This window comes from Heterobasidion irregulare, assembly GCF_000320585.1.
Source record: "Heterobasidion irregulare TC 32-1 unplaced genomic scaffold scaffold_08, whole genome shotgun sequence".
NCBI lineage: Eukaryota > Fungi > Basidiomycota > Agaricomycetes > Russulales > Bondarzewiaceae > Heterobasidion > Heterobasidion irregulare.
The window spans coordinates 1-1,025,928 of NW_009258204.1; the positions used below are offsets into that span (position 1 = coordinate 1).

General features: G+C 52.5%; 414 protein-coding genes across 414 annotated transcripts; 183 read left to right on the forward strand and 231 right to left on the reverse strand.

The window, feature by feature from the left end:
- Positions 1 to 679: 679 nt before the first annotated feature.
- Positions 680 to 3,022, forward strand: HETIRDRAFT_428443 (uncharacterized protein; the record flags this gene model as incomplete). Its single annotated transcript, XM_009550532.1, has 6 exons — positions 680 to 730; positions 871 to 1,525; positions 1,862 to 2,123; positions 2,418 to 2,616; positions 2,692 to 2,713; positions 2,739 to 3,022. 6 exons carry the CDS (start codon positions 680 to 682, stop codon positions 3,020 to 3,022), a joined length of 1,473 nt encoding a protein of 490 aa, XP_009548827.1.
- A 749-nt stretch (positions 3,023 to 3,771) lies between these two features.
- On the reverse strand, positions 3,772 to 4,316 carry HETIRDRAFT_419773 (uncharacterized protein; the record flags this gene model as incomplete). Its single annotated transcript, XM_009550533.1, has 2 exons — positions 3,772 to 4,021; positions 4,117 to 4,316. 2 exons carry the CDS (start codon positions 4,314 to 4,316, stop codon positions 3,772 to 3,774), a joined length of 450 nt encoding a protein of 149 aa, XP_009548828.1.
- Positions 4,317 to 6,333: 2,017 nt separating this feature from the next.
- On the reverse strand, positions 6,334 to 7,797 carry HETIRDRAFT_435280 (uncharacterized protein; the record flags this gene model as incomplete). The annotated part of the gene is made up of 4 exons (XM_009550534.1): positions 7,723 to 7,797; positions 7,194 to 7,660; positions 6,736 to 7,148; positions 6,334 to 6,431 (listed from the first exon to the last, which is right to left on the reverse strand). The coding sequence occupies exons 2-4, from the start codon at positions 7,268 to 7,270 to the stop codon at positions 6,334 to 6,336; spliced, it is 588 nt and encodes a 195-aa protein (XP_009548829.1). The 5' UTR covers positions 7,271 to 7,660; positions 7,723 to 7,797.
- On the reverse strand, positions 7,770 to 8,374 carry HETIRDRAFT_324732 (uncharacterized protein; the record flags this gene model as incomplete). Its single annotated transcript, XM_009550535.1, has 3 exons — positions 7,770 to 7,937; positions 8,043 to 8,291; positions 8,354 to 8,374. 3 exons carry the CDS (start codon positions 8,372 to 8,374, stop codon positions 7,770 to 7,772), a joined length of 438 nt encoding a protein of 145 aa, XP_009548830.1.
- Positions 8,375 to 8,384: 10 nt separating this feature from the next.
- On the reverse strand, positions 8,385 to 8,794 carry HETIRDRAFT_221966 (uncharacterized protein; the record flags this gene model as incomplete). Its single annotated transcript, XM_009550536.1, has 2 exons — positions 8,385 to 8,573; positions 8,627 to 8,794. Coding segments are annotated over 2 exons (357 nt in total), but the record flags the coding sequence as incomplete, so codon positions are not given.
- A 1,539-nt stretch (positions 8,795 to 10,333) lies between these two features.
- Positions 10,334 to 10,561, reverse strand: HETIRDRAFT_223969 (uncharacterized protein; the record flags this gene model as incomplete). Its single annotated transcript, XM_009550537.1, has 1 exon — positions 10,334 to 10,561. A coding segment is annotated over one exon (228 nt), but the record flags the coding sequence as incomplete, so codon positions are not given.
- A 772-nt stretch (positions 10,562 to 11,333) lies between these two features.
- HETIRDRAFT_410606 (glycoside hydrolase family 31 protein) lies at positions 11,334 to 15,291 on the forward strand (the record flags this gene model as incomplete). The annotated part of the gene is made up of 19 exons (XM_009550538.1): positions 11,334 to 11,446; positions 11,522 to 11,831; positions 11,893 to 11,970; positions 12,034 to 12,038; positions 12,100 to 12,183; positions 12,246 to 12,517; positions 12,572 to 12,672; positions 12,757 to 12,775; positions 12,852 to 12,904; positions 12,970 to 12,998; positions 13,058 to 13,121; positions 13,207 to 13,343; positions 13,451 to 13,537; positions 13,601 to 13,785; positions 13,834 to 14,072; positions 14,113 to 14,221; positions 14,297 to 14,415; positions 14,541 to 14,706; positions 14,765 to 15,291. Coding segments are annotated over 19 exons (2,697 nt in total), but the record flags the coding sequence as incomplete, so codon positions are not given.
- A 439-nt stretch (positions 15,292 to 15,730) lies between these two features.
- Positions 15,731 to 16,313, reverse strand: HETIRDRAFT_386668 (uncharacterized protein; the record flags this gene model as incomplete). Its single annotated transcript, XM_009550539.1, has 2 exons — positions 15,731 to 16,015; positions 16,140 to 16,313. 2 exons carry the CDS (start codon positions 16,311 to 16,313, stop codon positions 15,863 to 15,865), a joined length of 327 nt encoding a protein of 108 aa, XP_009548834.1. The 3' UTR covers positions 15,731 to 15,862.
- A 2,216-nt stretch (positions 16,314 to 18,529) lies between these two features.
- HETIRDRAFT_103912 (uncharacterized protein) lies at positions 18,530 to 18,881 on the forward strand (the record flags this gene model as incomplete). The annotated part of the gene is made up of 2 exons (XM_009550540.1): positions 18,530 to 18,576; positions 18,626 to 18,881. The coding sequence occupies 2 exons, from the start codon at positions 18,530 to 18,532 to the stop codon at positions 18,879 to 18,881; spliced, it is 303 nt and encodes a 100-aa protein (XP_009548835.1).
- Positions 18,882 to 18,997: 116 nt separating this feature from the next.
- HETIRDRAFT_103913 (uncharacterized protein) lies at positions 18,998 to 19,462 on the reverse strand (the record flags this gene model as incomplete). The annotated part of the gene is made up of 3 exons (XM_009550541.1): positions 18,998 to 19,128; positions 19,212 to 19,361; positions 19,417 to 19,462. 3 exons carry the CDS (start codon positions 19,460 to 19,462, stop codon positions 18,998 to 19,000), a joined length of 327 nt encoding a protein of 108 aa, XP_009548836.1.
- A 229-nt stretch (positions 19,463 to 19,691) lies between these two features.
- HETIRDRAFT_18796 (uncharacterized protein) lies at positions 19,692 to 19,883 on the reverse strand (the record flags this gene model as incomplete). Its single annotated transcript, XM_009550431.1, has 1 exon — positions 19,692 to 19,883. A coding segment is annotated over one exon (192 nt), but the record flags the coding sequence as incomplete, so codon positions are not given.
- Positions 19,884 to 22,215: 2,332 nt separating this feature from the next.
- On the reverse strand, positions 22,216 to 22,497 carry HETIRDRAFT_324441 (uncharacterized protein; the record flags this gene model as incomplete). The annotated part of the gene is made up of 2 exons (XM_009550542.1): positions 22,216 to 22,335; positions 22,444 to 22,497. The coding sequence occupies 2 exons, from the start codon at positions 22,495 to 22,497 to the stop codon at positions 22,216 to 22,218; spliced, it is 174 nt and encodes a 57-aa protein (XP_009548837.1).
- Position 22,498: 1 nt separating this feature from the next.
- Positions 22,499 to 22,669, reverse strand: HETIRDRAFT_323194 (uncharacterized protein; the record flags this gene model as incomplete). The annotated part of the gene is made up of 1 exon (XM_009550543.1): positions 22,499 to 22,669. A coding segment is annotated over one exon (171 nt), but the record flags the coding sequence as incomplete, so codon positions are not given.
- A 962-nt stretch (positions 22,670 to 23,631) lies between these two features.
- On the reverse strand, positions 23,632 to 24,605 carry HETIRDRAFT_172076 (P-type ATPase; the record flags this gene model as incomplete). Its single annotated transcript, XM_009550544.1, has 3 exons — positions 23,632 to 23,892; positions 23,950 to 24,168; positions 24,222 to 24,605. 3 exons carry the CDS (start codon positions 24,603 to 24,605, stop codon positions 23,632 to 23,634), a joined length of 864 nt encoding a protein of 287 aa, XP_009548839.1.
- Positions 24,606 to 25,443: 838 nt separating this feature from the next.
- On the reverse strand, positions 25,444 to 25,845 carry HETIRDRAFT_172077 (uncharacterized protein; the record flags this gene model as incomplete). Its single annotated transcript, XM_009550545.1, has 2 exons — positions 25,444 to 25,763; positions 25,815 to 25,845. 2 exons carry the CDS (start codon positions 25,843 to 25,845, stop codon positions 25,444 to 25,446), a joined length of 351 nt encoding a protein of 116 aa, XP_009548840.1.
- A 139-nt stretch (positions 25,846 to 25,984) lies between these two features.
- On the reverse strand, positions 25,985 to 28,878 carry HETIRDRAFT_103916 (uncharacterized protein; the record flags this gene model as incomplete). Its single annotated transcript, XM_009550546.1, has 5 exons — positions 25,985 to 26,119; positions 26,172 to 26,576; positions 26,659 to 26,876; positions 28,041 to 28,408; positions 28,757 to 28,878. The coding sequence occupies 5 exons, from the start codon at positions 28,876 to 28,878 to the stop codon at positions 25,985 to 25,987; spliced, it is 1,248 nt and encodes a 415-aa protein (XP_009548841.1).
- A 4,837-nt stretch (positions 28,879 to 33,715) lies between these two features.
- Positions 33,716 to 34,207, reverse strand: HETIRDRAFT_419784 (uncharacterized protein; the record flags this gene model as incomplete). The annotated part of the gene is made up of 1 exon (XM_009550547.1): positions 33,716 to 34,207. The coding sequence occupies one exon, from the start codon at positions 34,205 to 34,207 to the stop codon at positions 33,716 to 33,718; it is 492 nt and encodes a 163-aa protein (XP_009548842.1).
- Positions 34,208 to 34,991: 784 nt separating this feature from the next.
- HETIRDRAFT_453169 (uncharacterized protein) lies at positions 34,992 to 35,699 on the forward strand (the record flags this gene model as incomplete). Its single annotated transcript, XM_009550548.1, has 2 exons — positions 34,992 to 35,016; positions 35,113 to 35,699. 2 exons carry the CDS (start codon positions 34,992 to 34,994, stop codon positions 35,697 to 35,699), a joined length of 612 nt encoding a protein of 203 aa, XP_009548843.1.
- A 1,207-nt stretch (positions 35,700 to 36,906) lies between these two features.
- Positions 36,907 to 37,641, reverse strand: HETIRDRAFT_440939 (uncharacterized protein). The gene has a single exon (XM_009550549.1). It carries the CDS (start codon positions 37,589 to 37,591, stop codon positions 37,178 to 37,180), a length of 414 nt encoding a protein of 137 aa, XP_009548844.1. The 5' UTR covers positions 37,592 to 37,641; the 3' UTR covers positions 36,907 to 37,177.
- A 107-nt stretch (positions 37,642 to 37,748) lies between these two features.
- On the reverse strand, positions 37,749 to 38,622 carry HETIRDRAFT_477763 (uncharacterized protein). Its single transcript, XM_009550550.1, has 2 exons — positions 38,309 to 38,622; positions 37,749 to 38,252 (listed from the first exon to the last, which is right to left on the reverse strand). The coding sequence occupies exon 2, from the start codon at positions 38,214 to 38,216 to the stop codon at positions 37,770 to 37,772; it is 447 nt and encodes a 148-aa protein (XP_009548845.1). The 5' UTR covers positions 38,217 to 38,252; positions 38,309 to 38,622; the 3' UTR covers positions 37,749 to 37,769.
- On the reverse strand, positions 38,358 to 40,414 carry HETIRDRAFT_103921 (uncharacterized protein; the record flags this gene model as incomplete). The annotated part of the gene is made up of 6 exons (XM_009550551.1): positions 38,358 to 38,500; positions 38,712 to 38,785; positions 40,065 to 40,133; positions 40,189 to 40,242; positions 40,296 to 40,346; positions 40,398 to 40,414. The coding sequence occupies 6 exons, from the start codon at positions 40,412 to 40,414 to the stop codon at positions 38,358 to 38,360; spliced, it is 408 nt and encodes a 135-aa protein (XP_009548846.1).
- Positions 40,415 to 44,373: 3,959 nt separating this feature from the next.
- On the reverse strand, positions 44,374 to 44,592 carry HETIRDRAFT_324743 (uncharacterized protein; the record flags this gene model as incomplete). Its single annotated transcript, XM_009550552.1, has 1 exon — positions 44,374 to 44,592. The coding sequence occupies one exon, from the start codon at positions 44,590 to 44,592 to the stop codon at positions 44,374 to 44,376; it is 219 nt and encodes a 72-aa protein (XP_009548847.1).
- Positions 44,593 to 44,778: 186 nt separating this feature from the next.
- Positions 44,779 to 49,747, reverse strand: HETIRDRAFT_386679 (uncharacterized protein). The gene is made up of 19 exons (XM_009550553.1): positions 49,676 to 49,747; positions 49,586 to 49,610; positions 49,420 to 49,473; positions 48,992 to 49,316; positions 48,791 to 48,932; positions 48,621 to 48,725; positions 48,470 to 48,551; positions 48,304 to 48,391; positions 48,115 to 48,216; positions 48,037 to 48,055; positions 47,933 to 47,981; positions 47,758 to 47,870; positions 47,600 to 47,684; positions 47,396 to 47,543; positions 46,995 to 47,289; positions 46,065 to 46,929; positions 45,401 to 46,004; positions 45,111 to 45,325; positions 44,779 to 45,046 (listed from the first exon to the last, which is right to left on the reverse strand). The coding sequence occupies exons 1-16, from the start codon at positions 49,725 to 49,727 to the stop codon at positions 46,910 to 46,912; spliced, it is 1,704 nt and encodes a 567-aa protein (XP_009548848.1). The 5' UTR covers positions 49,728 to 49,747; the 3' UTR covers positions 44,779 to 45,046; positions 45,111 to 45,325; positions 45,401 to 46,004; positions 46,065 to 46,909.
- Positions 44,816 to 46,502, forward strand: HETIRDRAFT_323009 (squalene synthetase; the record flags this gene model as incomplete). The annotated part of the gene is made up of 4 exons (XM_009550554.1): positions 44,816 to 45,046; positions 45,111 to 45,325; positions 45,401 to 46,004; positions 46,065 to 46,502. The coding sequence occupies 4 exons, from the start codon at positions 44,816 to 44,818 to the stop codon at positions 46,500 to 46,502; spliced, it is 1,488 nt and encodes a 495-aa protein (XP_009548849.1).
- A 24-nt stretch (positions 49,748 to 49,771) lies between the features above and the next one.
- Positions 49,772 to 51,930, reverse strand: HETIRDRAFT_459844 (uncharacterized protein). The gene is made up of 7 exons (XM_009550555.1): positions 51,599 to 51,930; positions 51,524 to 51,538; positions 51,153 to 51,454; positions 50,491 to 51,096; positions 50,389 to 50,427; positions 50,222 to 50,325; positions 49,772 to 50,147 (listed from the first exon to the last, which is right to left on the reverse strand). The coding sequence occupies exons 1-7, from the start codon at positions 51,906 to 51,908 to the stop codon at positions 50,045 to 50,047; spliced, it is 1,479 nt and encodes a 492-aa protein (XP_009548850.1). The 5' UTR covers positions 51,909 to 51,930; the 3' UTR covers positions 49,772 to 50,044.
- Positions 51,931 to 52,374: 444 nt separating this feature from the next.
- On the forward strand, positions 52,375 to 55,710 carry HETIRDRAFT_124497 (uncharacterized protein; the record flags this gene model as incomplete). The annotated part of the gene is made up of 21 exons (XM_009550556.1): positions 52,375 to 52,413; positions 52,468 to 52,531; positions 52,581 to 52,601; positions 52,657 to 52,688; positions 52,740 to 52,820; positions 52,876 to 52,992; positions 53,053 to 53,086; positions 53,145 to 53,246; positions 53,302 to 53,472; positions 53,526 to 53,801; positions 53,861 to 54,162; positions 54,224 to 54,373; positions 54,422 to 54,477; positions 54,531 to 54,552; positions 54,618 to 54,687; positions 54,740 to 54,775; positions 54,829 to 54,924; positions 54,986 to 55,005; positions 55,061 to 55,091; positions 55,143 to 55,509; positions 55,566 to 55,710. 21 exons carry the CDS (start codon positions 52,375 to 52,377, stop codon positions 55,708 to 55,710), a joined length of 2,232 nt encoding a protein of 743 aa, XP_009548851.1.
- A 173-nt stretch (positions 55,711 to 55,883) lies between these two features.
- On the reverse strand, positions 55,884 to 60,876 carry HETIRDRAFT_324419 (uncharacterized protein; the record flags this gene model as incomplete). The annotated part of the gene is made up of 14 exons (XM_009550557.1): positions 55,884 to 56,310; positions 56,377 to 56,859; positions 56,910 to 56,940; positions 56,986 to 57,511; positions 57,567 to 57,625; positions 57,679 to 58,951; positions 59,009 to 59,246; positions 59,307 to 59,389; positions 59,444 to 59,529; positions 59,587 to 59,927; positions 59,978 to 60,038; positions 60,089 to 60,249; positions 60,304 to 60,471; positions 60,524 to 60,876. The coding sequence occupies 14 exons, from the start codon at positions 60,874 to 60,876 to the stop codon at positions 55,884 to 55,886; spliced, it is 4,290 nt and encodes a 1,429-aa protein (XP_009548852.1).
- Positions 60,877 to 61,672: 796 nt separating this feature from the next.
- On the reverse strand, positions 61,673 to 62,575 carry HETIRDRAFT_324282 (uncharacterized protein; the record flags this gene model as incomplete). The annotated part of the gene is made up of 1 exon (XM_009550558.1): positions 61,673 to 62,575. The coding sequence occupies one exon, from the start codon at positions 62,573 to 62,575 to the stop codon at positions 61,673 to 61,675; it is 903 nt and encodes a 300-aa protein (XP_009548853.1).
- A 574-nt stretch (positions 62,576 to 63,149) lies between these two features.
- HETIRDRAFT_435293 (uncharacterized protein) lies at positions 63,150 to 64,218 on the reverse strand. The gene is made up of 4 exons (XM_009550559.1): positions 63,967 to 64,218; positions 63,721 to 63,902; positions 63,450 to 63,645; positions 63,150 to 63,307 (listed from the first exon to the last, which is right to left on the reverse strand). The coding sequence occupies exons 1-4, from the start codon at positions 64,181 to 64,183 to the stop codon at positions 63,249 to 63,251; spliced, it is 654 nt and encodes a 217-aa protein (XP_009548854.1). The 5' UTR covers positions 64,184 to 64,218; the 3' UTR covers positions 63,150 to 63,248.
- Positions 64,219 to 64,377: 159 nt separating this feature from the next.
- On the forward strand, positions 64,378 to 65,298 carry HETIRDRAFT_459847 (uncharacterized protein; the record flags this gene model as incomplete). Its single annotated transcript, XM_009550560.1, has 3 exons — positions 64,378 to 64,628; positions 64,682 to 64,873; positions 64,932 to 65,298. Coding segments are annotated over exons 1-3 (780 nt in total), but the record flags the coding sequence as incomplete, so codon positions are not given.
- A 570-nt stretch (positions 65,299 to 65,868) lies between these two features.
- On the forward strand, positions 65,869 to 66,882 carry HETIRDRAFT_142758 (uncharacterized protein). The gene is made up of 5 exons (XM_009550561.1): positions 65,869 to 66,191; positions 66,287 to 66,386; positions 66,435 to 66,640; positions 66,691 to 66,759; positions 66,810 to 66,882. Exons 2-3 carry the CDS (start codon positions 66,358 to 66,360, stop codon positions 66,565 to 66,567), a joined length of 162 nt encoding a protein of 53 aa, XP_009548856.1. The 5' UTR covers positions 65,869 to 66,191; positions 66,287 to 66,357; the 3' UTR covers positions 66,568 to 66,640; positions 66,691 to 66,759; positions 66,810 to 66,882.
- HETIRDRAFT_419798 (uncharacterized protein) lies at positions 65,990 to 66,169 on the forward strand (the record flags this gene model as incomplete). Its single annotated transcript, XM_009550562.1, has 1 exon — positions 65,990 to 66,169. The coding sequence occupies one exon, from the start codon at positions 65,990 to 65,992 to the stop codon at positions 66,167 to 66,169; it is 180 nt and encodes a 59-aa protein (XP_009548857.1).
- Positions 66,883 to 66,966: 84 nt separating the features above from the next.
- On the forward strand, positions 66,967 to 69,411 carry HETIRDRAFT_50705 (uncharacterized protein; the record flags this gene model as incomplete). The annotated part of the gene is made up of 6 exons (XM_009550493.1): positions 66,967 to 67,122; positions 68,348 to 68,450; positions 68,731 to 68,909; positions 68,976 to 69,071; positions 69,129 to 69,179; positions 69,229 to 69,411. Coding segments are annotated over 6 exons (768 nt in total), but the record flags the coding sequence as incomplete, so codon positions are not given.
- A 1,708-nt stretch (positions 69,412 to 71,119) lies between these two features.
- On the forward strand, positions 71,120 to 72,897 carry HETIRDRAFT_103929 (uncharacterized protein; the record flags this gene model as incomplete). Its single annotated transcript, XM_009550563.1, has 4 exons — positions 71,120 to 71,197; positions 71,456 to 71,522; positions 71,904 to 72,457; positions 72,697 to 72,897. The coding sequence occupies 4 exons, from the start codon at positions 71,120 to 71,122 to the stop codon at positions 72,895 to 72,897; spliced, it is 900 nt and encodes a 299-aa protein (XP_009548858.1).
- Positions 72,898 to 73,643: 746 nt separating this feature from the next.
- On the reverse strand, positions 73,644 to 75,153 carry HETIRDRAFT_453178 (uncharacterized protein; the record flags this gene model as incomplete). The annotated part of the gene is made up of 4 exons (XM_009550564.1): positions 73,644 to 74,326; positions 74,368 to 74,496; positions 74,564 to 74,764; positions 74,823 to 75,153. The coding sequence occupies 4 exons, from the start codon at positions 75,151 to 75,153 to the stop codon at positions 73,644 to 73,646; spliced, it is 1,344 nt and encodes a 447-aa protein (XP_009548859.1).
- A 74-nt stretch (positions 75,154 to 75,227) lies between these two features.
- Positions 75,228 to 77,796, forward strand: HETIRDRAFT_459848 (uncharacterized protein). Its single transcript, XM_009550565.1, has 7 exons — positions 75,228 to 75,345; positions 75,482 to 75,514; positions 75,623 to 75,698; positions 75,757 to 75,836; positions 75,913 to 76,146; positions 76,214 to 76,996; positions 77,051 to 77,796. The coding sequence occupies exons 1-7, from the start codon at positions 75,310 to 75,312 to the stop codon at positions 77,375 to 77,377; spliced, it is 1,569 nt and encodes a 522-aa protein (XP_009548860.1). The 5' UTR covers positions 75,228 to 75,309; the 3' UTR covers positions 77,378 to 77,796.
- HETIRDRAFT_453180 (uncharacterized protein) lies at positions 77,780 to 78,322 on the forward strand (the record flags this gene model as incomplete). Its single annotated transcript, XM_009550566.1, has 1 exon — positions 77,780 to 78,322. The coding sequence occupies one exon, from the start codon at positions 77,780 to 77,782 to the stop codon at positions 78,320 to 78,322; it is 543 nt and encodes a 180-aa protein (XP_009548861.1).
- Positions 78,323 to 78,510: 188 nt separating this feature from the next.
- Positions 78,511 to 81,018, reverse strand: HETIRDRAFT_445645 (uncharacterized protein; the record flags this gene model as incomplete). Its single annotated transcript, XM_009550567.1, has 9 exons — positions 80,784 to 81,018; positions 80,641 to 80,723; positions 80,205 to 80,589; positions 80,111 to 80,150; positions 79,491 to 80,001; positions 79,291 to 79,349; positions 78,937 to 79,100; positions 78,803 to 78,871; positions 78,511 to 78,730 (listed from the first exon to the last, which is right to left on the reverse strand). The coding sequence occupies exons 6-9, from the start codon at positions 79,333 to 79,335 to the stop codon at positions 78,511 to 78,513; spliced, it is 498 nt and encodes a 165-aa protein (XP_009548862.1). The 5' UTR covers positions 79,336 to 79,349; positions 79,491 to 80,001; positions 80,111 to 80,150; positions 80,205 to 80,589; positions 80,641 to 80,723; positions 80,784 to 81,018.
- Positions 79,749 to 81,018, reverse strand: HETIRDRAFT_477783 (uncharacterized protein). The gene is made up of 5 exons (XM_009550569.1): positions 80,784 to 81,018; positions 80,641 to 80,723; positions 80,205 to 80,589; positions 80,111 to 80,150; positions 79,749 to 80,001 (listed from the first exon to the last, which is right to left on the reverse strand). Exons 1-3 carry the CDS (start codon positions 80,784 to 80,786, stop codon positions 80,439 to 80,441), a joined length of 237 nt encoding a protein of 78 aa, XP_009548864.1. The 5' UTR covers positions 80,787 to 81,018; the 3' UTR covers positions 79,749 to 80,001; positions 80,111 to 80,150; positions 80,205 to 80,438.
- HETIRDRAFT_386694 (uncharacterized protein) lies at positions 79,749 to 81,126 on the reverse strand. Its single transcript, XM_009550568.1, has 5 exons — positions 80,784 to 81,126; positions 80,641 to 80,723; positions 80,205 to 80,589; positions 80,111 to 80,150; positions 79,749 to 80,001 (listed from the first exon to the last, which is right to left on the reverse strand). Exon 1 carries the CDS (start codon positions 81,058 to 81,060, stop codon positions 80,809 to 80,811), a length of 252 nt encoding a protein of 83 aa, XP_009548863.1. The 5' UTR covers positions 81,061 to 81,126; the 3' UTR covers positions 79,749 to 80,001; positions 80,111 to 80,150; positions 80,205 to 80,589; positions 80,641 to 80,723; positions 80,784 to 80,808.
- Positions 81,127 to 82,938: 1,812 nt separating this feature from the next.
- On the reverse strand, positions 82,939 to 84,064 carry HETIRDRAFT_117392 (uncharacterized protein; the record flags this gene model as incomplete). The annotated part of the gene is made up of 5 exons (XM_009550570.1): positions 82,939 to 83,166; positions 83,507 to 83,585; positions 83,639 to 83,656; positions 83,747 to 84,013; positions 84,048 to 84,064. 5 exons carry the CDS (start codon positions 84,062 to 84,064, stop codon positions 82,939 to 82,941), a joined length of 609 nt encoding a protein of 202 aa, XP_009548865.1.
- Positions 84,065 to 84,443: 379 nt separating this feature from the next.
- HETIRDRAFT_453182 (uncharacterized protein) lies at positions 84,444 to 86,239 on the forward strand (the record flags this gene model as incomplete). The annotated part of the gene is made up of 8 exons (XM_009550571.1): positions 84,444 to 84,481; positions 84,529 to 84,734; positions 84,795 to 84,863; positions 84,926 to 85,368; positions 85,444 to 85,617; positions 85,675 to 85,770; positions 85,828 to 85,878; positions 85,937 to 86,239. The coding sequence occupies 8 exons, from the start codon at positions 84,444 to 84,446 to the stop codon at positions 86,237 to 86,239; spliced, it is 1,380 nt and encodes a 459-aa protein (XP_009548866.1).
- Positions 86,240 to 87,487: 1,248 nt separating this feature from the next.
- Positions 87,488 to 88,287, forward strand: HETIRDRAFT_477786 (uncharacterized protein). The gene has a single exon (XM_009550572.1). It carries the CDS (start codon positions 87,638 to 87,640, stop codon positions 87,935 to 87,937), a length of 300 nt encoding a protein of 99 aa, XP_009548867.1. The 5' UTR covers positions 87,488 to 87,637; the 3' UTR covers positions 87,938 to 88,287.
- A 653-nt stretch (positions 88,288 to 88,940) lies between these two features.
- Positions 88,941 to 92,803, forward strand: HETIRDRAFT_459850 (uncharacterized protein). Its single transcript, XM_009550573.1, has 13 exons — positions 88,941 to 89,112; positions 89,189 to 89,234; positions 89,293 to 89,323; positions 89,388 to 89,415; positions 89,475 to 89,772; positions 89,831 to 90,442; positions 90,501 to 90,510; positions 90,562 to 90,653; positions 90,707 to 90,815; positions 90,874 to 91,110; positions 91,169 to 91,374; positions 91,433 to 91,564; positions 91,628 to 92,803. The coding sequence occupies exons 1-13, from the start codon at positions 88,967 to 88,969 to the stop codon at positions 92,546 to 92,548; spliced, it is 2,868 nt and encodes a 955-aa protein (XP_009548868.1). The 5' UTR covers positions 88,941 to 88,966; the 3' UTR covers positions 92,549 to 92,803.
- A 775-nt stretch (positions 92,804 to 93,578) lies between these two features.
- Positions 93,579 to 95,560, reverse strand: HETIRDRAFT_453185 (uncharacterized protein; the record flags this gene model as incomplete). The annotated part of the gene is made up of 7 exons (XM_009550574.1): positions 93,579 to 93,798; positions 93,850 to 94,095; positions 94,172 to 94,528; positions 94,600 to 94,809; positions 94,871 to 95,164; positions 95,227 to 95,436; positions 95,490 to 95,560. 7 exons carry the CDS (start codon positions 95,558 to 95,560, stop codon positions 93,579 to 93,581), a joined length of 1,608 nt encoding a protein of 535 aa, XP_009548869.1.
- A 218-nt stretch (positions 95,561 to 95,778) lies between these two features.
- HETIRDRAFT_323721 (uncharacterized protein) lies at positions 95,779 to 96,733 on the forward strand (the record flags this gene model as incomplete). Its single annotated transcript, XM_009550575.1, has 6 exons — positions 95,779 to 95,805; positions 95,862 to 95,946; positions 96,033 to 96,091; positions 96,169 to 96,287; positions 96,345 to 96,480; positions 96,566 to 96,733. The coding sequence occupies 6 exons, from the start codon at positions 95,779 to 95,781 to the stop codon at positions 96,731 to 96,733; spliced, it is 594 nt and encodes a 197-aa protein (XP_009548870.1).
- A 1,202-nt stretch (positions 96,734 to 97,935) lies between these two features.
- On the reverse strand, positions 97,936 to 98,403 carry HETIRDRAFT_453187 (uncharacterized protein; the record flags this gene model as incomplete). Its single annotated transcript, XM_009550576.1, has 1 exon — positions 97,936 to 98,403. The coding sequence occupies one exon, from the start codon at positions 98,401 to 98,403 to the stop codon at positions 97,936 to 97,938; it is 468 nt and encodes a 155-aa protein (XP_009548871.1).
- A 1,079-nt stretch (positions 98,404 to 99,482) lies between these two features.
- On the forward strand, positions 99,483 to 100,352 carry HETIRDRAFT_323335 (uncharacterized protein; the record flags this gene model as incomplete). Its single annotated transcript, XM_009550577.1, has 1 exon — positions 99,483 to 100,352. The coding sequence occupies one exon, from the start codon at positions 99,483 to 99,485 to the stop codon at positions 100,350 to 100,352; it is 870 nt and encodes a 289-aa protein (XP_009548872.1).
- Positions 100,353 to 100,822: 470 nt separating this feature from the next.
- HETIRDRAFT_386703 (uncharacterized protein) lies at positions 100,823 to 104,043 on the reverse strand. The gene is made up of 7 exons (XM_009550578.1): positions 103,921 to 104,043; positions 103,693 to 103,865; positions 102,561 to 103,467; positions 101,373 to 102,500; positions 101,043 to 101,321; positions 100,957 to 100,987; positions 100,823 to 100,900 (listed from the first exon to the last, which is right to left on the reverse strand). The coding sequence occupies exons 3-7, from the start codon at positions 103,431 to 103,433 to the stop codon at positions 100,842 to 100,844; spliced, it is 2,370 nt and encodes a 789-aa protein (XP_009548873.1). The 5' UTR covers positions 103,434 to 103,467; positions 103,693 to 103,865; positions 103,921 to 104,043; the 3' UTR covers positions 100,823 to 100,841.
- A 1,205-nt stretch (positions 104,044 to 105,248) lies between these two features.
- On the reverse strand, positions 105,249 to 107,137 carry HETIRDRAFT_323868 (uncharacterized protein; the record flags this gene model as incomplete). The annotated part of the gene is made up of 4 exons (XM_009550579.1): positions 105,249 to 105,637; positions 105,703 to 106,682; positions 106,738 to 106,816; positions 106,942 to 107,137. The coding sequence occupies 4 exons, from the start codon at positions 107,135 to 107,137 to the stop codon at positions 105,249 to 105,251; spliced, it is 1,644 nt and encodes a 547-aa protein (XP_009548874.1).
- A 305-nt stretch (positions 107,138 to 107,442) lies between these two features.
- On the forward strand, positions 107,443 to 108,606 carry HETIRDRAFT_419810 (uncharacterized protein; the record flags this gene model as incomplete). The annotated part of the gene is made up of 4 exons (XM_009550580.1): positions 107,443 to 107,452; positions 107,987 to 108,204; positions 108,270 to 108,362; positions 108,457 to 108,606. 4 exons carry the CDS (start codon positions 107,443 to 107,445, stop codon positions 108,604 to 108,606), a joined length of 471 nt encoding a protein of 156 aa, XP_009548875.1.
- A 784-nt stretch (positions 108,607 to 109,390) lies between these two features.
- HETIRDRAFT_386706 (uncharacterized protein) lies at positions 109,391 to 111,084 on the reverse strand. Its single transcript, XM_009550581.1, has 3 exons — positions 110,819 to 111,084; positions 109,989 to 110,764; positions 109,391 to 109,928 (listed from the first exon to the last, which is right to left on the reverse strand). The coding sequence occupies exons 1-3, from the start codon at positions 111,036 to 111,038 to the stop codon at positions 109,911 to 109,913; spliced, it is 1,014 nt and encodes a 337-aa protein (XP_009548876.1). The 5' UTR covers positions 111,039 to 111,084; the 3' UTR covers positions 109,391 to 109,910.
- Positions 111,085 to 114,320: 3,236 nt separating this feature from the next.
- HETIRDRAFT_50489 (uncharacterized protein) lies at positions 114,321 to 114,827 on the forward strand (the record flags this gene model as incomplete). The annotated part of the gene is made up of 1 exon (XM_009550489.1): positions 114,321 to 114,827. One exon carries the CDS (start codon positions 114,321 to 114,323, stop codon positions 114,825 to 114,827), a length of 507 nt encoding a protein of 168 aa, XP_009548784.1.
- A 1,279-nt stretch (positions 114,828 to 116,106) lies between these two features.
- On the forward strand, positions 116,107 to 117,027 carry HETIRDRAFT_419812 (uncharacterized protein; the record flags this gene model as incomplete). Its single annotated transcript, XM_009550582.1, is given in 3 exon segments — positions 116,107 to 116,229; positions 116,249 to 116,856; positions 116,973 to 117,027. The coding sequence occupies 3 exon segments, from the start codon at positions 116,107 to 116,109 to the stop codon at positions 117,025 to 117,027; spliced, it is 786 nt and encodes a 261-aa protein (XP_009548877.1).
- Positions 117,028 to 121,261: 4,234 nt separating this feature from the next.
- HETIRDRAFT_419813 (uncharacterized protein) lies at positions 121,262 to 121,476 on the reverse strand (the record flags this gene model as incomplete). Its single annotated transcript, XM_009550583.1, has 2 exons — positions 121,262 to 121,344; positions 121,395 to 121,476. 2 exons carry the CDS (start codon positions 121,474 to 121,476, stop codon positions 121,262 to 121,264), a joined length of 165 nt encoding a protein of 54 aa, XP_009548878.1.
- A 3,624-nt stretch (positions 121,477 to 125,100) lies between these two features.
- HETIRDRAFT_172107 (uncharacterized protein) lies at positions 125,101 to 125,348 on the forward strand (the record flags this gene model as incomplete). Its single annotated transcript, XM_009550584.1, has 2 exons — positions 125,101 to 125,120; positions 125,177 to 125,348. The coding sequence occupies 2 exons, from the start codon at positions 125,101 to 125,103 to the stop codon at positions 125,346 to 125,348; spliced, it is 192 nt and encodes a 63-aa protein (XP_009548879.1).
- A 420-nt stretch (positions 125,349 to 125,768) lies between these two features.
- HETIRDRAFT_323786 (uncharacterized protein) lies at positions 125,769 to 125,948 on the forward strand (the record flags this gene model as incomplete). Its single annotated transcript, XM_009550585.1, has 1 exon — positions 125,769 to 125,948. A coding segment is annotated over one exon (180 nt), but the record flags the coding sequence as incomplete, so codon positions are not given.
- Positions 125,949 to 125,958: 10 nt separating this feature from the next.
- Positions 125,959 to 126,179, reverse strand: HETIRDRAFT_323048 (uncharacterized protein; the record flags this gene model as incomplete). Its single annotated transcript, XM_009550586.1, has 2 exons — positions 125,959 to 126,049; positions 126,106 to 126,179. Coding segments are annotated over 2 exons (165 nt in total), but the record flags the coding sequence as incomplete, so codon positions are not given.
- Positions 126,180 to 128,214: 2,035 nt separating this feature from the next.
- HETIRDRAFT_324808 (uncharacterized protein) lies at positions 128,215 to 128,490 on the forward strand (the record flags this gene model as incomplete). Its single annotated transcript, XM_009550587.1, has 1 exon — positions 128,215 to 128,490. The coding sequence occupies one exon, from the start codon at positions 128,215 to 128,217 to the stop codon at positions 128,488 to 128,490; it is 276 nt and encodes a 91-aa protein (XP_009548882.1).
- Positions 128,491 to 134,737: 6,247 nt separating this feature from the next.
- HETIRDRAFT_323557 (uncharacterized protein) lies at positions 134,738 to 135,100 on the forward strand (the record flags this gene model as incomplete). Its single annotated transcript, XM_009550588.1, has 1 exon — positions 134,738 to 135,100. A coding segment is annotated over one exon (363 nt), but the record flags the coding sequence as incomplete, so codon positions are not given.
- A 2,151-nt stretch (positions 135,101 to 137,251) lies between these two features.
- Positions 137,252 to 138,966, reverse strand: HETIRDRAFT_386709 (uncharacterized protein). The gene is made up of 3 exons (XM_009550589.1): positions 138,701 to 138,966; positions 137,850 to 138,646; positions 137,252 to 137,789 (listed from the first exon to the last, which is right to left on the reverse strand). Exons 1-3 carry the CDS (start codon positions 138,918 to 138,920, stop codon positions 137,772 to 137,774), a joined length of 1,035 nt encoding a protein of 344 aa, XP_009548884.1. The 5' UTR covers positions 138,921 to 138,966; the 3' UTR covers positions 137,252 to 137,771.
- Positions 138,967 to 140,283: 1,317 nt separating this feature from the next.
- HETIRDRAFT_435303 (uncharacterized protein) lies at positions 140,284 to 141,807 on the reverse strand (the record flags this gene model as incomplete). The annotated part of the gene is made up of 1 exon (XM_009550590.1): positions 140,284 to 141,807. The coding sequence occupies exon 1, from the start codon at positions 141,742 to 141,744 to the stop codon at positions 140,284 to 140,286; it is 1,461 nt and encodes a 486-aa protein (XP_009548885.1). The 5' UTR covers positions 141,745 to 141,807.
- A 1,422-nt stretch (positions 141,808 to 143,229) lies between these two features.
- On the reverse strand, positions 143,230 to 146,609 carry HETIRDRAFT_428469 (uncharacterized protein; the record flags this gene model as incomplete). The annotated part of the gene is made up of 4 exons (XM_009550591.1): positions 143,230 to 144,652; positions 144,714 to 146,275; positions 146,347 to 146,533; positions 146,584 to 146,609. 4 exons carry the CDS (start codon positions 146,607 to 146,609, stop codon positions 143,230 to 143,232), a joined length of 3,198 nt encoding a protein of 1,065 aa, XP_009548886.1.
- Positions 146,610 to 151,217: 4,608 nt separating this feature from the next.
- On the reverse strand, positions 151,218 to 151,845 carry HETIRDRAFT_324521 (uncharacterized protein; the record flags this gene model as incomplete). Its single annotated transcript, XM_009550592.1, has 3 exons — positions 151,218 to 151,357; positions 151,428 to 151,536; positions 151,591 to 151,845. The coding sequence occupies 3 exons, from the start codon at positions 151,843 to 151,845 to the stop codon at positions 151,218 to 151,220; spliced, it is 504 nt and encodes a 167-aa protein (XP_009548887.1).
- Positions 151,846 to 152,678: 833 nt separating this feature from the next.
- HETIRDRAFT_103954 (uncharacterized protein) lies at positions 152,679 to 154,366 on the reverse strand (the record flags this gene model as incomplete). The annotated part of the gene is made up of 9 exons (XM_009550593.1): positions 152,679 to 152,854; positions 152,912 to 152,953; positions 153,013 to 153,129; positions 153,187 to 153,364; positions 153,422 to 153,564; positions 153,620 to 153,921; positions 153,977 to 154,043; positions 154,079 to 154,205; positions 154,259 to 154,366. 9 exons carry the CDS (start codon positions 154,364 to 154,366, stop codon positions 152,679 to 152,681), a joined length of 1,260 nt encoding a protein of 419 aa, XP_009548888.1.
- A 195-nt stretch (positions 154,367 to 154,561) lies between these two features.
- HETIRDRAFT_459856 (uncharacterized protein) lies at positions 154,562 to 156,584 on the forward strand. Its single transcript, XM_009550594.1, has 7 exons — positions 154,562 to 154,623; positions 154,678 to 154,774; positions 154,824 to 155,586; positions 155,639 to 155,648; positions 155,702 to 155,897; positions 155,952 to 156,293; positions 156,358 to 156,584. The coding sequence occupies exons 1-7, from the start codon at positions 154,592 to 154,594 to the stop codon at positions 156,499 to 156,501; spliced, it is 1,584 nt and encodes a 527-aa protein (XP_009548889.1). The 5' UTR covers positions 154,562 to 154,591; the 3' UTR covers positions 156,502 to 156,584.
- Positions 156,585 to 156,933: 349 nt separating this feature from the next.
- Positions 156,934 to 158,614, forward strand: HETIRDRAFT_323724 (uncharacterized protein; the record flags this gene model as incomplete). Its single annotated transcript, XM_009550595.1, has 5 exons — positions 156,934 to 157,665; positions 157,728 to 158,106; positions 158,170 to 158,260; positions 158,325 to 158,499; positions 158,555 to 158,614. 5 exons carry the CDS (start codon positions 156,934 to 156,936, stop codon positions 158,612 to 158,614), a joined length of 1,437 nt encoding a protein of 478 aa, XP_009548890.1.
- A 440-nt stretch (positions 158,615 to 159,054) lies between these two features.
- Positions 159,055 to 160,190, forward strand: HETIRDRAFT_477809 (uncharacterized protein; the record flags this gene model as incomplete). The annotated part of the gene is made up of 7 exons (XM_009550596.1): positions 159,055 to 159,073; positions 159,139 to 159,367; positions 159,441 to 159,500; positions 159,555 to 159,621; positions 159,678 to 159,841; positions 159,927 to 159,975; positions 160,035 to 160,190. Exons 1-7 carry the CDS (start codon positions 159,067 to 159,069, stop codon positions 160,188 to 160,190), a joined length of 732 nt encoding a protein of 243 aa, XP_009548891.1. The 5' UTR covers positions 159,055 to 159,066.
- Positions 160,191 to 160,702: 512 nt separating this feature from the next.
- nde1 (nucleoside-diphosphate-sugar epimerase 1) lies at positions 160,703 to 162,003 on the reverse strand (the record flags this gene model as incomplete). Its single annotated transcript, XM_009550597.1, has 5 exons — positions 160,703 to 161,121; positions 161,190 to 161,376; positions 161,446 to 161,565; positions 161,643 to 161,879; positions 161,938 to 162,003. 5 exons carry the CDS (start codon positions 162,001 to 162,003, stop codon positions 160,703 to 160,705), a joined length of 1,029 nt encoding a protein of 342 aa, XP_009548892.1.
- Positions 162,004 to 163,490: 1,487 nt separating this feature from the next.
- HETIRDRAFT_453203 (uncharacterized protein) lies at positions 163,491 to 164,754 on the reverse strand (the record flags this gene model as incomplete). The annotated part of the gene is made up of 7 exons (XM_009550598.1): positions 163,491 to 163,649; positions 163,711 to 163,822; positions 163,898 to 163,978; positions 164,054 to 164,223; positions 164,288 to 164,423; positions 164,482 to 164,610; positions 164,669 to 164,754. The coding sequence occupies 7 exons, from the start codon at positions 164,752 to 164,754 to the stop codon at positions 163,491 to 163,493; spliced, it is 873 nt and encodes a 290-aa protein (XP_009548893.1).
- Positions 164,755 to 165,035: 281 nt separating this feature from the next.
- HETIRDRAFT_147230 (major facilitator superfamily) lies at positions 165,036 to 167,398 on the forward strand. The gene is made up of 13 exons (XM_009550599.1): positions 165,036 to 165,245; positions 165,310 to 165,364; positions 165,425 to 165,504; positions 165,553 to 165,617; positions 165,675 to 165,882; positions 165,947 to 166,129; positions 166,190 to 166,252; positions 166,308 to 166,366; positions 166,419 to 166,521; positions 166,573 to 166,788; positions 166,856 to 167,007; positions 167,061 to 167,227; positions 167,296 to 167,398. The coding sequence occupies exons 1-12, from the start codon at positions 165,126 to 165,128 to the stop codon at positions 167,197 to 167,199; spliced, it is 1,443 nt and encodes a 480-aa protein (XP_009548894.1). The 5' UTR covers positions 165,036 to 165,125; the 3' UTR covers positions 167,200 to 167,227; positions 167,296 to 167,398.
- Positions 167,399 to 167,909: 511 nt separating this feature from the next.
- HETIRDRAFT_323554 (uncharacterized protein) lies at positions 167,910 to 171,261 on the forward strand (the record flags this gene model as incomplete). Its single annotated transcript, XM_009550600.1, has 15 exons — positions 167,910 to 168,155; positions 168,253 to 168,525; positions 168,586 to 168,614; positions 168,669 to 168,960; positions 169,056 to 169,097; positions 169,159 to 169,272; positions 169,326 to 169,346; positions 169,449 to 169,505; positions 169,555 to 169,626; positions 169,745 to 170,110; positions 170,176 to 170,387; positions 170,558 to 170,766; positions 170,863 to 170,946; positions 171,004 to 171,093; positions 171,164 to 171,261. Coding segments are annotated over 15 exons (2,205 nt in total), but the record flags the coding sequence as incomplete, so codon positions are not given.
- A 451-nt stretch (positions 171,262 to 171,712) lies between these two features.
- HETIRDRAFT_435311 (uncharacterized protein) lies at positions 171,713 to 172,837 on the reverse strand (the record flags this gene model as incomplete). The annotated part of the gene is made up of 2 exons (XM_009550601.1): positions 171,713 to 172,317; positions 172,378 to 172,837. The coding sequence occupies 2 exons, from the start codon at positions 172,835 to 172,837 to the stop codon at positions 171,812 to 171,814; spliced, it is 966 nt and encodes a 321-aa protein (XP_009548896.1). The 3' UTR covers positions 171,713 to 171,811.
- Positions 172,838 to 173,507: 670 nt separating this feature from the next.
- Positions 173,508 to 174,723, forward strand: HETIRDRAFT_410632 (uncharacterized protein). The gene is made up of 6 exons (XM_009550602.1): positions 173,508 to 173,777; positions 173,845 to 173,952; positions 174,015 to 174,058; positions 174,110 to 174,150; positions 174,272 to 174,507; positions 174,564 to 174,723. Exons 1-5 carry the CDS (start codon positions 173,714 to 173,716, stop codon positions 174,471 to 174,473), a joined length of 459 nt encoding a protein of 152 aa, XP_009548897.1. The 5' UTR covers positions 173,508 to 173,713; the 3' UTR covers positions 174,474 to 174,507; positions 174,564 to 174,723.
- Positions 174,724 to 175,036: 313 nt separating this feature from the next.
- HETIRDRAFT_63958 (uncharacterized protein) lies at positions 175,037 to 176,078 on the forward strand (the record flags this gene model as incomplete). The annotated part of the gene is made up of 3 exons (XM_009550502.1): positions 175,037 to 175,244; positions 175,300 to 175,619; positions 175,721 to 176,078. The coding sequence occupies 3 exons, from the start codon at positions 175,037 to 175,039 to the stop codon at positions 175,988 to 175,990; spliced, it is 798 nt and encodes a 265-aa protein (XP_009548797.1). The 3' UTR covers positions 175,991 to 176,078.
- A 65-nt stretch (positions 176,079 to 176,143) lies between these two features.
- On the reverse strand, positions 176,144 to 176,786 carry HETIRDRAFT_50292 (uncharacterized protein; the record flags this gene model as incomplete). Its single annotated transcript, XM_009550479.1, has 4 exons — positions 176,144 to 176,360; positions 176,417 to 176,457; positions 176,529 to 176,572; positions 176,657 to 176,786. Coding segments are annotated over 4 exons (432 nt in total), but the record flags the coding sequence as incomplete, so codon positions are not given.
- Positions 176,787 to 177,169: 383 nt separating this feature from the next.
- HETIRDRAFT_324231 (uncharacterized protein) lies at positions 177,170 to 177,550 on the forward strand (the record flags this gene model as incomplete). Its single annotated transcript, XM_009550603.1, has 2 exons — positions 177,170 to 177,376; positions 177,437 to 177,550. The coding sequence occupies 2 exons, from the start codon at positions 177,170 to 177,172 to the stop codon at positions 177,548 to 177,550; spliced, it is 321 nt and encodes a 106-aa protein (XP_009548898.1).
- A 515-nt stretch (positions 177,551 to 178,065) lies between these two features.
- cpm103 (cytochrome P450 monooxygenase 103) lies at positions 178,066 to 180,400 on the reverse strand (the record flags this gene model as incomplete). Its single annotated transcript, XM_009550499.1, has 12 exons — positions 178,066 to 178,186; positions 178,295 to 178,567; positions 178,628 to 178,709; positions 178,793 to 178,982; positions 179,037 to 179,050; positions 179,108 to 179,228; positions 179,299 to 179,414; positions 179,484 to 179,632; positions 179,703 to 179,891; positions 179,953 to 179,979; positions 180,046 to 180,154; positions 180,211 to 180,400. The coding sequence occupies 12 exons, from the start codon at positions 180,398 to 180,400 to the stop codon at positions 178,066 to 178,068; spliced, it is 1,581 nt and encodes a 526-aa protein (XP_009548794.1).
- Positions 180,401 to 181,901: 1,501 nt separating this feature from the next.
- On the forward strand, positions 181,902 to 182,574 carry HETIRDRAFT_103967 (uncharacterized protein; the record flags this gene model as incomplete). Its single annotated transcript, XM_009550604.1, has 2 exons — positions 181,902 to 182,250; positions 182,318 to 182,574. The coding sequence occupies 2 exons, from the start codon at positions 181,902 to 181,904 to the stop codon at positions 182,572 to 182,574; spliced, it is 606 nt and encodes a 201-aa protein (XP_009548899.1).
- Positions 182,575 to 182,892: 318 nt separating this feature from the next.
- On the reverse strand, positions 182,893 to 185,697 carry HETIRDRAFT_151419 (uncharacterized protein; the record flags this gene model as incomplete). The annotated part of the gene is made up of 10 exons (XM_009550605.1): positions 182,893 to 183,057; positions 183,128 to 183,252; positions 183,356 to 183,533; positions 183,602 to 183,722; positions 183,785 to 183,919; positions 184,195 to 184,581; positions 184,650 to 185,144; positions 185,209 to 185,349; positions 185,420 to 185,456; positions 185,519 to 185,697. The coding sequence occupies 10 exons, from the start codon at positions 185,695 to 185,697 to the stop codon at positions 183,032 to 183,034; spliced, it is 1,824 nt and encodes a 607-aa protein (XP_009548900.1). The 3' UTR covers positions 182,893 to 183,031.
- Positions 185,698 to 186,083: 386 nt separating this feature from the next.
- Positions 186,084 to 186,721, forward strand: HETIRDRAFT_243347 (uncharacterized protein; the record flags this gene model as incomplete). The annotated part of the gene is made up of 2 exons (XM_009550606.1): positions 186,084 to 186,202; positions 186,340 to 186,721. Coding segments are annotated over 2 exons (501 nt in total), but the record flags the coding sequence as incomplete, so codon positions are not given.
- A 616-nt stretch (positions 186,722 to 187,337) lies between these two features.
- HETIRDRAFT_172132 (uncharacterized protein) lies at positions 187,338 to 187,972 on the forward strand (the record flags this gene model as incomplete). Its single annotated transcript, XM_009550607.1, has 3 exons — positions 187,338 to 187,456; positions 187,512 to 187,523; positions 187,582 to 187,972. The coding sequence occupies 3 exons, from the start codon at positions 187,338 to 187,340 to the stop codon at positions 187,970 to 187,972; spliced, it is 522 nt and encodes a 173-aa protein (XP_009548902.1).
- A 1,297-nt stretch (positions 187,973 to 189,269) lies between these two features.
- On the reverse strand, positions 189,270 to 189,982 carry HETIRDRAFT_323024 (uncharacterized protein; the record flags this gene model as incomplete). The annotated part of the gene is given in 4 exon segments (XM_009550608.1): positions 189,270 to 189,550; positions 189,608 to 189,778; positions 189,798 to 189,822; positions 189,875 to 189,982. Coding segments are annotated over 4 exon segments (585 nt in total), but the record flags the coding sequence as incomplete, so codon positions are not given.
- Positions 189,983 to 190,402: 420 nt separating this feature from the next.
- HETIRDRAFT_103972 (uncharacterized protein) lies at positions 190,403 to 191,039 on the forward strand (the record flags this gene model as incomplete). The annotated part of the gene is made up of 2 exons (XM_009550609.1): positions 190,403 to 190,864; positions 190,962 to 191,039. 2 exons carry the CDS (start codon positions 190,403 to 190,405, stop codon positions 191,037 to 191,039), a joined length of 540 nt encoding a protein of 179 aa, XP_009548904.1.
- A 176-nt stretch (positions 191,040 to 191,215) lies between these two features.
- On the reverse strand, positions 191,216 to 192,620 carry HETIRDRAFT_103973 (uncharacterized protein; the record flags this gene model as incomplete). The annotated part of the gene is made up of 3 exons (XM_009550610.1): positions 191,216 to 191,519; positions 191,587 to 192,115; positions 192,179 to 192,620. The coding sequence occupies 3 exons, from the start codon at positions 192,618 to 192,620 to the stop codon at positions 191,216 to 191,218; spliced, it is 1,275 nt and encodes a 424-aa protein (XP_009548905.1).
- Positions 192,621 to 193,982: 1,362 nt separating this feature from the next.
- On the reverse strand, positions 193,983 to 194,700 carry HETIRDRAFT_323249 (uncharacterized protein; the record flags this gene model as incomplete). The annotated part of the gene is made up of 2 exons (XM_009550611.1): positions 193,983 to 194,335; positions 194,397 to 194,700. The coding sequence occupies 2 exons, from the start codon at positions 194,698 to 194,700 to the stop codon at positions 193,983 to 193,985; spliced, it is 657 nt and encodes a 218-aa protein (XP_009548906.1).
- Positions 194,701 to 195,364: 664 nt separating this feature from the next.
- On the forward strand, positions 195,365 to 195,634 carry HETIRDRAFT_419839 (uncharacterized protein; the record flags this gene model as incomplete). The annotated part of the gene is made up of 2 exons (XM_009550612.1): positions 195,365 to 195,508; positions 195,536 to 195,634. 2 exons carry the CDS (start codon positions 195,365 to 195,367, stop codon positions 195,632 to 195,634), a joined length of 243 nt encoding a protein of 80 aa, XP_009548907.1.
- Positions 195,635 to 196,442: 808 nt separating this feature from the next.
- On the forward strand, positions 196,443 to 197,666 carry HETIRDRAFT_324766 (uncharacterized protein; the record flags this gene model as incomplete). Its single annotated transcript, XM_009550613.1, has 1 exon — positions 196,443 to 197,666. The coding sequence occupies one exon, from the start codon at positions 196,443 to 196,445 to the stop codon at positions 197,664 to 197,666; it is 1,224 nt and encodes a 407-aa protein (XP_009548908.1).
- Positions 197,667 to 197,743: 77 nt separating this feature from the next.
- Positions 197,744 to 198,793, forward strand: HETIRDRAFT_220120 (uncharacterized protein; the record flags this gene model as incomplete). Its single annotated transcript, XM_009550614.1, has 1 exon — positions 197,744 to 198,793. A coding segment is annotated over one exon (1,050 nt), but the record flags the coding sequence as incomplete, so codon positions are not given.
- Positions 198,794 to 199,075: 282 nt separating this feature from the next.
- On the reverse strand, positions 199,076 to 199,303 carry HETIRDRAFT_323407 (uncharacterized protein; the record flags this gene model as incomplete). Its single annotated transcript, XM_009550615.1, has 1 exon — positions 199,076 to 199,303. A coding segment is annotated over one exon (228 nt), but the record flags the coding sequence as incomplete, so codon positions are not given.
- Positions 199,304 to 201,658: 2,355 nt separating this feature from the next.
- Positions 201,659 to 202,993, forward strand: HETIRDRAFT_419840 (uncharacterized protein; the record flags this gene model as incomplete). Its single annotated transcript, XM_009550616.1, has 3 exons — positions 201,659 to 202,376; positions 202,410 to 202,817; positions 202,866 to 202,993. The coding sequence occupies 3 exons, from the start codon at positions 201,659 to 201,661 to the stop codon at positions 202,991 to 202,993; spliced, it is 1,254 nt and encodes a 417-aa protein (XP_009548911.1).
- A 1,339-nt stretch (positions 202,994 to 204,332) lies between these two features.
- On the reverse strand, positions 204,333 to 205,535 carry HETIRDRAFT_248084 (uncharacterized protein; the record flags this gene model as incomplete). Its single annotated transcript, XM_009550617.2, has 2 exons — positions 204,333 to 204,407; positions 205,383 to 205,535. Coding segments are annotated over 2 exons (228 nt in total), but the record flags the coding sequence as incomplete, so codon positions are not given.
- Positions 205,536 to 206,809: 1,274 nt separating this feature from the next.
- On the reverse strand, positions 206,810 to 208,249 carry HETIRDRAFT_323680 (uncharacterized protein; the record flags this gene model as incomplete). Its single annotated transcript, XM_009550618.1, has 1 exon — positions 206,810 to 208,249. One exon carries the CDS (start codon positions 208,247 to 208,249, stop codon positions 206,810 to 206,812), a length of 1,440 nt encoding a protein of 479 aa, XP_009548913.1.
- A 3,525-nt stretch (positions 208,250 to 211,774) lies between these two features.
- HETIRDRAFT_50280 (uncharacterized protein) lies at positions 211,775 to 212,152 on the reverse strand (the record flags this gene model as incomplete). The annotated part of the gene is made up of 1 exon (XM_009550477.1): positions 211,775 to 212,152. A coding segment is annotated over one exon (378 nt), but the record flags the coding sequence as incomplete, so codon positions are not given.
- Positions 212,153 to 212,229: 77 nt separating this feature from the next.
- HETIRDRAFT_324811 (uncharacterized protein) lies at positions 212,230 to 213,453 on the reverse strand (the record flags this gene model as incomplete). Its single annotated transcript, XM_009550619.1, has 1 exon — positions 212,230 to 213,453. The coding sequence occupies one exon, from the start codon at positions 213,451 to 213,453 to the stop codon at positions 212,230 to 212,232; it is 1,224 nt and encodes a 407-aa protein (XP_009548914.1).
- A 7,978-nt stretch (positions 213,454 to 221,431) lies between these two features.
- Positions 221,432 to 222,655, forward strand: HETIRDRAFT_324479 (uncharacterized protein; the record flags this gene model as incomplete). Its single annotated transcript, XM_009550620.1, has 1 exon — positions 221,432 to 222,655. The coding sequence occupies one exon, from the start codon at positions 221,432 to 221,434 to the stop codon at positions 222,653 to 222,655; it is 1,224 nt and encodes a 407-aa protein (XP_009548915.1).
- Positions 222,656 to 222,732: 77 nt separating this feature from the next.
- Positions 222,733 to 223,110, forward strand: HETIRDRAFT_50745 (uncharacterized protein; the record flags this gene model as incomplete). The annotated part of the gene is made up of 1 exon (XM_009550494.1): positions 222,733 to 223,110. A coding segment is annotated over one exon (378 nt), but the record flags the coding sequence as incomplete, so codon positions are not given.
- Positions 223,111 to 226,638: 3,528 nt separating this feature from the next.
- HETIRDRAFT_323584 (uncharacterized protein) lies at positions 226,639 to 228,078 on the forward strand (the record flags this gene model as incomplete). Its single annotated transcript, XM_009550621.1, has 1 exon — positions 226,639 to 228,078. The coding sequence occupies one exon, from the start codon at positions 226,639 to 226,641 to the stop codon at positions 228,076 to 228,078; it is 1,440 nt and encodes a 479-aa protein (XP_009548916.1).
- Positions 228,079 to 241,996: 13,918 nt separating this feature from the next.
- Positions 241,997 to 243,492, forward strand: HETIRDRAFT_323612 (uncharacterized protein; the record flags this gene model as incomplete). Its single annotated transcript, XM_009550622.1, has 2 exons — positions 241,997 to 242,077; positions 243,328 to 243,492. The coding sequence occupies 2 exons, from the start codon at positions 241,997 to 241,999 to the stop codon at positions 243,490 to 243,492; spliced, it is 246 nt and encodes an 81-aa protein (XP_009548917.1).
- A 386-nt stretch (positions 243,493 to 243,878) lies between these two features.
- HETIRDRAFT_386743 (uncharacterized protein) lies at positions 243,879 to 245,502 on the reverse strand. Its single transcript, XM_009550623.1, has 3 exons — positions 244,819 to 245,502; positions 244,390 to 244,747; positions 243,879 to 244,327 (listed from the first exon to the last, which is right to left on the reverse strand). The coding sequence occupies exons 1-2, from the start codon at positions 245,316 to 245,318 to the stop codon at positions 244,459 to 244,461; spliced, it is 789 nt and encodes a 262-aa protein (XP_009548918.1). The 5' UTR covers positions 245,319 to 245,502; the 3' UTR covers positions 243,879 to 244,327; positions 244,390 to 244,458.
- A 1,555-nt stretch (positions 245,503 to 247,057) lies between these two features.
- Positions 247,058 to 247,489, forward strand: HETIRDRAFT_323930 (uncharacterized protein; the record flags this gene model as incomplete). The annotated part of the gene is made up of 2 exons (XM_009550624.1): positions 247,058 to 247,147; positions 247,316 to 247,489. Coding segments are annotated over 2 exons (264 nt in total), but the record flags the coding sequence as incomplete, so codon positions are not given.
- A 40-nt stretch (positions 247,490 to 247,529) lies between these two features.
- On the reverse strand, positions 247,530 to 249,234 carry HETIRDRAFT_35715 (Lipase, class 3). The gene is made up of 7 exons (XM_009550436.1): positions 248,854 to 249,234; positions 248,762 to 248,791; positions 248,622 to 248,691; positions 248,480 to 248,550; positions 248,162 to 248,421; positions 247,880 to 248,099; positions 247,530 to 247,827 (listed from the first exon to the last, which is right to left on the reverse strand). The coding sequence occupies exons 1-7, from the start codon at positions 249,107 to 249,109 to the stop codon at positions 247,778 to 247,780; spliced, it is 957 nt and encodes a 318-aa protein (XP_009548731.1). The 5' UTR covers positions 249,110 to 249,234; the 3' UTR covers positions 247,530 to 247,777.
- Positions 249,235 to 249,909: 675 nt separating this feature from the next.
- HETIRDRAFT_477837 (uncharacterized protein) lies at positions 249,910 to 252,556 on the reverse strand. Its single transcript, XM_009550625.1, has 6 exons — positions 252,474 to 252,556; positions 251,644 to 252,405; positions 250,956 to 251,592; positions 250,671 to 250,896; positions 250,470 to 250,609; positions 249,910 to 250,413 (listed from the first exon to the last, which is right to left on the reverse strand). The coding sequence occupies exons 2-6, from the start codon at positions 252,302 to 252,304 to the stop codon at positions 250,008 to 250,010; spliced, it is 2,070 nt and encodes a 689-aa protein (XP_009548920.1). The 5' UTR covers positions 252,305 to 252,405; positions 252,474 to 252,556; the 3' UTR covers positions 249,910 to 250,007.
- A 117-nt stretch (positions 252,557 to 252,673) lies between these two features.
- Positions 252,674 to 254,202, forward strand: HETIRDRAFT_445661 (uncharacterized protein; the record flags this gene model as incomplete). Its single annotated transcript, XM_009550626.1, has 3 exons — positions 252,674 to 252,982; positions 253,078 to 253,137; positions 253,197 to 254,202. 3 exons carry the CDS (start codon positions 252,674 to 252,676, stop codon positions 254,061 to 254,063), a joined length of 1,236 nt encoding a protein of 411 aa, XP_009548921.1. The 3' UTR covers positions 254,064 to 254,202.
- A 204-nt stretch (positions 254,203 to 254,406) lies between these two features.
- Positions 254,407 to 256,207, reverse strand: HETIRDRAFT_419847 (uncharacterized protein; the record flags this gene model as incomplete). Its single annotated transcript, XM_009550627.1, has 8 exons — positions 254,407 to 254,567; positions 254,628 to 254,985; positions 255,046 to 255,101; positions 255,163 to 255,241; positions 255,296 to 255,574; positions 255,631 to 255,716; positions 255,757 to 255,760; positions 255,821 to 256,207. The coding sequence occupies 8 exons, from the start codon at positions 256,205 to 256,207 to the stop codon at positions 254,407 to 254,409; spliced, it is 1,410 nt and encodes a 469-aa protein (XP_009548922.1).
- Positions 256,208 to 257,321: 1,114 nt separating this feature from the next.
- On the reverse strand, positions 257,322 to 260,074 carry HETIRDRAFT_435322 (uncharacterized protein; the record flags this gene model as incomplete). The annotated part of the gene is made up of 9 exons (XM_009550628.1): positions 259,820 to 260,074; positions 259,171 to 259,741; positions 258,642 to 259,110; positions 258,578 to 258,581; positions 258,452 to 258,537; positions 258,117 to 258,395; positions 257,984 to 258,062; positions 257,451 to 257,841; positions 257,322 to 257,394 (listed from the first exon to the last, which is right to left on the reverse strand). The coding sequence occupies exons 2-9, from the start codon at positions 259,308 to 259,310 to the stop codon at positions 257,322 to 257,324; spliced, it is 1,521 nt and encodes a 506-aa protein (XP_009548923.1). The 5' UTR covers positions 259,311 to 259,741; positions 259,820 to 260,074.
- On the reverse strand, positions 259,213 to 260,074 carry HETIRDRAFT_410638 (uncharacterized protein). The gene is made up of 2 exons (XM_009550629.1): positions 259,820 to 260,074; positions 259,213 to 259,741 (listed from the first exon to the last, which is right to left on the reverse strand). Exon 2 carries the CDS (start codon positions 259,721 to 259,723, stop codon positions 259,544 to 259,546), a length of 180 nt encoding a protein of 59 aa, XP_009548924.1. The 5' UTR covers positions 259,724 to 259,741; positions 259,820 to 260,074; the 3' UTR covers positions 259,213 to 259,543.
- Positions 260,075 to 261,648: 1,574 nt separating this feature from the next.
- HETIRDRAFT_410639 (uncharacterized protein) lies at positions 261,649 to 262,575 on the forward strand. The gene has a single exon (XM_009550630.1). It carries the CDS (start codon positions 261,657 to 261,659, stop codon positions 262,449 to 262,451), a length of 795 nt encoding a protein of 264 aa, XP_009548925.1. The 5' UTR covers positions 261,649 to 261,656; the 3' UTR covers positions 262,452 to 262,575.
- A 175-nt stretch (positions 262,576 to 262,750) lies between these two features.
- HETIRDRAFT_477847 (uncharacterized protein) lies at positions 262,751 to 263,630 on the forward strand (the record flags this gene model as incomplete). Its single annotated transcript, XM_009550631.1, has 6 exons — positions 262,751 to 262,840; positions 262,896 to 263,165; positions 263,217 to 263,267; positions 263,341 to 263,406; positions 263,465 to 263,530; positions 263,583 to 263,630. Exons 1-6 carry the CDS (start codon positions 262,829 to 262,831, stop codon positions 263,628 to 263,630), a joined length of 513 nt encoding a protein of 170 aa, XP_009548926.1. The 5' UTR covers positions 262,751 to 262,828.
- Positions 263,631 to 263,700: 70 nt separating this feature from the next.
- Positions 263,701 to 269,283, reverse strand: HETIRDRAFT_477850 (uncharacterized protein; the record flags this gene model as incomplete). Its single annotated transcript, XM_009550632.1, has 17 exons — positions 263,701 to 264,161; positions 264,215 to 264,514; positions 264,574 to 264,683; positions 264,741 to 264,832; positions 264,886 to 265,333; positions 265,389 to 265,459; positions 265,511 to 265,790; positions 265,847 to 265,945; positions 266,014 to 266,604; positions 266,657 to 266,742; positions 266,799 to 266,989; positions 267,055 to 267,164; positions 267,240 to 267,480; positions 267,548 to 268,602; positions 268,665 to 268,865; positions 268,961 to 269,095; positions 269,158 to 269,283. The coding sequence occupies 17 exons, from the start codon at positions 269,281 to 269,283 to the stop codon at positions 263,933 to 263,935; spliced, it is 4,365 nt and encodes a 1,454-aa protein (XP_009548927.1). The 3' UTR covers positions 263,701 to 263,932.
- Positions 269,284 to 269,588: 305 nt separating this feature from the next.
- Positions 269,589 to 270,542, reverse strand: HETIRDRAFT_410641 (uncharacterized protein). Its single transcript, XM_009550633.1, has 3 exons — positions 270,123 to 270,542; positions 270,045 to 270,072; positions 269,589 to 269,957 (listed from the first exon to the last, which is right to left on the reverse strand). Exon 3 carries the CDS (start codon positions 269,909 to 269,911, stop codon positions 269,654 to 269,656), a length of 258 nt encoding a protein of 85 aa, XP_009548928.1. The 5' UTR covers positions 269,912 to 269,957; positions 270,045 to 270,072; positions 270,123 to 270,542; the 3' UTR covers positions 269,589 to 269,653.
- Positions 269,901 to 270,370, forward strand: HETIRDRAFT_435327 (uncharacterized protein; the record flags this gene model as incomplete). Its single annotated transcript, XM_009550634.1, has 3 exons — positions 269,901 to 269,994; positions 270,045 to 270,072; positions 270,175 to 270,370. The coding sequence occupies 3 exons, from the start codon at positions 269,901 to 269,903 to the stop codon at positions 270,368 to 270,370; spliced, it is 318 nt and encodes a 105-aa protein (XP_009548929.1).
- Positions 270,543 to 270,676: 134 nt separating the features above from the next.
- HETIRDRAFT_386765 (uncharacterized protein) lies at positions 270,677 to 271,916 on the forward strand (the record flags this gene model as incomplete). The annotated part of the gene is made up of 1 exon (XM_009550635.1): positions 270,677 to 271,916. The coding sequence occupies one exon, from the start codon at positions 270,677 to 270,679 to the stop codon at positions 271,652 to 271,654; it is 978 nt and encodes a 325-aa protein (XP_009548930.1). The 3' UTR covers positions 271,655 to 271,916.
- Positions 271,917 to 272,008: 92 nt separating this feature from the next.
- Positions 272,009 to 275,269, reverse strand: chd4 (choline dehydrogenase 4). Its single transcript, XM_009550636.1, has 8 exons — positions 274,868 to 275,269; positions 274,435 to 274,810; positions 273,832 to 274,366; positions 273,472 to 273,770; positions 273,323 to 273,402; positions 273,032 to 273,268; positions 272,912 to 272,964; positions 272,009 to 272,856 (listed from the first exon to the last, which is right to left on the reverse strand). The coding sequence occupies exons 1-8, from the start codon at positions 275,130 to 275,132 to the stop codon at positions 272,623 to 272,625; spliced, it is 2,079 nt and encodes a 692-aa protein (XP_009548931.1). The 5' UTR covers positions 275,133 to 275,269; the 3' UTR covers positions 272,009 to 272,622.
- Positions 275,270 to 276,412: 1,143 nt separating this feature from the next.
- On the forward strand, positions 276,413 to 278,335 carry HETIRDRAFT_124534 (serine protease; the record flags this gene model as incomplete). The annotated part of the gene is made up of 8 exons (XM_009550637.1): positions 276,413 to 276,506; positions 276,570 to 276,622; positions 276,678 to 276,785; positions 276,838 to 277,341; positions 277,406 to 277,631; positions 277,694 to 277,885; positions 277,955 to 278,033; positions 278,098 to 278,335. The coding sequence occupies 8 exons, from the start codon at positions 276,413 to 276,415 to the stop codon at positions 278,333 to 278,335; spliced, it is 1,494 nt and encodes a 497-aa protein (XP_009548932.1).
- Positions 278,336 to 279,048: 713 nt separating this feature from the next.
- HETIRDRAFT_453239 (uncharacterized protein) lies at positions 279,049 to 280,594 on the forward strand (the record flags this gene model as incomplete). Its single annotated transcript, XM_009550638.1, has 9 exons — positions 279,049 to 279,103; positions 279,184 to 279,422; positions 279,491 to 279,595; positions 279,653 to 279,793; positions 279,856 to 279,925; positions 279,988 to 280,254; positions 280,321 to 280,405; positions 280,464 to 280,527; positions 280,577 to 280,594. The coding sequence occupies 9 exons, from the start codon at positions 279,049 to 279,051 to the stop codon at positions 280,592 to 280,594; spliced, it is 1,044 nt and encodes a 347-aa protein (XP_009548933.1).
- A 377-nt stretch (positions 280,595 to 280,971) lies between these two features.
- On the reverse strand, positions 280,972 to 283,118 carry HETIRDRAFT_435331 (uncharacterized protein). The gene is made up of 4 exons (XM_009550639.1): positions 282,965 to 283,118; positions 282,372 to 282,874; positions 282,019 to 282,256; positions 280,972 to 281,953 (listed from the first exon to the last, which is right to left on the reverse strand). The coding sequence occupies exons 1-4, from the start codon at positions 283,088 to 283,090 to the stop codon at positions 281,084 to 281,086; spliced, it is 1,737 nt and encodes a 578-aa protein (XP_009548934.1). The 5' UTR covers positions 283,091 to 283,118; the 3' UTR covers positions 280,972 to 281,083.
- A 236-nt stretch (positions 283,119 to 283,354) lies between these two features.
- HETIRDRAFT_324361 (uncharacterized protein) lies at positions 283,355 to 283,578 on the forward strand (the record flags this gene model as incomplete). Its single annotated transcript, XM_009550640.1, has 2 exons — positions 283,355 to 283,485; positions 283,533 to 283,578. 2 exons carry the CDS (start codon positions 283,355 to 283,357, stop codon positions 283,576 to 283,578), a joined length of 177 nt encoding a protein of 58 aa, XP_009548935.1.
- A 427-nt stretch (positions 283,579 to 284,005) lies between these two features.
- HETIRDRAFT_419862 (uncharacterized protein) lies at positions 284,006 to 284,489 on the forward strand (the record flags this gene model as incomplete). Its single annotated transcript, XM_009550641.1, has 2 exons — positions 284,006 to 284,278; positions 284,340 to 284,489. The coding sequence occupies 2 exons, from the start codon at positions 284,006 to 284,008 to the stop codon at positions 284,487 to 284,489; spliced, it is 423 nt and encodes a 140-aa protein (XP_009548936.1).
- Positions 284,490 to 285,506: 1,017 nt separating this feature from the next.
- Positions 285,507 to 286,899, forward strand: HETIRDRAFT_324082 (uncharacterized protein; the record flags this gene model as incomplete). The annotated part of the gene is made up of 8 exons (XM_009550642.1): positions 285,507 to 285,600; positions 285,658 to 285,700; positions 285,753 to 285,978; positions 286,031 to 286,130; positions 286,183 to 286,340; positions 286,399 to 286,503; positions 286,552 to 286,632; positions 286,684 to 286,899. 8 exons carry the CDS (start codon positions 285,507 to 285,509, stop codon positions 286,897 to 286,899), a joined length of 1,023 nt encoding a protein of 340 aa, XP_009548937.1.
- Positions 286,900 to 287,249: 350 nt separating this feature from the next.
- On the reverse strand, positions 287,250 to 290,527 carry HETIRDRAFT_151432 (uncharacterized protein; the record flags this gene model as incomplete). The annotated part of the gene is made up of 2 exons (XM_009550643.1): positions 287,250 to 288,721; positions 288,952 to 290,527. The coding sequence occupies 2 exons, from the start codon at positions 290,525 to 290,527 to the stop codon at positions 287,799 to 287,801; spliced, it is 2,499 nt and encodes an 832-aa protein (XP_009548938.1). The 3' UTR covers positions 287,250 to 287,798.
- Positions 290,528 to 291,230: 703 nt separating this feature from the next.
- Positions 291,231 to 292,289, reverse strand: HETIRDRAFT_410649 (uncharacterized protein; the record flags this gene model as incomplete). The annotated part of the gene is made up of 2 exons (XM_009550644.1): positions 291,839 to 292,289; positions 291,231 to 291,766 (listed from the first exon to the last, which is right to left on the reverse strand). A coding segment is annotated over exon 2 (536 nt), but the record flags the coding sequence as incomplete, so codon positions are not given.
- On the reverse strand, positions 291,971 to 292,375 carry HETIRDRAFT_419865 (uncharacterized protein; the record flags this gene model as incomplete). The annotated part of the gene is made up of 2 exons (XM_009550645.1): positions 291,971 to 292,268; positions 292,320 to 292,375. 2 exons carry the CDS (start codon positions 292,373 to 292,375, stop codon positions 291,971 to 291,973), a joined length of 354 nt encoding a protein of 117 aa, XP_009548940.1.
- Positions 292,376 to 292,589: 214 nt separating this feature from the next.
- HETIRDRAFT_453242 (uncharacterized protein) lies at positions 292,590 to 292,963 on the reverse strand (the record flags this gene model as incomplete). The annotated part of the gene is made up of 4 exons (XM_009550646.1): positions 292,590 to 292,629; positions 292,686 to 292,725; positions 292,783 to 292,894; positions 292,937 to 292,963. The coding sequence occupies 4 exons, from the start codon at positions 292,961 to 292,963 to the stop codon at positions 292,590 to 292,592; spliced, it is 219 nt and encodes a 72-aa protein (XP_009548941.1).
- A 588-nt stretch (positions 292,964 to 293,551) lies between these two features.
- Positions 293,552 to 297,283, reverse strand: HETIRDRAFT_428501 (uncharacterized protein; the record flags this gene model as incomplete). Its single annotated transcript, XM_009550647.1, has 7 exons — positions 293,552 to 293,619; positions 293,654 to 293,697; positions 293,822 to 293,881; positions 293,920 to 294,010; positions 294,630 to 296,376; positions 296,454 to 296,566; positions 296,602 to 297,283. The coding sequence occupies 7 exons, from the start codon at positions 297,281 to 297,283 to the stop codon at positions 293,552 to 293,554; spliced, it is 2,805 nt and encodes a 934-aa protein (XP_009548942.1).
- Positions 297,284 to 301,734: 4,451 nt separating this feature from the next.
- HETIRDRAFT_323693 (uncharacterized protein) lies at positions 301,735 to 302,610 on the reverse strand (the record flags this gene model as incomplete). The annotated part of the gene is made up of 1 exon (XM_009550648.1): positions 301,735 to 302,610. The coding sequence occupies one exon, from the start codon at positions 302,608 to 302,610 to the stop codon at positions 301,735 to 301,737; it is 876 nt and encodes a 291-aa protein (XP_009548943.1).
- A 1,471-nt stretch (positions 302,611 to 304,081) lies between these two features.
- Positions 304,082 to 304,894, forward strand: HETIRDRAFT_419867 (uncharacterized protein; the record flags this gene model as incomplete). The annotated part of the gene is made up of 3 exons (XM_009550649.1): positions 304,082 to 304,096; positions 304,463 to 304,552; positions 304,721 to 304,894. 3 exons carry the CDS (start codon positions 304,082 to 304,084, stop codon positions 304,892 to 304,894), a joined length of 279 nt encoding a protein of 92 aa, XP_009548944.1.
- Positions 304,895 to 305,280: 386 nt separating this feature from the next.
- On the reverse strand, positions 305,281 to 307,896 carry cyp3 (cytochrome P450 monooxygenase 3). Its single transcript, XM_009550503.1, has 11 exons — positions 307,709 to 307,896; positions 307,527 to 307,635; positions 307,443 to 307,469; positions 307,197 to 307,385; positions 306,964 to 307,112; positions 306,657 to 306,907; positions 306,282 to 306,486; positions 306,127 to 306,208; positions 305,802 to 306,071; positions 305,632 to 305,690; positions 305,281 to 305,571 (listed from the first exon to the last, which is right to left on the reverse strand). Coding segments are annotated over exons 1-11 (1,521 nt in total). The 5' UTR covers positions 307,887 to 307,896; the 3' UTR covers positions 305,281 to 305,569.
- Positions 307,897 to 308,346: 450 nt separating this feature from the next.
- Positions 308,347 to 310,712, reverse strand: cyp48 (cytochrome P450 monooxygenase 48; the record flags this gene model as incomplete). The annotated part of the gene is made up of 9 exons (XM_009550497.1): positions 308,347 to 308,425; positions 308,483 to 308,743; positions 308,797 to 308,878; positions 309,104 to 309,371; positions 309,597 to 309,712; positions 309,784 to 309,932; positions 309,996 to 310,199; positions 310,321 to 310,447; positions 310,523 to 310,712. 9 exons carry the CDS (start codon positions 310,710 to 310,712, stop codon positions 308,347 to 308,349), a joined length of 1,476 nt encoding a protein of 491 aa, XP_009548792.1.
- A 299-nt stretch (positions 310,713 to 311,011) lies between these two features.
- On the reverse strand, positions 311,012 to 313,528 carry cyp49 (cytochrome P450 monooxygenase 49). Its single transcript, XM_009550437.1, has 12 exons — positions 313,311 to 313,528; positions 313,144 to 313,252; positions 313,058 to 313,084; positions 312,810 to 312,998; positions 312,600 to 312,748; positions 312,431 to 312,546; positions 312,246 to 312,366; positions 312,154 to 312,167; positions 311,914 to 312,097; positions 311,766 to 311,847; positions 311,439 to 311,705; positions 311,012 to 311,343 (listed from the first exon to the last, which is right to left on the reverse strand). Exons 1-12 carry the CDS (start codon positions 313,489 to 313,491, stop codon positions 311,262 to 311,264), a joined length of 1,521 nt encoding a protein of 506 aa, XP_009548732.1. The 5' UTR covers positions 313,492 to 313,528; the 3' UTR covers positions 311,012 to 311,261.
- A 717-nt stretch (positions 313,529 to 314,245) lies between these two features.
- On the reverse strand, positions 314,246 to 315,961 carry cpm85 (cytochrome P450 monooxygenase 85; the record flags this gene model as incomplete). The annotated part of the gene is made up of 9 exons (XM_009550650.1): positions 314,246 to 314,280; positions 314,341 to 314,609; positions 314,662 to 314,765; positions 314,826 to 314,922; positions 314,999 to 315,031; positions 315,091 to 315,117; positions 315,252 to 315,544; positions 315,597 to 315,709; positions 315,772 to 315,961. The coding sequence occupies 9 exons, from the start codon at positions 315,959 to 315,961 to the stop codon at positions 314,246 to 314,248; spliced, it is 1,161 nt and encodes a 386-aa protein (XP_009548945.1).
- Positions 315,962 to 316,813: 852 nt separating this feature from the next.
- Positions 316,814 to 319,460, forward strand: HETIRDRAFT_386793 (uncharacterized protein). The gene is made up of 7 exons (XM_009550651.1): positions 316,814 to 316,991; positions 317,305 to 317,982; positions 318,037 to 318,289; positions 318,353 to 318,436; positions 318,496 to 318,757; positions 318,814 to 318,890; positions 318,951 to 319,460. The coding sequence occupies exons 1-7, from the start codon at positions 316,921 to 316,923 to the stop codon at positions 319,215 to 319,217; spliced, it is 1,692 nt and encodes a 563-aa protein (XP_009548946.1). The 5' UTR covers positions 316,814 to 316,920; the 3' UTR covers positions 319,218 to 319,460.
- Positions 319,461 to 319,934: 474 nt separating this feature from the next.
- HETIRDRAFT_323196 (uncharacterized protein) lies at positions 319,935 to 320,913 on the reverse strand (the record flags this gene model as incomplete). Its single annotated transcript, XM_009550652.1, has 3 exons — positions 319,935 to 320,501; positions 320,562 to 320,617; positions 320,706 to 320,913. The coding sequence occupies 3 exons, from the start codon at positions 320,911 to 320,913 to the stop codon at positions 319,935 to 319,937; spliced, it is 831 nt and encodes a 276-aa protein (XP_009548947.1).
- A 1,427-nt stretch (positions 320,914 to 322,340) lies between these two features.
- Positions 322,341 to 323,944, reverse strand: HETIRDRAFT_419875 (uncharacterized protein; the record flags this gene model as incomplete). Its single annotated transcript, XM_009550653.1, has 8 exons — positions 322,341 to 322,383; positions 322,434 to 322,705; positions 322,763 to 323,080; positions 323,141 to 323,179; positions 323,244 to 323,490; positions 323,551 to 323,579; positions 323,632 to 323,865; positions 323,918 to 323,944. 8 exons carry the CDS (start codon positions 323,942 to 323,944, stop codon positions 322,341 to 322,343), a joined length of 1,209 nt encoding a protein of 402 aa, XP_009548948.1.
- A 575-nt stretch (positions 323,945 to 324,519) lies between these two features.
- Positions 324,520 to 324,926, forward strand: HETIRDRAFT_419876 (uncharacterized protein; the record flags this gene model as incomplete). The annotated part of the gene is made up of 2 exons (XM_009550654.1): positions 324,520 to 324,690; positions 324,750 to 324,926. The coding sequence occupies 2 exons, from the start codon at positions 324,520 to 324,522 to the stop codon at positions 324,924 to 324,926; spliced, it is 348 nt and encodes a 115-aa protein (XP_009548949.1).
- A 355-nt stretch (positions 324,927 to 325,281) lies between these two features.
- HETIRDRAFT_419877 (uncharacterized protein) lies at positions 325,282 to 326,888 on the reverse strand (the record flags this gene model as incomplete). Its single annotated transcript, XM_009550655.1, has 8 exons — positions 325,282 to 325,324; positions 325,376 to 325,647; positions 325,706 to 326,023; positions 326,084 to 326,122; positions 326,189 to 326,435; positions 326,497 to 326,525; positions 326,578 to 326,811; positions 326,868 to 326,888. 8 exons carry the CDS (start codon positions 326,886 to 326,888, stop codon positions 325,282 to 325,284), a joined length of 1,203 nt encoding a protein of 400 aa, XP_009548950.1.
- A 119-nt stretch (positions 326,889 to 327,007) lies between these two features.
- On the reverse strand, positions 327,008 to 327,778 carry HETIRDRAFT_104008 (uncharacterized protein; the record flags this gene model as incomplete). The annotated part of the gene is made up of 4 exons (XM_009550656.1): positions 327,008 to 327,199; positions 327,253 to 327,435; positions 327,493 to 327,553; positions 327,621 to 327,778. The coding sequence occupies 4 exons, from the start codon at positions 327,776 to 327,778 to the stop codon at positions 327,008 to 327,010; spliced, it is 594 nt and encodes a 197-aa protein (XP_009548951.1).
- Positions 327,779 to 327,950: 172 nt separating this feature from the next.
- HETIRDRAFT_324250 (uncharacterized protein) lies at positions 327,951 to 328,274 on the forward strand (the record flags this gene model as incomplete). Its single annotated transcript, XM_009550657.1, has 2 exons — positions 327,951 to 328,175; positions 328,239 to 328,274. The coding sequence occupies 2 exons, from the start codon at positions 327,951 to 327,953 to the stop codon at positions 328,272 to 328,274; spliced, it is 261 nt and encodes an 86-aa protein (XP_009548952.1).
- Positions 328,275 to 328,701: 427 nt separating this feature from the next.
- Positions 328,702 to 329,573, forward strand: HETIRDRAFT_419879 (uncharacterized protein; the record flags this gene model as incomplete). Its single annotated transcript, XM_009550658.1, has 2 exons — positions 328,702 to 328,980; positions 329,052 to 329,573. 2 exons carry the CDS (start codon positions 328,702 to 328,704, stop codon positions 329,571 to 329,573), a joined length of 801 nt encoding a protein of 266 aa, XP_009548953.1.
- Positions 329,574 to 330,236: 663 nt separating this feature from the next.
- On the reverse strand, positions 330,237 to 331,001 carry HETIRDRAFT_104010 (uncharacterized protein; the record flags this gene model as incomplete). The annotated part of the gene is made up of 2 exons (XM_009550659.1): positions 330,237 to 330,257; positions 330,315 to 331,001. The coding sequence occupies 2 exons, from the start codon at positions 330,999 to 331,001 to the stop codon at positions 330,237 to 330,239; spliced, it is 708 nt and encodes a 235-aa protein (XP_009548954.1).
- A 288-nt stretch (positions 331,002 to 331,289) lies between these two features.
- On the forward strand, positions 331,290 to 336,004 carry HETIRDRAFT_50351 (uncharacterized protein; the record flags this gene model as incomplete). The annotated part of the gene is made up of 19 exons (XM_009550482.1): positions 331,290 to 331,410; positions 331,462 to 331,512; positions 331,573 to 331,626; positions 331,686 to 331,801; positions 331,860 to 331,992; positions 332,055 to 332,131; positions 332,181 to 332,348; positions 332,402 to 332,575; positions 332,637 to 332,987; positions 333,049 to 333,218; positions 333,268 to 333,412; positions 333,466 to 334,059; positions 334,183 to 334,414; positions 334,709 to 334,902; positions 335,080 to 335,425; positions 335,491 to 335,505; positions 335,562 to 335,700; positions 335,757 to 335,803; positions 335,865 to 336,004. The coding sequence occupies 19 exons, from the start codon at positions 331,290 to 331,292 to the stop codon at positions 336,002 to 336,004; spliced, it is 3,267 nt and encodes a 1,088-aa protein (XP_009548777.1).
- A 908-nt stretch (positions 336,005 to 336,912) lies between these two features.
- HETIRDRAFT_453253 (uncharacterized protein) lies at positions 336,913 to 337,809 on the reverse strand (the record flags this gene model as incomplete). The annotated part of the gene is made up of 3 exons (XM_009550660.1): positions 336,913 to 336,960; positions 337,029 to 337,122; positions 337,736 to 337,809. The coding sequence occupies 3 exons, from the start codon at positions 337,807 to 337,809 to the stop codon at positions 336,913 to 336,915; spliced, it is 216 nt and encodes a 71-aa protein (XP_009548955.1).
- A 450-nt stretch (positions 337,810 to 338,259) lies between these two features.
- On the forward strand, positions 338,260 to 340,228 carry TRX7_PDI (thioredoxin protein disulfide isomerase; the record flags this gene model as incomplete). The annotated part of the gene is made up of 7 exons (XM_009550504.1): positions 338,260 to 338,643; positions 338,696 to 338,734; positions 338,794 to 338,910; positions 339,044 to 339,070; positions 339,118 to 339,267; positions 339,333 to 339,552; positions 339,624 to 340,228. The coding sequence occupies exons 1-7, from the start codon at positions 338,515 to 338,517 to the stop codon at positions 340,226 to 340,228; spliced, it is 1,287 nt and encodes a 428-aa protein (XP_009548799.1). The 5' UTR covers positions 338,260 to 338,514.
- A 754-nt stretch (positions 340,229 to 340,982) lies between these two features.
- Positions 340,983 to 342,397, reverse strand: HETIRDRAFT_237934 (uncharacterized protein; the record flags this gene model as incomplete). Its single annotated transcript, XM_009550661.1, has 2 exons — positions 340,983 to 342,098; positions 342,173 to 342,397. Coding segments are annotated over 2 exons (1,341 nt in total), but the record flags the coding sequence as incomplete, so codon positions are not given.
- Positions 342,398 to 342,760: 363 nt separating this feature from the next.
- On the reverse strand, positions 342,761 to 344,647 carry HETIRDRAFT_477892 (uncharacterized protein). Its single transcript, XM_009550662.1, has 6 exons — positions 343,821 to 344,647; positions 343,597 to 343,752; positions 343,509 to 343,542; positions 343,424 to 343,455; positions 343,266 to 343,365; positions 342,761 to 343,214 (listed from the first exon to the last, which is right to left on the reverse strand). The coding sequence occupies exons 1-6, from the start codon at positions 344,618 to 344,620 to the stop codon at positions 342,951 to 342,953; spliced, it is 1,386 nt and encodes a 461-aa protein (XP_009548957.1). The 5' UTR covers positions 344,621 to 344,647; the 3' UTR covers positions 342,761 to 342,950.
- A 265-nt stretch (positions 344,648 to 344,912) lies between these two features.
- HETIRDRAFT_64010 (molecular chaperone, DnaJ superfamily) lies at positions 344,913 to 346,708 on the forward strand (the record flags this gene model as incomplete). Its single annotated transcript, XM_009550505.1, has 7 exons — positions 344,913 to 345,091; positions 345,140 to 345,392; positions 345,464 to 345,524; positions 345,580 to 345,609; positions 345,661 to 345,870; positions 345,945 to 346,578; positions 346,641 to 346,708. 6 exons carry the CDS (start codon positions 344,913 to 344,915, stop codon positions 346,544 to 346,546), a joined length of 1,335 nt encoding a protein of 444 aa, XP_009548800.1. The 3' UTR covers positions 346,547 to 346,578; positions 346,641 to 346,708.
- Positions 346,709 to 347,431: 723 nt separating this feature from the next.
- HETIRDRAFT_428514 (uncharacterized protein) lies at positions 347,432 to 348,603 on the reverse strand (the record flags this gene model as incomplete). Its single annotated transcript, XM_009550663.1, has 7 exons — positions 347,432 to 347,499; positions 347,585 to 347,662; positions 347,724 to 347,825; positions 347,847 to 347,925; positions 348,005 to 348,451; positions 348,474 to 348,482; positions 348,532 to 348,603. 7 exons carry the CDS (start codon positions 348,601 to 348,603, stop codon positions 347,432 to 347,434), a joined length of 855 nt encoding a protein of 284 aa, XP_009548958.1.
- Positions 348,604 to 349,123: 520 nt separating this feature from the next.
- On the forward strand, positions 349,124 to 352,546 carry HETIRDRAFT_104017 (glycoside hydrolase family 29 protein; the record flags this gene model as incomplete). Its single annotated transcript, XM_009550664.1, has 18 exons — positions 349,124 to 349,327; positions 349,381 to 349,610; positions 349,672 to 349,727; positions 349,775 to 349,830; positions 349,983 to 350,038; positions 350,088 to 350,491; positions 350,550 to 350,776; positions 350,835 to 350,920; positions 350,974 to 351,037; positions 351,107 to 351,133; positions 351,187 to 351,264; positions 351,317 to 351,366; positions 351,424 to 351,590; positions 351,651 to 351,736; positions 351,792 to 351,822; positions 351,889 to 352,117; positions 352,179 to 352,242; positions 352,307 to 352,546. The coding sequence occupies 18 exons, from the start codon at positions 349,124 to 349,126 to the stop codon at positions 352,544 to 352,546; spliced, it is 2,355 nt and encodes a 784-aa protein (XP_009548959.1).
- Positions 352,547 to 352,856: 310 nt separating this feature from the next.
- Positions 352,857 to 353,756, reverse strand: HETIRDRAFT_419888 (uncharacterized protein; the record flags this gene model as incomplete). Its single annotated transcript, XM_009550665.1, has 1 exon — positions 352,857 to 353,756. One exon carries the CDS (start codon positions 353,754 to 353,756, stop codon positions 352,857 to 352,859), a length of 900 nt encoding a protein of 299 aa, XP_009548960.1.
- Positions 353,757 to 353,942: 186 nt separating this feature from the next.
- HETIRDRAFT_155876 (uncharacterized protein) lies at positions 353,943 to 354,462 on the forward strand (the record flags this gene model as incomplete). Its single annotated transcript, XM_009550666.1, has 4 exons — positions 353,943 to 353,966; positions 354,016 to 354,156; positions 354,206 to 354,272; positions 354,328 to 354,462. The coding sequence occupies 4 exons, from the start codon at positions 353,943 to 353,945 to the stop codon at positions 354,408 to 354,410; spliced, it is 315 nt and encodes a 104-aa protein (XP_009548961.1). The 3' UTR covers positions 354,411 to 354,462.
- Positions 354,463 to 354,850: 388 nt separating this feature from the next.
- Positions 354,851 to 361,976, reverse strand: HETIRDRAFT_124547 (uncharacterized protein; the record flags this gene model as incomplete). The annotated part of the gene is made up of 11 exons (XM_009550667.1): positions 354,851 to 355,265; positions 355,326 to 356,141; positions 356,202 to 356,389; positions 356,447 to 356,547; positions 356,596 to 357,030; positions 357,634 to 358,948; positions 359,005 to 360,505; positions 360,564 to 360,693; positions 360,748 to 361,343; positions 361,396 to 361,753; positions 361,784 to 361,976. The coding sequence occupies 11 exons, from the start codon at positions 361,974 to 361,976 to the stop codon at positions 354,851 to 354,853; spliced, it is 6,048 nt and encodes a 2,015-aa protein (XP_009548962.1).
- A 491-nt stretch (positions 361,977 to 362,467) lies between these two features.
- HETIRDRAFT_124548 (lipid phosphate phosphatase) lies at positions 362,468 to 363,371 on the forward strand (the record flags this gene model as incomplete). The annotated part of the gene is made up of 5 exons (XM_009550668.1): positions 362,468 to 362,571; positions 362,645 to 362,688; positions 362,751 to 362,814; positions 362,868 to 363,102; positions 363,153 to 363,371. 5 exons carry the CDS (start codon positions 362,468 to 362,470, stop codon positions 363,369 to 363,371), a joined length of 666 nt encoding a protein of 221 aa, XP_009548963.1.
- A 604-nt stretch (positions 363,372 to 363,975) lies between these two features.
- On the reverse strand, positions 363,976 to 365,444 carry HETIRDRAFT_477904 (uncharacterized protein; the record flags this gene model as incomplete). The annotated part of the gene is made up of 7 exons (XM_009550669.1): positions 363,976 to 364,358; positions 364,416 to 364,615; positions 364,669 to 364,794; positions 364,849 to 364,927; positions 364,990 to 365,148; positions 365,206 to 365,327; positions 365,384 to 365,444. 7 exons carry the CDS (start codon positions 365,442 to 365,444, stop codon positions 364,083 to 364,085), a joined length of 1,023 nt encoding a protein of 340 aa, XP_009548964.1. The 3' UTR covers positions 363,976 to 364,082.
- Positions 365,445 to 366,054: 610 nt separating this feature from the next.
- Positions 366,055 to 367,984, reverse strand: HETIRDRAFT_237944 (uncharacterized protein; the record flags this gene model as incomplete). The annotated part of the gene is made up of 6 exons (XM_009550670.2): positions 366,055 to 366,132; positions 366,197 to 366,821; positions 366,888 to 367,122; positions 367,417 to 367,523; positions 367,726 to 367,795; positions 367,855 to 367,984. Coding segments are annotated over 6 exons (1,245 nt in total), but the record flags the coding sequence as incomplete, so codon positions are not given.
- Positions 367,985 to 372,562: 4,578 nt separating this feature from the next.
- Positions 372,563 to 373,981, reverse strand: HETIRDRAFT_453261 (uncharacterized protein; the record flags this gene model as incomplete). The annotated part of the gene is made up of 3 exons (XM_009550671.1): positions 372,563 to 373,336; positions 373,392 to 373,409; positions 373,463 to 373,981. 3 exons carry the CDS (start codon positions 373,979 to 373,981, stop codon positions 372,563 to 372,565), a joined length of 1,311 nt encoding a protein of 436 aa, XP_009548966.1.
- Positions 373,982 to 374,189: 208 nt separating this feature from the next.
- HETIRDRAFT_247626 (uncharacterized protein) lies at positions 374,190 to 374,519 on the reverse strand (the record flags this gene model as incomplete). Its single annotated transcript, XM_009550672.1, has 1 exon — positions 374,190 to 374,519. A coding segment is annotated over one exon (330 nt), but the record flags the coding sequence as incomplete, so codon positions are not given.
- Positions 374,520 to 377,531: 3,012 nt separating this feature from the next.
- HETIRDRAFT_50772 (uncharacterized protein) lies at positions 377,532 to 377,909 on the reverse strand (the record flags this gene model as incomplete). Its single annotated transcript, XM_009550495.1, has 1 exon — positions 377,532 to 377,909. A coding segment is annotated over one exon (378 nt), but the record flags the coding sequence as incomplete, so codon positions are not given.
- A 77-nt stretch (positions 377,910 to 377,986) lies between these two features.
- On the reverse strand, positions 377,987 to 379,210 carry HETIRDRAFT_324771 (uncharacterized protein; the record flags this gene model as incomplete). Its single annotated transcript, XM_009550673.1, has 1 exon — positions 377,987 to 379,210. One exon carries the CDS (start codon positions 379,208 to 379,210, stop codon positions 377,987 to 377,989), a length of 1,224 nt encoding a protein of 407 aa, XP_009548968.1.
- Positions 379,211 to 383,940: 4,730 nt separating this feature from the next.
- On the reverse strand, positions 383,941 to 384,427 carry HETIRDRAFT_147254 (uncharacterized protein). The gene has a single exon (XM_009550674.1). It carries the CDS (start codon positions 384,416 to 384,418, stop codon positions 384,029 to 384,031), a length of 390 nt encoding a protein of 129 aa, XP_009548969.1. The 5' UTR covers positions 384,419 to 384,427; the 3' UTR covers positions 383,941 to 384,028.
- A 996-nt stretch (positions 384,428 to 385,423) lies between these two features.
- On the reverse strand, positions 385,424 to 386,641 carry HETIRDRAFT_49938 (uncharacterized protein; the record flags this gene model as incomplete). Its single annotated transcript, XM_009550466.1, has 4 exons — positions 385,424 to 385,587; positions 385,704 to 385,821; positions 386,243 to 386,488; positions 386,549 to 386,641. Coding segments are annotated over 4 exons (621 nt in total), but the record flags the coding sequence as incomplete, so codon positions are not given.
- A 471-nt stretch (positions 386,642 to 387,112) lies between these two features.
- On the reverse strand, positions 387,113 to 390,472 carry HETIRDRAFT_50042 (uncharacterized protein; the record flags this gene model as incomplete). Its single annotated transcript, XM_009550470.1, has 9 exons — positions 387,113 to 387,274; positions 387,337 to 387,399; positions 387,453 to 387,635; positions 387,694 to 387,837; positions 387,914 to 389,604; positions 389,654 to 389,762; positions 389,818 to 390,069; positions 390,118 to 390,255; positions 390,311 to 390,472. The coding sequence occupies 9 exons, from the start codon at positions 390,470 to 390,472 to the stop codon at positions 387,113 to 387,115; spliced, it is 2,904 nt and encodes a 967-aa protein (XP_009548765.1).
- A 192-nt stretch (positions 390,473 to 390,664) lies between these two features.
- Positions 390,665 to 391,940, reverse strand: HETIRDRAFT_50226 (uncharacterized protein; the record flags this gene model as incomplete). Its single annotated transcript, XM_009550474.1, has 5 exons — positions 390,665 to 390,818; positions 390,874 to 391,334; positions 391,394 to 391,507; positions 391,568 to 391,679; positions 391,747 to 391,940. 5 exons carry the CDS (start codon positions 391,938 to 391,940, stop codon positions 390,665 to 390,667), a joined length of 1,035 nt encoding a protein of 344 aa, XP_009548769.1.
- Positions 391,941 to 392,141: 201 nt separating this feature from the next.
- On the forward strand, positions 392,142 to 393,672 carry HETIRDRAFT_323334 (uncharacterized protein; the record flags this gene model as incomplete). The annotated part of the gene is made up of 9 exons (XM_009550675.1): positions 392,142 to 392,357; positions 392,475 to 392,518; positions 392,580 to 392,591; positions 392,656 to 392,860; positions 392,934 to 393,074; positions 393,139 to 393,222; positions 393,279 to 393,337; positions 393,393 to 393,464; positions 393,528 to 393,672. The coding sequence occupies 9 exons, from the start codon at positions 392,142 to 392,144 to the stop codon at positions 393,670 to 393,672; spliced, it is 978 nt and encodes a 325-aa protein (XP_009548970.1).
- Positions 393,673 to 394,470: 798 nt separating this feature from the next.
- HETIRDRAFT_453266 (uncharacterized protein) lies at positions 394,471 to 395,522 on the reverse strand (the record flags this gene model as incomplete). Its single annotated transcript, XM_009550676.1, has 2 exons — positions 394,471 to 395,163; positions 395,253 to 395,522. 2 exons carry the CDS (start codon positions 395,520 to 395,522, stop codon positions 394,471 to 394,473), a joined length of 963 nt encoding a protein of 320 aa, XP_009548971.1.
- Positions 395,523 to 395,570: 48 nt separating this feature from the next.
- On the reverse strand, positions 395,571 to 396,041 carry HETIRDRAFT_453267 (uncharacterized protein; the record flags this gene model as incomplete). The annotated part of the gene is made up of 5 exons (XM_009550677.1): positions 395,571 to 395,624; positions 395,694 to 395,725; positions 395,789 to 395,822; positions 395,881 to 395,969; positions 396,023 to 396,041. The coding sequence occupies 5 exons, from the start codon at positions 396,039 to 396,041 to the stop codon at positions 395,571 to 395,573; spliced, it is 228 nt and encodes a 75-aa protein (XP_009548972.1).
- Positions 396,042 to 396,687: 646 nt separating this feature from the next.
- HETIRDRAFT_247380 (uncharacterized protein) lies at positions 396,688 to 397,083 on the reverse strand (the record flags this gene model as incomplete). Its single annotated transcript, XM_009550678.1, has 2 exons — positions 396,688 to 396,856; positions 396,959 to 397,083. Coding segments are annotated over 2 exons (294 nt in total), but the record flags the coding sequence as incomplete, so codon positions are not given.
- Positions 397,084 to 397,739: 656 nt separating this feature from the next.
- Positions 397,740 to 398,201, reverse strand: HETIRDRAFT_224201 (uncharacterized protein; the record flags this gene model as incomplete). Its single annotated transcript, XM_009550679.2, has 4 exons — positions 397,740 to 397,772; positions 397,862 to 398,016; positions 398,076 to 398,116; positions 398,173 to 398,201. 4 exons carry the CDS (start codon positions 398,199 to 398,201, stop codon positions 397,740 to 397,742), a joined length of 258 nt encoding a protein of 85 aa, XP_009548974.1.
- Positions 398,202 to 399,047: 846 nt separating this feature from the next.
- Positions 399,048 to 400,528, forward strand: HETIRDRAFT_64019 (glycoside hydrolase family 16 protein; the record flags this gene model as incomplete). Its single annotated transcript, XM_009550506.1, has 4 exons — positions 399,048 to 399,214; positions 399,272 to 399,436; positions 399,497 to 400,140; positions 400,197 to 400,528. The coding sequence occupies 4 exons, from the start codon at positions 399,048 to 399,050 to the stop codon at positions 400,238 to 400,240; spliced, it is 1,020 nt and encodes a 339-aa protein (XP_009548801.1). The 3' UTR covers positions 400,241 to 400,528.
- A 1,190-nt stretch (positions 400,529 to 401,718) lies between these two features.
- Positions 401,719 to 403,007, forward strand: HETIRDRAFT_172210 (uncharacterized protein; the record flags this gene model as incomplete). Its single annotated transcript, XM_009550680.1, has 7 exons — positions 401,719 to 401,760; positions 401,812 to 401,828; positions 401,885 to 401,914; positions 401,989 to 402,232; positions 402,290 to 402,508; positions 402,587 to 402,892; positions 402,945 to 403,007. 7 exons carry the CDS (start codon positions 401,719 to 401,721, stop codon positions 403,005 to 403,007), a joined length of 921 nt encoding a protein of 306 aa, XP_009548975.1.
- A 350-nt stretch (positions 403,008 to 403,357) lies between these two features.
- On the reverse strand, positions 403,358 to 405,565 carry HETIRDRAFT_386831 (uncharacterized protein). The gene is made up of 6 exons (XM_009550681.1): positions 405,449 to 405,565; positions 405,378 to 405,399; positions 404,384 to 405,329; positions 404,213 to 404,329; positions 403,639 to 404,162; positions 403,358 to 403,583 (listed from the first exon to the last, which is right to left on the reverse strand). Exons 1-6 carry the CDS (start codon positions 405,523 to 405,525, stop codon positions 403,581 to 403,583), a joined length of 1,689 nt encoding a protein of 562 aa, XP_009548976.1. The 5' UTR covers positions 405,526 to 405,565; the 3' UTR covers positions 403,358 to 403,580.
- Positions 405,566 to 405,695: 130 nt separating this feature from the next.
- Positions 405,696 to 407,065, reverse strand: HETIRDRAFT_477924 (uncharacterized protein; the record flags this gene model as incomplete). The annotated part of the gene is made up of 6 exons (XM_009550682.1): positions 405,696 to 406,251; positions 406,313 to 406,577; positions 406,638 to 406,738; positions 406,799 to 406,844; positions 406,893 to 406,923; positions 406,984 to 407,065. The coding sequence occupies 6 exons, from the start codon at positions 407,063 to 407,065 to the stop codon at positions 405,763 to 405,765; spliced, it is 1,014 nt and encodes a 337-aa protein (XP_009548977.1). The 3' UTR covers positions 405,696 to 405,762.
- Positions 407,066 to 409,196: 2,131 nt separating this feature from the next.
- Positions 409,197 to 413,590, forward strand: HETIRDRAFT_155885 (major facilitator superfamily; the record flags this gene model as incomplete). Its single annotated transcript, XM_009550683.1, has 14 exons — positions 409,197 to 409,421; positions 409,491 to 409,580; positions 409,647 to 409,727; positions 409,780 to 409,825; positions 409,895 to 409,961; positions 410,044 to 410,131; positions 410,235 to 410,502; positions 410,622 to 410,692; positions 410,877 to 410,986; positions 411,094 to 411,186; positions 411,247 to 411,270; positions 411,418 to 411,486; positions 411,553 to 411,586; positions 411,651 to 413,590. 14 exons carry the CDS (start codon positions 409,197 to 409,199, stop codon positions 411,936 to 411,938), a joined length of 1,554 nt encoding a protein of 517 aa, XP_009548978.1. The 3' UTR covers positions 411,939 to 413,590.
- Positions 411,860 to 413,590, reverse strand: HETIRDRAFT_440995 (uncharacterized protein). The gene has a single exon (XM_009550684.1). The coding sequence runs from the start codon at positions 413,496 to 413,498 to the stop codon at positions 412,725 to 412,727; it is 774 nt and encodes a 257-aa protein (XP_009548979.1). The 5' UTR covers positions 413,499 to 413,590; the 3' UTR covers positions 411,860 to 412,724.
- HETIRDRAFT_324057 (uncharacterized protein) lies at positions 412,098 to 412,511 on the reverse strand (the record flags this gene model as incomplete). The annotated part of the gene is made up of 1 exon (XM_009550685.1): positions 412,098 to 412,511. One exon carries the CDS (start codon positions 412,509 to 412,511, stop codon positions 412,098 to 412,100), a length of 414 nt encoding a protein of 137 aa, XP_009548980.1.
- A 242-nt stretch (positions 413,591 to 413,832) lies between the features above and the next one.
- Positions 413,833 to 416,194, reverse strand: HETIRDRAFT_459892 (uncharacterized protein). Its single transcript, XM_009550686.1, has 8 exons — positions 415,725 to 416,194; positions 415,456 to 415,668; positions 415,200 to 415,393; positions 414,992 to 415,120; positions 414,609 to 414,909; positions 414,410 to 414,550; positions 414,058 to 414,315; positions 413,833 to 413,988 (listed from the first exon to the last, which is right to left on the reverse strand). The coding sequence occupies exons 1-7, from the start codon at positions 415,850 to 415,852 to the stop codon at positions 414,066 to 414,068; spliced, it is 1,356 nt and encodes a 451-aa protein (XP_009548981.1). The 5' UTR covers positions 415,853 to 416,194; the 3' UTR covers positions 413,833 to 413,988; positions 414,058 to 414,065.
- A 475-nt stretch (positions 416,195 to 416,669) lies between these two features.
- cyp30 (cytochrome P450 monooxygenase 30 like-protein) lies at positions 416,670 to 419,498 on the forward strand (the record flags this gene model as incomplete). The annotated part of the gene is made up of 13 exons (XM_009550687.1): positions 416,670 to 416,862; positions 417,198 to 417,335; positions 417,479 to 417,763; positions 417,846 to 417,961; positions 418,039 to 418,134; positions 418,186 to 418,372; positions 418,437 to 418,501; positions 418,566 to 418,582; positions 418,638 to 418,793; positions 418,871 to 419,014; positions 419,080 to 419,166; positions 419,296 to 419,316; positions 419,408 to 419,498. The coding sequence occupies 13 exons, from the start codon at positions 416,670 to 416,672 to the stop codon at positions 419,496 to 419,498; spliced, it is 1,596 nt and encodes a 531-aa protein (XP_009548982.1).
- Positions 419,499 to 421,573: 2,075 nt separating this feature from the next.
- On the forward strand, positions 421,574 to 423,642 carry HETIRDRAFT_419909 (uncharacterized protein; the record flags this gene model as incomplete). The annotated part of the gene is made up of 9 exons (XM_009550688.1): positions 421,574 to 421,766; positions 421,890 to 422,022; positions 422,075 to 422,093; positions 422,143 to 422,470; positions 422,527 to 422,771; positions 422,823 to 423,018; positions 423,079 to 423,143; positions 423,198 to 423,493; positions 423,552 to 423,642. 9 exons carry the CDS (start codon positions 421,574 to 421,576, stop codon positions 423,640 to 423,642), a joined length of 1,566 nt encoding a protein of 521 aa, XP_009548983.1.
- A 315-nt stretch (positions 423,643 to 423,957) lies between these two features.
- On the reverse strand, positions 423,958 to 425,099 carry HETIRDRAFT_240083 (uncharacterized protein; the record flags this gene model as incomplete). The annotated part of the gene is made up of 3 exons (XM_009550689.1): positions 423,958 to 424,467; positions 424,530 to 424,885; positions 424,949 to 425,099. Coding segments are annotated over 3 exons (1,017 nt in total), but the record flags the coding sequence as incomplete, so codon positions are not given.
- Positions 425,100 to 425,741: 642 nt separating this feature from the next.
- Positions 425,742 to 427,025, forward strand: HETIRDRAFT_453278 (uncharacterized protein; the record flags this gene model as incomplete). The annotated part of the gene is made up of 4 exons (XM_009550690.1): positions 425,742 to 426,008; positions 426,065 to 426,503; positions 426,563 to 426,837; positions 426,891 to 427,025. The coding sequence occupies 4 exons, from the start codon at positions 425,742 to 425,744 to the stop codon at positions 427,023 to 427,025; spliced, it is 1,116 nt and encodes a 371-aa protein (XP_009548985.1).
- A 562-nt stretch (positions 427,026 to 427,587) lies between these two features.
- On the reverse strand, positions 427,588 to 428,405 carry HETIRDRAFT_440999 (uncharacterized protein). Its single transcript, XM_009550691.1, has one exon. The coding sequence runs from the start codon at positions 428,110 to 428,112 to the stop codon at positions 427,684 to 427,686; it is 429 nt and encodes a 142-aa protein (XP_009548986.1). The 5' UTR covers positions 428,113 to 428,405; the 3' UTR covers positions 427,588 to 427,683.
- A 3,770-nt stretch (positions 428,406 to 432,175) lies between these two features.
- Positions 432,176 to 434,059, reverse strand: HETIRDRAFT_324337 (uncharacterized protein; the record flags this gene model as incomplete). The annotated part of the gene is made up of 1 exon (XM_009550692.1): positions 432,176 to 434,059. The coding sequence occupies one exon, from the start codon at positions 434,057 to 434,059 to the stop codon at positions 432,176 to 432,178; it is 1,884 nt and encodes a 627-aa protein (XP_009548987.1).
- Positions 434,060 to 437,424: 3,365 nt separating this feature from the next.
- HETIRDRAFT_219397 (uncharacterized protein) lies at positions 437,425 to 438,633 on the reverse strand (the record flags this gene model as incomplete). Its single annotated transcript, XM_009550693.1, has 1 exon — positions 437,425 to 438,633. A coding segment is annotated over one exon (1,209 nt), but the record flags the coding sequence as incomplete, so codon positions are not given.
- A 122-nt stretch (positions 438,634 to 438,755) lies between these two features.
- On the reverse strand, positions 438,756 to 439,793 carry HETIRDRAFT_324289 (uncharacterized protein; the record flags this gene model as incomplete). The annotated part of the gene is made up of 1 exon (XM_009550694.1): positions 438,756 to 439,793. One exon carries the CDS (start codon positions 439,791 to 439,793, stop codon positions 438,756 to 438,758), a length of 1,038 nt encoding a protein of 345 aa, XP_009548989.1.
- A 3,844-nt stretch (positions 439,794 to 443,637) lies between these two features.
- On the forward strand, positions 443,638 to 444,466 carry HETIRDRAFT_246860 (uncharacterized protein; the record flags this gene model as incomplete). The annotated part of the gene is made up of 4 exons (XM_009550695.1): positions 443,638 to 443,899; positions 443,957 to 443,995; positions 444,061 to 444,304; positions 444,373 to 444,466. Coding segments are annotated over 4 exons (639 nt in total), but the record flags the coding sequence as incomplete, so codon positions are not given.
- Positions 444,467 to 444,643: 177 nt separating this feature from the next.
- On the forward strand, positions 444,644 to 445,741 carry HETIRDRAFT_172230 (AAA+-type ATPase; the record flags this gene model as incomplete). The annotated part of the gene is made up of 3 exons (XM_009550696.1): positions 444,644 to 444,674; positions 444,731 to 444,759; positions 444,815 to 445,741. 3 exons carry the CDS (start codon positions 444,644 to 444,646, stop codon positions 445,739 to 445,741), a joined length of 987 nt encoding a protein of 328 aa, XP_009548991.1.
- Positions 445,742 to 446,720: 979 nt separating this feature from the next.
- On the reverse strand, positions 446,721 to 447,293 carry HETIRDRAFT_240713 (uncharacterized protein; the record flags this gene model as incomplete). Its single annotated transcript, XM_009550697.1, has 2 exons — positions 446,721 to 446,964; positions 447,064 to 447,293. Coding segments are annotated over 2 exons (474 nt in total), but the record flags the coding sequence as incomplete, so codon positions are not given.
- A 740-nt stretch (positions 447,294 to 448,033) lies between these two features.
- HETIRDRAFT_477946 (uncharacterized protein) lies at positions 448,034 to 448,795 on the reverse strand (the record flags this gene model as incomplete). The annotated part of the gene is made up of 3 exons (XM_009550698.1): positions 448,034 to 448,323; positions 448,414 to 448,533; positions 448,619 to 448,795. The coding sequence occupies 3 exons, from the start codon at positions 448,793 to 448,795 to the stop codon at positions 448,156 to 448,158; spliced, it is 465 nt and encodes a 154-aa protein (XP_009548993.1). The 3' UTR covers positions 448,034 to 448,155.
- Positions 448,796 to 450,944: 2,149 nt separating this feature from the next.
- HETIRDRAFT_35794 (uncharacterized protein) lies at positions 450,945 to 453,842 on the forward strand. Its single transcript, XM_009550438.1, has 10 exons — positions 450,945 to 451,036; positions 451,197 to 451,269; positions 451,453 to 451,565; positions 451,763 to 451,895; positions 451,965 to 452,016; positions 452,091 to 452,168; positions 452,372 to 452,477; positions 452,554 to 452,620; positions 452,686 to 452,759; positions 452,811 to 453,842. Exons 1-10 carry the CDS (start codon positions 450,993 to 450,995, stop codon positions 453,736 to 453,738), a joined length of 1,668 nt encoding a protein of 555 aa, XP_009548733.1. The 5' UTR covers positions 450,945 to 450,992; the 3' UTR covers positions 453,739 to 453,842.
- Positions 453,843 to 454,506: 664 nt separating this feature from the next.
- HETIRDRAFT_324730 (uncharacterized protein) lies at positions 454,507 to 455,445 on the reverse strand (the record flags this gene model as incomplete). The annotated part of the gene is made up of 7 exons (XM_009550699.1): positions 454,507 to 454,640; positions 454,705 to 454,804; positions 454,869 to 454,973; positions 455,035 to 455,112; positions 455,170 to 455,183; positions 455,241 to 455,298; positions 455,356 to 455,445. 7 exons carry the CDS (start codon positions 455,443 to 455,445, stop codon positions 454,507 to 454,509), a joined length of 579 nt encoding a protein of 192 aa, XP_009548994.1.
- A 4,030-nt stretch (positions 455,446 to 459,475) lies between these two features.
- HETIRDRAFT_324812 (uncharacterized protein) lies at positions 459,476 to 460,839 on the forward strand (the record flags this gene model as incomplete). The annotated part of the gene is made up of 6 exons (XM_009550700.1): positions 459,476 to 459,536; positions 459,598 to 459,719; positions 459,774 to 459,935; positions 460,003 to 460,081; positions 460,173 to 460,513; positions 460,582 to 460,839. 6 exons carry the CDS (start codon positions 459,476 to 459,478, stop codon positions 460,837 to 460,839), a joined length of 1,023 nt encoding a protein of 340 aa, XP_009548995.1.
- Positions 460,840 to 461,543: 704 nt separating this feature from the next.
- Positions 461,544 to 462,697, reverse strand: HETIRDRAFT_419920 (uncharacterized protein; the record flags this gene model as incomplete). Its single annotated transcript, XM_009550701.1, has 3 exons — positions 461,544 to 461,561; positions 461,628 to 461,825; positions 461,885 to 462,697. The coding sequence occupies 3 exons, from the start codon at positions 462,695 to 462,697 to the stop codon at positions 461,544 to 461,546; spliced, it is 1,029 nt and encodes a 342-aa protein (XP_009548996.1).
- An 836-nt stretch (positions 462,698 to 463,533) lies between these two features.
- HETIRDRAFT_477949 (uncharacterized protein) lies at positions 463,534 to 465,057 on the forward strand. Its single transcript, XM_009550702.1, has 7 exons — positions 463,534 to 463,620; positions 463,684 to 463,805; positions 463,892 to 464,059; positions 464,126 to 464,204; positions 464,258 to 464,383; positions 464,439 to 464,638; positions 464,696 to 465,057. The coding sequence occupies exons 1-7, from the start codon at positions 463,560 to 463,562 to the stop codon at positions 464,981 to 464,983; spliced, it is 1,044 nt and encodes a 347-aa protein (XP_009548997.1). The 5' UTR covers positions 463,534 to 463,559; the 3' UTR covers positions 464,984 to 465,057.
- Positions 465,058 to 465,708: 651 nt separating this feature from the next.
- On the reverse strand, positions 465,709 to 465,891 carry HETIRDRAFT_224279 (uncharacterized protein; the record flags this gene model as incomplete). Its single annotated transcript, XM_009550703.1, has 1 exon — positions 465,709 to 465,891. A coding segment is annotated over one exon (183 nt), but the record flags the coding sequence as incomplete, so codon positions are not given.
- A 1,266-nt stretch (positions 465,892 to 467,157) lies between these two features.
- HETIRDRAFT_323205 (uncharacterized protein) lies at positions 467,158 to 468,144 on the reverse strand (the record flags this gene model as incomplete). The annotated part of the gene is made up of 1 exon (XM_009550704.1): positions 467,158 to 468,144. One exon carries the CDS (start codon positions 468,142 to 468,144, stop codon positions 467,158 to 467,160), a length of 987 nt encoding a protein of 328 aa, XP_009548999.1.
- Positions 468,145 to 468,532: 388 nt separating this feature from the next.
- On the forward strand, positions 468,533 to 469,356 carry HETIRDRAFT_419923 (uncharacterized protein; the record flags this gene model as incomplete). The annotated part of the gene is made up of 5 exons (XM_009550705.1): positions 468,533 to 468,563; positions 468,617 to 468,659; positions 468,725 to 468,885; positions 468,950 to 469,095; positions 469,159 to 469,356. The coding sequence occupies 5 exons, from the start codon at positions 468,533 to 468,535 to the stop codon at positions 469,354 to 469,356; spliced, it is 579 nt and encodes a 192-aa protein (XP_009549000.1).
- A 2,291-nt stretch (positions 469,357 to 471,647) lies between these two features.
- On the forward strand, positions 471,648 to 472,875 carry HETIRDRAFT_324323 (uncharacterized protein; the record flags this gene model as incomplete). Its single annotated transcript, XM_009550706.1, has 6 exons — positions 471,648 to 472,025; positions 472,090 to 472,216; positions 472,300 to 472,385; positions 472,455 to 472,523; positions 472,599 to 472,690; positions 472,767 to 472,875. The coding sequence occupies 6 exons, from the start codon at positions 471,648 to 471,650 to the stop codon at positions 472,873 to 472,875; spliced, it is 861 nt and encodes a 286-aa protein (XP_009549001.1).
- Positions 472,876 to 472,916: 41 nt separating this feature from the next.
- On the reverse strand, positions 472,917 to 478,867 carry HETIRDRAFT_477957 (uncharacterized protein; the record flags this gene model as incomplete). Its single annotated transcript, XM_009550707.1, has 12 exons — positions 472,917 to 473,252; positions 473,316 to 473,438; positions 473,496 to 473,666; positions 473,723 to 473,823; positions 473,872 to 474,213; positions 474,273 to 474,418; positions 474,472 to 474,544; positions 474,609 to 474,755; positions 474,806 to 475,076; positions 475,112 to 475,449; positions 475,502 to 478,189; positions 478,241 to 478,867. The coding sequence occupies 12 exons, from the start codon at positions 478,865 to 478,867 to the stop codon at positions 473,135 to 473,137; spliced, it is 5,145 nt and encodes a 1,714-aa protein (XP_009549002.1). The 3' UTR covers positions 472,917 to 473,134.
- Positions 478,868 to 479,626: 759 nt separating this feature from the next.
- HETIRDRAFT_104058 (Lipase, class 3) lies at positions 479,627 to 481,041 on the forward strand (the record flags this gene model as incomplete). The annotated part of the gene is made up of 10 exons (XM_009550708.1): positions 479,627 to 479,720; positions 479,785 to 479,882; positions 479,932 to 480,014; positions 480,079 to 480,155; positions 480,209 to 480,242; positions 480,300 to 480,449; positions 480,549 to 480,643; positions 480,721 to 480,727; positions 480,784 to 480,827; positions 480,881 to 481,041. The coding sequence occupies 10 exons, from the start codon at positions 479,627 to 479,629 to the stop codon at positions 481,039 to 481,041; spliced, it is 843 nt and encodes a 280-aa protein (XP_009549003.1).
- A 1,828-nt stretch (positions 481,042 to 482,869) lies between these two features.
- On the forward strand, positions 482,870 to 484,047 carry HETIRDRAFT_50287 (Lipase, class 3; the record flags this gene model as incomplete). The annotated part of the gene is made up of 9 exons (XM_009550478.1): positions 482,870 to 482,952; positions 483,012 to 483,088; positions 483,150 to 483,183; positions 483,252 to 483,401; positions 483,510 to 483,604; positions 483,658 to 483,676; positions 483,731 to 483,774; positions 483,833 to 483,960; positions 484,009 to 484,047. Coding segments are annotated over 9 exons (669 nt in total), but the record flags the coding sequence as incomplete, so codon positions are not given.
- Positions 484,048 to 484,881: 834 nt separating this feature from the next.
- Positions 484,882 to 485,373, reverse strand: HETIRDRAFT_410683 (uncharacterized protein; the record flags this gene model as incomplete). Its single annotated transcript, XM_009550709.1, has 1 exon — positions 484,882 to 485,373. A coding segment is annotated over exon 1 (430 nt), but the record flags the coding sequence as incomplete, so codon positions are not given.
- Positions 485,374 to 486,382: 1,009 nt separating this feature from the next.
- Positions 486,383 to 487,429, reverse strand: HETIRDRAFT_477964 (uncharacterized protein; the record flags this gene model as incomplete). The annotated part of the gene is made up of 3 exons (XM_009550710.1): positions 486,383 to 486,718; positions 486,774 to 487,311; positions 487,372 to 487,429. The coding sequence occupies 3 exons, from the start codon at positions 487,427 to 487,429 to the stop codon at positions 486,430 to 486,432; spliced, it is 885 nt and encodes a 294-aa protein (XP_009549005.1). The 3' UTR covers positions 486,383 to 486,429.
- Positions 487,430 to 488,001: 572 nt separating this feature from the next.
- HETIRDRAFT_477965 (uncharacterized protein) lies at positions 488,002 to 488,364 on the forward strand. The gene has a single exon (XM_009550711.1). The coding sequence runs from the start codon at positions 488,066 to 488,068 to the stop codon at positions 488,231 to 488,233; it is 168 nt and encodes a 55-aa protein (XP_009549006.1). The 5' UTR covers positions 488,002 to 488,065; the 3' UTR covers positions 488,234 to 488,364.
- Positions 488,365 to 488,664: 300 nt separating this feature from the next.
- HETIRDRAFT_324079 (uncharacterized protein) lies at positions 488,665 to 488,985 on the reverse strand (the record flags this gene model as incomplete). Its single annotated transcript, XM_009550712.1, has 1 exon — positions 488,665 to 488,985. One exon carries the CDS (start codon positions 488,983 to 488,985, stop codon positions 488,665 to 488,667), a length of 321 nt encoding a protein of 106 aa, XP_009549007.1.
- An 852-nt stretch (positions 488,986 to 489,837) lies between these two features.
- Positions 489,838 to 491,592, forward strand: HETIRDRAFT_323643 (uncharacterized protein; the record flags this gene model as incomplete). The annotated part of the gene is made up of 5 exons (XM_009550713.1): positions 489,838 to 489,967; positions 490,024 to 490,410; positions 490,543 to 490,925; positions 490,980 to 491,443; positions 491,511 to 491,592. 5 exons carry the CDS (start codon positions 489,838 to 489,840, stop codon positions 491,590 to 491,592), a joined length of 1,446 nt encoding a protein of 481 aa, XP_009549008.1.
- Positions 491,593 to 492,400: 808 nt separating this feature from the next.
- Positions 492,401 to 494,020, forward strand: HETIRDRAFT_386881 (uncharacterized protein; the record flags this gene model as incomplete). Its single annotated transcript, XM_009550714.1, has 6 exons — positions 492,401 to 492,464; positions 492,541 to 492,647; positions 492,715 to 492,810; positions 492,871 to 493,011; positions 493,069 to 493,472; positions 493,544 to 494,020. The coding sequence occupies 6 exons, from the start codon at positions 492,401 to 492,403 to the stop codon at positions 493,782 to 493,784; spliced, it is 1,053 nt and encodes a 350-aa protein (XP_009549009.1). The 3' UTR covers positions 493,785 to 494,020.
- A 653-nt stretch (positions 494,021 to 494,673) lies between these two features.
- On the reverse strand, positions 494,674 to 495,615 carry HETIRDRAFT_324478 (uncharacterized protein; the record flags this gene model as incomplete). Its single annotated transcript, XM_009550715.1, has 1 exon — positions 494,674 to 495,615. One exon carries the CDS (start codon positions 495,613 to 495,615, stop codon positions 494,674 to 494,676), a length of 942 nt encoding a protein of 313 aa, XP_009549010.1.
- A 742-nt stretch (positions 495,616 to 496,357) lies between these two features.
- On the forward strand, positions 496,358 to 498,100 carry HETIRDRAFT_124577 (Metallo peptidase M28; the record flags this gene model as incomplete). The annotated part of the gene is made up of 7 exons (XM_009550716.1): positions 496,358 to 496,405; positions 496,496 to 496,645; positions 496,705 to 496,787; positions 496,843 to 496,962; positions 497,020 to 497,474; positions 497,528 to 497,617; positions 497,685 to 498,100. The coding sequence occupies 7 exons, from the start codon at positions 496,358 to 496,360 to the stop codon at positions 498,098 to 498,100; spliced, it is 1,362 nt and encodes a 453-aa protein (XP_009549011.1).
- Positions 498,101 to 498,547: 447 nt separating this feature from the next.
- cyc1 (putative terpene cyclase) lies at positions 498,548 to 499,767 on the reverse strand (the record flags this gene model as incomplete). The annotated part of the gene is made up of 6 exons (XM_009550717.1): positions 498,548 to 498,599; positions 498,657 to 498,851; positions 498,917 to 499,318; positions 499,373 to 499,428; positions 499,480 to 499,643; positions 499,695 to 499,767. 6 exons carry the CDS (start codon positions 499,765 to 499,767, stop codon positions 498,548 to 498,550), a joined length of 942 nt encoding a protein of 313 aa, XP_009549012.1.
- A 2,619-nt stretch (positions 499,768 to 502,386) lies between these two features.
- HETIRDRAFT_172256 (uncharacterized protein) lies at positions 502,387 to 503,762 on the reverse strand (the record flags this gene model as incomplete). The annotated part of the gene is made up of 7 exons (XM_009550718.1): positions 502,387 to 502,438; positions 502,496 to 502,690; positions 502,748 to 503,149; positions 503,204 to 503,259; positions 503,322 to 503,485; positions 503,541 to 503,640; positions 503,715 to 503,762. 7 exons carry the CDS (start codon positions 503,760 to 503,762, stop codon positions 502,387 to 502,389), a joined length of 1,017 nt encoding a protein of 338 aa, XP_009549013.1.
- A 410-nt stretch (positions 503,763 to 504,172) lies between these two features.
- HETIRDRAFT_453301 (uncharacterized protein) lies at positions 504,173 to 505,635 on the forward strand (the record flags this gene model as incomplete). Its single annotated transcript, XM_009550719.1, has 3 exons — positions 504,173 to 504,262; positions 504,320 to 504,415; positions 505,357 to 505,635. The coding sequence occupies 3 exons, from the start codon at positions 504,173 to 504,175 to the stop codon at positions 505,633 to 505,635; spliced, it is 465 nt and encodes a 154-aa protein (XP_009549014.1).
- Positions 505,636 to 505,855: 220 nt separating this feature from the next.
- HETIRDRAFT_453302 (uncharacterized protein) lies at positions 505,856 to 507,155 on the reverse strand (the record flags this gene model as incomplete). Its single annotated transcript, XM_009550720.1, has 4 exons — positions 505,856 to 505,907; positions 505,966 to 506,312; positions 506,756 to 506,960; positions 507,028 to 507,155. The coding sequence occupies 4 exons, from the start codon at positions 507,153 to 507,155 to the stop codon at positions 505,856 to 505,858; spliced, it is 732 nt and encodes a 243-aa protein (XP_009549015.1).
- A 47-nt stretch (positions 507,156 to 507,202) lies between these two features.
- On the reverse strand, positions 507,203 to 507,562 carry HETIRDRAFT_453303 (uncharacterized protein; the record flags this gene model as incomplete). Its single annotated transcript, XM_009550721.1, has 2 exons — positions 507,203 to 507,325; positions 507,395 to 507,562. 2 exons carry the CDS (start codon positions 507,560 to 507,562, stop codon positions 507,203 to 507,205), a joined length of 291 nt encoding a protein of 96 aa, XP_009549016.1.
- Positions 507,563 to 508,445: 883 nt separating this feature from the next.
- On the forward strand, positions 508,446 to 511,823 carry HETIRDRAFT_324683 (uncharacterized protein; the record flags this gene model as incomplete). Its single annotated transcript, XM_009550722.1, has 1 exon — positions 508,446 to 511,823. The coding sequence occupies one exon, from the start codon at positions 508,446 to 508,448 to the stop codon at positions 511,821 to 511,823; it is 3,378 nt and encodes a 1,125-aa protein (XP_009549017.1).
- A 311-nt stretch (positions 511,824 to 512,134) lies between these two features.
- On the reverse strand, positions 512,135 to 512,842 carry HETIRDRAFT_386884 (uncharacterized protein; the record flags this gene model as incomplete). The annotated part of the gene is made up of 2 exons (XM_009550723.1): positions 512,135 to 512,639; positions 512,734 to 512,842. 2 exons carry the CDS (start codon positions 512,840 to 512,842, stop codon positions 512,173 to 512,175), a joined length of 576 nt encoding a protein of 191 aa, XP_009549018.1. The 3' UTR covers positions 512,135 to 512,172.
- Positions 512,843 to 513,747: 905 nt separating this feature from the next.
- HETIRDRAFT_217867 (uncharacterized protein) lies at positions 513,748 to 515,480 on the reverse strand (the record flags this gene model as incomplete). The annotated part of the gene is made up of 4 exons (XM_009550724.1): positions 513,748 to 514,584; positions 514,653 to 514,887; positions 514,959 to 515,344; positions 515,403 to 515,480. Coding segments are annotated over 4 exons (1,536 nt in total), but the record flags the coding sequence as incomplete, so codon positions are not given.
- A 741-nt stretch (positions 515,481 to 516,221) lies between these two features.
- Positions 516,222 to 522,278, forward strand: HETIRDRAFT_104072 (glycoside hydrolase family 35 protein; the record flags this gene model as incomplete). The annotated part of the gene is made up of 33 exons (XM_009550725.1): positions 516,222 to 516,628; positions 516,691 to 516,707; positions 516,764 to 516,850; positions 516,911 to 516,979; positions 517,044 to 517,145; positions 517,200 to 517,284; positions 517,342 to 517,447; positions 517,507 to 517,573; positions 517,629 to 517,655; positions 517,708 to 517,732; positions 517,784 to 517,806; positions 517,863 to 517,871; positions 517,928 to 517,999; positions 518,049 to 518,102; positions 518,164 to 518,314; positions 518,369 to 518,533; positions 518,584 to 518,601; positions 518,650 to 518,955; positions 519,007 to 519,070; positions 519,125 to 519,306; positions 519,356 to 519,422; positions 519,470 to 519,525; positions 519,580 to 519,812; positions 519,868 to 519,877; positions 519,935 to 519,951; positions 520,001 to 520,092; positions 520,147 to 520,329; positions 520,386 to 520,510; positions 520,566 to 520,595; positions 520,653 to 520,844; positions 521,192 to 521,489; positions 521,555 to 521,914; positions 521,979 to 522,278. 33 exons carry the CDS (start codon positions 516,222 to 516,224, stop codon positions 522,276 to 522,278), a joined length of 3,999 nt encoding a protein of 1,332 aa, XP_009549020.1.
- Positions 522,279 to 522,842: 564 nt separating this feature from the next.
- On the forward strand, positions 522,843 to 523,706 carry HETIRDRAFT_477978 (uncharacterized protein). Its single transcript, XM_009550726.1, has 4 exons — positions 522,843 to 522,893; positions 522,948 to 523,011; positions 523,077 to 523,534; positions 523,600 to 523,706. Exons 1-4 carry the CDS (start codon positions 522,891 to 522,893, stop codon positions 523,603 to 523,605), a joined length of 531 nt encoding a protein of 176 aa, XP_009549021.1. The 5' UTR covers positions 522,843 to 522,890; the 3' UTR covers positions 523,606 to 523,706.
- Positions 523,707 to 523,736: 30 nt separating this feature from the next.
- On the reverse strand, positions 523,737 to 524,782 carry HETIRDRAFT_386891 (uncharacterized protein; the record flags this gene model as incomplete). Its single annotated transcript, XM_009550727.1, has 1 exon — positions 523,737 to 524,782. The coding sequence occupies one exon, from the start codon at positions 524,780 to 524,782 to the stop codon at positions 523,877 to 523,879; it is 906 nt and encodes a 301-aa protein (XP_009549022.1). The 3' UTR covers positions 523,737 to 523,876.
- A 6,681-nt stretch (positions 524,783 to 531,463) lies between these two features.
- Positions 531,464 to 531,956, reverse strand: HETIRDRAFT_172267 (uncharacterized protein; the record flags this gene model as incomplete). Its single annotated transcript, XM_009550728.1, has 2 exons — positions 531,464 to 531,477; positions 531,536 to 531,956. The coding sequence occupies 2 exons, from the start codon at positions 531,954 to 531,956 to the stop codon at positions 531,464 to 531,466; spliced, it is 435 nt and encodes a 144-aa protein (XP_009549023.1).
- Positions 531,957 to 532,251: 295 nt separating this feature from the next.
- On the reverse strand, positions 532,252 to 533,238 carry HETIRDRAFT_220464 (uncharacterized protein; the record flags this gene model as incomplete). The annotated part of the gene is made up of 1 exon (XM_009550729.1): positions 532,252 to 533,238. A coding segment is annotated over one exon (987 nt), but the record flags the coding sequence as incomplete, so codon positions are not given.
- A 1,066-nt stretch (positions 533,239 to 534,304) lies between these two features.
- Positions 534,305 to 535,027, reverse strand: HETIRDRAFT_323473 (uncharacterized protein; the record flags this gene model as incomplete). Its single annotated transcript, XM_009550730.1, has 2 exons — positions 534,305 to 534,719; positions 534,786 to 535,027. The coding sequence occupies 2 exons, from the start codon at positions 535,025 to 535,027 to the stop codon at positions 534,305 to 534,307; spliced, it is 657 nt and encodes a 218-aa protein (XP_009549025.1).
- Positions 535,028 to 535,286: 259 nt separating this feature from the next.
- On the reverse strand, positions 535,287 to 540,927 carry HETIRDRAFT_35814 (sensor histidine kinase-like protein). The gene is made up of 21 exons (XM_009550439.1): positions 540,769 to 540,927; positions 540,376 to 540,708; positions 540,192 to 540,296; positions 539,974 to 540,080; positions 539,867 to 539,890; positions 539,691 to 539,765; positions 539,517 to 539,606; positions 539,394 to 539,437; positions 539,204 to 539,265; positions 538,920 to 539,032; positions 538,785 to 538,802; positions 538,435 to 538,553; positions 538,274 to 538,335; positions 538,063 to 538,170; positions 537,495 to 537,942; positions 537,296 to 537,448; positions 537,003 to 537,208; positions 536,329 to 536,840; positions 536,171 to 536,280; positions 536,064 to 536,115; positions 535,287 to 535,974 (listed from the first exon to the last, which is right to left on the reverse strand). Exons 2-21 carry the CDS (start codon positions 540,382 to 540,384, stop codon positions 535,869 to 535,871), a joined length of 2,523 nt encoding a protein of 840 aa, XP_009548734.1. The 5' UTR covers positions 540,385 to 540,708; positions 540,769 to 540,927; the 3' UTR covers positions 535,287 to 535,868.
- Positions 540,928 to 542,626: 1,699 nt separating this feature from the next.
- On the forward strand, positions 542,627 to 548,235 carry HETIRDRAFT_435378 (uncharacterized protein; the record flags this gene model as incomplete). Its single annotated transcript, XM_009550731.1, has 19 exons — positions 542,627 to 542,675; positions 543,028 to 543,630; positions 543,754 to 543,877; positions 544,012 to 544,308; positions 544,381 to 544,409; positions 544,485 to 544,577; positions 544,689 to 544,760; positions 544,951 to 545,126; positions 545,214 to 545,380; positions 545,436 to 545,814; positions 545,899 to 546,028; positions 546,101 to 546,186; positions 546,256 to 546,459; positions 546,546 to 546,665; positions 546,735 to 546,881; positions 546,967 to 547,533; positions 547,594 to 547,676; positions 547,733 to 548,046; positions 548,105 to 548,235. 16 exons carry the CDS (start codon positions 542,627 to 542,629, stop codon positions 547,294 to 547,296), a joined length of 3,006 nt encoding a protein of 1,001 aa, XP_009549026.1. The 3' UTR covers positions 547,297 to 547,533; positions 547,594 to 547,676; positions 547,733 to 548,046; positions 548,105 to 548,235.
- HETIRDRAFT_459909 (uncharacterized protein) lies at positions 547,156 to 551,718 on the reverse strand. Its single transcript, XM_009550732.1, has 13 exons — positions 551,569 to 551,718; positions 551,202 to 551,506; positions 551,073 to 551,149; positions 550,134 to 551,021; positions 549,587 to 550,084; positions 549,406 to 549,535; positions 548,823 to 549,348; positions 548,632 to 548,765; positions 548,295 to 548,579; positions 548,105 to 548,235; positions 547,733 to 548,046; positions 547,594 to 547,676; positions 547,156 to 547,533 (listed from the first exon to the last, which is right to left on the reverse strand). Exons 1-13 carry the CDS (start codon positions 551,630 to 551,632, stop codon positions 547,489 to 547,491), a joined length of 3,480 nt encoding a protein of 1,159 aa, XP_009549027.1. The 5' UTR covers positions 551,633 to 551,718; the 3' UTR covers positions 547,156 to 547,488.
- Positions 551,719 to 552,106: 388 nt separating this feature from the next.
- Positions 552,107 to 554,983, forward strand: HETIRDRAFT_445705 (uncharacterized protein; the record flags this gene model as incomplete). The annotated part of the gene is made up of 6 exons (XM_009550733.1): positions 552,107 to 552,349; positions 552,401 to 552,546; positions 552,597 to 553,026; positions 553,081 to 553,288; positions 553,341 to 553,504; positions 553,557 to 554,983. 6 exons carry the CDS (start codon positions 552,107 to 552,109, stop codon positions 554,871 to 554,873), a joined length of 2,508 nt encoding a protein of 835 aa, XP_009549028.1. The 3' UTR covers positions 554,874 to 554,983.
- Positions 554,984 to 555,061: 78 nt separating this feature from the next.
- HETIRDRAFT_459911 (uncharacterized protein) lies at positions 555,062 to 557,766 on the reverse strand (the record flags this gene model as incomplete). Its single annotated transcript, XM_009550734.1, has 16 exons — positions 557,616 to 557,766; positions 557,497 to 557,560; positions 557,388 to 557,441; positions 557,300 to 557,335; positions 557,185 to 557,238; positions 556,977 to 557,126; positions 556,844 to 556,925; positions 556,738 to 556,794; positions 556,459 to 556,679; positions 556,312 to 556,387; positions 556,161 to 556,247; positions 556,061 to 556,102; positions 555,950 to 556,005; positions 555,772 to 555,899; positions 555,316 to 555,711; positions 555,062 to 555,245 (listed from the first exon to the last, which is right to left on the reverse strand). The coding sequence occupies exons 1-16, from the start codon at positions 557,732 to 557,734 to the stop codon at positions 555,062 to 555,064; spliced, it is 1,806 nt and encodes a 601-aa protein (XP_009549029.1). The 5' UTR covers positions 557,735 to 557,766.
- Positions 557,767 to 558,476: 710 nt separating this feature from the next.
- Positions 558,477 to 560,975, reverse strand: HETIRDRAFT_477994 (uncharacterized protein; the record flags this gene model as incomplete). The annotated part of the gene is made up of 8 exons (XM_009550735.1): positions 560,636 to 560,975; positions 560,211 to 560,570; positions 559,864 to 560,146; positions 559,163 to 559,340; positions 558,891 to 559,012; positions 558,770 to 558,821; positions 558,625 to 558,712; positions 558,477 to 558,557 (listed from the first exon to the last, which is right to left on the reverse strand). Exons 1-8 carry the CDS (start codon positions 560,969 to 560,971, stop codon positions 558,477 to 558,479), a joined length of 1,500 nt encoding a protein of 499 aa, XP_009549030.1. The 5' UTR covers positions 560,972 to 560,975.
- A 374-nt stretch (positions 560,976 to 561,349) lies between these two features.
- HETIRDRAFT_459913 (uncharacterized protein) lies at positions 561,350 to 562,886 on the forward strand (the record flags this gene model as incomplete). Its single annotated transcript, XM_009550736.1, has 6 exons — positions 561,350 to 561,473; positions 561,533 to 561,726; positions 561,783 to 562,271; positions 562,333 to 562,390; positions 562,446 to 562,490; positions 562,560 to 562,886. Exons 3-6 carry the CDS (start codon positions 562,186 to 562,188, stop codon positions 562,884 to 562,886), a joined length of 516 nt encoding a protein of 171 aa, XP_009549031.1. The 5' UTR covers positions 561,350 to 561,473; positions 561,533 to 561,726; positions 561,783 to 562,185.
- A 650-nt stretch (positions 562,887 to 563,536) lies between these two features.
- On the forward strand, positions 563,537 to 564,963 carry HETIRDRAFT_410699 (glycosyltransferase family 2 protein). The gene is made up of 3 exons (XM_009550737.1): positions 563,537 to 563,668; positions 563,901 to 564,434; positions 564,500 to 564,963. The coding sequence occupies exons 1-3, from the start codon at positions 563,615 to 563,617 to the stop codon at positions 564,851 to 564,853; spliced, it is 942 nt and encodes a 313-aa protein (XP_009549032.1). The 5' UTR covers positions 563,537 to 563,614; the 3' UTR covers positions 564,854 to 564,963.
- Positions 564,964 to 566,249: 1,286 nt separating this feature from the next.
- On the reverse strand, positions 566,250 to 568,732 carry HETIRDRAFT_104090 (uncharacterized protein; the record flags this gene model as incomplete). Its single annotated transcript, XM_009550738.1, has 11 exons — positions 566,250 to 566,291; positions 566,360 to 566,552; positions 566,608 to 566,746; positions 566,811 to 567,177; positions 567,232 to 567,407; positions 567,470 to 567,654; positions 567,707 to 567,725; positions 567,794 to 567,837; positions 567,892 to 568,000; positions 568,059 to 568,535; positions 568,588 to 568,732. The coding sequence occupies 11 exons, from the start codon at positions 568,730 to 568,732 to the stop codon at positions 566,250 to 566,252; spliced, it is 1,896 nt and encodes a 631-aa protein (XP_009549033.1).
- A 1,157-nt stretch (positions 568,733 to 569,889) lies between these two features.
- Positions 569,890 to 573,161, forward strand: HETIRDRAFT_64075 (glycosyltransferase family 66 protein). Its single transcript, XM_009550507.1, has 13 exons — positions 569,890 to 570,095; positions 570,159 to 570,176; positions 570,230 to 570,266; positions 570,322 to 570,521; positions 570,744 to 570,973; positions 571,030 to 571,215; positions 571,271 to 571,478; positions 571,526 to 571,811; positions 571,878 to 572,298; positions 572,362 to 572,647; positions 572,709 to 572,797; positions 572,854 to 572,882; positions 572,941 to 573,161. Exons 1-13 carry the CDS (start codon positions 569,938 to 569,940, stop codon positions 573,064 to 573,066), a joined length of 2,274 nt encoding a protein of 757 aa, XP_009548802.1. The 5' UTR covers positions 569,890 to 569,937; the 3' UTR covers positions 573,067 to 573,161.
- A 451-nt stretch (positions 573,162 to 573,612) lies between these two features.
- On the reverse strand, positions 573,613 to 575,037 carry HETIRDRAFT_323190 (uncharacterized protein; the record flags this gene model as incomplete). The annotated part of the gene is made up of 1 exon (XM_009550739.1): positions 573,613 to 575,037. The coding sequence occupies one exon, from the start codon at positions 575,035 to 575,037 to the stop codon at positions 573,613 to 573,615; it is 1,425 nt and encodes a 474-aa protein (XP_009549034.1).
- Positions 575,038 to 576,146: 1,109 nt separating this feature from the next.
- Positions 576,147 to 578,913, forward strand: HETIRDRAFT_324562 (uncharacterized protein; the record flags this gene model as incomplete). Its single annotated transcript, XM_009550740.1, has 16 exons — positions 576,147 to 576,477; positions 576,576 to 576,864; positions 576,921 to 576,934; positions 576,993 to 577,131; positions 577,181 to 577,293; positions 577,342 to 577,469; positions 577,519 to 577,708; positions 577,766 to 577,795; positions 577,853 to 577,964; positions 578,015 to 578,062; positions 578,123 to 578,189; positions 578,251 to 578,352; positions 578,401 to 578,468; positions 578,519 to 578,598; positions 578,654 to 578,760; positions 578,818 to 578,913. The coding sequence occupies 16 exons, from the start codon at positions 576,147 to 576,149 to the stop codon at positions 578,911 to 578,913; spliced, it is 1,914 nt and encodes a 637-aa protein (XP_009549035.1).
- A 316-nt stretch (positions 578,914 to 579,229) lies between these two features.
- On the reverse strand, positions 579,230 to 580,206 carry HETIRDRAFT_441019 (uncharacterized protein). Its single transcript, XM_009550741.1, has 6 exons — positions 580,103 to 580,206; positions 580,023 to 580,045; positions 579,885 to 579,968; positions 579,670 to 579,823; positions 579,467 to 579,601; positions 579,230 to 579,413 (listed from the first exon to the last, which is right to left on the reverse strand). Exons 2-6 carry the CDS (start codon positions 580,040 to 580,042, stop codon positions 579,327 to 579,329), a joined length of 480 nt encoding a protein of 159 aa, XP_009549036.1. The 5' UTR covers positions 580,043 to 580,045; positions 580,103 to 580,206; the 3' UTR covers positions 579,230 to 579,326.
- A 214-nt stretch (positions 580,207 to 580,420) lies between these two features.
- On the forward strand, positions 580,421 to 581,824 carry HETIRDRAFT_428575 (uncharacterized protein; the record flags this gene model as incomplete). Its single annotated transcript, XM_009550742.1, has 7 exons — positions 580,421 to 580,524; positions 580,581 to 580,645; positions 580,704 to 580,837; positions 580,896 to 581,209; positions 581,269 to 581,480; positions 581,538 to 581,670; positions 581,728 to 581,824. 7 exons carry the CDS (start codon positions 580,421 to 580,423, stop codon positions 581,822 to 581,824), a joined length of 1,059 nt encoding a protein of 352 aa, XP_009549037.1.
- An 847-nt stretch (positions 581,825 to 582,671) lies between these two features.
- Positions 582,672 to 583,874, reverse strand: GH61F (glycoside hydrolase family 61 protein; the record flags this gene model as incomplete). The annotated part of the gene is made up of 9 exons (XM_009550743.1): positions 582,672 to 582,687; positions 582,740 to 582,773; positions 582,826 to 582,972; positions 583,029 to 583,045; positions 583,107 to 583,253; positions 583,310 to 583,374; positions 583,424 to 583,547; positions 583,606 to 583,633; positions 583,694 to 583,874. The coding sequence occupies 9 exons, from the start codon at positions 583,872 to 583,874 to the stop codon at positions 582,672 to 582,674; spliced, it is 759 nt and encodes a 252-aa protein (XP_009549038.1).
- Positions 583,875 to 587,083: 3,209 nt separating this feature from the next.
- Positions 587,084 to 587,535, forward strand: HETIRDRAFT_324677 (uncharacterized protein; the record flags this gene model as incomplete). Its single annotated transcript, XM_009550744.1, has 3 exons — positions 587,084 to 587,138; positions 587,189 to 587,286; positions 587,407 to 587,535. 3 exons carry the CDS (start codon positions 587,084 to 587,086, stop codon positions 587,533 to 587,535), a joined length of 282 nt encoding a protein of 93 aa, XP_009549039.1.
- A 3,439-nt stretch (positions 587,536 to 590,974) lies between these two features.
- HETIRDRAFT_324013 (uncharacterized protein) lies at positions 590,975 to 592,076 on the forward strand (the record flags this gene model as incomplete). Its single annotated transcript, XM_009550745.1, has 3 exons — positions 590,975 to 591,338; positions 591,390 to 591,736; positions 591,795 to 592,076. The coding sequence occupies 3 exons, from the start codon at positions 590,975 to 590,977 to the stop codon at positions 592,074 to 592,076; spliced, it is 993 nt and encodes a 330-aa protein (XP_009549040.1).
- Positions 592,077 to 592,980: 904 nt separating this feature from the next.
- On the forward strand, positions 592,981 to 593,560 carry HETIRDRAFT_453324 (uncharacterized protein; the record flags this gene model as incomplete). The annotated part of the gene is made up of 2 exons (XM_009550746.1): positions 592,981 to 593,453; positions 593,497 to 593,560. The coding sequence occupies 2 exons, from the start codon at positions 592,981 to 592,983 to the stop codon at positions 593,558 to 593,560; spliced, it is 537 nt and encodes a 178-aa protein (XP_009549041.1).
- An 885-nt stretch (positions 593,561 to 594,445) lies between these two features.
- Positions 594,446 to 595,327, forward strand: HETIRDRAFT_324454 (uncharacterized protein; the record flags this gene model as incomplete). The annotated part of the gene is made up of 1 exon (XM_009550747.1): positions 594,446 to 595,327. One exon carries the CDS (start codon positions 594,446 to 594,448, stop codon positions 595,325 to 595,327), a length of 882 nt encoding a protein of 293 aa, XP_009549042.1.
- Positions 595,328 to 595,498: 171 nt separating this feature from the next.
- On the forward strand, positions 595,499 to 597,286 carry HETIRDRAFT_453326 (uncharacterized protein; the record flags this gene model as incomplete). The annotated part of the gene is made up of 2 exons (XM_009550748.1): positions 595,499 to 596,102; positions 597,042 to 597,286. The coding sequence occupies 2 exons, from the start codon at positions 595,499 to 595,501 to the stop codon at positions 597,284 to 597,286; spliced, it is 849 nt and encodes a 282-aa protein (XP_009549043.1).
- Positions 597,287 to 598,106: 820 nt separating this feature from the next.
- HETIRDRAFT_428578 (uncharacterized protein) lies at positions 598,107 to 599,075 on the forward strand (the record flags this gene model as incomplete). Its single annotated transcript, XM_009550749.1, has 2 exons — positions 598,107 to 598,580; positions 598,650 to 599,075. The coding sequence occupies 2 exons, from the start codon at positions 598,107 to 598,109 to the stop codon at positions 599,073 to 599,075; spliced, it is 900 nt and encodes a 299-aa protein (XP_009549044.1).
- A 2,047-nt stretch (positions 599,076 to 601,122) lies between these two features.
- HETIRDRAFT_49626 (uncharacterized protein) lies at positions 601,123 to 604,196 on the forward strand (the record flags this gene model as incomplete). Its single annotated transcript, XM_009550457.1, has 9 exons — positions 601,123 to 601,170; positions 601,226 to 601,316; positions 601,365 to 601,573; positions 601,651 to 601,972; positions 602,039 to 602,211; positions 602,255 to 602,343; positions 602,397 to 602,499; positions 602,556 to 603,602; positions 603,768 to 604,196. Coding segments are annotated over 9 exons (2,511 nt in total), but the record flags the coding sequence as incomplete, so codon positions are not given.
- Positions 604,197 to 604,432: 236 nt separating this feature from the next.
- On the reverse strand, positions 604,433 to 606,002 carry HETIRDRAFT_238047 (uncharacterized protein; the record flags this gene model as incomplete). Its single annotated transcript, XM_009550750.1, has 5 exons — positions 604,433 to 604,838; positions 604,895 to 605,085; positions 605,143 to 605,222; positions 605,283 to 605,531; positions 605,588 to 606,002. Coding segments are annotated over 5 exons (1,341 nt in total), but the record flags the coding sequence as incomplete, so codon positions are not given.
- Positions 606,003 to 606,252: 250 nt separating this feature from the next.
- Positions 606,253 to 608,268, forward strand: HETIRDRAFT_323637 (uncharacterized protein; the record flags this gene model as incomplete). Its single annotated transcript, XM_009550751.1, has 9 exons — positions 606,253 to 606,508; positions 606,566 to 606,662; positions 606,719 to 606,871; positions 606,927 to 607,019; positions 607,073 to 607,155; positions 607,214 to 607,356; positions 607,410 to 607,602; positions 607,676 to 607,808; positions 607,869 to 608,268. The coding sequence occupies 9 exons, from the start codon at positions 606,253 to 606,255 to the stop codon at positions 608,266 to 608,268; spliced, it is 1,551 nt and encodes a 516-aa protein (XP_009549046.1).
- A 578-nt stretch (positions 608,269 to 608,846) lies between these two features.
- On the reverse strand, positions 608,847 to 610,060 carry HETIRDRAFT_50784 (mitochondrial carrier protein; the record flags this gene model as incomplete). Its single annotated transcript, XM_009550496.1, has 4 exons — positions 608,847 to 609,050; positions 609,110 to 609,650; positions 609,716 to 609,898; positions 609,975 to 610,060. The coding sequence occupies 4 exons, from the start codon at positions 610,058 to 610,060 to the stop codon at positions 608,847 to 608,849; spliced, it is 1,014 nt and encodes a 337-aa protein (XP_009548791.1).
- Positions 610,061 to 610,272: 212 nt separating this feature from the next.
- HETIRDRAFT_324290 (uncharacterized protein) lies at positions 610,273 to 611,203 on the forward strand (the record flags this gene model as incomplete). The annotated part of the gene is made up of 6 exons (XM_009550752.1): positions 610,273 to 610,296; positions 610,355 to 610,538; positions 610,594 to 610,680; positions 610,730 to 610,793; positions 610,852 to 611,077; positions 611,126 to 611,203. The coding sequence occupies 6 exons, from the start codon at positions 610,273 to 610,275 to the stop codon at positions 611,201 to 611,203; spliced, it is 663 nt and encodes a 220-aa protein (XP_009549047.1).
- A 301-nt stretch (positions 611,204 to 611,504) lies between these two features.
- Positions 611,505 to 613,585, reverse strand: HETIRDRAFT_445713 (uncharacterized protein). Its single transcript, XM_009550753.1, has 7 exons — positions 613,109 to 613,585; positions 612,835 to 613,050; positions 612,585 to 612,779; positions 612,324 to 612,518; positions 612,057 to 612,257; positions 611,843 to 612,004; positions 611,505 to 611,788 (listed from the first exon to the last, which is right to left on the reverse strand). The coding sequence occupies exons 1-7, from the start codon at positions 613,198 to 613,200 to the stop codon at positions 611,665 to 611,667; spliced, it is 1,185 nt and encodes a 394-aa protein (XP_009549048.1). The 5' UTR covers positions 613,201 to 613,585; the 3' UTR covers positions 611,505 to 611,664.
- On the reverse strand, positions 613,387 to 613,587 carry HETIRDRAFT_419973 (uncharacterized protein; the record flags this gene model as incomplete). Its single annotated transcript, XM_009550754.1, has 1 exon — positions 613,387 to 613,587. One exon carries the CDS (start codon positions 613,585 to 613,587, stop codon positions 613,387 to 613,389), a length of 201 nt encoding a protein of 66 aa, XP_009549049.1.
- Positions 613,588 to 614,481: 894 nt separating this feature from the next.
- On the reverse strand, positions 614,482 to 614,806 carry HETIRDRAFT_323601 (uncharacterized protein; the record flags this gene model as incomplete). Its single annotated transcript, XM_009550755.1, has 2 exons — positions 614,482 to 614,643; positions 614,711 to 614,806. 2 exons carry the CDS (start codon positions 614,804 to 614,806, stop codon positions 614,482 to 614,484), a joined length of 258 nt encoding a protein of 85 aa, XP_009549050.1.
- A 381-nt stretch (positions 614,807 to 615,187) lies between these two features.
- On the forward strand, positions 615,188 to 617,265 carry HETIRDRAFT_445714 (uncharacterized protein). The gene is made up of 11 exons (XM_009550756.1): positions 615,188 to 615,330; positions 615,389 to 615,557; positions 615,608 to 616,105; positions 616,157 to 616,203; positions 616,254 to 616,304; positions 616,355 to 616,400; positions 616,458 to 616,567; positions 616,617 to 616,748; positions 616,806 to 616,851; positions 616,902 to 617,032; positions 617,084 to 617,265. Exons 1-11 carry the CDS (start codon positions 615,203 to 615,205, stop codon positions 617,160 to 617,162), a joined length of 1,437 nt encoding a protein of 478 aa, XP_009549051.1. The 5' UTR covers positions 615,188 to 615,202; the 3' UTR covers positions 617,163 to 617,265.
- Positions 617,266 to 617,911: 646 nt separating this feature from the next.
- HETIRDRAFT_50485 (uncharacterized protein) lies at positions 617,912 to 620,539 on the reverse strand (the record flags this gene model as incomplete). The annotated part of the gene is made up of 12 exons (XM_009550487.1): positions 617,912 to 618,071; positions 618,125 to 618,363; positions 618,419 to 618,457; positions 618,509 to 618,971; positions 619,040 to 619,210; positions 619,270 to 619,302; positions 619,351 to 619,378; positions 619,435 to 619,546; positions 619,603 to 619,970; positions 620,024 to 620,114; positions 620,174 to 620,319; positions 620,362 to 620,539. 12 exons carry the CDS (start codon positions 620,537 to 620,539, stop codon positions 617,912 to 617,914), a joined length of 2,028 nt encoding a protein of 675 aa, XP_009548782.1.
- Positions 620,540 to 620,762: 223 nt separating this feature from the next.
- On the reverse strand, positions 620,763 to 623,790 carry HETIRDRAFT_155914 (glycosyltransferase family 39 protein; the record flags this gene model as incomplete). Its single annotated transcript, XM_009550757.1, has 10 exons — positions 620,763 to 620,996; positions 621,056 to 621,386; positions 621,444 to 621,776; positions 621,835 to 622,290; positions 622,340 to 622,453; positions 622,507 to 622,853; positions 622,955 to 623,063; positions 623,112 to 623,416; positions 623,470 to 623,588; positions 623,656 to 623,790. The coding sequence occupies 10 exons, from the start codon at positions 623,788 to 623,790 to the stop codon at positions 620,912 to 620,914; spliced, it is 2,334 nt and encodes a 777-aa protein (XP_009549052.1). The 3' UTR covers positions 620,763 to 620,911.
- Positions 623,791 to 623,954: 164 nt separating this feature from the next.
- Positions 623,955 to 625,996, forward strand: HETIRDRAFT_155915 (uncharacterized protein; the record flags this gene model as incomplete). The annotated part of the gene is made up of 9 exons (XM_009550758.1): positions 623,955 to 624,155; positions 624,211 to 624,321; positions 624,380 to 624,456; positions 624,545 to 624,638; positions 624,684 to 624,837; positions 624,894 to 625,017; positions 625,068 to 625,280; positions 625,338 to 625,445; positions 625,504 to 625,996. The coding sequence occupies 9 exons, from the start codon at positions 623,955 to 623,957 to the stop codon at positions 625,994 to 625,996; spliced, it is 1,575 nt and encodes a 524-aa protein (XP_009549053.1).
- On the reverse strand, positions 625,944 to 629,105 carry HETIRDRAFT_478021 (uncharacterized protein; the record flags this gene model as incomplete). Its single annotated transcript, XM_009550759.1, has 9 exons — positions 625,944 to 626,201; positions 626,264 to 626,344; positions 626,405 to 626,958; positions 627,021 to 627,111; positions 627,171 to 627,783; positions 628,009 to 628,139; positions 628,344 to 628,719; positions 628,774 to 628,961; positions 629,037 to 629,105. The coding sequence occupies 9 exons, from the start codon at positions 629,103 to 629,105 to the stop codon at positions 626,181 to 626,183; spliced, it is 2,124 nt and encodes a 707-aa protein (XP_009549054.1). The 3' UTR covers positions 625,944 to 626,180.
- Positions 629,106 to 629,304: 199 nt separating this feature from the next.
- Positions 629,305 to 633,288, forward strand: HETIRDRAFT_386933 (uncharacterized protein; the record flags this gene model as incomplete). The annotated part of the gene is made up of 20 exons (XM_009550760.1): positions 629,305 to 629,422; positions 629,592 to 629,614; positions 629,662 to 630,080; positions 630,131 to 630,179; positions 630,235 to 630,299; positions 630,358 to 630,399; positions 630,454 to 630,599; positions 630,659 to 630,678; positions 630,730 to 630,751; positions 630,808 to 630,861; positions 630,917 to 630,980; positions 631,039 to 631,227; positions 631,346 to 631,437; positions 631,494 to 631,568; positions 631,626 to 631,636; positions 631,688 to 631,735; positions 631,833 to 632,026; positions 632,140 to 632,273; positions 632,329 to 632,372; positions 632,422 to 633,288. The coding sequence occupies 20 exons, from the start codon at positions 629,305 to 629,307 to the stop codon at positions 633,151 to 633,153; spliced, it is 2,541 nt and encodes an 846-aa protein (XP_009549055.1). The 3' UTR covers positions 633,154 to 633,288.
- A 280-nt stretch (positions 633,289 to 633,568) lies between these two features.
- Positions 633,569 to 636,295, reverse strand: HETIRDRAFT_235764 (uncharacterized protein; the record flags this gene model as incomplete). The annotated part of the gene is made up of 5 exons (XM_009550761.1): positions 633,569 to 634,082; positions 634,137 to 634,487; positions 634,546 to 634,826; positions 634,894 to 635,941; positions 636,015 to 636,295. Coding segments are annotated over 5 exons (2,475 nt in total), but the record flags the coding sequence as incomplete, so codon positions are not given.
- A 3,029-nt stretch (positions 636,296 to 639,324) lies between these two features.
- HETIRDRAFT_117521 (uncharacterized protein) lies at positions 639,325 to 640,501 on the forward strand (the record flags this gene model as incomplete). The annotated part of the gene is made up of 5 exons (XM_009550762.1): positions 639,325 to 639,439; positions 639,628 to 639,669; positions 639,697 to 639,732; positions 640,222 to 640,332; positions 640,422 to 640,501. 5 exons carry the CDS (start codon positions 639,325 to 639,327, stop codon positions 640,499 to 640,501), a joined length of 384 nt encoding a protein of 127 aa, XP_009549057.1.
- A 2,960-nt stretch (positions 640,502 to 643,461) lies between these two features.
- Positions 643,462 to 645,662, reverse strand: HETIRDRAFT_453340 (uncharacterized protein; the record flags this gene model as incomplete). The annotated part of the gene is made up of 5 exons (XM_009550763.1): positions 643,462 to 643,970; positions 644,045 to 644,756; positions 644,822 to 645,426; positions 645,488 to 645,546; positions 645,628 to 645,662. The coding sequence occupies 5 exons, from the start codon at positions 645,660 to 645,662 to the stop codon at positions 643,462 to 643,464; spliced, it is 1,920 nt and encodes a 639-aa protein (XP_009549058.1).
- Positions 645,663 to 646,377: 715 nt separating this feature from the next.
- HETIRDRAFT_386942 (uncharacterized protein) lies at positions 646,378 to 647,943 on the forward strand (the record flags this gene model as incomplete). Its single annotated transcript, XM_009550764.1, has 2 exons — positions 646,378 to 646,825; positions 646,915 to 647,943. The coding sequence occupies 2 exons, from the start codon at positions 646,378 to 646,380 to the stop codon at positions 647,856 to 647,858; spliced, it is 1,392 nt and encodes a 463-aa protein (XP_009549059.1). The 3' UTR covers positions 647,859 to 647,943.
- A 94-nt stretch (positions 647,944 to 648,037) lies between these two features.
- On the reverse strand, positions 648,038 to 649,201 carry HETIRDRAFT_410717 (uncharacterized protein). Its single transcript, XM_009550765.1, has 4 exons — positions 648,800 to 649,201; positions 648,727 to 648,743; positions 648,506 to 648,668; positions 648,038 to 648,456 (listed from the first exon to the last, which is right to left on the reverse strand). The coding sequence occupies exons 1-4, from the start codon at positions 649,166 to 649,168 to the stop codon at positions 648,118 to 648,120; spliced, it is 888 nt and encodes a 295-aa protein (XP_009549060.1). The 5' UTR covers positions 649,169 to 649,201; the 3' UTR covers positions 648,038 to 648,117.
- Positions 649,202 to 650,134: 933 nt separating this feature from the next.
- On the reverse strand, positions 650,135 to 655,027 carry HETIRDRAFT_155921 (uncharacterized protein; the record flags this gene model as incomplete). The annotated part of the gene is made up of 28 exons (XM_009550766.1): positions 650,135 to 650,280; positions 650,350 to 650,440; positions 650,506 to 650,585; positions 650,642 to 650,669; positions 650,739 to 650,821; positions 650,882 to 650,970; positions 651,025 to 651,054; positions 651,102 to 651,215; positions 651,271 to 651,445; positions 651,502 to 651,708; positions 651,768 to 651,983; positions 652,056 to 652,474; positions 652,537 to 652,686; positions 652,743 to 652,758; positions 652,816 to 652,939; positions 652,992 to 653,054; positions 653,113 to 653,192; positions 653,250 to 653,351; positions 653,406 to 653,468; positions 653,525 to 653,758; positions 653,811 to 654,027; positions 654,085 to 654,149; positions 654,209 to 654,420; positions 654,479 to 654,560; positions 654,621 to 654,677; positions 654,737 to 654,778; positions 654,844 to 654,936; positions 654,998 to 655,027. The coding sequence occupies 28 exons, from the start codon at positions 655,025 to 655,027 to the stop codon at positions 650,239 to 650,241; spliced, it is 3,204 nt and encodes a 1,067-aa protein (XP_009549061.1). The 3' UTR covers positions 650,135 to 650,238.
- A 1,763-nt stretch (positions 655,028 to 656,790) lies between these two features.
- Positions 656,791 to 657,454, reverse strand: HETIRDRAFT_386946 (uncharacterized protein; the record flags this gene model as incomplete). Its single annotated transcript, XM_009550767.1, has 1 exon — positions 656,791 to 657,454. A coding segment is annotated over one exon (510 nt), but the record flags the coding sequence as incomplete, so codon positions are not given.
- Positions 657,455 to 658,513: 1,059 nt separating this feature from the next.
- On the reverse strand, positions 658,514 to 659,451 carry HETIRDRAFT_239605 (uncharacterized protein; the record flags this gene model as incomplete). The annotated part of the gene is made up of 3 exons (XM_009550768.1): positions 658,514 to 658,683; positions 658,742 to 659,127; positions 659,228 to 659,451. Coding segments are annotated over 3 exons (780 nt in total), but the record flags the coding sequence as incomplete, so codon positions are not given.
- Positions 659,452 to 663,794: 4,343 nt separating this feature from the next.
- On the forward strand, positions 663,795 to 664,619 carry HETIRDRAFT_453344 (uncharacterized protein; the record flags this gene model as incomplete). Its single annotated transcript, XM_009550769.1, has 2 exons — positions 663,795 to 664,079; positions 664,191 to 664,619. The coding sequence occupies 2 exons, from the start codon at positions 663,795 to 663,797 to the stop codon at positions 664,617 to 664,619; spliced, it is 714 nt and encodes a 237-aa protein (XP_009549064.1).
- Positions 664,620 to 665,976: 1,357 nt separating this feature from the next.
- Positions 665,977 to 667,632, forward strand: HETIRDRAFT_441033 (uncharacterized protein). The gene has a single exon (XM_009550770.1). It carries the CDS (start codon positions 667,086 to 667,088, stop codon positions 667,488 to 667,490), a length of 405 nt encoding a protein of 134 aa, XP_009549065.1. The 5' UTR covers positions 665,977 to 667,085; the 3' UTR covers positions 667,491 to 667,632.
- HETIRDRAFT_147294 (uncharacterized protein) lies at positions 666,414 to 667,062 on the reverse strand. Its single transcript, XM_009550771.1, has one exon. It carries the CDS (start codon positions 666,864 to 666,866, stop codon positions 666,636 to 666,638), a length of 231 nt encoding a protein of 76 aa, XP_009549066.1. The 5' UTR covers positions 666,867 to 667,062; the 3' UTR covers positions 666,414 to 666,635.
- Positions 666,634 to 667,093, forward strand: HETIRDRAFT_410721 (uncharacterized protein). The gene has a single exon (XM_009550772.1). The coding sequence runs from the start codon at positions 666,865 to 666,867 to the stop codon at positions 667,030 to 667,032; it is 168 nt and encodes a 55-aa protein (XP_009549067.1). The 5' UTR covers positions 666,634 to 666,864; the 3' UTR covers positions 667,033 to 667,093.
- Positions 667,633 to 668,572: 940 nt separating the features above from the next.
- HETIRDRAFT_104119 (uncharacterized protein) lies at positions 668,573 to 668,905 on the reverse strand (the record flags this gene model as incomplete). Its single annotated transcript, XM_009550773.1, has 1 exon — positions 668,573 to 668,905. One exon carries the CDS (start codon positions 668,903 to 668,905, stop codon positions 668,573 to 668,575), a length of 333 nt encoding a protein of 110 aa, XP_009549068.1.
- Positions 668,906 to 670,995: 2,090 nt separating this feature from the next.
- HETIRDRAFT_323666 (uncharacterized protein) lies at positions 670,996 to 671,154 on the forward strand (the record flags this gene model as incomplete). Its single annotated transcript, XM_009550774.1, has 1 exon — positions 670,996 to 671,154. A coding segment is annotated over one exon (159 nt), but the record flags the coding sequence as incomplete, so codon positions are not given.
- A 1,997-nt stretch (positions 671,155 to 673,151) lies between these two features.
- HETIRDRAFT_428593 (uncharacterized protein) lies at positions 673,152 to 674,231 on the forward strand (the record flags this gene model as incomplete). The annotated part of the gene is made up of 1 exon (XM_009550775.1): positions 673,152 to 674,231. One exon carries the CDS (start codon positions 673,152 to 673,154, stop codon positions 674,229 to 674,231), a length of 1,080 nt encoding a protein of 359 aa, XP_009549070.1.
- Positions 674,232 to 674,394: 163 nt separating this feature from the next.
- On the forward strand, positions 674,395 to 675,105 carry HETIRDRAFT_221736 (uncharacterized protein; the record flags this gene model as incomplete). The annotated part of the gene is made up of 1 exon (XM_009550776.1): positions 674,395 to 675,105. A coding segment is annotated over one exon (711 nt), but the record flags the coding sequence as incomplete, so codon positions are not given.
- Positions 675,106 to 677,349: 2,244 nt separating this feature from the next.
- On the reverse strand, positions 677,350 to 677,742 carry HETIRDRAFT_323090 (uncharacterized protein; the record flags this gene model as incomplete). The annotated part of the gene is made up of 1 exon (XM_009550777.1): positions 677,350 to 677,742. A coding segment is annotated over one exon (393 nt), but the record flags the coding sequence as incomplete, so codon positions are not given.
- Positions 677,743 to 678,056: 314 nt separating this feature from the next.
- Positions 678,057 to 678,275, reverse strand: HETIRDRAFT_324774 (uncharacterized protein; the record flags this gene model as incomplete). Its single annotated transcript, XM_009550778.1, has 1 exon — positions 678,057 to 678,275. A coding segment is annotated over one exon (219 nt), but the record flags the coding sequence as incomplete, so codon positions are not given.
- A 905-nt stretch (positions 678,276 to 679,180) lies between these two features.
- HETIRDRAFT_104122 (uncharacterized protein) lies at positions 679,181 to 680,080 on the forward strand (the record flags this gene model as incomplete). Its single annotated transcript, XM_009550779.1, has 2 exons — positions 679,181 to 679,666; positions 679,754 to 680,080. The coding sequence occupies 2 exons, from the start codon at positions 679,181 to 679,183 to the stop codon at positions 680,078 to 680,080; spliced, it is 813 nt and encodes a 270-aa protein (XP_009549074.1).
- Positions 680,081 to 684,140: 4,060 nt separating this feature from the next.
- HETIRDRAFT_435405 (uncharacterized protein) lies at positions 684,141 to 688,456 on the forward strand (the record flags this gene model as incomplete). Its single annotated transcript, XM_009550780.1, has 20 exons — positions 684,141 to 684,166; positions 684,274 to 684,304; positions 684,358 to 684,443; positions 684,503 to 684,534; positions 684,590 to 684,674; positions 684,728 to 684,923; positions 684,976 to 685,064; positions 685,121 to 685,238; positions 685,293 to 685,630; positions 685,686 to 685,837; positions 685,892 to 686,069; positions 686,124 to 686,366; positions 686,420 to 686,457; positions 686,517 to 686,610; positions 686,664 to 686,730; positions 686,795 to 686,923; positions 686,983 to 687,066; positions 687,121 to 687,145; positions 687,195 to 687,584; positions 687,643 to 688,456. The coding sequence occupies 19 exons, from the start codon at positions 684,141 to 684,143 to the stop codon at positions 687,314 to 687,316; spliced, it is 2,133 nt and encodes a 710-aa protein (XP_009549075.1). The 3' UTR covers positions 687,317 to 687,584; positions 687,643 to 688,456.
- Positions 687,511 to 689,924, reverse strand: HETIRDRAFT_453350 (uncharacterized protein; the record flags this gene model as incomplete). Its single annotated transcript, XM_009550781.1, has 4 exons — positions 687,511 to 687,584; positions 687,643 to 689,137; positions 689,188 to 689,580; positions 689,634 to 689,924. The coding sequence occupies 4 exons, from the start codon at positions 689,922 to 689,924 to the stop codon at positions 687,511 to 687,513; spliced, it is 2,253 nt and encodes a 750-aa protein (XP_009549076.1).
- Positions 689,925 to 690,107: 183 nt separating this feature from the next.
- HETIRDRAFT_478045 (uncharacterized protein) lies at positions 690,108 to 692,300 on the forward strand (the record flags this gene model as incomplete). The annotated part of the gene is made up of 6 exons (XM_009550782.1): positions 690,108 to 690,279; positions 690,338 to 690,484; positions 690,508 to 690,596; positions 690,653 to 690,916; positions 691,045 to 691,768; positions 691,826 to 692,300. The coding sequence occupies 6 exons, from the start codon at positions 690,108 to 690,110 to the stop codon at positions 692,212 to 692,214; spliced, it is 1,785 nt and encodes a 594-aa protein (XP_009549077.1). The 3' UTR covers positions 692,215 to 692,300.
- Positions 692,301 to 692,592: 292 nt separating this feature from the next.
- Positions 692,593 to 694,902, reverse strand: HETIRDRAFT_478048 (uncharacterized protein). The gene is made up of 10 exons (XM_009550783.1): positions 694,849 to 694,902; positions 694,670 to 694,789; positions 694,446 to 694,604; positions 694,170 to 694,371; positions 694,019 to 694,119; positions 693,928 to 693,962; positions 693,687 to 693,866; positions 693,559 to 693,614; positions 693,430 to 693,491; positions 692,593 to 693,372 (listed from the first exon to the last, which is right to left on the reverse strand). The coding sequence occupies exons 1-10, from the start codon at positions 694,870 to 694,872 to the stop codon at positions 692,668 to 692,670; spliced, it is 1,644 nt and encodes a 547-aa protein (XP_009549078.1). The 5' UTR covers positions 694,873 to 694,902; the 3' UTR covers positions 692,593 to 692,667.
- Positions 694,903 to 695,427: 525 nt separating this feature from the next.
- On the reverse strand, positions 695,428 to 698,692 carry HETIRDRAFT_155925 (P-type ATPase). The gene is made up of 4 exons (XM_009550784.1): positions 698,542 to 698,692; positions 698,368 to 698,487; positions 696,150 to 698,309; positions 695,428 to 696,077 (listed from the first exon to the last, which is right to left on the reverse strand). The coding sequence occupies exons 1-4, from the start codon at positions 698,665 to 698,667 to the stop codon at positions 695,565 to 695,567; spliced, it is 2,919 nt and encodes a 972-aa protein (XP_009549079.1). The 5' UTR covers positions 698,668 to 698,692; the 3' UTR covers positions 695,428 to 695,564.
- A 1,275-nt stretch (positions 698,693 to 699,967) lies between these two features.
- Positions 699,968 to 702,048, reverse strand: cyp44 (cytochrome P450 monooxygenase 44; the record flags this gene model as incomplete). The annotated part of the gene is made up of 10 exons (XM_009550785.1): positions 699,968 to 700,052; positions 700,123 to 700,263; positions 700,333 to 700,458; positions 700,520 to 700,601; positions 700,664 to 700,853; positions 700,915 to 701,037; positions 701,094 to 701,209; positions 701,268 to 701,416; positions 701,470 to 701,794; positions 701,853 to 702,048. The coding sequence occupies 10 exons, from the start codon at positions 702,046 to 702,048 to the stop codon at positions 699,968 to 699,970; spliced, it is 1,533 nt and encodes a 510-aa protein (XP_009549080.1).
- Positions 702,049 to 704,323: 2,275 nt separating this feature from the next.
- HETIRDRAFT_50880 (uncharacterized protein) lies at positions 704,324 to 705,064 on the forward strand (the record flags this gene model as incomplete). The annotated part of the gene is made up of 4 exons (XM_009550501.1): positions 704,324 to 704,386; positions 704,443 to 704,633; positions 704,688 to 704,737; positions 704,787 to 705,064. 4 exons carry the CDS (start codon positions 704,324 to 704,326, stop codon positions 705,062 to 705,064), a joined length of 582 nt encoding a protein of 193 aa, XP_009548796.1.
- Positions 705,065 to 705,618: 554 nt separating this feature from the next.
- On the forward strand, positions 705,619 to 706,277 carry HETIRDRAFT_441041 (uncharacterized protein). The gene has a single exon (XM_009550786.1). It carries the CDS (start codon positions 705,653 to 705,655, stop codon positions 705,935 to 705,937), a length of 285 nt encoding a protein of 94 aa, XP_009549081.1. The 5' UTR covers positions 705,619 to 705,652; the 3' UTR covers positions 705,938 to 706,277.
- A 7-nt stretch (positions 706,278 to 706,284) lies between these two features.
- Positions 706,285 to 709,096, reverse strand: HETIRDRAFT_428600 (uncharacterized protein; the record flags this gene model as incomplete). The annotated part of the gene is made up of 2 exons (XM_009550787.1): positions 706,285 to 708,377; positions 708,460 to 709,096. The coding sequence occupies 2 exons, from the start codon at positions 709,094 to 709,096 to the stop codon at positions 706,285 to 706,287; spliced, it is 2,730 nt and encodes a 909-aa protein (XP_009549082.1).
- A 497-nt stretch (positions 709,097 to 709,593) lies between these two features.
- HETIRDRAFT_478054 (uncharacterized protein) lies at positions 709,594 to 710,396 on the forward strand (the record flags this gene model as incomplete). Its single annotated transcript, XM_009550788.1, has 1 exon — positions 709,594 to 710,396. One exon carries the CDS (start codon positions 709,594 to 709,596, stop codon positions 709,963 to 709,965), a length of 372 nt encoding a protein of 123 aa, XP_009549083.1. The 3' UTR covers positions 709,966 to 710,396.
- On the forward strand, positions 709,594 to 710,745 carry HETIRDRAFT_435411 (uncharacterized protein; the record flags this gene model as incomplete). Its single annotated transcript, XM_009550789.1, has 1 exon — positions 709,594 to 710,745. The coding sequence occupies exon 1, from the start codon at positions 710,248 to 710,250 to the stop codon at positions 710,743 to 710,745; it is 498 nt and encodes a 165-aa protein (XP_009549084.1). The 5' UTR covers positions 709,594 to 710,247.
- A 454-nt stretch (positions 710,746 to 711,199) lies between these two features.
- On the forward strand, positions 711,200 to 712,041 carry HETIRDRAFT_478056 (uncharacterized protein; the record flags this gene model as incomplete). The annotated part of the gene is made up of 1 exon (XM_009550790.1): positions 711,200 to 712,041. The coding sequence occupies exon 1, from the start codon at positions 711,271 to 711,273 to the stop codon at positions 712,039 to 712,041; it is 771 nt and encodes a 256-aa protein (XP_009549085.1). The 5' UTR covers positions 711,200 to 711,270.
- Positions 712,042 to 712,736: 695 nt separating this feature from the next.
- Positions 712,737 to 713,223, forward strand: HETIRDRAFT_410730 (uncharacterized protein). The gene has a single exon (XM_009550791.1). It carries the CDS (start codon positions 712,900 to 712,902, stop codon positions 713,128 to 713,130), a length of 231 nt encoding a protein of 76 aa, XP_009549086.1. The 5' UTR covers positions 712,737 to 712,899; the 3' UTR covers positions 713,131 to 713,223.
- A 1,165-nt stretch (positions 713,224 to 714,388) lies between these two features.
- On the forward strand, positions 714,389 to 718,376 carry HETIRDRAFT_428601 (uncharacterized protein; the record flags this gene model as incomplete). The annotated part of the gene is made up of 5 exons (XM_009550792.1): positions 714,389 to 714,541; positions 714,757 to 714,898; positions 714,982 to 716,967; positions 717,034 to 718,187; positions 718,254 to 718,376. The coding sequence occupies 5 exons, from the start codon at positions 714,389 to 714,391 to the stop codon at positions 718,374 to 718,376; spliced, it is 3,558 nt and encodes a 1,185-aa protein (XP_009549087.1).
- A 1,278-nt stretch (positions 718,377 to 719,654) lies between these two features.
- HETIRDRAFT_104134 (uncharacterized protein) lies at positions 719,655 to 720,073 on the reverse strand (the record flags this gene model as incomplete). Its single annotated transcript, XM_009550793.1, has 2 exons — positions 719,655 to 719,906; positions 719,969 to 720,073. The coding sequence occupies 2 exons, from the start codon at positions 720,071 to 720,073 to the stop codon at positions 719,655 to 719,657; spliced, it is 357 nt and encodes a 118-aa protein (XP_009549088.1).
- A 241-nt stretch (positions 720,074 to 720,314) lies between these two features.
- On the reverse strand, positions 720,315 to 721,445 carry HETIRDRAFT_324375 (uncharacterized protein; the record flags this gene model as incomplete). Its single annotated transcript, XM_009550794.1, has 4 exons — positions 720,315 to 720,431; positions 720,543 to 720,661; positions 720,744 to 720,950; positions 721,028 to 721,445. 4 exons carry the CDS (start codon positions 721,443 to 721,445, stop codon positions 720,315 to 720,317), a joined length of 861 nt encoding a protein of 286 aa, XP_009549089.1.
- Positions 721,446 to 721,782: 337 nt separating this feature from the next.
- On the forward strand, positions 721,783 to 722,786 carry HETIRDRAFT_386970 (uncharacterized protein; the record flags this gene model as incomplete). The annotated part of the gene is made up of 5 exons (XM_009550796.1): positions 721,783 to 721,878; positions 721,929 to 722,108; positions 722,167 to 722,253; positions 722,303 to 722,548; positions 722,608 to 722,786. Coding segments are annotated over 5 exons (787 nt in total), but the record flags the coding sequence as incomplete, so codon positions are not given.
- On the forward strand, positions 721,783 to 723,151 carry HETIRDRAFT_478059 (uncharacterized protein; the record flags this gene model as incomplete). The annotated part of the gene is made up of 5 exons (XM_009550795.1): positions 721,783 to 721,878; positions 721,929 to 722,108; positions 722,167 to 722,253; positions 722,303 to 722,548; positions 722,608 to 723,151. The coding sequence occupies exon 5, from the start codon at positions 722,903 to 722,905 to the stop codon at positions 723,149 to 723,151; it is 249 nt and encodes an 82-aa protein (XP_009549090.1). The 5' UTR covers positions 721,783 to 721,878; positions 721,929 to 722,108; positions 722,167 to 722,253; positions 722,303 to 722,548; positions 722,608 to 722,902.
- Positions 723,152 to 724,042: 891 nt separating this feature from the next.
- HETIRDRAFT_386971 (uncharacterized protein) lies at positions 724,043 to 726,892 on the forward strand (the record flags this gene model as incomplete). The annotated part of the gene is made up of 9 exons (XM_009550797.1): positions 724,043 to 724,396; positions 724,521 to 724,690; positions 724,752 to 724,824; positions 724,875 to 725,066; positions 725,119 to 725,180; positions 725,239 to 725,415; positions 725,474 to 725,613; positions 725,673 to 726,223; positions 726,285 to 726,892. The coding sequence occupies 9 exons, from the start codon at positions 724,043 to 724,045 to the stop codon at positions 726,588 to 726,590; spliced, it is 2,025 nt and encodes a 674-aa protein (XP_009549092.1). The 3' UTR covers positions 726,591 to 726,892.
- HETIRDRAFT_459941 (uncharacterized protein) lies at positions 726,621 to 729,110 on the reverse strand. The gene is made up of 9 exons (XM_009550798.1): positions 728,962 to 729,110; positions 728,798 to 728,884; positions 728,570 to 728,682; positions 728,312 to 728,510; positions 728,117 to 728,249; positions 727,708 to 728,064; positions 727,598 to 727,652; positions 727,151 to 727,544; positions 726,621 to 727,088 (listed from the first exon to the last, which is right to left on the reverse strand). The coding sequence occupies exons 1-9, from the start codon at positions 729,012 to 729,014 to the stop codon at positions 726,869 to 726,871; spliced, it is 1,611 nt and encodes a 536-aa protein (XP_009549093.1). The 5' UTR covers positions 729,015 to 729,110; the 3' UTR covers positions 726,621 to 726,868.
- A 263-nt stretch (positions 729,111 to 729,373) lies between these two features.
- Positions 729,374 to 730,044, forward strand: HETIRDRAFT_441042 (uncharacterized protein). The gene has a single exon (XM_009550799.1). The coding sequence runs from the start codon at positions 729,380 to 729,382 to the stop codon at positions 729,662 to 729,664; it is 285 nt and encodes a 94-aa protein (XP_009549094.1). The 5' UTR covers positions 729,374 to 729,379; the 3' UTR covers positions 729,665 to 730,044.
- A 716-nt stretch (positions 730,045 to 730,760) lies between these two features.
- On the forward strand, positions 730,761 to 733,057 carry cyp27 (cytochrome P450 monooxygenase 27; the record flags this gene model as incomplete). The annotated part of the gene is made up of 11 exons (XM_009550508.1): positions 730,761 to 730,971; positions 731,034 to 731,166; positions 731,223 to 731,241; positions 731,293 to 731,620; positions 731,679 to 731,794; positions 731,849 to 731,974; positions 732,060 to 732,249; positions 732,308 to 732,372; positions 732,433 to 732,584; positions 732,641 to 732,784; positions 732,840 to 733,057. 11 exons carry the CDS (start codon positions 730,761 to 730,763, stop codon positions 732,934 to 732,936), a joined length of 1,581 nt encoding a protein of 526 aa, XP_009548803.1. The 3' UTR covers positions 732,937 to 733,057.
- Positions 733,058 to 733,175: 118 nt separating this feature from the next.
- Positions 733,176 to 735,776, reverse strand: HETIRDRAFT_64121 (glycoside hydrolase family 47 protein; the record flags this gene model as incomplete). The annotated part of the gene is made up of 11 exons (XM_009550509.1): positions 733,176 to 733,492; positions 733,548 to 733,565; positions 733,633 to 733,802; positions 733,859 to 734,166; positions 734,215 to 734,412; positions 734,467 to 734,565; positions 734,627 to 734,726; positions 734,800 to 734,908; positions 734,962 to 735,131; positions 735,255 to 735,375; positions 735,451 to 735,776. The coding sequence occupies 11 exons, from the start codon at positions 735,774 to 735,776 to the stop codon at positions 733,357 to 733,359; spliced, it is 1,755 nt and encodes a 584-aa protein (XP_009548804.1). The 3' UTR covers positions 733,176 to 733,356.
- A 338-nt stretch (positions 735,777 to 736,114) lies between these two features.
- HETIRDRAFT_50332 (uncharacterized protein) lies at positions 736,115 to 739,509 on the forward strand (the record flags this gene model as incomplete). Its single annotated transcript, XM_009550481.1, has 10 exons — positions 736,115 to 736,207; positions 736,236 to 736,334; positions 736,402 to 736,528; positions 736,606 to 736,910; positions 736,971 to 737,082; positions 737,143 to 737,294; positions 737,350 to 737,494; positions 737,545 to 737,692; positions 737,748 to 739,011; positions 739,042 to 739,509. 10 exons carry the CDS (start codon positions 736,115 to 736,117, stop codon positions 739,507 to 739,509), a joined length of 2,913 nt encoding a protein of 970 aa, XP_009548776.1.
- A 1,090-nt stretch (positions 739,510 to 740,599) lies between these two features.
- Positions 740,600 to 742,368, forward strand: HETIRDRAFT_410739 (uncharacterized protein). The gene is made up of 6 exons (XM_009550800.1): positions 740,600 to 740,662; positions 740,723 to 740,860; positions 740,919 to 741,058; positions 741,131 to 741,430; positions 741,498 to 741,895; positions 741,966 to 742,368. The coding sequence occupies exons 1-6, from the start codon at positions 740,655 to 740,657 to the stop codon at positions 742,239 to 742,241; spliced, it is 1,260 nt and encodes a 419-aa protein (XP_009549095.1). The 5' UTR covers positions 740,600 to 740,654; the 3' UTR covers positions 742,242 to 742,368.
- HETIRDRAFT_64127 (uncharacterized protein) lies at positions 742,334 to 743,979 on the reverse strand (the record flags this gene model as incomplete). The annotated part of the gene is made up of 4 exons (XM_009550510.1): positions 742,334 to 743,022; positions 743,088 to 743,410; positions 743,479 to 743,749; positions 743,809 to 743,979. 4 exons carry the CDS (start codon positions 743,977 to 743,979, stop codon positions 742,408 to 742,410), a joined length of 1,380 nt encoding a protein of 459 aa, XP_009548805.1. The 3' UTR covers positions 742,334 to 742,407.
- A 794-nt stretch (positions 743,980 to 744,773) lies between these two features.
- On the forward strand, positions 744,774 to 746,600 carry HETIRDRAFT_147306 (uncharacterized protein). The gene is made up of 2 exons (XM_009550801.1): positions 744,774 to 744,939; positions 744,999 to 746,600. The coding sequence occupies exons 1-2, from the start codon at positions 744,787 to 744,789 to the stop codon at positions 746,166 to 746,168; spliced, it is 1,323 nt and encodes a 440-aa protein (XP_009549096.1). The 5' UTR covers positions 744,774 to 744,786; the 3' UTR covers positions 746,169 to 746,600.
- HETIRDRAFT_324463 (uncharacterized protein) lies at positions 746,378 to 746,599 on the reverse strand (the record flags this gene model as incomplete). The annotated part of the gene is made up of 1 exon (XM_009550802.1): positions 746,378 to 746,599. The coding sequence occupies one exon, from the start codon at positions 746,597 to 746,599 to the stop codon at positions 746,378 to 746,380; it is 222 nt and encodes a 73-aa protein (XP_009549097.1).
- A 268-nt stretch (positions 746,601 to 746,868) lies between the features above and the next one.
- On the reverse strand, positions 746,869 to 747,698 carry HETIRDRAFT_453369 (uncharacterized protein; the record flags this gene model as incomplete). The annotated part of the gene is made up of 2 exons (XM_009550803.1): positions 746,869 to 747,512; positions 747,563 to 747,698. The coding sequence occupies 2 exons, from the start codon at positions 747,696 to 747,698 to the stop codon at positions 746,869 to 746,871; spliced, it is 780 nt and encodes a 259-aa protein (XP_009549098.1).
- A 74-nt stretch (positions 747,699 to 747,772) lies between these two features.
- HETIRDRAFT_64133 (ZIP-like iron-zinc transporter) lies at positions 747,773 to 749,789 on the forward strand (the record flags this gene model as incomplete). The annotated part of the gene is made up of 7 exons (XM_009550511.1): positions 747,773 to 747,963; positions 748,040 to 748,070; positions 748,132 to 748,215; positions 748,326 to 748,434; positions 748,579 to 748,813; positions 748,885 to 748,955; positions 749,014 to 749,789. 7 exons carry the CDS (start codon positions 747,773 to 747,775, stop codon positions 749,373 to 749,375), a joined length of 1,083 nt encoding a protein of 360 aa, XP_009548806.1. The 3' UTR covers positions 749,376 to 749,789.
- Positions 748,643 to 749,789, forward strand: HETIRDRAFT_478085 (uncharacterized protein). The gene is made up of 3 exons (XM_009550804.1): positions 748,643 to 748,813; positions 748,885 to 748,955; positions 749,014 to 749,789. Exon 3 carries the CDS (start codon positions 749,420 to 749,422, stop codon positions 749,732 to 749,734), a length of 315 nt encoding a protein of 104 aa, XP_009549099.1. The 5' UTR covers positions 748,643 to 748,813; positions 748,885 to 748,955; positions 749,014 to 749,419; the 3' UTR covers positions 749,735 to 749,789.
- A 708-nt stretch (positions 749,790 to 750,497) lies between these two features.
- HETIRDRAFT_445736 (uncharacterized protein) lies at positions 750,498 to 752,034 on the reverse strand (the record flags this gene model as incomplete). Its single annotated transcript, XM_009550805.1, has 1 exon — positions 750,498 to 752,034. The coding sequence occupies one exon, from the start codon at positions 752,032 to 752,034 to the stop codon at positions 750,895 to 750,897; it is 1,140 nt and encodes a 379-aa protein (XP_009549100.1). The 3' UTR covers positions 750,498 to 750,894.
- Positions 752,035 to 752,955: 921 nt separating this feature from the next.
- Positions 752,956 to 753,483, forward strand: HETIRDRAFT_323692 (uncharacterized protein; the record flags this gene model as incomplete). The annotated part of the gene is made up of 1 exon (XM_009550806.1): positions 752,956 to 753,483. One exon carries the CDS (start codon positions 752,956 to 752,958, stop codon positions 753,481 to 753,483), a length of 528 nt encoding a protein of 175 aa, XP_009549101.1.
- A 558-nt stretch (positions 753,484 to 754,041) lies between these two features.
- On the forward strand, positions 754,042 to 756,628 carry HETIRDRAFT_445737 (glycoside hydrolase family 47 protein; the record flags this gene model as incomplete). Its single annotated transcript, XM_009550807.1, has 9 exons — positions 754,042 to 754,445; positions 754,510 to 754,630; positions 754,724 to 754,899; positions 755,136 to 755,248; positions 755,304 to 755,402; positions 755,454 to 755,652; positions 755,679 to 756,113; positions 756,187 to 756,204; positions 756,265 to 756,628. 9 exons carry the CDS (start codon positions 754,042 to 754,044, stop codon positions 756,401 to 756,403), a joined length of 1,704 nt encoding a protein of 567 aa, XP_009549102.1. The 3' UTR covers positions 756,404 to 756,628.
- HETIRDRAFT_478089 (uncharacterized protein) lies at positions 756,628 to 757,886 on the reverse strand. Its single transcript, XM_009550808.1, has 3 exons — positions 757,732 to 757,886; positions 757,303 to 757,679; positions 756,628 to 757,237 (listed from the first exon to the last, which is right to left on the reverse strand). Exons 2-3 carry the CDS (start codon positions 757,654 to 757,656, stop codon positions 757,040 to 757,042), a joined length of 552 nt encoding a protein of 183 aa, XP_009549103.1. The 5' UTR covers positions 757,657 to 757,679; positions 757,732 to 757,886; the 3' UTR covers positions 756,628 to 757,039.
- Positions 757,887 to 758,507: 621 nt separating this feature from the next.
- HETIRDRAFT_459951 (uncharacterized protein) lies at positions 758,508 to 760,188 on the forward strand (the record flags this gene model as incomplete). The annotated part of the gene is made up of 6 exons (XM_009550809.1): positions 758,508 to 758,680; positions 758,743 to 758,815; positions 758,927 to 759,001; positions 759,110 to 759,277; positions 759,444 to 759,667; positions 760,110 to 760,188. The coding sequence occupies exons 1-6, from the start codon at positions 758,598 to 758,600 to the stop codon at positions 760,186 to 760,188; spliced, it is 702 nt and encodes a 233-aa protein (XP_009549104.1). The 5' UTR covers positions 758,508 to 758,597.
- Positions 760,189 to 760,270: 82 nt separating this feature from the next.
- HETIRDRAFT_246380 (uncharacterized protein) lies at positions 760,271 to 761,351 on the reverse strand (the record flags this gene model as incomplete). The annotated part of the gene is made up of 3 exons (XM_009550810.1): positions 760,271 to 760,648; positions 760,724 to 760,990; positions 761,097 to 761,351. Coding segments are annotated over 3 exons (900 nt in total), but the record flags the coding sequence as incomplete, so codon positions are not given.
- Positions 761,352 to 762,110: 759 nt separating this feature from the next.
- On the forward strand, positions 762,111 to 763,496 carry HETIRDRAFT_410744 (uncharacterized protein). The gene is made up of 5 exons (XM_009550811.1): positions 762,111 to 762,380; positions 762,445 to 762,472; positions 762,531 to 762,681; positions 762,741 to 763,166; positions 763,251 to 763,496. Exons 1-5 carry the CDS (start codon positions 762,177 to 762,179, stop codon positions 763,390 to 763,392), a joined length of 951 nt encoding a protein of 316 aa, XP_009549106.1. The 5' UTR covers positions 762,111 to 762,176; the 3' UTR covers positions 763,393 to 763,496.
- Positions 763,497 to 769,229: 5,733 nt separating this feature from the next.
- On the forward strand, positions 769,230 to 771,760 carry cel1 (Esterase/lipase/thioesterase; the record flags this gene model as incomplete). Its single annotated transcript, XM_009550512.1, has 15 exons — positions 769,230 to 769,457; positions 769,521 to 769,711; positions 769,764 to 769,828; positions 769,888 to 769,900; positions 769,954 to 769,981; positions 770,030 to 770,104; positions 770,170 to 770,177; positions 770,238 to 770,303; positions 770,366 to 770,435; positions 770,499 to 770,766; positions 770,816 to 770,921; positions 770,979 to 771,030; positions 771,097 to 771,347; positions 771,419 to 771,456; positions 771,518 to 771,760. The coding sequence occupies exons 1-15, from the start codon at positions 769,282 to 769,284 to the stop codon at positions 771,758 to 771,760; spliced, it is 1,650 nt and encodes a 549-aa protein (XP_009548807.1). The 5' UTR covers positions 769,230 to 769,281.
- Positions 771,761 to 771,953: 193 nt separating this feature from the next.
- Positions 771,954 to 773,734, reverse strand: HETIRDRAFT_410747 (uncharacterized protein). The gene is made up of 8 exons (XM_009550812.1): positions 773,512 to 773,734; positions 773,408 to 773,441; positions 773,266 to 773,334; positions 773,105 to 773,177; positions 772,911 to 772,969; positions 772,710 to 772,789; positions 772,487 to 772,617; positions 771,954 to 772,408 (listed from the first exon to the last, which is right to left on the reverse strand). Exons 1-8 carry the CDS (start codon positions 773,663 to 773,665, stop codon positions 772,388 to 772,390), a joined length of 621 nt encoding a protein of 206 aa, XP_009549107.1. The 5' UTR covers positions 773,666 to 773,734; the 3' UTR covers positions 771,954 to 772,387.
- Positions 773,735 to 773,887: 153 nt separating this feature from the next.
- HETIRDRAFT_324355 (uncharacterized protein) lies at positions 773,888 to 774,103 on the reverse strand (the record flags this gene model as incomplete). The annotated part of the gene is made up of 1 exon (XM_009550813.1): positions 773,888 to 774,103. One exon carries the CDS (start codon positions 774,101 to 774,103, stop codon positions 773,888 to 773,890), a length of 216 nt encoding a protein of 71 aa, XP_009549108.1.
- A 1,121-nt stretch (positions 774,104 to 775,224) lies between these two features.
- Positions 775,225 to 780,486, reverse strand: HETIRDRAFT_50012 (GDP/GTP exchange-like protein; the record flags this gene model as incomplete). Its single annotated transcript, XM_009550468.1, has 19 exons — positions 775,225 to 775,718; positions 775,784 to 775,911; positions 775,977 to 776,203; positions 776,293 to 776,454; positions 776,525 to 776,610; positions 776,668 to 776,745; positions 776,808 to 777,246; positions 777,314 to 777,372; positions 777,438 to 777,561; positions 777,625 to 777,894; positions 777,966 to 778,271; positions 778,346 to 778,409; positions 778,486 to 778,790; positions 778,880 to 779,185; positions 779,271 to 779,334; positions 779,424 to 779,494; positions 779,621 to 779,795; positions 779,901 to 780,100; positions 780,169 to 780,486. The coding sequence occupies 19 exons, from the start codon at positions 780,484 to 780,486 to the stop codon at positions 775,225 to 775,227; spliced, it is 3,876 nt and encodes a 1,291-aa protein (XP_009548763.1).
- Positions 780,487 to 782,136: 1,650 nt separating this feature from the next.
- HETIRDRAFT_478113 (uncharacterized protein) lies at positions 782,137 to 784,276 on the forward strand (the record flags this gene model as incomplete). Its single annotated transcript, XM_009550814.1, has 8 exons — positions 782,137 to 782,429; positions 782,483 to 782,533; positions 782,595 to 782,640; positions 782,705 to 782,738; positions 782,814 to 782,914; positions 782,995 to 783,231; positions 783,323 to 783,464; positions 783,605 to 784,276. 8 exons carry the CDS (start codon positions 782,137 to 782,139, stop codon positions 784,036 to 784,038), a joined length of 1,338 nt encoding a protein of 445 aa, XP_009549109.1. The 3' UTR covers positions 784,039 to 784,276.
- HETIRDRAFT_147314 (amino acid transporter) lies at positions 784,008 to 787,746 on the reverse strand (the record flags this gene model as incomplete). The annotated part of the gene is made up of 22 exons (XM_009550815.1): positions 787,513 to 787,746; positions 787,448 to 787,454; positions 787,279 to 787,391; positions 787,153 to 787,217; positions 787,051 to 787,085; positions 786,980 to 786,988; positions 786,898 to 786,909; positions 786,806 to 786,813; positions 786,678 to 786,738; positions 786,547 to 786,617; positions 786,470 to 786,483; positions 786,376 to 786,402; positions 786,235 to 786,317; positions 786,037 to 786,167; positions 785,891 to 785,972; positions 785,775 to 785,835; positions 785,653 to 785,712; positions 785,416 to 785,588; positions 785,299 to 785,357; positions 785,229 to 785,235; positions 785,094 to 785,160; positions 784,008 to 785,018 (listed from the first exon to the last, which is right to left on the reverse strand). Exons 1-22 carry the CDS (start codon positions 787,686 to 787,688, stop codon positions 784,675 to 784,677), a joined length of 1,665 nt encoding a protein of 554 aa, XP_009549110.1. The 5' UTR covers positions 787,689 to 787,746.
- A 98-nt stretch (positions 787,747 to 787,844) lies between these two features.
- Positions 787,845 to 788,721, forward strand: HETIRDRAFT_453383 (uncharacterized protein; the record flags this gene model as incomplete). The annotated part of the gene is made up of 2 exons (XM_009550816.1): positions 787,845 to 788,215; positions 788,523 to 788,721. The coding sequence occupies 2 exons, from the start codon at positions 787,845 to 787,847 to the stop codon at positions 788,719 to 788,721; spliced, it is 570 nt and encodes a 189-aa protein (XP_009549111.1).
- A 1,858-nt stretch (positions 788,722 to 790,579) lies between these two features.
- Positions 790,580 to 791,579, forward strand: HETIRDRAFT_453384 (uncharacterized protein; the record flags this gene model as incomplete). Its single annotated transcript, XM_009550817.1, has 4 exons — positions 790,580 to 790,832; positions 790,909 to 791,104; positions 791,160 to 791,329; positions 791,395 to 791,579. The coding sequence occupies 4 exons, from the start codon at positions 790,580 to 790,582 to the stop codon at positions 791,577 to 791,579; spliced, it is 804 nt and encodes a 267-aa protein (XP_009549112.1).
- A 425-nt stretch (positions 791,580 to 792,004) lies between these two features.
- HETIRDRAFT_410753 (uncharacterized protein) lies at positions 792,005 to 792,611 on the reverse strand. Its single transcript, XM_009550818.1, has one exon. It carries the CDS (start codon positions 792,593 to 792,595, stop codon positions 792,110 to 792,112), a length of 486 nt encoding a protein of 161 aa, XP_009549113.1. The 5' UTR covers positions 792,596 to 792,611; the 3' UTR covers positions 792,005 to 792,109.
- Positions 792,612 to 795,574: 2,963 nt separating this feature from the next.
- Positions 795,575 to 796,509, reverse strand: HETIRDRAFT_172372 (uncharacterized protein; the record flags this gene model as incomplete). Its single annotated transcript, XM_009550819.1, has 5 exons — positions 795,575 to 795,811; positions 795,878 to 796,038; positions 796,095 to 796,117; positions 796,168 to 796,367; positions 796,426 to 796,509. 5 exons carry the CDS (start codon positions 796,507 to 796,509, stop codon positions 795,575 to 795,577), a joined length of 705 nt encoding a protein of 234 aa, XP_009549114.1.
- Positions 796,510 to 796,635: 126 nt separating this feature from the next.
- On the forward strand, positions 796,636 to 798,416 carry dhod1 (Dihydroorotate dehydrogenase 1; the record flags this gene model as incomplete). The annotated part of the gene is made up of 6 exons (XM_009550513.1): positions 796,636 to 796,941; positions 796,995 to 797,067; positions 797,119 to 797,177; positions 797,238 to 797,551; positions 797,609 to 797,838; positions 797,919 to 798,416. The coding sequence occupies 6 exons, from the start codon at positions 796,636 to 796,638 to the stop codon at positions 798,383 to 798,385; spliced, it is 1,449 nt and encodes a 482-aa protein (XP_009548808.1). The 3' UTR covers positions 798,386 to 798,416.
- A 121-nt stretch (positions 798,417 to 798,537) lies between these two features.
- On the reverse strand, positions 798,538 to 800,199 carry HETIRDRAFT_459962 (uncharacterized protein). The gene is made up of 9 exons (XM_009550820.1): positions 799,813 to 800,199; positions 799,475 to 799,748; positions 799,411 to 799,416; positions 799,346 to 799,352; positions 799,219 to 799,291; positions 799,037 to 799,160; positions 798,882 to 798,962; positions 798,685 to 798,817; positions 798,538 to 798,629 (listed from the first exon to the last, which is right to left on the reverse strand). The coding sequence occupies exons 1-9, from the start codon at positions 799,991 to 799,993 to the stop codon at positions 798,561 to 798,563; spliced, it is 948 nt and encodes a 315-aa protein (XP_009549115.1). The 5' UTR covers positions 799,994 to 800,199; the 3' UTR covers positions 798,538 to 798,560.
- A 538-nt stretch (positions 800,200 to 800,737) lies between these two features.
- On the forward strand, positions 800,738 to 802,977 carry HETIRDRAFT_35909 (glutamate decarboxylase/sphingosine phosphate lyase). The gene is made up of 9 exons (XM_009550440.1): positions 800,738 to 801,061; positions 801,142 to 801,331; positions 801,393 to 801,801; positions 801,915 to 802,084; positions 802,137 to 802,307; positions 802,366 to 802,413; positions 802,464 to 802,570; positions 802,634 to 802,731; positions 802,791 to 802,977. The coding sequence occupies exons 1-9, from the start codon at positions 800,789 to 800,791 to the stop codon at positions 802,852 to 802,854; spliced, it is 1,530 nt and encodes a 509-aa protein (XP_009548735.1). The 5' UTR covers positions 800,738 to 800,788; the 3' UTR covers positions 802,855 to 802,977.
- On the reverse strand, positions 802,965 to 803,712 carry HETIRDRAFT_441067 (uncharacterized protein). The gene has a single exon (XM_009550821.1). The coding sequence runs from the start codon at positions 803,518 to 803,520 to the stop codon at positions 803,005 to 803,007; it is 516 nt and encodes a 171-aa protein (XP_009549116.1). The 5' UTR covers positions 803,521 to 803,712; the 3' UTR covers positions 802,965 to 803,004.
- Positions 803,713 to 804,007: 295 nt separating this feature from the next.
- Positions 804,008 to 804,921, reverse strand: HETIRDRAFT_147320 (uncharacterized protein; the record flags this gene model as incomplete). The annotated part of the gene is made up of 3 exons (XM_009550822.1): positions 804,785 to 804,921; positions 804,675 to 804,731; positions 804,008 to 804,599 (listed from the first exon to the last, which is right to left on the reverse strand). Coding segments are annotated over exons 2-3 (624 nt in total), but the record flags the coding sequence as incomplete, so codon positions are not given.
- Positions 804,922 to 805,036: 115 nt separating this feature from the next.
- On the reverse strand, positions 805,037 to 807,299 carry HETIRDRAFT_155947 (uncharacterized protein; the record flags this gene model as incomplete). The annotated part of the gene is made up of 10 exons (XM_009550823.1): positions 805,037 to 805,382; positions 805,430 to 805,520; positions 805,577 to 805,621; positions 805,689 to 805,803; positions 805,861 to 805,900; positions 805,954 to 805,986; positions 806,042 to 806,311; positions 806,653 to 806,799; positions 806,884 to 806,988; positions 807,175 to 807,299. The coding sequence occupies 10 exons, from the start codon at positions 807,297 to 807,299 to the stop codon at positions 805,316 to 805,318; spliced, it is 1,038 nt and encodes a 345-aa protein (XP_009549118.1). The 3' UTR covers positions 805,037 to 805,315.
- A 378-nt stretch (positions 807,300 to 807,677) lies between these two features.
- Positions 807,678 to 808,618, forward strand: HETIRDRAFT_324089 (uncharacterized protein; the record flags this gene model as incomplete). The annotated part of the gene is made up of 5 exons (XM_009550824.1): positions 807,678 to 807,767; positions 807,839 to 807,988; positions 808,039 to 808,141; positions 808,189 to 808,438; positions 808,498 to 808,618. 5 exons carry the CDS (start codon positions 807,678 to 807,680, stop codon positions 808,616 to 808,618), a joined length of 714 nt encoding a protein of 237 aa, XP_009549119.1.
- A 188-nt stretch (positions 808,619 to 808,806) lies between these two features.
- On the forward strand, positions 808,807 to 812,127 carry HETIRDRAFT_155948 (AAA ATPase, CDC48). Its single transcript, XM_009550825.1, has 11 exons — positions 808,807 to 808,934; positions 808,989 to 809,035; positions 809,088 to 809,154; positions 809,218 to 809,462; positions 809,516 to 809,644; positions 809,694 to 810,085; positions 810,139 to 810,387; positions 810,442 to 810,876; positions 810,927 to 811,519; positions 811,573 to 811,654; positions 811,715 to 812,127. Exons 1-11 carry the CDS (start codon positions 808,864 to 808,866, stop codon positions 811,856 to 811,858), a joined length of 2,454 nt encoding a protein of 817 aa, XP_009549120.1. The 5' UTR covers positions 808,807 to 808,863; the 3' UTR covers positions 811,859 to 812,127.
- Positions 812,118 to 813,332, reverse strand: HETIRDRAFT_50643 (Lipase, class 3; the record flags this gene model as incomplete). The annotated part of the gene is made up of 6 exons (XM_009550492.1): positions 812,118 to 812,227; positions 812,284 to 812,541; positions 812,609 to 812,694; positions 812,754 to 812,867; positions 812,940 to 813,078; positions 813,137 to 813,332. The coding sequence occupies 6 exons, from the start codon at positions 813,330 to 813,332 to the stop codon at positions 812,118 to 812,120; spliced, it is 903 nt and encodes a 300-aa protein (XP_009548787.1).
- A 577-nt stretch (positions 813,333 to 813,909) lies between these two features.
- Positions 813,910 to 815,273, reverse strand: HETIRDRAFT_172384 (Lipase, class 3; the record flags this gene model as incomplete). The annotated part of the gene is made up of 9 exons (XM_009550826.1): positions 813,910 to 814,019; positions 814,088 to 814,253; positions 814,306 to 814,397; positions 814,466 to 814,551; positions 814,609 to 814,673; positions 814,729 to 814,777; positions 814,832 to 814,901; positions 814,957 to 815,025; positions 815,075 to 815,273. 9 exons carry the CDS (start codon positions 815,271 to 815,273, stop codon positions 813,910 to 813,912), a joined length of 906 nt encoding a protein of 301 aa, XP_009549121.1.
- Positions 815,274 to 817,116: 1,843 nt separating this feature from the next.
- HETIRDRAFT_104169 (Lipase, class 3) lies at positions 817,117 to 818,477 on the reverse strand (the record flags this gene model as incomplete). Its single annotated transcript, XM_009550827.1, has 9 exons — positions 817,117 to 817,229; positions 817,291 to 817,456; positions 817,516 to 817,607; positions 817,660 to 817,745; positions 817,802 to 817,866; positions 817,925 to 817,973; positions 818,041 to 818,110; positions 818,161 to 818,229; positions 818,285 to 818,477. The coding sequence occupies 9 exons, from the start codon at positions 818,475 to 818,477 to the stop codon at positions 817,117 to 817,119; spliced, it is 903 nt and encodes a 300-aa protein (XP_009549122.1).
- A 793-nt stretch (positions 818,478 to 819,270) lies between these two features.
- HETIRDRAFT_441073 (uncharacterized protein) lies at positions 819,271 to 821,721 on the forward strand. The gene is made up of 11 exons (XM_009550828.1): positions 819,271 to 819,554; positions 819,612 to 819,926; positions 819,991 to 820,117; positions 820,232 to 820,289; positions 820,348 to 820,364; positions 820,425 to 820,471; positions 820,531 to 820,553; positions 820,628 to 820,907; positions 820,967 to 820,983; positions 821,046 to 821,135; positions 821,208 to 821,721. Exons 1-11 carry the CDS (start codon positions 819,348 to 819,350, stop codon positions 821,446 to 821,448), a joined length of 1,422 nt encoding a protein of 473 aa, XP_009549123.1. The 5' UTR covers positions 819,271 to 819,347; the 3' UTR covers positions 821,449 to 821,721.
- A 1,164-nt stretch (positions 821,722 to 822,885) lies between these two features.
- On the reverse strand, positions 822,886 to 823,326 carry HETIRDRAFT_453396 (uncharacterized protein; the record flags this gene model as incomplete). The annotated part of the gene is made up of 1 exon (XM_009550829.1): positions 822,886 to 823,326. The coding sequence occupies one exon, from the start codon at positions 823,324 to 823,326 to the stop codon at positions 822,886 to 822,888; it is 441 nt and encodes a 146-aa protein (XP_009549124.1).
- An 83-nt stretch (positions 823,327 to 823,409) lies between these two features.
- On the reverse strand, positions 823,410 to 825,184 carry HETIRDRAFT_104172 (uncharacterized protein; the record flags this gene model as incomplete). Its single annotated transcript, XM_009550830.1, has 2 exons — positions 823,410 to 824,184; positions 825,042 to 825,184. 2 exons carry the CDS (start codon positions 825,182 to 825,184, stop codon positions 823,410 to 823,412), a joined length of 918 nt encoding a protein of 305 aa, XP_009549125.1.
- Positions 825,185 to 825,569: 385 nt separating this feature from the next.
- Positions 825,570 to 827,365, reverse strand: HETIRDRAFT_453398 (uncharacterized protein; the record flags this gene model as incomplete). Its single annotated transcript, XM_009550831.1, has 5 exons — positions 825,570 to 826,200; positions 826,252 to 826,423; positions 826,473 to 826,504; positions 826,574 to 827,233; positions 827,292 to 827,365. 5 exons carry the CDS (start codon positions 827,363 to 827,365, stop codon positions 825,570 to 825,572), a joined length of 1,569 nt encoding a protein of 522 aa, XP_009549126.1.
- A 985-nt stretch (positions 827,366 to 828,350) lies between these two features.
- On the forward strand, positions 828,351 to 829,069 carry HETIRDRAFT_244333 (uncharacterized protein; the record flags this gene model as incomplete). Its single annotated transcript, XM_009550832.1, has 4 exons — positions 828,351 to 828,409; positions 828,574 to 828,640; positions 828,728 to 828,781; positions 828,965 to 829,069. Coding segments are annotated over 4 exons (285 nt in total), but the record flags the coding sequence as incomplete, so codon positions are not given.
- Positions 829,070 to 832,197: 3,128 nt separating this feature from the next.
- HETIRDRAFT_453400 (uncharacterized protein) lies at positions 832,198 to 833,191 on the reverse strand (the record flags this gene model as incomplete). The annotated part of the gene is made up of 3 exons (XM_009550833.1): positions 832,198 to 832,490; positions 832,562 to 832,798; positions 832,861 to 833,191. 3 exons carry the CDS (start codon positions 833,189 to 833,191, stop codon positions 832,198 to 832,200), a joined length of 861 nt encoding a protein of 286 aa, XP_009549128.1.
- A 487-nt stretch (positions 833,192 to 833,678) lies between these two features.
- Positions 833,679 to 834,620, reverse strand: HETIRDRAFT_453401 (uncharacterized protein; the record flags this gene model as incomplete). Its single annotated transcript, XM_009550834.1, has 6 exons — positions 833,679 to 833,738; positions 833,819 to 834,110; positions 834,195 to 834,265; positions 834,327 to 834,366; positions 834,427 to 834,479; positions 834,540 to 834,620. 6 exons carry the CDS (start codon positions 834,618 to 834,620, stop codon positions 833,679 to 833,681), a joined length of 597 nt encoding a protein of 198 aa, XP_009549129.1.
- Positions 834,621 to 834,857: 237 nt separating this feature from the next.
- Positions 834,858 to 838,156, forward strand: HETIRDRAFT_428632 (uncharacterized protein; the record flags this gene model as incomplete). The annotated part of the gene is made up of 13 exons (XM_009550835.1): positions 834,858 to 834,901; positions 834,949 to 835,065; positions 835,114 to 835,147; positions 835,195 to 835,332; positions 835,400 to 835,791; positions 835,875 to 835,929; positions 836,008 to 836,194; positions 836,450 to 837,139; positions 837,172 to 837,351; positions 837,415 to 837,702; positions 837,772 to 837,918; positions 837,966 to 838,001; positions 838,032 to 838,156. 13 exons carry the CDS (start codon positions 834,858 to 834,860, stop codon positions 838,154 to 838,156), a joined length of 2,433 nt encoding a protein of 810 aa, XP_009549130.1.
- Positions 838,157 to 838,410: 254 nt separating this feature from the next.
- On the forward strand, positions 838,411 to 839,715 carry HETIRDRAFT_147326 (mitochondrial F1F0-ATP synthase, subunit B/ATP4; the record flags this gene model as incomplete). The annotated part of the gene is made up of 6 exons (XM_009550836.1): positions 838,411 to 838,450; positions 838,518 to 838,566; positions 838,637 to 838,847; positions 838,959 to 839,129; positions 839,185 to 839,407; positions 839,470 to 839,715. 6 exons carry the CDS (start codon positions 838,411 to 838,413, stop codon positions 839,493 to 839,495), a joined length of 720 nt encoding a protein of 239 aa, XP_009549131.1. The 3' UTR covers positions 839,496 to 839,715.
- A 3,502-nt stretch (positions 839,716 to 843,217) lies between these two features.
- On the reverse strand, positions 843,218 to 846,325 carry HETIRDRAFT_155952 (AAA ATPase; the record flags this gene model as incomplete). Its single annotated transcript, XM_009550837.1, has 19 exons — positions 846,251 to 846,325; positions 846,110 to 846,185; positions 846,008 to 846,056; positions 845,937 to 845,958; positions 845,707 to 845,881; positions 845,614 to 845,654; positions 845,507 to 845,562; positions 845,352 to 845,456; positions 845,166 to 845,291; positions 845,098 to 845,111; positions 845,003 to 845,048; positions 844,875 to 844,952; positions 844,781 to 844,828; positions 844,548 to 844,727; positions 844,180 to 844,492; positions 844,052 to 844,125; positions 843,946 to 843,997; positions 843,869 to 843,892; positions 843,218 to 843,562 (listed from the first exon to the last, which is right to left on the reverse strand). The coding sequence occupies exons 1-19, from the start codon at positions 846,314 to 846,316 to the stop codon at positions 843,218 to 843,220; spliced, it is 1,890 nt and encodes a 629-aa protein (XP_009549132.1). The 5' UTR covers positions 846,317 to 846,325.
- Positions 846,326 to 848,820: 2,495 nt separating this feature from the next.
- Positions 848,821 to 849,627, reverse strand: HETIRDRAFT_323913 (uncharacterized protein; the record flags this gene model as incomplete). Its single annotated transcript, XM_009550838.1, has 4 exons — positions 848,821 to 849,094; positions 849,146 to 849,350; positions 849,410 to 849,524; positions 849,553 to 849,627. The coding sequence occupies 4 exons, from the start codon at positions 849,625 to 849,627 to the stop codon at positions 848,821 to 848,823; spliced, it is 669 nt and encodes a 222-aa protein (XP_009549133.1).
- Positions 849,628 to 849,841: 214 nt separating this feature from the next.
- On the forward strand, positions 849,842 to 853,590 carry HETIRDRAFT_35924 (dipeptidyl aminopeptidase). The gene is made up of 15 exons (XM_009550441.1): positions 849,842 to 850,162; positions 850,219 to 850,414; positions 850,476 to 850,579; positions 850,641 to 850,724; positions 850,785 to 850,960; positions 851,030 to 851,815; positions 851,869 to 852,098; positions 852,176 to 852,277; positions 852,349 to 852,424; positions 852,491 to 852,685; positions 852,753 to 852,807; positions 852,865 to 852,939; positions 852,997 to 853,021; positions 853,071 to 853,290; positions 853,349 to 853,590. The coding sequence occupies exons 1-15, from the start codon at positions 849,896 to 849,898 to the stop codon at positions 853,449 to 853,451; spliced, it is 2,694 nt and encodes an 897-aa protein (XP_009548736.1). The 5' UTR covers positions 849,842 to 849,895; the 3' UTR covers positions 853,452 to 853,590.
- A 116-nt stretch (positions 853,591 to 853,706) lies between these two features.
- Positions 853,707 to 854,604, reverse strand: HETIRDRAFT_142872 (uncharacterized protein). Its single transcript, XM_009550839.1, has 2 exons — positions 854,031 to 854,604; positions 853,707 to 853,966 (listed from the first exon to the last, which is right to left on the reverse strand). Exon 2 carries the CDS (start codon positions 853,905 to 853,907, stop codon positions 853,731 to 853,733), a length of 177 nt encoding a protein of 58 aa, XP_009549134.1. The 5' UTR covers positions 853,908 to 853,966; positions 854,031 to 854,604; the 3' UTR covers positions 853,707 to 853,730.
- On the forward strand, positions 853,707 to 854,609 carry HETIRDRAFT_435456 (uncharacterized protein). Its single transcript, XM_009550840.1, has 2 exons — positions 853,707 to 853,966; positions 854,031 to 854,609. Exon 2 carries the CDS (start codon positions 854,359 to 854,361, stop codon positions 854,581 to 854,583), a length of 225 nt encoding a protein of 74 aa, XP_009549135.1. The 5' UTR covers positions 853,707 to 853,966; positions 854,031 to 854,358; the 3' UTR covers positions 854,584 to 854,609.
- Positions 854,610 to 855,524: 915 nt separating this feature from the next.
- On the reverse strand, positions 855,525 to 857,141 carry HETIRDRAFT_104182 (mitochondrial carrier protein; the record flags this gene model as incomplete). Its single annotated transcript, XM_009550841.1, has 7 exons — positions 855,525 to 856,016; positions 856,091 to 856,322; positions 856,435 to 856,571; positions 856,664 to 856,788; positions 856,872 to 856,910; positions 857,001 to 857,048; positions 857,117 to 857,141. 7 exons carry the CDS (start codon positions 857,139 to 857,141, stop codon positions 855,525 to 855,527), a joined length of 1,098 nt encoding a protein of 365 aa, XP_009549136.1.
- A 449-nt stretch (positions 857,142 to 857,590) lies between these two features.
- On the forward strand, positions 857,591 to 859,387 carry HETIRDRAFT_324103 (glycoside hydrolase family 76 protein; the record flags this gene model as incomplete). The annotated part of the gene is made up of 12 exons (XM_009550842.1): positions 857,591 to 857,713; positions 857,766 to 857,846; positions 857,901 to 858,050; positions 858,109 to 858,180; positions 858,254 to 858,322; positions 858,419 to 858,490; positions 858,553 to 858,565; positions 858,624 to 858,703; positions 858,754 to 858,774; positions 858,836 to 858,986; positions 859,042 to 859,082; positions 859,142 to 859,387. The coding sequence occupies 12 exons, from the start codon at positions 857,591 to 857,593 to the stop codon at positions 859,385 to 859,387; spliced, it is 1,119 nt and encodes a 372-aa protein (XP_009549137.1).
- Positions 859,388 to 860,441: 1,054 nt separating this feature from the next.
- On the forward strand, positions 860,442 to 861,167 carry HETIRDRAFT_387068 (uncharacterized protein). Its single transcript, XM_009550843.1, has 6 exons — positions 860,442 to 860,466; positions 860,533 to 860,577; positions 860,664 to 860,699; positions 860,761 to 860,808; positions 860,866 to 860,975; positions 861,030 to 861,167. The coding sequence occupies exons 1-6, from the start codon at positions 860,464 to 860,466 to the stop codon at positions 861,064 to 861,066; spliced, it is 279 nt and encodes a 92-aa protein (XP_009549138.1). The 5' UTR covers positions 860,442 to 860,463; the 3' UTR covers positions 861,067 to 861,167.
- A 394-nt stretch (positions 861,168 to 861,561) lies between these two features.
- Positions 861,562 to 862,221, forward strand: HETIRDRAFT_147333 (uncharacterized protein). Its single transcript, XM_009550844.1, has 3 exons — positions 861,562 to 861,716; positions 861,777 to 861,815; positions 861,936 to 862,221. Exon 3 carries the CDS (start codon positions 861,964 to 861,966, stop codon positions 862,156 to 862,158), a length of 195 nt encoding a protein of 64 aa, XP_009549139.1. The 5' UTR covers positions 861,562 to 861,716; positions 861,777 to 861,815; positions 861,936 to 861,963; the 3' UTR covers positions 862,159 to 862,221.
- A 1,052-nt stretch (positions 862,222 to 863,273) lies between these two features.
- Positions 863,274 to 864,746, forward strand: HETIRDRAFT_104184 (glycoside hydrolase family 18 protein; the record flags this gene model as incomplete). The annotated part of the gene is made up of 10 exons (XM_009550845.1): positions 863,274 to 863,471; positions 863,525 to 863,538; positions 863,601 to 863,844; positions 863,897 to 864,008; positions 864,061 to 864,073; positions 864,124 to 864,196; positions 864,253 to 864,264; positions 864,328 to 864,337; positions 864,401 to 864,613; positions 864,664 to 864,746. 10 exons carry the CDS (start codon positions 863,274 to 863,276, stop codon positions 864,744 to 864,746), a joined length of 972 nt encoding a protein of 323 aa, XP_009549140.1.
- An 877-nt stretch (positions 864,747 to 865,623) lies between these two features.
- On the forward strand, positions 865,624 to 866,662 carry HETIRDRAFT_324769 (uncharacterized protein; the record flags this gene model as incomplete). The annotated part of the gene is made up of 3 exons (XM_009550846.1): positions 865,624 to 865,710; positions 865,764 to 865,957; positions 866,020 to 866,662. 3 exons carry the CDS (start codon positions 865,624 to 865,626, stop codon positions 866,660 to 866,662), a joined length of 924 nt encoding a protein of 307 aa, XP_009549141.1.
- Positions 866,663 to 867,305: 643 nt separating this feature from the next.
- HETIRDRAFT_324012 (uncharacterized protein) lies at positions 867,306 to 868,342 on the forward strand (the record flags this gene model as incomplete). Its single annotated transcript, XM_009550847.1, has 3 exons — positions 867,306 to 867,392; positions 867,446 to 867,639; positions 867,700 to 868,342. 3 exons carry the CDS (start codon positions 867,306 to 867,308, stop codon positions 868,340 to 868,342), a joined length of 924 nt encoding a protein of 307 aa, XP_009549142.1.
- A 202-nt stretch (positions 868,343 to 868,544) lies between these two features.
- HETIRDRAFT_420070 (uncharacterized protein) lies at positions 868,545 to 870,027 on the reverse strand (the record flags this gene model as incomplete). Its single annotated transcript, XM_009550848.1, has 5 exons — positions 868,545 to 869,191; positions 869,277 to 869,338; positions 869,392 to 869,578; positions 869,658 to 869,924; positions 869,976 to 870,027. The coding sequence occupies 5 exons, from the start codon at positions 870,025 to 870,027 to the stop codon at positions 868,545 to 868,547; spliced, it is 1,215 nt and encodes a 404-aa protein (XP_009549143.1).
- A 498-nt stretch (positions 870,028 to 870,525) lies between these two features.
- Positions 870,526 to 872,946, reverse strand: HETIRDRAFT_104188 (uncharacterized protein; the record flags this gene model as incomplete). The annotated part of the gene is made up of 7 exons (XM_009550849.1): positions 870,526 to 870,706; positions 870,770 to 870,916; positions 870,953 to 872,084; positions 872,138 to 872,273; positions 872,339 to 872,527; positions 872,585 to 872,678; positions 872,747 to 872,946. 7 exons carry the CDS (start codon positions 872,944 to 872,946, stop codon positions 870,526 to 870,528), a joined length of 2,079 nt encoding a protein of 692 aa, XP_009549144.1.
- A 134-nt stretch (positions 872,947 to 873,080) lies between these two features.
- HETIRDRAFT_35930 (uncharacterized protein) lies at positions 873,081 to 877,493 on the reverse strand. The gene is made up of 8 exons (XM_009550442.1): positions 877,066 to 877,493; positions 876,352 to 877,006; positions 876,284 to 876,309; positions 876,161 to 876,234; positions 875,683 to 876,101; positions 875,428 to 875,625; positions 874,025 to 875,368; positions 873,081 to 873,963 (listed from the first exon to the last, which is right to left on the reverse strand). Exons 1-8 carry the CDS (start codon positions 877,440 to 877,442, stop codon positions 873,223 to 873,225), a joined length of 3,834 nt encoding a protein of 1,277 aa, XP_009548737.1. The 5' UTR covers positions 877,443 to 877,493; the 3' UTR covers positions 873,081 to 873,222.
- Positions 877,494 to 878,116: 623 nt separating this feature from the next.
- On the forward strand, positions 878,117 to 878,474 carry HETIRDRAFT_324192 (uncharacterized protein; the record flags this gene model as incomplete). Its single annotated transcript, XM_009550850.1, has 2 exons — positions 878,117 to 878,261; positions 878,317 to 878,474. 2 exons carry the CDS (start codon positions 878,117 to 878,119, stop codon positions 878,472 to 878,474), a joined length of 303 nt encoding a protein of 100 aa, XP_009549145.1.
- Positions 878,346 to 886,182, forward strand: HETIRDRAFT_64180 (uncharacterized protein). Its single transcript, XM_009550514.1, has 13 exons — positions 878,346 to 878,415; positions 878,475 to 878,564; positions 883,532 to 883,549; positions 883,613 to 883,694; positions 883,765 to 883,782; positions 883,835 to 883,981; positions 884,092 to 884,233; positions 884,361 to 884,690; positions 884,756 to 885,122; positions 885,208 to 885,337; positions 885,399 to 885,598; positions 885,782 to 886,063; positions 886,119 to 886,182. The coding sequence occupies exons 3-12, from the start codon at positions 883,540 to 883,542 to the stop codon at positions 885,955 to 885,957; spliced, it is 1,602 nt and encodes a 533-aa protein (XP_009548809.1). The 5' UTR covers positions 878,346 to 878,415; positions 878,475 to 878,564; positions 883,532 to 883,539; the 3' UTR covers positions 885,958 to 886,063; positions 886,119 to 886,182.
- HETIRDRAFT_222124 (uncharacterized protein) lies at positions 879,286 to 879,936 on the reverse strand (the record flags this gene model as incomplete). The annotated part of the gene is made up of 1 exon (XM_009550851.1): positions 879,286 to 879,936. A coding segment is annotated over one exon (651 nt), but the record flags the coding sequence as incomplete, so codon positions are not given.
- Positions 886,183 to 886,974: 792 nt separating the features above from the next.
- Positions 886,975 to 889,314, reverse strand: HETIRDRAFT_35934 (MFS sugar transporter). Its single transcript, XM_009550443.1, has 7 exons — positions 889,191 to 889,314; positions 888,936 to 889,131; positions 888,491 to 888,876; positions 888,211 to 888,437; positions 887,728 to 888,155; positions 887,552 to 887,667; positions 886,975 to 887,492 (listed from the first exon to the last, which is right to left on the reverse strand). Exons 1-7 carry the CDS (start codon positions 889,266 to 889,268, stop codon positions 887,316 to 887,318), a joined length of 1,608 nt encoding a protein of 535 aa, XP_009548738.1. The 5' UTR covers positions 889,269 to 889,314; the 3' UTR covers positions 886,975 to 887,315.
- A 139-nt stretch (positions 889,315 to 889,453) lies between these two features.
- Positions 889,454 to 890,921, forward strand: HETIRDRAFT_104193 (uncharacterized protein; the record flags this gene model as incomplete). The annotated part of the gene is made up of 3 exons (XM_009550852.1): positions 889,454 to 889,765; positions 889,820 to 890,166; positions 890,468 to 890,921. The coding sequence occupies 3 exons, from the start codon at positions 889,454 to 889,456 to the stop codon at positions 890,919 to 890,921; spliced, it is 1,113 nt and encodes a 370-aa protein (XP_009549147.1).
- Positions 890,922 to 891,474: 553 nt separating this feature from the next.
- HETIRDRAFT_453418 (uncharacterized protein) lies at positions 891,475 to 892,333 on the reverse strand (the record flags this gene model as incomplete). Its single annotated transcript, XM_009550853.1, has 2 exons — positions 891,475 to 892,087; positions 892,137 to 892,333. 2 exons carry the CDS (start codon positions 892,331 to 892,333, stop codon positions 891,475 to 891,477), a joined length of 810 nt encoding a protein of 269 aa, XP_009549148.1.
- Positions 892,334 to 894,936: 2,603 nt separating this feature from the next.
- HETIRDRAFT_420076 (uncharacterized protein) lies at positions 894,937 to 895,618 on the forward strand (the record flags this gene model as incomplete). The annotated part of the gene is made up of 3 exons (XM_009550854.1): positions 894,937 to 895,148; positions 895,233 to 895,337; positions 895,390 to 895,618. 3 exons carry the CDS (start codon positions 894,937 to 894,939, stop codon positions 895,616 to 895,618), a joined length of 546 nt encoding a protein of 181 aa, XP_009549149.1.
- Positions 895,619 to 896,290: 672 nt separating this feature from the next.
- On the reverse strand, positions 896,291 to 897,149 carry HETIRDRAFT_410788 (uncharacterized protein). Its single transcript, XM_009550855.1, has 4 exons — positions 896,950 to 897,149; positions 896,733 to 896,892; positions 896,536 to 896,661; positions 896,291 to 896,474 (listed from the first exon to the last, which is right to left on the reverse strand). Exons 1-4 carry the CDS (start codon positions 897,010 to 897,012, stop codon positions 896,407 to 896,409), a joined length of 417 nt encoding a protein of 138 aa, XP_009549150.1. The 5' UTR covers positions 897,013 to 897,149; the 3' UTR covers positions 896,291 to 896,406.
- Positions 897,150 to 897,322: 173 nt separating this feature from the next.
- Positions 897,323 to 899,105, forward strand: HETIRDRAFT_35941 (mitochondrial import inner membrane translocase). Its single transcript, XM_009550444.1, has 6 exons — positions 897,323 to 897,668; positions 897,733 to 897,864; positions 897,919 to 898,154; positions 898,229 to 898,571; positions 898,638 to 898,937; positions 898,999 to 899,105. The coding sequence occupies exons 1-6, from the start codon at positions 897,330 to 897,332 to the stop codon at positions 899,029 to 899,031; spliced, it is 1,383 nt and encodes a 460-aa protein (XP_009548739.1). The 5' UTR covers positions 897,323 to 897,329; the 3' UTR covers positions 899,032 to 899,105.
- Positions 899,106 to 899,280: 175 nt separating this feature from the next.
- On the reverse strand, positions 899,281 to 900,284 carry HETIRDRAFT_478173 (uncharacterized protein). The gene is made up of 4 exons (XM_009550856.1): positions 900,202 to 900,284; positions 899,845 to 900,149; positions 899,691 to 899,781; positions 899,281 to 899,587 (listed from the first exon to the last, which is right to left on the reverse strand). Exons 1-4 carry the CDS (start codon positions 900,217 to 900,219, stop codon positions 899,516 to 899,518), a joined length of 486 nt encoding a protein of 161 aa, XP_009549151.1. The 5' UTR covers positions 900,220 to 900,284; the 3' UTR covers positions 899,281 to 899,515.
- Positions 900,285 to 900,446: 162 nt separating this feature from the next.
- On the forward strand, positions 900,447 to 903,200 carry HETIRDRAFT_445760 (uncharacterized protein). The gene is made up of 11 exons (XM_009550857.1): positions 900,447 to 900,486; positions 900,540 to 900,567; positions 900,630 to 900,724; positions 900,803 to 900,960; positions 901,157 to 901,322; positions 901,424 to 901,595; positions 901,750 to 902,077; positions 902,125 to 902,214; positions 902,269 to 902,352; positions 902,503 to 902,634; positions 902,713 to 903,200. The coding sequence occupies exons 1-11, from the start codon at positions 900,462 to 900,464 to the stop codon at positions 902,818 to 902,820; spliced, it is 1,386 nt and encodes a 461-aa protein (XP_009549152.1). The 5' UTR covers positions 900,447 to 900,461; the 3' UTR covers positions 902,821 to 903,200.
- On the reverse strand, positions 902,725 to 903,200 carry HETIRDRAFT_410793 (uncharacterized protein). The gene has a single exon (XM_009550858.1). The coding sequence runs from the start codon at positions 903,190 to 903,192 to the stop codon at positions 903,013 to 903,015; it is 180 nt and encodes a 59-aa protein (XP_009549153.1). The 5' UTR covers positions 903,193 to 903,200; the 3' UTR covers positions 902,725 to 903,012.
- A 279-nt stretch (positions 903,201 to 903,479) lies between these two features.
- Positions 903,480 to 905,815, reverse strand: HETIRDRAFT_35948 (alpha subunit of putative F0F1-type ATP synthase; the record flags this gene model as incomplete). Its single annotated transcript, XM_009550445.1, has 10 exons — positions 903,480 to 903,757; positions 903,817 to 903,887; positions 903,949 to 904,094; positions 904,156 to 904,271; positions 904,326 to 904,558; positions 904,614 to 905,258; positions 905,326 to 905,373; positions 905,428 to 905,514; positions 905,637 to 905,691; positions 905,754 to 905,815. Coding segments are annotated over 10 exons (1,634 nt in total), but the record flags the coding sequence as incomplete, so codon positions are not given.
- Positions 905,816 to 905,942: 127 nt separating this feature from the next.
- On the forward strand, positions 905,943 to 906,524 carry HETIRDRAFT_420084 (uncharacterized protein; the record flags this gene model as incomplete). The annotated part of the gene is made up of 2 exons (XM_009550859.1): positions 905,943 to 905,980; positions 906,104 to 906,524. 2 exons carry the CDS (start codon positions 905,943 to 905,945, stop codon positions 906,522 to 906,524), a joined length of 459 nt encoding a protein of 152 aa, XP_009549154.1.
- Positions 906,523 to 910,491, reverse strand: HETIRDRAFT_435469 (uncharacterized protein; the record flags this gene model as incomplete). Its single annotated transcript, XM_009550860.1, has 13 exons — positions 906,523 to 906,727; positions 906,787 to 907,206; positions 907,273 to 907,365; positions 907,423 to 907,560; positions 907,627 to 908,067; positions 908,140 to 908,421; positions 908,520 to 908,753; positions 908,814 to 909,125; positions 909,228 to 909,335; positions 909,387 to 909,449; positions 909,509 to 909,528; positions 909,581 to 909,659; positions 910,309 to 910,491. The coding sequence occupies 13 exons, from the start codon at positions 910,489 to 910,491 to the stop codon at positions 906,614 to 906,616; spliced, it is 2,487 nt and encodes an 828-aa protein (XP_009549155.1). The 3' UTR covers positions 906,523 to 906,613.
- A 24-nt stretch (positions 910,492 to 910,515) lies between these two features.
- On the reverse strand, positions 910,516 to 911,604 carry HETIRDRAFT_14859 (uncharacterized protein; the record flags this gene model as incomplete). Its single annotated transcript, XM_009550429.1, has 5 exons — positions 910,516 to 910,603; positions 910,660 to 910,838; positions 910,902 to 910,984; positions 911,038 to 911,431; positions 911,482 to 911,604. Coding segments are annotated over 5 exons (867 nt in total), but the record flags the coding sequence as incomplete, so codon positions are not given.
- Positions 911,605 to 911,771: 167 nt separating this feature from the next.
- On the forward strand, positions 911,772 to 912,817 carry HETIRDRAFT_324650 (uncharacterized protein; the record flags this gene model as incomplete). Its single annotated transcript, XM_009550861.1, has 3 exons — positions 911,772 to 912,262; positions 912,313 to 912,643; positions 912,695 to 912,817. 3 exons carry the CDS (start codon positions 911,772 to 911,774, stop codon positions 912,815 to 912,817), a joined length of 945 nt encoding a protein of 314 aa, XP_009549156.1.
- Positions 912,818 to 912,959: 142 nt separating this feature from the next.
- Positions 912,960 to 914,324, reverse strand: HETIRDRAFT_323088 (uncharacterized protein; the record flags this gene model as incomplete). Its single annotated transcript, XM_009550862.1, has 6 exons — positions 912,960 to 913,292; positions 913,363 to 913,726; positions 913,777 to 913,889; positions 913,941 to 914,044; positions 914,098 to 914,207; positions 914,263 to 914,324. 6 exons carry the CDS (start codon positions 914,322 to 914,324, stop codon positions 912,960 to 912,962), a joined length of 1,086 nt encoding a protein of 361 aa, XP_009549157.1.
- A 94-nt stretch (positions 914,325 to 914,418) lies between these two features.
- On the forward strand, positions 914,419 to 915,358 carry HETIRDRAFT_478189 (uncharacterized protein). The gene is made up of 4 exons (XM_009550863.1): positions 914,419 to 914,607; positions 914,663 to 914,745; positions 914,812 to 915,216; positions 915,274 to 915,358. The coding sequence occupies exons 1-4, from the start codon at positions 914,460 to 914,462 to the stop codon at positions 915,301 to 915,303; spliced, it is 666 nt and encodes a 221-aa protein (XP_009549158.1). The 5' UTR covers positions 914,419 to 914,459; the 3' UTR covers positions 915,304 to 915,358.
- A 237-nt stretch (positions 915,359 to 915,595) lies between these two features.
- On the reverse strand, positions 915,596 to 916,863 carry HETIRDRAFT_323520 (uncharacterized protein; the record flags this gene model as incomplete). Its single annotated transcript, XM_009550864.1, has 5 exons — positions 915,596 to 915,865; positions 915,922 to 916,042; positions 916,102 to 916,169; positions 916,229 to 916,318; positions 916,372 to 916,863. The coding sequence occupies 5 exons, from the start codon at positions 916,861 to 916,863 to the stop codon at positions 915,596 to 915,598; spliced, it is 1,041 nt and encodes a 346-aa protein (XP_009549159.1).
- Positions 916,864 to 917,000: 137 nt separating this feature from the next.
- On the reverse strand, positions 917,001 to 919,816 carry HETIRDRAFT_155967 (Mechanosensitive ion channel; the record flags this gene model as incomplete). Its single annotated transcript, XM_009550865.1, has 11 exons — positions 917,001 to 917,398; positions 917,465 to 917,640; positions 917,688 to 917,818; positions 917,870 to 917,932; positions 917,988 to 918,173; positions 918,227 to 918,343; positions 918,400 to 918,434; positions 918,491 to 919,049; positions 919,103 to 919,234; positions 919,316 to 919,719; positions 919,762 to 919,816. The coding sequence occupies 11 exons, from the start codon at positions 919,814 to 919,816 to the stop codon at positions 917,112 to 917,114; spliced, it is 2,145 nt and encodes a 714-aa protein (XP_009549160.1). The 3' UTR covers positions 917,001 to 917,111.
- A 963-nt stretch (positions 919,817 to 920,779) lies between these two features.
- Positions 920,780 to 921,877, reverse strand: HETIRDRAFT_172437 (cysteine peptidase C12, ubiquitin carboxyl-terminal hydrolase 1; the record flags this gene model as incomplete). Its single annotated transcript, XM_009550866.1, has 8 exons — positions 920,780 to 920,866; positions 920,928 to 921,184; positions 921,238 to 921,295; positions 921,343 to 921,390; positions 921,446 to 921,598; positions 921,649 to 921,714; positions 921,770 to 921,801; positions 921,850 to 921,877. The coding sequence occupies 8 exons, from the start codon at positions 921,875 to 921,877 to the stop codon at positions 920,780 to 920,782; spliced, it is 729 nt and encodes a 242-aa protein (XP_009549161.1).
- Positions 921,878 to 922,137: 260 nt separating this feature from the next.
- On the reverse strand, positions 922,138 to 923,906 carry HETIRDRAFT_478195 (uncharacterized protein; the record flags this gene model as incomplete). The annotated part of the gene is made up of 6 exons (XM_009550867.1): positions 922,138 to 922,341; positions 922,409 to 922,603; positions 922,654 to 922,797; positions 922,851 to 923,512; positions 923,565 to 923,685; positions 923,754 to 923,906. The coding sequence occupies 6 exons, from the start codon at positions 923,904 to 923,906 to the stop codon at positions 922,138 to 922,140; spliced, it is 1,479 nt and encodes a 492-aa protein (XP_009549162.1).
- Positions 923,907 to 924,398: 492 nt separating this feature from the next.
- On the forward strand, positions 924,399 to 925,682 carry HETIRDRAFT_246205 (uncharacterized protein; the record flags this gene model as incomplete). The annotated part of the gene is made up of 6 exons (XM_009550868.2): positions 924,399 to 924,524; positions 924,576 to 924,596; positions 924,657 to 924,781; positions 924,836 to 924,935; positions 925,002 to 925,280; positions 925,338 to 925,682. Coding segments are annotated over 6 exons (996 nt in total), but the record flags the coding sequence as incomplete, so codon positions are not given.
- Positions 925,683 to 926,167: 485 nt separating this feature from the next.
- HETIRDRAFT_124682 (UDP-galactose transporter) lies at positions 926,168 to 927,451 on the forward strand (the record flags this gene model as incomplete). Its single annotated transcript, XM_009550869.1, has 7 exons — positions 926,168 to 926,199; positions 926,252 to 926,298; positions 926,362 to 926,589; positions 926,642 to 926,706; positions 926,765 to 926,974; positions 927,038 to 927,205; positions 927,260 to 927,451. The coding sequence occupies 7 exons, from the start codon at positions 926,168 to 926,170 to the stop codon at positions 927,449 to 927,451; spliced, it is 942 nt and encodes a 313-aa protein (XP_009549164.1).
- A 66-nt stretch (positions 927,452 to 927,517) lies between these two features.
- On the reverse strand, positions 927,518 to 929,744 carry HETIRDRAFT_35964 (camp-dependent kinase-like protein). Its single transcript, XM_009550446.1, has 9 exons — positions 929,659 to 929,744; positions 929,522 to 929,599; positions 929,330 to 929,452; positions 929,177 to 929,273; positions 929,018 to 929,123; positions 928,625 to 928,961; positions 928,406 to 928,549; positions 928,218 to 928,354; positions 927,518 to 928,159 (listed from the first exon to the last, which is right to left on the reverse strand). The coding sequence occupies exons 1-9, from the start codon at positions 929,683 to 929,685 to the stop codon at positions 927,904 to 927,906; spliced, it is 1,305 nt and encodes a 434-aa protein (XP_009548741.1). The 5' UTR covers positions 929,686 to 929,744; the 3' UTR covers positions 927,518 to 927,903.
- Positions 929,745 to 929,965: 221 nt separating this feature from the next.
- Positions 929,966 to 930,707, forward strand: HETIRDRAFT_64215 (uncharacterized protein; the record flags this gene model as incomplete). Its single annotated transcript, XM_009550515.1, has 3 exons — positions 929,966 to 930,089; positions 930,139 to 930,341; positions 930,395 to 930,707. 3 exons carry the CDS (start codon positions 929,966 to 929,968, stop codon positions 930,680 to 930,682), a joined length of 615 nt encoding a protein of 204 aa, XP_009548810.1. The 3' UTR covers positions 930,683 to 930,707.
- Positions 930,673 to 931,583, reverse strand: HETIRDRAFT_441102 (uncharacterized protein). Its single transcript, XM_009550870.1, has 4 exons — positions 931,306 to 931,583; positions 930,954 to 931,253; positions 930,869 to 930,899; positions 930,673 to 930,816 (listed from the first exon to the last, which is right to left on the reverse strand). Exons 1-4 carry the CDS (start codon positions 931,567 to 931,569, stop codon positions 930,767 to 930,769), a joined length of 645 nt encoding a protein of 214 aa, XP_009549165.1. The 5' UTR covers positions 931,570 to 931,583; the 3' UTR covers positions 930,673 to 930,766.
- A 2,242-nt stretch (positions 931,584 to 933,825) lies between these two features.
- On the reverse strand, positions 933,826 to 934,689 carry HETIRDRAFT_420100 (uncharacterized protein; the record flags this gene model as incomplete). Its single annotated transcript, XM_009550871.1, has 4 exons — positions 933,826 to 934,011; positions 934,080 to 934,407; positions 934,527 to 934,548; positions 934,596 to 934,689. The coding sequence occupies 4 exons, from the start codon at positions 934,687 to 934,689 to the stop codon at positions 933,826 to 933,828; spliced, it is 630 nt and encodes a 209-aa protein (XP_009549166.1).
- A 2,076-nt stretch (positions 934,690 to 936,765) lies between these two features.
- Positions 936,766 to 937,824, forward strand: HETIRDRAFT_428657 (uncharacterized protein; the record flags this gene model as incomplete). The annotated part of the gene is made up of 3 exons (XM_009550872.1): positions 936,766 to 936,849; positions 936,972 to 937,301; positions 937,351 to 937,824. The coding sequence occupies 3 exons, from the start codon at positions 936,766 to 936,768 to the stop codon at positions 937,822 to 937,824; spliced, it is 888 nt and encodes a 295-aa protein (XP_009549167.1).
- A 1,721-nt stretch (positions 937,825 to 939,545) lies between these two features.
- Positions 939,546 to 941,627, reverse strand: HETIRDRAFT_428658 (uncharacterized protein; the record flags this gene model as incomplete). The annotated part of the gene is made up of 6 exons (XM_009550873.1): positions 939,546 to 939,577; positions 939,624 to 939,742; positions 939,902 to 940,107; positions 940,282 to 940,602; positions 941,173 to 941,268; positions 941,322 to 941,627. The coding sequence occupies 6 exons, from the start codon at positions 941,625 to 941,627 to the stop codon at positions 939,546 to 939,548; spliced, it is 1,080 nt and encodes a 359-aa protein (XP_009549168.1).
- Positions 941,628 to 942,453: 826 nt separating this feature from the next.
- HETIRDRAFT_172447 (uncharacterized protein) lies at positions 942,454 to 942,739 on the forward strand (the record flags this gene model as incomplete). The annotated part of the gene is made up of 2 exons (XM_009550874.1): positions 942,454 to 942,535; positions 942,588 to 942,739. 2 exons carry the CDS (start codon positions 942,454 to 942,456, stop codon positions 942,737 to 942,739), a joined length of 234 nt encoding a protein of 77 aa, XP_009549169.1.
- Positions 942,740 to 949,516: 6,777 nt separating this feature from the next.
- On the reverse strand, positions 949,517 to 950,857 carry HETIRDRAFT_117592 (uncharacterized protein; the record flags this gene model as incomplete). The annotated part of the gene is made up of 6 exons (XM_009550875.1): positions 949,517 to 949,561; positions 949,841 to 949,930; positions 950,326 to 950,342; positions 950,388 to 950,560; positions 950,740 to 950,792; positions 950,846 to 950,857. The coding sequence occupies 6 exons, from the start codon at positions 950,855 to 950,857 to the stop codon at positions 949,517 to 949,519; spliced, it is 390 nt and encodes a 129-aa protein (XP_009549170.1).
- Positions 950,858 to 953,288: 2,431 nt separating this feature from the next.
- Positions 953,289 to 953,681, reverse strand: HETIRDRAFT_324788 (uncharacterized protein; the record flags this gene model as incomplete). Its single annotated transcript, XM_009550876.1, has 1 exon — positions 953,289 to 953,681. A coding segment is annotated over one exon (393 nt), but the record flags the coding sequence as incomplete, so codon positions are not given.
- Positions 953,682 to 954,713: 1,032 nt separating this feature from the next.
- On the forward strand, positions 954,714 to 956,438 carry HETIRDRAFT_420104 (uncharacterized protein; the record flags this gene model as incomplete). The annotated part of the gene is made up of 5 exons (XM_009550877.1): positions 954,714 to 954,833; positions 954,884 to 954,916; positions 954,938 to 955,672; positions 955,727 to 956,024; positions 956,086 to 956,438. The coding sequence occupies 5 exons, from the start codon at positions 954,714 to 954,716 to the stop codon at positions 956,436 to 956,438; spliced, it is 1,539 nt and encodes a 512-aa protein (XP_009549172.1).
- A 485-nt stretch (positions 956,439 to 956,923) lies between these two features.
- Positions 956,924 to 957,427, reverse strand: HETIRDRAFT_172452 (uncharacterized protein; the record flags this gene model as incomplete). Its single annotated transcript, XM_009550878.1, has 1 exon — positions 956,924 to 957,427. The coding sequence occupies one exon, from the start codon at positions 957,425 to 957,427 to the stop codon at positions 956,924 to 956,926; it is 504 nt and encodes a 167-aa protein (XP_009549173.1).
- Positions 957,428 to 960,067: 2,640 nt separating this feature from the next.
- Positions 960,068 to 960,364, reverse strand: HETIRDRAFT_50022 (uncharacterized protein; the record flags this gene model as incomplete). The annotated part of the gene is made up of 1 exon (XM_009550469.1): positions 960,068 to 960,364. A coding segment is annotated over one exon (297 nt), but the record flags the coding sequence as incomplete, so codon positions are not given.
- Positions 960,365 to 960,630: 266 nt separating this feature from the next.
- Positions 960,631 to 961,437, reverse strand: HETIRDRAFT_453439 (uncharacterized protein; the record flags this gene model as incomplete). The annotated part of the gene is made up of 1 exon (XM_009550879.1): positions 960,631 to 961,437. One exon carries the CDS (start codon positions 961,435 to 961,437, stop codon positions 960,631 to 960,633), a length of 807 nt encoding a protein of 268 aa, XP_009549174.1.
- Positions 961,438 to 961,626: 189 nt separating this feature from the next.
- HETIRDRAFT_104220 (uncharacterized protein) lies at positions 961,627 to 962,544 on the reverse strand (the record flags this gene model as incomplete). The annotated part of the gene is made up of 3 exons (XM_009550880.1): positions 961,627 to 962,065; positions 962,123 to 962,256; positions 962,407 to 962,544. 3 exons carry the CDS (start codon positions 962,542 to 962,544, stop codon positions 961,627 to 961,629), a joined length of 711 nt encoding a protein of 236 aa, XP_009549175.1.
- Positions 962,545 to 962,548: 4 nt separating this feature from the next.
- Positions 962,549 to 962,719, reverse strand: HETIRDRAFT_224550 (uncharacterized protein; the record flags this gene model as incomplete). The annotated part of the gene is made up of 1 exon (XM_009550881.1): positions 962,549 to 962,719. A coding segment is annotated over one exon (171 nt), but the record flags the coding sequence as incomplete, so codon positions are not given.
- Positions 962,720 to 970,475: 7,756 nt separating this feature from the next.
- Positions 970,476 to 971,761, reverse strand: HETIRDRAFT_323965 (uncharacterized protein; the record flags this gene model as incomplete). Its single annotated transcript, XM_009550882.1, has 3 exons — positions 970,476 to 970,819; positions 970,871 to 971,162; positions 971,219 to 971,761. 3 exons carry the CDS (start codon positions 971,759 to 971,761, stop codon positions 970,476 to 970,478), a joined length of 1,179 nt encoding a protein of 392 aa, XP_009549177.1.
- A 110-nt stretch (positions 971,762 to 971,871) lies between these two features.
- HETIRDRAFT_224622 (uncharacterized protein) lies at positions 971,872 to 972,089 on the reverse strand (the record flags this gene model as incomplete). Its single annotated transcript, XM_009550883.1, has 2 exons — positions 971,872 to 972,007; positions 972,058 to 972,089. Coding segments are annotated over 2 exons (168 nt in total), but the record flags the coding sequence as incomplete, so codon positions are not given.
- A 449-nt stretch (positions 972,090 to 972,538) lies between these two features.
- HETIRDRAFT_323699 (uncharacterized protein) lies at positions 972,539 to 972,913 on the reverse strand (the record flags this gene model as incomplete). Its single annotated transcript, XM_009550884.1, has 1 exon — positions 972,539 to 972,913. A coding segment is annotated over one exon (375 nt), but the record flags the coding sequence as incomplete, so codon positions are not given.
- An 812-nt stretch (positions 972,914 to 973,725) lies between these two features.
- Positions 973,726 to 974,778, reverse strand: HETIRDRAFT_428664 (uncharacterized protein; the record flags this gene model as incomplete). The annotated part of the gene is made up of 2 exons (XM_009550885.1): positions 973,726 to 974,597; positions 974,706 to 974,778. 2 exons carry the CDS (start codon positions 974,776 to 974,778, stop codon positions 973,726 to 973,728), a joined length of 945 nt encoding a protein of 314 aa, XP_009549180.1.
- Positions 974,779 to 981,062: 6,284 nt separating this feature from the next.
- HETIRDRAFT_104227 (uncharacterized protein) lies at positions 981,063 to 981,608 on the forward strand (the record flags this gene model as incomplete). The annotated part of the gene is made up of 2 exons (XM_009550886.1): positions 981,063 to 981,405; positions 981,481 to 981,608. 2 exons carry the CDS (start codon positions 981,063 to 981,065, stop codon positions 981,606 to 981,608), a joined length of 471 nt encoding a protein of 156 aa, XP_009549181.1.
- Positions 981,609 to 982,580: 972 nt separating this feature from the next.
- On the reverse strand, positions 982,581 to 983,747 carry HETIRDRAFT_428665 (uncharacterized protein; the record flags this gene model as incomplete). The annotated part of the gene is made up of 4 exons (XM_009550887.1): positions 982,581 to 982,685; positions 982,727 to 982,909; positions 982,989 to 983,237; positions 983,331 to 983,747. The coding sequence occupies 4 exons, from the start codon at positions 983,745 to 983,747 to the stop codon at positions 982,581 to 982,583; spliced, it is 954 nt and encodes a 317-aa protein (XP_009549182.1).
- Positions 983,748 to 984,643: 896 nt separating this feature from the next.
- On the forward strand, positions 984,644 to 985,050 carry HETIRDRAFT_324669 (uncharacterized protein; the record flags this gene model as incomplete). Its single annotated transcript, XM_009550888.1, has 2 exons — positions 984,644 to 984,745; positions 984,793 to 985,050. Coding segments are annotated over 2 exons (360 nt in total), but the record flags the coding sequence as incomplete, so codon positions are not given.
- Positions 985,051 to 985,057: 7 nt separating this feature from the next.
- HETIRDRAFT_428666 (uncharacterized protein) lies at positions 985,058 to 985,778 on the reverse strand (the record flags this gene model as incomplete). The annotated part of the gene is made up of 3 exons (XM_009550889.1): positions 985,058 to 985,414; positions 985,442 to 985,546; positions 985,596 to 985,778. 3 exons carry the CDS (start codon positions 985,776 to 985,778, stop codon positions 985,058 to 985,060), a joined length of 645 nt encoding a protein of 214 aa, XP_009549184.1.
- A 635-nt stretch (positions 985,779 to 986,413) lies between these two features.
- On the forward strand, positions 986,414 to 986,640 carry HETIRDRAFT_420111 (uncharacterized protein; the record flags this gene model as incomplete). Its single annotated transcript, XM_009550890.1, has 2 exons — positions 986,414 to 986,449; positions 986,500 to 986,640. 2 exons carry the CDS (start codon positions 986,414 to 986,416, stop codon positions 986,638 to 986,640), a joined length of 177 nt encoding a protein of 58 aa, XP_009549185.1.
- Positions 986,641 to 987,449: 809 nt separating this feature from the next.
- HETIRDRAFT_420112 (uncharacterized protein) lies at positions 987,450 to 987,782 on the reverse strand (the record flags this gene model as incomplete). The annotated part of the gene is made up of 1 exon (XM_009550891.1): positions 987,450 to 987,782. One exon carries the CDS (start codon positions 987,780 to 987,782, stop codon positions 987,450 to 987,452), a length of 333 nt encoding a protein of 110 aa, XP_009549186.1.
- A 578-nt stretch (positions 987,783 to 988,360) lies between these two features.
- HETIRDRAFT_428667 (uncharacterized protein) lies at positions 988,361 to 990,452 on the forward strand (the record flags this gene model as incomplete). Its single annotated transcript, XM_009550892.1, has 5 exons — positions 988,361 to 988,547; positions 988,592 to 989,296; positions 989,375 to 989,728; positions 989,825 to 989,991; positions 990,024 to 990,452. The coding sequence occupies 5 exons, from the start codon at positions 988,361 to 988,363 to the stop codon at positions 990,450 to 990,452; spliced, it is 1,842 nt and encodes a 613-aa protein (XP_009549187.1).
- Positions 990,453 to 993,143: 2,691 nt separating this feature from the next.
- Positions 993,144 to 993,605, forward strand: HETIRDRAFT_172466 (uncharacterized protein; the record flags this gene model as incomplete). Its single annotated transcript, XM_009550893.1, has 1 exon — positions 993,144 to 993,605. The coding sequence occupies one exon, from the start codon at positions 993,144 to 993,146 to the stop codon at positions 993,603 to 993,605; it is 462 nt and encodes a 153-aa protein (XP_009549188.1).
- Positions 993,606 to 994,129: 524 nt separating this feature from the next.
- On the reverse strand, positions 994,130 to 996,769 carry HETIRDRAFT_117601 (uncharacterized protein; the record flags this gene model as incomplete). Its single annotated transcript, XM_009550894.1, has 10 exons — positions 994,130 to 994,203; positions 994,258 to 994,487; positions 994,605 to 994,831; positions 994,883 to 995,509; positions 995,537 to 995,610; positions 995,709 to 995,879; positions 996,164 to 996,284; positions 996,332 to 996,386; positions 996,510 to 996,661; positions 996,731 to 996,769. The coding sequence occupies 10 exons, from the start codon at positions 996,767 to 996,769 to the stop codon at positions 994,130 to 994,132; spliced, it is 1,770 nt and encodes a 589-aa protein (XP_009549189.1).
- Positions 996,770 to 997,183: 414 nt separating this feature from the next.
- HETIRDRAFT_428669 (uncharacterized protein) lies at positions 997,184 to 997,712 on the forward strand (the record flags this gene model as incomplete). The annotated part of the gene is made up of 2 exons (XM_009550895.1): positions 997,184 to 997,202; positions 997,318 to 997,712. 2 exons carry the CDS (start codon positions 997,184 to 997,186, stop codon positions 997,710 to 997,712), a joined length of 414 nt encoding a protein of 137 aa, XP_009549190.1.
- Positions 997,713 to 1,006,931: 9,219 nt separating this feature from the next.
- On the reverse strand, positions 1,006,932 to 1,007,853 carry HETIRDRAFT_117602 (uncharacterized protein; the record flags this gene model as incomplete). The annotated part of the gene is made up of 5 exons (XM_009550896.1): positions 1,006,932 to 1,007,112; positions 1,007,212 to 1,007,271; positions 1,007,420 to 1,007,431; positions 1,007,722 to 1,007,781; positions 1,007,837 to 1,007,853. The coding sequence occupies 5 exons, from the start codon at positions 1,007,851 to 1,007,853 to the stop codon at positions 1,006,932 to 1,006,934; spliced, it is 330 nt and encodes a 109-aa protein (XP_009549191.1).
- Positions 1,007,854 to 1,017,274: 9,421 nt separating this feature from the next.
- Positions 1,017,275 to 1,019,798, reverse strand: HETIRDRAFT_323844 (uncharacterized protein; the record flags this gene model as incomplete). Its single annotated transcript, XM_009550897.1, has 5 exons — positions 1,017,275 to 1,018,537; positions 1,018,593 to 1,019,369; positions 1,019,425 to 1,019,484; positions 1,019,556 to 1,019,627; positions 1,019,712 to 1,019,798. The coding sequence occupies 5 exons, from the start codon at positions 1,019,796 to 1,019,798 to the stop codon at positions 1,017,275 to 1,017,277; spliced, it is 2,259 nt and encodes a 752-aa protein (XP_009549192.1).
- Between the last annotated feature and the right edge of the window lie 6,130 nt (positions 1,019,799 to 1,025,928).

A 1,025,928-nucleotide genomic window follows, 5' to 3' on the forward strand; every position in this document is an offset into this window, starting at 1 on the left:
CTAACCTAACCTAACCTAACCTAACCTAACCTAACCTAACCTAACCTAACCTAACCTAACCTAACCTAACCTAACCTAACCTAACCTAACCTAACCTAACCTAACCTAACCTAACCTAACCTAACCTAACCTAACCTTCTTAGCCCTGCCATACCCCTGTCCTACCCTGAACCTTCTAGCTTTTCAGGTTAGAATGGCCTCTTTAGCCCTGCCATACCCCTGTCCTACCCTGAACCTTCTAGCTTTTCAGGTTAGAATTGGCAACACAGTAGTTTCGGATATCGGTGGACTCAAAAGTGTCGGTAATACTACTAGGAGGAAGGACGGTACCCGCGCCGCCAAATAAGGTAGTAAATACAGAGGCGATATACCCTTCTGCTTTCGGCTTTCTAGTCGTCGCAACAACTGCCATTCCGCGGAGGGATGCATGCGAAGAACGCGACGTCAGAGAGAAGAGGGCATAGGATACACGGGTGTTTTTGAAGAGTATAGCTAGACGTTCGAAGATCGTGAGGAATGAAAGAGGTGAAGGAGGTCCGCCAGTCTGCTGCAGCTTTTATACCGGCCTGCTAACAACCGCCGCCGACACATCTTATCAATTTTATATACAAAAGATGTTGCATGCCGCTTGGATGCATAAACGGGCAGGGCCTTCGGCCTTCGGTACGTCTTCACAGATATGGCCCTGCGGCGAACTGTCGAAGTTGAACTCGGGAACAGGCGTCCTTCAGTGAGTAATCACGACTCTCCGAGGCTTCTCCTATTCACCTCACGCTACCTCACGCCGTGCTCAATACTGCTGAACAGTCGAATGCATGTCAATAGCTATGGAACTAAGCGTGAGACACGAGATATATCATCCAAATAGAGATCTCACCGAAAGGAAAGCCCAAGTTACCAATTTGTGTTCGACCCAGGATACATGGAAGCCAACCACCTCCATTTGGTCATACAGGACGAGGGGATGCGCGTACATGTGATAGCGGTATGAACCTCCCGCCACCATCGCCGCCACCGCCCGTGTTCGGCTGCTCGTCACCGCCGCCACTGCCGGCATCGTCGGCGTTGGGCGTGCGCCCACGATCAGTCGATGAGAGAGGCGCAGCGTCGGAGGCGCGTAGGGGTCAGCATGGGCGCGACGGTGTGCGCGGCGTCCGCCCCCGCCTCCGTGTCGCCGCCGTGAGGGCCGAGAGGCACGAGGCGGCGGTCGAGGTTGAGGCTGAGGTCGAGCGCAAGCTCGCGCGAGGAGGAGTCGTGGTGGTCGATGAGGCTGCCGCTGAGCGGCGCGTGTGGGAGGTGGATGCTTGGCATGCGGAGCGGGGGCATCGGTACGCCGGGCACGCGCTGGCGCTTACGGTTCTGGTCCGTGGACTAGTGACGCGTGAGCAGCGGCGTGCTAGGGAGCGGCAGCGAGCCGTCATCGTCGTCGTCGTCGTCATCCATGTTGAAGTACGACTCCTCCTCGGCCCCCTGGCGGCGGAGCTCGAGCGGCTGGCTGAGGCTGTGCACACGTCCGTGCGTCAGTGTGAGCATGAGCATGAACTGAAGAGCGCAAGAGAACTTTTTGTGGTGGGGGCGGCTGAACCTCTTTTGGGGGCTCGGGCGCAGTGTTCATCTCCCAGCGCAGGATGACCTGCTCGAAGCACCTCTTTGTGAACCTGAACTGGGAAATCTCCTGCCTGGTCATGATGTCGTCGATTGCGAGAGATGACAACGTACCGACTTGCTCAACAAGTTTGCGTTGTAGATGTCCTCGTTGCCCCTAACCCGCCCTCTTCCCAGCTTGTCTCTCTGCTGCAGCCGTTCCTCGTTCTCGAGGGAGATCCGTGGGCAGTTGATAGTTGAGGTTTGAGGGTAAAAGACCGAGGAGATGAAGTGGATGAGTGGATGGGCGTGTCGAGGAGACGAGTGTGGGTGGATATGAGTCGCAGGCAAAAGCGGGCATGTGGACCTAAGGGGACGAGGGCGGATGCGGGATCGACAGTCGAGCGGGCCGAGCACTTGCGCTCGCGAGTGCCCATGGCGTCGAGCAAGGGGTCCGGGCGTTTCAATCGGGAGTCCGGGCAATGCAGACAATGTGCAGAGGAGGCATGGACGATGCGAGCAAGTGGGCGTGGTGTCGAGTAGGTCGAGAGCAGGAGTGGATGAGAGGGATACGATGGGTGGGCGTGGCGTCGGGCTGGGGTTTTCAAGGAGCCGGGCAGCCAGGTCGGATACAATATGTACTCGTTCGGGTGTGCGGAGAAGACTGGAGTGAGAGACGACGTACCTACATCTCTCGTGGATGGCCTCATCGTCCGTGCTCACTCTCTTCTCAGCTCGTCTCTCCGCCGCACACATTCCTTGTCCTCCGCCGCCAGCTGGGTCTCATCCGCCTCCTCGACACTCGACCGGTTGCGATGCTTTGGGCGTCGTAGGGCAGCGTGGGCGCGGGGTCGTTGTCGGAGCAGGGCGCCGCCGCCACAGAGACTGTGGATGGCGCCGAGCAAAGAGATGGCAGTGAGCGTGGGTGTGGGCATGCCGTTTGCGCGGCAGCCCGCCACATCACACTACATCATTCAGGCGACCCTCGCGTGCAGAGGGCGTGAAGGCGACCTCCTCAAGGCCTGCTTCCGGGTGCGCGCGAGTGCCGAGGGGTGGACGGGCGTTAATATTGTCCCAAAGTTGGAAGCGCTCGCTGTCGAGCGCTAGAACAGCGCACTGATTAGAACTCGTGAGTCTGCCTCGCATATACGAAGCAACCCGTCGGCGACTGGCCGCGCGACGTGCATGCTCTCCCCCCACAGAAGGCGCCGAGACCAAGGTGGCTAAGCTCCGGTCCTCTAACATATCCACCTCGACGCGTCGGACCCTCAACTTCATCCGCGTCGTCAATGACTCGGCCGTCGAGGTCCTCGCAAACGACGCCACCGCGCTCACGGCGCGTGCACTCATGGCTCGCATCTTCCATCAGGGCAGGCTTCCTCATACCGCGCTCCAGCGTCAATGCGCTACGAGCGCATCGAGGTATAGGAGGGCCTGATTGATGAGTGGCCAAGGCGCCCGGAGGACATAAGCGTGCCGCTTCTGTGATGCCGCTGCTTGGGGGAATATAGACAAAAAAAATGAGCTGAATGATCTGAACGAAAAAGGGATTTGAATCGACTCACCAAGGCATTTACCACAACAATGTAATCAGCTCGCTGTCGTGACCGTCGGGCTGAAGACCATCATCCCCAGAATGAGGCTGCAGGGTCAGGACAACGTGCGTCACTCATGTAAACTAATACATATCGAACAAGCGACGGCAACGGCGAGTCGGTGGAGGAGGGGTCGTGCGAGGGCGAGGAGCCGCTCTCCTGCATGGACGCCGAGTCGGGGCGCAGGGGTAGGATGAACTTGCTGAGCGCGGGCGCAAAGGCAGGGGATATCGCCGCTCAAGAACGGGCTCAGGACGCGGATCCTGGGCCCGTACACGTCGGTGGCGGAGTCGGGCAGGCAAGGCTGTCCTTGATGCGCTCCGTGAGGGAGATGCGAACGCGGAAGGCCTCGGCGACGCGGGAGAGGAGTGCAGGGTAGACGATAGGGGTGCGTCAGATGCCGCGTCTCCTCCTCGCCGATCTTCTGCGTCGCCCGCCGCGCGAGGAGCTTCTCCGTCCTTTACCGTTCATACAGCAGCCAGGGGTGGAGGGGGGCGTGACACCGGGAGAAGAGAAGGCCGGCCAGTGCGCGAGGATGCGGATGCGGCAGCGGCGACCTGGTCGAGGAGGGCAGCGTGTATGTGAGCGGTGCTCACCGCGGACATGGACTTGGAGCGGTCCTGCGGGGTGCGGTTGCGGTCACGGCGGTTGGCGCTGGGCATGGTGCGCAAGGACTCGGAGGAGCGGCGTGAGGAGGAGGAGGAGGAGGAGGTGGTGGTGGTGGTGGTGGTGGTGGTGATGTGGGTGGTGATGGTGGTGACGGCGGACGAGGCGTCGGAGGCAGAAGCGTTGACGAAGGTGGAGGAGGTGGAGGATATGCTAGAATGGTGGGTGGTGTCGAGCTGTAGCAAGCAGGCGAGCGCGACGTCGAGTGGGAGATGCGGGTGAGTCGAGCGTGGGTCCGGGCAACGCATGCGATGCGCGAGGCGATGTGGACGATGCAGGCGAGCCGGCCGGTGGGCCAGTGGGCATGAGATCGTGCGAGGAGAGCGGGGAGGGCAGTACAGCGAGCGATGGGGTCGAGAGGGCCGGACGAGAGAGCAGGTCGGACGGGAGAGCGGGTCGGACGTGGAAGAGGTTGAGCGGACGAGAGGAGGGGGCGGGTAAAGTCGAGGGGTAGATCGTTGAAGGCGACATGGAGAGTTAGGTAGAAGGCGGGAGGTGTACGTGTACGGGGGAGGAACTGGAGCTAGTGACGACGTACCTTTGCAGATCTCCTCGTCGACCGTTTCCTTGCCTCTTCTGTGCTCCTCCTTGTGCTCCTCTTCGTTGTCGTGGTTGTCCGCGTCGTCGAGCCGCGCGAGTACGCAGGCGCTGGTGGAGCGGGACGCCATCGCCATGGAAACCGTGCAGCACGCCAAACGAGACAGTGATAGGCGTAGGCGTGGGGTCGAAGGGGCGCGTGTGCAAGGGGCTGAGGGAAGGAGTGAGGAGTTGGTGCGGACCGTCGAGGGATCGAGGGAGCGTGCGTGCGTGCATGCCGTTGAGGACGTTGAAGGAGGTCGAATCTTGGAGCTAGGTAGCGGGCATGTGTGGCACGAGGGAAGGAAGGTCGAGTGTTGAAGGGGTTGTGTGTATGGTCGTCGCCGCTTTACTAGTGGGCACTGGTGGAACCGTACTATATGGACTGCTCATGGTTAATGATGGAAGAGGCGAAATGAGATTCGTCAAGGAGAACGAGGGTGTGGTGTCGGAGCGCATCGAGCAGGCTGGCAGGTGTGGTGGAGAACAGGTGAGTGGGTGTGGCAGATAGACAAGATGAGTGTGGGGGATACGGATGTCCGGGAGAGGGAGAAACTGGCGCGAGAGATGGCGACGTACTGGCCTGCTCAACGAGTTTGCATCCATCGTGGATGTCCTCGTTATCCGTTTCAACCCTCTTCCCAGCGCGTCTCTCCGCTGCAGCCGTTCCTTATCCTCGACGTAGGGTCTGGGTGCGATCTGCGGGCAGTCGATAGTTGGTAATTTGAGGGAGTGAAGGTCGAGGGTTTTGAGAGGACGAGTAGGAGGGCAGGAGTGGTGTCGAGGAGACAAGCGTCGCCCCTGCAACACTCGCAAACCGCCCGTTACGGCGTGCGTGCACCTCCACCCCCCCAGCCCCTCCTTCTCTACTCCCACCACGCCTTCCTTCCCGTCCACGCCGCCGACGACCTCTAACTGCTCACCGTGGTCCCGCCGCGCGTTCTCGCACCACAGAAAGGTATAGTACGTAATCGAGGTGATGACACCGAGCTCGATGTACATCAGAACAAGCCCGTGCCCGAAAGTGTACCAGGGCTGGTCGCGCGTGCGGTACGAATTGGCTGGGCGGGGTAGGAGGATATTAGTCGCAGGCAAAAGCGGGCGCTTGAACCTGAGGGGACGAGGGCAGATGTGGGATCGACAGTCAAGCTGGGCTAGCACTCGAGCACACGAGTGCCCATGGCGTCAAGCAGGAAGTCCGGGTGTGTCGAGTAGGAGTCTGGACAATGCAGACGATGTGCGGAGGGGACATGGACGACACAAGCAAGTGGGCATGATGTCGAGCGGGTCAAGCACGAGAGCAAGCGAGCAAGCAAGCGGGCTGAGAGGGTCAGGCAAGCGGGTCGAGAGGGTTGGGCGAGCAGGTCGAGAGCAGGACTGAATGAGAGGAAGAGTGGGCGTGATGCCGTGCGGGGGCGGGCAGATAAGTCGAACACAAGAGGTACGTGTGCGGGAGAAGAACGGGAGTAAGAGACGACGACATACCTACATCCCTTGTGGATAGCCTCGTCATCCGTGCCCACTCTTCTCAGCTCGTCTCTCCGACGCACTCGTTCCTCGTCCTCCGTTGCCAGCTGGGTCTCATCCTCCTCGTCGACACTAGAATAGTCGCGATGCTTTGCGTGTAGTACGCGCGCGGAGGTGTCGACGGAGCAGCTTCGCAATTCAGCCCTCAGTGATTGAAGATGTCGAGGGCGCTGTATCGCGGGGGTGTCGGGGGTGTGGGGATGAATGCGTACAGGATCGATGAGACGAGCAGGAGGGCGCCGGGTGGAGGCTGTGTGAGTATCTAAGGGAACGAATGTGCGTGGTTGTGCGTGACAGGACGCAGGCGAGAACGAACACATGGGATCGAGGAGATGGGCGACATTTGATGGGATCGGGGCCCCTGGGGGCTCTGGGTGGTGAGCGTTTACGATGTCGAGAGTGGGGACGTCGACAGCAGAGGAGATGAGCACGAGGGTTCTGGGCGCAAGCGTGCGAGGGTGCTGGGTGGCAGGGTGGCGCGGGCTGAGCGGACGACAGGGCGCGGGGTCAAGGGCAGGAATGTCGCCATCGAAAGGGTCGAGGGGACGCAGGTCGAATGAGGGGATTGAGGTCGTGATAGAAGAGCGGGATGAGCAGGTGAGTGGCGTCGAGTGATAGATGCGGGCGTGTCGAGCGGGGGTCTGGGCAACGCAGACGATGCGCGAGGGGGCGTGGACGATGCGCGCGAGCAGGCCAGTGGGCCAGTGGGCATGGGACCAGCGGGGGGACAGCTGGAAGAGCAGGAGGGAGAGCAGGAGAGGAGGAATTGGGACGACTGACGATGTACCTATGTAGATGGCCTCGTCGTCCATTACCTCCCATCTCCACGTGGCCGATCCTCTTCCTCGTCCTCCGCTCCGTTGTCGTGATTGTCCGCGTCGTGGAGCAGCATGGGTGCGTGGACCTTGGTGGAGCGGAACGCTGCCGCCATAGAGACCGTGGAACACGTTGAGGAAGGGCAGAGCTAAGTGCATGGGTGTGGGGTTCCGGAACTCGTCCAGCCCCTCGACGGCCTCGTACGACTGCAAACGCACATGCCTGGCATGCTGACGGGCCTCGAGCTTCTTCCGGTGCTTGTTGTCGAGCGAGAGATAGCAGGCGCGCGCGTGGACCAGGTGCTGTGAAGCCTCTTCGAGGGTCATGACTGCGTCATCCACATCATGATTGAGCTCGTCTAGCAGCTGCCCGTGAGCGACCAACCTATCTAGGTCCGTCAATTAGTCCAAGTAAACATTGTTCGACGACCCCTCCATCAGCAAGCGCTGGCATTCTTTCAGGTGCACGTCCCACTCTTCCTTGGTTGGGCTCGCCGCCAGCAGCATGCGCGCCCACTCTTTCGTCTCTCCGACCTTAGCCGCACGGTCCTTGAGCACACCGATCTCCTTATAGCTCGTCCAAGCCCCTGTCTGGCCTCTCGCCGGGGTCGTCGAGGCCCTAGGGTGATGACACCGAGCCCTCCCCGCGCACCATCCGCAGCTGCGCGCGATTCGACCACTTCCGGCTCTGCTTGCGCACGGTGAAACCGTTTGCGGCGTCGAGCCACTCAAGGTCGTGAGCTTGGAGTCCAGCGCCCGAGCGCGTTTCCCTTGAGATTCGGCATCCGCACGCAGCGTCGCGTTGTTCTCCCGGAAGATAGTCAGTTGAATAATTTTTTCCACAAGTTCTCCATGCTGTGTATCGGTGGCGACCGTTGCAACGGCACATTCACGTGCCTGAACAGGACAAGATCAGATTATCAGACGATGTGAATTCGATGGCATAAAAAAGTGCACACCTCGGAAAGCGTGGCCCTAGGTGGCCCTGGTGTATTTGAGGTTTTGGCTAAAGCGGATTGCCTGAAGCTTCAAGCGAGTGTCCTCTTGCTTGCTCATCGCAAGCTGCATGTCGATGAAATTCTTCTACCTCCACAAGTACGAGATCACCTGGCGCAAACATCTCGTCCACGTCGCCAGCGGGCTCGGTCTCTGCAGGCGGTGCAGAGCCTGCATCCTAACCTTGCCGGATGCAGCCTGCGAACTGATCGAGTCCGAGTGTTGATGGAGCACCTTGTTCTGCTCCACCAACTTCTCTAACCTAGAATCAGAAGTTTAGAACCCTATCGCGCGCGGGACCAACAGGAATGACTTGCCTAGCAGTCAAATTAGCGATCTCCTTGTCGAGGGCCTCCCTCTGCTGACCCCAGCTAGACTCAGACGACGCCAACTTGGCTTGGGTAGTCTCCGCAGCGGTCAGGTGTGTCCTCGCCTCGATCTGAAGCTTCGACAACTGCAGCTTTAAGCCTTTGAGGTCCCGAAGCGACTCGCCGTGAGCGATGACTTTGGTCTTGTACTTGGCCTTCGCAGACTTTGAACCGGCATCCAGAATATGAGTGCCAGAAGATGAGAACTAGAATGTCCTGTACGTACCTCGGCACACTCCTCTCGCATTGTGCGATGTCCTGTCTTCCGCGATATGCTTCTCCGACATGGTCAGCTCGATGAGGGTATCCTCAAGTGTCCGCTTATCATTCGCCCACGACTCCCACTCCTTGTCAAACGTGCGCTTCGTCTCCGCCATCACCTCCCGAGACGCCGTCAGCTCCTGCTGGACGACGTGCAAGTTCTCTGACAGAGCGTTATAATCGGACTGCAACCCAAGTCAGCCATCGACGCAAATGTCCAGCATCCAACGAAACGTACCTCGTGCTTCACAAGCTGCGACTCCGTGGATGACTTGTAGTCATCGTAGGTCGCATTAAAGCCTGCTAGCACCACTTCATTCGCCTGGCTGATCTCTTGGAACTGCTGCACATGGCCTTGTGCATGCGCCAGGTCGAGTTCGGCAACCTTCAGCGCAGTGCTGCGTTCATGAGTCAGTTAGCACCATAAGCCTCGCATTGGATATTAAAGGGTTAGGTAAGTGGAATAACTAGACTAGTTTTATATAACAAGGAAGAAGAGCGGGGGTAGATGAGAGGATAAGTATAGTGGGGTGCCGCCGGCAAAGCCGGCGGCGGCGCGCTGTGTGGGGCAGGCTTTCGCACCTCACTTCCAAAATGTGCCTCGCGGCACATTTTGGCAGTGAGGTGCGAAAGCCTGCCCCACACAGCGCGCCGTCATTTTTACACTCTGCGCACTCAGTCTGCTGGAAAGTGGTCAACCGTGGGCATCCCTGACGTGCCACGCGGCGTGAAAGTGCCACGGAGGGCTGGCGGAAGGGTCGTCGTCGGAGACAGTACGAAGGTGAGGGGGGTGGTAGTGGCTGGTGTCCCCAGTGAAGCCAGCAGCGGCGTGCTGTGTAAGGCAGCGTGTCGCGCGGCACATTTGGGGTGTGATGCGCGACACGGTGCCCTACACAGCGCGCCGCTATTTTTCAAGCCAGGGGATTCATGTCGCTTAACGGGGGGATTCTCTGACACATAATTGGGCCACGCACCCTACGCAACTCATCCGCTGAGGAGCGCTCAACATCGAGCAGCACTTTCACGCTGCGTGGCGCGACTGGTTGCCCTGGACAGCGCGCCGCCGATTCTCGTCCTGGTTAGCCCTGCAACGAGGTGTCGACATCGAGGTGCTCCAGCATTGTTTCAAGCAAGGTGTGGGGTGGATGGAGAAGTGCGACGGTCCACGAGGTTTGGTGTGCTGGAGGACCGGGCAGGCGAAGGGTGTGAGCGCGGAGGTGTGGGAGCGCGCGAGAGGCGAATTTGGGCCTCTTGTCGTGGTGCAACAGGTGGCGGTCGAGCGGGCATCGAGGGCGGGAGTGCGAACAGTCGAGGGTACGCAAGTCGAGGGAGGGGCGGGCGGATGGGAGGAGTAGTCGGTCCACACATGCGAGGAGGAGCCAGGGGGCTGAGAAGACGAATGCGTGGGGGTTCGAGGCGTGGATGTCGAGGGAGGGGCAGGCGGAAAGGACGATAACAGGAGGTACGTACCGTCGTACCGCTCTGCCTGCTCGATGAGCGTGTGTCCGTCACCATCGTCCCGTCGCTCCACCCTCGTCTCTCGACAGCCGCTGTCCCTCCTCTGCCTCTATCACCATCTGCTCCTTGTTCTTCTCTTCAACGTGCTCAACCTCGCGTGATAAGATAGTCGGTTTGCTCCATGCGCCGTGAGACAGGATGGGCGCAGAGCAGTCGTTTAAAGAGAATGGCGCTGACACGGATGTCGTGGATGTTGATGAGAAAAGAGAAAGCCGTGGAGATGGAAGAGGGTGTGGAGAGAGCGTGGAGTGGGTGCCCGGAGTATTGCAGCTGCAAACTGTAAGAAAAAATACTATCAGCAGTGCGCACTTTCTCTGAGCATCTGTTGTCTGCTGGCGTCGTCGAGAGCATGCAGAGGAAGGGTTCAGAAGAAGAAAAAGCTCACTAATGAAGTCTAAAATGTCCTGAAAGAGCAAGGAGACCTCGGCTGAGGAAGCATGTTGCGCTCGATGTTCAAAGGTGCGGGGAGGGTCGACGCGACGCGACGCGACGTGGCGGTGTGCTTGATCACGAGACGTTGGAGGGCACTGTGTGCCGACACAGTCGGAGGGAAAACTCCGACTGTGTCCGACACAGTCGGACTGTGTGCCGACACAGTCGGAGGGAAAACTCGGACTGTCTCCGACACAGTCGGACTGTGTGGCGCGACAATCATCGGACTGTGTGCGGCACGGCCGGACTGTGTGGCGCAGATTCACCGCCAAATCTCGGACTGTCACCGAGAATCCGGACTGTGTGGCGCTGAACTAGCGCCAAAATCCGGACTGTGTGCGGTCTCGGCCGGACTGTGTGGCGCAACAGAGAGACTGTGCGTGGGGTGACAACAGTGTGACGACTGTGCGCCCGCAATCTCCCGACTGTGTGCCGCCCTTTCCCGATGCTGACTAAACTGTGTCTCCGGGTTGCAGAATACCCTCAACATCACAAACAATTACATATCTCTGGATCCCCTCATCCAAATAATAAAATTAGGGTATAATCTAAAAGGTAGTGTATGTAGGAGCATTTTGTTAGTTTTGCAATGGAAATCCAAGGACAATTGTGGACTGGAGACTCGGTTTTTTGAGGTTTTCCCTCAATTCTGTATTTTGTCTGTAACATCTTCAGTACTCCATGTCTACTAATGAAAATATTAGGGTACCATGACAAATCCCTTTCAAGCCTATTGAATCAGACAGAATTGTGTGCAACTTCGGATTTGGCTCCCAAAACCCAGACTGTGCTTCACACAGTCTGCTTTTAGGGGGTAGACTGTTTAAATCCATATCTATTGAACCCCTGATTCAATCTCACTGCTTCTAGGCCTCAAAGTTGAAGCAGGGTATGAAGATTACAGAAAGGATTTTTTCATATTTACATTTACATTTAATTGGCAACACAGTAGTTTCGGATATCGGTGGACTCAAAAGTGTCAGTAATACTACTAGGACACTCCGTATGGCCTTACCGCTGCCCTTGCCCTCGCTGGTCCCGCTTGCAATGCCTTCAGCGATGATTTCCCCCTACTCACCCTTGAAGTCTCCTATGAGTCGCAGTCTAGGTCCGTGCCTCCCTTCTGTTAATTCTTCACTACTATCATTCGTCACATATTCATGCTCTATGTCTTTGAGGACAGGCTCCGTGTCCATATTTTCGACGCCGACAATCTGCAGTTCACGCCTCCACGCGAATATTTTCCGCCTCGTACTCCGTCTGCCCCCGGTCCAGCCTCAATTCTCAACTCCTCAGACCTTGTATTCAACTACGAACAAGTCCCCTTCGCGTTCTGGATCTCGCGCCGCCAGGATCCAGGCGCGCCCCCGCTCTTTGATACCCGCCTCGTCTCACTCCCCACCTCGTCGCGCTCCAACGCAACAGTGGGTCCCTTGCACATTCCTGTGGCGCTCGACGCGTTCCCGCTCGTGTTCGAGAAGCAGTATATACAGGTACGTGAGTGTTCCCCTTCCTCCATCACGCTGCTAATGGTGCGATGCGCCTCGGGTGAAGCTCACTTCGGCGCTCCCGCGTGATGCGAATGTTTACGGCCTCGGCGAGGTTGTTGCGAGCGCGGGCTTCAGGCGCGACGTCGCGCAGAACGGCACGCTGCAGACGCTATGAGCGCGCGATGCCGCGGACCCGCTCGACGAGAACATGTGCGTGCACACACGATTCCTCTCTTCTTCTGGCGGCGTCCTGATGACCGCGTGGGTGTAGATACGGCTCACACGCATTCTACCTCGAACATCGCTTCAACACGTCTACCAACTCTTCCCAGTCGCATGGCGTCTTTCTGTCCAAGTATGTCCCTGCTGCCTCTGCCTAGCTATCGTCTTCACCGTGCCCCCAACCACCCGCCTTAGTACTGCCGGTGCCGATATCATCCTCTCCACCCCTTCCTCCTCTAACGCATCCCTCATTCAATACCGCCTTCTCGGTGGCACCCTCGACCTCTCCTTCTTCTCTGGCCCGGACCCGAATGCCGTTATTGCACAGTACGCGGGCGCGGTTGGTGCGCCCGCGTGGCAGCCGATGTGGGCATTTGGGTTCCACCTGTGTCGGTGGGGCTACTCGAACTTGTCAGAAGTGCGAGAGCAGGTAAGCGCGATGCGCGGGGCGGGGGTGCCTCTCAAAGGTGCGTCTGCGGTGTCTTGTGCTCGTGATAGGTCGGTTTATTGGGGGCGCACAGTTATGTGGAACGATATAGATCTCTACCGTTCGCTGCGCGATTTCACATCTGACCCTATAAGCTATCCCCCGGAGGAGATGCGTGCGTTCACGCGCGAGTTGGTACGTCCTGCAGCTTGACCTTGTTCTGGTACTTATCAACGGACTTGTGTGCACGTTTGCTTGTCTGTCCTCGACCACCCATAGGCTGCGAACGGACAGCACTGTGCGTACAATGCCTCTGTCCTTGTCTCTTTTCCATCATGCACCGTGCACTCATGATGCCAATGCCGACCCTGCAGATATCCCGATCGTAGACGCTGCTATCGGACACGTCACGAATGCCACTGATGTCGTGCGTTTTCCCCTTTGCACTTCTCTTATCACTGATACCAACGTGCCGCCCGCATGTTCGTGCAGTACGACCCGTACACACGAGGAGTTGAGCAGTGCGTGTCGTTCTGTCGTATGTATGTGTGTGTGCGGGGCTGATGCGAGGTGTGCTTAGGGACGTGTTCATTAAGAACCCAGACGGGTCAATATACATCGGACAAGTCTGGCCGGGGTACACTGTGCGTGATCCTTAAGGCCCCCGCCCTCACTGCATACTGACCATCAGGGCTGCTTGCTTCATCTGACCCCTCTTCGCATGCGTAGGTCTTCCCGGACTGGCTCGCGAACGGCACAGAGGCGTGGTGGGCCGATGCGCGGCGTAATTGGAGCGCGGCGGGCGTCGAGTACTCCGGTATATGGCTCGACATGAACGAGGCGAGCTCGTTTTGCGACGGGTCCTGGTCCGTCCTTTTTTTCAAATATTCTTTTACCCGCACTTGTGAACTTCACTGTATCGGGATGCATCGCCGTCTGCTCATGTTCACGCTTTGTTTGTTTGTCGATGCAGCGGAACGGGCGCGGACTTGTCGAATACGTCCGTCCCCGTGTCGTTACCCGGCGATCCTGACGACCTTGTCATAGACTACCCCGAAGGGCAAGTTCATCACCCTGCCATGGTCTCTTCGTTCCTCGCCTGACGCGTCTCCGTGTGCGGCAGATACGACTCTACTGTGTCGGGGTTGAGCGGGAACATCACTGTGAACGGCACACTCACATTCAGCGCTGGAGATGCCGGCACGATGTCGGCAGCTTCGAGGCAATATACCCTTGTCAAGCGCGGTTTGGGCGCTGCGAACGAGTCGAATGTGGACCTGAGCGCACCGCCCTACGCCATTCACAACGGTATACCTGCCGCCTGCTCATCTTAGGCTCTCGGCTAACGCATTACAGGGTTCGGCGCGCTGCTAACGCACACGCTCGCACCAAATGCAACGCACGCGGGTGGGTACGTCGAGCTCGATACACATAACATATTTGGGTATATGGAGGGCCGCGCGACGAACCTCGCACTGCGCGCGGTGCACCCCGGCGAGCGACCTTTCATCATTGCGCGCTCGACATTCCCGGGTTCGGGGCACTGGACAGGACACTGGATATGTCGTCGTCGTCCTTCCTTCCGCCGTACCAGCGTTTCGCCAAGCGGTACTGATTTGCGGATGTACCTATCAGCTTGGGGATAACTACAGCAAGTGGGCGTACATGGCGCACAGCATCGCAGGCGTGCTCCAGTTCCAGCTGTTCCAAATCCCGATGGTCGGCGCCGACACGTGCGGCTTCTGTGCGTAGTCCTTGCCGTCGATCCACCTGCTTGCTTGAGCCTAACCGTGGGTTATATTGTGCATACGCGGAGCAGTCGGCAACACGGACGAGGAGTTGTGCAATCGCTGGATGCAGCTATCCGCGTTCACGCCGTTCTATAGAAATCACAACCAGCGCGACGCGCTGTCCCAGGAGCCTTACAGATGGGATAGTGTCGCCAACGCGAGCAATACCGCGATCTCAATACGCTACGCGCTCCTGCCGTACTAGGTGAGCCTCTTCGTATGCTAGAGATCCAAATCCGCGATTCATCGTTGACCGCGGACGGGATCGGGCAGTACACACTGTTTGCCAACGCCTCGACGAACGGCACACTTCCTGTGCGCGCGCTCTTTTTTGAGTTCCCCGACGAGCCGGAGCTGTTTGCGGTGGACCGCCAGTTCATGGTCGGGAGCGACATTCTCGTCACGCCTGTGCTCGAGCCCAATGTGTCTACTGTCGACGGTAGGTCGACATGGAATTCATACCCGTTCGATTGCTCATCCCCATTGTGTCATGTCAGGCATCTTCCTTGGCCGCGGGCAGATAACCTGGCGCGACTGGTACACCCACACTGCAGTAAACGCGACCATGGGCGCGCCGACCACACTTTCCGCGCCCCTCGGGCACATCAATGTGCACATCCGTGCGGGCGCCGCACTCCTCACACACGCGCAGCCGGCGTACACGACACGCGAGACGCGAGCGGGGCCGTACGCGTTGCTCGTTGCACTCGGTGCCGACGGCGCAGCATACGGCACGGCGTATCTCGACGACGGGACCTCGCTCCCGCTACCGGACTCCCCAATCGCGAACCGGACGGTGCGGTTCATCGTGCACGCGGGCGCGCTCACGATTGAGAGCACAGGTACGTTCCGCGTGGAACAGCCGCTTGCGCGTGTCACGGTGCTCGGAGTGCCGAGCGCGCCTGGGAGCGTGTTCGTCGGCGGGCAGGAGGCGGCGCGGGGCGGATGGACGTACAACGCAGACGTGGAGCAACTCGTGTTGGTAGTCGACTTGAAAAACGGGACGCATCTGTCTTGGTTGTGACGCATTGCACGTTTTGGTTTTCTCGGGGCCGGCGATGCAGCTTTGCATGGTCGCGTTCTTGAACTCGTAGTCGCGGTTCATCTTCTCGTATTCCTCGCCCGCACCAATACTTATGCGGCCATCCTTCAGCGAGCGATTGGACACGACGAACACACTCCAATGACATCTTGTTGGAATAGTTGTCGCCGCCGCGGCGCGCGCCCGCGTTCTCGTCGATGCTGTCGAGGCGGCAGGTGAAAGTGCCGAGGCCACCCTCCATCTCGTCCGGGTCGGGCTCCTCGCCTGCGGTGCTGCTGCTCTCGCGGGTGTCATAACCGTAAGGGATCTCGGTGTCCTGCTTTGCGATGGTGCTCTTATTGGGGATCATCATCTAGCTCTTGGCAGTCGTGCTCCAAGCGTTGGTCGTGCTAGTTGAGTTGCTCGCGCTAGCGGTGCTCGGGTGGTAGCCGACAGAGTCCTGGCGAAGGTCCTCGGAGGGCCGTCGACGCGATGACAGGGAGAAGGGCACGTTGTTGCCGACACCGCCATAGGCGTCTTCGCTGCGGCGTCCAGATGAGCGAAATTGTCTTTGCTAGGATTTGCGGCGAATGCCGGTGCTGCCGGAGCAATCGCAGTTGCCAGAAGTGCGGGTGAGGCGGCGGTTAGGGGGCGGAGTGGGGCGCCTTGAGCGGGGGGACACGGCAAAGTCGGGAGATGGGAAGTCGTCGTAGGTGGATCCGGGCGTCTAGTTGGGTGAATCTGCTGCCTGACGATGGAGTAAGCGCGGGAGGCAGGGATGGGACGTGAAAAGAGGTGGAACACAACCTGTCCTTTAACTCTGGGTATCACTGCGCAAGCTTGTAGCAGACGTCGCTGGAGAGATCTTTGAAGTGAGAGGTGCGTAGAGTGGCGAGCTTTGGGCGCGCTTGGTTGCGCTTGGATTTAAAGTCGTCGCGGACGGGAAGAAAGGGAACTGTGAGAGGGCGTGAGACGGATCGTGGGAGAATGGAAAGAGATAAACTTAATTTCATTGGTGTCCGCATTGTTCTTGCGGCGGACGAGCTGGTCGTTAGGTTAGGCGGAAAGCTCCTGGAACTGTTGGCGAGTGATGTGAGTGAGCTTCTGACGAGCAGTCGAGCGAGAGTTTACGGGCTCTGAGTCAATATTCTAGCGCGCACGTCGAGAGCGATGAGGAGAGCAGACAGAGAGATAGGCGCAATAAAAACAAACCTAGGTCTGCGAAGACAGACCCCCACGCGCGCGCGTGCACCTTGAGCTCCTCCCGGAGGCCCGTGACCACGCGTCATGATTGTCAGTGTGGTCCTCATTGTCGTCGTCTTTGACGCTCAGATGGTCACGATGCTTGGAGCATGATCAGGCAGCGTGGGCGTGGGGGCGTTGGTAGAGCAGAACGCCTCCGCGGCCGACATCGTGGTGGCGCAGGGGAAAGAGACGGCGGTGAGCGGGGGCGTAGGCGTGGACGAGGACAGAGACGGGGTCGGGAAGGGAAAGGTTAGTCCCTCGAGGATCTGTAGATAGTAGAAGTAGAGGAAAAGAGAAGGAAACATCAGTACACGTCCTCAACGATGCTAGCTTTATCAGGGCCTCGGCGGAGGCCCATCGTCCGCTTGCATCATTGAGAGCGCAAAGGAAAGAGAGCGCAAAGGAAGCGGGTGTCGAGAAGTCGAGAAGTAAAAGGAACAAAAGATAACTCACAACGAAAGGTTTAAAGTGCTCATTTCGCTCATCTGGACCAGTGTCTGCGCTGGTTTCTCAACCGATCGTCCTGTAGAAGAAGAGGATGTGGCCGATGGCCTGTCGAGAAGTCTCTGGCTTGCAGGCTAGCAGAGGATGTCGACATTGGCACGGACAGGGCATGGACGAGGGATCGCGGAGAAGGAAGAGGTACTGAGAGACGAGCGAAGAGTTGGATTGAGAGCTGTTCATTACGATCGAGGTAGAGTGGTCCTCCTTCCACTTCGGGCGAAAAATTTCGCCCACAAATCGTGTGGGTGAACGGGCCTGAGTTCAAAATATAGATATAGATACAACAAGAAAAATAATACAGGCTGTAGCTACAGAGGAGCACCTAAGAAAGTAGCTTCGAGGGAGGTGTATATGCACGCAAAGTACATAGAACGAGTCGCGCGGACTACATGCATATGGTATTAGCCGACAAATAGAAGATGCAAGGGGAGAATGAGGCTGCGAGGCTGGGCATGTCGCACGACCGTACTCTCGAGACTGCTGGAACAGTGATAGCGCGTGTTCTGCTGCTATCGTACACTCGTCTGAAGCTCGCTTGAGGCCCTCTAGTGTCCTGTGTCCGACAACGTTCTGCCGAGAAGGCTGTTCATGATGTCAAATGTCAGCATCAGGAGCATGAGAGAGGAGGAGAGGGAGAGGAGGAAGGAAGGAAATGAGGCCGACGAAGTCGGCGGCCGCGTGCTGTCTGCGGCAGCCAGGCTCCCAAATTCACCTTCGGCGAATTTGGGCTGTGGGGAGCCTGGCTGCCGCAGACAGCACGCGGCCGTTTCTGCAACATGACTTGTCCACCGGCACTTTTATGCCGCGTGGAGCGACTGGACGCCCTGGACAGCCCGCCGCCGTTTCATGTCCTAAGTCCTGCAATAGATGGCCTAACCTAACCTTCGTACGCGCGAGCTGTGTGCGTCGCTTACTCTCGCAGATACGAGGCTCTCGTCCATGTTGACAGTGGCGAAGACGTAACGTTCCTGCAAAACACTGGTCAGAGGCAGAATGACAGACGGAACGAGGGTTGTCAAGGAAAGGGAATGAGAGTGGCCTTAGTGGGAGAAGGGGTCGTCGACGCACGTAGAATGCAGCGGCGGCGGCAGCGCGCAGACAGCGCGCCATTGTTTCACATCTTGCGAACTTCACCGTTGCAGAACTTTCAACATCAGGCTTCTCCAATACTAGCGCTTGCCGTGCGTCCTGTGCGACTCATCTGCTGTGGAGTGCCGGGAGTTGGGTGTCTTCAACGCGCAAGCGAGGATGGCGGGAGGTTGATGGACATGGGGAGGGATCCGTGAGGAGGGATTGAAGGGACAAGCTTGCGTGGGGTTGAGGAGACGAGCGAGAGAGCAAATGGTGAGCAGGAATACACTCGAGGGGACAAGTATATGTGGGGTCTGGGCGGTGACGCAAGAAGGGAACGGATGTCAGGGCACTCGGTAGCGGCGGTGCGTGGCGTCGCGGAGACGGGTGCGCGTGCGTGAGGTCGAGCGGATGCCCGCAGATGTCGGTCACAGGCGAGGGCACATGCATGAGCTTGAAGGGACAATCGTGCGCACGTGGGCTTGAGGGCGCGATTGACGGTCAATGTGATTCATAGCATTGAAGGCGTGCATGATGTTGAGGGTGGGGGCGTGAACGGTCGACAGGGAGATGGGACGCAGGCTGAAGGAGGGGCCGGCGGAAAGGATGAGAACAAGACACGCACGCGGGGACGGACAGGCACGAGAGACAACGTACCTGCATCCATCGTGGATGTCCTCATCGTCTATGCCCATTCTCCGCCGCTGCCATTGCTTGTCCTCGTCCTTATCCTCTGCCGCCAGCTAGACCTCGTCGTCCTTGTTGACGTTTGAACGGCCGCAATGCTTCACATGTTGTGGGGCAGCGCGAGCGCGGAGGCATTGAGAGAGCGTGATACTGGTGCTGCAGAAATAGTGGAGGGCACTGGTTGACGGGAGCCTTGAGCGGATTAAGGGGAGGCAAGTGTGGGCCTGGGTAGTGGGTGCCACAGATGGGTATAGGCACAGTTGGGTAGGCGAGGGGGATCAAGGTTCGAAGAGTTTGAGGGAACAAACAGGCGAGCATGCACAGCGTCGAGGGCTGAAGCGTCAATGATTGAATGCATCAAGGAAACTTGGTTCGAAGGAGGGGCTGGGGGGAAGGAAAGAACCAGCGGTACGTACCTTCGACCTTCCCTGGCGATGTTCTGTACACGGGCGCGGAGTGTATGTGCGGCAGGAGCGAGGGTGTGTGGAGAAGCAGCAAAAGTGCAGAGAGCGGAGGGTGGATGTCGACGGTGAAAATGGAGTCCTCAGTCGATGCGGGGTCAGCAGCTAACAATAGGAAGAGTTAGTATAGTAACACGCTCTCAGCGATGTGTGCTTTCACAAGGCCTCGGCGATGGCCCATCGTCCGCTTGCATCGTCGAGAGCATGCAGAGTGAGCAGTTGAGATCAAGAAAAATCTTACCAATTTCCTTGATATTCCCTGAGAGAGTGGTGTTAATATATCGAGGGGATGTCAATTGAGGGCGCTTGATGTTCAAAGGTGCGGGGAGGGTCGACGCGACGCGACGTAGCAGTGTGCTTGATCACGAGACGTTGGAGGGCACTGTGTGCCGACAAAGTCAGAGGGAAAACTCCGACTGTGTCCGACACAGTCGGACTGTGTTCCGACACAGTCGGACTGTGTTCCGACACAGTCGGACTGTGTTCCGACACAGTCGGACTGTGTTCCGACACAGTCGGACTGTGTTCCGACACAGTCGGACTGTGTTCCGACACAGTCGGACTGTGTTCCGACACAGTCGGACTGTGTTCCGACACAGTCGGACTGTGTTCCGACACAGTCGGACTGTGTGGCGCGACAATCAACGGACTGTGTGCGGCACGGCCGGACTGTGTGGCGCAGATTCACCGCCAAATCTCGGACTGTCACCGAGAATCCGGACTGTGTGGCGCTGAACCAGCGCCAAAATCCGGACTGTGTGCGGTCTCGGCCGGACTGTGTGGCGCAACAGAGAGACTGTGCACAGTGTGACAACAGTGTGACAACAGTGTGACAGCTGTGCGCCCGCAATCTCCCGACTGTGTGCCGCCCTTTCCCGATGCTGACTAAACTGTGTCTCCCGGTTGCAGAATACCCTCAACATCACAAACAATTACATATCTCTGGATCCTCTCATCCAAATGATAAAATTAGGGCATAATTTGAAAGGTAGTGTATGTAGGAGCATTTTATTAGTTTTGCAATGGAAATCCAAGGACAATTGTGGACTGGAGACTCGGTTTTTTGAGGTTTTCCCTCAATTCTGTATTTCGCCTGTAACATCTTCAGTACTCCATGTCTACTAATGAAAATATTAGGGTACCATGACAAATCCCTTTCAAGCCTACTGAATCAGACAGAATTGTGTGCAACCTCAGATTTGGTTCCCAAAACCCAGACTGTGCTTCAAACAGTCTGGTTTTAGGGGGTAGACTGTTTAAATCCATATCTATTGAACCCCTGATTCAATCTCACTGCTTCTGGGCCTCAAAGTTGAAGCAGGGTATGAAGATTACAGAAAATATTTTTTTGTATTTATATTTGCATTTAATTGGCAACACAGTAGTTTCGGATATCGGTGGACTCAAAAGTGTCGGTAATACTACTAGTACGCGCGGGACATCGCAACGAGGCGCGCGCCGCGCGTCGCTTGGAGGCCCAGCGACCTGATCGCGTCGACAACCTCGGTGACGTCAGCTGCTGCCCGAATGCGCGTGAGCAATCAACCGTCCCCAAAGGCATCCGTTTCGTTTCATTTCGAGCGTGTATGATTGGGGTGGGGAGGGGAGCAAAAAGAGACACAGACCTCGAGCGAGTGCGGAGGGGGAGGGCCATTTGTCCACGAGGTGCCAGAAGATGGGCAGCGCGTGCGTGCCCGCGGTCTTGTTCAGCAGCGTGACAGCGACAAGCATGCGCCACACGTCGGACGCGAGGTGCTCTTTCTCGCGCGCGTGCGCGTGCAAGTGGGAGAGCGAGTGTATGCATGTGCGCGCCGTCAACTTGTGCGCTGGAGAATCGAACACGCGCGCGGTGCGCTCACCTTGGATCAGCACGGGCTTCGCGTCGAGCAACCGCCGTCGCCGATCGATCCACTCCACAAAGAATGCGCAGTACCCCGGCTACTCGTCCATAATCCGCTCGTGCGCGACACGCAGTGTGGCATGCTCCTCTTCAGACGTCATACTATACAGCTCGGCGTGCGCGGCGTCTTCGAGCGGCGCTGCGGGCCCATGCGTGCAGCATCCCGCGGAAGTCGCGGGCTCGCGGGCTGCTGGAGACGCGGAGGGCGTCGGGGGCGCGACAAAGCGCGACTCAAGGAGCGCTGCGTCGACAATGGGGTTCGGCTGGGTGATGCGTGCGAGGGTCGCATGTTGAAATTCAAGCTGTTGCTCCATCAAGAATGGTCGATATATGACGGTGGCTCATTGACGGGAAAGTAGTCTGGGATGGTGACAGATTACGGTCAGAAAGGGGGGAAAGGGAGGCATAGTGGGGAGGGGCAGCGCCGCCGATTCTCGTCCTGCTTTGTTCTGCAACCAAGCGTCGACATTGAGCTGATCCGGCATTGTTTCAATCGAGTTGTGGGTGGATGGAGAAGTGGGATGGTCCACAGGGCTAAGCGTGGTGGAGGACTGGGAAGGCGAAGAGCATCAGCGCGGAGGTGTTGGAGCGTGCGAGAGGCGAATTTGGGCCTCTTGTCGTGGTGCGACAGGTGGCGGTCGAGCGCACTGGGTGGCGGGTGTGCGTGGCATCGAGGGTGGGAGTGCGAACAGTCGAGGGTACACAAGTCGAGGGAGGGGCGGGCAGATGGGAGGAGTAGTCAGTCCACACATGTGAGGAGGAGCCAGGGGGCTGAGAAGACGAATGCGTGGGGGTTCGAGGTGTGGATGTCGAGGGAGGGGCAGGCGGAAAGGACGATGACAGAAGGTATGTACCGTCGTACCGTTCTGCCTGCTCGATGAGCGTGTGTCCGTCACCATCGTCCCGTCGCTCCACCCTCGTCTCTCGACAGCCGCTGTCTCTCCTCTGCCTCTATCACCATCTGCTCCTTGTTCTTCTCTTCAACGTGCTCAACCTCGCGTGATAAGATAGTCACTTTGCTCCATGCGCCGTGAGACAGAATGGGCGCAGAGCAGTTGTTTAAAGAGAATGGCGCTGACACGGATGTCGTGGATGTTGATGAGAAAAGAGAAAGCCGTGGAGATGGAAGAGGGTGTGGAAAGAGCGTGGAGTGGGTGCCCGGAGTATTGCAGCTGCAAACTGTAAGAAAAAATGCTATCAGCAGTGCGCACTTTCTCTGAGCATCTGTTGTCTGCTGGCGTCGTCGAGAGCATGCAGAGGAAGGGTTCAGAAGAAGAAAAAGCTCACTAATGAAATCCAAAATGCCCTGAGAGAGCAAAGAGACCTTGGCTGAGGAAGCATGTTATGCTCGATGTTCAAATGTGTGGGGAGGGTCGACGCGACGCGACGTGGCGGCGTGCTTGATCACGAGACGTTGGAGGGCACTATGTGCCGACACAGTCGGAGGGAAAACTCCGACTGTGTCCGACACAGTCGGACTGTGTTCCGACACAGTCGGACTGTGTGCCGACACAGTCGGACTGTGTGGCGCGACAATCAACGGACTGTGTGCGGCACGGCCGGACTGTGTGGCGCAGATTCACCGCCAAATCTCGGACTGTCACCGAGAATCCGGACTGTGTGGCGCTGAACCAGCGCCAAAATCCGGACTGTGTGCGGTCTCGGCCGGACTGTGTGGCGCAACAGAGAGACTGTGCGTGGTGTGACAACAGTGTGACGACTGTGGGTCCGCAATCTCCCGACTGTGTGCCGCCCTTTCCCGATGCTGACTAAACTGTGTCTCCGGGTTGCAGAATACCCTCAACATCACAAACAATTACATATCTCTCGATCCCCTTATCCAAATGATAAAATTAGGCGATGATTTGAAAGGTAGTGTATGTAGGAGCATTTTATTAGTTTTGCAATGGAAATCCAAGGACAATTGTGGACTGGAGACTCGGTTTTTTGAGGTTTTCCCTCAATTCTGTATTTTGCCTGTAACATCTTCAGTGCTCCATGTCTACTAATGAAAATATTAGGGTACCATGACAAATACATTTTAAGCCTATTGAATCAGACAGAATTGTGTGCAACTTCAGATTTGGTTCCCAAAACCCAGACTGTGCTTCACACAGTCTGGTTTTAGGGGGTAGACTGTTTAAATCTATATCTATTGAACCCCTGATTCAATCTCACTGCTTCTGGGCCTCAAAGTTGAAGCAGGGTATGAAGATTTTAGAAAATATTTTTTTGTATTTATAAATGCATTTAATTGGCAACACAGTAGTTTCGGATATCGATGGACTCAAAAGTGTCGGTAATACTACTAGGCCCCGGGCAGGGCAGAGCTGTGCTGCGCCGACGGCAGCGACGGGTGCGGATGGTACAGTGGCGGGGCCGGGTGCGCGGTGGATGGGTGCACGCTTCCACGCCTACGCAGGCTGGGGGACGGGTAGTCGGGGGAGGGTGTCCGGTAGAAGGGTGCGTAGCCGCCTAGTGCGCCGGCGAAGGCCGAGGGCGCGAGGGGGCGTTGATGAGCGAGCCGGCACGAGAGCGGTCGTTGATGGCTACCCGGAGGAGTATCTCGTCGAGCGAGAGCAAAGAGGAGCGCGAGCACGAGCGGTGGCTGTTTGTGTGCAAGGGCGTGCGAGAGCGAGGGCGGCCGTGGCCATGGGCGGACCACTGCTTGTACTTGGACTCTGGGATGTCGCGGTAGGCGATGCAGAGCGTACGCAGGCCCTCGGTCGCGTAGTCCTGGGGAGGGCGCGTCAGCATCAGCAGTCGGTCGTCGAGGTATGGCGGGGCTCTCACTTCGAGGTGCACGAGGGTGTTTTTGCTGTATGGTTGGATCTTGCTGAGGCGCTCAAAGATGACGGCGTCGGCGCCCTTGCAGAGCTTGATGCGGCCGTCGGGGGCGCGGACGACGGTGGACATGCGCTTGCGGGTCGAGTTGAACTCGCACACGTTGAGGATCTGGTACTCTTGGGACGCTCCAAGGACATCGACAAAGACGGACTTGGGCTTGCGGGTCTGGGAGCGGGGAGGAGGTCAGACGGGACGCAGGAAGGGACGGGGGCACGCACGCGAAACTGGAGGCCGAGGAGCTCCGCGCCGGCGACGAGGGCGGCCTTGTCGGGGCTGCTGGCCTGATACTGCGTCTTGCCGTCCTTAAGCTCGGGGATGACGGTGTGGCAGACGGCGAGGAGGGTCAGAAACTCGACGAGAACGTCGCGCTCCCTGGCGGAAGCGGGGGCGGTGGTGTTGAGGAAGTGGTTGGTGCCGACACTGATGAAGATGGCGACCTCAACAGTGGGAACATCGACAGCGGAGAGCACGAGGATTCTGGGCGCGAGCGTGCATAGGGGTGAGCGTGCGCAGGGTTTTGGCGGCGACGCAGCACGAGGAAGGGGTGGGGATGTAAACCGCCGAGGGGATGAGCGCGAGGGCACTGGGTGGCAGGGTTGCATGGGCTGAACGGACAACCCGGCGCGGCGTCAAGGGCGGAACGTCGCCGTCGAGGAAATTGAGGGGGCGCAGGTCGAAGGAGGGGCGGGCAGAAAGTTGAGACCGGGATACACGCGTGTGCGGAGAGGAACTGGCGTAAGGAGGGACGACGACGCACCTTCATGACGTCTGTCCTGCTCAGCAAAGGGGCATCCATCACGACATTCTCGTCGTCAATGCTCATATGAGCTCCCGCTCCCCCTCCTCCTCCACCGCCGCCCTTCCTCAACTTCCTCAGCCACGAGCGCGGGACGGCCGAGGAATGGGGGATCGAGCGTGCACGGGGTCGAACGGTCGCATCGTCCACAGGACGAGGTGAGGTGAGGGTGTGGGGATGCGGGGTCAGGTGCGCGTGCAGTGTCGGCGATGATACAGGATGAAGAGTGGATGGAGGGGTTGACGAGAAGTCGGACGTACGTGCGTGAGCTGGAGGAGTCGCGCGTAAGCGAATGTGGGTCGCAGGCAAGGGCGAGTGCGTGAGCTCAAGGATTCCAGTGAGTCGAGGGCACTCGGCGGCGGGCAAGGGGCAGTAGGAAAAGATGAGCTCCGCGTCGCCGCCGTGAGGGCCGAGAGGCGCGAGGCAGCGGTCGAGGTCGAGGCTGAGGTCGAGCGCAAGCTTGCGCTCGTCGTCGTCGTCGTGGTAGTCGATGAGGCTGCCGATGAGCGGCATGCGTGGGAGGTGGATGCTTGACATGCAGAGCGGGGAGGATCGGCACGCTGGGCACGCGCTGGCGCTTGCACTTCTGGTCTGCAAACTGGTGGCGCATGAGCAGCGGCGCGCTGGGGAGCGGCACCGAGCCCTCATCGTCGTCGGCATCCGTGTCGACGTATGACTTCTCCTCGGCCTCCTGGCGGCGGGGCTCGAACGGCTGGCTGAGGCTGCGCGCGCGTTTGTGCGTCTGTGTGAGTGTGAGCGTGGACGGGAGAGCACGAGAAGAATTGCTGGGGTGCGGGCGGCTTTTCCTCTTTTCGGGGCTCGAGCGCGGTGTTCATCCCCCAGCGCAGGATGAAGTGCTCGAAGCACCTCTTCGCGAACCTGGGCTGGGCAACCTGCCGCACGAGCGCTTCCTGCGGGTCATGATGTCGTCGATCGCCTCCTTCGTGTTCTCCTGCGCGCCGTCCTGGCTCAGCGTTAGGAGTCATCATGTACAAACAAGCAGAAGGGCACCGACCTTGCGCATGTGGTCGAAGAACTCCTAACATGACGAGTTGATGGGCGTGTGCCAGTCCAATCCTTGCAGCGCGAGTTCGAGGATCGCCCTGAACACGTCCTGCTTAAGGAAGTGTACCAGGATGTTCTTGTTGTTCCAACGGAGGTGTAATCGGAAGTAGCGCAACGCAGCTACAGCAGTACGCGCTCTGGCATGCCGTTCACGTTGTGGTCCAGCAGCGTTGTGAGCACCTCCCCGCCAACCGCGATCATCCGCCGCCCCTCCGGCTCGCCCATCGCATGCACGACGCCGCGGTCAACGAGCAGCTTCAAGAGCGCCATACGCTTTGGCAGCTGCACGTTCTTGCCCATGCCGCACAGCTGCCGCTGCTACAGGGACACCGCGCGCCGGGGCGGGAGGCAGCCCGGGCGACGGCGTGCGCGCGTCGACGTTCATCGAGCCCTTCTCCTTGACGACCGACAGAGTCCCCAGCCGATTGTTGTGATCATCCGCACGCGTGCTCCCGTCCGCGTTGACAAAGAGGTCGATGATCTCGCCGGGGAAGCGCACGTCGTTTCGTAAGTGGTTGATGATGTCGATCTGGTTGAGGATGATGCACGAGTTGAGCATGTTGGACGTTGGGTTGTCGAGGATGCGCGCGAGGACAACGTCCTTGAGGAACTGCACCCGGTACGAGTGGTACACTTTCTGCGCGCTCGCGTTGTGCAGCGCGATCAGCTGGTGGGAGCTGGCGGACGTGCGAAGAAGTCGCGGTAGTTCGCCCTGTGCGTCAGGAACTCAGGGTCATCTGTCGCGAGATGTCAGAAATCTTCGAGGATGATGGGATTGGATGGTGGGGACACACCGATAAATTACTCGTTGTCTGGCATGTGACGGCGAGCGGGGAGAGCGGGAGAACGGGAGAACGAGCAAACCGGTCAAGCGGGTTGAGCAGGAGAACAGACGAGCGGGTCGAGAGGGACGCCGGCGGGCACGCTTGGTCATGGTGGTGACGAGCACGCGGGTGTTGATGCGGCGGACGGTAGCGTTGTACCGTACGTGGAAGGCGAAGAGGATGTGTGCCTAAGCGGACGGGAGGCAGGAGGCAGGGGCAGGTGAGGGAGGATGCGGCATTGATCCTGGCTGAGGTTTGGGCGAGGTGGAGCAGGTGGACAAGGGCGCATCAATGCTTCTGGTGATAATGGATGAGGCCGGTCGTCTGCACGCGATTGCATACACCCATGCACCCAAGGATGCACGCATCAGATGAATTGATGGCTCAGATGATGCTCTGAGTGATAGTCTTGTGTACTAGAGCGCGATGAACGAGCCGAGCTTCGCGAGCGTCAGCAGCAGGAAGAAGAGGATGTTTGAGTAAAGCATACACCGTATGCGACTCGTCTGCAGAGGAATGCTGACAAGACAGGCACTGTGAAAAGAAAGCATCAGAACCGAGAGAGCTGTCAATCGACGCTTGGCGCTGATGACACTTTCGGACTCGGACTCGATATCAGCAATATGGAAAGGGAGTACTTACCTTCTCTCTATCTCTCACTAGCTTCTCGGCATCCTCTTTGCCATTGACAAGCGGTGTGCGTCAAGCCCCTGCAGTAAATGCGGTTCAACCTCGTCAGCTGAAGTCCCTAGCGATATGGGTCACATCCGCAGTCCGGGCGTCCTGCCAGGAGGGCCGTTAGTGGTGCTGACGGACAGTGTCACGAACAAGGGGAGAAAAGTAGACAAAGCTAGGGGAGTAGTTGCCGCAGACAGCACGCGGCCGTTTCTGCACCTCGACTTGTCCACCGTGAAGCTCTCACATCAAGGTCCTCAACCGCGTGCGCGAGCCGTGTATCCAGCGCGACTTGTCTGCTGTGGAATACTTGATGTGAATCATCTCCAATGTGTGCAGGCGAGGATGTCGGGAGGTATAGGGACGTGGGGAGAGACTGAAGGGACGAGTGCATGTGGGGTTGCAGAGCCGATCTTGCGGGACCACGCGAATGTCGACAGTCGAAAAGGTCGAGACCACGGAGGAGACAAATGAGAAGGCAGGGAGTGGCAGGCGGGCATGCACTCAAGGGGAAGAGCATATGTGGGGTCTGGGGAGGGAATGGATGTCAGGGCACTCGGTAGCGGCCGTGCGTGGCGTTGTGGACATGGCTGCGAGTGCATGGGGTCGAGCGGATGACCGCAGATGTTGGACACAGGCGAGGATGCATGCATGGACTTGAGGGGACGATCGCGCACGCGTGGGCTCAAGGGCAGGATTGATGGTCGAGGTGGTTCGGAGCATTGGAGGCGTGTGTGATGTTAAGGGCGGGAGCGTGAATGGCCGAGGGGGAGAGGGAACGCAAGTTGAGGGAGGGGCGGGCGAAAAGATGAGAATGAGAGAGGAGTGCAGGGATGGACTGACACGAGATACGACGTACCTGCTTCTGTTGTGGATGTCCTTGTCGTCTATGCCCATTCTTTGTCGCTGCCATTGCTTGTGCTCGTCATCGTCCTCCGCCGCTGGCTGGACTCCCTCGTCCTTGTTGACGTTCGAACGGCCGCAATGCGTCACATATCGTGGGGCAGCGCGAGCATGTAGGTGTTGAGAGAGCGGGATGCTGACGCTACAGAAATAGTGGAGGGCACTCAGGCAACCAGGAGCACATGTGTGGGGAGGCGCTGGCGCGAGGAAGACATAATGACTCACCGTTCTATTGCTCAACCTGCTCAGCGAGCTTGCGTCCGTCGTGGATGTCTCTCATCATTCCCTCTTCCTCCGCAAGGCCCTAGAGAGAAAGAAAGTTGTCAGTTAAGACAAAGCCAGCAGCTAAAGATAGACAAAGAGAAAGAACAGTTAGCATCACAACATGCTGTCAGCGATGTGTGCTTTCTCGAGGCCTCGGCGGAGGCCATCGTCCGCTGGCATTGTTGGGAGCGTGCGGAGTGAGAGATCGAGAAAAAAAGAAACTTACCATTTTTCCTTGAGATTCTCTGAGGAAACATCGATTGAGGACTCTTGATGGTCAGAGGTGCCAAATGCTGGACGCGACGTGACGCGGGCGACTCGTGAACGGCGTGCTTGATCACGAGACATTGGAGGGCACTGTGTGCCGACACAGTCGGAGGGAAAACTCCGACTGTGTCCGACACAGTCGGACTGTGTGCCGACACAGTCGGACTGTGTGGCGCGACAATCATCGGACTGTGTGCGGCACGGCCGGACTGTGTGGCGCAGATTCACCGCCAAATCTCGGACTGTCACCGAGAATCCGGACTGTGTGGCGCTGAACCAGCGCCAAAATCCGGACTGTGTGCGGTCTCGGCCGGACTGTGTGGCGCAGCAGAGAGACTGTGCGTGGAGTGACAACAGTGTGACAACTGTGCGCCCGCAATCTCCCGACTGTGTGCCGCCCTTTCCCGATGCTGACTAAACTGTGTCTCCGGGTTGCAAAATACCCTCAACATCACAAACAATTACATATCTCTGGATCCCCTCATCCAAATAATACAATTAGGGTATAATCTGAAAGGTAGTGTATGTAGGAGCATTTTATTAGTTTTGCAATGGAAATCAAAGGACAATTGTGGACTGGAGACTCGGTTTTTTGAGGTTTTCCCTCAATTCTGTATTCTGCCTATAACATCTTCAGTACTCCATGTCTACTAATGAAAACCTTAGGGTACCATGACAACTACATTTTAAGCCTATTGAATCAAACAGAATTGTGTGCAACCTCGGATTTGGTTCCCAAAACCCAGACTGTGCTTCACACAGTCTGGTTTTAGGGGGTAGACTGTTTAAATCCATATCTATTGAACCCCTGATTCAATCTCACTGCTTCTGGGTCTCAAAGTTGAAGCAGGGTATGAAGATCACAGAAAATATTTTTTTGTATTTATAGTTTCATTTAATTGGCAACACAGTAGTTTCGGATATCGGTGGACTCAAAAGTGTCGGTAATACTACTAGAGAGACTGTGCGTGGAGTGACAACAGTGTGACAACTGTGCGCCCGCAATCTCCCGACTGTGTGCCGCCCTTTCCCGATGCTGACTAAACTGTGTCTCCGGGTTGCAAAATACCCTCAACATCACAAACAATTACATATCTCTGGATCCCCTCATCCAAATAATAAAATTAGGGTATAATCTGAAAGGTAGTGTATGTAGGAGCATTTTATTAGTTTTGCAAATGGAAATAAAAGGACAATTGTGGACTGGAGACTCGGTTTTTTGAGGTTTTCCCTCAATTCTGTATTCTGCCTATAACATCTTCAGTACTCCATGTCTACTAATGAAAATATTAGGGTACCATGACAAATACATTTTAAGCCTATTGAATCAAACAGAATTGTGTGCAACCTCCGATTTGGTTCCCAAAACCCAGACTGTGCTTCACACAGTCTGCTTTTAGGGGGTAGACTGTTTAAATCCATATCTATTGAACCCCTGATTCAATCTCACTGCTTCTGGGCCTCAAAGTTGAAGCAGGGTATGAAGATTACAGAAGGGATTTTTTCATATTTATATTTGCATTTAATTGGCAACACAGTAGTTTCGGATATCGGTGGACTCAAAAGTGTCGGTAATACTACTAGGGTATGAAGATTACAGAAAGGATTTTTTCAAATTTATATTTACATTTAATTGGCAACACAGTAGTTTCGGATATCGGTGGACTCAAAAGTGTCGGTAATACTACTAGTTGTCATCTATATCCCCGCTTCGGCCCTTCTGCTCCATGACACTAGTCTAGCTTCAATGTACTCCAAGAGTGTTCTGTTTTCTACGTAAACCCTTTCCTTGATAGACATACAGAAATGACAGTATATTAGTATGTTTATGCACTCGAATCGAGAGCCCTGAGATGTGCGACAGGCGTCACCGTGTGATCTCTGCCGCTCTGCGTCTCTACATCAACTCTACACGCGCCGCTCGACCACAACAAATCTTCCTCCTACCACTGCAACTAATCGCTTCGCAGACGACGAAGGACCCAGCACGAAGAGCGCACCTTAAGCACCGACTGTCTCTTTGTACACAATCACAATTCATCCCTGCCGCGACACCGAGCCAAGACATTATCGAGGCACGACGATGTTCAATTGACGCTATGCCGACTGCGACACACTGCGGCCTTGTGCATCTGAAAGCCATCGGACGAAAATTTACCATATTTTAGATTACTTAGATACAGTTTTCTCACTTGGTGAGCCTCTTAGCTCATTTGCTCGCGTTAGCGCTAATTTGCGCTGTCCTAACCACTCTTACCAAATGGCTAACGCGGAAGGGTTTTCCTGATGTAGCAGCCGAGCAGACCCGGTGCAGAACCAGGAGAATGCGAGAGCAGGCAAGCGACATGACGCCGACCGGAGACCAGGAAGACCCTCCTCCAGCTGGCCGACCCAACCATCCAGGCCATCCAGGCGCTACGCCTCACTATTGATGAGGTACGACCACACCTAGCATCACACCGAGGTAGCCACGCCCCCCGCCCCCACCGTGCCGCTCTTCTTCATTTTCCGCGCCTGCGCAACCGACGTCGACTCAATCGCGCCGAATGTATTGGGCTCTCACCCACACTGCCCCTCAATCCCGCTGGTCTTGGCCTCTGCAGTGCGTTCGGACACCACGTCCGCAGGGCTGCTCGCGGCCAAGTGCGAGATGGCGAATAACCGGCCGTAACCGAAAGTGGGCGTGAGGGAAAGCGGCTGAACGGGCGTGCTCTCGACCGAGGTGGGCAGGTGAGCGAGGAGACCGCGCGAGAGGAGAAGCGGATGGGCGGACATCGCGTCAAAGGCTGGGATCTCAAGGGAGGGACTGAAACACATGACGACGTCCGACGTCCGCGTGCGCGGGAGAGGGACTGGTGCAAGACGGAGAGGGATGGCGCGAGAGACGACGTACCTGAAACCTGCTCATCCGTCCCCACCCAAGTCTCTCTGCCGCCTCCATTCATTGTCCTCATCCAGCCCCTTTCTCTCCCGCCATCTCAATCTCGCCCTCTTCGTCGACCTTCAAACCGCCGCAATCCTTGCGCATCCTAGGCTAGCGCCCGCCCAGAGGCATTGATGAAGCGACCTTAGCGTTTAACTAGAGACATTTGACCTTCTTGACAGCACTGTGTTGCAGGAATGTCGAGAGCCTGGGGATGAGCGCCCGTGGAATCGCAGAGACCGGCTGTCGAGGCGTTAAGAGGACGAGCTTCAGGGACGGCGAGCGTGAGTGGGGTCAATAAGAAAGTGGGAGGGCGCTGGGTGGAGGCTGTGTGCGTGTCCGAGGGATCCAGTCCGCGCGGACGTGGGTCGCAGGCGAGGACGAACGCATGGGTTCGAAGGTGAGTGGGCTCCAGGGGGCGACATTCGATGCGATCGATGCGATCGGCGGCCCTGGGTGGCGAGCGTGTGCGACGTCGAGAGTGGTAACATCGACAGCGGAGGGGAAGACTACGAGGGTAAGCGTGCATGGGCTGAGCCTCCGCGGGGTCTTGGCAGCGACGCAGCACGAGGAAAGGATGGAATCGTGAATCGTCGAGGGGATGAGCGCGAAGGCGCTGGGTGGCGGGGTTGCGTGGTCTGAGCGGACAGCCGGGTGCGGCGTCGAGGGCGGCAAGGTCACCGTCGGGGGGTCGAGGGGAAGCAGGTTGAAGGAGGGGCTCGGATGAGCAAAGCGGAGCGAGCCGGTAACAGGCCGCGGCGTCGAGTGGGGGATCCGGGCGTGTCGAGCGGGGATCCGTGCAACGCAGACGACGCGCAAGGGGACGTGGACGATGTGGGCAAGTGGCCGTGGTGTCGGGCGGGTCGAGCACAAGAGTGAGCGTGCGAGTGAGCTAGTGAGCATGCGAGTGAGCTAGCGAGCGAGTCGAGAGCAAAAGCGGATCAGAGGGGGGGCGGACGAGTGAGTTTAGCGTCGGGCTAGGGTGTTCAGGGAGGCGGGCAGGCAGGTCGAATACAAGAGGTACGGGTGCGAGGGAAGGACTTCAGTGAGAGACGATGACGTACCTTCATCCCTCATGGATAGCCTCGTCATCCATGCCCATTCCCTTCCAGCCCGTCTCTCCGCCGCACTCGTTCCTCGTCTTCTGCCGCCAGCTGGGTCTCATCCTCCTCGTCCACACTCGAACCGCCATGATCCTTTGTGCGTCGTCAGGCAGCGTGCGCTCCGGGGGTGCAGACGGCAGTGAACGTGGGCGTAGGTGTGGACGAGGACAGGGGTCGCCGTCAGTGGAGGGGCAGTGCGTGGCGGCCGTGCGTGAGGTCGAAGGAGGGGACGTCGGCCTTGAGACAGTGAAGCAGGGTGGTCCAAGGGCGTATAGGGTTCAAGGCCGTTGAGAGGAGAGAGGACGCATGTGCATGAGTTCGAGGCGATGCGTGCGTGCGGCGGAAATGTTAAGGGAGGGGCAAGAAGAAAGACGAGAGGAGGGACGTACCCTCGTAACGATCAGCCCTCCCTTTACCGTCTTGTCTCTCTGCCGCCAGCTTGCCCTTGCCCTCCTTGTTGACACGTTCGAGCGCATGCAGCGCATCTGAACAGAGCACAGGGTGCATGCTGAGTCGTCGCGCTCGGGGTCACCTAGCGACGGCAACGGCGAGTCAGTGGAGGAGGGGTCGTGCGAGGGCGAGGAGCCGCTCTCCTGCATGGACGCCGAGTCGGGGCGCGGGGGCAAGATGAACTTGCTGAGCGCGGCCGCAAAGGCAGGGGATATCGCAGCTCAAGAACGGGTTCAGGACGCATGTCCTGGGCCCGTACACGTCGGCGGCGGAGTCGGGCAGGCAAGGCCATCCTGGATGCGCTCTGCGAGGGAGATGCGCACGCGGAAGCCCTCGGCGACGCGGGAGAGGAGTGCAGGGTAGACGATGGGGGTGCGTCAGCCGCCGCATCTCCTCCTCGCCGATCTTCTGCGTCGCGCGGAGTTTCTCCGTCCTGTACCGCTCATACAGCAGCCAAGGGTGGAGGGGGGCATGACACCGGGGGAAGGGAAGGCCGGCCAGTGCGTGAGGATGCGGATACGGATGCGGCAGCGGCGGCCTGGTCGAGGAGGGCAGCGCGTATGTGAGCGGTGCTCGCCGCGGACATGGACTTGGAGTGGTCCTGCGGAGTGCGGTCGCGGTCGCAGCGGTTGGCGCTGGGCCTGGTGCGCAAGGACTCGGTGGAGCGGCGTGAGGAGGTGGAGGAGGCGGAGGCGGAGGCGGTGGTGGTGGTGACGGCGGACGAGGCGTCGGAGGCAGAGGTGTTGACGAAGGTGGAGGAGGCGGAGGACGTGCCGGGATGGTGGGTGGTGTCAAGCTGTAGCGAGTAGGCGAGCGCGACGTCGAGTGGAAGATGCGGGTGAGACGAGCGGGGGTCCGGGCAACGCATGCGATGCGCGAGGCGATGTGGGCGATGCGGGCGAGCCGGCCGGTGGGCCAGTGGGCATGAGATCATGCGAGGAGAGCGGGGAGGGCAGTACAGCGAGCGATGGGGTCGAGAGGGCCGGACGGGAGAGCGGGTCGGACGGGAGAGCGGGTCGGACGGGAGAGCGGGTCGGATGTGGGAGAGGTTGAGCGGACGAGATGAGGGGGCGGGTAGAGTCGAGGGATAGGCCGTTGAGGGCGACGTGGAGAGGAGGTCGAGGGCGAGAGGTGTGCGTGTACGGGGGAGGAACTGGGGCGAGTGACGGCGTACCTATTGTTATGTCCTCGTCGTCCGTTTCCTACCTCTTCTGTGCTTCTTCTCGTCCTCCTCCTCGTTGTCGTGGGTTTCCGCGTCGTCGAGCAGCGTTGGTTCGTGGGTGTTGGTGCAGCGGGACGCCGCTGCCGTGGAGACCGTCAATCGTGTCGAATGAGACAGCGGTGGGAGCAGGCAACTGGTCGAAGGGATGCGTGTGCACGACGCCGAGGGAACAAGTGAGGGGTTGAGGCGGACGAGCGGGAGCTGGAGAGTCACGAAGTTAATTAAGTGGTCGCGTGCGCTCGACGCGAAGTTAAGTCCGTCTCTAACTCAAGTCTGTCCGCGCGCAAACCTCAACCTTCGTCCCCTCGCCCTCGCCTCGACACCATGCACACCCACCACCCACTTCCTTCGCCTTCGTCCTCTCATCCTCTCGGCCCCATGCACACGCGTCCACTCGGCCACAACAACCCCTTCGACTGCTCCCTCACGCGCCCCTGCCGCCGCCGCATCCGTGCTTTGCCCTTGCGCACAGCGTGTCGCAATCGTCACGCTACCCATGCTTCAGCGCGTCGACGGCGAGGGTGAGGAGCGTTGTTAATGTGAAGAGGAGGTGCGAAGAGGAATGCCATGAAAAAGGTCCGTATCACTTACTTTCGCTCGCCCTCCCCCGGCCCTAGTCCTGCCCCTCCCTGCCCGGCCCTGCCTGTCCCGTGCACCTGCGCACACCCGGAAGCGGCTCCTCGCGCCGCGTCTCTTCCCCTGCTCTTTCCTAGGAGGCGAGGGAACGACCACGCTCCCCGGTACCCTACCGCCCGACGCCTTGTTCTCCAAATACGCTCACTCGATGCTGCGCACCGCCGCGCACGCATCGCACGAGCGCACCCTGTCCTCCGCCTCCGGCTACGCGCACCACCATATGGCCGGCACTGCCAAGAGCACCACCTCGCCCACGAAGCAGCGCTACGTTGCGGACGCGCACGGCCTCGAGATCGCCAAGAAGATCCGGCAGGGCGAGGTCGAGCTGCGCGATCGCACCATCGTCCTGTGCGACATCAAAGCCAACGTCCGTCCAGCTCGCTTTGCGAAGCTGAGGGCCATCACGGACGCGAAAAAGCCAGGCAAAGCCCCCACCGCGATCCCCGCTGTCTCAGGTTTAAAACGCCTCCGCGGCCGACATCGTGGCGGCGCAGGGGAAAGAGGCGGCGGTGAGCGGGGGCGTAGGCGTGGACGAGGACAGAGACGGGGTCGGGAAGGGAAAGGTTAGTCCCTCGAGGATCTGTAGATAGTAGAAGTAGAGGAAAAGAGAAGGAAACATCATGTATCAGTACATGCCCTCGGCGGTGCGGAGGCCCATCGTCCGTTTGCAAAGCCGAGTGCGAGAAATAAAAGGTACAATAAGATATAATAAGAACATACTCACAGCGCGGGTATCTGTAAGGTTAATGCTCGTAGGCTGTCTCATTCATATAGAGTCGAGTTTGTGCAGGTTTTGCGCTTGTTGGCATAGCGGAATCCTGATACGCGCCTGACATGACGAGCCTCTCCAGCCGCAGTGAGGCTCGTCATGTCAGGCATGTATCGGGACTCAGCCCTGTCAATACGCAGCTGACATGACGAGCCTCTCCAGCTGCAGCGAGGCTCGTCATGTCAGCCGTGTATCAAGACTCAGCCAAGCTGATACGCGCCTGACATGACGAGCCTCTCCAGCCGCGGACAGGCTCGTCATGTCAGCCGTGTATTGGCATGGGTGGCTTCTTCACCTCTTAATGGCCTCTTTAGCCCTGCCATACCCCTGTCCTACCCTGAACCTTTTAGCTTTTTAGGTTAGAATTTGTGTGCTGCTGCAGCGGGTTACGAGCAGAGGACGGCGACGAGCGTGTCGTTCATGGCTATAACGTTGAGGGAGGGGCGAAGATGAAGGCGGGAGGTGTGCGCGTACAGGGGAGGAACTGAGGTGAGTAACGACATACCTCTCGTTGATGTCGACCGTTCCCAACCGTGGGTGTCAGCATGAGCGAGGGATAGCCATAGACAAGGACAAGAAGGTGGAGGTGGAAAGAAGATGAGTGGCCGCGGCTGATACGCGGCTGACATGACGAGCCTCTCCAGCTGCAGCGAGGCTCGTCATGTCAGGCGCGTATCGGGACTCAGCCCTGCCAATACGCGGCTGACATGACGAGCCTCTCCAGCTGCAGCAAGGCTCGTCATGTCAGGCGCGTATCGGGACTCATCCCTGCCAATACGCGGCTGACATGACGAGCCTCTCCAGCCGCGGACAGGCTCGTCATGTCAGCCGTGTATTGGCATGGGTGGCTTCTTCACCTCTTAATGGCCTCTTTAGCCCTGCCATACCCCTGTCCTACCCTGAACCTTCTAGCTTTTCAGGTTAGAATTGGCACAGATCGGCGCGGATTGACGCTCTCTCCGAAAATTTCGCCCACGCGTCGTGTGGGTGAATAGGGCCTTGGTGTAAAAACATAATCTCTTCTCCAATGGGAGAGGAAGAGACAATTTGCAAGACCGCGATCTATGCATAAAAAAAGAATCTAACTACAGATAGGGGAGGTACATCAAAAGTAGCGACAAGCGGTAGCGCGCATATAGTATACATGCAATGGATGAGGCGGTTGGGAAGTGTCGTCGTATCTCTGTCATACTCGGACTCGGCATCGACGTAATGGGAAGGGAGTGCTCACTTTGCAAATAAGAATAATCCTTCACTACTAGCCCCATGGCTTCAACTCAGGTCAGCCTAGCCGCTCTCACTTGACGGGGGCAGGGAATCGTCGGCGAAGCCAGCACACGCCCGTTTCTACACCTTGACTTGTCAACCGCGGAGATCTCGTATTGAGGTTCTCGACTGCGCGCGCGAGCCATGCATCCTGTAGAACTCGCCCGCTGTGGGGTGCTTGATGCCAAGCATCTCTGATGCGTGCAGGCGAGGACGGCGGGCGGTATAGGGACGTGGGGAGAGGCTGAAGGGACGAGCACAGGAGGCGGCGCGGCAGCGCGTTGCGCATGCGTGCGCGCAGCCGGATAGGGGCTTGAGGCAGAGAAGGTGCAGGTTGGGATGGGGTCGGTGCAGGCTGTGTGGGGGAAACGGGCTGCAGGGAGGGAGGGGGGGAAAAAGGGTGTGGAGGAGGGTATTTGCCGCATGGGCAATGGGTTGTGAGGGCCGGGGAGAGTGGGCAGGGTGGAGGGATGCTGGAGGGCGGTTGGCAGGGCTGGGTGCACCGATGAACGGTGCAGGCGAAGGGTCTAAGAAACACAGTTTTGTCAGTCAAAATCCGGCACAGATGGAGGAAGAACGTACCGATCGTACGAATTCCCACAATCAAACGGCCCGACCCACTGCTCCTCCTCCTCCCCGCTGTCTCCGCGTACTACAGCGCACGCCTCCTTCTTTCCCTCCCCGCATGCAAGCCTCTTCTCCACTTTCCCGCACCAGCACCGCGCCGCCTCGGTCACCGCGCACGGCGGACACGTGCCGGGATGGCATGGCTCCGCACAGATGTGGTTCCCGCATGCGAGCCGCTTTTCGCAAGCGCGGCCGCAGGAGAGGTCCACGCGCGCGGTGTCGGCGGTCGAGGACAGGTGCACAGGGGAGGGAGATGTGCGGGAGCACCGCAGGGAGACCGTCTACTTGCCGCAGTGGCATGGGCACTGCGTCGTCGCCTGGCAGGGCGGGCATGGGCCTGGGTGGCACGCAAGCACGTAGGGATGCCCGCACATGTGCGAGCGCGAGCAGGGGCTCGTGCATGAGTGGGGCGTCGAGAGGCATGGGGGCTTCGGGTCCTGGGTGGAGCCACAGAAGCACCTGCCGGGTGCGGGTCAGGGCTATGGGAGCAGGCTCAGAGAAGGAACGGGGCGTACCAGTAGCAATGCGGGATGGACTCGCGCTTGAACCAGCTCCCAGGCAGCGCTAGTCGTCCTTCCTGCCGCTCTCGCTACGTCTGCACCAGGCTTCCTTGATGTCCTTGACACTCTTCGCGGCCCACAAGCGAACACACTTGAGGTGGAAGGTCGTCCAGCAGTACTTCACGCGCTCCTGCTCGTGCTCGTGGCCTGCAGGGGGCGCAGTGTCGGGGTCATGCAGGACGAAGGTGGGGGAGCAGGACCAGGTCGGCTGGGCAGGGACGATCGCGTTGAAGCAGATGGGGCAGTCGGGGTAGGGAGGGGTGCAGGGATGGTTGGGGGGTGGCAGGTCGAGGGGTCAGAAAGCGGAGAGGTTGAGAACGAGGTATTTGTATACTTAGAGAGACTGGAAATGACGCACCTAATATCAAGGGGATGAGAGCAGGATTGATGTCAATATCGAGGTCAAGGGGTACTGGGAACCGGGAGTCAACACTACAACACGCTGTCAGCAATGTGTGGACGCGACACGACGTTGTAGTGTGCTTGATCACGAGACGTTGGAGGGCACTGTGTGCCGACACAGTCGGAGGGAAAACTCGGACTGTGTCCGACACAGTCGGACTGTGTTCCGACACAGTCGGACTGTGTTCCGACACAGTCGGACTGTGTGCCGACACAGTCGGACTGTGTGCCGACACAGTCGGACTGTGTGGCGCGACAATCAACGGACTGTGTGCGGCACGGCCGGACTGTGTGGCGCTGATTCACCGCCAAATCTCGGACTGTCACCGAGAATCCGGACTGTGTGGCGCTAAACTAGCGCCAAAATCCGGACTGTGTGCGGTCTCGGCCGGACTGTGTGGCGCAACAGAGAGACTGTGCGTGGTGTGACAACAGTGTGACAACAGTGCGCCCGCAATCTCCCGACTGTGTGCCGCCCTTTCCCGATGCTGACTAAACTGTGTCTCCGGGTTGCAGAATACCCTCAACATCACAAACAATTACATATCTCTGGATCCCCCCATCCAAATAATAAAATTAGGTTATAATTTGAAAGGTAGTGTATGTGTGGGCATTTTATTAGTTCTGCAATAGAAATAAAAGGATAATTGTGGACTGGAGACTCGATTTTTTGAGCTTTTCCCTCAATTCTGTATTTTGCCAGTAACATCTTCAGTACTCCATGTCTACTGATGAAAATCTCAGGAGATCATGAAAAATACATTTTAAGCCTATTGAATCAGACAGAACTGTGTGAAACTTCGGATTTGGCTCCCAAAACCCAGACTGTGCTTCACACAGTCTGGTTTTAGGGGGTAGACTGTTTAAATCCATATCTATTGAACCCCTGATTCAATCTCACTGCTTCTGGGCCTTAAAGTTGAAGCAGGGTATGAAGATTACAGAAAATATTTTTTTGTATTTATAGTTGCATTTAATTGGCAACACAGTAGTTTCGGATATCGGTGGACTCAAAAGTGTCGGTAATACTACTAGAACGCTCGCGCCGAAGAGTAGGAGAAGTCATCTGAAGCCTTTCAGCACGCTCTTGCTCCCGCACAGTCTGGCGTTCATGCTCAGGAGTCCTAGGAGGAGTTCTTATAAACCCTAAAATTAATAAACAAATTTTGTGTGGTTTAACAAAAACTGCATACCTTGTCATAGTCACATCCACATGGGCAGCCTCTTCAACAGCCTCTTGGTTTTCAACATGTCTATAGTTTCTTTTTTTTAGCCAATGACCATAAAAAGATTAAATAAAACCACATACCCATTGAGATTCTCAGGTGGAGGAGTCATATACAGATCATCCTCATCTTCACTATTATTGGCATTCTCGCTATAGCAAATATGAGTACACACAACCAATAATAAGCAAAAAGTAAAACACATACTTATGTACAGTCTCAGGTGGAGGTGTCATATAGAGATCATCCTCATCATCATCTCTAAAGAGAATTTTAGCACTGAAACAGTATCCAAGCAAGCCAAAGATACTCACAAAGGTGCCAATGCAGGCATCCAGACTTCCACCACACCCTCGTTAGGAGGCCTACAAAAAGAGTTGAGCACAATAGACATGATGCAAGCAATATAGACTTACAAAGGTGGAACACTCATTGTGAAAAGCTAAATAAAAAAAACACCTGCAAACAAAACCAAGAGCCAAGAGTGGTTGCCAAGCTAAGCACTCGCTGAATGCCCCCTCACAGTTCACCTGAAGAAATTGCCGCAAGACAGTGCCAGGGGAAGAGGATTCCCAATGCTCTTTGACAACTCGATGTCACTCGTTGTCTGCAAAGCAGGTCGTTGTGACTGTGAGATTGTGGTAAAAGGTACCTGAGCAACTGAAACACCGCAGGATGAGAGAGGTCCAGGCAGCTATGAAAAGACTGCTTTTGGCTACAGCAAACTAAGGCCGTGCTAGTAGACTTCACACCCTGTAGGCTCTTTCTAAGCAGAATCCGTGCTCAGAGACACCCAGTAGAGCAGAGTAGAGTTTGAGAGAAAAGCCAGTGAGGAATAAAGCAGAGGAGAGCACAGATGAGGGTCCAGGACAGAGATGATGGTGGTTGGCGGCAGAGATCCAATGTCGCAAGCCTCGCGCGGAAGCGCTGACTCATCGAATTTCAAACTCCGACACGCTCCGTTTCGCGTCCCGAAGCCTATGGGACAGTGGTCTCGCGTGGTTTCTTACGTGGCCCACGCGAGCATAAGCGAGGAGCACGCGAGCATAGCCGTCGCTTAAGCGCCACAATTTTGCAGTGTCGCCCTCTATTTACTAGCTTCTCACCCGTCGCGTTGCGACGGCGCAACCATGCTTAATCTGAGTTTTTGTTACAGTGCTTGGTCTTATGTGCCTGTAAAGTCTAGTCTCTGTAAAGTCCAGTGCTCGTAAAGTCCAGTGCCTGTAAAGCCCAGTGCTTGTAAATTTTAGTGCCTATAAAGTCCAGTGCCCATAAATTATTTTGCCCTAATATAGCTCTCTGATCATATTCTATAAGGTCCTGCCCATAATATTCTCTATATAAGACTCTCTTGTCAAGTATTATTTAGTTCCTCTATAAGGTCATACCTATAAGGCTTTTCCATAAAGTGCTGGGATACTATTTCAAGCTCCAACAGCTGCCAATATATGGCCCATATAAGGTTCTCCTATATAGCTTCCTTCATTATATTCCCCTGTTAGGTTTCTCCATTATGCTTACCTATTATGTTCCTCTGTCAGGTTCCTCTATAAGATCTTGCCAGTGAGACTCTCTTGTGAAGCTCCTCTATAAGGTGCTAGAATATCACTTTTAGTGCCCATAAAGTCTAGTTCCCATGATACTCTATAATGTCCTGCCTATAAGATTCCCCTATAAGGCCTCTCTATGAGATTTTGCAAGATGACATTCAAAAGATTCCTCCCCTATAAGGTTCCTCTGCCAGATCCTGCCTATATGGCTTTCCTATTAGGCTCCCTTTTCATATTCCATGAAAGGTTCTGCCCATAAGGCTCCCCTATGAGATTCTGCCCTATGAGGCTCCCCCGTGAGGTTCCCTATGGGGTGCCAGAATGCCATTTTGAGCCCCGATGGCTGCCGAGGCACGGCCTGCTCCAGTTGTTGGCATTGCCGGGCAGACCGGGATGCTGTGTGAAACCCCGACAGCTGCCGAGACACGGCCCGCTCCAGTTGCCGAGGTTGCCGGGCGGCTGAAGAGACAGCTCGCTCCGCTCGCCAAATTTGTCATGGCGCTCGCTTCGCTCGCGTGGTTTCTTACGTGGCCCACGCGAGCATAAGCGACAACACGCGACATTAGCCGGCGGAGTTTTGCCACAATTCTTCACTGTCGCCCTCTATATAGGGACTAGCTTCTCACCCGTCGCGTTGCGACGGTGCAACCATGCTTAATCTGAGTTTTTGTTACAGTGCTTGGTCTGATGTGTCTGTAAAGTCTAGTGTTCACAAAGTCTAGTGCCTATAAAGTCTAGTGCCTGTAAAGTCCAGTGCTCATGCTTAATCTGAGTTTTTGTTATAGTGCTTGGTCTTATGTGCCTATAGAGTGCACTGACTATAAAGTCTAGTGCCCATAAAGTCTAGTGCCCATAAAGTCTAGTGCCTGTAAAGTCCAGTGCCCGTAAAGTCCAGTGCGCATAAAGTCTTGTGCCCCAATATCCCTATATGGCTCTTTTATGATATCCTATAAGGTCCTTCCTATAAGCTTCCCATATAAAGCTCCCTATAAGGTCCCATCCATTAGATTCCCCTATGAGATTCTGCCCTATGAGGCTCCCCCGTGAGGTTCTCTGTGAGGTGCTAGGATGCCATTTCAAGCTCTAATGGCTGCAGAGGCATAGCCCATTCCAGTTGCTAGGGTTGCTAGGAGCACCCAAGATATGGCTCACTCTGCTTACTAAAATTTCTGTGCCCCAATATCCCTATATAGCCCTTCTGTGACATCCCATAAGGTCCTTCCTATAAGATTCCCATATAAAGCTCCCTATAAGGTCCCATCTATTAGATTCCCCTATGATATTCTGCCCTATGAGGCTCCCCCGTGAGGTTCTCTGTGAGGTGCTAGGATGCCATTTCAAGCTCTAATGGCTGTAGAGGCATAGCCCACTCTAGTTGCTAAGGTTGCTAGGAGCACCAAGACATGGCTCACTCTGCTCACCCAATTTGTCATGGATGCTTGCTTTGCTCACATGGTTTCTTATGTGGCCTACATAAGTGTGAGCAAGGACATATGACTTGAGCTATTAGCCCAGTGCCACCATTTCTTATTGTCCCCTTTTATTTATTATTAATTTACATAAAGAAAATACCTGCAAACAAAACCAAGAGCCAAGAGTGGCTGCCAAGCTAAGCATTTGCTGAATGCCCCCTTACCTGAAGAAATCACTGCAAGACAGTGCCAGGGGAAGAGAATTGCCTACACTGTGTGTACCGCAGGGGTTTTCCCAGGATAAACCGTGGATAAAACCCTAGATATGAATAAAGTTTTTGTTTGGATTTATCCACGGAAACTACTGAAACACAAACTCAAGGTTTGTTCAATATTTTATTGTGAGACGTGAATAAATATCAGATAAACCTTAAGTTCTTGTTTTAGTGAATAAACCGGAACAAAAACTTTATCTATATCCATTGTTTTATCCACGGTTTATCCCGGGAAAACCCCTGCGGTGCACGCAGTGCTATGCTTAGGTTAGCCCTGGGCACGCGCGCGCTGACCAACTCCGTTTCAATCTCCGACACGCTCCGTTTCGCGTCCCAAAGCCTATGGGACAGTGGTCTCGCGTGGTTTCTTACGTGGCCCACGCGAGCATAAGCGAAGACACGCGACCTGAGCCGCCGGCCCAGCGCCACAATTTTCCAGTGTCGCCCTCTATTTATGGATGGATGGATGGATGGATGGATGGATATGGATATATAGAGATGGATGGATGGATGGATGGTCTAGGTGTGTATTTCTTAGTCCAAAGAGTGATCGAAACCTGAATGCATGGGCCAATGTAGGAAAATGGATGTCATGACGAGTGGCATTTCAGTCGGAAAGATATTTTGGCAACGAAGGACTGGGAATCCAGAAGTCACGCAAGGTCCTTGTTGCGTGAATGTAGGCGCGTGAACGTAGGTAGATACAACTCATGATATCTAGACTCCCAATACTTCGTAGAGAACCCCCCGGTCAGTGATCTGAAAGTGAAACTCGGGAGTGTACATACATGTTCAGTTTCAAACGTGACGCTCAGCACAAACGGAAATTCATTTGATCTGCCCGGTCCTATTTACCGAATTCCCTCCGAATACTGGAAAGGCATGGGCGCGTGCGTGAAATTTGATCTCTGACAACATACTGCAACTCCGTAAGTGCCCACGCTATATCGCTTCACTCAGCACAGCTCGGATAGGTCATCGAAGTTGTGCAGACTCAATGCGGTCATTCTGTTCTGTGTGGTCTGAACACCATGACCCCAAACGCCCTACTTCTTCGAGCGCATCGCGGCAACCTATCAGCACGCAAGTACGTGACATCTGGAGCCAAAAATGAATGAGAGCAGTCTCACCATCGTACACCATGAATCGGCAATGCTAAAGGGCTCCACGTCTCGCGTGCCGCTGCTCTGCGAGGGCCAGTGTGAGCTTTTGCAGTTGGACGGTGGCGGTGTGGTCACCGCCATTGAGTGGGGAGCTACGCTGTTCAAAATCTGCGAGGAAGGACTCGAGGCGAGCGTTTGCAGCCCTTGCGGACAGTTTTTTTATTGCAGTGGGGAGGATGCGGGCAGGCGGTGAGGATGCGCTAGAGTCCATTTTATGATGTCGTCGTCGTCGCCGTCGGTAATTTTGAGAATATGAGGGAAGAAAAGGGTCGGATAAGGAAATCAGACGATGGGATGAAAAGAAAGGCGAGTGGTACGACAGACCTCTTACTTGGGCCAATCCTGTTCCTTCCCCACAACCCTCCCTTTTGCTCCTCCTCCTTCTCCACCACCACCACCACCTCGTCCTCGTCCTCGTCCTCGCCTTCGCCATCATGACCGCCCTGTCCATGCTTACCCTCGCCCTCACACACCCGGGCGAGTTCCGCACGCTATGCCAATACTGGCTCTATCACGAATCTAAACGCGACATCACGGCCACGCGCGAGCACCCTACCTCAGGCTGGGACCGCGCAACAATGCGGCGCTGCTGGGACCTACTCGACCTCACAAGTCGCAGCTTCTCCGCTGTCATCAAGGAACTCGACGGGGACCTCGCGCGCACGGTTAGTCTAGCCATATAACACATGCACGAACATGCTGTTGACGGGTTGCGATGCTCTTGGTCAGATATGTTTATTCTACGTCGTATTGCGCGGGCTCGACACCATTGAGGACGACATGACCATTCCAGACGACATCAAACAACCCATTCTCCGCTCCTTCCATGAAAAAACAGTCACTCCCGGCTGGAAATTCAACGGTAGCGGACCCGCCGAAAAAGACCGCATTGTTCTTCAAGAGTACGACACGGTCGTCGAAGAGGTTAACCTGCTCGACCCAGGGTACGTCTCTGTTTATAGTCATTTCCCAGCAACCTGCGTCTTGACGCCTCCTTTTTCCTGTCTCTCAATCCGTAGATACCGCGCCGTCATCGTCGACATCTGCCATAAAATGGAAATCGGCATGGCCGACTATGCCCACCGTGCCGCCACCACTGGCTCCATTTACCTCTCCACCGTCGCCGACTACGACCTCTACTGCCATTACGTTGCCGGCCTCGTCGGCGAGGGCCTCTCCCGTATCTGGGGCGCCTCGGGAAAAGAGGCCCCCTGGCTCGCGTCTCAGCTAGGTCTCTCTAACTCGATGGGCCTCCTCCTCCAGAAGACGAACATCATTCGTGACTTCCGCGAGGACGCGGACGAACGTCGGTTCTTTTGGCCAAGAGAGATATGGGGCAGGAAGGAGTACGCCACGCGTGCGAGCGGGCCGTGTGAGGATGTGACGGAGCTGTTGAGGGTGGGGAATGAGGAGCAAGCCCAGTGGGTGCAGAGTGGGATGGTGCTTGACGCGCTGAGGCACGCGACGGACTCGCTGGATTATCTGAGGTTGTTGCGGAACCAGACAGTGTTCAACTTTTGCGCGATTCCAGCGGCGATGGCGATGGCCACTCTCAATTTGTGCTTCATGAACCCTGAGATGTTCCAGAGGCACATCAAAATCCGTAAGGCCGAAGCCGCCAAAGTAAGCCTCCACACTTTCTCTCCTACCCCTTCTCTCACTTTCTGATACTTTGATGCCCAGCTCATCATGGCATCCACCAATCCGCGCGATGTCGCATATCTCTTCCGCGATTATGTTCGCCAGATTCATGCCAAGGCCTCGCCCGCGGATCCCAACTTCACCCGGCTCTCCGTTGCCTGTGCCAAGATTGAGCAGTGGGCTGAGCACCACTTTCCTTCATTTGTCCACATCGGTACACCCTCCGAGAGCGCACTCGACACGAGCGATGCACGCGCACGTATTGTGGCACTCAGCGCCGCATGGGATGACGAGAAGAAGCGCGAGCGGGATGCGCTGGCAACAACTGCGGGACAGGGACAGGGACAAGGGCAGACTCAACAGCAGCAGCAGCAGCAAGGCCCGCCATGGGATTTGATGGCGTTCTTTGCGGGCGCGATGCTCCTCATCATGGGGCTCAGCGTTGGCATTGTCCTGGCCGTACTCAAAATCTGGGGCTGATAGGCCCCCACATGTCTGAGCTTGAGATGCTTGGGGTTCGGTGCACATACACACTAGGTGGGGACATGGCGCGGTGTAATCTACTATTATTGCTACTTACATGACTCCTTTATCTCACGTTCTCATTATCGTCTTCACTGCCACGGGATGTTGGCGCCAGGTGGTTAGCCGGACGTCATGCCATCGAGCTGTCGCGCGAACGTCGATCATACCAGCATTCAGCATACGTATATATACATTAGGTGACCAGAGTAATTATCGACGGGATCCTCGTCCGGGTATCCTTTGGCGGACAGAATGTACGTGTGTGTGTGTGCGACAGGAGAAACAAGCGTGAGCATTCGCAAGGACCGATGAGTGGGGGTGTGCATATATGGGAACTGAATGGAAGCGAAAGGTCTGTGCAACTACTTCTTGCGCTTCGAGACTATCCAAGGGTGTAACGTCAGAACCCATCCATGAAGCATTGGCTAATAGACGACGAGTTCTTACCAGTTGCTTTCTTGAAGGGCGCCTTGCGCTTCCTGCCCGACTTCGGTGCGTCATTTTCATCGTCGTCGTCTTCTCCGTCCGCGTCATCATCCTCGTCGCTGTCCACATCCGACGGTGAACGTGCCTTCTTCGCGCGCACCCCCGCCACCGCGGTAGATCGTGGCAGAGGAGGCGGCGGAGGCGCGTCGCCAATCGGCCCGCCCGGATGCTGTGTACAATCGGGGCAGAACCACTCCCCGTCGGGGACCGCAGCAAGGGGAGGGTCAAGGCAGCCAGGGTGGTACGGTGCATCGCACTACTTCCATAATAAGTACGATCATAAGCGGTGCGGAGAAGATGTAGCGTTGAGCACTCAGAAAGAAGTGCAGAGAATGGAGGCAGAGACAGGATGGAAAGCGCACCTTGTCGCACGCGAGCGGATCGCCGCTGTCTTTGTGGCATACGAGGCAGACCTCGGGCGCTTCCAGATCAGCAGGGTGCCGGGGCAGGTCGGAGAGCTTGTCGCTCGGCGTCGCGAGGAAGTACGTCGTATTTTGCCCCGCGGCGATGCTAGGTAAGTGCATCAGCTGCGGTTATAAACGGTCAAGATGGCTGCAGATATGCACTCAAAAACGTCAATGCCGATCAGAGGCTGGTTTCTCCCAGGCTTTGTGGCGCTCTTGGGCTCGTTCGGGCCCATGCCGAGCTCGCCTACAAGGAAGGGCAGTCAGCAGTCAGCGTTTGTCTTCGATGAAGCTGCGAAGGAACGAAAGCTAAATCGCACCATTCGCGGCATTTTGGCCCCACGCGATCGTCATGATGCCGCCTTCGTCCTCATCAGGCGCAAGCGCGAAGTGAGTGACGCCGCCGCACGCAGTATGCTTGATTTTACAAGCCCTGAATATCGAGCGAAGGCAATCAGCGCTACGAAACAAGTGGGATAACAAGAAGGTGCCAACATGATGTCTTGCATGAAGCGGAACTGGGAGTATGGCTGGCCCCCAGAACCTATTTAGCCGAAATGGTGAACGCGTTACACAGAGCAAACCTGGCAATGACGTACCGTCACCAGTGTTTTTCCACTGAAGACAGCAGGAAGTCCTTAGCAACGACACGCAAGATTAAGAACTAAGTCACTCACTTTACCCGCCATCCAGTACATACCCTGCCTATCGACGACGACAGAGTTCGAAGGGCCCGCAACCACCTGCGCGCCCATGAGTTGCTTTTGTGGCCCAGCAAACTACGCGACACCGAGTGGTAATACGACACCGCGTCAGAAAATCGGTGTTTACATCCTTGATCGAAAGAGGCAATTGTGCGTATGTACCTGAGGGACGACCTTGGGCGTCAAGACGTCTTGCTGATTTCCTAGGCCTAGGCGACAGTACCCGTTATACCCCCATACGTACACCACGCTATGCAGACCGATGCGCGATTAGTCTCTCGAGCTAGAAACCACACCATTCAGAATAGTGATCACAGTTATTCCTTACCCATCTTCGTCGAGCGCGATGCTGTGATTGTGGCCACAGGCAATCTGCGTGATCTTCTTGTCTTGCAGACCCTTAACCAGGACTTTGCAAAGCAAGCATCATGAGATTGGATCTTCTCCGTTTCCGTCAAGAAAGGTGATGAGAAACTCACTGGGTTCGGTCTCAATGTCGTATGCCGATTTGTTGCCGGTGACGATATGTTCACCGGTCCTGCCGTTCCCTAGCTGCCCCTTTTCTCCACTCCCAACAGAATATACTTGTTAAGATTCAGACAAACATTAACCAACGAGCCCTCGCGGCTGTAAGATGTAGGGTACGCACGCCGCCCACTCTTGGTCAAGAACAAGGAAAAAGTGATGCCCGCGGCTGCTTTAACGACGTGCTCCTGCTCCTTTGTTGCAATATGATATGGGCCATCCATGAGCCTGAACGAAGAAACTTCAGGGCACGTAGAATGCCCACACTAGAAGAACACCGTGCCTGAGTATGCCTGCAGAACGACACTCAAACGAACCCGCTCACCTGGCCCAGATTATTGGCGCCAGCAGTCCACACTCGACCGTCACTGCCTACGAGGATAGAGTGGTTTTTTCCCAATGCGGCGAATACGAACCTCGTCCCGGCTGCAGCGCCGAGATCGACGGGCCTGATTCTCAGCGGGGCGTTTTCCGATACAAAATCGACGCCAGACACGCCGAGTGCGGAAAGCTGGTTCCGTCCAAAAAGCCATGCAGCGCCATGGACGTCGAGTGCGATGCAATGGCTTGCTACGCAAGAGGTGTGTATCGATACGATTTTGACGTTGTTCAGGGAGCGCAGGATGTGCGGCTCGAGGAGATCTGGGTGGCTGTGTGCGTGCAGACCAAGGATGAGATGTAATGAAGGCGAGGATGGGGACCGCCCCAGTCAGGACTCGAAAAGTGGGCGTGGCAACGTGCATGAGTACTGACTCTGGGATCGCTCCCTCCACCTTGCCTCCCTTATCCTTGCGACCGAGCTTTGGCCTGTTGAGATAATGCGCGTCAGGCTATCGGCATCTCAGCGAACCACTCGACACGCAGTGGGGTCGCGTGTCGATGAGGGCCGACAACATGTGTCAAGTAGAACGTCACGCACCAATCTGTGCCCCCAGCAATCAGGACTTCGGACAAGGCAATCGAGGTTAGCAAACAACCACGTCACAGCACGTTGCACGAACAAAAATACCTCTTCCCCATCGCTGCTCATGTGCTGTTGCAGACGATTGTGTTTCAGACATGATGTGAAAGGTGAGAAGGCTGACTGAATCAAGCGCCCAAACGTAACTACGCCAGGCGCCTTCGGGAAGCCCCTCAAAGACGACCAGCAACATCGATAAAACAGAGAGCAACGGCGAAAGCATCGCCAATGACGGGTATCAAAAACATTTCCACATCGTCAAGTCTACTAGACCGCTCGCGGTATACTAATAAGTCGTAAGCCAGAAATTCGATGATCGAAACTTCCTCCCGGATATGGGGCTCCGGCAACCCCGCATAGATCAGGGATCTCTCCGCAACGTTCAATTCTCCCCAGATTCTCCCGCACCCCGCACCCTCATCTCCTATTCGTGGTGAGATAGTGTTTGGGGAGCCAATCGGGAACCTCCCACTGGGAATGGGAGAGCTCAGCGGTGATCATCCCTGCCACCGCTTCAGCGCTGAAGTAGCCATGAGTATGGATCTCAGGAACCGAAATACGAAAAACGCGCAGCCCAAGCAGTAACATACGTACCATGCAAAGGTGCGCGGCATGCCATGCCCTGAGAACCCAGCAGAGATAAACTGGCCCTGATAGGCAGACGTATTGAGACTGTCAGAGTCGATCAATGGGCCGACCTATTGTCCAGATGCAATTCAATCGAAAGGTCCATCAATCCAGTAGACGGGGACGCGACTTACAAATGGGTCGTGCGTTTTGGTGTATCCCATGATGCCTGTCTGAAGTCAAGGGCATTCGCCGTAAGTACATATAACACTGATGTCCAAAGTGGCGCGAGGTACCCATTCCATTTCGGGCTCTCTTCCTTCCGCAAATTTACCAGGAAAGACGCCGGGAAGGAAGCCCCTCAGAGCTTTCCCGACGTCCTCGTTCACAACTGAGTCATCTGTCTCATCGATCTCGAATCTGTCTTTCGAGTTCTCTCTCCCGCCACCGAGGATCACCAAAGGGTGTCGGTCTTTATCTTCAGCCTTGAGAGGACGCGGGAACCAGTACTCGAAGCCTTCGTTCCCTGTCCAACCAGAGGTGGTCAGCTCCGCGGCCGTAGCGTTCGCCCTGATAGCGATGATTTGACCACGGGTGGGAACGATGCCGTGTGGACCGGTAAGATGAGGCAGGAGATGCGAAGCGTACGCGTTCGTGGCATGGATCACGTACGAGCATGAGACAAAGCCGCGAGGGGTCTGGAGGATCCAACGGCGAGAAGGCATGCCGCTGTCCGAGGTAAACGCGTTCGGCAATATGGAAGTGACGGGGGTACGCGTGTGTAGTCGTAGGTCGAATGAAGGCGTAGCGCGTTTCGCGAGATAGAACAGATGAGTGACGAGCTTCGATGGCCAGAGGTTATGACCCGGTAGCTTATATCCGGGGTAGGAGGTGCCGTATCTCTATTCGAGCAAAACCATCACGGAAAATCAGATGGAAAAATGAACACAAAACCAACCTCCTTGACAACTTCCTGGCTCAACCACTCGGAGGTAGATACATCCACGCCAGCACCTTTGGCAGCAATGTAGTCGGCGCGAGCTTCCTCGATTTCCTTCTGAGTGACGAGCAGGTGGATACGTCCGCCTGTGACGAGGTCCACCGCATCAGTCAGATTCTGAGTCTTCACCAATGTGGTGATCTGGGACACTGTATAGTCCTCAAGCGCGACGGCTCTGATAGCATCTTCGACGCCCCATACAGCTTTGTTGGCTCCGAATTCGAGGAAAGCGTTTGAGACCAGATGGCCGCCGTTTCTTCCTATATATAATTACACGATCAATGATCGCGATTCTACCTCCAACCTCGTCTCGAGTGCTGGGCACGCACCGGTCGCCCCTGAGCCTGCATTCGAGACATGTGAGACAAAAGAACTGAAAGATAATTTGAGTATGCAGAGCTAACAAAAATCGCGCGCCTCCAATATCACGGCCTTCAACGGACCAAGTTTTGGGTCGGCCTCAGTAGCTTTGGACAGGTGATAAGCAGCGGAGACGCCAGATATGCCGGATCCGATGATGCAGACGTCGGCATCGGAAGTGAGGGGAACGTCACTCCCCTCCCTTCCCAGAGGATTGGCATCTGGAGATGAATCAAGCCAGAACGATTGTGTCGGATTGGGAACGGGCAAGGATGCAGGGCCGTGGTCTGTAGGGCTTTCGAATGTGATCTGGTGCTCTGACAGTTGGTTGAGATTAACAGAGAGTACAGGCATAGTTGAGAGGATCGTTATAGCCAAGAATATGTAGGAGATAGTAGACATCATACCACTCCCTGCTCGAGTCCCGAGTCATCTTGTTATCTAGCAGCTTGCCAGAGCTTGGCCGACAATTGTCGAGGGTTCCGGCATATTCCGACATAGGTGTGATCGACGGGTCACACGTGCCGGCTGCCATGAGTGACGCGCCGACTCGTGCACAATCCCCTGTTAATCCCCTCCCGCTTTCGCCCTCGTTCCTCTCAGTGTTCGCGCCCTCTCTCATATGTTACGCGGAGCTTCTTGTCGATCACTTCTCAAAATATCCATCACAAGGGCACCTCTAGGCCGAGCATCCTCAGCAAATGTATCTCGAGGCGTTCTCGCGACGTCTTTCGCCCATAAGAACGTCATATGTGCTAGGCGATACTCTCAGAACCCCCCAGGGGGGCAGGGTAACTCTGGAGGGTTTCCAGGATTCACCATGCAGCAGCATCAGAAAGGCGACGCTCTGAAAGAATACGTAAGTCAGTGCAATTCCCGATAGTTTGTTGAGTCACTCGTCATCGTTACTCAGAGTGTCGATCTCACGGAGTTGGCGCAAAATGGGAAGCTTGATCCCACTATTGGGAGAGATGAAGGTGAGCTCACCTGCTCTGTTTAAAAGCTGGTGGCTCATTATTTCCCCAGAAATACGTCGAACAATTCAGAGTGCGTCGACATATATGACGAACTCTTTTCTAGTCTTGATTTGTATCAAGTATAGTCTTATCAAGAAGAACGAAATCCAATCCTGTTGTCAGTGCGCTGTTCATCTTTGTGACTTCAAATCTCAGCTGCTTGCTATAGCTCATCGGACCTCCTGGCGTAGGCAAGACTGCTATCCTGGAAGGACTTGCCAGCCGAATCGTCGCAAAAGAAGTTCCTGAGGTTTTTTTATCTGGCAGATATCATATCGTCGACTGTCACTCAATGGATTATCCAGTCTTTACACAACAAACGTGTTCTCTCCATCGACTTATCCGCTATAATGGCGGGCTCCGGCATTCGTGGCCAATTCGAAGAAAAATTTAAATCCCTGATTCGCGATATCGAGGACGAGGTTTGGGTACTCGATTTCGATTTAAGGGCACTGCGGTTGACATCATTCGCCGTTTCCTAGGCTCGAAACGTGATCTGCTTTATTGACGAAGTCCGTACGTATACCAAAAAAGATGGATTCATTAGATTATATGCGTTTGAGCTCTTTTTCAGACACGCTTTTCAATTTGGGTAAAGCTGAGGGGAGTATCGATGCTGGCCAAATGATCAAACCCGCACTGGCCAGGGGATTACAGCTTGTCGGTGCTACCACGCGTGAGTCTCGGACCATCATTCATTGGCACACTTGACTCCAGCCTTTTCGGGCTAGCTGATGAATATAGAAAGACTATCGGAAAGGATGCCGCCCTCGAGCGTCGGTTTCAGCCTGTCACAATCGACGAGCCTACAGTAGAGTCAACCATCTCCATTCTCCGCGGCTTGAAGGCACGATACGAGGTTCATCACGGTGTCGAAATATCTGATGGTGCTCTTGTCACCGGTGCGCGCGCTCATTTATTCTCATTAACCTAGACTAAGTAACACTGTGTTTAGCCGCCGTGTATGGAGCCCGGTACATTTCAGACCGCTTCCTACCAGACAAGGCAATCGATTTGGTCGACGAGGCGGCATCGGCTCTGCGACTCGCGCAAGAATCCAAACCCGACGAGCTCGAACAACTCGATCGCGCGATGATGACGATACAGATAGAACTCGAGAGCTTGAAGAACGAGATGGACGTGTTCAGCCAGGAACGGAAAGCAAAACTCGAGAGGGATCTTACTAGAAAAAGAGAGGAAGCGGAGGCGCTCACGGCCGTCTGGCAAGCAGGTGTGTCGGAAAGCACTGGCCGCTAGTTCCTCTACTTATATCGACACCATTGTTTTCAGAACGCGACCGGCTGAATCATATTAAGGACATAAAAACGCGCCTCGAAGAGGCAAAGCACGAGCTCGAGGTCGCGCAGCGCCAGGGCCAATATGAGCACGCCTCGCGTCTGCGGTTTTCGACGATCCCGGATCTGGAGCGTCAGCTGCCCGCAGAAGGCGAACGTGCAGACGAGAACGCGGATGCTCCTCTGGCGATGCTGCACGACCGAGTGACCTCGAACGACATTGCCCGCGTCGTGGCTAAGGCAACGGGCATCCCCGTGCAGAACTTGCTGAAGGGCGAGAGGGACAAGCTGGTACACGTACGTAGCGGTGATTATCTTTCACGCAACCACAGATACTCACTCCGGTGTGTTGGACCAGATGGAAGACGTGCTGAAACAGCGTGTCGTTGGTCAAGATCATGTCGTCACCGCAATCAGCGATGCAGTCCGTATTTCTCGTGCCGGCCTGCAAGCCCCTACTCGGCCCGTCGCGTCGTTCTTGTTTCTAGGCCCGACAGGGGTTGGAAAGGTAATCGATCCCTTTTATGTGTACAATTGTCCTGAGGCATCATTGCAGACTGAACTCTGCAAAGCTCTTGCTGGATTTTTGTTCGACGACGAACGGAGAGGATTGTGAGCATAAACGTCATCTGTTACATCTGATCGCTCATGAATCTTCAATTTAGAATCAATATCAACATGTCAGAAGTCCGCCCCATTTCTGTTCTGGTTTCTCCCACTCTCTTGACCATTAAATCCTTCTGCTTCTGCAGTATCACGACCGGCATACTATGTCTCGTCTGATCGGTGCAGCTCCAGGATACGTCGGTTTCGAGGAGGGCGGTACGTATCATACATTCTACGAGTTTGTCCTTATCTCAAATAAGTGCCTCAGGTCAATTGACTGAGGCTGTTCGACGAAGGCCCTACGGTATGTTCATCTCCACGAATATAATCTGAACGATGCTGAATCTGATCGTATAGCCGTAATTTTACTTGATGAGCTTGAAAAGGCACACAAAGATGTGGCTATGATTCTGCTCCAAATTCTTGACGAAGGAAGCATCACCGATAGCCAAGGTGCGTAGTAATGTACAATGCCAAACGCTAAGGATTAGTTTGATGATCGATTCAACGCTAGGCAGGAAGGTAGATTTCAAGGTGCATCAGTTTTTCTTGTCACTTCCTTCGCCTCTCATAATATCTACCCTTTCAGAACACCATAATTTGCCTTACCAGTAACCTCGGTTTGTGATTTAGGTGCTTAACTATGAGAGTAGGCTGACAATGCACCACAGGCAGTGACATCCTCGCGCATTCGACCGCCTGCGATAGCAACGGGGTAGTCACTCAAGGAGCCAAGGACGAGGTACTCGAGCGCACAGCAGGCTATTTCCCTCCTGAACTGTTGAATCGTCTGGACTCGATGTTGATTTTCAATAAGTTGACGAGGGACTCTATCCTTCAGGTCGTCTCACTCCGTCTGAAGGACGTAGCGGAACGACTGGAGCCACGGCGCATCACGATGGATGTAGATAATACTGCCCAGGAGTGGTTAGCGCAGCAAGGCTACTCTGACGTGTATGGTGCGCGAGCGATCGCTCGTGTGGTGCGCACCAATGTTCTCTTTCCCTTGGCGCAAAAGCTGTTGCAAGGTACAATTCGGTGGGTCCTTAGCCAGCGAATGTTCTTGGAAAATGCATGCTTATCGGGAATCCCAGCGATGGTGACCTTGTAAAAATTCGAGTTCGCGACGATGGGAAAGTGCTCGAAATTCAGGACAATCATCCGCCTGACGCGTCTGCTCACTCTCCCGCTCCTGCACCACCCACATCTTCATCACATCGTGACCCCATTGACGCTTAGATGAACACTTTATCGTTTGCTCGCCTGTCGTACACTCACTCCCCACTCGCATCGTTCACATTCATAATTATATCTATACAATTATTCCTATTCATGCAAGCATAGTCAAAGCGCGTACATGAACCAGTGAAACTACTGTAAAATTGAAGTGATCAACAACATTACCAAATAGTTCATGCATTCTTAGTGTTCTTATTGCTCGTAGACGCCTTGCGATCTGATTGCTCAGACTGTTTTTGACCTCCCCGCTTGCCAGGTTTATCCGTTTCTCTATCCACGCTCTTGCTCGTCTTTGACTTCGCCTCTGACTTAGATTTCTTCGAGGGACCCTTCGGTGACCGGGCAATTGTCGAAGCCGATGTTACCTCCGACTCCATTCGCACACGCTCTTCTTCAGCCGTCCACCACTTCAAAAACTCCTCCTCGGCTCGACGTGCTTGTTCCTCCTCTTGGATCTCCTTCAGAGAACGCTTATCTTTCACAGGGGTGGCGCCTTGCTCGTGTTGTAGCTGTTGTATAGCCGCGAAAGACATGACAGAACCGGCGATTGAAGGCCGGACAACAGGCTGGACCGGAGGAAGGGTCCATGCGCTTCCGCCACTCCTACAATATGAGCGATGTATTGATGAATTATCAGGAACTAATGCTGAGCGGTCAAAAACGCACGAGATATGGCGTGAGATTGCAGGGCTCTTGTTTGGGATGCTTTGTCTGGACGGTGTGAAGACAGGTCCAAGGCCGAATTCTGGGAGCGCCGAACGTAGATTAGAGGGAAGTTGTGCTGGGCCACCTTGTGGTACAGTCCGAGAATTATTTGGTGGGGTCGCTCCTTTGATACTCGGGGGCGTATGTACCGGTGTGTCCAAAGGCGGGTGATGGGCGTTTAGTGCTGTGACAAGGCTAGGGGTCGAAGTAGGAACTGTGACGCGCCAGGATGAATTGGCGCGCTCAGTCACAGAGATACCAGTCCCAGGTGGAGTTGGAATAGACGACTTGAGATTGTCCTTCGAGGATGTCTTGATAACCCATGGCTGAGGAGTAGAGGGTCCGTCCGAGGCCGGTGGATTAGTGTAACGTAGGTTCCTTGATCCTCTGCCTTCAGCAAGCTTAGTCCCTTGGGCTTCTGCCAAGATGGCCTTCATGTCGACTCTAAATAATGCCTTTGAGATGATGATAGACATGATGAAAAGAAGACCTACTTAGGGCCTGCGCTTTTGGACTTCCAGGGGCCTTGCTTCAAAGTATCGGACGAACGAAGAGCGATTCCAGCCGCACTGCCGGCATTTAAGTTAAGAGTAGGAACCACATCAGCATCGTCCATCTGGAACATGTCGTCCCCAGAAATAGGCTGGGCGGACGAGGCATGAGCTCGAATAGACGGGCTTCCGAATTGATCGACAAACGAGCGACGCGACCGTTTCGGTGATAGACGAGGCGAATCCTTGATTTGTGCAGAACAGACGATGGGCCGTGGGATATCCTGAAGGGCTAACCACTGTGTGTTCTTATTCATCGCTTCGCTGAGAAGACGGCCTGAGCGCGAGACGGGTGATTTACTGATCTGTTGGTCGCATATTGACATAGATAAGGCCCTGATTAGACGGGGATCGAGGTCATCCAACATTCGGCTCTCGAGGAGAGCTTCCATGTTGACGGCCATGTACTGGTGTAGACATTTGACCAATGGTGCGCATTGCAGGTAAGCGGCATCGACTAAAATGTTACAGACATTATTCACGTTGACGTATTGCAAGAGGACCGATGAGCAGACAAGAAGTAACCGATCGAGAAGCAACTCGTTCTGGCGGAATCGAAAGTCAATGACGGATAGATAACCAAGAATCGGGGCTCCTTACTGCTGCGGACATGACGTCGAAAATTAGATCCAAGAAACTGTCCACGGATTTAACCGGTTCTGCGAGATATTGTTAAACAACCTTTGCTGATGGAGGAAAGAATATGGTGTACCAAGCTTCTCAAACATTTCTCGCTCCTCTCCACCATAGACAAAACGCAAGACATAGTCCATCGCCCGCCAGCTGAGATGACGCAGGTTGATGTTAACAACACCTTGCTCAGACCAACGTCGAGAAGTCCAATCTTCGTCGTCGAAAAGGCATTCAAAGAACAAAGTGCGTGCGCGCAACACAGCGGAATGACAAAATACTTGGCGATCGGCTAGCTCAAGGACGATATCGCCTGCCAGCGGGCTTCGCACTGCGTCCACGACTCTTATTTGAGCCATGCTTTGACTGTCTAGAAAGAGCCTGTTCAGATGACGAGACATCGTAGGCTCTGGACTGCGCTTGGAGGCTGCTCGTGCGGCTTCAGTGACAAGGTTTAATCCCAATGCTCGTGATAGGCCCTGCAATTCGCGAGTGAGCTGTGCGGACTGTAGTCCAGAAGCAACAAGTGATGCCCCCATCGCATGAGAAACACGATTATCCCAGATGGCGAGGAGCTCATCAGTGTAGAAGTAGTGCAAAAGGATAAGAACAGAGAGCGCATGACAGCCTGAGATTGTAAGGCGTGGGAGATTGGAGGCGAGGGCAAAGGGAGCCGAGGGGGCCGTGGCGGACGTTGCCGTGATGGATATTCCTGATTCCTTGTCGTGGAGACTCCCTTTTCTCGACAGCAAATCCGACAGAGGAAGGCAGCGAGCAGAGAGAACTAGGCGATGGGCAGGAAGCTGGATTCCTCTGCGGGCACAAATGATGATATCTGCGCCCAGAGCAAGAGGAGCGACATCGAAGAGGCCACGACCATCATGTTTCTGTCGGCACAGCTTGTCCTGTGAGATCACATCCCAAAGGCGACGAAGTTCGGCGATGTCGCTAGAAATTGCCCAGTCCTCTGGGTCATCGTTGTGATCGACTAAATGCACTGCTAGCGTCTCGGTATCAACAGTTGTACTTGGCTGAGTTCCAGGAGCAGGTAGGGCATTTTCATTATGTTCTGTCACCGGACTATATTTCAGATATGGACGAATCTTGGCGAGATCTTGCGGCAAGGTATTGCCAGAAATGGATACTGAATCAGGGCGAAATTCGTGGCGCAGCGCATTCATAGCGCCTGTGTCGTTTGCACCAACAGCGACGACCCGCTGAATATAGTTGACGCGCTGGAACTTGAACGTCTTCGCTGCAGATCCTTGTCCACTTTTCAGATTTCTGGAGCGAACGAAGACGTGGCCGGATTCGGTGCACACGATGATAGATCCATCTGATCCGAGAGCGACATCCTGAACAGATCATTGCGTTCGGCGAATATCACGTAGATGAAATTTCTGAATACTGACCCGAACTGCACTCCACTGCTTTCTTAGAGCCCACACACGTTGAGGCCTGACTAGCAATTTTTCCTTTGACGCACCGTTTTCCTGTTCCGTAGGCACTGTGAAGGTAAATACCTCTCCATTCGACGAAACGGCCGCAAACATCGTGTCGTTGCATACTATTTTCGCTATATCGGCGGTGTTCCTGGCCTGAGGGGGATAGTACGTCGTGATCTCGGATGGAAACGTTTGTGACGGGAAACTGCGAAAATCCCTGATGCGTCAATGTCTCGTATCGGTCAGCCGAGATGAAAATACAGACTTGATCCTTGTATAACCATCATTGAACAGAAGTACGACTTCTTGTGACTTTTGAGACTTGAGCAGACAGGCCATAGCAGAGTCCTGCTCCGGCATGAGACGATGCAATCCAAACAGCTAAAGTAGGTTAGGACCGACCGTCATGACGATTGATATCACTGGCTTGGTGACCCTTGTGACGAGGCGCGGCTGGACCTGGACAGGCTGAGAAGATTTATCATAACCTGAGAAAAATATTGAAAGCTGAATTGAACCCGTGGCGTTGTTTGCGACAAACGTACCTAATTGGCCATTGTTCTTTCCCCAAGTGTAAACGGATTTGTCCGTCCAACATGCGGACGCCGTTTTACAGGCTGCAATACCTATGACATTTTCGTGTTTCAAAGGTCCAGATATAATCCTCGGAGTTGCCTGTACAGGATCATCCAAACGAGAATTGCCATTCGTTTCGATCACGTAACCTAGCTGGGAGAAGCGATTGAGGCCCCAACTGAACACTGCCCCAGTATCTATAAGAGCCAACGTGTGGTCTTGGCCCAAGGCAACCGATACAACGGTGTAAGGAAACTGAGGCATAGGGGAAAGGGAATAGATTGAATGTTGCCCGCCGCCAGGACCAAGTCTAGTCACCCAATTAATCAATGAGGGACAGTTTCACGATCTTCTGCTCACCGGCCAGTACTCGCAAAGCCGCAGAGGCGGATATTGGCCCTCGGTTCGTTCGTCACGACAACTGCACTCGATTTGTAAAGACATGGATATAAGCTCAAGAGGATTTCGTACCTGTGTGAAGTCTAGACATTTCTACTTGCCTTACCGAGGGTGGGTCGAGCGCGAATGATACAGAGTCCTTATCATAATGATCCCCTTCATGGTGACGTCTCAGTGAGACGTGCTCTGGATTATGTCTATCTCCGCTGTCGCCATGCCCTAAAGCAGCATTTCTGTCATCTCATTAGTGCCTTGGGGGTCATATTGATGTTGTACTGAGCATTTACCTGTTTGCCCCCCATGTAAACAATTGGACAGTTGACGAGTTCCCGTCTGAGCCGGAATGAATCACGGGCTTTGTCGCTTCGACAGTCGTATTATACAAATCAAATGCACGGTACCCTTCCAGATCAGTAAGCGCCGTGTCAATGTCGGCCCTCTGTAAAAGTAGGATTCTAACAACCGACGGGTGAGTTTATTAGAGAGCTTAAATATATGTACACTCACGCAGCAGATATGTTACCATGATACAATGCTCTGTGCAACGCCGTCCACTGACTCTCTGTGTCCTGAACATTGACATTGATAGCTGGGTGTGCAAGCAGGAGACGGACGTATTCAACGGACGCTGGGTCGGAGGCGGAGCACGCAAGGTGAAGGGTGGTACGACCTAGCCAGTCACGAGCATTGACGTCAAGAGACATAGCCATGCTCAGAGCACTGGGGCGAGTCCATGAGCGCCCACCGCTGCCGCTGATACCTGCGGCTGTGGGAGGCTGACCACGAGCGCTGCCGCCCTCGAGCAGACGCTGGAAAGCATGTTGATTCCTGAGGGCGAAATGGATGTGGAGCAATGTCATGCAATGATGTGAGCAACGGTACGACCCGGAAGGAGACCTGCGACTCCTCTGGATCGGACGGTCGCCGCGAGATCGCCTGCAAAGAGCGAAGACGACAGAAAGCGAAAGGCGCTGACAAAATTGAGAGAGGCGATTGTATGAAAGAGAATGAGGGCACTCCGACAGCAAAAGAGAAACAAAGCAAGTTAGAGGTATAAGTTAGAGGAAGTCGAGGGAGTCGAGAGTCATCCGCTCAGATTCGCAGGCGAGGGGCAGGGCAATGACACGTGCGTATCTTATCTCTGCAGCTGACTCAGCACGTTAAACTGAATCTTTCAGGCATGAATGCATGAACGTGCATTGAACGCGCTCGGTCCTGACCACAACATACACCAATATCTGCTATTAGGAACAGGGGCTTGAGACAGAAGGAAACATTCTTCCAGATTGTCTTCGTTTTGAGCGATGTCAGTATCGAAGGCCCGGCTTTCTACTGCATGTAGCTGCGTACGTGGGTGTATCCCCGGCGCTGGTTGGAAGATGAAGCAAACGTTGGTTGCCCAACATTTTGCGCATTAGATGAAGATTGTACAAGGGCAATCTGAGTCCACAAAAGACTATCTGCTCTCCGAGGGAAACCCAGTTCAAGACGTCCTTGATGGCAACGACTTGTTCCCACGTTGTTCAACCCAATAGAGCCGTCGGGGGACACCGTTCACTGAAATTAAATGAGATGTCCATTCGCGGGGCAAGTGTGTTCCCCACTTTGCTACACTCAGGACTGAAGAGCAATCGTCGTGCCTACGAAAGGGGATGATCAGTATCGCGCACGAAATATGATTATCTGGTAGTCAACATAAATTATATTGGATGATGTCCAACAATTGATCCAATCCGTCAATGTCCTTGGCGCGACGCTTTCTAGGGAATATGGCCTGGAGTATATGCGCCCAGCCTGGGTCAGGAAGTTGCGATCATGCATGCGGCAATACTCCCAGAACTCAGGATATAACCCGCCCTCCGCCCAGTCTATTAACGCAGTGACTGTCGAGCCCTGGACCATGATGTTCTTGGGAAGCAGGTCTCCATGTGTGAAGTACATGGGACAATCACGCGGGAATGGACTAAGCAGAGTATCTACGTACGCGTGGCCAACGGAATCCATGTTTCCGCCAGCGATGAAAGTGAATAGGGAGCGATAATGATCAATGAATTCTTCAACATTCGTGAAGGAGCGTTCCGGGGAGATGTTTAGGGGAAAGAATGTGTTTCGATAAGGACCTCCGCTGATGAACCCAAGGGTCTTCGATTGAACGGTGTGCATGCGCAGCAAGAGAAGCTTCAGCTGCGCCGCCACATGGTCAAGTTCCTCCACCGTCATCGTATCAATGACTTTGTCGAGAGAAACGCCTGGGACTTGCTCCATGAAGAAATACCAAACACTGATAACCAAAGGTTGCTCAGCGATAAGATCTTGGACAGTGACCACGTAATGAGGGTCGCTAGGATAGTAAAGGATGCGTGGCACTGGAAGGGCAGCCTCATCCAGAGCGAACTGTGCGCATATAGCCTCTTCTGCAAGGTCGCGTGCATACTTGATTAGGACACCGGGTCCAGTTTTAACGACAGCTCTGAGGCCTATTGTCTGTCGCGATATGACATCTGAGGCTGGTAACGCTTCCAAGTCTTCGAATGACTTCGGCAGCCATAGATCAGACATAGGTGTGCTCACGACTGATAAGCTAGCGATTCAGTGTTTGAATTCGATTAATAATATTATAGTTGATCTGACCTTGATGCTATGTATATTACCCTCTGAAACGAGCGATGGATTAGATACCGTTGCTACAAAGACCAAGCTACTCGAATTTCAGCATTTCATACAATATACGATTCACATATGACTTACTAGTGTGAGCAACGAAGGGTACAGATGACAAGGGATCCAAGACGGGGACTGATTCATGAACGTGTTGAGCGTGTTCCAACGGAACCTGAATGAACGTGACTGTTAGAACTCGACCCATTAGCTCGGCCGACCCGGCCCGGACATACCTCACTTCTCTATTGAGAAAACATCGAACAAAATTGACTCAAAACGGTGCTAACGAAAAGACCCGAAACACAGCAGGTTTGGATCGGTAATATCCAGGTACATAGGTTCTCCAGACTCTATTAGGAGAAAGCCAAAACTTGCAGGTTTTTGCTCCGCCATTGACAAGTTCCCCAGTTCGATGACACGCTAACGAACTACAGTCATATGCTTGTGCGGACGGAAAGACCGTAAGTTGTGTTATGCATGGAGCCTATCTGGGCATACGCCAATCACCGCGCACATATACCTGAATCGTATCCATTAATAAGTGTGCATATGTAGTATCTGGGTGGTGTGATCATTCATCATCCGAATCCATCTGCGATAGACGGGCGAGGAGAGACGCATCGAGTGGTCCTGGAAACATCGATGTCCAGTCAGACGAGTTCGGAATGAAGGCACAATGAATTGCCAATATAAATGGGAAAATTGAACGCGTTGAAACTCAAGAATAGGAAAACCGGGACGAAAAGGATTCATACAACGAGGATAAACTCACGTCCAATAGCACCACCCTGTCGTCCACGATATGCCGCCAGTGGTGATGGAGAAGGTGGTAGCGACACGGAAGAAGCAAATGATGCATCAGAGGATGGACCGAAAAACGATAGAGTGTACGACCGCGCGAGGTTCAATGGATCCGACGGGGTATATGATGCCGAAGGTGCGAAGGCCTTCTGGCGTTGAGGCGTTGTCTGCGAAGACCGCGAATCAAAGTCAATTTTGGGTACAACATGGATACTAATTGCGGAGTAAAAGCAGACGCGCACGTTGGGAGAGAGTCCGTGACTTTTAGATCGCCAGGCTGGTGCTGAAGGAGTGGCGCGTGGTGACTGAAGTATGGAAAGAGGTTTTGCAGGAGTGGGTGGAGGTGCATGCGGTTTTCGCGGGGAGTAGATGGCGTAAGATGCTTGGAGGATATTGAACGCCAGAATGGAAAATGCCCAGAATTCTGCACAGAGAAGCACAGTTGAATGATATGGGGTCAGTCCACTGCAGACAAGGACTTGGCTCACCCGAGAGTGATATCACTTTATGAGGGAATGATCGATAGGAACCCCGGTACACTCTCCAGAGAGCAGAGTAAAGAGGAGGTACTGGGAGTAGATGAGTGAGTACGACGAGCGCAAAGAGCGCCATGAGAGAGTTTTTCAGACGCGCGACTGCCTCTGAATATCGGGGTTTAAGCACGTCAAGGGAGAAAGAAAGCATCCCAAGTGCTCCCGACGACATTCTTTGATACGATGTGGATGATGAGACGAGGCTCGAAGGCCGCAACGATGAACGAGGTTCGTTTGTCCTGCGTGCCACCACGGTCCACGGTTGTTTCCGACTCTCTCAGTCACCGTGACTGTCTCCGCCACTTGATCTCTACCGCATGCCGGGGCAGAGTGGCTCCTCGGAATTGTCATCCTCTGTTCAACATCATCTCCCTTCACTCAAGTGAATAACTTCATGGGGAAAAAACATAACAATCTTTCTGGCCTGTCTCGCTTCGTTAGCCAGGCCTTTGAGCAGACCCCATTGCCGGATAGTCCCTCAACCCCACAAACACAACCTCAACCCACAAAGAAGAGAAAAACGGGCTTGCTCGGTCCTGAAAATGAGTCATATGATGCAACGGACGTGGTCCCTTTCTTCACTGAAGCATCGCAAGTTCCAGAGCACTTGCAAAAATGTATGTTGCATCCCGCCTCTGGCTTTTTGTTTCCTCATACCACTTTGGGATAGATTTCTCTCAACGAAAACGCTTTTTCTCGTTGTATGATGAAGGCTGTTTATTAGACGAAGAGGGCTGGTTTAGCGTGACCCCTGAAGCTATTGCTAGCCAAATTGCCGAGCGCTGTCGTTGTAACACAATTTTGGATGCATTTTGCGGCGTGGGTGGAAATGCAATCGCCTTTGCCCGTACTTGCGAGCGAGGTGCGCCTTCAAACTTCTCACGTCTATGATTTCTTGCGGCCTCACACGACCGCGTCAGTGATCGCACTTGACACATCCCCCACTCGTCTTGCACTTGCACGTCACAATGCTGCCATCTACGGCGTTGTAGATCGCATCGAATTCGTTCTTGCCGACTATCTCTCTTTTGCACGCTCTCAATCATCAAATTCATCCTCAACGCGCAAGATCGACGTCGTATTTCTCAGTCCGCCATGGGGTGGCCCTTCATATCTGTCCAATCCCGACCTTCCAGAAGATCAGAGCGTCGATGACGTGCACCCTTCTTATAGTCTCTCGAGTGTCCAGCCAGTGCACGGAAAGGAATTGTTCAATATATCCCGACAAATCACGCCGAATGTCGCGTTCTACTTACCGCGCAATACGGTGTTAGATGATATCGCGGCGTTAGTGAATATCGAGGACACAAGAAATGAGAGCAATGATATAGCGAGAGCATCAGAAAAAGGGCAAGAGAACGTCGAGGTGGAGGAAGAGTGGATGGGGAACAAACTGAAAGCACTGACGTGCTACTTTGGGGGACTTGTGGAAGGTCAAGAGCGTCTTTTCGAATAAACCTATGCTGTACGTTTTTCCTCCCTCCTAATAGAATTGATGATGAACCAGCGAACCCGTGATTAGTATCTGGCTACGACGGGCCTTGATGCCGATGCCGTCATCGAAGATCAACCTTACGAACCTCCTACATTCTTGCCCCCTACGCCCGCAGTAACTCTTGCGATTTATTTCCGATCCTGCCGGCAATGGAGTGACAAGTTCCTTTTTTGACATTTGGCATTTTCGACATAGAGCATCCGTCAGAGTCTGCGATCAAAATGTATTGCTTACGCTCATGCACCTTCACGCACTCAGGTATGCTTTAAACTGCTGATGATCTAGGTGTGCAACCCTCTATATTCAGGCGGCTATCAAGGCCCTTGCAACTCAGGCAAGAAATCTGCTGCTGAACGATGCGTCCGTTACTTTTTGTATATGACAACAATTAACATCGAGATGTCGCTAGGCGCGCTTCATTTTTCCGCTTGTTTCGCGCTTTTGCGACCGGCATCTTTCTCGCCAGGTGCTGCCTGACCTTCCATGAGGGCATCGAGTCCAGGCCCATTCATGGCGACGTGTTCGCGGAGGAACCGCATACGACTCCGCTCGAATCAGACAATCAAACAGCGAAAAAATCGGTCTCATAAATTGATTTGGCCCTGCCTGGCTCTCAAGCTTGACGCTGTGCCAAGGTGCTCGCCGGTACTTTGTCGCGATTAATGATTCTTTTGCCTAGACAAATGTGGGATTTATCTGTCCACTCTTTCCATCTTCCACGCACTCCTTGTTTGTTGCGGCTTGTGATGTCACCACCTCCAACACTCATAAGCGATGCAGATGCACTCTGATATACCATCCATCGCCACTTTGTACCTTCTTCTTAACGTCACATCTACCCCAACTGATACATGCCCAGCAAGTTTCGAGTCGCGATATGGCGAGTTCTTAGAGGATCCTATGTGTCCAGTCTCTGACTCTATCTCAGCGGTGGAGGTGTGGGGGGACTCACTCTCGCCTCCGCGCTGTCGAAGTGCTCTGAGATCGATATTGATGTGTATGAAGCTGCGCCTCAGTTCTCGGAGGCGGGAGCTGACATCGGTGTGTGGAGGCGACCCTAGCAGATACTAGAATCATTAAGCTTGGAAGAAGGCTTGGGACAGTTAATTGATGTCAAGCCGACAGATGAGATGGGTGAGGACTATATTCAGTTCACCCCGTCAACGACTGAAGCCGCATCAAAGTGCCAGCCCTTCATTACCGTAGAGCTGATCAACCGGAGGGTCTGGGCTTTTTTAATCTTATCAGTCGAGGTTGGTCTCTTTGTGACCATGTACACGTTTACTTACTTTCCCTCGTGCAGGCAGTCTTCTCACGTTTCACCGTGCTGAGTTTCACGATGTTCTAATTCATCATATGTCGTCATGATGCAACATACATCTTTCCAAGCGCTTGCGCTACTGTATGCGGCCTCCCCACTTGATGGATCCCATCCAGCTCATTTTTGAGGACAAATTTCTGCAACTTGTGATATCCTCATCGGTGCTGACAGCATTAAATCTATGGTGCGGATGTTCATGCTTCAGGAGCAGGCTGGACGTGCAGAACAACATGGTGAGCTTGCGGAAGCGGCGGACCTGCGCAATCCCGTACAGCCACGGTGGAGCGGCGTCATCGTTTACAGGGCCCTCATATCCGCCTAGGAACTACGTCACCTTTCTCCTGGATCCCGCCTACTCACGGTCCCTACCCAGGTATTTCTTGTGTACATTGGCATATTCCCCGAATTCTGCCTCTTCACGTAGTATATAGGGAAGGAGAGCCGAACAAAGATGCAGCCATTGAAGACGAGCAAAAGAACAAGGACAGCATCCAGGTCTACTCGGACGGGTCATTAAAAGACGACGGAGTCGGGGCGGCAGCAGTGCTGTATAAAAACGGGTGTGAAAATGCGGTGATGCACAAACACCTCGGAAAAGCGAATCGATATACTGTTTACGAAGCAGAGCTCACTGGCATTCATTTAGCACTTCAGCTTATCCAGAACGAACCCCTATCCCAATCCGCATCAATTGCGCTTGACAATGTTGCTGCAATTAGAGCCACAAAGCTTACAGGAAGCACGCCTGGATCGTATCTAGTCGACGCGATACACGAGACGATCGAGAAGGACTTCAAGCAAAGAGGCCGTAAAGTACCCACCCTGCGATGGGTGCCGGGCCACGTAGACGTCAAGGGGAACGAGAGGAGCGACGGAGAGGCCAAGGCGGCAGCGCGGGGAAAGTCGAGCGAAGAGGGAACCCTACCACAGGCAATGAAGGGACAGCTCCCCATCAGCAAATCCGCGGCTAAGCAAAAGTTCAACGAAAACCTGGAGAAGCGCTGGAAGAAAAGTCTCGCCGAATCAAAGAGATGACCGAAACTCCACAAAGTTGACACCACGGCACCATCGATCCAGTTCCGAAAGATCACTGCACACCTCCCACGACGACATGTCGCCATCCTCACAGAGCTACGCACAGGACACGCACCACTGCAATGTCACCTCCATCACATACGTCCAGACGAGTTTGAAAACCCGATCTGTTCCGCGTGTGGGCAGCGCGAAGAGACGGTCGCACATTTTCTCCTCCAGTGCCAAAGCTACGCAGACAGTCGCCACCGCCTTGAGCAAGCGGCAGGCAGAACATGCAGGGATCTTTCGGCGCTCTTATCCAACAAACAGTTATTCGGCCACCTTTTCACCTATATCAACGAGACACAGCGCTTCCAAAGGACATTCGGGGACTTGAACCTGCCGCGGACGAGCGAGAAAGGACTGGATGATCCGGGGAATGACGGGCGGCGGCAGACGAGAACAAATACCATAAACTTCGAGCACAACACGTCAAGGGTCGTGAGACAAACAAGACGACCGGCGAATGTCACCGCAGAAACACGACAGATGGCAGAGACCATGAGACGGTGACTCAATACGGCACATTAGTAGACGAACACGAGCTGAGTACCTTACTTTACTATACTTCCCTCCCTAATCCTCGCCACGTGACCAAACCTCTATGAGGCCCACACGTTCCCCACAAGGGACAATGCAGCGCACAGCACCATAGGTACACAAACCAACCCCACGCGATACGTAGATACATGTCGGTCCTCGTCTAGATATATGGTACGCCGTAATTAGACGTTAATTACGAATTAAAATAAACAAACAAATAAAATATAGGGAAGGATAGAGTGAGAGAGCAGCATATATCAACTAACTCAATGTTTTTGACTCACAGGATTCCTGCAGCATATTGTGGCATACCCAATATCTCACAGGAAATTCATTAATTTCGCTGCCTTTGATACGGATCATACCAAGGAGGATTCATTCTACGGCGAATCGTGGATACGAGTGAGTAATTCTCGTGAAATCGTCGACCTATTTCGCGACTGGGAACCCGAAGTCAAGCAACTCGTTAGCGTGCGCTTTTTTGACACGTGTCTTCGATAATTCTTTCTGCTGACTGTGCATGACATGTAGTGCATCCGATCTAGGAAGGTGAACCGATGGACTATGAATGTCGTTAGGACGCTCCCGTCGTACGCTTCAGGTCGTGTTGCTATCTTGGGAGATGCCGTGAGTAAACCGAGTGAGAGACTTGGACCGCCTACATAAGGAAGACGTCGTACACAGGCTCGTGCGATGACGTCTATTCAAGCAGCTGGAGTCGGTCAAGCTATTGAGGTTTGCTCAAGCTCGCCTGATCTCTTTATTTGAATCACCGTCAGTCCAGGATGCTTGGATCCGATCAGCGCTTCTCTCACACCCGTTGACCACGCTGAACAGCGTGGTACAAGTACTCCAAATTTATTCTCGTATCCGCCTCCCGCTCGCATCACAAGTCGCCGAGGGCTCCCGCCGCAACAGCATGTATTTTTGCACTGAAGGAGTCAGGAGGCGATATCTCCGCGGCTAGATTGCTCGAGTTGGAGGAGAGGATTCGCCAGATGACGGAGTGGAACTGGACCACTGACCCTCGCGTGGATATGCGGCGAGCAACGGAAACTTTGGAATCAGAGATTGGCAGCTCGCAGCCATAGCGAATAAGCGCAAGGAAGGATTTTGGCTCAGTTCATGACCTATACACGTACGACGCTTGCATCAATGTAGGTTATGGATATCATCTAGATATCGCATAGTAGCTAGAAGCTTCAAATGCTCGCGACATAGACAGTCACGATCTTCGAATTAGATGCTAAAGAACCCGCAGATGCAACAGAGCACATAGCGACGACGGTCTCGTAAGCCAAAGGGAAGGAAGGTAATCGGCTGTGCGATGAGGGCCATAACAACAATTGTCGCAAGATATGTGGCGTCCATGAGGGATGCCTCTCGTCTGCTATTCCGGATCTGGAATGTAACACAAGCAAACAAAGTGCCATGGAGCAACAACGGAGGAGTGTCGAATTCACGAGACAAACTCACCGCACTTATCTGAGAGTCAACGATGCGCGAGACGGTCGGCGATACCGCGGACGGTTCTGAGGCGCGCCTGTTACGGTTGTGAGGAATGCATGAGCTGCCACGAACCGCACAGTGCCGAACGAGTCGGTCTCCCATCCGACCCCTGTCTCTTTGCCTCGCGGATTCGGTCCCGTGAAAAATGCCCAATCACACCAACTGAAGCACCTGCTTCTTCGAAGAAAAAGACGCTCGTTGGAATGGTGTGTATCAGCTTGCGTCTTCGCCGTACCCGAGTAAGATCTCACAAGGGTCCGAGCTCATTGCCATAAGTGCCAATCAAGAATCGAGTTGCGCGCGCCGACGATACTGAACAATATACGTCATTGGTGGGGACATAGCGTGCAAGCAGGTTTGCTACGCACAGGTTGAGAGACTGTAGACGCAAATGCGTACCCCATTCAACGCGGTCCGACCTAGATGGCGGTCGTCAGAACTATACTGTACAAGAGAATTGAGTCTATCCCATGCTCGAGCAGCCACGCTCCTTCCATCTAGTCAGCCCGATCGTCACGACTTTGTGTAGTCACCGACGACGCGCATCGCCCGTGCTCGTCCGGCCTCTTAAAATGGATGCCTCGGGAGACACCGGTAGCTGTCACGACGCCGTCGGCCCTATGATCGCAGTGTGCTCTGTCGACACCTTGCTTGTTCCTCGGAGGGACGTAGCGGCGCAGCACTTCAAGCCATCAGGGGCGCAAAGCTATGGGGGCAGACGCACGATCTCGCCGGGACGTCTGCAGCGAACATCAACCCAAGAAGGCAAGCGGGCGCATCCGTCTTCATCGCGGATGGTGGCTCGATGATAAGCTGGATATCCGCGCGAGCCGGCCACGGACATCAACGTCGCGTCATCGGCGTTTCACCCAACAGCCGCGCACGTATATCCCGCGGTCTGGGCGAGGGAAGAAAAAGTGAAATCTGATCGTACAGTGGACACTTGCCAAGGCAACCGTGTAACATCCCTGTCGAATGTGGGATGGGGCGCAAGGGTCTTGCCAGTCGACGTATCGCTCCTGGGAGTAGGTGATATATAACTGTCAAATCCGGTATGCATGATGACAAGGACACCAGACGACAAGGGACAGGGTCTCAAGGAAGAAAACCAAATGTCACAAAAAATGCAACGGAGCGAACGTGAGTCGAAGCGAAGGGTACGGGAAATGAAACGACATCGTGGGCGTCTGTCGTCCAAGCTCGCCGCGACATGGAAGCCAGAAGACATGGCGCAGAATGCGGAAGTGAGTCGGATCGCAGCCTGGACCTTTCCTGCCAGTCGTGCGCTCAGAAGAGTGGAGGGAAGGAAGAAAGAACGCAACAGAAGGGTTCGCTGCGCCCACGGTGTCGATCGAAGGGGCCAGAACGCCACCACGAGTTCTCGCCGATGAAAAATGACGCTTGAACAGGGTCTGACAGGGGGCAGAGATTGCAGGGAACCAGGCTTTCGCCTGGGCTGCTGGAAATTTCGTCGCCCGTGCTGAAAATCATGCGGGCAACAGCACGAGAGCCAGACGGACCACGTCAAACTTCAGACCGATGGAACCACCGATCAAGACAAGATGCATGGTAAGCGAGAGTGAACCGCCAGGGTAGAGGACAGCAGGAGGGGAGAGTCAGGGAAGACAACGCAGCGTGCGACCGTTGGCTCTCACCCCTGCCCCACATCCTAGGACAGCGCGTGATCTTCATTTACAGCATCAATATCTGCAGCCGGCGTTCCATGAACGAACAAACCTTATGTCGTTCAACTCGCACCCCGAGCACCAAGGGGAGATACCTAAACGCCCCCGGCAAGGTCCAAGCCCAACAGCGAGCGCCAGCCATCTGCGCTGGCCAGTGTCATCGTGGACTCGGCCGACAGAAGCGAGTCCCTCGATGCGCCAAACAGCACGACACAGGCCCAAACACGTTGAGTCGCCGGACAATCGACACACACGGACGACGCAGCTCCCACACACGCACCGCTATCACCCAATCCTCGTGTCCCCCTAGTCCACCGCCTGCTCGCCCACTCGTCCGGCACGGTCACAAGCGACGAATCACACGTGTCCACCCATCACCCGCTGCAGGAATGCGAGAATGCGCCGCGGGCAGAGGCACAGCAGGCGGTCTCTCCGCTGCCACCGCCGAGCGCCAGGCCACAGCAGACACTCCATGGACTGAACGGCTGCCGCCCACCCGTCGCGTCCTCGTCGCACTCTACTTACCCGCCCACTCGTCCAGCGACGAATCGCGACAGTCCGCCTAGATCACCTGCCCACTGGCTTGGTCCGTCACCAACACGCCCGCATCAGCGACAGGAGGAAGATGCCGCCGCGCAGCCTGGGCGCCGAGCGGCCACGAGCCATCCGCAGACAGAGTACGCCGCCTCGCGCGCCGCATCCGCGCATGGCGCCCCAGCGCCCGCGTCCCGCTCCCTGCTGGGTGTTCCACGCGCACAACGCCAAGCCCGCGCTGACACAGCATTCACAGCAGCGCGCAGCAGCGTGCGAGGGGCGTGCGTGAGTGCGATGCGATGCGATGCGATGCAATGCGATACGTGCGATGCATGCGAGGGGCGAAAAGGGTGGACGTGCGTGCGCCGGGCCACGGGCGCGCGCGATCCTGCAGAGTCAGATGAGTAACTGACCAGCCTGCGCGCGTCCGGCCCAGGCCCGTATGCGCTAACACAGAGGGTAGAAGCATAGCCTGGGAGAGCGCGAGGGCGATGCCCATCGTGGCCACGATCGCGGAGCACTAGGCGGACGCGGAAGCGAGCCCCGCGTGGCGCTCGCTATCTGGCGAGCGAGCGGTACGCGCTCTGCCTCTCTGCGCTGGGCATCGCCGGACCGTCTGCGACGCGAACGACGCGCACCGCGTCACGCGTGGACAAGACCGCGAGGAGCAGGTTTCCTCGTCGGATTACCGCATCTCAGACGTCCGCGCAGCCTTTAGCTTTTGACAAGCAAACGGTACGCACTCTCTATGCCAAAAGTCACAGAAGAGGGGGGCGGAACAGCATGCGCGATGCGGCCACGAAAAAGCGTTCCATGATGGCGGATGAACGCTGAAATTAATTAAATCAAAATACACCTAGATCAATTCAGCGAGAAGTCGGTTACCGTTTCACAGACGTCCGCGCGGCGCTCGGTGTGCAGTGTGCGGTAAACGGACGGTACGCGGCGGGAGGGTTGGTCGAGCACAGGGCGTTCCACGACGACATAAAATGAAACAAAATAAAATAAAATACTTTGAGATGGTACTTGAGACTTGGGCGAGAAGCGTGGGGCGCATGTAGAGACGAAGTCACCGAGCCGCAGACAGCGACGGGTCGATGCATCAGCGAATTGTAGACGGAACGCCGACACGCCCGACTCGAGGCATCAGCTCCCCACAGAAGCTGACGCTCGACGGCGACGAACGACGGCAGAAAACCAGACTCACAAAATCACAAAACTCACGAATCAAAGAAATCAAAGCGAAAAGAAGGGAAGGCCAGAGAAAGCCAGAGAAAGCCAGAAAGAAAAACGAAACGCGATCGAAGCGGCCGCGAGAAGCCGCGCCCGATCTGTTCCGCCGCGCTGCGAGGCGCTCCTCGCGGCCAGGCGGATCCAGGCTAGCACGCGCGCCGCGGAGGGGGTCGCGTGCTGGGGACGACGGGATCTGATCTGCGTATGATACGCAACGTCGCCCGTGAAACTTCAGGGGCTACCCCGCCCTGTTGTGCTCTGTGCGTGTCCTGTGCATGTGCGTAGGTGGCGCGGGACCCGCCGTGTGGCCACGGAGAAGAAAGATGGGGGAAGGGTCTGATCTGATCCGTGCTGAGGCGAGGTGATCTGATCTGGGCGCGCTGGTGGTTGGCGCCGCGGGATAGCACCCGCTGGGCGCTAGGCTAGACGCGGGCTGAGTGCTGTTCGCGCGCGCAGGAGCCCGAGGGAAGGCGTTTGATGCCAAGGACGGGCGGGGACAGAAGAAGGAGGTGACGGAGGTGGTGGCCACGGAGCGTGTGTGCTGAGAGGGGAGGATGAGGGCAGAGGGCAGAGGGCGGGCTCTCAGAAGCGTGGGGCGCGGAAATGAGTGGAGGTAGGCGCGCAGGGTGGGTTGTGATTGGACGGGGGGGTGCGGGGTGGAGCGGGGACAGAAGGCGGGGGACGGGAGAGGGACGGAGAGCGAGCGTGCGTGCGTGCGTGCGTGAAGAACAGGCGCATAAAGGGATCTGGAGGGACGGCGAGGGTCTCGGGACGGGGGCAGTAGCAAGTGGGATGGACTGTGCTGGGTCGCGGTCCGCGGAAGGAGACCGGGAGCCCCAGGAGGAAGGGACGATCGCGTGACGGGGAGGGCTCGGGTTCCGAGAAGGCGCTGGATGGGGGTGGGTACGTACGGCGGGGCGCCTGGTTAGGGCATATGGAATCAGAAGGGCAGGGTGTGCCACGGATAAGGGCGTGGCAGCTATCAGGGTTGGCGGTGTTCAGGAGGGGGAGGGGCAGGCGGGATTCGAGGCGTCGTCGAGGGAGCGTGGCTGATGGGGGGTGGGGGGTGGCTGGGAAGGCTCTGCGGGGGGCTGGAACGCAGGCGCGGTGAGAAGGAATGCGCGCACGAGATTGGGTCGGACGGGCGCGGAGATCAACTGGGCTGGCTGCCGTGGGTCTGCATTCGGCACAGGCACGGGACGGTGAACCGGACTGGCGACGGTCTGGCGGTCTGGCGGTCTGGGTGCGAGGGGCTGTGAGGGGGCGCGGTGGGAGCGACTGGCCAAGGTGGGGGCGGGAACGGGCGTGAGGCGGAGACCCAGTCCCAGGTCAGAGTAGGGGAGCGATGGCCTGCGGGCGCTGACCGTCGTCCGGTGGCGGTTCGATCAGGCGTAGGACCCAGCTTCGGTCTGATCACTTGCCGTCTGCGTGAAGAAGTCCTGCGATTCCGAGTCTCCCAGTTCCAGAACAGAACAGCGTCCCTCCTTCGGGAACACGCACGCGCCTACCTCCGCCACCCACCGAAATGCACTCGCGCCCCGCGCAAAAAATACAGCCGCGGCCGCGGCGGCGGCGGCGCGGCGGGCTGCACCACACAGCCAGCGGCGAGGGCGGCAGAGGCAGGCGAGGGGGGCTGGAGGGTCGAGGACGGAGAAACGGGAGCAGAACGGAGAGGACGAGTGGGGATGTTTGATGAGCAGCGCGTTCGCAGCGTCAGATGCCGTCCCGGCCACGCCCACACACAACATCTCTTCTCCCACTCCTCCCTCAAAGCCGTCCGCCACCTCCCCTCTCTCCCTCCTCCCCCTCCCTCTCCCTCGACTGCTCCTCGACCCCCTCCTCCCCTCCAGCCATCGACACGTCCTCCACCACCGCCACCGCCGCCACCGCCACCACCCCCAGCCATGGGCCGTCGGAAGATCGAGATTCTCCCGATCCAGGTCTGTCTTCCCTCCCCCGTCGCCTCTGTCCTCCCCACCCCCCCGCCGCACCCCCGTCCCACCCAGTCCGCGCTGCTCACCGCCTGCCCTTCTCTCTGCTGCTGTGCTCCCGGATCGACCGACGCGACGCGAATAGAACGAGCGCAACCGCTCCGTCACCTTCTTAAAGGCAAGTCCAAGCGCCAAGCCTTTCTCGCCTCGCGCTCCAGCTGCAAAAATAGTTTCTTACTTCCTCTTGACTTATCGCTCTCGCTCCGACCGACCTCCCCCACAACAGCGCAAGACAGGCCTCTTCAAAAAAGCATACGAGCTTGGCGTCCTCTGCTCCGTCGACGTCGCCGTCATCATCTTCGGTCCGTCGCCATTCGCCCTCTACGTGTGCTAAAAATAACTCCCCTCCTCTCTCCCCAGAGCGCCGCCACGGCCACCCCGACAAGCTCTACCAGTACTGTTCCACAGATATTGGCTCCATCGTCCAGCGCCACATCCGCGTACGTGTCCGCTCTCCCTCTCTCTTTCGTCTTCCTTCCGCCCGTTCGCACCCCTAACTCCTCGCCTCCGCTCCAGTTCGATGGCGAGCGCGATACACGCACGCCCCACGACTTTAGCGGCGGCACCGATGCCTCCCGCGTTGACGATGTCGGCGACGACGACGACGACGCAGACGCAGACGACCCCGCCCCGCCCCAGCGCAAGCGCCAGGACAGCAGCAGCGCCGCCGCCGGCGGTCCCTCCGCCAAGGGCAAGAAGGCCGACGGCGGCAAGATGGTGCCCATCAAGCCAGAGAGCATGACCATCGACGTGCGTCCCCCCGCCCGCCCTCGCGCCTGGCGCCTCGCTGACCCCGCCCGCCGCGTTGTTGTTGCAGGTCGACTACCGCCCGCCCCCCTCCCACCTCTCCATGCCGCCCTCCGCCTCGCCCACGCTCCCCATCTCCTCCGACCGCCACACCTCCGCCACGCACAGCCCCACCCGCGCGCACCCCAGCTCCAGCTCCAGCTCCAGCGTAGGCGCGGGCGCCTACTCCCTCTCGTCGAACAAGCGCGCGCGGCTCGCCCCCGCGTCCGAGCTCGACCGCCACCCCTCGCTGCACGCATCCTCTCCCGGCGGCGCGCACACGCCCTTCCCGTACCGCCTCGACCTCGACGCCGCGTCCGCTCACCCGTCCCTCCACGCGCACACGCTCCCGCTCCCGCCGCACGTGCACACCGCGCCCCCGCACAGCAACCCGTACGCCTCCTTCTTCCCGCCGTCCACGCACACCGCGCACGGTGCGCCGTTCCTCAACCCCTCCGCGTCCTTCGCGCGCGCGAGCCTCTCCGCGCCGTACTCGCACCCCCCGCCGCAGTCCCTCTCCCACTCCCAGCAGCAGCAGCAGCAGCAGCTCGGCATGTACGGTGCAGGCAGCATGCTCCGTGCGCCGCAGCAGCAGCCCCTCCCGCGCATCTCGCAGCCCCCGACCCCTCACCAGCACCAGCACCATCAGCATCAGCATCAGCACCAGCAGCAAAGCCCCGACGACCTCTTCGCCGGCGTCTTTGGCCCGCCCTCGTCCAGCAGCGGCTCCGGCTCCACGGGCGGCAGCAGCAGCACCGTCGGCAGCGGCGGGATGTTCGGCGGCGGGGGAGGGGGGATGATGATGGGCGGAGGGGTAGGTGGTGTGGAGACGTTTTTCGGCATACCGCTGACATTCGACTGGCCGCAGCTGTCGCAGCCGCCCCCGCATCGCCAGAGTACCGACTCCGGGACCTCGGGGGATGATGGTGGTGGTGGAAGCGGGGGCGGGGGCGGGGGGCAGACGTGGTTGGATTTTTTGTCGGGCACGGCGCCGGCGCCGCCGGGGGAGGGGCTGCTCGGGTCCGTCGGGGCTGAGTCGGGCGGCGGCGGCGGGGCGAGAGGGGGTAAGCGCGGAAGGGGAGATGGGGAGGGTAAGGGCGAGGACGAGGGCAGGAGGGGCGGCGATGGCGACGTGAGCCTTGAGGACATCGTTGGGGGCGGCGGGGGCGGCGACGGCGTGGACCGGGGAGCCTAGCGCGGGGCGGCGGATCGGGAGAAACAAAGCCGACGGGGGAGGAAAGGACTCCGCACGCGCGCGCGCGCTCATGCCCCGCGTGCATGTGCCGTGTGCTCCCTGCGTTTCCTTCTTGTTCTGCTGTCCCGTGTTTCGCTTGACATATACACACGCATGCGCGCGCGCACACGCACACGCACTGCTAGTTGCTCGCTGCTCGCTGCTCACCGCTTACCCGCCTGCCTGCCTGCCTGCCTGCCTGTCTGCTTGCTTTGCTTTACTTGCCTTGCTTCGGTCGCGGACTCGGGTTTTCGACACCTGTACATACATACACCCATTTCTCTCTCTCTTTCTCTCTCTATCTTCCTCTCTCTCTCTATCCTCCTCTCTTCCTCTCTCTTCCTCTTCAGTACCTACATCTACATGCGTTATCGTGCTCCAGGCCTCGCCCCCGCCCCGCGTGCTGCTGCAGCAATCTACATCTACTCCCCACCACCCTCAGATCTAGATGCGCCACGAAGCCCCCGCGACGCGCTCTCTCTCTACCTTCCTTCCTTCCTCGCCCGCGCCAGAGTCCGTGGTTACACAGCACGCACGCACGCGCGGACCGGATCTGGCGCGCACGATCTCGGGTTGGATTGGCGGTCCATCAGCAGCGGTCGGTCAGCTGCAGCTGCAGCGCGATCGTGCACTGCCGCCGCGAATCGGGCCCGCCGCGCGCATGCATATAGATGCATATCTATATCTATATCTATATCTAAGCGAGATCCCCCGCTGCTTCTCTGCACCGCTGCATCAGCAGAGATCAGCAGCTGCCCTTCTCCAGCCCCTTCCTGCCCCTTCTCGCTGCCTTCTCTCTGCACGCCCGCCCAATTTGCAATTCCTCGTGTGCCCGCGAGACGCGCGCGGGCGCGGGTGCGGGCTGGCCCTGATCTATTCCTGCCGGGCGGAGGACGCAATTATTAGCACGGTGCGGTGCCGTGCGGTACGTGTGGTGCAGGGCGAGTCAAGTTATGGTCGGCTATGCGCTATTATTGGGATGGGGTGGGGTGGGGATGCATATTTATAGACTGGCTGGCTATAAATAAGACGGTATGAGTACGAGGCGAGTGGTGCACGACCGTCGCGCAGCGTCGGGCGCTGCTAATTAAATGCTAATTATAAGTGCGTGCGTGCGCTGCCAACGGTCGTCCTTCGCCGGCGAGGGAAGCGGACGGCTGGCGTGCCCAGATATGTGCTAGTGCTGGTATGTGCGTCGTGCGAATGGGGATCGTCCGCGAAACGAGAGTGTCGACGAGCACGGGCTCGGGGTCGTAGCGGGCAGCCGCCTTCTGCGGTGGGCTGTGCATAGGCACGGTGTTCGTGGCGAGGAGCCTGTGTCCAGGTCTGGCGGCGCGACTCAAGACGCGGACGGCCAGGCATCGATGCATGTGTCGAGCGACGCACTTCTTGAGCACGCACATCGCCTGCTTGGGCCTTGCTTGTGGCAGCCCCTCCTGCCATCCGCGTGCGAGTCTGAGCACGACACGGACTTCGAAGCGTCGTGGCCGGCGCGGAGAACAAGCACCGAGGGTACGGACGCTGGAACACCCGCTGCGCTCGACTTTGATGTGCGTGGGTGGACGAGGTGGAGAAGGCGTGGATGCTCCGGAGTATCGAGCAGCTCGCCTAGGTGCGCACGGCGCGGGTCAGGGTGTCTCGCCGATGTGCGTGCGCCGGCCCCTCCTGCCATCCGTGCGGGACACTGCCCAACGGCGCGTGTCCGTCGGAGCTCGGGAAAGAGTTCTAATAGTCGGAGTCGGCGCAGGGAAAACCGGGGACACATAGGATGGACCACGCCTTGCGCTCGGCTGCGAAGTAAGTGGATGGAGAGACAGGGGAGTAGGCGTCGAGGCGTCGAGGCGTCGAGGCGCCGAACGTATCTGGCAACTCACCTTGGTGCGCATCGCCGATTTGCGTGCACCGGTCCCTCCTGCCATCCGTGCGTGCAGTGCTAGATAACTATGCGTGCACTTGTGACGGATGGCGAAGAGTCATGTCCTCAGAACACACTTGCTCGCTTCCGGATGTCCTGTGCTCGATCTCAACGATCGGCGTTGAACGTTGACCCTCGAGATGCATTCGAGTGACTCACTTCCGCTGCAGTGGACGTTCGCGCGAATCGAGCGAGCACGCTCGATCAACCCGACACTGCACAGGTGGATCTGCGTCCTTACAGGCAAGCGTCGGAGGTTCTGACAGGACCCGAACAGAATCCGCCACCGAGCAGCACTCAAGGATGCACTCGTCCTCAAGTCAGCGCCACGAGCACTGTACGACGAATCAGGGTGATCTTCACACCCTAAGCAGCCGTTTTCTGGAAGGCAGCCCACATTCGGCGCCGGTGGAGCATCAAAGGTTGTCGAAATTTCATTCACCGCACGCCCGCCACGGGTGCCCTTTAGACGCGATAGGAGGATGGAGGAGATCACGTTTAATGAAAACGGACCCCCCGCTGTCCGCTCGACGTGTGTATCTACATCATGCGACGCGCGTGATCTATGGGAGAAAACAGCCTGGAGCGTAGATGCGCTGTCGACAAGAGGCCCCGGTGCCTGAGAAGACCCAACGGCGGTGAAACCGGAGCACCGAGCGAGCGATGATCGCTGAACAAACACCAAGAAGAAAACAGGGAAACACAGAGGACGACGTCAGATGCACCGACAATGCCAGATAAAGGCGTGGGATTATTGGCATTAATTGCGCTTAACGTACTATACGGATGGCTACAGGTACTCTTGGGTGTTCTTCGCGTCTACGTATCTCCGTGAGCCTCTTCGTTCGCACGGACGCGGTCTGTCAAACACACCTTCCTCCTGGTTCGTTTCGCCACTAGAACCTGCTCTCCAAAGCGTTCTCCCACCGCAGTCTCCGCCTCGATAAGTCTTCATGCGAGGTCAAGGTGCCTGCCGTCGATGTTGATCTCACGCCCAGATAACCCGACGGAAGGCCGCGCACCCCTTCCACGGTGCGCATGACGGTTCGAGGGCGTAGACCGCTGTGGAAGGGAGGGGCCACCAGGGAGGGTTGCAGAGAATTAAATTCATGATTGCTGTCGGTCGAAATGAACGCCCTCGGAGGGTGACAAAGAGGTTCGTAAGAAGTTGGGGTGGATGAGCGTTATTCGATCGAGTTCATATCTACCACGAAAGGTGTGGGAGCGCAATGTCGTGGCATGGCATGTGACTGGTGTGCTGCATAAGCCAAGTCAGTTCTATGAAGGAGCATGATCACGCTGGACGCACCCAGTGGAATTAAAGGTGGGTACAATAGATCTAGCATAGAAAGGAAGAAACATTATGGTGATTAAGCCGACATCGAGTCGTATCTATTCCACAGGGGTTCAACAGTGCGTCGGATGTGAACAGTAGAATGATAGTATACTCACCATTCGTTAATTCGCCGTCGTGACATTACGCATCCTCCCAGATGCCTTCCCACTCGAAATACTCTCGTGCAGACAATCCTTCCTCAGAAGATATAGCTTTCACAAGACCCTCTGGTGAACGATGCCACCAAGATTTGTTCCAGCTTCGCTTCCCCGTCTCCACCTCGAGATACGCAAGTGAACGAAATCGGGAAAAGCATTCCTCGACAAAGGTGACTGCGGCACTGATCGAGTCGACTTTGTGGACTCCTGGCACTGAGGGCGCGGACGACGACATTGTCACCGCCAGGTATTCGAGTCTGGGTAGCAGCACTGAATCGCAAGGTACAGAGAACAACGCCAACTGGGTGGAAGGGTGCTGTTCAGATCACAGGTGACGATGGACTGAAGAGCACGACTCACTGGCAGTACGAAAGAACAGTCTGTGATTTGAGCTGCTAAATCGATATCAAGCGCAAGAAATCTCAGACTGCTGAGGGACTGCGAGATTCTGAGAATGAATGTGCTTGCTTCTAAGCCATCAATCCGTGGAGGCTCAGCCAGATCCTGGGAGGGAGGTTGGAATTTAACCGGAAAACTGAGTGAAGAGAGAGCAGAATTTCTCCCGAGCACATCCAGGAACTGGTCAAATGGTTGATCGAGTTTAAACATATGGCGCGGTATACGGATCCTGCGCGGGAAATGTAATCTCGAAAGGAGATCAAGAAGGGGAAGCGAGTCCGTCTCTGCCGATTTCAGGCACGGCCACAAAGGTAGATGAATTGAATCTAACGATGGCAACACACTAAAGCGCGAAACGGATACTGATATTGCTCGTAAATTTGGAAAGAGGATGGCTAGATTCTCCAAGGACGTTGGTACGGAGTCGAGGTGGAGTGAACGAAGGCAAGAGAATACTCGCGTCCCTGATTGATAAACAGAGGGAGATGCTGCGATGGAGGAGAGGAAGGTGGGATATGCATGGGATAGGAACAGATGCTCCAAAGAGCGCATCCGGGATAGGAGTCCGTCGAGCATAAGTGACAGCCTCCGAGAATCTCTTGGTGATTGCGTGTATGTGACGCCCACGGCCAACGTGCGAACTTGGCAAAGTCCCTTGGCTGAATGCATACGCTCTATGCAGTGTCCAGTGATCGGCCAGAGCGTGAGTACTCGCAAAGACTCCAAGTTAACGATGCTTGTCACTAGTCGTGGTTCGCAAAGGACAAGCTCCGAGAAGCGAGAAGATATTTCGAGCTCATCGAGCGCGACAGCGGATGCGAGCACGTCTGCCAATGAGCTCGCGATTGGGTCCGGTATTCGCTTATCGATCAACAGTTTGTGGGATAACCCTCGCATTAGTTTGAGAGTCCTTATGTGGGGGCCTAAACGGTATGTGAGGACCAACTGGCAGAATGCAAGGATTTGTTGGGAGTCTCGATTAAGGACGACATCCTTGACCAGAAACGGGAGTGCAAGAATCCGGGAAGTGCGTGACGTGCGTGTCAAAGAGCAGAGGGAAGGCGAGTCGCAGAAAGATAGGATGCAGTTCGCGGCGTCGTAGTTGATGGACGGAGTGAACGACATGACTATAACATAGCTCAATCAGAGGCGGATCTTTCCTGCGGAAGAGGCTAGCTTACCGTCGACTGCAAGAAACTGCAGGACGAGATTCGTTGATGAGCAGATAGCAGACTTTGTCGAAGGAAGCGGCTCTGGCTAAATCAACACAAATGCGGACATCGCCGGACGTCAAACTGCCGCCGGTAAGCGCTGGTCCATTGATTACCTTTTGGTCAACGAATATACGAACGCTGCATGTTGAGCAATGCTCTTGATGCTGCTTGTCCTCTCAAATCGTTCGCGAAGCAGAGCAGCAGCAGCAAACCAGATTTTCAGTAGGATTTATTTCATGGTTCCGATTGGTGGGCTTGTAGATTATTCCCACGACCCAACAGTCCTCGATATTTGGTATAGAAATCTGCGCCTATAACGGGCCAGTTTCAATCAGTTTCGGACGAATTCCACTCAATGTGATCGAACACCTCAGGATCTCCCGCGCCGAAAATTTAGTGCCGTTCTTCCTCAGCACTCTCCGTTGCCACTGTCATATGCTAGCTTATTCGATGGCTAGCAACTCATTTCTTCATGTCATAACAGACCCTAAGTTGTTCGTTCAGAAAGCCGCCGACTCGTAATGTGCCAGCACTACCACCGTAGTGCTGGTCGACAAGAGTACATAATCTTCCAGAGATATTTTTATTTTCTCTAAGGTACGTATGACTCGATGATCTTTGAAGGTGCTCCAAGTGTTCAGGACCTCGTGCTTGCACCGTGCATTACGGGCCGAGTGTGGATATGTACGCTTCCTATCCCAAAGTGCGTACTCGCTCTCAGGGATATACTGATATCGATAGGATAGAAGTCTGTCATCGCAGATTCGGTGTCTCTTGTGACTTCCAGGGAAGGACAGAAAGTGTTCGCAGGGAAGCCTCGCCTTACCTTGCGGCTGGAAGGCCGAAATTCGCGCATTGAAGCACAGCTCTTACGTTGCAGGGATCCTATTCATTTAGCTGGATTACAGAGGTGCGTCTTTTCTAGGTATTCAGACGCCCACAGTGTGAAACACATGGTCTTTGTGATTAAGCAGAAGATGGCGCCCGCACACTTGTTAGGCGTGGTTTTGAACATAACCCACTACATGACCTCTCTTGAGAGGTTGCGTTTGCATCCGGCAGACGTACAAGCGCGACAGTCATTGCCCAATCATTCTCAATGACGTGCATACGTCGCGCGCCTTTCTGCATGACTTGCAGTAACCACCTGTCAGTTCTGAAAAGCAGCATCGCAGAAGCGAGTGATCTATGCCAGCTCACCCGCCTTGATTATGACAGCTAGAGACTAGTCATTCAATACCAATCAATTATGGTCCCGAAATACGCGGTATTTAATCCAATCCGTCTATGAGCCTGAGACGTACACACCGTATCATTCGCGCGGTAGGATCTTCATAGAGAGATGACCCGCACGTGCGGCGCTCAACTTTTGGGCTTGTACAACCTGCAAGCAGAGGGGAGAGCATAAATTCCCTTGCACGAGGTGTATCAGTCAGATAGCCGTCTGACGTGTGTTCTACCGGAGGGGTTCGGTAACGGGATTGCCCCTCGACCTTGTCTGGCTCTGCCATCCAGCCAGCTTCTTGTCCGTTCGTTTCGCGTGTTATTTTCCCTCGGAGATATTTCTGCCGAGCGCTGCCCCGAGAGCAGTCAACAGAAAAACACGCACCTACACAGATAGATCATTTTTCAGGTCGACAGTCTAGGTATGGCTTTGGCGCTGTGTTCGCTGAGGCGGCGCCCCCGACTCCGCTCGAAATCAGGAATCAAAGAGCGAAAACATCGGCCTCGTGAGCCGGGTTTTCTCCATCTCGTCATCATGTTTTCGTGCCACATGTTGGTTCTTCAATGAAAGTGCGATTTCATCGTCCTTCTCGCCAGGTCCTGTTTACTCACCCTGCCAGGTTGTGATGTTTTTGCTCGCTCTGGCCCACACAAGCTCGTGATGCTTGTCTGCGGCTCGTCTATTTAAGGGGAGGGTGTAGATCAGACATCAACACATTTCCCGACAATTCCCACTGGATCCTATCTCGCTCACGACACAGTGGTGAACTTTTCGCCTTCCATGCAGTCCAAATCTCCTAAATTCCGCGTCGCCATATGGTAAGCTCTATTCACGACACAATTATCAACGCTAACCCTGCTTCAAGTGGTGGTGGTGTTGGTGGCCTCATTCTCGCATGCGCCTTGTCCAAGTGCCCAGATATTCAAATCGATGTATACGAGGCTGCCTCTCGGTTCTCAGAAATAGGCGTCGGCATTGGCATATGGTGGCGGCCATGGCAAATCTTGAGATCTCTGGGTTTGGAGGACGACTTGTGCCAGCTTCTCGATTCCAAACCGACAGACAGCATCAGTAAATCTTTTCCCCTCCACAAGCCACTGTTAGATCTCGCTGACTTGTTCTGGATCGCAGAGCCGACTCTCCATTACCGGAAGGCTGATCAGCCCGAGGGTCTAGGTTTCTTCAACATGATGTGTCGAGGTCCGTGCCCCTCATGAAGCCTGTAACACTTCCACACATCGCCATTCTGACGCATCTATCAGGAGGGCTCCTCACCTTCCATCGAGCGCAGTTTCACAATGTTCTACTGAAGCGCCTGTCGCCTCGGTGTCGGACATATCTTTCCAAACGCCTGCACTACTATACGCAGCCTCTGCGCTCGGACGATCCTGTGCACCTCGTCTTCCAAGATGGATCCACTGCCACGTGCGACATCCTCATCGGCGCAGATGGCCTCAAGTCTGCAGTGAGGGCATCTATGCTTCACGAACAGGCAAGGGTTGCCGAGTATCGTGGTCAACATGCGCAGGCGGCGGACCTCCGCACCCGGATCGAGCCACGTTGGAGTGGAGTGCTGGTGTATAGGATGCTCGTATCCGCCGAGAAACTCCGCCGCCTGTCGCCTCATCATCGCGTGCTCACAGTGCCTACCATGGTATCTATCATCGCTTTCGCTTTTCGTCGTGAATCTCAACTTTTCTCTGCAGTATGTTGGAAAAGATAGGGTATGAAAGCATCAGCTTTTGATGTCCGCCATCGTTGACTCATGATCGGCGCACAGCACATCATGGCGTACCCTATATCTCACGGCCAATTTATAAATATCGCCGCCTTCGATGCCGACTACGATCAGGAAGGTTCGATCTTCACCGACCCGTGGATTCAAGAAAGAGATTCCGGGGAAGTCACAAACTCATACAATGACTGGGAGCCTGAGGTGAAACAACTCGTCGGCGTATGCTTTTCCGTCCCTCTGCTCGTCTCCGATATTGGCTGACGCCTGAGCGCTCAGTGCATCGATAAGGGCAAGGTCAATCGGTGGGTTGTGAACGTCGTCAAACCGTTACCGACGTTTGCTTTCGCCCGCGTCGCACTCCTCGGAGACGCAGTGAGTGATCATGGTCGTGTTATATGCGGGATCATTTGACGAGGGGTTGCTATCTAGGCTCATGCTATGACACCTTTCACAGGGGCTGGTGCCGGCCAAGCCATCGAGGTAACCCTTTCCCCGTCCGAGTTCATTCGCGGTCCATTCACGAATTTCTGACACACAGGATGCCTGGATCCTCTCGGCTCTGCTCTCCCACCCCCGCACCACGCTCCGGAACGTCGCGCAAGTGCTGCAGATCTACTCTCGCGTGCGCCTCCCGCTCGCGTCCCAAGTCGCCGAGCGTTCCCGGCGCAACGGCACGCACTTCTCGCTGTACGAGCCAGGGAACGAGATTACCACGGCCGGGCTGCCTGAGCTCGGTCAACGGATATACCAGAACTTCGAGTGGGCGTGGAATACGGACCCCGGCGTGGACATGCGGCGGGCGATGGAGATGCTCGAGGCGGAAGTCGGCGGAAAGCTGTGACGACAGGCGACTCCATCATCTTCTCTGTGCCTTTCTGGCGTGCGGATCACTGTAAGTGTAGTTGAACTGTATCCGATACCCCGAGACCATGTAAATTAGGATCACACCCTATGTGTATTCTCTTCGAATGGACGTCCCCGCGCGCTCCCATCGTATCACGCACAAAAACGTTTAAACAAGACGAACGTCTCCACCCGCTCCCACCGTATGCACAAGGACATTCAATTGAGACGCCTAGTTTGTCAAATTGCGACGTGAGTCGGGAGAACGGTACGAAGGAACAGGAAAGGCTCGAGGCTTCCCTGTCTAGCGACAAATTGGAGGATCAACCGGGGACCGGTGACGCGTTGGCGCTGAACAGCGCCGAACGCTTGATTTGCACATTCAACATCATAGGATCACTGGCGCTGACAGCCCTCATGCGTATACACAATCAATACGGGGCTTCATTCAATGATACGATCAAGGAGCGAAAAACAACGTTATGCCTACAAATCAAAAGGCTTGGCACAGCAACTGCGGTGAATGGTAGCCCATTTGTCCCTCCGCAGAAAAATTCGAAGCACAGATGACGCGACGCAGCCCATTGAAAAGATGAGATCAATTTGCGCATACATTTAACGACTCGATCGATCGATCGGTTGTATACGCCTGGCGGGGATACACACTCGGAATAACACGTCAAAGGGACACACACGTTGATCTTACTCCCCGGCCAGTGAATAAGCTTGAAACGCGAAGATCCGGGTACGACCCCCGGTAACGAGCGGAGGCATGAGATATCCCGAGGGAGGACGAGAAGCGTGAGCGAGAACGTGTAACACGTATTACATTGAACAAACAAAACCTTGTTCGTGCGGCCGACGATCACATCTCGGAAAGACCTGGAACCAATGGCATCGAGGAGACGGTGTCTTTCGATGCCAGGAGAACACGTCATGCAAGAGGATGCTGCTTAGGAGACACTTGCCCTAGCATGGGGCTCCGGGTCAAAACGCTGGAGCGAGGACGGAAGACGTAAAACTTCTGATCACAAAGCGGAGCAGGCGCGGGGATGGCGCATTGAACCAATGTATTGCAGTCGTTTGCATGTCAGCTTGCACTCGATGCGGGCGAGAAATTGTTTGTTATAGCCAAACAGCGTGATATCCTTGGTCACTCTACACAGCCACCGGCGCGCGACAACTTCAACGACCGCCATGTCGTGCAAACTGCTCCTTGAATGAACGGAGTTGAATCAGAGCCTTTGTGCTGCCAGTAGACAATGAGTTCCCTCAACTCGACGGAGAGCTGAGGTGCCATGGAGCAACCGCCGACTTTACGAAGGAACCGTAGGTAACAGTGTGACCCATGTGACTATCTGGCTACAACAAGCAGTTTTTCGCCCGCATCAAGTGCATGCAAACGACTGTAGGCACGATAACACACCAGCACAAGTCCCGGCCTGCCGACGCTGCCGCAAACGATACGCGGTGCCTAGGAATATCAACTAGTGTCAGAGGGGGGCGCCCAAACCCGCAGATGACAGAGGCGAATGTAAGAAATAACACCATCAGCCCTCCGAAGAGGCCGCCGTTGCGCCGCCGGACTGGCACGGGCGTGGATACTGGGCTTGTCCCGAGCGGAAAGGACGGATACCTCTGGACCCGGCTAGGAGTCGACGAGTGTACGATGACGCGAAAGAGGTACCGCCGATAAAGGGCAGCGCGCCTACGTCATATACAACAGAGGCTCTGCATTGAAGACGCGAAGACACGGATTCCGCGTATGTCCAGCAAAATCAAGTGACCGCCACGAGATGGGCAGCGTCTGGGCGCGAAGTGCGCTCAGCTCCAAATAGTCGTGTTCTCTGCGCACAAATAGCACCGAGGAATACAATCGAGAGTCGAGGTTTCACTGTGGGTTCGAGGCCCGGTGCGCCGGTGTGTGAACCGCTCGGAATCCCGTATGATTCGAATCTCAGAGTGGGCACTCACGATAACGGGGGTTGTTCGACGCTGTGCGAGCCGCAGCGCGAAGCCAGGCTGTGTCAAGCCGTAAGCTCGAAGCTAGCCTCCGCAGGCAAGGGTGTGCGAGATCGTCGTTGGAGCGACCTAGGAAAGGAAGACGGGCCGTCCGGATGAAGAACAAGGCTTTGGACGGAAGCAGGGGGAGAGGGTCTGCGCTCGCCTGGCAAACGCCGGGGATCACGGGACGGACGTGCTTCGGGTTCCAAGTGAGCGATGGGCACTTGCTGTATAGCACTCGCTCGATGCTGCAACAACGGTTGATCCGGATTCACAGTGCATAGAGCTGTCCAACTGCGCCCTGTGCCAACGGAAGCGCCCTGGCACGACAGAGGTTATCACAGAGTCGGGAGTCGGATAAGCAACAGGCGATCTAGCCAGACATGAGTGGCGTTGAATGGGTCGAGAGCGGGACGAGGAATTGATACAGAGGCCGCTAATGGACCTGACGTACTGACGTCGCAGTGAGCTGACGGCGGCTAAGCGATGCGGAGTCAACGACGAAAGAGTGGGCGTCTGTGGGCACGTCAAAGGACATGCGGGGATAGGGAAGGATGGGGACGGTGACGGGAGAGGAGGAGAGAGAGGCCGGTGTCGCTGTCGGGAGCGATGGCCTGTTTTGTCAGCTTTATTCCCATGGCGCTGGAATTATAATCGACCAGAAGGAACGGGACGATGCTCGAAATTCCAACCACTCCTCTCTTCCCGACGCCCACCAACAATGCCTGCGGACGTCTTCAAATCAGCCCAGGACCGCCGCAGGGTCCCTCGCCGCGATGCCGACGCCCCGAGAGGCGACGGAAACTACGCCCGCGAAATAGAGATGAAGAGAAACAGAGGCGAGATATCTTGCGCCGAGTGTCGGAGGTGCGATCATCGGCTCTCCCTCCACTCGCTCCCTCGCTCACTCTCCTCCCCCTCCTCCTCCTCGTCTCGTCCACAGACTCAAGATTAAATGCGACAAGCGCATCCCCTGCCAGTCCTGCCAGGTACGCTTCCGTTCCTTCGCGCACGGCCCCCTTTCTCACAACACGCCCCGCGCTCCAGCGAAGAGGCTGCGCCGCCCTCTGTCCAAATGGTTCGGTATATTCTCGCTTCATCCTCTCGTCACTCGCCCTGCTCACGGCCACCCCCTTTGATAGGCAGCCTCGCGACCGGGCAAGGCACTCGGTACGTCTTCTCGTCACACTCTCGCCGTTCTTTCACTACATTGTTCCCAATTTCGGCAGCTTCGTCATCGCCGCCACAGAACATCTTCACCGACGCATCGCCCGCATGGGCGATCGCATTCGCCAGCTCGAAGACGCCCTCTCCGTACTGCAGTCCACAAATTCCTCCGAGCAGCATCCCCTCCTCCATGACAGCCTCCTCGTCCTCGACCAAGACCGCCCCGAAGATCATGTTGTCGATCCAGAGAGCACAGAATTTCCGGCCGAAGTCGTCAACGCGTTTGGCACCATGTCCATCTCCGAGCACGGTGTCGCGCGCTTCTTCGGCCCGACAGGGGGTTCAGAGGGATTGCTGCTGGTGCGTGTCCCGCCTCGTGTTTTCTCGCCCAAGCCGACGTTGGCTTGTATCTCATCAGGTCGACCAAGACGATGCCGCAAATTCTCCCGGCAGTAGCAATCATACCGACTCTACAGGCCGTGGCTCCAAGAGCCCGTCTCTCTCCACCAGCATCACCCGCTTCTCCAACGCCTTCCCTTTTACTCCCGTCGGTCCAACCGACGAGGTCCTCGGCTTGATCCGCCAGAACCTGCCCACATGGGAGATGGCCACCGCAATCGCGGAGACCTTCCTTGAGAACGCAGCGTGGCTGTTCCGCAGTGTCTCGAGGGCCCAACTTATGGAAGAGATGCTGCCCGCCATATACAGCAAACACCCGGCGTACTCAACCGACGAGTATGGTGGCCCGCACGGCCTCGCCCTCCTCTTGTTCATCTTCGCCGTCGGGCGCATCGTCGACATCGGTCTTTCCCCCGAAGTCGCAGAGTCTGAGGCCGAGCACTGGAACCAGCTCGGCAAGGCGGCCCTGTGCCTCAAGCCTGTCCTCGAGAAACCGTCCTTGATCACGATACAGACGCTTCACCTCGGAAGCATATACAATGCTATGAGCGGCAGCGAAGCTAGTAACAGCGAGTCGTCCATGGAGACGACGTGGTCTATGATTGGCTTGGCCGCGCATCTCTCGCACAGCGTGAGTCCCTTATTCACTCTCGTTTGGTGACCAAGTTCTCAGCAAACGTGTTTCACAGATGGGTCTACGTAAGTTCTCCCGCCACCGTTCGTCTCACAGATGGATAACCATGTAGATAGACCGGGACAGTGCACGATGGGAACGCTCCCCCCAGGTCGTCCAAAGGCGACGCATGTTGTTCTGGGATTTGTTTGTCGCCGACGCCTGGCATGTGTGTAGTCATGTCGTCCTTGGCTGTTTCCTTCTTTCTCACGCGCAGGTCAGACTTTATCCACCGGCCGGCCACCCGCCTTTTCCCGCGAATATATCGACTGCGCGTTTCCCCAAGACGACGAGATGACGCTGGACAATAACGGGAGGACAGAGCCGGGATGTGCGTGCACGTTTCACTTTCTGCCCGTCTGCTAGTCGCTGACGTCACGCGGCCTCAGTCGGCTCCTGGGGCTTCCGCTTTGCTCTAGAATGCGTGGCGGACGTCGCGGCGCGGACGCTGACCGCGACACCGCCTCGCTACTCGGAAATTCTCGACCTCGACCGAAAGGTCCGCGACTTTGCGATCCCCGAAGAGGCGCTCGCGAAGCTGCGCGGCGAGCCAGGGACCGATCCGCGCAGCGTCCCGCTCTCCGCCTCGATGACGTCCTTCGTGCTCTCCCACACGCGGGAAGTCAGTGAGTGGCGTCCATCCTGCTCCGCGCGCCGTCCGACCTGACCCGGCGGACGCCGCAGTCCTGCTGTTCATCCACCGCAGCTTCTTCGCGCAGGCGCTCATCGAGGACCCTGTGAACCCCATCCGGAGCCCGTACGCACCGTCCTTCCTGTCCACCGTGCGGGCGGCGTCGACCATCCTGCGCTCCGTCCGGGAGCAGTTTGCAATCCACCCGGCCATATGCTCGCGCTTCTGGAGCACCTGGACGTATGCCTTTTCCGCCGCGGTACGTCTCAGCCGCCCCCGGGTCTTTCGTCTCCTCGAGGATGCTGATGCGTGTGCAGATCGTGTTCGGCGTCATCGTCACTCGTGGGCCCCTCTCGCACTTGGCTGACGCGGCGATGTCCGAGCTCGACAAGGCGTGCGACCTGTTCTCCATGGCCGCCAAGCTGAACCGGCGCGCTGCGAAAGCGCACGTGAGTCCCCACCCTCCTACCTACCCGAGCTCCCCCGCGCTGACACGCGCACGCGCTCGGCAGACCATCCTGTGCCGCCTCCAAGACAAGGCGCACCGCGCGCTCGACACCGCGCGGAGCGCCCAACCGCGCGCACCCGAGGCCGACGGCGCATCGTGGGACATCAAGCAGGAAGAGCTCGACGACGAGCTCTCCATCTTCGCCGGGCGCGCGAAGATCCTGCGCGCGGGGCCTCCCGCGGCCCACCCCTACGCGTACGCGGTGCCCTCGCCCGAGGACCCCCGCCTCGCGCCCGGCGCGGCGCTGCTCGTGCCGCGCGCGCACCACGAAGCCGCCGCCGGGCAGCACGGCGGCTTCGCGGACGCGGCGCCGTACCGCGCGCCCGCGAACGTGTCGATGATGCGCGAGTGGCTCGCGCAGTCCGCGGAGGGCTACCACGAGCAGGAGTACTACCAGCCGCCGCCGCCGCAGCAGCAGCAGCAGCACCAGCAACAGATGCTACCGCCGCAGGCGATGCATGCGCATGCGCAGTACGCGCGGCAGGTTGACGATGCGGGCGCCATGGACCCGCTCTCTCACCGCGCCGCCGAGTACGGGCTCCCGCACGGCGCGCCCTCGTCCTACCCGCCCTCGTCCGCCGCGTCCGCGTCCGCGTCCTCGTCGTACGCGCCGCCCCTGACGCCCACCGGCGTCTCGCACCCGCACCCGCACCAACACCCACACCCACACCAGCAACAGCACGCGCACCCGCACGCGCAGATCCAGCCGCCGTACGCGTACCCCATGTCGCAGGACGGCCGCCTGCACGCCTACAGCAACGGGCACGGCGGCGTTGGCGGCGTCGGCGGCTTCGGGCACTCGCCGCAGCCGCTGCCGCTGCCCGAGCTCGCGGACCTCGGGCTGCAGGGCACGAGCTCGCCGATGCGCGACAACTGGTCGTATTTCGTGCAGCGCTCTGGCATCCTCGACGGGCGCAACGCCTAGGCGCGCCGCCTGCCGCGGCCCCGTCTCTCCCTTTCTCTCCTCCTCTGCGGCTCTGCGTCTCCCTGCGTGTCTCCGTCTGTGTGTCTCTATCCGTGTCTTATAATGTGTAGCGTGTACCCTTGGCTCTTTCTTTCTCTTACGTCCCCGGACCGCCTCGTCTGTTCGTTCCGTTCGTTCTGTTTAATATACAGCGGCGGCTCTCTGGCCCTGCCTGCCTGCCTACCTACCTGCCCGGTAACCTGCTGCTCCGTTCTTTCGAGCGTAATCCTATCACCGTCGCATCGCGCTCGCTCACTCGCTCGTTCGGCGAGGCGAGGCCCTAGACGACGACGATGGTGCGGCGCGGCGCCGCGCCGCGCATGCACGCACGCTCATGCTCACGCTCACGCTCACGCAAAAGCTCGACGCCCGACAAGCACGGTGCAATAACGTGAGGAATAAAAAAAAAAAAAAACCCCCCCGGCGGCCCAACATACCGTACTCGTAAGACGCAAGGTGACGGAAACGGGGCAACGGAAGGGGGGTAACGGAAAGGGGCGGCGACGGTGGGCTAGCAGCGACGATCAAACGACGAGAATCAGCACGAGCGGCACGTAATGGTAGTAACCGGTAACCAGCGAGCGTCCAAAGCAATGCGAAAAGTGAGAGCCAGCAGCGTCCGTGGCGCCGCGTCGCGCGCGGCGCGAGACGTCTAGGGTCGTCTCGCGCGGGCGCTCGGTGCGGCGCGGTCCATAGCATAGATAGGTATATACAGAGTCCGGAGGGCGACGACAAGAAATAAGCGACAAGCGACGGGCGAGAGAGAAAAGAAGAGACGGGGGAGGAAGGAGCGTCGGTAACGGGGGGCGCGGCAGGGCAGGGCAGGGCAAGGTGGGTGTAAGCTATTGAGCGAATAGAACGAAGGTTCGAGTACGGTACGGACAGGCGCGGGCGCAAGAAAGACACAACGAATGGGCGAATCGACGAACGAATGAGTGAGCGAGTGAGTGAGTGAGCGAGTGAGTGAGCGAGTGAGTGGGGCCGACGGCGGCTACGGCGCGGGGCGGAGGACGTCGCCCGCGAGCGCGACGGCGCCGGCGGCGTGGAGGGCGAGGGCGGCGCGCGAGACCTCGGCGGTGTCAAAGTCCTCGTGCTTGTCGGGCGGCATCGCGGCGTTGAGGTACGAGACGAGCGCGGCGAGCGTGAGCTCGTCCGAGCGCTCGTACGTCGTCGCGAAGAGGTGGCGCAGCGAGCGCGCGACGAAGCGGACGCTGTGCGCGGATGAGTGTGGGGACAGACGCGCCGGCGAACACGCGACGTACCGTCCGCTGGGCGAATCCAGATCCGCAAGCGACAGCGCACCGCCACCGCCCGCGTCACCGCCCGCGCCACCGCCCGCGTCTTCGAGGCTAGCCCCGGCGCCGTCCTCCGATGCAGAGTCGTCCGCGTCTGGCTCCGAGTCGGGCGAGCCGCCGCTGTTGCCGCTGCCGCCCCCGCTGCCGTCGGGGACGGCGGTGGCGGTGACGGAGGGGGGCATGCCGTCGGCCGCGTCGGCGGCCTTGCGCTGGCTGCGCGTGGGGCGGGGCGGGGGGTGTGAGCATGCGTCAGCGCGCGTACTCGGCACTCGGGAGCGCGGGGACGTACTGCCTGAGGAGACACTTTGCGCGGTGCTGGTGCCAGGGGTACGCGCAGAAGCTGCTGTCCTGGCGGAGCTGGACCCACTTGCGGCAGAGGGCGCAGAAGACGCGGGCGGGCTCGACGGCGGCGAGGAGCGGGTCGGCGCGGAGCTGGGCGGCGCGCTGGGCGGCGTTGCGGCGGCGGGACTCGTGGGACGGGGCGGGCGGGGAGGGCGTGTGCGTGTGCGTGTGCGTGTGCGCGTGCGCGGCGGGGGAGGTGGTGGTGGTGGTGGCGGTGGCGGCGGCGGCGGCGGCGGGGGGCGGGGGGCGGACGAGGGCGGGCATGGAGGCGAGGGCGAGCTGGTGCGAGGACGGCGGGGGCACGCTTGATCGTGGGCGGGGCGGGGTGAGCGTGCAAGCGAAACGCGGAAGGAGGAGAGAGTGGACGGGACGCACCTGGGAGGCGCAGAGGCGCGGGGCGCGGGGCCGGCGGACTGCTGGCACGCGGCGCGGTGGGCGGACCAGGACTGGAGGGAGCGGTCGTCGGAGCCGACGGAGACCCATTTGTTGCAGAGGCGGCAGTGGACGCGCTCCTGGTCGAACTTCTTTACGTCGGGGTCTGCGAGGAGGGCGGCGTTGCGGTCGTCGCCGGCGGCGGACTTTGTCCTAGGGCCGGGCTTGGGCTGAGCGCACGCAGGCACGGACGCAGGCACGGACGGACACGCACCCTTTCTTTGCGAGGCAGCTCTTGCGGTGTGCGTCCCAGGGGATGGAGCAGTAGGTGGAGTTGGGGCGGAGGCGGATCCACTTGTCGCAGGAGGCGCAGAGGACGCGGTAGGGCTCGAACTGGGCGACGTACGGGTCTGAGCGGAGGTAGTCGATGCGCTCCTCCTCTGAGCGCTTGGCGCGGCGGCGCTTGCTGGGCTGGGGTAGGTCGGCGGGGGCGTCGGGGGCGGTGGTGGACGTCGTCGGGGGCGGTGCGGGGTCGGTGGCGGTGGTGGCGGCGGCGGCGGCGGCGGCGCTGGGGACGACTGCGGGTGAGAGGGCGGGAGGCAGAGGCAGAGGCGGGGGAGGGACGTCTACCATTGTGCCCTGTGAGCGTCCCAGTGCTTGGTGGTGAAGGCGGCGGACTCGTCTCTGAAGAGGACGGACTGGCCGCAGGACTCGCAGATCACGCGCCCCGAGTCGAACAGGTCCGCGGACGACGGCGTGGCAGGCGCGGCGGGGTCGTCGGCGTCGTCGGCGTCGGTGTCGGCCTTGCGCTTCTGGGGGACGCTGCGTGGGGGAGGGGGGCTGTCAGAGGGGCGGGGGCAGACGGCTGGGAGAGGAGGCGGGACGGGGCGTACAGCTGGGCGTCGGGGACGGGCACGGGCGCGTCGGCGGGGGCACAGGGCGCGGGGACTGGCTTGGGGGCCATGCTGGGCTGGGCTGGGCTGGGCTGGGATGGAATGGTTTGAGTGCGGGCAGAGAGCAGGAAGCGGTTGCAACTCCGATCATCTGTGGTATCCGGCCACAGCACCTTCCATTCCCCCAACCTTCCATCACAACCCGCGACACACAGCGAACGCTCGCTGGCCCCGGCGATCAGATTAGATCCCGCCGACGCATCGCCACCCGCCTCGCTCGTCGCTCCCCATGCCGCCCGTCTTCGAGACAGTCAAAGTACGCCATCAGCACACGCCCGCCCACCCCATCTGATCGTCCCACCCCCGAATCAGTCCTTCGCTGATGTCCCCGTGCACGCCGATGGCGTCGACACCCTCGCCTTTTTGGAAGCCGCGGATGGCCTCGTCGACATCTTCGGTCAATCATCAGCTCCCATCCCGTCACCCGTCGCGATCCGCTGATCCTCCATCCTCCCCCGCCCCTCCGCGCCCCGCCCGACCCAGATCTCCTCGGCAGCGGCGTCTTCGCCTTTGTCCAGACAGACCTCAGGAACAACATCGCCGTGCGTGCCCCCCCAGCATCACACCCCGCTCCTCCTCCCGCGCTCACGTAGCCCGTCGCCCCGTCGCCCCGTCGCAGGGCGTCAGGACCCGCCACGCGTCCCGCCCCGCAGACGCCCACACCCTCGAGGCCCTCGTCGCCGCAGAGGCCAGCGACCGCGACCGCACCGCCACCGCCTCCCTCGTCCGCCTCACCCGGTGACTCTCTCGCCGCCGTCCCCGCACACCGCCAACACTAACGCTACCGCCACGCAGCGGCCTCGCCTTCACCTGCCACGCGCTCCAGAACGCGCAGGCAGACCCCGCAGCAGAGCTCCACACGTGCTTCCGCCGCGCATACGACCTCGTCCTCCGCCACCACCACACCTTCCTCGTCCGCTCCGTCGTCGCCGTGCGTCCCCGCCCCGCCCCGCCCCTCCCGCGCGCTCTTCCCCCACTGACCCTCGCCGCGCCACCGCCGCCGCCCCGCCGCACAGATCGCCATCCGCGCCGTCCCCCGCAGACCCGACTTCTACGCGCGCATCGCCCAGGGCGCGGACCCCGCCGCCCTCGCGCGCGCCATGGACCCCTGGCTCGCCGCCCTCGCCGCCCTCGTCGCACGCATCGCCGCGTTTCTGCGCGCGGGCGGGCACGGGGAGGTGTGAGCCCCCGGGGGCGTCCTCGGGTGGGCGATACCCGGCGGGGGCGGGGTGCTCGTAGGGCGGGGGCGGGGTGCTCGTAGGGCGGTGCTCGTAGGGCGCTGGGAATAAACGACGCCGACGGCGTGCGCAGGCGCAAAACGTGCACCGGCGTCGCGGTGCGCGATCGCGCCGCTCGGTGCCCATCGATCGCCTCCGTTTCGTGCTCGACGCGCGCCGTGGACCATGGGCCCCCGTCCCCCGTATTAGAACGTCTGAACGTATCGCGTCCTGCGGCGTTCGACGGATGTCACATGTCCTATACAATCTGGTTTCAAATCTCACGCGGTGCCCTCGGCAGACACGCGCGTGCTTGAAAGCTTCGGCGCGCGGTTCGCGTGTCGGAGGTGTGTGTGCGTTCGGCGATGGTCTGTGTAGGTTCCGTGTGGGGTTCTCAGATTGCGCTTCGAACTCTGCGGCTGGTGGTAATCGTGGGGACTCTGCACGTACAATCTCCCTGCTTGATTTGACCGTGCCCTCGCATCTGCAGGGTCTGGACGAGAAGCACGTTGGGGATGAGCCTTTCAAGTGTTTATGCATCGACTTTCTTGGTCCGTAGGGTTCGACGCAGTGTGTGCCCAACGTTCAAAGGACGAAAAACGGGGTCGGTCCTCGCCTCGCATCACCCCTTGAGCAAGAGAAGTCCCTGCAGGTCAAAATCTCGATCGTGCAGTTCTCTCACACGACCCGAGGCATGCAATATTGGCGACAGACATTCTATAAGGAGTGCTCGAGGGCGTTTGGTGATCGAGCGCACGAGAATTTGATGTGGACAACTTCTCATTTATAACGTGGAAAGTCACAGACACAGCCTTCAGATGCGGGAGAGAAGAGCGATATGCGCAGGGAGAGCTGATGGTCTTTTGCTTGCCAAATTCCATTTTCCGCAATGGAATTTCTTGCGGCTTGATTGACGTTCTTTATCGGTGACATATATCTCAGAAGGAAATCAATCGCACACAAACGCGCGACATATGTAGTTTGAAAGCAATCATATTCTCAGGAGACCACTCGTACATCTGATCTACCGTTCCACAAAAAGGGCCCACTCTTATCCTGCAACTGCAATTCGGGTGAAATCAGCATACACAATCTGGACGGCGAGTGTTACCAGTTAGCGACAGTATACAGTATCGTTAGGGAGGGAAAAAAACATGTCAGAGATACATTCAAGCTCGGCGATGGATGAGCGGGACGACCGCCTCAATCTGGCGGAATGTAGATTCCGCCAAGTATCCGTGTGCTATCATCGCCTGGAGCAGATCCCTCGTCCAAACTTGGCATCCGTTGATGTACGAGGCTGGGTCGTATGGCACCGCCTTGGCCAGCTCAAGGATTGCGTCTCGTTGAGCACGAGTGAAAGTGCCCAGTGAGATATAGGTATTGAGAGGACGGGTGGCTGGATTCCGAAGCTTCGCGACGGGGGATGTGTCGTAGAAATAACGGCTTGGAATGCCCGTGAGCTGCATGACTTGATGAACCAGCGTGCCACCCCGGTCGTTGTCCCATATGAGGAGAACGTGCCGGCTGCCGAGGACAGCCGCGGGTTCCAAGCCAGGGGTCTCAAAGTAGATCGGTTTTGAAGCATTGTTATCCGGGAAGGCTGGATAGTAATTGAGATCGCTCCAGTGGGACATGGTCTGAAGCAAGTCTATGAGCAATGCCTTCGAGCGAAGTCACAGGACGCCACACACTTACTAGATAGTGGAGATGGTGGAAATATATGGGAACTGGGCATCTACTCCCACTGGCCTTTATAACATGCGAACGATGAGCGCTTGAATACCGACCTTCTATCTGACCTTCATCGTTGACATGAGTTGGATCTTATCCCGGGGTCCATATGATACAAGCGAGCGGCTCGACGAAGTATAGCACTACGCGCAGCGCTTGGTAATTTCCTGTAAAACGTTACGTAGCAACTATAAGAAAGAGTCAAAGACTTTTAAACGAGCATACGTTTCTCAGATGATTGCAACAAAATGATGGCCTTGGCACGAATATGCTTATCCTTTTCACAGGATCTCTATGATGGAAAACCCCACACTCTGTGCATAGCGGAGGGCTCCGGTGTACGGCTGGCAAGAAGACTAGTTTGTGGTCTTTCCTTGGCCTTCATATTGTACCGTCTGTATCCACACTGTGAGGACAAAATCAAAGTATATTTAACCACTGCTGCCAGTGATACATACCAGGATACGTCATTGAACAAGGCGTTTGACAGCGGCAGACTTTCTCTCCAAGGAATTTCGGTCAATTACTTCTCCGTATCCGTCCACATAAGGGTGTTCCAGCCCATCATGTCCGCGCCGAAGTTCAGATATTCCCCAGATATGTGTCTAATCTGTCAGGATATCGGAGAGGTTCCTGTCTAGCGTCATTTCCGTCGGTAAAAGGATTGATGCTCGAGCGCTCAAGAATAGTACACAGGGGTCCTGTATTAGGAGAAGGAGGTCGAGCGCCTTACCACAGAACGATTATCTTCTGTTGAACGACGGGACTGGTCGGCTGCGTACGTGCCGTATCTGACTTTGAATATTTACAGCCACAGCGCTGCAACTTCATTCTCCTTCTATCTCCCAAACGTGCAGCTTCAAGCCCTGAATTTTCATCTCACTCGCACTGGTACGTATCATCTGGATTGCGATGAGAGATGCCGAATTCTGAGGAGCAGCCGTCGCTTTTGTAGTAACAAAAGCCAACCACGAGTACACCCATGCCTGAGCTATGGTTGCCGAAGTCATTCGAAGACTTGGAAGCATTACCAGCCTCAGACGTCATATCTCGACAGACACTAGGTCTCAGAGCCGTCGTCAAAACTGGACCCAATGTCCTAATCAAGTATGCACGCGACCTTGCAGAGGAGGTTATATGCGCACAGTTCGCTCTCAACGAGGCTGCCCTTCCCGTGCCACGCATCCTTCACTATCCTGGCGACCCTCATTACGTGGTTACTGTCCAAGATCTTATCGCCGAACAACCTTTAGTTGACAGTGTTTGGTATATCTGTATGGAGCAAGTCCCGGGTGTTTCTCTCGACAAAGTCATTGATACGATGACGGTGGAGGAACTTGACCATGTGGCGGCGCAGCTGAAGCTTCTCTTGCTGCGCATGCACACCGTTCAATCGAAGACCCTTGGGTTCATCAGCGGAGGTCCTTATCGAAACACATTTTTTCCACCAAACGTCTCCCCGGAACGCTCATTCACGAGCGTTGAAGAATTCATTGATCATTATCGCTCCCTATTCACTTTCATCGCTGGCGGAAACATGGATTCCGTTGGCCACGCGTACGTAGATACTCTGCTTAGTCCATTCCCGCGTGATTGTCCCATGTACTTCACACATGGAGACCTGCTTCCCAAGAACATCATGGTCCAGGGCTCGACAGTCACTGCGTTGATAGACTGGGCGGAGGGCGGGTTCTATCCTGAGTTCTGGGAGTATTGCCGCATGCATGATCGCAACTTCCTGACTCCAGGCTGGGCACATATACTTCAAGCCATATTCCCTGGAGAGCGCCGTACGAAGGAGATTGACGGATTAGATCAATTGTTGGACGTTATTTACTATAATCTGGGTTGAAATACGTAGGATCGTGTGTCATACTGCTCTTCCCCCTGCATAGTCCTGATAATTTCCGTCCAGCTCCATTCCAACATGAGGCTGGTTTGTCCGAACGAGTTCCCCCGTGAGCGAAACAATCACAGGTGTCCTGTGATAATTTAGATTTCCGTCGAGTGGTAGCATTCGAATGACTAGAACTCGTCAGACATCCACATTCTTTGATAGCAGCGAGATCGAGGGGTATCGAGAAACCTATCTGCGGATCTCAACACTCGGGTTTTCTCCTCGATCGTAGAATAAACGCATCTATGAACGTCGCTTCTTTGTGTCTTGAGCACCTGTTGTGTCTCAAGCACCTGTTCCTGATAGCAAGGGCCACGAGATAATTAAAAGTTTTGCCAAAGAAACTTTTCATCGTGATGAGGTATCCGTAGCCTAAACTATACAGTGCTCGTACACCAAAGATATACTTTGCAAAGAACCAGTCATGCAAGCCTTCTTGGGTAGCTATACCCTTGCAGGTAATGAAATGAACCGCGATCCTGGTACGTAACTACTGATGGCCACTAGGGGAGCTAGAGGTTAGCTGATAGAGACAGCAACGCGACTGGGGAAGGCGTACATATGCACATTCCTGTACGAGCCATGAAATACTGCTTGTGAAAAAAATAAGAGACGTCCAACTTTTCGACTAACAAAGTCGCTCGCCTCGAAATCACCGCCACTCAGGACCATCATGTCTCCGTGTAGCAGTGTTATACGCAAAACCGCAGGACTTTTCGCTTTTTTCTTCGTGCCAAAGTCTTGTGTGTCGCTTGTCGCATCATGGTTCCGGAGGTTCACTGATGGAGCCTTCGCTGGAACCTTGGTTGGCACCGCAGATGTGCCCTTTGAATTGTGATCCGAATATGTAAAGGTGAACGCCACATCGGCACCTAAACAAAGGACAGCTAGGGATTTCTCCTTGGCACGGAAGACGTCGCGCGCCTGCGCTAGATATGTATTCAGAACGAACGCTGTCAGAGGTAAATTTGTCACCTTTCCTTCGCCGACCCACGACAGAATTTCGATAGCCGGCATCTTGATCGCCTTCTCTTCTCCATACGTACTTACTAAATACTCCATAAATTCCTGTAATTTAGTTATACTCTTCGACACCACTGTCCCACCCTCTCCTTCGATGATCGCAGAAGAATCAAACCGCTTTGTGAAGACTGTCTCTCCATAACGGCGTTCCAACTGAATGTCCCGTTGAAGCCGACCGAAAAGCTCAGTGGGCTCCGATTGCAGCCTGGGTAGGTTGCCCGTGAAAATATGTCGTACAAGATGCTTGTCAGAATGTAGCACCTGTTCACTCGTCACCGGAGCTAGATTCGAGACAGGGGTTACTGGAATAGGAGGTGTAGGCGGAACCTGACCATCAAGAGACATATGCTGTGACAAGGACGACAAGCTGGGAAGGCCATACCAAAAAACACGCATGCCATCTCCCCAATCTTGTCGCAGTAGTGAAACGGCAGGTTCGAGGCACATGTTATCGGGAAATAGGCAAACATACGTCAACCGGGGATTGCGCACAGCCATGACGTCCATCATCCATCCTTGCCCGTCGTCCCTGATTTCTTTAACCCCGCTTTCTAAACTGTCACCACCGACTGATTGATCCATTGTCGCACGAGATCGCAAGACAGAGCAATGCGCACTCTCGCATGCACGATGGCGTAGGAAGCGTTGGACATTCACGCGTCCGCAGTTGTGACAGAAATATCCGGAAGGGAAAGCGTCATTTGCCGAGGAGGAGGCAGAGAACGAGGCTAGTAGAGGAAGCGGGATGAGTGAATGAGCGATTGGCGCATCGAAAGGCTGCCGAGGCGAAGAATGATCAAGGGCTGTAGGATTGATAAGATCGGAGTCTTGCTCGGTCGCGACTGTGTTCTGTGTCAATGGGGCGTCGGTCGCCATCGGTGAATATAAAGCCGTCTCTGATGGAGAGCTTGTGCACTCCCACCAAGGACGCTGTATGGTCTTCTGCCACTCTTTGGAGTCTTGCGCCTCGCTCTTCAATGATTCTTCGCCACCACAGATCCACTCAAGCTCGAAACGCCAAAGCACGCGGAGGGTCGTCGTCGAAGTAGCCCGTAATGAGGGTGCGTACAGTTTATCTTCCTACATGGATGGTCTGGAGTCAAAAGGCCATAGTATCGAAGCGAAATGCGTCATCATCACCTTCATTCTAACAACTGCAAACAGACCCGCCCATACATATCCAACTTCGTCAGGAAGTATCCATGGCATGAGAGGTGCATCGCGAGAAATAATCATAGACACAGGTCGGCCTGTTTCATGAGCATGAAGCAGGGCCTGAATGTCAGCTGGAGGGGAGGGAATCGATTCTACAGGGAAAGAAGTAGTCAAAGTTGCATTATGCAGCTGCGAGGTGGCGGAGGCGGGAAGGGGCATAGTGAGTGGCGCAGAAGATGAGATACCCGACTGCGATGGAACAGATGGTGGTATAACATCAGCACCAGTCGATTGCGGACTAGCATTGATATGGGCTCCTGAATTTTCCACCGAGTTTGCCATCTCGTTGTCATCAATATTGGAATGTATGGAATTCCGATCGCTATCGCGACCATCTTGAGGATCATCTTTGCGCGCCGAATAGATGCTCATCTCGATGTCTTGATCCGCTACCGGGTAGGAGAGGGAAGTTGGTGCAACGAAGCCATTGCAGTCCGGACAATCTGGATCAAAGCTCACGCGTGTGCAATTGCACGGGCTGTATGTTTGTGGACGAAGCGACACGTCTTCATAGTCTGGACCAGGAGTAGATGCTGCTCCTACGACAAGATTGACTTGAGGATCTGAAGATACTCGTCCAAGTTGATCGACGTCTTGGGAAACTTTGAGGTCGCAAGACGGAGGATGGGAAGCTTCGCTAGCCACATTCCCAGAAACAGGCTTGCGAGATATGATATGTGCGCCCTCAGCGTTGAGTGATGCCGAAGACGATGGAATCAGCGGCAAGTCTATGGACGACCCGGCCCCTGATGGACAGGGATGCGCAGCATCTAGATCATTGGAGATGAGGCCAGACATGCCGAGCGTCGGAGGGACTGAGATATCTCTAGCTCTGTTGATAGAGAATGTGAGCGTTGGAGAGTCAATCAAGGCAACAGCGAGCAAGACAGAATACAGCAGATTGTTACAGGTCTTCATGGTCGATCGATCTGAGACATCTCAAGGTAGCGGTAGTGAAAATGCGAATAGGGTCAAATGACAAGAAATATTGTATCATCTCAAGGACCGGAAGATTTGACAAGATAAAGAACGCGAGCGAGTACAGAGATGTGCTCACATAGAAAAAGTTATTTTGCGTCCTTCCCATGTATCACCCTCCCATGCGCCAAGTTCTGGAACCTTGTCGCGATTACTTTTGAAAATCAGGATAGGTGTATCATACCCCTCACTGACTATTCCGTCAGTTGATTTCTCCAGAGCTGGAATCGCGACCGATAGTTCACGATAAGTCTGAAATATGAAAAGGTGAGAACAAGCAAGAAAAAGGAGAAGCGAGGGAACTGACCCCGGTCCATATGCGGGGTCTACCGTTAGGGAGGGAGCGTAGTGGGGCAGATATGATAGGTGTAGGCTTCGCGGTGCGCCAAGTGAAATTCGGTTTCGAGTGCGACTTGACCCGTTCATTTGCTGGCAGCAACGTCAATGGGAAAATTTGGGATGTTGGATGAGGATGGAGTGACTACGAACCCACTGTCGATGCCATATGTGGAGGTTGCTCGAGGATTGAGCCTGTTTCCCGTGGTTTCTTTGACTTCTTTTGATTCTGTAAGGCGACTTTGGAAGATGAGAGAAGCCTAGCAGTGTTTTTCTTTGAGTCTCCTTTTGAAGATTTCGATTTGGCTTTTTTCTCAACAGGAGCCCTTCTGTCTGGTTTCAACACAGCCTGCGTGGTTTCTATTCGACTTTCCTTGGTCAATGTCGTATGAGAGCGCGTAAAGGGTCGTTCTGTTTCATTATCTGAGAGTACCTCGCTACTGAGTGCGTCAGTTTTTGCCTGCTTTTGTCGCGGATTGATCTTCATATCAGATGGCTCAGCTTCGTCAGCCGCGAGCCTTTTTCTCTTCACGCCGCTGTCATTTTTGTCTGCATTTTTCTTGATTCTGCTCATACACAAAGCGTCAACTGGCACGAAAATGATTCCCCCGAGTAAATTCTCACTTGTATAGCGGAAGATCTGTCCATTGTGAGTTCTGACGCGCACATTTCAAGCCGTTTCTAGCACAAAGACTGCAGGTAGGATAACCTCGGTCACAAAATTTGCGTCCTTTTCGACAATGGTGGCACGGAGGATGAGTGACAAGCCGGGGATCTGAATTCTCCGAGGTAAGAACATAGATTGCTTCGAGGTGCACCCGACGGTCGTAGGCGTCCGGGAGGTCATCAGAGGTAGCTTTACGAACAGTACCCCATGCGAGAGCAGTCGGAGGAATTCCAGGTGGCGGCGAGGCAGAGGATGGAGCAGGAAAGGTGTCTGGTGAGTTTTGTGACTCTGGGTTCATGGATGCTCCGCCGAAAGGTGTGGGTGTGGAGGGATGTAGAGATTTCGACAGGGTGCTAGGTGCAAGGATGTAAACCAATGGAAATCAGATCGAAGTGGCAAATCTGTGACTAATGATATGGTTCGATGGCGTAGTTGGTTATCGCATCTGTCTAACACACAGAAGGTCCTCAGTTCGAGCCTGGGTCGAATCATTATCTTTTTTGAGTAGACACTCTTTTTTTCAATACTTCACATCACATGTAGAAACTTCTATAATTCATATGCAGGTCATCGCATCAAACGAGGAAATTCGATGAGCGCAAGGACTACATATATTAAATGACGATGCACATCTAGCCCGCTTCGCCAGCAGCAGTATCTTCTCCACCTCTTCTCCGTCGACTCTTCACTGCCTCCCGGTACCGTCGCTTCCACTCTCGTGTAAGCTCTCCTCTCTCAGTCTCCCATTTCGAGCGAATCTGTTCGTCAGTGTCTGTCCGATGGAAGGCAAAGCGCGTCCGCCACGCCCCGAGGGGCGCTGCGCGCCGTGGGAAGAATAGAGGCCGGGCAGGATCGAGCAGCGATGCAGGACTGGATGAAGCATTCTGCGATGGGGAAGGAAGTATGGGAGCAGAAGGTAAGATGGCGGAGATGAGAGGAATAACACCGCCGGATAGTTCCAAGTCAAGGTCGTTATCGAGATCGAGATCAAGGTCGAGATGATTCAGGAGAGAGAAGCTAGCTGAAGAAAGTGAAGATCAGACGTTGATGTACAGAACAGAGGAGGTATAGATAGATCAAGCTTACCCTCCTCTTCTCTCGGAGCGAATAAATCCTTCAACTTTTTCACCTGAGTCCCGGATTTCGTAGGCTGATCAGTAGATTCAATTTGGTCTGCAGACATAGGTGCAGTATCGAGAGGCTCATTCGTCTCGCCGTCCGCTTCCTCGGGGTCGTCAGACCCTGTTTCTGCATTTTGCAATTCCTGTACAAGCTCTGCGACGTCGACGTCGGAACCGACACTCTCGGCGCCGCCCCAGTCTGCACTGTCGGGGTCTGGATCGCCGAACATGGATCGCAGTAAGTCGAGAGCTTTTTCAGCCTCTTCCGCGAGGCCGGTTGACTCTGCAGATATGATTGGGGCGGCTGCTACTACCACAGGTGCCGTCGGAAGTGGCAGCGCCGTGCGCGCGACGGGGAGCGAAGTTGCATTGAGCGGGGGAATTGCTATATGGTGAGCTTCGGGAATTGCTGGATCGTCCTCGATCATTCCCTCCCTCCCCTCATCGCCACTGCTCTCCTCCGCTGAGCTACCCATCGTAGAGCTATCCTCGTCTCCGTTGTCCACCGTCTCCTTTCCAACATCCGTCCGTGATGTATCTCCTAGAGCTGCACCCCCACCCTCCAAAAAGACCCCGACGATATGCTGACTCCCCCACTGAAGCGGATCAATCGTCCGCCTTCTCGCTCTCGCCGGCGGTTCCCGTTTTCTCTTTTTAGTAGGCTTCTCCTCTTTTCCTTTCACCACTTCCTTCTCCTTCTGACCCTTGATCTTCCTCTTTTCCGCGCTCTTCGAAAGGTCGATGGGTGGGTCGAGCGGGTGCATGGGACGCATGCGGACAGGGCGCACGAGGCGGCCAAGCGCGGTGACGCGCCATTGAGGGCGAAGGTGGACATTTTCTGGAGTGACGAGGGACATGTCGGCTGAGTGGGTGCCTTGCACACCGCGCGCGAGGCGGATACGTTTTCGCGGAGGAGGGTCGGTGGGTGTGTTCTCAAGGACGATGCTGCTCGTGTAGTTGATCAGAGATTGTTAAATGCCATATAAAAAACGGGACGCACCGCTCCCGAAAGTCAGGTTTAGCTTCGCCAACGCGCAGTTTGGCACCCTTCCAGGTCGACCCACTGAGCACGTTCATGCCTACAATCGGAGATGCAGGAATGGGGGGCAAGACGACAATGGAGCAGAGAGTGCGCAAAATGGAAACAGAATTAAATACAGAAGACCGAGTTAGGTAGCATAAGACTGAGAGAACAATCGCGCACATTTTGCAAGCTTGCCCTTGGTCGTGGCGAGGGTCGCATACGCAAACTTTCGCGGTTGACCGAGTGCATCAAGCACACCGAGGCCATCGAGTGCTATGACGGATCCGAAGGATTCCAGACGGCGCGAGAGGTCGTCTTGAGTTATTGCAGGAGTTAGGCCAGAGATGAGGATGCGTTTTGTGAGTGGTTCATCCATGAGCGCAGGAGGACAAAAGTCAAGTGCGCTCTCGGCTGTCCCCGAAGACTCAGGTCTCCGGCCGTGCTTTCGTTCAGCTTCTGTACCTGATCCCGAAACGACAAAGCGACCCAACAGGACAAAAACGCGACTCGAACGCGACTCGGGGCGTAGTCCCTTTACTAGCTAGTATTGACTCAAGGACAACTTGCACAGGATATGTTTCTCCCATCATGGGCCCTCAAATTCTAACCTTGCTGAGGCAGTGTCTATACTGATCGAGTCGTCATCCACTTCTAAGATTGATATCAACATCCTGTTCTGCAATGACTCTCCGTTCAGGAACGTCTCTGATATACATCAGCCACTGTGCAAAACTCAACGGACACATAGGGACATGCCCATGAATTGTGACCTTCTGCAACATACTTGTCGCCCTATCAGTTCCTATCCACATGTTCTTTGATTTCGAGAAATCATTGATGATAACCCTGAGAATTGTTGCACAGTGACAGAAATAGCTAGCAGCTGAGTATGAGGAGAAACATTTGAACCAGTGGAGTTCATCTTTGATTCTAAGAGAGCTCAGTGTTTTTTCTATTTCCTCTGCGGTGTATTTCCGCGGTTTTTGGAACGTCGATTGATCATCCAACATTGTGTAACTTTCCCACCATGTGTCCCATCAAGGGTTCACTTGTGCGCCTTCTCGACAAGCCTGTTCGAGTATCGCTACACGCACCAAGAGTGGCTTAGAAATACTATCCGCGTGGATTTTAAGTTGATTGACTTTGCGAGGTCAGTTCGAGCTCATCCCCTCGCACCCACCCCAGTACCAGCACCAGCATCAGCACCATAAAATCGTGGCTGCAGCTCCTCCCCCTCCGCCTCCCGGTCTCAATTACATCGCTGTGATATCGCCGGTACTGCGTAGCGTACTCCTTGGTCGCTCTTTTTTAGTTCTTCTGCCGCTGGTGTATGGGCTCCTATTTTTCTCCACTCCCAAGACGCGTCGCCAGCCCGTGTTTGTCCTCAATGTTTTCAATATTTGCTTGGCGGTCGCGGTCGGAATTACGCTTGACTATCGCGGTGTATGTTCAACATTCATAAACCGATTCTTCGCATTGACCCTTTCGCGTGTTTTTTGGAACAACAGGTCCGGCTTACCCTGGACCCTTTGTCAAACTTCGGATACCCGTTCGATCTGTCGATTAGTATCCTGGGCATTATCCAATCACTGCTCATCAATGTGATCCTTCTAATCTGACTCGTCTCTGTCTACCCACGCATCCGGATTGGCACGCGGCGCTTCGTTGCTAATTGCGCCCCCAGTTATGCTCAAGGTCGGCCGGGCAATTAACCTTATTTTGCTGAGCAAGACGCTCGTTGCGTTGGGCTCCGGCCCGAATGCAGGAGCCATCATCCTGCAAAAGTGGGCTCACGCTCCGTATACCAAGCTCGAGTGGTTCCGACAGCTTATCGACGTGAGGTGAGCACAGTGTGAGGCATGACTCTAGACGTACAACGGAGTAAGTGATCACTAAACATTTTCTTTTTTTGATGCATGGACTTATGCGTCGCTGCTGTTCCTCCACTAATTATGGCTGCACGGGAAGGACCGCGGGCAATTCGACAGTGACGGAGGTAATTGAAAAGGCCAGTCTATCCTCCTTGCGCCACCTAACTCATACTAATTCTCTAAAACGATCAGTATCCTTCGACTACCGCCTCAAAAGTTCTCTTCTACATTGCTACAACTAACTTCGTCGTCCCCATCCTTTTCTTCTTTCATAGAGATCGTCACTCTCTATAGAGAATCAGATCAGGATGTAACGAGTGACATCGTGCTGGTCAATACTAACATTTCCGTTGTCTTCGCCAGTATATGGGCCGGCTCGTGGGCACGCAGTGAAGAGATTGTGGATAGCCTACCGCTCCACGACCATGCTCTCCACGGTACCGCCACACACAATGACGAGAAATTGCTCGATGTACTTTGCTGTGCAATCCTCCGCCGCGCGGCCAACTACCGACACTGGCAGCACGGCCGACCTCGGCTCAACGTGCGGCGCACCGAGCGATGTCAGCGTGTCAATTTGTATTGGTGTGGAGAAGGCGAGAGGAAATCAGCGAGTTGCGCTGAACTTCTCCAGCCTTCAGCTGGACTGACTGTCCGTTCCTCACTGCCAGTGGTGGACATCATGTCCTCAGCAGCCGGAATCATTCCCCGTTCTTCAGACTCGCCTACTTTCTGAACTCCCACGTTTGCTTCAAGATGGATGCATTCACCTCTTCTATTCCCTCTGCGGTTGTGCACTGTTCTTTATCGATGTGCGTGTCTACACAACGGACGTTTTCTATGACGTCTGGTTTCCCTATGATTTGAGGTGAAGAATACGAGGTAACTATCAACTTCGTACCCTCTCTGCTATGACCATTGTCCGTACTTGCAAACTCAGTCATATACGCGCGCCAGTAGAATATCAATGTTTACGGTGTCGTAGACTATCAAAGCAACTATGACATTTAACGAACGCGAAAGTCGTGTCTGGTGAGACTGCATCCGCATCCTCAAGGCAAACGACCCGGAGCATGGCAGTCGAGGGGAAGGAAATAGATTAATGAAAGCATGCGAAAGGAACTGCAGAAGGACCACATTTGAGAACATCATTATACAGATGGCGATTGGCCATTACCAGCTACCGTAGGCACGATGGAAACGGCACAGGGTAGGGTATTCGGAACAGAGGAAAGGGAATGAGTGTATGAGAATCCGCGTTACTTTCAGCGTTCAATATCAGCCTGACTTGTTAGACTTCATGACATACTCTGGTCAGCTCGTAGGACAAAGCGATGAGCGGGAAGGTGGACGTACAAAAGTCTTCCTGAAAAGTTTAGCCACATCTCGGAACCCCTTCTTCACTTCTGGCCGACGGTCGGCCTCGAGGGGACGGAAGGTCTCACGTCCTTCGCGCGCTCCGAGGGCCTCGCGCACGTCGGGCTCTGATTGTGTCCGAAGGCGAAGGACATTAGGGAGAGACAAGAGCACGTTTTCCTCGGAGAGGCGATAAGACGGGGCGGTTTGGGAGAATGGGACAGGGAGAGTGGAGGGGCCAGCTCGACTGGGTGGTGAAGGCGGGGTACTCGCACGGAATTGCGGCTCCGTGCTAGACACCGATGAAGTGGGAGTGTGGGTGACGACGACCTCTGGAAGAGCAACAGCGCTCCCAGTAGCCTGTAATGCCGGGAGGTCCTCCAAAATATCTACGTCAGCACGAGAAGCCAAAAGCTTGAGGATACGACTATGGCTGTCCAAAGATTCCTGCTGCCTCTTCATCATCTCTTCCTGCCTCTCCATCATCGTGTGAAGCGAATGTATCAAAGCCTCATGCTTGTCACCTTGCTTCTTCAAGCCTTCTACCGAGGTTTGAAGACTCTCGACTGTCGTCTTGACGGTGGAGAGGTCTTTACTATGTTGTACCAAAGTCCCGTTGACCTCAGCAAACCTGACGGCCATATCCGTTTTGACTGCCTGGAGCTCCCGAGCTGAATTGGTTTGGAGCGTCGAGATGTCCAATCTAAGCTGGTCAACCACACGTCTATCATGCTGAACATCATTTTCGCCTTCTACATAGCCAAATGTGTTCGTCGCTAAGCGGTGTAGATGAGCGAGCGCCTGGACATGCACGTGGCTGATAGACTTACACGCGCGATGGTCGTCGATATTGGGAGTTTGAGCCCCATGAGAGCTGGTGCGGACAAGACTGGCCATGTTGACTGCTTTTGAGAGGAGAATGTCGTCGACTGGCGCAGGAGAGAACGGGGTAAAGGAGGTGAGAGTGATGGAGACGTGAGTCGAGGGAGAGATCCGCATGCGGTATGCTGGGATTTTTAAAGGAGCGGAGTGCGTATTGTCTCTTTCCATATCGGACGTATCGATGAGGGGATGGCAAAATGCTGGCGGCGAGGAGCTGGTCAGTGGTCGAGGACGAACACGTTGCAGCAAGAAGTTGTGCCAGGCTGTAGCCGAGGACATGAGGCCAAGTCCATTTCATTCTCCGCGAGCCTTGCCGGCGTCTGTAAAATGCTTCCGGCTACTGATTTCTCTCAGGCTCGTCGCACTCAGTGTCGTTTGGTACACAGACAAAAGGCGAGTCGAGCATCACAATGCCTTTTTTGTCGAAGCACCGGCGCTAGTGGATAGCAGGCCCCCCGAAGCTCCCATGAAGGTTTCCCCAAAAATTAGCATATTTGAGGGCTGATTTTGGTTAAATCCTTCCCTGAATTTAGCATATTTCTAGGTCAAAATCACACCATGTTTCCCAGTAGTTAGCATTTTGAGGGCAGTTTGGGTCTGGTTAGGGGAACATTGGGATTTCTATGGTATTTACTGATTTGAAAATTTTGGTCAACTTGTCATAGAATATTCAAGAATCCCTTTTGTCTCTAATTCCTACACTTCTTTGGACATCTACATCATGGAAGCTCTTGACTTCTCTTCTCTGAGCCCAGATCAGCATGTGTGACAAATCTGAAACATACAAATCATTTTCCAAGACCTAAGCAAAGGCTTTGTGAATACTTTATAACCTTGGACCCAATGCACTACAGGGTCTTGCATAATTTTCTGGAGTGTTGTGCCAGAAAAAAAACAGGTTCCTAAGTGCTTTGCTCCTGATATGGGAGAAAAGCACTAGACCTCCCTATGTAACCTACCTAGTGATTATGCTCCACTGCTATCTTTAAGATTTGATTGTTTGTAATCTCCATCTAAGCAAACATCCTAGAGATGGTAAGGGAGGGATAGGTAGAGCTATGGTAAGATGAAGTACTACAAAGAGGTAAGCACACAATATACTAGGAGCATTAGCCCTAGCAAAACTAAGGGTGTGATAGGGCTTGTTACAAACTGCTTGTTCGGTAACCCCAAGAGTAGGAGGTTCTTCCCTAGGTCACTCGTAGAGGAAGGGTGGAACGATGGTCACAACTGTACGTGTAGCACAGGAGCTAGAGGTGTATTGCAATGTCTTGTATTTGAGGATACAAGGGGCAGTGGTGAGTACTGTAGGAAAACAGTACTGGACAAAGGCTGCAGTAGGAAGACTGCAGAGAACAAAAGAAGTATGTCACAAATGGCTGTTCGAGACAAGGAGACCCTAAGCCACAAATAATACAAGAGGATTTGAGAGGGCGATAAGAACTGATCAGACTAGTGTCTTGGAATCTGTCACAAACAGCTGTTCGAGACAAGGAGATCCTAGGCCACAGACAATACCAAAGAGTTTAGGAGGAATCGAGGGACTGATCAGACTAATGCCTTGGAATCAGAGGAGACTGTGTGAACAGCAGTCCTTAGATTGGACAGAAGTGGATAGCCTAAGGCTTCCACACTGCGCCGTAGTATCTATAAATATATACAAGCGAGAGCACAAACCAAGTATCAGTGGAGCAGGAATGCGAGGTAGAGTCAGGAGAAAGGTCCTATGTGTCCTTATCAAGATGGTGGGAAAAGTAGGTAGGCATAAGCAAGACATTTCGTAACATTACCCCCCCCTCTAGGCCATCAGTGCCAGAGATGGTAAGTAAGAGTCCAGGAAAAACATAAGCAATGCGTATAGTTTGGATCATAGAGCGCATGGGAAAATAATACTTTAGGGCACAAATTCTCGCTGCCCACTGTCAAGTCATGACACGATAGCCCTTGAGTATGGACATGTTAGGACCGCGTCCTAACACGTGCTCAGCACGTGATTCATTGGCATCTCTTCTTGACTCATTCACAAGCTTCGGCTTGAACGCTTTCGACTCGGACTCAGACTGTTTATCATTAACATGCTTACGCATGAACGCTTTCGTCTCGGTTCCGGATTGATCATCATTCACATGCTAACGCATGAACGCTTACGATACTATGATTCCCCTTCTGATGTCGATCGTGATCGGCTTCGCTTCTATTGTGCTTACTGATTAGATCACGATCGGTTCCTTACTTCTGATTGATGCGGACAGACATTTGATTTACTTACTATACATGGCTACATTCGCGAGCCGCGGAGTACGAACGATGACTGCGGCTTACTGATGTCGATCGTTGATAGTACTTAGTGTTTCGAAGCACGGACCATATGTCCGTCCCGCCCTAAATAGTCCTGTACTATATATAGGGGAGCTGAGCTTCTCAGAAGCCTCAGCTCGTTCACTTTGTATACATCTTGATCTCAGCACTGCGCCCGGCGTCTGGCTGCCTTCCCAGCTCACGCTTCGCGATCTCTGTCAGATCTAAAGAACCATACGAAGTCTGACGAAGCAAGAGATTCGTCTCGTTGCTCTCGTCACCCTCTACTGCCTCTAACCCGTCAAGGACTCAGTAAGTCTTGAGTCGACTGTGGAACTGATAAGCTTCAGCCCAGGGAACCCCTCTCAGTGCATCACGTGCACGCAACTAAGCCTAGCCGGCTTAACACTTGAACGAGCTCTCTCTTCCCTGCCCTGGAGAAACCGCAACAACATCTTAGCCATCAGGAATAACCAAGCACCCACGGAGGAACGTATAGGTTAACAGAAACCAGCACCGACATCAGATACTCGGCAGTCAGACGAGTATACGCAGGAGTAGCCTCATCGCGGCTACAACGAATCCAAGATTGATCCAACCGTACCGAAAGGATACCCACCCCCGTACCACAATAACCCGATCTACGTCTTCGGCCATCTACCCGAGGACGTCGACCCAGACACCGTCTATTGTGACGAAGAGAACCGACACTTCTACATCGGAGGAATCCTCACCGGATTCTACACAGGAGTTGGAAAAGAAGAATTCTACAAGAGACCCTTCTTCGAGAAGGAAATCCACGCCGCACCCGAACTACAGACCACTAAGCTCGCAGTCGTCGCAGACGAGCTCAGAAGAATCAAGCCTAAATCACCGACACATCGACATCGTACTTCACCGAGACACCACCCTTACAATCTACCCAGAGAAACAGCCAGTGGAAGTCGACTCTCTCGAAGAAACACGCCCACTACATCCCCGACACAAGAAACCTCTCCCCAGACGAGCTTTCGAACTCTTTCACCAGACGAAAGCATCCAAGAAGAGCATACCCAAGAACCAGCAACAGGTGGAGAGCCTCCCAACGATCCCCAACCCCCGTCCAGCGAAATATCGACAAACCCCAGAGATTCTGAGTCCAAAGGACCGGCTATGGCCAAACCCACTCCCTTCGATGGAAACCGAAAACGAACGGAGCAGTTCCTCCACGAAATTGACCTGATGATCCTCGCCAGGAAACACGACTTCCCGGACGAGTTTACAAAGATCGCGTACGCCTTGTCCTACATGAAAGGAGGATCAGCAGGGATATGGGCGAGGAACTTCACCAAGGCCAGGAACACAAACAACGATTGGAACCACTACACGTGGAAATCCGCTACCGACATGACCTCAGTCCGTCAAAAGATTTCGACGGACTTCGAGGAATTCGACAAGACAGCAGATGCCAGAGACAAGCTGGCTAGGATCAACCAAGGAAAGGAGTCCTTTAACACGTACCTCCAATTGTTCGAGCAAATCGCCGAACTAGCAGGAGTTGATCTTGAGACCAAGAAGACGCACTTCCTACGGGGCCTCAAATGGGAGTTGGCCCGAGGGATTTATCAAGACCCAGCAGCACAGACGACATGGGACGAACTAGTAGCCAAGGCCAAATGACACGAGACAATGCGCATAGAAGAAATGCGAGCACGAGACCTTCGGCAGGGGAAGTACCAAGTTTTCACCCCGACCAACTACTATTCGAACTTCGCCCCGACCCCACGTCACGAAAGGGAATCCCAATACGCCCCTATGGACGTAGACGCAGCCGAATTGGAGGTCGACGCCATCCGCTTCAAGAAGCTCACGCCGGAAGAAAGGAACCGGCTTTACAGAGAAGGAAAGTGCTTCTATTGCAAGAGGACCGGGCACATGGCGCGCGAATGCCCCTCCCGACCCAGAAGAAGATTCCCTCCCCCTTCCCGGGGAAGATTCATCCCACGGCCCCGCACTACGAGGGCCTTGGAAGTGGAAGACAAGGAGCCTGAAGAATATCGAGCGGAAGAAGACAAACCAGGAGGAAACAACGACACAAGGATGGGACATCACCCAGACAAAATCGCCAAAGCACACGCTTACGGCGAATCAAAGGATTTTTAAAGTCTCTTCCACCGGCAGCGGGTGTGAAGAGTAGGATTCTTGCAGGGAATCGGTATGCTCCCCTGGCCAGTAACAATGCTGACCAAGAGCATGGACATCCAGACACACTATATCTCTCCGAAATGAAAACTCGTGGTGCACCATCACTTCGGATCGAGACGGAACTCATAGGCAAGAATCGAAAGGCTGCTACACAGGCTCTAGTCGACAGCGGAGCAACAGGCATATTCATGCATCCCAACTTTGTGGAAAAGCATGGAATCAGGACGAAGAGGACTCCCCATCCCATCCCAGTCAATACGGTCCAAAACACGGAATTCAAAGGAGGACCGATCACGAGGTTCGCAGAACTCAAACTACGAGTTCTAGGTGAACAAGGAGGAGCGCACATCGAGTCGGCAAAATTCTACATCGCCGAAATTGGAAAAGAGGACGTCATTCTAGGAACCGACTGGTTATTGGAACACAACCCAGAGGTCGACTGGCACGCGTATGGACTACACTTCACCAGGTGCCCACCGACATGCGACATCATAGGAGGACCAGTCAAGGCAAAACGGGCCTTTAGGAAACCAGGACGTCAAGAACCAGGAGTACGGCGCATGGTGACAGTACCGCGAGAGCGCGACTACTCAATCCCATTGCAGAAGCCAGGAAAAGGACAGCTAGGTCGGAAAGTGGGAAACACTACAGTACCACATCCGCGGATAATGCCTAAAATCCGGGGGTCGCAACCCAAAGGCACGAACAGGGAGTACTCGCTCAGGACCCAAGCCAGAAATTACACGGCACCGACATGGGCAGAAGAGGAGCCCCAGGAAGGTGGTGGACCGCTATCGGCTCTACCTTCCACGGACCTAGACGAAGATGGAGTATACCTCGTCAGGTATCTGGAGATAGGGCAACTAGAAGCCCTGGAGTTATACAACGACCGCGAGGAAGGATACGACATCCATCGCGTGGAAACCTCCGTCGCCAATACACCGGCACGCAAGGCGGAGCCTGCCAAGGCAGCGATAGGCAAGCAAACGAAGCACACCAATTCACAGAAATTGGCAGAAGAGGCCTCGAAAGGAAAACCCGAATTATCCTTCGAGGAAATCGTACCCAAAGTATACTGGAGTTATAGGAAGGTTTTCGAAGGCCGAAAACCTGGGAAACTACCTCCCAAACGACCATGGGACCACAAGATCGAACTCAAGGACGACATGGAACACTCGCTCAGGCCGAAACTTTACAGCCTCAGTCCCATGGAGCAAGAGGAACTCAAGAAATTCATCGACGAAAGTCTCAAGAAGGGATTCATCAGGGAATCCAAGTCGCACATGGCATCACCGTTCTTCTTTATCAAGAAGAAAAATGGAAAGCTACGGCCGGTAATGGACTACCGGAAGCTTAACGAAATAACGATCAAGAACAAGTACCCTCTCCCGATCATTCAAGAGTTATTGGACCTCTTAACGGAGGCGGAGTACTTCTCGCTGGTGGACATCGACACCGGGTACAACAACATCCTCATCGACGAAAAGGATGTCCACAAGGCAGCGTTCGTAACGAATCTAGGAATGTACGAACCTCTGGTCATGTACTTTGGCCTCACCAACTCGCCGGCGACGTTCCAAACTATGATGAACTCGCTTTTCAAGGACCTCATCTATGCAGGACGAGTGGCCATCTACATGGACGACATCTTGGTGTTCTCAAAGACTATGGATGAACACATCAAGACGATGAAACAGGTTTTACAGATATTGCAGGATAACAACTTGTACCTGCAACCCTCGAAATGTCATTTTCACAAAACGAAAATTGACTATCTCGGGTACGTCATCTCTCATGGACATCTGGAAATGGACCCAATCAAGGTGGCCGGTATCATGGACTGGCCCACACCGACCAAAGTCAAGGAGGTCCAATCGTTTTTGGGATTCTGCAACTTCTATCGCAGATTCATCAAGGATTACTCAAAAATAGCTAGGCCGCTATTCGAGTTGACACAGAAGGAGCGCAGTTGGGACTGGACAACAGCATGCGAGGAGGCATTCCAAGCACTCAAGAAGATATTCATCTCGTCTCCAGTACTCGTCATGCCGGAAACCAGGAACCCCTTCCGCATCGAATGCGATGCATCCGATTTCGCTACCGGAGCAGTGTTATCCCAAGTCGCCCCAGATGGGAAATGGCACCCGTGCGCATACATTTCCAAGTCGCTCTCACCCACCGAACGCAACTATCCGATCTACAACAAAGAGTTGCTAGCGGTCGTTCGAGCTTTCGAAGCTTGGCGACATTACTTGGAGGGCGCCGAGACCCCGGTAGACGTCTGGACGGACCACAAGAACCTCGAATGGTTCCGATCAAGTCAAAAGTTGAACCGTCGGCAAGCACGATGGTCACTATTCCTCTCGCGTTTCGATTACAAGTTAACGCACAAGGCGGGGACGACCAATAAATCCGACGGTCTGTCACGGCGTCCAGACCATAAAGAGGGGGTGGAATTTGACAATTCAGGCGAAACGCTCTTGGAACCCAAGCTTTTCGATCAAACACCGGAAAAGAGCCGAAGACCTTTCGCAGACGTCAACGCAATCACCACAGAGGACGGACTGGACCCCCACAAGATATGGCACATCAGAGCCACAGGACAAGGAGGCGTCACAATCATTGACGAAGACCTCAAGAATCGAATCATAGCAGCAAACCAGAAGGACAAGTGGCTACTCGAAACCTTAGCCAAGATCCAGGAGCTAGGCCCAAGAAGCATGAAGAAAGGCCTACAGGAATGGAACGAAGAAGACGGACTCGTCCTACACAGAGGAAAAATCTACATTCCTCAGGACGAACAACTACGCAGAGACATCATCAAGTTGAACCACGATAATCTAGCCACAGGACACCCAGGACAAAGAGGAACACTAGCAGCAGTAGGGCAAGAATTCACCTGGCCCGGAATATCGAACACGATCCACCAATACGTGGAAGGATGTGCAACCTGCCAATCTACCAAGAACGACACGCATCCGACGATGGTTCCTCTTCAGCCAACGGAGATTCCAGACCGACCGTTTGGAACGATCACCATGGATTTCATCACGGACCTTCCCCAGTCAAACGGATTCGACTCACTTCATGTGGTAACAGACAGATTCACGAAGACGGCCGTCATCACACCATGTCTAAAGAACATCGACTCAGACGGGACGGCCCAACTATTATTGGAGCACACGTGGAGAAGATACGGACTACCCGACAAGATCATATCGGATAGAGGAACACAATTCGCATCGAAAGTGGCACAAGCACTACTCAAGGAACTAGGGATTAAATCGGCGCTCAGCACAGCATATCACCCACAAACTGATGGCGCCACGGAAAGGATGAACCAAGAACTGGAGCAATATCTTAGGGCATTTTGCAACTCGTCACAGGACGACTGGGCCGACCTCATTCCCTACGCGGAATACGCCCACAACGTACACCAGCACTCAGCCACGAAGAAGTCACCATTCGAACTTCTACACGGATACCAACCAAGGGCGTATCCGGCGATTATAGGAAACGCGAATGTCCCCACCGCCGACGCGCGACTCGAAGCTCTGCAACGTGTTAGGAAGGAAGCACAAGCCAGCCTCGAAATTGCAGCCGAAGCCATGAGGATACAGCACGACCGTTTTGGAACGGAGTTACCGCCTTTCAAGAAAGGAGACCAAGTATGGTTAGATGGGAAGAACATCCACACAGACCACCCATCGGAGAAACTAAGACCCAAACGATTTGGGCCTTTCGAGATTATCAACACCATCGGCACAGTCAATTTCAAGCTGAAGCTGCCGAACAGCTGGCAGCGCATTCACGACGTCTTCCATGCTAGTCGACTTACGCCCTACAAGGAGAACACGACATATGGACCCAACTACCCCAAACCGGCACCAGACCTAATAGCGGGGCAAGAAGAATTCGAAGTCGAGAAGGTCGTCGGAGCTCGACGCTTCGGAAGATGGAAGACCCTCCAGTACCTGATCAAATGGAAGGGCTATCCGGAATCGGATAACTCTTGGGAATCAGCGGATAACGTCACCAATGCCAAGGAAGCCGTCGCGGAGTTCTACAAACGACACCCTTCCGCGCCCAAAGGAAGGGAAGCATCGATCCGAGTATTGACGGCCGACCTGGAAGACAATCGAGAAGCCGAGGAAGATCAGGTCAGGAAACAACTCGAGAAAAGTCCTGACGGAAGGAGGCTGCTCGCCACAGGAAAGGACGTGCGCCAAATTCTACAAGATCGAGAAGACCAAAAAGAAGAAGCTCGAATCACGATAGGATTATTAAACTCTTCATCAGGGAGAAGATTTCTGGAAGAAGGATACAGCATCCGACAATTCCAGCAAGAAGCACGAGCGCTAAATCGACAGTTCAAGGACGACGAGTACAAACTCGAAGGTCGACGTATCGGACAAACATACCTCGACAAGGGAACCACTCTAGCCAAGCTCAAAGAAAACGCAACCGCCCAGCTAAAGGACGTAATCGATGCCCGCAATAGGAGGAGAGTCCAAGGCCTCCCAATCCCGGAGACGCTCTATTCGGCAAAGTTCAAGACAGTGGGAATTCTGGAGATAGCGGCAGAAAACGACAAGAAGGATGCCAAGCTCAAAGAAGAACTCCGAAAAAATCCCATCTGGAAGAAGCTTCTAGCTACCGGAGCAACGGTTCCCCAGATCAAGAAACTACTCGAAGCACGGATGGCGCAGTTCAAGAAGCCATCAGCACTTCCGAAATCAAGAAGGACGGAATCGAAGATCGACGATCAAGAAACACGATCACAGAAGCCCAGATTAGACTCGTCTCGATCAAGAACACAGCACAAACGATCGGACAGCCCTAATTGGCGAGTACGAGCCTACCAAGAACTACAAAAGCAGACGAGTCGTGGTTTAGCCTGGACAGGTAAACGACTATGAACCCCTTGAACCCCACTCTAGCAGAAGTCGCCGTTTACACCGCCGTCGCGACCGCCACTTTTCTCGCTATCTCTCTCGCTGCTTTTCTCGTTGGAGCCATCTGCCAGGGCTCTTGTCTCATCGCCAGTGATCTCGTATAAAAGCGAGATCATCATCGACAAAAAACCATCCCCCAGCTACATGTCCTTGACCATCCGCAAGTTCCACTTCCTCGAATCTCCCCGCTACATCATGGCGGACTTTCGTCACGCAACCTACCCCCGCGATCGTTCACACTCCCAGTCACCCCCTTTCCTGCTACGTCCTGTCTCAGCCGTCTCCGACGACTCCGATAACTCTGACGACTCACTCGCCTCCGTCAATCACATCGACGGCATCAACGTAGACGACCCACACTTCGAAGTCGGCGTCGCCAAACTTCCTAGTCGTCTCGAGGATCCCCACATGCCTAACGCTGGGCAAATATTTGCTCAGTTCAACACCACTCCTCGCGTCATCATCTCCGTCTACCCTTCCCCCATCTATGACTTGACTCACTACTTGAACCCTAATCTCGTCGGTGCACTCTATCACATCACTTTCACTGACGACGAAGCTCCGATCATGCTGGACCAATCTGGGTTGGACGATCCTGCAAACTTCTTCTTCTATTTGCAGCAGATTGTGATGACGCGAGCGTATCAGGTGCACCAGGGACCACTGAGCCGACATCAGATGACTCTTCTCTCGAATCTCACCCTCACCAGCTACCGGAACAAAGGACTTTTTAACCTCCCAGCCCTTCGCAGTGACATGATCAGCTACCGCCCCACTGGATACACCTCCCTTGCAATGAACCTCCTACTCCGACATTCCCCCGCCGAATGGCTCGACACTCTGGCACGAATTCCCTACCGACGGAACACCATACGTTGGTTCCGCATTACGGGATTGGGAAGAGAACGGCTGGTCATCGAAGAATACATGCCGAGAGGAACGTTGCCAGAACGACTATTCCCCATCAATAGTCGAGGGGAACAACACGTCGCCGCGTACTGGTCCGAAGGGTCTAACCCGGCGGACAACGAAAGACCCTGGTACATGGCAAGGTCAGACGTTACGGTCGAGGATGGGAGTCACTTACCCTGACCCGAGGAGCTTCTCTGCAAGTCAAACACGCCGGGACCTTCAGGAAATGCGACCCACTCTCCTGTCACACCCCTCATCCTCTCTCTTCCCAAAATTCAAGAGTCGCCGTTGACGACGAGTATTCTCCATGCATCATCACCCCCTCATGGCCTGCAGCTGGACCGCCCGATCTCCTTTCGACACGCGATATCGGCCGAAAGAACCACGGTCGGTACGAATCTGGAAGAAGACGATCCCATGCTCCCGGCGAGCCCCCCTCACGACTCCGACCGACTCATCCGGAATCGCGAGGCTCGTCGACCACTTCCGACGCCGCCCGCAGCACCCCTTGATGCATCCTCATCCACGACCCTTGTCGGAGAAGGTCTCGCCCCTGCTGAACCTGTCGACACGTCCTCCTCTCAACCTGGGACGGTTCCAGTCGCATCGGAAGATTGGTACGAGGGAGCTCGTGCATCGGCAAGTGTCGGGCCTGCAACTCCCGCTTTCACCCCCTCGCCTCTTGGATCACCTACGGCGCCAGAAGAACGTTATTGTTGGGAATGCGGACGTCAGGGACACTTCCTCGCAGCCTGCCCAATCACACGGATTCGGATGCGGACGGACGTCACCGCGCGTCAATTTCTGCGCGATTACGACGCACATCGCGGAGCCACCAATCGACTTCGTCTGCAAATGGACAAAGTGGCTGAGGAGTACGGCTATCATAAACAGGCTTTGGAACACATGATCACCACGTCCATGTGGACCGGATACCCTGTTCGCTCCATCCCCACTTACGACGTCGACCACCCGCGCGAACCGCCGCCAGTAGTCGGTGCACACTCCAAACGCCGAAGACTTGTGTAAAAAGGGGGGTAGTGTTAGGACCGCGTCCTAACACGTGCTCAGCACGTGATTCATTGGCATCTCTTCTTGACTCATTCACAAGCTTCGGCTTGAACGCTTTCGACTCGGACTCAGACTGTTTATCATTAACATGCTTACGCATGAACGCTTTCGTCTCGGTTCCGGATTGATCATCATTCACATGCTAACGCATGAACGCTTACGATACTATGATTCCCCTTCTGATGTCGATCGTGATCGGCTTCGCTTCTATTGTGCTTACTGATTAGATCACGATCGGTTCCTTACTTCTGATTGATGCGGACAGACATTTGATTTACTTACTATACATGGCTACATTCGCGAGCCGCGGAGTACGAACGATGACTGCGGCTTACTGATGTCGATCGTTGATAGTACTTAGTGTTTCGAAGCACGGACCATATGTCCGTCCCGCCCTAAATAGTCCTGTACTATATATAGGGGAGCTGAGCTTCTCAGAAGCCTCAGCTCGTTCACTTTGTATACATCTTGATCTCAGCACTGCGCCTGGCGTCTGGCTGCCTTCCCAGCTCACGCTTCGCGATCTCTGTCAGATCTAAAGAACCATACGAAGTCTGACGAAGCAAGAGATTCGTCTCGTTGCTCTCGTCACCCTCTACTGCCTCTAACCCGTCAAGGACTCAGTAAGTCTTGAGTCGACTGTGGAACTGATAAGCTTCAGCCCAGGGAACCCCTCTCAGTGCATCACGTGCACGCAACTAAGCCTAGCCGGCTTAACAGGACATCATGATACACCACCTTTCTAAAACCATGTGGGGACTACGTTCTAGAGCCGAGTCCCTTGTCTCATTGTGGCAGTGGTTGCTGGCCCAACAGAGTTAAACTGTCGTTTGCCCCGGCAGTTTTATGTCATACTGGACAATGTTTCTGCACAATTTCAGAGAGTGTGACGGTGGTTGACAAGAGGGAGTGTGTTGGTGATGAGCATGGGTATGCTCTAGGCACCAATACCCCACTTTTCGCAGCTTTTCAGTATTCTTTGACCGTTTGGCACACTTAGGACCGACCGATCCCAATCCGTTCGGCGATCTCAGCCATTTGTCAGGTGCCGACTTTCCATTTAGACCTCCGCACAGTCGTTCGGAGCTGTTCACAGTCAGCCTATCCATCTATCATCACTCTCAGCAGTAGGGGCTCTCCACAGACTGTCGTGGCTGATCGCAGATCGGTTCGGTACACTTCACATAGTCGGCACATTTGGTCGGCTTTGGTGTCCCGAATCGGAGGCGGCCAAACACTTTGTTGACTCAGAACGGATCTGTCTTTCTATTTCTTATCGTCCTTATGCCTTCTGTTGACCTATCCTTTGTTATCTTCAGAGCTCCCAAGTTTCTAAATGGTTTACCCATGTGGCATGTGGTTCTTATCTCCAGGTCCATGTGGACTCACCTTGGCAATCTCTTCGCTTATTTAGACTTTAGAGTTATTGCTTCTTATCTTATAGTGTTCGCAACATCACTCCCTTATCTTCTTTACCTTTAATTACTCTTGGCATGCATTTCCGATTGCTCTATGCCTCTGCCAATCTCCTTATCTTGTACCTGTTCGGACTTACTATAAAAGGGCACCTATGGCCTTGCAATACATCAGCTTTGGCTCCCCCTTTGTTCCGATTCCATTTGTGTGCTTGTGTCTATGAGACTTTGAGCCATTGCCTTCCGATCCTTGTTAGCATTTTGCCCTTTTGTTTGTGTTGTTGCGTTTGATTACAGCCCTCCGTCAGAGCCCTCGTCGTCTTGCTCTCTCCCTCTCATCTAGTTTGTCATCCTCTGCCAGTGTCCAGTGTGGCCTTGCACCCATTCCCTTCCCTTTGCGTCCCGATCAAATCCCGATCAAACATCGACCGACCAACTGACCGACCAACCGGCCAACCGACCAACCGACCAACCGACCTACCAACTTACCGACCGACTGACCGACCAACCGACCAACCGACCAACCTACCAACTTACCGACCAACCAACCAACCAACCAACCAACCAACCGACCTACCAACTTACCAACCGACCGACCTACCGACCGACCGACTGACCGACTGAATATTTTGATTTTGGAGTTGTTTGTTTACTACACTCCGAACACTTTTAGTACGCTCCCTTGTTGGTTGTTGCACAGCTTATAGTTCCTTGCACACTAGAACCAGCTCCTGCCTACCTGCGCTTGTAGGGGTGTTTCTTGGGTGTGTTTCGCACTCAGAGGCATTACTAGCGTATCATTGGAGTCGCTAGAGTTGTATTCAATGAGAGGAGGTTGGGTGCGAGAGGTCGGGTGGTGAAGTCCGAAAGTTAGGGGCATGGCCTGAAAACAAGGAGAAGGACGTGTGAATCTATAGACTCCTCAATTGGGGCCTGTGGGATAAGTCCCTGGCATCAGGCGAAACAGACCTCCATTTGAAGCCAAAGACGAGGCACAAGATACCACAGCCATAGATGGCATGTAGTACTCATTAGCAGGAGTGGGGTCATTGGCGGGGTGAAACGTGTCATGAAGAGGCCTGGCGTGGTCAAGTCTGATAAGTCATCTCTCACCTGCATTGATGCGGGCGATGAGAGTCCCTTCTTGTATCTGTAAAGCCCTTTGTGCACGCTGTATGAAAGCCCTTTCTTCCTATAAGATTTCTAGTCCTCTTTGTATGTCCGGTCGCATAGACGCTGATACAAACTCCATGCTTGGCGAACCCTCAATGAGCCCTATGAGATATGCAATGGGGGCGGTCAGGTATGACTCTCTGTTGGGAAAGATGATCCCATTGTTCTCTTCTCAAATCAGAGACAGTGGGGAAGGGGAGTGAGAAGGTGAGGGTATGGGTGATGTTCTGTCAAAGTCCTCTGTAAGTCGTCTAATCATTTCTTCTCTTCTCTGGTCACTCTCATCCAGCCTTTCGAGGTACGCGTCGAATCCTTCGTCTGCTTCTCGTGCTGCCTGCTCTTCGTCAGAATCCCATGGTATGGATCGTTCTTCCATTACAGATGACTCGGAGATCAAAGGGGGAGATGGTGGGCAAGAAAGAAGGGTTGTTGTGTCTATTTCTTGGAGAAGGAGGGGGTTAAGAGTGTAGCAGCCGCTTCTTCTACCGCATTGGCGTCGACTCAGGCTTGATACCTTTTAGCGATCTCTTCCTGCTTGTCTGCTAGCTCTCTCATACTCATCATGGGTCGGTTGATGCTAAATCTTGACCATATGTATGCTTCCACAGTGGTGAGAGATGACTCAGAGGAAGGGGAATCCTGCGTAGATCGATCGACGAGTGTGTTTTCAGAAGAGAGGTAGAGGGATTCGTTGGAGGACATGTTTCTTGAGGGGGAGTTTGTTGTAAAATGGGAAGAATGATTGAAGTGATGGTAGGATAACGAGCATTGAGTTTGAGCTTTTATGCACCTTGGGTTTTATTTGTTCAGTGTTTGTGAGGGCTGCTCATAGTGGCAAGTCGTGGTGTCATCTGTCATACGCTTCCAAAAGTTCTTTGGCATTCCCTAGGTTTGCCCTCATGATCCATTTGTTTGTGGAGTCCGGGTACCCTTTCCAGCATATTAGGTACTGGTATCCACATCCTCGTTTCCTTTTGTCAAGAATCTCCTCAACTTCGTACTCTTCCTGTCCTTCTATTAGGTTAGGCGGTGGTTGTGCGAAGTTGGGACCGTGGGAAGCCATTTCTTGATAAGGTGTAATTAATGAGGCATGGAACACGGTGATATGCTAGAAGTAGCTCTAAGTGCCGAGCACAACACTAAAACAACCTCTAATGCAGGGGTGCTGGAGCTAGTATCTGATACACAAGGAATTGTAAGTGATGACTTTAGAAATTAAAGGCATACTGAGAAGCAATCGGGGAGTGTGAGATTATAGCGCCTGAATGGTTTCGGGACTGCGCCAAACACCAACTGAATATTTGGTTGGTCGTGTCGGCGATGCGGTCAGTAACAAGAAGGTAGTGTCGCGACTGACAACTACGTGCTTCAAGAGCCACACGGGACTCTGACAATATATGAGGGAGGACAGGGGTATGAGCAAAGAGACAAGTACAAACGTGAATGAAGCCAAACGACGAGGATGACAAGTTTTCGGAAGTTGACGAAGACAATTTCAATGGTTGAGACGAGTGCAACTGAGCTCTGAACTATGGGGTGTGAAAGCTGGTTTATTCCAGAGTTGTATGTAGGGTTTTTATAATAAACAGAGCCCCTAAGTAAAATATTAAACAAGAAAATGAGAGTAAATGTCGAATGAGCGCTAAGCCTTAGCGATCAGAGAAGATAAGAAGGTAGGTGAGATGTCCATATGGGTTCTGAAGGTGACAAGGTAAAAGTTAATCAGCGATGGTGGAATCCCGAACGTTCGGGATCTGTTGCCCGAGCATAGGTCAATGGAACAGGCATTGGCGAACCAATAAAAATAAAGAAGAGGTATCATACAACCAGGGTGGCCAAGTAATGGTGCAAGATTGCGTTGATACACTAGTGATGCCTCTGAGTGCGAAACACACCCAAGAAACACCCCTACAAGCGCAGGTAGGCAGGAGCTAGTTCTAGTGTGCAAGGAGCTATAAGCTGTGCAACAACCAACAAGGGAGCGTACTAAAAGTGTTCGGAGTGTAGTGAACAAACAACTCCAAAATCGAAGTATTCAGTCGGTCAGTCAGTCGGTAGGTCGGTCAATCAGTCGGTCAGTCGGTAGGTCGGTCGGTAGGTCAGTAAGTCGGTAGGTCGGTAAGTCGGTCGGTCGGTCGGTCGGTCGGTAGGTCGGTCGGTCGGTCGGTAGGTTGGTCGGTCGGTCGGTAGGTCGGTCGGTCGGTAGGTCGGTCGGTCGGTCGGTCAGTCGGTAGGTCGGTCGGTCGGTCGGTCGATGTTTGATCGGGATTTGATCGGGATGCAAAGGGAAGGGAATGGGTGCAAGGCCACACTGGACCCTGGCAGAGGATGACAAACTAGATGAGAGGGAGAGAGCAAGACGACGAGGGCTCTGGCGGAGGGCTGTGATCGAACGCAACAACACAAACAACAGGGCAAAATGCAAACAAGGATTGGAAGGCAATGGCTCAAAGTCTCATGGACACAAGCGCACAAATGGAATCGGAACAAGGGGGGAGCCAAAGCTGATGTATTGCAAAGCCATAGGTGCCCTTTTATAGTAAGTCCGAACAGGTACAAGATAAGGAGATCGGCAGAGGCATAGAGCAATCGGAAATGCGTGCCAAGAGTGATCAAAGGTAAAGAAGATAAGGGAGTGATGTTGCAAACACTATAAGATAAGAAGCAATAACTCTAAAGTCTAAATAAGTGGAGAGATTGCCAAGGTGAGTCCACATGGACCTGGAGATAAGAACCACATGCCACATGGGTAAACCATTTAGAAACTTGGGAGCTCTGAAGATAACAAAGGATAGGTCAACAGAAGGCATAAGGACGATAAGAGATAGAAAGACAGATCCGTTCTGAGTCAACAAAGTGTTCGGCCGCCTCCGATTCGGGACACCAAAGCCGACCGAATGTGCCGACCATGTGAAGTGTACCGAACCGATCGGCGATCGGCCGCGACAGTCTGTGGGGAGCCCCTACTGCTGAGAGTGATGATAGATGGATAGGATGACTGTGAACAGCTCCGAACGACTGTGCGGAGGTCTAAATGCAAAGTCGGCACCTGAAAAATGGCTGAGATCGCCGAACGGATCGGGATCGGTCGGTCCTAAGTATGCCGAACGGTCAAAGAATACTGAAAAGCTGCGAAAAGTGGGGTATTGGTGCCTAGAGCATACCCATGCTCATCAGCGTTTTGACCGACCATGTGGGAGTTGGGAAGATAAGTGATAAGGACCAACCAACTCATGGAGGACATCAGCCAATACGGAATACTGGCTCCAATCTCGTAAACACCTATTGTAACACTCCTGTGTAGTCATGGTAAGTACATGAAGTGTGGGCGAACTCATGAAGTGTGGGCGAACTGACCCAAGTGCTGCTGAATGTCCTTTGGTGGCTTGTTGTTGGTCGGGCAAGAACCGACCATGTTCGGTAAAAGTCGGCATCTTCGGTACTTGTCGAGTGCTGTTCAGTATCTCCCCAAAGCTTCCCGAATACCTCCCTCAGACCCTAGCGTGGGTGCATGCTCATCAACGGGGTGTATTTTCCATGTTGGCGGAAGTTTTAGTTTGTACGTCACTGGTCCTAGTCTGTTTTCTATTTCAAATGGTCCATGTAGTTTAGGGGCTAGCTTATCTTTTGGGTGAGTAGTACTTATATTTTTTTCCCGATAGCCAGACCTTCTGTCCTACTTCTAGTTTGACTTCATTTTCAGCTATTTTCCTCTTCATTGATTCTGCCGCAACCCCTAGGCTGGCCTTCGCTTTTTTTGTAATTGCTCTAACCTTTCCAGCCTTCGTTCCACGCCGGGGATGTTGGATCTTGGTGTGATCTGGGGTACAAAGGTCGGATTGTAGCCATACATGAGTTTGAACGGCAACTGGAGTGTGGCTGAGTGTTCCCTAACGTTGTATGTGAATTCTGCATACAGCAGTAGCTCAGGCCAATTTGTTTGTTCATAATTGCAGAATGCTCACAAGTATTGTTCTAATTCTTGGTTTACTCTCTCTGTTTCTCCGTCTGTTTCTGGGTGATATGTGGTTGACAGAGCTGTTGTTACTCCCAGTTTTCTCTATAATTCCTTTGTGAACCTAGCGGCAAATTGTGGACCTTTGTCAGAGACGATTTTCCTTGGAAGTCTGTATCGCTTCCAGATGTTTTTTATGTAGAGGTCGGTGGTTCCTTCGGTGTCTATGGTCTTGTCGCATGGGGTGTAGACGATGCCTTTGGTATTTCTGTCTACTGTTACATGGATGGCATTATATGATCCAAATTGGGGAAGATCTGTAATGAAGTCCATTGTGACTGTTTGCCAGGGTCCTTCTGGTATTTCATTTGGAATCAGCAGAGTACATGTGGGGTGTGTAATATTTTTGGTATTCTGGCATGTTGTGCATCCCGTTACGTATTCTTTTATGAATGTGGACATTCCTGGCCACCAGAAGTTGTCTGATATCAGGACATAGGTCTTCTATTGTCCTGGGTGTCTGGTTGTGGGCAAGTTGTGGTACATTTTTGTGATTCTTCTTTTGAGTTTGTCATCAGGTAGGATGTATATTCTTCCCTTGTGCCAGATGAGGTCATCTTCGTAATTCCATTCTTGTAGTCCTTTCGAGAGTGCTCTGGGTCCTAATGCTTTGATAAGCCCCATTGCTTCTGTTACTTCTTTGTCTTTAGCTGTGACTTATTTTAACTTTTGTCTCAGCTGTTTGTCGAGCATTTCAACTGTACCTCGTCCTGTTGCACTTTTGATGAACATTTGGGGTTGTAGCAACACTTGGTCTTTGTTATCTGATTTTACCCCCTCTTTTAGGTCTGGACGCCTGGACAGAGCATCGGGCCGATGGGTGATACTGGGTTTGTGTACAAGTGTGAAATCAAAGTAGGATAGAAAAAGTGACCAGTGTGCCTGCCGACGAGAGAGAGTTCTGACAGTGGAGAAGTACAGAAGATTCTTGTAGTCGGACCATATTTCAAATGGGTGTCTTGCACCTTCCAAGTACACATGCTAGTGGTCGAGGGCATGTATGACGGCAAGTAGTTCATTGTCAAAGATGTTGTAATTGCGCTCTGCCGCATTGAAAGACTTAGATAGGTAAGCGACAAGGTGCCATCCATCGTTGGGGTTTTTTTGTGATAAGATAGCTCTGGAGGCGAAATCAGATGCATCAGTTTTGAATCAGAAGGGGCGGTTGCCATTGGGATAGATTAGGACGGGGGTTGAGGTAAAGCAGTTTTTTAAGTTTTTGAAGGCCGTGTTTTGCTCGTCAGTCCATATGAATGGTACGTCCTTCTCTATTAGGTCATTGAGAGGTTGGGCCATTGTAGTGAAGTCTTCGATGAACCTTCTGTAGAAGTTTCCAAAGCCAAGGAATGACTGTACTTCCTTCAGGTTCTTCAGCGTTGGCCAGGCGGCGATCCCTTCTACCTTGACTGGGTCCATGGATATGTTATCTGCGGAGATGATGAACCCAAGGTATTCAACTGTGTCCGTTTCAAAGGTACACTTGGAAGGTTTCAGGAATAGGTCATTGTCTAGAAATATTTGCATGACTTGAGTTGTCACTTGCCGATGTTCTTCTATGGTCTTTGTGAATACCAAGATGTCATCCATATAAACTGTAAGGACTTGCGCAACAATTAGGTTGTGAAAGATTATGTTCATCATGGTTTGGAATGTGGCGGGTGAGTTGCAAAGACCAAAGAACATGACAAGGCATTCAAACAGGCCAAACTTGGTCATGAGGGCCATCTTCCATTCATTTCCTTCTGCTATATGGATGTTGTTATACCCTTATTTGATGTCGAATTTGGAGAAGATTCTTGCTTTCAATTTTGCAATGGTTCTTATTACATCATCAATCAGAGGTAGTGGGTATTTGTTCTTTATCATCCACTCGTTCAGTTTCCAGTAATCTTGAGCATCTGGAAAAACACCCCTTTGTATTAAGCTCTAATTAGTTCTATTTATGCATAATTAAGAATGATTAGGATTAGACATTTTTAGCTTACCTCCCCTCTAAACCTGTTCTAATTAGACATAATTTTCCTAAATTAGGAATTATTAGGATTAATTATAACTTGAAATTTCGGAAAAATCATAATAAATCAAGCATCATAGTTCTCATAGCCTTCTTATAGAGTCATGTCTATTAAAGCACTAGTTAAATACCTAAACACAGAATATACCTTATAACAAACTTGCCTTCTGCCAGAGTTGAACCAACAACCTCATGTATGCAAGCACCCGGGACGGATGCTCTAAGCCACTAAGCCACAAGGTCTAAGATATAAACTTGGTAATCTAAATAAGTAGACATAATATAGGCAACCTGAACATCTCTGATTTTATTTAACATTTATCTTTCCTCTATTTTATAAATAAATAGGTCAATAAATACCTAGAAAGTCAGGTCTTTCAGGATTTAGTTTAAACACCAGCTAAGAAGATATTAAACCAATGGAAAATCAATAATACACTTTATATAGGATAAAAATAAATTATGGCACTTATACAATTTGGACTGAGAATGTGTAAAACTATGATTGAGTGTAATATTCAATGGGACTCTACTAGTATAGACAATGCTACCTGAATTTGCAAATTTGATCAAAAACATGATTATAAATAATCAAGATCCAATAAGAGAGAGAGGTTTTCCAAATAGCTACTAGTAAGGTAGAGGGTGGGGACAAGAGTATATATATGGTATGCCTATATATAAATAAGCACAAGATTGTTGGAGGTGATCTTAATATGCTTAATGCATATATTTCCTATATGGCAGGCAAATATATCATTCTGGCACCACATACCAATATGACTGTCTTTTCCACAGCCTAATAGCTAGAGGAAAACACCAAGTTTGAGCATCTTCTGTATAACAAGGCAATAAACAATATAAATAGTGCTAAAAATTGTAATATCAATAGTAATGATGATTGTGTGCTGCACAAGACAGTATTAACCACTATACTGATAGACAAGGTCTACAAGGCTGCATATAGCATATCCCTAAGTCCAACCCACATGTTGTGTCTTATAATGACCAGTAGCAGGCATTGGCTGACAATGACAACTGTAATGATCTTGTGTGCAAGGACAAGGTACCTAGGTCTTCATAGCCTCTTGTGGCAGCTGCCAAGCTGCCAACAAAGTGGCTGGGGGCATCAATGCATATTTCTCTCTTTCTATATCCCTTATAAAAGCAGCTGGAAAGTCAGCAAAAGAGCTACAAGATAATGGTATAGGCATATATGAAGGAGAGTAATATGCTGAAATAGTATAGAATGTGCCACATCTTTACCTTCTCACTGATAGAGCAGTAGTACTTACTATTTCCTACTAATAATCAAAGACTTCTTAGTATAGAATTAGTGCTAATATCATGAAATCAGAAATCAATCCAATGCTCACAATGTGTTGCTCCCAATTAGGAAATTAGACACTTTTAGATACTATTAACACTTTTAGATACTTTTAGACACTATTAGATATAATCCGGAGCTAATACAAGGGGGTGTTTTTCCAGATGTTTTAGTATAGGGATCATTGTCAATGTCATTCTTGACAAGAATGATACTGACAACGTCCGGAATGATGGTAAACTACCTTCATCCTTGGAAGAAAAAGCCTATCGTGACTCGAGGGACATAGTCAGACAATAGCCTCTGCCTATGGCACGGCGTTAAACTGCAAGTTTGCCTACCTCACGGTATTAAACTGAGTGGTCTCACAAATTGAGACATTACAAGTTATCCAGTTTGATATAGTATAAACTGTTCCTATCATGCCTCAGTGGAATCTGCGGGATAAAGTCTGGTCTAGAGCCCTATGCACATAACCGATGGATGTTCCGGCGTACAGAAACATCTTTCCCTACAGATATTCTATGTTGATGATGAAGCAGGTCCACAATGACCTAGAAAGTAAACTACTAGGAGGTGCAGAGCGCCTTAATATCGTCCACAATGACAATAAACTACAGACCATCCGGCAAGACGTTTAAACTACCATCGTGGATATATCTCGCAACCCAACAAATATATCAGCTGTGGTCTTGAGATCTATTCGTGCATGTGAATGGGCCAATTTGGAAAAGGAGTCAGACTCCTCCTTGCTCCTCACGGCGCCCTTCTAGTCTAATTCTCTTCACATCCTTGCCTCGAACCCAACACTACATGTGATATTCCCCACCATAGGCCCACGTTTATGACAAACAAACTCTGGATGCCATAAACTGCCTCACCGGAGATGAGTCCACCGTATGGGGACAATACTGCTTGGGATTTGGCTAGCAACCTCACCGGAGATGAGCTTACCATATGGGAGCGATACTACTTGGGACGACGATAGAGTAGCCTGGAGAAGTAGGCCTAAGCCTTCATAAAGCGATCAACCTACTTGTCTGTGGGCATGCTTCATCATCAAGAGAAACTAACAAGTCATGAGGATAGACGACTATCCTGGAAACACTGAGGTTTGGCCCTTGGAGAAGAAAGAAAAAGAACCTGATGACACAAACTAGAACCCACATGCTAGAGTTTCTATTCATTCACACACCACTCGCATTCATGCGCCTTTCTTGATACTGTTCCAGAGGAGGCTGGAGTAAAACCATGAAGAGGTTTACCCGCGGCAAAATAAACCTTATGGGTGAAGGAAGAACATCCTAGTGGCCCAGGGAGTGGTACCCCTACGTTATGGCCGAGAAACAAATAGCTCAACGGAGATGGAAAACTCCTAGAGAATCAAATGACGTAAGTCAGTCTTCCTCCCAGAAAACGGAGTCATGTCCCAGAAGTCGCATCTGGAGACCCATTGTTGGATCAAGAAAGCAAATTGTATATGGAGTGGCAATAAAGCACAAGACACTGTCCTACTAGGCAAATAGGACGTAGAAAGGGGGTATTGTTATGATCACGTTCTGTCGGGCCTTAACGGCAGTCTATTCCGACATGATCATCACAAATATCAAGTGGCCTCACGAGTTGAAGCGTACAACAAGGTACAGATAATAACCTTGGTCATCCACTCCCAACAGATCACCTTATCGTTGGTCGAGTATCACAAGCCATATTGCATGCGGGCATAGAATGCTGCCTTACAAACTACTCACACCCCGGGCATAAAGCTCCTAGTCTTTCCTGGCTGGAAAGAGACAAACGGAGAAGCACAAGAGTCGTTATTGAGAGAGACAACTTAGAGAATACCTACAGATACATATATGGTATTCTCACGCCCTATTTCCTAAAGTAGTATAAAAGGCCCATAGAGTAGGCTGAGGATCTTCAGTCTATTCTCTTTGTTCACTGTGGTCTTCCTACCACAGTACCTCATTCTAGTACTGTCTTCCTACAGTACTCTTTATTGCTACATCACAATACATCTCTGGCTCCTGTGCTATACGTACAGTCGAGACCATCGTTCCACCCTCTCTCTCTACGAGTGACCTAGGGAAGAACCTCCTACTCTTGGGGTTACCGAATGAGCAGTTTGTAACACCTCCAACCCTCTAAGTTCCACCATACCCTTAGGATAGTAGAGTAAGTGCCTAACAACAGAAGGTTGTTATTAATATTAGCCCAGCATATCAACAAACCCTATCTCCTGAAACCTATCCAAAGATTTCTCTATGACTAGATCTATCTGGATGCAGAGCTACAATTACATGAAAATTCCCTTATAGCCTGCCCTAATTTCAATAGCTGCATCACTATCTTTAATTCTGCAGTTGCATGCTTTTATGCTCCAAGTAATCTCTGCAGCATTAGCAATATATACCAAGAGCAAATCTAGTCAAACCCAAGCTAGTACAGGCAGTATATATGGTGCAGCACTGTCTCTATCAAAATAGATGCCAACTTACTAGGTATGCAAGGCATGGCCATTGGTATAGTGTATTTGTTATTTCCCTTTATTTTCCAAGATGTTTTTTATCCTTGTGCACTTATACAATGGTTTGTACCTATTTATAACAGACTTGACAAAATGACTGGAATATGGGTTGTCTGTCCTAAGTTTGATGCTAACAGTGCCAAGAGCATGGCTATGATCTATTCCAACTGCGTCACATGTAGAGCTTTGCTTATAGGTCCATTTGGAGAGGGCTTTTTGTCTAAGAACTTTTACTTCTTGGATTCTATTGACACTTCACAGGCTTTTTATGCATCTGGAAAATCACTCCCTTGTATTAGCTCTGGATTATATCTAATAGTGTCTCAAAGTATCTAAAAGTGTTAATAGCATCTAAAAGTGTCCAATTTTCTAATTGAAAGCAATACATTATAAGCATTGGATTGGATTTCCAAATTGGGATCCATCTTTTTCTGTAGCGAAAAAGATAGTTTCTAATTTCATGATATTAGCACTAATTCCATACTAAAAAGTCTTTAATTAGCAGCAGAAAATAGTAAGTACTACTGCTCTATTAGCAAGAAGATGCAGATATGGCATATTCTATGCTGCTTCAGCACAATTACTCTCCTTTACATATGCCTGCACCATCATCTTGTAGCTCTTTTGCTAACTTTCCAGCTGCCTTTACAAGGGACATTGGAAAAAGAGAAATATGCATTAATGCCCCCAGCCACTTTGTTAGCAGCTTAGCAGCTGCCACAAGAGGCTATGAAGACCTTGGTACCTTGGCCTTGCATATAAGATTATCAAAGTTATCATTGTTAGCTAATGCCTGCTACTAGTCAATATAGAACACAACATGTGGGTTGGGCTTAGGGATTTGCTACATGCAGCCTTGCAGACCTTGTCTATTGGTACAGTGGTCAATACTGTCTCATGTAGCACACAATTATTATTGCCATTAATATTACAATTTTTAGCACCATCTATATTATTCATTGCCTTGTCATATAGAAGATGCTCAAACTTGGTGTTCTCCTCTAGCTATTGGGCTGTGAAAAAGACAGTCATATTGGTATATAGTGCCAAAATGATATATTTGCTTACTATATAGGAAATATATGTACCAAGCATATCAAGATTATTTCCAACAATCTTGTGCTTAATTATACATAGGCATGCCATACATATACCCTTGTCCTTACTCTTTATCTTACTGGTGACTATTTGGAAAACCCCTCTCTCTTATTGGATCTTAATTATTAATAATAATTAATGATACTAATTTGAGCTAATTATAGCTAATTATTCATAATTATGTTTTTGATCAAATTTTGCAAATTAAGTAGCATTGTCTATACTAATAGAGTCCTATTGAATATTACACTCAATCATAGTTTTATATATTCTAAATCCAAATTGTGTAAGTGCCACTATTTGTTTTTTATCCTATATAAAGTGTATTAGTTATTTTCTATTAGTTGATTATCTTCTTAGCCGGCATTTAAAATAAATCCTAAAAGGCCTAACTTTTTGGGTATTTATTGACTTATTTATTTATAAGACAGAGAGAAGATAAATGTTAAATAAAGTTTGAGATGTTGAGATTGCCTATATTATGCTTACTTCTTTAGATTACCAAGTTAGTATATTAGACCTTATAGCTTAGTGGCTTAGAGCATCCGTCCCGGGTGCTTGCATACATGAGGTTGTTGGTTCAACTCTGGCAGAAGGCAAGTTTGTTATAAGGTATATTCTGTGTTTAGGTATTTAACTAGTGCTTTAATAGACATGACTCTATAAGAAGGCTATGAGAACTATGATGCTTGATTTATTATGATTTTTCCGAAATTTCAAGTTATAATCAATCCTAATAATTCCTAATTTAGGAAAATTATGTCTAATTAGAACAGGTTTAGGAGGGGGTAAGCAATTAATCTCTAATCCTAATCATTCTTAATTATGCATAAATAGAACTAATTAGAGTATAATACAAAAGAGTGATTTCCCAGATGCATGTTAATAAATATGCTGACCATTATACTAATGAATTTATATAATATATCGCATTCTGAGTGTAGCTTATAGAATACGATAATTAATTACCTAAATGGCGACAAGCTTCTGGATGGCTGGAGGTCTGGATGTGTCTGGACGACTGGGTTCCAGCGTATCAGCGCCTCTGGAGCGCAAGACTCGTGTGAATTTACCGATGCCACAACGACGAGAAATTGCTCGATGCACTTTGCTGTGCAATCCTCCGCCGCGCGGCCAACTACCGACACTGGCAGCACGGCCGACCTCGGCTCAACGTGCGGTGCACCGAGCGATGTCAGCGTACCAATTTGTATTGGTGTGGAGAAGACGAGAGGAAATCAGCGAGTTGCACTGAACTTCTCCAGCCTTCAGCTGGACTGACTGTCCGTTCCTCACTGCCAGTGGTGGACATCATGTCCTCAGCAGCCGGAATCATTCCCTGTTCTTCAGACTTGCCTACTTTCTGAACTCCCACGTTTGCTTCAAGATGGATGCATTCACCTCTTCTATTCCCTCTACGGTTGTGCACTGTTCTTTATCGATGTGCGTGTCTACACAACGGACGTTTTGTATGACATCTGGTTTCCCTATGATTTGAGGTGAAGAATACGAGGTAACTATCAACTTCGTACCCTCTCTGCTATGACCATTGTCCGTACTTGCAAACTCAGTCATATACGCGCGCCAGTAGAATATCAATGTTTACGGTGTCGTAGACTATCAAAGCAACTATGACATCTAACGAACGCGAAAGTCGTGTCTGGTGAGACTGCATCCGCATCCTCAAGGCAAGCGACCCGGAGCATGGCAGTCGAGGGGAAGGAAATAGATTAATGAAAGCATGCGAAAGGAACTGCAGAAGGACCACATTTGAGAACATCATTATACAGATGGCGATTGGCCATTACCAGCTACCGTAGGCACGATGGAAACGGCACAGGGTAGGGTATTCGGAACAGAGGAAAGGGAATGAGTGTATGAGAATCCGCGTTACTTTCAGCGTTCAATATCAGCCTGACTTGTTAGACTTCATGACATACTCTGGTCAGCTCGTAGGACAAAGCGATGAGCGGGAAGGTGGACGTACAAAAGTCTTCCTGAAAAGTTTAGCCACATCTCGGAACCCCTTCTTCACTTCTGGCCGACGGTCGGCCTCGAGGGGACGGAAGGTCTCACGTCCTTCGCGCGCTCCGAGGGCCTCGCGCACGTCGGGCTCTGATTGTGTCCGAAGGCGAAGGACATTAGGGAGAGACAAGAGCACGTTTTCCTCGGAGAGGCGATAAGACGGGGCGGTTTGGGAGAATGGGACAGGGAGAGTGGAGGGGCCAGCTCGACTGGGTGGTGAAGGCGGGGTACTCGCACGGAATTGCGGCTCCGTGCTAGACACCGATGAAGTGGGAGTGTGGGTGACGACGACCTCTGGAAGAGCAACAGCGCTCCCAGTAGCCTGTAATGCCGGGAGGTCCTCCAAAATATCTACGTCAGCACGAGAAGCCAAAAGCTTGAGGATACGACTATGGCTGTCCAAAGATTCCTGCTGCCTCTTCATCATCTCTTCCTGCCTCTCCATCATCGTGTGAAGCGAATGTATCAAAGCCTCATGCTTGTCACCTTGCTTCTTCAAGCCTTCTACCGAAGTTTGAAGACTCTCGACTGAAGTTTGAAGACTCTCGACTGTCGTCTTGACGGTGGAGAGGTCTTTACTATGTTGTACCAAAGTCCCGTTGACCTCAGCAAACCTGACGGTCATATCCGTTTTGACTGCCTGGAGCTCCCGAGCTGAATTGGTTTGGAGCGTCGAGATGTCCAATCTAAGCTGGTCAACCACACGTCTATCACGCTGAGCATCATTTTCGCCTTCTACATAGCCAAATGTGTTCGTCGCTAAGCGGTGTAGATGAGCGAGCGCCTGGACATGCACGTGGCTGATAGACTTACACGCGCGATGGTCGTCGATATTGGGAGTTTGAGCCCCATGAGAGCTGGTGCGGGCAAGACTGGCCATGTTGACTGCTTTTGAGAGGAGAATGTCGTCGACCGGCGCAGGAGAGAACGGGGTAAAGGAGGTGAGAGTGATGGAGACGTGAGTCGAGGGAGAGATCCGCATCCGGTATGCTGGGATTTTTGAAGGAGCGGAGTGCGTATTGTCTCTTTCCATATCGGACGTATCGATGAGGGGATGGCAAAATGCTGGCGGCGAGGAGCTGGTCAGTGGTCGAGGACGAACACGTTGCAGCAAGAAGTTGTGCCAGGCTGTAGCCGAGGACATGAGGCCAAGTCCATTTCATTCTCCGCGAGCCTTGCCGGCGTCTGTAAAATGCTTCCGGCTACTGATTTCTCTCAGGCTCGTCGCACTCAGTGTCGTTTGGTACACAGACAAAAGGCGAGTCGAGCATCACAATGCCTTTTTTGTCGAAGCACTGGCGCTGGCGGATAGCCTTATTGCTTCTGGCGCACAGTTGCGCTCATTATCTGAGCTCCAACACGACCCGCTGAAAATACCTCTGACTCGCAGCGATCCTCAGGCCTCACGCGTTCACGACGGACGCCGTCTCGTACACAACAAGACACAGACCCATCGATTTGGAAAATCAGCTACTTCCGTGACGGGTGAGTGGGAGATTCCAGTGAGGTTCCGCTGGGTTCCATCTCATCTCTTCCATGCCTCACTGCCTGATTGTGTTCTCTTGTGTTCTGTGTGATGACATGCGATGCCAGCGCTATGTTGCGGATGGCAATCTTGATCACCTGGATCGCTCGCTAGTAATTCACACACTCCAGTCTCTAGCACAGACCAGAAGATAGCTTCGCGTGATGCTAATCTCGAAAGCGCTGACCGGTCTCCGGACGTGCGCAGTGCTTCTGGTTGCTCCTCGAGGCAGTCGTATCACCAGCGATAATGATGTCGATGTCGAGACCGTCACCAATTGAGTCACGTATGTTCCAAGGACTCGCGCACGGCCGGTAATAGACTCCTTTTCAGGCATGCGAAAATGCGTAGGTAAATCTCTCGGAAGGGCGGCTCCTCGGCTCCTGATTGTCGATAAAGAGCCTTCTCGCGCGGGCGTCTCCCTGGCTCTTGAATGTCGATAGGGCAATCGAAAGGAAACAAGATACGATCATCTCTCACGTCGCCCAGGCCTGCAGGTCGATGATCGAAGGAACTCAGTGATCAGGTTCTCAAACATACCAGGTGACCTTTACTTCGAAATCGTCCGCGCTCTCGGCCCATAGGTGCACACCTTTCTAGAACGCGAGTAGTTGTAGATGGGGAAACAATCCTTTATCCAAGAATTTTCCATCTTGCGACACTATAGAATAGTGTTAATACCTCGTTTAGCGTGGATGACTGACATAACGTTAGCATAGACGGGGTCAATTGATTTTCAGTCTCAACATCCGCTCTGGGTCCAACGATCACTACAGTAGAGACAAATGGCAGAGAAAATTCGTACAACACACAGGTCCATCGACCATCCTACATCATCAAACAAGTCACACTAATACATGTCCTGAGATCGTCACCTGAACGTCCTCCCGACACCATTACACAGATCGCATCGCTCCTCGAACAAGAGAAAAGTAACTGCGCCGCGCCCGCTGCATTTCCAACAAAGCTGGCCACCCAATCGAGGGTCCCCGGGGCGCATCACTACCGCACCAGGAGGAGGAATGGATCCCCACCCAACGAGCTGCGTTCGCGGCGGAGGAGAGTACACATGAGGCGGTGGAGGGTGCGGAGACGACGAGGGCATATGCTGGGGTGGAGGCGGATGCGGGGGCGGAGAGTGCATGGGAGCGGTGGGAGGCGGCTGAGACGCGATGCGCCGGTGATAATCGGCGTGGTGCGACGAGGATGCGGCGGAGAACTGCGGCGGCCTGAACACGGGCAAGGGCCGCTGGTACGTCTGCCGCTTGTTCGAGGACGCGGAGGTGGAGGCGGAGATGGGGTCCCAGGGCATGTAGACGAGCGCGCCGGTGAAAGGCTTGGCATGCTTTTCCCAGCACTTGCGGCACGGGTGCGAGGGATCGAAGTTCTTGTACCCTGTATTCTTGCCTACGAGACACAAAGATGCGTGCGTAAGAAAAGCGCCCTCGATCGAACGGGCAGTTTCGCTCGTTTTTGCTTCGCCAGCGAAAGCGAAATAGATATCAAGGGGGGACTGCTCACATTTCGTGCATTCATGGCCCGCAGGGTACACGAGCACCTGCCCCTTATTGAGCAGCGGATGCCCAGGCACTGGCGTTTGCGTCGGCCGCCCGTCATTCTCCATAGTAGTCGGCCGTCTTCCAGGCGGGTTCCCAGGCGGAGGCGCATAGCGAGGACCACTGGCGCTCGCCTCATTCGTCGACGTGCTCTCTGCGTCGGCCACGGGCGCCTCGGCGCCCGCAGCGTAGAAGTCACGGGCAAAGTCGGAGAGCGGCGTGGTCGGCGAGGCAGGCGCGGCGGAAGCGTGCACGTCGGAGCCGGAGCGCCTGCGAGAGAGAGTGGGCGGCGCGAGGGTGGCGGGGGTTCCTGTCGAGTTGCGCGAGAGCGGGTGCATTGGTGGAGGAGCCCATTGAGAGTGGGACTGGGGATGGGGATGTGGCGGATTTGGGTTCGGCGTGCCGGTGAAGTATGGTTGTTGCTGAGGAGGAGGAAGTGAAGGGGCTTGTTGGAAGGGCCTGCGAGGTCCAATGTCGACCGTGGTTTCGCCGACGTTTATGTCGGGTGCTGGAGTGTATGCCGGAGGGGCTTCTTCGCTAATGGATGTGGAGGGTGCAGGGAGATCAGTGTCTAGTTGTCCGAGTTGAGAAGTAGATGAGTTCTGGGAGGTTGTAGGCGGTGGCCGGCCTGCTGGAGGAGGATAGTAGGTGTCTGAGCGTTGCGGGGTGACATGTGGTATGTGCGAGGATGTGAGGGCTTGGATCGAGGATGTCGCAGATGCTCCTGTGGGCTGAGGGGTGACGGTAGGCGTCCGGAATGGATTGCGCGAGGACATTGGGATTGTCTAGGAGCAGACGAGGAGGTAGATGGTGGTCGAGAGTGGGGAGCGATAGCCTACTACATGGACCGTCGGCGTGCGCAGCGACCCAGGAATAGCATTGCTGAGAACAGCCCGCCTTGCTCCCGCCATGCCCGAACCCTAACCTTGCACGCATCGTCACTGCATCGACAAAACATCCGCGATAAATGTTGCATGACTGAGCTGCACACATCCTGTCCTCAACCTCAACCTCATCGAGCGCATGCCTTTGGTCCTCAAATCCTATCCATACCCAGTTCGCAAAGCACGCCAATCCAACAGCTGCACTAACGTCCCCCTTCAGGTAAGGCTTTCGCATATATAGCGCTAATTTGGCCGCTGTCCGCAGAGGCATCACCACAGAGACCTCCCTGCGTAAATCAACGCACGCTTTCGCTCCGAAGGTTCCGCAGTTATGTGGATCTGGTCGGTTCGACTAGTCAATCATCGCGCACACGCTTAAGCGCTCCGCGCGCTCTACATCGATGCACAGCTGATCCTATGCCCCCTAGACAGATGCGACAATAGCGACACCATACCGCACTGTTCTCCCTATCTCTCCTGTGGCGTTACGAGTGACGGCTGACACTAGTTTCCCGAAGACAGCAACGTTGACGATTCTTCTTCAACCTCCGACGTGGTCTCCGGATATCCGTATCTGACTGCTGACACTGGTATCAAGGTGATACAGGTGTTATTCATGATAAGAGGCAATGTGTCGTTTGGCCGAGGAGAAATAATATGGCCGCGAAAGGCATCGAAAATGAAAAGAATGTCTGCACAAACCCTGGATACCATCGCCATCCCTGATTACTCGAAGTAGAACTGCGTGGCAAGCGTGCGCCCAGCGACAAATGATTCCACCCGTTTCCGGGAACAAGCATAGAACTTTGCATCAAAAATCTGCATGGATAGTGAGTTGCCTATGCAAAATTTGGATGTCTTCGTCGAAAAAAATATTCTGGCTTTTGGGATGCGATGCTGTCTCCTCAGAAACTTTTCTGCTGATCTAGCACATGATATTTCAGACGGACGTCAAGTGAGTGAAGAGCTATGTATACATGCCTGTGTTGCAAGCGACGCTGGTTTTTTGGTCGCTGTCAAGAGCACTGGCAACAATATCGCTTGTAGCTTTTCCATGCTGAACGAGGCAACTTGAAGCGCGACATGGCATTTCAAACTGGCAGCGTTCATCGCAAAAAAAAAGTGATTCAATAGAGCAAGAGACAAGTGACAAGGAAGAACTGGCAAAACGGCTCCTGGAGTGAGGACCCTAGATGATTGTCTGTTCCTACCTTGCTTGCTCTGTTCAAAACGTCGTCCTCATATCTCCTATTCTAATACCGCTTGGCAGCACGAACTATGAATCGATATAGGACAAAAGGAAAGAGAGAGAAATGATTCATATGGGTTATTTGGGACATTTCTTCGGCGCCGTCTATATGCCTAGGGCTCACGGCCTCACAAATTGCCTGAATTCGTCGCATCCCCATCCGCTCCATCATGTTGTTGTAGCTTCTCTAAAAGTGGACCGAACAGACCAACGGCATCCTGATCTATGAAGTGGAGTGCCATCGCGTCACGGGTCGCGACAATATCTTCGTGCAGCGAAGCCGTCGCGCGATGCGGATGAGATGAGATGATCTCGAGTGTATACTGGACCATCGGCGAGATGAATATGTCTGTGGGATCATAAACACCTTGAGCTCTCCATGCCTCGAGGACGAACGTCCATGTCAATTCTTCGTCAACATTGAGCGGGCTGATCGATCTCTGACGGAGGCCGGCCATGGAAGGGCTGACAATGATATATATCAAGCGAGACCACAGATCTCCCTTGTACGATCCGAGATGGTTTGAGCCTTCGTATAACTCGGGATATAATGGGATAGTGTCGTGTCCATCTCCTGCATAGAGCGTGCATAGCTTTTTTGCGATGTTAATGCACCTCTTGATGTGTCCGTAGCTATTGATGGCTTCGTGCCATTGATCGGCCTGCGCAAGAGAGCAGATGATATCTAGATATCGTATGTCTCGGTCATAGTCAAGGGAATCATCTAGGATATGTAAATCAGGCATGTCTGTCGCATGCTTCGTAGTCGCAGAAAGGAAGAGAGAGGCACAGAAATTTTGACAGAAGTGTTTAGCTTGAAGGATGTCCGTCCATGGTAACGGGTCTCTCAACCAGGGGCGCAGCCGGTGGGCCAGCTTTAGGGCAGAGTGACACACGCGTGAAGCAGGGTGCTGCATGCCCCAAGAGATGACATCGAAAAGCCGGGCCCTGAAATCGGTAGCCGGGTGTGTGTTAAGGTCTAGGATATCGTATAGAATCAGGAGACCATCTGCAATTGCGAGAGCGTTGCTGGACCGAGTGTGTCGAGAAATAGTCACGATATCAAGTACCTTCTCAGATAAACGATGGCTTTCCAGTGAAGATGGATCTAAAACTCCCCGCGTGTGCGAGTTAGTGCCGCGCGAAATCGGGTGGTCATTATGTTCTGCTGGTCGTCCATATGGCCCCTGTTCCATGTACCACTGGTATCGCGACTTGATACTGGCAGGACATGCCATTAATACTTTGAGTCGCAGAGCAGATGCGGAATACTCGAAACCTGAAGCTTGAAAGTTGAGTTTTTTAAATAAGTGGGCTTGCCTACGTTCATCTGACCTGATGTTCGAAGGAATCCTCAGGAAACGGATGCTGTGGATGACATAGTGAAAATGGGGATTCTCAACCAGAAGCTGCATTAGGGGATCCAGTAATTTCAATGCATATGATTCTCTTTCGGCATCCGGCGAGTTTTGTCTGGAACTGGACGGCGCAATAGGCATGACTGTAACCAGTTGGTCAAAGACAGATAATAGGATCATTCCAACTTCATGACTATAAGAACAAAAAACCTGATGAACAAGCCGAATACCTCATAGTCATGGAGAAAACTCACTCGTTAGTCGAATGTATGAGAGGGGCTTCATGTATTGACTGACCCATGAGAAGTCCCGCTGCTAAGAGGCAGTTCGCTAAGATTTGCTTCGGTAGATATTCGCGAGGTAACAATGTCAAGATCACGTTCACTGCTGCATCCTTCGGTTTCATGGCCTCGCGGAGCTGTGGGTTGCTGAGACAATGGATCAGGGCATGGGAGAACCAGTGGAGGAGGCCATCCGAAACTTGAGATACGTCCGACAACGCCCATCCATTGTGTGTATCGGCTAGTGGATCATTAGATTCCAGCCACGAATAAAACGTGCGCTTTAGAATGTCACAGATGAACTTGAGATCCGCATCTGGTGGTTGGAAGTTCTCGAGTAGCTGTCGAAAATCATTTGAAGTGTGGTCTCCAGGATGGAACAATCTTTGATATCCACGCCCATCAACTGGGTCATTGAATGGCCAACGATTGTCGTCAGTGGGAGTAAAGGGTCTTGCAAAATAGAGGTGAAGCAAGGCCTTCCCAGAAATAAGAGCTCTCTCTTCGGCTGCGGCGACCAACTGGATTCTTCCATGCTGACTTTGGTCGAAGCAATCGGCGAAGGTGTCGAGTATCTGCACTAGAGCGGCTAAGACATTGATCTCGACAGGCCACTGTTCGATTTCTGGGACCATATGAGCCGCAGCGGTGATGATGCCCAAATCTGTGGATGCCTCTAAAGTCCATGCAACCGCTATAGCATCTAAGGATTGGCCCATCCAGGGTGCAAGCCCCCCTGTTTTACGCAAGAAGATGAACTGAACGATGCGGGTGCTGTATTCTGTGATGGAGATTGTGAGCCTGGACAACGTCTGCAGCGTATATACTATGATGTGACGAATTGACAAGGCAATGATGAGGATGCCTCTCGTCAATGCGAGCCGATATAGTCTTGTCGAATGATAGAAAGCGACGTCCTGTCTTGCATACCGTGCAGATCGATCTATGACACCGAAAATCAAACGAAGGAATTTCGAGGTAGGAGTTTGGAATGGACAGTCGGGGTACGCCAAGGAAGATAAAACAATAAAGACATAGAACATGATTCCGAAAGACGTTGCGACAATGAGGATGATAGAAACGGTATGTTGGAGACTCCATATGAATGCCGAAAGACCAATACCGAAGAGCATGAGCGACATCTGCAGCAGTATCGGCAACGATTCCATCACCGTATCGAAGTGCCACGCCTCAAAAGCGATTGTCTTCCGTTGTCTGGACCTACCGCGAGCGTCAATAGACCCAGTCCTTCGAATACCCGCGTAATCGCTAAGCCATTGTTTCCCAAGCATTGCACCTAGAGCAGCAAGGAGGCTCGCCATGAGACTCGCATATAGCAGGCTTTGAACCCAAACGACTGTGGAATCGGGACCATTCCACACTGGCAAATCTGTGCTCTGAGTGGTAAATGCGCTGTTGTTCAATGTATGGACCAAAATCATCAGCAGGGCTTGAGTCTCATCGTTGGGATCTGGGCTGAGATCGGATTGCATGCCAGAGATGAAGGCTGTGCTGACCGCGGAGAAGAGGCCTGACTATTGAACCATCGAGAAAATCATACAGTTCATCATAGTTCAGTCACAGTCAGAAAAAAGCAGTCGCTCACAAAGATAAGGACGATATCGAGATCACCGTTTCGTTTTCTAAGGAATTCGTCGTCATACTCCTTGGCTTCATTTTTGTAACTTGTCCAAAATCGAGTATGGACATGGGTTTCGTCACGATATTCCATCGTCGGCTTCTCTAATGCGTGCAGAATCTGTTGAAGGAGCTGTTCGGTCGTAGCGCTGGACCTAGCATCACACAATGAGTAGAAGAATTTCTCCATAATCACAGAACTCACCGACTTGATCCCTCACTTTGTGCCATCGGATAGGACAAACAATGTAGACACAGTGACCACTCAGCGGAGGGTGTAGAGAAAGAAGTGAGATAGATGCCCCGAGATCACACAAATAAAGATCAGTGCGCATGGTAACATCACGACGGCGTCTGGTCCCGGAAATCGTGTTCCGAAACCGCCACCCTTAAGCTCCCAGCTGCCAACTATCGCAGCCACAAAGCAACTCCAAGGGGAAAGAAGCTGTCAGATGAGAGCGAGTGTCGATTTGTCCTAGTATGAGAGTGGTTGTCGATTTATCTCTGTGTGGAAGAAAGAACAACGCCGAAACGCATCTCAGCCATATTCGTTCAAAAATGATGGCGCTCATTCGAAGGGGCGTAATGAGCGCCTCGATATGGAGACAATTGAGTTCGTTACGTCTGTTAGGAGATCGAATATGCGTCATCATCCTTCGATATCATTGAAAACTAATTTCGTGATGCAGGTGCGGCATAGCCTTGCCATGAGACGCGCTTTGAATTTGAGCTTCTGCGGACCTTCTGCATATAAAAGACTCTTTCTTCAACTCTTTCGCACGACAGCGCACACGTTGACCCTGCTATACGGCTTTCTAAGTATAAATGCTTTCAGCAATAAGAATGAACACAACTGACGGTCTATGACGCATTTTACCACATACCGTGAAATATTTTGAGTTGCATTCTCTTCTTAGACGGATTGCCATTGCCGAGAGGTATAGTGGTGGTAGTGAATATGGAGGGAAGCAAGCGCGGGGTCATGCGTTATCTTCATCATCACAAGCCTCACCTCGCCATAGTGTCACTAACACGGGGATGGGCAGAGAAGATCCTCTGAGGATATAGGCGCACGTAGCTAACCTTACTCTTAGTCTGTTTAGGCTCAAGACTCAAAAGCTTCAGACTTGTGAACAGACGTCTGGTAGGCAGACATAACGTGTCGGCAAATGTCTGACAAGTCCGGTTCAAGAGCAGAATTTGGCCTGATGCAAATTCATGTCTAGAGCAAAGTAAATTTAGAATAGTTGAGAATGACAATGAAGGGCGAACCGCAAGTCATGATTGCGGGGGCGAGACCTGCTGCACGGTGCCGCCTACATGCGGCATTTGTATGGGCAAGTAATGATGAACATGTCACTGAGGAGTGCATTGAAAACACCGGCCTTTGACGAGCCTATGTTTCCCTTGATGAACAAAGCAAGGATGCAAAAAGACACGCACGGCGTTCCCTGTAAGCCCCAGCAACCTCGATCGCATTATCCTTCCCCCGATGGCATGTTTATTGCCACACAATGTTCTCCATTGCATCCTCCGACGACATCTCATTATTACACATGATATTCCATGAGGGCACTCGACGTGGCCGAATGGATCCACTAATTACTTGGCTTGTATCACAAAGAGCAAGTTGTGTGACAAAACATTACTCGAGTAGAGAGGTTGACATCAAAGCTCGTCGAGGTCGACAAAAGTAGATAAGCGAGTAGGCCGAAGTCTATAGAGTTGATATGATGTCTTATTTGTGCTCGATAGACAATATCTGGATGTCAGGGGCTAGATATATCCGGATGCAGCAGAGACAAAGACTTGGATGATGAGAGATGTGCTGAAGCACAGAGTAGAGCTCCTGTGAAATTCTCCTAGCGATAGGACTAGCTCAGAACAGGCCTCGCTCTCTTCGGCAACGCCCGGACTCAGATCTTAAGATCGCAGATACACGACCGCTTCACAGTACAAACTTTGATGAAACAGAGCAGTCGCTAGGTGCTAGGTGTGAACAAAATTGTTCAAGGTAGTGAGTAGATAAGCCCTTGCGCATACAGCCCTAATCATCATTGTAGAGTGAAGTGTGATGGAGCCTCTGAGTTGTCCTCTTTAGGCCCACCTACTATATGTCTGTCCGGCACAATCTCAACCCCATCCCAAATTACCTTCACCTTCCCATATAATCGATTGAGTGACATTGAAACACGATTGCACCCTCTGAAGTCCACACATTACGATGGTATGTTTACTGCTTCACGCATCTCCAGTAGCAATCCGAGTACATGCGATCGGTATATCTCAGAATCCTCGATCGGTCGGCTTGTAATGCCGAGTGTTTTTAGAAAAGGAAGAGGTATTTTCCTGAGAAAAGCACGTTCTCGCCGGCTGGTGGTGACAAGGCGACAAGTAGGTTGATCACGACATTACATTCGTGCCACACGAAAGTTTCCACAGATCTGAAAGCACTGAGACATTGTGACCATTCCGAGCATCCATGAGTTCGAAAAAAGGTGTGATAACGGAGGTGTTTGGACAGCTGCCAGCAAAAGTTGAGAGGCGAAAGCGTATCTGTAGCTCAGTCATAGGAAAGGTAGGCAGGAAAATCCTGAGGATCGATAGGGAAAGGAAGTGGATTGGGTGGAAATTCGGTATTCCCACGAGATTCTTTCCAAGCGTAGCACGGCAAGGTTTTTCTCCCCGGAATGCGAGACGGACTATCTAGAATGAAGCTCGAAATAAGGTACACGACTCCGTTGAATCGGTGTACAGTCCCCTTTAGAGCATTTATGACGCCATCAAGACCTTTGGAATCGATTGGGACAAGTCGAGGAATGTTGACGTGGAGACACACTAGTGAGGGCAAACGCAGGTTGTCAAATAGTGTGTCCATACAGAGGGTACCGTGATCGCGAGAACTTGCGAGGAGGACCTGAAGATGTGGCAAAGTCAAGGGCTCTATGCCGACATCTGATTGCGGAGTGTCTCCTATCTCTTGTATGTCTGCCGTCCGTAGTTCTGGAGTCCTTCGCAGCAGGTGACATATTGTGACAGGTGTCGTCCTGCCTGTGAGGACGAGGTGATCTAACGAGGGCAATGCATCGCCCGTGTCTTCGATTCGAGATCCGTTTCCCAGAATGAGCTGATGGTTTCGAACAGCATCGCAGGCAAGAGTGCGTGATTACCAGAGGGGTACCTGTGACCTCCGATCCACAACTGCTCTAGTGAAGGAATATGACCGATCAAGCATCCTAAAAGATTCTCGACAGGCGAAGTGCTGCCGATGATCTCCAATGACCGGATGCGCTGCCAGATGGATATGATCAGGTCCTGTCGGTTGTCACGGTCGCGCAATTCTACAATGATGTGCATAGGCCGATGACTTTCCCTGTCAATAAAGAGTGGAACCAGCCCCTTTGCCAAGTTCTTCGAGATACGAGTCCATAATTAGGAATAGCGAAGCGCAACTTGACGCCACCGGTGGCAAACATAGGCGAGCCGCATCCATAACAGGCAGCGACTGAGTGTCAAAGTGGGTGTGCCAAAGGGGTCCAGGGATCGAGGCATAGGGTAAAAATCTTTTCCGAGACCTCGTTTGGGAGTTGAGCGATATGAAGCAGCGCATTGCCTCGAAGCGCGGCAACGATAGTTCCGTTTTCCTCCCCCGTAGTAATCGTTTGTGAGGGGTGAACTACATCAGGCAGTTCGTACAAATGGGTCCGAGCAACGGGTGTTATCCACCATCTGATCATCTACGTCGTCCATCATGCAGACGCCGCTAATCGCACACACACTGCACGAAGATCATCAACGCGTTGATGTCAATCTGATCCGATCAGAAAAATAACGAATTCACCTCGGATTATGGACACCTTTGAAGAATAGGACACAACGCCCCTCATGGAAACTGGAGACATCACCTACATCTTCACCCAATCAGCCCAACAATCTAAGAGCCTCAGTCCTGCGGGTAGGCGTCCCGCGCAATCCCAGCTGACCTCTACTATGTGACTATGTAGGCGATAGGGTTGATCGAGTTCTAAAAAATTGCGTTAAACGTCTTCCAATCAGGGACGGGACAATGTATCAGTAGTATTTGCGCCCACTGTTGACGTCGAAGCTTGAAATTTTATGAGCATAGTCACCGCAATTGTGCTGAGTAATGCGTCCCACCCATAACGAACTACTAAGTTCAGAATCATCGGAATAAGCTAAGAACGGCTGTAAACACTGAGCATCAAGGTCTGTACCTCCTCTAGGAACAGATGTGGAGATGGCTTGAGAGATATCATCGAGAAGAACTCAAAGATCATCTGCAATGCTTCGTTCAACAGTCGATCGATGATCGGCAGCACGTTGCGGCGCCATCTTAATCAAGCAAAGCGGCACCTATCCAATTTCTGCATCGCATTCGATTATGCCGGCATCGCTGGTTGATAGGATGAGAAGATGCCGAAGACGAGGGTCTAAGACTTGTTAACTATGATAGCACAAGACAGATTCTGTAGCTTACAATTCGACCTTCAACACAGCCAAGGGCTCCAAGCGACCTCGGATAGTTAATTACAGCAGCTCACAAAACCCTTGTGCTTCAAACCAAGTCGACGTCATCCTGAGCGCCTATTGTAAGCGCCAGTGTACACCGAATGACAAAGTCCTTGCTATTTTGTTTGTTGACTCCTCGGGCCAGGCGAATCAGTTTCTTCGAGTTGATCAGAGGAAAATAATGATCATACATTGTCCCGTATCCTACATGTAACCGGCCAAGCACGTTTCTCTGCTATCGTAACGTCCTTTCCACCTTCCGAAAATGTATCCAAGATATCTTCGAGTCTATGAACGTAAACTTTGGATTTATGCCTTTGTTTCATCCTCTTTGATAGGTGCATTGGGGATAGGATGCAAATGAAGAGGCGCAGCCTTGTCGATTGACGTCTGGTACAGGTATGTAATGCGTCGGCGGTCGCCTTGCTCGTCGGGCTCAACGGCAGGGTCTTGTTCAACGCTAATGATGATAGCAATACACAGTCAATATGCATGGTATCCATGCAAAAGACAGCGAACCGACGAACCGGCCATTGAAAGTAACGTAGTTGAGCTGCTGCATGGGTGCTGCACGCACGCGGAATCTGAGCGAACGTGTAACAACAAAAAACCCACTGACGAGGCCAGCCTTGTTAAGATCTGTCAGCAAAACAGGGAGAGAGTGATGAGAGGAACTGTTTACCTCCTTCCCCGTCAGCCCTTCCCCCTCCTTGGGAACCTCAATCGAATTCTCCCATTTCACGTCCACGCGTTGAGCGCCCCTCCACCGCTGCGCAATCTCTTCCCTCGCGTCCTCCCTTGTCATCTTCTTTTCATTGTTATACATCTCTACATTCGGCGAAAAGAACGCGTCAATCGCAGCGTTAAAGGCATCTTCGGATGCAGCTGCGTAGATTACTTGGAAGTGGGACTGCGTCCACTCTGTTAGAGTGCTCATCGTGGAAGCAGCAGTAGACATGACACGAGCGCAGAAGTGTTCTGCAGCGAAGTTGATGGACGGTATATGATGCAAGCGCGAAAGGATGAGAGAGCGTTGGCACAGCCTGAGGGTCATTCGGAGCGAGGACGCGAAGGCTATGCGAGTCTTATAATGGACTGTTGGCACGGGTGGAAGACTACGTCATTGATGTCGCGACTGCGGCCAGATTGGACGAGGCTAGAATATATGTGTAGAGTAAGCCCTCTCCTCGTTGAGATCGTCAGCGGTGACAACGTCCGCGGCGATTGGGGACACTCGCCATGCAGTGAGGGTACTGCTGAGAGTCGGACAGAGTCAGACGGACGGGCAGGGACGGGCCGGGCACGTAGCCAATCGGCAACGATTGAACTCAGCGAAAACCAATTCTGCAGAAGTCCCTAAAAGTCCGCCAACTATTATTCAACTTTATCGTCGCTAGTCAGGAGCCTCATATAGAGTTGTTTTAATGAAAAGCGCGGCAGCCTTGTCCAAGAATGTTGCTAGAGGCGTATCGACTTTTGATTGTTGCTGCAACACTTATCGCTCACTATGCTCGAACGAATTATACTCCAACCAACGACGCTATGCTGGGATCGTGTACGGACGTTCAAAGCTCGATTGCATGCTATTCGGTGAACAATGGACGCCATATGTGCGGTTTGTTTTGAAAGTACCTTTGTATAGAAGCACAACACACAATCAATTAGAGTGTGACTTCTGTCGCGGAATCGATGAGTACTCGACCCAATTTCTAGGGATGTTCGGAAGACATACCTTCGTTAAAGTGGCGTAATCGTAAGCCTCACGATCAATCATCCCCTCCAGTACTGCGGCTTAACGAATGGCATCGGAGTCAACACGCCCGCGCGTGGCTTGCCTCTGACCTCAACGAGCACGTCCGTGCCCTTTTTGTGCCAACCAGACTGAACGTACCCCATGGCGATGTTTTTACCCAGAGTGGGTGAAGGGATACCGGACGTCACTTGCCCTGTATAAGTAAGTATTAACGAGCGAATCGGGTGGAAGCTCGTTGGGGAAGAGTTACCGATGACTTCTGTGCTCGACGGCGCAATGATTTTAGCACCCTCTGGTCAATATCCCGGTGGTTTAGCGGTTGTGTCGAACAGAGCGAGAAGAGAGGCTTACGACGGGCGGGTGCTCCTTCAACTATCAATCCGACGCGGCGTCTCGGAGGGCCGTCCTTCAAGTGTTTGAGCACACTCTCCGCGCCAATGAAGTCGGCAGCTTCTCTTCGATCTTTGCCTACCCCGTACACGGATAAACCAAGTGAACAGGTTCGGAAATTGAGCAAGGACATACCTATGACCCACGTCAAACCAGCTTCTACAGGTGTAGTATCTTCGTCGAGATCCTGCCCGTACAAGCACATGCCTGCTTCAAGACGCAAGCTGTCCCGCGCGCCCAGGCCAGTGAGCTGCACTGGCTCCTTAGAAAGTAGTTGTGCGACCTCGACTGTCTGCGATGGAGGAATAGAAATCTAGATCCTCGAAAAGATCAGCAAGAGGACTAGTATTAATGAAGCCTCAAGACAAACCTCAAACCCGTCCTCGCCAGTGTAGCCCCCACGAGCAACATGAAGGTTAAAGCCTTCGATGGGCACAAAGGCAGATTTGCCAAATGTGAGGCCTTGGAGATCAAAGGCAGTGAGGCCCTGCAAGTAGTTGGCTGCTTGAGGCCCTGTATCGACCTAGTGAGCGAGCACTTCAAAAGACTCATAAAAACAGAACCATACCTTGCAGGGCAAGCAAGCCCCATCCTTCCAGTACTTCGTGCTCGACCTTGCCGCCTGCGGACTTCGGGCTCGAGTTCCACTCTTCCAGCTTCTCTTTAAACCAGGCAAGGTCTCTGTCGCGGCGGCCTGCGTTGGTGACCACGTAGAACGCGTCTTCGGCATGTTTGGTGATGATAGTGTCATCGATGATGCCGCCGCGCTCATTTAGGAGGACGGAGAGCGTGGAGGAGTAGGGCACGAGTGAGCGCAGGGAAGAGGGGGTGAGCCACTCCAAGAACGCCGTCGTTGTCGCGCCTCGGAAACTTAGACACTGTAAGCGGCGAGTATTGAAGCGCAGGAGGCTCAGAAGTCACTGACTTGCTCTGGACCATGTGTCCCACGTCGAAGAGGCCCGCGTTGGTGCGGACATGGTTGTGACTCGCAACTGATAGCAACTTTGAGCTTTCAAAAACTGCAGACACGCGCGTGGAGCGTTGTGCTTGCCTTGACCAATGGATCCGTACGCGAGGGGCATGGAATAGCCGGCGAAGGGCACCATCTTGGCGCCGTTGTCGACATGAAAGTCGTAAAGGCCCGTTTTCTTCAGCTATAGCTTTGAATCAGAAAATCTCTCCGCGAAGCCGATGTTTTGATACGAACCTCTCCAGAAGCTGTAGCGAACCTACGAGCCTTGCACACATACATCCTAGGGTGCAAGGATGTGATGACATCGCTTCGGATAGAAGGGAGGCAGCGGAGAAGCGACATGTTGCCTGTACGTGTCTGGAGAACTGCTGGCTGCGTGAGTGATAGCACGTCGGAAGATAGGCAGACCCGCGGAAGGGCGACGGAGAGGAGCCATGACAAGCCACGGCTGGGTTTACGTGAATTGACTGTATGGCGGTGTCCAGGGTCCCGACACTTATCGACATCTGCCGCTCAGCTGCTCTCCTCAACAACTGTCTACCATCTTCACTAGGGACTTCTTGACTTATGTCTCGTTTCGTGAGGGCTTCCAAGTACCGGTGAGCACTGCCATATTTGCTGTCAAAATAAATACTATGTCTGACACGCCGTAGCCATGTCTTCGGACAACCAGCCAAGAAGGAACACGGCCTGGACAACATCAAAGTGTCTAACAGTGCTTGGGACACCAATCTCATCGCGGCCTCGGGCGTAAGCACAATGATTACAATCGAGGAGTCTAACTGATCTTTGCTCTCAGAAATATATCAGTGTCAATTGGAATGCCTCCGGAGGTGGTGCTTTCGCCATCTTACCTGCCCCTTCCCCATTCAATGCCACGAGCAACATCCCTTTCAAAGTCCCCGACATTATCCCCCTAGCGCGCAGCCATACCGCCGCCGTTCTCGACACCGACTGGTCGCCTCACAACGACGAAACTGTTGCCTCTGCCGGTGAGGATGGAAAGGTGATGATCTGGAAGGTGGAGCCGCAGGCGTTCGAGGACTGGGGCGCCGATGGCTGGGAACCACGCGATTTCGACCCCGTCCTGCGCATCGACGCGTCCCCGCGCAAGGTTGGCCAGGTGCTCTGGCACCCGACCGCCCAACACGTGCTCGCCAGCGCCTCTGGCGATCACATCGTCAAGCTATGGGATCTCGGGTCGCCCGAGTCACCGAGATCATCGCTGACGGGCCATGGGGACGCAATACAGAGTCTCGCGTTCAACCCGACCGGACAGTTGCTCGTTACTACGTGCAGAGACCGGAAGCTGCGCTTGTTCGATCCGCGCACGGGTGGCGACGCGGTTAGGACGGTGGATGGGCACGGCGGTATCAAGGGCGCGCGCGTCACTTGGATGGGAGACAGAGATCGGATTGCGACCACAGGCTTCAGCAGGATGAGCGACCGACAGGTCGGGATCTGGGAGACGGGTGGATTGGGCAATCTCAAGACGATCACGCTTGATCAGTCTGCGGGCGTGGTGATGCCATTCTGGAGCGACAACAACATCCTCTTCCTCGGTGCGTGTCTCGTCCTCTCTCCTTGACGTTCGAATCTTATCGTGCGTTTCAGCTGGCAAGGGGTGCGTTTTGACAAAGATCTTTCATTTATTAATCGTCTGACTCACATCTACAGCGACGGGAATATTCGCTATTTCGAGTATGAGAATGACAACTTATACGCGTTGGCCGAGCACAAATCCAGCGATCCCCAGCGCGGGATGTGCTTCCTCCCACGTCTCTCCTTGAACACCTCCGAGTGCGAGATTGCCCGCGCGTACAAAATCACGGCTTCAGGGATTGAGCCCATCGCCTTCATTGTCCCGCGGAAAGTGAGCCACCACCCACCGTGACTCTGACAATATTATTAACTGTGATGTTCACAGGCCGACTCTTTCCAATCAGACATCTTCCCGCCAGCCCCGTCCGCAAACCCCGCGCTCACGGCGGGCGAGTTCTTCTCCGGCAAGACCGCCTCGCTGAAGTATGTCAGCCTCGAGGACGGCGCAGCCGCAGCCGCGCCCTCACCCCAGATCGCGCCTTCGTCTCCTGCAGTGGCGACCCCAACAAAAACATACTCTACGCCCCAGCCCCAGCCCGAACCGGCACCTGCGCCGGCTCGCAAGTCGCCCGAACCTGTGCGCGTGCCCACGCCCGAACCTACCACCCCCGCCATTACATCTCCCGCCCCCTCCAAGACCCCACCGCGCTCGCAATCCACACATGACGTGCGTCCACGCGTCAGCTCTACGCTTTGATACGGCTTGTTCACCTTTTTCATTCTATCTCTAGGACTCGAGCGCCGTGCGAGAGGAGAACAGCCGGCTGAACGCCGAGCTGCGCGAGGCGCGCTCGCAGATCCGGAACTTGGAGCTGCAGGTGGAGAGCATGAAGGCGAACGCGCGCAAGGCGGCGGAGGCGTTGATGAATCATTAAACGAGGTGTCGAAAGCATGGACTTTACGAAGTGTTGTTTTAGTGTTGCAGACTGCTTTATACCAGCGATCTAGGTTGTGAATTATGAGCCCTGCGGGCCGTGAGATGTGGCACGAAGCCCTGTCACTTGGACAATTTCACTCTCAGATGTTTCTTGAAGGTGCGGGGGGAGATGACATATTATCTAGAATGAGAACGGTCCATAGAGGCAAGAGACAGAAGCGTGTTCCTAGCTGAGAATGTCCACCGGAGTGAAACGAAAATACGCCGAGTCGTTCGACTGTGGCTGAAGAAATGGGACCACAACAAATTCACGAGCCTCGACTTGCTCGAGGCCGTTCTCCTCCTCCCAACAGGCCTAGCACTCCCTCTCTCCCCTCATAAACCGCCCCCCACCACCGCGAACACCATGTCCCAGCAAACCGACTCTCAAATGTGGTCCACGAACTACGACGTCGTCATCGTCGGCGCTGGCGTCGCCGGCTCTGCGCTAGCACACGCGCTCAGCACCTCTGCATCGTCCTCGACCCGCAAGCCCCTCCACATCGCGCTGCTCGAGCGCTCGCTCTCCGAGCCGAACCGCATCGTCGGCGAGCTGCTCCAGCCAGGCGGTGTCATGGCCTTGCGCGCGCTCGGCATGGAGGACTGTCTGGACGGCATTGACGCGGTCCCTGTGCATGGCTACTGCGTGGCGAAGGATGGTGCAGCGGTCCACATCCCCTATCCCGACACGTACGAGGGGCGCAGCTTTCACCACGGCAAATTCATCATGAAGCTGCGTGAGAAGGCGCTCAACGCGCCCGGTGTGGACGTCGTCGAGGCGATCGCGTCCGAGCTCATCGAGTGTCCGTTCACGGGCAGGGTTCTGGGGATCAAAGCGACGCGGAAAGGTCAGGAGGAGAAAGAGACGTTCTTTGCAGACCTCGTGGTCATTGCAGACGGGTGCTTTTCGAACTTCCGCTCGACGGTTCTAGGGGAGGGCACCGTAGCGGCGACGAAGAGCTATTTTGTCGGTTTGGTGTTGGAGGACGCGACCCTCCCGATTCCGAAGCATGGGACGGTTGCTCTTGTGAAGGGACACGGGCCTGTGCTGCTATACCAGATAGGAACGCATGATACCCGGTTGTTGGTAGACGTCAAGACGCCCTTCCCCTCAGATCTCAAAGTAAGCTCCCATTTTCATCTTTCTAAACTGAAGGCTCAATTGTACCCAAAACTTCCTCACAGAAATACATCCTCGACGAGATCGTCCCGCAGCTCCCCGCGTCTCTCCACCTGCCCATTCAAACCGCGCTCGAGACCGAACGACTTCGTCGCATGCCAAATTCCTTCCTCCCCTCAGCCGAGCAGGGCGGGCGCCGAACAAAGGAGGGTGCGATCCTTCTCGGGGACTCATGGAACATGCGGCACCCGCTCACGGGCGGCGGCATGACCGTCGCATTCAACGACGTCGTGCTGCTATCGCGCCTGCTCCTGGACATCCCTGACCTCGCGGACTGGGACGTCGTCTCGCGCGCGCTGCACAAGTGGCACTGGGCACGCAAGCCGCTCTCGTCGACGGTCAACATCCTCAGCGTCGCATTGTACGACCTGTTCGGTGCTGACGGTGCGTCCCGTTCTCGTTGTCCGACGCGCGCTTTAAGTTGCTGACCTGTGCTCTGTTGTTCAGATGAATACCTATCGGTGCTCCGGACGGGTTGCTTCAAATACTTCGAGCTCGGCGGGGAGTGCATTCATGGCCCTGTAACGCTGCTTTCTGGGTTCGTCTCAAGTAATCGTTCTGTTACCGGGCGCTCACGCAAATTGTTTTTATGGCGATGACAGCATTGCGCAGGACCCGGTGTTGCTATTCAGACACTTCTTCAGTGTCGCATTATATTCTATCTGGGTGATGTTCACACACCCTCGTCCCATAACATCTCCGGGTTCAGAGAAGCCCATAATGGCCACTCCCGGACTCGATGAATATCCTGTGCTTGTCGTCAAGGCGTTCTTCGTGGTTAGTAGTGCGCTTTCTTCTCTGTAGCCTTTCGCTGACTCTTCCTCTTCTTCAGCTCTGGACGGCGTGCGTGGTATTTAGTCCATTGTTGTGGACCGAGTTGCGGTGGTGGTAGTGCTCATCGAGGCTGATATACTTAGACCAGTTGGGGCTCTTTAGACCTATTGCGTGTTGCTTACTTAGCTGCTATAATGTACGGATCTCTGTTTCCGTGATAATCACCACTGCTCGCTATACAAGGATACCAGAGGCTATCAGTCCTTTGAGTTTGAAGGCGTCGTTAATGCAATATCCCAAGAACATCTGAATCCCGCTTTGGAGATAAGGTGCAAAACATTGGCAGACCAATGGATTTGGATATTTTGAGCAGTTTCTCGGAATGGGACAGAATCCGCTATTTATAAGGATATGACGCATTCTTCGGCTCGGGTGCCGCCGTATGACGACGCATTGCGGCCATCTCACTCAGGCTCGGTTGCAAGTGTCCTTTTAAACGACGTCCACTTACACTGACTGTTGTACAACATCCCATTCCTACCCATTTTCATTCAGCAACATATCTCAGACATGTCAGGTGAGCAGCCTTCGCCTCGACTTGGGATCCTTTGTTTATGACATCACTGGACATGACTACCTCAGGACACTCTGCCTTGCTCATCGGCGCAACTGGCGCGACTGGAAAGCACCTCCTGCGCGAGCTGCTCACCTCGTCGTACTTCACGCGTGTAGCCGAGGCTGGAAGGCGCGTGACGCCCAAGGAGCAGCTCCCGAGTGGGACGGAGGCGAAGCTACAGCAGATCGTGGTCGACTTTGAGAAGATCGGCGAGGCGGGGCTGAAGGATGGCAAGTGGGACGTTGTATTCATTACGTGCGTGTTCCTGTTCGGTTTGTTGAGCATGGCCTTCTATCCAGGGTCGTACTCAAGCCCCTCATTTTTGCAGGTTGGGTACAACCGCCAAAGCTGCTGGCTCCAAGGCTGCCTTTGAGACGATTGATAGAGAGTGAGTCATTATTTCCTAGTATTATCCTGTCTTAGATTCTGAAAGTTCTGCTAGGTACGTTGTCAATGCCGCCAAAGCGGCGCGCGTGGAGGATGCGGACCAGCGCCTCATATACGTCTCTGTATGTTCGTTTCGTCCTATCGAAGATTCTCAGAATTGACTTCGCCCTTCATGCAGTCGAACTCCGCAAACCCGAAATCCCTCGCGACCTATGTGCGGAGCAAAGGTCTGACCGAACAGGCGCTCGCGGAGATCGGCTACTCCGATACTATCGTCTACCGCCCAGGCTTCTTGAAAGGCGCCGAACGTCCCGACTTCCGATTCCTTGAGAGTGTATTCTCGTCAGTGCTTCCCTTAGATACTTTCCCATGCGATATTCTAGGCCTGCGACTGATCAGTGGTTCCCCTTTTTTTTGTCGCATCAAGGCCTGTCTCATCACTATTATCATATGTTTCGGACAATATCGAGATCGACGTGCGTCCTCTGCCGTTCTACCTCTAATTTATGTCTGCTCACTCGTTGGGCGCAATCAGGTCTCCGTCCTCGCAAAAAGCATACGCATCAGCGGGCAGCTCGGTTCCGCAAATCTGCCAGCTGCCGCAGCGGCAACCCAACAGTCTTGGGGAGGCAAGCCGTTCACCACTATCGGCAACAAGGGCTCTCTATATTTGGCCAAGGAGAACGTATGATGTGTTTTCCCCACTTATGTCTCGAGTGTATGTCTTTTCCAGTGCATAATATGTTTACGCGTTCTGCATTATTGCCGTTGACTATTAGGAGAGAGAAGACGGTGCGTGGGATCCAGACTGTATGTGAGTCTCAACACAGAGTGCTATCTCCGCAGACAATCCTACTTTCGTTAGATCAAGGCATAGTACATAAGATGCCAATTTTCAAATTCTGCAGGTGGGTTCTCATGTTCATGTACGTAGGATGTCATCTGCCAATCAGATATAGATGGCCAGGAGCTGCTCGGAGGTGGTGTGACCTATGACGAATGCGCTGTGAATGGCTTCCATGCAAGAACTCCTCGGGAACGAACCTGAGCGTCTTCACAGGATTAGTATTATGAGTAAGTGGACCTGTAGAGCGAGCTATTACTATTCGGTTGCTTGCATTTGATTGATTTCCACAAGTAGTATCGTACACCGTCATTTATTCACACAGCGCCACAGAATCTGACAAACGGATCACCGTCTCCCTATGCACGTCCGGCCTCTACATTCTCCTTGAAACTGCGCACGATCGGCTCCATTCCACCCTCGTCCACAAAAAACCCGAGGGACAATGCATACGTATTGTCGAACTTTGCGGGCCAGGAAGACACGATACGGCGGTTCACGGGGTCGTCCTTGAACATGACACGCGCAACCGCGTCTGGACCGGCGACGGCGCGTAAGGCATCGAGCTCCTCACGCACGGTCGCGGTGAAGCCCGGGAGACAAATAACGCGTGTGTGCGGGCGCAGATCGGCGGTCGGGACGTGTCTCGCCCGCACGAGATTTCGGATCGTCGTCGGGGGACTCGCAACCCAGGCCGCGAGCTCGAGTGCAGAGGACTCGAGCGCGTTGCCGATAGGGCATATGGACTGGAGACCCTTGAGCGGCTCGCGGATGATACCTATCGTGCAGGTGAGCGTGGTCTGGACCCAGGCAAGCTGGGGGCGAGAGCCTAGAGGGGAGACCCACCTGAGAGGAAGGCCGAAGTGGCGTTGGAGGGCACTCCGGGGCGCACGACGATCGTTGGCAGTCTCAGAATACGCCCGTCGACGAAACCGCGGCGAGAATACTCGTTGATAAGGAGCTCTGACATCAACTTACCCGCCCCATACGCACCCTCGGGCGTCGCGATCGTATCAGGGGTAATAACATCCGGCTGGGTAAATCCGGCAGGCCGTGACGTCAGGGTATCTGGTTCCAGTGCACATCGGACAAGAGGGCTCACCAGTTGCCCGCCGTAGACCGCCAGAGAGGAGCAGAAGATGAATTTAATAGGTCCGTTGGCGAGAGAGGTGCCTCTATGCCGTGCAGCGTCGAGGAGCGAGCGGACGGAGTCGACGTTTACCTATGCGCGGCGTGCAACGGTTTGTCACTGGAGGTATCCCAAAGAGGGGGGAGGGGCGTGCGAAGCACTGACGCTACCTTGAGGCCGAGGTCAAAGTTGTCTTCCGATCCGCGAGACATGATGCCGTGCATGGCGTAGACGACGTCAGGGATACCGTATGTGGTCTCGAAGAGGCTCTCGACGTTGGATGCAATTGTTAGGTCTGTCCTCAGGGTGATGACGTGCGCGCCCGCAGGGGCCTTCGGCTCGACGATGTCAGCGAGGATGAGGTGCACATCAGGCGAATCAGGGTCAACGACGAGGGCTTCTGCGAGCTGGACAGCGATGAATAATATAATCGGTAAAAGACCAGGGTGTGGAGAAGGGACATACGAGGCCTCCGAGCCAGCCTGCAGCTCCTGTGATGAGGACAACGGATTTGGTGGGCACGGCAGACATGCTGGTATGGCAGGGAAGTTGCAACTGCAAGCGTTTTTAAACGAGAGGGTGTGTAACAAACCGTCCACTCAGTCCATTATCAAGTTATAAAGGTTCCGCACGGGATGCTCAGCCTTCTCAGCGGACACTCATCCGCGCCCTCCCGCGCCTCCACTCCACAGAGCCCGGCGCCGCGGCTCCGACCGGATGTGACCGCAGGATCTATCCGGGCCCGGATGTATGTGTGCTGCTTGGGGCCGCACACGCAAGCCCCTCGTATTGTTCCGAACATCCTGAAGCAACACCTTCACTTCCCAAGGGCAAAACTTTCTTGGACAGAGACGACTTCGACGCGGTCCGAGAGCTGTTTCCGCTAGGATGGAGCAAGGATTGGACTCGGTCTACCTCTCGCTCTTCCGGCGCAACTAGGTGCGTAAGCTGTTCTTCAAGCCCTTGAAGATACCGCAGCTGTCGCACAAAATATTTTTGCGGACAGAGCATGTCTTCTGGGTCTGCCGGCCTTGGGGACTAACGTACACAAATGGATCCCCGATGCTCACCATCTCCCCCCAACCACCAGAGTTTGCCGTCTTTGCTCGTTAGCGCAAAGCCCAGATGATGAGATACGGGACATATCCATGGCTAGATATCGCGAGTCGCCGGGATAAGATCAGGCGCGTTTTTTAAAATCCTTTTACTCCACGTTGGCTTGTCAGAAAGATCACCGGAGTCGTGCTTCGGTGACTTCTCCTTGGGTTTTTGCGTAACATGACGGGCGCAGTAGCCATTCGTTGCCAGTACAAACAAAGATCCGAGCCTCGAGTTGTGCAAAGAAGGGTCTCTCAGGGGCTTACCCGCATCCGCGCGGCCGGTGCGACAAATGAAAGCAACGACAAGCCTTGACAAGCAGACTTCGGCAGTATATTTCGTCCAGATCTGAAACAGGAACCCGCACGTCTCGACGAGCGGCTGAGTCGACCGCCGGCGACTGTAACGGAGTGTGGAAGAATGAGCAAACGATGGTGGCGGCTAGACTCCAGTCTTGGGAGAAGACCCTTTGAGTACGTTAGGAACGTCAATTCTCGCTGTATTCGATTATGTATTGTGTCGTTCACCTCTTGATCGCAGTATCTCAGCGACTCTGCTGAACGCCATCAACAACTCCATGACCCTTGGTTCATATAAAGTTTCGGGAGTTTCGGGTACGGACACTACAAAGTATTTGTTTGAATGGGATCTTGCCGAAGCTACAACTAGGCAGGACAGCTCTAAAACGGCAGTTAAAAACTCCTGACTACAAGACTAGCGCTTTACGAGTTTCTCCTTTGGTCTTGTGCGCTTGATGGAAACAGATTGGTTTGATCTAAAGTGCATGCCGATGTACTAGGCAGTTGCACAGTCAAAAATGAAAACTTGTTCGACATATGTGCTGCAAGTGAGTCTTTTCACGGTGATGTATCGAAGCAAAGATCGATGCTGCGTTTTACAGAGACTGGATACGGACACACTCATGCCTTGCCTTTCGATCCGAACAACTCGATGAAGCGATCACACACCCTTGCGAATACCTCAGTCGCTTCTTCCACTGCATCTGGAAAGGGCTTCGTCTGCAGCGCGACGCTCAGAGCCGTGGCGTAGGGATCTCGAGCCCAACTGTTCACGTTGATCTGCAGGATAAAGAAATTGGCAACAAGCCTACGCATTGGTATAACGGTGGAAAGACCCTACCTTGCTTATGCCATTTCGGATGCACTCCTTGAAGAGGTCGTCTGAGAGACCGTCCGTGCCGTGGAGACAAAGAGGAATGCCACCCTCGAATCGCGCACTCAGGTCTTTGAGGCTGAAACACGAGGCGAAATATCGAAGTCCTGCGTGTGAGGAAATTGCCGAATATGATCGGTAACGGAGGGCTCACATGTCTTGACGGAAATTTGGAGGACTCAGATACGACCCATGGAGGTTGCCGATGCTTGGGCTGAGAATCAAGGCACCCGTTCTGTGCAAGGTGAGGCAGCGCGTACCGTGTTCAACAGTTGAGGAGAGGATGCCAAAACAGGACAAGGCGACCTACTCTTTCATGAAGGTTTCGGCCTTGTCCGGGTTTGTGAGCTTCGCGTCTGAGATAGCGCGCAAGCCTGCTTCGCCCCCCTCGAGGCGGCCAAGCTCTACCTCGACGAGAACACCACATCGGGCTGCGCGCTCGACGTGCGGGAGAGCAAGGGCTATGTTCTCTTCGTCTGTCTACCAGATGATATATTCGATATCAGGCATGTCATGATGAAGGGTAGTGTGAACGGCAACTCACATCGGCATGGCTAGCATCTACCATGATGCTGTCGAAGGCGATTCCTTGCTCTGCAAGGCTTAGTGCGAGTTCGATGTGTTCCGGGTCAGTGGCATGGTCAAGATGGACAGCGATCGGCACGGACGCCTGATGAGCGCTATGGGCGTTAGGTATCGTTAATCGTCTCATGACACTTCCAGACATGAACGACTCACGCATTCAGGCAAAATTGAAGGAACGGACCCTTCCCGTAAGCAAGGGTCACAGGGAAGAGTTGGAGGATCGCAGGGCTACGATTTCGCTCGGCCGCACGAACAAGAGCGATCACTGAATTTGCGTCGTAGCTGAAAGGCAACAAGACGTCATTCGTAAATAATGCCGGCACTGATGTAATGTACGTACCATGTTTGTGCAAGGACTCCATATCCTTCGTGCTCGGCTTTGGTCAAAATGTCGTAAGTCAGGTTGCCCTGAAGAGTATTAGACATGATATTGAGTGGATGGTGGGGATGTTGATACAGAAATCGGATTGGTGATCATTCGAGACGATGCTATCATAACCGACTTACATAGGAGACAAAGTCACAGAAGGCTGGGAACTGGACTGTTCCACTACTGTTCCGGAGTCATGGGAACGCAAATTTGGCGGGAGGCAGCTTCAGGAACCACTGCACGTGCAGGTGTTGACGTAATACAGACCGACAGCACGGCTTCCTTCGTACGTACTCCGACTCATCATCCCCGTATGCACTGGTTGTAAACCCCTACAACGGGCTTCCCGAAAATTCTCGCGCCTGACTGATGACTTGACTTCCAACTTGATTCCCTTCCCAGCCTTGGCCTCTTTACTGAGTCGACCATGCATCAAATCGTGGGACAGGATGGGCGATGGTCCAAGCAGTTCCATAACCCTCTGACGGTCTATGAACCAGGTTCCGCCGCGGAGAAGAAACTCGTCCGGAAGATAGACATGCACATCGTACGTCTTGCATTACCTCCAACCCTCTCGATCGTTAACCTCAAGCGTCATCCTTTTTATTCAGGTTCCAGCCATATGGATCCTGTACACGCTTTCCTATCTCGACAGAGCAAACATTGGTGAGGTGTGCTGCCGGGCAAGCGACTCAACTCGCTCTTAGACGTATCTTTGATTCATAGGAAATGCAAGATCTGGGGGTATGGAGAGAGACCTGCATCTATCATCTAATCAATACAGTGTGATACTGTTGGTATTCTTTGTGAGTGCGGTGTATTCTACGCGTGCGAGCCTCACTCATTCGTTGAAGGTCTCTTATGTGGTGTTTGAGGTTCCATTCAACATGATTCTCACCCGAGTTCGACCATCTCCGTTGTGAGAATCTCTTGATTGCCATGGTGTCCAAACTGCCACTAAACACGTGTGCCGCAGCCTCTCCGGTACTTGCGTTATATGGGGTGCGGTTGCAGCGTCCATGGCTGCCGTCAATACCTGGCATCAAATGGCTGGTGTGAGATTTATGCTTGGAGTTATCGAAGCAGGATTCGCTCCTGGAGTCGCCTTCTATCTCTCATCTTGGTACAAGCGCCATGAATTGGCGAAGCGCTATGCCATCTACTATACCGCCACTGCTATCTCGGTCAGCAACTATCATGCCACAATGCCCGGTGTTCAATAGTTCCTGACAATCTATTTTGATGCAGGGTGCCTTCTCCGGTCTCCTTGCAGGTGTCATCACGGAACACCTCAGCTTCGCACGTGGCTTAGAGGGCTGGAGATGGTTGCTACTGATTGAGGGCGTTTCATCTTCTTTTGTAGGCCTCTTTGCTTGGATTTTTCTCCCTGATTGGCCATCTACCACCTCGTGGCTGACCCCAGAGGAACGAGTACGTGGTCACAATGTCCAATTAATCATCGAATTGACTAGTAATTCTCCTTGAGCACAGTTCATTGCTATTCAGCGTCTCGCTTATGACGGCATTGGCGGTACACAAGATGCGACTATTCAAGTTAGTGAGATGCCGCTCTGCTTTTCAGAGATCAACCCGCTAATAGAGTGCTCAGCAACCCTCTCACAGCCAGGCAGCGAAAATGGTTCTTTCCGATTGGCGCACATGGGTGCTGTGAGTCTTATGTTCAGTGCTCATATATTCTAAGGCTCAAGTCATCTTCAAGTGTCGTTATGTATATGCTAGCGACTGGCTCACAAACCATCCAATACTTTATCCCGACTCTCGTCGGGCAGCTTGGCTACACTGGTTACAAGCTGCAATTTATGGTTCGTCACAGATTTACGTCTTATTTGTTGTCTTAAAATGGTGTCCTCTAGACCATTCCGATCTATATGGTGGCTTTGGTTAGTATCATCGGGTTCTGTTTCATATCAGACTGGAGGCAGGAGCGCGCCAACTACATCACTATAGCATCGCTCACAGCCGGAATTTCCTTCATCGTCATCGTCGCCGCAGAGAACCATGAAGTCAAATATGCCTTTCTCTGCTTTGCTGTCGGAGGGGTCTACGCCGCGTGTCCGCTTACGCTCCTGGTGAGTCATATACACTTGCATATTGCGCGCCTCTTCCATTCGATATTTGTCTGATCAACCTATCCAGTGGGTCTCGGGCCTGATTGCGCACCCGGCGGAGAAGAGAGCTATCGCAATCGCACTGGTCAACTGTCTCGGAAACAGTGCTTCCATCTATGGGTCTTTCTTGTGGCCCTCGGCCACGGGTCCCCGCTACGTACAAGGCTTCGCCACAACTTGGTGAGCATTGACACCCTCGAATGCACTCACGCGTGGTTCTGAAAACCCATCAGCGCATTCGTTCTCTTGCTCGCTATCCTGGCTCAAGTGAACAGGTATCTCAATATCAAGTATCCGCCGGATGAGCTAGAACGCAGGGCCGACCTAGACGCTTCTTCGACCCAGAAGGACGCCAGTGAAGAAGAAGTCTGATGGTACCCACACCTCCCCACGCACTGCGGTTGGTATTCCATCTTTGATGATCTCATACAGATTCTCATCTCTTTACAACTGCCGTAAAATGATCAGTTGATCATTTGTTATTCCCATCCATGCTGTCGATATGTTTTACCTGGTGTTTTGTCGCTGTCTGTACATCTAGTACCAGTGTCCACCGTCTGCAGTGACACCCTAACCCTGAGTCGTGGGTCTGTACCAGACCCAGGGTTCCCACGTAAGAAAATCTGTGGGAAGTATTGTTGGCTAATTGAAACAAAATCTGATGAGATCTCGATCATTTGCTCCGAGCTCATTATCCCTCTTAAGTCGAGTTTAGCCTGAATATTCCGATTCGCCGTGGACACGGGACCGATAACTTATTATGTTACTCATCGTGACAAACTATACTCAAATGTGACGGCCTCCCCACCAGCCCCCGTCTCAAACAAACCGTCGCCACGCTTGAAAGCACCCTTACAAACACCCACCAGTGACTCCAAAGAGCAACATACAAATGAGTTCTCACTCGCCATCTGATTTTAAGATCAGCCATCGTTCGTCCGTGACGGAGAGTTCCCCTTCTGGCAACGAATTTAGTAGCGTTGAACGCTCAGAACACACCAACGAGAAGCGTGTACCCCTTGGTCAGTCTGTGATCATCTATCACAAATAAAAAAAATACTAATTGATAGACACTTTTATCTGTAGCTTGTCATCGGTGTCGAGCCAAGCGAGGTCGCTGCACCGGCGAGAAACCTGTCTGTGGGGCATGCGCGAAGGCCGAGGCTGAGTGTACATGGCCAGACGGAAGAAGAAGAAAAAGGACGAGACGAGAGATGGAGGAGGAAGAGAAGATTGAGAAGGATAGACAGATTGTGCTGCACGGGCACAATGCCCGTCAGCGTGTGCTCATTCCATCTGAGCCAAGTACGTCGTCTGCAGTCCCCTGGGTGAGTCGTTGTGGGGCCTCAGCTTTATGTGGGCTTTGTGATTATGCATATTGATCACCGTGTGTGTGTCGTGTTTTCTTACAAATCACTATCACAGAACATGTCACCTCCTTCCAGGACTCCGCAATGGGATTCACACAATACGCGAGATCCTCCAACAAGCTGGGTGCAGGATGAATCGTCTACAAGCCCGGATTTTCACACTCGACCCACAGTACAATATCCTGGAGAGCACACCATATCTAACGCAACTACTTACTCTTCGAGCAACGAGCCAATAAATCTAGCTCATGTTTATAATCACTCTCACAACCCGACTGACGGTGATTCTACCTCCACCAAAGACTTAGAATTATATTACTACCGATTTGTGCGTATTCTCCGTTTTAGTTTCGATTCGTTCGTCTGATCATTCTGTTTACCACGGTAGTCTGGTCAACCGGGTTCCACAGCGATACAGTACGTACTCCATCTTTGAGATGGATGTCGCTCGTCCGTGACTTTCCCTCACAGCCCTGGTATCAATCGCATCTCCCTCCGACTACAGTCTCGTGGCAATGCAATGCGATCACGAGCTGCAGCGCCCATACCTAGTGGGCAAGCCGTAGTACACGTTCCGTCTCGTCCAGAAAATATGTTCGACGAACAAGGACTGCCACTTCCCTATATTCATTTACCACTGCTAGACACATTTTTTCGCTCGATCAGCCGCCATTTTCCAAGTGTCAGTCGAAAGCGCATGGAAGAGCGTTTGGAGACCGGGACAATGTCCGCTTTCTTATTGAATTGTACGGACTTCATATGTGTGCAGACCCCGCGACTGATATCACTTCACAGGTATTTGTGCCATTGGCGCTCGGTGAGTAGGGGTTATCCTCCTCCACGAAAGGTTCATGACAGATTTTCAGATTTCACGATCCGGGCAAAGAAGACCCTGTAAAAGTGCAGTAGTTGGATTGAGCTTTGTACAAGGTTCCTCCGCTTATCTCTCGTGTCATCGCAGGCTTGTGCGCCGTTCATCACGAAGGCTCAAGAGTTGATCGTACCATTGTTACATATCCCGACGACAGACGTTGTAACGGGTTTGCTACTCCTCGCATGGTCGAATTATGGGCAGGTGAGCTTCGTCTTTACTGTGTGATCCTTCCTTCCCTAACAGATTTGCATCAGAATTCCGAGAGTGGACTATGGGTATGTCGGATCCGTTTCACAATCGGTAACCGAACATTGCTTACTTAGACCCTCATCCAGCAATACTCAGGGTAGGTCTGTTATTGTCTTGTTGTATTGAAGGCTCATGTATTGCTCAGAATGGCCATTCGTATGGCCATGGATCTCGGTCTTCATGAGGTATGGGGTGTCAAATAGCTCTTGGAGTACTCAAATGACATGAGCCGAGGTTTCGGAAATATATGAATCATCGGCCCATCTAGTGCGAACACGATTGTTGTTCTGGTCCCTCTTCATGTACGTGGCACTTCCAAACATGTGTAGATCGACTGACTCAAGAGATTATGTGTCCATCACCTAGAACGGCATGTGTTTCAACTCTTTTGGTGTTGATTATAAGCTCATTTTCGACTGTATAGGATCGAATTCTATCTTTTAATACCGGTAGACCACCTTCCATTCCAGAAGATATAATCGAGATCCCATTGCCATCAGACCCCGATTTCTTTCCTGAGCCAGCGCGGACAAATGACCCCGCTGCTTCCGATGAACCTGTAGAACCAGTGCCATTTCATTACACGGTGCGCTTGATGGTGCTTTGCGGCCGCATAGCGACCGTCTTGAACGGCTCCCGAGGGCGACTTCGCACTCTAGGTGGTGGAGCAGAGAATCCAGACGCCCTCAGCGCGTTACAGTTGCAGCTCGTGCAATTCTATGCGACTCTTCCTGAGTCGTTGAGATGGTCTGTGGACACGTTCAAGCATCAAGAGGCAAGGGGTCATGGGGTTTGTGTCCTTCTCCCTCTTGTTTGCCACAGTCTTGTCCACAAATTGACGGAACGTTCATCAAGGGCACATTCATTATGCTGCATACCTGGGCGAATGCCGTGATGGCTCTTACTTATCATCCAGAATTAACGTCAAGCCACTCAGGAGTAGAGACGCCACTCACACAGAACATTGATAGATCTATCAGACTCTCTCTTTCCTGCTCGCGTGCCGTTAGCGAATGCATGATTTATGCTGACCTTTTCCAAACAACTTCATATGTATGCTCTTCGCCGTGTTCTCGGGTATATCTGACAGCTCTGATATGGCTTGTGACAGCTGGCAACCCCAGGATGCGTGCAACCTATTTTTATCGCAAGGCAAGTGAACACATGGATACGCCTTTACAATTTTTTTTTACAATAGATTTGCGGCGATACGGTACTTATTCCATTGATCACATAGCCTAGCTTTCATTTACGACATGAAAACGAGCCTTTTGAACCGACCAACAGCGACTACGAGCACAGCTGAAACAACACCATCAGCAGAGTTGATATTGAAGTCGCAGGCTCAAGAGAGTCTGAAAGCACTCATCAAAGCGCTGCAATGCATGGATCATTACTGGGCTGGAATAAACTACGTCTGTACCATTCTGGAACAACGTGCATCAGGTAGGCATCTTCGGTGTCACGACCTTTCATATCTTCCTTTCTATATCATTGTCGGGTGGGTTTACTAAACCGTTATCCCCTGTCAAATAGGATTAGGGCTCGCGCCGATCGATGCCTCGTCTAGAGCCCAGCGGACGTTCATTGCATTGCCAGACCAGGGTCTCTTGCATCGATTCACAAGTAAGGGAATATATTCTTTTTCTTTTCACGTACGGGAGTTGAGTTAGGCTTGTGTAGGTCCTAATCTCCCCCATGACACCTCACCGCCCACGGAAACTTCATTGAGCGCATCAATGGCGCGCGAGGCGCTTGAACAGAGCAAACAAAGTGAGCACTCCCCTTCTCATCTCTACGTATAATTATCTCATCGTTGATCATCGTGCTTGATTGGGTACAGGTTACTCAGTCGACGATCTCTTGTCAACATACACCATCGAAGAGATCTACGTCCAGCCCGCGGCACTGTTCGATCTCGAGCAGCTCATCACACTTTGATTTGCCACCCACCATCTCCCATCTGTCTCATTTACTGTCATCTGAAGTATATACCACACGGCATTTTGCCATAGTCGTTGCTTTCCGTCTCGTTTTCTCAAGCTGTTGCTTGTTCGCTTTCGCCGGTCGCTCTTCGTACTAGCTACAAATTTGTATACAATGTTCTACTGACTATATACATATACCTTACTTCGGGTGTAGGGGTAACATGTTTTGATGATACGTGACGCCAAAGAGCAGCGGGTTCGAGGACATAGGTCAGTCAACGAGTTGGGGTCGGTAAGCACTGTTCCGCGTCTTGACTAACATGTATGCAGCGTTGGTCTAGGCGGAATTTGCAAGCCCGTCCAAGACCTGCTGATGTATCAATTAGCCGAACCTGGGCATCGGTCGTAGGTTTTTGTGAGATGCGGGATGCGAGACCGATTTTCTGTTTGCTTAGCCCTTAGATGAGAGCAGTGGGCTAGACATGAATTGAACAAGAACGACATGGCTTTCAGTAGAAGCTCAAGATGTACCGATACAAATACAAAACCGGTCAATCAGGATATCAGGCTGTCTTAGACTTTCCGACCTCCGTGGACGCCGGGAAGTCGATCGAGCCTTCAAAACACCCACCAATGCGCCAAGGCGTATACTGCGGGAATCCAACCCCATCGCCAACAACTGTCTTCCTTCCACTCTGCGGCTCTCCGAGTGCACCGGCGATGTAAGCGGGCTTCGCCCACCCCTTATACACCGGTACCGTCTGCAGCCATCCATTGTCCCTCCCACCTTCCCCGCCGTCTGTGCCAATCGCCGCGGCGGCGAGCGGCGAATCCTTGGGGTACAAACCGGGGAGAATCGGGGGTTGCACCAGGCGCGTGGCAGAGTTGAAAATGGAAAGGGAGGTGTTGACGGGGATGGACGGCAGTCGAGAATCGGTGACGACCGCGCTGAAGAAGGGGGTCTCGGAGGAGAGGGGGCCTGGAATGTCAGAAGGGTGGTATATCTTGACAGTCGACGTGTGGGGTCCGGTTTCGGTCCACTCAAATCGCGCGCGATGCTTGGGGATATCTGGACACGCATGCTCCACGTCAGTTGGGATCATCACTAAAGACTAGAAGGAGGACGCACTCCAGTTACGACGGCCGTTCCACACACTCTTGTCAGTGCTCACGTAGATGTTCGTGATCCTTGGAGTGATCTCGCCCGTATTTGGGTCCTTGAACGTCCCAAGGAGAATGATTTCGTCGTAAGGCCCCGCAGGTGAGGCACTGTAGCGCACAAGCACGATCTTTGAGAGTCCGCCCTGATATTGCGGCTTGCCATCGATCAGGGCAAGTGCAGAGGGGTGGATATGTTCAAGAGGCAGGTATGCACCCAACGGGAGACCCTGGAGAACTTCGGGAGAGGCGTTGAGACCGGTGACGCTAGTGGGTGGCTGGGTGGTGTTGGCGGAGACGGCGCCGGTGACAAAGAGGTACAGCTTGGCGGTCAGCGTCCATGGAGGTGGAGCGAGAGGCACGTCTGGAGGTGGTTCTGAGCCTGGGATGGAAGGGGACGGTGCAGACGGGGTGAAGGTCTTCAACGGCATCGTTGTGACTCAGTATAGTCAATACCTATTTCCTGGGAGAAAGGGTGTAACCTATATATATATATATTCGGTGCAGGGAACTTGCCTCAGCTGCCGCCTTACATAGTACCATCTTATGAAGAACGACGAAACGCCGATCCACAGCTCATGTGAATCTGCTGGAAGCTTGCATACTGTATGTATACATACTCGTAAGCCAAAATCGTCCCGAGAACGACTCGATCTGCCCATGGCTGTAGAGAGAATCAGGGGCTCAAAATGTGTGGGAAAAGGCCTTCAAGTTTCAAGCTTCAGGTCCTTAAACCATCTTCGACCTCGCAACCTTCGTAGACTCTGGAAAGTTGATCGTTCCCTCAAAATACCCACCAATGCGCCAAGGCGTATACTGCGGGAATCCAACCCCATCGCCAACAACCGTCTTCCCTCCACTCTGCGGCTCTCCGAGTGCACCGGCGATGTAAGCGGGCTTCGCCCACCCCTTATACACCGGTACCGTCTGCAGCCATCCATTGTCCCTCCCACCTTCCCCTCCGTCTGTGCCGATCGCCGCGGCGGCGAGCGGCGAATCCTTGGGGTACAAACCGGGGAGAATCGGGGGTTGCACCAGGCGCGTGGCAGAATTGAAAATGGAAAGGGAGGTGTTGACGGGGATGGACGGCAGTCGAGAATCGGTGGAGATGGTATAGTATGGTATTGGACGAGATCCGATTCTCTCTAGTCGACGAAGGTAACCTCTGAGGAAATACCGTGGTAGCCAGCGAGGGTCGGCGACCGCCAGCTAACCAACACGGAGTTATCTTATCAAGCCTGTTCCATCTTATCTTATCTGGCACAAGTTCCCTTTCAACTTCCATCATGTCGTCTCAACCATCCATCATGTCGTCTCAACCATCCATTTCAACCGCAGACCGAGAGCGTCTTATCCAGGCTGCGATTGATGGTGAGAATATCTCTCAGTAACTCCCCATAGATTTACCGTCTATCGATCAGCTGAACTGCATCAATAGCGAAAAAGGGTTCATACAGCCCTTACTCCAAATTTCGCGTGGGCGCAGCATTACTCACATCCGATGGACAGATTGTATCTGGTGCGAACATAGAAAATGCCTCGTATGGTGCGTTCCACATATAATATCCACTCGCATTTGATCTTGAACGAGTCGTGTGCGATGGATAGGCGGGACGATCTGTGCGGAACGCACCGCACTTGTCAAGGCTGTTGTAAATACCACATCTCTATAGTGTCCACGATCTGTCTCTGATGCTGCGAAGAGCGATGGATCGCGATCCTTCGTCGCACTCGCTGTGAATACGTGCGTCTCGTGTTATTACTTGTTCCAACAGTCTAATATTCACAGTATCTTTTGATTTCCCCCTTCCATTCTGATTTTGCCACATTTTGATCTATGTGTTTTCCCTCCCGCTCGCGTGCAGCGATGTCGCTGAGGCTCTCTCGCCTTGCGGTATCTGTCGCCAGGTCATCCGCGAGTTTTGCGCGCTCGCGATGCCCGTGCTACTTGTCCCTGCTGGATATACCTCTGCAGTCAAGGAAGATGGCATAAAAGAGACAACGGTTGGAGGCCTCTTGCCGGATAGCTTTGGACCTGAACATCTGGAGCTACCGAGGACGGGGTAGAGGGAATACAGGACTGAGGAACGTTCAGGGAGAGGTACCACCATCCTTATTGCAAAGTCATGTGGAATCTCATGCTTTCCTCCTTTACAGCGAAGATGTAGGAGACATATGCATACCCGTAAAATGGAGGACAAGCCGGTTCATGAATCTATATCTGTCTCTTTGACTCATATCGCTTGACCTGGGATTTAGATCTGATAAGTAGAAGGAGTAAGAGCAACAATGGCAAATTTTAGGTCTTGCTACGCTTTGTGGGGCTTCTGGGTATTGATTGCAACCTCCATGCCTCATCGAAGAATAAAACTCATGATATCGCCTTGCATCGACTGCATCTCAAAAACAGATGCTTCCCATGATGCCAACACACACTGCACAGCGTTCGCTCCTTTGGCATGATTTTTGCATGATCTGATTGAGGAAGGAAATTGAATGCAAAGGCTATCGAAAGAGGAAGACTTGTCTGCCGGGGTGGCGGTGCCTGGCTGCGATGACCTAACAATTCTATCCTGATTGTCCCGCGTCCGACACCGTGTACGATCGCCCAAACCTCCTGAAGTTCTCAGATGCACTACGCGTCCAGCACACGCCTCTCTCTCCTCCCATTTCATTTACAGCTTCTCGTGCACGCCCGCCTTGCCTCCACCACTGCATCCACATCCGACGCAGGTCCCTCGTCCACCTCCTATCCTTTCCCCGCACATCCGAACCCCACCCCACACCAGATCTTCCACCTACCGCACAGCGCATCGCAGCAGGAAGTCAAGGCGCGGTGTAAGCAACCCCCCACTTCCGCCGTCCCTCGCTCTATAACTGACACCACGGACAGACTACGACCTCGTGCGCGCACACCACCCTGATGCCCCTGCCTGCCGTGCACTACCCCCCGAACTACGCCACGCCCGATTCCAGGCCATCTCCTCTGCGTACGATGCACTCCGCGGGCGTACGCGCGTGCAGGGTCGCGCGTCGCGGTACGACGACGGGTTCTACGCGGAGGAGCTTGAGAGGCGGAGGAGGCAGCATCGACGGCGCGCAGAGTACTGGAGTCGATACGATCGCCCAGGCGGTGCGGGCGCACAGGTACATATAGACACACATGCTAGCGAGGGGTGGAAGGATCAGGTAATCGTCATCGTGGGGCTTGCGGTAAGAACTGTCCCTCCTGCCCTCTACACACATTTGTCGCTTCATACCAGCCGCATATCATTATCTCACGCTTCCCCACACGACCCCCGCATCTACTTCAGGCTCTCATCGTGGGCCTTGCTCCGGCCTTCTTCAAGATCTCTGCCGCAGATGCACGGCACGTCACTGCAGCGCAGAATCTCGCGCAGGCGCGACGCGACGCGCGCGAGTTCGGCCAAGAACGCCGAAATCAAATTCACAGGCGCGTCGAAGAGCTGAAGAGCTCGCGTCCCGAGACAGTGGGCGAACAAGACGATTCTAATGGCGATACAGGCGAGGCTGAGGCTGAGGAAGTAGACGCTGCACCTTTTGTCGGGCGTGCTAGACGGTGAGGGCCGAGTCGTCAGCCTTCGAAGACCAGTAGATCTTGTTTGTATTTCTTTTTATTTCATCTTGAGCAATGTCCGTGAATTTGACATCACAATCGCTGTGAAAATCCACCAGTACTTGCACGACATCAATATTGGTTTCTGGCGCGGATGTTACTATTTTCTTAGCGGCTCCAGAAGTCCCAACTCGTGACTATCTGGTAACAGCTCTCCTACCGTCGTCTCTCTTACTTTGCTGTGCCATTCCGATGCATCGTCGGGCGGGCGCTGTGGATAGTCTCCGGGGACGAGCAGCACGAGCATGGTAGGCGTGCAGAACTCGCGGATAAACTGGCGACAGATCCCGCAGGGTGAGATGGGCTGGATGACGTCACTAAGGCGTCGAGATTAGGTCATCAAGAGCGCCTAAGACTCGGCGAGCAATCGCACCTGGTCACTGCGAGCGCGACGAACGAGCGCATCCCCTCGCTCTGCGCGGTGCAGAGGTCATATCAGGTTATTTCAGGACTTTTTTTGGTTCGCAAAGGCGAGGGAGGCTTACGACCGCCTTTACGAGCGCGGTGCGCTCGGCGCATATCGTCCCGCCTGCAGGTGCCGATTGGCAGATTTCCGCAGTGCGGAGTAAATGAGATCAAGAATCTGAAGACATCGAGCTCTCGAACCACGTACAGTACGAAGCATCCTCAATGTTCGCCCCCGTCACGACGCGCCCGTCGGGCGTGAGCAGTGCAGCGCCCACTCGAAACTTGGAGTACGGATTGTACACGCGCGCTTTAGCTGCTCGGGCCCGTTCAATCAGGAAATCAGTAAATGTGTAACGGTGCGGCCACACGCATTCAGTTATAGGTGTGTAAGGCTATCAATGAAGAGAGAAGAGTGGTGTGATCTAGCTTACCTGAGATGGCGGCTTGGATGATCAGCTCGCGATCGGTGGGAGGGATGGGCGAGGAGGTAGTTTGTTGGTGGATCATGAGTAACGATAGAGGGTCTGAAGGCCTGAAGCGGGAGGGGGGAGGGGGGGGTTGGGTTCAGGTCTAACATAGTGAAGCTTCTAGAAGACTCTAATTAAGTCGAACCCTGAGGACTCTACAGGCTGTATTCTTATTTCCGGCCATAGATACTGCAAGGCTGTTTCACCATGTGTACGTTCCCAAACCATCTTTGTTCTGTCCTGTGAAACTCATGGACAATAGCGATACTTGCTTAGCCTTTTTCCAACCTTATGAGGCCAGAGAGTATCCTATCGGATACTATTCTTTCTCAGGCCTCCCTCCTGCATGGACGACGCCAAATATTGACAGCGGAAACGGTAACATTGCTATTGATATACCAATAATACAACCGCAGGTCACATTGCCAACACGATGGGACGCAGTTCTTATTCGGACTGTACGTCATTCATATCATATATTATATTTCAGTGACCTCCAAGCTATGTATCAGATCTAGGTTGAGCGTGTATATAGTCTATGTACAGCTATTGTTCTTGTTGTAATGTCAGGCCGGGACCCAATACCATCTCAAGACTCCAAAGACAGACAACATTCGATCAGCGCAAACTAGGACTTCACATATGAATGGTATGCATCTATTATAACGCACATGACGTGTTTTTGATGACACATGTTTGGTTTTCGGCTTTCGTTTGCTCTTGCTATGGTCCAGTGCTGAACTACGGCTCTTTCCCGTACTCCGCTCACGACCACTTGCAGACGTGTTATCCAATGTGCTCGTTTAGCCTTCCACTACGAAGAACAACTCCGCCCCCGTGTTCATACTTGACTGCGACACATCCGTCTGCAATGAGTAAAATGATCACCTTGAATGTAACATACACAGAACTGCTCGTATAAAGTTATCGGGTAACATACATTTGGCAACTGAAGGCTAACCAAGACACCGGAGCGAAGCGAAGGTGGGTCTTATGGGAAAAATACGAAACCGCAAGATCCAAGATTCACCACTGACTTTCACTTCGGACACTGCGAGCGCACGGATGCTATGACGAGGCTGGAACATGGCTGGAGTAAACACTCATGTACACGGACACAAGAAACAGTTCAGTGCATACAGTTTCATCATAAACGGGGATGAGCGAGTCCTTCGCTTAGTTTTCTATCATGCATTGCCGATTCACGAATCAAGCCCTCCATCGTGCGCGACCGCGGCCGAATCCTGCAACCGAATGGGACAGGATATCTGAAGATCACAAGTCCACGATGAGCTGTGATGAATGGTCGAGAAGACATGACGGCGAAGAAAGAAAGAAGACAAATCTGAGATGTCTTGTCAAATCCGAGCACTCACGAGATGATTCCGGACGTGAACTCGTCCTTCGGCTCGATCTCTTCTCCTTCATCATCTACCGCTTTTGTGATTTCAAAGGAGGCGAGAATCGAGACCATCGCAATCCATACTGCATCACGCGCCATGTATCGTCCTGGGCAGATGCGTCGGCCATATCCAAAAGCAGCGTCGGGGAAGGGAATTTTAGTAGAGTCATCACCAGAAGTGGGAAGAAAGCGCTCGGGCTTGAAGACGTCCGGCTCTGGAAAAGTAGCTTCATCGTGCAGTATGGCCCTATGATATACAGACGTTTTTGGGGCATGCACCGAGGAGACAGGAACTCTGAAAATTTACCAGGTATTACCGATGACCACTGAGCCTGCGGGAATATAGTACCCTTCATATATATCATCGGTAATAACTCGATGTTGAATTGCTGATTAGATAGAAAATCAGCAGCTCCCATCTATTGTGACGGAGTGACGACAGTGAATTTCATCGAGGCCTATCGTGACTCACCTAGAGGTGAGACAGGTCTCCACCTAAACACTTCCTTTATCAGAGCGCTAACGTACGGTAGCGTGTTCACATCGGAAAAGCTGGGGAGGCGGTTGGTGCCAATAACATTGTCAATCTCTGCTTGTGCCTTCTTCTGCGCTTTGGGATGGAGAATCATGGCAAAGAAGAATATTTGGAGGGCTGCGACGGTCTTTTCAAGAATTATGCGAGGTAATCGTATAGGTGAGCACTGAAATAGGCGTACCGTGTCCGCCCCGGCTGTCAATGAAGAATTAATGAGAATAAGAAGAGGAGACGTGAGCCATGTAAATTCACCAAAGTACATGGTCCCGGATGTTTTTTTAATGATATCCTCGCTCAGGTATGAAGGGCCTGCACCAGCCCGGAGTCGCTGAATCATACTTGCTGTGACAGATGGCTCTGCTGTCCCATTGACCTGCCGGATCACAACAATCACTCAATAATTTACGCTGAAGCTATCCAGCCTATCATGAATTGGATCATACCGTCGCTTCCTTTGCAATGTGATAAGGACCCTCAATCATTCGTGGTGCAGCTCCATCCCAGCGCTGTGCTTCTTTCTTAAACGAGTTGCCAGGAAACCACGCAGGCAAGAGCGCGACTAATTGGACAAACCTGTCAGTCGAAAACAGGATTGTCAGAACTACGTAGATGAGGTTGAAGAACGTACGCATCGGAAATGTGTCAACCAATCCGGCCCTACCCGTACTCCCAAAAGCCACAGCTTTCAGCACGTCTTCCGCAGCGTCAACGTAAGGATCATCCTTCTGCTGCACATCAATGCCATATGCTATCTTGATGATTGTCTGGCCTGCCATGCTACAATGGATTGAAAGGGCAATCAGATGGCTAAAGTCATGCATGCATAATCAAATTTGCTGATACATACAACCGTATGTGCTCCAAAAATTCGCTCGGCGTGTCAAGAAGCCGTCGTAGTAATTCGTGAGTCGCTTTCACCTCGATAGGACGGTACTGCTGTGAGGCGGTGGGGTGAAAGTAGCGATGGAATTCTCGGCGCATGTTCCGCCACCGGGTACCATAGCGTGAGAAGCCTATGGCCCAGTCAATTTTTAGGCTACCGTAGCAAATCATTCAGCAACTGAGTCATGAGCGATCATGAAACTTGAGATAGTTACATCACATTGAGCGCCACTAACAACGGCCTGCCGATTGAAATCAAGTTGAGATGCCAGTTCATAGCCCAGGCCAACATCGAGTCGACTTCTTACCGATCAGAATAGAGCGATGATCGTCTATCGAACAACTCGTCCGTCGCTTTGGCAGAATTCAGAATGATCAAGTGTGTTCCGAGCACGTTCATATGGATGACATCAGAATCTAGATATTCAGTGCGACTATCAGCGACATCTCGCTCGTGATACGGTCGAACTTACCGAACTCTTTTCCCCACTTTTCGTACGTGACCCACTCGCGGCTCTTAGGTATATCAAGCAGATTACCGATCACAGGAAGACCTATCGGTCCCGGAGGAAGAGAACATGTAGTCTTTTGTTTTCGCCGTACATGCAGAATAATTGCAATCAGGAAGCCGAAGAGAGTCGTGACTAGACTCAAAGAAGGCATCAGCATCGTCTGTGTTTACTGGAGAGAAGTCGAAACGATTGGGATGCCAATTGTGTACAGGGAGGGGCAGCGGTGTGTTTATATAGATCCCAATGGAACACCGTCTTCTAGGCCTCATGAGTAAGTGGAGAACCAAGCAATTCTCACGAGAAGCATTCAAGGACGAATGGAGAGTGTATCGACCTGCACATGACAGCTTTTGGGGTGTAGACCTAATTGTGTTGTCGATCTCCGAAGGTTTGCTTGATTTGAAAGCGGCTGGGACGCAAAGGGAATTTGGTGAACGTATTGAGATGGTCGTATAGATTTAAGAAGGAAACAGCTCATTGTTGGTCATCCGCTACCGTAACAGTCACGGGAGGCGCTGCACACTCGGGCGCAGACAGTTTCAAAGTGATTCGCACGAGAGAAAAATAACTTGCAATCGGAAGATACCTTCTGTTAGCCCGACGAGGGCCGACCGTTGGTTCAGGTTATAACAAGCCCTGCATTCAGGCTCCGATATATAGTGACGCCATTAAAACCCCGACATCCGTTTTGTGATCACAAGTGAACCAGGCGGGCCACCGCCACTCCTTCCAGGACTCTTTTCAACATGCCATGCAGCATCGCAATGAGAATCCAATATCATCCAGGCCCAAAATGGCTCAGTGCAATGTCCTTCAATGAACTGGACATCAGAATTAAATGCATAGCTACTCTTCGGAAGGACCTTAGTACACTCGGCATGGGGCACCTGCAGCCAAAATCACAAAATGTGGTCCAGTCCAAGATGCCGGGGGCATTGGAGGTGTTCTGGCATGCATCAAATGAGACAGTCTGTAATTCTTGTTCGCTCTGTACCTATATCACTTGGCGGAAGCTGAATGTCCTCGCATATTCTAGCACCAAGGAAAAGTCAAAAATCAGTTCGACTGTGTAAACGTACATCAAATCGATAGTTGTTCAATGTACGTATCTTCGTACAACAGCTGAATATCTACATGCGGGACGTACTGATCATGAGTCAACTTAGCTCGTTCCTGCAGTTGTGCGTATTATCTGTTCCCACCCCTGGCATCCTGCGGTTGAAAGTCGTTCTATGGCTCATAGATACTATCTTCCATTGGACCAAACTACACAAATACCTCCCACAGCGCAGGCTGTACAGATCAAATCCTCCAATCAGGATATGGCTCAGGTGGCATCTGTGTATCCAGTCAGTGCTGTCGACACTGCCAATATATCCCAGCGACCCGTTCTCTCTCTCAGAGAAAGAGTCGGGATTGCTGTTCCTTTTGAAAAACGGGGTAATCTTTCTGCAAGTACTTCTGCCCTCCCTCCTGCACCCCGAAGTATTACTTTTGCCACCACATCCTCTCATGCGCGACAATCTGATGCCTCAGGTTGGTTCAAGCCGTATAACACTCATATCTCGTTGAACTCCATTTTCTCGGCAGATATTTCATCGTCAATCTCAAGTACCACTCGCCAAGAACCATCGTTTCGCAATAATGATATCATGCTAGCAAACCTTCGGGAGGAGCTAGAGGCTCTCAAACAAGCGCTCACCAAAGAGAGAGCTCTACGTGAAACCGTATCACAAAATCTCTCAGAAACATCACAAGCTCTGAAAGATAAATCGCGGGCTCTCGAAGATATGTCCGAGAGGTGCACGAGGGCGGAGGAGCGAGAGAGGCTGCTGGTGATAGAGTTGAACAGACAACAAGACCAGATGGCCAAGCTCGAGATTTCTCAGGCCACCCAAACAGATGTGCACTCGAGAGAGATCGAGATGCTGAAGGAGACGCAAAAGACGGTCCTGAACCGACTGAACGGCATCGGGCCGCATGCCTCCCAAGATATCTTCGGTGCGCTGGCGTTGACTGTTTCTTTTCTTTTCTTCACCCTGACGAATGTGCGTTCAATCGTGATTAGTGGCTCTTGATTCTGTCGAGTATCAAATCGCAGATAGTGCTACGAAGCTCCATGCTACTGAGGCTGTGCTGAACAACGAGGCTGACGACAGGCATTTAGCCGAGCAACAGCTGAAGCAAGAGCAGAGACGACATGCAAGGATAATCAGGGACATTGAGAAAGAGATGAAAGATCCATTCGTTGTTCCTGCGTTGCTGTCGGCGTTCGTGAACCTGTCAGATTTGACAGAGAGGGCGATCCAATCAGGAATTCGGTAAAGTGAGTGTAGTTATTTTTTCAGCAGATATTGAGTGGATATCACCTGCCCATTCGTTTCATTGTTGTCCTCTCCAAGTACAACTTTGAGGGATAGACGCATGGTCCATATCTTGCAATTCGGGAAGATCATGTACTGATAGCTTGCAATGTGGAATGTATGATATTGAGGAAAGCGCAAGCGGCCATCGTGACTCAGAACTATCGATTGCATTTGGACGACAGTTGAAGCGAGCCAGAGTGATATCGCTTTCAAGGCAGCGGTTTGCGATTGAGTGCAACCTCTCCTTGATTTCATTTTCGTTTCATCTTTACAGAATGGGACTGACACGATATATTCTTGAAAAAAATTCCTGCGGCCGGTCACATAGTTTCCATTCTGCAATTGCCGACAATATTTCAGTTCCATGTAATACTTTCCAATCCATCCAGTCCGATTTTCACATAACTTTCCAACGTTTACTCCTGGACTTCCACATAGTTAGCTGTCACGAAAAGCAAAAAAAAAAGGTCAGATAACATATCGGGAAGATGATGAAGATCTATCGCACGCACCGGGGAACAAACCAACATTCCCTTGCGCGTCCTGGCCCTGCCACCAATCATCCGACGCAGCCTCGATCTGCACAATCCGGTCACCCGTACGCAGCGTGAGCTCGTTCGTCTCGTCCGCGTCGTAACTAAGTGTTTCAAGAGCATAGGCAAAGGAGACATCGACACAGACAACGATGATCAGACATCGGGTCTATGGAGCAATGCGAAACCAAGGGATATTAGACGTACTCGTATAATGCGATTGCAATGACACCTTCGTCTACAGCTGGTTCCGGTTCTGGTTCGGGAACCGCTGCTGGAGCCGGAGGGGCAGGGGGTGGTGGAGGTGGAGGTGGCGGAGGTGGCGGAGCCTCTGCTTCGGGTTCCAGCTCCGGTTCTGCCTGTTCCACTAGCTCGACATAGTTGGCTAGACAACCACATGGACGAACCCCATCAGCCCAACATCAATGGAGAGAGATAGCACAAAGAGCGCACCAGGGAACAGTCCAGATTTAGAACCGCCTGCGCCGACACCAGACCACCACGCTTCGTCAACCTGCTCGATCTGCTCAATCAATTCGCCTTCAATGAGCGGTAGTTCATTATCCTCCTCGGCCTGCGCAGTGAGCCCTATCAACAGACTGTATGATTGCGGATCTACAAATATGCGCGACTAACCTCATATGAATACAGGACGACTGCTGTTAGGCCTTGACCTCCGCCGGCATAAGGTGCGACTGGTTCTGGTTCTGATTCTGGTTCTGGTTCTGGTTCTGATTCTGGTTCTGGTTCTTGCACGCTCAAGTGCGCCATCTAAAAATGGGAGAAGTGTTGAGGGAGAATTCAAGATGTCGGATATCGTTGATCAAGTATCATACCTGTGCGACCGGGGGCGGAGGCGGCGGGGGAGGAGGAGGTGGGGGAGGAGGTGGGGCACCCTCTTCCTCTTCTTCAACCTCTGGCTCATATTCAGGCTCGGGCATACGTGAAGGGGGGGGCGGTGGGGGCGGGGGCGGGGGCGGGGGCGGGGGAGGAGGCTAGAATCCAATGTTATCAGCGTACCAAAGTTCGGACGACAGACTACGCACAGCTGTCTCCTCTTCCTCTGGCTCCTCTGGTTCATCGTCGAGAATTTGACTGGCCACTGCTGCGCCGACAGCAACACCTCCGACAGCAGCGGTGACATTGCCCCACCTGCCAGGTGCAGGTGCAGGAGGAGGCGGGACGGCAGCAGCCGTAGAACGGTTGTAAACTGACGCTGGAGGGGCCGAGAATGCCGCTGAGCGACTGCGCTCCTCTTCCTCCTCTGCACGTTTCTTTGCGAGAGCCTGACGCTCGCTCCAAGTGAGTTTCTTTTCACCAGTCGCAACGAGCGCACGCGATGGAGGCTGCTGTTGCTGCGTCTGCTCCATTGCGGCAAATGGATTCCTTAATTTCTTGGGTGCAGGGAGGGACACAGGGGTGTACGCTGTACCCTGTTGACCTCAATCTCAGCAAGCGTACTCGGTGAAGATATCTATAAGATGAATAAACATAGACGTACGACAGGTCCAATACGATCTTCTTCGGTGGGTTTGGCGGGTGCAGGAGCGGCCGCCGGTGGAGGCAGAGTAGCGCGTACCACTGGCGAAGGCTGCGCCTGTGGTCTTGCAGCCGTGATGACAGGCGGTCTCGCAGCAGCCGGCAACGGTGGGGGCGGCGCGGCAGAGGTGGGTTCGTCATCCCAAGCCCCCGCTGGCGCACGCGCAACGCCTCCTGCAGTGAAAGGCTTGGATGAAGCTGCTGCAGCTGGCGTAGGTCTCGGTGCGCTTGCAATCACAGGTTTCGGCGCAGGTGCAGACGCGGGCGATGGCACGTTTGCGGGTTTCGGCGCTGCATCGCGCCGCATGGCTGCAATGTCTACTTTGCCGATGGGAGAATAGCTAGACCCGACGGGTGCGATTGGTTCAAACTTGCGCGGCTGTTCTTTCTGGAAGGAGTATTTCGCGCCGGATGCGGATTCGACACGAGACATGATGAGCTTTGGAGTGACGTCGGACTGAGCACCACAAACACAGGTCAGGCCAGGTGAAGGGAAGAAATTGATGATCGAGGCAGCGTACTTCATTTCGAGCGTTGATCACGACGTGCGTGCCACGGAGAAAGCGGGCGACGGCAGGGGAGTGGGTGTGGAAAAGACCCTTCTTGGCCTCGGGTACACCATCACCGCACCAGTTGATCTGCACAAATTTCGGCAATTGGCTCTGCATTCCCGGGGTCAGCGCCGTTGTAAAGAGGCGATATACATTGGGTCTGGTGTTATTCGCTACTCACGTTCGGGTCTGTCACTCGGGTGAAAGCATACTGGATTCTATTGGTGGCATCAACGTCAACGTCAAAGGTGATTCGCTATTGATGTTCTTGAAAACTTACCTTCCGTCAGAGAATTCCTCTTCCAGTTCCTCCAGCCCTCCATCTCCGGTTGCCTGCACCTTGAGGTCATTCGAGCCCCTGTCATAGGTCAAGATGACCCAGTCGATCCCGTTGGAGCTGAGTACATCTTGGTACGCTTTATTTATGTCTGGACTGGCTAGATTAACTTGTAAAGACATTACGTCCCGACTCTGAACGTTATAGAGGTGGATGTGGAAGTACTTGTACGCTGGGAAGCCGTGGCGCAGGGCTAGGGTTGGGATACTTGATGACGTAAAACAGCACCCGTAATGGTATCTCGCAGTAGTTCACAGTATGTCATGGGTGATTATCTTCTTCCGTCATTCCTTCCGTTGCACCATGGGAGGAGCGCTAGCTACCAAATGTCGCAGCAACATTCTCCGTAGCATATGTAGCCTGACTGCAACCGAGATTCAGGACAACTTCAATTCATCACCTGACCGAACCTAGGCTGCACTTCCAAATTCTTGAATCCTCACATCGCCGCTTGTTCACACTTGCCCCAACCTTCATCCAGCAAGTGCGCTTTGATATGCCTGGGTCGTCTAGTCTTCCACCATTGGTTTCTGGGGGTGTCTTCTCTGTCTCGAGCTCTATCTTGATCGAAGCTTCGAGGGAGAGAGTCTGGGGTGTCCTATTGGACTTTTCATCCTACGGCCAATGGTATGTGGCTCCCTCCGCTTTCCCACATTTGTTTCTGGAACTTCCTTATGTCCTCAGGAACTCATTTGTGTAAGCATGTCGATCATGCGAATCCAAGCTCGCTGCTCAAAGTCCTCAATCTACCTGACATTATGCAGGCGCGAACAGACAGTGGTCGACGCGACATCAAAGAATCCGTTGTCCGACCAGATTCCTCAAGAAGGACAACGACTTCTCATGAAGGTTCATATTCCACCTACAATGGATGACTCCAAGTCCTTCCAAACCACCGAAGAGATTATCACGCATGTCGACAACGCCAATTTTCGCATCGCGTGGAAGTACGCGACACTTCCGGAGTGGCTACTCCGCGCGGAACGTTGGCAAACACTTAGCGAGGTCTCTCCTGGCAGGACAAAGTACGAGACGCAAGAAGTCTTTGGGGGGATATTGGCGTATGTAATAAAGATATTCTTGAGGAATGGATTGGAAGAAGCGTTTGACGCCATGGCAGCAACGCTGAAGAGCAGATCTGAGGAGCAGTGAGTGGGCGTAACGGTCTGATCCAGACTTTCCAATCAAGTATCCCGGTGAGCTTCTTATCGAATGGGTCTGTGCCTGTGACTTTCCTAAGCTGAAGGTTTGACAGCTTGATAAATGCTTTCCGTCATTTTACATCCGCATAGCCTGGAGTTACTGTCCTGTGATCAGATCTTTTAATTCATGATCTTCGCTCAGCCGACATCGGGTCCACTTCTTCAATTTGCCCCCTTAACTTTTGAAGCTTGACATGATCAAAGTTTATCGCATAGCACTGTCTTTCGCTCAGTATGTATCGGATCCGAAACAGCATACCGCATGTCTAGAGGACTAAATTGTTTGTTTGTCGAAGTACGAGAGGAAAAGTTCCGGAGAAATTCAACGATGATGCAACCCTCCACAAGCATTTTCAGGCTCTGTACGTAACTGTCTCCCTCTCATCTGCTGTCAAGCCTCGTGCAATGGAGCAAGCTTCTGACCCTTGTGCTCCCAGCCCATTGAGTTCGTTTAACACAACATACCGCGGGACGCCGAGGTCATTCTTCCTAAACACATATAAGCGGTCAATTTGTCAAGCTGCTCTGAGCCGTCTCGCGTCCACGCTTTCCTGCATAACATGTCTAGCCTTTCTGCCGCGACTGGCATGATGTTCAGTGTGACTTCTTCGTCGCTGATCAACTCTACAGCCTCAAACATTTGGAGTATTCTTGTGGATTTCCCGGCTTATCATGAATGGTAACCACATTTTCTGCTATTCTATTTTGCGCTCACTTAACTGGTATGCACACAGGAACCCATTTGTGTACGCAGTCTAAGATGTCCGATAGAATCCAGTTTTGAACTATATTCACACCAAATAGGCGCAGCCAGACTGTCGTTGACTCTCTCCATCGACCCCTCTCAGACCAGGCACCACATGTGGGCTCGCTCCTCTTTCTCAAAGTGCACATTCCTCCCTCCTTCGACGACAATGAATTGTATCAGACCTCCGACGAGCTCGTCACTATCTTGAACAGTGACAATTACACCGCCGCATGGAGATACAATACTCTGCCTGAGGCACTATTGAGCGCAGAGCGGGTGCAGACACTGACCGAAGCCGATGGGCTGGTGAAATACGAGGCGTCTGAGACGTTCGGTGGGGCATTGGCGTCTACGCTTGAAGCGACTATGAAGGATGGACTCCAGGAATCGTTCGATGCACAGGCAGAGGCATTAAAGAATAGGGCGGAATCTATGGGCGCTAAATAAGCAATGGATTTGTTGTTAGGTGTGAGTGATTGTAGAAGTCGAAAATGATTAACGTTACTCAACAGTTTCTATATCATCTGAACTACGTGGTCGCAGATCCCATGGGATATTGACCCTGCTCTACGCAGAAATTGAGTTGAATCACCAGCATCCCATGACGATGGAAGGGTGAGTTACTTTGGAACTATGATCAAAACCCACGACCGTCAAGCAATGTATGCAATGTCTGAACCCAGGGAGAGATTATCGCAGGGCCGCATACGTGGCACATTGCTAAAGGCGGTGCACAAGCGGTGTTCAAGTCCTTTCGTGCAAGTCCAAAGTTGAAGAAGACGCGTTAAAAGCTGCCTCGCGAATAAGCGCCCATCAAACCCTCAGGCGAATTGTCGAAGCTCGCTGTCCGTCGTAACATCGAAATAGAAGGCGTTCGCTATTGCTTGTGCTTGATTGAACTTCTCATAGCTTGAAAGCGCGCGCACCAAAAATGACTGCCTCGACCAGAACATCTTTGGAAATTTAGGGTTCCGAAGCCTTCCCACGCTCCTTAGCAGCTTCTCCCATTCATGAGTTGGCATTCTCGAATCTGAACCAAGCTCGAATCGAATTTGATCTTCTCTGGTGAGTCTTTCTAGTGTCTTTCCTCAAGATGATGGACGATGCCAAGTACTGGGGTCGGTTCTGACTCAATATCTTCTGTAAACAGTAGAAGCATCTACCAGAACTTGATTGACACAGCATATAGCTAGATCGGGCTCGTCACGAATGTTGACATTCTAGCAGCACACGTGGGATTCTAGGTTGATTTTCTTGTAGACGACCCCACATCGCATGAACCAAATTGTTGGTGGCCAGTTTTGGTGAATCTGCTCCGATCCAAGTGTTCGAGATGGTATGGAGTGTCCCCACCATTCTGCCTGAAACTGCTGGGTTGAATGTGTCGACACGCATTCTGTATTTCTGAGATATTCTTCTCTGACTGCTTCGCTCACCGTATACTGAGGTTGACAGTATGAAGGGTATTCAAAAACTGTCAGGTGTCATAGCACTGTGCTCAATCAACCTGAGCTTTAAGGTGGACACTGCATTGTTCTTGTTCCATGATTATGCTACTGAGTTTTGAGCAGTCAAGACTGCACGATCTCATTTGCACAATGACTGAGCCGCAAGACCACGACACCACACGATCTTATTGATTGAAAATATTCCATTGACATCTACGCCGCTACATTAAACACGCCCCAAGGTGTTCATACACAATAGTTGCGTAGAACCCAATCCACCTGATTGCTCTGGAACGTCATTTTGACACAGGAACTATGATCAAGAACTCATGCCCTTCGAGTAATTCTTCCAAAGACCAATTCGACCGCGCAACGTACGTCTCCAAAATATCCAACGGCTCGACGTGGCTGACGTAGAAATTTGTGAAGGCAGAGGAAACCACTGCGGGGTCGTGCGCATCGCCGAACACGGTGCCTCGTAGCTCGGCGGTCTTGATATAGCCAACTGTAGAGGATGCGAGGACGCGCGATGCGTTCGCGCCTATGAACGCGAGATCGATCTCGTTCATTCGGAGGCCTAAACGACAAGTCGAAAATCACGTCGGAGGCGATGCGGGGACACACCGGTACATACGTGCGATCTTGGCCAATGCGTTACAGGCGGCGGGATGCGAGGAAGCCAAGCCGAATACCGTGACGCGCTGAAACAGCGTGTGGAATGTAAGCGTCTGCAGGAGCGAGGTTGCGATGTAATGTCTGCAGTGCTGGCTATTGACGACAAGCTGCGTGATCCATCCAGCGACGCCTGATCGAACCCAGATAACGTGCAGACCATCGTGATCGAGTCTTCTCCGCATAAAGCCAAGCAGTGCGCACCGCCCTCAAAATCTTAAGTGGTTACAAATACATGCCCAATCAGCGTATCGTTCAGATGGCATGTCACCAGAACAGTTCGCTCAGCGGCACCAAAACATTGAGCTTTGAGCTTCTGCGCGTTTATTCTAACACGGGTATCTGCAGAAAGGGAGTCGAGTTCAACGGCCGAGTTCAGTTCACAGCTGAGAAATTAGCAAACGCTCACTTGGCTTCAAGCCAGGTGCCATCTGACTCACAGCTTCTCCCTATATGCCATAGTTCGCACTGAAGAGTTTCACACACTCAGATAGTTGGAGGTCAGAAAGCTCACTTCCCAGCTTCGCCGAGTACAGAATTTTGGCGGAAGACGCTTGAGCAGGCCCCGGGAAGCTCTACCAGATGTTTCCCCGGAAGTTAATCTTTTTTTGGACTAAAAAGTGCTATAATCTTCTCCAATTTTAATATATTTGAGGGCAAAAATCGCAGAAACTGCCCGATTCTTATCGGTTTTTAATCTTTTTGAGGCCCTTTCAGCGGCTTCCAGCCCCGCGGAGAATGAAATGGACTTGGCCTCATGTCCTCGGCTACAGCCTGGCACAACTTCTTGCTGCAACGTGTTTGTCCTCGACCACTGACCAGCTCCTCGCTGCCAGCTTTTTGCCATTCCCTCATCGATACGTCCGATATGGATCCAGAGGTCATCGTCACCCACACTCCCACTTCATCTGTGTCTAGCACGGAGCCGCAATTCCGTGCGAGTACCCCGCCTTCACCACCCAGTCGAGCTGGCTCCTCCACTCTCCCTGTCCCATTCTCCCAAACCGACCCGTATTATCGCCTTTACAAGGCAGACTTGCTCTTGTATCGTCCTAAGGTCGTTCGCCTTCGGGCACAATCAGAGCCCGACGTGCGCGAGGCCCTCGAAGCGCGCGAAGCGCATGAAGTACGTGAGACCTTCCGTCTCCTGGAGGCCGACCATCGGCCAGAAGTGAAGAAGGTGCTCCGAGATGTGGTCAGACTTCTCGGGAAGGTTTTTGTACGTCCACCTTCCCGCTCATCGCTTTGTCCTACGAGCTGACCAGAGTATGTCATGAAGTCTAAGAAGTCAGGCTGATATTGAACCGCTGGACTAGCAGCGAAATGCGATGGTGGATGATTTTTTGGCGTGTCTGGCGCGCTGGCGCTACAGGCTGTGTGCGTGCTACCCTTAACCCTAAGCTCTCCTCCTCTCGGATCCCTTCGTCCTGTGGCTTCGCCTTCCTCCTCTGCCTGCTTCCCCTTCTGCGCTCTCTTATGTCCCCCCTACGCGCTCTCTCTCTCTCCTTGGTATTGAGTTTTACTACTCCATGTGCCCCCCTGCCCTCAAATGCGACGTCCTCGTTGTCCGCTAATGAATGATGCGTCCTGAGCGTAGTGCGCGCCCGGCGCGAGGACGTGACTCGTCCTCCTTGTCCTCTGTTTCGGCGTCGTCTTTGAGGTCAGAGGTGTTCGAGCCCTCCGATTTGTCTTCGTTTGCGGGGTCCTCAGATGGTGAGTCCTCTAGCAAGGGGTGTTCTGTTTGTTCGCTGGGAAAGATGGGGCCGTCGGTGCCGTCTTCTTTGGGGTGGCCTTCTTTGTCTTGTAGCAGGGTTGCTTGTTCTTGTGCGAGCTTTGTGCCGCTGCGGGGCACGAATTTCTTGAGTCGGCGAGAGCTGTATTTGCCGGGTAGAAGGGTGTCGCTGAGGTCTTCGAGGATGTAGGAGTTGACGATGTGGCTACGGATGCGCCGGGGGGGTGACCATCTGGGAAGCAGCTTGCTTGCTGTAGAATAAGGTGAAATCAAGTGCATTTCTGTAGACTTGGACAAGGTCGAAGCGTGCAAAGATGACTTCAGCTGGTGCGGCGCTGACGACGCGTCTGTTAAACGCTGCCTTTCGTTTGTGCGCGTGGTCCACTGTGAATGCATAGCCGTTGAGGCGCTGTTGTTCCGTGTAGGCGAGTTGGCGTTCCACCTCGGCTATGGAAGGTGGTGCCTCTGCGGTGTTCGGGGACGCTTTTGGTGTGTTGATGACCAGGCCTAGCGCGAGTTCATTGGGGGAGTGGTGTAGTGCGGGAAGGATGCAGTTGTTGAGCCACTCGATGACCTGGTCGAAGTATTTCGGCCAGTTTTTTGGTATGTCCTCGGGTTTGACGTCGGTACACTCATCTTCGCCAAGTTCTGGGCTGCATAGGCGTTTGAGGCGGCCTAGGAGGATCTTGTTTGTTCCTTCGACGAGGCCGTTCACCCACGCAGAGTATGCCGCTATGACTTCATCATGGATGTCTCATTCTTTGCAGAATGAGGCTACCTCAGCGTTTTTGAAGTGGGAACCGCCGTCGGTCATGAATGTGTTGGGTTTTGTCCAGCTGGTTGTGATGGTGGTGAGTCCTGATATTGTGGTTTTTGCGGTACTGTGCGTCTTGTATTTGAATCCCCAGATGCATTGGAAATAGGTGTCGAGGTATAGGCCAACAGTGTGGAAGCCATTTGTGCCTTTTGGTAGGGAGAGGTAGTCTGCTACGAGTAGTTCGAAGGGGCGACAGCGAGTGATAGGCTCTAGGATGGAGTAAAGGTGCATACCCCTGAAGTTTTTGCATGGGGCACAGTTGGCAAGTGCGGTTACAATTGACTGGTCAAGCTGTGGGCTGCAAATTGTGTCAAGCAGTTGTAGTTTGATGTGGTTGCGGCCGAAGTGCAGCTGGCCATGCACTGCGGCCGCACAGTCCACTAGGCCCCCCAAAGCTCCTATGAAGGTTTCCCCGAAAATTAGCATATTTGAGGGCTGATTTTGGTTAAATCCTTCCCTGAATTCAGCATATTTCTGGGTCAAAATCACACCATGTTTCCCGGTAGTTAGCATTTTTGAGGGCAGTTAGGGGAACATTGGGATTTCTACAGCATTTACTAATTTGAAAATTTTGGTCAACTTGTCATAGAATATTCAAGAATCCCTTTTGTCTCTAATCCTATACTTCTTTGTACATCTATATAATAGAAGCTCTCAACTTCTCTCCTCTAAGCCCAGATCAGCATGTGTGACAAATCCAAAATATACAAATCATTTCCCAAGACCCAAGCAAAGGCTTTACAAATACTTTGTAACCTTGGACCCAATGTATTACAGGGTCTTGCATAATTTTCTGGAGTGTTGTGCCAGAAAAAAACCAGGTTCCTAAGTGCTTTACTCCTAATATAGGAGAAAAGTGCTAGACCTCCTTATGTGACCTACCTTGTGATCATGCTCTACTACTGTTTTCAAGATTTGATTGTTTGTGATCTATATCTGAGTGAAAGTCCTGGAGATGGTAGGAGAGGGATAGGTAGAGCCATGGTAAGATAAAGTACTACAAAGAGATGAGCACACAATGTACTAGAAGTGTTAGCCCCAGCAGGCCTAAGAATGTGACAGTGCTTTGCTAATCATCCCAGCCTATAGTGTCCAGTTAGGCAGGTATTGGTTTAGGAACCTGGTTTTTTTCTGGCACAACACTCCAGAAAATTATGCAAGACCCTATAGTTGGATAGCAGCAAGATTTAATATGTTTAACACTAATAGCAGGGTCAAGATAGAGAGCTCTTACTTATCCAAAGGTAAAGAAGGCTCTTCTGACCATGCCAACACCTATGGTTCCTAGTGGTCAGATTCCAGAGCCTTAGAATGTGCCTTATGTATCTCATATACTCATTCTTTGTTGTTTGTGAGAAGAAATCAGTGCCGCAGGGTAGTTTACACTGTCTCAAAATAGCCGTGACAAACGTGACAAAACGTGACAACCCTTCCCGGTTTTAGCATGCTTCACAGGCAAAAATGTTAGCATTTTTCTGACCTGTTTAGGGGCATTTTGATGGGGAAACCTTTATAGGAGCTTCGGGGGGCCTGGTCCACTGCTTCGGAGTGGGAGATGCACTCAATGTGTGGTCGTGCTTGGGGGGAGTGTCCGTTCCCTATGCGCCATAGCTTCCTATCTTCAATCATGTATCCAATTGCGCGGTGGCATGCTTGCTTCCTTATTTTGGAATTCAGCATCGTATATGTGGCTTGGGCCATCTGCGGGGTCGCCAATCCCTGGCCAGTGTCAGACCTTCCTGATTTCATAGGCTAGGACACTGTCGCGCCATCTGGCATGATATATGTTCAGGTTGTCATTAAGAAGAAGTCTTGCAGTGCTTGGCAGTCAGTCTCGATCTCGATGAGTGAGCCCCAGATGGTGTCTGAGAACTTATCGAGGCTGAACTTGAGAGCTGTGAACTTAGAGAGGAATGGTTTGTAACGTTCTTCGGCACAGGATGTGCATTTGGATGCGAAGGCAATAGGGTGCCACCGTGTTACCTTCTTTCCATTGGGAAGGGCTGTTTTGTGGTATTGCAACAAGATTACAGCAAACTCATGTTTGGATCCATCAGTTGTGATGATGAAGGCACAGCCGTCACAGATGGGGGATCGGAGTACTGGTGCGGAGGTTAGGGCAGCTTTGATCTTGATAAATGCTTTTTAATGTTTGGTTGTCCATTGGCCCTCGAGGGAGTGCTCTCTAGTGTGCAAATTTACCTTTTCCTATTGGTATTGAGGCATTCCGGATTAGATCTGTGAGGGGCCGTGCGATGTGGCCATAATCTGCACATACAAAGCGGTAGTAGTTCCCTAGGTAAATGAAGCCTGATAGACCTTTTAGTGTGGTTGGGGTTGCCCAATTAATGATTGCAGAGATTTTTGAGGGGTCTGTACCAACACTGTTGGGGCCAACTATTTCACTTGCAAATTTCACTTCTGTCATGAAAAACTCTATCTTTGCAGCTGATAAGGATAGACTGGTGTCTTGGATGCATTGGAGGAGTGTATGAAGGTTGATCATTGTTGTTACAAACTGCTCGTTCGGTAACCCCAAGAGTAGGAGGTTCTTCCCCAGGTTGCTCGCGGAGGAAGGGTGGAACAATGGTCTCGATTGTACGTGTAGCACAAGAGCCAAAGATATATTGTAATGTCTTGTATCTGAGGATACGAGGGGCAGTGGTGAGTACTGTAGGAGGACAGTACTAGAACAAGGGTGCAGTAGGAAGACTGCACAGAACAAAGGAGAATGTCATGTGTAGCTGTTCAAGACGAGGAGATCCTAGGCCACAAATAATACAAGAAGATTTGAGAGGATGATTGGGACTGATCAGACTAGTGTCTTAGAACCAGAGAAGACTGTGTGAACAGCAGTTCTTAGATTGGACAGAAGTGGATAGCCTAAGGCTTCCGCACTGCGCCGCAGTATCTATAAATATGTACAGGCAAAAGCACGGACCAAGTATCAGTGGAGCAGGAACACGGGGTAGAGTTGGGAGAAAGGTCCTATGTGTCCTTGTCAAGATGGTGGGAAAAGTAGGTAGGCATAAGCAAGACATTTCGTAATAGAGAATAGACTGGAAATCCACCAGCCTACTCTATGGGCCTTATATACTACTTTAGGAAAAATCGGGTGTGAGAATACCAAATATGTATCTGTGGGTATTCTCTAAGTTGTCTCTCTTGTTATGATCACGTTCTGTCGGGCCTTAAGGGCGGTCTATTCCGACACGATCATCACAAATATCAAGCGGCCTCACAAGGTGAGGCGTACAAACAAGGTACAGATAGTAACCTTGGTCATCCACTCCCAACGGATCACCTTATCGTTGGTCGAGTATCACGGGCCTATTGCGTAGCGGGCATGGAACGCCGCCTTACAAACTACTCACACATCGGGCATTGAGCTCCTAGTCTTTCCTGGCCGGAAGGAGACTAACGGAGAAACACAAGAGTAGTCGTTATTGAGAGAGAACGACTTAGAGTATACCTACGGATACATATATGGTATTCTCACGCCCTACTTCCTAAAGTAGTATAAAAGGCCCATAGAGTAGGCTGAGGTTCTTCAGTCTATTCTCTTCGTTCGTTGTGGTCTTCCTACCACAGCACCCTCATCCACTGTAGCCTTCCTACTACAGTCTTCATTGCTATATCGCAATACACTTCTGGCTCCTGTGCTACACGTACAGTTGAGACCACCGTTCCACACATCCTCCACGAGTGACCTAGGGAAGAACCTCCTACTCTTGGGGTTACCGACGAGCAGTCGTAACACTAGAATAGACTCTTCTGCCCCTACCTTGCTCGCACTAGCTTGCTGCCATACTCTCTCTCTCATAACCTTCCTTGGTGGGGATAATAGACCCCCATTAAGAAAGCGTTGCTGCACACACTCTGGAGCAAGACCTAGGCCAGGAATATCCACCCGGCACTAGACGTATCAATAACCAACTCCGTCACAACAATCGCCCTATCCGGCGCGAAGGGGACTTCTGGGTCTACGAAGACAACAACAGATACGCCCCCCCAAATTACGATAACTGCTCATACCAAAACGGGCGTTATTACTTCACCCTTGAAGACGGAACAGAAGAAGAGGATATTTGGAACGAAACAGAAGCTCAGTGGGAACTAGCCCCACAATACAGGGAACCGGAGCCGGTAATCCCCGAAGACTTGGAGCAAGAGGAAACGACCTCGGAATCAGACTCCGACTCACCAGACCAAACACCGATCAACACCCGAAACGAACTGCTCGCCAACATGTCGGGACAAGCTTCGACTTCTACAGAACCCCCTTCCGCGACAGTACAACCCGGAAGAGGAAAAGTCAAGCTCCCAGACAACTATACAGGCAACCGCATTGAATCCCAGAAATTCATGCTCCAATGCCTCCTTCTTTTCGCAGCAGAATCCGATCGGTACAAGACCGATCAAGACAAGATATCCTTGGTACTCTCATGCATGAGATATGGCACGGCAGGAGCTTGGGCCGAGAACTTCCTCCTCAAATCAGTAGGAGCGGACCCTCCCACTGATCTAGGAACCTGGAGGGACTTTTTAACAAAGTTCAAACTCCAATTTAGGGAGACGGGCAAGACAGACAAAGCGCGAAGCGCACTCATGGCCTTCTCCCAAGGACGAATGACGGTTGATGAATACTCCAACCAATTCATTCTCATCGCCGCCGATGCCAACATCTCCGACAAGGAACAAGTCCCTTACTTCCAACGAGGGTTAGACCCGCGTGTCATGGACAAAATATATGACAAAGAAGTACAGCCAAAGGACAACATCCAGGATTGGATAAACACAGCCTGCGAAATAGACGGACGACTCAGAGCTAGGTCCGCTCAAAAAGCCATCCTCGCCAACTCCACCTCCTTCCGCAGCGACTATCTAAACCGTTTCCACTCCCAACCCGCTATCCGCTATAACTCCACAAACGCCCCTCGAAAGATGAATAATCAGGTGGTTGATATGGACATCGACGCTACCAGGAAGCGTAACGCCCAAAGTCAAAAGAGAAAATTTGACGGCAAGCGAACCACCTCTTGTTCAAACTGTGGAAAGATAGGACACTCTGGCGCTAACTGCTGGTCGGCCCGCAGAGGCGTTCCACCAGTTCGAGGAAACTCGAAAAGACGCTTGGGTACGACAGGGAGAGGAAACCGCGTGGTTGATCTTGAAGGAGAAGACGACGCACCCGCTATGGGAAACCAAGCGGGAATATATCAAGGAATGGAGACAGAGGATGTTCATCGCAACAACCAGCGGGTACCACAACCTGGTCCTTCGATGGAATGTCCTCACTCTGCCCCATCCGGACGACCCCAAACGAACCATGGGCAACGCGTTATGTTACCTAACGGACGACGGGGAGACAGAAGCGTCAGTCATTCTGCTCGAATCGGAGCAGTGCTCGGAGAACTAGGGGAAGATGAAGCAAGAGAAGTGATCTTGGGACACGCGGAGCGTTTTTCCTGACCTCTCCCTCACCAGCGAAGGAGAGAGGTCAAGAACGACCCGAGTTTGATGCCCGCACTTGTATTCGTATCGGAGCAATGAACGACCGTATCATCACTCCCATACGCCTGAACGTGAAAGTATCAAACAGGAGTCAATACGCTGGAGCAAAGGCAACCATCGACTCGGCATGCGAAGGGGTTATAGTAAATGAAACTTGGGTCAGGAGACATCGCTTCCCCACCTACACACTCAACAACCCCATTCGCGTCCGGAATGTCGATGACACCATTAATAAAGCAGGTCTCATCCGATCAGCCTTGGATGTGAACCTCACCATTCAGGACATCAGGGGACGAACGCATACTGAGCGCGTCCAGATGTTTATCTCCAATCTAGGGAAAGACGACCTTATCCTAGGAACAGATTGGTTGAAATACCACGATCCCTCCATCGAGTGGAGGCAACGTGAAGTGCACTTTGATCGGTGCCCCCAAAAATGCCAGCAACCATATGGGTTCACTAGGGCAAGGGAAGAACCGCAAAACAATAGGCGGTTATCAGACGTGGAACCACGGCACAAACCACGTATTAACGAGCGCGAAAAACAGCGCCTAGAGCACCTCCGAAGACTATCGGAAGATGTAGGACTCCGCGATCATAGCGGAACGTTTGGCGTCCAACTACGAGCATACCTCAAAAGGAAATGGCTTCTACAGGACATAAGGAAATATGCAGAAGAGAAACGAAAGGCTCAAGCCAAACCATCTCTTTCACCAAACGGGGGAGAACCTGACCTCCCACATAAAAACTCAGGAAAACAGGCCACAGAAGAACCAGTTATTCGGAAACTGGCTCCCGAACCGTCAGGATTTGCCAGCTTCGACCAGGACTTGGAGGACGAAATCGTCGTCACCAATCTAAAGGAAAGAGTCCCCAAGGCGCACCACGAATTTTTGGACATTTTTAGCGAACGAAAGTCGCAACGACTCCCAGAGCACACTTACTGGGACCACGCCATAGACCTGAAACCGACTTTCAAACCTCAAGTACCAAAAATCTATGCCTTGAGCCCAGAGAAACATGATGAACTAGGGAAATTCATCAAGGAACACCTCACTCGGGGGACCATCTGTCGATCCACCTCACAAACGGCAGCCCCATTTTTCTTTATAGGAAAGAAAGATGGAAAACTGCGCCCGGTACAGGACTATCGCCATTTGAACTCGTACACCATCCCAAATGTGTGCCCCCTTCCACTAATCCAAGAACTATTGGACGTGATCAAAGGGGCCACCATTTTCAGCAAATTGGATGTACGGTGGGGATACAACAATATACGAATCAAGAAGGGCGACGAGTGGAAGGCAGCTTTCATCACTCCGCTGGGCTCCTACGAACCCACGGTGATGTTCTTCGGCCTTACCAACTCACCAGCCACCTTCCAAGCCATGATGAACATGATCTTCAGAGAACTCATCACGGCCCGGAAAATAACCGTATATATGGACGACATCCTCATCTTTTCCAAAAACATGGTGGAACACATCCAGGTCCTGAACCAAGTTTTCCAGATCTTGCGCGACAACGACCTCTATTTGAAACCAGAAAAGTGCGAGTTTTATAAAGAAAAACTCCAGTATCTGGGGTACACAATCTCAAAAGACCATGTCGCAATGGAAGACTCAAAGGTGGACGCCATACAAGATTGGCCAGTCCCACGCACCGTCCGAGACATTCGCTCCTTTTGAGGTCTAGGAAACTTCTACAGGCGTTTCATCGATAAGTTCTCCCTTATCGCACGACCTCTGCACGACCTCACCAAAAAGGACGCAAAATGGAACTGGACTTCGAAGTGCCAGGAAGCTTTCGAACGATTAAAAAGGGCATTTATCAGTAAACCCGTTCTAAATTACCCGGACCCCATGCATCCATATCGACTAGTAACGGATGCCTCACTAATCGCTTACGGAGCTACCCTCCTGCAAGAAGGAAAAGACGGCGACTGGCACCCAGTCGCATTCCTTTCCGGGTCATTTTCACCAGCAGAACGGAATTACGACGTCCACGATCGCAAACTCCTGGCCATCATAAAAGCGTTGGAACACTGGAATCACTACCTCGAAGGTGCACGACACCCATTCGAGATCTGGACAGATCACAAGAACCTGGAACACTTCCAAACGGCGCGAGATCTCTCACGACGACACGCCCGTTGGAGCCTTTATTTGAGCAGATTCGACTTCACGCTCAGCTATAAAGCGGGATCAACAAATCATTCCGATGCTCTGTCCAGGCGTCCAGATCTAAGTGAGGGGGTGGAATCTGACAACAAAGCTCAAATTTTGCTCCCGGCCAACCTTTTTAACAAATCCGACGACACGCTGGTAGAACCGTCCCCGACACGACATATCAAGTCCACAGAAATTGCATCCTCGGACCTCATCTCCCTCATCCGACACTCAAAATCGGAATATGATGCCCTGACAAGGGTAGCCCTCGCCAAACTTTTGCGAGTAGGGCCACAAGGAATGAGAGGATTACTGGGACACTGGACACACGAAGACGGAATCACCAGACGAAACGGCCACATATGCGTCCCAAAAGACGATGCCATACGAAGACTTATTGTCAAAACGCATCACGACGCACCCGCGGTAGGACACCCGGGGAGAACAAAAACGTTGGAAATGGTACAACGACACTATTGGTGGCAAAACATGACAAAGTTCATCCATGAATACGTGGACGGATGCGCGGTATGCCAATCAACCAAGAATCTGACACACAAGACGCACCCTCCTATCCACCCTTTGGAAACCACCAACGTCCCCTGGCGCTTCATCTTGACAGATTTCGTCACGGACCTACCCGAAAGCAAGGGTTTCGACTCAATCAACGTGGTAGTAGACCAAGGTCTGTCCAAAGGCATAGTCATCACCCCATGCAAGAAAACGATTACGGCAGAAGAAACAACCGTGCTTTTCCAGAACAACGTTTTCAGTCGACATGGGTTGCCGACCAAAATAGTATCCGATCGCGGCCCTCAATTTGCGGCCAAGTTCACCCGAGAACTCTGGAAACGGCTAGGAATCACCGCCGCTCTCAGCACGGCTTATCATCCCCAGACGGACGGAGAAACAGAACGAGTAAACCAGGAGATTGAACAGTTCCTGAGAACGTTCTGCAACTACCACCAAGATAACTGGGTAGACCTTTTGCCGTTTGCCGAATTCTCGCACAACACGCGGAAACATTCAGCCACCGGAAAATCTCCTTTCGAAGTGCTATACGGGTTCAATCCCCCTTATTCAGCCGACACTGCGCTGGAGACAAAGGTACCCGCGGTAGCTGAATGCATTAAAGTGATCACAGAAGTCCAGGAAGAAGCCGCAGCCAGCCTACAAATAGCCAGCAATTACGCCAAGGACCGGGATCTCCACAGGAAACTCCCTCAATGGAAAGAAGGAGACCAAGTATGGCTAGAAGGAACCCATATCCGGACAACCCATCCAAAGTTCAAGCTCGCTCCTAGGAGGTATGGCCCCTTTAAAATATTGGCAAAAATAGGAACCCTGGCATACAAACTTCAAATCCCCCAACAATGGAGAATCCACCCGGTGTTCCACGCCGCAATGCTAACCAAGTATAGGGAAACCGGGGCACACGGAGAAAACTTCGCCAGACCATTGCCGGAGGTATTAAACGATGAAGAACATTACGAAGTAGAAATGATCGTGGACTCAAAGAAACAAGGACGAGGAACCAAATATTTGGTCAAATGGATGGGATATCCCGAGGCGGACAACACCTGGGAACCCTACACTCTCCTAAAAGGGACAGCGGAAGAAGCTATGAAGGAGTTTCATGACCAATACCCTGATAAACCTTGTCCGGGAGCACCCTGAAAAGCGGAAAGAAAAGTCTATAAAAGAGCGTCCAAAGAGCTCTAAGCAGACCATCCTCCCACATCTTCTCCCACTTTTCTCTCAAACTCCCTCTCCTTCACTCAAATGCTCCTTCACGAAGACCACGATGCTTCATCACCATCCAGAAACTCCTCCCCCGATGTCGTCCTTATGGTGTCCAATCCAGACATCGGACGAGTGGATAGAGGAACCAGTCCTCACCCAAGCAATGCTGGACGAATTGATAGAGGAACCAGCCCTCACCGTCCGGAACCCGCCGTTGTCACCCTCGCTCCACACCTCAATAACTTCTCCGATGACGACGCCGAGGACTACGCCAAGTTCAAAGAAAGAGAAAGAACTCGCCGACCGTCACCCCAGGGGGCCCCACGAAATGCATCACAGAATGAAAACCCTGATGACAGAAACCTACCAGGCTCTGACGAAGTACCAGTGGGAGTTCCACCTCTTGCTACAATCACGGCGAGCGTTGGAGCTGCAGGTCCCTCGGGACTACGAGCAAGAACAGCAGCTCAACTCCCAAGCCATGGAGAAACTGAACCGATACCAGTTATACAGGGAGCTACACCTCCGCCAGTACCAACTAGTGGACAGGTTCCCTGCTCCATGGGAAGAACTACCTTTGGTACAGATCCTCACTCTGGAGAACTGGAGCGACACGCAGACGCGCTCCTCCAGCGAAGCACTATCTCCGCGGTAATACAAATGGCCACAGCCATGGCCCTACAACGACTCGCTAACTTCGCTGCAGGGCAACCCGGGAATGAGCATAGCGACATACCTCGACGACTGGCTAGTGCCAGTCTCCAGATCAGAGGACTCGCCCTCTAAACAGACCCTGACACCGCCTCTTGGTACGAACATAACGACGGACGACCACGAGCTCTCCTCATCCATCCCGACGAATTCTCCCAGTATGTCAACAGAGAGCTCCTTCCAGCTCTCCTCTTCACCGGAGAACTGGGCGCCGTCCAACCAAGTAGGACCGACCCTTTCCGCGTCGTCGTCTGGAATGTACCACGTCCCGGAGAACGTCCCACGGCTGTACCAAATCCAAGAAGGACTCCGCACACGGTCGTGGAACGCCCTTCACCAAGGCCACGGGAAAGTCGTACAACACATAGCCATCCCACGACGCCCTCCTCTCACCGGGTACGAAATTTTCCCTTATCCCATGGGGGTACCGACAAGGAGGAACCACCCGTCTATCGAAGAAATGAGGGAAGAAGGAGTCGAAGAACCTGTTACGACTGCTCGTCGGTAACCCCAAGAGTAGGAGGTTCTTCCCTAGGTCACTCGTGGAGGATGGGTGGAACGGTGGTCTCGACTGTACGTGTAGCACAGGAGCCAGAAGTGTATTGCGATATAGCAATGAAGACTGTAGTGAGAAGACTACAGTGGATGAGGGTGCTGTGGTAGGAAGACCACAACGAACGAAGAGAATAGACTGAAGAACCTCAGCCTACTCTATGGGCCTTTTATACTACTTTAGGAAGTAGGGCGTGAGAATACCATATATGTATCCGTAGGTATACTCTAAGTCGTCTCTCTCAATAACGACTACTCTTGTGTTTCCCCGTTAGTCTCCTTCCGGCCAGGAACGACTAGGAGCTCAATGCCCGATGTGTGAGTAGTTTGTAAGGCGGCGTTCCATGCCCGCTACACAATAGGCCCGTGATACTCGACCAACGATAAGATGATCCGTTGGGAGTGGATGACCAAGGTTACTATCTGTACCTTGTTTGTACGCCTCACCTTGTGAGGCCGCTTGATATTTGTGATGATCGTGTCGGTATAGACCGCCGTTAAGGCCCGACAGAACGTGATCATAACAATACCCCCTTTCTACGTCCTATTCGCCTGGTAGGACAGCGCTTTGCGCTTCATCGCCACTCCATATACGATTTGCTTTCTTGATCCAAAAATTGGTCGCCGGATGCGTCTTCCGGGACATGACTTCGTTTTCTGGGAGGAAGACCGACTTACGTCGTTTGATCCTCTAGGAGTTTTCCATCTCCGTTGAGCTGTTTGTTTATTGAGTCGTGAGGGTACCACACCTCCGCTCTGTGGGATGTTCTTCCTTCATCCCTCGGTTGTTGTGATCTTTCCTGGGTTCTCAAGCCAGGATGTCAGTCCGGTCGACACCGGACAGGTGTCAAGAAAGGCGTATGAATGCGAGTGGTGTATGGATGTGTAGAAACTCTAGCGTGTGGGTTCCGATTCGTGTCATCAGGTTCTTCTTCTTCCTTCTCCGAGGGCCAAACCTCAGTGTTTCCAGGATAGTCGTCTATCCTCATGATTTTGTTGTTTCCTCAATGGCGACCGGCGGCGTCCACGGACAAGTAGGTTGATCGCTTTACAAAGGCTTAGGCCTACTTCTCCAGACTACCTTGTACCATGCCTAAGCATGAGTCGAACGGCCAAGCAGTATTGCTCCCATACGGTGAGCTCATCTCCGGTGAGGGCGCCCAATCAAAATCCCAAGCAGTATTGTCCCCATACGGTGGACTCATCTCCGGTGAGGCAGTTTACGGCGTCCAGAGTTTGTTTTTCACAAACGTGGGCCTATGGTGGGGAATACCACGTGTAGTGTTGGGTTTGAGGCAAGGATGTGAAGAGAATTAGACTTGACGGGTGCCGTGAGGAGTAAGGAGGAGTCTGACTCCTTCTCCGAATCGGCCCGTTCACTTGCACGAATGGACATTAAGACCACAGCTGATATATTGGTCGGGTCGCGAGATATATCCACGATAGCAGTTTAAACGTCTTGCCGGACGTTCCGTAGTTTATCGTCGTTGCGGACGATTCGTAGTTTAACATCTTTGCGGACGTCCTTCATCATCAACATGGAATATCTGTGGGAAAAAGATGTTTCTGCACGCCGGAATTTCCATCGGTTGTGTGCATAGGGCCCTAGACCAGACTTGATCCCGCAGGTTTCCACTGAGGCATGATGGGAACGGTTTATGCTATATCAAACCGGATAACTTATACGTCTCAATATTAGGAGACCGCTCAGTTTAACGCCGTGAGGTAGGCGACTTGCAGTTTAACGCCGTGCTTTAGGCGAGCTATCGTCTGACTATGTCCCTCGAGTCACGATAGGCTTTTTCCTCCGAGGATGAGGGTAGTTTAATGTCATTTCGGACATTATCAGCGTCGTTCTCGTCAAGGACGACGTTGATGATGATCCCTATACTGAAAAGGGGCGAGTAGTTTAACGTCATCTCGGATGGTTGATGACCACGGTCTTGGTCAACAACCACAACTCCTATTCGGTAAGGAGCACGTAGTTTAATGTCATCCCGGACCGATTGACAGCATGGCGGTCAATCCACAACTCCTATGCGGTAAGGAGCAAATAGTTTTCCGTCATTGCGGACGCATTGGTGTCCAGGGGATTGGACATCAATGACAACCCCTAAGTCCAGGGGCACTAGTTTAACGTCGTCGCGGACGTGCGGTATCTTGTCAAGATCGCCACGCACAATCCCTATACTTGAAGGGATAAGTAGTTTAGCGTCGTTTCGGACGCGTGGGGATAACCTTGATTTCCACCACGCACAATCCCTGTGCTTAAAGGGACAAGTAGTTTAAAGTCATTCCGGACTAGGAGGCATCCCAATATTGAGACACATCCTACGATCCCTAGAACGGAGGGACAGTAGTTTTACATCGTTTCGGATGCCCGTAGTTTACCGTCGTTGCGGACGTCGATGCCATTGGCCTCGAACAATCCCTATGTGGAAAGGGACAATAGTTTAGCGTCATCGCGGACATTGTTTCGCCACAAATATTGTGGAAAAACAATGCTTAGTTTAACGTCATCCCGGACGCTTCGTAGTTTATCGTCGTTGCGGACGATGCTTAGTTTAACGTCATCCCGGACGCTTCGTAGTTTATCGTCGTTGCGGACAATGCTTAGTTTAACGTCATCCCGGACGCTTCGTAGTTTATCGTCGTTGCGGACGAGTGTGGCGGAATAGACTTTGGATGAGTGGCCCGCTCTTGTCGTTCTTCCGCTATGTGGGCCAGACGAGAGTCGCATGATCTAGTCCCTTCCTACTAGATCTTTGACTTGAGGCACGTGTCCTAGTTGCCTCCTGACTAGGTCTTGGAGCGGAATTTCTTGTACTTCGACTCCGAGACTAGACTGAGCGCACCATGAAGAAAAGCTTGTTCTTCCATGTCCCCAGACCCCTCGCTTGGATTTGAACCAAGACGACCCGATATTCTTTTACCGAAAAGCGAGTGAATATCGGAAGCGCTTCGACCTCTTATAGGCAGGGTTCTGCGACGCGGTAGTTCTCCCAAAATCCGCGCTTCACCAGAATACAACCACGCTCCTTGGGTCAATGGTAGTTTTACGTCGTTTCGGACGAGGATAGTTTTCCGTCGTTTCGGACGAAGACTAGTTTAACATCATTGCGGACCCTAGTAGTTTATAGTCATTGCGGACCAAGCCTTTGGTAGTTTTACATCGTTCCGGATATAATTTGTGGCCTCGCATCATTATAGGAAGACTTGTGAAGTAGAGGCGGCCCGCTCTCTACATCATCTCATGCGCCAGCTGTAGGATCCCCTAATGCGGAAACGATCCTGTAAAACGGGAGATCCAAAGTGGGACGTCCCAAAACACCAGTCAGACCTTGACTGTGAGGGTTCACTTAACGAGTTGTGCATCATAATTTCTTGACTCGGACTTGCAACCGGTTATGTATGGGCACTTCGCTGTACCAAGGCGAAGAGCCGGCTTGTCGACACCTACGAGTAGAGATATGTCATGTAGAGGGTTCCCTAATGCGGAAAAAACCCTGTAAAACTGAGGATCCAAATGGGACGCTCGATGCATCTGTCAGATTAACTCCTTGACAGCGAGGATGTGAAAGGTTCCGCCGTAGGCTGTACGTGGAATTATGCCCGCTGTTGTCCTTGATTCGTACCATCATTTGAACCTAGGACTAAAAATGGTCAGGTACTTCCCCTGCCTTCTTATCTTTTCACAGTTTTAAGACATGCAGGTCCGATAGTTTAGACGTCATTCCGGACGTGGGGTAGTTTAACGTCTCTTTCGGACGAGGTCGTACAGTTTAACGTCTTGAGGGACGATCCTAGTTTTACGTCGTTGCGGACGATCGATAGTTTAAGGTCATTTCGGACCCTACTTCGTCAGGGGAAGGAGTTCCTCCACTTCCTTACCCCCTTTCTTCTCCTTGTGCCCTGTTATTAGTCCCTTTAATAATCGAAGGGTCCTTGATAATCTCCGCCCCCTTCGTCCGGTCGATAGTAGGGGTCCGCCTCGTCGTAATTTCCTGGATCGTCTAGAGCATCCCATGCATCGAGTTCGGATCTAGTCCACGAGCTATTTCTTCGAGCCTCCGAATCAACGCGGCGAGTTCTGCGGCTACTTCGGTTATCCTCTCTTTCGTTCGTACGAAATCGAGCACTAGGAGGAGGCGATCTAGGCCGGTGTCGAACACTCCGGCCAGCAGTCGTTCCGCGTCCGAGGGTTGCCTGGCTTCCCCGACTCCGTCTTCCTTCATTTCTTCGATAGACGGGCGGTTCCTCCTCGTCGGTATTTCCTTGGGATAGGGGAAAACCTCGTATCCGGTGAGAGGGGGGAGTCGCGGTATGGCTATGCGCTGTAGAAACCTCTCGTTGTCTCGGTGGAGGGTGCTCCACGACCGTACGCGGGACCCTCCTTGGATTTGGTACAAGCGTGGGATGTTCTCCGGGACGTGGTACGTTCCAAGTGACCACTCGGAAAGGGTCGGTTCTGCTTGGTTGGACGTTCCCCAGTTCTCCTCCGAAGAGGAGAGCTGGAAGGAGCTCTCGGTTGACGTATTGGGAGAACTTGTCAGGGTGGATGAGGAGGGCTCGGGGTCGCCCGTCATTGTGGGCGTACCAGGAGGCTGTGTCCGGGTCGGTTTGGAGGGCGAGCGTTCTGATCTGAAGACTGGCACTAGCCAATCGTCGAGGTACGTCGCTATGTTCATTCCCGGGTTGTCCTGCCGAGAAGTTAGCGAGTCTTTGGAGGGCCATGGCTGTGGCCATTTGTATTACCGCGGAGATGGTGTTCCGCTGGAGGAGCGCGTCCGCGTGTCGCTCCAGTTCTCCGGCGTGAGGATCTGTACAAGGGGTAGGTCCTCCCATGGAGCTGGGAATCGGTTCACTAGTTGGTACTGGCGGAGGTGCAGTTTCTGATAGAACTGGTATTGATTCAGCTTCTCCATGGCTTGGGAGTTGAGCTGCCGTTCTTGCTCGAAATCCCGAGGGACCTGCAACTCCACTATTTGGCGCGCCTTCACTAAGAGGTGGAACTCCCACTGGTAATTGGCCAGGGCTCGACTGGTTTCGGTCATCAGAGTTTTCATGCCGTGGTGCATCTCGTGAGGCCCTCTCCGGTGAGGGTCTTCGGGTTCTTTCCCTTTCCTTGAACTTGGCATAGTCTTCGGCGTCGTCGTCGGAGAAGTTGTTGAGATGAGGGGTGAGGAGGACGCCGGTAGATCCTGGTTGTTGAGGACTTGTTCCTCTATCAACTCGTCCAGCATCTGGTCGGTGAGGACTTGTTCCTCTTTCCACTCGTTCGACATCTGGATTGGCGACCATAAGGACGACATCGGGGGAGGAGTTTCTGGATGGAGACGAAGCATTGTGGTCGTCGTGGAGGAGCATTCGAATGGGGGATGTGTTTGAGAGGGGAAGAAGGTGAGAAGATGTTCTTGTTGGAGTCCTCTTGTCGCTCCTTTTATAACCTTGTCTTTCCCTTCAGGCTGTTCCCGGACGAGGCTTGTCAGGGTATTGGTCGTGGAAATCCTTCATGGCTTCTTCCGCTGTTCCCTTTAAGAGAGCGTAGGGCTCCCAGGTGTTGTCTGCTTCGGGATATCCCATCCATTTGACCAAGTATTTGGTTCCCCGTCCTTGCCGTTTTGAATCCACGATCATTTCTACTTCGTAATATTCTTCATCGTTCAATACCTCCGGTATTGGTCGCGCGAAGTTTTCTCCGTGGGCTTCGGTTTCTCTATATTTAGTGAGCACGGCGGCGTGGAACACCGGGTGGATTTTCCACTGCGGAGGAATTTGGAGCTTGTACGCCAGGGTCCCTACTTTTCCCAGTATCTTGAAAGGGCCATATCGCCTAGGGGCGAGCTTGAACTTAGGATGGGTTGTCCGAATATGGGTTCCTTCTAACCATACTTGGTCCCCTTCCTCCCATCGGGGAAGTTTCTTGTGAAGATCCCGGTCTTTGGCGTAATTGCTGGCTATTTGTAAGCTAGCAGCGGCTTCTTCCTGAACTTCTGTGATCGTCTTAATGCGTTCAGCTACCGCAGGTACCTTTGTCTCCAGAGCCGTGTCAGCTGAATAGGGGGGATTGAAACCGTATAGCACTTCGAAAGGAGATTTCCCGGTGGCCGAGTGTTTCCGTGTGTTATGTGAGAATTCGGCGAACGGCAAAAGGTCTACCCAATTGTCCTGATGGTAGTTGCAGAACGTTCTCAGGAATTGCTCGATCTCCTGGTTTACCCGTTCCGTCTCTCCATCTGTTTGGGGATGATACGCCGTGCTGAGAGCGGCGGTGATTCCTAGCCGTTTCCAGAGTTCTCGGGTGAATTTGGCCGCAAATTGAGGGCCCCGATCGGACACTATTTTGGTCGGCAGTCCATGTCGATTGAAAACGTTATTTTGGAAAAGCACGGTTGTTTCTTCTGCCGTGATCGTTTTCTTGCATGGGGTGATGACTATGCCTTTTGACAGACCTTGATCCACTACCATGTTAATTGAGTCGAAACCTTTGCTTTCGGGTAGGTCCGTGACGAAATCTGTCGAGATGAATCGCCAAGGAACGTTGGTGGTTTCCAGAGGGTGGATAGGTGGGTGTGTCTTGTGTGTCAAGTTCTTCGTAGACTGGCATATGGCACATCCATCCACATATTCGTGGACGAATTTAGTCATGTTTTGCCACCAGTAGTGTCGTTGCACCATTTCCAATGTTTTTGCTCTGCCCGGGTGTCCTACCGCGGGTGCGTCATGATGTGTTTTGACGATGAGTCTTCGGATGACGTCGTCTTTGGGGACGCATATGTGGCCGTTGCGTCTGGTGATTCCGTCTTCATATGTCCAATGTCCCAATAATCCTCTCATCCCTTGTGGTCCTACTCGTAAGAGCCTTGCGAGGGCTACCCTCGTTAGGGCATCATGTTCCGATTTCGAGTGTCGGATGAGGGAAATGAGGTTTGAGGAGGCGATTTCCGTGGACTTTATATGCCGTGTCGGGGATGGTTCTACTAATGTTTCGTCGGATTTGTTGAAAAGCTTGGCCGGGAGTAAAATTTGAGATTTGTTGTCAGATTCTACCCCCTCACTTAGATCTGGACGCCTGGACAGAGCATCGGAGTGATTTGTTGATCCTGCTTTATAGCTGAGTGTAAAGTCGAATCTGCTCAAATAAAGGCTCCAACGGGCGTGTCGTCGTGATAGGTCTCGCGCCGTTTGGAAATGTTCCAGGTTTTTATAATCTGTCCAAATCTCGAAGGGGTGTCGCGCGCCTTCGAGGTAGTGATTCCAGTGTTCCAATGCTTTTATTATAGCCAAGAGTTCCCGGTCGTGAACATCGTAATTTCGCTCTGCTGGTGAAAATGATCCAGAGAGGAAAGCGACTGGGTGCCAGTCGCCATCTTTTCCTTCTTGTAGAAGGGTAGCTCCATAGGCGATTAGTGATGCGTCCGTTACTAATCGATATGGGTGCATGGGGTCTGGATAGTTCAAGACGGGTTTACTGATAAAAGCTTTCTTTAACCGTTCGAAAGCTTCTTGGCATTTTGCAGTCCAGTTCCATTTCTCGTCCTTTTTGGTAAGGTCATGTAGGGGGCGTGCGATGAGTGAGAACTTGTCAATAAAGCGCCTGTAAAAATTCCCTAGGCCCAGGAAGGAGCGAATGTCGCGGACTGTGCGTGGAATTGGCCAATCTTTTATCGCGTCCACCTTTGAGTCCTCCATGGCGACATGGTCTTTTGAAATTGTATATCCCAGATATTGGAGTTTTTCCTTGTAAAACTCACATTTTTCGGGTTTTAAATATAGATCGTTGTCGCGTAGGATTTGGAAAACCTGGTTTAGGATTTTGACATGTTCCGCCATGGTTTTGGAGAAGACGAGGATGTCGTCCATATATACGGTTATCTTCCGGGCTGTGATGAGCTCCCTGAAGATCATGTTCATCATAGCTTGGAAGGTGGCTGGTGAGTTGGTTAGGCCGAAAAATATCACCGTAGGTTCGTAAGAACCTAACGGAGTGATGAAGCTCGCCTTCCACTCATCTCCCTCCTTGATGCGTATATTGTTGTATCCCCATCGCACATCCAATTTGCTAAAAATGACGGCCCCTTTTATCACGTCCAGTAGTTCTTGGATTAGTGGAAGGGGGCACACATTCGGGATGGTGTGCGAATTCAAGTGGCGATAGTCCTGTACCAGGCGTAGTTTTCCATCTTTTTTTCCTATGAAGAAAAATGGGGCTGCTGTTTGCGAGGTGGATCGACGGATAGTTCCTCTTTCCAGATGTTCCTTGATGAATTTTCCCAATTCGTCGTGTTTTTCTGGGCTCAGGGCGTAGATTTTGGGCACTTGAGGTTTGAAGGTTGGTTTTAAGTCAATGGCATGATCCCAGTAAGTGTGTTCTGGGAGGCGCTGCGACTTTCGTTCGCTAAAGATGTCCAAAAATTCGTGATGCGCCTTGGGAACTCTTTCCTTTAGATTGGTGACGATAATTTCGTCTTCCAGGTCTTGGTCGAAGCTGGCAAATCCTGACGGTTCGGGGGCCAGTTTCCGAATAACTGGGTCCCGGGTGGCCTGTTTTCCTGAGGGTTTGTCTGGGAGATCAGGTTCTCCCTCGTTTGGTGAAAGAGATGGCTTGTCTTGAGCCTTTCGTTTCTCTTCTGCGTATTTCCTTATGTCCTTTAGGAGCCATTTCCTTTTGAGGTATGCTCGTAGTCGGACACCAAACGTTCCGCTATGGTCGCGGAGTCCTACATCTTCCGATAGTCTTCGGAGATGTTCTAGGCGCTGTTTTTCGCGCTCATTGATGCGTGGTTTGTGCCGTGGCTCCACGTTTGATAACCGCCTGCTGTATGGCGGTTCTTCCCTTGCCCTGGTGAACCCATATGGTTGCTGGCATTTCTGGGGGCACCGATCAAAGTGCACTTCACGTCGCCTCCATTCGATGGAGGGATCGTGGTATTTCAACCAATCTGTTCCCAGGATAAGGTCGTCCTTCCCTAGATTGGAGATAAACATCTGGACGCGCTCAGTATGCGTTCGTCCACTGATGTCCCGAATGGTGAGGTTCACATCCAAGGCGGATCGGATGAGACCCGCTTTGTTAATGGTGTCATCGACGTTCCGGACGCGAATGGGGTTATTGAGTGTATAGGTGGGGAAACGATGTTTCTTGACCCAAGTTTCGTTTACTATAACCCCTTCGCAGGCCGAGTCGATGGTTGCTTTTGCTCCAGCGTATTGACTCCTGTTTGATACTTTCACGTTCAGGCGTATGGGGGTGATGATACGGTCGTTCATTGCTCCGATACGAATACAAGTGCGGGCATCAAACTCGGGTCGTCCTTGACCTCTCTCCTTCGCTGGTGAGGGAGAGGTCAGGAAAAACGCTCCGCGTGTCCCAAGATTACTTCTCTGGCTTCATCTTCTCCTAATTCTCCGAGCACTGCTCCGATTCGAGCAGAATGACTGACGCCTCCGTCTCCCCGTCGTCCGTTAGGTAGCATAGTGCGCTGCCCATGGTTCGTCTGGGGTCGTCCGGATGGGGTAGAGTGAGGACGTTCCATCGAAGGACCAGGTTGTGGTACCCGCTGGTTGTTGCGATGAACATCCTCTGTCTCCATTCCTCGATATATTCCCGCTTGGTTTCCCATAGCGGGTGCGTTGTCTTCTCCCTCCAGATCAACCGCGCGGTTTCTTCTCCCTGTTGTACCCATGCGTCTTTTCGAGTTTCCTCGAATCGGTTGAACGCCTCTGCGTAATGATGGGCAGTCAGCATTCCAGTGTCCTGTTTTCTTGCAATGGTAACAGGCGCCAGGAGGCTTGCCGTCATATTTCCGCTTTTGGCTACGGGCATTGCGCTTGCGTGTTGCGTCAATGTCCATGTCAACAACTTGGTTGTTCATTCTGCGAGGGGCGTTTGTGGAATTGTAGCGGGGAGAGATTTGGTTATGAAAACGATTCAGATAATCGCTTCGAAAGGAGGTGGAGTTGGCGAGGATGGCTTTTTGAGCTGTTCTGGCTCGAAGTCGTCCATCTATTTCGCAGGCTGTATTGATCCAGTCCTGAATCGTATCCTTTGGCTGAACTTCCTTGTCGTATATTTTGTCCATGACGCGCGGGTCTAGCCCGCGTTGGAAGTAAGGGACTTGCTCTTTATCGGAGATGTCGGCATCGGCGGCGATGAGAATGAATTGGTTGGAGTATTCATCAACCGTCATTCGTCCTTGGGAGAAGGCCATAAGTGCGCTTCGCGCCTTGTCGGTCTTGCCCGTCTCCCTGAACTGTAATTTGAACTTGGCTAAAAAGTCCTTCCAGGTGCCTAGATCGGTAGGTGGATCTGCTCCTACTGATTTGAGGAGGAAGTTCTCCGCCCAAGCTCCCGCCGTGCCGTATCTCATGCATGAGAGCACAAGGGATATTTTGTCTTGATCGGTCTTGTACCGATCGGATTCTGCTGCGAAAAGAAGGAGGCATTGGAGCATGAATTTCTGGGATTCAATGCGGTCGCCTGTGTAATTGTCTGGGAGTTTGACTTTTCCTCTTCCGGGTTGTACTGTCGCGGAAGGGGTGTTTGTAGAAGTCAAAGCTTGTCCCGACATTTCGGCGAGTGGTTCGTTTCGGGTGTTGATCGGTGTTTGGTTTGGTGAGTCGGAGTCTGACTCCGAGGTTGTTTCCTCTTGCTCCGAGTCTTCGGGGATTACCGGCGCCGGTTCCCTGTATTGTGGGGCTAGTTCCCACTGAGCTTCTGTTTCGTTCCAAATATCCTCTTCTTCTGTTCCGTCTTCAAGAGTGAAGTAATAACGCCCGTTTCGGTATGAGCAGTTATCGTAATTCGGAGGGGCAGTTCTGTTATTGTCTTCGTAGACCCAGAAGTCCCCTTCGCGCCGGATAGGGCGATTGTTGTGACGGAGTTGGTTATTGATACGTCTAGTGCCGGGTGGATATTCCTGGCCTAGGTCTTGCTCCAGAGTGTGTGCAGTAACGCTTTCTCAATGGGGGTCTATATCCCCACTGAGCAAGGTTATGAGAGAGAGTGTGGCAGCAAGCTAGTGCGAGCAAGGTAGGGGCAGAAGAGTCTATTCTAGTGTTACGACTGCTCGTCGGTAACCCCAAGAGTAGGAGGTTCTTCCCTAGGTCACTCGTGGAGGATGGGTGGAACGGTGGTCTCAACTGTACGTGTAGCACAGGAGCCAGAAGTGTATTGCGATATAGCAATGAAGACTGTAGTGAGAAGACTACAGTGGATGAGGGTGCTGTGGTAGGAAGACCACAACGAACGAAGAGAATAGACTGAAGAACCTCAGCCTACTCTATGGGCCTTTTATACTACTTTAGGAAGTAGGGCGTGAGAATACCATATATGTATCCGTAGGTATACTCTAAGTCGTCTCTCTCAATAACGACTACTCTTGTGTTTCCCCGTTAGTCTCCTTCCGGCCAGGAACGACTAGGAGCTCAATGCCCGATGTGTGAGTAGTTTGTAAGGCGGCGTTCCATGCCCGCTACACAATAGGCCCGTGATACTCGACCAACGATAAGATGATCCGTTGGGAGTGGATGACCAAGGTTACTATCTGTACCTTGTTTGTACGCCTCACCTAGTGAGGCCGCTTGATATTTGTGATGATCGTGTCGGTATAGACCGCCGTTAAGGCCCGACAGAACGTGATCATAACAGAACCCAGGCAACCCTCCGCCGCGGAACAACTACTGGCGGGAGTGTTCGACACCGGCCTGGAACGCCTCCTCCTAGTGCTCGACTTCGTACAGACGAGGGACAGAATAACCGAAGTAGCCGCAGAACTCGCCGCGCTGATTCGGAGGCTAGAAGAAATCGCTCTTGGACTCGATCCGAGCTCGATGCATGGGACGCTTTAGACGACCCTGGAAACTACGACGACGCCGATCCGTATTATCGACCTGATGAAGGGGGCGATGGGTATCAAGGACCCTATGACTACTAGAGAAGGGCAGTCGCGGAGCGAGAAAGGGGGTAAGGAAGTTGAGGAACTCCTACCCCTACTAGGGTCCGAAATGACCTTAAACTATCGATCGTCCGCAACGACGTAAAACTAGGATCGTCCCTCAAGACGTTAAACTGTACGACCTCGTCCGAAAGAGACGTTAAACTACCCCACGTCCGGAATGACGTCTAAACTATCGGACCTGCATGTCTTAAAACTGTGAAAAGATAAGAAGGCAGGGGAAGTACCTGACCATTTTAGTCCTAGGTTCAAATGATGGTACGAATCAAGGACAACAGCGGGCATAATTCCACGTACGACCTACGGCGGAACCTTTCACATCCTCGCTGTCAAGGAGTTAATCTGACAGATGCATCGAGCGTCCCATTTGGATCCTCAGTTTTACAGGGTTTTTTCTGCATTAGGGAACCCTCTACATGACATATACTCTACTCGTAGGTGTCGACAAGCCGGCTCTTCGCCTTGGTACAGGCGAAGCGCCCATACATAACCGGTTGCAAGTCCGAGCCAAGAAATTATGATGCACAACTCGTTAAGTGAACCCTCACAGTCAAGGTCTGACTGGTGTTTTGGGACGTCCCACTTTGGATCTCCCGTTTTACAGGATCGTTTCCGCATTAGGGGATCCTACAGCTGGCGCATGAGATGATGTAGAGAGCGGGCCGCCTCTACTTCACAAGTCTTCCAAATTGATGCGAGGCCATAAAATACATCCGGAACGATGTAAAACTACCAAAGGCTTGGTCCGCAATGACTATAAACTACTAGGGTCCGCAATGACGTTAAACTAGTCTTCGTCCGAAACGACGGAAAACTATCCTCGTCCGAAACGACGGAAAACTATCCTCGTCCAAAACGACAGAAAACTATCCATCATCCGAGAATGACATAAAACTACCATTGACCCAAGGAGCGTGGTTGCATTCTGGTGAAGCGCGGATTTTCGGGAGGATCCGCGTCGCAGAACCCTGCCTATAAGAGGTCGAAGCGCTTCCGATATTCACTCGCTTTTCGGTAAAAGAATATCGGGTCGTCTTGGTTCAAATCCAAGCGAGGGGTCTGGGGACATGGAAGAGCAAGCATCTCTTCATGGAGCGCTCAGTCTAGTCCTGGAGTCGAAGTACAAGAAATTCCGCTCCAAGACCTAGTCAGGAGGCAACTAGGACACGTGCCTTGAGTCGAAGATCTAGTAGGAAGGGACTAGATCACGCGACTCTCGTCTGGCCCGCATAGCGGAAGAACGGCAAGAGGGGGCCACTCACAAGTCTATTCCGCCACATGTCGTCCGCAACGACGATAAACTACGGAGCGTCCGGGATGACGTTAAACTAAGCATTGTTTTTCCACAATATTTGTGGCGAAACAATGTCCGCGATGACGCTAAACTATTGTCCCTTTCCACATAGGGATTGTTCGAGGCCAATGGCATCGACGTCCGCAACGACGGTAAACTACGGGCATCCGAAACGATGTAAAACTACTGTCCCTTCGTTCTAGGGATCGTAGGATGTGTCTCAATATTGGGATGCCTCCTAGTCCGGAATGACTTTAAACTACTTGTCCCTTTAAGCATAGGGATTGTGCGTGGTGGAAATCAAGGTTATCCCCACGCGTCCGAAACGACGCTAAACTACTTGTCCCTTCAAGTATAGGGATTGTGCGTGGCGATCTTGACAAGATACCGCGTGTCCGCAACGACGTTAAACTAGTGCCCCTGGACTTAGGGGTTGTCATTGATGTCCAATCCCCTGGACACCAATGCGTCCGCAATGACGGAAAACTATTTGCTCCTTACCGCATAGGAGTTGTGGATTGACCGCCATGCTGTCAATCGGTCCGCGATGACATTAAACTACGTGCTCCTTACCGAATAGGAGTTGTGGTTGTTGACCAAGACCGTGGTCACCAACCGTCCGAGATGACGTTAAACTACTCGTCCCTTTTCAGTATAGGGATCATCATCAACGTCGTCCTTGACGAGAACGACGATGATAATGTCCGAAATGACATTAAACTACCCTCATCCTCGGAGGAAAAGCCTATCGTGACTCGAGGGACATAGTCAGACGATAGCTCGCCTAAAGCACGGCGTTAAACTGCAAAAGTCGCTTATCGCACGGCATTAAACTGCGAGGATGCCTACCTCACGGCATTAAACTGAGCGGTCTCCTAATATTGAGACGTATAAGTTATCCGGTTTGATATAGCATAAACCGTTCCCATCATGCCTCAGTGGAAATCTGCGGGATAAAGTCTGGTCTAGGGCCCTATGCACACAACCGATGGAAATTCCGGCGTGCAGAAACATCTTTTTCCCACAGATATTCCATGTTGATGATGAAGAAGGTCCGCAAATGACCTAGAAGTAAACTACAAGGCAGCGCAGGGCGCCTTAATAACATCCGAAACGATGTAAAACTACTGTCGTCCGCAACGACGATAAACTACGGAACGTCCGGCAAGACGTTTAAACTGCTAGTCGTGGATATATCTCGCGACCCGACCAATATATCAGCTGTGGTCTTAATGTCCATTCGTGCAAGCGAACGGGCCGATCCGGAGAAGGAGTCAGACTCCTCCTTGCTCCTCACGGCACCCTTCAAGTCTAATTCTCTTCACATCCTTGCCTCAAACCCAATACGCATAGTGAATCAAACAAACTCTGGACGTCGAACTAACTCACCGGAGATGAGCCCACCTTATGGGGGCAATACTGCTTGGGATTTATGGCTGCAACCTCACCGGAGATGAGCTCACCGTATGGGAGCGATACTGCTTGGGATGTTAAGATGGTAGTCTGGGGAAGTAGGCCTAAGCCTTTGTAAAGCGATCAACCTACTTGCCCGTGGACGCCATCCTCTGAACGCCAAGAGGAACAACAAAAATCACGAGGATAACGACTATCCTGGAAACACTGAGGTTTGGCCCTCGGAGAAGGAAGAAGAAGAACCTGATGACACGAATCGGAACCCACATGCTAGAGTTTCTATTCATCCACACACCACTCGCATTCATACGCCTTTCTTGATGCTGTTCCAGAGGAGGCTGGAAGTAAGACCGCGATGGAATTGCCGCGGCAAAATCAATCCTTACGGGTGAAGGAAGAACATCCTAGTGGCCCAGGGCTTGGATACCCCTGCGTTATGGCCGAGAAACAAACAGCTCAACGGAGATGGAAAACTCCTAGAGGATCAAATGACGTAAGTCGGTCTTCCTCCCAGAAAACAAAGTCATGTCCCGGAAGTCGTATCCGGAGACCGTTTTTGGATCAAGAAAGCAAATCATATATGGAGTGGCGATGAAGCGCAAAGCATTGTCCTACCAGGTGAATAGGACGTAGAAAGGGGGTATTGTTATGATCACGTTCTGTCGGGCCTTAAGGGCGGTCTATTCCGACACGATCATCACAAATATCAAGCGGCCTCACAAGGTGAGGCGTACAAACAAGGTACAGATAGTAACCTTGGTCATCCACTCCCAACGGATCACCTTATCGTTGGTCGAGTATCACGGGCCTATTGCGTAGCGGGCATGGAACGCCGCCTTACAAACTACTCACACATCGGGCATTGAGCTCCTAGTCTTTCCTGGCCGGAAAGAGACTAACGGAGAAACACAAGAGTAGTCGTTATTGAGAGAGAACGACTTAGAGTATACCTACGGATACATATATGGTATTCTCACGCCCTACTTCCTAAAGTAGTATAAAAGGCCCATAGAGTAGGCTGAGGTTCTTCAGTCTATTCTCTTCGTTCGTTGTGGTCTTCCTACCACAGCACCCTCATCCACTGTAGCCTTCCTACTACAGTCTTCATTGCTATATCGCAATACACTTCTGGCTCCTGTGCTACACGTACAGTTGAGACCACCGTTCCACACATCCTCCACGAGTGACATAGGGAAGAACCTCCTACTCTTGGGGTTACCGACGAGCAGTCGTAACATCTCTTAGGATGACCACTCTTGTGCTTCTCCGATCGTCTCCTTCTAGCTAGAAAAGACTAGGAGCTCCATGCTCTGCATGTAAGTAGTTTGTAAGGCAGGAAGGAATGCCTGCTGCAATAAAGGCTTGTGATACTTGACCAACAATGGGTGATCCGTTGGGAAAGGATGACCAGGGTTATTACCTGTACCTTGATGTATGCCTCAACCTATGAGGCCGCCTAGTATTTGTGATGATCGTATCGGAATAGACCGCCGTTAAGGCCCGATAGTTGTGATCATAATAATTGTGTCATCAAACTTGTTGCCTGGGATGCTACCATCATCAACAAACAGCTGGCAGAGTGTTCCTACAAGGTTGCCAAGGGCAGCGGCGGTCATGCTCATGAAGTGGGATGATGCACCAGTAAGGCCGCATAGCATGTGGAGGTATTTGTAGTATCCTTATCCTGCTATATAGAAGCAGATGTATGGCTGATCCTCTTCGGCTATGGGACAAGCATAAAATCCAGATGCAAAGTCAAAAATGGTGACCCACCAATATCCTACAAGTGCCTGCTGCTTTGCATAGGTGTTGCCCTGTGGCATCGGGGGAACACTTGTGAGGTTATTTAGTGCCTTGAAACTTTGGCAAATTCATTATTTGGTCTGCTTGGTAGATGGGTCTGGTTATGCCATTTGTTTTTTATAAGGTGGGAGGTCATATTTGGTAGGAAATCCATGGGCCAGGCATTCATCATTGACTCTGTGCATGAGTTCCTCAGTCGACAGGCCCTTGGTGGTGTGTGCTTTCTGTGTCAGAACAGTGTTGCCACAGAATTTGACATCTTCTGGGGAAATGGAATGACTCCAAAGTCTAAATAAGTGGAGAGATTGCCAAGGTGAGTCCACATGGACCTGGAGATAAGAACCACATGCCACATGGGTAAACCATTTGGAAACTTGGGAGCTCTGAGGATAACAAAGGATAGGTCAACAGAAGTCATAAGGACAATAAGAAATAGAATGACAGATCCATTCCGAGTCAACAAAGTGTTCAGCTGCCTCCGATTCGGGACACCGAAGCCGACCAAATATGCCAAGCATGTGAAGTGTACTAACATCTGGAAAACCACTCCCTTGTATTAGCTCTGGATTATATCTAATAGTGTCTAAAAGTATCTAAAAGTGTTCAATTTCCTAATTGGGAGCAACACATTGTGAGTATTAGATTGGTTTCTAATTTCATGATATTAGCACTAATTCTATATTAAAAAGTCTTTAATTATCAGTAAGAAATAGTAAGTACTACTGCTCTATCAGTAAGAAGGTAAAGATGTGGCACATTAGATACTGTTTCAGCACATTACTCTCTTTTATATATGCCTATACCATTATCTTGTAGCTCTTTTGCTGACTTTTGAGCTGCCTTTAAAAGGGACATAGAAAGAGAAAAATGTGCATTGATGCCCTCAGCTGCTTTTTTGGCAGCTTGGCAGCTGCCACAAGAGACCATGAAGACCTTGGTATTGTTATGATCACGTTCTGTCGGGCCTTAACGGCGGTCTATACCGACACGATCATCACAAATATCACGCGGCCTCACAGGCTGAGGCGTACACCAAGGTACAGATATTAACCTTGGTCATCCACTCCCAACGGATCACCTTATCGTTGGTCGAGTATCACGGGCCTATTGTATTAGCGGGCATGGAACGCCGCCTTATAAATTACTCACACGCAGGGCATGAACCTCCTAGTCTCTCCTGGCCGGAAGGAGACCAACGGAGAAGCACAAGAGTAGTCGTTATTGAGAGAGACGACTTAGAGAATACCTACAGATACATATTCGGTATTCTCACGCCCTACTTCCCAAAGTAGTATAAAAGGCCCATAGAATAGGCTGAGGATCTTCAGTCTATTCTCTTCGTTCGCTGTAGTCTTCCTACTACAGCCCTTCGTTCACTGTGGTCTTCCTACCACAGTACTTCGTTCTCCTGTATCTTCACATACAGGAATCTTCGTTCAGTACTGTCTTCCTACAGTACTCCTTCATTGCTACATCGCAATACACTTCTGGCTCCTGTGCTACACGTACAGTCGAGACCACCGCTCCACACATCCTCCACGAGTGACCTAGGGAAGAACCTCCTACTCTTGGGGTTACCGACGAGCAGTCGTAACACTAGAATAGACTCTTCTGCCCCTACCTTGCTCGCACTAGCTTGCTGCCACACTCTCTCTCATAACCTTGCTCAGTGGGGATATAGACCCCCATTGAGAAAGTGTTACTGCACACACTCTGGAGCAAGACCTAGGCCAGGAATACCCACCCGGCACTAGACGTATCAATAACCAACTCCGTCACAACAATCGCCCTATCCGGCGCGAAGGGGACTTCTGGGTCTACGAAGACAATAACGGAACTGCCCCTCCGAATTACGATAACTGCTCATACCGAAACGGGCGTTATTACTTCACCCTTGAAGACGGAACAGAAGAAGAGGATATTTGGAACGAAACAGAAGCTCAGTGGGAACTAGCCCCACAATACAGGGAACCGGCGCCGGTAATCCCCGAAGACTCGGAGCAAGAGGAAACAACCTCGGAATCAGACTCCGACTCACCAGACCAAACACCGATCAACACCCGAAACGAACCACTCGCCGAAATGTCGGGACAAGCTTCGACTTCTACAAACACCCCTTCCGCGACAGTACAACCCGGAAGAGGAAAAGTCAAACTCCCAGACAATTACACAGGCGACCGCATTGAATCCCAGAAATTCATGCTCCAATGCCTCCTTCTCTTCGCAGCAGAATCCGATCGGTACAAGACCGATCAAGACAAAATATCCCTTGTGCTCTCATGCATGAGATACGGCACGGCGGGAGCTTGGGCGGAGAACTTCCTCCTCAAATCAGTAGGAGCGGATCCACCTACCGATCTAGGCACCTGGAAGGACTTTTTAGCCAAGTTCAAATTACAGTTCAGGGAGACGGGCAAGACCGATAAGGCGCGAAGCGCACTCATGGCCTTCTCCCAAGGACGAATGACGGTTGATGAATACTCCAACCAATTCATTCTCATCGCCGCCGATGCCGACATCTCCGATAAAGAGCAAGTCCCTTACTTCCAACGCGGGTTAGACCCGCGCGTCATGGACAAAATATACGACAAGGAAGTTCAGCCAAAGGATACGATTCAGGACTGGATCAATACAGCCTGCGAAATAGATGGACGACTTCGAGCCAGAACAGCTCAAAAAGCCATCCTCGCCAACTCCACCTCCTTTCGAAGCGATTATCTGAATCGTTTTCATAACCAAATCTCTCCCCGCTACAATTCCACAAACGCCCCTCGCAGAATGAACAACCAGGTGGTTGACATGGACATTGACGCTACCAGAAAGCGTAACGCCGAAAGTCAAAAGAGAAAATTTGACGGCAAGCGAACCACCTCCTGTTCCAACTGCGGAAAACCAGGGCACTCTAGCGCTAACTGTTGGTCACCACGCAGAGGCGTTCGCCCAGTTCGAGGAAACTCGAAAAGACGCCTGGGTACGACAGGGAGAGGAAACCGCGCGGTTGATTTGGAGGGAGAAGACGACGCACCCGCTATGGGAAACCAAGCGGGAATATATCGAGGAATGGAGACAGAGGATGTCCCTCGCAACGACCAGCGGGTACCACAACCTGGTCCTTCGATGGAACGTCCTCACTCTACCTCATCCGGACGACCCCAAACGAACCATGGGCAACGCGCTGTGTTACCTAACGGACGACGGGGAGACGGAAGCGTCAGTCATTCTGCTCGAATCGGAGCAGTACTCGGAGAACTAGGGGAAGATGAAGCAAGAGAAGTGATCCTGGGACACGCGGAGCGTTTTTCCTGACCTCTCCCTCACCAGCGAAGGAGAGAGGTCAAGGACGACCCGAGTTTGATGCCCGCACTTGTATTCGTATCGGAGCAATGAACGACCGTATCATCACCCCCATACGCCTGAACGTGAAAGTATCAAACAGGAGTCAAAACGCTGGAGCAAAGGCAACCATCGACTCGGCCTGCGAAGGGGTTATAGTAAACGAAACTTGGGTCAAGAAACATCGTTTCCCCACCTATACACTCAACAACCCCATTCGCGTCCGGAACGTCGACGACACCATTAACAAAGCAGGTCTCATCCGATCCGCCTTGGATGTGAACCTCACCATTCGGGACATCAGTGGACGAACGCATACCAAGCGCGTCCAGATGTTTATCTCCAATCTAGGGAAAGACGACCTTATCCTGGGAACAGATTGGTTGAAATACCACGATCCCTCCATCGAATGGAGGCGACGTGAAGTGCACTTTGATCGGTGCCCCCAGAAATGCCAGCAACCATATGGGTTCACTAGGGCAAGGGAAGAACCGCCATACAGCAGGCAGTTATCAGACGTGGAGCCACGGCACAAACCACGCATCAATGAGCGCGAAAAACAGCGCCTCGAACATCTCCGAAGACTATCGGAAGATGTAGGACTCCGCGATCACAGCGGAACGTTTGGCGTCCGACTACGAGCATACCTCAAAAGGAAATGGCTCCTAAAGGACATAAGGAAATACGCAGAAGAGAAACGAAAGGCTCAAGACAAGCCATCTCTTTCACCAAACGAGGGAGAACCTGATCTCCCAGACAAACCCTCAGGAAAACAGGCCACCCGGGACCCAGTTATTCGGAAACTGGCCCCCGAACCGTCAGGATTTGCCAGTTTCGACCAAGACCTGGAAGACGAAATTATCGTCACCAATCTAAAGGAAAGAGTTCCCAAGGCGCATCACGAATTTTTGGACATCTTTAGCGAACGAAAGTCGCAGCGACTCCCAGAACACACTTACTGGGACCATGCCATCGACTTGAAACCAACCTTCAAACCTCAAGTGCCCAAAATCTACGCCCTGAGCCCAGAGAAACATGACGAATTAGGAAAATTCATCAAGGAACATCTAGAGAGAGGAACCATCCGTCGATCCACCTCGCAAACAGCAGCCCCATTTTTCTTTATAGGAAAAAAGGATGGAAAACTACGCCCGGTACAGGACTATCGCCACTTAAATTCGCACACCATCCCGAATGTGTGCCCCCTTCCACTAATCCAGGAACTACTGGATGTGATAAAAGGGGCCATCATTTTTAGCAAATTGGACGTGCGATGGGGATACAACAATATACGCATCAAAGAAGGAGATGAGTGGAAGGCGAGCTTCATCACTCCGTTAGGTTCTTACGAACCCACGGTGATGTTTTTCGGCCTGACCAACTCACCAGCCACCTTCCAAGCTATGATGAACATGATCTTCAGAGAGCTCATCACAGCCCGGAAGATAACCGTATATATGGACGACATCCTCGTCTTCTCCAAAACCATGGCAGAACACGTCAAAATCCTAAACCAGGTTTTCCAAATCCTACGCGACAACGATCTATATTTGAAACCCGAAAAATGCGAGTTTTACAAGGAAAAGCTCCAATACCTGGGATATACAATTTCAAAAGACCATGTCGCCATGGAGGACTCAAAGGTGGACGCAATAAAAGATTGGCCAATCCCACGTACAGTCCGCGACATTCGCTCCTTCCTGGGTCTAGGGAATTTTTACAGGCGCTTTATTGACAAGTTCTCACTCATCGCGCGCCCCCTACATGACCTCACCAAAAAGGACGAGAAATGGAACTGGACTACAAAATGCCAAGAAGCTTTCGAACGATTAAAGAAAGCTTTTATCAGTAAACCCGTCTTGAACTATCCAGATCCCATGCACCCATATCGACTAGTAACGGACGCATCACTAATCGCCTATGGAGCTACCCTTCTACAAGAAGGAAAAGATGGTGACTGGCACCCAGTCGCTTTCCTCTCTGGATCGTTTTCACCAGCAGAGCGGAATTACGACGTTCACGACCGGGAACTCTTGGCTATAATCAAAGCGTTGGAACATTGGAATCATTACCTCGAAGGCGCACGACACCCCTTCGAGATTTGGACAGATCATAAAAACCTGGAACACTTCCAAACGGCGCGAGACCTATCACGACGACACGCCCGTTGGAGCCTTTATTTGAGCAGATTCGACTTTACACTCAGCTATAAAGCAGGATCGACAAATCACTCTGATGCTCTGTCCAGGCGTCCAGATCTAAGTGAGGGGGTAGAATCTGACAACAAATCTCAAATTTTACTCCCGGCCAAGCTTTTCAACAAATCCGACGAAACATTGGTAGAACCGTCCCCGACACGGCATATAAAATCCACGGAAATTGCCTCTTCAAACCTCATCTCCCTCATCCGACACTCGAAATCGGAACATGACGCCTTAACAAGAGTAGCTCTTGCAAAACTCTTACGAGTAGGACCACAAGGGATGAGAGGATTATTGGGACATTGGACATATGAGGACGGAATCACCAGACGCAACGGCCACATATGCGTCCCCAAAGATGACGTCATCCGGAGACTCATCGTCAAAACACATCATGATGCACCCGCGGTAGGACACCCGGGTAGAGCAAAAACATTGGAAATGGTGCAACGACACTACTGGTGGCAAAACATGACAAAATTCGTCCATGAATACGTGGATGGATGCGCCATATGCCAATCTACGAAGAATTTGACACACAGGACACACCCACCTATCCACCCTCTGGAAACCACCAACGTTCCCTGGCGATTCATCTCGACGGATTTCGTCACGGACCTACCCGAAAGCAAAGGTTTCGACTCAATTAATGTGGTAGTGGATCAAGGTCTGTCAAAAGGCATAGTCATCACCCCATGCAAGAAAACGATCACGGCAGAAGAAACAACCGTGCTTTTCCAAAATAACGTTTTCAATCGACATGGACTGCCGACCAAAATAGTGTCCGATCGGGGCCCTCAATTCGCGGCCAAATTCACCCGAGAACTCTGGAAACGGCTAGGAATCACCGCCGCTCTCAGCACGGCGTATCATCCCCAAACAGATGGAGAAACGGAACGGGTAAACCAGGAGATCGAACAATTCCTGAGAACGTTCTGCAACTACCATCAAGACAATTGGGTAGACCTTCTACCGTTCGCCGAATTCTCACATAACACACGGAAGCACTCGACCACCGGAAAATCCCCTTTCGAAGTGCTATACGGTTTCAATCCTCCCTATTCAGCTGACACGGCACTAGAGACAAAGGTACCTGCGGTAGCTGAACGCATTAAGACAATCATAGAAGTTCAGGAAGAAGCCGCGGCTAGCTTACAAATAGCCAGCAACTACGCCAAAGACCGGGATCTTCACAGGAAACTTCCCCAGTGGAAAGAAGGAGACCAAGTATGGCTAGAAGGAACCCACATTCGGACAACCCATCCTAAGTTCAAACTCGCCCCTAGGCGATATGGCCCTTTCAAGATACTGGGAAAAGTGGGAACCCTGGCGTACAAACTCCAAATTCCTCCGCAGTGGAAGATTCACCCGGTATTCCACGCCGCAGTGCTCACTAAATATAGAGAAACCGAAGCCCACGGAGAAAACTTCGCGCGACCAATACCGGAAGTATTGAACGATGAAGAGCATTATGAAGTGGAAATGATCGTGGATTCAAAACGGCAAGGACGGGGAACCAAATACTTGGTCAAATGGATGGGATATCCCGAATCAGACAACACCTGGGAGCCCTACACTCTCCTAAAGGGAACGGCGGAAGAAGCCATGAAAGACTTCCATGACCAATACCCTGACAAACCTCGTCCGGGAACAGCCTGAGAGGAGAGACGAAAGATTATAAAAGGAGCGACAAGAGGACTCCAACAAGAACATCTTCTCACCTTCTTTCCCTCTCAAACACTTTCCCCCATTCGAATGCTCCTCCACGACGACCACGATGCTTCGTCTCCATCCAGAAACTCCTCCCCCGATGTCGTCCTTATGGTCGCCAATCCAGATGTCGAACGAGTGGAAAGAGGAACAAGTCCTCACCGACCAGATGTTGGACGAATTGATAGAGGAACAAGTCCTCAACAACCAGGATCTACCGGGGTCCTCCTCACCCCTCATACCAACAACTTCTCCGACGACGACGCCGAAGACTATGCCAAGTTCAAGGAAAGGGAAAGAACCCGAAGACCCTCACCGGAGAGGGCCTCACGAGGTGCACCACGGCATGAAAGTTCTGATGACCGAAACCAGTCGAGCCTTGGCCCATTACCAGTGGGAGTTCCACCTCCTAGTGAAGGCACGCGTCCTAGTGGAGTTGCAGGTCCCTCGGGATTTCGAGCAAGAACGACAGCTCAACTCCCAGGCCATGGAGAAGCTGAACCAATACCAGTTCTATCAGAAACTGCACCTCCGCCAGTACCAACTAGTGGACCGATTCCCAGCTCCATGGGAGGACCTACCCCTCGTACAGATCCTCACGCCGGAGAACTGGAGCGACACGCGGACGCGCTCCTCCAGCGGAACACCATCTCCGCGGTAATACAAATGGCCACAGCCATGGCCCTCCAAAGACTCGCTAACTTCTCGGCAGGACAACCCGGGAATGAACATAGCGACGTACCTCGACGACTGGCTAGTGCCAGTCTCCAGATCAGGACGCTTGCCCTCCAAACCGACCCGGACACAGCCTCCTGGTACGCCCATAATGACGGGCGACCCCGAGCCCTCCTCATCCACCCTGACGAGTTCTCCCAATATGTCAACCGAGAGCTCCTTCCAGCTCTCCTCTTCGGAGGAGAACTGGGAAACGTCCAACCAAGCAGAACCGACCCTTTCCGAGTTGTCACTTGGAACGTACCACGTCCCGGAGAACATCCCACGCCTGTATCAAATCCAAGAAGGGTTCCGCGTACGATCGTGGAGCGCCCTCCACCGAGACAACGAGAGGTTCCTACAGCGCATAGCCATACCGCGACTCCCCCCTCTCACCGGATACGAGGTTTTCCCTTATCCCAAGGAAATACCGACGAGGAGGAACCGCCCGTCTATCGAAGAAATGAGGGAAGGCGGAGTCGGGGAAACCAGGCAACCCTCGGACGCGGAACAACTGCTGGCCGGAGTATTCGACACCGGCCTGGATCGCCTCCTCCTAGTGCTCGATTTCGTACGAACGAAAGAGAGGATAACCGAAGTAGCCGCAGAACTCGCCGCGCTGATTCGGAGGCTCGAAGAAATAGCTCTTGGACTAGATCCGAGCTCGATGCATGGGATGCTCTAGACGATCCAGGAAATTACGACGACGCTGACCCCTACTACCGACCTGACGAAGGGGGCGGGGATTATCAAGGACCCTTCGATTATTAAACGGACTAATAACAGGGCATAGGAAGAAGAAAGGGGGTAAGGAAGTTGAGGAACTCCTTTCCCCTGACACAAATTGCATCCGAAACGATGTAAAACTACCATCGTCCGCAACGACGTAAAACTAGGATCGTCCCGCAAGACGTTAAACTGTACGACCTCGTCCGAAAGAGACGTTAAACTACCGCGCGTCCGGAATGACGTCTAAACTATCGGACCTGCATGTCTGAAAACTGTGAAAAGATAAGAAGGCAGGGGAAGTACCTGACCATTTTAGTCCTAGGTTCAAATGATGGTACGAATCAAGGACAACAGCGGGCATAATTCCACGTACGACCTACGGCGGAACCTTTCACATCCTCGCTGTCAAGGAGTTAATCTGACAGATGCATCGAGCGTCCCATTTGGATCCTCAGTTTTACAGGGTTTTTTCCGCATTAGGGAACCCTCTACATGACATATACTCTACTCGTAGGTGTCGACAAGCAGGCCCTTCGCCTTGGTACAGCGAAGTGCCCATACATAACCGGTTGCAAGTCCGAGTCAAGAAATTATGATGCATAACTCGTATCGTGAACCCTCACAGTCAAGGTCTGACTGGTGTTTTGGGACGTCCCACTTTGGATCTCCCGTTTTACAGGATCGTTTCCGCATTAGGGGATCCTACAGCTGGCGCATGAGATGATGTAGAGAGCGGGCCGCCTCTACCTCACAAGTCTTCCTAATGATGCGAGGCCACAAATTACATCCGGAACGATGTAAAACTACCAAAGGCTTGGTCCGCAATGACTATAAACTACTTGGGTCCGCAATGACGTTAAACTAGTCTTCGTCCGAAATGACGGAAAACTACCCATCGTCCGAGACGACGTTAAACTACCATTGACCAAAGGAGCGTGGTTGCATTCTGGCGAAGCGCGGAAGGACTCGCGTCACAGAACCCTGCCTATATAAAGGTCGAAGCGCTTCCGATATTCACTCGCTTTTTGGTAAAAGAATATCGGGTCGTCTTGGTTCAAATCCAAGCAAGGGGTCTGGGGACATGGAAGAGCAAGCATCTCTTCATGGAGCGCTCAGTCTAGTCTCGGAGTCGAAGTACAAGAAATTCCGCTCCAAGACCTAGTCAGGAGGCAACTAGGACACGTGCCTCGAGTCAAAGATCTAGTGGGAAGGGACTAGATCACGCGACTCTCGTCTGGCCCACATAGCGGAAGAACGACAAAGAGCGGGCCACTCATCCAAAGTCTATTCCGCCACAATCGTCCGCGACGACGTAAAACTAGGTCTCGTCCGCGACGACGTAAAACTAGGTCTCGTCCGCAACGACGATAAACTACGATGCGTCCGGGATGACGTTAAACTAAGCATTGTTTTTCCACAATATTTGTGGCGAAACAACGTCCGCGATGACGCTAAACTATTGTCCCTTTCCACATAGGGATTGTTCGAGGCCAATGGTATCTCGACGTCCGCAACGACGGAAAACTACGGGCATCCGAAATGATGTAAAACTACTGTCCCTTCGTTCTAGGGATTGTGCGTGGCGATCTTGACAAGATACCGCGCGTCCGCAACGACGTTAAACTAGTGCCCCTGAACCTGGGGGTTGTCATTGACGTCCAATCCCCTGGACACCAATGCGTCCGCAATGACGTTAAACTACTTGCTCCCGATCGCATGGGAGTTGTGATTCATCACTCTGGTGCTGAATCGTCCGCAATGACACAAAACTATTTGCTCCTTACCGTATAGGAGTTGTGGATTGACCGCCATGGTGTCAATCGGTCCGCAATGACATTAAACTACGTGCTCCTTACCGAATAGGAGTTGTGGTTGTTGACCAAGACCGTGGTCACCAACCGTCCGAGATGACGTTAAACTATTCGTCCCTTCTAGTACAGGGATCATCATCAACGTCGTCCTTGACGAGAACGACGCTGATAATGTCCGAAATGACATTAAACTACCCTCATCCTCGGAGGAAAAGCCTATCGTGACTCGAGGGACATAGTCAGACGATAGTCCGCCTATCGCACGGCGTTAAACTGCGAGGATGCCTATCGCACGGCATTAAACTGCGAGGATGCCTACCTCACGGCACTAAACTGAGCGGTCTCATAACATTGAGGCGTTACAAGTTATCCGGTTTGATATAGTATAAACCGTCCATCATGCCTCAGTGGAATCTGGAGCGGGTAAAGTCTGGTCTATGGCCCTATGCACACAACCGATGGAAATTCCGGCGTGCAGAAACATCTTTCCCCACAGGTATTCCATGTTGATGATGAAGGACGTCCGCAAAGACGTTAAACTACGGATCGTCCGAAATGACGATAAACTACGGACCGTCCCGCATGACGTTTTAAACTGCCAGTCGTGGATATATCTCGCAACCCGAAAAATATATCAGCTGTGGTCCTAATGTCCATTCGTGCAAGCGAACGGGCCGATCTGGAGAAGGAGTCAGACTCCTCCTTGCTCCTCACGGCACCCTTCAAGTCTAAATTCTCTTCACATCCTTGCCTCAAACCCAATACGCATAGTGAATCAAACAAACTCTGGACGTCGAACTAACTCACCGGAGATGAGCCCACCGTATGGGGGCGATACTGCTTGGGATTTATGGCTGCAACCTCACCGGAGATGAGCTCACCGTATGGGAGCGATACTGCTTGGGACGTTAAGATGGTAGTCTGGGGAAGTAGGCCTAAGCCTTTGTAAAGCGATCAACCTACTTGCCCGTGGACGCCATCCTCTGAACGCCAAGAGGAACAACATTTATCACGAGGATAACGACTATCCTGGAAACACTGAGGTTTGGCCCTCGGAGAAGGAAGAAGAAGAACCTGATGACACGAAATGGAACCCACATGCTAGAGTTTCTATTCATCCACACACCACTCGCATTGATACGCCTTTCTTGATGCTGTTCCAGAGGAGGCTGGAAGTAAGACCGCGATGGAATTGCCGCGGCAAAATCAATCCTTACGGGTGAAGGAAGAACATCCTAGTGGCCCAGGGCTTGGATACCCCTGCGTTATGGCCGAGAAACAAACAGCTCAACGGAGATGGAAAACTCCTAGAGGATCAAACGACGTAAGTCGGTCTTCCTCCCAGAAAACGAAGTCATGTCTCGGAAGTCGCATCCGAAGACCATCGTTGGATCAAGAAAGCAAATCGTATATGGAGTGGCGATGACACGCACGGCGTGGTCCTACCAGGCGAATAGGACGTAGAAAGGGGGTATTGTTATGATCACGTTCTGTCGGGCCTTAACGGCGGTCTATACCGACACGATCATCACAAATATCACGCGGCCTCACAGGCTGAGGCGTACACCAAGGTACAGATATTAACCTTGGTCATCCACTCCCAACGGATCACCTTATCGTTGGTCGAGTATCACGGGCCTATTGTATTAGCGGGCATGGAACGCCGCCTTATAAATTACTCACACGCAGGGCATGAACCTCCTAGTCTCTCCTGGCCGGAAGGAGACCAACGGAGAAGCACAAGAGTAGTCGTTATTGAGAGAGACGACTTAGAGAATACCTACAGATACATATTCGGTATTCTCACGCCCTACTTCCCAAAGTAGTATAAAAGGCCCATAGAATAGGCTGAGGATCTTCAGTCTATTCTCTTCGTTCGCTGTAGTCTTCCTACTACAGCCCTTCGTTCACTGTGGTCTTCCTACCACAGTACTTCGTTCTCCTGTATCTTCACATACAGGAATCTTCGTTCAGTACTGTCTTCCTACAGTACTCCTTCATTGCTACATCGCAATACACTTCTGGCTCCTGTGCTACACGTACAGTCGAGACCACCGCTCCACACATCCTCCACGAGTGACCTAGGGAAGAACCTCCTACTCTTGGGGTTACCGACGAGCAGTCGTAACAGGTATCTTAGCCTTGCACACAAGATTATTAAAGTTGTTATTATTAGCCAATGCCTGCTACTGGTCATTATAGGACACAACATGTGGGTTGGACTTAGGAATATGCTATATGCAGCCTTGTAGACCTTGTCTATTAGTACAGTGGTTAATACTATCTTGTGCAGCACACAATCATCATTACTATTGATATTACAATTTTTAGCACTATTTATATTGTTTATTGCCTTGTTATACAGAAGATGCTCAAACTTGGTGTTTTCCTCTAGCTATGAGGCTGTGGAAAAGACAGTCATATTGGTATGTGGTGCCAGAATGATATATTTGCCTGCCATATAGGAAATATATGCATTAAGCATATTAAGATCATCTCTAACAATCTTGTGCTTATTTATATATAGGCATGCCATACATATACTCTTGTCCCTACCCTCTACCTCACTAGTGGCTATTTGGAAAACCCCTTTCTCTTATTGGATCTTGATTATTTATAATCATGTTTTTAATCAAATTTGCAAATTCAGGTAGCATTGTCTATACTAGTAGAGTCCTATTAAATATTACACTCAATCATAATTTTACACACTCTCAGTTCAAATTGTGTAAGTGCCATAATTTGTTTTTATCCTATATAAAGTGTATTATTGATTTTCCATTGGTTTATTATCTTCTTAGCTGGTGTTTACAATAAATCCTGAAAGACCTGACTTTTTAGGTATTTATTGACCTATTTATTTATAAGATAGAGAAAAGATAAATGTTGAATAAAATCAGAGATGTTGAGGTTGCCTATATTATGTCTACTTATTTTGATTACCAAGTTTATATCTTAGACCTTGTGGCTTAGTGGCTAGAGCATTTGTCCCAGGTGCTTGCATACATGAGGTTGTTGGTTCAACTCTGGCAGAAGGCAAGTTTGTGATAAGGTATATTCTGTGTTTAGGTATTTAACTAGTGCTTTAATAGACATGACTCTATAAGAAGGCTATGAGAACTATGATGCTTGATTTATTATGATTTTTCCGAAATTTTAAGTTATAATTAATCCTAATAATTCCTAACTTAGGAAAATTATGTCTAATTAGAACAGGTTTAGAGGGGAGGTAAGCTAAAAATGTCTAATCCTAATTGTTCTTAATTATGCATAAATGGAACTAATTAGAGCTTAATACAATGGGGTGGTTTTCCAGATGAAACTGATTGGCAATCGGCCGTGACAGTCTGTGGAGGGCCCTTACTGCTGAGCGTGATAATAGATGGATAAAACAACTGTGAATAGCTCCAAACAACTGTGCAGAGGTCTAAATGCATAGTTGGCACCTGACAAATGGCTGAGATTGCTGAACGGATTGGGATTGGTTGGTCCTAAGTATGTTGAGCGGTCAAAGAATACTGAAAAGCTGTAAAAAGTGGGGTATTGGTGCCTAGAGAACACCCATGCTCATCACCAGGACAGATGCTCTAAGCCACTAAGCCACAAGGTCTAATATATAAACTTGGTAATCAAAATAAGTAGACATAATATAGGCAACCTCAACATCTCTGATTTTATTCAACATTTATCTTTCCTCTCTCTTATAAATAAATAGATCAATAAATAACTAAAAAGTCAGGTCTTTCAGGATTTAGTTTAAACACTAGCTAAGAAAATAATAAACTAATGGAAAATCAATAATACACTTTATATAGGATAAAAACAAATTGTGGCACTTACACAATTTGGATTTAGAATGTGTAAAACTATGATTGAGTATAATATTCAATGGGACTCTACTAGTATAGACAATGCTACCTTAATTTTCAAATTTAATCAAAAACATGATTATGAATAATTGGCCATAATTAGCTCAAATTAGTATCATCAATGATTATCAATAATTCAGATCCAATAAAAGAGAGGGGTTTTTCAAATGGCCACTAGTGAGGTGGAAGGTAGGGACAAGGGTATATATATGGCATGCCTATGTATAAATAAGCACAGGATTGTTAGGGATGATCTTAATATGCTTGGTGCATATATTTCCTACATGACAAGCAAATATATTATTCTGGCATCACATACCAATATGACTGTCTTTTCCATAGCCCAATAGCTAGAAAAAACATCAAGTTTGAGCATCTTCTGTATAACAAGACAATGGACAGTGTGGATGGCACTGAGAATTGTAATGTCAATAGTGGTGATGATTATGTGCTGCACAAAACAGTATTGACCACTGTACTAATAGACAAGGTCTGCAAGACTGCATGTAGCACATCCCTAAGCCCAACCTGCATGTTGTGTCCTGTAATGACCAGTAGCAGGCATCAGCTAACAGTAACAACTTCAATGATCTTGTATGCAAGGCCAAGGTACCGAGGTCTTTATGGTCTCTTATGGCAGCTGCTAAGCTGCCAACAAAGCGGCTAGGGCATCAATGCATATTTCTTTCTTTCTGTATCCCTTGTAAAGGCAGCTAGAAAGTCAGCAAAAGAGCTACAAGATGATGGTGCAGGCATATATGAAGGAGAGTAATATGCTGAAACAGTATAGAATGTGCCACATCTTTACCTTTGCACTGATAGAGCAGTAGTACTTACTATTTCCTACTGCTAATTAAAGACTTCTTGGTATGGAATTAATGCTAATATTATAAAATTAGAAACCAATCCAGTGCTCACAATGTGCTGCTCCCAATTAGGAAATTAGACACTTTTAGATACTATTAACACTTTTGGATACTTTTAGACACTATTAGATATAATCTGGAGCTAATACAAGGAGGTGTTTTTCCAGATGATTGCATGCATTTATTGGGTTGTATAGGTCCTGTGATCCATTTCCCCTCCACCTTTCTAGAGTTTACCTTGTCTTACAGCTATACCTCTCCACTAAATATTGCCAAGTAAAGTTGTGAGGGAGAATGTGGCAGCAAGCTAGAGTTTGAGCAAGGTAGGGGTAGAGGAGTCTATTCTAGTGTTATGAACTGCTTGTTCAATAATCCCAAGAGTAGGAGGTTCTTCCTTAGATCGCTTAAGGAGGAAGAGTGGAGTGATGGTCTTGACTGTATATGTAGCACAGGAGCCAATGTTATTACAGAGTAGTAAGTAGGGTGCTTGCAAGTGTAAGGTTATGGCAGTATGAAGACCACAGTAAAGCAAAGGTAGTACTGTTGGGGGACAGTACTGAATGAAGACTGCAGTATGTAGTAGAATGAAGAAAATAGACCAAAGATCCTTAGCCTATTCTATGGGCCTTTTTACTACTTTGGGAAGGGCATGAGAATCCCATATATGTATACCATAGGTATTCTCTAAGTTGTTACTCTCCAAGAACAACTACTCTTGTTATCTACATTTGCCACCTTCCAATAAGGCAGCCAAGGAGTTCTATGCCCATAAGTATATATTTAGACCACCATTGGCCACCCATGCAATTGTCCTATAATACTCAACCAATGACAGATGCATCTACTAAGAGTGGATGACCAAGGATAACCCTTGTACCTTTGTGTACACCTCATGATGTGAGGCCACCTGATAGTTGTGATAATCATATCGGTTAGACAGCTATAAAGGCCCAATAAGTTGTGATCATAACAATGGCCAAAACTCAAGCCTATCCTGGAGACACACACTGAGAAGATCATGGCCCTTCAAGTGCATAGGCTAACAGAAGCAGAAGTAGTAAAAAAGATGGAGACAGAAGGAATAGAAAAATGGGGGTATATTCGCTAGGTAGATCGGGCCCTAGTCCTTGCAAATGCAGTAGTCAACATGGATGGCATGCTGATTGAAAGAGTCTAGAAGGACCTACCCTCCAGCATAGCCACCTTTATTACCAGAATCTATACCACATAGGCTGCCTTCACCAATGCCATATGGCAAATCTGCACCAACAATCTACTATGTGCACAAGCAAACAATGCTCATCTGATTGCTATGGAACAGGAACTGCAACACCCCACTCTCTCTTGCCAGAATGTACCAATGGCCACCCTCTAACAGATAATGGAATGCATGTCCATCACCCCTCACAACCTTCTGCTGCAAATGTTTCCCTATCCCCTGAACCAAGGCACTCCCTCCCAGCCCATCCATACCAAAGCACAAGCCTCCTTCCTCCCAAATCGCAGCTGCAACACACTTCCAATGCTGAACTCTTAGCAACTGCATGTCACAACCAAATCCCACTATACCCCAACACCCCCTAGGGTCTAGCATCATACCAGCAGCAAGTTGCTGCCTGGCACTTAGCCAACCTGGATAGCAAGGCTAATAAAAACCACCCATACCCTCTCACCCCAGGCACCACACCAATTACCTTTGGTGAATGCTGGAGATGTGAAATAACAAAACCATGTTATCAGGGCAATGAATGCTCAGGGTGTGCCATTCCCAAAAATGAACACAGATAGCACATGATTGCATCTACAATCAGCTAACTGCCCCTGCTAATGGCTATATGGTATATATACATCCTACCCCACAAGTACTATAATCCCTATGAACAGCTCTATGGTGGTGCAGGATGGCAAGAGACAATGGATGAGTTTGGAAATGGGAATAGGCTATCAGTATAGGAGAAGCTTGCACAGCCTGCACTATATTCCCACATCTGGAAAACCACCCCCTTGTATTAGCTCCAGATTATATCTAATAGTGTCTAAAATTATCCAAAAGTGTCAATAGCTTCTAAAAATGTCTAATTTCCTAATTGGGAGCAACATATTATGAGCATTAGATTGTTTTCTAATTTTATAATATTAGCATTAATTCCATACCAAGAAGTCTTTAATTAGCAGTAGGAAATAGTAAGTACTACTGCTCTATCAGTGCAAAGGTAAAGATGTGGCACATTCTATACTGTTTCAGCATATTACTCTCCTTCATATATGCCTGCACCATCATCTTGTAGCTCTTTTGCTGACTTTCTAGCTGCCTTTACAAGGGATACAGAAAGAAAGAAATATGCATTGATGCCCTAGCCGCTTTGTTGGCAGCTTAGCAGCTGCCATAAGAGACCATAAAGACCTCGGTACCTTGGCCTTGCATACAAGATCATTGAAGTTGTTACTGTTAGCTGATGCCTGCTACTGGTCATTACAGGACACAACATGCAGGTTGGGCTTAGGGATGTGCTACATGCAGTCTTGCAGACCTTGTCTATTAGTACAGTGGTCAATACTGTTTTGTGCAGCACATAATCATCACCACTATTGACATTACAATTCTCAGTGCCATCCACACTGTCCATTGTCTTGTTATACAGAAGATGCTCAAACTTGATGTTTTTTCTAGCTATTGGGCTATGGAAAAGACAGTCATATTGGTATGTGATGCCAGAATAATATATTTGCTTGTCATGTAGGAAATATATGCACCAAGCATATTAAGATCATCCCTAACAATCCTGTGCTTATTTATACATAGGCATGCCATATATATACCCTTGTCCCTACCTTCCACCTCACTAGTGGCCATTTGAAAAACCCCTCTCTTTTATTGGATCTGAATTATTGATAATCATTGATGATACTAATTTGAGCTAATTATGGCCAATTATTCATAATCATGTTTTTGATTAAATTTGAAAATTAAGGTAGCATTGTCTATACTAGTAGAGTCCCATTGAATATTATACTCAATCATAGTTTTACACATTCTAAATCCAAATTGTGTAAGTGCCACAATTTGTTTTTATCCTATATAAAGTGTATTATTGATTTTCCATTAGTTTATTATTTTCTTAGCTAGTGTTTAAACTAAATCCTGAAAGACCTGACTTTTTAGTTATTTATTGATCTATTTATTTATAAGAGAGAGGAAAGATAAATGTTGAATAAAATCAGAGATGTTGAGGTTGCCTATATTATGTCTACTTATTTTGATTACCAAGTTTATATATTAGACCTTGTGGCTTAGTGGCTTAGAGCATTTGTCCTGGGTGCTTGCATACATGAAGTTGTTGGTTCAACTCTGGCATAAGGCAAGTTTGTTATAAGGTATATTCTGTATTTAGGTATTTAACTAGTACTCTAATAGACATGACTCTATAAGAAGGCTATGAGAACTGTGATGCTTGATTTATTATGATTTCTCTGAAATTTCAAGTTATAATCAATCCTAATAATTCCTAATTTAGAAAAATTATGTCTAATTAGAACAGGTTTAGGGGGGGGTAAGCTAAAAATGTCTAATCCTAATCATTCTTAATTATGCATAAATAGAAATAATTAGAGCTTAATACAAGGGAGTGGTTTCCCAGATGATAAAGCTCACTGCAATACTGTGCTATGGAGCTGCTCATGGTGTGGTCTATGCAGTTAATGCTTGTAAGGCATATAGTGAGAGCTTGGCAAGGTCTCTGTAGGTACAGCAGGCTTGAGGTTATCATGTGATATATGTGGAGATGAGCAAAAAATGCAAGGTAATGACTATGAGACGTGAGAAAAGACTGTGTTAGCCTGATACCATAATGCTAAGGTTGTAGTGGGCATCAGAGAGAATTGCTCTAGGCTGCAGGACCACCCAGTGGTATCTGGGGTACTCTCTGAGGCCAGCATGCTAGTGCTCGTAGAACTGCAAAAATAGGGTCTTAGCACTTAAAGAGGTGGTGCACTTTTCAATGGATTCCCTGCATGCCGCAAAAACTATTTCCAATCAGCCCTAGCATTATATGCACATAGTGAGCATAAGCATTGGGTACCTTGCCAACACCTCTCTGGTCGAGCTATACTAGGTGGGCTTTGCCAGATTATAGCAGAGCAATGTACAGGACATAAACAAGCAAGACAATAGGGCTGCTTGTCATTTTTTCCATCACCAAGCCCTCTTTGCAATAACCAAATCAGAAGAGAGGATCCAGTCAAAGTTATACTTTTTTGAGCCTTTACATGGGTGTTTTGTCTACTTGTTTGTATTTGGTATATTCTGAATTTTGTTGCTTGGATCATGCTTTGCCAAACTAATGGGCAAACAATACATAGGTGAATTGTCTGATGCTTGGCTCAATTGGTGGCTAGATATTTGGTCTCAACTTCTTGCTACCTTTTGAGCCTGCTTCTTCTTCCATATCTGGCATTCCTATATTATCAACATGTCCTGAAAGTATCTCGATCTATACTTTCCAGCACAATTGTTCATCTCCCCCCTGACCTTCAATATTCTGAATCATCTCTGTAACATGCTTATCACGTTAACTTTGGCATATGCTTGACACTATCCAAATGTCCTGTTTTGTCCATGGCTCCACAGCATAGAATTTGTGAAACACTTTTTTGGCCTTGCAAGAATGATTCTTCCTAACCTCACATTCACACAGCTCTTATATTTTGTCAAGCATATGATGCTTCAGCAACAAATTTTACTCTCTAGTGCTTTCTAATAGAAGAGGGAGTGCAATGCACATGCTGGCTACATTTTTAACTTTGATAAATCCCTTCTCACTTCACTAGAGCTCTTAAAGGCCTGTGTCAGACTGATAAGTGCAAATATCAGCAATATTGCAGAGCTTAGATATACAGAAGCTGTTAAGCTCATCAAGAATATTCTTCACCTGTCAATCCCTTCCCTACCTTTCCAGCTGTCTCTGCTAGGCAATCCTACAAAATAGAGCATGGTGAGTAGATCTCTAAGCACAGACAAAGAGGTTGGTGCATCAGACTCTGACATCAATATTGGAAAAAGGACAGAGAATGAATTTGAAGTAGAAAATACTGTAAATACATTAGAGGAAGAACCATCTGATCTGGCTACAAATGTTACAGCAGCATTATTTAATGCTGCTTGCAATTTGGCACTGTCAGATGCTCAGGATGAACAGGTGCTAGAGTCCAAAGCAGCACTATTTCAGGCAAAACTCATGCCAATCAAACTTCCTCTATTGCCATCAATCACTGTCATCCTTTAAGAGTGCCTTGCGAGCACTTTTGTGCATGATGGGAAACTATCATTGGCATGTATTCTTGCTACCCAAAAATCACACCAGGCCTCAACAGGGGTGCACTTTCAATGAACAACCCTTTTAGACCCTAAGTTTGCTAAGGCAGTTAGTACTATGGTTCAGCCCATGATCAAGGCTACCAGGAATGAACCCAAAGTAATGTCTGTTCGAGAGGCATCACACCATGTCTATATAGTGCAGAATATTGATCCAGAATTGCGCAAGCCAAAGACAAACTGAGAATTAAATTGGCAAAACACATTAAGACATGTCATGCTAATCTTGTTCATAAGTAGGTTAATGATCATTTGCACCAAAGTTCTTGTACTAGCTTCTATGCATCTTGAGATCTTATCCCTAACTATATGGAGAAGAATGTCAATGCTGTGCATAATTTTTGCAAAGGCTATTTTGTGATCATGCGGAATGTTACCAAGGATGGTGGCTAGTTCTATATTGGCAAAGTCCTCAACATCTACAAGAAAGGTGCAAGCAAACAACACAATTTAATTGATGTTGCCACTTCAATAGTAGTGCTTTTATATCTATCATTATGTATATTTTTGCCTGTAATCCTGATCAGTATGTCTTTTCCATGGTTCATAATAATTGTTAATTTCTTCTATCTTAGTCTCAAGGTCACTTCAGCAATGATGAGTCTAGCTCTAAGGATGAGGATGAGGATGAGGATAGGAATGAGGACAAGGATGAGATGATTCTGGCATTTTTGTGCAGGGATCCTAAGATCAAGCTGCATACACACTCTAAGGCAAGCCATTTTCTATATAACCTTGGCTCAAAATCTTTAACAGAAGATTGTCAGGATTTTGTATGATTGACATTGATTGCAGCTTCTTGCTGGAAGGCACTTACAAGGCCCAAGGTAAAAGTAGCTCTCAAAGTAGCTTAGTCTTTGGAGGCAGTTAGTAAAGGTACCAAGACTTGACTTTTTTTCTTGCATGTAATATACATCAATGATTCTCATATATTGAAACTGCCCACAGAGGCCTGCAACAAGGAAGAAATAAGCAAAAATAAGGTCTAGACATCAAGCATGACAAATTGTGACAAATTGTGATATATGTGATCATCCTTATCAGTTTTAATATTTTTCTAGAGCAATTTTGATAAAAAGTTAATAATTTTTAGGCCTGATTTAGGGGGTTTTGATAGGGAAACATTTGGTGGAGCTTTCCAGGGCCTGCTTGAGCAATGTTGGTGAGAGGATCTATAAGGGAGATGGTGTGTCCACAAGACACTTAGAAATACAGAAGAAGTTCTATATTATGGTCTACTTAGTGTATGACTCTGACATTCTGTAAAAGGTTTACAGGGTTTTGCATAATTTTCGGGAGTGTTGTGCCAGAAAAAAACCAAGTTTCCAAGCACTTTGCTCCTGATATGGGAGAAAAGTGCCAGGCCCCCCTATGTGACCCATCTGGTGATCACACTCCACCACTGTCTTTGAGATTTGATTGTTTGTGATCTCTACCTAAGCAAAAGTCCTAGAGATGGTAGAAGAGGAATAGGCAGTGCCATGGTAAGATGAAGTACTACAAAGAAGCAAGCACACAATGTACTAAGAGCGGTAGCTCCAGTAGGCCAGAGGGTGTGACAGGGCTTTGTTGATCATCCTGACCTGCAATGCCCAGGTACAGGTATTGGCTCAGGAACCCAGTTTTTTACTGGCACAATACTCTAGAAAATTATGCAAAACCCTATAGAGAATCAGTCTTTCATAGATCAATATACAGCTGTGGACAAGCAAAGTTGACAAATTTTGACACTTGTTTCTAGGGCTTCCCAGCTACACCAGAATTGATAGCAATGCTTGAGTAGATGTTGTGGAAATATTTTGAGTAAAATCCTATGAGCCATTAGTCTAGAAAAAGTAATTTTTTGACCTAGAAACCTCCAAAAATTGGCTGACCTCATGAAAAAGGTCTATAAATCACATAAGATACACCAATCAACTCTTTTCAATGAGTTCCATTTGAATCCATCAAAAATTTGCTGAAAATATCTATATTTTATCGCCAAAAAATTGTCAAGGTGATGTGTATATAGGCCAAAGTGCTCGCTTCTCTTAAACCAGGCTGATGTCAAGAATCAAGTCTCCCTTCTTGAACAGGAGATTACCACTCACAGTCACATCTGTATATTTCTCCCAAAATTCCATTGTGAGCTCAACTTGATTGAGATGATGAATAAACTGCTTATTTTTCCATTTTCAATTTTATTTCTTTCTGTTTATTGATTCCCTTTTTTGGCAGTGCTGGGAGGACCCCCGACAATCCCGCCAGAGGTATGTTTGGTGAAAAGGGGTAAACTACCGGACTTTTTTTGGGGCCTGCGGCCCTCTTTGACTACCGGGAATTAATCAGACCTTGAGTACAGGCCCTCCCGCTACCGGGAATATGATCAGACCTCCAAAAATCGGAAAAAAATCATGAGAAATCAAAAAAAAAATCGCGTGATAACACGATACATGTTAGGAATGCGGCAAACCTATCACGAAGTGCGTATAGTAGAGAACTAGTCCATATCTTGTGCATATTCCACCACTTTAGGCAACCGGCCCTTAATCTCTTTGATGGTGCTCTCGATGCTCTCCCTCTTTCCCTTCAATGCTTTGTAGTACTCGTAGTCTTGTAGTGAAATAGCTATATTTTGGCCCAGCGGTGAGGGATTTGCCAGGAGAGCGGCAAGATACGAGCTTGGTTTAATGAGCTTGAAAGTCGATACTTTGAGGCCTGTGGCGTGACGCATGGTTGATGAGAATTGACGTGCCGCAAAAGGCTTGAACAGCTGTGCAGCTATATAGGACACGGCCGAGATGTTCGAGAAATCAGTCACCCAGCTGTGGGAACTGTTCTTACCAGTCGATTTTGCGTAGATAGAGAGCACCGTTAACCAACACGTGAGTAAACAGATTGCAAGGAGGTTCAGAAGATAATAGACCTACCCTGAGCAAGCCAGATCTCTCGATTGTGGAAGACAAACCCGAAGGATGCCCCGGCACTAAGCTCAACATCATTACCTTGTTCCAAGGTATGACTTGCTTGCACAAGTGGAAGTGCCGGTGTGATATTGGCGTTCTCTACGAAAGACGGCAGTTTATGCTTACGACAAATCGTCCTCCTTTGCATCTGCATCTGCGAGAAGTTAGCACACCTCACAACCTTGGCTAAAATCACAGTAAATATGGAATATATATTTTTTTTGAACCAGATTCTGACTACCGGAACCGTATCATACCTTACTGAAATGGGCAAAACTACCGGGAAATAGCATAGACCTATGGTCCCAAAATGGGCCTCTACACTACCGGAAATTTTCAGAGCTGCGGCGCTACGCGCCGCACCACTACCGTGGGAAAAACATACCTCTGGCGGGATTGTCGGGGGTCCTGTGCTGGGGTTCTGCTAAGTACAGGTATTATGAGGTCTATAAGGAGAGGTTTGATGATGCAAAGAAGCATGCACTCAAATGCCTCGACAATTGTCTTGTCGAGGTCATTTGTCACTTCTTCAATTGCTCATGGCATTTTATAGATGCATATTGCAGAGGATTGACTAGGAAGGTGGTGGAATAAGCTATTCGCAAGCAAAAAAGTCATCACACTGTTTCTCAAAGTACAATGATGAGCATCGAGGCATTCTCAACTAGTTTACTTCACATGGTGTCACATGTATCTTTTTTGGGGCATCTAGCACCCGTAAAAATCCACCAAAAAATTGGCGGGTCCCAATTTCTCGAGTGAAAATCCCGAAAAGGGCGTTTTTAGATGTCTTTTGACTTCCTGAGTCTGAATCTGCAGTCAAATTTCGTAAATTTTGGGCGCGTCAGCCGCTACAATTGTTTTTCTTTTTTGTCGACTTTGCTTGTCCGCGACTGCAAGTCCACGACTCGATGACTAGACCAGTCGCGGCCAGTCACGGGACGATGACGTCTGTACGAGTAAATAGGCTATCGTCGCATCACTGAAAAGGGAATATATTACTGTGAACGAGGTCAACAAAGGACTGTATATATCTCTGCGGCTACAAGTCTAGCTCGAGTAAGCTATTAAAACCGACAAGCATGTGGCAGTGGGAGTAAGAATAAGGAGAGGTATCAGGTACCGTTAGCAAGAGTCAGATGAACGACGCGATTAGGGGAGAGGACGAGCCGAGCGCCTACTCTAGACGTTACAGTAAGGTATGTAAGACGAGCAGGTGAGGAGGAAGACGTGCGAGGTCCAAGCAGATATACTTTATTGTACGATGGGGGAATAAATGAGACAACATAAAGCGAAAAAATTGCGAGGACGTGAGCAAGAAATCTGGGGTCGAAGTCCGTAGGAGCCAGATTGACCCTCATGAATTAGAGCGTGAAGCATAAGCGTCGCGGGCGATCTTGATAGATAAGTAAAAACAGAGAAAAAACGTCTACGGACGAACACCATATCAACACTCTGTTCAAATTCAAGTACAATGAGATGAGAGCCCACCAGTCGATTTATACGCGGCACTACCAGTAGCGCGTGCGCCAAGATGTAGCCTCAGCCACCTCCATTCTCCTAATTCTCCTTGACGCTTGCATTAACCCAGAACCCGCCATCAACAGGACTGGTCCCGGCACTCCCCGGTGGTGTTTTCATGGCCACGATCAACTTGTTCGCAAAATCCGAAGTCAGGTAAGCGCCGAAATGTTGACAGTTATTGTCCGCGGTATGGCTGCGATGCAGAGGACGGCGGAAGGATTGGTCAGTCGGAGGGGCAGAAGCCGGAACAAACAAGGGCATGGGCGGAGGTGGCAGTGGCATAGACGGGGGCGCAGCAGCAGGTTTGCGAATCGCGCGACGAGATCTGCGTATCCAGAGTGACTGATGAGCGTGGGCGGAAGGAGGCGCGAAACAAGAATGATGCAGGGCACGTACCGCAGCGCGTCTCCAACACTGCCACTTCTCATCCGCCCGTTGAGGGATGCGGACATAGGCTGTGGCATGTTGTCGACGTCGACGCTCAAACTCCCACTGCGGGAGCGCGAGCCACCGGTGGGGCTCATGAGCACCGTGCGTTGGAGCGCGTTACCAGCGCTCCGCAGAGGCGACTTGATGTTCCCCATGACGCTCGTGCCGACCGTGAGGCTGCTTCTGCGTCTCCTCAGCCTAGGGGGTGGGGCCGTGAACGAAGACACACTGGCCGTACTTGAGGCTCGCGAACGCGAATGTTCAGATTCCATTTCGGTGATGTATGAAGGGGTCGGGCTTGGTGGATATTCCGAGATATGAGACTTCAGACCTGTTGGAGTCGACTCGAGGTCCTCCGCCATGGGTGACGACCCGGAATCGGTGTGACGATGAGGTCGGGGGGTAGCGAGGAGCCCTGAAGCGAAGATGGATGAGTAGCCACTCGGTGCGTGAGCTGTGGTTGCCATCGCGGATGTCGAGCCGTTGCAGAAAAGCTGAAAGAGGTTCTGAGAATTATAAACCGGCCACGGCGGAGGGGTGGTGTCTTGGAAAGAGGTTGAACTGAGTGGACTGGTTGAACTTGACCGAATGAGGAATGGAAGGGCGACAATAAAGGCAATAGGCGAAGCGCCTGTGTTGTAATACAGGAAAGAAAGGAAAACAAGCGCTGAGTTGCAAGCGTGGAGAAAGACAATTTATCGCAACGAGGCTCGCGGTTGGAGGAGTTTGAACCTCTCGACACGCCATAATTTACGTAACAAATTATCCGCCCTTCGTCTTCCTTCGTTCTTCCAACGTCGCGTGAACGCGCAGCATGTCCGCAACAGTCCATATCAGCTCTTCCCCGCCACGTCGAAGTGCCTGACACTGTCTAGAAAGCCACGACGCTGCCAGAATCTTATGTTCTTTAGCGCCAGAAGTACGACTCTAACGAGAACAAGGGCATGCATCCCATGTGGACGACCATGGGAAACAACACCTGATGCGATCACCGTGAAAGTAGGGAGCGGGCAGGGAAGTGCATGTTTTGTTATATAGCACTTACGCGTGCTCATAGATTCACCGATATCGAAATAATCGACGGAAAAACGAGCTTTTGAATGGCTTCGATTTTTTAATGCGACTACTGGTGGATTCTGCTTGCGGCAATGCCGAGAGGCACCAGGGCCAGCGATATTTGATGTACAGTGCCGGACAAGCAAAGTCGACAATTTTAGTCGACTAATTTTCCCACCCTCCAGAACCACCGGAATTGATGCGCATTCAGTAGACGAGCATTTTGAGCTCCTTACGAGCAAAATCCCATGAGCCAATCTCACATAAATTACATTTTATTGATTTTGATCCTCAAAAAATTGGCCAACCCCCAAATTAAATGGTAGGGCCTCAAAAATAGTGTCAATCGACTCCATTTTTTAATCTGAGTTCAATGGTAGTCTTAAATAGTCCCGAAAAAATATTACTAAGGCTGTAACGGCGGTGCATTTCCGAACCACGACACACCAAGCTCCCAACTTATGCAGCATTCAAAGCGTCCTCGAGGGCGCCCTCCGAAAAAGAAACATGCATCAAATATTCAGCATCTTTGCAAAAAATCAATCCACACGAGAAACTCACCTGAATTTGAGTCAGACACTGAAGAAGACATGGAGGATATTGATCTTGATAATCCATAAGACAGAGACTAGCTCTCATCTATGAAAAACCTGGTGAGTTCTCAAAAAATTACATTATAATCAATACTGGATAGACCATGAATAGCAGGTCCACATAAATCACAACTCACATGGTCCTATTATCAACAATAAGTCAGTGCATATGCAGCAATACCTGGAGTGGAAGTGAGTGTGAGAGGGCCAGACAAAATTCAATAGTTATTTTTTGGTAAGCAAGATGACAACCAAGAATGGCAAGGCAAAGGGATTGCAGCAGACTCTTACAGAATGTAGCTTTGATGTCTACACAATAAAGGCCAAGTATTCTCCAATTTGTCCTTTTAAGAGTGACACTTGCTATATAGCCTGACTCCTGACCAGGCAGGATGATTTTTTTTTCAAGAATTCCTTCTTGAGCAGAAATCAGAAGCTTGAGGTCACATCTGCATCTTTCTTCTGAAGTTCCATTGTGAGCTTAATCCTATTGAGATGGTCAGTTTCTTCAGTCTTTTCTTTTATGGCATGTTCATATTATTCAGTACTGGGGCTAGTACAAGCATTCGTACTGTAAAATTTACAAAGTCAAATTTGAGGATGCAAAGAAAGTGACACAGCAATGCCTCAATAAGTGTCCTGTCAAGGTGATTCACCAATTTTTTTAATCAATCATGGTGGTTTATGGATGCATATCATAAGGGGCTTATAGGGAAAGTGGCAGAGTGGGCTGTATGCAAACGGAAGTCACATAGAAGGGTTGGGCAGTGCACAATGATGTCTGTTGATGCAATGCTGACCTGAGATTGACTCAGATTGACTCTGATGCCATTTTAGGCCTAATTACATTTTGTTTTTTTCGCTCAAAAAATTGGCCACCCCCATTTTACCGTGGGAACTTCCATAAAGGGCATTTTTTGACTCCTTTTGCTTCCCTGAGTCCGAATCTGAACTCAGTTTGTCCCAAAAAATTCCGCCTGGGGAGTTAGCAAAATTGTCGACTTTGCTTGTCCGGCACTGTAGGTGCTTGAATGAAAACATAGATATTTCCAATATGTAGATCGGGTGCCCTATAAATAGTGTCCCTTCGCCCTCCCCACAAAAAAATCAAGTACTCAAGTACTCAGTACTCAATGGTCAACACTGTCTACTGGGTAGCCATTCATTCGAGTTCGTTCCAGGAAACGTAAGCCATACCACTCAATGGACAGCTGCAAAAATGTAATCGACTGCAAGCCTATGCAAGTCTTCAAATTCTGCAATGCTGCAAGTAAGAATCACAAGGGGCAGTTGCTACCGCTCATTGACACATTTGCGAAGTAAGGGCCTACGCGTTAAAAGATGAGTGTGTGTTGATATCATGTTATCAGAGAGCGCACCGATGTGGTCAGAAATGCTGGTGCTCAGCAGCGAGTTCCCGTCGATGCAGTTCTCGTTCTCCTGCCCTGGGCATGCAACAGTGACGCTTGCCTCTCCCGTCTTGTCATCCGTCTCCTTGATATGCACCTCACCGGCCGAGTGTTGGTATCCGATGAAGCGTGGAGGGACAAGAGGGACTGGATCGTCCTTGTGCGTGATGAATGTGAAGTTTCCTCCGAGCTGAGTGTATCGGACACAGCTCAGAAGCGATGACGCAAAAAGGTAGATGCAATGCATCGTACCTCAGAATCGACGAGGTCGGCCCAAGCTTGGTTGCCACCGCGAGGAAGTCCAAACACGACGGTGCTAATTTCGACAGAAGGGCCCAGATTTTGGCGTAGCATCACAGCATCCATCGTGGCGATAGCGGCACCCAGGCTATGCCCAGTGACAGCTATTTTGGACGCATTGTTCTTCGCAAGACCGGCCTTGACAGTGGCCAAGACCGTGTCGGCAGTGCGTCCGTGAGCTTTAGAAAACCCATCATGAACCTGTACATCATCTGCATCGAGAAATGGGAGGTATCAGATCAAAATCCTGACGTGAGGTCGGATACGAACCACCGGCTTTAGGGAAGAGGGTTTGGTTGATGTCGGTCTTGAGGAACTGCGCATCGTTGATAATGGACAATCTGGTTTAGGCAAACAGTATTATATGATTAGATATATACGATAAGCCTATTGAAGCGAGTAAAACGCGTACACATTTGAAGCATCAGTCCCTTGATGAGCAACGACGATGCTGGATGTCTTGGAATCGTAGGAGACGAAAACTACGGTTCAAAACGTGTCAGCATAGCACTTGTCAGTCAGTCCCGATAAGTACTGCTGTGCAACACTTACATCGCGGCGTTGCACCCCCATCTGTACGGCCTATCAAAACGGGTCAGTACAACTCCCACAATCGCGTCTTCATCAGATCAATTTGAACGTACCACCGCCGACCACAAGCGGCGTGACACCGTTCATGCCCAGCGCCTGACACGGCGCGCCGCAGTCCCACTTCTCCACGGCCTCGCTCGAGCAGTACGCAATGCGCGCGAATTGCGCAGGGCGCACAAACGCGCTCGAGATTGTGCTGGCCGAGACGGTCTGTGTTGACAGCGAATTTGACGAGCGATCCTGCAGTGGAGCTGCACGCACGAGGATGGGGAGCGCGAGAAGCGCAAAGGTGGACGGGAGAGAGAACATTGCTGATTTGATCAGGATGGTCGGACGGCAGGATCTCGGAAGGTCTAGATATCACGACGATGCAGGTGGAACTGGACTCGGAACAATGAAAACGAATGAACAGAGTAGGACCGGCCTACGCGGTGAAGAAAAAGAGTGAAGGGAACCGAGGAGGGTGAGAGGAGTGGATTTGAGTGTCCTTTTTATACTCCCTTAGCCTCGATTAGCCCTACGTACCCGAGATGAATCGATACCAGGTACCGAGTCCCGACGGCTCGTGGCGCGTGGCGCATGGCAGTTCATATACTTCATCACGTTTTGTCATTTCGATCGGGTAGCAACAGAACCGTCGTGAAGGGCTGATGTAGGAGGATGTAGGAGGATGTAGGCAGTCTCATCTCAGGACCGCTCACCTTCACGCGTTCGGGGTTCGGGAGTGGCTCGGGAAGGTACTCGCCTGATTTGGAGTCATCCCACGAAAGTCATTGTATCCGTCTACTGTCCGACTGATTCAGGTGAATATGGTACACAGATCATGTCGGTCGAGCGTATTGATGGAGGTAGAAAATGATCAGCTGAGCGATATCACCGAATCATGGTAGATCATACTGTGCTCACAGACATGCCTTGACATCAAATGAAGATACGCTCAGAGATTGATCTCAGCATGAACGTACGTTATATGGATCCTCTGACTTCTACCAGAAGATATCAGAGTCGCTGGCCCCCGTAGAAGTCTTCTTTGATGAAACGAGGAGACATAGTTTGAAGAAGATCTAAGCTATATATCATCCATGGTGATCGTGGCATGCTCTTGGACTACATGTGATAACGAAAGACCAGTTTGAATATTTGATACAATCTGCTAGTATGTGTTCGCTCAGTAAGTTATGAGAATATGGTACCTAGAAATCCCAAGTCAGGGCAGCAAATACGACGCTGCCTCTTCCTTCTCCTTCGACTTGAAGCTCCATATTTCCACCACTGTCTTCCCTGCCCTCTTGCACATGATCGCACACACTTCTCTGCGATACACGACCTTCCACACGCTCTCACTCTGCTCCGTCATCTCCCGGACATAATCGCCGCTCTCGAGTTCATACAGTCGCACGCGCCCGTCGTTTCCGCCCGTGACAAGGAACTCGCCGTCGAACTGCAACGCAGTGACCGACGAGTCATGGGCAAGAATCCTGTGCAAAACCGTGTACGTGCGAAGATCGAAGGTGATCACCCGCCCGTCTGCACCGCCCGTCGCCAACAGCGTCAGTGAGATCTGCAGTTGGCAGACAAGCGCGGTGTGACCCTGGAGGAGGGCAAGGCAATGTCTACGACGTAGCCATTGAGACTCACGATCAAGCGGTTGTACATAGTAATAACGTACCCTGTATGTGAATCCCAAACTCGCACGGTGGTGTCCAGCCCTCCAGAGGCGACGCGTTCGCCGTCAAATGCCACCGAATAGATCTGATGGATGTGTCCTCGAAGAACGTGCAGGCAAACCCCCGTATCAATATCCCACACCTGATGGCCCGATTAGGAACTGCATCAGCAGCAAACAGGCATAGATGCTCTGAATACACACCCTGCACGTGCAGTCGTAGCTCCCGCTCACAGCCCTATTCCCGCACACGTCTAATGCCCGTACGCTAGATGTATGTCCCTCTAAAACCCGCAGCATTCTCCCCCGTCGCACATCCCAAACGCGCAACGACATGTCGCGCGAGCCAGATACTGCGATGGGTCGATTGTGCAGCACTCGCAGGCATCGCACTGTTGATGTATGACCGTGCAGCACGTATATACATTGCCTAGATAAAATGAGCACTCGGGCGCAATCCGAGCAACGAGATGAAGAGAAAGGGATTACCCTGATTTAATATCCCATACCCTGAGTACTTTGTCGCATCCGCCACTTACAACCAATGCATTTGGCTGTCCCCATCCTTCCGACGCACCACATACATCACTTTGTTTGGCATGCGGATGCTGATTGTGCCGATCATCCTCAGGATAACGTAAAGGCTGATCTAATCCCAGAGCAGCACGCATCGTCCCAAGCAAAATATTGTCAGTGTCCATGCTGTGCGGATCCGTTGTGCTTGTCCTGGCCGAGCTCTGGTTCTGATTCAACGATCTATCCAAGGCCTCTTTTAAGGGAATAACCATCTGTAATTCCTTATCAGTATCGCCTCGAGCACTGCGACGAGTCGCTTTCCGGATTCTCTCTTTGTCGGCTGCATCTTCGCAAATGTTGTCTGAGTCTGGCCCTACCCATGTGCCCCCACAGCTGACGAGGTTGACCGCCCATACACCCAGCTCGTGTCCGATGAGGGTACGTACTAGGACACCCGTATGGGCTGAGAAGACATGAATCCGGTGATTTGCGAGACCTGCTACGAGCCAGTCTTTATCTAGTGCGACTGAGGTGACCACGCCGGAGTCAGGGGTAAGAGAAGGGACTCGGTGTGTGCGCAGGCAATGTCCACCCCGCCGCCAATTCGTGACTGAAGATCATTCGACAAGCGAAGGCAAAAAGGACAGAATACGGAACGCACCGGTTGTGTAGGCGTTCCTAAAGAAAACACGATAGGAAGGCTTGAGGTGCACTGAGAGTGTAAGTGGTATATGGGTGGGATTCAAAGGCAACCGGGGCAATTGATTGGGATCGAGGACTCCCTGTTTTGTGTCGGGGGATTGGGGGAGGCGAATCATATACCCTTTGGAGACGTCATGAATAATCCGTTCCGCAGGATGATAATCATACACGTCCGCCTTCATTGACTCATCTCGGTTCGCCTCGCGGTTGAAACCATACACGTCGCACAGTCGTCTCCATAGGGACTCGTCGGCCGCAAGCTGAGCCCAAGATCGACTCACTTGAGCTACGCGAGCGAGGGTTTGTGGCTCCTCTACAAAAGACAGAATGTAGAGAGCGAGCTCCGTAGGTAGCTCGAAGAGGAAGTCGCGCTTTAGGAGGGGGGCAATGATGGTTGAGACAAAGAGGAGTTCGGAAGGGGTACATTGCGCTAGAATAGCGGCAAGGAATCGCCGCCGCACAGACGGGATGAGAGACTTGAGACGGGTCACTTCGTTGCGTAGATCATTGGGGAGCCCGTTGTGATTTGAGCCGAGGATGATGTCGGATGGGCGTGGGGAAGATGCGGGAGTAGGTGGAGGGATGATTGGTATGTAGATCGTCGAAGATTCTGGGGACATTGCGATTTCTGGGTGGTGAATCGTGTGAATCGTCAAAGAGCAGGCTCATGCTCGAGTCCGTCCGTTCCTCGTCAGATACCTCACGGGGCAATACAAGCTATCTGTCGCATGGAGGCAAGGCATTATTTGGTTGGGTGGTATTCAATCAGATTATGCAGCTATGGCCAACCTGTTCTCGAGAAAAAGATTGAGGCGTAGAGTCTTTGAGATGTCTGATTCCGATACTGGCAGAAAGCGTTGGGCTAAGATCTTGACGAGCCGAGGACAAACCCAGGAAGATGGAAAGCGGTGGGGATACTGCCACAAGAAACCCCATTCCAGGGTTAGGTCTAGGGCCGGATGAGTCATACACCGCACGTTCTCCTCACTATGGCTTCTGCGCAGACTTGCTTAGCACAACTACCTCCTCCCATGACGAACAAACGTCCCCTCACCCCTCCCTCTTCCTCTTCTTCACTTGATACCCCTACCCCGAAAGCTGCTCGAACATCGCTCCCTCCAACGAAGAACCCACCACTCTTTTGTACTCTACCACCAACGTGCCACCCGCCATCCAACCGCCCAACACCTCTGAAGGACGCCAAGGAGCTAGAGGCACATTATGCAAAGTATCACGCCCATGTATGCGAGGTATTTGGGTGCATGTCTGTATTTCCGGATGCTAGGACGCTAGACCTGGTAAGAGACGCAGCGCGTGCAACTTACTTTTCGAGCACACCGTCTCCTTAATCCAATGATCAGGAATGCTGACACCTCTCTCATAATTGAAATAGCATTTCACCGAATGTCACGATTCACTTGCAGCAGTGCGCAAAGAGCGGGGCGAGAAAATAGTGGGTGCCTCCACTGTTCATGCAGCTGCACTAGAATTTTACTTCCCTTCATTCACCAGTTCGCATGCTTCCAAATTACCTGCGCGCGAAAATTCTCGACCCCCAAAACACGGCGTCTGCATTTAATTCAAGCGCATGGATACCCCAAACAATACTTTTTTGCGATCACGAATAAAGGCGTAGGTGGCCTCTTGAAACGCTGGGGCGAGGGTGCGAGCTTAGTGAGAGGAGACTGGAATGCTAGAGAAGGAAATAAGAGTGGCGATGCGGACAGCGATGACAGCATTGAAGATGAAGATGACGAAGATGAGGGCGACGAGATGGCGCAGGACAAGTTGACAGAGAACGGTCTCGCGGGCTCGCTGGGATCGGTGTCAAGATCAGGGAAGGTTCAAAAGGATGAGAAAACTTTAGCAAGCAGCTCCATCGCGAATGGCTCGGTGCGCGGCAATGAGAAAGGAAAGGAGAAAATACAGGGAAACGCAATGGATGCGGATCTAGATGGCCTGGAGGGCTCGATGAGCTCTCTTTCCCTCGTCCCATCATCTATCCGTTTTGGGCGCGGCGGCAAGAGTGCGGTGCTGGGGAGAGGTCGCGGGCGGGGTGCACCCGCCGCAGGATCTCGGAGGAATATCATAGAGGAGTCGAATCATGGCGCCGATGCCAATGGCGAAACGCGTTCAGACGAAACCCAGACGGAAGAGAAACAAAGCTCTCAGCAGACGGAACCTCCGAGGGACCCAAAGTCTAATGAGCAGCGTCCTCCACGTGGAAAGGGAGGTCGTGGAGGGGCACCGCGGAGTGCAAGGCGTGGCGGTTTCGGACACCCTTCGCCAAGAGGCGGGTGGATGGGTGCAAGGGCCTTCATGGCCCCTGGCTACGGAAGAGGTAGAGGAGCTGGTCGAGGCAGAGGAGCCGGCGATTAAAGCGAAGCATATGGCTTGCCAGCATTTATTATCAGTGCAGGTCGTTCGCGATTCATTAACGAGGAGAATGGGCGTAAAGGATTTGTTCCGACGACGGGAGGATCTGTATTGGCGATGCGAATATATAGCAGCATCTGAGAAGCACGATGTGCCTTGGAAGGTATGCTCCTGTAGACTAGATCAAGAATCTGTACGTGTTTTTCGGTGTGGGTTGTATGCTTGTCGACTTTCTTGGGATGTGTAGCTGTAGTTATGGTATTTTGTTCGGGCATCGCGAGCGAGCAATGAATATCTGATTGTTGGTATTACATCTACCTGATCCCTTCCATCCCTCGCCCCTACCTTAGGAGGCATTGGGCTTAATTCCGTACCAACGCGAGAAAATTCCTTCGGGGTCGTACTGGTTTTTAATCTTCTGGAGCCGCGGATAATTCTCCCCAAACAGAGCCTCGGCTCTGGACGTCGGAGCAACGTCCTTAGAAACAGGAACGATCTCTTCACTGACTGTAAACCCACACACCGAGCTCAAACTCCTGTGATAAAAACGGCAGGGAAAACACGTACTGTAGTTTCCGTAGCCCGTGTTCTCCGCAGGTGGAACTTTATTCTCCGCGCTGAGCGCCAGATTCGTCAGTTCTGTAGCGGCCAGCCTGACGTCCGCGAGCTTGTCCGAGCCGTCATTGTCCCATCTAACGAGTACCATCGTGCTGAGGCGCGGCCGCCTGACGTACGCGGTCGCCTCTGTGGGGACAGAGAGCACTTTATTGACCGGAAAGAACTCGTAGATGAATATCACGCGCAGCTTGTGCTTTTCTGTGAGCGTGTCAAGGTGCGAGAGGATGTCCTCTGCGACATCAGGTTGTGGACCGCTCACAAAGACGGACTTCATGTAGTAGTTGCTTCCAGGGGCTACACCGTCATTCTGTTCAAGTTGTGAAATGCGTGAGGCACTTGCCGACAAAGCAGATTGTGTTCCTCTCACCTGTAGGGTGTTTAGCTCTTCATAAGGGATTTCTTTGCACAGGTCAACCACAGGACCTGATCGCGGGCGGTGAACACCTGTTTGAAGGATTAAACATTTTACTTGTTCAGTGCTCACCCAGATCGAATAATTGCTTGAAGTGAGCACGACCTTCCTCCTCTGACCCATTCCAAAACAACACGAGAACGATGCATGGCTATCGAGCAGGTTGTATCAGAGCCAGTAGGAATACGCATAACAGAGTGTTTACCTTCCCATCAGGGCCCTTCGTCAGAGCCTGCAATATCGTTTCCTTCTCATCTGGACCCTTCTCCCACCACTCGGCCAGAATCTCATTCATTTTGGCAAGCACGGTGGGAGGGAAGATTGATAGGCCGGCGAAGACGCGTCGGCGCTGGGGGTGGAGCTGGAGCACGAACTCCGTAGCGACACCGAAGTTGGAACCCCCGCCACGGATAGCCCAATACAGGTCAGGGTTTTCAGTCGCATTAGCTGTAAGGGCGGACCCATCCGCAATCACAACGGTCGCCTAGAAAATACCTTATGAAACGAAGGAGAGACTCCCGAGAGACAGGAAAAACAAACCTGGACAAGGTTATCGATGACCAATCCGTGCTGGCCGGTAAGATAGCCGTAGCCACCTCCAAGAAGAAGACTAATGCGACAAAGGGCTTCAGGGTCCATGCCCGAGGCACTTAGTCATGGACTCACCCGCCTACTCCAGTCTGTCTCCTTCATAGTGAGAAGTGAAAAGGCGAGAGATAGAAGAACTCACATGGTCGACAGTCCCAGCGACGGATGCCAGTCCATGAGCAATCGCGGCCTTGTCAACAGTGCCCCAGACAGCACCTCCGCCAACATATGCGAGCTGCTTGTCTGGGTCGACCCTCACGCTGGCCAGGTAGCGCGATAGATCGACGACGAGTCCTCCTTCGATGGAAGACGCACCTGATGGGCTATGACCGCCCCCACGAATAGCGAGGGGCAGGTTGTTCTCTTTCGCGTACTGCAAAGCATCGTGGACGTCGTCATTGTCCTTCACAAAGGCAACAACCTTGGCATGGCGCTCGGCGTTAACTGCCCACCGAGCGATGGCTTTGGCATAATCAGGATGCTCTGGGGTGATCCAGTCGCCTTTGAATGTAGCTGGAGGCGATGCCATCGGTTGTATGAGTGCAAGTGGAGATGATGGTGAGATGACAAGATGAAGAGAAGATGTCGGACTTTGCTCCTATAAACGCCTGTGAACTGATGGCGAGGTTTGTCGATATTCAAGTGCTTAGGGGAAGATGGTGACGTCATCCGCCTTGGCTGTCTTTGCCAGATTTGAACGTTTGAACGACGACCGACAGTTTTTTCGTCGAGAAGTCGAGAAAATGTCAACAAATGTCTTGATATCGTCGATTGAAGGGACATTGCCTTCAAGAGGATATCGTGCAATGGTATGCATACGAGGAACCGCATCGCACTCACTACGCCGCACCGTTTCCGCATAGCCCTGTCAGAACTCAACTGAGCGTGGTCACTTGCCGAAGATAAATTGCTGAACCAGAGAAAACTGGAGATGTACTTTGAACATGCAGATCCAACGTTGAATGACAGGCATATGATCAGGAAATTACGCACCTATATACATACCCAGTAACAAGCTCTCTTGTCGTGCCGTTCAGATAAAGAAACGCACAGTGTACAGGTATCAGTATCTCGGCCGAGGCGCACGAGCGACTGCTGTTGCTAGACTGGATCCGCTTTACGTCTCGAGGAAATGGAAGGAATTTTGGGCTAAGTTCCAATCATGAGATACATTTCACAAGATGTCGCTGTCAGGGAAGTGGTGGAAGAAAGGATCACGAAGTCCAGCCCACTGTCGTCTCATAGTTTGTTGTACCGAAGCACCAGTGGATCCTGGGGTGCCTCTGTTGAGAATTCAGAGCCAGGAATGAAAGAAAGCCTAATACGAGTCGGAAAGGCAGTCCTCCTCCGATGGACCTCTGTCACTCCCATATTATACAATTTTGGAAGTTTGTTGATAAATTACAAGTGATCGTAAAATCCAAACCTTTGTGAATGGACAGGCCTTCTCACGACAGAGAGCAATACAGAAGTTGGAATTTTGAGTCGGAAATCGACTGGACAAAACGGGAGTTACATGGGCTGCATCCCTTCATTCTTATCAATCGCCTCTACCCTAGACACCATCGGGCTTGATTCCGAACCAGCGCGAGAAAATCCCTTCGGGATCGTACTGTTTCTTGATTTTCTGAAGCGGCGGATAATTATCTGCAAACAGAGCCTCGGCTCTGGACGTCGGAGCAAAATCCTTGGAGACAGGGACGACCACTTTGCTGACTGTAAACCCACACACCGAGCTCAAACTCCTGCGATAAAAACGGCGGGGAAAACACGCACGATAGTTCCCGTAGCCCGTGTTCTCCACAGGTGGAATCATGTGCTCCGCACTGAGCGCTAAGTTCAACAGTTCCGTTGCGGCCAGCCTGACGTCCGCGAGCTTGTCCAAGCCGTCATTGTCCCAGCTGACGAATACCATCGTGGCGAGGCGCGGTCTCCTGACGTACGCGGTCGCCTCTGTGGGCACGGAGAGCGCTTTTTTGATCGGGAAGAACTCGTAGATGAACATCATGCGCAGCTTGTTCTTTTCTGTGAGCGTGTCAAGGTGCGAGAGGATGTCCTCTGCGACATCAGGTTGTGGACCGCTCACAAAGGCATACTTCATGTAGTAGTTGCTCCGGGGGGCTACGTAATCGTTCTGTTTGAGCATGTGGATTGCGTTAGGCACTGAACGGCGGAGTAGATTGTGAGCGGCTCATGAAGGGAATTCATTTCTTCGTACGGAACTTCCTTGCATAGGTCAATCACAGAACCTGATTGCGGGCGGTGAATGTCTAGTTTCGAAAAATAATGAACTTGAGTCGCTCACCCAGATCAAACAATTGCTCGAAGCGAGCACGGCCTTCCTCCTCTGACCCATTCCAAAACAACACGAGAACGATGCATGGCTATCGAGCAGGTTGTATCAGAGCCAGTAGGAATACGCATAACAGAGTGTTTACCTTCCCATCAGGGCCCTTCGTCAGAGCCTGCAATATCGTTTCCTTCCCGCCCGGACCCTTCTCCCACCACTCGGCCAGAATCTCATTCATTTTGGCAAGCACGGTGGGAGGGAAGATTGATAGGCCGGCGAAGACGCGTCGGCGCTGGGGGTGGAGCTGGAGCACGAACTCCGTAGCGACACCGAAGTTGGAACCCCCGCCACGGATAGCCCAATACAGGTCAGGGTTTTCAGTCGCATTAGCTGTAAGGGCGGACCCATCCGCAATCACAACGGTCGCCTAAACAATACTTTATGAAACGAAGGAGAGACTCCCGAGAGACAGGAAAAACAAACCTGGACAAGGTTATCGATGACCAATCCGTGCTGGCCGGTAAGATAGCCGTAGCCACCTCCAAGAAGAAGACTAATGCGACAAAGGGCTTCAGGGTCCACGCTCAAGGCACTTAGTCATGGGCTCACCCGCCTACTCCAGTCTGCCTCCTTTATAGTGAGAAGAGAGGGGACGAGAAATAGAAGAGCTTACATGGTCGACAGTCCCAGCGACGGATGCCAGTCCATGAGCAATCGCGGCCTTGTCAACACCTCCACCGACATATGCGAGCTGCTTGTCTGGATCGACCCTCACGCCGGCCAGGTAGCGCGATAGATCGATGACGAGTCCTCCTTCGATGGAAGACGCACCTGATGGGCTGTGCCCGCCCCCACGAATAGCGAGGGGCAGGTTGTTCTCTTTCGCGTACTGCAAAGCATCGTGGACGTCGTCGTTGTCCTTCACAAAGGCAACAACCTTGGCACGGCGCTCGGCGTTAACTGCCCACCGAGCGATGGCTTTGGCATAATCAGGATGCTCTGGGGTGATCCAGTCGCCTTTGAATGTAGCTGGAGGTGAAGACATCGTTTGTATGAGTGCGAGGGCAAATGATGCTGGAACGAAGAGAAGAAAGGTTCGAGCTTTGCTTTGAAGCCTCTGAGTTTGCCCCTTCTGATAACGCCTGTGAACGGATGGCAAGGATTGTCGAATTTTCAGTCGGGATGTCACCTAAGGCACTGACTCGATGACGCTGCCTGTATCATCACCACCGTCTTGCTCTGTTGATATTTCAATCAAAGGGTGGGGTTGGTCGATATTCGAGTCCGGATGCGCGTGACACGCTGAGAAGATGATGGTGATGTTTATGAACATGGCGAACATGATGAGAACCTATCTCCCGCATGCTCATTATCTTCCCCTGTTAATATTTGTGTTGGGATGTTGCCTGAGGCGCTTCTAAGGGAGATATGGCGGCATAGTCCACCGAGATCAAGGCTCTGATGGTTGCTTGTGAAAAGTGAGACGACCTAGGTAGATTCAAACGATGACTAACAGCCTTCTGAATGCCTGCGCTTGTATTGAACAGATGGTCTGTTCGAAGAGAGACCCACCGGCTAATGGCGACAAAGGAAGGCCATAGCGTTGATTGAAGAGAATATTGAAGGCACCATCGTTCTACGTTGGCATCCAACGGTCCGCATCGCACCGTGTCGTCCAGATGAGAGCTGTGCGGAACCTATGAGAACTACCGAATAAACTTCGACAGTGCATATCCGCTCCTCGACGACAATCATATGATCAGCTGTACGCACCTACATAGCAAAAAATTACAAGGGCGCCGTATGTGTGTTCATCGTGATGTTTCGATGGAATGGGATGAATAAACGCACAATGGACTAATGTCAACATCTGAGCCATGATGCTGATGGTGCAAGATCGTATCCTGCCGAGGAAAACCAGAAGAAGGCAGAGGATCTGAGCGCTAAGTATTCCGATGATGAACGAAATGTCGCCGTCAAAGATGCTGTGAAACAAGACAATGCAAAGGATCCAGCCTGCTGACTTCCATCAATGAGATGATACAGTCAATTTTAGCACCGAAGCACAGGTAGATCCTTGTAAATCTGCAACTCCCCACTTTGTTGGGGATTCGATGACATGGATGAAGGCAAACAACAACTCAGAAAGGCAGTCCTTGTACTCCAGTGAGGACCTCTAGCACTCCGCCACAGGTGTTTGTAACGCTTTGCCCCGCACAGGGCCACAATCGTATCGATCTGTGGCAGTTCTGTGACAAGTCAGCAAATTTGTACGGTCCGGTGTAATGGTCAATAAGAATAGAAATGAAAGAGTAGCCTCAGCAACGCGGGGACAATGAAGGAGTGATCCGGGTCTTGGTCGTGTGGGTGCTAGTGTACGCTATTATTCTTCTGGCGCCGGGGTTTAATAGGACGCTATTGTCCCTCGTTTCCTCCGTGGGCTCTCCTCCTCCTTTTGTCCGTCAAAGTATACTTAACCCCTCTCCTCCTTCTGCTGCGTCCCTCAGCCTGCTAGCTAGTCTTGCATCGCATCTTTTCACTCATCTCTATACGACCCCTTTCTCGCTCATCAATACCCGTCTGGCTCATCGATACTGTATCCATAAACTACGATTCTTTCACGTTTTCTGATTTCTTGCTTTTGGGTTTCATCCGCTTGTATCCTGGTTCCTCTTGTAGCAAACACTAACGACAAATCTTAGAAATCATTGTGAGTGTCCTCGTGCAGCGCACCAAGTCCACGACTAACCTTTTCTTTCCTCATAGAGCATTTCTATATACGATCTTAAACGCTGTCTAAAAGCCCAACATATCAATGTCCATTCAAGCTGTCACTGCGTCCCAGTTCGAATCTACCCCCAAGCTGGCATACGAATTTCTTTCCTGCCCTCCTCCTCAGAAGAAACGCCCTACCCAACCTCTTCCCCCGTGTCCCACAACGCCCACCTCCCCTGTTGTCCGCCGTCGTTCCCATACGACCTCGGCTATCGCAGCGTGGGTCGCTCACGTCCAGCCAGGATCCCCCGCTCCCGCGAGTCCTCCTTGTTCGGCTAGCCCTTCGTGCTTGGGGCGCCGCCCTTCGCTGTACAATCTGTCCCGCAGAAGCTCCCTCACGCGTTCCCGCCGTCCATCCGTGACTTCTGTCCGCGTCCCGTCAGCCTCCTTCTTAGCACTCGATACCCCGCACTGCTCGGTCACGCCTTCCTTCAAGGACTATCAGCCCGATCTGCTCTCCCTCGGATATACATACGCTTTCGTTCCCCTCCCCACTCCTGCTATGGCCTCCGAGCACCTCGATTCTCATACGCAGGCACAGAAGAAGCTGCCCGGGCGACTCATCATCCCCACGTTTCCCATCTCGCCTGTGAAGACATCGCCGAAGAAGGGTACCCTCCGCCGCCTGCGCGCGCTGTCCGTCCTCAAACCCCGCACTCGCATGCGCTCCAAGTCCCTAAGCTCACCCACCTCACCCGCGCGCAGCCCCTCAGGCAAAAAGGTCAAGGCGAAGGGCAAGGCCGGCCCCGCCCGCCGGCGCTCCAGGTCATCCGCGAGCACGACGGCCCTTGCCATCGCGCGCCGCAAGAAGGCGAAGTACGCGTTCGAGTACCTCGCCGCGCCGCTGCAGAACGAGATCGCGCTGATGCAGTTTGCCGACGGCGGGAACGTGGAGGAGAACATCCGCCGCGTGATGGAGCGCGAGGCGCGCAGGGCAGCTAAGAATGGCCGAACCGGTGCCGAGCCCGCGGTCGCCGACGTCCACCGTGATGGCCGGGGCGGCGTGTGGTGGGACGAGCATGAGGAGTGGGAGTACGCACACCTCCTGGGCGGCGAGACTTCGTTTGATGTGGCCGCCGAAGACGAACATGCGTGGGTTGATTTCGATACGGCTGCGAACGTCACCTCGACAAACACTGTGGTAGAGTCGGAGGAACGCCGTGGGAGCGTGTCGTCGCAGGACTCTGACCTTGACCCGCGTTACGCGCTCCCGGCTCCAGGCGTAGAGAGCAGCACGGACGACCTCGTGGCCTTCGGCAGCGCCCTCACGCCTGTCGCGAGCTGCACCCCTGGCCTCTCCGTCCTGTCCATCCCCGCGCGCTCGAGGCGCACGGCCCCCCACCTGCGCAAAGCCGCCTTCATCCGCGATGCCTACGCGTTTGTCCCTCCAATGTCGCCGCGCTCGCCTGTCACCCCCGCGCGCGCTGTGCTCAAGGGCAAGGCTCGCCGCCGCCCCGCACCGCTCACGCTCCTTCCGCCTGCTCCCCAGACGAAATGCCCTACCAACTCACCAGCCGAGCAACCGAGCGCACCTTTCTTCTCAGACTCATTCGCGCCTGCGCCTGCTCCTGCGGTGTCAAAGCTTGCTGTTGTGGCAGAAGTTGCCAGGACCGGGAGGGGCATCAATAAAAAAACCTCTCGCCTGAATCTCGCAGTAGGTGGAGGCGTGAAGGGATTTTTCAAGGCGATGACCGGGCGGAAGGAGTGAATGATTGTCTTTTCGAGATGGCTTTAGATTGTCTAGTTACATTACTTATATTCGCAGAATGCTCGTGCCTGATGTAATAATGATGTTACGACTTGCTATTGACAGGAACATCAATCTCGTTATCTACAGGTACACACCGCAAGTAAGGAATAGTAGAACTAAGAAGTAAGTATGCGCAACAACGTCGAGAATTGCGGCCAGGCGTCTGCAAATTGATGTAGTAGATTCCACATTTGGGTTGGAAATGGCACGTGCCGCAATACGCTCTCAGTCATTCCTGCGACCGCCGACGACCCTCCAGCCTCATACAACCGCCAATTGCATTTCATCGCAGGCCTCTTAGTGCTCTGTTGGCGTGTATTAAGCCACACGCGGACATGTTCTTCATCGTAAATACCCACTCTTTCGCGCAAACATAGACACCGACCCCGTTTCTCTCTTCAGAAGGAACTAACGCACACCATCCTCCTCCACCCATCCTACTTCGGCCCTCGCATGATCCAGTTCCTCGAATCCAAGCTATACGCTGATGTCGAAGGAACATGTTCCGGTCAATTTGGATATGTCATCGCCGTCGTGTCCATCCTCGAGTATGGCAAGGGCGTGGTCCTCAGCGGAAGTGGCCAAGCAGAGTTTATCACGCGGTACCGAGCGATCGTGTTCAAGCCGTTCAAGGGAGAGGTCGTGGACGGTGTCGTGAACAATGTGAACAAGGTGAGTGGCCGTATAATGTTGGTCGAGCTGAATCCGGACGAACTAGTGTAGATGGGCTTCTTCGCAGACGTGGGCCCCCTGACGGTCTTCGTCTCGCACCAAGTAAGCACTCAGATATATCTTCTTTGACTGCCCGACAAAGGCAGGCCTGATGCACACCTTTTGCTTCTGCAAGCTCATCCACCCTGACATAAAGTTCGACCCCAACTCAAATCCCCCATCGTTCGCCTCCGATGAACAGGTACCCTTTCTCTCCCATTGACCGTTTCTTCGACTACCATTTCCCTTGTCCATGACAGATCATCGAGAAAAATACAAAAGTCCGCCTAAAAATTGTAGGCACCCGTGTTGACGCGACGGAAATCGTACGTATCCTCCCTCTTGACGTGACCGTGACAGTGTTCAAGTTCTTTGCAGTTCGCAATCGGGACAATAAAAGAGGACCATCTGGGAGTCATCGAGTGATATGTTGTTTTCTGTTACCTTTACCCGTCGTATATGTTACTACTTGTTCTATTACTTTGTCACTTCGTCGCAATTAGCATGCTTGTCCTGGAAGGACCTCAAATATAATACGTGAGTAAAGATGTCAAACACTCTTCACTAGAGAAAACATCATCTCATATGTACAAGCTCAGCGGACATGCAATAGATATTACGACCGTCCCGTGATCCTCATAAGTGAATGCGGACAATACAATTGAAACAACGGACAATTCAACAGAGACAGACACGTCTACAATACCAAAACAGCTGCCAACCCATGCTCATTCTTCGTCCTCGAAGCGGAGGATCTGCGCGTCCCCATCGACAGGAACGGTCCTGTAACCTCTTCGCGAACGGAAGTTTAGGACGAACGACCCGACCGTCGACGACACCGCCTCCCATGCCACACCGGCGACCCCGATGACAAACCAAGGGATGGACGCCAAGGTGTCCAGCGTGCTTGAATCTGTCCGGAAGGATGGTCTTGTATCTCCAGGCAGACGGATCATTCTAGGGAACTCGTTAGCACACGACATAACCTCACGAAAACATGTGTCACATACCCTCTGGCCATGCCGCTCTTGCGGTAATACCAGTAACCCACTAGCGAAGTGAAGGCAAAAGGTAGGACGAGCACGAATAACCAGAAGAACGGCCCGTGCGCGCGAATGCCCGGACACAGATGGGCCTTCCCGAGATGCGGCGTGATCCCATCCTCACAAGAAGAGTAAGGAATCTTGCGGTACGCTGTGCGTTCGTACCAATAGTCTGCCCCGTTCCGACAAGAGTCGTCGTCGGCAAGTGGACTTTCGCCCTCCGACAACACGCACTTGCCATCGGCATTGCGAACATGATTGAATTCACTGGCATCGTCAAAGTGAGAAATGACTTCATGAGATCAATGAATGACAAAAAAACGAACCATTCGAAATCGGACTGGGTGCATGCGCAGTTTTTGACAATCTTGATTGCAGCCTTTTCTTGGCCGCCGACTACACAATTTTTCTCGCGAACGCGACGATGGTACAGAGTCTGAAAGGGGGGTGATCACTGAGGTTATGCAACACCCTTCAAATTCAAGCACCATACCTGTCGACCAAATAGACAAAGCTCGGCTCGTTCCTCGCTGGGACTCCAGAGCTCGAAATCATCATGGCCAGGGTTTTGTGTATCGAGAACACCTGGATTCACATTGCATGAGCATCAAGCAACACTCACACCGCTCCCAACTCACATCGCGTATGGGTTAAAGCAGAGAAATCAAGGTGGACGGCGATCGAACTCGGCGACCTTGGGTAATTGCCCAGGAGGAGGAACCGGCGGCTGGTGTCTGACGGCACCGTGACGATCGAGCGCACACGCATCTTTTCGTTGTCAAACTTGTACTCGCGCCACGTTATTCCTTCGTCGGTGCTGAACAACACGTGGTCCGTTGGTTCCTCGTCGTTCGCCATGACCAAGATGGAGCCAGAGTCACCAAACTCCCAAAGGTGAGCGTCCTTGTGGACCTCTTCCCATGTGAAGCCTGCATCCCGACTAAGGAAGGTATCGCTCTCTTTATAGGGCGCCAACTTTTCGCCCACGTTCCCGACGGCCATCATTAGACCGACCACGGATGGGCTGCTGTATGTCGCTCTTGGGTCAAATCGCTCCGTATATCCGTGTACATGAAGTGCACAGCTCTGCAGACTCTTCGATCAATCGGCTGCACGGGAGCACCATCAAGGGAAGACCTACCGCAGTGCTGCACTCATACCTCCGACCCATGGAATCAACTTTTGGAGGGATGAGAGGTTTCCAAGTGCCACCTGCACATAATATGAGGACGAATGCGCCCACGTATCGTCGGTCTTACTCACCATCATTGTGTGTGATGCGAGTCTGCAACTGTTTCGAGCGCGTCACCGACGCCTCAGCCGGATTCGACACGACATTAATGATGGCAATTCCATCTAACCCGATCATCTTTTCAAAGTCAACATACCCTCGGTCGTCGCGATTCACGTTCTCGATCGACAGCCCGAAATAGGTCCCATTGGAGTTGGACTTGAGAATGTTACCCCAATACGGGCTCGGAGGCTCTGACATTGTCAAGTGGAGGAATACCGAGTCGGTACTGGACTCCAGAATGGTGTAGGCCTGCGTGCAGTGTTAGCGGTTCAGCTCCAAGGCGAGTGATAGATCTTCAGACTCACATGCTGTTCAGGACGCATATTGTTCGGGAACTGGCCGGTAGCAAAAGTCCTCCCATCCAATGATACCTGGAGATCCAGCGATCTGCGTTCAGGAAGATACTTCGCACAGGGTCAGCCTTCATTTTGGTGCCCTAAGAAAACAGACAATACAAGAAAATCACACGCACCTCCGCTACGACCAGGTACTCCGAGAACTTCGCGAACCCAACAACATTATCGAACAGCTTCGTCTTTTTCTGGAAGAAGTCCGTTCCGCCCACAAGCTCAAGTGGGTTCGTCACCTGGAAGAAGCGTTGCGATCCCTTCTTGTCGCGGTACGACTCGCATATGATTTGCGAGGGGTCGACGAGCAGCTCTGAGTCGCGGGCCCATGCGCAGTTGCGCACATAGCTCTCGATTGGGTACCACTTACGCCCGTTGTCACGCGAGTAGGCCGCCTCCACGTGACAGCTCTCCGCGAACGCGTGACAATCGCGGTTGCCCGTCCAGATCAGGTAGTCCGACTTCTGTGGGTGGAAGTGCAGCACTTGCAGCCCGAACGAGTTCGGCGGAGTTGGTGCCGTAAGCGTGTTCCACGTGCGCCCGTTGTCGGTCGTATAGTAGAACGTGTTGCCCTCCGTGATCAGGTAGGCGCGGTCCTTGGTGAAGGTGTGGTGGTAGAAGGCGAGGAACTTTTCTTTCGGGTTGATTTGATTCCAGGTATAGCCCTCGTTGCTGGATTGCCAGATGGAGTTGTCGGACAGGCGTACAAGGATAGTCTACAATTGACTTGAGCGAACTTTCTCCACTCAAGGTCTCAGGCAGACGCACCGTGGAATCCTGGAAATATGCCTGTTGCACAACCTGCGCCGGGAACGTAAAAGTCTGATGAATAACCTCTCCTTCCGCAGGTTGCGCTATTGAGGCAATCTTTCAGCAGACACCCGGTAGATGACCTTGATTCACGGCCTACCTTGCGAACATTTCTTCTCAATGGGTTCATCTTTCTTCAGGCCCCTCTCCCGATCACAAGTGTTTCCAGGAATACGGCGGTACCCGGACGATCCTTTATACATCTGGTTCTGGTCCATACAGACTCCGGCTGGGATAGGTTCCGGGCCAACTGGGATGCACTTGCCATCCTGACGGACAAAATTGTAGTCGCTGCGGGCAGAAAGAGAAACACCCGTCAAGATGTGATCGTGACGAATGATGTAAAAATTGCATACCACTCGAAATCGTCATCGTCACAGGGGCAGTTATCTTCATGCTCGACAGGGTCCTCAAATTTATTCCCGACATAGCAATTCGCGTCAGGCTTTCGGCGCTTATACCATTGCTATCCAAAACAAGCAAACCAGATATCAGCTCCTGATATGATCAAAGACATGTGGCCTCGTCACGATAGACACACCTTGTGGCCCATCAGGCATTCCTTGCCCTTAGCAGTGCGAGCGTACCATTTCTCGAAGTCGCTCTCCTGACACTGCTGCGAGCGCACGGGCGCAAAGTCGAGGAAGACGGTGACAAACCGACCACGGTCTGTCGCCTCCTGTCGTCCGAGTTGGCCGATCATGAGGAATTTCTGTGACGTTGAGTCTTGGACAGTGGACAGCGCGCGTGCGCGCATCTTGATGCCAATATTGAGCGCATTCCTGTATGGAGACAAAATGATTTCACGAATCAGGATAAATTACCTGATGACAACGAAGATAGACGCACCAGGTTTTGCCGAGGTCCGTCGAGTACCGCACCGTATCTGTCGAGTCTTCGTCGTTGACGACGACCATAATACTGCCCTGGTCACCAAACTCGTATTTGTGCGCATCCATGCGCACCATCTTCCAGCTCAAACCGGCGTCGGTGCTCAAGAACGTGTCGCACTCCTCGTACGGCTTGAGATACGCGCCAATGGAGCCGACGCCCATCACGAATCCAGGCGCAGGCGACGAGAACACCCGCCCAAAGTTGTGCGGGAGCGTGACCGAGTGTAGGTGCAGCGCGCACTCGTCCGTATCGGCGGGATTGCACCCGATGCGATGGTTCTCCGAATCCACGCTCGGCGCTCGCACGGGCTGCCACGAACTCCCATCATCGAACGTGATGACCGTGCGGAGCTGCTTCTGCGCGCCGCGGCCCTCGACGTCCTGCGCATTCGCAACGACGTTAGCAAGGCCGACTCCGTCGACGCCGTACAGGTTCTCGTAGTCGACGAAGCCCATCTCGTTTCGGTTCGTGTCCTTCAAGCTCTCGACGAAGAAAGTCCCGTTCGAATTGCTCACGAACAGCGTGCCTACCGCGCCCTGGTCCTGGAGCATGACGTCCACCGCGAGCGAATGCGTCGTCGACTCGACGATTGTGTACGCGTTCTCGCGCAGGCGCGCGCTTGACGCGTGTGGGAACCGCGCCTTGGCCCACGTCCGGGCGTCTACCGAGACATATAAGAGCATCTCGCCTCCCGCAGACGACAGGTCCTTCAGCGCTACCACGGCAAACTTAGACACGATCGCGAGCGCGAGCACGCCCCGCGCGTTCTTGCCGATACCGAGGTCCTCGACGGTATTCACGGACTGGAAAAAGTCTGTACTAGAGAAGAGTTGGCTGGACGATAGCGAGTGATGACCAGACATGGAGGACGCGTCAAATCCGACGCAGTAAATGAGGTCCGGGTGTGCGTCATGCCTGAAGTCTTTACTGCTGTGTGCGAATTGGCAACGAGACGTCTGCGAGAGTAGCAGCTTGGGTTCGTCGCTGAAAGCCTCTTTTGTGTAATACGTCTACGAGGTGTGAGAGCTAAGGCTCGGAGAGATGCGACCGCGGGCGCGTACGACAGACTCACCTCATCATGACACATTGATCCCCATCCTGAACCCTTGCACTGCACACCCTGATAAAGGATGTAACCATATTTGCTTTGGTCGGAGTGGAACGAGAGGGGTCTTGGAACGAAGGCGGGAGGCAGGGGCATAGTGAATGAATGCCATGTTTTACCGCGGTCTTCCGTCCGATAATGCTCGTTCTTCTTCGTGAGGACGAATGCCTAGACACAATTATCAGCGTCAAGGTCCTGGTTGCCTGACATCACAGTACGCCGAACACATGCACAGCTATCCCAAACGGAAACATGGGACTCACCATTCGATTGTTAAACGGGTGCTCGATAAACATAGCTGCAGCTCCTTCGGGGATATCGGAAGCCCTCTCCCAAGATTTCCCCTCGTTATTGGATATATACAGGTTGCCCTCAATAACATCGTGGTACGCGACAACCTAGTGTACGAACAAAAAATCAATGTGGGATGGGAGAAACGTGGCGGGGTGGGGACACGCACGGTTGCGTCATCGAAGGAGTAGAGTTTCGCAGGGAGGTTGTGGAAGTAGTTGATCGAAACCTCTGGCTCTGCAGCGCGCACGACGAGCGATGGCAGCAGCAGACAGAGCAGCCAGGTCAAGAGCATTCTCGCTCCGAGGCCAGAGGCCATGGTGATAGACTGATACGGCAGCCTCTTCGGATGTATATTTAGAGCAGACCGCCGCAGCCGTGTGAAGATTCAAGGTGCCTACAGGCGAGTGTTTTACGAGTCCAGTAGAAATTATAAGAGCGTTGCGTGTACGAATTTCTGGATCCACAAGAAGTTGGGGAGAAGGGAACAGAGATGAATGTTGGGCGACGTGGTGGCGGGAGCAGGGCCCTGAGCGCTAAATATGGATATGATGGAAGGCTGCGGCCGAGGCAGCGGCTGCGCATTCTTCTCTACGCTCCCGAACAGTCTCTTTATCTTCCAACTCTGTCCTGCGATCGTTCGACGCTCACGTTCACGCCGTAACTCAGAGAGATCGTTTCCTACAATTCGACTTCGCTTCGACAATAACATCGTCCATCATATGTGCAGCGCTCGCGAAGTTGAATCTTGACCATAGTACGTGGCGCGCCCACAGTCCGACATCCGTTGACATCAATGGAGGGCATGTCAGCCAACGATACAAAACACGGACCAGGCTGCCGACCGTGGCATCACTCCTAGAGCTTCCCTTCTCTATCGTCCGTCTTCGTTTCAATCCGCGTACTGAGCCGATGAAAATCATTGTACAACTCCACGCTACTCTCACTGTGAGCTCTCTGATTCCGTGGGTACGTAGATACTCTATTGCTACAATCGAATGTTTCTGTAGGTTGGACTGATCGCCGCGTGTAATCCATGAACATTGTTATCTTTAGTTTGTAACGTCCAGAGAACTCCCGAACGGTGAGTCGGTCAATTTCGTATATATGATATAGTCACAGAGCAGCGGCAAGGTCAGGATTCTAACACTGAATATCCTTGGCCCATGTGAGGAGAATTCGACAGTCTCATGAACTGTGCCTCTGGCGCATTGGCCTCTACTGAGTCACTGGCACTCACGAATTGGAGACTGTCTTGGGGCCTTGAAACCCTTAAGGAGCACTCCCTGATCTTCCCTGATGTCCTAGAAGAGTGTTTCAAACAACGATCAGATCAGTGTTCAGTTTTGAAAGAACAATGTAGACCCATAGTACGCTGTTGAAGGGTTCAATCATGAGCGCGGCGGGCCTGGGGTGCTGGGCGTCTATCTGCGCCACTTTATACGTAATGGAGGTCAGGCCTCTGTCAAGACCTGTCGGGAAAATTGGCTGCCAGTTGTCGTTGTCCGCCTTGTGACTTTTCGAATCCGTCGAAAGGTACTGAAGTAGATCGAATCCTTGTTGCCGTCATGCATACCGGGCTGCTGAGTGCTTTACTAGGGCTCCCCTCTCGTCTTCTCCAGGTCTCCTTACAGAAATTATCGTCCATCTCCTCACAGATCGAGCAGCTCCCAATTTTCGTTCCAAATATGTTCAAGAGGTCATCCATTACAGGCATTTCCCTTGATGCCTCAGGCCTCGTGGCGCTGGCAGACCTCTCGACTATCGCACAAAGAACGGCCCTCACGGGTACTGCTTCGTTTCTTGACATTCTCATCCTCGCGCCAGGGATCCATCGTCACCAGGCTGCATCAGAGGTCAATGGCAGAGAGCTTCCAATAACAGGTGCAATGACTACTGGATATGTGTTTCGCATTGAGAACCAGGCAACTGTCAGTTATCTTCAGAAAATAGGACGCCCCGGGCGCCTCGTGAACGTGCTCGTCAAGGAGCGGGCCACGAGACCCTTTGGCGTGCAGTGGTTCAAGGTCAAATTCTTAACAGGCGGTGCTGCTGCATCCGTATTGTACCACTTGATTGTGGTCTTGACCGTCATCACTATGACGCTCCTTTTAGTGATCCGCGATTGGTGGGCCGTAAGCGTATTGCTCATGCTAATGTTTGCGCGCATCATCAACGTAGTGGTGATCAAGCAGCGGATCGTGATGGGATGGAAAGGGGCGGCAGAGGTGGGAGTACAAGGCGATCTATTGGTGCTACTCAGCCAAGATCGATGGGTGCGAATGCTGGGACTGGTGGATGATTTGAAAGCAGTAACTTCTGGGCAGTGGCTCCGCGACGAAACGACGATCGAAGGATTTGCCACAAGTTTTGCGACGCTGCTGGTCTATGTCTCCGCAGCGCTTGCAAGTAACGCATCTACCATCGGTAGCTTCTTCATCGTTTGCTTGATGCTCGTATCTGTGGCTTTATTGGGGCTATGTAACTCCCTCACAGATTGTCTGCAGATGTTCGGTCGCATTGTGACTACTACAGGAGAGTCGAAGAGATATGAGCGGAGGCTGGATATGGCGAAGGAGCTGGTAGAGTCCTCTCAGCGTGATGACTGGGCCATCGGCCTAGGGCTTATTCTACCGGGAGATCGGGCAAAGAAAGTTTCCGTCTAGGTTGATGGGTCTTCATAAGCATCTCTTTACTCACAGTGTTTCGCTCTGATTTACACGGTTTGCGTATGGGTCTTTCAAGCCTGCGCTGCCGTAGATACGCTCTTCTGTATCGTTTACTGTCAATCGCTGTTCGTCTGCTGCTCTACGAATGTACTATCAATATGTCTATTTTCGCCATACTGACACGGACGATGGGACCCGATCTCTGCATCTGTACTTCCAGATGACTCAAATATATCCATTGCCCTTTCAGTGGCCCAAACCTCGTTGCCGCAACTTTTCCCTGTCCTTGAAATTTGGCATCCTGCTTGTCCCGATGGTGCACTCACGTCTGCCCTCGTTGGAGGCGGTAATAGAAAAAACTCGAAGCAGCACAATCCTGCAAGACAATGCCAGACCAAACGTCGGGAGCAATCGCCCTCAAGTGAGCATCGAAAATTGAATGATCAGGTTGTCCTACAATACACGACATTACAGCAAAATATATCTACGCCACAAGAAAAGAAAAGTACTGCACGCGTCCAGCGTAGCAAACTCGACCTCCAGGATACGAAGCATGAAAATGCGGCGAGACATGGGAGGAAGGGGGTTGCAGGGGAGGAGTGTGGGGTATGTAGACCAAAAACTATAGAGCAAGGTATAATACGGGTAAAAGTCTGGGCGTGTTCGTGTTTCGTGAAGTCCGATGTGTAGAAATGTCTTATGCATCTGAGGATGGAATGTAGATGGGATGGAATGGGAGCGCGGCTGACAACAAGCAATGTCCTGGTGATCGATTATGAGGGCGAGAGAGGAGCAGGCGAGTGATCGCATATACAGTGGTTAGCAATGCGATGACAACGACAACGAGCAGAGGAGGTAAGTCCGAGGTGAGATAGGCAGGCGAGCTGCTGAGCGGTAGACGTGTAGTAATAGCAAGCAGGGAAGACACAAAAGAGCGAAATGAGAAAAGAGTGTGGGGGAGACGTCTACAACAGCAGCAGCAAGGTCAACAGTACAACGAATACAGAGCTGAGGGACTCAGCGCCAACGGCGCGGACCTGGGAATGCGCGCCGGACGTAGTCTGTTGGGTCTTGACGGAATTGGAGGAAGATGGGGCGGATGAGGAGGATGTTGGAGATGCGGAGGGAGGCGCGGCATTGTAGAACGACCGAATTATGTCTGAAGCTTGCTCGGCGAGGCCATATACAGGTGCTTGGAGCTGCACACGGTCGTCAGGTTCTAGGAACAATGATCATGAAAACAGATTCACATACATGAGCGGCGAACTGGATAGGGAATACGGACGCGTCGACGACACGGACATTCGCTGTCACACACACAAACGCCGATTAGCTCCACCTTTCAACCGATTATGAACGCGTAGAAAGACTCACCGAGACCATATACGCGCAGATCGGTGTCAACGACACCGCCTTGACTGAGCGGAAGCATCGCGCACGAGCACGAAGGGTGGAACTCGGTTCCGACGTTGTTGGCGAGCCACTTGTCCCAATCGTCGTCAGTGCTGACGCTCGACCCGGGTGTCACCTCGCCCGTAAGCGACTGGTTCAGTGGTGCAGTCTGCGCGACGGAGCGCGCGAACTTGAGACCCTCACGGAGCAGGGTGATGTCTGCACAACTATCAGTTCGTTTCCGGGAATGAGTGAGGTCCGAAATAGGCTCACCAGCCGAATGCGTGAGATAGCGCGGGTCGATGACTGGTGTGTCGAAGGGATCCGAGGAGTTGATGTATAGGTACCCTTGACTGATATCGCAAATGAATGAATCAACGCATGAGGCCCCTGCAAATGCAAGAATTAAAAACGTCACATACCTGAACGGACGCTGCAAGGCAGCCTGGACGGCTACGGTCGACGTCGTCAGACTGAGCAGGATCTCGACGTGCCCGAGCGGGCTCATGAGCAGATCGCGCGCGCTGACGTTGTAGATCGCCTTGTACCCCTCGATGACGGTGCTGTCTGTGCTCGGAACGAGCGAGGATGCCGAGGACTCGAACGCGTTCACGATGTCGTTCTGGAAAGACGATGCAGAGTTGCCAAGGAGAGATGTGATGTTAACGTAGGCGGTGGCCGAGTTGATGAATGACAGGAATGCCGACGAGCCACCGGCGACCTGCAATGCATTAGATCCGTGAATACACCACGTTCTTGCACTTCGCGCAGAACACACTCACCGAGGCAAAATTGTTCGAGCTGTGCATCGCACCTGCAGTCTGCTCCGTAGTGCCGAACACCAACTGCGTGCTCAAATGATCCTGGAGATGCTGCCCAACACCTGGCAGAGCCGACTTGACGGCCACACCGGCGGTGTTCAACACGTCCTGCGGCCCGACACCGCTATGCATCAAAATAGCTGGGCTGCCGATAGAACCGCCCGCCAACAAGACCTCCTTGCGGACATTAACCGTCTGCCGCGCGGCCGTCCGGCTCGCGGCATATTCGACCTGACTGGCGGTCAGGTTGTTGGATGCGGAGCTGTTACTGAAGATCATGCGAGTAACAAAGGCATTGGGAAGAATCTGGAGGTTCGAGCGCGGGGGAAGGGGGTCGATGTACGCGGAACGGGAGTACGAGCGCGTAAAATTTACAGGGTTGATCGTTGAGGTTGCGATGAACGCGCCCCAGCCCTGCCCTCCGTAGGCATCTGGACTCTCGGGGACGCCGAGCGCTCCGAGGGTAGGGATCCAGTCTCCAACCAGAGGGTCGAGGCTACACGTGAAAGCGGACAAGCATTTACTCAGCACTGAGGCGTCAATGGACCATCGGAGGGCGCTCACTAGCCAGGGTATGACACATGCAGCGGTCCATTGGACCCGCGGCTGGAAGCGGCGTATTCGATGTTCCCTTCCTTCGCGATATCCGAAGCCGGCGCGCCGAACGTCTCGCTCTTCTTCATCGCAGCGAGCAAGGCGTTCCAGCCCCACTTGCTACTCGCGTTGCTGTCGATGGACGAGACCATCCCAGCCCATGCGTCCACCTCCACCTGCGAAGGCCGAACGCTGTACATGCCGTTAATCGCAGATGAGCCACCGAGGACTTTGCCGCGAGGCCAGGTAAGAACGCGGTTGCCAGCCTGCGGCTGCGCAACGGTGGGGTATGACCAGTCGTACTGAGAGCCTAGAATAGACTGGTAATATGCGTTTCCGGGGATGTCTGTAAGGAGTTCACCGAATTAAATACAAGACGCTGGGGCAAAGGAGGGGGACGCACTGATGGAAGACGCTGCAGCGTCGCCAGAATCTCCCGCTTCGAGGACCAAGACGGTAGTATTGCTGTCCTCAGACAGGCGAGATGCCAGGACGAGACCAGCGGTTCCACCGCCTGCGATTACGAAGTCGTAAGTGCTTTGAATTTGGTCCTGAGAGGCGATGTTCCGAGCACGGAAGAGGTGGTGGGCGTGAAGGTCGTCATGAGGAAGACAGGAAGCGGACAGAACGAGTGACAGAGTCAGTAACAAACGTGCTGGCGGGGTCATCGTGAGGAGAATAGGGAAGGGCGTCGTGCCAAGGGGAGGGCAGAGAGAGGATGAACCGCGAAGCGGAACTTATGTAGGTGCAAGAAGCTGTCACGGCAATCGTGTCAGATCAGCACAGAAAACTTAGGACAGTTGAGACTATTACCTGGAGGAATGCTCGTGGAGTAATTGTGTTGCGTTGTCTAGTGGGCGTGGGGCTGGTTATATATCACCAACACTAGCAACGACTCGACGTTCTCGACCGAACAACTGCAAATTGAGCCGTTCTTTGGAGAGCCAGAGCGATTGCATATGGAGCAGCTGGAAGAGGCTGGCCAACAGAGGGCATCCTAGACCGCGCCGGGAAAGGCGGGCGCTACTGCATCTACTCATTTTCCGGGACGTCGAGTGCTTCATTCCCCAGCGGCTGTGCACCTCGTGTCAACAATGTCGGTCAATATCGTGTAGAGAGCGCGCTGGATGTCATACAGCCGTCTTCAGGCGTCTGCCTTGCAAGGCCATGGGGCTAAAGCTGGCTAAAGTCGCCTCTTTTCTGCCCTGCAGGTTGTTCCTCGGTGGAACGGATGGCGAGGTGTCGGCGCAGACTGCTTTGGACCCGAGTCTGCCCGACGTAGTATACGGGCCCTGCCGAATATTCACGAGCTTGGCGTCCGATGTTAAAGGGATCAAGCTGTCAAGGCAGTCAAGGCACAACAATGGGCTTACGCCTGGCCTCCACCTGCGGTGACATGCATGCCCCTCACATCTCTCGCAGAGAGTAAACTCAACATTGAGAGTGTGGCACAAGCCTGCTGCATAACATCTCGCGGGCCGGGCCACGACGTCATTCATGTCCATTTGCTTGCAACGGACAGCGACTTCGCCATGCTACTTATATGTTGCCAGTGCCGTGGGTGTCAACGACCCTTTCCAGGCGCTGTTGTACACAGTCAACTATCTGCTCCTGTATGGTCATCTGTCCCGGTGACCAGTATTATCTTGTATGGCCCACAACTTATCAGAAGCAAGAGACAGCTGATTTGGACAGCTCATAAGCTGTATCGAGAGGAGACATGAGTGCCTTGCCATGTCTTTTATGCTGCCGTTCATCGTCGCCTATGCGTTCGCCTCCGCAACTTTATGGACAACGACCAGTTGCTTCGCGTTTCGACCACCTCCATTGCACATCCGAGAAGTGCTACCTCAACCTCGAGTGAGGGAGGTGTTAGACAATGCGGCCTTTATTTTTGAAGTATGCATCTTTAGCCTTGAATTGACCCCATGGTCTCACCGCTGCTCAGATGCCAGTGGATCACTTCGGAGATACCAGTGGCATTTTCGGCAACCGCTACTGGGTTAACGATACTTACTACAATGCGGGAGGCCCAGTGTTTCGTTCGTCTTGATCTCATTTCCGTTACTTGAGCTGTCTCACCAATCTATGTCAATTGATGGAAGTTTTCGACTCGGGCGAGCAGAATGCTGAACCACTGTTGCCCTACTATCTTCAGGTGAGTCATTCAGCCAGCGAGGATAACTGGTCGAAAGCGAGGCTCGCGCTTCAAGGAATATCATGGCTTGTCAGCTGTTATGCGCCTTGCGAAGCGCTACAAAGGACTGGCCATTCTCTGGGAACATCGCTTTTATGGAGAATCTCTTCCCTTTCCTGTCAACGTATGTGATTTACCTTTACCTTTTCCTACCTGTGAGTGCCCACCGCATTCAGGAAAATACCACCGCAGAGCAATGGCGGTTCCTTACCACGGACCAAGCCCTCGAAGACGTCGTCTACTTCGCCAACGCCTTCATCCACAACGCACGCACGTTCCACCCCTCCTCGACGCCTTGGGTCTGGGTCGGCGGCTCGTATCCTGGTGTGCGTGGTGCACTCTTGCGCCAGCGCAACCCAGAAACCATCTTCGCCGCATGGGCGAGCTCCGCACCCGTGCACGCCCAAGTCGACATGGCGAGCTACTACGCCGCCGCCGAGCGCAGCCTCACGCGCAACTGTTCCGCAGACTGGGTCGCGGTAACGCGTCACGTTGACGGCGTCCTGCGCTCTGGGAACGCGAGCGCCGCAATAGAAGTCAAGTTCGCGCTACTTAAGGCGTTGTTGAGCGGCCCAGGGGGCAACACGACGGGTGCACAGAATTTGACGAAGAGCCAGGCCGCTGCGACCAGTGACGTCAACGCAGCATCGATACTGATGGAGGCGCTGAATTTCTATCAGGTCTGCCCGAATACAGTTTGGCTGATTGATTTGGAGCTGATGTACATTGTATGCGCTGGCGCAGTACTATGGTTTTGAGGCTTCCGTACTTCCATTTTGCAATATTGTTGAAACGCGAAATTTCTCCTCGGATCCCGTGGAGGCAGGGCTGGCGGCGACACTCGGTGTGGACGCTGCGTTCAAGGCTTTTCTCACAGGCATCGCAGAGATTGACTACGATTCCATTCCGGGGGTCCCTGACGATCCTGTTACCGACCGGTCATGGATGTGGCAGTACTGCTCCGAATACGGTCGGTGTTTCTGTACACGTCTATGCTTGTTAACCGTTGATATTTGTCTTCTTTGAAACCAGGATTTTACCAGCGCGGCGATCCCACTAACTCCCTTTCCATTGAGACATCTTTCCTTTCGTTAGAGCTCTTTCAAGCAGAATGCAACTCGACGTTCCCGGAAGGGCTTCCGTCGTCACCTGCGGTCGAGCATGTCAACAAGTATGGCGGGTGGGATATGCGTCCATCGAATGTCCTGTTCACAAATGGCGAATGTGCGTATCCAACATCTTACGAATGTTGATATAATCTAAGATATCTCATTGCTGCGGGATCTTCGCTAGTCGACCCGTGGCGCACCATGGGTCTTGCCTCGATTGAGGCCAACTCGCCCCACCGCACTCCAACAGCCTCGGTCCCGCGGTGAGCAACCACTTTCCTCCCTTCGTCGAGCGGTACGTCCCATGTCATCTACTTCCACCGTAAGGTGCAACGAGCCTGCGCCGGGCGAATCTTTCTTCGGGATAACGTACGCAGGCATGGTGCATGCGAGCGACATGCGTGTGCTGCTGGTTCCCGATGCGAACCACACAGACTTTAGGACGGTCGGGTTTTACAGTCCCGTGTCGCAGGAGCCGTTTTATACAGGCCTGGCGTTGTTTCAGTTGGCGCTGGACGAATGGCTGCCATACTTCAATCAGGCTGAGGCACAGAATGCAGAGTAGGCACAAACGCGACTGCGGGAATGGTTTTGTCATTGTTTTTATACAAAAGGTCACCTGAACATTTTCCTGACGGCCAAGGCACATGGTAGGACCTAAGCCGATGCTCATTTGATGGCCTTGCTTTTTGTTGAGCCTGTCCCGCTAAAACCAGATTTCGTGACAGCCTTACTACCGAAGTACTGACAGTCGACCTCTCTGAGAAGTGCGAAGATCTCACAGTGAGCCCGTAATTAGGACGAATCGTAGGCTCGAGCACTCACCAGCACCTTCTACGCCTCTGACTTTCTGAGAGCAAGCAACGACATGAGTCGTATTTATCAAACACAGCAATCTCGGGCAATTGACAGATATTGTCGTTTTGAGTCAACAAATGCCGGCAAATGTTGCCAGAATTTTGGTTCAGAGAACCGTTGACAATTGTTAGAAATCCATATATTAGAGAGAGTTTACAGCAATTGCTGTCAATTGACAACTTGGAGGATAGCAGATCCCAACAATTCCCAACAATTGCCGACAATTGCCGATAATTCTCAACATTTGTCAGCAATTTTCGGCTATAGCCTGCAATCGGGTCATATTATGGGAATTATCTAGAATTATTCATCGTACGCGAATCGTTGAACGTTCAGACTTGCCCTATCCCTTGTAGAGTCGCATCTCGCAAGCAACATCCTCTTAGATAGTCAGCTTTGGGGCTTACAGGTTCCTCTAGAATGTCAGACAAGGATGTCCTCATCTCCATGGGTTTCGAGGCTGCCAGGGTAGATTGTACGCGTCATCCACATGCTACTTCTCCGCGATCGCGCAGTGTTTACTTGAACATGAGTTAATATTCTTCGCAACAATAGGGGCCCTCAGGGCGACGAGCAACCGTGGACTTCAACCAGCGATGGACTTCATTCTCGAGCACAATGACGATCCGATTCCCGAACCCGGCGCCGCACCACCCGCAGGCAGTGGATCTACGGGTGCGAGCGAGCCGATGGACGAAGACGAAGACGAGGACACAGCTGCTATACGTGCAGCGTATGGAAAGGTCAGCGCCAATGTCGCTAGTAGCCCCGACGTAGGAGATGGGGAAGCAAAGGTACGGGGTTGTATGACTTATACGGACAGACGCGAGCACTAATCTGTTTGTTTGATGAATGCACACAGAGTATCAAATGCGCCGTATGTTCCAAGGTATTCAAAAACACAGCATTAGCAAATTTCCACGCAGAGAAGAGTGGCCATGATCAGTTCGAAGAATCGACAGAAGAGGTAGAGTATCTCCCCTTACTCTATTTGCCTCTGATTTTGGCTGATCGAGTCGTTCAGATCAAACCGCTGACAGAGGAGGAGAAAAAGCAGAAGTTGGACGAGCTACGCAAGAAGATGGCCGAGAAGCGTGCCAAGAAAGCAGTCCAGGAAGCTAAGGAGGCGCAGGCGAACGAGACAATCCGTCGTAAATCCGGAAAGGTAAGTAGAGCATTCCCTACAATGTCGCTCGATCCGTTGAAGTATATCTATAATACGCGTAGGATATGGGACAGATTAAGGAGGATATGCAAGCAAAGCAGATCGCCAAAGAAGCGGAAGAGAAGCGGCTTGGTATGTGAACTGACCAACAGTACATCGCCTTGCTAATGCATTGTGATATCGTATTTCTACAGAAAAAGTAGCTGACGCCAAAGCGCGCGCAGCCGTCAAGGCGCAGATAGAACAGGACAAGCGTGAGCGGGCGCGGCGAGCCGCAGAGGAGAAAGCGCGCAGGGAGGGGCGTGCTGTCGATGCGGCCCCCACCACCGCCCCCACTGCATCTGTTTCTGCATCAACCGCTGGAAGTTCAGTCGCCGGAAGGGACTTCAAAGACACTCGGCTACAGATCCGAATGGCCAGCGGCGGCACGCCATATACCACGACACTACCTAGTGATGCCAGTTCGTGTTTTTGTAACTTGATATTCGAACCGTGAAGGCGAGAAGTTGATATTTTGATATTGATAGCTCTCCGAGAGGTCGCGGAATATCTGGCTGGACAGACCCTAGCGGTGGACGTCGAGACGGTCAACTTTGCGCAGCATTTTCCAAGGTACGTCGGTACAAGCTTCTCTTGAATCTTGAATGTCTCACAACGTGGCATCCTGTAGGAAACAATTCTCGCATGCTGATTTCTCCAGAACGTTGCGGGAGCTTGGTCTCACGCCTTCCGCTGTGTGTACTAAGAATACTGTTCATCATGAGCATGACTGACATCTCGTAGGTTCTCATCGCGTCGTAGCGGTTCTTTGTATCATACGCAAGCATAAGGTGGAAGATGTATGTACGCTGTCATGGACCTGTCTTGTTGTAACAATTGTTGAAGGTCGCGGAGTGAGGCAATCTGCATCTTCTGTGCCAACTTAACGCTCTTGTAGTCGGTAGGTATTAACACAAATTCTCGCTATCTTCACTCCATGCTTTGTACTCCGGTGGCTTGGTAGATCATTGTCAGATCGCGCTCTGAGTGGTATAAACTTTCAACGAAATTCTTTTGAGAAATTCATATGGCCTCGGAGGGGAGCTCGGGGTGGTTGAGTGATTGAGGCGTGACATCTAAACGTGTTCACGATGATTCTTCACGACATACCTGCAGAGCTTGTTTTCAGGGACAGTTATGATGCAAATAGATAATACAATTGCGCAATAGAGAAGAGAGCTAGATGGATGTCCGCGCTTGGTGGTATTAGTGAAGAGTCCTGAGAGGGAGCCGCGTCAGTGCTGGCCACAATCATTCATCAGGCATATAGTCCCAGACACTGATACTCCCATCCTTCCACGCAATCGCGATCCTTCCCGTTTCTTCGTCCATCGCAATCAGATTCGCTCCTGGTCTAGGCAGCTCGCCAAACACCATGGTTGTCTCCACTTGCGGGACGCCAGATCCGTTCGCGTTAGCCTGCCTGCGATCATCTCCTCTGTAGAGCATCGTGCCGGCCACGCGCTGCCACTCTTCACGCCCGATGGCAACAGGCCCCGTATCGAGATCAGACAGAGAATCCGTGAAGAGCGCGGTGCCGTACGGGCCTACGGCCGTATCGACCACGGCGAAGAGCTCGATCGGCGAATGCGTGTACCGTAGAATCACGGGCGGAAATACATATGATACGCTCTCGGTCGAAGTGGTCGTGGTTCCCGGATGCAGATGCGGGTGTTCGTGTGCGAGGTCCAGGCTCGGGATCGGGGGCGGCTCTATCAGGGCGAGGTTGGGGCTTTGGGTATGCGCGGCGGACGAAGGGGCGAGGACGAAGTGGTAGAGCATGTTGATCGGCCAGGGATACCACGATCCGAAGCGAATGAAGATGTTGATAGGCGGATAGTGGCCTTTGTCGGAAAAGGCGGAAGAGGGCGCATAAGCATGTATCTGTGGATATGCTCTGATGCTGTCGATTCGCCAGCGCCAGCGATGTTCGACAGCAGGGAGGACAATAGTATTGGTCGAGGAAGATGAATGGCCAGTCATCATGGCGTCCGGATGGGGCACGACAGGCGAGGACGGCGGACTGCCGAGCGGTGTTGGTAGATTGAAGAGTTTGATAGTTGAAGGGCCAATCGTGACGACAGTATCGCGCAGGAGTACAACACAGACTGTTTCATTCATCTATTTCGATGGGCTTAAGGGTAGTCAACTCATCGAATGACAAAAGACACTTGTGGTGAACTCACATGAGGAGCATGGGGATCGCGCAACTCATAGAGCATCTTACCAGTCATCGTGTCATGCAACCACACATTACCCTCTTGATCACCAACTGCCAGAATGTCACCGCTCAAGAGCATAGGGATGCCCTTTGTCGGGTACTCAGCCAAAGTCACAAAGTCCGCGATATGGTGTATGTGCGTGCTATTGGTGTGCTCCGACGCACGGGGAGCGAGCCCAAGAATATACGTCATCATTACATCTCTACAAGCGTGAAAACTCAGCGTACGATCCTCTCAATGTCACGCTCGATAGATACAGTCCTCATGAACAATCTGCGAAGGAGGAAAGCCAAGGAGGAAAAATAGAGGACACGCACCGTTCAGCTGATGCGGCGGCTAGCATCACCGGGCCCTCGCGCACCTCGTTGACTGCGAAATAAACCGGATGTGTGAAACTGCGCGATGCCACTGTCACTGGCGCCGCGGCTAGAGCACCAGGTGTACCGACATCGATGCACTGCAGTAAGTGCTTTGGGCCCGTCCAGGAGGCAAGAGTCGAGATCGGGCCACCCACGGTGAATAAGAAGACTGAATAGCGGCTGCCGCGGCCTGGAACGAGGGACAGGCCCGCGGGCGTGCAGTGTGCGAGGACAGGCGGTTGCGCGATGTCGCGGGTGCGTCTCGGGCGCGCGGATGTCCAGTTGCGGCGCAGGAGAAACGCGCGTCGGACGAGAGACTTCAGCTCTGCATCGGAGAGAGAGGAGAGGGCGCGCAAGGGTGGGAGAGGGGGGATCGGGATGTGCGATGCGATCAGATATGCGTGTAGGACCGTGTGCCAGACCGCACGAGAGTTTGTGAGGAAGGCGAGGGCCTTAGAGCACTAGCGATACACACAATAACGGTGAGCAGATCGCTTAGGAGAGTGAAGTTTACAGGCAGACATCGGCACAGATGGTTTCTAACTGCACACCTGGTTTAAGGAGAGGATGTCTTTGGGTTCCAGATCACGAACGATGAGCAGAAGAATGTCGAGCGGGAAGATAAACTTCGTGGCATGGCCTGGAAGAGACTCATCTGAATTCATAAATGATGACATTGTCGCCACAGATGTATTGGAAGTCGGCGGGGAAAACGCAAGGTGTCGCAGTGAATGAATGAGACGGGCCTGGCGTGAGAATCCCTGCAATGCATCCCTCTTTTCTCGTCAGGCAAGTCAAGTTTCAAGCTCACACGACAAACCTGCGATGCGTCCCTCTAGATCTTGCGGCGGACGTCTCAGCGGAGGAGGTGCGAGCATACAGATATTCGAACAATTCTATCCTTTGGGACGCCCCATCCTGACTTCATTCACCACGCTCCAATGTCCCTGAGCCACATGTCCAACGTGGGTGTGCGTATAGACATTGCTTTGGGACAATACGAAGTAGAGGGAGGAGGAAAATCAAGCCTCATACAGGTTGAGATAACACTATTTACTGCCACCTGGACACTGTACGTGACATTCTCCTTGCCACTTTCTCATTTGCTTCAATACACAGGTATGTGTATATCCTCTTTCATCCCTCGAAAACCACAGTATTGTAACGACCCTTACACTTCCTCCAAAAATCATTCCCCAGATCTCTCGTCGCCCCTTGCTTCTCTAGAGACAGCACTAGAGTATCAGTTCGTACCCTGTATCCGTTCAGAAGACAGCGTCGTGCGGAATTCAAGAACTCAGGGCTGCGGGGTTCTTGTGAGCTTGATCAGGAGGTTATGAGTATCGCACGCGCATTGCTGACGCGGATGTAAACTAACCTCACACCTCACATCCATTATAGTATCTGAGCACCGTGCGACGTTCACGTCTTGTCATACATCTATCGACAACTTTGCGTCAGAGGCAGGCTCTTTGCTCCGACGGCGCATACGCCTGAGGGAAGAGTGTTCTCCACCTCAATTGAGTTCCGCGTGTTATCATGCTAGGATTGTAGCTAGCGCTGTCTCGACGAAAACTGGCGTACAGGTTCAAATGATCGTAGTAGAGCGAGCTCGTTCACGTCCCGGCATTCCGGAAGCTCTCCACGCGCGACAAGCGCAAGCTTGCGACCGTCTCACACGCATACATCTCGATTCACAGAGAGAGAATGTGATGCGCATGTACACCGCTTGCTACGTGCGGCGAGCTCGCCAAGCCCGATTACTCTCTCTTTGTTCATCCAACGTTGTGCTCAATGATATCTGTATGAGTGCTCATCTTTGCGACACTTGGCTGTTGAGGTCTTTCCGCGGCTGCTCGAACATGGTGAGTTCCGGTATGTCACTGAGGCAGATTCTAATCTGATATTACTCCCTGAGCACTGCAGCTTCCTATCCACATCAGGCTACCATCGGATGTCGTGGACAACGCAGTGCCCTCCACTCCTCATCCCATGCTTCCAGCCAACTCTCGCCGCCCTCTCTATATGCCCGCATCATTGCCGTTGATGCTGGCCTCTGAAATCGTGGCTCCTTAGGAAAGCTGATACACCTTTCGAGCACGTCCTATCCATTCCTCCAATGTGCGCTCCATGATTTAAGGCGTCACGACTCTGTCATTTCGCATACTATTCTTTGTGGATACGCATGACTCTTCTCTTGGGCAGAAATGAGGCGGTATCATGCCGCGATTGAACCCTGACGCGAAGTTAAAATTGTCAGCTTCTCATCAGTTGGATGTGGACGGGAAAATTACATCCGATGCGCAATGGATCATGTCTCTATTTTTGAAAGACAGAGGTACACTTTCAGTTCACAACGAGCCTAGGAGCGAGGTGGGAAGTAAGACGATGCGAGACGCGTCGACGGTACGCCTCACCTCGCGAAATCTATTTACGAGGCGTCGTCGCCGATCTGTCTCGTCGTGCAGTCCGTTCGAGTCCGAATGTGGATTGATGTGTAAAGGCAGGGGCTCGGTAGTATGTAGTGTTCCAAAGGTGAACACCCAGAGCATGCTGCACAACAATGAGGTGAGGTTGCAGCTGGTTGCAGTGCCCCAGTCTCGAAAGCCTGGACATAAAAACGCGCCTTCGTTCACTCCGTGATGCTAAATATCTCAGTTGCATTGCATTCTTTTGCTCAACTCCCGAGCTGCGAGAGTAATCTATGATTATATCGAGCTGCCGGCTCTGCAGAGCCATTAATGCCTCACATGCCCTGTTCGGGCTTAACAACATGGCTATTGGATCTACTTGTTGCCTTTGATGTTGAATTGGGTATTCATGGAACAGCTGTGGGATAATTGGATCAGGAGGTTTCTTCTGATGCATGAGTGTGTGTAATTTCTGGTACCTATGCAACTGATCAAGCTACAAGCTTCAAGCCTCAATACTATGATAAATCTATGGATCACGCTAGATCTTTCTATGATCAATATCTTTTTTGTTCAGTCCATTGGTGATATATAAAGTATCGTAATGCATGGTCTAGAGTACTTTATACCCCTTCATTCACATCCACAATCTCAGCATCTGCCTTTACAAGTGGTCCATATCATGAATGTGTCTGAGAGTCCCAAAATTGTTCAGCACGCTGGTACTGTCCTTTTAGGAAATATTTTGGAGCTAGTCATCATATCCTTCTTCTCTGGTTTGTTATCATTGTCTTCATCTTAGTAGGAGACTCATCTAAAACTCCAACATCTAGGAATTTATACAATCCTAATGCTTTGTTTGATATACCTTTTCTAGTAAGTGTTTTTTTATTTTTTTAAAATCTTGGAACTTTCTCAAGTTATATAGCCAAGGAAAAGTTATATCTAGGGCCAAGTCTTATATGTTTGCTATTACTTTGCTGACATTTTTCACAATAGCAATCATATGTTTATATGATATAATTGATGTCATTCAAACTATCCCAAATCTGCTTATTTTAGCAGAGAACCAGACATTAGAAAACAAGTTTTCCAAGATTAATCAAGACATTAAAATTTATAATACTATAAACTTGAGTTTGCAAATAGTCAATGTTTGTTGTTATTTATACTCTAATATATAAAGGAGACTAAGACTAGTTTTAGGCCCTATTAGGAAATACTGTTATTGTATGGAGGGCTCAAACATTATGGGCAAACCATTATATTATGGTCTTGCTGAAAGGTATATTAATAGTGACCATAAGTTAGTTTTTATCTAACTTTGATTTTTATGTACAATACTAATATGTCTTTAGTTGCTTCAATTTCAAATTGTGTGCTCAACTCTATTGGATCAATAGCTATATTTGACTTGTTGGATTATTATTCATTGTATCTTCAAATGATACAATGGGGACTAGAAATAATAATGAATTCAGTAGTCACAATCTTAATAGCATACAAGGCATGGTCTGTATTTTTTTGAAGGCAAAAGCTTACTAGCATAACTAATGTTCACTATTTGAAGGGAGTATCGACAATCTGTCAAGACTTACCTAGCAAAAAACAAAAAGACTCAGATTGAAAACATTCTTGCTTTGCTTGTTGAATCTGGCATCTTGTACTGTGCTTTATGGGTATAAAGATTATAGTTGTCTTTTTACTAAGCTAACTTATTCAAACAGATTGCTCTTATAATTTCAGAATTTACATCTATTAATGGCTTAGAAATTGATATATTTTCTAGCATTAGCATGGTTTTTACTGTGGGTGATTTTTTTAAATTTTTTATTGACATCTCTGAGAAATTTATTTAGGGAATATATCCAACATTGATTATGATTGTGGTTAGTTTAAATAGCACAGTTGAGGAGATGTCAGGAATTTCAATTTCAACAATCCATACCTCTATTCAGCAGGAGCTAGAGAATACTAATATTCCAGCAGAAGCAGAAGTTTTTCATTTACAAACTTTTTATGAGCATAATATTGTACCTAATGCAGAAATTATTGAAGAAACTCAGCAAGACTAGACTGGGTGAGTAATCTTCTAATAGTTTCAAATTATAGCATTGCTCATTCAATGCCTCCAGATGTTATTTTTATAGCACTTGATAAATATTAATTCTGTGGAATTCTTATCTTGACTACATAGGCTTCTTTCTTGATTTTGATAAATATTTATGGAATAGAAGAAAAAACCTGTATGATTGAAAGAATGCCATGTGGATTGGTGAAAGACTGCAAGATTCAACATTGGACTTAGTCCTATCAGCAACACCAAGAACATTTCTTTCCAAAGATGCAAACAAATTCAAACAAACCTGAGACTATGTTCTTGAAATCAACTGCATAGTGCAGCAGTGCCAGCATTGCACAACATGAAGCACAAATTAGATATGAGATTGAAGAGGTGAAGACACATAATGAGTGATGATTAGCTCGCAAAATATCCGAGAAATAGCATAGCAAATTCAGAAAAGGGAAAAGGGAGTGTGAGTACAAATAAGACAGTGATGATCGTGTCAAGCAGGGTTCACCGCACGGCGGTGTGTACAGTAGACGTTAGTAGTGGCGGATTTCTGAGATTAAAAAGAACATAGACCGAAAATCGGCTACAAGGTCACATGCCAGAGATGACATAGGCAGGACTAGGATGCAAGAGGGCCGGAGAGATAGATACGTGAGGGACAAGGAAGTGTATCTGTTAAGTGTATCTGTTATAGGTAGGTAGAGCGCCGAGAGCGGCGCGAGGCGAGACATGCAAGAGCGGAATACAATGACAGAGCAACCAACGAGACCCAGACCGTCCGCGAACAAGCGCAGAGACAGACAGAAAAATACAAAGATCAAACGCGCGAGCAACAAACCACCAATATAACGCCCCAGAAAGTAGCTTCACACCCAATGTTCCATGGGTCGGAATAGAGACTCACTCCTCCTCACCGTCCCCTTCGCTCAACACATCGCCGTCCCTCTCCGCAAACCGCATAGGCACCGACCGCCGGCGTCCCCGCCCAAGACGGATACTGAGCAGCTCGGACATGCTCCGCTTCAACGCCGTCGCCTTGCCGCCGCTCCGACCCACACTGCCTCCAAGCCCCGCGCTCGATCCCGGCCTCGCATCCTGTCCCGTGTTCGCCTCAGAATCAACCACGCTGGAGCCCGCCCCCGCGCGTGCGCGTGTTGAAAGTGGCGAGAACGCCGACACGGGCGTAGATGATGCCGAGGACGTCGAACTTGCAAACTCGAGCGACTTGCCGCGCCTGCCCCAGCTCCCACCGATGCTCAGCCCAATGCCGTGCCCATGTGCGTGCGCGCTCCCCGTGCCGTGCGAATGCCCACTCGCGCTCGCGCTCAGACTGGGGCTCATGCTCCCGCTCCCCCTGAGCTCCCCGAACTCCAGCGCACTCGCGCTCCGGCTCGCGTCGCCACTCACGCGCCCACCCCCGCTCCGGCTGTGCGCCTCGCTCAAGGTCCAGGGCCCTGGCGGCGTCTGCAGCGGGACGAACGAGTCCGAGCCCGCCTTTCCCTTTCCCTTCCGTAGCGCTTGTGCCTGCGCGCGCGCAGACGCGAGAGGGGACGCGAGGCTGTGGAGCGCAGGCGTCGAGAAGGAAAGCGCGAAGGCGGGAGTAGAGCGCGGAGAGCGCGGACGAGAGTAGGTCGATGTCGCTGGTGGGGACGGACGTTGGCGTGAGGTAGAAGAGGTGGCGGGAGCAGAATTGGGAGTATAGGAGGCGAGGAGGCGGGGAGAGGTCGGTGAGGTCGGGCGTGGGCGAGCGTTAGGGATGGAGGCGGGGGTATATGCGAAGCTGGCCGAGTATGGATGGACCTTCTCGAATGAAGGGCGCGAGGCTGTGTGCAGATCGAGTTAGCATAGGCAAGAATAAAGTTACAAAAGCGAAGAATCAGAGTGAAGATTCCCCAGTCAGCCGTCGAGATCTAATCAGATCGAAAAGGACGATGGCGAGGGGCAGATTGAAATTGCGATCGACGCCGACAGCGCGGAACAAGGCTGGCGACTCGACCGCAACGTCATGGCAATCCCATGTATCGGCGACGGTCGAGAAATCCAAGACACGCACCTCGATCCGACCTCGTTTCAGCCTCGACATTTGTTTCCCGAGGAGCTCCACGCCCCGACTCCCGTTTCTGCGTTCGCTCTCGCCCCTGTTCCGCCTCCTGCTCTTCTCCGCTCTCCTGCCTCTCCATCTCCAAAAACGACATCGTCCCATCATCCTCGTCCTCCTCTGCGTCCGCCCCCCGCCGCGCCTGCGACACCGCCAGATCCATCCCCGCAACCGCCAAACTCCGCCGCTGCACGCCCGCCCCCCTAGTGCTCGTGCCCGCCCCTATCATCACAGGCAACGGCGGCACCGATACCCGCCCGCTCCGATTCGGCGACGCACTGCGCCCGCGACTCCGACTGCGACCCCGGATCGCACGCACGCTCGTCTTCGAGTTCGCGGCGACGGTTGCGACGGAGCCCGAGGTGGTTGCCGTGCCCGCGGTCATGGCTGAGCTCGTCGTGGACGAGGACGGCAGGCGCAGGCTCGCCTTGGACGCGCGCATGCTGCGTTTCCGCGCGGCGCTCACGCGGCTCACCTGGCTCGCGGTCGAGCGTCGCTGCGCCGCTCGAGCGATGCGCTCCTGCGCTACCTCGTCCCTGTCCTCGTCGCGGTTGGGCCCGACCATGGTGAGTCGTGCCTTGGAGACGACGGCGGTGCCGGTGACGCCGATCACTTCGACGTTGCGAATGCTCGTCATGTCCGAGATGACTGTGCTTGCGCCGTCGATCGTGGTCGTCTCCTCCCAGTTGTCGTCCTCATTGTCGTTTTCGTCCTCGTTCTTGTCCTCGTCCTCGTCTTCGTCTGCGCCTCCACGGTCTCCACGCGTGATCGAGTCGGTATAGGAAGTGGCGGTTGGGGTAGCGATGGGATCTGCAACCGAGTCCGAGAGGGCACACGGCGCCTCATCGGCGCCGACATTGTCGAGTGAGGGAATGGTCGACACTGTGGGTGCGTTCTCTTCTTCGTGGTCTTCCTCTTTTTGGTTTTGGGCGTTCCTAGCGATTTCGGCCGAGTTCACATCGCCCGCATTGTGTCCACACTCCTCTACACCCACCTGTACTTCCACATCCACCATCATTCTCTCCCCTTCTCTTCTCATCTCCTCTTTCTCCTCGCCCGAATCAGACTCCACATCGGGCTCGACTTGCACCCCCACCTCCACCCGCTCCCTCGTCTCCGCCTCCGCCTCCGCCTTCTCCTTCGCCTCCCTATCTACAGCCTTCGCCACGTCCTCCGCAACCCGCCACGCCTCCTCCACCTCCGCCTCCAGCTGCTCCACCCGCGCCCGCACGCCCGCCAGCTCACGCCCGCGCCGCTCATAGCTCCCGTTCAGCTTCCGCAGCGCAACCGCGAGCGCACTCGCGCGGTGCGCGTCCCGCAGGTGCACGAGCTGCGCCGAGCGCGCGCCCGCGTGGATCAGCGCCTCGGTCTGCACGTCCAGCGCCGTCGCCGCCTGCGCGAGCTGCACCGCGAGCGCCTGCAGCGCGCTCGAGCCCGCGTCCCCGCCGCCGTTCACGCTCATCGTGCTCCCGTTTCCGACGGTCGCGCCCGCCTGCGCCTGCGCGACCGCGTTCAGCGACTGCAGCAGCATGCGCCGGCGGCCCGCCTCGAAGCGCCACCGCGCCTGCGCGCCCGCACGCTCGCCGTTCGCGCGCTCGAGGTCCTGCTCGAGCGCGCCGCCGGGCGCGACGACGGCGGGCTGGAGCAGGCGGATGGCGTGCTCGCGCGCGGAGTCGCGGATGGCGGCGGAGACGAGCGACTGGAGCTCGGTAGAGGAGAAGGTCCACTGGGCGGCGGAGAAGGGGAGCGGGCGGTAGGTGGGCGAGGGGAGCGAGGGCGGGGCGAAGGTCATGGGGTGGGAGGGGGGGAGGAGGGTCTGTTTGGGGACCGGGATCGGGGCGGGGGGCGTGCTGGTGTCGGTGCGTGTGGAGGCGAGGGTGGGCATCATGAAGGAGGGGGCGAGGTTGGAGGAGGTGGAGGGAGAAGGAGGGTTGCGGAGGATGGGAGAAGGCGCGAGGGGCGTTATCGACGAGGCCATGGTGGATGTCGATAAGGATGTTTGGGTGCGCGTGAGTGGCGGTGTAGATGGCGGTTTATTCGTGATCCAGGATGGCGAGTGGGGAAGCGAGAGCGAGCTGTGCGTCGGGTCTGCCGGCGACCTCTGAAACTGAGGTGAATGAGAAGTGGACGCAGTGGACGTGGATGTGGACGTGAATGACGTGGATGCGGTGGATGTGGAAATGCGTGGGGATGCGTGGGGTCTGATCGGCGTCGATGTGGAGAGGCGTGAGGGGTCGGACGTCGTAGGAGGTGAAGGCGGTGGGTCCTGAGCAGACGAGGGCAGCGGGGACGAGGACCGGGCCGATCCCGTGGGGTGATCGGCGCCAGCACTGGCGCGCGATGCGTACGGAGGTAAAAACTCGTGCGTCGACGATCCGATGCGCAGCGATCGGTGCGGGGACGCAGAGCGAGAGCGCACGTACTCATTTTCGGCTTCGAGCGCGAACGAGGGCGAGCTCGACTGGAAATGGGACTGGGACTGTGTGTGCGACGAGGGCCCGTGCACGTATGTCTTTGACTGTGTGTGCGTGAGGCCGATGGTATACGAGTCGTCTTTCGGGAACGCTTTGCGGGCGCGCGGGCCGGCGGGGAGGCGGGGGCGATCGCGCGCGCGCTGGGCGGGGGAGGAGGAAGAGGATGGGACTGGGGATGGGCTCAGGATTGGCGCGGAAGTGGGTATGGAGGGTGGGGGCGTCGAGGGCGCTGCGAGCGCAGGTGTGGAGGAGGACAATGATGATGACGACAACGACGACGATATCGGGTCATCCATTGCGGCCTATTTTTGGGTGAGTGCCAGCAAGGGGTGAACGAGGACTACGGGGAGAGCGAGAGAGAGGCTGACCAGTGATGGCCCCCGTCGAGTCTCGAAGTCAATGTGCGGTCGAGCGAGGGTTGCGGAGTTGCTTGTGAGATGGGCGGAGGAATGGGAGGTATGCTACTATCTTTGTGGACCGCGAAGGCGATGGTGGGAGTGTCAGACGGTGATAGCGGGCAGGTGCTTTGCTGCACACAGAGCCAGAGGGACACGGTCGATGCGTGCGCGCCTGCGTTCGCTCGTCCGAGGGCTCGAATGGAGCACTGTTTGAGCGGCGACTGGTGCGTTGGTCCGTATTCTGCGTTTGGGCGTGTATTTGCCTCGACTGGCTCTGCAGGATGGGAGTGCGGCTGGGTATGGAATCCGGGTGCGGTGATAGCTAGTGGCTATGATCCTGATCCTGATTAAGTGGAGGATGTCGTCGTCCAGATGAAGATGGGTTGGCCACGAGGGCTCGCTGAATGATGGCGTTCAGAATGTACGGCGGGGTGGAGATGAATGTATCGGCTGCTCGTCGAGCGTGATGGCGAGCTCGGCCAGCGCTGATGCTATCACGTAATTCATTTTCCCTTCCCTCTTCCTCCGTCCACTGCGTCTTCTCTCTTCCATTCCATACACCCGCTCACACCCTCGTATCTTGTGACCTACCACAGTGCGCACGCTGACGCTGACGCGTCTCCCTCGAGCACGCAGCGAACCCCCTCCGCCGTTGGCCCTCTTTCTTTACACCAGCTATCAGAAAGCACAGATATCGAAAGCATGCTAGGAACGCGCGACGTCAAAAATCACCGTGCCCGGTGACGCCCACAAAGGCGTCTCTAGAGATCAAGGCACGCATATGCGCCCAGCGCTCGTGACGCACATGAACACGTACGCATGTCCTACTTCTTGACTGCCATACTCGCGCATTCCTACTGCCGTTCCCGTCGCACGATGGTCGATCCAAGCTCGACTGGATCACACGCACTCACACCTGCGCGCGCGACGCATCGAAACATCTGCGACTGCCGAGCTGCTCCACCGATGCCCCGCGTTTGTGTTGACGAGGTAGATAGGGAGAGCTTCTCCAGCCAATGACTGAGTCTGCTATTCTGGATCAGGCATCGAGGTCTCGAGGCAACGCACAGGGCTTCGCACGGCGTAAGGGTACATCGTTCGCGTTTCATATCGATACGGTGGGAATCACGCCTCTTCGAAACGTCGTGAAACGATCGTTCGACGTCAGACATCTCTGACTGGCAGCCTGCGATCGAACAGAGGCGACGATAATTTCCATGAATAACCCCTACATCTTCTCGGCAGTCTCAGCAGGCTCGCGATATCCTCCATTCATCATTCTTCATGCTATAATTGCCACATCGGGCCGGCCTTGGCGTTTCTCGGCCTACAATCTGGCAATGGGAATATTCTACAGTGCCGGACAAGCAAAGTCAACAATTTTAGTTAACTAATTTTCCCACCCTCCGGAACCACCGGAATTGATGCGCATTCAGTAAATGAGCATTTTGAGCTCCTTACAAGCAAAATCCCATGAGCCAATCTCACGTAAATTACATTTTATTGATTTTGACCCTTAAAAAATTGGCCAACCCCCAAATTAAATGGTAGGGCCTCAGAAATAGCATCAATGAACTCCATTTTTCTATCTGAGTTCAATGGTAGTCTTAAATAGTCCCAAAAAAAATTACCAAGGCTGTAATGGTGGTGCATTTCCAAACCATGACATACTGGGCTACCAAATTATGTAGCATTCAAAGCATCCCCAAGGGCATCCTCCAAGAAAGAAACATGCATTAAAAATTCAGCATCTTCACAAAAAATCAATCCACTCAAGAAACTCACCTGAATTTGAGTCAGACACTGAAAAAGACATGGAGGATATTGATCTTGATAATCCATAAGACAGAGACTAGCTCTCATCTATGAAAAACCTGGTGAGTTCTTAAAAAATTACATTATAATCAATACTGGATAGACCATGAATAGCAGGTCCACATAAATCACACTCACATTGTTAAGCCGGCTAGGCTTAGTCGCGTGCACGTGATGCACTGAGGAGGGTTCCCTGGGCTGAAGCTTATCAGTTCCACGATTGACTCAAGACTTACTGAGTCCTTGACAAGGTGATGGGCAGTAGAGGACGACGAGAGCGTTGAGACGAATCTCTTGCTTCGTCAGACTTCGTATGGTTCTTTAGATCTGACAGAAATCGCGAAGCGTGAGCTGGGAAGGCAGCCAGACGCCGGGCGCAGTGCTGAGATCAAGATGTATACAAAGTGAACGAGCTGAGGCTTCTGAGAAGCTCAGCTCCCCTATATATAGTACAGGACTATTTAGGGCGGGACGGACATATGGTCCGCGCTTCGAAACACTAAGTACTATCAACGATCGACATCAGTAAGCCGCAGTCATCGTTCGTACTCCGCGGCTCGCGAATGTAGCCATGTATAGTAAGTAAATCAAATGTCTGTCCGCATCAATCAGAAGTAAGGAACCGATCGTGATCCAATCAGTAAGCACAATAGAAGAGGGACCGATCACGATCGACGTCAGTCATCAGAACAAAAGGGGAAAGCATAGTAGGTAAGCGTTCATGCATCAGCATGTGAATGATGATCAATCCGAAGCCAAGACGAAAGCGTTCATGCATAAGCATGTAAATGATAACAGTTCGAGTCCGAGTCGAAAGCGTTCAAGCCGAAGCTTGTGAATGAGTCGAGAAGAAATGCCAGTGAAATCACGTGCTGAGCACGTGTTAGGACGCGGTCCTAACACTACCCCCCCTTTTACACAAGTCTTCGGTGTTTGGAATGCGCACCGATTGTAGGCGGCGGTTCGCGCGGGTGGTCGACGTCGTAAGTGGGGATGGAGCGAACAGGGTATCCTGTCCACATGGATGTGGTGATCATGTGTTCCAGGGCCTGCTTGTGGTAACCGTACTCCTCTGCCACTTTGTCCATTTGCAGACGAAGTCGATTAACGGCTCCGCGATGCGCGTCGTAATCGCGCATAAAGTGACGCGCGGTGACGTCCGTCCGCATCCGAATGCGTGTGATCGAGCAGTCTGCGAGGAAGTGTCCTTGCCGTCCGCATTCCCAACAGTAACGGGCTTCTGGTGCCGGAGGTGACCCAAGAGGAGAGGGAGTGAAAGCGGGAGTTGCGGGCCAGACACTTGCCGATGCACTAGCTCCTTCGTGCCAACTTTCCGATGCGACTGGAATCGTCCCAGGGTGAGAGGAGGACGTGTCGACCGGTTCAACAGGGGCGAGACTTTCTCCGACAAGGGTCGCGGATGAGGATGCATCAGGGGGTGCCGAGGGCAGCGTCGGAAGTGGTCGACGAGCCTCGCGATTCCGGTCGGTTCTATCGGAGTCGTGAGGAGGACTCGCGGGGAGCATGGGATCGTCTTCTTCCAGTCTTGCAACCACCGTGGTTCTTTCGGCCGAGACCGCATGTCGAAAAGATGTCGTGTTGTCCGACCGGGGGGACCGAATTGGCGATGCGGGTGTGTAGGGGAGATTCGTCGTCAGTGATGACTCTTGGGTTTCAGGAAGGGAGAGGATGAGGGGTGTGACAGGAAGGCGTCCAACGTCTTCGGAGGGCCTCGCAGTGTTTGACTCGCAGAGGAGTTCCTCGGGTCTAGGTAGATGATACCCATCCTCGACCGTGACGTCCGATCTTGCCATGTACCAGGGTCTTTCATTGTCTGCTGGATTAGATCCTTCAGACCAGTACGCGGCGACGTGTTGCTCTCCTCGACTATTTGTGGGAAATAGTCGTTCTGGTAGTGTTCCTCCCGGCATGTATTCTTCGATGACTAGGCACTCTCTTCCGAATCCCGTAATGCGGAACCAACGTATGGTGTTTCGTCGGAAAGGAATTCGTGCCAGAGTGTCGAGCCATTCGGCTGGGGAATGTCGGAGGAGAAGATTCATTGCGAGGGACGTATATCCGGTAGGACGGTAGCTGATCATGTCGCTGCGAAGGGCTGGGAGGTTAAATAGCCCTTTGTTCCTATAACTGGTGAGGGCGAGATTCGAGAGAAGAGTCATCTGGTGTCGGCTCAGCGGTCCTTGATGCACCTGATATGCTCGTGTCATCACAATCTGCTGCAAATAGAAGAAGAAGTTTGCAGGATCGTCCAACCCAGATTGGTCCAGCATGATTGGAGCCTCGTCGTCGGTGAAGGTGATGTGATAAAGCGCACCGACGAGATTCGGGTTCAAGTAATGAGTCAAGTCGTAGATGGGGGAAGGGTAAACGGGGATGAGGACTCGGGGGGTGGTGTTGAACTGAGCAAATATTTGCCCAGCATTAGGTGTGTGGGGATCCTCGAGACGACTAGGGAGACGGGCGACGCCGATTTCGAAGTGCGGGTCGTCCACTGTGACGCCGTCAATGTGGTTGACGGAAGCGAGGGAGTCGGAAGAGTCGTCAGAGTCACTGGAGGCGGCTGAAACAGGGCGTAGGAGGAAGGGAGGTGACTGAGAGTGTGAACGATCGCGGGGGTAGGTTGCGTGGTGGAAATCCGCCATGATGTAGCGAGGGGATTCGAGGAAGTGGAACTTGCGGATGGTCAAGGACATGTAACTTGGGGAAACGGGATGACGGTTTTTTGTCGACGATGATCTCGTTTTTATACGAGGTCACTGGCGATGAGACAGGAGCCCTGGCAGATGGCTCCAACGAGAAAAGCAGCGAGAGAGATAGCGAGAAAGGTGGCGGTCGCGACGGCGGTGTAAACGGCGACTTCTGCTAAAGTGGGGTTCAAGGGGTTCATAGTCGTTTACCTGTCCAGGCTAAACCACGACTCGTCTGCTTTTGTAGTTCTTGGTAGGCTCGTACTCGCCAATTAGGGCTGTCCGATCGTTTATGCTGTGCCGTTGATCGAGGCGAGTCTAATCTGGGCTTCTGTGATCGTGTTCCTTGATCGTCGATCTTTGATCCTGTCCTTCTTGATGTCGAAGTTGCTGATGGCTTCTTGAACTGCGCCATCCGTGCTTCGAGTAGTTTCTTGATCTGGGGAACCGTCGCTCCGGTATCTAAAAGCTTCTTCCAGATGGGATTTTTTCGGAGTTCTTCTTTGAGCTTGGCGTCCTTCTTGTCGTGTTCTGCCGCTATTTCCAGAATCCCCAATGTCTTGAACTTTGCCGAGTAAAGCGTCTCTGGGATTTGGAGGCCTTGGACTCTTCTCCTGTTGCCGGCATCTTTTACGTCCTTTAGCTGGGCGGTTGCGTTTTCTTTGAGCTTGGCTGGGGTGGTCCCCTTGTCGAGGTATGTTTGCCCGATACGTCGACCTTCGAGTTTGTACTCGTCGTCCTTGAACTGTCGATTCAGCGTTCGTGCTTTTTGCTGAATCTGTCGGATGGTGTATCCTTCGTCTAGAAGCCTTCTTCCTGGCAGGTCCAACAGCGCCTTCGTGATTCGATCTTCTTCTTGTTGGTCTTCTCGATCTTGTAGGATTTGGCGCATGTCCTTTCCTGTGGCAAGGAGCCTCCTTCCATCAGGACTTTTCTCGAGTTGTTTCCTAACCTGCTCTTCCTCGGCTTCTCGATTGTCTTCCAGGTCGGCCGTCAATACTCGGATGGATGCTTCCCTTCCTTTAGGTGCGGACGGGTGTCGTTTATAGAACTCCGCGACGGCTTCCTTGGCATTGGTGACGTTATCCGCTGATTCCCAAGAGTTATCCGATTCCGGATAGCCCTTCCATTTGATCAGGTACTGGAGGATCTTCCATCTTCCGAAGCGTCGGGCTCCGACGATCTTTTCGACTTCGAATTCTTCTTGCCCCGCTATTAGGTCTGGTGCCGGTTTGGGGTAGTTGGGTCCATGTGTTGCGTTCTCCTTGTAGGGCGTGAGTCGACTAGCATGGAAGACGTCGTGAATGCGCTGCCAGCTGTTCGGCAGCTTCAGCTTGAAATTGACTGTGCCGATAGTGTCGATAATCTCGAACGGCCCAAATCGTTTGGGTCTTAGTTTCTCCGATGGGTGGTCTGTGTGGATGTTCTTCCCATCTAACCATACTTGGTCTCCTTTCTTGAAAGGCGGTAACTCCGTTCCAAAACGGTCGTGCTGTATCCTCATGGCTTCGGCTGCGATTTCGAGGCTGGCTTGTGCTTCCTTCCTAGCACGTTGCAGAGCTTCGAGTCGCGCGTCGGCGGTGGGGACATTCGTGTTTCCTATAATTGCCGGATACGCCCTCGGTTGTATCCGTGTAGAAGTTCGAATGGTGACTTCTTCGTGGCTGAGTGCTGGTGTACGTTGTGGGCATATTCCGCGTAGGGAATGAGGTCGGCCCAGTCGTCCTGTGACGAGTTGCAAAATGCCCTAAGATATTGCCTGTGACGAGTTGCAAAATGCCCTAAGATATTGCTCCAGTTCTTGGTTCATCCGTTCCGTGGCTCCATCGGTTTGTGGGTGATATGCTGTACTGAGCGCCGATTTAACCCCTAGTTCCTTGAGTAGTGCTTGTGCCACTTTCGACGCGAATTGGGGTCCTCTATCCGATATGATCTTGTCGGGTAGTCCATATCTTCTCCACGTGTGCTCCAATAATAGTTGGGCCGTCCGGTCTGAGTCAATGTTCTTTAGACATGGTGTGATGACGGCCGTCTTCGTGAATCTGTCTGTTACCACGTGGAGTGAGTCGAATCCATTTGACTGGGGAAGGTCCGTGATGAAATCCATGGTAATCGTTCCAAACGGTCGGTCTGGAATTTCCGTTGGCTGGAGAGGAACCATCGTCGGATGCGTGTCGTTCTTGGTAGATTGGCAGGTTGCGCATCCTTCCACATATTGGTGGATTGTGTTCGATATTCTGGGCCAGGTGAATTCTTGCCCCACTGCTGCTAGTGTTCCTCTTTGTCCTGGATGTCCTGCGGCTAGATTATCGTGGTTCAACTTGATGATGTCTCTGCGTAGTTGTTCGTCCTGAGGAACATAGATTTTTCCTCTGTGTAGGACGAGTCCGTCTTCTTCGTTCCATTCCTGTAGGCCTTTCTTCATGCTTCTTGGGCCTAGCTCCTGGATCTTGGCTAAGGTTTCGAGTAGCCACTTGTCCTTCTGGTTTGCTGTTATGATTCGATTCTTGAGGTCTTCGTCAAAAATTGTGACACCTCCTCGTCCTGTGGCTCTGATGTGCCATATCTCGTGGGGGTCCAGTTCGTCCTCCGTGGTGATTGCGTTGACGTTTGCGAAAGGTCTTCGGCTCTTTTCCGGTGTTTGATCGAAAAGTTTGGGTTCCAAGAGCGTTTCGCCTGAATTGTCAAATTCCACCCCCTCTTTATGGTCTGGACGCCGTGACAGACCGTCGGATTTATTGGTCGTCCCCGCCTTGTGCGTTAACTTGTAGTCGAAACGCGAGAGGAATAACGACCAGCGTGCTTGCCGACGGTTTAACTTTTGGCTTGAGCGGAACCATTCGAGGTTCTTGTGATCCGTCCAGACGTCTACTGGGGTCTCGGCGCCCTCCAAGTAATGTCGCCAAGCTTCGAAAGCTCGAACGACCGCTAGCAACTCTTTGTCGTAGATCGGGTAGTTGCGTTCGGTGGGTGAGAGCGACTTGGAAATGTATGCGCACGGGTGCCATTTCCCATCTGGGGCGACTTGGGATAATACTGCTCCGGTAGCGAAGTCGGATGCATCGCATTCGATGCGGAAGGGGTTCCTGGTTTCCGGCATGACGAGTACTGGAGACGAGATGAATATCTTCTTGAGTGCTTGGAATGCCTCCTCGCATGCCGTCGTCCAGTCCCAACTGCGCTCCTTCTGTGTCAACTCGAATAGCGGCCTAGCTATTTTCGAGTAATCCTTGATGAATCTGCGATAGAAGTTGCAGAATCCCAGAAACGATTGGACCTCCTTGACTTTGGTCGGTGTGGGCCAGTCCATGATGCCGGCCACCTTGATTGGGTCCATTTCCAGATGTCCATGAGAGATGACGTACCCGAGATAGTCAATTTTCGTTTTGTGAAAATGACATTTCGAGGGCTGCAGGTACAAGTCGTTATCCTGCAATATCTGTAAAACCTGTTTCATCGTCTTGATGTGTTCATCCATAGTCTTTGAGAACACCAAGATGTCGTCCATGTAGATGGCCACTCGTCCTGCATAGATGAGGTCCTTGAAAAGCGAGTTCATCATGGTTTGGAACGTCGCCGGCGAGTTGGTGAGGCCAAAGTACATAACCAGAGGTTCGTACATCCCTAGATTCGTTACGAACGCTGCCTTGTGGACATCCTTTTCGTCGATGAGGATGTTGTTGTATCCAGTGTCGATGTCCACCAGCGAGAAGTATTCCGCCTCTGTCAAGAGATCCAGTAGCTCTTGAATGATCGGGAGAGGATACTTGTTCTTGATCGTTATTTCGTTAAGCTTCCGGTAGTCCATTACCGGCCGTAGCTTTCCATTTTTCTTCTTGATAAAGAAGAACGGTGATGCCATGTGCGACTTGGATTCCCTGATGAATCCCTTCTTGAGACTTTCGTCGATGAATTTCTTGAGTTCTTCTTGCTCCATGGGACTGAGGCTATAAAGTTTCGGCCTGAGCGAGTGTTCCATGTCGTCCTTGAGTTCGATCTTGTGATCCCATGGTCGTTTGGGAGGTAATTTCCCGGGTTTTCGTCCTTTGAAAACCTTCCTATAACTCCAATATTCCTTGGGTACGATTTCCTCGAAGGATAATTCGGGTTTTCCTTTCGAGGCCTCTTCTGCCAATTTTTGTGAATTGGTGTGCTTCGTTTGCTTGCCTATTGCTGCCTTGGCAGTCTCCGCCTTGCGTGCCGGTGTATTGGCGACGGAGGTTTCCACGCGATGGATGTCGTATCCTTCCTCGTGGTCGTTGTATAACTCCAGGGCTTCTAGTTGCCCTGTCTCCAGATACCTGACGAGGTATACTCCATCTTCGTCTAGATCCGTGGAAGGTAGAGCCGATAGCGGTCCACCACCTTCCTGGGGCTCCTCTTCTGCCCATGTCGGTGCCGTGTAATTTCTGGCTTGGGGCCTGAGCGAGTACTCCCTGTTCGTGCCTTTGGGTTGCGACCCCCGGATTTTAGGCATTATCCGCGGATGTGGTACTGTAGTGTTTCCCACTTTCCGACCTAGCTGTCCTTTTCCTGGCTTCTGCAATGGGATTGAGTAGTCGCGCTTTCGCGGTACTGTCACCATGCGCCGTACTCCTGGTTCTTGACGTCCTGGTTTCCTGAAGGCCCTTTTTGCCTTGACTGGTCCTCCTATAATGTCGCATGTCGGTGGGCACCTGGTGAAGTGTAGTCCATACGCGTGCCAGTCGACCTCTGGGTTGTGTTCCAGTAACCAGTCGGTTCCTAAAATGACGTCCTCTTTTCCAATTTCGGCAATATAGAATCTTGCCGACTCGATGTGGGCTCCCCCTTGTTCGCCTAGGACTCGTAGTTTGAGTTCTGCGAACCTCGTGATCGGTCCTCCTTTGAATTCCGTGTTTTGGACTGTGTTGACTGGAATGGGGTGGGGAGTCCTCTGCGTCCTGATTCCATGCTTTTCCACAAAGTTGGGATGCATGAATATGCCTGTTGCTCCGCTGTCGACCAGAGCCTGTGTAGCAGCCTTTCGATTCTTGCCTATGAGTTCCGTCTCGATCCGAAGTGATGGTGCACCACGAGTTTTCATTTCGGAGAGATATAATGTGTCTGGATGTCCCTGCTCTTGGTCAGCATTGTCACTGGCCAGAGGAGCGTACCGATTTCCTGCAAGAATCCTTCTCTTCACACCCGCTGCCGGTGGAAGAGACTTTAAAAATCCTTTGATTCGCCGTGAGCGTGTGCTTCGGCGATTTCGTCTGGGTGATGTCCCGTTATCATGTCGCCGTTTACTCCTGGTTTGTCTTCTTCCGCTCGGTATTCTTCAGGCTCTTCGTCTTCTAATTCCAAGGCCCTCATAGTGCGAGGTCATGGAATGAATCTTCCCCGGGCAGGGGGAGGGAATCTTCTTCTGGGTCGGGAGGGGCATTCGCGTGCCATGTGCCCGGTCCTTTTGCAATAGAAGCACTTTCCTTCTTTGTAGAGCCGGTTCCTTTCCTCCGGCGTAAGTCTCTTGAAACGAATGACGTCGACCTCCAATTCGGCTGCGTCTACGTCCATAGGGGCGTATTGGGGCTCCCTTTCGTGACGTGGGGTCGGGGCGAAGTTCGAATAGTAGTTGGTTGGGGTGAAAACTTGGTACTTCCCCTGCCTAAGGTCTCGTGCGCGCATTTCTTCTATGCGCATCGTCTCGTGTCGTTTGGCCTTGGCTACTAGTTCGTCCCATGTCTTCTGTGCAGCTGGGTCTTGATAAATTCCTCGGGCCAACTCCCATTTGAGGCCCCGTAGGAAGTGCGTCTTCTTGGTCTCGAGATCAACCCCTGCTAGTTCGGCGATTTGCTCGAACAACTGGAGGTACGTGTTAAAGGACTCCTTTCCTTGGTTGATCCTGGCCAGCTTGTCTCTGGCATCTGCTGTCTTGTCGAATTCCTCGAAGTCCGTCGAGATCTTTTGGCGGACTGAGGTCATGTCGGTCGTGGGTTTCCACGTGTAGTGGTCCCAATCGTCGTTCGTGTTCCTGGCCTTGGTGAAGTTCCTCGCCCATATCCCTGCTGATCCTCCTTTCATGTAGGACAAGGCGTACGCGATCTTTGTAAACTCGTCCGGGAAGTCGTGTTTCCTGGCGAGGATCATCAGGTCGATTTCGTGGAGGAACTGCTCCGTTCGTTTTCGGTTTCCATCGAAGGGAGTGGGTTTGGCCATAGCCGGTCCTTTGGACTCAGAATCTCTGGGATTCGTCGACATTTCGTTGGACGGGGGTTGGGGATCGTCGGAAGGCTCTCCACCTATATCTGGTTCTTGAGTAGGCTCTTCTTGGGTGCTTTCGTCCAGTGAAAGAGTTCGAAAGCTCGTCTGGGAAGGGGTCTCTTGTGTCGGGGATGTGGTAGGTGTGTTTCTTTGAGAGCGTCGACTTCCACTGGCTGTTTCTCTGGGTAGATTGTAAGGGTGGTGCCTCGGTGAGGTACGATGTCGTTGTGGCGGTGATTTAGGCTTGATTCTTCTGAGCTCGTCTGCGACGATTGCGAGCTTAGTGGTCTGTAGTTCGGGTGCGGCGTGGATTTCCTTCTCGAAGAAGGGTTTCTTGTAGAATTCTTCTTTCCCGACTCCTGTGTAGAATCCGGTGAGGATTCCTCCGATGTAGAAGTGTCGGTTCTCTTCGTCACAATAGACGGTGTCTGGATCGACGTCCTCGGGTAGGTGTTCGAAGACGTAGATCGGGTTATTGTGGTACGGGCGTGGGTATCCTTTCGGTACGATTGGATCAATCTTGGATTTGTTGTAGCCGATGCGAGGCTACTCCTGTGTATACTTGTCCTAACGCTGAGTATATGATGGGGGTGCTGGGTTGATCCCGTTGGCTAAGATGCTACTGTGGTTTTTCCAGGGCAGGGAAGAGTGAGCTCGTTCAAGTGTTAAGCCGGCTAGGCTTAGTCGCGTGCACGTGATGCACTGAGGAGGGTTCCCTGGGCTGAAGCTTATCAGTTCCACGATTGACTCAAGACTTACTGAGTCCTTGACAAGGTGATGGGCAGTAGAGGACGACGAGAGCGTTGAGACGAATCTCTTGCTTCGTCAGACTTCGTATGGTTCTTTAGATCTGACAGAGATCGCGAAGCGTGAGCTGGGAAGGCAGCCAGACGCCGGGCGCAGTGCTGAGATCAAGATGTATACAAAGTGAACGAGCTGAGGCTTCTGAGAAGCTCAGCTCCCCTATATATAGTACAGGACTATTTAGGGCGGGACGGACATATGGTCCGCGCTTCGAAACACTAAGTACTATCAACGATCGACATCAGTAAGCCGCAGTCATCGTTCGTACTCCGCGGCTCGCGAATGTAGCCATGTATAGTAAGTAAATCAAATGTCTGTCCGCATCAATCAGAAGTAAGGAACCGATCGTGATCCAATCAGTAAGCACAATAGAAGAGGGACCGATCACGATCGACGTCAGTCATCAGAACAAAAGGGGAAAGCATAGTAGGTAAGCGTTCATGCATCAGCATGTGAATGATGATCAATCCGAAGCCAAGACAAAAGCGTTCATGCATAAGCATGTAAATGATAACAGTTCGAGTCCGAGTCGAAAGCATTCAAGCCGAAGCTTGTGAATGAGTCGAGAAGAAATGCCAGTGAAATCACGTGCTGAGCACGTGTTAGGACGCGGTCCTAACACACATGGTCCTAACATCAACAATAAGTCAGTGCATATGCAGCAATGCCTGGAGTGGAAGTGAGTGTGAGAGGGCCAGACAAAGTTCAATGGTTATTTTTTAGTAAGCAAGATGACAACCAAGAATGGCAAGGCAAAGGGATTGCAGCAGACTCTTACAGAATGTAGCTTTGATGTCTACACAATAAAGGCCAAGTATTCTCCAATTTGTCCTTTTAAGAGTGACACTTGCTATATAGCCTGACTCCTGACCAGGCAGGATGATTTTTTTTTTCAAGAATCCCTTCTTGAGCAGAAATCAAAAGCTTGAGGTCACATCTGCATCTTTCTTCTGAAGTTCCATTGTGAGCTTAATCCTATTGAGATGGTCAGTTTCTTCAGTCTTTTCTTTTATGGCATGTTCATATTATTCAGTACTAAGGCTAGTACAAGCATTCGTACTGTAAAATTTACAAAGTCAAATTTGAGGATGCAAAGAAAGTGGCACAGCAATGCCTCAATAAGTGTCCTGTCAACGTGATTCACCAATTTTTTTAATCAATCATGGTGGTTTATGGATGCATATCATAAGGGGCTTATAGGGAAAGTGGCAGAGTGGGCTGTATGCAAACAGAAGTCACATAGAAGGGTTGGGCAGTGCACAATGATGTCTGTTGATGCAATGCTGACCTGAGATTGACTCAGATTGACTCTGATGCCATTTTAGGCCTAATTACATTTTGTTTTTTTCGCTCAAAAAATTGGCCACCCCCATTTTACCGTGGGAAATTCCATAAAGGGCATTTTTTGACTCCTTTTGCTTCCCTGAGTCCGAATCTGAACTCAGTTTGTCCCAAAAAATTCCGCCTGGGGAGTTAGCAAAATTGTCGACTTTGCTTGTCCGGCACTGTACTGCGTTCCAAGACTGGTTCGCGCCAGTTCGCGCCGCAACTGCACACGTCCAATAGCCTATCGCTGGCATCTCTGGCCCCGAGCCTACCGCGGGTTTCGGCGCAACCATTGCTCCCGAGACGCGTACTGTCTCTTGCCCGTCGACGCCTGTCGACGCTTGCTCGCTCGTGCGTTTTTTGCAGCCATCGATCAGGAGAAACGGTTGATGTGAGATCGATTACCCCGGTGCCTACGCGTACCCTGGTTTGCCCTCACTTCCTGTGCCCCCTTCGTGCAACAGGCTGCAGGCGAATGTAGAAACCTACGCTCGCGGACTCTCGCACCTTACATTTTTACAGCACAACGTCGGCCTTCGCGGTTTTAGATGCACATATTAAATCTGCACTGCCAACAGGGCAAGTACATTTACCGACGACGCAGGAATGCGAAATAATTATAGCCGTCGTTCTTTATCCCATCGCGCTCAATTTTGCCCTACTCGTTTCTGAGCTTCATTCCTGTCTCTGACGCCGAGGCATAGCACTTCCACCTCAGGCCTCTACTGTTTATTCTCTGATACACGTATGCTGGGCGCTTTATTCAGAACGGAGCGAAGGGGGAAAAGGTGCGTTGTCCTGCAAGAAGGCATCTTATAATTCGAGTTTCTGAAGATCCCTGAATCAGGATGGTCGATCGCGCTGAGAGTGCAAGAAGAGTGCACCCACACAAAGTTGGCCGATGAGCATGACGAAGCTGGATCCGGCACTGGAACGGTAGCGGATGCCTGCACAGATGAACGATGAGTTGGCCTCCATAGTATAAGGATAAACGATCCAGAAGAAGCCCGCGATCCGCCGGCAGTGGCAATCGCCTAGTTCAGTAAACAAGTACTCACGAGATGAACCCCGACGCATACTTGTCCGTAGTTTCGACCTCGTTCCCGTCCTCATCGAGCGCTTTCGAGATGTTGAACCTCGCGAGGACCGACACGACCGCGATCCATACCGCCTCGCGCGCCATGTACCGCCCGGGGCAAATACGTCTGCCGAAGCCAAATACGGCGTCGGGGAAGGGCGCGCCGTTCGGTTTCGAGTCGGCGGTGAGGAAGCGCTCGGGCTTGAAGCGGCCAGGCTCGGGGAAGACGGTCTCGTCGTGCAGGATTGCCCTGGAACAATTTGTGAAGACACGCACCGCGAGTAAAGACAGGGCGCAAGACGCACCAGCTGTTGCCGATGACGACGGAACCTGCAGGGATGAAGTACCCGTCATACACATCATCGCACACCACTCGATGCGGGATAGCTAACGCAGCCAGCAGTAATACCATTCCTCAAATTAGCGGCCGTCGAGATTCGTTGACAGATAGAATTCGCACCGAGAGGCACGGCAGGATGCCATCGGAAGACCTCCTTGACCAATGCACCGATATACGGAAGCGCTGCCTCGTCCGTAAAATCTGGGAGGCGGTCGGTTCCTACGACGCGATCGATTTCTGCTTGGGCTTGCTTTTGTACCTCAGGGTAGAGGACCATGGCGAGGAAGAAGGTTTCGATGGACGAAGCGGTCTGTACGAGACAACACTAATCAATTCATAGTCTCGAAAAGACCATACAGACGTACGCACCGTGTGCGCGCCAGCTTCCAACATGTTTCACGTAGAGTTCAGAAGAACGATCGTTTACAGGAGATCGACTCACCCAAATACATCGTGCCTGTCGTAGACTTTATGATGTCCTCATCGACATACGACTCTGCCCCCGCCGTGCGTTGTTGCTGGATCATACGTGACGCGATAGATGGGATTCCCGTCCCATTCATCTATAGGATTCGAAGATACCAATGTGCCCGAGGAGTATATATTCCTATAAGGCGAATCTTGACTCACGGTCGCGCCCTTCGCAGCCCGGAATGGGATCTCTAAACCTCTCGGCGCAGACATCGCACAGTCTTCCGCCTCTTTCCGAAATGAGGAACCGGGGATCCACGTAGGGAGCTTTGCCACTGTCCACGCCGTCAGCGATGTGATAGCTATGGAGGGCCGGAATGCTAGAACACACAAAAGGGGAAGGTATCGAATATGCCCGCCCCCGGGGTGCACCCCAAAGTCATTGCTTTCAGGGATTCCTCCGCAGAGCCAATATACGGGTCGTTCTTTGGCTGTACGTCGATTCCGTATGCGACCTCGAATATTGTCTGCCCTGTCATACTAATAGTGCACGGCAGGAACAGAACGGAAGACGAAGATAGGTAGGTGAATAAACATTCACCCGTATGGGGAACTCTCACGTACTGCCTTATGTGCGTCATGAAATCCTTCGGGGCCTCCAAAAGTCGTTGCAGCAGCTGGCGCGTTGCTTTGAGTTGAATAGAGCGGAACTCCAGCGTGGCCGCAGGGTGTAGATACCGGTGGGATTCTCGGCGCATATTCCGCCACCGTTGTCCATACCGCGAGAAAGCCATCGTCCAGTCGAAGTTGAGACTGGATTTCACAGTTAGTGATGCAGAAAGCGACAAAGCGCGGCTCCTAGATACGCACAGAACATTCAAAGCCACAAGGGGTGGCCTATCGCGTGGACAGTAGCTGAGATCTGAGGACGCCATTGGGGATTTACGGACATACCTGTCGGAATACAGCGACGACCGTCTTTCAAACAGCTCTTTAGCGGCTTTTTCCGAGTTCAAGATGATTATATGTGTCCCGAGTACCTCCGCATGCACGATGTCGGATCCTGTGTAAATCATCAGGATATCGCAATCAATGTATGTGGGTCGGGCCTTCTGGTAGTACGGGAAACCACCAACCAAGTTCTTTCACCCATTTCTCGTACGCGATCCACTCGTGACTTTTCGGCATGTCCAATGCATTTCCTATGACAGGATAGCCTTTTGGCCCAGGGGGAAGAGGATACAGTGATTTCTTTCTGCGGGCGTAGAAAGTGCCGACCAAGCACAGGACGAGAATCGCGACGATATCCAACATATGTGCGTCGTTGATCTCTGGAGATCAAAGGAGCAGAGACATCCTTAGACTTGCTTAAATCATGATCGGCGTATGCACACATGAGCATGAGTCACTTGCTGAAATCTTTTGTTCTCGACAGTTGAGAACAACTGAGTCCGTACATTATAGTCATCTGGTCAAAACCCCTCTAACTCAGACAGGATAAGATTAACGAACACCCACTGGCAACAATAAGGGATGCTAAACATAGACAAGGACTCCACGTACCTGTATTTAGACTGTATCTAGATTCGGACTGTACCTGCATATCAATTGTTCACTGACACACGTAGAACCGAATGAAACACGTATCACTGCTCTATTGCAGATCATGTTGGCCCTGGTCTGACTGATGCTCTCCAGTTTAAGATTGTTCCATAACAGCTGTACATCGGTTGCACTACGGGACGATTTCCGACGCTGCCTGGGCTGGTCTTCCCTACATCTCTGACCCTCGTATCAGTTGCTCTGAGGCCATTGACCTCGGTCGGATTGCGCACTTGAATGGAACCGGATACCTAGAACAATAAGCAGGCCATGAGCGTGTTAGCTGCGGATGAATGCCAGAGACGCACGAGATGAATCCCGGTGTATACTCGTCGGTAGGCTCGATTTCGTTCCCTTCTTCATCGCGTGCCTTCGAGATGTTAAATGTCGCAAGGATTGACGCAATGGCTATCCATAGAGCGTCGCGCGCCATGTATCGCGCGGGGCAGATTCGTCTGCCGAATCCGAATGCGGCGTCAGGGAAAAGAGTGTGCTTAGGGTTGGCGAGGAAGCGTTCAGGCTTGAAGGGGTCAGGGTCGGGAAAGACGTTTTCGTCGTGTAGCATCGCCCTAAGATATATGTTGTAAAGTGCGAGAAAGTCAGACGAACTGAGGGTACGTACCAGGTGTTGCCTATGACAATCGACCCAGCGGGGATGAAGTACCCTTCATAAACATCGTCGCAGACGACCCGGTGAGGAATCGCTATATGTGCATATTAGCAACAATTAACATAAGGCATCTTGTCCTCGACTCCTGTATGTCTGTATTTAGCCCCGAGTTTCTCCCGGACAAGATAGAAAATCTGGGCCATAAGTGAACCCCTTAAGAGCTGCGTCTTCGGAAAGGGTGCTGACACTGGCCCACCACTGGCATTACGCCGTGCGGATCACATCTTTTCAGAGATATCGAGATTCAGGAAATACGAACCGAGAGGGGCCACTGGTCGCCATCGCAATACCTCTTTCATCAGTGCAGTCACGTACGGTAGCTCACTTTCGTCCGTGAAATCCGGTAAGCGGTGTGTCCCGACGACGTTATCAAGCTCAGCTTGGGCTTTTCTCTGCGCTTCCGGATATAGGACCATGGCTAGAATGAAGGTCTCGATTGCCGATACAGTCTTCAAAAAACCAGTTATTTTATAGTTAGTAAATGAAAGAGAAGAAAAAAGAAGAGGAGCGTACTGTGTCTGCGCCAGCTTTCAATGGGTTGGGAAGTAGTGAGAGAGGTTGCGTATATGTGAGAACAATGAATGCTCACCCAGATACATTGTCCCTGCTGTATGCTTGATGAGGTCTTCGTCTGCAAAGGACTGTATCATCTGTGACATTACCGATGAATCTACAATCCCATTTGCCTGCAAATAGACCAAATGAAGCCTCCTTTATCGATCATTCTCATGCGATAGAGATTTTCAGCTTACAGCAGCATCCTTCATGGAACGGTACGGCTTCTCGATTCCGTGCGAGACAGAGATCGCCCACTTGTCTGCCTCTCGGCGGAATGAGTTACCAGGGACCCACGCAGGGAGCTTTGCCACTGTTTTCAGGTTCAACCGTCTATTGAGCGATAGGAAAACGAGAACAAAGATGGGATGTGCAAAGACGTACACATGGGAAAGGTATCGAACATGCCCGCTCGTGTAGTGCTTCCAAATGCGAAAGCTTTGAGCGCCTCTTCTGCGGCCTCAATATATGGGTCATTCTTTGGCTGCACGTCGATTCCGTACGCGATCTTAATAATCGTCTGCCCTGCCATGCTGGACATCGCATTCCACATAAGGTCATACCACGACTCGTGGTCCATGTGAAGAACTGCGTACTGTCGTATATGTGACATGAAATCGTTTGGTGTTTTCAGAAGCCGGTACAGTAGTTCCAATGTCGCATGGGACTCGATTGTATGATATTGGCACGCAGCGGTGGGGTGAAAATAGCGGTGGAATTCTCGACGCAAATTTCTCCATTGTGGACCATATCCGGAGCTTGCCAATGACCAGGCAAAGTTGAGACTAGATTTCATTGAACTTAAGAATAGATAAGAGTGTAAGGGGATGTGAGGCAACGGTACGTACAGAGCATTAAGAGCTATCAGTGGCGGCCTATCATATGCAGGTTGATTAGATTCTCAGCGTTTGATGTGATGACTGTTGGTCACTAGTATACCTATCAGAGTAGAGTGACGACCTTCTTTCTAATAGCTCCCTCGCCGCTTTCGCAGAGTTCAGGATTATCAGATGTGTCCCAAGAGCTTCCGCATGGATGATATCAGAGCCTAGATCAATCATTCAAGATATGGTCAGTGTCGCCAATCTCCTCGCGGGAGTTGGAGCATATTGAAGGCACTAACGAAATTCTTTCCCCCACGTCTCGTATGTGATCCACTCGTGACTTTTAGGTATGTCCATAACATTACCCAAGACAGGTAGGCCTTTTGGCCCAGGAGGGAGAATACACGCAGATTTCTTCCTCCATGTATAGAGTATCCTTGCTACAAATAACACTAGAACTGTAACGAGATTGAGGGCATGTGAATGCATGTTAGTGGATGAAGTGGATTGCCTCGTGGGAGTGCGATTGAGGATGTTTTCACAATCTGCTTCCAACGACAAAAAATTCAAGGTCCGATGATCCTGGTAAATGCCCGGTGAAACTGTTTGACATGTGTGCCGCGCCCATACAGGAACATAAATCCCAGTAAAGGATGTAGTGATGTCATAGCAGGTTAGAAGTACCAAATAATGGTGCTGTAACTCAGTTGTAACTCCACATGCGCCGTGCGTCGCTTCTCGCGAGAATAGGTTAAGGTCTACATTCGCAGTCGCTTCGACCGAAAATTATGAACAACGGCCAAGTGTTCTCAGATGATTGTGTGCCTATGCGCCCTGCTCTAATTAGCGCACAACGACACTAAAGTGAACAATTGGCCATGCTAGATAAGAACTGTACCTGTACCAGTCTCTTCCGACCCATTGAGAGATTATCAAAGCTGATCAATTGCAGTCATTTACTTCCCGCGGAGCAACGAGGAACATGCACAACGGGCGTTGCATTAGAACGCTGTGTGCCCTTTTATCAATCTACCTGAATTAGATTATGTTTCCCCCTTGCACTAGCCGCTCCGCAGCACTCGACCGCGGTTGAATCCTACATTCGAAGGCGACAGGAAATCTATACAAAAAATGTCAGTCCATCACATGCCCTACTCAGTGAGGAAGACAAAAGAAAGTGGATGGTCATGGCAACCCCTAAGCATGCGTACTCACGAGACGACGCCGGAAGTATACTCATCCAACGGCTCAACCTCATTGCCCTTCTCGTCGAGCGCTTTACGAATTTCGACAGTCGCAAGAATAGAGGCAATTGTGATCCAAACTGCATCGCGTGCCAGGTATCGTCCAGGACAAATCCGTCGGCCAAAACCAAAGGCAGCGTCAGGAAATGACTTGTTCCCATTGATAGCGGCACCGAGGAAGCGCCGAGGGTTGAACAGGTCTGGGTCGGGATACGTTGTCTCGTCATGGAGAATCGCCCTGAAAGACAGGAGTCTATGATACATCCACAGGCAGGATGAATGAGAACATGAGACACACCAAGTGTTTCCCATCACGATAGAATCTTTTGGAATCAAGTACCTGGCGTAGACATCGTCACAGACGACTCGGTGAGGAATAGCTAATCCATGTCAAGCCGAAGACTGTAAGTACACCGCCATATTGAGACGCATAGAGGAATGCTCACCGAGAGGTGCCACTGGGCGCCACCGAAGAACCTCTTTCATGAGCGCGGTCACGTATGGTAGCTCATCTGTGAAATCAGGGAGGCGATCGGTCCCGATAACACTGTCAATTTCGGCTTGAGCCGTTTTCTGAGCTTCAGGATAGAGAAGCATAGCTAGGAAGAATGTTGCAATGGTGGATGCGATCTGTCAAGAGGAGTAAGTTGAGATATGCACGGATTCGTGGAAACGAATGTGCATACTGTGTCTGCACCAGCTTCAACGTTAAATAACCATGATTAACGTCGAACATTGTTTAGATGCATGGAAAGACAGAAGGGGTAGGTGCTCTTACCCAAATACATCGATCCTGAGATGTGCATAATGACGTTCTCATCCAAATGAGATGTCATTTCGCCAAGGTGCTGCTGCTGTATCATCTGTTCTACAATGGACGGATTAGCTGTCCCACTTTTCTGCAAGCGTGGAAGGGAAACGGAAATCAGAACGTGAAAACCGCAAAACCAATTCAATAATCACAATAGCTTCTTTGACGGCATAATATGGCTTTTCAATCCCCCGTAGTGCGGACATTGACAAAGTTTCTGCTTTTCTCCGGAATGAGTTACCAGGTATCCATGCTGGGATTCTTAGTACTGTTCACTGATGATCAATGATTCATCAAGAGCAAGAGAGGAGAGAAAGGTACAGATGGGAAAAGCATCGAACAACCCAGCGCGAGCAGTGGTCCCAAATGCCATAGCTTCCAGCGCCTCTTCCGCGGAATCAATGTATGGATCATCCTGGGATTTCACGTCGATTCCATATGCGATCTTGATGATTGTCTGCGCGGCCATACTATGTTGCCCGTCCTTCTCAGGACATCGCAATGCACGTAGATGAGCACAAGGATACATACTGTTTTATGTGGTTCATAAAATCATTTGGCCTGTCCAACAAACGGCGTAAGAGCCCAAGCGTTGCGTTGGATTCGATGGAGCGGTATTGTAGCGCCGCCGCAGGGTGAAAAAAGCGGTGAAACTCCCGGCGCATGGTGCGCCATCGTGTCCCGTACCGTGAGAATCCCAAGGCCCAACGAAAGTTGAGACTGGATAGTTGTAGGTGTAGAAATCAGCCATGGTCGAAATTACATCAGCAAATACGCACAGGACATCCAGGACCACCATTGTTGGCCTGTATTTCGAGTTTGAGTTTGAGTTTGAGAAGAACCAGCTGTGCTTCATCGTATTCACCTGTCGGAATACAGAGACGAGCGTCTTTCAAATAGCTCCTTCACTGCTTTTGCAGAATTCAGGATGATCAAGTGCGTCCCTAACGCTTCCGCGTGAATGACATCCGACTCTACGCCAAACACAAGTTTTACAACCAGGGTGCCATATCTGCGAAGCAAAATCCATACTCAGCTCTTTGCCCCATTTCTCATATGTGAGCCACTCGTGGCTTTTCGGAATGTCCAGTGCATTCCCTAAGATGGGAAGACCCTTCGGCCCAGGAGGGAGAGGATATGCAGGCTTTTTTCTTCGTAGAAGAACGCCGGCGACACACAACGCTGCGATGATATCAAAAATAAGTGGCCACATGATTAGGATGTTGGTGGTAGGGAGCAGAGTAGCAAGTACACTCGCACATGATATACCCAAGGCCAAGCGGCTCAAGATACTCTCAAGATCCAGGACGGTCGGATCATATCAGAAGTACACGAAGAAGATTGAATGTTGCGGACCGGCATTTACAGCATGTGACAACATCGCACAAGGCGATGCCAAAACCGAGCCGCATATCTGTCATACTTTGACACAGTTGCGGCCTATGCGAAATGATCGTCAACTTGTTCTGTCTAGTTTCGAAAGAACCCTGAACAGCCTCTCGAAGGCGGGTCAGAGGCGCCAGGTGGCGGTGCTACAACTCCACATGAACCGTGCGTTGCTTCTCGTGAAGCCCCCATATTTGAGTGAACCTTTTTCGTAGTCGCTTTGTCCAAAACTGGTGCAAGGCCAAGTGTTGTCAGATGATCGTAGGCCTATGCGCCGCGCTTGAATCAGCACATAACGACCTTAAAATAAACCACTGGCGTGTGAACGAGGACATTGCGGGATAAGAACTGTACCTGTACTAGTATTTTTCGACCGATTAAGGGATTGTCAAATAAACGATCAATCGCAGCCGCATATTTCCCCCAGCACACCGAGAAACATGCACAACGGACGTTGCATCATAATGCTGTCTTGCCCATACAAACCTGCCTGAATTAATTTCTATTTAGCCGACCCTTGTGCCAGCCGCACCGCAGCACTCGACCGCGGGTGAATCCTACATTTGAAGGCGACAGGAAACCTACATATCACATATCAGTCTATCACATACGATACCTAGTAGGGAAGGCAAAAGAAAGTGGATCATTAAAGCAACTCGTAAGCATGCGTACTCACGAGACGACCCCAGAAGCACAGTCATCCAACGGTTCAACCTCATTGCCCTTTTCGTCGAGCGCCTTACGAATCTCGAATGTCGCAAGGATAAAGGCAATCGTGATCCATACCGCATCGCGTGCCATGTATCGATGTATCGCCCAGGATAAATCCGTCGTCCGAAGCCGAATGCGGCATCAGGGAAGGAGGGGGTGCTAGCGGCATTAAGGAAGCGCTGAGGGCTGAAGAGGTCTGGTTCGGGATACGTTGTCTCGTTGTGAAGAATCGCCCTGCAAGATACGATACATACACAGGCAGGATGGATGAGAACATAAGACGCACCAAGTGTTTCCAATGACGATATAATCCTTGGGGATCGAGTATCCGTCGTAGACATCATCACAGACGACTCGGCGAGGAATTGCTAAGCCATGGCAACCCAAAGACTGTCAGTACACTATCATATCGAGACGCACGGAGCGCAAGGAAAACACACCGAGACGCACGGCTGGGCGCCATCGAAGGACCTTTTTCATGAGTGCGGTCACGTATGGCAGCACAGCCTCATCTGTGAAATCAGGGAGGCGATCGGTCCTGACAACACTATCAAGCTCGGCTTGATCTCATTTCTGAGCTTCAGAATTGAGCACCATAGTAGGAAGAATGTTGTGCACCGTACCGTGAGAATCCCAATACCCAACAGAAGTTGAGACTATATGGTTTCAAGTATGAAAATCAGCAAAGATCGAGTTTGAATCAGTGGATACGCACAGGACATCAAGGACCACCATTGTTAACCTGTAGTTTGAGTTAGAGATCAAAAGAATTCAACTCTACTTCAACATACTTGCCTGTTAGAAACAAGTATGATGTTGTAGTGTACGATGCAAGTCAGGCCGCTGTTGCATATTGAGTAAAGCCGCATCACGTACTGTTGTATATGTGAGGAAAATTTCGTCGGCGTGTCCATCAGCCGGCGCAATAATCCATGTGCTGCGTCAAGTTCGATGGGATGGTACTGTCGCGCAGCCGTAAGGTGGAAGTAGCGATGAAACTCCCTACGCATGTTACGCCATCGTGGACCGTACCGCAAAAATGCCAACGTCCAGTCGAAGTGAAGGCTAAAATATTGAATATCTAGTGAGTGACATCCTGCGACATGAAATGATGTTAAAGTTTTGGGCTCAGCATTACACACAGAATGTTGAGAGCTATCAAGCGTGGTCTGTCGAGCGAAATCTAAGAGATGTTGACCATGTCGTCAGAGATGTACGAACGTGCCTGTCGGAATATAGAGACGACCGTCGTTCGAATAACTCCTTCGCCACCTTTGCAGAATTCAGGACGATCAGATGCGTACCAAAAGCCTCCACATGGATGATATCAGAGCCTGTATTGATAATCAATTTTGTGAGATCGCTATGTTCGCTCGCGATATGACGGAAGACGAACCGAACTCTTTGCCCCATTTCTCATACGTAATCCACTCGCGGTTTTTTGGAATGTCTAATACGTTACCTATGATAGGCAGGCCCTTTGGCCCAGGGGACAGAGGACATGTAGCCTTCTTCCTCCGAGCATAGAGAATGCCACTGAAACACAGCAGGAGAACCGGGACGAGATCCAACAAGAAAATCCACATATGTTGAGAGACCGTCGTTGAGTTCGCGGAAGGGCAGAACAGTCAAAACCACCTCACGACTTGTTCGTTTATATGGCGAAAGCCGCAACATGGGGAGGTTACTGTGAATACGTGAGTGTTCCCATAGGAAGGTCAGTATGGGATAAGTAGGATCGCACGACGACAATAGATATGAGTCCTCTTGAAGATCATTGGTAGGATGGTCTCTTCGTCAAGAAGAATAGTTAGATGTAATCGACGCCATTGAGATGCTAGAATAGACAGCGATGGCAGCGCATCTTATATATTGCTTGCTCGGCCAAGCGCAGATACAGGGTAAGGCCTAAAGTTACGAGTTACTATGCAACTATTCGAAGCTTCTGACATCTATCAGTTGTCAGTTTGGGCTAGATAGCATATGTTGATGGAAGGCATACCATGATTTCATCGAATGGCAATGGTCTTGTTCCCGCGGCGAGATGAGAGAAAACAGACCGAAATGGAACAAGTCGCTCAAAGGCCCGGCGCTTGTCGGCATAGGACGACCCACCTCAAAGTGTTTTGGCTTCTAACGTGGGTCGATCTTCTCAATCTCAGTGCCGTCTCCGGGCATTGATCTGTACCGAAGGCTTGCGGATCCCCCGGTGAAGCGTTCGATCCTGTTGGATACGTGGTTAGTCTCCGTGGCTGACCTTACACAGAAGACGGTCATTCGGTGTAAAGTACATAGCGTTGGCTGACATCGCCTCACGAGAAAGAGGTGAGATTACAAAGAAATCCAGGAAGACAGGGAGAAAAACAAAGGTTGGTTGAAAACCTGAAACCTAGCATCAGGTTAAGGCTTCGGATTCCCACGCTTATCCTCCTCCTCCGCGTACCACCGTCCTTGGCCTGTCTTTCAGCCATAATTCTCCACTCCCTCTCTGTTCCCCTGCTGTCTACTTTCGTTTGAACTCACTATCTCTGTCACCACATCTAAAATGACGAAAAAAAATCAGCAGAAGAAAGAGCAGGAGGCGGCCATGCCTGCCGAGACGAACGGCAACGACGAGTGAGTGTTTACTTGTCCTGACCACGTTCCTAGCCTTCTTTTATCGTGGCAAGCCGGATGCTGCGTTCCGTATGTCGTAAGAGCTATTGCCGACCAGGCGAACAGGCGAGTCTGTACGGCGAGGCAGAGGATACAAATCCTAGACGCGTATGCCTGACAGTGCCAAGTTGTCTGCTCCTTCATACCTCGATCAGAGGCGTTGGCCATGGACAGGACTTGCACGATACACGGCTGGCCATCTCAAGCTGACTATTTTGTCCCTTCTGTCCGGCACAATTCAACAATCTGCCGTCACTAACTCAAATCCTGTCAGACATCCCATAGACGTCGACCCTGAATCTTCGCCGCCATTCTCTCCGATCGATGAAGTCCTTCCAACACCCTCCTCGAGCTCCAGTACAGTCAAGACTCCAGAGCCCGAACCCGAACCCAAAATGGACCCCGTCGCCGAAGGTGAGAAGCTGAAGGAGCAGGGTAACACCGCCTTCAAAGCGAAGAACTACAGCCAAGCCGTGGACCTCTACACTAAAGCGATCGCATTCCGCCCCGCCGAGCCCGCCTATCTTACCAACCGCGCCGCGGCGCACATGGCGCTCAAAAGGTTCCGGCCGGCGCTCGCGGACTGTCAACAAGCAGCAAATCTACAGGCCGCCGCGCCCTCTGTGAAGACGCTCATCCGCCTCGCGCGATGTCAGCTTGCGGTCGGCTCACCGATCCCAGCCTTGTCAACCCTGAGGGTGGCACTTGAGGCTGAGCCAGGGAATACTGCTGCGATCCAGCTGCAGGAAAAAGTGCTTGAGCTGGAGGCCCATCTGCGGAATTTTGAGGGTGCAAAGGCGCGGAAGGAGTGGGGAATGGCTCGGCTTGCGTTAGATCAGTGCATGAAAGGTATTGAGGGTCAAGGCGGTGACATCCCAACGGAGTGGAGGCAATGGCGAGTTCAGCTCGAGCTTGTGCGGGGAAATTGGGACGCTGCGAATACCGCTGCAAAGTGAGTATCGGTTACCATGTTATGAGATGACTAGTGCTGATTGGAGGACTTCAGCGACGCGTTGCGCTTGCAGCCTAATTCTTCAGACGTACTTACGCTCCGAGGGTTAGTGTTATTCTTCTGTGGTAAAATTCCACAGGCGCTCCAGCATGCAGCCTCGGCATTACGATTCGATCCTGGACACGAAGCTGCACAGCGATTGCGGAGACGAGTTAAAGATGTTGAGCGGCTCAAGGAAGAGGGAAATCAGGCTTTTAAGTCTGGCAGGTTGGCTGTCGCACTTAACAAGTATACCGAGGCATTAGAGGTGTAGTCGTCATCATCCTAGTTCGAGGGCGCAGCGCACTTACTGTGTGTATGTGTTTAATAGCGAATTGGCGAGAATGAAGAGGAGGGCAAGGGCGGCCAGATCCGTGCAACGCTTCTATCCAATCGGGCGACGACGTTCGTAAAGGTATAGTGCCTCCAATCTCTTTCTTCTTGCATTATTTGTCTTACACTCTTCTCAATCAGCTCTCAAAATACGACGAAGCGCTGACAGACACAGAAGCGTCTCTAACCCTGCAACCATCCGCGTTTAAGGCTCTGCGAACGCGCGCCCGGATCAATATGCACCTGGAGAAGTACGACAACGCAGTCGCGGACTTCAACACCTCGATTGAGCAGGCCGAGTTCGAGGGCGCGAACGGGGATGTACGGACCCTGCGCAGTGAGCTGAAGAAGGCGGAGATCGCGCTGAAACGGAGTAAGACGAAAGATTACTACAAGATCCTCGGTCAGAAATTCTCTTTTCGGCGCGGCATGTCAGTTGCTCATGATCTTGCTTTATAGGTCTCGCCAGGGACTGCAATGAGATCGACATCAAGAAAGCTTATCGCCGAGAATCACTGATACATCATCCTGACAAGGTACATACTGTTCGCTCATACTAACCAACATCGCTGATCGTCAATCTATTTTGATTCTAGGGTGGTGACGAAGAGAAATTCAAGCTTGTTGTCGAAGCGCACGCCGTTCTCTCGGATCCGCAACGACGCGAGCGTTACGATCTCGGCGAGGACGAGGACGGGTCAATGGGCTCAGGTGGGCCGGGCGGTATGAACTCCGCTGACCTGGCGAACATCTTCGCGCAGTTCGGAGGGCCCGGCGGCGGCGGCGGCGGTGGATTCCCATTCGGACACAGTCATGGAGGTGGAGGCGGGTATGGCGGCAGGGGCTTCCCGCCTGGATTCTGATTTTGTCCGTGGTTGGCAAGTGTATACTGATGAACATGTAGTGTCCGTTATCTGTATGCCTTTGAGTTGCAGTCGTCTCCGATTGACCTCGCAGTGCTTCCCTTATACATCTGTAATGAATGTCACACATAGATTACTGTTCGTCAAATTCTGGAGTTGCAATACGCTGTGGGCTGTCGAGCTGGGGTGCTTGAGGGTCGCATCAGTGCTAGCAACTACATGAATGGAAAATAATTGCCATGTAATTTATCGGAGGAAAAAATATATACAAATGCGGTGTGAGCTACAAGAGTTCAAAACGACCTTATGAGAGTTTTCTAGCCGGAGGCAATCGATCATGGTCCAAGAAAACCATACGTATGATTATTCAGTTTTCTGCAGGCAGTACGAGACCCGCGCACTATCTACTATCAGTACCAAGAGCACCAACCCGACAAATTCGATAGATCCATAACACCAAAGATACTGCAGGAAAAAATGATTATATAAATAAAGGGAGGACGTTTAGACGGTGCGATGCGATGAGGGGAGTATGCTGCTGCTGCTGCTGAGGGAGGCGCGACATAACAATGCTCGAGGTCAGAGGGTGGAGTTACAGTATGCGACGGCAACAACATCGTGCGCGGGGCGGGTCATAACGCTGGAGGAAGTAGTGAAGACGTGCATTTGAGTCGAATATGTCCATGCGGGGGTGCGGTCAGTGGACAGATGGGTTATTTAAAAGAAGGTGAAAGTGCCAGCGACCGCGGCGAGCGCGACCGTGACCTGACCAGCGCGCGAGGCGAACGCGTGGACCGAGAGCGCAGCGCCTGTCTGCGTCGACGCTGATCCGGGGGTGCCGCTCGCGGACGCAGCGCTCGAGGTAGCGGAGGACGACGCCTTTGTGGAGCTGGCCGCAGCCTTGGAGGTGACGAGGCCCGAGGACGTGGCAGCGGCGGAGGACGCGGGCGCAGTGGTGGCGGCGACGGAGGACGCCGCAGCGGATGTGGCGGCGGCAGAGGACGCCGCAGATACAGCGACAGAGCTAGCAGCGCCGGAAGCGCTGCCAGACGCTGCGGCGGAGCTGGAACTTCCAAGGTAGGAGGGCGCGGCGACTGCGGTGCTGGGGTCTGTGAGGGCGCCGATACCCCAGCCAATTTTTTGGCCGTCAGGCTGGGTAGTGTTCGGAGCAGCGACGGTGCCGCCTGAGGCATCGGCGATGGTGAAGCGCGTAGTCCAGTATCTCGTGCTGGGGGAACCGGCATACGTGAATTGGTAGAAGTAGATGGGGGCATTGATGGTCACCTGCGATGATAGCGCGCATCAGAGGGAGCTTCAGTGAAAATTAAGAATTGCGGGACGTACGTCAGGGCAAGGGTAGTCGTAAGTGGTAGCCGTTGTTCCGTCAAGAGTGGCCACAGCTGGGAAAATGAATTTCAGTCAGAAAATACGGTAATTGAGCAGAATAGCCTGTGTAAAGCAATGGGCATAGACGAGCAGCGAACTCACTGGTCAAGTGAACCATGTTCCAGTTGTCGCCCGTCATCAGCTCAATGGCCATCGACTTCCAAGCACCCGTTGTATCGGCGCCCCACGCAATGTGACAAGTCGCGCCTTCATTGAAGACTGCGCCAGGACCGGGCTCCTGAGGGTCGGGGTCCGCAGATACCAGAGTCACCAAGGATAGAAGAGCAGGCAACACGAAGCGAGAAAACATGGTTATGGCTAAAGTTGGTCGCTATACGTGAGCGCGTGGGTCTGCGGAGAAGGTAAGCGGACGCGAATGAAGATATTGCAAGATCTACTCGCAAGGAGAATATCCAGAAGTCTCGAGGGTCTGTAATGAGGGACTGTGGTATTTAAAAGATTGAAGAAAAGAGCGACGACGAGGCTGTGGATGGCAGGAGACTCGCAGACGACGACCGTTGGCCATCGTTGAAATATGTTCCTCGGTTAGCGCACGAGACCCCAGAACAAGGCACGACACCCCTATGGATAATCCCAAATTAGGCAACCGTAGAGTTCGCTTAAGCGCTCACTGCGCTCTCCGGCACCGCTCAAGGCCCCGGCGGGAACGTCCAGCTCGTCGTGCAACGTCGAGGCTGCCAGCGCTCTTTCATCGACATGCAGGCATTCTTGCTCCACCTTGGGCACCCTCAGCTCACGGTATTTCCTTGCAGTGTCCTGGGGGATCTGTTTTCTGGCCTCCGGTCATAGTACGCCGGTCACCCAGCTAATCCAGTTTGATGATGGCCTTTCATGTCTTCGAACAGCGCCGAAGTCCAAATACGCCCTTGCATAAGTCCATTTTTATCTTTGGAGTCAATGCTGCAGCCTCTTGCAGCCTGCCTTGATCTTGCAGATCATCTTGATGGATGAGTTTCAGAGGCATCCATCAATGTTGTCTAAATGTGTGGGTTGGAAAGTCGAAATTTGACGATTTGAATAACAGCAGGACACCTTGGAAACAACAGCTTCGACACTAACGTTGCGCGCTGATCATGAGCCATTTCCTCTGAATGGCGGTCATAACAGCTGACTCGCTGCTGATATTTATAGAGCGCACGTCCTTTGACGCCTACCCCTTTCAATTATCTGAAGCCTGACGTGTACATGTGGCAGATGCTCAACAAGGATCTTCATTGGCGAACAAAATCATCGCAAGTTGACGGGGTGGGAAGGTGGGTGGTTTGACTCGTATGGTCACCCACGGTCGTTCTGTGTTGATATAGCAGCGCACATGCGGGAAGTCTCCTCTGGTATATGTGTATGGGCGCTTCCATTTCACATATGCATTAGAAGAACAATCTGCATCCATCTGCATCGCGACACCACTGATTATTCGACAGCCCTCCGGGCATATTCTATACGACTCAAGTGCCATCGTGTAGAAAAGCTAGCAAGGGAATATGCCCTCCAAAGATGGGCAGAAGGCGTTACCTGTAACGCTAGGTACTAGAAAATGTTATACGAAAGACGATGAGATGAGATAGCAAAGAGTGGAGAGACAGCATCTAGACCAAAAGCAACGGATAATAGGGTATCATGAAGGCTGAACTGAGCGGAAACGGAGCCGCCTAACAATTGACAAAATAAAGAACAGGACACCTGATACATTGAAGAATATAAGAACGAGGGAGCTTGCTATAACTGAACGGCAGGTTTCAGTCCAAATGTCTTGGTGACCCTGTTCCAAATTTGTGAGCGAGACTATCATTGTCAGCACAGTTTGCGCACCACATCTTGAGACTGATCCATGTAAACCGGTACGCGATAGTCCACTGCCTGGTTTCTATAAGGTCACGTAACATCACAATGAAACTTCTTGGAACGAGACTATAATCGATGAGCTCAAGTTCATGGACTTCAAGCAATTTCTCGCCTGGAATGGTGGAACGCAGAGCACGGAATCGTTCTAATGCCATCTTGGCGGTTGGTCGCCGAGAAGGGTTCTGAGATGTCATATCTCGCAATAGAATCAAGAGGCTGGGTGTCTCATCTGCAGCATCCTATGACTCAAATTACTTCAGATCACTGTGACAGATCCTGATAGAAAAGCGACAGACCTTAAGCCATCCATAAAGCGTGCGTGCTGTCGCATAGACATCTGCGGCAAATGGATTGTAGTTGGTGGCTCTTCTCATCTCAGGAGCCCGGTGCTCCCTTCCTTGAGGAAAAGGTTCTGCGAGACATTTGTCAAGACTCGCGTCTTTTGCAAAATACTGAGAATATCCGAAGTCGATGAAAAAGTATCGCGCAGGAAATGTTGATCGCCACTCAGGAGGAGGCCATATTTTATAGATCGGCTCAGACGGCGTAGTCCAAATCTCAGTCTGTGGCACCGTCCCGTGATGATTAATGAGAATATTGTCGCATGAGATATCCTAGGAAGTATCAGTCGGAATGAGATATCGGTGCGATGTCCAATGCGCGGCGAAACTTGCCAGGTGTGCTATGCGATTTTCGTGCAAAAATGCGAGACCCTATTTTTGAATAATTGAGCCAACAGTTTGTGAGCATGAAGGGGCCACTGAGTGATCCACTTACTGCCAGGACCTGATCTGCGAAATCAAAGCCCTCCGACACATTCAGAAAAGGCAGTTCATCGCATTGATCGCATAGTGGCATGACAACGAAGTGCCAGTCATGAAATTCGAGGAATTCTAATACTCTCACTGTCGCATTCGCAGGATCTGAGCGCAGAGGTTCCGAATTGAGTAGCTGGAGAATTTCCAGCTCTCGTCGCCCTTCGTCGCCCTTCGATACTACCTTGATGACGACATCTCGGTTCTCCCTATACGAAATGACGTGTTCAATATCTTTCAAGCCGATCAGGCAAAACGCATGACACTACCTATCCCGAGCAGCGACAACTTGCGATAGCTACGAGTGCTGTCAACAGTTCCACTCCTTTCGTTCAGTCTGAGCTACTCACGGGAAAAAAAGTGGGTTTCAACTCGCTTCGATCTCCGTATAATCCAAACGAATCAAGAGCAGGGTATGGTGGCAAAGACTCGTCAGGATAAGTCATGCTATTGCGACCGCGCGAACGAAATCGTTGATAGCCCGCTGCATTGAAAAAACTACTCAGTGCCTCCCATGGCTGCTGCCACTGAGGTTCGTTCGTTGGACAGATATCTCTCCATGCCCGCAGTGAGACGGGAAGGCTCTACGTAAACTAAGATAAGTAACATATGTCCGGGCAATATAGAAACGCTCACTGTCTCCTCATCAAGAAGCATAACCATTAAAATATCCAAGGCATAGAAAATGTGCAGATGCTGTGAGAGTGGCCTTGAGGTGTAGCGAGCGTGTCAGATTTCGTCTTCAGGTCTATACGAAGACGAAGAGATGAACAACAGGGCCACGAGAAAGTTGATCTCGATATACAAATGGCGTCACATGCACCAAAGCTTTGCCGACGATGTAACAACTCAATTTCGGGTATTGATCCCATGTTGAATATTTCGGAGGATCAGGCTGGTTGAGAGGCTGTGGAGATCGACTCAGCGCAAAGAGAGCCGAGCATATGCAAACAAGAGTTCAATTGCCCGTAAAGTGGGCGCCAAGCTAGGGTTACAATGGGTTACGCTGTTACAGCAGCCTATGGAGGACATTGGGCGTGTTCCGCGGTGTACGCGTTGGGTCGGCAGCAGTCATGGTCCTCATACGCTCGACCTTCTGGAGACCTTTTGGCCCCGTCGACGCGTAAGATGCTTTGAAGACGGCCGGTCCGCAGCCTTGGTTTAGTTTGACAGCAATCTTGGCTTATAAGGAGGACGCATCAGTGTGGGGTCATACTGTAGCCTCACCCCTGTCAATAATGTCTCTCCCGACGGACACAAGCGTTACCATCGTAGGAGCTGGGCCAAGTGGCATGGCTTGTGCTTTATCGCTCACTCAGCAGGGTGTCTCTGACATCACCATCGTGGATGCCGTGCAGCAAGCAGAACAAAGCTCGCGTGCTTTGGTGATCCATGCCGCTACGTTGGAGGTAAGCTCGTCACGCATTGTGCCATGTGCTCTTCGGCCCATTGACCTCTGGATACACAGGCTCTCGATTTCATTTCCGTCGCAGACGCAATCATCGATCTCAGTATCAAGGTCTCCGAGACGCACGTCTTCGACAGGAAGTCGCTGATGGTGACTATCGACTTCGATACGCTGCGGCCGTACACGCGGTACCCCTTTAGCCTATCGTACCGCAGCATATCACCGAGCGGATACTAGGCGAGAAATTGAGCGCGATAGACGTTTGCATACACAAACTTGTTCAGGCAAAGACCGATCAGAGGTCTTTTCAAACCCCTCTAATATTCCATAGCCAGCCAGATATAATGTATGTGCAACTCAAGTACATCGTTTAGAAAAGACTGTGGGCAAGATAAGGCGACATATGGGACGTCAGGTCTTGGAAGAGTGAGATGGTTGAAATGAGATGTTTAAGAATCGACCGGGGCAGTATGCATCGAGAGCAACTGATAATAGGGTATCATGAAGGCTGTAGCGAGTGCGAGCGGAGCTGCCTAATCATCTGTATAATAAGACACCCAGCGCATTGAAGGACACTTCTCAAGGGAGCAGGTTACAATTGAACGGCAGGCTTCACTCTGAGTGTCTTAGTGATCCTAATCGACATTTGTGAGCGGGAGACCCAAATGACAGTACATTGTACGCACCACATCTTGAAACTGATCCATGTAAACCGGTACGCGTTAGTCCACTGCCTGGTTTCTATGAGGTCACGAAACATCACAATGAAACTTCTTGGAACGAGACTATAATTGATGAGTTCAAGTTCGTGGACTTCAAGCAATTTCTCGTCTGGAATGGTGGAACGCAGAGCACGGAATCGTTCTAATGCCATCTTGGCGGTTGGTCGCCGAGAAGGGTTCTGAGATGTCATATCTCGCAATAGAATCAAGAGGCTGGGTGTCTCATCTGCAGCATCCTACGAGTCAAATTACTTCAGATCACTATGACAAATCCTGATAAGAAACATGATAGACCTTGAGCCATCCATAAAGCGTGCGTGCTGTCGCATAGACATCTGCGGCAAATGGATTGTAGTTGGTGGCTCTTCTCATCTCAGGAGCCCGGTGCTTTCTTCCCTGAGGAAAAGGCTCTGCGCGACATTTGTCAAGACTCATGTCTTTTTCAAAATACTGAGAATATCCGAAGTCCATGAAAAGGTATCGCGCAGGAAATGTTGATCGCCACTCAGGAGGAGGCCATATTTTATAGATCGGCTCAGACGGCGTAGTCCAAGTTTTAGTCTGTGGCACCGTCCCGTGATGATTAATGAGAATATTGTCGCATGAGATATCCTAGGAAGTATCAGTCGGAATGAGATATCGGTGCGATGTCCAATGCGCGGCGAAACTTGCCAGGTGTGCTATGCGATTTTCGTGTAGAAATGTGAGACCCTATGTTGAATAATCGACCCAACAGTTTGTAAGCATGGAGAAGGGGCCACTGAATGATCCACTTACTGCTAGGATCTGATCTGCGAAATCAAAGCCTTCCGACACATTCAAAAAAGGCAGTTCGTCGCATTGATCGCAGAATGGCATGACAACGAAGTGCCAGTCATGAAATTCGAGGAACTCCAATACGGGCACTGTCGCATTCGCAGGATCTGAGCGCAAAGGTTCCGAATTGAGTAGCTGGAGAATTTCCAGCTCTCGTCGCCCTTCGTCGCCCTTCGATACTACCTTGATGACGACATCTCGGTTCTCCCTATACGAGATAACATGTTTCAATATCTTTCAAACAAAGCAGGCAAGATGCATGAGACTACCTATCCCGAGCAGCGACAACTTGCGAGAACTACAAGTGCTGTCAATAGTTCCACTCCTTTCCTTCTGTCTGAGCTACTCACGGGGAAAAACCTGCTTTTCAATTCGCTTCGATCTCCGTATAATCCAAACGAATCAAGAGCAGGGTATGGTGGCAAAGACTCGTCAGGGTAAGTCATGCTATGGGAGCTGTGCGCACGAAATCGTTGATAGCCTGCTGCAACGAAGAAACTACTTAGTGCCTCCCATGGCTGCTGCCACCGAGGTTCATCTATTGGAGTGATGTCTCTCCATGCTCGCAGTGAGGCGGGAAGGCTCTACGTGAACCAAGATGAAGATCATATATATTCGGATATTGTTCAGCCACGCTCACTGTTCGCTCATCAAGAAGCATAGCCCTGAAGTCTTGAGAAAGTATAAGTATAAAGAGAGTTGCTGTTGAGTCTAGCAAATGGGAGGATGCCCGGGAACAGCAGTTCGTTTCAGAACAGAGTTGTGTAAGTAATTTGTAATCTATCTCGCGACTGTCTGCCGTTGGGGAGAGTTGGGGGCTGGAAGTGCGGGACCGGGCACGCTCGGGGTTCGAAATTTTCGGCCTCGCGGGGTGTCGGTCCACTCAGGCGTCTCCCTCGTCGTCGACGCCTCGCGCGTCGCGGCGGGCCAATCGTCCCTTATTTTCTTCAGGAATACTCTCACAGGCTCTACCTACCCCTATGCAAGATCGCAGCGCCGCCCGTACAATCAGGCCTCCCGTGCACGCTCTCCGGCCGCCCCGTCCCCAGGCCCTCCCGCGAGTAGCCCGAGTCTCGCTCCGGCGACGTACGTGCCCCCGCTGACCTCATCGCATACGGGGCCGGGCTCAGCCTCACTTCTCTCTCTTTCTTCCACTTGCGTGATGGAGCGACAACGTCCATACTTCCGGTGACAGCAGCGATGACAAGCTAGGGTTTCCGACAGGGCACTGCAGCCCGTGCAGATGGTGAGTGTCGTTCCAGGACAGAGGCCTCGTAGGTGCCGTGAAAGACGGGAGACGGGACAGCGGCTATAGTCGGCTGCTGTCTGGACGAGGGAAGCTCAATGCGAGACTCAGCAGGATTCAACGCGCTTAATGATGAGGGAAACTCACATTAGAGGAGTATAATATAAGAGCTCCTCGTATTGAGGGTGTTCACCCGAACCGCTCGCACCAGATTGGCCCTGCATGGTCTGAGCCGCAAGGGCGATAACTCTAGACGGCGACGATGGTACCACAAGGAAGACAGTGACAAAGACAACGCCGACCATGCCCCGATGATCACGATGATCACGGTGGTGACAGCGGTGACACAGGTGACAGCGACGACAACAACGGCTCGACGACAACGACAACGGCTCGATGGCGCCGGCGCCGGCTCAATGACGACGACAGCGGCGTTGCGACGAAGACGGGTGGGCATCCACCTCATTGCCCGAACCCATGCCTGATGTTCCGCAGCGTCTGTCCTCAACGGAGGAGCTGCACACTTCGATTCCATGTCGGTCATTCCTAGAGAGGGGACTGATTTGCCGTGCCCTCATGTACTCGTACTGTACATCCATGTACTTATTGTACTTGCTGGTTCGAAATCTCATTGTCGAGCACTTAGGTGAACTCAACACCGTCGAGATAGTCAATGCTATTGAATTGGACTTGCCATCGACTGTAAGTCAGTGTCTCAAGTTCTCAAAGCTATTACTGATGTAAATTGAAGCTCAATCCACACAGCATCACGGCATGCGCCAAAATCTCTCAATTGTTTGATGAACGGCCATGTAACAGCTCAATTTCAGTCATATACACAAGCGCGGCACACTATGTACCAAACTGTATCATACACTTGATGTCGACAGCCGTTCAATCTGAATGTATGCCGGGTACCCCGACATGGATATTCCGTGCCTATGAACGACAAGAGACCTTTACTTTCTTCACGTCTTGGTTCTCTGAGTTGATCGCATTTCCCGGCCCCATACATCGGTAGGTGTACCATCGTCTAAGACGAGGCTGTAGAGTATGTCGCCACGAACAGTTTCCTAAAGACAAGACATTAAGCATCGAGCTCCTAGCAGCGGTCAATCGCCATACATTCTGCCATGTGCGTACCGACCATTGACCTCCTGATGCACAGGCTCTCGATTCCATCTCCGTCGCAGACGCAATCATCGATCTCAGTATCAAGGCCTCCGGGATGCATGTCTTCGATAGGAAGCCGCGACTGGCGACTATCAACTTCGATGCGCTGCGGCCGTACACGCGGTATCCCTTCAGCCTCATCATACCGCAGTATGTCACTGAGCGAATACTAGGCAAGAAATTGAACGCGATGGGCGTCCACATACACCGCCCGTGCAAGGTCGCCGGCATGCGAGGGGACGACCAGGGCCGGCGCACGATCGATGTCTCATTCGAAGGAGGCAAAGTCGTGCTCGCCAAGTACGTCGTCGGCGCAGATGGCTCACATTCCCCAGTAAGCTGCGGCCCACAGAGGCTGTCTTGACTTCTCTCACTTACTTGCGAGCTAATTGTGCATTCATTAAGGTCCGCCAAATTGCAGGTATCGGCTTTGTTGATCCCGATGGCCAATCTGTCGCTGGAGACGAGATCAACGTATTCTCACAGATGATCCTCGCAGATGTTGCGTTCTCCTCGCGGCCGAGGCTCCCAGACGAGGGCTCCTCGTTTGGCGTCCTTAATTCGGGTAGTTTCTTCCCGATTGCTCCGCTACCCGCGTCTGCGGGCAGTACTCTCGAAGTTCCCCTGCATCGCATAGTGTGCGGGGTGCCTGCCGCCTCAGGTCTACCGCCGTCGAAGCCGCAGACGCCTTACGTACAGGACCTCGTCGACAGATACGGCCATATTTCGCTGTCGTCCGGTCCTACAGTCAACGAGAACCCAGTGAAAACCGCGGAGATAATCTGGTCGTCTCGGTTCCGCATTCACTCTGCTGTCGCTGACCGCTTCTTCACACGTTTTGGTGGCAACAACGCACAAGGGGGCGGCGTCGTATGTCTTGTCGGTGACGCGGCGCATATCCACCCACCTGCAGAGGACAAGGCATGAACCTGGGGCTTCGCGATGCAGTCACCCTAGGGTCTGCTATCGCTGCACACATGAAGGACACTTCGCCCAACGCAGACGCGATTCTCGAATCGTATGCGACGCTCGGGCGCGATCGCGCGTTGACGGTCATCGGTATGGTCAAAGGAATAGTGGGTAGGGTGGGGTGGATCACGACGGCGAAAGGTCTGTTGTTAGCATGGATGCTGATGGGCAAGTCGGCGTAGGTGAGGAGAAGGACCGCATGGAACTTGAGCGGTCTGGGTATGTCATGATGCGCAGGTGACTGATTAACAGGTACTTACTGAGATCTCAGGTATGATCTAGTTTGAGAGGACACATGTGAAGGAGAATCGATGTTTGGCGGAAGAGAATTCCAAGTGAGAAAAGGTTGAAGCAACGCAACTTCGCAGCGCCTAGAGGGCAAAATGACTCAACAAGACTCAACGGGCAGAATGTTGAATGCAGCAACATGGTTCGGACACTCGCAATGGTCACCTTCGAAACATGCTGGTATGCTCGTGCGCTGCGGATGGTTCATTGCTACGGTGTCTGATCATGTCTGCTTGAGTTATGTCTGCTTGGTATCATGAATGAGAATCAACGAAGTCATAAATAACAATGCACAAGAAAGAACTTATGAGAGAAACTGCACACAAACTAGGTTTAGTCTTCAATCTTATGGATCTGGAAATTGGGGTACCCATCAACACAACAATAGACTGGAGTCCGAATCAATCATACCTCAGCAGCCAAGCCTATCCATTCGTTCAGGGATCTCAAATACTCGTCCTTGCCCTCGTCGACTGGTATATCAGGATGCCACAAGACAAATGAGTCGAATTTTGCTGTGGGTCTAAGCACTCGGATCGCATCTTCGTCTCCGTCAACGGTACCCTCTGCTTCTCCGTGCAATTCCTCTGCATTATCATCAACCTCCTGTGCAGCTTTTGCAGTCTTCTGCTTTCCGCTCGTCCGCCCTCTGCCATTCCATTTCTCCTTCGTTTTCGTCCTCTGAGTTGTGCCAAACTTTGACGAGTCGCCGCGCAGAACGATGCCAGTGTATCCCTGCGGTAGGTCGACGGTGAGCCCTTGCATCGCGCGCCCTCGAAATGCCGAAGTAAATCGCTTTGCAGCCGACTGTGACGGACCAGGAATCGGCTGACCATCATCCGGAAGCTCATTAGCCTGATTCAATGGAGTGGTATCAATTTCCATAAAGTTTGGGTCTGTTGTTTCATTCTCGTCATGAGGATTAGACTGGGCGGAGGGGATGTTCGGAGGTAGTGGGAGAGACACGGTTGTTGGTTTAACGCGGAAATACGTGGAGACAGGGGCGGGGCCGGAGTGAGAGATTTTAAACGGCATCAAATGAGGAGAGCAAAGCGGTAGAGATCGCTTTGCAGAGGCAATTTCGATTGTCGATGCCATCTTGGTCGTTGTCGAGAACGATATCGGGCGCGTTCGGTTGACAGACTGTGACATGTACCGTTACATGACGCGACGCGTTGGGTCACACCTCCTCTCCTCCCACCATTGTCTGACTCAGCACGTCGCAATTCCTGACAATTCTGGCCGACTCTCGTTGGAAGTTTACCTTGATTGTCAGAATATTTTGTACACACAAAGATAATCCTACGCTTGTCTTGAGCTGCCCGGTATCATCTTGTTCTGAATACATCATCAAGGCGTGCCCCGCTGAGGGTGATTCAAATTCAAATGGCGCGAGGCGCACACTCTCCCGCACCCACACTACCGAGGGTCTCCTTCGTCAAAGTCGAGGATGACTTCTCGAAGAAAGCTGCAGGCGTTCATGACCAACAGCAGAGGTCGTATGGGTGTAGGTTTTGTCATTGCTTTCATGCTGACGATGACTTATCGACTTTCATAGACAACGACTTCGCCGAGTTCCAGCGTCCAGATGCATATATTCACTACATAGGTGTGTTCCCTAGAGCCTCTACAGCTACCAAATTTGCCATCTTAGACTTCTTGCATGCAGAACCTTTGGAGGTCGAGCTGGCTAAACAGGTGGAGTACGATATGGACGAGCAAGGTACCGCACTGGTCTCATATACCTTCACCACCTATGACACCACTCAATGCTCTCTTCAGACCAGGATTGGCTGGACAACTTGAACACAGAGCGTAGAGCGGCCGGTTTGGATCGCATCTCATACGAAACCTTCGAGATTGTCATGGATCGATTGGAAAAGGAGTGGTTCCATCTGGTGAGTCGCCGCATTCGTAAGCTGCTGTAAATCCCAGAGAGGATTAAGTTTATCACAGACAAAGGACATACCGAAGCCAGACATGGTCATGCCGTCCGAAGATTCTACGTGCGCTATTTGTGATGACTCGGAAGGAGAGAACACGAACGCCATCGTCTTTTGCGACGGATGCAATCTAGCAGTGCACCAAGGTGAGCTGCTTTATGTTTCAATGAGGTCTTGGGCAACCGTAACGAGCGAGTCGATTATGGAGATTGCTATGGAGTGCCATACATACCAGAAGGACAATGGTTGTGCCGTAAATGCACGGTCTCCCCGGAGAATCCCGTAGTAAGTATCTCAGTTCAGCATTCTGAAGTCAAGGCTTCACAGTTTGTAGAATTGTGAATTATGCCCAAACGAAGGCGGCGCCTTCAAGCAAACTGCTCATGGGGACTGGGTTCACCTGCTCTGTGCAATATGGGTACCGGAGACCAGGGTGGCGAATGATGTTTTCATGGAACCTATCACGGGCATGGAAAGGATCTCCAAGCAGCGATGGAAATTGGTACGAGAATACGTACTGACTCCCATATCTGCGATAACTAATTGTCGCTGTAGAAATGCCAGGTATGCGATATCCGGCAGGGCGCCTGCATCCAATGCAGCAAGACGTCGTGTTTTCTCGCCTTTCATGCGACATGCGCTCGGAAAGAGAAGTTGCTCATGCCCATGAAGGCGACATCTGGCTCTGAACCACCAACACTGCAGTGTTTCTGCGAGAAACATTTGCCCGTACGCCAATCCACCGACGCTTCTTATGCGGTATATACATTCTAACCTTCACGATGGCTAGAGAGAGCAAGCCGAAGCTCGTGCTGCAGCCCTCGCCGCTGAAGAGGAAGACGCCACGACAGAACATCCTTCCAGTCCAAAGTCATCAAAGACAGCACGCGCGTATGCTAAGACATACAAGCTCGGCCCCCCTCTTGTACCCGCCATCATAGTCAGCCAGATCCTCCAATACATCCATAAGATCATTGTCCGCAAGAAGCCTGAGTTTGTGGAGATGGTAGCGCGATATTGGAGTCTAAAGCGCGAGGCGCGGAGAGGCGCACCACTTCTAAAGCGGTTGCACCTGGAGCCCTGGACGGTATCGGCAGCGATCAGAAATCAGACTGATGATGAGAAGACGAAGAAACTTGAGGTGCGTATTACTTTATGTATCATATATGTGTTCAACAACATGCTTTGTTCTTCTCGTGCAGCATATGAGGCGCCTCAGACAGGATCTCGAGCAAGTTCGGATGCTAGCCGAACTCTGCCGCAAACGTGAGAGCAGAAAACTCACCCAGGCAGAGATTGTGAGAGACTTGCTGTCGAGAGCCTTGCTCCCTCATGAGCCGAGCTTGCGCGAGGCATTCCGTCAGATTACACAGTATGTCTCCATCTACATGACAAGGATCATTATTTTAAATCGACATCAGGAACGATCGGTATGACTTTTTCAAAAATCCTGTCTCCCGAACGGACGTCCCAGATTACTTCGACATCGTCAAGCGTCCTATGAATTGGGCCGCCATCGAGGCCAAGCTAGGTCGCCACGAGTATTGGGACCTGCAGATATTCAAGGTACATCTAGACTTGTTTTCGATTTGTGAAGCTCTTAAACATATCATTTCTAGGACGATGTCCTTCTAGTCCTTGATAACGCTATGCTGTACAACAAACCGGGAACGCCATACTTCAAAGCTGCCCAAAGAATCAAGGCAGTATCTGAACCCATCTTAGCCAGCCTCAACACTTTAGTGCCGCCTCGCCCGCAGCTTAACGCTGATAGTAGTGTGGTTCCAGCTGCTGAACATATAGACGGCGAATCTCTAGTGGACAAGATGGATGAGGCTTCGCAGCACCGTCATATTCCTATAGGTGACCTTGAGCCCCCGTACCCCGTTCTTGATTTCTTCGTTTCGGACGAGATCAAGAAGGAAAGCGAATTCATTATCAACGAAGCACCGATAGTTTCTATCTTGAAATACGAATTTGGAGAGCTCAAGCCGCCACCACCGCCACCAACACCGAAGCCCAAACGTGATCGCAAGGCAGACAGAGAGAAGAAACGCTTGGAACGCGAAGCGCAGAGACTCGATGCCGCGCCCGGCTTCCGAGCCTTGCGGACCAGACGTGGAACCGCCGCTGTCGCGGCATTCGAGGCAGAAGCTAACGAGTTGCAGGGGGACACATCTACCTCCGCCGCCCCTTCCGCGATCCCAATTCCTGTACCTGTGGAAGGGCAGCTTCCGGAACAGCAGCCCCAAGAACAGCAGTCCCAAGAGCAGCAACCTCAAGAGCAGCAGCCTCAAGAACAACAGCCTCAAGGACAGCAGCCTCCAGAACAGCAGCCCCAAGACCTCGCGCCACCCACACACCCCGCTGCAGTAAAGAAGGGCAAGAAACGCGGCGCACCAGTCCTGTTGGGGCACGCAGAACCGCCGATGGTGAAAGAGGTCGACCCTCAGGCATCGTTCAAGATGTTCGACCAGGGCTGGATCTTGCCTCCGGATCAGAAACGAGGCGGTCGTTCGGGAGTGGAGAGGGGCCCCGTCCCACCGCCGAAGAAAAAGCTCAAGACGGGTGCGGTTTCAGGTGCGTGAATCCAGGTCACCGCCCGCGTATGTGCACCACTCAACTTAATAATGGTTTTAGGAATGAAAATTCGGTTGCCCGCCATGTCTCCCATGACGGAGCGAGCTCCTTCGACGAGACCCACAGAAGATTTGAATACGAGTATGAGCGTCAACACCGAAGCTATTTCAGTTGCAGAGACGTCTACGTCTATAGCTGTCCCTCCTAATGACGTGCTGGAACTTCCTATGCTCATCGACGATGTTCCCACCACGATTGAAAAATCTGAGGCGGTGGAGGTAGGCCCGCTTTCCGTGGAGGCCATTGTGGAGACCGCGGTGGAGACCGTGGCCACGATTGATGTGCCAGAACCTCCCGTTGATCCTGCCCTGCCCAAGGCACCTGCTGAGATGACCTCGATTGCGACTTTGCCGGCTCTTACACCAGCACCGTCAAGAGGGAATTTTCCTCCTGCGAATGACCACACAGGAGGAGATGTACCTTCAAAGCCAGCTCTGGATATCAATTCAGCCCCTACGATCTTGCCAGTGGAGTCTGTCCCGGACGAGACTGTCAACATTCCTTCGGTCCCTGCAGACGTTCCAGCACCAACCATAGATGTCCCACAGGTCGTAAGATCCTACACGCTCGAGCCGAACGAGAAATTTGCGCAGGATGTCGACGGCACGATCATCATTGAAGAACTTGATACTCCACAGACCCGGAAGGCCAAGTATCTGCGACGCCGAGCACGTCTAAATGCCGAGCCGGCCCCGGACGCGCCAAACGCCACAGAGCCTACGACAAGGCAACCTATCGCAGGTCCTTCTAAGCTACCTGCCGCCATTGAAGAGTCGGAGCTCAGCTCGCTGAGTGACTCCGACGACGAAGCTGTCATGCCAAAAAAGACAAGAAAAAAGAAGAGGTCCAGGAGTTCGATCTCCATTCGTGCAAAGAAGCCACTGCCCAACTTACCGGGGAAACTGGAAGACGGAAGGATCCTCGAAGCTGGCACACTTGGTACGTCTGCTATCTCGCATTCTTGCACACAATACGATGGTGCTGATATACTTGGCATCATTTAGTATGGGCGCAAGCTCGTAAGCTCTTCAGACTAAATAGAAGTTATCTAGCTCACGCAAACGCTATTTTCTAGCCACATACCCTTGGTGGGCGGCTGTTGTATTCGAAGCTGACGACCCCGAAGTACCCCCCTTAGTGCTGGAATCGAAGAAATTGCCTGCAGCCAGGAGAGCCACACACCTCGTGCGCTTTTACGACAATGGCAAATCATGGTTCGTCAATTTTGCCACCCTTACTCGCTCGGTCTCTATCACGCCTTTTATTCTAGGCAATGGTTACCTACGGACAAACTCAGATTACTGGGCGAAGATAAAGGTAACCATTATCACGAATCATCGTCGTCAAAACTGAATAAACTTGATGCTTGTGTCGGCAGCGTTGGATCAAATGCTTCTGGTTCATCAAACTTTCAAGAGTACCAAATCAGAGATGGATTGCCACGCATCATACAGGCGAGTGATCGTCTTGATGATCTCTATCCCATCCGAAACTAAGTGCCCGATAGCGAAGCGCTGAGGGAGATGGAGACTGAGATGGACGACGGAGAAAAACACGACAGTGATAGCGCACGCCATGAATCACCGTGAATGGACCAGCGTAGTTAATATGGCGTATCACATATGCTACTGTAATAATTTACTACATAACATGGGGATCATATAAGACGGACATCTGTTAAAATGCAGTCGTCGTTCGCACCGTCTACAGTCTCGCTAGTGTAGCTGGTTTTTCTTCCTCTACTGTGATAGATTGACCCACATTTCCCATATGTTCGTATCTTTGGCACCGTTAGAGGGAACAAAGGGATTAGATGCCACCGCTGTCCGATCTGCCATCCTTTCAGTTGCAACAGATGCGACTCGAGGAGGCTGTCTCGACAGCATGGAATACAATGCATAATGTGCTTCATTCTGAGTAACTCAAGAATCATACTTTAGAATCTCAGAGCTGATTTCATAGCATGAATGATGAGTTGGGATTCCACCCCCCGAAACCAAAATTAGTTGAAAATTATGGCCCTCAAGGGCCATGAACAAGAGGAATCCGGGCTACAGCTAGTGCGACGAGCGATGACGACGTATGCATACGATCGTACGTGCGGGACTATGTAGCCTAAAGTTATACAACATGGCACCAACATATGCCTCTTCTCATTAGCAAAACAATACACACCACCCATGAAGGCCACATCCCACATCTGTTACCAACCCTCCCTGCCGAGTGACTCTCCATCTTCGCCCGCCTGTGAGGCTATGGTCCGAAGCGCGCACGACGCGACCCCGCGGCGAGGGCGGTCATGTATTCGGGCAATAGCCCAAGGGCGACGAGGTACTGGATATTGTATAGGGCTGACCTCAGGGGCAGGAGGCGGCGCGGGCAAGGAGCAGCGCACGACGGCCTGGTACCGTCGATTGCAGCGGAGTCTACGGAGGGTGCCGCGGAGAGATCTTGTCTACTCCCATGGCAGCGACCTGTAGGAAAGGAAGGCAAGGGCATGGTGAGGGTGGCTCAGGGTTGCGATAGTAGAGAGAGCACTCACCCTGAGGGTACGGCGGCGGAACATAGTGCCGTCCTTGTCCTGCGTGGAGTCGATGTCATCCTCGATGGCCGGGGCCACCTTCTTGGGGAACAGGCTGCAGAGGTAATCACAGGCTGTGTAGTCTGACAAGTGATCTTCCCTGTTGCAGTGGATAGAGTGTCAAGAGCTTGCCGTGTGGCAGCCTGCGGAAACAACGGTGAGATTGGGCCACTACGCCACAGATAACAGGCACTCACTCTTGATCGCTGGTAGTTTGACAGGTGATTTTCTCGTTGCGGTCGAAGATAAGTCAAGGGCTTGTCGCCGTCCGACTGTTGCATGTTGTAAAGAGTCGCTGAGAAGTGGAGATGGTGGGAGGAGAAAAGGCGAGTGAGGAAAATAGCAGCCAACCGGGCTCGTATTTATAGGACGCCAGTGTGCGTTTGTTGTGGTCCCAGATAACGCGCAAAGAAAAAAAAGCTCCCGAACAACCACGGCTCACCTGGGTTTCTGATTTATCTTGCATGGTCAAGGATTGCGGGTGAGGTAAAAGATTAATCATTCGCCACCCTTGGCAGCCCTTTACACGCACCCAAGAAGCTCCTGTTTGCCATGTTGGCAAAGGCAACAAACGGGATTCTGAGGCGAAGAAGGTCAGATCTCTCAGCTCAAAGGCGATCAAATCCATTTATCTCGGCTACGAGAGTACCCTTGTTCTCTTTACGAACGTGCTAAAGGACGGGCGATAGAGCTCACGCTGATTATGTCCAGCCCGCCGCGATTGGTGCTTGCCAGGACCCATACTTGATCAATTTGAAAGGGCAAACGCGCCCTCCCCTTCAGCTTGATCTTTTGGAAGGCTGAGCCGTATCGATCGATGACGATCAGGAAGAAATGCTACTGTTGGTAGATCTCAGAGGGCTCATTGAAATCCAGGGACCTGCAAGTATAAACGGCATTTTCACAGACTCGTATTGATGCCTAAGGGATTCTGCGTTAGCATCGCGAACACGAAGGTGAACGCTTGAACAGCGGCGATCTTCAGTCATTGCGGTGAGACCCCACGGGGAAACGGATAAAACTATGCACGTTTGGACACGTTTTCTCAGGCAAGTTTGGACGCAGCTCTTCGGGCTATGATCGGGGATGCCCTTTCGAGGACAAATATCCCCTCAGTTTAGGTACCAAATGAGACACGCCGGGGTCCTGCAGACACGCACGTCTGCTTGAGCAGTCGGGCACGGCTGCTCCCAGTTGCTCACACACAGACAGCCTGTATCGTAGCCGGCACTCGAATTCTCACGAAATTCCATTGCGAGAGGTTCCGGGCTGAGCAAGCCAACACGGCGCGCTGGTAAGAACGCGGCCATTCCCATCTGCCTCTCGCAGAATCTGCCACGTCAGTGCGAAACCGAGTTGATCACAAACCTATAAGATCCAGTCTCCCACCCGCCTGCCTGCTTCATAAGTATTCTCTGAGCCTCTCTCCTCCTCGACGCCGGTCATCATGCTGCCTCAACTATTGGCCTTGACCCTAGCGATCGCGCCTGCGGCCGTGTCCGCTGGTCTGTTCCCGTCGAATTCGCTCGTGAAGCACTTGGACGCGAAGGGTTTCAGGCAAGCCCTCAAGGAGAACGTGCGTACCGGAACCCACTCGTTCCCGCCCTCGTTCACTGATGTCCCTCCAGCGGACGAGTGTGATAGCCTTCGTGGCGCCATGGTGTGGAGTGCGTACCAGCATATTTCTCGATCGTTGTGCAGCCCGTAATCGAACTTCCGATTCCAGCATTGTCAGCGGATGGCGCCAGAGCTCAGCAAGGCTGCGCTGGGCCTGTACCCACTAATACCCACATATGCCGTCGACTGCGATGACGCGAAGAACCGACAAGTGTGTGCAGAACAGGTAAGGGGCCTCTCAACATACATGGGCGGCATACACCCGGCATCGCACTCGAGAGAGCTTGGTATCTTAGAGACACGTCGCCTGACACTCTGAAGCCTTGCATTTAAAAGGATTTCTGACTAATTATCCTTAGGGCGTGAAAGGCTTTCCCACCGTCAAGGTGAGCGATTTTGTTCCGTCCTGGCGTATTGTTTTAACGTCACACAGCTCTTCCCGCGGGGTAAAGACGTCAAGCCCATCACATTTGAAGGCGGTGAGCGTACGGCGAGCGCATTTTACTACTGGGCAACGAGACGCGTCCCAAACAAGAACAAGAAGTTATACCACCTCGAAGACATCGAGCCCTGGGTGACAAAAGCACGTTCGATACTCCTAATTTGTATCATACAGACCCCGAAACTGACGTGCGCGCGTGAAACCAGAACATTGAGAAGAACCGCGTGCTGTTGCTGAACAAGGGCAAGACGGTGCCGCTGCTGTGGCAGGTCCTCGGGAACAAGTACAAGGACCAGCTCGAGTTCGGCAGCCACCGCGATCGCAAGGGCAAGACCGGCAAGGCGCTCGGCGTCGGGATGGGCGGGAAGAAGGAGTCGCGGGTGCTCGTGTACCCCGCCGGCTCTACATCGCCCGTCGTCTTCGAAGGTGCGCCCGCAGCCCCCCACGTCCGACACGCGTTCGCACGGCCTCACGTACCGTCATCGCCGCCTCCGTAGGTATTTTGAAACACGACTCGCTCTCCAAGTTCTTCGACTCCGTCATCGACGGCTCCGCGGACCTGAAGGTCGTGAACGCGCAGGCGAAGGACGAGGAGTTCGCGCTTACGGAGGAAGAGCTCGAGATTGAGCGGCAGCAGGAGGCGCAGCGCATCGCGCTCGCTCACGGCGGGTTCACGGAGATGATCGACTTCGAGGAGGCGGTGAAGAAGTACGGCGCGGACTTCCACGACGCGCACGGGTACGGCGGGATGATGGGCGAGATGCCGAAGAAGAAGGATGCCGCCGCGGCCGCGGAGGAGGGCACCGCGAAGCAGAGGAAAGAGGAGGACCCGATCCACAAGATCTTGAAACACCAGCAGGAGAAGGAGAAGGAGAAGGAGCGCGCGCAGCGGGAGACGACGCCGAAGACGGGCGACGGCGGGCAGATCGTGTTCCAGGCGAAGACCGAGACCGGCCACCGACCGACCAGCACGGCGCAGAAGCCCAAGGCTACCGAATCGGCCGGCGACGTCCCGTCGGAATCTGCCGAGACGCCTGCGCCTCCCGCCGAATCGACCTCAGCGTCGAACGAGGAGGCGGGCCATGTCAAGGACGAGCTCTAGACATTTTCTCTTGCTGGTCTTTTTTGTCTGTAGGTATTTCTGTATAATGGATGCGCGATTGGCACTGGGCAGACGACGTGCTATTTAAGTACGTTTACGATGGAATATCCAAAGTAGCGAGCTCTAAGCAAATTAGACTTCGAACTAGGGTATCTGCAAGATGCTGTGGAAAAAATCTACGTGAGAATCTAGGTCTAGATCTAGGTGTCTAAAGCTCTGCAGGGGTTGTGAAAATATTAAGAATTAGACACTACCCATCGAGGGAGCGATTCGAATAAATAGCGAGAGTGACCGGTGTGTAGGGCGGTCCAAAGCGAGGATGTGGGCGAGAGTATGAGTAAAGCAAGCGAGAAAAACAATGCAAAAGATCTAACGTCAGCATATGCAGTGTCGGGATTAGAGATTAAAACAACAGCAAGAAAGAGAGATGAGAGACAAGAGGGGTCGGCGATTAGGGTAATTGGGTGCACACGTGTGCGCCTGCACGCTGCAGGTCAAAGTAGCTCTGGAGGACGTCCTTCCACTCCTCGTCATCGCCCGCGCCCGAGTCGAACTCGAGGGTCTTGAGCTCGGGGAACGCGAGATAGATGCACTTCGCGAGGCTCTCAGGGTCGACGGGCTTGCCCGCGTCGCCTTCGCCTTCGTGTTCAGTCGACGGCACCGGCTGGCGTGCACACCCGATCGTGAGCACCTCGAGCGCTGCCTGCACGTGGACGGCCTGCGGCGGGTGCGCGGCGCGCGGGAGCGTGCAGACGTCCATCGGGAGCGCGAGCTCGCGCAGGCGGGGGCAATGCGTGGCGAAGGCGGCGAGGCTCGCGGCGGTCGCGCGCGGTTGGAGGGAAAAGTACGCGGGCGCGTCGAATGCGTCGACGGGGTGTGTCCAGAGGCCGAGCGACGCGATCGCAGGGAACCAGCGCGCGAGGGCGGCGAGGTCGGCGTCGCTGAGGTCGGCGGGGACGGAGGGGTCGATGCTGAAGTGCTCGAGGCGCGCGAGGCGCGCGAGCGGGCGGAGGGTGTCGAGGGTGAAATGCAGCTTCGGGGGGAAGGCGTGGTCGGGGACTTCGCAGAAGCTGGAGAGGGACTCGATGGAGAGGGAAGTGAGGGTCGCGTGCGTTTTGGAGGCGAGGAGGGTGAAGGCGGGGATCCAGTCGTCGACCGGGCGCGGTTTGAAGTCGGATTCGAGGTGCAGGGTGTGTAGAATGTTGGAGGTGGAGAGGTGGCCGAACAGAACCTCGACGATGGATGGGGCGGAGCGGACGCGAAACACTTGAAGAGAGGGAAAGATCTGTGCGGCGGAAGAGGAGCAAGGGTGTAGTGCTTCGGCGAGTGCACCCGCATCCATGCCGTCTAACTGAATACGTAAATCCTCGAGGTACGGAAAAGATGCGATAGCAGAGAGCGCGCGCGGCGTCAGGTCGCCGCCGACGCACAGCGACAGCGTGCGCAGGCCGGCCATAGTCGCGACCGTCTCCGCCATGCGCTCACAGATGCGGCCGCGGAGGCGCAGGTGCTGGAGTCCCGTTGCGACGCGCGCAACTTCATCGAGGTAGGCGCAGAGCGCCTCGCCGGGGTGCGTGACCGCGTCACCCGCCTTGGGGCTTATGAAGCTGATGTCGATGGAGACGTCGCGGAGGCGCCCAGAAAGGTAGAGCGTCGGCGGAATGTGCCGCCGCGCGGCATCTCTGAGAATGAGGCGAACGGAGGTGAGGGCGGGGAGGAGGGTGTGCTCCGAGTGGTGCGCCCTGAGGAGGGTGAGAACAGCAGGGGAGAGCTTGGTGAATGTACGGGAGTGATGCGCAACTGTGCGAACGCGGGACGCGTAGGAGAAGAACTTGGCGAGGGATTCGGGGGATATGTCACCATCAAAGGACTGTGCCGCATGTCAAACGGGTGCCAAGATGAAGACAGAAAGATAGCGAGAGAAGAAAGAGAACGTGGACTCACGGTGGTATTTTCTTTGAGTACGGCGCCGGGTATTAGGGAAAACAAGGGATCCGTCGAGTGCTGGAAGCGCCACAGGAAATCGAGCGCAGGGTCTCTCCACGCCTGGCACACGCGCGCGAGGCTAGCGAATGTGTAGCGAATGGGCTGGCGGTCGACGTCAACGTCGCCATCTATGTGTTCGAACACACCTCTAAGTATTTCATCTATGAGCAGAACGCGGTGCATCGATCAACGAAAGCTGGTGCAGTGGGTGGACGAGCAAGAGCTGTATGGAGATCTAAAATGGGAGGAAAAGAGAAGAAAAATACACCGAGAAAAACCGCGATGATAACGAAAGCGCAAGGAAAAAAGAGAGGAGAGGTGTTGTCGAGAGAGTCGCCTTGGCTGGTTGCGGTATCGAGGGAGGGAGAGCGGGAGGAGGAGACAGTCGTCGTGACCCTTCCGGTCAAATGCCGTAATCCCCAAATTTTGTGCGTTCTGCGCTCTCATTGGCTCCCGATAGCTTACTCCGCGCCACATCCCTGCCGGCGGATGTGATTTTCGCAAATTCAAGAGGCACAACGTCATGAAACAGCGCAGAGAACTCGCAGAGATAGAAAGCAACCATCAGATCTCAGATGGAGACCTGTTATTGCATATTCTTCCAAGTGCATAAACAACTGCAGCATGAAAAACTTAGTCTCCGTGGCTGACCTTACACAGAAGACAGTCGTTCTGTGTATAAGCGGAAACCCAAGACATCCCCGCGCACGCCGAACAACCGACACCACTACCTCAGCTACTCCACCACCGCGGCGGCGTACGACCTGACCTTGGAGAACCAGAACGGTCGCTCGTTCTTCAAAGCCAGCGGCGACGCCTCCCCCTCCACGTCGACCGAGTCGTATCCAATGAACTCGAGCTTGTTCCACCGCCCGAGTGGCCGCGAGCGCAGGGCGAGCGTCATCTGGAACGAGTAACGCGCGCTCGCGTTTGCGGGGTCGTACAGGTTCGTGATGAACACCGTCGTCCCTCGGAGCGTCCACGTGCCGATGTAGAAGCCCTGAAATTGTGTTGAGTGCTTTCAGAATGTAAAAGGGAAGAGGGTAAATACCTTCATTCGAAGACCGGGCCTGAAGATAGGGATGATCTGTTGTGGCTCAAACTCCTCGTTGGCGAGAAGTGATATCACTTGACCGTTTGAGAAAAATCGACTAACAAAGCAAGGTCCATGTGAGCCAACATCAGAACATAAAGGAATATCGCACGCACAGATAACGATGGTATGTGATTAGATGGCTCATCTGCGTATTTGTGTAAGGACCAACAAAAAGCGCGCGAACCAAATGGTACGTACATTAACCCAGGCGTTCTCGCTCACGCCCTGTCGACTGTAAATTCCAATCAGCTCAATATTTGAGAGTCAAAGCACGGCGCGGGCGTACATGTAATGGCATACTGCAATGTAGACCCCATCCAACCGGACTCGGGGCCGTTCTATGAATACACGTCTATAATCGGCATCGAAGGCGTCTACGATCGCGTCCAAATCCTCGTCATCCGCTATCTGTGGCGGCTTGTACGTCGTCTCCACGAAGCGCCTGAGCATCGAACATCGACGTCAGATCAGCCTATACGTCAGTAGAATGGCGCAATGAGGCTGCCGCACCTCCAAAACGACGGCTCGAGGGTCAGCACGCGGGCCTTGCGGCAAGTGGACCCGAAGCGCTCGAGGGCGGACGTGTTGAGAAAGCCAAGGATGTGGATAAGGACCTCGTCAGGCAGAGAGTTGAGCGGTGTGCTCTCTGTTTCGTCTTCCGGCTCGAACAACAAGACACTCGGAAAGTCCTTCACCATCTTCGCCAGGAGCCCCGTCACATGAGCCTCATGGTGTGCATGGTGCACATGCGCGGATGGGAGATCCAAGCCTTTCATACTCTGGGTGACCCGCTCAACCGCAGAGTCAGCTGAGCTCGTCTTCCGATGCCCAGGAGGCCGCTCGCCTGCAGCAGTGGCGGCGGCGAGAGATTGCTGCTCGGCTTTATGATATGCCTTGTCGACGTCCGAATCCATGCGAAAAGCGATGCGGTAGAGGCGGAGGGCTTCGTCAAGCTGGCTGGCCTGCTCGCATCGCACCGCCTGTCGATAGACGTTGATAGCGTTGTTTCGCGCACGAATGGAGACATTGGACACGAAGGCGGTAGGAGCAGGGGTCGTGGTAGACAGTCTGGCGACACCAAAAACGTTGAAGGGTCTCTCAGGGACAACGTTTGACAGAGGCGGAGGAGCATCGGTGGGTGGTGGGGGCGCGATGATCGACGTGGAGGCCGGGCTCGACGTGGAAGGCGGCACAGGAGCAGGAGCAGGAGCAGGAGCAGGCTGTTTCTTCTGCCTGACCTCCGATTTCCACTGCTCACGGAAGCGAGTTAACTCTTCCGATTCATCTGTTATCGTGCTCTCGTGAGACATAAAGAAAGAAGAGAACGAGAACTAGGCAAGCAAACGAACGGACAAGTGTGCAGCAGCGACTCGATGACTCATTACAGAAGCAGTGTAGTGGACTACGTCACACCCTTCACTCGCGTTGTAGTCGCATCACAAACCGACTAGGCCCCGTTCGTAGCCGCACTACAATCCCTTGCAAATCGCCCAATCAGCTGACTCTCCTCTTTCGCACCACGTCAGTCGTCGTTGGCGACGACAGTCCCGGCCTTCCACCTCGCCCACGACCAGCGCCGCAGCTCTCGGAACGCGAACCACGATGGAGAGCAACAAGGAGGAAGCCCTGCGCTGCCTCGCCATCTCGCAGAAGCACCGCGCAGCCGGCAACTTGCCCTCAGCGCGCAGGTTCGCACAGAAGTCAATCGCCCTGTTCTCGACGCCCGAGGCGGTCAAGCTGTTGGCGGTCTTGGACTCCGAGAGCGACCCTTCATCGGCGTCGTCTTCGGCATCGTCATCCGGCTCATCCTCGGGCACTGGGCCATCGAGCTCGACATCGTTCACTTCAGGCGCAGAGACGCATCCTTCGGCTTCAGGAACGAAGCACCGGCACACCGCGTCGACTGCGCGCTCGACTAGTTCGACAACAACGAATGGGAGCGCGAGCGAGAAGAGAGAATATACGGCGGAGAATGTGGCGGTGGTGAAGAGAGTAAGAGGATGCAAAGTCACGGAGTATTATGAGATTTTGGCTGTGAAGAGAGATTGCGAGGAGGCAGAGGTCAAGAAGGCTTATCGGAAGGTGCGTTTTCGACTTCGCGCTTCAAACTACATTATGCTACATCATGCGATACTGGTCAAACCGTCGTGCAGCTCGCCTTGGCCTTGCATCCAGACAAGAATGGGGCACCGGGGGCTGATGAGGCCTTCAAAAGTACGTCGCGTTTTACACCGATTTTGTTCATGAGATTCACGGTCTTTGCGTGAAGTGGTGTCCAAGGCGTTCCAGGTGCTTTCTGGTGAGCGAGATTGTGAACGCATACAGTTGATGGATCCTGACCTTTCAACAGACCCTCAAAAACGCGCTGCTTATGATCGACATGGGTCTGATCCCGAGTCGAGATTTGGTGGCATGTCTTCCTCGGGGCCGTCACCAGGATTCGCAACAAGTCCATTCGGCGGAGGCGGTGGTTTCGAGAGCGAACTGAGTCCTGAAGATTTGTTCAATATGTTCTTCGGGGGTGGAGGCATGGGAGGCGGTGGGTTTGGTGGTGGCCCAGGTACGTCTTTCGAAAAGAAGCCTCTCATGTCTACATGTCAAGTCCTTAGCTTCTTTTCTGACCCCGTTCTTCAGTCTTCTCAGCGACGTTCGGACCAGGCGGCTTCCGCACAACGCGCGTGCACACCGGCCACCCACGGCAGCGCCAACAGCAGCAACAAGCCCAGCCGACGGGCCCGCGCTCCATCTTCGTCCAACTCCTTCCCCTTATCCTCCTCTTCGCCTTCTCCTTCTTAACCGCTCTCCCCAACCTCTTCACCACGCCCCCAACACCCGACCCGCGCTTCTCTTTCTCGCCCTCCTCCCGGTTCAACCATGAGCGGCACACGGGCGGTCTCGGCGTCGCCTATCACGTCAACTCCGCCGAGTTCGCAGGGCACCCCATCGCAGCTGAGATCGCGCGGGCGGCCGTATCCTCGGGGGCTGCTGGGTCGACGGGGTCGGGGGTCACGGAGAAGCAGTCGCACAAGCTGTGGGAGTTCGAGAACAAGGTGGATCGGGCGTACACACAAGAAATGTACGCGCTGTGCCAGCACGGGATGGACGCGCGGCAGCGCCGGCGGGACGCGGCGGTCGGGTTCTTCGGGATCGGTGCGGACTGGGACAAGGTGCGGCAGATCGATGCGGAGAAGGTGGAGAGCTGCGAGGTGCTGAAGGGGATGGGTTTATTGAAGTAACGCGTCGCTCGGCACTTAGAGTATTCACGCGCGTGCGTGTGCTTTCTTTTCGTGGATTTTTTTGTCTGATCGGTTTTCTGTGTGTCGCCGCTAGACGCATCGCGTTTCTGCGTGTGCTTATAGGATATGTACATTTCGTGCAAGAATATTCTTGGACTGGCCCTGCAAGCTTGCGTTTGCTGTGTGCCTGAGGGGCTTCTGCAGACGCTACACATCCTAATTTATGATGAGTACTACCTATCTATTATGCGTGTGCAGTTTGATCGCTTCCACGACATCCTTCACTCAGGCTGTCACTGGATTTGGCATATGCAGCATCCGAATGCCGAAAGGGTCCATCGTTTGAGGCTGTGTTGCTCGGCTACACGATCGCCCAAACAAGATCAATAGCAAAGAGCTGACATCTGATGCGTTTGAGAATAATCTATGTTTGCAGCTGACCAGAGAACGCATTCGGGGGGGCCAAGCTGCGAGCGTTATGGATCGTGGCATTTCCCTCTCCCGTGCTCGTGACTTCTGCTCGAGAATGTTGAACAATCAATCAGGTGTACGAGCCAGCACCTGCCAGTCCATGGACCTGGCGCATCGCATTTGCATCAATGTAACATGGCTACACGCGAGCCCGGATATAATGCATCTCAGCTATCATCAGAACACATTCCGCGTCGTTGCAAGTCGTTGCTACACGTAGCACTCAGACGTCTTTGAGTTTCCGGACAGAGATACTCTCCGTTTTAGACGCCATCATGCATCATCTCCGGATCAAATCCCATCATCCCTACTCTAACTTGGCTGATGGTCCAATGGTCCACTCCTCACTTTGACATCAAGGCGAATTTTATGTTTTGATGCGATGCAGCGTTTCGTCTCTTAAGAATGAGCGTCTCACTGCGTTTCATCATCTTGAACTTGATAGGCGACACCAACTAGCGCGCTTAATTTTGCCGACCGGGCTTGTAGGGTGGTATGTACAGACGCAACATATAAATATCGGGGCGAACGAGATGAAGAATCCTCAGCTAGCCTGGTCTTGCTCACCTTCGTTCTTTTGCAGGTACTGGTTGCCTAGAGTCTTTTTATCACGAGCCGTAATTCCTCTCAGACGAATCTTTTGATCTATTCAACCAACGTCCCTTACACTTCTCACTTCACTCAGCTCTCTATTCATCATGCGTACCTCCACCGTTATTGCTCTTGCTCTTGCAGGTGTTGCTGCTCCGGTTCTCGCAGCTCCCATGTTCTTGGAGAGCAGGTCCATCTCGTGAGCCTAAGCATGTTTCTGTACGGGAAATCAACTCACTAGTGCTTCTAGAGATGATCTCTCGCTGCTGTCTTCCTTGGAGGACCCTGATGATGTCCGGTCGCTCTTCACCAACCACCTTATCGCCACTGGGTAAGTCAGATCATGAACTCTCGTCTCCCGGTCTAACTTCCCGCACTATGAAGCCCTCTGCCCACGCGGGAAATCCAATCTTCTTCGCCTGGCAAGGTGGCTAGAAAATTTGGCTCAACAAAGGGGAGGAAGGGGCCGGGTTCTGCCCCGAAGAGACCGTCGTCCCCGAGCACCAAAGGATCCGGCTCTTCGCCGACGAAAGGATCTGGCACGCCCTCCCCGAGGCCGACAACGACAAATAACGACCCGCCCACATCGTCACCGGATAACGGGTCTACACTGAACAAGATAATCGAGACCGCCTTGCCGTTCCTCAACCTCCCTCCCTTCTTGCCGAATCCTGTCACCACAGAGCCGATCACCACAGAGCCGGTCACCACAGAGCCGATCACCAGCACTGACCCGGCTGTCAGCGATGACACTACCGTCGACGATGGGAATAGCACCGTCACCGACACTGGCTCCAATTCGACGGACACCGCTTCGTCGTGAGTGCATTCTAGCATCCACACCTAAATGCATTAATATGCTTACCTTCGTGATCTACAGGGAATTGGAGCGTCGAGGACACTTCAAACGCCAACTTACGCACGAGGTGAAGAGGGAGCTCACGCGCATGCTTATGGAACGCGCTTTCGCAGACCTTGATTGAGCGGCGGTGCATGACTGTGATATACGATAATTCGCCTCTAACACATACGTAGCTCCTGATACTACATTCTTTTCCACTGCTAAGTTCGTTGGCCACTGTCAGAGAGATGCCTTCGTTATCTTATCGTATCTTATCTCGAGCAGATAGGCGCCGATCTCATCGCGACGACGTCAGGAATGGGCGGCTGTCTTTGACTCTTCAACCAACACCGCTATAATATCTGAATGCTGCATATAAGCTTGAGAAATTTTGGTTGAATGTCTGCACACAGTAACGTTGATCGACTCGGAGGCGCATATATGCTACGTCAAGCCAACTATTTCATTTCTTCATGGGTTCAGACGATTCCGAAGCAGCACGGACCGTGTGTTCCCGTACGCGTTCACCACTATGATCCCATGATAAGCTGACCCATAATTTCTATTATCTAGGAGCTGTATCTAATAGATGCGCTCCATGGAGGATTCCTGGCGAAGGCGCTCTACTTGCCTTTTGATTTTGACAGACTACGACAGTCCACAGCTCTAGACAGATGAATCTTCTCATTCTCTGTGGATTTTCCCTCCTGAAACTCGTTTGTGCATCCATTCTTCTTCAGACTCCGGTGGACCTAGGGCCGTTCTACAATAATAAGGCAGCCGCACGAGACGGATACCAGGCTAACTTTGATGGTGCGCACGGGTCATACCCTGCTGAGTACCTGCCCGCAGGAACATTGATTGATCAGAATATTCAAGTCAGTGGATTTATTCGCATCTAGCATTGATTCTCTCACATGATAGGTCGTAGTATACGCTGCCAGATTTCATGAACCCGGACGAGATTGTTTACGACAATATCAATTGCACAGGGCAAACGATCCCCTTGCCCAGAGGCAAGTATCATTCTTTCAACTTCCTAGGTGCAACAGATGGTTCCGCTACCTTGAATGGAGAATTTTTCGCGATTTACAATGATCACACAATCGAGCCGCTTGGGTTCGTTATCGCTCCATGGTGGCTTGTGAACCCTTCTGATGGGTACGCTGCACGAGAGCTTCCCTGGTGACCTTCGCAACCACTGACTCTTAAGACTCTCCAGTCCTGTAGTTGCACCATTTTTGAATGAACTGTACAACGGGACAATGCGCCGCAATTGTAAGTAGACGCGTGTCTCCGTGACGTGAGTAGCTCACCTTGATCAGATAACACCACCCGCATGTTCACGTTCGAGCATCATCTGGACAACTCGAAGGACCTTGTGAGACTGATTATGCCAAAGCAAGCTCTTCTTATGCCTCAATGATTGCACGGCTACTGAAACAAACACTGTCTAGCGAGACCGGTGTTTCTGAGACTACAGGAGTGATCAGCATTCATGTGTTTGCGATGACTCTTCTCTCCAATGGTCAGTCACCAATCGAAGCTCCCCCCGAACTCGATGTTCAGAATGTTCGAAGTACTACGAAGTGAGCCGTCCCCGTCAATTGAATGACTACTCAATTGGAGCTCGTATAGATTTCGAATAATCGGTGATGCCAAAGTTCAACTGATAGAAATCAAGCTCAATAATCTTGCCCCATCCAATTCTGGCTTTTCAACCTGGATCACCACAAATCATACTGTTGCTCTTGTCTCAGACGGCCTGAACACGGTCCTTCCCGGATTTTTCAGACGTCTTCGCGGAGGAGATCAAATCCGGATCATCGTGGGAGTCCAAAATGCCGAGGGCGTTGATGATGGCACAACTATTCATGCAGAAGTGCTGATTCGCGATGAGGAAGGAAGGACTGTTTCAAGATCACATGGATGGAAGGTGACAGCCGGCATCCCGCCTTTTGTTACTGGAGATACCTCGTTGAAGACTCATGAATCTCCTGAGTGGTTTGATGGTGCGAAGTTTGGGTTGTTCGTTCACTGGGGTACGTGTGTCGTGTTTTCAAAGATATTTCTTATTGAAAAACCCGACATGTGATACAGGTATCTATTCCGTACCCGCATGGACGATCTCCGGGACCCAATATGCTGAGTGGTATTGGTACTGGCAACACAATCCAGCCAACGCATCTTCTGCCGTCTGGACATACCACAAAGAGGTATATGGAGAACAGTTTCTCTATGACATGTTCTTCGACAACTTTACCGCATCGGCGTTCAACGCGACAGAGTTCGTGCAATTCGTAGCGGACATTGGTGCCAGGTATTATGTGCGCTTCACACCCTCCTTCGCCGTCGATTGATACTAGCTCTGACTCAAATCTGCAGGTGCTGACGACGAAACATCACGATGGATTCGCACTGTTCGACAGCGGAAACTCGAGCCACAGAAACTCGTTGAACTACGGTCCAAAGTAAGTTGATATAACTTTCCTTGTCAAATGCATCGGTTGATCGATCTCAATAGGCGTGATTTAGTTAAGGAAATTGTGACAGCAGCGAAAGCGACTCAACCCCAGATAAAAAATGGGGTACGAGGGTCTATGCTATTCTTACCGCGCGAATTTACGTCCGACCCTGCCATCTGTTTTCCATCGTAGTTGTATTTTTCTCTCCCGGAGTGGTTCGTGAGTGCTCTGTATTGTCTGGTGTGATTTCTATTCCGTCTAATCTTCTTCAGAATCCCGCATTTGCGAAATATGGACATGCAGATACAGGGGATGACCTGTATCATCGTCGGTCGCAAGACCCTTCTAATGTATGTAATGATATTCACAATGCCTACTTACTTTTGACCATTTCACATGTAGCCTGGCTATAACATACTCCAACGAACTGGATGGGCGGGCGGTTTAGCTCAGTGCGCCATCCTTTTAGTGTTCACATTCCTTGTCTGACGGCTGCGATCCGGTTTCAGCAACGCCTATAATTGGTCAGCGCCACTGGAGAATTACACAGGCTACATTCCCGTCGATGACTTTTTGCAAGACATTATGAAGCCGCAGATGGAGACGTTGATGTATGACTATGACATGGATATCATGTGGTGCGACGTTGGCGGTCCATCCGTGTACCCAGATATCGGTACGTTTATATCTTCCATTCGGCCTTGAGAATAATATCTATATGCTCATGAATATGCAGCTTACCAGTGGTATAACTATGCGGCGGCGCAAGGCAGGCAAGTACTCGCGAATGCGCGGTGTGGAGCTAACTACTCTGACTTCGATGTGCGTTTCCACCCTTTTATTCTAAGACTGCCGTTGTTCATGTTCAAAATCTCAGAACCCAGAATATTCGAAAACGACTCACCTGAGTGCGTATTCAACGACGTAGTTGTTGATATTCGCCATACACCCGTCTGATGGGCGATGTTTCCCAGAGCTGCGTAAGTGGGAGTCGAGCGAAGGCTCAGATCCATACTCGTACGGCTTCAACAGAAACACGACATGGGACCACTATCGCAACGCGACTTACATCGTGCGATCGCTCGTCGACATCGTGTCAAAGAACGGAAATTATTTGATTGATATCGGACCAATGGCGGATGGCACGATTGTCCAGCCTAGTCGAGAGAGCTTACTGGCCGTTGGAGCCTGGTTATCATTCTCGTGCGTTCACAACATCATAAACCTTTAGCGAAAATCGATGTCTCTAGGCCTTGTGTTGCAGCGGGGATGTCATTTACGACAGCCAGTTTTGGTACGTGACTGCAGAGGAGAACGACTTGCGCTTCGTGAGTAGTCTTCCTTTTCCACCCATGAATGGTCGATTTCACTGTCGAGTGTCTGCACTATCAGATGACGAAACCTGATGCTTTTTACATCGTTACCCTTTCTTACCCTTCGGACGGTGTGATCACTTCAATTTCACCGCTGCCGATTATATCGGGGGATGTTGTCGTGGTCTTGGGACCTGATGGAGACAGCAAACCGCTGGAATGGAAGTGGACACAAGAAAGGACTTTCAAGTTATGGTTCGACCTGGCTTTGTTAGATGGCGTCGAACATGCTTGGGCTTTCAAAGTGATCTACACCTAAAGAGTGGCTGCCAATCAAACTGTGCCTTTTGCTTGCATCGTCAAAATCAGAGACACTTTAATTCTGCCAAGACCACAGGCAAAATAGACGAAGTGCAATGCTTTTGCAACTGACCTGACTTTCCTATTGGTATCCACAGGGACGGGGTCATTGGAGTGCAGTCACAAGGCTGAGAAATTGCTGGTTGTGCTGGTAAGTCTACAGATCAAGTGTCTCAATAGAAACAACGGGTCAGATGCGTACCGTGAGCCGTTTAGTATTCCTGGCAATTCGGAGTGGTTACACCTGCAATTGCGAACTCTTCCCTAAGCTAGGTATGACCATTCCACTTCAGGATGATCCAGACAACCCATCGCCTCCTCTCTCTTTCATCTTCTCCCTCAGCTCTTTCAACCTGCCATACCCTCCTCCCATCACCCTTCACCTCTCTTTCGACAGCTTCTTGAATCTGAAATCCCGCGTTTTCCGCCGAGTTCAGGAAAGTCTGAATTGTGTATCTCCCCGTATGTAATCCCGCGACGAGATGGACCCGCGCGTGTTCAGTGCGTGATAATGTACGGCTGAGGGTGTCGATGAGGAGATGATGCACCTCGGAATTCCACAGTGTGTCCGCGGCTACTATGACATCAAATCCAAAGGCGGGCAGTGAATCCTCACCCACGGCAAGCTGGCTGTCATGCTTTGGAGCCAGTAGAGCAGGATCAGAGCCCCATGCAAATGGGACAGCGCGACATCGATCGGCGACATGATTTCGCTTCACGTTATCCTCCAAGGTGCGGATAAGTTCGGCATCAGGATAGTCGCTGGACGTGACTTCGACATGAGCATATGATTTAGATATTAGTATGCTAGGGAGACCAGCACCAGCGCCGAGCTCCAGCACTCGGATTGGTCGTGTTGATGTCGATGAAGGATCGTGCCGGTCAAGATGCAAATCCTCGAGATGATCTGCGATATAGAGGGATGCGACCCAGATAGTGGACGCATGGAGAGACCAGTTTTCTGCTCGAGTATCTGGGGTCAAAAGTGAGATCGTGAGTGGTGCGTGAGCCGCTTCTGGTGGCAAATCCAGCGACGCCGGGCGGATGTGAGTGAACAGCGATCCCGCAGATGAGTGCATCACCGGTGCAAAATCGTAAAGAGTTTCGAGAGATGTATACATAATGTCTTCTGGGGATGTTTCAACATTATCGGTGAGGGAAAATGACATTATGATGAGGTTGAGACTCTGAGAGGATTGGATCCTGATTCTATATGGGTGGTGCCTGAGGTGGTTGTTTGGATCTAAGGCTGCTGCCAAATAATTGCGATAAGATAAGATGTCATCATGACTCAGCGCGAACACTTCAGCCACTCGAAATCGTGGGGCAACGTTCCTTTCGACACTTACGCCAGCATGGTTTGCAAGAAATGCGAAAAAGTGTGTAGCCGCCGCCATTATACCCCACAGCTCTCTAACAGCTCCTTAGAAATTATCTAAGGTAGCGGCACCGGACCCATTCACGTCTACCTCGTCCAGCATCAAAGACGGCTCACGGAAGGTCGGAGAGAATAAGCTCATTGGTCGTCCTGGGCCCTCAAAAGCAGGGGGATCCAAGTCTAGATTTCAGGTTTGTCTATTGCACACTAACTATGGTACTATCTCTGACTTCGATCCAGCCGTACGGGGGGAAGTGTAAAGACTGCAAGCAAACAGTCACGCAGAATCGTGCCAAGTATTGCCATGGTGCGAGGCTCTCTTTCTTGGAGAAAGATGTCATATTTGACTTGATGTTACTCAGGCTGCGCATTTAAGAAGGGACTGTGCTCGATATGCGGCAAGCAGATATTGGACACTACGGGTTATGCGATGCAGAACAAATGAACCTCTGCCTCGATTATGATGGAATCACGGACGCTCGGTGTACGACGGTGCTGTATTCTATATCTATTATGTACTATGCCTTGATTACCACGTTCATTAATCCTAGTTGACGGCGCTGCTGTTTTGCAGTGCCACCGATCCTTGGATTCTGACTTGGTTGTCGCATACATTCTCCCCATCTCCGAATGAGGTGGCGACTAAACGGATTGATAATCTAGAATGAATTATTGAAGGAAAAGGTCGCGCGCATACTGAAATTACGTCTCGGATGGCTGACGGTTACGAAGAGAAAACAAATGATATAACGATAGCAATGCAATACATGCACGACACTACTATGCAAGACAGGATATGGGTGGAAATGCGATGCTCGAAAGTAAGATGGAACAAGAAATCAAAATAGACATCGACGAAATATAACGCACAAGGAAAATCCATGATTACACTTTCTGTCCAGTTCTCTGCTCGAAAATCTCCACGTCGATGGTATCCATGGTCAAGAATCTCCATATATGTACGTGCTTCAACTGGCCGTACCTCCTCAGCCTCCCTATCGCCTGCGTCTCACATGCATCATAGATCTCCTGGGACGTCGCCAGTAGCGGTGAGAGGAAAATGGCATGGTTCGCGCACGTCAGATTCGCGCCGGAGGCGCTTTCGTCCATGACATTAAGCAGCAGGACGCGCTCGCCCTTTGCCTGCTGGAACTTCTCTAGCGCCTTCGATTTGGCCGATGCAGAGCCCTTGATCTCGAGGAAGTCGATGTCGTTGGCCTTGAGCGCCTCCGCGACTTTCTTCATTAGGTCGGGAAACTGGACAAAGAGAAGTACGCGCTCCTTAGCGGGCACTCGTTTTCTGTCGAGCAAGTGAATGTCAGTATTGCGATTTCGCTGCATGGCAGAACAGGAAACGTACTTGATCAGGTTTATGATCTTCTCAAGCTTCAGACCGAAGTGCTTGCCCTTCCCGTCCCGCTCCTCGTCATCAACACCAAGGGTATCACCCTTGACGACGTTGAGCATCCTCGCCAAGGCCTTACACTCGCCCGTGTCGCTAGAGACGCACTTCTCCTCGGCAGCACACCCCCTGACGCATGCCACACAGCCAGCATGACCACAAGACGACAGGATGGCGATGTCGTCAACGGGCACCTCCTTGCGTCCGCACGAGGGGCAAGACACGACAGGCGGGACCTCGCGCTGTTTCTGCAAATCACGCACAGCGGTGAAGTAGCGCAGCGACCGCACGCGCCCGACAAGCTCCTTGTTCAACCGGCGCAGGACGTGCGTGTGCTCGCGGAGTCCCCACATCATATCTGAGATCTTCTTGGGGATTCCCTCCTCCTTGCCCTTCGGCTTTCCCTTCATCTCGCTTATCCTGGTGGCCCTATTTTGGTTTATGGGCGGCTTGATGCCGACTTTGAGCATCAATTCCTTGAGCATCGCCGTTGCGTCGCCGTCGCCAGTGCCCTCGGTGAAGTTGACGCGGACGAACTCCCGGAAGAGCGTCTCCTCACTGGTGATGGTGATGCCGGCTTTTGCGAGGTCGCTCTCGATCTTTTTCTCCATTTTTAGCGCCTCACTGAGTTCTGACTGGAACTCTGTCTTGCAATCCTTAAGCTGCTTCTCGCGCTCCTGGACGATGACCGAGCAGGCTTTCATGGCATTCTCCTTGTCGGAGGTTTCGAGTTCGAAGTGCGAACACCGCTTGAGGAGTGCTTCCTCCGCAGTTCTTATAGATGAGCAGTCAGAGATTGTCCTCAAGGTCATCAAAAAGCCGTACAAGACTCACTTGCTGTCACCCAGAGACTGGGCAAGTCGCTTTTCACGATCACTCTCGGTTTTTTTGCTGCGCTTGATGGTCATATCGAGAGCACGAAGGTGGTGTTCGAGCTCGAGGTAGATTGCACGCTCTGCTGCTGGAAGATTGATCTTCTCGATTTTCTCTTCCCAAGGAATTTCGTCGATCTCAGCGACATTCTATGAGGGCATGTCATGTCAGGGTTTGAAGCATTGTGATGAATAAATTTGACTTGCCTGGCGAACGAAGCGATCCAGGAATGCTTGACCAACCTCATGGCGATGAGCATGCCAGTCCAAGCTGTGCGTCTCCCGGAAAGAGTGGAACTTCTCCGCAGCTGGAAAGAGGTTAACGAACGCATCAAAAATAAAGCAGTGCGACATACCTGTTTGCTCCCGACGTCGTTTCTTGATCTGCGCCGATTGGCCTTCGCCATCGTCGTCAACACCTAGATGTACGTCCAAGAATGCTGCAATGGTCTTCACTGCACCGAAGTCATGGATTGGAGGAGTACCGGAGAGGACCCAGCTGCGATCTGCAGTCACTTTGGTGATGAGAGTATGGATAATGCCTTCGAGGTAGGTATACTCGTCAACAACTTTGCGCGCGAAGTGAAACATCTCCAGCGGTGGAGCTTGCATCTCCGACCAATTTCTTTTTGCGGAACCGCGCAACTTCCAAGGGTCCTTGACTTCGCGCAGGGGTTTCGGCTTTTTCTCCTTTTTCTCCTTTGCGTTGTCCTCTCGTTTGCGCTTTTTTGATGTGCTGGCTGATGTGGCAGAAGACACGCCTCCTTCATCCTCGTCAACGTCCATACCCTCTGAGTCAGACTCCTTGGCCTTGGCTTTCTCCTTCATCTTAGGTTTGGCCTTCGATTTGGACTTGGCTTTGGGCGCATCTGAATCCTCTTCGGAAACCTCATCCTCGAGATCCTGACTTTCGACTTCATCGTCGTCGTCGTCGTCAGACGGTACAAAGGCCTCGGGAGATACAGACCGGGCCGATTTGTACTTGGTGAGCTTGTTCTTTTTCTTTGGGGGCTCGTCGTCATCGTCGTCGTCGAACGCGTCGTCGTATCTGACTTTGGTGGCTGCAACTCGACGTTTACGAGGAGCCTCTGACTCTTCGTCAGACGATGCCTCATCAGCCGTCGTCTCAGGCGTTTTCAATTGTAGACTGGCGAGGCTGGGGACTTCGACGTGACTGAATTTCATAGACGGCGTATGTTTGCTGCTGACAGGCACGCCAGATTGTTTGGAACCATGAGCGACATCTGCCTTGCTCATGCCGTTCGCTTTAGGCTCCTTGACAGCAATGGGTTGCACACCCCGAATGCGCTTTGAGGGACGCATAGCTGCTTCAGTTTCTTTGTCTGACACTGAACGTTAATCCTGAGTTATTCGCATGCTGGTGGTCTACGCACCTCTTTTACGCGCTGCATGAATCTCGGCCATCACATCCAGCGAACCTTCTGTTCTAAGCCTGTCCACTTGGTCGCGAAGACATCCAAGGGATTCGTCTAGCCGTGTGTTGAAGTATCTGCCGTCATTCTTGGGAAGAGAGCCTCCCGCTGCAAAGGCTTCTAGATTATCTAAGTAGTTGATGCCTTTGAATAGACTTGACGCAACGATGACGATGTCTGCCTCTTGAACGTCTTCGATCTTGAGCGAATTGAGATGACCCACGTTCTGGAGAAGAACGACTTTGAAGGTGTTATTGCCAACAAATTTTTGGACCTCGTTCGCCCATTGCTTCGTCAAATGCCCGGGCACAACTACAAGCGTCGCAGAAACTCGAATCTTGCCAGGCATGTCTCCTGCAGCGTTCGCGTTGGCAACTTCCTTTTTGACGGCCTTCCTGGTGGAGTCGATGAGACCGAGGGTGATTGCGGTCTTTCCGTACCCAACTTCATCTGCAAGGACACCACCACGGACACGCACAGGCTGTTGCGCACGGCCTTCAGCTCGCCAACCGAGAGGTTCAAGAATCGCTTCCGAGATCTCCTCCTCCATAAAGACAGGTGCGTCCGTAGCCTCCTGACGAATCATCCAATCGAGAGAGCGGAGTTGTTCGGGACGAAGGCGGGTGACGAAGCGAGGAGGCTGTGAGTGCTCGGGGTCGCGACGGTTAGAAGAGAGCTTGAATTTGGGGAGGATCAGCTTGACCAGAGGTTTGAAGTCGGTGTCCAAGCGCCATGTGACAGTACGCTCGGTTTTGGTGCCGTGATGAGGAAGGCGCGACAGGGCACGATGGATAAGAGATGCAAAATTGACACCAATGCGCACATGTGCCACTTCATCGTCGTCAAGTTTGAGTTGCGTAACGAATGGTGCCGGACGACCCTTTAATCGACGTTCGTACTTGCCGGCCTCGATGCTGTCTTCAATAGCAACAACGCCCTTGCCCTGTTTGATCCAACGAAGCGATGGAGCAGGTGGGGCGCATCGGTCACAGTTCGCATGACCTTCATGAAGCGATACAGCCTGCCAGGAGTTAAAGATACCGTCGATGGTTTTGATCCGCTCGACCAACCAAGACATAGATCGGAAGGTAGCACGCTCGTGAATGTGCTCAATTTCCTTCCAGGCTCCACGAGGCCACTCAATCCCTGCCTGTGATTGGAGGGGAACTCGGGCGACAAGCAAAGCATTTGCGGTTAGGCAAGAGTTTTCCTCCAGCGAGATATTGAACTCTTCCTGAGGAACCGCATAGCGAGCATCTTGACCAAGTGCTGACGGCTATAAAACATTGACTTGTCAATATGAGAAGTTAACGAAGAAAGAGTAAGGTGCACCTTCAGCTGGACGCCGACAGCAGCAGCATACTTCTGCGGGATGGAGCATTGAACTAGCTTGTCGCTCACACTTGATTGTCTCCACCCAGAGTCAAGACGCGCAACAACTGGACGAGCTTCGCCGTATTCGTATCGGCGGATACTACTCGCAAAGACGAACCCATCATCAGCTGGGTTGCCGCACCGTGAGGGATCTATCAGCATGAAGAGAGGGGGCTGCGAGGCGTCCTCATCGGAGACATTCCTCTTGTGCAGCGCGCTGTTGGCCGTTCCGCATTGATCCAGGAGAGTATATAGACCTGTAATATCACGATCGAAGTGGGAGACATCATCTTGGGCGACGGTAACCTGCAGCTGCGAGTACACGGTACTGTCCTTGTATTGTTCAAGTTGGAGGCCCAACTTCGCTTGCCAAGAAGACACCAAATCACCGACACCCTTGATCATGATGTCCACCTTCGTCGTGTGCGGCAACGCAAATTCCCATTGGCCTTTGAGCAACGCGTCCTTGCAAACAAGACGAGCGGCAGGCAACAGGAGGATCTTCCGAATCTCGGCATTTGCAGGCTCGCTCGACTCCGGTTTGGCGAAGAAATACCATTCAGGACGCCCTGAGTGGAGATATAGCTCAAGGCGAGCTTTATCCGATTCATAAGTGGCCGACCAAATTTCCTGACGCTTTGTTTCGACGAAACGCAATTCAAGTTGAGCGGCCTCCGAGACGGCGGAGCGCCAAGCAGACCACCGTTTCGAAGGTATTGACACCCCAGCGTGCTCTTTGAGAGAGTCTAGGAGCTCTGCAGTAGCGTTGGAGAAAATAACACACATCGGAAGGAAGGATTTAAATGACCGGTTGAAAATGGAGGGAGCAACTCTCGGTTCCGCTGTCACGTCGATTGCCTCGTAATTGTGTTCAGGCCGGCCTCCGCACTTGGCGCAGGACGTCCATCCGCAATCCTTGCACCGATTTAGCTGTCGCTCGGTGATATCCTTTCGCCCTTCGCATTCGCACAGACGTACGCTGCGCATAGAATCCGCTATGATCAGAGGAAGCGCCTGATCAACCGTCGTCGAGAGGTCTAAAGGCTGCTCGGACAGCTGATCTTCGCCAGTGATATGATCGCCGACCGCTGGAGCATCGACATCCATGACACCTGAGTCTTCCTCCATCTCCTCGATTATGCTAGTCCCCTCGTATGTGGTCTTCGCGTCACCTTCTTTGAGAAGCTTGTGGCCGAGGATCAAGGCTGCAAGAATTGCAGTACCAACGACAGTGGTGGACATGGCATTGCCGGCCAAGTCTGCGAGTTGATCTTCCGTCTCGCGCGTGAGCAAGAGCTCGTCGATAGGAAGACCTTGCATGTGCAACGCCTCAAGTCCAACCATGGGACCCCCTCGGTTGGTGATGTAGGGAATCATGGAGGGCGTCAGACAAGGCGAAATTCCGACTTTCCCAGAGCCAGTTGACCGATCCACATTTTGAGAGAGGTTCCAAACCTGACTGTGTATCGAGAGAGAAATTGAGAATCTGCATCGATATCGTCGAGGAATATACCCACGTTTTGAAAGCAGGGTCAATATCAACAATCGCAGAGCGGAGGAGAGATATGTCCATCAAATCCCACACACGCTCGACTTGACCTTGAACCCAATCTGCCCAACCGAAATCCAGCATCTTACAGGAACCGCCTAAAGACGTGTTCAACATTGCATAATATCTCATGACATCTGAGACGTGCTAACCTTCGTCCCAGTTTGTCAATGGACGTTTGGTTCCGAGTTTCTCGTCGAGCCGAGCACGTTGATGTCGGGATTCACATCGCGTCCAGTCAGTCCGACCGGTCTTCCTATCGACAGCATTGTAACTCTCCTGGACAAGCTTCTCTCTCGACTGGAAGATGCGAGGGTCGTCCGCGGGCAAGAGCCAACCATCTAACGACGACGATGCCTCCCGCCGAAGTTGAATCATCTTCTTCACCCAATTCTCCGCAATGTTCGACTTCTTCGTGTTAACAGCCATCATATATCCTCGCGTTCGGGTATGAGGGATGTAATAGTACTTGGTGTCCAAGAACATAGACTCGGCACTATATCCAACCTTGCGGAACTCGCCTTTGACCCCGTCCCAGGGAGCAGAGCACACATTCTCCAAAATGACGATGGGAGGCTGGTGTTTCTTGACCCAGTTTAACATCCCGAAAAATGTCCGCCCTGATTCTCCACCTCCATCCAAACCTTTCTTCTGGTTATTCAATTGCGAGTAATCGACACAAGAGGTGCCGGCGATGAGTATATCGACATTTCCAGGTACAAGGGCCTCAGATCCGTATGCAGTATATCTGCAGAACATATTTGAACACGATATATTGGAATAGAAAACAATTTGCGTACGCGTATTCGTCACCGAGCTCACAAACGTCGCGGAAGAGGAGAGGCGGCTGGAAGTTTCGTTCGATGTACGCTTGTTTGAATGGTACAATCTCGCAGGAAAAAACATGCTCGATCTCCAAGTCGATGCCGTGTTGGGCCTGGATAGCTCGCCTGATCAAGCCAAGAGCGAGGAGAGGTGACTCAGTGCCAGAGCACATAGTCGCTATGCGCAGCTTGCGGCCCTGGATGCGTCGTGCGACGTCCACGATCTCGGGCATACGACGTACGATATCGGCAAAGATAGCTGGAATGTCAGAGATGGGGGCCAGGTTGGATTCGTCGGGCGGTGTGTAGTCGTTTCTCCTCCTCTTGCCCTTGTCTTTAGGAGTCTCCTCATCGACTTCCATACCATCTTCCAAGCCATTTTCGTTGTCATCTACCACTGCATCGCCATCGACAGGCTCCTCGGATGCCTCACTGTCATCATGGTCGGAGGAAGGCCCCGGCTTAGGCTCGGGCTTAGATTCGGATTTGCCACCACCGAAAAAAGCGGTGATTGGCTGTTGTCTTGATGGGCCAGCAGATTTATTTCCTACGGCCATGGCACAAGCCAAGTGGGTGGAGTGGGTTGATGGTAGTGGTTCAACAGAAGAATATATGTCTCGCGTCTTTGTGAGCAAGCGTGACCGAACGCGTCGAGTCACAGCGGTAACACCGCGTCCATTTTTCCCACACTCGCCGATCATCCCTCTCACGACACAATGGCGATGGCAAGGTTGTCCGCCAAAATGAGAGACATCTTCGGGGATGACACATTCTATTGGGCAGATAGATCTTACGCTGTTGACTGGTGGGAGTTTATTTGCTAGAAAAGACAAGGGCTAAAGTCGTAGCACAGGGCAATAGCGACTGGAGGGCTGCTGCTGTCCGCATACATTTCAAAGCTCCCAGTCTTTAAGCGCGAGTTCTCGCTCGAGGACCCATTGATTGGAAACCCCCATACTAATCAGCAGTGAGGGTACCATCCAATTTTGCCGCGTTACTTCGACGCCCAAACTCTACATCTGACAGGATTTCTGGCACAACCAATGGCATGATCGCACTGGCTATTCCCTTCGGAATAGTTGGAGCGTTTGGCGGATTCAGAGGATCTCTCCGAGAAATCCACCATGGCCTCCTCGCAGCTTATTCTGGCAGGTATATATATATGACATTTGCCTTCCAGGATGCTCATTTCATTTACGGTTTGGTTTGTTGGTTTACTTTGAAGAGCCCTGTCGGATCTAATCACGGAATCTCTGAAGAATCGAGTCGGTAAAACAAGTTTGATAGGCTCGCAATGCTGCTATTATTTTATCACGTTTGTGTCACCCCAGGTCGCCTGCGCCCAGACTTTTTGGCTCGCTGCAAGTGGGACGCCGCCACGCGGGCGTGTACAGGGTGTGTGCCGTTTTCCCATCCGGTTTGAATTGTTCATCCAAATCACCACACAGAAAGCTAGGGGACATTATCGATGGGAGACGATCTTTTCCATCTGGTCATTCATCAACCGCCTTTGTAGGAATGACGTTTCTATCGTTATTCTTGGCTGGAAAAACAGCTGCTTGGTGTTTCCACGCACCTGCTCCTCCGAGATCTTTTCTCGGCAGCCGACTGCTGCGCTTTGTACTGTCCCTCCTCCCAATGGCCTTTGCAAGCTGGGTGGCCGTATCCCGAGTAGAAGACTACGTACGTTTCTACCTTTGCTCAATGCGCGAAATTCGCTCATCATCCCGCAGCGGCATCACAAAGAAGATGTAATAGTCGGAAGCATCATTGGCATCGTATCAGCCAGTGTATGCTACCTCATCTTCTGGCCAAATCCGTTCTCGATTGACAGCTTTAGTATCGAGAGTGCTGGTCGCCCCAGGGCAGTATACCGAGAGCATGATTTTGGAAGATCAAGGAACACAGGATACGAGCTCACCGATATGGACCATGATATAGAACCCGTGTAACAACAAAGACATAATGGCGCTTGGTTCATATAGATTCACACATTCACAGAAGTCATCAAAGTATGCAAGTACACTCAAGGTGAGTTCAATATAATTGAATTCCGACCAGACGAAACCGTGATCCGTCAGCGCAAGAAGCACCAATCCACTTGGAGCTGAATGACCACGACGTACAGCCCTCAACCGACTCAATCCACCCGTCTTGTGGCTTCCGTTACGGTATCATGACACCCGGACATGAACCCTCGTATCCTTCGCTCACACCCAATGTGGTGCTGGTGAGTCCGAATATCAAGTGCTTTGTTTCAAATGGTCGCCACGACATCGAGAAGGCTGTGGTGGGACCAAATGTGCAGGCCGCTAGAGCAGAATCGGTCATCTATTGTGAATCTGATTCAGGGCTGTCCAGGCGACGCTGTTATGATCCGAGGGAATTGAGTTAGAAAATGTGTGAGCGCGTGTGCGTGCGTATGATGAAGCAGTGGGTGACACGTGCAGTGATCATCAGGTGCTGACGCTGAAGAGCTGAATATAGGCGGGCTTCTGCATTGTGAAGGTCCTCTTATTCAATTGAGTATCCGGTACAAGCACCGCTCATGACTTTGCACCTCTAAACGATTTTCCGTTTTGTATTGAAGTCTATCAAAGTGATATCACAGGCGCGAATGCATTGTCCCGACTGGCGTCCTCAGGCATAAGACTCATAACCTGTTACACAATTCCACCCTCAACTTCTACCCTATCATTCTTCAATGTCGTCTCCGAACCCTCATCAGTGCTGTCTGTATGCGTCATGTTTTCGACAGATATTACACTCGGTATTGAGTTAATGGCCAAATGCCCCACATGTCGGCTTTGCGGGGGTGCACTTGAGCGACTTTCCCAGCGAATCGAACTGCGACACGACGGAGTTGTGACTTCTGATGGGCCCGAAAACAGGTTCGTCTGAAACCGCACTTGCAAAATAATGAGGCAGAATACAATTCCCTGCATCAAGATCGTTGAGCGTCTCAAGCCGATGTGCCTGAACTACTGAACACATACCCCAAGAGGGCTCAGAATATCCATGGCCGGGTACTGACCGTTCGAATAGGTGAGAAACGCACAAAGAAAAGCGATGGCGCCGGAAGTTATGAGCGCGCCGCTTTCGATGAACACGAACATGACTGGGAAGAGACTGCTCATGTTCATGCCAATACTCGACCGGAGTCGACCTGTAGAGTAGATGCGCCATGATATCATGGCTGAAAAGAGATGAATATACCTTCAATATAAGCAACAATGCGGAAGGACATACTGGTACAATAGACGTTGATTGCTATGGTCACAGAGAACCACACTATGGTATTGGGATGCGAGGTCGCGAAGACGGTATCGCCCGGTGCAGAATGTCTGAATAAGTACATAGTCATTATTCCAGCGACTGCATCATATACTGTTAGACGATGTGAACCTCACGAATGAACGGACGCTTTACCGAAGGCGGGAAATAAAAATAGAATCGGGGGAATGATCACTCTGAATCGTTTCCCGTATATGACATAGCAGCGCCATATCTGGTTAATTTTTGTGAGATCGATGCAGGAGACGAAGATAGAGGAAGAGAAAGCATGCGTACAATTATGCTATCATTGAGCAATGTCTGAGCCCAATATAACACTGTCTTGGCTATGATTGTTGGACTAGACAGGTTACCGAAGTAGCTGCTAGCCCCACCGTCCATGGTTCCCTGCATCACGAATGCATCGATAGCTCTAACAAAGTCGATGACGAGGTGCTAGACACGAGGTTGAGTCCTGTGGACAGCTTGACTGCATATAATAGAAGCATTTACCGCAGTTGCAAAAACGAGCATCATCAAAGCCACTGGGAGGAGCAAACGCCCGACAGAGGGTTTTTCTTTGCGCTTCCAGAATACGGTGAAGATTGTGATCCAGCACAATGCGAAAAAGATACCTGGAATATTCTGTATATGACGACGGCGCTATCCCACGGAAAAACGGATGGCGCACCGTACGCGAAAGTTTCTAAGAAGAGAGCCAGGAATTCAGCCTTGTCCAAGGGTATCCCCATAGAATTGTTAACTTAGACAGCTTGTTTGTGAAGAGAATAGTGAGGACGACAGGGAGAGCCACCGGAGGATCAACAGAGATGAGCAAACCATTTAAAGGGCAATAGAGGTGGATGCTTGACACTCTAGTGAAAATCCGCCCTCCGCCGGTTTCGCAAAGCGATCCATTATACGACACCATGTCTTCTAAAACAAGGAATTGATAGCCTGCATTTTGATACAGCTTTGTGAAAGTTTCTCAGTGTGAGAACTGCAGCGGCGGCGATGATAGTGCGGTGCACCCTCTACGAGATGATGATCAAACCGAGTGAAACAGAAATGGAACTGATGGTCACTGGTCAGCAACTTACAGTACCGCACCGCAAGCTTTTAACGATGCCGGCAACACCCGAAAAGGTCTCATTAAGTGTATATCAACAACCTGACGGCTTAATTCTCGGCCATTCATCGATGACCACAGCTGCAAGAAATATATGGATACCCTGGGCTGGTCCATTCGTGTATACAGAGGCTCGCGTGCGCTCGCAACTAAATAAAGGCTGTCGCTATAATTTTGACAAGAGTTATATCGTCCGCCACCCACGGGCCATCGTCCTGCATCTGCATGCCCCATCACCAGAACCGCATGGTCTCCGGCTCAAGACCCTGTGCCAGGCGCAGTATGTTCACGTTTGACGTCAAACTCGAGAACTAGAACAAAAAAACCGCGTCATATCAACGAGAGCGCATGCTACTTGACAGCAGCTGCACTCACCCCATTCCCAATGAACACGTCTGCCCGCTGCGCAATCATCATATCAATCGCCTGAGCCACATACTTCTGTTCCCAACTTAAGCGCAGATCGCGGCTCGTCTGCACGCTCTTCCACTCCCTCAGCTCGCCCAGCTTCTCCTTCAGCTCTGCTAGCCACTCGACCTTCCCGTTCGTGAGCACGTACACCCGATCCAGGTTCCGCCCAGCAGGTGTCTTGAGCACCTCTCTGACGCGCCCGACAATCTGTTCGATCCGCGGGAAGCACCGCGCCGCGTAGACTGCGTAATTCTCCGGCGTATTCCAACCCGCGCCACCGCCCGCCGGCGGCTCGAAGCGGTCCGGCAACGACGGAATCTCGTTGAAGCCGGTATAGCGCGACGTCCAATTTGCGAGGTTGATGCAGTGATCGACGAAGTCACCCCGCCGGACGTGTAGCGCGAGGAGGCCAGGGAGCGGCATGCGCTGGCGCCGCGCGCCTTCTCCAGGTACGATTGCAGGATGGATGAGCGCGCGGTTGGTTTCGACAGCAGAAGTGATGAGCGGGGACCACGCGAACTGGGTCAGGATGGGCGACTTGGAGAACGAGGGCCAGATATCAAGCAGCCGTTTTGAATCGCCAAAGAGCCTGGACGCGTGTCATTTTGCGTCAGGGGCGGATGCAGACAGAGGGATGACGAATCAGGTTACTGACCAGAAGTCAAAGATTTGCTGCGTCTTGGCCTCGATCTCAACACACCTATTATCTATCTGGTTCAATTTGTCCACCCAAGCCTGAACAAGCGTCGCGGCGGACGCGTCTGGAATTTGCCCGTTGACTTCGGAAGGATTGATGACAGTCTTGGTCTCGCAAACGTTGTGAAAAAATGCGGGGACCACTGCTGGTGGGACAGGGGCAGGAGGTGCAAAAGGTGCACCCGCCATAGGTCCTGCAGATGTGTACGCGAAGGTGAGCAAAGCCGAGCGCGGTAACAAGTAAAGCCAGTTCAGATAGTACATTCCCCATTAGTATGCGCATCGCTGATGATGAATCGAAGCGACGCTTGATGCTCACCCCAATCTCCATCTGCATATGTATCCATTACATAGAGACAGCGAATAGATATCTATCTTGTCCAAGCTCACGCAGATGTACTAGACAGAAATAGATACGGACGACACATAGACATTTGGTAGCACAGAAATAGTGACAAAAATAGATAGCGAAAGTAAAGATAACTCACCAGAAAGCAACGCAGTAAGTGGGATACGGGAAGGAATGAGATTGCCATTGTAGCTTGAGAAATCCGCTGGATCATCGGCGTTCCACGTGTAGTTGTCGAAGACGTGTCTATGGGGAAGGTGGAGGAATTAGTACATGACATTACCATATATGGGTTGGATTTCAAAAGCATGAACAAGAAATAAACGGCTGAATAGTCTGTAGGAAGACAAACAGAATTGGAAGTAGAGCACCATAGAGACTTGTCCAAGGACATCCGGCAAAGTGATAAAGAGGGCAAACGATGAGACGGATATGACATATGACGCACATCCTTCGTGTCAAATATGCGAGATGAGCGTTCAACATGGCTTCCTGCATGGCATTGCCCCACCCAATGGCTGTCCACACGAATGAGGACGAGTCGGAAAAAAGCAGAATGCAACAGGGATATACGCACCTACGACGTGATTGGCGATCCACAAGTACCGACCTTCCCTCCCTTGCGGATAACTCAACGTGATCTCGTGCTGCGGCATTGCTTTCTCCTTTTCGTACCATTCATAATAGGTCGGTGGGTTGCTCGGCTGACCAGATAGCGGTGGTGGTGGAAGCCATTCGGGTTCGGGGGCATCCTCCGTCCTGGATGAACGCAAGAAGAACAGGAATAGGAGGGCGACAACGGCGAAGATGGCAAGGCAGCGTCGAGGGTGGCGGCGGAAGCGGCTAGAGGAGGGATAAGGAACGTTGTTCGACGGCAGCCATAGTGTATTAGGAGGCGAGTTGAGCATGAGAGGTGGAGGTGTTGGGGAGGAGCAGTGGGAGAGTCGGCGCACTGCTCGAGATTCCGCTCCACACTCGGTCCTAGCGCATGGCTCCTGCTCCGACGCTGTGCCCGCAGCGCTCCCTTCTGCAGCCGCCTTCAGAAAACCCTTGCTGATGCCGCACAAAACGTAGGGACGCCGAAGCTCAGGCCTGCAAGGTGTGTGTAACGCTGCGGTGAAGCAGTCGGATATTCACGCGGCCAACGAGCCCGACGCAACTCCACACGTCGGTCCGCAATTTCCACAAATAAATTGACAATGACACTAAGGTCAGCCCTCTGGTTCCTCTTACTTACACCTCTGTCATGAGTGGGGGAAATTCTGAGTACCCAAAACCATGTCCTAATCACCAAAAACACGTAGTCTGGAACGAGGTTGGTTCTCGAGTTCGATCGTACGGTGCCGGCCTTCTTTTATCAGTGACCTCTATTTCTCGAGTAATATGTTCATTTATTGTTGAACCCCTACACATTATGTATTATTTCTAACGGCATCTCGAGCAGTGCTCGCGCACATATGGTTGGTTTCCAGCTAATGCTGACAATATCAGTGCTATATCAGTGGATTACCAGCCTACAAGCTGCGGCTATCCCTTCTTTCTCCCAATGGTTTCCATATCAGGTTCGACATTATATGTTCAAGGCTCACATACATTTCCAGATATCACTCCTACCAGATTATGGCTGCTTCTTGTTCACATGGTATACACCATCAATCTCAGGTGTCCTTGAAGGTCCTTGATCACATAATGTGCATGCTGTTACGACTGCTCGTCGGTAACCCCAAGAGTAGGAGGTTCTTCCCTAGGTCACTCGTGGAGGATGTGTGGAACGGTGGTCTCGACTGTACGTGTAGCACAGGAGCCAGAAGTGTATTGCGATGTAGCAATGAAGGAGTACTGTAGGAAGACAGTACTGAACGAAGATTCCTGTATGTGAAGATACAGGAGAACGAAGTACTGTGGTAGGAAGACCACAGTGAACGAAGAGAATAGACTGAAGATCCTCAGCCTATTCTATGGGCCTTTTATACTACTTTGGGAAGTAGGGCGTGAGAATACCGAATATGTATCTGTAGGTATTCTCTAAGTCGTCTCTCTCAATAACGACTACTCTTGTGCTTCTCCGTCTGTCTCCTTCCGGCCAGGAAAGACTAGGAGGTTCATGCCCTGCGTGTGAGTAATTTATAAGGCGGCGTTCCATGCCCGCTAATACAATAGGCCCGTGATACTCGACCAACGATAAGGTGATCCGTTGGGAGTGGATGACCAAGGTTAATATCTGTACCTTGGTGTACGCCTCACCGTGTGAGGCCGCTTGATATTTGTGATGATCGTGTCGGTATAGACCGCCGTTAAGGCCCGACAGAAACGTGATCATAACAATACCCCCTTTCTACGTCCTATTCGCCTGGTAGGACAGCGCTTTGCGCTTCATCGCCACTCCGCGAGTGGTGTGTGGATGAATAGAAACTCTAGCATGTGGGTTCCGATTCGTGTCATCAGGTTCTTCTTCTTCCTTCTCCGAGGGCCAAACCTCAGTGTTTCCAGGATAGTCGTCTATCCTCATGATTTGTTGTTCCTCTTGACGACAGTGGATGGCGCCCATGGACAAGTAGGTTGATCGCTTTACGAAGGCTTAGGCCTACTTCTCCAGGCTACCAGTCATGACGCCCCAAGCAGTATCGCTCCCATACGGTGAGCTCATCTCCGGTGAGGTTGCAGCCAAATCCCAAGCAGTATTGTCCCCATACGGTGGACTCATCTCCGGTGAGGCAGTTTACGGCGTCCAGAGTTTGTTTTTCACAAACGTGGGCCTATGGTGGGGAATACCACGTGTAGTATTGGGTTCGAGGCAAGGATGTGAAGAGAATTAGACTTGAAGGGTGCAGCGAGGGATAAGGAGGAGTCTGACTCCTTTCCCAAGTCTGTCCGTTCGCTTGCACGAGTAGACATCAAGACCACAGCTGATATATTAGTCGGGGTGCGAGATATATCCACGACTGGCAGTTTAAACGTCATGCGGGACGGTCCGTAGTTTATCGTCGTTTCGGACGATCCGTAGTTTAACGTCTTTGCGGACGTCCTTCATCATCAACATGGAATATCTGTGGGGAAAGATGTTTCTGCACGCCGGACCATTCATCGGTTATGTGCATAGGGCCATAGACCAGACTTTACCCGCTCCAGATTCCACTGAGGCATGATGGACGGTTTATACTATATCAAACCGGATAACTTGTAACGCCTCAATGTTATGAGACCGCTCAGTTTAGTGCCGTGAGGTAGGCATCCTCGCAGTTTAATGCCGTGCGATAGGCATCCTCGCAGTTTAACGCCGTGCGATAGGCGGACTATCGTCTGACTATGTCCCTCGAGTCACGATAGGCTTTTCCTCCGAGGATGAGGGTAGTTTAATGTCATTTCGGACATTATCAGCGTCGTTCTCGTCAAGGACGACGTTGATGATGATCCCTGTACTAGAAGGGACGAATAGTTTAACGTCATCTCGGACGGTTGGTGACCACGGTCTTGGTCAACAACCACAACTCCTATTCGGTAAGGAGCACGTAGTTTAATGTCATTGCGGACCGATTGACACCATGGCGGTCAATCCACAACTCCTATACGGTAAGGAGCAAATAGTTTTGTGTCATTGCGGACGATTCAGCACCAGAGTGATGAATCACAACTCCCATGCGATCGGGAGCAAGTAGTTTAACGTCATTGCGGACGCATTGGTGTCCAGGGGATTGGACGTCAATGACAACCCCCAGGTTCAGGGGCACTAGTTTAACGTCGTTGCGGACGCGCGGTATCTTGTCAAGATCGCCACGCACAATCCCTAGAACGAAGGGACAGTAGTTTTACATCATTTCGGATGCCCGTAGTTTTCCGTCGTTGCGGACGTCGAGATACCATTGGCCTCGAACAATCCCTATGTGGAAAGGGACAATAGTTTAGCGTCATCGCGGACGTTGTTTCGCCACAAATATTGTGGAAAAACAATGCTTAGTTTAACGTCATCCCGGACGCATCGTAGTTTATCGTCATTGCGGACGAGACCTAGTTTTACGTCGTCGCGGACGATTGTGGCGGAATAGACTTTGGATGAGTGGCCCGCTCTTTGTCGTTCTTCCGCTATGTGGGCCAGACGAGAGTCGCGTGATCTAGTCCCTTCCCACTAGATCTTTGACTCGAGGCACGTGTCCTAGTTGCCTCCTGACTAGGTCTTGGAGCGGAATTTCTTGTACTTCGACTCCGAGACTAGACTGAGCGCTTCATGAAGAGATGCTTGCTCTTCCATGTCCCCAGACCCCTCGCTTGGATTTGAACCAAGACGACCCGATATTCTTTTACCAAAAAGCGAGTGAATATCGGAAGCGCTTCGACCTTTATATAGGCAGGGTTCTGTGACGCGAGTCCTTCCGCGCTTCGCCAGAATGCAACCACGCTCCTTTGGTCAATGGTAGTTTAACGTCGTCTCGGACGATGGGTAGTTTTCCGTCATTTCGGACGAAGACTAGTTTAACGTCATTGCGGACCCAAGTAGTTTATAGTCATTGCGGACCAAGCCTTTGGTAGTTTTACATCGTTCCGGATGTAATTTGTGGCCTCGCATCATTAGGAAGACTTGTGAGGTAGAGGCGGCCCGCTCTCTACATCATCTCATGCGCCAGCTGTAGGATCCCCTAATGCGGAAACGATCCTGTAAAACGGGAGATCCAAAGTGGGACGTCCCAAAACACCAGTCAGACCTTGACTGTGAGGGTTCACGATACGAGTTATGCATCATAATTTCTTGACTCGGACTTGCAACCGGTTATGTATGGGCACTTCGCTGTACCAAGGCGAAGGGCCTGCTTGTCGACACCTACGAGTAGAGTATATGTCATGTAGAGGGTTCCCTAATGCGGAAAAAACCCTGTAAAACTGAGGATCCAAATGGGACGCTCGATGCATCTGTCAGATTAACTCCTTGACAGCGAGGATGTGAAAGGTTCCGCCGTAGGCTGTACGTGGAATTATGCCCGCTGTTGTCCTTGATTCGTACCATCATTTGAACCTAGGACTAAAATGGTCAGGTACTTCCCCTGCCTTCTTATCTTTTCACAGTTTTAAGACATGCAGGTCCGATAGTTTAGACGTCATTCCGGACGCGGGGTAGTTTAACGTCTGTTTCGGACGAGGTCGTACAGTTTAACGTCTTGAGGGACGATCCTAGTTTTACGTCGTTGCGGACGATTGTAGTTTTACATCGTTTCGGATGTAATTTGTGTCAGGGGAAAGGAGTTCCTCAACTTCCTTACCCCCTTTCTTCTTCCTATGCCCTGTTATTAGTCCGTTTAATAATCGAAGGGTCCTTGATAATCCCCGCCCCCTTCGTCAGGTCGGTAGTAGGGGTCAGCGTCGTCGTAATTTCCTGGATCGTCTAGAGCATCCCATGCATCGAGCTCGGATCTAGTCCAAGAGCTATTTCTTCGAGCCTCCGAATCAGCGCGGCGAGTTCTGCGGCTACTTCGGTTATCCTCTCTTTCGTTCGTACGAAATCGAGCACTAGGAGGAGGCGATCCAGGCCGGTGTCGAATACTCCGGCCAGCAGTTGTTCCGCGTCCGAGGGTTGCCTGGTTTCCCCCGACTCCGCCTTCCCTCATTTCTTCGATAGACGGGCGGTTCCTCCTCGTCGGTATTTCCTTGGGATAAGGGAAAACCTCGTATCCGGTGAGAGGGGGGAGTCGCGGTATGGCTATGCGCTGTAGGAACCTCTCGTTGTCTCGGTGGAGGGCGCTCCACGATCGTACGCGGAACCCTTCTTGGATTTGATACAGGCGTGGGATGTTCTCCGGGACGTGGTACGTTCCAAGTGACAACTCGGAAAGGGTCGGTTCTGCTTGGTTGGACGTTTCCCAGTTCTCCTCCGAAGAGGAGAGCTGGAAGGAGCTCTCGGTTGACATATTGGGAGAACTCGTCAGGGTGGATGAGGAGGGCTCGGGGTCGCCCGTCATTATGGGCGTACCAGGAGGCTGTGTCCGGGTCGGTTTGGAGGGCAAGCGTCCTGATCTGGAGACTGGCACTAGCCAGTCGTCGAGGTACGTCGCTATGTTCATTCCCGGGTTGTCCTGCCGAGAAGTTAGCGAGTCTTTGGAGGGCCATGGCTGTGGCCATTTGTATTACCGCGGAGATGGTGTTCCGCTGGAGGAGCGCGTCCGCGTGTCGCTCCAGTTCTCCGGCGTGAGGATCTGTACGAGGGGTAGGTCCTCCCATGGAGCTGGGAATCGGTCCACTAGTTGGTACTGGCGGAGGTGCAGTTTCTGATAGAACTGGTATTGGTTCAGCTTCTCCATGGCCTGGGAGTTGAGCTGTCGTTCTTGCTCGAAATCCCGAGGGACCTGCAACTCCACTAGGACGCGTGCCTTCACTAGGAGGTGGAACTCCCACTGGTAATGGGCCAAGGCTCGACTGGTTTCGGTCATCAGAACTTTCATGCCGTGGTGCACCTCGTGAGGCCCTCTCCGGTGAGGGTCTTCGGGTTCTTTCCCTTTCCTTGAACTTGGCATAGTCTTCGGCGTCGTCGTCGGGGAAGTTGTTGGTATGAGGGGTGAGGAGGACCCCGGTAGATCCTGGTTGTTGAGGACTTGTTCCTCTATCAATTCGTCCAACATCTGGTCGGTGAGGACTTGTTCCTCTTTCCACTCGTTCGACATCTGGATTGGCGACCATAAGGACGACATCGGGGGAGGAGTTTCTGGATGGAGACGAAGCATCGTGGTCGTCGTGGAGGAGCATTCGAATGGGGGAAAGTGTTTGAGAGGGAAGGAAGGTGAGAAGATGTTCTTGTTGGAGTCCTCTTGTCGCTCCTTTTATAATCTTTCGTCTCTCCTCTCAGGCTGTTCCCGGACGAGGTTTGTCAGGGTATTGGTCATGGAAGTCTTTCATGGCTTCTTCCGCCGTTCCCTTTAGGAGAGTGTAGGGCTCCCAGGTGTTGTCTGATTCGGGATATCCCATCCATTTGACCAAGTATTTGGTTCCCCGTCCTTGCCGTTTTGAATCCATGATCATTTCTACTTCATAATGCTCTTCATCGTTCAATACTTCCGGTATTGGTCGCGCGAAGTTTTCTCCGTGGGCTTCGGTTTCTCTATATTTAGTGAGCACTGCGGCGTGGAATACCGGGTGAATCTTCCACTGCGGAGGAATTTGGAGTTTGTACGCCAGGGTTCCCACTTTTCCCAGTATCTTGAAAGGGCCATATCGCCTAGGGGCGAGTTTGAACTTAGGATGGGTTGTCCGAATGTGGGTTCCTTCTAGCCATACTTGGTCTCCTTCTTTCCACTGGGGAAGTTTCCTGTGAAGATCCCGGTCTTTGGCGTAGTTGCTGGCTATTTGTAAGCTAGCCGCGGCTTCTTCCTGAACTTCTATGATTGTCTTAATGCGTTCAGCTACCGCAGGTACCTTTGTCTCTAGTGCCGTGTCAGCTGAATAGGGAGGATTGAAACCGTATAGCACTTCGAAAGGGGATTTTCCGGTGGTCGAGTGCTTCCGTGTGTTATGTGAGAATTCGGCGAACGGTAGAAGGTCTACCCAATTGTCTTGATGGTAGTTGCAGAACGTTCTCAGGAATTGTTCGATCTCCTGGTTTACCCGTTCCGTTTCTCCATCTGTTTGGGGATGATACGCCGTGCTGAGAGCGGCGGTGATTCCTAGCCGTTTCCAGAGTTCTCGGGTGAATTTGGCCGCGAATTGAGGGCCCCGATCGGACACTATTTTGGTCGGCAGTCCATGTCGATTGAAAACGTTATTTTGGAAAAGCACGGTTGTTTCTTCTGCCGTGATCGTTTTCTTGCATGGGGTGATGACTATGCCTTTTGACAGACCTTGATCCACTACCACATTAATTGAGTCGAAACCTTTGCTTTCGGGTAGGTCCGTGACGAAATCCGTCGAGATGAATCGCCAGGGAACGTTGGTGGTTTCCAGAGGGTGGATAGGTGGGTGTGTCCTGTGTGTCAAATTCTTCGTAGATTGGCATATGGCGCATCCATCCACGTATTCATGGACGAATTTTGTCATGTTTTGCCACCAGTAGTGTCGTTGCACCATTTCCAATGTTTTTGCTCTACCCGGGTGTCCTACCGCGGGTGCATCATGATGTGTTTTGACGATGAGTCTCCGGATGACGTCATCTTTGGGGACGCATATGTGGCCGTTGCGTCTGGTGATTCCGTCCTCATATGTCCAATGTCCCAATAATCCTCTCATCCCTTGTGGTCCTACTCGTAAGAGTTTTGCAAGAGCTACTCTTGTTAAGGCGTCATGTTCCGATTTCGAGTGTCGGATGAGGGAGATGAGGTTTGAAGAGGCAATTTCCGTGGATTTTATATGCCGTGTCGGGGACGGTTCTACCAATGTTTCGTCGGATTTGTTGAAAAGCTTGGCCGGGAGTAAAATTTGAGATTTGTTGTCAGATTCTACCCCCTCACTTAGATCTGGACGCCTGGACAGAGCATCAGAGTGATTTGTCGATCCTGCTTTATAGCTGAGTGTAAAGTCGAATCTGCTCAAATAAAGGCTCCAACGGGCGTGTCGTCGTGATAGGTCTCGCGCCGTTTGGAAGTGTTCCAGGTTTTTATGATCTGTCCAAATCTCGAAGGGGTGTCGTGCGCCTTCGAGGTAATGATTCCAATGTTCCAACGCTTTGATTATAGCCAAGAGTTCCCGGTCGTGAACGTCGTAATTCCGCTCTGCTGGTGAAAACGATCCAGAGAGGAAAGCGACTGGGTGCCAGTCACCATCTTTTCCTTCTTGTAGAAGGGTAGCTCCATAGGCGATTAGTGATGCGTCCGTTACTAGTCGATATGGGTGCATGGGATCTGGATAGTTCAAGACGGGTTTACTGATAAAAGCTTTCTTTAATCGTTCGAAAGCTTCTTGGCATTTTGTAGTCCAGTTCCATTTCTCGTCCTTTTTGGTGAGGTCATGTAGGGGGCGCGCGATGAGTGAGAACTTGTCAATAAAGCGCCTGTAAAAATTCCCTAGACCCAGGAAGGAGCGAATGTCGCGGACTGTACGTGGGATTGGCCAATCTTTTATTGCGTCCACCTTTGAGTCCTCCATGGCGACATGGTCTTTTGAAATTGTATATCCCAGGTATTGGAGCTTTTCCTTGTAAAACTCGTATTTTTCGGGTTTCAAATATAGATCGTTGTCGCGTAGGATTTGGAAAACCTGGTTTAGGATTTTGACGTGTTCTGCCATGGTTTTGGAGAAGACGAGGATGTCGTCCATATATACGGTTATCTTCCGGGCTGTGATGAGCTCTCTGAAGATCATGTTCATCATAGCTTGGAAGGTGGCTGGTGAGTTGGTCAGGCCGAAAAACATCACCGTGGGTTCGTAAGAACCTAACGGAGTGATGAAGCTCGCCTTCCACACATCTCCTTCTTTGATGCGTATATTGTTGTATCCCCATCGCACGTCCAATTTGCTAAAAATGATGGCCCCTTTTATCACATCCAGTAGTTCCTGGATTAGTGGAAGGGGGCACACATTCGGGATGGTGTGCGAATTTAAGTGGCGATAGTCCTGTACCGGGCGTAGTTTTCCATCCTTTTTTCCTATAAAGAAAAATGGGGCTGCTGTTTGCGAGGTGGATCGACGGATGGTTCCTCTCTCTAGATGTTCCTTGATGAATTTTCCTAATTCGTCATGTTTCTCTGGGCTCAGGGCGTAGATTTTGGGCACTTGAGGTTTGAAGGTTGGTTTCAAGTCGATGGCATGGTCCCAGTAAGTGTGTTCTGGGAGTCGCTGCGACTTTCGTTCGCTAAAGATGTCCAAAAATTCGTGATGCGCCTTGGGAACTCTTTCCTTTAGATTGGTGACGATAATTTCGTCTTCCAGGTCTTGGTCGAAACTGGCAAATCCTGACGGTTCGGGGGCCAGTTTCCGAATAACTGGGTCCCGGGTGGCCTGTTTTCCTGAGGGTTTGTCTGGGAGATCAGGTTCTCCCTCGTTTGGTGAAAGAGATGGCTTGTCTTGAGCCTTTCGTTTCTCTTCTGCGTATTTCCTTATGTCCTTTAGGAGCCATTTCCTTTTGAGGTATGCTCGTAGTCGGACGCCAAACGTTCCGCTGTGATCGCGGAGTCCTACATCTTCCGATAGTCTTCGGAGATGTTCGAGGCGCTGTTTTTCGCGCTCATTGATGCGTGGTTTGTGCCGTGGCTCCACGTCTGATAACTGCCTGCTGTATGGCGGTTCTTCCCTTGCCCTAGTGAACCCATATGGTTGCTGGCATTTCTGGGGGCACCGATCAAAGTGCACTTCACGTCGCCTCCATTCGATGGAGGGATCGTGGTATTTCAACCAATCTGTTCCCAGGATAAGGTCGTCTTTCCCTAGATTGGAGATAAACATCTGGACGCGCTCGGTATGCGTTCGTCCACTGATGTCCCGAATGGTGAGGTTCACATCCAAGGCGGATCGGATGAGACCTGCTTTGTTAATGGTGTCGTCGACGTTCCGGACGCGAATGGGGTTGTTGAGTGTATAGGTGGGGAAACGATGTTTCTTGACCCAAGTTTCGTTTACTATAACCCCTTCGCAGGCCGAGTCGATGGTTGCCTTTGCTCCAGCGTTTTGACTCCTGTTTGATACTTTCACGTTCAGGCGTATGGGGGTGATGATACGGTCGTTCATTGCTCCGATACGAATACAAGTGCGGGCATCAAACTCGGGTCGTCCTTGACCTCTCTCCTTCGCTGGTGAGGGAGAGGTCAGGAAAAACGCTCCGCGTGTCCCAGGATCACTTCTCTTGCTTCATCTTCCCCTAGTTCTCCGAGTACTGCTCCGATTCGAGCAGAATGACTGACGCTTCCGTCTCCCCGTCGTCCGTTAGGTAACACAGCGCGTTGCCCATGGTTCGTTTGGGGTCGTCCGGATGAGGTAGAGTGAGGACGTTCCATCGAAGGACCAGGTTGTGGTACCCGCTGGTCGTTGCGAGGGACATCCTCTGTCTCCATTCCTCGATATATTCCCGCTTGGTTTCCCATAGCGGGTGCGTCGTCTTCTCCCTCCAAATCAACCGCGCGGTTTCCTCTCCCTGTCGTACCCAGGCGTCTTTTCGAGTTTCCTCGAACTGGGCGAACGCCTCTGCGTGGTGACCAACAGTTAGCGCTAGAGTGCCCTGGTTTTCCGCAGTTGGAACAGGAGGTGGTTCGCTTGCCGTCAAATTTTCTCTTTTGACTTTCGGCGTTACGCTTTCTGGTAGCGTCAATGTCCATGTCAACCACCTGGTTGTTCATTCTGCGAGGGGCGTTTGTGGAATTGTAGCGGGGAGAGATTTGGTTATGAAAACGATTCAGATAATCGCTTCGAAAGGAGGTGGAGTTGGCGAGGATGGCTTTTTGAGCTGTTCTGGCTCGAAGTCGTCCATCTATTTCGCAGGCTGTATTGATCCAGTCCTGAATCGTATCCTTTGGCTGAACTTCCTTGTCGTATATTTTGTCCATGACGCGCGGGTCTAACCCGCGTTGGAAGTAAGGGACTTGCTCTTTATCGGAGATGTCGGCATCGGCGGCGATGAGAATGAATTGGTTGGAGTATTCATCAACCGTCATTCGTCCTTGGGAGAAGGCCATGAGTGCGCTTCGCGCCTTATCGGTCTTGCCCGTCTCCCTGAACTGTAATTTGAACTTGGCTAAAAAGTCCTTCCAGGTGCCTAGATCGGTAGGTGGATCCGCTCCTACTGATTTGAGGAGGAAGTTCTCCGCCCAAGCTCCCGCCGTGCCGTATCTCATGCATGAGAGCACAAGGGATATTTTGTCTTGATCGGTCTTGTACCGATCGGATTCTGCTGCGAAGAGAAGGAGGCATTGGAGCATGAATTTCTGGGATTCAATGCGGTCGCCTGTGTAATTGTCTGGGAGTTTGACTTTTCCTCTTCCGGGTTGTACTGTCGCGGAAGGGGTGTTTGTAGAAGTCGAAGCTTGTCCCGACATTTCGGCGAGTGGTTCGTTTCGGGTGTTGATCGGTGTTTGGTCTGGTGAGTCGGAGTCTGATTCCGAGGTTGTTTCCTCTTGCTCCGAGTCTTCGGGGATTACCGGCGCCGGTTCCCTGTATTGTGGGGCTAGTTCCCACTGAGCTTCTGTTTCGTTCCAAATATCCTCTTCTTCTGTTCCGTCTTCAAGGGTGAAGTAATAACGCCCGTTTCGGTATGAGCAGTTATCGTAATTCGGAGGGGCAGTTCCGTTATTGTCTTCGTAGACCCAGAAGTCCCCTTCGCGCCGGATAGGGCGATTGTTGTGACGGAGTTGGTTATTGATACGTCTAGTGCCGGGTGGGTATTCCTGGCCTAGGTCTTGCTCCAGAGTGTGTGCAGTAACACTTTCTCAATGGGGGTCTATATCCCCACTGAGCAAGGTTATGAGAGAGAGTGTGGCAGCAAGCTAGTGCGAGCAAGGTAGGGGCAGAAGAGTCTATTCTAGTGTTACGACTGCTCGTCGGTAACCCCAAGAGTAGGAGGTTCTTCCCTAGGTCACTCGTGGAGGATGTGTGGAACGGTGGTCTCGACTGTACGTGTAGCACAGGAGCCAGAAGTGTATTGCGATGTAGCAATGAAGGAGTACTGTAGGAAGACAGTACTGAACGAAGATTCCTGTATGTGAAGATACAGGAGAACGAAGTACTGTGGTAGGAAGACCACAGTGAACGAAGAGAATAGACTGAAGATCCTCAGCCTATTCTATGGGCCTTTTATACTACTTTGGGAAGTAGGGCGTGAGAATACCGAATATGTATCTGTAGGTATTCTCTAAGTCGTCTCTCTCAATAACGACTACTCTTGTGCTTCTCCGTCTGTCTCCTTCCGGCCAGGAAAGACTAGGAGGTTCATGCCCTGCGTGTGAGTAATTTATAAGGCGGCGTTCCATGCCCGCTAATACAATAGGCCCGTGATACTCGACCAACGATAAGGTGATCCGTTGGGAGTGGATGACCAAGGTTAATATCTGTACCTTGGTGTACGCCTCACCGTGTGAGGCCGCTTGATATTTGTGATGATCGTGTCGGTATAGACCGCCGTTAAGGCCCGACAGAAACGTGATCATAACACATGCCCAGTGCATCTGGGAAATCACTCTCTTGTACTATGCTCTAATTAGTTCTATTTATGCATAAACAAGAATGATTAGGATTAGAGACTATTAGCTTATCCCCTCTAAACCTATTCTGATTAGACATAATTTTCCTAAATTAGGAATTATTAGGATTGATTATAACTTGAAATTTTGGAAAAAATAGTAATAAATCAAGCATCATAGTTCTTACAAACTTCTTATAGAGTCATGTTTATTAGAGCACTATTTGAATAGCTGAACACAGAATATACCTTACAACAAACTTGCCTTTTGCCACAGTTAAACCAACAACCTTATATATATAAGCATCTAGAATGAAGGGCCATCTGGAAACCCTCTCATATTAGATCCAAATTATACCTAATTATTGATAATGTTTATCTAGGGTAATTAGAATATATTGTGAATGATTATCCATAATTATCTTTATAATCAAATCTGTAATAAACACTATGTTGATTATAATTCTAGAGTTTACTCAAAATCTATAACTCAAGTATAATACTACAGACTCTAAATCCAAGCTTTATAAGTGACAGAATATATTTTTACCCTACATAGAGTTTTTTATTTTTATTTAGTATATCATATTTTTATTTGGTAAATAAATTGAGATTATAAAAGCCCTAATTTTTCAAATATTTATTAATCAAAAATAAATCAAAAGTGAGTAAGTAATAAGATAAGAAATACTGAGATTGCCTAAATTATGGCAATATATTTGAATTACCAATATATTAGTTTAGACCTTATAGCTAAGTGGCTTAGAGCATCTGTTTAAAGTGTATGTGGTCATAAGATTATAGGTTTAACTTTGGCCAAGAGCAAGTTTTTCATAAGATAAGACTTTAGCTTTAGATATTCAAGTAGTAACCTCTATAAATATCTCTAGGTTACAGATTATAGTAATAGCAAGAAATAATAACATTATAATAGATTCTATTTTTCCAAAAATCTATCCAGCTAATTAGCTTTAATTAGCTATAATTAGCTCTAAAATAAAGGGAGGGTAAGCAAAAGATTGCTAATGCTATTTTAGTAAAATTTCATAGAATTATCAATAATTAGAGCTTAATACAAAAGAGGCATTTCCTAGATATAATGCTCTAAGCCACTAAGCTACAAGGTCTAATATATTAAACTGGTAATCTAAATAAGTAAACATAATATAGGCAATTTCAATATCTCTGATTTTATTCAACATTTATTTTTTCTCTATCTTATAAATAAATAGGTCAATAAATACCCAAAAAGTCAGGCCCTTTATGATTTAGTTTAAATACCAGCTAAGAAGATAATAAACCAATGGAAAATCAACAATATACTTTATTTAGGGTAAAAACAAATTATGGCACTTACATAATTTGGATATAGGATATATAAAACTATAATTGAGTATAATATTTAATGGAATTCTACTAGTATAGACAATGCTACCTTAATTTGCAAATTTGATCAAAAACATAATTATAAATAATTAGCCATAATTAGCACAAATTAGTATCATTAACAATTATCAATAATCAAGATCCAATAAGAGAGAGGGGTTTTCCAAGTGGCTACTAGTGAGGTGAAGGGTAGGGACAAGAGTATATATATGGCATACCTATATATAAATAAGCACAAGATTGTTGGAGATAATCTTAATATGCTTGGTACATATATTTTCTACATGGCAGGTAAATATATCATTCTGGCACTATATACTAATATAACTGTCTTTTCCACAGCCTAATAGCTAAAGGAAAACACTAAGTTTGAGCATTTTCTATATGACAAGGCAATAAACAATGTGGATAGTGCTAAAAATTATAATATCAATAGCAATAATGATTATGTGCTGCACAAGACAGTATTGACTATTATACTAATAGACAAGGTTTATGAGGCTACACATAGCATATTTCTAAGCCTAATCTGCATATTATATCCTATATTAACCAGTAGCAGGCATCAGCTAACAATAACAATTTTAATAATCTTGTTTGCAAGGCCAAGGTACTGAGGTCTTCATAGCCTCTTGTGGCAGCTGCCAAGCTGCCAACAAAGTGGCTGGGGGCATCAATGCATATTCCTCTCTTTTTATGTCCCTTGTAAAGGCAGCTAGAAAGCCAGCAAAAGAGCTATAAGATAACAACACAGGCACACATAAAAGAAAGCAATATGCTGAAACAGCACAGAACGTGCCACACCCCCACCTTTTCACTAACAGAGCAGTAGCACTTACTATTTCCTGCTACTAATTAAAGACTTCTTGGTATGGAATTAGTGCTAATATCATGAAATTAGAAACTATCCTCACAGCTACAAAAAGAGGTGGTTCCCAATTTGGAAATCCAATGCTCATAGTGTATTGCTCCCAATTAGGAAATTAGACGCTTTTAGATGCTATTAATGCTTTTAGATACTTTTAGACACTATTAGATATAATCTAGAGCTAATACAAGGGGGTGGTTTCCTAAATATGTACCACTTGTGTCTCAACTTCTGTATATGACATTCATCCATCATAACTCAAACAGGGACTAGGCAATGTCCAAAGGGCCATGTATGATAGAGGGTCTGCAACTCTGACATTCACTAATGTGGTGAATGATTTATTCTATAAAAGAATAGGCAATCTCTGAATAAGCCCAAGGGTGAGGCAGATATAAAATCACTTACCTAGTATACACTGTCACTCTTATAAAATACCCTATGTGCATGAAACATATGGCTATATGCACCAGCCACACTATGTCATGAGTCTCGACGAAGTTGTGTCCAGTGATGTCGGTTGGGTCGAGGAAGGATTCATGGTACCCCAACCGGGTCATAACGGGTTTCATTCCCGGCTTATCCCGTCTATAAATCAATCCCATCATAGACTCATCATCTTCATGTTCGTTTCGTCGAATCATCGATGGAACATTGATACCATCCTCAAGATCTTCCAGATGTATCTAGGTGTAGAATGCGATAGCTACATTGTACCTAGCCAGTTTTATTCCCTTGTTTGTGATTGGTATAACTGTGCTGTCAATGTTCAGATTTGTCTCCAATTTTTGCGACTCATTCGGACCCAGTGTATAGCTGTATATAGTCATAGTGCCATGAGTTCATCTCGACCGTATAGTATCACAAGGTATCACTCGATGGCAGAATTCTTTAGGCCGCATTGACGAGCACCGTCGTAAAACAAAAGGCTGGACTTCACCGCCTTACGTTGTAAGTCCCCCCAGTGGCCGTTGACAAGGTGAATCCCTAGTTCTCCTGCGGCCATATGGTTCTCGTCATCTTTCAGTGAGATTTTCTTCGTTTTCGTTATCATCTATAATAAACCATGATGCTCGAGTCGAGGACCCCAAAGATGTGCCTCATAGCCAAGACTTCACGTCGTGAGTATCGATGGTCTATTTAGAACTGCTTTACTCACTGTATGCCAACAGCTACTGGACAAGTGCTAGTCGTCGGTCCTGTGCTTTGGTTTCACAACTGAGACTTACCGGCTGGTGTCAATACTAAGTTGACACTTCTACTGCCGCTGAGAAATTGAAGGCACACAAGGAAAACTGTTTTGATGTGGACGTATAGTGTCGAATGGATCGACAATAGAGGTATGTCAAAGCCGATATTGACTATGCATTAATCTGTGCGAGAAAATGGCGTACTGCACTGGTGTACAGCCCTACCGCGTCACCATCACGAGCCTCCACCTGCTCGTACAAACATCCATCTGTCTCCCACTCGCTGCATACGACCTGCTGGAACTCCTCCAATCCCTGTTTCCGTATCGCTCTCCGGGAGCGGCACTGGATCAGTATCGCCCCCGAGAACGATAGCGTCTGAAGCCTGTTCGTTCATTTGGTAGCCCCACTGTCCCTGTTCTTCTCGGCCACTGCCGTACATGTAGCCACCGCGTCCACCTCGAGGAAAGTGGCCTCCGCCTCTTGTCCCTTGCCAATTTCCGTTTTGAGACGTCGGACCAGCTGCCCATCCCTGATTACCCTCCTGGTATCCGTTTTGAGGCTGAACAGGCATGGGTGATTGGCCAGCCATGCCGCCCGCGGTCAATGACATGACAAGTGTCATGAGTTCTTCCTGGGAGGGCGGATACCCATGGGTGACTTGCCACCTCTGCCCCAGGATCTCCCACGATGTCGGCGCCGTAGGATCAAAAGACGAGATATCGAATGTGTCTAGCCCAATGCCGTGTTCGCTGCTGTGGTCGTTAGTCTTCGGGGACATGACGGTAGATGTCGTAGTGATTGGTCGTCGGAGTTCTGAGGAATGGTTGCTAGCGAGCGGCGCCGACGAATCTGACAACACAGCTGAAAGCGGTGATCGACTGTATCTGTCGTTGGAACTGATCGATGTACCATCTTCAGGCACTCTGACATCTCGTCCGAACTCGTCTTTTCTTGAATTCGAAGACCCTGCGGCAACCTGCTCCTGTTCCCTAGCCGCCATGGAAGTCATAGGCAGTCTTGGTGGAGGGCTGTAAGGCTTTACATCTCTCCTCTCTCCGTATCTACCACGTGGTGGACTTCTAGATCGACTCCGCCGACGATACGAAGGACCTCGATCTTCGTCCGTGTTTTCATGCCCTCCATGGTCGTCCCATCGACCTTTTCCCCGGCCTCGAGAGGCTCCCCTAAACACGTCCCGATAGCCATTGGGACGGCCGCCACGGTTTCTACCGTGCTCAAGCTCATCGCGTCTACCATATCTAGACTGGCCTGAACGGTAATGATCATCTCGATATGGTAACGAGTTCTGCTGTGAGTTTTCGGGAACCTTGACAGCGGATGATACTGCAGGCGAAAATGAAGGTACTACTGCCGAGGAAGATGGTGCAGATGGCACAGGAGGTCCTGCGGCAGCAAGTTTCGCCGTTTGTGTTAGCCGCTGCAATAGCTGCAGCTGATTAGCGGTCAGCTGCGGGGTCGAAGTTGGCACCGTCGGTGCATGAATCGTGGAAGGCACCAATGAACTTGTATTTGCTGTTGTTTGGCTGCGATATCCTTCATGAGCATCCTGACCAAATGCGATGGAGAGCGGACAAAGCGCGCACCCATTTGGCTGACTATTGATAGCATTCGCGGCTTGAGTCAGGAGAGCGAGCAGCGATGACTGTATTGATGGATCGACGGTCGGTGGCGTTGATGGTGTATTGATGGGAGGGAAAGCCGGCCCAGTCACTGGCAGCGTCGAAGCTGCCGGAGAACTGGAAGACATTGTAGGGTTTTCGCTGGCGGACACTGACGTAGAAATAAACCAGACGTTATTTCAGTTGCTGGTCTCAGTTTTCCATAAAATGTAGAAACGAAAGGGCGACTGCGATTGCGCAAGGAGGAGGTACTTAGCGAACGTATACTGCTATTATGATAAGCACCTTTATTAGCATCCTTCAATACATCCGTTAGTCTGGTTAATACTGTCGGTGAGAACGTATTCGATTTGGCCCAGATATCAACGATCTTCTGCGATTTTTCCTAGAATCCGCAACCCAAAGGCGAAAAACGTGTTTGTCAGGGATCTTCATGCGCGAACTTGGCTGCAAAAGAAGGAAAAACCGTATCGATGCAATCATGTGACTGAACGCGCTGGTGGTGCGAAAGCGCGCGCTTCGCTAGCATCTGATCTTGGCGCGATGTAATCACCATCCATTAGCGCAGCGAGAACATACGGTGTGCTACAAAGTGGCAATATGCTTTGGCATGTCTCGAGGAATCCCAGGTGGGAATCACGTCATGGTCAACAAAGGACCGTGAAACTAGGTAAAGGGAAGCACAAAGCCTGGGGGGAACATCGTCTTGTTCCCTCTGCAGGTGACATCAACAAAGTTACATGAGCACTAACATGGCGCGGTGCTAGTGGACGAACTACGATGTCAGTACCAGATTCGTCACTAACCTTTCCTTCGGAGCCTGCGGATGATATCATATCATAAAACACGCCCTCGAGGACGGCTTCGAGCTTGGAAAGAAATGTAGCACAGTCGCCATGTCCAGAACGGGCATCGCCAGTGAGTCCTTGCTTGTTTGCTCGATGCCGAGCAGCACGAGCGAGGGCATCCACAGCATATAGACTAGATACTTTGCAAGACGCTGGCAGCGCCTTGTGCGTACGGTATAGGAGGGAGACCAGCTGTGTATCATTCTGATATGGAGAAAGGATGTCGTCAATGTGCCGATCACAGGTTTAATGACAGACACCCACTTCCATACATCCAAGGGCGACCTCCGTGAGCTTCTTTATTTTGGACTCAGACACCCTCCTGCCCTTGACAGTGTCTTTCAACACGGACTCGAAAACCTGCGGAAATCATAGTTTGTAAAGCAGTGAAAACAAGGCACCTGACTTTATCCTTACCTCTAGTGATGCCATTGACTGTTATGATCACCTGTAAAACGCTCTCCACCGCACGTAAGTAATGAGATCAAATTCTTTGTTCAGAGGGAGTCGTCGGAAGTCGTTGGAGGTCGGAGAGCAGTGTGAAAGGCTTGTTTGTTTGTGTTTAGGTGGAGTCATTGCCGTTTTCAGTGTACGTGTGGCGCGCTGCAGACCTCAGCAGACTTTCCGAATGAGATGGAAGTAGCAGACAATGTTGGGTGGGCCAAACCTCATAGAACGCAGAGGTGATTCAAATGCAAATTATCGAACCAGGGCCGTAATCATGACGGTCACAGAATATTGAATGATCAACCCGATGTCGTGTGGGAGGCCGAATCGGCCACTGTATGTAAGTAAGGATAGTAAACATGAGGACTACTAGCTATCAGATTATCGCGCTTGCAGATGTCCTCCCATAAGCTTGTTGACGAGACTGGTGCGTTGTGGCATGTCTGCAAAGAGAGCCCTGACAAGCTTCACTAACTCCTGCATCTCGAAGTCGACGAGCGCGCCCTCGTCGAATAGATAGCTAACATCTGCTAGAGATGCCTCCTGGAAATCGTGTGGGGGTCAGATGGCAAGGCCAACAGAGAGAAGAATCCCGATTCACGAACCAAGATCTCCGAAAGGTACGAGAACTTGAGCCACGAGGGAACATATGCGACGACGAGTGATGGCTGCACAACGTCTCAGTTATTCATATCGGTTTCTTCCAAAAACAGAATCTGACCTGGTCCGGATCTTCCATGAAGATGCCTTCGATAGCATTCATTATCCGACAAAGTTCGCTCAGGCGATGAGATTCCACCTCCGTGATATCTGGCAAAGCCAAGATATCGTCGAGGATAGTCACCAGAGCTGCCTCCACGAGAGCGCCTGCCGCTGCGTAGTATTTGCTTTTCCGCATCACTCCCTTTGTCATCGTGCATGAGCAAGAAGGTCATTGTGATATTGCTTCTGAGTAAACCTACCTTCCACTGTTTCGCGACCCTTCGGATTTGGCTCAGCGCACTTGTAACTGCGGTTTCGCACTCATCAAACCGGTCTTGATCACCTGTTTCCACGAAACCTTCAGCCTCCCCTAGGGTCTCCAGCACCGCGAGCTTCTGACGTTCCTACATGTTGAACCGCGCCCATCCACCCAACCGATCAAATCGGTGTCTCGACACACAGAGATCAAGAATAACTCACAAGAGAATCCTCAAACCAGCTCGTCCCTAAGACCTCTAGCCGCTCCCCAGCCTCGATCAACTTGCTTTTCACGTCCTCCTCCTTCTCTCCGAGCGCCAGTCGCGCCGCGCACTCGCTCAGATACGCACAATCATTCGAGAACACGACGGCTCGATCCACCGAATCCGCCAGCGCCCGTGCAAATCGCACAGGGTACAGCGCGCGGAATAGATCGAACACGGCGGGCGCGGTCTGCAAGAGCACTGTCCCGCGCTGTCGCGTGTGCTGATGCTGGTGCTCCACGAAGCCGGCGAATATCACAGGCGCCGCGGCGATAAACTGCGCGCCCTCGTACAAGACGGCCTCGACCGCACCCGCGACGTCCCGCGCGCGCGCAGACACGGCGTACGTCTCTTTTACTTGTACCACTTTTGGCTTATTATTCACCGGCACGGTGATCCTCGGCGGCCGACTCAATTCGGACTTCCTGGTGATAATTGGTGTTGGCGGTGGAGGGGCGACGGCGGGAGCGGATTCGATGCTGGTCTGCGGGGTATGTTTTGGTTTGCCCTTGTTCGCGAGCTTTTCGAGACGCGTCGCGCGTTTGGGCGCGGTCTCTGACCTCGTGATTAAGGCGAGGGGCAGTCGGTCGGGCGCGGCGGCTGAGTCGACGTCAGCCCATGGGTCGTCCCAGGCGGAGCTGGTGTCCGTTTCGGGAGAGGTAGAAGCTCCGCTGCCCTCGTCATTGACAGGTTCGTCGCCTTCATTCCAGCCCCAGGCATCTGCCGGATCCTCTTCTTGTGAGGCCTCAGGTTCAGGAGCAGGAGGAAGAGAGGGCTGAGGGACTGGCTCTGGCTCTGGCTCTGGCTCTGGCTCTGGCTCTGGCTCTGGCTCTGCGGGCTCGTCGTCGAAGCCCCACCCATCCGGGTCCTCCGTTGGCTCTTCAAAGCCCCATCCGTCTTCCTCTCGTGCCGTGATAGCCTCCTCATTTGAGCTGCCTATCGCAACTTGCTCTTCTTCGAATCCCCACGCGCTTTCCTGTTCTTCTAGCTGTTCAGGCGCCACCTCTGGAACGGCGTTGGACATTTCTTCGAGTATCACCTCCACATGGATCCTTCTGCCCTCATCGTCCTTGATGATAACCTCTCTCGCCTGTTCCAGCATCTCGGCTCTTCTCTTGCGTTCGTAGTGTGTCGCGATGCCGTCCGCCCATGCCTGGACCTCCCGGTCGCGAGTATCCTGCCCGAGCATGTCAATCACATACTTGCCCTCCAAGTCCACCGCCTGTTGTACGAGATCGACGAACGCAGGAAGCGCGTTGAGCGATGAGGGAAGCAGCGGAATGAGAAAGTGTTGCAACAACGCCGTCGTGAGCGGCTTGCATAGAGACTGTTTAAAAGATGCGGCCTGAGTGGGTGGAAGTGCTGGAAAAAGCTCGTGCTGCAGAAAGCCGAAGACGGAGGCTAAGTTCTTCAGGCGCTGAGATCGATCCTCCGTGTTGGACGGCGAAGGATACAAGGTGAGCGTGTGCTCGGGCGTGCCCGTAGCGTCCTTGCCTGTTGTGAGCGATACTGAGGCAGGCTGAGAAACGACGAATCGGAGGTAATGTGTCGTGAGATCGCGTCGAAGGGTCGCTAGGTGACTCGCGAGCGATGCAGGAGCAAGGGACGACATAATGGATGACAAGGTGAGCGTAGCGGAGGATTGGCGGACTTGGTTGCGCATGAGCGCCATTTTGATTATCACGGGCGATACACTCACCTTGGATTGTGGGCCGTACGATGATCGTGTGGGCAGAAACTACGATGCCTCGGTTGTACGCGTCACTGAGCTGTTCCTCGACGCGGTCCTTCACTGCTCTGAATTGTCGCTGTTTCATCGTTGAAGCAAATGCGTCGCGTGAAAGTGCGAAGCAGCTGACTTACCTTCATGTCCACCATAGCCTCTGACTGAGCCAGGGCTACCGGCGCCCCGCTCAACACCCTGTCCAAGCCCTCCAAAGACTGTACGGCTTCAGGAAGCCGTCCGTCATTGACCAAGCCATTAAGCGCATCGAATTCTGTGCGACATCGCAAAAGATGGCTCAGAGATTCGTGCAGCACCTCCGCGTCCAGTGTTTGCTGCGCAAGCTTCGCGTGGGCGGACAGGGCACTGACCAGTGTGGGTATGAGACCTGACTTGACCAGACTTCAGTCATGTTCTACCAGGATCACGGATTCAAGTACCTCAGGATGCGACACCGCGTCCGTGAGCGTGTCCACGTTGTCTGTGAGCGTCTGCAGGCGATGCTGCACAGACTTGGAGGTGGAAAGCAGGTGGTGGAACGCGGGCAAGTCTGCGTTCAGCCGCTCATGAATCCTGCTCTGCGGCATCAAGTCTGAGTGAGGCACAAAAATAGACAAGATGTTCGCTCGCCACCTTTGTTTGGAGAATCGCCTCGTCGAGCTCTGCTATCCATGACGTAGCGAGGTCCGCGGTCAGGGTTTTCGTCGTGGCTGACGAGATCTTGGCCAATATTTGAGTTGAGATGTCTTGCGGAACACCACGACGTGGGAGATGGGAGGGGATGGGAAACGCCATGTCGAAACCTGCGCGACGTCGCGTCCTTTGGACGGTTGTGCAAACCCGTGCAGTGGTCGGCGTAGACACGCACGGGAGGGTGATGCGCGACAGGACCCCGGACTCTCTGCACTCTATTATTTCCTTGCCTTGGGTCTCGTAGAAATTATCTGACAGTAACACGAGGAGAAATTCGAGGATCAAAGTACACGTCTACAAACGGAATACATTCAGTCTGCAGTCCCAACTACAACTCGCCAAGAGGCCCTCGTCGTACAACGACCACGCACACCCAACAACAAACTCAGTATGTGGGTCATGAATGTGCATCAGATGCGTTCGACCCGCTGGCGGAGCCGTGGTCCATCTGTGTAACAGAAAAAAATCAACATCAAGCAAAGGGCAAGAAGAGTGCAACTTACATTCGGCACGTCATATCGTACCCGGCACTTGCAATGATATCCGGTCTGTGAGGACTCCACTGCACCTTCCGCACGGCATATTCGTGTCCCATCAATTGGGCCTCACATACCCCTCCTACAGCGCCTCCGCCTTCGACTGGGGGAACCATCCGACAGTCCCACACCCTGACGGTCTTGTCGACCCCGCCGCTCGCGAGCACCATTTCCCTGTACTTATTCCAATCAAGCGCGAGCACTTCTGTGCCAGACGCAGGCACTGTGATCGCCGCTGTTGCGAGAGGTGCAGTGAAACTGTTGGCAGCGGGAGAGAAGGACGGCTGGCGCAGGTCAAAGACTTTGACGGTTCCGTCTGTAGAGCATGTTGAGAGGAGGTTCGGGTTGTGCGGGGAGAAGAGCGCTTGGTACACGCAGCTGTGGTGCGCTTGGAGGGTCGTGAGCGATCGCGGCCGCTCTGGTGTCCACTAGTTTCAATGTCATCTGAGCCTACAAACGATGATGGGCACGACTTTGTGGTACGCACGAGCTTGACCGTCCCGTCCCAAGAACACGAGATGAATTGGTCTTTCTGTATGTTGGACCAATCGACGCAGAAGACCTCGCGTGTATGCTCCTGCCACGCCCGTATCGGGAGATCCTAGATACCCTCCACCCGCCTCTCAATCTCTGCGACATCCAGAAGAACAACCAAACTTACATTTAGCATGATATCCCATAGCTTGATCGACCCGTCTCCAGAACCAGTAACAAGCTGATTCTCGTGCACTTCGGACCAGGCGACGTCATATATCCCGTCCTGGGTCTCGTAGCTACACCCAATGTGGTGACAATGAATAAATATTTGGGGGGCTGGAAGCGCGAAAGAGGGGGGCGCACAATTTATCGAGGACGACCGAAGAGAGGGGTCCTGGACCCAGGATGACTGAAGCAAGGTGTAGGCGTCCGTTCCCGACAAGACCATAGTTGGCCGATGATGCGACTGCGATACGATTTGTGTGGAACGGAGACCAAGCGAGATTGTAGTGGGCAAAGCCCGGGGTATGCAGGACACCAGGAGGACGTGAGTTCATGTTCTACCCACGCTTGGTGCCTCTAGTAGGCCAATGCAAGCTCGATGGCAGATATGAGAGTCAGGATCCAAGAGGTGGGCCTATTCGAGTGCGTTGAAAGTGAATTCCACAGACAAACTCGCGATTTGGTGGTCGAGGTCGTGGGCGTCAGAAGGCAGACCCGCGTATTGAAAGGCGCGTCTGCTCTGGGGCGGTAATCACATGCGAGTCTCAGTTCCCACCATCCCACTCTCCGTCCTCTCCTCCTCCCCACCGCCGCGCCTCCCACCAGCGGAGGCCATCGGTCGCATCGCAGACTTCCTTGGACGCGGGAACGTCGCTGTTCTGACCGGGGCAGGTGTGAGCGTGGATTCTGGCGTCAAGGCTTATAGGGGGAAGGATGGACGGTACATGAACCCAAATTACAAGTGCGTGATCGTCCCCGTCCTCCGAAGCACTTCCAAGCTCAGTCTATGCACACGGTCATAGGCCAATATTTGTAGGCATTTTATCAGAGCCCCTTTCAGCCGTTCTAGCACTAAGTTTGTCGTGTAGTATCACCAACTTGTAGAAGATGGCCCCAAAGGCCATGCTTTCCGGTAAGCACCTAAGATCATACCATCTCCCGTTAGATGAATACGAACCTCGTCACCGTCGCAGCCAGCGCTACTGGTAAGCCTGCTCACCACTCCTCACCTGGCAGTGCAAGCGCAGATTCCTAAGCCGGCTTCGTCAGGCTTCGGTCATACATCGGCTATCCAGCCGTCCGCACCACGCTCCCCAACCCGACCCATTTCGCGCTCGCAGCGCTCCAGCATACTTCTGTCGTCACGAACCTCATCACGCAGAACGTCGACGGGCTGCACCACAAGGCGATTCGACATCTATGGGACGACGCTCAATTGAAGGCGGGGATTTTGGAGCTTCATGGGACATTGCACGTATGCCTGCGTCCCCTCTGCTGGTTCGAACGCCCTGAACGCGTGCTGAGGCTCATCCTTCATGCATACTTAGAAGGTTCATTGTAACCACGGGCACGGAATGGACCGCGACGCGTTCCAAGATTTGCTTTCTGCTGCTAATCCCCAGTGGGCAGAGTACATGGACGATCTGGAGAAGAAAGGGCAGAAGCCAACGACGAACCCCGACGGAGACGTACGTGAAAATACTTTGCTGTCTCACAAAATTATGAATATTCCGCACGGACAAACTGATACAGGTGGCGCTGGAAGGCGTGGCCTACGACGAATACGTCGTTCCAGACTGCCCAAGCTGTCTGGACGAGGGACGATTGAACGACACTGTGCGGTCATTTTCTTCTTACAGAAAATAACGTCGTCATGAGTTTGCGCAATCCAGTTGAAGCCCGACGTGATATTCTTCGGGGAGTCTATTAGTAAAGAAGTTAAGGATCGCAGGTACGCCCTATCTCTCGCTCGCACCGGTCCTCCCATCTTATCCTGCCGCGTGCAGCTATAACATTATAGAAGAATGTGACCGCGTCTTCATCATGGGCACCACCCTCGCCACCTATTCCGCGTTCAGGTGTGTCCTGTTCCCGCGTGTTCGATTCCGCAATCGCTTACAGTCACCCCGCGGACCGCACAGGCTCCTCAAGCACGCCCTCGAACTGCAAAAACCCGTCCTCTTCGTGAACGTCGGCCCCACTCGCGCCGACGGCCTCCCGGGCGTCGAGAAGCTGGACGTACCGAGCGGACTCGTCATGCGCGATGTCGTCAAGGCCGTTGTGTGAGCCGCCCTTCTGTTGACCGCGCCCCTCGTGTTCTATAATTTCTGACGCTGCGTCGTTTTTCGATTGATGGTGTGGTGCAGAGGTACGCGCGCGATGTACGATCCAGTGATCAAGGACCTGCTTCTCAGCGGCGTCGTTAATCCCCCGCCAGACGGGTATGGTGATGACGAGGTCCCCCCTGGCCCCGTCCCTTCTCTCAAAGCCTTGTAGACTACTTTTGCCATAGATGAACTCTCCACGGTCGTGCTATCTCTCGCGGTGAGTTGTGTGACGAACGTCAAACACGTCTTTGTCATAGCAGAACATCATCAAGTAGCATGCATTTTATTCGCCCCCGAAATATACCGCAATGCTCCGCGGGACTTCAACGAAATAGAAAGGAGACAACAACAACTACTGATATACGTGCGCGTCGATATATATACAGCCCACAGATGCAACGGAGAGTTCGAGTGTACAGGGATGATGAGTGACGTGTTAAATGATGCAAGAGCGATGAAATAAATCTGGGCTGAGTGCAACAGACAGATACTGTAGGATGGAGGAATTATATCCGGCTAAGATAGAGGTGTATGCAAGTGTACGAAGAACTAGAACTAGAGAAGAGGGATGACGGTGCCTCGAAAAAGCGAGCAGAACAATTCCATAGCAAAACAGCAGCGCAGGACAGCAGATAGAGGGATGGGTGAGGAGGACTGGGGTCGATGCGAGGTGGGGATGAATGAAGAGCTCTTGTGAGAGCCTGGTGTCCTGGGGGAAAAGAAACATGAAAAATACTACAAAAAATCGGGGCGGTGTCTATGCGGCTGCAGGTGGAGCAGCGGCGGGGGATACTGTAGCCTTCTGCGCTGCAGATGGAGTGTCATTGCCTTCGTCGACGTCGCCCATCATGGCAGAGAGACTGTCATGGTCGGAAGAATCAGATGATGACGCGTCTAAACCCGCATCTGGCTCTTCATCAGGCGTTGCGTCGGTCGTCGGCCCACCGTCTACATCCATCGCGTCGTCGACTTCTTCTTCTTCTTGGCCTTCTCCCAGCATTGTTTTTTGGTCTTCAAGATTAGAAGAAGAGGATGGGTACTCCCTTGTGACCCATACCGCTGGTTTCAGCTGGGTCCAGTTCCAGGTTTGCCAGCTTCGGACACTACAGTCGTCGGTCTCCAGAGGGTCGATGGGGAGGGGGGAAGTGCGGACGGGACGGCGACGCGAACGATGGAGATACTCGTCGAAAGCAAGGAGCTCCGAGGCACGGAAGCAGGCGAGGGACGAGATGAAGGATTTCTGGGCTCGAATTTTCTGTGGGGGTGGGGGTGGAGTGGGCGGGAGATCAGATGCCTCGGCTCTAGGCTCTGGCGTTTCCTCTTTGATTTCCCTCTTCGGTAGCGAGGGAGAATGTGAGGTCAATGACGCCGTGTCTGGCGTTAGAGGGGGGGTGGCAGAGTCGAGGGCACGCGGTTGCGACGCGGGGGGTGATGACGAGAGGGAGGAAAGCTATCCGACACGGAAAACAGAAGGGTGGAGGTGACGCATAGCGTTAGAAAGTCCCCCGCTTTTTGGCATCGGGGATAGGCAAGGCATACCTGCTCCTCTGCATCCTGCCTCATCGCCTCGACGATCTTGAGCGGCTTCTTCAAACACCTCTCACGGTGCCTTGCCCAGTGGAAGGGATCGTACGTGCTCTTCGGGGAAAGCTTGATTTTGCTGCCACACCGCCTACATTCCACCCACAGTGGACTTAATAGTGTCACGAGCGGATCGTCCTTCAATTTTTGTGCCCGCTTCTTCTCCGCCGCGGTCAATGGGCGCGTCAACGCGCCTTCCACAGTGCTGGGGGTGATACTGAAGAGCATGGAGTCACGGTCAGAAGGGCAGGTGGCACGCGGAGAAAAAGAAGCGAATCATGCCTTGAGATGTCGGAGAGGGGGGGAGGGGGCGTCGAGGTTCCCCCCGAGCTGAAACGCGCACCACACGCGGTCAGCCGTACTGCCGTGAAACGCGCGCCGGAAAGCGTGTTGACGTACCTCGAGCTTGCCCCCTGCGTGGCTTGTGCATTCTACAGTGCCAAAAACGTGAATTATAATTCTTGAGCCCATGGTCCGAGTGAAGAGCGACGCACCGAGGGGAGTGACTTCCGCGAGCGGGCAAGTGTCCTGTGCAGAGCGACATGAGAACGGGGCATCAGAAAGACACGGCTGGGAAATTACTGACCGCAGAGAGGACCGGGTGGCCTGTTGAGCGGGTTTCGAGCGTCTTGTCGGAGGCATGAGGTGAGGGGGGAGGAGGAAGAGTAAGGGCCACTGAAGGCGCGGATTATTGGACACTTTAACGGAAAGGGAGATGCATTCGGCACTTGCCGCGCCCGCATCCATACACAAAGCAAGGGAATAAAGCAATAACGTATTATTCCACGCACAGAAGTATAAGCTACATACACAAGGCATCCAGAGACAGTGTAGACATCATCAAAGTGGGGCGGTCGGCGTCCGTAGGAACAAGAAGGACAGTCTGGGGATTCGCAGTAGGGGGCGCACGTCATGTAAGGAAAGTATGCAAGCAGACATATAGATAGAAATTTTTCTCGTGTCTTGTTCGTGAATTTACGTGTCTTTGGAAGAGGTCGAGGGGGCAGGAGGGGGAGAAGAGCTCAATCCCGCTTTGAACCCACTGACGAAGCTCTTGAAAGGAAGGAGCAGCCAGTCCACTGCACGGTACGATTCGGTACGCGCCCGCGTACGAGGGCGCTCTTCCCCTTCCTCTTCCTCGTCGTCCCGAGCGCGCTTCTGGGCGGAGCGCGACGCTCCAAGTGTCTCAGGCGAAACTGCAGTTTCTGTCGATGCCACAGACGGAGGCGGGAGAGTGTCTGTCTTCGCAGAGGAATGTGGGCTGCCGTCGACGATTGCAGTAGAGCCCGCGACCGGCGGCAGAGGAGTTGCGATAATATCAGAGGGGGCGCTTGGAAGAGGATCTGTCTCGTTAGGTCCATACAGGGAGTTAGGCACGAGGTAATCACCTCTGGCAAGTTAACTTGTGTTCTTCCCATTTTGTCAGATCGTAGTCCTCCCCCTCCAATTCAATGACCGAACCGCACTCCCCACACTCCACACTCTTCTTGGAAAAGCTCTTTGCGACGGGGTCATTAACGAGCCTCAATTTGCGTTCTGCTATTGTTACACGGCTGCTCGGGCTGCGCATCCGAGGTCCCTATAAGTTGATGGCCGGGACCCAGACAAAAAAGACGCACAGTGACCCAGAGCACCTCTGCTGGTGCGTGTTCCAGTTCCCCAACGCAAAGCGGATCTTCGAGCCGAGCTTGACCCACGTCTTACAGTTTTTGCACAAGACCTCGTAGGGTCTTACCTCTTCAGCGCGCGGGTCGTTCTCGAAATAAGCCTGCCTCTCCGCCTCGCTCTTTCTAGTGACCTTGTCAGAGCTCGAACGGACAACAGACGGAGACCCTTCGCCCTCACTCCCCTCTCCCTGTGTTCGTTCTTCGGCGTGCTTGTTCTCATCCGTGACATTCTGCCTGTTGACGAAATAAGACGAACATCGACCTGTGAGAGGGGGAGCACGCGTACGGCTTGGGTGCTTGTTTCGCCTTTTTCCTACATTCTTTGCGATGCAACAACCAAGGCCGCATGGCGTATGTCTGCCTGGCATTGAGTGCCACCCATTCATTGCAGCCCGTGCAAAATGCACGATGTGGCTCGACTTCGCGGCACTCGGGCTGATCTTTGAAAAACTGCTCGCGCTCCTCCTCACTCCTTCGGACAGTTCTGGAAGACTCGGCGATGGAGATATCGTCTCGCCCATCAGGGGACTGTCCGCGATGAGAGAGCGGCGATTTGTCCATGATGGAGGGGGCTTTCATTTGTGGAGTCGAGGGTTTGGGTTCTGCCGTGGGTACGACGGAGGAGCGCCTGCTCGTGGGTTTACTGCTAGGTTTCTTAGCTGGTGTTTTCGCCAGCTTTGCGTCGCGAGAGCTGTCAGAATTGGTGGCAGGGACCCGGACGTGAGGATGGTGCGTAAGGTCAATTGTCCACAAGCGACAGAGTCAAAGAGCCTCGGGCTTACGAATTTGCGTTAACTTTGGTGGACGTGGTCTATGCGGTGGTCGAAGCGCGAATAGGAATGCAGATGACACGCGAACTAACGTCACTGGCTTGGATCAAAGCCCGAATATAAGACTGACCTCTTTCTGTGGACTCGGTGGCGGAGGCATTGCGGCAGCATCCTCATCCTCATTCGCATTTGTATCCGACTCGCTTTCCCTAGCTGCCGATAAGCCCCTGAGCTCTCTACTGTGGATAAAACTCACTCTGTAGGCTTGGAGGACTCTCTCCTTTTCTGATTTGTACACTGAGGTTAGCCTCATATGAACACGGGTCGCAACGCTGTTTCATTACTCGCCTTGGCTCTGCCTGAATAGGTTTTCCTGGCTTTACTTCTGGGTAACCTCCCTCAATCAATCGTTGGCACTATCGGAAAGCGGTGACAACATACCTCCCTCCTGAGGAGTGGGTATCGTCCATGTTATGTCCAGCGACTGTACAATAGCTAAAAATGCGATCACTTAGGTATGCGATGTTATGGTGACAGAATAAAACGCGCTGCTATGTGGTAGGCTTATCAGACACACGTGCATTTGGCTTAGTCAGCGGTCATTGTGCTCGGATTTGGTGCTTATAATCGGGCCAGCAGAGGCTAGCAGCAGCCAGGGATGCACGTTGCGGTCTACCAAGACCTTCGCAAGTACGTCTGTTTGCTCGTGCCAGGTGATAGACCTTTTCATTTCCAGTGGGAGAGACGAGAAGGAATAGGTGGATTAGTTTGAGACATCCCAATCCGGTTGACAGCGACGGCGCCTGAGACCAATTGTGATCTCAACAAATGCACAATAGCTTGCTCATTTACGGCCACCTTGCTTCCGCCACAAAATGTTCTCAACCTTGTTCTGTTCATTTTCTTGTGTGTGCTTTGACGACAACAATGGGCTGAAGAGCTGGCTATTAATCGATTGATGTTCTACTTGTGCTCGCAAAGCCGCGCATCGTAACCATCAGGGCTGAGATCTACTTGGCCGAGAGGATTGCAGACTCTGGTTGTGGTGGTGTCGGCACGGAGGACAATCAACCCGCAGAAATGGTTGCTGCGGCACAGAGAAGGCTGGCACTAGGCTGGTGGCATCGGCCTTGTTGTCCGTGCGGAGCACGCGTGTAAGTTTTTCCCCTGGTGGCTCGAATCATATTTATCTCCCACATTGTTCTCTCCTCCTACCACCACCCTCCCTCACCTCGTCCTGTCTTTCATATACCGCTCTTTCCTGTGGTCGTTCTAGTAGATTTCCAAACACTTTGCATCCTTAGCAGCACTTCACCATGGTCGCCCTCACCACCCTACTCCTCGCGTCCCTCCCCCTCGCGACCCTCGCTAACAGCTCCCCATGGGCTGCCCATCGCAAAAGACAACACCACGTCGGCCGCGTGCAAACCCGTGCCACCAAGTATACCCTCCAGGAGAAGTATCAAGGCCAGAGCTTCTTTGAGTGAGTGCTCAGTCTAAATCCCCAGAACGATCAATGAACGAACGTCGTTACCTCCAGCAACTTCAATTTCTTCACCGGTTCCGACCCCACTCACGGCAACGTCAACTACCTGTCGCACGCGGATGCAACCAACGCAGGCTTAGCTTACACTCAGAGCGACAACACAACCGTAGTGACCGTTGACAACTACAGCAAGCTTTCCTCTGGGGCCAATCGTAACTCGTACGCGTCCTATGTGACTCCACTGGCGGCTCATGCGACTGATTGTAATGTATGAAATAGGGTCCGCATCAGCTCCAAGAAGACGTTCAGCAACGGTCTGTTCATCGCCGACTTCTACGCGATGCCACACGGCTGTGGCGTCTGGCCCGCGTGGTGGTCTTCCGCTGATCCTTGGCCGACTGCCGGCGAGATCGACGTGATTGAGGGTGTCAACAACCAAAATTTCAACCAATACACGCTCCACACCAATGACGGCTGCACCCTCGACAAGAACCCCCCCACTTCCAGCAGCAAAGTCGCTGCCTTCACTGCCAACGTGCTCGGTACGCAGTGCGCCAGTGGCGATGGGAGTAACGCCGGCTGTGCGTTCTCCGACACGCGTAACACGTCCTTTGGCCAGGGCTTCAACGACGTCGCTGGCGGCATCTTCGCGCACGAGTGGACCAACTCGAGTATCAAAATGTGGCACTTCCAGCGTGATGAAATTCCGGCCGACATCACCTCCGGCAACCCTGATCCCTCCACCTGGCCCACTCCCGCTGCGTTCTGGTCCTCGTCAACCTGCGATATCTCCTCTCATTTCTACAACCACGTCCTGACCCTTGACATCACGCTTTGCGGTGACTGGGCTGCGGGTGCTTACGCCTCTTCCGGATGCCCCGGGACCTGCGCAGATGCCGTGGCTGATCCCACGAACTTCAAATGTAAGCTTTCATGTTACAGCCTTGCGCTAATAGAGCTCTAAGACATATTTTCCCAGTTGCTCAATGGAAGGTCAACTACATCGCCGTCTATCAACAATAGAGCACCGTCTCTTTGACTCTGCCTCGATCGATACCCATAACTTATGGAGACAGCATCACGGGACGGCCCAACTAAATGCATACTTATTGAGACCTAGTAGGCCTTGGTTTGAAAACGTTTGGGGCTCAGAATTCATGTTTAATGCTGCTGAGCACCTATTCTCTCTCTAATTCAGGGCTGTGCCCATGACGACTTACAAGCAGTTCCGTTTTGCGTAGGTGGAGGATGTTGTATTTATGCGTTGCGAGACCCAATTATCGATTTCAAACATGTGGCCGCATGGCCAGTGAATTCAGGAGTTTCGGATGCTCATGCTCAAGCGCTCAAGTTGCGTACTTATGTGCCTGTGCATGAGCAACAGGCTCGCTACACCCTATCAGCATTGATGTTCCTTTCCATCTTTCGTGTTCCGTGTGTTCCAAATTTAGGGTCGCGGCCACAACCTCAGGCTTCAGGCCTCAAACAACCCAAGCTTCAGACCCCATTTCGAACTTCATGCTTCCTCAACGTCATAGAGAGTCCAGGACTGCATCCTGGCGCTGTGTAGCGACGAAGGATGTGAGGTGAACACATGTGCGGTCTTGTTCAAATGTCCAAAATGGATTTCACTTCTGCTGCGGAATTGATACTGTTCAGGGTTGTGGTTTTCCTCTGTATATGCGAACCGGGTTTTTTGAAAGCGACAACCCTGCTTCATGTCTATTCAGTAGCATCACTACCGATGCGGGGAAACCCAGGTGTGCAGCCGTATTCTCCGACGGGATCGTATCCTGACGTTAACACAGAGTGTATAGAGTTAAGAGCCTCAGGCAGTGACGATCTGTTCGAACACGCAAAAAGACCACCGTTCCCTGTTCCCGACCTGTTCTGTGCGGGAGCAAAATTTCACGATAGCAAGGCATCTTCCGGATGTTCTGGCGGAATAACGCCGAGCTCGCCTTGTGTGAACGCGTATACTTGTTCACGACATTTCCATTGCGGCCATCACTCAGTTTCGCCGAAATTTCTGATCGTGACAACGGCATACTGACGCTCCTAGAGCGGCCTAGACGACCAAATCCTCAACAGGCCTCTCCGTTCGAGGATGTGTCTGCCTCGAAAATGGCGCAGAAGCAACCCTGTGGATGAGATCTGGCACCCTCAGAAGAATAGATCCCGCGTCGACGGCCCGCTTTGCTGCATGAGACTCGCGCTTGGCGTACCAGATCTGTTCGGAGACGAGTAGGTATTCGGAACATTTGCGGACGGGGGTGCGGACGGGGGTGCGTACGATACTGAATATGGTCGAATGGTCGAACTCTTATGTGAAAGTGGTTGATAACCGTTGGGCGCATAATTGCCACCATGTGGAACTCATGGGTTATATAGACGAGAGTGTCATGCCGCGGGTCTTTTCCTTCGTGCTTTGAACTCGAAGGCTTTGAGTCTCCCACTCGCGTTTCTCACCTTGATCAATCGCACCCATACACTACTGAGCGATGTTACCTGCACCTCTATGGTTGCCCAGGCGCGCTACCAAAGTAAGTTGTTATAAATTTCACTTCCTCTTTCAAACCTCACACTTGTTGCAGGCATGTACAAGCTGTCGGTGAGCTTTTGCTTTTCAATCATGATAATGGCCTTCTACTAACTCGTCGCCGCAAGCCATGATAAAATACGGTGCGACGACTTGAGGTAAGTCGCGCGCTCCATCGATCCGACGACGAGAATCTCTACATCACTTATCTTATGGGTGCTTATGGATGCAGACCATGCAGTGGATGCCGAAAGAAGGGCTTCGTCGAAGCGCAGTGCATCGACGGCTGTGAGCAGTGCCGACGCTCTCGGACACTCTGCCAGGGTGGCCTGCCTTGTGCTAGATGCAATAAACTGCGCCTTGATTGCTCCGACGATCCGAAGTTGGGCTTGACTATGATGGCTGAGCCTGCTGCTAAGGCGCCGTGCGACCGTGCGAAGACGGCATGCCTGGCCTGTCGACGAGACAACAAAAAGGTGAGTTTCGCAGTGTCAACAGCCAAATGGACGATATACTGACCTATGAGCCGGCAGTGTGAAGATCAGCGGCCTTGCGCACGGTGTGTTGCAAGAAGCGAACCATGCGTCCATGTCAGCCGTGGACCGAAAATGGTGAAAGTGCGATGTCAGTCTTGCAGGGAGATTAACAAGCGATGTGAGGATGCCCGGCCGTGTCATTTTTGTTCTGACACGGGGAAAGAGTGCTTCGACTTGCCTCGAAAGGGCAAGGGCCATGGAACCAGAGTCAAAGCGGTATGCGTCCATGAGATTACTGCATTTCTCAATGGATTTATTGCTTATGGATCTAGGCATGCACTAATTGCAGGTCAGATTTCAGCTGATTTTTGCTGGTATGTGGGTGATGTAGCCGACCGTTCTGACATGCTTGTGATAGGAGGGACAAGGTCAGATGCGACGGAGACCGGTACGCCAACCCAATGCGGTTCGGCAATAGCAACACTGATATCTAGTGCCGTAATACAAGGCCGTGTCTGTCCTGCTATCGCAAGGACTTCGTTTGTCGTGATCGATTCTTGGAATCGAAGGAGAATCAATCGGGCTCAGACTGGGGTCCGAACCGCCCCGCCGATTCAGATGTTCACAGACACACGCTATCTGATATTCTTTGCCCGGAGGGTTCGTCTTCTAGTCTGAAAGCTCCTGACGTATTACTTACAGCGCTTTTCAGACGACGGCAACAAGGAGGCACAGTCTGCTAGTACAACCCACACCCCTACATCATCGCCCGTGATATATCATCCTCTGCCTGTTCCGGTCCACAAGACGTACACTCACCTTCCGCCGATAGAGCCTTCTCCGCATTTTCACGCTTCCACTGCTAGCAGAGCAACATACGAGTCCTCGTTCTCTAGCACAGACAGAGATGGAAGAAATGCGGCTGATTCCAGACACAGGTTGGCAAGTTTGCGGATGCGTCAAGCAGGGTTCGAGTTGCCTTGAATTCGTTCATGATAATTGGGGTTTCACTATTCTTCCAACTTCATGGTGTTTCTAATTGGACGTTGTGTCACATACGTGATCAGCCTCGTTGCAAGAACGTAGTGTATTGTTTGGCGGACAGAAGAGCGGTCATATGAGCTTCATTTTCCCTCCACAAGTGAGGCAGACCAAGACTGGTAGTCTTGTTTGGGATTGATCGAGTTCCTACAGGCAAAACCGGAATTCATTCCTTCATATCCTATAATGAGTTTTTGTACATTGACATTGTCCGCATCTTCCCTTCGTTCGTTCCTTCTTTTTATCCCTTCTTTCCATCCGTGAACATTGTGAACAGCTGATCATGAGACGTGTCTAGAGATGTGTTTTACTATAGGAAGCAACGATCAGAAATTCACCTTGCCTTGACTGGATACACAACTCACCGTAATAACCGTGGGCTTCTCTCTGCCCAAGAACTGCTTGAGGTTGCTGATCTCCAGTGCAACATCGATCAAGGACTGCAGGCCTTCTGCAGTGTCTCGTGCGAGCTCCTTCTCCCCAGCTTCCGCCGCGACGTAACGCTCCACGTACATCCGGACCGTCGCACCCTGGCTTCCGGTGCCGCTCAGCCGCCAGACGACACGGCTGCCATCAGAGAACGTGACGACCTGTCCTTGGTTCTTGCTGACGCTCTTATCGATCGGGTCCGTGTAGTTGAAGTTGTACGCAGACGCAACAGTGAAGGTGGCCTTCGCCGCAGTGTAGGTCTTGCCGGAGAAAGACGAGGACCCGATCAGCTCGTTGATGTGGTCGACGAGTTTTTGCGCGCCATCCGAAGGAACTTCCTCATAGTCGTACCGCGAGAAGAACGAGCGGCCGTACTTCGCATAGTGCGCGTTGAGAATCTCGCGTATACCGATGAGCTTGGAAGACGTCTTGTTGGCAGCGGCGATGATATTGAGCCACGCTGCAGGAAGACATCAGAATAAATTCTAAAGCCGATGTCTGCAACCGTACCGATAACTGCCCAGATTCCGTCTTTCTCCCGAATATGATCGGATCCCGTACCGAAGGACTCTTCGCCACAGATCGACAAGCGGCCAGCGTCCATGAGGTTTCCGAAGAACTTCCAGCCTGCATGTAACTCATCAAACGTCATTGGCACCAGCGATATCGCAAGGGACTCACCAGTTGGCACCTCAAAGTACTCGAAACCCTTCTTCTTGGCGACCAAGTCGATGGCAGCGCTCGTGGGCATGCTCCTCGCAAGGCCCTTGACACCGGTCTTCTTGAAATATGGGATGCTATCCGCCCAATCCGCGATGATCGCAACCGAGTCCGAAGGGGTCACAAACGCACCCTTGCCGTAGATCATGTTGCGGTCGCCATCACCATCGCTAGCAGCACCGAACGCGATGTTTTCTTTCTCCACAACCTCAACGAGGGAGTGCGCATACGTGAGGTTGGGGTCGGGGTGTCCTCCGCCGAAATCGGGGGAAGGCACGCAATTCTGGATCGAGGACGTAGGGAGTCCAAGCGTCTCGACGAGAATACCACGGGCATAAGGGCCGGTGACGCCGTGCAAGCCGTCAAAGAGGACACGGAAGTCAGATTTATGCTCCGATAAGAAGGACTTGATGAGAGGGAAGTCGAAGATAGACTGGAGGAGCTCGACGTAGTCGGAGACTGAGTCAATAATGGATACCTTGAGAGGACCATACGTGGAGTCTCCGAGCTTGCTGAGGTCGATCGGGGGGAGCTCGATGACCTTGTACGACTTGATCGTCTTCGTCTTCTCAAATATTTTCTCTGTGACATTCTCCGGAGCTGGGCCGCCGTTCTCGACGTTGTACTTGATACCGAAGTCGGCGTTCGGGCCTCCGGGATTATGCGAGGCCGTCAGCAGGATACCGCCGTTGGCCTTGTACTTGCGGATGACGTTCGATGCAGCCGGCGTTGACAGGATACCATCCTTTCCAATGATCAGCTTTGATACGCCGTTGGCCGACGCGATCCGAAGGATCGTTTGGACCGTTTCTGGAGAGTAATAACGGCCATCACCACCGACAACCAGAGTGGCTCCCTTGAGAGAGATAGCGTCGAAGATAGCCTGAACGAAGTTCTCTGTGTAGTGCTGCAAGTATATCAGCACACGTCCACACTATGTCCACGATAGGTATACCTCCTGCTGGAAGACCTTGACCCTGCATTTCCATTAAATCGCGATCTACGACGATCGTCGGCGCTACTTACCTCTTCCTGAGCCCCGAAGTGCCGGGCTTCTGACCATCAAATGGCTTGGTTGGGATCTCTTTCACCTGATCGGACATGATGAGACGTGTCGTAAAGTGAGGGGAATGGAACAAATCGTGGAGGACAAGCAGGAACGAGGGCACAGGTCGGCTACAGACTTTATAGCGGCCACACGTGATCGAGATCTACATGGCTTCCTATCTTGGAAGTACCGAGAGGGTATTTACGGCATGACGAACGTGCAATTAAACATCCAAACAATTCACACATTTCGTAGCCGAACACCGCATTCGTACAAGACCATCTCAAAGATCTTACAGCTTTCCGCCATACTGATCTGAGCCAAAGATTTCTGAAAAAGCGCCTCCAATCTCCTTCAACATATCTTGTGTCACGACGCCCCTTCCTTCTTTCTCAAACGCTCGCCTTGATGCCGCCCTCGTCACCATGCTTGCACCCGTCGCTGCTAGGATGGGTATTCTTGATGCTGGCAGGTTTTTATCTCCGAACGCGCCGTCCTCGTAGCACTTGCCCCACGCAAGCATTGCACCGACCGATCCGCTCAGAATGTCCCCTTGTCCTCCACAGCGTTTCAGACCGCCGGGAGTATCCACTACAATGATCTCTTGTTGCTCTGGGTCATTCTCGGGCACTTTGGAGAGTGCGTGTGCCTCGCGAGAAGTGGCCCCTTCCGTGTTTGTGGCTATGATATCTTCAGCACCTTTCTGGAGAATCGCTATACCACCCAGAGCGCGAGACACGCTGGACGCGCGGTCTTCAGGTTTTGTTTTTGGGTCGATACCCTGCACGTTGACGTTCAGTGATGTAAAATATTTTTCACTCAGAAGAGATAGAAAACATTACTGCCTGTTCACTCAACCTCTTGAACTCGACGACGTTGGGCGTGAGCACCGCCCGCCGATATCCCTTGATGATGTTCACTTCCTGACCGACCATCCACAATCCATCTGCATCGACGACGACGAACATGCCTTGTTCCTTAGCGACATCGAGAGCCATGCGCGCGAAGGCCTGCATGTAGGGCTCCCGCCCGAGGCCGGGCCCGATGATGAGCACATGCAGGCGAGCTAGCAGGGATGACATCTCAGGTCGAAGAGAGGCTGCTGATCTTGAAAGTCAATCCGGATGGTCAGATCAACAAGAACGTGAGCGTTCCAAAGCTGCTTACACGTCTTCTCGTAGGATAGGATGCACGATCAAGTCCGGCGAGTACGACTTGATGGCGCCAGCAGCCGTCGGGGAGCAAATGACATGCGAAAGGTCGACGCCCTGATCCCAGGTCGTGCGTCGTCAGATCGCGTTCTTAGTATGGGAAGCAGACAGACGGACCACTCGCAGGGCGGAGATTGCTGCGAAGAACGGTGCACCTGTATAACTTCACGTACTATGTTAGAAGATCCCCTGATAGCTTTATGCCACACACTCCAAAGCTCCTCCGAGAACACCAACACGTCCTGCACGCGCAGGAGTAAGTCGTTGCAAGTGGTCCAGAAACACCGTTTCGCCTCACGAACCTGACTGGCCCTTATGCAGCGTCCCGTTTAAAGGCGGGATAAGGTGCCGCAGCTGATACATTATTGTATTTGGAACAGGCATGTCGGATATCGGATACTCGTGAATTCGCAGGTGTGAGTTGTAGTCGAACAATGCTGAAAGTCGCCGAGCATCCTGATCAATTGGATATCAATGACGTCACCTACACCGGCTTCGGCCGGATCGACATCCTCAGAATTTGCACGAAATGTCGGAAGAATAGACATCATTCGCTGCCGAATCGACCCAAAGATTCCATGCAGTATTTTCCTAAATCTATACGCGAGTACATAGGAAAACAAAGATCATCATCCGAGGAGAACCAGCACACAATATGACCAAAGAAATGCCTCCGCGGTCCGTATATGTTCAAAAAGAGCCTCTTCACCAGAGCGTTCCATAGTGCACCATCCGCACGCTCGATCGGTGATGGGGCACACAAAGCTTCCTTCTAGTTCTGAATTCTAGCAAGTGCTTATGGAACAGATCATGACGCAGGCATGTGCGCCTTACTAGAAGACGGGTAACGATATGGGGATCCCTTGTACCATGGGGGTTCTATCCAAAGGAACCGTAGCAGCAACATCCACACAAGGGGTGCTACAGCGCTAACCGTCGTGATCACAATAGCGACCGTGAAGGTCTGCGTAGCCCAGCCGAAAACGACCAGCGCGAGTGCAATGGCAAGCAGCGCGATATACATGCAGACCGCACCAAATGCGAAGCCGAGCCGCATCAAAAGATCGGTATGTAGGATGTCCTCCTTTGTTTGGCGCAGCCGGTGCGACTTGAAGACGTGGAAGATGCCGCTTGCGATGAGCGTGGAGAAGATCGAGAGAACGAGAGAAATGAAGAGGAGAGAGTTGACGAGGTTGGAGAGGTGCACTTGTCGCACGCTCTTGGCTGGACTGATCATGTAGGTATTTTGGACCAGGCTGAGAAGGTTGGCGATGAGAGATGCAACGAAGACGGACTGAGGAATCGTCAGCTCGCGACGGGCGCCTTTTCAAGCAGAGACGACGGGCATACCACAACAACCACGCCCGATGATGAGCGCGCATCAGCACCAGGTCCAGACTTCGCCAATTCCTTTATTTCATCCGTCTCCACCTTTCGCTGTACTTTTGAGGTCTCTACCATCATTTTTATCCCAGCTTCGATTTGCTTCACACTGCTAGCAACATCTGACATATATCTTTGAAAATTCGCACCACTGTCTGGAGTGGTGAAGCCTGTCAACAAAGCTTTCAGCACGGTGAAAGCAAGCAACGCACCACCCTCATTGTATTCTTGTATCAGGCCTTGCATCGAGCTGAAGTCGCCTTTCTCCATCGTCGTACAGGGAGAAAGATATGGACGAAGTCGAGGCCGCTCAGCTGATTCATGCAAACGGTGGTTCGAATGCATATGGAAACTGCGAGGCCAAGACCATAACTCCACGCTCGAAAAACGAGACATGGGTCAGGATTCCTTGCATCACATCGATAAGAGAGATAGCAGCAAGCTTCCGAGATGTAGACGATGGCGAGTACTGCTGGTGTGTGCAAGCATGAAGTCTCGAGGATGCACAGAATATCGACGGGATATTTTGAGCTATATGGGGTCCTACCAGGGTGGTCACATGTGCTTTGGGGTATCCGGGCTCCGGCAGCCTGCCTGCTGCACCAGGCTTGACTCTCTGAATCATCTACATATCCCGTCGCCGACTTGGAAGGCTGTAGGTTGGGCTACTTGCAAAAGAGAAAAAAAAAACACTCCTTTTGTCAATACTCTCGATCTCTTCCTGGCTTATTTTCCTGAATCCATACTATCCATAAGCAGCTCTCAGACGTCTCGTAATTCTGGCGCTTCTGTCATGCTCAAGTGACACGGCAGGTCCCTAGGTCCCTGGAAGAGCGGTTTGTCCGCCTCGCAAAATATCTCGCTTGTGCAGAACAATCAGGATCACGAGGCTTCCTGGGGAAGCGTTCAGTACGCGCTCCACACGTGAACGCGGGGACCCCCGCAAAGTTGATGGCTGTGGGAAGCATCCACCCCGGGGACGTGTGCAGTGTAATCTTAGCCCAATGGCGTCGAACAGATGCCCCCTTCGGCAGATCGCATCCGACGCCTGAATCTAAACAGGGTCTCAAATAAAAGGACAGATTCGTACCGTGTTGGCAGTTGGCCCTAGCTCTCTGTTAGCGCTACCACCATGTCTCAACGCGACTCGCCTCGATCCTCGACAAACCTCGCTGAAGAAAAGGTCCGTGCGGACGTGCAGGAGACGGCGGAGTCGCCGCTGTACAATGCCCATATCGACGTTTCTGGCATTGATGAACGCAAGTTGATGCGCAAGATCGACTTGCGCCTCATCCCATGGCTGTCGCTGCTCTACTTGTTGAGTTTCCTTGACCGCACGAGCATCGGAAACGCAAAGGTACGTGATCGTTGCTTCTTCTCAGGCCTTTCGCTCCACGCGTCGAGTGTTGACGTCGATGCTCGATAGTTGTATGGATTGGAGAAGGACCTCCACATAACGGACAAGCAGTACCTGATCAGCCTCACGATTTTCTTCTTTCCCTACTCCGTGTTCGAGGTATGAACCACGTCAGGCTTCATCTGGCTAGATATAACACAAGTCGGTCACTCTCCCACTGCTCAGGTACCCTCCAACGTCTTCCTGAAGCGTCTGCGGCCCTCGATATGGCTCTCTGCACTCATGTTACTTTGGGGAATCATGATGGTGCGCCGAATGCGCCCGATGTTTGGACGCGTTCCCCGCTGTTGACACTCAGGAACAGACCGTGCAAGGGCTGGTCCACAACTACGGGGGGCTACTCGGTGCGTCTCCTTCCGCCGGGAGCACTTCAGGATCCACCATCTCACTTATCCTCTGGATTGCTCCAACAGGCATGCGATGGATGCTCGGCACGATGGAGGCCGGGCTCTTCCCGGGAGTGAACTATTATCTCTCATGGTACTGTCCACGCTCGCCGTTTCTCGACCCGTGTCAGCCCTCCCATTCGCTCACATGCCCGATATGGAAAAACGCGCTGCAGTTGGTACAAACGCTCGGAGTTTGGTATCAGGGCCGCCATCTTCTTCAGTGCGGCATCCGTCTCGGGTGCATTCGGCGGTCTGCTCGCGGTGCGCGTCTCTTCCCGCCTCTCCTCTCCTTTCCGCGTCCTCGCGCCCACGGCTCGCGCGCCCAACCAGAAAATATACTCACACGGGCTGCTCCGCTCCGCAGGCTGCCATCTCGAACATGGGCGGGATCGGAGGCAAGCCCGCGTGGGCGTGGATCTTCATCCTCGAGGGGCTCGCGACCGTCCTCGCGGGCGCGCTCTCCTTCTTCATCATCCAGGACTTCCCGGACACGGCGCGCTTCCTGTCGGACGCGGAGCGCACCGTCGTCGTGCGGCGCCTGCAGCAGGACGACCAGTTCTCCGCGGGCGGCGAAGAGCTCAAGTGGAAGTACATCTGGAAGAGCATATTTGACTGGAAGACGTGGGTCGGGAGTGAGTACTTCATAATCCATGCCTTGACGTTTGCTTTGCATGCGTGAGAAAGGGATCGAGCGCACTTCCGATACGCCCGTTGGTGTCCTGTCCTGACCATTTGTCTGTCCTGTGATTAGTGATCGTCTACACCGGAAGTGACATGCCCCTCTATGCCTTCTCGCTGTTCCTCCCCAGCATCATCAACCAGGTCCGTCCCGTCTCCCGTCTCCCATCTCCCACCTCTCAGAGCCTCCTCACACCATCCACCCATCTCCACCTCTAATCTAATAATGACGCCCGTTCTCCCATCGCCCCTCCCAGCTCGGTATGTCCTTGTTTTCCCATGCCCTGCCGTCCGCGCGTTATTGATCTTACGGCGTGCAGGCTTCAAGGCGACGCCTGCGAACCTCCTCACGGTCCCCGTGTACGTCTTTGCGTGTCTCATCACATGCCTGGTCGGGTACGTCGCAGACCGGCGCGGGCAGCGCGGCCTGATCAACATGTGAGCACCACCCGTGGCGGCGGCGTCGTTCGCGCCGCCACCGCCACCATTGTCGTTGTTGTCGTCGGTGTTAGTTCGCTGACGCGGCTTTTGGATCTGGATGATAGCGGGCTGCTCTGCCTCGGCGGGGCCGGGTACATTATCCTGATCGCATCGCGCAACGCCGCGCTGTCGTACGTCGCTGTGTACCTCGCGACATGGTACGTCCCGCCCTCGCCCCGCCCTCGTGTCTCCCGCCCGCCACTGACTCTCCCGAATAGTGGAATATACCCTCTCATCCGTACGTACGCGCGCTCATTCCATCGACGATGTCGGATTTTGACAGGCGGTCGCTTTGTCGCCTCACGCAGCAAACACAATGTACGCAGAATTTCCCAAAGCCTGCGGTGCGGCGCGGCGCTGACGACGCCTGTGTTTGTTTGTTTTTCCAGCGCGTGGGTATCGAATAACGTCGAGGGCTCGTATAAACGCAGCGTCTCCCTCGCGATGGTCATAAGCTTGTGAGCCTCCCCCCATCTCCTGCGCGCTAGCCGACTGACCGACCGACCCCGCGCGCCAACGCACAGCGGCAACATCAACGGCGCCGTCAGCTCAAACGTCGTACGTGCCTCCTTTCCCTTCTCACCCCACCCCACCTCACGCCGCCCACCCCCACCGGCCGCAGTACCGCGCGCGCGACCAGCCCTGGTACACCCTCGGCCACGGGCTCGTCCTGATGTACATCGGGCTCGGCGTCATCGCCTCCATCACGTACTACACCTTCCTGCGGCGCGAGAACGCGCGGCGGGACCGCGGCGAGCGGGACGAGGTCATCGACGGCGTGGACGGAGAGGAGAAGGAAGGTGTAGAAGAGCGCGAGGAGCGCGCGCGCCGGAATGGGCGGTTCGCGAGCGTTGCGGAGGCGAAGCGGGAGAAGGGGGACGAGTGGAGCGGGTACAGGTATACGCTGTGATTGTGAGCCCGGTGAGAGCGCGAGAGGGGGGGGGCGGGTCTGGTCTTTGGAGGATTGTTCCTGCGTGTATGATAGCGAGGTGTACTGTATCTCCCAAACGATGGCAATTTGACGACAGTGACTGCCTCCATCCACCTGACCCGTTTCAGAGACGACGTTTCAGAGACGACGAGACGCGCATGATCGCATAATTGTATAGATGACGCTATAATGGCACAGGAGAGCTAGAGCAGGCACACAAAGCCAAACCAAGGCAGGGAGGATAAGCACGAAGCACGACGCACGCCCGGGAGACGAAAGAGGAAACCGTACACGCCGGAAAGGTCGAATAGAGTATATACAGACAGAGAGAGACGCGGAACGGGACGAACGAGCGGAGCGAGGCAGAAGCGGGGGCAGAAGCGAGAGAGGGAAGCAGAGTAGCAGAGTAGCAGAATATACAAGGGGTCGCGCAGGGACGGGAGGGGACGGACGAAGTGTAAAATTACAACGTGTGTTTTTGGCGCTGGAGCAACAACACGACACAAGGTCGTCTGACGGTCGAAGTAGACAAGAGAAGAGAAGAAAAAACATTAGATGACCGGGGCCGCCAGGACCAAGGCGCTAACGCCCGTCGACGGGGACAAGCATGACGGACAGCCAGCCTTCCACGCCAACACACGAACCGCCTTCCACCCGCGATATCTCCCCACCCGCCCCTCAGGCCCCGACTCGAGCCCCCGCCCCGCCGGCTATACCATGCGATCTACTTTTCCCCCGCCTCTGGGCACAGCGTGTGGCATGGAATCAAAACACCGGCCACCTAGGCCCCCTGGCGGCGGGAATATGCGCGCGCGCGGGCTCGCCCGGCTGACGTGGCAGCGCGCCGGCGGCGGGGAACGGCCACAGAAAGTAAGCGGCGCCCGTGCCCGTGCCCGTGCCCGTGCTGGCGGCGGCGGGGTCCGCGCTCTGCTCGCGCGGCGGCGGCGGGTGTGCGCGCGCGACGGAGGACGGGAGCGGGATGGGTGTGATGTCGGAGGTGTGCACGCGCGCGCGCTGCGTGGGCGAGGCGGGGGCGCTGCTGCCCGCGCTGCTGGTAGTAGTGCTGGTGGTAGACGCGGCGGCGGCGGGGCTGAAGTACTCGGCAGCGGTGACAGGGGGGTGGTCAGGGTCGAGGGGGCCGCTGGGCGGGAGGACGGCAGAGGCGCGAATGACAAGCTCGTTTAGGCGGAGGACGCGCTCGCTCGGGGAGAGCATGCGGGTGCGGCGGCCCCAGCCGCCCGGGAGGTCGTCCGTGTCGAGCTCGTGCTCGTGCTGCGAGTCCGCGTCTGCTTCGGGGTCGCGGTCGCGGTCGGCGGCGGAGACGTTGATGGCGTCCTCGGGGCCGAGGAAGGCCTCGTAGACGGCGCCCTCGAAGAACTCGTCCGAGTCCGGGTCGAACGCGCCGTACGTCCATTTTTCGTAGTGCGTGTGCGCGCCTGCGCCTGCGCCTGCGTGCTCGTGCTCGTGCTCGTACTCGTGGTCGGGGGCGACGACGACGACGGGGGCGCGGGCGTGGGAAGAGAAGAGAGGGCGGCCCATTGTGCGCTTTTTTGAGTGATTATTTTTGCGGGAAGGAAGGAACGGAGGAGGGTTGGAGGGAGGGGAGTGGGAGGGTGTGTGGGGTATCTGGGTATTGGGAGAGTATGTACTTTGTCGGGGTCGTCGTCCGCCAGCGCGCTCTCAAAAAAGACGCGCCTCCCCACTCGATCACGTAAGCGCTTCCGCTCAAGCTCCGCACCCGTTGCTGTACTGTACTGCTTTTCATAGCCATGTTTTGCACACAAACATGTGCCGTGCCCTACAGCTGGTCATTCGCGAGAGCACTCGGGGCTACAACTACTGTAATCCAGCCAGATATCATCCCACACACGATATCAGCACGCCGCATGGATCCTAGTAGAGGTCATTCGTGACTCGTGGCCATGTTTGGATTTGCACCGTGGGGCCGACGGGCAGTCGCGTTTGATATCTGTGTGCAACCGACCGACCAAAGGTGCACGCTCAAACGGAACCACCAGTCAACGACAGCCTGTCAACGGCATCAGCGACGGCGTCCAGCCCGTCTTCAAACGTCGCATACGAGGCACCACCCACCCACCACGACTCTCAGCCAAACCTCCGAGCGTTCCACTGGCCCACGCTCTCGACCATCGCCCACCTCCCCTTCGTCCGCGCCCGCGCTTCGTCCTCCTCGCCCCCATCCACCGCCACCACCTCCGAGTCATCGGGCACCAGCACGATCGTGCACGTATCCTCGCCCTCTTCGCGCGGCACCAGCATCGGCGGCGCGTACGGCGTCCTGTGCGCCGTGAACGCGATGAACGGCCCCGTAAGGCCCGGCTTGTCCAACGCGTTCCTAAAAAAATTAAATTAAATTAAAAAAATAAACAAGTTCGCGTCATGTTTAGAATGGCCAGCGAAGGAGGTGGGTGGGAGGGAAGGAGACGCACACTGCGCAGTCGAGGATGGACTGGACGAAATCAGGGTTCAAAAGACCGCGCCACTGGAAATGCACGACGTCGCCGACCGTGGACGGCTCTGGCGGGTCGTACACTGCCACATACGGGTCCGCGCGATCGTTTACTCGTAGCCTCAATGCGCGCGTCAGCATTACACCGACGGTCCCGACGATGGTGAAGTCAGCCTGACCGTTGTGCGCCGAGCGCAGCCATGCCGACCCACTCGAACAGCGCGCCCATGTCGTCGAACCACGCCTCCGCGTCCGCGTCCGCATCCGCATCGTCGCTGTCGCGCGTTTGCGCGTCAGTTGCGGTTGCGGTTGCAGCGGCGCCGCTCGCGAGCTTGCGCTTCTTGGCGGCCTTCCCGCGTTCCCTCCCGCGCAGCGCGGCCAACCGCGGCGCAGGGACGCGTACGTCCGCAAACGTGCGGACTGTGGGCCTGACGTGGTGCCGCGCAGGCGTCTGCGGCGACAAGATCGCGGCGGCTTTATCTTCGAGGGGGGGCGGGGGCGGATGTCAGTGAGGCGTGCGGGAGGACTTGGGGTGCGTGCGTGCGTGGACGGACGGACGGACCGGGATCTTCGGTGTAGTACGAGAACTCCCATTCGCCCTGTCCTGTTGCGTGGCGCGTTTGGTCCCACCTGTCCAGCGCCGCGCGCATCACGGAGGCGCCCCCTTTCCGGCAGAGGTTGACGGTCTCTTCTACAGCCCATCGCGGACGTGTTGCCGTTCAGCACGCACAGACAAAAACGAAAGACGAAAGACGAGACGAGGGACGCACGATACTGCTCCTCGCAGCCGCGGAACGCCTCGCGCACGCGCTTGCCCCGGATCCCGGCCTCCTCGAACGTGGCCTTGCCAGCGCTCAGGTTCAGCGTTAGGGACGTGTCGCGCACGAGGTCCCACGCGTCGGGGAGGTGCCTGGGCGTGCTCAGCGCGTGAAGAAACGGCGAGGGCGAGGGCGGGGGCGGGGGTCTACCGTGCGCTCGTTAACACCGTCCTCGTCGCCTGCAAGACCGAGCTTGACGGGCACGTACGACGCGGATGACTCTTTTCGTTTCCCGAGCGAGGTGTGCCCCGCAGCCTGGTCCCGGTTCTCGGCATCTTTTTGGGGAGGAATCACCACACCGGGCTCTTGCGCCGAGTCGAACAGCGCGACGAGCCCGGTGCGCGCGGTATAATACACCGTCTCGAGCTGGCGGAACGCGTCCTCGATCTCAGGCGCCGCGGGCATCACCACATCGACCTTTCTTCGTATTACCAGAGCAGCAGCAGGAGAAAAGGCGAGGTTTCAGACGGTGTGAACGAGGAGGTGGAGGGGCGCGGACGTGCCTGGTGGACGAAGGGGCTGGAGAGGCTGAAGGATTCGATTTGGTTGGAGCGGACGTGGCCGGTGGAGATGAGGGTGCGGCGGGGCTCGAGGTGGGGAGCCATGGGCGATGGTACGAGGACCTGGATGATGTGGGAGGGGTCGTTTGCTTGAGTAGAGATGCGCGAGCGTGCGGGACGGGGCGTGGCGTTTGCTGCATGACACGCCTACACGTGATATGGCATGGCTGTCACAGCACCTCTGACCGTCTCAAGGACGGCCACTGTCTCGCTCTATGAGTCTATCTCGCCGTTCGAGCTTGCCTCAGAATTTGTGATTCATCGAACGCTTTCGTTCCATCCGGGCATCGGCCTGCATCGGCGTAGGATCATTCATCTCTTGTCCTCTCTCGTGATTTTTATCATCTTCTGGCTTGTTCAATCGTGATGCCGAATTCCTGACCTTCGAGCTTCACGCCTTCTCTGAGCCGGACGGTACATTACACTGCACAGATCGCAGCTCATGGTGACAGCATCGCTGAGACCGATTCAGCGTCGGCAATCCTCTTTGGAACCAATGCTCATGCCAAGCCGAGAGCCGGACGCTAGCTTCTTGCCATCAACCGCACGCGCTCACAATTCCCAGCGCACACAGGTGCCCATCTTTACGAAGAGAAGGCGCGCTTCCGGCTGGGACAACGCTATCGATCCCCGGCTCACCGCACGCCGCATCACGCACTCGCGAGGCGGAGAGTGGCGCTTCCAGATCCTCTCTTGCCATATGCGTGCACCCAGCTGACCCATTCATCATTGCACGTCTATTTTCTCTCTCTGAACCACTCTCGATGACGAACCGAGAAGCCTGCGGCTTAGGCGACGCGCGCAGATATAAGTATATCGAGCCCCAAGGCCCCCTGCGCCCGAGCCCCTTCCTCTGCCCACGATGTCTGAGGTGCTGTCCTGCGGCTCGTTGGCCGTCGCGTCTACGTTTCTCGGTCTCGTGTGGTATCGCAAATGGCGGGCGCGGCTCGCGCCTCTGCCTCCGGGCCCAGAACCATGGCCGTATGTGGGCAACATCCAGGACTTGCGGCCAGAGCAGCTCTGGCTCACTGCCAGTGAATGGGCGCGTAAATACGGTGCGTGTTCATCTTACGTCGACGTGGGCTGTCATCGTCGACTCGCGCCCTACCATACTTCGGTTCGCGGTGATCTCCGTGTTCTGATTCCAGTAAGACCATGTCGCGAATGGATTCTTGGCCAAGAGGGATGACGTGACGCGTCGCGGTTATGGTGGCCAGCGTATGACAGGCGTCGAGCGCCACCGTTCAATCACCTCTTGATGCGCGCACGGTCATCCTACTTACGCGCTCTGCATTCTCCGGGATCACGATACCGTCGGTGGTGCATCATCGTGTTCTCCTCCAATGGGGGCTCGTGTGCTGAGTATGTGTGGCTGACCGGGCTGTCTCAGGATGTGTCGCGTACGTACACGTCTTCGGGCAGGGCGTCGTGTGCCTCAACACCGCCGAGGCCATCGACGACTTCATCGACACATGTGCGGCGAACCGGTCATGCATATCGACTTCAGAACCGTCCATGTCTCCAATATGTATGTTCAATTCTTGTCGCTTCATCTGTTCTCAATGCGAACGTTCAACTGGGATCCCACCATCATGGTACTTTATAAGCATCCTCAGTCGAGACTCACCCGAGCTCACCGCAGCCTTCTTTCGCGACAGCCGGTCTCCACAGGTTCTTATTGGCGGCAGCCTCCAGCGCTTCACAGTGCAGACAGGCTGACCGAAGCGCACGACGAGCTTTTATTGGAGTCCGGCGCAATCGATCTGGTAGCGCGCATACGTGATAGCCCAGATCAGTGCTTCAGTCACATTCGGCGGTATGCCGCCAAAGTCACATTGCGCGCGGCGGGAGGAGTGGAAAGTTCTGAGGGCGGTGGAGAACTAGCGAGCCACGCCGAGGAGACGACGATCTCGCCTCTGGACAAGATGAGGACTGGTGGGGGCATGTGGGACATCGGTATGCTTCTGTTTAAATCGACGGCGTTGCGCCTGTCGCTCATGATAGCGTGACGGGACGTCCACGCTCCACGGACATGAAGCAAGACACCTACCGGCACGGCTTCTGAGCGACGACTTCCAGCGCAAGGCCGTGATCTGGCGCGACACCGTCAACGAGCTCCGCAGGCGTTCTAGCGAGGCTGTCAAGGCGAAAATCGTACGGTCCTGATCCAGTCGCCATCTCCCGATCTACAGCACTGTACTAAGAGCGCTCTCTCGCTTGTTATTGTCTAGACGTCGAATGCGAGCGCTTCTGGTTCCGCGGTGCGTTCTGATGCTCGACGGGATGGCGCGGGGGAGCCGGGGATTCTTGCTGCTAACGTGGATCTCGTGAGTCGGTTACGTCGCACGTTGACCGCTTGACGCCTGAACATCGATCAGATGACGGCAGTGATATCGCACTTCGCCCTCGCGATGCTGTTCTACCCAGACGTCATGCGCAAAGCGCAGCTGGAACTCGACCGCGTATTGCAAGGCCGTCCGCCGCGTATAAACGACAAGCCCCGTCTGCCATACACCACCGCCATATTCAAAGAGTCGCTGAGGTGGGGCTGCCCCGTGCCGCTCGGTACGTGACCGAAAAGACCGGAATGGCACGTCGATAGTCGCTTCAATTTGTGTGCGTATCGTAGGTCTTTTGCATGTCCCGACGGAGGAACTCGAGTACAGGTGCGCGCGTATCCCTCGGGGATCGATCGTGAGTCGCTCGCCGGTCTTGTTGTCAGTCTTTCACCCACCGAGACCTGTGCGCGTAAACACAGGTTGCCGCGAATATATGGTACGTCGTTGTCAACGCCGTCGAGACATGTTGGTTTCATTATGAGGATTGGCAGGAACGTCATGCGCGACGAGGCTGTCTACCCCCGCCCATATCAGTTCGACCCTGAGCGATTTCTCGTAAGCGCCGCAGACGGGCCCTCCGCCGCGAACGGGCCCTCCGCCGCGAGCGAGCCCGACCCACGACCCTACACCTTCGGCTTCGAGCGGAGGTGCGCATGAATTCAAGAATCAGGCTGGGTTCGCCGGCGTTGCGCTTCTGCGTTGAACAATCCTTTGCGCTTGACAGAGGGCGTACGGCGGATCTCGGCGAGTCTGCCTGCTGGCTCGTGATCGCGACGATCCTCTCCGCGTTTGACATCGTCAAGGCCCTCGACCCTATCACCCGACATCCCATCGACCCGTCGATCGAGTTCGAGAATTTCGTCTATAGGTGCGTTAGCGATGCGTCTCGGCTCTCGAGGAGCTCTACGACGACGGATCTGAACTCTTTCCCAGGATCCCGCGGGAGTTCCCAGTCGATATCAGCCCGCGCTTGGCGGCCGGAATTCCGACGGTCCAGCTCGCAGTCGGGCAGGACGCGATGTAAGTTGCGACGATTCATGTTGCTTCGAGTCTCTTGAGTGTATTTTTCAGTGTTGTACTATGTAATTGTTGTATGTATACTACCCGACGCGATTGTTACGACGCTCACGATGTATCCTGGTGCGCCAGCACGGAGGGAGCTCTACCGAGGTGCGTCGTAATCCCTATCACAAACCGCATCCAACTGGGAAGTCATGGAGAGCTTGAAACTTGAAACTTGAAGAGCCACCATCAGTTTCAGGGTTCTCGAGGGCGGAAGATTGCGTAGAGCTTTCAGAACGACAAAGAGGGTCGAAAACTGGCTGATCCAGGAGTCGCTGGTGATGGTATAGTAGAGCCTGTAGCTATTCTTGTCTTACGTTAGGAAAAAGATTCTGATAGGACGCGTCTTAATGATTAGTTCGGTGATTCGACATGACGGCGGCAAACATAAACGGCTCGTAACTTACGACACGCATTCTAGCGTCAGGTCTTGCTTTATCATTGCATGGCCGCCAGAACGTCTGAGGAGAAGGGTGGGATGATGCCGGCGAGGCTGCCGAACGACTTGGCTCACTCAGCCGTCCTGTTTTTTGGAGTGACGCTGGGAAGATGAGTGAAGACCACTTAGTAGTAGTGTCGTACTAGTGGCGCATCAGCATCGAGGCGGATGTTGTATTAGACGTGCTCTGGTTATGAGTAATCACTTTCCAAAAGCAATACAACCCAACCTATCGTGATCTTTGCTATCAGCACCGGATCAGATCGCTCAAACATAGTGGAAACTCGCCGAAAGCACCGTCGTTGACTGCGATCTACAAGTAGGTCCTCAAAGGCTTCATTGTGGAGAACGTTAGCATATGGATCGGGGAGAGATCAGTGCGGCGGTTCCGGAGTGTTCGGGTTTGCGATCTTGTGAACGCGCTGTACTAAGCATCCAGGGGTATAGATTGCGAGGAGCGAGTGCACACCCACACATGACTACAGAGTACGGTATATTATGCATTCAATTCGAATTTCAGAGTAACAAAGACGCGTACACGTTTCGTTCAACATCTCCAAAAGGGCACCGCATATGGTTACGCCCACCAACCAGGTACGAAGGAAATGAATGTCATAGATCTAGAAAAACACGGCGCAGATAAGTTGTGGCACCGTCAACATCGCAGTAGGGTCAAATCAAAGACGTACAATATTCATCTTTTTCGTGTCTAGCCTTACTCGCTTCTCGACATTCTGATTGACGGCTAGGCGGCGGTGTATGGTTGTGTGGCGTCAAGGCCGAGGCTGCCCGTGAGGCTGTTCATGATATCCAACTTACCGGACTGGCGCCAGCGACGAGATCTGTATGAGCGCCATCGCCAGGAAAGGATAGCTTTGACCATGAATGTACCATCGGTGAATGAAATAAGCGCTGTCTCCTTGAGCTTCGAGTGTACGACGCACCTAGGCATCACTTCCCAGACAACCAGTGGGCCTTGCCCGGTATGCATGTCTTCCTAGGAGCCCCGAGACGGTATTTGGAGGACTAGGCTGAGGGTTTTCGTATCTTTTCGCTCGCCTTGTCATGAGCGCCGGAAGACTTGTGGTTGAAAGAGGCGATGGGACATCTTTACTCGATTCGGCTCCGAACCATAGACTTTCTTCCTAATTTCCCCATTGTGATGCCAAGGACAAAATGGTCCGCCCCCACTACTGCTTATAGGAGTCCAGGTCCAAAACAAGGGTTTGGCGCATCCGTCAAATGTGTTGATGACACTGGACAGCATTTTTTCTCAATCGCTCGAGTAAAAAATCAAGTACGAAACTCAAAGTGAACTATCAGTTGCTGTATTGTTCTCTGGGAGCTCGGGGCAGCCTGAGTACATCATGACAAGATGCACCCCATAGGTCCACTTGAGGTAATCGCGTTGATCAGCATAGATTCGTGGCGCCAGCGAGAGGCGCTCGTTGCTCTCTCAACCAGATCCGGCCAGTTACAATTATCTCTTACTTCCTTCACCAACGGAATTGCATCAGAAGCCCTCAAGGAAGGTCAGAAGAACTCGATTCTCCCTTCCTCGCGTTCTCAAAGCCTCTCCAGCCGTGTCAGCGACGGCTGCCTGTCTTCACTCTCGACAAAGTCTACTTGCCAGTCTCTGCAAGTGCTCACTTGAAGACTTTTAGAGCTCACTTTGTTCTCATATCGAGGAAGACACGCGTTCTGATATTACTACAGGCCCGTAATCAACGGCCTACTATCGTCTCCCCGGGACGGACGGTCTCATCATATCTTTGATGCAGTTATGCAATAATATTCTCTTCACCTGCTATCCCAGCCGTGATGTGGTCATCTCCCGATGGCTTTAAATCTTTATAACTTGCCCTTCCACCTCTCCCACGTCTTTCCCTCACACCTCCCCCTCCCTCCTACGGCCATACACTAACCATGCCGTCCGACGCTGCTGTTATTGGTGGACTCGCCGCGGCCGCCGTTGTTTCTTCTCTCTTGATCCGATGGCGCAATGCGCGGAAGTTCCCCGTCCCACCTGGTCCCAAGCCATATCCTTTCATCGGCAACGTCACCGATTTGGATCCTCGGGAGCTATGGGTTACCTCTGCCAAATGGGCGAAGCAATATGGTACGTGCACATGTCGGTCTCAGAAGGGGGCATTGCATGGGATCACCTCGCATGATCGAGATGCATTGCGGGATCAAATCCCATTCATTTATACGGGCGTGCTAACGCCGATCCGTTATTTAGGTGATATTGTGTACACCCACGTTTTTGGCAAGGGCATCATCTTCCTCAATTCAATCGATGTGGTCGATGACTTGATGGACAAGCGCGCGGCGCTTTACTCCGATAAGCCGCGCTTGATCATGGTGAACGATCTGTGCGTACATTTTGGTTTCTCGTTCATGAATGTATTCTGATGTCCTCGGCAGTGTCGGTGCTGGCAATATGGTGATTCGAATCGTATCATCTTTACTTTTTGAAACTGACAGCGCTTCAGGTTGTCTTCACCAACTATGGAGATCGTGCTCGGCGGCAGCGTCGGCTCATGTCCCACACCTTGAGCGCTCATCACGTCCCCCGGCAACACGAGGCCATTGAGCTTGAGGCGCGCGACATGATCGGGCGTTTCCTGGAGGGCGGTGACACGTTTGCACACCTCCGGAGATACGCTGTTGGTGTCATCCTCCGTGTCGTCTATGGAATTGAGATGAAGGACGGGGACGGCAGCTTGAGGTTCCTCCAGGTTGAGGAAGAGACAGCTGAACTGCTTTCCAATGAGATTATGTCCGGCGGTGGTGTTTGGGCCGTTGACATGATGCCATGGCGTATGTCTTTTCTCGTTCGCTCATCGCAGTGCACATGTCTGAAGTGGATTTTATAGTCCGTCACCTTCCGTCCTGGCTTCCTGGCATTGGCTTCAAGCGCAAGGCTGCTGAGTGGAAAAAGGTCTTTGACGAACTCCGTGAGGGCCCTTGGGAGACTCTGAAGGACAACATGGCCGCTGGAAAGGCTCACCCGTCGTTCTGCTCCGAACTCCTGACACAGGTCGGCAAGACTGTTTCTGAGCAAGACCAGACGGATATCAAGGACACCGCTAACTCTATGTACAGCGCTAGCATGGACACTGTACGTTGTGCCCTCTTGGGGTCAGGGATTGAGTGACTGACAGCACTCTAGACTCTCACCATCATGTCGCACTTCCTGCTCGCTATGATGCACTATCCTGAGGTCCTCAAAAAGGCGCATGCTGAACTTGACAGTGTGCTCGGGCCTGGGCCTGGTCGCATGCCGACGTTGGCGGACAAGCCTAAACTTCCTTATATTACTGCCATCTTCGAAGAGATTCTTCGTTGGTCAGTGCCTGTGCCTCTTGGTGCGGTATTTTCGTGTGAATGGAGTGATGGATTAAACCCTAATAACATTGAATTTGTAGCTCTTCCCCACTCATTGCTTGACGACGATGAGTACAAGGGCATGCATCTCCCTAAGGGCTCCATTGTAAGGGCTGCTGTTTGGTGTCATTTGGTGCAGACGACTGATATACTTTCGTAGATTTTCCCTAACATCTGGAACATTGTCCGTGACGAGAGGCTGTACCCCGATGCCCACACATTCGATCCCGAGCGGTTCATTGAGAAGGGTGACGGCACGTACAGCACGAAGCAGCGTGATCCACGCCAGTTCGTCTTCGGTTTCGGTCGCAGACGCTGCCCCGGCTCGCATCTCGGTGAAGCCTCAGTCTGGTTCCTGATTGCTTCCATGCTCGCTACACTCGACATCAAGAAGCCCGTAGACGAGAAGGGCAACGTTATCGAGCCCCATGTCGAGTTCGACAACTCAATCTTCCGGTACGTTGTGGCTTTGTCTTCGCGCGTTGTGCATGAATACTGACGGGTTGACGTATAGCACGCCCACCGAGTTCAAGGTTTCTGTCACGCCTCGTCCACAGGCTAAGGCTGCTTTCAAGAACTTTGCGCCTGTCAAGCTCGCTGCTTGAAGTACTGCTTGTTCTTGGGTCTCATTTGTCGGGCGTCATGTTTTGTATAGTTCATCTCCTATTTACTTCATAGTCTGTATTCGTTCGTTACTGCGATAGAGATAGATATCGTGCGAGCAATGTATTAGTGGCAGCTCGTTCCACGTTCAGATCGCTTGTTCGGAGCAAGAAGTGTCATGATCATGTTGTGCACCATGAAAAGAAGGATGTCAATCTGTCGACTGCACAAATTTTCTATGTTGGGATACTCAAATCGAGATGATCTTGAATGACTGCGCCTTCAAAAAAGGTTTATTCCATTAGCACCCCGCGCGTGTCTCCCAAGATGAGATTGTCGATCAGCCGCGTACGACCGATCCAGACTGCGCCGCTCAAGATGACTGGACTCCTCCCCCTTTTAGTCTGGGATTCGTCCTCGGGCAGGACTGAAAACGAAGAAGGGTCATTGAATTCTATGTAATCCACCTTCATAGTCACCTTTTCTTTCGTCGCCCGAGCGTTTCCCTGCTTGTCTCCAGGCAGCAATGAGCCTGCACGAGAAAAGACCTCGATCGCGCGCTGCACGCAATCGGCTTTAGATTCGCCGGCACCCCACGCGCGGGCCCCAGCTTGTAGGGCAGCGTAGAGCGCTGGTGCCTTCTCTCGCTCCGCGGGCGTCAGATAGGCGTTTCGGGAGGAGAGCGCCAGACCTGTCGTGGGATCCCGCGCGGTCGGAACAATGTGAAGGCGGCTCGGGGACGGATATGACATGTGCAGGTCCGTCACGAGGCGGCGGAGAAGCAAGGCCTGCTGAATGTCTTTTTGGCCGAAGTACGCGTTCGTCGGCTACGGGCAAGAGCATTCGCATCCATGCGCGACTAAAGTGTGGGAGAACTGAGTGGGCGGACCTGTATAATGTTGAACAGCTTCGCGACCACCGTCGCTACACCTCTAAAGAACGTGGGCCTGCTCTGACCCTCCATCTGCTCGCCATATCCTTTTACCTCGACGAACGTCCCGGTCTGATTTTCGACGTCTTGGCTGATGCCAGATGGATACATCTCTGGGACCGACGGCACAAACACTGCAGATGGGGCGCGAGGTCGGGATGAATTGGGTACCGGATGAGACAGCGCAGACAATAGCTTGAGGTCGTGCGGAAGTGTGCGAGGATATGTCGCGAGGTCCTCATGTGGTGCGAACTGTGCAGGGTTCACAAATATCGAAAGAACTGTCAGATCATTTTCGGCAAGTGAGCGCTTCACTGGTCGGGATCCCGGAAAACTATGAGCAGATGATCACGCAGCCCACGGCTTTTGTGGCTCACCGAGGGACAAGTGCCCGTCGTGCAATGCTCCCATGGTGGGGATAAAACCAACACTTTTCTTCTCATCGAAAGCCTTCTGCCTCCATTCTCTGTATTCCCGAACCGTGGCAAAGATTGGGATGGCCGATGCGTCAACGGCTGCACTCGTCGCTGTGGACATCATTCTAGGCCATATATTAGAGGGGCGAAGTTGAGGAACAAGAAAAGATCGTAGTAGATATTGAGCCATCCACGGGATGAGCGCAAGAGAAACGAAGTATCGTACGAGACGGCGGGTGAATGTGCTAGGATGACATGGCAGATGATGGTGCAAAACCAAAAACATTAATCACAGGCATGGTACACCTAACCCTGGAATAAGGTCCTCATCCGGCATAATATTTCTGTTGTAGTCACGGCTGTCTTCGTTTTTGTCGTGGACTGCCATAGTCTCCCGTGGTCCGCTCTTTGAATAGAGTGAATATAGTACGGCCCTTCGGGCACCACCTGGTTTTGGTTGGCAGGTCATGTCCAGAATGTTCATGTACTCAAAAGTTATTCCGACCCGTGGGGTGTGGAAAGACCTTACAAACACAGTAAGGTACTTGTTGATAAGTCTACTCTTCTTTCTTCTGGATTTTTTCTCCAGCTTACAACCCAGATGGTATAGTCATTGTTTACTCATCCGGCATCGTCGCCATCTAAGCCTATTACTCATGAGCTCAGAAATCGCTGTCCATGAACGCGCTATCCAGGATGATTTATGCAGTCTATTCACACTTCGTATCGCTATCATCTTCCACGCCCCGCACCCATGTCTACCCCTTCACCTAAGCTCTTCCAGCCTTTGACTTTCGGAAATGTCAATCTGCAACACCGTGTTGTCATGGCCCCATTGACTCGTTTTCGTGCAAACGCGGAGCACGTCCACACCAATATAGCTGTCGAATATTATGCGCAGCGCGCGAGCGTACCGGGCACGCTGATTATCGCCGAAGCAACCTTTATCGCACCTCAGGCTGGAGGTTACTCCAACGTTCCCGGCATCTGGTCCGACGAGCAGATCGCAGCCTGGAAAAAGGTATGTTTTTGCGTCGAATCTTATGCGCTACGACTCATTATCCATTGATCAATCAGGTGACGGATGCAGTGCACGCCAAAGGGTCCTTTATATACATACAGCTATGGGCCCTTGGGCGCGCTGCATATCCTGCTCAGCTTGCGAGCGAGGACCCTTCTTTCCCATATGTCTCAGCGGGAAATATCCGTTTGGAAGGTCGTGATGCCACGCCGCGCGCGTTGACTGTGGAGGAAATTAAGCAATATGTCCAACTGTTCGCGACCGCCGCTTCAAACGCGGTGCATAAAGCAGGATTTGACGGGGTAGAGATTCACAATGGAAGCGGGTACCTACCCGATCAGTTTCTGCAAGATGTGTCCAACAACCGTACGGACGAATACGGTGGCTCCATCGAGAACCGCGCTAGATTTGGGTTGGAGGTCATTGACGCTATCACGAAAGCCGTTGGCGAGAAGATAGTTGGTACTCGGCTCAGCCCATGGGGGGCATACCAAGGTGAGTTGTTTCTGATGAATTCTAGAATGCACCTTCGTGCTCACTGTGACCTGATTTAGGTATGGGAATGAAAGATCCCATTCCCACTTTCTCGCATTACATCACGGCCATTCGTGATCGTCACCCCGACTTCGGCTATATACACCTGGTAGAGCCTCGCGTAGATGGTGGGTCGGATATTGAAGTCCCGCAAGGCCAGACAAACGAAGTCTTCCGAAAACTTTGGGGATCTAGAGCATATCTCAGCGCTGGTGGGTATACGAGAGAGGACGCTTTCAAAGTGGCGGAAGCGCAGGACGCACTCATCGCCTTTGGACGGTATTTCATTTCGAACGTGGGTCACAATCGCCATCGTATATGCATACTGGCTAATCATGATTCGGACAGCCTGACCTTGTGACGAGGCTGAAGGAAGACATCCCTTTCACAAAGTACGATCGCAATAACTTTTATACCCCCGCAACACCCGTTGGTTACACTGATTATCCTTGTCATAATGAGATGGAAGCTGCTACTCTGTAGTGCCATGAATGGGTAGTCTGTTTGCTTCGCTTTCTACTGCGTATGTGTCAGATGTAATTGGGATCAATCTTCAATGGATACCATCGCTTTGACTGCGCCCTATACCCATGCCTTAAGAATCGTCCTTTCAAGAGGTTCAAGATCTAAATTTCACAACCACTTATGGCCCGGGATCGCAGCTGTAGGTGTTTTTGGTAGCCAACAAATAAACACTCACGGTCCGCTCTTTGAATAGAGTAGATACATATTGTTCAAGGTAAAGGAAGGTACGACAATATAGACACCCACCTTGAGCGCTCCCGGCCTCTATGACAGTCTTTTCTTCCGAATGAGCCCGGCTTGACCGTACCGTTTTTCCCATTCCCGATCCCATGCCTGCCATTGCTCCTCGATCCCACTATCTAACCAGACTGCCCACCCGTCCTTCAGTCGTATCCATTTCGACACGGGATTCCTTAAGATAAAATCTCGACCTTGTCCGAGTACAGAGTCTGGATTTCGAGCGGGAATGTACTCCGTCACAAGATACCAAAAAGCGGCGAAGACTACGCCAATCGTTGCACCCCACAGAACCTGATGATGAGAGTGATACGCCAAATGCAGCCTGGAAGTCGGATGGCACCGTCAACGAAGATCACGGCGGAGAATTGTGAGATGCTCACCTAGAGTATGCTACGACGACAGCCCAACCAATCAATGCAAAGTGGACCACAGCCTGCCATAGGACGTCAACAGCCCAAAAGCCGGTCGAGACAAATTTGTGTCGACAATGCAGGTGCAGGACAAGAAATGTGGCAAAAAATGCCATATATTGGCTATGCGATGAAGGAAAGCCGTAGCCATTGCCCACACTATCTGCAAATCGTGACATGGCTATGTCAACACGACTTTTGAGACTAGCTACACAAACCGCACCTATAGGCCGTTCTTGCTTCACCAAACGCTTGACAACCCAGTTCAGAAATTCACAAAGAAGCTGACCAGCCCACATGTTGATGATCGTGACTTCCCGCGTATAGACGGCCAGAACGGCATAACTAGCCTTATCCGAGTTGATGCTGGTCAGACGAGCGTTGATCCATGGCATCGAACGGGAAGCGACTGACCATCAAGAGGATGGGTGATAATGTTATGAGGGCGAGTGCGAGCGAAACGTGCGAGGATGCATCATCTGAAAACGTTCGGTAGTCAGTAGACACGACTGGAGGGAAAGGAGGCTCACAGAGAACGTGGGTCAAGTCTAGCGATGCTTTCTGGTCTGCCATCGTCTGGCGAGAGAGCCACACCAAACCAGGGTCAAGTAATATTGACACAGTGACTCCAGATTCCGCGAATGATGTCGGTACTGGGAGTCAGACTGTCAAGCGTCCAGGGTCGGTGTCACAGCCAGGAGTAAACAGAAGTGTCTCGACTCAAAAAAAGGCTAAGTATATGTGTTGAAAGACGCGAGGCTGTGATTGAGCACGAGGTCGTATCAGGCTATACTCGACTGAGCGCGGTGTACGAGGGTGCACGTGACGACGACTCAGATTAAGTAGCACACAATAAACGAGCCTTTTCAAACGACTAGCCGACGTGTGGCTGCGACTTGTACTCTCTTGTACGATTCTTTCATGAATGGCTCATCTTCAACTAATTGGAAACAAAATGGCAGGCTATGTCGATATGACATTTGATCCACATATTTGCAGCTTATGATAGTCTCACTATTTTGTGAGAGTTGATGGAAATGATGCCTTTGTCCTTGACAGCATTTGAATTCTGGAAATTTTGCTGACTCCAAGTGGCAAGCCGAGTGTGTGGGTCACGATGATATGGATGATGAAACAATGTCAATGGGCATTCTGATGTGAATTACAATTATCCTGGAAGTGACAAACCAACAGGTCTAGTCTGCTAGCAGTGCCAGAAGTGAAAGCAGTATAACAGGACATTTTGAAAGGCACTTTCCTCCACCTTCCCCCTTGCATCTTTTAGACTGCCTATGGCATCTGTCCTGCAATTTATGACACTTCTACAGCCTTTACTGTCTATACTCACTAATAGAATCCTTATTCAGACTAATGACATATGTTTTGATGATATGATTGGACCCTGCCTTTTTAAATAACCATTGATCTCTCATACTCTCATCTACTCCATTTCTACACTTCAAGACTGGTTGAAGCTTCTTTTTGGTGCTGCACTTGAGGTATGTTGATGTGTGTTTGTCTCCTACTCTAGCTGGATTGATTCATTTTTTATCACTGCTAAATTTGAGAGTGACAATATTGTATATAGTAAGTGATGTGCTTTAATCTATAATGTCTTTGAGCTGACCTATGAGTTTCAATCAGAATAGATAATGTTTTGGCTGGCTTCACTTCTGGAATGGTGTAAGTAGTTCATTCTATCTTATATCTCAAATTTGTCATATATTCACACTGTAATTTGCTAGGTCAAGTTCAAAAATTTGTGGTCAGCACCATGGATCTTAATATTGTTAACAATAGCACAGCTATTGATGAAAAAAATAAGTCCGACAGAGTCAGCGCCTAGGAGAAGTGGCTACTATTTGTAATAACAAACTGATACAGTGTACTAGATTCTGTGCTTACAAGGCCAGGGTGGATGGATCTCTACATAGAGTTTATGTTGGCTAGCTGGTACTAGGTGAAGGAGATGTTCAAGAGGCTTTATGTTCCTAAGAATGACAAAGAGGGCAAGGATATAGACAATGTGGACAAGAAGGGCAGTAATTTAGGGTATAGCTCATCTTTTAAAAAGGAAGACTTTACCAGTGGCCTTATAGACCTCTTTGTGGACTTGTCTTTGTCAACTCTAGCTGCTCCAACCACTGTTGTTCCACCAAACTATATTGGTCTGGTGCACTGCACGTGGGCACCAATTTTCTTAAAGAGACAGATTAAATGGCTCATAATGCAGTTTGTGGACATGCTGCCAGACTGGGAGTTCTCTATGGTTAGCCTGCAGGGATATCTGATAAGCTACAAAATCTGACCCATAGGGGCTGTTGATGATATTGCTCAGTAGGTTAAGAGAAAGACTTAAGAGGGGAAGTCAAGGTAAAGACTGAAATATAGCAAGTTGAGGAGGGAAAGTTGGAGAACTAGTGTGACATAAGTTTTAATACTTCAAAATCACTCTTGTAATTGATACTATGCTAAGGTGTTCTGTTTGCTTATATCAATAAATAATCTATTCTTGGCAGCTTGCTTTTGATCTAGAGTGATGTCCACAAACATCTTAATATGCTTTTTTTCCCTAATGACAATCGATTTAACAGAATCATATATAGTGCCATTCAGAAGTGCTTTTCTTGGATAGAAACACACTGACTGGATGCATTCTGATATAGTCATGAACTTGTGTGGGTACATGACTTCTTCATTGTCACAAACTTCTTGCAGACCATAAAATCCTATGCATGACTTACATACATGCCATACTGATTGACAGCCCACTAGCAGTGCAGAGGATGTCCTGAGGACTACAGATGATAAAGTAAGTGCTTGCTTGGGCCCAAATAGACTGAGATATTCTTTAGACTTGTATTCACTGCTATTGGGAATTATGTGAAAAGTTTGTGGAATGATTTTCTGTAATAAGGATGGTGAGCTATGGTTGATGGTTAGACCTGATAATATGCTCACTCTAGATAATTCTAATCAAAGATCTTTGCCAAAAACATCATCATCTCTGTCAATTTCTTTTTGCTTCATTTCTAGCACTGCCTAACTCTTCTTTTTGCACAGGTTGAGCAATAGATCCTAGATCATTTGTTGAAGCTTGATCACACTTGCCTTGAGAAGAGTATAACAGCTTTGACACAAACCCTTAGAGAATCCCTCACAGAAAGTGCAAAAGATGCCTTCCTCATTACAATGGACATATTAAGCTTCAACATTAAAAGTGGAAATGATAGGGTCTATGGTGCAGGCTCTCTTCCAATATTACCATTGCTATGATTTGTAGGAGCAGGAAATATGCATAGCTAGAGTGATCTTTCTAATAATATTCCTGCAAAAGTCAAGTATAATGGAAAGCACCTGGGAAGAAAGTGTGATGACAATACCAGAATCTGATTGAAAGCCCTCCAAGAGTGTCTATGTGCTCAATAGGGAGTAACAATAGTATTTTCCTAGAAGAATAATGGGAATGTGACATTCTGTGGCTATGTTAAGTACAAGAATACCATTGAAGTTGGGGATAAGAACTCAATCATTGTCAGACTTTACAAAATCAGCATACATGAACAAGAATATTGCCTTGAGTTTGTCGACCATCTCTTTTTAAGACCATGGGCTATAAATTTTATTGCCATCTATAAGTATCAAGTGTTAGGCCGTTAGGCTTATCATGTGCACTTAATGCACTAAGTCGGGTTCCCTAAGCTAAAACCAAGATTGACTGCCCAACGAATGAAGACAATGGCTTGTCTGCGTGCGTGATCCAAGAAGTCTTGGTTACTATTGACCTTTTCTTCGAACAAGTGGAGAAGATGATTGTTTATGATCGACCAATGTTCTTCAGGAACGAACAAGTCTTCTCCGATAGAGCAGATCACTTCGGGTGGATCCCAGCGAATGACTCGATAAGCGGCGAGTCCTTGATAAGCGATAGAGACGGGAGAATGATAAGGGCTTTGAGACGAATCCAGTGCTTCGTCAGACTAGGTATGATTCAATTGATCTGACAGAGTTCGTGATGCGTGGGCTTGGAAGGAGCCAGACGCTGGGCGCAGTGCAGAGATCAAGATTGTATACGAAGTGAACGAGCTGAGGCTTCTGAGAAGCTCAGCTCGGCTATTTATACGTACAGGCTATTTAGGGCAAGCCGGACATATGGTCCATGCTTCTAAACACTAAGTACGATCAACGATCGGTGTATGTAATCTGCAGCTCTGTGCTTTTATCCAAGTATAGTAACAATGACGATTGTCTGTCCGCATCAATAAGCAATTCAGGAACACAGTTAGGTGACATCATAACGGGCATACGTAAACGTTCAAGCCGAAGCTTGTGAATGAGTCAGTAAGGTAAGCGTTCATGCATTGGCATGTATATGTAATCAGTCTTTGTCACCCGAGGATGCCAATGAGTCACGTGCTGAGCACGTGTTAGGACGCAGTCCTAACACTACCCCCTTTTTTACACAAGTCTTCGGCGTTTATGGCGTGGACCGGTTGTTGGCGGTGGCTCGTGCAGGTTGTTGATATCGTAGGTGGGGATGGAGCGATTGGGGTAACCAGTCCAGAGGGTCGTGTCGATTATGCGTTCCCAGGCCTGTTTGTGATAACCGTATTCCTCAGCCACTTTATCCATCTGCAATCTAAGACGATTAGTGGCTCCGCGATGCGCGTCATAATCGTGTAGAAATTGATGCGCTGTGACGTCCGTCCGCATCCGAATGCGTGTGATCGAACAGGCTGCGAGGAGATGTCCGCTACGTCCGCATTCCCAACAATAGCGTACCTCTGGTGAAGCAGGAGGCGCGGGAGGAGAAGGGGTGAAAGCGGGGGTTGCGGGCCAGACGCGTTCTGATGCACGTGCTCCTTCGCGCCAGTCTTCCGACGCGACTGGAACCGTCGCAGGTTGAGAGGAGGACGCGTCGACAGGCTCAGTAGGGGCGGGGCCTTCCTCGACGAGGGTCGTGGATGAGGGTGTAGCAGGGGGTGCTGGGGGCGGCATCGGAAGTGGTCGACGAGCCTCGCGATCCCGGACGGTTTGTTCGGGGTCGTAAGGGGGACTAGCGGGGAGCATGGGATTGTCTTCGTCCAGGTTAGGGATAGGGGCAAGCTGGTTTCCCGGGAAGGGGTCGGTGTGAGCATGTGGGAGTGTGGCCATTGCCCGTTCTTCAACTGCCGTGGTCCTTTCGGCCGAGACCACATGTTGAAAAGGCACCGGGATGTCAAGCTGGAGAGGGGGAAGGGGCGGCGAAGGTGCGAGGAGGGGAATTGGTGCTAGGGGTGACTCTCTGAGCACAGGGAGGGAGAGGATGAGGGATTTGACGGGGGGACGTGCAATATTTCCGGAGGTTCCCGGAGCATCAATGATCCTCTGTGACTCGTAAAGAAGCTCCTCAGGTCGGAGCAAGTGATACCCATCCTCTGCCATGACGTCCGATCTTGCCATGTACCAGGGCCTCACGTTGTCTGATGGGTTAGACCCTTCGGACCAGTACGCGGCGACGTGCTGCTCCCCTCGACTATTTGTGGGAAAGAGGCGTTCCGGCAGCGTTCCTCCCGGCATGTATTCTTCAATGACCAGCCGTTCTCTTCCAAACCCTGTAATGCGGAACCAACGGATGGTATTCCGTCGGAAAGGAATTCGTGCAAGAGTGTCGACCCATTCGGTTGGGGAGTGGCGGAGGAGGAGACTCATGGCGAGGGAGCTATACCCGGTAGGACGGTAGCTGATCATGTCACTGCGGAGTGATGGGAGATTAATGAGTCCCTTGTTCCTATAGTTGGTGATGGCGAGGTTTGAGAGAAGGGTCATCTGATGTCGGTCCAGCGGTCCCTGGTGTACCTGATACGCTCGCGTCATCACAATCTGCTGTAAATAGAAAAAGAAGTTTGTGGGATCGTCCAGCCCGGATTGTTCCAGCATGATCGGGTCCTCGTCATCGGTGAAGGTGATGTGATAGAGTGCGCCGACAAGGTTGGGGTTCAAGTAGTGGGTCAAGTTATAGATGGGGGAAGGGTAGACGGGAATGAGAATGCGGGGAATGGTATTAAACAGAGCAAATATTTGCCCAGCACTGGGCGTGTGGGGGTTCATGATGCGACTAGGGAGACCGGGGACGCCGATTTCGAGGTGTGGGTCGTCTACAGTGATGCCGTCAATGTGGTTGACGGAGGCAAGGGAGTCGTAAGAGTCGTTAGAGTCATCGGTGGCGGTTGAGACAGGACGGAGGATGAAGGGAGGGGAAGTGGAACGGGAACGATCATGGGGAGAGGTCGTGTGGTGGAAGTCAGCCATGATGTAGCGAGGGGATTCGAGGAAGTGGAATTTGCGGACGATCAAGGACATGTAGCTGGGGAGCTGGAGGAAAGTTTTTTGTCGACGGTGGTCTCGTATTTATACGAGGTCACTGGCGATGAGACAAGAGCCTTGGCAAATGGCTCCAATGAGAAAGACAGCAAGAGAGATGGCTAGAAAGGTGGCGGTTGCGACGGAGGTGTAAATGGCTACTTCTGCTAGAGTGGGGTTCAGGGGGGTCATAGCCGCTTGCCTGGCCATGCCAAACCGCGGTTCATCTGCTTTTGTAGCTCTTGGTAGACTTGTACTCGCCAATTAGAGCTGTCCGATCGTTTGTGCTGCGGCATAGATCGAGACGAGCCTAAACTGGGCTTCTTCGATTGTGTTCCTTGATCGTCGATCGTTGATTTTGTCCTCCTTGACTGCGGAGGTACTGATCGCTTCTTTAACTGTGTCATCCGTTTGTCGATTGCTTTCATGATCTGGGGAATTTCCAATTGTGTAGATAGAAGTCTTCTTCCGATTGGATGCTTCTGAAGCTTCTTTTTGATCTGGTTTTCTTCGGCAATTCTGTTGTATTCCAGCTCGATCGTTAAGGCTAAGATCGAGGCTTCCATTCCTCTGACTGCGGAGGGGTGTCTGTGATAAAACTCCGTGATGGCTTCCTTGGCATTTGTAACATTTGCTGCCGCTTCCCATGAGTTGTCCGATTCGGGATAGCCTTTCCATTTGATTAGATACTGCAAGGTCTTCCATCGTCCAAAGCGTCGAGCTCCGACAATGGCTTCGACTTCGAATTCTTCTTGTCCTTCGATCAGGTCTGGGGCCGGTTTAGGATAGTTTGGGCCATAGACCTCATTCTCTTTGTAGGGTGTAAGCCGACTAGCATGGAAAACGTCGTGAATGCGTTTCCAGCTGTTGGGCAGTTTCAGCTTGAAATTGATAGTTCCGATTGTGTCGATAATTTCAAATGGTCCGAATCGTTTAGGTCGCAGTTTCTCCGAGGGGTGATTGGTATGGATATTCTTTCCATCTAACCAAACTCGGTCTCCTTTCTTGAAAGGCGGTAGTTTCATTCCGAAACGGTCGTGTTGTATCCTCATGGCTTCGGCTGCAATTTCGAGGCTGGCTTGCGCTTCCTTCCTAGTGCGTTGCAGAGCTTCGAGGCGTGCGTCGGCGGTGGGGACATTCGTGTTGCCTATGATAGCTGGATATGCTCTGGGTTGATATCCGTGTAATAGTTCGAATGGGGATTTCTTTGTGGCTGAATGTTGGTGTGCGTTGTGGGCGTATTCTGCATAGGGAATTAATGCTGCCCAATCGTCTTGTGATGAGCTGCAAAAGGCTCTAAGATATTGTTCCAGTTCTTGATTCATTCGTTCGGTGGCACCGTCTGTTTGTGGGTGATAAGCCGTGCTTAATGCTGATTGGATTCCGAGTTCTTTGAGTAGCGCTTGCGCTACTTTTGATGCGAATTGGGTTCCTCTGTCTGATATGATTTTATCGGGTAGTCCGTATCGTCTCCAGGTATTTTCCAGTAGGATTTGCGCCGTCCCGTCTGAGTCGATGGTTTTCAGACACAGTGTGATTATTGCCGTTTTAGTAAATCTGTCGGTTACTACGTGGAGTGAATCGAATCCTTTTGATTTCGGGAGATCGGTGATAAAATCCATGGTGATTGTTCCAAATGGTCTATCCGGAATCTCCGTTGGTTGAAGTGGTACTATGGTAGGGTGCGTGTCGTTTTTTGTAGATTGACAAATTGCGCATCCTTCCACGTATTGATGAACGGTGTTTGAGATTCCGGGCCATGTGAATTCTTGTCCTACGGCCGCTAGTGTTCCTCTCTGTCCTGGATGTCCTGCCGCTAGATTGTTGTGATTTATCTTGATGATATCTCTGCATAGTTGTTCATTTTGGGGGACATAGATTTTTCCTCTGTGTAGGACGAGTCCTTCTTCGTTGTTCCATTCTTGTAGTCCTTTCTTCATGCTGCGAGGGCTTAGTGTTTTGACTTTGGTTAATGTTTCTAATAACCATTCGTCTTTCTTGTTTGCTTCAATGATTCGATTTTTTAGGTCTTCGTCGATTATTGTGACGCCTCCTCGTCCGGTTGCTCTAATGTGGAATATCTGATGGGGGTCTAGTGATTTTTCTGTGCTAATTGCGTTGACTTCCGCGAAAGGTTTCCTAATCTTTTCTTGTTTTTTATTGAAAAGTTCGGGTTCCAAGAGTGTTTCGCCTGAATTGTCAAATTCCACCCCCTCTTTATGGTCTGGACGCCGTGACAGACCGTCGGATTTATTGGTGACTCCTGCTTTGTGCATTAATTTGTAGTCGAAACGCGAGAGGAAGAGTGACCATCGTGCTTGCCGACGGTTTAACTTTTGGCTTGAGCGAAACCATTCCAGATTCTTGTGGTCTGTCCAGACGTCGACTGGGGTTTCGGCGCCTTCTAAATAGTGTCGCCAAGCTTCGAAAGCTCGAACGACCGCTAGCAACTCTTTATCATAGATAGGATAGTTGCGTTCTGTTGGTGAGAGTGATTTGGAAATGTAGGCACAAGGGTGCCATTTTCCATCGGGGGCGATCTGTGATAATACTGCTCCAGTAGCGAAGTCGGATGCGTCGCATTCGATGCGGAAGGGATTCTTGGTTTCTGGCATAACAAGTACCGGGGAGGATATAAAGGTTTTCTTTAGTATTTGGAATGCGTTTTTGCATGCTGGCGTCCAATCCCAGTTGTGATCTTTCTGTGTTAATTCGAATAGTGGTTTGGCTATTTTCGAGTAATCTTTGATAAACCTGCGATAGAAGTTGCAGAATCCTAAAAATGATTGTACTTCTTTGACTCTGGTTGGTGTCGGCCAGTCCGTGATGCCAGCTACTTTGATTGGGTCCATTGCAAGGTGTCCGTGAGATATGACGTATCCGAGATAGTCGATTTTCTTTTTGTGGAAATGGCATTTTGACGGTTGCAGGTACAAATCATTGTCCTTTAGGATTTGTAAAACTTGTCTCATTGTTTTGATATGTTCGTCCATGGTTTTGGAGAATACCAGTATGTCGTCCATGTAAATTGCCACTTTTCCTGCGTAAATGAGGTTTTTGAAAAGCGAGTTCATCATAGTTTGGAATGTTGCTGGCGAGTTGGTGAGTCCGAAGTACATTACCAGTGGTTCGTACATTCCTAGGTTTGTGATGAATGCTGCTTTGTGGACGTCCTTTTCGTCCATGCATACGTTGTTATATCCTGTGTCGATATCCACAAGTGAGAAGTATACGGCTTCTGTTAATAAGTCCAATAGTTCTTGAATAATTGGTAGTGGATATTTGTTCTTGATAGTCATTTCATTGAGTTTCCGATAATCCATTACTGGTCGTAATTTCCCGTTCTTCTTTTTAATAAAAAAGAACGGCGATGCTATGTGTGATTTGGATTCCCGGATAAATCCTTTCTTCAGGTTTTCGTCAATGAATTTCTTGAGTTCTGTTTGTTCCATTGGGCTAAGACTGTATAATTTAGGTCTGAGCGAGTGTTCCATTCCATCCTTGAGTTCAATTTTGTGATCCCAAGGGCGTTTAGGCGGTAGTTTCCCTGGTTTTCGTCCTTCGAAAACTTTTCTATAATCCCAATATTCTTTGGGAACTATTTCTTCAAAGGATAATTCGGGTTTCCCTTTTGAAGCCTCTTCCGCTAGTTTCTGTGAATTTGTGTGTTTGGTTTGTTTTCCAATAGGTTCTTTCCTGGGTACCGGTGTGTTGGTTACGAGGGTTTCTGTAGTTTCGATTCGGTGGATGTCAATGTTTTCTTTGCCGTCATTGTATAGTTCGAGTGCCTCTAGTTGTCTAGTGTTGAGGCATCTGACGAGATAAACTCCGTCTTCCTCTAAATCTGTGGAGGGAAGTGCCGATAGTCGAACACCGTCCTCTGGAGTATCCTCTTCAGCCCATGTGGGTGCCGCATAATGTTTGGCTCGGGCTCTGAGATATTCCGGATTTCGTCCTTCAGGTTGCGAACCTCGGATGTTAGGTTTTATCCGCGGATGTGGTACTGTAGCATTTCCCACTTTCCGGCCTGGCTGTGCTTGTCCTGGTTTTTGCAATGTTATTGAATAGTCATTTTTTCTTGGTACTGTTTCTATACGTTGTATTTCTGGGTTTTGACGTCCTGGTTTTCTTGTAGCCCTTTTTGCTTTAATGGGTCCTCCTTTGATTTGACAGGAGGGTGGGCATCTAGTAAAATGTAGACCATAGGCATGCCAGTCGACCTCTGGGTTGTGTTCTAACAACCAGCCGGTTCCCAGGATGACATCTTCTTTTCCGATTTCGGCTATATAGAATTTTGCCGATTCGGTGTGTGTTCCCCCCTGTTCGCCTAGAACTTGTAGTTTTAGTTCTGTGAATTTTGTGATTGGTCCTCCTTTAAATTCTGTATTTTGGACCGTGTTGACTGGGATTGGGGCTGGGGTTTTCCGGGTTTTTATTCTATGCGTTTCCACGAATCTGGGGTGCATGAATATTCCTGTTGCTCCGCTATCTACGAGAGCTTGAGTGGCAGCTTTTCGATTCTTGCCTATTAATATTGTCTCGATTCGGAGTGATGGTGCACTATGTGATTTCATTTCCGAGAGATACAATATATCTGGATGTCCATGCTCTTGGTCAATGTCTTCATTGGCCAGCGGAGCGTATCGATTTCCTGCAAGAATCCTACTCTTCACATCCGCTGCCGATGGAAGAGTCTTTAAAAATTCTTCGATTCGCTAAAGGCACGAACTTCTTCAATTTCGTCCATGCTGAGGCCCATCATCATTTGTTGAATGTGGGCGACCCTCTGCTTTCCTTCTTCTTGATCTTCTTCGTCACCTCCTTCTTCTTCTTCCATGGCGCGCATCATGCGGCGCTTTGGTTGGAATCTTCCTCGGGAAGGGGGTGGGAATCTTTGTTTGGGCCGAGAGGGACACCCGCGCGCCATATGTCCGGGCTTCTTACAATAGAAGCACTTGCCTTCTTTGGCGAGTCGGCTTCTTTCCTCGGGTGTGAGCTTCTTGAAGCGAGTGCAGATGGCATCAGCCTCCATTTCTGCTGCATCTACGTCCATTGGGACATATTGCGATTCCCTTTCTTGGCGAGGAGGTGCGATGTTGGAGTAATAATTGCTTGGGGTAAAGACTTGGTATTTTCCTTGCCTGAGGTCGCGCGCGCGCATTTCTTCTATACGCATTGTTTCATGTCTTTTAGCTTTTGCTACTAGTTCTTCCCATGTATCTTGTTTGGCAGGATCTTGGTAGATTCCTCGAGCCAGTTCCCATTTTAGGCCGCGTAGGAAATGTGTTTTCTTGGTTTCTAGGTCGACCCCAGACAATTCTGCGATTTGTTCAAAAAGTTGGAGGTATGCGTTAAAGGATTCTTTTCCTTGATTTATTCTAGCCAGTTTGTCTCTGGCGTCTGATGTCTTGTTAAATTCCTCAAAATCTGTAGAGATTTTCTTGCGGACTGAGGTTTTTTCTGGGGTTTCCTTCCATGTATATAGAGCCCAGTCATCTGCTTCGTTTCTGGATTTTGTGAAATTTCTAGACCATATACCGGCGGATCCTCCTTTCATGTAGGACAGGGCATAGGCGATTTTAGCAAATTCGTCGGGAAAATCATATTTCCTGGCGAGGATCATTAAGTCGATTTCGTGGAGGAATTGCTCGGTTCGTTTCCTATTTCTGTCGAAAGGGGTTGGTTTGGCCATGGCTGGTCCCTTGGACTCAGGATTTCTAGGATTTGTCGACATTTCACTGGTCGGGGGCTCCGGATCGTTAGGAGGCTCTCTACTTGGATTCGGTTCTTCTTTAGGATAGGTCGCGAAGGGGATTTCGAACGGTGAAGGGGTTCTGACGGGTTCCGGTGCAGCGGTTTCTTGTACCGGAGATTGGACGGGGGTGTTTCTTTGAGATGTTCGACTTCCACTGGCTGTTTCTCTGGGTAGGTTATATATGTGCGGCCTTGGTGTGTTACGATTCCGATTTGTCGGTGATTTAGGCTTGATGAGTCGGAGTGCTCTGACTGTTTCGGCGAGTTTAACTGTTGGTAACTCGGGTGCGGCGTGGATTTCCTTTCCTTGAAACGGTCTTGCGTAATATTCCTCTTTTCCGTTCTGGGTATAGAATCCCCAGAGGATTCCATTGTGGTAGAAGTGTCTGTTTTCCTGGTCGCAATAAACGTTGTCCGGGTCGACGTCTTCGGGTAAATGTTCGAAGATGTAGATAGGATCGTTGTGGTACGGGGGCGGGTATCCTTTTGGAAGTGATGGCTCAATGATTTATTCTTCGAAGTGGAAGGGAACTTCGAGTCTTCTTCCGGCCCTAAGTCCTTCTTGGAGAGTAGGTTCTCTTCTGATGATTTCGTTGATCCCGATATTGATTTGGTCAATAAGCGTGAGGATCTCGTTGATGGTTTGTCCGCTGATGAAACTTCTGAAATAATAAGTTTTGAGGGCGAGCTCTCCTCTTCTGATAATTGATATGGTTCCGGTGATTTCCGTTTGATGGGGTGAGTATCCAGTATTGTCCAGCGTGTCTTAATTCTGGGTGGTGTAGGTCCAAAAGATGATAATTGCGTATTGATTCCTTTGTTCACTTTTCTCGATAAGTTCTCTTCTAATTCCTTCGGAATCCACGCCTCTGGTGATATGCCTACGGAGATCAGTGATGTGTGCTGCTGGGAAATTACTGGGTCTGCCGTCGTCCACATCAATGGTGCTTCTTGTGTGGAGAAGGTTAAGTCCTGGGTTTCCAATGGAGGAGACGGGAGTCTTTGGATCGTTAATGAAGCAAAGCCCGGGAAAAGGGAATCCGAGTCCGTTGACGAGGTTGAAGAAGTAATCGTGGTATTGTTGTAGCCTAAATATGGCTACTCCTGCGTATGCATTTCCCGTTACTGAATATCTGGAGGTTGTAAGAGTACCCGTGGGAATTTCTTGGCTGATGACCGGGGTGGTGGCCTCGGGTCTGAGTATGTCTGTGTTTATTGCTTGACTGATTTGAGTGGCTCTGCGGCTTCTTTCTTCTAGTATTCGTCGAGCGATTTCGGCAAGAGATTGGATGTTTTGTCGTTCCAGGGTGTGATAGGGTAGGGAATAAAGAGCTCGTTCAAGTGTTAGGCCGTTAGGCTTATCACGTGCACTTAATGCACTAAGTCGGGTTCCCTAAGCTAAAACCAAGATTGACTGCCCAACGAATGAAGACAATGGCTTGTCTGCGTGCGTGATCCAAGAAGTCTTGGTTACTATTGACCTTTTCTTCGAACAAGTGGAGAAGATGATTGTTTATGATCGACCAATGTTCTTCAGGAACGAACAAGTCTTCTCCGATAGAGCAGATCACTTCGGGTGGATCCCAGCGAATGACTCGATAAGCGGCGAGTCCTTGATAAGCGATAGAGACGGGAGAATGATAAGGGCTTTGAGACGAATCCAGTGCTTCGTCAGACTAGGTATGATTCAATTGATCTGACAGAGTTCGTGATGCGTGGGCTTGGAAGGAGCCAGACGCTGGGCGCAGTGCAGAGATCAAGATTGTATACGAAGTGAACGAGCTGAGGCTTCTGAGAAGCTCAGCTCGGCTATTTATACGTACAGGCTATTTAGGGCAAGCCGGACATATGGTCCATGCTTCTAAACACTAAGTACGATCAACGATCGGTGTATGTAATCTGCAGCTCTGTGCTTTTATCCAAGTATAGTAACAATGACGATTGTCTGTCCGCATCAATAAGCAATTCAGGAACACAGTTAGGTGACATCATAACGGGCATACGTAAACGTTCAAGCCGAAGCTTGTGAATGAGTCAGTAAGGTAAGCGTTCATGCATTGGCATGTATATGTAATCAGTCTTTGTCACCCGAGGATGCCAATGAGTCACGTGCTGAGCACGTGTTAGGACGCAGTCCTAACATCAAGAGGGAGGACTTTTTCTGGGTCATCACAAAAGCTAGGACAGCCATAGCTGATATGAAGATGTCAGGGAGGGCCTTGAAAGATAATCATGAATAACTCACTTCCAATCATGCAATGCCTTCAAAAAAAATGAAAAGTACCACCTGCAGAGTCGGAGAGATGGACAACAGCATATCTGTTGAAGATCTCATTCACTGAGGGACTACTGACACAAAACATGTCTTGAAAGACCTCCTAAGATGACAGGATTCCCTTGTATACACAGAATCCAATAGACTCACACACAAGGATGATGTTTCCATCCTCAAACCATACTTCCTCACTTGTTGGAAAGCTAGAGTTCAGGGCACTATTAGGAGCATCCTCCCACAGTTGTTTATGCAGTCAGTTCGAGCCATTTTCAAGGGATAACATATCTTGTGACTATTTCGTTCTGGACTGAAAAAATGGCGATATTATCAGTATAGAGCAGAAATGAGATGAGATGGTATGATAGCCTTCGCCAACGGCCACTGCACCCTCCCGTTCGGTGTAGAGATGTCTTCAGTCTAATCGACCCTCTGCCGCCATTCAGAGTGCTGGTTAGTCAGCAACTCTCACGGGCGCAACGACCTGCACGACCGCATTGCAAGCTTGCGGTGAGCATTTGCGAAAGGAGTCATGACTCCTGAATCATTTTCTGACTGTAGATCAGCCACCCCACAGCAATACAGTGCACATGCCCCCACAGCATCTGAGAGCGCCCTCTATGGTGGAGGCGGGCTTTTGACGAATGCGAACATCGGAGACTAGTCTAGACACTGCTTTGTTCGCGACGCCACGGTGTTACATTTATTACGCAGGCCTCATGGGCTGCTACACGCAAAGCAGAGGCACAATCGGCAGAGAGCCTCAAGCCAGACTGTCGCGCACATGGTATATCCATCGCAATAAGCTGGATGCACAGGCAGAAGCTGCAGAGGCGGCTCAACTCATAAAAGGCTGTCGAAAGATGAATATGAGGCTGTGATTGAGCGCGGGGTCGTGTCAGATAGTCCTGACTCGTGTATATATCAATAAGCGTGGTGCGGGAAAGGCTGGGAAAGGGATGCTACTTGTTGGATTCGAGTGCGCGCGGCGGTACTACGCGACCGTAACACGCTCTGTTAATGGCTTGAATCGACCATTACATAATAGATAGACTGACTCCGACAACCTGTCAACTTTGACTCACGTACTACTACAGCTCCGTATACCATGCAGTCCTAAATGACTTATCTTCTGGCGGACCAGAAACAGGGGTGGGTTCTGTCGATTCGATTTACGATACTCATAGGTACAGATCTGCATATTCTGTACGAGTCGACGGAAATGATACCTTTAACCTTGATGGCGTCTGGAAATTCTGCAGGCGGCAGCGAGGCAGCACTGCCTCGCGGCATATTAGGTGCGTGAGTCACGATACTGTCCTGCATTCAGCCAATTTATTCATCGAATCAGAATGGCGTTGTGATCGGTGGAGCAGAGTTCATGGGCGCTCGGAACCGAATTCCAATCCTTGCCTATGCAAAAAACATTGGCGAAGGCAATATAAGAGGACATTTTTGAGGGGCGCTCTTCTGTATCTTCCCTGTCACGTCTCGCAGACCGCCCATGGCGTCTGTCTTGCAATTCACGACACTTCTCCAGCCTTTACTGTCTGCGCTCACAAACGGAAGCCTCGTTCAGACCAATGCCACTTCTTTCAACGACACGAGTGCACCTATTCCTTTTCAGATCCCCACGGATCTCTCGTCGCTGTTGACGTTCATCTACTCCCTTTCCGCGCTTCGAGATTGGTTGAAGCTTCTTCTTTTTGGTGCTGCGCTTGAGGCGTGTCGACGCGTTTATCTCTCCTCCTACTCCAGCTTTATTGACTCGTTTTTCATCACTGCTCATTTCGAGAGCGACGATGTTGTATTCGGTGAGCGTCTCTTCTGCAGTGTTGATGTCTCCGAGCTAACCTATGAGCTTTCATTAGATTGGATGATGTTTTGGCTGTCTTCACTTCCGGAGTGGCGTGAGTAGTTCCCCACTCTATGTCTCAAAGCCGCCATGTACTGACATGAACCTACCATTCGTCAGGTAAAGTCCGTGAATTTGTGGTCAGCACCACACACCTCGGCCAAGATGACAACAGCACGGCTATCCTCGAAGACGATGAGTCCGACGATGGTTCACCATCCATTCGCAAGACACGGAACATCCAGTGCCTACCCTCCTATGCAGCCACATATACGATTTGGTACAAGCGTCGTTGGATGCGCATTACGCGGCAGAAGGAGGAGAGTCGATGGTCATATGGCGAGAAATCGACGCTGCAAATTACGTGAGTGGCATTACGATCATGCCCTCATTTTCTTTGGTGTGTTCTGAACTGCAGATTGAAATCTTCAGGCTTTTTACCCGTAATCGTGCTGTCCTCGACGGCCTGATCCTCGAGGCAAAGAAAGCTTACATGTCTGCACGAGAGGATAAGATCGACATATTCGTGAATCAAGGGTGAGCCCGCTTTCACTGGCATATGGTGCCTCATTTTCTGACATTCAGACGCGATAGATTTTCGGGTGACTGGCGGCATATCGCTTCCCGGCCAAAGCGACCTCTCACTTCCATCATCCTCGATGCGGGTGTCAAGGAACTGATCTTGAACGACGCAAGGGACTTCATGAGAAGCAAGAAGTGGTATGCTGACCGAGGTGAATACCCTGTTCTCCGATTCAATTATCAATGTTCTCACATGCACAATCTCCAGGCATTCCCTTCCGTCGCGGCTATCTTTTGGTGAGACCACCCTTTGTCTACAAAATCGCATAGCATCTAATCACAGGCTTTTCAGTATGGAGCTCCTGGTTCGGGAAAAACATCCATCATTCACAGTCTCGCTGGTGAACTGGGCCTCGACATCTATGTCATCTCCCTCTCCACAGCAGGCTTGGACGACACTGGCCTCAACAGCCTTATCTCTGCGCTCCCTGAGCAGTGTATAGCACTCATGGAAGACATCGATGCTGCATTCACTCATGGCTTGACGCGCGAGACTGTCGGTACGGAGCTCGAAGACCCCCGCGACGCCGAGAAACGCAAGGAGCGCCTCGATGATCCCGACGGCTCCGGTGGCAAGGACGCGCAGCGCGACCGGAAACAGGGAGCGGACTCGACGCGGATCACTCTTTCTGGGCTTTTGAATGCTCTTGACGGAGTCAGCGCCCAGGAAGGACGGTTGCTATTTGCGACGACGAACCGGTACAGCGCATTGGACCCTGCGCTTACAAGGCCAGGGCGGATGGATCTCCACGTGGAGTTTATGTTGGCTAGCCGGTACCAGGCTAAGGAGATGTTCAAGAGATTCTATGTTCCCGAGGACGAGAAAGAGGGCGAGGATGCGGACGATGTGGACGAGAAGGGCAGCGATTCAGGGTACAGCTCATCTTCCAAAAAGGAAGACTCTACCGGAGGTCCTGACCTCATAGACCTCTCTGTGGACTTGTCTTCGTCGACTCCGGCTGCTCCAGCCGCCGCTGTTCCACCGAACTATACTGGTCTGATGCACTCCACGCGGGCGCCGACGCTTTCGAAGAGACAGATCGAACGGCTCGCAACGCAGTTTGCGGACACGCTGCCGGACCGGGAGTTCTCCATGGCCAGCCTGCAGGGATATCTGATGAGCTACAAAATCCGGCCCGTGCAGGCTGTCGATGATGTCGCACGGTGGGTTGAGAGGAAGACTCAAGAAAGAGGGTCCAAGGTGAAGCCCGAGACATAACAGTCTGAGGAGGACAGGTCGAAACTGGCGAGAAACGAGTCTCGATACTTTCAAAAATACCCTGTAATTGATACCACGCTCCCCTGTTCTGTTCACTTGTAGCGATAGATAATCCATTTGTTGCGGCTTCTTCTTGGTCTTACCAACCTCCTTGTGCGTTTCTTTTCATCCTGACTTACGGCGTGTCATTGGTGTGTAGACCACACAGCTCCTCGCTGAGCTCAGTTGTGCTTTTGGATATGATGTCGTCATAAACATATGTGTGTTTGTGAGTTCTCGCACACCATGACTCTGTGCATGCGATACAGATTGACAGCCCCGCTAGCGGTGCAGAAAATATCCAGGAGACAGCAAATGCTAAACTAGATCCTACTTGCTCAGGACCGAATGGGACCGAGAAGCTCTTCAGACCGAGTCGTTGTCACTGCTAGCGTGATAAATGTGAAATCTTCGTGGTATGAGGCAAGAATCGGGAGTTATAGTCTATGGTCGAAGCTGTTCATATGCTCACCTTTTAATGGGAGATCTCCTCCAGGATAGCATCCTCATCTCTGTCGATTTGTTCTTGCTTCTCTCCAAGTGCCGCCCAGCTCTCCTCTTCGCACAACTTGGGCAATAGATTCCAGATCGCATTTTGAAGCTCGGCCTCACTTGATTTGAGCAAAAGGAAACATGTAAAACACAAGGTATCAGAGTATCTCATGGAGATTGAATGGGATGGAAAGATGCCGTCGTCACTTCAATTGAGATAACTGGCTTCGACATCCAAAGCAGCAATGACAGGGTCCATGGTGCGCGCATTCATCGTACATCGCCAGCGCCTTGATTTCCAGGAGCGGGAGATGTCCATAGCTCGCACTATCTCTGCGAGGACCTTCCCGCGGAAGGCTAGCGCAATGGACAACGCCCAGGGAGAAAATTTGACGACGACGCCAGACTCCAGCCGGAATTCTTCCAGAACTGTCTGCGTGCTCAACAGTGAACAATAATAGCATGCCGCTGGAAGAATGATTGGAATTCCACATTCCGTGGCTAGGTTGAGTGCAAGAACGCCATTGAAGTCGGGGATCATGCTTCGTCCTCCACTGGATTTTTTGAAAGAAGCGAGCGTAGAGGGTAAAATTTCCTTGAGCTCGTCAACCATAGCTCTCCGAAGGCTATAAACTAGATATTTTGTCGCCATCCGCAAAATTCCGGCTATGGTGCTAAGGGGGAAGTGATAGCTTGGATGTTACGTTTATGGATGCTACAACGTCCATAGCTGAAGTAGAGCTGCTAGGTCAAGAATTGAAGTTATTTAGGACTAAGTACCAATAACTCACCTCCAATCGTATAATGTCTTCAAAAAATGAAGGGCATCACCTGCGGAATCGGAGAGATGGACAAGCGCACATCCGTCAAAGGAGTCGTCTGCAGAGGGGCTGCCAACGGAAAGCATATCCCAGAAGACCTCAGAGTGAGATGACAAGATTCCCTTGTATACACGGAATCCGATGGACTCGCACACGAGGATAATGTTGCCATCCTCAAACCATATGTCTTGGCTTGCCGTAAAATTGGAAGAAGGCAGGACATTATCGGGAGCATCCTCCCGCTGTTGTTTAAGTGGCCGGTTCGAGACGTCTTCAACGGATGACATAGATTGTGATTGCTATGGTCAATCAAAGACACGGCACTATTATCGGTGTTGAACGAAACGAGGATCTGCAATAGTCTCTGTCGATGAGGTCGGTGGAAATCGGTGGTCAACGGTGTTCTCCTCAGAGTCTCACTCAACGCTGTCTTCAACGGCGTACTAGTCGAGCCTAGTCGGCCGGCCATTGCCGCTGATTCAAGTGATGTTTAGTCAGCCTCAGCCCTTGCAAAAGGTCGGGTGGCGGCTGGTGGCAGACGCGACTGCCGACATACACAGAACGACTGTCTTCTGTGCAAAGGTCAGCCACGGAGACTACATTCAATGAACCTATACATGCATCATGACTGCCTAGGCTCCGTGGCGAATCTTACATAGAAGACAGTTGCTCTAGACATTGCTCACGACCTTCTGGGGGTCAAGGCAACTCATGCAACACTCGCTCACATGTTTTGTCAGTGTTCACGCAAGGACCCTTGAATTATTCTTTCTGCCGTTGAAAATCATCGGCCGCGATGTTCTAACGACGCGTCGATGGTTCGAGCGCATACGATCTTCACGTTCGCCGCGCGCCGCCTGGGCTGCATCTTCGCGTTCATGGCGCTCGTGCTTGACGCGAATCACCCACGCAGCTTCACGCTTCACACACGGGCGAAACGAAAAGGGGACAGACAGCGTTCTTTCTTTCCAAATGAAGTGCAAGCGACAAGCCGATCCATCCCAACAGCCGACCCTGAAACCCTGCAACCTCCAACACGCGAAGCGCGTACTCGCCCCGCGCTCACGAATGCGAGATGGTGATCTTGGTGTTGCCGCCCGTGCTCCCGCCGGCGGCGGTGACGGTGCCGGGGCTGACGCCGCACGCGGCGACGAGCGCCTTGAACGCCTGCTCGAAGCGGCCCTTGGAGATGTCGATCGCGGTGCCGCCGTCGACGGCGTCGACCTTGACCTGCGCGCGATGCGTGAGTCCCGTTTCCGCGTGGCGAAATCACGTGCGGGAGGGACGGGGGAGGGGGAGGGAAAAGGGAGGGGGACGTACGGAGCAGGTGCCGCTGGTGCCGGTCGTGGTCGTGCCCGCGACGCGCAGGAACTGGATCTTGCCCGCGATGCCGGTGCCGGTGGAGAGCAGCGCGACATTACAGTCGTGCGAGTTGAGTTTCTGTGATCACCGCGCGCGCACGACGGTGAGTCTCATGTTCCACTGCGACAAAAAAAGACAGAAAAGACAGGAACGGCACACGCACCACGCTCGGGTCCGTGCACTGGGGCTGCACGGTCAGGTCGGCGCGCTCGACGAGCTCGCGGCGGACGCGCACGAGGTGCGTGTGCTCGTTGCGGACCTCGCGAGCGGAGGCGCCGTTGATGGCGAGGAGGGCCGCGAGGAGGGCCCAGAAGGACAGGAGCGCGATGCGGGATTGCATATTCGGGACGTAAAGGGCGGAAGGTGCGTGAACGCTGGCTACGACGAGTCGAGTGGCTGGAAAGACGAAAAGAACGATGTGGGCCGGCCCGGTCAACGGGGGAAACTGGGAGCGAAGGAAAAGAGGGAAGGGAAAGGAGGGAGGAGGAAGGTTAGACGAGAGGTTGGATTTTTATGGAGTTGGGTGGTGTTGCTAGGACGACGTGCGAGGCTTGGCTTGTGCCAGGGAGGCTCAGGAACTTGCTTCGGGTGATGCAGAAACCGCGTGTCGCACAGAGGGCCGAGGCACGGACTGGCACAGATCGCTCGTGTCTTCGGTGCCTCGCCTTGCCTCGCGCAGAAGAAACCGCTTCATCTCGCATCGTTTGTCGGATATGAGTACCAGAAGGGGTATTCCTCGTTGAGGACGAGAGTTCATGTTTGTCAAGAGCGTCATTTACACGAGAACGGAGATTTCACAGCGGGAGAGGCAGGAACCCGATAACCTTACATACGGACTTGCGACCATCCGGCCATCAGTCGCGTTGCTTAGAGCCCGAAACCAACTCGATCAACGTCAACGTTCAACGCTTATTTCGCTGGCGCTGTAACAGTGTTGTGGCCTGTGTTGACGTGCATCCGGTCATCAAGACAGATCGAAGGTGAGTTATTTTGCATTTTCGACGAAAGACGTTTCGAGCTGTCTGTCGCAGCGCGCTCGAGACCATGTGGTGCATGCAATGATGACCAGAGTTAGAGACTTTGGAGGACAGGACTCACCGACAACCTACGGGGCGCAAGAGAGCAGAGGGATGCAAGACGTCCGGGAGACGGAAGAGCAGAACAGAGAAACCTGAAGGGGTTCAGGCGAAAGCAGGAATCGCCAAGAAAGAGAGTTGTGGACCATGGGTGCGGAGCAGCCCGTATAGGATGATCAGAGGGGGAAAAGCATCGCCAGGACTTGAGGAGAGGCTTGCGAGGTGGGAACACTCATAGTCATGGTGGGTGCCTTCCAGCAGAGCCGCGCAACTCGAGCAATATAGCACTGAGCTGCGTGCCCTCAGAGAGCCTCAGCTGTCCTCAGGATGAGTGTGCGTGGCCATAAGCAACGCGGACCGGAGTCTTCCAAAGGCAGCAATCCGGGATGACAAAGCCGCCGCTCCTTCCATATCGAGCGTGACCTCGCCCCCTCGCCGGCCATCGCCCCCATCGCGGCCATCGTCCTCGACAGCGTCCTCCTCACCATGTCCAGCCCACCCACCACCGTCCTCTCCGCCCTCTCCCTCTCCCCCACCGCGTCCTCCAATGACCTGCCATACGCATACGCCTCGGCAGCGCCCTCGCCCAATCCATGGCAGGACGAACCCCAACTCGCGCCTGACGTCCACACCGACACCGACACCACCTCTGCGCCGACGCGGACACTCGCATCCGCGGCTATATCGTCGCAACACGATCACGCCTCTGCATACGATGGCCCGGCAACAGGCCTGCTTATCGACATCGACGCTCCCCCAGACTCGACGTCAGGACTTGGCCTAGACTTTGGGTCAAAACCACTCGTTGGCCTCGCAGCGGATCCAGACATCGACATCGGGGCGCTGGATCCCGCGCAAGTGTCTGCTCGCGAGGCGTGGGAGGCGTCTGAGGGGCACCCGCCTGCGCCCCCGCCGAAATCCCCGCCCCCACAGCTAGTACCCGCCCCCGCACCCGCCCCCTCCTCTTCGTCCTCCTTCCCCTCTGGCTTCGCAGCCTTCGCGCGCTCCTTCGCGCTCCCCTCGCTCGGCACCTCTTCCACCAGCCCGCCCTCTCCCGCCGCCGGACGAAACTCCACCACAGGCCCCATCGCGACCGCGCCCACAAAGCGGGCACACAAGCCGCGCCCGCGCTCGCTCGACACCGCGTCGCTCGTCGCAACCCCCGTGCGCGCGTCCTTCGCGGCCACGCAGGGCTTGCCCACGGGCACGGCGAGCCCGGGCGCGCAGTTTATGGGTCGCGCGGGGGGTGCGGCGGCGCGGGAGGAGGAGGACGAGGAGGACGAGCGGGTGGTGCAGGCGCGGGGCTCGCCGAAGCGGCAGTCGGTGGACTCGGCGTTTGGGCCTGGCGGGGAGCGGAGGGAGCGCATGAAGGAGAAGGAGCGGGAGCGGGAGCGGGATCGCGAAAAGGAGAGGGAGGACGAAAAGGAGCCGCCGTTCGATTTTCAGCAATTTTTGGACCAGATGAAGAGTAAAGGCGCGGAGCCCGTCGCCAGGTACTTGCGCTCGTATGTCGCCGTTTATTTCTCTGTTTATTTGTGTGTGACATTCTTCACTCCTATCGCGTGTCGTGATTTTATCTTTGTTTGCCCCTTCTCGTCCGTGCGCCCTGTCTGCCTCCGTGCTCACGCGTGTATGCGCATATAATGCACGCTTGTGCTCTCCTAGGTTCCTGAGCAATTTCACGAAGCGCACGTTCGCGGTGGCCGATCAGGTCAAGCTCATCAATGACTTCCTCAACGTGCGTCCTCTCTCCCTCATTCCCGTTCTTGTCTCGTCTCGGCAACGACCACATACATCCACCTAACATCTCTTCCCCCGCTGATCCGCGCGTCACCGCATCGTTGTTATGCGATATACGATCCCGCCCGCTTGACATGACCTCGATCGTTTCGTATTGCCCCGGTCGACCCCGCGCGCGCAGTTCATCTCGCATAAGATGCGCGAGTCCGACGTCTGGCGACACGTCTCGGACGCCGCGTTCGACAATGCGATGGAGGGCATGGAGAAGCTCGTCATGAACAGGCTGTATGACTAGTACGTCTCTTTCCCTCTCCAGATCTCGCAGCTTCTCTCTCCTTCCATCGCGTACATCTCCCCACACCAATTCCATCGTTCGTAAGAAAATACCCTAATACGAAAATATATCGATACCGCAAACCGTTTCCCGCCCTTCCTTTCTTTTTTTGTCCCGTCTAATAAACCCAGTTAAACAAGCATCCCGTCTTCTGTAGCACGTTCACCCCGCAGGTCGCGCGCGCGTCGCCCCCACGGCCCGTCACGACCGACGACCTCGAGCGCGACCGCGTGCTCGCCCAGCGCATCGCGCTCTTCGGGTGGCTCGCGCCGCGGCACCTCGACGTGCCCGTCGCGGACGATAGCGATGCCGACGTGGATCGCGAAGTCGCCGTCGAGGGCGAGAAGGCAACGCTGAAGCCGAAGCCGGTGGGCGACGGGAGCAAGGGGTTCTTGATGTTCGCGCAGCAGGGTGCGTGCGCCGCGCTCCCTCCTTACTGGGGCCTTCCGCCGTACTGACGCGGTTCTCGTGGGCTGTCGGTGTAGAGCTCGTGAAGATTAACCATTATAAGGCGCCGCGCGACAAGTTGATATGCATCCTCAATTGCTGCAAGGTCATCTTCGGTCCGCCCTGTTCACCGTTTTCCGTTTTATTGCCTTTTTTTTTGTTTTCGGGATTATCTAGTTTATTGCATCATATTCCATATCGGCATCTCTAGCATCATAGTTCGCTTTTTACTTTTGCTTCCCTTCGTTGGGGCTTTCTTCTTCTTCTTCGCTTACTGTGTGTGTGCGTAAGGCTGACGGACCGCATCGACCGTGTACAGGTTTGATCCGCCACCTCAATAAGGACGAGAGCGCAGATTCGTTCATCCCGATATTGATCTTCGTCGTGCTCAAGGCGAACCCGGAACACCTCCTGTCGAACGTCGAGTGCGTTGGTTTCTGTTCACGTTTTGAAATGCCGCTTTGTATGTGGAAGCAACGGCCGATATTGTTTTGCTTGTAGGTTCATCAACCGGTTTAGGAATCCGGAGAAGCTGCAGAGCGAGGCGGGGTATTATTTGTCGAGTCTGGTGCGTCATTGATCTTGTGTCGAGCGAGCGGATATATGTACGGTTTGAGCTCACTGACTGCACAGATGGGCGCGGTGTCGTTCATAGAGACAATGGATCACACGTCGTTGTCGAATATAACACAGGAGGAGTTTGAGAAGTGAGTGCTGGCACTACCATGCATACAACAACCGCCTCACTCTTCACTTAGGAACGTCGAATCCGCCATCCTAACCCTCCCCGCTTCCCGCGCGCACTCTCCCCGTCTCCCGAGCACCTCTACCTCTTCCTCCTCGTCCACAACCTCCCTCATCCCGCCACAACACCCACCGCAACCGCAACCGATCCCCGTCCCCCCGCCTGCACCGCTATCCCTTCCGACGCGCGGCACCTCGCCCGCGCCGTCGTCCCACGTAGGCGACGAGCCCGCGACGCCGCTCGCCCTCCCCGCGCTCGCGCTCGGCGTCGGCGACGACGCGCGCCGCCTCTTGCAGCGCACGGGCGACACGCTCTCGCGCCCGCTCACGGCCATCGGACGCATCTTCGCGGAGGCGCTCGACGGCGCCGAGGAGCGCCTCGTGAACGCGAGCGGGAGCCGCAGCGGGAGTGGGAGCGCCAGCGCTCCGCAGACGCCGATGCATGCGGCCGGCCAGGCGCAGGCGCAGCTGCAGCAACAACAGCAACAACAGCAACAGCTGAAGACGCCGTACAAACCCCGCGTGCGCCGCGTACCGTCGCAGGGGTCTGCGCGCTCGTCCTTCAGCTCACCTGGTGGCGGCCCCGACGACACGCCCTCGCGCGCGCCGCCCGGCGGAGGAGCAAGCGGAGGCACGGGCGCACTCGCTCCGTGGCCCCGGTTCCCCGGATTTCCGGGGTCCGGCGGCCCGCCCTCTGGCACGGCGTCGGGGATGGCGTCGCCGCTCGGGCCGGCGTCGCGCGCGGCGACACCGAGCGGGAGCCTCGACATTGCGGGGATGCAGGCGGAGATCGACCGCGCGCATGCGCGGGCGGGGAGCGCGGCGCGGGGGACGCTGAGGCAGATCTTTCCGGAGGTGGACGGCGAGGTGGTCGAGTGGGTGTTGGAGGCGAACGGGGGCGATTTGGGGAGGAGCATCGAGGCGCTTTTGGAGATGAGTTAGTTGAGGGGTGAGGGGGTTGAGGCGCTGAGGGCTGGGCCTGGACGGGTGTGTTCGGTTTGTCCTGGAGCCCGCGTGTTGTCTCGTGGAATGATAGTTTATTGCGCGATGCGACTGCGATGCGATGGAATGCGGGACGGTGCTTGGCGTGTGGCGTTCATGGGCTCGAGTGATCCCGCGAAGCAAAGCGAGCAGAGTTTGCAATCAGGTACGGACGGCTGGAGATGGGAGCTGGATATCTCCGAGAGCGCGACGGTGTGAAGAGATCCTCACGCGCGACTCGCACACGCTCGCATCGGTGCGACGGCGTCTGTGGAGTGCGTGGATCTGCACCAAAGTCAATAGATATCGAGAGCCTTGATAGGCCTATCTTCTCGTATCGTTTCGTTGCGGCGAATGGTCGAAAGGACTATTTAGCACCAGTCCCGGTCGGGTGTAATCAACGTATCCTATGAGGGCAGCTCTGTCTCTGACTCAGTTTCTCTGTGGGAGCGATCGGGAGTCCGAGGATGTAGAGCTTGTGAGCTACGTGCGACGCACATGGGCTTTTTAGAGAACATGGGCTCGCTCGTGCACGCGCAATGGTTAGTGTTGGTACACCCACAGTTGGTGGCATGAGAACATTCAACTGGGACAAGGAAAAACGGTTGATTCCTACTTGTTCAGATCAGCTAGTCTCCCACAGCTATCGAGACGGACATAAGCACTACATAATTGCACATCCTGCCATCCACTTTCACGCATAGAGTTCGAATATTATCTCCGGGCCGCTCACTCCGTTGTGAAGTCGACGCAACTTTCATACGTTTGCCCGTTGCTGTCCGCATACCACCACCACTGTATCGCGCAGGCTCCCGCCGTCGTGCATTCGTCGCCGAGGTCGGGTATGGTGACGTTGAAGTTCGCTATCGCGCCGCCCAAAGGCTCTCAGTTTCAGAAAGTGATGGAGATGGATGGCAGCGAGCTCACTTTCGTTAGTTGGCCATTTTGATGGCCCGAGACTGCTATTTGCGTATACAGGCCACAGGTACAGGGGTTTTCCAATTGTTGTTTGAGAGCTGAGGTTGACCTGCCGAGGCCAAAGAAAAACACGATAAGTCATCTTTCATGATGTGGAGAGAGAGCGCACGTACCACAGATACATTCGCATGGCCTGTATGATGGGCAGCTAGGTCCACCTGCATATTGACGACCTGTCCCGCAGTATAAACGCGCGTGTTTGCTGCGTTATCTTCATACTGCGGATGATACGATCAGAAGCCGTTTTTATACTGGAATATCTGGAAAGAGAGTGCCAACTTGATAGCCCTTGCAGAAAAACAGATGACAGGCTTCAGCGTTATACGTGTCGTCGATCTTCTTGGCCGCATTCTCGATCTGAGGTTGACGTGCCTATGTCAGTACGCACACGATTTAGTGTTCTGGGTGCCCTACCGGACCATATTTGTCTGTAAGAGAGCTTTGTGAGTATCATAATTCTTCCAGTGTCGTGAAAAAAGACGGACCGGAAGCAAGAGCTGAATATACAGCAGTACCGCAAGCGCTTTTCGCCGCGCTCCCAATCTGATAGCCCCTCTTAGGTTACTGGACAATTTTTCAGAAACAAGGAGAAACACTTACCTTACGAGGACTGGGAGAGGTGACGACACCGTGCGCTAGAGCCTGACCGATAAAGCCAGCAAGAATTATAGATTTAACAAAAAAGTCCATATCGACGAGCAAGTTGTGGGGGCTGTCGACAGCTGTCAAACGAGTTTCATACCTACTAGATGCGTATTAATATGAAAGACGAAGAATCCATACCATGGATGCGACGAGCACCTCTGAGCGGACTACGTGATACATACCTAAGCGAAGAGAGGAAGCGGGCAATTTTCACGGTAAAGACACCATTGGAACAGCTTGGCGAGGCATCCGAAGCATACCACAAACAAATGACAGTATAATAAGGCCAATAAATCAGCGAGGACAGTCCGAGTTTCCGAGATTGAACCCGTCCCCGTCGTGAGGGAGCCATGACCAGAGAGATTTTGCACTCAACACTTCCTCAATAGAGCCAGGCAGCTGGGATGTTGTACGTCTCGAGATATTCTGAGTGAGTCTCCATGTAGGCCGTTCTTGGTTCACCGTTCTGATGTTCAACATTCAACATTGGTGAAATCTAGTCAGCAATGTGATTTGAAACTCGGATGATCCTCACGTGTGCGTGTGCTCGAATCAAGTCTCAAGACACCCTCGTCTCTCCCGAGCTTCTTCGAACAATGACCAGCCATCGAAAGACTCAGCGCTCGCGTATAGCATCCTATACTGTTCAGGCTATTCGAGAGCAATCACACGAAGTTTGACTCACTTGATAGCCACGGTCGGGCACCTGCTTAGAAACTCGAAACCTGCAGTGAGTCCATCAAAGTCTATCCGCAACTTTTCTACCTCTGTACACTGGATCCTGCAGTATTGACATCGTCCACTTGTAGTCTGACTTATGTAATACTATACTTTCTTCACCGTTATCGCCGGTCTCACTTGAACATTCTATGACCAAACCTGAGGATGACCTGTCCACTGGCATGGCGCAGGACATGGCGACACCGAGTGGGAGCCTCAACATTGCGGGGATGCAGACGAAGATCGACCGCGCGCACGGTCGAGTGGGTGTTGGAGGCAAACGAGGGCGATTTGGGGAGGAACATAGAGGCGCTTTTAGAGAAGGGCTGAAGGGTTTATGAGCGTTGGTTTGCTTTGATGAGGAGCCATCTCAGCCTCGTGGAATGCCGCCTCATGGGGTCGCATTCACACGTGCACATCACGCTGAACAATTTCTTTATGTATGAGCCAGGGATCTTGTTGCCCGGGATCCAGGTCAGAGACTCCATGGCCTCCACCACACGGGTGCGGCACTGCTTGTGGTACTGCAGCAGGCAGACGAATTTCGCCGCAGATGACGGACAAATTGGGTACAATCTGCCCGCTTGGTTTCTTCAGCATTTCCATCGCCGCCGCACCGGCGACCTCCACCAAATTGCGGCGCCATGCAAAAATGTATACGTCCACAGGCTCATGCACGACGAGCGCCTCCAGTGCGGCTTTTACTGCGCCCTTGAAACTCTTAATACTGTATTTGTCGAGTATGTTGGCTAAGGCGCGGATATCAGCGGTCATGGTGAGGGGTGGCATATCGCCGGGGTATATTGCACGGAGCAAAAGGTTGAGTGTGTGGTGATCGTCATCAAAGAGCACGACGGGCAGCCCGTAAGCACCCTCGCCATCAAAGGGTGCCACACAACGGGGATTGCCTGTCAGCACACCCGGCTGCTGGGTGGCTAATATGTCTTTGAAGTCGGGGATTGCAATTAGCAAGAGGGCGCTGTGGACCCGGGAATCCACAGTATCGGACGACCGAAGGATGATGTCACCATCGATGAAATCAATTGGTGGTACTACGACGCGAGTGGATGAGGAGTCTGACGAGGATTCAGACATGAGCTTGATGATGGTGGTCGTGCGCAGTGTGAGCTGCATACCAGAAATGGATAGTTGTTGTTCAAGATGAGCAGCAAGCCACGAGGTCTATTGATATTGATGAAAATGTGTATAAGCAAAATAGACGCCGCAAAATGAGGAATTCCGTGGCCCGCAACAGAAACAATCATAATGAAATTGTAACAGTGGCTCTAGTAAACGCCATCCATGTCTGAATGTCTGTAAATAACTATAAAGCAGATGAATATGACAAAATGAATACATTCACCATGTCAAGATACCAAAAGCATGATAGCTTAATGTCATTTCTCAATATCAATGTGGTGGCTGTGATCCCACGCTTGATTCCAAGTACAAAATTACGTGTCACAGAGGAGATGATCAATAGAGAGAGATAGATTAAAGGCACTGGACAAGATGGACGCAGAAGAAATATAAGATTATGGGGGGGTTGCGCATCCCCGGGTGTGCATCTGCTGCCGATTTTGAGCGAGGCCATCAAGAGTGTATATCCGATATGTCCGGCAATTCCAGGCTTCCTTAGTGACAGGTTCAAAGCCAAAAACCCCGACTGTGCCATGTGCAAGGTATTCACGGCAGGCAGGAACGCATGGGGTATCGAAGCTCGAGGCTCAAAATCCTATTGGCCTCGGAAAGCTTCTATCCCTAATAATCAGGGGGTTAGAAGAGTGAAGTTCACCTCGAGCAGTGGGAAGTCTGATGTGCTTTTACCTTGAAAAAGGCTATGTTCAGGAGTCAGATACAATTGGCTACCTTGGCACTTCCTGCTGTTAAAATTGCATGCGTCAGAGAGCCTGTGTGGCCACCCTTTTGACTTTGAAGAATCTTTGTATTTGGATGGAGGGAACGGAGAACGAGAGGCCGACCCAAAATGTCGAAATGCTCAGGGCTGCACGATTGTGGCAACGTCGCGGACTTTTCGGCACAGGGGCCCGATGCAAACTTCCGCTTCACACTTCGGGGCCTTGCAGGCCCGATGCTGCCCGACATTGCCTGATCAACTTGCCCTCGTTGCCTCTCCTTGCCTGCGGCATCATCCATCTCCTTTGGGCCACACATTGCCATTGTCGATCTACAAATCCTGATATTGATCAGCCTTTGGATTTCAATTCACCATGGGCTTCTGCAATAGCCGAGCTGTCCGAACATCGATGCTCGTTGCAACTTGCCGTCGCAGGTCGTCCGCTCACAACTTCAGGTTTATGGCCGTTTGTCCTGCTACATATTCGGAGCTTCAGTGAAGATCGAAGGCCGGTGCACGGAGAAAGGGAGAGAGAACTTTGTTTCCATCATGATCTGGACTCTAGTGACACTTAAACACGGAGCTGCTGTATCCTGGCACCGGCGGAGACGGTCCAGCCTCACAACGTCGCCGCACGTCGGGTCCACTGCGGCGCGGGGAAACCAACTCGGGCGGTGGCATCTGATGTTCCAGTGATGAGGAGCTTAAGACTCCGTATCGTGCTGTTTGTGCGTCTCGTTTGATCACCTTTGTTACACATGCCATTGGAATCAGCCTCACCCGACGTATACTTTTGACCAGAAGCAGGCCAGTTTGATATCATTTTAGCACGTGTCCCTCCAATCCTTGCGAGTATATCTCTAGTGCGATCATCCAGGATCATCCCAGATTTCATCTGAGCATCTTAAGCGCGCGATTTGACTACGATTTGACAGAAACCGACAAACAAGTACAAGTCAATGAAATCCGGAGTCACGGAATATCCTTAAGTGCTTCCATTGCAACATCAGATACGCTGTGATCTCAGGCTTAGGGTTTCTTTGGCATGTTAGAGCAAAGACACAGTTGAAAAGCTAAGTCTTACAATCAGTAGTTTCGCATTTCCGGTGGAGTCGAGTGAAGTTTCGTACCAGCTATATGTACGTGATGATGTCGTCACAGCTCCCCACGATGCTAACAGCGCTGTTCCAGCAGAAATCTTCACATGGCCGTGCATATTCTATACTGAAACAGGTCACGGATCCGAAGGCCAGGGTGGCTTCTCTTGGATGGGTCAGTTGAACCTTGATCTGAGGGCTCCATGAGAAACTCTGAGACACTTCGCATTTTGTCATGGCATTAACGCGGCGACCGGGTCACAGGCACCATGTGTACCTCTCTGTAGCCGTTCAGAACCTTTCTCTTAAAAGCACTATTCTGATCGTTGATGCGTGTGCGCCCTCTGATCAGTTGTTCCCCACGCTCCACCGTAAGTGTTCCGGACGCTGGTAAGTGACCATGGGCATTCCCCTCATCAACGCGGAGCTGCTCGCTCTGTTTCTTGAAACATTTGCATATGGTGAGCTCTTTTGCCACGTTTTTATCTTTAGTTCACTGAGAAACATGATACTCCTTGTCAGCTATCTTTGTCCTGCTTGACTGCGTCACGATTCCGATCCTTATTTGGCGTCGCGCGGAGGTCGCACGAACAAGTAGGATACTACTTCCTGTTGCAGTGTTGATGTTGCTCATCGCGACGGCGGTAAATGGCAATACCCTATTTTACATCTGGTTCTGACATGCAAATCATGTGTAGCACATTGTCATCGACTTCTATAGAGCATACGTCGCCTTCACCACGGGGCGGTTACAGCCTGGGGACACTTCGACCACCTTTTACGAGAATCTGGCAGACCCTCTCTTTATCACCAAGAGTGCCCTGTACTGGTTGCAGACAACGCTCGGAGACAGCGTCATTGTGAGTCGCCTCTAATACCATTAATATATTGTCGACAGCTCCTCACGTTTGGCATTTGACAATTAAGATCTGGCGTTGTTTCATCGTCTTCGCGAAGCGTTGGTTGGTCGTGGTATTTCCAGTGCTCCTCATGGTTCCCGCCCTTGGTATGTAAGGGGATCTTGACAGTTTAAAGACCCTCGCATGTCCTGACAGCCTTGATTCAGTTGCTCTGGTCATCATCCTCCGGACATGGAGCACTTCCATCCCTGGAACCCCCATATTTTTCACCGCTACACAGTGGATCACAGCTTATTTCGTCATCACAATGTGCATTAACATCTACTGCACAGGCGCGCTTTTCGTCCCTTTCAACGACAATATCTTCGACTGATATGCATGATCTCACAGGTCTGATTGCCTGGAGGATTTACAACACTGGAAGATTTCGGCCAAGCGCTGGCAATATGATGCCGATTATTGTCGTGCTCATCGAAAGCGGGGCTCTCTACACGTCCAGTGTCATAGCAATGCTCTGTAGCTACCTCTCGGGCTCGAATGGACAGTACCCGGCCTTAGATTTGATCACACCCCTCGTAGTGAGTTTTCGCAGCCCCGCCATCTCGCTGTATCCTTATTCGCTTCCTAACCCCGCGCTGCTGCGCAGGGTATCGTGTTCTGCCTCATCATCCTGCAAATTCGGTACCACTTCAACATGCCGTCCTCGGCCTCGGCGTCATCCAATTATCGTTCAGGCTCGAATCGTACCGAATGGGGGCAACATGGCGACTCTGGAGCACCTATATACCCACTCAACCCGATTGCCATTGAGATCACAACACATAGGGAGCAAGCTGGATCTAGTATGGTCATCCCGCAGTCGTCAACGAAAAAAGACATCGAGGCGCGGTCTGATTCGATATAAGTTGTATCATACCTATGGACTTTTCTTGGGATGTAACGACTAGTGATATATGCGAAGGGTATATATAACGTGCCATGGAGACTCCAGTTTGGTTTCTGAGGATCCAGGCCCCAGGGGTATGATGACGGTATTGTCGACATCAGTGCCCCGTAGAGTTCAATCACCGCAACACCAATGACCGATGGATCTCTCACTTGACTTTTGCATGATTGGCCAGTCAAATTTTAGTCACAAAACTGGGTTTTCGTCAAAATATAATCAAGTTTGACTAGGACGTGACGGTAGCACGAAGATCACACGAATTCCATTTTTACTGAGCGTGCCAGCTGATCGTGATGCGTGGGCAGCGATAGTACGAGAATGAAACATCTGATATTCGTACAATTCCATGTCATACGAGACATCTTTAGCGTACAGGATTCCGAGGTTAAAACTTAAGGTGTCTTGAACTGAGAGATGGTAGAGAGATGGTAGCTGGTTTGTAATGTTTAGCGGACAACTGAACGCCAAGGCTGAGGAAACGCACTGGAAGCAGCCTCAATATCGTTGATAGTACATACACAAAGATGTGAAATTTTCTAGGGAGACAGTCTGTGTACTTGATCAATGGGGTGGCAGGTGGGCGACAGATGGATCAGTAGCGCTCACCGAACGATGACAGAAAGATATCCAAAAATAGAGATGCCCGAAACGAAACGTTGAGATCAAAAAGGCAAAGGGACCTACAGAAACGCAAAAGGAGATCAGACGTGGGAAAGTTTTAGTACGGGTGAGGTTGGATAATGCACCTGTTCAATGGCTGATCGAATTTTGTCGGCAAGCAGCTGGCTGAACTTGTGCATCTGCAAGTCAACCGCAGTCCTTTCGCAATGCATGCATTCCTCAGCCATTTTTATGAACGGTGTGAGCATCCGGTCCTCAAGGACTGTCTCCCAATGAGGACGATCTCTCAAACCCCTTTCGCAACGCCGCAAGTAACCCGTGACCTATACATGTGGAACGGTTAGAAATTTTCGAGGCCCAGATTCTGCATGCCGACACCAACCCAATCGGTCACTTTGTACATGGAGATGGTGGGCGCTGGCCCGTTGGGGGAGCCGCGCTTCCTACCGTATCTGCTAATAGCCCACTTTTCGCCGCGGGAGCAGGTGCATCCGGGCGGAGGCGACGATCCATCTTCGACAGCGCTAGGTATAGAACGGCCATCCATCCAAAGCAGAGATTGAACAACTGCAGCAGCACGTTCGCTGCACTGTTGATGATACAGCAGCAGCCTGCGGTATTTTGCAGCAGATATGTACGATAGGTCTTCATCGCTGGGGTAAGGGCCGGAATAAAGTATAGGGTCCCGCAGTGTCAGCTTAGCCGCGGCGTTCGCGACCTTTGGAAGGTCATAGCGACAAGCGATGACGCAGATCGTCTGAGGCTCTCTTTCGATGCCTCCCATGAGAATGTTCTCTATCGTTTCCGGGAAACCGTCGACAAGATATTTGTCCAGTGCTCGTAACACCGCTCGAATGTCGACTATCGAAGTAATCTTCGGGCTGTCCACGGGGTAAAACAGCCTGAACATCATATCCAAAACGCTACTGTTTTCAGACAGGTGCACGACAAGACGGCCGTCTTTGTAGTCGTCTTCGGGGTGCTGGCTGCTTGAGTACATAGGGGGAGGCAGCGCGAACATATCTCTAAAGGTTCGAGATGCCTTGGCTAGAATGACCTTGTGCACATGGAATTCCACGTTATCAGAGGAACGGATGGTGAGATCAGCGTCCACGTCGTTGAAAGGGGAGCCTGCTGGATGAAAGAGGGTCGGGGAGTCGGGCTGATCGTCGTACCCAGATGATGAAGTCGTCATGATGTGCCTGTGGTCCTCTTAGTGAGCGAACAAGCTGCATCTTGGCAAAGGGCCCTACCTGCACCGTATAAAATCACCCTAGTACACTGCAAGGTATACAGTACGTATATGAGCAAGGAGCATGGGCATGGGGCTGCTGACGCCATGGGCGTCAAAGCAACCGTACAACTTGAGTGCGCATTACCTGCCAGGGTGGAATACTGATCTTTGGGCCAGTGAAATGAGATCGCTTGAAGTAAATAGATAGCAATAGTACGTTTTGCTGACTGACCTTGTCTCATAGGAGAATTTCAATCTTGGAGAGAGCAATAGGTTTTAAAAGGCTCACCGGACAGACTGGGTACCACTAATGCCGAGCATTCCTCAAGAACAATTTGTCAGCTCGGCTTATTGTTAAGTAGCCGTCGTCAGCCATCCAATATCAGTCCAATATCCAACTCTTCCTCCCTCCCATGCATGCTACGAGATGCTACGGGTACAATGAGTATCGGACTCCCCTCATATGTTTGATTTATCCTGGCAATCGACCATCTATTTCAATGCATCAGCCCGTTCTGATGTCGCTCGATGGTCTTCCTAAGCGCTTGATGCGTCGAGTTCGCTCGCGAATGCACCGGACCTTTGACGCTGATGCCTATCAAGGAAAACCGCATCCGCCTTCCCATTTGAACTCTTCTCTCCGTAAGAACTGCCGTGAATAGCACGGAGCCCATTGGCACCTTTGCGGAGCTTCGCTGGACCCAAGTATTCACCTCGTGGCCGTCTCTTAAAGCCTTGCCTGTCTTCTGATCGTCTTGATGCCCTTCCCTTGGTCTGCTCACTGCCCTTGACACTCTGTCTGTCTGTGCATTACCTGTGCGAGATGAACATTCCGCTTGACAAAGCTGAGTTCTTGGCCCTCTTCTTGGAGACTTTCGCGTATGGTACGATAGATTTTATGACAACGACCTTCTCGTGGGTGTTTCACACTCAGTTGACTCGGCTAGGTGTTTTCTTTGCGCTGTGCTGGATCACTGTGCACATTCTATTTTGGAACCGCAAAGATGGCATCCGCACAGGGGGCTTCCTGCTTTACGTCGCGTTATTCATGCTCGTGTTGGCCACGGCAGTATGTGAACAGTCTTGTCATCCCCTACTTTGCGCAGCCAGGCTGACTGACGGTCTTTCCATGTGGGTGCTGATTAACATGAATAGCACCTTATCATCGACTTTGTCAGAGCTATCAATGCGTTCTTGCTTCTCAACCCCGGAGGCGATAGCAGCGCCAGCGCTGACAGCTACTACGGCAATCTCGGTGATCCCCTTTTCATAGCCAAAACCGTCCTGTATTGGAGCCAGACATTGTGTGGCGATAGTGTCATAGTACGTGCATTCTATCCCCTTGAGCTATAGATTTTCAAGGTTGGTCTGTTTCCTATATTCTCCCAGATCTGGCGTTGCTATATGGTCTACGGAAGACAATTTCTGATGATCGTGCCTCCGATTCTCTTTATGTTTCCAGCATTCGGTAAGCTACATGCTCGACTTCCTCTCTACTGACCTAACATTCCGAATCCTCAGCCGCTGGTGTGATCATTATCAACGACTGGGTACACACCGCGCCTGGCACGCCCATTTTTGTGACGGAAACCCACTGGATTACGACGTTCTTCGTCGTGACTATGACCATCAACATATATTGCACGGGTGCGCGCCTTTTTTCCTCATACGTTCACATCCACAGATGTTGAATATGTGGCAGCGATGATCTCATGGCGCATTTACTCAACCGGTCGATTTAGATCAGGCATGGGCTTGCATATGGGTAGCCTTTTCCCAGTCATGATCGTAATCATTGAAAGCGGAGCACTCTATACCTCTGGAATCATCGCTTTTCTCTGTACATATCTCGCCGGCTCGAACGGCCAATATCCTGCCTTGGACCTCATCACTCCCCTCGTGGTACGTACTTGGTACGGACTTGAATGAGGTGTTCGAGGCGCTGACTTGAAACAACAGGGCATCGTTTTCTGTCTCATCATTCTGCAAGTGCGCTTCAACTCCAGCAGCTTCTCGTCTTCGAGTAGCATACCCACAGGATCAGCTAGCCGTCCAATCGCATGGGGTCGCCGCGGGGGCCGTTCAGCCGCATCCGGACTGACCACAACCGAGAATGGACCTTCTGAATATCCCTTAGGACCAATATCCATCGATATTACGACGCATACGGAGGACCACTCGTCTTTCAATGAGATGAAGGCTGAAAGTAAGAGTAAGGCGGCGCAAACTGAGAACAATATTGTATGAATTTTCGCAGGCTATAATGATCATCTTGATAGCCATTGTAGGTGAAATTGTGCACAAGGCATATTCATGGATCGTATCGTAGCGGCACTCTGGTGCCAGTCCCCGACTCGATCAGAGTGGAAAATCAAATGTATTGCTCGTACGTATATATGAGTACATATTGCACCATGGTGTTTTCAATAGAGAGATGAACTTTTGTACTACTACAAAAAGACTGCATAGGAATAAGCTCATGCAGTGTCGACCACGTCGTCCTGCACATCATCGCACACAACCTACTCTACGGCTTGTTGCCCTCCCACTACCCCTCCTTCGACAGGTAGTCCTCGGTGGTGTTCAGCACCTTCGGCAACGGTGGAGGGCTGCCTTGCGGCGTGGTCTGTGCTCTTGATGTGCCCGGCACGTCGTTGGGCTGCTTGCCATGCGCAGTGTGGAAGGATGGAAAGGAGGTAAAGAGGCTGTGGGGCGGGGCATGTGCAGGGTGCCGCCACTCGCAGGGTACCAGCTAGTACCGGCGAGTGTACTCCGGCAGACGTATGTACAGCCCGTGGTCGAGCGGGACGAGCTGCGGTCTGTTCGGATGCGCGAGCGGCAGGTGTGCGCGGACCAGTACGTTGCCCGGATGCGGGTCGCAGCTGCTGCTGGGAGTGGGGTTGTGGGGCGCATTTACTGTCTAAACTGATAGTCAGCAGCCTCGTGCGACGACAATGAAAGGAGAACAAGGAGGGATAGCTGCCGAGCGCCATGGGGTCACGGTCAAACGCACCCCACCTACGGCCACGCGGGGCCCTAAGCGTGCATGCGTTGAGGATGAGGAGCTCAATGAAGGCGTCATTGATAGAGATCTGCACGAGGCTGCGAAAGACGGCGCACTTGTGCTTGGCGCGGGCACTGTAGATGCACTGCAGCAACCGCAGGTGCAGGTGCTGCAGAATCCGTGGAGGGGCCTCTGTCAGAGTCAGCAAGATTCACACCTGTAGGCTGGTCGGTCGATGTTGGAGGGGGAGATGATCCTTCACTCGATGGCAATTCATTTCGCCCATGGATGGGAGTGCTGAACGCTTAACACCTGTGGCAGGCCGACAATGTTGGCCTTCATGTCTGATAGTGCGTTTGCGAGAGGAAGCATCTGCAGCGGCTGCAGCGTGGGGAGCAGTTGCTAGAAGATGGGCGGGGCGGGTGTGAGCGCCGCAAGCGCCAGGTGGCGCACGTCCGCGGCCATCTCCGCCCAGATGTGTTGCGCCTGCGCCGCAGCCATCCCCGCCCAGCTTCATGTTGAGGAAGCACTCGTGACTCAAATTACGTGCTCGACGGTGCACGAGAATGAATACACCTCGTCAGAGGATCTCCTCCAATTGATATTTCTCCTCCAATTGACATGTCTCGATGAAATACTTACAGCTAGATTCATAACAATAGGCCCAAGCTTCAGGAAAATGTACTTAGTCGGAGCATCAAATTTGAGACCCATACAGCATACGACTGGGGAGAAGGGAGCGGACAACATGCTGCCTCTGAACGAGGCCCTTTCCCTTCAAGCGTGGATCCCGAATCCATTCTCAATTTCTCCTACCAAGAATTCCGGTCCACTGACACCATATTTTACGCTCTAGCTATACCTTAATTCACTGCCAATTTCTATCCGCACTAGCCAGTCCGAAAATAAAACTACAGATGTAACTTATCACAAAATTGTGTAATCAGTAACACTACACGCTCGAAACACCGGAGCTTCGCTCCGATGTGTCTTGTGTAGACTCAGAATCTCATCATGGGTGCCTTTCGTCTCGGTCATAACGCTGCCCAACATTTCACAAATATCCTAGAAAAGTCAAGTCGCGAGTTCGTTTCGATACTGATCTGCTCGTAAGTCCTCTCGCTTTATGGTATCGTTCGAGCTGAATCAATCACGAATGTTTTTGAGAAGATCGATGGAGGAAGCATAGTACGAAACCCAATCAAACAAAAGGGTCTCCACTTCTCAAGTCGTCAGGGTTCCTGATGGATATTGAAATGTACGATCAGACGGAGTGGAGTATATACATACTGTGAGAAGGACAGAGTCCGGGAATCAGCAGACAACCCAAACTTAGCTCACAGCATAGACGGGTCAGGCTAAATATGATGTGTAAATTTTTAAAACGGCGTTTCTAGATCAACCTAGATTGCATTGTTCAGTCCAGTTCACGTTGAGCCTCGAAGCGGAAACTCACCATTGAAATCACTCGATCTATTTCCTGGGCGAAACGACGAGTGAAGTGCTCCATAGAAGCGCTTGCCTCTGGTTTGCAGGCGGTGCACTCGGCCGCGTCCATCAAGGAGGGTGAGATGAGCTCGAGACTAGTGACAGTCGATGCGCAGGGTCGTGTTTTCAAGGCAACTTGAGCTCTTCCCATGTATTCCCACCACCAAATGCGAGACATGATGACGACGTTGTTTGCCATAGTGTCAGACTGTCCGCCGCACTCGCAAATCGTTGACAGACAGCATGGAAGGTCTTCAGCGGTGATCCACGTTTTGTCGGATACTAACTGCTGCACAGACGCGATACACGCGCGCTGGTACTGTAGCAGTTTCTGGACAGCCATTCCCGAGATACTTAAGAACTCTACTATATCCGGGCCTGGGAGAAACGGCTGGCGTAGTGTGTGTTTCGCCGCTGCGACCGTCACGTCCTTCATCTCGTAGGCCCATGCGATGGCAAAGACGCGCTCAGGCTGCTCTTGAGCAAATTGCATAAGTCTGGATATAAGCGCGCTCCGGACGTTTTCTAGTTGATATTTGTGCGCTATCCGAAGAATCTTCTTCATGTCTTCAAAATCATCTAACGGGGGATCGGGTAACGGATAGCAGAAGTGCAGCATCAGGTTAAGCGACCGCTCGTCGTCATCCACAAGAACGACCAGAAGGCCCTGTTTCACTTCGTCCCTGCCGGCCCCGAGCCCCGAGTGGCTTCCTGGTGGTGGTAGAGTGAACATGTCTTTGAATATGGGAGATGCGATGGAGAGTATCAACTTGTGGACGTTGAAATCCACCTTGTCATTGGACCGGAGTATGATATCTGCACTGGCGTCATCAAAGGGAGGGCCAAAATCTTCAAATTCTGGGTCTACCGCGGTCGAGGTGTAAGAAGTGTGTCGAGAAAAGTCGAGAAGCGACATCGCATAGAACTGTGGATTTCAGCACGAGTGAGAATTCTGACAGCAAACACGACGATGAAGGGCCTGACAATTATTGAAATTACCTAGGCCTCTTCATTCAGGACGATCAGGAGATTCTCTAATGGGCCAACTGAGGCCTAGCAGTCAAATTAAATAGTGCAGTGGCTGTCGTTCGGTGCGCTGTGTGCTGCTTGATTATTTTCAATGAGATAGAGACGCAGTGGTGCTGTCGTGGTTGGGAATGTGGATGCGCGCTTGTTCGGCGTTCGGGGAAGTCGGCCAAGCCTCAATTTGCGCTGACGACAGAGATTTGGCGCTAAAATCGACCAAATAGAGGCCATGATGGAATCTTGGATCTAAGATTGCGACGACACACGGTCCCCGAGATATGTCATTTTCAACGTACACAACGCCTAGCGGTGAGTTTATGGTTTTGTACGAGTTGATATATGCCCACAAACGAGCCTGACAGGGTTTCTCCTACCATCCATCCATTCTGCGCCCCCGTTCTTCACGTCAGTACCTCGATTCTCAAGCGCTTAAACAGACGTTGAGATCTTGCCTCGTATCTGGCTCTTAGACAGCAACTGAACGAGTCTACGCAAGCTATTCTTACGGAGCAATGGATACGCCTTATACTAGCATATGCACGGCATCGGCGGTTGTTCGTGCTGAGGATTGAAGATGCAGAAACGAGAGGAGGGGATTGGGACGAAGTGTTCCGAAACGACAGGATTAACAGTGCGTCCTCTCTGAACCTCATGAGCTTCACTATAGATATCCGTAACATTGAAATCCACGGTAGGGAGACTTCTTCCATCACACTTGGATTTCATCATGTCGTCCATGGTCAGCAAGGATCTGGCCTCTTCCGACCCTCCGAAGCAGAGTCGCTCTGTTATTTTACATTGGAGATTACCAGAAGAATGGGCCGATGTACTTCATGAATGGGTGAGTCGTATCCTCTTGTCTGTGCCTTTTTCTATCTCACCACATCACTCCGCAACATCACAGGCAACAAGCACGGGCCAGCTCAATACCATCATGACGTTTTACGAAATAACAGAACCACCGATAGAGTCGCCCCTCTCCGGAATCCCCATACCTCTTCTGCGAAAAGCAATTGCGATGTTATCGAAGACTGGAAGAGCGCAGATCATCTCTATCGCTGATGGAGAGGGCGTGCGGTTCTTCTCGGGTAGTGGAAAGTGACATCAGTTGTTGTATCAATCTCACTCATCGTGTACCCACTTAGATGTAACAGAACTTTCACAGCAAGAGGTAGCCAATATAATATTTCTCGTCTTGTTGCCTCTGCAGTCCAGATCTTATCTTATCGCTTTGGCACATCTTATCAATGTTTGTAAGCCAGAGAGAACGCGTCTGTGGCTGAGGCCTGAGAGTGCCTGAGGCTTACCGCGTTTCTTTCCCTCCCTCCATGAGGCTTGCATGGTCACCATCAAACTTTTAATCGTCTCTCAAAGTCAATCACCATGGTCTGCTTAACTATACATTGCAATGTTTGCTTCAGGGATTGTTCCCTTCACAAAGTCCGTTCCCTGCGATGCGGTGTGTACCGCCATGAGTTTCGGAGTCGATGCAATTGAACCGGTTTGAACTACTAGGCCATACATACTGCAATCCATGCATCATGCTTTTATCGAGCAACGCCAGGAAGGATCGCAAGGAACTGCTTTGTCCAGAATGCCGCTCGCCTTTCGCCGAGCAGGATCTTCGACGTGTTTTCTTGACGCCGGGTGGATTCGATGGAGAGTCCAGCAGTCAGGCCGTCGCTGAATCTTCAGAACATAATCAACGCCTGGTTCAGCATGCCCAGCATGTTTCTGATGCTCTCTTTAAACTGGACGTTCATGCGAACCCGGCCAAGGTGCAGGAAGTTCAGCGCGATATCCAGGTCGTAGCAGAGGCGATAAGCGCAGAGCCAGTAGTTGGAGGGGCAGCGGTGAGCCATATCAAGTGACCTATCTTGGTGTTCCTGAAATGCGTTTCAGAGTATAATTTGGAACGAACTACAAGCTTTCAAGCAACGTCTCGTCCCGTTGTTCCACCAGGTGGCAGAGCAGGCGGCTCAGCTCCGAGCTCTTCGTGAAGAAGCAGATAGGAAAGCAAGAGATAACGAGAAGCTGTTGAAGGAGGCGCTTCGAGCGGTGGAGCGGGCCAACAAGCATGCTGCAGAGCGCGAGCGCGGGCAACTGGAGCGAGAGGCCCTGATCATCAAGCTGAAGGCCGAGAATGCTGAGCTGCGCGTAGCACGCGAAGAAGTCCAATCTGAGTACGATAGGATTGAAGGCGACAACCGTCGATACAAGGGCATGCTTGAGGAGCACAAGAAGGCGGTGAGTGTCTGGGCACTCTGTCAGCTTGGCACCAAGACTGATTCCTCGCCTTGTGTCATGCAGGAGAATCGAACCAAAGCCGACCTTCATAGTTTGAAGCAGAAGACGAAGCAACAAGCTTCCGAGATCGAGCGTCTCAAGAGGAGCGCGCCCCAGAACGAGGATGAGACGCTCGTTGTTCTTGCCCCAGGCTCAGACGAGTTCCCTGGCCCATATCTTGTTGATCTGCAAGACCAAGGTGGCGGGCTGTCGCAAAGGAAACGTCGGAAGGTGAAAGACTGTCCTAAAATACACCAAGCAGCACGACTACTCATTCGCTGTTAGCTTGAGAAGCCCTTCTTCACCTCAGATAACGAGCTCTCGTCAACCGAACACACTCTCCCTGCGTGCTCCTCCCCGCCACAATCGCCAACCCTTTTCGCAGGCTTTCTCCCACCCCCATCGCATCGTGCGGCTCGTGCGGTCAAGAAGTCGCGGCACTCAAAACAAGCACTGTCAAAATCAAGACCTAATCCAAGCATGGAAGAGCCTCCACTTGCACGCCCTCGGTTTGGCTCAGATTGGGTGCTGCCAAAACCTGACGGGACCGATAAGCGCAAGATGGTTCGTTCAGATTCCAGGAAGTTGCCGTTCCCTGTGGATGTGAATGGAAAGGCGAAGGGTACATTGCAATTAGGCTCGCGGAAAAAGATGTCGAAATAGGTTGCTACCAGGAGTGAAGATCAGGTTGATTCAGATATGCTGTTAATATACCAACACTTCAACTTAAAGCTTAAAGTCAAGGAGCGCGGACGACAATGTTCAGAGCGGATGGATTCCAAACAAAAAAAAAAAAGTCTAAAATCAAATATGCATGCATTAAGAGGGAATTGAACCCCCGGCGGGTCGATGGCAACGACCCAGGTTACCACTACCCCATTAATGCTTGTGATAAATTAACTTCTCAAATGCTGATGATGATCCTATTTACCAGAATTCTTGCACTGCTCACAGTAATTGATCTTGTTAGTTAACAAGCACAATAGAGTATTCTTAATGTGTAGCCAAAAACAAATCAAACATCATTGTGCGGGGAGTATGGTGATGCACGGGGCGTACGGTAAGATTTGGACTCCGAGGAGCCCGAGTTGGCCTTGATCTCAGCAAATGCGATTCTCCTTCATACAACGATGCTCGTCCTCATCCATCTTCCGCCCTTCTTTCTCTTCGTTCAGACAAGGCTTCTCTCCAAGTACACGTCTTGGTTTGATCGGTGCTCGACGGATTTCTCCTGATAACTGCTCTCAACGCCGACATCAGCATGTATACCGCCGACAATACTCGTCTCAGGCCCCAACACCGACACCACCACCAGCGAGCACAGATCCGGAGAGAAAGCCCACCTTGCGTGAAAACATCTATACGCTCCCAAATTTCTTGACATTGTCGCGCATCGCTGCCTGCCCCATCCTGGGCTGGTCTATCCTCGCCGACGACTTCGTGCTCGCGACAGGTCTGCTTGCTTATGCAGGCATAACCGACTTGGTGCGCCGCGTTATTCCTTCTTTACAGTTGATCGAGCTGAAGCCTGAAATTGAAACGCGTGCAGGTGGATGGCTTTCTTGCTCGACGATATAATATGCAGTCCGTCCTTGGGACTATCCTCGACCCTGCCGCTGACAAGACCCTCATGACGACTCTCGCAGTCACCCTGACCATGAAGGGCCTACTACCACGTACGTGGTTGGATCTCTCGGGAGCTGAAATTGGTTCAAATAGTTGTTTTACCGTTTCATCTCATATTTCTTACGACACGCAGTGCCGCTTACCGTCATCATACTGGGACGCGACGTTCTCTTGAGTCTATCTGCATTCTACATCCGCTACACGTCTCTCCCGACTCCTGTGCGCCTTATCATATTTTCATCCGAATCAAACACCTAACTCTTTATGACATCAACCAATCTCGTCCAGAAAACATTTCAGAGATATTGGGACTTCTCCATCCCTTCTGCTGAAGTTCGCCCAACAACCATTAGCAAGGTAAATATAACTTTCGGATTGTCTTGCTTATTCTTGTACACGATGCCTACTGATGTGCGCCTTCTATCTATACAGGTGAATACTGCTCTCCAGCTATTCCTCATGGGAACTACGACCATAAGCCCCATTCTCCCATTCGATATCGGGCTTTTCTCCCAAGGATTACAGTGCGTGACATCCCTTTTGATTTGTGTACCTAGTCTCGTTGACACAGACCACTTATGTCTATCGATGACGGGACAGATGGACAGTTGCAACGACGACCATCTGGAGTGGTCTATCCTACGTGTTTTCGAAGAACGCTGTTCGTGTCATCTCTGTTAGTCGCAAACCCAAGACCCCATCTTCATAAGTCATACTTCTGTGTTGTTCCACTACTTCCTGGCACGAGTACGTCGCACTGGATCCTATACAATACACCCATATCGACACAATAAATGACATGCATAATCAACACACGGCAGGATAGTCAACACGCATTACACGAAGACCCCACTCCACAACAAGAAGGTGCGATAATCGTAGGTATGGAACGCTCTAGAATACGTCATACAAGTACTGTACAGCAAAAGGAAAAGAGAAGCCGAGAGATCCGAAAAAATCAAAAGAAACTATGAAGTCCGCTGTCTGCTTGGACCAGGTTGTACGCGCCGTCGCCTTACATCCTCCAGCGCCGCTCGCAACAAGGGTTTCGACGCGCGTTCTTCCCGCCACTTATCGCTGGATCGTCTGTTCATTCAATGTCAGCTATGGGGGATCTTTCATTCGAAGCGATGGAATGGATTAACGTACCCAACGCGGGCTAAGAATATCAGACTCATCGCAATAGCTTTCAATGGTCGTCTCCTCGGCTTTGGAACGGAATCGACGACAGGGAATCCAATTTGCGCGATCGCCGCGAGAACTTTCCGGTCGCTGGAAATACAGTCAACTCCCATGTTACGAGATAGAAGAAATGGGGGTGTGGCTCACCCGCGCTCGTGCCGGGTCAGTAGTACCAGCAGATACTTCTTCTGTTCGCTCAAGCCCACACGCAGCACGTTCTCCCGTGTCCACTTGGCCTTGAGGTAACGGATCTGGAGCATCAGGCCTCTAGCCTCTTCCTTGTGTTGTGCGCGAAGCGCGCCGACAGCTGAAGCGTCCCTAGGTTCATAAGAAAAATGAGACTCTTTTCTCCATCTCACAAAAGAAACACTTACGTGGCACAGACGTGCTTCGCCCAATTGTTCAGCTCGTCTTCAAGTGCCTCGGTCCGTTCACGAAGGACCCTGACTTCGGCCGTCGCCTGCTTCCTGGCCCTCTCGACATTCTGTACCTCTCGCTTCGTATGCTCAAGCTCTCTCTTCACCTCGCCTGCCTTCGCCTTCTCCGCCTTCCTTTCCTCCTCTCTCTTCTCCCTCTGGGCCCGCAAGTCCTTCCCGAGGGCTTCTGCAGAGCGACGCACACGGGCAAGGTCCGCCTCCAGAGCAGCGATCTCCCTTTCCCTCTCTCTGTACTCCTGGTCTTTATCTTTGGAAGAAACGCGGCGGGCATCAGACTTCGCCGCCTCAGAGGCCTTGAGCGCATCTGTGCGTTCTGCCAATTGCTGCTTCAAGTCCTCAATCTCGAGCAGATGCAGATCGAGCGCGTGTCGGCGGTTCTCATGCGAATTTTGCGAGGCAGCATGCTCGTCTCGGAGCTTCTTCATCCGCTGGATCGAGTTTATAAAATTAGTGACAATGCTCGATCTTGTTGCTACGAATGACGTACCTCGGACACCTCGGTGAAGCGGCGTTGAAGCGACTTGTGATCAGCGGCCAAAAGGGTGCGCTCTTGTCGCAGTTGTTCAATGGTCTCCATGTTCTCCGCCGCTTTGGCTTCGAGCAAGCGTGCCTTTTGATCGGCGATTGCGTTGACTGGAAGTCAACCTCATCAGCAGACCATTTGCACAAATGTGCAGCGACCTTACCTCGCAGCTCAGCCTCGAGTTCATGATTGTTTTTCTTGACACGCTGCAGTTGCTGCTTGATGTCCTCCATATCCTATGTTGAGTTGCGATCAGATGCAGAACGAACATGACGAGTTTGGTACGAGTAGTATACTCACAGACTCCGCCCGCCGCAGTTGCAGAAGGACGTCAGACTTTTCTCGGTCGACCTGTCGCTGTTCAGTGCTCAACGATCTCAAACGTGTACGCTCGCTTTTCAAGGCCTCCTCGAGGTCTGAGATTACGTGGTTTGCCTGATCCAACTCCTGTCGACTTCTTCAGCACACGCCTATGTAGAGCTGAATGGATCACATACTCCTTGTATTCCAGCCTTCGCCTTCTCTCCGGCGCGCTCTTTGGCGGCAATGCGATCCTTTGCATCCTGAACCTGGAGGTTCAGTCGGTGAGTAGCATCTTGGAGAGCGGCCTTATCACCAAGAAGCTGTCGCTTCTCGTCTTCCCACTGTCTTTTCATGGTCTTCAATCGCTGATTCACAGTCTGTAGCTCGGCGCGAAGGGTCTCAGATGTCTTCGAGGTAGAAGCGGGATGTTCAGACATTAAACCCAGTGAAGAGAAGTCTATAGAACTAGTATCCACGTCAGCTCATTTCTTGTGTGAAACGAAAGAACATGCCTCTCATCGCCTTCAGCAGCTCTGTTCAGGCTGCGCAAGTCGACCTTGCTACGACATTTTGGGCATCGAGCTTTTTCTAGTCGGTGAACTCGGCGTTCTTCCCGCCTTACCAGACGTGCGACATCTTCCTCCAATGTGGAGTTCCGGGCTCTTTCGTCCTCGAGCTGCTGTGTCAGTTCCACAACACCGAAGCCAGCGTCCCAGAGTCGATCGAGTTTTTCGTCAATGTCTTCGTTGGCGCGATCGAGCTCTTTCTGTAGGTGTGCGATTCCCGTGGCGTAGGCGGTGGCGGACGGCTCTCCCATGCTAGGATGCAGCCATGACATCTATCGAATGGGTTTTAATGATAACTCCTGAGAATGTCGAAAGCGAACTTACATCCTTCAGAGGTCCACCGGGAGTCTTGGGGGTCTTCATCGTCATATTGAGCAGTTGACGATGGAAGGGCGACATTGCACTGCTGTTGGCACCCTTGCTTGGAGTACTCATACTGATCATAGCACTCTTCATGTTTTTGATCCGTTCCAGCAACTCGCCCTTTTCCTTCTCGAGCATCTCAATCCGACTTTCCCTGGATTTCTCAATCGCTCTGCGAGCGGGCGACTGTGATAGCTGGGCATTGAGGCGGCCGATCTCTCTGTGGGCATTGTCGAGTTCATTTTCGAGGGCTTCAACTTGACCCATCGCCTCTTCCACTGCTGCATCCTGGTTCATAGAAGGGTCTATGCGTGAACGCGTATGGTCGCGTTCACGCTCGCGGTCGAGGGTTGCGATCTTGTTGCGTAGCTCTGCTATAGTTCCTTCATCGGCTTGTATTTTTGTTTCTGCTGCCTCTAGTGCCTCCTCTAACTGCCGGGCGAGCTCAGCGTTGCGATCAGCTTCCTCTTCCAATCGACCCATCTCCTCATTCATTTGGTTCTCCGACACCATAGCATCCTTGAGCTGGTCGTGAGCTGAGGCCAATTCGTCCTTGAGGGCCCGAGCATTCTCGCTTGCAGTAGCGACGTCACTCTCCAAGCCAGCGATGTAGGTTTGGGCATGGTTTAACTTGTCCTGCGTCTTGTGAAGGGCTGTTGCCTTATCGGCGAGCTGGCGTTCGGTATCTGCAAGAGTGACTTCTTTCTCGTCAAGCTCCTCCTTGAGTTTCTGGATGCGGACACGATCCTCTTTAGCGGTTTGTTCGAGGGCGGCTGCCCGATCGCCCGAACGAGTAGTCTCCGTCTCAAGACGCTCAATCTGAGCCTGAGCCTCTCTCAATTCAGCCATCACCTTCCCCAGTCTCTCGTTCGCCTCTCTGAGCTCTCCACTGAAGCCAGCCTCGTGTTCCAGCATCCTTTCAGCCTTCCCAGCCCTTTGCTCTGAGAATTGCCGTTCGGCTTCGGAGTCCTCCAACGCCCTCTGCAGCTCCTTTATTTTTGTCTCGCGCGCCTCGACGCCGTTGGCTCTCTCCACCGCCGCTTCCAACTTGGCCTCGAGATCTCCCACAATTTGTGTCACACCGCGCTCCACCTCGTCCATCCTCCTCTTCCACTGCTCCTTATCCTTTGTGCGCTCGGCCTGCTGCTCCTCAAGCTGTTGCAAAGCCTCCTCCCTCTCTTGCATGCAGATATCAAATTGCTCCCTCAATCCTTCCAGCTCCTCCTCCATTGCAACTTTCTCCTCCATCCACCCTTCCCCACCAACATCTTCTGCCACATGGCCTAGCGTGGTCCCGATATCGCTGACGCGTCTGATGCCACTGACCCTTCTACCCTCACCCCTTCTCGTCTCCCCTTTGAGACTATCTATTTCCCCCAACAGCATCGCGATTTCCTCCTTCAGCGCGATGTTCGTCGTTGTCATATTCTCGTTTTCTTCCTGGAGCCTCCTGTTCAATCCATGCAAGTACGTATTGAGCTTGTTTGCATTGAACCTCCCGACACCGTGTCCGCCTGCACCAAGGCCCATCAGAGGGTCGAACGAGGCATTGGCGCGTGGGTGGCCGTTCAAGTCGTGCGAGGACGCTGTCGAAATGAAGGAGGCGCGTTCCGTCATGACATCGTAAGGCGACTGTGAACCTGCATCTGAGTGTGCGATGTCTTCAGATTCGGACGACACAGTCCAGCCGTGTGCTAGAGGATGCGACAGCCTTCCCCCATGCGCTCGTGGGCGAGGGAGCGGTGTAATGCCCGCGAATGCAGCTTGTAGGCGCCCTGCCGGTGCGGGGATCGTGCTGGCGCTTTCGTCCGCTTCGTTAATCACGCTCACTGATGCGGGCGTCTGCAAGAGGGCCGAGGCGGGGGTGTCAGCGATCTGATGTGTGTATGGGGTCGGGTGAGCCAGGCGGGGACGCGCCGTGGAATTGATTACGTCCATCAGGAAAGATCGACGCCGGGCAAATGGGGTTGTCGGGTCATCATCCTCGGCTACCTGTGCGTTCAGGACAGCGGGGGTAGACGGGACACCGAAATGGGAATTTGGTGCGGGAGATACAGCCAAGAAACGGGCTCGTGGGCGTGGCTGAAAGGCGGGCGTGGGCGTGAAAGCGATCGAGGGTGCCGGAGAAGATTGGGCAGTGGAGAAGACTGGGGGAGATCTGCCGGAGATATTGGACGGCGCCAATGAGAGTGCGGGCGAAGAAATATGGGACCTAGGTGTCGGAGCCGCTCCGGAGGAAAACGTCGGCTCACGCTCATCTGAGTCGGTCTGATTGTGGCTTTCCGGGAGTTCGTCGACGGTATGACTGATCTCAAGCAGGCTTACGTCCAGTTCGTCATCTACTTCTTGAGGGCCACTATCTCCAGAGGGGTAAGAGATATTCTCTTGACTCTGCTGGGAAGCATTCCTTGAAGGGGGCAGCGATACCCCTGCTGGAGATGCGTTGTTGGATTGTGGTAAGGGAATGTTCAAGGCGGTGACGGGCGAAGCTGCTTGCGAACGAGATGCAGCAAACGAGCGGCTGCTATGTGGTGTAGAGTTTGACGCCGAGGACTCAGGAGAGGACGTTGTTCGCGTGAGAGACGGCGTGCGCATGCGTGGTACAGGCCTACGAAAGGAGACGTTACGCATTTTGTTGAAAGGAGATGCCTGGGGGACGTTCAAGCCGTATTCAAATGACACTCAAGAGACTGCGCGCACCTTCGGCTCGGACTTGAGACTGACAGAATATTCGTGCTTCTGTGTGTGTTCTGCCTCTGACTCATTGGGCGGAAAGGGTGAGCTCGTTCGACTAACAGAACGAAGGGCATCTGCCAACGATAAGCCATCGTCGTCATCTTGAGCGCCGTGATCTATCCGTACGATGTTTCCGCGGTGTCCTTCCATGCTGCCGAGCTCCATATCCGAGTCCTCAAAATCGGAACCCACCTCTGGATCAACTTGGGGTAAGGATGGGATCATACTGATATCGTCAAAGCTCTCCAGCTGATCCTGAGATCTACCAGAGCGTCTCATCGAATTTGCCACTGAGATGTGGGCACTGTTGGAGGACATGGAGCGGCCGCCACGGCTGGCGATCGACTGTGCGAATCGAGCGGTGCTGGATACGCTTGGTGGTGCGCGAGCAGTATTCGAGGAGGATGCCGTCGGTGTCGAGTGATATGGTGCAGAAATATCAGGGTCAGAGTCCTGGTCGGATGAGTGAGACAGGGAGGGGTCGATCCCGGAGTCCTCAAAAGCGGGGAGCGAGGGAAGAGAGGGCATGTCGTGACCTTCCGTGGCTTCGATGCGGCGCCATATTCGAGACGGCGTTTCTAGCATTGCCATTCTGCAGGACCTAGAAACTTGTGAGAAAGTATAACTAATGCAATGTATGGGTATAGAGCTGTAACACACCGCTTGTTGGATGACAGGCGGAAGCAACTCTAAATCCTGCCTTGTTCTGAGAAGATATGTATGCAGATACGAGAGTACTCACTCAAGAGGTCTTATTCGAGGTGTCTGAGTATTCCAAGGAATAGCAAAGCAGAGATGGTAAGTTGCTAGCGATGGTCAAGACGCGATTCCAACACGTAAGTTCACGTGACCGCGTTGAGTCGACTACGGCAAAAGCCATCCGTCTTTTCACCGGGACTTCCCGGGTCCTCCCCAACCCTGTCCCTGCTGCCTCTTGCTGCTGTTTGCTAGTACGAATGATATGCTACTCTCCGGCTTCTTCTCCGTGTTCCAGACCTGCACATCGATATTTGGAGTCGCTGAACTCATATAGAAATAAATCGTAAAGACAGGGAGCCACTGCGTGCATTTCGGCAATCGGTCTGATTCTTAAGTTGTTCTCTCCTCGACTGGTGAGTCTTTCCGGGGTTTCCTACCTCAAGACCTGGCAGAAGTGCGTCATTTTTTATGTAGTAGAGGACGATCGGTATCTTCGATCGCATCCGTTCATGGCTGTCGCGGTCTTCTTTGAACCAGCGGTTCAAATCGAAATTACTGGCAGTCATTGGCAACTATGCCTTCCAGCCTATTCCAAGGAACTTGACCAGGTACTGTATCTTCCTTGTGTTGTCAAAGTCAGGTTGCCCAAACATGCGCGGTCTCCTCTCAATCATCTCCGTCGTGACTGTCTTGATCAACCACGTCGGGGTTCATGCACTCCCTACAAGGCAAGGAATTCCCCAAGGTGTGCGCAGTGTCATGATATCTCTGTGCATTCATACCGAAGCCTTGGATCGTCGCTGTGACAGAACTGTTCGATGACCTTACTTACTACTTCAAGTACGCATCCTCGGCGTACAGTAGCGACTCGTGTGATAGGCCAAACCATAACACCATGGTCGCACAAGTAGATTTTTCTAATATAATATTCAGACGCATACTAAAGCGATCATCAGTTCAACGACTTTATTACCGACACTCAGGGTTTTGTTGCTCGCGATGACACGCGCAAAGAAATTGTGGTCGCTCTGAGAGGCAGGTGTGTATACGATGTCTTGTCGTTCACCAATTGCTTTCCACTGACCAGCGATATGGCGTGTTAGCACATCTCCAACGGACTTCGTGGTTGATGCTAGCCTAACGCTCGAGATGTTTCAAGTCCCTGGTACTTTCCCTCCGAGTTCGTCTCTCATATTGTCTCAACATCACTCGTGACTGACAGTGTCTTCATAGTTGGCACCACCGTTCACTCTGGTTTTCAGAACGCGTACGTCTTCGATTGAGTTCTTCCAGACAGATTGAACATTAAATTTTGGATTTGAAGATGGAACTCTGTCGCGTCCCAGGTCATCTCTTCTGTCCGGTCGCAACTCGTTTCTCACCCTGGATACACAATCGTCACTTCTGGGCACTCCCTCGGCGCAGCGTTATCGTCTCTCGCAGGTATAACACTACAGCAGAACTTCCCATTTTCGTACGTCTTACCTCCGAATTATACATCCACTCTTCTTCTCCTTCGTGCACGTGGACGAGACCTTCGACCCACAAGTACTGATCGAGTATTCTTCGGCAGGCCTATTCGAATGTACACGTATGGCCAACCGCGCACGGGGAATGATAAATACGCATCATGGGTCAACGATAAATTTGGCCACAACGGATACCGAGGTCAGTTCTTACCCTTGCCATTCTCGAACTTCTGAGCTGAGCCTGCATACGATCGATGGGAAAAGTTGTCCATACAGATGATGGGTACGTGCAGTCGAACATAAATATCTCAGAAAGAAGCTGGACAAATCGAATCACAGAATCCCGAACGTGGTTCCGACAGTTCTTGGGTACCGTCATCATGGTAGCTCAAATCCCCTACCAATTGATCGTTATTATTGATGAAATACAATCTAGGCATGGAGTACTGGATGAAGTCGGATCCGCCATCACCATCGACCGTGCTAGTATGCGCCGCGGACGGTGAAGATCCAACGTGCTCAGCGACGGTATTGAGCCAGGGCATCAACGCGGCGCACGTTTCGGTGAACACTCAGCAAAATTATTCATCGTCATAGGCTAACGAGCTTCCAGTATTTCGGCATTCACAGGTCCATTGCATTTTGCTCCTAATGTGGTCCTGAATCGAGCCCTCCGACACTCTCAGTACAGTCGTTGGACTGCTTGACTATATTGTACTACAGCGCTTTTTAGTTTATACTACATTGTTGAAACGAACCTATCGTTCCGTTCATCGCTGAGATGTGTAACGCCTACGGAAGATTGGGGTTCATGCGTGGTGCGTGTGAAAGGTACACCCTGATCGACATGTACATACGGACGGCGGGGACAGCCATGTCTGTAATACCGATACCCCACCAGCCCCACCCGTCGTGTGGGAGCGTGTGGGAGGACCTGGGAGGACCCCCGTCTATCCAGCCAAATGTATGATTTTCCCATGGTAGTGCGGGCGCGCGGCGCCCGAGCTCTGATGATTTCCGGTAGTTTGAGGGTCTGATTTTTGTCCGGGGACTGATTTTTTTCCCGGTAGTTTTGACCCTTTTTAGGGGGTATAATCTGTTCCTGGTAGTCATGATTGGGTCCCCACAAGTAAAAGTACTATATGGTATCAATCTATCTGCTTTAGGCGAAAGTCAGCAATTCAATCACCATTAAAGGACCTTGACAACGGGCTCGTTACCATAGCATGCTGTGCAGCACCTCACTATACTCGATCTTGCTAGCTTCATTCACAGCCTCGCATGTTCTCAACTTTTTTGTGCATTCACACAAGATAAATTTAGGATTGATGTTTTCATGGGCTCGGTTACTGTTGGTGGGACACTGCAATTTTTTGCGAATTTTTGCGAATTTTTCTCGAATTTTTAGATGTATGATCTCATTTCCGGTAGGCAGATGCTATGATCGGAGGGTTTGATATAGTCACGGTAGTGGGAGCGCGCCTGCCTCAGGCCCAAAAATTTCACGGTAGTGGAGCGGTTTTGCGTATCATACATTTGACTGGATAGACGGGGGTCCCTGCTGCTCGTGTGGGGAGCTTCGCGACTTCCCCATGATCTGAACAGATTTGTCATAATTTACCTTTTTTTTTCTTACCCCTGATCTAGCTTGATTGCAAATTCTCGACGATCTCGTATGATTGGTGCTAGAGGTATTAACCAATGGAGTTCAAACTGTGTCCTCGGTAGGTCGGCTGATGCTCACGAGAAGGTCGACTTGTAATATCACTGACTCTGTGATTCTTTCAGCAGGAGTTGTCTCCAATGGGTGGTCATGCTTGGCCTGCCATCACTCCGAGTCGCGCCGACGCAGAATTCCGAGGGACAGTATCGACAGGAACGTCTAATTTGGTCAAAATGGCAATTTTCTTCATTAATACTAGTTAACACTCGCCGTTCACGGGACGTGCAACCCATATGGTTTCCATTGCTAGCTGATGCGGAAGATCTCTTTTGCGAAGGTCATGGGAGCTCATGAATTCCGCAGGCATCCCCTCGCTGTCAGTAGTGGTCCTTTATAAAAACTTCACATGTTCCTCACAGTCGACACTTGTTCACCCCTGTTCAACACCCACTCTCGTGAAACCGTCAAGACATGCGTGGTCTACTCTCAACCGTCTTTATCGCATTGGTAGGGGGATTCACGCCTATCCACGCGAACCCTACGAAACGAGGGGTCGCTGTAGGTATGTACTAAGTGACCTTATATGTTTCTACGCAGAGCTGAGCATCGTATGATAGACGTGTTTGATGACCTCAAATTTTACTTCAAATACGCGTCCTCGGCCTACGACATCGTGTGTCCCAGCCCAAACGGCAACGTTCTCGTCGATACCGTATGTACTTCCAGAATGGAACGTTCAATAGCGCTGAATCAGTTTTGTAGTTCACGAATGTCCTCACTGATACCCAAGGTTTCATTGCTCGCGATGATACGCGCAAGGAGATAGTCGTTGCCTTGCGAGGCAGGTCAGTCGGTCCCTCGCTGATCGGTGCAGTCTAATTCTAATATCATCCCATGGAAACAGCTCGTCGGTGACGGATTTCGTGACTGATGCTCAGATCCTGCTTGAGAATTTCCAGTCTAACGGCACTTCTCCTCCTGGTTCGTCCTTCGTACTCCGCCTCGTCATTGACTGTCACTACTTTAACACGTCGATGTACAGCTGGTACAACCGCTCATTCCGGGTTTCTCAACGCGTATGCCCTCTCTCGACCTTGATCTGACCGCTGACTACTAAACTTCTGTTCTACTTATTCGTCTACAGCTGGAACTCCGTCGCTTCGAAGGTTGTCTCCGTCGTCCGATCCCAGCTTGCTTCTCATCCTGGATACACAATTGTGACGTCCGGGCATTCACTTGGGGGATCACTGTCCTCTCTCGCAGGCATCACACTACAACAGAACTTCCCCTCTTCGTGCGTGTTATTTCCGAACTTCTACACAGTTCCTTTCTATTTATACGTCAACCACTGCGGTTATGATCCTGACCTTGAGAAGGGTGCTAATTGAGTATATTTGGCTAGACCCATTCGGACGTATACGTATGGCCAACCGCGTACAGGCAACGACAAGTATGCGTTTTGGGTGAATGATATATTTGGCGCAAATGCCTTCAGAGGTGTGTCCCGCATTTTCCATTTCAAACTAGAGCTGACATGGCGACGGGCAAAGTCGTTCATACAACTGACGGGTAAGCACATACGAAAGTCCCATTCTAAAGACGCTAAACAAAATAAAACATCAGGGTGCCAACTATGATCCCGACCGTACTCGGGTACCGTCACCACGGTAAGGCTATATGCGCTCTGTTTTGTGGTTCCTTCATTTCTGACTGCATTCATTTTAGGCGTCGAGTATTGGCTGACACAGGACCCTGCATCAGCCACGATCACTAAACAATGTGCCGCAGATGGCGAAGATCCAACATGCTCTGCATCAGTACCCAGCCAAGGCATCGATGTTGCTCACACTCTGGTCAGACCTTGCCTACCTCTCTGCATCCTCGTGCTGACGACCCCCCAGTATTTCGATATTCTCGCATTGACGCCGTTTTGCTCTTGAATAATATGAACCTCTATCGCATTTATCTGCGCGGTTGAGACCTTACTTAGCTGCTTAATTGTAGGACGTGGCTATATATCATGGAAGAAGCGAGCACAGGGAAGCGTTTGATTGCTGAGATACGTTTCCAGTCAAGTCTAGACATCTACAGTCTGGATCCCGTCTGAATCGCTAATCTCAGATCTCAGATGAGATGAGCATCTAGATATGCTTGTGTTTTCAATCATTCGGGCGTGAATGTTGATCTTCTTACATTGTATCGTGCAAATTTGTAGAACACCGGTCGGAAATATATCCTTGTATGGTGCTCATGGAATCTGTAATAGTACATTCCATTGTTGACAATTGTGGTTGATGAAGATACCTCGATGTGTTCTAGCTAAAACAATCGCAAGCGCTAGACGTCGACAGAGTTATACACAAGCATGCGACAAGGGGGAGAGAGACCTAGTATGATATCGTGTGTATGCATGAGACCCCTAGCGAGGGTGGTTCGTCGGCAAAGGTCCAATGTCCTTCAACTTAGAAAGGCGTCGTCAACTCAACCTGTTGATGAATACGAAGAATTCAGTACCTGATCAATATATCCAGCATTCGAAGAGATCGTGTACGCACCGCATCGATCTCGTCCTCAATTAGTTGATCAAGTCGAAACAAGAACTGTTCAACGCCAGCCATACTAAGACTACGGTCCACCAAGCACATCTTACACGAAGCGGCCTCCAACGATGAGGTCAGGGTGGCAATATTCCACACGCTCGAAGGCCAAGGCTGACTTCTCAATGTAGCTGCCACTCGTTCCAGGAAGTCTTTGACCCATGTTTGGATCTCAATTCGGCTCCCTGTTCCGTAGACGAGAATACTCGTGGCGCTCATGCAGCAAGGTTGAATGGCAGGGGGAGGTGGTTGTTCCCAGAGCTTCCATGAACGAATGGCGGAGCTGGCCACCTCTCCACATCGGGCGCGATAATCTACGAGTCGATGATAGGCCATGCCTTCCAGCTCGTCGAAATCATCCACGTATGTAGGGCTATTGACGCTGCGTAATGTCTCCTTCGCTGCAGCCAGGACGACACCCCGCAATTGATATCTCCATCCGAGGGCATACAGTGTCTCCGGTGGATCGAATGTCCTCACATTAGAGATTGTGCGCTCCCGCACAGCTGATTCGATCTGGGCGATCTGAAACTTCTGTCCAACCTTCAAAGCTTGTTTGATCGCCCCGATAGATGTTAGCGGGGGATCGGGAATCGGATAACAAAATCGCAGCATCGTGTCGAGCGATTGCTGTCCCTCACTCATCTGAACGATCGGTGCCCCTGTCAGTGGTGTGTCCATGCCCTGCGGTAATGAGAACATATCGCGGAAGACAGGGGAAGCTTTGGATAGGAAGAGTCTGTGAACGTGAAAATCGACATTGTCGGAGGAGCGAAGAATGATATCGGAGTCTTCGTCGGCAAATGGTGGCCCATAGTCTACGATATTCTCCGTAGTACCGGGCTGAGGCGTCGTACTTGTACTCCGGGACTGGACAGCGGTATTGGGTGAAGCGGCTCCGTCGGCGACAATGAGAGCTGGGACGTCGATCGTGACATCTAGTTCCGATATCATATCCTGAGAGATGAATGATAGGCTATCAGTGAACAACAGAACAAAAGCGCATGCTGCAACAGGCTGCAACTTACAGCACTGGGTGCACGGCAGGCAAAGTAGCGGTTCTTGAGATCGAGAGATAGAGCTTATCGGACAAAGCCGAGGCATTTGCACCGAATTCGACGCTAGACGCCCAAGCAATTCAAGTGGAGACGACTCACTACCGTGCCCGCCGTGTGTCATGCCATTATAGGCTCTGGTCCCTTCTTGCTATGGCCAGGGCATCAGAGCGGACAGGACCAGTGCCTATGCACTCATTGTTTACCTCCAATCACAAGTCGAATTCTACTTGGCTGTCAATGACATCAAATGCTCCCGTTTGATGAAACACTGCGATGAAGACGGCAATGTGGACATGTCTCTGATTAAGAGCGGAAGAGATGCGTATTATGCTCGAGAAAACTCGGGACATGGTTGAGTGAAAAGAAAAGGTTAAGGGCCGCTCAGTGTTCAAGCTCCGCAACCGTAGCGGCATTCATTCTGATGCACGGAGCCCGTCGCCTATAAGCGAAAAGCTCCCTCTGAGCTATATGGCGATACTCACGAATCGAGGTATGCAACAAGTTAATGAGGGGCTTCAGAAGCAGATTGTTGAAAAATGAACTGGACGAGTAGTGGATTATAGAAACAGCGGTGCCCAAATACAAACCGAACGAGGTATACAAGAGTTTGCAGATGATGAGACAAAGAAAAATATAATGTTAAGCAAAGCGATAGGTATACGTATGCTCAGTGAGCAGGTACTGCAGCAATATAGATGCCTGGACGGTGACATGATTGTGCGACCATGGCTTCGTCCTCCTGATTATCCACTCGACGCTTCTTCGAACGGTGACGGTCTGCGTCTAGACTTGTTCCTGCCGCCTCAACGGCGTGGACACTAGATGATGTCGCCATTGAGGACTCAACTGTCGGGGTCATCGACTGTGTCGATGGTGGAGGGACGGTTATTGGCGAGCTACTCGCATTGGTAGAGCTCTCGTGCGCAAACTCGTCCTCGTCCTCGTCGTCACTGAATCTGTAAAGTGAGTATGGACATTGTGAAGTTGAAGACGAAGAAAAAGTGCACGCACCCATTGTCGTTGTCGTTGGCATCGTACTTCCTCTTCAGAGACTCACACCTCCGGGCCAGCTCATCCCTCTGCACATGCATCATCCGCGCATAATCCCTCGCAAGCCGCGCAAACGTCGCGAGGCCAATGTGTACCGCAGCATGTGCATCCGCACGCCGGCGCCAAGCAGCACAGCTCGTACGCAACACCGCGTTTTCGGCCCGAAGACGGTCTCGCTCGGTTTCGAGCTGTTCTCGTGTCTCTTGCCACTTTGCCGGTCCTGAGCCAGGGTTAGGGCACGGCAAGTCCGGAGTCGAGTCCAGGTAGAGTTTGCGGAAAGGGGGTAATAGATAGGGGTGGAGATAGGGTGGGACGAAATGGGGGTCAATGGCGACTGTCGTCCGGGATGGTGTGTGAGGTAGGGTTGGCGATGGGAGGGACAGGAGAGAAGTACCTATTGGAAATAGACGGCGGCACATTGGACAGCTACGTTGATGCATGGAGGTCGCTGGTGCATGCTGAACGATCTTGGTGATACATTCTTGGCAGTACACATGACCTGAAGTCACCGGCGGCTTGTCAGCTCAATCATTAAAGATGATGTTCAACCAGAGCTTACCGCACGGAAGGGCGACTGGAGACTTCAGGGTCTCCAAACAGATGGTACAAGTTGGCATCGAGGATAAGGTGATACGTGCAGCAACAAAGGTGGGGATGCGGATTTATGCTTCACTAGACACTTGCTCGGAGGAAAGGTCAATGGGGCTCTTCGACACCGTTACCCACTTTTATAATCCCAGTTCTGTAGATCCGCGGTGCTAGGCTGCACTGGCTGAGAAACAGGGAAAGATCCCTTCTTGTTTCAACACGGTCGAGTTACACGCGGCCCCCAGTCCCGATCGTACACCAGGTCGAGCCCTACAGCTGTCTGCCGGCATCCGGCGAGCAGCCCGGAAGAGCGACGAAGGGCAAGGGGAGAAAGGGAACGGCTGGCCGACCAAAGGCTCGTCCAGCCGATGGAATCGCGGCCCTAAGCTTGGGCCTCGAGACTCACGATCTGGAAAGAGGATGCTTGCATGTTCCGCCGCCGTCCGCGATCATCCACCGAAAATGCCCGCGCGTCAGACTATAGGCACGTGATCGGCTCGATAGACGGCGTGACTAGAGCACAAGCTACAGGACAGGACAACGCAAGGTTTTCTCCGGAGATTTCGCTCCCTAGTCGTGTCTATACACCGACATCATCACGCACTCCGAAATGAGGGTCGTTATCGCCGTCGGTACTGACAGCACAAAATCACATACATAAAACGATGGTGTTACCTTCCGGAGGCAAGATGGATACAAATAATGCCAGATATACGTACGCATCAGCCTCTTGTATTAGCAGTCACACTCCTTCAAATCTCGTCCACAGCTTTCAAACATGGATCGTCCCTTGTCTCCGGCAGCCTCGACACTGTTTGACGGGGGCGCAGTGATCAACCTCTGAGCCGTGCAGGGAGGGGGCGATACATCCTATTTGCTGAGAATGGGACTCCGTCGCGGAACACGATCACATCGTCCTCGTCATCCTCGTCAGACTCGACGACGTCATCGACGTCTCTGCCTGCACGAAACAGCGGCACCCTCTGTCGACCAGCGTCGTCGCGCATACAGGGACTCATGCGCGACTGGGGCGGGGACTCTAATGTTGGAACCCGAATTATACGGGGTCGCTTCGGGATACGAAGCATCGGACGATTGTTGACGTATTCTATACGGTCAGCATTTGAAGAGACTTGAGGCCATTCGGAAGCATTGGCGCTCGTATTGGCAGAGGACGTGTCGAGCGCGGCTTGGCTGCTGTTGCGCTTGACTGCGGGGTGGGAAGGGCTAGGTTTCCTATACAGTTACCGACATCATCACCCAATCAGCAATACAGGGGCGAAAGAACATGGGGATAAAAGACAGACTGGTTCTTGATATCCTGGTACTTCGCCTTGATAACCTCGTACTTTTTACGCATGTCATGAGCTTCCTTCTGCGCAGTCTGCGCCTCGAGCCGCGCGGCCTTTTCACCCTCCGCATGTTTGGCTGCCTTTGCTATAGTTGACTCGCACTTATCGATCAACATGTTCTTGTCCCGTCTCAGAGACTCTATGCGTGCTTCGAGCTGCGCCACCTGGTTTTGAAGGTCTTCGGTCTCTGAGGGTTCAAGATAAACGCGGCGAACGGATGGGCTAATGAACATGTGGTATTTCTTCGGAACTAAGTTGAGGTCGGGTGTAACTAGAGATGTGAATCAGAAGGAAGGCGTGAGCAATGGCATCATGCCACTGAATAGAGCTGAGCTTACCGATCGGAAATGAAGTGCGACAAGTCGGGCAAAGAGCCTGTATAGAGTCTGGAGAGGATCGTACATGCGCCTTCAGGCAGGCATCACAGTGCAAATGACCTAAAAATGTCCGATACAAGCTGTATCAGTCCCAGGCAAGAGGGCTTCAGGACTGATGTGTCATCCAAATTGCTCACCGCACGGCGTTGCTACAGGGTTCTTGAGGTCGTCCAGACATATGGAGCACGGAACCATGGCGTCAAGTTGTACTTGACCCACGGACGGGCAGGTGGTGGTCGCGTTGAGAGCAGCTGCGATAATGATGTGTGCAATAAGACAGCAAACACAAGCGCGGTGCCACGGACTATGGGATTGACGCGTGACCGCGTTGGTCCCTGGACTAGCGCCACTTGCGCGTAGAGCTTGGGGTTTTCCAAAGAAATCCAGTGGAGATTCCTAGAGATAGACAAAGATGCTGCCAAATGTCACCATATTGTAAAGATACATGCGGAAATGTTAGTTTCTGGAGACAAGTCAACCTTTTTGAGTGGAATTTCACGGGATTCTGCAGAAAATCTCAGGCGTGCGCGCACACGTGATGGGAAAGCGAGCCAGATGCACGTTTCACGGTTCTGGCAAGGCCGCTAAACTGCACAGCTGTCCAGTTGAACGGCCGTCGTCGCTCCCTTCTCTGTTCTTTTCTGCTTTTCCCTCAACAAAAACTGCTCAAGACAGTGAAGGGAACTTACAGCGCAACTCTCTCGTTTTATGTCTTCGGTGTCGCTGGCAGCATCGCCCTTCTCTCCTAGTCGCTCAATTCCTCGGCCTTCCTCGGTCAATTCTGTACGCTCAGCGCGAGCGAACAGCCCTGCTCTGTCTATATCGCCTGATGATCCCAGTACGATTTCTCTGCGTGTGCTTACATATGCTGTCTTGATTCATTTGGGATCATAGTTGCTATAAGGAATCATATGTCCACACTGAAACATACTATAAGACACCAGCAAGCACAGTTAACCCATCTGGAAACCCTCCTTCAGCGAGCGCCACGGCTTCCGACTACTTCATCCATGTATTCGCCACCACCTTCTCCTGTAGAATCCTTGTCATCGCAGACATACACCCCAAATACTCCCACCAGCGCCAAGATGAAGCGGCGATCAAGCCATGACATCTTGCAGAGTCTCGCCGGACCAGATTCCAATATACCATTGCCCCGACGCGAGTCTGTCACATCTTCTTCTTTCAGCGACGGTATTCGTGAGGGCATACCCATGACCTTTGGCACCGGTCGATCGACTCCATCGTACAAGCGGACTCCGAGTCCGACGCGAACACTCAGTCGTGCGTCCCACAACATCCTTTGCTTTCTCTGCGAACTCTGAACGTTGAGCCGAAGGCATACCTGTTTCCGCTGTGGGTAAGTTGATTCTTCGCGCGCTTCTTTTTGGGTTTGAGTCTCAATATTATTAGTATCGTCTGACGGTGCACCCGCAGGAAATGCACGAGCGCTAGCAGATGAGGGCCTTGCGCCCTCTCGTCTCCCCCAGCTCGCTTCAATTGACCTGACAGCGTCGACTTCATCGACAATCAGCCTTCAGCCGCCTTCTCCCGGCAGAACTCGCGTGACACTGACACCGGGTGGGACATCAAAAGTACTCGCAGAGTTGCAGACGGTGGCTACCTCTACAAAAGCCGCACATGAGAACACGAAGGCCCAGTTGAGATTATCACAGCGGACCGTTTCACAGTTGACGAGACAAACAGAGGATCTGAAAGAGGTCCGAGAGCGCTTGCGGCTGGAAAATGAGGGGTTGAACAACGTCGTTGCGAGGAAGGAGCGGTTACTGCAGGAGGTGCGTTCTTGTCGACTCTGAACACGACTTATGGCACTGATGTACAGGGCTTAGGTTTTGGAACGGGCGCGCAAGGCGGAGGCCGAAGCCACAGCTTTGAAATCTCAGTTCAAGACGGAATCTGTGACGACGAAGAAGTCTCTGCGGGAGATGGAAACGGCATTAGCGGAGTCAACAGCGCTTTCATCGAAGAGCGAACGCGAGTATATCACGCTTCGGGATAGTCTGCGGGACATGAAGGCGAGCTGGCGGGCCGACATGGATACCCTGAGGGAGGAAATGCGGAAACGTGAAGAGCGATGGCGGAAGGATGAGGAGGAGCTAGGAACGAAGTATAGACGGCTATTAGAGGAGGTCCAAGAGCAAAGGCAAAGTCGAGAGACTATCAAGGACCTGAAGGAGAGGAGCGAAAAGATTCACGCGGAGGTTGAGGAGGGTTTCCGTGAGGAGATTGCGAATTTGAGAGCAGAGATTGAAACTTCATCTAGGGCACATGAGAAAGCTGCAAAGACCGCTGAGTGCGTTTATTTTCTCGCTCGCTTTTTCCGTCTGAGTCCTAACGCCAAATTCCGTTCTCTTTCTCAGACATCTATCGGGTGAACTAACCCGACTGCGTAGATTGATGCAGTCTGTGGGCCGTCCCCTTACTCCCGATGCACCTCCATAACCTCCATCAACGCTTCCACAATGACTGACCTTGGTTAATTTCCCTCCTACTGATTTTGGCTGAACAGCCCTACCCTATACGTCCTCTATCTGACACAGCATATCTTGGCTTTGCACGGACTGTGATTATCCACTCGCTTTCAGTCGATCTGCCACATTTTCATCATGTATCATCTAGCACATATTCTTGCATGTTGGCTGACCCACCATTCGCTAGCGTTCTTTTCTCATATTTCAGTCGCTTTGAGCACATTAGCTTACTCTACCGCTATCTAGAACATCGAGGATGTTTGACACTATTGGGTCAACGTTGGAATCGGACGGCACCCGGTACTTAAAGTCATATGGGTACTGTCGAATTGTCGAAGACCCCTTCTCTTCTTTCGAGGCATGGAGACTATCCAGTGTTGTGTAATCGTCTGGTTTCGCCGATTCTTTTAAACCTGGATCGCATGTGTAGATATAACACAGAACAATCCTCTGTATTGGTCAGCAACGGAGGCTATCATCTTCCGGCCTTGACTTGAGAGTGCCTTAGTCCTTGGCAAGTCAGCAATAAAATTCGGCGCTCACTGCCAAAGTGTCTGAGCGTCAACCGGCACCGGAACTGCCAGAAATCTCCTGTGAGCGACTATTACAGGCAGGTGAGGCGGAATGCAAATGAGGAAATCATATGTTTCGGTCACGCGCGCATACGGGGGACGACGCGACCGAATGCCGGCGGACTGAGAGTTATAAGAGGATTCACCTCTCTCCTGTACCATATCCCACCGTACCCTATCTCCAAGTTTTCCCTTGATCTGCACACCATGTCTGTAATTTCGACTCCTATTACACAGCTCTTCGGGATCAAGCACCCCATTCTTCTTGCTGGTGAGTTCCGGAATGCAGCGCTGAGGCCCAAAAACGGCACTGATGCAGGCCCGGAACGGCGCGTCGTTGTCCATAGGTATGAATGTTGCTGCTGGTCCTGAACTGGCGGCCGCAGTCACCAATGCTGGCGGCTTGGGGGTCATTGGAGGGCACGGGTACACGCCGAAAGTGCTTCGGCAGCAGGTGTGTTGCGAACCATTGCCGTTGGAAATCCATGAACTTGTTCACGAACTCGGCGCCGCATTTTTAGATTCAAGCCATTAAAAAGGATTTGAAGGATAAAAATGCTCCATTTGGCGTCGACTTGCTCATCCCCCAAGTCGGAGGAAATGCGCGCAAGACCAACGTGCGTATATCTCTTTATAGTAAGTATAGAGACATACTTAAGCTCATGTGTGATCGCCAGTACGATTATAACAAGGGCAATCTGTCTACGCTGGTTGACATCATCATCGAGGAGAAAGCCAAGTTGTTTGTCTGTGCTGTCGGCGTCCCTCCCAAGGAGGAAGTTCAAAAGCTACACAAGGCCGGCATCCTTGTTATGAACGTAAGCTTTCCTCTTGTTTCACCTAGTGTCGTGGATTGGATCAATAATGGATGTCAGATGGTCGGCCATCCGAAACACGTTGTCAAAGCGCTTGCCGCTGGGTGCGACCTGATTTGCGCCCAGGCTGGTGAGGGTGGCGGCCATACCGGTGACATTGCCGCATCTATCCTGATCCCCGCGTGCGTTGACGCAGTCAAGGGCCACAAGTCCCCTTTGACTGGTCAGCCCGTCTACGTCATCGGCGCTGGTGCTGTGTATGACGGTCGTGGACTTGCGGCGAACCTGATGTGGGGTGCCCAAGGCGTCTGGGTCGGCACGCGATTCGTCGCGTCTGTGGAGGCGGGAGCATCGCCTGCTCACAAAAAGGCAGTGCTGAGCGCGGGACACGGCGACGTGTTGAGGACTATCATCTACACCGGCCGGCCGCTGCGAGTACGGCGCACGCCCTATGTGGAGGACTGGTGTGTATTCGGCTTCCGCAGCTCTATCTTTCTGTCCTTGATGCGTTACTGACTGGGCCTTTGTATATCAGGGAGACGAACAGGCAGGCTGAGATCAAAGAGTTGACGTCGAAGGGTATCATCCCGAACGAGCTCGAGATGGAGAAGCACCCCGAAAAGTCTCTACAGGCCATTTCTTTCCTCATGGGCAACGTTGCTTCCCTCATTCATGACGTCCTTCCCGCGCAAGAGATTGTAAACAACATGGTTAATGTTGCAGCAGAGCAAATATCCCGCGGGGCTTCTTCGATCACAGTCAAAGCGAAGCTATGATCGATCGTTCACTGGGTATACTCTCGCGTGTGGGACAAATTGGACGCATATGTTATGATTTTTTTGTTGACCTATTATAACTTGTATAGTACTTGCAGGGCTCATGCATACTTCTTCCGGATCCCAAGTCGACGCGTTTTGGCGTGTCTTCTGCCCTCAGTTCAGTGAATTTCCGCTAGGGGGTTTGGTCGGACATTTCGTCTCTACTTCAATATGAACGCGTTGCAGAAAAAAAATGGATCCGGTCTCATTGGGGCCATGCGAACAAAGTATCTCAGAAAGCGGCACTAGTCTACACCTCGCTTCATCGCAACTTGTACTGCAACACAACGCATGCACACGCAAGCCATAGAAGGTGAGTAGACAATCGATGCCTTCCCCACCTCTATTCTTGAACCCCTGAGCAGCCCTGAGCCCGTGCCATCGCCAGTTCTCCAATAGACACCGCAGACTCAAAATGTCGATATCGAAGATCCTGTCTACCACGGTGATGCCAAAATAGTCATTCGCATCTCTGATGGCATCGATTTACACCTCCGCAGAATAATTGACCATTCCTTGCAAGGCCTCACTCGTTTTCAGGGACATACTCGTCTGTCCGCAAACTGACAGGGTCAAACATGCGCGCATCCTTCATGCCTAGCTGGGACCATTCGAACGCCTCCACTTTCTGGTTCATATCCAATCACCACTCTAGTTATGGTTTTGTCTATGTTATAAGATTTGATGAGCAAAGTAAAGGTGACCCACTTTTGATTTTACCGCCCTGTTTACTGCAATGGAAACCTAGGACCTTTCCCAAGGTAGTGCTAATCTAACCTGTTCGTTAAGTTGTGAGGTCAGGATATCCGTTGTAGTATTTCTACTATCAGCGTTTATGAAGAGACAATCAACTGACCTGGGCTATCTGAAGGTCTACTTGTTTCGCAAAGTGGTTGCTGAATGATATCATCGCCTCTGCAGCCAGCTGGCAACATACGCCGCATGGTCCCGCCTTCTCGATAGATGGATACAAGATCCTCAACGCAGTAACAGTTGTGGAGGCAGGTGTTTTTGTCAACCCCTCTCGTGCTCGCTCCATGTAGCTGGTCCACCACTCTCGCGCCAGCCAGTCCTCCCCGTTGGCAACACGAACAGTTTTTTTGTCGCATCTGCAATTTTCGGTATTGGCTTTTGCCCAATTCCAAATCTCGTCGCTCCTGCGCTCGATCCATGAGAATTCGGTGGCCAGACTGCTCGCTTTATCCGCACACTTGCGATGATACTGCCAAAGGCAATACAAGGCACGGCCATCCACCTCCTGCATTTCCGTGCTCAGATCTTCCAAGCTCATCGGTCTGTTAAGGCATTGGAGAGCTGCGATGCGTGCTTCCTCTTCTAGGTGGTGCTTACAAGCGATGCCATAAGCTGTAGCAGGGTAGGCCGCCAAGGCTGGAGACCGAGCGAAAAATTGGCTGCTTGCTTGGTATGCACGATCCATATCATACTTCTTGGCTGCAGCTGCCAGAAGTAGGACTTCGGGAATCGTGAATACAGGGTACTCCTCCAACGGGTAGCACAGCTTCAGAAGACTGGCAAGTGTACTTTTGTCTTCGGATACGGGTATGACATGGAGCGCTTGTTCTATAGATGTAGCTGTAGATGCGGTATCGCTCTTGGGCTGTGGGATGGAGAACATGTCTCGAAAGAATGGAGATGCCTTCGATAGGATGACTTTGTACACATGGAATCGAAACCCGTCAGATGAGCGTAGGATGATATCGGCATCTGCGTCGTCGAACGGTGGCCCGAAGTCGGAATCATCAGCAGCAGGAGTAAGGAGGGAAGTCATTTCCGAGCCCATGAGGGGAGAAGGGACGACGAACGATTCGAAGGACCTCCCCCGGTGAAGCTGCGGCTCGCGCCGGCAAAGGCCGGGCAAGGCCGGGCACCCTGCGGATTCTTTTTCTTCCACACTTTCGTACGTTTTTAGAGCGTCCACCGTCCACGCCGTGCGGCACAGCTACAGCTCCTATTCTTATGGAACCGAGTGTGGTATGCGAGGAATCAAACGTACCACAGTCGTACCACACGACTGCCTCGCCATCATGCTTGCACCGATGGAGCAATACTGGCACCGCGGATTCAATGATAGCACCCGTGTCTAGCAGCTAAGATCAACGCGGCTTGATGTTTGGAACGCTCGGTACAGCGACTTATTTGTGGACGTCTGCATTCGTTAGCTGGCTGAGCATGGTACTCCACCATTGTCTGTGGACTGCTTGTTGCTCATCCGTCGGATGCCCTTTGGCCTCCTGACATGGATCTACTGATCAATGTAACTTATAACTTTCGCCATATCGCCGCTTACACAGAGATCCTCCATGTGCTTCAGCCGCTTCGATTTGGGTGCCTTTGTCGGCTTGCGGCATTGCGAGCTCTGCCGTCAAAAACGGAATGCCATTCTCTAGGCTTGCTGGACGCGTGATTGAAAGGATATAAGGTGGCGACGTCTTTAAAGATCTAACACGAGACTCAATCGTCTAGACCTTATCGTCGCCGTTGCCGTCGTCTTTGGGTGAACTGATCACAAGATGCGCGACAAGATACTTCGCTATCTATACCTTGCGTCCTCTGTTCTGGTATTTGGTCTAGCGCATCCCAATGACTCTCCGCTCTCAACCCTCTCAAGTACTCTTTGGAGACGCGAAGACCAATGCTCACTTGCACAGAACTGGCCTCGGGGGCCTGGAAATCTCTTGGAATCGCAGCCGCCAGGCGACGAGCTCAAGGCAATGTTAGATCAGGTCGATCCGAGGCGCGTTCAAACCATAATTGAGAAACTCGTGTCCTTCGGCACAAGACATACGGCATCCAGTCAAGTGCGTTGTGTCCTTTTTGATGTGATCAGGTCTGACTGAGTGAGTTTTATGATGCACAGACCGATCCAAACACAGGCATCGGAGCTGCGAGGGACTGGATCGCCGGACAGATGAGAGAGTTTGCGAGTGGCAGCGCTGGGAGGTTCGCTATGCCCGACATTCGTCTATATAGATTTTAGTGCTAACATCTCTCTCAGAATGACAGTTTCGGTCCCATCATACATCCAAGCACCGGTGTCTGGCGAGTTTATAAGTAGCGTCAATATTAGCAACATTGTGGCCAGACTCGAAGGAACCACAGACCCGAACCGTGTCTAGTGCATACTTCACTCTATACTGCATAAATAGTCCCCCTGATCCTGCATTCTCGACAGCGTTGTCTCTGGACACTACGACTCGCGTAACACCAATATACTTGACTCAACTGGTGATGCACCAGGTGCCGACGACGACGCGAGTGGTGTCGCAGTGTCTATGGAACTCGCCCGTATCATGGCCACGCATGAAACAGCAGCTACGATTCTCTTCGTTGCTGTAGCTGGAGAAGAACAAGGTCTCTATGGCTCAACATTCCTCGCCCAGTCTCTGCGCAGCGCGGGCGCCGATGTGCAAGCAGCGTTTACGAATGATATCGTGGGGAGCTCGACCGCGGACGACGGCTCTAAGGACCCTTTCAGCATCCGGCTGTTTGCACAGGGTATTCCGTCGAACGAAACTGCAGCACAGGTGCAGGCAAGAGCGACAATTGGGGGTGAGAACGATTCGCCAGCGAGACAGATTGGAAGGTTTGTGTCAGAGGTGGCGAGTAATAGTGCAACAAATATGACTGGTGAGTCTCATAGATGCGCACCTTGTTTCTGCTCACATCTCATGGGATGATAGTCCGTGTGATTTATCGTCTTGATAGGTATCTCAGAGGTGGAGACCACAAGCCATTCCTTGCATTGGGCTACCCAGGAGCCCGTTTCACAGGCAAGTTTTCATCGTTTAGTGTTGTTTACGAGAATCCATTTTTTTCTGACCCCAAAATCTTCTGAAGAACCACATGAAAATTTCGCGCACCAGCATCAAAATGTACGAGTCGAAGACGGCGTGCAATTCGGAGACCTAATCGAATTCTGCGACTTCGACTTCATCGCACGCGTTGCGCGTGTCAACCTGGCGACGATGTTCTCGCTTGCGTCTGCGCCGGGCACGCCCAAGAATGTCACTGTCGACAACTCGGTGCTGACAAACAACTCGACGCTGCGGTGGGCGCTTGGGGAGGATTCGGGACTCGCGGGATACGAGATTTTGTGGCGGGCGACAGACGAGCCTTTTTGGACGCATGTCATCGCGGTTGGGCTTGTTAGCAGCGCCACAGTTGAGCTGTCGAAGGACAACGCGATTTTTGGAGTGAGGGCGGTAGGGCAGAACGGATTCAGGAGCCCTGCAACGTTCCCATTTCCTGGATAACTGTCATAGGATCGGAGCGCTGGTGTAAGTTACGAGCGATATTGATGTTGAATATTAACAGAAATTGCCAGCACTCCTTTACCACTCGTGCTGAAAACCATATCTGTCATAGTGAAGCAAGACAAGGCCGGCAGCAAGGCCGGCAGAATTCTCGAGCATCTATTCTACACTACTGCAAGTCACCTCGCACGATCGTGAACTCCACAACAGCTCTTCAGTAACCTCATCAATTCAAAATATGTGATTACAATAGTCCAGAGTCCAGACATGTGACTAGAAAGGCGACACATGAAATCCGCCAGAGAGCCTAGGAGCGCGATCCGAATTCTTATTGAATTGTTGTCAAGCCTAAATCATACTCTGCTAGGTGCAGTAGCCACAGATACGAGTACATTCACTAAGCGCCCACCTAAAGCCTGCCAATAAATATATCAGAGTCGGTCTGATTTACAAGTTCAATTCCTTCAGCCGGTACCGATCCTGAGTCATATGCCAGAAGCTATGAGTGCAATGTTATGAGATGATAGGTTATCATAGTGATGGAATGAACACCCACATGAGCCTTTGTTCAAAGGATTTCCAAGCTTGAAGAGCCGCAGAGGAGGTTGCCAAAGTCGCACGAATAGTCTCTTGCGCAATGATCAACTCATCTTTGATCTCAGCAAGCACTTGCATGTGGTCCTTTTTCTCGACCGCTGCACGCAGATGGACGTAGGTCGCTGTCTCTCCGCCAAGCTCCTCTTTGTAAAACCTGAATTGACGCATATAGTTCAATCAGCAACATATACCTTAGGTGAAAAAGAAAGTGAGACAAACGATAAAAGATCATTCGACAAATTGATCCAGATTATCATGTCTGGTACCGCCTCGATGTACTCCACAATGCTAACACCAAGTCTCTTCGGAAAGATCATGTGTGCATAACCTTCACCGATCCCACAGAGCTCGCGTAGATACAAAGGAAAACGATCCGCCTTGCGAATCAAGGGCAGATGTTTGGTCTGCGGTTCGAGGGCGGTGCCGGTGATGAACTCCAAGGCCGATGAATATATAAAGTCGGCAGTGAACGGCTCATATAAATCGTAAAAGCGAGCGAAGACAGCGGGAAGGGCGTCGAGCACCGGGTCTAATTGAGGTTGATGACGGAGAAGCCGTCCCTTGAAGGCAATAAGAGGTGCTGCATTGATAGGCGCTAGTTCGTCGACGTATAATAGATACCTGCAGATGTGTTAGCAAGCTCGTTCAATCCGCGTTCTGATCAGGGCTGCTTACCAATGGTATAGCGCGATGGCCGTTTTTTCTTCGAAGTTGTAGTGTGGAAAAACGCACTGTAGGTGCTCAAGGTCACATTTGGAAAATGGGGATAGATGAGTGCTTACTTCGACATAATTAATAGCCAGATGTGCAAGCCTCTCAAGCTCTACACAACGCGTACCACGTGCATCCATTTCGGCCTGCATCACGACTTTCAGTTGTTCATTGGTGCTCGGCGCTGCTGGAGGGGTGTAGGTCATGTCGGTCAAGAAGCTTCTGAAAACGGGGGCTAGTGTACCACTGTAAGGTTGATGCCAGGACTCCAGATAATTTAACGTACCAAGGCGGGAAGATAAATCACCCGCAGAGACACTTGGCACGTTGTGGGCGTCGAAAGGCTCAGTCACTGCCATAGTCGCGACCTTATGTGGAGGTGAGGTAGGTACAAAATAGAGAGGTCTCAAGAGTGGATGCTGAGGGTGGCCCGAGGTTTGAAGTCCAGCAACGGGCGGTCTTAAGTAGAAAGACGAAAGAAGACTCTTGAATCTCCTTGCGTGTTAGGCTAACGACGGGTGCATTCTGGCAAGGGTGAGTGACGTACACATTATCCCCCTTGAGCTACCATATGAGAACCTTATCTCAATACCGGCGAGAGCTTGCGCCATTTCATGGCGAACGCCACATAATCTCTTCGTACCGCATGTGGCGAGTGCTTGCGAGGATGAATTCTATCATATAAGAATCAGTAACACGACAGTATTTCAAGCGATATGGTACTGGTCTCACATTGGATGTATTGTCTCGCCGAGAGGTCAATATCGAAGGTGGAGAAGCCTTGACGCTGGGACGGTCAAGATGTTGTGTAATCAGCATACCAGATTGAACGTAAAATACGACACTTTTCAGGAGAGATGCCTGATGGAACTAAAACAACAGCTAGTGCCTTTCCGAAAGACAACATGCAAGCATCACGACCCTAGAAAGGAGGCGTTGATTAGCGCGAGCCTCATGTAGCTCCGATGAGACTGTGGGTCAATTAGAATTGATCAGCTGAGCTGAATAGTTAGGATCAATGAGGCCGAAAAGGTGTAGCATCAAGGTACTTCAATCACAATCTTGCAGTCGAGACACGAAATGCGCTGAGATGCTCATCGACCCCTGTGGATATCTGGCGCTCCGCTACATTCCGGACTTCGGTCCTTCCGCAGACGAAAGACTTGATTTGCCGGTGCGGTCCGCAGTGCCTGGAAGCGAAAGGTACCCGAGGATGTCTGTCGAATAACAATATGGGTTTAACGTGAATTCATTTCCAAATTTTCGTGAATATTACCAGCATAGGCATCGGAGGCATCAGCAGAGGCCGACTGCAAGCCTTCAGGCAGTCAATTTGTGAATACCAGCACTCAAAAGTGTAACCAGATACGCCGGCGAGCACTGGTACAGGCTTAGCGCGAGCGCAGTGCGAGCGCTCGGCGTTGGGGGGACGGAAGATGGCTCAGAAACGAGATTACGCGAGGCAGAAAATGCATACACAGGACCTGTACACAAGGCCCGGATCACGCACATGATAAAGAGAGGCAAACCGACACAGGAAAAGAAACAGAGCCACTGGGCGTCTCTCGAGCGAGGATCAGCAAGTGAAAGGCCTACCATACGCACGATGCGACGATAGCGAAGTCAGATTGATATGACTCTCCCGGCAGCAGTGCGGTAGAGCGGAAGCGCAATCCCAAGGCCGAAAGCCTGACAGTGCCAGTGAAGGCTTTCGAGTGGCAGCGAATAATAGTAAGGGCGAAGAGGCGCAGTGAAGCGCTCGCCTGTAAGTGAGCATGCGCATATCACCGAGAGCTACTGTCAAACGGCAACCTAAGAATCGGAAGGTTATGAGACCTGACGTCAGGATTATTCTTGCGGTTGAACCCTGGAGCGGCGCATTCATCATGCATGATAAATTGTCGTATCCAGGAAAGCTGTGGACTATAGTTCATAATCCACAAGCGCCCGGTTGAGACAGTTGACTACTATACTGTTCTCATTGTGATTGTGTACATGACACTGCAGACATGCATAACTTAGTGAAGGAACAATGGGCTGGAGACATCTAAAAAAAGCTACTCAATGTATGCTTTGAGATTCGATAGCCTTGTAAAATGGACTGTCGGAGACTGTTATACCCCGTAATTGTGATCTCATATCTCGAGCTTTGACAGACTTCCAATTGCTCTCATTACATTAGATAGGATATCGATCCGAAGAATGATACGGACAGACCTGTATTAAATGGCGCGCAGGGGCACGCCAAGTCTAGAGTCCAGAGCGTTGTCGTCGACAGAAGATGGTATCTCATGCATTCAAACCGCCAAGACCATGACGTGTGGGTTGCGAGCAGCGCCGACTGCAAGCTCAGAGGAACGCATGTGCTGCTGGGACTCGCCGAAGCCAAATAAGCGCGCAACAACGAACAAAGGGGCGATGATAGATACAAAATCCAGCCAAAGAAGCCTTCTTCCATGAAGAGTGTCCGCCGCATGGTGTCGGGATCGCCCGCGCACGTCGCAAAGTGAGTTTGAGAACAGAGAGTGCATCTAGGTCGGAGTTTTTCGAAACATACTGGAGTAATCACTCCCTCTCCCTTTCTTTGCTTTCTGCACGAGTAGTCGCTGAACCATCTCTTCTATCACAAAAAGCGGTCGGTTAGAACAAATTCGATAGCGCACTGTAGCAGGAGCCTGTGCGTCCAGATGTGTAGTTTCCACCAGCGTTCGGAAACCGCCGCGCAGATCCTGAGGACCACGCGGATTTAAACACCGCCACTACATGTTCTCACGGGTTTCGAATCAACCATAAAGAGCCCAGGCCCAGCCCGACTCTTTAAAACGCCCGAGGGACAGCAACAAAATACAGGCATAGGGTCTTTCATATTCTCCACGATTCCCTCTATGTTCCACCATCTATTATCATTCGTATCTGTAGTTTTTCAGCTCAGCATCAAGGGTAAGTGGTAAACTGATCTCCGACTTTGACTCCCTCAGCTACAAGTCCAAGTCTCGCAGCTTGTAGCGGTCCTGAGACAGATGCCAGAAACTGTGTGAAGGAGGCGGTCAATCGCGACAGCGCAATGGCGAATAAGGACAGGCTCACATGTAGCCTTGCTCAAAGGATTTCCAGGTACGAAGAGCCGCAGGGCAGGCGACCAGCGTCGCATGGATGATCTCTTGCGATGAAAGCAGCTCATCTTTCACCTCCGCGAGCACTTGGATCGCGTCTTTGTTCTCAACCAATGCTCGCAGACAGACATAGGTGGCAGTCTCTCCGGCGAGCTCTTCTTTGTAGAACCTAGACGGCCTTCACAATCAGCGACCCGAATCTTCGGCGCGAAAGTGAGCTACGGACGACAGAAGATCATTCGACACGTTCAGCCAGCGGCACATTTCTGGTATGACCTTGATGTATTCCAGGACGTTGATACCGAGCCGCATGGGGAAGACGAGGTGGGAAAATCCTTCTGCTATGCCCGTGAGCTCACGCAGGTACCACGGAAACTGCTTCGCGGTGCGGTCGAGGGTCAACGCTTTGATCTGTGGTTCGAAGGCGGTGCCCGTGAGAAACTCTAGCGAGGATGAGAGAATGAGGTTTGCGCAATGCGGCTGGAAGATGTCGTAGAGCTGAATGAAGACGTCACTGAGGGCGTCGAGGACCGGATCCAGTTGGGGTTGCCGGCGGAGAAACCGCTCTTGGAAAGCAAGAAGCGGCTCCGCGTCAGTGGACACTAGTCCGTCAAGGTATACCATATACCTGCAGAACATATGCTTCAAGGCACTACGCTCGATCCAAAAATTGACTACTTACCAATGGTACAATGCGACGATCTTTTTCTCTTTGAAATCGTAGTATGGATAGGACAACTGTGAGCGCAAGCACGATTCAGTCAACTTCTGTGAAAGCACAGTCCACAGGATGCACCGACCTCCACAAAATCGGCGCTAGCGCGTAACAGCCGTTCTAGCTGCGAAGAAGCGATGTCTCGTGCTTCCATTTCGGCGTGCATAGCGGCTACCAACTGCTCATTGGTGCCGGTTGCAGTCGGAGGCTCGTACGCCGTGCCGGCCAAGAAAGATTTGAGAATAGGTGCTAGCAGACCGTCAGTAAAAGAAACATGATAAATCCTGTTTTTGTCTCGACATACCAAGGTTCACAGATAGGGATTCAGCAGAGGCACAAGGTACGAGCGCATTCGAGGAAAGAGATTCCGGTGGTACAGTCATAGTCGTCCTTAAACGTTCGATCTGAGGAGACAAGGAGAGAGAAAGTCGAGACGACAAGGAGGTGTCAAAACTGATTCGAAGTAGAACCAACGAACCACCTTATAAACGAAAGGCCCATAGCCGCCATGTTTCACCCAGACCATTCAAGCTGGACGGGTCTGCTTGCATATAGCCACCAGTGGTACTAACACAGTATAATTAGGTCCCATCATGAAACGAAACGCACACCTTACAACTCCACTCGGTGTACGACCTTCCTTTCGCACCCTATCAACAACGGAATAGACGATGTCTGACAATTCGTTCACCATCAAAGAGTTTCCGGTGCCATGTATTCTTGCTGTCGCTGAGAGCGTGTGCACATGGCCGCCTCGTACCGAGAACGCCGAGGTCCTGCTATATAACCGCAAAATAGTGCATCTTAGTAGAGATGAGCTTCAGGAATTGGCACTAACATAAGAAATCAGCGCAGATCCATCACTGCCTTGTGTACATGACCTGACCTTGGCAAGCGGTTGGAATCTTGAATCTGGCCTACCTCGCGCGAAGCTGTATGGCAAAGTCGCATCCCGAGCCAACCCACTTCGACGATGCGCTCGTCGACTTGCCGACCATCGAAATGCAGCAGACGGGGGCGGCTTTGGTAAGCGCAGAGGACGAAGGGGCGCCTGGTTGCAAGCACGCATGCATATCTCAACAGGAACCGCCGTCAGACGTCAACTCACGAGTCGGAAAAATTGTGGAATCTGACGTCGATGTCCCTGTCCCGCTTGAATACTGGCAGCGCACCGAATACGTACGTTCGACCGTCGGATTCAGGAAAGTTGCGAGCTGCGGTTCGCATTTCACATGCGCACCCGTTTGGGACATCCGTGTACACTTGCAGACATGGGAAACTCAGCCCAGAACATTCGGGTTGAATTTTGTTTTTTGGAAAACGCTACTCAATGTATGCCCCGAGATTCGATAGCCTTGTATAATGGGTTCTCGGATGCTACACGCCGCGATCGTGATCCCTCCCCGTGCTTCGAAAGGCTGCAGATCGCTCTCATCAAAATAGATAGGATGCCGGTCCGAGGAACGATGGGGACAGATATGCACAGAACGCAAGGGAGGCGCCGAGTCTAGACTCTAGAGCGTCGTCGACAAAAGATGGTCGTTCCTAATGGACTCAAGCTCGTACTGGGCTTCGTTCAACGGCAGTACGCGCATGGCCCAGACGGGTCGGCATGGCTCTTATACACTGATCTTTGTTTAGCCAGGAACGAGGGACTGCGCCAATTTGTGAGATCTACAGGTACAAGCGAATGAGAAGTACACAGCTGGGACGACCCGTTGAGGCGCAGGGATCATGACGCGTGAGCTGCGGCCGATCGGACGAATGCGTGAGCTGCTGCTGAATCTGGATGAGCGCGCGACGACGAACGAGGGGGCGACGATAGGTACAGCACGCAGTCCCAGAAGCCTTCTTCAACGGAGAATGCCTGCCCCATGATATCGGGATGGCCCGCACGCGTCGCACAAGAGGTTCTGGGACCAGAGGGGGCACCTACGTCGAGGTGTCGGGGGCCAGATATCAGTACGCCGTGAGAAGCGCACGCCGTTCCTGTGTCGGGCTCCGGCGGGCTGCACGTTCTTGGTTTCGTGAGGAGACACGGTGTAGTGAACAGCAGTGCCTGTCACGTCTTCCCAGCAAACCGAGGACGAATGCCCTGTTGGCGCTGCGGATCCACAAAGACTGCAGCGAAGCACTCGTCTGCACACATGACCGGCACATGCGCGCTCTCGGTCCGAGGAACAGAAGATGGGCGAACGGCTAGCAGACCCTCAACCCGACGCGACACGATTGGTGGTTACGCAGCGAGGACGACTGCCCTTGTGTGGGCGTTGAGGCCGCAGCGAGGCGCCGACAGGAACACATGGCTGGCGAACGCGCCCGCCCAGTCTGGCAAGCGCAGAACGCGCGCACGGCCGGCAGGCTTCCCTCGGTCCAACGACGCGATGCGGCGCGATTGATATTAAGTGGCAGGGTCCCCGTCGAGAAGCCCGAGAAGGCGCTGTCTCGTTGGAATGCGATCCCGAGGGAAAATCCACGAAGCACGGCAGGGCGCGTGGGCGGGCACGGCGAGGGGATGCGGGCCAGGTCAGGTCAGCTGCTGGTCACGGGCCACCGAGGGCGCGACGAGTGCGAAGAAGTGAAGCGAGCTTCGAAGGACTGTCTGAGTCCGGGCTCGAGTTAGAAGCCGAAGCCGAAGCCGAAGTCGACGAGTGCCTTCGGTGCTGGTCTGCTGTGGGTTTCGATCGAGACCGACCAAGTAAGTATCTGTAAGTATCTTCTGGGCAGACTCGGCAGCGAGACTAGGTTTCGACGGCCGCGGCGTGGCACAAAGCTCGTCGCCCAAATGAAAGCCTGGCTCGCCCTCGTGCGATAATTGCGGGGCATGACTTGCCGCTTCTGGCCAGCGAAGGCGCGAGCGGACGAACGGAGGTCGCGGGGTCGCTGCGGCAGCGGGCGGGAAGTGCGGAGCTTGTTGCCTGGATGCTGGCTTGCGTTCGCGGTTGCAGAGCGTGGCTTGCCAGCCGTAGCTTGAGCGACTGACGGGCAGCAGCGGACAGCGGACAAACCAAGATCGAAGGGTCGCGGCGGCGGAGGGCGAAAACGGGGACCCCTGGTGGATCACCAGTTCTCCTTCCTAATCGAATCGAGGCAAAATTCTGCCCTTATTTGGAAACTGGCTCAGATCCATTGCACCGTCAGACTCTCGCGCCTCGTCGTGCTCACCATACTCGGCCTCGGAAGCCTCCGCCGTATCCCTTGGAAATTTTCTGCCGCCTCTTGACCGGTACAATTCAAGAACAAATTTCAACATTTAGCATTCGAATGATGAATGATGTGCAGATTATACAAGGCCGAGCACCCGCGTCAACTGCGCGCGAGCCAGCCTCCATATGCGGTTGAACTGTGCCTAACTAGTGGGGAGGCGACCCACCAGGGGTACTGCATCTGACTCACAGGTGGGTTCATGATATGAGTATCGCGGTGTCTTCGGACGCGTGGACTGACAGGTGCTTGCATGGGGGTGCATCACGTGATGCGGGGTTGGGGCTGGTTGGAGATGACTCCTCGGAAGCCGACCTGCGTCTCGATGCGGGGTAGCCGAGCGCCTGCGGGCGTAGAGTGGGCGAGAATAGAATGCCGGATCGAGGGTCGCAAGTGGGTCGCAGAGGGTCGCAGTCCTGTGGCGCAGCTCATGAAAGGGGAGCGGTTCCCATAATCGCAGGCCGCCGAAGCTTTAAGCTCGAAACGCGCGCTGAAATGTACGACAGACCGCAGTGTGTGACTGTGGGCACTTGTCAGGCGTGAGTCAGTTTGTATTGGTGGCGCCGGCGAGGGCGGGAACGAAGCACTGGCAGTCGTTGGCAAATAAGTAAGTCGAGTGCTTGCAGAATTGGAAGGCTTGGAGGTGGAGGCTTCGCGCGCGGCTGGGCGCGGACGCGTGCCGCGATAGGCTCGGATCGTCCCGTCGTCCCGCCATCATGGATCAAGGTATCAAGGGACCATCTGCGTCTGCATCTGCCTGCATCAGGCATTAGCATCGGGGATGCCGTTCGGCGCGCGGCCCAACGTTGGCGCGTGTTCCGAGGCGTCGAGATCCGGCGCCGTCGTCGTTGGCTGCGAGCGTGAACACGAAACAGTGTCCGCGAGCTGAGGTGCATGCGCATTTCATTGATATATGATATACGATCAATTGGGGATTGGTCTATTGCTCGGCACGGCCTCGCTGGCAGGGCCTGCCGATGGGAGATGGATGTCGTCACCGGGGTCTCGAGACGGTCTGTGGATTGGCAACACGCGAGACGCGAGGCGGAGCCGGCCATATGATTGCTGTGCCAGCGAACGCAGGCCGAGCTGGGCCTGGAGAGAAGCGAGGAGAAGCGCCATGTGTGCGTCGACGGCGGACGGGCCCACGGCGCTGGGGTGCGCAGGTGCGCGCGAAACGCCATGGCAGCGTGATAAGTCGAGCGTGATGCCGTGCGCCACTCGGCGCGTCGCGAGCAGCTGTGCGACTCGGGCATGGGTGGATACACAGAGGCTAGCGGCGAGTCACGCGGGCTGCGTGCACGGTGCGGTGATTGCACAGCGGCCGGAGGTGTGCGACGGCGTTGGGGCGAGTCGAATGATATTGGTGATGCGGGGGAATCACGGGCGTGGAGTGCGGGGTAAGCGTCAAGTGATGCACGGACGGCCACGTCTGCGCTGCAGGCTGAAACAGGACGCGCCGAGCGCAGGGCCCCCGCCCGCAGAAAATGGGCGGGAAGCGGCCGAAAACAGCATCGAAAATGACGAAAAGGGGCCCGAAAAAGAGAAGAAAAGAAAAAAAAAGGGCGGGCCGGGAGTGTTCCGAGAAGACCCGAGCTCCTTCCGAATGCGACGGTCACGGTCCGTCGGCGGTCGCCCTGAACACTGGCCACCACCTCTCCTCTCTCTCTCCACAACATCCTCCTCGTTCCCCTCCACCGTCGTCGCCGTCGCACACGTCGTCGACAGCCCTCGCCCCCCGGTGCACACTCCCCCTCTCGGCCCGCAGCGATCACACCCCTCGCCCACCGCCGGTTTTTTCCACGATAGACCGCGATTGTCTGTTTTTAGCCTCCCGGGCTTTATCCTGCAGCCCACCCCAGTTTGCTCGCTTTCTTCCTTCCCCGAAGTTCTTGTCTAGACTGCGGTCGACAGCGTCATCGCCGTCTATCCTCTCCATCCCTTTTCTCAGTCCCATCCCAATTTCTCCGTCCGAGTCGCCCAGCGCGTCTCGCACACATCCCTTATGGCCAACTACCTCCCCCTCCTCCTCGTCTCCGTCACAACCAACGCAATACCCGACGACACCTCCGTATCCACCCAGCCTCGCGGCCAGGTCGACTACCTCTCCCATGAATGGCGCGAAGAGGACGTGTGGCGTTCCTGGCGCAACATGACTCGCCAGAAAAACGAAATCGCAAACGGCGCCCGCCTCGAAAACGCAAGTTGGCGCACCTGGTGGAAGCAGAGAAATAAGCTCAAGACGATAAGTCCGGAGACTTTGAACTGGTGCGCTTTTTCTCCCTCCGCCTCGCCTCCGTCCCCTTTTATCCTCTCCCTGGCCACCGTTATCGTCGCCTCGAGGGGCACACGTCCTCCATTTATCGCCCATGTCCGGGGCGTTGTGCTCACGCCGCTCTTCCCATGCAGGCTCAAAGACTCGGACGTCACCTGGCTCTATGGGCCTCTCCATACCGCCCTCGACTGGTCGCCCCCGCCCAAACCCAAACCAGACCCGACGACCGTCGATAAGGAGAAGACGGTGCAAGACCGCCTCGGTCTCAGCACAGACTCGCAGGGATACAATATCCCGGGCAAGAAGCCCATCCTCAAGCACCGCAGTATCAGCGACCTCCTCACCAGTGCCCTCCCCAACCTCAATCAAACAGACGATGCCTCTGACGATCTCGGCACTATTGACGAGGACGACGAGGAAGACGAGGCTGAGCTCATCCGTCCTCACCTGATGCACACCAAGAGCGACACCAACATCTCTCGCTACCGCAACAACCCCTTCCGCAAGGACTCTCCGCCGCGCATAATCGCTCCTGTTCTCACCAGCCCCTACGAAGACATCGGTGCGTATCCGGCTGTCCTCTCACCGCCCGTCATGGGCGAGCGCTCCGGCTCGAGTGATTCGGCGCGGGACACGACCGGCGGAAGCTCTCAGGACTTGAACGAGAAGGGCCCCGGGGGCAAGAAGAAGCACATCAGTTTCAACACCTTTGTCGAACAGTGCATCGCCATCGACTCCCCACAGAACGGGAAAGCAAACGGCCGGCGGAAGCCTGCGACCCCGCGCATGTACGACGACGGTTCCGATGACGGGTCAGTCTCTTTTTTCGTGGCTGCCTTCCGTCCCCGCGTCGTTTACGGTCTGCACGCTGATGATGACAAACTCCTGGATACCCCGGCGTATCGTAGATACGACCCGGATTCCGAAGTCGGCTCGTACGACGACGGACTCGACGAACCTTCGCTCTTCTCTGAGGGCCACGCCGGCTCGGACACGGAAGACGATGATGAAGACGATGACGATGACATCCTCGAGATGCGCACCGCATCCTCGCGCTCCCGATCATCATCCTCTTCGCGCTCGCCCGGCCTCTACGCGCACGCGCACTCGCAGCGCCTGCGGCCCAACGCCCGCCCGATGCTCGTCCGCGCCAACTCGTCGGACAAGGAGCACATGACCATCGCGCCCATAGCGCCGACGATGCTCAAGACGACCGGCGTCGGCAACCACGCGGGGCTCCCGCACGGCACGCACGCCACCGCACACGTCAACCTCGTGTACGTGCCCTCGCTTGGTGGCAGCTACGGAGCCTCGCGCCGGTCTAGCTCGAGCGCCGGCGTCGGAGTCGGTATCGGCCTGGGCGTCGGTCTGGGCGCGGCAGCTGTAGCCGGCAGCGCAGAGGACGTGTACAGACACCGCGAGGCGCGGTTCAGCGTCGGCGCGGGCAGTGGCTCGCGCTCCGGCTCGCATTCGCATTCGGGTTCCGGCTCGCGATCGCCGTCGGACTGCGCGTCGCCTGTGCCCGCGGCGGAGGCGCTGCCGCCGCCTATACCATATGCGCGATCGCCTGCCGCTGCGGCGGCGGTCCTGGATGAAGTTGAGCAGGATGCGCAGCAAGAAGAGACGTTTGATTATTTTGGAGGGGCAGGGATGGAGAAGGAGGTGAGGATAGACTCTGAGTTCGGCGCGGGCCTCGTGCGGTACGCGCAGGGCGGCGCGGAGAGCGTGCAGAGCGGGCGGAGTAGCGGGTTCGCAGAGGGCCATGCGCCGGAGGTGGTCGTCAACGATGAGGACGGGCCGAGCGAGGAGTTTAGGGAGCGTGAGCGGTCGAGGAGCCGGAGCAGGAGCCGATCGAGCTCGAGGTCACATAGTCGGTCCAAGTCGCGGACGCCGTCGCCCGCGGAGGTGACGCGCATCGTCGACACGCCGTCATCGTCATATCCGGTCGCCACGTCCACGTCCACGTCGACTGTTTTGTCTGCGTCCCCGTCGATATCCACTTCCGCCCCGCCCTCATCCTCCGTCCCTGTCCCACGATCAAGCTCATCGTCCCACCTTTTCACCGACACTGTCCTGCTCTCCCCGCCCGAACACGCGCCTCACCGTGGGCGCAGCGCCGCGTCGCGCAGTAGTGGAGGCGGCGAGGGCGTCCGAGGGCGCTCGGCGACGCGGAGTGCGTCGTCGTTCTCTGATCGCGACCGGTCGGGGTCGCGCGGGACGAGTTCGCCGCTGGGGAGCGTGAGTCCGACAGCGTCGAGCGCGGTGATCGGGCCTGGCGCTGGTCCCGGAATCGGGGCGCATTTCGTGTACCCACAGGGTCAGCAGCAGCAGCAGCCGCTGCAGGTGACCGTCGTGGGGCGTGGAAGGGCGTCGCGGCTTGGCGGGCGGGGGGCGAGCGGGAGCATGAGTCCGCCGAGCGGGGCGAGCCCTGTGATTGCCATTGCCAGGAGCGGGAGCTTGGATGCGAGTGCGGAGGGACTGTGGAGGGAGGAGATGGAGCAGCGGCAGTCGCTGGGCCTAGGGCTAGGTATCGGACAAGGGCAAGGGCAAGGGCAAAGCCAAGCCGGCCCGTCGTCCGCGCCTGTGCTCTCCGCGTCGATGAGCAGCGTGAGCACGATCTCGAGCTCTGGGTCCTCGACGGAGCACGAGATGTCCGCGCCCGCGTCCGCCGCGAGCGCGCGCAAGCGCGCGTCGGGCAAGATCCCGCTCGCGGTCCCGAGCCAGCCCGCGATCATGGAGGAAGAGGAGCAGGCGCGCTCGCGGCAGCCGACGCCGGCCAACTCGCCCGTGCGCGAGCTCAAGCTTAGGCCTGCGCGGCTCCCGGCCCCCGCCGCTGCCCCGTCTACCTCGGCTGCTTCGACGACTTCGGCGACGGCGACTGCGGTCCCGGCGGTGTCGTCGCCCACGCACGGTCAGAGCAAGCGCGCGTCGCAGGTCGGCGGCCGTCCGACGAGTCCGGCTGTTGCGCGTGAGGAGCAGGCGCAGGCGGGGACGCTCGTCGGGCGCGCGGCGGAGATCGTGAGCAGTGCGCGGGGGCTGTGGGGCTCGTTTTGGCATGGTGGCAGCAGTAGCAGTAACAGTAGTAACAGCAGTAGTGCGGGTGCTTGAGGTGAGTTTGTCACTCTAGTTCGGAGATCGTGAGACTGACGCGTGTTCCGATTTTTTGATTTTTTTTCTGGTCGGGTGACAGATTCGATTTCTGGGGCTCTAGGGCTGTTGAGGGTGTCTGTCGTCCAGGCTAGTTATTTGCTTAATGCGTGGATATTCTCGGTCCGTGCTTGTTGTCTTTCTTTTCCTTTCTTACCCACCTCCCATCTCCCCTCTACTTGTCTTCTTTTGCTTCGTTCTTTATAATTGCATCTTGCGTGTTTCGCTAGCCTCGTCGAGCTCTTTCTCGAGCTTCCGCCCCAGGGCGTGTGGTATCGACTCGGCCAACGTTTGTTCATATCCTTCCTACTCATGCATACGTTCGTACATACATACATACACACATAGGCCTTTTATGTGCTTCTAATTCCCGGGGCTCAAGCAGCGCAGCTTGCAGGAGTCCCCGCCGGCTTCGGTGTTTCCCCTCGTTCCGTTCCCCGTCATCCCTTTTCGTTTCGTTGTGATGTTCCGGTTTCTCGATTTCTTTATGCCTTTTGAACTTCTCCGTTTTTTTTTGTTTTCGCTTTACTTCTTGCCTTTGTGCGAGCGACTGTCGAGAATTCGCCCTCGCCAATATACGATACGCTGCCGAGCGATACCTACGCGGTACGTACTGTATATACGCCGCGCTTGCCCGCGCGGGCTCGTGTTTCCCGTTCGCCTTTGCGTTCGCCGTGGTTGGTTCGGTGCACGGACACGTATATAGCATGCTCTTTGTTGTCGTCTGCTCTCTCTCGGGGCTCGTCTGGGCGTCGGGCTCGATCGCGTTCGTCGGAGCTGTGAATGGGTGGAGTAGGTGTGAGATGTAGGCGATGTACGCGGCGGGCGGTTTCGGCTGCGGTTCCAGGTTTCAGACCGCCTTAGGTTCTACCTCCGGATCGGTTTCTCCTGTTTGTTGTTTTCGTTTCGACGATACCTCGTTGTGTTCGACGAGCGGCGGTGTCTGTGTCCGCTCGTGCCTCGTGCTCCTTATTTAACATTGCTCGTATTCAGTGCTCAGTGCTCAGCATGATACGCATCTTTTCCCGTGATACATTCTTGTGCAGAAGGCAACATAGTATATATTCTATCGTCATCGTGTTCGTTTGGGTACATATGTGTAGGCTGACATGTTCATTTCGACTCGTGTGTATATGTGCGTGTGTACTTACTGTACGGCGACACCCTGTTTCCTCTCCGAGTCGTGGTCCGGCGAAGAAGAATCAGAAGTATATTCTATCACCATCCGTTGCGTTGGGCGTGTAGCATGTGGTAAGTGACTCCGGAAGGCGGTGGTGGCGATGGCCGATGGGCTGCTGGGCTCGAGGGTGCTGCAAATGCGTCCGCGCGATGGGACCGAGGCGAAGGGGCGAGAGCAAGGCGATGACGATGACGTCGGGCATATTCATGTGCGATCGTGTCGGCTGCTGAAACGGTATCGAGAGAAGAAAAAAAACACGCGAGCCGCTATCGGGTCTCCCACAGCAGGCTACGAGCGCGGTCGATTAGGGTCGATTGCATGAGACGAACTGCCCTGACTGGGCAACTGGTATCTGCGCACCTCGGTCCGCGTTCGTTCGCGATGATATCATGGTCGGGACAGCCGTCACGTCGGTTGCGATGCGCTGGAGTGCTGCCGTCCCTGTGGGCACGGTCAATCGAGGTCCTTCTGCCATCTAAGATGTTGGTCAGCTCACCGAAACTCGATCCAGTACACCGCTATCTGTGCCCTCGGTGTTCACAGAGTCCGGATTCATTGTACTACGTATCCACGCTGGCGTCGATGATCCGTCGGGCTAGAGCTGGCGATGCCCAGAGCTAGAATGTGTACAGGTGCACTATCGAGGGAGAAGTTCCGGTCGCCTGTGGGCCAGCGATAACGGCTCAGCAGGAGATATGAAAGCCGCACGGAGGGACTCACGTCTTCGATAGCGATGATAGTGTCTTCGCTGAGCATAAGAGACACGTCGTCATTGGCGGCAGCGCGTACATGCGGTGGCAGAAGTATCTCTTTGACGAGGAACGGCAGGTGCGACTGGACGCCGTGCTGCTTCCAGAACTCCACCTCCCACGTCGCGCTCGTCCCGACGTAGCCTTGGTCTGTCACTATCGTCCAGGCGTCCACGTCATCCGCCGCAACGGTCGCGCGCGCCTGCCTGAGTCTCGTCGGGTGGAAGTCGAAGACCCTGATCGCCCGCCTGCCGTTGGACGCGGTGATCGGTCGGGGGTATACGTACCGCATCCCGTAGACGTAGCACGCCCAGGTTGGCCACTCCGCTGTGTGCGGGAGCACCCGTGTGCCCTCGGGCCCCCACTCTTCCCACTCGACGTAGCGTCGTGGTGCCCTGGCCGTGCGGAGGAAGGGCCGAAAAACGTGCGTAGGAATGAACACGTCCACGCCAGCTGCCGCTTCCCCGCGTTGCCTGGAGAGCTCGACGAGAATAAGCCTGTCGCTGTGATCGATGCAGAAAGGCACGCGTAGTTCGGGATTCGGGGACGCGCGCGGGCCCGGGTCAGAGTTGATGACGATCTTGTCGAACGGAGAGAACGTCATGCGAGGAAGAGCGAAACCGCACATGTATGGACTGTTTTGCGCATCGATGAGCGCGGGCGACGTGTTTCGGTAATCATACACCATCAGGGACGGGCCTCCTGGAGCATTCGGTGGACGAAATAATAATCCGATTATGACGCGCCTATCGTCGAGGAACGCAAAGCACTGCAGCCCTTGTCCTTGCATGTTCTAGACCAGCCAGAGTAAGCGTTCTCAGCTTCTGGGGGGCTCAACGATATGATGGAAGCGAGAGTCACCATCTCGATTTCGCCCGCCTTCCAATTCCATATCACGAGGTGAGCTGACTGCGAACGTTCGTCGAGGAACAAGACACCGAGATGATCGCCGTTGACTTTGATAGAGTACGCCATATGGGGGATGCGCCGCGGAAAGGCGACTGGGAGGTTGATCACTCGAGGGCTTCTATGCGTTATATGTGCTTCGCCATTCGCAAGAAGAATCACATAGACGATACACACTGTGATACCATCGCTGGTTACGGGACAAAGCGGTTCAGATAGTCAGAAACAGGGGAGATAAGAAAAAAGACACACTTCAAACACTTCTGGATCAGCACAAGCAGGTCCTGGGATGGGTCCATGAAGAAGTCGGCAATAGTGTATTCGAATCCCACACCCCATTCGCGAAATTCAATGCCCCTTAGCCGGGAAGGAAGTTGCCTGAAACACAAGCTTCTGGCAGAGGTTCTCATTCCCAGAACCCCGCCGTAGAGGTCCCAGCACCTGGGTAGTCCTTCTAACAAGGGGAAAGCCATGTGCGCAGACCACTCGAGACTTCTCCAAGCTGACTGGTATCGGATCAAGGCACTCAGACGTCCTGCAGTAGAAAGAGGGCCAGCAATTCCATGGAGCATCCCAGACAAAGCAAGAGCGATCTGATATTGCAGAAGGGAGTGGCCCGTAACCACGTCTCGGAGGCGGCGGCACGTCTGATACAGATCAATTTGGAACTGGCTGTGAATTCATTAGTGTATCAATCAGACTTACCTTCTCGCAGGCAAGCAATGCACGGTAATCAAGATGTTGAAATATCTCGAGAATGAGTTCCGTCGGCAATGATTCCAGTTGGCAGACGTTTGAAACAAAGTAAAGACCCTTGGTCGAGATTACCGACGGCTGGGCCTTGTAAACGCTTGGCAGACACTCAAGAATGAGACTTGAGGCGAAGAAGGGCCTCATGCCTACGAGAGTCCCAGCGTCGGAAAATAGCAATGTGGGATTTAGTCTGTGATAATTGGCCGAAGCCGTGATGGAGAAACCTAAAAGAACTGAGCGGAGGAAAACCTCACGAGACGCGCTGAGCACGTGCATCAATACTTCGTAGCACATGACCGCTCCTGATTTTTGTGAGGATTCCTCGAGGATCTCTATGACGGCCCGCTTACCACCTTCCACATCACTCAATCTCGTGAAACAATGCCAGCTGGACATCATTTGCCCTTCGAATTTCGAAGGCCCCCGATCCCCATACTTGTACCATTTAAAGCCTCAATGCTTCACCGTTTACTATGAATCAATGAGTCTGATCATGTATTCTGCAACTTTCTACATGTCTCAAATAGCGACTCTATCAGTCTCCATACTCGCGTCCCGTCGCTTGAGCAAGGCGGAAACGTCCTGAAAGGCGAAGCATCATGCTATACGGCTTGAGCGGCCCGTTTCACTATTCTGGTTTCGCATGGTCCGACATCACCTGCTGGTCGTTGGACGTGGTCGCGCCATGGCATCCGCTATTTCATCGCAGAGAAGGGAAGCACGAGAGGGCTTTTTAAATAACGTTCACTGCTCGAATCACTGGCTGCCAGCATGTTGCTCTCAGTAACGATGCTACGCCGTGCTCTCGCTGCAGTCCTCTTGGCGCTTTCTGCTGCGTCCTCGACCGTGGCCAGCGATCTTGCGCGACGCAACTCTACCGGTCTTACCGACGCAGTCACCTGGGATCCTCATTCTCTTTCGATCTTCGGCCAGCGCGTGTTCATTCTATCAGCTGAAGTGCACCCTTGGAGGCAGCCAAACCCTGACCTCTGGGCCGACGTATTTGAAAAGATAAAAGCTAACGGGTTCAATACTGTTTCATTCTACGTGCATTGGGCATTGCATTATCCTACACCGGATACGAATGACGGTAAGGGAGACTGGCAGGAAGGAACGTACCGTGATTTGCAGAGATTTATTGATGAAGCCAAGAATGCGGGATTATGGATGATTGCGAGGTGCGATCCAGTTGCTTGCATTGCTCTGAACTTGCTTCCATCGACTGCATGCTGTTTTGTAGACCTGGTCCCTATATCAGTAAGTTTTTGTACTGTTATTGAGGGGCAACCGATGTACCTAATGTACCCTTCAAGATGCCGAAACCACAGGGGGCGGCTTTCCCGGCTGGGTGGGCAATATTGCAGGATCTCTGCGTACTGATAACATCAACTATACGCGAGGTGTGTGTATTTGCGAACAGAACATTGAACGACGAAGCGCCGATGCATTTATCACACCAGCTTGGAAGCCCTATATGATCGCAGTTTCACAGATTATCGCAAAAAATCAGATCACCAATGGTGGCCCCAGTAAGTTTTCAACATTCAGAGTCATATTTTATCAATACCGTTGTCTCATTCTTGTTTGCTACAGTTATACTGGTACAAGCAGAGAATGAGTTCAGTGCCGGAACAGGAAGGAGTGATTATATGCAGGACATTATCGACACGTACCGTGCCAACAGTATTGTCATTCGTGCGTCCGTTCTAAATTGAATTGAACCAACACTCATCATCGGAAGTGGAATAGCGACAACGCACAATGACCAGCACGCAGGCCAGGGTGGGAATTTCAGCCCAGACTTGCCCGGTAATGGTTCCGTCAACATCTACTGGTTAATTATGTTGATCTACTAGATGTATTGCTGTGTACTGAACTAGACTGGATGCAGCGGAGATTCCTACCCGCAGGGTACATCGCGTTGGAACCAGGTGCAGACTATCTATATGTCTGTCCACAAAAACGTTGCTCCAAGCAGCCCGCTATGTCTTGCTGAGGTACGAGCATTATCCGGAACGAGTAGTGCAGTTAATAGGGCCTGAAATACCACCTGCAGTTCGGAGGTGGCTGGCTTCTTGGTTGGGGATCTAAAGCTAGAGGCGGAACAGGGTATGAGGTTTTCGGTATGCATTGTAATGTTATTTCCGCATGTCGTATGTCGTAACGAATTCCCGACAGAAACCACGTTGGACAATGCCGACTACGGTACGAGACTCTTCACAATTATTTTTTTCACTCTGATTCGATAGGATCCCAGAGAATGTGTTCTACAAGGAAAACTAGTACGTATCAAGATGGATCCGTGGAAGCGAAACTGTTGATCATTCTCGCAGTGCACAAACGACGACGATTTTGAGTGAATATTTAGTAATTCTCCATTCGAATTTCTGAACACTCATTATCCTCTTTTAGATATCTACAGTCAGTCGTTAATTCTCATACCGACAAGGTCCTCCATTCTCATCGAAAGCCTATAGTGTTGTTTGGCGGTACGAACTGGGGCCAAACCGCTGAACCCACTGTCTATAGCAGTTACGATTACGGCGGCGGTGAATACTCTCTAATTGACAGTCGATATCATGTCTCAACTGTTGCCAGGTATCAACGAAAATCGTGTTGCGACACCCAAGATGAATGAGATGAGGCTCCAAGGTTCGTTTGTTGGAAATATCCTCCTTGTCTCTCAAACTGATGATGTTTTATAAATATGCAGGCCTTTTCCTCCGCGTTTCTCGCGACCTACTTGCAACGATTCAAATCAGTAACGGAACGAACTACACCACGTCGTCTCTAGTCCATACTGCTGAGCTGAAGAATCTGCAGTCGGGGGCAGGCTTCTACGTCTTGCGGCACAATGACGCTACGTGAGATGAGGAATGCCTTTTGTCATCGATATATATCCTAATAGAGTGGATCAGATCTACTGACTTGACAACCACTCAACTCAATATCACCACGTCTGAGGGAGCACTCTTGTTACCGGCGCAGGGCGTTATCACCCTCAACGGCCGTGACAGTAAGATACTTGTTACAGATTACGTTTTCGGACAGTCAGCGACGACCATCCTGTACTCCACTGCCGAGTGAGTCCTAATGGTTGTTTGACCGGCCGAAATGCTCACACCATTGACAGAATCTTGACTTGGACGACGTGAGTTAGTTTCGAACAAGCATCACACTCTCTGACCGATGCTTTCAGCATCGACGACATCGACTACATCATTTTCTACGCAGGACTAGGCGAGACCGGAGAAACCACATTCAAGTTCTCGTCCCAACCTCAAGTGTCCCTCAATGGGGCCTCGAATGTTACATCCACATACTCTGGAGGGATCTTGACTCTTGTTTACTCTCTCCAAGGCTCAAAGTTTGTCGATATCAACGCAAGTGGCAAGACGATCACCGTGGTGATTTTGGATAAACCTACTGCCAACACATGGCATGCTCCTATCATTCCTGGCTCAGGGAATTATGGATCTTTCTTTTCCTTTGGTACTAATCAAACGTGAGTTCATACCAATTCATTTACTGTATGCTCCTGCTGATTGTTCTATAGTATCCTTGCGAGCGGCCCGTATCTAATAAGGACTGCAGCCATTTCTGGCAATACTCTGCATCTGGTAGATTTCTTGGGTTGCCTTCATATTGTTATGCTTGGTCTAATATATGCGCAGACGGGAGATCTCAATGGTACAACTCCAATCGAATTCATCGCTCCTTCATCGGTGGACACTCTTTATTGGAATGGCCAAGTCCAGACAGTCACGCAGACTTCTCATCGATCTTTCACGGCAATTCTTGCAGTATCAGATACCCCCAAGCTCCCTACTCTTGGAAGTTGGAAAGTGCTGGGAAGGTTCGTCATGAGCCTGTTATTTATCGAGTGATCCCTCACTATCTTAAAGCCTTCCAGAGATTGATCCGGCGTTTGATGACTCTGATTTTGTCACTGCTGATCAGACAACAACGAACGTACGTGTTTCCTTTTACCTCAGAGAAGATATCTTACTTTTCTACAGTACACAAACCTTCCGCCCCTTTCTGGGACGCAGGTCCTTTATTCGCAACAATACGGGTTAGGATATGCATCATTTGGGATTGACATTCGATGCTGAAACTCTCTTCACAGGTTCTATGGTGGCAACATTATTTTCCGAGGCCATTTCAATGCATCTGGTGAAGAGACATCCATCAATCTGAGCGTCCAGGGCGGTTACGGCTTTGGATACTCCGCATTTTTGAACGGAGTTTTCCTCGGTTCAAACCAGGGCAATGCCTCCGTTAGCATGACCACTGACTCGTGGAAAATTCCTAGCTCGACCCTTCAGATCGGAAAGGATAATGTTGTCGTTGTAATACAAGGTAGGCGATCTGACACGTGTACAAGGCCACACTGAAGCTCATCGCATTTCTATAGATCATACGGGGTAAGCAACTAATATGGTCCAAAACGATAGAGCTAACACTTTGCTTGTGGAACATAGTATCATCGAAGCTTACAGTAAGTCCCAATGACGTACGTTTGCAGCTGCTGCTAACCTGCGAGCTAGTAAATGGTGGCAAGGAACCTCGTGGAATTCGCGGCTATTCTATCACTGGAGGTAATACCACATTTACGACCTGGAAGCTTCAAGGAAATCAGGTCAATATTCGTGTCAACCTCAATTTCAATTATGGTGAACTTAGTGCTTTGTAGGGAGGTGCTGCCCATGCCCCAGATGCTGTGAGGGGGTATTTGAACGAGGGCGGTTTGTACGCCGAAAGGATCGGTGCACATCTTCCCGGTTTCGACGACTCCAAGTGGGCAAGTGGTACACCGTTATCGGGTGGTGGTGTCCACGATGCCGGTGTCAACTTTTACAGGACGACATTCTCCTTTGTGAGCTGATCAGAAAAATACACTCGATCCACTCGGCTGACGGCTAGTTGTGTCAGGACGTTCCTCAAGGACTCGATGTTCCTCTGCGCCTATCGATCACTCCCAGCGACATCTCACAGAATTACCGCGTTCAAATCTACCTCAACGGTTGGCAACTCGGAAAGTACATCAACAACTTGGGGTGAGTCTCTCCTTGCTTTCACGCGAGAACTACGCTGATGGATTCCACACAAAAGGCCTCAGACTACATTCGTGCTTCCACCTGGGTAATGCTTTGTCAAGTCCTTTTCCATTCAGCAAGAGACTGATCACCATGCTTCCAGTATCCTGAAGCGTCAATCTGAGAACACCCTCGCATTGTCACTTTGGTCTCTCGATTCCTCGGGAGCAGCGCTTGCTGGCCTGGAGTTGATAGCGGATGGCGCATTCTCGACATCTCTGACCTTGTCGGATTATCTACTGGCTCCCGATTACGAGGGTGCTCAGCGACCCGCTGCTGAATATGTCGTTGCTATGTGATGTGCAACTGTGTTCTCTATATGTCGAGTAATCTTAACCGTGATCCGAGGTTGCGTACAATGGCATGCGATGAGTCGCTCGCTGAGGTGAAAGATGAATCGCTGCATCAAAGACCATACACACCACGACCCGAGGCTGCTCTGCATTGTACAAGCTAGCATGAGGCTAACAAAGCGAGTGACCAAAATGATATCAAAATGCACGGCCAATGAGCCCTAGGCTTGTAATTCTATCCTTGGCTGTTGGCCAAAAACTCATCGACAGCCACATTGAAAAATCTATGTTCCAAATCATATCATGGCCAACGTGGGGATCGAACCCTCTCACTTCGCTTTGCGATTAGGATTTACAGTGATGTTCAAGAGGGCTGTCGTCTCTCGGATGAGACTCTCGCGGTCCTGCAGACCCGACTCGAAGAACTCACGTCCGTCCCGCCTCCTCAACAAAAGCTGCTTTACAAGGGCAAGAAGCCTTCTCATGAAGAATCCACTACACTTCAGGACGCGGGTTTCAAGGATGGGATGAAGGTGCAGCTGCTGGGTGCGACGGCAGAGGAGTTGGGAGGGATGCGGAAAGTGGAGGACGAACAGAGGCGGCGAGAGAACATCATGCGGGAGCGCGCAGTGAAGGGGACCGTCAAGGTGCGTCTCGCGTGGATCTACGGTCTGGCCGTGAAGATGTTGAGGATCGGGATTGGCAACTGTAGGTGCGATCGACTGGTCCATCCGCGTTTACCTCCGCTCCCTCTGGGCGCTACCGGTTCCACCGCCTCGAGCCGCTTCAGCATCTGCCCAACCCTGCCTCTGCCCTTGCCACCCTCGAGCGCCTCTCCTCCGACCCCGCCATCTTGCACGTCATGAACAAGCACGAGTTCTCCGTCGGGCTGCTCACGGAGCTCGCGCCGCACGAGGACCCGCACTTGTTGGGATTGAACGTGAACGCGGGGCAGGCGATCAAGCTTCGGCTGCGGACGGACGCGTACGACGGGTTCAGGCCGTATCTCGAGGTGAGGAGGGTGCTGTGCCACGAGTTGACGCACAACAAGTGGGGCGACCACGATAACAACGTCCGTCCGTTTCCGTCTTCCCCTTCGTGTTCTGCGGACATCGCTGACGGCTCCCTTCCATCAGTTTAAGGAACTGAACTCACAGCTGAATCGCGAAGTCGTAGCGTTCGAGCGCGCTAAGAAAGAGGGCACGCACACTCTCGTCGACGGCCTCGGGGGGTATGAGCCCTCTTCGGAGCTCGAGGCTGAGGCGCGCACGTACGTGCTTGGCGGGTCCGGGATAGCACCATCTGGAAACGAGACGGTGGAGGATAGGAGGCGGCGGATGTTGGAAGCAACGATGAACCGGCTGAGGAAGGAGGAAGAAGAACTAGAGCACAGTTGTGGGACGGCCGCGGGTCCCGCTAGTGGAGAGGCTCATTGACTGTTGCCCTAGCAGTTGTAACCTGACAGACGTGTACTCTAGCACTGACCGTATACCATGGGATGGAGGCTTGGATTTAAAACGTGTTGCGACTAGAGACCTCTAGAGACATCACAAGCAGAGCGGCGATAACAGACTAGAGACATGAATCAAAGGTTTGAAATGTGAATCTGGCAGAGTCTGGCAGAGAGCGTTCAAATTATGGTCAAGGCGGCAAAGAGATACAAAAATCGGGTCCAAGCAAGTCCAAGCTCGAGCCCGATCGGTTCTTCGTTGGCATTTTGGGTTGAGAATTGATTGGAAAAAAGGATAGAGACAAAAGGAAAGTGGCCAACGTGGGGATCGAACCCAAGACCTTCGCGTTATTAGCACGACGCTCTAACCAACTGAGCTAGTCGGCCGATAATAATTGTAATATTGATACAAATATATCGCGACGAATGTCAACAATAAATCCTCCCCCGTGAGATCCTGTCCCGGAATATGCCGGGAAAACTATGCAGTACCAAGCCACCGAAGCCAAAGAGGGATTGGAAAGTTGGGGGACAAACAAGTACTAACAGCGCCCTCGAAGGTAAGATTCCCGACAACGACACGCACGGCACACACGAAATGGTGCGCATCTTCTCCCCGTCGTCCGAGACGTTGTTTCTGACCCCGACATCATAGGCCGACACCAAGACCGCCCCCACCAACCCCATGCGAGAGCTCCGCATCGAGAAGCTCGTCATCAGTGCGTCCCCATAGGCTCGCGCAGCCCTCCACCCCCGCTCACTGAAACCCCCACCTGTTGCGCAGACATCTCCGTTGGCGAGTCCGGTGATCGCTTGACGCGAGCCTCGAAAGTCCTGGAGCAGCTCACGGGTCAGACGCCCGTGACCTCCAAGGCGCGCTACACCGTGCGCACGTTCGGCATCCGTCGCAACGAAAAGATCGCCGTGCATGTCACCATCCGCGGCCCCAAGGCCGAGGAGATCCTCGAGCGCGGCCTGAAGGTCAAGGAGTACGAGCTCCGCCGCCGCAACTTCTCCGAGACCGGCAACTTTGGCTTCGGTATTCAGGAGCACATCGATCTCGGTGCCCGGTACGACCCTGGTATTGGTATCTTTGGCATGGATTTCTACGTCGTCATGGGCCGGCCAGGGAACCGTGTTGCGAAGAGGAGGGAAAGGACTGCGCGGATTGGTCCTCAGCACCGGGTGAAGAAGGACGACACGATGGCCTGGTTCAAGCAGCGATTCGACGGTATCATCCTCGTGAGCTTGATTATTCATCCTTTCAGCGCTCTGCGGTGTACTGATATCTTCACCATTTCACCCAGAAATGATCGTCTCGCTTTTTGTTGTCTTCACTCGCTCTCCTATGACTTATATCGTTACGCCATGTACCATGCATGCCATCCAAAATGCACTCCATTTTTCTCTCGGGATTATGACATCTGTACCGAACACATCCAGCTTGAGTCAACACGAGAAACAGTCAACGATGCCAATTTCATGAAATAAATACACTGCGATAATCGTAAACAAGACAGAGTAAGACCCAATTTTGCCCTGGACACCGTTCTGAGCTCTAGAAAGTCCAAAATTCGACGGCTATCACGCCCACCGCCACCTTCGCACTTCAATCGCCCAACCCCTACGCATCCCGTCTGCGCCCACGTCGCCAAGGATCCGCACCTCGGCCTTGTCAAACTCGATATTCGACTCGTCCAGGTCACGCTGCAACACGTGCAGGACCTGCGTGTTTTGCTTTGGCTCGGAAGCTGGAGCGGGCTGGATTGGAGGCGGCGGAGGCGGCGGCATCGACGACGATAGCGATGGCGACTGCGACCGCGGCTGCCGCTCGAGAGTATTTTTGGTGAGCGTGAGAGACGCCGGAGCCGTCTCAGCCGAGGAGGACGCGTCAGGCGGGGGTCGGGACGGCGAGCGCGCCCCGTCCGTGCCAGCAGCCACATGCTCGGACGGCTGCGCGACGGACGGATCGGAGAGCGGCGTCGCGCCCGGGGCGCTGTTCGTCGACGGCTCCGGCAACGGCGAGGTCTCCAGATCCACCGCCATCGCCTTCTCGTTCTCTTTCTCGTTGACGTTCTCTGATTCGCCGGTGGTGAGCGTCCGAATGGTCGAAGGAGGCGAAGGAGGACGCGGCGGTGGCCGCGGCGGGGCCGCGGCTGCAGGCTCCGCCGGCCCGTCCGCGATCAACGATATCGTCCACCGCCGCCGTGCGCTCTTCCCCGCGCCTGCGTTCTCCTTCTCCTTTTCCTTCTCCGCGCCGCCCGGCACACACGCCGCAACGAGGAACCGCTCGCACGACGTCTCGAGAACAAGGTCCCGCGCGCGCGACTCCGTCTCCGCCTCTCCGTCAGCCTCAGCCTCGTCCTCCGCAAAGCCCGCCGCGACGTCCGCATCTGCGTCCACGTCCGAGCGGCTCGCCGGCTCGCCGAGCTTGCGCCGCTTCGCCGGCCTTGGGCGGCCCTCGGGGCGCGGGGCGCGCGCGCGCGGCATCGTGGGCGGCGGCTGGAAGAGCGCCGCGCGCAGGACCGCGGGGTCGTATGCGAACCTGTAATGCAAGGACGGACCAGCGAAGTCAACACCACGCGCCGAAGAGGATGGCGATACAGAGCGACGACGTACCCAGGCTCCGCGCCCGCCCCGCCGGCGAACACGATCGTCACGCGCGCCGCGGCGCGCTCGCGCTCGCGCACGTCCGCGTCCGCGTCCACGTCCACGTCCACGTCCACATCCGCGTCGTCGTAATACAGCTCCCCATACGGCTCCACGTCCTGCTGTTCATCGCCGTCGCCGTCGCCGTTGCCGCCGCGCGCGTCGAGGGCCCCCATCGCCGGACGCCGCCGCCGCTTGCGGTGCCCGCTCGCGAGCAGCAGCGCCGCGCGCCGCTCGGCGTACTCGAGCAGCCGCTGCTTGCGGTTCTTCCTCCCGAGTCCGGGCGCTTTGTGCGCCGTGCCCGCCTGCGTGCGCGACGAAAAGAAAAGGGGGTCAGAGGCGCGCGCGCGCGGGAAGAAGCAAGGCCCGCTCGGGCGACACGCACCGGCACGAACTCGATCTCCAATATCTCGATGCCCCCTCCGTCGTGTCCGTTCCCCCACCCCATACTAACGACGCCCCGCCCGTCCTCCTCCTCCCCACCCTCCTCCTCCTCCGTCTCCCCCTCCCCCTCACCGCTCGCCTCCGCTCCCGCCTCCCTCTCCCTCTCCCTCTCCGCTGCGGCAGCGGCGCTCCGCAAGCGCGCCCCCGGCCCGCCAACATACCTCCCCTCCCTGCTCACGCGCACCTCGACGCGCAGATCGCGCCCCTCGCGCCGCGCGCGCGCGAGTCCCGCCCACCCGACGAGCCCCGCGTGCACGCAGCACGCGACGACGTCCGAGTCGTCCGTGTACACGCGGCGCGCGCAGAACGCGCCCGCGAGCCCCCCGCCCCACAGCCGCAGCCCGCGCCCGCTGTCGAGCTGCGCGGGGCGCGCGGGTGGGAGGAAGCGCGCGGGGATGAGCAGCGTCGCGCGCGTCTCGGGGGGCGCGGCGGCGTGTGCTTGTGCGTGTGCGTGGGACCAGGAGGTGGGGGGGAAGTACGGGAACGGCGTGTGGGGGAAGACGAAGGCGCCGAGGTGGACCGGCGGGAGCGTCGGCGCGGGCATGAACGACAGGCCCTGCGCGTGCGCCTGGCCGGGCGCGTACATCTGTCCCGGAGGCGGGATCTGCGCCGGGCCCTGCTGCGGTGGGGGGTAGTGCCCCGCCTGCGGGTGCTGGTGCTGGCGTGGGTGCGGCTGGTGCGGCTGGTGCGGCTGGTGCTGGGGCGGGACGGAGAACGTGCCGGGGACAGGCAGCGGGGGCGTGCGGCGGTGCGTGAACGGCGGTACGCCGCCGCTCCCGCTCCCGCCGGGACCGAGCACGGCGTGCGCGTGCGCAGGCTGCGGGTGGACGTGCTGGTGCGTGGGGTGCACATGCGCGTGATGCACATGCCCATGGACGCTTCCACCGCCTCCAGCCGCGCCCGCGCCCACGCCCACGCCCACGCCCACGCCCATTCCGCCACCGCCAACGCTGCTGCCACTGTTGCCGACACCCGGCGCGGGCCCCGCACCAAGCGGATGGTGCGCATTCGCGTGCGGATGAACATGCACATGCTGATGCGGATGCTGCACAGTATGCGAATGCTGGTGCTGCTGCTGCAGTTGCGGGTGCTGCTGCTGCTGCTGCTGCTGTTGTTGTTGTTGTTGGTGCGCATGCGGGTGTGGCGGCGACATCCCCTGCGGTCCGGCATACGACTTGCGCGCCCCACCCAGCGCATACTTGTCCGACGCCCCGCCCGGACCCTGTTGCTGCTGAGGAAGCGCGGCAGCGGGGCCCACGGGCGTCGCCACAATGGACGTCGTCATCGTCATCGTCGTCATCGTCGTCGTGTTCGCGGCGGGCGGGGCGTAGCCCGAGCCCGAGCCCGAGCCCGAGGCAGACGGCATTGGTATCAGCTGGATCTCGTTGCGCGGCGGGGACATGCCCGCGGGCGCGGAGAGGTTCAAGACGCTCGTGCCCGGCGGAGACGCGCCCTTGCTCTTCGGTCCCTGGCGAGAACGAACGGCGCGCGCGTCAGTACTTGCACACGGAACGGCCACAGACGAGCAACAAACACCGGAACGAGGTGAACGAGGTGAACGAGAACGAGAACGAGAACGCGTACCCGCGCGCGCGTAGAAGCAGAAAAATCGCGTCCCATACCAAAGCGCAAAAGGACTCACCTGCCCGTGCTCGCCGTGCCCCCTCTCCGTCCTGGTCCCCACTCCCGCGCCGACGCCGACGCCGACGCCGACGCCCCCGCTGCCGCTGCCGCCGTCCTCCCCGCGCCGCGCGGCAGCCGCAGCGCGAATGATCTCCATATCCGCGCGCTGCCTCTGCTCCAGCTCCCTTTCCCGCTCGCGGTCGCGGTCGCGCTCCCTCCTATCCCTGTCCCGCTCCCTATCCCTGTCTCTGCTCCCGTCCCCGTCCCTCTCCCTCTCTCTATCTCTCTCCCTCTCTCTATCTCTCTCCCTGTCTCTCCCTCTCTCCCTATCTCGATCTCTCTCCCCCAACCCACCCCCCTCCTCCCACATCTCCCGCTCATACTCCCCCTCCCCCCTCCGCCCACGCGCCAGACCTAGACCCGAGCCCGCAAACGACGACGCCATCCCCATCCCCATGCTCTGCGAATGCTGCAACTGCCCGCGCGCGTGCAGATGCGACGATGACGGCGGCGGCGGCGGCGGCGGCGGCGGCGGCGACACCCCACGCGGCGCGAAGCCCGAGGGCGACGCCTGCCCGAGCGGCGTCCCGCCGCCCCTGCTCCTCCGCGCCGCGCGCTCCATCTCCGCGTCCCTCTCCCTGTTATCCCTCTCCCTCTCCCTCTCCCGCTCCCTCTCTCTCTCCCGCTCCCGCTCCCGTTCCCTATTCTCTCTCTCCCACTCCCTCTCGCGCTCGCGCTCGCGTCCAAGCCCAAGCACGCTCGGCGCAAGCGGCAGCCCCGGCATCCCAGGCCCCACTCCCACTCCCACTCCAACGCCCACTCCAACGCCAACGCCAGCGCCAACACCTCCGCCCCCAGGAGTAGTCACGCTCGCGCCGCTGCTGCTCCCGCTACCGCTGCCGGTGGTATTCATGATGCTATGGTGCTGTGGCACAAGCGGCGCCACGCTCGCCCCAGCAGCCACGTGCCGCGCACCTCCGCCACCGCCACCGCCACCGCCACCGGCCCCCGCCGCCCCGCCCGCGCCGGGCCCGACTCGCTCGCCGCCGCCTCCGCCTCCGCCTCCGCCGCCGCCGCCGCCGTTGTCAGACTGCAAGCTCGCCATGGCGGGGGTCTCGGTTGCGCGCCGGCGCAGCGGGGGCCCGGGGCTCGCGAAGCCCTGCGGGAGCGCGTGCGCGTGGAGGGGGTGCGTGCGGGCGGAGCTGTGCGCGTGGGCGAGTGCGTGCGGGTGCTGGGCGTGCGGGTGCGGGGCGTGCGGGAGGGCGGCGGGAGGCGGGGGTGGAGGGGGAAGAGGAAGGGGGAGAGGAGGGCCGCCTGGTGGGAGGCGCGCGTGCGGGCGCTCGGCGGGATAAGCGTGCGGGTGCGAGAGCGCGTGCTGGTGTGCGTGCTGGTGTGCGTGTGCGTGTGCGTGTGCGTGTGCGTGCGTGTGCGCGGCGCCGGTGTACATGGGCGAGGGCTCGCTGTAGCCTTTATCGCGCGCGGTGTACGGCGGGGCGGAGGGCTGCGATGGCGCGTGCGCGTGGGGCGGCTGGGGCGACGGCACGCCCGGGCCCGTCTGTGCGGGGTAGAGCGGCGGGGGGAGGGCGGGGCCGGGGGGCTTGGGCATGCGGCCCTGGTCACGGTCGCGCTCGCGCTCGCGCTCGGGGCGCTCGGGGCTGTACTCGTGCGCGCGCGGGTGCATGGAGGGGGCGGGAGGTGGGGGGAGGTACATCGCCGACGACGAGGACGACGGCTGCATGCGAAGTGCGGCTGGCGGCTGCTGTTGCTGTTGTTGCTGCTGCTGCTGCTGCTGCTGTTGCTGCTGGCGGCCGACCAAGTACGGCGAGCCGGGTTGCGACTGCATGCGCGCGGCGAGCGGGGACGAGTGCTGATGCTGGTGCTGGTGCTGGTGCTGGTGCTGGTGCGGGCGCGCATAGTCGTACTCTGCGGGCTGGGCCTGGTAGTCGTACTCCTGGAGGTGGTGCGCGGGGTCCGCGGCGGACGACGACGCGCGGCGCTTATTCTTCGGGCCGAAATCGGGGGGGCCGAGGGCGTGGGCGTGGGCATGGGGGAGGGCGTGGGGCGGGGCGGCGGGGTAGTCGGGGGGGCTGCGGTGGTGGTGCTGGACGGGGGGCGGGGGGAGGTGCTGGGGGAGGCGGTGGTGGAGGGGAGGGACGGTGGACGGCTGCTGTTGCTGCGTATGCGGATGTTGTGGCTGATCGTGGGTGACGGGCGGGCGCTCGCGGTCGTGGAGAGGCGGCGGGGACGAGCGCGGGTGGTATGCAGGAGGAGGAGGTGGTGGTGGTGGTGATGGTGGTGGTGGTGGTGGTGGTGCTTGCTGTTGCTGCTGCTGCTGCTGCTGCTGCTGGTGCTGTCTGCGCCGTGCGTGGTCCTCGGACGGCGAGTCCTGGAGCAGCGCGGCGACGTTCATAGCGACGATGTCGACGACGCACGAGGGCCGACGACGGCGACGGGGACGGGGACGAGGACGGGGACGGAGGGGAGAGGGCGAGGGAGGGCGAGAGGGCGAGAGAAGGCGCAGGCGAAGGGCGCGCGGCCGGCGAGAACACGAGCCACCGAAAATGCGAATTCAGCGATCACAGGAACGCGCGAGATCCAGATCGGCGCACCCCGCCACCCGCGCCGCTCCCAGGGTGCCGCCGCGCGCTGGGTCGCCGACGCCGTGCGTGCAGAGCGCGGTGCAGACGGCGGGGTGTTCGCAGGCGAGGGCGGCGGAGGCGGCGGCGGCGGAGGCGAGGGCACGTCCTTGCAGGCGAGGGCAGCGGGCTGCTCGAGAGCGGGAATCAGCGAGACGGCCCTCGATCTGCGATCTCAGATCGCGCACGCCACCGCCCTGCCTGTCCGCAATTCATTTATATTCGTCCCTGCCCCCCGTCGTCGATGTCTGCGCCGCCCACCCAGTGTCCACCCATGCGCTTGCGTCGCGTCGCCGTGCCCGCGCCAGCAGGCACACGAGAGGCGATAGAACCCCCGTCCAAAAATGCTTCCGCCGGTCCTGTGACAACGAAGATAACCCACGCACGCACGCACGCGCGTCCCACGTAAGTATCCTTCGCCCCGCAATCGGCCCATCACACAAGAACACTGCGTCCCCCGGGCCCTGTCGGCATCAGCCCATCAGCACACCGGCCGTCTCGCACGCGCTGCTGCTTCGCGCCTTCCCTTCCCTTCGCTTCCCCGCGATCCGCTCCACTTCCTTGTGTCAATCACCGTTCAGGACACGCTCGCGCGCACGTATATACGCATCCCGTCGCCGAACACTAAATAAAGCAAGCACCCGCGCAAATTTAATTACACCACACCGCACCGCACCGCACTGCACTGCACTGCACCTCGCCGCTCCCGTCCTCTCGAGTACCGTCCCACGCAACGCAACGCGATACACAACAGAAAGCAGAGTTTGAAAAGTAGAAAGTAAAAAAGTAAAAACCGAAAAGCAGAACGTGACGAAAAACACGCAACGCAACACAGCGCAACGCGACCGCCGCTCCGCTCCTCCACGTCATGGCCACGGCCCCAGCTCCGCACCGGGGATATTCATCTTGATCTCGTCCAAAAAGTCCGCGGCGATCTTCGCGTTCGCGACCTGTGCACCGTGCCCCCCCAAAAAATATTAAAATAAAAAATAAAAAAATCCGTTCAGCGTCCAGCAGAGCGACCCATGATATGATAAGAACGACGGTAATGATGACGATGATGACCGCGCGCCGCCGAAGCGCGCGTGCGGGTCGAGTATCGAGGGCAACCGAAGCCGAAGCCCACCCGGTCGAAGACCGAAGCAGAGCCCAAACCCCAAGAACCCAAGAACCGCACCGCACCGCACCGCACCGCACCGCACGACGACGCCCAAGCCTAAGCGCTTCGAAGAGAAGCCGCAGAACGCAAAAACGCGGAACGCGGACCACAGACGGACGAGAGAGAGAGAGAGAGCAAGAACGCACCCGCAGATTGTAGTGCATCGTCGCCCCGTCCTCGATCACGCTGAACCGGAGGTACCGCGGGTCCGCCGCGATCGCGACCCGCATCCCGCGGAAGAGCGCCACGTTCAGGATCACCGCGTACACCGCCTCCTTTCGCATCACTGCGTGCACCACCCGCGAGCACACGAGCACACACGCACACGCACACGCACACGCACACGCACACGCACACGCACACGAGCACACACGCACGCACGCGCACACCAACAAGACGAGCGAGTCAGCATCGTCCGTACGCAAGGAAAAAAAAAAGCACGCAGCGCGAACGCACCCAGTCGCGCACCCCCGCCGTCCGCCCGGCGCACGTTCAGCCGCATCGTCCCCGTCCCGCGCTCCTTCCACTGCCCCTGCTCGAGCACGAACAGCTTCCCGCGCACATGCCGCAGCGTCTCCTCCTCCTCCTCCCCCGTGAGCACTGCCCGCCCAAACCCACCGATTCGGCCAACGAACAAAGCGAAACCCCAACACGTAGCCGTCAGCGCGCGGACTCTTAGACGCCTCGAGCGAGGTGAAAAAAAACAAAAAACAGGCGGCGCCCGGCACTCACCCTCCTTCTCCGTCAACTCGACCCGCCGCTCGCCCCAATCGCTGTCCTCCTCGTCCTCCCGCTCGCGATCCCGCCCCGCCCTCAACCGCTCTCCAAACGTCGCGCCCTCCCTCTCCGCATCCGCGTCCACGTCAACGTCCCCCGCGCCCTCCCGCACGCTCTCCTCGCTCCCCTCCCTACTCCTACTCCCGCTCTGGCTCTGACTTTGGCTGTGGCTGTGGCTGTGGCTGTGGCTCTGACTCTTCTCCCTACCCGCGCCCCCACCCACGCTCCCGAGCGCAAACACGTCCCCACCCGCACCCGCACCCGCACCCGCACCCGGACTCGCCGCGCGCGCCCGCTTCGCAGCCGGCACCGCAAACGCCTGCACCCCGCCCGCCGCATACGCCGAGAACGCCGTCGCGTTCGCGCTCGCGCCCATACCCACACCCTTCCCCGCGCCGCGCCTCACCGGGCTCCTGCTCCGCGCGAGCCCCGGCGACTTGGGCCGCGCCCCGACACCCCCGCCCGCCCCCGACGCCGCCGCCACCGCCGCGGTCGCAAACGGCGACGCCGCCGACGCGAACGCCTCGAAGCCCGTGCGCTTCGCGGGCGTCGGGTGCGCGAGCGACGCCGCCGACGACGCGAACGGCGAACCCGGGGCCCCGGCGAGCAGGTTGGAGGTCGACGCCGCGGGGGAGGACGCGGGCGCGGTGCCGTTGAGCGCCGAGCCGTTGCTGCCGAACGGCGAGGAGGAGGACGGTCCGGGCCCGGCGTTGGGGCCGGGGCTGGCGCGCCCGCTGGTCCAGGGCGCGGCGGCGGTGGACGGCTTCTTGGAGCCGAAGAGGCTCGGGCCTTGGACGGCCGCGAAGGGCGACGCCGTCGAGGCGTACGAGAGGAATCCGCCACCCTATCAGCAGCGAGTGCGTGCGTGAGCGAACCGACGAAGACCACAAATAGACGCGAAGCGAGGGCACACTTACGAAGGCGGCTGCGGGCTTGGCCGGGGGCGCTGCCTTGGGCGATGGGGGAGCCTCGGCCGTGCAAGCAGAGCTTGACTCGGAGGTGGTGGTGGGCGGAGTGGTGGGGCAGGCTTTGCTGATGCCCGACGGTTTTGGCTTGCGAGCCGCGTCGGCCTCCTTCTCTTCGGGAGGCGGAGGAGACGGCCGCTTGGTAACGCGCGGGTTATCGTCTGTGTCCGCGTCGTCGCGGGGCCGTTTGGGTGCGGCGTCGACCTTGCTTTTGGGTGGCATTGGTATGGGGGCAGCGTCTGTCTCCATAGGGCCCTGACTCGAGGCACGGTCGGCGAGCTTGCGCTTCATGGCCTTTTCGCCCTCGCCCTCTGATTGCGAGCTACGCCGCGAGGCGAGGAGGGCAGGCGTTGGTATAGAGGGAGAGGGATGCGAAGAGGGAGAGGCATCTGTTTGGATGTCCATAACGGATGTCTGTGGGCTGCCTGGCGCTGGAGCCGAAGGCTGCGTGTCCTGGGGCTGCTTGTCTGTCTGTACATCCATATTAGAGGAGCTGGGGCTTGATGGCGGGTCTGCAGGGGCATCAGTGCGCGGGGGCTCCTGAGGGTGCTCGGAGCGCTCGGTGGGGGCATCCTGCTGCGCCTCTGCGGGCTCCTCGATCTCTTCCACGTTGACGTCCATGCCCTCTGCGGCGTGGGCCGCGGCCCCGTTCTCGACGCTGATCTCCTCGACGCCCTGGCTGATCTGGCGCATCTTCGTCTCGTGCGGTGGCGACCCAGTTACGGCGTCGGTGTCGGCGTCGTCTGCGTCCTCGTCCTCCGACTCCTCGTCTGCTTCCTCTGTGCGCGCGAGCTGCGTGCGGTTCTTCTTTGCGGGCGTGCGGACGTCCTTATCGTCGCGCGGCCTTGTGCGGGGCTCGACATCCTGCAGGATCAGCAGACGGGAGGAAGCGCGGGAGGGGCGCGGCGCGGGGCACGGCGCGCGAGATCGCGATGTGAATAGGTAAGCGGGGTGACATCGTGTGTGCCAGGCGGGCAGCTGCAGATAAAATCATCAGCACGCACTGTGTCGTCGGGGCGCGGCGTCGAGGGCTCTTGCGACACCTCGCGCTCGCGCTTCCTCGATACTTTGGCCTCTGTGTGCGTGTGCACGAGTGATAAGCGAGGGAACGGACGCTGATGCTGTGTGGCATGATAACCGAACGCACCGAATGAAGCGTCGTCGTTGGACGGGGAGGGCGGCGTGGGGGGTGGCGAGCGTTTGTTGTCGTCTAGTGGCGGGCTGGGCATCGTCCGCGGTGTGTGTGAGGGAGACATTCGCTCGATTGTGAACGTGCAGGACAATGGTCGAGAACAAGAACGGAAGACGGCAGGCGGCAAGCACGCACGCGCCTTCTCTCTCACGTGGTCTCTACTCTCATGATATTCCGTTGCACTTATCCTGGTCCATCGGCCGACTAGCTCAGTTGGTTAGAGCGTCGTGCTAATAACGCGAAGGTCTTGGGTTCGATCCCCACGTTGGCCACAAGTGCTTAAAATGGAAGCTTTTTTTATCATCTTTTTTGTGCTCCAGCATGCTGTAGGCACCAGTCATTGCTTAAAATTACCGGCCTCATTGTCCGCGTCAGTCCCATGGTCGATGAGTCCATATCTGAAGCTCATACCGCACCCTACCGCACCCTACTGCACGATCTTTTTCTCCTAGGTTTGGTCCCCAAGCTGGCTATGAAATCATAGGTTGATCATTTCTGATGCAGAGGTAGCCTATCATGCTGTTGGCAGCCACGTAGAGCACCAATCCTTGCTTAGAATTACCAGCCTCATATCTGTGCTTGACGAGTCCACATTTGAAACTCATACCGCACCCCCCTCTCTTCCTGGACGCCCATGGGCACATCGAACCCCACCCACGCACTCAGCTCCTCGTCGGACGCTCGTTCCCACCGCCCACCGGCGCCGCCGCTCCCGCTCTCAAGGAAATCGGGCATAAACACGTCGCAGTCAAAGGCAGGCGAGAGGATGCGCGTGAGCAGCACGCGATCGACAAACGCGCGCGCGGCCAGCGGCGGCAGCGCGAGCGCCTCCGCATAGAGGCTCGCTCCGCCGATGACGAACCGCCGGTGGATCCGCGCGCGCGACGCGCCGCCGTCGCCCTCCAGGCTGTCCAGCGCGGATCGCAGGTCGGCGTGCAGAGACGCCGAGGTGTCAGCATCGACAACAGACGCACCCGCGGACCTGCACCGAACATCAGCCACGGCCGCACACGCACGGTCACCGCGAGGTAGGCAACGGCACACGCACAGATCGTAGCCCGCGTTGCGCGACACGACGGCGTTCGCGCGGCCGCGCAGGGGGCGGAACCGCGGCGGGATGCTCTCCCACGTGTTACGGCCCATGATAACGACGTTCGCGAGCCCCGCGGGCGCGCCCGCCGTCGCGCGTGCGAAGTACGCCATCTCTTTCGGGAGGCGCCACGGCAGGCCTGCGTCCTTCCCGATCCCGTTCGAGGCGGTGGCGGCGACGATCAGCGTGAGGCGCGACATCGTGCGTGCGGCTGTGCGCTTTCAGTACGCGAGCAGATGAGCATTATTGTGGGTGCCGCGGGAGGGAGCCGTGCTGCTCACCTGTGAAAGCCTGGAGGAAGGACGAAGGAGAAAGTGCGGTGGACGCAGCGCGCGCATAATGTAGGTGACGTCATCGTCTCGAGTCTCCTTGCTCCCTTTTGCGGTTATACTTTTCTGAACCCAAAGTCGCTACTCCGGCCCATTTACAAATGACCGCATTCGACTCCAAGCTCGCGCTCATGGCTAACGACGACCACGGTGTATATTCGGCATACGACCCCCCCAACAAAACGAAAGAAAAGAAAAGTTCTAGCGCGCGTCTCCGGCCATAAATCACCCCCACCAAGTGCGAAGAAAAACCCTAAAAAGAACCACCAAAAAAAGACGCTGCGCGCACGTGCGCTATGGACAAGGAATAAGTAGTACACGAGGACCCGACGCGACGTATATAACGGATCGGTCATAGATGTGCGACACTGGGCTGAGATAGCGGAGACAGAGAGAGAGAGAAACATGTGTATGCTGAGTTAGGAGTGTGTTGCCGAGTGCGTCGGGGGGCTAGCTAGCGGTGATGTATAGACAGAGCAAACAGAGATGCGAGACAATATGCGACAACGGGGACTTGAACGATGAAAAGCGAAGACAACGCCGCGGCGGACGTCGAGCGCGAAAGCGCGGAGCTGTATATGTGAGCACTGTATAGATAGCGAGAAAAAGCAAGGCCGCTGTCGCGGCGGCCCGTAAAAGACACACCGGGAAGCCGTGGATAAGAGGGCGCGATAATGAGAATTGCAGAGTGGAGAGGAAGGGGGGCGAGGGGTCACGAGGGCGCCGAAGCAGATAGCGCAGGTTTCGCTTGCAAGCGCTCGCTCGCGACATTGAGCATATGTCTGAGGCTCTTCTCCAGGACTGGCTTCGTGAGGACGCTAGACGCACCACGAAAAAAAAACCCCCATCAGTACACTCCGCCTCGAGGCGGGAAAGGCAGAAACACGAATAGATTGCTTGTACGCACTGATCGACCCCAGCCTCCAAATACTCCTCCTGGTCAGACAACAGAGCGTTGCCTAAAACATGCGCATGGGCGTCAGCATGCGTCCCGCCCGCATCCAAGAGACGCACCGGTAACGCCCACGACGAAATCCTTCCTCCCAGCCTCCCGCAGCCGCGCCACCGCCTTCAGCCCAGACAGCACCGGCATCTGGTTATCCAAGAACACCACCGCATACTTGCTCTCCGGCACCTCCAGCAGCTCCTCCTGGCCCTGCCTCGTCGAGAACGACGCACGGTCCGAGGGCGCCGAGCCGCGCCCCCCGCCCTCGTCCATGAAGCGGATCCCGTACGACGGCGACGGAATCGACGGCGGGTACTCCGACCCGGGCGTACGCGGCGCGCGGGCGCGCGCGGCGGCGGGGCCCATGATCATGTCGAGCGCGACCTCGCCGTTTTCGGCGGTCGCGACCTGGCAGCCGAGGCGCGAGAGCATGCGGCTCATGAGCGTGCGCGTGAGCGTGTCGTCGTCGACGACGAGCACCTGCAGGCCCGGAGGAACCGCGTCCGGCGAGGGCGGCGTGGGCTGTGCGTGGGCCGGCGTATTCGCAGCCGTGGAGCCATCCGGGTCGGCGCCGCTCGACTGCCTCACCAGGATAGGCGTGGGCCCGAGGGACATCTGTGGCCGGTGGCCCTGCGCGACGAACGTGGTCGTGGACGCCATGGAAGAGGTGACGTTGGACGTGTACGCGGGCGCGGGCGTCTCGGCGCCCGACCCCGGCACCGGAAGCTCGGGCGGGTCCTCCGTCGTCGGCGAGGGCATCCCCTCGCCGGGGAACAGCGCGTCCTTGATCGTGCGCGTGATGACGGCCTGGCTCTCGCCCGACCTAGACAGCTCGACGAGTCCCCCTGCGGTCCGGTCTGTGGCCTAAGTCGAGGGGCGAGTGGCAGAGGGAAGGCACACACCTTGTTCCATGAGGCTGTGCATCGCGGACGAGGACGCGCGGGAGCCCCACGACGACGGGTTCAGGCGCGGCGGCGACCCGGCGCTCGTGTTCGCGCTGGACGCTGGCCCCACAGCGTCCTCGTGATACCGCCCCCGCGGGGCGTGAGCCTGCGTCTGCGTCTGTGGCGATGGGGGCACGATCGCCTTCGCGCCGACGCCCAGAGCTATGGCACAGGGGAACCGGCGGCAAGTCAGTCTCGACGTCAGCTTGCGAGCGAAACCCCGCAGGAATAACGAAACGGCGAACGCACGCAGCTCGACCCAGAACGTCGACCCCCGGCCGACCTTGGACACCACGCCGAGCCGACCCCCGCTGCGCTTCACGATCTGCCGCACGAGCGCCAACCCGAGTCCCGTTCCCTTCCCTCCCTGCTCTTTTCCTTGCTCGGTCTGGTTGAACGCCGCTGCAGAGCCACACCGTCAGCCGATCGGCACTCGGGCACCGCGGACCAACACGACACGCACAAAACAGCTTGGTCTGCACCATCTCCTTCGGCGGGATCCCGTACCCGGTGTCCTCCACCTCGAGCCGCACGACGATGTAGTCCGGCGGCTTCACGTACTGTTGATTATGCGCGTCAAGCAAATTCGCCGACAGCCCCTCCTTACCCTCTCCCTCGCCCTTTCCCTCTCCCGCATTTTGCTCCTCGTCCCCGCCGCCGCCGCCTCTGTCCGGCGACGCGACGCCGCCCTCGGGCGTGATCAGCCGCGTCGACACCCGCAGCATGCCCCCCGGCGGCGTGAACTTGCACGCGTTGCTCGCGAGGTTCGTCACGATCTGCATCAGCCGCGTCTCGTCCCCGACAACGATCCCCGCCTCGTCCGGGCTGTCCGCGAGCAGCGCCGCGATGCGCGCCGGATCGAGCCCCCGCGCCGTGAACGCGGCGCGGCGCGCGGCCTGTACACCGTCGAGCCGTCAGCATCGTCAGCATATGTATTGCAATTTTGTCCAACTAGCGCGCGCATGGCGCGCACATGAAAAGGGAAGACGGCATAGAGAAAAAAAGTGGACACGCACCCAATCGATCGACTGATCTAAATCCGTAATAAACTCCAACTGGCGCGCGGTCGCCGCGAGCCGCAGCGTGACGAACAAGGACCGCATGACATGATGGAACGCGTACGGCTGCCAACCCCACCATAAAACAAAAAAGAGAGGAAAAAAACGCCATCGTCAACCTCTGCCCAATAAGGCGCCTCGCAGGCACTATCATCCAGTGCACACGCACCTTGGCCACAGACTCGAACCGCCCACTGTCCATCCGGTTGAAATCGAGCACGTCGTTCAGCACTGCGCGCGCGAAGCCGCACCGGGGTCGTGAGGATGACAAAATGAATAATGAACGATGAGCAAAAAAAAAACGCGGACGGAAAACACGGATCCGCGCACCTTTCGACATCATGCTCAAGCTACCCTCGAGCGCCTTGAATTCGATCTCCTGCGCCTTGGGCACGACGCCCGACGCCTCCATGTTCTGCGTCGCCAGCACTACACGCCCACAAACGAGTCTATCAGCGTCCCGCGTCCGTGCCCGCCAAAGCCAGAGCCAAAGCCAAAGACTACTCACACGCTGTATTGAGCGGCACGCGGACCTGTATTGACGCGCGCAAAAAGCGTCAGGACGCACGACAGCACACAAAAGACGCACACTCTAACACCGAGGCGGCGCGGGTCGACGTAGGAAGGGGAAGGTGGAAGGGGCGAGAGGCGAGGGAAAGGATGCGAAGGTAAAAAAAGACTCATCATGGAACACGTATCTGCAACACAGCCGACACCCGCGCGTCAGTAATCGAACGACCAGAACGAGGGACGCCGTCGAAGGCGGGGCGGCGGCGGTGGGGGAGGACGAGGACGAGGACGGGGTGCGGACTCACGAAGTCAAGCGGCGCTTCGAGTCGGACGCGCGGCGCTCGTTCACCTGCGCCTTCTGCGTCGCGCGGAACTGGATCTTGAGCTGGTCGCGGAGGATGTACAGCCTGCGCTCCGCCTGCGCGCGCACCGCGAGCGAAAGCGAAAGCCAGCGCCAGCGAACAGAAAGAGTGAACAAAGCGACCCCGAAAGAAAACACGAGCGACGCGAGTCAGCACACATAGACACGCACACATGCGCCGCTCAGATCGTTGAAGGGTCGAGCAGAGCGAAAGCGACAACGACGCACCGTCTCGCGCGAGTAGTGTACATACGTCAGGAACACGTGGAATACGAGGAAGTTGAGCACGTCTTGCGTCGCACACGCACGCACGCACGCACGCATCCACACCGCATCCGGGGAGAAGAGACAGGCACGCGTCAGTCCGGCCGCCACAAACGGAGGGAAGCAAGGCACGCGAGCAAAAAAGCGGACGCACTGCGAATCCAGCCTGTCCTCACGGGAAGGATGAGCGCGCACGAGCTGTTGCAACGCGGGCGCGGTGTATGAGTATAGTGTGTGAGCGGAGCGCGCGGGAAAAACGAGCACGACGACGACGCACATGAGGAACCAGGTGAGCGCGCCGAGCACGGCGGTGAAGCGCTTCAGCTTGAGCCCGAACAGCGCGATCGTTTGCATGCCAGTCGCATAGCTGCGCACGCACGCACGCACGCACACACACCGCGATCAGTGCGTGTGGACATAGAAACGCACAGAGTGGGGGCGGGAGACGCACTAGAAGAGCGAGATGAAGTCCTTGTGGCCGCACGTGAAGAGCGGCTGGATGTTCAGGAAGTAGTCGCAGTAGTACCTGCACCCAGACGGTCAGTCAGATGGACAGACAGACAGACAGACGAACGGCTGCGCCAGGCGCGTGCTCATGCTCTGTCACAGATGGGGAGAAGCGCTCACATGAACAAGACCTGGTATACCGCCCTGCACGATCCCAGTGCACCGTCGATCGAGTCAGCACGCGGAGGACTCGGGAGGGAGAGCAAAGGGAGGGGGCGTGCGCGCACCAAGACCAGATGGAAAACACGAGCACGGCCTGGTACACATTCGGCCTGTCGCGCGGCCAGTCGTACATGACCATCGGGAACACCGCGAACGTGAGGAAGGCGGAGATCTACGGGGCCAAGAGCAAAGGGGATAACAAAGTGGTCGGGTACAGAAGGCGAGGGGTGGGGGGCGGGTGAGCGAGGGAGCGGGATGGAATGCAGAGGGGGAGCGGACGCACGCCGTAGTAGAATATCTTGTCTGGAAGGACGCGCGGGCCGGGGACGAATGCGATGGCGAGGGCCCAATTGACGATGAGGAACGCGGCGCACCAGAGCGCGTGCGACTGACAGAGTCGCGCAAGGTGTCAGCTAACCCAACCCACGACACCGATCCAGGGTAGCGGGACACCAGCAGCGACGCACCTTCCGCATGAACCAGTTCTCGCGCCAGTACTGCGCCTCCGCCTTCTTGTCCGGAAAGCGCAGGGAGAAGAAGTCGAGCACGGCGGGCCAGACGCGCCAGCGCAGGACGATGAGCAAGCGGCAAGACGCCCAGAGGCCCTCCGCGTGGGCGACGCTGTCCCTGTCTGTGCTGGCGCCGCCCCACGGGCCATGCCCGTTGCCGTTGGCGACGTGCGTTGCGCCAGGATGGCGATCGGGGAGGCCGCCGGCGTCGGACTGGCTGACGGAGCTCCTGATCTCCTCGGACCAGTTGCGATCGACGACGACCTCGTCCACGACGTCATCGTCCTCGGCCTCGAGCAGCTGCTGCTGGCGTTGCTGCTGGAGGGTGCCCGCGGCGGTGGGTGTCTTGACGCCGGCGAGGTGGGCGCGGGACTGTGAAGTGGAGTGGGCGTGGGCGGTGGGCGGGGGCGTTGCGCTGGTGGAGGGTGCGCTGTCGTCGAGGACGGAGGAGGTGGAGGGGGACGTGCCGGTGCCGAGGCGGCGGCGGAGGTTGGCCCAGTAGACGCGGAGGGTGGGGACGAGGGCGATGCGGGCTGATTTTTTGGGGGAGCGGGTGGCGCGCTCTGCGCGGGCTGCTGCTGCAGCCGAAGACGGGCCGTGCGAGGCGTTGGATGCGACGGCGGGGGGCGGGAGGAGGGACGACGAGGCGGTCGTCGTCGTCGCCGTGCCGGTTGTGGAGGGCTTGTGCTTTTCGGGTGCGGGGCTGAAGGCGAGGACGGGTGCGGGTGCGTGTACGGGGGAGAGGAGGAAGGAGGGGGCGTCGCGGTCAGCAGCGGCGGCGGGTGCGGGGGAGTGCATTGTGTCGTGGTCGTCGTCTGTCCATGCCGTTGTGGAGGCGATGGAGGCGGTCGTCGCGGACAGCGTCGAGGCAGGGAAGCGGCGCCAGCGCGGGTGCGTCGTCGACATCACGGGCGCTCCTCTCCCGCCACACACGCGGACCTCGCGGACTCCCCCCCTCCTCGCGGTCCACCCCTCGCATCCCCCGGACCATCCCCGGTCCACGCCCCCGACCCCGCGTCCCACCGCTCGGCGCCTCTCCGTCGGCCCCTGCTCGTCTTCTCGGCCCTCCCCCGACCACTTTCGGCGCACTTCCCGACCACGCCGCGCTCCACATTCGAGCCCACCAGCGAGCGAGCACTCCCTCCCTCGCGCCCACACCCTCGACCCCGATCCCCTCGGCAGCCTCGGCATCCATGGCGGACCTCCAATCCTTCGACATCCGGCCCCCCCTCCCACCACACAGTCTCGAACCCATCGCTCGCTCGCCGTGCAGTCGTGGTTCGACGTCGTCATGACGCTGTCGCAAACCTCTCATGGCCATAGCACCCAGCCCCGCCGAGGTGAGAATCCAGACGGGAGTACGTCGGCACGCTGCGTTCGAGCTCCCGAATAGCAGCAGCAGATCGACGCTCCCGCCACGCGGCTTATATTCAGCCCTCAGCGCTCGCTCGGCCGCTCCAGCGCCTCCCGATCCCGATTCTGTCTCTTTGGTCACTGGACGATGCGTGTCATGCGTCCGGTGTGCAAGCGCGAATGTCGCGCAACCCATGCCTCATCTGTCAATGCGGCCGTACGAGTACTTACTGGAAGCACAGAGCGTGTGCGCGCACACCTCGCGAGGTCCACGTGCGGTCTTGCGAGGCTGCCCCTCAGCGGGAAACCCGCCGAACACCAATGAATCACCTGTGTAATAGATGCAAAATCCTGTACTAGACCTATGATATAAAATTCCATGATTTTCTGTAAACCCCACCAGTGAACGTCATCCATCAACGAGCTCGCCGCCACCAACAACAACACACAGCAGTTCACAGCGCGGCTCGGCGGTTCGCAGTGGCCAAACGGTCGCCTTCACTGAGTTGTCGGAGTTTGTTTCAGTTCTCCTCCCGTACGAGATCCACCCTCTGGGTCCTCCTTGTCAGTCCCATCCACCACCCGCACACACCCTCCTCTCCTTCCGTCCCGTCCTCCCCGTTCAAAAATACGCCCTTCCTCTTTTCGCACCCACCCGTCCCCGCGTACCATTATTTACGAGCCCGCACGTCCACCTCGTTTGTCTGACGTCCCGCCCGGCCCCTTCTTTCTTTCTTTCCTCCGTAGTATTCTGCGCAGAGCTTCTTACTAAACCCTGCCAAGCAGCTTATCGAGTGGCAGATCCCGCTCGACGAGCACCCTCGGAATTCCCCCGATCGACAAGCGCCCATTAGCCATGTCCGTCTACATCACCCTCAAGAGCGGCGACCAGGTCAAAGTCAACGGTAAATATCCTCCACCCCACCTCCGCGCCCTCCACGCCTCACCTAATAAACCATAATTCACTGACAACCCTTTTCCTTTCCTCTCTCGTGCACTCTCTTTTTTTATTTTGTTTTGTTTTATTTATTTATTGTGACTTTTACGTTGTTGATGCTTTGCTGCGGCCTCTTTCCTTCTTCCTCCCTTTTCCGACGCCTCTCCTCGGTGGCGGCCGCGCGGTCTGTCACCCGGCACCCCCGCCCGTCGCATCCCCGGCTGTGGCATATTTTTTTCGCTCGCCTCGCCGTCGCTGTCACCCTGCCTGCACGCCGGGCGCCTCTGATCCCGCTTCGGGCGCGGCCGCGCGCGCCACAGACCATGTCTACTGCTCCCCGAGCTGGGCCGTGCGCGACGGCACGCCCTACTCCGTCGCGCGCATCATGGAGTTCCTCTCCCCCGAAGGCGCCCGCACTTCGGCCGACGCCACCGACAAGCGCGGCGCCACCGCCGCTCACATCATCAGCACCAACAAGACCAGCAAGACCAGCAACGCCCACGCTTCGAGCTCGACCCCCGCCACCGCCGCCGCCTCCCACCCGACCCCGACCACCGCTGCCTCCTCGTCCGCCTCCGCCCCCGCCGTCGCCCCCGCCGTCGCCGTCCCTGGCCACCCCGCCACCGCCACCGCCACCGCTGCGGCCGCCCCGCAATACACGCGCGTGCGCCTCGCGTGGTACTATCGCCCCTCGGACGTGAGCGACCGCCCCGTCGCGGACGCGCGCCTGCTGCTCGCCGCGATCTACTCCGAGATCTGCGACGTCGCGCAGCTGCGCGCCAAGTGCTTCGTCGTGCACCGCGACAAGATCACGGACCTCGCCGGGTGGAAGCGCCGCCCGGACAGGTTCTACTTCAACCGGCTGTTCGACCCGTACATCAAGAAGGAGTTCGAGGTCATCCGCTCGGACGACGTGCGCAACCGTGAGTGGTGCCTGTTCCTTGGTCCTTGCTGTTTGCGTTTGGGTGGATGGGTGGATGGGTGGGCGGCGCGCGCGAGATCGCGGGTCTGGATATCGTGTGCTGACGTTTGTGTTTCCGCGACAGTGCCGTCGAATATCAGGGAGGTCCTCACCGCGCGCTACGAATACGTCGTCGCCGAGAAAGAAATCGTGCCCGACCTCACCGACACCGTCCGCGAATGCAACACCTGCGACAAATGGTGTCCGCCGTACGTCCCCCGTCCCCGTCCCCTCCTTCTCCGCTCTCCCCTCACCTGCTCTCCCTCGCCCGTCTTCGCCTCGCCTCGCCTCGCTTCGTCTCGTCTCGCCTCACCTTCCCCTCTCCCTCGTCCCGCACCACCAGCCCCGAATCCGTCCGCTGCGACCGCTGCAAAGGCTTCTTCCACATGTCCTGCGTGCAGCCCCCGCTCATCTCCAAGCCCACACGCGGCTACGGCTGGACCTGCGCGCCGTGCGCGCGCGCGCACGAGAAGGCCGTCGCGGGGCACGACGCCCGCCCGCCCGCGCCCGCGCCGAAGCCCAAGTCCCACGCGCCCCCCGCGCGCGGCCGCGGGCGCCCGCGCAAGGACCGCTCGCTCGCGGAGAAGGAAGAGAGCGTCGAGGTGAAGCACTTCAAGATGTGGCCGTTCCGCTATTTCGGGTGCGTCGCGTCGCGTCGCGGTCATTGGCTTCTCCTGTGACTCTACCATCGCTGACGCGCTGCGGGCCACAGGCTGTACACCGTCGCAGAAGACACGCTAGGTCAGTCGGTGGTGCTTTACTCGGATGCGCGTGGTGCGTGAACTTCGTGGGTTTGGTTGCTGACAAGGCGTGCAGATCCCGACGACCTCATCTTCCCTCGCTCTGCGACGCGCATGGGGCCCAAATACCAAGCGACCATCCCTGCCCTCGGAACCGCCTTCGACTCTGGTACGCACCCTGCTTAGCTCTGCGTCTCCTCCCGTCCCGTCCTTTCCACCTCGCCCTGCACACCTGCTGACGGAGCTGACTGTCGTCGTGATTTGATCGCGACGCGCGAAGACCTGGAGGAGCGCGGCAGCGACGAAACGATCGAGGTCCTGAGCGTCGTGCTGCAGATGTCCGAGAGCGAAGGTGCGTGCGAACGTGTCTCGACCGTGCTGGCCGGCCGGCCCCTCTCCCCGCATTCGGCACGGAGCTCACCGCATTCTCCACGCCCACGCCCGAATCCGCATGACCGCCGCCGTCGCCGCCACCGCCGGCAGTGTCCGAGCGTGAGTCGTTCGCTGAGTTTTCCGGGGGCGTGCAACGACGGCTGACGCAGGCGCGTGCGCGCGCACGACGGCAGTGGAGAACAGGAAGGCGCGGCTGACCGCGAAGCAGGACGTGCGGAGCAGCGTCGACTGGCTCACGGAGGTGACGCGGCGCTTCTCGCAGGCGTGGCTCGCCAAGCGCGACTTCGCGTCCGTGACGATGTCGAACCCGTTCCGGCTCGAGAAGGTGCGTCTCGCCATCCCGCCCCCTCCGCCGTCTGTCCCCGTCCCGCTGCGCCCTCATTCCCCGCGCTCGCTCGCCTTGGCTATGTAGTGGAAGAAGACGGAGACGCGGTTCGCGGACCGCAGCTGGGACGAAGACGAGAAGGCCGCGTTTGAGGAAGCGATTGCCACGTATGGCGCTGAACTGCGCCCTGTCCGCGACGAGGTCGGTACGAGGACGATCGAGGAGGTCGTGAGGTACTACGGCCACTGGAAGAGGTGCGTCGCTTGCCCACCGTACTGTCGCACCGGCGCTCACGTCCCACACTCGCAGCGGTAAGCTCGGGGAGGAGAACCAGCGCCGGCGTCGCGCGCGCTTAGCCGGCGAGCCCGATCCCGGCGCCGCGGATGCGTTGGGCGGCGGCGCGGGCGCGGGTGTGGACTCGGACGACGAGGGCTCAATCGTGAAGCAGCCGACGCGGGCGAACGGGAGCTGCGGCGCGTGCCGGACGCGCGAGTCCAAGGTGTGGTGGAAGGCGCCCAAGGGCCTGCCGACGAACGTGCTGTGCGACGCGTGCGGGCTCAGCTGGCGCAAGTACGCGGACCTGAACCACATGCGGCCCGTGCGCGAGGAGAGCGTCGCGGGCAAGGCGAAGACGACGGAGAAGCGCGAGGGCACGCCGCTCGGCGGGCCGAGCGCCAAGCGGCCAAAGGTGAGCGCGACCGTGCGCGTGCGGGGTCTTTTCGTCGTCGCTGAATGGGATCGGGCTGACGCGCTTGTGCTTGTGCCTCGGCAGACGGCGGGCTCGGTGCGGTCGTCGCCGCAGCCGCCCACGGGTGCGTCCCACCAGCCGCACTGCCTGGCGTGCAAGAAGAGCGTCGGAAAGGTGCTCACGTGCCAGCACTGCCAGACGCGGGTCCATGCCGGTGCGTGCGTCTCCGTTGCGAGGCGGGTTTTTGGGAGCTCTCGAGCGCGCGTTCTGACTGCGATGTTCGCAGCTGCCGGCGGCGTCGTCGCCGAGCCAGGCGCAGAGACGTGGACGTGCGATCTCTGCGGCAACGACAAGTCCGCCGAGGCATCTCTGGTCGGTCGTTCCCGTTCTTTCGTCTCTCCGGCGGTCGTCGCTCATGCATGCGATGGACGGCGTCCGCAGAACACCGGCTGTCTTCTCTGTCCTCCCCGCAGCAAGAGCAAGCACCTCTACCCGTCGTACCTCCGCGTGTGCAAGCCCACCGAAGGCCAGGGCTGGGCGCACGTCCTCTGCTCCGTGTTCATCCCTGAAATCACGTTCTCCGACGCCTCCCGCCTGCGCGTGGTCGAGGGCATCAGCACGATCCCCCACTCCCGCTGGTCCTCCGTACGTCCCCCCAGTTCTCTCGTCGCCCAAACTCCGCGCCGACGCTCACCCGCTGCTGCCGCCGCCGCTGCCCTCGCACCCACCAGTTTTGCGCCATCTGTCTTCAGCCCGGTGGCGCCGTGATCCGGTGCAGCGAGTGCCCGCACGAGTTCCACGTCTCGTGTGCCTGGGCCCAGGGGTACAAGTTCGGCTTCCAGCACCAGCCCGTGCGTCTCTCCCCTCCGTCTCTTCTCGCGCGAGCAGCCCTCCTGAGAACCGCGACGCCGCGTGCCCAGATCCGGAACCGGAAGGACCCGACGGTGACCGTCAAGTTCGGCCAGTGGGTCGGCGCGATGGTCCCCGCCGTCCGCTGCAGGGACCACCACCACGAACCGTCCAAGCAGACGATGTTCGGCATCTGCGAGACCAACGAGCTCGGCGAGGTACGCGCTGCTGCCTGCGTTGCACGTTGCATGCGGGCCGCGGGCCCACGCTGATCCCCGTGCCGTTCTCTCCCCCGTGTCGCAGACGGCGCTGCAGGTGTACTGCAAAACATACAAGCAGGCCCAGGTCGCGCAGTCGCACGCGCTCCTCCGCAAGGCGCGCCGCTTGGACGAGATCCTCAAGGAAAAGGACGCGGCTCCGAACGGCACGAACGGCGTGACCGAAGCCGCCGCCGCCGCCGTTTCCTCCGCCGAGCCGCGCTGCTCGCGGTGCAAGACGATGTACTCGCCCTTCTTCCACCGTGTCCCCGAGTACTACCACAACCACATCAAGGGAGACCCGGAGGGCTCATACCTATGCCATCGATGTCACGGGAACGACATGCCGGGTGTGGGCAGGCGGGCGGGCTCGTAATCGTTCATCAGCATTGGCGGGCGCGCGCCTGTACTGTATATGATTACATGTTGTTCCTAAGGATGTAACGATAGAGAATGATAGTCACTGAACATGCCACGGGTGTCAGGAGAGTACATGTGGGAGGGCAAAACAGAATAAAAGCAAAGGATAAGCAACCAAGACGACAGAAGAGACCAAACAAAAAGTAATCTATGATTTCACCCTCTTATAATACAATACATAAGCAGGTTTTCCCTGGAAGACGACGGGATGTCAGGCCTGGCATTCCAGTGGGGAAAAGAGGGAAAGACATACAACGACTTCTTTGGCATCAGCCGAGGTGATGCGGCTGTCGTCGCAGTAGAGCCAACCTCCGCGAGACGCGATGAAGGCAGTGTCTGCAGAGTACAAGGTCCGTCAATTCGCACTCTATCGAACGAAAAACACGACGTACAATGGCCACTGCTGAGACTCCCAACGTGGTTAGTGACGGCATAGAGGTCGTATCGGTATGGAGGAACTTGGAGCCGCGGATCGTCCACACTCATCGACTGGGACTGACTGCGATCGACGCCCGGTGGGAGGGGTGGTGGCATGTAGTTCGTCAGATCCAAACCCTTGAGCGGGAAGTCGACGTTCTTCTCGATCTTGTCGGTAAAGGGGCCCTTGAACGAGAACCGTTTGAGATGGACAAGGAGGACCGGCGGGAGACGCGACAACGAGAGTCGCTTCGTGGCCTTGCGCAGAACCTTGCAGTGGGGACAGTTCCTGCACGGAAGATGTGTTCGTTAGTAAACGCTTCGGAAATTCTGCAAGGCGAACGTACCAGGCATCAGATTTCTCCATGACCTCCTCTTTGAAAAAGGCATCTAAACAATGTTGAAGGGATATCTTTTGGATCTTGTTGGTCGGCACGGGAAGAGAGAGGTACATGAAGCTGTTATAGGTGGTAGACGTCTGCAGAGCAACATCCCTCGTTCAGAAAGGGGCTCCAAAAAAGAGCGAATGCACCTTACTTTATGGCACGTCAGACACTCCAGCCGATTGCGGAACTGTCCTTGGAAATAGTCGACAATGAGGCTGTCGTTCCGCCGGCGATAGACCTGCCACTCCTGCTCGCTGGCGATCTGCTGCGGCAGCTTCTCCAATTCCGCTTCGCGCTCGGGCGATACTTGATCGTTCGGCTTGTTCAGGATGCGGTTGAGGTCCTCGTGAAGCCCATCCAGCAGGAATATCAAGAACTCCTGCGAATCATGTTGATCGGACCCGCTGAATTGTGGCGCGTGCATGCATATCGATCGCTATAACAGAAGATAAGTTCCCTGGCGTTTAGAAGAAGAGTGGGATAGGTACTCGAAATGGGAACGGAGAGATATAAGACGTTTCTCCGTGCCACATATCATGCAAGATGCTCGCAAATGCATATGCGAGGTTGCCCTTGGTTCCCAGCGGATTGACCAAGTTCAGCGCAGTCTTCCAGCGGCCATCTAGAGCACGAAACACATGAGGGCAACAAATCTAGATAACGAGATAGTCGTGCCTACCTGTAAAGAACCGCGCGAACGGTACAGTGGCACTCAAGCACTGGATGGTCGCGTTCATATAACAGGTATTCCCCAAATTCTTCAAACCAGATGTTCCGATGTGAACGTCAGGCCAGTATGTCACGGGATAGTCAGAAGGAATGGTCGGTGGTGGCGGACCGGACTGCGAGATGGAGTACGACTGGCCGTGCTGCGCGAGCCGGGGGCGGCTGTCCTTTCTCTCTAAGCCCGGCGATGCTGCGGCGGGCGGTCTCCGCAGTATGTGCTGTGATGAGAGTTCGGGATAATCGATCGGAGGGCGAGCCATGCCAGACAACGCTTCCTGCGATTGGTCAATATAGTCGCTCCGCCGCCGAGAAAGAGGCGATGAGTTGATAGAGGCTTGAGGAGGAGAGACGATGCCGTGAGTTCCAGTATATTGATTGAACGATGAACTGGGGACCGTAGGAGACATATTTCGAGCGAATTGGGGGTATTGAATTCCGGCGCCATTAACCATTGACTGGGGTATCTGTGGTGAGGGAACCTAAAACTCGCAGGCGTCAGTAGAACGCTTCGCCATCCAGCTAAGACTTCTACGCACGTTGTCAGAAGCAGTTCGAGTAAATGAAGATGTGGATGACGTAGATGGCGGACGAGACATTGTTGGCTTCCGTACAAGACGACGCGTGGGTTCCAAGATTCCGTTATAATCTGTACCATCTCTGGTAGACCTATGAAAAATCCTCTGTAAGACGTAGATAGGATCATTACTAGAAACTGACCTGGACGATCCAGACATTTGGTCCAATGAGTGGCGAGCGAACTCCTCCGGCGGTACCATCGCAGCCCTGCCGTTTGCATAGGTCTCTGTTCCAGCGCGACTTCGACCCAAAACTTGGCCCCGAGGTGCCATTGGTGGAGGGGACTTGTATCCGTCATTGAATCGGGGGAGGGTCGGAGTTGTGTAGCCGTTGATCGCCTGAACAGGACGCACAACGACCTCATTCGACTCAGCTCTTGCGACGAAGGTTTCTCCCAATTCTTTCTTCCAAGCCTGCAACCCACCAGCTAGTAAGACCGGCACATTCCTCAAGGCCTTTTTGAACTCGGTCTCGTAGATGGCGCGAACTAGAAGCGAGAGCGGGGTGGAGAGGGAACCGAAAGAGTCTGAAGAGTCGTCATAGAGGATGACTAAATCAAACTTTTCGCGGTTTGAGAACAGGGAAGATTCATTTCGAGGTGCGACACTCAGCGAGTCTTCGATGCTCAAACCACTGACACTGTCCCCTTTGTTAGCCTCGAATCTCCCAAGCAAAGTCCAACACTCACTTGTCCCGCATAAGTACCGACGGCTCGATGCACAACACCGCATCTGCACGTACGTGTTCACGATCAAACTCTTCCCTTGTCCGCACATCAATGAATAGCACCTTGAGTTCGTTGGTATATATATAGTCATAGACCTCTTTCGGCTGTGCAACATTTTTGACTGGAAAGTCCACGGGGATAGCATGAGATGGAATCAGAGGCGAGCGCGATGACTTGTTGAGGAGTCCTGACGGCTTGGGAAGGGTGGTGGGCGAGAGAGGAGAGCTAGACGGAGATGCTGGTCGGCTGGCGAAGCTGTCTATCATAGGTGAGATGGGAGTGCTCGACGGTCGAGGGCCCGGGTTGAACGGGAGCGTCGGAAATGGTTTCGCTACCGTAGGCGAACGGTCTCCGGTATAGTCTCGACGCGAACGTCGGCTGGAATTGCTCGCGCCAGTGTTCACTGTTGCAATTTGCAAGTTGTCCGCCTCCTCTAACTCATCTATGGAAGGGAATGTCTGCGCAAACTCGGAAAAACTGAAGAGGGAAGCTCTGGGTGAAGATGAAGTGGAAGAGGAAGGAGATGGCGGGCTCAAAGTAGATGGGGAGACGAATGCATGTGGTGAGGGAGCAGCGGAATGGAGAGATCCTGATGCGGAGATGGACGAGGCTTGACTCAAAGTGGGAGTGATAATGCCTAAGCTAGGCATAGGACTTCGAGGCGGACGGTCGTCGGAGATCGGAGACTGCAAAGATGAAGAAATCGTGCCATTCGGGATTTCTCGCGACATGCGTTTAGAGGTCCCGACAGACAAACCGGCGTCCTGCAGAGAGCGCATTCGATCTGCGATACTACCCCCAGGCTTCTGAGTGGGAAGATCTGAGGAGGGACTCTCGACCCCGTTGAGTCTGCTCATCGTAGTCAGGGTCACAACGAGATGATATATACAGCGTACTTACTGGGTCGCCGTCTTTTCTATCTGGAGGAGCTTGTTCTCCAAAGCATGTACTCTCGTTGTCAAGTCACTGCCTGCATGCTGGACGCAGAGGGCTGAGAGCTTGCTCAGATAATCGGGGCGGATTGCGCACCTGCTGGAAATCTGTGAACTCTTTCCAAACAATGCCCTTCTTCCCAGGCACGTTCTCAGCCTTGAATTCGGCCGAGTCCATCACTGTCTTTGCAAGGCTAGCGGCTTTTGTGAATGCGCTGAGAGCACCCTTCAAGTCCCCGGCGCCCTCGCACGCATGTGCAAGAGACACCTGGCCTCGGGCGGACTTGATGAGGGACACGGCCGAAGCCCCCTTGCTGACTTTCTGAGCCTGTTGGATGGCCTTCTCGCGGATCTCAGCAACAGATATGTCTTCGAAAGGCCTCGGTGACCCATTCTGCACGGCTGAGGTACGATACGGTCAGAGAACCCATCATAACGTGCCCAGCCAGATCAGCTATACTCACTAGAGAACGATGCACCAAACCCTCCGACCACGGGCGAAGCTGGTAATACAGAGACACCTGTCATTGAGGCCGTGCACAGCGGTGGGTTGCAGCGATTATTCGGAGGTGATGGAGTAGGAACGACAAGGGATAGTAATAAGGATAATTGAGCGGATTATTTGGTGGAAATGGGCAGAGAGAACATGAGCTCAAGTGGCTGGACAATCCGGGGACAATGTGACTGGAATTTCGTTCGGCGTGCTCAGCTCATTCCGGCAAATTTCCAAGGCACGCGCCGGATTGGGTCCAGATCCGCGACAAATGTATTTTGGCTATTTATGAGTCCATCGCGGTCACGTGGATCGCCGCGTCGGTTCACCTCGACCTTTGGCGTCGACTCACTCCTAGGGCCACGCACAGTTCAAATAGCCCAACACTTGCTAACCATCTCCTACTATCATCCTCCAGCCCGCATACCTGGGACATCCTTCCGCAGTGCGTTTAGACTACCTCTTCTAACAGTGAACTCGCACTTCATACAAGTGACTTTGACAGTGAGATGGCGCGAACACCTCCCAAGACGGCTCAATGGAATCTTGACTTCTCGGACTCTCTAGGATCACCATTTGTCGATGCACCCTCGACCGACTCTGTGACGTCGACATCGACGCTCCAATATGTCAACTCACAGCTCATTGCACACGGGTTCGCTCACTCCCCAGGTTTATCTTTGGACGGGTTATCAAACGGGGACTCGGAGCAAGTCGTGAAATGTTTGTTTGGTATGTTGAGTCAAAGAATGGTGCGTGATATATGGCTTTCCCGAGAAATCTCAATAAATGTCGTCGTGCAGATTGATATGAACCGTACAGAGGAGTTGACCACAAAACTTAGAACTCTGTCCTATGACCACGAGAGACTTACTTCTATGCACCATACAACAAGTGAGAAAGCTGAGAGCGCTGAACGCGAGACTAACCTTTTCAAATCGCGACTTGCGTACGTCCTGGTCTCTCTCATGCTTCGAGCCACCACGAACGCACTTGTAGCTCTGCAGCACGCACTATTCAGCAAGCTGAAGCCGCACACAAGCACACCACTGGAGAGCTCCAGCGAACACGCTCCTCGCTACAAGCCCTTCGTGCGGCTCATCAGACAGAACTAAAGAAGAAGGAGAAAGATATAGAGCGCATGTCGGAGAGATGGTCTAAGCTCTCAGACACACAGCTGAAACTCGGATCCGTCGGCAGCGGCATGACAGTGAGAAGTGCCAACAGCGCGATCGTCGAAGGTAGACCGGAGGCCGTTCTCGGTCGAGGCAAGGGCCTAGTCGAGACGGCTCTCGACGAAGCCGAGAAAGCGAGCAGGGAGCTGCGAGAGGAGAATGGAGAGCTCAAGGCCCTTATTGTTGATGTCACTAATGCGATTCAGAAGATTCTTCATAAAGCATTGGGAGGGGAGCCAGACGACGATAACCAGGTCAGTACTACACGTCCATTATTTGGCCACCTGGTTTCTCATCAAAGAATGTAGCCGACGCCCTTGGGAATAACTGACCTTTTCCCACTAGGACCTGTCGACATTGCCTTCGAAAGACTAAGCTCTCTCCTTACCTCCCTTCGCAGTACTGTAGCTACCATTCTCGAAACAAGAGGTTCCGATGCCGCCGCGCCCACGGACAACTCTGTTGATGAGATTGAAAAGCTGCAGCAAACAATCACCACCTTGCGCTCTGAACTTGGTGCGTGCTTCTGAATTTCTCGTGTTATTCTCGGTGAGTTGACATTGAGTAGAAAAAGCAAAGGAATCTCCGACATACAAAGCAAAGGCGAAGGCGCTGTTCGATCGGGACGAAGAGAAAGAACGTCTGGATCAGAAACTGTCCGAGGTCGAAGCGCAGAAAACAGCCTTCACAGAGGCTGTTACAAGATTGGGTAAAGAGCGAGCAGATTTCCAGGTAACACACCGTCGCTTGTACAACGTTATGCCCTCTAACAAGAACTGAATAGGCTGAGCGGATGAAATTCCTCGAGGAGAAGCGCTCCTGGGGCGTCCACTCTACACCACCGGAACCAAAAACTGCGTCCGATGTTCCCACATTGTCTTCAGAACCCGACTTAATCCCTCCAGAATCAACGATACCCTCACGCAAATCCCCGCGCAAATCCAAAGTAAAGATAAGCTCCCCGCGCAAGTCCCCGCGCCGGTCACCTGCCAAAGTGAAAACAAAAACCTTCCGCAGAGTGTCATCAACGTCGAGCGCCGGGCTTCCACCATCGTCGCACTTCGTCCCATCGTACGAGACCGAAGTCATACCGTCCACGTCGCTCATGCCGACTTCATTCGTGCTGCCCCCTCCTTCCCCACAATCACGTTTCCCTCCAAGAACCAGCGGCATACTTGGAGCCTTTAACGAGGTCGAACCGCTGAACTTGGGCTTGCCTAAAGTCGTCATCTCGGAAGAGCCAGCACCACGTCGCGCATCGAGAGCCGAAGACGTCTTGGAGGGCATCTCCGAGCCTCTGCCAGACACTTCCTCTAAACCATCGCATCCCCAGCCTTCCTCGTCGGCCGCCCCCACTCACTCACCAGACATGACCGATGAAGAACTCCTCAATGTGCCTGCGCCCGTCCCAAAAACCCCTCGCGCGTTCCCGGTGGCGAAGCCTTTCGCGCAACGCATGATCCACGCCTATTCCCCTGCGAAGCCCAGTCCACTCAGTCGAATCCTGCTGCTGTCGGACTCGCCAGAGGGGGATCTCGGAACGATGCACCTCAAGGACTTGGTGCCCATGGCCGGGCTCACAGTTGCGGAAGTGAACCCTTCTTCTGCCTTTGTGCTCCCGGTAGAGGACGCCGACAACCCACTACTAGAGAAGCGGGCGGATCAGACTGCGAACGCTCAGGGTCCACAGAAAACGGAGCCCGCGACCAAGACCGCCGCACCGGCTCGCGATCCTGTCAAAAAGTCGCTCGCTCCTGCGCTGGAGAAGGAACGGGACAAGGCGAAGGGCAAGGACAGGGCGAAGGCCACCGCTCCATCGGCCACTGCGCGAAGTAAGACCCCCACGGGTGTCGGGGAGAAGGAGAACGTCACGAAACGCGCCCCAAAGGCCTCGACGAGCAAGGTCCCGCCGGCTTCGAGTGCAGTTACTACCAAGACCGATTCCGTCCCAACCTCGCAGTCCGCCGCTGTTTCTAATGTGACAACAAGGGGCAAGTTCGGCGCTAGCAATAAGCTCCCACCAAGCAGAAGCGGCCCCAGAAGAGTGCCTATTGATAGCGCCGAAGCCGCTCTGCCGATTGGACCGGGGTGGAGAGGCTAAATGGTAGCATCGCCTACATTCGGATCTATTTCTCTCCTTATATCCATGTTATATGGCGTAGAGCGTGTACAATCGGCGCGTGTGTAATTGCAACAATACCCTCCAAATCCATTGGTGATTTATTAGTACATGATAAATATGCTCCCTTGACTGAATCTTCTAACAGGACTTTGCTTTCGTCGCCATTCTCAATTTGACCTCATAAACTCAGCGAAATACCCATCAAGGGTCTTGACCTGATCCAAAGGTGCGACGGTGCCCACATATCCGTCTGGACGAACGACGACGACTGCTCCCTCTGGACCGACACCATACGTTTCATACACTTTGCCGCCTTTCTTGTTCGTGACATCAGTATCGTCCAGAAGGACTCTGTGAAATCATCATATGAGCAGCTGAACATCGAGGTCAAGTTGAAAATACCCGCTTTGACCAGTGAGACCTCAGGATCTCCGGCACATCGAAATGGCTGCCTTCCTCTTTCTTGCCCTTCAAGATTGACAGCACATCATAGATGCTTTCTGCTTTCGTCTCACCGATCGCCCTGAAGAACCCGTCCTTCCTCCCGAGCTCTGCGGCGAACTTCTCAACGCGCGCACGTTGTGCGGGATCGCGGAGGTCGCCGGTGAACACGAGCACCTTGAAGCGCGTGTCGGCGGGGCAGACGTCCTGAATGTCGATAGCCCGCCGGTCCGCCATGCGCAGCACGACTTGCGGAAGGATGCGTTGCCCGATGATCAAGTTCGAGGCAGCAGCTTGGTGGGTCGTGGACGTCAGGGCCGATTGTGCGTAGTGGATGCCGATTCCAGACGTGAAGGCTCCGAACGCTTGGAAGGCCCTGTGTCACAGGGAAAGACGTTAAAAGAAATACAAGAGAACTTTTGTTGCGAAAGCATACTGCAAGAATTCCTCGTGTGTCACACCGTCAGCGTATTCTTCCGACTTCGGCTTTCCGGAGAAAAGTGCGGAGAACTTCTTGTCGAAGGCTATGAGGTCTTGTGCGTATTTCCTTCGCTCGAACTCGTACTGCGCATGTATGTTAGATAGACCGGGGAGTTAGGAACGCATTCTCTTACAGTCTTTAGGAGGGACAGATCGGCCCAGCCCCGCAAAACATGAGTCAATTTCCAGACTACGAACAGTGATAAGGTGATCGATGAAAATCGAAGAACGCGAAATAGACACACTCAAGTTGTGAGTATCGTTCATGCTCGCGTTCATCCCTTGGCCTGACGTGTATGTTAACGCCAGCTACTAAAACTTCTAAGCTATCATCATCAGACGCACCAGCTTTCGGCGAATGTGTATGACAAGCATCACCGGCGATGAACACTCTCTCATTCACAGAGAACTTGGACGCAACACGTTGCCCGACTATTGATGACAGCAGTCAGTCCTCGGAGCATATGATCGCATCATCCTGAGTCGAAGAGCTCACTGATATAGATCGTCCACCAATCAATCTTTTCCAGCGTTGTGGTCATGATGTAGGGATAGAACGACTTCTTCGCCACCTGAAAAGGAATTTCAGTTTGCGTTTGAATCTATTTTTGTTCAGAGATGATCGGCGGCAGGTCCGACGTACCTCCAAAAGCTTATCAGGACCGAACCTGTTCATGTCTACACGTCCGGTGGCAGGGTCGACCACATCGGCATTGGTCAACTGAAGATAGAGACGAATCTTGTCGCCTTCGCGCGGGATGATCATGCAGGAGCCGTTTTCACTGTGGATCGCGCATCTGTTTCGATAATCTGGAAAGTTCGTTTCGGGTGACGGGACCATGTCGATAACGCCCCAAATATACTCTATCAAGAAGTATACGATGTCAGAAGGACCGGGTATTTTCGCGAGGCAAAACTGTACCCGTCTGCTCGCCGTCCATGTTGATCCCCAATGTCTTACGGACCCACGAATGAGCACCTGGGACCCATCAGCGTCGTCGTTGGAACAAGCACGATAAGATGCCTACCGTCTGAACCTAGGACGTATTTGGCATGTACGATTTCGGTGTCATCTGCACCATCAGCGACATCTAAGCTTTTCAGGACGACCTGAATGTCTCAATTGAGATGCATGCACTTGAACGATGGAAGCGACAATACCTTGACAGCATACGCGTGGGGATCGCTGAGCGCCGCTTCGTCTGTTGAGATTTCCAGAGACGTAGGAATTTTAGGTCGCTCGACCTCCAGCCCTTCTTGACGCATAGAATCTAGGAAGACTTTCTCGATCGCGCCTTGGTGCAATGTGAGCTATGATATCTCGCGACGGTAAGTAACGTCTTCTGATTGTGTTATCCGCCAAGCTCACCTCGAACGGGAATCTAGCTGTAGGCGCGGTCACATCGGGCGCACGACCCGTGCACTGCAGACATCCAGAAGTTAGAAGTCTGTGAAGAGAGGGCTCCCGACAATGTCCTACTGACCTCGATTCCCCCATTGGGGGCAGGATTATAGAAGGCCTACGAGGGAATTGAATCGGAAACCCGAGCGTTGAGAGGATATGACACGCACTGCCATGTGCAGCTGGGCTGCTTGACTTATGAGGGCGTCGGCAAGCCCATAGCTCTGTACGGATGTGAAAATGAATGGTTTGGCAGGAACGCGGACACGATGGACATACCTGCAAGACCTCGATGGTGCGCGGTTGAATACCATCCGCTTGTCCCGCAGCAAGTGTACTGGGTCTGATGCACCATGATCGGCCAAACCCGGCAGAATAGACAGGAAAGGACGACGCACCGTTTATCAATGATCCTCACGTTGACACCTGCCTTCGCGAGGCCATTCGCGCACATCACGCCTGCGGGGCCGGCACCGAGAATGAGGACATCGACTTTGGACTCTGGGATGGACGACATGTGGACGGTTCGGATCAAGAGGCGGAGCTGGGTGGGCTGAACGGAACTTGGGGGAGGTGAGGGGCAAGCATGGATTGGGCCCTTATTTATATCGATCTCGGAAAGACCGCAGGGAGGCAAGGAAGAGAATTGGCGCTACCCAACGGGTGTACCTCCTGACTGACTATAGTCCGACTGCCGTGTTTGGTGTGTCGTCCTCCAACCCGCATGCGATGCTCGGCTCTCGTGCTTTCGAGGCACTTGCCTTTTACTGTCTCAGCCTTCGCAGGCTTCCTAAATTGGATGACACAACGGCGGCAAGAAAATGCGAGTCAGTGCTAGGCGCGGTCAGAATCTCCTACTAAGTAGTGGATCGATAAGGCGGGATGGGGTACCACATTACTCGTTCGAGCAGGGATGCGCCGCGAAATTGTACAAAAAAGGCATCTCTTTCCTGCCCATCAGTCCGGGCCAGACTGTTCAGCCCTCTCGCGACGGGAGAAGCCCAGCGCTCCATGAAATGCTGACCGGGGCTTGCCTAGGAAGGTGTCGTCGTTCACAGTCGCCGTTGGTACGCGCTCAAGCTTGACAGAATGCCTATCTGTGATGAATGCTGTGACATATAGATGGAGCAACAAGGAGACTACAAGTGTCCGACATACATAAGATTACAGAACTATAACTAGCGAAGGGGGATAAAATGGTGATACGGGGACGATGAATGACTGAGATGTACGGGAGAGATGGTGAAAAAATGTCGGTATCAAACTTCTCCGACGTAGAAAACGTCATGAGAGAATTGTTTGTCCAAGGTGCCTTCTTCGGTGAGCAGGATGTCCCGAATCTTGAGTTGCGAAGTTGCGTGAGCGCGATGTATATGGCAGCGCACATCCAAGACAGCGAGGACATACCTCGGGTGGTGGATTGAGACCAAGCGCGTCGGCACGCTCCCATCGCTGAAGGCGAGTGACCCCAATACATGGGCCATACTCATATGATCTGTATAAACAATGCGCATATAAGCGGCGCTCAATCAACACACACAGAGATACGCACAAGTCGAATACACGAAGGATGTGATGCACTTTCGTCTGCCCTTCAGCGTGCACTGTATATGAGACAAGCAGGCTAGTTAGGAGTAGTGGACTCGACATCGATATACGGAGGAAGCACCAACCTGGCTGCAAGTGGCCCATCTTTGCACTTGCCGCAGCATACGGCTTTGCCCACCTCCCGTCCTTGTCATCGGGATCCAATTTCTCCCTTGGCGCCTGAACAACCGATCCCGAGTTCTCGATACTCTCCCGAGACCGAAATACACTAGCCGTGCCCTCCCCCACGCTCAAGTTCATATCGACTTCACGGTCATCCTGACTTCGTGCCCTTGGCGTTCCAGCATATTCGCTATTGGTTCCACTCCCAATACTGTTGGCTTCTTTATCCACGGACGTACCGGAAGACGATGCTCGCAAGCCCGGCGCTGTCCTAAGTTTGCTTTTGACAGCGGAAGCACCACTTGCGCGCTTGGCTGTGACGAATGAAAGTTTTGACTGTTTCATGGAGCCTGCACTGTGAGACCTTTTGGAATGGGTTGTGAGTGATGTAGAAGGTGCCATCTCTTTGGTGACTGGTGTGGAGAAAGGAGTGTTAAAGACCAAATCTCAGGCCGATCGCGTAGTGGCCACAGCGGGATGATATTTCACAGCAGCGAGTTGCCGACATGGCCGACTAGCTCAGTTGGTTAGAGCGTCGTGCTAATAACGCGAAGGTCTTGGGTTCGATCCCCACGTTGGCCACTTTCCTTTTGTCTCGATCCTTTTTTTCAATCAATCCTCAACCCAAAATGCCAACGAAGAACCGATCGGGCTCGAGCTTGGACTTGCTTGGACCCGAATTTTGTATCTCTTTGCCGCCTTGACCATAATTTGAACGCTCTCTGCCAGACTCTACCAGATTCACATTTCAAACCTTTGATTCATGTCTCTAGTCTCTGTTATCCTCTGTTATCGCTGCTCTGCCTGTCAACCCTTACGACAGGGGACCACAACGCGTTATAAATACAAGCCTCCATCCCATGGTATACGGTCAGTGCTAAAGTACATGTCTGTCAGGTTACAACTGCTAGGGCAACAGTCAATGAGCCTCTCCACTAGCGGGACCCGCGGCCGTCCCACAACTGTGCTCTAGTTCTTCTTCCTCCTTCCTCAGCCGGTTCATCGTTGCTTCCAACATCCGCCGCCTCCTATCCTCCACCGTCTCGTTTCCAGATGGTGCTATCCCGGACCCGCCAAGGACGTACGTGCGCGCCTCAGCCTCGAGCTCCGAAGAGGGCTCATACCCTCCGAGGTCGTCGACGAGAGTGTGCGTGCCCTCTTTCTTAGCGCGCTCGAACGCTACGACTTCGCGATTCAGCTGTGAGTTCAGTTCCTTAAACTGATGGAAGGGAGCCGTCAGCGATGTCCGCAGAACACGAAGGGGAAGACGGAAACGGACGGACGTTGTTATCGTGGTCGCCCCACTTGTTGTGCGTCAACTCGTGGCACAGCACCGTCCTCACCTCGAGATACGGCCTGAACCCGTCGTACGCGTCCGTCCGCAGCCGAAGCTTGATCGCCTGCCCCGCGTTCACGTTCAATCCCAGCAAGTGCGGGTCCTCGTGCGGCGCGAGCTCCGTGAGCAGTCCGACGGAGAACTCGTGCTTGTTCATGACGTGCAGGATGGCGGGGTCGGAGGAGAGGCGCTCGAGGGTGGCAAGGGCAGAGGCAGGGTTGGGCAGATGCTGAAGCGGCTCGAGGCGGTGGAACCGGTAGCGCCCAGAGGGAGCGGAGGTGAACGCGGATGGACCAGTCGATCGCACCTATAGTTGCCGACCCCGATCCTCAACATCTTCACGGCCGGACCGTAGATCCACGCGAGACGCACCTTGACGGTTCCCTTCGCTGCGCGCTCCCGCATGATGCTCTCTCGCCGCCTCTGTTCGTCCTCCGCTTTCTGCATCCCTCCCAACTCCTCTGCCGTCGCACCCAGCAGCTGCACCTTCATCCCATCCTTGAAACCCGCGTCCTGCAGTGTAGTGGACTCTCCATGAGAAGGCTTCTTGCCCTTGTAAAGCAGCTTTTGTTGAGGAGGCGGGACGGACGTGAGTTCTTCGAGGCGGGCCTGTAGGACCGCGAGAGTCTCATCTGGGAGGAGTGAGAGTGGGTGGATGTTACCGCGATGCGATACTTGAAAGTATATGGGTTTCACAGAGGTAACCATGTTCATAGTTCTAAGCTGAAGTTGAAGGAGGTGACGCGTTCCAGGAGAATTACTCAGGCTCCTGCACCCGGGTTCATCGGTCTGCACAGCTACACAAAAACGTAGATATGTCCGATCCAAAATGACAAAATTTTGTCCTTTCCATCAGCACGAGATTGACAGATCGTCAGCACGCGGACTCGTCCCAAGCTTTTGACTCAATTCCGTCAGCATATCGATCCCACATAGGCGAAATTTAGGAGCCCTTTCCGTCAATAAATTCGTAATCGACTGATTGGAGGTAGGGTTAAGTTAAAAGAACCTAACCCTAGGATCAGCTAAATCCGCTCTCGCAGCTCGCTTTCCCGAATCCTTGAACGTTCCTGCCATCACAATCTCCCAAGTTCTGTATTCTTCTTTGCCTGAAACTTGAAATTTGAGACCCTGGCACACTCTTCTAACGTTTCGTCAGGAAACTGGTGAACTACTAATGAGCCACTTTCTGAATTCATAAGCGGTGTTGGTGAGCCCCTTAGTGAGCTCTTGAGGACGGCTTGCGAAAGAGGTACTGACGGCGCCTAGAATTCGAACGCGGGAAACTGCAGACGCACAAAGCAGTACGCAAGATGTCTATGGCACTCATGGGGCCTCCGATGTGTACAAGCAGTGTACAATCCTCCCATATCTGGTTGTTTGTGCCCCTTTAACCCGTAGGCGAGTCAATCGATCTATGATGTTGGTCCATTCGTTTACTACTCGCGGAGCAACGGAGATTGGTGGGTCTGGGGCCCCACCCTATCTGCAAAACAGTCTTACAGATGCTCTTTTACAGGCGAGAATTAGAATGTGTTTTGTCATCCAAATTGTTCATGAAGAAATCACGAAGGAGGCTTCACCGCGATATAAAAAGCTCGTCGGGGTTGCACCGTCCCTAAGCATCTAGTCGAAATCTCATCGAACACTCAGCTTCAGCAATGGCCACTGCTACAGTCCTCGCTCCTCACGACGTTAATACCACCCTCAACTACCTCAAGCTCGTAGGGGACGAGGCTCCATTCAATTACATGTATACCCTACCAGAAGGCGAGGCGACCACTAATATCCGATCCGACCTTTGACCAGCCATCATCCATGATATCCGAGGTCAAGAAGATACAGTCTCACTCGACACGACTGATTTTGGTTTTATCAAGCATGTTAGCGAGGAGAAGGAGTTTGTCAACTAAGAAGCGATCATGACGCGTTATTATAAGGAAGTAGAGAAACTTCTCAAGAAGCATACCGGTGCGAAAAGGGTTTTTGTTTTCGATCATATTATCAGGTGCGGGTTTTTTATTGCTCTATATCAGTTGCATGAGGCTTATACCGATTCTCATATGCAGACGTCCGGTTGTAGAAGGGTCCGAGTCCGGTCAGAACCCTCCACTTCGCGGGCCTGTGGTGAGCAATGCATAACGTGTTTTTTAATTCAATCCAAACTCATATTTCTCCTCAGACTCGTGTACATGCCGACCAGACATACGTTGCTGGAGAGAAGCGCGTGTACCAGTATCTTCCTGATGAAGTTGAGCGTCTTCTCAAGTCCCGCGTCCGTATCATCCATGTCTAGTGGCCTATCGAGAACGTCGTCGCACATCACCCTCTGGCTGTTGCTGATTGGCGTACCGTTAACCCCGACATTGACCTCGTCCACACCCGGTACGTTTACCGTGATCGCGAGGGCTCGACGTTCAGCGTGAAGGACAACCCCGAGCACCGCTGGTACTACCTGGGAAACCAGACGTCAGAAGAGGTTACCTTGATCAAGTGCTTTGACACGGACGAGAGCAAGGCTAGGCTGACCCCACACTCTGCATTCTTGGACTCGTCGAGTCCCAAGGATGCACCGCAGAGGCAGTCTACCGAGACTAGATGCTTGGTGTTCGATGCGGAGTAGAAGTTGATAAAGTGGAGCTGCATCAATCTCTATATAATCGAGTCTTCGGTTGTCCGTATCATTGTTGAGTCCAGGTTGCACATCGTTGTATGCCTTTCAATGAATCAGGTGTTGTTCCGTCATATCATATCCTACCGACCCATATACATACTCATCGGACGGACACTCCTGACAAAATTTGATAAGTGAGGATCATATCGATCATACATGATCCATATTGTGCGGTGTCCATTTAGGAGTATCCGATAGGTCTGTGGACTGCTGAAGAATATGTGGTTGCAAGAGTCAAGGTCAAGAAATACATTATCTCTGTCAGAATTTGAGCATGAGGTCTGAATTGGACACAACGAGCCCGGTAGACAGGAAGAGATGTACATCGCAGAAAGGAGCAGAAAGGTTATGTTCCCTAACTTTGAACAATTGACGATGGAGGATGGATCCTACCCAAATTGGATCAGATTGCTGTTGTATTAATCCATGCATGGCCGACTAGCTCAGTTGGTTAGAGCGTCGTGCTAATAACGCGAAGGTCTTGGGTTCGATCCCCACGTTGGCCAGTCAGATACCTATCACGATAGGGATTTTTGTTGCCCAAGCCCGAAAGCCTTGGTGCGGTGGAGCGAGTGTTGCTATTGTGACGTGGCGAGTGTTGCCATTCGATTGCCCCCGTCTTGCGCTTCTGGTCAATCTTCTTTGCACCCATACATGCTGCAGTAACTTATCCTTCGATGGACCAAAACCTCCTCCTCTGTGGAGGCCTCCTCGTCACAGCTATCCTTCTCGTGAGTGACCATCCTTGCTCACACCCCTTGAGAAGGGCTGGGGGAAAAGATGATTCCTAGATCATCCTTGTTCTAAGAGTTTTGGGCCGTCTTCGGATGTGCGCCGAGACGACGACGAGAGACATAGGTCGCGGTTATGCACGCATGTTTCTGATTCCCCATCCAATCACCATATGATATTCCAGCTTTTCGCCAGTGCTGACCCACACGCGCTCATACTTGCGTTCTGCAGGCCTACGTCGCACTGCATGCGTGGACACCACCACCAATAGTCGAGCATGCGTCCGAGAAAAACTACCGCTCGCGCTCGTCGCCCAAGTCGGCCAAGCCCCTGCCCTCGTTGCACGACATCGCGTCGATAGACATCACTGTCGTCATCCCCGCGTACAACGAGACCGCGCGGCTCCCTTCTATGCTCGACACCGCCGTCACGTACCTCGCCGCACAGAAGGGCCGCACGTACGAAATCCTCATCGTTGACGACGGGTCGTCGGATGGGACCGCGGACAAAGCGCTCGCGATGGCGAAGGGGTATCCGCGGGCGGACATTCGCGTCGTACAGCTGGAGAAGAACCTGGGCAAGGGCGGTGCGGTGAGGCATGGGATGCTGCATGGCAGGGGGGAGAAGCTGCTGATGGTGGACGCGGACGGGGCATCGCGGTTTGAGGACCTGGCATTGTTGTGGAATGCTCTGGACGGGATCGGGAGGAAGGGCGTTGCGATAGGGAGCAGGGCGCATCTGGTCAAGACCGCGGCTGTGGTCAAAGTGCGTACCGCCCTGACTTGTCTGCGGTCTAGTGTTTATTTATTTATTTACTTTTCGCGTCGCAGCGCTCCTTCATCCGCAATTTCCTCATGTATGGCCTCCACACCGTCCTGCGCATCGTTGGGGTCGGGCACATCCGCGATACCCAGTGCGGGTTCAAGCTCTTCACGCGCGCCGCCGCACAGCAAATTTTCCCAAATCAGCACCTCACGACGTGGATCTTCGACGTCGAGCTGCTCCTGCTCGCGAAGCAGCTCGGGATACCTGTCGAGGAGGTGCCGATCGAGTGGCACGAGGTCCCGGGGAGCAAGCTGAACGTGATGAAAGACTCATTGCAGATGCTCCGAGACCTGCTGGTGTTGCGGGCCAACATGCTCTTGGGCAGGTGGAAGATCGGGCTCAAGGCGAAGGCAGAGTAGCGAGTTATGCTTGGTTCGCGAACGCGGTGTGATCTTCCTCGCTATTATTATTTATTTACGGACGGACTCATAATATTTCCGGAATACATACACTGATCTGAGGATATCTACAGTAGATCGTGTTCGTCTCGCAAGTCCGGGTTTCAAGTCTGGTCAGAGGATCCTGGGATGAGCGCTTGAGCGACAAGAAGACCAAGTTTATCATCGCTCTTTCGCACAGATGATTTCGCAAGCAACCACCAGCCATGTTTCATATTATCAACGACAATTGTAGGTCCAGAAGGAGACTGAGGTGCCTTGCCATAGGAGCGAGTAATCGAGTCCGCTACCGTTCCGGGTCATCTAGACTTCAACGGCGTTCTCCCGACGCGAGGGCGAAATTTAGTTCCATAGAGGAGCATGACATCTGGAACAGGCTTGCACGTCCCTCAACTGCCGCCAGCGATGTACACGGACCAGGAGGCGAGGATACAAGCAGATACACGAACTTCAAAATTTGGACAGGCGGCTTCCTCATACTCGTACAGTGTACTTGTGGGCGCTGTGACACGGTCATGATGCGATTGATGAAGAGGAACTGGGGAGAAGGATTTCCCTCCTCGTCGAGAAGGAAGACACGAGACTGGCCTCGCACTGGTCAGCATAGTAGGAAGTCGGAAATTATGGACGTACAATGGAGTACACTTTGGGAAAGGTTATGAACAGGAACGAACGCCGCACATGAAGTCTGAAGCTGTGAAGGATGAATGTAATCTGTAGCGCATCACCTGAGCGTCATTGGTACAGCTCCCGAACGACATGAACCGGGGGATTCTTCTGTTGCTATCGTCTGGTGGAGGACTTGGCTTACTTGTTCTAGAGACAGCTGCATTCGGTTGTCTTTTGAGTTCTGTGGATAAGATAGATTTGACGCAGAGATCTTGGGCGCATCTCAAATGCTGCATGAGAAGTATCAGGCAGCATCATAGGGGACCAGTACCCTCCCATTCGTTAGCTGGTGCAAAGCGAGCGTCTGTTGGCTGGAATTCGCAAAGGCGACTTTGAGCAATCGACACAGCCTGTGCTCGATGGAGACAGGCATGAAATCCTCTATATCTCCGCGTCCCTTTGAAATGTGCGATCACGTCGCACGGGGTTAGATACCAACACAGGTTTTTGGGCCCTCACCTCGTTCTGAACTGACCGCAGGTGTGCTGGTGACCGATGAGTGGCCTGATCCATGCCTTCATCTAGTATTATGATGACTGGGACAGAAGGTGTTATTACATCTATACAATTCGCTCCACAGTATCTAAATAGATCATGATGTGCCGTATCATCTACGACATAATCAGTTGATCGAACATCAGATGCGCAGACTTTCGAATACATACAGTGTTCTCATAGTGAAATCATCTTAATTCTTGAGGCCATGTTCTTCAGCGAGGATCTGGATTGCCTGGAGACACCGCTGTTGGATCAGCCATCTTTTGATTCTTCCAGGCCTCGAAAAAGGAAAAGGCTTACCAGATGCTTACTGAAGAACCTTCCCTGAGCGAATGGACCCGCGACGAACCAAAGGCCACGCTGACCAGTCGGTCTGTAGGTGTTCATGAACTCGCCCTCCTTGTCGAGGCCCCAGATTTGGTCGCCGATCTTTTTCGTGATATCCTTCCCGAACAAATCTGTCGCATTGTCGATAATGGGTTTGTTGCCGGTGCTATCCGAAAAATTCATGATTTTTCGCTCAATATAGCGGGTGAACGACAACATACGCAAGGACCACCACATCAGCTTCAAGGCGTGTTCCATCCTGGAAGACGATCGCGTCACTCTCGAAGTGGTCGACCTCTATACCGCTCTTGATGTTGACTTTGCCTTCAATAACAGATTGTCCAAAGCCGACGTCGAGCACTGTCGTTGCACGGATTACATATTTCGAGTTACCTATCAAATGCATGGAAATCGCGGTGCTTACTGGATCCACTGCCCCTGCGCTCATGAAGGAATCCAGGCAGTCCCACCTCTCCAGCCCCAGGTTCGAGCTCGTAATTGAGTCTGAACCCATGCTCCTGCAGGCCAGTGAGGAGTGCCTTGTCCATCTCCTTCAGCCTTGCGGTCAGACCGTCTCTGAACATGTTGAGCAGGAACCTGAGAGGCATACTGCCGTCGAGCAAGTCGGCATCCTCGATGGGACGCGATTCTGGATAGAATTCGCTGTAAAAGACGGCATCTAGACTGGACGCGGCGACGACGCAAGTAGCGGAGCGCTGGACCACAGTCACCGAGGCGGCCAGATGGGCAGGCGCGACGAAAGACTGGGCTACGTCGCCTGCGGCATTGCACTTACAAACAGTATCAGCATAGGTCCAAAGGTGAGGTCTAAAACCGATGCTTACTGCTCCGACAATGACCGCCTTCTTGCCTGCCCATTTCTCTGGGGATTTGTGGTTATCGCTGTGATAGATGGTGCCCTTGAAGCTCGCCATGCCGGGCCACTTGGGAATGTGAGCGCGTCCACTGCCAGTGGCTAGAACAACATGCTTGGGATGAAGAGTCACGATCGACTTGACTTCTGATGAGGCACAGCACCCGAGTCGTTCAAATACTGTCCATGTCCTGGTCAAGGCTGCTCACCGAATGATTCCGTCTTGATTGTTCTCTCGACGTGTACACTCCACCGTCCGGTCTCTTCGTTATATACAGGCTGAGGGTCGTTCAAGACAGTCGACGAAAGCCAGATGACGAGATTGTTCTCATAAGCATAGGACTCTAGAAAGTTTGCGACCATGTCCTTAGCCATATACTTAGGGTATGTTTTCCTGCACGATTGTGTTAGCATTATGGCCGCCAGTATACACAATGCATACATACGGCCATGGATGATAGAGAACTATGAGCGGAACCCACGAGACATATTTTAACATGTCAGTAAACTGGTAGAAATTAGATGCAACACACTCGTGCAAAAATGTGCGGGCGTGTGAAGCGAAAGGTTAGGGTAGCTGTATCATGCATTAGAAACCATGAAAGGGAATTGAATCGAGGGTATGACACACCGATTCCGCCAGACATCGCCAACCCTTGGCAATTTCTCAACAAGAAGTGCACGGATGCCCATGCGTCCCATGCGTGCTGCGCACATGAGACCACCTTGTCCGGCACCAACTTAAACCAGCAAACCATCAGGGGAACATCCGAGTAACAAATGAATTGCACTCCTTACTTATCAATACTGTCGGGTCCTCTTCTACGCTTTTCGCCATCTGTGCCCTCACATCAGGCCATGCAACCATGTGACCATCAAAGACGCCGTTAGAGCGCTCCTTCGGCTCCGGGTGGTCTTTCAGATCCTCGATATTGAAGAATGCGGTAAGTGCTTTCCAGTGCAGAGCACCGCCCGAGTTATCGCTGTCACCAGGCGCTTGGACGAGGCGCACAAACCCCCGACCGGTACGCGCTGGGTTGTCAAGCTCGAATGTGAATACTGCCTGCACTCCAGACATAGAATCAGGCGCTCCAGGGAGTGGGAATAGCGAGGGAGGGCCCAAAGACGAAGAGATCTCGACAGTGAGCTTGCTAATTGAGCTCTTGGCAAAGCGATTTGCCTTCGTGTTGCCGTTGGGAACAGTCTCGGACAGATACAAGGCGATGTTATCGCGGCCCTGGATGGTGCGGAAATCCCAGCCAAAGCAAAGGAGATCTGTAGACAATGAGCTATACTTGTCATCGATAGAAGATGAAAATGACCATACCGCGTAGCCATCCAGCTGATATGAAAAGCTCTGCGAACGCGGCAGGATTTCTTGCCACAGATGCCTTATGCAAACGATCAAGCCATTCTTTGGCTACGAGAGTGCAGTCAACTGACGAAGCTTTTTGGATGAGGGCTTGAGTCATGTTGACTTGTTGGGAGGTGCAAGCAAATCATCAGCGTGCTTTATATATTCCGCGCATAGCAAGGCCATATTGAACAGGGGTGGATTACTCTCCCTGGTTACACGGGAGGCTGATTGCGTGATGAAATCTTGGAATGAGATCAAACAAATGGTCGAGAGGTCGGACCTGCAAGGGTCCAGTCATCTCTAACTTATCTGACTTGCATCTTTGATTCTGGAAATCGCTTGCCTATACGGTAGTGAATGAGACCATATCATCTACATTCGGTATATACGTTTTGAGAGATCTCTTAGTAAAAGTTTAAGTGAGTACTTGCATGATAGGGAATCCGACTGTCAAAAAGGCTTACCGGGTGTGTGTCATCTTCAAGTTACGAGTCTCTTTGGATTCTAGCCGTCAGAAGCAGCGGACGGCCCTAGCGTAAGCTAAGCGTTCGACAGACGAAGTTGGAATGTGATTCCCCTCGTCAAAGTGATGACCATACGCACTGCTATCGCCCTGGACTACACGAGCTTTTCATGTATGAAAACTATACACTTAACTTCTGCGTTGAGACGTCAACAGGACACTCGTCCACCGCAGCATGCTCTGGGCGGAGAATATTTTAGAACAACGTTCGTCAGCTATCTTTCAAACCGTCTCCCATGGTAGTCAGCACGTCGCGAGGCGTTAGATCGGGTAGCGCCAAACGAGCTTGTTCGGTTAGGAGCACTCCCGATCGGCAGCTCTATTGCAGAAAGACAAGGAAACGTCTTGCAATGACGCCCCTGAGATGTGAGGAAATATGATCGACATAGTAGATTGAGCGCGGCAGACATAGCCAACGACCTGACCACCTGGCTCATTGGGATGCGAGCCTGCAAAAAAAAACATAAGTGATGGGTCCGCCGTTACACATGGCCGATCCAGTTGCATCAGGAAATGATAAGAATTGCTCCATATGTCTCCTTTGCTCCACGGTTGTCCTGGAGAGTTGAGTATATGGTAGAGGATGATCATATGAATGCCAGAGGTCCGGTGGACGTTCAGTTTGGGTACGAAGATGGAGGTCCAAAAATAGACCAAAGGATCACGTGAAATGATGTACGGACACGTCGACAGGCGCAGCAGCGCAGAGGACGCGACAAGTTGCTTGGCCTGCCTCCTCCGTTCTCTCCATTCAATCCTGGGAATAGACAAAAGTCTTCCCCAATACAGTAGAGGCCATGCCTGCGGCCTACCCACTCCCTACAAATCTCTCCCCCGCCACCGTCACAAACACTGCATCTCTTCTACGCATCATCGCACTCGCCCTCATCTCAGGTGCAGCTATCGCCTCTCGTCTGTTTGCTGTAATCAACTTCGAAAGTATCATACACGAATTGTGAGCCGCAGTGCTTCCGCCCATACTCACGGACCCAAATGTCTGACGTGCAGACTTGTGTAGCGACCCATGGTTTAACTAGTGAGTGTCAGACGAATGTGAATGTGACGGCTTGACCGATACCGATGCCCTAGTCGAGCAACTAAAGTGTTGGCCGCGAAGGGATTCTACGTATGCGCCGCCATTGTCTCTGTGTTCACTGTCAAAAGGCTAACTCGCTTGATAGGAATTTTGGAACTGGTTCGATCCCACAGCATGGTATCCACTCGGTCGTGTAGTGGGCGGTACCATCTACCCAGGTCTCATGGCCACGAGCGGCGTCATTTACAACGTTCTCCACGCTCTCAACCTGCCTGTTGATATCCGTAATGTCTGCGTTCTGCTTGCGCCCGGCTTCAGTTCCCTTACGGCATGGGCTACCTACATGTGAGTCTTTCAGTTTACGCTCTCGTGCCTACGAATTTCGCATCGTCGCATCATTCGGTCAGTCATCCGGTTAGTGATGCAGTACTTCCTGATGTCTGGGCTGAGTAAACCCCACCGGGATTTTGAGTCTAGCTCTCAGAAGCTCTGACATCAGAGAGTATTGCCTCTGAGAATCGAAATAACAATGTCAAATCCGGATGCTTATCTATACTTTCATCTAAGGTTCACCAAGGAATTGAAAGATGCCAGCGCGGGACTCCTCGCCGCCGCTTTCATCGGCATCGTCCCAGGATACATCTCTCGTTCCGTCGCTGGTTCTTACGACAATGAGGCCATCGCCATCTTTCTCCTTATGTTCACTTTCTTTCTTTGGATCAAAGCACTCAAGCAGGGCAGTGCCCTCTTTGGTACCCTTGCTGCCTTGTTCTACTTCTACATGGTAGCCGCTTGGGGTAAGTCTTTATCACCGCATGTCCGCAAGTGATCTTAATCGGCTTAATTTTTCAAGGTGGTTATGCGTTTATTACAAATATGATCCCTCTGCATGCGCTGTCGCTCATTCTTATGGGTCGGTACACTAGCCGCCTTTACGTAGCATACTCGTCTTGGTATGCGATTGGAACGCTGGCGAGCATGCAGGTTCCGTTCGTAGGTTTCCAACCTGTGCGCACCAGTGAACACATGGGAGCCCTTGGTACGTTCTGCTCCTTCGTGCTCACTGAACCTCAAGTCATAATATTGTATTCTAGGCGTATTCGGTCTTCTGCAGATCGTCGCGTTTGTACAACTCGTCCGCTCGCATGTGTCGTCCAAGCAATTCCAGGACCTGCTCTTCGTCTCCGTCATTGCAGCCGGCCTCATCGGCACGTTTGGCATCGTAGGATTGACATACAAGGGCTGGATTGCACCATGGACCGGTCGCTTTTATTCTCTTTGGGACACAGGCTACGCCAAAAAGTCGGTCAACAAAGCTTATTTTTTGTGCTATCCTAATGATGTTTCAGGTACATCCCCATCATCGCCTCCGTTTCAGAGCATCAACCGACAGCTTGGCCCTCATTCTTCATGGACTTGCATATGCTCATCTTCCTCTTCCCCGCGGGCGTCGTGCTCTGCTTCCGCCAGCTTCGCGACGAGCACGTCTTCGTTATCATCTACGCATTTGTCGCTAGTTACTTCGCAGGTGTCATGGTCCGATTGATGCTGACTCTCACGCCTATCGTTTGTGTGGCCGCCGCCGTCGCGTTCTCGTCGCTTCTCGACACATACATCGATCCCACGGAGCCGGAGGTCCCCGAAGAGAAGGAAGAGGCCGAATCCTCTTCTGTGGTCTCTAGCGCTGATGGCGCGAAGAAGGCAAAGAAGGACAAGGCCGCACCTTCCTCTACAGGCACCTCGGTTGGTGACTTGATCTCCGGTATCATGGGCCAGTCCTCGGGCAAAAGCTCACACAAGAAGGGCGCAGCACCGAAGGAAAAGGGTATCTTCGGCGTCGATACGCGGATAGCTGTCATCTTCAATGCAGTCTGCATGTTGTTGTTCTTTGTCGTGCACTGCACATGGGTTACTTCCAACGCGTACTCTTCTCCCTCTGTCGTGCTTTCATCTCACACTGCCGACGGGCTCAACATCATTGATGACTTCCGGGAGGCTTATTATTGGCTCCGCCAGAATACCCCTGAGACAGCTGTCGTCATGAGCTGGTGGGACTACGGGTACCAGATCGCGGGTATGGCCGACAGGCCGACATTGGTGGACAACAATACATGGAACAACAGTACGTCTCCTTCTATTCCCCTGGGGCGGCAGTGATACTTATCTCGCGTCCTGCGCCGCGCAGCCCACATCGCCACAGTCGGCAAGGCGATGTCGAGCCCCGAGGAAGTTGCATACCCGATTTTGCGGAAACATGACGTCGACTACATCCTTGTCATCTTCGGCGGGCTCATTGGATACTCCGGCGACGATATCAACAAATTCCTGTGGATGGTTCGCATCGCGCAGGGCGTGTGGCCGGACGAGATCCAGGAGCCCAAGTACTTCACGCCGACGGGTGACTATCGCGTCGACGACCAAGCTTCGCCCGCGATGAAGAACAGCCTGATGTACAAGATGTCGTACTACCGGTGCGGCTCTGTTTTTCAACGTGTGCGCTGGATCTGGAGTTGAGCGTGCTTGGCTGATTAGGTTCACGGAGCTGTTTGGTGGCCAGCAAGCTGTAGATCGCGTCCGTGGGCAGAACATGCCCAAGGTCGGGCCGACTCTGGACTATCTCGGTGCGTGTCCTCCGTCTTTTTTCTCCTACAACACTCATGTCTTACTTTGGTCGCAGAGGAAGCCTTCACCACAGAAAACTGGATTGTGCGTATTTCCCTCACGCAATCGAGGTTGCAATTCTGATCGAGTGCTTTGCGCGCAGGTCCGGATCTACCAAGTGAAGAAAGAGGACCCGCTCGGCCGCGACCTCAAAAGCGCCAACGCGTTCGCGCAGGGCAAAAAGAGGAAGCGGACAAAGCCCCCGGTGAGGCGAAAGGCGGCGGCGTAGATGATGCATGTGTGTGTGTGGAATACAGTGTGCGCTGTTGCATAGTGACTTTCGAACTTTTTATTATATGCTCTTTGCTGTGGACTTCGCAACATACATTGCTCTCGAACGGGCTGCATCAGCTCTGGCTTTGTAAGATCGCTGCGCCCAACTCAAGCGCAGCGGATGAGCGAGCGGCGATCAGTGTCTGCACATTCTAACTTCCTTTGACGAACGTCAACTTTGTTATCATATGTGCAGTGCGCCGCAACGTAACAATCAGTATCAATCACACACTGCGCTCTACCTGAACAAACAGCGACGTGCGTGGTTTTACTTCGGGTAACGCACCTGACACAATTCCTCGCGTCAGGCTGAGGTCAAGATTGTGAGGGCGTCATGAGTGTAGTAAAAATATATTAGGAACTATGGAACAACATCTTGTGGTGGAAATGCATGTGGAATGGGGAGAAATTGCTTGTGAGAGCTGATGAGGATGCGTCGACGGATGGTTGCGATGGAACGATGGCTTCTATGTATACAGTAATTAGAGGGAAATATAGTGAATCATACGCCTGAACCGGCGAGTAACATTGTTAGGTCGTTGTCGGATGGTGGACTATGGAAAACATTGCTCAACAGGCCTCTTTGTTTGGAGAAGGTGAGATACGCACGGCGAGGAAGACGGCTCTGTCTAGCAGTCGGCATTGGGAATATCGATTGCCCGTCGAAATCTTCAAGGCGGAATTTACAGGAGGACAGGAACGAAAATCCCACATCACGTCCTTCGGATACGTACCGCCTCAAGTGGCGCGCGCGTCGTGGTTCCAAGATGCGTACGACCTTGAGGGAAGGTGCATGCGTATTGGAGAGGCAACGGAAGAGCTGATGAAAGTCCCCAGGGTTGCTGACCTGGTGTCGATCAAAGTAGAGTCCTAGATGAGTGATGGGAGGAAGGGTGAGACCGTTGGGATTCAGAGAGCGCCAGCTCGTGCTGCCCAATATAAGTGTGAGGTGGGTCAGTGAAATGCAGTAGTCCGCGAATAGGTTGAGCGCGATCTGTGTCCAGTCGTAAGGAGTAAACCTTGCGTCCAGCTGGATTGATTCGAGATATTGGCCCTGGATGGTGAGAAAATGGCACATGGCGGCGACAGAGTTCTCTGTGTTATGGCCGTGTCTGGAGAAGAGAGCGTGGCGAAGAGAAGGACGGGCAGGGGTATGTTCTAAGTGCTTCGAGGCGCAGCCTGCTGGTGTAGAGCAGATGCTCAGAAAGGAAGGCTCTGAGACTCTCAGCAGATCAATTGGGCACAAGCCCTTGCATCCACCGAAGTCTCCGAGTGAGACGGCTCGGAGTTCGCGACAGCTCTCGAGGAGATTTATACAATCGCTCGCGCGGAGATGGAGGCCGGAATCTCGTTGAAAATACAATTTCCGTAACGAGCATTTCGACGTCGCAATTAGGCTGTCCACGACGAAGCTCGGAATGTAGAGATCGAGAGCGTTAGTGTGGACGGAAAGTATTTCCAAGTTTGGCATACAACTCATTATGTCTGCCAAGCACTGAAAACCGACTTCGTCAAAAGATGGATCATAGTAGTTGGTGCGTGTCATGACCAAACGACGGGTCCACGATCCAAGAGCGCGTCCACCAGAAGTGTTGGTTTCCGCGACCTGTTTCGACTTTTGGATCGCGTCTCGAAGGGAGCGAACTGAGGTCGATTTCGGTGGGCCGATGAACACGGCTTCGTATAGGAGAGGGGTTGCAAGCCAATAGAAATCTTTGCAAACTTGCACAAGAGCCCGCTTTGTTACAAGTGCCGATTTCGCTGTAGACGAAAGCCATTCGTACTCCGAATGAGGGAGCAAGGCAGTCGGTGAGTCGAACGGATCCAATGCCTCGATTTCGAGAATTCCTGGCACAACTGTAGCCAGTTGGAATATACGAAGCCAAAGTTCTGCAGGGAGCCGCATGCTGCTCGGTTCTGTTGACATTACGAACTATTAAACAGTAAGTTGAGTCAGTAAGCTTTATTATTGGTCCTGGCTTACATTGAGCAACACAAACAAAGGTTAGCACTTGTTCAAAATGGAGGGATGTGCGAAATAATCTGTAATGCGAATACAGTGCATGAAGAACCGTGGAGATGATTATTTGTGACGTCAATCACGTACCTCGAAGGCTGAGGTGAGTGGCCCAATCGCTGCCTTTGAGTCTCAGATAGAGTCGGATGGCCTCGTGGATAAAATTAAGACCGGCTCAACAGCAGAGGATGAGAGTCAGGACACAGCCAGACGTCGTGAGTGTTAAAAAGATGGGGGTCGCCGCGAGGGAACGTTGTTCAAACGAAGGTGGAGTGAGGTAACGACTTAAAAATGAGGAGGGTGGCTATGACCCAATTTGGTAACCAAGTAAGATCGAGGGTGAAGAGCTTTGCCGGTCGATCGCAAATGTATTGTGAAGATAATTCTACGGGGCAAGAAAAAGAATGCGACATTCTGGAGCACCTCACTCTTCGAACTATGGAGATTCAACGTTCAACGCCGAGGGGTTCCCTTTCACGCGGCTGGGGATCGATTGGGTGCAGAGCGAATACGGATCTTCGGGACTTGGGAAGGGCTTGGGTAGTCCAACGCCGTAGGATTCGATTCCTACTCCCCCGCGATTCCTCGGACAAATGCTGGGGTGGTAGTCGACTCAAAGAAGATATAGCTTAGCGAGAAACAAGAAGTGCAAGAAACACATGCAGATGAAGGCTCTTACTGATGATACTCGATGACCATCGATATCTTATGAGATATCCAACCTGATGTCGTTTGGACAGAGTACCTACTGAGTGAGTATTGGACAATCGCCATTAAGCAAATTTATCCGCGGACATTTGGAAAAACAACATGCCCAAAAATGAGTTATATCACAGTCTTTAACCATAAAAAGACCAAATGAGCACATGATAGTGCAAAACAAACTACGTAATCAGCCTATTGAACCAAATGCATACATTTGACGGAAACTCAACTTCATTTCCTTCACAGTTCGTCCAGTTACTTAGAGCTAGCCGTCAATGGACCCGACCCGAAACGAAGGACCGTCTCACAGCTCCATGGATGTAGACGTCCGACCAGTAACAGATAACGCGGCTGTCTCTCGAGGGGCCTCGGAAGAAGGGAGAGCTTCATCTGTTCCTGTTCCCGCCAGTGACCTCGCCGTCGGCTTTGTCTACGCGCCAGAGATGCTATTACATAGCTTTGAAAGTAGTGACCCTGAAGCCGATCATCCGGAACGACCAGAGCGTATAGCCAAGATTCACGAGATCCTTATGGAGAACGGGTGCATCGTGAGGATGAAGAAGATTCCGATACGACGCGTGAAACGCGAGGAAGTACTTCTCGTCCACAGCGAGCTGCATTGGAATTCCGTGCTTAAGCTTCAATGTGAGTGCATCAATGCTTGAGGCAACCTCTTAGCCTCTACCGTGATTTTTCTTAGTGATTCGAAATATACTGACAATCGGGTGGCATCTTCGACCTAGCACTCACTCCTCAAGATATCGTTAATTCCGAACAATATTACAATGATCTCTCGCTTTATGTCCATGTAGAAACTCCGAACAGTGCCCGACTAAGCTGTGGTGGCGTTATTGAAGCAGCTCTTGCAGTTGCGCGAAATGAGCTCAAGAAATCTTTCGCCATTGTGCGCCCGCCTGGTCATCACGCTGAACCAGATAAAGCCATGGGCTTCTGCTTCTTTAATAATGTCGCTGTTGCGGCTAAAGTTGTGCAACAGATGACTCCCATCAAGAGGATATTGATCCTTGACTGGTGAAGTACACTCAATATTTTGACGCTGAGTTTGCTTGCTGATTTGTGTGCCATAGGGACGTCCACCACGGTCTGTTTTGATTCAGGAGGATTAACCGTGTCTTTCTAAGTGTATTATGTTTTCTCAGGCAACGGGACACAGCGGGCATTCAATGATGACCCGTCGGTGCTTTACATCTCGCTTCATCGGTACGATGGCGGCCAATTCTATCCTTGCGGGTCATTCGGCAGCCTTGTATCCTGCGGTGAAGGGGCAGGGCTTGGCTAGTAAGACACAGCAGTATCTATCAATCACAGTTGGTCTAATCTTTACCAGCTCCGTCAACATTCCTTGGCCGGAGAAAGGGATGCGGGACGCAGACTATATACACGCCTTTCAAAAGATCGTGATGCCCATCGCTTTGGAATTTGCTCCAGAGCTTGTAATCAGTACGTCTTATTGAGCTCATCTCAGCTTTTCGACTGAAGCACGGGCAGTTTCTGCTGGTTTCGATGCTGCCGACGGGGATGAACTTGGCCAGTGTCATGTTACGCCCGCAGGATATGCGCACATGACCCACATGTTGTCTGGACTGGCAGGTGGTCGTTTGGTAGTCGCGCTTGAGGTGAGATGAATTTTATATCGGTATATCAACATATACCGACCTGTCCAAGGGAGGCTATAATCTAGAGTCAATATCAGCTTCTGCGCTGGCGGTGGGTCGGACAATTCTTGGGGAGTCGCCCCCCGAGATGCCGCCACTAGTAGCGTCAGAAAACGCCACGGAGACAGTTTGGCAGGTGGCCATGGAGCAAAGCAAGTACTGGAAAAATATCGACCCAAAAGCTTGCGAGCCGCGCGAAGGTAGCGTGCTCTCTTTTTCTAAATATATATATTGCACTTAAACATGGGCATTCATAGATATCGAGGAGATCACATTTTCCATTCCGGGTAAGTGGTTTCTCTTCGTTTTCGCGAAATCATGTAAGTTAATTATTTTTTCCAAAGAACTGTTGAAAGCCCATCGTCAAGAGTACATGTACCGACAGTTCGATATGCTTGAGGTTCCTTTGATGGACGACGAACATCAAGAACGGTTCTCGTCCCAAGTAATGTGTTCGTAAGTAAATCTTGATAGCTTTCGCGAACATCGTGTTGAGAAGCCTCAAGTGCAGACTTGATGGACAATGATGTCCTTGTGATCTTTGCCCACGAATTGTACGTCATATAGCTCCCTCATATCGCGCAAATGATCGCTCAAACAATATTGTCTTCTAGCGGCAACCTTCGAGTGGAGTTGGCGAACAGTGCTACATGTGATCTTCGTATGGAGCATGGATATCTGGTTGGTGATGACTCGGCTTCATCAGTCAACTATAGTTCAATCCGTGTCCTTCCGCCTCTAGATCGATGTTTCAAAGCAGATTGTTGAATGGGTACGACAGGAAGGCTACGCCCTCTTGGACGTCAATCTCTTCCCAAAACCTCCCTTACTTCGGCAGCATCCGGTAGCACCATGTCTAAAATCATATCTTCTTCACTAACGATGTCACCAGTATGCCCCAAAATCATCTGAGGAGTATGCCAGAGAAGTCATGGTTTATCTATGGGACAACTATGTCATGTACGTGATGTATGATAATCTATTTTAGCTACTTAGCCTCATCTTAACAGGTTGTCGAATGCCAAGAGGATAATACTGCTAGGTCATGGGCCTGGTGTCATCGCCGTGTCCGAACTTCTTGATCATCGAAGTATATCTGCCTGCTACGCCTCTCATTCATCATTCTAATACGTTTTTGTGGACAGCAACGGCCGTCCAAAGATATGTACAGTTGGTCATCCAGATTGTAGGATACGCCAAAATCCCGTTGATTCCTAGAAAAGACACCGAGGTGACTTCTTGGTACGGAAAGGTATGTGACAGTCCACACCTTCACTCTTGCTCGTTACTTCATATGAACAATGTCTAGCACTCTCTCGTAATCGTCCCGGAAGACCATCAAATATTCCGCGCAAGCAAGAAAATTCTTCAGCGGCACGGAAAAGTTGTCCAAATAGGTAAGTAGCGATGGTTGTGCTCTAACTGCTATCTGAATCCTGACTATCTTGTAGCCAATGAAGTGAAGTCCGTGAAGATCATGATTCGTGCCTTCCCTATGATTAGAGATTATGTTAAACATTTCTTTGGAAGCACTGCCAACCAGACTCACGAAGCACCAATTGCCACCGATATGTCAGATTTATAGGCACTTCTATCAAACATCATTGCACTTCACCCGCACACTATTGTACTCATCCTCACGATTCACATACTCTTATCTGTACTTGTCTGAGACACAAGAGCAACCAGAGTTGAGCGTTGCTGGATCTCCTCGAAATCATGACCATGATTCAAGCAGCGTATAGTATAGCAGGCAAACACTCGTTCATTGACGCGGCAGCGACACAAACGCACATGGGATAGTCTAATGGCTACATCTCAAACGACGGGAGGCTTAGCGCCGGGCTGGAAGGTGTAGGTCAGGCCGCACTTGCCGCAGTACTGACGGTCATGGTGGAAGGCCATCTATAGACATAGAATGAGTAAGATAAAGTTCGAGATCGGTAGAAAATACATACGAAGACGCCAGCACCACACTCAGCCGAAGGACATTCGCGACGGAGACGCTTGATCTTGCCGTCGGATTCAACCTTATAGTACTTCAAGATGGCCATCTTGACCTTCTTGCGCTTATGCTTGATCTTCTTCGGGGTCTGGTTACACAAAGTAAGGGTCCTCAAGGCTGAGCATAAATAAAGGATGAGATAACAGGTATACGCACGTTGTAAGTCTTCTTCTTGCGCTTCTTAGCACCACCGCGCAGACGAAGGACAAGGTGGAGGGTAGACTCTTTTTGGATATTATAATCGCTGAGGGTGCGACCGTCTTCGAGCTGCTTTCCGGCAAAAATCAGGCGCTGCTGGTCGGGTGGGATGCTGGATACAAAGATATGGTGAATCAGGGGAGAAGCCTCGGCGGAAAATATGTTAAACGGACCCCTCTTTGTCCTGGATCTTAGCCTTGACATTGTCGATGGTGTCCGAAGACTCGACCTCAAGAGTGATGGTCTTACCCGTGAGGCTGAAATGCGGTTGTCAATATTGTATAAAAAGATGGTTCCACCGAAGTCCTCACGTTTTGACGAAAATCTGCATGTTCTGCGTGATGCAAGGCGAGTAAGAACCAGGTGATTACGCGGGACCTCAAATACGCACCGGACGCCTCTGTCTATCCAACGAATTCAACGGTGGAGTCTTTGACAAAAGGCAAGAGCCGCTTCGGTGATGACTGAGCGAGGACGGAAGACGTGCAGTCGAGCAATATATAGCCACTTGGATTAGTAAGCCAAACTTTCTGTCGATGGTCCGTGCGTGGGAAAATAAGTAGATTGTGACTCCGAGAGTAATTACGTGAGACACGCGTCGCGTCAGCCTTCGACGCGTCGAGCACTCACTCCGACTCATACGTCCTTTCATCCCATCAGTCGACTCACTATCATTGTCGACCGATTCACGTTCTTGGAGAATCGAATCATGGATATTGATCAAGAAACGCAGCCTGCTCAGCTGGCTCTATCGTCTCTGGCCAAAGGGAAAGGAAAGGCTGTCGACCGGCAGGAAGATGAGAATTTGCCATGGTGGGCAACAATTGATTCACAGCTCATAGATACTTACTCACTTGAAGACAACGCAGGGTTGAGAAATATCGTCCGGTGACATTGGACGACGTTGTTTCACATAAGGATATCACGAGCACTAGTAAGCCATGTTCAATGACCTGATCTGCCGTCATCCTCACAATTGGTCTCGTCTGAAGTTGAGAAATTTATTGAGAAGAACCGACTGCCGCATCTCTTGTTCTATGGACCTCCCGGTACTGGAAAGACGTCGACGATCTTAGCTGTGGCACGCCGAATATATGGCCCAGGGTTCCGAAAACAAATACTGGAGGTGCGTCATCTTCATATCTTTCTACATGATAATCACCATCCCATGCACTATTATCTAGCTAAATGCATCAGATGATCGTGGAATCGACGTTGTGCGCGAGCAGATCAAGCAATTCGCCGAGACACGCACTCTATTTGCGAAAGGCTACAAACTCATCATTCTCGATGAAGCCGACATGATGACGACCGCTGCCCAAGCTGCATTGCGCAGGGTAATTGAGCAGTACACGAAAAACGTCCGATTTTGCATTATTTGTAACTACGTCAACAAGATCATCCCCGCTATCCAGAGTCGGTGTACACGATTTCGGTTCTCGCCTTTACCAATACCCGAAGTTGAGAAGCGTGTCGACCACGTCGTTCAGTCAGAACAGTACGTCTGTCTCGTTCCTGATATGCCAGCTCGCAGACCTTGATTCGTCTAAACTGTAGGGTGAACCTGACTGAAGACGGAAAGAAAGCACTCCTGAAGCTGTCAAAAGGGGACATGCGAAGAGCGCTGAACGTTCTTCAGGCATGTCACGCAGCATATGATCTCACAAGCGAAATGGAGGTATATACCTGCACCGGTAATCCACATCCCTCAGACATCGAAACCGTCGTCCATTCCATGATGGCGGACGAGTTCACAACCTCATACCAAAGTACGTTACCCTGCTCCTCAAACGCTCAACCCGGTCAAGTACCTACTATCACCATAGTGATCAGTGCTCTGAAAACCGAACGTGGTCTTGCACTTCAAGATCTTTTGGTAGGAGCGTATGAATACATTGAGACCATTGAGTTGCCCCCCGCGGCGCGAGTTTATCTATTGGATCACCTTGCCACGACAGAGTAAGTGCAAATATTTCGGAGAAAATCCATCCTCCTCAGCTCACGTGTATCGGATAGACATCGCCTAGCCGGAGGCGCGAGCGAAAAAATGCAACTAACTGCTCTGCTGGGCGCATTCAAGAACGCAGTGGAACTGACGCAGAAAGACACATAATGAACGGTATATTTCGTTCCGTGTGTGCACTTCTCTCGTACCATCTATCCTCTTTGTCCAGAAGCATATTTATTTGTAGGAGCCTGTCGAAGAAATAGGACGAGCGGCGCTTTTTTTTTCTCGTTCACAAACTCGACATCCCGTGGAACAAATTCTAGCTACAAGCAGTAGCAGAAGATGCCAGGGGCTCGTGCATTCTCGGACAGCACAGTGATAAACCAAATCATATTTACAACACTGTTCCACAAGATTTACTGGAACATGGCAGGAGCATGCCTATCACACGAAGTTCCATTTTCACCAAGGATGACGTCCAAGAGGCGCATAGCGCACAGAGATGTCACGCAGCCGTTTAGTATATAAGCAAAAGTCTCACCCAATGTTTAGACTTCATTTTACTATGTTAAGAGGGAGCCGAGGTAGACGGCTTGGATGGCGACGAATGACTGCTCTTGCTCAACATTTCGGGCCTGCGTCGTCTGTCAGGCATCATCCACGACTCTAGTTTGAGAGCCCTTTATTGGAGACAATCGATGAGAACATAATCAAGGTTGGTAGGAAGATGTGCTTGTGAACTGATAGACCCGAATACGATGTAGATTGCCGGTCTGGGCTCGTGTTCTGACGCTCGCGGTCACACAACCGCTTCGTTGACTTGCGGACGCCAAAGACAAACAGTCGCGTTCGTATCAGTGCGCACAGGAAGCTAGAGAGATATTTTGAGCGGGGAAGAGAATGCAACAGATTGAACGCAGGTTGCAGCGTAGCGTGCGTTCACCCTTGTCAAGATATATACCCTAGACCATAATACTATTCACTCGCCCTCTTTCTCAACCATTTAAGAAACTCAGTTGCCAGTCCATCTGTCCAATAATCAGTTGCGATCAGAAAATGAAGCTTTCGCAGATAACTCACACAGCGGGTCCCGGAATCGGGTACGCGGAAGTGTCTATCAGTACATCAGAGCAGGCTTCGGAGTGGCATGAGTCGTTTGTGCGCACTGGTGTAAACGTCGTACACAATACCCGGAGTGGTAGGGGTGTACGCGCCGGGGAAGGAAACAAATGACGTTGGAAGCTTTGTGCCGGAGCCAGTGACTTGAAGTTGAATGCAAGACGGGTAGAATTGAGCGCCAGGATATGTGTACGCTTTCCAATAACTGTGAGAGATCATGTGGTCAATGCTTCTAGGAAAAGCCACTCACCGGAATGCAACGCGATGCTAGCATGGTTTGTAAAATGAGCTGATCATACTACTAACAGGAAGGGCCTGCGAGACTCACATTTCGTGTCTCACGATGTACTGACCAGCCTGGAGGTTGGCAGGAACGGTGAACGTATAGATGCTCTGGTCCGCCGACAATATGTCGGTCGATGCCCACTTTCCATCAGACGTCTTCCCAGCCTCCGCAACCTTGAACCATACAGCCCTACAGTATTTCAGTGACGGGATAAAACTGCCGTTCTGAGCAGACTCAAGGCGTACGATGTACCAGGCAACCACTGAGTGATGTCTGAAGGGGCCTTGGCCATGTACGTGATCATAGGACCCTGGGGCAGACTCTCAATATGAAGAAAATGGACAGTGAAACAGACCTACAACGTGAGAGTCAGGCCATGTCGTCCAGTTGAGATTGACCTGCTGTCCAGCAGCAACGGTTCCATAGATCGGCGCAGGGGCACTACCGACTATTCCATCCGCCGAGTCTCCGTTGCATTGCAAACTAGATCCACCCCATGCTGTCAGGTGCATTCCTCTTATGACAAAAAAGGAAAACATACTCAATCAGAGTCACATCCTGAACGGGGCCTAAAGACCACAAGCAATAGTCAAAATCATGTTGCATCGGATAACAGAAAGATGGTCTACCGTTCCCTGGGATCTTGCGGATGATACGTTGAGGGACTGGGTTATAGTATGGATCGGTGTACGGCAGGTAGCCAGTATAATGCGTAGAGCCAACGACAACATCCTGAACGTAGCCGTGCGCTCGCACAGAAGGAAGCGGAGATGTGACGATGGCAGCGAAAGCGAGTGCGAGAGCGAACATGATGCAGATTTCAGATATCAAGAGATACTTGCGAAGCAATTCTTAAGGTATGCAGTCCCTTTATACGCTGTTCTGTACGCCTGCGGTCTTTTGGCGGCCTGTGCGGCCCGCCAGGAAACATGACAACCGTCGAAAGGGGGCAGGTAGAAGTTCGAATGCTTGGCCGCCGACAGATGTGGACGCCATTGCATATAATTGGATGCGAGATTCGACCGACAACTCGAAGGCAATTACAGACTCGAGAAGCAAAATGACACAAGGCTGCAGTGTAGAGCTTGCTCGCCCATACAACGCAATTGACATCCATGGCATTCCAGCAGCATCTAGCAAGAGCCTTGACCATAGTAGAAGCTGCTAATGGATGGCACATCGACCTGACTTGACTTCATTGCGTGAAGTTAAGCGCAGAAGATCAAGTATATGAAAACTGACCGACTGACGAGCTCATAAAGCGTCGGGTGTTCGGAACATCGTTGGATATATCGACAGAAAGAGATGTCATGGGGGAGGGGAAGCTTTCGTGAGCAGCTGGTCTAGTGATTCATACAATTACCTCGCCCAATCAGCTCACGCCCGTCAGCTGTACCCGAGAACACGCACAGATAACTTGAACGCCTTCAACGTTCTTCAAAAAGCAGGCCGTCGGAATTGCCTGTCGAAAAACTCCGAGGTTATGGACCTGATCTTCTCTTGGACCGGCTATCTCTTGATTATCCGAAACGGAACGGTGCAAGAGTGAAAAGTGATGTTTTTTTCTTGACCGAGCGCAGGTAACGAAAGAAGGGAAGAAAAGAGGCTCGAAGCTCGAAGCATGAATATTTGAATGCTCGCAAGCACATGTGTACAGATCAGGACAAGCAACGTCGCGTCGCATGAAGATGTAAAACCTCAACTTCTAGATTTTATACATACAGCAATTGCTTGAGAGCTCCTGAGAGCTCGCACTCTGTGTTTGTCCATCAAGATCTTTCTCGCCAACAAGCCACAGAGCATAATTCTAGAGACAGCTCTTTGAGCCCACTGCTTTTGATAAAACCAGATAGACTGGGCAAGCACTACACATCAGACAACAGCATACAATAGATCCACCCATCTCATCAACCGCAACACTCACCAGAACCTCTCACAAGCAAAAAATTCCAACTCTCATCACAACTCCACGGTGTTCGCGCAACTGTGTCTGTAGATCCAAACTATGGCAAAAGACGGTGGAAGAACGCCCTCCACCTCAAACAAGGACCAGTTCTTCGCCCACGACAAATCATCGGCCTTCAAAGGTAGAGCAATCTGTCAAAGAAGATGCATCCTCCAGCCTGAGACTCGCAAGAATCTCAGGACGGAGACGAAGTCGTGGTTGAAAAGACCTTTTTTTTGACGCGTCGCGCGTTACTATATAGGCTGCTCGCTGGGGTCTCGGGACCTCGAGGACCCCTTACAAGAGTAAAATCCTCAAAGCGTGACACTTCTGTGTATTTTACAGCGACTTCCGAAATTATGCGGAATCGCAAATTTTCGCGCACGAGGTTGCCACAGGATTCGGAATCAGCCGAGCGGGACCTCAGATACTCACGAGTTCCGACCCATTGCTTCGCGACTTTTACGCAGTGCTTAATAGTATTGCTTGGGGTTAGGGTTGAATCTGAGTTTTGTAGTTTGGTTTTAAATGGCTATGAGGATTGAAATATTCTATGTCAGTTGCAGACTATGCATTGATTATAGGCTACCTGCAGTCTAAGTATGGTCTATGTGTAGTCTTTGTATAATTTATCATTGGCTATATACTTGTCACTTGATTATCTATTGTATATGTTCCTATTTTATATGCTTCTATTGTATATATTCCCATTGTGTGTGCTTTTATCATATGTGCTCCCACTGTATGTGCTTTAATTGTGTGTGCTCCTGTTAGACATGCTACTATTATATATGCTTTTGTTGGGTATACTCTGGTTGGATGTACTCTTGTTATATATGATGTACTCTTGTTAGGTGTGCTCTGGTTAAATGTGCTCCTATCATGTGTGCTTTCATTATATATACTCTTATCATATGTGTTCCTGTTAGATATGCTCTAGTTAGGTGTGCTCCTATTATATACTTTCATTATATATGGTATACTCATATTATGTGTGCTTCCATTGTGTATACTCCCATTGTATATACTCTTATTATATGTGCTCCTATTGGATGTGCTTTGACTGGGTGTGCTTCTATTATGTGTAGTATGCTCCTATTGGATGTGCTCTGGTTGTATGTGCTTTTATTGTATATGCCCTTATTATATATGCTTCCATTGTATATGCTCCTATTATATGTGCTCCTATCATGTGTGCTTCTATTGCATGCATCTGGAAAAACCTCCTCTTTTCATCAAATCTAATTATTCAAAATACTAATCTGAGCTAATCAGAATATATTGTCCATAATCAACTCTATAATTAAATCTAAAAGTAAAGGTAATATTGTCTATACTACTATAGTCCTATTAGAATCTACAATCTAATTACAATTTTACATATTTCAAATCCAAATTGTGTAAGTGCTACAATCTTATTTTTACTGTATTTTTTATTTTTTATTAGTTTATTATATCATTGTCTAGTATCCAAATTCAAATATAAGCCCTGATTTTTAGGGCATTTATTAACCTCTTTATATATAGAATAGATAAAAGATAAATATATAAGAAAATCAGAAATATTAAGATTACTTTATTCATATTAATATATTTAGGTTACCAGGTAAATAATTTAGACCCTGTGGCTTAGTAATTTAGAGCACTAGTCCGGGGTGTGCAAGCATGAGGTTGTTGGTTCAATTCTAGTAATAGGCAAGTTTATAATAAGGTATGACTTTAGTTTGATTAGTAAGCTCTATACATACTCTATGATTGGAGGTGTAGTAGTAATAGAGAAACCATAAAACTAGGTTGGTTGATATTTTTCTGAAAATCCATATAATAAATTAGCTTTAATTAGCTCTAATTAGATTTTATAATTTCAGGATTAGAGGGAGGGCAAGCTAGAAATCCTTAATGGTAATTGGTAAAAATATAGCTATATTTATGCTTAACTATGGTTAATTTAATATGGAGCTTTTCCCTGATGCTTGTACCAGACAGGCATTTGTATCAGATTCGGAACATATACTTCAATGAACTTGATCTTGTCCTTGAATTTTTGTACAGGGGTTACAAGATTGAACTACACATGTATGCAAAGGCAAGCCACCTTTTCTATTATCTTGGCTCCAAAGCCTTAACAAGTAAGCATTAGGATTCCATGTGGCTCATATTAATAGCCACTTCATGCTAGAAGGCATTTATGAAGCTAAAGGTAAAAGCAGTTCTTACTGTAGCTCAATCTTTGAAGGCAGTTGGTCAAGATGTCAGGATTTGATTTTTTTCACAAATGTAATGTATTTCATTAATTCTCATATATCTAAACTACTACAAGTGCCTGTGTTGGACTGAGGCAAATCGCCTTTGTCATCTCTTTCTTATGATTTACTTATTGCTTACTTACTTGACGAGCTTGGAGATTGCCAAAGTACTATACAGTTCTCAGCCACTGTGCTTGTAGTTACTGATGCCTTTAGTGTCGGGCTTCCCTCAGTGATCTACACAGATGCTGAGGTAAGCCTGCTTCTTCTTAAGACATAGATGTCACTTTTACTTACACTTCTATCACATAGTAATACTTCTAGGTACTTACCGATTAAATATATAGTGATCTACACAGACACTGAGTAATACTTCTAGCCCATATCTCAACAGCCTGCTGATATGCTAGTGATGCCTTTGAGTGCAAAACACATCCAAGAAACACCCCTACAAGCACAGATAGGCAGGAGCTGGTTCTAGTATGCAAAAAACTGTTACTTATGCAATAAACAACAAAGGAGCATACTGGAAGTGTTCAGAGTGTAGTCCAAAATTGAAATATTTGGTCAGTTAGTCAGTCAGTCAGTCAGTTGGTCAGTCAATTAGTTGGTCAGTTGGTTAGTTAGTCAGTTGATTGGTTAGCTGGTTGGTTAGCTAGTTGGTTGGTTGGTTGGTTGGTTAGTCGGGATTTGATTAGAATTTGATCAGAATGCAAAAGGGAGGGAATAGGTGCAAGGCCACACTAAATACTAGCAGAGGATAATAAACTAGATGAGAGGAAGAGAGCAAGACAACAAGGGCTCTGTATTAGGTCAGAGACCTATCACGTGCACTAATGCACAAAGGAGTCCCTAGGCTAAACCTCTTCTGGCTCAAGAAGTTGTAGACTCCAGCAGATATAGATGATAGAGCATCTTTGAGCTCTTTCGAGAAATACAGGGTCGCTGTCCGCTTTGTCCTCAAAGAGGTAGAGGAGATGTGTCTCAAGATCCTCTCTGTGAAGAAAAGGAACTGGATGCTCTTCTTCTATCCAACAGATGACATGAGGAGGTGTCCAACTGAGAATGTAAAAGGCAGCGAGGCCTTGGTAGGAGTGGATGAGTAGAGAGAGGGATGGAAAGGGAGACGAGTCCAATGCTTCATCAGACCATGCAAAGAGTTTCTCAAATCTAACAGAGATTATGAAGTGTGGGCTGGAAAGGTAGCCAGATACTGGGTGCAGTGCAGAGATCTAGTGTTTTACAAGTGAATGAGCTGAGCTTCTCAGAAGTTCATCTCGGCTATTTATACAAAGAAGTATCTAGGGCAGGATTAGGATCTGGTCTATGCACTTCTCAGGTACCGGAGTCAATGATCAAGATCTGTAAGCTAGAACGTGTCATCAACCTGTCATGTAACTATATATAGTAACTAGATCACTAAGTGTCTGTCCACATCTTTGATCAATCAGGAACCAATGTCTATCCACATCACGAAGCAGGAACCAGAAGTCAGTGTTCATGTGTCAGCATGTAAATAGTAAGGAGTGAAAAATAACAGTCCGGGTCCACATACTGTCCAAAGCACTTAACCAGCCCATCCTCTCACATGTGAAGCATGTGTTAGGACACGGTCTTAACACTCTGATGGAAAGCTGCAATCAAATACAACAACACAAACAAAGAGGCAAGATACGAATAAGGATTGGAAGGTAAAGACTCAAGGTTTCATAGACACAAGCGCACAAATGAAATCAGAACAAGGGAGGAGCTAAAGCTGATGTATTGTGAGGCCATAGGTGCCCTTTTATAGTAAGTCCAAACAGGTACAAGATAGGGAGATTAGTAGAGGCATAGAGCAATCAGAAATATATGCCAAGAGCAATCAAAGGTAAAAAAGATAAAAGAGTGATATTGCAAACACTATAAGATAAGAAGCAATAACTCTGAAGTCTAAATAAGTGGAGAGATTGCTAAGGTGAGTCTACATAGACCTAGAGATAAGAACCACATGCCACATAGATAAACTATTTAGAAACTTGGGAGCTCTAAAGATAACAAAGGATAGGTCAACAGAAGGCATAAGGACAAAAGACAGATCTATTCCAAGTCAACAAAGTTTTCGGTCACCCCTGATTCAGAACACCAAGGTCACCCCTAATTCAGGACACCAAAGCCAACCAAATGTGCTAACTATGTGAAGCATACTAAACCAATCAGTGATTGGCTGCAACAGTCTGCAGAAAGCCCCTAATGCTGAGAGTGATGATAGATGGATAGGATGACTGTGAACAGCTCTGAATGACTGTATGGAGGTCTAAATGAAAAGTTAGCATCTGAAAAATGGCTGAGAGTGCCAAACAGATTAGTCCTAAGTATGCTGAATGGTCAAAGAATACCAAAAAGCTGTAAAAAGTGGGGTATTGGTGCCTAGAGAACACCCATGCTCATCACTGTGATAAGAAAAAAATGAGCAGAAACCTATGGAAAACAAGAGCTAGAGATTTAGTGTGATATTGTGTGTCAAATCATGATACATGTGATCATCCCTGTTGGAATTACACTTTTTCTGGGGCGAAAATCAGCAAAAGTTATTTTTTTGGCCAGATTTTTCAGGTTTTGACGGGGAAACATCTAGTGGAGCTTCCCGGGGCCTGTAGTAGGACACCGTCGTAACAACTGGCACAGATTGACTCCTAAGGTTAGAAGGTATGACCTAATGAAGGCTACACGACAATTCTAAGGCTTGAAAGATCTACAAAATATACTTGAAGAGGCGAGAGGTGCGAATCCCGGCTAGATGTTCTCCCGCATACGCAAGCAGCCACGGCGCACATCAGGGATGGGGCGACCAGCACCTTGACGCAAGAATCTATTGTGGTGGCGGGAGCGGTGCGTCCGCGCGTGGCCTCAAATTCGAAGAGTAATCTTGTCCGATTTGCATGGAAATATTTGACTGAGGTAGCATAAGGTATATCTATACTGTACAAATTTCTCCGGGGACAGATCTAGTGTCATTGCTGAATTGCAGAACATCGTCCTCGTCGAGCACGATAGCAAAGTCACACTTGATGAATTAGGAACTTGGTTCAATCTCCGCCAGCAGCCCGTTTAGAAACATCCAGAAAAAGCAACATGATTTAGGCCTCCTGGAAGCGGAGTTGGAATGCGGCAATCACAGCTCCGTGACATCGTCGTGACCATCGTGCGGAGAAATCACCGAATACCCCTCAAAACCACTGGAAATGTTCCGCTCAATGACATACTAGCCTTCTGGTATATTTAAGTATACAGAAAGGTAGTGTGAGTGTTTCAAAGTATACATGCCAAGTCTCACCCTCTCAGAGTCCCATTTCAATGCTATAAAATGTTTTTACGGTTTTCTGGCCGAACACTGCTGGAAGGATAGTAGGTGCTTTCGTTCCATTTGTACTAGTTGAATGGAGATGGAACTTTACTCGTGAGGGACCGTGTCAGCCAAACATTAATTGCAACCCATCCTGATGGTCAACCAGCGTCTTTTGAGTGAAGGACAGCCGTCTTGAACGGTTGTCAGAAGATATCAAAAGGTGTTAAGAACTGTCATCATGAGTTAACAAATCCCGGCTGACATTTCTCACTATATCCCCTCAAATTATTGGTAATAGATGGCACTTCTGAGTGAAATCTCAGCTGATTTTTGCCCGAAAAAGCCCTTGAAGTCGGTGCTGCCAGGGACTTTTCCACTCTTATCCCATATTATGCCCCCAGCTCTACCTCGCCCACTCTCAGTACATGCGTTCTTAAGCGAATACGCACGCCTCTGGCAGTTGGCGGACAACACTCAAGATGCGCGTGAAAAGCTATCCATTCAAATGAAGGCTAACAAGTATATGCTCACTGGGATTCATGTGGATGAAAACTACCAGGCGAGCATAGAGCCACTGAGAAATGCAGTGACCGTGGACGAGCAATTCACAATCACCCGTGATTACGACTCCTTGATCGGTTTTGCTGATGACATTCCTCTTCGGAATGGGAGCTTGCTTGTGTTCACTGTTCTGTCCAAGGATCTAACACTGCAAGAAAACATACACATTCATGTATGGTTCCTCGTTGGTCCTGGTCAGGTGTGCGATGGGTCTTATGTCTCGAACTGCTTACTCATGCCATTAGCTGTGGCTTCGGTGCCTCCTACTGCGTCTTTCCTATGCATGCCGCCTCTCCCGCTCAATTGGCGACAGTGGCAGTCCAAGCAGCCTCACACAGTTCCGAATATCGGATTCGCCAAGTTTGGAGAACAGCATTCAATATGCATCTTCTTCCCAGTACTCTGCGACGATGCCCACACAGAAGCCGACATCTATTTGACTGTAGAAGAGCGACAGGAGCTATACAATGATGTCGTATACCCAGCTGCTAGGCTGCCGATTCCTCATAGCAGCGCCGATTGGCCTGCTGGCTTTGCTGCGGAAACGTTTCGTGTTACAAAGGCTGGTGGTAACTTCATGCAGTTGACAAAGGTGGGTTTCGATTCCTGATTCCTATTTCAGATGGTCTGATTTGGATTCAACTGGGAAGTTGGTTGGCCAATATGACATCCATCCGTTCGTTGCTGCCCTAAAAGCCAGAATGGATCAAAAGGCGTGGATGCGAGGTGCTCGCTTCATGGTGCAAAAGCGTGGAACTAAGCTGGCCACGTATCACCCACAGCATGGTATCGCTGCCAGGACCAAATTGACTGAATACCTCACAGACCTTGACACTAGTGTTGGATCTTGGTGGGCAGATGTGGGGCTGGAAGTCTCCTATCAAAATCGGGCCTACCATTGGCAAACTGACATGCATTCTGCTATTCTCTAGGAGGCTGTAAGCATCCCACAAGCTGCTGCAGCAGAGGAAACATGGATGGAGTCTCGCCAATACATGCGAGATCTGGTAGCACACTTCACGGAGCTCAGCGGTTGTAGGATCCAGCTGAATGACACCGGTCCATTTCGAGCGGCATACTTTCAGATATATGCGACTGACAAGTCAGTGACCTACCATGTTGAAAAAGGATGCCACTCCAAGTACATAACTGGCTGTATGGCGCTCAAGGCTGATCCACCCACATACATTCCACAGTATTGCATCAACTTGGCCAACACATATCAGGAGGCAGTGGCCAATACCCCTTGTGCGGCAAGGATAGAAATCAGGGTCCCTCTTCGGCATGCTTCTGCGGCGTTGCATTACACAAGTCAAGAGCTGCTTGTTCACAGTATTGTGGGATTCAATGGTGGATTATTGTGGTGAGTTGTCCATCTTGGGTTTCAATGTTGGAGCAGCAGGCGGTTGGGTATCAGAGGAAATACCATTGAGTGGTGGCCACCTGCTCTACATCGCCCTCCTGCCTCCAATACCATGGGCTTACTTTTGTCTTCCTTATAGGTCTTGGCAACTAGCTCGTCTACAGGCGATCTCCAGCATTTTATCCCATCAAATCCCCACCGCAGCTGATCGACGTGTTCGGGCTAGTGCCCTCACTTTGACTGCTAGGCTGGTATGGCTCCTTAACTGTCTGCATAGTTGACCGGATGATCGGCAAGCAGCCCGGAAGATTATCGATGCGGTATTCCCTCACTCCGTTAATCAAGGGGGCAAAAACCTCCCGATATACCTCGGTGAAGATGGTGCGGATTACGAAGTCAGCAAGGCATATGCGCCTTTTGGAGTCCTTTTTTTACGGGACATTCAGCTTCCACCAGGATCACCCTGCCCTCGCATGCGCGTTGGTACTGTTATCGACGATCGGACATGCATCGTGGTGTTTGGCAAGGACATGGGCGCCTTGAGCCATGAATTCAATCCAGCAATCAAGATCCATATCAGACCGAACAGGGTCAGTTGCCGAAAGAGCGTCACACACGGGAACCATCAGGCTGACTACACCACCCTATTCCCTGCCCTCAAAGACCAGGCTGTCCCTGGAGACGTGGATGATGGTTCTGATGCAGGAGAGTTCATTGTTGATATGCCAAATCAGAGCCTCAACGACCTTCTCACCGACGTCTGGCACCAATCCTTTTCAGACATCCTCCAAAAGGCCTCCTGTCCGAAGGGACAGGGCCTTCTTGCCTCCTATGTTTGCCTTACCGAGGGTGAACGAGTCCATGTCGATCTGAACTGGTTCAAAGAATTTGACTTGGCACCAATCCTACGCTGTGCATATTGGAAGCAGGCTACTGCAGCTCAATGGTTGGCACAGTTCGAACTCCATTGGCTGATGAGGGGTGCACAGCTCCCTCCTAGCACCCAAGGATGGTCTCATTGCCAGTATTACTCCTGATGGAGAGCACTCCTAACTACCATGACTGCAATATAGGAGGGTCGTCTTAGGAAGCAGTTGTGGGAGAGGTGGAAGGGGCTCACATGGATACCCAAGGTCGAGCCTGGGAGGCTATGGTGCTATTCAAAATGGGGTGTTGCAGAGCGTCTCCCGTTGCACATAGAAGCAAAGACGGATAAGGCAATGGCGCCGCATGTATTCATGAACCCAGCTATTCGTGGGTGGCTGAAGTATGTTATCCAGGAAGGAGAAGAGGATGAGTGGATGTAGCCGCAAGCCCAACACTTACCATACACGTACTTTAGACTTACTATTCGCCCTTCATGCTCAATCCTATCCTCATGACGCTTACCATAGCATTCCTCAACTCGATGGCCGTACTTACATGTTGTTCGTGGACTCTTAGTGCATCTCTCTTTCAACAGCCGCTTTCACAAGTTCTCAGTGTCTACCTTTAAGCAAACCCGCACCATTACCCTTTTCCCTCAGCCTTCTTCCTTCACTCTAGTTTAGCAATTCAAAGCACTAAGTTCATTTGGTCCGGTGACTCAGTGGCATTGGCAAAATTGCAAAAATCTGAGCTGGCCCGGTTAGCCTTGTAAGGCAGTACCGGGCTGATCTGCACAAGACCGGGCCATACAGATCTGGTCACGCTCGACTCACGCAACAATAGGGAGATGGCAGCCAGAGTGCGGTGGATCAGGCTGACGGTAGGAGATCAGGGAGTGACTACGGAGATGATAGGATGTCAGGTAGTCACCAGACTAATGGCATAGGCTCAAGCAAGCCCTCTCCGAGTCTCTCGCTTGCTTTCTTCTTTCCTGAAGTTCTCTTCTTATTCTTCTCTCCTCTTTCAAGAGAACATCTCTCACTAAATACTCCTGTATTTCTCTCTCTGGCCATGCCTCGACTCGTGGTCAATCCCCACCTCCTTGTTTGCTCGGATTACACCTCCCCCAACTTTGAAGCCATTCGCCAGCTCAGTCGCTTCCCCAAGGAAGATCCCGCAGCCACTGCACAGCGACTAGTTGCCATCTGGACAGCAGGCAATAACCAGGATCGCGTGGCATGGACTGCGCAAGTAGCAGCGGACACAGCTGCTGCAGTGGATGCGGAACGCGACCGCCTCGAACAGGAGGCGGCCAATAAGGCTAAGGTGGAAAAGGAGCTCAACAAGAAGAAACCGAAGCTCCTTCCCTTGAACCCTGGGGGTATGCCTTCTATTCTCCCGGTTCACGCCCCTCCCTACGCCTTCCACAAGCTAGAGCTAATTGAATATGTCAAGCTTTACTACTTCGCCCTAGAAGTCTGTCATGAAGGCTCCGACTCTTTCAAGTCCACCACCGATGACACGTTCACACTGGCCCATTCCGACGAGGGTCTCACTCTGCGTGCTGCATCCTCTTCTTGTCCCTCTTGCAAAGTCATCCCAGACTCCAAACTGTCCTGGGAACAGTTTTTCTCCGCCTGCACTGTTTTCATGGTGGAAATTCAGCGAGCCAAATGGCCTGCTGCCCTCACGCAACAGATGGCTTTTTTTCTCTTTGCCCTTGAAAACCATCCTATGGCCTTGGTCCTGGAGTACGGTAAACAAGTAATGCTGCTCATACAAGCCTCCGTGCACCGCTCCTGGCATGCCCTACTCAAAACTCCTCAAAACTTCAACATATCCGTGATCAATGACATATTTGTTGATCGCACCGCGTCCGAGTACACCCACGGTATGCAATACTCCGGCATTGGTCTGTTCCTTTTCTTGCTCCCCCCTTCCCGTTCTCGCTAACAATCAACTTGCCCTTTCCTCCTTCCCCCCCCCTCGTCATCCTCTGCACCTGCCAAATTTGCGCACGTCGCCCGCTACTTTGTGCACTGTACCTGCCATACATATTTCAATGCAAACTGCATACCGTGCCCCCCCCCTGCACCCCCCCCTTGCGCAACGCGCTCTCCCACCATGGCACTCGCCATTCCCCCCCCCCCCCTCCTGCTTTCAAAGCTCGGAATGAGGCGCATTCCTCTGCTCCCCATGCTACATCAGAGTGCCGTTTGCGTCACGACCCTTCTGCATCCTCTCACAAGCGTCGCCGCTCCCCCTCACTCTCCCTTCCTCCTTCTCCCTCCTCCAAAGAGCAACCCCCTCGTCGCCACCATCGTACCTCTAACACGGCCACGCCACATTCCTTTCCGACCTCCGCTGACAACGCACCTCCCATTGTCTGTGCATATTGCCTTGGCCACCACCCTCATGACCTCGCATGTTGTCGTGCCCCCACCTTATGGAATGGGACCCCCACTCGTGCCCAACGAAACGCCAAGGGCCATATTATCTACCCCAATGGGGTCAAAATCTACATCAACTGGCAATGTGCCGGTGGTTGCAAAGCCACCTCCCATCCCCACAAGCACAAGTGCTCAGGGTGCGGTGGACATGATCACGGTGTGCATGCGTGCAGTCTTGCACAGGCGCTCTAGCCCACTCACTCCCTACCACTCCAAGGCGTGGCTTCATTTGCTTCGCTCCGCCTCGCTGCTGTCCAAATACCCTCTGATCCCACACAGTCTTTCTCACGGTTTTCACATCGGCATACCTCATATTATTCATACTAATACTCCTCTGAACAGCCCCTCCATCATAATCCTCTCCCCACAATTTGATGCCATTGTCTCTACGGAGTTTTCCAAATGTTGCTACCTTGGTCCCTTCTCTCGCTCTACTGTAGAATCCCTTATTGGCCCCTTCCAAACCTCTCCCCTCTCCCTAGTGCCAAAACCCCATAAACCTACCTCTTTCTATCTTGTTCAGAATTTCTCCTACCCGCACACCCCCTCTCCTTTACATTTTTCTATTAATTCCTGCATCACCACGGACAATTACCCTTGCACATGGGGCACCTTCGATATATTCTCATTTCTGACCTGGCATCTCCCTCCAGGCTCACAAGCAGCCGTGCGAGATGTCTCAGAAGCATTCCACATAATCCCCTTACACCCATCTTAATAGCCAGGGACTGTTGTGCGCTTATCAGGCCATGACTCCTTCGCCATCGACACTGTTGCTGCTTTCGGGACTGGGTCTACCCCCGGTGTCTATGGTAACTTACAGGATGCAGCTGTCAACATCATGCGACATGCTGGTCTTGGTCCTATTGAAAAATGGGCCGATGACCATGTGTTCTTCCGGCTTCCTCGGGAACACCTCCTGGCTTACAACCGCCAGTGCTCCCTTTGGCACTCTGAGATATCTCGGGGCCCGGAACCCTAACACATCGGGGGCCACATATGGAACACCGGCCCTATCCTTCCAGATGGCCCTCGCTCCGAGTTCAATGACGATATGTCATCACCAGTCCGTGACCTATCCCAACAATCCCCCTGCTCCCTGAATGAGGCTTGCTACACCTGCAACCTTTCAGACATAGACACTATTTCTGCTCAACTTGGCATCTCTTGGCAAGCGGAAAAGGATATCCCCTTTCACCATGAGTTCCCTTTCACAGGTTTCCTCTGGAACCTTCAAACTCATATAGTAACACTTGTCGAAGCTAAGCGCAAGAAGTACTGCCTCGCTCTCATCGCATGGCAAGGCTCATGCACACACGCGCTCCTCGAGGTACAGAAACTGCATGGTAAGCTCCTACATGCTTCCTCGGTAATTCCCGCGGGCCGCGCGTACCTCACCGGCCTCGAGGCCATGCTTTCCATCTGCCATGATGAACCCTTCAAGCCTCGCACCCCTCCCTGACACACCCCTGAGGAAATCCTATGGTGGTTGACCACTCTCTCACAACATGTCAAGCCATGTCCTATCCCAGGACCTCACAGCATTGTTGATCTCAATGCTTTCTCCGACGCAAGCTCCGGCGTTGGCATTGGAATCATCATCGGCTCGCGCTGGCGTGCCTGGTCCCTCCTTCCTGGATGGCACACTGAAGGCAGGGACATCGGATGGGCTGAGGCCACTGGATTCGAGCTCCTCATCCGCACTCTCCTTGCCCTTGGACTCCTCCCCCACCGATCCCACTTTCTTGTCTATGGTGACAATGCTGGCATTGTTGACGGCTGGAGGAATGGCCACAGCCTCAACTGCCACGTCAACTCAGTCTTCCGACACCTCCACGCCCTCCTCGATGAACACGACCACGTCGCTCTCACTCGATACATACCTAGCGCTCACAATCCAGCTGACAAACCCTCCCATGGGATCTTCCCCCCATGGCGTCTTCTCCTCCCCCCCGTCCTCCTCCCCAAGCCTCTCTACCCCTTCCTCACTGCAGTCGATGACCTCTCGTCTCCCCCTCATTCCTAGTAACATCCCCCCCTCCCCCTTGTCTCAACCACAATCCTTTCCTTCTTCAATCCCTGCACAATTTCAGTTCGACACCTCTCTCCCTGCTCCCACCCCACATCCGCAGCCCCCTTGCCCATACCCAAATGGGTTACTCCTGACACCTTCAGTCCTTCATCCGCACTGCCATGCTCGCAACTGCCTTATCAAGTGGCTCCCCCCCCTTTCTCACCCTGCAGATCCGCGTGTGTTTGACCATGAATGCACAAAGCACGTCATGGCCCATGGATGGAAAGACTCCACTCTCAAGGTCTATGGCTCAGGCCTCCTCCTCTACCATGTCATATGTGATGCAAAGGACGTCCCAGAAACCCACCGGGCCCTGGCATCTATTGCCCTCCTCTGCTCCTTCCTTTCGGCCCTTGCGGGCTCATACTCTCCCAGCACAGTAGAGAACTACCTCGCTGGCATTCGGGCCTGGCATCTCATCCACGGACTTGAATGGTCTCACGATACTGCGCGACTAACGTCGCTTCAGCATGGCACCAAGAATCTTGCCCCTCCATCTGCCAAAAAAACCAAGAGGGCCCCATACACTGTCACCTATCTCCTTCAGCTCCGGCCCTACCTAAACCTCTCCGATTCTGTCCACACTGCTGTCTGGGCATGTGTGACAGCCTTGTTCTATGGCATTGCATGCGTTGGGGAGCTCACAGTCCCCTCTCTCTCCGGTTTCAAACTGGACATACATGTGTGCACCTCCAACATCTGAACTGTCATCTGCGATGGCCTCACCTGCACCATTATCTTCGTCCCGCAGACGAAAACCTCCACCCATGGCCAGGAGATATACTGGTCCTCAGAACCAAACCCCACAGATCCTGACGCCGCCCTACGACATCATCTGTTGGTCAAAAAACCCTCCCCCAATGAACATCTTTTCTCCAACACCTTCAAGAAGGAGCGTCGCCCCCTCTTGCACTCGGTCTTTCTTCGGTACATTGCACAAGCTGCCGCGCAGGCCGGCCTACCCCCTCTCCATGGCCACAGCTTTCGCATTGGGGGCACATTGGAATTTCTCCTTCGGGGGCTTCCCTTTGATACCATCCAAGTGAAGGGTCGTTGGGTTAGCAACACCTTTCAGGCCTATCTCCACTGCCATGCGGAGATTATGATGGTGCACATTCAGTCAAACATGGCTGTCCATTGGGCCTTTGTTCACTACACCTTGCCTCCTGCTTTATGAGGTTAGTCACACCACTCCTAATCCTTCAGGAAACTGGCCAAGCCCTAATGCGTTGTTCCCCTCCTACCATAGATGGGTATCACTGCTTGCCGGTCCTTTCCCATTTCTTGTGTGTCGGTGCCCCTTCTGGGCCTCTCCCTTCCCTGCATGTCACTCTTCCATCATACGGACTCACATGTACTTACGTCTCTGTCATTTATGTCAATCTAACTCTGCCACATTTGGACAACTCGCTCAGCATTAAACTAGCGCATACCGGCTAGTTCTTAACACCGCACTCTGAGAACAACCGAGCTCATAGATTGACTTCTAAGGTTAGAAGGTATGACCTAACCTTAGAATATGGTCTATGACCGACCAGAGGCCTCTGAGTGCCCGCTTTGCTGGCATTCCTTTCTCTCATTCTGTTGCTCAAGCAAGCCCTCTCCGAGTCTCTTGCTTGCCCCACCCTCCCTATTCCCCTCACACTCCTGGCAAATCCCTAATCCCTTCTCCGCTTCTATGCTTCTCCAATCAGCGCTCATATATTGCCTTTCTTCTCTCGGCTACCAGCCCCCCCTTCCTTTTTCTTTACGTCTCTTCCTATGCCATAACATAACGTACCTCCTCTCTACCCTTCACATATAAGCATGGCTCCAAGCATGACCCTCCTCTTTATTAGCATAATGACATTCCTCTCCACCCAAACTTCTGCCGCTTCACTTCACACTCTCTCATCGCACAATTCCATGTCTCCTCCCTCTGTGTTGGAATCTCACCTTCCTCCTATTATCACTTTCATTCCCATCCATGCCCATATCTATGCCATATCCCAGTCTCTAGACTACCCCTCTACGTGGCAGGTCTCCTATCACCTATCCAAACTCATCAGAGTAGGCTCTCGCATAGCCATCATAGAGCCTAGGCATCAGCAATACCTGTGCGGTATGGTCAAAACTGTTCGAACAGTTGAGAGATCGCGAATGGAGTTCCTGGTCACCTCTTACACTGGCCATGACATCCTTCTATGCATTCCCCTACTCTGGACCTCCATTCCATTCCCCTTCTCCCTCATTCGCCTCCTTTGCCATGCCTGGCTCACCGACTCCAAGTCAGTTACCCCTGAACAACACTCTATGGGAATATTGCGCTCACCTTCAACTCATCACCGGGCATCCCACTGCCCCATGCCTAGAGACAGACCTTAGGCAGTGGAGCAGGTGCGTCTAGATGCCCTCTACCCAGCTTCTTCCCCTCTTTAGTATCACTTCCCTCTTCAGCTTCATATCATTCTTTATAATAGCTTGTTGACTTCAAACAGTCATTCCCCTCCTTCAACTTCCTTCTTTGCCATTTACATGCATGTGTTCTTCCTTTTTCCTTTTCTTTCTTTGGATACTCAACTTAATGGGTCTTTCTGCCCAGCAGTGATCACTCCTTTGCTCAGGTACCCTTCCCTCCGCAGCCCTTCATTTCCTGAGCCCATCCCCCCTATCGCTGCTTGCCAGTCCTTTCCTATTTCTTGTGTGTCGGTGCCCCTTCTGGGCCTCTCCCTTCCCTGCATGTCACTCTTCCATCATACGGACTCACATGTACTTACATCTCTGTCATTTATGTCAATCTAACTCTGCCGCATTTGGACAACTCGCTCAGCATTGAACTAGCGCACACCGGCTAGTTCTTAACACCGCACTCCGAGAACAACCGAGCTCATAGAGCCGGTATCTGAGGTCTCGCTCGGCTGATTCCGAATCCTGTGGTAACCTCGCGCGCGATTCCGCATAATTTCGGAAGTCGCTGTAACTGCCTGAAGCGCATTGATTTTTTACGAGATTTCTACGGAAAACGTGAGGCTCTGCGAGAGTGTCAGCTTTACTTCTAGTCATCGCACATCCCTCGGTTCGTCGCCTGGTCGGCTTAGGCAATGGGGAGCACATACCGCTCGAAACGCAAGCTCAATGAAGAGGGCATCGACGTTCCGAGTCGAAAAGCTATTGAGAAATCAGTACGTCGTATGGTTTCGCGACGTTCGATTCTCACCTAGGACGCGTAGATCGGTACCTCATTCGAGAAATCGCGGGACTCAAACGAATCTCTCCCTCCATGGAAGCAAGAAGTACGCTCGACTGTTTGGTACGTCGTGTGGTGGCTTACTCCACGTCATTTGTCAGGTCAGAGATGAGAAAGGGCGGAGGAGGCTGCACGGCGCTTTCACAGGTGGTTTCTCTGCTGGATACTACAACACAGTTGGTTCGAAAGAAGGTGCGTGCTTCGTCACTCAAATATCAGACACTACTCAGAGTTATATAGGATGGACACCCTCTACGTTTACATCTACACGCGGGGAGCGTGCCAAGCAGAAAGCAGCGCGCCCTGAAGACTACATGGACGAGGAAGACTTGAAAGAGCTTGAAGAAAGCAGAGCAGCTGGGATGCAGGAGAAGATAAACCTTTTAGAAGGCACGCCAGCTGAATCGAAGCGCAGAGGACTGGTCGCGATAGATCCGGAGGAAGAGTGCGTGCATTCTATACCTTATTGTCTGCTTCTGTCCTAATAGCTGTACTGCATCTCAGCTCATATCGACGCAACGAAGAGGCTGACATGCTAACATCGGAAGAAACATTTGGCGCGCGCATGCTCAAGAAGATGGGTTGGCGTCCTGGTCAAGGCGTGGGCCCTCGAATATCCTGGAAAACCCGTCAGGATATCATGACTCAAGGTAAATCTGACGATGGTGTCAACTTTGAAACCCTCGAGGATGATCAAGAAGCCAAGAAGCACACATATGCTCCACGAGTTGCTGTTGTACCAAAGTTTTCCCGAAAGGATAATTCGTTTGGACTTGGATTCGTTGCGCCACCCAACCCCAGTGAAACTCTGGAGCGAGGTCCGGAGAAGTCAGGTCCACAACTAGCGGGTAAATTTGGCCTTGTTTCCACCCTCAACCAAAACCACACAAACTGACGGTTCTGGTCAATCCTAGTCGGATTCGGGCTTGGAGCATTGAACGAAGCTGAGGACGACGATATTGATATCTACGACACTCCCTCGAACGCAACTAGAACTCACCTTGCGTGGGACGCTACGGACCGTGATGCAGACGAGGTTGTTTCAGTCAAGAATGGTCCAGCACGCAGTATCAAACCTCCAGTGAGCGTATCCTGTACATATCTGAAATAAGTACACTAACTCTTTGCAGCCTCCTCCCAAGGCCTACATACTTCCAAATGGAAAGCCTGTGCTCCAGGGTTTCATGCCGGCGGTGACCCCAGTTGTAGAGGTCAAATGGTGACTGACTATCTACATCACCGTGGCTTTGATCTTATTTCTATCGCATACAGGGACCTTTTGCCAGAAATCCCCGCAGATTGGAAACCGGAGCCTCAGCGAGTATGGCAGAATGACAAGGAAAATCAAGACCGGTCGAGCTTGACAGCTGAAAAGGTTTGATGACCTCCCCCTCTCTTTCATATAACACTTTTATGACCAGATGCTCATAGCGCGGATCTATGCTTGACGGGATCACACTTGAGACCGGCCCCCGATCTGTGTTTGACTACATGTCAGAGAAAGATCGCGAACGGCTTCAGAAGGGATCTCAAGCTGAACTGAGCATCAAGGCGCCAACTTCTGCCGCTGCCGTCACTGCTTCCCCTCAGGGTCTGCCTTTCACTCCTCCCAACATAGCCTCCGCTGCACTTAGGGGCTTTATGCCCTTCACAACAGATCCGGTGAAACAATCCCGCTACATTGCCTACCTACGGTCTCAAGCTAGCCCCGAATTTCCAGAGCTTGCTCCAGAGCGTCTTCCAGGGCAAGCGGCGGATGCGTTTCACAAGGAAATGTTAGACTACGCGAAAAGCGCCGCGATTTTCAAGCCTGTATCTGGTGCCATGGCCACCAGGTTCACCAGTGCAGCCGTCGTTGACATGGGCCCAAGGACTATCGAAGGGCTGCATCAGCCGGTGCACACTTCTGCGCCAGCGCAGGATGCGAATGATCGAGAGAAGGAGAGGAAGGAAGAAGAGGAGCGAAGAGAGGAGATGGTCGAAGGATCTAAGGCTCATGCAGCGAAAATGGGCCTGTACGGCTCCATGACACGAGAGGTCAAGCTGTGGCAGCCTTCGCGACTATTATGCAAGCGATTTGGCGTCAAGGACCCGAACCCAGAAGTGACGACAGACGCGCCTATTCCCGGTACCACACCTGCCACAGCCCCTTCTGCTTCTACTTCCGCCACTGGAACTTGGCGGCCAGAGCAGGCAATGGCCGATGCGGACTTGCAGACCGCGACTACGTCCATCGGTGCGATTCCTGGATCATCTTCTGTGTACGGCGGACAAAAGCGGAAGGATTTAGGCAACGTGGGGCTTGGAAATGATGAGAAGCACGGGAGGGATACTCTCAAACCTGTGCAGCCGAGAATGGACATCTTCAAAGCGATCTTTGCCAGCGACGACGAAGATAGCGAGAACGAGCCAGGGGAGAACGGGAAGGAGATTGGCCCTAATGGCGATGTGGAGAAGCGGAACGTTGAGAGCGTTCCGGTGGCCGGTCCGTCTAGACTACCAGAAGCTCGCAAGGCGGCCGGGGGCTTAGGTGGTGTCGATAAACAGCTTGCTGTGCCTGCGTATCTTCGTGACGACAAGCAAGTCGCCAGCTCCATCAATCTTGGTTCTCCGTCGAACGCGCAAGGATCGGGAGCTGTGGAGAAAGTCGATGTCGCGACATTCAAGCCCACATTTGTACCCCGATCTGAACGCGCGACGAAGAAGTCGAAGTCGAAGGATCGGAAGGATCGGAAGAAGAAGGGCAAGGCGATCTTGTCCTTCGCGGGTGAGGAAGGCGAAGATGACGGGTTGAGCATCGCACCTCGAAAGAACCACAAAGAGCACAAAGCCAAAGAGGAGGAACAGAGGAGGAAGAAACAACGGAAGGAGGAAAATGATTTGGAGCGCGAAGAGGAGGTACCCCTCCATGACGGCGAAGATACGTGGGTGGAGAAAGCTGCGCCGGACATTGTGAGAGGCTTCGAGAGCGCAAGTCATAGTCACGCGGAACTTCCCTCTGTGCCCTCCGAGTCAACAGAGCCCGACATAGGCCCTCCAAGGGGAAGGAAGAGGGCAATCGACTTCATGTAACATAGCAGATTTGTATATTAATTGATGGACAACAAGCCTGGCATCGTTGTCGATTTCACAGCCAGTATATTAATTTTCCCCACTTCATAATGGATTGGAAGCCGTGACATTTCGATGCATCGCATCAACCTCTCGAGAAGTTTTGAGTCGAGGCCCACATGGTGTAGACCAGGTATAACAAGCTGATATATATACTAATGCAGAGATCTGCAATAAAATGGGGTCCTCTAATCCTCTTCTTCTTCTTCCTCTTCCTCTTCCTCCTCCTCGTTCTCTTCCTCTTCCTCTTCCTCCTCTTCATGATCTCCTTGCTCCGAAGGCCACTCTACTTCCGCTTCCCCATCATTTTCCTCCTCGTCTGATCTCTTCCGCTTGTCACCGACAGCCACACTGTCCCCACTGATTTCGCCGTCCGCCAGCGTTACACAGGTCAAACGGCTACCTTTTGAGTCGTAGATTGCTACAGGGACGATGGACGGCTTTTCATTACCGCCAGCTGTTTCAGCGTTTGTTGGTGGCGGGGGGATAGCGAAGAGGTCGTAGACGTGAATATTTCCGTCGGAAGATACAGTGCTGAGAATCGTCGTCGAGGGACGGGACGGGATGGGTAAGGCAATGCGAAGCGTGTCCATGGCTTTCACTCTGATCAAGGTATTAGCGAGATTGAAAGGATGTGATGGGTAGGCTGCCTAGCGAACCGATTCTCATGCCCTACAAACTCTGCTATAGGTTTGGGAGCAATTTTGCAGTCAGCGCCGACATCATAGACCGTGACTTTCTTGTCCTCGGCAGCTACTAGGAGAACCTCGTCAACACCAGTGACGCGTTGGACAAACTTGACATCTTGTATGCGAGACGGGTGGATGACGGTGTGTAAGCGGGTAAGGTCCTGGTTGGGGAAGAGTATCTTAACAGGAGACCATGTATGCAACGTGCCTTGACTTACGTTCGAGTAGACGTCGATGGTTTTTTGATATTGGACGACCAGTAACGAACCCGATGTAGACCAGCGCACCAGCTCTCCTTCTATAGCATCAAATAAGAGGTTTTGAGTATCTATTGAATATAAGGGGTCAATATACTCACCGACGCCCAGTTTGGTGCTGCCGCTCGCGCGGCCGCGCATAAGATCCCACATCCGGAGTGTTTTGTCCTTCCCAACGCTCAACGCAACTTTGCCTGAAGGGTGAACAGCAACAGAGTTGACCGGTCCCTTATGTCCTTTCAAAGCACGAAGGACACTCCAGTCGCGCGCACGGAAAAGACAGAGCGTGCCATCCTCAGAAGCCGAGAGCAGATGTGACCGCGAGGGGAAGCTAAGGTGGGTCACGGAACCTAAACAAACAGATCAAGGCCTGTACACAAGCCCAGCACAAACAAATGGGACGAACCCTCATGATGCATCAACCCTCCAATCTCTCGCCGCCGTCGTAGGTCCCATACCTTGATGATCTCGTCTGCACTGCCAGTTGCAAGCCATTTACCGCCTTGCGGAGAGGCAGTCACTGCTTTCACGCATGATACATGTGCCGGAAAGATGAATAACGGTTTTAGGGAGAAAGTAAGATCTTCCGAGGACGAGGCAGAGACTGTGCCTTCGAGACCGTACAGAAGTTTTTCGTAAGATCCAGCGACAATTTTAAATGCGGATGGAAGGGGAGATAAGGGGGTCGATTTTGGGTTAACAGCAGTAGATGGCTGCTTTTCTGACTTGGCCTTTGTGGACATGAGTCGGTTTGGAGGTGGAGTGAGCGCGCGTTCCTTCTGCTTCCCTTTGGCCACACTATTCGGCTTGGCTGCCGCTTTCGCGGGGAGTGAAGATAGCTTTGTGTTTGATACTTTCACCTTCGATATGTCGTCCGCAAATTTTGTTTTCTTCGCTGGACGTTCTTTTGAGTATGGAACTTTTTTTGCAAAAGACTTTTTGGGAGACATGAGGAATGAGAGGAAGATGTACCCCAAGGCCAAGGTTAGGTTTTGGGTGGACGACGAAACCCCGGTCAACAGGGATAAATACGGACCCGCATTCGCTTGTCCGAGGAAACGCGGGTTGGCAATGCTTGCATCTCGTTCTCTCATTCGCACACAATGTCGTAGTTCATCACACCCTCGTCACTCGTCCTCCTACGTCGAAAGCTCGTGGCAACACGCGATCAGGACCAAAAATGCTGAAGTCAACGCTCTGGTCTGCATCGCTCCGGAACAGTCCAAGGTTACCACGAACGGCCCACTGCGCGATGTAACTGTGGCCGTGAAGGACAACATATGCACAAAAGACATGCCAACAAGCTGCTCGTCTGCTATGCTCCGTGGTGCGAATACGTGATGATATGATTTGACCTAGCTGGGACGTTCTAATACCTGATCAGAATTCACCTCTCCTTTCGACGCGACGTCGGTGCGGCTCTTGCGTGATGCCGGAGCGACCATTGTTGGAAAAGCAAACTGTGACGAGTTTGGTATGGGGTGGGTGCGTCCCCATCCTTCTGTTGTCTCGCCGGAACTCACCTCACGTATGATAGATCCCTGAACATATATTCTATTCATGGGCCAGTTGTAAATCCATCCCGTCCCCCAGGAAGTTCTCAGATACTCTCACAAGAGTCGGAGCGGCGTTCTGCTGGCGGTAGCTCTGGGGGCAGTGCTGCTGCTGTCGCTGCCGGGATGTGCGATGCGTGCGTACTCACGCTTGGCGCAAAATACATAGTGTTCACAGTGTGCATTACTCAGCGCAATTGCAACTGACACAGGAGGATCTATCAGACTTCCTGCCTCTTACTGTGGTGTTGTTGGTCTCAAACCTTCGTATAGTATGATCAGCAGGTGCGCATTTCCCGCTTCTGCAGACCTCGCTCCCAGAGTTGACCACGGCTCAGATGGGGCGTAATATCTTATGCAGATAGCCTCGACTGCGTTGGCGTCATTGGCAAAGATATCCAATCAACGGAGAAAGTATATAGTCAGTTGTGCCATGCCGCTGGTCCTTGCTTATATTATTCACACGCTATTGAATCCAGACGCTCTATCATCCTTCGACCCCAATGATCCTACCGCCGCGCAGCCTGAGACACGAGAAGCCGCTGACAAGGCTTGTAATGAACATATGGCTGAGTGGGCATTATCGGATACACTGACTGGCCTCAGAATTGGGATTCCTCAGGTTGGTTTGTTATTTCGCGACAATCATTTTATCTTACAGGTATGTGAATGTAGGAGTATTTTCCAGTATCTCTTAATCCTTCGATACTCTCTCCTTTCCGCCGCATTCTTCGTTCTCTCAAAACGCGCGGTGCGACCTTGGTGCCTGTCTCGCTCAAAAACACGAGCTATGCGCTCAGCACGTACTATGCAATCGCAAGCGCAGAAGCTAGTAGTAATCTCGCGCGCTATGATGGCGTTCAGTATGGTGAGCTCCCTACATCATCTCTTACTACACCGCTCAGTAGATACACCTCATGCTGACATCTATACCATAATAGGTCTCCATGTAGACCCTCCTCCGGGATCATCTACTCATACGCCTGCCTTGACTTACGCCCACAGTCGCACTGCTGGTTTCGGATCCGAGGTCAAAAAGCGCATTTTACTCGGAACTTATGCCCTTACTGCTGAGTATGCTTGCCGTCTATCGTCGAGTTCACAATTCGTAAGCTAATCGCGGGACTTGAACAGTGCGTTCGATAATTACTTTCTCCAGGCTCAACGTCTGCGCAAGGCGATCCGGCAAGATTTCAATCGCGTCTTCGTGGTGCCAGATGCTTTGTCCTCTGCGCCTTCCCCGCCGCGAAAAGATGAGGGCGTCCACGTCCTATTACATCCTTCGGCCATCCGCACGGCACCTCCTCTTCCTTTAGCAGGAGCGGCAAAGGACGATGGAGAGAGCCTTGATACCTACTTGCAAGACGTACTCACCGTACCAGCATCACTAGCAGGGCTTCCGGCCCTCAGTGTGCCTATTTCGAGTACAAGCACCGAGGGAGACGGATGGCCAATCGGTCTAAGCGTTGTTGGACAATGGGGGTGTGAAAAGATGGTCCTAGAAGTTGGACGATCTGTTGAGCAAACTAGATAACCTCTGTATCATAGAATATGGTGCGCGCGCTCAATTCAGTGTCCACGTTCAATGCTAATCCGGCTAGGGGGAGCTGGAAACTTCATAATATCAGAGATATAGCAGCAAAGACGTGGAGCGGGACGTCAGATCTATGGTAGGTTCATCGAAGGGGATATTTTGGTTGGTGAATCGGGCATTATAAAACACATAAACAATCAGAGCGAGCGGTCATTAGGAAAGTATATAGTATGTGGGCACAAGAGCGGAGATGTGAGCGTGGATAGATGCGAGAGTAAAGTACATATGCAGCGAATGAATGCGACGATGGGATAAGCCGGTTGGACGAGACTAGAATGATGCGGCAAGACTGGTCGCTGATCAGGACGGTGTATAGGAAGAGGAGGTAACGGGAAGATCGCAGTGGTTTTGAAGGAAGGTTGGGTGAATGAGGAGGTTAAGACTATAAATACCAATAGTCCACAAACTGTGGCCGATCGTTAGTGATAATCTATACGGGATGCCGTAAAGCTCCTCTCCAGCCCTGCTAATGCAGGGAACATCGATGATAGAGACTGTGCAAGTGTTCACAGCCTGTATTAGTGTTTTCCCCACCGGATAATCCCCTCGTATATAGAATACATCACTGCTGCGTTTGGCACAACACGCATGAGGTGAGCACTCAACCCGCCGTATAGTGAGCGGGCACCTTCCTCGGCGATGACGAGGCGCAGTGTCTGCAGGAGTCCCGTGTACTTCATCTTGCCGTCAACGAGAGGCTGTCTTAGCCGAGTCCGAAGGACCTGCAGAGGAAGATTCATTCTTGTAGACTGAGGTGTAGGGCAAGCGGGAAACAGCTTACCTCATGTGGATAAGTGATGAGACTTGCTACGCATTTTGCTGTTCCGGCGCTTCCCAGCATGCCCGCCCACTCTTGGACTCCCCCTTGTCCTTCGACTCCCGCAGTGAGTCGTTTCAGTCGTTCGTACAGCACCCATTGGATAGTGCCCTCTGTGACGCCGAGATAGCTTGCGCTCAAGCCCTTGTAAAACCCACGCACGCCCTCTTCTCGGAAGATCTGGCGTACCATGGACACACTACCGCCAAAGAACGACCCCGATGACGCTGGAAGGGTTGGCGACACCCGATTAGATGCAGTGAGCTGTAGACGTGTCTTGACTACCCATATTGGATTCGTGGCTGTCCCAGTGACAATCCCAGCAAAAGCGGCCGCGCCAAGATGTACGAAAGAGTTTTCTTCACCATGGTTGAAATTATTCGCGATGACATGCTTGCCATTGCCGTACGTGAAGAAGTTGATGGAACGTGCGGGTATGACGCCCACAAGGGTGGGGCCCAGTCCTTTAAATAACGCGCGCGGGGTCTCTTCTCGTGCAATATCGCTGTGGAATGAAGGAGTCTTGATCACAATTCGTCATTTTCTGGACAGAGTGAAGCACACACATACCGGAGAATATGTGCCGTTTCCACAAAATGCCAAAGAAGTCCGATTGGCCTACGGGCCACTACCACCATGGTGTCGCCTACCAACCCCACGCTCGTTTGTTTTTGTCTGAACAAGTCTGACTGCAGCCGAGTCTTCACGACGTCGAATGGACTTGTAATGATGGCTCCGCACATCCCCCCCAACCTTTATGTCAAGATGATCGAAAGTCGCGTGAGTTACACTTTGATTGAAGAATCCAAAGACACGAGACAGCACATACCCTCCAGCTACAAAATGCCGCCATGACTGGGCAGGAAGCCAGCTGGTATTGGATGGGTCAGAAGGAAGGGGCGTCGAGACTGCCATGTTTTATGGATTCGCCCAAATTCCCTGCAAGCCGACAGCTCAAGAAACAGAGGAGACCAAAGGCCGAGACGACGTTTAACGTCGGCTGGCGGGGTCGTATTTTCGCCTATTTCCTCGAATCTCTGAATATGGAAATGCGCACGTGGCGAAACAGATAAGATAACTCCACGATTTTTGAGATCAACTTCGATGCAGCATTCTCCTACGCAATAATGTTCGTTTTGTCCTTGATCAAGGTGCTAGCATTCTTGGCTTCCAGGCTGAAACAGCTCTCTGACCTCGGTCTGTACCCAGGATACGATACCGATCCATCCTTCACATTTTGGTGTTCCCCCTGAACAGGCTTTGATCAACGAACTCAATAAAAAGTTTGCCAATCGTGTCTTGCACGATGTTGGGCTTTGCATCTGTGTATTCGATATATCAGAAGCCGGAGAAGGGAAAGTAAGATACGGAGACGGTTTCTTATGGTACACGGGTGAGCTGTCTGACGCATCGTAAGGGGCGACGCACTGATTCACTCAGCTCAACAGTTATATTCAGATTGACCGTCTTTCGTCCATTTCCTTCAGAGGTGATCCTCGCACGAGTCAAATCGTCAGATGAGGATGGTATTCAATGTGTGCTATTTCTCTTCAATTTCCATGTTCGAAAGTAATGTCGTTGAAGTATCCGTAGGATTTTTTGAAGATATGTGGATCCCAATAACTTATCTTCCTCAGCCCACTGCCTTGTATGTCACTGTTCCTAATCTCCCAATCCTAAGCAGTGAAATGATATATGCAACCAAGTGATCCTAATGAACGGGCACACTTCTGGCTTCCGGGCTCACAATCAACGTCAACCCATGAGCTCCTCGACTCACCCACGTCAGAACGCATGTATATCGACCAGGGCGAAACTGTTCGCGTTCGTGTTGAGACGGACGAATTCTATGATGACGAGCCTGGGCCACCAAAGGCCACGGAGGGTGTGCAAATAAAGGTGGAGTCTCGCAGGCCGCCATATACAATCACAGTAAGGCATTCGTCTCAGCATTGTGGATCTTCCACTGACTAGAAATAGTGCTCGATCGCAGAACAAGGCTTGGGCCCTGTAGCATGGTGGAGAACAACAGAAGCAGATGCCATGGACGAAGGTTAACACCCACAGTACTTAGTTGCCAAGGTGCCTTTGTATATCATGTTCTTCGTGAGCACTGTTCAACGAGTATCCTCGTGAAAGTTTGTCAATTGCAAGTTCAGTATCTCCAGGTTCGTTGAGTTCTTCCATATACGCGATGGGCGCTGTTCACTAAAACTATAAGCAGTCATAACCCAGTACTGACTGAAGGCCTTGAATATAATCAAAATCAGCATACAGTCACGCCCTGCCTCACCTCCATCGACAGACAACCTTTTCATCCATTGTCATTCATGACATTATTCATTTTCACTTACGCCATGGCAGACAAAAATGGGAACACGGTATTAGCCAATGCAGATTGTGTACAGTTAGAGTAAGACAAATCGTAAAGCCGCAATAAACACATCAACAAGACATCATAGATCCACCAGAGTCCCGCCAATAAATTAAATACATAACATTCGATCTGGTCATCACGTTTAATCGAGATCATTAAGAGAGCGTGTCTCGAGGAACGAGTTCAGAAGCTCGCGCTTCAGCTGAGTAGCAGCTACCTCCTGGTTGGCGCGGGCCTCGAGGATATCCAAGAATTCCCTCTTGGAGCTAATTCATAGTCGTGAGACATTATACTCATGAAAAATATGGAGTAATGCTTACTTATCGTCGTCGCCGAATATCTTGCTAAGGAGACCACCACCGACTAGAGAACCAATGCCGCCAAGAATGCCCTTCTTAGCAGCATCGCCAAGCCCACGGGCATCGATTTCTTCACTTGCACGAGCGACCATGTAATCAGCCAGCTCTCTCTTAGCAGAGGAACTAACAGAGACAATGATTAGATCACCCTCCATTGACCAGGCGTGAAACGTACCTGTCACTGCCGAAGATCTTGCTAATGATCCCTGTGCCGAGGATGCCACCAAGGCCACCGATGATACCTTTCTTTGCGGCGTCGCCCAAGCTGTCCCCCACGACCTTTGCGCCAGCTTTGGCCACTCCGCCAGCAGCAGCGCGCGCAGCGAGTTCTTCGTGCGAGCGAGCCTGGATGTACTCCAAGAACTCCCTTTTCGATCTGTATCAAATGTAGTCAGCAAAGGACGATCTCCGCATACTGAATCGAACACGAATAGATACGCACTTGTTATCGTCTCCGAATAGTTTTCCGAGGACGGTTCCGCCAACGAGACTACCAATGCCACCGAGGATCCCTTTCTTTGCGGCGTCGCCTAAGCTGTCACCGACAATTTTCGCGCCGACTGAGGCAATACTGGCACGCGCAGCAAGTTCTTCGTGCGAGCGAGCCTGGATGTACTCCAAGAACTCCCTTTTCGATCTGTATCAAATGTAGTCAGCAAAGGACGATCTCCGCATACTGAATCGAACACGAATAGATACGCACTTGTTATCGTCTCCGAATAGTTTTCCGAGGACGGTTCCGCCAACGAGACTACCAATGCCACCGAGGATCCCTTTCTTCGCGGCGTCGCCTAAGCTGTCACCGACAATTTTCGCGCCGACTGAGGCAATACTGGCACGAGCAGCCAAGTCCTGGTCCGCACGAGCCTCGAGGTACTCCAAAAACTCTCTCTTGGAACTGATGCACATCACGTTAGCACGACTAGTACCAGTGTGCTGAAAGAGATACATACTTTTCGTCGTTCCCGAAGATTTTCCCGAGGACAGTACCGCCGACGAGACTACCAATGCCGCCAAGAACACCTTTCTTGGCAGCGTCGCCCAAGCTGTCGCCAACGACCTTCTCGCCGACTTTAGCTACATCGCCGGCAACGACACCAGCCAAGCTACGGGCATCGAGAACCTTGATGTTCCCGATGAGATTGGCAATCTGGTCTTCGGTCAGAGCACTATATCATCGTGTGAGCGAAAACATCCGCAAAACGAAAGAGACGAGACATCACATACGTATGGGGCTCATGAGAGACTGTAGAGAATGCGAACGCGGGGGCAGCCTGGAGGGCAATGGCGGCAGCAACGAGAGCAGTGGAGGTACGCATTTTCAATGATTAAAGATTGGAAGGACGTGAGGATGATTAAAAATCGATAGTTATGTGTGTGTCGTTTGTCTTAAAAATAAAACGGAAATGCGGCTGAAAGAAGTGTCAAAACTCGAGGTAACCAGTACCGTTAGAATGAAAGTGATGAGCAAAGGCTGGAGAAACAATGTCCATCACTCATCCTTTTTATACCAGACGGCCCTCGGGTCTGGTTCCTAGCAGCGAGGTAACTAGACGGATCGGTGTAACCACCGGATGCATCGAGAGCTGGTGTCCGGCGGGTATTGCCAATGATTGATGTTGGTTGAGCATTGTTGAGCCTAAGGAGTGCCTAAGACTGCCTGAGGGACCGTTTGATGGGAAATCAGCACTGCTCAGATCGTACATAGAAACGAGAGGTGCAGGATGGCCCAGGATGGCCCGGTGTTGATCGGAAGGATGAATGACAACGATGGACCACCTGACAACATGGCGCTATCCCATCAAGTGCGGTGTTGAAACTGTTTGAAATGTGTCATAGACTCCGTTGGATCTACAAACCACTGTGATGCAGAGGCAGTATACAAACGTATATGAACCGGAGCTAGATGCCTCAGAAAAGTATAACAAGAAAATATGGCAGAAAAAACCATACGGAGCGAAACGCATGATTATTACGATGCCATAGCCAAGTACTTTGGGTCACTTATAATTGCAATCAAGCCGTTGCCAGGGATCCGTCCGAGATGCCTGAGGCAACATCATCCACTCATCATCCTCAGACGAAAGTGTTATGTTGTGTTATGAATTGAATCGGGGCCAGAGGCAACATTCCTGACTCCTTACACATGGATGCCTAGGGACCGAGTGATGCCAAGCGTGTTATCGTCAACCGTGCAATGGCGGAATATGAATATTTCAATGTTGATTTGTCCTGAGTACGCTTGAGTACGGCTGTCAGCGGTAATGATGCATGATGGAATGGACCCGTCGGTATGAGACACATTTTCTGACCTCTTCTGACTGTCGACGCACTCCCCGAGCGCCTTCGGCCCGATGATGGCTTCGATGCTTGGAAGGAAGATGTGTACAACCGTCTCGACAGAGAAAACGAACATAGTAAGCACAAGGGCACAAGCAGGTTGTTTATTTGAGAACGGCCGTACCAGGCCGTACCAGGCCTACGCAATGAGGATGATCATGTCGGGAGTCAGGAGCTGGGATGCACACTGTAAACGGGACGGATGAATACTCATTCCTGCTTCGGATCAAACATGGTCCTCCCGAGGAAGCAAGAAACGACTACACCGTTGGATTTGAGTTCAAAGATCCTTCGGTCAACCCAACACGCTGCACCCTCTCATAGATCTCCCGCTTCCGTTGTGAGTCCTCTAACTCTTCCTGTCTCTTCTTCATTTTCTGCTTTCGCCGCTCATCGTCTCTTAAAACGCCCTTATACATAGTCTGGATGCCGTTCATATGTTAAGAGAAATTCATGAGAGGACCAGGATGAGAGGACCAGGGGAATCACCTCGTGCTCCTGTTCCTGCTGGTAATGAACAGCCCATATTGTGAGGGTTGACACGAAGAGGGAGGCGAAAAGGGTTGCCTTGGCTGCTCGCGACATAGGCCAAGCCTTGTCTTTTCCAAACTGGCACAGGCAATACTGGTCTGTGCTAGCTCAGCGTCGGGGAGAAATGGGGCAGAACAGAGAGCTCCTTCGGCGCCCTGTCATCGTCAGAGTCGGTGACTGCCGAGCCCTAACCTTATACTACTCGGTGTATGTGGGACCTTCGTTTGAGTGATCCATTTTTTTGTAAGTTGTATGGACTTGTAGAAGATGAGATATGGGAGCATTGAATATTCAATGCTACTCATTTGGGTGCCGAATCCTTTCCATGTGCGACACCCCGATGGTAGATCGGGCATGAAGCGTGAGCGCGTTGTTGATGCTTGATGACGCGTCAAATCAATGCCCCAAGTCAGAACTGGCCTCGTACGACTTGGACTCAACCACCTCATCATGTCTGCCGGCTCGTCAGCGACGTCTAATGGTCAGTTGCGCAATCGAAATGGTGATGCGCAACCCGCCAAGATCACTCCCACTGACGAGGGTAAGAAAGCCGACGAGCTCCTGGACAAACATGACACGTAACTATTCTTTTGCATCGGGATGTTTCAATAGGCTGACTGAACGTTCTACTTATAGTTTTGAGTTCGGAGGTCCTTGGGGTGTCACAGCCATGATGGTCGGGTTTCCCATGCTGATGTACTACCTATGGATCTGCCTCTGGTTTTATGACGGGCAACTTGTCTTCCCCAAGTCAGTTGATGGGATCCACCCATTCCTTCACGAGATGTGGACCCATGTTCGAGACGTGAGCCCATGAATCTGAAGATTCAGACAGCGTGCTCAATTGATGTGCAGGATGCCAACCCCAACGTGTATGCCTGGAAAGTCTATAGCGGACTTATTTTCTACCAGCTCTTTTTGGCTTGGGTCATGCCCGGATACCAGCAAGAGGGCCTTCCAGTCCCTTCGCTCGGATACAAGACTCTCATGTACAACTGCAATGCCCTTTGGTCCATTTATGCTACCATGATAACGGCTGCTGCTCTTCACTACTATCACATATTCCGCCTGACCGAAATCATCGACAACTATGGCCACATTATGACTGTGGCAATGATTTGGGGCTTCGCTGTATCTTTTGGCACGTACTTCTGGGCCGTTGCAAGGGGAGAGCAGATGAGGATGTCTGGGAACTTCATATATGATGTGTTCATGGGTGCCGCACTCAATCCCCGTATTGGCCCAATTGACCTAAAGATGTGGGCCGAGGTTCGTATTCCTTGGGTTATAGTCTTTTTCCTGGCTATTTCCGGCGCGTGTAAGCAGTACGAGCAATACGGTTACGTCACTCCTGTGCGTTCATTGTTCTATGTTCAAGGCATCTGTGCTCATGCGCGATCGTAGAACATGGCCTTCATGTGTCTGGCTACTTGGTTTTACCTTAACGCATGGTAAGCCTTGGGAATCTGTTCAATGTCTACTCATGCTCATTGGCGTACAGTGGTAAGGGCGAGGAGTGTATTCCTCAGACCTGGGACATGTACCACGAAAAGTAGTTATGCCTACCAGCATCTGCTTCTCATGTGCTGACCGACTCGACAGATGGGGATTTATGGTCATCTTTTGGAACTTTGCTGGCGTCCCTTTCGTATGCGTATATTCCTCTTGTTGCTCATATTGACCCTACTGACATCGGCCCTCCCAGACCTACGTCTACTCTGTCGTCTATATGGCTTCACATGATCCCTCAAAATACCAATTCTCCACTCCGGTGTACGTTGCCCTGTATTCGACTCTTTGCACGGCATACTATATGTAAGGTTAAAGTTTTCATTACTAGTATTGTGTCTTATTTCGGTTATAGATGGGATACAGCCATGTCTCAGAAGAGTCGCTTCAAAATGCAAACGCAGGGTAATTTCAAGTATCGGTGGACGTTCCCTCAACTCCCGTGGGGTACAATCGAAAATCCTGAATATATCCAGACGGCCCATGGGTGTGTCGCCTTCGATAGGCCCCCAGCATAGTAGCATCTGACTTATATCTTGAATAGAAACCGCCTGCTCATCAGTGGATGGTGGCGATACTCCCGCAAGCCTGTGAGTTTATCCGCTTGATGCCATCTACTCGTCCTAATTGATCTGTGCAGAATTACGTGGCAGATTGGGTTCAGAGCTTCACTTGGGGACTCGTCGTCGGTAATGCCTCTCCCATCCCATACTTCTACTCTGTGTTCTTCATCACTGTGCTCGTGCATCGTTGTGGCCGTGACTTCGAGAGGTACGTCTGTTGCCTGTACCTGCGCCTTGACTACTTGTTGAACTTTTACAGATGCGCAAAGAAGTATGGCAAGGATTGGGAGCGGTACTGCGCGATCGTCAAGTACAAGTTTATTCCTGGAATCTATTGATTGCTACAGATACTCGAATACCTTGATAACCACTGCCTGTTTGCTACCCATCACTCTACATTATGGGTGTCTTCATGAAGACAGCAATTCATCAGATTATATCAAGACATGGACAGGCACAACCGGAGAGAGGTGGGAACATTGAGAGGTACGCAATAAGATGTAGGAAAATAGATTCTCAAAAGCGGTACTTGTTCTCCGCTGTTGACCTGTTACAGAAAACACATTTTCTGTGTGAAGCTGCCCCATCGCTGTGGTAGAGGTGTCTAAATTGTTAGCATCGACACTCGTCGGTGATTAAGCTGTGCTTGTGAGAAGTTTGACGACGCCTGCGATGCCGTACGCACTCGTACGCAGCATTATCCCTCGTAGTCCTTCCTAGACACATGTTTGCTACCACAGAATGGCATGTCCTTGTAAACTGCATGCACCGGATGTAAACAAGTTTTTGGTGAAGCGTTGTCAGCCGGCATGAACGTATTTCTCTACGTATTCTAGATGTCATTAGTGAGGACAGAGAATATGTATTGGAAGAAAAACGCGCACTGTAAGGACGATTGACCTCCTGAAGCTATCTCGGTTCTCACGGGTGTCACTCAGATCGATGTGCGTTAGTAGCAGCTACAAGAAATGCCATGAATTGCGAGTCCAATAATGGGGAAGAAGTCGTTACGCGTGACTCGTCATAAGTAGAAATGGATTAATAAGAGTAAATTACGGTGGTTGTGGAGACATGGGAGACCCCAAGATCATTCCAACGGCATACTTTCGACTGCTTCAACGAGGGACGCCCAGTCGGCTGCGACGCCTTCCGCGTATTCCTGCTCTTCGCCCGCGAACGTCTGGACTAGATGAGTCAGCAGCGTGTTCTCGCGGTTGTGCAGCACGACACGGAGCTCGTGCCACATACTATGAGTTTTCAGTAGGTTGTCGGTAGGAAAATAAAGTAAAATAAGACGCACCAGGCACGGATGAACATCCGTCTATTCAGCTGTGCAGCGATAGTCGCCTTGTCCTTCTCGACAATCCCAGCCAGTTTATCTGCCTCATCTTGCCAGCCTTCTTTCTTAACCGCATGGACGCCTTCGAGCTTCAAAGATGTTTTCTCTACCCGCTTCTTCAGCCGCTCGACCTGGTCTACCGATAGTCGGTCATGTCGAATGAAGAGGTCGCGCATGCCAATGTACAGGTCTCGTTGACTCTGCAAAAAGTGAATATATTATATAAGTGTCAAGGTCTAGAGGTGTGGAACTCACTTTGAGGCCTTCCAAAGTCGTGTACAAGAGCCGTTGTGTCTGTCCACTGTGTTGAGTTAAGAATCGCAATGAGAAGCGAAAACAACGTACCCGCTGTTCTAAAATATCTGCCTGTCGCTGCGTGTGTTCTGATATCTTCCTGACCCCTTGCTTGACACCCTCTGAAAGCTCACAATCTTCTCCTCTCCAACACTGCCCATTTACTTCGACTAAAGCTTTCAGAGTATTTGTTAATCGTGACAAGTCAGCCTGCATCCCAGAGGCAGGACCCGCGGAAGGTGCACCCCCGGCGCCAACACCAGAGGGAAAAGTAGCAAATATTGAGCCGCCAGATGTAAGTGAAACAGCAGATAAAGAGGGGTCACGGGAATCGGTGGAATCGAGGAAAGGAGAGGAGAAGAGGGGGAACGCGAAGTGAGTCGGTAGATATGTGCGCCGGAGGGCTGGAGGAGTTCGTACCGCTTCTGCCTCGCGCTTCCTGATGATACGTTCTACAAGAATCCCTATCTTCTGCCATGCTTCGATCAAAGGGCTTATCTTGCCCCGCACGTTGCTGCCACGAGAACAAAATTAGGAATTAAGAATAGTGACGGACGAGTAAATGATAGATCTGAAACAAACCCAAGCTTATCTTCCAGATCGCTGGGAATGGACATCTCCTCGACACGATCGACACGTTTGCTCGTAGACTCTTCCTCTAATGAAATGGAGGAATATTTGCGCCATTGTTCGAAAGACGGTTCGGCGAGAAAGACCGCAAGTAGCCCATCGTCTTTGATCACGGGGTGGTTGCTGCAAATTCCATGACTTGAGACCCACGGTTCGCTGTCTAAGAGCGGAAGGGAGCTCACATTACAAAGGTAAGGAATCTTTGAAGTCCTTTTCTGCAACGTATGTCAGTAACCTGATAATGAACAGGAAGATTTTTATACCTTCGCTGTTCCAAGAAGTTCTCATCCGCTGAAACCAAGTGTAAGAATGAAGAGGCATATAACGAAGGTTGGTTGAGAACTTACGACCAATTCGTTTGGGAGGCAGTTGGGGTATCAAACGGAAGGGATAGCGGTGTATGAGGCAATCCCACAAGACGGTGAATTCTGAGTATCTGCGAGATACCGGCGGACCACGCTGTGTATATGATCCTGAGCACACCAAACCTTTGAAGGGGAGATAGAAATGCTCACATCTGTGAGAACCTCATATACAATATATCGATTGAGGATGAAGCCCTGCTGACCCAGGAATTTGACCGTGACATTTTCCTGCTTCCTCCACCAGTCTTTGGGCATCCCTGTCCCCGATACGCTGGATGGCATGCCGTTCGCCACACTCCCCTGAGCCGCGTCTATCGCCCCGGTCCCGCTAGGCGCAAACCGCGAATTCCAAGGGTCATCCGAGGAGTACGCAGGAGCAGGGGCTCGAGCAGTGACATCGATGTTTGATTTGTTATATACGAAAGCTGAAGGGGCTGCAGTCAAGGCAGAGAGGTCGAGACTTGGCTCAGGGAGATCATTCTGCTGGGCCAGTGCAGCAACTTGTTCGACGCTGACATCTGTGACATGTCTCTTTAGTGATGCAGGATACCGAAGACAATGTGAACAATACCTTTGCCAGATTGTGCTAGTGCAACCAACGCTAGAGCGACGAAAAATTCGAGTTTAGAGACACGGGGTCGTGTGCTGACGAGGTTGACAATCTGCAAAGCGCGCGTGCATGTGAACATCCATTGAAAATCCCCCCCAAACCAACACGCACCTTGTCAATAATCCCTGCTGGAAGCCCTGATGTCCCTAACACGCGTGACAGAGAGTTCACAGATGTCTCGCCAGAATTGGTAGGGTCGACGATGCTGAACGACTGATGGTATATCGAGGGCACAGTGGCGTCTGCTACACACAAGACTCAACGTCAACGCGACCGGTTATGAGGTTCGACAAACACACCGATGGCAGATGTAAAGATCGATGTCACTGCAGGCGGCGACGGACTGGGTGCAGCACTCCAAGGGTCGAGTCCGTCGTACACTGAGACTGCAAGGGGGTTCTCGTCTACGAAGCTGCCACCGAAGTTGGTTGATGAAGACACGCCATAAGCTTGCGTCGGCCTGGGTGCGTTGAACATCGTCGACCGTGATTAGAGGTCGAGGCAGACAGTGGGCAGTAGCTCAGTGTCGAGACGTCGGCCGTTGAGAGTTGAGGCCGTTGAGAGTTGAGGCCGTTGAGGGAGCGCGTAGGTAACAAACCATTCACGCGTGCGCATGTGTAGACCAGGCTTCCATTGACAGATGCTTACTACTAAGCACTTAATATTGGTACATGTCGAGATGGCGCATATCCTTCATCTTAAAGCCACAGAACTGGGTATGTATTAGGAGCTAAAGCGCTAACCATTCGCGAGACGACAACAGGCATTCGATATGAGATTACATTTTGAGAGAAAGCAGATCAACATCTAGTCCAAAGGCATATCTTCGACTCGACCTCCAGGATCAAGTCAGGCTTCCGCTGTCACTTTCGCAGCAAAATGCAAGGTCCAAGAGGAGAGCAAACGCTTTGCGTTCACTGTCTCTCCGTCCAACCTGCACGCGCAGTACAAATCAGAATCATCGGCCCATCCGTTAGACTAGGAAGCACTCACCCTGGTGTACCATAGGTCAATGGGGCTATATAGACTAGAGCGACAATCATCAATGCTGAGAAACCTGCAACGACGATCGGAGTCTTGATTCCGAGGTCCGCCCATTGTCGCTCCTTCCTTTCGGTGAACGGCCCACGGATCGAAACTGGATAATTGATGGTCTCCGACAGAAGGAAGTTGAGCACTGCACCTGCAACGAGGGCAGATGCAAGGTGTGAGGGAAGATAGTGGTGAATGAAAAGTTGACGGTTCATTAGGAAGAATGGGAAGTAATGCATGAACCAGATGAGCATAAAGAATCCAGCTGAAGACCAGAGGCGGTTGCGAACAGCTAGCCAGCAAACTATTAGATGGACTATATAGATGTAGACACCAAATGTGAGCTCACGGGTAGGCATAACTTCAATTCCTCTTCTGCGTGCGAGTAGATCTCCGCCAAGAATGCCGATGTATATAGACAATGCAATCGCACATGTCCACCAACCAACGATGTTCCCAATGAGATATATCTGCTTTTGCTCTGTGCTTTCCGTCCAGAAGCTGATACCGCTCAACAAAAACGGCCAGTTGATTGGGCTACTGGCGTAGGGATGCGAAGCGGTCAGTCCAGCGTTATGTTGCAGCATCAACATCTGCAGCTCCACGAATTTCTTGAAGAAGTTCATCTTCTTAGGCTCTTTGTTGTGAACTTCGCCCGTTCGGTGCAAAAGGTCCTCTGGGTCTGCATTTTCCCATCACCACTTAGTAAACAACACTCATCATAGACTAAAATGACTGACCCTGTGAGGCGACAATCTCGTCAACGTACCAAATAGCCGTCTTCTCCAGCGGATTCTTGGCCCCGTTCACTTCCTGCTGCATGAATGCCCACTCGGGTAACTGTTCCCTATGTGTCCAAAGCGATACCTTGGTGGGCAGATGGATCAGCCTGAAGTGTCCACTCTTGCTCTTCCATGCCTCGCCCTCATGTCCACCAGTAAGGGCCAGATGAAAAAGGGTGTCGTTGTATCTAGAATGGTCGTCCTTAGGCCACGTCGTAACTTCTTGGTTTGTAGGCATCAAAGGAGATGCAACATCGTGAGTGAGTAAAACAGTTCCTGTACTAATGTGCAGGAGCTGAATAACATCGTCGTGGCGCACGATCCTCCCGCGGCCAGTATCAGGAAGGGCCTTGGTGGGGATAATCGCCCATTGGTTGTTGTCGTCAGCATGTCCGTACCCTGTTACCTGTTGGCCTATGCGATTGTCAGTATCGTCTGTGACTGTTTCAAAATGCTTGCGTACCTTGGCTGCTGATACGACCATCATCATATCTCAGTGGGTAGCGTTCAAGGTGCGAGTGTAAGAAAACTTTCGTTTCCTTGTGTCGTATAGTGATGGTGTCGAAGTAACGAATTTCTGTTTCCCATACACGTTAAGGGTAATACCGATGCAATGGTCTGCCTACATACCTTGGCTGTTTAAAAGAAGTTCATTCCCACTCAGAGTTTCTTGGAATGCAGGACTCATGAATGTGTCGCCAGTGCCCGAATGCGTGAGAATAGCAAAGTGCACGTAGAAGAATGAGAGATAAACAATGAGAGGTACGACGATCAAGCCAACGGCGCGGGCAGCAAAGTGTTGCCAAAAGTAATCCATTTTGGGGTTCTTCTTGACATCGAGGATATCCCATAGGTCAACAAGAACTGCAGCACCAATTGCAGTTACCGTGAGAATGCCGTTGACTTTGGAGCCCCATGTACAAGCCATGAAAACTCCTGTCGCAACCAGCCAGCCCCACCACTGGGGAGTGAAATAGCTATAATAACGTTAGCATCAGTCCGATATCATACTTGGAAGTCTATTCTGTTGTCACCCCAGAAAGGTCGTGGTGCACGGACAACGAAAGAATGAACGCACTGGTATCGGAGCTTCCGAAAGCGAACATAAGAGTAGATGGTCAATGACATGAAGAAGATGAGCGTTGCGTCCAATAGAATCAGTCGAGATTGTGCGATGTGTGCGTTGTCTATAAAAAGACATTAGGACATAGAGATACATCGGAAGTAAAGCTCACCAAACAGGATAATGATGGCTGAGAACGCGGCAATTATAGTGGAGTATCCGCTCTCCTTCATGATGGCATATACAACTGGGACAGTAAGGCTACCCAGAATAGCTGGGAGCGCGCGCATTCCAACATAAGGCACGTGGTTTTCAGTATAGCTGTCGCCAATGTTCTCGAATGTGAAGTGCCCATCGAAACCAACAAACCACCCGGCGAGTGCGAAGAGAAGCTTGGCGAAAGGAGGGTGTACGTCGAAGTAGTATTCTCTGAGGAGGTAGTATGATGCAAATTTGCCAAAGTGCACTTCGTCGAACCTAAAGAAATTGGTTGTGACATTAAATTAGCATGAGGAAAGGCTCACACTCACACTACCTGATCAGGGTGGTTGATTCGGTAGAAGCGCAGAGCAAATGCGAGAGCGGTAAGCACCCCGACAGTTATCGCGCTCGCTTTAGGACTCTCGAGTGTCTTGTCCAAAGGATTGCGCTGATTTGTTTCCGAAGGAGGCAGTGAAGCGTGAGCGCCTTCACGCTGGAACAAAAAGGACACATACACGTATGGGCGTCTTCGAACCCTCAACTATATATTCATCTTCATCAGGGTCACCAGAAAAGACTGCGGATGAGACACGTCCTTGTGGTTTGCGATTTCGGAGACTGCTTGGTGGAACGACTGGGACGCCAGCCATGACGGTGGAAGAGAGGAAGATGAGACAGATCCGAACTGAACTTGCCAGCGTACAAGGCGCTGCGGCACGTGTCTCATTGTTTGGATCAGAGGCTCTTGCCAAACAACCGTCCGCCTTTCCATGCGTAATAATTGACACATTCTGTGTTTCCCAACAGCTGCAAAATGCCAGAACTCACGCTCGATACACTGGTCGACGATGGAAACTATTTGGGCTCTGAACGCGCGAGGATCGAGAACAAAGTCATCCTCGATGAATTGGAGCGCAAGAAGAAGGCTAGGAGCATGGCCGTCCCAACCGATGACAATCGGGTAAAAGCGCGCCTGCGAGAGATTGGAGAGCCTATCACATTATTCGGTGAACGAGTATGTGCTTCTAAATGCCTGTACACGGATCACCCCTCATACCTCTTCATCATAGGCTGCAGATCGACGTGACCGTTTGATCTATGTACTGTCTCAAATTAATGCTGCACGAGGGGATGACGCCATGCAAGTGGACGAGGAGTCTTCAGATGACAGTGAAGAAGAGGTTAGAATCAAGGCCTATATTCTACCTCTCATATTCACTCAAGGCTGCGGCACGCCAGGTAGAAGAATTCTACTCACCGGGCTCACTTGAGTTGTTGGAATCACGGCGGAGATTGGCCGAGTTCTCTCTCCCTAGGTTGGGCTTTCGCTATTACCCTGCTATGATGGTGAACTAAGAAAGGTGCTTACTGCTTTGTTATTTTTTCGTCTGTTTCTCTGTGCAGAGCTCAAAAGCGAATCGCTCAGCAGCGGTTAGACAGCAAGATACCTCTTGGTCGGATTATAGACATCCGAAAACATGTGTTCGCAGATGTCAAGGTAATATTTTTCCGTGTCCAACGAACTTCAACTCACATTATGCAGAGCTTCTCAAATCTTGGCTCTCAAATTGGCGATGAACGCCCTATATCACTTGTGCGCTTCTCACCAAATAGCGAGATCCTCGCCACAGCCAGTTGGTCAGGATCTCTTAAGTTGTGGAATACTCCAGCATGTACACCGATACGGACATTGCGAGGCCAGTGCGGTCATCTATGACGAGCTCAGCGACGCCTAACTTATCATATTTTCCAGGGCACAGTGATCGCGTAGGTGGTGTAGCATGGCATCCTAGAGCCACCCTATCTCAAAGTGCAGATGCAGTCAATCTCGTAAGTGGTGCTGGGGATACGTGCGTCAACTTTTGGTCACTCAACAGGTTCGTTGCCTCCTCGTCGCTCGCACGTCAAGATCTGATTGTCTCTCAAGCGAGACACCATTATCAGTCATGAAAGGTCACCAAGATCGGATATGTCGTGTCGCTTTTCATCCTTCCGGTGACTACGTAGCCAGCGCTAGTTTCGACACAACATGGCGGCTATGGGATGTAGCGACCTCGAAAGAGCTGCTGCTCCAGGAAGGACATTCGAAGGAGGTATATACAGTGGAGTTTCAAGATGATGGTGCTTTAGTTGCTTCTGCGTGCGTAAAAAATACATTCCAGCCATTGAATATATGTTCATTTTGTTTTTTCCATAGTGGGTTGGATGCAATTGGACGTGTGTGGGACCTGCGAACAGGGCGCACAGCAATGGTTCTAGATGGCCACGTCCAAGGCATACTTTCTCTTAGTTTCTCACCCAATGGGCACGTAATTCTCTTTCCTATCTCCGCCCATTGCTACTTATTAGATATGACACATTAGCTACCAAATCGCTACCGGCGCATCGGACGACACGATTCGAATATGGGACATGCGTTCGCTCAATGCCCTGTATACGATACCCGCACATTTGAACAACGTATCCGACGTCCGCTTCTTCCGCTCCGACGGCACCCTACCTCTACACATCGCTTCTCAGGCCTCGCCCACTCCAGATGTCTCGATGGACAGCGCCGATACTTCCGATGTTAAAGAGGAATCTGTGACTCCTGCACCGACACCAGCCCCGAATGCAACACAAGACAAGGCCGCGTTGACCCAAGAATGGCAATACCGCTCTGGCTTGTATTTGGCCAGCGCAGGATATGACGGTGTTGTCAAACTTTGGAGTGCGGACGATTGGCAGCTTCTTGCTACTTTGCAGACGGATGGCAGCAAAGTGATGTCTGTCGATCTCTCAAGCGATGCGAAGCTGCTTGCTTCAGGAACGTATAATCGGAACTTTCAATTGTTTTCGCCAGAGAGCGCGTTGTAGTAAGTAGCTGCTCTCGAGCTAACTCTAGAATGCCCCAAACATCAGCATCGTTGTGTGCACCAGTATATATGATGATATCATGGAATTCAAAGAAACCATGGCGTTCCTCAGTCCAGCGTTAATAATACAAGCGAACAGCGAAAGTCTGAGCTTGGAGCAAATGCGAGGATGCGAAGAACGAAAGCTAGATTACACCATCCCGAACCTGCGCATCGCGGAAACCGCATAAGCTGGTGAGCACAAATATGGGTAAAGAAGCCACTTTACTTTCTGCATAAACCCGGATACACGACCGATGTCCACAAATTGGGTCTCACTCTCTACAGCAATGACAAGGTCGTCAAGCATCTAAAACAAAGCAGCGGTGTTCTAGCGTGTGTCGACGAACACTATTCTGGAGTTGCTCACCTCTTCAACCTTGTCGACGGGTACGTTCGTGCACAAAGCGACGATCTTCTTACACTGGAATTCTCTCTCCGCACTCGCACCGTGTAGACTTTTCAGTCGTTCCTCCATCAACTTCTCCATCCGTACGTGCCACATCTTCAGTCGCCTCAGCCTGATCAGACTCGCCATGCTATCAGACAACGGTATTGTTGGCTCTACGTCCAGATTGAACGATACGTCGACCAAGCCGCCAAGTCCAGCCATGGTCGAGTTCTGTCCACGCCATTGGAACGCGGGACCCGCGGACTGCTTCGCATCGTTGCCGTTGAGATCTGTGCGTCCCGTCCAGTCGAATCGGTCTTCGTCTGCAAGTGCTTGTTGAACATTGCGAATACGCTGGTTGATCTGGTCAAGTTCGCCGCAGCGGACTTGCCAAACCTGGATCAGCTTGCGTTGCTCAGAAAGCTGGCGGGTCGCCGCCCGCAAGTGTGCTTGTGTAACGTCTAGAGCATCCTGCTTGCTCTTCACCTCGGCAGAGAATTCGGTACTTAGGGTTTGAATCATTGCCGTCATGTCTGGAGCACAGCATAGGGTTCTTCAATTCAGTTTACATTAGCGATCACGTACAGTCACGTACCAGCAATTACATCCTGGCTCTTTTGCACAGGCACAGACGGCCCAGATCGTAAAGACGATATGAGATCTTCCACGCGCGGCCCCCCCAATTCCTGAAAATACAAACCCATAAGTGTTTCGTCACATGTAGCCATTACTGAATAGGTCAGACCTCATTCTCGACCCCAAAATCGCCTGGCCGCAAGCCGAGCTTATTTGGAAGAATCCTGTTAGCACCGACGTCTAGGAGCGTTCGTACCAGACTGCGGTTCCCAACTCGGGCGGCAATATTCAATGCCGTATCTCCGTGCTCATCCTGCAGATCGACGATAGATCTGAAGTCACCATCAAGCTTATTCACAATACACACGAAGATCTGGTCCAGATAGTAACGCGCGACGACGGCTCTGTTTTTGACGCCAGCGAGCGCCATGACATGATGGAGGACGGACTTGCGTGAGGTATCCAGTGTATGGATGGACGATTGCAGTGTCTCGACCAAAGAAGCGAAGGACTGCTGGTTGAAATTCTCTAAAGCAAGGCAGGCCCTGATCAGCGGTGTCTCCCCGTTATAGTTCCCTCTATGGATATCAGCTCCGCTGTCAATCAGAGCAGCGACCGTCCTCAGTCGCCCCAAGCTAGCTGCGACATGAAGAGCGGTGTGACCGAGGTCATCTAACACGACATCAACACCAACATGGTTGTCCAGAGGAATCTCTCGTAGCAAGTCCAGGACAGTGTTAGGATCGTCTTGCTGACAGATGGCCGTCAAAATGGAAGCGCGTCTAAAGTCCTTAAGAGGAGCAGTGATATCCATGCTCCTTGGCCCCACGGGTTTGGAAGCAAAGCGGTTTGTATGGTCACCCGGTTCAGTCACGCTATCGGGTTGCTGTCTACTCAGCATCTGCAATACGCCATCGTGATGATTGATCCCATTGGTCGGTTGTGGGGTTGATGTCTGCGCACGAGATGCTGGACGTGTGGATGGTATGGTTGGAATTGTCTGTGACTGAGATTGCGACTGAACTGAGACAGGTATTTGTGGCTGAGTACCTGTCCGTTGAATAGTTTGTATCTGTTCAAGATGGGGAGGCTCTGTGCGAGCGCGTTTAGCGGGGGAAGGGCCGTCTTCGCCATTAAGCTGCATAACGGGCGCGGCTGAGGAAGGACGAATGAAATCTGTCATCTGTATGTCTGGAGAGGCAGCCAACGCCGGAAGAGCTGGTTGTGACCCCGGTCGGGTCCCAACAAGAATGTTATACATATCTTGCGGGTCCTGCATATCCCCTTCAGTGGCGGATCGCGTACGTTTCATGGATTGAAAGGCTGTTGGAGCTGGCGCGACACCTGGTCGTAGCGCGGGTGATTGAGGGTGCATTCCTCCCGGTGAAGGATACGTAGCAAGGTGAGATTGGTGTAAGGAGGAGGAAGAAGGCGTGAAAAGGCCTTGAGCACGACCTTGGTTTAAGAGGCGGAGAGCCGAACCAGGCATGATAGGAGCTGACGGAAGGGATGTTGGTAAGAAGCCCCCAGCATTCCCAAGACTCGAAAAAGACGACGAAGCGGAGAGGGGTGCAGGAGATCCTGTACCACCGGGATGCGGTAAAGTCCCAGGGAGAGAGCCCATGGCGGCTGAACTAGGCATGAAATCAAACAAAGGCGCGAGGAGATGCGCGACGCCATACTGGACGGCAATGTCGCGGCCTCTATCGAGGGGGATCCTGGAGCAGTCTCATAAAAATAATGTATGCAAGTTTTCTGTGGATGAAGTCTACCATGTTCCTTGATATTTTCCATAGCCGCCCTGCACGATCTCATGTTTCCCAGGTAGAATCTCCTTCTCTAAGATCTTGGTGCGGCGGCCCTTATCAACGCCAGCGACCTTAAGAATTTGTGTTGCATTGACGTAGGAGTCGGCTCGTCTCCTCATAACAGCAATACCTCGAACCATACACTCGTACACCTAACGTACACGCGACGCGACCGCGTTTCGTATGAGACTGAGTCATCAAGTGCAGAGAGATGGACCTGCCTGAACAGACGAATAGACGGCATTGTATATTTTGACGGGGGCGGGTGGCCCGACAACGCGTGGTGCAGCTTGCATGAAGCCGGAATGCTGACGGAGGACGACAAGGAGCGGCACAGCTGCCAGCCTCCGACGCGTGATACAGTGGCGACGCGTGAGTGCGGAGTTCCAACGGCGTAGACGTCGGTCAGAACGGCCAGCCGCTTCATATTGCCCGCCATCCTTGCGCCCCCAACGGCTTCACCCTCTCAACGTATATGACAATACCCCCTCAATCATGTCTTTGGCTCAAAGAGAACATGAGCCTCTGCTTCGCCCGGAGGATATCGACTCCACCGCGGTTTATCCCATCATACATATGATCAGAGCGGTAAGGAGTATTTTGTCGAGAAGTAGTATCTAAGTAGCCAACCGACTCAACCGATTTTCAGGATATCATGGTACATCTCACCTGTCTTCTCCTCAAATGTGGATATTAAACTTGGCGCACATTGCTCCCAGCACTTCATTGGTGCGTGAAGCACAACTCTGGTTCTTGCGATTGGAATTCACGTTGCGATTCAGACACGCCGCTGACTTACGAGGCTGTCAGTGATACTTCATGTTCCTCCTTCTTCAACTGACCTTCATTTAGCTGACTTCTCCTGATCTAACCTACACTCTCATCCACCCCCTCGCAGAGAAGTACATCAACTTGCAGCGGGCTGGTAACATGTCCATTGTGTTCTGTCTCCTCCTCAACCGCGTACACTTTGTTCGCGACAAGGGTCTCACAACTGCTAGTCTCTCGCGCACTCGCGCTAGCCTCTGCGAGATTTTGGCTATCCGTAGTATGAGAGACTATGGTGACCATTTACTCGACCTGGCTCTTGTCGCGACGACTAGTTGGCCTGTTTACGCTGGTGCTGACCCGGACGTGCTTGCGAGAGCACAAGAAGACAATGATAATCTAGAGGACCGAGTTGGCAATGCCATCGAAATGGCTATTCTCAGCAAAGCCAAGGGCTTCATCAAAAGCACACCATGTCAAAAGGTCATTGACGCCATCTGGAGGTTCGTGGTCTCGGTTTTTTTCTGCCAGCTATACACCAATACGCTTTCAGTGGCAAATGTGTCTATCAGGCTGACAGTAGTCATTCGATTCTCTCGGATGTATGTTTTTGTTCTTGCAAGTCTCGTTCTCCTGTTCATGAATCATCGTGTATAGACGTACAAGCGTAATCCCATACACTTTTACAACCCTCACAAAGCTCCACTCTTGGATCATTACCGGTTCGTGGCAGTGTCCTCGACAAGAATACGCCAGTGATAGGAGTTGATTATCATTCAGTCTGAAAGTTCCTGCTGTCCGTTCTGTGTTAGAATACATCAAGTATGTAGCTCTATCTTGTTATATTTGATCGATCGCTGACCACCAACGGACCAGCTTCTTAGGCTTGTTTATATTTTTCATCTTAGCTATTGAACTTAATGAACTCGATCGACTCAATATATGGGAGGTGATCTTTATGATCTACTCACTTGGGTTTTCCTTGGAGAAAGTTGCCGCTATGCAGGAGCATGGTATAAAAGGTTTCGTGTTGAGACTTTGCACTCCTCATTCTAGTCCTAATACAAGATGTCAAATGCAGTGTACTTTACAGGAACTTGGGTTAGTGGCATGGTCAAATTCTCCCAGTGTTTTGCTTGAATGTGTTTACAGAATGGTTTCGATGTGGCCTTTGGTCAGGAAATAGCATGCCTCTCTTGAAATCTCGTCTGAACCTCACATCTCACACAGTCACAATATACTGGACATATGCGATTCTCCGTATCTACGGAATTTCACATCCCAGTGAGGCTTTCGATCCCTTGGCCTCATTGCCTCCACGTTTTCATGCCATTGCTAGGTGTCTGGGCCCGCGAAACAGGCATTGACTGTCTAGCGTTGATTGCGTGTCTAATGTTCCCGCGGTATGCTTCTATTGCTGCGTTGACTGATTGAAAACAATCTTTTTTACAACATCTACAGGCTAGCTTTTGTGACCCTCAAGAACAACCTCATGGTGTTAGCTCTGCGTGCCATGTTCGTCCAGTTCGCCGCGTTGATGTTAATCGCTGCATTCTGTTTCGGCGGGTTCTTGTACGCGCTTTGGACGTACGTTGATCGCTCAGTTGCACACACCCGTTTTTGTGCTGAGAATCCTGTTTCTCAGATTGAGTAGAAATGAAGCAGGGTAGGATTACTTTCTCTCGCGTCCCCATTAGCACCATTGAATCCAAACCGTCTTAGATACACTGCGAGGTACATCGCTCCCCATAACATGCAATGTCTACAGGTTCTCACTCGGACGTGGTTTACTTAGCCAAATAGCCTGGTGGATGCTCGACTTGTGGTTTGGGCTCGATGCCAGCGGGTTTGAGAAAGCATGTGAGTGGCTTGACCAATCTCTGATAACTCTGCAGGCTCATACTCTGCTTCGATAGCTGAGTTTAACAAAGTTTTCGGCCCTCTTCTGATGGTAGCCTACGCATGTCTGAGTAACACATTGTTACTGACCGGTAAGAACAAACGCTTACCAATTGATGAAAACTGATGTCCGAGCTTTTCTTGACTAGTTCTTGTCTCGGTGAGTCCTTGTAGACGGTTTCAGCCGAGTAACATCTCTGACGCGATCTAGATTCTTTCTCATACATTTTCAACGATCAATGATGACGCTGCAGCTGAGGTTCACTCAATTTTATGAGCTTTATACCTTGCTAGGCGCTCACCATTACGAACTTCACTCCAGGTAATGTTTCGACGTGCTGTTTCAACCATCGAAGGGTGCGTTTCGGCGAAGCCCTTTCGATTACATGATTGAATCCCAAACATATAGAGTAAAAGCCGATTCCTTGTTTTCCTATCAACCACCTATCAACCTCTTTGCTCTGTGCGTCATGTTACCGGCCAGCTACCTATTGTCTCCTCGTTGGTTCCACAAAGTGAGCGCTTCCTTCTCTCCGATCCGAGACGAACTGTCTCAACTCGGGATTATTTTAGGTGAACGTGTTCATGATAAGGCCGGTCTCCTGCGTGCTGAACTCAAAACCGTGGCATTGATAACGTTTATTTTTTGTGCAGAGTAACCAGCTTTCCTGTTCTTCTCAGCATCGCATTTTACGAACGACAAGCGAGGAAACGTGGGACTGTGGGGATTGGCGAGACCATGATGGCTATGACAGAAAAGTTTTTTGAGACATTGCCTCGCCAATTCAAGAGATTCAGTAAGACTCACTGCAGCAGTAACCTCGTTCGCTTCTCATTGCCATCTTTTTAAAGCCATTTTCGACGGTTTGGCTGGTGGCGATGCCGATATCGATGCTGTGGGTTCACCCTTTGTTCGACTTGATTGTCACATTGAGGACTTTGCAGATATTCGAGCTAGAAGACGAGTTAGACAGTGCGCTTGACTCGCACGAACATGGTGTCGCACTACCTATGGGCCGGCAGCGGACGATGTCCACAGCCCAATCCCGTCGTCCAAGCGGACACGAGCCGCGTCGCTCCAGTGGCAACGGGCCTCGCTCCCCTCCGCCATTTCCGCGTCAACCCCCCTCTCCGCAGAAAGACGGCCGACAGCAGTCGGACGCCGTGCCTCTCCCTCCCCGACAACGCGTCAACTCCGTACTCAATCGCGGCGCCGAAATGGCACACAATTTCGCCAGCCCGTTGGCGCAGATCTTCCAGCCTCTCGTTCTTGATATGGGCGACGACATGGCCGAAGACGAGCAGCCCCAGGACATGCGCGACGCCATCAGCTATGGACCGGCAACCCGCCGGCGTCTCACCTCCATAGCCAGACGCCCGACCGCGGTTGAGCAACACAGCAGCCCTCATCCACCGCCCGCGACGGCCCTGCGCCGCTTCCCAACCGCAGCTGCGGCGCGTCCACAAAGCCCCTCCTTCGGCACACCGATCTCAGAAAGCCCAGACCAGCATGCCGATACGGGCTCGCCATCGGAGACCGCCGGGCAAGCCGAGGAGAAAGAGTCTACTCTGGGTAATATGAAGTGGATGAAGCGATTGGACGAAATGGATGCGAGGCAGAAACGCATGGAGGAGATGTTGTTGAGGATCGTGAAGGGCCTGAATCCGAAGGCTTGAATGGCTTGTTTGTTCGGCTCCCTCTTGAATCTCGATCTTGATCGATGCACCCTACTCTGTGCACTAAGTTACAGTTTTCAGATAGTGTACGAGTACACAGTTCATATGCGTGCATATACGTGCTGTCGACGCGACAATCATCGTGTGCGTTGATTCGGGGTTTAACCAGGCTTCATTTTCATTCAGGCATGAGACGAGTCACATATTTCTAACAGCGAGGCGCAACTACACGTCGATTCGCACAAACATCAGAATAGAGGCACCGGACGCGGGCATCAGATACCGAATCGCAATGTACCACCCGTACAAATACACATACAAAAGAAAGAAAAAAAAAGAAAACGAGTAAGTTAATAGGTAGGACGCGAAGTTTTTTTCAATTCCAATACGACGGCGCCTCTCCTCTCCTCGAAAAGCGTTCTGGCGATCCTGATCCTACGCCACTCGAACCGCCACGTCCTCGCCCTCGCCTGGACCACCCGCTGTCAGAAGACCGTCGAAAGTCGTCGTTTCCCCTTCCACGGCCACCGCGGGCGCGGACGCGGGGTCCGCGGGGCCCGCGTTCGCTCTGGCCGCCTCGACCGTATGGCGCACCGGGTGGCGGATCACCGTACTGTTCTTGTCGGGGGTGATATGGGCCAGGGTTGAAGGACGGCGGGGGAGGCCCGAGGCTGTTCGGAGGAGGCGCAGATGGATTCCCCGGGGAGTTGGAAGTAAGGAAGCCGGGGATGCTCTGGGGCCAAGGTTGATTTATCGGTTGCTGTGGGTAGGGGGGGAAGTGCGACGGGCCTGGTTGAGGACCAGGGGCAGGAGCAGGAGCGGGTGGGGGCGGGGCGAGGTTGACAGTTTTGCGCAGGGCTTCCATCATTAGCGAGATCTGCTCCGGCGTGAGCGAGGCGACTTCGGCTGCCAAAGTCGCCGGCTCGATGCTTTTCAAGGTCGGGAGGGGAGGTGCGGGGATGGCGGAAGATATCGCTGCTGACAGACTCGCGAGGCCCGGAATGGCGGGACTGGGAGCGTGGGGAAGGAACATCGGCTGTGTGTTGTAGGGAGGAGTGACCCTGGAGAGGGAGGGGAGAGAAAGAGGGAGGGAGAACGGCAATTGCACTGGTGGCGGCTGTTGACTGATCTGTGGTGGAGGTGGCGCAAGCTTGCCCCTGTTCAATACCCAGATGCCTACCATGCAGTCTGTGCTCCGCTCTCTTGGCAGCCGGAGGTGGTCCAGAAGTTCGACATACTCCGGTATGGGATGCGAGGCGAGCAAGGGGATGACGTAGAGCTCCTTTCCCCAGTCCTTTCCTCGTTGTCCCCACGGAAAGATGAGTCCATGCCGACTGCAAAAAAAAAGTGAATAAAGGGCGGCTCTCAGAATGCAAGCGAACATCCACGTACTCTTTATTGATGAGGAACTCGCCGAGCAGCTTGAACCCGTTGTGGTCCGCGTCCGAGCTCGGCGTGAACGCCACAGCGATGTACTCCTTCAACGCGTTCATTCGCGAAGTGACCAGGTACTGCGCCGTATTCTGCACAGGAACGCGGCCTTCGATGCGGAGCGTCTCGGCGGGGAACAGCGTCCGCCACAGTGCAGAGCTCTGCTCGAGCGGCCTGCCACCGATCTGTCGTGCCAAGACGTGTGTCTCCTGAGGGATGGTCGAGTCCAAGGGCATGTTCAGCTGTTCGACAAAGCACGTTAGTACGCCGACACGATTTCAGACAGCACGGGGGAGGGAGCACACGTACCACGCCAGACCACACCTGCGGCAGTGCATCGAACACTTCTTGTGGCGTCGGCGCGACAGGCGCAGGCTTCTCGTCCTCGTCCTTCCCAAGGAACATATCAAAGTCCTGGTCCTGAGGCTCAGCCACGTCCTCCATCCCCTCGACGCTCCCCGGCCCGCCGTCCATCTGCACGTCCCCATCCCTGTGGGGCCCTCCAGCCTGCGACGCGTCCGGCTGCGGCGACGGCGTGAGCGGCCGGGCGGCCGGCTCTTCGGCCTTCGGCGCCGTCCACAGAGCGTTCAGGTCGAACGACGCGCGCGGAGGCATGTCTGGCATGCTCGCGGCGAACGGGGAGATTCCGGTCAATGTAGGTGCGGAGACAAGGCCAGGGACAGTCGCTGGCGGCGACCCCTCCGGGGTGCTCCGGGTTTGCGACGCGGTCGGTGTCGTACCCGACGGCCCGGCGGCGGCGTCCGCCAGCTCGTCGTCCATGTGTATGAGATCGTCCAGATTCAACTCGCCTTCGACGTGCGACTGCGAGAAATCAGGCTCCGCGGGGGAATAAAGCGGGTGCGCAGACATCCCACCCGATCCAGACCCGGGATGGTGGTGGTGGTGGTGTTGGTGGTGCTCGCTCGCCATCCCGTCAAGCGGGAGGGGCGGGGGAGCGCCCCACGTCGCCGATACCGGCGTGTGCACTACCGGGCTCTCTGGTGGGACCGATCCCGATGCCGTCCGCACGGGCGGGCGAGTGGACGGCAGGAGCGGCGGGAGGCCGACGTCGCGCGCGAGATCGACGCTCGAGCCGACGCCCGGATCGTCCACTTCGATGTCCTGCAGGCCCTTGTGCGTGATCTTGGCGCGCGGGAGCACCGCGCGTTGCAGGATCGAGTGCGCGAGCGACTCCTGCTCGGCCTGGCGGATACTCTGCTGCTCCTCTTCCGAGGCGAGGTCGTTGGAGGACATCGACGAGAGCTCCCTGGGCGAGAGGGTGCCGGAGGTGATCCGCTTGTGCAGCGGCACGCGGTTGGCGTGCGGCAAGTTGAACGTGAGCATGCGGAAGCGCTCCCTAGCAGCGACGACGAGCGAGGGTCAGTCATCCCGACGAAGAAAAGGAACAGACAAAGGCACGAAACACCCACTTGTACTTTCCCGCCGCGCTCGCCTTTCCAAACTTGTCGGGCTCCGCGTACGTCTCGAACACGCACCGCTCCAGCTCCGCCGCGTACGCGCGCGCGCGTTCCTCCACGAACGCCGTCTCCTCCTCGTCGAGCTCTTCCGGCGCCTTCTCGACGCCGCCCTCGACCACGGGGTGCCGCTTGAACACGGGAACGAGCACGTCCGCGAGCTTCCCGATGCAGTACTTGCGCGTTGCGTCTTCCCCGGGCGTCGTCGACTCGGATCGCGGCCGCTTCGACGGCGGCGGCGGCGGGTGCGGGCTGCCGGAAGCCCCGGACGGGCGACGCTTCAGCTGCTGGCTCGCGCTGCCCAGCGCGTGCGTGGCTGACGCGGAGCGCGGCGGTACCTGAACATAGGCCCTGGACACTTTGCTCGCGCGCCGCAGCCGGCTCGTCGGCGCGGCGGCCCCCTCCTGCTCTGATTCGGACGAGACGGAAAGGCGGCGGGTGGGCCTCTGCGTTCGCGCGGGTGCGGGGGTGGCGCAGGGGTGGATTGCGATTCGAAGCAGAGGGCGCGTGAGCGAACGGGCTCTGGGCCGGCGCGGAGAGCGGGGGGCGGGGACGGGACGACGTACCTTTCCGGCTGCCTTTGATTTTGCCGACTTGTCTTCCTCCACGTACTCGTCTGCGCTCCCGCCGTCGCCGCCTCCATCGCTCGACGCCTCGGCCTCGGCCACCATCGCCATGCTCTGCTTCTGCTCCTGGGCCTCTTTCTCTTCCACTTTCGATTCCTTTCCGCTGGGGGCGCTCGCGTCCACGGCTTCGAGTGCCTCGGGACCGTCGTAATCCACTACACAAAAAATCAAATAAAAAATAGGAGCCCAAGTCAGCGAACGTCCTCTTGATCATCCATGACGGCGTCCCGCAACAGACTAACAAAAAAAATATAACGAAAATAGCGAAGAAATGTGTCGCGTGCACCGGTGCACAAAAAACAAACTGGTGCTCTTTGCGTCTCTTCCACCTGCAGCGCATGTGCAATCGGCTTATGTTCAAGACGTGCGATGGACGACGTACGACGTGCGACGACGGCCAAACGCACGGCAAGCATAACGAATATTTGCCGCGCGGCCTGCATGCGCACCTGGCATGCCCCTGGCAGGCAGGAAAACATGTCCGGGCGGCTATCACTCATAATATGGGCAAAAAAGCGCCCGAGGCGCGAGGCGGGCGGAGACGGAACGCTCAGCCGTACGTAGGAGGACGATCTTGAGAGACCGACGCGCGCAGGCACACGTGGAGCACCAGCAGACGTTGTTACAAAACGACAGACGCATGGAAGAGTACATAGGTGCCAAAAATAGAAGGGGTACGGAGGAGAGTCGGCTGTGCGGGTGCGGGAGGAGGAGCAGGTGGCTCCGGGAGGAAAGCGGCGATGGCGGGGAAACTTCTGGTACTTACTGACTGTGCGCCTGCCCGTCTGCTCTGAACACTGTGGACAAACGTACACCTCTGTGCGGTCGTGGTCAGCGGTTGACTAAAAACCCCAAACAAGAAAGAAACCCGCGAGACTCACTTATTTCGCTCGCATCTTCCTCGTCGAGGTCAATACACCGGAAATGGAACCTGTGGCATGCCGTCAGTCTCGTCAGCGGCTCTCCGAGCAGCGGGGGCGCGGGGCAGCGTACCAGTCGTCGCACAGCCCGCACTGCACCATCGGCGACCCGTCGTCTGGCCCTTTACACAGACAGTACAACTTCTTCGACTTCGCCCTTGACCTCGTCGCCCGCCCGCGCGTCGCCGCCGTAGTCGTCTTCGCCCTCGTGCGTGCCAGGGCCGCTTGCGTGGTGGTGGCGGCGGCGACATCGGCGGACGTCGATGCGGGGGCCGCAGTGCGCGGGGGTTGCGTTGCGGCGTTCTCCTTGTCTGCGCTGCCGCTCGCAGTGGACGCCTTGCGGAGCCGCGTGCGCAGGGTGCGTGTGGGCGACTCCGCTGCGTCCGCGAGGGGCACGCTTGTCGTCGATAATGATTCTGCGTCCAGCGCCGTGGCGGCCGCGGCGCGTGTCGTCATCGCTGTCGTTGCGGCCGTCGTTGCGTGTACACGGTCAATCCCAGCAAAAAGGGGGTTTTTTCAACGAAAGCGCAAGAGAAAAACCGAGAGAAAAGACAGTCGAGCTGCGAGAACGAGATAACTGTCCTGCGGTGGCCTTGAAAGAAGTGTGCGGAGGCCTGGTCAGTGCGTCGTCGTTGGTCTTGCGTAAACAGCCGGTATCAGAAGTCGCTGTTGCAGGGAAGGGGTATGGATGACTCCCTGGAGACGCCGTTGCGCCGCCGCACATGCGAAATTTAGAGTTGCAGCTCCGCGGGCGGCGCAGCCACCCCGTGGACTTGTTCAGCCACCCTCAGCCACCCTTAGCCACTCCCAGCCGCCCACAGCCACCCGCAACCACATTGCACGGCAATTGGGTCAACAATCTCTCGTCAGCCATCTATAATTGTGGTCTATTAGGGTGCCACAGCCTTTGAAGTTGAATAATATCCTACAGGCCTGAACTCTGAATTTTCTGAACTCTGTTCTCAGTATGTGCAATGTCCCTTTGTAGCCTTCTCACATAATGCAAGCAAAGGCATGCTTACACACTCACACCCACACTTACACCCACACATACTAGATATGCCAATGGAGATTGCTCCCACCCTAATACAGCACTGCCCATCCTCACCAGGCCACAGGCTGGCCCATCATTGATGTGTCCCTAGGCTCTACCCTCTGCTTATCACTTTCTATTCCACCACATCAAGCTTCATGTTTTTGTGCCTTACAACCTGGCCTTATTATGCAGGTACAGACAGATAAGTGCCCTATGGACTCCTATAGTCTGCTCTCTCCTAAGCCAGCAATCTCTGTGTCCTTGTGATGCAGGCTTGTTTGTTCATGCTATTACCAGAGGTAGACACTCCCTATCACCTCCTATTGCCTATTGTAGCATATGGCTCAACATGGCTTATGATGCCTTGACAGGCTCTACTACTATTAGGTTGAAAATCTATTATGTGCACCGATGCATAAGAAGTGTTAAGCCGGCTAGGCTTAGTCGCGTGCACGTGATGCACTAAGAGGGGTTCCCTGGGCTAAAGCTGATTGTGATGGCCCAACGTATAAAGACGACGGCTCGTCTTTGGGCTTGTTCCAAGAAAGGCTGATCTGTATTGATCTTCTCCTCGAAGAGTCGAAGGAGATGCTGGTTGATCACGTGGCGGTGTTTGTCTGGTATGAACAAGTCCTCTCCGATACAACAGATGACTTCAGAGGGTTCCCAATGGATGATTCGATATGCGGCGAGTCCTTGATAGGTTGCAGGCGGTAGAGAATGATAAGAGCAATGAGACGAATCCAGTGCTTTGTCAGACTGAGTATGGTTCTTTAGATCTGACAGAGATCGCAAAGCGTGAGCTGAAGGTAGCCAGACGCCGGGCGCAGTGCTGAGATCAAGATGTATACAAAGTGAACGAGCTGAGACTTCTAAGAAGCTCAGCTCTCCTATATATAGTACATGACTATTTAGGGCGGGACGGACATATGGTCTGTGCTTCTAAACACTAAGTACTATCAACAATTGATGCATGTAAGCCGCAGTCATTGTTCGTACTCCGCGGCTCTTCGATGTAACCATATACAGTAAGTATATCAAATGTCTGTCCGCAGCAATATGCAATCAGGAACCGATCGCGATCGACATCAGTAAGCACTATAAGAAGGAATCATAATATGTAAGCGTTCATGCGTCAGCATGTAAATGGTAACCGGTCCGAGTCCGAGTCATGTGCGTAGCTCATGACCATGTCTTGAGTCACGTGCCTAGACGCGTGTCAAGTCACAGTCCTAGTCATTAATAGTTCAAGTCCGAGGAAACACCTGACCTTCCCTTCTGTCCACGTGCCAAGCACATGTTAGGACGCGGTCCTAACAAGAAGGATCTCTAGGCTATAATTTTACAGTATTGTGTAGCTATAGGCTCTAATGTATAAAGACAATAGATTACCTTTGGACTCTTTGGAGGAATTTGGGGTCATAGTCTGTTAAGCCACTAGGCTTTCTTGTATGAACCAGATGCACTAAGAGGGGCTCCCTAGGCTAAAGTTGATAGTGACAGCCCAACAGATAAAGATGACAGCTCGTCTTTGGGCATTATTCAGAAAGTGTTAATCACTATTGATTCGGTCCTTGAAGAAATAGAGGAGATGCTGGTTAATGAGGTGTCTCTGTTCGTCTGGGATGAACAAGTCTTCACCAATGCAGCAAATGACTTCAGAGGGGTCCCAATGGATGACCTGGTAGGCTGTGAGTCCTTGATCAGTGGCAGGTGGTAGAGAATGAGGAGAGCATTGAGATAAGTCTAGTGCCTTGTCAGACTGAGTATGGTTCTATAGATATGGCAGAGCTCACGAAGCATAGGCTGAAGGGGCCAGACGCCAGGTGTAGTACAGAGATCGAGATGTATACAAAGTGAATAAGCTGATCTTCTAAGAAGCTCAGCTCTCCTATTTATAGTACAAGCTATTTAGGGCCAGATGGAAACATGGTCTGTGCTTCCAAATGCTAAGTAAGCCAGATGATTAGGATCCATAGTCCACAGTTGTAGTCCAACTCTGTGGCTTTTTGATGTAACCATATATAGTAAGTATATCAAATGTCTGTCTGCAGCAATATCAAATGGAACTCGATCATAGTCGACTTTAGTGAGCCACATAGAAAATGAGGGAGTGAGTAGTCATAGTATCATAAGTATTCATGCATCAGCATGTAAATATAAATAGTTCTGAGTCTAAGTCATGTGCAAAGCTCATAACTATGTCCTGAGTCACGTGCCTAGACATGTGTCAAGTCACAGTCCTAGTTGTTAATGTCCAAGTCCTATGAAGTACCTGACCTTCCCTTCTATCCACGTGCAAAGCATGTGTTAGAATGCAGTCCTAACATAGTCTGCCTTGTCCTTAAAGAAATAAAGGAGGTGGTCTTCAAGTTCTTCTCAATAGTATGGAGGAATAAGATGATCCTCTCCTGTCTAACAGATGACATAGAGAGGTGTCCAACTAGAAACTTAGAAGGCTACAAAGCTGGTATAGACAAAGGTAAATAAAGAGAGATAAGAGAAGGAAGATAACATCTGAAAAAACACCCCCTTGTATTAGCTCTGGATTATATCTAATAGTGTCTAAAAGTATCTAAAAGTGTTGATAGCATCTAACAGTGTCTAATTTCCTAATTGGGAGCAACATATTATGAGCACTGGATTGGTTTCTAATTTTATAATATTAGCACTAATTTCATACCAAGAAATCTTTAATTAGCAGTAGGAAATAGTAAGTACTACTGCTCTATCAGTAAGAAGGTAAAGATATAGCACATTCTATACTGTTTCAGCATATTACTCTCCTTCATATATACCTGCACCATTATCTTGTAGCTCTTTTGCTAACTTTCCAGCTGCGTTTACAAGGGATATAGAAAGAGAAATATACATTGATGCCCTAGTTACTTTGTTGGCAGCTTAGCAGCTGCTATAAGAGACTATGAAGACCTCATTACCTTGGCCTTGCATACTATAGGACACAATATGCAGGGTTGGGCTTATGGATGTGCTACATGCAGCCTTGTAGACCTTGTCTATTAGTGCAGTGGTCAATACTGTCTTGTGTAGCACACAATTGTTATTACCATTGATATTATAATTTTTAGCACCATTCACATTGTTTATTGCCTTGTTATATAGAAGATGCTCAAACTTGGTGTTTTTCTCTAGCTATAGGGCTGTGGAAAAGACAGTCATGTTGGTATGTGATGCCAGAATAATATATTTGCTTGTCATGTAGAAAATATGTGTGCCAAGCATATTAAGATTATCTCTAACAATATTGTGCTTATTTATACATAGGCATGCCATATATATACCCTTGTCTATACCCTCTACCTTACTAGTGGCTATTTGGAAAACCCTTCTCTCTTATTAGATCTGAATTATTGATAATTATTAATAATACTAATTTGAGCTAATTATGGCTAATTATTCATAATCATGTTTTTGATCAAATTTTTAAATTAAGGTGTCTATACTAGTAGAGTCTCATTGAATATTACACTCAATCATAGTTTTACACATTCTAAATCCAAATTGTATAAGTGCCATAATTTGTTTTTACCCTATATAAAGTGTACTATTTATTTTCCATTGGTTTATTATCTTTTTAGCTGGTGTTTAAAATAAATCCTAAAAGGTCTAACTTTTTGGGCATTTATTGACCTGTTTATTTATTAGATAGAAGAACAATGAATGTTGAATAAAATTAAAGATGCTGAGATTGCCTATATTATGTCTACTTATTTAGATTACCAAGTTATTATATTAGACCTTGTGGCTTAGTGGTTGAGAGCATCTGTCCCGGGTGCTTATATACATGAGGTTGTTGGTTCAACTCTGGCAGAAGGCAAGTTTGTTATAAGGTATATTCTGTGTTTAGGTATTTAATTAGTGTTCTAATAAACATGACTCTATAAGAAGGCTATGAGAACTATAATGCTTGATATATTACTATTTTTCCGAAACTTCAAGTTATAATCAATCCCAATAATTCCTAATTTAGGAAAATTATGTCTAATTAGAACAGGTTTAGGGGGGGGGGGGGGGGGGGGGGGGGGGTAAGCTAAAAATATCTAATCTTAATCTTTTATAATTTATTATAGCAGAGCATCAATTATAGCTAATTAGAGCTTAATACAAGGGAGTGGTTTTCTAGATGGTAAAGGCCCGATAAGTCATAATCATAACACACTGACACATAGGCCCATTATTAGATTACTGATACTTACTTATAAGAGGCCCACCACCTGTACTATACTTTAGCAAACCGCTCCCCCCTTTCCAGTCCCTCTCCTGCTCCCTCTGCCCTCTTGTTGTATCAGATAATACACATAGTGTTGTCCTTTCTCTCTAGTCTGCTTCTGCCCTTCCCGATCCCGATCTAGTTCCCAATACAGAGCCAAGTGTTGGGCACCCCTGCACCCTTCCACTAATTTAATAGCAGTGCAAAAGTCCCATGCTCCCACATGATATAATAAAATGCAGGTTGGACCTTTGTTGGCTTACTGCAGTGATATGTTGGACTTGTCGAGATTCAGCCAAGGCACACTGCATGACTACAAGACCTTACAGGTACCCTTCTCCGTCTTTTGAAAGCTTGCTTAGACATTGTGCCAACCTTCTCACCGGAATTAGGAAATACGAAGTGAATCCATCTTGTATAACTTATTTAAGGTAAGTTGCGAGCACAGACAGAGAAAACAAGGAAAAAAGAAAGGGGACGGTACGGATGGTAGAAAGCAAAACGAGACGGGCCGAGACGTAGAGACGGGTCGAGAGAAAGGGCAGTGCGACGGAAAGGCATCGTTGGGGGAGAGGTTGCCGACGGTAACTCAGGCATCGGCTGGGAGGACGAAAGCCTTGGGGTACTTCTTCTCGATCTCCTTCTTGAGGGCATAGAAGGGAGTGATGTAAGTCTTATCCGTCTTGGCAGTAGACCCTCCTCCACCCATCAGCAGACCAATGATACGACCGTCCCTGCCGACCACCATAGAGCCAGAGTCTCCTTCGTCGGAGAACTTCTCGTTCTCACCCGTCTTGGTGTCGTAGCCGCAGACAATGATCTCGACCGCCTTCGTTTCGATGCCTTGCTCGGAATGATGACGGGTAATCGACTCCAGCCCGTTAACGCGGCCGAAGGTGGTGCCGGTGGTACGACCATTCTTGACCGCCAGCAGATTCTTGGCGTTGTGGACGTCGTAGTTCTGCGGGTCGCGGAATTCGGCCTCGCGGACGTAGTCCTGGATCTGAAGAAGCAAGTCATCGGGCACATGGAAGTCGTGACGGTCGTGAAGCTGAGCGAACATATAATCTTCCCAATCAGCAGCGGTCTTGTTGCCGCCTGTAGACAAAGCGGCAAAACGGGGTGAAATAACCGGCAGTGAAAAGTGCCAAAAGAAGAGAAAACCGACGAACCGACGAAGACCTGATTGCCTTTGAAGTCCTTCATCTCCACCTTATCGTCGTCAATCTGGATCAAGGCCCAGTCGTACATAAACCCGTCGCTGCCGACCTCGATCTTGGCGCAGTGGAGAATGAACCCGAAAAGGCGGGAGGCGGTCGTGGTGTGGTTCTTGGTGACGTGGGAGTGGAGTTCGTTCGCCGCTCTGATCTTGTCCTTCGCCGCGGTGATCAAGTAAGTCAGTTCCTTTCGCTTCGCCGTGACATCAACAGCCTCGCTCTCTGCCGGCTCTGGGATCCTACGGAGGGGCGTCTCCCAGCTGGCAATAGCCCTCGACTGGTAACCAATAAACTTCATGATATCCTTGACGGAGTCATCGAATGATCCGCCGCCGAGGAGAATGATGTCCTCGCGCGGCTGGCTGTCGAACTTGCGCGTATACTCCTGGTTGTCAAAGAGCGGGGCCGGGTGGGCGACGTGGGCGCAGGTCAGGAGTACAGTGCGCTTGTCGGACTGGTCAGTGTTGAGGCGGAGGTACAAGCCGCCTGTACCCTCGTAGTAAGGCAACTTGTAAGGCGCGATAGCGAGACCGAGAGTAGGGGTGAACGGCTTCCGAAGGCCGGGAATGCCCTGCAATTCGTACGTCGGATCGAAGCCCATGAGCTTCCCCTGGCGGCGGTAAACGGATTCGATGAATGCGACTTGGATCTCGGGGAAGCCGGCTACCTAGAATACGAAAAAAAAGAAAGAAATTAACCTTTTGTTCATTCGTTATGTAAATGGTTACTTACATCGAGGATCCCATCGACGACTTCAGCAGCAGCCACAGCAGCTTCATATGCAAGGGAGCGCGGCTTCACGCCAATCGTGATCACGAATTCGCAAATCAAGGCCGCCTGACCTGCATTCGCGTAGGCGAGAGGATCAACCGCATTCCAGTCCACCTGGAGCGTCTCGAGCTCGGCGACGATGCTCCACGCAGTATCGAGCCAGATCGGCGCGATGCCGTGCTTGTAGATGGGACGGGCCGCGCGCATAATCTTCTGAGACTGAGGACCTTGGGCAACGGGCCATGCAGGCCCGGTCTTGTAAACGCAGGACGTGCCAGATCCATAGAAGTCCGTGATGGCAGCCGGATACTTGGCGAGTAGGTGACTCATGTGTTCCTCCTCGCTGACGAACCTGGTCTTGGAAGCTGCAAGGCCGGTCGAAGAGACGAGAGTCGCGGTAGGAGAAGGAATGAGAGAAGCAGTCGGGGAAGCGACCGTGTCATCGGAAGATGAAGACGAGACGGAAGACGAAGATGAGACGTAAGATAAGGATGGGTAGGAGGCGTCGACGCAGGCTGCGAGGAAAGCTGGGTCAAGGTTGGTTTCGGCGGCAAGTGAAAGCGACACTGCAGAGGGAAAAGAGCGATACCAGTTAAATAAGAGAAAAAAAAGGAGTGCCACCGGTACTTACTTGTGTCCGAAGCAGCGCAAGGGTCTGAAACGGATCGTTATGCGCGGGTTGAAGTCTGGAGACGGGTAGGAATAAGGGGGGGAATCAGTTCAAGAACGACTGAGGTCCAGGATTCCTGGTCCCAGAATGGCTGAACGGCATCAGTAAAAGTGACAAAACGTTAGTCTCCATGGCTGACCTTACACAGAAGATAGTTGTTCTGTGTATAAGGTCTGCTTCCAAAGGATGGAGCCTTGCACGTAGTACAATTGGCATGGGCGGATCCATGGGAAGCTTTCATCTATACTCGCCTAGTGAACTGAGGTCATGATAGCTGGCCCTACGTCGCGCTATAAATGATATATGTTTCTACGCTACAATAGATACAAATAGGTCTTCTTAGACCGGATTTTCACTGGGCTTGATCCCCCGTCCAAACTTCCCTCTCCGCGCACACACACAACTTTACAGTATATGCTGCATTCCCTAACGCATACGAGACTCCGCCACAGCAGTACTCTCTCCTCTTTGCGTCTAGCACGTCTATCCTTTTCCTCACCCATCTCCATCTCCACTCAAACCTCTCTGCATCTGCCATGTCGTTCATTGTCGAGCATGCCAGGTTCTCTCCGCAATCTCTTCAAATACACGTCAGGATCATGGCTGTAAGTTGTATATACATGTTGCTCTCCCAGTCTACGTTACCTGTCACTAATGCCACACAATTTTCAGCGTCAACAACGATCTTCGTCTCGCAGAGCGCGAGCATGAGTTCGACGACGGTGAGCTCCGTCGACTTGCGGCACAGTCCGTCGGTCGGACGCTTCAGGACGTCAACACCATGGAGAAGCTTGACGAGGGAGGCTTCAACCGCATCTTCCTCATCACCATGCACGACGGGTTCCAGATGATCGCTCGCATCCCGTACCCCGTCACGCAACCCAAGTTCTACGCTGTTGCCAGTGAGGTTGCCACGATGGCCTTCCTCCGTGCCCATGACCTGCCCGTTCCCAAGGTGTACGGCTACTCTCCTACGTCAGACAATGCTGCGAAGACCGAGTACATCTTCATGGAGTTCGTGAAGGGTACGAAGCTCACCGACCTGTGGATGCAGTTAAAGGAAACGGATCTCGCCTCCGTCTTGCGTCAGCTTGTTAAGCTCGAGTCCCACATCATGTCGATCCCCTTCCCGGCTGGTGGAAGCCTTTACTTCGTCGATGACTTGGAAAAGGTAGCAGGGGAGAAGACGGGCATCCAGATGTCGCTCAAGGGCAAACACTTCTGTATCGGTCCAGATGTCAGGTTGCATATGTGGTATGGGAGGAGATCGCATCTCGATGTGAACCGAGGACCCTGTAAATCTCTCTCTCTTTCTGTGTGTGTGTGTGTGGTGTGTGTTGTCATGTCATTGAACTTTCCGGAACTAATCTACATTGTTATATAGACGAAAACGCAGAGGCAGCACTCGCAGCAGCCGCACGCAAGGAGATAGCGTACCTGGAACGTTTTGGTCAACCTCTGCTCCCGTTCCAGCGCGGGAGAAGGGAGGCGTACAAGTACGAGAAGCAGTCGCCTCTGGACCACAGCAAGAATCTCCAACGCTACCTTCTCATGGCCTCTTCGCTCATTCCCAACAACCGATCCCTCCGAGCATTCTGCATCCGTCATCCTGATCTCCAGCCGAGCAACATCATGGTGTCAACCTCGCCAGACTCTGGTCAGCTGGAGATTATAGGCCTGCTCGACTGGCAACATGCTCCCATCCTGCCCCGCTTCCTCCTCGCTGGTATACCAGATCGACTTCAGAACTACGATGACCCGGACTCGCGGAACCTCATCCCACCGTCATTTTCACTGAATGCAGACAATATGGAAGAATCCGAGCTGATGGAAGCCGTTGGACTCCACCACGCCCGTCTCGTCCACTTCCACTACGCCAAGGGCACGGAGGAGCTCAACAATCTTCACCATGACGCCCTATCGGACTCGGCGTCTATCTTCATCCGTCGCCTCTTCTACCAAGCTGGTGCTCCCTGGGAGGCTGAGACCCATGACCTCAAGGCTCTGCTAGTCGAGGTGACTGAGAAGTGGGGGGAGCTTGCGGGGGCAGGCGTTCCGTGCCCCGTCGAGTTCGAGCCTGACGACGTGAGCAGGACGAAGGCATTTAGTGAGAGGCTGCAGCTGGCCGACGAGAACATCCAGAACATACGAGGCATGATCGGTTTCGAGACGGAGACGTGGGTCCCTAGCGACCAATACAGGAAAGCCAAGTCTCTCGCCGAGCTGGTGAAGCTGAAGGTTTTGATGGAGATTCCGAAGGGAGAGCTCCGAGACAAGACTGAGGCGAATTGGTTCTTGGACAATATGGACGAGGAGGATTACATGTAGTTTGTGGTTCGCTACACCGCCAGGACCTCCTTCAGGGTCATCTCAGCTTCCAGCAGATGATACAGGAGTCGTTCGAGACTCACACAAGAGCTAAAATGCCCGCATCTCCACGCAGTTGAAACAGCAAATTTCAGGTTAGAACGAAGATGATTAGGCCCCATCTCAGCTTCAACAAACATGTGTCAAACACACTGTACATTTTTCTGGAAAGGGAAGTAGTGCTACTACAACGCACGAAGCTATATCATACAAGTGATATTCAAGCTCGGTAGATACTACCGCCACCACTCTCTGCAAAACATTTCCCAAAATAACGGTCGCATAACTTTTGTGTCAACCTGTGAACCAATCTAATCGTCTGTCTCTGGAAGTGCGCGATGCTTCCAATCACAAAACGGACACTGAAAATGATGTACTGAACAAGAAGAAGCGTGGCTGCTAGTGTTGAGATGCATAGGGCGGTCTGCCAGCATATGGACCAAGACATACTGATCAGAAATAATGCCATCGAGCACACCGACACAGCGAGCATTAAGAGAGGGACTCGGGAAGTGATCGCAAAAAAAACTAGGGAGGAGTACACGCCCGTCGCGAGAATCTGAGGGATGCTGAGAACGAACATTGAAAATTGATTACTTGTTGCTCACTTTGAATCTGGAACCGCTAGCGCTACTGAACTTCAACAATAGCATAACGTCCACCGCAAGGCCGACTCCAGTGGCAACACTGCATACGGCCACAAATTGCACAACGCATTCATGCAGATCGAACACGCCATCGGGAGTGAAGCCAAAGATTGTAACGACAAGGCTGCGGTTAGCAAAACAATCAGTGAGATATTATTGAGGGTGTCGCACATATTACTCACGCAGCCATTCCCAGAAGCTGTTCACAAACATGTCAGGAACGGATCTGAGGACGAGAACATATGGGGAGCTTACGGATGCACCCACAGTATACCATTCTGCCACTAACTTGCCCGAGATAACATCATAATTATCTGCCTCTCTCAGCTGGTCATAGTACGTGATAGCTCCAAAGGCAGATACACCATTGGATTTGATGTAGGAAGAGGCTTTGGCTAATCTTCCCCAACCGCTCCAGGCAGATGAGGGAGGGATCTCAACACGCGAAAAATCTCGATATTCGTCAGACTGCGTTTTCATAGCCGCGTCACTGATATTCTGCTCCAAAGAGCATGGTCCTTCGGGATCGGGTAGAATCTCAGCGCTCCTCTTAAAAGAATAACGTTCTGATGATGATGGACCATCCGCATCGTCAAGTGAAGGGATATTAATTTGATGCCGCATGTGACTGCCACATTCCGCAGATACTGCTCCAGTTTCCAAGTCAGAGAGAGCAAGGATTAGCGCATTTGAGTCGTAAAGTTGCAAGTAGCGCCGCCAGTAGGAGAGGATCGCCTGTAAGACAACTCATTCAGCTCATTTTAAAATCTATCAAGCATACTGAAAGGGGTACCTCTCTTGTTTGAGCTAGTCGAAGATGCGGCAGGAGACGCACCAGTATGTAGTAGATAATATATCTCCTTTGTGAGGGGAGAAATATATCAGATGCCTCATGACCGCCAGTAGATCGTTGTAAGTTTGAATAAGAAAGTATAGGGACACGCGTATGAGGAAGATGAGACATTTTCCATGGAAGGCTTGATGGTGCTCGATTTATATACCCATGAGACCAAGTACGACGACTGTTGATACATGCCATTTGGGACTTGTTGCTGTAGCGCAGACAGTCTATACGACTATGAATTTATAGCTGCAGTGCGTAGAAGGCGACTAGACGCTCGAACTTACCATCTTTCCAGGTAGGATCATGGTGCCACTCCAAAACGCGATGCTCAATCTCCGCTTGCTACATCCACGGAACCAATTCCGAGAACAATCCTGCTGTAGGCGAAGGGAACTAAACATGAATGCAACAGCAGTAACGAGCACTGTCGCGGAGCCAACAGTCAACTATCATCACTTACAGCTAAAAAGCGCTTGCGGTGGCTAAGTTTGTGCACATGTATTATGCTCCATGATAGCCATAGTGGGACAGTCAAAGAGTTGCAGTCCTACAGTAGAATTCACAGAGAATCGTGTAGGGGCCTATTATGAAAAACAGACTCGATGAGTCTGGTGTTGCCTAGTCGCCGTTAAAGGAAGGTTTGTGAGGTTGACCGAAATTTGGCTATGACCCGTGGGAAAGAAAAGTCAGGGGATATTTCCATATTTGGAGGTATGAGCCGTGTTATATCAGGCTTGCTTGTTTATCCACTGACAAGCCAAAGAAGAGGACTGTAGTATTATCAGCACTGCGACACATCGGTAAGTATGCTACAAAAAAGAGACACGACGACAATATTGAGCGCAGTTCATCAAGCAGTGTTCGCACCAGAACCGTTCTGCGAGACGGTGTACTGACAAACGCGGCACGCGATCAGCAAGACAGCGCGGGGCAATAATCAGCACGCAGAGGTGATCCGCACCTGAACAGTCATCGAGGTAGCCCACGCCGTAGGCAAGTTGTCAGACCCGAGGTACTCGTAGCGCAGGGTATTATCAGCCACAGTCTTGTATCTAAAAAGAGGACGTTGGTTGTGAGGAGGCTGAGCAATCGAATCTGAGGTATTGAACGCCCTGACCTTTTCAGCTTGCCAGACGAGCCGGGGCCGCGAATGAGACCGTCGAACTCAGTCACAGCCTTAAGTACCTGAGCGATGACCTTCAAAACGAAAGCGTTAGTCGAGTCAGTCAACAAAAAACAAAGTGCCCACTTACTTTAGTCCTGAGCTCATCACCCAAACACCTGAAAGTGTAAGTGGGAAACATATGTTCAGCGAACCAGTCACGACCCGGTTAAGAACCAGTCACAGACCTAGCTGCACCGTCTCCGGTCAAATACATCTCTTTGGGGCTCCGGGTGATGTCCACAGTTTTAGGACTAGCAAAAACATCGCCCTGTTATATGGAGACTGTCAAGACCAGGAGCAAGTGTATGTGGTTAGACAAATGACTGACGTCCAAGTTGGCGCTCGCGATGTTGACAAAGACCCGCTGACCCGCTTTGAGCGAGAGGCTACCGATGCTTTGGTCGATCGTGGATTCACCTGGATCATGGGATCACGAGTTGTCGATTTCCAGAGAATGGGAATTGAACGTACGGTAGACACCTCGGAAGGCAGGATCGATTCCTGGGAACCGTCAGTTTGCAATCCAAACACAGACAGGTGGAACTTACTCATAGCCTCATGCACATATCCTTGCAGCACCGCCTCGTTCTTCGGATCCTCGGCATTGATCAACGGCGGCGGGTTCTTATCGTTCAAGTAGAAGTTGACAACGTTGGTGAGGGCTGTAAAGACAGCCTAAGTCAACAGATATATCTGCTGCCCGGATTTCAGACGTACTCTGAGACAGCTCGACTGTGGTCCCGATGAGGAGCGCGAGGATGTTGTTCGTCACTTCGTCGACGGTGCCGCCTCGTTCAAAGAGGGTATGCGCAAACGGCACCCGAGTGCTCTTCTTTGCCTTGGTCGATGAAAATAGCTGTTGGATAGTACCCACGAAGGAGGCGATCGACAGCTGTAATGCAGGCGTCAGCGTTCAATGAAACATAAGACACCAAGAAGGCCACAGACCCTTCCACCAGCGCTGCCTATCAGGCCAGCTTTGATGTGCCGCTTGAGCTCGCTGACATGCTCTTGAACTTTCAGCTCAAGGTTCATGGCTTTCGAAGGGTCAACATCGAGGAAGAACAGCGTGTAGATGTCAGTCAGCATTCCATAGAGCTCAGCCTCGGTATATGTGCCGAAAGAATGTTTGTCAGTCTTGAGCTGCAATCCAGCCTGGACAAATACCCATGTCAGGTGAAAAGGCTACTCCGCACATATAAGGCGGCACGCACGATCTCGGTAGCGGCCCAGCGGAGCGGAACATACTTGAGTACATCCCGAACGATGTCAACATTCCTCGTGTTCTTGTCCGTCAAGGTGTAGGACTTCGACGACATCAAGGTACGCGTGTTATCATAGAAGGACTGCGCAATCTTGTCCAGCGCATTGGGCGACGAAGTCAGGGCCCGCAACACCTCACGCTGTTCGCGTCTACCCTGCGCGGCATCCTTTGACGCAATGAAGAACCTGACCATGCAAAACTTCAGCGGTCTCCCTTTGAACGAGGAACAAAAGCCAACGAACCCTTCGCCCTTGACAATCTCAGAAATCTTTTCCGACCCGGGCGTATTGAAGTTTTCGCTCTTCAGCACCTGCTCAACGTCTCGATACTCATTTGCATTAGCGATCGGTCCCGGGTCACCAGGCCTCTGGAAGTCGAACTTGTCCGCTGTGCCCAAATTTTTCAAGAATCCCTTCATGGATTCTGGTGTCTGGAGCGGGAACCAAGTGTAGGTGCTATTCTGCGAGTACTCTCCAGGGAGCGCACGGAGTAGAAGACGCCCGAGCATGCTCCCGTTTCCAGGCCCATGAGGGTCTCGCTGGCAGTCTGCGAAACCCCAGGCAGTCATATTGAAAGGCGTGAAGTCCGCAGTGAAGAAGCGGTCGCCTCTAGTAAGGGCAATTGCGTCGCTGAGGATAGCTCTGCTAATGGTGTACCCTGTGATGATCGACCGAGTGTCAAGCTCAGGGTTGACAAACCAGCAGGAGAAAGTCGCAAACCTGGACAAAGACCAGCACCGTCCACGACGGGCTTGGCCTCTTCAGCCTGAAGTCCAACATAAAGCTCGAGGTTCTCGATATCTCCGTACAGCTTCTCTGCAGCGTCTGCAATCTCAGGGTTTGGATTCCACTCCAAGAAACTGGTGTATGCTGTGAAAGACCGTGACGTCAAACGTGGGCATCAAATGAAGCCGAGGAACACTCACGCTTCAGGCCAAGGAACTTCATATAAAAAATGCGTCAGATTGATAAACCAAGAAGGGGCAAAAGATGACTGACCTGTCTGAATTCATTCAAAGAACATACACCCCACCGACGATTCGACTCGATGCCCATGATTTCATGCAGCTTCATAACTTGAGGTGTGCCTCGCGCCTTGAACGCAGACGCTGGGTGCTCCGTACTGCACCTGATATCAGGAACCACAATATCATGTCATCGAAAAGTGAACGCACGCATTCTTCAAAATGGCTGCCAATTCCTCATCCCTAAAGGTATTATCCGCTTGCCGTTTCAGGCTAGATTGACAAGAGGCTCAGAAGCTGAGAAGCTGGAAACTGATAAAAGGACACTGACTTTCCAAACGTCCAGTGCGTGATGTCAGGTTCCTCCGCCTGTATCTTCTTCGTCGCTGTTTTGAAGTCATCGATGGTCAACTGCGTCGATGGCGACATCAATTTGAAGGATCCAATCTGGAGTTGAGAAAACCATACCTGGTCGACAGGCTTGTTCTCGAAGATATGCGCCATCAGCTGTTCGACCCATTTTTCATCTTCGACAGACGTGGTCGCATGCCATCGGTAGAGGCAATTGAACTAGAAATCCGTCAGCGTGCTGATACTTTCATTATGGATGGTAAATTGGCAGACCTCGACACTGCAGACGTTACCCTTACCACGCTCGAACAGTTTGTGGTCCTCCTCTCTTATTTCCTGAAATCAAACACCTCGATCAATCGCAGGAAAACATAGAGACCGACCCCACTCACTCCAAATGGATTGAGGCTCCATGAACTGCCCTGCCTCACTAGGCCCAAGATACTACTGAAATAGTCTGCGAAGATGGCCGCACCGAACCAAGCACAGTTCACAAGACGCGCAGTGTTGAAAATCTCATCCTCTTGCTTTAGTAATTTCTTCGACCTGTCGGGATCGTTTGATGGGATATCGGGGTCGACATAGGTTCCGCGCTCGTTGATCTCGAGCAGCTTCCTCGCGATATACTGCATAACCCATTAATCTCTACAACTTGGAAGTGAGGAAGAGGATACTGACATTGTGGTTGCGACTAAACAGAACCAACAAGACACAAACGGCAGGTGGGAGCAGGAGAAGCCTGTCTTCTGCGAATGTGTCGGGATACAGGAGACCGCGCCCGTCTCTCACGCGGATTTTGTTCAATGATTTCTCATCGTGACCATAAAGTGGGGACAAGTCAACGTAGGATGAGGTCTCATTGACGTTGACATCTTTGTGAGAAGTGCGAAAGACCCTGATGGTGAAAGGTTACTCAAGACAATTGTATGGCTGAAGAGAAAATTGACCTCACGTATGAATGACCAATGCCGCAAAGGAGAACATCATGCTTGATAATCCTGCTGGATGTTTGACAAACTACAAGGGTTTTAATCAATCGAGTAACGTATATGCGGCGGGAGTTTCGCGAAACGCACCCCTTCCCGCTTTAGCAAAGTATCAAAGACGAGGCCAGCATCTGGCAGATTGTTCCGGGGCAATGCGTGTGTCTGTTGAACACTACGAGCGTAGGGGGTTCCGGCCTTGCCCATGCTGGGATCGCTGAGGTTGTTATGAGATCCATCTGCATTTCTCCACGCGTACTTGTCTCCAAGGTACGTAGCCGGAGGATGAGACAGATCATTATAGACTAGAATGGCTTTGATGAACGGCTTATTCGGGAGGTCATTCTGATATAAAGAACGCACGGAACTCGATCACAAGGTTCTCCAGCCTCTTGAGGACAGGGCCCTCCGGCATGTGAGACAAGATGGTCAGGATGTGCTCAAGCTTGGACAGTCATCATGGTGAACCGTGGGGAATCAAAGCGAACGGTACGAGCTGTCTCACCAGCATTTTGCGATCGTCTAGAGAGTTAAGGTTGCCGATCGCGTCTACCAAAGCAGCCTGTATGCAGATTCATTTAAGTTTTGGTATCCGTCTTCGTAGGGTTCATCAATACTTACGAGAGTCGATGGCTCGTAGTATGTCGGCAGCCCCTTCTTGATCTGCAATGTATCAAAATTTCCCGTCAACGCGCATACGAGAGTTGGGAGAGTTTCCTGAGGCTCGCCTGTTCGCGGAAATCGCGAATGACTTTGGGGATGCCATCGGACTGATCGTGGTCGCCGTTGTTGGGCGCTTCAGGCTTAGGTACTCCGAACGTCTGTAATATATCCAGCTCAGGTTAGCTGGTCGACACGTCAATATCAAAGACGATCGCTCACCGAAGCTCTCTGCACAAGTCTGGATGCCATGGAGTGAAAATATAGCTGAAAGACTGCGCTCGCAAGGCGGTGGTCGAAAAGCGTGCAAGGGGTGTCCTTAGCCGCCGTTGGTGCAGATCGTCCAGACCTATATATCTAAGATGGCGGAGCTGGGAAACCTTGACAATACTTTGGCATATTGCAAGTCTCTGAGACCGTTCTGGGGAGGACGTTTGACAATTTCCGAAATACGACACATGAATGATTCGCGAACACTCACATAGGGCGTTCGACGTCAATCTCGGCACCGGTCCCTACTTTTGACATCCTCTTACCCTACGGAGGTCGCGGCCCCCTATCCCATGGTCACGCCCGTCCCATGCGTCTTGCAGTGCTTACGCCCGGGCGACTCTGCACTCACGATGCACAATATGGGACCAGATCAGGCATGTCCTGGCTTCCATGTCTCCTTTACGGAGATCAATTTGTCTGATATCACGCTCTCTCGCTCCTGGCTCTAAGACCGCTACTTGCACGGAAGCAAATTAAGATGATGTTGCGGAACGTGACAGCCGGATTCGAAGAGTTGTCTGACGCCGAGGGCAAGCATTAGAGCGCTGCAGAAGGTAGCGAGTGTAGCAACGAGTAAAAATACTGTAACACTGTCGACGAGGCTTCCCCGATGTCCAAAAGTCTATACGTCTTTCTAAGAAGCCCTATGAGATGGACGCGAACGAGCCTGATATTTTGCTTCCGGGGGGAGTTAGAAGACGCACTATTGGTTTTGACGCACCAGATGCTTTACTAGTTCCCCAATAGGCTGACAGGGCGCTCATATACATCCGATCTGTAGACCGTCGCAGCCTGTCGATACATTCCCTGACATGCCTCGTACGTAGAACACGGCGTAAGGGAAGAAGTGGGACGACGCGTGGGTGGGAATACGTCCACGTGATATGCACCGTTAGATCAGGCAATGAAACCGATCATGAATGCCAGCCGAAGAGATGCGCACATCGAATTGTTCCAAATTGTTCTACGACCAACTAACACACCTGCAGTGCGCTCCTGAAAAGCCTTTTCGTTGTTGGTAGCCACATGCTAGGCTTGGCCCGGGTCTCGAGCAATATACAGATGTCCGGGGTATTCATCACCGACAAACCAACAATGGGCTGCCGCTATCGACGGAACCGGCGCCGAGACGATGACGCCAGCGCCAACACAACCATAAAGGCGCCTATCGCGTTCGAAGCCCTCTTCTGGTCTCCGCTCGTCAATTATAGCTGCCCTCAAGACAAAAGCTGTCCGTCCTTCTTCCGAGTCCGAAACTCGCAGTGCACGAATGACCGTCTAGAGAGTGCCTGATGACCTGCTCAAGCGCGCCCCTCATAGTCCGAACGGACCCGCATCTGTGGCAAAGCCCTCTCACCGGTGCCTTGTCGATATCGCATATACGTCCGTCGTACCCGCACCCGGCGCGGAATGTGCGCGCGAAGACGTGCATGGATCTACCCGCCTTAGGACAACGAGAGGACTACATGTAAAAACACCGTATGCATGTTACGCAAGGCAGGCAGGCAGGCAGGCAGGCAGGCAGGCAGGCAGGTGGCTTATAAAACGAGGAAATGGCCTCAGATGGACGACGACGACAACGACGGTGTGGGTGGGGGGAGGATGTGCAAAGGAAATTAGAGAACGAATTGCGAGTGGCCGGGACGAGCAACTGAGGGCCCCGAATGCCATGCGGCACGAATAAAAAAGCCCGGACGGGAGTGAGAGGAAAGCGGGGAAACGGTATCGAAAGAGACGAGAGCGGAAAGGTATTAATATGTGCATTGGACAACGAGAGGGATGGATATGCCGGAGAGACGGGAGACGCTTCTGGGTCGCATAAGAGATGGGATGATATGATGCGGACGGGAGGCCGATGACAGAATCCGAGCAGATGGGCCAAGACGTGGGTGGTGGTTAGAGTACAGATATAATATCCTGGCATAAAATAATAGTAGCGCGTGGGGTGGAGAAACAAAAGCGATCGATCAACCGTGTAGGAGAAGAAAAGAAAAGAAAAAGACGAGAGGAACAAAGAAAAAGAAAAGGAAAAGGAAAAAAAACGCACGAGTGAGACGCAGTCTGCGAGAAGAAGGAAAGGGCGGTATGTGAAACAAACGAATGTCTAGAAAGGATGACAAAAGTCCGAAACGGACGATCCTCCGCCGTCACTGCACGGTGCAGCCGCTGTTGCCCTTGGCATCGCGGCTCCGCCTCGATCGTCGCGCGTCGGTGTCGGGCATGTCGCCGGGCATGTGCGCGGTCGAGGGCGCCTCGTCGTCGGCGTCGCGCTCGGGGACGGTCGACGCGCCTGAATAGAGGCTCATCTTCGACACCCGCTGCGCCTCCTCGCCCGCGCGGCTCCCCGCCGACAGGTGCCGCGCTGCGTCGGCGTCGGCCACGGAGGCGCCCGACCTGGCGTTGCCCCTCCGCCGGCTGGAGTAGCTCTCGCGCGTCGTGGCCATGCTGCGCATGCTCGCCGTGTGCGGCGCCGTGCTGTCGCTCGAGACGGACAGGGGCCGCTCCTTCGACTCCTTGGGGCGCACCAGGACGGAAAGCTTGCGCCGGATCACGTTCTCCTTCTCTTCGCGATGGGGGTGGTGGTGGTGGTGGTGGTTAGGCGCCGCCTTTGTCGAGGGGCCTGCCATCGCCGAGGAGGAGCGCACGGGCTCGGGCGACAGGGACGCCATCGAGCGCTTGAGCGGGGAGAGCAGCTTGTACGCCGTCGGCGGATGCGGGACGGAGGCCTGCGAGGACGGGCCGTTCTGGGCGGTGTCGAAGCTCGCTCTGGACGACCCCGCGCCGAGCACGCCGTCTGAGGCAGGCCCTGCGGCGCTGCCCCGCGCGGCGGCGAGGAAGTCGACCGGGCTGCCCCGCTCCGCAAACTGCGCGTACAGGAGCAGCTGCGAGCGGAGATCGCACGTCGGCGGGGCGTTGCCGGCGCACTTTGAGTGGGCGATGAGGCTGCACTGGGAGCACAGCACGGCACTCTTCTTCACGTTCTGCATGCACACCCTGCAGATGACGGCTGCGGACGCGCGGGTCAGCTCTGGGCACACACGGCGCGGCGGCGGCGGAGGACGAGGACGAGGACGAGGGCGACTCACGCTTGCTAAACGTCGTCTTGACAAAGGTGTGCTCGCGGATAGAGAGAAGGTCGCTGTTGTCGGCGGGGACCGAAATTGCCGGGGTCGGAAGGTCCGCCGACGGTCGTCTTGGGGAACCCGACATGATCTCCTCGAGACGGGGGCGCTCGGGCAACGGGGGGTCGACGATATCGAGCGCCGCGAGGTGCCGCACGGCCTCGTTCTTATGCAGGTCCGCGCTGACGCGGCGCAAGAACGGAATGCTGTCCTGCGGCCGCAGGTCCTGCGAGAAGCGCGTGATAAGCAACGGAGAGCGGCCCACGCCGCCGAAACGCCCCGCGGCAGTGGGGGTAGGGAAAGGAAGGGCAGGGAAGGGAGAGCGAAAGGGGACGACGGCACGCACCTTGTGAGCGCCCCAGTGCTTTTTGAGCCACTCGTGCTCGCAGAGCAGCTCCGCGCTGGGCCGGAGCGACGGGTCCTTGTTGAAGCACTGCTCGAGGAAGTCGACGAGTGGCTCCGAGCACCCGTCCGGAATCGGCGGCATCGCGTCCTCGACGATGCGGAACATGACTGCCAGAGGAGATCTGAATAAAAGGAGGAAACGCGACGACGCGACGAGCGCACTCACCGGTCATGCTGTTCGCGATGTCCCCGTAGGGCGGACGCCCGGTGAGCAGCTCGATGACGGTGCACGCGAGGGACCAGATGTCCGACTTTGTCGACGCGCCCTTGAGCTCGATCACCTCTGGCGCCATCCAGTTCGGCGTGCCCGCGACGTCCTTGATCTCGCGCTCCATCGCGCGGAGGTTGAGCGAGACGCCAAAGTCGGACAGCTTCACGTTGCCGTTCTTCGTCGTGAGGATGTTCGCCGCCTTGAGGTCGCAGTGCACGACGTCGCTCCGGTGGAGGTAGTGCAGCCCCTCGAGGATCTTGACGACGTAGCTCGCGACCAGGCGCTCGTTGAGCTTCCCGAACGCCTTGAGCGTCTGTCCGAGGGACCCATTCTCGGCGTACCTGCATGTGATTTTAGCGCGTCCGCATAAGAAGCCCCACGCAAGGAACGGCGAGAGCAGAAAGAACGAGGTCAGGAAGAAAGAAGAAGGGGGCCACTCACTCGAGTACGATGCTGAGCGAGTTCTCGTCCCTGGCCATTCCCTCGTACTTGACGATGCTCGGGTGCGAGAGGCTCTTGACGAGGTCGACCTCGCGCATGAGCTGCGTGACCTCCTCCTCCTTAAGTCCCTCGAGCCCGATGCGCTTGACGGCGACCATCTGACCGGTGTTCAGATTTAGGGCGCGATACACAGAGCCGAACTGCCCGCGTCCGATGCAGTTGCCAAGTTGCTACACGCCCAAAACACACGGACGATGATGATGACGATGATGATCAGAAAACGGAACCCCGCGGAGACGAGAACAGAAACGCATCGCGCAGATATGGGAACGAACGGGCGACTATATATATGCGCGCGGGGGCGCGCGTCTGCGTGTATATATAAACGGCACTCACGAAGTGCGTCGGCGCCTTGCCTTCCTCCCTCACGATGAGCGTCGGCCGCACCGCGCCGCTCCCGCCCGCGCCGCCCTCCATCGAGTCCCGCGCGAGCAAGTCGCTCGCGCTCGCGTTCGTCGACGCCGCGCCGAGGTTCACCATGCTCTCGAAGCGCGAGCGCCGCGGCTTTGCTCCAAATTCGTCGAAAGAGTTCGGCCGCGGCCGCCGGCGCGAGCTCGCGCCGTCCACCTCGCTCTGGAAGCGCCCGCGCGGCTGGTGCGGGCGGTCGCGCGATGACGCGCGGCTCTCGTCGAGCGGCGGCGGCGGCGTCGGCGTTGATGCGGCCGGCGACGCGCTGCCGTGCTCGCCCGACGCGGTCCTGGGGAACGGCACGAGCGAGTCGTCCGACGCGCGCGCCTCCGCGTCCGGGCTGTTCTTGCGGAGGAGATAGATGCCCCCGCCGCGCTGGGCGCCGGCGGTCCTGGTGCTGCTGCGCCGGAGGACGCCGCGCGGGGTCGCGTCGAGGCTCGCGCCGGGTGCGCTGGGGGCGGTGGGGACGGCGTCCTTGGGGAGCAGGCCGGGCGCGTCGACGCTGTGGCGCGCGCGGTGGGTCGGGCGGGCGGGCGGGAAGCGCGGGAGGGACTCGACGCTGGCGTTGGCGTTCTGGGTCTGGCGCGCGGGGCCGACGATGGCGAGCTTGCGCGGGGGCGAGATGGAGAGCGGGCTGTGGGCGGGCAGGGGCGTGTCGCGGTCGATCGGCACGGGCGCGGGCTTGGTCATGGACCTGGTCTTGGACGAGGCGGGGCTCGAGGAGCGCAGCGCGTCGATGAAGTCGTCCGGCCACTTGCCCTTGCCGAGGTTGATCCGCTCGACCCGCTCCGGCCCGTCCTTCTGCTGCTGCTGCTGCTGCCGCCGCGGGAACGCAAACGCGGCCGAAAAGTCCTCCGCCTCCTCCGCGACCCGCGACAGATCCACCACCGCCGTCTCGCTCGGCCGGCGCTTGCGCCTCTCGCCCGCGGACGGCGGCGGCTCGTCGAGCAGGAGCCCCGCCGACGCCGCGCTCGCCTCCGTGCGCGTGAAGGACGGGTACTCGGACGGGACGAACGACGTCGCCTCCGTCGTCATCGTCCGGATCGTCGCGAAGCGGTTGTGCCCCCCGCCGTGCCCGTTCCCATGTGCATTCCCGTTCCCGTTCCCGTGGCCATAGCGCTCGCGCTCGCGCTCGCGATCAAACAGGAGACTCGCATACCCCGACGCACTCGTCTCCGTCGCACTACTCGACGCAACCGACTGCCTCGCGCCCGTCGCCCCCGTCCCGTCCGTCATCACCGAAATCACAGACGACGACGCACGCGACGACGCCTCCCCGACCGACGCGCGCGTCGAGTCCGCAAGCGACGACCCGCGCGACGCGGACGCGCGCACGCGCAGCGGCGAGCGCGGCGGCACGATCGGCGGCACCTCGTCGCGCTCGCTCGCCGCCCCGCCGCCGCCGCCGCCGCCGCCGGTCGGCGTCTCGCGCCCGCGCCCGAACACGTCCTCGTTCTCCTCCTGCGCGGTCGCGGCGTCGCTCAGGTCGTCGTCGTCGTCATCATCCTCGTCATCCTCTTCGTCTTGGCGGTCGTTTTCAAAGTCGTGGTGGTCGTGATCGTGGTCGTGGTCGTGGTCGTGATCATCGAAGCGGAGCAAGCCGTCGTCCGCGGGGCTGTACGACCGCACGGTCGGCAGCGCCGGCGCCGGCGGACTCCACCGCTTGCGCGTTGGCGGCGGCGGCGACCTCGGCGCATGCGTCTGCACAAGCGCAAGATTCGGCGTCGACGCCGCACCGCGCGCCGCGCCACCATACGGCGACGCCCTACTAGCGCCAGCGCCTGCACCCACACCCGCGCCCTTGAGCGCGCTCGCGGCCGCCGGAGCCGGGGGCGCCTCCGCCCAGCGCACGAGCGCCCCGACGGTGCGCGCGACGCGCGCGAGGCCCTCGGGCGCGGCGGCGATGAGGTCGTCGCGGCGGAAGAGGTCCGCGGGCGGGAGGCCGTGCGCGGCGCACGCGGCGAGGAAGCGCGTGACGTTCGCGGTGCGCAGGCGGCCGTCGTCGCGCGCGTCGATGCGCGCGATCGAGCCGGGGCGGAGCTTGTTCATGAGTCTGCGGGCCCGGCGGGTGAGCGGGCGGAGGGCAGGAGAGAGGCAGGAGAGAGGCAGGCGTCAGCACGATCGTCAAGCCGAGGCAAGGCACGCCCCGCAGTCAATTTTAATAAAGAAAGCAAAACGGGACCCGATCCGGGGCACGCAGCGGAACACGCACGCACACGGAGGAGGGCAGGCCCGGAAGCGCAAGAATGCAAGGGATGCAAGAGAGGGGCGGCGGCCGAAATAAAAACACGCACTGGCAGAGCACGTATCCGTCCCTGAGCGCCTCCCCAAACAACCTCCTCTCCCTCTCCTCCCCCGCCGAACTCACCGCGCTCACCGCGCTCGCACTGCTGCCTGCGCCCGCGGCGCCGCTCCTGCCCCACACGCGCTCAAGGCGCGCGAGCGCACGCAGGCGCAGCTCGACCTCCTCCGCCTCGCGCGCGCCGATGCCGATGCCGAGCGCCGTCTGCGTCTGCGGGCGCAGCATCTCCCTGCACAGGAGCGCCGCGGCGGCGCGGATCGCCTCGCGGTGCTCCGCGTTCGCCGCGCTCGGGGCGGAGAGGGAGGTGGTGGAGGCGTTGGGGTGGCGGAAGGTGGGCGTGACGACGCGCTGGGCGGGGGAGAGCGCGCGCGGGCGGAGCGCGGGGGTTGCGGTCGCGCCCGAGGTCGTGGTCGTGGTCGTGGTCGTGGTCGTGGTCGGGTTCGGGGACGCTGCGCGCGCGGGGCGCTGCGACTCGGCGGAGGCGCGCCGCGGGGACGCGGGGGGCAAATGCGACGTTGAGGCGGACGCGAGGCCGCGCGAGGAAGAGGCGGCGGTGGTCGGGCTCACGACGCGCGGGCGTGGGCTCGGGCTCGGGCTGGAGCCGGGGCTGGGGCTGGTCGGCGCGCGCGCGCGCGCGACGGCGGGGCTCGTCGCGCGGGGCGTCGAGGGCGCGTCGTCTTGCGTGAGCGGGAGGCGGCTCGTGCTGGCCGAGGCGCGGCGGGCGAGCTGGGTGCGCGAGGTGGAGGCGGAGGAGGACGCGGGCGGCGGAGTCGGGGTGGCTGGGGGGCTGCCGTGGAGCGGGTGCTCGCGCGCGCCGGGGGCGGGGTATGCGCGCGGGAGGGAGGGCGTGGAGGGGGAGGAGGGGAGGAGCGGGGGCGGGCGGCCTTTCCTGAATCGGGACCCGGGGGTGGGGCTGGCGGGGGTCGCGGCGGCGGAAGAGGAGAAGCGGGAGTCGCGGGAGTCGCGGGAGTCGCGGCGCGGGGTGAGGGGCAGCGGTGCGCTGATGTCCTTGGCGGAGATGCTGGGCTGGGCGGCGGGGTGTTTTGGGCGGGCGGGGGAGAGGAGGGCGGCGGTGTTGCCGGAGGAGGAGGAGGCGGGGACTGCGGAGCGGGAGTTGGGGGAGGGGAGTGCCTGGGAGGAGAGGTGGAGGGCGGGGGAGGACATGGAGGCCTGCCTGAGCGAGGGCGCGACGAAGCTGGCGAGGGCGGCGCTTGTGGGCTGCGCGGGGTCGGGGCGGGGGGGTTGGTTCGCGAAGGACGAGGGCACGGAGGGCGCGGAGGGGGCGGCGGAGTCCTTGCGCGTGCGGCGGTGGAAGTTGACCTTGGACTCGAGGCGCTTGAGCATGCGGGAGCGCTCGCCGCCCTTGTCCTTCGCATCGTCTGCGTGCTCGGTTGCGCGCTCCTTGCCCTTGGGGGTGAGGGTGGCAAAATCGTCATCGGGGGGCGGGGCCGCCTTTGCCCTGGAGCGGGTCGCGGAGCGGAGGCTCTGCTCGAAGGAGGAGCGCAGACGCTTGAACGTTTTCGGCGGGGGCTCTGGGGTCTCGGGGTGCTGCGGTCTGGACGTGGACGCGGACGGGGCCGGGGCTGGTGCGGGCGGGGAGCGTGAGGACGAGGGCGCGGGGTGGGGCGGGGAGGGCTGTTTGGGGGCGAGGCGCGAGGAGGGCATGTGGAAGGGGTGGGGGAGGGGGGAGGAGGAGGAGGGCGGGGGCTTGGGGGACGCGACTGCTGCAGCCATGTGTGCGGTGCATGCAGCGATGCGGGGACGGCGATCGATGGGCTCGGGGCCGGCGCTGGCGGGATGGAGTGGGGACGGGGACGGGGGAAGGAGCGGGCGGGGTGGCGTCGGGGGTGTGCGGACGCTGTGTCAGAGGGCGGCTGGGGCGCGGTGGCAGAGTGCGAGTGCGAGTGCGGGGGCTGGCGGCATGGAGGGAGAGAGGGCCACGGTGAGCGAGAGCACGGGGCGACGACGAAGGAAGACGAGAAGGGCGAGAAGAAGGCCGGCCGGCCTGTGCGTGCGTGTGTGCGTGCGTGCGTGCGTGCGTTCGCGGTGACGGCAGCACGGCGGCGGGGGCCAGAACGGCAGGTGCGGGCGGTGTGTGCTCACCTGGCAAGGACGAGAGATGCGCGCGTCCGCGGGGCATCCAGCGCAGTCGAAGAAGCGTAGATTCCTATCTGGCCACCTCCACTCGGTCAGTCGCTGGCCGCCCCCGCGCTGGGAGGGACGACGGGGCTCACCTGGACGCGTCGACGGCGGTGGTGCCCAGAGAGCACGGGCAGGATCAGAAAGAGAGCGAGGAGTGGAGAGGCAAAGAGCGAGATGCCCGCTGCGATCGGCTGGCCCCTCCGCTCTGCTAATTCGAATCACTCTGTCACCGGCTACATCCCTCTCCCGTCCTCTGATCTCCCTCGCCCTCGCCCTCTCCCCGTCGCTCTCCCCTCTACCATCCACGTCCATTCCACGCTATCTACAGCACACACACTCCTCTATTATCTACCCGCCCGAGCGAGCCCAGCAACCCGCGGCCGCCGCCCCGCTCCATGTTTCACCGCCATCCCGCACATGCCCCAGCCCCCCTCCCACCTGTCAATCGCCGGTGCCTGCCTCGTCCACCCACCCACCTGATGACGCACGCCCACGCCCACCCACTGATAGACCACACCCACGCCCACCTGTCCCGCCAGACACCCTGTCTCGCCCCAATACTGCACTCCCATGCGAGGCGCCCGCAGGCCCCAGCCATACAATGACGCACACCCGCATGTCATGCCGCCCCTCCCCGGATACGTGACGCACCTGCCAGGCCGTGTGACACCCCGGCAGGGGCGCCGCCCACCAACAGACTCGCCCTTCCGTGCTTCTTTTTCTTTCCTTCTTTCCTCCCGCGCTTGCTTGCTTCGCGCCCCACGACACGACACAGTCATGCTGCTGACACTGACGCTGACACTGACACGCCACGCCACGCCACGCCAAAACGAGAACGGAAACAGCCACCACCGTCATATCTCGCCGCGCCCCTGGCCCGCCCGCGCCCTCTCAAGCGCGCGCCATAAATACATCCATAAATACACCCGCACATCCGTCCACACATCCGTCCATCCGTCCATCCGTCCATCTATCCATCTGCGTAACTGTATCCACCGCAGCCCGCTGCGCGCGCGCGCGCGCTCCCGTGCCCAATCCAAACGCCCCATCCTCTTTCGACGCGCCATCTCGCCCCATTCCTCTTTCGGCACATATTGCCCTCCCCCGCGTCTGTCCTTCACTCCACTTTCATCTCCTCGCGCCCCGCCCGCCGCACAGCACCGCACCGCACCGCATAACACCGCACAGCATAGCACCGCGCAGCCAGGCGGCGGCCTTTGCCAGCCGTCGCCCGGGCCCCGACTAGGCTATATACATCCATATACATCCATATACATCTATATGCACGCACAGCACAGCACCGCCCCGCCCCACATCCCCTCCCACATCCCATCCCATCCAATGAGTCGCCCGATCGATGTCCGAGGACGAGGATAACACGCTGCGCCTCCCCGTTCTCCCCGTCCGCTCATGCAGTGCCCGTGCCCGCTCGTCCGGTCATTTATCCGTCTATCTATTCCATCTATTCCATCTTGGGCGAAGTCGGGCCCACTGGCGTGCCCGCCTCGGCACTCGGATACTACTCGGATCCGCGTCCGCGTTCGCGTCTGCGTCCTCCATCCTGTCCTTCGCGCGATCCCCCTTGTGCGATTACCCTCGCGCGATCCCCCTCGGGCACCCCGTTCCCCCGACCCGACCCCGGAGCGCGCGGTTCGCGTTCGTATTATATCGCGTCGCGTCGAGTCGGCCCGCTCGTACCGGCGGCGCGTACGGACACGTGCGTCGATGGCGATATCGGCACCCTCGACCCTCGAGCACCCCCCCTTAGCCCCTCCTGCACCGAGGAGCGCCAAGCGCACGTCCACCCACGCGTCCGTCCACGCGTCCTGATACAGTAGGTCCCGATCGCCACTAGCCCTCGGGAGTCATCAACGCTTCAGTCAGCAAAGCACTAACCACTAACGCCTGCTGTACGGACGCCTGCTGTGCTAACGCTAGCTCAGTTATCTGCTCTGTCAGACGGTGTCAGACGTGGCACAATCCATCAATCTATCACGCATTAGATGCATCGCGTCGCATCAGATCTCGAGTCTCGACGCGCGACGGCATCAGAAGCGAGTGCGAGCGCAGATTCTCTAGATTCTCTACACTAGATTCTCCTGGACTCTCCGTGCTGTATCTACAGTAATGTATCACTGTATCCAGATAAGCAGAACCCAGATCCTCGTCGGGGGTCACCGGTCACCGGTCACCTGTCTGTCTGTCTGTCTGTCTGTCTGTCTGTCTGTTCTGAGTTGCGCGCTATCTGGCTTATCGATATCTAATATCTAATATCTGTCGGGATTCGGGAAGATGGGTCGCGCGAGATGTGGATCGCGACTCTGGCCTCGGGGACGGCCAGCGCGAGAGCGTGAGCGAAGGTGGGGTCATGGGTGGGTATGGACGCACTGTACGCGCCCGAAGCAGCCAGACCGAATACGCCGGTCCATGAATGCATGACCGCTCGACCTGACAGCAGCACATGGAAGCTCGCACTCGGATCCCTCCGCGTGCATCTCACCCTACTATCACAATTCGCACCGCAGCAGAACGCAGCAGAACGACGTCGATGAGCATTACGGTGTGCTGTGCTGCGCCTGCTGGGCAGTGTGTATGTATTACAGTGTGGATGTGAACTCGTACGGTATGCACAGCCGTCGGTTTACCAATGGGCTGCCTTGCCTGGCTTCCTATCCAGTTGGGCAGAGAAGCCCGCATATCATCCATCATTTGGACGGGACGCTGCATGTTGGAGTTTGCTCTTGAGTTGTATCATGTCGGACGAGAGGGAGCAGGGAAGCCGCCTGGAGTGATGATGCTGCGTGTGGGGAGTACGGCGAGGCGCGAGGCGCGAGAGTCTGAGTCTGGCAAGGTGCGACGCGGCGCAACGCATCTGAGACGAGCGCGGGGCTGATTGCGGTGCACGCTGTATCCGAGGGGAAGGCGCGATGCGCGCGGCGGCGGGACATGGAGATCGCGCTGCGCTGCGGATCGTGCCTCCGAGGAGGGAGGGATCGCCCAAGACTGAGTAGGCCAAGACTTCGTCCGAGATCGTCCACCCGCGTCGACGCGCCGCAAACGGACATCGACACCGAGGGCTCCACGTCCATGTCATCGAGGGGACGTGCGCCAGTACTGTACACTGCCGAAGCTCCGCGACAGAATCGCGCGGCGTGCTTATTACCGTGGTATATGGGGGTGTGGAGGACAAGTATGGGATGGTCTGGATCGTCCGGTGGGGCAGGGTGGAGCTTGTCAAGCCCTGTCAAGCCGCCACGAGCCGTGTCGAGCCACGCGCCGCAACACGCAACAGGCGACAGGAGTGCAACGGGCAACAGGCGGCAACGGGCGACAAGGAAAATCCACCTCTGATGGCATGAGCGAACGAGCCCGCATCACGGGGACGCAACGATTGCCGGCTTGGGAGAGCAGACCGCCCGCGCCGCCCTCAATCGAGTCGCGCACGAGCAAGTCGCTCGCGCTCGCGTTCGACGACGCCGCGCCGAGGTTGACCATGCTCTCGAAGCGCGAGCGGCACGGCTTTGCGCCAAACTCGTCGGAAGAGTTTGGGCGTGGCCGCCGGCGCGAGCTCGCGCCGTCCACCTCGCTCTGGAAGCGCCCGCGCGGCTGGTGCGGGCGTGGGGTGGGGCGGGGAGGGGTGTTTGGGTGCGAGGCGCGAGGAGGGCATGTGGAGGGGTTGGGGAGGAGGGACGTCGATCGATGGGCTCGGGGCCGGCGCTGGCGGGATCGGGGTGGGGATGGGGGAAGGGGCGGGCGGGTAGGGCGGACGCTGTGTCAGAGGGCGGCTGGGGCGCGGTGGCAGAGTGCGAGTGCAGGGGCTGGCGGCATGGAGGGAGAGAGGGCCACGGTGAGCGAGAGCACGGGGCGACGACGAAGGAAGACGAGAAGGGCGAGAAGAAGTCCGGCCTGCCTGTGTCCATGTGCGTGCGTGCGTGCGTGCGTGCGTTCGCGGTGACGGCAGCACAGCGGCGGGGGCCAGAACGGTAATGCGAACGGTGTGTGCTCACCTGGCAAGGACGAGAGGTGCGCGCGTCCGTGGGACATCCAGCGCAGTTGGAGAGGCGTAGATTCCTATCTGGTCACCCCCATTCGGTCAGCCGCTGCTGTGCCCGCGGTGGGAGCAACGGCGGGGCTCACCTGGACGCGTCGACGGCGGTGGTGCCCAGAGAGCACGGGCAGGATAAGAAAGAGAGCGAGGAGTGGAGAGGCAAAGAGCGAGATGCCCGAGGACCCCTGAAAATAGGGGGGGAGGCCGGGTGGAAATTTCTTAAAAGCCGGCCAAAATGTACGGATAGAAAGTCCCAAAATCGGCGACATTTGTCCGGAAAAAACCAGGCCTAGCCAAATTTTGAGTCAAAATGTTCGGATTGAACTGCCAGGCCTCCAAAACCACATTTTTTGGCCGGATTAGCCAGATCCGGCCCTGTAAGCCCTCAAAATTGTCCGGATTGACCAGATTCGGCCTTGTAAGCCCTCAAAATTGTCCAGATCACATAGTTCAGGTCTGTTTTGATGCTCAGAAAGGCCAGAAAGCATTTATTAAGCCATTGGCCATCAGAATCAAACACATAGAGCACGTGCGAGAATGTCGGTTTCAGGAGAATGAGGGCTGAAGATTGTGTGGGCAAGTTAACATTGAGGGGATCCGCAATCAAGAGATGACAATCTGGCAGTATTTTGGGGGGTTCCGAAGGGATGTGAATGTGAACATTGTGTAGAGCTTCTGAGTGAGTAGTGTCGAGGTCAATGACTTTGCTGTCTGACATTGTGTGTAGGATTTTTGTTGGGTTGTGTGCATGCCACTTCAAGAGCACAAATTTCCATTTTAGCTGACAGCTTAGAGATCTGAAACACGAGCACAAAAAAGTAGTAAAGAAGTATATGTGCAGGATTTGAACCCATGAACCCATCACAAATTGCCTTACTACATACTGCATGGCCTGCCACTACACTATCCCAGCTTGAATTGACCGGACCCCATTCAGGCCTATCACCCCGACACCACAATTAGCAGGATGCATAGATAGGCCTTGCCCACCACACAGGGCAAATTTTGTATGGACGCACCTGGCCTAAGGGGTCAAAAAGGCCCAAAATTTTCCGGATCGGCCACCAGGCCTCCCCACCTATTTTTAGGGGTCCTGATGCCCGCTGCAATCAGCTGGCCCTTCCGTTCTGCTAATTCGAATTACTCTGTCATTGGCTACATCCCTCTCCCATCCTCTAATCTCCCTTGCCCTTGCCCTCTCCCTTGTCCTCGTGCTCCCCCTCTCGCCGTCACTCTCCCCGCTCCCATCAACGTCCGTTCCATGTTATCAACAGCACACCCTCCTCTGTCTACCTGCCCGAGTGAGCCCAACAACCCGCCGGTGCCGCCCCGTTCCATGTTTCACCGCCATCCTGCCGTCGCGCCCACCACCACCGTACATGCCCCAGCCCCCTCCCACTTGTTAATCGCCGGTGCCTGCCTTGCCCACCCACCCACCCACCCAATGACGCACCCCCACGCAGTGCCCATGCCCACCCACTGACCACTGACCGCCCATGCCCACCCGTCACGCCAGACACCCTGTCTTTCCCCAATACTCTGAGAGTTGGCAACAGGATTTGTTTCATTTGTTTTTGAACTTTTGATTGGCAAACAAGGGTTACCACACTCTATATGAGCTTCTTGGAGTCTGTTCTTTTGTGATGGTCTCTAGCATTACCCGGTGGTGAAGACAATTGTATGTCAAAGTTGTGAAAAATCTGATCCGGTTCTCTGTGGTCCAGCTGTATAAAATTCTTTGGTCAATTGCTAACTAGCCATGATTATTTCCTCCTCCTTGCCTTTTTTCTGTCTGTCTCTGTCGTTTTCTCACTGTCGCTCTCTTGTTCACTCGCTCTTACTCTATACTTCTTACCACACATATGACTCCAGTGGCTCTTGGAATGAGATGGCCATGCCGAATATCTCCACAAACACACAAGTGAGTCATTCATCAAAACTCGGTCTTCTGTACTAGCTATGGAGGTCAAGGAGATTAAAAATCTGACAACACTTAACGAAGATAGGTAAGTATCTTACTATTGCTAATCCAGACCATAAGAATCAGTTAACGTACAGTCTAATAAGTTATTGCCCCTCCCCCCCCTTCAAGACTTAGTTTTGACACGTAAAGAGAGTTTCTGTCATCTGTGCGATTTGGTTGGTAATGAGAAGGTAGTGTCATGGCCGACAACTACGTGCTTTAAGAGCCACATGGGACTCTGACGATATATGAGGGAGAATTGGGGGTACAAGTGAAGAGACGAGTATGAATATGAACAAGGCTGAGCAATGAGGATGACAAGTTTTTGAAAGTCAACAAAGACAATTTCAATGGTTGGGATGAGTGCAAATGAGCTCTGAATTATGGGGTGCAAAAGCTGGTTTATTCCAGAGTTGTATGTAGGTTTTTATAGTAAATAGAGCCCCTAAGTAAAATATTAAACACAAAATAAAAGTAGGTATCAAATAAGTGTTAAGCCCTAGTGATCAGGGAAGATAAGAAAATAGGTAAGATGTCCATATGGGTTCCAAAAGTGATAAGGTAAAAGGTAATCAGTGATGGCAAAATTCTGAACGTTCGGGATCCGTCGCCCAAGTGTAGGTAGCAGAAACAGTTGTTGGCAAGCCAATAAAAATAAAGAAGACAGGATGTACAACCAGGATGGCCAAGTAATAGTGCAAGATCACATTTGACCAACCATGCAGAAGTCGGGGAGATAAGTGATAAGGACTGACCAGCTCCTGGAGTACATTGGCCAATATGGACTACTAGCTCCAATCTCGTAAACACTTATTGTAACACTCCTGTGCAGTCATGGTAAGTATGTGAAGTGTGGGCGGACTGACCCAAGTGCTGCCAAATGTCCTTTGGTGGCTTGCTGTTGGTCAGGTAGGGACCAACCATGTTTGGTAATAGTCAGTGTCTTTGGTACTTGTCTAGTGCTATTTGGTATCTCCTCAAAGCTTCCCAAATACCTTCCTTAGACCCTAGTGCAGGTGCATGCTCATCAATATGTCTAGTCAGCAGATCCAGATTCACAATACAAGCACAAACCCTTCCATAACAAAGAAGCATAAAGACAATTGGATACTCAAAAATAGAAGATGAACTAGAAAAAGAAAACAAAGATGATGATGCACTTGCGATAGCTCTATGTATAAAAACACAACACAAAACACACCACTAAACACAGGGTAGGTGGGGAACTGACTTTGCTACAAATAGAGAGACCCTTGTAAGTTGTGAGACAGGGTGTGAGATATGTACTGCGAGATATTGAGATATATAGTGAGGTGATGCGAGGTGACGCAAAAATACTCTCATGTGAAACAAAGTAGTGGACTATGGGGCAAGGCGCGAGTGACTGGGGCAACTTCAAGGGCAGCAACAAAGGCCCTGACAATAGCAGTGATGAAGGCAACGAGTGCTAAATCAAGCAAGTGCGATGTTGGTGCGATGCAATATGAGCGAGATCTTTGTGCAAAGTTAAGCTCTAAACAGAGGGGTGTTCAAAAACTGGTGTATTGCAGTGTCATAGGCAGGTATTTATAGTAAGTTGAAGTGAGTATAGTAAACACAAACTCGTAAGGTAAAGTAAATCGATATCGTGCCAAGACCGTAACATAGAAAAATAAAGAAAAACCACATGCAGAGGTGCCCGCAGACCGCAAGGTTCTGTCGCACCACAGTCAAGAGACAAAGTGATATTTAGTAAAGAGGTATAGCAGTGAGACAAGGTAAACTCTAGGAAGGTGGAGGGGCAATGGATCATGGGACCTGTACTACCCAATAAGTGCACATGATAAAGCTCTCTGCGATATCATGTTACAGAGTTGCTCACGGTGCAGTCCATATGGTCAATGCTTGCAAGGCATATGGCAAGAGTGTTACGAAACGCCTTACCTATGCTTACCTATTTTTCTCACCTTCTTGATAAGGACTCGTAGGACCTTTCTCCCGACTATACCTCGTGTTCCTGCTCCATTGATACTTGGTCCGTGCATCTGCTTGTACATATTTATAGATACTGCGGCGCAGTGTGGAAGCCCCAGGCTATCCACTTCTGTCCAATCTAAGAACTGCTGTTCACACAGTCTTCTCTGATTACAAAACACTAGTCTGATCAGTCCCGATCATCCTCTCAAAACTCTCTTGTGTTATTTGTGGCCTAGGATCCTCTCGCCCTGAACAGCCGTTCGTGACATCTGGATAGCCTCTCCACACACAAATCTTACTCCACCTTTTCTTTGCAGCAGAACACCGGCTAGCTACATACGGCGCTAGGCAGTCCCAAAAGACAAGTGTCCGTCGACCGTAGTAGTTACTATACACTTCGAGCGAACGATTGGACGATTCCACTTCAGTATGGGTCGTTTCAGGTTGTAGAATACTTCTATCTGGTAATCAACCCAGTGGAGGTACGATCGAAACAATTGCACTCGACGTTACGTACGGTACTATACCAGAAGCAGAAATACTGTACCCGACCAGGAAGAGCTGCTGTTGCCTTGACCCTCGAACCTTGATCAGGTCGAGACTAGCGCGGGCTCTTTGATCCAACAAGACGACTTCCCAAGGTTCAGGAAGAAGCGTAGGGCGAGTTCTACACGGAACCGACTACTTGAAACACGCCGATACATACGTCCATTTCGGACAACCTATCAGAAGGACATCCAAGGGAAATTGGGTTTACGTAGGAGGACAGAATAGCGGAAAAACAGTTGACGCCCCGCTAGTACCCTGGGAAGACAGGAAAGCACCCCTCAGAACTGTTGATTCCCCCACTCGAACAAGACCCGTCCTATCACCAGTCGACATCCCCAAAGAGGATATTGAAGAGACCCCAATCCCTGCAGGAGTACTAACCCCAGTTGACGAAGAAGACCCGGAACCTACGGCAGGACCGAGTCAACCAAATCCAAATCCAAACCCACGACCAAACCCTCCACCGACCACAGGAACTACAGACGACGAAGACGAAATGTCAGACAGAGGAAACAAACTGAAAGATTTCAACGGCACAAGGTCGAAATACAGAGAATGGATATATGAATGTCACATGTACATTCTCGCCAACCCGACCAAGTACGACACCGACAAGGATAAAACCCTGATGGTGTTGTCATACATGAGGGAAGGAACAGCATCACTCTTCGCCCAGAAGTATTACTTCGACAGGGAACTTCGGGAATACAAGGCGACGGAAACAAGAAAAACATGGGGAACGTTCAAGGACTTCTTAAAAGAGTTAGCCGCTGCATTCAAAGATGAAAGTCTCGAACAGAAGGTGAGACAAAAGTTATTCACGATGAGAATGGGAAAGCGGTCAGCAGACGAATTTGTCACGGACTACCTCATGATGGCAGGAGAAAGCGGATTCAACCTCGAATCCACCGTCGACTACTTCCGCCACGCCATACACCCGGAAATCCTCAAACAGATTTACAGACTTCCCGACATGCCGACGACCATGGACGATTGGGTAAAATATACCCGAAGGTTCAATAATCAATGGAGAGAACTGCAGAGCATAAAAAGCTCTGTACCCTCAGCCGCTGTTCGATCCAGCAATCCCTTTCGCTACAACTCCTCCAACGCTCCTTCCTCCATGAACAACTCTGTTGTCCCTATGGCTGTAGACTCAGTCCGGACAACCCTCACGGACAAAGAACGCAACCGCCTCAGGATGAAGGGTGGGTGCTTTTACTATCGACAGAAAGGACATATGGCAAACCAATGCCCTGTCAGGGGTTCGTCTAGGATACATGAAGGGTCAGCTAGATATGTTCAACAGAGTAGTGGAATGGTGGGAACCGCTCGGCTCAGACCGGCGGCAGGATGGGAGGCGGAGGAGGCGGCTATGGCCAAACGTTCTCGGCAGGAGCTTCAGGCGGTACTCAGGGAGGCACTTCGGCGCAAAGTAGAGGCGTGGCGACGACTAACCCGTTCCGAGCCCGACTCGCAGCTCGCCAAGCTCACGCACCCGGACCGGATGCGCTTGTACGTGAGACGGAGCCTGAGATTAGCCGAGAAGAGATCCAAAGGGTCATTGGGAAGATGAGGTGGGACGAACAGGAAGCACTCCTTCAGGAGTTAAGCGAGATAAGCAAGAAAAAGGAATCGGATTTTTAAATAGGCCTACGGCTCCGGTGTACCGTAGACCTGTCCCAGACCCTCCTGTAAAAACATTTGTACGGCTCACGAAATCCAACCAGAAATCGTCTATGCGAATAAACGTGCACCTAAAACACAGAAAAGGAACCACCGAAGCCCGGGTATTGATCGATTCAGGAGCAGAAGGACTCCTCATCGACAAACAATTCTGCCTAAATAACAACATACCAACGCAGAAAATCGACAGCCCTATCCCTGTGTTTAACGTAGATGGAACAGCCAACGACGGAGGAAAAATCACCGACAAAGCCTGCGTGCTTATGAGGATAACGAACGAAGAAGGCGACTATCACGATGAACAATGCGAACTATTAGCCGCTAACCTAGGAGGCGAAAACGTGATCCTGGGAACAGACTGGCTGCATGAACATAACCCGCAAATTAACTGGGTAAAAAACAGTCTTACGTTTTTAAACTGTGCCACCACGTGTCTAGTCAGCCGGCCTAAGTTTACCATAAAAGCACTAGTACCTACCCGGCAAAGAAAAAACAGGACGATCGGGTATTCCAGAATAGAAGATAACCCGGAAGAAGATGAAATCGAAGATACCTTCTTCTCCGAATTCTACGAGGAATGGTACTACCAGAATCCACTAGAAGTACATCCCCTCGAAGCAATCTATATCGGTTCCATCGGAAACAAGTCGCAACAACTGGCAGAAAAGGCGAACAAGGCAAAAACAGAACGACCTATCGAAGAAATAGTTCCGGCATACGTTCTTAAACGATTTGCCAAGATCTTTAGCCAGGAAGCTTCACAGCAACTCCCAGAACACTCACAATGGGACCATAAAATCGATATGAAACCAGGATGGGAACCAACAGGATGTAAACTATATCCGCTAACAGAAGAAGAAGAGGACCAGCTACACGAAATGCTCCAAGAGCATCTAAAGCGAGGAACCATTCGGATATCTAAGTCCCCGCAAGTGTCGCCCTTTTTCTTCGTAAAAAAGAAGGAAGGAAGTTTACGGCCAGTTCAAGACTATCGAAGACTGAACGAATGGACCATAAAGAACAAGTACCCACTACCCCTAATTGACGACGTAATAAGAACCATCGCCAAATCGAAGGCAAGGATCTTTTCCAAGTTTGACGTAAAATGGGGGTACAACAACATCCGCATAGCAAAAGGCGACGAATGGAAAATGGCCTTCATGACCAAATTTGGCTTATTCGAATGCCTCGTGATGTTCTTCGGCCTTTGCAACTCACCCGCCACATTCCAAACAATGATGAACATCATCTTCCATGACCTCATTGTGGCACAGGTCCTGGCAGTGTACATGGATGACATTTTGGTATTCACAAAAACCATCGAAGAACACCGGCGCGTAACGACCCAAGTTATGCAAATACTCTTGGATAACGACTTATTCCTAAAACCTTCCAAATGCACCTTCGAAACGGACACAGTTGAATACCTCGGATTCATCATCTCCGCGGACAATATATCCATGGATCCCGTCAAAGTTGATGGAATCGCCGCCTGGCCAACTCCAAAGAACCTGAAGGAAGTACAATCCTTCCTAGGCTTTGGAAATTTCTATCGCAGGTTCATCCAAAATTTCGCCGCTACGGCCCGACCCCTCAACGACCTTACAAAGAAAGACGTTCCATTCGAATGGACTCCCGAACGGGACGAAGCATTTGAACGACTAAAGCATTGTTTCATGTCAACTCCCGTCCTTGTCTACCCGGACGGTAATCGCCCATTCCGTCTCGAGACTGATGCGTCCGACTTCGCTTCAGGAGCCATCTTATTGCAAGAAATGCCCGATGATGGATGGCACCCCGTCGCTTACTTATCCAAGTCATTCAATGCGGCCGAACGGAATTACGACATCTTCGATAAGGAACTGCTTGCCGTTATACATGCCCTTGATCACTGGCGCGTATACCTTGAAGGCGCCCGACACCCGTTTGAAATCTGGTCCGACCACAAGAACCTCCTATACTTCTCTACCGCCAGAACTCTCTCCCGCCGCCAAGCACGTTGGTCACTTTTCCTCTCCCGCTTCAACTTTACCCTCGTTCACAAGCCGGGCATCACCCACCGGCCCGATGCTCTGTCCAGGCGTCCAGACCTGAAAGAGGGGGTAAAATTTGACAACAAAAACCAGGTACTACTACAACCACAAATATTCGTCAAAAGTGCAATAGGACGAGGAACAGTCGAAATGCTTGACAGCCAGCTGAGACGAAAGTTAAAAGAAGTCACAGCCAAAGATAAAGAAGTATCAGATGCAATGGAACTCATCAAAATGTCAGGACCCAGAGCACTCTCGAAAGGCCTACAAGAATGGAATTTTGAAGACGATCTCATCTGGCACAGAGGAAAAATATACGTTCCACCAGACGACGAACTTAAACGACAAATCACGAAAATGTACCATGATTCACCAGCTGCGGGACACCCAGGAAGATGGAAGACCTATGTTCTAGTATCAGACAACTTCTGATGGCCAGGAATGTCTATGTTCATAAAAGAATACGTAACAGGATGTGCAACGTGTCAATACACCAAAAACATCACACACCCCACACGCACCCTGCTCATTCCTAACGAAATTCCAGAAGGACCCTGGCAGACAGTCACAATGGACTTCATTACGGATCTTCCACAAGTCGGACCGTATAACGTGATACACGTAACAGTGGACAGAAGCACTAAAGGAGTCATCTACACCCCATGCGACAAAACCATAGACGCCGAAGGAACAGCCGACCTCTACATGAAAAATGTCTGGAGACGATTCGGGCTCCCACAAAAGATCATCTCCGACAGAGGTCCACAATTCGCCGCTCGATTTACAAGAGAACTATGGAATAAACTAGGAGTTACGACAGCGTTGATACGCTAGAGGTGGCTCTAAGTGCCGAGCACAACACCAAAACAACCTCTAATGCAAGGGGGTGCTGGAGCTAGTATCTAATACACAAGGAATTGTTAGTGATGACTTTAGAAATCGATGGCGTACTGAGGAGCAACGGGGAGTATGAGATTATAGTGCCCGAACGGTTTCGGGACTGCGCCGAACACCGACCGAACGTTCGGTCGGTCGTGTCGGGGATTCGGTCGGTAACGAGAAGGTAGTGTCGCGACCGACAACTACGTGCTTCAAGAGCCACACGGGACTCTGACAATATACGAGGGAGGATGGGGGTACGAGCGAAGAGACGAGTACGAACGCGAATGAGGCCGAACGACGAGGATGACAAGTTTTCGGGAGTCGATGGAGACAATTTCGATGGTTGAGACGAGTGCGAATGAGCTCTGAACTGTGGGGTGCGAAAGCTGGTTTATTCCAGAGTTGTATGTAGGTTTTTATAGTAAACAGCGCCCCTAAGTAAAATATCGAACCCGAAATGAGAGTAGATGTCGAATGGGCGCCAAGCCCCAGCGATCAGAGAAGATAGGAAGGTAGGTGAGATGTCCATATGGGTTCCGAAGGTGATAAGGTAAAAGGTAATCAGTGATGTCGAAATCCCGAACGTTCGGGATCCGTCGCCCGAGCGTAGGTAGCAGGAACAGGCGTTGGAGAGCCAATGAAAAATAAAGAAGAGGTGTCGTACGACCGGGGTGGCCAAGTAATGGTGCAAGATCGCGTTTGACCGACCATGCGGAAGTCAGGAAGATAAGCGATAAGGACCGACCGACTCACGGAGGACATCGGCCGATACGGAATACTGGCTCCGATCTCGTAAACACTTATCGTAACACTCCTATGCGGTCATGGTAAGTACGTGAAGTGTGGGCAAACTGACCCAAGTGCTGCCGGACGTCCTTCGGTGGCTTGTCGTCGGTCGGGTAGGGACCGATCGTGTTCGGTAAAAGTCGGCATCTTCGGTACTTGTCGAGCGCTGTTCGGTATCTCCCCAAAGCTTCCCGACGACCTCCCTCGGACCCTAGCGCGGGTGCATGCTCATCAGCGTTATCAACCGCCTATCACCCCGAAACAGACGGCGAAACGGAAAGAGTAAATCAGGAATTAGAACAATACCTGCGAGCGTTCTGCAACTACGAGCAAACGAACTGGCCCGAGCTATTACCATACGCCGAATTTGCACACAACATAAGGGAACATTCAGCCACACACCAGTCACCATTTGAACTCATGTACGGCTATAACCCGACCTTCGTACCCCAAATCGCACCAAGGTCTGACATCCCCGGAGTGGAACTAAGGCTAGAAAGGCTAGAACAACTTCGAAAAGAAACGAAGGCCAGCTTGGAAGTTGCGGCAGAATTAATGAAGAGAAAAACTGCCGAGAACGAAGTCAAACTAGAAGCAGGACAGAAAGTTTGGCTCTCGGGAAAAAACATTACCACTACACACCCAAAGGACAAACTAGCCCCTAAACTACACGGACCGTTCCAAATAGAAGAAAAGCTAGGGCCGATCACGTATCGATTGAAGCTTCCTCCGACATGGAAAATACACCCCGTGTTCCATGCCTCCTTACTTACACCATACAAAGAAACAACAGCCCACGGCCCCAACTTTGAACAGCCACCACCTGACCTGATCGAAGGACAAGAAGAATACGAAGTGGAAGACATTCTCGATAAGAGGAAGCGCGGACGGGGGTACCAATACTTGGTACACTGGAAAGGGTATCCGAGTTCGGCAGATGAATGGATCACAAGGGCAAACCTGGGGAATGCCAAAGAACTTTTGGAAGCATTCGACCAAAGACGCAACGCTTTGCCCTTATGAGAAACCCTGGTAAATATGGAACCACTAAAGCACAAAACGTATAAAAACTCGAATTTGATCCTCACAATTCCCCCAGCACTTCAACCACTCCTTTCTACTCCACACCCGATAAGACATGTCCTCCGACGAATCCCCCTACCTCTCCTCTGCTGACGACACCCTCATCGACGAACGAACGTTGCTCCCCAGTTACCTCCGCTCCCCCACCGTGTCAGAAGCAGGAGACTTCAAGGCTATACTCCGTAACGAAGACACTCCCATGCTCAGCGCGAGGGGACAAGAGTATCGAAGAGAGGAAGCAGAAAGGAGGTATCAGGCTCAAGTCGACGCTGACGCGGCAGAAGAAGCAGCTGCGGCGCAAACCCCCGGATCCCCCGTCATAGACATATCCACATCCTCGTCATCCTCCCCCTCGCCACCCCCTCTGATCCGTGAAGCTAACGAAGGCGTCGTCTTCCCGGATAGGGAAACTTACCTCACAACTCCCGTTGTGTACATGATGGGACTTATTGAAGGAACGCCCAACACAGAGTTCGTGTTGGGACCAACTAGACCGGAGATTCAGAGGGCGTTAGAGATCTTGGAAGAAGAAAGGAGTTTCGTTCGACACACATAGCGAGCTCTGCAGATCAGAGAGGGCACGATCGCCCGTATTAATGCTGGAGAGCGAAAACTCATGGGCTTGCAGAACCTCCAAGACTCCTTTCATCCTGCTGGCGACCCCACTCCCTCTACCAAGTATCACATGCCTACCACGGCTGTGGTATCTCGTGCCTCGTCTTTGGCCTCAAATGGCGCTCCGCTTTGCCCAATGCCGGGGACTTACCCTACAAGGACTGACAGGGAGCGAGACGTATATCGGTTTGCACAAGTCTCCCCCCGCTATCACATCATCCCCGCGCGTCTCGGCCTCATCCGCTCTTCGACACGAACCCGACCTCCTCTTCCCTTCACTGAATACGACTCTAGCAAGTCCGACACCGTGCCCGTTGTACTCTGCCCTCGTGGAGCTTAGAGAACGACAGATGCCTTCGTCCGGTATGACGTAAAACTGCCGGGGCAGACGACGGTTCGAATCTGTTGGGCCGGTACCCACTGCCATGATGAGAAGAGGGACTCAGCTCTAGGACGCAGTCCCCGCATGGTTGGTAACGAGGTGGGGTATCATGACGTCCATACTCAAGGGCTATCGCGTCATGACTCGACTGTGGGCAGCGAGAATTTGTGCCCTAAATATTATTTTGTATGACATGGCTCATGTGCATTGCTTATGTTTTTCTTGGACTATTACTTACCGTCTCTGGCACTGACGGCCTAGAGGGGGGGGTAATGTTACGGAATGCCTTACCTATGCTTACCTACTTTTCTCACCTTCTTGATAAGGACTCGTAGGACCTTTCTCCCGACTATACCTCGTGTTCCTGCTCCATTGATACTTGGTCCGTGCATCTGCTTGTACATATTTATAGATACTGCGGCGCAGTGTGGAAGCCCCAGGCTATCCACTTCTGTCCAATCTAAGAACTGCTGTTCACACAGTCTTCTCTGATTACAAGACACTAGTCTGATCAGTCCCGATCATCCTCTCAAAACTCTCTTGTGTTATTTGTGGCCTAGGATCCTCTCGCCCCGAACAGCCATTCGTGACAAAGAGCTTGGTGAGGTCTTTGCAAGTGCAGCAGGCTCAAGGTCATTGTGCAATATGCATGGGGGCTGAGTAAGATGATACAAGGCGATGACTGAGGGGTGTGAGACAAGACCACGTCAACTCAATACCATAATGCTGAGATTGTAGTGAGTGTCGGAGGGAATTGCTCTGGGCTGCGGGGTCACCTGGCAGTGTCTGGGGTATTCCCTGAGGTCAGCATGCTAGTGCTTGTAGAACTGTGAAAAATGGGGTCCCAGCACTTAGAGAGGTGGCATGCTCATTAACAAAAACTTCTTCCCTGAATTCTACAAAGAATGGTATAACAAAGACCCATTTGAAATACACCCACTCGAAGCCATCCATGTCAGGTCTACCTACAGCAAGTCACAAGAACTAGCAGAAGCAGCAAACAAGAAAAAGGAGATGAACGTACAATAGAAGAAATAGTTCCTATGTACATCCTTAAATGCTTTGACAAAGTCTTTAACCAAGAAGCCTCACAGAGGCTCCCCAAACACTCGCAATGGGACCATAAAATTGACATAAAGCCAGGATAGAAACCAAGTGGATGTAAACTATACCCTCTGACAGAACAAGAAGAAGACAAACTATATGAAATGGCATAAGAACACCTGAAATGAGGAACCATAAGGGTATCCAAATCCCCACAAGCCTCTCCATTCTTTTTCATAAAGAGAAAGAAGGAGACCTTAGACCAGTTCAGGATTATAGAAAGCTAAATGAGTGGACGATAAAGAACAAATACCCCTTATCCCTGATCAATGATGTAATCAGAACCATCACAAAATTAGGAGCAAGGGTGTTCTCAAAGTTCAACATCAAATGGGGATACAACAACATCCATGTCATAGAAGGAGATGAATGGAAAACAGCATTCTTAACCAAATTTGGCCTATTTGAATGCCTTATCATGTTCTTTGGTCTCTGCTACTCTCCGGCCACATTCCAGACCATAACAAACATCATCTTCCATGACCTCATCATCACACAAGTTATGGCAGTATACATGAACAATATCATCATCTTTATGAAAACAGTGGAAAAACACCGACAAGTAATAATCCAAGTAATGCAGATACTCCTGGATAACAACCTATTCCTAAAACCCTCCAAATGCACATTCAAAGTAGACATGGTTAAATACCTTGGCTTTATCATTTCTGCGGACAACATAGCCATGGACCCAGTCAAAGTCAAATGAATTTTCAAATGGCCAACTCTGACTAACCTAAAAGAAGTACAATCCTTCTTAGGTTTCAAAAACTCCTACTGGAGGTTTATCCAAGACTTTGCTACAATAGCACAACCCCTAAACAACCTCACAAAGAAGGACACTCCATTTGTATGGACAGAAGAATGCAACACGGCATTCAAAACCCTCAAACTTTGTTTTACTTCAACACCAGTACTAATTTATCCCAATGGAAACTGACCATTCTGACTTGAAACCAAAGCCTCAGACTTTGTGTCAGATGCCATTTTATCACAAGAAGTCCTAGGTGATGGCTGGCACCCAGTAGCCTATTTATTGAAATTGTTTAATGTGGCAGAACGGAACTACGGCATCTTTGATAAAGAACTGTTAGCCATTATATACACCCTGGACCACTGGCATATTTACCTCAAAGGCACATAATATCCATTTGAAATATAGTCAGACCATAAGAACCCTCTTTACTTCTCCACAGCCAGAACCCTCTCCCACCAACAAGCACTCTAGGCTCTCTTCTTGTCACGCTTTGACTTCACACTAGTGCATAAACCTAGTGCTTCCCACTGCCTGGATGCTCTATCCCAGCATCCAGACCTAAAGAAGGGGGTGAAATTAGACAACAAAAACCAGATACTGCTAAAACCCCAACTTTCCATCAAGAGTGCAACAGGAAGAGGCATAGTCAAGATGCTAGACAGACAACTCAGACAAAAATTGAAAAATGTTATAGCAAAAGACAAAGAAATAATAGAAGCAATGGAAGTCATCAAGGCAGCAGGACCAAGAACACTTACAAAGGGACTACAAGAATGGAGCCTAGAAGACAACCTCATCTGGCATAGAGGCAAGATATATGTTCCACCAAATGATGAACTAAAAAGAAAAATAGTAAAAATGTACCATGACTCACCTGCAATCAGACACCCAGGATGATGGAAGACATATGTCCTAGTATCAGACAACTTCTGGTGGCCTGGAATGTCAACATTTGTAAAAGAATATATAACAGGATATGCCACATGCTAAAACACCAAGAATATCACACACCCTACACTTGTTCCACTAATTCCAAATGAAATACCAGAAGGACCCTGGCAGGTGGTTATAATGGACTTTATCACAGATATTCCACAGGCTGGACCATATAATGCAATACATGTAATAGTAGATAGAAGCACCAAGGGAGTCGTCTACACCCCATATGCAAAGACCATAGATGCAGAAGGAATAGCTGACCTCTACATAAAAAATGTCTGGAAACAATACGGACTTCCAAGAAAGATCATCTCAGATTGAGGCCCGCAATTTGCCCCCAGATTCACAAAAGAACTCTGAAGGAAGCTAGGAGTACTAATGGCCTTGTCCATGGTATACCAGCTAGAGACAGATAGAGAAACAGAAAGAGTAAATCAAGAATTGGAACAATACCTCCGAGCATTCTGTAATTACAAACAAATGAACTGGCCTGAACTCCTACCATATGCAGAGTTCACACACAATGTCAGAGAGCATTCAGCAATGCACTAATCCCTGTTTGAACTCATGTATGGCTATAACCCATCTTTTGCACATCTGATAAAACCAAGATCCGATATTCCCCACATAGAACAAAGATTAGAAAGACTAAAGCAATTACAAAAAGAAACAAAAGCCAGCCTAGAAGTTGCAGCAGAACTAATGAAAAGGAAACCCACTTGGAACGAAGTCAGACTAGAAGCAGGACAAAAAGTTTGGCTCTTGGGAAAAAACATAACCATAACACAGGTGATGTTTTGGACATGGAGGTCCATACTAGTGATCAGAGTGGTATTGAGTACAATAGATGTTGATCTATATGGTTTTTCATTTATTGAGCAAGCAATAGCAATTGGAATGTTTTAATTTATGAGATTTATTTTTATTTAATTCAAACCATGTCAATAAGTAAATGATATGTCTATATATGGAATCAATGTGGCTGGGCACATGCATATCTGCGTGATCCAGATTTCACAATTATTGTCAGCATATTACGGAGACCAAGTTACTGGTGCGGGATAAAATGCGTAATGACTCGGTCAGGCACACTAAGAGTCATCCGACCGATTCGGGGAGCAGAACTGGAGCGAGGCCTGAAAGTGACCTGAAGAAAGACCTGAAGCCCTCAGATAGCGTGCAGTGCGCTTCGGTCCGCACTTTTGTCACCTTCAAACTATGGGACACCTGATCACTCTCGCAACGTATGTAAATTTAAAGAAAATCTCCTGGTGCAGCTTCTTACATCTACATAGATGGTATGTTCATGGCTGTGATACGAAGGCACCAAGTATAGACCTATTATCTACAGCTCTTTGAATCAGTGGGCTCTGGACTTCCAGGTAAGCTACAAATGCTTCCATTTGATGACGATAATAATGCCGAAATCATGAAGGGAAACTTGGATCGGATCCTAGCAAGCATCGCGATCGCGAAGGAACGCGGCGCAACGTTGAGAGTTGGACCAGAACTTGAAGTACCGTGAGCAGACCTTGCACACCCCGGTCCCATCCAATCCGATTACTGAACTAAAATGGTAGAGGTTATGGGTGCCTTGACCACTTTCTGGAAGGCATGTACGGCATGCGCGACTGTCGAGGTGTCAAATACGCTAACTATCTCCTCAGGCGATACTGTGCTGCACTCTTGGGAAGTTCTGGCCAAGATCCTTGCATCTGAAGACGTAACAGATATTGTTTGCGACATTGGAATGTGCGTCTTTGAAGTTCGCTCCATCAAATCTATTGCTCACGGTGATAGCCTAGGCCTGTCACTCACAAGAACGTCATCTATAACTGTCGAGTCATCATTCACGACAAGAAAATCCTCATGATTCGACCAAAGATGTGGCTTGCTAATGACGGCAATTATCGTGAATTGAGATTTTTCGCGCCATGGCAGAAACATCGTCAATGGGAAGATCATTACCTACCGCGCATCATCCAAGCTGTGACGGGCCAGGCAAGCGCATTCTTCGAATACTGCATGGCACCTTACAGTCATATTTTCGAAGATCAAAGTCCCTTTCGGTGATTGCGTCATTAGTACTGTCGATACGTGCATAGGTGTGGAGCTATGTGAGGAACTGTTCACTCCAGCGAGGTCTGCTTTTTCCTCGGGTCTCATGCCTCAACAACAATACTAACCCGCCTAGACAGCCCTCACATCCTCATGGGCCTTGATGGGGTTGAGATATTTACGAACTCGAGCGGAAGTCATCATGAACTACGAAAGCTCCACACTCGAGTCGATCTAATCAAGGAAGCAACTCAAAAGGCACGTGCATTCAACGCTTGTATTTTTAGAGGCAACTAAATGTCTTTATACTAGCTCGGAGGTGTATATTTGTATGCTAACCAACAAGGCTGCGATGGAGATAGGCTTTATTACGATGGGTGCGCGATGATAGCCTTGAACGGGCGCATCATAGCCCAGGGGTCGCAGTTTTCTTTGAACGACGTAGAAGTTGTCTCAGCGACTATAGACATCGAAGACGTACGCGCACATAGAGCGAGAAGCAGCCGAAACATGCAGGCTGCTGGTGCGGAACGGTATCATCGTATTGAAGCACCAATAGCGCTGTCTGGCGGGAAGTTCAATGAGATAGAAGAGTATAACAAGGCGCAGACCTTTCAAGTAAGATTTCACAGACCGGAAGAAGAAATTGCGTAGGTGTCCTATTCAAATGTGCTTTTTCGATGCCTTTCTCATCATATCTCGTAGTCTCGGCCCTGCGTGCTGGCTCTGGGATTATTTACGCCGTTCAAGAACACAGGGCTATTTTGTACCCCTCAGCGGTGGTATTGATAGCTGTGCAACCGCCGTGATTGTGTACTCGATGTGTCGTCTTGTAGCTGATGCAGCACAGAGGGCAGGTATGCTTGATGTCAGGCGTTTATTGCATCTGTATATGACTGACGAGCACACAGACAAACAGGTGATTCAAGATGCCAGGCGTATCGTAGGCGAGCCAGACGATTCTGGCTACATCCCCTCAGACCCGAAAGAATTCTGTGGCCGCATTTTCCATACTTGTTATATGGGCACTGAGAACTCTAGCGCAGACACACGCCGTCGTGCCAAGGAGCTCTCAGAAGCCATCGGGAGGTCAGTTCTCGGGTGTTGATTCGGTGAAAATGACTGACCATTGCCATTGTGTAGCTATCATATTGATTTGAACATGGATACCATCGTCACAGCAGTTCGGAATTTATTCTCCTTTGTCACTGGGGTGAAACCTCAATTCCGCGCTCACGGAGGATCCAACGCTGAGAACCTTGCGCTGCAAAACATCCAAGCGCGGCTTCGTATGGTCTTAGCATACATGTTCGCACAGCTGTTGCCTTGGGTTAGGGGTAAGGCTGGAGGACTGCTTGTTTTGGGGAGTGCAAATGTAGATGAGAGGTCAGTATATTTCGCCAGAGAAAATATCTCATTGACGAAGCGTGATTTTTCAGCTTGCGAGGCTACTTGACGAAGTACGATTGTTCCTCGGGTGAAGACCTCTCTTCATGGTACCCTTTGCATCTGCTAACTCTCTCATGAATATTTCAGCGGATATAAACCCGATTGGTGGTATCAGTAAGACGGACCTCAAAAAGTTCATTGCGTATGCGCAGGACACGTTCGATTTACCTATTTTGGCGAGGTGACCATTCCGCTCCTCTCAATTTTTGGCAGTAAGATAATCCTTGCCTTCAGTTTCTTGGACGCTGTCCCGACAGCAGAGCTCGAACCTATCACAGAGACCTATGTCCAAGCAGATGAGGTCAAAGAGCCACCAAAATACATATTTTTCTTCCCCATACTCACGCCAGAACACTGTCTTGCAGGCCGACATGGGAATGACATACGACGAGCTTTCTGTATTCGGCAGACTACGGAAAGTTGAGAAATGTGGACCGTACAGCACGTTCACCAAGCTTGTCCACGAATGGGGATCGTTCTTGTCTCCGACCCAGGTCTGTCTCAGTCCTAATCAGCACGCAAGTCAACCAACCTGATCTCATTGTCCTGCTAGATTGCCGAGAAAGTCAAGCTCTTCTACTTCGAATACGCCCGTAACCGTCATAAAATGACTACATTAACGCCTTCATATCACGCAGTACGTTGTGCGCATATTAATGAGAAACTTGTCTAATAAGATATTTTGATGCAGGAATCTTACAGCCCAGATGACAATCGTATGTCGTATCTGACCTAACCCCAAAAATGACTAAAATCTTTCCACAGGCTTCGATTTACGCCCATTCTTATACCCTTCCCGGTTCCCGTGGCAATTCAAGAAGATCGACGATATCGCAGCTGTCCTTCCCGACAGATCGGGCAAGGAGGAAAAGGCAAAGGAAGGATAAAGGCGAGCGAAATCGTTCAGCAGAGATGTATTGGGCATGTACGATGTGGAGAGAAATTAAAGCGAAAAAATGAATCCATGAATGGGGTCCGTCTAAAAGTTCGGAAGATCAGGGAATGTACAAATACAGATGACGTGTCCGGGATAAGTTACACACAGCAGTCGACAGAGAAAGTAGGAATTCCGACACTGATGTTATGATGCTGTGCGGAGGAATCGAGAGAACGTGCTTTGAATGGCGATCTTCTTCATGATGGTTGGTTCCTCAGCTGTGACAAAGAGAATCAGTCCCTCAAACTCCCGCAGATTCATGGTCGAAAGACTTACGATCGGTCAGATTTTCATCCTTGACCTTGCGCTTGATGCTGTCCATCACCTCCCCAACCGCCGACCGATCTAGATCACCGCGAGCCTTCATCAGGCCCTCTACGAAGGCGATGTTTGGTCCGTGCACTTTCGCGAACGACCAGAACGATAGGAAGACCAGGCTCTTCGAGGCTTCGAGCAAAGCCAGGATCATCTCTACGACTTCAAAATACGACTCGAGTTCCTTTGCAGGCTTGAGCGTGCTGAAGAACGAAAATGCTTCGCTGACGTCCTCTTTGATCCGGTTCGTCGCCGCAGGTATCTTTAGTTTTGGTGTGTTAGCGAGTGCTGTCAGATAAGACACCAAGAATGTATCGAGGAGGTCTTCGACGAGGAGCTCGAGGAGCGACGAATTGAGGTAGGTCTGATAGTCCGTCATATAGTCCCGCATCGTCTCCACGATTTGCCGCGTGATGCCGTCGTACCAGGTAGCCTGGAATAGTTGTTTCGACGCGGGCTTGAGGTCGTTGAAGATGATATCGATGAGTGTTTGAGTACATTTCTTCGCGACATCGAGATAGCCATCAATGGCATCGTTCAGTCGCTCGTTGATCGTGACTCGGTATTTTTCTGACACCAGAGGCTCGATTCGAGCAGAGAGCGCCTCTGCATAGTCAGCAGACTTGATCTGATCGTTCGCCAGAGCAATAATATACTCGACAAGGCCACCGGGAACCTCCTCCGGTTTCTCCGTGTGCTTTTTGTATTCGGCCTCAATGAGTTTCGTCCACTGGTCTTGGATACCCCGCATGACCCGGTTGACTTCCGTGATAACCCGAGCGAGAATAACGCCCTGCCCGCTCTCCGTGGCCGCGTCCACTTGCTGGTTGACCATCTGGAAGAGGATGACTGCCCCTTGCGTTCCGTATAGCCCATCTGAGTCCAGCTCGGGAGGTTCGGCGCGCGTTGTGAATTCCTCAACTTCTGTTTTCATGAGATTGGCAGTCCACTCGTCCAGCTTCTTGACGATGAGTGCAAGGTAATTCTCGATCAACGATTGTTCCTTGCCGTCCAATATCGGCGGCTCTAGTAACTCGGGAGGAATCTCGAGCTCTTTCATGCTCTTCTTGTACTCCTTGAGCCAAGCGTGTAGGACGAGGAGCGCGCTTGCCTCGGGTTCGGAGGCTACAAGGCGTTGGACGGTAGCGTTGAGCGCTTTGTGGTATTCGCGAACGAAGTGGGAGTAGATGTCCCAGTCAGGAGGGAAACACGGGACAACGTCGCTTTCCACGCGGATGATGTCCTGGTATATCCACCCTAGACCTTCGAGAAATGCGTTTGGGTCGTTCTCATCGCGCGTATACGCTTCATCGAATTTTCCCTTGATCGAATCCGTGATGTTTTTCGTGATCTTGGAACGATAGTGCTTGATGATACGAGCGTTAGCCTGCATGGATTTGAACTTTGACGCGGCGTCCATTTTGGCAGCTTTTTTCACGAGACGGATAGCAATAGCCTATTCAGTCACTCAGTGACGAGAGTCCGTCAACTGTTGGTTTTACACACCTTTTCATCCTCTCTCCCCTCTATCTCAGCTATCTTGACAAGTTTCACGATAACTTCGGGGTGGCCTGCCCGAATGATAGGAAGGACGTTCCGCGCCAGTTCCATAATATGCTCATCGAATGCCTCGATGAGCCCGTTGAGGCGCTCGAACATCCGATGCAACGTGGCGCGAGACGGCCCAGACGCCTTCTTCGCTTGATGCAGAGTCTGGTTTCGAAAACCCTCCAGTTGGTTAATTTGGTAGTGAATGTAGAGTAGGTTGGGAGCAGAGCCGTATATGTCATTTGAATCAGCAGACAGTTTGTCCTCTAGCAGATCTAGCTTCGAGTTCATCTGAACGAGATTATTGACAATTTCCTCGGTTTGCTCGAAATTACGATGTACCATAGATACCTGGCAGCACACATGAGCCTCAGTGACCATATACCCAATACGAGACAGCTCACTCGACTGATCTGGTCAAACGTCGCAACGTTGTTCTGAGGGTCACTGCACAGACGGTCGACGGTCTCCATCTCGTCCTTGATGGCCTGCACATTATCTCTCGTGCCGAATAGTTTTCGCAGGCTCTCCCTCGTTGAGTCCAGCTGTTCCTTGACACCACTCTTCAGCCGGGTGTCAATCGAAGCCTTCTCCTTCTCCAGTTTCTTGCGGAACGCCGCAATTTTCATGAGGTCGTCGGGGGACTGGAGGTACTCACCGATAGCCTGCGCGGCGGATATCGAGGGGGCGGACATTTTATGGGCTGCCTATTATCATAGGTGTCTGTGCTGCGTAACGTAAGTCAATTGGCTGTGTTTCGGCGATCGCTCTCACAATAGTCTTCCGCCTCGCCTGTCACGAGTCACAAATTTGTCACTGTGACGATCACACAACTCAATACGATAGGTCACAGAAGTATCGACAGCACCGCAGCAATCATGTTGCGTTCGACGCGTTTGCTGTCCTCTCCTAGGCATCAACTATGTTCAGCATGTAGTGTCTCGAGGCGACTATTATCAGATGCTTCTTCCTCAAAACCAACACCGCAGGATTGCGATGTTGTCATTGTCGGAGGAGGGCCTGCTGGCTTGGCCCTCGCGAGCGCGTTAGGTGTGCTATAATACTATTCTCCTCTTCATATAAGACAAGTAAACGTGTTCAAAATCAGCGGCGTCTGAGGCTGCCAGATCAACACTCAAGGTGGCGTTGGTCGAAGCTAGCGATCTTGGGAAAGTTCGCCATTGGACCATGCCCATGGATACGTTTTCGAACAGAGTCAGCTCTCTTACAAACGCGTCACAAGGTTTCCTGCAAGGTGAATATACTCACATATCTGAGATGACAACAGCATGAACAAATCGTATGAAGATATTGGTGTTTGGGATCAGGTTGAGACCGACCGGACATGCCCAATCGAAGATATGCAGGTACGCTCCCTCCATCTCCTTACGCGGAAGTACTCAACACACATACCCGACACAAGGTATGGGATGGTGTCTCTGATGCTCGCATCAACTTTAACTCCATCGAAATGGGCCTTGGACGAGCCATAGGCACTCCTCAGATGGCGCGCTTGACCGAGAACCTGAACCTGCAACGAGCACTCCTTCGCCACATCGGTGGTAACCCAGCAACACAACTACTTGATAAAACAAAAGTACACTCCATCAGCAGAGATGAACATGAAGGCGGAGGATGGCCTTTAGTATATCTTTCTGACGGAAGGGTGCTACGAGCACGTCTCCTGGTAAGTAGCAAACTAGCACATCTGATGCGTGGACAATACATGTCCTCGACTCAGCTTGAATATTTAATGTGGGGGTCATAGAGGGCTAGAAATTTGCTCAGACCATATTGATTTGTGTCCATTCACAGGTTGGGGCAGATGGCTTTAACTCTCCTGTCCGCGCTTACGCTGGAATTCAATCGTATGGTTGGAACTACCCGACTCATGCGATTGTTGCTACGCTTCTACACTCCCCTCGCTCTTTCATGCCCAACACCACAGCCTACCAACGTTTCCTCCCCACCGGCCCCATCGCATTTCTTCCCCTGTCACCTACAGCCTCCTCACTCGTGTGGTCGACGACGCCGTCGCTTGCTGCAGCTCTCGTCAAGTCCGACCCAGTCGTCCTTATGCGCATGATTAACGCAGCCTTTCGTCTCCCCGAGGTGTCGATCCGATATATCCACGGTCGAATCCTGGAAGCCCAGCAATCCGACAAACTGCTTACTGCTGAAGAAATAATAGATGAGATTGCGTGGAGGGAGCGCTCGCATAACATCGACGGCCACTCGGCACACGCTTCTGCATCCGTCGACCTCTCTTCTATCAATGTTGGTGTACCGCCCATCGGCGCGGAATTGTTGCCTCCGCTGGTGGAAGGCATACAATCGGGAACCGTGGCATCATTCCCCCTACGCTTCAATCACGCCGAGTCGTACATCGGCGAAGGGCCAGGTGCACGGACAATCTTGGTCGGAGACGCAGCGCACACGGTGCATCCCCTCGCCGGACAGGGTCTCAACCTAGGCCTCGCGGACGTTAAATGTCTTGCGCGGTGCATCGAAACCGCAATCCTCCGAGGCGGCGATATTGGTGAGTTGGCTCTGGTGCACATACTGCGCCAACATATCTGATCATTTGCATGGTAAGGCTCGCACACTGCCCTCGCACCATATGCACGTGAGCGTTATTTCGAGAACCACAAGATGATGTCCATGGTCGACAAGCTGCACAAGCTTTACTCTACCACCTTCGAACCGGTCGTCTGGGCGCGATCCGTCGGAGTAGAAGTCCTCAACGAGCTAGACACCCTTAAAGCTGCGATCATGATGTCCGCTGGCGCGTCAGCTCGCGATACACAAGCGAGGGGCGGCGCCTCGGCGTGGAATTTTACTGCGAGCCTGTTTGAGACAATGGCAGGGAGTGCGCGGTTCGCTGAGGTAGCTGGAGCAGGGTTGCGCGCCACAGCGATTGGGGCATTGCAGCAATTTGCGAGGGCTGCCACCCAGAGTCAACAGTCCGGGCATTCAGGTAGATAGGAGCGTGTGTTGTCGTATCTAGGTCTCTTACCACAACTCATTCGAAACCTGCAACTCCTTCCTGTCAAAAAGAGAAAGTTGAAAGGTAGCCCATGCTCAAAGTCATGTTGCATATTAATCAAGACGCCCTACCGGGAATGATGGGAAAACCCTGGTTAATGTTCTAATTTTTGCGGTTCCGATAGCTCAGGGTCCTGCTGGACGCAAGCTACCTTGTAGCCAAGTCGACACCGTGGGCGCTTGAGGCCCCAGAGCCGAATAAACCTCATATGAGATCTGAGCTAATCGCAACGATCACACGCTGCGCAGAATCCAAAGACACAGGTTGGAAATATTGGGAAGACCCTAATCCAACTCCTGGTCTGACCTGACCTTTTGGGATACCGACAGCTGATGGGATTCTTGTGCAGATCGACTTAGCTATTATATATCTGTGGTGATACCTGGATAGCGTCAGGCAGCGAAAATCTTCGAGAAATACTTCTCCAATCCATCTGCTCCCCTAACAATCCCTCCAACTACTCCATCGGGCCTCACAATCGCAATGATTGTCTCTCCCGGCGTAGTAGGATAAGCCGAATATGCATGACCACGCTTGTCGATTAAAGTGAAGTCGACACCATCAACTGCACTCTGCAAAGAACTTTGTGGGTACACCACGACCGAGCGCACTGCATCTTTTGAATAGCGAGCAAGGGCCTTCACAACCGAGACAGCATCTTGGCTCTGGTTGGTGAAGATGATGATCGTATGGTGGTCAGCGCCGTAGATGTCGAACAGCCGCTTGTGTTTCCCGGTTTCGAGACTGACGAGCTCGCTTGCGTCATGTGCGCGGTCGCCAGCATGCAGCCTCTCGCCTTCGCCGACCACATAGGTGGACGAATTTTCCTGCGCGGGCACTTGCTCCTCGGCATTGAGCTCGTCTCGGACGAATGAGCTCCAGCGATAATGAACCCCAAGCTGATTGAGCGAGGAAGATCGCTGCCAGGGCCTAGCGTCTGTCGCTTTGCGATTGGGATTGACAGTGATGTTCAAGAGGGCTGTCGTACGGTCCAACATCTCCTTGATCACTGGAAGACGTTCTTCCGTGTACGACGCGAGGAGAGATGGCGTAGACAGGTTTTTGAGTACAAGAGCGAGCTTCCAACCAAGGTTGAACTGAGGTAGTATTCAGCGTCGGTGTGATGGTGTGGACGATGAGGGAATAATACTCACAGCATCCATGACACTAGAATTCATGCCCTGTCCTCCTGTCGCACTGTGGACATGAGCAGCATCTATCGAAATAGGATAAGCAAATTCTTGTCAGAGACGAATCTCGGCAAAACAACGTTTCGGACGCACCTCCGGCCACGAAAATCCTCCCTTGCTGAAAGGTACTAACCATCCGGATATTAGGCCTAGTGAAACAAAGTGGACAATGATTAACAATGAAGCTGAGGGTCATTTCCGATAGGGCCGCAAGGGCAAACCTGTAATTTGCGAGGGACTCCATTCTTCCAATCTTCAGGTTGGGGCGCTTAGTGATGTCATGAATATGCTTGGCGATATAATCATGGTCTTCGAGCGCCTTCTCGATATCAAAGGTGAGGCCAGTACACGTGAGAAAGAATATATTTTCTTTGAAACGGTTGGTGGGGCGGAGCATCACGCTGTTGTGATAATTGAGCAGATGAAACGCGAATGACGATAACACTAGAGGATAGTTCGCACCTATTGTGCGGCATCTCTCCGAACTTGTGCCAATGCTGCGCAAAGGAGCTCTCAGAGTTTTGACGAGCCTGTTCGAATAATGGAGGCTTACGGCGTTGTCTAATCCTTCAATCTCGATGTCGCCGATCAAGACGTGCATCTTGTCTCTGGTTTCACCCAGAAACTCCAGACCCAGGAGTTTTCGCACAATACCTAGGATGCGATGAGTACGCCGCCAAGGGATATTCATACTAGGGCCGCACCTTTGGCGCCATCAGCACCAATGAGATACTTTACATTTTCAACGCTCGTAGTTTGTTTCTTCACCAGGGTAGCGGTGACATGGTCATCATGCTGTTCGAAACCCACCAACTCAGTTTCGAGCTCGACTTCGACACCGTACTTCTTGAGGTGATTACGCAAGACTCCACAAGCAGCGTCTTGTCCTAACGCCAATGCGTCGCGCTGTTCAGAGAAGATCACAGAGGAAACAATACGATCAGAAACAGGCCCGTTTGCCGCAATGGCCAAAGGCATACCTCAGGAATATTGGGGGTAGGCCCCTGATAGGGTATCATGGAGAATGTCTTCACTGGGTGTCCGTCCGCATCGTATTCTTTCAAGTCCATGAAAGGAGTTCCTAACTCCTTGATATCGTCGAGGACGCCCAAGAAATGGTAGATCTCAAGCGTTCGAGGCTGTAAGAGAGCAGTGATAGCTCTGCATTAGCGTCTAGTAGGTTTATTTGCCCGTGTTCACTCACCATGATGCCAGCTCCTCGTTGACCAGCGGGATAATCTGACAATTTCTCGACCACCCGGACTGAGATGCCATTCTGGGCGAGAGTGAGGGCACATACAAGGCCAGTGGGGCCTGAGCCAATCTGAGAAAGAAAAGATTTCAGACATAGTAAGTCAATAACATGCAGATAGCAGTACTCACAATCAAGACATCAGTGGATGACATGGTCGAAGATCGAGTGGTTTAGTATCAGGAAAAAACAGGTACACAAGCCTGCAGGTAAGACGCGGATTGGGTTCCTGAGAAACCTGCAGATGACGACGGTACTTATACTCTTCTCACTCAATATAAATCTATATAGATGCTTGATTGCACTTGTATCATCTATAGACGCTGGCGCGAAGGTGCCTATCGACTCGTGATGGGAGTGCCGTCTGCCTGTATCACCACTGTCGACACGGGGTTGCGTATTGCTTCGGCAGCACTCCGATTCGAATCACTGCGCAATTATTGAAGTAGACTGGTGACCTTCGCGGGATCGAAGTCTAGAGTCACTGATATTCAAGCCGAGTAGTAGTACTATATTAGTATGTACACGTATGCATCGGCGGAGTTATAGCGCGTACACGTATTGGGCTGCGGGAAGCTGTTGGAAAGAAAAAAGAGTCAGTAAAGTAAAGGAAAACGCGACGCGCGCTTCCGTTGTCGGCCAGACGCCACAAGTGCGCCACTCACTGAGATTTCCCAATCAGTTCACTATCGCATACCAACCCTGCAGCTAATGTACAAGATAGATTGAACTCAACATATAAGATCAAAATAAGATACAGAGAAATGAATGTCGAATAAGGAACGGGACAATGCTTCGCATAGGGGCCCAAAAACGCGCGCGACTACTGAACAATAAACAAAGTCCCTTAAACAGCTTCGTGCATCTCCACAGGCAGCTGGTCATATCCCACATGGCGGCCCCTGCCACCTCTAAACACGCTCCCCACACGCTCGAACGCGCCGCCCATGGCATTCCATGCACTTGACCAGACACTGTCGTGCTCGACGGCCTCGCCGGGCATCAGGCTCTCCGCTGGGCGCACCCACCACTTGAGCGCCAACGAGCTCGTGACGACGCTGACGGAACTGAACGCCATCATCGCGCCGGCCATCATTGGGTGCAGGTGGAGACCGAACGGGAGGAAGAGACCCATGGCAAGCGGGATGCCGAGCACATTGTACACGCATGCCCAGATGAGGTTACGGCGGATGGTGGCGAAGATCGAGCGCGAGAGGTGGAGCGCGGCAACCACGTCGAGCAGGTCGGAGCGCATAAGGACGATGTCCGCGGCCTCGATGGCGACGGACGTTCCAGAGGAAAGGGCGATGCCGACAGTGGCAGCTACGAGAGCCGGAGAGTCGTTGATACCATCACCGACCTGAACGAATTAAAACCATATGAGCTCCTTGCTGTGCGTCGAATAAAGACGGTAAACGGGCCTATCACTCACCATCGCCACTGCCCCCTTCTGCATTAGCTCGGTAACAACCGATGCCTTGCCTTTCGGACTCATGCTCGCCCATACGCCCTCCGGTTTGATACCAACCTGTTGTGCGATAGCCAAAGCAGTCTCTCTACCATCACCCGTCATCATATTAACCTCGATGCCCATGTTCTGCAGAGCCCTGATAGCATACTTGGACGAAGGTTTCGGTGCGTCCGCAAGCGCGATAGCAAGCACGGGAATTGGGTGAGAAGTCGACGATGCAATAGAGACATAAATCAGGGTGCGTCCCTTGACCGCTTCACGAGACTCGAAGCCAGAGAGAACCGAGGGGAGATATCCATCATCGGATTGTGTAATGAAACGGGGAGTGCCCACCCAGATGGTGTACTTGTCTGGTAGCCCAGGCGCAGACCTGGACAATTTGATAGTGGCGGTGACACCTTGCCCGGTGACGCTCTCGAATGTTTCTATCTCGGGTTCCTGCGCACCGCTGTAGCCCCTCAGCAGGTCCTTGCCCCAAACGGCAACAGCTTTGGCAAGAGGGTGTTCGGAACGGGCCTCGGTAGCGGACAGCATCGCAATGATCGCGGCGCGGGATGTGGCACCATCCGCTGCCGTCGCGGTCAAAGAAGCTATCTCCATCTGTCCGTCTCCCGAAGCTTGCCCCTCGCCCGATTCATGCGTGAGCGCCCAGGCAACACCCGCGACAGTCAACTTGCCCTCCGTGACCGTTCCTGTTTTATCAAGTACGACACGCTTTAGATGACGGCTGGCCTCCAAAGCCCGTCCACCCTTGATGAGGATACCATTCTTCGCGCCCATACCTGTGCCAACCATGATGGCGGTGGGTGTGCTCAGGCCGAGGGCGCACGGGCATGCGACCACGACGACCGAGATACAGAGCTGAAGACAGACGGAGAGTTTAGTCGCACCATGCTCGTGGAACATCATCGGGAGCGCTGCTTCGTCGGAGAAATAAGAGACGCCCATCCATCCGACGAACGTTACAACGGCGAGCGAAATGACGACGGGTACGAAGTAACCTGCCACTTTGTCTGCAAAAGCTTGGATCGGGGCTTTGGAAGTTTGGGCATCCTCGACGAGCTTGACGATCTGTGCGAGCGCAGTGTCCTTGCCGGCACGGGTGACGGTCATGTCAAACGTGCCGAGGCCGTTGACAGTGCCGCCGATGACGCTATCTCCTGGTTGTTTGAGCACGGGGACTGGCTCGCCGGTGACAGCGCTCTCATCAATGCTCGACGAACCCTTGATGACTGTGCCATCTGCAGGGACCTTGTCTCCTGGGACAAGCTTGACGATGTCACCAACCTGAACAAGTTCCGTAGGTATCCGCTTCTCCTGAGTGCAGGCAGGAGCATCCGTGTAAATTGTCGCCATGGAAGGAGTAAGAGCCATGAGATCAGTCAAGGCTGCGCTCGTCTTCCCCTTCGCCGAGTTCTCCAAATAGCGGCCGAGGGAGACGAACATGATGAGCATGGTGCTGGTATCGAAAAAGATGAGGGGTATGAAGTCCGGTTCCGGATTCCACATTGCGAAAAACATTGCGAAGACAGAGTAAAAATACGCCGCCGAGGTGCCCAACATTACCAATACATCCATGGTCGCCGATTTATGCTTCAAGGCCTTCCAGGCATTGATGTAAAACTTGCGCCCAATCCAGAATTGCGAAGGTGATGTGAAAGCAAGAACGAGGAGGTGGCCGACACATATACCGGTGTAGATATGGTGGTGGATAATAGGGAACATGCCGGGCAGCTTCGGAAGAACCATGGTGATCAAGAAAACAGGAGCGGCGAATGCAACACTCCACCAAAACCGCGAACGCCATTCACGAATTTCTTTCGTTCGTGTCAAGGAGCGGAGCTGAGTTGCGTCTTGCTCATCGGAGACCATGGCGTCAAAGCCAAGCTCTTCGATGCGCTCGACCATTTCACGCGGTCCGATGAGCCCGCGGTCGAAGGACACCTTGCATGTTTCCGTCGCTAGAGAGACAGAGACTTCCAGGATACCGGGCATTGCTCCTAGTTGCCCTTCGACCGTCGAGGTGCATGAGGAACAAGTCATCCCATAGACTCGGAGGGTGATCTCATCCGAGCGCGTAGGGGGGATGAGGGTCGCGTCAAAACCAATGTCAGATATTTCCTAATATGTGTAGTTCGCTTCGTTCTTCAAGTTCGTTGTGATGGAGGTGAATACGCACGTTCATGATTTTATCGGGATCCCAAGTGTCGGGGTCATACTCTACAACGCCTCGTTCAGCTAACAAAGCCACCTTGATCGAATGGATCCCAGGTTGTGGCCTCAGCATGCCTTCGATAGACTACCCACGGCAAACCTCAACGATGCGAAACAGAGCGCTGTGCATCGCACTCACCTCGACGCATGACCCACAAGTCATCCCCTCGATTCTGAGCTCACATTTCTCGATCTTGGCGCCCTTGCCTTCCAGAGGCTCGTCGTTTGAGAGAGGTAGGCCCAGTTTCCCCGACGTTGGGGTCATCGGGAGTTTGGACCAGAGATTAGTGAATGTAGCGGATATGGCAGACATGGCGACGTGGCCTGACGTGGCTTTAGTATGGAGGGGAGGAGGGAAGTCTAGTGCTTGTCAGCCTGTGGAAATTGAGGAATGGTTCGGACCGCGACGGCGGGATGAATGATACAGTGTGAGAGAGGATGAACTGTAACAGAAAGGGGCCAAAGGGGGTAAGAGGGCGCCTGCGCAGAGGAGGAACTGAGGGAATTGGTCGGGAGGGGTGTGCCCGAGCCTTCGTGGGTGCCGCAGTGCGCCAAATTGGCTGCTGACATCGAGCTCTCTCCGCTGCGCCTGTGCTGACAAACAAGGGCACACACTCCTCCGTCTTTCATCCATCCGTCCATCTCCATCCATGTTGCCTGGTCTGGAGCTATGCATATATTCTATAACTCTTGGCCTCGTCTGTCGTGTCCGGCCGTCGTATGTGTGTCTGGCGGCCATCCCTGAGGGTTTCGAAGCACCTAAACATAAGAACGGCCCTGGTGCAGAAGATCTCGGCAATGGCCAAGTGACCGCAGCACATACAGATCGCTACCTCCGCCACCGACACTCGACGTCGCCTGGTGGGTGGAAACATCGAGGTAAACCGCTCAATAGTGCTATACTCCCCACCATGGCGATGACCACTACAATATTCGCTAGCGTCGCTGCTTTCCCCAGTATCACAAGCCAGTAGAACGGATACCAATTTGATTCCGCAGGCCGCTATCGCGCACAAAAAAAAAACTCCATCAGATCAAGAAGGCATCGCCGAGGGACGGTGTTTACTGCGAGGCACCGTCATCGACGTCGATCCGCAGAACGGGGGCAGATCGTTTACACGTATCACTACGTACGCATCAGCCAAATGAGCATTACGTGCCCCAATCATACTTCTTCCTGTCAACTGAACTTCAGAACTAACCGTGGACCCCACCCCAGTATGGCAAATACACATTTCAGTCTATCACGTACAACAAACTTTGAACATGGAAAGTACAGTCGGACTTTACAGGTGGAAAAAATTAGCTATCAAGGCCGTGCAAATCATATGCCAGCGAGGAATAGTATGGAAGTGAAAAATATGAGAGAGGGTGAGAAGTCGACAGAAAATATAACGGGCACCGTTACAAATATTCATCTAACAAAAGAAACGACCTGTAAACACCGCCCACATCATGCACATCTACTTAGATGTTGGATGATGACATAGAACCCGGTGACTCCTGATTTTCCTTTGACAAGAAACACCGTAGCATTTCTAACAATAGTCGCTGAGCGCAGGAGGTCAACGCAATTCCTCGATGGAGCGGATGAGCGCCTCGGCCTTAGCAGAGCGCGGCTTTAGGCAGGTCTTGAATGGCTTTGGCTTACTACAAATCACAGCGTTAGTCAAGGACAATGACCGGCGCCGCATCAGCATGTGGGAGGGGGGACACGCACACTAGGACACCGCTGGTGAATTCGTGTTTAGGCTCTTGGATGATACCGTTCTCCTCGACCTTCTCAATATCGTACACCGCTAGAATGGATGCACAGAATATGAAAAGGAGATAGTCAGCCAGCACAGAGCCTGGGCAAGACCTGGCTCAGAATCCGTAGCGCTCAGTAAAGGGGAAGATGTGAGATATCCGGATGGGGGGAGAGACTGACCGTCGTCCGTATCCGAACGAGACTTCAAAGGGGTCGCGCTGAGCAGGCTTGCCGGGAGACGAGATCAAACGGTCAGGGTTGAACCTGTTGGGATCAGGGTAGACCTCCGGGTCGTGCAAAAAATGCCTGCCATCAAAGCGACGAGCCTGAGCGCAAAAGGACGGCCAAAATCCTATATTGTACGCACCATATATTCGCGACTATGATGGTGCCCTTCGGGATAAAGTAACCGTCATGGAAATCGTCCTGAGTGGCGCAGTGTGGAGCGCCTGCAGTCAAGCTCAGCAAGACTGTGCATCACATCAATGATCACGAGCGGAAATCTACGCACCCAGCGGTGCAGTGGGACCCCAGCGGATGAGCTCCTTGCACAGCGCGTTCATGTATGGCATTTGATCCCTATCGGAGAAGAGTGGTAGTCTGTCCCTTCCGATGACTGCATCGATTTCAGCTTGTGCCTTCCTCTGGACTTCGGGATGCATAGTCATCGCCAGGAAGAACGTGGCCAGGGCGTTGACCGGCTGTTAATCGCGTGAAAGACGCTCAAATGATGTGAGCATGAGCAGGAGAATGAATCCTTACATTGTCAATTCCAGCAGAATATAAGCTGGAGGCAGCCCATTTAATGTCCTCTTCTTCCTTTAGCGACACTTTCTTGCCGTCCATAAGATTGCTGACGAGGTTTGGAACAGCTATCCCCGCGGCCTATCATGTGGAGTCTTTTCAGCTCGACGCTGAGTGTCAAAATTCTTGTTTCATACCATCTGTTGTTTGACATAATCAAAAGACCTGTCGGTCAGCTCATACAGAGTGGCGCGCCATTCCCGGGCGATCTTCTGGAAACCTGCGCCAGGCACCCATTCTGGGACGTATTGTACTGTAACAACGACATGAGCTATCGCTCGGAAAGCAGGAAATCAAGGGATAACGCCTACAGGCCGGGATGGTGTCTACAAGGAAGTTTCCTGGAGCGAGGAGGATACCGAGCTGATCCGTTGCGGCATCTGCGACTCTTACCAACGGGTCATTGGCAGATGTGACCTTGTATCCGTGCGAGATAATCAGAATGACTGCGCCAACAGCTCTGCCCATGAAAAATCAGATAGCTCGTATCTGCCAAGGGGCGTCGCTGCTCACTTGCGGACAGGAACCACAGGATTGCGAGGGTCCTTCAGTATCGAGCGGAGACATGCGTGCGCCTCAGACTCCATGGTGTCTAGATACCTTTCAACGGCGGAGCGACTCCCGATTGCTTGATGCATCATCTTGCGATACCCCCTGAACCGATCCTCGTTCGGCAGCATGACAATGGCGTCTTTCCATCCGACGAGGTCAGAGGCCATCGTGAAATGGGGTCGATTTGAGTAGATCGAACTCTTCTTGTTGAGGATGTCGACGGCCAGCTTGGGCGAGTTTAGGATGATGATTTTTTGGCCAAGGACAGTGGCTGAGGCGATATCGCCTGCATGAGCGACGCATGTGAGTGCCGATGAATGATCTTTGAGTATTGAACATCCCACCGTATTTCTTTTGCCATTCCGTAAAGACCAATGGCTCGTTCTCTATTGGAACGTCGAAGAGGTTCCCAATCAATGGTAAACCCTTTGGCCCTGGGATTCTGCGCCCGGCCGGTTTATCAAAATGACGCTTGATGAGGTACAAGCCAAGGATGGCTAGAGAAATGTCGAGAAATGTGAATATAATAGAAGAAGGCATGAGGCGAGGAGTGCTAGTGAGGGCGCAGCAGCGAATAGTTAAATAGAAACATACAGGTGCGCAAGCTGGTTTTTAAGCCTTTTCGTAGCTATCCTGGAGTCATCTCCTGCGCCCAGACTATTGGAGCTAAATGGAATGCCAGGGTTGGAAAGCACGGACTATGCCCAGTCAGTACAGCGAATACCAAGAAAGATAGTAAATAATATATAGTGTGATATCGACAGTCATCATGTCCCTCCAGACGCCTGAACCCAGGAGTTACATCGGCTACGCAGTATTGTGTGATGATTAGATGTCAATTCGGTAATGGAGACTGCCATTTTGAGGGATGTGGAGTACAGGATTTACGCCCATACTACTGCCTTGAAACCTTCGCTTGATGTGCCACATCTGTCAAAGCTCGCGTAGAACGGACTTCTCCTGACCTTCAATCATATCTTTTAAAACGCACAACCAGGCAACTGTCGAGTCATGAGCTGCAGTGTACAATGAATCGGATATCAATGTCTGATCTCGTGTTGAACTTGCTCCAGTATAGTTCCAAGGCCCGCATAAGACACTGTAACGTGAAATTGGAAGCCTATCTAGGAATCCGCAAAGCCTTTTTTGGTATTTGCGAGACCTGGAAGTGAGATGATTGGACAAACTCGAACCGGCACTCTGACCGCCTTCTATGGCAGAGCGCATGATCATTGCGAACGGATCGCTCAGCCTGATGTCCTGAGGCCCGAATATGACGTGGTTAACAAGAGCGTGTAAGAGACCCTTGGTTCCTCCATAGGCAATAGACGTGCATTTATGCCATCGTTTTAGGTACGCAGTCCGGCTCGGTCCCCGCAGATGTGACTGACATGAAGGCACAATCACTGAAGGTGGTCGATGACTATGATTTTATTACGCACCGCGACGATGTTTGTAGTATGTGCCTTGAACAACACAGTCGCCTGTTTACTCCACTCTGCTACACTGCATTGCGGGCCTCCTCATCTTTCAAACGCCTCGATGGGTCCTTGAGAGTGACCCTGGTCCCTCGACCCGAAGTCCTTGGTATTGCGAAGGATATTGTTCATGGACATTTGGACCACACGCCAATGAATGTGACTCACCGGGCCAAGGACGACTACAATGGCCCTCTTCCGGCATCTACCTCAACGCTCTTGGAGCCGAGCGGCCAGTCTAGACGTCGCTAACCGAAAGAAAACAGGCACCATTGGGTGGAGGTGCTGATGGTCTCAGATTTGAGCGTCGCGACTTGATTGTCGGCGATCAGTGGTGGCATCTATAAGACCGGCCAGGAACGATGTTTACATTTCCCGAGGCCTCCTCCTCGAGCGAGGAAGATCAAATCGAAGATGGTTGTTGAGCGATATCTGCAGTGGAAAGTAGTCGCCGCTCGTTCGACATGCTAGCGACATCATCAACGTCGTTGTAGAAGGTTGTAGGTCGTTGTAATATCAGACACTGGATCTCGTTTGAAATTCCAATCGATCTCAACAGGTGCTTGATAAAACATCACCGTACGCTTTCTTGCTCTCAATGATGGTAATTGTATGCTGTAGGATCCTGTAGATTACATGTGTACACCCATGAAATATACATCAGCGGAACCTTGGTCTGAACCCCCCAAAGTCTCAATGTGACGTATGCAGTGATGAACGGGCACATATCAGAAGGGAAAACACCGCAGCGGGATTCATACAAAACCCACAACAAACCTATCAACAAACCTCTAGCATCTGCAGTCGATGGCAAGCACTTTGTCTCTAGGTCTGATAAGCGCATGATCCGTGTGTGGGATGCGGAGACGGTGAAACCATGGTCAGAATTACTCGAAGGGCTCCTGTCATGGGCAAGCACCATCGCGTCCCCGACGGGACCGTGTCACTTCTGATACCGAGAGTAAGTGTGATCCATCCCTAGAATATACACTCAAGTTATGCTGCCCACGAGCACAAGCACGGACTATCCATGATTTGAATCCACCGTCAGGACCCGCTATAAATTTGGTAAAGCTATAGATCACGAATCAACGAATCGAACGCTCGCCGGTGCAGCAGATGGTGGAAGTTCGTGAAGAACCGAGGCCCGTGGGACACGAAGACTCGAATCCATAAGTAACTGCGGGGAAGACCTAAAGTGGCTATCATATCTCACGCTCCTCAGCAGTTCCTTATCCGTCTGAGACGACGCCTCCATTTCGGACGCTCGAGGTGCTTGCTTGTCATTTCTAATAATCAAGACGTGACTGCGTTCAGCTCTCGGGCGTATCAACACTATGGCTTCTCCGCGGCCATTTTCTGCCCGACCTCTCGATTTCATCTATTTCATATTTTTCATGGTGTGTTCTCTCCAGCTTCACAATATTCCTGAGTAACGAATATCTTGCATCACCAGATCCATATACCTGCTTCATTGCTTGTTGATTTTCAGGCTATCTATCCTTCGCACCTGGTCCCACGACTCATACAGGTCATCCCAACTTGGTATGTGGGGATGTCAGGAGATCCTTTCATTGGCGGTGCTATGGGATTCCTTGGGAATAAATCCGACTATGTTTGGTTCAAGACCTTTCTCTATTTGGAGGCGTAAGTACACTAATCATGCTGCCCTTGTATGCTATACAATCTAACGATCTCAAGCGCCTTCCAATTTCCGGTCTTCATACTTGGTCTGCGCGGATTATGGAAGGGTGAGCTCGTTCGCGCGTCCCCCTAACGTGCCGCTCACATTTTTTTCAGAATCCCGTCTAATCTATGTCCTGCTCGTCATATACGGCGCTTCAACCAGTACCACGACTTTGGCTTGCTTGTCCGTTCTCATGCAGACTCCTACCACCTCCCCTTCAACAATTGCCGCAAATGTGGTCTCCGTCTCGTCTACTCAGCGGATGATGCTTTTATCAAGCTATCTGCCATTCTTCTTCCTCCCACTAGGCATGACGGTGGACATGGGACTGCGTATTCAGAGTTTGGTTGTGTCGGGTCTCCGGGCGGACAAGGGTTCGAAGGCCCAGTGAACACGGCCCGCTTGGCTCTTTACACTTTTGGACACCTGGTCCAGCGCGTTATATCCGTCACTAGCACTAAAATAGATGTTGGCAGCTGACACTCACTGACTACCTGAATGAGTGTGAAATCCAGTGCCTTGACAGTCACGATGGTGAACTTCTTCGTATCTTGAGGAGCCGCCGGACGCTGACAAGTTCGCGGCTTGCATGCAAACTCAACGTTCAAACGTACTTGCGCTGAGCCTCGTTTCTTTGCTACGCGATCTCTTTTTACGCAGATATGCTATTTCTCGACGTTCGCCTGCCTCTGTCCTCCCTGAGTACACTAGCTGATATTCGAACCCATCCACAGAGCAGCTGCAACTCCTCGGTGTTCTTTAGATGCTAACAAGGCTTGGCTTCATGCCAATCCTGACGTTGGTGGGACACCTCTGAGTCTCAATGTCTGTCCACGAATAACTCATCGGACGCCCATCGACGATCACGAGGCCGGCATGGAAGAAAGTTTTATGCGCTCAACCCCGAGCCGCTCACGGACGCGCTCAGCTGGCAGTTCGGAGTGTATATCCCCTTCGTCTTCCGATAGTATTATTAGTTATGCACACATTCTTGCAGACGCACTGTAAGGTGCCATATGTGATGCAGGTACACAAAAATGAGAAACAAAGTTCGAGCGAGAAACGTTGTCCGGGATACTTCGCTTCATATTCCCTCCCACCGCCGGCGACGCTGAGCTCCACGAAGAAGGAAAAAGGGTCCACAAAGAATCCAGTGTACCACACAATAAAAAGAGGTCGAAATAGCGGGTGGCCTGTACGAGCCGGGAAAAGACGAAGGCGAAGCGAAAGTAAGAGTAAAAAAAAAGGAGAGGAAAAGATGTAGCGAACGTCAAGTAAATCGGTCTGTTGGGTAGTGATGATAATGGTTGTGTTGGATGAGTGCGATGAGATAAGATGAATCGAGCCGGATTGAGGAGCTTTCAGAGTGGGGCAAGAGCGAGGGATCGTAATTTATGTGGTTACGGGACGGTACGTCAAAAGATGCAGAGCGAGTTCTAAATGATTGGGACTAGAGGATCATCAACAGCATATGTGGAAAAGGAAAGCACTTGAAAGGAGGCCACGAACGAACGAAAGAACGAACGAGAAGAAACATCATCGCTGTCCGTTCAGCAAGGATAGAGACAAGGGCGAGGACGCAGCGGACGAACAACGCACAAACCGACAGGATCATCTCTGCCGTTGCTGCTGCTGCCACATCGCTAGGGGCATGTCCTCCTCCTCGCCATTGGAGGCCTCGCTCGTCCTCGGTCTCCGCGCATTATGCGGCACCGTCGCGTGCGCGCTCGTCGCTTTCCGCGACTTCCCGTTCACGGGGTGCGCCGCTGCCGCCGCAGGCGGGCCCCCCGACGCTGCGGCGACCGCCGTAGCGGACAACGATCGTCCCGGGACCTTCGCACTGTTGTGCGCGCCGTGGGTATGGCGGCTCGGCGGTGGCGGCGAGCGCGATCGACGCGGGCGTGAATTCGCGTTCACGGCGGTCGGTGGCGAGGATGGCGGGGACGGGGATGACATCGTCCGCTGCGCGGGCACTTGCCACCCCTGCTCGCGTTCCGGTGGCGGCATCGCGCCAGGGGGTAACTTGGGCGACCCGGCACCTGCTCTGCTCGGACTCGCCGAACGGGGCGGCTGCTGGGCCACCGGGGTATTACTTGGGCTGCCGTAGTAGCTCTGCGCGAGTTGGGGCTGTGGATGCGCGAGCTGGGAGGGAGATTGCGAATGCGGGGATTGGGGGGACTGCGGCGACGACGGGTATGGCGAGGGCAGCCCGTTGGCGTAGCCGCCTGGGTATCCGTATTCTTGCTCCATCGCGCGGTGCTGTAGGTCGTACTGCGGCCCACGCACAGGCATCTCGGCGCGTCGATTCCCCGATGCAGGCGAGCCCGCGGTCGGGGACTTCGTGAGGCTCCCCCGTCGTCCTTGCGCCTTCTGCTCGAGCCGCTCCACGCGCTCGCGCTCCGCCTCTCGCTCCGCGGCCTCTTTTGCAGCGCGCTCATGTTCCTCCTTTTCCCGCTGCTCGCGTTCTCTCTTCTCCTTCTCCGCCGGACTCGGGCCCTGCACCGCGCCCGCGCCCGCCTCGCCACCGGCGCCCTGGGTCTGCGCCTTGTTGATCACGCCGAGATACCAGAACATCAGATTGCTGATGAGCACCTGCTCGTACAGCGGGCGGCGTGGGTTCGCGAGCTTGATGTGGCTGAGCCTGTAGATCGCGCGCTCGACGTGGATCGGATATCTAGCGTAGTTTCCCGCGATGGGCTGCGGCGAGGGTGAGGGCGCGGCGCTCTTGGACTTGGATGCGCCGAGCAGGGCCGCGGCGGTCTCGCGTCCCGCGCCGTGCCCAAGGCCCGGCGAAGACTCCTCTTGCTTCTTCTTCGAGCCAAAGAACGACCCGAAAAACCCAGTCTCCTTCTCCTTTTCTTTCTCTTTTTCTCGCTCCCGTTCCCGCTCTCGCTCCTTCTCCCTCTCCTTCTCCCGCTCCCTCTCCTTCTCCTTCTTCCCCTTCTTCTCGCCTCCCCATTTGCCGAACAGGCCCTTCTTATCCCTCTCCTTCCGGTGATCGATCTGAGAAGACGGACGGGATGCCACAGGGGACAATTCTGAGAGCGAGGGCCGTGCCTGGGAAGGGGTTTCGGAGATCGGGGGAGGGGATGATGCTCGTTCGGGGGAGGGTGTGCGAGAAGGAACTTCTACAGGGGCAGGAACATCGAGCTGCGGGCGCGTGGGTTGCGGGTGCTGTAATATTGGCGAAGGTATCACCGGTTCCGTTAATGGTGGCTCTAGCGGGAGCATCGGAGGCGGGGAGGTAGTGCGCAAGATGTGGGGTTCTTCGACGGGAGACGTCACAGGCTCCGGGAGCTCCAGCGTCGTAGCGAGAGCGAGGATGTCTGTTTCCGTATTCTCATCGGTCACGTACGAGTCAAAGATGAATGTTTCAACGCTGTACGATTCGGGCCTTACGAGGCGCGGGGCCCCCTCGTCCGAGAAGCTCTCGTTGCTGAGGGCACGCTCGCGCCGCGGCTCGCTGTCGCCATGGTCGCTCGAGGACAGGTCGCTCGACGTCCTCTGGTCGGCGCCGGTGGTGGCCGCGCGTGCACCGGGGCCACGCCGAGTTGCGTTGAACCGATGGCTGCCCTCGCCGGTCTGTCCCGGCTTGCGAATTTTGGTGCGAGCGGCGCGGCGCAGGATCTGGCCGGGGCGGGGCACGATGATGGGGCTGTCCGCCTCGTCGCCCATGTCGGGGATGTTGTCCATCTGGTCAATGACTGCGCATGCGGACGGGTATGAGCGACTGGGCAGCGGGATGCCACAGCAGGGAGCAGGGTTCGTAGCAAGAGACACACGAACCTGAGGGCGCCATGTTCATACTGAGGCTGCGGCGGAGGACGCTCCGAAGCTTGGACGGGTCGCTGCTCTTGGACGCCTCCTCCGCGAGCTCGTCGAGCCGCTCGAGGTCGCCGATCGTCAGCTGGGGACCATCGACGTGGTAGAGCGACGACTTGTTTCTGCGAAGCGGGACGACACGCTCGTCCTCGACACCGTCGTGCTCCGACGGCTTGTACTGCCTGCTCAGCATCGACTTCTTGCGCCCCAGCCCGGAGCTGAGGGACGACGTCGAGCCCGCGCGGCCCAAGGTCGCGCCAGGTCCGTCGGAGGGGGCGCGGGCATGTTCCTTGAGAAACGCACGGAACTGGCCGGGGTCGATCTCGGGGTGCATGCGTGCAGGGACCCAGAAGAGGTGAAAGGGGTCGTCGGCGGGCGCGCTCTCTGCGCTGTCCTCATGGGAGTGTGAGTCTGAGCTGGAGTCGTCGTAGTAGGCGGTCTGCGGGTTGGCGTGCGGGGGCGGCGGGGTGTGCGCGTGCGTCTGGGCGGGGAGATCAGGGTCGAGGATCAGCGCGCCGGGCCCGCCCTGGGCGGACGAGCGGCGGCGGATGTCGCGCAGGTTCTCGACCTCGCGCTGGATCTCGTGTTCTGAGGGCTGCATCGCGGCAACGCTGGCGTCGTCGGCTGCGTCGTCGCAGGCGGGGCGCAAATCGCAAATCAGCCGTCAGGCGGTCAGCGTGCGCTGCTGCGGGTGGGACGCACCGGGAAGGAGAGGGCAGGGTGGGTGGCGGGGTGGATGGCGATGAGCGTCGTCGTCGTCGTCGTCGCCCAAGGGGTGGAGGAGGTGTTGTCGTGGGAGACGGCGACGAGCGGGAGGTGGGGCGTTGGAGGTGGATGGACCGAACGGCAGCCAAGGCACTTGCGGCTTGCGGCACTCTTCACGCTACTAATTAGGAACTCTACCTCGTGGACCTGCCCGCCCAGCAAGTAACAGCTCGCTCTCGTCCTTCTCCTCGCTCAGGGCCAACAACTCTCTGCATCTGTCGTTATTATCCTCAACGCTACCAGCTCCAACACCCAACAACAGAGAGCCCATAAGGGACAACAACACCATTTATCACCAAGGAAATATCAACGTAAGCGTCATCACTAAGCATAATGAGGTCCACGGGGACTAGGGTCAAGACCTATCAAGGTCCGCAGGGACCACTCCTGGTCAGGGCACTCTTCATTCCACGCTCAACTCCCCGTTTATTTTTCTGCACGATGCGATCGTCGTCGGCGGTTCTTCCGAGCCAGTCGTTGACATGGCCCACAGTGGTTGAACGTTCAACTCCTTCGTCCATCTCGACAGGCAAGGTTCTTCCAGGTTTTTCGCTGCCTTTCTGTCACCCACGGCAATGGATGGACTCCAGGCCGGCCGGCGGGAAGCAACGCCCACCCACATCGCCGACGCCGGCCAGCCTGCAGAATAGGCCGCGCACACTGTCCACGCCCCGTCGACCCTGCGGGTGCCTGGTCAGCGCGTAAGCAGCCAGTAAGCAGCCACGAAGCACCACAGAGCAGCGCACACGCGCGCCCACAGAGGCCCGCCGAACCGCCAGGCTCCCACACCCGCGGGACGTGATGCTGATACTATACATGAGATCACAGGCCTGCTAGGTCGACGCCTCGCCCATCACAACGTGCCCGGTGCCGAGCGCCCATCGCTCAGCTGCACCACCCGGTACAAAAGTATGATGCGCGTCGGCGCGACGCAGCACGGCATGGAAGTGACAACCGCACGCAGTGCAAGTAAATCACGGTCCTGATATGTCGGGCGGCAGCGCTCACCGCGTCGCGGTATTATGCTGTGTACGAGTCGGACGGCATCTGGCGCGCATGTGTCCTGATGTTGGCACTGTCAGCGGTCCGCGTAAACTCGCGTCGCATCTCGATCCTGGGGTCGCCAGCCCGAAATTGCGTCCTAAGGACGACCAGCAGCGCCAACCGCGGGTCCTAGTCCGCCTCGGAGGGTGCGTCCAGACTGCAGGAGAGCGCAGGCAGTCGGCAGATCGACACAGCTTTGAAACGGGCCCGAAGAACCTTCCGCGCTCGGTGGGGCACAAGGCGAGTCGGGCGTGTGCGCAGCGCGCGAGGCGCTCGCGGCACCGACGTCGGATCGTGCGTGCCTCCACGCCTCCGAGCGTCCGAGCTTCCAACGTCTCCGAGCTTCCGAGCGTCCGACGCCTCTCTCTTGATAGACAACGAGCGCCGCGCCGCGCTGCGCATCAGCATCAGCACCGGCGACAACGCTGCATCGACCAGTGAATCGCCGGGACCGACGGCACCCAAGAACCCAAGAACCCAAGAACACGAGCGCGACGCATCCGGCCTCTGCGCGGAACAAGAGAGACCTGCCGCTGGAGTAGCGAAACTCCATACCATACCAAGTAGAAAGACAGACAGAGACAGAGACAGAGACAGAGACAGAGACAGAGAACGGGGCGGGTGAGATCGGAGCAGATGGAGGGTGGAGACCGGAGGATTGGCGGGGGGAGGCCGGGGGGAGCAGCCATACACTTAGGGCGGGCGCTATAGCGCCAGCGCACCTGCACACGCCAAGCAACCACCGCGATCCCATCCGCGACCAACCCACTGAGCGCGCCATGCAGCGGCCTACCGTCGGACGTCCTCCCGCCGAACGCCGGACGGCGTGGAATCTAATGTAATGGAATGGACGCGGGGCGTCGAAGCATCGAAGCGTCGCAGGGCGGGCAGGCATGCATGGACGACGTGGAATGGACGAAGCGTCGCAGAGCGCGCGAACATACATGCTCGGAGGACGCGTGAAGCATGCTCGGAGGACACACGCGCGCGTGGCGTGCACTCTGTCGTGGCCCGCGCGCAGGCACCGTTCCCGCCGCGTCTCCCCCCATACCCGCGCGCACGCCCATCACACGCCCGCTCTATCGCCGACCCCGCACACCACGCCCCGCGTCCGCCCCGTGCTGCATTCCGCTGCATCCCGCTGCATTGCGCTGCGTCCCGCTGCATTACACTGCATTCCACCTGCCAGCGACCGGCGACTCTGCACTCGTCTCGCAGCGCGCCCGCAGCGGGCCGGCGTCATCGCCCCCATCGCCCCCATCATCTTCACCCATCGTTATCCTGATCGACGTCGGTGCCGACCGGGGTGCTAGGGGATGTTGTGGCGTGCACGCGATATGGAGGGTACGGGACCGCGTCGACCGACGGGCGACGGGCGATGGGCGACGTGGACGTGGACATGGACGCGGACGTGAGGCGCGCGGAGAGGCGCGAGGCGTTGGTGCAGACGGACGGACGCGGCGCGGTCGCGGTGTTCGTGTTCGTGTTCGCGAGGACGAAGGGCGCAGGGCGCAGGGCGCACGCGTGCAGCTGGACACGACCCGACGAGGAGAGGGGGCAGAGTCCAGAGGTGGGCAGATAGAGCCCGGGGGTGCGTCGGCGCGTCGGCGGGGGCACGGCGTGTACTTGTACGCGTGCCTACCCGCCTACCTATTGGGTACTGTACTGTGTGGCGGACGCGGCGGGTCGCGGAGCGTTGGAGCGTCGAAGCTTGAAGCGTTGAAGCGTGAAGCGTGAAGAGGCAGCCGGCGAATGGGTTATGATGATGATGATAAAATGTCGATCGGAGGACGCGGCCTGTGGAGGTGCTAGCAGCGGCGATGTCTGGCGAGTAGACGTCCACCGAGCGTCTGCGTTGACTGGACGTTGACTGGACGTTGACCGGACGTTGGCCGGGGAGCGCGCCGCGACCGGGCTTGTGAGAGCACAGCTTCGAGAGCTTCGAGCTTCGAGCTGCGCGATGGGCATCGGGCTTCAGGCATCGAGTATCGAGTTTCGGGCATTGGGCAAGCGTTGGACATCGAGCATCGAGCATCGAGGGAGATCGAGGGTCGCCCGTTGCGCGTCGGAACCTGAGGCCTAAGATCTGAGATTTGACCGGAGGCTGACTTGAAGTTGACGGGACTTGACGTCGCGCCGCGGCGCGCCATGTCGAGTGATTGAGTGCGTGAACGAGAGCGTGGGTGCGTGGGTGCGTGGGTGCGTGATTGAGTGAGTGAGTGAGTGAGTGCGTGATAGGCGTCGCATCAGCTCGCTATGGCTATCCGCATCACACTCTCGTTCTCGTTCTCGTTCCCGCGCGCGCGCGCGTGGGTACTGTGTAGTGAGCGAGCGAGCGAAAGGTCCGCGCGCCGGCCGAGTCGCCCATCCCATCCATTCGAAAGCGAATCGTGTGTGTGTGAGAGAGAGAGAGAGAGAGAGAGAGAGTGTGTGTGTGTGTGTGTGTGTGTGTAGAGACGGAGACGAACGATGCATGATACATGACGGTGAACATGAAAATGGAGACGAAGACGAAGATAAAGATGAACGATGGAAATAAAGATGAAAATAGAAATGATAATAGAAAAAGAAAAAGAAATAAAAAAGGAAATGGAAATGAGAATCGAGAATCGAGGCTGTCGTCCTCTGTCGTCGAGCTGGCTGGCTGGCTGGCTGGCTGGGGCTCCGCGAAGCTGGGCACGGACGCGGGGCGCGAAACCGCGCACGCCAAGACGCACGGATGGATGGGTGCGCAGGGTGCGCACCGAGTCGCAAGAACCCGCGGGGTGCGCGATCTGGCGCGATGCCATGCCATGCCATGCCATGCATGTGTGTATGTGTGCGTGATGCGGGGCGGGCGGATGAGCGTGCGCAGGTGCGGAGGGTCGAGCCGGGTCAAGGAGGGTCAAGGAGGGAGTTCGATGCCGACGGCTGCGAATTTGATGAATGGACGCGTGCCGGCTAGCGCGGGCTGCAAGAGGGGAGGGGGGGCTGATCTGGCGTGATAGGGCGACGGGGAGCAGGGAACGGTGGGATCTGTGATCTGATAGGACGGCGGCGGGGCAGGGTGGTAGAGGCTGGTGCAGGGGGATCATTGTTCGATGCGCGATCAGAAAGAAGCTCGAGGAGGGGGGGCTGGCAGGGGCTGGCAGGGGTGGCGCTGGGGTAATTGCCTTCTCGGGATAAACGTACGCTGTGTTGAACCGAGGGGGGATCGCGTTTGGGTTCCGAGTACTGATAGGGGCCAGGGCGCGTGGCTTCTCGCGGTAGCTGGTGGTAACTGGGAACCGAGGAGAGGGAGTGGAAAGGACGGACGCGGTCGCGGAGGGTGGAGGCGTGGTCAGGTGATGATTGGATGGGCAGCGGTCGCGGCGGGCGGCGTCGGGGGTGGGGATGATTTGAGTGATGCGAGGTGTGGGTGGTGGAGGTCGTTGGGGAGGGTGAGATTTGATCGCGGGAGGGGCCCTGTTCTCGGAGGAGGGCGGCGAGGACAGAGGCGGTGGGGAGGACTCTGTGTGTGTGTGTGCGGGGGTAGACGGCGGGGACTGGCGGGGGCTGGCGGGGGCTGTCTGGGCTGACGGGGCTGACGACGAGGGCGGGGACGAGGAGTCGAGGACCAGTAGTAGGGAGGTGTAGTAGTAGGGAGGGACGGTCAGCCGCGGGGGGATCTCGATTGGGACATTCTACACGCGACCTTCGCTCTCCTTCCTTCCTCTCTCTCCTTCTCCTCCTCGTCCACCACCTCCTCCTCCCCCGCTCCTCCTCTTCCACCACCTCGTCCTCCTCGTCCCCCCTCCCCCGTGTCCTGCACTGTGCCCCGCGTCGCCCGTCTATGAAGGCCTCCAGCTGGTTCCAAAAGGGTAACAAGGACACACGGCCCCATCAACCCACCGCCCATCAGCCACCGCTCTCTCCCGCGCTCGCCCTCCCACGCCCGCACACGACCCTCTCCACCTTCTCCTCTCTCCACCTCGCAGTCAACCGCGCAGTCAACCGCGCTCCCTCCTCAAACTCCCTCCACTCCTCCTACTCCGCCGGCTCCGCACACTCCCTCTCCTCCCCCGCCTACCCAGACACATACAACCCCGCACACCCCTTCGCTGCCATGGTCTCCGCACCCCTCCCCGTCGTATCCAGCCGCGACGACCCCGACGACGAGGACGAGTGCCCCGTCTGCCTCGAACCCCTCAGCTTCAGCTTCAGGCTCCCGGGCGAGAAGCCCCACATCCTTCCAGAATGCGGACACGCCCTCCACGAGGTCAGTCTTCCCCCCCTTCCCCCATCGGCCCTTCCCCTCCACCGGCTCTACTTTCCCCCGCGCGTCACCCTCCGCCCTCCCATCCCCCATAACTCTACATTTCCCCCCGTGCGACGTGGGCATCCCATCCTCGTTACACACACCGCCGCTTTCATCTATCTTTTTCTCCACGCGATAACTCCGTATTCACTTTCGCTCTGCTGCGCACCACCCAGGCATGTTTCACCGCAGTTTACGGCCCTCCGCCCAGCGCCAACCGCTCCCAAGGCCTGCTCCGCAAGTCAAATCTCGGTGTCTGCGGCGTCTGCAGGCGACCTATGAAAGTCGGCGAAGGCGACGGCGGCGGCAAGTCCAACAGTACGTGTCACGCCCTCTCCTCCAGTCTTCTTCTTTTCTAAACGCGTGCCCCACTTCCTTACGTGAATCCCTCCCGCGTCTAGAACTCGCGGCCCTCACCGGCATGGGCGACCGCAATGCGACCCCCGTCTACCCGGGGCGCGATACCCCCTCCTCCATGCGCTCCCTCAATGGCCGCGGCGCCGCGGGAGCATCAGCCCCAAAGCCGTATGACCCCACCGAAGACGACCCGCTCGAACACGCCCAGTCCGTCAAGTCCGCCGGCTCCGAGCACTCCCAATACGTCGTCGCGCCCTCCATCCAAGTCCGCCCCGAGTTTTCCTCCCTCACTCGCAGCCTCGACGCCGCACAGGCGCTCACTTGCCTCGTCGTCCTCGAGCTTCCCAGCAAGCGCGGCCACGGCCAGCAGGTCCCCGGCCCCGTCATGGTCGACGCGTACCCGCAGGCCCCGCCGCGCAACGGCCACGGCCATCCCCGCGGATCGCCCGCTCACTCGCCGGAACCCTCGTCCTCGTCCTACCGCCAGCAGCACCAGCAGCATCAGTACCACCACAACTACTCGGACGCGTCGGACGCCACCGTCCGGCGCCAAGCCCAGCAGTCGCAGTCCCCGCCCCGCTCCCAGGTCGCTTCCCCGACGTCCTCGCACCAGCATCATTACAACAACAACAACGGCAATCACCAGCAGGGGCGCTACTCGCCCTCCGTGCACACGCAAAACACCCAGGACTCACCGTACTCGCCTCCCGGCGCACCCTTTTCCTCCTCCAACTCGCACTCCAACCACTCTGTCCAATCCCCCGAAGAAGAGTCCCCCTTTGGCGCGATCACGGAGGACCTCCGGAACCGCATCATCGACTGGAAGGGCCACCCGCTCGCCGGCCTCGGCCCGCTGCAGATGTTCGACCTGCTCTCGGTGCGGCGCGACGCGCTCGTGCGCGAGTTTTTCGTCTATCTCTTCAAGGAGGCGCTCATCTGCGTCGCCGAGGAAAAGAAGCGTAGCCTCGGCCGCTTCCTGTCCACCGCGTCCTCCGGCGCGGCTTCGGTGCTCACCGACGGCGGCTCGATGTCCGGCACGGCGGGCCCGCCGTCCAAGGGCGTGCTCCGCCTCAAAGGCCGGATCTACATCCGGCACATCCGGCAGGTGACGGACACGTCGGTGCAGGGCGAGCTGAGCCTGACGATCGATATGGAAGACGAGCGGCTGGACTCGTTCATCCTGATCTTCCGGGACCGGTCGTCGCTAGAGACGTGGAAGGCGAACATCCAGTCGCTCGTGGTGCTCATCCAGCGGCAGTCGCAGCCCGCGCAGCCGCCGGAGCAGCCGCCTCCGCCGCCCGTGGACCTCGAGGAGTTTGGGGGGAGCGCCAAGGCCGCGCGCATGCTGAGCGGGAGCACAGGCACGACGACCACGAGCGCGAGCACGGGGACGGGCGGCGCGGACAGCCTGCTCAACGGGGGCTCGTCGCGCTCGACCATGTCGTCCTCGACGTCGCACGGCTCGCACGGCATGCGCGGGTCCGGCTCGGGCTCGGGCTCGGGGTACGCTGGCGCGGCGAAGCTCGCGCCGCTCGAGGAGGACGAGATGAGCGTGAGCGGGAGCCTCGGGATGGGCATGGGCGGCATGGGCTACGCGTCGTCCGCGGGCTTGTACACGCCGCACATGTCCGCGGGGCCGTCCAACTCGCTCACGCCGCTGCCGCACCCGCCGCTGGACCTCATCCTCGTCGTGTCGCTGCCCGCGCCGAACGCGCTGCAGAGCACCGCGGCGCTCAAGCTGCGCGTGATCCGCGCGTCGCTCGACTTTATCCTCGCGTCGCTCGCCGCGCGCGACCGGCTCTCGCTCGTCACGTTCGAGGTCGGCGTCGGCGGGCGCGTGCGCAAGACGCCGTTCTTGTCGCTCGGGCGCACGCAGAGCCGCGCGCGGCTCGCGAAGTTTGTGGACGAGATCGGGTGGAGGGGCGAGCGGGAGGGGCGCGCGGGCGCGGGGGAGGGCGCGTTTGAGGACGAGTTTTTGGTGCGCGGGTCGAAGGACGAGAAGACGGACGTGGTGACGGCCGTGAACCACGGTGAGTCGATCATCGCGCGCGTCCGATTGTTTCTTTCTGGCGCTGACGGGCGCTGACGGCTTGCAGGGCTGGACGTCGTGCTGCAGCGCAAGGCGCGCAACCCGGTCGCGGGGATGATCCTCGTGAGCGACGCGGCGGACAGCACGCGGCGCGCGCAGATGGACCTGGTGCTCGCGCGCGCGGAGGCTGCGAACGTGCCGATCCACTCGTTCGGGTACGGGCGCTCGCACGACCCGGCGTCGCTGTGGCTGATGTCGAACCACACGTCGGGGACGTACACGTTCGTGAAGGACTGGTACGACCTGCGCGACTGCCTCGCGGGGTGCATCGGCGGGATGATGTCGATCGGCTCGCTCGGGATGAAGCTCCACATGAAGATCGTGGACGGGAACCACTTCCGCATCCGCAAGGTGTCCGGCGGGCCGCCGTCGATCGTCGCGTCGGACGGGCGCAATGTTGACGTCGACGTCGGCGAGCTGCGGTACGGCGAGCGCAAGGAGATGCTCGTCGAGCTCGAGCTCGACAACGCGGGCGAGGCCGCTGCTGCGGGCGCACACGGGCGCGGCGCGAACGGCGGGATCGGCGGCGGTGGCGGGGGCGGGGGGATGAACGCGACGGACCGGTTCAACGCGAGCATGGGGCTCGACGCGCTGTCGATCGGGGACGCGGCGGATTTGACGGACGGGATGATGGACCGCATGATCGACGAGGTGCCCGTGTTCGAGGTCGACGGCGCGTTCTTCGACCCCGCCGCGGGGAAGCACGTCTCGCGGCTCGCGCACCCCGTTCTGCTCACCGTCACGCTCCTCCCCGCGGGGTCCGCGAGCCCGCCGCGGCCGAGCCACGGGCCCGGCGGCTCGGGCGCTGGTGCGGGCGGGGGCGCGTCGGACCCTGTGATCGTGCGCCGGCGGATGGAGCTGCTGGCGTCGGACATGATCACGCGGGCGCTGGTGCTGGTGTCGCGGAAGAACTACGGGCAGGCGCAGAAGATCATCGGGGAGACGAAGCGGATCCTGCACACTGTGCTGCAGACGATCACGCAGGCGCTGCCGGCGCCGAGCAGCCACGGGTCGACGGTGCGGAACCGGCGGGAGGTGCTGACGCTCGCGGCGGTGCGGGTGATGCAGGCGATCGTACAGGATATGCAGATACTGAGCGAGGCGCTGGAGGAGAACGTGGAGCTGTTTGCGCACGATCAGCGGAATTTTGGGGCGCAGCAGGTGCGTCCGCGTTTTTCTTCTCCCCTTCCTCTCTGCGTGGTTCTCGCGCGCTGACGCGCGGCGCAGGCGATGATCCTTCGTGACCAGAAGAGCTGGACGGGCAGGAGCGCGGTGGAGCGCGTTTTTTGGACGACGGATAATTCGATCGAGCTCGTCTCGCGGAGCACCGACTGGGTCGCGCGCGATTGAGAGCCGGCCCCCGCCCCCTGCCACACGTGCCCCGCCCCCGTCCGGTCCATGTCTATGCCCATGTCTATCCATCCGCGGCCGCTCGTTGTTCGCTGTCGATATCCAGGCCGCCGCGCCTCCTCGCACGCTCGTTCTGCGCTTGGGTTCCCTTCGCGTCCCCCCGTCTCTGCCTCTACCATTCTTTTGATCGATTCGCACGCCGCGCTGTTGTCCGTTTCCCACTTTCTTTTCTTTTCTTTCCTTTTCTTCTCTTTTTATGTCTTACTTTTTCTGTTGGATGATTCCGCTGTGATATATATATCGGCGCGCGAGCGCTCCCTGTTCCGTCCCCGTCCCGTCCTCTTGTTTGTCCGTCTCCCGCTCCCGCTCTCCCTTTCCACCTTCCCTTTTTTGTTTTCGTTTTTCGTTTTTTTGGTGTTGGTTTTTACGTCTGCGCGTTCCCGCGCTCGCTCCTGCCTTCTTTTTCTTCTCTCTCCCTTCCTTTCCTCCACTTTCTTTTTTCACTTTCTTTTCGCTTTCTCTTCCTCTCTTTCTCTCTTTCTTCCCGAGCCTCGCTACAGTACGTGTCACACATACAGCCATACATACGCACATACAACATACCTCGGCCTTCTCCCCCTCTCGCGTCTTCCTCCTCCTGCGCCGCCGCCGCCTCCTCTGATCTTTTTATCTTGCCGTGTAATTATCTATGTGCCGCTCTGCAACGCTCTCCTCCCGGTCCTGAACCTGAACATGAACATGAACCCGGCGCCGCGTGATTCCGAAGCGCGCCACGGCATCTGCCTGCGACCCTGAAGGCCTAAAGGCCTATTGCGCTCCTATTGCCTCACTGTAGAGCCGCCAGCTAAGAGTCAGCTAAGTTGCTTATTGGCCAGGTACGCGGTGGCCCGGGGCTCGTCTGTCTGGAATGTGCACGCCAAGTACTGCGTACGTAGGTGCGTACGTAGGTGCGTACGTAGCAGTCACGTACGGTGAGTGGATAGCGTGTTACGGTCGTGTTACGGTCTTTTTTCGCGAGTCGATTCGAGCAGCGTCCGAGCAGACAGCGTGCAGTCTCTCAGTAGACTCTCCCGGCGGTCGTTGTCGTCGATCGATCGATCGACGGCGAAAGCGGGTCTCTTTGCGTCATGGTAGAGTCTCGTTTCGGGTGCGGCTCTGCTGTCGGACGAGACGAGACGAGACGAGAGTCCTCGACTCGTCCTCAGGGTCGGTGTCCGTGCGCGAGGCCGGGCACGCCGTCCGGGCAGCCCGTGCATGTGACTTATGAGTACACGAGCATCATCGTGCCCGACTCGTATCGGAGGCCACCTCGCGGGGCGTGGTGGTGATGAGAAAGCCGTTGATGTGGGTGGGGGCCGACACTGGTCGGGGCCGATACGACTCGGCAGGTGCTTGGAGCGTGCTTGATCGGGCGCCTCCGTTCGGGATCGGCCGCCAGTGGTCAGAGGACGCGAGCAGCTTCGCCCGGGCGTGTCCTGGAATCAGTTCGCGGGAAGACAAGAGCCGGGTGGTGTCCGTTTCTGCTGGCCCCTACGCAGAAGGTAGTCGTTCTACGTGGAGCCGGGGGACCTTCCATGATTGAGCGTAAACACGCAGTTTGTATTATGGACGACGGCGGGCCGCGCCAGCTTTGGTATCGGGTCGTCGAGGAACAGGTTTACTATGCTATTATGCTGGGGTGTGAGCGCAAGTGACATGTAATGTACGAATGATGAACGAGTCCAGGAAGCGCTGATATGAAGCGTGGCGGATCTGGGGCCCGTGTATGTAACGAGGCAAAAGCTGGGATACGAGGACTTCAAATTCCGCCGTCAGGATACTTATATCAAGCATCCATCGAGCCGGCGATGGTGGAACGTGGATGCGCCGCGGCGGCGGTATGCGGTGGAGAGATGATATGATGAGCCTCGGTGGGTTCCCCCGGGTTCACCGGAAAGATCACTCGTATCCCAAGCGTATCCTCTCCTCCCGATCGCGCTCTGAGAGGGTGACCTTGTCTTCGGCATCACGTAGCGTTCCGTCCCATTCCACGAAAAGCTCTGACAGCACGTCAACCTGTCCGGGGGAAGAAGGCAAGTTGGTTCGAATCAGTCAGATGAATGGGTGCGAGCATGCCACATATGACCTGTGAGAAGGAAGGAATGGGCGATGTCGGACGGGCCTTACCTGGTTGGCGTAATTTCGCATCAGGGCGGCTATCCGCGTCTCGAGCGCAGACGCGAGCTCGAGATCTTCTCGATGCTTCTGCAAAAGCGCTTCTAGGCGCGGCTGTAGCGCTTCGTAATCTGCGGCGCCGACGCGAATGAGCACATGAGGGACGACGCGCGGGCTGGGAGGGAGAAGATGAGGATGGGCGGACGGACGGACCTGGCAGCTTTCCGGCGCCGGTCACGCCTTTCTTTTCGAGCATCTCGATCTCGCGCATGTCGCGATCTGCGGCGCGGATGTCGGGTTCCAACTCGGCGAGGAACGCCTCGAGCTCGCTGGGAGACATGTTCTGGTACGCCGGTGGCGACGTGGGGAGGGTGCCGGAGAGGGCAAATGCGGGCGTGAGCAGGCTCGCATGTTGCTCGTCTGTTCGTAGAATTGCGGGATAAAATCAGTATGTGCAGTGTATCCGAGAAGTACGAGCTCGAACACGTGGTACGCACAGTGACTCATGAAACGTCGGAGGCCGTCGTTTCCCTCGACCACCGTGTTCAGCTTTCGCTGCAGCTCCTCAGTGCTACGCATGAGGGTCTCTCCATTCTTCAGTCCGTGCGCCTTATCATGCGTGCCTGGAGAGCCCCTCCTATGGTGATTCACCGTCTTCTCTGGTTTCACTCCATACAGCAGAGCCTCTAACCATCGCAGACGCAGCTCTAGGGACTGCACGGGTTCGATGGTGGGTGGTGGGCGTGGTGGAATCGTGACTGGCGATTGTTTGGGGGACTCGTAGACTTCAGAGGGGAATGGCTGGGCGGCTGTGCTGGATGGGGAGAGAGAGGGAGGAGGTGGGGACGACGGTGGCGTCGATCCGGAGAGCAGACGATGCCGCTGGACATCTCCCAGAAAGACACTTCCTATCATTTGGAGCTACTTGGCTGATCGAAGCCTCGAAGATGTCCACCGACTACAAGCACTTGTGTAGATTGCAAGGCCGGCCACCGATATATACTGTTGTAAGCTTAGTGGGTACTAGAGACTGCAAATTCTTTGAACGACAAGTTCGCGCCAGGGTTCGTTACTCCAGATTTCGCTTACCACAAAGAAGCCTCTGCGTCTATTGAATTTTGGCGAATGAGAGGTGAGATCTTGAGATGAGGTGCAAATTAGCCCTAACCCGAGATACACCGTAATTTAGCACGCGGCCGTTTCGTCGGACGAGCAAGTTGTCCTCAACAACTTCACTGTTGGCGGACGATATGGCGAATACGTCCTCCTATCCTCATTCAAAGCTCTTGATCGGCGCAGAAAAATGTGCCCTTATTTCTGGGCCGCATATCCAGATTCTTGATACTCAGTACTTCTCTTTAAGTTCAAAATATTCATCGTGTTTTGACTGATATGCAGGTCAGGACAGCTCCTTTTTTCTACTGCCTCGTTCGAGGACTCGGCAAAAGAAGCTATCGTGAAATCTGGTCCAATTCGTTGCGCAGCGGTTGACGAGGCCTTCGTGCACCTCGCCACGACAGGAGATGACAAGAAACTGAAGGTGTGGGCGGTGGATGGGCTCAGACTGCTCAGCGAAAGGTATGCTTGAGTTTTCAAAACCTTTCAATCCCTTTGTCATAACATTCGAGCCCTCTAGAGAGCTTCCCAAAAAGCCCACGCAGGTGTCCTTCATTCGTAAAGGCCGGTTCATACTTGTTTCCGATAAGTTTGGCGATGTATTCAGGTGCGCACTCCGTTTTGGTCTCCTCTATTTTTGCTGCAACTTCTCCCAGATATCCTCTCACACCTGTACCAAAACAACAACCAGCAACTGAATCAGATGTCAAGCGCGACCCCCTCGCCTCTCATGAAAATCCGTCCGACGGCCACCTAATCTTAGGACACACTTCCCTGCTCACTTCCTTCTGTCTACCATCGGACGAAAAGTACATTATCACAGCTGATCGTGACGAGCATATACGGGTGAGCTGGTACCCGCAAGGCTATTGCATCGAGAACTATTGCTTGGGTCACGAAAAGTGAGTGGTCCACCCTCATCCACGCGACCGCTGTTCACGGCGCTATGCCTAATCATTAGATACGTCTCTGCCATTCATATTCCCGCCTTCTTACCCTCGTCACTCGTCTCTGGTGGAGGCGATCCTGCGCTTAAAATCTGGGACTGGCAGCATGGCACCGTCGTCTGTGAGATCCCCGTTCTCGAGGCTATAAAGCCGTTCATCAGAGTACGAGCGAAAAAAAGGAAATGGGGGGATGACGATGACGAGGAAGGAGGCGGAGGTGAGAAATCGAAGAAGTCTCACGGGAGGAAGGGCCGAGGGAAGAACAAGCAGAATCAGAAAGCCGAAACAGAGTCACAAAATGCGGATGAGATGGAAGTTGACGTAGCAAAGGATGGAGGGAATGATGTGGCGGAATCAGTCGTAGTAGAGGAAGAGCAAGAAACGGAGGGAGCAAGCGCTTCGGCTATCGCTGAGAATCCTACTGAGAATCCGGAACCAGTCTTCGTCCTTCATAAAATCGCAACCCTCGATCTCGAGAACGACAAGCTGATTGTCTTCAGTGCAGTTGGGTTCGTCTTTTCTTATAAAAATTTCCTGCTGTTTCCGCTCATGTCTTAAGCAGCGCAACAGCATTGTTTTGGTGCACTTACCCGTCCACTTCGTTGCCCCTCGAGCCAGCAATTCATGCCCACAATTTTGAAAAGCCTGTCATTGACTTTGCGCTAGACAAAGAATTTGTCTGGGTACTTCTCGATGCTGCCTGGTCAGACAAGGGTGCCAACGCTACCGAAAGCTCTCTACAATTTGTGAAGCTTGTTCAGATGACATCGGAGAGTGTATGCATTTTGTTGTTTCTGATATGCTATAGCGCCTGACATCAAAGACCTCCTTCAACAGGTCACGGAAGTAGATCCTTCTTCCTCTCCGCTTCTTAATGTGCTCAACACCAAGTGCAACGTCCCAGGTATGACCTTTCCTTACAGTCTCGTCGTTATTCTAACCCTTTATTCTCAAAGCATCATCGGCGGACTTGTCCGTGCTTGACTTGTATGGCTCTCTTACGAGCATGCCCAAGAATGTGGACGTGGCGCACAACCCTATGGAGCGAGATTTATTGCACGAGGAAGATGATGGAAAGGGTAAGAAAAGGACTGCGAAGGAGATTGGGAAAGCTCAAACGAGGAAGGCGTTGAAAGAACGCCAGAAAATGCAGACGGCGACTCTGTCTGTGCAGGAAGAACAGGATGAGAGGGAGACGAAGAAGGCACGGAGTGATGTCGATACAGAGGCAGTAGATCAGACTTGATGTTTCTCATCCGGTGGTCGCTAGCAATCAGAGCGATCAACGAAAATTCCCAGCGATGTGAATAGATTTGTCACGATCAGTGCACTGTTCTGATATTTTGTATTGTACGGCTTGTCCTTCTAAGCTTCATGTATCGACGCTCTCAAGGGCGTTTCGGTGGTGTGGGAGGCAGTTGCGCCTAGCCCCGTCCCAGGGTTAGGGCTATGTCACGCTCTTCTAAGAGAGAATTGGAGAGAATTTTCGTGCTCACCGCGAACGACGACGAACGTCTGGATCTCTGCCTGCCCCGCCTTCTATCTTCTAAACGAGCGGAGTCTTGGGCTGGAACAATGACAGACCCATCTTCATCGACATTTGCCTCGTTTGCACATCTGATTTCCCCTTTATTACTTCGCGCTCTTGCGGACATGGGTTTCGCGCGCCCAACACTTGTACAACAAAAAGCGATCCCGCTCGCGCTCGAAAATAGGGACATACTAGCGCGTGCGCGGACAGGGAGCGGAAAGACGGCCGCCTACTGTGTACCACTTGTACAGAAGGTTCTCAATGCCAAAGCTGTAGGTGGTGCGTTCAACTACATGGAATGTTCGAAGACGGTGTTCTGATCCCTTGCTGTTCCCCAATCATCAATGCTCAACAACGCGAATACCTGTGTCTGACTGTCGCTCTCTCTTTGTATAGAGCATTGCTGCCGAGGATGAGAGCAGGCAGGTCACACGGGCCCTGGTTCTGGTCCCGACGAAAGAGTTGGCAGAACAAGTGTCTTCCCACCTGAGAGGCCTCGTGAAGTATTGCGAGAGTGATGTCAGCATTTCGAATGTTGCCAGTGGTACTACATCGCACCTGCAGCGGTAAGTACTGCTCCTCTTAAATCCAAGATTGCATCAATTAATGCTCCGTGGATTTGCATAGGATACTACTCTCGGATAAACCCGACGTCGTTATTGGTACACCTTCGAAAATACTCGCACTCCTTAAATCTAAGGTTGTGCTCTCGCTTAACTCTCGATACGCCTCCGCTGATAAACAGTGCAGGCTCTATCCCTCACATCGCTGGAATCGCTCGTGATTGACGAAGCTGATCTCATCCTTTCATATGGTCACGACGAAGATGTTCGCCAAATTTTCAGTGGTGGCCATCTACCAAAAGTCTTTCAGAGCTTTTTGATGAGCGCCACCATGACTGAAGACGTCGAGACGCTGAAAGGTCTAGTGCTGCGTAATCCAGTACGCCCCTTCCTCTTGTTGAATAAACTCTCCATTCTCACCGGATGTACAGGCAATATTACGATTAGAAGAAGACGAAGACGAAGCTGCAAATCTAAGTCAATACTCTGTAAAGTAAGGAGAGGCTATTCCGCGGTAATGATGAGTTAACTTTCTTTGCAATGTTCTACAGATGCTCAGAAGTCGACAAGTTCCTCCTCACATACGTGATCTTGAAGCTCAAGCTGATCAAGGGCAAATGCATTTTGTTTGTGAACGATGTTGATCGGTGTTATCGCCTTAAGCTCTTTTTGGAGCAATTTTCCATCAAGAGCTGCGTGCTGAATTCGGAATTGCCGTTGAACTCAAGGTATGAGCGATTCTGCTTACCCATTTCCCATCATATCAACTGGAAGTCCGCGGAACAGATATCACGCTGTACAAGAGTTCAACAAAGGTGTTTATGACTATATCATCGCGACGGACGAAAGCGGAAGGGGAGAGCAGGATGATGATGACAGAGACGTACATGCGGTCACAGTAGAGGCTGGAGCGGAGGCGGAAGAATGTAAGAGCATCCTGAAATCTTTTCACTCCACTCCCATCTTGACTGAAATCACCTCATAGTTCTATCAACACAGCGTGAGCCAGCACCTGAACATGAGGCAGATGCAGGATCGGAAGAGCCTGAAGCCAGCACGTCAAAAAAACGCAAACGCCCTTCCACCCCTCCACCCTCCAAATCCCGCAAACGTAAAACCCGTAAAGATGCTGAATACGGTGTCACTCGCGGAATAGATTTTATCGACGTTGCTTGCGTGCTCAATTTCGATCTTCCCACTTCCTCTCGCTCTTATACTCATCGAGTAGGCCGCACCGCACGGGCCGGCCGCACCGGCATGTCGCTCTCCTTTATCGTCCCAAGCGATGAATTCGGTAAGGACAAGGTGATTGGTTGTGTAGTAGGCACAGAGAAAGATGAAGAGGTATGGGAGCGGATCGAGAAGGAGCAGGCCGCTAGGGGAAGCAAAGTCAAGGATTATACATTTGACATGAAGCAGGTGGAAGCGTTCCGGTACCGTATGGAGGATGCGCTCAGGTCTGTTACGAAGGTTGCGGTGAAGGAGGCCAGAGTGAAGGAGCTTAAGCAGGAGCTTTTGAACTCGGACAAGTTGAAGGTGCGACTTTGTTTCTCGCGTTTTTTATATATTGCAAGTGGTTGCTCATCAACCTCGGTAGGCCCACTTTGAGGACAACCCTCTCGACCTGGAATATCTTCGTCACGATAAACCACTACACCCGACTAGAGTTCAATCGCATATGAAGCATGTGCCGAAGTACCTATTGCCGAAAATCGCGCCTGTACCTGGTGGGGCGGAGTCAAGTGAGCCTGTGGGAGAGAAGAGCGAGGCCGGGTTTGTGCCTTTCACCAAAGGCGGCGCCCGCGGACGGGGACGAGGGAGAGGTAGGGGACGAGGAGGAAAGTTCGGTGGCGGCGGCAGGGGTGGTAAGAAAAAGAGCGACCCGCTCAAAAAATTCCGGTAGTACATACGATCACTAGGTGAACCATAATTTACTTGAAAATCATGTAAGATTGTCAGCCAGGGATGCCAATGCCGAAATAAGTACATGATGTCTACGTTCAATTACCCCAAGATTATTCTTAAATACATCGACGCCCACATCAGATTGCAGAACCCTCCGTGAAAAGACGTATCGAACAAGTACAGCCTCAATAAATATCCAAAACGAGAAAAAAAAATTGAAGGTCCAGTACGATCACACCCATGATCCATGATATGCGACACAACATAGAAATCGCTTCATACTTCGTCGTCAATACTTTCTTCCCAGGCCTTTGACCGCTCGACGGCACGCTGCCAACCGGTCAACATAGTGTTCCGCTGTTTTTGATCTATCCGGGGCGTGAACCTCTTGCTACCTGCTGTGTTCACCTCACCGAGTGTTTCTGGCTTGGAGATGTCCCACCCGAAGAGACCGATGGCCGAGCCTGCGAGGAGCGCAGAACCCAATGCGGTAGATCTAACCCGGTTGAATTAGTTATCATCCTCAAAAAGACAGTGTAAGAAGCCATGTCCACGCACTCTCTCATTTCGGGTCGGACAACATCAAACCCACCGACATCGGCCAAAATATCCATGCACATGTCTCCGTTTGTCATACCGCCGTCTACCTTGAGATGCTTCAGATCGCTCTTCGAGTCCAGCTGCATGCTATCGATGACCGCACGGGTCTGGAAGGCGTTGGCTTCGAGCGTCGCGCGGCAGATATGAGCGGGCGTGGTGTAAGATGTCAGACCGACGAGCAAGCCCGTAGCGGTTGGGTCCCAGTAGGGCGCGAGGAGACCGGAGAAGGCGGTGACGAAGTATACACCGCCCGTGGAGGGCACGGAGGCTGCGAGGTCATTGATCTGAGAGGCAGATGCGATCAGCCCCATGGAGTCGCGGAGCCATTTCACTGCACTGCCAGCAACGGCGACTAGGCGGGTAGTCAGGGTCAAATTTGTCATTAGAAACCAGTGCATCACTCACTTGCTCCTTCCAGCGCGTACACTGGTTTTGCGCCGGGGCCTGGCTGGAAGGCCACCTAAGATGTCCGGTAAGCCTCGGGTATAAGATGGTGAGGCCAGAAGGGTACTCACGGTACTCAACAGCCCGTGATCGCTGTACACGATTTCATCACCGGTACAGAAAAGGAGGAAAGCACCAGTGCCATATGTGCACTTCGCTTCACCCTGTGTGAGACATTTGTTGCCAACAAGCGCGCCTTGCTGGTCGCCGACAAGGCCGCCGATTTTGACGCCTTGCAGTGCGCCAGAGGCTATTTCGCCGTAAACCTCGCATGTGGAGGCAAGACGGGGAAGGATAGATTCTTTGAGGCCGAAGAACTTCAGAAGCCTGGGATCCCATTTGAGCGTGCGGATGTTGAGGAGGAGAGTGCGTGAGGCGTTTGTGGGCTCGGTTATATGAAGACCGCCGTTCACACCACCGGTCAAATTCTGTTGATGCAGCTCAGCAGCTGACGCAGGATAAAGATGAAGTGAAACGCACATATACAATCCATGACTCCACTGTTCCGAAGAGGAGATCATCTTCATCATGTGCCTTGCGAACAGTATCATGGTGTTCCAGCATCCAGTGCAGCTTGATGGCGGAGAAATATGTGGACAAAGGAAGCCCAGTTCTAGATAAGCGGAGTGAGCTTCCAAAATTTCATAGATCACTTTGGCTCTAAAGGAGACGCACAGCTCTCGCAGGGTCTGAATTCCTTCCTGTCCTTTTTTGAAGACGCCAGGCTCAATCTCGATACCTTTGACATCGAGCACATGCTGGAAATGGGCAACAGTGTTTTTCGTGCGCGCGTCGTCCCAGACAATTGCATGACAGAGTTGTTTTCCGGTTTTGCGGCTCCATGCGACGGTGGTTTCACGTTGGTTCGTGACACCTGCAATTGGCGCATGAGTGATATGTAATCACATGTGAAAGCATTCTCGGACCGCTCACCGATGACCTTGACGCTCTCCCTCGACCACCCCGCTTTTTCCAAGTCGTTGACAGCCTCGTCGATGCAAGTTTCGCAGACGGCTTGCATTTCGGCGGCATCGTGTTCATGCCATCTATTGTGGTCACGGAGCCGGAGTTAGCGCTGGCCTCTCGAGGAACGGAAATTCAAGGGCGGCTTCGAATGCGGGGTGCGTGGGGAAGGTGGAGCAAAATGTGGGGCACGCTTACCCAGGATTGGGGTAGTGTTGAGAGAACTCCTTCTGATGTTGTGCGACGACGTTCGCATATTGGTCAAAGATGATGAATCGTGTGGAGCTGTCCACATAGAAGACGGGAGTAAGTAGGTTCATCAGCCTTCGCACAGAGGTCGCTGAGAGGGAAATGGAGCGTACGTGGTACCACAGTCGAGGCTGCCGACGAACTCGCCTTGCTTGAGTGCAGTCATGGTGGGGGTGTAGAGGATAAATGGAGGCGAGACAGGGAGGGATGGGCATGTTAAAGAGGATGGTTTTATCCCGCCCGGACCGTTCAGCCAAGTGATCATATGATATTGGCGCGAACCGAAATGAATGTTTCCGTGTCTCCGTACATCGAAACTCCTCCAATTGGCTCTGCAGCTCCGATGACTTGCTATAAAACCTTCTCCCGCTTCCTGAAACTCGCTACCGTCGACATCAGCCGCAACCACTGCAATCTCAGGTTTTCTTATTTGTTACAGCTTTTCCCCGCACCACTTACAAGCTATCCGTGAAATAGCTGAGGTCCAATTTGGCAGGAAGATTTGCTTTGTGCCCAGACATCCCTGTTCTTATGACTTGTCAAGTGGGCGTTTTTACGTTACGGCCATTCGTGCAGCAGGGACCATTGCAGGACCGATCATCTTCGGCAGCTATACAAATATTCCGACACCGTTGCGGGGCAGTGCGGGGCCCCGGACTCGTAGCACCCCCGACATCCGAGCGCGGCGACTTACACACTCTCCTACACTCTCTCACACTTCGAGCTTGTTTCGTTCCATCCTTGGCCATCCTTGGCCTCGTGCTTATCCATTTGCTATTTTCTCCTATTTTTCTAGTCATTCCCGCGGCGCACTAGAGAGATCTAGTGAGATGCTGTTGATCCTATACTACACGACTCATGGCACCGTGATTAATTGCCGTCCGGCTGATTCTCTTTCATGTTCCGCATCCCCTCACACACACACCAGATCAAGATTAGTTTTATGCCCATGCAAGCTGCCATTGAAGTACTAGCCGGCAATAGTCAGTTTACAGTGTTGCTGAAGCACATACCATCGCCGCGACGCCAGGCATTCCACCACTTTGAAGCAAAAGGCGTAGCTACAGCCTGGAGATATTCTAAGGTGTAGTCACGGACCATCTACTCTTTGGCTTGAGCAGTGCTTGAGCTAAGAGCATCATAAAATTTTCAGAATTTGAGATTGTCGAGAATTTCATCAGAATTCATATTTCGCTACTTTGCCCCTAAACTAGGGGTTCATTCATTCTTAGATCCCCTTGATTTGAAATGAAGAACCAGCCCGACATGTCCATTGTCCACTGGTCACAGCTAATCTTCGTCAACTTTGCTTAAGGGGCTATGGGCGCTTGAATTATTTCACCATATTGACCTGGCCAGCACAGCTTGCCTTTTTCTCAGGATCTCCATTTGATCAGACCAAGTCTCAGCATCAGGATATCTGCGCATCGCCCTTCGTGGCGACAAGTACTAAGGAATCAACTGGCGCACCGCTGAGCCTTGGGAAATTGAGATCTGACGCGCAATGGTCAAGGCCTAGATGCCTATTTGGTGAGTGAGAATTGATTCAACGACTGCTGGCTGGCTAGCCATCGTACTGATTGCCATACAGCATTGGAATCACTCATGCGTCTAAGATGACTCCAACGCCTGTCGGGAGCATTCTCAAGCATTTGCTCGCGTTTCATGTGTATAAACGCTCTTGAACGCTATCATCGTCTTTCTCAGGGCATATAGCAGTGATGTGATTCGATTCAATGCTGGTGAGGTGGCTGTTCTAATTGTGAGCACTCACCGGCTCACCACTCATATCGTGAGTACTAAAACATCCGCGTAAAGTTCCTGGACTATTCATACCTTCCCCTGACTCTACCTTCTTAAACTCAGGTTTGACCCAGATCCCTACAGTCCCGTACAACTTTCATACTTCATCATGGATACAAATGCGACCAGCCTCAATACCTTCCTCCTGTATGGGCTTGCCGTTGTGACTATCGGCATTACTTGCCTACTCCTCAAAATCCAAGCGTTGCGCTCGCTACCCCTCCCGCCAGGACCCACGCCATGGCCCTTGGTAGGGAACGTCACCGATCTAACACCGCGGGAGCTATGGATAACAGCTCAGACATGGAGTCAACAATACGGTGCGCACATTTCTTAGTCTACGACAAAGAGTGCGAGGGACTGACAGTTTTTATATGCGCAGGTGACATTGTATACACACATCTGTTTGGGAAGGGCATCATCTTTCTGAACTCCATTGACGTCGTCAATGACTTGTTGGATAAGCGCGCGCCTCTGTACTCGGACAAACCCCGTTTGATCATGGCCAATGAGCTGTAAGATCATCACTGCGCTCATGCTATCATCGCTCACTGTTTCTTTGTCAATGCAGATGTGGCTGTGGCAATATGGTAATTAATAGTGAATCAGATAAACGTGGCCATTCAACGCAGTTTATTTAGGTCGTTTTCACGAATTATGGTGATCGCGCAAGGCGTCAACGCCGTCTCATGTCGCACACTCTCAGTGCATCCCATATACATAAACAGAACGAGAATATCGAACTCGAAGCTCGAGGTATGTTGGAACGCATGCTCGAGGGTGGAGATGCGTTTGCGCACCTCAGACGCTATTCTGTGGGATACATCATACGGATAGTCTACGGAATCGAGCTCCGTGATGACGATGGGACCTTGAAACTTCTGGAGCTGGAAGAGCGGGCGAGCGACTTGCTTGCGAACAAAATCTTGGCAGGGGGAGGGGTTTGGGCGGTGGATATGATGCCGTCTTGTACGCGTGACGATGCATCTCTTTTCGGCTTGAACAGCTGACTGATATCATCCTTCAGTGAAACACCTTCCTGAATGGTTCCCGGGGGCAGGCTTCCTGCGCAAGTCCAGATCATGGAAGAAAACCTTTGATGACCTTCGCGAGCAGCCATGGGAGATTTTGAGACAAAATATGGTACGTCCAGCTCCAACTACCTCGGAGTCTCTGTGATACAGAATATATGCGCAGATGTCCGGCATATTTACACCATCCTTCTGCTCGGAGCTGCTCCAAACGAGCACGTCTCTCACCATGCAGGCTGAAACAGATATCAAAGATACAGCGATGTCTATGTATAGCGCTAGTATAGATACTGTAGGTTCCTATCTTTCCATCTTCACACACCACCGGTCGTCGTTGTGCGCAACATAAACAGCTTGAACTTACGGCGCATTCACAGACTTCTGCAATTGTAGCTCATTTTGTTCTTGAAATGATGAATCATCCGGAAGTTCAGCGGAAAGCGCAGGCTGAACTCGACACTGTCCTTGGTGGCCGGTTGCCGACATGTGATGATCGCGGGCCTTCATTACCATACATCAATGCGCTAGTCGAAGAGGTCTTGCGTTGGTCGGCCGTGGTCCCGCTTTGTGAGCTTTCTCAGCCTCCGAGTCTATTCTTACCTATGTCCCCCTGACATATTATTAGCGCTTCCTCGGTGCCTCCTCGAGGACGACGATTACAAGGGTATGCATCTCCCGAAGGGCTCCATTGTGCGTTCTCTTTTCGGCTTCCACATTTGATCATGAAAACGACCCAGACACGACCTCTAGATCCTTGTGAACGTGTGGAAAATTGTCCGCGATGAGAAGATATACCCCGATCCATATCAATTTGACCCCGAGCGTTTTGTTGAAAAAAGCAACGACAATGTTCCCACTAAACAACCTGACCCTACACAGTATATATTCGGCTTCGGTAGGAGGTAGGCTCTTTATCTTGCTTCATGCCGCAGTTGCTGATCGAACTGTGACCCTGTAGGCGCTGTCCCGGTGTACATCTCGCGACAACGTCCCTCTGGTTTGTGATCGCATCCATACTAGCCACTTTCGATATTCAAAAGCCTCTTGGCGGCAATGGAGTACCTATTGAGCCCATTGTCACCTTTGACAATAGCATATTCCGGCATGTTCTTTCCCGCGAAACTCTGAACGATAAAGATCTCATTATCGTGGTGTAGCACTCCTAGCGATTTCGAGGTCAATATAATACCTCGAGCAAATGCAAAGGAAATGCTCAGAAACTCTGTGCGGCCTAGTGCATTGCACCAACAATGATATCTATCGGGCGAGAGCGCTTGATACCCCATACAGGATTTGAAAAAAAGAGACTGTCCCTCAGTTACAGTTTAACTACATCATACGTATCGCAATAGATTAGACCGTCATGTTTCTATTCTCTGAAATTTGAGAAAATTATGGCTCTCTGGTATTGCCAGCAACAACCTCAACGCTAGCAAGGACCTGTTGTTTCCGAATAACACGTCAGACAGAAAAGGCAATCGTTCAAGGAACGAGGATTGAAATCAATGATGCGGGTATGTGTGTATGTATATGTGGTTCTACGTTCTAAGAGATGGTATGAGTGTGCAGTGAATGGAAAATATTGTCCGTGTGCGTGAAGATGTGCGGGCGATAAAGTGTAAGGATTGAGTGGGTTATAGTATAATGAGAGAAAATTATATCGAGGTAGAGGTGTCAAGCAATACCGAATCTTATCTTTTCTTCGTCGGACCAACTGAACACTGGGAGGGGATGTGCTTCTGTGTTGAAGACCCACTTGTCGAGTGGAACCAAGTCTTCGTCCGTGAACAGAAGATATAGATATTTGAGCCTAAAAACTGGATTGTCAATAACTTTATTTGAATAACACTACTTAGAAAACAAACGTTTCTGCCATGAAATAACTATTGTTGTAAGACGGGTCGTGAATAAGTCGTTAGAGAAAATTTCCAAGGGTTGAAAGTGGCTTGCCTTGGCATTGAGTCTTTTCTTGCTGGTGGAAAATATTCCACGGACAGAAGAGCGGCATATCCGACATCCGTTTTGCACGACTGCTCGATGGACTGAAATATATCCCAGCCATACTCTCGCCAGTGCGTTTCGCCAGTGGTGCGCCACAGAATGTACAACGACTCGATGACCTTGTGGGTGAGTTGTCAACGAGATTGTACGCGGCAAAAGGAGCAACGATGATCACCTCTGGCCTTAGCTCGTAGCCAGCTCTCCGAACGCCGTAATCCTTTTCGCCCCTGTGCTGGACAGAGACATGAGGGGCAGGCTTGATCGGCGTGGTGTTCGGCGGCCGACCTCTCCTCCCTCCCATCGACCAATTATCGAGTTCGTCGACCCACAATATTGGCCGCGGATCTGTTTGCATGAAAGCCTCGTCCGGGCTGAGACCCGTTGGTTGATCTGCATATAGCACAGCGCACGCCTCGCCCAGGCCCCGCGCGGCCCACCGGTGCACGTCCGACAGCTTGTACTGGGCAAGGCGCTGATAGTCAGCTTGGCTTTCGGGGGAAAGACTATCGGCGAGCGCGGTAAAGTTGATACCAAGAGAAGGTAGGTCGTCGAGAGGTAGTGTGTGCGCGCCGAGGGCAAAGAGGCCTGGGAGGAAGCATGCGAGGTGCTCGAATACGTGGGTAGCGGTGTCATGCGGAGGTTCGCCAGACGTTGCTACAGGGTAAAGTATGCCGCGGTTTGGAGAGGTGTAAAGCATGTGCGTTAGAATGTGAGTGGTTGTGCGGAGGTCTGAGGAATGTCCGTCATCTAATTGGATTTTTTATGGAGTATGGATGACCTTACACATTTCGAGAGCAGTCTTGTCTGTTTTACCGGTCAATAGGAACTGTTTCAACAAATATTCGTGTGCGCTATCCGCCTCGCCTCCGACCGCTAGTTTTGCTAGAGTTGGTAAAGTGGTCATCAATTGAATGGTTTTAAGGAGAAGAAAACTTGGGCGAACTGTCTATTGGCCTCCCTATGTCCAGCTTCCAGTGAACAGGAAGCATGCCACCAAGCTTCTCTGTCGCTGCGTGACTAAGTGTTTCCATAACTTTGGCAACCTAGTCACATGAAGAGAGATTGTGATTGAGTGGTAAGTGTCCAGGAGAAGGGTTGTCAATAGTATGTTTGCACCTGGTCGTAATACGTCTTATTACCTGTCACTTTCGCAAGGTACGTATACTCCGGCTGGCAGCTTGCAATCTCGGCCAAGCAGCCATGAGTATTAGCGGGCGCTACACCACTGTAAGAGAATTAACAAAGCGAGATCTTTGCATTGAGATGGGAGAAACTTACGTGACAGTGTTGACACTGTAGAATGGCAATCCGCTCTTGGAACCGAAAGCAGGCGACAGTAAACGACCTAGGTCGTCTGCTTTCTGCAGTAGCACATGGTTCCCCGATAATGCATACGCGGAGAGTAATCCACCCAGATACCGGATGACGGTTTCGAAGAACGGTGCAGGCTTCATCTTTACGTCGTGACATGGCGGCGCATCGCAATGGAACAAAGATATTCAAGCTCAGTGAGATTCAACAGCGCGAAGAGATATGGAAAACCACGCCAATGCGCTGTAGGGACAACGCACAAATGGAATGGAAAAGTCGGCCTTGGCAACAAACGAAACAGCCCGGTCGAACTCGTCCGTGAGGTTCATCAAGAACATGGTGTCTAGAGAGTCATAAACCGTGACGCCCCATCCATTGAAACTCAAAACACAGATATCATAAGCATCGTGCCTAACCAGTAAAGCCGGCAAGAAGTCCGCCAGACTCGCTGCTCACCTGTTGGATCCCTTTCGAGACATTGGAAGGAGCTCGTCAAAGGGAGCCGCATAGTCATCGTATCCATGATATGCATGCAAAAACGCTTGCTTTACTCCTTCAGCAGCATCAGACCAAGCCTTAGGCCGCGGAGGATGTTTTGGCAGAACATAAGTCAAGTCGTCCTTTTTGCGAGGGGCCGATTTAACGGGGCGCGGTGGACTATGGCTCGAGGAAATTAGGGTGTGAAAGGTCCATAGGATGATTATGATCGTGGACGATAGTAGAAGGTATCGGACAGCAATGGACTTGCGAATAAGCACATTCCTAGAGGACGATGAAAGCATACCCTCCAACGATTCGACCAGAACCTTGAAGGTGCAAAGGTGACGGAAGCTCAGCATTTGACGTACGATGACAGCATCTATGTACATTCACAGGCGCGAACCGAACTCACGAAACACGTGGGATATCTGCAGACCCCTAAGCAGGACACGAGCAAAGCAGCCCGAATATACTACGGCCAGTGGGTGCTATGTGGTGGGTGGTGAAGGAGAGCGAGGGACGGACAAGACCGACCGAGCGAAGTACTACGGTACTTGTCGGAGTTCGAATGCACGGAAGCGGTCGGTCATGGAGGAGAGCGGCTTGGAAGTGCAACACTGCCCACTTGGCGGTCTTTACAATGTCCAGCTTCGACAAGGTCGTCAAGAACGCATGCAAGCCCAAGCCGAACCCCCCAAAGCAGAAGGCATGCTCATCATCTCTTGGCGCTCGCGTGTTGTTAGTAACGGTGTCCCGCGCAGTATCTGGACCCAATTGTCGCCGCAACTTGGTCTGATGACGGAGCTGTTCATGACGTTTGCAAGGCGCTCTCTCCGAGGTTCAGAGAACCAAATGCAATTGTAGGCTCTTGAATGGCATGAATGCTGAGACACGTAGAGCTGATCGTTCGGCCGTACGCATCAATAGATTGTGTTCAAAGCCCTCCTGGTGCTTCATACGATGATCCGGAACGGTGCTACCGACAACATCTTATCCTATCTCTCTTCTTCCGACGTCCTGCGTCTCAAGAATGTATCTGGGGGTCAGTGGGAGGGTGCGTAGTTTCTCCGACTCCATCGTGGCAGTCACTCATCTCATAACCGGACCATCATTGAATGCCATCTCGCTCAGGCTACATGGCGCCGGAAAACCTACAAAACTACGCCAACTATCTTAATGCTCGTATCCGTGCATACCGTGACCTGAAGCACGACGCTATTCATGTTCAGTCGGAGAACAACAGGGACGCACGTTTGTCCATGTCGCTCGAAGAGGATGCGCGCCAGCGCTCAAAATCGGAGCCGCCTGCACCAAAAGCTCCTACGCGCAGCAAAACAATCTCGGGCAGGAAATTACGGATAATGACGGTAGAGAAAGGTCTATTAAGAGAGACGAAGGTAGTTCAGAAGATGATTGACACGCTGGTCGAATGTCGGGTGCGTCTGGTCTTCTGCTCGATCTCTCGAATATTCCTTAAGAGGACCTTTTACGTTTAGTTCTACCTTGACAATCTAGAAGACGAACTTACTGTCACTGCTCTCCGACTGTTGGTCAAGGATCTGCTCATTCTCTTCCAGGCCGGAAATGAAGGGGTCATCAACGTTCTGGGTATGTCTCATGAATGCTTGGTGTTCTCAATTTCTTCAGGTCCTTATTCTCATCTTTCAGAGCATTACTTTGAGATGTCGCATGTTGATGCCGAGCAAGCGCTAGCTATCTACCGGCATTTTTGCAAGCAGACTGAATATGTCGTGGAGTATCTGGGTGTGGCAAAGAAATTGCAGAATATCCTGAATGTTCCAATCCCAAACCTGAAACATGTGCGTATATTTATAGATTTTCTGATCATGTCTGAGTTCTTATTGCGTTGAGCAGGCACCTGTGTCGCTTGTTGGTGCCCTCGAAGAGTATCTTAATGATCCTAATTTTGAGCAGAATAGAATCGAGTACAAGACAAACAAAGAGGCGGCGGACAGAAATACTAAGAATAGAACAATAGCCCCGACGAGTGCGGCAAAGTGTATGCCAGAGCATTTTTCTTCGCTTCCTCATGCTTATAGACCCCCCCAGCACCATCTCCGAAGCCTTCGACATCACAAGCGCCGGTCGCATCGACATCCTCGGAACCACCGAAAACGGAATCCAGCCAGGCCATGGCTGATTTCTTCTCGGCTATTGAGGAGGAGCAGCAAACGATGTTCAATCCCCAGACTGGAAGGTCAATGATAGCACCTAATTGTCGTATTATAATGCTGATAGGAAATCGGAAGCAGCCCGACATCGACTTACTTCCAGCAAGCTGCCCATAACCCGTTTGTTCAGCGACAGATGACGGGCTTCCCATCTCAGCCATTTGTACAGCCTCAAATGCAAACTCAGCCCACAGGTTTCATACAACCGCAGATGACCGCCATGCCGTCTTTCCAACTACCTCAACAACCATTCTCGCCGTTCCTTCAACCCCAGGCCACAGGATTCCTTCAACCTCAAACTACCGGCTCGAATCCATTTCGCCAAAGTGCGCTTATACCGCAAGCGACAGCAGCATCTCCGTTCGCTCAGTCAAACTTTGGCCAGCCGCAAGTGCAGTTCAACGGCAGCAACAACCCTTTCCCGATGCAGGGTCAGCTGCAGAGTCCACCTGTATCTAATTTTGCGTCTGCACCACCCACCCAACAACATTTCGATACAAATTCGTCATCATCGAACTCTTTCCAGCCCCAACCGTCTTCAATGTCTCCATGGGCAGCACCCCAGCAAATGTCTGCCCCGACCAACAATTCGGTGCCAACACGCCCTGCATCTACGCCCATCACCTCGCTGGCCTTTGGTAATAAACCGGCGTCGCCTCCACCTCAGCCCGTCAAAACGCATCAGACAGGATCGCGTAACCCCTTTGGTGTGCCAGCTCAGCCAGCGCCCCCAGTTCCTAAAGTTCCAACGCTTATGGAACTGGCAATGGGTATAAATAACAACACCCAGAGTCAACAACAAGTGCAGCCGCAACAGACTGGATTCAACGGGTTCAGCGCATTCGGCGGATCGTCTACGTTGGGGGCTAGTTCACCGTCTTCACAGCAGGGCTCGGGGATGTCGAATATAGCTTCTTCCTTCTCCATGAACGGAGGTGGATATGCGGGATCTAAGCCGGAGGAGAATCAATCGTTCGGCCTTGGGCTGTCGAATTTCGGTGCACTGAACCTCGGCTCTTCTACATCACCGCCGACCTTGCCGAGCCAGAATACGTCCACAACCTCTTCCGGGTTCTCAGACTCTATCTTCTCCTCGCTGTCTAGTCAGCCCACGGGTGCTACGTCTAATGTCACCGGTGCCACGACACCGTCGATAACATTCTCTCCTCCATTGAAACCACAGACGACGGGGTTCAGCGGAATCAAAGCGTTCAAGCCTACGTCATCGTTCGGTGCTTCACTACTGGAATCCCTTCCGCCAATTCCACAATCCGCACCTAGCACACCGGGAAGTCAATCGTCGCCGACACTGAACTCGGCGATGTCATCGCCTGGCACGACTAGTGTCGGTAGTTTCGGTCTCAGCTCTCAGCAGACCGGCATGCCGTCGCTTTCTGGGCAGCCGACCGGCGCTACAAGTTTTTCGGCATTCGGCGCGGGTGCTGGAACGGGATCAACGGTTGGCGTTGGTCTACGTCCGCAGATGACTGGCGCTGGCGGAGCGAACCCTTTCCGCGCCACAATGTTTGCGACGGGGGCGGGGACTGGTGGCGGAGGTGCATTCGGCGGAATGTCCGGCTCGAGCTCGACGCCGGCGTTTGGAGGGGCAGGGGCAGGATCGGGCATGGGAGCATCGTTATTCACACAGAACACAGGCATGCCTGGGGCTGCGGGTGGGATGGGCGCGAGTTTGTTTGGGGTCAACGGTGCAAATGCGGGTGGCGCGTTTGGGCCGGGCAATGGAACGCGCGCGTTCGGGTCGAACTTTGCGCTTGGTGGTGGCGTAGCTGGTCAGGATTCATCGAAGAAGCCTCAGCACAATGCGACGGCCTCATTGATATAGTAATGTCATCTACTTTTATTCTTGTCCTTGTTTCGTCTTACGCGTCTATGCGCCTTTTCCCTATTTTCAGGGTACCGGTCGATATTACCTCGTCTTTGAGATGGATTATTCCCTCATTCCTTCTTGCCTTCTCTCTTCTCTACTCTCCTTTCCTTCCCTGTCTTTTCCTGTTTTTCCTTTCGGCTACTTGGTAGCCACGCGGAGTTGGGATTCTCGGTGACGCTCGTCGCGAATTTACTTTGGATGTTGTGTAGGTTAGTGGTTATCCGGTCTCTTTTTTCATCATTCATCGGCTACGTACTTCAGACATAATGCGCTCCCGACACCGCCGTTTACTTGCCTGCTTTCTTGAATTTCAATGTACGAGACATCATTGCTTTCATGAATACCCGAGCATATAACCGATGGCATCGTGATCGCTGAGAGTGGACGGCCGACGGTTTGATTCAAACTATCCACGCATAAATCATTCCAATTCCAAAGTAGCTCACGAGGCACCAACACTGAAGACAAGAGTTTTTGCCACGGCCCACAATGGCTCATGTCGATCGAGGTATGCATCGCCGATTGGGTCAACAAGATACCGAGTTGACTCCTCCAACATCGTAAAAGACGTGAAAAATGGCCCTTGGCTTCCATGGATCACACACGGAGATCCGACTCACATTGATCAGAGAAAGAATGGCTGATCGTTTCGATACTTGCATGGAAGCAGAAAAGAGCACCGAGCAGAGGATGAGCACCTTGAAAATGTCTTTCGTATGTGGGAGCACCCAGCAGTACCAAGCTCGTCGAACCCTGTAGCTTCTTCAGCAGCGCTGGCCCGCACTGATCAGAGCTCTCTAGATTTAAGGGAAGGACGATAGAGGTTTGCCAAAGGCTGAGTCGGGCATGGTCGAGTGTTGATACCCAGATCGATTTCCACAAAAGGTGGCGGAGAAAGACATCACGTCAAACGGGATGCTCCTAATGCACATACACAATTTGATGAAAGGTGCCACTTTGTTGCAACGAGAGTCACTGGTCAAGAAGCGTCAACTCCGAAGACGCGTCCAAATCGCAGCCACGCAGCCACATAAGCTACCACCATAAGTACCTTGCGTACAAAGGCCATCACATCACCTTCCTGCCCTCTCTCTGATACCATGTCCGAGTATGTCTCTCACAAACAAACTCCAAAATACCGCGACTGATTCTGACCAATTGACGGCAGCCAAGCACAAAAAGACGCCCTCACCATCGCTGATGCGCAGATGACCATCGAGAGCGCCCTCGACCACGCGAAACGCGCATTCGCGCTCAAAAAATACGAGCACGCCGTGGACCATTATGCCACGGCGCTCGAACTCATGTACGCACGCTGCCCGCCGCGCGCGTGAACCGACCGCTGACGTATCGACGCGTTGCAGGACCACGAAGCACGGCGAGGACGCGCCGGAGATGGCCGACGTGTATTTCGCGTACGGGAAGGCGCTCCTGGAGAACGCGATCGCGCAGAGCTCGGTGCTGGGCAAGGAGCAGACGGAGGAAGGGCCCGATGGGACCGAAGGTGAGTGGCTCGCGCAGGCACACCTCGACGCGCACAAACTCACCGCTGACGTCGGTGCTACTTGTGTTGCAGCCGAAGATGCGGCTGCGAAGAAAGGCGCGATCCTGTCGTTCTCGGGGGACGCGGAGGATGTCGAAGACGCGGCTGTGGATCTATTCGCGGAAGCGTCCAGGGCGGTGGCGGAGGAGGAAAGGGAAGAGGAGGAAGAGGAGGGCGCGGAGGGCGCGGAGCCGGAGGACGACTTCAATGCTGCGTGGGAGGTGCTCGATCTCGCACGCACGATATACGACAGGCAGAAGGACGAAGACGAGGAGGTGCGGCTGAAGTTGGCCGATACATATATCACGCTTGGAGATGTGTCGCTCGAAACCGGTGCGTTACAGCTTGACACATGCCCTAGCAGCTGCAACGCTAACATACGAACGACGCGGCATCACAGAGAAATTCGAACAAGCCATCACGGACTACACTGCTGCACTCTCCCTCAAAACCGACCTCCTCCCACTCTCCTCACGTCAAATCGCGGAGGCACACTACAAGCTTAGCATGGTGCTCGACCTCACGTCCGGGAGGCTGGCCGACGCAATTATGCACGCGCAGCGCGCCCTCGAGAGCGTCGACGCTCGACTGTCGGAGTTGAAGGAGGGATTGACCGGGACCCTGAAGCCTGCGGAAGTGCCTACACCTGCAGAAGATGTCAAAGTGGATACCAAAGGAAAGGGCAAGGCAACAGGTGCGAAGTTGGTCAGGGACGACCTGGTGCAGAATATGAGCCGGGCCCAGATCGAGGCCGAGGTGAAGGATTTATCGGAGTTGAGAGAGGATTTAGCACTAAAGGTGAGTGTCTCGCACCGTCCTATCGTACATTGTTCCTCCAGTCAGAGCGCTGATATGTGCTGGGTCTCAGGTTGACGAGCTCAAGTCTTCACCAAACGATAGCCACGCATCCGCACCAGAACTCGCTGCGCGCGCCCTTGATGAGGAGTTGCGCGCAGGCTTGACGGGCGCTTCGCTTGCGGGCACGAAGCCGCTCCCCGTGAACGATCTGACGACGATGGTCAAGAAAAAGAAGAAAGCGCCAGACGCCAACGGCGCGGAGAAGCGCAAGGCGGACGACGAGAGCAGCAACTCTCCTGCGGAGAAGAAGGCTCGCTTGGAGGACGTCGCTGCTCCGCCTTCATGAGCTGACACTTCTGATCGTGCTGTTTGGCCGATTCACGGTGCACCACCTCAGCGCTCGGGTCTCGATTTTGTATCCTTAGTACAGTCTTGTTTGACGATCTCTACTCCTATATATTTACTTATGCTACATTGCACACACACATGAGCGATATACAATGCATGTCCGGTCAGAATGGAACCGAATTGGCGTGGATGGGCGCGTGCTTATACCTCTTCTTCCCCTCTCCGCTCCCAAATTCCCCAACGACGTGCCCGTTCTCGCCTTTGCTCCTCAACACATACTTGTACGTGACCAGGCCCTCCAGTCCGACAGGTCCGCGCGCGTGTATGCGCCCGGTGCTGATCCCCACCTCGGTGCCGAACCCATACCTGAACCCGTCCGCGAAGCGCGTGCTCGCGTTGACGAACACGCCCGCCGAGTCGACGCCGCGTGTGAACGTGCTGGCGGCGGCGACGTCCTCAGCGACGATGCAGTCGGTGTGGTGCGAGGAATGCGCGTTGATGTGCTGCATGGCAGCAGGGAGGGAAGGCAGAGTGAGAACCGAGAGCGTGAGGCTGAGGTGCTCGGTTGTGTACGCGTCTGGCGGGGCGGGGCGGACGTGGGTCAGTCGGTTGGAGGGCGCTGGGGAGAGTTTGTCGAGGGCTGCGAGGGTAGGAGGATCGCAGAGGAGGGTGACAGAGGCGTTCAGAAGTGCTTTTGCGACGTCTAACCAAACTGTAGACAGCAGTGATTCGTGAACGATGAGTGTCTCGACTGCATTGCAAGCTGCTGGGTAGTCGATCTAAGCACAGTACCACAGCGCATTCGTCAACATAGAACCTCGTGAAGCAGGAACGATTTTCGAACCTTCGAGTCAACAACGATGCGGACAGCTTTTTCCGAGTCAGCAGACTCGTCGAGGTATATCGCGCACAATCCATCGGCATGGCCCATCACTGGAATCCGAGTATTATTTTGAATATTGCGGACGAGCTCGTTGCTCCCGCGAGGGATCACGAGGTCAATATACTGATCCAAGTAGAGGAGCGAGTTCACCTCTGCGCGGGATTGGATGGTCTGAATGTAGGTGTTGGGGAGGTTTGTCCTTGACAGAGCAGTCTGGATGGCCTTGGAGATGAGCTGCGTGCTGCGGTTGGACTCCTTTCCGCCCTTGAGAATGGCAGCATTACCTGACAATCAAAGAGCTTCAAAATACATGCGCGGCACGGCGACACTGGACAACAGGCAGTCTTCGTACCAGATTTAATCGCCAGAGCGGCGATATTCACGACCACCTCCGGCCTGGCCTCGAATATGACTAGCAGCACGCCAATCGGACACGAGACGCGGTAGATTTCCAGGTTGTCGTCCAGCTCTGACGCGTACGAGACTTTACCGGTCGGGTCTGTGAGGTTTGCGACGTCGGTGACGCCCTGCAGCATCGAGTCCCATTTATCGCCTTTGCGCAGATCCAGGCGGTTTAAGAGGGACGTGGACATGCGGCCCGCATCGACCTCAACTTGGGCCGCCTAGTTCCATTGGAAGAATCAGTGACACTACAGGTCTGAAGGCGTTGAGCGAGACGAACGTCCATGTCTTCCTTGTTCGCGGCCAGGATAGAGGCCTTGCTTGCCTCGAGCTCGTTTCTAATCTCATGGAGGGCGCGGACGCGTTCGGATGTGGGTATCAGCTGGGAGGCCTCGAATGCGGTTTTGGCAGCTTTTGCGATGGCTTCCGCTGCGGATGTATCTGAAGGCATGGTTTGAGGAGAACAAACGAGTCTGAGAGAGAGGGAGTCAAGATCGCGAGCGTAGATAAGATTAGATGGTGCTGACGAGAAAGGAAATAAGGGTCGACGCCACCATCTAATAGATGGCTCGTAGTCGTCTCCAGGCAGTGGCAACCGGTGTCGCATGCCCTCCTAAATCCCACCGCCTTCCCCCATCCCTCCCCCACACTCCCCATCCTAATAATGCCTCCCACCGGCCTCCCAATCTGGGCTGCATCCCGCGCCGACTCGACGAGCAACGTCCACCCGTGGCGGGCCTACAGCGAAAAAAAGACGACTTCACTCAGCTCGACGCTGAAAATGCACGGCGCGGGGGGCAGCGGCGCGCGCGACTGGCTGGCCAGCACCCGCAGAGACAAGGATGTCCTCCCTTCGCACGGCAAGGCACTGAAGCAGCGCGACGACGACGGCAGGAGCTGGAAGGATGCGTCGCGGATAGCGGCCAGCGCCAAGGAGGGGCTCGTCGCCGATTTGACCAAGACGCTGCAGAAGGTCCTTCCCTCGCATGATGTCCTTCCTCTGACTTCGGCCCCGTCACCGCGCCACCCACCCCGCGCAGGCCTCCGCTCGCCCATGGCGGGGATCACGCTGCCCACGTCGGGCCTCCTGGCACCCCCCGCGCCCGAGACGCTTCGCTTCATCCTTCTCTGCGCGCTCTGGTACACTTCCTCCGCGCTCTCGTCTAACACCGGGAAGTCGATCATGAACCAGTTTAAATACCCCGTCACCCTCACGTTCATCCAGTTCGGCTTCGTCGCGGGGTACTGTCTGCTGTTCATGTCGCCCCTCGTCCGCTTCTCGAGGCTTCGACGACCCACGCGGGCGATACTCAGGGACACCGTGCCCATGGGCCTCTTCCAGGTCGGAGGCCACATATTCTCTAGCATGGCCATCTCGCGGATACCGGTCAGCACCGTGCACACCATCAAGGTACGTCTCCGTCCTTCTTTCTTATCTGAACGGGTTTAAACCGCCGTATGCGTGTGCAGGCGCTTTCGCCTCTGTTCACCGTCGCGGCGTACGCCCTCATGTTCGGCGTCCGCTACTCCGCGAAGACCTACGTCTCGCTCCTCCCTCTCACGCTCGGCGTCATGCTCGCGTGCACGTTCGACATGTCCATCTCGAACGGGATCGGCTTCCTCTGCGCGCTCGGCTCCGCGCTCATCTTCGTCTCCTCGAACATCTTCTTCAAGAAGGTGATGCCGACCGGCGCCGACGCGCACGCGCACCACAAGCTCGACAAGCTGAACCTGCTCTTCTACTCGTCGTCGATGGCGTTCCTGCTCATGATCCCCATCTGGCTGTACGCGGACCTCGGCGCGCTGCTCGCGTCCGCGTCCGCGGAGCCGGGGCACGTCGCGCACCCGTCGCACGGACACAGCGCGCCGCACTCGGTCGCGTACTACCTCGTCGCGAACGGGACGGTGCACTTCGCGCAGAACATCGTCGCGTTCGTGATCCTCGCGTCGGTCTCGCCCGTCACGTACTCGATCGCGTCGCTCTTCAAGCGCGTGGCGGTCATCTGCATGGCGCTCGTGTGGTTCAGCCAGCGCGTGCACCCCGTGCAGGCGGGCGGCATCGCGCTCACGTTCGTGGGCTTGTGGATGTACAACAACGCCAAGGGCGACGTCGCGCGCGGAGAGAACAAGCGCCGCGGCGTCGAGGCGCGCAGGGAGGGCATGCTTCCGACCACGCGCGAGGAAGAGAAGATCCTCGCGGGCGGCACGACCCCCCCGTCCGAGCCAATCCACTACCACCCGTCTCAGCACCAGCACCAGCACCAGCACCAGCACCAGCACCAGCTTCCACTCCGCCCCGCGCCCGCCGACGCCGGCGTAAGCCTCGCGAGCGGGCGCACCCGCGCGCTCTCGCAGCTCGCGGCGCCGCTGCGCACGAAGATGGAGACGCACGCGCCGCTGCACGCGCCCGAGCGCCGCGCGCACGCGCACCCGAACCTGCACATCGAGATCATCCCGCCGTCGCCGGGCGCGGGGCCGATCGCCATTGCCGTGCCCGGGTCGGGCGCGCTCCCGGGCGGCGGCAAGGGCGCGCGGCCGTCGTCGCCGACCGAGCTGTACCCGTCGCCGCCGCTGTCGCTCGATTCGCCGCCGTTGACGTCTGCGGGGCTCGCGCCTGTGCCCGTGCCGGCGCGCGCGTGAGCCGTGAACGGGCGGGGCGGGGCGGGGCGGGCTGGTCTCGGGAGCACCGTCCGATCCCTTGGGACGAGTGTATAGATTGGGGTGGGCGGCCCCGCGGACGACGATGTGAGATAGAACGCGACGACGGAGACGCAGATTTTGTGACGAGCGGACGAGCGGACGGACGGACGGACGGACGGACGGATGGATGGACGGAGGTGCCTAGGTATCTACAACGTTGAGGACGAATACGGACGCAGAATTGGTCTGCGGGTGGTTTCGTTGGTCGCTGTTAGGTTTGTCGGTCGACGCCGTCCACCTCTGTCTTTCATTTTACTACTACACGACACGCGCGCGCCGCACGGCACACTGGTGCGGGCCCTCTCGGACCCCGCTCGAACGGGGGACTTTTTGCTTATTCGTAACGATCTTCGTAATAATTTTTTTCTCATTGTTGACGTGGCGTGGGGCTCGCGCTCCGGCGCTGCTGCAGGCGTGTAGGAGGAGGACGTGGACGATGACATTCCTATTCTAATCTGAACATGGGACGTGCGGATTTTTTTTTTTTACATTCGAGTGGCAGGCGGGGCGGTATCGTGGTCTGTGATCGAACACGGCTCGCGAGGTTTCATGTTCTGTGTGTTGCGTATGCGTTCTTTTCTTGTTTATTCTTCTTCTCCGTGTGTGTGTGTGTGTGTGTGTGTGCGCTGTTGCTTATTTATTATATCGCGGTATGTGGTTTAACCTCTGTAGATAGTTGCTGCTGGACGACATCTCTACGGGGGAATAGCTTGCTGCATGGTACCGAATCGCTGGCGACCGAGCTGGTCAAATGGGTGCCACGAAGAATCTCACGTCCGAGTGGTCGTAGCAACTTCGTAGCGCGAGGGGCGTGTGTGCCTCGCGGGTGGAAGACGGACAAGAGCGCGGATGAATTGTCGAGACGGGGGACGGCGGGCTGGCATGGTGTGCTGTAGGATGTGGGATGTGGGATGTGATTTGAAGCTGCTCGCGCGCCGCGGGATTGAGAAGAGGAGATAGTGTAGTAGTATCGAGTGCCATTGGGCGAGGGTGATTGGGAGCCGTAAGCGAAGCGACCGGGTTGGCTGTCACCGATGCGGTCCTCGCGCGCCCCCCAATTGGGCTCGACCACTAAAAATGAGTCGTGGTGGCTGGCACAACCTTCCCGAACAGGCAGCCCTCCTCCACTGCCCCCGCCCGCCTTCCTTCCCGCCCAGCGCCATGGGCCCTCGTCCGCGCAGGACGCCGCAGCGCACAGGTCGTCGTCGGCACCGCCAGGCGGGTGGGACGGGCGGCGTGAGAGAGGGTGGGAGGGAAGAGTGATGGTGGACAACGAGGACCGCGCTGGGTTGGGATGTGTAAGAGGGCGACAAGCCGACTGGCCGAGGGAGTACCCGAGCAGTCATCGGATGGCTGCCTCTTGGGCTCCTCTCCCTCCACCCCTCTGCCATCTCCCCCCGCACGTACAACGTCTCGCACGACCCAGACGGTCCCCCTCTTGTCTCCCGAGACCCCCATCCCTCTTCCCATTTCCCCGTCACGCCCGTCGTCGTTGTTGTCGTCGCTCACGAAAAAAACTCGCCTTCGCGCCATCGACGCACACAATGTCCGACAACTCCACCTCCTCGCCCGGCCTTACGGCTGACGCCTGTGGGAGCGGCGGCGGCGCAGACACCTATTTCGGCCTCCGCGTCGCCTCCATCTTCATCATCTGGACAGGCAGCACGTTCGGCGCCCTCTTCCCCGTCCTCGCAAGACGCACGCGGTGGCTCAACGTGCCCCACGGCCTGTTCGAGTGAGTGCGCGCTTCGCCCGTGTCGTTGGTGCGGAAAGTCTCAGCGCAGCGCTGATTGATTTGTGTCCTCGGCTAGGTTCGCGAAATATTTCGGCTCGGGCGTCATCGTGAGTCCCCCCTCGTGCCTCCATCGCGGCTTTTCCTGACCCGCCCATTTCAATGATATAGATCGCGACCGCGTTCATACACCTTCTAGATCCTGCCATCAAAGAGCTCAGCTCACCTTGTCTCCCAAAAGGCTGGAGTGAATACGTGCGTCTCTTCATGCCACATACCATATTTATAATACACTCGCCTTTGTTATGATCTGACCGACCGCTGTTCTTCCCGGCCCCTTTCTCACCAACGCCGCGTCCATTCAGCCATACGCCCTCGCCCTCGCCCTCGGATCCATCTTTTTCATCTTCATCGTCGAGCTGCTCGCCTTTCGCATCGGCACGCGGAAGCTTCAGAAGCTCGGCATCCACCACGGTGCGTGTCTATCGCCCCACATCGTCATCGTCATCTCTGCACCCCGTGCCCAACCTCTTCCATCCGATCGATAACCCTCGCCCGCGCCTCGTGCCCGTCGAGGATCTAGAGAAATTGGCAGCTGACTGGCCTCGCGATTCACAGATGCGCACGGGCACGGCGTCGGCGGCCACTCGGCACACGGGCCCGAGGGTGCTCGGGGCGGCGCCGCGGAAGTGGGGGAGCAAGAGCTTACTCTGAGCAAAAACGAAGACGCGGCGTCGGGCTCGGACGTCGAGAAGCGGCATCACCATTCGCATGACTTTGAGGAGGACGACCACACTGCTCTCGCGCAGCTCGTCGGCGTCGGGATTCTCGAGTTTGGCGTGATCCTGCACAGGTGCGTGTCTCCTTGCTTTGGGTGAGGGGATGAAAGGAGAGACCGCCGACCGCGTTTGCTGCCCGCTGCAGTGTTTTGATCGGTCTGACGCTCGCCGTGGACCCAGACTTTAAAGTCCTCTTCGTCGTCATCGTCTTCCACCGTGAGTCCCACCCCGCCCCTCCACGTCGCCCACCCAAAACTGACCGCACGTCTCCCAGAGCTCTTCGAGGGGCTCGGCATCGGCTCGCGGCTGGCCTACCTCAAGGTCCCGCCCAAATACAATTACATACCGGTGCTCGCGGCGCTCGTGTACGGGCTGACGACGCCGCTCGGCGTCGCTGCGGGGCTCGGCGTGCGCACGACGTACAACCCGGGGTCCGCGCGCGCCGCGGCGGTGTCGGGCGTGCTGGACGCGCTGAGCGCGGGGATACTGATCTATACGGGCCTCGTGGAGCTGCTCGCGCACGAGTTTTTGTTTAGTCGGGAGATGAGGGAGGCGGGGGACGGGAAGATGGCGTATGCGGTTGGGTGCATGATGCTTGGGTGCGGGATCATGGCGCTGCTGGGCAAGTGGGCGTAGGGCGTGCGTGGCGTGTGCGTGCGTGCGTGCGTGCGTGTGGTGCGATGCGCGGGGACGATCGCCTTGTACGCTCGCGCTCGCGCTGTGAGGGCGTGAGAGACGCGCGATGTGTCGCGATGTACTTGCTGTTACTGTTTGGGAGCCCTGCGTGTTTCTTTCTTGGTTTTTGGCCACGATTATCTTGCGTTGCGTTGTTTCACTTTTTTTTATTGCTTTTAGATGAGACGAGACGGGGCCTGCCCGCTTCCACTTCCACTGCCATCGGGGACGGGGAGGAGGGAGGGAGGGAGGGAGGTCGACGGTGTAGGATAGTTGTACGCGCTACTACTTCTTGCCGCTTGCCAGCACTAGCATCGTAGCTAGCATCAGAGCATCATAGCCAGCATTATAGCATCATAGCTAGCATCAGTGCATCAGAGCACCATAGCACCACTGGACGGCTTGTTGTTGGACGCTGCGTGCCAGGTGTCCTGCGAGCGTGTGACTCGCGTTTGATGCGAATGGCGCGCGAGTGCGCTGACGCCGCCGAGCGAGCTACACTGTATCCGTGTTTCGAGCCCGGCGAGCGTCGGTACGTGACGTACGTGGTTATGGGGAGGAGAAAGGGGCTTGGCGCGGGTTGTGGTTCATACTGGCCCACACTGGTTCGCTGGCTCACATTGGCTCATATCAGACGTTGCGGACGTGGGTGTGGGTGCAGATAAGCAAGGGGCCGGAGCCTGACTTCAGCCAACTTTAGCCCGAATTGGCCATGCCAGGCGCCCGGTCGACTGACGTCGGACGCTATGGTACGTACAGGCAGCAGCATACGTGAGCATAGTACTTACTCGGATATGGAGGGAGGGAGGCAGCAGAGTGCCGTGGTCGGTCATACCTGTAGAATAGGCGGTTGTTCTTGTCCTTGGTCGACTGTGCGGTTAATGGACGTGCAGCATTCGTGCGGTGTAGAGCACTACGCGTACAAGGGCGCTGTTGAGTTGTGCTCATGTCGGCGACTAGGGGCCACTGGTAGTCCGCTCTATGGACACACGAAAGACCAGAGACAGGCTATACACAGAACGACTGTCTTCTGTGATTGGGTCAGCAACGGAGACTAGAGACAGGCGGTAGCTCGGAAAGACAAATATGTTCGAACAAGGCATAATAATTACTATTGCGCTCCTCTCAGCCGTGCGTTGGGTCAGCAACGGAGACTAGAGACAGGCGGTAGCTCGGAAAGACAAATCTGTTCGACCAAGGCATAATAATTACTATTGCGCTCCTCTCAGCCGTGCGTTGGTGATTCCGAACCGCTACACAAGAAAGACATACACTACATCCTCCGCACGATTGTACTCGTACACATATCCACATGAGCGGGACTTTGCCGCGACAGACAGATGAAACTTCCAGGACGCGGCTTGCAACACGACTTCGGTTCGGCCGCTCAACGTTCAGCACGCGTCGGCCTGAGCGCCGCCCAAGCGAACCGTGCGCGTCGCACCGCCGGCCTCGCATCAGCCCCCGCGCGCGCGCCGGCTCAGTCCACCGTGCGTCCGAACGTCGTCCCGACGGGCACGCCCTCATCGAACACGACGACGGTCGGCACGACCTTCCGCAGGCGCTGGACGACGACCAGCAGGAGCGGGCGCATGTCGCACAGCCGCATCGTCTGCAGCGCGGACGCGCCCTGCGCGTGCCGCCGCGCGACCCACCGCTCGACGCGCGCGGCGTCCGCGCGGCTCAGCTGGAAGTCGCCGAGCTCGAGGTGCTCGAGCGCGGGGCACAGCACCGGCGCCGCGTCCGCGTCCGCGTCCGTATCTGTCTCGGTGTCGTCGGTCATCCCGACGAGCGCGCAGAACGCCTTGCGCGTGTGCAGCGCGAGCGTGCGCACGGACGCCATGTTCGCGAGGCCCTGCGCCCACTCCGTGCACGCGAACTTGGGGTCCGCGACGTCGCCCGGCCCGAGGAGGAACGTGCTGGCGCGACAGAGGCCGACGAGGCACGCGACGTCGATCCAGAAGACGATGAGGAGGGGGCGGTCGCCGAAGGGGCTCTCGAGGAGCACGCGCGGGGCCGCCGTGCTCGCGCCCGTGCGCGCGGGGGCGGCGGTCCCGCGCAGGACTGGCTCGCTCGGGGAGGAGCCGGGGGGGTTGTAGAGGGAGAGCACGAAGGTGTCGATCGCGGGGAGGTTTGGGAGGTGCGAGTGCCATGCGGGCTGGTACCGGAAGAAGGGGATGTGAATGTGTGCGGTCGCGGGTGGGACGAGGAACGCGAGGATGTATGCCGCGCTGGGACCTTGGAGGTCGATCGTCTGCAGACGGGGAAGGTTGACGCGGCGCGGGATCGCCTCGTCGGATGAGACCGGATGTGCCTCGTAGAGACGGAGGAGCTCAAGGTCGGGGCAGGCATCGAGCACGTTGAGAAACGTGTCGAGCTTGGGGTGCCAAGCTTCTAGCTGCACGTCAAGGTGCGTGAGGCCGCGGAAGAGAGGCGCTGTCCATGGGAGCGTGATTCCAACAAGGTTGAGGCGTCGCAAGGAAGGCGTGTGGCTGTGCAATATGCTGTTTGTGCCGCGGGGAAGTTCTGCGTCGGGGAAGCTCACGGTTCGTATGCAATTAAGCGTGAGGGACTCTAGGATGGGAAGGTGGGCGGGGAACTTGTTCAAGACATTGGTCATTGTGTGGCGATCAAGCTTGGCTGAGAGGGCGCGTGTACGCTCGGCGCAGGTATACAGAGCTTCGTAGTGGCGCATGGGTAAGGCGTAGGACTGGTTACTTTCGAAGCTGAAATCGATGGGGAGGCGGGCGGAGCGAGTGATAAAAGTATGGGTAAGGCGTTTGTTGAGAGTTATATGCGACCAGAGGGCGTAAGAGCCAACCGCGATGGCGCGCCATCTGCGGCATACGGACGCAGCCCGGACGACCTGTTGGCTTCTCTCAATTGGGGTTATGTATGATACAGTCAGGCTGCTGATGATGTTTTCCAAGATCTCAGTCGGGAGACAGTTGATCGGTACGCGGGCATTGTGTAGGGTGAGGGAGGCAACTATGGCGTCACGAAGGTCCCCCGCCTCCTTAGCAGCCTCTCCTGAGACTCCTCTCGAAAGGAGGGCCCGAAGGGAGGACTCGGATGCTTCACGGAAGTGGAGGAGGATCAAAGACCTGGAAAGGTCAGCTACCTTGCTCTCCAGCCATCGTTGCGCTTGGGAATTATCCTTGTCTGCGATCGTCGTGCCATAGAGTTCGAGATAATGGGCATTGAGGGTATCAACGGTATGATCGCTGAGGCCGGGGTCAGTGGATGTGCCGCTAGGTCCTGTTCGCCGTCAGCATCGACTTGGACTTGTTCATGCCCTTGGAGTATAGTGCGATGATCAACGTACTGCCTTGTCTGTTCGTCGGCCTGTACGTCGCGGCAGAATAATGTGGGTCACTCGACGTCGCCATCGATGAAAGATGGTGTCAGCGCTTATTAGCAATCGACTCTGATTTTGAGGTTAGGGCCTAAGCGCCTGTCAATTACAAACCTTGACAAACGCGTCTCCAGCGTCGACCAGCCTCGCGAAACTCTTTCTCTGTCTCGTTAACCATCAGCGGCGATGAGCAAAAACAACAGCCCGCTGCCCCCGGGCATGGTCATCGGCCCAGACGGCAAGCCCTGTAAAATCTGCACCGCGTTCCGGAACTGGAAGCCCGCCGCGTCCAAGGGCTCTACCGCGTCTCCCACTCAAGCCGCAGCGGCGACCTCCATTGCCGTTCTCGCCGCGCAGCGCGATGTTCCACCAGCCCAATGCCCGCCCGACGTAGAGCAACTCGGCCGCGCGACCTGGACGTTCCTCCATACGACCGCCGCGTATTACCCCGATAAGCCGTCCACCCACCAGCGGGCCACCATGCTCTCCCTGCTGCACGCGCTCCCGACGCTGTACCCGTGCTCCCATTGCGCGACGCACCTCGGACATGAGATGAAGAAGAGCCCGCCCGACGTGAGTAGCAGAAACGCGCTCAGTCTATGGCTGTGTCGGCAGCACAACGAGGTCAATGAGAGGCTGGGGAAGGAGAGCTTTGACTGTGCGAAGACGGACGAGAGATGGAAGGAGGGTCCTAGCGATGGCAGCTGCGACTGAGGTCAGTGTTGCTCTCAGACTGGGTGCAAAATCCGTATGGCGCGCTCACCCGACCGGGAGTCGATAGATCGCATAGACTCCTGATATAAGTATCCCTGCTTCCGTGTAGAGAAATATAACTCCTCTCTCTTCGCTTGCGCGAACTTGTTCGTTTCGTCATGAGGGACTTGTGGAAGCGGCCCTTTTTTGGAGTTGGCAAGGTGGAGAAAACATCCGGTCCGAGCTTGAACTCTGCTGAATTGGGTTGGCAAGGGGAAGCCGCCGGCAATGAATGGGGTATGTAAGCGATTGTCTTGGCATTCGGTTGTGAGATGGAAAGAAGCAACGTCAGGGCCATATACAGACTTGGCCCATGGCCGGGGCTGGCCCGAGGAACACCTGCAGCGCTGGCAACACATCCCGTCTCCTACCACTGCGCACACCTCCCTTCAAGGGCGTTGCACACAGTGTACCTCCGTCGGCTCCAGCCAACCTCATGCTCTCGAGCCCACCCTCTGGCGGCACATCTCCAGGTTACACCCCACATCACACGGGCTCTCTCTGACGGCGCTCGGCAGCATGGTCTTCAGCAAGTTCCCCTCTCTGCCCCATGCGGCGCTTCACTACACTTCTGCATTCCTTCGCCGTCCTCTGTTCCGCATCGTGACATTCAGTCTTGCACTCCTCGTCTTCTTGTACCTTTTCCTTCCTCCCACCGTCTTCCCATATGGCGAATATCACCCGGAAGGTCACCATTTCTTAGACGACTATTCTCCGCCTCCACGGCACCCTCGCCCGCCGCCGCATCGCCATGGACATGGTGGAGGACCGCACCGCCCACACAAGCACGATGCTTCTACGGACCTGTGGGCGTCTCGTGCCGCGGAGGTCAAGGGTGCGTTCGTTGATGCGTACACCGCTTACAAGGAACATGCCTCCGGGCATGACGAGCTGCTGCCGCTCACCAACGCGCCCGTGGATAAGTGAGCTGCCTCCAGTGTCCATGGCCCTGACGCTCACATCGCTGCCTATCCTCGCGTCGCCCAGTTTCAATGGGTGGGGTCTGACCGTCGTCGAGTCTCTCGACACGATGTGGTTGATGGGTCTTTATGACGAATTTGATGAGGCTCTCTCTGTCGTCGCCAATACATCTTTCGCGCTCCAGCCTGTAAGTCACTGCGTGCTGAATATCCACTGCAGTGGGAGCCCGAGGCGTTCATGGGTATTTTTAAGATGACAGGCTGACACATGATGTTCACAGGACAAATATGCACCGTTTTTCGAAACGGTCATCCGGTACCTCGGCGGGCTGCTCTCAGCGTATGCGCTCTCCGACGACCCGATCTTCCTCGCCCGCGCAGACGAGCTCGGCACAATGCTCCTCCCCGCGTTCAACACCCCGTCGGGCATGCCAATGTATGCCGTCAATACCGTCACGTACGTCTCTTGACATCCGTGCGCGGAGGGTACGCTCTCACGCGGAGCCTGCTCGCTCCCCGGAAGGGGAAAGACGCAGGGTGGCTGGAGCCCTGGCATCACGCTGTGGGCGGAGGCCTTGAGTTGCCAGATGGAATACAAGTACCTCGCATACCTGACGGGGCGAAATACGTACTACACCAAAGCACGTCTTCTTCGCTCTGCGCGTTTTCGTGCCGGGAGAGCTGATCCGCCAGCTCTTCTCTGAAGGTAGAACATCTCATGGAGATCATGTATAAGACAAACACGTCCGCTACGCATGGTCTCTTCCCGACCAAATGGGACACGCACGACGGCACGCCCAGAAATCGTAAGCTCCCGTGTGTTTCCACCGTAAAAAAAAAATCATACGCCTGGTCCAACAGAGCAACTGTCTGTGGGAGCGTTCGCCGACAGTGCCTATGAGTACATGCTGAAGCAATACCTCCTCACCGGCCGCACGGACATCAAAGCCCGAGACCTCTGTAAGCCGCTTCCCTCGCCAAACCTAACCACCTCCTCAATCCATCACGCAGACATCAACTCTGCCAACGCCATCATTTCGACGCTCATATACCTCGACCCTACGCGCGGGCTGCTCTACGTGACCGACACCGACGGCAGCGAGGCGACGCCCTCGCACACCTTCGAGCACCTCTCCTGCTTCCTCCCCGGCGTCCTCGCGCTCGGCGCCCACACCCTCCCGCTCGCGCGCGCGGACCGCGAGCGTCACTTGTGGGGCCGCGGAGGGCCTCGCGCAGGCGTGCTACGTGCTCTACGCGGACGCCGCGACGGGGCTCGCGCCGGACGAGGTGCTCGTCGCGCACGGCGGCGCGACGCACGCGGGGCGGTGGGCCGACCCGCTTGCGGGAGTGGGAGGACGCGGGGCGCCCGGGCGGGGTGCCGCCTGGCGTGGGCGCGGTGAAGCCGGCGGGGGAGCGCGAGGCGGGGGGTGCGGGCGCGCGGGGATACGGCGCGCGTGCGGGTAAGGCGGGGTGGCTGCTCCGCCCGGAGGCGGTGGAGAGCTTTTATGTGATGTGGCGGGTCACTGGGGAGCGGAAGTGGAGGGAGCGCGGGTGGGAGGTGTTCGAGGCGGTGCAGAGAGAGGCGAAGGTGCGTGGGGACGCGGGAAGTGGGTATGCGAGCTTGAAGGATGTGTACGAAGTTGGGGCGGAGAGGAAGGACGAGATGCCGAGGTCTGTTGGGTTCGGTTTTTGTTTCATGTTGTCAGGTGGTGACTGATCGTGTTGTCCTCTCCCTCCCGTGTAGCTATTTCCTCGCGGAGACGTGAGTGGAGCCGTTTCGGTCTGGACCGCGATGAAAATATTGATTGTTTCCTTTTCAAAGGCTAAAATACCTGTATCTCCTCTTCACCAACGAGGAGCTCGTGCCACTCGATCAGTGGGTCTTTAACACAGAGGCGCACCCGCTTCCCGTGTTCCAGTGGTCAGAGTGGGAGAAGGCACGGTACGGCATCGTGTCATGACTTCCGAGTACAAGTTTTCGGTTGCACCTAGGAATTCACCAGGTGCCCTCTTGCCCGCCCTTCGAAAGTACGAGGAAGTGTTCTGTACTCTCATGTAACCTATGGTTTTGCGGATGTCGCACAAATGCGGGGATAGGCTGTGTGCTCGCGCTCGCGGTGTGTTCTGGCAATAGGCATGTCACCACCAGGCTCTGGACGTTATTTATTTCAAAGGCATGTTGAATGAAAGGAGAGTGTGTCGCAGGAGTACACATTGATTGAGATTCGGTAAAGTATGTGATGATGGAGTCGAGTCGAGTATTGGAGTAAAAGAATAAGAAACATGGAAATGACATAAAAAGTGGGAATGGCTCAATCAGAAAAGGAGAACAAGGGATGTAGGCGGGGTTTGCAGCAAGGCATGCACGAAAGGCTTGAGATAATATGTTTGAAGTCTACAGAATGACTGATCCACAGACACGTTCGGCATCGGAGAGTTGGTCAGGCCTCCTCTCCAAAGACAAAAAAGAAAATATTTGTCCTCGACTCTCTGTCGCTTGGCTTGAGCTCTGCTGCTAGGACTGCTTCACGGATATCGTCCGAAATGGCAGAGTGAGCAGCATCATTTGCTTGTCGCCGAGCCGAGCTAGAAATGATCTAGTCGATGCTCTTATTCTGTAGCGGCCTTGATGCCTTGACCGAAGCAGAGCGGATAAAGTCGACAATAGCGTCCTCGTCCAAATTTCTAGTCGCTTCATCCCAGGACGAGTTGGACAAGCCGTGAATCTTTAGTACAAATTGACGGGCATAGTCGAGGAGGATGCGCAAGCGTATCTTGTTGAGGGTAGCTTGAGTCTGACAGCCATTGAGTTGTGGATGTGGGTAGAAGGTCATGATGTGCGAAGAATGAGAGAACTCACACGCATGAGGGCTGATAACGAGGACTGCAGATTTCTTGTGATCTCTTTCTCCTTCGCTAGCTCCGCCTTCGTATCCTTAAGCTCCTGTTTTGTATCCTTAAGCTCCTGTTTTGTATCCTTAAGCTCCTGTTTTGTATCCTTAAGCTCCTGTTTCGTATCCTCAAGCTCCTTTTCCAACCGCTTGACCGAATCTTTCAGCATACGCTCCAACCATTCGTTCGACTGTTTGTTCACCCGACCCATCTCGGTCTTCATCTGCTCCACGTTCTGCTTCATCATCTGCTCCATCTTCTGCTCAAGCTCATTGGTCCTCTGTTCAGAGCGCTCTTCAGCCGCAATATTGCGAGAGCGCATATCACGCAACACTGCATTGAACGCTATGTAGTGGATTAAGAAAGATGCAGTATTCCCATGTGAAAGAACATATGCCTGTTTGTCGCGCGGTGTGCTGGTTAGCTTGAGTTTTGATGTGATGCTGGACAGTTTTCTCCCATTGAGGTTTGGCATGATAGAAGACGTTGATATCCTGTTGAGCTTTGCTTGTTCTTGTCAAATCTCCCAGTGTTCTGCCATGCAAGTCATCGTGAGACATCGTACGCCCATCTGTGTTTGATAATTCAGCATTTTGTCTTTTCATCGTGAAGCTGCTTACCTAAGATGGCGTGGACCATTTCTGAAGCATCGTTGGGCCAGATACACTGTGCATGCACCTTGCTGACATGATCCATGAGATGTGTTCACATGATATCTGGCATCTCCTGTGCATCCAAACTGCCCCCTTCAATATCGGCATCCAGGGCAACTCCCGAGTGTGACAGATAGGCATGGATATGGATGATATCTGATTTGCCACCACCTCCCGAATCACTCTCCACACCCTCCACTTCACCCTCCACAGAGCCATGTTCCTGGTCATTTGTAGACACAGATCTTGAAGAGTACATTGTTGACCAGAGTCTGTATTGGCAGAAGAACAAGCAGTCTGTGGATGCCTCCCACACTTCAACATCTCAACTTGACATGTGGAGATTCTTCTTGTCCAGATTTGCAACTTATGCTGCGACGCAAAAAATGCCCAGATCGAGCACTTGTGGCCAAAGCTTATATACATGAACAAGCACTGAAAAGGACGCGCGATTCCCGTGACACAAGCTTAGCCTCGACCATGACATAAACGCACATCGATTTTTACTGGCGGCATTCATCTACCTTTCTATCTCCTTTGTTCACTTTGTAACGTCCCTTCTTTCCTCTACCACATCCCGTCCTTCTTGTCGCCTGTCATTGCTTTTTCCATGCCCACCAGCAGCCCGAGCCGCTCTCCAAACCCCGGAGAGAACATCGCGTTCTCGACACCTTACCGGGGCCCAACGGCCGAGTCGGTTTTCTTCGGTTTTGGTGCAGCGCCGTTTTGTGACTCACGCACCGTCCGATGAGCAGGAATTTCGACGCCGTCCTTGCCCGCGCATCACGGCGGGCGCAACTGTATGAGCTGCAGATCAAGGAACTGGAGGTATGTGCTCCCAGAGTGCTCCTGCAGTGCTTGGTCCTTCATCCCTACGACCATCCCTGTCCGCTCCGAAGTCCTTCTGCACAGCACTGACATCATCCCCATCCTTCGCAGTACAACCTTTCCGAAGACTTGAGCAACTGCCGCGCTATCGAGGGCCTCCTCCGTGACTCGTTCACCACGCTCAAGGTGTGTGGGCTGTCCCCCTCGCTTTGCCCGCTTTCCCCCGCACATGTCTTGACTGCGTGCGGGCCGTGCTCCCGGTCCGATCACGTATTCTGACGTGTAATAACGTAGCGCAATTACCGCCGCGCAGACAAAGAGGCGCTGCGGACGCACGTCCCGCTCATCGCGAACGAGCTCCAGGAGTCGATGGACAAGCTCACTGATCTTGAGAGGCGCCTCCCTGAGATCCGCACGCAGGTCGCGCACATCCGGACGAACTACAACAAGGGTCGGGACAAGGTGCGCTGCGCGCTTTCTTTCAATTCCCGCGCTGTCAGTCCTTTATACTAATGCCTCCTTGTCCACCTTCTGCATCCCGCACCCCTGTTCGTCCCTTTATGCGCCCTTTTCTCGCACACTTGTGCCCGACTTCCCCGCTTACCTGTCAATCTCCTGTTCGTCTTAGGCAAAGGACCTTGTGCATGACCTCGAATGGCTGAACACGGACTTCTACGAGCGCTGGCGTACCGTCATTTTCACTGCGGACAGCCCCGTCTCGTGGCGTTGGAAGGCGGGCATGCGCCTGATCTTCGCTATCTGCTTCGCCGTCGCGGCCTGGCTCGCGTGGATCGCCCTCCGCGGGGCGTACCGTGCACATAGGCAGCGGCTCGTGTGGGGCGAACGGCTCATGTATTGAGTCGAGGTCTACATCTTGGAATCGTATCTTTGTTCTGCGTACGCTCTCGTATGCTGTTCTGGTCTGCACATCTATATATGTATATACGCGTACACGGATCTTTCACGAGTCTCTGATCGTCTCTTCTTTTTCTTCATCTCTAGCTCCCACATAACACTTGACCCTCCCTTCACCGCCATCCATTGTAATTTTCCACACGTCCCACGCACCCCATCCCAACCTAATCCTCTCCGTACCTGTCTCTCACCCGCTCATTCGCTTGACACACCGATCATCTCGCGCCATCGATCCATTCTCACACGGCTTTCTGTAACATTATTCGTAGATTTTACTTCTTGCTGATATCGTTTCTATATCCCCTGCTATCGACGGAAGCGCATTCAATGTCAATGCTTTTTTGCATATCAAGTTCTTATAGACGTCCTATGCGCGCAGGTATGTCAAGTCGTCGAATGTCGTGTGCAACCGTGGCTTCCCTTGCCTTCAACTGATCGAGCTCGACATTCACGAGTAGATGAATGACCCATGACCAATGATACGTCGAGCTTTCCGATCTTCAAAGGCTATCTCTGTACGAGTAATTCTCAAGCATCCTTGGGCTTTCGGACCCAGAAGAGGTAATTACACTCTGTTGCCCAAGCCCCCACCACCCTCGGCGCAAGACTCCACTCGCCTTTCCACGGCAGGTACACGATGCCCCTCACCTCCGCCTCCGTCCTCGCAGGGCGCCCGTGCTCGTACGTGCGGCTGATCCAAGGACGTATTTTCTGGCCATGCTGTTCGCCGCCATCGTGCTGGAGAGAGGAGGAGAGCGGAGAGCGGAAGAAGTCGACGAGCTCGGCGGGGTTTACGAATTTGGAGTGCGTGTGTGTTCCGGGCTCGACGAGCCGGAGGAGGTGCTCGGCGGCGAGGATGGTGAGGAGGTAGGAGAGGGGCGTGCGGGCGATGGTGGAGAGGAAGAGGTGGCCGCCGGGCTGTGGGTTAGGATGGGTCAGAGTAGCAAGGAAAGGTGAAGGATGCAAGAGTGAGGGATGGATGCGTGCGCGTACCTTGACAAGCTCCGCGCACGACATGAGGAACGAGGCGGGGTTGTCGACGTGCTCGAGGACCTCCATCGAGCACACGACGTCGAACCGCTTCGGCTCCTGCACGAGGGTCTCCGCGAGCGCATGGCGGTACGTGAGCGAGCCGCACGCTGTCGTAGATGCAGAGCGGGGAGAGAGCGAGGGGTCGGCTGCTGCGTGCAGCGACGCGATGGCGATGTTAGACTCGGACGCATCGATGGCTGTTGTGTGTGCCCCAAGCCTTGTGAGAGCCTATCAGCATTGTAGAGTACAGTCCCATATTCCACAAGTCGCATGAGACCGAGTATGCATCAGAAGAAGAAATGTCATTCGTGTACCAGAATGTAGGAGGACACACCTCAGACAAGATCCCCCCACCACACCCCACGTCCAGCACGTCCATCCCCCTCAGCACCTTCCCATCCCTCTCCGCTTTCTCGGCCCACACCTCGCCCGCTTCCCCTTCATCCCGCGCGCTCTCGAGGATCTTCTCCCGTATGAACTGCATCCGCGCGGGGTTCATCTTGTGCAGGAGCCCGAACTCGCCACGCTCGTCCCACCAGAGCGACGAGAGGCGAGAGAAATGGGCGATTTCGGCTTCGTTGACGGTCGAGGTGAGTGAGGGCTCATTGATAGCGGAAGTAAGGACGTGTCGGCGCGTCGGGGTAGAGTGGATGAAGCGGGAGCCGGTCGGCACTCGTTGGGAGGGGATTAGCGGTTTAGGAGGTGGTTTTGACCGGGTTCGGGAGGGTTTGAAGGAGAGACCGACGCGGGAGCGTAGCATGGAGGACGATGCAGGCTATGTCGAGGAAAGGGGATCCAGATAATTGACGTGTCGGAACGCGTTTGTGGCTGGAGCGCAGGAGGCTCAAGTTGTTTGTTCCCTTGCCAGCACCATGTTCGACGGTCACAACTCGAATTCTTCTCCCTGTTACACCCTCAAGCTCCTTGTTGTTGTACGCATGCTTCATCAATCAAGCATATCCACATTGCAAGCCCATTCAATTAGCGGGGCCTATAACAGCATGATCTGATTCGATCTCATCATTCCTGTCACCGCTCATACTGAACCGTACCCCAAAGCGAGGTACAGGCTCTACGAGCGGTTAGCTAGGCCCAGCCGGATTGATACGGGCGCATCCTGGACACTTTTTGGTGAACGGTCGGGCTCTGTATGGGACTGTGCGCACTGCGACTGCACTGCGCAGCTGCCGAATGGACACGACATCATCAATCAAGCGCCTACGAGGAGCTATGAGGCCATGCATCACTTGACCTATAGTAGGTTCAAGAAGGCTGTGCATTGTGGGCGCCTATTTTCAGTGCATAAAAGCATCCCAATAACGGCCCCTTGGTTCTTATTCCACATCCAAGGTATCCCATCTTTCGACCCATCAGCACAAGACCGATGATTGAGGTAGACCATGTGATGCTAGTCATGATCACCGCCTTTGCTTTTGTGTCCGTGCTTGCGGTCGCACCCCTGCACGGTGCACTCGTCCGCTACAGGGTTAACTATGTGCCGAAAACTGTGCGCCTCCTTTCCTCGGACGATGAGCGCGGAGGCCAACCTGAAGAGAGTTCGCTCCGTCCGCATGTCCCAGGGTTCTTCCGCACGCTTGGAAGAGTAAAGAAGATTGAGGCAAGTCCTCAGTTGAATAGCCTTGATTGCATGCAAGGCCTGAATGCTGACAGCGACCGCACAGGGCTGGGCTGGCATGTATAAAGGGATCAGTACGTTACATGCCCATTAAGATTTTATGCGTTCGCGCCGACGCCTTTTGATACATAGTGCCCCGACTTATGGCACCTGTCGTCGCGATGCTCCTAGTCAATCTTATCACTCTCGGGGTCAATGGCAGCAACGGCTTCAACAGCCCGGGTCTCATTTGGCGTCTGCCCGTCCTGATCTTGATAATGCCTCTAATCATTCTCATCAACCGGTAAGAAGTCTCGCGGATTACTTCGAGAAAACTCATATCATTGTCTCTCATGTATTAAGATCGATCATTACGCCTTACCGTCTCCCCTTCTTCGGACCTACACGCTCTCTCCGCATCATCCTCTCCGACGCCGAGCGGCGAGCGCCTTGGATACTTTTCTTGACACCTGGCCTGCTGATCGCCCAGGCCTTGCAAGTGTCCTATGCCGTCGGCCTTGTGTATTTCCGCCGCACGCTCATGCCCAACCTCACTATCTCGTCCTCATCTGTGCGCTTGAAAGATATATCTCCGATGTGGCCCGTTTTATTTGTGGGCGTCGCCCTGCTGAGCACGCTAGTGTTGACCCCGTTGGAGGTCATTGCAGCGCGGGTGTCCGTTCAGCCTAACTTCACGGCCTCAGAGCCTAAGCCAGCTCCAGGAGCAGGAACGGAGGCGGACATCAAGGCAGTAGGGGCGCTGTATAACCCTGACGAAGATGTGATCAGGCAAGTGTTATCTCGCTGCGAATCTTCGTTCATATATATTCTTGAGGTAGAAATTTGCATGAGCTCACTGTCGTTGTTCAATAGGCTGAGGGGGTCGGATGAGATGGACCCAGGCCCATATACCGGGTTCATCGACTGCGGCAAGCGTATCATCATAGAGGAAGGATGGCGTACGCTGTATCGTGGCTGGTGGATCACGCTCATAGCCTGCTTATCTGCAGCATGAGGAGTCTGAGGTTTGCATGCAGATAGTTGGATGGTTATTACGGTCGGTGGTCCGTTGTACTTGCTCGAAAGCTCGCATATGCCAACTCTTTCATCGCCCCTCCCGCTTCTATGAGGATTTCAGCAACCTCTGTGCTCATGTTAGGGCAGTATGCACTGCTAAATTGTCAATGGTCAACCAGTCAAATACTTCGGGCTCCTCGGTCTCCGTCGATTCCTCCAAGACCGACTTACCGTTGTTCACACGGTTGCTCAATCATCAGCCACTCATTTTCGCATCTTCCTCAGCTTGCTGAGCGTCCATATACCGGCTTGATATCAACGACTAAGCTTCACACGTCTTCACATGCTCATATCAATCCGGAACCAAATATCAAGTCACGGATGTGGGAGGTTAGCAGGACCGATACAAGCGACCTTTGAGAAAACATGGCATACAGATTTTCGGTCTCGAGCCATGTACACCTGCCGAGGGGACAACTGTCGAGTGGACACGACCCTGGAGTGACCCCTAGCTCTAGATCTCACTATGACATCAAGCAGTATACCTCGCGTAGGTTCAGATTAGGATGCTGTGCATTATAGGCGCTCGTTCCAGAAACATATAGAAGGCCCAACTATCCGTAGTCTTCATCATCTTACATTTCACTTCCACGACCCATTCCACGAGCACAAGAGAGATGATTGATCTCGTCCATTCAACGGGCACGATTCGCATGGGTATCGTCTTTGCTTATGCTGCAGTGACCTTGGTTGTGGTCGCACCCCTGCAAGGCGCACTCGTCCGCTGTAGGGTCAACTATGCGCCCAAGACCGTGCAACTGCTGTCCTTGGAGGAGAAGGTCGAAAACCAGGTCGAAGAGAGATCGCTCCGTCCGCGTGTCCCAGGGTTCTTTTGCACGCTGGGAAGAGTGAAGAAGATTGAGGTGAGTCTTCCAGTGGATCACATCTGGATCGCCCCTGTAGCACGAGAGGTCTAAACGCTGACAGTGACAACACAGGGCTGGGCGGGCATGTACAAGGGGGTCGGTGCGTTCCACGCTCATTGACATCTTGCCTATGCGCTCGCACCGACGCCATTTCGTGTGTAGTGCCCCGACTCATCCTGCCTGTCATCACGATGGTCGTTGTCAATCTTGTCATTGACTGGCGTCTGCCCTTCATGCTGTTGACCATAGTCATTGCTCAAATGCTCCCTTTGATTATCATCAACCGGTAAGGTCTTGCGATCCACTGCTGCATCCCTTGCATTGGTCAAGTGTTTAATTTTTGGCTTTTGGAAAAGATCGACCATCACGCTTTACCGTCTCCCCTTCTTCGAGCCCACACGCTCCCTCCGCATCCTCCTTTCCGCGGCCGAGCGTCGGGCACCTTGGCTGCTTTTCTTCACACCCGGCCTGCTGCCCGCACAGGTCCTGCAAGTGACTTATTCCGCCGAATTTATGTTTATCCGCCACGCGATCATGCCGAACATGACTCTTCCGTTGTCATACGCGAGCTTGAAAGATATTTCTCCGATATTGCCATTTTCATTTGTGGCCATCGCCTTGCTGAGGTCGCTGTTGTTGACCCCGTTGGAGGTCATCGTCGCGCGATTGTCCGTTCAGCCCAACTTTACGGCCTTGGAACCTAGGCCAGTTGCAAGAGCGGAGCAAGAGGCGGACCTCAAGACAGCGGGAGAATTGTACAACCCTGACGAAGATGTGATCAGGCTAGTGCTATCTCACCGCGAATCTCCGTTCATACATATTCACGAGGTGAATGTTTGCTATGGCTGACCCTTTTTGTCGCTCAATAGGCTCAGGGGATCGGATGACATGGATCTTGCCCCATACACCGGCTTCGTCGACTGCGCCAAACGTATTATCAGAGAGGAAGGATGGCGCACGCTGTATCGTGGCTGGTGGGCCACGCTTATTGGCTAATTCTCTGCGGCATAAGTGGGGCCGAGGTTTGCATGAGGCCAATGGTTATTATCACGGTCAGTAGTCCGTTATACTTCTTCGAAGGCTCGTGCGTCCCACCACCCTTACGCTTCCATACGACTTTGACCAATTCGCACTTAAGACATTGCCACCTAGAGGCCTTGATACCAATGTAAGATATATATAATGCGGTCTAAATTATAATGTTTCACATGCACACTGGCTTCAAAACTTGTCATACTGTACCCCTTCCCTGCAAGCACCTGTTTCTCCCGGTCTTTTCCATTGTGTTCGGGCAATAGGTCGGCGTCGTCGGCGTCCCTCATCTGTCGATGTGCCGTCGGCATCCGCTGTCTTGCCAATACTGAGGTACATAATCGCTGAAGAAAAGTCTTCAGCTCTGCACTTGGAATTTTTGCGGCAAAACCTTGCAAATCCCAAATGCGCGGTGTCGGAAGCAAAGTAGAGCAGTCACGTTATTCAAACGCGTCACAGCGCGACGCGTCAGGGAGGTCGATCCTTCTGACTTTCATCATGCCCTCTTTGCTGCAACTCATACTTCCAGGGAAGTATACCTCTATGTCATGCAAGAATTCAAGAATGTTGTATCTGGTGAATGGATGGATAAAATTTGCTATAGGAAGAAGGTCTTGCTTGTAAGTAGACTCAACCTCAATATGCGCTGGGGGACCATCTCTCCAGTAAGGGTGGGTCTACTTGCGGGTGTCGTGCTGCTCAGCTCGTTGGTGATGTGCCCACTGGAAATGATTGTTTTGCGGCTGTCGGTCCAGCATGACTCTCCAGCTTCGACGGCTCTCCCCAAGCCAGAGAAGGCGGCTTGGATTTGTACACTCCCGAGCAAGAGATGGTCAGTCAACTCGTAGTGCATCATGGAGTCCTGCTCATGTTCTTGACGAGAGTTCACGATCTCTTTGCTTTCTCATCTCTTACAGGGTCAGGGGCTCAGACAATATGGACCCGGCTCCGTGTTCATGGACTCGTCGACTGCGCCAGGCGCACCGTTGCAGAAGAGGGTGGGGACACGCTGTATCGTGGCTGGTCTGCTACGCTGACGGACTGTATCACTAGATCGATACTCAAGTGAGGAGCCGGTTTACGGCCGGTCTCCTGTCCACGCGTGGGTTCATCGTCGTTCCAATATATGCAAATCAGTAGATAGGGATCGATGCATCGGATTCATGCGATGACGCTGAATGGGATGTGTGCGCAATGAGCAGTGGCTATAATAGGTCCTGTTCATCGAAGGGCATTCCGTCGTGCGAAGCTTTCCATGACGACCTTCATGTATTTTTTGGCTGACCATTTTTGACAGCCTGCCCTATCCGCCGAACGGAATGTTCGAGCTAGCCTTCCAATAGGCGGTAAAGTTGACGACGAACACTTCCTATATAACCTCGCCTCTGGGTGTCCTGTGTCTATCACCTATCCCGCGGGGATGTCTACCTGTGCACCTGAAGCTCGAAACGCAGAACTCTCGACAGTGAGAAGTGAAGCCAAGGTGGGAATGTCGCGGATGCAGTCCTGCCTGGTCGCAATGTCAAGTATTTGTGGACTCTTCGAGCTCGCCAGTCGGTGTCGATGGGCGATGTTACTGAGTGCCATACAGAAGCTTCAGCGTAGCACCTCTCCCCGTCACGACGACTGGGAAAAACACCTGGCCTGTTACAGCATTGTGAGTGCATCTGAGGCTCGAGATCAGCCAAAAATACACGAAACTGAGATTAAATTCTTTCAGGCTTTGTGCTATCCCGCTTGGATATGCATCCGCAGAGAAGTCTTTCCACGGCAAGCTGTCAGTGTTACTGCATCGAATGCAGAAAAACACTATGTGCGGCTCACTCAGGCTTCATAATTCGGACTATCCGGACGCGTACTTCCCTAGGCATCGTAGTGTCGAAACTGTTGAGAAGCTCGTCACCCTGCTCAAGATCACTCCGTCGAGTAAGCGTCTGTTGCCTCACTATAGCCGATCATTGCAGGATTGCATGCGACTGGAACAGACAACCAGGGTACTGCGCACACACGGGTGCTCAAGCTGCGAGTACTCTTCCATGGGGGGTGGCAGACCGGCGATGTCTCCTGGTTCGTTATTTACATCAATGACCCTCAAGGCTTACGTATATAGTCCTCTTCTTTACCAAAAACCCCTAATCCCTTCTCACTGGCGGTTATGGCATGCACCTATTCTTACTCTCCCTTTGAACCGCGGTACCGAGCGCCCTGTCGCATAGGCTTGTGAATATGTGTGTTATTCTTGCATATCCCCATTATTCTATTCCTCTCAATATCGTCCATTCATGGATAGCTGTCTTCAGGATTGTGCAGACACTGGGGCTCGTTTGCCAAACGAATCACTCGCCTTGAGGCCAGGAACAACCTGGAGTACCGAATACAGTCTATGAAATAGTCATTCACAATCCTGGTCATCGAAGGTCATCGATTGCTGCTTGGCGACGGAGTTGAAGGCCGGACGCCATGCACCTTTCTGTGGGCTGTGAGGGCAGGCGATGAGTGCAGCATATGGACACCGCTAGATGCCGCTTAAGGAGGTAGCAAATTGGAGAGACAGTTGATAATAGGTGAGATCAATGCTCGATGGCTGCGCTTGTGCAAACTTTGCACGGCAATGCATTGATTTGATATATTGACGTGTCACAGGCAGTTTAATTTGAGCTTTCGACTCTGCTGGCCTTCTTTTCTCCAGTACCTATATTTGACTTTAACTCACGGGACTCAAAGGGGCGTCTGCCATTCCCCTGATACCATCTGCACCTCCTGGCACGAGTTCTCATTCGCCAGTGTTTCTGAGCTTGCACGGAGCCTTACACAAGTTCGCATACTTAACTTCCGCAGTCATCGAAGGCTCTAGGGTCACCTGGTTCACTCCTGGTTCGAATTGAGATCTCTTGAATCTCGAAAGACGTGCCTTTGCTTGGACCTCCAATTCGGTTCCTGAGAGCAAATCCTACACGGTATCACTACGGTATCTGACAAACAATTCAGCGCGTTGTGATTCAGAACTCCAGAACATCCGGTAAACACCGCAGGATGACTGGCGCGTTGCATATCATCCGAATGATAGCCAAGTCGTCGTCAAGTGCAGGTCGCCGTGTGCGCGTCATCAGACGACCTTCCCCACGGGGCCCCACAAGATAGAATTATGGCCGAAAAAGTCAATGAACACCATCGCGAGCTATCACGAGTGACTGGAACGTTCACATGGTCCCCCGTCTTCGCCAACACCTTTCTCCATTTTTCAGACCCATGACTGCTGCTGTTCACTGTGATTCATGTTTTGACGCGTCCGTTGGCCTGAGCGCTGCCAACGGCTACGACTCGTCGTTCCATTCCCGACGCCGAGACGTGTGATTTGACAGATTTAGAGGCCCTTCTCTGTCCTTTTACCTTACTGTTTTCCAAGGAACACAGTATGATGGACACGAGATATATCAGGGTTCCGCGAAAAATGAGTATCCTGGGTTGGGGTTATCACCAATAGAGTAGACTGCCTTCCGGCCATGTTCCTTCTCCCGTATTCAGGCATCTGAGGGGTTTTGTCCAGTTCTTGAAAAAAGATCTCCATCATGTATGGACGTTCGCTGTCCTTCGCTGTCGTTTTATGAATCTAACAAGCAGCCAGGAACACATTTTGGGGAGGAAGGATTCGTGGTCCGATGCAAATTGCAAGTCCGATCTCATGCATGTCCGACGAGCTAGGATCCAGATGGGTTTTCCCCCACGTTTAATATCGCGAAAGTAGATTGGTCCGTGATCGCCATGCTGCTTGGAACACGTCGGACAAATTTACGAAGCTAACGTTGACCAATGCTCATCCCTCTTCTCGCAGCAAGTATTTATACTGCACGGTTGCAAGATGAACGCAGACGAGATCTGCCCTCGTCGCGTCTCTTGGCCCGCCCTCCCCCGAGCCATCTGGCCCAACGATGTCTCGTTTCCTTCGCACTGCAGCGGTCCTTCTGGCCCTCGAAGCTGGCCTCACTGTCGCTGCACCGACTGCGAGAGCAACCGGTCCGACCGTGAAACTCGACAATGGAACGTTCGTCGGCACGACGTCCGGCTCTGTGTCGAAGTTCCTCGGCATACCGTTTGCACAGTCACCGTGAGTGTCGGACGTTCATTGTGTACCTTTCTTTGACTCACAAGAACGTTTGGCATGTTTTAGAACAGGGGATCTTCGATTTCGCCTTCCAAAGACGATTGATCCTTACACGGGAACTCAGACGGTCTCTGCGTTCGGCCCAGCATGCCCACAGCAAGAGATTACTCTGCCCATCAACAATGCATTGGCTCAAGACGCTATCGACTTCATTGTGAACGAACTCTACAGCGTCGTCAGTCCGTCGAGTGAAGATTGTACGTAGTCTCTCGATGTATCTTTGGCAGTGCGCTGACGATTTCCTTGCAGGTCTCACGCTCAATGTTGTCAAGCCAGCATCTGCGACGGCATCCTCGAAGCTGCCAGTCGTCGTAGTACGTGCAGATTCTCTGCATTCTTTTATTGCCGCTGAATTTTCCTGCTCGAATCTTAGTGGATTTTCGGCGGTACGCTCTTTTCCCATATAGCGTTCCTAGTTGACTCAAGTCTGGACTCGAAGGCGGTTTCGAGATCGGGGGAACTTCGATGTGAGCACATTTTCCCAGGCCTTAGCTCTGTCATTTATAAGTCTACAGCTATGATGGCGGGAGCATTGTCCAAAAGTCCATCGACCTGGGAGAGCCTGTGGTCTACGTCAGCATGAACTATCGGTTCGTTTTGCATATTCATCTCTCTCTTCTTGATCTTGGCCTCTCTAACTGCGACTCGATCTCAGCGTTTCTGGTATGTATATCAAACACGAATGTTGCCTGCGCCAGAGTTGAACACCTGATTTCCTCCAAGCCTTCGGCTTCCTGGCCAGCGAAGAAGTGAAGAATGCAGGGATTGGCAATCTCGGTCTCCAGGATCGTACGTCTACTTCCAAGATCGATTGTTTCGAACTTTGACTCAGGGATGCATTCGATGCCCAGAACGCGAAGCCTTGCGATGGATCCAGAAGTACATAGGTGCCTTCGGGGGCGATCCTACCAAGGTGACCATGTACGTCGCCATGCCGGATCTCTCTGCGCTATGCACTAACGCCGCCCGTCTCTTAATCCATAGCTGGGGTGAGAGTGCAGGCGCGATCTCCGTTGCGCTTCATATGATCACCAATGGAGGCGACACCGAAGGACTGTTCCGTGGAGCGTTCATGCAGTCCGGCTCGCCCATACCTGTCGGTGACATCTCAAACGGCCAAAAATACTACGATGCCCTCGTGGACGAAACGGGATGCTCTGGAACGGCAGACACCCTGCAATGTCTGCGAGCTGCGCCTTATGGCACGCTCAAGAGCGCCGTGGACAAGTCCCCGATGATTTTTGCTTACCAGGTGAAATTCATCTTGCGTGTTCTCAGCGGCGAGGTATTGACTCGGCTAGTCTCTGAACCTTGCATGGCTTCCGCGTGTCGACGGCACGTTCTTGACGGATACGCCATTCAATTTAGTCCAGCAAGGCAGTGTTGCAAACATCCCGTTCATAACAGGTGCGGTGTGACACGTCTTTCGAACAAGCGTTGTATCTAAGTATGGTTTCATGTCAGGCGACTGCGACGACGAAGGAACGCTGTTCTCCCTCTCCAACACAAACGTGACGTGAGAACCTTCAGTTTCGTCCAAATAAACGAGATCATAACATTGAAAAACTCACCGCATGGTCAGCACGGACGCAGATGTCAAAGACTACATCTCGTCGATCTACCTCTCGACGGCCTCGAGCGCCGATGTCGACCACCTGCTTGACCTGTACACGGACGACATCACCAAAGGATCCCCATACAGCACCGGCATCCTGAACGCTATCACTCCGCAGTTCAAACGTCTGGCGGCCTTGCAGGGCGACGTCGTCTTCCAGGCCCCACGACGCTTCTTCCTCAAGAACCGCGCCGACAAGCAGAACGCGTGGTCCTTCTGTGCGTCCTGCCCCTTCACTGATGCCTATTCCTGTATAGTTGTAAATGATTGGCTGACGCTGGTGAAACAGTGAGCAAGCGTCTGAAACTGCTTCCCGTGCTCGGATCGGTGAGTCTCACTGGATGATCTACGCAGCAGGGCGACGCTCACCGCCCTCGATCTATCAAAGGTCCACGCCTCCGACCTCCTAAACGTCTACGGATCCGGCGACATGGTCGACTACCTCGTCCGCTTCGCCGCGACGCTCGACCCGAACGGCAACACCGGGATCAACTGGCCCCAGTACACCACCGCGTCCCCGCAGCTCCTGACGTTCCAAGACGGCCTGATCCCGCTGACGATCACGCAGGACACCTACCGCCAGGCGGGCATGGAGTTCCTGATGCAGCTCTCGTTGGTGAATCCGCTCTAGGCCGGGGACAGACAGCGACCTGCTTGCTCACTCGCTTGTGCCTCTCCCGAGGATGCAGGCCATCGGCGACGGGCTGTGTATCCTATTGTTATGCCGCCGCAGGGCGTCCGTGTACCAGAACTTGTATTTTATACCCAGTGCCGCAGCGCACCTCGTTGGAGGCTGTATTGATGACCGTTTGGGCTGAGGTCAGATATTGTATGGCAGGGGTCGTGCGATTGCAATACTCGTACGCCAAGAGCATCCAATAGAAAACAGCGATAGTTCGACGCGCAGGCATGTGCTGCGTGCGTATGTGCGTATGTGCGTGAGTAAATTCGGGTTGTAGATAGTCTATGCTTGTGAACGAAGAGGGCAAAGATACATGAGCCAGCCGTACATGATTTAGATTTCGCCGAGGCGTTCGATGGTCCCTCTACACAGTCCTACTCGGTAGGTAGGTAGGTGGGTCCTAGAGATAGAGTGAACAAAACACAGGTGGAAGCGAAGAGGGGAGAGGAAAGTCCAGTGGTCCGATAGTCCGAGTGTCATTTCGTCCGTAACAGCGTCATCGAGATCATTCCAGTGTCGGGATGCATTGCTACTAAAGTCTGACCTTGAGAGGTCGATGTTCGTATGATATCCGGCTCAGGCGGTTAGGAAGAGCCACTGTATACACGAGCACGGCAGGAGATCCCAATTAAAAACAAGGCAGGCAAGCGGGTGTAGATTCAGTGAGGGACGCACCACGGCCGAGGCGGGGAAGGACGCGTGCGCGTTGTACGCCGCCAGGTCGCCCGTCAGCACCAGGAAGTTGTTCCGCAAGTCAAACGCGACGGTCGTCGTGGGCTTAGTGTTGTCCGCGTCGACCCATTGGGCTGTGAGAACGGGATACCAGGCCAGCCCGTGAGCGAGGTCGCGCGAGAGGTGCCAAGTGGAACGTGATAGGCGATAAAGAAGAGACGCGCACCTGTGAGGTTGCCGGTCGCAACATCGAGCGACCAGATGGAGGAGGTTGGACCTTTCTGGATGGCGCCGAAGGCGACGGTGCTGTGGGGTGGCGAGAATATATATATGTGTGTCAGAGCCGTCATCCAAACAGGATCATATCATCAGAGAAGATAGGACTGTGAGAGGATCGGAGAGATGAAGGTCAGTGTGTAGTACGTACTCATAGGATCCAGGACCGATGCTGCTGGTACCGTTCCCGCCAATGTAGAAGTCCGCGTTCTAGCCAAGAGCACAAAGATACCAGAACGAAACGAATGGAACGAAACGAATGGGATGAAGTGAATTAAACAAGGACGCGGGAAGACACAACCATTGAATGAACGATGTCGAGTATGAAGAGGCGAGAAAGCTCACGGTTGCGCGCAGGTTGCCCTTGAAGAACTGAACCTTGAGATCGTTGTCCGCCGAACCGAAGTTGACACCGGTGCTAGATGGATTAAAATCCGGCATATATGCATGTGAGTATGTGGCGCGGTTTAAACAAGATGTTTGGTCTTGAGGGATTGGGTACGCACGCGTTGTTCTTTGAGATGTATCCGACAGTGCTACCGTTCGTGTTGCGAACCTGGATGGTGCCTGAGGGTCTATACAGGACTCAGATTCGTCAGAGTTCGTGTACAACATGGGATAGCATTTGTCGATGGACTGTGCACGTACAGAGGCGTGTTCGACGGTCCTCCACGCTTCGCAGCTGGAAGATGTCCGAGGCACGGTCATTTGGTATTCGCACTGAATTTATTGCTCGCACAGTGAACACGCACCGTAGACGGGGGTGCCCGACCGTCGCACGGGCGGGAGCGGTGGCATGTTCCTTCTGAGGCGCTCCGCGTTGGTGAGCGCCGCGGCTGCGCGGATGGGAGCGAGCGCACAGAGAAGGGCGCAGAGTGAGAGGAGAAGAACGATGGGTCGGTACATGATGTGCGCGTCGAGTTATGAGTGAATGTGTCGGGATCTATAAGATGGCGGAAGGAGAGGGAGGGAGGGAGAGAGGGAAGGAGGAACAGGGCCCGCGAAGAGCCCCTTTATATCGTGCACTGGCCCTTTGTGTTGCACAGGCCTCGAGGCCGAAACAATGTCACGGCGGCGGGATATGATGTCGATGATGGCGTCTCACGGTCGGAGGAGCACAACTTGTTTCTAATGTTTAGGGGTTCCGTCCCCGAGTCCAGATTCCAGATCTTTCTGTCGCCTCCATCCGTTCCTCGTCGCCCCGATCCAGCTTTCGAGCTCTCCGCACAGCGTCTTCCTAACGCGACGGCGTCCTCGGCCTAGTTTATTGATACGAAAGAAGTGCGCACTGCAGGCGTCGCCGAAGCGTGCGAGTGTGAGGAGGACGGCGGAAGGCACAGACATGCGGACAGGGCGTGGCCGCTCGACACACTCGGATCTGCGCAAGGCGCCTTGGCCGCCAGGTACGCCTACTGGAGCCCGCCTCCATGGAGCTTGATGGATGGATTGACGCTGAGTGGTGTCGGGGAAAAGAGACCGGGGAGGGAACGAGGGAGTCGCGGTCAATACAGTTTCGCGATCGTTTGACGGGTGGGGATGAGGACAGCGGCATCGCGTTTCCTGAAAGGCTAGTCCCGTGCGGGATTGGAGCCTCCGAGTTTCCACGCGTTCTGGGGTCAAGACAGCAGTTTGAGACCGGCGCAACGGTCAACCATGGGTCTATGACAGAGGTCAATATCTACAGTGCCCAGTCAACGACTCAACGACGGAGGCTCGGATTCTGTTCGTCGTTCGACAAGTCGCGGTCTCCCTGGGAAAGATCTCGACAAGTCACTTACTGGCCATGGATTTGCTCCCGAAACTCACAGAATGCCGTTAAAATCAATCATGAGCACGTTTTTCTTCAATTTAGAATCTAAAATGCTCCGCAGATGTACCTGAGTCCCCAGGATGCTACCACCCACGGTATAGTGTACCCATTTCGTTTAAATGTCCAGGATCATACAGTACTCGTACACCATCGGCAGGATGGCATCGACCGGCCAACTCCTCCGATGAAAGGACCGGAACGCAGTAGAAACGTACGCTCTAGAGCAAACGATGCGGCATGAATCGAGCGCCCCTCCACGTCCGTATCCGTCTTTAAATAGCTTTGATAACCCGGTCTCCGCTGCTCTACTCTAAGTAAAGGAGGCCAAAGCGCACGGCGCAGTGCACACGGAACCTCGACGCGGATCCGAGCCCCACCCCGGTTGCGAGGTGAGCCCCGGATCCGATACGCAACGAAAAAAAAGACGACGACCACAACGACAGAAGACAGAAGACGGAAGACGGAAGGCGGAAGACAGAAGACAGAAGACAGAAGACAGAAATAAGAACTAAAGGGATGTAAGACAGATCACCGCTGGTGGTACAAAAGCAAACGACGCGGCGCCGACGATCAGACCGACCGACGCGAAACGAAGCGAAACGCACACAAACAGACCGCCCCTCTCCAGCCTCCTCCTCGAACCTCGGCGCCCACCTCACTGGTACGAAGGCGCCAGCTGCGGCGAATGCGGCGGCGACCCGCCCGACATCCCGCCGTGCAAAAACGTCGTGCGCTGCGTCGGCGACGCGATCTTCTCCGGGAGGTACAGCGGCACCGTCGGGATCAGCTCAAACACGTGCTGCGCGACCGCCCGCCCGCCCGCGCTCGCGCTGCCCGCCGCCGTCTCCGTCGAGCGCATCACGCCGTGCACGCGCGCCTCCTGCGACGCGCCCTCCTCCCAGCTCCCGCCGGGCCCGGGGACGAGCGGCGCCGCGGACGTCCCGCGCCCGTCCCAGATGCAGCGCATCTCGTTCCCCGGTATGATCTGGCACAGCCGCCCCGTCTCGACGTGGCGGACCTCGATGAAGCGCGAGTCGAAGAGGAGCACGTACGGCGGGTGCCACGCGACGCGCTCTGCCGTGCCCTCCCACTCGATCGTGTTTTTCGTGCGGCTCGGGTCGCCGTGGCGGTTGACGTACAGGCCGAACTCTGATTTGGGGGCCACGACCGTAAGACGATCGGGACAGAGGCCCGGCAGGACAACGACGACGCACCGTCGTAACAAAGCAGAAACTCGTTCTCGCTGGAGCGGAACATCCCCATCGGGCGACACGACTCGCACCGCTTGGCCAGCTTTTCGTGGCGCGGGTCGTCGCGCTGCGGTATGGTCACGCTCTTGAAACTTACAAAAACGGCGGCGTGAGCAAAAAAAAACAAACGACGGGGGCTGACGCGACGAGAACTCACTCGGACAGGTCCATGATCTCGAAACCCTTCGTGCACAGGATGGCGATCCGCGCCTTGAGGAAGATGAGGTCGTATGACTCGGAGGGCAGGAAAAAGTCCCGGTACACCCTGAACCACTCGGAGCGCGGCTGGCGGAAGCCGAGTCGCGAGCTCAGCGACGCCGGCGCCTTGGCCTTCTCCTGGATCTTGCCCACCACGGGCTCAAGCACGCGGAACACGCTGTCGAGCTGCGACCGCCGAAAAAAAAAACAAGAAAAAGCCCCCCCGCCGTGTGAGAGACGGCGCGCTGATGCACGGACAAACAGAGCCCACGCACCCCTTTCTTCTTCATGTAGATGACGAGCGTGCGCCCGCTGAGGCTGCCCACGCTGAAGAAGTGCACGTCCTTGTTGCCGTTCAGCTTTTGCGGCGTCTGCGACGTGCTCGCGCTCTGCGGCGACGACGGAACGAGCGCCTCGATGTGGTACGCGAACAGCGACTAGGAATCAGAGGCCGACGAGGCGTGAGCCAGCAGCGCGCGCGAGAGAGAGAGAGAACGAACGACCGACCTTGTCCGCCAGAACGAGGAAGATGCCAAAGTCTTCGAGCATGGCGCACTGCGTCACCATCTTCAGATGGAGCACGCGCCGCATCGCTGTTCGAGCCAACAAACCGTCAGCAAAGCCGTCGACACGCCCTCAGAGCCACGTACATCGCGCGTCGTGCCGGAACCCGATCCAGACGCCCTCCGCGCACCCGACCGCGACCAGCGCCCGACCATCAGTAGTCGCTGAGAAAACCCCCCCGCAAGTCATCAGCACCCGCACACCCGCAAAGACGAGGCGGACGCACTGAACGGCACGGAGCACGTCACTTTCCCCGTAAACGAGTTCTCGCTGTTCCACGAGCTATTCGCAGGCTGCGCCAGCGCCGACGGCACGAGGAACGTGTCCGTGCTGAGCGTCTCGACCTCGAACACGCGATTCGACTCCTGCACGACCTTGCGCAGCCCGATCGCCTCCTCCAGCTTCTCCTTCCACTCCGCGCGCGCCTGCGCCGAGTCCGCGAACAGCGTCCACGGCCCGCCCAGCCGCCCGTTGTAGAAGATCGTGCAGGGGTACACGAGCCGCGAGTCCCCCGGCGTGTCCGGCGTCGTCGCCGTCGGCATTGGCCCCGGCACCTCGCCCGGCGTCCCGCGCTCGCCGCCGCGCAGCCCGCGGAGGATGCCCGTGCCCCTCTGCGTCGGCAGGTCCGAGAAGCTCGCGAGCGTGAGCAGGTCGAGCGGAACGGGCTGCACACGCGCGATTGGTCAGCAATCCGCCCTCGCGGCGAAGTAAAGAGGACTCGAGCGCGCTCACTCGACGGTTGACGTGGTATTTCGTGACCCCGTCCTTCTCCTTTGGCTTCGTCATGACAACTGCAACGGCACACCGTCAGTCGAGCGTCGTCGCGCGGGCTCGCGCGCGCGCGGGGGGTGCTCACAGTAATTGTCAAACAGCAACACAAACAGCTCGCTCCACCCGCTCCACTCGAAGCCGTTGTCCGGCTGGCGCAGCAGCTTGCCGGTGTATATGAGCGACCTGTTCTCCGCCAAAAGGTCCATGTCCTGCCCGGGCAGAGTATATCAGACACGCCGTCGACGGAGGGAGGGAGAGAGTGCGGCGCTCACCACGACCTCGCCGGGCTTGAACACCAAATTCGCGTTGTAGCGCCACAGCTCGACCTTCTGGTTCGCGGACGAGACGCCGGGCTGCGTCTCCTTGAGGAGCGACTTGATCACCTCGATCACCTGCGGGATGCTGCCCCGGTCCTCGTGGTCGTCGGCGCTCGCCTCCATGATGCCCTTGAGCAGCAGCTCGTAGCGCGCCAGGCGCGGGATCGGCCGGTTGATGAACGACTTGAGGTCCAGCCTGTTCGAGTCGGGGTGGCGCGTGCATTGCTGCGCGCGCCGCGTCGCGTCAAGACGGCGCAGAGACGGAGGGAGGGAAGGACGGAGGGCGCGCGACGCACCTCGACGAACGCCTTGAACAGCGGGTTCGTGTTCATCTCGTCCACGATCCGATACTCCGCGATCGGGTAATGCGTGACGTACTCCATGTACGCCTCGCGCCAGTTGAGCGCCGCGTCGAAGATGGCGGCCGTCACGCTGTGCACGACCGGGTGCTCGTCGCGCTGCACCGCGTGCATGCGGTCGAGCAGCCGCCGGTGGTGCACGTGCAGCTCCGCGAAGTTGTGGAACACCTCCGCGATGAACGCGCCGAGCCGCTCGCGCGGCACGATCGGCGGCTCCGCCTCGCGCAGCGGCTGCACGTAGATCTGCGGGGGATGCGGCGGCGCGCGGGGGTGAGCAGCTGCTGGGGAACAGGGCGCCGAGACGGACGGGCACGCACGACTTCGATGTTTTCGAGATCCCGGACGTACTGCATCTCGCCCTTGATGAGCTCGAAGATGATGCTGGCCACGGCGCAATCAGCGTGAAACATCAATCAATCGGGCGCGCACACGCGAGAGAGAGAGAGCGGGTACGCACGCCTGGCGCTTCTGTTCCTTCTTCGCGATGTCCGCGCGCGCCTCGTCCGAGACGAGGTTAAACCACTCGTACTTGCCCGTCGGCCCGCGGCCCATCGCGTGCTGGAACGTCTGCAGGTGGCACACGCCCTGCAGGCTCTTGAACGCCGCCGCGGCCTCGGTGAGGTAATCGCGGTCCGGGTTCTCCTCCGCCGTCTCCTTGCAGATCGCCTCGAGGATGTTCTCGTACCGCTGCAGGTGCTCCGACGGCCGGTTCAGGAACACCTTGAGGTCGATCCGGCGCGCGTCGGGGTGGCGCCCGCATTGCTGGCGCCGCGACGCGAGGCGGGGCGGGGCGGCGTGGTCAGCGACGACACGACACGACACGGCGAGGGGGCACCGGGGCGCAGACTCACCTCGAGGAACAGCCTAAACTCCGCATTCGCCTCGGCCTCCTCCTTGAGGCGCTTCTCCGCCAGCGGCAGGTGCCCGATATACGTCGGATACACGAGCCTAAACTCGGTCGCGGCCTCGAGCAGGATATCGCCGACGCGCTGGACGACGACCGCCTGCTCGCGCTGGCGCACGTTCATGATCTCGAGCAGGCGCCGGTTCGCCTCGCGCACGGCGGAGAGGTTCCCGAAGACGTCGTCGACGAGCTCGTCGAGCTCGTGCGGGGAGACGACCGGCGGGTCGGCGTAGCGCAGCGGCTTGATGAAGATCTGTGGGGTGCGCGTCAGCGTCGCGGTGCATCCATCGTCGAACGGGACGGGGCGGGACGGGACGGGGAGGGGAGGGGGTGCGCACGGTCTCGATGAGGTCCAGATCGCGAATGTACTGCGCCTCTTTGCTGACCAGCTTGTGTATGATCCTGCGCCGCCGTCCGTCAGTCCAACACGACGCGTTGGCGGGGCGAACGCACACGGGCGAAAGAGAAAAAAAAAGGGGGGGGGGGCGCACTTTTGGCGGTTGATCTCGCTCTCCGGGAGCGACTTGAGCAAGTCGGGGTCCGCGTCCCACTCCCCGTCGCCCTGCAAGCAAACATCAAAGTGAGATCGCCCCGCGCGGGCCAGGACAGACGGACAGACGGGCGCGCACGCACCGTCGTCCCCGCAATCTCGGGCACCGGCGGCTCCTCCTCCACGATATCCTTCTACACAGCGCGTCAGCGGCGCGCGCGGCGGGCAAGAAAAAAAAAGGAGAGAGAGACGCACGCGCGGGCGCCGCGGGCACGCGAACGAGTAGCACACCGCGCCTTCGACGCAGCTCGGGGAGTAGCACTTGGTCAGGACAGTAATCACGCTCGTCGGCAGCTCCTCGCGCTCGACCGCGCTCTCCGCCATGAGCCTCTCCACGCCCCGCCCCTCTCCGCCCCCGGCCCCGCCCCCGTCCCCCTCCCCTTCATATTGGCCGCCGTCGCCGCTCCCGCCGGCGGACCCGGCGCCGCCCTCCTGGTCGTCGAGGAACATGTACACGTCCTCGACGCCGTCCTGCAGGACGCGCCCGCCCCACTCGACCTCGTAAAAGAAGAGCTGCGACTGGAGGCTGCGCGCGACGAGCAGCGCGATCGTGCGGTCGCCCGTCGCGACGCCCTGGTTCGCGAGCAGCTCGCGGCGGATCTGCGACTGCAGCGTCGTCTGGTGGCGGCGCGCGAGTGAGTGAGCACAGGTGAGCACGAGGGGGGAGAGGCAGAGGGGGCACGCACGACGATGTCCTTGCCGGTGAACGCGCGCGGGTACGGTATAGAGCCCTTGACGTGCGTCCCGCGCGGGACCCTATCGCGCAACCACACCGCGATATTGCTCAGCAGCGCAAAGTTCACAAACACGTCGTCGAACTCCTCGTCCGAGCCGTACTCGTCGTCGTCGTCGAATGCGCCGCGCGCACCGCCACCGCCGCCGCCGCCGCCGCCGGGGCCGCCGGGGCCGAGGCCGCGCGCGTCCGGGTAGTCGTACTCGTACTCGTACTCGTCCGGGTACGCGTACGCGTTCGCGGCGTCCTGGAGCGCCTCGGCGCTCTTCATCGCGACCATCGTGCGCTCCATCTCGACCGCGAGGCGCGAGCGGCTCTCCGAGGCGCCCGTGCCGGCAGTGCCGGCGGTGCCCAAGGGGGCGCCGTCGGAGACGGAGACGGTGATGGAGGGCGAGCGGTGGGAGTGGGCGCCGAAAGAGTCGCCGCGGGCGATGGAGGACTGGGTGGGGTTCGGGTGGTGGTAGTACGGGTCCTTGGTGGCGGTGGAGAGGGTGGTGGCGTGGGTGGAGGTGGTGAGGTTGCGCTCGAGGGCGGCGGCGGCGGTGCTCTGGGAGGTGGAGGCGGTGGAGGTGGCGGAGAGCGAGCGGCCGACGAGGGGCCCGCTGCCCGCAGAACCTGGGGGAACAAAAGGCGTGAATACGAGGTGCAGCGGTGCAGGAGGGGAGAGGACGACGGACTGCCGGACATGGGCCGGGCGAAGCCGCGGGTGCCGGGCGCGAGGATGTCCTCCGAGGACGGGCGCTTGTCGATGGTCTGGCGGATGGCGAGCGAGGCGGCGCCGGTGTCGGAGTTCTTGCTGGGCAGGGGCGGGGGCGGGGGTATGGTGGCGGGGCTGGGTGCGCGGGCGTCCGCAAAGTAGGGCGAGTCTGCAAAGATGCTCGCGGCGAGGTCGCGGTCGCGGTCGCGGTCGGGGGACGGGCCGGCGGGGGAGTAGCCCGGGATGCGGGGCGGGAGGGCGCCGGCGGGGGGGCGGTGGGCGGAGGACGGTGGGCGGCGCCACGTGGGGTCTGGCTGGGTGTTGGGGGTGGTGGGGGTGGTGGGGGGGAGGGACCTGCCTCCTGGGGAGCGGTGGGGCTGCTGCGGGTAGGCCGGGGCGTCCGCGGGCTCGGGGACGGGGATGGAGTACTGCATCGAGTTGGCCTGGCGGGTGTGGCCGGGGTGGAGCGTCGGCGAGGGCGTGCCCTGGGAGCTGCCCGGGCGCAGGGCCGAGGCGGGCGGCGGGGGGGCGGCGGCGGAGGGGAGGCGAGTGTGTGCGGGGCGGGGATCGGAGGGGAGGCCGCGGAAGGGCTTGGGGTCGTGGGCGCGGCGGGGGCTCGGGCTAGGGCAAGCGATGGAAGATCAGCAGATCGCGGGCGGCGGGAGAGACGACACACACCTGTCGGCGGCGGGCGGCGGGGCGGGGCGGTAGTACGGGTGAGGCTCGGGCATGCCGACGGCGACGGTGGGCGAGGGTGCAGGGGACGCAGAGGCGACCGAGCCCGAGGAGGCCGAGCCTGGGGGACGCGGGAGGGGGCGGACCTTGGGCGTCGGCGTCGACTGGTAGGCGGACATGGCTGGGCTGGGCAGCGGGCGGGCGGGGTCGCGGGGGCTGGTGGTGGTGGCCGTCGTGGTCGTCGTGGTCGTCGTCGTCGCGGTGGGTCGCGAGGGGCGCGGGCGGGGGGCGTCGACGGTGGCGGACGGGCGGAGCGGGGAGTCAGCGGGCGGGGACTCCTCTGCAAAGCCTGCGAGGACCTGGTTGTAGAGCTCCTGGAGGTCGGCGTCGCCGGGCGGGGCGGGCGGGGGTGCGGCGGGGGTGTTGGCGTTGTGCGAGGCGATCGCGGACATGGCGAGAGTCAGCCTGCCCGGCCCCGGACACGCCACCCAGCCCACGCACGCACGCACACGGACCCCGCACACCCCCGCCTCCTCCTCCTCCTCGCCCATGCACCTCAAGTCCGCCTCTTCCGTCCGCGACCCCGCTGCCCGCGCCCCTCCCTTTGGCTCCAGGTCCGTCCCCCCCGTCTCTCTCTCTCTCTCTCTCTGTCGCCGGCACCCACCGCCCGCCCGCAGGCTGCTCACCGACGACGCCGACGTCTGGTCCCAGAATGCGTGGGACCACGTCCCGCCCCCCGACGACCAGGACCACCTCGTCGCCGCCTCCCTCGCCCGCCAGCGCGCCGCACCCGTCCCCGACCACGACCAGCAGAAGTACAACGCCACCCCCGCCCGCCACTGGTCAGTCCCGCGCCCGCGCCCGCGAACACCGGCGTCCGCTCACCGTCCTGCAGGGACAACTTCTACCAGATGAACGCCGCCAACTTCTTCAAGAACCGCAAGTGGTACCGCACACCCCCGCCCCCGTCCCTGCGTGCGCCCCCCGCTCACCCCGCTCACCCACAGGCTCCCCCTCGAGTTCCCAGAGCTCGTCGCCGCCGCCCAGCCCTCCGTACGTCCCCACGCCCCGCCCCCGCGCGCACTCCGCTCACGCCCCGCCCCGCCCCGCCGAACAGGCCGGCCCCCAAACCGTCGTCGAGATCGGATGCGGTGCGTCCCTCCCCGCCCCGCCCACCCCACGACCTGGCCTGGCCTGACCCGCCCCGACCCGCTTTCCCTCCGCAGGCGCAGGCAACTCCATCTTCCCCCTCCTCGCCCAAAACACGAACCCCCACCTCTCCATCCACGCCTACGACTACTCCTCCCACGCCGTCAAGCTCGTCCAGGTCCGTCCGCTCCCCCACCTCCGTCCCTCCGTCTCGTCTCGTCTCGTGGCCCCTCACACCCCGCACCCATGCTCGCACAGAACAACCCGCTCTACGCCGCCCCGCCCTGCGGCTCCATCCACGCCGCAGTCTGGGACCTCGCATCCTCCCCCGCCGCAGACGGCGACGGCGACGGCGGCGACAGCGACAGCGCCCTGCCCCCCGGCCTCGCACCCGCCAGCGCCGACCTCCTCGTCCTCGTCTTCGTCCTCAGCGCCCTCCACCCCCACGAGTGGCCCCGCGCCCTCGCCAACATCCACCAGGCGCGTCCCCTGCGCGTCCCCTGCGCGTCCCCTTACCTCTCCTCCCCTTACCCTCCCACATCCCCTCGCTTCTCACCTCGCACCGCCTAACCACCGCCCCGCGCAGATCCTCAAGCCCGGCGGCCGCGTCCTCCTCCGCGACTACGGCCGCCACGACCTCACCCAGCTCCGCTTCCGCGCCGGCCGCCTCCTCGCGGACAACTTCTACATCCGCGGCGACAAGACCCGCGTCTACTTCTTCGAGCTCGGTGCGTGCCCCCGCCCCGCCCCGCCCCGCTTGCTTCCCTGTATACTCGCGCTCGCCGCTGACGTGCGTCCCCCGCGCCTCGCCCTCGCCCGCGCCCCGCGTTCCGCCCGCCCCGCGTTCCGCCCGCCCCGCGTTCCGCAGACGAGCTCGCGCTGCTGTTCACGGGCGCGCGCGCGCCGGCGCAGACTACGACCGCCGAGCACGTCGTCGAGGATGACAGCGCGGACGCGGACGCGGGCGAGGGCGAGGGCGGGGGCGAGGGCGAGGGCGAGGGCGAGGGCGCCGCCGCGTCCGCCTCGCACACCCCCGACCCCGACCCCGACCCCAGCGCTAGCGCCAGCGCCAGCGCCACCCCCGAGCCCTCCTCCTCCACCCTCCACCCCGCGCCCGCCCCCGCGCCCGCCCCCGCGATCCACCCCTCCCTCCTCCCCGCGCCGCTCCGCCTCCCGCACTGCCCGCCCCACCCGCTCTTCGCCGCCGCCCAGCTCGGCGTCGACCGCCGCCTCCTCCTCAACCGCAAGCGCCAGCTCAAGATGTACCGCGTCTGGATGCAGGCCCAGTTCGTCAAGCTCTAGGATCGCACGCGCGGTGCCGGGGCGCGGTGCCGCGGAGCAGCGTGTGTAGGCACGGGGGGTGGGCCGTGCAGGGGGGGGGGCGAGGTTGGGCGAGAGCAGGGGAGGCTGTCTCGTACGGACGGCGTCGGCGTCGGCGTCGTGCAGGTGTAGCTTATCACTCCCGACTGTAGCCTTTAACCACCCTTCCCCTCGTCTCACAAAAACAACGCCGCATCCGGTGTTTTATTGTGTCTCTTTCCTTTTCTTTGCACGACCGGGCTCGACGTGTTGCCCGCGTCCCCTCATACGCAAGACCCACAGAGCGCGCGTGCGCAAAGCATCGATCGATCGTTGATCGTTGCTCGCGCAGTGATAGAGACAGAGAGACGAGGGAAAGAGCAATAACAAAGTACTATGTACTATATACTCGGACGCCGCCGCGACGGCTCAAGATCAGGACCGCGACATGAATTATCGTATACGCACGCACGCACGCACGCCGCCTACACCCGCTACACAGGCCCGCGCCACGCCTCGCCGCGCCACGCCACTACACAGCTACACGACCACGCGACTACACGACAGGGAACACGATACGGAGACGGAGGGGAGGACGGGGGCAGTCCACGCACGCGACGCGGGATGCGGGCGGGGCGCTCAGAAGAGCACGTTGAAGATCTTGCCGCCGAGCGTCGTCGGCGGCTCCTCGGGGACCTCGGTCTCCTCGACCGACGGGATGCCCGTGACGAAGTCCATCTCGCTCGCGCGCCAGAAGCGCGTGCGCTTGTACACGCGCCACCCGATCCACAGCGCGAAGAAGATCGGCACGTTGATGTACGACGTGATGAAGAGCGACGTGTCCCAGTTGAAGAACACCTCGAACCCGTTGATCAGCACGAACAGGACCGTCCAGAACAGGCCCCAGATCGCGAGCCACGGCTGCAGCGTGCTGTAGTAGATCAGCTTCGTGCGGTCGAGCCCCTGCGCCTTGAAGCCGGCGTCTGGGATGCGGAGGGGCGCGCGGGGGGTGCGTGTGAGCGAGCGGGTCAGAGGGAAAGAGGGGCGGGGAGACTCACAGAAGCGGAGGTAGGTCAGGTTGAGGGCGGCCCAGGTGAAGAAACCGGCGACGGTTGACAAGGACACCTGCCAACGTACATTCTCGTGAGTCAAACGCGGTACGAAAGCGCACGCATTCAGATATCGCTACTCACAAACCAGCTACAGGAGAGGAGGAACCCAGATGAGCAGTTCGTCTCACGAGAGCGAGCTATCAAGACTCACTTGAACACGTTCTGCGATCCCGAGCTGACGTTCATGAACGCGAGGAACGCAAAGCACGACTGACACACGCCGACGGATCAACAACGCATGCGCAGACGGGCGAAGGAAGAGACCTACGCAGAAGAGCACGGCCACGAGGGGCAAGCCGCTCTTCGTGCACTTGGTGAAGATTTTGGGCGCCTGCCCCCGGAGCGCGAGGCCGTACAGGATACGCGACGAGCAGAAGAGGAAACTGTTGCCGGCGGAGAACGCGCTAGTGAAGATGCCTGCGTTGACGATCGAAGGGAGGACTGCAGGCGAGCGACAGAAAGCACAGATCAGTGGATGTCCCGCGCGCAGGTGCATGTCGCCTACTTTTGATGCCGGAACGGGTCATGGCAATAACGTAGGGCGACTGAGTCGCGGTCCCGACGCCTGCAGCGCAAAGGAACGGCGAGTGAGCATCGCAAACCTCAAAAATATAGGAACGATCGCACCGTTCAGCAGGTCTGGGTCGTTGTACGGGACCAACATGCCGGTGATCAGGATGCCCAGGATCTGTATCAGATGTATTGTCAACATGTCTGGCACTGTGAAAGAGAGATGCACGCACGTAGAAGACGACGATGCGGTAGAACACACGGCGAACGGCCTTGGCGATGTTCGTCCTCGGGCTCTCAGTCTCCGACGCAGCGCTGCACACGGACTCAAAATCAGATCCGCCGCCACAAGTACAATAAACGGGTGAAAGAGACGTACATCGCGACGAGCTCCATACCCTGGAAGGAGAACGCAGCCTGGACAAAGACGGAAAGGATGCCCAAGAAGCGGTCCGTGGGCACCGAGCTGACGAGCTGTGCACCTGCGATGGGGCCAGGGTTCTTCCAGTACTAGATCACAGATGGATCGCTTCAGCAAACCGGCGGGGACAAGATGCGGGAGAGGAAGCGGACGAACCTGGAAGCCGCGGCGCGAGTGGTCGGGCCCTCCCCCAAGATCGACGATGAGACCAGTGAGAATGAGACCCGTGATCAAGAGCACTGTGTATGAGATAAGTATTTAGCTCTCGCCGTTGGCAGGTAGGGAAATGAGACATACACTTGATTATGGAGAACACAAACTCGGCTTTGAGGTAGAGCGAGTCGGGTCAGCGTCCCATCGACCACAGCGCAATCATACAAAGCAAGCTTACATTCACCGAACCATCTGACAAGAAGAAACACGGGATGTCAGCGCGGCCTTAGCTGGACAGGGCCCAGATGCACATACCGAACGCCGAAGATATTGATCGCACAGACGCAGACGCAAAGCACGGCGGTGTAACCCGCGGCATGGCCGCTCTGCGACCGAAAGCGACGTGAGCGTCCTCCGACACGCGCTGAAAGGGGATGTGCACGTACGTCGGAATCCCAGAACGTAATCAAAATTTGGGCGGCGGTGATTTCCACAGGCACGGTGATACTGGATGAATGGAGATGTGCTCAGCCAAGCGATCTCGAAAAGGTGGTGTCTAGTTCAGAAGGCTCACGCTTGTGCCTACATGAGGAGGAGATAAGAGTCAGTGATGGGGATATTGTGGAAAGGGGGCGTGTGGGAATCCCGAGGCGGAGTGACACTCACATAGAAGTAGTTCTAAGGTCCGTGAAGCGCCCAGATCACGATGAGAACCGACGTCATGAAGCACGGAAGCGGGGACACTCACCCATCCGACCTACATAGCAATCGCACGAATGAGCGCTGTCGTACCATCGCGAATGCAGAACGAACACTCACAGCGAAACCGAAAGCAGGGTCGACCCAACGAGCAGCTGAAGGACCGGGAATCCGTGTTCGAATCGCAGACTCTTCGCAGGACGAAAGAGGGAGGGGACATACCAAAATGAGGGAAAGTACCCGAGACGGGGGCGTGAGAGGTCATCTCGCCGACGGAGCATAGTGAGCTGAGAGTCGTGTAGTGTTATGAGACGGTGGCGCTTTGGGGAATGCAGGGGGAAGACTCACGCATAAGCGACAGTGCCTATGAGGGCATAGGCGATCAAGGCGCCGAGAGGGCCTGCACCCGAAAGAGCAGCGCCTGAACCAAGGAAGAGACCAGTTCCGATGGTCCCAGCAATCTGAGGTGCAGGGAGAAAAATGAGCTCGGACGACAAGATGCACGGCTGAGACTCACAGCGATCCTGCGGAGAGAAGAGGAGTCAGGAAAGAAAGCGGCGGAGAGAGGGAGAGAGGACGGACATTTGTACATGGCGCTGCTTGAGTCTTCGCTGGACACGGTCGAGGTCGTGTGTGTCGAAGTGGTAGCGGTCGTCGTCTGCGGGGACGACATAGGGGGGGACGGCGCCTTTCTCGTGATCGAGGTCGAGGGGACCGGTGCTGCTGCTGCCATCGAACTTTTCGTTTTCTTTAGACATGGCTGCCTGCAGGGGAGGGAAGCAGGAGTCCGCTCGTCGACGACCTTAGCAGAGAAGGTGGAGGGAGGTGGAGTGGAACGGCAGGCCGTCCACCGATAAAATAGTCTTCGCCCCGACGGCAGCAAATGTACGCAGTGCCTGGCCCGCCGTTAATCCATGTCTGATAAGCCGCCTCCACATGAGATAAGGCATGCATTGCCCTCGACACAGCAGACGCCCGTCCACGCGTCCCACTCGCGTCCCATCCTCTTCGCTCTCCTCAAGCCCCGGCGCACTCGGCTCACATCGTCCCCGTCGACCACCCCAGCCCGACGTACTACGCCCTGTCCGACGACGCTCGGCGCAACGCTGTCCGATTCGAACCTCTCCCACACGATCAACTCGCGGACGCCAAGATCACGACACCGACCGATTCAAACGGGCACGCTCCAATATCAATCGCTCGACTCCAGCTTTGAGAGCACCCGAGACCGCTTCGAGGACGCAAGATACTTGCCTCGGTTGTCCACCATCAAGGAACGCAATTTGTCCGATTTCCTTATGCGGTCAAATGCCTACTGTCCACGAGCAGACCGCGGACCCACAGTCTTATCCTCACGCCTCCGTCCGGCGGCAACATCACGGCTTCGCCAGCACCTCCAGCACCACTAAAACATAACCTCGAGTTTTTTTTTTTGTTTTTGCAACTGTACATCGGTAGAGCAAAACCCAACACCGCAATTTGCGTGATAAAAATAGCTCAGCAGTCCCTCAGCTAGCCTCAGGCTGCGGAAAACTTCCTCTGCAGTTTTTTCCCCCCTCTCTTCCGAATTCGTGATTCAATGTCTCGACCAGCCCGCGGCGGCCCCCGCCGATGGACCTCATCCGATCGATATCAGCCAGCCTCTCCTGCGCGTCGTCATCCTCCACAGATGCCCAGACGCCTAGCTTTCTGGGCTGGCTGAGGCTCCGGCACCCCGGGGGATACACAGAGACCTTGGCGCGCCTCGCTCTCTGTCTGCTTGGGTACAGGCCGATCGAGCAACTCCCCTAAGTTACTTACTTTTAGTCTCCTGGGTCCTGACTGCATGCCAGAGCCTAGTGGTGTTTCGGGTACTTGTGGTGGCGCAGGGTGGCGCACGGTCGGGGTTGCTTGTCGCCGGCGTCACCACCATCACCTGTGACGACCGTTGTAAGAAGCTTTTTGATCTGATGGAGCCTTTGACAGGATAGCCACTGCGAGACTGCGCAAGTGATGCATGATGTCTGCTGGTTCACCAGGTGACTCTTTTGACGACGCGGAAAACGGAGCGAACCAAAAACCAAGCACAGCGGATCGAATCGAACCTCTACGCCGAGCTGTTATGGTCCATCTATCATGCCCGTGCATCCTAAGGCGTTCTATCCACCATCCCTGCGCCAACCATCACCCCCGCGAAGGTCAGATGCTCCGTAGCCAAGGCGCATCGTGCATCACACCCCCAACACTGATTCAGCGCCCTTCACGTTCATTCCCGCATCATCGCCCCAGATCCCGTACTTCTCGAAGCATCCCGCACCCGCGTTCCCGTGCACAGCAGCCGAGCATCTTGTCCCGCTATGTTGCGGCGCAGCTGATCTTTATACATTGACAGACATCAGAGGGTCTGTCATTTGACACTCTTCCTGCGACTGCCATAACATTCTCGCCACGATATGCCCGGTGTGTTTCGTCCCGGTATCATTCTTAGACGGAACCTTTTTGGCTGGCCTTTGGTCAAAATGGTGCGCAAGCACCTACGCTATGCTAATGGCGGTCGGTAGATCGGGAAGCCATACGCTGTAGACGACCAGGCCAGTTCCGGCACCTCTGTCTGACCATCTGGCCGGGCCATCGAAGGCGCCTCCGAACGAGAGCGGGACGAAACGTCTATCGACGAGTTCAGTTTCGCGTTTGTCTACGCTCCGGTACCTGCGGCGCCTTCATATACGAGACGTTAACGGCAATCTTCACCGTTTGTGACATGGGGTTCCACGGCATCTGCCAGGCCAGTCAGACACACCCGGACATGTTCGATGCCCGAGCGCTATACTATCATCAATGTCAGTCAACCCACCATTGGTCGCTTCAAGCCTGGCGACTGCACGCTGCTGATCCTCCCGTGTCTACTCTAACTACGTTTTTCCATGAGTGATATGGAGCCGGTTTGTGAGTCGCTGATAAGTCCGGTTCTGATCATATCTTACACCTCCATAAATCGTTATACGTTCGTCCCTCATTGATCGCCGATACTCTCTAACGCCGGACGAGTTTCATAGAATATGTTGTATAACCCCGATCCTATCGTTAGAGTGCTAATGTCATCCTACCAATGGCAGGGTATTCTCACTGGCACTCAGTGCTGAGCGCTGACCTCCTCGAGGCGATGCATCTTTAGTGAACGATCAAATGCAGAGGCTCTTGGATAGTCCGCACAGGAACTACGCGCCCTTGCGTCGCATCACGCGTTCGGCGTCTAGTCATGTGCTGAAAAAGTGTAATAATTGAATCGCCGCGGCTTTCACCAGACCCCCACATTTCGAATTCGGCGGCGACTTTGCTCCTCTCTGCGTGTAAGTAGAGTTGACAATAAAGATGAAGCATGCAATACTTGCAGCCGACCAGCAAAGAGTGGAACAGCGGACGCTCGGCTACGGTTTGAGCGACATGCGCTGTGCCGCTCTCACGCCTTTGTAGCAGACTTATGAGGAGTCAGAATCTTGCGCGGTTTCAGTGACCAGTGACAATCGATGGCCGTGCACTGATCACAGTGGGCAACACGGAAGGCGTCTAGGTCGGAGTCTAAAATGGCGGGTAAGCGTATGTTTCTCGCAGACTCGTGAGATGGTGGGTGACCTGATCCGCTCGTATCTTGTCGAGTCGAGCAATAGCAATGCGCCGGGTCCTTCATCTGAAGAACGTGACGCAGTGTGCCATGCTCGAGGAGGTCAGCGTCTTCCTTGTCATGGCGAACAAGGTGGATCGTCTCATCGATGCGCTTGTTCGTTTACGCCATGAGCTGTTCAAGGCCCTCTTTGCCTGCCACATTGACATGATGGTTGCCTCCCCACCGCCAAGCACCGCTGATAAATGCATCGTACGCCCCGCAGCAGATCAGCCTTGGTGGAAACCTTGGCTTCATCAAGGTGGGCAGTCGTGAGGGCCGCACCGTTGTTATTTACATGAAAAATAAATGGGTACGCGCTTCCGGCTGTGTCTTAGAAGCAAAGCCTCACTCGGAGACTCGTTATAGGTCGACAGTATATTTTCTTACCCTGCACCCCGTGGCTAGGAAGATCAAGGAGAAGGCTGAGGTGGAGACGCTAGGATCTCGCCTCGGACTTCGTCCCCCCCGTTCTGAGTGGTTCAGGGAAGACAGGAGCTTCTATGTGCCTTCGTCCTTCTCAGAACGACTATCGTACTCTTGCATCATAAGGGTTTCGAAGTTGTTAATCTGCTCATGTAAGCTCTAGGTCACCGTCTGCTTCGCTCTCCTCCCCTTACCGCCGCGCTAGACCCAACAGGGTCGCCATCCCTCGGTTCGATGATTCCCGCTGCGATGAGCTGGCCAAGCGCTGCAGTTCCCGCAGGCCGATGGGCATGTCCCGCGTGCGCAAGAATGAGTACTTGCTCTGTTACAATGGTACGCCTTCGGTTGGCCCCGCCTCGTTTCGCTTGTCTTCCCATGCTGGACCCCTTGTCTGCCAGAGTTTGGCCTATATACAGACCGCCACGGCTGTCCCATCCGCTCGAGAGACACGATTCAGTGGGAGGTCACAGCACAGCGTGTCGCATGGCACCCGCCCTACGTCCATCTCTCTGACTTAGAAGTCACTGAAATACGCCACATCGACACCGGCGGGCTCTGCGATCAAAACTCCTGTGGAGAATGAGCTCGTGCGCTCAGTAACAGGTTGATGTTCACAGCTTTGGTCCCTGATAGTCTCGTCACACTCCGAGTCTTCTATCTCATCTCTCACTCCCTTGGATCCTCAGCAAATGTAGGCTGACACTGGGTGATTAATTATGAGTGAACACGTACACTGACCTGTAACATCTATATCTTCTGGTTTGGTTCGCAAGTATTCGCATAGTTGGACTTTCCTATTGTCATCCGCATATTCGCTATTCATCAGACACTATTTTGAACCGCAACAATTATGATATATACTGTCTATGATCGTATGCTCTGGCATTTTCCATCCAGGAGCAACCATGCATGACGCCCGAGCGATTAGGACATTCTGAGAGCGAAGAAGCCTTACTGACCCTCGTCGACATCAACCACGCTTTCCAAACAACTTATTAGGCAATACATCGAGCGAGAACAGGTGAATTTATGGTATATAATCAAATACATGAGGAGGCCAAGCCATACGAATATCGCTATGGGCATGTGAGTCCGGAACCTCCGGCACCGAGCTCACAACCGTACGTCAGGCCGAAACATCCACGCGTATGGGTCGGTGCTGGCCGGTGTCATCATCGGTGCCTCCGACGACGCCGAGGAAGAGGGCTGAGGATCCTCTGCGACAACCTGCACGCCAAGCGGGTGCGCGCTCGCAGAAGGCGAGGGAACGAAGGAAGGTGGCGTACCGCTCTCAGACGGCGAAGGCGAAAGCGCAGGAGCCGGGTGGCTAGGCGTGGGCTGGACATCAGCAACAGATGCAGATTGAGAGCTTGGCACCCAAGTGGAAGCAGAGGCGGCGTCGAAATCCCTCACACTAGAAGATGGGGATAGAGACCAGGTGCTCGGGGCAGCAGCTTGGTTGACAGAGGGCTCGCCAGTGGTAGACGCAGAATGAACGGCAGACGCCGACATGACCGCCATTGGTCCCATGGCAGAGGTGCTTGGAGCAGCCCATGATGTTGACGCAGCAGGAACAGCAGGTGCTGAGACGGCCGCCATCGGGGTCGCTTTCGAGGAAGATGTGGCTGCCCATGACGTTGATGCAGAAGGAGCAGAAGAGGTTGACACTGCTGCCATCGGGGTCACCTTAGAGGTACTTATGGCTGCCCAAGATGCTGACGCAGAAGAAACAGAAGAGCCTGACACTGCTGCCATCGGAGTCGCCTGAGATGAAGATATGGCTGCCCAAGATTCTGACGCAGGAGGAACAGAAGAGGCTGAGAATCCTGCCATCGGGCCCATCCTAGAGGTGGTAGAAACCGCCAAAGATGACGAAGTACTGACTGCGCGCGCAGGGCCAGACTGAAAAGAAGGAGTAGCAGATACATCTGCAGCCTTCGCAGGAGGCGGCGATGGCGTCGGTGTCATCTGCTTCGTACTCGTGGCGTTGACCACTGGCGATGATGCTGGCGCAGGCACTTGAGCTTGAGGTGCCAATTCAACGTCAGCAGCCGTAAACACCAGGATTACATCTTGCGCGGAGGCAGAGCTACTACCAGAGCTGGACGGCGATGCTGTCGGAGAAGCAGCCAAAGAGTTACTTGAGGTGCCGCTTGGGTTAAGAGGAGCATCCGGGTCGGCGCCGTCTGCATTGACGGACGAACTACTGTCAGGATTGATCTCCGTCACACTAGCCATCAAGGCGTTCTGAGGGGTAGCGGGATCCACTTGGGCACCCTGTGCTGGCTGGTTCGTTGAATCGGAGCTAGTATCTCCTCCAGTGTCCGTACCGTTGTCCTGTCCGTTAAGCCACATTGGCCTCAATGCGCCAGTCATCGGGTTATACGCAAAGAGCTGACTCTTGTGTTGGCTTTCCGAGACAGGCTCTGTATCGCATGCCTCAGCAGTGAGAGGGGCAGGTGCAGGTGGATCAGGATCAAACGTCGCGCAGAAGGGGATTATCGACGCAGAGCTTGGTTCGAAGACAGGAACTTGAAGAGACACCAACACCTCGTCAAGGGAGGTTTGAAACGCCGAACTCTGTTCCGAAGATGATGACGAGAACGAAGCTTCAGATGCAGGAACTAAGAAGATCTGCGTCTGATTCGTCTCAGAAGCATTGAGAACGAAGGGAGCTCCAGCTGCAGATGCATCTGGTGTGCCGGCTGTGTCTGCTACTGGAGCAAGCACGAGAGAGGCGATGCGCTGTCCGACAGAGGATTCGACGAGCGCACTCTGTGAGAACTATCAGCTTATATTGTGGATGGTACAGTAAATCATCAGACGTACCATGATGTCTATGCGACCCGGAACACCGTCAATGGGGACAGCACTTTGATCTCGCTTGCCCAGGGTAGGAAGGACGAATTTTTGCTGGCCGACATGTCGTCTTGAATGGGACACCACATATGCTTGACCTTTGTCACCTAAGATCGAGACAGCGTTGTTCAAAGACCGATGGACGCGAACATGGTCATGATCGCCATTGATGACAACCTTTTCATGGGAATGTGGGCTACGGCGACCGCGCGTACGATCAGTCTCTCCTGTTCCAACATCCCTGTCGTGGTGATGGTGGCCATGGTGGTGGTGGTCATGGTCTGGGCTACGGTCGTAGCGAATGTGATCGTGTTCGCCATTGACCATAACCTTCTCATGATGATCCTTGAGACGGACATGATCGTGATCTCCATTGACAATGACTTTGTCGTGGCGAGCAGAATGTTCGTGGCTGGTTGATGGGGCTCCATCATAAGGTATGCGCCCTAAGATACGGGATGGTGAACGACCAACACGAACATGATCGTGGTCGCTGTTGACGATGACCTTGGGGTCGTGGTCGTCGTGGTCGTGATCGTGATCGTGGTGATGATGCCGTTTGGAGTGGCTACTCGTCGTATCGTGCTCCTCGTCAACTATGCGGCGGTACGCCTCGCGCGACTTGATTGGAATGAACCGTGAAGGACGAGACGGCTCTCGGCGGCGATCGCCACCCCAGAAGTCACCTGGCTGGATGAAAGGGTTCATAGGATCCCAACGTCGTCCCTGAATGATTTACCCGTCAAACAAGCTCAGGTATGTAGATGCTAGGTCAGGCAGCTTACCTTGTCGCCGTGCTTATCTACCTTCCCGTCTTTGTGACCACCTTCATCTTTGTCTTTGTCTCCCTTCTTGTGCGAGTCGTCCCCATCGGCGCCGTCCCCCTTCGCCTTGTGCGGGTCCTCGTCTTCGCCATCGCCTTGATTGCCCTTCTGGTCTGGCTCGTCAGTATCCCCATGACCATCTGCCGGTTTCGGCGTATCAGAACCGTCATGAGTCGTCTCATTTTTCTTGGACTCCACGCGAAAGCTCTGAGGAAGAGGAATGAGAGGTGCACTGTTGGAGCTCGCCTGGGCAGACTGTGTGGGGAGAACATGCGATGTCGAGACAACGGTGGCGGTCTCAGTGCTGTTGCCGCCATGAGAAGAGCGTGCCTCAACAGCAGCAGCATCGACGTTGGGAGCCATAGACAAGACCGCGACGGAGCACAGAGAGACAAGGACGCCGAAGCTGGGAGAGAGTGCGACCATGGTGATAGAGGGTAAACGCTCGAAGGTTTATGTTCTGTTGAGAACAAAAGCAAGAACGGAAAGCCTAAAGGAAGGACACGCAAGTTAAATGCTAAGAGAAGAAGGTAGGTTGTGCGAGACCGGTCGCTGAGAAGGGCGTGAAAAAGGTGGGGGAAGAGTCGCCTGGACTCGAAGAAGGATGAAGAGCGGGTGAGAGAAGGGATGAGGGCACGGAAGCGGCGGCGACGGCTTATATAGTGTCGAGCTCGTTTGAGACTGCGCCAGCCTGTATTGGAATCTGACAGCGGGGCTTCCGATTGACGCCCTCACCCGCGTCATACAGACGCGTCTCTCACGTGCCCGCTGTTCAGGTCACGTCCACCAGCTCGGGGCTCTCGGTCAACAGCCGCTGGGCTTTATGCAAGTAATTGGAGGCAAATTATGTTGAACATACTCAGAGATCCTATCGCTTGTACACGTCCAACTCTGTTTACTTCATCCTCTCCAGAATCGGTGCCCAAGCCTCGTCTCCGGGGTCGCATTTCCTCAGGTTATCGTAGTCGTACCAGGTAATCACGCTTGTCGAGTCGGCAACAGCGCTGCCCTGAGCATACGAGTACGCGGTTGCATGAAGAAGGAACTGAGTCCGTTCAAGCGGAGGTGACAATGAAGATCTGGAAGAGGGAGAAGAGGACACGAATGGCGCGGGTTTGTGTGCGATGAGCAGCTGGAAGAGCGCGCCAAGGGCTGGCACGTCAATGGCCGCAAGAGGTCAACGTAGATGAGCACGCACCGTGTCAGGGAATCTGACGGGACGGCGAAACTTGACATCAATTGACTTCAGAATGAAGGAGACGCCTTGAGCAGAAAGCATCTTCTGCGCCTTGTCTGGTCCCCCCAGCGCATTTCCAATCGCACTTATCCATTGCATGCGACCAGACTCAAAGAAACGGACTGCACGGAGGAAGTCTTCAGATATCTGAGGAACAGCGTGAAGCATTCATGCACACCGTATCGAACGTTGTTCACATGTCTGGGCCCATAAGCCCATCGCACCAGGATATTCAGCAGACTGAGACTCACTGGAACGCATCATGGTCTCCCCATACGATGGGCTGATCCCAAAAGCTAGTAGGATCAAATCCCTGCGCTGTTAGTTTTGCGCGTCCTTGTTCCGCTGCAGAGAGAGTTTCTGAAGGAATTTCATCAGGATGGGAAGGACCTTTGCTTCCCAAAGGAATATGATACGGAGAAGAAGGGTCACGAAAAGCTTGCTGCAAAGTCTTATTCAAGCGACACAGTCAATGAAGCCGTCCTGGAACTGTTGCCCACGACACAGACCTTTATAGAGCTTGAATTTCTACGCGGTGTTGCTTTCAACAGCGACCAGCGAGATAGGAATGGGGATAACGAGGCCTTCAGCATGTCTGAATCAGTAGCTGTTGAGGAGAGGAAGTCGTCGATGACAAGGTCGAGCGGCTTGGACGGCCCGACTGGGACATGGCTTGAATTGGAAGTGCGTCGATGGGCTCAACCTCGACAAAGCCGCTCATGGCAACTCTCCGCTTGGCTTCAAGACACCTCGTCCCTCTCCGACACCGCGCCCTCTCCACCTCCGCCCCTTCCCAGTCCAACCGCTTCAGGTCCGGCGCCTTCGCCGCCGTTGTCGCCGTATCCACCGGCCTCTTCGCTGTCTACTACTTCGACTCGCGCTCGGCCCTCCATCGCTATGTCCTGACTCCCGCGCTGCGCTACGCCCTGGATGCGGAGACGGGCCACCGGCTAGCTGTGCGTGTTCTCGGAACTGGCCTCGGTCCGAGAGACCAAGGCTCAGACGACGAGCGGTTGAGGGCAGAGGTGAGTGTAGACAGTACGACGTGTAGGTGCAAGTCATTGAACCAGTGGTCAAGCTATGGGGGATGGAACTGTCAAACCCCGTCGGCATCGCTGCGGGATTCGACAAGGACGGTGAAGCAATCGATGGTACGCCCCTCTCCAGCCTCACAACTTGCTGGAGGTGACCCCGCCGTGCAGGCCTATTCGGTCTCGGCTTCAGCTGGGTGGAAGTCGGCAGCATCACTCCAAAACCACAGGTAATCCCAGAGACACCCCCTTGATATCCCAATATGCTCACTCTTACTCTCTCTCGCCAGCCAGGAAATCCTCGTCCACGCGTGTTCCACCTCCCCGAGGACTCGGCCCTCATAAACCGCTACGGCTTTCCCTCTCAAGGGCACGCGTCGGTCCTCGCGCGCCTCCGCGCGCGCATCCCTGCCTTCTCTTCCTCTAATCCGGAGGAATCACCAGCGTCTCTGCACCCAGACAAAATGCTCGCCGTCAATCTCGGCAAGAACAAAGCCTCCGCGGTCGATTCGCCAGACGACTTTGTCGCAGGCGTGCACACATTCGCCCCCTATGCCGACGTACTGGTCGTCAACGTCTCCAGTCCAAACACGCCCGGGCTCCGGTCAGTACCTCATCCTCAGACCTCGCGTGTGTTGCGATGATTATTGACGATATGCAGAGGATTGCAGCAGCGTGGCCTCCTGGAAGGCTTGCTCAAGAACGTCACGCAGGCTCGCGACGAAGCGTCCAAGATGCGCGCGCGCAAACCCAAAATCGTGCTCAAGATCGCGCCAGACCTCAGCAGCTCCGAAATAGAGGACGTCGCGGACACCATACTCTTAACAGGCGGCATCGACGGAGTCATCGTGAGCAACACCACCATCCAACGCCCCGCGTCCCTCGTAAATCGTCAGTACCCCTCCCACGCCACCCCGCTCCTTTTGTTCAGCTGCACACGCACGCTCACAACGAAGCCTTCATTTCTGCAGCTGCAAAGGTCGAGGCCGGCGGCCTCTCCGGTGCCCCGCTGAAAGCAGCATCTCTCACCGCCGTACGGACCCTCCGCGCGCGCCTACCATCCTCCATCCCTCTCATCGGATGCGGAGGCATCGCCTCCGGCGCCGACGCCCTCGAGTTCGCGCGCGCGGGGGCCTCCTTCGTCCAAGTCTACACCTCCTTCGGGTACGACGGCGCTGGCGCGCCGCGCCGCATCAAGGACGAGCTCGCCGCGCAGCTCAAGGCGGAGGGCACCACCTGGTCCGCGGTCGTGCAAACGGCCGTGGACGGGCTGAGTTTGAAGGAGGAGCAGGGCGGAAGCGGGGTCGGGTTGTTGATCAGGCAGGCTGAGGAGCTGAAGGGGTTGTTGGATAGTCTTGGAGAGAAGATGGCACGTGAGGAGGTGGAGAGTAGTGTCGAGCCGAGTGCGGCGGTTTCGGCTCCGTCCGCGAACCCATGAAATAGACAGATGTCTTCGAGATGGGATCTCACAGCGTTGAAGTCGATTCAATGCCCTTCCCTCGCTTCTGTCATCCGTACCTGACCTCTCAAGAATCTGAACTTAGTCGTCAACAACGACAAGCGACTTGACAGAAGCCGCTTGAAGCACATATCCCCACTCTGAGATGCTCTTGTTATTTCATTTGGTTCAACTTGATCTTCGCCTCGTAATCCTCTCGTATTTTATACACTGCTCTAGCGTCCTGTGATATTTCCGTCAGCCGCGAAAATAAAACGGTAGACAGTGAGTGGTCGCACCTGCAGAATGTCCAGGTCGATATCCACCACCCTCATTTCCTCGTTTGGCCCTTCGATTCTCGTCACAACACCCTTAAATGGCATCGACACGCTCGAATGGCCAAGAAATCCTTTGGCTTTGGGACCACCACAGCTATATAGCTTGGTGTGAACGATGGTGTTCCACTGTATCAATACGGGAAGATCGGGAGACCTACTTGACAAAGATGACGCAGCACTCGTTCTCATAGGCCCTATTGATCACCATGCTGTCAAGCCACGACACTTCTGCCGAGCCACTGCGTGAGGTTGGTCAGAAGAAAAAATCAACTAATAAACGCCTCGAGTGAGTCAAACGACGTATATGACTTACTCAGGATCATGCTTTAACCCAAGTTCGCCAACATCGTCGAGGACCCAGCATGTGGGTACGATCACGACCTCAACGCCCTGCAACATGAGAGCGCGGAAAGCTTCAGGCCATGCGAGGTCCCAGCCTGGATCGCCACGTATAGGGATAAATATATTCGATCCGGAGGGGGAGAGTAGACGAACAGATGAGGAGGCCTGCTTTGAACTTGTCGGTCTGGAAGATTTGATGCTCCTCCGTCGAGCTTCTGAGATACTCCTGATCGTACGTCATGGACTATGACGACTAACGGGTGCCTCCTCAATGACCTACCTTTTCTCTGTAAGGGAGCATAAGAGTCTCGCACTCGGTGGATGATCCAGATGCCATGCACTCACGGGTGCCTACAGTGAGTCGCGTCAATATTACGAGACATAAACTTTGATCATAATATAGACGTACCACAAATTCTTCTTACGGTACTCTCCTAGGATCTCTCCGTGTTTATCGATGTACCTCGCCCTGAACACATCCGGCCCACACATGAGCTGACCCGCAGAAACGCCATGATGAGGAATGAGGACGGACGTATTGAACAGATGCTCATCGTTCTGCCTGCTCTTCTCAACGATAGTTCCCGCGACGATATCGATCGCGTACTTCCGCGCCAGATCCTGCAACACCTCGACCCAGTGCCCTTCGTCGTACGCGAGGTGCAAGTGCTCCGCGATGATCCCTGCAGGCGCGAATTATACAAGATCAGTTCAAGGACGAACAACTTCGTCGAACGTGATACGTACCGGTCAGGAAGTACTCGGGGAAGACAATGAGGTCGGCGCCCTGTGAAGCAGCCGAGGAGACGAACGGCTCCAAGCGGGCAAAGTTCGCGGTGACAGTCTCGTCAGAACTGATGCCTTCGGATTCTTGAGACGGAGGTACAGACGCGAATTGACATATTGCTATGCGGACTGGACGCGGCATAGTAGGGTAGAGGACGATAATAGTCTAAAGTCACGAGGAAGGCTGACTTGTTTGGCCAATGCATGCGCGCGGCTCTTCTCGCTCACTCTTCCAACATTGTCGTGGTCACTGGCGGTCATCACTAGACCTAGATGCATCTGCTCGACCCATCTGAACCAGTATTTCCTTTGACTCTGGCAGACGGTCGCTGTTCGATTTGTTGTTTTCGCTGTTATTTTTTGTCCCTCTCCGTGCCTGGGAGCGACGCTTTGAGCTCTAGCTTTAGTTGAAGCGGACTTTGATGCTGTCAAACCTTGCATGTATGCGCCCATATGTGACCAGGCGCAATCAGTATGTTCCCAAGGTCAGCGCATCCATGCTACAATCCCCTTTGTGCACAACGGCTGTAGGGCCATCACGCCTATTTTGAGTGTATGCATGCCGCTGCCCTCGTTTTCCTTACATAGGGCACTAGGAAATACTAACCACTCTGGATCTGGCGGTGTCTCAATCGCAAGGGAATTACACACCGCTTAGTGACCTCATCATCGAAGGTGAGCAAATGGCCAAAGCTATCCGCCGTGCATGAAATCCGATTTTAGCCATGATGCATGTTCCTAAAAATAGACCAGGGTTGGTGACGTCGAGCCTCGCGTTTTGTCTCGTGCAGTGCCATATCGCGATTTCTGCTGATCATAGGTTCCTGCCAAATCCTTTATATTCCCCTCGCCCCACCGCATCCTTTGATCCCGCAGTCCCTCGCCAGCGTTCCATCTCCCATCACCAGCATTCCATCTCCCATCACCAGCATTCACCATGGGCTTCCTATCTACCGTCCCCTCCGACGAGCGTTCCAACGCCCACGAGGTCGGACACGATCAGTATATTTCCACGACCGTGTATGGGTCTGCTCTTGCTGCATGTGAATTCCCCCGCTTCGAGATGCGCGAGGAAGAGATGCCCGCAAGGACAGCGGCTCGATTTGTCCACGACGAGCTCCTCATGGACGGAAGCCCGGCTTTAAACCTTGCGAGTTTTGTTACTACTTACATGGAAGACGAGGCTGAACGCCTCATGCTTGAAAATCTCGTCAGTAATTATGCAAATCCATGTAGTCTTTCATTGACCACTAATCTATTCTTTGCCTTTCTACCCGATTCTAAACTTAGTCGAAGAATTTTATCGACGTTGAGGAATACCCTGCTCTTGGGGAAATTGAGAGCCGTTGTGTAAATATGATCGCGAGGCTGTTTAACGCTCCGCTTGATACCCCAGAGGCAGAAGCTCTTGGTGTCAGCACCATAGGCTCCAGTGAGGCCATCATCTTGTCTGTCCTCGCAGCGAAACGACGCTGGCAAAGTGAGCTTTGTTTCTTCTTAGGTTAAAGCGATCACGTACTAACCACAATCCCGATCCGCAGATGCGCGTAAGGCGGCCGGAAAGCCTTACGATAAGCCCAACCTCGTCATGAATTCCGCAGTCCAAGTCTGTTGGGAGAAAGCCGCGCGCTACCTCGAAGTGGAGGAACGGTACCTGTACTGCACCTCGGAGCGCTTCGTGATTGATCCCAAAGAGGCTGTGGACCTCGTGGATGAGAACACGATTTTGGTCTGCGCTATCCTCGGCTCCACCTATACCGGCGAGTATGAGGACGTGCAGGGACTCAATGACCTCCTCCAGGCAAAGAATGAAAAGGAAGGACTGGATGTCCACATCCACGTAGACGCCGCAAGCGGTGGGTTCGTGGCCCCCTTCGTCAATCCGCAGCTTCTGTGGGATTTCAGAGTGCCTCTCGTCTGTTCCATCAATGTCTCTGGCCACAAATGTGAGTACCAGCTGGAATATGCTTCGCAGGCTTTGTTGATAATTTTGACAATCTCTTCCAGATGGGTATGTAAGCTCACTGTGGCACGTCGGATCGTCATCTAACTATTCAATTCAGTCTTGCCTACGCCGGCGTCGGCTGGGCCCTTTGGCGATCCAAGGCCTTTTTGCCAGAGGAGATCCTCTTCACTGTCAACTACCTAGGCTCTCCTCAGGTCTCATTTACGCTCAACTTTTCAAAGTCAGCCGTTCAGGTCATCGGGCAGTACTACCAACTACTTCGCCTCGGTTTGTTTCATCTTCACTCGTCCGCGTCAAGCCTGAGATTCATTTGTTATAGGCAAGTCTGGATATCGCGCTATCATGACTAACCTAACCGAAACGGCGGACTATCTCGCCGAATCTGTGGTGAAGTTTGCTGGGGGAGACAAATTTGTACTGATGAGCAAGACAGGCGGAGAGGGCTTGCCTCTTGTTGCCTGGCGCTTGAAAAACCAGGAACATTATGACGGTATGTCCGTTTGCTCAAGTAATTCGGTCGATATCTTCTTATGATCGTATACATCCAGAGTTCAGCATCGCTCGTCAACTGCGAGCCAGGGGTTGGATCGTTCCTGGTAGGACAGAAATACGACAAGTGCGCGACTTTCGCTGAAAGATAGTACAGCATACACGATGGCGCCACACTCCGACAAGCTCAAGCTCCTGCGCGTCGTTGTCAGGGAGGATTTCAGCAGATCTCGCTGCGAGACATTCATCCGCGACCTTACCGCCGTGCGTCTGCTAGTTCACCATCTTGAAGGCCTCGGTCGACTGATGTATCGTCGGAATTCGTAGGCTGTCAAGTTTTTGGATAATGCGCCAAAAGAAGTTGTGGAGCACCTCGCCCAAACGAAATTGCCGCAGTCCCACACGGCGGCCAACAAGTCGCACAAGTGCGTACTCTGCCATTTTTCTCCGTGTGGTCGATCAGTTTCTCTGATCATTTATAAAGGCATCATCATCACGAAAAGCATTCGCTGGCCGGCCAACACGATAAAACGCATGGAGTGTGCTAGAGATGCAGCACAGGCACGAAAGAGCACGAAAATGAAGTGAACAATATCAAGTGTAAGATACATACATACTCTGTACTTCCTTCATTATGAAGCATGCGTGATGAGATCATGATTCGATCAGACAAATAGTTTGCCTAGAGAAGCCTTCATCTACATTCGGTCCTCTACAAACCAGCCGTACTGCGCGTTGTCTTCGGTCTCCTCGTCATCGCCTCCACTCGCCTTGTCCCATTCTAACAACGCAAAGTGATGCTTCATCGACTCAATATATGGTTCCGTAATCTTGCAGGATTGGAGCGACAACGTCAATGAACGATCGATACCTCTGAGACCCGCACACAGTGCGCCGCCGAGCGATGATTCCTGACCATTCTGGATAAAGGTGCCATTCTCAATCTTCAGATACTGAAGTCGAGGATAAGGGTATGTGGGGGCTAGCGTTGCCAACGCATCTGCAAAGCTATCCGCCAAGCGGTTCGATACCACCAACGCTGTAACATTCTTCGACTGCTGTATGAGAGGGTGCCATTCTGATTCTGCGGGGGTGAATTCCGCGGATAGGTAGCACGAGCGCAACTCCTGAAGTGGGAGCATGTCGCTCAACGCCCGAAAAAAAGTATGTGCAATCCTGCGACCAAACATGTAAAACCGGCAGATGATCAACATCTCCAAACTCCCAGGTGTCTCGGGCGCCGACTCGTCGTCGAAATACTCGGATGGCGAGTCTACGGGCGAGGTATTCAGCGTAACGCCGGATACTATACGTCGCGTGCCGCTGCCGTCCTTAAATCGTAGAGAAGCAATCCTGTTTCCACTAGCCAAGTTCCCAACATAAAGTCGCAAAAATTGGGTAGCGGCGGCAACAGCAGTGTTAGCCATCACTTGGTGGCTCCAGTGCATAGGAAAAGAGTTTATATGAAGTCCTGACTTGAGTTTGAAGCGAGTGTCAGAGGGGAGAACAAGGTGGGACACCAGGGTGCTGCAAAATGTGATGGGCGCCTCCAGATGCAGTAACTTTAGGCGAGGTAAGAGTATGGTGGCATGGCTAGCAGGGTGGGAGTTCAAGCTGCCATCAGCAGTTGCCCATCGCTGTGTAAACGAGATGTGCAGATCATGCAGACAAGGCAACCCTTTGAGGGTGTTGAGGAGTCCTGGCATGAGATTACTTCCATCAACGGTCGGAGTTTCGAGTAACGTTAAATGTCTGAGCTCGCATTGAAATAGAGGTGATGAAAAATCCACGAGGCAGTGATTTAAAGAGAGCGACCGCAAATGTGGAGTGATACCCAAAAAGATATCCGAGGGGACCTTGTAGGCGTTCCGATTGGAGCCCAATTCGAGCGTTTGTAGAACCGGAGCGGGCTTCGACGTCAAGAGAGAGTCGTACCACTGCAAATCACGGGAGAGCTCACGGGAGCTGCCAGGATCGAGCTTCAGCGTTGCAGTGTGACCAACATGTGGCAACAATGCATCCAGAACACTATCTGTTTTCGCAAACGTTTCGTCAATGTCAATAGTGAGTTCTGTATTCTTCGCTCGGTGAACTAGTTCTTGTATAGCGTCAAGGTGTCGGATAGACGTGACCTCAGACCAGAGGTGTGAGCAACAAAGGGCCACCTCTCTCCAAAGTCGACAAACATGCGTAACTGTCAATCTAGACCAATCTTCATGTTTGCGTCGGGTGTCCAATCGCAGGAAGAAGAAGATATGAGTGAGAATCTCGTTTGGGAGATGGGATATCGGAGCTACGGAATTTCGTTGAGACCTGAGTACCGCTAGACACGCCTCCAACACGCGAATTTGAGCATCAAGTAACTCACATTGCGAGCGAAGAGATCGGCTGTCTATCTGCATGGCAGGCTATTGAGGGCTGATGTCTGAAAATATGGGCTGTTGAATGGAGGCCCTCTTAGGGATGCTAAGAGCTGACCTCGGACAGCCAGGAGATGGCAACACAGTTGTATTGAATTTGTATGAGTGAATGGGATCGCTGGTAGAATCAAACTCTCAGAAAGTGTGTATGACAAGCCCGATTTAATGTTTTATGCATATGCTGGTCAGTGGCTCAAGAAAGTGGTGGCAAAGATCAAGCTCAAGGTGACGCGGCGGCGCCTTTTTTAATGGCTAAGCTTTACTAATGCAAAGCTATGGCTATCTACATTCTTCGCGCCAACAAGACTATGTATTCTACATACAACTGGGTCTCCAAAGAGCGCATCAAAATTCTATGATGTCTTTTTCGATGGGGCTTGGGGGAAAATAAATGTAAAGGTGCTTGTACAGGTAGTAGCGTATGAGGGCGCGGGAGATTCGAATATGCAAGGACATCTGCGTGTGTTGAGGTATAGTAGATCATGGAGGGTGCACCGAAAGGTACGACAGCAAAAGAGACAGTGCGTAGATTAGAGGAGAGCCAGCGCGGAAGTATGCGTTCGCTACTCTATGACAATTTCTGCGCGCCTCAAGCGATGATGCTCAGCTCTCTGCGTCGAGAGCGCGCGAATTCGTCTTTGTATGTATTCCATATCCTGCAGACCTATCAATGCTGATCTAGGAGGGAGAAAATAATTCATACCTCATTAGCTCCTCGATGTAGGCCTGTTGAACTCCAGTAATTTCTTCCAGAGTTGGTTTGTCGGTCTGGACGACATGAACAGGCCGCCCAACTGAAAGACCAACGATGAAGAATGTAATTAGATGTAATATAGATATATGCACTCACTAACGGACACTATGCGTCGGCGGTAAGGCATCAGTCCCAAGTTATCTGTGAATACCATGGTTCAGGGAAACATAATCGAAGGGTACAAGAGAAGGAGATGGAAAGATCGTACAGTTCAAGAGTCCGCGACCATGAAAAAGTGGAAGAGTGAAACCAAAAACTCTTTGAAAGTTCTTCTGAAGGGTGTAGACAAGTGTCCCTTCCTCGTTCGGCATTTGCTGATATATCTGTAGTAGGGGCAACAACGATCAATAACCCAGGGCTCAGAAGGCATGTGAACTTGCATCATTCTCGCCGAAGGAGAATACAGGGACTAGGTCGGCTCTATGACAGATGTAAAGAACCCATACAGGCTTATTCAATTAGTGTAAACGCACCCATGCTGGATGGCGATCTTGATGAACCCTAATCTTGACTCAAACACCATTTTAAGCTCGCTGTGGTGACGTTGGGATCAAGACTCACCGTCTTCGCAATGTCAAGTCTGCGGTACCTGGTCGAGCACTCAGACTCTCGGCGGCGCCACCTACAACAATCGTGATCGCCTGCCCAGGGCCACTCTTGAGGATATTTGAGCACGAGCTTTTACTAACGGAGCAAACGCCGAGGAAGAGAAGAATCTCGCGATATATGGGCATTCTAAAGTTAGATGCAAGGGTGAGGAGGTGCGGCTTGATTCCAGGGAAGGCCTCCGAGAAACCTGTGCCTTCAGTGGCGAACGTGGCCAGCGCTCCCCTTGAGACAGACGTGAGGAGGATCGGTCGGTCGGGAACGGGGTGTACTACTTACATCCCGATGATACCTACACACTCATTGTTCAGTATTGAGATGGCATGAATGAAATTTAAAAGTTTGATATTACCATGCGGGTGATAACCAAATACATAAGGGCGATCTGGCGGTAGGTCAACTTCCTAACAATGTGACGCAATCTTATGTCAATGAATGCATAGAGAAAGCACAGGGGAAGTCTGTATGTGGAACACACTTTCTTGAATCTTCATTCACAACAACGGTCAATGGTGTGGCTATAATGAGCCAAGAGGAGATGACTGTATACTTGCAGGGGGGCTTACGATGCAGGGTAATATTCTGCAAAGTGTTTGAAGAATGGAAGGGAGCGGAACCATGGGCTCAACCTTCCGCCGTGTTCGGGTCCGCCGTCTACATAAAGCAGCCATATGAAATATATTGCGAGGAATGGCCACAGCGGTGGGAAAGAACTATGACGACAGTCAATCACCCGGGTTCGGTAGGTGGGATATCGGAGAACAATGACATCGTATTCCCGGAAGGACGAGACGTACCACAACAGTAAGAATAAGAATGCCGTCGTGATGATCATTGTGGACCATATCGCAACTACTGTCGTCTGCAGCCTTCGCGCTCTTGGTATGTGTGACGGCACGAACCTAATGAGCGAGCGGTAAATTTTGGTCAGCAATCACATCACAGACGGGCCGATGGGGTCAATATGGAAACAAGAAGCAGTCAGTAGATGGACGCGCAAGATGAACATGCAAGAGAAGATGACAACAGGATCCGAGCATGAATGGAAATGTGTAGAGGATCGAGATGCCTGATTGGCACGCACTCACTCAACGTGAGCTTGGAGAGCCTGAACTGGGCGTAACGGCGTCACAGTGAGTTTAGACAGTCGTTCTTTGAGAGAGGAGGACGAAAGGCTGCGCGAGGCCGACGACAACATTGGCCGCGCATCCATCCTGGAGACTAAGAAATGAGAGCAAGCGAGAATGTTGCACTTTGCGGCACGGCACACTCATAAACACGGTGACTTCCGGATCCGGCATGCGGGGCCCCGGCACTTGCAACTTACAGATCTCAAAAGAAAAGATTCCCTCCGTGCAAGACCATGTTTAATACTGCCATGAAGCGTCGCAAAATCGTCCGCCTGTAAATCCACCTTGTAGTGACAACCAAAAGCTAGGAGAACCCACATCATCGACATCTGCTTATGTGAGCAGCTTTGCTAGGAACTGGCCCGTTTTGGTTCTTCCTCGCAGCTTGATCACTGCCATTGACAAAGGGCTCGGATATTTGCCCTCATCTATATACAGGCTTTACGAGAAGCATAAAAGCCATGTCAGGAACTGTAACGGTATTCGTCTCATCACTAGATACCCATTCCGAGCGTCGGTTCGATCTCCATACGACCGTCAGCCAGCTCAAGGTAAGCCGATCATGATCTCCAGCTCTATTAGACATCCTTTGACAACCGAGCTATTCCGGTATACCCTCTAGGGAAAACTCGAGCTAGTCACTGGAATTCCAGTAGAAAATCAGAGGATTGCGGTGTATAACTCCGAGTCCGATACCCAAGCCGCTGCTCTTCTGGACGATGATCAAAGACCACTAGGATTTTATGGAATACACGATTTCCAGTTGCTCAAAGTTGGATGATCCCTCGATCCTGCAGCCCTTTCACTGAATGTTATTCTCAGGTGGAAGATACAAATCCGTCTGTCACATTCACAGGGCAACTGACCGACGTCTCTGCGGTAGAGAAATTTGAGTTGAGTGAGGAGCAGTATGCACAAAGACAGGGTAAAGCATGCCGCCGTTTTCGCCACTTTGTCGACTGAGAAATACAGATTCTGTCTTGGCGTACAAGCAACGCCATCAAGTTGGGCGATTCGCGCCCAAAGACAAACCTCAACAACAAGCTTCCATGCCGACCAATGTAAACATACCTATTGGATCGCGGTGTCAGGTTGAATCCGCTGAAGAGGGCCTTTATAAGCGTGGTACGGTGCGGTTTGTTGGACCCACCCAGTTCGGGAACAGTGTGGGATTGTGGGTTGGCGTTGAGTACGACGAGCCTTTTGGTAAAAACGACGGATCGTAGGTCCCATTCGGCACTTTCATGCGCCCAAAGGAAGCTGACCTTTTGGATCTGGCAGTGTTCAAGGCGAGCGGTACTTTACCTGCAGACATAATTACGGTGCATTCGTCAGACCAGAAAAGGTCGAAATTGGAGATTTCCCAGAGTTGGATATTGACCTGGAGGAAGACGAGATGTGATATTTCTCGTGTACTAATGAATACCGTACAACATATACGATAACTGCGAGGTTGGGCTCGATTTGTGCGTCGGGGCTATGTCGCAGTGCCAGAAGTCTCTGGAATGTCCCGGAGATTTGAGATTCCCACGGTGCTACGACGCAAGTAAGGACGCGCGTCGCTCTTGCTCATCCCCACTATAAAGTATCCTCTACCAATCTCCGAGCACATCTCGTCTCTTCCTTTCTCCGTATTCTGTATCCACCATGGATCCAAGTGGTGCCGCGTCCCAGAACCCAGATGATATTTCGACCGCTATCTTGCGGCCCAAGAAGTCGTGCGTAGAGCTACTTCACCGGTTGGCGATAGGTGCTCATCATCTGTGCCACAGGCCTAACCGACTCATTGTCGATGAAGCGACATCTGATGACAACTCTGGTAGGATCGCAGCAGTGTGCTTGACAGACTAGAAGCTCATGCGATAGATTAGTCGCTACCTTGAACCCAGTGACTATGGAGGCTCTTCAGCTCTTCCGCGGTGATACCATCATCGTCAGGTACTTCATAGATTCCGCGTTTTATTTGTGCCACGGTAATTGATTGACTTAACACGATTAAAGGGGCAAGAAGCGGAGAGACACCGTCCTCATTTGTTTGAGCTCCGACGACGTTGAAGAAGGGCGTATCCAAATCAACAAGGTTGCCCGGAATAACCTCCGTGTCAAGTTGGCCGACCTCGTCAATGTGCACCAATGCCTTGACATCAAGTACGGCAAGCGCATACATGTACTGCCCTTCGACGATTCCGTGGAGGGCCTTAGTGGCAATATCTTTGATGTCTACCTGAAGCCTTATTTCCTTGAGGGTACGTTCATGCTGTTGAATTTGGATTCAGTCCATTATACATCATTCATTTAGCCTACCGACCCGTGCGCAAGGGCGACACCTTCCTCGTCCGCGGTGGCATGAGAACCGTTGAGTTCAAGGTCATGGAGACCGATCCGGCAGAATATTGTATTGTCGCGCAGGACACGGTCATCCATACAGGTGCGAGTCATCGACATTTTTACATGAACAATTCTCATAAACGACACAGAGGGTGACCCTGTCAAGCGTGAAGACGAGGAGGCCAACCTCAGTGATGTTGGTTATGATGACATCGGTGGTTGCCGCAAACAAATGGCACAAATTCGTGAACTCGTCGAGTTACCGCTTCGGCATCCACAGCTTTTCAAGTCGATTGGTATCAAGCCCCCTCGCGGTATTCTGATGTACGGTCCTCCTGGTACGGGTAAGACGCTCATGGCTCGCGCTGTGGCCAACGAGACTGGCGCGTTCTTCTTCTTGATCAACGGCCCCGAAATCATGAGTAAGATGGCCGGTGAGAGTGAGAGTAACTTGCGAAAAGCATTTGAAGAGGCGGAAAAGAACTCCCCTGCTATCATCTTCATTGATGAAATCGACTCGATTGCCCCAAAGCGTGAAAAAGTGTGTTTTGTTTCCGGTCATGTTGTTGGACCACATGCTAATGTCATTCGTAGACGAACGGAGAAGTCGAGCGTCGTGTTGTATCGCAATTGCTGACCTTGATGGACGGTCTCAAGGCTCGTTCGAACGTAGTCGTTATGGCCGCCACTAACCGACCGAACTCCATCGACCCCGCTTTGCGTCGATTCGGCCGATTCGATCGTGAAGTTGATATTGGTATCCCTGATCCCACTGGACGCCTGGAGATTCTCCGCATCCACACGAAGAACATGAAATTAGGGGATGATGTCGATCTCGAGCAGGTATGTGTAAACATGTTTTCATCATTGACAACAATGTTCGACATTTTTCCGTAGATCGCTGCGGATACGCACGGTTATGTTGGTTCTGATCTGGCTGCGCTCTGTTCAGAAGCGGCCATGCAGCAGATCCGTGAGAAGATGGATCTCATTGATCTGGATGAGGACACCATTGATGCTGAAGTGCTCGACTCGCTCGGTGTCACTATGGAGAACTTCCGATTCGCTCTTGGTACTTCCAACCCATCTGCCCTGCGCGAGACTGTTGTCGAAGTACCTACTGTCAAGTGGGACGATGTCGGTGGTTTGGACAAGGTCAAGCAGGAGCTCCAGGAAACTGTACAATACCCTGTCGAACATCCCGAGAAGTTCATCAAGTACGGTATGCAGCCGTCGAAGGGTGTGTTATTCTACGGTCCTCCTGGTACTGGTAAGACCCTTCTCGCGAAGGCAATTGCAAACGAGACACAGGCGAACTTTATCTCGATCAAGGTCAGTCTCTTCTTTTTTCTTCACTAACGAATGCTGATTTTGCCAAATAGGGTCCCGAACTGCTTACCATGTGGTTCGGTGAGTCTGAAGCGAATGTTCGAGATGTCTTCGACAAGGCCCGTGCTGCCGCCCCCTGTGTGATGTTCTTCGATGAGTTGGACTCTATTGCTAAGGCCCGTGGGGGCTCCTCTGGCGATGCTGGTGGTGCGGGTGACCGTGTCTTGAACCAGATTTTGACTGAGATGGACGGCATGAATGCGAAGAAAAATGTGTTCATCATTGGGGCCACGAACCGACCGGACCAGATTGACCCCGCGCTCCTCCGTCCTGGTCGTCTCGACCAGCTCATCTACATCCCTCTCCCCGACGAGCCTTCTCGTTTGTCCATCCTTCGTGCCGCACTCCGCAAGTCTCCGATTGATCCTGGAGTTGACCTCCCTTTCCTCTCGAAGAACACGCATGGCTTCTCTGGTGCCGACTTGACGGAAATTTGTCAGCGTGCGGCAAAACTTGCGATTCGGGAGAGTATCGAGTCCGACATCCGCCGGACAAGGGAAAAGAAGGAGAAGGAGGAAGCTGCTGGTGATGATGCAAAGATGGAGGAGGACGAAGAAGAGGAAGATCCTGTCCCCGTCATCACTAAGTTCGTCCCGTGTTCTTTGACTCAGCGATATAATACTCATATACTTCCTACAGAGAGCACTTCGAGGAAGCGATGAAGTATGCTCGTCGTTCAGTGTCCGACGGCGATATCAGGCGTTACGAGATGTTCGCACAGGTATGTTTCTCTGTATTTTACCTTGCCAAAGATAAGATAAATAATGATTCACGCCCGCAGAACTTACAACAATCCCGATCGTTCGGCTCGAACTTCAAATTCCCAGAGAGTGGGTCAGCTTCTGCGGACGGCTCATCTGCTGCACAGAGCAGTGGCAACGCTGCATTCGTGGAAGATACACAGGACGATGACTTGTACGCCTAATGATGATTTGCTACCACTTTCGCACCCCATTTTCTGTTCTCTACTTGTGTCCCAAATCTTGTTTTCGTCTAGTCGGCATGCAACGATAGAAACTTCGTGTATTTTCTGTAAACTCAAAGATCGCTCATTGATGTGTTCGAAGTGCAAGTTTTTCATTAACAGTCTGGCCTCCAATGCGACCGGCACGTATGGAAAAGTGTGTCCTATGACATGTACATGTGGGGGAGATTTAACGAAATTTGACTAAGTCTTATTGCTCTTAGCATCCCATTGTAATTCCATCATAAGGACCATCGTGGTCGTCCAAGTCTCCGTCCCAAATTTCCTCGACGGCTCCATCAATACACTCAGTTGACGGATTTTCTTGCCCTGTAGAAGATACATGATTTGATCAGATGTCATTGGATACAATATGGGTTACATACCGGAGCACTGCACCCAAGCGTTGGATCCGTCGATATGCACCTCGCCGGAGGGGTGCCGGAAGCCTAGAATCTCGAAGGGAAGAATCGCCACAGGGTCTTTCTTATTGTTGATGTGCGTTAGCTGGACATGGGTGTCGACATAGTTAGCGAAGGCTTGATTCCCAACCCGAGGGAGGCCATAGCATATTGTGCGAACAGACACGGTGGGCGGGAGGTGGAAGGGAAGATACACAGCGTCCAGGAGCGACAGCGATGCGCCTGTCAAAGCAAACATCACAGCCATTCAACCGCGTAGCCAAAATTTTCGTTTCAGGAAGATCTAGACCTAATGAATGACCAGTGGTAACGACAGATTGAGAGTTGTGTTCCGCTAAAACCGTCTGTACAGCGGACAGTATTTGTGGTGCCGTCCTGTCATCAACGGACGATGAATATAAAAATCCTGTGCATGGACAACAGTGCTGACAGACCGTGCATGGGCATCTGCAAACCCTGTATGGACTTCGATGCTGCTATCGATTCCCGGGAACATACTTTGATCTAACTTCTCCTTGGGGAAGTCAAGGTCGGTGAGAACAGATTCACTGGGAGTAACATTGGCAATCAGGTTTCTTCCACGAACCAGCAGTGAACCAGCGCTCTGGTGACCGACATACAACTTTTCGGGATTCGTTCCTTGGTGAGCAACAATCACCACGTCTAGCATAGAATCCCATCCCACATACCAGTACTGAATAGTACTACCATCCCCACCGGATACGAAAGGCTGGAATCCAGGATTTGCCTCGCAATTGGCTGAACAACATCCATGTGAATATCAAAGATGCACGCCGTCAAGATACAGTTACCTTACCTCCACAGGTCCACGTTAGTGTCGCCGACGGATTGCAGTAAGCCGCGCTGGCGGACAGCGTGAAAGGTCGAAATGCAGTGATCTGGTCTTGGGAGAGAGTAGGCAGTGACTGTCGCTTGTCTATATCAGGCGCAGGAGAAGCGAGAGCGCGGGTGATCAGGACAGAAGTTAAGACGATCTTCCAAATGGTTCCCATTGTCTTGCTCGAGCGACTGCAACACAGGATGCGAGACCTTGTGAGCGTGCTCTTTTATACAAGAGCCACTCCGTTGATGAAGTGGTAAAAGTATTGCTGATGGGCCCAACCGGAAGACTGCAGGAACAGGTTTAAGGATAGCATTCCCGAAGATTGTGTGGGAATGAAACTGTACATGCGCTGCAATTTGATCTCGCCGTGTTGATATAGAAGTACAGCTGCCACAGTGAACGGCCAGGTAAAGCAGAGAAAGGAGAGGATTACTGGTAGGAAGGGCTAGGTTAGGGAGTTCATTGAACGATAATATATTCTCTATTACAGAGCTCCCACCGTGGTTGAAGCGGACCAGGGCACACAGCCCAGCAAAGACATGGACAGTCTTTGTATAGTATGATAGAAGAGCAATCAGTCGACGGGCCTGAGAGTAGATATGGTATATCAGAGGTCTGATCATCAAGATCGAACATCCTATTCATAGTGATACACTGTATCATACACTGCATGATCATGTGAGCAGAGATCCTCGACTTGTGGAGAATGCAGGCATGTACCGAAGAGCAATACAAGACCACCTGATTTAGCAGCCAATCTCAACGCCATCGTAAGGACCATCATGGTCTGGTTCATTGCTGTTGAGAAGAGAAGGTTCGGCTCCGACAATGCACTTTGAGGAAGGATTGTCGTGGCCTATTGAAGCAGTTTGAAAGAAGTCAGCACTACTGTGCAGTCTAAAGAAAGTACACGAATGCACGCACCAGGACAAGAATCCCATGTTTCATCTTCATTGATATGAACCTCTCCGTTCGGATGTACAAAGCCGAGGAGTCTTCCAGGAACAATCGGTACGGGATCCTTCTTGTTGTTGATATGCGTTAAGTGGAGATTCGCGTCGACATAGTTCGCAAATGCCTCATTTCCAACCTGAACGGGGCATCAACTATAGTTGTAAAAACAGCTGAATGAAGTGAGCTACCCGAGGCAGTCCATACGTGACCGTGTTGATCCTGATCGTAGACGGGAGGTGCAGGTGAAGATACACGGAGTCGAGAAGGCTAATAGCGGCACCTAGATTGAGCACGATGAGCAAAGGCTATCAAGTGTCAACGCTAAACATAAATATTGCTTGTACGCACCCAGTGAGTGCCCGATAACCGTCACCGTCTTGGCACCATGCGCAGAAATGGTTTCCTGGACAGCCGCTAAAACACTAGTCGCTGCTCTAAACAAACAACATTGTAAAATTCCAAATCAATTTGATATAATCAAAGCCATTGACTTCTCTTGCGCTGCGCCAAATCCGTTGTGCACCTGAATGGATGAACTGATGCCAGGGAACAATGTCTAGAGAAGAAAGTTCAAATACACTCCGAGGCATAAAGAACAATTTTACACGCACTGAGTCCAGAGGCGTCAAGAAAAAGTCTGCGTCAGTCAGGAGGGGTAGACTGTTATGATAAGAGAATGAGTAAATATGTGTGGTGATGATGAAAGCTGCTAACATCTTGCTGGTATCCGTGCCCTGATGTCCCACGATCACTGTGCTTTCGACCGGATCCCATCCCACATACCCTACAATTGAATCAGAACACAAATTATATTTTGGAAAGGAACTGAAGTTACGCACAGAACTGTACCGTGTCCCCGTCACCACCAGATGCCGTAGGTTTGAAACCAGGGTTTGCATTGCAGTTTGCTGATGCTCAGGTCAACCAGCGAGTCGACAAGTGAGATTTTAGGCATACCTCCACAAGTCCACGTGAGAGTAGTAGATGGGGCACAGTACGATGCGCTGGCATAGAACGTGAAGGGCTTGAATGTAGAGATCTGAGCCTGTGATAGAGTGGTGACGGACTGCCGCTTGATGGCAACACCTTGCACATTGTCGAGGAGTGCAACTGCAACGAGGGCAGCAGTGAAGACACGAGCAGCCATTGTAACCATGGTGGACTCAGGGAACGGAACAGCCGAGGAGCCTAAGGAAGGAAGCGGGGAGGACGGTCATGGTATACTTATACTTAGACCGGAGCCGCGATAGAACTTTCCGAGCCAGGGGACCACTATCGCCTTTCAGGGGCTCACCGTTTACAAAACATTATTACGACAGCAAGGACATCCGATTTTCACATATGGAGGTTTTTCTCGCGCAAGGGATGCGATGAAAGCTGTCAGGGCCACAATAGGGTTTCGTCTTAGCAGTGGGCTAAGTATACCGGCTTGTTGATGCCCGATGCATGTGGCCTACATGGTGTCATTCTCACATGATGTCTGCCGCGGGAGCTGTAGTATGCTACAAACGTGTCAGGTGTCGGGATGCACGTTCAAAGTAGCACTCACGACAGTCACACACGGAGCGACGATCAGATGGGGGTCGTCGGATATCGAGCCACATTCAGGTAACATCACGCTGTTTCAACCACGTTCAATAGCGGTGGATGCCTTTGTGCTGATGCAAAACGTGTCTTCAACTCAAGCAAGATCGCAGATGGGCCTAGGAATGGTTCTGTTCCTGCACAGTCAGTCAATATCCAATACGCATGAACCAAAAGAGATGCCTCACCAAGATTGGTAGATCTTTCTCCTGATCGATTCGGATTTTGCTGCTTGTTTCGATCGGAAGTGGGGGATGGCAGAAACTTAAGGCAGACGAAGACAAAGGCAAAGTCTGGTAGCACGAGGGAAGGAAGGGGGATCGGCCCTAATAAGTCAAGAGCATCCTTGGCTAGCCTTGGCTGTACGTCGACGCTGTGGATCGATCATGATACTGTAAAGTAAGTCGATGGATACATATACGACAGACACAAATAAAGGTAAAAACTACTATAGCGGAAGCACAGAAAGAGGAGCAAGGACTTTCAGGCCTGCTGAGGGACTGGCAGAGCGAGGTGCGAGTTGAGAGAGACAGACGTGAATATCACGTTGGAGTCCATATGCAGAATCTTGCAGAAGCTATTCGTGCGCAGCATATTAGCTGGAAACTCGGAGATCTGATTCAAAGACGAATGGGTTTATCCTATCCATGACGTCAGTCACCTATGATTATCAGAAAAGATCTCCGCACGTCCGCAGACGCAGTAGATGCTCGCTGAAGAGCAATGTATCGCGATAGAGACTGGTAAAGGACTCACGATCCTGACAGCGTGTGAGTTGATTTTTTCTCACTTCAAAGCCTCATCAATGCCAAAGCATGCGTCCAACATCAACCAATGAATCGAGGCGCTTGATAACAGCGCAGCGATATTGCTCCAGCCGCAGTTCCCGGAAATGTGGTCGTAGTTCCAAATCAAGCGTAACAACACGACAGCCTTGGGACCATTCGTTATCGCCGACGCTCGGCGTGGATACAACTCAAATTTTGAAGGACGTGGGAAGACCATAGCCATCGCAGAAGTATCGCAGATCATAGGGAGAAAAGGCAACGTCCTGCGAGGGAAACTTCAATTGCATGGTGACAAATGTCACAAGGTCTGCTGTTTCACGTGTCAGAGTGACGCAACGCGTCAATTTGGCTCGAACGACGGGCGCCTGTGTTTATACGAGGAATGCAAAAGGGTTATTTGATCGGCCTGCCGAGGAAACAAACCGCAGAAAGTGCAGGCCAATCTCAGGACCTCTCAGTATCGGGATCAAGAAAACAAAACGCGAAAAATCAACATTCAAATATCGGGTATCTTTAGTTATATGTCCAACAGCACCTACACAGGCCCGCGGTGGTTACAGGAAATTAAGAACGGCCCTAAGTTTAACCATGACCACATTTCCAGAACCCTGGTTATAAAAGAAGGTATTAACTGCACCCCATAGTGACACCGTCATAAGGACCAGAATGATCTGACGAATCACCATCCAGAAGAGATGGCTCGGCGCCGACGATGCAATCCGAGGAAGTGTTATCCTGGCCTTTTAACCGCGGTCCATAGTCAGACCCACTTTTGCACTCTAGGCATTGGCAACAACATACCAGGGCAAGAGTCCCATGAGCCGTCGTCGTTGATGTGAACCTCCCCTGCAGGATGGACAAAGCCCAGGAACCTTCCGGGAACAATCGGCACGGGGTCTACCTTGTTGTTGATGTGGGTCACATGGAGGTGTGCATCGACGTAGTCCGCAAACGCCTCGTTTCCTACCTGTTTATTCAAATGTTAGTCAGTTGGTTCGACATACGTTTGAGAAGGGGATATCATACGCGGGGCATGCCGTAACCAACAGTCTTGACCGTGACCGTAGAAGGTAGGTGCAGGGGAAGATAGACCGAGTCGAGTAAGGCAATAGCAGCACCTGTGATGGATATGTCATGGTGCTGAATTCATTTTAATCGATGCAAACACACCGAGAGAGTGTCCCACAACCGTCACAGAGTTGGAACTGTGCGCCGAAAGGGTAGACTGGACGGCTGCGAGTACGTCGGCCGCCGACCTGTCATGGCATGTACATCATCATCCACGCGCAGCATGACTGAGAGAAGCACAAACCTGGCTTGCGAAGCAGCAAACCCATTGTGCACCTCAATGGAAGAGTTCAGGCCGGGGAAAAGTGTCTTCAGGAACATCAGCAACGCCACGTCTCGTGACAGGGAAGACATCTCGAGCGCGCACCGAGTCCAGTTGAGTCAAAAAGAAGGATCCGTCAGTCAAGACTGGGATACTATTGGGAGACGCCATTGTTCATCAATCTTTCGATACAATGCAGGTTGGCAGCTAAAGAGGCTGACATTTTGCTCGCCTGAGTTCCTTGATGCCCGACGATGACCGTGCTCTCCGATGCATCCCATCCAACGTACCCTATGACACCGTTCATACGCCGAGCTATCGAGTGAAACAAGGACACGCACAGTATTGTGTCGCAGCTCCATCACCGCCTGACGCCGTTGGCAGGAAGCCGGAATTTGCGTCGCAGTTGGCTGAGTGAGACAGTGTGAGTTCGAATCGGCGTTATGGCGGCGCCTCGGTGCTTACCTCCACACGTCCATGTCAGTGTCGTAGACGGCGTGCAATACGCAGTGCTCGCATAATGCGTGTATGGCTTGAACGCTGATATCTGTGCCTGCGAGAGAGCAGTGACGGACTGCCGCTTTGTGACTGCAGCTCCGAGCGAGACATCAATGAGTGTAGCGGCAAAGAGAGCGACGGTCAAGATGCTAGCGGCCATAACTGTCTATCGCGTCGACAACTTCGAGGGGCTTGAAGTGAATCAAGAGAAGTCAGTTAAACCGATCAGGTCCTTGCATATTATATACTATAGTCTGTGTCGCGCACATGTTGCGAGAAGCCGACCTTCGGTCGAGCTTCGAAAGATACCATTTGCTGGAACATGTGTCGGCCTGTGATAATTATGGCGATCAGGTGCGTTAGCTGAGATTGGCTGGTGGCGGGCTCAGAGGCAGAAACGATGTAACGATCGAGGACATTGCGCACATCTAGTGCACAACTACGCATAAATGCGCACGTTTCTCGAGGTTCCTAGCTTGCTGATGCGATTGGACTATTGTGTGGACTCAGTGTGTACTCGCGTGTCGCAAGAGACCTTATTGGTTGATGGACAATGCCGATATCTCCTGGGAATCGTGAGCAATCGCGAGTTCGATCTCTGCAGGTCGTATGAGTGTCGTATGCACTTTATGATGCGGCACCTGTGGAAGTGGTGTTGTCGATGATGAAAAGAATGCTTCCGATGTTGATATACGATATCCTCCCAAGACGGCTGTAATTAACGCTCTCTCATCAAAAACGCACATGTATGTGATGTTCTAGGTTCCAGCCATATTCATCAGCACAATTGATGAAAAGCTGTTGCGAATTATGAGGCAAGCAATTCGAAGGTGGCAAGGGCAAGAACCGAGGAGGACTGTCATCTGCCTCGGCAGCCGTTGCGACGCTGGACGGCCGAAGAACCTCATATTAGGGTTATGAGATGCGTGGCTGCGTCGTCTTTCCAATTCGCTCTGCACTAAGGATTGGAAGTTTGGGACGGTTCATCGTGCTGGCAACAACCTCACTTCGCTAAGTTCCCCCGGCTGCAATGCTGTCGATATCCGTGCTTCTCAGTTTTGCGCTCGCAGTCGCCGCTCACGAACACCATGACGAACTCTCTGAGGAAGCTGCGAACGCCCCTGTCGACACCATCCTCTGGATCCACATTGTTCTACAGGCTGCTGTATGGGGCGTCTTATTTCCCATAGGAATGGTATTCGGTATTACGCGCAGTCGATGGCACGTCCCCCTCCAAGTACGTTTTCGTATGACTTTCGGTCGTCGTTCATTTGTATCCTGACACAGAACGCAGAGCGCAGGATATGCACTGACTCTTGGAGGTTACTTCCTCGGACATGCCCATAAGGGCCGCCAATTTCTTCCGTCGGCACACGAAAAATTCGGCTCCATTCTCTTCATTCCTATCCTTGCCCAGCTTGCCCTCGGGATTTACCTCAAGTTGCACATCCACGAGCATACACTGCGTCCATATGCCGTGCGCGCTCATGGCATCGTCGGTAAGGCTTTCCCGATATTTGGATGGGTGCAGATGCTCTTCGGCGCGATCGCGTTCAGAGGGTATTGCCGCGGAGGGAACCTTGGCCAGTGTTTGGCTCACTACATCATGGTCAGCAACACCTTGTGCTCTGTCGAAAATCACCCGAATACTCATATGATGTACATGTCCATAGGGCGGAGGATTCATCTCGTACGGTATCATTATGGCTATCATGCTAATTGTCGGGGAGACGTGGATCAGACGGAGCGGCCGAAGCCCTGAGTGGTGGGATTCCTGGGTCATCCTACTTTGGGTAAGCGGTCAAAATAATCAACACAGTATTAACGTTGATGATGTCTGTCCTGGCTAGGGTATCGGTGAGCATGTGAACGGGTGCAGCCAGAATACAATGAAACTGATACTTGCGCTCTCAGTTAACACCTTCACGGAACATCGCGGGCTGGTATGGTCCGTGAAGGACATGCAACATACGTGCGTGTCGAGAGTTTGACTACTGGGTTGAAGATTCTCACCCTCTATTTGATTCTAGCATCTTGGGCATCTTATGTACGCCGTTATAAGACCTCACCTTCGTCTATCAACAATCTAAAACCACTCTACGAACAGGGTGGTGCGGTGGTATCCTTGGTGTTTTCCTCGCGCGCAACAATCAGGTGCGTACAAGCACATTGCTTTTCACACGAACTGCAATTTACGCTTTTGTCTATTCTAGCGAACCGTTGTACCATCCGTCATGTACGTATCTGCGCCGAAGTATGGTGTACTTGCTTTCGCATTACTCACTCGACATCTCTATCAACTTCAACCAGCATCATCCTCACGGGCTTCGCGATGGCCGACCACCCACAAGCCCTCATGATCTCGACACGAGTGCACGCCATCTTCGGGTACACATTGATGCTCGCGGGGTTCGCGCGCATCGTCGAGGTGTGCTTCGTTATGCCGCACTTCGCGCCTGTGCCTGGGGCTGCTGCGGTGACAGGCACGGTGCAGTTGGAGGACGATCAGAGCGAGCATACACTTGCTGATGGGAACGTTATCGAGGAAGGTCAGCCCAAGGGGAGGGCGTTCAGGCATCTGCCACCATTCGTGAGTCGCTTCTGTTATGACGAGATCAAGGTGTTGATCAGTGTCATGTCTTACTACAGCTTCTCGTATCTGCCGGGTGAGCATACTGAACTCGCGATGTCAAATTTGAGCACGTCAAGGCTAACATGGGGTTTTCAGTCTTCTGTTCATGTCCGCGACAGACGAAGAGCTTGACTTCGTGAACGATAACGGAATGGACCACGTTACTTACGTGCTCATCATGTTTAGGTCGGTCTTCTTTCCTCTCGCACATTGTCATCTTTTCTGCTTCATCCTCACAATAACAACCATATTTTCCAGCATCTCTTTCATCCTGTACACGCACACACTCTTCCTCATCAACCTCTACGCCACCTCGGGGCGCAACGCGCCCGATACGACCGCCAATGCAAAGGACATTGAGCTCGAAACCCCGCGAGGGAATGGGCGGTGGTATTCGCGCACCGCGCACGTGGAGCGACGGAGGGATTTGAATGGCGAGCCGACGAGCGCGAGCGCGTTGATGCAGGCGCACATCATCGGAGAAGACGACGATGAATGAATCATAGCTTGTCACAAGTCAGCGTCGGGCGCCGCGTGGCCACCGTCCACTTTGACGACCCTCGCGCCCCGACGATCTCGTTACTGTTGTATGTATTTCTGGGAGCTCGGTGTGGGTGCTGCTATCGCCTGTCACTTCGCTAGATGTGTTCACGGATTGTATGGCCCGTCTTGTACATGCTAATACTTGCCACTTGCATCGCGCAAATGTTTGGAATCACCTAATTTTTTATTTATCAGACGCGTCGCTGCGTTTGCTCTGCTGTGGATCTTCCTACGATTGGAAATCGGTCGAAAGAGGTTCGTTCTATCTATATACACGCACGTCCGGTCACAGGCCAGCCGCGGAGCAGTGGCAGGTGGCGCATATGCACAAGTGCTGATTCCCGACAAATGAGCAATCTATTAGCCAATGCAAAATGATGCCCGTTCATGTGCAGTTGACCGTAATGGCGAGAAACTGTCATGATCAACAGCCCCACACCTCAAGCCATCCGAATGAACTTCTTGTACATGTGTTTCATGATTCGAGATGAAGACAACGACGTGGTTCATCGAGGAGCCTGCACCACAAGGCAGGTCAGACGGCACGAGCCCGCGAGCCTCGTGTCATTGCTTCAAAGCACGCATCGCTATATGAACCGGACCTATACATAGACGCGGACCCGCTTGGAAAACACAAGACCACCGAGTCTGACGGTCTCAGGTCAGCCCGCCCAGCGCTGTGTGGACAGCGGCGCTCGGTCACACACAGAGCGAGCCGTGATCAGACGCCAGTCCATGGCCTCTGAGGGGTCCCGGCTGCGGCTCGAGCAGCGGGACCCGAGCATGACCGCAGGCGCACCCGCGGGAGGCCTGCTATAGGCCGCGCCAAATCGGCACGCAGGCCCACGCGCACACAAGCACCCACTACTTATGCAATGCAGACAACATCCGAGCCTCGACCCGACCCACCATCACGTCGACCGAGCACGGCGACTGCATGGGTCCCGTGCGCTCCGCAGGTGCTGGGTCCGAGGCCAGAGAGGCGGAAAAGGGCCGTTCCTAGCGCACATGCAGCCTAGTCCAAAGCAGTCTAAAGGACAAGCGAGCATCCCCAGGCGTCCTCTAGCATCTGACGACGAAGTGGCCGGCCGGCGGCCGACTGTAAAGTTAAATCTTGATACCCTCGCAGCGATAGCGCTAGCCAAAACGGCTCGTCGCGCAGGCGGAGAGCTAGAAGTGCTGAGTGCTGGACTGAGCACCGCTGAGCACCGTACCGGGAGATGGGGACGGCGACGTCACCGAGCTGACGACAACAGCCCACGTCACGCGTCAAAACCAAAGGCCAAGCTGGGCAAAGTCAGCAGCGGCTCGTCGTGTATGCGGCCGCGGCTCATCTCCGAGGCCGCGAGTGGCCAACAGCAGTCCAACAGCGCATCAGGCTAGTGCTTGGTACTTAGTACCGAGCTGCGGCACGCAGAGACGCAGAAGGCTCGCAGAAGCAGCGTGCGGACCCGCGGTGCCTCGATCGAAGCGCAGCCGAGCAGCGTCCGCGGACATGGCCTAGGCTGCGCGCCGGCCCCACGCCCCAGACGGCCTGCGATCTGAGGGTTCGATGGACGCGATTGGGAGCGCACGGGGGGGGCGGGTCCACGAGCCGCACGCGCGCAGACACCCAGGCGGCACGCACGGCGCCGCCGGCGCGTGTGGTGCCAGAACGCGGAGTGATGGGCGAGATGATGGAATGAGAGGATGGCCTGCCCCGCAGGGTCAGGCGATGCGAAATGCGGACGACGGCAGACGTCAGACGGCTCGCCGATTGGGTGCGTGCCGCGCGCGAAGGGGCTCTGGCCCGGCCTCTGCACGGCGCCACTGCCATGACGGGCTTCTCAGTCATAGCGTGGGGTCCCCGAGGGCAGCTCGCAAAGGGTTAGAGAGGTCGAGGAAAGAGGGGGATGACGACATGATCGGGGCAGGTGATCACTGGCGAGTCGATGACGATGGCATCAGGGCCACCGATACCAAGGTTGTGCCAACGGCAGATGTGAGGGGAGCATGAACGCTTAATGGCTGCGCTTTGGGGGGGGTGCACATTGCCTGCGCCGGGTATGCAGGTGTATATGGCGATATCCCTACGTCAATGTTCACGGTCGAGTTTCCGTTCAAAGTTCGGTTCGATTCATGTTCCGCCGCGCGTGCGGGGTGGGGTCTAGGGCCGGAGGGAGTAGAGACATGCGAGGGGGGCCAGACGGGGCCAGCGTGATCGTTCCGAGAGCGCATATGGGCAGCGGCTAGGGCGAAGCGGAAAAAGGTTGAAGCAACGACTTTTGCGCCTGTGTCCAGATCGAGGAAAGAGCAGTGAAGACGAGGGAGAGGGCGAGGAGCGGCGACAGATGATCGAGGCGGGACGCGAATCCGCAGGCTTACACGCACACGCCCGGCGGTGGTATGTGGCCCGTCCGACACGCGCAGAGCAAATATCGATGACGCGTGAGCGGGAGTCCGCTTGGGAGGGAAAAGAAGGGTGTCTGAGTGAATGGCGCGGGAAGAGGCGATCGCAGGGCCGCGTTCGCGTACTGAGTCCCACCTCGACAGTGCACCCGTCTGCCCTGTCCGTTCTCCGCTTCGCCTCAGCATATACCTATGGTCCGCAGTGAGTCCACACGCGATTCTGAGAGCACTGGGCGAGAGCGTGGGTGCGTAGCGCGATTGTGGCATCGGTACTACGAGCCCGGCCTCGCCAAGCTGCGAGACCCTGCGAAACGATCGCCTGCTATGTCTCGCAGCCGACATCAAGAAGCGGGGGGCATCGTCGGGCGACGGTCAGATCAGATCTTGATTCCATAGCCACGTCTGAGCCTAGAGGCAGAAACCAGTGGGACCTGAAGCTTCAAGCTTGATCCACGACGCACTGATGATGGCCGTCAGCACTGTAAGCGGCACTTGGCAGGACAGAACAGATCCTGCTGGACCTGTGATGAGAGCTTTATGTAAAAAACCCTGCATTCGCGACACGCACATTTTATGCGCGTCCTGTCATAGGCGGAGACACCAACAGATGAACGGGTATCTGCCAATCCCCAACCGCCTCGTGCCACCTCGCGCATCACGTCCTCGCCAATCGTGGCCTCGCGGAGCCCAACAAAGATGCCCCTTCCACCCCAAAGCTCATACAGAAAATGCAGTCGGGAACGTGGGTCGACCGAACCAAAAGTCGCGGAGCATCACCCAGCGCGCAGTTTTGGGGCCTCTGATATCATCCCCTGATCATGAACATATCATGGTCGGCAGGCACCCTCGACTGGGATTTCTACCGACCTGCAGAGTTTCATCCCAGCCCTCTTGAGCTCGCGTCGACTGGGAAATCCAGTCACACACTCTCGCATCTGATTCGGAAAAGCGGAGACGAACGACGGGTATCAACAAACACATTTTGAAACTTTGCTTTGAAAGACGACGCAGGAGCAGCCGAGCAAGGCCGCCCATCGCCACGCGCGATCAGTCTTCGCGATCGACGCACCCACTCCAAGCCGAGTGAATTCGCCCGCCAGCAACGCGCAGGGCCCCGAACGTTTCGAAAAGATAATAAATTCACGAGACGAAGAAGCGTACCTATGTAACCGCGCCCACGTCGCGCGCGCATCGCCGCGGTGGAAATTCGCCGATCGGCGTGGGCGATGAGCAAAGACGGCGTCAGGAGTCGTCGGGCGCAGCACGGCGCGCGGGCGACCGACTCGAGGTCTGGCGAACGCCATGTTCGGCGACCGGATCATCGGTATCGCAGAGCGTGACTTACTGACTCACGCGTCGCGGCGACCTCTGCACGGGTGTGTGTGTGTGTGTGTGTGTGCAGGGCTTTTGCTGGCTTTGTTAGATCGCCAGGGCGAGACTCAGGCTAGTCAGGCCCCCAGCCTGCTTCCGAAGAAGCCAGGGCCCCACTACATAAAAAGCACCCTTCAGTCAATCAACTCTAACTAGAAGCGGGTGTATTGTACACAATGGCCGACGATCAGGTCGCCGTGTGGCCCCACCTGTTTGCGTCGGAGCGACGCCTCCCATAAGCAGCAGGCGCTGTACCAGACTTTGGGAGACGAGCGTTATTTATTTTCAGGGAGCTGTGGCGCGTGGGGAGATCGGGCTCTAAAAAGGGGGTCGAGATGACGCGGTTGCGCTGGACGCAGCGTCGATGCCGGCACCACGTCGACGCGACAGCGACAGCGAGCTCGCGAAGGAGTCGCGAAGGCCGCGAAGCCGCGTGCGCCGTGTGGTGTGGCCTGGTGTGGCCCCATTCGCGGCGCTGCGACGCGCGACAGCACGCGCGCGCTGACTCACGCTGACACGGGCACGCGACGCTGACGCGGAGATCCACGCGTCCAGATCGGGATCGGCATGCGCGGCGCTGCGTGGCGGCGCGTGCGCGCCGGCGGCCAGTGGAATGCCAGGCGCCGTCGCGAGCCGCGCGAAGGCGTTCGTGGACACATCGGAGGCCGTCGGGGGTCGCTGCGGGGGCGGGGCTCGTCCGGGCGAGGAGGGGGGCGGACGGACCAACGGGGAAGCCGTGAGACCGGGTGACGCGACCTGGTCTGACGCGACGCGACGCGATGCGCTTCGCTGGCCGTCGCTTGGAGGCAGGCAGGAGTCGCCACTCCGGCGTCCCTGGACTCGGCCGAGCGAGGAGCGCAGAATTTGAATGTAGTTCTGATTTTTTTTAATTTTTTTTTGATAAGTGTCGCAGAAGAGCGCAGACGTGTCGGACGGACGCTGCGCGGGCCTTCTGTGAAAGGTCAGCCGGCGCGGCGGGGCAAATCTATAGAGGTGCTACTTCTGCTGCGGGACGCGGATCGCGCGACGAGCGAGGGGCAGGGGAGGAGACAGGGACGCAGACAGCGCGCTCGATTTGGTCGGGTTGCGCCATCCGAGATATCCGAGATGGGTCGCTTGAGGGGGAAGAAAAGCTAGTTTGAGAGGAGAGGGCGCAAGTGGCGCCTCGAGGGCTCAGCGCTCAACGGCTCAACGCCATGGCTTAAACGGTCACTGACAAACTGGCTTCCGTCAGAGGTGCATTGTCCTCGGATCTGCAGAGCGTGTGTGCGCAATTGAGAAGCGGGATCAGGCATGGGTGCAGACGCAGCGTGCTCAATTACGATAATTTCCGGCGGGCGCGCGGAGGCGCCTGACCCGCAGACCAGAAGCGGCGGTGCCGTAGGGGGGTGCGTGATGGGCCAGTGATGGGCTGCAGGGCAGGGGACTGCATGGGAGCCTCGTTGCACGGGAGTATGGTAGCACGAGGCGGGGGGCGCCGGCTGCTGACGGTATCTGGTGCGTGCGACGGTGCAGCGCACCAAGGGTGAATCGAGGCTTGGGGAGGGTGCGCAAAGCGAGCGGTAACACGCCGGAGTCTGCCAGGGCTGGGCCGGCGGGGCGCGGGGGTTGAGGCGGACGTGGGTGGGCTGCGGGGTTGCAGAGGGACTTGGAGACGGAGACGGGGAGGGCACGGAGGTCCAGGGGGGGATGGGTTGCGGATGGGTTGCGGGCGGTGCGTGGACACGGGTTGTGAGGGGGATGAGGCGGGTGGGATGGCGATGGCGATGGGAGGACGGGTGTGGGCTGCGCAGTGTGGTGGCAGGATGTATGTGTGTGTGTGTGTGTGCGTGCTGTATGGGGGAATGCGATAAGGTGCGAGGAGGAAGGGGACGATGACGATAAGTCGGACGGGCGGACAGCTCAGCTCAGAGCGGGCCCAGATCCCAGCGTTTCGCGTCCGTTCGCTCTTTTCCTCCGTCCATCTCCCCTCCCGCCTGATCCTGCCCTCCTCTCACATGCGATCGCCCTCCTGACCTCTCCACCCACCCACCCCCTCACCCCCTCCCTCCCTCGCTTCCTTCCACTCCCTCCACCACTGCCCCTCCCTCCCGCCACCGTGCCCAGATGGACATCCACCCACCCCCTCCCTACGCAATGGCCTCCGCCGAGCTGCACTACTCCCACCACCAGCAGCAGCAGCAGCAGCAACACCAGCAGCAGCACCATCACCAGCAGCAGCAGCAGCAACAACACCAGCAGCAGCAGTCCTGGCCAACCCATCTGCTCCAGCCCGGCACATCTCAGCCTTTCCCTCCCACCTCCCCCGTATCCGCGCCCCTCGCCGAGCACCACTATCCCAACTACTACCAGCATCCCCCGCCTCAGCAGCCCATGAACGACCCCATGATGGACCGCACCTCCACCTCCCTTTCTCTCAACCTCTCCTCCCTCTCCGTCGCCTCTCCCACCAACCTCTCCCCCATCAACCCGTCCCCCCACACCTCCACCGCCACCAGCGGTGTCTCCCCCATCACCCCCATCAGCCCCTCCTCCAACCAAGCCCTCAACCACAACCCCTTTCCCGGCCACGCGGCCCACTACCACATGCACAACGCCCAGCCCCAGTTCTCCTTCGCTCCCCCAGACCAGGGCATCCGCTACGACGAACAGCACTACGACCTCACCGCCCGCAGGGTGGCCCTCAGCAGCCGCTCCTCCTCCTCGTCCGACAAGTCCGTCCCGCGCAAGCGCAGCTTCACCGCAGGCACCTCCCTCGCGACCAACGTCGAGGAAGGCATGTACGACGCGTCCAACGGCGGCATGGACCTCAGCACCCCCGCCTCGTACGACGAGGTCGAGATGGGCTACGCCGGCCTCGACCAGGGCGGCAGCCCCATCGACGGCGGCTCGAGCAGCGGCGAGCAGGAGGACCAGCTCAAGCCGCTCGACGGCCAGCGCCCGTCCTCGGCCGCGCTCCAGGCAGGCGGCATGGGCATCATCGGCAAGCCGCTCGGGACGAACAATTTTGTCACCAAGCTGTATCAGTGAGTGGTCCTCCGTCCCCCCCGCGCGTCTCGCTTCGGACACCCAACGACGAACCGGTGACTCACGCCCTGCAGAATGATCAATGATCCCAAATCCGCGCACTTCATAGCCTGGAACGATCACGGAACAAGGTCAGCGCAGTTCCCTTCCCTCGCACCCCGTTCTCCTTTCCCTGCCCCCCACCCCCCCACCCCCTTCCTCGTGCGCGGCACGCCCCCACCGGCTCATTCGCCCGCTCACGTCCCCCGTTTCTTTTTTTTTTCCCCGCCCTTCTTTTGCCTGGCGCTTTCTCTAGCTTTGTGGTCTCGAACGTCGGCGAGTTCAGCCGGAGCATCTTGGGCTCGCACTTCAAACACAACAACGTACGTCCGCTCCCTTCTGTCCGAGTGCCGTAGCGCCCACGTCCGCACGAATGATGAAACACTGATCCTCCCGCGCATCACCGTCAGTTCTCGAGCTTTGTGCGGCAGCTCAACATGTACGGATTCCATAAGATCAACCGGGTGAGCATCGCCCCCCCTCCACTCCCTGCCTCCTCCACACCACCCCCGTTTCATCATAATACATACACGCGCACCCTCATATCACTCGGATCCGTTCCGCGTGGCACCCTTGACTGACTGACGGTCCACCTGATCCCGTGGCTGACTGCGTTTCGCTTCCGGATCTCGTTCGGCATCATGCAGACGCCGCGGGCGCAGCGGACGTCGACGGACGCGCAGACGTGGGAGTTCTCGCACCACAAGTTCCTGCGGGGGCGTCCGGACCTGCTGGAGGAGATCAAGCGCAAGGCGCTGGAACCGGACCCGTCGATCAAGCACCGCGTCGAGCTGCCGGGCGAGGTGGCGGCGCAGCTGTCGCAGATGCGGGAGGAGAACCGGCGCGTGGTGAACACGCTCACGGCCGAGAAGGCCAAGTTTGAGCGGCTCGCGCTCCTGACGAAGACGCTGTACGACGTGGTGCAGAAGAGCGTCCCGGGCGGGAGTGAGTGTTGTTTTTTTTATTCTTTTTCTATTTGTTTTGTATTTCGTGTGGCCGCGGCTGGGCGGCATCGCGTCCGTCGAAGCTGCCGCAGACTTCTGTTCCTCCGATGACGTCACGTATGCTGACAGGCTGGATCTACCCTGCAGTGCCTGTGCCGTTCCCCGCCGACCTTATCGAGCCGAGCGACAGCCCGAACATCTACATTACGTCCCCAACGATGACCGTCCCCTCCCACGCCTATCCCCCGCCCTCCGGCCCGCCCTCTCACTCCATGCAGTCCCTCTCCACCGCCTCCCTCCACTCCCTCAGCCCCGGCTCTAGTCCCACTGCCCCCGACTTTCCCGCCCACATACACACCCACCCGCTGCCCCACCAACATACCCATCAGCAGCACCAGCACCCGCACCAGCACCCGCATCATCACCACCACCACTCCCACCACCACAGCCCGCACACCCTCTCGCGGCAGCACTCGTTCCAGCACCCGTACGCCGACCCCCATATGCGCTACGACGCCCCGCTCGCCACCCCGCTCCCGCCCTCGCCGGGCCCGAGCGGCGCGACGGACTTTGACGACCCCCAGGGGCGCAAGCGGCAGCGCACGGGGCCCGCAGGCTCGCTCAACATGAGCATCAGCATACCCGGGGGCATGAACGCCGGCATGCCTGGCAGCGTGGGCGTGGGCGTGGGCGTGGGCGTGGGTGTGGGCGTGGGCGTGGGCGGCGTGAACAGCGCGAATCAGGGCGAGGCGAAGCGCCTCTCGCGCGCGCGGAGCGACTCGGCCCCGCTCGGGTACGGGATCGGCTCCAACTGGGGCACGACGCGGCCGAGGAGCGGGAGCGGGCTCGCGCCAAGGCGGGAGGAGGGCGGCGGCGGGGTGCCGAGTATGGGCGGCGTCGCGAGGCTGGTGGGCGCGCCCGTCAAAGGCGAGCAGCAGCAGATGGTGCCGCTCACGCCTGGGACCAAGCCGTCGCCGGGGCCGTGAGCGGCGCGCGCTGGGGAGGGGGTGCGGGGGAGGGTGGAGGGTGGAGGAGTACGACGACGAGAAAAAAAATGTTTGGTTGTGTGGCGGTCGGGGTCGTGCTTGCTGCGTTTTTCAGGGACTGTTGCTGGTCTTGACTCGCTCGACGTTGGGTTGCTTCGATGGACGCTCTTTGCTCCTTTTTTTTTTTCTTTTCGTTTTTCGCGGGTCGCCCTGTCGCATCTCCCTCGGCGGCGTCCTCCAAAATGGTTCGAAACGGTCTACATGTCGCTTCTTGTCCGTGTCACGGCCCTGAGCCCGTCGCTGGGTCAGTGCGCACATCCTTCCTCCCCTCACCCTCACCCTCCCATGTATACGAATCGAATAGCCTTCATCTGTCCGCATCTCGCTCCTTCCATTCTTGTTCTCCCTCTGTTCCGCTTCGTCGCGTCGGTTGCCCCTTTCCCGCTTCTTTCGGTCGTTTGCTCCGTGTGCGTCCACGATTGCAAGAGGCGACACGCTCCGCGCCGTCGATCCAGGTCTCGGGCACCCAACTTTTGTCGCTCGTTTATACTCTCGGCTCGTTCGCTCGTTCGCTCGTTCGTTCGTTCTTTTTTGCGGGTTTGCTACGCTCACTGTCCTTTTCGAATTTACGTCTCTACGTACTGTCCCACCGTCCGTCTCTCTCTCTGTGCCCGGCCTGTTGTTTATCACCGATATCCCCGTGGACTATTCGATCTTTGTGCCTCTCCCCCCCCACCCTCTCCCCTCCGTTTCTTCAGGCTTTACCACCCCCCTTCACAGCTGAATCGCGACCAGGCTGTTCTCTGGCCGCTGCTCCCGCTCGTGCACGATCGCAACGACCTCCTCGGGCATCGCGTCCGGCATTCATCTCTGATCCTCCACGGACTCTGATTCCGTCCCTGGCCTGATATTGAAAGGAGAGACCGCAACCGTGAGCATGCCCAGGTCTGGCAGGGCGGCGACACATCTTTTTGGGTCCCCTTCGCTTTGCCTTCTGTATCTGCACATGGCTGCACATCCGCTACTTGTATGCACCCTTCCATGAGGACGACATTCCGCCCTTTTCGCTTCCAACAATGCGTCCTCGTGCCTCTGCGCGGCGCTCGCGATGTCGGCTCCGGCTTGGACTCGGTTCGCCTCGCGTCTGCGCCCGGGTCCCGCGCTTCGTTGCCCCCGTGTCCGAACGTCGTTTTTTTGCCGCAGTGTTTTTAGTCGCTGTTTGATTTCGCAGTTGTTGCGCCGCAGTCTGCATGTACATGTGTTGCCCACGTCCATCCCGTCCGCTTCTCGCTTGTTCGGTTTGAGGCCCCTTTTTCTTTTCTTTTCTTTTCTGTCTTCATTTTTTTTTTCATCTTCATCTTCATCGAGCTCTCGTTTCGCCACTTGTTGCAGTTGCTCTTCATACCCCTCTCACGTACGGCCGTTTTGTTCGTTCGTTCGTTCGTCGTTACCGATTCAATTCAATCCAACTCTCGACATTGACGCCCCGAACTTCGCTGTTCTTGTTCTTTTCTTCTTCGTCTCTCACTCCTCTTCAAGCTCCAAGCCCATCCAGTCCGGTTCACTTCGTCTCTCCTGCTTTTTTCACTTTGTTTGTTCGCACTTTCACACTGCTCTTTCTAGTCTCGTCTCGGTCCCGTCCACCTATTGCTTCAGTTCTTCCGTTCCGTCCTCCGTCACCTTCGTTGCTTCGCTTCGTCTCATCCTTGCCTGTTTCTTCGTCTTTCTATGTTCACGTCCATTTCCATTTCCATTTCCATTCTAGTTGTTTCATACCTTTTCTCTCTCACTTTTCTCTCACTCTCACTCTTCCTCTCACTCTCACTCTCTCACCTTTGTGCGTCATCGTGTCTCATACCGTCGCGCCGGCCCCCCGGCCCTCCCCGAGCCCCGCCGGCCCCGCCCCCACTATTAGTCCCCCTGACATACATACCTACTAGACTTGTACGATCACCCACGACCGCGACCGCGACTCGGCGTCCGCGCGGGACACCCCCGGCTTTGCCGCTCGAGGCGCGGGCGGGCGGGGCGGGGCTGCCCCGCTGAAAATTCCAGTTCTTCGCGATCGTTCGCGTTTTTTGTGCTCTCTGAGAGATGCTCGGTGCTCGGTGAGATCGTGTGTGCGCGTGCTGTCACGCAGTGAGTCATAGTACGCAAGTGCCGTGCCGCGCCGTAATCAGGCGCTGCTCTTCGAAGGAGTGTGGGAGAGAAGGGGGGGGGGTATATCTCCCGGAACTTCGCGCCTTCGTGAGTGCCATCAGAACGGCGGTTTTGTTTGGGAAACGGGGCACATGCTTCGGGCTGGCGCGCGGACGTTGGACAGCATTGGACGGACTTGGGCGCGCCGCCGGGGGATCGATCGATAAGTACTGTATGGACATATCGGTGCATCGTCGTGGCGCTTGAGCGGCGTCTGCGATCTCGGTATCCAATCTCGCGACGAGACGCTGGTCGTGTACATGTGCGGTAAATACGGTACAGGCTGTAGGGACAAGCGTGCGGGCGCGCGTTTCGGAGTCCGCGCGTTCCTGGGCGGCGGAGAGGTCGTTCGCTGGCGTCCATCGATGGTTCTTAGCTATGATGATAGACGATACTGTACGTCGTGACTCTGACTCAGGAGGGCTTCTTCGGTGCGAGTTCGTGATATGCGTCTATGTGTGTCGATGTCGATGTCGATGTGTGTATGTGTGCGCGCGCGGTGTTCGGCTGGCGGCATGATCATGTCGTGTACGCGGGTTCTCGTTGGAGGATAGTGCGACGATAGTGCTCGTGCGCCGGCATCGGTCGTTTCGCCGGCGAGCGCTGGGGGCGAGGCGCGTAGCGGTTCGGGACGCTGCTTGTGAACGCGCGGTACAGTGCCGGCACAGCGTTCAAGGGTGCGTTGATGCGGATGTGTGCACATGTGGACGCGCACGGTGTCCGTCGTCCGATGCTCAGTGGGCATTGGCGCAGTTCCGCGTAGCATCGGGATGCTGTGTGTGGCAGGATCGGACGAAGCTTAGAAGTGTGTTTGGGGTGAGGCTGTTACTGTATGAACGTATGGGTGCATGTGGCGTCGGAATCGGTACAGTAATGCGATCAAGAGGGGTTGTAAGTAGGGCGCCGATCGGCTCATCGGGTCACAGGGGCGGGACAACAGAACAGAACGAGTGTACAGAACGGGGGTGGACAGGACAGAACAGGACAGGACAGGACAGGATAGGACAGGATAGGATAGATGGGCGTTTATAGCGCGGGATGGATGGAAGGTATGAACACGGATGGGGCGCAGGTTGAGGCTGGAGAGTCGAGACTTGAGACTATGCCGCTCGATCGTTCGGCTCCGCAGGTGGGTACGACACGGCGTGCTATTACAATCAAGTGAGATCAATGATCTGTGCGTCTCGGCCGGATGCGACGCGAGATAGTGGGAGTGTAAGCGACTCAACACGTCACGATCCGTGCAAAAATGGAGGGAGCGGAATGACAACGGGAAGAGAGGAGGAGGAGTGCTGAAGTGCGAAAAATGGATGTGTGCTAAACATACCTCCGGCGCCCCACGCCAAACGGGTCCTGCCTGTCCGTGGCTCACCCCGTTTCCGTTCGTGTACCGAGGATTGGCATATGCGGACGGATGCGGGTGAGGGTGCGCCTGTGGTTGCGCCTGGTGCACGTGCGATGGCTGGTGATGGTGCTGAGGGGGGCGTGGACGGGAGAGCGGGTGCGCGTGAGGTTGGGCGTTGGGGTGATAGTGCGCGTGCTCGGCTGGTGGCGCGTGCTCGGCATAGTATGCTGGCTGGGGCTGAGGCCGCGGATACTGTGGGTCGTAGGGCGAGTAGTCGACGGGCATGTTGCCGTTCACGACCCAGACATCGAGCAGTGAGCTACGCGCGTGCGCCGATGGTCAAAGTTTCGAAACGTCTGTAGTTGGTGAGAGGAAGGGAACAGCAGTGCGAGACGGTACAAACTCGATCTCAAATTGAAGCTTTCGCTCCTTTTCAAAAGCGGCGTTGAGGGCTCTTTCGTAGTCCTCGTGCATCTGTTGAGCGCGAGCCAGGGTGAAAGCGTGAACACTGAACAAGACTCGGGAGAGCGCGTACGGCTGTTACTTGATCATAGCGTTCTCTGAGAGATTGGAACCTAGAGCGGACGGTTGACGTCAACAACCATCCGTTCGAACGAGAGCTTGGGAGCGCGCACCTGTCCTTGTAGCGGACTTGGCGGTGGACAGACTGTTGCCCGTGGGGTGTTTGCTGGGGAGGCGTTCGGTCGCGACTCTCGAGAACACGTACAGAGGCGTTGACTGTGCTCACCCTTGGGCGATCTTCATGATTGACTGCCATGAGAGGGACATCGTTTCTTGCGACGGGGGCAGGGGCTATGGGAGGATCCATGGAGAGCAGGATATGTGTAAACACGTGTAAACTCAGGACGCGGGGAATTTGTGTTCTTCGCGGTCAACCCAACTGCACTCTTGACCATCTCAGCTCCCTCGTCAAGTCGCCACGCGTCATCGGTCAATTATTATCAAGGTTTTCCCCTCTCGAGATCCCAGATCGATGAAGCTTTTTGAAGGGACAGGTGAGGGTGTCGTTCAAACGTCTCAACCTGCGCTCAGCCAGTTGTGCAGCATGCTTCAGCCCGTCGGTCACAGAAAATCTCGTTCGTTCATGGGGTAAGCAAACGCGCCCCACTGGCGAAACACCTTGGGAAGCTGATCAGAGAATGTATGCGGATGAAATCAGCTTCGCGAGGCGGGACCATCGCTCGCTCGGAACAAGAGCGAAGGACGGCAGATCTCTATTTCTGCAGCGGGCCTGACGATCCTTGGGCGGCGAAGTGAGTTCAACGAATTTTCTCCATAATCACTCTGACAGGCCAGAATAGATTGTCATCGAAAGGCTTGGTCGTCAGTCCGCCTGTCAGTGTGGAATGCTGGGGAGTGCTGATCAGGACGATGCTGTATAGGTCTTCGACGCCGAATGGATCGCAAGGAGTCTCAAACATGGGTCCGCTGGCTTTCCCAAGGCCAGCTTTGTCTTGGATGGTCCGTCCTCGTATCCCACTCTCTCTACAAATTCGGAGGCTGAGGGAGAGTGCTCCAGGGTATGCACAAGCACCGTACCCCCACGATTCATCATCACTGCTTTCACCCAATTTTGGTAACGTTCAGATTTATCCAAGTAACGATAAGTGTTCCGGTAAGGCTCTCCGGGCTGGCGACCGGAGCCCGGCGCAGGCCATAAAAAAAAGACGCGGACAAGATATAGAATTTCCTCAGGATTCTCATCGGCCGTTTAAAAAAGTCTGCTTACCTGAAGACCCACTGAATGCCCTCGACCCCTGGACTGAGACTGGGCACCGTTATAACACTCGCCGGACTGAGGAAGACTCTCGTAGATTATCAGGAGACACCACACTCGTGTCAATTGATCCTCCTGTGATTGAAGGCTCTGGTCACTTTCCCACCAAGCCGGCAACGTTCAAACCTCTTGTCAAGCATATCTCGGCGGAACCCTTGAGGCGACATGTTAGACATCTAGACCTGCGCAAGGAGCTTGCTAGGTTGCTACTCAAGAATACAAAGTGTTCTCGCTCTCGCTCACTGTTGTCTTATACGTTGCTTCGGAAAAGTATCCTGCATCCAGGCGACGAACAATCACGGGCTCTTCCATCACCCGCAAGCAACTCAATGCCGTCAAGGTCCGTAGTGTAGCATTGCAATTCTAGAGATTCTCTGTTGAGTTTGACGATGCGCTAGCTCGAAGATGGGTTTTCTAGAAATGCTCTATCACCCAACGGACGCTCCAACAATTCGCCGCTCTCGATTCGCCTCCGCTGACGTCCTGGGTGCATTGCGGGATGTTCCGGCGTTTGGGACGTCTGTATTTGAGCCAGGCTCGAGACATCTCGGGAAGAACTTCAGAGTACTGTATATCGGTGAATCAGAATAAGTTTTATGCCTGCGGTCAGCTTTTTTGAGATGAAATTGACTGAATTGCTATGGGATCGAGTAAGCATCTCGCACTGAATTAAGAAGTCTAGGAGCGCATCAATGATATATGTCGATGGAGAGTCCTGTCACTCCGAGCTCGAGGTGACAAGTCGCCGTTGCGACTTAATAGCTGACCGAACGACCCTTTTCAATTCTATCAAGCATCCTTCCAGTCGCGGGTAAGTTTGCTCCTGCCCCATACTCCTTCGCTCATGGATCATCCTACAGGTCAGACCCGCATTGTCAAGGCTCTTGTCGCATTGCAAGACACGGTGCGCGCAAAGGACCAACTTGTACACATATTCGAGAGGCAGATTGTCCAGCTCACTGCTGACTCCTCATCCTGGCGGAATCGCTATGCTGCACTGAAGCACGCCTACGTGATAACGAAGCAACGTTACGATGCGCTACTGAAAACTGCGGAGGTATCGGAACGGGACAACACGGCGTTGAGACAGGACGCGGCCACACAACAAGACCACTGTGTCGCCACATTGCAGAAGGAGGATGCGTTGGAGATACTGCGAAAATCTCACACCCGATTGCAGGCGGAGAGGGCAGCTTTGCAACAGCGGCTCGCACAAAAAGAGCGGGACTTGGGTTCTGCAAACGCATCTCTGCAAAAGGAGTACGACGCCGTAAAGCAGACTTTGGAGTCCCGGGACCGCGAGCTTCAGAGATTGTATTCGGCGCTCGCTGAGAGAAACCGGGAGAGGACTCTGGAGAGAGAACCAATTCAGGTGCCGACATTATTCTACGCGCACTGCGATATCTCCCAGCGAGGCCCTCAATGGGAGAAACATGCGAGCAGGCGTCTCGAAGGTGAGAGCGCGCGGATGAATGAAGGTATGCAAGAAAGTCGGCCAGGATCGAATGACTGGCAGCCGAACTCGTTCCTCGAGACGATCTTGAACACAGGTATGTCTGCTGTCTTTTTGGCCTTCCCTCAGTCATTCGTCTCACTGAGATGCTAGTCGCCCAGCAAGAGTATGATGAACCGATGCAGGGCATCGAGACTATCGTAGAACCTACACACCCTGAAGAGCAGGAGCCCATCGTAGAGTCAACGGTGTTGGATATCTCCGAATACAATCCTGTGGCTAGGGAGGCGACTCCTGCAGTCTCTGCGTGTGGGTAGATTCTAAATCCAAACTTGCGAGTGCTAGACTCTTGACTTCGATACAACGTATTAGATGGTGAAACATCTTCTTATGGTGTCATATTCGACATCGGTGAACCGCCTCTCATTCAAAATGACGGCCATTCTCTTCTTTTCCACGATGAAGATGCAAACGGCTCTTCAGAGCGTGACGAGCCGACATTGTTGATTCCTCCATCCATTGAGCCAAGTCTCACGTCGACCCAGACCGTCGACATCCCAACACCTTCGCCGTCACTATCACACAATGATACCGATTCGGAAGAGGAGTCAGATCTAGACGGCGACGAACTCGTCAGCCAGTCAGATGGGTCTTATTCAGGTGTGTGGCCACCTCCTTTATTTCACCTTCTCGAAAGAATGACGAAAAAACGTCGGCATGCTTCTGCAGATGGAGAGGGATTGTATGTTCGTCAGCATATCGACCGCCAGTTTGAACATAGAGACTTTAGCATGTCGCAGAGTCCTACCATCAGCTCGGCGTCTCTCGCGAGCACGCTAGTTCCCCTACGAAAATTGGAACAATTTCCTAGGCCTGGTAAGTGTTACGTGCTTTGATGCCGCTTGAAGCTAATTGTGTGCCAGGCTTGGGAAAAGCGCATGGAGAGAGTCATTCATCAGGTTCGTCCAGACATTCTGCTAGTTCGCCAGGCAGGGGAAAGCGTGGCGAAAAGAGCAATTGGCCAGCTTCATCTACATCCTTTGTCAGTGTCCCTGCACCGAGGAATGGTTTGTCCGGGATCAAGATCAAACTTCCTGTACAACACCTATCTTGAGACTTACTACGCAGAGACCATGTTGAGCTGCATGAAATATACATGTTGACCGTTGGTGTTTGATATGTATTGCTTTACCTGACCGTGTTGATACATGAGTTGATTCCACTTGGAGAAGAAATGTTTTTTTGTTCTCGAGTGCCGGAGGTTGTCGTGGGAAACCGGGACTGACGCCCCATTGTTTGCGCTCGCCAAACGAAGAGGAGCATCATCACCAGCGGGTCTGCTTGTCACTCTATCTTTTCTCATCATAAATGGCCTCTAGAGTTGCTCTCAATACCCTTAGGGCTTCCGGTAAGCTTTATTTTCTCTTTGTTCGAATCATTTTTGTGGAGGTCTTATCAAAAATGGCAACCTGCAGCCTCGCGCGTTCGTCCCCAAACGGTCGTAGCCTCCCAGCTCATGCATGCGTACGTCCTCCCTGCTGCGCAGAGATTTCGACAGTGATTGAACAGATGCTGGCATCTGGTGATGATTTAGTCGGGCTATGTCGAGCCAGCAGCCACCCGCCGAGCGCGCGTCGGAGGTCATCAACAAACTCCCTTCATCCCCCAACCTCATCACCAAGACTGGCACCGCAATCCTCGGTAGCGGTCTCATTGCCGCCGCCATCTCCCAGGAGCTGTATGTCATGAACGAGGAGACCGTCATCGCCGTCGGGTATCTCATCCTCTTCACTTACATTGCGAAGGTATGTGCTCCGTGTCATCGTATCCCCAATGTCTTCGCTGCGAGCAAATTGCGAAATTGCTGCTAGACGTCACGGTGAAACGCACAGGTGCTCACACGTACTATTGCATAGATCATCCGGACGCCGTACAAGGAATGGGCAGAGGGGCACATCAACCGCATCAAGGGCGTCCTCGACAGCTCGCGTGCTGAGCACACCCAGGCCGTCAAGGACCGCATCGAGTCCGTCAATCAGATGAAGGACGTTGTATCCCTGACTGAGGGCCTTTTCGCTGTATCCAAGGTGTGTCTTTCCCTGGGTGGCAAATACACGTGCCAGCATCTACATGACGCCTTAGGAGACGGCCAAGCTCGAGTCCGAGATCTTTGTCCAACGTCAACGCGTTGCCCTCGCGTCAGAGATCAAGACCGTTCTCGACAGCTGGGTGCGATACGAGCAGCAGGAGAAGGAGCAGGAGCAGGCCCAACTTGTCAAGTCGGTTGTGGATAATGTGCTCAAGAATCTCAGCGACGAGAAGACGCAGAAGGACATGCTCATCTGGGCCGTTTCTGAGGTAGAGCGTAAGTGTTCATGCTCTCCCCAACCTTGATTGCAAAAGTTCTAATATTCCCTGATTTGACAGAGCTTGTCAAGAACAAGGCCATCTAAGTTGCTTCAACCTGGGGTTAAAACGTAGAATAGACTGAGCTGAGGCCACTTTATCGAAGTCGAAAGACATCTGTCAGGGCTGGAAGTCAACTTGTCAACCTTTAGCCTACAAATCCCCCCTACTATTCTCCGGAGTAGTTTTTCACGCACCGAGGTCGTGTAAGTTTGTAAGGCCTGTGGCAGTGAGAGTGTCTTCAAATCCAACTTTGTTGAGAATGTCATGGACCTACATCGGTGAACAGTGTCAACACGAAGATCACCTCGGAAGTGATTAGCCGAGCCGTGACGACGCGTGCAAGACGTGAACGCGCCGCGCGCCGAACTCTTCCACAGACCTCCGTCTTCACCCTCTGCGCCAACAGTCAATCCGCCAACGACAACTTCCAGGAAACTGTTATATTTACATCTCATTCACTGGACACAATAGTGGCTCAACATGGACGGGGATCTCATCAAGCTTGTTAACAAGCTTCAGGACACCTTCTCTAACCTCGGTGAGTGAAATAGGCTGCCACGGCTTTACCTTCGTTGCCTTGATGCTCAAACGGAAGTGTAGGTGGCGAGTTAGATATGCCGCAGCTGGCGGTTGTGCGTATAATTCATCCCCTCAGACGTATGGCGTCGTGTAACAGTTATGTGCGTCGGCATGCAGGTTGGTAGCCAGTCTGCAGGAAAGTCCAGTGTGCTCGAGAAGTGCGTGAGGAAATTCTTTGAGATTGACCCTCAATTCATAAAGCCCTGGACAGTATCGTGGGCAGGGACTTCCTCCCTCGTGGTCAAGGCATTGTCACTCGTCGGCCGCTTGTCCTCCAGCTCATCCATACGCCCGTGCCCGAGACAGCCCCAGGGGCGCCAGAGCCGACATACACTGAATGGGGCCAGTTTCTACACCTTGATAAACGTTTCACCGACTTCAATGAGATACGGAAGGAGATCGAGCAGGAGACGTTTCGCGTTGCAGGGCAGAACAAGGGAATCAGTAAACTTCCCATCAACCTCCGGATATACAGCCCGAACGTGCTGGACTTGACGCTCGTAGACTTACCGGGATTGACAAAGGTGCGTAGCTTGGTCTAGGTTCAAGGGAAGCTGTATGTATAAATGGTGCCTGGCAGATACCGGTGGGCGATCAACCTTCAGACATCGAGCGTCAGATTCGCGGCCTCGTCTTGGATTATATCTCGAAACCCAATTGGTGCTCAGGTCTGCTCTGTTCATCCGGCTATTTCTTACTGACGCCCCCGCAGTGTGATCCTTGCGGTATCCGCAGCCAACGTCGATCTTGCTAACTCGGAATCTCTCAAACTGGCGCGCTCGGTAGACCCACAATGCCGTAGGACGATCGGAATTCTCACGAAACTCGACCTCATGGATGCAGGGACGAACGCGCTTGATATTCTCACAGGCCGCGTCTATCCGTTGAAATTAGGCTTCATTGGCGTTGTGAATCGTAGTCAGCAGGACATCAACGTGGAGAAGAGTATGAAGGATGCCATCGACAGCGAGTCGGAGTTCTTCCAGAATCATTCCGCATACAGGAACATCGCACACAAGAATGGAACCAGATATCTAGCAAAGACGCTGAATCAGGTATGGATATCCGGAAGCTATCCGTGCTGCGAGTTGTATTTGGGGTGCTAAAAACCGGTCTGAACAAGGTTCTTTTGACCCATATTCGGGACAAGCTCCCAGATATGAAAGCCCGGCTGAACACTTTGATGGGTCAAGCACAGCAAGAGCTCAATTCGTTTGGTGATGCTGCTATCTACGGTGATAGAAATCAAGTTAGATGCTCTATTTTTATAGCTGGAACAAATTGCTGATCGGGCTCACTTTCTTAGCAAGGCGCACTGATCCTCCGCCTCATGACACAGTTCGCGCGGGATTTCGTGTCTTCTATTGAAGGAACCAATGTTGATATTTCAACCAAGGAGCTCTCTGGTGGCGCTCGGATCTACTATATTTTCAACGACATCTTTGGCAGTGCCTTAGCATCCATCGATGCCACTCAAAACCTAGAGAATCAGGATATCCGGACAGCTATCCGAAATTCGACAGGACCACGACCCAGCCTGTTCGTTCCTGAACTCGCCTTCGATTTGCTAGTAAAGCCCCAGATAAAGCTGCTCGAGGCACCATGCCTCCGGTGTGTGGAACTGGTTTACGAGGAGCTCGTCAAGATCTGTCATAATTGCACAAGCCTTGTGAGCGGTTTCCTATCCCATCCACATTGAGCATGTGATCCAATATAGCATTTCAGGAATTACAACGTTTCCCTCGTTTGCATGCCCAGCTGATTGAGGTTGTGTCCGAGCTTTTGCGGGAACGCCTCGGGCCTACGTCGGAGTATGCTCAGAGTCTGATTGAAATTCAACAAGCATACATCAACGTCAACCACCCTGCGTTCATATCTGGAAGCGCAAGCGCTGCTCAGACGTCTCTTACTCCGCCTCAAAAACAAATCCTCCCGCCAAGGGTGCGTTCCAACAAGCGCTAGCTATCTTCGTTTTGTTGCTCATGTTCTTGTTCGCTATCAGCCGACCTCTGCGGAGCCTGCTATCAATGGCACATCCACAATAGACGATGAGCAGGACGAGTCTACCGAGGATGCATCCAGTGTCAATGGGAACTCCCGAGATGGTCGCTCTGTCTCATCCTCCTTGCACGATCGTTCACGCACAACCGCAACGTCTTCTGCATCGACCCTTGGAAAGTCGTCAAAGTCACATCACCGCCATTCAGACGTGCATTCTCACCGACCATCAAGCGCAAACACGCAGCCGGGAACGTCCCCGGCATCTGCCAAGGAAACCTTCCTCAATTACTTTTTTGGCCAGAACGGACCCGGACCCATGTCTGAGGCCACTTTTGACAGGCCGTCAATGGGGCAGGTGGTCTCGTCAGGACGAGATGTTTCAGGATCCGACGCCTCGTTACAGTCAGGCCTCCTGGCTGGAAAGCGGGACGGGAATACTGCGGCATTTGATATGAAGAGCCTTGGGAAACACATTGAGGCTGTGGGTTACTCTTCTTCATCCTCCCATAAATGTTTTCTGACCTCGAGCGCCGAGCAGGTTTCATCTGACGGCGGCACGCACCTGACGATGCGCGAAGAGATGGAGACCAACCTCATTCGATCACTGATCGCCTCGTATTTCTCCATCGTGCGGCAAAGCATCCAGGACCTCATACCCAAGGCTGTCATGCACTTCCTCGTGAACCATACGTCACAACACGTGCAGAATCGTCTTGTCTCGGCCTTGTACCGGCCGGACCTTTTTTCAGACCTGTTGAACGAGGACGAGACCTTGGTAGCGGAACGAGCACGGGTCAAGGCACTGCTAGACGCATACAAGGACGCGTTCAAGATCCTTTCAGAGGTCGGGTTGAAATCCACATAGAGAACAGACGTAGTGCTGGCCCGCTTTACGTGCTGTGACTGTGATCTTTGTTCAAACACGATGTGCACAGCTTTTGCGTCCCTTATGATTTGACTACAAATTGCCCGATGCTGCTAGAGGTGAACGTTAAATGTTAAGCTTACGGCCGAGGACAGACCAGATACAACAAACGAAGTCTATGCGAATACAAATACCGTAACAAACCATGAAGTAATGTACTGCAGCCAATGACAGAAAATCCCATTATTATATCGTGCTCGTGCAAGCCAGTGCTCACTAAGCTCATGTAGTCATTCAGGTGTCCAAAATTGTATGTTCGTCCTACGGCTCAGGTGATGTTGGTTGCCCCTTGACTGCAATCCATTTCTCAGCAGCCATGGTTTGCCCTTCAGGGGTGGCGCTTTCGTTACCCGGGCGCTCAGACTCTCCTTCCGAAGTCACGCTGTCCTCGGCGTCCGCCTCGTTCGCGGCGGCCTCTGAGTCTTCCTCCTCGGAAGAGCTATCATCATCGTCAGGACTGCTTGTCTCAATCGAGTACGTGGTACTTGGAGCATCGGTGGTCGCAACAGGCGGTGGCGGCATTATTACGTCAGTGCTGACGGGAGGAGGTGCGTCAGGACGCCCGGCGTTTCTCGCCTTCTTTCGTGCTTCTTTTTTATCAAGTCTCTATGTTTTGGGGCGTGGTCAGTGCGGGACTTGTTGAGACATCATACGTGCACTTACTTCTTTAGCAAGGGCTTCTTCTTTCTGGAGACAACAACGATACGTCAGGCTACATCGATCTCTAAACAGCACTGATGATCCTTACTTCTTTGGCTTCGCGTTCCTCCTTCTGTAATAGGGAAAGACATCATAAAAATACTCATAAGAGACTTGCTATGCACACGAACCTCCTTGCGAGCCTGCTCTTCGGCCTTGACGTAGTGTGCGATTAGGGGGTCAATTATCCGGAGGTAAGAAATGATGTCGTACCTCCTTCTTTTCTTTGGCCTCACGCTGGAGTCATGGATCAGGATACGGCGTTAGGGAGCACAAACAGGCAGGCTAACCTCTTCCTTCTCACGCTTTAGTCTGATGCGCGTCTCACGCTCTTGGAGTATCCTGAGGATGCCATCAAGTTCCCCGTGATGCGGAGGGTCAAAAATTCAAACATACCATTCTGCCACTTCGTCAACACATTCGCGTGGCCGCGTTTTGTTCTTCAAAAGATATCCTTGGAGACTAGCGACCTGTGTAGGGGGCGTGAGTTCAGATAAGCCTCAAAACGGGATAGGTCCACTTACGCTCATTTCGTCATCAGGAATCGCATCTGCAAAGCGCTTGGCAAGTTCAGAAATCTCTGCCTCTTCAAGTAATGGAACTGCATGTGAAGACTGCTTCCGCTTGGGGATTGGGAGGTTTCTCTGCGAGCTGTCTTGCGGCGAAGAAGTTTCTCCTGAAGGCGTGGCAGTGGGCTTAGACGGGAAGAAGCACTTGAAAATGCCCTCCGCTTGCCACCTAGTGGCGTTCTTGAAGTTAACCCATACATCCATTCGTCCTGGGCGACTAAGTGCGGGATCTAGTCGTTCAATATGATTGGTCGTCGCAAAAAGCAACCTGAATTTCCTTGAATAACCCGGATTCCATATATGTGGCTGATTAAGAGACTCACCGGCCTTCTGCAGCTGCGACACCATCAAGACTGTTCAGTAGTCCACTCAAACTGAGAGTGGATCCGTCGTTGGTCTCTGTTGCGGTTTTCGCAGTAGCAGCGGGCGCGCCCGTGGAGGTCGAGTCTCTGCTGACGGAGCGAGTGAATGCAGCATCCAAGTCCTCCAAAAGCAAAATACATCTGTGCGGAACAAGTCACGACTTGGAATTGAGGAGGACGGTCACATGACGTACCTTGACGGGACATTCCCCATTAGGGTTGTCAACGTGTTATCACTCATACTGATTTGTGTCAGCAACGTGCTCATCAGCGGCTAAAGTTGCTCACCCTTTCGAAGACAGACTGACGACATAGATGTCGAGGCCGAGCTCACCAGCCATGGAATGAATGAGGGACGTCTTCCCACTAATCGCGAACTGTCAATCATCATTCACAAATCGGGGAAGGCGACTTGCCTGCCTGGCACACCATGCAACAAGTACCCTCGACGGAACGGGATACCTATCAGAAATTTAGAGCGGGATGACGTAGGTGGATAGCGTCTTCCTACCTCTTTCAGCGTACCTAGGCCGAACTCGACTCAATCATCATGTAACGTTCAGATTTAATAGAACACACCAGTCCTCCGAACGTAAGAAGTCCTTGCAATCCGCCAGAAGCATCTCCTTTACGGCGGGCTCAAGCACGATAGAGCTCATCGGCCGCTTTTGGCGTGCTCCATTCCACCTCCAACAACCGTACGTCCTGCAGGTGGGGCGCGATCGGTCCGTGATCATAAAATACCTATCCGGAGATAGTACTTACGTGTCTGCCATGAAAATGTGCACACGATGTTCTGCGTCCTTCTCGTACTCACGCTTCGCCTCTAGGACCAGCCTCTTGAGAATGTCGTTATTCCGAGCAACGACACTGATCTCATGTTGATGACGACACGTAATACCGTGGTAGCCGGAACGCACCTTATTTTCAAGGCAGAATAGTGGCCATATTCCTGGAATCTCTTCGTCCGGGTTATCTGAGGATGTGTGAGGACAACTGAATTAGGTAAGGTACGCCCCGCACTCACACGTAGCCAGTGTCCACGGTAATAGATGGTATGCGTCGTGTCTGTGAAACTCGAATGAAGCGCTGATTGATTTGTTTGCGAGGTGCCACTCACCAAGACTAGGCATGAACGCCACCTTGCGCTTCCGACGCCCATGCACAAGTTCATCATCTTCATCCCCATCAACCTCTTCCTCTTCCAAATCGCCGGTCGTCGATTGTGTGAGCCCATTTCGGCCAATTGTACGCGTGGTGATTTCGAATTCTCGGCTGCGACCCCATGCTGGTTGCTGAGGTACCATCTTTAGAGTTCGAAGGGATGATATCGGAAGTTTCATCACGGACCTTGGAAAGCCAATGCATCAACCTGCGGCAAGTCAGCTCATGCCCAGTGAAACGAAGCACCTATGACTCACCAATCATATGGGTAGTCCTCTTGACTGAAGTGCGCGGTGAGAAAGAACGCTGCAGGGCCACCGTTAGCGAGGACGGCTCGTTCGAATGCGACCGCGACGCACAATCGACGAAACCACTCCATGCAGAAACGGATGCTCGCCGAGCTGTTTCGACAGTTCCTCCGATGACGACCAACTTCTACTCAAGATATGCCAGTCAGTCATCATGTATATGCAAGGATACTCGGAGTGGCGTGCACGCACCAATGTATCTTGCAGAGAATTGCCTGACCCCATGAGGGGAGAGAGCGCGCTTTTAAAGAATTCCATTGGGGTTCCAATGTCAGCGTAAGTGGGAGGAAAAATGCGGGGGAGAACAGAAAACCGTGGAGGGAAGCGGGGGCAGACATTTTATATACGCGGGATACAGCCGTGCCTCATGTAAGATAACCTAGAGTTTGGCCATGCAACCGGAATACGGGAGCACTTACATATGGTGAGCGGTTGACCATCATTCGATAAGACAGGGAAAGGCTCCCTTCGAATACATGTACATTAATATTTGTGGTCGGTATCAGATCGATACACGCCTTAGGGCACTGGGCAAAGGCCGGCGCATCCCAGAAAGTTAAATAGGCATACAACTGTATCTACCCATAGACATCTGTGGCAATAACGATGATGGGCCCGACCAGCCAATGGAGATGAGCGTGACATTTTAGATGTTTGATGCACGATTTCGCGTGTCGGAGCATCACGGGCCAATAAAGGGGTAGTGTAACAACTCTCCGACCCGCTAACAACGCAAGGCATGCTTGCGGTTGGTTTCCTGCCTGAATAGGGGCAATGCGTGCAACTCGTGGTCCTTCATACAGCACGTTCGACTCATAGATGCCTCCTGGTGGTGGATTTGCAAAAGACAGTTCCATCACCGTCCTTTGACGAGCTGGCAGCCGACGCGTCACGACGGACTGTTGCTGAAAGTCCGATGGCGAGACTTATGGGGAACTAAACCGTTGAGCTAAGGGTAAATAAGTATCCGAAGCCCGAGGGACAGGATACTTACGCCACCTTCCCTGGTACTAGGCGACAGGCTCCCACTCTCAGACTGGTCCCAGGCTCGCCCATTTGGGGCCTAGACGCACCGGCCCATGGGCAAAAGCGGACGCGGACGAAAAGAGTGCGCGGCCGCGTGTGCTTTGGGTGGGCGCATTCGGCTCTCGCCTTGTCCTATGGGAACGTCTAGGGCACAAGGACGCCCGTGGATTCGCCTGAACTACACGTAACACCACCACCACGATCCAATAAACCCGTAGTCGGTCCGTGATGCGGCGCACAGAGTGATCTGCAGTTCCGTTCAGCTGCAAATTCTCCAAATGAGGCGTGCACGTTGTGATAATTTTGACTGATCTTGAACTCCGACATTAGTTGTACCGTCCGTCACGCAAGAGACGATCGCATGACGTTGCTCGAAACCTGTGATGTTACTGACGAGGAAAGCCAGGAGATGATGGTCGCAAGACAAAGCGATACATCCACGCGGTGAGACGACACATGCCCCTCGCCCGCTGTCGATGTCGGATCGTACAATCGAGCGTCCTTGGTGGGTGAACGTTGGACGTTGACCGATAGCGTGAACATGGGTAGCAAATAGCTGTCCAAGGATAATGGAAGCAGCTTTTGGATCTGCTCGTCCCCGCGGACAAAGTAGACGCAAACATCCGATTCCAGCAGACAATCGTCAATCTCACACAGCAGAAAAATCCTATCATTGGAGCCCTTTCCAAGTATCGGAATGCGTGATTGCGCTGCTTACGACTGTTCGAGGAACGGTTTCACCTGTATAGGCAGCTTACGCGGAAGATGTCTGCTCATGGGGACTGAAAGACGGAGCATGGGTAGGGGATAGCCAATCGATGGGGGTCAGAAGGCGCAAGCACCGTGCGTAGCTATGCACGGTTGAATATCGAATAGCACTTGCCTCGCGGGTCCATTTGCGTCCAAATGATTCATGCGTAACATAAGTTTGCAGCACCTAGCGAACTCTGTTACGACTATTTCATAACGAGCCGTTCGCCGTCGTAACAAACTGATAAAACTAGCCCGCACCTATGGATTCGCCAATACAAGGAATGCTCAAAGCCCTATTATGGCGATGCCATTGATTGCAGGCACGTATCCGTCCGACTTGAATACGCGAACGATTCACATACCACAAGAGCAGCATACCAGAACTGCGGCAATATATATAAGCGTCTTCTGTACTTCCGTACTTACATCCGATCAAAACGCCCAGCGTATGCACGGGCAAAAAATGAACGGCGAAGTACACGTTCGCATACGGCACCATTCAACGTGCTATATGCACAAAAAAAATATTTGACCGCGACGAAGGAGTCTATTCTCGGGAGTCGCTCACCTGACATGAAACGACCGAGTTACGAAGTCCTCGTGACGACTTCTCTCGGCACGGGAACAACAAGGCAGGGCTCCACCGCTGTACTCATACACGAGAGGATACGCCACATCTTGAGGTAACATCGAAAGCAGGAGTGCGACGATCAAGTCAAAATGACCACCGGTAGACCATTGGAACATCAGACCTGACAGCGTCCTGAACTATCAAGGAAGCTTTCAGCCTTCGCGATCCGCCTATAGATCACTAAGATAATCGGGTATGCTCATCGAGCTCATCGAGACGCCTTCACGATGGCTCTAAGTATGGATATCTATGATACAAAGTCACGCATGAAGTGCTGCAAACAAATAATTTAGTCCGGAAGATTGCGTTGATACAGAAAAAGGACCTCGCCTGACAAGCAAAGAACGCTTGATCAGTCCCTTCTCATATTCCCCATCTCCATATCTTCCCCGTCGGGCATCTCGGTCGCGATGATCAGCCCTTCGGTCATCTCTCTCTTTACACAGAGCTGCTCTGCGACGATGATTGTCAACGCAGAACCAGACATCATGACGGCCCAGAAAAAGAGCGATGTCGGTATTGCGGCGGAGTAGTATGTTGTGAGAACTAGATGGTTGAATAAGAGCGTAAGGGAAAAATCTAGGACGAGGCGTGGTCGGCGGATTATGGCGTATAGATAATATATGCTATAGACACAGTTATAACATGCTAAGAGAGAAGGAAGTAATGCAACACACTCTGCTCCAGATGCCAGCATCCAACAAAGGGCAATTATCCAACCTCGCCATGAATCTGAATGCTCGTCCATTCCAGCAAACCATGCAGCTTCTGCGACTTTCTTGCCTCCACTCCAAGCACCAGTGAACGAATTCCAGCGGTCCTCGCCGTGTAGTCGTCGAAAGCTGGGCCTACCGGCCATCTCCCGCCAATCCATCAACATACCTTGAACATATGAATGGTTGGAAACACGCAGATAGGTGGAAGAGGTATGATGCACTCACCCACGTTGGCACTTCCACCTTCATATTCGAGTGACGTTGGTTCCGCAAGAACAGCCAATAGTGGTGGTATTAATGTCGCAAGCGTCAAATAATGAAGACATTGCATGACGACAATCTAATGTATTGCTATCAGCTGTTGAAACTATGAAACCATGATTAAGACATTCTTGTGAGATGAGCAGTAAGGGATCCCAGTTGAGTGTTTTCTGGGGAGCCATTGTTTTATGGGCTATCAATGGCGCGTCTGAGCAGAATAAATCCGGGTGTATGGTTTGGCCACGGCTCAGAGTCTAGAGGAATGTAATACGCGAGGATAGCAGGCGCGTCGGCAAGTATGCTGGCAGGAGGGTTGTGGTGGGGAAGTCACAATTCTCACGCTTGCCATCACTGTTACACTATGTCCGTCACACCCTCCAGCGGCCATAACCTCCTGATCAAGAACGCAGGCAGTCCACAAGGGCAAGCGAATATTCACGCCTGCTCTTCATGCCCCCATCAGCATATGGCCCTCTCGCTCAGGAGGACGATCGAGAAGACGTTGATGTAGCATCGATGACTCGCGCTTCCGGGCATGGGTTACTGCCACGACCTCCCGTATACTACGGAGAAGGACCCTTTGACCCACCAAGTTCAGACGATGAATCAGAGGAGCTCCTGAGTAAACAGGAAGCAGGATCAGATGGACTTGCCGAACGGGGCCAGATAATGGCAAATGAAGTGGGAAGTTCAGGGTTGTATGTCGGACGACGCCGGGTGCGTGAGTTGCTTCTGATCGGTGTGTCCATATTATTCAATTTGTGGTCACGCAGGAATGGTCGTCCATGCGATGGTTGGTATTTTCTCTGGTCGGGCTGGTGTCCTTCGCAGCTGTAATTGGTGTTTTCGCTGGTCTCTCGTACAAAGAGACAAAACACATTGTTAGAGGTAACGAGCAGATAACTATGGATCATATATTCAATGGCACGTTCTCGGCCGAACGAGCCAGCCTTAATTGGGTACCAGAAGGTGCGGGTCCTTCTTACAGCTGTTATACGCGTGAGGTGCTGAGGTATTACGAGTGGTCTAGCCGGTGACGGAGTATTTTCTATCGAGCAGCATGGTTTCATCACACTGGTGGACCTGAAGACAAACACCTCGACCAATCTTCTTGCAACGGAAGACGTGAAAGATGTACGCTTGCATGACGATAAGGATTGAGATTGGTAAAGTACTGACGTACGATTCCCCGCAGGAACATGGGAGGCGTCTCTATTGGTCTAGTTGGAGACTTTCTCCCGATATGAAGTACATGCTCGTGAAGGCAGACACCCGCAAGGTAAGCTGAGCACCTTGTTCATTACGTTGTGAATAACCTAACCGAGGCGTGTTCTTGAAGCAATGGCGTTGGTCGAGCTTTGGAAATTACTATGTGCACAACCTGGATACTAACGTAACTCGTCCGATAATTCCTCCCTCGCATCCGCCTGTCACCGCATATGCTACCTGGTCTCCCACTGGAGAAAGCATCGCTTATGTTGTGAACAACGACCTATACGTCCTTGAAGCCCCCTCGTACGTTTCTTATTTCCTCTGATTTTTGAATGCTCTTTGAGAACTTTGTAACGCGGCCTCGGGCCGCAGTGCGTCAAGCACGCCAATACGTATCACTGCGTCCGGCAACGCGTCACTGTTCCATGGCGTCCCTGACTGGGTGTATGAAGAAGAAGTCTTCGGCGCAGACTATGCCCTCTGGTGGTCACCAGACTCAAGCAAGATCGCATACCTCGCGTTGGACGAAACCTTGGTCGACGAGTTTATCTTCCCTATCTATAACCCTACAAACGACGCCAATGCCGTAATACCCTATACAGAACAGGTCACGATGAAGTACCCTAAACCTGGGTACAATAACCCTCTCGTGTCTGTGCACGTGTTCGACGTGGCCAGATACTTGCAAGAGAGAGCCATCGTGGAGGATGTTTTGGCCGATGAGTTCACTCTAGAGCTTGATTGGAGTGGAAGACATCCGAAAAACAACAGTATCATCACGGAGGTTACCTGGGTAGGGAACAATAGTCTGCTTGTCAAGGAAAGCAACCGCAACGCCGATGTAGGGAACGTTGTTTGGTTCAACCTGGACGACACACGCATGGCAGGGAAGGACTTCGGGCGTGTGGTACGCAAGCTAGGCAAGGGTGGTGAACACGGGGACAATGGTTGGATAGAGGCGGAGCAACGTATCTACCCTCTTCCATCAAGTTTGACAGGTAGTGTCTCCGCGTATCTAGATATCGTGCCAACAAAGGAAGGGTTCAATCACATCGCGCTGTTCACTCCTGCCGATTCAAGCACGCCTATATTCCTTACATCAGGAAACTGGGAAGTCACGGAGGGTATCCAGGCAGTAAATACGGAGCGTAGGCTGGTGTACGCATTCTTTTTCGCGATTTTGAAGTGTGATTTGGCTGAAAGGCGTATAGATACTTCCAGGCAGCCAATCCATCCATTGAGCGTCACATATATTCCGTGCACCTTCCGACCTTGGCGAACATTACTGCTTCGGCGCTGCAGAAAGAGCCAACCTTGTTACCCGAGAGTTCATCTACCGGATATTATGGTGCTCGCTTCTCGCCGATGGCCGGTTTTTATCTTCTAAGTTATGAGGGTCCAAATATTCCATGGCAGAGGGTCGTGAAAACTAATGACAGCGGTAAGTCAGAAGTCAGCTCCCATTTTCCAAATCAGGTTTTTTGAGCTCCTGTCAAACACTTCCCTCTTGGTGTTCAGCATTTAATTTCGTGCTCACGGACAATGTTCATTTGAACGAAACATGGACGCGCTTCGAGGCGCCCATCATTCAACACTCCACCATCGAGAGCGATGGCTATGGTGAGTCTATTGAAACAACTCCACTGTTATGGTATCCCAACATCCTGGTGCTCATCTTATATGAAAAATAGAATTGAATGCAGTGGAGATTAGGCCTCCGCATATGGATGATTCCGGACGAACGAAGTATCCTGTACTTTTTCGTGTGTGAGTGCAAAAACGGGGACAATTACTCGTCACAAACTGATAGAGATATCTGTCCTGCGTCAATAGATACGGAGGGCCAGGTTCCCAGCTTGTCAATACGCAGTTCAATCGCGATTGGCACCATTATGTGGCGTGTGCCTTGCAATACATCGTTGTGACTGTCGATGGGCGAGGAACTGGGATGAAGGGCAGAAAGCTTAGAAACCCGGTCAAGGGCAATCTGGGCTGGTGGGAAGTCGAGGATCAGGTCAATGCCGCCAGGTGCGTTGTGAACTCGACTTGGTGAAGATGACATATAATGCGATATTCACGGTCTGTCGTTCATCAGACTTTGGGCATCGAAGGACTATGTAGATGTGAAACGCATTGGCATCTGGGGTTGGGTAAGTGCAAGCACGCTGTCATTGTCATGGATACATCATCTTGACTCGAAATTGCAGTCTTACGGCGGTTTCATGAGTTCGAAGATTGTAGAAAAAGATGCAGGCATCCATTCATTGGCCATGGCAGTGGCGGTGAGTTAGTCCCATCGCCTTTACCTGAACGCTTGTCTTACGTTTGTGTGAATACAGCCTGTCACAAGCTGGCAGTTGTATGGTAAGTGGATCGTTGTTATAGGCCTCACCCGCTCTTAATATACTCACAGATTCAATCTATACGGAACGCTATCTTAATCTTCCCGACTTGAATCCCGGAGGATACCAGAATGCCTCTGTATCAAACGTTACCGCATTTTCCAAGATGGAATACTTGCTAGCTCATGGAAGCGGAGATGACAACGTGCACTTCGCCAACTCGGCACACCTGTTAGATATGCTCACAAAGGCCCAAATTCGAAATTTTAGATTCAGGATGTTCACGGACAGGTGGGCAATAGGTCCAAGTTATCTAGTAAACGAGGTTAACGTGTGCTCCTCTGTACAGTGATCACGGCATCTCTAAAAGAGGCGCATATCGAGAGCTATATGAGTACATGACAGGCTTTCTATTGGAGAAGTGGGGGAAAGGAGGTCGTCGGCGGGGATGAACTGCTGGTTGAAACGGTGAGTGACAAGATGGGGTATAGGCTGCACTACGGACTGCCGAGCGAAGATAGCAGATGCCTAGCAATGTGATATTTATTTGAAACCTTATGCAATCACAACTGGTGTGGGAGGATTATGTTCAAACAGTAGTCGGCAGAGGGCCTGGAGCGACCTCGCCTTGCCACAGCTACTTAAGTGAAAACTTCTGGCCTTCGTGTTCGACTCCACGCTCACTGCTATTTCGCCCCATGAAACAACGACGCTCAATGCATGAAGACCACTCATATCGACAAGCGGCGTCGTACTTGGTTTCCTTTTCGGAAATACCTTGCTGCTCTCGTTCCAACGTGATTGGCTTCAGTGTCAGCTGAGGCAGATGAAGCCTCTACCATAGAGCACCACATGCTGTTGTCGTTAGTCTTGGGCACATCATAATGTTGGACAGAGCTGCTTGACATTCTGTTCCATCACGGGAGGCCTTGGTAAGGAAGATGGCTCACCTGAGTGGCTTTGACATGTGCGCCTATCTCATTCACCTCCCTCTCTCGTTATCTTTAGCATGATTGTCACCATTTTTCCAGGTCGTATGGGGCCAGGATATTCCCGTCCTCTTCGTAGCGCCTCTCGTTAATCTGGGAGCTTTCTCAATCTTAAAATTGTCACTACCCCATCTGAAAACTATTCTGTCCGAGGCCAGGGCTCTAACAATGGCCGCATGCCGCATATGCCGCAGAACTCCGCACGAGATCGTTATTAAATAGTCAGGAGGTAACCCCAGGATGGCGATGGCCTGTCCCAGGTCTTTGCCCAAAGCGATGCTGATTTTTATTCAGTCCCGACCCATACCACTTTATATCTTACACAGTACTGGCCGCGCTAGTCTATTTTCCTTTTCTGCCTTCCCGACAAATGGCTCCTGATATCTTTGGAGAAGGCATACAAGTTCACCGACACCTGCACATCCCACGAAGGTTGGAACCTGTCGGAGCTCACAATTTCTTCGATCTGGCGCTGCAGCCCGAGGATCAACGTCGTGTCGAACATTTATGTCCTCGTCGTGAGATGACCGTAGTTAACCTTCCGCCTGCCGCCCGCTGTCCACCGTATGCCAGAGGCGCGGCTCATATCCCTTGATCATCATGCTCATCATGCAATTAATCAGCGACGACACCTAATTCACTCAGCGCCGGCACCACCTGCACGCAACGCGCCTATCTGCTCATCATGGCTCACGTTCCGCGCGCGATGCATTCCCACAAATGACTGACGCCTACAAGCCTAGACGCGTAGCGCATCTTCCGCCCCATGAGGTCTTTCTGTGAACGTGTGCCATGGAGCGCCCATGTCCCACCCACAGTCTGAGGCGCCTGTGATGCATCAGCTTCCGCAGCCACGAACAAAATAGGTGGAAGTCCGACTAGGCCCGACTCCAGCGCGCTTTCGCAAGCCTGCCCTGAGCCTTGAAGGGATTCATCGGTGGAGACCCTGCATAGGCCCTGAGACGCTGATGCGTATGCCCGCGGCGTTGATCTTGACGGTGCCAATGCCTCGGCGTCATATACAGTCCCGGGAGACAAATGTCGACACTACGTCGACGTGTTAATTTTCCTTATCTTGTGGGGTAATGTACCCAGCACTTTGTCGCGACGTGTTAACCCGATCCATGCACTACGAGCGGCTAGGCGGCCGAGCGCAGTCTCGAGGAATGATATCAGCGACTATTCCAAGGACATTCACCTTACCAACGTGCGTGATCCCCCTGCTGCGTTCCTGTGGTCGTCACGTAGCGTCCATTCGTCGCCTTCTCGCCATGTTTTATTGGTATCTGCCAGTCATCTATTATGGCGCGCTTATACGGCGTGGGTAGACACAGCTTATGGGTATGAAATGTGCGAGTGGGTGGGCCGACTCGATATGACAAGGCGCCTGGTATTTGCATCGGACGCGCCAATTCAAGTTCTTTGAGGCTCTACCAAATTCGCCGGCATACCCTCGGAGGCGTCCGCCCGACCTACGTGCGACACAAATGGAAGCTTGAGCCGCCTTGGCGGCCTCGCAGGAATTGTAAAGCGCAGTCACGAGAACGCGTGCACGATGCTCTCGAACGTCGCAAACGTGACCATATTGACGGGCACCGCGCGGATGAGCGTCGGCGCGAGCCCGCGCACGAACACGCGCGAGCCCTCAGTGCGGTACGAGTGTGCGATCGTCGAGAGGGTGTTTCGGTACGGCCTGTCGTCCGCCGGAAATAGCGGTGGCTGAGAGGCTGAGACGGGGACAGAGGAGTTGTGGTGGTTACGGGGTGGATATGGAGACGATGTGGGAAGTACAGGTTTGGGTGCGGGCGGAAGGGCACCGTCCCCCGAGCTCTGTATGCGCGTCTTGATGACATCGAATGGGAACGTGAATGCCCACCCTGCGACTCCGGCCACACCGCCTGCGAGGAGGAAGGGGACTGGCGAGAGTGCGAGCGTTTTTGAAACCTCAGTCAGGACGGGGTCCGTCTCCAGTGCCTCACCCGCGCTTGACCCAATAGGCGGTGAGAAGACCCGGAGGGCTGCTTCGTACTGTGAGCGACGGGAGGTCAGTCTGTAATTAAACCGAGCTTTATAGAGTAGGGCGATGAGATAGAGATATGTACACCAATGAAGTACGCGCCAAACCCGGTATCGCGCAGCGCGGTTGCCGTGATGCCGCGATAAAGCCCGCGAATGCCGCGCTCCCTCAATGTCTGCAACGCGATTGCGAGAGCACTCGGTGCCTTTGGCGTCGTGGATGCGGTGACCGCTGGCGTTGCTAGACGGCGAAATGGCACTGGTATGAGTGATTGCTGTTGCTGAATCTTGAGAAACTCGACCGGGGTTGTGAGGAGCCTTGTGTGTTTCAAATTTTGGATGATGTTAATGAAGAAGAATGAGGATGCGTGAGGAGGCGTAGAAAGTATAGTGAGGTCAAACATAGGGCATAGAAAAATGGAAGACGCACGATCCTACAACGCCACACCCCGCACCCGCGAGCCCGATCTGTGTGAGGGTCGGTATCTCGCCATCGTGATGCAACTGAAGCTTGATAAAAAACCGGTACGACGCGAACACAAGGCCGTTGAGGAGTGCCGCGGAAGCCTAACGCGTCGTTTCAAAAATTAAATAGATATGTATTGGAAAGACCAAGATCAACGGAACGAAGTCGAGCAGAGGCAAATGTATGGACGTACGAGTGGTGCAGTAATGCCTTTGAAGAGCCCGAGGAAGCGCTCCTCGCGCACGATCGTGGCCAGCGCGTGGAATGTTGACTGGTTATACTTCCCCGAGACCGACGGGTTCTGGAAGCGAACCTTCACTGCGGACGAGGAGGGACAAGTCGGTCACTCTGGCTGGAACGACGCAAAGAACAGAAAGCGAGGCTCATTAGGCATCAATTACCTGTGTCGAAGGGATAGCCCACCGAAAGAGCCGCCATCCCTTTTTTTCGAAGGTGTATTGCGGAATGGTGAGGTTCAGCACGCAGATCCTAGAGGGGGTGCTCAATGGCGGAAGAGGGCCTGAACCGACCTGCGACTGTGCCTGCGAAGAAATCGAGTGTGGGGTCGAGCTCGACCGCTGTCCAAAGACGATGGTTACGATTTCAAACAGTCAAGGCTCAGGGTCGATATTATTTTGTGTCTGACCTTTCTTGTTTTCGTCGCTTGCCATCGTCCTCGACGTTGTGGTAGAGGTCGAGTCACGTAATCATAGACCTCAAGCCTGATCTAGGGTTCCACTCCAGTGAGACCTTATTCTAAAGTTGAGTCATGCCTCCCCTAACAATCAGCTGGTGTCGCACCCGCGCTATGTGCAAGTGTTCTCTCGGTTCCCCGGTGGTTCCCCACTGTTCAAAGACCATGTGCACTCACTGATGGCCTTCACTTCCTGTCTCTGCTGACAAGCCCTTGCGCATGCATGTCGATACGGCATAGGTGTCTTCGAAGCTCCTCGTCGCAACATCAATAGATTCTTATGAGCGAGCATGACCCTGACGGGAATATGCATCATGACGCTGGACATGTGCTAGGGCGGACTCGTGCCCTATAAAAAATAGCTTCTCACTGCATGTCCTTGTGTCACTTGCAACACAATCTTGTCCTCGTCCACTCCAGATAGCGATGCCCCGCGGAATACTTGGCTGTCTGCTCACGCTTGGAGCTGGGTTCGGCATATATACCTCTGGCTGCCTGGCTACAGCAGTCTCCCGTCAGCAGTGTCAGGCGACGCTCGACACGGCAACTGTACGCTCCTCCTTATTTCGACTGATCTTCTGGACTAATTCATTGTGTGTAGACAGTGGCCAATCGTCTACAGTCTGCTTACTATAGTTCCACCACCGGAAATTACAACCAAGGATCTCTCTGGACTGATGCAGTGCGTCGTTGTTGCTGTCGCAACCTCGTATAAACATAGACCTTTCGAATGTAGAATGCAGTCGAAGACCTGCACAATCTCATGCTCGCTGCGGGAACTACCACTTGGGCCAGCGTCGGCAATACATCCCGCATCGGTCGCGCCGCGCAGAACTCGAATACGAACTGGCAGTCGATTCTAGGCGGCAGCAATGATGACGCACAGGTGGAGCTCACGGGAAGCCCCTCTGAACGTATGTCACTGACAGTTTCGCATGCTGCAGTGGATTATCTTAGCTCTATGGAAGATTGCCGATTACAGGGCGGCGCATTCCCAGTCAATCGATGCGTTCATGGTAACTTGATTCATACCCTATGAGTTACCAATTGCTTGGTTGTTTACTGCTTTTGTTTTTTTTCGGTTTCGAGAGCGCTGCTGGAACAATATACAACTTCATCGCAGGTCAATGGGATAACACCTGTGGCGGTGGCGGTAGGGTTTGTATACGTTTGCGCGTCGTATATTCAACTGACCGGGACTTTATAGTCTGGTGGTCGACGGCTCATACCTACAAAAACGCGATCACGAACGAGTTGTTCCTTCTGACATCTGCCTCGGGCTATCTGAGGACTGGAAACCAAACGTATCTGGATAATGCCAACAAGGTACGGCAAGCTGGCTGATATCGTCTGGATTTATTTATAGCCGTGGTCACCTTTCTATACAGGCGTGGAACTGGCGTACGTGTGCCGCGGCTCGTCTTTGCATTCAAACACACATGAGCTGTGTTCATTCCAGTGAGCCAATCTGGCATGCGCAATGCCGATGGCCTGTGGAACGACGGGCTTGTCCTTGCTACCTGCAAGAATAACGGTCAGGTGAGATCTGCGTGTGATGTTGTGTTTAGCGAACCCTTATCCTCCTCTAGACGACATGGACGTATAATCAGGTGCGCGCCTTGGGATTCACAAGCAAGTGTCGCATGAAGGGGGCTCTAACTGCTAGTGAAGGGTGTGATCGCCTCGGGCTTGGGAGCGCTCTACGCTATCACTGGCAACGTGTCTTTGCTCGATGCCGCTGAAATCACATTTGCTACTATGGCCCATCTGACCGACAACGGCATACTCAAGGAGTCGTGCGACGACGCTACCAGTTCTTCGTGTGACCACGATCAGGCACGTTTTCTCTACATTCGTATTCTTCTCTTACGACAAAGCCTTAACCACAACAATGGCTCGTGAACAGCAAATATTCAAGGTCTGTGCCTCTGATCGACGGACCTTTGGCCGAGGCTGACTTCTACTTCTCGCCGATAGGGATTGTGGACAAAGCACGTCCAGTACTACCTCGATCAGGCCAACGACGCCGCTCGGACCGCGAAGTATAGTGCTTTCCTCGGCGCACAATCATCTGGTGCGTTTCATTACGGAAAGAACGCCAATAACGACGTGGGTTCGGTCTGGTACGCGCCCGACCAAGGCGGCTCCATATTCTCCCCTGAAGCGTCGTCGAGTGGCCTGGAAGCTTTTGTGTCTGCAGCCAAGGTGAGGAGGGCGAGATGATTGGACGAGATTCGTGTACTGATAGTCGAGGAATACAGTATGGTCTGTGTTGAATCATTGTTCCTTTTGTTTGAAGAGAAGTAAGTGCCAAGTGCTACTCCTCGGAGATATGGACTGATTCGCTATAGTGAACTTTGCTTTTTACCCATGTAAAGACTCCGTCATTGTGAAATTCACACCCTCGTGAGCAACGCCTGGAAAGCCAAGATAGCCAAGTTGCGACTTTGGTCATCCGTACACTCTATGTTTCTATCAGGCTTCATATGAAGACGAAACAACTAACGAAACAAGGGTCAGTGGAAACCTTGACTGTTGACGCCATGATATCAGAACCTGGTTGTCTCTGCCACTCCAACAAATATGTTGCAGTGTGTTGCCATTCCCTGATGCTCATTGCTCCATATGTTTGGCCTGCATGAGGGTCTGGAAAGTTGCGTTTGACTACTGTCCTCTCTCTTTCGGGAAGAAATGCTATCTCTTGCTATCGCTTAGTTCAACATTCATTTTTGACCTGCCTGAGGCTTGCCCAGCTGTTCGCGCATCCTAGGCACTTTGAGAAGCGATCCGTACATGTATCTCCGTTCTCAAGCGGAACTATACTACAGAACTTGGCCGCTTCGGTATGTGTGGGCCCAGCTGTTAGCGGCCCTTATCACTTTCTCAGATTCAATCTATGAACCTCGTTGATAACTTTAGATAGAGCTACTAACAGCCGCTTCTGAGCACTCTGATTGTGGTATTATCGCGGGCCCGAACGAGACAATATGCTAAAATTCTCTAGATCTGTCGAAATAGTCACTGGTCTTCTGCTATAAGCTGATCCATTGTTATAAATGCAATGGTATGCTAAACCAGCACATTCCTATACAAGGAAGATCCTCTCCTCAAAGCAGAATTCAATCATCAGTGTGATTGACAATATAGAGGATGAAGGAGGTCGTGCCGATTTGGAAGGTGTGGCTGAAAGAAACTATACAGCTTGTTGCGATTTTACCCACGCTTCTGAGATCAGGTAACCCTAAGTATACCGGCTCGACGCCTACGATACACCCTCGACACCCCCAAGACTCTTCAACATGGTGAGCTCCCCGCTTCGTGGAACTATGCCATCTTGTTGGAACGTACTAATCGACTGTTGATCCCAGACAAAACGCACGCGCAAAGTCGGTGTCACCGGAAAGTACGGAACGGCAAGTGTTTTAACCCAATGCCTTCGCTAGTCGAAGGAGATTTAGGACGAGAACGGGAGCTCATGGGATATTTTTGTCTCATGTAGCGTTACGGTGCGTCCTTGCGGAAGCAGGTCAAAAAGGTGCGTTTGCAATCTAGAATTATGTCAGGATACTTCGAACTGAGTTATGCTTGTCTTTCAGATGGAAATCACCCAGCACGCACGGTACACCTGCACATTCTGCGGCAAGGTGAGGCAGAAACATTGCGTCTGTTTCCGGGCATCAATACTCATCATATGTTATCAGGATTCCGTGAAGCGTCAGGCAGTGGGCATCTGGAAATGCAAGGCATGCCGGAAGGTTATCGCTGGAGGCGCATGGACTGTCACCACGACGGCGGCTGCGACTGTCCGCAGGTGAGTTTTATATCACTCATCAGACGAGTGACCTTTGATGGCGATCCTTTTTAGTACTGTTCGTCGGTTGCGCGAGATCACGGAGGCTTAAAACACCTCATTTGACTTTATTCTTTCCCATGATACTACTCTCCCTCTACTGTTGTTCCTCCACGCATAAGCTCAATGACCATAGGCCTCCATGATCTCGATGATATTTGAGTGCTATGATATCAGATGCAACCAAGAATCTCTCTGAGCCCATCGCACTGTCAAATTGGTTCCCCGCACACGGTCATTCGCTCATCACATTGTTCATATTTCGGAGTACTGGCCGGGCGATCCGCGGCTCATATCTTGCATCATATTAGGTCGCAATGTCTCCATGCATAACAAAACAAAAATGTCTTCGCGAGGTTACAGCGTGTGTATCAACAATCGCCACCCGCCACCATTGAAGCTACAACAGCCTAATGAAGTGCGTCAGGACGAGTGAGGGTCAGCGTCGCTAATTAAAAAAAGAATTTGGTTATGACAAACGGTGTCATCCGGTGGCGGTGACAGCGTACGAGTACAATTTGATATCACTCTTACTGCTGTATCACTCGTACTTTGCCAGCTTTTTACACTATTTTTGCCAACAAATGCAAATGCTCTCGTCTTCTATTTGTGTTTCGTCGCAATCAGACAACAGGGATATCCATCTTCATACACATCTCACAGCGCGTGCATCTTCGAGTCATCATCATCATCATTTGGATGGTATGTATGGATCTCGATTCCCCAGTTTTACCGACCTTTCAGACCTTTCTTTGCGTGTAGAATCTCCCCATCGTAGAAACATCACCGATATGGACCATGGTGAGTCGGGACTCATGTTTCGTCTCACCTTTACCAAGGTGTTGTCCATCGGCTTGATATCAAGGACGCCGAACCCATGCCGCATCTGTCAGCTTGCATTGACACGAGTGAACGCAATAGAATCAATTGTCGTTATTGTATCCTTCCCATGAACTTCGCGTTTGAGGCTAGAAGTTGCATATGCGCGCTGAGCTGTCCTCCGCTCAATGGCTGGATTGCTCTCGGTTCAGGCTTTCTTCACAAACACCGTGTTTCACATGGCAGCCGTACGCAGGAGCTACGATCGATCGAGAACTGCACCACGAAGTTAGCCATGCATCATGGGTCAAATAGCGATGATTGACCGGTATGTTTTTACTCGATGCTGGGAACGCATTCCAAACGCAGCAGTGGTTCTCGATAGCGTATCTCGGAGCGCTCTCGCCAACACTCGGACGATTCAATGCAACGCTAATCTACATCATGTTTCATTCCGGAACAGAGCATATGATCATAGGTTGGTCAACTTTCTTATGCCACGCGCAGTGCATGATATTAACTCCACTTATCCTCCTCATGTGGTCCAGGATTGGTTCACATAAGTACAATAACTTAACCACAGTGGCAGGATCACAGACGATCTTTTTCATAGTTGTCCATCATCATGTGACTAATTTAGCGGATAGAACCCGAGAATGGTGAGGCAAAGTGGAAGCTGATTAGACGCTTCGGCACCGTATGCATCAAGACTGTTCAGCACTCACTCTAGCATTTCGTCACTGCCTCGGGCCACCGGCCTACTGGCAAAATTTGAGTCTCCAACAGTAACTCGGATGCTTTACTCCACTCGAGCTCGCAGCTCCTTAACAAGAGATCCTACAAGTGTGGTAACTGTAGTCTCTTGGGCTCTTCAGGCGTCCTTACACAGAGAAGGGTCTTACTTATCTCATTCGCTGATATCCCGGATGTTCTACTCGCGATTGCGGTGTTGCTATCAACGGTCTCCATTTCTGTCCTCATGTGTCTCTCTTCTGCATCTATATTAGCCTCCTCTAAAAGGTTCATCTCGAAAACCGAGCCCTCATACGTGGGCCTCCCTCGATAACCCATGTTACGCGATGGTGCCCGGTTTCTGCTCCCGTCTACGGCGAACGTAATCTAAACTCAGCGTCCTGAGGACTTCTTGGCCAGCATATCGCCCATTGGAGCCCGCAGGATCCACGTCGTAATCTAGTCCTAATCGACTTTGTGCCTGGCCTCTTCATCAATCACAGGTCGTACTGTTGTTCTGCTACGTGTGCTCGTCCAACGGGTCCCACATGCACCTACATGGCTTCGTTCCATTTTTTGGCATGGTCTCAGTCCAACGACGCCAGAAGGGCGACACCAGGATGTATAAATCACCAGCTTTGATGTGGGTCTCTCTTACATCCCTTGACCTGGTTGGCGAATCCTTTGCTACTTGACTTTGCATTCATCATGGTCTCTCTCAAATCTACGATGATTCGTGTACTTGCTGCTGTTCATATTCTCGCTCACCTTGTGGGTGATGTGTACTCAGCGGACACAGACCATGAGCTCGCAGCTAGGGCAACTCCAACCGCCCCCCACTTCGTCTTGTACAGTGACCAATGGGTCTCGGGTGAGAATGGCCCCCCTGATGCATCTGTAATTTCGGTACGTCACCTGGGACTCATATGCATCCAAGTCTCATTGTGGTCGTTCCGCAGGGGTTCAACGTCTTGTAATTGTAACCTTTTTGTATTAACGTTTCCTAGTATTCACATGTCCGTCTGTATCGACCAGTATACTCTCCTTCCTGCTTATTTCGGGTCCCGCAGACCAAGCATTGGAGTGGCAGCTCATATCCGCTTCTGATCGGGCAGCCATCAAATCGCAGTATGCCGCTGCAGGGATCAAACTGCTCGTTTCGGCATTCGGTTCTACCGATGCCCCTACCTCGACCGGTGCTGATCCTGTGGCGACAGCGAATACTATGGCAGCTTGGGTTATTGAGTATGGCCTCGATGGCATTGACGTCGATTATGAAGTCAGAAATACGATTCCGACATGATAAATAACCACTGATCACACTTCTATAGGATTTCAACGCATTCGATGGCTCAGATGCAACTGCAGAGCCTTGGTTAGAATCCTTCACGAAGCAACTTCGTCTGAAGCTCCCTCAAGGGCAATATATCCTCACTCATGCCCGTCAGTCGATTGTCCTCCATTTCCATGCCATATAGCTAACACGTACACATAGCTGTGGCGCCTTGGTAAACGCAAAAACAATATCTTAGTTCATTGTTTTCTCAACAGATGACAGGTTCCAGCCTAACGTTTGGAGTGGTGGAGGCTACCTTGCCATCGACCAGAGCGTCGGAAGCCTTATTGACTGGGTGAGGGTTTTCCTTGAATTCTATGGAGACTCCCCTAATTTACGAGTTCATTATAGTACAATGTTCAAGTATGTTTCTGATTTCTGCCTTCAACAAGGTCAGCAAGCTGATTCACGACTCAACCTTCCTAGTTCTACAATCGTACGTGTACTGTCAACGACCAACCTCGGTTCGCAATCTTGTTTCTGACCGTACGGTTTGCAGAGGGTTCGAGTCAATACACCACCTGCAACAATCTTCTTACCACTTCTGGCGGAACATACCCAGACTCCTCTGTCTTTGAAATCGCTGGCAACGGCGTGACATTGAACAAGATTGTCATTGGGAAGCCCGCGACCTCCGGAGACGCGGATTCAGGATACATGGCGCCTTCCACTCTTGCCGGGTGTGTGAACACGGCCAAGAACCAAGGATGGGGTGAGTTCTAGTGATTTCACCAGTTTGTTTTCTGACCTGGGTTGTGCTAGATGCCGGTGTCATGACTTGGGAGTATCCTAATGCTGCGGCGGCATGGATCAAGACAGTCCGTGCTCAAGCCTGGGCCGAGTAGGTTCTCATGTAGCGGATCGACTGTGGTCGATAATGATGTCTTCTCATGTGGTTATATCTTCATTATTTTCTCCGAGAATTTTCTTGTAATGATCGTCGTGTGTCTTGCTTTTTCCCCCGCGGGGGCGACTTTTCATGAGATGACGTCGTGTCAGTGTCTTGTGTGTACCCTGGACAAATATGGTTCTCGAGCAGCTCCAATGAAATGGGGCGAAAATCTCATGATCGCTGATTCGGGTCTCAATCGTCCGGTTTGCCATTTGATTGTGCCGAGTAAAGATTATACTTTCTTTACCTGCTTTTCCCTGTCACCGCGGGCAAAGTTCGGTGTGTTCGGCGTGGAATCGATTCGGCAAGGGGAGACCTACCTAAAAGGCAAGTTCTTCTTGAAGGTCTCCATGTACCTCCATGTACTCACCATGTTCCACTGCTGTACCTTCGAGCTAAAGTCACTCAGTTTCAAGCCTTCAAGCTTCAAGCTTCAATCGTTCTTATCTATCGACCGCTCGCAGCGAGATTTGAAACTCGATTGCCTATCGAATAGACTGTGGTGAACGACTATCTTCACACTTGTGGAGACTAAGCGCTAAGCCCCACATTCCTCCGCTGCACCTCTCTTCTACTTCTCTTCGGCTTCATTGCACATGTTGCGGAATCGGACCTTGGGTACTGAGAAATGCTTCCGATGCCGCTGTATCGACTATCAATCATCGACCCACTTTTCCCGCTTGTCTGACATCACACAACCCCGCATCCTTGCTTGTGCCGTCGCCGAGCCTATCTCGTATAAGAAGATGTTTTTGGTCTGACAGTTGCCGTATTCTCGACCCTTCCTGCTCAGATTCGTCGCCTGGACACTCTCAAGTCTGAACGTCACAATGTCTCCTTGTGTCTGGCTCATCACTGGCGCTAACTCAGGCTTGGGTCTCGCCCTAGCTGAGCATGTCCTCTCGCGCGGCGACAAGGTCAGTGCTTTTCTATCTCTTGATTCTTCAGAGAGATAATATATCTCGTCTAGGTCATAGCAACTGCGCGAAACATTGCGAAACTTCCGGCTTCTCTTGACACTGCATCACCCCTGCAGCTCGATCTCAACTCTTCCCCAGCCGAAATCAAAGCGGTCGGGCTTAAAGCATTAGAAATTCACGGTCATGTTGACGTTCTAGTCAACATGGCTGGGTATGGCCTCGAAAGTCCAGTTGAAGAGCTCGAGTACGTCTGCACCAGTCTTTGTACGAACGTAATTGCTTACCGAACACTTTGTTTTCGTACAGCCCGACCGAACTCATCGCACAGTTCCAGACCAACTTTTTCAGCGCTATATACCTCATACAAGCCTTGCTTCCGTCCTTCCGCTTCCGCAAGTCGGGCACCATCCTAAACGTCTCCTCCATCGGCTCAATTGATGCCGCTGCTGGGCTTTCAGCGTACACCGCGTCCAAGGCCGCGCTTGACGCGATGTCGGAGGCGCTTGCACTAGAGCTCGCGCCATGGGGCATCCGCGTCTTTATCGTTCAGCCTGGATTCTTCTACACGAACTGGTTCGCCACTGCGGCTTCCATAGGAGAAGCAAGCCGCCGTGCGCCGGAAGAGTCCGGGAAGACGGGCGTGTACACCGACCTCTATGGATTGTCGTCGCGCATCTTGCCGTACAATCTGGGCATCCGGCGAGTAGGGGACACGCAAAAGGCGGCGCAGAGGATGTTCGATGTGGCTACGGGGACGGGACTTGCGGAGGGCTTGGAAATGAAGGAAGGCTGGCTCCGCGTGTTATTGGGCAGGGACTCTGGCGAGCGGTTCTTGAGCAGGGTGCAGACGTGGAAGGAAAATGTGGAGGCCACCGAGAAGATATGGAGTTCGACAGAAATAGATCCTGCCAAGCTCGAAGAGATGAGGAGAGAGGCTGGGCTCGATTGATGACTGGAGGTTGAGGTTCGCGTGTACTCTTTCGGCTTGTGATTCATCCTGAGACCCGTTTCTGATCCAACGTGCATATCTTCTCTATAGAGGTTTTTGGGAGTCATTTTTTTCGAAGCGGCGATGCATTGAATCTTGAAATTGCTTCAGTCACCATACCTCGGCGCTCAGCGCTATCAAGATTTGACGGACCTCCGCTCGTCGAAGGCGCTAACGGCGATATGATGTTGCAGAGGAGCGTGCTGCTTCATTTCCCCGATGCGACGCACAGATACCTCGACAAGCATCCAGTGAATTGTCTCGGCCTGGTCTTCGTGCTGAATTTCCTGGCATCGAAATTCCATATCTGACATTTCAACATGGTTGGATTTCGTCCGACAACTCTCATGGATAATGGAAGTGCTTCTATCGGCGCTCATCTGGACAGATCCTGCGAGTACGGCAATCTGAGAGCCTTATTGACTAACATTGACCCACCTGTCAGCTCTACATCCCTCCGACGTGCACCTCCAGATGTTGCAGGACTGGGCAACACGACGATCGGTCCTAGGGGTATATAACACGCGGTGGATCCTCGGTCCTCTGTCGATTGAAAACCAATCAAGTGCTAGATAGAGCTCACACAAATTCCCAAAAGATCAAAATGTCGTCTCGTGTCTGGCTTATCACTGGTACCAACTCGGGTCTGGGTCTCGCTCTGGCTGAGCACGTCCTCTCGCAAGGTGACAAGGTGGGCCTCTATTTCGTGTCCTCATTGCCTCATAGCCAAAACGCGCTGGCTAGGTTATCGCGACTGTACGGAACATTGCAAAGCTACCAGCGTCCCTCAAGAGCGTATCGCCTTTGGAGCTCGATCTCAACTCTTCTCCAGAGGACATCAAGGCAGTCGGGCTCAAGGCCTTAGAAATATACGGGCACGTCGATGTACTCGTCAACAACGCTGGGTATGGCATCGAAGTCCCAATGGAGGAGCTCAGGTCTGTTCTTCTTAGATCTGCGAATATGCGGGCACTCATCGGGTTCTTTTCACGATGCAGCCCCACAGAACTTGTCACACAATTTCAGGCCAACTTCTTCAGCGCCGTCTATCTCATTCAATCCTTACTCCCCGCCTTCCGTGCACGAAAGTCGGGCACCGTCTTGAACATCTCTTCGATTGCCTCTACCGACCCTGCTCCCGCGCTCACAGCTTACAGCGCATCCAAGGCCGCTCTCGACGCCATGTCGGAGGCGCTCGCGCAGGAGCTTACCCCGTGGGGGATCCGTATCTTCATCGTACAGCCTGGGTTCTTCTTGACGAACTGGCATGCCAATGCCACTTCCATTGGAGCGGAAAGTCGCCGCGCCGCGGAAGAGTCGAGGAAGACGGGGGTATACGCGGACCTTCATGGATGCATGGGACGCACCCTGCATGGGAATCTGACTGTCCGACAGGTCGGGGATCCAAGGAGGGCTGCACATAGGATGTACGATGTGGTCACTGGGACAGGGCTCGTAGAAGGCTTGCAGATTAAGGGGGGTTGCCCACGCATCTTGTTGGGCAGAGACTCGGGCGAGCGGTTCTTGGAGAAGGTGCAGGCTTTGCAAGAGAATGCGGAGAGTACGAAGACGATATGGAGTGCGACGGACTTGGACCCAGTGAGGGTCGAGGAGATGAGGAAGGAGGCTGGCATACACTGATGAGCAGTAGTTAAAGTTTTCGTGGTGGAGGAAGACTAGTGGTTGTATGCGCCCCTTGCAAGGAGGCAGAGGGGATAGAGAAGTTTTGACATCACCGGCGCTAAGATGCTTTGTGTTAAAAACGTATCTTAAAATTGTCCAGAGTACATGTGTATCGAGTGAATCAAGATGTCCTACGAAGGAACGGGACAAGATAAGTCGATCAATAAACAATAAGATTTTCTGCGCCTGCTTCTGTGGGGTCTTCGCCCTCTTCCTCCTCTCCGTCGTCGTCTTCTTCCTCATCATCTTCCTCATCACTCTCCTCATCGCTCTCGCTTTCATTAAAAGTAAGAGAGATATACTCATCTCCTATTTTCGCATCCTCAGCGGAGGCTGACGACCGAGAGGATACCAAAGGAGTAGCACTTTCAGAAAGTGTAGGAATCGCTGTAGAGTCAGTGGCAGGCTTCTTGCCGTTGCCAACCTGGCGGTTGCGGTTGGCACGGATAACATGCGGAAGCTTGCACCCCTTGGTCTCGCACGTCCCGCGCTCAGCAAAGTCGGGACACTCGCGGATATGCTGGCGGTCGCACTCGAGGCCCTTGTCGCAATAGCCCAGCACGGCGAAGTCGCGGCACACGCCCTGTCGCAGGCCGACGCGCACGTGCGGGAACGGGCAGCTGTCGCGAGTGCAGCGCCCGTTGTTGGCGAAGTGGACGCACAGCGGCGTGCGTTGCGGCGTTGGGTCGTGCGAGAGCGCGCACGCGTCCGCACCGTGGGGGCAGCTGCCTTGCAGGAAGGGCCAGCAGATGGCGATCTTGCTGGGGTCGTGTTGATAGGGGCAGGTGAGGCCGCGGTTGCATGACCCTGCACGAGGAGGTGTATGCGGTGAATGGGAACCGAGTGCGGGGGTCCTTAGGATGTGGCGGGGGAACGGAGGACGAGAACGCACCTGTCGTTGTAAAGCGCGCGCACGGCTTATCGACGAATTTCTTAGCGGACACGCGGCGGGCCCTGTACGGATGGATTAGACAAGAGGAGCCAGGATCTCCAAAAACCAAACGGACTGATAAGGCCTGCGGGTATTGTTAAGCGTCATGTTCCTGTTGCGAGTGCGAGATGGGGGTTTTGCTTTGTAAACGTGAGTGCTCTTGATGAAGTGTCCCGTCTTTGTGCGACTGTAATCTTCTTTGGATGGGGGCGGCTTTATCGGGACATGTCGAGGACGAGGCGGAGGTGCGGCTGGCTTGGAGACTGCACAGACCACGAGAGCAACAGTCGCAGTACTAAGACAGATGGACAGGGGAAGATGAACATGACGGGAGAAACGCACGGCCTTTGCGAACGAGAGAGCGACCAGAAGTTTCGAAGGCGACCCCATCGATGACGACATCGCGAGTCTGAGAGGGCTCCGAGGGAGGACGTACTGGAGGAGTCACCCTGGAGGGAACGGAGCTTGTGCTGGGTACTAAGCCAGGGCGGACATACTTGTTGGAGGACTGGCGGGTGTACGCGTTGCTCCAAGGGCGAGGGATAGGAGCTGTAGATTGCGACTTTGGCTTGGAAGATGCTTCACTTGATTTATGGCGATTGATAGCTCCTGGGGACATGTGAGCCACAGTAAGAGAAGAAAAAGAGCTCGCGCGCTCACCCGTAAGGCGTGCAATCTCGAGCTTGAGAGCGACTTCGGACGTCGAGGCCATGATGAGTACTGATACTGAGTACTGAGTGCTTAGAGGAGACGAAGGTGGCCAATGACTAAGCGGTGATCACTTATCAACGGAAAAAAAAAACACACAAAACATGACACTAATAAACCAGAAATACGCGATCAATGCATCACACATTGATGCATCAGATATGGGTGTGTACTTTTAGCTATTACGAGCAATAAAATTTGATAGAGGTTCAATCCTATATACCTCATAGCAGCACCTCGTTTCGATCGAGGGACCTCAGGGTAACCAAAGATATGGGCCCTGCGCGCTATACCAGCTGCGCCATGCTGCTTAAGCTATCACTCAAGCATTTTTGTTATACGGTTATTTTCAATGATGGAAACTGAAACAAAATGCGTCAAAACAGCTTCAAAAAATACACAACAGCACCTTGACCAAGGAACCTCAGTTAGACAGGTATATGATCCGAACAGCTCTTAAATTTTTATCCCTTCTCTAAATATGCTGAACAATTGTATTGACCTAAGTCACTTCTCTGAACCGACGAACTACTTCCGACAGCTCGTTGTCTACGTCTACCAGACTAGTCTCCTTGCGATACACCTCCATGAACTGTAACATTGTTCCTCCTGGTTCTCGCCGTGCGATGTGCCAGTGTTGTGCGCCCTGCGTGCGTGAAAACACTTCCAGAATATCCGGCGCACTGCGAGCATTGCGGTAAGGCGACCGCGCAGAGCAGTTTGGCTATGTGCTGTGTTCTACGCACCTGATGAGCTGACGACCTTGGTACAGGTGCTCTGATCGCGACGCGAAATCTGGGCTTGAGACTGTTATTCCGTGTCCGGTGTCAATGATGTGCTTGTCTTTCGGCTGCAAAATTTTCGTAGCAGAAATCAAGGACTTCTCGGCATTCCTGTAGCATCGTCAACTCATGGTTAATGGTTTTTACTCGTGTGAGACGACGTGCGTTTTGATATCCTCATCTGCGATGTGCGATTGTATAGAGGTCAAGAGGGTCGATGCACCCTGATATATGATAAAGAGTTCTTCATCTGAGTACTCATGATCTGTACGAGCAACGAATGCAAAAGCCAACTGATCCTTCTGGTTGACGAGCAAGTTTGAGTGGAAGGCAAATGAGGAAGAATCGTCGCTTACAATAAGATAAAACACTTGCTGCCGCATGGTTTTTTGCGGCTGATTGGGTAACGCCAGATATACGAATATCGATGAGAGGGAAGGTGTTGGTACTGATGGGGACAGCGTCCCGTGGGATGACGAAGGAGATGCCGGAATCATAGGTGACGGAGAGGTGTTCGGCAGTGCCGGTGAGGGTGGAGACGAGGGAATAGAGTTCGATGGTGAAGAAGAGACGTGAGAGTCGTTATGTTCGTTAGATAGGGTATCATGCGAGCCCTCGTCCATGGTGTTTGAAGAAATATTGGCGGACAGATGAGGGGTTTCATCAGTAGTAGTTGCTAGTAGATTATCGTCCAAAGGCGTGTGTGGTGAAGGAATGAGAGACGGGATGGTCTCAGTGCTATCAGCTTGTGGGGCATCCTCGCCCACAGGAATAGCAATAGAAGACATAGCATCATGTAGACTCTCGGTATCTATCTGAAGGCTATCAACCGTGAGCTTTGATACATCATTTCCGGTGTCTGCCTGAGGCTCCTTGAGGTGTGGTTCTTGATTCGGGACTTCTTCATCAACCCCTTTCCCTCCACCTGGTTTCCCGAATGTGAGGTATCCTGGCCATGTCCACTTGCGCACGTCCATGGTCTGACCGAGAGATAAGAAACCGCTCACACTTGTAGGTCTAGATTTGTCTGAATTGTCTGGGACTGTTGAGATTGGGGTCTCCTTGGGCGGTGTTGGAGAAGGCGGGAGTGGAGGGGGGATGCGTGTCAAAAGATAAAGAGGCAGCGTAAGAGGATGTTCACATTTTGTGAAGGAGGTCGACGGTATGATATACGGTGGCACAAGGATGAAAGGTGCAGTGTCGTTCAACGAAGGAATCTGCGAGGCAAATTCGTCGAAGAGAGGAACCAGTATTTTTGACATGGGGTGAAGAGGCATCCCTGATCGCTCCTAAGTGTAAATACAACTTCATATGCATTGGTATAGCACGAACCAAGATGGGCACCAAAGTCTGCATCCTGCTCGATATCCCAATTCCACGCCCATACTGTGAAAAAGCGTTCTATTTGTAGTTCCAGAGCCTGTTGACCGAAGTCTTCGAGGATGGAAGAGAATGACCCGTGGACGAGCTATTAGCAGGAACGCATGTCGAACGTTGAATGCTAAAGCTGGACCGAAATAGATGACAACGCACCTTGAAATGCTCGTATGCTCGCAGTAGTTGTGAGCGGATCTCGTCATCGTGAACCGACCCGTCATGATAATCATACCCGACTTCGACGTCTTTCGCCTTAGCCTTATCCTTGTCCTGTCCCTTTGCCTTTCCTTTGCCTTTCACCTTGCTAGGCGCAGCCTGCCGCGGTGTCTTTGCCAGCTCAACGCACTACACCCCCTGTTCAATAAATATCGAGTCACACAGTGTTCAAGCCCTGAATCTCACTGCATGTATCCAAAAGTCAGGCTCAGGAGAAAATATGATCATGCGGCGTGATTGTGAGTGCACGTTCTCGCAGGCCTCGTCGGGCGAGAACATCCTGTCAACCCGACGTATGAGGACTGTTGATATCTCGTCTGCTTCGTAAGAAGATGGAAGGGTACTTACTCCGAAAATTTAATCAGAGCCTTCGCGAGACCGACCTGCCTGAGCATTTTGTCTCTCGACACTGCGCGCTCTCGGGCCGTATAGAAGAGAATGTGGGCTTGCTCTTCGGCATCTTCGTCATCCTCAGCTACGGGTCCTATTGGCTTCAGTGCAGGGTTGTATATCGTTAAGTAGAGAAGAGCTGGAGGGAGTCTGCTCATCACTCCTTAGAAGACAGTGCAGAGGATGATGTCGATAAGATTTATTACCCTTCAGCGCTTCAGCCACAAATATTCCAGTGAATCTAAGATTTATTTACGCCATTTCATCGGAACCTGTTCGTGCCCTCGACGCTGGAAGTCCGCAAAGCCTGAAAGGCCATATCAAAACCTCAGACGATGGGTATGTACTCTACTACTCGTTCTAGTAGGAATGCAGTCCGACTCGTAATTATATGAAAAATGCTCAACTCGATAGACGGTCCACTAAAACAAACATCAAGTTTCTCGGCTGTGAAGTGTGCGGTAGCTGCCGAGCAAATCTGTCATGACGGAACTCCTCTTGATCACTTCTAGTGATTCTGGCGACTCGGTTGTCGAAGGAGGTGCGCGAACCCACGTATCTCGTGCGACATCCTTCTCCGTCCCGTAGACCTCCAGCTCCGCGCTCCCTATAGTGTTTATCATCGGCAAATCTAGATGATCCATCTGTTCATCGTAGCCATCGATACCCAAGTTCAGCGTATCGTACAATGGGTCATATGTCGGCTCTAAGTCGTCGTCGTCCGAGTCCAGCTCCGCTTCGTTGGACGAGGTAGGCGAGGCCTTAGACGAGGGGTCTGGTAAGTCGAAGCGATGAGATGCGGCGTCAAGGGGGTCTTCGGTACCATCCATGAGGATAAGGTCGAACCGTGACCTTTCGAACGAAGGAGGAAATTCATCGAGCGGCGGAGGCGTCGTTGACACGGAAGATGCACCAGAAGGCAAGGCAGTCCATTCGGTGATCAAGTCAGTAGAGTCAATTGGGGTCTGGTGTTTCTCATAATGCTGAGTGGCATCGGACTCGCTCGGCGGCGTTGGCAACTGGCTGTCAAAACGGATAATCAACGGCCCTTCATCTTCATCGGGGCTATCGTCGGCCTCTGTCTGTACGCGTGCAGCCTGGATCTTGGCGTGTGTCTTACCACCGAGGGGCTGAGACGTGCGTCGCTTGTAGAATAGAAGGTATGCATTGGGATTCTGCATTGGCGGGAACAATGTGTTAAGTGACTAATATGCTGAAGGGATACAAGTCACGCACCACTGCAGCCTCTGGTCGTGTCTGAGTCACATACGAATCGTCAAAGTGATACCATTCATTCGTGACGTGGTTGTACGTGTACGCCCGATAGTGCCCACCACCGAGGCCTCCGAGATGTTCGTCCACTCCATACAGATCGTACACGAGCGGCTCATCTAGATCTTCCAGCCCAAGCTCACTGATGTCAACTCCCTGATCCCGCAGTGCCTTGACAACCTTACGCTCTTGTGCCATTTCGGAGAGATCAAGACCCTCCAATGGAAAATCGACGAAGGTCTCTATCTTATCTCGCAGAGTGCGTGAGTTAGAGAACCGTTTGAGATGGACGACGAGTACGTCCGGTATGTTCCAAAGATCGAACTTCTTTGTCGCCTGCTGATGCTTCTTGCAACGGGGGCAATACCATGGGTCTTCTTCGCCAAGCTCCTCCTCCTTTGTAAACTCATCCAGACAATCCTGCAATGAAATGCCCTGTTCGGACTTGCTTGAAGACTGCTTCATCGCTTCAAGATACTCGGGATGCGTGTATGTTTCCCAAGTATTGAACAACGCATTTTCAAAGCGCGATGTCTCGCCGAAAAAGTACGCTTTCATGTTCTCGTCAAATTCGACGAAGAAAGCGTCATCCTGTCGAAGCAGGATCGGGTGCTCGCCTTCCCCGTTTTGCCGACGGCTGTCCCAAGATTCAAACCTTTGGCTGTTGGCACCGTATCCAGAGTATCCGGCGCCGAAGTCTTTGTAGTTCACCTGCAAGTTTAGGTTGAAGACATTCTGCTTCGGACCGACCCGATGTGGCTCCTCGCGCTCTTCGCCGTCTTCCATCATCTCGTCGTCATCTTGCAGCACAAGGCCCTTCTCGTCCGAGATGTCGCCTTCATCTGGTGCAGACTCGAGCGTCACAACCTCGCCATTCTCGCCGATTTCTGTGATGGAGTCCGCGACGTGTGGGATCGGGACCTCCTCCATGTCGCTGGTGGGAGCTTCCCATGACCACAAGTCTCGTGCAAGCTTCGTCCAGCGCTGCAGCTGCTCGTTCACAATCTCGTGCATCCGCCCGACACTGCGTGCGTCTTCCTGGCTTACTGCCACGACAAACGGATGTCCAAAGAGGCTGTTATTGTTGCGATTATAGGTCAGTTGTCGCGCGGCGGATCCGTCGGAGAGGAAGATAGGGATGATGAATGGGTCATTATCTGTCTTCTTTGCACCGTACGTGCGTGACTGTTGTGCATGGCAAGGCAACTCGTAGCAAACGATGATATCGCCCTCCGCCATCTCCCCGCACAGCAGCGAGTCGTCGAGGTTCTTGTAGAATCGATGGGAAAATGTTTCGAGGGTTAGCAGCTATGAGACAAGTCAGCGTGATTGCCCGCACAATGTGGACGAAGGAATGGCAGTCGCACGTTGTCAGGGTTGGATCCCATCCAACGGCCCAAAAGATGACGTAGATCTTTGAAAGACGCATCGCGGTTTATCTCAACAGGAACCTTGACATGGGGTTTTTCAATGTCCCAAGGGATGTAATGGATAGCGTGTCTCCACTTCTTCTGCACTGGCAGCGGAAGCGTGAGATACATGAACGGGTCAAAGGTGATCGAAACCTAGATCCAAGTCAGAATCGGCAATCAGTCACGTCGCGAAACATAGACTTGGCTTACCTTCTCGCACTCTGGACAGATCAGTGTACTCTTATATTGACCTTGGAATAAATCTACAATAACACTGTCGTTCCTCTTCATGTAGCCCTCCCAACTTTGTCGAGCGAGTTTCACAAGGTCGACATCTCCTCCGCCTTCCCAGTCAGGCTTCTCAACATAGGGCTTCTTTATAACGCGGTTCAGGTCCTCGTGCAGGCCATCGAGTAAGAAAGCAACTAGCTCCTGAGAGTCGTGTTGTTGGTACCCAGAAAACTGGGGCGCGAATCGCTGCAATACAGACTTGAACTCGCGCGGAGAATACGAATTGGCGACTGAAGAGGTCGACCAAATGCGCTCTAGAAGTGCACCGAACGACTCAGCAATCTCGCCATTCATACCCAGGGGGTTGTCTGGGTTGAGTTCATCCTTATAAACACCCGCTGAAGAGACAACGTTGCACGTTAAACCCATGCAAGAGAAGTGCAGAGTCAAAACTCACTCAGGAAGTAGTCCATTAGCTCCTTTGTATGAGCCAGACATTGTAAAGCGGAATTCATGAAGCAAGTATTCCCCCTGTAAAGGACGATGAGTGCGAGTGAGTGCCATGTCTGCGGCAACTTACATGTTCCCGAGGCCCAATGTGCCGGGCTCCCGCGATTGTTGCTTTCTCCGATTTAAGGGGAAAGCAACCGTCGACACGGGTTTCGCCAATGTCGAGGGCACAGACATCCCCTGAGCGGTTGAGACACCACTCAGCATCGTGGACGCGAAAGATGAAGTAGAAGCTGTTTCTGAAGTAGAAGACTGGCCCATGCGATTGAAAAAGCTAGTTTCCTGGCTAAAAAGAGGCGGGGGAACGTGGCTGAGAACTGCATTTTCTGCGGCAGATGGTCTGTTAGTAGGCGGGCTGATCAGCCATTTGCCGTTTTTCACAAATTCGACCGCAAACGCTTCTTCGTTCTGAATGAGCTCGTCCTCGAGCAGGCGGTCGCTTGATTTGAGAATTTCGAAGCGGACTTCGGCTTCGTCGCGGAGGTTTTGGATGATCGCGCCCGACGGGAACTCAGACCCCTCCTTGTCCTCAGGATCGACTTTCCACACGCGATATTCCTCCGTCGAGTTAGGTTCAACGGCGTCTGCGAGGTTTTTAAGAAGGTATTTGATTTGCATTGCGCTGGACGCGTAAATAAAGGTTTTATCGCGGGTGGCAAGTGGTGTCGAGCACTGCGGATCGTCTGTGACACGGAAAACTCTGAGACGAGGCGGGTGCAATTCCAAGGCCAGCTGGTGATGTATGCCACGCGCAATAGCTTTGCGAGGGAGTGGATGAGATGGTTGACCGTACCTGGGGGCAAGGTTCACCGCGGATGAGAATCAGAAGTGTGGCAAAAGAAAAGTACTCACCATCGTACCAAGAGAGCCCAAGCATCCTCCGGTACAAGTTGATAGTCGATTCCCTCTTCAACCGTGAGCATCAGGCTACCCTGGTTGGTGATAATGGTGGCATTGTCCACCGGGCCGACGTCCTTTTCGAGCAGGACGCCACCTTCTTTCGAGTCCATGCCTGACAGGGCTCTTCGCCACCGCTTGAACCAGCTCTGGGAGACAACATACCAGGTATCACCCTCACGGAGAGGACGCTTGCGAGCTGTGTCTATGAAAGCCCCCCTTTCGGCGGGAGAACGATGGGGATCTGAAGGCAGCACGTGCTCGGCAGCAGGAGAGGGAGTGTGATCGAAAATGACGGTCTGCTCGATATGATCCTCGCCCTGGGAGGCCATGTATGCGTCGATGTCATTGGATGATGGATCGGATAACGAGAGGTGGGAGATGTCCTGAGACTGGGCGCGCGGGGAGCGCGTGAGGGCGCTGTCTGTTGCAGTCAGCGTGCCGGCGGGATCCTCGGAGGCAGAGCGTTTTGGCGACGAAGAAACAGATTCCATGGACGAAGATCGTTGTCGCTTGCGGCTTGCAGGGTCTTTGGCAGTCAACGTCGGGGGAGGTTGGGTGGAGGGTAGATTCATGTACGATCCGTTCATAGCATAACTTTTGCGGTGGCTGGCCTTCTCAAATCGACGCGTCCCCGCTTGCCCTTGTACGCCCGTTTAGGCAGCTCGCTCCCACACTGCTCCCTTCTCTTGACTCTTGATGACCTCAGAACGCACAAGGGAATCATCGCATGTCCCGCAGTGCGATGTCGTCTGCGAGTGACGGCACCTTTTCACTTGTATCATGATTGCCATCAGATGCGCTCAATGTGCGCTCTTGTGACCACTACCGTTGGATCCGGCACATACGCCGTTCATAGATCCTGTCTGACCGACATCATCTTCGACACGAACGCAAGCCTCAAGCTTAGCGCCCCGTTAGAACTGTCTCGACTCAGCACAGTCCCACCTGTGCCCGTGCTCAGCCCCATAAACACAGACTATCCGAAAGTCCTGCTCGCACGCGAATGGGTCACGTGGGCTACACTCCTGCTCATCTGACACAAGCGCGTCCCGAACCTCCGAGCGCTAGTTATCCAGGCCGCCATATATATAGGAGACTATTCGCATTTGGTGGCTCCTCCCATTCCTCTCTCGCCATGGGCATACAAAGTACGTCAGTCAGAAACCATCCCACGGCCCAGTTGATGATGATCATTTGTCACAGCCAAACACTTCTTCAACAATCCTTCTCATCTTGTTCTCGAGTCCCTTCAGGGCTTGTGTGTGATCAACCCAAGTGTTGCGCTCGACACCACCAACAAAGGTGCGTCACCATCCGTGTATTGGGGGCCCAAGTCTCACTGTAGAGGAGTTCGCCTGTAGTCATCTATCTAAAAGAGCTCAATCAGTCAAAGGTTGCTTTGATATGTGGTGGAGGATCGGGGCATGAACCCGCACACTCAGGTTTTGTCGGTGAGCTGATACCTCTCTTCCGGACGCTGCATTCTTGTCAGAAGTCTGCACGATAATCCTCAGCGTATGAACAGAAGACGCTGTGTATGTATTTATGTACCTGCACGATAATCCTAGGATGATACGTTAGGATACAATAAGGCTACCAGAGCGCGCAGAATACTCACCTCAGCGTATGAACAGAAGACGCTGAGGTGTCACGGTAACGGTACGGTCACATAAGTAACGAAATCCGGAAAATACCGTATCGTAAGTACAGTGCTGATGGGCTAACTTCTAACATTCCCCCTTAGCCCGGCAGTAGGCCTAGATTAGTGGAGAATGAGGCGTGCTTTCCTTTTGCTAAACCCTTCGTCAAAACGTCCGCCACGTTCTCGTCCATCCGCACATATTCCAGACGGATTTCCCCCATCTCGACCCTCTCTCGGATGATGTGGTACTTGATGTCAATGTGCTTCGTTCGAGCGTGGTAGACATGGTCCTTCGACATGGCTATACTAGCCTGGTTGTCGCAGCGGATAAGGGTGGGGGAAGACTGGGGAAATCCGAGTTCCGAGAGCAGTGAGCGAAGCCAAAGTGCCTCTTTTGTGGCGTGCGAGATGGCAATGTATTCTGCCTCGGCGGTCGCGTAAGCGACGGTAGGTTGTTTCTTCGAGCTCCAAGAAATCGCTGCTCCGGCAAGGAAGAAAGCGTATCCGGAGATCGAGCGGCGGTTATCTCGGCTCTCTGCGAAATCGGCGTCCGTGTAGCCAACGGGGATCCAGTCGTTCTCGTCTCCCCCATATGTCAGAGCTAAGTCCAACGTCCCCTTCACGTACCGCAGGACACGTTTTGCGGCGTGCCAGTGTTCCATTCCGGGGTTTGACATGTACTGTGCCAGAGTGTTGACCGTGTAGGCAAGGTCGGGGCGCGTAGCGAGCGCCGCGTACATCAACGCCCCCACCAGGGCGGCGTACGGATATTTCCGCATCTCTTCCCATTCCGCGGAGTAGAGCCGGGGTGACTGCTCGTTTGACAAGTGGGTGCTAGGGTCCATGGGCGTCGAGATGGGCTTGCAGTCCATCATCGCGAAACGCTCCAGGACGTTATGGAGGTAGTGCGTCTGCGAGAGCGAGATGATGCCCTTGTCTCGGTTCCGGAAGACTGTCATACCGAGCAGTGTGCGCGGTTCCCCCAGTTCCGTAGTCTCGAATGGGAGCCCGCGGAAGTCTTCCTTGAGTTCCGTCATCGCCCTCTTTGTGCTCGCAGCCAGGATCATGTCGTCGACGTGAATGACGATGATGGTACGGCCTTTGTTTGAAACCCGGAGGTAGACGCAGGAGTCTGAGCGGCAGCGGGTGAATCCGAGCTTCAGGAGCTCGGCATTAAGCATCCTGTTCCAGATTCGACCAGATTGCTTTAGGCCGTAGAGAGATTTGAGCAAGCGGAGCAGCCAGTCCTCTTTCCCGAGGACCTGGAAACCTTCGGGTTGCCTCATGAATATCTCTTCGTCGAGTTTCCCGTTAAGGTAGGCGGATTTGACATCAATCTGCTCGAGGAGCCAGTTCTCCTTGGCAGCAAGTGAGAAAACAAGTCGAAATGACTCGAAACGAGCGACTGGGGAGTGAGTATCGTGGAAATCGACGCCGGGGCGTTGCGTGAAACCCTGGGCGACGAGTCGGGCTTTGAAGCGCCCGTCTTGTTTGGCCTTGTAGGTCCACTTCGAGCCAATCGGCTTGCGGCCTTTCGCCGGCTCGACGAGTTCCCACGTCTTGTTCTTCAACAAGGCGTCGTACTCCTCCTCCATCGCCCTCTGCCAGTCGTCGCGCTCTGCGCTTCGGATGGCTTCCTGGTAGCTGCGGGGCTCCTCACCCGCCGTCAACAGCGCTGCCTCGACGGCCGCTGTGAACAACGAGCGCTCGACAGCTGCCTCGTCTTCCTCTGCCTCTGCCTCCTCCCTCTCGTCGCGCGCTGCCTCGTCTCGTTTCTTTTCCCGGTCCTTCCGTCGCTCCCTCGCCTCTCTATTCGCGTCTTTGCGAGCTCGCTCGGTCGCCTCCTGCAGGTCTGCGGCTTTCCTCAATGATGAGGGCTCTCGTGCCCTTTCACTCCTTCTCAGAGTGAACTGGGCGGGTGCCGTTGTTTGTGTGCTCGTTCTGAGCTCAGGCGGCTCGGGCGGCGCTTGCTGGGCGGCTCCTGGGCGCGTTTTCAGCGTTCCTGGTGCCCCCTCTGAAGGTGGGTGGTCGGGAGGATGGACGGGTGATGGTGGTTGTTGGGCTGATGGCGACTTCGTTTTAGGGTTGTCAGGGCTCGCTTTGGGAGGTGGGGGAGCGTCCGTGGGCGGCTCCTGGGCGACATGGAAGTCGTTCTCCCCCCTCTCGGCCACGGGCAGCTTCCGCGGCGCCAGCGGCAAGTCGTCCTCCAAGAAGACGACGTCGCGCGACTTCACGATCCTGTGGGTCCGCGGCTCGTAGCAACGGTAGGCTGCGTCACTGTAGTACCCTATCAGCACGCACTCGGTTGACTTGACGTCCCACTTGCGGCGCTTTTCGTCAGGTATCTTCACGAGCGCCTTGCAGCCAAATGCGCGAAGGTGTTTGACGTTCGGTTTCCGGCCGGTCCATACCTCGTGGGGCGTCTTGCCCTCGAGTGCGACGGTCGGGCCGAGGTTCTTTAAATAGGTCGATGTTGACACCACCTCCGGCCACAGGAATCGTGGAAGGCCGGTTTCGTGCATCATTGCGCGGCCGCGTTCCACGATCGTTTTGTTCAGGCGTTCCGCGACGCCGTTCTGTGACGGGGTGTATGGCGCCGTCGTCTCCAAGGCGATGCCCGCTGCTTTCAACCAGTCAAGAGCCTCTTTGTTGAGGTACTCCGTGCCGTTGTCGCACCGGATGCGTTTCCACGGCTGGCCGGTCTGCTTCTCCGCCATGGCCTTAAACTGCTTCATGCGGTCGAGCACCTCGCTCTTCTGCCGCATGCGGTATTCGGTGGAGAAACGGGCCTTGTCGTCGGTAAAGGTGACAAAGTACCGCTCGCCCCCGATCCCGTTCTTGTCCATTGGGCCACATACGTCCGTGTGGACCAATTCCAGTAAGTTGTTTGCCCGGTGGTCTGCCTGCTTCGGGAAAGGCTTACGGTGTTGCTTTCCGTAGACGCAGTCCTCACACGTCGGCGCCTTTTCATTTGATGTGAGCTTGATCCCGTCGACGAGACCCTTCGAAATGACAAGGTCCACGTTCCCTTGCCCTAGGTGGCCGTAACGCCGGTGCCATAAGGCTCGCGTTAGTGAGGTGGCGGCGAAAGCGGTCTCGGGGGTGATGGGTGGTGGTGTAGGAGGCTGATCGTTTGTCGTTGGGCGGCCGATCGTATCCAGGTAATAGAGACTTCCGACGAGAGACCCGGATCCGATTCGTTTGTGATCCTTGTTCAGCAGGACGACTTTGCCCCCTCCGAAAACAGCTGATCCCCCGGCGCGGTCGAGCTTGCTCATGCTAAGTAGATTCTCTGTCGCGTCGGGCGTGTGCAGCACATTACGCAGCCGCACCGAGTCTACCCGCTTGCCGGCTTGCCCGGTCGAAATGGTGACGGAGCCTGTGCCGGCGGCGCGCATTGTGTGGCCCTTCTTGGCCGTTTCAATCGTGCGCTCACCTGGCGAGTATTCGGCGAACATCTCCTCCCGCTTTGCAACATGGGATGATGATCCCGAGTCAACGACCCAGGTGTTTGGCTTGGCGTTCGTCGTGAGGGCTTGTTCGGGCGGCGAAGAGAAGTTAAAGAGCGACGCTTCGCGCTCGCTCGCTAGATTTGACTGGTCTTTGTTTACAGGTCTTCCCCTACTGCTGCCTGTGGGGCAGTCGCGTGCGTAATGCCCTAGCTGGTGGCAGTTGTAGCACTCGACTTGTCTCCCGCTGCTGCCGCCTTTACTTTTGCCTCGGCCCCCGCCGCGATGCTTTCCGTATCCTTTTCCCCTGTCTCTCCCTCTTCCACGTACGTTATCGCCCATCCGCAGGGCGACGTTGCCACTGTTTGCTTCGGTGCCATCGCGGACTCGGCGGCGTTGGTCTTCCAGCATGATACGAGCGATCAATTGCTCGGACGTGACCTTGGACGTGTCGGTGATGGAACTGATGAGGGAGTCGTAATCGGAGGTAAGGGAGGTGATAATCCGGTGGATGAGGATTTTGTCCTCGAGTGGGGAGCCGACGGCGACGGCTTCGTTGTAGAGGTCCTGTAGTAGGTCCAGGTGGAGCTTCACGTCCTGGCCGGGGGACATACAGACTGAGTAGAACTGTGATTCGACCAGTGACTGATTGAGGGAATTCTGCTCGGCGAAGAGCGTGCGGAGAATCTCCCACATCGAGTGCGCCGACTTTGCCTTCATGATTGAAATTACCAGTGCATCCTCGACGTAGAGAGCGATCTGCGCCCTCGCCTTCGCATCTCTCTCCTTCCACGATGGTAAGGCTGGGTCGTCGGTAGATGGCGTCGTGACGGTATCGCCACCAACGACGTTCCAAATTCCGCGTGCCTCTAGTACTCTCTCCATCTTAAAAGCCCAAAGGCCGTAACTCTTTCGGTCCTTCAACTTTGGCTCGATGGGGATGACTGAGTTCGTAGTTGTGGCCATCTTGGATCAGCTTCGATGTGGGAAGATCTTGTAAGATCAGTGAGCGTGCTTCTGGGGATTCGTTAGGCAAATGCAGGGCCCATAACCTGTCAGAAGTCTGCACGATAATCCTCAGCGTATGAACAGAAGACGCTGTGTATGTATTTATGTACCTGCACGATAATCCTAGGATGATACGTTAGGATACAATAAGGCTACCAGAGCGCGCAGGATACTCACCTCAGCGTATGAACAGAAGACGCTGAGGTGTCACGGTAACGGTACGGTCACATAAGTAACGAAATCCGGAAAATACCGTATCGTAAGTACAGTGCTGATGGGCTAACTTCTAACAATTCTTAGATGTGGTTCCAATACACAGGGGAGGGCATGTTGACAGGTGCGTCTAGACCATGACTGTTATAGTACAGGTTCTCAGACATTCCTTCCCGCTTCATGTCAGCTGCGGTGTGTGGGAATGTATTTGCATCACCTGGCTCTAGTCAGGTGAGGGGGGCCATCGACCTTGTGGACAACGAGAAGGGGTGAGCATGATCCCTGGAGTTACGCCCTGTCCTTTAGTGCGAAACAGTCGACCTGACAATAGAATTTAAGCACGCTCATCATCGTAAAGTATATCGACATACCTTGGAATTTTATTGTCTGTCTCACGGAACGGGTAAAGGAATTACACTGGTGATGTATTGAACTTTGGCCTTGCAAAAGAACAATATGCCGCCCTTCATCCGGAGAAAGCAGATCGCGTCAAACTCATTGTCGTTGGGGATGACGTCGCTGTAGGAAGGACCCAAGGCAGTATCGTGGGGCGCAGGTAAGTCGACCGTCCATCTCTTATCAATGTGCGTTGCCTAGGTCCTGCTTATTCCCCAAATGCGTGACAAGTGAGTTGTCATTCTAGCGGCTGATTCGCCTACTTTCTAGGGGTCTTGCGGGCACTGTCTTGGTATACAAGATCGCCGGTGCACTCGCTAGTTTAGGAGGCGAGTTCGAAAAAGTTTACAAAACAGCCGAGTGGGTGGCGAACAACCTTGCTACAATCGGTGTAGGACTAGATCACTGCCATGTGAGCATCTTTTCCTTCATCCCGGATACTGAAATTTCTTTCTTCCTCGAGCTATTTCTTCGCCTTTCATGTTCCCTTCATCAACGCTTTACATTTAGATCTTTTTATTAATCTGATTATTTATCAGGTCCCCGGTACGGCCGTGGCAGAATCGCAGATGAAGGAAGGCGAAATCGAAATCGGTTTGGGAATCCACAACGAGTCGGGAAACAGACGCGTATCGCCCATCCCATCGCTTCATGACCTCGTTCAGCAGCTCCTCGACCCTCTTCTCTCAACATCGGACCCCGAGCGCTCGTTCCTCCCACTTAGGGGCGAAGGTGATGAGGTCGTGCTCATGCTAAATAATCCCGGTGGGGTCAGTGAACTAGAGCTTGGCAGTATAGTGCGTGAAGTACAAACCAGTCTTGTTGAGAGACAAATCAAGGTTCTCAGGGTGCTGAGCGGCAGCTTCATGGTATGCATTTCTGCAACCCTTTCTATCGTTACACTACTGTATTCAAATCCCCCGTGGACTCTCAGACCAGCCTGAACATGCTAGGCTTCTCGATCACTCTTCTCCTGCTCCCTACCACATCCAGCCCTGGCACCATCTCCACTCAGCTCTTCCTCGACCTCCTCGATACGCCGACCAGCGCGCCTGGATGGAAGTGGTCCTCAGGTCAACCGCCCCCGCCCATCATTGCAGCCCAAGAGGCTCCCCGTGCAGATGTAGCCACAAGAGAGTTGGAGGGCAAGGCAAAATTGCGCGCCGCGGATCCTGGGGCATTTGATGCTGCTATAGAGCGTGTATGTCGAGCATTGAATGCCGCGGAGCCGGAGATCACCAGAATGGACAGTATCGCAGGAGATGGGGACTGTGGCTTGACTTTGCAGGCGGGGGCAACCGGTGATCGTCTCTTCCCTATTTCGGTGAAAAGCTGTTGCTTTTGAGAACGCGACTAATGATTGATGGTATCTTGTGGTATCTGCAGCCGTGCTTCAGGAGTTGAAGGAAGGGAATGCGGGGGGTGTGGACATCATCGGCACCATACTCACGGTCTCCAATGTCGCCGCGGATAAAATGGGCGGGACGAGTGGCGCGCTCTACTCGTATGTTACCTCGTATTCCTCACACTCTTCAGACTCTGGAGTGTTTGATCCTGGGCGTGCGTATCCTCCGCAGGATATTTTTCTCCGCGCTCGCGCAAGGCCTTCAATTCGCCGCAGCTACAGGCATGTCGGACGTGGTCACTCAGGAGGTGTGGGCTCAGGCGCTCGCGTCCGCGCTGCGCAGCCTGTACACCTACACCCGCGCGCGACCGCCCTCGCGCACGCTCATCGATCCTCTCGCGGCTTTCGTCGACGCACTGTCCAGTCATCCCAGTAAGCGTCGCTTTTCTTTCATGTCGGATCAAGCCACCCCTTTTCCTTCCTTTGTCTACGGATCATGCATACGCATGCATTGCGCTTGAATGCGCTGCCCCTCCCCCTTGCTCATGTCTTCGTATCAAACTTGACCTGACCGCGCACGGCCTCGTACCGTCCATCTTGATCTATGAAACAAAGATGATCTCCGTGGGGCAGTTGCTCGCGCGGCTAAAGCAGCCGAGAATACACGCGACGTCGAGGCCAAGGCGGGCCGGAGCGCGTACGTCGAGGGGGATCGCCTGAAGAGCGAGCGCGTACCAGACCCAGGTGCCTGGGGGATAAAGGTGCTGCTCGAGGCTATCGTCGGCGCCTAGGTGCCTCGATATGCACACGGTCACGTCATCTTGTTGCTGGAATGGTGGGGGTGTCATCGGACTTGATGGACCTTGTTGAAGATCAACACGTTTGTTGTAAGTTACTGTATGTGTATCTCTTACGTTTTTGCAGCGGCCATCTTCTCAAGGATATGGGATAGTGATGCGATAGGCTCTTCGAGATGTACAACTTGCCACGGTGGATTTAGGAGCATGCCGTACCAGAGGAATGGGCATCGCTAAGTCTAACATAAAAACTTCTCAACTCCTCACGTCGGTTTCATCCCGCACCACCCCGTCCAATATCACAGAAGCTGATGCATGGACGTTGTCCGGCCTTAAGAACATCCTTGTCATCGAGCGGGAGAAAGCCTCTGCTAACTTGATCAAGCATTCAGGTCCTCAGAACTCAATCGGCTCGCCGTTCTTGAGCTGTCGCAGAATGATGCCGGTCATATACGCCCTGCACCGTGAGAGCAAAGCTGCACTGCTGAAGCACACATGCGTCATTCCCTGAATGCATCACCCCAGATTACCCCCCTTTCAAGCCTGGTGCTTCGAGCGCTTCGCGCAAGCCAGCAAACCAGGCCTGGCCAAATGCTTCCGCACTGTGCACCGGGGTCCGCCCTTCTCCCCAAACCAAGTGACAGTCTAGAGTCACCGATTCCAGAATGGTATGCGTCGGAGATGGATCTGGGTCACCTATTCTCGTCCGAGCCTACGGCTTCTTCTAAGTGTGCCGGCGCAAAGTGACATGTTAGAATTCGAAGGATTTCCTAAGTAGTGAATGCGAACAGTGCAAAGGCTCGGTGCACTTCTAGTACTTGCGGTACACGTGGTATTCGCTATAGGTGTGGACCGATACTTATAGAGTTTGATGCGAGCGGTGATTATTGTTGTACTGCAGTGAGTGATGTCAATGACCAGACAGGCAAACGTCAAAGAAGCTTCGAGGCATGCGCCTTGACTATGTTGCTAGGTGGTTTGCGCTTGCCCGTCCATCACACCACACCAACGGAGTTCGTAGACATGAATTGAGTGTGCATTAATGCGTGAATCGTAGTAGAGGAGAAGTGCTAGTTGTACATGAGCGTGCGTGGTGCATCGTGAAGAAGTCGTATTACAATCGGAGCCTCGTCGCCCTCCGCATCGCGTCGCAAAAAGAAAACCGTGCCCGTAAACACCCATATGATCACCCCAAGAAGATCGAAGAGATAATTACGCGTTCAGCCCCAGCGGGTATGCCTGGGTATGCGTGGAAGAGCGTGGAAAAAACAGAAACTAAAAAACATCATGCGGCGCGGGGCATGCTCCTTTTCGACTACAAAGTTCAAATAATAATCCGAATAGCACGGCAATTACACCTTCTCGATGCTGTGCGCGTCGTGGTCGACACGCGAAGACACCTTGGCGATCGCCTCGGGATCCGAGGCATGCACGTTCTCGGCGACGAGGCGGCGACGGTACTCAACAGAGCGAATAGGCGTCGTGTTCTGGTAGAGGATGTCGACCTGCTCGAGGGAGAGGCCCCTTGTCTGAAAAGAATTTCTGTCAGACAGACAGAAGAGCGACAGAGTAACAGGAAAGCATATACCTCAGGAATGCAGAAGTAGGTGAAGATGATGCAGCAGAAGCAAGTCGTTCCCCAAATGAAGAACACCTTGACACCGAGGTTTGCGTTGCCTGCACCAGAGTTGACGAGGTAGGGCGCTGATGAAAAGCAAAGACAATCAGCATCGCCAGAGATAAAGAAGTACACGTGACACGCACTGGCATAGCCGATACCAAAGTTCCAGAGCCAGTTGGACGCGGTGGACATGGACATGGCTTTAGCGCGGATATTGAGCGGGAAGATCTCGCCGGTGACAACCCAAGCAATGGGACCCCAGGTTGAGGCGAAGAAAGCAATGTAGATACAGACAAGAGCAATAAGTGCCTTCTGGCCGGCCTGGTTCTGAACGGAGATGGTGACACCGATAATAGCCACAAGGTACTCGCAGATGCACATGCCGACAGCGCCGACCAGGAGCAAACGGCGGCGACCGAAACGCTCAACACCCCACATGCCGGGAAGGGTCATGAACACGTTGACGATGTTGGTCGCAACAGAGATGAGGAAGGGGTCGTGGATGCCGGAGTTGGTGAAGAAGGTCGTGCCGTAGTAGAAGATAAAGTTAATACCGGTGAGTTGTTGCCAACTATAGTAATGTAATAGGTCAGGAAAAACCCATCGATATAAAGGAGGACACTTACCCTTGGATGAGAATGCCGGTCATAGTTCGGAAGAGGATCTTGTTGTGGCCAGACTTGAAGCAGTCGAGGTAAGAGCTTTCGCCAAGGGCGGTCTCGGCTTCCAAGTTCGCACGGATGTCATTGAGTTCCGCCTGGAGCTCTGGGTCATCTTGCGAAAGAGATGTGAGGCGAGAGAGCGCGACGGCAGCATCCGCGTCACGACCACGCTTCACCAACCAACGGGGAGACTAAAACACGGCCGTCAGACAATGTACTCCGACCTCTAAATTAAGACACGTACCTCAGGAAGCCAGAACATGCCAAACGCGAGGACAGCAGCCCAAACGAACTGGATGGCGATGGGAATGCGGTAAGCCGAGTGGTTGTCACGGTTCTGAGTCGCGTTGTTGACAACAGAGGCAAGCAGAAGGCCGATAGTGATAGCCCATTGATAGGCTGAGACGACGGCTCCACGAATCCATTTGGGCGAGCACTCGGACTGGTACATAGGGATGAGGGTGGAGACAAGGCCGACACCGAGACCCGCGAAGACACGACCGACGACGAAGAGAGCCATCCCGGTTGCGGCAGTCTGCATGGCGACACCGATACAGAAGACGAGCATGGAGAAGATGATACCCCATTTACGACCGAGGTAATCAGCGGCGGGGGCACCAAGGAGAGCACCTAAGCGAGTGTGAATGTCAGATCGAATAAGATTGGAATAAATAAGTAAATAAACTGACCAAAGAAGGTACCGGCAGAGAGGATGGAGACAACAAGGGACTCTTGCGAGGAGGTGATGTAGTAGCCCTTAGGGTAGGTGACCAAGTCAGTGGTTGGCGAACCGAAGGTGCGCAGCCAGTCCTTCATCTCCTTAATACCACTGATAGTACCAGTGTCATAACCGAAAAGGATACCACCAAAGGCGGCAAATGATGTCTGTGATGGGGGTTGGGTGAGGACGAAGGAAGGACAGAGGGGGGACAGAAGGGACAGACCATGAGAATGCCCGAGAGCTTTGACTTCGGGGCATTGGCGCCAATACCTGCACCGGTGGCAACGGGACCGCCTGCCATTATTGATTGAGTGGGTAGGAGAAGGATGTGAACGTGGTCCGCTGGGAAGAGGGGAGGTTTGGAACGAGGGAGAAGGGACCTCGACGCCCGCCTTTTATGCGACGCCCTCCAGCGACGACGCGACCGACGACACGGCGCAACCCAGCACATGCTTCGTCTGATTTCTGCCCCAAACGGGATCTCAGATGTCAACTTCCCCTGGGGACCCCGGGATCTACGGAGCTCGCCCCGGTGGGGTCAGTCCCGTGCCTGTTTCATCCCCGCCCCGCCCTTCTGCCCGCCCTGCTTGTGCGCAGAACGTCTCTTCCCCGCCGGCTAATACTTTCCTCTTCCCTGCCCATCTCATTCCCTCCCGCACTCCTCCCACTCCCTCTCCTCACAAAATTCTGGCATATCCTACCGCAGTCCAGCGTCGCCTTTCCCCACTTTCCCCAGAGGCACACTCACTTTTCCATCGATCCCCATCTGATACTGTCGCCCGCCGATCACTGCGCTGCGTGCCCCTCGTTTCTCGGCCGAGGCACCCAAGACATTGAGTATTACAGATTCAGTGGAGTCGCCTTGCCTCTCAGTACCCCTCCGCTTCTAAGCTCTCGTATCTCCGCATCCTCCAATCCATATTCCTGCCGCAGGCTGCTGTCCGCTCGGCACCAGTCTCACACCCCCCTTGCTCGCCTGTCCTCGACTTGAGCTGTCAGGGCCCGCTCTGCGTTCGTTCCGAATTCCGAACCGAGCTCGCTACACCCGCTTCCCGACACCTCCATAATGGAACAGATCCGGATCCGGGTCATCTCGCCCCGACGTTCTTGCTGCCAGCAGCTCTGCACCACCTACCACCTCTCGAACGTTTTTGCGAGAGCCTCCGCGTCATGACAAACACATGCTCGACGCCTCAACGGTGCGTGCCTCGTCGTTCGGAATGGCCGGCACGCGCTCCAACATTCCCTCGATTCCTCATCCGCGCAACATGACATGATTGCTATACAATTCACAGTTCTCTTGCAGAGCCTCTGGGTTCGATACTGTGTTGAGCCTCTTCTGCACGTTGTACCTCAATTTTGCGTCATACTCACGAATATATATGCATTTTCTTTGTCTTGTCTCTCGAGGATCCGATTCGGATGGACGCTGCGATCAGTGTCCGGTCCTGCAGGCGCAGACACAGCTGACAGTCTGTTGCCCCGCACCGCTTCGAGTAGAAAACAGACACGCGAGTACGCAGATTGCAACTGTTCCCGAATTGATATCGCCGGACCCCGGCAAGCAGCGGCGAGCGCGTTTGTTCCTCCCGCGTCGCGGTTCTCAGGAGTCAGGCCAGCGGTCCTGAGATGCCCTGAAAGTATCATCCGCTTTCAAGCTGCTTCATCGAGCTCATGGTCAGGTGCGCGCGCAGCGTTTGGCAACGATTCCGGTGTACAGCTATTATTCGAAGCCGCACTGCGACGCGCCTTCCCGCGAGCTTCTAAAAGTAAGTACCATACGGGTTCTGCGGGATCGGGCTTCGGAGCTTCTCAGAGGCTGCACGCAGCGAGAAGAGAGCCCGAGGGAGCCAAAGCGAGTCGGAAGCCGGATGTCGTCGCAGTGTCGTCGCCAACGAACCCCCTCTTTCCCCGCACGCCCCCCACACGACGCCCCGCAGTGCCCCGCATTTGATGCATGATGCCATGTGCTGTGCTTCGCCGCTTCGACTTCCAGTCCCCGCGTCCACATACATGAATAGACGTCATGCTTGTAGACCTCAGACTTGAATTGTAGCTATGTATTTGACTGGAGGAGCGTGCGAGAGCGTGCATTGATGACGGCACGCGTTCATCACCGGAGGATATCACCATCAAGCTCGAAATCGATTACCCTGGCGCTCTTGAAGCGGGGGGGCCGCGGCTTGCGGATCTCACTGCGAACGCGAACGCCGTCATCTGAATTCTTCCTGGTAGCCTTGCAAGCTAATAAAAGCGAAAACGGCAACGAGAAAAGAGCAAGAAACAACGGGCAAGATGATGATCCGCGCTGGCCCCGAGAAAGCGCGCAAAGTCTGATATCCTCGCGCACGATGAAACACGTCGAGCAGTCGCTGAAAAGTATCAGCGTTCTCTCCCTGCGCTCGAGACCATCCAGCGCTGTCCAGAGGCCCGACGAGACGTGCCGACTGAGACGTCGACCGCCTTCGATCACCAACAACTTTTTTTTTTTCCGCGACGCAAACCGTTTACGTATGCGCTCGAAACAGCGCGGTGCCAAGGGTCCCGATCCTACATGCAGCGCGTAAATATCGTCCGGAGCCGATGCGCGGCCCCAATTTGAAATGCCGCCGCGTCGGTGGGCTGGGCGCGAGGGGAAAAAACTGCGGGGCAGGTTTTTTTTTCGTGGATCGGAAGAAGGGTCGCGGCGGCAGTGGTTGGGCAGGGCGGGGGTGCGGATGCGGGGCTGCGGAGTGGGTGGGGTTGGATTTGGGGTTAATTGAGTGGGCTAGATCATCGCTGATTGGGGTGCGGAGGTGCGGCCGAGCCTGGTTGAGTGCGGGTGGGGGGCTGTGGGGAGATGGTCGATGACTTGGCTTGGGTGTGGGGCGGAGTGCGGGGTGCTGCAAGGCTGGCTTGTCCTGCAGCGGGTATAAGCGGGGCAGGATAGGGCGGGATGGGACAAGGCTAAACTGGGTAGATAGGGCGAGTATGGGGCGGCCGGAGCGGGAATGGCCTGGAAGTCGAAAGCGCGCCCGCCGCCCGCGATCGTTGCCGGGGCCTGACGTTGACGTTGCAGGGCGGGTGCAGAGGTTGTGGGGACTCGAAAGTGTATCAGACGTGCGGGCTGCGGCGCGCCGACTATGATGGATCAAAGGAAGAGCAGGACGGTGATGCGGTGTCCATAAACGGGAGCGTGAAGTACGCGTACACCTGGCGTTGACTGACGTTGAGCGGGCGAGCCAAGTGGTGCCAAACCATGGAATGTAGATGAATGACATCGGACCATCCACCGATTGCATCACTTGCCGTTATAACGTTAAAGGAGGCCAGAGGAGGCCTAGGATTGAAGAATGAAGCCGTGCGGAACATAGTGAGGGTGGGCATATCGAGCAGCATCACAATTCGTCATGGATGGCCAGCAGAACTTGGGATATGTACATGGAGATATTCGGCCGACACGACAAACGGACGTACAATGAGAGATGAGCAAGCACTGGTCGCAAATCCCGGACGTCTTCCAAACGGGTTTCTCTTCTTCCACGAGAGGAGCCGATGAGATTGAACGAAGGCGGCGTCAGCTCTAAACAATGATATAGTCCAGTCGGATTAAACTGCGCGCTCAGCAAGGTCGACATCTTTTTCGGGGGCACGGATATGAATCATGGGTGGAAGGTGCGTGACGGCGGCCATGATATACTGGGCGGATGGTTGTCAGTCGAGAAGCGTTAGAGCTGCAGGCTTGGGGTGAAAGAAGGTGGGTTGAGGGAAAGGAGACGAGGGGTAGGTACTCGAGTCAGGATGGTGTGAAGAACGGGAGGGGTGTGGGCACCGAAAGCTCCAGACCACAGCGATCGAACTTCAAATCTATAAATTCATGCCGTGCGTCCAGGGCCACCCTTCGGTCGAGGTGTGGTTCTTTGTCCCAAACCAGGCTAAAGCACTGCAGGAGGTTGGCCGCTGGTGGCGGCGAGCCAGAACGGAGGGCTCTCTGCGGGGTGGTCATGGGGTCAGGTGTTCCTAGAACTTAATTTGAAGAGACCATAGGACTATTTTAGGCTACAGACTATACAGACTGCAGAGAGCTGCAGGGGAAAGCGTGACTCCCCCTGATTTCCGCGCACAAGGTTCCTCGGTTCCTATGTGGGCTTGGCAGTGCGGGACCAGCGGTCGATGAGATCCTGTGGAAAAGACAACGGGTCAGGCGCATCTGCGTTTTCGCAGCCAACACATAACGAGACATGGGGACATCACATTGTCGTTCTAGATAGCTCAGGATAGCACAGAGTAACGTGTTTGGATGTGAATAGACACAGCGAGGCGCATTACTCATGTGCTGGAGGGTCTTTGGAGGTGCAGGCGAGGGAAAGAGCTACAGATTCGGCATCACGTCTATACTCGGGGATAGAACTAACTGATAAAGTAGATCGGTTCCATCACATATAGCGTGCTTGAAAGCGTCGAGGACAAACCAGCTGCCTCATCGAAGTTGTCATATGAGGGGCGTGTCCATTGGGGGCCTTCTATGGGCTACAGACTCCCACCGCGACGGCGCTTAGATGAGAGGTAGAAGTGACTTCTCTTCGCGTGGATATCCTTAGTCGAGGATGACTTCATACGTTCTTGCCTGGAGCTCACATGACCGGGTCGTGCGCAGACGCGAAAGAAGACAGCACTCGCGGCCCCGCCACCGGAGGTCTCGGTTAGTGCACGAGGATGTGTAAATAGACCAGACTTGCAAAAAATTGGGCTGTCCTTGCGCATCAGGCAACTCCCTGAGCATTGAGCGTCGCATCTCAGATCCCAGGGCTACAGAAACCGTCGTTCGCGGAAAACACATGTCCAGCGCTTGTGGCCGTCGGTGACACATACTGGACGAGCAGAAATGATCGGACGCGCGATCACTACGGGATCATGATTTTGCGAGTTGCAACGCGCGAGGAGTTTCCGTTCTCTGACCTGCTGTAAGATCGATGCGGTTGTATAAGAGAAGAGAGTTAGCGTCATTGGTAAATGCATAGCGTGGTATGCTGTAATTCTTAGAAATGACAATGGATCGGATGTCTGTTCGCTGACTGGTGATGGCTACGCAACGAGGGACGCATGGAGCAGAACGTGGCTGAAGAAGACTGGTGGGTGAGAGAAATGTGGTAGAATGTGGTTCGCATTTGCCTTTTTGCCGTGGAGAAAATGATGGGATGCGCGTGATTTCGGATAGGCTGTGTCATTACTGGAGTGGTGATCAGGGCGGCTTGCCTGAATAAATCATTGAGCGAGAAAGTAGGCTTGAGATGATCTACTGATCACCTGGATAGAAAGGAAAGAGGATCCTTCGAGATTGTAAAAGATGTGACAAAATGTCCGGTGGATACGAGGCACTACATTCATATACCAGGACAATGAATGTCGGTGCGTTGCAAAGGAGCACGCGTTGTTGGTCTTCGCCACGACCTTCAATCATTGAGACGTTGGCAGGTACAGCACGATCATGCAGCTGGTGCCAGCGCTCGGCGCCAGCGATGTGGCAAGAACGTGCAGTGGGAGAGTGAGCAGGTTCCGAGGCGGCCCGAGCAGAGACCCGAAGAGCCCCGATCTCCGAATTTTTGAGTGTCGCCGCTTGTAGAGTCCGCTCAAACTTGTTGAGCACCCTTCCACGCCCTCCTTCCTCATTGCAACACTTCATCATGGGACAAACCACATCTATCCCTCAGGCGGCATCCAGCTTCTCAAATTCGCAGTCTGGCGCATGCCCAGTCCCGCACACGGCTGCAAAAGACACAGCGGGTCCCGCACGCTGTCCAATCGACCACGCCTCTGCCTCATCACCACCGCCGTCTGCATCATCCTCAAGCGCAAGCTGCCCAGTTCAACACTTACCCCCCATTTCCACGGCTGTGTCCGCTCCCGCTCAATGTCCCATCCACGTCGACGAGCTCGATCCGCGCAACAACCTCCCAAAGCTCTCACAGTCCCCTGCGCCTTCCCAAACCATGGACCTTCCGACCGAGCGCGAGACCTCCTCGATTCCCCGCGACGCCGCCGGTCGCTGGGAGTACCCCTCGCCTCAGCAGTTTTACAACGCGCTCGTGCGCAAGGGATGGGAGACTCCCGAAGAGCATGTCGAGACTATGGTGCAGATACATAACTTCTTGAACGAGATGGCGTGGGACGAGGTGAAGCGGTGGGAGGATCAGGTGAACAAGTGAGTGTCAACGGCGCATGTCAGTGGTGCACATATCAGTACACACGTGTGTGCATGCATTGCAATTGCTGAACTGTGTATCAGGAGTGAGGATCTGCAGCTCGTCAAGTTCAAGGGCCGTCCAGGCGAGCTCTCCCCGAAAGCACGCTTTTGGCTCTTCGCAGGCTGGCTGCTACCTATGCGATTTAAGTACGTCCTCAATTCTCCTCTCCTCGCCAACTTTTAACTCATGTTAATCCAGCAACGAACCTCCATTCGACCGACACGATTGGGTCGTCCGCCGACCCTCGACGGGTGAGGAGGTGCGCTACGTCATCGACTACTACAGCGCTCCGCCGCTCTCCGACGGATCCCCCGTGTTCTCGCTCGACGTGCGCCCGGCGCTCGACAGTGTCAGTAGTATCGGCATGCGTATACGCGCTGCGACTGAAGGCATCTGGAAGGATGCGCGCGAGGAGGGCCGGATGTGAGGTTGCATCGGGTCAGGACGCCTTCGCGAGGATTCTAGACGTAGACGTTGTTTGATTTGCATGATCTTTTCGCGGCTTTTCATCCCCCCACTCTTGCATAGATGGATTTGCTTTTTGAGTTGCATGTTGCAAAAGTACTACAATATCTTATATTTCAATTAACCTTCGTAGATTTCCAGAGAAGCTGGGCTTCACCCGAGAACATACGTACAGACTGCAGATCCAAGCGCAGGATCACCGTTGAGAGATATATCGGATGGTCTGTTTATGCGATCTACAAAGATATCTACTCACCGATGAAACGGTGAACTTGGGGGCAAACGGTTCGAAGCGTTAAGATGGAATAAGGTCGGAAGGAGTGATGAAGAGAACTATACCAGTCTTCCAACCAGGCTTCATGAGATTGGGGCACAGTTGAAGATGTCAATTCAACTACGAAGTGACAATTCGCTTTTATATTTGGGATGGTCAAGTAAGCATACAGCCCTTGAAGCGGCGTCGTGCAATAAGAGGATGCTATACAACGTTAGGACCATGATCGACGGGAGTGGGGCGGGTCCGATGGACGATAAGGGGAGGACTAGTTTTTTCTATGCAGTGCATGAAACTCAGAGCTTCTGTTTATATGCGTCGGAGTGCGCTTTGCTGAGGTATCAAGGTGCACACTCTGAGCGACGTTCAAATCACATACAAATACAGCGTTGATCGTTGTTTACAGGCACACTTGACTCTGCTTCTACTCCCCGAGGCAAATGTCAGATCACGACTGCAGAGCATCTCAAAACCCTCTACGCACTCTTACCCTCCTCTTCGTGGAATTTAAGTGATATAGAATTGACGCAGTGACGCTCGTCGGCTGCGGGATAATAAATAGTGAGATATACGCATACCAGGGTTGTGGAAGGGGTCGGACGTACTGGGGGTATTGTATCTTTCTCCCTTGAAGACATGACCGAGGTGACCGCCGCAGGCTGTGCAGGTAATTTCTATCCGGGTCATACCGTACGAGCGGTCTTCGTGTCTAGATACCGCGCCCGGTATAGCTTCAAGAGGGCGAGGCAAAAAGAGCACCGAGTCGGAAAGAAGGCACTGAGAGATTTCAGGAAGAACAGACCGTCAAAAAAGGCTGGCCAGCCGCAACCACTGTCAAACTTGGTCGTGCTCTTGTACAGAGGGGTGTTGCAACCCGCACACGAGTAGACACCCTCATCTTTGAGGTGCTCGTACTCGCCAGTACCCGCAGGTTCAGTCCCCTTCTCACGGAGGACACGGAACTAGATAGCTGGCAATCAGATTTCGGAATGACTGATAGATCGATATGATGTCCATGCCTGCTGTGGAGAGAGGATTGCACGCCATTCCGCATCTGATCTGACCTGAGATGAGTCGGCCATGTTTCTGGAGATCACGAATTTGGGATGTAGGGAGACTAAACGGGCTGAGAGAGGAGACCCGGGTGTTCTTGTGCAGATGCGGGACTTGGAAAAGGCCTTATATATATTTCGGCAGCACAGGCTCATCAAGCGACCTGTTCGTGCGTGTGGAGACCGCGTCAGCCACTGAGCAAGCGGGTGATGCAACCCAAAGTCACGCCCTCGCATCACGGGAGGATCGGGATCACATGATATGCCGAATGTTTTCGAAGATCTCGCTGGACTCTATCCTTCTGTCCTCGTCGTCGTCGACCACGTCTCTGAAAAACATCTCAAAAATGCTCCCTCGTAACCTTCGTCGTGCCGTCCCCGCTCCCTCTGCATTGCGCGCAGCCGCACATGCACAGCGCCTGGGCCATGCGTCACCTTTCCGGATACACTCTGCCCTCTCCTCCGCAACTGTGTCTGTGTCTTCTTCCCAGGGGTTCCATTCGTCTGCACACAGGAAGAACGAGCTTCCAAAATCGCCTTTTCAAACGTTTGTGGACGTGTTGAAGGACGAATTGAGGAAGAATAGAGAGCTGCAGGACAACGTAAAGCAGCTTCAGGGTGATGTGGACAAGTTCCAGGACTCGGAGGCCATGAAGAAGGCGAAGGCGGCATATGAGCGGGCTCGGGTGCGTTTGTTATCATTGCTGCTTCAACAGAAAATCGTGTCTTATGCCCATTCATTTGAAACAGTTGACGTCGAGCATAAAAGAGAACCCACGGTTGCGTGCGGCAGCTGAGGACTTGCGAAAGCGTGGTGTCAAGGTCGGAGACGCCGTTGGAGAGGCGTTGAAGTCTATGGAAGAAAGCGATCTTGCTCGTGCGGTATGTGACTTGTTTACTTAGGCTATCGTGTTGAGTCGACGGTCCGCGTCACAGATTTCCCGGGCATCTGCGGCCGTCTCCTCCACCATCGCGTCGACAACAGAGCCCATCCGAAACACAGCAGCGTACAAAGTACTTGCTGACACTGTTATAGATGCGCTCGATGATTCGGGCACTGCGAAACATGCCGGCTTTGAGGAGAAGGAGGCGAGGCGGAAGAGGCGGCAACTTCGTCTCGCCAAAGCTGGTAAGGAGGGTCGGATGAAACAGCGTGTCTCCGCAAATGCCGAGTGCGTCCACCATTCAGAGAATACATCGTCCGCGCTATACATAACTCACAGCTGACGTGGAACAAATCACGTAGAGCAGGCTCAGCCCTTGTCCTCCACGCCTCCTCCCCTCGACAGGAGCGATGGCAGAAGCTCAAAGAGACGAATCCTATCCTGCGATATTTCGGCGAGCTCAATCAGTCGTATCAAGAGTCGGAAAACCCAGCAATTATATCTTTACGCTCCGTCACGTCGACCATTGGGTCATGGTTCGACGAGAACGAGACAGCTCAAGTTATGCGTATGATGAAGGCATTAGACCCGACATTCAGCATGGAATCATTCGAAAGAGAGCTACGAGAATACATTGTGCCGGAGGTTGTTGACGCGTTTTTGAGTGCAGATCGAGAATCTCTAGGAGCGTGGTGTAGTGAAGCGGTATGTATCTGCGGTTGCGTCTCTTCACGTGACGAGAAGATTGACCATGGGCACTCTTTGATGCAGACATATAATGTGCTCTGGGCCACAATGGAACAGTACCTTCGCCAAGGGCTCATATCCGATTCGAAGGTGCTGGACATTCGCCAAGTCGACGTGTCCGCTGGCAAGATCCTAGAGAACAATATCCCCGTGTTTGTGGTTACGTTCGCGACGCAGGAGGTGATGCTGTTCAGGAATGCGAAGACACGAGAAATTGTGGTGGGTGCAGAGAACAAAGTGGAGCAGTGTCATTATGCAGCCGTCATCACGAGGGTGGAGGAGGGCCTAGACGATGAGTTGACTGGCGGATGGAAAGTTGTGGAGGTGTGTCCTACTCCATCTTGCACTGTATAAGTGCTCAAGGGGCTCTTTTGTCAATTCACAGATGGCGAGGCGTTCGGCGCGGGCATATCTCTAGGCTACGCAACCAACGATGATCTTGTGTGATCCGGATATAACGTCCTTCGATCTTTAAAAGTTTTCGCTCAAATCTTCTACGATATTAGACACCATCCTCATCTCTGACCCGTACCTTCCGGACCTACGCACGCCAGATTCATAACCACCACTCGGGATATATCTTACCTGCTCCATAGTCTGATTTGACGTTTTGAAAACGTTCAGGATAATTCACGCTTTCAGGTTACGGCATGACAGGATGCGCCGAGATGGTCAATGATCTTGTTTGCTCGATGGATATTTTAGACATATTCAGGTAATTTTCATTTACTTCATTCCTCCGGTTCGTCGCTAAAAGGTGGAGGAATTATGTGAGCTAGTAAGGAGTTAAATGATGCAGGGTGTAATCAAGAGCAGAGCAGCACAAGCATAAAATGGAACGTACATCACAATGCATAACATGGGTGATGGAAAGGGTAGCGAGATAGAGGATATCGATGAGTCTAAAGACCTTCCATGTTCTGCACAAGTTCGTCGAGCTCAGCTTTCGATGTGCGGTATTTCTCTTGTGCTTCCTGAAAAGATGCATGATATATGTTAGTGAGCACGATAGCGGACGGTGAATCGGTAAGTTGCGTTATGCAGTAGAGGGAGGGCACGCAAGGTCAAATCTCGTACCTCGTATTTCTTCTCCCACTGGTCCCGTTCCTGCTCAGCGCGCTGTAACTGCCGTTCGAAATGTTCTGCCTTGACATCAACCTGTCGAAGCCTGCATGGTGTCGCAGTGTCATCAGATTGTCAACTCCGATCACAATCGTACGCTGCCACGCACTTCTCTACCTTCTCCTTCGCGTTTTTCTCTTCAGCATCGAGCTCCTCCTCGAGTAACTGGATCTTTCGTTGCAGACTCTCCATCGTGGTCTTGCTCTGCTCGCCCTCCTCCTGGGAGATCTTCGCCTCGCTCAACTTGGCCTCAGCCTTCTCAAGCTCGCCATCAAGAATGGTTAGCTTGTGTTGCAAAGACACAATTTCTTGGTCTTTCTCGAGGATCGCCTGCTCTAACTTCTTATTCTTCGCTTCTGCGTCCTCTGCGCGAGCCACGGCATTGTCGGCTTCGGTGCGCAAAGACGAGAGTTTCTGCGACATCGATCAGGTATCAGAGATCCGAAAGACGGAGGAAGAATCCAACCTCTTTGATCTTCTCCATGGATGCAGAAGAAAGGAAGGTGGGGACGAGGATGAGGTTGGAAGGGGTTTGGGCAAAGGTAGGTTATTACGGAAGTACTCGAGTCGTACGGTGTAAGCGGAGCTCGAACACTGTGGTAGCCGTGAGAAACCTGATCTTTAAGAAGACCACGTGATTATTCCATTTCGTATTGTGGGTCCGTCCTCTCGTCTTGCTCTTCTCGGTTTGCCGACAACCTCTTCATCTTCAACACTCACCGCAGGATGACAGCTCCTGTGCCTCAGGAAGGTGGGTAGTGTGGTTTATCGGTTGATTTTGGTCTTCGACGGTTCGCCTTGCAGAACTTTCGATCCTTGAGGCGGTCATCAAGTAAGCATCGCTTGCCCCCCCGAGTCGTTTCCTCGACGCGCCCCTCATCGATCGCCGTTTAGTATCCGAAACCGCTTGACGGTACTCAAGAAGGACAGAGGGGACTATATTAAAGCATCGGATGTCAACAGCTTGTACCAAGCGACCATCAAGCAAGGTCAGCCCCTTAGGCTTTGCAATGACTCCCCTCCTTGCTCACTGTCTCGCTGACTCTCTTACCCTCTGATGCCTGTAGTCACCAAGTTGAACGACGTACGCGACGATGATACGTCCCACAACAACCGCTTGGACACGACGCTCGCAGATATCTTCAATCTGCTCTCTCTATTCTTCCTGACTATCGGGAAGACCAAAGAGGCCCCCGCCACTTACTCTCAGCTGGCTAGTATGCGGGTGAGTATCTCGCTCTTCCAATTTTGCCCCGGGCCCTTGCTGTGACTCCGCACGATGTTTCACCCGAGGGCATAAATAGATTTAGGAAGGGCGTGGGCACCCTTCCGAAGCCCCCTGGAGCATTGGCAGCGGTCCAAGCACGCATCATGCCACAATGCTCTTCTCCGGTGCTCCGCTGACCCGTTTGTTTTCGAAGCAAATACTTGAGCATATGAACGAGTCGGCCATATACAACGAATCCGACCTCGCACCGTTCCACCGACGCCTGGGCGAGCTACGCAACATTATAAAGCATGACGCAGAAAGCGGCAAGCATCCCGAAGCTATGACGAAGCTGCTCGAGCGGCAGCTCAACGAATGTTGTGCGTCTTCGGATTCCCATGCCGTATGCATAGGCCGGAAGGCATTGCCCGGTTTGCGTTCTCCACAAACTTACGGTGCATTTTGTCTCCGTCCCATTCAGATAGCATCTTGCAATCCCTTCTCGAATCTCTTTCCATTCTCTCGGTCGAACTCATCCCGATACATGAAAAACTCGTGAATATCCGGCGGAAGCTAGTGGCCCTCGCCGCAAAGCAAGGACCACATAAGGCCGAACTAAAACCTCTTCAAGAGGAATTACGAAAAATTGACTCGTTGAGTACACGTTTGTTGACTTCATGTATGCATGTACCACTCATGTGCCTTTCTTGGCGCTTGTTTCTTTCCCCTTTCCCCATTGTATGACGCCGATCAACCCACTCGTGTGACTCATGTTTGTCTTGGTGCCCACAACCGTTCCGTATGTAGTAAACGCGTTGACGGCAAGTTCCTCGGACCCGGAGGCATGATCCCAGCTTCGCAGGCTATCTGCTCCTCACTTTTAGAGGAGTGCTTCGACATTGCGCAGGAGATACGTGCACAAGAGGAGTCTAAACACGTGGCTACCTCGCTCAAGCCTATACACGACCGCTTACTCGATCTCCGCGCCGAGCTTGAAGGTCTTGCGTTGACACACCGCTGGAGCCTCCGCGAGACGGACCTGTGGAACTATTCGCTTAGTCTGCAAGAGATCGACAAGATGCGGGTCGATGGGAAATTCATGGACTCTGAGGGAAATCAACCCGCGGGGCAATATGTGGGTGACCTGTTTGAATTGATTACATGTACTCATGAGGTATACAGGTCTTGCTTTACCTTCTTCGACGATGTTACGGTGTCATCTACCGTCTCCTTTCGTCTAGCGAACCCGTGTCCGAAGAGCTTATGCCTGTGGTATGTCCTGTCGATGACTCCCTCCCTTTTTTTTGTTCACAATTCATTGTTCAGGCGAATAAGCTGTCGACCGTCAAGAAATGTTTGAACGAAGTCCTCAAATACGGTGGACCCTTTAGCCCGCGAGACTTGTATCCTGTGCGTGTTGTGTTTCGGCTCATTGACTAGTCTACATCATGTTCGCTCTCTGTGACTTCATTTCGCTGCGTACGTGCTACAATGCACGCATAGAGGCGCGCATAGGTCATTCACACAGACATGTACTGATAACTGTCGCCGCGTGTATAGTATCAGCTAGCGCTGTACCAGATCGACTCGATGCGCAAGGATGGCAAGTTTGTTGGCGTGGATGGGTCGGTGCCAGAGGGGCAAGGGATAGTCATGGCCCATCTGAATGAGTGCCATGAGCTCCTAGAAATGGTGCGACTCCTCATCTTCACAAGATTTCACAGTGTCCACTCAGCACCATTGACATCGTATCCATCTGTATATCTGCAGTTAAAGCAGTCCATGGACGAGCACGAAGAAGAGGAAGACTCTACCGAGGACGATGACACCAATACGTTCGACCCCGACTCGACGGTCACGTCAGACGGGGACACCTAGCGGGCCTGAATTTCTGCGATCCTTCCCGCCCGTTCCTCGTCATATCAACCTAGCGCTCCATTTTCTTCTCCCGTGCTATATCCGTGTATCGTTACAAATCTGCGCTGCCTCCTTTTCTCCTCGTCGAGTTTACGGACTAGAGTGTTCATATGCATAGCGGAAGGATCGCAACTCCCAAACCCGTGGTGTCTTTCACCTTTTATCTTTCACCTCGCCCTCCTCTCTCCTCGAAAATCGCACTCTTGCCGCTGCCTCCATCGCTTTCTCCTTTCCTTGAAGATTCAGTGCTTTCCTGCTGCACAAATATGCTACTATGTACTTATGAATGATTGTATAGATTTTCGGATTGTAGAGCCTCGAAGCTCGTATCATGGACCATTTCTCATTCTGCCTCGATGCCGCAGCCGGAGATCACCTTGACCGATCGCTTTCATCAAATTTGCCACAATAGTGTGAAACATGGTCACATACAACACCTTCTCATGGCTACGTCGTGTTCAAGGACGTCTACGCCCTTCTGGGGCGAACGGGACGATTTCGAGATATGCTGAAGTCCGACCAAAGAAGACAATCTAGAGTGCGCTCTAGCCTGATTTACAAATGACGCACATTGATACCTCGACTTCGCGCTTCATCATACCGTCGCACACCAGTGCAGTGAGCAGACAAGAAAAAAGAGACGTTATGTATTTTGTGTCTGTCATCGCACGTCAAGACGTCGACCTTCCGACGGCTCACAGCAGCGAAGCGAGGTAGAATACACCATCTAAGCAAACTGCGCAACGTGCTCCTCGACAACCTTCTTGATCTGAGCCTCGACCTCGGGGGTGACGTTGCCAGTGGCGATCTTCTCGAGGAGGGAGGTCTGCTGGGCAGTGAGGTGTTCACGGAACTCGGCTTCCCATTTGGTGATCTTGTCGACAGGGATGGAGTCAAGCTGATAGGGATCGCGGAGATTCAGCGGTGGTAACTGGACAACGGGCCAGAAGTACTCACGAGACCGTTGACACCAGCGTAGATGATGGGGACCTGGATTTCCATAGACATGGGCTGGTACTGACCTTGCTCTATGAAATGAAGACTGTAAGATCATACATATCATCATAAAGTAAATGAAAAAAAACTCACTGAGGAGCTCGGTCAAACGGGCACCACGAGCGAGCAGGAACCGAGTGGAGGCATCGAGATCGGAACCGAATTGGGCGAAGGCAGCAACCTCACGGTACTGGGCAAGGTAGAGCTTCAACGAACCGGCGAACTTCTTCATGATCTTCCTGTAGACGCATCGAGCTTAAGTGACGTCATCGCGTGAAAAATCACCAATGCAGATCTTACGTCTGCGCAGCGGAACCGACACGGGAGACCGAGAGACCGACATTGATAGCGGGACGGACACCACGGAAGAAGAGCTCGGCCTCCAAGAAGATCTGACCGTCAGTGATGGAGATGACCTGCAGGATGACTGTCAGCAAGAGATGAATATGTCAGAGGGGATGACAACGCACGTTGGTGGGGATGTAAGCGGACACATCACCGCCCTGGGTCTCAATGATAGGCAGAGCAGTGAGGGAACCTCCACCGAATTTCTCGCTCATCTTGGCAGCACGCTCGAGGAGACGAGAGTGGAGGTAGAAGACATCACCAGGGTAAGCTTCACGACCGGGGGGACGACGGAGCAGGAGCGACATCTGACGGTAAGCGACGGCCTGCTTCGACAAATCATCGTAGATGATAAGTGCTGTTGAAGTATTCAACCGCAGGTACAGTGACTTCATTTCAAGCTACAGGCTTACCGTGCTTGCCATTGTCACGGAACCACTCGCCCATGGCGCACCCAGAGAAAGGAGCGAGGTACTGGAGGGGAGCGGCCTCCGAGGCGGTCGCAGCAACGATGATGGTGTACTTCATCGCGTCATTTTCCTCAAGAGTCTGAACGAGCTGAGCGACGGTGGAACGCTTCTGGCCGATAGCAACATAGACACAGTAAAGCTTCTTGTCCTCGTCCTGACCGTCGTTCCACCGCTTCTGGTTGAGAATGGTGTCGATGGCGACGGCGGTCTTGCCGGTTTGACGGTCACCAATGATAAGCTCACGCTGGCCACGGCCGATGGGCACCATGGCGTCGATAGGCTTGATACCCGTCATCATGGGCTGGTTGACGGAGCGACGGGGGAGAATACCGGGAGCCTTGAGGGACGCACGGCGACGCTCAGCGGCCTCAATGGGGCCCTTGCCATCGATGGGATTACCGAGGGCGTCGACGACACGGCCAAGGAGGTTGGGGCCGACAGGAACGTCGACGATCTGGCCAGTACGCCTGACAGTATCGCCCTCCTTGATGAGACGATCGTTACCGAAGATGGAGACACCAACGTTGTCGGCTTCCAAGTTCAAGCACATGCCGCGGACGCCGGAAGAAAACTCCACCATCTCTTCGGCTGCAAGGGTGAAGCAAAAGGCGTCCGTTAGAACGACCTGTGGAGTCAGCGCAGAAACCGAGCGTACCCTGCACGTCTTTGAGACCCCAAACGCGTCCAATACCGTCACCGACGCCTGTAAAGAATTATGAAAAAATGGAGGCGAAGGGGACAATCTGACAGAACGTACTGAGGACGCGACCAGTCTCCTCAATATCGCTGCCAACGGAAGAGCCAGCTATCCGAGACTCTAAGATGGAAGAAACCTCCGAGGCAGCTGAAATGACGTGTCATAGAGGATGAGTGTTCAAAGTCGGGGGACAGTCGCCGGGGTAAGCGCAAGGGCAGGACCCAAACTTGAGCGCAGAAACGGGAACGAAACTGGACAAGAGCACGTACCAGCCTTCGCGGTAGCATATGAGCGTGCAACCGAGGGTGCGACGCGAGGAGCGCTCTGATTTTGGTGCATTCGTGAGGAAATCACAGGGGAAAAAACAGCGTCAAAAGGGGACCGACCTTTGCGGTTGCGGCGAGCGCAGCGGCACGGCCAGAGTTTCTGAGGGCGAATCTGTGCATGGGAGGGAGGGGGATGGGGAAAAAACGGAAAGACTGAGAGGAGGTGGACTGAGCGCGCTTCCGGCTGTCCGCGACACTTCAACGCTCAGCTTCGGGCGGAGATCGAATCTCTTCCGACGACGCCCGCTTATGTACTCCGCTGTACGCACACAACACACGCTCCAGCAGTCAGCATGCTCCCTCGCCGTACGTCCCCTCTCTCCCCCTCCGTCCCTTGCCCTCCCGCTCACGTCTTCGCTCCTAGTGTCCTCGCTGCGGGCAGCAGTGCGCTCGCTACACACCCACGCGAGCCCCGTCGCGAGCCCGTCCTCGACCGCGACCGCCCTCGCGCTCATCCGCTCACAGCCGAACCAATACGTGATCGCCTCCATAGCAGGCAGAAAATACCTCCTCTCCCCCCGCGACCTCCTCACCGTCCCCCGCCTCAACGACGCGAACGTCGGTGACGTCCTCTCCCTTTCCCAAATACACGAGATCGGCTCCCGCGAGTACACCCTCCGCGGAAACCCAGACATCGCACCCGATGCCGTCTCCGTCGAGGCTACCGTCGTCGAGCACACAAAGGGCAGGATGGAGCACATATTCAAGAAGAAGCGTCGAAAGGGTTACGAGAGGACGATCAAGCACAAGCAGACCTACACGCGCCTCAGAATCGGTCCCATCGACATTTGTTTGAGTCAAGAGCCATCGTCGTCGTCACCTCCATCGTAGTATTTCATGTTGAATGCACATTTTCAGGAAATGAGGCGTGCATTACATCTCAGGCAGCACGCATAGCAGAATAAGACCCATAAAAAAAATCAGATTTCTCCCTCTTCTGGTGTCTCTGCACGAACTGATGCGGGTGCGCGCTCGGGGGGTCGTTCTTCCGCCTCCTTCGGTGGTGCATCGCCGTCTCGCTCATACCTCGGCCTCTGCAAATCGGAAAACAGTAAGCTGACAAACGACAGATACGATATGAACATATACATCCCTTTTCTGCTCGATCCTCTGGTTTCTCGTCAAACGCTACTTCTCTGGACCGTCTCCTCCTGTCCTCGCGGTCGTGCTCCCTGTGGTGTTTGGTCGTGCCTTTGTACCCAGCGTGCCGATCCCGATCCTTCTCCCTGTGCTCGCGATCCCAGTCCCGCTCTCGCTCACGTTCGCGAGGATGGTCTCTCGTAGAACGGTGGTACGTGTCGGTCTCTTCGTGGCCGTGATGGCGGTACCGTGAGCCACCTCGTTCGCGATCATAGTCGCGATCTCGGTCTCGGTGTTCGCGGTCCCGTTCTTTCTCGCCGCCTTTCTCGGCGCCCTTCTCACGTTCGCGCTCCGGTTCGCGGTGCGGCGGCACCTCTTTGCGTTTTCGGCTCGTGGTTGACCCGCCGTCCTCCGAGATATCGCGTAGCCGTTCCTGCAAATGAAGGGACAACGGCTTCAGTCAAGTATCTCTACTATTGATACACGAGTGTGACCGCACCTTTTGCCGCTTGATGAATTTTGCGAACGCGGCACGCCTGCCTTCGTCATCGAGGACTTTGTATTCCGGAAGTCCATCGATGAGAGGGACCGCCTGTAATATTTTGAGTCATGATACGAACAAACACGAACTGACGTTGTGAACACGCACCTCTTCGTACGACATGTTGACGTCAATTGCATCGGGCAATTTCTTTATGGCATACCTCAAGTCATCTTGCATGTGTCGCTGCTTGCGCTCTGCGCGACGTCGCTCGTCCGCTTGCTGCTTGACAGCCTGATCGCGCAGCTGTGAAGTGATGAGAAACGCACGTTCAGAGACGACCTTCTCTGGAAAGATGCGCGTGCCACCCACAGTTTTAAACACCTCCTTCATATCCTGCTCAGTCAACTTCGTGAGAGCCTCGTCGACATTGTCTTCGAGGACCTTCACAAACTCCTCTTCTGTCGTCTCAGAAACAACAGCAAACAACTTTGGCCCTTCTTTTCCTGCATTGTCCGGACGAGCCTCTTTTTCGCCCTCGCCCTCCTTCACGCCAGTGGTCTGGATGGACTTCGCGTGCTCGGCCTCAAGCTTGACGTTGTGTCTCCTGATGGCCGATTCGGCGATGGCAATCTTCGAATCGAGTTGCTGATCTAACTCGTCGACAATGTCCCAAAAGAGTTCGATGGGGTTCGAGCCGGGCTTTCCGAGCAGGTCGAGGTAGCGAGTATCAGTAGAAAATAAGGGATAGACGGACTTCCATTTCGACCGCGCAGTGATGCGACCTGCAGCCACTAGATCCTTGAGCAAACCCTGGAAGGAGAGAAGACAATTGACTTAGGATAGAGGGATCGACGGACGTTGACTGGCAGGTGGGCAACGCACCTTGAACCCCTCTCGCGCCTTTCGCTCCTTGCGCGTCTTCTCAACCTGCGTCCTCCGCATCTGCTCCTCGAACTCTCGTTCTTGCACGCGGCTGTAGTCCTCGAAGGCAAGCAGGATATCAAGATTGGGCAGGGTCTGAAGATCCTCGTCGTCCCTCCATTGTTCCGATTCCAACACGAGCGAGTGCGCGTCGCGCCATCGTGTGAGTACATCCACTTGTAGCTGTTTGAACAACGCGACCAGCTTTGTGGTAGCGCGGCTGCGCGCAGCACGGGCCTCTTGCTATCGTCGAGACCGGGGATCAGTAACACAATATACATAATTGCGTGCAGGAACATGATCTAACAGGGAAACGGGGAGAGAATAAACGGTGAACGCACCACATCGCGCTGTTTGAGTTCGGTCACGTACTCTTCAAAGATCAGCCTCCGCTCTGCCTCAATTTTCGCTTGTTGCCAAATGGGATGCTGCGCAAAGAGTCGGTCCGCTGTGGGAAAGGTCGTGTAATGGAAGACGTTCGGGTTGCCCTTGAGCATGTTGCGAATCGCAGGCCGAATCTTGGCGAGACGCGCTTCTCGCTCTTCATGCTCTTTAGCTTTGAGATTGTCGACATACTATACACGACGCGTCAACGAACTGTGTCGGCGACGTGCAAAACACCGTTGAATGTCTACCTTTTGCCATGCCGCTTTCTTCTCGGCAAGAGTATTTAAGGCCTTGTACAATGGATCCGTGATGATCGCGCGCATGGTCTGATCCCAAGTCCAGTTCGCGTCGATACCTGCCTTTCTGAGCAGATATGTGAACGCCTTCTCACCCTCTTCTACCGTTACGAAGCCATTATGAGGAATCGTCGGCTCGTCCGGTAGGTTGGGACGCGGCGGCAGGACGGAGGTCGCGTGGAACGGAAGAACGGCGGTGCTTTGCCCGTTGAGCTGCTCAGAGCTTGCGTCGGAGCCAAGCGTGACGAGGGCGTTGGATTGGGACTGCGCACCTCCGATAGGCGTAAAGCCTGGAGTAATCAACAACGGGGCGCCACTGATGACTGTAATTTCAATTACAACCGCCTATAGAGTTAGGGAAGGGACGCACGGTGCAGGCGCAGCCGGAGGTGCAGCCTTTCCTTCTTTCTCCACTTTCTCGAGAATGAGCAACAGCTCATCCGGCATATCCCATTTTGACTCTTTTGTTTGGGTCTACAGGGGCGTCAGAGCCTCCAAACTTTTGAAATAGGATGGGAGACTAACGTTGTAATAGTACTTCCTTCCCCCAGAAAAGTACTCTTTCCAAGACGTCTGATTGAGAGCGCGCTAGCGAAAAAGAGTGGTCAGGTGTGTCGAAGACTATGGAGAATTATCTTCATACGAACCTCGAATGGTGACTTCAAGTCTGTGGACAGGCTGTAAGAATATCTGTGCACACAATGTGCGACCATACGTACCATCTGGTTTCTCCCATACGCTTTCTCTGGTGCCGGTATTGAACCAATAGGTTCGACCTTCTGGGTTTCTGTGCTCAGTCTGATAAGAGTGAATAAGCGCTCGGGATGTAACAGAGTTCGTCGAATACTCACCCACATGTTGACCAGTAGTTCCTCGAAAGCTGGGGATGCAGAGGTGAGGCCACCGGGACTACTGGGCTTTCAGTCGGAGTTCGTTTTTTCCTTCATTTTGATAAATTATCGTCACACTTCGTGACACCCATCACAGGTAAGTAGCTGTAAGTAGACGCGAACCCGGACGCATGGAATCACGCTTTTCTGAACATTCAAATCAGTATACGGAGAGATTCTGCTAGTAAATGCATGGAGCTCGAAGTATACTTTAAAAGTAACTTAGTAGTAAAAGGCTCTGATCAGGTATGTTACGTCGGCCTCCAGAACAACCCCGAATGGGTAGAGCATCTCACTGTACATTGCTTCATCTTTCGTGTGGATGCCAAAACTCAAAGCGCTCAAAGGTCATTCGGATGACGATAGAACAATTTTTTAGGAGCATCGATCTGCAAATTGATCTCTGAAGTATCACCCAGCACGATGAAAAGATAGACAGCAGACGGATAGAGTGAAGGATATCAAAGAAAAAAGGTACGTCGAGTTGTTTCTAGCTCCGGCTGGATAGGCAACGAAGGATCAGGTATGAAACACGGGAGTAGTCGCATTGTACACACCTTCCATATCCACTGGAACTCGGCTAACTTTTGGGGTGCCATCTTTTCTGCCGCTTTCTGCATGTTTTCCGCGCTGTCGGCATCGGCATCAGAGGCATTATCACCAGAACCATCTTCTGGTGCAACAGTTTCGTCTTTGCTCTCATCTTCGTCAAAGACGTCAAATTCGAGCGGTTGAGGCATTTCGGCTAGGTTTCGGACTGCCGGGAGACCTTTTTTCATCGAGCGCAGCTTCAAAGTGAACCGCGGGCCAATCTCTTGGAGTGCGACCTTTTCAGGTGTGCGGAAAGCGTATCTAGTAGACGTTATTACAGAGGAAGAACGTGTAATCAAGTTCAAAAGATAACACACCGATGACGCCTGAAAAACAAGAAATCACGTTGATTGTGAAGTGTGACGACTTGTCGACCTTGGAATTCTGGCAAGGGCGGAAAGTAGGTCTGGAACATCCTTCCAACCGAGTGACCCAATCGTGTAGCAAAATTATTGAGGACGAGCTCGGGATGATGGGCTGTATGCCGGGCATGACCCTGAATGTAGATTCATTAGCAGAGGAAAGGCCCGATACAGTGAAGTGGAAGAACTGGACCTACAAAAATCTGCTTTGTGAGTTGGATCGTCGTGAGTTTGAAGTAGGCAGTTGGTCCATCGGGGAGGTGAACCATAGTGATTGCATCTGATTCGACGAGTAAGGTTTGTCAAGGGGAGTGTGGGACATGGTGTACTTACTTGGTTTCTTCGTGTCCTCATTTACGACAATGAGATTCGAGTAGCCTCTGCCCGCCGCCCATCCTGCGATCTTCCCCATTTCAAACCCACGCTTTTTGGGGCGTTTGTGAAACTCTGCGCCGGGGAATATTCCAACTAACTCTTCACAGAAGTCGTAGGTCACGCGCGTAGCCTTGGGTGAGGTAGTGATGAGCACTTTTGGTGGAACGGTTGGGTCGGAACTCGACGAAAAGTAAGACGAAAAGGGATCAGATGCTATGTCGGCGGCATGTTCTGCAGTCGGTTGAGATGCTGTATTCTCTGGGGTAACAGAAGATAGGTCTGCAGTGAGAAATGAGGGGTCGAATTCGCGGGTGTTGTCGAGTGTACGGGGAACATTTTCAGATAAGCGTTGCTGGGACATCGATGAGGCAGATAAATGGGCAGAGAGGGAGATAGACATACTTTCTTTACTGCAGGATCGCTCGCCTCTAGCTTGGCTTGTGCAAGCCGTTTTTGAAGCTTAGCTTGCCCTTTGGCCTTTTTGTTTTTTCGAGAGACTTCTTCTCGTTTGATTTTGTTCTTTATCACAGAAGGCTCGAACCTGCTGGTGGGCATAATGGCGGCAGGTTAATGAGAATGAATTTTAGGTAACAAAGATTCAGTAAGCCAACGGACCCGGAGAAGACAGATGTTCGCACGACCTTTTACCAATAGGAGATGACCTGCCGAGTATCGTATCTTCGTCCATGACCATGGCAAACCACACCGCCATCCCTCACAACCTCTGGACCGACTATCCGTTTTATTATACCCCCAGACCGTCCGTGCTTCCAGGAGTGTCAGACCAGGCCCTCGCACTTGCCGCGCCTATAATCGCCTACTGGGTGGCATCTTTGGCTTTTCATGCCCTTGATATTTCGGATTGGCGATGGCTCGACAAGTATCGCCTGCATGATTCCACAGAGGTTGCGTCGCGCAATCTAGTTACCCGGACAACCGTGGTCTGGGCCGTTCTGCTGCAGCAAGCGATCCAAACGGCGTTGGGTATCTTCTGGATGTCGGACGAGGGGCACGAAGTGAACCATGCTGCAGAGATGCAGCAGGTGGCCGCACTCATCGCTCGCGTGTCCCCCATGATTCTCGGGAATAGCGTCGCGGAGAGTTGGCTAAAGTCGGAAGCACATAGGCTTACTTATTTTAGCTACTGGTGGTTCATCCCTGCCATTCAGTTATTATGGGCCATGTATGTGCTTCGCCTCCTATGATGCGTCCTCATTATAACTATGTGCTCAGGTGCATTATGGACACATGGCAATACTTTCTACATCGCGGAATGCATGTCAACAAATTTCTCTACAAGCACCTCCATTCTGTACACCATCGCCTCTATGTTCCGTACGCCTTTGGGGCTCTTTACAACCACCCCCTCGAGGGGTTCCTTTTGGATTCCGTCGGTGCCGTGCTTTCAGAGACCCTATCTTTTATGACTGTCCGACAAGCCGCATTCTTTTTTGTGTTCTCGACGTTCAAAACCGTCGATGATCATTGCGGATACAGCTTGCCCTTCGATCCACTGCAGTGGATAAGTGGGAATACTGCTGATTACCACGATATACATCACCAGGTTCGTAGTGCCTGTTCTGAAGAACACAGGCGTTGACATTATCTTTGTCAGGTCATCGGCATCAAGTCCAACTTCTCGCAGCCATTCTTCGTTCACTGGGATATGCTGCTGGGCACACGTATGACCAGAAAAGAGATCGAACAACGCCGAGCCAAGACCCGGAAGGCAGAATGAACAAGGAGAAATCAGGAGTATATATATGGGTTGACTGGGATTCCATTTTGCATATTGTTGTTTTACTTGTACTTGCATGTTAATGTCCACAACTCACTACTTTACTCGTCATTCGAGGCTCATGACCGGGCTCATCATTCATCTATATCTGATAGCAGGGCGGTAACATACAGCTGAATCCCGGTGGGAGGATATTGGTGATCACCAACTGGTTAGAGTTGCTTTGCGGTTCGCTGTCGTTTCCATCTCGTTTTCGTACTCTACTTCTATTCGCGCACCAGCTAAAAAAATGTGAGTTAAAGTATTGCGGCTGTAAAATATGATACGTACGTTTTGGTTTGCGAGCAGGTCTGCTCATTGGTTTTTCGAATCGACTTGACATTGACTTCCGCTTGCCTAATGATGGTTTCGCCTTCGCTTCGGTATCGTCACCGCTGCCCTCGTCTTCTGAGTCGTCCTCAGCACTGCCATTGCCCTGATCCTGAGTCGCAAAAGCAAAATGTTGAGCAGGTGAGAGAAGAGACATATATATGAGCGAAACGTACCGCAACTTCCTCCAGATCACTCAACCCATCCTCGTCCTCACTAATATCACTCACGAACTCCCGATCATCCCAATCTTCCTCAAGCTCCTCCTCGTCCTCTTCCTCGTCGTCTGTCTCATCTGCCACCATGTCGAGCTCATCAGTGTCCCCTTTTTGAACTTTGTCTCTCGCTTTCTCTCGGTCCATAATTGTCTGCCATACACTCTCATTCACATTGAGCGGTGCATCGCCATAAGCTTTGGACTTAAGGCGCTCGACCAGCTCTTTTTCGATCGCGCGTTCAAGATGGGCGGCCGAGAGAGCTTTCCGCTCACGAACGGCCTCACGGCGCTCGAGTTTCTTTTTGATTCCAACGAGTTTTGGTCTGGGCCATCTGTCAGACAAGCGAACCGGCAGAGAAGACGGTAAACATACTGATCGCGCAGCTTTAGTTGTCGCATTTTGATGAGGTATTGCGTGATTTTGGTGATGCGCTGCTTGCATTTATGAATAGTGAAATTCGGCCAGTAGATCAATTCCTTGTCAATCTGCGGAAAAAAGTTCAGGGACGACAGAGGAGACAGGAGAGAAATGTGTACCTGCTCCAATGCTTTCGTATAGTTTTTGGATAATTTGATGCGTTCCCACATATGTGCAGGACTATGCGCACGTTCAATAGTCTTCATGTAGAGGTAGAGAACGCCTAAAGGTATCTGTAAGAAGGGGCACGGGTAAAAGTTTGCGAAGGACACGGACCATCTTTTTCGCGCACAGTAGCATACCGTGAATTTGCGAGAGGACATGACTGGCGGTTGCAGAAGCCTGTAACGTTGTATTCGTTCCTGCAGAAATTCTGGGTCACAGTCCTGCGATGCGCCGGTGTCAAATGTGTCAAATGAGCAGATTTAACGAAGTGCTCACTTCACTTTATAGGAACAGAACTGTTGCCCAATGGCAGACCATATAACATCGTCGCTCTGCATCTTTGCGAGGAGGAGGAGAAGGAAAGTTGCAAGAGAGAGTTCCCACGGCTACGCTTTGGGTAATGCTGCAACACTGACGTTCTGCTCGCAAGTCACTCTCTTACACGCCAGCAGGCCTCCGCGGTACTCACAACCATGGTTCCTGGCTCGCGACCATTTCCCCCTCTATGTTCATTGTTTCTTCTCATACTAGTGACCACCGCCCATGCTCTTCACTTCTACCTCGATGATAATGAAAAGCGATGTTTCATCGAAGAGCTTCCGACGGATACTATAGTCGAGGGTGAGTTGTGGCGATTCCTAACATGACATACATTCTGAGTGCGGCAAATTTTAAGGACACTACCGAGCACTGGAATGGAAGGAACAATCACAGATCTACGAGATCAATGACCAGCTGGGGATATTAGTCGAGGTCGACGTACGTGGCTACCCACTCTGACCACGCAGCATACATTCTAAGCGCAACATCTGAATCTCCCCACAGGAAATGGAGACGGGGCACTCCGTAGTCAAAACCCGTGGTCCTCCAGATGGACGCTTCACTTTCACATCTCATGACGCTGGCGACCACTCCATTTGCCTCTCGACTAATTATTCCTCCTCATGGTTTGGCCCGACCGCACACATCCGTCTGCACTTGGATGTTGTTGTTGGCGCAGCAAAGCCAGATGCCGAACATGATCGTTCGCATATTTCGGACATTGCATCCAAGATTCGCGATCTCAATATGAAGCTGGAGGATATTCGGAGAGAGCAGCAGTATCAAAGGGAGAGGGAAGCGGATTTCCGAAATTTGAGCGAGGCAACAAACGGTAGAGCCGTGTGGTATAGTGTAGCACAGATTGTCGTACTGCTGGCGACATGTGCATGGCAGTTGAGGCACCTCAAGGTGAGCATCACGCTTTTTAAGAGTTTTACAATCGGTAATGTTGGCAATGTCCTGTAGCGCTTCTTTGAAGATAGGAAGATGCGGTAATGATTCGCTGTATAGGCTTCGTTATCTACGTTCAGGATTTATGTTCTGCTTTCTCAAATTGATGAGTGACAGGCGGGCACCGGACAAGCATATGTACATCGTCATCAAGGGAAAGGTTAATCAAACCTCAGCAGTGCCTTCTTGCCATACGTGCCGTTGGTGACCTTGGATAATACATCTCGCATGATATGCGTCGCCTCCTCGTCACTCTGCTCTTTGCGCAGACATACGATCTCATGCTTTGGCTCTCTCAACTGAACATAAGTTCAGCAACACTTGGCGTAGGAGTCTTTCAACGAATAACGCTTACCTTTCCGTCGTTCATCAAATCCACCAATGTCTTGATGAGGTTCTCTCTATCGTCCCTACTATGCTGCTGATACCATCGACTTTGCCAGAAACCGTGGCTGGTGAGATTCTTAAAAAGGAAGAGAGATGTTGGGAGAGATAGTGGTTGCTTGGACATGGCCCCATATGAAACTAAATGTGCATCTCTTCCAAGCAAGCGCGCCATGTCGGAGGCAGGCTGTCCACCTATGCAGTTTAATGCCAGGCGGATATCCTAAATACCTCATCGGTGTGTGAAGCATGATAATATTCCTTGCACTACACACGTACCTTGCCGTCTGTCCACTCCTTGATCTTGGACTTCATGCTCTTGTCGGCGAGTTCATCATATGTGGCGACACAAGTTGCGCCCAGGTCAGTCAATTCTTGCTTGAGCTCGCTGATGTCATCCCTATTGTGAGAATGAAGCGATTAACCATGGTCATGGTTAGCAGAGCTTGACAAACACACCGATTACGAATCAGATTCAAGGTCTTGAGACCTCGAGCCTTAGCTATCTGGATCACGGACTGACCGACCTGGAAGTAATGTATATATAAGAAACATACGGCACTAACGAGTGTGATATACTGCCTACAGCACTGTTAGCTCCGTTTTGGACTACCCAATCTCCGGGGATTAGATCAACAAAATCTTTGAGCATGTTATATGCCGTTGGGTGATTTACCTGAGAAGGTAAAAATCGGTAGCGATTCTGGATGACGATACACCGACAGGCACTTTATGAATACGTACGGTCATCGTAGCTGCGTTTACCTCTGTCAAATTACTCTTGCGCGGGATCTTGACCACGTCTAAGGCGTCAACGTTCACTGCTGTATTCCAAGTACCTCCTTGTTGTTTAGTTAAAACGACCCAGTCGCCATCACTGAAGCTGTAAACGCCCTCTCCAACACCTCTCACCTCAGCCAGGCCTTCGTTGCCTGCGATGAAGGTGTGAGGGGTGATGAGGGAGAGGTGAGATGGAGGAGGTTTAAGAGGGTATACACCCTCGATTACGTTGATATCCGAAGGATTTATCGGGGACAAGACGAAGCGCAGATTCAGAGTGCCAGGAGAGGGCGGTGGAAGCGACGGATACGATAGCACGCTAATGACTTCAGGAGGGGGACCTGTTCTCGAATATATTATAGCACGGTTAGTTTGCAAGCGATGATATGTATGGAATGATCGAAAGACCGAGCGTATAGGGCGATATAGAGCTGGAAACATATTTGCGGGACGCAGGTACTGTAGACGCAAGGGACGACATCAGGTGATTCGCTTCGCAAGTCACGGGCACTGCGTAACCTCGGTACCGCATATCTGCTTGTGGGTTTCCTTTGACAAGGGTACCACAGCTTCAAAATGATGAAGCATTGAGTATAGATTGCTCCCACTGCCACTACAGCTGATGCATGCATCAGCAATATCTATCTACATAACCTTCCTGCTTCTTCCGGTCCATCAGAAACGAAAAATCAGAAGGTACTATCACCAGGCTGGAGTGTGGGCCCTGGGGCTCTCCGCATGTATTCACTACCTTGGAATGACCCTGCGTTGCCCAAATCCTCACGTCTCACATGATGTGGGCCATCCCGATGCATTTGCGGGGATTGAGTAAAGCCCTTAGGGGGATTGGGTATCAAGACGGGCTGCACTGGCATCGTGTACTTGACGTTGAGATCCTCAAGTACAGTCTTCAGGTGGCGCATGAAAGCTGTACGGCGCATCCAGCGTCCGCCCCAATCTTGCCAGTTAGATCGATCTTTACAAAGAGGACGGGTGAAAGATCAATAAAGGAAATGAGCGAGAAATGTAGTATAAGACTTACGCTCCATAGCAACAATGAGATGAATAGCATTCTGGTATTCCATCTTATCGATATTGATACCTAAGCCCGACCATTCACGACTGTTTTGGACTACATAAGCGTTCATACGGATCTTGAGCTGCTCAATGATCTCAAGCGACGTCTCGTAAGCAATCATCAAGTTAGTGCTCTCCCACCTGAAGGGATAGTCAGTATAGTTCTATGATATATTGTTCAGTCTTACATTGAAGAGCTGCGTCTCAAGTTATGCACGAGCTTTGCACTTGATAGCAGGGCATTGGGTGCAATGATCTCCTGTCCATCCACACGGCGGAAAGTGGTTGAAAAAAGACCAAATTCCTTGACGAAGAGAGGCTGCGAGGGGATTTCATACGCCGGACAGAAGATAAATGCCAGGAAGCTCACCTGGTCATCAATCATGACAAGATCTCCAACATCAAAAACGTGCGTTGCGAAGATGAATATCAACTTGGATGTCGGTATTCAGTTATGATTTCCAAATAGATGAATGGTGACGACTCACCGACTCAAATAAAGTCTGAGCGGAATGGCCGAAGATGAACGAGAAACCCAAGATTATGGTTGCAAGTGGGACGAGGGATGCCAGTGTATTGCTTTTATTGAATATTAGAAGGCAAACGAAGACAATGCCCACGAGCGCCACGCAAAGGAGAACTGCATCTAGTTTTGCGACGACCGAGCTGACATCCTGCAAGAATTTGAGCTCAGCATACTTTGGCACATCCAAAACGGTAATCTGACCTTCAAGCTGGAAGTTAGAGCCTTCCGCTCCCGATAGATTCTTTGCACGGCTTCCCGCATCTCTTTCTTACTGATGTCACCGTTGCCATCCTTATCAAAAAGTGCGAAGGCAGCATGCTTATAAATATGAGCTGATAAGTAGCAGTATATTGATGAAGGTCAAGATCACGTACTGATTCGGACGTAGAGCGAAAATACGGATCGAAGTCTGGAAGGGGTGCGGTGAATAGATCCCCACACTAGTGATGCGACAAAAACACTTACCCTCGACAACAAGGTGGGACCTCGGCGGATAGGCATCGCTTAATGCGCTAAACAGCTTCCTAGCCAGTTTGCGTGCAGAGTGGAGATCGCCAAGTCCCTGTTCGCGGTTGAACTTGGAATTCTTGAGGGCCACTTGCCCAATGGCACCTCCGACTTGGTCAACTATAACAGCTGCGACTGCCTTCTTCCTGCGCCTTTTCCGTTCTGCAGAGCTCGTCTTGTTGTTGAAAGGGTTCTCCGTAGGATGACTGTCTTCCTTTTCGTGAACAGGTGATGGACTTGAAGAAGATGCTTGACCGTCCTGCCCCTCCTTCTTTTCACGAAACCCAAACAAATCCAGCGATGTACCCATTGAGTTACCGAAGCTCTTGTGTCCTTTCTTGCCGTACGGAGTCTTCTTGACCTGCACTGGCTGTGCATTGGACAGCCGATCAAGAGCTTTAAGTCCGAGACGATTCTCCGCGAGCCGGTCTGCTAGGGCCCTCTCATGAAAGTTTATTGCGATCATGTGAAGGAATGTCTTCTCAACTAATACAATGACAGCTGCAGAGAAGAGAGCCTTGGAGTGCGCGGTGAGGCATATGTAAGTGGAAGGTAGCCGATCTCACACACCTGCATGACACGATTGATGACAACCCAGTACGATCCAGGAGGTTTGAGGATGGCCCTGATGACGGAGAGCGCGATCCATGCCCAAGATATATCTAACACAAGTTTCAACCACCCAGAGATTGCGAAAATTAGCTACCGAAACACGACGTGAGCTCTAGGTCCTTGTCACGTTGAATAAAGCTCTACCTCGATTTGAGTCTTCAAACGTTCAACCTTGTATCCGATCAAGACCATTACACCGATGAAGAGACGAGGCACGAGGTCGACCACAAGGGAAGTGACACAGCCAGCCGCCCAAGTGATTGCGAGCCAAAGAGACCACGCGTGAACGTGAGGCCGAGCAACGCTGTGTGTGAAGCGCAGTTGGAAGAGCAAGAAAGGCGTAATGAGGATGCCCACACCACTAACACCGATGAGAAATGTCCTGATAGGTCTTGAGAGCTTCATGAAAGCCAGGTAGAGAAACCGACCACGCTTGGCCTTAGAGGACTGATCCGCTTGTTGATGAATAGTTGCTGCATCCTCGTCGGCGTCCCAGTCGAATTCATCGTCTGAGTTGGTGGCCGTTGTATTAGAGGAGTCAGAGTCTACGTGGGAAGTGATGGTAGCATTGATATCTGTAAATTGGATTGGGGAAGCGTAATCGATGGCTTTTGAACTGGCAAGAGTAGGTAGAGCTATGTCTTCATGAGGAGGCGTGCGCGCAGAAGACATGAGGTCTCAGGCGAGGTTGAAGTAAAGACGAACAGTGAATTGTGAATGACAGAGGGGAAAATGAGAGAAATGGCAGTGAGCCGAGATGAAATGGAGAACAAGCTGGTGCAGGCTGGTTCGCAGTCGAAGTCAAGCATCCATATGCCTTTTGCAAAGTGTGGAGCAAACAGCTTCGCCGGTATCCCGGCGCCACCCCGGCGCTTCGTCTAAAATGATTTTCCGTTTGCTTCATAGCACAAGTACCAGTGCTGGGGCTATGCAAAGCATGTATACTAAGATTTGCCTCCCTCTTCAAAGGAGGCTAACCTTGAACAGAATGTAAAGACAGCCCTTGTAGCTGTGTTAATTCAGTCTATATCATGGTGAGCCTTCTCATCTCCTTATCAAGGCTAAGTTCAGTCTCATATCTCATGTCCAATAGTTTCTCCACTTGAGCACATCATTTTATGGATACACATCGGAAGGGTCTGTCTGGCAAGTAGGCATCTTAGATGGCAAAGAAATACCATAGCCATCATATGCTCCTGACCACAATTATTGAGTAGCTAGATGAACTATAAGCTTACTTTCATTAACTATACAACCTGTAGCACAATCTATGCCTTTCCTATCCCCAACTCACTGATAATCATCAAATATCACTTATGGACAACTTAACGAGCTTTTGTCACATCATGATCACTGAGCATCACGGCAAATGTGATACCACGTGATGTAGTCGTGTTCGCTTGAGATGTGTCTTATGTTTTTCGTTATTTCCTCATAGTAATAGACCCTTGCCCTCGACACGGTGGTGGGTAGGAGGCTAGAACTGCCCAGGAATTCTCACAAGTTGAGCAAGGATCACATGCACACAGCGTACATATTCTTTTGTTTCTGCCAGGTCGATATTGTACACATTGCATGCATATACTATGTACACCGCAATGTATTTCCATTCACCTTGCCTGGAGTCTGAGCGCTTCAGAGCACCGCTGCAAGAGCCATCATGCTGAATTGTGCACTAGGCACGTTCGGAATCATCTTCTCTTTGACATAGGTAGCGGCATCCTGCAAGACGTGTAAGACGAGACGGCAGAAGACAGTACGATGCGCGAGCTTTCTCACGCACCTTCAGAAGGTTTGTACATGTCCCCCGGTCGATAGGGCCATTCCGAGTTCCGTCGAGTTCAATCAAACGCATCTCCATCGTCTCGGTCTCAGCCGCTCTAGCGGATGCAGCAGAAGCTTGAACAAAACACGTGAAGTGCAGATCCACGTCCAAATTTTCGGGAACAGCAGACTGGCCAGAGGATGCAAATTCCTCATGAACAGCGGCAAAAAGAGGAGTCTCTTCCAGAAGTTTAGAGCGTTCTAGGGGTGTCTTGTCTATCGACGCAAGTCAGCCCGAATAAAGCGCGGGATGAGGGGATAAGACGTGCTTTTGCACTCGTCGATGAACTGTGACAAAGGAGACTCTGGCTTGATGGTTACATTTGACTGCCTTGGGCGTTAGTGGCTTGTATTTTGAATGTAATCACACACACATTTGCTAGTGCATGCAGCAATCCCATGGTCCCACATGCATTGGAAATCTGACAGGCAGTCTGTTACGAAATTTCTGCAAGGTAAGGTTTGATGGCAACTCACAGTCTGCTTGACCCAGATGATCGTCGGATCTATAGGTGTTTGTCCTTCCGTTGTGATTTTCTCATTCTCTTGTCTCCTCATTCCTTCAAGGGGTCCTCTGATCGGGAAGAGAAGGACTACAGCTTTGACAGGTTGAGGAACCATAGAGAGTAACTATGTCCGCTTGTATTATACGTCTAAACAACGTGCCGGAAAAGACGCACCTCGTCGTCAAGACCGTAGACATCATGAAACTGATCTGTGGGGACAAGGCCCACTTTGTTCGCCCACTGGGATATATCCACACATATTAGCGAGGTTGTAAGACGGTGAAGCTACACATACCGCATTTAAGATCTGCCGTAGGCTAGATGAGGCTTCCACAGAGTAATTCAGACCTTCATGATGTGAGCGATCAAACTCACATCCGGATTGCTTTCGAGAGGTATCCATCGTGTGATGCTTGTAGGCGACATGGCTTTCCACAAGTTTGTGCAATACCTTGCGAATTATGCGTCCTATTTATTGTGATTGACTAGCGAGTGACAAGGTAGAAACTCGTATTCTTGAGTGTGTCGACTGAGGTTGACTCAGCGTCGACTCACGTCTGACGTAAAGCTTGATACTACTTAAGTACACAAAGATCACTCAAGTACTTCTGATAAATCATTAATCTTCTAAACACTGGGCATATTGGCGGACCCAAGCCAAGATTAGGGAGTGCCTTCCTGCACATCTTCTTCATATCCCTCTACCTTCATATCATTCAAGCCCAACTCTTCATTCTGATCCCATGTCCGATCGTATGTCACAACCTCCATGTTAGGATCCGGATCGGGAGCATACAGATTTTGCAGATAAGAGTTGGCCAGAGGATCGTCGAGAATGAGAGTGAATGGCCTCTCCGCATTTTTCACCTAGGAAATTTAAGCCTCAGCAACGACACCTATGCAGATCAAATGGCATATAGAAGGATTGTCTGACCTCCTTCAAGCTTTGAAGAAACTTCTCAAAAGCATCGTGATCATCTCTTCGAGAATCACTCGAGGCAAAAACCTTCTCGGATAATTCTTCGTAGACTTGGTCAAGGATGCCCTCGAGCGTTGTAAACCGGCCGCCCAATGTTCCGGCTTGGAGAACAAGGTCGATCTCGGGGATGGATAATCCGCATGTTTCACTCTATATGGGGTCATTGTTATGCAAGGGGAAATGCCAACGTGGTTGCACACCTTCAAGATGTCTCGGCTAAGATCCTCGCGATCTTCGACCTGCAGAGTTATTCGTCTGCCTTGTTCAGAGATTGCGGAACCAGATTTCACTTCATTGTCTCGATATCCACATCGGTCGCAATTTGTTGACATGATCAAGATATCCTGCAAGTCTCGATCATCGTTTCAACCCGCAGTGAAAGTCTCATAGGCCTTACCTTGAAGTATGGGATCACGACTTTCTTCATCAACGTATTCAATGGGTGCCCGCAGCTAGAGCAAACGCCGGGGAACACATAAATCTCCTCATTCTCGCCCTCTAAACCTCCACCAGCATTGTTGTCATTTGTGGGCGCCGTCCCTTCAGATTCACTAGGAGCCTGAGGTTCCACAGCCTCATCAGGGGCGACCAAACCTAAAGCAATGTTTTGTTCTTTTGTGCGACGGTATGTCCGGAGGTTCCATTTAGGGTCTGCCATACTTCCGATGAATTCAATGAAGGATCGTCCGGCTGGGTCGTCAAGTTTGACGGTGAATATTGGCATCGGAATGTCCTTCCGTGATGATTTTTGTATCTCGACGGGGCCCACACTGGAGCTCTCCTCGTCACCTTCATCAGGAAGGATTAATTTGAGTTTGGTGATGAGTGCTTCTATCTTTGCGTAAGTTGCTTCATCTTCAATGCGTCGAAGAGGTTGATCGCTGCTGAGATCCCGGACAATGTCTCTGATAATGCCCTCGATTGTTGTGAGCTGTCCCTTGGACGGGGGGATTGTTAGCTCGTATTCGGGAATGTTTACGGTACATGAATCAGATTTGACAATTTGACGGTCGAGATCGGTTCGGGCAAGGACGCGAGCAGTATACATGGCTCCTTCAGCTATAAAAAATGCTGTGATTGACTGTAAGTGCAGGATATAACAGGTACATACGGCTGATAGAGCCTGCAGACTGGATCTCATTGTTTGATGTGCCGCAGTGTTCACATCTAAACGACATCACGATGACTTCACGGAAGTAAGGGATGGAAGTCAAAAGCATGCGTGTAACACCCTTTGAAAAGGATAGGATCACACTTTTTAAGAATCAACGCGAAAAGTGATTTACGAATATCTACGAACCTGCTCGCCGCAGGACATGCAAAGGGATTCGATCTCTTGCACCGCCCGGTCATCTTCAGCAGGAGTCGATTCCTCTGACCGAGCATCCTGTATATTCTCCGTTGTTTGTGCGATGGACCCGATGGAGGGGAAGAGGGCTTCTTGCTCAGGCATGGTGTAGAAGGGTGGGCTAAACGTTAAACGATACCTGCCAAAATCTAATCAGCAGCGCGGCGCTTAGGGTTTCTGTGGGGGTTTCCGTGAAAATATTATGTAAAATTTCTTAAAAACGGTTGAAACCTTTTGACTATTACGTTTTCATCAAGTAAGTTATAACAAGAAGAAGATATCTGGCAGCATATTTGTCCTTTCCTACGGGGTTTTCCCAGGATTGCTATGAATAAAATCGCATAAGTGCAGCTTGGTTCTGATGTGCTTCCGTTCTCACGAAGGAAAATCAATTGTTTAGTGTTATGTAAGTTGTTGTTCCATCCTCCTTGTCAACTTCGTTCACGCACACAACTCGAGTCCGTTGAAATGTTCTCAGCTAGCTCTTACTCACAGTCCCATCTCGGTCAGGATACCAGTGCTTTTGATCGGAATCGATCTCAGTTGTCGCATTCCAGCTCACAGTATGATTCACCCTTCTCGACGAGTGGCTCAGGCAGTTCCAGCCAACACGCTCATGACTCTAGTAACTGGAATCCTCAAAGCTCGACCAATACTTTAACGAGTTCGATTAATGATAATTTTCATCAATCAAGATCTCATTACCAACCAGGATATCTTATGGTGCGTTGTTTCAAGGTTGTATGGGATGCCAAAGTTCATCACATACCGCAGTCTTCAACATCCCAGAACAATGTCTGAACTCCTTTTTACCATGATCGCCCCATGACTCTGATCTCGATAGCCTGATATTAGGCATCTCCCCCGCATCAGCGCTTTGATGACTTGCCCGTGGTTCAAACGAAGGCCAAATTGAACCACGCGCTGTCCAGGGGACCTACAGCAGAGTTTGGAAAGGATCCTATGTTTGAGAGTTCACGGTATCCGCATTCTCACAGATTCTTGAACCGAATGTTGATACTTTCCGAACACAGACAGCGACCAACGCTGGACGAGGACGCACCACCAACTACCTCGGTGAACGATATTGTCAATGCCACATATATGGACCATTCTGTCAGGAATCAGCGAAAGGTGCGTGTTCCTGTTTTCAATTCAGTAATCACCTCAACGCGCCAGTTCTAGCATATTGATTTTGAGCTGGCGGCATCGGGTACCCATATATCGCGATCAGCTCGACTAGTGCCCCTCCCGGCGGGCGATTTCAGCTATATCATTGTGTTTGGATATCCACCAGACAAATACAGCGTTGCCGTTGAATATTTCAAGCAGCTTGGGGAGGTCACAGAACCTGAGGTCAACACAGAGGTTGTCAACTGCTTCCGGGTAGGATTCAAGAATCCTGGGGATGCTCTGCGTGCTGTGAGGAAGAATGGTGAAATCATCAGCGGAAGTTGGATGGTAGGCGTCAAGTGGGCTGTGAGTGCATTTCTCCTGGTTTCCTGCGGACAACTTGATCGCATTGGTACACATTAGGACTCGGCTCAAGGAGATAATATTTTCGGGCAATCGCTTGATATGCGGGGACCAACATCTGCGCAGTCACCTGGGCCTGATTCATCATCTCACCTTTCAGATGCTATGGCCATTGATGTTGACTCAGGACACCCACGCGTCCAGCTACCATCAACACCACCAGTTGGAACTCCCATCAGGTTGGCACCACCGTCCTCCGCATTCAAGAAGCCGGGGACAGGTCAGAAGTCCACCAGCGTACAACCACCTCACGTGGCGGTCACGCCGTTGGCGATGAGTAGCACGACCAATTCACCGACAAAAGGGGTTATAGGACAGGTCTCAGAATTGATTTTTGGGTGGTAAATAGCTCTGTACGGATTTTGTGCGATGAGGCGATCCAAGGAATGGTTCAGCATCAAGATCTAGAGCAGAGCAGATGAGTAGCAGATGTCTTCTGAGATCAATATTGCTGGAGGGCACTTTCAACTCCGACCGTTTGAACATTCACATCGTCCGGTCTTCCATGTGTGATGCGAACGCTGGCAGTTGGTGCCGGAAAGGAAACCGAGTTGTAATTTCTGATCAAGCCAGTCGCAAAAATACTGTCCTGTAAGAAGAGCTGTCGCAGCACCGGCCGGTGTCCTGCTGGAAGCTGTACCACCAGTAGGATGTTCCGTACTTTCTTCTCTGCCTCTTGAAGCTTCCCCTCTATGTCTCGTCGACGCGCTAGCAAACAGGACAATGCTCATCACACGGATTCAACACTAGATGGGACAGCTCGGCCTCTCGTTCAGGCAAATAAAGTAGCAGCTATTCAGGTTGCTGTATCTTTGATGGATTATTCCCTTATGTTATCCCTTGTTCTTGGGGGGTGCTGCACGTAGGTACCTACCTGTTCTCGCTCAATTTGTCTTTCACCGGGTTTCATTCAGCAACGTATGGGCATATGAGCGGCTGCTCAGGATAGAGTCGCGAGTCGGTGGGTCTCATATGCTGTTGACTCTCACTTTTGAAACATGTCATCAACGCAGTTTGCTGGCAGGTTCTGCTCTGACATTTTCGCAGATGTTATTCATCACACTTCAGCAATTGCCTTCGTTCATAACTTGGAAGCCTTCTTCTGGATTACTACCGAGACTGAAGCCTCGTCAAGTTCCTTTGTCACAGTGGCTACTGCAGGTTGTTGTCCTGGCCACTGGATCCTTGTTTAACAACTGGGTATATGCATTTCATGTTCCGTTGACAATCCAGATCGTATTCCGCTCGGCAGGTATGGATCCCTTGAATGTCTGTTTTGGGCACTTCTTACGCTAGCGTTTTAGGACTGGCGGTTTCCATGCTCTTTGGCCGCTTTTTCATGCATAAAAGGTATTCGATTCAGCAAGTAGTGCGTTGTTGACCCAATGTCAGATTGTCAGAACCTCCTGATAGAAGATTTGCTATAGACCGCGGTTTTGCTCGTCTCTATCGGGGTCGTCGTCGCGACCCTTTCTCGTCCGCCTTCAACAGACCAATCGACCGATGATCTGTTCGAATATGCACTAGGCGTCACGATGCTCACTGTGTCCCTAGCCTTGACCGGAACCTTGGGCATGTTGCAGGAGCGCACGTACCAAAAGTATGGACCGTGCTGGAAAGAAGGTGTCTTCTACACTGTATGTATAGTTCGTCACGTCTGTCCATGCGGTCGCAGGCTGATATCATCTTCATCTTTGAAGCATGCATTATCTTTGCCAGTATTCTTGTTTCTCATCCCTCAAGTAAAGCATGGTCTCGGCAGCCTTTCTGAGAAATCGGGCTCTGTTGTGCCCATGCCCTATGTCATCCTTGCTGCCAATCTTGTTTCGCAACTCGTCTGCGTTTCTGGTGTCAATCAACTGTCCTCCGTACGTCGTCATTTTTGGATTGTTTCGCTGGTTGACAACTGCGACACTGCTCAGAGAGTCTCGTCGGTATCCACACAAGTGGTCTTGACGACTCGCAAGGCAATCAGTCTATGCTTTAGTGTCTGGTGGTTCGGGAATGGATGGAACGGACAATTGGGATTAGGCGCAGGGATGGTATTCGTTGGGTCGTTCTGGTATACCCAGATCGATGCGGACGGTAGAACTGGGGCTGGAAAGAAGGATTGACCTCGATCCCTCTAAACCAGCGATATACACTGTTGCTGGCAGGAGCCGATTTACGACAGAAGTGCGAGCGCGATCAGGTCAATTCGACCAGGAATATTATCGAGGCACCATTAAGTATACAAGGTGATTGACGACCCCGGAGCGTTCGTAAGTCAGAACCGGGAGAGAGGAAGGTGAACACGGTTACCGCCGAATGAAGAAAAGAGGAGTGAACGCGAGAGGTAAGTAAAAACGACAGGGGCCTGGACATATGGAGGTATCGAGGGGCAGAGCGGCACATGATGGAAATATATAATGCAGAGAAAAAATAATGAAATAAAAGAGTGGATAGACAAGGCAGTGTCATGCAAGAGTGAAGTCGTGATGGATCTCTGAACAGAGCAGTCAACGAAGAGGTGAACCCAAAATAAGAGAAGGATAAGGAGCGAAACAATCGTACATCGTCTAAAAGACTACTCGAAATTCTCCTTCTCCGTTATCATGTTGTTCAGAGGAACCGCATGACTATCCTCTATCTTGAACTCCTCTGTCAATCGAGGTCCATCAGTGGCTATTGGTGAATCACCGGCAAGGTCTACAGTTCCTGGAGTTACTGGACGTGACGCTATGAGCCCCGATGACGACGTCGCGGTAACGGTCGATGCTATTTGTTGGTTGTGAGGGTAATATGAGCGCCGGTGCATCAACCGGAAGTCATAGATGGTAAATCTTCGGTAATCAAGCGTTCAGGCAATCAGTTGGAATGGGAAGGTAAGAGTAAACGCACTGTTCCTCCATCTGCCGCATTTCGACGCTGAGATTGTTCAAATCACGGTTGGCTTTCCGTGGCTTAGCCTTCAGTGGGTTGTCCTCCAACAGTAGCTCCTCCAACTCGTGCGACGCATCAAAATTCGCTTTCTTGTTCTGTGGCGAAAGAGTTGAGTGTCAGAAAGACACGAGGAGATATATGCTCACATCGGGAACGAAGGGCGGCGCTAGCTCTTTTCGTTCCAGAGCTTCCCAGTCGATCGAAGCAAACCATGGATGTCGCCGAATCTCTTCGAAGCCCTCGGCCTGGGGATTGCACGACAGCCGCTTGTAAGGATCCCTGTCCAAAAACTAAAAAAATCGGTTAAGAAGGGAACTCGTACGAGGCTCCAATTGTGCGAACATCGTCGAGGGAACGAGACTCACCCCTTTTAGCGCTTGCATACCAGCCTTACTGCACTTCTCTTCTGCGTTCTCCGGGAAGCGCAGTGGGTCTTTGGAAATGCTATGCGTCAACGCACTATTTGTCCGACCCCGGAATGGTCGACGCCCAAAAACAAGCTCATATGCGCAAACCCCGAGTGACCACCAGTCGACAGGGTAAGTATAACCACGCTTTGCAAGGATCTCGGGTGCCATGTAGGCCATTGAGCCTGCGACGCCAGTGAGCAATCTCCGTTCGCTATAGTGCACGGCGATGTTGAAATCAGTGATGTGTGCATGGCCTCGCTCATCCAAAAGGATGTTATCGGGTTTGAGGTCTCTGAGGCACAAGGCGTCAAAACAGGAGATGAAGGAGTGACAGGAGTGACAGCTGACCGATGCATTATGCGTTTTTCGTGAAGAAATGCAATGGCGGACGCAAGCTCTGCAACATAGAACCGAACTGTTTCCTCGGATAGCGAGCCCAAACGCTCCAAGTGGACTGAAGAGGCAGTCATGACTAGATCGACGATAAGAATAGAACTATGCACACACATCTTAGATCTCCCCCCAGCATAAGGTCCAGAACGAAGAAACAATTCTCATCATCCTGGAAGGCGTATCTCAAGTTGACAACGAAAGGATGGTCGACCTGACGAGTGACTGAAATGGGTGGACGCAGAAAAGGGGAGTGAAGTTGCACAGTACCTCTTCGAGCAGGCGACGCTCTTGGATGATGTTCGGAACGGCTTTCATCTTGACACACTTGGGCTTGTTGATGTATTTGAGAGCGTAGAGCTCCTTGGTCTGCTTGTGCTGGACGACACGAACCTGGCCGGGGCAGGCATGCATACGACTAACTTGAGAGAAAGAGCCACCAATGATGGAGCATAGACAGACCTTGCCAAAAGCACCCTTGCCGACACATCGCAGGAGAACAAAGTGAAAGAGATTTACATCGCCGTCGAAGTCGATGACCTGCAGGAATGAGAGAGGTGAGCGGACAGGGCCGAAAGCGAGGGGGCGGAGGAGGGGACCTGAGGACGGCAACAGACTGCACCCATGAGAGATCGTGACGGTCGTAGATGCGGGTGGGGGCTCCAGAATTAGGGATGGGAGGCGGTAAGGATATGTCGGACGCAAGGGGAGAGGACGGCGTGACAAGGACAAGGAAAGGGTGAAGAAGCCACAAGCAGCGACCTGACTAAGTCCATGGCACGGTCCCTCCGGCCCAACCCCCGCCGCCGTTTGATCTCATCATTCCCGCTGCTGTCGTCAGGCCCATCCCTGCCATTTCAACTATACTCCCTCCGCGCCGTCGACGACGACGACGACCACAACAAAATGTCTCCCCTCCCTGACTTCATCCGTCCTCTCGTCCTCTCTGGCCCCTCAGGCGCGGGCAAATCCTCACTTCTCCAGCGACTCTTCGCCGAATTTCCCGACAAATTCGCCTTTAGTGTTTCCCGTAATACTCCCTCCCTCCCTCCTCCGCGCCCGTCCTCATCGCCCTCCAGATACAACGCGCGCTCCACGGCCGGGAGAGAAAGACGGGAAAGAGTACCACTTCGTCTCCAGGGATACCTTCCTTCACTTGATCGATCAGAGCGCCTTCATCGAGCATGCTGAGTTTTCTGGCAATTTCTACGGAACCAGCTTTCAAGCCGTGAACAGCATCTCTCAGCTGGGAAAACGCTGCATCCTTGATATTGAGGTCCAGGTAAGTATTCTTTAGAACACTCGATGTTTTACTCTTCTTCAAACCTGCTCTAGGGTGTCCGCCAAATCAAGAACACATCCTTGAACCCTGTCTACCTTTTCATTGCACCACCGTCAATGGACGCTCTTCGATCACGTCTTGTTTCTCGCGGCACTGAAACAGATGCCGCTGTCGATAAACGTATGAAGACTGCACTGAACGAGATTAGCTACGCGAAGGAGTCAGGCGCACACGACATGATCATTGTCAACGACAATCTTGACAGGGCATACAGTCTGTTCAAAAAGGTCGCATTGGGCGAAAAGATAGTCACTGATAATCTCCCTGTTTTCAACGATTAGTTCTGAAATTAGTTCTCTGGTACTGCGCTGGAGTAGAGATACACATTATAGCCAACTATCAATGATCATTGATCACCTTCAGGTTCAAACGCGGAAACGCAGATAAGCCATGAGCAAGGCTGAGCAGCCAGTGACTGGAGGGTACTCAATGAGATGACGTTCGCTCAGCGGAAGGACTAGACATACCAAAACCGACAAGGTATTGCAGCGTCGTTGCCTGCCAGATAGAACGTCCGTCATCTCGTTTTACACCTGAATGAATGCCACATACCTTCGAGGACTGTATCGCCGCACGAAGACCAGCGATCTCCTGCTCTATCCGAGTGTCCACCTCTTTCACTTTCAGCTCCTGTCGACTAGCCTCCTCGCGGATTCGACCCTTCTCAAGATTAAGGTCCAAGCGTACCCCCGCCTGAGTCCTCGTGATCTCCTCTCGAAGTCGCTGCTTCAACTTCTCGATATCCGTCACGAGTCGGTCGTTCTCTGCTTTGATCATGGCCAAGTCATTCTTCTCAACAAGCTGCAGTTCGGACTTAAGCTGCGCGAAGTCGACTTGCTGAGTGTAATGATTCTGTCCGAGCAATTTCAACTGGACACGACATAACGGATGTAACGGAAGGTACCTTCTCTTGATCAGCCTTGGTGACCATGTTGCTGGTCATGTTCCGAATGCTTTCGTCGATGACTTCTGCCATCGCGGACATGATGCCTTCGGCCTGGGCCTTGTTCAGACCTTCGCGCTCCAAACGTTGGACAAAGTGGTGGGTATCGAAATGAAAATCATTCAGAACGGAAGAATGGCTGAAAGAGCGCAGTGCAGATGGAAAGTAAGGGATGCGCCAACACTGACGCTGATGAACGACTGAACGGAGCTGGCGAGGTAGCATTACAACTGTTTAGCATCACGGAAACGATAAGTTCCTGGGACCAACGGTTCCAGGTTTCAGAACAGAGATTCGTAAGCGCTTTGTCAGCTTTCCCTTGATTGATAATTCCATTTATGGGTGGCTGTGCAGGTTGTTTACAACCTATGTAGCTACCTGTACTCATATGTGTTCATGTAACATACTCAATGTGCATTAAGTAGGTATCATATTGTGAATTGATGTGAGCAACCATAGGGGTGTGTGTGGTGGCAAAGCTTGATGTAGAGCCAGAGGGAGGTTAGGATCATATATTATGGTGGCAGGGTGATATGTCTGAGATAGAGAGGCTAGTGCCTCAAGGGTGGTATCATAAAGTATTGTAAATTAGAAAAAAGGAAATAGAGGAAAGGGGAAAAGGGGAAAAGAGATATGTGAGATGAGAGGGGGTCATTTAGGGCTGGGAAAGTAGTAAGAAAAGTGAGCTGTGTTACGAACTGCTCGTTCGGTAACCCCAAGAGTAGGAGGTTCTTTCCTAGGTCGCTCATAGAGAGAGGGTGGAACGATGGTCTCGACTGTATGTGTAGCACAGGAGCCAGAGATGTATTGCGATGTAGTGATGGAGAGTACTGTAGGAAGACAGTACTAGAACGAAGGTACTGTGGTAGGAAGACCACAATGAACGAAGACTACAGTAGGAAGACTGCAGTAGAACGAAGAGAATAGACTGAAGAACCTCAGCCTACTCTATGGGTCTTTTATACTGCTTTAGGAAATAAGGCGTGGGAATACCGTATATGTTTCCGTAGGTATTCTCTAAGTTGTCTTTCTCAATAACAACTACTCTTGTGCTTCTCCATTCGTCTCCTTCCAGCCAGGAAAGACTAGGAGCTTGATGCCCAGTGTGTGAGTAGTTTGTAAGGCGGCCTTCGATGCCCGCATTGCAATAGGGCTTGTGATACTCAACCAACAATAGAGTGATCCGTTGGGAGTGGATGACCAAGGTTATTATCTGTACCTTGTTGTACGCCTCAACTTGTGAGGCCGCTTGATATTTGTGATGATTGTGTCAGAATAGACCGCCATTAAGGCCTGACAGAACGTGATCATAACAAGCTGTATCATGTATATACTAAAACAGTGCCTCACAGTTGCCAGGTCTATTGAGCAGGGTTCCTATTAATAGAATACCCTTCACCTCCCTTTGCAGCTTTTGGTGTCACTCTTGATAGCAGTTGCATAGCAGGAGATAGTGGCATGGCATTTCCACCTCATTGTAGGCTGGGCACTGTGGGGAGTCTGTCACCCCAATGTGATATAGATACTAGTGCAAGCTGATGTGGCTGTATGAAGCTAGGTAAGGAGGCTTGAATTGTGATAGAACAAGACATAGTACAGCTTTAGCACTTAGCAGCCAATCTATATGTCAGCAAACTTGGACAGCCAGGTTGCATAAGGTGATATATGCCAGAGGTCTATCTATTAGAGAGTAGTGGCCTTTTGATAGTCTCCGTGGCTGACCAACACAGAAGATTACAGTTGTTCTGTGTTAAGGTCTGCTTCCAAATGATAAATCCTTGTAGGTAGTCTACATTTTGGTTTTAGCCAGTCGTGCTCAAGGGTTTGAGGGCACATGCCAAGCAATGCCATGATTAATAATCAATTTAGCATCAGACACGCTGACACACTTGTCAGCTTGATTATCAGAATTAGGCACAACACTATGAGAGAAATGAGGAGCAATGTAAAACATACTTGCAAGAGACTTATCATGGATTCCCTGTTCAATGAAATCTCACCCTTTTATCAAACACCAAATATCCAACCTCATCATACAATCACGCCACAGCATAATCTAGTACAACAAAAGCAGAAAGGAAAACCTGGAACTCATGCATACACAAAGTGGTGCACTGATCAAGAGAAAATTGATGACATACTGGTGGTAATTGGGAAGGCACGCTGGAGTCTTGGAGAGTTCTTACACAAGCTATTTGTTGAGCCTGACAAAAGCTCAGCAGCAGATGGTCTTAGCAAGAATCCCAAACCCAAGGTTGTTTGATCTGATAGTCACCAACATATTGAAGTTTCTTTCAGGGAGCACCAAATACAGCCCTGGTGACATTATAGAGCTTATGTACCACAGTAAGGCCGCATGGCCACCATACTTTCATCCGGAGGCACGCCAGTACTTTTCCGTTGACACAGCACCTTCGTCAATTGGATACGCATGCCCCGCACTGTCGACATGGGCCCTAGAGCTTGTTGTAGCCCAAATAATCAAGGAGTCAACCTATCTTTCCTCAGAGAAATCAGGTCTTCGAGTCTGTGTGTCATAAAAGAAATCCAAAGGACCTGCTCAGGAAGATGGGCCACTTGTGCATGAAGCACAGGAAACAGGAGGGGACTTGATTGCAAAGTCATCCGAGGCACTGCCATTAAACGAGGCACAAAGGCTAACAGGTGCTACCATCCGAAAATATGGATTTGGGGTCAGAAGACAAGTGGGATAATATAGAAGAAGTGCCACTTACCCAAGATGAACAGGTGGCCAAACTAGGAAGTAATGCGGGTGAGGAGGATCCATCGGATGCAGTAGTAAAGGATTGATTGAATGCGGAGGTGGAGGCTCCGTTGGATGCAGCCATAGCAGATGCGGCTGCATCAAATTTACAAGCCAGCCAGCCAGAGTACTCTAGCATATCACTAATGGCATCATTGAGTACCATCGGCATAGGGACTACTCTCAAACAAACCCATAGTGATGCACAGATTGGGGCATCATGGAACATCATCAGTAACTTCTCGTTTGAAGAACTGCGCAGAACATACCTAGTGCATGCTCCAACTGTCTGGCAAATCCTATGGAAGTTTGTGGCCCCAAAATTAGTGTCAAAGTGGCACAAACTAGGTGCATGTTAGTACCGACCAAAATGGATTGTGAGTAATATGCAATGGAGCTTCCAATGAGCCATACTCACCTTTTCACTATACAGGCTCTGACTAGTATAATCAGCAAATTGACCTATATGAGAAACCAATGGGCAAACCTTGCTCCTCTCTGTCATTCAATTGCGATGTTTGGCTCGAAGTCCCATCACTTGTTGTATAAAGTTGGCAGTCAATTGGCTCAATGTACACCATTCTCAACAACACGTCATGCACTGGTTTGGATGGCACAGGAGGAACGCACCACATTGCGCACCCTAATTGAGACTAGTGAGACACATTTTATAACTGTCATGGACAATATACAGGTGTATGCATGTCATTGGAAGCGACACCTTGGAGGCAAGAGTCATATGATAATGGGAACCGGTGGGACGGTAGTCAAAATGAAAGACTGCCCTGAAAGAGCCTTTAAGCTTCAGCCAATCTTGGACCTCTGTGCCAGAAAGGAGTGCGAAAGGCTCACTGTGGAAGGACTAGTGGATGATATTGACTTTGAGCACTTGGAACAAGTGGCGGGATATCACTAGCTTACAACACTTGTGGCATATGTTCTGGAGCTTGCAGGGTATCATACATCGGTCACAAATCTGTTTAAAGAACAAGCTGTTAAACATCAAATTGATTCCCATCAACATACTAAGATTCATCCACTTGGCACAAATAGTGCCCAGGAAATCACACTACACAGTGCAAAGGACACGATGTGGACTTCTTGGCACAAACTGGTGATATTGCTAGTGATGCCTCTGAGTGCAAAACACACCCAAGAAACACCCCTACAAGCGCAGGTAGGCAGGAGCTGGTTCTAGTGTGCAAGGAACTATAAGCTGTGCAATAACCAACAAGGGAGCGTACTAAAAGCGTTCGGAGTGTAATGAATAAACAACTCCAAAATCAAAATATTCGGTCAGTCAGTTGGTCGGTTGGTCAGTTAGTCGGTTAGTCGGTTGGTTGGTTAGTAGGTTGGTTGGTTGGTAGGTTGGTCAGTTGGTAGGTTAGTTGGTTGGTTGGTTGGTAGGTTGGTCAGTCAGTAGGTTGGTCAGTCGGTAGGTTGGTTGGTTGGTTGGTTGGTTGGTTGGTAGGTTGGTTGGTTGGTAGGTTGGTCAGTCGGGATTTGATTGGGATTTGATCGGCACGCAAAGGGAAGGGAATGGGTGCAAGGCCACACTGGACACTGGCAGAGGATGATAAACTAGATGAGAGGGAGAGAGCAAGACGACGAGGGCTCTGACAGAGGGCTGCGATCGAACATAACAACACAAACAAAAGGGCAAAATGCGAACAAGGATCGGAAGGCAATGGCTCAAAGTCTCATGGACACAAGCGCACAAATGGAATTGGAACAAGGGGGGAGCCAAAACTGATGTATTGCAAGGCCATAGGTGCTCTTTTATAGTAAGTCTGAACAGGTACAAGATAAGGAGATTGGCAGAGGCATAGAGCAATCGGAAATGCATGCCAAGAGTAATCAAAGGTAAAGGAGATAAGAGAGTAATGTTGCAAACACTATAAGATAAGAAGCAATAACTCTAAAGTCTAAATAAGTGGAGAGATTGCCAAGGTGAGTGCACACGGACCTGGAAATAAGAACCACATGCCACATGGGTAAACCATTTAGAAACTTGGGAGCTCTGAAGATAATGAAGGATAGGTCAACAGAAGGCATAAGGATAATAAGAGATAAAAAGACAGATCCATTCTAAGTCAAAAAAGTTTTTGGCCGCCTCCGATTTGGGACACCGAAGCCAACTAAATGTGCCAACCATGTGAAGTGTACTGAACCGATCAGCGATTGGCCGCGACAGTCTGTGGAGAGCCATTACTGCTGTGAGTAATGATAGATGGATAGGATGACTGTGAACAGCTCCGAACAACTGTGCGGAGGTCTAAATAGAAAGTCGGCACCTGACAAATGGCTGAGATTGCCGAATGGATCAGGATCGGTCAGTCCTAAGTGTGCCGAATGGTCAAAGAATACTGAAAAGCTGCAAAAAGTGGGGTATTGGTGCCTAGAGCATACCCATGCTCATCACCGGTATTGAGGAATCAACCACCTAAGGCGAGATCTCATTCTTTATAGGGGATGGGTTAACGTTTGCAAATATAAACAAGGACAAGTCCTACCTGTCAAGCAAACCGGGCAACTTCAGATCATTCCACTTCATCCAAGGGGTCCTGGAGATATAGCATACAAAGTGGACGGACTTGAGTCATATTTGTGGTTCATGAGGTCTAGAGAGTCCGTCAGATCCTTTTACCCTAGGGTACATGGCAAGAGCTATTGATAGCCTGACACTGTCTGATCTTGGCAAAGTGGACTTCTATACCAACATGCAAATGTTGGAATTCACGGTGTGTGGTTATATGCTGTATTGTTGGGAGTAAGTGAGCCCATACCATGTTGCTGGCACAGAAGCTGACTCACTGAATCTAATCACATCAGAGTGTTCCTAGACACCAAAAACATCAAATAGCATTTCCAAGAGTTATCTTCAAGGAATATCCTGCCTTCTTTGCAGAACCTTCTCTGCTATGCTAAGGTGTTGGCTACTCAATACTCTACAAATATAGCATACAAGCAGGCACTCAGGCTGCGCTCAGCCTTGAATTCATCAGAAGGAGGATGGGACATACCTATTGAATCCTCCCAAGCGAGTCTAGAGGATGCCATAAATGGCAATGTTTTCCAAGGGGATTGGACACTTGCAAATTCCGTCCTGTTATTGAGAGATGGAATCTGGTCCCTTGAGGTCTGTCAGGCCATCGCTACCGGGGACATTGGTCATGTCTGGGAAGTCTTTAAAGTAAGTTGCAAAAGCAAGAGACACCAAATCATACTTACCGGTCCCCCAGGTATGGATCTTTACCTTTGTGGGTGCTGGCAATCACAACTACATGCAATACCTTCTTGAAATCCACTGCAACATCAAGTTTAAGTACTCTGAGGCCACACGTATTACCCTGTTCAACAACTGGCTTGTGAACCTCAAAGGAGAGCCAGGCCACTTCCACAAGCTTGAACTAATGCAAGAACATTTCAATTTTTGGTTAGAAGAGCTCACGCAGCACAAGGGAAAGGAGTTTGGCGATGAGTGGTATCGCCACATGCTTGCCATGCATATATATCACTTCCTTAGGCTTAAGGAAGAGATGAAGAGCTCTATTCCACTAGTGCGGCAGAACAAAGGTCACACCCATATGGATATCCATAATAAGGTCCCCAAGTCATGCGCATATGCTGTGAAAGGAAGTTGCATCATTTCAAAGGCGGGCGAGACCTTGGATTCTACTCTATGGACAGTTTTGCTACTAGTTACACAAGGCTAGGGTTTGAAGGAAAGCTTGCAGAGTTCGTCAAAAACTCATCAAGGGTTAGTCACAATTTAGACAAGGCACTCTCGTTCCCCATAAACACAGCCGATCCGTCAATGTATTTGTGCAAACTCATGCACTATGAAGATGGCCTGTTAGTTTTCCCATCTCAAACAGACACTGCATCTGGAAAAACACCCCCTTGTATTAGCTCCGGATTATATCTAATAGTGTCTAAAAGTATCTAAAAGTGTTAATAACATCTAAAAGTGTCTAATTTCCTAATTGGGAGCAACACATTATGAGCATTGGATTGGTTTCTAATTTCATAATATTAGCACTAATTCTATACTAAGAAGTCTTTAATTATTAGTAGGAAATAGTAAGTACTACTGCTCTATCAGTGAGAAGGTAAAGATGTGGCACATTCTATACTATTTCAGCATATTACTCTCCTTCATATATGCCTATACCATTATCTTGTAGCTCTTTTGCTGACTTTCCAGCTGCTTTTATAGGGGATATAGAAAGAAAGAAATGTGCATTGATGCCCCCAGCTACTTTGTTGGCAGCTTGACAGCTGCCACAAGAGGCTATGAAGACCTAGGTACCTTGTCCTTGCACACAAGGTCATTAAAGTTGTCATTGTTAGCCAATGCCTGCTACTGGTCATTATAGGACACAACATGTGGGTTGGACTTAGGGATATGCTATATGCAGCCTTATAGACCTTGTCTATTAGTATAGTGGCTAATACTATCTTGTGCAGCACACAATCATCATCACTATTGATATTACAATTTTTAGCACTATTTATATTGTTTATTGCCTTGTTATACAGAAGATGCTCAAACTTGGTGTTTTTCTCTAGCTATTAGGCTGTGGAAAAGACAGTCATATTAGTATGTGGTGCCAGAATGATATATTTGCCTGCCATATAAGTAATATATGCATTAAGCATATTAAGATCACCTCCAACAATTTTGTGCTTATTTATATATAGGCATGCCATACATATACTCACTAGTGGCTATTTGGAAAACCCCTCTCTCTTATTGGATCTTGATTATTTATAATCATGTTTTTGATCAAATTTGCAAATTCAGGTAGCATTGTCTATACTAGTAGAGTCCCATTGAATATTACACTCAATCATAGTTCTACACATTCTCAGTCCAAATTGTATAAGTGCCATAATTGATTTCCATCCTATATAAAGTGTATTATCGATTTTCCATTGGTTTATTATCTTCTTAGCTGGTGTTTAAACTAAATCCTAAAAGACCTGACTTTTGAGGTATTTATTGACCTATTTATTCATGAGATAGAGGAAAGAAAAATGTTAAATAGAATCAGAGATGTTGAGGTTGCCTATATTATGTCTAGTTATTTAGATTACCAAGTTCATATCTTAGACCTTGTGGCTTAGTGGCTTAGAGCATCTGTCCTAGGTGCTTGCATACATGAGGTTGTTGGTTCAACTCTGGCAGAAGGCAAGTTTGTTATAAGGTATATTCTGTGTTTAGGTATTGAACTGGTGCTCTAATAGACATGACTCTATAAGAAGGCTATGAGAACTGTGATGCTTAATTTATTATGATTTTTCCGAAATTTCAAGTTATAATCAATCCTAATAATTCCTAATTTAGGAAAATTATGTCTAATTAGAACAGGATTAGAGGGGGGGAAGCTAAGAATGTCTAATCCTAATCGTTCTTAATTATGCATAAATAGAACTAATTAGAGCTTAATACAAAGGGGTGGTTTTCTAGATGATGTTAGAAGCAGTCACATGCCAAGAGAGCAAGACATACCAGATGATGCCAGTTCTTTGAGCCTACGTGCTGCATTCACCACTCGTGTCTTTGCGCCCTTTGCAGCACTCTCCTTCTTCCTTCTAGCATGCTCCTCATTGAACTGCCTATTCATTGCCCTGATGAGGTTGAATAGCACATAGCCGTCCATCTCAAGGTACTCCCAATTGAACAATAACTCAGCCAGAGACTCTCAATCCTGGAGAAGGTGGAATTGGTCAATGAGAAGAGAGAGGAGAGAGGAGGGAATGAAGGCGACTGAAGGTAAGTAGTGTGACTTGGCGGTCTTGTGAAGTGGCCAGTGTTGTTGTTGAAAATTGTTGATACTGCTGATTGCATGTTCCCTCATCTCCCTCGTAAGCTTTATATGTAATACAAGGAATTCTTCCTGAACAGGTGAGTCCTTAGGGATGCTCAATGGGGCACCAACCTCAGCGGATGAGAGGGTTGTGTCGGCGTGTAGTCTTTTGAGCATCCCAGAAAGCTGAGAGCATGACGAGCAGTTAGAACAGGGTAAGCGCCGCTGCGCATCGAAGCACACCTTGTGGGAGTGAGTCCCTGGACTCCCAAACATCTTGTTGAATGCTGCCACTAAGCATTCTCCACCCACATACCCTCAAATTACCTCTCCCAGGTACTTGTTATTTGTGTATTTTACCTTGCTTTTGCCCTCTGCTCCTGTAACTGCTTTCTTGGATGATCCCTTACTCTTGTTGGCGCCGAGAAGACCACCCTCACGGTTTGACAATTTGTTCTTGCGTACTGTGTTGCGATCCTCTGCAGTGATTGATGCAACAATGGAGGTTTCAATATATGTAATACCATAAGCATCAGTATTGGGATCCATGCCAGCCCTCCCATTCTGCTGGAGAATTGCTTCTGCTGATTCAGAAAAGCCTAGATTGATCGAGATTTTGACATTGTGGACATCAACACTCATTCCGAATTTGACAGTGGCGATGATGATCAATGCCTCTGCCTTTGTACTAAATACTCATGCTGCTGTGGCATTAGAGTCTGCCCAAGTAATTTCATTATATTTCTGAACAGTCTTGAATTGTGCTTGTCTAGGTGGCAAGAGCCTCCACAGGTATAAAGCAACACAATGCCTGAGGTCAATAGTTGCGCAATAGATGATGGTCTTTCTGCATGCTCTCGCAACCCATGCAATGTCAGGGAACTCATGTTCACCCAAGCCATGTGAGAGCGTGCAAAAGATGGTCTGCAAGTTTGGATGTTTACAAGACCACCAAATCATCTGGTAATCTATAATCCCAAGGAGACACATCATCCAAACTTCAAGATCAACATTTGATGTTGCTGTCAATGCCAAGATGGGTACACCGGATCGTATTCAGGCCTGAATCTTCCCAAGCTGACCATAGTATTTGCAAAATGTCAGGCTCCATGGGATCACAACATGTGCTTTGTTGACAATGTACAATGCAAGATTGGCACAGAAATCAGCAAATTGTAGGATGTCGTCAAAAGCGGGGGAGGTGAGTCATTCCGGCAATACTATAATGACTGCCCATTTGCATTCACCTACCTTTCTGAGCAGATCCTGGTTTTTGAGGGAGGCAGTGTTGATTATCTCAACATTGAGTGCCATGGCCGCAATACCAAGCCGACTCATCTCATCCACCTTGGCAAGGGTAAGTGTTCCACTCCAGGAGTAACAAATAGTCATTGACTAACCTGACTATGCCCCAAATCACTTAGAGGGGTTACCATTAGCACAATAGGCCATTCTGGCACTCTGCTGCCATACTGGGGGAGTGATCTGTTGGCGGCAAGTGCCTCTAGTACTAGAAGTGGGAGGTATGCAGTGGCAGTTTTGCTGTCACTGCATGCAGTGACAACCAACTGATTGAGCCCATCGAGGGTGCACATGGTAGCCATAACTTGCCAATCATGAGGGCCGGCTGGCCATGGCACCTGGCTGCTGATGATTTTTTTGAGATCCTTGAGGCCTCCAGGAGATGTCCAAGCTTTAATAGCCATGGTACATATAAATAAAACGAATGGAATATGTGTTTTCGGCCAGGACAAGCAGGGTTTGTTGATTGTGCAAGGGCGTGTTGCGTCGCGTTGCACAAAGCATGTGCCCCCTATTGTCAGACTTTATGAGTAACACATTGACCTTTCATATCGCATATGTGGTGCATGCGGAATGCGAAATTATATCAAATTTGAGGTCAAAATAGTGACTACCTGCAAGCTTTTGTTATTTGGATGTAGACTAGCCTTTTGATATGTTGCCTTGAGTGCTGCTACATTGTGAGAAAGAGGTGAGGGGAAATGGGCAATAGTAAGGGCTGAGTTAGCCACTCAGCTTTTTCTTAATCCTCTAATGTAGAGTTCTGTGTGATCCCATTTTATACTGTAATACCTTGGACACATGTTGAAGCATACCATGTTACCTTCCTTCCAATCATTCCCATGATCCTTTGCTTGTCATTTTGTGTATTTTGTGTGACCCCATTTTGTGACTATTACAAGTTGGTCATATCTTTATACCATTGCTTATCAAATTTTATACCTTGCCCAACTTGTTTTGTATTGCAGTCAACTCTTTTATGGTGCATATTGATCTCTATCTTTCTTCCTGCTTATTTTATCTTAACATGCTTAATGACCAAGCAGTATGCTTTTTATGATATTTCTTTTCAATTTACCTCTTATTATAAAGGTCTTCCTACTCCTTTTTCTAAAGACTACGATAATTGTCTTTATAGCTCTGATTTGTTTTCTGTTAATCTTTTGGTGTTCTCCATTCTTATATATAGGCTAGAACTACTGCTTCCTAGTCTGCCTTCTGATTTTCCATATGTTTTTCTTTTCTCAAAGGAATCTTTTCTCAATTTTGTCATTGCATGACATTACCTTCTCTATAGTCTGTTGTTATTCTGGTAAGTTCTGCTAGCCCTTGTTCATTGCTGGTTACTAAGCCTATCGATAAAGACCTTTCTTTTTTTCCTCTCAGCTCTTCACTATCCTATTTCTCTATAATATTAGATAGTATATTTTTACATGCCATCTTCTCCTATAAACCTGCTCATTTCTATCCTAGCATCTACTCACTGGCTCTTCATCTCTCTATTATCTTCCATTGATGTGGAACTATCTATGTTAGAAACATGTTCTAATATATGCTTTGTATATGATGAGATAGACAAGCTAAGTAGTTTACTCATAATTTATGGTAGGACTTTCTCTAATTGACATGCTGATGCATGAACACTTACTCATACATATTCACATGCTTTGGCATAAACTCTTACTTATGCTTTGATTAGCCTTTGGCCCCTGATTGGTTTCTGATTCCTAATTTCCCTTTGATGTGAATAAACAGTTACTATATGCAGATATATTGTAAATCATAGCCTACTAATCTTGATTGTTTACTCAATTGTTTTGGTATCTTAGCACCTATCAAATAGACTAGCTTTAGGTGCACAGACCAGATTTTGATCCTGCTCTAAATAGCTTGTATGTACTTATAGCTGAGATAAGCTTCTAAGAAGCTCAGCTTATTCACTTTGTATACTACTTAATCTCTGCACTATGCCCAATGTCTGGCTATCTTCCTAGCCCATACTTTGTGAACTCTATTAGATTTAAGACATCCCTACATTGTCTGATGAAGCACTGGACTTGTCTTTACTCTCTTATTACTCTCTAGTCTCTATAATATACAAAGGGCTTGCTGCCTTTTGTGTTCTTGGTTAGGTACCTCCCAGAGTTATCTGTTGGACTGGAGAAGATAGTCTAATATCTGTTAAACATCAAGATATCTTTAAACACTATCTGCTTTATCATTTTAAAGATAAATCAGACAGTGATCCCAATTTTCTCTTGCAAGCTCAAAAATGATCCATTGTCTTTATCTATTGGGGCCTTATAATTCAAATAGCCTAAGGAACTCCTCTTAGTACATCAGTACACATAATAAGCCTTTAGCTTAATAGTCTGCTTTGGCATCTCCCACATTATGGGATAATTTTGTATATATATTGCAATATCAACTGCCCTTGTTATCTAAGTGTACAAGTTCCAACCCGTCGCTTCGCGACTCTTGCACAGTGCTTAATAGTATTTCTTGGGGTTAGGGTTGAATCTGAGTTTTGTAGTTTGGTTTTAAATGACTATGAGGATCGAAATCTTCCATGTTAGTTGCAAACTATGCATTGATTATAGGCTACCTACAGTCTGAGTGTGGTCTATATGTAGTCTGTGTGTAATCTATTGTTGGCTATATACTTGTGACTTGATTACCTATTACATGTGCTCTCATTTTGTATGCTTTTATTGTATATGCTCTTATTGTGTGTGCTTCTATCATATGTGCTCCCATTGTGTGTGCTTTAATTAGGTGTGCTCCTATTAGGTACGCTACTATTGTATATGCTTCTATTGGATGTGCTCTTGTTGAATGTGCTCTTGTTGGGTGTACTCTCATTGAGTGTGCTCTTATTAGGTATGCTCTTGTTGAGTATGCTCTCATTGGGTATGCTCTTATTAGGTATGCTCTTATTGGGTATGCTCTCTTTTGATATGCTCTTATTGGGTATGCTCTTGTTGGATATGCTTTTGTTGTATGTGGTGTGCTTTTGTTAGATATGCTCTAGTTGGATGTGCTTCCATCATGTGTGCTCCCATTGTATGTACTCCCATCATATGTGTTCCTATCAGATATGCTCTAGTTAGGTGTGCTCCTATTATATGTGCTCCCATTACATATAGTGTGCTCCTATTATGTGTGCTTCCATTGTGTATACTCCTATTGTGTATACTCCCATCACATATGCTTCTATTAGATGTGCTTTAGTTGGGTGTGCTTTCATTATGTGTGGTATGCTCCTATTAGATGTGCTCTAGTTGTATGTGCTTTGATTATATATGCCCCTATTACATGTGCTCCTATTGCATGTGCTCCTGTTGCTTGTACTCTTGTTGCTTGTGCTCCCATTGCATATGCTCCCATTGTGTATGCTTCTATTGTGTATGCTTCTATTATGTATGCTCCCATACTCCTATTATGTGTGCTTTTATTATATGTGCTCTTGTTGTATGTGCGCTTGTTGTGTGTGCTCCCATTACATATGCTCCTATTGTGTATGCTCTCATTATGTGTGCTTCCATTGTATATGCTCTCATTGTATGTGCTCTTGTTGTATGTGCTCTTATTAGTTTCATTGCACTTCTTTTATAGGTTATTGGACATTTTAATCTAACTTGAGTGATGTTCCTAGAGTTTTCCACCAATGTAAAAGACATATACACAGAATGCATAGATTTAGCAGGTATTGAGTTGGAAATATAAGGTACATTGATGGTTAGAGTCAGAATATTTTGCCTTGTGCTCTATGGATTTTATCATATTTTGTCAGGTTCCCTTTTTGGATTTTTGGTGCAGAAAATGCTTTAATCAGGAGAAGAGAAATTAATAATTTGGCCAATAAAGTAATTGTTTTAGCCTCGCGCTTCGTGCTCGCTGCGGCTATCGCCGCAGTTTGTCAGGTTTGGCCCCTCACGCTTCGTGCTCAGGTTCTCACGTGGTTTTCACGTATTGCCACGTGAGATACTGCCCTTCCACTCTCTTTAGATTTGTGTCATATCTCTTTGATTAGATAATGTTCTCATTGATGCTGTGTATTTATGATCATGGTATATGTTGTCCATTGTAGCATTGATGCACTTGCAATGGCTTTGTATACAAATATGTACAAGAAAACCATTACTAAATATAGGTAGTGTTAAGATCTAGTCTTTGCATGTGATGTGCTAGGAGGCTCTTGAGTCACTAAGGGAATATGCCAAATCCAAGTACATCTGATATAGATGCTAGTAGCTACTTTGAGATGTAAGTTGGGGTAGATGAGAATTTTGTGATAATATTGTAATTCCAAGTAGTCATAAAGGTTGTCCTGTAAATATGGAGATACAACCTGATAAGGGCCTGGATGATAGTAGATATGCTGCCTACTGAAGTCTAGATAGAATACTGTTAGTCCTATATAGAATGTAGCCAGTATTGATATATTGACTGAGTAATTGAGGATGATAATAGAAGAAAGCAAAAGTGTGGGTTAAACCAATGTTATAACAGAAGTTCTATTGATGATTAGAGATCTGGCCTATTAGCAAAAACCTAGATGCTATCAAGATATGGCTAGTACCAAGGTATTAAGGAAAGAACAGATAGTAGGTAACAAAGGTGAATAAGCTAATTCTACCAGACTGTACTAGTTTAGCTCCAGAAAAGGTATAGTATGTAAATGGTGTATAGATAAGTGGAAACTCATCAATGTGGATTTATATTGTATCATTATGTTCTTCTTCTTCCTTTTTTGAGGGTAAAACCTCAGTATTTTCAGGACAGCTCTTTTATCCTTATAATTGCCATGCTAAGGGAGTCTCTGGACAAGCAGATTGATCACTTATATAAGGCTTAGGCCTACTTCCCCATTGTAATTGGGTTTTATGACTAGTTTTGAGACTGGCAGGATTTCTTTAACAATTCCAAGTAGTATTGCTCCCATATAGTAAGCTTAAAATTCTTTAAAGTTAAGTTTGCATCCAGAGTTTGTTTGTCACAAACATAGGCCTATGATAGGGAATACCACATATAGTGTTGAATTTGAGACAAGGATGTAAAGAAGAATACCCTTGAAAGTTGGTACTCTTGTTAAGCTATATTGCTCCCATATAGTAAGGTCATCTCCAACTAAGATTAGGTTTGGAGTGAAGAGGGAGTCTGGCCTCTTGCTTGTCAACTGATACTAATTTTGGGTATATGAGTAGACTTTAAGACCACAAATAATTGATTAATCTGGGTCATATAAGATAAATCCTGTTATGAACTGCATATTGTATCTCTCTTGCCTTTTCCACGATCTGTATAAGGACACATAGGACCTTTCTCATCTGGAAAAACACCCCCTTGTATTAGCTCCGGATTATATCTAATAGTGTCTAAAAGTATCTAAAAGTGTCAATAGTATCTAAAAGTGTCTAATTTCCTAATTGGGAGCAACACATTATGAGCATTGGATTGGTTTCTAATTTCATAATATTAGCACTAATTCTATACTAAGAAGTCTTTAATTATTAGTAGGAAATAGTAAGTACTACTGCTCTATCAGTGAAAAGGTAAAGATGTGGCACATTCTATACTATTTCAGCATATTACTCTCCTTCATATATGCCTATACCATTATCTTGTAGCTCTTTTGCTGACTTTCCAGCTGCCTTTACAAAGGATATAGAAAGAGAGAAATATGCATTGATGCCCCAGCCACTTTGTTGGCAGCTTAGCAGCTGCCACAAGAGACTATGAAGACCTCAGTACCTTGGCCTTGCACACAAGATGATTGAAGTTATCATTGTTAGCCAATGCCTGCTACTGGTCATTATAGGACACAACATGTGGGTTGGACTTAGGGATATGCTATATGCAGCCTTATAGACCTTGTCTATTAGTATAGTGGCTAATACTATCTTGTGCAGCACACAATCATCATCACTATTGATATTACAATTTTTAGCACTATTTATATTGTTTATTGCCTTGTTATACAGAAGATGCTCAAACTTGGTGTTTTTCTCTAGCTATTAGGCTGTGGAAAAGACAGTCATATTAGTATGTGGTGCCAGAATGATATATTTGCCTGCCATATAAGTAATATATGCATTAAGCATATTAAGATCACCTCCAACAATTTTGTGCTTATTTATATATAGGCATGCCATACATATACTCACTAGTGGCTATTTGGAAAACCCCTCTCTCTTATTGGATCTTGATTATTTATAATCATGTTTTTGATCAAATTTGCAAATTCAGGTAGCATTGTCTATACTAGTAGAGTCCCATTGAATATTACACTCAATCATAGTTCTACACATTCTCAGTCCAAATTGTATAAGTGCCATAATTGATTTCCATCCTATATAAAGTGTATTATCGATTTTCCATTGGTTTATTATCTTCTTAGCTGGTGTTTAAACTAAATCCTAAAAGACCTGACTTTTGAGGTATTTATTGACCTATTTATTCATGAGATAGAGGAAAGAAAAATGTTAAATAGAATCAGAGATGTTGAGGTTGCCTATATTATGTCTAGTTATTTAGATTACCAAGTTCATATCTTAGACCTTGTGGCTTAGTGGCTTAGAGCATCTGTCCTAGGTGCTTGCATACATGAGGTTGTTGGTTCAACTCTGGCAAAAGGCAAGTTTGTTATAAGGTATATTCTGTGTTTAGGTATTGAACTGGTGCTCTAATAGACATGACTCTATAAGAAGGCTATGAGAACTGTGATGCTTAATTTATTATGATTTTTCCGAAATTTCAAGTTATAATCAATTTTAATAATTCCTAATTTAGGAAAATTATGTCTAATTAGAACAGGTTTAGAGGGGGGTAAGCTAAAAATGTCTAATCCTAATTGTTCTTGATTATGCATAAATAGAACTAATTAGAGCTTAATACAAAGAGGTGGCTTTCCAGATGGCCTCCCGACTATACCTCACATTCCTGATCTACTGCTAGTTGGTCCGTGCTTTTGCTTGTACATATTTATAGCAGCTGCAGCGTAATAGGGAAGCCTTAGGCTATCTACCTCTGTCCAATCTAGGAACTGCTGTTAACCAGTCTTCCCTGATTCTCAAGCATTAGTCTGATTAGCTTCACCTCTTCACATCCCTCATCCTCATTATCATTCTCTTGGTGTTAGTATTGGTTTGTGGCCTAGGAATCTCTTGTTCCAAACAGCCGTTCATGACAAATCCATAATAGTAGTTTAAACATCATGTTGGACACTCCATAGTTTAATGTCTTTGTGGACATTAGGTATATTTTCTCTCATTATGTAGGGATAGTAATATATATATGTAGTTTTGTCTCATTGTGCAGGTATTGTAATATAAGGATAGCTTTTAGCATTTGGGTGCTATCCCTAGTTTAAGAAAAAGGTCATTGTAGACCTTCTGCATCATTAACATAGAGTATCTGTAAAAAAAAAACTTTTCTGCATGCTAGATCATTTGTTAGTGATGTATATAGGGCCCTAGACCAAGTTTTGTCTTAACAGGCCTCCACTGAGGTACAGTGAGAATGGTTTTTACTATATCAAACTGGATAACTTAGACCTAAGTTAAGATCAACTTAGTTTAATACTGTGAGCTAGGTGACTTCTATTGTCTGACTTGTTCCTCCAAGTCACAATAGATTTTGCCCTCCAGAAATGAGGGTAGTTTACTATCATTTTGGACTTAATCAATAGATTGTTATTAGCAATGCCATCAATTAATGATCCCTATATATAGAAGGATGAGTAGCTTAGGGTCATTATGGATATAGATAGTTTAGCATTATTATAGACATGTTTTACTACCAATATTGCAGTAAAACAATGACTAGTTTAATATCATCTCAGATATTAGGCCCAGTCAAAAGTCAGTTGATGTAAATAGAGGCAGATATAAGCAAATCTATATGAATGGGATTGAATTGGTCTCCCTATTAAATTTTAGACTTTTTATAAGCAGATCAAGGGGGATCAATTGGCATAGATTCAGGTTTATTTTTACATTGGCTGAGTTTTTTTTTTCAAAAAATAAAAACCGGGCCTTTTTGAATCCATTTAAATCCATTTAAATCCATTTGAATCTATTTAAAACCATTCAGATCCATTGGGATCCATTCATATTGATTTTTGTAGAATGTACAACCTAGTCTATGCTGATCATGCTGTGCCACTGCTCTGCCTTCCTCCATTACTGCTCATCAATTACTTAACTATTGCCTGCCTATGCCCTGACACTGACCTATCCAAACCATAGTTGCTGCTGTCAATGTGCAGATCCAGATGCAAGAGCATCTCCGACTACACTGTGGATGCCACCACATCATGCTCCATCTGCTTGTAGCGCTGTGGAATGAAGTGATTAGATATGTTTATACAAGAAGAATGTAACAATACCTTGTTCTCATCCTTGTTGAGCACAGCCTAATGCTTCATGAGCTCCTGTCTCCCTGCATTGGGATACAGCGTCTTCCACTCTTGGGCATATATATTCCTATAGTTAAGTTATCAGCAAGCATAAAAGGAAGGTTCTCAATCACACATACTTGGCAGTGTTCTTCTTGCCTGGATTCTACTTGTGCACCTTCTTCCCATTCCCTTTCATGCTCAATAGAAATTGCTTACTGTCCATTGGCGAAGATAGTTCGAGTGGTTTGGATGCAGCAGATGTTGAAGGGATCTGGCTAGTGGAGGAACTAGAGGATCTAGCTGGCACTATTGTAGAAGTCATATTGTCATCTGGGTGCACAGAATATCAGTAAAGAACAGTAAGTGCAAGCATATAAATATACCATTTGAGCAGATCTCCTACTCCGAGAGGGGAGTGGGAGGTGCATTTATATCATCCACAGATATTGTGGTTGTCATATCTGGAGTTGTGGTGGGATCGGAGACTTGCTTATTCAATGCAATTGTCGAGGAGGGAAGCAGATTCTGGAGGGTAATTGTAGTTGTTGTCTTAATGAGTGCCTCATGCAGTGTTGGGTCGGCCGTCAATGCTAGAGAAAGCAGTCACATTGGCAACTCCAAATGATGACCGAGGCCGGCACTGCAAAGAAATCTGTCAATACAATACAAAGGGGCTGCTCGATAGAGCAAAATTCACTCACAAGAGATCGGTAAATATCTAAGAAAGTATATTAACAGTGTATCTTTTCGAATATGAACTCACTCACAATTGGAGGTGCCATGAGAGCTGGTGCAGTTGTGAGTGCCGGTGCGGTTGTGAGAGCTGGTGTGGTTGCAAGAGCTGGCATAGTCGTGAGCACTGGTGCGGTTGCGAGCACTGGCACGGTTGCAAGCATTGGCGCGGTTGCAAGCACTGGCATAGTGATGAGCATGCACCTACGCTAGGGTCCAAAGGAGGTATTTAGGAAGCTTTGGGGAGATATCAAACAGTGCTAGACAAGTACTAAAGACACCAACTATTACCAAACACGGTTAGTCCCTGCCCAACTGATGACAAGCCCTCAAAGGACGTTCAGCAACACTTGGGTCAGTTTGCCCACATTTCACATACTTACCATGACCGCACAGAAGTGTTATAATAAGTGTTTATGAGATCGGAGCCAGTAGTCTGTATTGGCCAATGTCTTCCGTGAGTCGGTTGGTCCTTATTGCTTATCTTACCGGCTTCCACATGGTTAGTCAAACGTGATCTTGCACCATTACTTAGCTACCCTGGTCGTACAATACCTCTCCTTTGTTTTCATTGGTTCTCCAACACCTTTTCCTGCTACCTACGCTCGGGTGACAGATCCTGAATGTTCAGAATTTCGCCATCACTGATTAACTTTTACCTTGTTACCTTCGGAACCCATATAGACATCTCACCTACCTTCTTATCTTCTCTGATTGCTAAGGCTTGGCGCCCATTTGACATCTACTCTCATTTCTTGTTTAATATTTTACTTAGGGGCTCTGTTTACTTTAAAAACCTACACACAACTCTGGAATAAACCAGCTTTTGCACCCCACTGTTCAGAGCTCATTTGCACTCGTCTCAACCATTGAAATCATCTTTGTCCATTCCCGAAAACTTGTCATCCTTGCTATTCGGCCTTGTTTGTATTCATATTTAACTCTTTGCTCGGACCCCTCGTCCTCTCTTGTATATTGTCAGAGTCCCGTGTGGCTTCTAAAGCACGTAGTTGTCAGTCACGACACTACCTCCTTGTTACCAACCAAATTGCCAACACGACCGACCGAACATTTGGTTAGTGTTTGGTGTAGTCCCAAAACCGTTTGGGCACTATAATCTTACACTCCTTGATGCTTCTCAGTGTGCCATTGATTTCTAAAGTCATCACTAACAATTCCTTGTGTATCAGATACTAGCTCCAGCACCCCTTGCATTAGAGGTTGTTTTGGTGTTGTGCTCGGCACTTAGAGCTACCTCTAGCATATCATTTTGGAGCCCATTGCAAGGGGTTAGTATTCAAAATTACCTCAAGGAATCTACATTGCTTGTCCTGACCAACAGCAGAGCGCGAAGAATGACAAACAGTTATCAATAGCTTCAATACTCAGGAAACATCTGCTGACCAAAGTTTGTTTGGAGATGCTGATATAGTCCCAAAACATTTATCCCACCATCACTATCTTGATATCAAATCCTTGCCATTACTCTCACCGCCACCCAACTCCACTTTCTTCTTAACCCCACCTTCATCACCAAACTGTTTGCTACTCCTGCCAATTTCCCCCATCCTTGACCTTGCACTCTTAGAACAATCACCTCCATTACTTATCCCATCTCTCCACAACTCTATCTCTCCGTTAATCCGATGCAGCCCCATTTTCTAGATGCCGACCATCCAACCAACTTCACTAGAATGCTCTTTTGAACCAGCAACTCCATCCCCGATCACCTTAGCAAACAATACCTTCTTCCCTACCTTTGACTTTCTCACTATGGCAACCCCATCCATGCCTACTCATGGAGATCAAATGGCCCTGACCTTTGACCCCCATCAACCCTGCAAACTGAGATGATATTTTGCCGATCTGGACTTCCACTTCATTTGGTTTGCAGTGGTGGACAAACAAGAAAGGAAGAAACATGCTTGCTGATTTCTAAATGTCAACACCTGTGAACTTTGGGAATTGCTCACCACTTTCACCGATGCCACAAAGACATTCAAGGACTTTTGCAAAGAGGTCTACAGGCTGTACCCCAGATCAGAGAAAGAGCGTAAATGGTCAGTATCGAATATGAACAAACTAGTTGGCCAAACGAGCAGGGTCAGCATCTTGTCTCTCAGTGAGCTCGGCGACTATCATTGATGATTCCTGGCAATCATAGTATTCCTCTTCAGCAAGGCACGAATCTCAATTGCTGAACAAGGACACACCTTTGCTAGAGGATTCCAACTGGAGTTATGGGCAAGAATCTCTCAGCGCCTACAACTCAAGTTCCCTGATCATTTCCTGATGATCCATACAATCTCCAGGACATCCACAATGTGGCCCAATTTGTCTTGCATGGCACCACAGCCACCTACAGTACTATCTCTACCAATGTTTCTCAAGCAGCCCCCACCGCGCCACCCACCAACACAATCAAGGCCAAAGATCTGGTGACCATGTTTGAACAGCTCACCGACACCTTTGTCAAGGTCATTGCAGCTCATGGGACGTCCAGGCCAGCTGATCGACCATCCTGACAACCAGGACAAGGTAGCAACAACTGCATGTTCTGTGGCAGTCCCAAACACTTTATGCGCACCTGTCCTAAAGTCACCAAATACATTTGGATCAGCAAATGCAAAAGGAATATTGAGGGGAAGGTTGTATTGTCAAATGGGGCATTCATACCCAGAGAAATCACAGGTGGTAGCCTGAAGGATTGAGTTGACGAATGGTATCACAGGAATCCAGGCCAGTTGGCGACCGGACAGATGATATTTATGGTAAATACGGTGATATGCTAGAGGTGGCTCTAAGTGCCGAGCACAACACCAAAACAACCTCTAATGCAGGGGGTGCTGGAGCTAGTATCTAATACACAAGGAATTGTTAGTGATGACTTTAGAAATCGATGGCGTACTGAGAAGCAACGGGGAGTATGAGATTATAGCGCCCGAACGGTTTCGGGACTGCGCCGAACACCGACCAAACATTCGGTCGGTCGTGTCGGCGATGCGGTCGGTAATGAGAAGGTAGTGTCGCGACCGACAACTACGTGCTTCAAGAGCCACACGGGACTCTGACAATATACGAGGGAGGACGGGGGTACAAGCGAAGAGACGAGTACGAACGCGAAGGAGGCCGAGCGACGAGGATGGCAAGTTTTCGGAAGTCGACAAAGATGATTTCGATGGTTGAGACGAGTGCGAATGAGCTCTGAACTGTGGGGTGCGAAAGCTGGTTTATTCCAGAGTTGTATGTAGGTTTTTATAGTAAACAGCGCCTCTAAGTAAAATATTGAACCTGAAATGAGAGTAGATGTTGAATGGGCGCCAAGCCTTAGCGATCAGAGAAGATAAGAAGGTAGATGAGATGTCCATATGGGTTCCGAAGGTGATAAGGTAAAAGGTAATCAGTGATGTCGAAATCCCGAACGTTTGGGATCCGTCGCCCGAGTGTAGGTAGCAGGAACAGGCGTTGGAGAACCAATGAAAAATAAAGGAGAAGTATCGTACGACCAGGGTGGCCAAGCAATGGTGCAAGATCGCGTTTGACCGACCACGCGGAAGTCAGGGAGATAAGCGATAAGGACCGACCGACTCACGGAGGACATCGGCCGATACGGAATACTGGCTCTGATCTTGTAAACACCTATCGTAACACTCCTGTGCGGTCATGGTAAGTACGTGAAGTGTGGGCAAACTGACCCAAGTGCTGCCGACTCGTCCTTCGGTGGCTTGTCATTGGTCGGGTAGGGACCGACCGTGTTCGGTAAAAGTCGGCGTCTTTGGTACTTGTCTAGCGCTGTTCGGTATCTCCCCAAAGCTTCCCAAATACCTCCCTCGGACCCTAGCGCGGATGCATGCTCATCATCTCCTCCCTACTGAAATCCTGACTGTCCTCAGTCAGTGGTCGGCGGCTATGAGTCGGAGCGGAAAAAAAGTGGTGTGGAAAATGGAGTGGTGTGGCAAGTTTCGTGAGAAAAGATCGGTTATGAGCAGTGGCGTGGAAAGGGGTGGGTGCATGGGAGAGATGTGGCATAGGTGAATAATCGGCAAGGAGATGTCGTAGAAAGGACCGGGTCAGCGCGCAAGAGAGACCGGGGCTGAGTCGGCAAAATCCTGTGGCGTGGCAACTGATTAGGTGAGGAAGTGGCTGAAGCCTAGAGTGCCCCAACTAGACGCTGGCGTGAGAGCGTGTCGGCAAGGAGCGGTGGCGCGTATCGCGGTTTCTGCCGAGCGCAGTGGCACGTGGCTCTGTCAGGTGACCACAATCACCTGCCGATCGTTGATTCTCCAGCGACTAAGTCCTTCATCGTCACCCTCCTGCCGTTTCGTCTCCTCATCCGAACCCTTTCGGCCTTCCCACCATGTCCTCCATCCTCTCTGTCCTCACAACCAAGCTCGGGGAGTACATGCTCTCCCTTCCCGACAGCGCCACCGAATACGAAGATTACGAGGCCTGGGCGCAGGGGTTTGCCAAACAAGTGGTAAGTCGGTCCTTCCTTTTGCCTTCTGCTGGCTGCTGACATCCTTGCAGGCTGTATTCGATCGTTCGGCGCGTGGGCAGGATGTGCCCAAACTCGCGGCCTAGGTCGCCGAGGCTGAGAGTGGCCTCGCCCATGTTGCCACCAACGACTGGCTTGCCTGGGGGTCGCGCATCTTGCCGCAGCATGCGGCGCGCTTTGCAGCGCAGAAACAGCAACAGGCGGCCGAAGAACAGGCCCTGGCAGAGGAGGCTGCGCGGGTCGCTGTCGCCGAACATGAGGCTGAGGAAGCCGAGGCGATGCGGGCTGCCGCTGCCCATCAGTTGGCCAAAGCAGATCGTCAGCGGCGCCGGGAGGCTTTGGTGGAGGCCATGTTCAACGGGTTGCTTGATCCTGAACAAGGTGATCGTCAGCTGTCCGAGCTGGAGGCAGAGTCCGTCCTTCCCCTTCCTCTCTTTCTTCACTCTCCTTCTCCCTCCGCCGCCGCTTCCTCTTCTCGTCCTGTCCTGTCCGCCGACTCATCCCATCCCGACCCGTCCGCCGACTCGTCCTATCCTGACCCGTCCGCCGCTGACTCTGCGCTTGCATCCGCAACCGATGCCCTGGACCGAATGAGCGTGGGTCTGGCCGCCGCCGCTGCCCCGACCGACGCGAAGGGCAAAAAGACGGCCGCGGCTGTTGTCGTCGAATTCGCTCACCAACGGACGCCACCTCTCGGACGCGTCGTCCTTCCTCTCGGCCCTGGAACGGGCCGAATGTCAATGGTCAGGTCCCCTGTGGAGCGGAATGGTGCCGGTAAAGTGCTCGAAGATCCTCCAGAGTTGTTACCTGGTGATGTACTGGTAAGTTCCCTCCCTCTTGCCGCCATTTCCTCTTGCTAACCATCCTTCCTCTAGGCCGACTACGCGTGCCACCGCTGTGCGACCGCCTTCCAGACCAAGGCATTCCGGTACTACCAGCGACCTGGGCTGGTGTTGTGCACTAAGTGTGCCAGGGATTTGAAGGGGTGTAGCTTCCAGCCCGGGTGGATGCCGATGGAGAAGGGGAAGGGGAAGTCGAAGGAGAAGGGGAAGGGGAAGTCGAAGGAGCAGTCGGCGCCGAAGGCGGAGGAGAGGGAACGCCCCTTAAAGCGTCGTAAAGTAGAGGTGGTTGTCCCCGTGCGGTCAGTCGGGGATAGCATCGCCCAAACAAAAGGTAAGTCATTTTTCGGTTGGATTGGAGATGGGAGCTCATCGTTCGGTATTGTTCGGTGCAGCTGCTCGCACCCGAAAGCCGGTCCAGTGGCTTCCTACCACGGCTAGGGCCGTCCTCGCTCTTACCCGCCCTTCCCACGCTCGTTCGGCTGCCTTTCCCACTCCTACCGACTCTTCTCGCCTCTCGCCCATCGTCGCCCAAGGCATCGCGTCTGAGCTTCGGTACCGCATCGCGGTGGCTGAGGGTATGCGTGCTTCGCTGGCGCGCTCAGTCGCGATGTGGCAGGCTGAGCTAGAGTCACTCGAGGTGCGGGCGGGTCCATCCACGTCCCCCGACGTTGTCTTGGTTGGGGACTCGTCGGAGGCAGACGATTCGGGAATGTCGGTGTCGGACGACTTTCTTCCCGATGAGTAGAATAGCTTCGAGGGTTCTGTAGTATAGTAAAATGTATCATAAAAGTGAAGGGACTGTCCTGAGTTAACTGAGACGTTCGGTGAAGACTAGAGGCATTGTTCGGAAAATCGGTCAGCGAAATGGCTGTGTGAACGTACTTGTAAGCGAAGCGTTCGGCAGAAATGAAGAGAATAAATTGGAATATTAGGGGAAGCCTCAGTATGTCATCACAGGCATAAAACCCTATGGTTTTGCGCAAATCGGAAGAAGTCTTCAATGCGGCTTGGTACTTGAAGGAGTGATGGGGAAAATGAGTGCCGACTATTCGGTCGACAATTGGTCGGCGGCAAAAGTACTAAGAGATGCGGAAATAATCGGGTGTCAGTCCATGTCGGTGACGAATGAATCGGAATAAGGAATGGGTATATCTGTGTAACCTCCTCCCTACTGAAATCGTGACTGTCCCCAGTCACCGACCGAAGAGAGCGAAGGGTGGGAGGGTGGGTCTAGTCGGAAGTCGCCGAAGCCACATTGTCGTCTTCTGCTGATCGGATGGAGCTAGTGTCGGTATCCTCTTCGTCGGCCTCGTCGTCTTCAGCGTCGTCGTCGTTCGATCTGGATTCTTCCATGGCCCGAAGGCGTGCTTGTGAGATGTCGAGGAGGGCTTCAAGGTCGGTGAGCTTCAGAGATCTGCGAGCAAAGTAAGGAATAATGCGGAATGCTGCCACTGGCCGATCAAAGACCGATCCGTCAAGTTCAGCCAGAATATACGCTCCTCCTCGGTTCCTAGAAATCACCAGCAATGGTCCCAAGTACCGTGGTCGCATCTTCCGATTGAGCGCCTTTTCTATGGCTGTGTTGCGCATCAGGACAAGTGAGCCTCGGTGGAAATTGAAGTCGCGAAGGGTGGCCGAGTGCTGTTGTTCGAATCGGATGGCGGCCTGGACACGTGCGCCGACTACTGAGCTGCGAAGGTGGGCGAGGTCCGATCGGCGTTTCTGCAAGGCCATGGCACGTCAGGCGATGAGGTCGGTGGTGCTGAGGGTTGTGGTCGGCAGTGGCAGGAGGTAGGTGGCTTTGGCGATGTTGAGGGGAAGGAGGGGATGGGTTCCGGTCGCTGCGAAGTATGGCGAGCAACCCATTCGGCGCCAAACAGTAATGCGATCAGCCCAGAATACGAAATGAGCTGCACGATTCCACTTGGCCTGATCTCCATCAACGGCTTTGAACAGAGCCTGCCGAACATCGAAGTGAGGTCGTTCGGCAATGCCGTTGGCGCGAGAATTGTAGCCCGAAATATGGATGTGCCGAACGTGGTACTTTTTCGCTAACTGATCGAGCGCCTTGACGAATGCTGGTCCATTGTCGGAGACGATCTCTACCAATGTTCCCCATCGGCACAGGATATCCTCGAAGATCCAGTCGGCGAGGGCGGAGCTTGTTTCGCGTCGCAGCATTCAGAATTCGGGGTAGTGCAATACCGAACAGCGACCTTGAACGAGATACTTGAAACCACCAGCGGTCGGCATGTGCATGGTGTCCATATACATCTTCGCGAAGAGTGGTGCAGGCGTGGCGACGGTTGGGGGAATGAGGACATTGCGAGTCTGGCGAATCTGGCAAAGGTGACATGTCCGAACAAACCAAGAAATATCTTGCCTCATGTGCGGCCACCAGAAGTGTTCGGCGACCAGGGCGGTCGTGGCGTAGAACCCCTTGTGAGCAACATCGTCGTGGGCGGCAGTGAGAATTGTGATCCGACTAGAGGGGTCTGCAACGATCTTGTGTCGACCGTGGGAGTCTTTTCTCCATAGCTTGTCGGCTGCGATAAAGAACTCAGTGCAATATCGCAGGAAGGTGGCATATTCGGAGTCGGAGAGAGAAGGGGGCCGAACCAATGTTCGGAGCCAGTCGCGGACCAACCATAGGCATTCCTCGGCTTCCAATGCTTTTTGCGATCTTGGGATATCCGAATAGTCGATAGTCGGGTCTTCGTCGTCAGAGTCGGTATTGGTCGGGGGGTCGCCTATGAGTGAGGAGGTGAAGATGGCGGCGGTCGAAGTTGAGATGGAGGTGGGGAACGTGTTGTTGATCTGATGGAGGAAGCCGTAGAGATTGTCGATCCAGTCGTCAAAGTCGTCTTCGGGTTCGGGTCGATCGGAGGGTTGTGGTGGTCGTCAGGAGAGTCCATCGGGGCCGTGAGAGGTGCCGGGGATGTGGACAAGTGTGAAATGGAAGGTAAGGATGGAGACGATCTACCGATTGATGCTGGCGCTGGGTTCGAGATCTGGGTTAGTGAGCATGCCCTTGATGTAGCGTGCGTCTACTTCGACTATCAGGTTCCAAACGCCGATGAGATACATTTTGAGCGATCGGAGGGCGCGAAAGAGACCGTAGAGCTCGAGCTTGGGTTGGGAGAATCGCGAATCGCGGTCATTAAGGGTGAGGGAGCCGAATCGGGCATAGTACCGAACCCACGGATTGTCGAGTGCGCATTGACATAGGTGGAAGCCGACTGCGATTTGTGAGGTATCGACCGCGAAGATGACGTTGGCTGCCAACCCATAGTCGATCGGCCGGAGGGCTGGCGATTCGAGCAGTGCCAACCGGAGGTCGTCTTGGGCTGCTATCTGGTCTGGACCGAACACGAATGGAAAATCTTTACGCGTTAACATTGTCAGTGCATGTGCCCTGTGTGCAAAATTCCAAATGAAGATTCGAACGACACCGATCGTCCCCAAAAATGCCCGAACGTCCGAGAGATCCCTGCAAGGTCCTCACTTCATAATTGACTCTACCCTAGACTCGTCGGGTAATCTTCCTTCGTACGTGCACCGATGGCCGACTACTGTGATTTCGGCTGCGCAGAGTGTCGCCTTGTGTCCCGAAAAGGTCCCTCCGCTGTACTTCATCCGCTGGACCACTCGATTGAGGCCTTGAAAATGCTCCCACACAAACCGTCGTATGCCAGGGTTGTCGGGATGCATCTCGAAGCCTCCGTTCGGAAGTTTGTATCGGGTCGGTGGGCCCCGAATTGGGACATCGTCGATGAAAGGAATGGTGGTGTCTGGGATTTCTGGCTGGAGGATGTGGGTGACATCGTTGTGGAAGATCGGGACCGAATTTGTCCATCCCATGGGTAGGGTGACGAGTCGGTGGGCACCGAATGGGGTCTGGAAGGTGGTGAAGTCGCGAGATGATTCGGCGAGCCCTCGTTCGTCGTACCCGACATAGAGATCCAGAATGCCGCCGCAAGCGCGAGCTGCAAACTGTTCAGCGATCTGATCGGTATATGGGGGCACACCTGAATGCTGGATGGTGACGGCGTTCAGGGGTTCGAGGCTGTGAACGATTCGGAGTTTGGTGCCAGTGGAGGTGCTATTCGTCTTCTTGACTACCGTAAACCAGCGTGATCGGTAGGACGAATTCGACGGCTCATAGACCCCAGCGGCGATCTTGGTTTTGATAAGTCGGCACACTTTGTCGTAGATGCCTGGTGGAATCGGAATGTTGCGCTGAACCCAGGGCTTGTGCTCGACTACCGGCATATTGACTGGTGGGAAGAAGTCCTCGCGGAAATGTCCGCGTTCCGAATCGTCCCAGGCAAATCCCATCTCTTGTAGACACATGAAATGGTGCATGAGCTGTCGTTCGGCGGGCCAAAGGAAGTCGTCTGAGTGGACTTTGTCGATGAGGTCGCGTCGTTCGGCTGTGTATCTGCCGGTCGGCGTGAATGGTGGGGGATTCGGTGTCAGTGTCGGAAGGGTAGCGAGAGGGTCACCAAGGATGTTCCGAACGATTTGGAATTTTTCGGGGAGGTCGGCCAAGACTGGTTGTGTTTTCTGAGCGACCGGTTTGTACTTGCGCTTGGCGAAGATGGCGACCAGGTCGGCGATATTAGTGGAATCGAAAGAACCAGGGACGACTAAGGAAAATAAAGACGACATATCGGAATCGAGATTGTTTTTGAGATGATTTTCGGGCCCCAAATCGGAGGCCATAATGTACTTGAGACAAAGATCGCGACGAGAGGGAGATAGAGAATGGAAATCTGAGGACGCTTCGATAAGTGGGAAATTGGGGGTATCATGATTGGTGGAAATGATCAGTGCAACTTCTCCTTGATCTCGGATCAATTCATCGAGTCGCGAAAACCTGCTTGTCTTCGGTGAAGGACTCGAGGGGGTCCTCATCTGATCGTCGGAATGGTGGCTCATCGTCCTGTGTTCGGGTCGCTGATGGTGATCGTCTGGTCTTCATTCGAATAATTCTTGACGATACTTTCGGTGAGGATGTCGAAGGGCCGACCGAGGAGAACGTTGTAGGTGGGGTTCCGAATGATGTGGACTTGAAGGTACAGGGTGATGTCGCCGATGAGGAATGGGACGTTGCGTGCGAGGCCCAAGGATCGGTCAATTTCGCCATTCGCCGACTGCATATTGAGGATGATTTCGGGGTCATAGATGAGCACCAGTTCATTGCAAATGCCTTCCGACATGGCGATGACTTGTGAACCCGGGTCGATGACACATTCGACTTCCTGCTGATGATCGACGAGGGGAACGATGGACCTTAGGGCAGACGATTCTTTAGCAACTATCAACGGCTGAGGAACCTGACCGGGCTGTAGATTCTTCAGGTACGTTTCATACATGTCGGGGATGATGATCGCGCCCGGCGGGGGTGTTTCTGGTTGGTGCAGGACATTGACGAAGGAGGAGACGGTTGGTCGAGTCGGTGGTTCGAGATCGTTGATGGCGTAGGGTAGCTCGGCATCTTGGTAGAAGGTCCTAACATTGCTGGCGTCTTTGGCAGGCGATCGGCGTGCCGACATGGCTTCTCTGACCTGCGAACGAACTTCAGCGGAGAGGGAGAGTAGTTCGCGCTGGGTAAGCGTCACCTGAGTGGCCATCGCCCTGTTGTAGACCTCGGCTGCTACCTTCTCGTCGTAGATCGGCGCCGTGGTTTTGTAGGCCGGAGCATCCTTCTTTGCCAATGGTATCTTCGCCGGGGCTCCCATGTTGCGTTCGTGTGGCGGTGCATAGGTAGCGTCCTGGGCTTTGGCGTATGGGTGGATCGGAGCATCGTCATTGGCTGGTACCGGGGGCGGTCACTGAGTCGGGGTGGTTGGTCGGGGTTCGGGTTCGGGGGTTTCGGTCCTCGCTCGTCGTTCGGGAGCCGGGGAAGGAGCAAGTGTCGAATGTCCTGTCTAGGCCATTTCGCATGCCCTCGCGCCCCGCGTTCGGAGTGCGAATAGTTCGCGTTCGAGGCTTGCGATTCGCTGGACGTCGGTGAGTTGGTAAGTCGGGGTAACATCCAGCAGCGAGGGTGAATCGTGACGGGAGGCTATCGTCATCGGGTGAGTCGGCGTCGCGTTTACCGTGAACATCATCTGTCCAGTCGCCAACTGTCCTGGATTCCTGCGATGCCATTCGTCAACTCGGTCCTTCAGGTTACTACCCGTGATTTCTCTGGGTACGAATGCCCCACTTGACAGTACAACCTTCCCCTTGATATTCCGCTTGCATTTGCCGATCCGAATGTATTCGGTGACCTCGAAACAGGTGCGCATGAAGTGTTCGGGACTGCCGCAGAACATGCAGTTGTCGCCGCCTTGTCCTGGTTGTCGGGATGGTCGATTGGCTGGCCTGGACGTCCCTTAAGCTGCGATGCCCTTGACAAAGGTGTCGGTGAGTCTTTCGAACATGGTTGCCAGGTCTTCGGCTTTGATTGCGTTGGTGGGCGGTGCGGCGGGGGCTGCGCGAGAGATGTCGGTAGAGGTCGTGCTGTAGGCAGACGTGGTGCCGTGCAAGACGAATCGGGCCGCGTCGTGGATGTCCTAGAGGTTGTATGGGTCGTCTGGGAAATGATCAGGGAACTTGAGTTATAGACGTTGAGAGATTCTTGCCCATAGCTCCGGTTGGAATCCTCTAGCGAAGGCGCGTCCTTGTTCGGCAACAGAGATTCGTGCTTTGCTGAGGAGGAATACCGTGATCGCCAGGAATCGCCGATGATAGTCGCCGAGTTCGCTGAGAGACAAGATACCGACCCTGCTCGTTTCGCCAACTAGCTTGTCCATATCTGATACCGACCATTTGCGCTCTTCCTCCGATCCGGTGATGAGCATGCACCCGCGCTAGGGTCCGAGGGAGGTATTCGGGAAGCTTTGGGGAGACACCGAACAGCGCTAGACAAGTACCGAAGACGCCGACTATTACCGAACACGGTCGGTCCCTACCCGACCGACGACAAGCCACCGAAGGACGTTCGGCAGCACTTGGGTCAGTTTGCCCACACTTCACGTACTTACCATGACCGCATAGGAGTGTTACGATAGATGTTTACGAGATCGGAGCCAGTATTCCGTATCGGCCGATGTCCTCCGTGAGTCGGTCGGTCCTTATCGCTTATCTTCCTGACTTCCGCATGGTCGGTCAAACGCGATCTTGCACCATTGCTTGGCCACCCTGGTCGTACGATACCTCTTCTTTATTTTTCATTGGCTCTCCAACGCCTGTTCCTGCTACCTACGCTCGGGCGACGGATCCCGAACGTTCGGGATTTCGACATCACTGATTACCTTTTACCTTATCACCTTCGGAACCCATATGGACATCTCACCTACCTTCTTATCTTCTCTGATCGCTGGGGCTTGGCGCCCATTCGACATCTACTCTCATTTCTTGTTTAATATTTTACTTAGGGGCTCTGTTTACTATAAAAACCTACATACAACTCTGGAATAAACCAGCTTTCGCACCCCACAGTTCAGAGCTCATTCGCACTCGTTTCAACCATCGAAATCGTCTTCATCGACTCCCGAAAACTTGTCATCCTCGTCGTTCGGCCTCATTCGCGTTCGTACTCGTCTCTTCGCTCGTACCCCCCATCCGCCCTCGTATATTGTCAGAGTCCCGTGTGGCTCTTGAAGCACGTAGTTGTCGGTCGCGACACTACCTTCTCGTTACCGACCGAATCCCCGACTCGACCGACCGAACGTTCGGTCGGTGTTCGGCGCAGTCCCGAAACCGTTCGGGCGCTATAATCTCATACTCCCCGTTGTTTCTCAGTACGCCATCGCTTTCTAAAGTCATCACTAACAATTCCCTGTGTATTAGATACTAGCTCCAGCACCCCCTGCATTAGAGGTTGTTTTGGTGTTGTGCTCGGCACTTAGAGCCACCTCTAGCGTATCATTTTGGAGCCCACCGCGAGGGGTTAGTATTCAAAATTACCTCAAGGAATCTACGTCGCTCGTCCCGACCAACAGCGGAGCGCGAAGAATGACAAACAGTTATCGATAGCTTCAATACTCAGGAAACATCTGCCGACCGAAGTTTGTTCGGAGACGCCGATATAGTCCCAGAACATTTATCCCACCATCACTACCTTGATCTCGAATCCTCGCCATCGCTCTCACCACCACCCGACTCCACTTTCTTCTTAACCCCACCTTCGTCGCCGAACCGATCGCTACTCCCGCCGATTTCCCCCATCCTCGACCTTGCACTCTTAGAACAATCACCCCCGTCTCCTATCCCATCTCTTCACGACTCCATCTCTCCGTTAATCCCACGCAGCCCCGTCTTCTGGACGCCGACCATCCGACCGACTTCACTAGAACGCTCCTTCGAACCAGCGACTCCATCCCCGATCACCTTAGAAAACAATACCTTCTCCCCCACCTTTGACTTTCTCACTATGGCGACCCCATCCATGCCCGCTCGTGGAGATCGAACGGCCCCGACCTTTGACCCCCATCAACCCCGCGAATTGAGACGATATTTCTCCGATCTGGACTTCCACTTCGGTCGGTCTGCGGTAGGGGACGAACAAGAAAGAAAGAAACACGCTTGCCGATTCCTAGATGTCGACACCTGTGAGCTTTGGGAATCGCTCACCACTTTCACCGACGCCACGAAGACCTTCAAGGACTTCTGCGAAGAGGTCTACAGGCTGTACCCCGGATCGGAGGAAGAACGCAAATGGTCGGTATCGGATATGGACAAACTAGTCGGCGAAACGAGCAGGGTTGGCATCTTGTCCCTCAGCGAGCTCGGCGACTATCATCGGCGATTCCTGGTGATCACGGTATTTCTCCTCAGCAAGGCACGAATCTCGGTCGCCGAACAAGGACGCGCCTTCGCTAGAGGATTCCAACCGGAGCTATGGGCAAGGATCTCTCAACGTCTACAACTCAAGTTCCCCGATCATTTCCCAGACGACCCATACAACCTCCAGGACATCCACGACGCGGCCCGATTCGTCTTGCACGGCACCACGGCTGCCTACAGCGCTACCCCTACCGACATCTCTCGAGCAGCCCCCGCCGCGCCGCCCACCAACGCGATCAAGGCCGAAGACCTGGCGACCATGTTCGAACGGCTCACCGACACCTTTGTCAAGGCCATCACAGCTCAGGGGACGTCCAGGCTAGCCGATCGACCATCCCGACAGCCAGGACAAGGCGGCGACAACTGCATGTTCTGCGGCAGTCCCGAACACTTCATGCGCGCCTGTCCCGAGGTCACCGAATACATTCGGATCGGAAAATGCAAGAGGAATATCGAGGGGAAGGTTGTATTGTCAAGTGGGGCATTCGTACCCAGAGAAATCACGGGTAGTAACCTGAAGGACCGAGTTGACGAATGGCACCGCAGGAATCCAGGCCAGCTTGCGACCGGACAGATGATGTTTACGGTAAACGCGGTGCCGACTCACCCGATGACAATAGCCTCCCGTCACGATTCACCCTCATTGCTGGATGTCACCCCGACTTACCAACTCACCGATGTCCAGCGAATCGCGAGCCTCGAACGCGAACTATTCGCGCTCCGAACGCGGGGCGCAAGGGCACGCGAAATGGCGCAGACAGGACGTTCGGCACCTACCCCTTCACCGGTCGCCGAACGACGAGCGATGACCGAAACTCCCGAACCCGAACCCCGACCGACCACCCCGACTCAGCGACCGCCCCCGGTACCAGCCAAGGACGATGCTCCGATCCACCCATACGCCAAAGCCCAGGACGCCACCTATGCACCACCACACGAACGCAACATGGGAGCCCCGGCGAAGATACCATCGGCAAAGAAGGACGCTCCGGCCTACAAGACTACGGCGCCGATCTACGACGAGAAGGTAGCAGCCGAGGTCTACAACAGGGCGATGGCCACTCAGGTGACGCTTACCCAGCGCGAACTACTCTCCCTCTCCGCCGAAGTCCGTTCGCAGGTCAGGGAAGCCACGTCGGCACGCCGATCGCCTGCCAGAGACGCCAGCAATGTTCGGACCTTCTACCAAGATGCCGATCTACCCTATGCCATCGACGATCTCGAACCACCGACTCGACCGACAGTCTCCTCCTTCGTCAATGTCCTGCACCAACCGGAAACACCCCCGCCTGGCGCGACCATCATCCCCGACATGTACGAAACGTACCTGAAGAATCTACAGCCCGGTCAGGTTCCTCAGCCATTGATAGTTGCTAAAGAATCATCTGCCCTAAGGTCTATTGTTCCCCTCGTCGATCATCAGCAGGAAGTCGAATGCGTCATCGATCCGGGCTCACAAGTCATCGCCATGTCGGAAGGCATTTGCAATGAACTGGCGCTCATCTACGACCCCGAAATCGTCCTCAATATGCAGTCGGCGAATGGCGAAATCGACCGATCCTTGGGTCTGGCACGCAACGTTCCATTCCTCATCGGCGACATCACCCTGTACCTCCAAGTCCACATCATTCGAAACCCCGCCTATGACATTCTCCTCGGTCGGCCCTTCGACATCCTCACCGAAAGTATCGTCAAGAATTATTCAAACGAAGACCAGACGATCACCATCAGCGACCCGAACACGGGACGACGAGCCACAATTCCGACGATCAGACGAGGACCCCCTCGAGTCCTTCACCGAAGACAAGCAGGTTTTCGCGACTCGATGAATTGATCCGAGATCAAGGAGAAGTTGCACTGATCATTTCCACCGATCATGATACCCCCAATTTCCCACTTATCGAAGCGTCCTCAGATTTCCATTCTCCATCTCCCTCTCGTCGCGATCGTTGTCTCAAGTACATTATGGCCTCCGATTTGGGGCCCGAAAATCATCTCAAAAACAATCTCGATTCCGATATGTCGTCCTTATTTTCCTCAGTCGTCCCCGGTTCTTTCCATTCCACTAATATCGCCGACCCGGTCGCCATCTTCGCCGCCAAGCGCAAGTACAAACCGGTCGCGCAGAAAACACGACCAGTCTTGGCCGACCTCCCCGAAAAGTTCCGAATCGTTCGGAACATCCTTGGTGACCCTCTCGCTACCCTTCCGACACTGACACCGAACCCCCCACCCTTCGCGCCGACCGGCAGATACACAGCCGAACGACGCGACCTCATCGACAAAGTCCACTCGGACGACTTCCTTTGGCCGGCCGAACGACAGCTCATGCACCATTTCATGTGTCTACAAGAGATGGGATTCGCCTGGGACGATTCGGAACGCGGACGTTTCCGCGAGGACTTCTTTCCTCCAGTCAATATGCCGGTGGTCGAACACAAGCCCTGGGTTCAACGCAACATTCCGATTCCACCAGGCATCTACGACGAAGTGTGCCGACTCATCAAAACCAAGATCGCTGCTGGAGTCTATGAGCCGTCGAATTCGTCCTACCGATCGCGTTGGTTTACAGTCGTCAAGAAGACGAATAGCACCTCCACTGGCACCAAACTCCGAATCGTTCACAGCCTCGAACCCCTGAACGCAGTCACCATCCAGCATTCAGGTGTGCCTCCATATACCGATCAGATCGCTGAACAGTTTGCAGCTCGCGCTTGCGGCGGCATTCTGGATCTCTATGTCGGCTATGACGAACGAGGGCTCGCCGAATCATCTCGCGACTTCACCACGTTCCAGACCCCATTCGGCGCCCACCGACTCGTCACCCTGCCCATGGGATGGACAAATTCGGTCCCGATCTTCCACGACGACGTCACCCACATCCTCCAGCCAGAGATCCCAGACACCACCATTCCTTTCATCGACGATGTCCCGATTCGGGGCCCACCGACCCGATACGAACTTCCGAGCGGCGGCTTCGAGACGCACCCCGACAACTCCGGCATACGACGATTTGTGTGGGAACACTTTCAAGGCCTCAATCGGGTGGTTCAGCGAATGAAGTACAGCGGAGGAACATTTTCGGGACACAAGGCGACACTCTGCGCAGCCGAAATCACGGTGGTCGGCCATCGCTGCACGTATGAAGGAAGATTACCCGATGAATCTAGGGTAGAGTCAATTATGAAGTGGGGACCTTGCAGGGATCTCTCTGACGTTCGGGCATTTTTGGGGACGATCGGTGTCGTTCGGATCTTCATTCGGAATTTTGCACACAGGGCGCATGCACTGACAATGTTAACGCGCAAAGATTTTCCATTCGTGTTCGGCCCAGACCAGATAGCGGCCCAGGACGACCTCCGGTCGGCACTTCTCGAATCGCCAGCCCTTCGGCCGATCGACTATGGGTCGGCAGCCAACGTCATCCTCGCCGTCGATACCTCTCAAATCGCGGTCGGCTTCCACCTCTGTCAATGCGCACTCGACAATCCGCGGGTTCGGTACTATGCTCGATTCGGCTCCATCACCCTTAACGACCGCGAATCGCGATTCTCCCAACCCAAGCTCGAACTCTACGGCCTCTTCCGCGCCCTCCGATCGCTCAAAATGTATCTCATTGGCGTTCGGAACCTGATAGTCGAAGTAGACGCACGCTACATCAAGGGCATGCTCACTAACCCGGATCTCGAACCCAGCGCCAGCATCAATCGGTGGATCGTCTCCATCCTCACCTTCCATTTCACACTTGTCCACGTCCCCGGCACCTCTCATGGCCCCGATGGCCTCTCCCGACGACCACCACAACCCTCCGATCGACCCGAACCCGAAGACGACTTTGACGACTGGATCGACAATCTCTACGGCTTCCTCCATCAGATCAACAACACGTTTCCCACCGCCAACTCAACCTCGACAACAGCCATCTTTACCTCCTCACTCATAGGCGACCTCCCGACCGATGCAGACTCCGACGACGAAGGCCCGACCATCGACTATTCGGATATCCCAAGATCGCAAAAAGCGTTGGAAGCCGAAGAACGCCTATGGTCGGTCCGCGACTGGCACCGAACATTGGTTCGGCCCCCTTCTCTCTCCGACTCCGAATATGCCACCTTCCTACGATATTGCACTGAGTTCTTTATCGCAGCCGACAAGCTATGGAGAAAAGACTCACACGGTCGACACAAGATTGTTGCAGCCCCCTCTAGTCGGATCACAATTCTCACTGCCGCCCACGACGACGTTGCGCACAAGGGTTTCTACGCCACGACTGCCTTGATCGCCGAACGCTTCTGGTGGCCGCACATGAGGCAAGACATTTCCTGGTTTGTTCGGACCTGTCACCTTTGCCAGATTCGCCAGACTCGCAACGTCCTCATTCCCCCGACCGTCGCTACGCCTGCACCACTCTTCGCGAAAATGTATATGGACACCATGCACATGCCGACCGCCGGTGGTTTCAAGTATCTCGTGCAAGGCCGCTGTTCGGTATCACACTACCCCGAATTCCGGATGCTCCGACGCGAAACAAGCTCAGCTCTTGCCGACTGGATCTTCGAGGATATCCTGTGCCGATGGGGAACACTGGTAGAGATCGTCTCCGACAACGGACCAGCATTCGTCAAGGCGCTCGACCAGCTAGCAAAGAAGTACCACGTTCGGCACATTCGCATTTCGGGCTACAATTCCCGCGCCAACGGCATCGCCGAACGACCTCACTTCAACGTTCGGCAGGCTCTGTTCAAGGCCGTTGATGGAGACCAGGCCAAGTGGAATCGTGCAGCTCATTTCGTATTCTGGGCTGATCGCATTACTGTTCGGCGCCGAATGGGTTGTTCGCCATACTTCGCAGCGACCGGAACCCATCCCCTCCTTCCCCTCGACATTGCCGAAGCCACATATCTTCTACCACCACCGACCACGGCCCTCAGCACCACCGACCTCATTGCTCGACGTGCCATCGCTTTGCAGAAACGCCGATCGGACCTCGCCCACCTTCGCAGCTCGGTAGTCGGCGCCCGTGTCCAGGCCGCCATCCGATTCGAACAACAGCATTTGGCCACACTTCGCGACTTCAATTTCCACCGAGGCTCACTTGTCCTGATGCGCAACACGGCCATAGAAAAGGCGCTCAATCGGAAGATGCGTCCACGGTATTTAGGACCTTTGCTAGTAATTTCTAGGAATCGGGGAGGAGTGTATATTTTGGCCAAACTCGATGGATCGGTCTTTGATCGGCCAGTTGCAGCATTCCGCGTTATTCCTTATTTTGCTCGCAGGTCTCTGAAGCTCACCGACCTTGAAGCCCTCCTCGACATCTCGCAGGAACGCCTTCGGGCCATGGAAGAATCCCAATCGAGCGACGACGACGCCGAAGACGATAGTGCCGATGAAGATACCGACACCAGCTCAGTCCGATCGGCGGAGGACGACGATGCGGCTTCGGTGACCTCCGACTAGATCCCACCCTCCCACCCTTCGCTCTCTTCGGTCGGTGACTGGGGACAGTCACGATTTCAGTAGGGAGGAGGATGCACAGATATACCCATTCCTTATCTTCGTTTATTCGTCACAGACATGGACTGACGCCCAATCGTTTCCACATCTCTTAGTACTTTTACCACCGACCGATCGCCGACCGAATAGTCGGCACTCATTTTCCCCATCACACCTTCAAGTACCAAGCCGCATTGAAGACTTCTTCCGATTTGCGCAAAACCATAGGGTTTTATGCCTGTGATGACATACTGAGGCTTCCCCTAATATTCCAATTTATTTTCTTCATTTGCCGAACGCTTCGCTTACAAGTACATTCACACAGTCATTTCGCCGACCGATTTCCCGAACGACACCTCTAGTCTTCGCCAAACGTCTCGTTCATCTCAGGACAGTCCTTTCACTGTTATTTTACATTTTGCTGTACTACCGACACCTTGAAACTACTCTACACATCGGGAACAAAGTCGCCCGACACCGACATTCCCGAATCCTCGGCATCCGACGAGTCTTCCACCAACACCACATCCGAAACCGCCGATCCACCCGAACACGCCTCAAGAACCTCCAACTCACCCTGCCACATCGCGATCGAACGTGCCAGCGAGGCACGAGTACCTTCGGCCACAGCAATGCGGTACCGAAGCTCCGACGCGATGCCTTGCGCGACGACAGGAGACAGGCGAGAGGAGTCGGGCAGGGCGGGGACAGCAGAAGAACGGGGACGGGAAGGGGCCAGGACGGTACGGGTGGTGGTTGGGAGACGCTGGACGGGCTTCCGAACCCGAACAGCTAGACAAGACGATGAGCTCACAGCCCAGCAATGACGAATTGACTACTCACCTTTAGTCCGCGCGATACTCTCGCCGACAGATCGTTCGGGGATGAGTACCTCGACCTTACGCTTCTTGGTCGGGCGCGATGGTTCCGGCTCCCCCGACTTTTCGGCCGCCTTCGCTTTCGACTTCCCTTTCCCCTTCGACTTCCCTTTGTCCTTCGGCATCCACCCGGGCTGGAAGCTACAGCCTTTCTGCTCCTTGGAGCACTTCGTACAAGAAACTTGGCCGGCCCTCGTGTAGCACCGAAAAGCTACAGTGGTAAACTCGGTGGCGCACCGATGGCACGCGTATTCGGCCTAGAAGAAAGAAGGGTCAGCAAGCAACAAAAGGCGGCAAGAGGGAGGGGACTTACGAGGACGTCATCCGGCAACAACTCCGGGGGATCCTGCAGCAACTTACCAGCTCCGTTCCGCTCCACAGGAGGCCGAACAGACGACATTCGGCCTGTGCCAGGACCCAGAGGAAGCACGACACGTCCAGCGGTCGGCGTCAGTTGACGCGCGAACTCGATGACAACGGCAGCAGCCGATTGCTTGCCCTTCGCGTCAGTCGGGGCAGCGGCGGCGACCGGGCCCACGCTCATTCGGTCCAGGGCATCGGTTGCGGACGCAAGCGCCAAATCATCGGCGGACGGGTCGGGATGAGAAGAGTCGGCGGACGGATTGGGACGAGAGGAGGACGCGGACGGATTGGGACGAGAGGAGGACGCGGCGGTAGAAGGAGAAGGGGAGCGAAAGAAGAGAGGAATGGGAAAGACGGACTCTGACTCCAGCTCGGCCAGCTGACGATCACCCTGTTCAGGATCGAGCGACCCGTTGAACATGGCCTCCACCAAGGCCTCCCGACGCCGCTGACGATCGTCTTCGGCCAACTGACGGGCAGCGGCAGCCCGCATCGCCTCGGCTTCCTCAGCCTCACGTTCGGCGACAGCGACCCGCGCAGCCTCCTCTGCCAGGGCCTGTTCTTCGGCCGCTTGTTGCTGTTTCTGCGCTGCAAAGCGCGCCGCACGCTGCGGCAAGATGCGCGAACCCCAGGCAAGCCAGTCGTCGGTGGCAACATGATCGAGGCCACTCTCAGCCTCGGCGACCCAGGCCGCGAGTTCGGGCACGTCCTGCCCACGCGCCGAACGATCGAAAACAGCCTGCAAGGACGTCAGCAGCCAGCAGAAGGCAAAGGGACGGACCGACTTACCACTCGTTTGGCGAACCCCTGCGCCCAGGCCTCGTAATCTTCGTACTCGGCGGCGCCGTCGGGAAGGGCGAGCATGTACTCCCCGAGCTTGGTTTTGAGGACAGAGAGGATGGAGGACATGTTGGAAGGCCGAAAGGATCGGACGAGGAGACGAAGCGGCAGGAGGATGGCGATGAAGGACTTAGTCGCTGGAGAATCAACGATCGGCAGGGGATCGTGGTCACCTGACAAAGCCCCGTGCCACTGCGCTCGGCAGAGGCCGCGATACGCGCCACCGCTTTTTGCCGACACAACTCTCACGCCAGCGTCTAGCTTGGGCGCTAGGACTCAGCCACCCCTTCACCTAATCAGTTGCCACGCCACAGGAGTTTGCCGGCTCCGCTTCGGTCTCTCTCGCACATTGACCCGGGTTTTTCCATGCCATCGCTCTTTGCCGATTCACCGCCTTTTGCCGCACCACTCCCATGCCTCAGCCACATACTCACCTAATCCGATCCCACTCAAGTTTTTTCCACGCCTCCACCCCAGTCTCCACGCCACGGGACTTTGCCGACTCCGCTTCAATCACTGTTGCGCACACCACAGCTAGTCTTCCCACGCCACTTTTTCCGCTCCAACTCATAGCCACCGACCACTGACTGAGGACAGTCAGGATTTCAGTAGGGAGGAGATGATGAGCATGCACCCGCGCTAGGGTCCGAGGGAGGTATTCGGGAAGCTTTGGGGAGACACCGAACAGCGCTAGACAAGTACCGAAGACGCCGACTATTACCGAACACGGTCGGTCCCTACCCGACCGACGACAAGCCACCGAAGGACGTTCGGCAGCACTTGGGTCAGTTCGCCCACACTTCACGTACTTACCATGACCGCATAGGAGTGTTACGATAGATGTTTACGAGATCGGAGCCAGTATTCCGTATCGGCCGATGTCCTCCGTGAGTCGGTCGGTCCTTATCGCTTATCTTCCTGACTTCCGCATGGTCGGTCAAACGCGATCTTGCACCATTGCTTGGCCACCCTGGTCGTACGATACCTCTTCTTTATTTTTCATTGGCTCTCCAACGCCTGTTCCTGCTACCTACGCTCGGGCGACGGATCCCGAACGTTCGGGATTTCGACATCACTGATTACCTTTTACCTTATCACCTTCGGAACCCATATGGACATCTCACCTACCTTCTTATCTTCTCTGATCGCTGGGGCTTGGCGCCCATTCGACATCTACTCTCATTTCTTGTTTAATATTTTACTTAGGGGCTCTGTTTACTATAAAAACCTACATACAACTCTGGAATAAACCAGCTTTCGCACCCCACAGTTCAGAGCTCATTCGCACTCGTTTCAACCATCGAAATCGTCTTCATCGACTCCCGAAAACTTGTCATCCTCGTCGTTCGGCCTCATTCGCGTTCGTACTCGTCTCTTCGCTCGTACCCCCCATCCGCCCTCGTATATTGTCAGAGTCCCGTGTGGCTCTTGAAGCACGTAGTTGTCGGTCGCGACACTACCTTCTCGTTACCGACCGAATCCCCGACTCGACCGACCGAACGTTCGGTCGGTGTTCGGCGCAGTCCCGAAACCGTTCGGGCGCTATAATCTCATACTCCCCGTTGTTTCTCAGTACGCCATCGCTTTCTAAAGTCATCACTAACAATTCCCTGTGTATTAGATACTAGCTCCAGCACCCCCTGCATTAGAGGTTGTTTTGGTGTTGTGCTCGGCACTTAGAGCCACCTCTAGCGTATCACCGGGGCACAGTCTGTAGACTTCTTTGCAGAACTCCTTGAATGTCTTCGTGGCGTTGGTGAAAGTGGTGAGCGATTCCCAAAGCTCGCAGGTGTTGACGTCCAGGAATCGGCAAGCGTGTTTCTTCTTTTCCTGGTCGTCTTCTATCGCTGATCGACCAAAGTGGAAGTCTAGGTCGGCAAAATATCGTCTCAATTCGCGGGGTTGATGGGGGTCAAAGGTCGGGGCCGTTCGATCTCCACGAGCGGGCATGGATGGAGTTGCCATAGTGATAAAGTCAAAGGTGGGGGAGAAGGTATTGTTTGCTAAGGTGATCGGGGATGGAGTCGCTGGTTCGAAGGAGCGTTCTAGTGCAGTTGGTCGTATGGTCGGCGTCCAGAAGACGGGGCTGCGTGGGATTAACGGAGAGATGGAGTCGTGGAGAGATGGTATAGGAGACGGGGGTGATTGTTCTAAGAGTGCAAGGTCAAGGATGGGGGAAATCGGTGAGAGTAACGATCGGTTCGGCGACGAAGGTGGGGTTAAGAAAAAAGTGGAGTCGGGTGGCGGCGAGAGCGATGGTGGGGATTTGAGATCAAGGTAGTGATGGTGGGATAAATGGTCTGGGACTATATCGGCGTCTCCGAACAAACTTCGGTCGGCAGAGGTTTCCTGCGTATTGAAGCTGTCGATAACTGTTTGTCGTTCTTCGCGCTCCGCTGTTGGTCGGGACGAGCGACGTAGATTCCTTGCGGTAATTTTGAATACTAACCCCTCGCAGTGGGCTCCAAAATGATATGCTAGAGGTGGCTCTAAGTGCCGAGCACAACACCAAAACAACCTCTAATGCAGGGGGTGCTGGAGCTAGTATCTAATACACAAGGAATTGTTAGTGATGACTTTAGAAATCGATGGCGTACTGAGAAGCAACGGGGAGTATGAGATTATAGCGCCCGAACGGTTTCGGGACTGCGCCGAACACCGACCAAACATTCGGTCGGTCGTGTCGGCGATGCGGTCGGTAATGAGAAGGTAGTGTCGCGACCGACAACTACGTGCTTCAAGAGCCACACGGGACTCTGACAATATACGAGGGAGGACGGGGGTACAAGCGAAGAGACGAGTACGAACGCGAAGGAGGCCGAGCGACGAGGATGGCAAGTTTTCGGAAGTCGACAAAGATGATTTCGATGGTTGAGACGAGTGCGAATGAGCTCTGAACTGTGGGGTGCGAAAGCTGGTTTATTCCAGAGTTGTATGTAGGTTTTTATAGTAAACAGCGCCTCTAAGTAAAATATTGAACCTGAAATGAGAGTAGATGTTGAATGGGCGCCAAGCCTTAGCGATCAGAGAAGATAAGAAGGTAGATGAGATGTCCATATGGGTTCCGAAGGTGATAAGGTAAAAGGTAATCAGTGATGTCGAAATCCCGAACGTTTGGGATCCGTCGCCCGAGTGTAGGTAGCAGGAACAGGCGTTGGAGAACCAATGAAAAATAAAGGAGAAGTATCGTACGACCAGGGTGGCCAAGCAATGGTGCAAGATCGCGTTTGACCGACCACGCGGAAGTCAGGGAGATAAGCGATAAGGACCGACCGACTCACGGAGGACATCGGCCGATACGGAATACTGGCTCTGATCTTGTAAACACCTATCGTAACACTCCTGTGCGGTCATGGTAAGTACGTGAAGTGTGGGCAAACTGACCCAAGTGCTGCCGACTCGTCCTTCGGTGGCTTGTCATTGGTCGGGTAGGGACCGACCGTGTTCGGTAAAAGTCGGCGTCTTTGGTACTTGTCTAGCGCTGTTCGGTATCTCCCCAAAGCTTCCCAAATACCTCCCTCGGACCCTAGCGCGGATGCATGCTCATCAACGGCATCGACTCACCCAATGACTATCACCTCCTGTTATAATTCACCCTCATTACTGAATGTCACCCTGACTTACCAACTTACCAATGTCCAGCAAATTGCAAGCCTTGAATGCAAACTATTCACACTCCAAACATGGGGCACAAGGGCATGTGAAATGGCCCAGACAGGATGTTTGGCACCAACTCCTTCACCAGCTCCCAAACAATGAGCAAGGACCAAAACTCTCAAACCTGAACCCCGACCGACCATCCCAACTCAGCAACTGCCCCTGGTACCAGCCAAGAATAATGCTCTGATCCACCTATATGCCAAAGCCCAGGACACCACCTATACACTGCCACACAAACGCAACATAGGAGCCCCGGCAAAGATACCCTCAGCAAAGAAGGATGCTCCGGTCTACAAGACTACGGCACCAATCTACGGTGAGAAGGTTGCAGCCGAGGTTTACAACAGGGCAATGGCCACTCAGGTGACGCTTACCCAGCACAAATTACTCTCCCTCTCTGCCAAAGTCTGTTCGCAAGTCAGAGAAGCCATGTTGGCACACCGATCACCTGCCAAAGACGCTAGCAATGTTTAGACCTTCTACCAAGATGCCGATCTACCCTATGCCATCAACGACCTTGAACCACCGACTTGACCGACCATCTCCTCCTTCATCAATGTCCTGCACCAGCTGAAAACACCTCCACCTGGTGTGATCATCATCCCCAACACATATGAGACATATTTGAGAAGTCTACAGTCTAGTCAGGTTCCCCAGCTATTGATAGTTGCTAAAGAATCATCTGCCCTAAGGTCCATCGTTCCCCTCATCTATCATCAGCAGGAAGTCAAATGCGTCATCAACCTGGGTTCATAAGTCATTGCCATGTTAGAAGGCATTTGCAATGAACTGGCACTCATCTACGACCCCGAAATCATCCTCAATATACAGTCAGCAAATGGCAAAATCAACTAATCCTTGGGCCTGGCATGCAACGTTTTGTTCCTCATTGGCAACATCACCCTATACCTACAAGTTGACATCATTTGGAACCTAGCCTACAGTGTTCTCCTTGGTTGGCCCTTTGACATCCTCACTGAAAGTATCATCAAGAATTATTCAAACAAAGACCAAATGATCACCATCAGCGACCCAAACATGGGACAATGAGCCACCATTCTGACAATCAGATAAGGACCCCCTCGAGTCCTTCACCGAAGATAAGTGGGTTTTCCCAACTCAATGAATTGATCCAAGATCAAGGAGAAGTTGCACTGATCATTTCCACCAATTATGATACCCCCAATTTCCCGCTTATTGAAGTGTCCTCAAATTTACATTCTCCATTTCCCTTTTGTCACGATCTCTGTCTCAAATACATTATGGCCTCCAATTTGGGGCCCGAAAATCATCTCAAAAACAATCTCGATTCCGATACATCGTTCTTATTTTCCTCAGTCATCCCCAATTCTTTCCATTCCACTAATATTGCCGACCCAGTTGCTATCTTTGCCGCCAAGTGCAAGTACAAATTGGTCGCACAGAAAACACGACCAGTCTTGGCCGACCTCCCTGAAAAGTTCCAAATTGTTTAGAACATCCTTGGTGACCCTCTTGCTACCCTTCCGACACTGACACCAAACCCCCCACCCTTTGTGCTGACCGGCAGATACACAGCCAAATAACGTGACCTCATTGACAAAGTCCACTCAGACAACTTCCTTTGGCTAGCCAAACGACAGCTCATGCACCATTTCATGTGTCTATAAGAGATGGGATTTGCCTAGGACGATTCGGAATGTAGACATCTCCGCGAGGAATTTTTTCCTCCAGTCAATATCCTGATCCTACTAGGCATTTACAACGAAGTGTGCCAACTTATCAAAACCAAGATTGCTGCTGGAGTCTATGAGCCGTCAAATTCTTCCTACTGATTGTGCTAGTTTACGGTTGTCAAGAAGACAAATAGCACCTCCACTGGCACCAAACTCCGAATCGTTCACAGCCTCGAACCCCTGAACACCGTCACTATCCAGCATTCAGGTGTGCCCCCATGTACTGATCAGATCACTAAACAGTTTGCAGGCTGCAAACTGCATCTGGAAAACCACCCCTTTGTATTAAGCTCTAATTAGTTCTATTTATGCATAATTAAGAAAGATTAGGATTAGACATTCTTAGCTTCCCCCCCCTCTAATCCTGTTCTAATTAGACATAATTTTCCTAAATTAGGAATTATTAGGATTGATTATAACTTGAAATTTCGGAAAAATCATAATAAATCAAGCATCACAGTTCTCATAGCCTTCTTATAGAGTCATGTCTATTAGAACAGTAGTTCAATACCTAAACACAGAATATACCTTATAGCAAACTTGCCTTCTGCCAGAGTTGAACCAACAACCTCATGTATGCAAGCACCTAGGACAGATGCTCTAAGCCACTAAGCCACAAGGTCTAAGATATGAACTTGGTAATCTAAATAAGTAGACATAATATAGGCAGCCTCAACATCTCTGATTTTATTCCACATTTATCTTTCCTCTCTCTTATAAATAAACAGGTCAATAAATACCTAAAAAGTCAGGTCTTTCAGGATTTATTTTAAACACTAGCTAAGAAGATAATAAACCAATGGAAAATAAATAATACATTTTATATAGGATAAAAATAAATTATGGCACTTACACAATTTAGATTGAGAATGTGTAAAACTATGATTGAGTGTAATATTCAATGGGACTCTACTAGTATAGACAATGCTATCTTAATTTGCAAATTTGATCAAAAACATGATTATAAATAATCAAGATCCAATAAGAGAGAGGGGTTTTCCAAATAGCCACTAGTGAGGTAGAGGGTGGGGACAAGAGTATATGTATGGCATGCCTATATATAAATAAGCACAAGATTGTTGGAGGTAATCTTAATATGCTTAGTGCACATATTTCCTATATGGCAGGCAAATATATCATTCTGGTGCCACATACCAATATGACTGTCTTTTCCACAGCCTAATAGCTAGAGGAAAATACCAAGTTTGAGCATCTTCTATATAACAAGGCAATAAACAATATCAATAGTTCTAAAAATTGTAGTATCAATAGTGATGATGATTGTGTGCTGCACAAGACAGTATTAATCACTGTACTAATAGACAAGGTCTACAAGGCTGCATATAGCATATCCCTAAGTCCAACCCACATGTTGTGTCCTATAATGACCAGTAGCAGGCATTGGCTAACAATAACAACTTTAATGATCTTGTGTGCAAGTCCAAGGTACCTAGGTCTTCATAGCCTCTTGTGGCAGCTGCCAAGCTGCCAACAAAGTGGCTGAGGGCATCAATGCACATTTCTCTCTTTCTATATCCCTTATAAAAGCAGCTGGAAAGTCAGCAAAAGAGCTACATGATAATGGTATAGGCATATATGAAGAAGAGTAATATGCTGAAATAGTATAGAATGTGCCACATCTTTACCTTCTTACTGATAGAGCAGTAGTACTTACTATTTCCTACTAATAATTAAAGACTTCTTAGTATAGAATTAGTGCTAATATTATGAAATTAGAAACCAATCCAATGCTCACAATGTGTTGCTCCCAATTAGGAAATTAGACACTTTTAGATACTATTAACACTTTTAGATACTTTTAGACACTATTAGACATAATCCGGAGCTAATACAAGGGGGTGTTTTTCCAGATGAGCTCTTGCCTGCGGCGGCATTCTGGATCTCTATGTCAGATATGATGAACAAGAACTTGCCAAATCCTCTTGTAACTTCATCACGTTCCAGACCCCGTTCAGTGCCCATGAACTTGTTATTTTGCCCATGGGATGGACAAATTCAGTCTCGATCTTCTACAATGACATCACTCACATCCTCCAGCTAGAGATTCCAGACACCACCATTCCTTTCATCAATGATGTTCTGATCTGGGGCCCACCGACCCAATACGAACTCCCGAATGGCAGCTTCAAGACACACCCCAACAACCCTGGCATCAGATGATTTATGTAGGAGCACTTTTAAGGCCTCAATTAGGTAGTTCAGTGGATGAAGTATAGCAGAGGAATATTTTCAGGACACAAGGTGACCCTTTGCGTGGCCAAAATCACAGTGGTTGGCCATTACTGCACATACGAAGGAAGGTTGCCCAACAAGTCTAGGATAGAATTGATTATGAAGTGGGGACCGCGCAAGGATCTCTCAGATGTTTGGGCATTTTTATAGAATTTTGCAAACAGGGTGCATGCACTGACAATGTTAATGCACAAAGATTTCCCATTCATGTTTGGCCCAGACCAGATAGTGGCTCAGGATGACCTCCGGTTGGCGCTTCTCAAATCGCCAGCCCTTCGGCCAATTGACTATAGTTCAGTGGCTAATGTCATCCTTGCAGTCGACACCTCCCAAATCGCAGTTGGCTTCTATGTCTGTTAATGTGTGCTCGACAATCCTCGGGTTCGGTACTATGCCTGATTTGGCTCCATCACCCTTAATGACCGTGAATCGTGATTCTCCCAACCCAAGCTTGAACTCTACAGCCTCTTTTGCGCCCTCCGATTGCTCAAGATGTACCTTATTGGTATTTGGAACCTAATAGTCGAAGTAGACACACACTATATCAAGGGCATGCTCACTAACCCGGATCTCAAATCTAGCACCAGCATCAATTGGTGGATTGTCCCCATCCTCACCTTTCATTTCACACTTGTCCACATCCTTGGCATCTCTCACAGCCCCAATAGACTATCCCGATAACCACCACAACCCTCCGATTGACCCAAACCTAAAGACAACTTTGATGACTGGATCAATAATCTCTATGGCTTCCTCTATCCTCCATCAGATCAACAACATATTCCCATCATCCATATCAGCCTCTACAACCGCCATCTTCATCTCCTTACTCATAGACGACCATCCGACCAATGCTGACTCAGCCGATGAAGAGCCAGCCATTGACTATTCAAATATTCCAAGATTGCAGAAAGCTTTGGAAGCCGAAGAATGCCTATGGTTGGTCTGCAACTGGCATTGAACATTGGTTTGGCCCCCTTCTCTCTCCGACTCTGAATATGCTACCTTCCTATGATATTGCACTGAGTTCTTCATTGTAGCTGACAAGCTATGGAAAAAAGACTCACATAGCCAACACAAGATTGTTGCAGCACCCTCCAGTTGAATTGTGATTCTCACTGCCACCCACGACAATGTCGCTCACAAGGGATTCTATGCCACAACTGCCTTGGTTGCCGAACACTTTTGGTGGCTGCACATGAGGCAAGATATTTCCTGGTTTGTTTGGACATGTTGCCTTTGTCAGATTTGCCAGACTCGCAATGTCCTCATTCCCCCAACCGTTGCTATGCCTGCACCACTTTCACAAAGATGTATATGGACACCATGCACATGCCGACTGCTGGTGGTTTTAAGTATCTTGTTCAAGGTCGCTGTTTGGTATTGCACTACCCTGAATTCCAAATGCTGCAATATGAAACAAGCTCAGCCCTTGCCAACTGGATCTTCGAGGATATCCTATGCCAATGGGGAACATTAGTAGAGATCGTCTCCGACAATAGACCAGCATTCATCAAGGCACTCGACCAGTTAGCAAAAAAGTACCATGTTTGGCACATCCGTATTTTGGGCTACAATTCCTGCACAAATGGCATTGCTGAACGACCTCACTTCGATGTTCGGCAGGCTCTGTTCAAAGCCATTGATGGAGATCAGGCCAAGTGGAATCGTGCAGCTCATTTCATATTCTGGGCTGATTGCATTACTGTTCAGTGCTGAATGGGTTGCTTGCCATACTTTGCAGCAACTGGAACCCATCCCCTCCTTCCCCTTGACATCACCGAAGCCACCTACCTCCTGCCACTACCGACCACAATCCTCAGGACCACCAACCTCATCGCCCAATGGGCCATTGCCTTGCAGAAACACTGATCGGACCTCGCCCACCTTCGCAGCTTGGTAGTTGGTGCCCAAGTTCAGGCCACCATCCGATTTGAACAGCAGCATTCTGCCACCCTTCACAACTTCAATTTCCACTGAGGCTCGCTTGTCCTGATATGCAACACAGCCATAGAAAAGGTGCTCAATCAGAAGATGCGTCCATGGTATTTAGGGCCATTGCTAGTGATTTCTAGGAATCGGGAAGGAGCATATATTTTGGCCGAACTCGACGGATCGGTCTTTGATCGGCCAGTTGCAGCATTCCGCGTTATTCCTTATTTTGCTTGCAAGTCTCTGAAGCTCGCCAACCTTAAAGCCCTCCTCAACATTTCACAAGAATGCCTTCAGGCCCTGGAAGATTCCCGATCAAGAGACGACAATGCCAAAAATGACAATATGGATAAAGATACTGACACCAGCTCAGTCTAATTGGTGGAGAACAGTGATGTGGCTTCGGCAACCTCTGACTAGATCACATCCTCCCACCCTTTGCTCTCGTTGGTTGGTAACTGGGGACAGTCATAATTTCAGTAGGGAGGAGGATTCACAGATATACCCATTCCTTATTTTTGTTTATTTGTCACAGACATGGACTGACACCCAATCATTTCCACATCTTTTAGTACTTTTGCCACTGACCAATTGCTAACCAAATATTTGGCCCATCATTTTCCCATCATTCCTTCAAGTACCAAGTTGCATTGAAGACTTCTTTTGATTTGTGCAAAACCATAGGGTTTTATGGCTGTGATAACATAGTGAGGCTTCCCCTAATATTTTAATTTATGTTCTTCACATCAACCGAACACTTTGCTTACAAGCACACTTTTACATAGACATTTCGCCGACCGATCTGCCAAATATCACTCTTTGGTCTTATCGAAATGTTATATTTGACTCAGGACAAGTCTCTCTTTGTTTCATCTTTCTATATTACATTTTGGACTATGCATAAACTAGGATTCATTCCAACATTCCCGAATCCTCGGCCTCCGACAAGTCCTTGACCAAGACAATATCTGAGGAAGTTGACATGCCCACCCACACATCAAGCAACTCCAGCTCTGCCTGCCACATTGCAATCAAGTGCACCAGTGAAGCACGCATACCCTCAGCCACAGCAATACGGTACCAAAGCTCAGACGCAATGCCTTGGGCAATAATGGGCGAGAGGTGAAATGTGTCAGAAGGAGCAGGGAAGGCGGCTGAATGGGAGCAGGAAGGGTGGATGGGAGCAGGGATGGAATGAGTAGTAGTTGGAAAGTGCTGGACTGGTTTTTGGGTGCAAACAGCTACACCAAATGATGAGCTCTCACCTTTAATCCAGCCGAAATACTACTTATCTTTTGTTTGCGTGATGCTATCTCCAACCGTATGCACAGGGACAGCCACCTCCACCTTATGACACTCTAAGGGGCACTCCTTCTCATCTGACTTCGGCGCTGACTGTTCCTTCAACTTCCCCTTCCCCTTCCCCTTCCCCTTCCCCTTCCCCTTCCCCTTCCCCTTCCCCTTCTCCGTTGTCATTCGCCTAGGCTGAAAGCTACATTCCTTTGACTCCCTGGCACACTTAGTGCACAACACATGCCCAGGTCGCTGATAGCACTGGAATGCCTTGGTCTAGAAGGTGGTCACACAGCAATGACACATGTAGTCAGCCTAGAAGAAGGATGGTTAGCAAGAGGAAGCGGCAGCAAGAGGGGGGGAACTTACCAGTACACCACCAGGTAACAACTCTGGAGGATCTTCAAGCATCTTACCGGCACCATTCCGCTCCATAGGGGACCTAACCGTCAACATTTGGCCTGTTCCAGGGCTGAGAGGAAGGACAACACATCCAAGAGGTAGCGTCTGTTTGTGAGTGAATTTGACAACAACAGCCATGGCCATCTTTTTGCCCTTCGTGTCAGTCAGGGCAGCGGAGGCAACCAGACCCACACTCATGTGGTCTAGGGTGTCGGTAGCAGATGCAAGTGCTGAATCAGCGGCAGAAGGGTTGGGACAATAGGATGAGGTGGCTGTATTGGGAGAAGGAGAGGGAAGGAAGAGAGGGAGAGGGACGACAGACTTGGCCCTAAGCTCAGCCAACTGATGCTCACCCTCTTCAGAATCGAGCCAGCCATCAAACATTGTGTCCACCAGTACTCCCCGGTGCCATTCACGATCTATAGTGCCAGACAAGCAAAGTTGACAATTTTAGTCAACTAATTACCCACCCTCCGGAACCACCGGAATTGATGCGCATTCAGTAGACGAGCATTTTGAGCTCCTTATGAGCAAAACCCCATAAGCCAATCTCACGTAAATTACATTTTATTGATTTTGGCCCTTAAAAAATTGACCAACCCCCAAATTAAATGGTAGGGCCTCAGATATAGCATCAATCAACTCTATTTTTTTTATCTGAGTTCAATAGTAGTCTTAAATAGTCCCAAAAAATTTTACTAAAGCTGTAATGGTGGTGCATTTCCAAACCACAACACACTAAGCTACCAACTTATGTAGCATTCAAAGCATCCCCAAAGGCACCTTCCAAGAAAGAAACATGCATCGAAAATTCAACATCTTCACAAAATATCAATCCACTTAAGAAACTCACCTGAATTTGAGTCAGACACTGAAAAAGACATAGAGGATATTGATCTTGATGATCTATAAGACAGAGACTAGCTTTCATCTATGAAAAACCTGGTGAGTTCTCAAAAAAGTACATTATAATCAATACTAGATGGACCATAAATAGCAGGTCCACATAAATCACACTCACATATTCCTATTATCAACAACAAGTCAGTGCATATGCAGCAATGCCTGGAGTGGAAGTGAGTGTGAGAGGGCCAGACAAAGTTCAATAGTTATTTCTTAGTAAGCAAGATAACAACCAAGAATGGCAAGGCAAAGAGATTATAGCAGACTCTTACAGAATGTATCCTTGATGTCTACACAATAGGGGCCAAGTGTTCACCAATTTGTCCTTTTAAGAATGACACTTGCTATATAGCCTGACTCCTAAGCAGGTAAGATGATTTTTTTTTCAAGAATCCCTTCTTGAGCAGAATTTAAAAGCTCGAGGTCACATTTGCATCTTTCTTCTGAAGTTCCATTGTAAGCTTGATCCTATTGAGATGGTCAGTTTCTCCAGTCTTTTCTTTTATGGCATGTTTATATCATCCAGTACTGGGGCTGGTGCAAGCATTGGTACTGTAAAATTTACAAAGTCAAATTTAAGGATGCAAAGAAAGTGGCACAGCAATGCCTCAATAAGTGTCCTGTCAAGGTGATTTGCCAATTTTTTAATCAACCATGGTGGTTTATGGATGCATATCATAAGGGGCTTATAGGGAAAGTGGCAGAGTGGGCTGTATGCAAACAGAAGTCACACAGAAGGGTTGGGCAGTGCGCAATGATGTCTGTTGATACAATGCTGACCTGAGATTGACTCAGATTGACTTTGGTGCCATTTTAGGCCTAATTACATTTTGTTTTTTTTTGCCCAAGAAATTGGCCACCCCTATTTTACCATGGAAACTTCCATAAAGGGCATTTTTTGACTCCTTTTTCTTCCCTGAGTCCAAATCTGAACTCAGTTTGTCCCAAAAAATTCTGCCTGGGGAGTTAGCAAAATTGTTGACTTTGCTTGTCCGGCATTGTACTTTAGCTGACTTCTGAGCCACAGCAGCCCGTGTTGCCTCAGCTTTGGCAGCCTCCCATTCGGTGATGGCAACACACTCCCTCTTCTCCACTAGGGCCTGTTCCTCGGCTGCTTGTTGATGTTGCAATACAACATGTGCTGCCTGCTGCAGCAGGATCCGTGATCCTCATACCAGCCAGTTGTTAGTAGCCATCGGATCGAGACCACATTTGGCCTTGGTGATAAAGTCAGCGAGTTCAGGCATGTCTTGCCCACATGCTGAACAGTCAAAAACAGCCTGTCAGGCGTCAGCAGCCAGCAGAAGACGAGAGGAAGGACTAACTCACCACCTGTTTGGCGAACCCTTGCCCCCAGACCTCGTAATCCTCATATTCGGCAGTGCTATCCAGGAGGGAGAGCATGTAGTTGGTGAGTTTCACCTTTAGGACAGAGATAAGGGATAACATGAGAGATGAAGAGGCAGGAAGGAAGGCGATGAGGGACTTAGTCACTGGAGAATCAAAGATCATTAGGTGATTGTGGTCACCTGACAAAGCCCCGTGCCACTGTGTTCGGCAAAAGCCGCAATACACGCTACTGCTCTTTGCCAACACGACTCTCATGCCAGCATCTAGTTGGGGCACTCTAGGCCTCAGCCACTTCCTCACCTAATCAGTTGCCATACCACAGGAATTTGCTGACTCAGCCCCGGTCTCTCTTATACACTAACCCGGTCCTTTCTACAACATCTCCTTGCCGATTATTCACCTATGCCACATCTCTCCCACACACCCACTCCTTTCTACATTACTGCTCATTGCCGATCCTTTTCCCATGAAACTTGCCACACCACTCCATTTTCCACACCACTTTTTTCTGCTCTGACTCATAACCACCAACTACTGACTGAGAATAGTCAGGATTTCAGTAGGGAGGAGATGATGAGCATACACCCGTGCTAGGGTCTGAGGGAGGTATTTGGGAAGCTTTGGGGAGATACCAAATAGCACTAGACAAGTACTAAAGATGCTGACTATCACCAAATATGGTTAGTCCCTGCCCAACTGATGACAAGCCACCAAAGGACATTCAGCAGCACTTGGGTCAGTTCGCCCACATTTCACATACTTACCATGACTGCACAGGAGTGTTACAATAAGCGTTTATGAGAGCCAGTAGTCCGTATTGGCTGATATCCTCCGTGAGTTGATCGGTCCTTATCGCTTATCTTCCTGACTTCCACATGGTCAGTCAAACACAATCTTGCACCATTACTTAGCTACCCTAGTCATACAATACCTCTCCTTTGTTTTTATTGGTTCTCCAACGCCTTTTCCTGCTACCTACGCTCGGGCAACGGATCCCAAACATTCGGAATTTCACCATCGCTGATTAACTTTTACCTTGTCACCTTCGGAACCCATATGGACATCTCACCTACCTTCTTATCTTCTCTGATCGCTAAGGCTTGGTGCCCATTTGACATCTACTCTCATTTCTTGTTTAATATTTTACTTAGGGGCTCTATTTACTATAAAAACCTACATACAACTCTGGAATAAACCAGCTTTTGCACCCCACCGTTCAGAGCTCATTTGCACTCATCTCAACCATTGAAATCGTCTTCGTCGACTTCCGAAAACTTGTCATCCTCATCATTTAGCCTCATTCGCATTCGTACTCATCTCCTCACTCGCACCCTTCGTCCTCCCTCATATATTGTCAGAGTCCCATGTGGCTTTTGAAGCACGTAGTTGTCGGTCGCGACACTACTTTTTCGTTACCAACCGCATCACCAACATGACCGACCGAACATTCGGTCAGTGTTTGGCACAGTCCCGAGACTATTCGGGTACTATAATCTCACACTCCCTGTTGCTTCTCAGTACGCCTTCCCTTTCTAAAGTCATCACTAATAATTCCTTGTGTATTAGATACTAGCTCCAGCACCCCCTGCATTAGAGGTTGTTTTGGTGTTGTGCTCGGCACTTAGAGCCACCTCTAGTGTATCATTTTGGAGCCCACCGCGAGGGGTTAGTATTCAAAATTACCTCAAGGAATCTATGTCACTTGTCCCGATCAACAGCGGAGTGCAAAGAATGACAAACAGTTATCGACAGCTTCAATACTCAGGAAACATCTGCCGACCAAAGTTTGTTTGGAGATGCCGATATAGTCCCGGAGCATCTATCCCACCATCACTATCTCGATCTTGAATCCTCGCCATCGCTCTCGCTGCCACCTGACTCCACTTTTTTCTTAACCCCACCTTCGTCGCCAAACCGATCGCTACTCCTGTCAATTTCCCTCATCCTCAACCTTGCGCTCTTAGAACAATCACCCCCGTCTCCTATACCATCTCCCCATGACTCCATCTCTCTGTTAATCCCACGCAGCCCTATCTTCTGGACACCGACCATCTGACCGACTTTGCTAGAACGCTCCTTCGAACCAGCAACTCCATCACCGATTACCTTAGCAAACAATACCTTCTCCCCCACCTTTGACTTTCTCACTATGGCGACCCCATCCATGCCTGCTCGTGGAGATCAAACGGCTCCAACCTTTGACCCCCATCAACCCCACGAATTGAGACGATATTTCGCTGATCTGGACTTCCACTTCATCCGGTCGGCGGTAGAAGATGAGCAGGAAAGGAAGAAACACGCTTGCCGATTCCTGGACATCGATACCTGCGAGCTTTGGGAATCACTCACCACTTTCACTGATGCCACGAAGACATTCAAGGAGTTCATTTGAAGAAGTCTACAGACTGTACCCCAGATTAGAGGAAGAGCGCAAATAGTTGGTATCAGATATGGACAAGCTAGTCGGCGAAACAAGCAGGATTGGCATCTTGTCTCTCAGTGAACTCAGCGACTATCATCGGTGATTCCTGGTGATTATGGTATTCCTCCTCAGCAAGGTATGAATCTCAGTTGCTGAACAAGGACACACCTTTGCTAGAGGATTCCAACCGGAGCTATGGGCAAGAATCTCTTAACGTCTACAACTCAAGTTCCCCAATCATTTCCCAGACGACCCGTACAACCTCCAGGACATCCACAACACGGCCCGATTTATCTTGCACGGCACCACGTCCGCCTACAGTATGACCTCTACCAACATCTCTCGAGCAGCCCCCACTGTGCCACCCACCAACACAATCAAGGCCGAAGACCTGGCGACCATGTTCGAATGGCTCACCAACACCTTCGTCAAGGCCATTGCAGCTCAAGGGACGTCAGGCCAGCCGATCAACCATCCCGACAGCCAAGACAAGGCGGCGACAACTGCATGTTCTGCGGCAGTCCCAAACACTTTATGCGCACCTGTCCTGAAGTCACCGAATATATTCGGATTGGCAAATGCAAGCGGAATATCGAGGGGAAGGTTGTACTGTCAAGTGGGGCATTCGTACCCAGAGAAATCACGGGTAGTAACCTGAAGGACCGAGTTGACGAATGGCACCGCAGGAATCTAGGCCAGTTGGCGACTGGACAGATGATGTTCACGGTAAACGCAGCACCAGCTTACCCAATAATGATAGCCTCCCGTCACAATTCACCCTCATTGCTAGATGTTACCCCGACTTACCAACTCACTGATGTCCAGCAAATCGCGAGCCTTGAATGTGAACTATTTGCACTCCGAACACAGGGCGCGAGGGCACATGAAATGGCACAGACAGGACGTTCGGCACCTACTCCGTCACCGGCTCCTGAACGACAAGCAAGGACCGAAACTCCCGAACCCGAACCCAAATCCCGACCGACCACCCCGACTCAGCGACTGCCCCCGGTACCAGCCAAGGACGATGCTCCGATCCACCCATATGCTAAAGCCCAGGACGCGACCTATGCACCGCCACACGAACGCAACATGGGAGCCCTGGCAAAGATACCATCGACAAAGAAGGATGCTCCGGCCTACAAAACCACGGCACCGATCTATGATGAGAAGGTAGCAGCAGAGGTCTATAACAGGGCAATGGCCACTCAGGTGACACTTACCCAGCATGAACTACTCTCTCTCTCCGCCGAAGTCTGTTCGCAGGTCAGGGAAGCCATGTTGGCACGCTGATTGCCTGCCAGAGACGCCAGTAATATTCGGACCTTCTACCAAGATGCCAATCTACCCTACGCCATTGACAATCTCGAACCACCAACTCGACCGACCGTCTTCTCCTTCATCAATGTCCTGCACCAACCGGAAACACCCCCGCCAGGTGCGACCATCATCCCCAACATATACGAAACGTACCTGAAGAATCTACAGCCTGGTCAGGTTCCTCAGCCGTTGATAGTTGCTAAAGAATTGTCTGCCCTAAGGTCCATCGTTCCCCTCGTTGATTATCAGCAGGAAGTCGAATGCGTCATCGACCCGGGGTCACAAGTCATCGCTATGTTAGAAGGCATTTGCAATGAATTGGCGCTCATTTACGACCCCGAAATCATCCTCAATATGCAGTCGGCAAATGGTGAAACCAACTGATCCTTGGGCCTGGCACGCAATGTTCCATTCCTCATTGGCAAAATCACCCTGTACCTTCAAGTCCACATCATTTGGAATCCAGCCTATGACATTCTCCTCAGCCGGCCCTTCGACATCCTCACCGAAAGTATCATCAAGAATTATTCGAATGAAGACCAGACAATCACCATCAGCGACCCGAACACAGGACAACAAGCCACCATTCCAACGATCAGGCGAGGACCCCCTCGAGTTCTTCACCAAAGACAAGTGGGTTTCCGTGACTCAATGAATTGATCCAGGATCAAGGAGAAGTTGCACTGATCATTTCCATCGATCATGATACCCCCAATTTCCCACTTATCGAAGCGTCCTCAGATTTCCATTCTCCATCTCCCTCTCGTCGCGATCTTTGTCTCAAGTACATTATGGCCTCCGATTTGGGGCCCGAAAATCATCTCAAAAACAATCTCGATTCCGCTATGTCATCCTTATTTTCCTCAGTTGTCCCCGGTTCTTTCCATTCCACTAATATTGTCGACCCGGTCGCCATCTTTGCCACCAAGCGCAAGTACAAACCGGTCGCTCAGAAAACACAACCAGTCTTGGCCGACCTCCCCAAAAAGTTCCGAATCATTCGGAACATCATTGGTGACCCTCTTGCCACCCTTCCAACACTGACACCAAACCCCCCACCATTCATGCCAACCAGCAGATACACAGCCGAATGACGTGACCTCATTGACAAAGTTCACTTGGATGACTTCCTTTGGCCGGCCGAACGACAGCTCATGCATCATTTCATGTGTCTACAAGAGATGGGATTCGCCTGGGACGATTCGGAACGCAGACGTTTCCGTGAGGACTTCTTCCCACCAGTCAATATGCCGGTGGTCGAACACAAGCCCTGGGTTCAATGCAATATTCCAATTTCACCAGGCATCTATGACAAAGTGTGCAGACTCATCAAAACCAAGATTGCTGCTGGAGTCTATGAGCCGTCGAATTCGTCCTACCGATCGCGCTGGTTTATAGTCGTCAAGAAGACGAATAGCACCTCCACTGGCACCAAGCTCCGAATCAGTCACAGCCTCGAACCCCTGAACACCGTCACCATCCAGCATTCAGGTGTGCCCCCATATACCGATCAGATCGCTGAACAGTTTGCAGCTCGTGCTTGCGGCGGCATTCTGGATCTCTATGTCGGCTATGACAAACGAGGGCTTGCCGAATCATCTCGTGACTTCACCACGTTCCAGACCCTATTTGGCACCCACCGACTCATCACCCTGCCCATGGGATGGACAAATTCGGTCCCAATCTTCCATGACGATGTCACCCACATCCTCCAGCCAGAGATCCCAGACACCACCATTCTTTTCATCGACGATGTCCTAATTCGGGGCCCACCGACCCGATACAAACTTCCGAATGGTGGCTTCGAGACGCATCCCGACAACCCTGGCATACGACGGTTTGTGTAGGAACACTTTCAAGGCCTCAATCGGGTGGTTCAGTGGATGAAGTACAGTGGAGGAACATTTTCGGGACACAAGGCGACACTCTGCGCAGCCGAAATCACGGTGGTCGGCCATCACTGCACGTACGAAGGAAGATTACCCGATGAGTCTAGGGTAGAGTCAATTATGAAGTGGGGACCTTGCAGGGATCTCTCTGACGTTCGGGCATTCTTGGGGACGATCGGTGTCATTTGGATCTTCATTCAGAATTTTGCACACAGGGCGCATGCACTGACTATGTTAACACGCAAAGATTTTCCATTTGTGTTCGGCCCAGACCAGATAGCGGCCTAGGACGACCTCCGGTCGGCGCTTCTCAAATCACCAGCCCTTTGGCCGATCGACTATGGGTCGGCAGCCAACGTCATCCTCACAGTCAATACCTCACAAATCGCGGTCGGCTTCCACCTCTGCCAATGCGCACTCGACAATTCGCGGGTTTGGTACTATGCCCGATTCGGCTCCATCACCCTTAATGACCACGAATCGCGATTCTCCCAGCCGAAGCTCGAACTCTACGGTCTCTTTCGCGCACTCCGATCGCTCAAAATGTATCTCATCGGCATTTGGAACCTGATAGTCGAAGTAGACGCATGCTACATCAAGGGCATGCTCACTAACCCGGATCTCGAACCTAGCGCTAGCATTAATCGGTGGATCATCTCCATCCTCACCTTCCATTTCACACTTGTCCATGTCCCCAGCACCTCTCACGGCCCCAATGGTCTCTCCCGACAACTACCACAACCCTCCGATCGACCCAAACCCGAAGACAACTTTGACGACTGGATCAACAATCTCTACGGCTTCCTCCATCAGACCAACAACACGTTCCCCACCTCCATTTCAACCTCGACAACTGCCATTTTTACCTCCTCACTCATAGGCAACCTCCCGACCGATGCTGACTCTGACGACGAAGGCCCAACTATTGACTATTCAGATATCCCACGATCGCAAAAAGCTTTAGAAGCCGAAGAACGCCTATGGTTGGTCCACGACTGGCACTGAACATTGGTTCGGCCCCCTTCTCTCTCCGACTCCAAATATGCCACCTTCCTACAATATTGCACTGAGTTCTTTATCGCAGCCAACAAGCTATGGAGAAAAGACTTGCACAGTCAACACAAGATCGTTGCAGCCCCTTCTAGTCGGATCACAATTCGCACCGCCACCCACAACAACGTTGCTCACAAGGGTTTCTACGTCATGACTGCCTTGATCGCCGAATGCTTCTGGTGGCCGCACATGAGGCAAGATATTTCCTGGTTTGTTCGGACATGTCACCTTTGCCAGATTCGCCAGACTCGCAATGTCCTCATTCCCCCGACCGTTGCTACGCCTGCACCACTCTTCGCCAAGATGTATATGAATACCATGCACATGCCAACCACTGGCGGTTTCAAGTATCTTGTTCAAGGCCGCTGTTTGGTCTCACACTACCCTAAATTCTGGATGCTGCAATGCGAAACAAGCTCAGCTCTTGCCGACTGGATATCCGAGGATATTCTGTGCCGATGGGGAACACTGGTAGAGATTGTCTCCGACAACAGACCAGCATTCGTCAAGGCGCTCGACCAGCTAGCAAAGAAGTACCATGTTCGGCACATCCGTATTTTGGGCTACAATTCCCGCACGAACGGCATCGCCGAACAACCTCACTTTGATGTTCGGCAGGCTCTGTTCAAAGCCGTTGATGGAGATCAGGCCAAGTGGAATTGTGCAACTCATTTTGTATTCTGGGCTGATTGCATTACTGTTCGGCACCGAATGGGTTGCTCGCCATACTTCGCAGCAACCAGAACCCATCCCCTCCTCCCCCTCAACATCGCCAAAGCCACCTACCTCCTGCCACCGCCGACCACAACCCTCAGCACCACCGACCTCATCGCCTGACGTGCCATGGCCTTGCAGAAACGCCGATCGGACCTCACCCACCTTCGCAGCTCAGTAGTCGGCGCACGTGTCCAGGCCGCCATCCAATTCGAACAACAGCACTTGGCCACACTTCACGACTTCAATTTCCACCGAGGCTCACTTGTTCTGATGTGCAACACAGCCATAGAAAAGGCGCTCAATCAGAAGATGCGCCTATGGTATTTAGGGCCTTTGCTAGTAATTTCTAGGAATCGGGGAGGAGCGTATATTCTGGCCGAACTCGACGGATCGGTCTTTGATTGGCTAATTGCAGCATTCCATGTTATTCCTTATTTTGCTCGCAGGTCTCTGAAGCTCACCAAACTTAAAGCCCTCCTTGACATCTCACAAGAACGCCTTTGGGCAATGGAAGAATCCCAATCGAGCGACGATGACGCTAAGGCCGATGATGCCGATGAAGAGGATACCGACACCAGCTCAGTCTGATCAGCAGAAGACAACGACGCGGCTTCGAGACCTCCAACTAGATCCTGCCTTCCCACCCTTCGCCCACTTCAGTCGGTGACTGGGGACAGTCACGATCTCAGTAGGGAGGAGGATTCACAGATATACCCATTTCTTTGTTTTCATTTATTTGTCACAGACATGGACTGACGCCCAATCATTTCCACACTTTTAGTACTTTTACCACCGATTGATCGCCGACCAAATAGTCAGCACTCATTTTACACATCATTCCTGCAAGTACCAAGCCGCATTGAAGACTTCTTCTGATTTGCACAAAACCATAGGGTTTTATGCCTGTGATGACATACTGAGGCTTCCCCTGATATTCTAATTTATTTTCTTCATTTCGCCAAATGCTTTGCTTACAAGTACATTCACACAGTCATTTTGCCGACTGATTTCCCAAACGATACCTCTAGTCTCTGCCAAACACCTCATTCATCTCAGGACAGTCCTTTTACTTATTTTACATTTTACTGGACTAGTGACACCTTGAAACTACTTTACACATCGGGAACAAAGTCGCCCAACACCGACATTCCCAAATCCTCGGCATCCGATGAGTCTTCCACCAACACTACATCTAAAACTGCTGATCCACCTGAATGCACCTCAAGAACCTCCAACTCACCCTGCCACATTGCAATCGAACGCGCCAGCGAGGCACGCATACCTTTGTCCACAGCGATGTGGTACCGAAGCTCTGACGCGATGCCTTGCGCGACGACAGGAGACAGGCGAGAGGAGTCGGGCAGGGCAGGGACAGCAGCTGAACGAGTGCGTGAAGGGCGGGTAGGAGCAGGGGCGGCCCTAGCAGTGGTTGGAAGCCGCTGGACCGGCTTTCTGGTATGAGCAGCTGCACTGAACAATACCAAACAATGAGCTCTACATCTCCGATTCAAACAAAAGACAACTTACCTTTCGTTTGAGCGATGCTATCACCGACGGACCATACGGGAACAACCACCTCTACCTTACGATGCTTCAAGGGGGCGTCCCCTCTCCTCCAACTTTGGCACCGACTTCCCCTTTTCCTTCGATTTCCCCTTCCCCTTCCCCTTATCCGTCGGCATCCACCCAGGCTGAAAGCTACACCCCTTCGACTCCCTGGCACACTTTGTGCACAATACCAGCCCAGGTTGCTGGTAGCATCGGAACGCCTTGGTCAGAAAGGCGGTCGCACAGCGATGACAAGCGTAGTCGGCCTAAAAGGAGGGTCAGCAGTAGGAAGCAGCAGCAAGAGGGAGGGAACTCACCAAGACATCACCCGGTAATAATTCGGGAGGGTCTTCGAGCAGCTTCCCGGCACCATTTCGCTCCACAGGGGACCTAGCAGTTGACATTCGGCCCATTCCAGGGCCGAGAGGAAGGACGACACACCCAAGAGGTGGCGTCGGTTGACAAACGAACTCAACAACAACAGCCGCTGCCGACTGTTTGCCCTTCAAGTCGGTTGGGGCAGCGGCGGCAACCAAACCCACGCTCATTTGATCCAGAGCATCGGTTGCAGACGCAAGCGCAGAATTGGTGGCAGACAGGTCAGGCTGGGACAAGTTGGCGGATGGGTTGGGATGGGAAGAGGACACGGCGGTGGAAGGGGAAAGAGAAGGAAGGAAGAGAGGGAGAGGAAGGACAGACGTGGCCTCAAGCTCAGCCAACTGACGCTCACCCTCTTCAGAATCGAGCGATCCATTGAACATTGTGTCCACCAGTACCTCCCGGCACCATTCCCAATCCACTTTAGCCAACTCCCGAGCCGCAGCAGCCCGAGCCGCCTCAGCTTTGGCAGCCTCCCATTTGGCAACAGCAATATGCTCCCTCTCCTCCACTAGGGCCTGTTCCTCGGCCGCCTGCTGATGTTGCAACGCGACATGCACTGCCCGCTGTGGAAGGATTCACGCCCCCCATACCAGCCAGTCGTCGGTAGCCATCGGATTGAGGCCAATCTTGGCCTCGGCAATCCAGTCGGCGAGTTCAGGCATGTCTTGCCCATGTGCCGAATGGTCGAAAACAGCCTGCAAGAACATCAGCAGCCAGCAGAAGGCAAAGGGACAAACCAACTGACCACTCATTTGGCAAAACCCTGCGCCCAGGCCTCGTAATCCTCGTACTTGGTGGCGCCATTGGGAAGGGCGAGCATGTACTCCCCAAGCTTGGTTTTGAGGACAGAAAGGATAGAGGACATATTGGGAGGCAGAGAGGATTGGATAAGGAGGCGAAGCGGCAAGAGAATGGCGATGAGGGACTTAGTCGCTGAAGAATTAACGATCATCAGGTGATTGTGGTCACCTAACTAAGCCATGTGCCACTACGCGCGGCAGAAACCGCAATGTGCATCACCGCTCTTTGCCGACACGCTCCCACGCCAGTGCCTAGTTGGGGCACTCTAGGCTTCAGCCACTCCATCACCTAATCAGTTGCCATGCCACAGGACTTTGCCGATGCAGCCCCGGTCTCCCTTGCGCGCTGACCCGGTCCGTTCTATAACATCTCCTTGACGATTATTCACCTGTGCCACATCTCTCCCACACGCCCACTTTTTCCACGCCATTGCTTGTTACCGACGCTTTCCCACGTCCACACACTACGCGCCCTGATCCACGTGCAGTGTTGCCACACCAATTTTTTCACTCCAACTCCTAGCTGCTGACCAACTGACTGAAGACAGTCAGGATTTCAGTAGGGAGGAGATGATGAGCATTCACCCATGCTAGGGTCCGAGGAAGGTATTCGGAAGCTTTGGGGAGATACCGAACAGCGCTAGACAAGTACCGAAGACGCCAACTTTTACCAAACACAGTTGGTCCCTACCTGACAGACGACAAGCCACCAAAGGACATTTGGCAGCACTTGGGTCAGTTCGCCCACACTTCACATATTTACCATGACCACATAGGAGTTTTACGATAAGTGTTTACGAGATCGGAGCCAGTATTCCGTATCGGCCGACGTCCTCTGTAAGTCGGTTGGTCCTTATCGCTTATCTTCCCGACTTCCGCATGGTCGGTCAATTGCGATCTTGCACCATTGCTTGGCTACCCTGGTCGTACAATACATCTTCTTTATTTTTCATTGGTTCTCCAACGCCTGTTCCTGCTACCTACACTCAGGCGACGGATCCCAAACGATCGGAATTTCGCCATCGCTGATTAACTTTTACCTTGTCACCTTCAGAACCTATATAGACATCTCACCTACCTTCTTATCTTCTCTGATCGCTAAGGCTTGGCGCCCATTTGACATCTACTCTCATTTCTTGTTTAATATTTTACTTAGGGGCTCTGTTTACTATAAAAACCTACACACAACTCTGGAATAAACCAGCTTTTGCACCCCACCATTCAGAGCTCATTCGCACTCATCTCAACCATCGAAATTGTCTTTGTTGACTTCTGAAAACTTGTCATCCTCGTCATTCAGCCTCGTTTGCATTTGTACTCGTCTCTTCGCTCGTACCCTTCATCCTCCCTCGTATATTGTCAGAGTCCTGTGTGGCTCTTGAAGCACGTAGTTGTCGGTCACAACACTACTTTCTTGTTACCGACCGCACCGCTGACATGACCGACCGAACGTTTGGTCAGTGTTTGGCACAGTCCCGAAACCATTCAGGTGCTATAATCTCACACTCCCCATTGCTTCTCAGTACACCTTCCCTTTCTAAAGTCATCACTAACAATTCCTTGTGTATTAGATACTAGCTCCAGCACCCCTGCATTAGAGGTTGTTTTGGTGTTGTGCTCGGCACTTAGAGCCACCTCTAGCATATCAACGGTTATAAGCACTGGCGTAGTTGCGAGCACTGGTGTGGTTGCGAGCGCTGGTGTGGTTGCGAGCGCTGGTGCGGTTACAAGCGCTGGCACAGTTGTGAGTGCGAAAGTGGGTGTGGGCACAAGAGTGGGCGTGGGCACAAGAGTGGTTGTGGGCGCAAGAGTGGGCATGGGTGCAAGAGCGGACGTAGTTGCAAGCGGGCACAAGCATGAGAATGGGCATGAGCATAAGAACAGGCATGGTTATGAGAATGGGTGTGGGCGAGAGAATGGGCATGGTTGCAAGAGCTGGCAAGGGGGCATTGATGGCAGAGTGTGAGACAGGAGAATAATCGCGCATCTCAGCAAGTGCCATGTTGTCGAGTAGTTGATCCTCAGTTAGTACAAGCCTAGACTGCTTTGCTGGGTGGTCGCTGCTGCCATTCACATTTTTCTTACGCTTGCGTGTGATGTGCAGATCAGCGACTGTGAGCCCAGCATGTATGTCTTTGTCTTCTGGCTTGATCATGCCCAGCTTGGCATACAGTAGTTCTCTTTGACAAGCTTCTCCGAGCCAAGATGAGTAGTTCTGTGTGCCAATGTACAAGGACTTCCATCCATCTTCACATAACTTGAGCAACGGAAAGTGTGACTCTATGGCAGCCTAAAAAGAAAGGCTGAAATCATTGGAAAGATTGTGCCACTTAAATGGAGCAACGCTATTGTTGAGCCAGCCTTGCCAAATAGTCTGAGCGTAACCACATCTGGAAAACCACCCCTTTGTATTAAGCTCTAATTAGTTCTATTTATGCATAATCAAGAACAATTAGGATTAGACATTTTTAGCTTACCCCCTTCTAAACCTGTTCTAATTAGACATAATTTTCCTAAATTAGGAATTATTAGGATTGATTATAACTTGAAATTTCGTAAAAATCATAATAAATCAAGCATCACAGTTCTCATAGCCTTCTTATACAGTCATGTCTATTTAAACACTAGTTCAATACCTAAACACAGAATATACCTTATAACAAATTTGCCTTCTGCCAGAGTTGAACCAACAACCTCATGTATGCAAGCACCCAGGACAGATGCTCTAAGCCACTAAGCCACAAGGTCTAATATATAAACTTGGTAATCTAAATAAGTAGACATAATATAGGCAACCTTAACATCTCTGATTTTATTTAACATTTATCTTTCCTCTATCTTATAAATAAATAGGTCAATAAATACCTAAAAAGTCAGGTCTTTCAGGATTTAGTTTAAACACTAGCTAAGAAGATAATAAACCAATGGAAACTTGATAATACACTTTATATAGGATAAAAATAAATTATGGCACTTACACAATTTGGATTGAGAATGTGTAAAACTATGATTGAGTGTAATATCCAATGGGACTCTACTAGTATAGATAATGCTACCTAAATTTGCAAATTTGATCAAAAACATGATTATAAATAATCAAGATCCAATAAGAGAGAGGGGTTTTCCAAATAGCCACTAGTGAGTATATGTATGGCATGTCTATATATAAATAAGCACAAGATTGTTGGAGGTGATCTTAATATGCTTAATGCATATATTACTTATATGGCAGGCAAATATATCATTCTGGCACCACATACCAATATGACTGTCTTTTCCACAGCCTAATAGCTAGAGGAAAACACCAAGTTTGAGCATCTTCTGTATAACAAGGCAATAAACAATATAAATAGTGCTAAAAATTGTAATATCAATAGTGATGATGATTGTGTGCTGCACAAGACAGTATTAGCCACTATACTAATAGACAAGGTCTATAAGTCTGCATATAGCATATCCCTAAGTCCAGCCCACATGTTATGTCCTGTAATGACCAATAGCAGGCATTGGCTAACAATGACAACTTTAATGATCTTGTGTGCAAGGACAAGGTACCTAGGTCTTCATAGCCTCTTGTCATCTGGAAAAACACCCCCTTGTATTAGCTCCGGATTATATCTAATAGTGTCTAAAAGTATCTAAAAGTGTTAATAGTATCTAAAAGTGTCTAATTTCCTAATTAGGAGCAACACATTATGAGCATTGGATTGGTTTCTAATTTCATGATACTAGCACTAATTCTATACTAAAAAGTCTTTAATTATTAGTAGGAAATAGTAAGTACTACTACTCTATCAGTGAGAAGGTAAAGATGTGGCACATTCTATACTATTTTAGCATATTACTCTTCTTCATATATGCCTATACTATTATCTTGTAGCCCTTTTGCTGACTTTCCAGCTGCCTTTACAAGGGATATAGAAAGAGAGAAATGTGCATTGATGCCCCCAGCCACTTTGTTGGCAGCTTGGCAGCTGCCACAAGAGGCTATGAAGACCTAGGTACCTTGTCCTTGCACACAAGATCATTAAAGTTGTCATTGTTAGCCAATGCCTGCTATTGGTCATTACAGGACATAACATGTGGGCTGGACTTAGGGATATGCTATATGCAGACTTATAGACCTTGTCTATTAGTATAGTGGCTAATACTGTCTTGTGCAGCACACAATCATCATCACTATTGATATTACAATTTTTAGCACTATTTATATTGTTTATTGCCTTGTTATACAGAAGATGCTCAAACTTGGTGTTTTCCTCTAGCTATTAGGCTGTGGAAAAGACAGTCATATTGGTATGTGGTGCCAGAATGATATATTTGCCTGCCATATAAGTAATATATGCATTAAGCATATTAAGATCACCTCCAACAATCTTGTGCTTATTTATATATAGACATGCCATACATATACTCACTAGTGGCTATTTGGAAAACCCCTCTCTCTTATTGGATCTTGATTATTTATAATCATGTTTTTGATCAAATTTGCAAATTCAGGTAGCATTGTCTATACTAGTAGAGTCCCATTGAATATTATACTCAATCATAGTTTTATACATTCTCAGTCCAAATTGTATAAGTGCCATAATTTATTTTTATCCTATATAAGGTGTATTATCAATTTTCCATTGGTTTATTATCTTCTTAGCTGGTATTTAAACTAAATCCTAAAAGACCTGACTTTTTAGATATTTATTGACCAATTTATTTATAAGAGAGAAAAAGATAAATATTAAATAAAATCAGAGATGTTGAGATTGCCTATATTATGTCTACTTATTTAGATTACCAAGTTTATATATTAGACCTTGTGGCTTAGTAGCTTAGAGCATCTGTCCTGGGTGCTTGCATACATGAGGTTGTTGGTTCAATTCTGGCAAAAGGCAAGTTTGTTATAAGGTATATTCTGTGTTTAGGTATTGAACTAGTGCTTTAATAGACATGACTGTATAAGAAGGCTATGAGAACTGTGATGCTTGATTTATTATGATTTTTACGAAATTTCAAGTTATAATCAATCCTAATAATTCCTAATTTAGGAAAATTATGTCTAATTAGAACAGGTTTAGAGGGGGGTAAGCTAAAAATGTCTAATCCTAATTGTTCTTAATTATGCATAAATAGAACTAATTAGAGCTTAATACAAGGGGATGGTTTTCCAGATGACTTATGAACCACAGGTGGTCACTAACATGCTAGGGTCTTTAGAAAATGTATTATGCCCCTTGTCGACTTCCCCACTTATTGTGTTTCTTCCCACCCTGCAGTTGTTATTGGGCAACCATCTTCTTCCCTCTCTCAAATATTCAAATATATCCTCTTTGCAGCTGAATGTGCCAGTTCCCTTTCAGCACCCCTTCTTGGCAGAATAGACTAATGCTCTTCTCTTAGATGCTCCTAAAAGTCTCTTACATGCATATATCAATTTATTTCCTGGAAATTAACTTACTTCTTTCCCCAATTTTGACAAGGAGAATATCAACCCTATATGACCCTTTAGTTCCCCTTATGACCCTAAACAAGCTGTCAGGGATCACAAGACTTGTCGACCACTTCTGATACTGCCTCCTTCATCCACAATCCAAGACCCTTGTTGGTGATAGCCTTGCCAATTTTATCATAATTAACATGCTTGCCCTCCAACCTGAGACAATACCTATTGAAGAGGACTAGCATCACAAAGCTTGTGCCTCTGAGGCAGTCTAGCCTGATCTCCCTGACTTTACTTTTTTGGCACTCTCATCCTAAGACAAGATACTATTGGAAGTGTGGCCATGCTGAACATCTTATCATAAAGTGTTCTATTATATGTATTAGACAAAGGACAGATGTCACTGTGCATAACTTCTTATGAGACTACGATGCATATTGAGGTACAGTGGTATGCCTTCATCTTAGGATGGATCAAGTGGCAGAAAAATATGGGTATCACAAGTAGGCTAAAGAACACATGATTAACACAGCTCCTACATACTCCACCTCCCACCTTTGACGAGGACCACCCTTAAAAGCCACCTCCTATGGTTGTATCTCATATTAAACACCAAAGACTTATGTAAAAGAGGGGGGTAGTGTTAGGGCCATGTTCTAACACATGCTTTGCATAAGATCACAAGGGATGGTTATATAGTATGCTCATAATATAGACTTGTACTATAGATTAGACTATTGTTTGTGGCCATTCTAGTTGATGTGGCATGCATGCCATATGCATACTACCTTACAGACTCATTGATGACTCACTTCTATAGCTGAGAGTGGCTCTACAGCTATTCTTAGAATGGATATATTGTGTTCTTTCTCTTTTTGGACTTTCTTACTTTTATTTCACCTTGTCTTACTTTGTTTCAATTATTTCACCAGGTTGACTGGGTCAGGGTGGTCCTATGTGATATTATTGAGACTCCATACCGACCCATAGGTAGAGCTTTTGACTGCTTTATAAGGTGGACTATCTCTAATAACCCATTGATGTCATACCTTCCTTTTTTGTTTCTTATTGTTCTCTATAGCTTAAATACCTGTAGTCCAAGGGTGATTCTTTTCTTAGACTCTTACCCTCTGGACCACAGTCCTATTGTTATAAAGCTTCTTTTTGGCATACTCTTTGTGCCAGTTGCTTTATTGACACTGTGCTTAACATGGACTTGGTACTTATTAATATGCTTACACATGAATACTTACAGTATATAACTCATTTATAAGGTTTGGCTTGAACACTTACCTATACTAATCATGATCTTCCAGTGCTTACTGATATGGACAGATATTTGATATATTTACTATATTAGGATAAAGTACAGCTAGTAGATGACATATCTTGGTTATTTAACTTACTTAGCATTTAGAAGCATAGACCAGGTCTGGATCTGATGCTAAATAGTTTGTATATATAAATAGCCAAGATAAGCTTCTAAAAAGTTCAGCTCATTCACTTTGTATACAACTTGACCTTTACACTGCATTTAGTATCTAGCTACCTTCCTAGCTCATGCATTGCAAACTCCACCAGGTCCAAAGTACCATACTCAGTCTGACAAAGCACTAGACTTATTTCAAAGCCTTATTTACTCTTATATTACTACTACATATCAAGGACTTGCCATCTTTAGAGTCCTTTCCTGAAATCTATTAGAAGTTGTCCATTAGATTGGAGAAAATAACCCTGGCATAGATAGTTATCAACCTATTATTGAGAATTATCTTCTCTATCTCTTCAAAGATAAGATCAATAGGAATGAATACTTTCTTGCACAAACACAATGAAGAGCAATAGTATTCATCCATTGGACAGTCACCATTTAGATAGCCTAGGGACCCTTCTATGTGCCTATAGTCACATGATAAACCTAGCAGTTTAACAAAAAGCAATAGGGAGTATGAGATTATAGTGTTTAAATAATTTTGGAACTACACTAAACACTGACCAAATATTTGGTCAGTTGTATTAGGGATTTATTTAGTAATACAAAAGGTAGTGCTATAACGAACAACTATGTGCTTCAAAAGCCATATGGGACTTTGACAATATACAAGGGAAAAATATACAAGGGAAAATAAAAGGTATAAGTAAAGAGACAAGTATAAATGTGATAAGGCCAAATAACAAGAGTGACAAGTTTTTTAAAAGTTGATAAAGACAATTTCAATGGTTAAGACAAGTGCAAATAAGCTCTAAACTATAGGGTGTGAAAGCTGGTTTATTCTAAAGTTGTATATAGGCTTTTATAATAAACAGGGCCCCTAAGTAAAATATCAAACAGAAAATAAGAGTAAGTACTAAATGGGCATCAAGATCTAGTAAACAGTAAAGATAAGAAGGTAGGTAAAATATCTATATGGGTTCTAAGGACAATAAGATAAACATTTATTAGCAATGACAAAATCCTGAATATTTGGTATCCATTGTCCAAGTGTAGGTAGTAGAAACAGATGCTGGAGAGCCAATGAAAAAAAAGAAATAGTAAACATACAACTTAGATAGCCAAGCAATGGTGCACAATTGTATTTAACCAAATATGTGGAAGTCAGAAAGATAAGAGATAAGAGCTAACTAAGTATGGATAATATTAGCTAAATAAGCTAGTTACTCCCAATCTTATAATAGTCTATTATAATACTCCTTTGGTGACTCTTATATAGTTATGGTAAGCACATAAAGTGCAAGCAAACTAACCCAAGTGCTACTAAGTATCCTTTAGTAGCTTGTAGTTGTTTGGATAGAGGCTGACTATCTTCTGAATAAGTTGGCATCTTTAGTACTTATCTATAGTTATTTAGCCTCTTTCCAAAGCTTTCTAAATACTCTTCTTAAATTCTAGAATAGGTACATGCTTATCACTAGTCAATATAGGAAGAAGCTGTAGCTAGCTTATAAATGGCTATATAGCATACCAAAGACTAGAATCTAAACCAAGAAGACTCATGATCAAAAGAAGGGACCTAAGTGTAGCTATAGGGTACTTATATCCATATAACTCACTAGAAGGCCAAAGTTCCTGCCAATGTCATCTCTTTTAAGTCAAGCTCAGACATAAAGAATAGCTTGAATTAGAAGAATCCCAGAACTACTAGAGAAAAATGATCAAATTAAAAAAGAAAACCAAGAACCAAGAGCTCTACTATAGGTTGAAACAACTGATAACAGTCATACTAAAGGTTATAACCATATTAAAGATATAATTCCACCAATAATTAGTAGAATAGAGGAAATAGCAAGTCTAAATAAGCTAGGATTATTGGCAAGAGGCTGAGGAAGACCTTAAAGCCCTAAATACCCTGAACTAACTCTAGTCTTACTAGGAGTTGTATTAGATTCAACAATGGTTAGCATCCCAACTACTAGAGTAGTTGAAACCATTACTAATTGTGGAGATTTGCACCCTAAAGAACTAAAAAGACTTAGAGACACTCTACTCTAATGAACCACCACCTCTACGGTAACCCAGATAGTAACCACACCTACACCACAAAGGCTCACTAACTTTCTAATAGGACAACTGGGAAGTGAGGGTAAGGTACCTTGATAACTTGTAAGTACAAGTGATTAGGTCAGAATCCTTACCTACACCAAAGATCATAAGGCTATCTCATGATATGACAAAAGGAATAATAAGAGTTATGTATTCCTCATTTATCCCAACAAATTTACTGTTTTTATTAATCTTGAACTCTTTCCTACTTTCATCTTTACCAGTAAACTCAACATCACTCCTTTTGCTAGAATTAATCCCTTTCACACCTAAAAAATAAAACCCACAATAGGAATACTATCCCCAGATGCTAAAGACATATCCACACAGACTGAATATGTCTGGATTATATAGTAATAGCATGTAGCTATTTAACATACTATAGTGATACCCTTTGGACTACTAAGGATAAGTACTACTAAGGATGAGTCACTGCCAGCCTATTGAGGAAATCCTAGTAGGGGAACACAGATAATAAGGTAAAAAAAACAAAGGGAACATATATTTCCTAAAGTAGTAGAGAAATGGCACAAAATGCTCAATAAAGAGATACATAGGTTAATAATGGTCCTATTAAAACAACAAAGTGTGTCTTTATCCTACTAAACGAGCTTAAATCCCTTATCCAATGACTCTAAGGTCTAGAAAATGACTCTAAGGTCTAGAACTTGGACTTGTAAGAATTTAGATATATAGGACACCCTTGATAGCTATAACAAACTAGACCTTAATAACAATTACAAGGATCTGGGCCCTTATTATAGGCTTGATAAAGGCCAGGGAAATTCATAAATAATGTAGGACTAACAAGAAAAACAAGGAGTTGAGGAACCCTTGGTATAAATGATGGTAAAGAGAAAAGGACCCTCTATATCATACGTACTAGTTTCATAAATAGGACAACCAAATAATACCCTCTATGATATTAAATTAGGAAATATCTGAAAAGATGTTAGGCTATAGGATTGTCTAGCCTGTCTTCTAGAGTGACTGTATTGTTCCACATAAGGTTTCTAAGCTATTTTCTTTGTTTGATTAAAAAGTTTGAGTTTTAAGAGTATTTCACCTAAATTGTCAAATTCCACCTCCTCTTTATAGTTTGGATACTGTGACAGACTATCAGATTTATTTATGGATCCCACTTTGTGTGTCAACTTGTATTCAAAATGCAAGAGGAATAAGGACCATCTTGCTTGCTAATGGTTGAATTTCTGACTTGAGCAGAATTATTCCAGGTTTTTGTGGCCTGTCCAGATATCAACTAGGTCTTTGGCACCTTCTAGATAATGTTGCCAAGCTTCAAATGTTTAAATGACCACTAGCAACTCTTTGTTGTAGGTGGGATAGTTATGTTCTGTTTGCTAGAGTGATTTGGAAATATAGGCACAGGGGTGCCATTTTCCGTTAGGGGTGAGTTGTGATAGTACTGCTCTAGTAGCAGAGTCTGAGGTGTTGTATTCAATGTAGAAAGGCTTCCTAGTGTCTGGCATAACAAGTATTGGAGATTCTGTAAATATTTTCTGGAGGTTCTGGAATGCATTGATATGCTAGTGATATCTCTGAGTGTAAAACATACCCAAAAAACACCCCTACAAGTATAGATAGACAGAAGCTAGTTCTAGTATGCAAGGAACTGTCGACTATGCTACAACTAACGAGGGAGTGTACTGAAAGTGTTTGGAGCATGAAAATAACCCCAAAATTAAAATCTTCAGTCAGGCAACATTTGTTTAGGATTGATCAGGATAACTGGAAGTGTTCAGAGCATAGCTGTATTGTTTGTGGCAATTCTGATTAATGTAGCATCCATGCCACATGGGTGCCACCTTTGGGACTCATTGATTACTCGCCTCTACAGCTAGGAGCGGCCCTACAGCCGTTCCCAGAGCGGGTATATTGCTTTCTTTCTCCATTTGGACTGTCTCACTTTGTTTTCACCTTGTCTCATCTTGTTTCAGTTGTTTCACCAGGTTAGCCAGCTGAGGCGGTCCTGTGTGATGTCATTGACACTCCGGACCGACCTCTAGGTGGAGCTTTTGACCGCTTTGTAAGGTGTTATCCTCTGGACCACAGTCCTGTCGTTATAGAGCTTCTTTTGGGCACTCTCTCTGTGCCAATCGCTTTGTTGTCACTGCGCTCAACAGGTTATGGGCCCTGCGCTCTAGCGACTTTGCTTTACATTGTTTTATCCACACTTTTGGGTCTCCCCTCTACTGTGCCACACCTTTCTGGCCACACCTCTTTGCTGCCACATCTTCCCTATTGCTTTCCCTGCCTTTCCCATCGTCCCACATTGCTTCCAACACCTTTCCCTGCTTGTGCCACTCGTGCCACACCATGTCGGACCCCTCATTCGCTCTCCCTTTGTTGAACGCAGTGACAACAAAGCGACTGGCACAGAGACAGTGCCAAAAAGAAGCTCTATAACAAGAGGACTGTGGTCCAGAGGGTAAGAGTCTAAGTAGATACAAAGAACAGAGGGGAGCGCACCTGTTATCCAAAGGGTAAGAGTCTGAGGAAAGAATCGCCCTCGGACCACGGGTATTTAAGCTACAGAGAACAATAAGAAACGAAAAAGGAAGGTATGACATCAACGGGTCATTGCAGGTGAAACATCTTACAAAGCGGTCAAAAGCTCCACCTGGAGGTTGGTCCGGAGTGTCAATGACATCACACAGGACCGCCTCAGTCGGCTAACCTGGTGAAACAACTGAAACAAGGTGAGACAAGGTGAAAACAAGGTGAGACAGTCCAAATAGAGAAAGAAAGCAATATATCCGCTCTGGGAACGGCTGTAGGGCCGCTCCCAGCTGTAGAGGCAAGTAACCAATGAGTCCCAAAGGTGGCACCCATGTGGCATGGATGCCACATTAACCAGAATGGCCAAAAACAACATAATATGGACTTGCACTATGAATTGGACTTGGTGCTTATTAACATGCTTATACATAAACACTTACAGTATATGAATCATTTACAAGCTTTGGCTTAAACACTTACTTATACCAATCATAATTGTTTCCAGTGCCTACTGATATGGACAGACATTTGATATATTTGCTATATTGAGATAAAGTATAGACAGCAGATGACATATCTTGGTTATTTAACTTACTTAGCATTTAGAAGCATGGACCAGGTCTGGATCTGATTCTAAATAGTCTGTATATATAAATAGCCAAGATAAGCTTTTAAGAAGCTCAGCTTGTTCACTTTGTATACAACTCAATCTCTGTACTATGCCCAGCATCTGGCTATCTTCCTAGCTCATACATCACAAACTCTGCCAGGTCTAAAGTATCATACTCTGACGAAGCACTGGACTTGTCTCAAAGCCTTACTCACTCTCATATTGCTACTACATATTAAGGACTTGTTGCCTTTAGAATCCTTTCCTAGAATTCATTGGGGGTTGTCTATTGGATTGGAGAAGATGGTCCTATTATAGACAGTTATTGACCTATTATCAAGAATTATCTTCTCTATCTCTTTAAAAACAAGATCAACAGTAATGGATACTTCCTTGCACAAGCACAATGAAGAGCAATAGTATTTATTCATTGGACAGTCACCATTTAGATAGCCTAGGAATCCCTCCACATGCCTGCAGTCACATGATAAGCCTAGCAGTTTAACACTTGAATAAGCTCATCCACTCCCTACCCTATCCTTATTCTGGAATACCAAGGATTACAATCCCTAGGTAAGGTCACATGACAGATCTTAGAAGAAAAAACCCACAGAGCCACCTAGGTGGCACAAATCAATCAAACAATCAACAAAGGAAGGAGGCAACTCCATTAGCCAAGAAATTCCTATAAGAACCTTTACCATAGCCAAGTACTTGACAACCAGAAAAACATATACAAAGCCATGACTATTCCTTCAACTTTAACAAAAGAATTGGATTCCCCTTTCCCAGGCTTTGCTTTATCAACAGTCCAAAGACCCTAGTCTTCATAGTTAGAGATTTAGGACTCAATTTTATTCACACAAGAAATACAGTTGACGTTGTTATAATGCAAACATGTTTGTGTCTTGACAGGATAATTTCCAAGAATGTTCCATAGGAAGAAATAACTGTGCAAGTCTAGGCCAATACAAGGAATATTAGAGAAGAATAAAAAATTAAGGAGCAAGATAATTTAAGAACTACTAGTAATTACATCTGTGCATTACTCTCTCACATTATATCCAACAATACCTCTACATGCTTATTATTCTGGGGCACATTCCCTCGATCATTGTTCCATCTTCATTGCCACACAGAGCTTTGGCAGCCACCACCGGACTTCCATCTACTAATTGTCCCATTGGGTCCATGACCTGACTTGCTTAATGTATCCTCTGTCTTCCCACCACTTCACTCTTTTATAACCATTCCCTACAAACCCACATACTGCATCAATGTTACCTCCAATGCTTTTTTAGCTCTATCATCTTTGAATGAGCCACAAATGATGTCAATCCCTCTTGCCGAAGATGGAATTCAACTGCCACCAGTCTCAGCAGAAGAAGTATCAATGAAAGTCTGTGTCCTTCCTAGAACAGAGGGGACTTAGTTGGAAGATGGGGTTTCAGTAGATGCGATCAAAAGAAAGCCAGATAGCGACTGTAAGTTTATGACTATCATTCTTTCTGAAATGGTCTGGCAAAATAATTGTATTGCTGTCTTTGGAGAAGCAGGCAATGAGCAGCAGTTTATAGTGGTGACATCTACGTTCCATGTCAGCTCCCCTCCCCCACTTGGCTGCACTATAGTGACTTTGCTCTACATTATTTTATCCACACTTTTGGGTCTCCCATCTACTCCTGGTCCAAGGAGATCAAGGTCTGGCTTCGTCTCAAAGGCCTGTGGCTTCTGGTCTCTGGTGATGAGACAGCCCCTGTTGGCACGAAGGAGAAGCCTGCTGACCCAAGAGAAGTGGCAGAGTGGAAGAGGAATGCTCAGAAGGCTGCTGGTGCACTCTTACTTTCGGTTGAGGACCAGTTCAGAGGCATCTTGGATGGCATTGAGGACGACCCCATTGCTATTTGGACCAAACTGGAGGAGCAGTTCAACAAGAAGTCTGCTGGATCGCGTTTCAACGCGATGGAGGACCTCTTTTCGATCAAGAAGCGCAACGATGAGTCCCTCCAGTCCCTCATTCATCGTGTCGACGAGTCTATGCGCGTCTTGAAGAACCTCCGCGACTGGCTTCGATCTCAAGAAGCAGGACGAGGAGCTCACTTGCATGGCCCTCTTGTGGTCTCTTCCCTCCGAGTTTGACACTTTCCGCTCCTCCCTCAGTCTCATGGACGTCTTGTCTCGCTCCAAGCTCGAGGACGCGTTCAGGCGCGAGGATTTGAATCGTGCACGTCGTTCGGATCCCACAGACTCTGCACAGGCCCTTGTGGCATCCTTTCCTTCGTCCTCCACCTCTTCCTCCACCTCCTACAGACGTTCTAGGCCACCCAGGAAGCAGTACAAGTGCGACTTCTGTGGTGCCACTGGCCATACTGATGACAGGTGCTTCAAGAGGATCAATGAGGAGCTGAAGAAGTTCAAGCCACAGCAGGCCCACTCGGTTCAGGCCCCTGAAGCCTCTGGTCCCATGCAGTTTGCAGGCAATGCAAGTTTTCGTTCCCCTGCTCCATCCCCTTCATCCACAGTCCCCTCACTCGTCACTGACCTCGATTGGAATGCGGACACAGGTGCGACCTCTCATATGACGCCCCATCGCCACTGGCTTCGCAACTATCGTCCATTCGTGGTCCCCATTCGTCTTGCAGACTCGTCTGTCATCTATTCTGCTGGTGTTGGGACTGTGGTGTTCAATCCAGTCGTTGGAGGCAAGAGGGCGCAGTCTGTGGAGTTCTCAAACGTCCTGCATGTCCCTGATCTCGGTTGTAATCTCCTGTCTGTGCTGTATTTGACTCAGCACAAGCACTTCTCTGTGCTAATAGAAGGATCTTCGATGCATTTCTCCCGGGACGGTGCAGTGTGGTTCATGGCGGTCGTTCCTGATGGTTCCAACAACGCTTATCTTCAAGGGACCACCTCCACCGTTGTTTTGCAGTCTGCTGGTGCCACTTCTACTCTCCCTCTTGACTTATCCCTGTGGCATCGTCGTCTCTGCCACCACCACCATGCTGGAGTGCAGAGGATGGTGAAGGAACGTCTCGTTACTGGTCTACAGCTCGATTCGGACGTGCAGCCTGACCCTGTGTGCGAACCCTGTCTCTCTGGCAAGATGCACGCTCACCCCTTCCCCTCCACTGGCTCTGTGACCTCCAAACTGCTTGAACTCGTCCACTCTGATCTCCACGGTCCTCTCCCTGTTGCAACTCACTCTGGAATGCGCTACTGGATCACCTTCATTGATGAGTTCACTAAGCTCAAGGTGGTCTATGTCCTGCGCTTGAAGAGCGACGCGTTTGAGGCTTTCAAGCGCTACAAGGCGTACGTGGAAAACCTGACTGGAGAGCGCATTTTGACTCTGCAGGATGACAAGGGAGGAGAGTACATGTCCAATGCCTGGGACATGTTTTGTTTGGAGCATAGGATCGCTAGGAGGCACACAGCGCGCAATCGGCCATAGCAGAACGGCGTAGCAGAGCGTGCCAATCGCACTATCATGGAGGCCCTCACTGCCATGCTCTCTGAATCGCATTTGCCGCTTGTTTTCTGGGGCGAGGCTCTGGCCGCTTATGTGCATGTCTGGAATCGACTCTGGACGTCTACCCTGAAGGGCAAGACACCATTTGAGATGGTCCATGGGAAGAAGCCGGACGTTTCGCACTTGCGGGTCTGGGGCTGCTTGGCTTATGTGCATGTGCAGAGGGACAAAAGGGATGGATTTGGATCGCATATGGAGAAGTGCGTGTTTATTGGGTATCTTGATGGCTACAAGGCGTGGAAGTTCTACAATCCTGTGACTCGGAAGGTCATCATTTCTGAACCGGTTCTGGGGGGGGAAGCAGATGCTCCTCCTCCTGCTGGTCACCTGAAAGACGCTCCCATCGATCAGGATCATCCTGTGGCAGACCCAGCACCTCCTCCACCTCTTGCTCCTGTCGTTGTCCCTCCTGATGCTCCCCCTCCTGTCATTCCAGCGCCACCTCCTGCTCTTAGAACACGCTCCAGGAATCGCTCTGCCACCCCTGAACCAGGCCCATCTGTTACCCGACGCTCCACTCACACTCGTCGCGCTCCTGGGGAATGGTGGAAGGTTAGGACACTGTCTGCAGACAATGATGCTCATTCGGACACTGCTGAGGACATCCCTGATGCTTCTGGAGAGGCAGAGATGGAACCCATTGTTGAGGACGCATTTCTGGCTGACGTCAAGCGTGCCCTGTTCACCTCTGGTGCTGAAAAGGCTGAGCCCTCGACGTATCGTCAGGCAATGAAGCGCCCTGATGCAGATGAGTGGCAGAAGGCGGCAGAGGAAGAGATGGAGGCTCATGCTCGGAATCGCACCTGGGACATTGTTTCACTCCCTGAGGGCTGCAAGGCAATTGGTTCTCGTTGGGTTTTCAAGGTGAAGCACAACACGGATGGCTCTGTCGAGCGCTACAAGGCTCGTCTCGTCGCCAAGGGCTTCAGTCAGCGCCCTGGGTTTGATGACTTCGAGACATTCGCCCCCACAGCCAAGTTTGCAGCCATTCGCGCCATCCTTGCTCTCTCTGCCCTCGAGGACTTTCACCTGCGCTCTGTGGACATCTCCCATGCGTTCATCAATGGCGATCTGGACACTGTGGTGTACATGGAGCAGCCTGAAGGATTTGAGCAGGGAGGACCTGAGATGGTGTGCCGCTTGATGAAGGGCTTGTATGGGTTGAAGCAGGCGAGTCGGCTGTGGTACAAGAAGCTCAAGGCGGTACTGCAGCGCATGGGATTCAAGGCGATCTACTCTGACAACAGCATCTATGTCTATGCCAAGGATCAGGTCAAGGTCATTCTGCCTGTCTTTGTGGATGACTGCACTTTTGCGTCGAATTCCTTGTCCCTGCTCGATCATCTTGTTGTTGAGCTCTCTAGGTCGTTCAAGCTTCGCGATTTGGGGCCTACCACCGCTCTTCTTGGGATAGAGATTGCGAGGGATCGCCCCAATCGTCGCCTGATGCTCTCCCAGCGCCAGTACATCCTAGATATGCTGGAGCGTTACGGACAGGCCGACTCGACCCCTGTGAAGACTCCCATGGTCCCTGGCACCAATCTCTCTGTCTCCATGGCTCCTGTATCGACTGAGGACAAGGAGTACATGAAGAAGGTTCCCTACATCTCTGCTGTCGGTTCCCTGCTGTTCCTTGCACTCGCCACTCGTCCTGACATCGCCCACACGGTCTCTGTCCTATGCCGTTTCAACTCGAATCCTGGGATTGCGCACTGGAAGGCTGTGAAGCATTTGTTTCGCTATCTGAGAGGCACCCTGGATTATCGACTCGTCTATGGTCCCACTGACTCCAAGGAGCTCTTTACCTCGTTCTGTGATGCTGATCATGCAGGCAACCCGGACAACGGACGGTCCACGAGTGGATATGTGTTGCGCATTGGCTCTGGAGCGATCAGCTGGAGCTCCAAGCTTCAGGGACTCGTTGCACAGTCGGCCACAGAGGCAGAATTCATTGCTGCCGTCGATGCGGGCCGGGAGATCGTCTGGATACGCAATTTGCTAACTGAACTTGGCTACTCCCTGTCTGAACCGTCGATTCTCCGTGTCGATAACCAGTCGGCTGTTGCAGTTAGCAAGAATCCAGAGCACCATGGGTGCATGAAGCATCTCGATCTTCGTTTCTTTTGGCTCAGGGACCAGGTAGAGGCTGGTGTGATTGTGCCAGCCTACGTTCCTACTGCGGACAACGCTGCGGACATCCTGACGAAGGCTGTTCCATCTGAGAAGGTGAAGATTTGCTGCAGGTTGATGGGACTAGAGGATCTGCCGCATTAGGAGGGTGTTTTGGACGCTGTAGAGGCGTGCAATCAGGAGGGTGTGTTGTTTGTGGCCGTTCTGGTTGGTGTAGCATCCATGCCACATGGGTGCCACCTTTGGGACTCATTGATTACTCGCCTCTACAGCTGGGAGCCACCCTACAGCCGTTCCCAGAGCGGGTATATTGCTTTCTTTCTTCATTTGGACTCTCTCACTTTGTTTTCACCTTGTCTCACCTTGTTTCAGTTGTTTCACCGGGTTAGCCGGCTGAGGCGGTCCGGTGTGATGTCATTGACACTCCGGACCGAGCTCCAGGTGGAGCTTTTGACCGCTTTGTAAGGTGTTTCACATGTAATGACCCGTTGATGTCATACCTTCCTATTTCGTTTCTTATTGTTCTGTGTAGCTTAAATACCCGTGGTCCGAGGGCGATTCTTTCCTCAGACTCTTACCCTCTGGACCACAGGTGCGCTCCCCTCTGTTCTTTGTATCTACTTGGACTCTTACCCTCTGGACCACAGTCCTCTCGTCATAGAGCTTCTTTTTGGCACTCTCTCTGTGCCACCCGCTTTGTTGTCACTGCACTGAACAGATGGGGTGTCATATGAGAGGTCGCACCTGTTGAGAGGTTGCACCTGTGTCCGCATTCCAATCGAGGTCAGTGACAAGTGAGGGGGCTGTGAACGAAGGGGATAGAGCAGGGGAACGAAAACTGTTGAGCGCAGTGACAATGAAGCGACTGGCACAGAGAGAGTGCCAAAAAGAAGCTCTATAACGACAGGACTGTGGTCCAGAGGGTAAGAGTCTAAGTAGATACAAAGAACAGAGGGGAGCGCACCTGTGGTCCAGAGGGTAAGAGTCTGAGGAAAGAATCGCCCTCGGACCACGGGTATTTAAGCTACACAGAACAATAAGAAACGAAATAGGAAGGTATGACATCAACGGGTCATTACATGTGAAACACCTTACAAAGCGGTCAAAAGCTCCACCTGGAGCTCGGTCCGGAGTGTCAATGACATCACACCGGACCGCCTCAGCCGGCTAACCCGGTGAAACAACTGAAACAAGGTGAGACAAGGTGAAAACAAAGTGAGAGAGTCCAAATGAAGAAAGAAAGCAATATACCCGCTCTGGGAACGGCTGTAGGGTGGCTCCCAGCTGTAGAGGCGAGTAATCAATGAGTCCCAAAGGTGGCACCCATGTGGCATGGATGCTACACCAACCAGAACGGCCACAAACAACACACCCTCCTGATTGCACGCCTCTACAGCGTCCAAAACACCCTCCTAATGCGGCAGATCCTCTAGTCCCATCAACCTGCAGCAAATCTTCACCTTCTCAGATGGAACAGCCTTCGTCAGGATGTCCGCAGCGTTGTCCGCAGTAGGAACGTAGGCTGGCACAATCACACCAGCCTCTACCTGGTCCCTGAGCCAAAAGAAACGAAGATCGAGATGCTTCATGCACCCATGGTGCTCTGGATTCTTGCTAACTGCAACAGCCGACTGGTTATCGACACGGAGAATCGACGGTTCAGACAGGGAGTAGCCAAGTTCAGTTAGCAAATTGCGTATCCAGACGATCTCCCGGCCCGCATCGACGGCAGCAATGAATTCTGCCTCTGTGGCCGACTGTGCAACGAGTCCCTGAAGCTTGGAGCTCCAGCTGATCGCTCCAGAGCCAATGCGCAACACATATCCACTCGTGGACCGTCCGTTGTCCGGGTTGCCTGCATGATCAGCATCACAGAACGAGGTAAAGAGCTCCTTGGAGTCAGTGGGACCATAGACGAGTCGATAATCCAGGGTGCCTCTCAGATAGCGAAACAAATGCTTCACAGCCTTCCAGTGCGCAATCCCAGGATTCGAGTTGAAACGGCATAGGACAGAGACCGTGTGGGCGATGTCAGGACGAGTGGCGAGTGCAAGGAACAGCAGGGAACCGACAGCAGAGATGTAGGGAACCTTCTTCATGTACTCCTTGTCCTCAGTCGATACAGGAGCCATGGAGACAGAGAGATTGGTGCCAGGGACCATGGGAGTCTTCACAGGGGTCGAGTCGGCCTGTCCGTAACGCTCCAGCATATCTAGGATGTACTGGCGCTGGGAGAGCATCAGGCGACGATTGGGGCGATCCCTCGCAATCTCTATCCCAAGAAGAGCGGTGGTAGGCCCCAAATCGCGAAGCTTGAACGACCTAGAGAGCTCAACAACAAGATGATCGAGCAGGGACAAGGAATTCGACGCAAAAGTGCAGTCATCCACAAAGACAGGCAGAATGACCTTGACCTGATCCTTGGCATAGACATAGATGCTGTTGTCAGAGTAGATCGCCTTGAATCCCATGCGCTGCAGTACCGCCTTGAGCTTCTTGTACCACAGCCGACTCGCCTGCTTCAACCCATACAAGCCCTTCATCAAGCGGCACACCATCTCAGGTCCTCCCTGCTCAAATCCTTCAGGCTGCTCCATGTACACCACAGTGTCCAGATCGCCATTGATGAACGCATGGGAGATGTCCACAGAGCGCAGGTGAAAGTCCTCGAGGGCAGAGAGAGCAAGGATGGCGCGAATGGCTGCAAACTTGGCTGTGGGGGCGAATGTCTCGAAGTCATCAAACCCAGGGCGCTGACTGAAGCCCTTGGCGACGAGACGAGCCTTGTAGCGCTCGACAGAGCCATCCGTGTTGTGCTTCACCTTGAAAACCCAACGAGAACCAATTGCCTTGCAGCCCTCAGGGAGTGAAACAATGTCCCAGGTGCGATTCCGAGCATGAGCCTCCATCTCTTCCTCTGCCGCCTTCTGCCACTCATCTGCATCAGGGCGCTTCATTGCCTGACGATACGTCGAGGGCTCAGCCTTTTCAGCACCAGAGGTGAACAGGGCACGCTTGACGTCAGCCAGAAATGCGTCCTCAACAATGGGTTCCATCTCTGCCTCTCCAGAAGCATCAGGGATGTCCTCAGCAGTGTCCGAATGAGCATCATTGTCTGCAGACAGTGTCCTAACCTTCCACCATTCCCCAGGAGCGCGACGAGTGTGAGTGGAGCGTCGGGTAACAGATGGGCCTGGTTCAGGGGTGGCAGAGCGATTCCTGGAGCGTGTTCTAAGAGCAGGAGGTGGCGCTGGAATGACAGGAGGGGGAGCATCAGGAGGGACAACGACAGGAGCAAGAGGTGGAGGAGGTGCTGGGTCTGCCACAGGATGATCCTGATCGATGGGAGCGTCTTTCAGGTGACCAGCAGGAGGAGGAGCATCTGCTTCCCCCCCCAGAACCGGTTCAGAAATGATGACCTTCCGAGTCACAGGATTGTAGAACTTCCACGCCTTGTAGCCATCAAGATACCCAATAAACACGCACTTCTCCATATGCGATCCAAATCCATCCCTTTTGTCCCTCTGCACATGCACATAAGCCAAGCAGCCCCAGACCCGCAAGTGCGAAACGTCCGGCTTCTTCCCATGGACCATCTCAAATGGTGTCTTGCCCTTCAGGGTAGACGTCCAGAGTCGATTCCAGACATGCACATAAGCGGCCAGAGCCTCGCCCCAGAAAACAAGCGGCAAATGCGATTCAGAGAGCATGGCAGTGAGGGCCTCCATGATAGTGCGATTGGCACGCTCTGCTACGCCGTTCTGCTATGGCCGATTGCGCGCTGTGTGCCTCCTAGCGATCCTATGCTCCAAACAAAACATGTCCCAGGCATTGGACATGTACTCTCCTCCCTTGTCATCCTGCAGAGTCAAAATGCGCTCTCCAGTCAGGTTTTCCACGTACGCCTTGTAGCGCTTGAAAGCCTCAAACGCGTCGCTCTTCAAGCGCAGGACATAGACCACCTTGAGCTTAGTGAACTCATCAATGAAGGTGATCCAGTAGCGCATTCCAGAGTGAGTTGCAACAGGGAGAGGACCGTGGAGATCAGAGTGGACGAGTTCAAGCAGTTTGGAGGTCACAGAGCCAGTGGAGGGGAAGGGGTGAGCGTGCATCTTGCCAGAGAGACAGGGTTCGCACACAGGGTCAGGCTGCACGTCCGAATCGAGCTGTAGACCAGTAACGAGACGTTCCTTCACCATCCTCTGCACTCCAGCATGGTGGTGGTGGCAGAGACGACGATGCCACAGGGATAAGTCAAGAGGGAGAGTAGAAGTGGCACCAGCAGACTGCAAAACAACGGTGGAGGTGGTCCCTTGAAGATAAGCGTTGTTGGAACCATCAGGAACGACCGCCATGAACCACACTGCACCGTCCCGGGAGAAATGCATCGAAGATCCTTCTATTAGCACAGAGAAGTGCTTGTGCTGAGTCAAATACAGCACAGACAGGAGATTACAACCGAGATCAGGGACATGCAGGACGTTTGAGAACTCCACAGACTGCGCCCTCTTGCCTCCAACGACTGGATTGAACACCACAGTCCCAACACCAGCAGAATAGATGACAGACGAGTCTGCAAGACGAATGGGGACCACGAATGGACGATAGTTGCGAAGCCAGTGGCGATGGGGCGTCATATGAGAGGTCGCACCTGTGTCCGCATTCCAATCGAGGTCAGTGACGAGTGAGGGGACTGTGGATGAAGGGGATGGAGCAGGGGAACGAAAACTTGCATTGCCTGCAAACTGCATGGGACCAGAGGCTTCAGGGGCCTGAACCGAGTGGGCCTGCTGTGGCTTGAACTTCTTCAGCTCCTCATTGATCCTCTTGAAGCACCTGTCATCAGTATGGCCAGTGGCACCACAGAAGTCGCACTTGTACTGCTTCCTGGGTGGCCTAGAACGTCTGTAGGAGGTGGAGGAAGAGGTGGAGGACGAAGGAAAGGATGCCACAAGGGCCTGTGCAGAGTCTGTGGGATCCGAACGACGTGCACGATTCAAATCCTCGCGCCTGAACGCGTCCTCGAGCTTGGAGCGAGACAAGACGTCCATGAGACTGAGGGAGGAGCGGAAAGTGTCAAACTCGGAGGGAAGAGACCACAAGAGGGCCATGCAAGTGAGCTCCTCGTCCTGCTTCTTGAGATCGAAGCCAGTCGCGGAGGTTCTTCAAGACGCGCATAGACTCGTCGACACGATGAATGAGGGACTGGAGGGACTCATCGTTGCGCTTCTTGATCGAAAAGAGGTCCTCCATCGCGTTGAAACGCGATCCAGCAGACTTCTTGTTGAACTGCTCCTCCAGTTTGGTCCAAATAGCAATGGGGTCGTCCTCAATGCCATCCAAGATGCCTCTGAACTGGTCCTCAACCGAAAGTAAGAGTGCACCAGCAGCCTTCTGAGCATTCCTCTTCCACTCTGCCACTTCTCTTGGGTCAGCAGGCTTCTCCTTCGTGCCAACAGGGGCTGTCTCATCACCAGAGACCAGAAGCCACAGGCCTTTGAGACGAAGCCAGGCCTTGATCTCCTTAGACCAGGAAGGATAGTTGCGATTATTGAGAGGGAAGACAGAAGGGAGAGCGAATGAGGGGTCAGACATGGTGTGGCACGAGTGGCACAAGGAGGGAAAGGTGTTGGAAGCGATGTGGGACGATGGGAAAGGCAGGGAAAGCAATGGGGAAGATGTGGCAGCAATGGGGTGTGGCCAGAAAGGAGTGGCACAGCAGATGGGAGACCAGAAAGTGTCGATGAAACGATGTAGAGCAAAGTCGCTAGAGCGCAGGGCCCATAACCTGTTGAGCGCAGTGACAACAAAGCGATTGGCACAGAGAGAGTGCCCAAAAGAAGCTCTATAACGACAGGACTGTGGTCCAGAGGGTAAGAGTCTAAGTAGATACAAAGAACAGAGGGGAGCGCACCTGTGGTCCAGAGGGTAAGAGTCTGAGGAAAGAATCGCCCTGGGACCACGGGTATTTAAGCTACACAGAACAATAAGAAACGAAATAGGAAGGTATGACATCAACGGGTCATTACAGGTGAAACACCTTACAAAGCGGTCAAAAGCTCCACCTGGAGGTTGGTCCGGAGTGTCAATGACATCACACCGGACCGCCTCAGTCGGCTAACCCGGTGAAACAACTGAAACAAGGTGAGACAAGGTGAAAAGAAAGTGAGACAGTCCAAATGGAGAAAGAAAGCAATATACCTGCTTTGGGAGCGGCTGTAGGGCCGCTCCTAGTTGTAGAGGCGAGTAATCAATGAGTCCCAAAGGTGGCACCCATATGGCATCCATGCCACATCAACCAGAACGGCCCAAAAAACAACATTGGTCAACTACTACATCTATTGTGTTGTAACCTTTGCTTTCAGAAAAGTTGGTTATAAAGTCAGTAGAGATAAGGTGCCAAGAGATGGTTGCGGTTTCCAATGGTTATATGGCCAGATAAGTTCAATATATCAGGTTTTTTGTTAACTGGCATGTTATATAGCTATCCATATATTGATGTATAAACTTTGTCATGTGTGTCCACCAATAATGCTGTTATACTAGCTTTAAGGGTTTTACATGGCCTGAGTGTCTTATAGCTATGGAATTGTGATGTGTTTTGATGATCATTTGTTAGAGGAAATTATCCTTTGGAATACATATGTAGCTATTACATTATATAATGTCATTTTTGTGTGTTTATCTTCCTAGGTCCCCATACATGGCTTATAGGCCTTTCTTAAGTAATTTCTTGAAAGCTATATTAACTAGTAGGCTATATTCTGATCATAAGTATTAAATGAGAGAGAGGAGGTCTGATGATATAATTTCCATTGCTTTAACATGCCTTTCTTCTTCTGGTCTCACTAGTGTTTCACTAAAATTTAAAAAAAGTCTGAATAAAAGTAGAGTCTGCACTTTATTGTCAGATTCTACCCCCTTACTAAGTTTTAGACACCTAAACAGAGAATCTACATGGTTTGTTTTTCCCAATATAAAACCTAGAGTAAATTCAAATTAGGATAAAAACAAACTTGAGCAAGCTTATTATTGAGATAGATCTGAAGCAGTCTAAAAATAAAGCAGATTCTTTTGGTCTGTCTAAATTTTGAAGAGGTGTCAAAATCCTTTAAGATAGTGTTTCCAGTGATCTAAGGCTTTCATAATAGTGAGTAATTTGTGGTTATGAATGTCATAATTTTATTCTAGTAGAGTAAATAATTTGGAAAGATAAGCAACTAGATGCCAGCCATTCTTAAGTCATTTCTATAGAAGTGCTGCACCATATGTCATAAAAAAGCATCTATTATAAGCTAGTAAGGTTGTATCATCTGGAAAACCACCCCTTTGTATTAAGCTCTAATTAGTTCTATTTATGCATAATCAAGAACAATTAGGATTAGACATTTTTAGCTTACCCCCCTCTAAACCTGTTCTAATTAGACATAATTTTCCTAAATTAGGAATTATTAGGATTGATTATAACTTGAAATTTCGTAAAAATCATAATAAATCAAGCATCACAGTTCTCATAGCCTTCTTATACAGTCATGTCTATTAAAGCACTAGTTCAATACCTAAACACAGAATATACCTTATAACAAACTTGCCTTTTGCCAGAATTGAACCAACAACCTCATGTATGCAAGCACCCAGGACAGATGCTCTAAGCTACTAAGCCACAAGGTCTAATATATAAACTTGGTAATCTAAATAAGTAGACATAATATAGGCAATCTCAACATCTCTGATTTTATTTAATATTTATCTTTTTCTCTCTTATAAATAAATTGGTCAATAAATATCTAAAAAGTCAGGTCTTTTAGGATTTAGTTTAAATACCAGCTAAGAAGATAATAAACCAATGGAAAATTGATAATACACCTTATATAGGATAAAAATAAATTATGGCACTTATACAATTTGGACTGAGAATGTATAAAACTATGATTGAGTATAATATTCAATGGGACTCTACTAGTATAGACAATGCTACCTGAATTTGCAAATTTGATCAAAAACATGATTATAAATAATCAAGATCCAATAAGAGAGAGGGGTTTTCCAAATAGCCACTAGTGAGTATATGTATGGCATGCCTATATATAAATAAGCACAAGATTGCTGGAGGTGATCTCAATATGCTTAATGCATATATTACTTATATGGCAGGCAAATATATCATTCTGGCACCACATACCAATATGACTGTCTTTTCCACAGCCTAATAGCTAGAGAAAAACACCTAGTTTGAGCATCTTCTGTATAACAAGGCAATAAACAATATAAATAGTGCTAAAAATTGTAATATCAATAGTGATGATGATTGTGTGCTGCACAAGACAGTATTAGCCACTATACTAATAGACAAGGTCTATAAGCCTGCATATAGCATATCCCTAAGTCCAACCCACATGTTGTGTCCTATAATGACCAGTAGCAGGCATTGGCTAACAATGATAACTTGAATGATCTTGTGTGCAAGGCCAAGGTATTGAGGTCTTTATAGTCTCTTGTGGCAGCTGCTAAGCTGCCAACAAAGTGGCTGGGGCATCAATATATATTTCTCTCTTTCTATATCCCTTATAAAAGCAGCTGAAAAGTCAGCAAAATAGCTACAAGATAATGGTATAGGCATATATGAAGGAGAGTAATATGCTGAAATAGTATAGAATGTGCCACATCTTTATCTTCTCACTGATAGAGCAGTAGTACTTACTATTTCCTACTAATAATTAAAGACTTCTTAGTATAGAATTAGTGCTAATATCATGAGATTAGAAACCAATCTAATGCTCACAATGTGTTGCTCCCAATTAGGAAATTAGACACTTTTAGATACTGTTAACACTTTTAGATACTTTTAGATACTATTAGATATAATCCGGAGCTAATACAAGGGGGTGTTTTTCCAGATGATAGAATCAGGGTATATAAGAACAGAATAGCTAGTGAAGGCTTTCTTTAATTGTTTAAAAGCTTGTTGATAAGCCATTGTCTAGTTCTATCTATTATCTGTCTTGATGAGGTCATAGGGGGAGCATACGATTTGAGAAGAAAATTTAATAAATCACCAATAAGAGTTTCCAAGGCCTAAGACTAAATGAATGTTGCAGACTGTTTAAGGAACTAGCCAATTCTGAATAGTGTTAATTTTAGAATCCTCCATGGCAATATAATCCTTTGAAATGGTATATCTAAGATAGTTTAGCTTTTCTTTGTAAAAATTGCATTTCTCAGGCTTCCAGTAAAGGTCAGTGCATACTTGGGATTTCTTTTCCCTTTTTCTTGCACTAGTAAAGGAGAGGTCAAATAAAAGCCTGTGCTAAATTGACCAGAAACTCTTTCTTCTCTATGTCCCCTAGATCTTCAAAGATTGCTTGGATACCAACAGTATCATAAACAAGTCTATTGCTTTATCATTCATTAAGTGATATATAGCATATTTTATTATATTGATCAGGTCTCATCTTTTTTGAGGGAGAGTTCACATATTCTAGTAGATAACGAAATTATAGTAGATTATAGTGGTTGCTATTAGAACCCCCCTCCTCTAATTCTTAATATAGTTCTAAGTGGTTGCTTACCTTGGATTCCTGTAAGTCTTTTCTCTTTATGTCCATATTACAAGCTCCTCTATATCCTCTACTTATCCATCCATCTTGGTTTCCTCAAGATAATTAAGTGTCTCTAGATAATCAGGAGTAGCAGTTAGATAAAATATGTCCTCTGCTCCTATATCTAAAATAGGTAAGGGTCTTGTCATTATAAATGCATTTCTGTTGAGTTGCATCTTGTTTCCAAGAGATGTCAATATCCATGTTAACTACTTGGTTGCTCATTTTTTGTGGAGTATTGGTGGAGTTATAGTAAGGTGAAGATTATAAGTAAAAGTGATTTAAGAAATTACTTTGAAAGAAGATGCAGTTGGTAAGGATCACTTTTTGAGCACTTTGAGCTCTTATGCATCCATCTACTTTGTAGGCCATGTTAATCCAACTTTGGATTTCATCTTTTAATAGAGTTTCTTTGTTATAGATTTTATCCATAACCTTTGGATCTAGTCCTTGTTAGAAATATAGAACCTATTTCTTATTAGAGATATTGGCATTGGCAGCTATAAGAACAAATTGGTTAGAGTACTTATCAATAGTTATCCTTTCTTAAAAGAATGCCAGAAGAGTGTTCCAGGCTTTGTTATTTTTGTTCAACTTCTTGAATTGGAGTTTAAAGCTTTCTGGAAAGTCGTTTTAGGTTTCCAGGTCTTTAGGGCTCTTCACTCTTACTATCTTGGCTAGGAATTTTTCTGCCTATGTTCCAGTAGTTCCATGTCTTATGTATAAGAAGGCTAGAAGAACTTTGTCTAAATCAGTCTTGTACCATTTAGATTCTGCTATAAAGAGAAGAAGGCATTGGAGTATGAATCTTTGTGATTTTGTCCTAATGTCTGTGAAATTGTTGGAAAGCTTAACCTTCCCTCTTTCAATTTATATTAGTATAGTAGATGTGGTTGTAATTTCTAATATGGTGGCAATAGTTCAGGTGTTTCTGTTATTGATCAGTGTTTTAATGTCTGAGAGATCAGAGTTAGGTATTTTTGATTCTGGCTCAGATTCATTAGGTATAACTGGTTCAGAATCTCTGTATATGGGTAGAGGGTCCTAATAGTTTTGTTGCTTATTCTACAAGTGCTCTGCTTTTGTTTCTTCTTTATTTAGAAAGAAGTATCATCTATCCCTAAATGAGCAGTTGTTATAATTTGGTGGAGCATCATAGTTAGTATCTACATAATACCACTGGCTTTCTTCTTGTTAGAGTAAACAATTGTTCTATTGAAACTAGTTGTTGATGTGTCTAGTGCCTGGTAGAAATCCAAGGCCTAGGTCTTGCTCTAGGGTGTATAAAGTAACGCTTCTTGATGAGGGTCTATAATCCCTGCTAATAAAGGTTGTGAGAGAGGGTATGACAGCAAGCTAGAGTTCATGCAAGATAGAGGCAAAAAGGGTCTATTTTAGTGTTATTAACTACTTGTTTAATAACTCTAAGAGTAGTAGGTTCTTCCCTAGGTCACATAATGAACAAAGTGTGATTAGAGGTGCACTATATTACAATGGAATACAGGAAATAGAACAGTGACCTATATATGGAGATACAAACAGAACAAAAGAGTATAATGTGAAGACTATACTAGAATAAAAAGAATAGACTAAAGTCCCTCAGCCTATTCTATGGGCCTTGTATACTACTCTAGGATAGGTTCTGGAAAGATCCTACAATTGCTACTCTCTTAGTTAGTATTGATTCTTGTACTACCTATCTATATCTGTCTAGCCTTGTATATAATGGTATGCATATCTATATATTTTCATGCCTACTATCATCACTATCTTCTATGTCCCATAATCCCATAGAGTTCCTTTACCAGTGGTAATATGATCCATCAGCTATACTGGCCTTTTAGAGGACAATACCAGATATCTTTTTGTATATACCAAATAGCACTACCTAGTATTTGTCATACTACTTTTATTGGTATGGACATTCTGAGAAACCCAATAATTCAAGTTACAACACCATTAGGACTATGCAAGATACCAAGAACATAGACAATAGTAAAGTGAGAGATGAGAATAGCAATGATCCAGCAATTAATGCCTATGATAGGTTTGAGATCTAGACTTGTTAGCATCCCTTTTATATATCTTGCATTTATTTTGATAACTAAATTGCAGATCCCTACGAGGTACATTTTGAGGATGCAAAGTATGTAAAAAAAGGCCATAAAGCTTGAGCTTTGGTTATGAGAACCTTAATTCTTAATTATTTAGAGTAATGGAACCAAAGTGGGTGTAGTATAAGATATAAAGATTGTCAAGGTCACATTGGCAGAGATAAAAGCCAACTATGAGATATAAGATGTTAACCACAAGTATAATATTAGATAGCAAGATATAATTGATTAGGCAGAGGGCAGGTAAGGATAGGAGTGCTGATTTGAGGTTATCTTGTGCCACAATCTTTTTAGGGCTGAAAATAAATAGGAAGTCTTTTTAAGTAAGCATTATCAAGAAGTAAGCTCAATGTGCAAAGTTATGAATAAGAATATGGACAATGCCAATAGTTCTGAGGAATGCTCAGACTTATGGTAAGAGCCCTAGTTGACTATTTTTTTAACACAAGATTCTTTGGGAAGGCAGCTTTTGTAGGTGCATTGATAGCTAATAATAATGATCTTAGGCATAAAAAGTATCACCTTATGACTAGAGAAAATGCCACTACAATACTTCATTCACTGGACAACCCAATTGGTGCCTTGGAAATGTTCCCAGACAAATTGTTGAATGCCAGGATTGTTAGAGTGTATCTTGTAGCCATTATTGGATATCTTATATTGCATTGATGGGCCATGGATAAGAACATTATCAATAAAAGGTAT

Coding starts and splice junctions, on each gene's coding strand:
- HETIRDRAFT_441073 (XM_009550828.1), top strand. CDS start 819,348: ATGCTGTCGATATCCGTGCTTCTCAGTTTTGCGCTCGCAGTCGCCGCT. Junction 820,472..820,530: donor TCCTCGCGCGCAACAATCAG/GTGCGTACAAGC, acceptor TGTCTATTCTAG/CGAACCGTTGTACCATCCGT. Junction 820,554..820,627: donor ACCGTTGTACCATCCGTCAT/GTACGTATCTGC, acceptor AACTTCAACCAG/CATCATCCTCACGGGCTTCG.
- HETIRDRAFT_478173 (XM_009550856.1), bottom strand. Junction 899,782..899,844: donor GCGAAGGAGAAGGTAGAGAA/GTGCGTGGCAGC, acceptor GACACCATGCAG/GCTTCGACAGGTTGATGTCA. Junction 899,588..899,690: donor AGTGGGAGAAGAAATACGAG/GTACGAGATTTG, acceptor GCATCTTTTCAG/GAAGCACAAGAGAAATACCG.
- HETIRDRAFT_459962 (XM_009550820.1), bottom strand. CDS start 799,993: ATGCCGCGTCCAGTCCGCATAGCAATATGTCAATTCGCGTCTGTACCT. Junction 799,161..799,218: donor CAAAGCAGGCCTCCTCATCT/GTTCGTCTACTC, acceptor GTGGCGATCCAG/GCTGGGACCTCGCATGGCCT. Junction 798,818..798,881: donor TGCTGCGTCATCTTTGTCAA/GTAGGTCTCCCG, acceptor CAAGCTATATAG/CTGTGGTGGTCCCAAAGCCA.
- HETIRDRAFT_459941 (XM_009550798.1), bottom strand. CDS start 729,014: ATGACTGCACTCAAGCAAGGCGAGTTCGTCGGCAGCCTCGACTGTGGT. Junction 728,511..728,569: donor GGAGAGCGTCAAGGTCATCG/GTGAGCGGTCCG, acceptor CGCCAATTGCAG/GTGTCACGAACCAACGTGAA. Junction 727,089..727,150: donor GTCCGACCCGAAATGAGAGA/GTGCGTGGACAT, acceptor CAACCGGGTTAG/ATCTACCGCATTGGGTTCTG.
- HETIRDRAFT_64075 (XM_009550507.1), top strand. CDS start 569,938: ATGCCTGCGGCCTACCCACTCCCTACAAATCTCTCCCCCGCCACCGTC. Junction 570,974..571,029: donor CTACATGGTAGCCGCTTGGG/GTAAGTCTTTAT, acceptor TAATTTTTCAAG/GTGGTTATGCGTTTATTACA. Junction 571,216..571,270: donor TGAACACATGGGAGCCCTTG/GTACGTTCTGCT, acceptor ATTGTATTCTAG/GCGTATTCGGTCTTCTGCAG.
- HETIRDRAFT_386694 (XM_009550568.1), bottom strand. CDS start 81,060: ATGTCGTCGTCCGCGCCCTCAGTGCCAGGAGTCCACAAAGTCGACTCG.
- HETIRDRAFT_410639 (XM_009550630.1), top strand. CDS start 261,657: ATGGAGCGCGAGGCGCGCAGGGCAGCTAAGAATGGCCGAACCGGTGCC.
- HETIRDRAFT_386703 (XM_009550578.1), bottom strand. CDS start 103,433: ATGTCTGGCCTCATCTCCAATGATCTAGATGCTGCGCATCCCTGTCCA. Junction 101,322..101,372: donor CGTGGGTCGGCGAAGGAAAG/GTGACAAATTTA, acceptor TATCTAGCGCAG/GCGCGCGACGTCTTCCGTGC. Junction 100,901..100,956: donor TCGTACAGGAATGTGCATAT/GTACGCCTTCCC, acceptor TAGCTCCCCTAG/TGGCCATCAGTAGTTACGTA.
- HETIRDRAFT_35934 (XM_009550443.1), bottom strand. CDS start 889,268: ATGGCAGGCGGTCCCGTTGCCACCGGTGCAGGTATTGGCGCCAATGCC. Junction 889,132..889,190: donor AGCTCTCGGGCATTCTCATG/GTCTGTCCCTTC, acceptor CCCCCATCACAG/ACATCATTTGCCGCCTTTGG. Junction 887,493..887,551: donor CCTACTTCTGCATTCCTGAG/GTATATGCTTTC, acceptor AATTCTTTTCAG/ACAAGGGGCCTCTCCCTCGA.
- HETIRDRAFT_441041 (XM_009550786.1), top strand. CDS start 705,653: ATGCACACATTCTTGCAGACGCACTGTAAGGTGCCATATGTGATGCAG.
- HETIRDRAFT_441067 (XM_009550821.1), bottom strand. CDS start 803,520: ATGTTGATCATCTGCCGGTTTTACATGTTTGGTCGCAGGATTGCACAT.
- HETIRDRAFT_445760 (XM_009550857.1), top strand. CDS start 900,462: ATGACAGCTCCTGTGCCTCAGGAAG. Junction 900,487..900,539: donor AGCTCCTGTGCCTCAGGAAG/GTGGGTAGTGTG, acceptor TTCGCCTTGCAG/AACTTTCGATCCTTGAGGCG. Junction 900,568..900,629: donor ATCCTTGAGGCGGTCATCAA/GTAAGCATCGCT, acceptor ATCGCCGTTTAG/TATCCGAAACCGCTTGACGG.
- HETIRDRAFT_478189 (XM_009550863.1), top strand. CDS start 914,460: ATGGTTCCTGGCTCGCGACCATTTCCCCCTCTATGTTCATTGTTTCTT. Junction 914,746..914,811: donor GGATATTAGTCGAGGTCGAC/GTACGTGGCTAC, acceptor ATCTCCCCACAG/GAAATGGAGACGGGGCACTC. Junction 915,217..915,273: donor GGCAGTTGAGGCACCTCAAG/GTGAGCATCACG, acceptor AATGTCCTGTAG/CGCTTCTTTGAAGATAGGAA.
- HETIRDRAFT_410632 (XM_009550602.1), top strand. CDS start 173,714: ATGTCGTCTCAACCATCCATTTCAACCGCAGACCGAGAGCGTCTTATC. Junction 173,778..173,844: donor TATCCAGGCTGCGATTGATG/GTGAGAATATCT, acceptor CTGCATCAATAG/CGAAAAAGGGTTCATACAGC. Junction 173,953..174,014: donor CATAGAAAATGCCTCGTATG/GTGCGTTCCACA, acceptor TGCGATGGATAG/GCGGGACGATCTGTGCGGAA.
- HETIRDRAFT_155925 (XM_009550784.1), bottom strand. CDS start 698,667: ATGACCCCAACGTCGGGGAAACTGGGCCTACCTCTCTCAAACGACGAG. Junction 698,488..698,541: donor CTTGTGGGTCATGCGTCGAG/GTGAGTGCGATG, acceptor TGCCGTGGGTAG/TCTATCGAAGGCATGCTGAG. Junction 698,310..698,367: donor ATCCCGATAAAATCATGAAC/GTGCGTATTCAC, acceptor TACACATATTAG/GAAATATCTGACATTGGTTT.
- HETIRDRAFT_410641 (XM_009550633.1), bottom strand. CDS start 269,911: ATGATTTTCATCGGCTCAGTACGCGGATTGAAACGAAGACGGACGATA.
- HETIRDRAFT_441102 (XM_009550870.1), bottom strand. CDS start 931,569: ATGCTACCTCGCCAGCTCCGTTCAGTCGTTCATCAGCGTCAGTGTTGG. Junction 930,900..930,953: donor CGGCGATACAGTCCTCGAAG/GTATGTGGCATT, acceptor TCTATCTGGCAG/GCAACGACGCTGCAATACCT. Junction 930,817..930,868: donor GCAATACCTTGTCGGTTTTG/GTATGTCTAGTC, acceptor AGTACCCTCCAG/TCACTGGCTGCTCAGCCTTG.
- HETIRDRAFT_410699 (XM_009550737.1), top strand. CDS start 563,615: ATGGACCAAAACCTCCTCCTCTGTGGAGGCCTCCTCGTCACAGCTATC. Junction 563,669..563,900: donor TCGTCACAGCTATCCTTCTC/GTGAGTGACCAT, acceptor TGCGTTCTGCAG/GCCTACGTCGCACTGCATGC. Junction 564,435..564,499: donor AGACCGCGGCTGTGGTCAAA/GTGCGTACCGCC, acceptor TTCGCGTCGCAG/CGCTCCTTCATCCGCAATTT.
- HETIRDRAFT_35930 (XM_009550442.1), bottom strand. CDS start 877,442: ATGGCCTCCCAGGGCGAGGATCATATCGAGCAGACCGTCATTTTCGAT. Junction 875,626..875,682: donor TCTGTCCAGAGTGCGAGAAG/GTAAGCCAAGTC, acceptor ACTTGGATCTAG/GTTTCGATCACCTTTGACCC. Junction 875,369..875,427: donor TGGGATCCAACCCTGACAAC/GTGCGACTGCCA, acceptor CTTGTCTCATAG/CTGCTAACCCTCGAAACATT.
- HETIRDRAFT_142872 (XM_009550839.1), bottom strand. CDS start 853,907: ATGTCAAGCAGCTCTGTCCAACATTATGATGTGCCCAAGACTAACGAC.
- HETIRDRAFT_35941 (XM_009550444.1), top strand. CDS start 897,330: ATGCTCCCTCGTAACCTTCGTCGTGCCGTCCCCGCTCCCTCTGCATTG. Junction 897,865..897,918: donor AAAGCGATCTTGCTCGTGCG/GTATGTGACTTG, acceptor TCCGCGTCACAG/ATTTCCCGGGCATCTGCGGC. Junction 898,938..898,998: donor GCGGATGGAAAGTTGTGGAG/GTGTGTCCTACT, acceptor GTCAATTCACAG/ATGGCGAGGCGTTCGGCGCG.
- HETIRDRAFT_410753 (XM_009550818.1), bottom strand. CDS start 792,595: ATGGCGGCCGTCTCAGCACCTGCTGTTCCTGCTGCGTCAACATCATGG.
- HETIRDRAFT_35964 (XM_009550446.1), bottom strand. CDS start 929,685: ATGGGTGCAGTCTGTTGCCGTCCTCAG. Junction 929,274..929,329: donor AGCGTCGCCTGCTCGAAGAG/GTACTGTGCAAC, acceptor GTCACTCGTCAG/GTCGACCATCCTTTCGTTGT. Junction 928,160..928,217: donor ATGCGGCAGATGGAGGAACA/GTGCGTTTACTC, acceptor TGATTACCGAAG/ATTTACCATCTATGACTTCC.
- HETIRDRAFT_410721 (XM_009550772.1), top strand. CDS start 666,865: ATGTTGGAGTTTGCTCTTGAGTTGTATCATGTCGGACGAGAGGGAGCA.
- HETIRDRAFT_410793 (XM_009550858.1), bottom strand. CDS start 903,192: ATGATACGAGCTTCGAGGCTCTACAATCCGAAAATCTATACAATCATT.
- HETIRDRAFT_459850 (XM_009550573.1), top strand. CDS start 88,967: ATGCCTGCGGACGTCTTCAAATCAGCCCAGGACCGCCGCAGGGTCCCT. Junction 89,113..89,188: donor TCTTGCGCCGAGTGTCGGAG/GTGCGATCATCG, acceptor TCTCGTCCACAG/ACTCAAGATTAAATGCGACA. Junction 89,324..89,387: donor CGCCGCCCTCTGTCCAAATG/GTTCGGTATATT, acceptor CCCCTTTGATAG/GCAGCCTCGCGACCGGGCAA.
- cyp3 (XM_009550503.1), bottom strand. CDS start 307,886: ATGTTGGATATCGTCGCGATTCTCGTCCTGTGCTTGGTCGGCACTTTC. Junction 307,386..307,442: donor CTTGTGGCTTTGAATGTTCT/GTGCGTATCTAG, acceptor TGTGAAATCCAG/TCTCAACTTCGACTGGACGA. Junction 306,908..306,963: donor ATTCGATACCTTCCCCTTTT/GTGTGTTCTAGC, acceptor CGGCGTGGACAG/TGGCAAAGCTCCCTACGTGG.
- HETIRDRAFT_147333 (XM_009550844.1), top strand. CDS start 861,964: ATGAACTTCGCGTTTGAGGCTAGAAGTTGCATATGCGCGCTGAGCTGT.
- HETIRDRAFT_478089 (XM_009550808.1), bottom strand. CDS start 757,656: ATGCGCTCTCGCAATATTGCGGCTGAAGAGCGCTCTGAACAGAGGACC. Junction 757,238..757,302: donor CGTTATCAGCCCTCATGCGT/GTGAGTTCTCTC, acceptor AATGGCTGTCAG/ACTCAAGCTACCCTCAACAA.
- HETIRDRAFT_35715 (XM_009550436.1), bottom strand. CDS start 249,109: ATGTTCTCTCTCCCGTCCACCTTTGCGCTTCTCGCGCTCCCCATCCTC. Junction 248,551..248,621: donor GGGACTGATGCTTCAAATGT/GTACGCGTTTTA, acceptor TGCCTAAACCAG/ATTGTCCATTATCAACGATG. Junction 248,422..248,479: donor CCTCTTCCCTAAAGCCGGTG/GTTCGTATCCGA, acceptor TTCTCGATGCAG/ATGATGTACAGGTTCATGAT.
- HETIRDRAFT_459844 (XM_009550555.1), bottom strand. CDS start 51,908: ATGCCTGTACTCTCTGTTAATCTCAACCAACTGTCAGAGCACCAGATC. Junction 51,097..51,152: donor GCCAGGAAGTTGTCAAGGAG/GTTGGTTTTGTG, acceptor TTGCTCGAATAG/AGATACGGCACCTCCTACCC. Junction 50,326..50,388: donor CCAAAACGCACGACCCATTT/GTAAGTCGCGTC, acceptor TCTGGACAATAG/GTCGGCCCATTGATCGACTC.
- HETIRDRAFT_147294 (XM_009550771.1), bottom strand. CDS start 666,866: ATGCAGCGTCCCGTCCAAATGATGGATGATATGCGGGCTTCTCTGCCC.
- HETIRDRAFT_35924 (XM_009550441.1), top strand. CDS start 849,896: ATGCCCCCATCAGCATATGGCCCTCTCGCTCAGGAGGACGATCGAGAA. Junction 850,415..850,475: donor CCTTAATTGGGTACCAGAAG/GTGCGGGTCCTT, acceptor CGAGTGGTCTAG/CCGGTGACGGAGTATTTTCT. Junction 852,686..852,752: donor GATCAGGTCAATGCCGCCAG/GTGCGTTGTGAA, acceptor GTCGTTCATCAG/ACTTTGGGCATCGAAGGACT.
- HETIRDRAFT_459848 (XM_009550565.1), top strand. CDS start 75,310: ATGGGCCGTCGGAAGATCGAGATTCTCCCGATCCAG. Junction 75,699..75,756: donor CGTCGCCGTCATCATCTTCG/GTCCGTCGCCAT, acceptor CTCTCTCCCCAG/AGCGCCGCCACGGCCACCCC. Junction 76,997..77,050: donor GGATGATGATGGGCGGAGGG/GTAGGTGGTGTG, acceptor GACTGGCCGCAG/CTGTCGCAGCCGCCCCCGCA.
- HETIRDRAFT_477783 (XM_009550569.1), bottom strand. Junction 80,590..80,640: donor CCCACCTTTAATTCCACTGG/GTGCGTCCAGCG, acceptor TGGCTTATGCAG/CACACCAGTCACATGCCATG.
- HETIRDRAFT_386831 (XM_009550681.1), bottom strand. CDS start 405,525: ATGTCCGATCAGGTGAAAGAGATCCCAACCAAGCCATTTGATGGTCAG. Junction 405,400..405,448: donor ACTTCGGGGCTCAGGAAGAG/GTAAGTAGCGCC, acceptor ATGGAAATGCAG/GGTCAAGGTCTTCCAGCAGG. Junction 404,330..404,383: donor GTACTTTGAGGTGCCAACTG/GTGAGTCCCTTG, acceptor AGTTACATGCAG/GCTGGAAGTTCTTCGGAAAC.
- HETIRDRAFT_440999 (XM_009550691.1), bottom strand. CDS start 428,112: ATGCCATGGATCAACGCTCGTCTGACCAGCATCAACTCGGATAAGGCT.
- HETIRDRAFT_478085 (XM_009550804.1), top strand. CDS start 749,420: ATGCGCGGGGACGATCGCCTTGTACGCTCGCGCTCGCGCTGTGAGGGC.
- HETIRDRAFT_459892 (XM_009550686.1), bottom strand. CDS start 415,852: ATGGCTCCCCACCTCGAGCCCCGCCGCACCCTCATCTCCACCGGCCAC. Junction 415,394..415,455: donor CGAAAAGAGTCATCCGCGTC/GTACGTGCCCGT, acceptor AGCGCACGGTAG/ACCCCCGCCCCCGCCCTCGC. Junction 414,551..414,608: donor GCTGCGCTCGGCGCACAACG/GTCAGGCTGACT, acceptor GCGCGCATTGAG/GCTACGAGTAAACGATCGCG.
- HETIRDRAFT_478048 (XM_009550783.1), bottom strand. CDS start 694,872: ATGTCATCCACTGATGTCTTGATT. Junction 694,605..694,669: donor AACGAGGAGCTGGCATCATG/GTGAGTGAACAC, acceptor GCTCTCTTACAG/CCTCGAACGCTTGAGATCTA. Junction 694,372..694,445: donor CTACCCCCAATATTCCTGAG/GTATGCCTTTGG, acceptor TTCTCTGAACAG/CGCGACGCATTGGCGTTAGG.
- HETIRDRAFT_410638 (XM_009550629.1), bottom strand. CDS start 259,723: ATGATTGTCGTCGAGGAGCGGATATGCACTGTCGAAGTTTATTCGGTA.
- HETIRDRAFT_410788 (XM_009550855.1), bottom strand. CDS start 897,012: ATGGCCGACTCATCTCAGGTCAGATCAGATGCGGAATGGCGTGCAATC. Junction 896,893..896,949: donor CAATCCTCTCTCCACAGCAG/GCATGGACATCA, acceptor CCAGCTATCTAG/TTCCGTGTCCTCCGTGAGAA. Junction 896,662..896,732: donor CTGGCCAGCCTTTTTTGACG/GTCTGTTCTTCC, acceptor GCCCTCTTGAAG/CTATACCGGGCGCGGTATCT.
- HETIRDRAFT_410739 (XM_009550800.1), top strand. Junction 740,861..740,918: donor GCCACGGCGCTCGAACTCAT/GTACGCACGCTG, acceptor GACGCGTTGCAG/GACCACGAAGCACGGCGAGG. Junction 741,059..741,130: donor AGGGCCCGATGGGACCGAAG/GTGAGTGGCTCG, acceptor CTTGTGTTGCAG/CCGAAGATGCGGCTGCGAAG.
- HETIRDRAFT_435331 (XM_009550639.1), bottom strand. CDS start 283,090: ATGTCATCATTTATGAATTCAGATGAGTCTCTTCCAGGCCATGCCACG. Junction 282,875..282,964: donor ACATCCTCTCCTTAAACCAG/GTGTGCAGTTAG, acceptor GTGTATCGCTAG/TGCTCTAAGGCCCTCGCCTT. Junction 281,954..282,018: donor GCGATCCCCATGCTCCTCAT/GTGAGTTCACCA, acceptor CCATCGAAATAG/ATGAATGAAACAGTCTGTGT.
- HETIRDRAFT_410730 (XM_009550791.1), top strand. CDS start 712,900: ATGAGAATCGAGAATCGAGGCTGTCGTCCTCTGTCGTCGAGCTGGCTG.
- cyp49 (XM_009550437.1), bottom strand. CDS start 313,491: ATGTGGCCACTTATTTTTGATATCATCGCAGCGTTGTGTGTCGCCGGC. Junction 313,253..313,310: donor GAAATGGGGCAAAGAGCTGA/GTATGGATTTTG, acceptor TGTTTGGCGTAG/AGTCGGATGTCATTCACGCG. Junction 311,706..311,765: donor ATCGTGATGGGAAACACTTG/GTGTGTCTCATG, acceptor CCTGTCTTTCAG/GGCGATTCTCCATGACGAGA.
- HETIRDRAFT_441033 (XM_009550770.1), top strand. CDS start 667,086: ATGGAGATCGCGCTGCGCTGCGGATCGTGCCTCCGAGGAGGGAGGGAT.
- HETIRDRAFT_459909 (XM_009550732.1), bottom strand. CDS start 551,632: ATGACAGGTGTCTCTGTATTACCAGCTTCGCCCGTGGTCGGAGGGTTT. Junction 551,507..551,568: donor GTTTGGTGCATCGTTCTCTA/GTGAGTATAGCT, acceptor ATCGTACCTCAG/CCGTGCAGAATGGGTCACCG. Junction 548,580..548,631: donor TCTCTCCGTTCCCATTTCGA/GTACCTATCCCA, acceptor CTTCTGTTATAG/CGATCGATATGCATGCACGC.
- HETIRDRAFT_441042 (XM_009550799.1), top strand. CDS start 729,380: ATGACTTGTCAAGTGGGCGTTTTTACGTTACGGCCATTCGTGCAGCAG.
- HETIRDRAFT_477949 (XM_009550702.1), top strand. CDS start 463,560: ATGAACATTCCGCTTGACAAAGCTGAGTTCTTGGCCCTCTTCTTGGAG. Junction 463,621..463,683: donor CTTGGAGACTTTCGCGTATG/GTACGATAGATT, acceptor TGACTCGGCTAG/GTGTTTTCTTTGCGCTGTGC. Junction 464,060..464,125: donor TGTGTGGCGATAGTGTCATA/GTACGTGCATTC, acceptor ATATTCTCCCAG/ATCTGGCGTTGCTATATGGT.
- HETIRDRAFT_35909 (XM_009550440.1), top strand. CDS start 800,789: ATGGGCTTCCTATCTACCGTCCCCTCCGACGAGCGTTCCAACGCCCAC. Junction 801,802..801,914: donor GTCTCTGGCCACAAATGTGA/GTACCAGCTGGA, acceptor TATTCAATTCAG/TCTTGCCTACGCCGGCGTCG. Junction 802,571..802,633: donor TCATCCGCGACCTTACCGCC/GTGCGTCTGCTA, acceptor CGGAATTCGTAG/GCTGTCAAGTTTTTGGATAA.
- HETIRDRAFT_35814 (XM_009550439.1), bottom strand. Junction 540,081..540,191: donor ACAAGATATTCTACTACGGC/GTGCGTCCGCTC, acceptor TTGGCCCCGTAG/ATCTCCGCCTTCCTCACGTT. Junction 539,033..539,203: donor TACACTACTCGCGCGAGACG/GTGCGTCGTTGT, acceptor GTGCGCGCGCAG/GCGGAGCGCAGGCTGTACAT.
- HETIRDRAFT_440939 (XM_009550549.1), bottom strand. CDS start 37,591: ATGCGGCAAATACCCTCCTCCACACCCTTTTTCCCCCCCTCCCTCCCT.
- HETIRDRAFT_410744 (XM_009550811.1), top strand. CDS start 762,177: ATGATCACCGCCTTTGCTTTTGTGTCCGTGCTTGCGGTCGCACCCCTG. Junction 762,682..762,740: donor CTAATCATTCTCATCAACCG/GTAAGAAGTCTC, acceptor TCATGTATTAAG/ATCGATCATTACGCCTTACC. Junction 763,167..763,250: donor CCTGACGAAGATGTGATCAG/GCAAGTGTTATC, acceptor GTTGTTCAATAG/GCTGAGGGGGTCGGATGAGA.
- HETIRDRAFT_440995 (XM_009550684.1), bottom strand. CDS start 413,498: ATGGGCCGCCCTCTCTTCTCTTCCCACGCCCGCGCCCCCGTCGTCGTC.
- HETIRDRAFT_410747 (XM_009550812.1), bottom strand. CDS start 773,665: ATGTACCGACCCATCGTTCTTCTCCTCTCACTCTGCGCCCTTCTCTGT. Junction 772,618..772,709: donor TGCGACCGGCAACCTCACAG/GTGCGCGTCTCT, acceptor CCGTTCTCACAG/CCCAATGGGTCGACGCGGAC. Junction 772,409..772,486: donor CCTTCCCCGCCTCGGCCGTG/GTGCGTCCCTCA, acceptor TCGTGTATACAG/TGGCTCTTCCTAACCGCCTG.
- HETIRDRAFT_459856 (XM_009550594.1), top strand. CDS start 154,592: ATGTCTCGTTTCGTGAGGGCTTCCAAGTACCG. Junction 154,624..154,677: donor GTGAGGGCTTCCAAGTACCG/GTGAGCACTGCC, acceptor GACACGCCGTAG/CCATGTCTTCGGACAACCAG. Junction 156,294..156,357: donor GCTCGCAATCCACACATGAC/GTGCGTCCACGC, acceptor TTCTATCTCTAG/GACTCGAGCGCCGTGCGAGA.
- HETIRDRAFT_386743 (XM_009550623.1), bottom strand. CDS start 245,318: ATGGCAACCACAGCTCACGCACCGAGTGGCTACTCATCCATCTTCGCT. Junction 244,748..244,818: donor AGTGTTGGAGACGCGCTGCG/GTACGTGCCCTG, acceptor CTGGATACGCAG/ATCTCGTCGCGCGATTCGCA.
- HETIRDRAFT_410717 (XM_009550765.1), bottom strand. CDS start 649,168: ATGCGGCATCAAATTAATATCCCTTCACTTGACGATGCGGATGGTCCA. Junction 648,457..648,505: donor CTAGCGGTTCCAGATTCAAA/GTGAGCAACAAG, acceptor AGCATCCCTCAG/ATTCTCGCGACGGGCGTGTA.
- HETIRDRAFT_386679 (XM_009550553.1), bottom strand. CDS start 49,727: ATGTCTGAAACACAATCGTCTGCAACAGCACATGAGCAGCGATGGGGA. Junction 47,544..47,599: donor ATCGGCATTGACGTTTTTGA/GTGCATATCTGC, acceptor GCACTTACCTAG/CATCGCCGCGGGGCAAAATA. Junction 46,930..46,994: donor GCCCTTCAAGAAAGCAACTG/GTAAGAACTCGT, acceptor ACCCTTGGATAG/TCTCGAAGCGCAAGAAGTAG.
- HETIRDRAFT_445714 (XM_009550756.1), top strand. CDS start 615,203: ATGTCTGCCGGCTCGTCAGCGACGTCTAATGGTCAGTTGCGCAATCGA. Junction 615,558..615,607: donor TGTGGACCCATGTTCGAGAC/GTGAGCCCATGA, acceptor ATTGATGTGCAG/GATGCCAACCCCAACGTGTA. Junction 616,401..616,457: donor ACTTTGCTGGCGTCCCTTTC/GTATGCGTATAT, acceptor CGGCCCTCCCAG/ACCTACGTCTACTCTGTCGT.
- HETIRDRAFT_386706 (XM_009550581.1), bottom strand. CDS start 111,038: ATGGAAAGAGACAATACGCACTCCGCTCCTTTAAAAATCCCAGCATAC. Junction 110,765..110,818: donor TATCGACGACCATCGCGCGT/GTAAGTCTATCA, acceptor TACACCGCTTAG/CGACGAACACATTTGGCTAT.
- HETIRDRAFT_386793 (XM_009550651.1), top strand. CDS start 316,921: ATGACGAAAAAAAATCAGCAGAAGAAAGAGCAGGAGGCGGCCATGCCT. Junction 318,437..318,495: donor GGGCGACGACGTTCGTAAAG/GTATAGTGCCTC, acceptor CTTCTCAATCAG/CTCTCAAAATACGACGAAGC. Junction 318,891..318,950: donor TGATACATCATCCTGACAAG/GTACATACTGTT, acceptor TTTTGATTCTAG/GGTGGTGACGAAGAGAAATT.
- HETIRDRAFT_445713 (XM_009550753.1), bottom strand. CDS start 613,200: ATGCGTACCTCCACTGCTCTCGTTGCTGCCGCCATTGCCCTCCAGGCT. Junction 612,258..612,323: donor CTATTCGGAGACGATAACAA/GTGCGTATCTAT, acceptor CATTTGATACAG/ATCGAAAAGGGAGTTCTTGG. Junction 611,789..611,842: donor ATATTCGGCGACGACGATAA/GTAAGCATTACT, acceptor ACTATGAATTAG/CTCCAAGAGGGAATTCTTGG.
- HETIRDRAFT_435293 (XM_009550559.1), bottom strand. CDS start 64,183: ATGTCGTCGGGAGCACTTGGGATGCTTTCTTTCTCCCTTGACGTGCTT. Junction 63,903..63,966: donor TAAAGTGATATCACTCTCGG/GTGAGCCAAGTC, acceptor TTCTCTGTGCAG/AATTCTGGGCATTTTCCATT. Junction 63,646..63,720: donor GTCACGGACTCTCTCCCAAC/GTGCGCGTCTGC, acceptor CGGTCTTCGCAG/ACAACGCCTCAACGCCAGAA.
- HETIRDRAFT_386709 (XM_009550589.1), bottom strand. CDS start 138,920: ATGGAAAGAGACAATACGCACTCCGCTCCTTCAAAAATCCCAGCATAC. Junction 138,647..138,700: donor TATCGACGACCATCGCGCGT/GTAAGTCTATCA, acceptor TACACCGCTTAG/CGACGAACACATTTGGCTAT.
- HETIRDRAFT_142758 (XM_009550561.1), top strand. CDS start 66,358: ATGCCCAGCAAGTTTCGAGTCGCGATATG. Junction 66,387..66,434: donor AAGTTTCGAGTCGCGATATG/GCGAGTTCTTAG, acceptor ACTCTATCTCAG/CGGTGGAGGTGTGGGGGGAC.
- HETIRDRAFT_477763 (XM_009550550.1), bottom strand. CDS start 38,216: ATGCCTCTCGACGCCCCACTCATGCACGAGCCCCTGCTCGCGCTCGCA.
- HETIRDRAFT_477837 (XM_009550625.1), bottom strand. CDS start 252,304: ATGTCCCCAGAATCTTCGACGATCTACATACCAATCATCCCTCCACCT. Junction 251,593..251,643: donor TAGGAACGCCTACACAACCG/GTGCGTTCCGTA, acceptor AATGATCTTCAG/TCACGAATTGGCGGCGGGGT. Junction 250,897..250,955: donor GTATGGGATATTAAATCAGG/GTAATCCCTTTC, acceptor CATTTTATCTAG/GCAATGTATATACGTGCTGC.
- HETIRDRAFT_477786 (XM_009550572.1), top strand. CDS start 87,638: ATGCAAACGACTGTAGGCACGATAACACACCAGCACAAGTCCCGGCCT.
- HETIRDRAFT_147230 (XM_009550599.1), top strand. CDS start 165,126: ATGCATCAAATCGTGGGACAGGATGGGCGATGGTCCAAGCAGTTCCAT. Junction 166,367..166,418: donor GATTGGCGCACATGGGTGCT/GTGAGTCTTATG, acceptor GTCATCTTCAAG/TGTCGTTATGTATATGCTAG. Junction 167,008..167,060: donor CAAGGCTTCGCCACAACTTG/GTGAGCATTGAC, acceptor AAAACCCATCAG/CGCATTCGTTCTCTTGCTCG.
- HETIRDRAFT_477965 (XM_009550711.1), top strand. CDS start 488,066: ATGGTGTTACCTTCCGGAGGCAAGATGGATACAAATAATGCCAGATAT.
- HETIRDRAFT_435456 (XM_009550840.1), top strand. CDS start 854,359: ATGGCTCCTGATATCTTTGGAGAAGGCATACAAGTTCACCGACACCTG.
- HETIRDRAFT_387068 (XM_009550843.1), top strand. Junction 860,809..860,865: donor CCTGCACATTCTGCGGCAAG/GTGAGGCAGAAA, acceptor ATATGTTATCAG/GATTCCGTGAAGCGTCAGGC. Junction 860,976..861,029: donor GCGGCTGCGACTGTCCGCAG/GTGAGTTTTATA, acceptor GATCCTTTTTAG/TACTGTTCGTCGGTTGCGCG.
- HETIRDRAFT_441019 (XM_009550741.1), bottom strand. CDS start 580,042: ATGCAGATTTTCGTCAAAAC. Junction 579,824..579,884: donor AAGATCCAGGACAAAGAGGG/GTCCGTTTAACA, acceptor CTTTGTATCCAG/CATCCCACCCGACCAGCAGC. Junction 579,414..579,466: donor AGTGTGGTGCTGGCGTCTTC/GTATGTATTTTC, acceptor CTATGTCTATAG/ATGGCCTTCCACCATGACCG.
- HETIRDRAFT_477978 (XM_009550726.1), top strand. Junction 523,012..523,076: donor CATCGAGAAGCTCGTCATCA/GTGCGTCCCCAT, acceptor CCTGTTGCGCAG/ACATCTCCGTTGGCGAGTCC.
- HETIRDRAFT_477892 (XM_009550662.1), bottom strand. CDS start 344,620: ATGTCTCACGAGAGCACGATAACAGATGAATCGGAAGAGTTAACTCGC. Junction 343,366..343,423: donor ATCACATACCATCGTTATCT/GTGCGTGCGATA, acceptor TTGCTTTGTTAG/TCGATTTTTCTCAAACGGTC. Junction 343,215..343,265: donor GGCCCGGTCTTCGAATGAAG/GTATTTACCCTC, acceptor ACACAATTTCAG/GGCTTCTACATCGGCACGTG.
- HETIRDRAFT_147254 (XM_009550674.1), bottom strand. CDS start 384,418: ATGACACTTGTCATGTCATTGACCGCGGGCGGCATGGCTGGCCAATCA.
- HETIRDRAFT_35794 (XM_009550438.1), top strand. CDS start 450,993: ATGAAGAGTAAAGGCGCGGAGCCCGTCGCCAGGTACTTGCGCTC. Junction 451,270..451,452: donor TCATCAATGACTTCCTCAAC/GTGCGTCCTCTC, acceptor CCGCGCGCGCAG/TTCATCTCGCATAAGATGCG. Junction 451,566..451,762: donor ATGAACAGGCTGTATGACTA/GTACGTCTCTTT, acceptor CGTCTTCTGTAG/CACGTTCACCCCGCAGGTCG.
- HETIRDRAFT_155948 (XM_009550825.1), top strand. CDS start 808,864: ATGGATCCAAGTGGTGCCGCGTCCCAGAACCCAGATGATATTTCGACC. Junction 809,645..809,693: donor GGACACGGTCATCCATACAG/GTGCGAGTCATC, acceptor TAAACGACACAG/AGGGTGACCCTGTCAAGCGT. Junction 811,520..811,572: donor CCTGTCCCCGTCATCACTAA/GTTCGTCCCGTG, acceptor TACTTCCTACAG/AGAGCACTTCGAGGAAGCGA.
- HETIRDRAFT_64180 (XM_009550514.1), top strand. Junction 885,123..885,207: donor TTTGCAGGCGGGGGCAACCG/GTGATCGTCTCT, acceptor TGGTATCTGCAG/CCGTGCTTCAGGAGTTGAAG. Junction 885,338..885,398: donor CTCTACTCGTATGTTACCTC/GTATTCCTCACA, acceptor TATCCTCCGCAG/GATATTTTTCTCCGCGCTCG.
- chd4 (XM_009550636.1), bottom strand. CDS start 275,132: ATGACCCCGCCAGCACGTTTGTTACTGACTCTGTCACTCGTTCTGTCC. Junction 274,811..274,867: donor CGCTGCAGCGTCTTCCATCA/GTGCGTCCCCCT, acceptor AACTCCTTACAG/ACATCCCCGGAAACGCATAT. Junction 272,857..272,911: donor CTATCCAGTTCGCCGCTCAT/GTATGTGAATCT, acceptor GACCGTGTGCAG/CTCCAAGCACCTGTATATGG.
- HETIRDRAFT_147306 (XM_009550801.1), top strand. CDS start 744,787: ATGTCGCCCCTCGTCCGCTTCTCGAGGCTTCGACGACCCACGCGGGCG. Junction 744,940..744,998: donor GCACCGTGCACACCATCAAG/GTACGTCTCCGT, acceptor ATGCGTGTGCAG/GCGCTTTCGCCTCTGTTCAC.